At 42.5% G+C, this 927,582-nt stretch overlaps 3 protein-coding genes, 1 non-coding gene and 1 pseudogene across 13 annotated transcripts; 2 read left to right on the top strand and 3 right to left on the bottom strand.

Moving 5' to 3' along the window:
• Window positions 1-62,321: 62,321 nt before the first annotated feature.
• On the bottom strand, window positions 62,322-203,066 carry LOC124804847 (tetratricopeptide repeat protein 5-like). Its single transcript, XM_047265198.1, has 9 exons — window positions 202,708-203,066; window positions 175,373-175,505; window positions 135,822-136,039; window positions 115,975-116,217; window positions 107,666-107,719; window positions 74,690-74,875; window positions 63,429-63,604; window positions 63,203-63,347; window positions 62,322-63,092 (listed from the first exon to the last, which is right to left on the bottom strand). The coding sequence occupies exons 1-9, from the start codon at window positions 202,771-202,773 to the stop codon at window positions 62,973-62,975; spliced, it is 1,341 nt and encodes a 446-aa protein (XP_047121154.1). The 5' UTR covers window positions 202,774-203,066; the 3' UTR covers window positions 62,322-62,972.
• A 137-nt stretch (window positions 203,067-203,203) lies between these two features.
• On the top strand, window positions 203,204-653,348 carry LOC124805204 (ubiquitin-like protein 3). Of its 2 annotated transcripts, none has more exons than XM_047265700.1 (4): window positions 203,204-203,554; window positions 570,735-570,843; window positions 611,638-611,802; window positions 651,896-653,348. In XM_047265700.1, the coding sequence occupies exons 1-4, from the start codon at window positions 203,525-203,527 to the stop codon at window positions 651,958-651,960; spliced, it is 369 nt and encodes a 122-aa protein (XP_047121656.1). In that variant the 5' UTR covers window positions 203,204-203,524; the 3' UTR covers window positions 651,961-653,348. The 2 variants fall into 2 exon arrangements, with proteins under 2 accessions (XP_047121656.1, XP_047121657.1); XM_047265701.1 differs by lacking the exon at window positions 651,896-653,348 and adding an exon at window positions 620,935-621,066.
• Window positions 373,027-373,101, bottom strand: Trnas-uga. Its single transcript has one exon. It is a non-coding gene; the product is annotated as a tRNA-Ser (tRNA).
• LOC124709425 lies at window positions 588,373-588,546 on the bottom strand (annotated as a pseudogene).
• Window positions 653,349-752,016: 98,668 nt separating the features above from the next.
• On the top strand, window positions 752,017-926,967 carry LOC124804727 (cleavage and polyadenylation specificity factor subunit 6). Of its 9 annotated transcripts, XM_047265018.1 has the most exons (14): window positions 752,017-752,303; window positions 784,450-784,643; window positions 789,327-789,575; window positions 795,753-795,980; window positions 821,240-821,525; window positions 830,987-831,060; window positions 852,325-852,445; window positions 858,449-858,565; window positions 879,024-879,217; window positions 879,534-879,675; window positions 879,769-879,924; window positions 905,707-905,917; window positions 926,091-926,189; window positions 926,268-926,967. In XM_047265018.1, exons 2-14 carry the CDS (start codon window positions 784,632-784,634, stop codon window positions 926,416-926,418), a joined length of 2,040 nt encoding a protein of 679 aa, XP_047120974.1. In that variant the 5' UTR covers window positions 752,017-752,303; window positions 784,450-784,631; the 3' UTR covers window positions 926,419-926,967. The 9 variants fall into 9 exon arrangements, with proteins under 9 accessions (XP_047120974.1, XP_047120972.1, XP_047120970.1 ...); XM_047265016.1 differs by lacking the exon at window positions 784,450-784,643 and having other exon boundaries at window positions 831,002-831,060; window positions 852,328-852,445; XM_047265014.1 differs by lacking the exon at window positions 784,450-784,643 and having other exon boundaries at window positions 831,002-831,060.
• The last annotated feature ends 615 nt before the right edge of the window (window positions 926,968-927,582 follow it).

The following is a 927,582-nucleotide window of genomic DNA, read 5'->3' as shown; positions in this document are numbered from 1 at the left end:
TTCATTTGGTAAGTCACATCATCTTGGTTTTTAGATATATAAACAAAGATGATGTGACTTACCGTACAAAAGCGCTGGCAGGTCGATAGAAACACAAACAAACACATACATACACACAAAATTCTAGCTTTCGCAACCAATGGTTGCTTCGTCAGGAAAGAGGGAAGGAGAGGGAAAGACGAAAGGATGTGGGTTTTAAGGAAGAGGGTAAGGAGTCATTCCAATCCCGGGTGCGGAAAGACTTACCATAGGGGGAAAAAAGGACAGGTATACACTCACGCACACACACACATATCCATCCGCACATACACAGACACAAGCAGACATTTGTAAAGGCAAAGAGTTTGGGCAGAGATGTCAGTCGAGGCGGAAGTACGGAGGCAAAGATGTTGTTGAAAGACAGGTGAGGTATGAGCGACGGCAACTTGAAATTAGCAGAGGTTGAGGCCTGGCAGATAACGAGAAGAGAGGATATACTGAAGGGCAAGTTCCCATCTCCGGAGTTCTGACAGGTTGGTGTTAGTGGGAAGTATTCAGATAACCCGGACGATGTAACACTGTGCCAAGATGTGCTGGCCATGCACAAAGACATGTTTAGCCACAGGGTGATCCTCATTACCAACAAACACTGTCTGCCTGTGTCCATTCATGCGAATGGACAGTTTGTTGCTGGTCATTCCCACACAGAAAGCTTCACAGTGTAGGTAGGTCAGTTGGTAAATCACGTGGGTGCTTTCACACGTGGCTCTGCCTTTGATCGTGTACACCTTCCGGGTTACAGGACTGGAGTAGGTGGTGGTGGGAGGGTGCATTGGACAGGTTTTACACTGGGGGCGGTTACAAGGGTAGGAGCCAGAGGGTAAGGAAGGTGGTTTGGGGATTTCATAGGGATGAACCAAGAGGTTACGAAGGTTAGGCGGACGGTGGAAAGGCGCTCTTGGTGGAGTGGGGAGGATTTCGAAGGTATATCAAACAAAAGCGCTGGCAGGTCGATAGACACACAAACATACACACAAAATTCAAGCTTTCACAACAAATGGTTGCTTCATCAGGAAAGAGGGAAGGAGAGGGAAAGACGAAAGGATGTGGGTTTTAAGGGAGAGGGTAAGGAGTCATTCCAATCCCGAGAGTGGAAAGACTTACCTTAGGGGGAAGAAAGGACAGGTATACACTCGCACACACACACATATCCATCCACACATATACAGACACAAGCAGACATATTTAAAGGCAAAGAGTTTGGGCAGAGATGTCAGTCGAGGCGGAAGTGCAGAGGCAAAGATGTGTGGCGGCAACTTGAAATTAGTGGAGGTTGAGGCCTGGTGGATAACGAGCAGAGAGGATATACTGAAGGGCAAGTTCCCATCTCCGGAGTTCTGACAGGTTGGTGTTAGTGGGAAGTACCCAGATAACCCGGACGGTGTAACACTGTGCCAAGATGTGCTGGCCATGCACCAAGGCATGTTTAGCCACAGGGTGATCCTCATTACCAACAAACACTGTCTGCCTGTGTCCATTCATGCGAATGGACAGTTTGTTGCTGGTCATTCCCACATAGAAAGCTTCATAGTGTAGGCAGGTCAGTTGGTAAATCACGTGGGTGCTTTCACACGTGGCTCTGCCTTTGATCGTGTACACCTTCTGGGTTACAGGACTGGAGTAGGTGGTGGTGGGAGAGCGCATGGGACATGTTTTACATTGGGGGCAGTTACAAGGGTAGGAGCCAGAGGGTAGGGAAGGTGGTTTCTGGATTTCATAGGGATGAACTAAGAGGTTACGAAGGTTAGGTGGACGGCGGAAAGACACTCTTGGTGGAGTGGGGAGGATGGATCTCATTTCAGGGCAGGATTTGAGGAAGTTGTATCCCTGTTGGAGAGCCACATTCACAGTCTGATCCAGTCCCGGAAAGTATCCTGTCACAAATGGGGCACTTTCGGGGTTCTTCTGTGGGAGGTTCTGGGTTTGAAGGGATGAGGAAGTGGCTCTGGTTATTCGCTTCTGTACCAGGTCGGGAGGGTAGTTGCGGGATGCGAAAGCTGTTTTCAGGTTGTTGGTGTAATGGTTCAGGGATTCTGGACTGGAACAGATTTGTTTACCACAAAGACCTAGGCTGTAGGGAAGGGACCGTTTGATGTGGAATGTGTGGTAGCTGTCATAATGGAGGTACTGTTGCTTGTTGGTGGGTTTGATGTGGACGGACGTGTGAAGCTGGCCATTGTACAGATGGAGGTCAATGTCAAGGAAAGTGGCATGGGATTTAGAGTAGGACCACGTGAATCTGATGGAACCAAAGGAGTTGAAGTTGGAGAGGAAATCTGGAGTTGTTCTTCACTGTGAGTCCAGACCATGAAGATGTCATCAATAAATCTGTACCAAACTTTGGGTTTGCAGGCCGGGGTAACCAAGAAAGCTTCCTCTATGTGACCCATGAATAGGTTGGCGTGCGAGGGGGCCATCCTGGTACCCATGGCTGTTCCCTTTAATTGTTGGTATGTCTGGCCTTCAAAAGTGAAGAAGTTGTGAGTCAGGATGAAGCTGGCTAAGGTAATGAGGAAAGAGGTTTTAGGTAGGGTGGCAGGTGATCGGCGTGAAAGGAAGTGCTCCATTGCAGCGAGGCCCTGGATGTGCGGAATGTTTGTGTATAAGGAAGTGGCGTCAAGGATGGTTTCCGGGGGTAACAGATTGGGTAAGGATTCCAGGCGTTCGAGAAAGTGGTTGGTGTCTTTGATGAAGGATGGGAGACTGCATGTAATGGGTTGAAGGTGTTGATCTACGTAGGCAGAGATACGTTCTGTGGGGGCTTGGTAACCAGCTACAATGGGGCGGCCGAGATGATTGGGTTTGTGAATTTTAGGAAGAAGGTAGAAGGTAGGGGTGCGGGGTGTCGATGGGGTCAGGAGGTTGATGGAGTCAGGTGAAAGGTTTTGTAGGGGGCCTAAGGTTCTGAGGATTCCTTGAAGCTCCGCCTGGACATCAGGAATGGGATTACCTTGGCAAACTTTGTATGTGGTGTTGTCTGAAAGCTGAAGCAGTCCCTCAGCCACATACTCCCGACGATCAAGTACCACTGTCGTGGAACCCTTGTCCGCCGGAAGAATGACGATGGAACTGTCAGCATTCAGATCACGGATAGCTTGGGCTTCAGCAGTGGTGATGTTGGGAGTAGGATTAAGGTTTTTTATGTTCCGTCCTCCTTCACAGTGGGACCCACCTCCTCTTCCTCAAAATCACCCTCTCCAAACCTTCCAGGAATTTCTCACTTCTATCCTTGCCTCTCAATATTTCTTGAAAAACCTTGATCCTACTACCAACATTACCACAGCCGAAGCCCGGTCTATCCGTGATCTGAAAGCTGACCGATCCATCATCATTCTTCCAGCTGACAAGGGTTCCACGACAGGTGGTACTTGATCGTCGGGAGTATGTGGCTGAGGGGCTGCGTCAGCTTTCAGACAACACTACATACAAAGTTTGCCAAGGTAATCCCATTCCTGATGTCCAGGCGGAGCTTCAAGGAATCCTCAGAACCTTAGGCCCCCTACAAAACCTTTCACCTGACTTCTTCAAACTCCTGACCCCACTGACACCTCGCACTCCTACCTTCTATCTACTTCCTAAAATTCACAAACCCAGACATCCCGGCCGCCCCATTTTAGCTGGTTACCAAGCCCCCACAGAACGTATCTCTGCCTATATAGATCAACACCTTCAACCCATTACATGCAGTCTCCCATCCTTCATCAAAGACACCAACCACTTTCTCGAACGCCTGGAATCCTTACCCAGTCTGTTACCCCCGGAAACCATCCTTGTAACCATTGATGCCACTTCCCTATACACAAATATCACGCACGTCCAGGGCCTCGCTGCAATGGAGCACTTCCTTTCACGCCGATCACCTGCCACCCTACCTAAAACCTCTTTCCTCATTACCTTAGCCAGCTTCATCCTGACTCACAACTACTTCACTTTTGAAGGCCAGACATACCAACAATTAAAGGGAACAGCCATGGGTACCAGGATGGACCCCTCGTATGCCATCCTATTTATGGGTCACTTAGAGGAAGCCTTCTTGGGCACCCAGGCCTGCAAACCCAAAGTTTGGTACAGATTTATTGATGACATCTTCATGATCTGGACTCACAGTGAAGAACAACTCCAGAATTTCCTCTCCAACCTCAACTCCTTTGGTTCCATCAGATTCAACTGGTGCTACTCTAAATCCCATGCCACTTTCCTTGACGTTGACCTCCATCTGTCCAATGGCCAGCTTCACACGTCCGTCCACATCAAACCCACCAACAAGCAACAGTACCTCCATTATACAGCTGCCACACATTCCACATCAAACGGTCCCTTTCCTACAGCTTAGGTCTATGTGGCAAACGAATCTGCTCCAGTCCTGAATCCCTGAAACATTACATCAACAACCTGAAAACAGCTTTCGCATCCCGCAACTACCCTCCCGACCTGGTACAGAAGCAAATAACTAGAGCCACTTCCTCATCCCCTCAAACCCAGAACCTCTCACAGAAGAACCCCAAAAGTGTTCCACTTGTGACAGAATACTTCCCAGGACTGGATCAGACTCTGAATGTGGCTCTCCAACAGGGATACAACTTCCTCAAATCCTGCCCTGAAATGAGATCTTTCCTTCATGAAATCCTCCCCACTCCACCAAGAGTGTCTTTCCGCCGTCCACCTAACCTTCGTAACCTCTTGGTTCATCCGTATGAAATCCCCAAACCACCATCCCTACCCTCTGTCTCCTACCCTTGTAACCGCCCCCCGGTGCAAAACCTGTCCCATGCACCCTCCCACCACCACCTACTCCAGTCCTGTAACCCGGAAGGTGTACATGATCAAAGGCAGAGCCACGTGTGAAAGCACCCACGTTATTTACCAACTGACCTGCCTACACTGTGAAGCTTTCTATGTGGGAATGACCAGCAACAAACTGTCCATTCGCATGAATGGACACAGGCAGACAGTGTTTGTTGGTAATGAGGATCACCCTGTAGCTAAACATGCCTTTGTGCACGGCCAGCACATTTTGGCACAGTGTTACACCGTCCGGGTTATCTGGATACTTCCCACTAACACCAACTTGTCAGAACTCCGGAGATGGGAACTTCCCCTTCAGTGTATCCTCTCTTCCCGTTATCCACCAGGCCTCAACCTCCGCTAATTTCAAGTCGCCGCCACACATCTTTGCCTCTGCACTTTCGCCTCGACTGACATGTCTGCCCAAACTCTTTGCCTTTAAATGTGTCTGCTTGTGTCTGTATATGTGTGGATGGATATGTGTGTGTGTGTGTGTGTGTGTGTGTGTGTGTGTGTGTGTGTGTGTGTGTGCGCGCGAGTATATACCTGTCCTTTTTTCCCCCTAAGGTAAGTCTTTCTGCTCTCGGGATTGGAATGACTCCTTATCCTCTCCCTTAAAACCCACATCCTTTCATCTTTCCTCTGCTTCCCTCTTTCCTGACGAAGCAACCGTTGGTTGCGATAGCTTGAAATTTTGTGTGTGTGTGTTTTTTTATTGTGTCTATCTACCAGCGCTTTCCTGTTTGGTAAGTCATGGAATCTTTGTTTTTAATATGTGTATATATAACTTTTTTTTTTTTTAAGTGCATGTGCTTGAAATATAGAAGTTCAATTCTGTATGTAATACATTTACTCCCAATGTCATTTCATTAATAAAATGCTCACCAGTGTTAATAGTTTGAAGAGTTTTAGTAAGCATTCATTTGCTAAACATAGGTGTTTTTGTTCCATTTTAGAATGAGTGAACCACCAACCCAGCTACACTATGTGATCAAAACTATCCAGACACCCCAAAAATATATGTTTTTCATATTAGGTGCATTGTGCTGCCATCTACTGCCAGGTACTCCATATTAGCGACCTCAGTAGCCATTAGATACTGTGAGAGAGCAGAATGCGGCGCTCTGCGGAACTCACGGACTTCAAATGTGGTCAGGTGATAGGATGTCACATGTGTCCTATGTCTATAAGTTAGATTTCCACACTCCTAAACATCCCTATGTCCACTGTTTCCGATGTGATAGTGACGTGGAAACGTGAAGAGACACGTACAGCACAAAAGCGTACAGGCTGACCTGGTCTGTTGACTAATAGAGACAGTTGAATAGGCAGGCATCCATACCATCACACAGGAATTTCAACTGCATCAAGATCCACTGCAAGTACTATGACAGTTAGGCGGGAGATGAGAAAACTTGGATTTCAAGGATATCACACCGGTAAATGCCAAACGATGCCTCGTTTGGTGTAAGGAGCGTAAACATTGGACGATTGAACAGTGGAAAAAGTTGTATGGAGTGACAAATCATGGTACACAATATGGTGATCCAATGGCAGGGTATGGGTATGGCAAATGCCCAGTGAATGTTACCTTCTAGCGTGTGAAGTGCCAGCAGTAAAATTCGGAGACGGTGGTGTTATGGTGTGGTCATGTTTTTTATTTAGGGGGCTTGCACCCTTGTTTTTTTGTGTGACATCACAGCACAGTCCTACATTGATGTTTTAAGCACCTTCTTGCTTTGCACTGTTGAAGAACAATTCGGTGATGGCGATTGCACCTTTCAACACGATCGAGCACCTGTTCATGATGCACGGCCTGTGGCAGAATGGTTACATGACAGTAACATCCCTGTAATGGACTGGCCTGCACAGAGTCCTGACCTGAATCCTATAGGACACCTTTGGACATTTTGGAATGCCGACATCGTGCCAGGCCTCACCGACCGAGATCAATCCCTCTTCTCAATGCAGCATTCCGTGAAGAAAGGGGTGCCATTCCCCAAGAAACCTTCCAGCACCTGGTTCAATGTATGCCTGCGAGAGTGGAAGCTGTCATCAAGGCTAAGGGTGGGCCAACACCCATATTGAATTCCAGCATTACCGATGGAGGGTTCCACGAACTTGTAAGTCATTTTCAGCCAGGTGTCCGGATACTTTTGATCACATAGTGTATTTATGAGGTAGTGCAGACCACAATGGCTGGTAGTTCTCAAATAATTATGATGTCACAAATGAAAGTCACACATTATTCCAGAAACATCCTAGGATCAACTTTGCGTTACACCTTTAGTTGTGGGCTCTAATTTCACCAGTTTAATTTACTGTGTTGTAAAATCCCTTGTACAGAAAAGGTCATGTCTGGTATCACCTCTTGCTTCTAAACACAGCAGTTCCAGACAATAGTTTCATTTAGAGTGTATTATCATTTGTCATTTTACCAACTATTCTATTCATACTGCACACGTTATCCACACTTGTAGATAATACTGTGAATGAACATAGCTCTTATTTCAGAAATTTACACTCATTGTTATAAAGAGAACTGCACCCAAAAGGACCCAACTGATCCACTGCAGCTGGGTGGTTATGTTGCTCACTGTCAGCTATGCCAATGATTTTTACATCTACATCTACAGACACAATCGGCAAGCCAGCATATGGCACATGGCGGAGGTAATCTTGTACCACTACTAGTCATTTTCTTTCCTGTTCCACTTGCAAAAAGAGTGAAAGGAAAGTGATTGTCTGTATGTCTCTATATGAGCCCTAACCTCCCTGATCTTACGTTTATGGTCCTTACGCAAAATGTACATTGATGGCAGTAGAATCATTTGGCAGTCAGCCTCAAATTTTGTCAATAGTGCTCCTCAAAAAGAATGTCACCTGCCCTCCAATGATTCCCATTTGAGTTCCCAAAACATCTCCATGCCAGTAACAAATCTAGCAGCCTGCCTGTGAATTGCTTTGAACTCTTCCTTTAATCCAAACACTCAAACAGTACTCAACAATGGGCCGCACTAATATACTGTATGCAGTCTCCTTGACAGATGAACCACACTTTCCTAAAATTCTCCCAATAAGCTGAAGTCAGCCAGTCACCTTCCCTGCAACAGTCCGTTTATGCTCATTGCATTTCATATACCCAGATATTTAATCGATGTGACTGTGTCAAGCAGCACACTACTTGTACTGATCTGCATTAACTTACATTTTCCTACTTTTAGAGCTAGCTGACATTCATCATGCCAACTAGAAATTTTGTCTAAGTCATCTTGTATCCTCCTACAGTCACTCAACAATGACACTTTCCCATACACCACTGCATCGTCAGCAAACTGCCGCAGTTTGCTGCTTACCCTGTCCACCAGATCATGTATGTATATAGAAGATAACAGTGGTCATGAGCAAGTGCAACTGTCTCTGAACATTAACATATCACTTGATACTGGCAAGTTGCAAGTCTTTCACCCAGAGACCTTTTAACAGTAACCTTCACAAAGTGTTTTTCCTTATACATTGATCACACACCTGACCTACTACAGATGACACTGTCAACTTATTCGATGATCGCAGACTGGGCTGAGCAGTGCTGGGCTCGGCCATAAGTAAAAGAGCCATTGCAGTGCCATAGTGAAACGTTTGTGAGCCTGGCTATGCCAGTGTCACTTATTCGTCAATGTAGCTTGCAGTTACTATTGGTTCTTGTGGTTTCATTGCGAGGTAAGAACCTTCCTCTGGTACCTTGCTCTCTGGATGACACAGCACTGTAAGTGCTTATACCATTGGCAAGTGACTAAGTGAAGTAGGGTTCGCTGCACGCCAAACATTATGACACCTGCCCACAGTGCCGCCCCAGCTCGCTTGCTGTCAGCAATTATTGAAATACAAGGTGTATGACTTTGCTTCTGCCATTTTCCGATAGATGGTGGTAAGTAGCGGTCGAAAGAAACAGATCACAGACATCAGGCAGTTAGCTTCTCAGTCAACATAACCTCATTCAAACATTAGTCGATTTGTGTCTGCATCATAAAGTTGTTGTTGATTGAAAATGTCAATTTATGAGCCTAATTCTCATCATTTCCAGGAGGTGTTACTGTTTAGTTTCAATATGAAGAAAACAACGGCTGAGTCTCATCGAATTCTCTCAACTACGTATGGTAAGGATGGTATTAGTGAATCGTAGACCAGTGTGGTGGTGGAAGAGTGAATGTTTTCGAAGATGCAGAACTGGAGACATTGCTAAGTGAAGACTCGTGTCAAACTCAGGAAGAATTGGCACGATTAGTGGGAGTGACACAGCAAGCCATTTCAAAACGCCTTATGGCTATGGGCATGATTCAGAAAAAAGGAACTTGGGTCCTGTGTGAGCTGAAACCAAGAGACATTGAACAGCGTTTATGTGTTTGTGAGCAGTTGCTTCAGAGGCAAAAACGGAAGGGGTTTCTGCATCGCATTGTGACTGGGAACGAAAAATGGGTTCATTACGATAACCCTAAACGCAAAAAATAATGGGGATATTCCGGCCATGCTTCCCATGTCGATGGCCAAACCAAATATTCACGGCTCTAAGATCATGCTCTGCATTTGGTGGGACCAGCTCAGTGTCGCATACTATGATGTGTTAAAACCAAGTGAAACAATCACAGGTGCTCATTATCGAACACAGTTAATGCATTTGAGCATAGCATTATAAGACAAATGGTCGCAATACACGAGAGGCATGATAAAGTGATTTTGTAGCATGACAATGCTCGACCCCACATTGCAAAAGAGGTCAAAACGTACTTGGAAACGTTAAAATGGGAAGTCCTACCCCACCTGCCGTATTCTCCAGACATTGCTCCCTCTGACTATCACCTATTTAGATCAATGGCCTGGCCGACCAAAACTTCCGATCTCATGAAGAAGTCACAAATTGGATCGATTCATGGATCGCTTCAAAAGATGAACAGTTTTTTCAACGAGGGATTCGTACACTGCCCAAAAATGGGAGAAAGTAGTGGCCAGCAATGGAAAATACTTTGAATGATACATGTGTAACCAATTTGTTTCATTAAAGCCTCAAAGCAGTGGAAGCAAAGTTGTACATCTGGCAGCAGGTCATCTTTAGTGGCGATTCCCACTTCTGTCTAGGAGATGACAGCCACCAGGTTTTTCACTGGAGGCACAGTACGGAGTGCCACATATGATTTGTGTTCTTAATGGGCTCCATGACAGCTGCACAGTACATGGATGAGGTCCTGCAAGCAATATGTCTGCTGTTTGTGAACACCAATGCCCACACCCTATTTCAGCAGGACAGCTGTTATTGGATACTCAGCCATGGCCACCCATACTGCCCAGTCTCTCCCTGAACAAGAATGTGTGCCATGAATTGTGGCATAAGGGTTCGACTGTCGCCCACCAGTCTGTAGCATCTGCACACTCAGGTCCAAGCGGCATGGGGTGCAGCATCACAGGGCTATATCTGAGACCTGTACAACTCCATGCAGAATGTGTCTATGCAACTGTGCAGACCTGACAGCAGACTGGTGCAAATTTTGTCGTGTGTTTTGTGGCACAATACATTTAAGTCCTTCCAGGTTGAAACTGGAATCATTTCATATATGTGATACTGCCTGCCTCCATGCCAACAATGATAGCAGCCCGCCTTGTCTTCCTGGTGCACCTCTTTTATGACGATGAGTGTATTTCTCATTACAGTCAGTTCCTATCACTAGTTCATCCTCTGGCAAGTCTGTCTTCTATCAAGATACCCGACATGTAAAACCCTTGGTGAATGAATGCTGGAGTATGACCTAATGGCTGAAACCAGTGATGGTGAGAGATATTTAGGAACATAGATGTGATGCAGTCAAAGCATTGCATATATCCCTGTTATAACTATTGAAAAGGTGCAGTTAAGACTAACACTTACTGTTGTGATGCTAGTGAACAGATTCTTCTGCAAGTTGTGCCATATGTCAATTTATCAATGTCAGTTTACACAAAGAACAGAGAAACAGCTTTTTGTAGCTGGCATTGTAAATTTTGAATTCCTGCTTTCTCCACAAGATGTCCATTTAACTACAAAGCTCAAAATATCCAGATGCAGAAAGAAAAGATACAGTTACCAAATGGAACATCGATTCTCTTGCTGCCTTTCTGCATTTTTCACGTGGATTCTTTAAACAAGTTGTGGACACTTTAAATTTAAATGGAGCACAGTTTGTAAAGGTGAGGCAGGCATGTTGACACTGAGATGAGATGTTCTCAGTAGAATGGCAGACCGAGCACCTGTCTAGTTCAGCTCTCGCTTTTATGCGTGATTTCCCTATAGGAATCGAGATGAACACAAAAGAGGTTTTATTGAAGGTTCAAGTTAATTTAAATGAATCTTGGTGATGTATAAACTACTTTCCATTTTGCGTACTTGCTCCATCACACTATTGTGTTTTGTTATCGTCTTCAGTCCTGAAACAGATCTCAGTATAATTACTGCAACCTATATTCATTTGAACCTCATCACTGTAGTCATGGTGTGGTCTTCTGTACAATAAAGTCACGTAGAAGAAGGTGTACTTAGATGAATGATGAACACTAATTTCACTTAAAGAAGGTTTATTCAGCAATTGCCCATACAAGAGCACAGAACGAACTGCCTCCAGCCAGAACACATACAGTATATACAGGGTGTTACAAAAAGGTACGGCCAAACTTTCAGGAAACATTCCTCACACACAAATAAAGAAAAGATGTTATGTGGACGTGTCTGGAAACGCTTAATTTCCATGTTGGAGCTCATTTTAGTTTCATCAGTATGTACTGTACTTTCTAGATTCACCGCCAGTTGGCCCAATTGAAGGAAGGTAATGTTGACTTCAGTGCTTGTATTGACATGCGACTCATTACTCTACAGTACTAGCATCAAGCATATCAGTACGTAGCATCAACAGGTTAGTGTTCATCACGAACGTGGTTTTGCAGTCAGTGCAATGTTCACAAATGCGGAGTTGGCAGATGCCCATTTGATGTATGGATTAGCATGGGGCAATAACCGTGGCGCGGTACGTTTGTATTGAGACAGATTTCCAGAACGAAGGTGTCCCGACAGGAAGACGTTCGAAGCAATTGATCCGCGTCTTAGGGAGCACGGAACATTCCAGCCTATGACTCGGGACTGGGGAAGTCCTAGAACGACGAGGACACCTGCAATGGACGAGGCAATTATTCGTGCAGTCGACAATAACCCTAATGTCAGCGTCAGAGAAGTTGCTGCTGTACAAGGTAACGTTGACCACGTCACTGTATGGAAAGTGCTACGGGAGAACCAGTTGTTTCCGTGCCATGTACAGCGTGTGCAGGCACTATCAGCAGCTGATGGGCCTCCAAGGGTACACTTCTGCGAATGGTTCATCCAACAATGTGTCAATCCTCATTTCAGTGCATATGTTCTCTTTACGGATGAGGCTTCATTCCAACGTGATCAAATTGTAAATTTTCACAATCAATATGTGTGGGCTGACAAGAATCTGCACGCAATTGTGCAATCACGTTATCAACACAGATTTTCTGTGAACTTTCGTCATCAACACAGATTTTCTGTGAACGTTTGGGCAGGCATTGTTGGTGATGTCTTGATTGGGCCCCATGTTCTTCCACCTATGGTCAATGGAGCACGTTATCATGATTTCATACGGGATACTCTACCTGTGCTGCTAGAACATGTGCCTTTACAAGTACGACACAACATGTGGTTCTTGCACGATGGAGCTCCTGCACATTTCAGTCGAAGTGTTCGTACGCTCCTCAACAACAGATTCGGTGACCGATGGATTGGTAGAGGCGGACCAATTCCATGGCCTCCACGCTCTCCTGACCTCAACCCTCTTGACTTTCATTTATGGGGGCATTTGAAAGCTCTTGTCTACGCAACCCTGGTACCAAATGTAGAGACTCTTCATGCTCGTATTGTGGACGGCTGTGATACAATACGCCATTCTCCAGGGCTGCATCAGGGATTCCATGCGACGCAGGGTGGATGCATGTATCCTCGCTAATGGAGGACATTTTAAACATTTCCTGTAACAAAGTGTTTGAAGTCACGCTGGTACGTTCTGTTGCTGTGTGTTTCCATTCCATGATTAATGTGATTTGAAGAGAAGTAGTAAAGTGAGCTCTAACATGGAAAGCAAGCGTTTCCGGACACATGTCCACATAACATATTTTCTTTCTTTGTGTGTGAGGAATGTTTCCTGAAAGTTTGGCCATACCTTTTTGTAACACCCTGTATACAGCTACAGAACATTCCAGTACAATGATGCTTGACATTTGTGGCTACTTCTAGAGTGTACTCAAACCGAATATAGAAATTAATATTGTACAGGCCAGGTGAGTTTTGAACTCACGACCCTCCATGCAACAGCTTAGTATCATAACCACTACACCACAGTGCTACTCAGTTTCTTCTGCAACATTGCTGCCTCCTTAAGAGAACAGTGTCTCGGTGTTACGTCCTCCTAGTCTGGGAACGAGTCATCGGTCCTGCATACTTCGACTCCCAATGACTGATGCTCGCCCTGGTGGTGATCTTCTTAGAACTTCTTTTGCCGCTACGCTCTTCGTCACCTTTCCGCTTGTTTCCTGTCGCTGGAGCTTTGAATTTGCCCTGGGTTGCAGGCTCCTTTTAGGGCTTCATTTGAAGGATGTGGACTCCGATCTTTTGTCGTCTTGTGTTGGGGTCAAAATCTTCAACTTCATAAGTAACATCAGACAACTGTCCTACAACCTTATAAGGTCCAAAGTAGCGCCTGAGGAGCTTCTCAGAGAGGCCAATCTTCCAGACAGGAATGAAGATCTAGACAAGGTCACCAGGCTGGTCAACAACAGGGCAGTGGCTCGCGTCATATCTTCGTCGATCGTTTTCTTGAGCCTGCAGCATGCAGAGTCAAGCTAACTGCCAAACTTCCTCAGTTCTGGTTAACACCTGGCCGATGTAGTCATCGTCCACGTCATCAGGATGTAACAGAAAGATAGTGTCCATTGTCGTAGTCACCTCATGCCCATGCACCAGGAAAAAGGGCATAAATCCCGTGGTGTCTTGTTTGGCGGTGTTGTAGGCAAACATCACGAAAGGTAGAACCTCATCCCAGTTGCTCTGCTCAACGTTGACAAACATTAATAGCATGTCGGCCAAGGTCTTATTAAGGTGTTCAGTAAGTCCGTTAGTTTGCGGATGGTAGCCAGTCGTCATGTGATGAGTAATGTTGCACTTACGGTTTATCTCTGTCACAAGATTCAATTGAAAAATTTTCACTCGATCCATGCGACACATAGTGACAGACACTCCTAAATGAACCTGGCTAGAAAAATATCTTGCTGATTCTATCGTATGTCTTAATAAATCCTAAATGTCTGGCCTCAGGTGTGTCATGGAATTTCTGTATAACATCTAAGCGCATGTGTTTAGGAATCACTGGTAGCCACCTCTTTCCAAACGGATCAAATTATTTCTTGCAAAGTAATCCATTAACTATCTTAAATTGTCCTTTCATACCCTCTGACCGATTTAATGCAAGCATAATTTGAGATATCTTGGCGTCCTTCTTCTGCTCAGCAGAGAGATCCTGGAGTACAGCGAGACAGTCACTATCTTCATCAAAGTCTTAATGGTCTTGCACAGGGTTTCTTGAGAGAAAGTCGGCATCTTAGTCTTTTCTTCCACTTTTTTATACTATGGTAATGTCATACTCTTGAAGACGTAGTGCCCACCTGACGAGTCGTCCTGTTGGATCCTTAAGACCTGTTAGCCAACAAAGTGAATGATGGTCTGTAACAACTGTGAATGGCCTTCCATAGAGATTCTGTTGAAATTTGCACATGGCCCAGATCACAGCAAGACATTCTCTTTCTCTAGTTGAGTAGTTTCTCTCAGCTTTTGTAAGTGTCCTAGAAGCATAGACTATAACCTTCTCTTTTCCATCCGTAATTTGCATCAGAACAGCACCGATCCCATATCCACTGGCATCTGTGTGTAGTTCTGTAGTTGCTCTCTCATCATACAGACCAATTACAGGGTCAGTTGTCAGAGCTTTCCGCAGCACATCGAAAGAATCTTGTTGAGCACCACCCCAGATAAATTTAGCATCAGCTTTGATACAAAAGTCTTTGATAAAACGATGGTAATAAGAACATAATCCGAGGAAGCTTCTCACATCTCTAATACCTATAGGAATAGGAAATTCCTATGTCTATAAAGATCTCACCTTTTCTGGGTCTGGCCGCACATCTTCGTTTGATACAAGGTGTCCAAGTATTTTGATTTCTTTTGCTCCAAAGGGACACTTTCTTGGATTAAGTTTCAGTCTGCCTTGTTGGAGACACTTAAGAACAGCTCTCAGTCTTTTTATATGTTCATTAAATGTCTCTGAGAACACTATGTCATCTAAATACAAAGACACATTGTCCACTTCAGGTGACGTAGAAGATTATCCATCATCCGTTCAAAAGTTGCTCGTGCATTACACAAACAAAATGGCATTACCTTAAACTCATACAGGCCCTCAGGAGTGATGAATGCAGTTTTCTCACGATCTGCCTCATCTACTTCGATTTGCCAGTATGTCAAGTACATGTCCATGGTTGAGAAAAACTTAGTCCCCTTCAGACAATCTAGTGTATCGTCAATTCGTGGAAGGGAGTAAACATCCTTTTTAGTTATCTTATTAAGCTTCCTGTAATCAACACAAAAGTGCCAACTGCCACCCTTCTTCCTGGTGAGGATCACTGGTAATGACCATGGGCTCCGTGAAGGCTGAATGATGTCATTCTTCATCATTCCCTCTATCTCGTCGCGAATTATTCAACGTTTCAATGCAGACACACGGTAGTGCTAATCCAGTGCTTCACTGTCGATTTGTCTAATTTGCTCTTCACCTGTGGATTGAAGCATTCAGAGAACTCTTGAAAAATGACAAGTGGCTTCTTCTGTTGTTCCTTAGTGAGATATGGTGATAGTCGAGCGAGAAGATCTTGTCTCGTAGTGGTAATGCTAATTTTGCCCACAGACTCAGCATAGGAGGTTTCTATGATGCTCAGCTGTTCTTCACAAGTTATTCTTCAGTGGTATGCTTCTCTTACATTCCACTACAAGGTCCATGGATCGATGTATGGCATGACACGTGACAGTTACCTTTCTAGTGCAGACTGCAGGAATGATCACTTCATCCAGCACACATAGTCTCCACACACTCGGATGTGCATCTTCCTGTCCACAGAATCTCATCTCGTCTAGCATAATCTTTGAGCGACCACAACCTATAATTGCCTGAGAAGCTTTCAAAAAGTCCCATCCGAGAATCACGTCATGACTACACTCTTGTAAGACGATAAATTCTAAGGGCTGTATATGGCCACTTATACCCACATGAATGACACATCTTCCTGTAGATTTTACATATTTCTCATTAGCTACCTTCAGCAGAGATGTTTTGCTGTCGACAAATACGGTTTTCTCCAACTGGTGACGGTACTTCTCCAAAATGACTGAATATGATGCTCCAGAGTCCACAAGAGCTTGGACTGGTCAGCCACCCATGAGGATATCGACATAGTTTCCTATCATTTTTGTAGTGATTGACGGCGGAGGATTTTTCTCTTCGACGGCCTCACCTCCAGGGAAGATCGCACCCTTTAGTTTTCCAGGTTGTGGCAGCTAGGTGATCGGCTGGAGCTTCTAAATGGTGATGGAGAAACTGATCGGCATGTTGGGGGGTGTCCTCTCCAGCGGCTAGCTTGTGGCGATGGTGACCTATGTCGTCCTGCACCCACATCTTCTTGTTCATCTTCGTCATCTCTGAGTTGGTGTTGGCTATGATCAGTCTGCTGTCTTCTGGCATGGGCATCATCAAATATCCACCGCCTTTCTCAACAATAGCGCACCACGTGTCCCGGTCATCCACAGTGGAAACACACTAGTTGGTTATCCTGTGTCCTCCAGACGTCAGTCGTCCTTGGTGCCCAAACAGGTTCCTCATGCAGCATTGTAGGTACGTAACTTCACCTGCATCTTGACTTTTTCACTGCTTTAAAGGGAAATGAAGGATGAGAGATTATGTTCAATGTCTGTTCCACTTCCTCCCTTATGACCTCTTGTAGCGTCTCGGTTTTTTGCTCGCCATGCAATACAAGTTCTGTTCCTCTCTCACTATCTGACAAAGAACACTTGTGAAATCAGTTGCTTTCTCCATCACAGACATCGATACGACATTTGGAAGCCATTCAAACAACTTGCGTGTAATTCTTTTTTGATGCATTGTCTCGATGTACTGGCACCATTTTATGAAGTCGTCTGCTGTCGAAACCTCCTTCAGGAGTAGGGCTTGATACATGTCCTCCACAACACCCTTCATGAGATGTGCAACCTTATCTTCCTCCTTCATTCTAGAATCCACTATTTTACACAGCTTCAAGACGTCTTGAATGTAGGATATGTAGTTTCTCCTGTACGCTGTGCCCTGCACTTTAATTTATCTTAAGCCATGCACTTCCGTCGTCGTGTGTCGCCGAAATACTTGCACAGTTCTGCCTGGAATACTTCCCAACTTGTGAACTTCTCCTCGTTGTTCTCATACCATTGTTTGGCAGTGCCATCCAAGTAGAAAAATACGTTAACCAAACACACGTGTCATCCCATTTGTTAAATTTGGCTATACGCTCATGTACCTTCAGCCACTTGTTTGAATCTTGGCCTTCATCACCAGAGAACCCAGAATGATGTCTAATGTGGTGACACACAGTTGCTGTCATCGTAACATTCTCTTCTTCTTCTGTCTCTGATAGATTGCGATCTGTTGAATATGGCTCGAACTCGGGTTTCTCACCACGTAAATGGTGGGGCTGTTGTGGCCTGATGGGAGTCACTGTGTCGTCGATAATGTGCGCTATCACAAGTCCGAATACCCAGCGTCTCCACCAGAATAATGTCACGTAGAAGAAGGTGTGCTTAGGTGAATGACAAACACTAACTTCGCTTAATGAATGTTTATTCAGCACTTGCACATAAGAGAGAGCGGAGCAAACTGCCTCCAGCCAGAACACATACAATATATATACAGCTACAGAACATTCCAGTACAATGTTGTTTGATATTTGTGGATACATCTAGAATTTACTCAAACTGAATACAGAAATTAAAATTGTACAGTCCAGATGAGTTTTGAACTCACGACCCTCAATGCAACAGTTTAGTATCATAAAAACTACACCAAGGTGCTACTCAGCTTCTTCTGCGACAATATTTACCCTCCACACTTCCCTCCAGTACCAAATTTAATATTCCTTGATGCCTTGGAATGTGTCCTATTGATAGTGACCGGAATGTGACAAGGTTGGGTATGACTTGAGAACCAGTGGAAACCATTCACCCAGCCAAGGGCATCACAGTGAGTCATCAGAGGGTAAACGTGTGGACAACAAATTGAGAAAGACAAACAATGGAGACAGCACAGCAGATTAACAAGTCCAGTGAGTAAATCGCGATCGAAAAACCAAGACGAAGCGAATTCAGAACTGAGACAATGAAGTGTAGTGAGATCAATATAGTAACACAGAGAAATCAAGACTGACTACAAGTTCTTTTGCTGCTAGGTTTAAAGGGCTGCCGCAAGCACCAATAGGCCAGCCAGGCGTGTTTGTCATTGCAGTGATGCTGACAGCAGTGACACCAGCACCTGAAGATTTAGCAGTACCGTCTAGCAGCTGTCATCAAATACCGTACCTACCGGCAGACCTTCAGACTCACTGGGCCTGGATACAAGTACTTTTCTCTTTCTTCCGCTCCCTTTCTCTACCCCCCCACCAGTACAGCCATCCCTCTCCAAATCCCCACCATGTCCTTGCACACTCCCACATGCAGTACTACTAACGTCTTTCGCCACCCTTACCCTTCTATCTCCCCTACCACCAGCTACCAGCTAGATTGCTGTCCCATCACACACTCGCATCAGTTGGGTATTGGCAGAGTGAGAGTGTGTGTTTTTTTTCTGCTTCTGGAGGAGGACTTTCCAAACTAAAATACAGTGAAGCACTAAAGAAACTGGTATAGGCATGTGTATTCAAATACAGAGATATGTAAACAGGCAGACTATGGCCCTGTGGTCGGCAACACCTATATATGATAACAAGTGTATGACGCAGTTGTTAGATCAGTTACTGCTGCTACAATTGCAGGTTATCAAGATTTAAGTGAATTTGTACGTGGTGTTACAATCGGTTAATGAGCGATGGGACACGGCATCTCTGAGGTAGCAATGAAATGTGGATTTTCCTGTATGACCATTTCACATGTGTACTGTGAATTTCAGAAATCCAATGAAACATCAAATCTCAGGTATCGCTGTGGCCGGAAGAAAGATCCTGCAAGAATGACATTAACGATGACAAGAAAATTGTTCACTGTGACAGAAGTGTAACCCTTCTGCAAATTGCTGTAGATTTCAATGCTGGGCCATCAACAAGTGCAGCGTGCAAACCATTCCAAAACATCATCAATATGGGCTTCTGAAGCCAAAAGCCCAGTCATGTACCCTTTATGAATGCACAACACTAAGCTTGCCTTGCCTGGGCCCATCAACACTGACATTGGACTGTTGATGACTGGAAACGTGTTGCCTAGTTGGACGAGTCTCATTTCAAATTGCATTGAGCGGATGGATGTCAGCAGGGGACTGTTCAAGCTGGTGGAGGCTCTGTAGTGATGTGGGGTGTGTGCAGTTGGAGTAATAAGGGAACCCTGATATGTCTAGATACGACTCAGGTTACACGTACATAAGCATCTTGTCTCATCACCTGCATCCGTTCATGTCCTGGTCAACTCCAACAGGACAGTGCAACACCCAACAAATCCAGAATTGCTACAGAGTGGCTCCAGGAACACACTTCTGAGTTTAAACACTTCCACTGGTCCTGAATATTATTAAGCATATGTGGGATGCCTTGCAACGTGCTGTTCAGAGGAGATCTCCACATCCTTGTAGTTTTACAGATTTATGGACTGCCCTGCAGGATTCATGGTGTCAGTTCTCTCCAGCATTACTTCAGACATTAGTTCAGTCCATGCCATGTTGTGTTGCGGCACTTCTGCGTGATCACGGGGGCCCTACACAATATTAGGCATGTGTACTAGTTTCTTTAGATCTTCAGTTTATTTCAAGTATACCAACGATATTACAAAAAGGGTAGATCAATACTCATCATAAATATGACATGTTGCATGTACGCACAAGGAAAAGACTGTTGCACATAGAGCTTTCGACAAGTCTTCTTCAGGAAATAGCAGCACACACATATTCACACAAACATATTAACTCATACAAACAAGTGAGTGAACACTTTGTAAGGGTATGAAATGGAATGGTCACATAGTTTCAGTCGTTGGTAAAGCAAGTGATAGACTTCAGTTTATTTGTAGGATACTGGGAAAATGCAATCAGTCTACAAAGGAGATTGCTTACAAATCACTCATGCAACTGGTTCTAGAGTATTGCTCAAGTGTGTAGGACCCGTACCAGTTAGGATTAATAGGGGATATTGAACATATACAGAAAACTGCAGCATGAATGGTCACAGGTTTGTTTAATCTGTGGGAGAGTATCACAGAGATACAGAAGGAACTGAACTGTAAGACTCTTGAAGATAGACATAAACTACCCCAAGAAAGTCTATTAACAAAGTTTCAAGAACTGGCTTTAAATAATTACTCTAGGAATATACTATAACTTCCTACATATTGCTCACATACGGATCGTGAAGATAAGATTAGAATCATTACAGTAAGCATAGAGGCATTTAAAGAATCATTCTTCCTGCACTCCATACATGAATGGAATAGGAAAAACTCTTAATAACTAGTGTACCTTCTGCCATGCATCTCACACTGGTACAGATGTAGATGTAGAAGTAAGTACACATCATGCACATATGGCTGCTATCTCTGGCCACTAAGGCCAGAATGCATTCTGTGTGCGTGAGCTGTGCTTGCTTGTGTGAATGTGTGTGTGTTTTCTTTTCTGAAGAAGGCTTTGGCCAAAAAACTCAGTGTGCTCCCCCTTTATATGCTGAAAAGCATACTGTTTGCCCCCTCTATGCTCAGTGTTAATTTATTATATACTGCCGAATCTTAAATGCCCTTCAGGGTTTCATTTGCTTTCTCCTACAGGAGTTCTGGTGTTTGATCAGTGAATATGATGTTGCTGTCATCAACAAAGAGAACTTGTTCTCCATGTCTTATACTACCTGAAAGTAATTGATACATATTAAGAACAGAACTGCAACCAATAAACTACTCTGAGGAACACCTATGTTTATATGTTTCTTGTCTGACAATTGTCTTATGAAAAATATATCTTTACCTTTTCTACCCTGATTTCCAGTAAGACAGGAATCACTCACTTGCTATTCCTCTTACACCTAGTGCTTCTGGCTCATTTAGCAGTAGAGATGGGTCATTCATGAACTAATGGGTCCAAAGGAACAGTTCATCAAGATGTACAGAATGAGCAACGAACGAATTCTAAGGAACGGTCTTTCATAGCTCAATTCGGTCACGGCTTTCTACTTACAGTTCCCAGGAATGGGAAACGATCAGTCTCGTTCCCGCAACGAAACATTGGGCAGTCTTGTTCCAGCCTCGGACCCATTCCCGTAGGTCTCTGTCACGGCTTTCTACTTATAGTTCCCGGGAATGGGAAACGGTCGGTCTTGTTCCAGCCTCGGACTCTTTCCCATCTTTCTCGGTCTAGCTCGGCTGGACTCATCCTTCTTCACATGGCCACTCATCGCAAGTCCACTGCCAACTGCTAATAGTTAGTTCAGTATAGAGTTGTTCGTTTCATTCGCTGCACACACTCATTCTAGATCTGTTTCAAACCTTTTTTGAACTCTGAACTTCTGGTTCCTTTCATATTCTATTCATTGTCCATGACCGGTAATTAAAATGTATTTTATAATTACATAAAATTACATGGTATGTAATACGTACATCTTTTCAGATAACAAAATGGCATATCAGTTTACTTCACTATTTTGATAAACAGCAGAAGAAATACTTGTAAAAAGGTAAGATTTTTTGTTATTACACATGCAAAGGAAGTCGGCATGGCACACGAGTGGCCATTTTCTGTTTTTTTTTTATCCCAGGTAAAAGAGCAGTTCATTGTTATGGAAGGCAGACCGACTTACAACCAAATGAAGTCCGCGGTCCATCACTGAGTGTCTGTGTCACATTTTGTAAAAAGAATATGATAACTTATACAATATTATTTCAGTGGTACAGGGTGGTCCACGAAAAATCAGCCCCGAGTACTAGACTGCTCATTGTCGCCTACCAATCGACATCTATTGTGTCGAAGAAGTTATTTGCATTAGCTTATTTGTTATTTCTTCACTGCCTAATTACTACATGTTTATCTATTCTGCTCGTAGCGGTCAACAAATCCTGCATAATTGGCGAGTAGTATGTACTTGGGGCCGGTTTTTCATGCACCACTTTATATTATTTCACTCTGATCAGCCACATAATGCTACAGTTTCCTAAATGAGAGGTTTTGCGGAATCACGAAAATTACAAGTGTGTGAGAATTCTGTCATGAATAAAAACTCTGTACTCCATGGCAGAGGCAAGTGCCCCCTCTTGGCGCCTTCCAACTTCAGTCACCTATGCTACTAATTTTCAATTTTTCATAAGAACCATATACCAAGCACAAATGAACAGTGAATGTGTAAAAATGAACGGTTCCCAAAAAAGAGCTTTCACCAGTGAACTAGTTCCCAAGGGTGAACAAGTTTGCCCATCTCTATTTAGCAGTATTTTATGGTCAACAGTGTCAAAAGCCTTGGGCAGACCTAAGACTATGCCTGCAACACAGTCATCCTTGTCAAGAACTTCCAAGTATCGCTTATGTGAACTGTGTAATAGCCGATATTCTGCATCTCTCATTTCAGAAACTGAACTGTGCTTCATTGTTATAAATAAGTAAACTGAGTGCAGAATAAATGTTTTTAGTGCAGTTTAAATAGTGGCCTCATGTAGGGAAAGGTGGGGTACAGTATAACATGTGGCACAGTGTAACATTTGTATTTGTGTGAAAGTTATGTAGTTGGTAGCCTTTTGTTTGACCTGTTTACAATTGTCATTTGTGACCACGTCTTCCCAGTGAACTTTGGAAATAATTAAATCCAGCTTTGGTGTACAGTCAAGAAAATGTGTTTTGAGGTATGTTAAGTAAATTTTTAGTATTATATAACACTCTTTCTATGGTATAGAATAATGAAGCATTCCTATAATTCTGAGTATGATTCACACAGTATATAGCTGTATATCATACTGCATTTAGAAAAATTCTTAATGTGTTGCACTTTTTTCAAAACTTACAAAATTGTATAAAGTTGCCTTATGGGGCACAGTGTAACAATTTGATGTGGGGCATAGTGTGATACCATCTCAGTGCACTCCATTACTTTGTATGCTAATGAAAAGTAGTAATTTGCCTCTAAAATGATATATATGAAAACACATAAGAAAAAGAGTATAAATTATCACTTTCAGTAAGGATGTTCTTTTACAAATTGTCAACGGGTTTCATAAAAGACCATAAAAAACTGACATTGCTCTTTTTAATGAGGATGTTATGAGGACTGTTGTGGAATTGGTGTTTTCAGTAACTAGTCTTCACAAGGCAGCTACTGTTAAGAACGTCAATTACAGAACTCTTTCCAGGTAAAACTTCCTTTGAGCATTTGTTGTACAAAATGGGCACTATATGAAAAAAAACATATATATTTCAATATATTCTAGGAATTTCAAAACGAGTAACAAAAAATAAAAAATATATATCCACATGTGTTCAGAATGTGATTGCTGGTGGATTTTCTCTGACCAACAAGAACATTCTTTGGTTTACTAGTGGTTGAAATGTGATATGGTCTCGCTAGTGTAGAAGTAAAGCATTGTGCATTCTAAATGACTCAGCACAGCAAGCTAAAAGTCCCAAGAAAATGGGAAGGAAAAAATTTGACTGGCATAGATTGGCTCTGTGCTTTTAGAAAACATCATCCAAGCCTTAGCATCCGACATCCAGATGCTTGCAGTTTATCAAGGACCACCTCATTCAATGAAACTAATGTTGGAGTGCTTTTCAGTAACTGAAGAATATTTTCAATTGTAATTCAACATTTGATGATGGAATAAGGATTTTCAATTTGGATTAGACTGTTACAGATTCCAAGAAAAGTATGTGCTGCCAAAGAAACTGATAATGCACTAACTGACAGTGATGAAGTCTCATCAAATTAAACTTTAGTTATTGTTCCTGTGACATATGTGATGCAAACAGTGCAATCCCTGCTCTAGGAGCCATTGAGGATCAATGTGTCACAGAAAGACCCTTATAATATACCTTCAGAGAAAGACCCACCATGCCAGAGTTTGGTTGGCGCTGATATATTCAGAGGTTTCCATAAAGCCAATGATAAAATGACCAACAGAAAGAATAGAAAGAGGGGAATGAGTTGCATTGCAACAGATACCCCTGTTAAAGGAGTGTTTGAAGAATGTTCAAGGCAAGAGAAGATAAAACAGGAAAATCAATGGAAATCACACAAGAGAAGTCTATTTTTAAAAGAATCTGACTTACAAGGGTTGACTGAAAAGTAATGCCTCCACCTTCGTAACTCTTCAACAGTTGGCAGCATTGGTATGCGGCAGGTACTGGCTTGTTCTGTAGTCTCTTCTCCACAGCTCCAGTTGGTGGGAAGCCTTAGCATTGAACAGTTGTGTTGTTACAGTGTAAAGCATGGAACCCTGCGCAGACAGTCGGTCAGTGCGATTTAAGCAATGTGCAGTCATTGAATTCCTTACAGCAGGTGTCACCCAGAGGAGATTCATCAGGGAATGAAAGCAGTTTATGGAGACTGTGGTGATGTGAGTACTGTGCATTGTGGGCGAGTAAGTTTAAAGATGCTGAGGCAGGAACATCTGACCTGTATGACAAACACAACCACCGAGTTTCACAAGCAAAATGTTGACAGATTGATTCAGGATGATTGTCATATCACTCAGAGAGAAATTGCAAGCACAATCAGCATTTCACAAGAACGTGTGGATCACATTATTGCTTTGCTTGGCTATCGGAAGATCTGTGCACGATGGGTACCGCGGATGCTCACTCCTGAAATGAAAGCACACAGACTTGAAATTTGCCATACGGCATTCTCAACACAGTTCAGTTTTAGCACCATCTGACTTCCATCTGCTCCTGATAATGAAACACAATCTGCGGGGACATCATTATGCTTCTGATGAAGACATTGAGAAAACTGTGAGACTGTGGTTGCAGTGTCGACTTCTTCCATGACGGCTTCAGGAAACTTGTTCATCATTGGCATAAATTTATCCAACTGGCTGGTGATTATGTGGAAAAGTGAATATTGGTAATTAAAGATCACACTCTAAAGATTATTTCTGTGTTTGATTTATTAAAATATTCCCATCCAAACCCAATTAACGAAGGTGGAGGCATTACTTTCCATTCAACCCTCATACATGGAAAGGTCAAAGATAAAATGTGTGGTCCTTTAGATTACTCAGACAATGGAGATATCAAAGGCCAAACTGATGACAAAGAAGGAGAAAACTGACAAGCTGTACAGGATGATTATATTTTAGTAGAGTTCCAGAGTAAGAACCTAGTTCATTATATTGGTAGTGAGCAAGAATAAGGATGATGATGATGATGGTGACTATAAAAAAACCTGTTTCCTTCAGTAAAACCAAAACACAACAAGTGTGTCTTAAATTTGATGTCAAACAAAAAATATTTAATCTAGATATTAATTCTGTCTGACATTTAAATCTAGCCTGTATTCTAAAGGAGTTGAATAATACAAGTTGTACCACTATGAATGCAGTTCCTTGTTCTCGTTGCAGTCTGGGGCAGAGTGTAACTGTTTACATTTGTGTATAATATTTACAATAAATACACCAATTTCGAAGCCACACTGAGTCTGTGAGCTTTAAATGATTGTCAAAGGATCCTTAAATAAAATATTATGAAAGAACATCATTTTGAGAGCAATATTTTTTTTAATTTAAGAAAATAGCTTTTCTGTTACACTGTGCACCACCTTCCTCCATATATTTGGGCAGAGACCGTTCTGCACTCATTTAGACTTTTCGCCTTTGTGGTGATCAAGAGTGGTGTTTCTAAAAAGAGACTACTAAAACCATGTCAGTACTGCCACAAGCTACATGGATAAGTAGAACACAGTAATGTAGTTAGTGTATTGAACCAGATAGCCCTAGAATTACAGTGGCAAAGTTAATTGTGCTATTGTGGCATAAAACACAGTTCACATTTACTGAAAAAGTCATTGTTTACGCTTAGCACTGTCATAATGTCCATAATGAGAAACATAATATCCAACAATCATTAGTTATGGAGACAATAACATTTCACATTCTTATTAAATGCAACAAAGTTTACTTGACATGTTCCTTAATTTGGGTTACAGAAATCACTCAAAAGTTGCACCAAACACAGACCTTACTCGTGAGCTTACAAACAATAAACTGGCAGTTTTGGGTGACATTCGACTGCTTAAAGAGAGGCTTAAGAATAAACTGTTATTTTGTAAACTGTATTATGCTTTGAAAATCAGATAGGCTGGAGTTTTCAAGAACTATTGTGATTTTGAGTTATAAAAGTATTGTTGGTCAGAAATGTAGAAAAATACATGGGCAATATCTCCTTATGTAGTGTGAATCCCCTTGTTTCCACGAACAAATGCCATATTGCAGATTACAGTAAATTGCATGAATTCTTAATTAATAAGTTAATTAATTAGTGCTGTATATAATTTTGTACAAAAAACTAAGGTGACAAAAATATGTAGTCAAAGGTCAGAATCTTACCGTGGATATGACAAAATCTGTGTTGCAAAATGGATCTGCGTATGAACTTGAATACTAATTATCTCTTCAATTAGTTAGTTTCTGATTATTTAAATAACCTTACAGGGAAGTCAGAATGCTTTGCTTTATGTTGGTGTGGGTCATTATATGGAATCATGCTGATTAGCTGACAAAGTTTTTCACATAATGAACTACAGTGTTAATTTTAATTATCTGTAACTTTAATTAACATACTCTTTAGCCAAACTTATGAAATCAACAGAATCAGTAATATTACACTCAAAATCTAAATAATTAAGTCAAATTAAATTTAGTCTAAATAAGTACTTGAGATATTTCTAATGTCACATGCCAATAGATTAATGTAAGGGAATCAGTTAAAAATATGTAAAAAATATGGTTAATTATGAGAGGAGAAAAACATACAGGTGCGAACAAAGAATCCACTATGATAAGTCAACAGGTCATTAGTCTACCTTTCATGATTGATTCAGTTATTTTTGAGAATACAGACAGTAATGAAACTGACCTGTAGTTTTCAATACTCTACAAATTCTCTGTTGTGGGAAAAATCATCATTATGATTCCTGTGTAAGTCACTGTCAGTACTACACATATGTTGGGAAGTTTTTGTCACAACTTCTCTGCAGTATCAGAGAAATAGCCATTTACAAAATTTGCCAATTCATGTAGCTCCCTATTGTTCTACCCCCTTCCTTGATTTGTGTCTTAGTATACTTGTGTCTGCCTTTTCCAGTTTCATGTCTTATGACATTCCAGACAACTTTTTTTTTTCCTCTCCAGCAAGCAGTACATTCTGTTCTTCTTTTTGTACCTGTGCTATTAATCTAGGAACTTTGGATTAGTATAGTGTTTTTGTACAGAACTTAGAAATTTATGTGTCTGGGAGAACTTTCTAGTACTTTGAAGTTCTCAGTCTACTTCCCTTAGCTGTTGCTGTTGAAGTGACTTATTTTTGAAAATGTCCACAAAAATTTAATTCAACACATTGACTGCCACAAGGCTGCCTGCCACCACATCAGAGCCTTGCACCCAGCACCATGTGTCTGGACAGGCAAAAAAACTTGATCAGTATTTGTGTGGAAGTCAGCATGTTAAACAATGTGCAGAACTTGGAGATCTTACTATCTACAATGTTTTTTGTGTACGCTTCACTCCAGGTTTGATTTACCAGTGCTCTAGAAAAAGTATGTATTTGACATTCCAAGCAGATGCTTTTCTAGAACTGCAATTTTGTGGGTTTTACCTAGTGTTTCTTTAGCTTTATTATCTGGCAGCAATGATCAGAGAGGCCAAGATTTCTTGTAAATAATTTACAATTTTCCATGCCAATATCTGTAAGTATGTGAACTGAAACTGATGCTGAACGTTTTGATACCCTAGAAGCAGTGTTAAATATTCTCCAGGTTTATGTGCTACTGCTACACTTTGTGATCAAAAGTATCAGGACACCTGGCTGAAAATGACTTACAAGTTTGTGGCACCCTCCATCGATAATGCTTGAATTCAATATGGTGTTGGCTCACCCTTAGCCTTGACGACAGCTTCCACTCTCGCAGGCATACGTTCAGTCAGGTGCTGGAAGGTTTCTTGGGGAATGGCAGCCCATTCTTCATGGAGTGCAGCACTGAGGAGAGGCATTGATGTCGGTCAGTGAGGCCTGGCAGGAAGTCGACATTCCAAAACATCTCAAAGCTGTTCTATAGGATTCAGGTCAGGACTCTGTGCAGGCCAGTCCGTTACATGGATGTAATTGTCATGTAACCACTCCGCCACAGGCCATGCATTATGAACAGGTACATGGTGTTGAAAGATGGAATCACCATTTCCAAGTTGCTCTTCAACAATGGGAAGCAAGAAGGTGCTTAAAACATCAATGTAGGGCTGTGCTGTGATAGTGCCACACAAAACAACAAGGTTTGCAAGCCCCCTCCATGAAAAATATGACAACAACATAACACCACCGCTTCCAAATTTTACTGTTGGCACTTCACATGCTGGCAGATGACGTTCACCAGGCATTCGCCATACTCTCACCCTGCCATCAGTTCGCCACATTGTGTACTGTGATTAGTCACTCCACACAATGTTTTTCCATTGTTCAAGCATCCAATGTTTACGCTCCTTACATCAAGCGAGGGGTCATATGGCATTTACTGGAGTGATGTGTGGCTTATGAGCAGGTGCTCAATCATGAAATCCAAGTTTTCTCACCTCCCACCTAACTGTCATAGTACTTGCAGTGGATCTTAATGCAGTTTGGAATTCCTGTGTGATGGTCTGGATAGATGTCTGCCTATTACACATTATGACCCTCTTCAACTGTCGGCGGTCTCTGCCAGTCAACAGACGAGGTACACTTTTGTGCTATACATATCCCTTCACATTTCCTCTTCACTATCACATCGCAAACAGTGGACCTAGGGATGTTTAGAAGTGTGGCCCAATCACCTGACCATGTTTGAAGTCCGTGAGTTCTGTGGAGTGTCCCATTCTGCTCTCTCATGATGTCTAATGACTACTGAAGTTGCTGATATGAAGTACCTGGCAGTAGGTGGCAGCACATTGCACCTAATATGAAAAAGTATGTTTTTGTAGTTGTCCAGATACTTTTTATCACATAGTGTACTTCACAATAGTGGGGCAAGTTCATGCATAGCAACCAGCTTCAATTTATTTCCTCTCATATCTACTGTTTTTACCATCAAACTATTGTAATAAAGTAAATATAAGCATCTTGTAACTCTGTATAACAAAAGACACACAGAAATGTTCATCTCTATATACACTCTGTACCTTGTCCATTAAGAGAGGCATGAAACTGTCTATGAATTTATGTACATATGTCTCTTATTGTTATGTATACTGTCATCCATTAATTTATCATCAAAATCAAGAGTAAATAATTCCATTGAAGACTGCTGCGTATGAGTAATGACATTACGATCTTCCTCTATGACTGATTTTATCTACTATTTCTTACTCAGCCCATACTTACTCAGGAAGCAATTGTTAGAAATGGGCATACTCAGGATTGTCACTTGAAGAGACAATAACTTCTGAATCTGACAGTTAATGCTTTTGTACATTTTTGTCTCCATCCCCCGAGACTTTCCTCAGACAGACTGTTCATCAGTTCCTAGCAGCTGTGCCACAATTTCCTCATCTATGAAAAACTTAGATATCTTCTGAAAGGACATGAGAAACAACGTTCAGACTGTCAATGCGTACCATCTTAACAGCGTATAGACTGAGGTGACAATAGCCGTGGGATAGCGATACGCACATATACAGATGGTGGTAGTATCGCATGCACAAGGTATAAAAGGGCTGTGCATTGGCAGAGCTGTCATTTGTACTCAGATGATTCATGAGAAATGGTTTCTGACCTGATTATGACCACCCCAGCAGGAATTGACAGAATCTGAACAGGTAATGGTTGTTGGACAACATGGGACATTCCATTTACAAGATCATTAGAGAATTCAGCATGCTTATATCCACAGTGTCACGACTGTGCTGAAAATACCAAATTTGAGGCATTACCTCTCACCACAGACAATCCATTCACCGACGGCCTTCACTTAATGACTGACAGCAGTAATATTTATGTAGAGTTGTCAGTGTTAACAGACAAGCAATACTGCATGAAATAACCACAGAAATCAATATGGGATGTACAACGAATGTATCTATTAGGACAGCGAGGTGAAATTTGGTGTTAAAGGCCTATGGCAGCATATGACTGACAAGAGTGCTTTCATTAACAGCATGACATTGCCTGCAGCACCTCTCCTGGGCTCACGACCATTTGGGTGGACCATAAGCAAATGGAGAATTGTGGCCTGGTCAGATGAGTCCAGAGTTCATTTGGAAAGATCTGATAATAGGGGTTGAGTGTGGCACAGATCCCACGAAGCCATGGACCCAAGTTGTCAACAAGGCACTGTGCAAGTTGGTGGTGGTTCCATAATGGTGTGGGCTGTGTTTACATGGAATGGACTGGGTCCTCTAGTCCAGCTGAATCAATCATTGACTGGAAATGGTTATGTTCAGCTACTTGGAGACCATTTGCAGATATTCATGGACTTCATGTGCCCAAACAACAATGGAATTTTTGTGGATGACAATGTGGCATGTCACCAGTTCACAATTGTTCGCGACTGGTTTGAAGAACATGCTGAACAATTCCAGCAAATGGTTTGGCCACCCAGATTGCCCGACATGGGATGTAATTGAGAGGTCAGTTCTTGTGCAACATCCTGCACCATCAACAATTTTGCAATTATGGACAGTTATAGAGGCAATATGCTCAATAATACTGCAGAGGACTCCCAATGACTTGTTGAGTCCATGCCACATTGAGTTGCTGCATTAAGCCAGGCAAAAGGAGGTCCAAAGGAGGTATTCCATGACTTTTGTCACTTCAGTGTAATGACACTTAGATGCTCAACTCAGGTTACTTCACCAAACCACTCAGCAATGTAGCCACTCACATCAGCTGAAAACAGGATACAGTGAAACTGATGATGGCTTTAAATACAGCACATGCGCAGGCTGACAGTAAAGGAATTTCCATGGGCTCATCCATGGACTCAGTCATCTCACAACCTCACAGTGAGAAATTGGAAACATAAAGAAAAAACATTTGGGTCAGATTGGCGTTATGGTAGTGGTTAAGGGTTAACAAATATGTCTCCAAAGAGAGAGAGAGAGAGAGAGAGAGAGAGAGAGAGTTAGTTAGTTGTTCTTGTCAAATTGAAGGTAGTTGGAACTTTCTGCCATTTCAATACACACAGAAAGGCTGCACCCCACCATCCTATAAGTTTTGTTTGGGCCGTAATGCTCCACTTAGTCCATTTAGCTTGACCGACAACCGCCACCACACAGCTCATGCTACACAGCTGAGGCTACAGATTCTTTGTCAATGTGGCACCAGATGGAGATGGAGCTTCACAGACATCTTTTGTCTCTTTCTTTGTTTAAATTGCAGCTGTATTATACTTATAAATCTGTTACACATCAGCTTGGAAATTGGAAATTGTAAAAGAAAAATTTTAATTTAAGAAGATCAAAGAAAGAAGTAAGGATAGATTAAGCAGTATAACCCCTTCATGTGCACTGCCCAGGAAGGAGGTCTAGGAATGTGAATGCAAGCCCAATATCCCTGTGCAGTGCCTCCCAAGGTTACTTACTAATGCATGTTGATATCTATTCTGCTTAATTCTAAGTTAGAGTTTTACATGCTTACTGTGGCACCTGATACAATAACCAGCCACATTAGGTTAACATTCTACATGGTATTTGTACTATGTGATACAGGATTATTACTGATACATGTTGTGTATGCTATGTATTGTCTCTCTTCATGTGTTTTATGATGTGTGTGCTCTTGTTCTCACTAGCAGTATATGCTAAAATGAATGTTGCTATATTCACGTTTCTAATGTGGTACCTGGTGCAATAACTGGCTAAGATTATATGATAATGTATGTCTCTCTGTTTGACCTATGTTTAATGTTCCTGTATTTGGGAGTTTACGTGTTCTTCTTCAAGTGTTATGTCCTCTGTGTCTGTATTGGAGGCATCTGTTGTACAGAAGCCCTCATCTGAACTAACCAAGAAGTCTCTTTGACATCTGCTATGATGCCTGTAAGATCTCATTTTTTATAGACAGTGTGTTCTGCCTTGGAGATGTGGTCAGGTAGTTCATTTAGTTGTCACCATTTGTGTGAGTCCCTGAGTGTGTATTGTAGTATGTCTGTTATTAGTATGTTGAGTGCTGATCACAGTACAGCACAGTGTATTCAAGGGATCCTTATTCACTGAATTATTTGTTGCCATCCATAGAAAGTGAGTTGCATTGTAGATGCACCAGATATGGGCCATGACCAGTCAGGAAATGAACCATGCCACAGCCATGACTGGCATGATTCATCCATAACCGTTTCTTGATGTTCATGATGAAGGTGTAGACCCTACAACCTTTATAACTTTGGTCCCACTCCCATTGCGAAACACCCAACCACCAAGTGTTTGGTTGATGTTTGTGTTTGGTGTCTTTCCCCTGTTATTTCCTTGATCTTATGCTATCTTTCTCTCTTAATCCAGTAGCATGTGGTTCAATATCTGATTGTTATGTTGATCTAGAAGAAACCCAACACCAGTCTCAGTGCCTCTGTTGAGGCAGAGCAGAACATCCCCAACAGCCTCAGTAACACACTTCTTTGTCCATGTCTTACTGCTGTCCTGTTGCCCATACCCTTGTTGTGAATCTCAACACTGACTTATAGAGAGTGCAGTGGTGTCTTCTGCAGTGTGTGATTGGTAGTCTGTGTTGTGTAGTGCTTATGTGTACAAGTTTGTTGAATATTTTCTCTGCTTTACTGGTTGTTATGCATATGTGTTGGGTGAAACTGTATTTTTCATTAGTGTGTATTCCCACATATTGTGTGGCAGTGTCTCTTTAATGTTTATGTTGTGTATTTTAATCAATGGGTGTCACTGTAATGTGACTTTCAGCAATATATAGCTTGTCTTGTGTGATGTAATTGTTTGTTTCTATCACACCTACACTACTGGCCATTAAAATTTCTACACCAAGAAGAAATGCGGATGATAAATGGGTATTCATTGGACAAATATATTATACTAGAACTGACATGCAATTACATTTTCACGCAATTTGGGTGCATAGATCCTGAGAAATCAGTACCCAGAACAACCACCTCTGGCCATAATAACGGCCTTGATACGCCTGGGCATTGAGTCAAACAGAGCTTGGATACCGTGTACAGGTACAGCTGCCCATGCAGCTTCAACACGATACCATAGTTCATCAAGAGTAGTGACTGGCATATTGTGATGAGCCAGTTGCTCGGCCACCACTGACCAAACGTTTTCAAGTGGTGAGAGATCTGGAGAATGTGCTGGCCAGGGCAGCAGTCGAACATTTTCTGTATCCAGAAAGGCCCATACAGGACCTGCAACATGCGGTCGTGCATTATCCTGCTGAAATGTAGGGTTTCGCAGGGATCGAATGAAGGGTAGAGCCACAGGTTGTAACACATCTGACATGTAATGTCCACTGTTCAAAGTGCCGTCAATGCGAACAAGAGGTGACCGAGACGTGTAACCAATGGCACCCCATGCCATCACGCCAGGTGATACGCCAGTATGGCGATGACGAATACACACTTCCAATGTGCGTTCACCGCGATGATGTCACACACAGATGCAACCGTCATGATGCTGTAAACAGAACCTGGATTCATCCGAAAAAGTGACGTTTTGCCATTCGTGCACCCAGGTTCGTTGTTGAGTACACCATCGTAGGTGCTCCTGTCTGTGATGCAGCATCAAGGGTAACCGCAGCCATAGTCTCCGAGTTGATAGTCCATGCTGCTGCAAATGACGAACTGTTCGTGCAGATGGTTGTCATCTTGCAAACGTCCCCATCTGTTGACTCAGGGATCGATACAAGGCTGCATGACCCGTTACAGCCATGCGGATAAGATGCCTGTCATCTCGACTGCTAGTGATATGAGGCCTTTGGGATTGAGCATGGCGTTCCGTATTACCCTCCTGAACCCACCAATCCCATATTCTGCTAACAGTCATTGGATCTCGACCAACACGAGCAGCAATGTCATGATACGATAAACCGCAATCACGATAGGCTACAATCCGACCTTTATCAAAGTCGGAAATGTGATGGTACACATTTCTCCTCCTTACACGAGGCATCACAACAACATTTCACCAGGCAACACCGGTCAACTGCTGTTTGTGTATGAGAAATCGGTTGGAAACTTTCCTCATGTCAGCACTTTGTAGGTGTCGCCACCGGCGCCAACCTTGTGTGAATGCTCTGAAAAGCTAATCATTTGCATATCACAGCATCTTCTTCCTGTCGGTTAAATTTCGCATCTGTAGCACGTCATCTTCATGGTGTAGCAATTTCAATGGCCAGTAGTGTATATTGTATAAGTGTTTAGGATTCATTGGCTTTGCCCTCTAATGATGATAGGCTGTCTACAGAAACCACTACTAACAGGTCATCGGCATATGCCATGACCCCATTGGTGTGCAAGTTCTCATCTGTGAGGTGCAAGAGGGACTCAATTATTATATCCCAAAAGATGGGCCTGCAAATTGATCCATGGGAGCATCCCTTTGTAATATTTTTGACTACTTGTTGGTTTCCCATCTGTCACTGTGTTGATGCAATAATTGAGGATGTGGGTACTTGAAGGTTACGAAGTCAAGCAAACGATGTTGACCACCAAAGATTGTCAGAGGCATCTGCAGTCTCCATTAAGACAGTAATAGCACACTTAAGTTGAGTGTGTCCTATGACATGAAAGACTGTATTTACTGCATCTACTGATTTTCCTACTCTGAACATATACTGGTGGTGGCCAAGGCCATTGAGTTTTCTGTGTTCCTGTAGGCAGTTACATAGGAACCATTCTTGCACCTTAGCTAATGAGTTTATGAGGCATATAGATACTTAAGACTTAGGTTCTGTTGGGTCTTTCTTTACTGATTTTTTGATGAAATAGTATTATCCATTTTCGATGATTTAGGCACACAACCGAGCCACAGAGCATCATTTAATCCAACGTCAGGTAATGTGTTATCAGTGATGCTGCCTGTTGTAATGTTTCTATATGGATGTTGTCTGGGCAAAGAGCTTTGTATTTCTTCAGACTGGCAATTTCCAATGCGATCTCCTCCCATGCAAATGGCTGTGTAACATCGTCATTTATGTATTCCCTGTATAGATTACCTCTTAATCTTTGTTGTGGCATTGTGTTCACTGTGGGGTATTGTCTGTGAGCAGTTTATTAAGCAGAAATTGTGTCATGTTTCTCCACCCTTCGGTCACCATCCATTGTGCTCCTTAATTTGGGCAGAATTAAAAGAGATTTTATCTTTTCAGCCATTATTTTATATGGTTGATCCCAGTTGTTTGTTTGTAATTTCAGGGCTAGGTGCGCCTCCTAGTGCTTTCTTCTTGTCTCCTCTAGTTTTTTCTTGAATAGGTCTTTTGCAACCCTGTAGTTCTGCAGTCTGGTTTGTCTGTCTCTGGCTGTAATTGCTCTCTGGTAGGTCTCCTTTTCCATCTTGTTTCCTGTCTGTCTTCAGTACTTTGTTTGCTGCACGTGGTACAGCAACATGTTGCACTATCTGTAATATCTCAAATAGTTTATGTGCCCTGTGTCAATGCTGCCAGTCTGAGTCTAATTCCCTCTGTATGTGGGTCCTTAATTTATCCCAATCAACTTTATTGAGAGCGAGTCAGTTGTACAAGGCCTGTACAAAAAGTTTCAGAACTCTGTCCTCAAAATTTTTCTGTGCTTACCTTTTACTTATTGCGCATGGTCTCCTTCAAAAGACTCTCCTCCACAATCGATACAGTGCTCCCAATGCCATTTCCACTTCCGGAAGCAGTCTTGGTACACCTCTTGCTGGATTGCTCGATCGTGAGAGGTGCCACCTGCAAATTCTCTTCTATCTCATCTATCACTGCAAATCTTCATCCTTTCAATGGGGCTTTCAACTGTAAAAACCAAAAAAAGTCTGCAGGGGCCAGGTCTGGAGAGTACAGAGGATGAGGCAGCACAGTGCTTTCATTTTTTGTGCAATAGTCATGCAGCTACAGGGATTAATGTTCAGGTGTGTTACCATGGTGCAAGAGCCATGAATTGTCTCATCACATTTCAGGCCATTTCCTTCTCACATTTTCTTGCAGGTGTCACAACATATCCCTGTAGTACTATCCATTAACACTTTGTCCCTGTCGTATGAAATTATGATGAACTAAACCTTCAAAGTCAAAGAAAACTATCAGCATGGCTTTGACAATTGACTTAACTTGATGAGCTTTTTTCGGTCTTGGAGAACCTTTCCCAAACCATGTGAAGATTGAACCTTAGTCTCAATATCATAACCATAGACCCACATCTCACCATCAATTGTGATTCTCTTAAGGAACATCTCGGGGTCTGATTGCGAGGTGAGGGTCTTTTTGGTCTTGACTCATGAGCTGTGGGACGAACCTGGCAGCAACACAATGCGTTCTAAGATGCTATGTCAGGATTTCATGATGTGATCCAACTGAAATGTCACATTCTGCTGTAATCTCTCTGAAAGTCAGTCTTTGATTGGCATGCTCAGTTTTGTTGGCATTCCTGTCATGAGTGTCTTCAGTATTGTTGAAGGGCATCCTGAACGAGGGTCATCTTTAACTACCATCTGATGTGTAAGCCATTCATTGAAGGGCATCCTGTATGAGGGTCATCTTTAAAATCTATCTGGTGTGTGAGCCATTTGTAACACCAAGTATGGCTTAAGTACTCATCACCGTAGGCTTCTTGCATCATTTTGTGTATCTCTGTAAAAGTTTTCTTGAGTTTCACACAAAATTTAATCGCTCCTCTAACTCTGCCATCTCAAAATTCGCAAACTGTGTGACACAATGTTCTACTCAATACAGCACTGAACATTGAAACTTGCCGCAGCTACACATTAAACCCAGGCATGTGCAGGGATGCCAACCCCATTTTGCTGTAACACACCATTGGTGCAAAATTACAAATGTGCTGGAATTTCTTGAACAGACCTAGTATGTGGCACAGTCCATTGTATTCTGTGGAACATCTATAACGATGTTGTGTTCACTGGTTGTGGTATGACCAGCCAAGTGACGTTCATACTAATGCTGGTGGCATTGGCTAACGTGATGTCATTTTATTTTATTTTTTATTATTATTATTATTTTTTTTTTAATCGTGTTGGGTCTTAAACAGGGTGGCGCAGATGGATCGGGTGGTTTTGAAGTGGACTGTACGTCTGGAGGGGGGGAGCCAGGTGTTCGGCGACTTCGTCCTGTGGTGGGGGGGGACGGGAAGTTTCAGTTGCAGGCTGGCAGTCAGTCGCGATGGCTACGTGGTCCGTTGAGCATCGTGTTTTCGCAGTGGAAGAGTTCATACGCAATAACGAGTCAATTGTTGCTGTGACGCGTGCCTTTCGCCGGCGTTTCAACATCCCACCTCGCGGTAGTGTTCCTAAGCGAGATACGATATTGAGTTGGGTGCATAATTTCCGCACTACTGGTTCATGTGCTCCAAAATGGACGCCTAGACCGCCAACAATAACAACGCCTGAGAACGTGGAGCGTGTGAGACGCGATGTCACTGCGAGCCCACGTCGATCAACGAGACGTCGTGCTCAAGCTCTTGGAATGTCACGTCGGAGCCTTCAAAGGATTCTTAACGAAGAACTGAAATTCCACCCCTATAAAATCCTGTTGGTACAGAAGATTCTCCCAACAGACCATCTTCAAAGGCTTCAGTTTAGCCAACAGATGTTGGAGTTATTGGAAGATGTAAACCTGATTATCATGATGTCTGACGAGGCTCACTTTCACATTAACGGATACGTAAACAAGCAAAATTGCCGTTACTGGGCCGACACTAACCCAAGAGATCTACACCAACGGCCTCTCCATAGTGACAAAGTGACGGTTTGGTGTGGGGTTTCTAAGGTAGGGATAATTGGTCCTTACTTTTTTGAAAATGAAAGGGAGCAGGCGGTTACTGTTAATTCGCAGCGTTATGTGAACATGATTGAAGATTTTCTTCTCCCACAACTTGAAGAGAACAATTACGACATGGGCAATATGTGGTTCCAACAAGACGGGGCAACTGCACATACCGCTAGGATATCAATGCAAGCTGTACGCGCTCTGTTCCCTGGCCGTTTGATTTCCCGTAATGGAGATGTCCATTGGCCCCCTCGCTCGCCGGACCTCACGGTATGTGACTTTTTCTTATGGGGCTATTTAAAAGCAAGGGTCTACATGAACAAACTCCGGACCATTCAGGAGTTGAAGGCAGCAATTCACACCGAAATCACATCAATTCCTGGTGATGTGCTTGAGCGGGCAATGCGGAACGTTAAGGACCGACTCCAAGAATGCGTCGCTCGAGAAGGAGGGCATTTGATGGATGTAATTTTTATAAAACTAACATTACTATTTTTTTGTTAATAAACTTCCATTGTAACTACACGTTTTGCACTTTATTTCAATCCAATACCTTTACAATTGACAGTTTGACAAGTATTTTAAAACCACCCGATCCATCTGCGCCACCCTGTACCAGCACTAGAGGGAAGTTGCATCCCTGGCCGATATAACAGGGCAATATTTTGCCGACCCCAATACACCGACAGATGAAAGAAGTATTACCTTTATCCTCTCTTCTCAGAGTAGTTTTTTGGTGATCAGGACCCTTCCGTGCCACCTCCCTGTCAATCCAACTGTGGTGAAGCTTCCTGGAATGCTCCTGCAAGTTCTCTCTATTACACTACTAAATAAATAGCCACACTTCTCACAAACAGGGGTATATTTTGCCCAACGTTTTCGCTATTACTTTTCACAACACAACTAACAATTCCTACAGTATTACCACTCTCTTGAGTACTTTCAAATGTCCGTACATGTATACTGTAGGATCTGAGAGAAAAACCAGAAGCACAACTACCACTCTTCAATTGTTCATTATGCTCTTGTTGGTGTGTCGTTCACTCCATGGCTCTCGGATTTAGGCACTTGCTGCACCATGGCACAAAGGATCCCGGACGACCAGTGGTTGTAACACCATTTTTACTGGTCCCTTTCTCACTGGCTCCACCACTGCTCCACATTCACTGCATACAAGAAAGGAAAACACACAGTTTACCTTTCCCACTACATTTATTCTTATTCAATATACTCATGAACATCTCTGTCAATGGCTTTCCAATGGTGTGTTTGGGTGTTTACAAACTCCCGAAACACTAATCTCATTAATAGTTGGTCATATGTCATCAATTCTTTCTTCATTCCAGAGCATTGATTTGGCGTTGGTGTCTGCTGATATTAGTAATCTCTTATTTCTAGTGTAATGAGCTACATCTCCCACCATTTCTGTGCATGGTTTGATGGAGTGCGGAAATTGAGTGTACAGTGATCATATGACCCAGGTTTGTCCAGCACTGTCTACCTCAATTGTGACAAGATGCCTATTAGAGAATTGTGTAATCTTAATGATGTTATGTTCCTATTGAAAACAATGACTGCTGCCATGGCACTACAGTCTTTTAGCATTTTCACTGTGTGCAAGTGGAGACAGGTAAGCTGTCCACTTTTTAACGTACAGCTCCTGCAAATATAGAACATCAGGTTTGAATTCATTGATGGGCCTCGATAGTTTTGCAGCCTGCAGGATCCTCAGTGCAGTTTTGTGTACGTCAAGCACTTTGTTCCTATTTGTGTGGGAGTAATAGAAGACCCTGCTGTACGCTCTGACTATGCCTTTTTACACTCTGTCAATGTTAAGCTCCTCTTATCTTCATCTCCATGAATGTAGAGGCAGTTTGTGAAGTTCGAGCAAATCTGGTGGTAAGTTTTTGATGTGCATCATCATTCAGACCATTTTTTCTGTCATTGGGAATCAGACTGAGTCTCTGTTTGGGTTCGACTGATGGATCAATAATTGGAGCACAGTTAGAAACACTTTCCTGTGTTCCACACTGCTTCATTTTAGGATGATTCATATCCCAATGTGCCATCCTCTTTGTTGAGTTGGTTTGCATGCATATGTTGTGTGTGTGTGTTCTTTTTTTTCATCTTGATTATCATGTAGTTCATCACTCCAGTACTATCAATTATATTTTTTTTTTTCACAGTTGAATTTTGTTTGTCTCATATTTGCTTATAGCGTGATTATTTTTGCCACATGCTTTCTTACCACTCTTACCATTCAGATTATCATTGTTTAAATTTTCATGTCTGACAAATGCTTTGCCATCACACACGTCACTAACCCTTCTGCAGAGTATACGTCTACGTCCATTTTGACATAAGCATCAGTTTCATTGTGCATTATCTGTCACGTTATTGGCTATGATGGTTATGTCCAAGTTCAGATACCCCCTACAAACAAAGCTCACTGGTTTAATGTACATTTGGCTTTTTGTGGTATGATATACCTTATATTTGGTCTGCATTTTGTTTGTTGGGATTTGTGGTCGTATTATGTGATGTGGTGTTTTATGCCATGTTGATGGTATCTGATTTTCTGTCAGGACTTCTCTGTTCACCTAGACTTACTCTGTTGTACTCATTTACCAGCTGTTATCACTGTAGTTCTTATCCTTAACATAACTGTAGTCTGCAGAATAGCCCAATGATATGCTCGCAGGTCATTTCTTAACTGAATGCTATCCTGTGTTTTATGAATCCTTCTTAGCATATGTCTTCTTTAAAGTCTGTAGTTTTGAGGAAGCTAGAAGAATGATCTCTTGAAAGACTAGTGAAGGAATTACGCCGTCTTCAATATTTGGCATTTCTAGAGACAGGCCATTCTGGCAGTGCCAGGAGATCACTCATCACCAGCTTCTCATTCTTGTGGAAGTTTATTGGTGTTGCATCCAATGGTGCTTTTTTTTTTCTTTTCTGGCAGTCTGACTTTTTATATTCTTCTTTCCCACAGCTGGCATAAACTATTTGCTTTCTTGGGCAGTGTTTTGTGGTGTGGTCAAGATCACAGCACTTGAAGCAGTAGGGTATGGCTGTAAAGCGTTTGACATATAGTCATTGGAAACCAAGGGCAATCCTGCCTTGACCAAGTAGAAAGGTCTCATATGAGGGCTGACTTAGACTATGTTCTTTGAAAATCCTTTTCCCTTTGGGCCAGTCTTGAATCTGAATTTGGCTTCTTGTGCGTATTGATGTCTATTGCGTATGCGTATTGTGTGTCAATATTATGAAAAGGATAATTGCTACCAGGGGCAGTGGCAGGGGGGGGGGGGGCTATGGGGGCTATAACCCCCCACCACCACCCCCACCCCCACTGGAATATCATATTACGCTGGATAAAATTACTTCAGAAATCAGCGAATAAATTACTCTAACAGATTCAATCTTTTTTTATAATTATGTAGCAATATAGGTTGCAATGTATTTCAAACACATTTTAACAAAAGAATAATAGTGGCAAATAACTTACAATCCAAACCAATAAATATCATTTAACTTACAATGGGTGTCTTATTATTTATTAATACACATTTTTTACCCTGAACTCCAATACAGTTACCAAAAACTATTTAGCAACACCAAAACATGCCTTCATCAGAATGAGACAACGTATGCATGCATGCACACGCGCGCACACACACACACACACACACACACACACACACACACACACACACACACACACACACACACACAGAGTCACTCACGAACGAACGAAAACACAACTCACACACACACGAACATAAGTCTCTTGCTGCAAAGGTGAAGGACAGTCTATTTGGTTTGCCTGTCTATGAGTCAGTGTCTCCGGTGAGTAGCAACTATCCTTTTCATAATATTGTCATTATTCCATCCTGGAGTTTCCATTGTTGTGGAGTGTATGTGTCTGGAACATTATGAATTGTTATAAGTGGCCAGCATTTTAGCATTTATATTTGTTTCACATTTTATGTCTTTCAGCTGGCTAGCTTTCTCTTGTAGTTACCAGCAATTTTGATTTCAATGATCACCACTGTTGAGGGGGGGGGGGGGGGGGGGGTGCACTGCTTTCACTTTCTGTTTTTCTTAGCACAGGCAGATATTTAACTCAAAGGTTAAAGAGTTCCCTTAATGTAACACATACTCATTAATACATATAATATTCATTTGCACATCTAGTTCCTTTATGCCATTATGCTGAATGCTCGATGTAAAATTTTTCATTATTTTTCCTTTTGTAAATTGTTGTGCGGTTGAATACCTTCTGTATTTTATAGTTCATTTGACTGAATACTGCCATCACTAATGCTACTCTTATGCTTTTACATTATTTTGCCAAAGGAAAATTCATCCAAAAAACTATTCAATTACAAGACAAAATTATCGGCCACCGCTTGCCTTCAATAAGTAAAATGTGGAGTACTGCCGAAAGACACAGCTTATGTTTGTACTGTTGTTGTTGTTGTTGTTGTTGTTGTGGTCTTCAGTCTGAAGACTGGTTTGATGCAGCTCTCCAATCTAATCTATTCTGTGCAAGCCTTGTCATCTCTGAGTAACTACTGCAACCTACATCCTTCTGAATCTGCTTACTGTGTTCATCTCTTCGTCTCACTCTCTGATTTTTACCCCCCACACTTCCCTCCAGTACTAAATTGGTGATCCCTTGATGTCTCACAATATGTCCCACCAACCAGTTCCTTCTTCTAGTCAGCTTATGCCACAAATTTCTTTTCTCCCCAATCCCATTCAGGACCTCCTCACTAGCCATGTGATCTACCCATATAACCTTCAGCTGTCTTCTGTAACATTACATTTCAAAAGCTTCTATTCTCTTCTTGTCTAAACTGTTTACTGTACGTCTTTCACTTCTACACGTGGCTACACTCCATACAAATACTTCCAGAAAAGGCTGCCCCTCCCCCCCCCCCCCCCTCCCCCCCCCCCCCCCCCCCCCGAATTTTACTCATGTCAATATCATCTCAGCTGTTTTAGTAAAAGATTTCATATGATTTTGTACACAATGTGTTATATTTCACGTTAAAATCTATGAAAAGGAAGTACCTTTTTTTGTTGTTGCAGTCGATATGTAGTAATTCTGAATGTACAGTTAAAATCTTTTTTTTTGCCAAAACATCTGAAATTGCGAAATATTTGGCACACTTAAAATTTATATTATTAATTACACAATCTAGCACAGTTCAGTATATTTATTTCTGGATTCATTTATAAAATAATAATAAACTAGTACAAATTAATTTGTCAAGAAAGATTATAAACCCTTTGGAATACTGTTATACCGCAGAGTGGGCATGCCTCTGATGTGATCTGACGTGTTTTTGTATTTTAGACAAACAATGTAATTTCAGCTTTGTTAATGTGAAAATTCAAAAGCCAGTGTGATACAGTAAAATGTGATGCAAATGAACATCGGAAAAACAAAATTCTTCACAGATATTCCTCGAATTTATTTAGACCAATTGGACCATGAGAAGCCAAAATATGCTAATTTCAGCTTCAAGAATCAGATGCCTAGACATGAAAAACTGGAGCCAACTGTATGAGAAAAGAAGATAAGTAAAATGTTTATTGTAAATCTTATTCCTCTTGAATATTATTAAAAGACTTAACCATAAAGACAGTTGAGACAACAAAGGAGGGAGGGGTAGGTTACACAGTCTACACTTTATATCCTCTCTACTTTGACAATAATCAGTTATTTTGCTGCCCAAATAGCAAAACTCATATACCGGGTGATCAAAAAGTCAGTATAAATTTGAAAACTGAATAAATCACGGAATAAAGTAGATAGAGAGGTACAAATTGACACACATGCTTGGAATGACATGGGGTTTTATTAGAACCAAAAAAATACAAACGTTCAAAAATGTCCAACAGATGGCGCTTCATCTGATCAGAATATCAATAATGAGCACAACAAAGTAAGACAAAGCAAAGATGATGTTCTTTACAGGAAATGCTCAATATGTCCACCATCATTCCTCAACAATACCTGTAGTCGAGGAATAATGTTGTGAACAGCACTGTAAAGCATGTCTGGAGTTATGGTGAGGCATTGGCGTCGGATGTTGTCTTGCAGCATTCCTAGAGATGTCGGTTGATCACGATACACTTGCGACTTCAGGTAACCCCAAAGCCAATAATCACACGGACTGAGGTCTGGGGACCCGGGAGGCCAAGCGCGACGAAAGAGGCGGCTGAGCACACGATCATCACCAAACAATGCGCACAAGAGATCATTCACGCATCTAGCAATATGGGGTGGAGCGCCATCCTACATAAACATCGTACGTTCCAGCAGATGTTTGTCAGCCAGGCTCGGGATGAAGCGATTCTGTAACATATCGGTGTACCTCTCACCCGTCACGGTAGCAGTTACTGACGTTTTGCTGTCCAGCGCCATCTGTCAGACATTTTGTGAACTTTTTTTTTTTTTTTTTTGTTCTAATAAAACCCCATGTCATTCCAAGCATGTGTGTCAATTTTTACCTCTCTATCTACATTATTCCGTGTTATTAAGTTTTCAAATTTATACTGACTTTTTGATCACCCGGTACTACTTTAAGTGTCTCATTTCCTAATCTAACTCCCTCAGCATCACCTGATTTAATTTGACTACATTCGATTATCCTCATTTTGCTTTTGTTGATGCTCATTTTATATCCTCCTTTCATGATACTGTCAAGTCCATTCAACTGCTTTTCAAAATCTTCTGTTGTCTCTGATGGAATTACAATGTCATTGGCAAACATCAGTTTTTATTTGTTCTCTCTGTTCTTTATATCCTACTCCAATATACAGAGCAAATAACATCATGGGTAGGCTACAGTCCTGTCTCACACCCTTCTCAACCACTGCTTTCCTTTCCTGTCCCTCAACTCTTATGACTGCCTTCTGGCCTTCTGGTTTTTCATTAATGTCATGCAGAGTAATGATCCAAACAGTAAAGGTGAGTTACCTGTAAGCCCAGAGAACAAGGGTGAATTATTATTATTATTATTATTATTTTACCGTCACTCATTACACGAATCCAAATGTTGATTTACAAAGTACAGTTGTTAACAACCAAAGTACATTAGATAGCAACCAAAATAGCGCACCTGCCGCGATACTTCAGAAACTTGATAGCTTGAGCACCAAAATAAAAAATATAAACACCAAACACCAAGTTTTGTGCAGACATTAGATTAGATTTGATTTACTTTCATTCCAATTGATCCATAATGAGGACATAGAACATGTCAGAAAAACAATAATACATGACAAATATTTACAACTCAAACAAATAAGCTAATGTACCATTCCACAGGTCCCAAGTGGAATGATCGCCATTTTTTTAATGAACACTATATGAAAGAATCATTTTACAAACACTAATGCACTGAATTTAAAATAAAAAAGTTTTTTATTTATTTATAAGGTAATAAACATGTAATAGAACTACTATAATACTTATTTACAATGAACGCATTACTGCACTGAAATGGTGCAGACGTTAGATTGTACTTTTACACACACACACACAAATCAGTTGGTTCTACTGAGAAATTCATCAATGGAGTAGGAGGAGTTGGCCACCAATAAATCCTTTAGGCTTCTCTTAAACTGAATCTCATTGGTTGTTGAGCTTTTTATGGCTGCTGGCAAGTTATTGAAAATGTGTGTTCCTGAATAATTCACACCTTTTTGTACAAGAGTGAATGACTTTAAATCCTTGTGAATCAGTCTGTGTCAAAAGGAAAGAGACAAAATTAATGAAAATTTATCTGATGTAATTTCTAAAGCTGAAGCAGTTACTTGGGACAAAACACCAATTTATGAACAGACATAAAAACAAAATTTGACAGTTTGTCACAAAACCTCCACATAGTCACACAAGACATAAACAACATAAAACAAGAGCAAAAACAAGTTTTAAAAGATTTTCAGGATACAGTCACACAACAGATCAGTGATTTGACAAAGAATTTTTGCGAGGAAATGAATGTAAAATTTACAGACATGGAAAAACAGCTAAAGCGAGATGTACTTTCTGAAGTAAACAATGACATTACGGAAATAAATCAGAAATTAGACACTTTTAACGAGCAGAATGATACAGTAGAGCAACAAATAAAAGCGATTAAAGACATACACAAAACTTGGAAGCTATACAAACACAGTTAACTTCCACAGTAAAGAACATCTCTACAGTAGTGAACAAACTGCATAAGACAAACTGCCTATTTGCTTCTGTCTTGGGTTCTTCTGATGATTTTACTGACGTTTCGCCAGCTCGAGTGGCTGGCATTGTCAAAGCTTCACTCTCCATTGCCAGTGGTGAACTGGAGCCGAGCTCACGGCCGCAGACTATATGTACCTGGTGCGCCGTCTGAGGTCTTCTCCACAGTCATTTCCGGTGCGGTTCTTTTCTTGCTACCTGCGACGGTCGTTCACTGCAGTTAGGGAAGCCAGGATCTGTTTACCTTAAGGCTTTCCTCTATCTTGTTGAAGCTGTTCCCGTGTTTGTGTATTTCTACAACTTCTCTAAGCAAGTGGGTGTGACAGTGCTTCTCTACAGCCAGAACTTCCCTGTCGGAGAATTTTATTACATGGTCAGTCTCACTCGCGCTCCTACAAAACTGCATAAGGATTATGAAAATATACCAATAGCTATTGATGAACTCACTTTAAAAGTAGTATCACTTGAAATCTGATCAGTCTGTGCCAAAAAGGAGAGAGACAAAATTAATGAAAATTTATCTGATGTAATTTCAAAAGCTAAAGCAAGTACTTGGGACAAAACCAGTACCGCAGTGGAAAAGGTTGTGAAAGAGCAAGTAAAAATTTTAGAACATATCGTATCAGAACAGGGTATATTACCGGACTCAAAGAAACTAGATGCCATACGTAATTGCCCACCCCGAAGAAACAAAAAACAATTGAAAGCATATCTAGGACTAACCTCCTTTTTTCAAAAATTTATATCACAACAGCTTATGAAAAGCAATGCCCTACTTAACCTATTGAGAAAGAATAAACCTTGGCTATGGGATGGGAGATGCCAGGAGAACTTTACCAAAATTAAAAATGCATCAAATATCAGCAAACATTTTGAGTCATCCTACTATGTCTAAGGACTTCTGTTTAAGCTGGGGGCATGTTTGTTCCAGATACAAGAAGAAGAAGGAAAAACAGTACTCAAAGTCATCAGCTTTGCCAGCAGAACTTTATCAGAGACAGAGAGACCATATTCCGTATCAGAACTGGAAAGTTTAGCAGTAATTTGGGCGTTTAAGAAATTTGAGTATTTTCTTTGGGTTAAAAACACTAAGGTCTATTTTGATCACCAATCATTATCTTTTCTCTTAACATGTAAACTGTTACACCGAAGACTAACGAGGTGGTGTTTGTACCTGCAGGAATTCAATTTTGAAATAATACAGGGTGATTCAAAAAGAATACCACAACTTTAGGAATTTAAAACTCTGCAACGACAAAAGGCAGAGCTAAGCACTATCTGTCGGCGAATTAAGGGAGCTATAAAGTTTCATTTAGTTGTACATTTGTTCGCTTGAGGCGCTGTTGACTAGGCGTCAGCGTCAGTTGATGCTAAGATGGCGACCGCTCAACAGAAAGCTTTTTGTGTTATTGAGTACGGCAGGAGTGAATCGACGACAGTTGTTCAGCGTGCATTTCGAACGAAGTATGTTGTTAAACCTCCTGATAGGTGGTGTATTAAACGTTGGTATAAACAGTTTACAGAGAATGGGTGTTTGTGCAAAGGGAAAAAGTTCTGGACGGCCGAGAACGAGTGATGAAAATGTAGCACGCATACAGCAAGCATTTGTTCGCAGCCCAGGAAAATTGACTCGCAGAGCTAGCAGAGAGCTGCAAATTCCACAATCAACTGTATGGAGAGTCCTACGAAAAAGGTTAGTTATGAAACCTTATCGTCTGAAATTGGTTCAAGCACTGTCTGCAGCTGATAAGATTAAAAGAATCGATTTCTGTGATTTTATCCTTGCTCAAATGGAAACAGATGAATCTTTCGTTTCAAAGATTGTGTTTAGTGATGAAGCAACTTTCCACACTAACGGGAAAGTCAACCGTCACAATGTCTATATGGGGCACTGAGAATCCATGGGAAACAACTCAGTATGAACGTGACTCGCCTAAGGTGAACGTTTTCTGTGCCATTTCAGCCAATAAAGTTTTTGGTCCCTTTTTCTTCGAAGGTGCTACTGTAACTGGACTACAGTATCTGCAGATGTTAGAGAATTGGCTGTTCCCTCAGCTCGAACAAGAAGCACAACAATTCATATTTCAGCAGGATGGAGCGCCACCACATTGGCACTTATCTGTCCGTAACTACCTGAACGTCAACTACCCGAGGCGATGGATCGGCCGCCAGGCAGCCCGTGACAGAGCACTTCATCACTGGCCTCCAAGAAGCCCTGATCTTACCCCCTGCGATTTTTTCTTATGGGGGTATGTTAAGGATATGGTGTTTCGGCCACCTCTCCCGGCCACCTCTCCCAGCCACCATTGATGATTTGAAACGAGAAATAACAGCAGCTATCCAAACTGTTACGCCTGATATGCTACAGAGAGTGTGGAACAAGTTGGAGTATCGGGTTGATATTGCTCGTGTGTCTGGAGGGGGCCATATTGAACATCTCTGAACTTGTTTTTGAGTGAAAAAAAAACCTTTTTAAATACTCTTTGTAATGATGTATAACAGAAGGTTATATTATATTTTTTTCATTAAATACACATTTTTAAAGTTGTGGTACTCTTTTTGAATCACTCTGTATACATAATAGGCAGTCAGAATATTAGATAAACCAAACTGACGAATGGGAATCACCCATACCAAAATTACCTACTAAAGAGTTAACTTTAAAGGATAAAACCAAACAAACAGTAATTACACTAGAGAATAGAGCAGAATACAGAAAGAGAATATACAACAAAAAGTTAAAACGAGTTACAAATTTTTTTGAAGGGCAATGAGTCCTCTTGAGAACACATCCCAAATCGACAAAGGTCGGTAAGCTAAATAAAAAATGGCAGTTATAAACTCAGGGCCCTATATTAGTGCAAAAGTACCTTATCCTGGAACTTACAGGTTGGTATATGAAAGAGCAGGGAGAGACAAAGATCTCTACCCTCACAATGACTTAAAGGCTTTTCGCGAGTAGTGACACAGTATCACAGCAGTTTTTTTGGTCATAAAATATAAGTAATGTCATAGTTTTTATTATTACTATAGCAATTGTTCCCCTTTAGGAGAGCGATTGAACTTGAATTCATAATTTCATCTCCAGGCTTTTTTCTTCTTTGCTTCACAAAATCACTTCATCCTCTCGGAATGTTTCTTCTTCCGTTCTTCTGTCCATTTATTTTACCAGGCGAGCGCGATGTTTTTTCCTCGAATTTCATATTTGTGATCTTATTACGGCACTCATTGCGGTCTTAGAGACTTTTATGTTGATCTGCTGCATATCCCTTTGGACCTCTCTCTGCCATTCTATGCCGCATTTACTCTTTGTTATGATATTAAAAAGTTTCCTTGGTGTTTTTGGGGTCTTCCATCCTGTAGAGATGTGTATAAAATAGTCTTATAAGTAAATGTAATAGTTTTACAAGTAAACATTTTTATTATGTGTATTTTTAAAAGAAATGTGTATAAACTCAAGTAATTTTCTTGCTTTGTAGGCAAAGACAAACATTTGACTAGAAGGAAGTGTAAAAACCAGCTTCATGCAAAGCGAAATGCAAACTGGAGCAGCGTACAACTCAACTGTGTGCACTCAACAATGCACGCTTACGTCAGTACTAGGGAAGAGACATTGACCTCGCGCATGCGCAACGGCCTAACTCGTGGCGCATCCAAATAGAAAGGCGAAACTAAAGAAGTATCAAAACCAATTTCAAAATAAACAATAACACGTAACAACTATATTTCCTATTAGGGAACGAAAGAATATAATATTACATTTATATAAACATGCGAAGTTGCATCAGTACTAAGATGCATACATTGTAGCTAGAATTAAAAGAAATCATTACAACGGAACATACAGGACGTGTTAGCTATCAAAAATGATAAGATACCATAGGAGATGTCAAAGTAACTTCATTTGCAGTAAATGAATAAAAGGAATACAAATGCAAGTAAATAAATATATAAACAAATAAGAATGAAATATGAAAAACTTCTACGAACGAATGTGATGACCGAGTATATGCGTGGCCTGTGAGCTACAAAACACAATTAGTATTGAAGTTAGATATAAGTTTTTTATATTGCAGTGACCAGTGCTTCAACACGGCGCAGAAGAAGAGATTTACGATGGGTGTTATAGGTACCAAATGAGAAAAATGGACGCATCTCAAAGAAATGATTTAGTTGTTAGCATGTCAATGTGTATATTTTGGTCATCAGACAAATGAAGAATAAGAATATACATTGTCACTGTGCAACTACAAAACATTTACCCGTACCTATTGACTATAAAAGTACACACTAACACAGAGGCATGTGAGCTCAAATAAAACTAATCAATTCATATCGCGTCACATGTGAATATAAACGACGACATATCTACATAATTGTAAAGAAGTAAGCATGAGATAATGCAAAAACTTTTGCATTACGAACACAAAGCTACACATAAACAATTGAGTAATACAATGGTATATAGTACATGAGTCGTTAATACGTTCGGTTCCATGAAAACGGAGTTCCCTGACAAGTGATTTAAGAAAGGACGAATAGCATTTCCTTAGTAATCCATAAACCAGTAGAATAGCATTCCTTATATCCTCCCCAACGCCGGAGGCAGCGCCAAAGTGTAGTTAAGCCAGCAAGATGTAATGCAGAATCCTGATGTAGGCTAAATGTTTTTCTCTGTTTCTCCATAGGAAAATATTAAACTCTCATAACTGATGTATGCATGACTGGAAAATAAAATGTGGATGCACTAAATGCATATATAGTAACACAATGTAATGGAATGTAAATAAGTCATTTGTAGTTATGTAAAAAGGAATTTTATTTAAAGCCAACAAACAGGCTATACTAACCCGCAAATGTAACTGAAAAAGGAATTTTATGTTTTAGTATATACAAATTTTCTACATTTGATACAAATAATGGCTGGAATGTCAACCATAGATGTAAGCCACTGTAATATGCATTGTTATGTCAAAATGTTTATGTGAGTTTAAGTGTATATCGAGCCATATGTAAAATATGAACTTGAAAAACTAACAAAAAAGAAAAAATACCTAAAGGGCTAAAAACGATTCTCACGACAAAGTGAACGACGAAATAAATGGTGGTATACAAATGCATGTGCAATATTGCAACGAATCAATTGTGGTAATGTCATGCTATGCAACGTCTGATATATTTATCAGCAAACTACAACTGTGCAAGCATCACTTACCTTGACGTAAGGTGTTGATGTGCAGTATTCACCCCACTGAAAATATGGATTCAACGGAGAAGATCATTCCCGAGCCGTATCAAAGGTGAATTATCTGCCACAGCATCAGTTCTTGGATAGTAAACGTAGATGCACCACACTCACAATGAAAGACCACACCACAGCAAATTGTTCGATGGATAGTATGGCACTCAGTGTGAAAGTGACACTGAAGTGGGAGTGGAAGCGCGAACGACCATACACAACAATGCGTGGAGTATTAACGGCTCTTGAACAGCCAACAAACATATTTCGTGCGCATGCACACAGAGACTGGCAATGTTGCCAAAAGGACAAGTACTCGCTCTCGCAGCACTCTCATGTAAAGTACTTAGTGAATTATCATTCCGTATGTAAGTTGTATATTTCCTGTAAGATAATGTGTAAGCAAGACAAGCTGACATCTCCAACCCAAAATACAAAGAAAAATACGCCGACAAATAAAGGTCATTGTACCCCTTTCGGCAAACATTTAGATTTTAGCTGTACGGGTCTATACAAAACACTGTGTGCCACCCCCACCGCACAGTGTGGGGACAATTTTATGGGTACATACGGAAAAGCTCCGACACACTACGATAAGTTTTTGACAATTTTGAACTCTGTCGTTGGTTCTCGTGGCGAGAAGACATATTTCTTGTGATACGGTATGTTGTCTGAATAATAATTTTATGAAAATATGAAGTCTGAGAGTTCGTTTTTCTGCAAAACCACGAAAGTTTTCTTCCGCGCATTATCCCAATATCATGTCACTTTAGCTGCCTGCATCAGAAGAGGAAGTTCGATTAAGAATCAATATTGTACACACGATCAAGAATAAAAAGTAATTATGGCGGAAGGAGAACCATTTAACCAACTTGTGTAAATCTCAACAGCAAAGCAAATACAGAAACTGATGTAAGTTAAAAGTGAAGCATTGAGAGCGGCATCAAACCAGTCTCAGGACTGAAGACCACAACAACAACAACAACAACAAAAGTGAAAGACATTGCATTCGCTTAAAAATCTATAAGGAATCAAAATTATAAAAGTGAGAAAAAAATCAATTTGTCCAATTAATTATATCATATATATACTTTTTTATATAAATTTGCACATGGTCTGTGAAAAAGGAACCACAGGAGAGGAGGGTAGTGGGAAATCTGGTTTGGTAATGCTGACGCAGTGTGATGTTAGCGTAATTGGTGATCATATCCACAAGATGTAGGCAGTGATATTTCTTCTGTGCCTCAGTATGTGATAGACGATCAGTAGATTTGTATTCTTGGATCTTCTGTTCTTTGTTAAAAGTTGGGCAAACTGGCAAACGTAGAGGGTGAGGTTCTGTACAGTTGACGACACCCCCCCCCCTCCCCCTGCATCAGAATGACTGTCAAGGTGGATTTTGGGCATAGTATCATTACAAGAAAGGAAGGGTACTAAGAGAGAAAGGCACAAAACATGGAATATATGCGACACTGAGTGACCTTCCCTGCGCAACTTGCACTTCTGTAAAATTTTGGCAGTGAATAGCAATTCTAACCCAACAAAGAGACCGTATAGTTAATGAAAAGTAATAGAATGCTAGAAGGGAAGAAACAAATGTCGAAAATCACAATCCAGGTCCAAGCACAATTGGTACCAAGAAGATCATCCCATGGAAAGGTAGAGAGCAACAAAGAGTAGTATAAGGATAGACTTGCAACATGGAAAGGCATATAGTATTATGAGGGCTGAGACCCCTTGCTAGCCATGCATGTACTGACAGACGAAGTGATAGTCTCATGGGGAGAAGGCGGGAGGGAGGAGCACGGTCAGACACTTTCAGGATGTCCCTATTTCTCACAGCCCTCATACTGGTCCCCTCGGAATTCCATGTGCTTGGGCACTTACAGATTCTCCAAGAGATGGCAAGAGTGTAATTCATGCAGTGAAATCATGGCTACGAGCACAGGACAAGAGCTTTTGCCAGCAGTAGTACATGCAAAGGAAATTTTGACCGTTATTGCCACCATTTCTGACTCTTAAAAATAAATATGTTGAAACTCTGTCCGAACAGGCCTTGGGAGGCCCAACGATACCAACCAGCTGTCGTGTCATCTTCTTAGCCCAGGGGCATCACTGGATGCAGATATGGAGGCGCATGTGGTCAGCACTCCGCTCTCCCAGCTGTTGCCAGTTTTCGTGATGGAGCCACTACTTCTCAGTCAAGTAGCTCCACAGTTTGCCTCACAAGGGCTGAGTGCACCCCACTAGCCAACAGTGCTCAGCAGACTGGACGGTCACTCATCCAAGTGCTTTAATGCTTCAGAATGTATGCTTCTTTCTTTATCATGTAAAATTAATAATATTTTTTCCCTATCCATCCAGATTGTTTAACGTTACAAAATGCAAAACATCAAATATCTCTACTGTAACTTTGATTGACCTATACTCCTGTTACTCTGAATCTCCCATATAATATATATACGCTGGGCAAACAGGGAAAGAATACTCCAAAATACACTGAAGAGCCAAAGAAACTGGTACACCTGCCTAATATCGTGTAGGGCCCCTGCGAGTACACAGAAGTGCCGCAACACAACATGGCGTAGACTCAACTAATGTCTGAAGTAGTGCTGGAGGGAACTGAAACCATGAATCCTGCAGGACTGTCCATAAGTCCATAAGAGTACGATGGGATGGAGATCTCTTCTGAACAGCATGTTGCAAGGCATTCCAAATATGCTCAATAATGTCATGTCTGGGGAGTTTGATGGCCATCAAAAGTGTTTAAACTAAAAATAGTGTTCCTGGAGCCACTCTGTATCAATTCTGGACATGTGGGATGTTGCATTGTCCTACTGGAATTGCCCAAGTCTGTCAGAATGCACAATGGACACGAATGGATGCAAGTGATCAGACAAGATGTTTACATACATGTCACCTGTCCGAGTCGTATCTAGATGTATCGGGGGTCCCATATCCCTACCTGCCTCTCGATCACGGGGTCCCGGTTCAAAATGGTTCAAATGGCTCTGAGCACTATGGGACTTAACATCTGTGGTCATCAGTCCCCTAAAACTTAGAACTACTGAAACCTAACTAACCTAAGGACATCACACACATCCATGCCCGAGGCAGGATTCGAACCTGCGACCGTAGCAGTCGCGCGGTTCCGGACTGCGCGCCTAGAACCGCTAGACCACCGCAGTCACGGGGTCCCAGGTTCATTACCCAGGTGACTGGGTGTTTGTGTTGTCCTCATCATATCGTCATCACCATCATCTTTCAAGACAGTGGCTCGATTGGACTGTGTAAAAATTGGGTCTTTGTTCAGGCCTTGATGACTGCGCAGTTGATCGCCCCACAAACCAATCATAATCATCATCATCATCATCATATCCCTACAACTGCATATGCTCCACATGATAACAGAGCCTCCACCAGTTTGAAGAGTCCCTTTCTGATATACAGAGTCTGTGGATTCATGAGGTTGTCTTCATACCCGCACATGTCCATCTACTTGATACAGTTTGAAACGAGACTCGTCCAACCAGGCAACATGTTTCCATTCATCAACAGTCCAATGTCGGTGTTGATGGGCCCAGGTGAGGCATAAAGCTTTGTGTTGTGCAGTCATCAAGGGTACACGAGTAGGCCTTTGGTTCCGAAAGCCCATATCGATGAAGTTTCATTGAATTGTTCACCACTGACACTTGTTGATGGCCCAGCATTGAAATCTGTAGCAATTTGCAGAAGGGTTGCACTTCTGTCACATTGAATGATTCTCTTCAGTTATCATTGGTCCTGTTCTGGAAGCATCTTTTTCGAGCTGCAGCGATGTTGGAGATTTGATGTTTTACTGAATTCCTGATATTCATGGTACACTCATGAAATGGTTGTACAGGAAGATCCCCATTTCACCACTACCTCAGAGACACTGTGTCCCATCGTTCATGCACTGACTATAGCACTGTGTTCAAACTCACTTAAATCTTGATAACGTGCCATTTTAGCAGCAGTAACCGATCTAACAACTGTGCCAGACATTTGTTGTCTTATATAGGCATTGCCGACTACTGCACCATATTCTGCCTGTTTACATCTCTCTGTATTCGAATAAACATGTCTATACCAGTTTCTTTGGTGCTTCAGTGTAAAACTGATAACCTGCTCTAGAAAAAATTATTTCCTGACTGTTTCTATCAGGGAATAAATTTGTTTGGTCTAACAGGTGCATATACTTTTGCATAAACTTCACTTGATTCTAGTCCTGACAGCAGGACAAGTCACATTACTTCCAGTCATTAACAACATCCGTGATTCTCAGTCACAGAAACAGAAACAGAAACCTGATAGCATACACCTCTATTTTCTGTCCAAGAACCTAAATGAAGGAATGAAATGCATTTGATCAATACATTCAATTATGCAAAAATCAGTGATGTGCCCTCACATTTCTCACATTGATCAGTACATTCAAGTACACAATCATCTGTGCTGCTTTTGTCAACATACAGATGAAAAGAGAATACCTGATCATAAATACCACGTGAATTATTGTTGTTGTCATATTTAGTTCAAAGATTGGCTTTATGCAGTTTTCCACACTAGCCTATCCTACACAATTACAACCTACATCCATCCTGCTGATTTCTTGATGCCTCACGATGTGCCCTATCAACCTTTTTCTTTTATTAGTCAAGTTGTGCCATAAATCTTTTTTTTGGCCAGTTTAATTCACTACTACTTCATCAGTTAGTCAATCAACCCATCCAATCCTCAACATTCTTCTACACCATCACATTTCAACAGCTTAAATTCTCTTATTCCCTGAACTGCTTATCATCTACCTTTCATTTCCGTACAAGGGTACATTTCAGACAAATACCATCAGAAAAAGTTTTCTAATATTTAACATTATATTCAATGTTAATAAATTTCTCTTTTTCATAATCAATTTCTTTTATATTACAAGTCAGCATTTTATACGAACTGCCTGAACAATGCTGCAGGCATTCTGCACCTAGTGGGAATTCTGGTAACATCTCCATGTCACAGTCTGCATTTAATAACCAACATGTAAAGATCTAAATGTTAAAGTTAACATCTTATGGTTATTACAAGTCAAAACGTATAACTGATTTGTGTGGCAATTAGTTTTCTTTGTTCATCTTTATGAAATTATGAGGGTTGGAACTTTAATAGTGGCAACTATTTATTTACAGCTCGTACAAAAGAGATACGTGTTTCAAAGTATTACTGACCTTCAAAGTAGTCACCAGCATTGTGTATAACCCGTTTCCAGCAATGTGGAAGTCGTAGGATACTCTTAGCAGTGCCAGTTGTGTTGACAGTTCATGCGGTGCGGTCTATTGCCCGACGAATTTGTGGCAGTTCTGAAGCGAATGCTGTGAAGTGTTACCTTCAGTTCATAAATTGAGTTGAACTCACAAGGGCTTAAGTCAGGGGAGTACAGTAGATGGTGTAGCAATTAGCAGCACCATCAGTCAAACAAACCAGTAACAGCTTGCACTGTACGTGCTTGAGCATTGTCCTGCAAAATGATGGTCAGGTCCTGCAGAAAGTGTCATCACTTCTGTCTCTAAGCTGGTCATAGGTTGTGTTCCAAAAATGAACAGCATAGAGAAAGAAGTGATGACACTTTCTGCAGGACTGGACCATCATTTTGCAGGACAATGCTCAAGCACATACAGTGCAAGCTGTTACTGATTTGTTTGACTGATGGGGCTGCTAAGTGCTATACCACCTACTGCACTTCCCTGACTTAAGCCCTCGTAAGTGAAACTCGATTTCTAAACTGAAGGAAACACTTCACGGCATTCTCTTCAGAACTGCTACAAATTCATGGGGCAATAGACCGTGCTGCTCGAACTGTCAACACAACTGGCACTGCTAAGAGTGCCCTATGACTTCCACATCACTGGCAATGGGTTATACATAATGCTGGTGACTACTTTGAAGGTCAGTAAAACATTGAAACATGTGTCTATTTTGTACGAGCTGTAAATAAATAGTTGCCACTATTAAAGTTCCAACCCTCATACATAAGCATATGAACTGCGTCAACCACTCTGCATGTAATATTTGTGTTATTACCACTGCTGGATTAACAAGAAAACTGCCACATTCTCAATGATGGATGTTTCACCACCAGGCCAAGCTAGGCCATGGCACGAGGAGCATTTCTCTGCTGTGGCCGCCAGTGTGCACACAGCATCAGGCATAAGATTGTGCTGTGGCCACAAGCAGTCTCAGGGCAGTCAAGGTGTTAAATGTTTGTGACTCATTTGAGAACAATTAGTAACCGAAATTTTTTAAATTGTGATTGGTGGAGAGCTAATGTGTGTAAAGACATGGGAGCTGAGACTGATACGGAACTGTTCCTTAACTGGCAATGTTCACCTGTTGTGGTTACTAGCCTGAGTTATGGAAATTACATGTTGTTGTTGTTGTGGTCTTCAGTCCTGAGACTGGTTTGATGCAGCTCTCCATGCTACTCTATCTTGTGCAAGCTTTTTCATCTCCCAGTACCTACTGCAACCTACATCCTTCTGAATCTGCTTAGTGTATTCATCTCTTGGTCTCCCTCTACGATTTTTACCCTCCACGCTGCCCTCCAATACTAAATTGGTGATCCCTTGATGCCTCAGAACTTCTCTTGATGCCTCAGAACTTCTCTTCTCCCCATTCCTATTCAATACTTCCTCATTAGTTATGTGATCTACCCATCTAATCTTCAGCATTCTTCTGTAGCACCACATTTCGAAAGCTTCTATTGTCTTCTTGTCCAAGCTATTTATCGTCCATGTTTCACTTCCATACATGGCTACACTCCATACAAATACTTTCAGAAATGACTTCCTGACACTTAAATCAATACTGGATGTTAACAAATTTCTATTCTTCAGAAACGCTTTCCTTACCATTGCCAGCCTACATTTTATATCCTCTCTACTTCGACCATCATCAGTTATTTTGCTCCCCAAATAGCAAAACTCCTTTACTACTCTAAGTGCCTCATTTCCTAAGCTAATTCCCTCAGCATCACCAGACTTAATTAGACTACATTCCATTATCCTTGTTTTGCTTTTGTTGATGTTCATCTTATATCCTCCTTTCAAGGCACTGTCCATTCCATTCAACTGCTCTTCCAAGTCCTTTGCTGTCTCTGACAGAATTACAATGTCATCGGCGAACCTCAAAGTTTTTATTTCTTCTCCATGAATTTTAATACCTACCCCGAATTTTTCTTTTGTTTCCTTTACTGCTTGCTCAATATACAGATTGAACAACATCGGGGAGAGGCTACAACCCTGTCTTACTCCCTTCCCAACCACTGCTTCCCTTTCATGTCCCTCAACTCTTATAACTGCCATCTGGTTTCTGTACAAATTGTAAATAGCCTTTCGCTCCCTGTATTTTACCCCTGCCACCTTCAGAATTTGAAAGAGAGTATTCCAGTCAACATTGTCAAAAGCTTTCTCTAAGTCTACAAATGCTAGAAACGTAGGTTTGCCTTTCCTTAATCTTTCTTCTAAGATAAGTCGTAAGGTCAGTATTGCCTCACGTGTTCCAGTGTTTCTACGGAATCCAAACTGATCTTCCCCGAGGTTGGCTTCTACTAGTTTTTCCGTTCGTCTGTAAATAATTCGTGTTAGTATTTTGCAGCTGTGACTTATTAAGCTGATAGTTCGGTAATTTTCACATCTGTCAACACCTGCTTTCTTTGGGATTGGAATTATTATATTCTTCTTGAAGTCTGAGGGTATTTCGCCTGTTTCATACATCTTGCTCACCAGATGGTAGAGTTTTGTCAGGACTGGCTCTCCCACGGCCGTCAGTAGTTCCAATGGAATATTGTCTACTCCGGGGGCCTTGTTTCGACTCAGGTCTTTCAGTGCTCTGTCAAACTCTTCACGCAGTATCGTATCTCCCATTTCATCTTCATCTACATCCTCTTCCATTTCCATAATATTGTCCTCAAGTACATCACCCTTGTATAGACCCTCTATATACTCCTTCCACCTTTCTGCTTTCCCTTCTTTGCTTAGAACTGGGTTTCCATCTGAGCTCTTGATATTCATACAAGTCGTTCTCTTATCTCCAAAGGTCTCTTTAATTTTCCTGTAGGCGGTATCTATCTTACCCCTAGTGAGATAGGCCTCTACATCCTTACATTTGTCCTCTAGCCATCCCTGCTTAGCCATTTTGCACTTCCTGTCGATCTCATTTTTGAGACGTTTGTATTCCTTTTTGCCCGTTTCACTTACTGCATTTTTATATTTTCTCCTTTCATCAATTAAATTCAATATTTCTTCTGTTACCCAAGGATTTCTACTAGCCCTCGTCTTTTTACCTACTTGATCCTCTGCTGCCTTCACTATTTCATCCCTCAAAGCTACCCATTCTTCTTCTACTGTATTTATTTCCCCCATTCCTGTCAATTGCTCCCTTATGCTCTCCCTGAATCTCTGTACAACCTCTGGTTCTTTCAGTTTATCCAGGTCCCATCTCCTTAAATTCCCACCTTTTTGCAGTTTCTTCAGTTTTAATCTACAGGTCATAACCAATAGATTGTGGTCAGAGTTCACATCTGCCCCTGGAAATGTCTTACGATTTAAAACCTGGTTCCTAAATCTCTGTCTTACCATTATATAATCTATCTGATACCTTTTAGTATCTCCAGGGTTCTTCCATGTATACAACCTTCTTTCATGATTCTTAAACCAAGTGTTAGTTATGATTATGTTGTGCTCTGTGCAAAATTCTACCAGGCGGCTTCCTCTTTCATTTCTGTCCCCCAATCCATATTCACCTACTATGTTTCCTTCTCTCCCTTTTCCTACACTCGAATTCCAGTCACCCATGACTATTAAATTTTCGTCTCCCTTCACAATCTGAATAATTTCTTTTATTTCATCATACATTTCTTCAATTTCTTCATCAGCTGCAGAGCTAGTTGGCATATAAACTTGTACTACTGTAGTAGGTGTGGGCTTTGTATCTATCTTGGCCATAATAATGCGTTCACTATGCTGTTTGTAGTAGCTTACCCGCATTCCTATTTTCCTATTCATTATTAAACCTACTCCTGCATTACCCCTATTTGATTGTGTTTATAACCCTGTAGTCACCTGACCAGAAGTCTTGTTCCTCCTGCCACCGAACTTCACTAATTCCCACTATATCTAACTTCAACCTATCCATTTCCCTTTTTAAATTTTCTAACCTACCTGCCCGATTAAGGGATCTGACATTCCACGCTCCGATCCGTAGAACGCCAGTTTTCTTTCTCCTGATAATGACATCCTCTTGAATAGTCCCCGCCCGGAGATCCGAATGGGGGACTATTTTACCTCCGGAATATTTTACCCAAGAGGACGCCATCATCATGTAATCATACAGTAAAGCTGCATGCCCTCGGGAAAAATTATGGCTGTAGTTTCCCCTTGCTTTCAGCCGTTCGCAGTGCCAGCACAGCAAGGCCATTTTGGTTATTGTTACAAGGCCAGATCAGTCAATCATCCAGACTGTTGCCCTTGCAACTACTGAAAAGGCTGCTGCCCCTCTTCAGGAACCACACGTTTGTCTGGCCTCTCAACAGATACCCCTCCGTTGTGGTTGCACCTACGGTACGGCTATCTGTATCGCTGAGGCACGCAAGCCTCCCCACCAACGGCAAGGTCCATGGTTCATTGTGGGGGGGGGAAATTACATACAAAGTTATTAATACAAAAAGCTGAATTTCATGATGTGTTCTGGAAACAATAAATGTGCAAATAATTCAAGTTTAATTCAATGGTGTTCTATTAGTTACTGAGAAATGTGGTTAAACATCCAACCTGTTTCAGGGAGAGACACCAAGAGTACAGTGCTACCGAGGAACTACACTCATCAGCCAATTTAGTTAATTCACAATCACCTGATTTATTTCAACTATGTTCCATTACCCCTCTTTTACTTGTGTTGATATTCATCTCGTAATCTCTTTTCAAGACACTATCCATTATATTCAATTATTAATCCAAATTATTTTCTGTCTCTGACAACATTACAATGTCATCAGCAAACCTCAAAGATTATATTTCTTTTCCCTGAACTTCAATTCCCTTTCCAAATTACTCCTGGGTTTCCTTCTCAGTTTGATCACAATAATAAAAAACTTAAAACTATCGACAGGAGAAAAACCCTTTTGGATTATCACTCATTTAATGGACACAGCAAGATGAAATTTTAAAATGTGGGCAATGACGTGAGATTGGGGGATGATGGAGAGGGGCAAATGGGGAAATAAAAGCTAGGAAAGAATAAACTGACATCATGCAGTCATTCAGTGAAAAGTAAGAAGAATGAGAAGAGAAAATAGGCTGAGGTTGGGGAGGAAGTAGGGAAGAATGTGAAAACTTAATGATCACACAAGATAGGATGAGGAGCCTCAAAGCAGAGAGCAATTCACTTATTAATTAACCCACATTAGCTATTTCTTATTTTCGTTTTTAATTGCTTGTAACATTTTATATTGTATTTGACATGTTTTCCATGTCTGCTATTTTTATAACTTTGAAAGGAAATATGGTAAACAGAATAATTAATATAACACAGGTGTTTGAAAAAATAATTTCACTATACCAGTTCCTCCGATTTAACTCTGTGGTTGTACATACAGAAAAATACTGAAGATTTACTTAGGATTAAATTACATCTCCGTTTTACACATCTTACAACATGAAAGGAAATACAATTATAAAACTGTTCAATAGCACATAACATCATTTTGTAAAAGAAGAATCTGCTTTTTTCCTGTGTTGATTCATGTGGTTGCAAATATGAGATCAGATTCATCATAGGGGAAAAGATGGAAGGAAAGTTGTATGATTGGATATCACTCTGTTCAGGTCTATGTTTTCTGCTAGTTATTGCTTCTACTGATATTAAAAAGGGATTGTTAACAAATACTTATTCCAAAGTTAGTTTCCAGTCACTCACAATATGAAAGAAGGATCATAAAACATTTCATCTCAAACATCTGCAGTTTGCAGTATTAATGTTTTAATCAATAAACACTGTTAATAAATTAAAGAACTACAACTGCAGCTGTAGGAATGTGTTATCACAGTCTTCACAACAACATAATTTAGTCTTTCTTCTTATATGTCGAAAGTTGAGCACTCGCTTGTTGGTTAATTCCCATCTTCTTGCCGTTCACAACCAGTACGAGGGGACTGTTTACTCTCACAGAATTATAAAAGTATTTCTAATCAAAAGAAAAGAAAAAAACATGAAAAAGACACAAAATAAGTATACAGCAACATTATAATCAATTAAGACAAAGTGGCACAAGAACTAGATAAATTATAAACTTACTGCATCTTTAGTTTCAACACTGACTTTTGTCAGGTAGGGTTCAGGTATAGCAACTGAATCTCCAATTATAACTCCTTTTCCCTTAGCAAAGTTGTAAACAGTTACAGCAATGCAAGTCTCCACTTTGTCAATCATACAAAATGTGCTGGAAATTTTAATAAAACATATTTACTTTCACGTGCCAAAAGAAAACATTAAAATGATATAGGAACATATCCACACTTACAATGGCACTGCATCTTCATCTTGTATACTGCAGACCACTTTTCCAAAAATTACTTTATTTTCATTCAGACCTTCTTGCAGATTACTAAATGGTATACATTGTAGCTCAATGGATTCCCCTTTGGAAGATGTATAACTGCCTCCATAATATGGACCCAGCTGTTTCTCATAAATTGACTGTGAAATAGCAGAAAAAGAAAATCACAAGCATCATTAGCACAAAACCAATTTCTGGGGGCTTGAGGAGGGAAGTGACTTGTACACAGGGAACAACAACTTTGGTGTGTCACTAACATCCACCACTCAACTCTTTTCAATCTGTTCTAAGTTAGTTTCCTGTAGAAAGTATCAAATTGCAACAAAGGCTTGCTGTCCAGTTCTTACCTTAGGAGGCAAACTATATAATACCACTGAGAGATACACGTAAAGCTATGATGCAATGAAAGCTGGATATTGTCATGTATTTTTATGTGAGTTTATTAATAATGCTAAATATTTCATCTCCTGCAAAGGTTCATATGGGTGGCAGAATACCACTGAGGGAGGGGTGGGAAGGGTAGTGGGAAGGATATTCCTCACTTCAGGGCACAATGAGAGATAGTTGAAACCCTGGCAGAGAATGTGGGTCAGTTGCTCCAGCCCAGTGTGAAACTGAGTCATGACGGAAGTGCTTCTTTGTGGCCAGTTGGTGGGAATGTCGGATGTGATGGGTGGCTGGAGAGATGAGGCATAGGAGATCTGTTTGTGTACAAGGTTGAGAGGTAAATTATGGTCTGAGAAACTCTCAGTGAAATCTTTGGTATATTTTGAGAGGGACTCCTCACCACTAAGGATGCGATGGCCACAGGTGGCTATGCCATATGGAAGGGACTTCTTGGTATGGAATGGATGACAGTTGTCGCAGTGGGGGTATTGCTTGTGGTTCTTACATTTTATATGGAAGGAGGTACTGATGTAGCCATCTTTGAGGTGGAGATCAACTCGAGATGGTGACTTGTTAGGTTGAAGAGGACAAGGTGAAGCAAATGAGGGAGGAGTTGTTGATGTTTTGAAGGAATGTGGATAGTGTGTCTTCACCCACAATCCAGATCACAATGTCATCATTGAATCTGAGCCAGGTGAGGGCTACAGGTTTCTAGGTGGTCACGAAGGATTCCTCTAGATGAATAGGTTGGCATGGGACGGTGTCATGTGGGTGTCCATTTCTGTACCACAGATTTGTTTTTGGAGGTGATTCTTTCAAAGGTGAAGTAACTGTGGGTGAGAATGTAGTCAGTCATGGTGAGCAGGAAGAAGGTCGTAGATCTGGAATCAGTCGGATGATGGAGGTAGTGATCAATAGAAGCAAGGCCATGGGCATTAGAGGTGTAAGTGTAAAGGGAGGTGGCATCAGTAGTGACAAGTGGGGTGGGTGTTGTGCGGTAAAGGAACAGGAACTGTGCAGAGTCAGAGAAGGAAATAGTTTGGCTTTTTTATATAGAGGGAAAGATTACTGGTAATAGGTTGAAGGTGTTGGTCGTCAAAAGTAGATGTTCTCTCAGTAGAGGCACAGTAATTGACCACAATGGGGCATCCTGGGTGATTGGGTCAACAAACTTTAGTAAGCACGTAGAAGGTTGGAATGCAGGGAGTGATAGGGGTGAGGAGATGGACTCCAGGGAGAGGTTCTGGCATGAATCTAAGGATTTGAGGAGTGACTGGAGGTCCTGTTGTGTTTCTGAAATGGGTTTGAAGGTGTACAAATCTGACAGCTTTAATTGAACTCACAGTTGCAAATGAGGACAACTATCAGTTGTAGAATGGAATGACGACATTGAAATTCTGTGCTGGGCCAGGACTCAAACCTAAATTACCCGCTTATCACAAGCGGTTGCCTTGCCATTTGGCTATCCGTTCATGACTCACAGTCAGACGCAAACTTCCATATGTCATCAACCATACGTCTACGACCTGTACTCATACATCCAATATGTATATTCTGTACAGGTCAGATGCTGTATTCTAAAGTCGGTTGCCTGTTATCAGCAGATAAGTACGATATTGCACTGCCTGTGTTATTCTGATGACGAAGCAAAGATCCTTCGGACATACATGTGTGTCCACTGTAAAGAAACTTCTAAAGCCCCTGTAAAGAAATTTATAAAGAAGCAGAGACTGCTGCACAATATGCGTAAAAGACAGCACAAGGCTTATAGATAGAAAAAAGCTGAATGATCTGTGTTTGGCTGTCATGAGTGCAATGCATGAAGCCTTCAACAACTACTGTAAAGGAATATTATCAAACAATCTCCCACAGAACCCAAGGCAAGTAAAGGCTGTTTGTGATCCCAATGGATAGTGTCCATGCACTCATTGATGAGAGAGGAACTGAAACTGAAAGTAGCTACACAAAAGCAGAGCTGCTCAACTCTGTTTTCTAAGTGTTCCTTTACAAAGGAAAATAGAGTAGTATTGCCAACTTAATTCTCACACTACTGAGAAGGCAAATGAAATAAACTGTAGCGTCAGTGACATTGAGAAGCAGCTGAAATCGTTAAAAATGAACAAAGCTCCAGGGCATGATGGAACACCTATCAGATTCACACTGAATTCATGGGTTGGTTAGCTCTGCTTTTAGCTATAATATCTGGTGCATCTGTGAGCAAAAAATCATGCTCAGCGGTTGAAAGAAAGGATAGGTCACAACCATCTACATGAAGGGTAGCAGCAGTGATCCTCAAAACTACTGTCCCACAACCTTAACATCCATTCATCACAGAATCTTAGAACATATTCTGAACTCAAATGTAATGAGGTATCTTAAACAGATTTAGTACAAACAAGCATGAATTTCAAAAAGATCGATCATATGACACACTGAAAGGCAAAGATCAAGGCAGTCTGGTGGGTGCTGTATTTCTCGATTTTCGAAAAGCATTTAACTCTGTATCACATCTTTGCTTATTATTGAAAGTACAGTAGTATGGAGTATGAAGCAAAATTTGTGATTGGTTTGAGGTTTTTTTATGTGTGTGTGTGTGTGTGTGTGTGTGTGTGTGTGTGTGTGTGTGTGTGTGTGTACAGAGGATGGCGCAAGTTATCTTGGATGGAATGTCATAGTCAGATGTAGAAGTAACTTTGGGTGTTCCCCAGTGAAGTGTGTTGCGACTCTTGCTGTATAATAATGTCCTTGTGGGCAATGTTAATAGTAACTTCAGACTTTCAGATGATACAGTTATCCATAATGAACAATTGTGTGAAAGAAGTGGCATTAATATTCAGTCATATCTGGATAAGATTTCAGAGTGGTGCAAAGATTGACAACTTGCTTTAAATACTCACAAAATGAAAAAAGTTGTATCCTGTGACTATCATATCAGTGTGTCACAAATGGAATCAGTGAACTCATGCAAATATCTGGGTGTAACACTCTGTTGGGAAAGGAAATTGCATGATCAAATAGGCTCAGTTGTTTATAGAGCAAGTAGCACGACTTTGGTTTATTGGTAGAATACTAGGAAAATGCCATCAATCTACAAAGGAGACTGCTTAAAAATTACTCATATGCTCTATCCTTGAGTGTTGCTCAAGTGTGTGGGACTGGTACCAGATAGAATTGAGAGAGAATATTGAACCTATACAAAGAAGGGCGGCACAAAAGGTCAAAGGTTTGTTTGGCTGGTGGGAGAGAGTCACAGAGATGGTTAAAGAACTGAACTGGCAGACTCTTGAAGATAAACGTAAACAATCTCAAGAAAGTATACTTTCAAAGATCGAAGAACCAGCTTTGAATGATTTTCTAGGAATACCACAAACCCCCCTCCCAAATATAGCTCCCATATGGACTGTGAGGATAAGATCAGACTAATTACACCATTCAGAGAGGCACTCCAGCAATCACTTGAACAGTGAGTGGAACAGAAAGACGCACTAATAATTGATACAATGGGATATACACTCTGCCGAATACTTCATAGTGGCTTGTAGATTTAGATGTTTTTGAAGCTAATTTTATTACCTATTAAATTCTTTATATGACTGAATATGTGTTCAAACAGTTTTATGGCTGAATGCTCAGATTCTTTCTGCATCACACTTGTGCTGACTGAAGGATAGTGGAAATCATTTCTCCTTCTAGTACTGTATGTATGAATATTACTCCTGTTTTCATATTCTGTTTGATAGCTGACTACAAACTTCATAAGGCAGTAATGTAGCATGAGACAGTTATCAGCATCATATGCCTTCACGCAACAGAAACATTCTTTCTCAATAATACATAACCCCCAAATATGATATGTAAGACATTTGCTTACAGAAGTAGGAAAAGTATGTGAACTTTCTGACATCTTCATCTAAAAAATTTGATACTACTTGTAACACAAAAGTTGCGGAGTGTACTAACACAATTCACATTGTCCGTCGCACTTCACATAGTGTAGACCGGGAACTGTCTGCTAGGCATGCCCAATATGCGCCTCCCGTGATCTTTCTGGTGGCTCCTGCACTCCTCCTCCTTCGGGGGGGGTGAAGCCACTGTGATCCACTGCATCGGAAGGTGGAGCGTCGTGCAGTAGCGATGATCTACACGTCCATTGAAATGCTGTAGTCGGGGGGATCTGCCAACCCTCGAGCCGGAATCTTTGAATACGGATGGAAGTGACCCACACGAAGAGACCGCCATTGTCCCACCACCGGAGCCTGGGACAGAACGGGCGGCAAGCTGTCGAACTCCAGATCCCGTTCCACCTCGGGAGGGGCAAGACCCAGTGGCGGGGACGATGGGGAAGACACGACCACAGGTGAACCAGCCTCCTGAGAAACCAGGTCTGCGAGGGGGGCCGGCTCCCACTGGGGCATCTCTAACGATGGCGGTGCCGGTGCTGGAGCTACTGGAGGCCGCCAAGGCTGAGAACCATCGCAGTGTGGTGGAGTCACAGGTGGGAGGGGCAGTAGCGTCCCCTGAGAAAACAACACGAGTGCCGGCAATGGGGAAGCCGGCACCTGAGGGGACAGAGGGTGGGTGCCCAAACGTGGATGTAGCTGATTTTGGTGACAACGTACCTCCCGGTCCCCTGCCTGCAAGGTATAGCGCCGGCGGCCATTGGGGTGCAGGACCACTGCCTGTATCCAATGTGGATTGCGACCAAACCCACGTGCACAGACCGACATACCCGGGTACCCCATTTTGCAAAGACTGGCGAGGACCTGGCCGGAGGAGGTGCAGCAGAGTCCTAGGTTGGCGCCCGTGGAGGAGCTCTGCGAGGCTGCGTTCTCCCATCGGTGTGGTCCGGTATGCCGTCAGGAAAAACATCAACGCCTCCTCCGCAGGAAATTCGTGACCATACTTTTTCATCTGCGTCTTAAATGTGCGCACCATGCGCTCGGCTTCCCCATTCAATTGTGGATGAAAGGGGGGAGAGCAAACATGCCAATTACCGAAGTGCCTACAAAAATCCTGGAAAGTCTGCGAAATAAACTGAGGCCCATTGTCCAATACCAGGGTGACTGACAGACCTTCCACAGAAAAGATTTTTGCGAGTGCCTGGATTGCAACTTCTGAAGTGGTTGAGGAGCAGCGAACCACATATGGGAATCGGGAACAAGCATCAATGACAATGAGCCAAAAGCCATTGAGAAACGGGCCCGCAAAATCTATGTGAACACATTCCCATGCCTGGGTTGCAGGCGGCCATGAAGAGAACACTGACCTGGGAGACGCCTGTTGGCTCACACACTGGAACAGGCGGCCACCAAGTGCTCAATTTCTCTGTCAATACGGGGCCAGTACACATGTCTGCGAGCCAAGGTTTTAGTACCTCATGTAATAACGTGAGGACTTCCCTTCGCAAGCTTGCAGGAAAGACCACATGAGGAGCTGTATCATCGGTAGCCAGAAGGAGAACTCCTTTCGAGACTGAGGGGCGCTCTCGTAGAACAAAATAATTACGAAGAGGGTCCGAGGCCCAGCCTGGAGGTCGGGACGACCACCACTGCTGAATGAGGCGAACTACTTGCATCAACCGCTTGGCGGGACGCCACATCCAAATGAAAACACATAATCTCCTCCCGATCGAACTTAGGATCCGGGCCCACCGGAAGATGGGAAAGAGCATTGGCGTTGGCATGCTGTCCGGTAGGGTGAAAATGAATGTCATAATGGTACTTAGAGAGGAACAAGGCCCAGCGATGCAGTCTGTGGGTCGCCCTATTCGGAATCTGAGAGGCGGGGCCAAATAACAATATTAATGGCTTATGGTCACTGATTAATTGAAACTTCGTGCCATACAAGAAAGGGTGAAACTTGGTAACAGCGTAGACAATGACCAAAGCCTCTTTTTCCACCTGGGAGTAATGGGCCTGCGCGGGACTAAGAGTTTTAGACGCAAACGCCAGTGGCTTCTCAGAGCCATCCGCGTTGTGATGGGCCAGGACCGCCCCCACCCCATACTGCGAAGCATCTGTAGCCAGGACCAGCAGCTTATTGGGGTCAAAAGTAGCCAAACAAGGCGCTGACGTGAGGAGGCCCTTCAACGAGGTGAACGCGCTCTTGCATGGAGGCAACCAATCAAAAGGAACACCTTTGCGCAGAAGGCAGTACAGGGGGCGGGCTATGGTGGAAGCCCTGGGAATGAACCGGTGGTAATAGGCAATCTTGCCTAAAAAAGCTTGTAGTTCCTTCAGCGAAACGGGCGGCGGAAGGTCGACGATACCTTGGACCAAACTTCCTAGTGGCTGAACGTCGTGCCGAGAGATGGTGTAGCCCACATACTCAATGGATGGTTGGAAGAAGTTCGACTTACGCAGGTTGCAACGCAGGCCCACGGACCTGAATTTGAGAAAGAGGGTTCGAAGGTTGTGCAAGTATTCCTTCATGCTGCGGCCTGTGGCAATTATGTCGTCCAGGTAATTAATACAATGAGGGATTGTCGACGTGACGTGTTCAAGATAATGGTGAAATATCACTGGGGCACTGGATATTCCGAAGGCCAACCGCTGGTATTGGTAAAGGCCAAATGGGGTGTTGACGACCGCCAGCCGTTTGGAGTCCTCATCAAGTGGTATCTGATGATAAGCCTCCAAAAGATCGATTTTTGAAAAATATTGGCCTCCCGCCACATCGGAGAACAATTCATCAGCACCACCAATAGAGAAGTAATGGCGGCCTTGAAATCGCCACAAAGATGTAATTTTCCTGTGGGTTTCCTGACAATAACGAGGGGCAAAGCCCACTCACTAGAAGAAATGGGAAGAACGACCCCGAGGGCTGTCAGCCGGTCTAGCTCTGCTTTTACCTGAGGGCGGAGAGCCAAAGGGATCTGCCTCGTGTGTAAAAAACACGTGCGAGCCGACGCCTTCAACATTAAGTGAGCTTCAAAGTCTGAAACACACCCCAGGCCCTTCTCAAAGATATCCTTAAAGTCAGAGGTCAAAGATTCCAATGATTGATAGGGAATGTCTTCGGAGACCAACTGTATGGTGTCTGCGATAGAAAAACCGAAGGCTTGAAAGGCATCCAATCCAAAAAGGTTAGCAGAGCTCGCATTACTGACAACAATAAAAGTAACAGGCCGAGTGAGTGATTTGTAAGTAACGTCGGTAGTGAATTGACCCAGTAGGGGAATGAACTGTTTACCATAACCGCGGAGACGCCGGTAAACTGGCGCCAATGGGGGCGACCCAAGGTCGGAGTAAGTTTGTGCATTCAACAAGGAAACTGCCATGCTCGTATCTACTTGCAGTTGTAATCGGCGCGACTGAACCGACACCTCGATAAAGAGTTTGTGTGCCGAAGCGTCGGGAGCCTGGGCCGATGAGACTTCCTGAATGTCAACGTCCATGTCCTCTGTACCCGTTTCCTTCAATTCTTTTGAGGCTGAGCGGCAAACTTTAGCAATGTGTCCTGTTTCATTACATTTGCGACAAACGGCCCAACGGTGGGGGCACTCTGACCGATCATGATGTATATAGCATGACGCACAGGACGGTAACAGGGGCCGGCGGCCGTAACTCTGTTTATGCACCGTGCGGTAGCGGCCAGATTGTGCCGCTCGCACATCGTCCACCCCGGACGCAGTGGATGCGGCCGCGCCGCCCTGAACTGCCGCAACGTCGCACGACGCTTCCAACTGTTGACCTGCCGCGTGAGAGACTTCATACGATTGAGCAATGGACAGGACTTCCTCAAGGGAAGGGTCTTCCAACTGCAGGACCCGTTGCCGGACCTCCCTATCAGGGGCCGAACAAACAATGACGTTGCGCACCATAACGTGGGCATACGACTCTCACGACTGCTCCGTGACGAAATGACACTTACGACTAAGACCGTGCAGGATAGCGGCCCATGCCCGGTAAGACTGATGGGGCTGTTTCTTGCATTGATAGAACTCGACCCTAACTGCCACAACATGCGTGCGGCGGCAATAATATGAAGACAGCAATGAACACAATGCGTCAAAAGACAAGGACGAGGGTTCCCGCAATGGCACTAGCTGCCGCAAAACTTGATACAACGAGGGAGATATCCAAGACAAGAAAAGAGGGCAACATGAAATGCCTGGAAATGCTGTCGAAGGCAATGTTCATATGCATCCCAATTGTACGCCGTCTCGTCATATGGGGGAAAGGGAGGAGGGAACGGCGCTGGAGCAGACTGCGTGGGGATCAACGCTGGAAGCGCTTGTTTCATGGCTGCCATGAGCTCCGTCTTCTGCTCAACCAAAACCCACACTAAATCCTCCAAGCCATGGATAAGCTGTGAAACCGGAACAATGATGCAATACGCGAATGAACGACCCTACTCGTCGCCCATTGTGTATTAACACGGTTCACGTTGTCCGTCGCACTTCACATAGTGTAGACCAGGAACTGTCTGCTAGGCATGCTCGATGTGCACCTCCCGCGATCTTTCTGGTGGCTACTGCATGGAGATTAGTATGTAGGAAAGTTCTGGCAGAAAGTAAGTAATTTAGGATTAAAGGAGACCACAATATTGTGTGTCCCGCGGACACAATGTAGAGAGAGAGAGAGAGAGAGAGAGAGAGAGAGAGAGAGAGAGAGAGAGAGAGAGCCCTCTAGCTCAACAAAGGATTTATTGCGAAAGCTAGCAACTTTTCTTTCTTTCATGTGTGTATCTGTAGAGTCCCAATGTTTCCGCTACTCAGTGAGCAGTTTCCTTTATTGCTAAATTATTTAAGAAGGCCTGTAATATGTGACTTCTAGTTCATGCTCTTATCAATATAAAAATCTAAGAATTTAGTATATTTTGTTTCATTCATCGATTTATCCTCAAGCATTTTTTGCAATGGTGTGGTCAGGTCATGTACAGCTCAAAACGTATTATAAAAGTTTGTTTACGTCTGTGGCACAGGCCCATAACTGGGGTATTGACCCACTTGTAGGCGGAGCTCAGCCTTTCTTCATCACAGCACTAGGAAAGGTAGGGTAGCAAACCCATCATCCTCACTGCCTTTTACCCCCTGGAAAGATCTCCAGTCCTCACTCGATAGAAGGCCGACTTAACCTGAGGTCTTGCTGGAGGGGCTGGAATGAGGAAAAATCCCCACTGCTATCTGGATTGAACTTGGGATCTCCAGGAATGGACTCTAGTGCTCCTCCCACTAGACCACCAGAGCCAAAAAATTTAATATATTGCATTTTATCTAAATCCAGAGACAGTCCATATTCAGGGAACCTGTTATTAATTTTGAAGAAAATTTTATTTCCTTTTTCAAGTGTTGAAGATTCTCCATTAGGTTTGATTATAATACTTGTGTCATCAGCAAACTATTTTTGCTTCTCAGACATATGATTGAAGATCATTTATATATAACAAGAACAGATGTTGACGAAATACACTCTAAGTCAAAAAGAATGACATATCACAAAGGAATTATCAAATGGGACAGGTATCATTAGATGTGACATATGTGTACAGCTAAACAAATGTAAACAATTTCAGAAGTACTGGATGATTTATTCAAGAGAAAGAGCTTCAATTGATCAAGCCAATAACAAGTTGGTCCACCTATGGCCCTTATGCAAGTAGTTATTTGGTTTGGCTCTGATTGAGAGAGTTGTTGGATATCCTCCTGAAGAATATCATGTCAAATTCTGCCCAACTGGCTCATTAGATCATCAAAATCCCAAGCTGGTTGGAGGGCTTGCCAGTAATGTTCCAAACATTCTCAGTTGGGGATAAATCTTCCAACCTTGCTGTCCAAGGTGGGGTTTGGCAAGCATGAAGACAAATAGTAGAAACTCTCACTGTTTACTGGCAGGCATTATCTTGCTGAAACATAAGCCCAGGATGGCTTGCCAAGAAGGGCAACAAAATGGGGCATATAATATTGCTGCCGTACCACTGTGCTGTAAGGGTGATGCAGGTGACAACCAAAGGGACCCTCCTATGTAATGAAATGGCACCCCAGACCATTACCCGTGGGTGATAGGTTGGCATCCCACTGTAGTCAGGGGCATCTCCAGACATGTCCTCACTGGTCATCAGGGCTTAGTTTGAAGTGGGACTCATCGCTAAGACAATTTTTTTCCAGTCAATGTGATTGTAGGCCAAAGACATGCCTGAAGAGGCACCAAACATTGGAGGGATACCAGGCTGACTGCTGCCTACCGTATGGACCGACAACCAGGAGTTATGACCTTATAGTGTATTTATCCCTCGGGAACACCTTCAGTACTTATTACTCATTCTGACAATACAATTTTGCCGTGCACACTCACGGCACTTCTTCATGTGACACTCTGCATCCTATTAGTTGGACAGGGTGACAATCAGTCACCAGCAAGATCTCTAATATACTAATATTTGAGTTTTTTACCACAATAATGTGAACTGCACACAAAATGCTTTTGACATGTCACAAACCATACCAGTTGGCACTATTTTGGCATTTAAATTTTCTTTAAAATCATTCATGAAATGAAAAACTGCATGTGCTTTAGACAGGCCTGTTTGACCCAACCTTGACACTACACATTCCATTTTGGGATAGGTTGTTTACTGTTCTCATGTACAAAATCTTCTCAGCTGTCTCTGAGGAGGAGGCAAGCAATGAGACTGACTGGTGGCTCCTGATGCCTAAAAACAGCATATTTCAGTCCATAAGAAAATGTATACTGAGATACTGATGTATTCTGACTGACTGAATGCGAAGAACAATGTTTCAGTAATTTCAGCAATCATTTCACCAGGAAAACTTTAAGACAAACAACACAGATTAATTCTTCACGTATTTTGTCTCCTTAGAATCTTCTGACACTTACTTGCACTAATTGTGAGTATTTCTTGCCCTTCAGCTTCCCTTTATGTTTTACTAAATCTTGGACATTCTCCAAATATTTTAACAGTTGTCTTTCTTTCAGTCTAGGGTCATCCCAGGTGGGCTCTAAAGATTGTGCTTTAGAGAATGATTCCAAGGCCAAATTATATTCTTCTTCATATTTATATGCCTGTGAAATGAAGTAATATGTAATTAAAGAGGTACATCAGATATTTACTTTTACTACATTCTTTAAATATTTTAAAATGTCTTCTTAAACTATGCTATCCATTTTTTTGTCAATCAGTATCTCTCAAAACATCGAAGTACAATGATATAAGTGGAAATACACTGATGAGCCAAAAGATTTGTACACCTGCTGAATACTATTTCAGCCCAACCTTTTGAATGCAATGCAGCAATGATTCCACACATCACAGTTTCGACACATCCTCAGTAGGTTTCTGGGGATATTTGTACCAGATGTCTAAGTGTAGCTTACGTGATTCCTGTAAATTATAGCCCGGTGTTTTTTGGGTGTGGAGCTGGAGCCCAATATCATCCCTGATGTGTTTCACTGGGTTCATGTAAGGCAAGTCTGGTGGGCAAGACATCAATGTGAGTTCACTATCATCCCCCTCAAACCACTGTAGCATGATTATCACCTTCACAAATTTACAGTTATCCTGCAGGAAACTGCCATAGTAATTGGGAAAGATGATGACCGTGAAGAGACGCAGTTGTTCAGTAATCCTGTTCACGTAATCTACACTCGTCATGGTCCCTTTGATTACTACTAATCATCCCATGGAAGCCCAGGTAGCTATCCCCACATAGCACAACACTGCTCCCACCCTGGGTCCGCAGTAAAGCACCTGTTTTGAGTAGCCGTTCGCCCAGTTGACGGCATATGTGGACATGACCCTTGACACCGTGTAATGAGAAATGTGACATGTCCCACCAGGTGAGATGTTTCCATTGTGTCACGGTCCAATCTTGATGATTCCTTTCCCACTGCAGTCATAAGTGATGATGTAATGGGTGAATGTGGTAACACATAGGGGTCATCTGCTGCAGAGGCCAATGTTTAAAAATGTGCACCAAAATATGTGCTTCAAAACACATGGGTTGCCACCTATCTCGCTTTACAGAGCGGGCAGGAGTTCAACCTTCTGCACCAACACATGGATGTCCAACACCTTGTCATCTACTTGCGGTTTCACCATTCTTCAACAATTTTTCATGCATGCTTTCCTGTTCCCAAGATGCTTGTCCCCAGGCACCAGGCCACATCAATTTGCCCTTCGTCAAAGTTACTTAAGTCAAACGAACATTCAATCTCGTGGTGGGCAGTGGTCATAAGGTTTCGGCTCATCAGCTATCCTTGTTGCATTTCACGGCAGAAAAAGTTTGTTGTATTGTTAATGGATTCTTCATCACTTCATGGCAAGAACAATTTCTTATTTTAGGATGACAGCAAACATATTGTAACTGTTCTAATAGCACTTACTTATCACGAACTTTTATTTGGTCCATTAGGCTATCAGTTTGTAACACAAACTGAAGTCCACAAATATGTTAATGTCAAATAATTGATGCTTGGAAACTAAAGACATTATTTAAGTGCTCAGAATTTTTGAGCACAACAGTCCTTGTGGAATATTATATGAAAAGCTCTTAGCTACTGTTATGTGTCAAGCTGCATCCCAACAAATCTTCACTTACTAATATTTGGCAACTTAACAATGACTGTGTAGAAATGTACAGAAAATACAGAAGCTAAGAGTTAAGACATCCATTATTTACACTGTTACAAGATGACAGCAACAGGCAGATGTCAAATGGAAGTTGCCACTTAGCCATTGGCTGCAGCAGATGACACTGCTGTATGTCAAATTTTGACAGACAGCTTGAAGAATGGAAGGATTTGATGCATTTGCCCAAAAGTCCCAGCAGAAGTTCAGTAGGTAGTGTAATGCAACAAACTAGTGTAATACTCGAAATATACTTCATTATTTAATCTCTTAAGAAAGTATAAATGCTACCAAACATGAATGTGTGTTATTATTTTAAGTTTGTTATATGAATTCTCCTTTATGGAAAATTGATAAAATAATGATTATGTTTAATAGTACATTCAAATTGTATATTTCAAAAGCAATTACTGTAAACTATTAAATATTTAAACAAGATTCTGTGAAAATGTTAGAAATGATATTCATTGTAAAATTAAAGTGTTATTCAAGATTAATCAAAAAATGCAACTGTTAACAGAACATAATTGGCAAATATACATACTGAAAATGCACACCAACGAAAATTGTAATTATGTTTGACATATCTGAGTTTATTATACAGCTTCCATACTCAAACATATGTGAACTAGTAATTTTCAATTACAACTTTATTAACACACACATTTAAATAACAGTTTTGTAAAATTGTATTGTTATGTATTTCTTTATAGCATGGCAGCTGCATCATCAAACCAGCAACTCCCCCCCCCCCCCCCCCCCCCCAAAATCCCCCCCATCCTCCATATATACCTGTATTTTACCTACTCCACAAACCCAACCCCACAGGTCTCCCTGCTGGTCATCTCAGTGTGGCTGGGTACAATGCTCCCACAGAATGAACCTCCATTTTGTAGACTAACACCTCCAAACTATTGTTCATCATCTTCATCCTATATTCAAGACACTGCTCCATTCCTCCATCGCCTTCCCACAGTGCCTGTCCAGTTACTACCAGATTCCTTGTCAGTCACTACGGATGTGATGTCCTTGTACACCAACATATCCCATAACCATGACTTTGTTGTCATGGAACACTACCTAACTCAACAGCCTTATGATATCAAAACCACCACCTCTTTCCTAATCCTTCTAGCCAACCACATCCTGACCTATAATTATTTCACTTTTGAGGGCCAAATCTATAAAGAAATGTGTGGTATTGCCATGGGCACTTCCTTGGCACCAGTATGCCAAATTGTGTATAGGCCGTCTGGAGGAGTCCCTTCTATCCAGTCAACACCTAAAACCCCTTTTCTGCTTCAGACTCATTGATGTCAATTTCATGATCTGGATACATGGCAAGGACAACTTTTGCTCTTTCCTCCATAACTTCAACACTTACTCCCAAATAGACTTCACCTGTTCTTTCTCAACTCAATGAAAGCTACCTTCCTAGATGTTGATCTCCACCTCCCAGATTGCTCCATAAATATGTCTGTTCATATCATGTGCACCAACCTTCAGCAGTACCTACACTTTGGCAGTTGTCACCTATTATATGTCAAAAAGTCTCTTCCCTTACAGCTTCACCATATGTGCACATCCCACATGTAGTGGATACCAGGAGTTGTCAAAATATATCAGTAACAATACCTGAGCCTTTATTGGCAAGCAATATCCTATCCCTCCGATCCACAAACATATCTTCTGTGCCACTGCCTCCTATGACACCAGTAAACCTGTGAACTAGCCACTGATCAGCACACTTCTGATCATTCAATATCACCCTGGCCTTGAAAAGCTCAACCACATCCTTCACCACAGCTTCAACCACATCCTTCACCACAGCTTCAACTACATCTCTGTGTGCATGAGATGAGGGATATGCTACCCAAAATCCTAAGCATATCAGCCAAGGCAGTGTTCCACTGCCCACTCAACCTACAGGCTATACTTGTCCATCCAGATTCCAACCCTGCTTGCAAGGTTTTACCTCATGAGCCATCCCCTTGTAGTTGCCTCAAGTGCAAGAGCTGTACCGCACAACCACCCACCACCTCCTACTGCGGTCCAGTCACCAGCATTTCCTATCCAATAAAAGGCAGTACCATCTGTGACTGGAGCCATGTTATATGTCAGTTATGCTGTGATTACTTTCAGCATTCTGTTTGGGTATGATAAGTAACCAACTCTCAAATCACAAGAACAGCCACTGCCAAACTGTGGCAAACCACTAACTCGACCATCCAGTAGCCGAACATGCTGTGCATCACAACACAAATGACTTTAACAGCTGCTTCACTGTGTGGGCCATTTTGATCCTCCCTTCCAGTGTAAGTTTCTCTGATTCAGGCAGATGGGAATGCTCTCATAAACCTCCACTGACCTATGTCCCACTGCCTCACTTTAGCTTTTCCCTTATGTTCTGGCCACACCACTCCTTCCCCATCCAGATCTTATAGCATCCAGATCTCCCACCACTACTTGCCCCCCCCCCCCCCCCCCATGCATGCTCTCTCTCTCTCTCTCTCTCTCTCTCTCTCTCTCTCTCTCTCTCTCTCTCTCTCTCTCCCTCCCTCCCCCCCGTCTCCTCTTCTCTCCCCCCTTTTCTCCATGCACTCTTCCTTGCTTTCTCTGCTACATGTCTCCCTCTTCATCTCCTCCTTCCTCCCCCTCCCTCCCCCCCCCCCCCAAAATCCTGTACTTACCTTTCCTCTACCCCTCTACATGTCTTACATGTTCTATTCTTTTCATCTTGTTGTGCACCGACTGAGTCAACTATTGAAAGTCCTGCCTCACTTTTTGCTACTATGCTACTACTGCCTCCTTGCCTTGTATGTCCTTCCCTATCCCCTTCCACCACAAGCATCTGCTTTCAATGATCAATAATCAGGGTTGTACATTGGAGTGTTTGTGTGGTTGTGTGTGTGAATGTGTGTACTTTTACTAGAAAAAGAACAGAGCTTGAAAGCTAGTGTCATTACTGTTTTCTGGTACATGTTTCTATACTCCACACATCAGTGTGCTGTAGAGACTGGTTCGTTTCCCTTACTTTACATATTGTTCTGGCCAGAATTTCCATATTGTTATACAATTAATAAGTTATGTATATCCAAAATTTGATTGGAACTGCTTCAGATGTTCTTCAGTTAAGCTTCTACATCACACTTCAGATGTCTTCAGTTAAGCTTCTACATCACACTCTTTTAAACCCTGCCATAATCACAGTAGGTGGTTCATGCCCCTACAGAAATCCTTGCAAGCATATGTTCATCAGCTCACTAATGTTTCGTTGTTAATGGATGAATAGTCAGCAACACATACAACATGAACAAACAACAAATACTCATTTTTATGTGTTAGCAAACCAATATTCTCTTGTTAACTGACCCCACCCATTGGAAAACCCCCAAGCATCCGTTCGCTGCTTGCCACTCATAGTGTATCCTCTGGTAGTTCCAAGTAGTAATAATCATTATTTTACATTAGCAGAAATTAAGGTCCAGATTTCCAGGTGATTAACTGAAACAGCAAAGCAAAGATTATCACAGAGAGATTTAATTTTTTTAAATATTTAACGTTTTGTCCAAGACAAAAAGTTAAATATTTTAAAAAAAAATTAAAATTACTTTTCTACGTTACTATTTGAAGAATTATCTCTCGATGAAAAATAATTTCATGGAGAGATAATTCATCAAATAGTAACGTAGAAAGTAATTTTAATATATTTTGGTCACCTTTGTGCTCAGATGGCAAAGACTACCAAATCCACTGGTTTAGTCCCTCAACCATTAGGGGTAAAAACTCAATGGGACCCGGGGCAAGTAAGGCTAGCAATCTGCTTCGCTGTACTTTAAATATGATGCTGGCAACAATCAAAGCAAAATGCCAAGGACCTTTTGAGGTGACAGAGTCTCACCTCTAACTGACAAACTAGGGACTCCTAAGATACGAGTCGGCAAACAAATGGTAACGAGATGGGAAGCTATTAATATCAATGGGGGCTACTCTGGGAAGAAGGTAGAGCTAGCAGAGGCTGCAAGTAAGATGGGGTTGGACGTTTTAGCTATTAGCGACATTCGGGTAAGGTATGTAAATGAACGACTGATGTGGATAGATTTGACAGCGTCTAGCAAGAAAATTAGGATTGTGTCAGAATATTCGCATTGTGACTTCAGCCGTCGCACGGACGCCAAAATGGAAAATATTGAAATAAACGATATCGGAATTGAAAAACAACTGCTATCACTCAGTAGCGGAAAAGCATCCGGACCAGACGAGATACCCTTAAGATTCTACAGTGATTATGCTAAAGAACTTGCCCCCTTTCTATCAGCAATTTATCGTAGATCGCTGGAAGAACGTAAAGTACCTAGCGACTGGAAGAAAGCGCAGGTCGTTCCCATTTTCAAGAAGGGTCATAAATCAGATGCGAATAATTATACGCCTATTTCGCTTACGTCAATCTGTTGTAGAATAATGGAACATGTTTTGTGTTCTCGTATTATGACGTTCTTAGATAATACAAATCTCCTTCATCATAACCAACATGGATTCCGCAAACAGAGATCATGTGAAACTCAGCTCGCCCTATTTGCCCAAGAAATTCACAGTGCCGTAGACACTGGCGAGCAGATTGATGCCGTATTCCTGGACTTCAGGAAGGCATTTGATACGGTTCCGCACTTACGTTTAGTGAAAAAAATACGAGCTTACGGAATATCGGACCAGGTTTGTGATTGGATTCAGGATTTCCTAGAAGAAAGAACACAACATGTCATTCTTAACGGTTCAAAATCTGCAGATGTAGAGGTAATTTCGGGAGTACCGCAGGGAAGCGTGATAGGACCTTTATTGTTTACAATATACATAAATGACTTAGTTGACAACATCAGTAGCTCCGTGAGGCTATTTGCAGATGACACGGTTGTCTACAAGAAAGTAGCAACATCAGAAGACTCGTACGTACTCCAGGAGGACCTGCAGAGGATTAATGCGTGGTGCGACAGCTGGCAGCTTTCCCTAAACGTAGATAAATGTAATATAATTATATATAAAAACAAAGATGTGTCTGTATGTGTGGATGGATATGTGCGTGTGTGCGAGTGTATACCTGTCCTTTTTTCCCCCTAAGGTAAGTCTTTCCGCTCCCGGGATTGGAATGACTCCTTACCCTCTCCCTTAAAACCCACTTCCTTTCGTCTTCCCCTCTCCTTCCCTCTTTCCTGATGAGGCAACAGTTTGTTGCGAAAGCTTGAATTTTGTGTGTATGTTTGTGTTTGTTTGTGTGTCTATCGACCTGCCAGCGCTTTTGTTCGGTAAGTCACCTCATCTTTGTTTTTATATATAATTTTTCCCACGTGGAATGTTTCCTTCCATTATATAAATGTAATATAATGCGCATACATAGGGGCAGAAATCCATTCCAGTACGATTATGCCATAGGTGGTAAATCATTGGAAGCGGTAACGACCGTAAAATACTTAGGAGTTACTATCCGGAGCGATCTGAAGTGGAATGATCACATAAAACAAATAGTGGGAAAAGCAGGCGCCAGGTTGAGATTCATAGGAAGAATTCTAAGAAAATGTGACTCATCGACGAAAGAAGTAGCTTACAAAACGCTTGTTCGTCCGATTCTTGAGTATTGCTCATCAGTATGGGACCCTTACCAGGTTGGATTAATAGAAGAAATAGACATGATCCAGCGAAAAGCAGCGCGATTCGTCATGGGGACATTTAGTCAGCGCGAGAGCGTTACGGAGATGCTGAACAAGCTCCAGTGGCGGACACTTCAAGAAAGGCGTTGCGCAATACGGAGAGGTTTATTATTGAAATTACGAGAGAGCACATTCCGGGAAGAGATGGGCAACATATTACTACCGCCCACATATATCTCGCGTAATGATCACAACGAAAAGATCCGAGAAATTAGAGCAAATACGGAGACTTACAAGCAGTCGTTCTTCCCACGCACAATTCGTGAATGGAACAGGGAAGGGGGGATCAGATAGTGGTACAATAAGTACCCTCCGCCACACACCGTAAGGTGGCTCGCGGAGTGTAGATGTAGATGTAGATGTAGAAGGGGCAGGTCAAGATAAGATGGATAGTTTTTATGACGCACTCAGTGATGTAGTTGTTAGAGTAAAGGACAAGGACAGTGTTCTGCTCATGGGCGATTTTAATGCCAGGATTGGAAATCGAACAGAAGGGTATGAAAAGGTTATGGGTAAATTTGGAGAGGATATGGAGGCCAACAGGAGCGGGAAACAACTATTGGATTTCTGTGCCAGTATGGACTTAGTAATCACAAACTCCTTTTTTAAGAACATTCACTGGTATACTTGGGAAGGCAGGGGAACCAGATCTGTCATTAACTATATAATAACAGATCAGGAATTCAGGAAGGCTGTGAGGGACACACTTGTATTCAGGGGATTCTTTGATGACACTGACCACTATTTAATCTGCAGTGAAATTGGTATTGTGAGGCTGAAAGTGCAGGAGGTCAGATCCATATGTAGGAGGATAAGAGTGGAGAAACTTCAGGGTAAGGAAATCAGGCCAAGTACACAACAGTGATCTCAGAAAGGTACCAGTTAGTTGAATGTGGTCAATTACAGTCATTGGAAAAGGAATGGACAAGGTACAGCGACACAGTACTAGAAGCCGCTAAAGAATGTCTTGGAACAGTAGTGTGTAAAGGTAGGATGAAGCAAACAGCTTGGTGAAATGACACAGTCAAGGCAGCTTGTAAAAGGAAAAAGAAGGCGTATCAAAAATGGCTACATACTAGAACTCAGGTAGACACAGAAAGCTATGTTGAAGAAAGAAACAAAGCCAAACAGATGATTGCAGCATCCAAGAAGAAATCTTGGGAAGACTTTGGAAACAGGTTGGAGACTTTGGGCCAAGGACGGTAAATTGAGTTCATGGTTCAGAGTAGTTTCAGGGGTAAGACAAGGCTGCAACCTGTCTCCACTGCTGTTCATATTATTTATGGATCATATGTTGAAAAATATAGATCTGGCTGGGTGATATTAAGATATGTGAACACAAAATAAGCAGTCTCGCATATGCAGATGACTTAGTTGTGATGGCGGATTTGATTGAAAGTTTGCAAACTAATATTTCAGAACTAGATCAGAAATGTAAGGACTATGGTATGAAGATTAGCATCTCCAAAACTAAAGTAATGTCAGTGGGAAAGAAATATAAACGGATTGAGTGCCAAATAGGAGGAACAAAGTTAGAACAGGTGGATGGTTTCAAGTACTTAGGATGCATATTCTCACAGGATGGCAACATAGTGAAAGAACTGGAAGCGAGGTGTAGCAAAGCTAATGCAGTGAGTGCTCAGCTACGATCTACTCTCTTCTGCAAGAAGGAAGTCTGTACCAAGACTAAGTTATCTGTGCACTGTTCAATCTTTCGACCAACTTTGTTGTATGGGAGTGATAGCTGGGTGGATTCAGGTTACCTTTTCAATAAGGTTGAGGTTACGGATATGAAAGTAGCTAGGATGATTGCAGGTACTAGTAGATGGGAACAATGGCAGGAGGGTGTCCACAATGAGGAAATCAAAGAAAAACTGGGAATGACCTCTATAGATGTAGCAGTCAGGGCAAACAGGCTTAGTGGTGGGATCATGTTACACGCATGGGAGAAGCAACGTTACCCAAGAGACTCATGGGTTCAGCAGTAGAGGGTAGGAGGAGTCGGGGTAGGCCAAGGAGCAAGTACCTGGATTTGGTTAAGAATGATTTTGAAGTAATAGGTTTAACATCAGAAGAGGCACCAATGTTAGCACTGAATAGAGGATCATGGAGGAATTTTATAAGGGGGATTATGCTCCAGACTGAACGCTGAAAGGCATAATCAGTCTTAAATGATAATGATGATGATTTAACTTTTTGATGTTGAATAATCAAGTCCTGGGGTTTTACATGTAAATTTGCTAACTGCATTTGATCCTCTTTTTATTGTTTCCATTAACACCAGTTAAATATGGAACTTCTTAACTTCTTTATTTTTACTTTAGAATACCACGACATATCTTTTTTTGACTTCACTGATTGATGCATGTCTGTGGATACGTAGCTAGTATTGACGTGCATCAGAGAAGTTTACCCATGCCAGCTTGGAAACAGACTGTGGTGATACGGTCTATGAGTGGCGAGCATTAGTTGACTGGTAATGGACAGTCGAAGCAGTCGTGTGTGCGAGTGATAAGATGATGGACCCACTGTTTTGGAGTACAACACACTGTCGATTGGGATCTGGTGCACAAAGTGACAGCGTGGAAGCATCCTTGGCTCATAACCCAGAAGTCAGTGGATCAAAACAACACTCTGCTACCATTTGATACCAATTTTCCACACATGGTGAAAAGATGGAAGTACCTTACAACTGGTAAGCTATGACAAAAGCTCCTGGAGTGAAAGCCATTTTGGTAGCTCATATTGGGGGAGGTGAAAACACGATTGCCAATGTTTTGAGTAGTATATTTCAAATTAGTGATATGGAAAACACAGAGCACACGCTAGGCCTATAGCAAGTAACAATGAGGAGGAGAGTCTGAACATCATAAAGATCCTGAGTTGCACAGGCTTTGCACAGAGCTTAAAGGAGGCAGCTGTGACAAATGCTACGCCATGGAGAGAGGAATTCTCTGTTGTAGAACAAAGCAGAACGGTAAAAAGATGATCTGTTTACCCAGTAGTCTAGTCCCAGCCATGTTCACCTATTTCCACAAATCCTTGTGTGTGTGTGTGTGTGTGTGTGTGTGTGTGGGGGGGGGGGGGGGGGGGGATGGGAGGGGGGCTTTAATATTAACAAAACCTTCACTAAGATAAGCAAACAGGTCACCTGGAGAGGAATGAAACATGACATTCAAAAGTTGGTAGGACAATGTGAAGATTGTAAATAGAGGAAGCCTGATAACATGAAAAAAGGATTTTTACAGTCAACCCGGGAATTCCGTCCCCTCGATAAAATTTTCATTGATTATTTAGGTCCATGCACTGAAGATGGAAACCTTTCCGTGTTTGTGGTGGTTGATGCATTTACTCACGTTGTATGGTTAGTACCGAGCCAGGGCACCACAGTAGGAATCTCAACTAATCATTTGGGCTCCATGTTTGCGAGTTTTGGTCCATCGCAGCAGACAGTCAGTGAAATGCGACAGCCTTCAAATCACATGAGTTTAAGGGATTCTGTTTTAGCAGAGGCATTCAACACATGATGATGACACCTTATTATTCCCAAACATCCATCACCAAGCATATTAATCGTAATTTAAAGGTGGCGCTCATAATTTACCACGCTAACTCGCAGAGAAAAGAGGATACTTTCTTAGAATGGTTGAATCTGGCCTTTAACACAACTTGCCATGGGGCTCGCAAGAGCACCCCAGTCTGACTGATGTTCACCTATGATTTGTGATTATTGAGCTATCTTCTACAGAGCAGGTGAATCCTAATAACTTGACAATCGGGTGGGAAGCTGCATGGTGTAACACCATGTGTGTTCGCAGGCAGCAGGCTTAGCTCTATAATTGAGGATAACATGACACAACTATGAAAATAGGAGACCGAGTGTTCATGAGGTTTATGAGGAGTGTCTGGGGACAGAGTAAAGGGATACATGGGATTACTGATAAAATGCTGCCAATGTATGTGGGTCCTTACCAGTACATCGTAAACTTGAAGCTAGTAAGTTTTTTGGTGGAGCACATCTGTTCCCAGAACCATGAACAGATGCATCTGATCCAGCTGAAATGGGCCAGTCAAGGAGTCAATCAAAGCTGTGTTTCTGTTTCTCTAGTATCCCCTGCCATTTCCTTACCCATGTCCCTGGGTGTTCGACCTTAGGAGGGGGAGCTTGATGCTTATCTGTCAACATGTCACTAGTGTTGATGGACATCAGGAAAGTTTGCTGGTGTTGGCTAAGAAACAGGCTGTGGTGATAAGATCTGTGAGTCGCGTGAGCCTTAATTGCTTGGCAAAGGGCAGTGGAAGCAGTTGCACGTGCGAATGACGAGCTGGTGGGTCCAATGTTTTGAAGTACAACACACTTGCAACTGGAGACTGGTGTGCAAAGCGACAGATAGGAAGCATCAGTGGCTGTTACAGTCAGCAAGTGTAATTGGTCTGATGTGGCAGGATCCTGACGCAACCTGCTATGAGCCAAGGACAGAAGGTAATACACTCTTCAGCTGAAAGCTGGTTAAAAGGTTTGAAGGTTTCGCATGGTTCTTCGTTGGTTTGTCTCCTTGTTTATGGTTTAGTAACTGTCACAGTGTTAGTGTCCAAAAATTTTATTTTAACAGCCAGCACAAAACTGCAACATTTTGAGACTAACCGTCACAATGTGTTAGCCCATGTAAATGTATTTGAACAATTCTTGTAAGTTAAGGAGTACATGTCAAGTATGTTAGTTGCTGAAAATTTCATTTGAATAGACAGCATAAGGCTGTATCTGTTTTAAGAGTAACTACCACAGTGTTTTAAGGGATGTGAATGTATTTGAACATTTCTTGCAAGTTAAGGAATAGATGTCACTGAAAATTTCATTTGAATAGCCAGCATAAGGCTGCATCTATTTTGAGAGTAACTGCCACGATGTGTTAGCATATGTAAATGTACTTGAACATTTCTTGCAAGTTAAAGAATGGATGTCACAGTGTGTTAGTGGCCGAAAATATCATTTGAATAGCCAGTGTAAAACTGTGTCTGTTCTGAGAGTAACTGCCACAATGTGTTAACGCACATCAATGCATTTTAACAATTGTTTCAAGTTAAAGTATAAATGTTACAGCATGTTAATGGTGGTAAAGTTCATTTAAATGGCTAGCACAAACCAGTTCTAGTTGCAGAAGTTGTCACTGGGTGTTAGTGCTCGTAAATGCATTTGGATTGTCTCTAGTTAGAGAATATATATGTGCTGCTATAGGTTAGCAGAGATTAACTCATTTGGTAAGCATGATATAAAACTGTTACTGCATTGGTAGTAACTGCCCAAGGTTGTAGCATTCATAAATGAAACTGAATTTAGCGTCTTGTCAATGTCATACATTGTTAATAGTTGGGCAGTTTGTAAGGCGTATATACACCAGTTAATTCATTGAAGGTAGCTGTTCCAATGAACTGCGCCTTTAAGATCATTGGAAGTTCAATATAATCTGTTCAAGGAAGAGTAATTGCTGCTGTGGGCTAGTGCCCGTGAACTGCATCTTGAGGAAAGTCTGAGTATTTCAGTATTTTATAGTGTTTAATATTCAGCATATGTTGTTTAACAAAGAGTAATTGTTGCAGTGGAGTAGATCCCATAGTTATTAGCTGGCATTTTGTTAATTAATAAAAAAATAATAATAATTTGTGGGCTGGTGACCATAAGTTTATTTGTTATTCAGTACATCTTAATTTTAACAATTGTCCCACAGAACAAACATGTGCCTTTACTGACCAACACCTCCAAACTATTTTCCATCACCTCCCATTCTACATTCAAGACACTGCTCAGTCCCTTCACTGCCTTTCCACAGATCCTGTCCAATTACTAATAGACTCTTTGTTGGTCACTATGGATGCGATGTCCTTGTACACCAAACTACCCCATGACCATGAATCTGCTGTCATGGAACACTACCTTACTGAATGTCCTTAGGATACTGAAACCATTACCTCTTTCACTTGCTTGGCACCACTATGCCAAATTATGTATTGGCCATCTGGAGGAGTCCTTTCTATCCAGTCAAAAACTAAAACCCCTTTTCTGGTTCAGACTCAGTGATGTCAATTTCATGATCTCGACTCATGGCAAGGACAACCTGTGCTCTTTCCATCATAACCTCAAGACCTACTCCTAAATCCACTTCACATGGTCCTTCTCAACTCAATGAGGGCCACCTTTTTAGATGCTGATCTCCACCTCTCAGATGGTTCCATAAATATGTTCATTGATTTCAAGTGCACCAAATGTCAGCAGTACCTCCACTTTGACAGCTGTCACCTGGTACATGGCAAAAAGTCTCTTCCTTTCAGTTTCACCACTTGTGCATGCCACACATGTAGTGGAGACCAGGAGTTGTCAAAATATACCAATAACATTACCAGAGCTTTTAATCACAGACAATATCCTATCCTGCTCATCCATAAACATGTCTCCTGTGCCATCTCCTCATCTGATACCAGAAAACATGTTAATCAGTCACTAGTCAACACATTTCTGATCACCCTGTATCAAATTTGCCTCAAAGAGCTCTCTTACGCATCAGCTTTCCTGCAATTACCATTCAGCATTCTACGGAGTTATGACAAGTAACCACTCACATGAATAGCCATCACCAAACTGTGGCAAACCACTAACTTGACCATCCAGTAACCGAACATATTGCAGATCCAAAATAAACAACTTGTTGCTTCACTATGTGGGCCATCTGGATACTCCCTCTCAGCACAAGTTTCTCTGATCTACACAAGAGGAACTGTTCTCTCACAATACTCCTGGCATGAAACTTCATTAACCTGTTTCCCATTGACTTATTTTACATCTTCCTTTCTCTCTTCTGTCCCCTTCACTCCTTCCCTGTCCAGACCATATACCGTCTTATCCTAGCACACCCCCCCTGCCCCAACCACTGTGGGAATTCTCTCTCTCTCTCTCTCTCTCTCTCTCTCTCTCTCTCTCTCTCTTCTGCCCCCATCCTCCCTCACACCCTACCCTTTTTTCAACACTCCTCTCTTTCTCTCTCACCTATCGGTCTCCCTTTTCATCCTCTCCTTCCTTTTCTTTCACCCCCATCCCTCCCCCCAGCACAATGAGTAGGGGTGACATGTAAAACATCTGACAATGACCTATTGATATTTCTTTCCTGTAATTAGTTGCAAGTATTTGTATGATTGAATGCATCATCAACATCATGAGAACAAGAACTGTAGCAAGATAATTTTGGCAGCATGTTTCAGTGCCGCAGATCGTAGTATATGGCTCAAAACCACAGACACAATATGTCTTCTCTACAGTCGCATGGTGTAAAACAGCCCTTTTTCTCAAAATGTCAACCAGTTACTGGAGAAATTACAAGTTACCTCAGAATTTACATAAAACATCAGTGCAAAATTCACTAGAGGTACAGATGAAATATACTTACAAATATGTGTGAAATATGTTGAATGCAAATAAAATATATACGCGTGTGAGAAATATTTGTGGTATATGCATACAAGGACAAAATTGCAAACAAAAACTAGTCTAATACACTGAGGCAAACATTTGTTTGTTTGTCTTCTACATGTCTTAAGCAATTCTTACACTCAGTGGAACCTGCTGAGACTTTCTTTGGCCCACACTGGCATTTTAACCACACTGAGAACATCAGTGAGGCATAATTCGTATCAGATCTTAAAAAAGTGTCATTTTGTATTTGCGGCCCACACCATTGGTAGTCATTCATTAGTTTAAAGTTTATAAACATTGTATTTTAAAGTGGACAAGTGATGTTGTTTGTTAAAAACTGTTAAAATGTGCTCTTCTAAATTCTAAGTTAACTACGAATACTGTTGGTCTGTTTGCAGTTGTCGTTACTTTATCCATCAAAATAATTGTGCTCCACAAATGTGCATCAGTTGGTAGATCTACCAGCAGAACACACAACACAAAGTGGTTACAAGCTTCTCAAACATGCAAGGAACAACAATCAAGGAATGAAACAGACTGTTTACAAGTTGCTCAGTTGTGTGCATCACAATTAGAAGACCAGTGAACAATAAGAGTTCAAGCAGAACATTCACAAGGCACTCAACCCCAACAAACTGTGCACGTTGACTTGATTCCAATACAGTGTAATTACGACTATAGTTTGCATCCGACTGCAAAAATCGGTAAATTGGGTTAGGTGTATGGGCACTATGAGACATGGAACACCAGGAATATGCTGTGCAAGTGGCGAAGTTAAACTTCTGACTTTGCATCCACCACCTTGACCTCTGGTATCACTGCTTTCAGGTAACTTGGCAGATTTGAATCAGTTTTTACGAAACATTTGCAAAAACAATTATGTATTTCATATGACACCTTTTGAGCCAATAAAGTATTCCAGGACCAACATATGCCAACTTTCAAAATTCATGGGTAAATATAACATTGTGTAGGATCACTTCCACCAATTCCTGAAACTGAACATAACCAAACAATAGAAACTCTATGTAGGAATATCAACAATGAAGGAAAAAACAGATTGCTACTTACCATAACGAAGACACATTAAGTTGCAGACAGGCACAATGAAAAGACACTTACACAAAGCTTCTGGCCACAACCTTCATCAGAAAAAGAGAAACACACACCATCCATTCACACATGCAAGCACGCCTCCAGCAGCTCATGCGACAATTCCTGACCTGAGCTACCAGAGTTGACAGTCATGTGTGTGACAGGCGTGCTTACCCTGTGTATGAATGGTGTGTGTTTCTCTTTTTCTGATGAAGTCTGTGGCTGAAATCTTTGTGTAAGTGTCTTTTAATTGTGTCTCTCTGCAATTTGGCATGTCTTCTTTGTGGTAAGTAGCAATCTATCTTTTCTTACAGTGGTTTTTATCAATCTGATTCATGGGCAATGATAATAAGCAAGCTGATCAGAAATTCAATAGAATCCTAGGTATCAAACATAACAATACATCAGCTTTGTAAACTTTGTTGCAACAGCATAATGGTCTGATAAAATTGTTCAAAATATCAGTTTATAACCTGACAGCAGGTAATCCATATAAGAGCAGAAAAAACACTAGTCAGACAGCATAACAGATGCCAGACTGCACCTACCATCAATGAAGTAGCGATTGTTATAGTTGGAGAAGAACACAGTTGTGTAAGTTAATGAGACACATCAGTGTTATGATGTGTTGCACTATTTCATCATTTTTAGGGAGAGGAGGAAAGATATCACATCAATATTATGCAGACTAATCCAGACACATCTAATTTTTGATTTGCTATTACTTCCGCACATTCTTTTATATGATATTCTTTTATATGATATATCATATAAAAAAAATCACCCTTCATAAGTTTGTAAATCAAATTTACATTTATCTTATTGCTCCTTTCATTTTATTACTTCTTACAGGTAACCAACCCATTCTGAACAATGGACACACCAGTAACATTGTCAAAATGGTCAAATTCCAGCAACGTTTATTGGCAGTCTACAAAACATGTACAAATACGCACAAGACGCCATGATGTGTGTGTTCCTATGGACATCCTGACTTCTTTTATCACATTCACATGCAATCTAGTATGGGACGAGTTGAAACAGCTTCTACAAAAAAAAGCGTGGACCATACACTACTATGAACACACAATCAACATGCATGACTGCAACAAATGCACACAAAAGTATCCCAGAGAATTCATTTGTGAAATTTGTACTGGTGGTATCAGTTCACCTCAATACAGACATTGTAAACTCAATGATAGAGATCACACAGCTACAATCAGAATGAGAAATGCCTATATTTAAACTTACAATGGAGGGATTGTGTCATATTCAGTTCTGTTATCAGAAACATTTTAAACACATATTAACATGGACTTTTTAATTCTGTCAAATTAATAAAGTACATATGCAAACATGTCAACAAGGGAAGCGATATGGCAATATTCAGTGTTGATAGACCTCATGGGCACACGGATGAAGTTACCAATTTCAGACAGATCAATATACCAGCAGCAGTAAGGTTGTGTGGCACATTTTGAGTTGTCCTATTCACAGTCTGCATTCCAATGCTGTTCATCATAATGTACACCTTGAAAAAGGAGAAAGAGTCTATTTCACAGAAGAGAACACATGGAATGCTGTTTTTTTTCAACAGAACACACATAACTGACAGCATTTTTTGTGCTGCATGAAGAAAATGTATTTTCCAAAACATAAGTGTGCACAGAGGTACCAATGTACTATACATGGGATACTACATCAAAAAAATTTCAAGAACAAAAACAAGGCACGCAAGTTGAAGGCTATCAAAGTCTGTATTCATCTGATGCATCAATCTGTACTTATGCAGTATACTCGCATAATGCTGAATGCTATTATTTGAGAATGCTGCTAAGTAATGTCAAATGTTCAAATGTCCAACTTCATTTGCAAATCTGAGAATGACCACTGGTGTAGGTGCCAAACATACAGTGGAGCTTGCCAAAACTTAGTCATCAACATCACAACACTCATTCAACGTGGCACGGTTGCAACACAACATTCCATATATGACCTTTATGATCAAGATTTCTTGAGAGACCAAGAATTCAAAGCTAGTGACATGTAAGCATCTGTCAAAGAAAATACACAATACTTAGCTGCAGATAAATCACACAATTACAGATGTATCAGTTAATGGTAGAAAGGGTTTGTTTTTCACTGGCGTGCCCAGTGACATAGGATGAACAGACCTCCTGAGTTTGTGTTAGCTCAAATCTGCTCTCAAAACTGAATTGCTTTGACACTTGCACTATCAGATACTGTGGTAACATTTTTGCATATCAAAGAAACAGTGCATTCAGCACTCAAATTCCCACTGAATATACAATTTGCTGAAGCACTAATATGTCATATTTCCAAAGGTTCTGGCATGGCGAAAATGCTGCAAATTTTCAAACTGACTGGCTGGGATGAATGCACCACGGCACGGAAGAAATCACTTGAAGTACTTGCTCAAACTCTTATGAGCATACACAAATCCATACAGTGCAGCTCCAATTTAATAGCAGGTGACTTCCCACAGACTCCACGAGTCATACCAAAATCAACACCAGCTGAAGAAGGCAACGATCACCTCAAAGCATCGCATCTGTGAAGACATGAACAGGAACTCATATTAAAGACCAATAATTGTGTACACCTGCTGCACAATGTGTCAACTACATTTTCAAAACAGCTTTTGGACACTGGTAATGGTAAAGTACCAGTTGATGCCGACACACCATATACAGGATGATTATAATTAAAGTTAAACTTTCAAACTACTGTAGAAATAACACCACTGGTCAGAATGATGTCAAATTGCAATGTAATATTATTGGAGAAGGGGGAAAACGTATGGCACAGGAAAAATAAATAGTTACAAAATGTAGCAATAGATGGCACTGTAAGCATCATAATTTAATAGTGGTCGACTACAAATGACAAATGAATCATAGAACAATGCCTAAGGTGTACGTTTGACATTAAACAACCTGTACTAGTCAGTGTGCAAAGTCATATCACACTGGAGAGTAAAAATCGGTTTTTAATTGTCCTGAGGTCAAAAACTGCATAAAAAGCATCACTCACATCAGTTTTTAATCATCCTGAGGCCAAAAACTGCATAAAAAGCATCAATCATTGGTTTTTATTTGTCCTGAGGCAAAAACTTCATAAAAAGCATCAATCACATCAATTTTTAACTGTCCTGATGCCAAAAATCATCAATCAAAATCAAATCAGATTATTAATTTCCGTGTTACTGGCGCAAAACATGTTCAATATGCTGTCCACCGTTTTCTGCAACAAGTTGAAATTGAGAAACAGTACATCCCACAACTGATCGAAGTGTTTCCGGGATCATGTTCAGAATGTGTTGCACAATGTGTGCCTTCAACTTTGCAATTGAAACATCTTTCAAATAGCCCCACAGTCACGGGTCACACGGATTAAGATCAGGTGATCGGGACGGCTAGGCTGTAGGGAAATGGCGGCTGATAATTCTAGCATTTCCGAAATGACGCTTCAGCAGCTGCTTAACTGGATTTGCAATGTGCAGAGGTGCGTCACCTTGCATAAAAATGATCCCATCCACACATCCACGCTGTTGGATAGCTAGCATGACGTGGTTGTGCAAAAGACACGCATACAGCTTATCAGTGACAGTACAGGCAACAGGACCAGAAGCATCTGTCTCTTCGAAAAAATATGACCCTATGATAAATGATGCAGTAAACCTGCACCACACAGTGAACTTTTCAAGATGAAGTGGTACTGGTTGATTTGCATGTGGATTTTCCATGGCCCATATTCGACAATTCTGTCTATTGACATATCCTGTCAGATGGAAGTGGGCTTTGTCTGTCCACAAAATCTTCCACGGCAAATCATTGTCCACTTCCATGTGAACAAGAAATTCTAAAGCAAAGGTCTTTCTTGCTGGCATGTCAACAGGAAGTAACTCATGCACATGGGTAATTTTGAATGTATAGCAAAGAAGGATTTTCATAGGATTTTACGCACTGTGTGTCAAATGCTCGGGCAATTCTCCGTGCAGTACATGTTTGTACACCACCACTCATCTTCTCCTGCCTGTGTGGTCTACCCTTGCCCTTGACCCTTCTCCGACCTACCCATGTCTCCTGCTGGAGGATCAAACTAATAGTTTTGAGAGTTAACAGTTTGAGTGCTTTTATATATGTCTGTCGGCAGTATTAAATAATTCATCTCATGATACCAAGTACTGGCCACATTCGTCGAGAGTGATCACATCTCTGGGGCACAAAAAACTGGCTGCTCCATGATGATGATGTACCCCATCACGGCATTTTCGTCACATGTGAATTTTTTGCCAGAAACAGGGTTCAAAATTATTGTACTTGCACACTGGTCCTATTTGCCAGATTTGGCTCCTATGGACTTCACCATCTTCTCCTGTGGAAATCACCTGCAGAGATGTTTGACATTATGCGAGTGTACAGTGATGCTGCAATGAGTCATGCACAGTGTTTTGGGTTTGAACAGTGTAGGCAAGCCTTATCCGTGTTTTGTATATATGACAAGTTGCTGCCAAGTGTGTCCCCAGGCTGCTGGCCCAGGAGCAGTAGGAACACCATGTCGAAGTCTGCCAAAAAGCAACAGTCTCCATACCGGAAGAGCCTCTCATATCCACAACTGAAAAAGGCAAGGCAGGTCTGCAGCTTGACCAAGAGCATGCTCATCATTTTGACATTTGTGAGATTGTGCATCATGAATTAGTCCCCAGGGGTCAGACCATCAACAACGAGTTCTACTGCCAAATTTTAAGGTACCCATGGTAGAACATTCGTCGAAAGTGATCACATCTCTGGGGCACAAAAAACTGGCTGCTCCATGATGATGATGTACCCCATCACGGCATTTTCGTCACACGTGAATTTTTCGCCAGAAACAGGGTTCAAAATTATTGTACTTGCACACTGGTCCTATTTGCCAGATTTGGCTCCTATGGACTTCACCATCTTCCCAAAGCTAGAGATCCAGCTCAAAGGTTGCTGTTCCATCATCACTGCAGAGATTCAGTGTAAATGTTGGTAGAATGATTCAAAAAGTGAACTTCCAGGACACATTTCTGCAGTGGCAGAAATGCTGGGAGCACTGCATTGCTGTACAAGTTGACTATTCAGAAGGTGACAATTTGTAAATGTAGACACGCAGGTAAAGCATTTTCTCGTAGGTAGAATCAGTCTCCAAACTTTTTGACACTCCCTCGTTTGCTTGACTTCGACAACTGCTTCACTGCCTGTCCCCTGCGGATTGTCCACTGAAACCAGCTTTTCTGAATTATGATGCGGGAACTCTCCCTTCAATACATACTTCATTCCCGTAACTGCACCAGCCTCAATCTTCACTAATCCCTGCCCCCACCTACTTGTATCCTCTTTCCTGCTCACACTTCAGCTTCTCACTCCCCCCACTCCCCACTTCCCACAGCACACCTGCACACTCCCACATGAAGCACTACAGTTTCCCCCACCCCTACTCCACTACACTTCTACCTCCCCACCATACCCCCTCTTCCTTATCCCCACTGCCCACCCCACTCAAGAATGTACTCACCACAATCAGGTCTCGATGTCCAGAGATGACAGTGGCCACATTGTATGAGTTGACTAACATGCCAAATAGCAATTTATCTTACTTCATATTGTCATTATTCTGTCCCGGATCTTCTTCACTCAATTCTGCTAGTGTCACAACAGTAATTTATGTGCTAGCTGTCTGTAGATTTATCATATTAGATATAGCTGAAACCCCGAGAATTTAAAATTGACAATTTCTTGCGTAAGTATGTCCAAAGATTTCAACCATTTATGGAGCAAAACCATTCAAGGTTATGAGCTGCAAATAGCAATTTTTGCAAAGTTTATGAAATTTTTTTGATTTCTTCCACAATAAAAGTTACCCCACAAAATTACAAAATAGTGAGATAGAACTGCTGGCCAGTACTTGGTATCATGAGATGAATTATTTAATACTGCCGACAGACATATATAAAAGCACTCAAACTGTTAACTCTCAAAACTATTAGTTCGATCCTCCAGCAGGAGACATGGGTAGGTCGGAGAAGGGTCAAGGACACGGTTAGACCACACAGGCATGAGCATTAGTGGAGGGGGAGACACCTTCAGTAGGGACAAGGGCACACAGGGACAAAGGGGGAGGCATACAGACAGTGGGAGGTCCAAGATCTTTGAGAATAAAATAACTTCAAAGAAAAATTCTTGGTCTCTGTAATCTCTGCATTTCAGATAGTACAAGTTTTTGATAGTCTTCCAAAGTATCCACTAAAAGGTTTTACTAACCCTAACAGCAACTATAAAATTTGAAAATATTAGGTGCAAAATCATACTGACAATGAGTCAGCATGTGATGTATGCTCAGATACTACAGATAATAATCCTCAGCCCACAGATTGCGCAAAGAAATCAAATTTGTCAGGAATTTCCAGATAAGCTTACTGGCACTATCTTTTAAACTTACATAAACCCTGCTCTAACAGTAATAATATGAAATGAATAAGAAACAAGGATCCGAAAGGAGAAATGTCTGAAATATATTTCAATAAGTGTGCTGAAAAACAGAAAAGGAAAAGAGAGAACAGTCAAAAGAAATAAAAAAAAAGACATGTGCACTAAATGTCTGGCAAAGGAAGCAGTAACAATTTTATGAAAAGGACAGATTGCAACTCACCATATAGACAAGACATTGAGTCACAGACAGACACAATGGAAAGACTGCTACAGCAGTGCCTGTCTATGGCTCAACATCTTCTCTGTATGGTAGCTAACAATCTATCCTTTTCACAATACTGACGTTATTTCATCCTGGACTTTCCAAAGGGGATAGTAAGTTATGCAGGTTTGTTCATACATTATATACAAGGATGAATAACCATATGTTATGTTATGTTATGTTATGTTATGTGGTTTATTCATCTCATTACATACAATTTTCAAATCATTTGATTTGATGTACAGGAGACATGTCAAGGTTTACAAAAGAAACTTTTTTCACTTTTTTTTTAAGAGAACTACAAAAGTTTACATTATATTTTACATTTCTAAGTTACAGCTACACATGTACATAAAATAATAAATGTATTACAATCCCTGTGTTCAGATTGTGAAGCTGTCCTCAATGAATTCATCGACAGAATAATAACACTTTTCCACCAGGAGAGTAAAGAGCAATCTTTTCAGTGAACCAATCTCCATTTTAAATATATTACTGCCTTTTATTTTATTGAAAATTTTTAACCCCATATACTCTGGCGTTTGGGCATAAAGTTTTAAATGATGTGTTGGAAGTTTGAAGTTATCTCTGTGGCGAGTGCTGTAGTTGTGGTCAAAACGGAAATTGTCTAGTGTATGTTGATTTCTATATAGGAACACCACCATCTCATATATGTAAAGTGAGGGGATAGATAGTACTTTTAAATTTTTTAACAGTGGTCGACAGGATTCCCGTTTTTTTGCAACACACATGTTTCTAATTACTTTCTTTTGTAATACTAGGAGCCTAGTGACATTTGCTGAATTTCCCCAGAAGATTATGCCATAATGAATAACTGACTCAAAGTAGCAGTGATAAACTATCTTTCTGGTATCTATGTTTGTGGCACCTGACAAAATACACATTGCAAATGCTAAGTTGTTCAGTTGATTTGCTAAGTAATCTATGTGTACCTTCCAATTTAAATTTTTGTCAAGATTTAGGCCTAAGAACTTCACGTGGTTTGCTTCTGTGATATCCTGATCATTGCAAGTTATCTTTATTTCACTCCTTTCTACTGATTTAGCTTCAAATTGCATCATTTTGGTTTTAGTTACATTTAGTTTTAGTCCATTTTGATAGAACCAAAATTCAAGTTTTTCTAAAGTGTTTTTGGCTTTTTCTGGAATATTTTCAGATACCTCATTTTCAATTAGAACTGATGCATCATCAGCAAATAAGACTGAATGAACATCAATAGCAAGTGGTAGGTCATTTACGTAAAAAAGAAACAGATAGGGACCCAGTATCGAACCTTGTGGGACTCCTTGGGGAACTGTTTTCCAGTCTGATGAATAATTGGTTCCATTTGAAGTTAAAATTACTCTTTGTTTCCTACCTGACAGGTAAGAGCTAAACCATTTTAAAGCAGTGTCTCTGATTCCATACATCTGTAATTTGTGGAGGAGTAATGCATGGTTCACTGAATCAAAAGCTTTAGTCAGATCACAGAAAATACCTGTGACCTTTCTACCTTTATCTAACGTGGAACATATTTTTTGGATAAACTCATTTATAGCATTCGCAGTGCTTTTACCCTGTTGGAATCCGAACTGGTTTTTAAAAATTATATCATTTACAGTAAGAAAGTTATTAATTTGTTTTGCTGCAATCTTTTCAAACACTTTAGAGAAGACCGGCAAGAGAGAGATAGGGCGGTAATTCCCCATATCTTCTGTCGATCCTTTCTTGAATAGAGGTTTGATCTCACCATATTTCAATACCTCTGGAAAGCATCCCTGCTCATAAGATTGATTTATAATAGTTGACAGTGGTTGGGAAATAATATCATACACATACTTGATTACAGATGTTGTTATTTCATCCCACCCATGTGAGGTTTTGTTTTTTAGAGACAATATTTCCTTTTCCACATCCCTTTGGGTTATTTTTTCAAATTGTTTAAAAGATGTGTTCTGGCTGTTTTCCAAATTTGTGATGCCCTGATAGAATGTCATATCCACATCCGATCTTACTACGTTTAGGAAGAATTCATTGAAACAACTTGACATCTGAACAGGGTTTACTATAATTTCATTTTCATGTCTAATTTTCAAAATCTCATGAATTTTTACTTTGGCTCCTAGTTCAGACTGAACAACTGACCACACTGCTTTTGTCTTATTTCTGTGTTCTCGTATGAATTTATTATTTGCCATTTTTTTAGCTGCCGCTACAACTTTCCTAAATACAGCTTTATACTGTTTGACATAAATGACAAAATCTGGATTTCTGTTTGATTTTAACTCATTGTGGAGCTCTCTCTTTCTGGCACTAGAGATCTTTATTCCTGTTGTAATCCATTTGAGTTTACCATTAACCTTCTTTTGCTTATATCTACGAGGAAATGATTCATTAAATACCTCTAAGAAACAATTTAAGAATTTGTCATAGTTAATCGAGCTTGAACTATTGTAGTCTACAGGCCAGCTTATTATACTTAATTTACTGCGGAATAAATCCATTTTACTTTTACTGAGATCCCTTTTTATACACACTTCTGGAGCCTTTAGGTTATTTGCTTATGGTCGAATAAGAGCATGGAAGAAAAGGAGCGGTGAGAGGAAATAAAAATAACTTGTGGGTAGTTTGAATATCAATTGAGGGGAGACATGCATATGTAGATTTTGCTCGTTCATAAAACTGTTGAAACTTGTAGAAAATCCTAAGCTGAACTAGTTCCTCTCATTATACAAAAGTATTTTACTACACGCACAAGCATAGGTAAAGAATCACGATGACTACAATGTTAACATAATATCAGCCACTTACAACTTACATGTATCTGTGATAACTGGCAACAACAAGGACTTCAGAAACCCCAGCAGATAGAATACTATTGTAATTACTATCGTAATCTCTTTGTGTAAATTAATACAGTGGCATAAATGCTGTAAGAAAGTTCCTGCAGAATGTAAATACTTTAGGATTATGAAAGACCACTCAATGAAAAACAAAAGAGTTGAGTAGCTGCCAGGCTCAAAAAAAAAAAAAAAAAAATCAAGGTTTTGGAGTTATTCTTTAAAACACACACACACACACACACACACACACACACACACACACACACACACACACACACACACCTATGACACCATCATGTAGGGACACAAGTGTGTGTGTGTGTGTGTGTGTGTGTGTGTGTGTGTGTGTGTGTGTGTGTGTTTATTTTTTTTTTTTTTTTTTTGTGGGGTTTAAGGGCGCTCAACTACTGAGGTCACTAGCGCCCAGTCACTGTTGTTAGAGCACATGGAATATAGTAAAACTCAAGGGGAGAGGGGACACCAGAAAGACCTGACAAAGATGCAGATAAAATAAGTAAAAAGGTTAGATGTCTTTGGACAAGCCAGTCAAAGTTATAAAACGCAGAACACGAGCAGCTGCTCAAGCGTCATCAGCTAAAATATCCGGTAAAGTAGATGGCAGGGACAGGACAACACGAGATTGACTAAAACGGGGACACGACAATGAAACATGGCGCACTGTTAATGCCTGACCACAAGGGCACTGCGGGGCTGGGTCACTGGAGAGCAGGTAGCGGTGGCTAAACCGGCAATGCCCAATCCGCAACCTGGTCAGAAGGACCTCCTCTCGCCGAGATGGTCGGGAGGAGGTTGTCCAAGCAGTTGGGAGCGGTTTTACTGCCCAGAGCTTGTTTCCCTGGAGGGATGACCAAGCATCCCACCACAATGACACAAGCCTCTTACAAACATCCCCACGAACATCAGATGACGGGACACAATGGGAGGCTGGCCGAGGCAGGAGGACTGCAGCCTTGGCTGCAGCATCCGCAGCCTCATTCCCAGGCACTCCTACATGTCCGGGAACCCACAGAAAGCTGACAGGAGAACCATTATCAGCGAAAGAATGGAGGGACTGCTGTATCCGTTGAATCAAGGGATGGACCGGATAGGGAGCTCCAAGGCTCTGAAGAGCACTGAGTGAGTCAGAGCGGAGTACATACGATGAATGGCGGTGGCGGCGGGCATACTGAACAGCCTGATGGAGAGCAAAAAGCTCAGCCGTAAAGCTCGAACATTGGTCGAGGAGCCGGTATTTAAAGGTGGTGGCCCCGACGACAAAGGCACAGCTGACACCATCATCAGTTTTGGAGCCATCGGTGTAAATAAAGGTGTGACCGGCAAGTCGAGCACGAAGTTCGACAAACCGTGAGCAATACGCTGCAGCCGGAGTACCCTCCTTCGGGAGTGAGCTGAGGTCGAGATAAATATGAACCGGAGCCTGGAGCCAAGGTGGTGTCGGGCTCTCACCCTCTCTGAAGGTGGTAGGGAGGGCAAAATCCAATTGTCGAAGCAGGCGATGGAAGCGGACTCCGGGGGGCAGCAGGGCAGACACATACAACCCGTACTGACGGTCGAGAGAATCGGCGAAGAAGGACTGGTAAGAGGGGTGGTCGGGCATAGACAACAGCCGGCAGGCATACCGACACAGCAGTACGTCGCGCCGGTAGGTCAATGGTAATTCAGCAGCTTCAGCATAAAGAATCTCGACAGGACTAGTGTAGAAGGCTCCGGTCGCAAGACGTAACCCCCGATGGTGGATGGAGTTGAGACGGCATAAGAAGGATGGCCGAGCAGACGAGTAGACGAAGCTCCCATAATACAGCTTCGATCGGGCTATGGACCGATACAAGCGAAGCAGGACAGTGCAATCCGCTCCCCAAGATGAACCACTAAGAACTCTGAGGACATTAAGGGAACGTGTACAATGGGTCGCCAAATAAGAGACAACACAGTTTCCTGTCCAACGTGAGCCCTAGAAACTTAGTTGTTTCCACAAATGGGAGAACAACGGGACCGAGATGTAAGGATGGCGGAAGGAATGCTTTATATTGCCAAAAGTTGATACAAACCGTCTTCTCTTCAGAGAACCGGAAGCCATTTGCCACGCTCCATGAGTAGAGGCTGTCTAGACAACGCTGAAGGCAGCACTCCAGGAGGCATGTTCTCTGGGCACTGCAGTAGATCGTGAAGTCATCGACAAAGAGAGAGCCTGAGACATTAGGTGGAATACAATCCATAATTGGATTGATCGCGATGGCAAAAAGGGCTACGCTCAAGACGGAGCCCTGAGGCACTCCGTTCTCCTGGAGGAAGACGTCGGACAATACGGAACCCACACGTACCCTAAACTTTCGATCCGATAAAAAGGAATCAATAAAAAGGGGCAGGCAACCGCGTAGGCCCCACCTGTGCATAGTGCGGAAGATACCTCCTCTCCAACAGGTATCATAAGCCTTCTCCAAATAGAAGAACACGGCTACCGTTTGGCGCCTTCGCAAAAAGTTGTTCATGATGAATGTCGACAAGGTCACAAGGTGGTCAACAGCGGAGCGGCGGCGACGAAAGCCGCATTGGACATTGGTAAGTAGCCGTCGAGATTCAAGAATCCAAACTAATCGAGCATTAACCATGCGCTCCATCACCTTACAGACACAGCTTGTAAGAGAAATGGGGCGGTAACTAGAAGGAAGGTGTCTATCCTTCCCGGGTTTGGGTATAGGAACAACGACGGCGTCACGCCAACGCATGGGGACCTGACCTTCGGTTCATACGCGATTGTAGGTACGAAGAAGGAAGCTTTAGCCCACCGGAGAAAGGTGTGCCAGCATCTGAACGTGAATGGCATCTGGCCCCGGAGCAGAGGACCGGGACAGTGCAAGCGCATGTTCGAGTTCCCACATAGTAAAGGGGGCATTATAAGTTTCCAGATTCAGTGAGTGGAAGGAAGGTCGCCGAGCCTCTTCTGCCTCTTTCCTGGGAAGGAAGGCAGGGTGGTAATGGGCTTGAAACCTCTGCGAAAAACCGGCCGAAGGCGTTGGACACAGCCACAGGATCAACGAGGACCTCATTACCTGAGGTCAGGCCAGGTACTGAGGAGTGGGCCTTAATGCCCGACAGCCGGCGCAGGCCACCCCATACAACAGAAGAGGGAGTAAAACTGTTAAAGGAGCTGGTGAAACAGGCCCAACAAGCTTTTTTGCTGTCTTTGTTGACTCTACGGCATTGCGCTCGGAGTCGTTTGTATCCAATACAATTCGCCAACGTAGGATGGCGGCGAAAGGTGCGTAAAGCACGTCGTCAAGCACGGATAGCGTCCCTACAAGCCTCGCTCCACCAGGGGACGGAAACGCAATGTGAAGAAGAGGTAGTACGAGGAATGGAACGTTCGGCAGCATTGATGATAACAGCCGTGAGGTATTCGACCTGACTGTCACAAATGAGAAAATCGTGGTCCGGAAAGGTCGCCAGGGAGGAGTAAAGTCCCCAGTCAGCTTTCGGTATGTTCCAGCTCGAAGGACGTGGGGATGGGGTGTGGTGCAGGAGACGAACGACACAGGGGAAGTGGTCACTCGAATAGGTGTCAGAAAGGACATACCACTCAAACCGACAGGCAAGAGTGGTAGAACAGATCAAGAGGTCCAAGTGGGAGTAGGTATGAGTAGAGTCCGAGAGGAAAGTCGGGGCGCCAGTATTGAGGCAGACAAGATTGAGATGGTTGAAGACATCCGCCAAGAGTGAGCCTCTTTGACAGGATGCAGGAGAGCCCCAAAGGGGATGATGGGCATTGAAGTCGCCAAACAATAAAAACGGCGGGGGAAGCTGAACGATCAGGTGCATCATGTCAGCCCGACTAACAGCAGATGACGATGGAGTGTAGACGGTACAAACTGGAAAGTAAAATCAGAAAGAGTAAGACGGACAGCTATTGCTTGGAGTGGGGTGGTCAATGGGATGGGATGGTAATAGACATCGTCCCGAACGAGCAACATGACCCCACCATGAGCTGGGATACCGTCCACAGGGGTGAGGTCATACCGCTCCGAGGTATAGTGGATAAAGGCAATACGGTCAGTTGGGCGCAACTTGGTTTCCTGGAGACCAAGGACGAGCGGACAGTGCAGGCGGAGGAGCAGTTGTAATTCCTCCCGATTAGATCAAATACCTCTTATGTTCCAATGTAACAAGGCCATCGCTAGTCAAAAAGGGGGGGGAACGAGACGGGGGAAGAGCTGGTCACCTCGACGGCCGCGGAGAGCCAGGTTGCGAGGGAACAACGCTACAACCGGCGGGAGGCGGATCCAGTTCCATCGACTCGTCGCCAGCTGCGGCCGCTGTCCCTGGTTGTGTAGGAGGGGCAGCATCATTTGCCGACGAGAGGCCAGCTGAGCGCCTGGCAGCAGAGCGTCCCGGCGAAACAGAGGACGGCTGGGAGCAGCAACTCACGGATGGAGCGTCAGACGAAATGCGCCGGGGTGGAGAGGGGGATAGAGACTTCTTCTTGGAGGCCTTCTTGGAAGGCCGAGGAGGCACCGGGATGGTGGGCTGGACCCGAAGAAGGTCCTCACGCGTTGGGTCCGTTTTGGAACGCCGGACCTCGGAAGCTGGGGTCCGGAACGTTTCCCCAATGGACGCCTGAGAAGAGGATCGCTTCTCAGGCGGTGGGGGGGGGGGGAGGAGGAGGAGGAAGGGTGGCCCCTGGGGCAGAGGGGGCGGCGGCCACGGGGGAGGAGGATTTGGAAGGGAGGGATTTGGGAGGCGGAGGCAGAGACCCCGGATGGGGGCAGGAGGCGGAGGGGGGACAGGATAGTGGTGAGGATACCGCGGAAGGAGTGGACACAACTGAGGCAAACTAAGTGGTCAACGGCACGGGATGGAGGTGGTCATACTTCTTCCTGGCCTCAGAATGAGAGAGCCGATCCAAAGTTTTGAGTTCTTGTATCTTCTTCTCCTTCTGATATGCGGGGCAGTCTGAGGATCTAGGCGAGTGGATGCCAGGACAATTAACGCACCGAGGTGGTGGGGTGCATGTATGTTCCTCACGAAGAGGACGGCCACAATCGCCACAAAGGGGCTCAGCCTCACACCGTGACGACATGTGCCCAAAGCACAAACACCGAAAACAGCGCATAGGAGGCGGGACGTAAGGTCGCACGTCGCACCGGTAGCACATCACCTTTACCTTCTCCGGGAGAATGTCCCCCTCGAAGGCGAGGATAAAGGCCCTGGTGTCGATGCGACGGTCTTTGGGGCCGCGCTGGACTCGCCGGACGAAATGCACGCCTCGGCGCTGCAGGTTGGCCCTGAGCTCCTCATCAGATTGCAGCAGGAGGTCCCGAGGAAAAATAACCCCCTGCGTCCTATTTAGTGCCAGATGCGGGACAATGGACACTGGGATGTCCCCTAAGCGGTCGCACGCCTGGAGCGCCGCCCACTGTGTGGCGGATGTGGTCTTTATAAGAACGGACCCCGAACGCATCTTACTGAGAGCCTCGATTTCCCCGAAGATGTCGTCAATGTGCTGAACAAAGAACATGGGCTTGGAGGTGGCGAACGTCTCCCCATCGGTTCGAGAACAGACCAAATAGCGGGGGAAGTACTTCGCCCCAAGCCGGCGGGCCTGTCCCTCCTCCCAGGGAGTGGCCAAGGGGGAAAGGGCAGGAGAACCAGAACTAGAAACAGTACCTTTCCTTTTGAAAGACTCGGCCGCAGAGCGATCTGATATGTGTTGACGTTTCATCTGCGAAATGTCCACCCCGATACCACCCACTCCGACCAGGGGCTCTCCCCACGGGCGCCACCCAGCCTCAGCAAGGGCCACCTGGCAGGATGACTGTTGCTGGGAGTCCTGATGCCCCAAGGAGACGGGCATCTACTCCTTGGCCAACGTGGGGAGGGTGCAGCTCAGGTATCGGCAGTACGATCCCTGTGTTGTCAGGGGGCTCCAACCTAGAGGGTACATGACGACCCCACCACAACGGGCTGGCTACCGTGCTGGATTTCTGGTGCCATGGAAAGTCCATCATGATCGTAGGTGCAGATGGGGACGCACTATGGGTGTAACTTGTACAACCCATCAGGCGTTTAGGCCCAATGTGAGGAATAGTGGGTATGGTTATAACGCCGGTATAATGCTGAGTGCCAAGGTCTTAGTGCACTGAGGACCAGTGGTACACCACGTAAGGCGTCCTTCCCCAAAAGGCTCGTACTTCTGTAGAATTTTGAAAAATGGAGGTCAAACCCCAAGGGGGACCATCACGTGGAAGGCCGAAACGGTTGAAACTCCTTTTAGTCGCCTCTTACGACAGGCAGGAATACCTCGGGCCTATTCTTACCCCGGACCCGCAGGGTGTGTGTGTGTGTGTGTGTGTGTGTGTGTGTGTGTGTATATGTGTGTGTGTATGTGTGTGTGTGTGTGTGTGTGTGTTTTATCTTACTCTAGTTCATCAAAGGATAACTCCAAAAATCTTGCAAGTTTTCTGTTTTTTGTGTGTTGCCTATCTTCTGCTTTTCGATGAGTGCTCTCCTTTAATGCTAAGGCAATGTAGCGGCAGTTACACATTGAATCTGAAATTTTTTATTGAGACTAACAGTTAAAATATCACAGCTGTGTCAAACAATGCAGTCACAGGATAAACATTCAACATTCTGGAAGTTTAGAAAATTGTGGAAGCATTTCAGTAACCCCAATCCAAAGCTCTACATCCAAAAAGTGTAATAACGACCTTTACAATGTCATACATTAGATGCTGTTAGCAGCTATCCAAAATTTTATGTGCATATAAGGAAAGGAGGTGGGGGAAAGGAAGAGGAAGAGGAAGAGGAAGAGGAAGAGGAAGAAGAAGAAGAAGAAGAAGAAGAAGAACAACAACAACAACAAGAGAAGCAGAAGAATTAAGAAATATGGTTGAGAAGAAGAACCAGTACAGTTTTAAATAATCTTGATTCTGAGTTTGAGCCTAAGTCATGATCTGCAATTATCAGTTCAGTTAATAACTGTCAGTTACACAATGTAAAGCATTCACTACTGTTTGTCTTCAGGAAAGTGTTAACATACCTGTACTCATTGTACAATGTAACAATTTTCCCCCTACTTTACAAATTACGTGCCACCAAGCAATAAAATACATAAAAGTAGGCCAACCTGTACCATTCCATCTTTAAGATTAATGTGCTTTCAGGTGAGAATTCACAACAAGATAAAAGTGCATATATAATAGTTTTTCGGCATAAAATAGAGAATCAAGCAAAAGTTTGTACAGTGTTTTACAGAAATAAAACAAGGCCCAACAAGGACAACAATAGTTTGTTGTAAGCTATTAGCAATAAGATAATTTTCACAGTTCCAGTAAAAGCCCTACAAAATATGTCTCATTTAATACTCACAATGGCTTTGTTGTAGTGTAGTTCTGGACTGCTACTGGCAGTGATGTCCTTCTCCTGCAAATGAAATGTAATAAACAGTGATTTCACAGATCTAAAACATTTTTAGGGTGCAGATCGTTCTGCAAAATTTTGGGTGAACTGCCAGATGTTGGTAACTTCCTGCCGTGATATTTGGATGCAGTCTTCAGCTGTATGATATATATTGGCACAAAAGTTCAGTGTAAGAAGACTGGGCCAAAATATTGTGGCAGGAAGATACCAGCATCTGGAAGTTCACCCAAAATTTCATGAAACAAAGATTTGTCAGTTTCATGCCCATATATTATTGCTTAAACCAAAGCTCCATATATGTAAAGCCAAAAATTACAGATTAAGAATAAGCAAAAATTTTGAGATGAAGACAACATCAGCCTAAACTGCTGAAGAGCAATTACTGAAAAAGGCAAAAAGGACTCATTTTATGGAGCCTTTCTCCCCGGACCTGTTGCCTTCCCACTTACCTTGCATGCCTTTTATTCAAACTTCTCTGTTTTCCCCCTTTACACACCTCAGCACAACTGGCTGGCTGTTGGTACAGTACACTGAAATGGCCTCCTACCAGAGTTATGGTGAAAAGAGCAATCGTCTGTGAGGCAAATGGGACAAGGTGGTCACCAACATGCAGGAGCTCTCTCTGCTGGATGTGGTGCACATCCTAGAGGAAGGCAGAAGTTCCGCTGGTAATTGAACAACTGTAATCCAGTGTACCAGCATTGGCTTAACAGTTGCAGTACAGTTATGAAGAAGACAACAGGAAACCACCATGCATATTCCCCTATTTCTCATAGCACTATGCTGAAAACGACAAAATGCTTTCCTCCTGGACAGAATATTCCAGATGTTGTAAAATGGTCTCCTATTTTGACCTTTGGGCAGGGTCTACTCAGGATGAGCTAAGAGACAAAAGTAATGCTAATTATGGATAGCACACAGAATGTCTGAATGCTCATATGACAGTGCTCATAACGTAGTGCTAATAAAACACTAATTGAAATTCAAGACAAAGCAACTGAAACACTGGAATCTTGCAAAGTTGAAGCAACCAAAAATTTAGACTGTCTTCAACTGCATTTAATAAAATAAATAAGGATGCTTCAAAGAGTTACTGTTACCTCCTACAAGAAGTATAGCAAATGCAACACAGTAGGTACTAGTAGCGAAAAAGGGAAAACAGAGGCAGCCTTGGACTACACTGAAATCAATAAAGTACAAAGAGTGATCAAAAATTCTCCATTTGAGCTGCAGAATATGCACTGTAAAGTGACTCTAATGCAGGTGTAAGTGCTTTGACACGTACGCAAGAGATTAGTGCGGCATTCGTGTCTCTCTGATGTGTATGTGGTAAATGCAGGAACATGTACTATGGCTACATTATTACCAAATGCATCCAAACGGGAGCCATGTGCTGTTATTCTTTTCTTGGTTGCTGAAGGACAAACACGGGTAGACATCCACCAGAGAATGAAGAATGTGTATGGAGCAGCATATTTATCAAAAATCATCATTGTGGAATGGTTCGACAAGTGGTGCTGCTGCTTTATGATAATGCAAGTCCCCATATTACAAATGTCACACTGCTGAAGTTATGCTAACTCTAGTAGGAGACACTCCAGCACCTGCTCTATATTCCTGATCTCTCCCCATGTAATTATAGCACCTTCAGTCACTTAAAAAAGGCCTTAAACGGTCAATGATACCTGTTGGACGAGGATTTGCACTAGGCAGTTGAGGACTACTTCATGCAGCAGCGTACAGCATTTTACGGAACAAGTACCATCAACCTGTTATGTCAGAGGGTATGCCTGCCTCAATGCTCACAGAAATTCTGCCTGGGTAGCGTACTGATTCTGGACTGTACAGTCTTTGAACGGGAATTTTTTGATCAACCCTTATAATAACAAAAAGATAAAACTACTGAAGGTGAACAACAGTAAAACTGGTCACTCAGTAATGAAATTAATTGGAAATCTGCAAAAACAAAAGAAGAGTGAATGGTGGATAAATTACATAAGACAGATACATGAGATAGGGAAATCCACAAGCTGCACACAGCACAGTGATTATACGTCCAAAGGTAACTGCGTAGCTGAAGCAGAAATTATAGTAAGAAGATGTAAACAGAGTCAAGATATTCAGTCCTTATCTCTGCAAAAAAAAAAAAAAAAAAATGCCTAGCACAAACCCTGGAGGAATAAATGTCCAGCATCCAGATATTCATTAAGTACCAGATGTATTCTTACCAGCATCTGACCAAAGAACGGAGGTAAAACTATACAAGTCTATGAACAAAATTTACAAAACTGCTTAAGTTCCATTAGATTCTGAAAAGAATGGAACTATTACACTTCCAAAGGAAGTTATGAAAATTACCATATGATTAGTCTATCAGTTAAGCAATAAAATCTCACAAGAGAACTTCTTTGAAGAAAAGAAGGGAGAACAGAAAGCAAATTGTGAGAGAACTAGTTTGATTTTTGGAGAGGTAGGGGCACTGGAGAAGCTATTTTAATACTGTGACTAATAAGAGAGCACACACTTAGGTAAAACAAAAAACCATGCATTGCATTAATATATATGGATTCCAGTCTCAGATGACTGTCTCCATAGCTGAACAGTTAGGGTCACTTCCATTGGTGCAGAAGAATTTGGGTTCAATTCCTGGTATTCCTTAGATTTTTTTCTGAGTTAGGGAGGTCTGTTAATGGGTCCACCCAGTCCCGTGATGCCAAATGAGGACCTTCTTAAATAAATAAGCATCAGCACCATCAGGATTCACCTACTGGTAATAATGGTTGGAAGGATTGATGCCATCTTAATAACAAGTTGCACTATCACAGATCACTCCTTGTACTCCCTCATAGGCAACTGGAATAGGATTGAGGTCTAATCTGTGAGTGGTGTATATATTACATTACCACTCTTCTTCAATTTATGTTCACCATTATTAGACAGCAAGACATCCATTACAGAGATAAAAGGATAATCTGTTCACCTTACATGAAGCAGACAGCACAGTGATGAAATGGTACAGGAGGCCAAAGCAAGGAAAGATGTATGGAAGCATTGCTCACTGTCACCACTGATGTTAGAAAGATCAAATCAACAGATTTCAGTCATTTATTACAGACAAACTGCGAAAGACAAAAACATACTGCACGTGTAAATGGATGGAGGAAGGTTCAAAGTTTTATGTTTGCATAGTTACTATACCATACTGTCAACATAAGCACCATGTATTGCTAGAGAAACACTGAAATGGTAACTAATTTCATTCCACACACGAATCAACAGGTCCACATTTACTGAATCGACAGCTTCAACAATTTGAATTCTCAGTTTTTGAAGAGTAGCTGCCATAGGTGGGACAATGACTCTGTCTTTTACGTACTCCCACAGAACAAACTCACAGTGTGAGGTCTGGTGACCTAGGAGGCCAAAAGCAATGACAAAATCTTGTTGTTCACTCCCTCCAATCCAACATTGTGGAATGGTGTTGTTACGATAACACCGCACCTCAAAGTGAAAGTGAGGTGCCGTGCCATCATGCATAAAAATGAAATTATTGGAATCATCATAAGGTTGAGCACATAACCAATTTTACAGCACATCCAGGTATGACATTCTTGTCACAGTGGCCTTCGCAAAAAAGAAAGGTCCATAAACTTTGTGAAAAGAAATGGCACCTTTACAGTCACCAGGTAGCAATGGCTGCAGTAACTGCAACTTGTAAGGCTTCACATGCAAGTGTCGTTTCAGAACATGCCACACCATTGTTTGAGGAAGCTGAAGCTGCCCATCTTGTGGACTTCCAAGGCCTCCATGTGATCAGTGGGTTCCACAACAATAGCTGCCCAGCAAACACCTGAGATTCATGGGTTGCTGAATTCCAGTAATGGAGGTGGCTACTGCCAGAGTCACCACACAAGCTGGCAGGCAACATTATCAGACAGAATACTAGCATGCGTCTGCTGCATATCATGTCAATCACATGGCCAACCAAACACGATGGTTGTTGTCACAAGGAACTCAAGCAAACAAGTGGTGTTTGCTTCACTGCAGATGGCACCTGCACCGTCAATGGGATTGTGACATCCGTGAGCACAACTTCACATCCACCACTCTTGTGGGTGTATTTAATACGGCACCCAGATGTTACAGGCAGTTCAGTTCACAGAGCTATTGCAAGCAGCTCCATCCCAGAACTATTTCTGGATCTACACCTCATCTTTCTGGCTGCAGCCTGACCTGGGTGATAGACTGCAGCAGCCACAATGAGCAGCAAACTCTCACCAAGTAAGCCTTCACCTCTCTGACATTGACCTCCCGTGGAACATGTACTGTGAATTTGTGCCTCAAACCAGTCTCAGGACTGAAGACCACAACAACACAACAAGTTTCTGTTATTAACTGCATACCAATGGACTTACTCCATCATATTCAATTGATTTAGACTCATGATTCATGAACTCAGGATTCAAAATCCTCTTCTTGAACATATTCATCTTCAAGCATTGTTTGTAATTTGCCAAGGAACTAAACTGGGATGATTATCCATTATTTATATCAGAAAAATTAAAGAAACTTTTGAAGAAAAGAGAAGCACCTGTATGAATATCAAGAGCTCAGATGGTAAACCAGTCCTAAGCAAAGAAGGAAAATCAGAAAAGTGGAAGGAGTATATATAGGGTCTATACAAGAGCAATGTACTTGAGGGCAATATTATAGAAATGGAAGAGGACATAGATGAAGATGAGATGAGTGATATGATACTGCATGAAGAATTTTACAGAGCACTGAAAGAGCCAAGTAGAAATAAATCCCCGGGAGTAGGTAACACTCTCTTTCAAATTCTGAATGTGGCAGGGGTAAAATACAGGAAATGAACGGCTATTTTTAATTTGTACAGAAACCAGAAGGCAGTTATAAGAGTCGAGGAGCATGAAAGGGAAGCAATGGTTGAGAAGGGAGTGAGACAGAGTTGTAGCCTATCCCCAGTGTTATTCAATCTGTACATGGAACAAGCAGTTAAAGAAACCAAAGAAAAATTTGGAGTAGGAATTAAAGTCCAGGGAGAAGGAATAAAAACATTGAAGTTTGCCAATGGCACTGTAATTCTGTCAGAGATGGCAAAGGACTTGGAAGAACAGTTGAACAGAACAGACAGTGTCTTGAAGCTATAAGACAAACATCAACAAAAGCAACACAAGGATAATGGAATGTAGTCAAATTACATCATGTGATGCTGAGGGAATTAGATTAGGAAATGAGACACGTAACGTAGTAGATGAGTCCCTGAAGAAGAGAAATTTGTTTATATCGAGTATAGATTTAAGTGTCAGGAAGTCTTTTCTGAAAGTATTTGTATGGAGTGTAGCCATGTATGGAAGTGAAACATGGACAAAAAAAGAGTTTGGACAAGAAGAGAATAGAAGTTTTCGAAATGTGGTGCTACAGAAGAATGATGAAGATTAGATGGGTAGATCACATTACTAATGAGGAGGTACTGAATAGAACTGAGGAGAAGAGGAATTTGTGGTACAATTTGACTAGGAGAAGGGATCACACATTCTGAAGCATCAAGGGATTACCAATTTAGTACTGGAGGGAAGTGTGGGGGGTAAAAACCACAGAGGGAGACCAAGAGATGAATATACCAAGCAGATTCAGATGGGTGGAGGTTGCAGTAGGTACTCGGAGATGAAGAGGCTTGCACAGGTCAGAGTAGCATGAAGAGCTGCATCAGACCAGTCTTCGGACTGGAGACCATAACAACAATATCAGATAAAGAAGGTCATTACTTACTTTGAGTCACTAAGAGCATTGTTTTAAATCTTTCCCTTTCATGTGTGTTAAAATAAAGTGTTACTATCTTACTACTTGGGAATAATCATTTTTCTTTGTGTACTACCATGTATGACACATCAGTAAATATGTACAACAATTTAGTAGTTCATGAATAATTGTGCAAGATTTCTGGAGTTTATGAACATCATGAAAATATAATGCATGATAGTCAATAAATCAGGGAAACAGTATTAAGCTCAACCATGAAAGAACTATGCTGATAGTTACGCAGGAACTGGGAAGTGTCAAACTTAGTCAGTTGTTTGAGTACATGAAGCAAATGATCCATATTATGACAACTGTTCAAGAAAAAAATAATGAATTAAGTCATCACCTGAAATGGGAATTAAAACAAAGAAAGACTCCACAGGGTACAAACCCAACTGAAGAAGAAAAGACGGCCAAGAGCTTACAAAAACATTCGTAATAAAACATTGGAATTTACATAGCAAATTTCTTGCTGAGTAGAACAAAATTAAATTCAGTGCAGAGATAGGGGACATAAACAGGAGCTCTGCAAGAAACCAGCAGTCACTTTTGAAGCTCAAAACTTGGGTACAAGAACAATATGCAGGTTTTAAAATAGAGGTAGATGAAATACAGCAGGCCATTACAGAAAGGTGTGTTGTTTTTAATTAGATAAACACCTGCTAGAAGATAAAATTAATAGTTTAGTACGAGAAAGATGTTGAGAAATAATTAGTGCTGGTATGAGAAAACTACCGGAGTTCAAACTGAAGCAACAGCTGCACCCAGTCACATTCGTGCAACAATTTAAGAGTGAATTCTCTCCATTGCAACCTGAGTAACAGAAAATCAATGTGTGTGTTACTCATTTGGATGAAGGCACATAACTTTTGAATCATCTGCAAACATCACTGGTTTCATCTTTCCTTCACCAATTACTGGTGCCACTTTGGTCATTAGCTCATACATCACCACAATGAAGAGCAATGGTAAGAGAGCAGCTCCCTGTCTCATGCCATTTTTCTGTTCCAGCCAATCTGATCTCTCCCCTCCCACTTTCAAACAGCTCTTACTCCCATTGTACATTTCTCTCATCCTTTTCTACCCCTCTGTATTTCAGGGACTTCCATCTCATACTATATTTGCTTCTTGCTTTCTTCTTTGAAACTCTTGTTTCCATTGTTCTATTCTGGAACCATGCCTGAAAGGATCTACACTTCTTCTGCACTGTATCTTTCATTTCTTCATTCCATCATAGTGTTTTCTTCCATCTTTTTTTGTAGCTTGTCCTCCCACACACCGTTTCCGACACACACACTGATGTCCTCTTAAATCTGTCCCATTCCTTTTCCACCGTTTCCTTCACTATTATGAGGTACTCTAAGCCAAGTTCCTTTCTTATCCTTAGCTTCTCTAGGTACATTACTAGCAGTCAACAGTCGCTGCTTAAGGCATCTGATGGTATTATGACAATATCTGCAACTTTCCTATTCATTTCACTACTGTAGAGGATATAGTCAATTACCAACTTTCTACTCAAGTCATTAATGAAGCAAATAATCTTGTAGCTAAGAAAACAGGAGTTCCTGACCAACAAACCATTCCATTGGCAAAAATTCAACAGTCTATCACCAATCAAAGTTTCAAGATAAACAGGTGTATTTGCAGTATGTGCAGCTGTAGTGACAATGATTCCATTTCTAGGAGTGACTGACATGTAGGTTGTATCACAACATTCCAGATGAAACAAACACTGCCATTATTCACATTTATTGTTATTCTTGGCAATTCTGCAAAATTTGTGCACTTTTCCATAGTGATAGTCAGAATATTCAGTTAAAAAAAGGAAGATAACACCTAAAAGATTTCTAAAACCAATTTTTGAATATTGCTTGATAAACATTTTCAGCTTTTTGCCTGATCAGATTGCCTGTTGTCATTTGGAGGCTAAAACAACATTTATCCATGAAGTAAACACTTATCTACAAAGAGAACATTCATACATGAATCTGCAGTTCAATGTATTCAGTGTTTATGCAGGAATGCCCATTATAAACATTCCTTCCTGTAACATGTCCTCATGATACACATACTGTTGGTCACACACACACACACACACACACACACACACACACACACACACACACACACACACACACACACACACACACCAGCAACACCACCACAAGCATCTGCAGTCTTGTTCCCGAATATGTTGTTGTCTATTACATGGGAACAACACAAATTTATAGCGCAACCAATTGTTTTTATATGACAGTTTTGTGGAGTGCTATTGGGATAACAAAATACTTGAGTTCTACCATTTCCTCTGTGGTTTTCCAAGGCGTTTCAGATTTTTCCTAACTCATGGTAACCAGAGTGTTCCAGATTTCACATTAAAAATTAAAGTTCATAAGATAAACATTTCTGACAGGAATGATACAATTGTTGAAACTTACTGCTTGAAAGTATGCTGACATGCATTGCTTTAAAATTTTTGGATTCTGTGAAATAGTAAAATACGATGAAAGATAAGAATTTCCAAGAATTGCCCAAGACTGTCCATCATTCGGATCCAGCTGTACAGCTTCTCTTGCTTTGTTTAGACCCTCCTCAATATTCTTAATTCTCTCCTGGGGTGTCTTGGAAGGCTCCTGACGCAAAACCATGGACAAATTTCTAAGGGATATTTTATTCTTTTTCTGAAACAAAGATAATTCATACTATGAATGCACAGATTTTCTATTACAGGTAAATGATATCTTAACACAAAGATTAGACATGTTGCGATAAACAGTATACACACAAAAGAAATTATAACTGATTTACATATTATGGAATGTCTCGTATTTAGTGCTAACATTGTTCATACCCAAAGACATTAAGTGTAAAAATCATCATGTCTGTCTGCTAATGATTGTTTCACCATTTAATATTTTGCACACAATTTGGTGTACCAATCTACCCTTACACATTCTTTAATTAGACAAGGTGAAAAAAGTAACATGACAACTGGACATTACAGTTTTGCCAGACATGAAAACATAAAGCTCAGTTGTTTGATGTGAGACTTTGTAAACAGCACTGTTACAAGGTGTCCACCTGAAGAAAGGTGGAAAGGGCTTTCAGGAATGATAATTTTTGGTCTGTTACAGATAAATTTATTGTGTTTCAACAAGAAAAAAATTGTTTTGGGTCTGTTTTCAACACTTCACTTAGTGAGTCTGAAGATAAGAATGACAGTATTCATCAGAATAGTATAGCCGATCATTAACACAAAACTACAGTAGAAACAACACTTAATTTGGAAATGACCATCAAATTAACATCCAACTTCTGTACCGGAGAGGGGAAGGGGAGATGGAGAAGGGTAGGGAGGAGGGGAGATAGGGAGAAAGAAAGAGAGAGGGGGGGGGGGGGGGGAGATCCTGAACTCAGAAGCATATTTAGTTTCTTAGTTGTTTTCAGATGGTGTCAGTTCATACCAAACTTTACATACAAGCAAAACAAATTTTATTCTATAAAGAGTCTTTCATCAGTCAGTGATGAACAATCAGTCAGCGAGCAGTCATGTCTAGGGGCAGTAACTGCCAGCCCTACACAGCAGAGCCTCTGATGATGAGCACAGTTAGACATCAGTCAGCAATACCCACAATAAAATTGCTGGCTAGTGACTATGGGAAACCATGAGGAGGCAAAGCACAGTAAGTATGGATCCATGATCAGAGGTTTCTACGCTTACTGCCAAGCCTAGGTCACACAAGATTTTCAGTCTGTGCCAGTACTGTTCATATTAGTGTACTTGCATTTGACAAGTCATGCCTAATGATGCACTGACAACACTGTACATCTTCACTGTCAGTGTACATTTGTGGGACTGGATAATATAACAAACAACTTAGGGATTTAACTTCATATTGTTTGTCTAAGAACTTCACTGTGGACACACAGAGCTATTGGGGAGGGGGGGGGGGGGGGGTTACTGGGTTTTAGTAAATCCCACAGACTTTGTGGTGTTACAACACCACAAATATTTGTCTCGTAATGTGCCTGTGACAAATACAAGCAAATCGAGCAGGTCAATTGCTGTAAAGTGGAGAAAGGTATACCTTCCTACAGAGCATGAGAATATTACAGTCAACTATTTTTGCATAGCCAGTAACAGCACAGCAGAGATAGCTTTGAAAAAACATTTAGGTTGCAAAAGGCGGAGTAATTTAGATTTTCAGGTTATGTTGTATGTATTATGCCTTTCAAGAAAAATCCATTTTTTAAATTCTCTCTTCCTCGTGCATTATCCACCATCTGGAAAAAAAGTGCTAAGAAATGGGACTTTTTTCAGTTTTTCCTCACTAAACCACTTCAGGTGCATTTTAGGCAAAAATATGCCATTATAAATTTTAAACAGTGTTAAGTTTGCATCAAGTTTCATACAAAACATGTTGGAAAATTCTGAACAGCTACTGAGATACGAGGCTGCGAAAGTTTGTAAAAATGGCAAGAAATTGCAAAAAGTTAGATATGTCAGTGTTTTGCCATAATACCTCTTTTAGTAAAGTTTTGTGCACAGCACATAATAATCAGTGTTGTTGTTGTGGTCTTCAGTCCAAAGACTGGTTTGATGCAACTCTCCATGCTACTCTATCCTGTGCAAGCCTCTTCACCTCCCATTAACTACTGCACACTACATCCCTCTGAATCTGCTTACTGTATCTCTTGATCTCTGTCTACAATTTTTACCCTCCATGCTTCCCTCCAGTACTAAATTGGGATCCCTTGATGCCTCAGAACATGTCCTACCAACTGAACCCTTCTTCCAGTCAAGTTTTGCCACAAGTTCCTCTTCTCCCCAATTCCACTCAGTACCTCCTCATTAGTTATGTGATTTACCCATCTAATCTTCAGCATTCTTTGTAGCACCACATTTCAAAAGCTTCTATTCTCTTCTTGTCTACACTGTTTATTGTCCATGCTTCACTTTGATACATAGCTACACTCCATACAAATTCTTTCTGAAAATACTTCCTGACACTTAAATCAATACTCGATGTTAACAAATTTCTCTACTTCACAAACGCTTTCCTTGCCATTGCCAGTCTACATTTTATATCCTCTCTACTTCGACCATCATCAGTTATTTTGCTCCCCAAATAGCAAAACTCCTTTACTATTTTAAGTGTCTCATTTCCTAATCTAATTCCCTTAGCATCACCCGATTTAATTCGACTACATTCCATTATCCTTGTTTTGCATTTGTTGATGTTCATCTTATACCCACCTTTCAAGACACTGTCCATTCCATTCAACTGCTCTTCCAAGTCCTTTGCTGTCTCTGACAGAATTACAATGTCATCGGCGAACATCAAAATTTTTATTTCTTCGCCATGGATTTTAATTCCTACTCCAAATTTTTCTTTTGTTTCCTTTACTGCTTGCTCAATATACAGATTGAATAACATCAGGGATAGGCTACAAACCTGTCTCACTCCCTTTCCAACCACTGCTTCCCTTTCATGCCCCTCGACTATTATAACTGCCATCTGGTTTCTGTACAAATTGTAAATAGCCTTTCGCTCCCTGTATGTTACCCCTGCCACCTTCAGAATTTGAAAGAGAGTATTCCAGTCAACATTGTCAAAAGCTTTCTCTAAGTCTACAAATGCTAGAAATGTAGGTTTGCCTTTCCTTAATCTATTTTCTAAGATAAGTTGTACGGTCAGTATTGCCTCACATGCTCCTACATTTCTACAGAATCCTGACTGATCTTCCCCGAAGTTGGCTTCTAACAGTCTTTCCATTCATCTGTAAAGAATTTGTGTTAGTATTTTGCAACTGTGACTTGTTAAACTGATGGTTCGGTAATTTTCACACCCGTTAGAGCCTGCTTCCTTTGGAATTGGAACTGTTATATTCTTCTTGAAGTCTAAGGGTATTTTGCCTGTCTCATACATCTTGCTCATCTGATGGAAGAGTTTCGTCATGGCTGGCTCTCCCAAGGCTATCAGTAGTTCTAACAGAATGTTGTCTACCCCAGGGATTCATTTTGATTTACGTCTTTCAGTGCCCTGTCAAAGTCTTCCCGCAGTATCATATCTCCCATCTCATCTTCATCTACATCCTCTTCCATTTCCATAATATTGCCCTCAAGTACATCACCCTTGTACAGACCCTATATATACTCCTTCCGCCTTTCTGATTTCCCTTTTCCATCTGAGCTTTTGATATACATACAGGTGATTCTCTCTTCTCCAAAGGTCTCTTTAATTTTCCCATAGGCAGCATCTATCTTACCCCTATATACATACCGGTGATTCTCTCTTCTCCAAAGGTCTCTTTAATTTTCCCATAGGCAGCATCTATCTTACCCCTAGAGATATATGCTTCCACATCCTTACATTTGTCCTCTAGCCATTCCCACTTAGCTATTTTGCATCTCCTGTTGATCTCATTTTTTAGATGTTTGTGTCCCTTTTTGCCTGCTTTATTTACAGCATTTTCATACTTTCTCCTTTCATCAAGTAAGTTTAACATCTCTTGTGTTAGTCAAGGATTTCTAGTAGTCCTCTTCTTTTTACCTACTTAATCCTCTGCTGCTTTCACTATTTCGTCTCTCAAAGCCACACTATGTGATCAAAAGTATCCAGACATCTGGATGAAAAATGACTTACGAGTTCGTGGTGCCCTCCATCGATAATGCTTGAATTCAATATGGTGTTGGTGCACCCTTAGCCTTGATGACAGCTTTGACTCTCGCAGGCATACGTTCAATCAGGTGCTGGAAGGTTTCTTGAGGAATGGCAGCCCATTCTTCATGGAGTGCTACACCGAGGAGAGGTGCTGATGTCGGTCGATGAGGCCTGACATGAAGTCGGCGTTCCAAAACATCCCAAAGGTGTTCTGTAGGATATAGGCCAGGACTCTGTGCAGGGCTGTCCATTACAGGAATGTAGTTGTTGTGTAACCACTCCACCACAGGCCGTGCATTATGAACAGGTGCTTGATCGTGTGGAAAGATGGAATCGCCATCCCCGAACTGCTCTTCAACAGTGGGAAGCAAGTAGGTGCTTAAAACATCAATGTAGGGCTGTGCTGTGATAGTGCCATGCAAAACAACAAGGGGTGCAAGGCGCCCCTCCCCCCTCCCCCCAAGAAAAACACTACCACACCATAACACCACCGCCTCCGAATATTACTGTTGGCACTACACACACTGGCAGATGAAGTTCACTGGACATTCACCATACCCACACCCTGCCATCACATCGCCACATTGTGTACCGTGATATGTCACTCCACACAACGATTTTACACTGTTCAATCGTCCAATGTTTATGCTCCTTACACCAAGCGAGGCGTCATTTGGCATTTACCAGTGTGATGTGTGGCTTATGAGCAGCCACTCGACCATGAAATCCAAGTTTTCTCACCTCCCGCCAAACTGTCATAGTACTTGCAGTGGAACCTGATACAGTGTGGAATTCCTGTGTGATGGTCTGGATAGATGTCTGCCTACTACACATTACGACCCTCTTCAATTGTCGGCAGTCTCGCCTGTCAGTCAGCAGATGAGGTCTGCCTGTACGCTTTTCTGATGTACGTGTCCCTTCACCTTTCCACTTCACTTTCACATTGGTAACAGTGGACCTATGGATGTTTGGAAGTGTGGCACAGTCACCTTACCATGTTCGAAGTCCGTGTGTTCCACAGAGCTCCCCATTCTGCTCTCTCACAATGTCTAATGACTACTGGGGTCACTGATATGGAGTACCTGGCAGTAGGTGGCAGCACAATGCACCTCATATGAAAAACATGTTTTTGGGGGTGTCCAGATACTTTTGATCACATAGTGTATCCATTCTCCTTCTACTGTATTCCTTTCCCCTGTTCTTGTCAATCATTCCCTAATGCTCCCTCTGAAACTCTCTACAACCTCTGGTTCTTTCTGTTTATCCATGTCCCATCTCTTTAAATTCCTATATTTTTGCAGTTTCTTCAATTTTAATCTACAGTTCATTACCAATAAATTATGGTCAGAGTCCACATCTGCCCCTGAAAATGTCTTACAATTTAAAACCTGATTCCTAAATCTCTTTCTTACCATTATATAATCAATCTGAAACCTTCCAGTGCCTCCAGGTCCCTTCCACGTATATAACCTCCTTTCATGATTCTTAAACCAAGTATTAACAACCATTAAGTTATGCTCTGTGCAAAATTATATCAGCTGGTTTCCTCTTTCGTTCCTCACCCCCAGTCCATATTCACCTACTACTTCTCCTTCTCTTCCTTTACCTACTATCGAAATCCAGTTCCTCATGACTATCAAATCTTCATCTGCCTTAACTATCTGAATAATTTCTTTTATCTCATCATATATTTTTTCAATCTCTTCTTCGTCAGTGGAGCTAGTTGGCGTATAAACTTGTACTACTATGGTAGGTGTGGGCTTTGTGTCTATCTTGGCTACAATAATGCGTTCACTATGCTGTTCATAGTAGCTTATCCATGTTCCTACTTTTTTATGCATTATTAAACCTACTCCCGCATTAACCCTATTTGATTTTGTATTTATTACCAGAAGTCCTGTTCCTCCTGCCACCAAACTTCACTAATTCCCACTATATCTAACTTTAACATATCCATTTCCATTTTTAAATTTTCTAACCTACCTGCCAAATTAAGGGATTTGAGATTCCATGCTCCAATCCGTAGAATGCCAGTCTTGTTTCTCCTGATAATGACGTCCTCCTGAGTAGTCCCCACTCGAGATACGAATGGGGGAATAATTTACCTCCAGAATATTTTACCCAAGAGGACACCATCATCTTTTAACCATACAGTAAAGCTGCATGCACTCGGGAAAAATTACTGCTGTAGTTTCCCCTGGTTTCTGGCCATCCACAGTACCGGCAGACATTCACATATTGCCAGGGATAATAGTGACATTAATAAACTAGCTCTCGCTGGTTTTCCAGTCACAATCCTTTTCCAATTTTTAAATACTTAATGTCAATAAGTAATGGAATAACTGGAGGTGAAGTCATCAACTGCCAACTGTCCTCAGAGTTTGGTTATAGAACATGATTATCCAGACTGTGTTCCGTGCGACACTAGTGTTCCAGGAGAAGTGAGTAAGTGTTCTATGAAAAAATATTAATAACATGGCATTTACTTCGAATTTTTTTCTTATTTTTTAAAAGTGTATGATGACTCTTGTCTTATTTAAGTAGTTATGATTTAAAACTGAAATGATCACTGAATAAAACAAGTATTTCCCATGTTCAAAAATTTTATTAATCTTCAAAATAAACCAGGATTCCATCAAAATAACTGGATTCTCAAAGTGTTCCATCAGAGGAAAAGTTTGAGAATCCCTGTTCTACATCGGTTTTGAAAACGTGTTTCCAATGTAAAGATGCAGTGGTGTCTCTGAAAATAGTTGCTAACTGTATTAACACGATTCACATTGTCCGTCGCACTTCACATAGTGTAGACCGGGAACTGTCTGCTAGGCATGCCCGATGTAAAACATGTAAAACTGACTGGGCATGGCCCGTGCTGCCTGAGTTGTTGTTGTTCTGCCGGCAGAGAGCGCGGCCGAATTCTCGCGTGCCCTCTGGTGGACAGGACTTTACTTGCGGCAACTACTGTCCGTGACGCGCCATGTCGATGTGCGCCTCCCGCAATCTTTCTGGTGGCTACTTTTGTGGCGGTGTTCATAGCGACAAACAATTCGTGGTAGAATCGGCTTACGAAGTCACCGCCACACTTTTAATAGCGGGCCGACCGGTCCGCTGGAACAGTGAACAGAAAGATGAAAACCCAAACACTCTGATTAAATAAAAGTCGGTACTTATCTTTATTGATGAAGATACAGAAACTCAATAGTGAACTCCGTGTCTACAGAGATCTGACTAGTTCGAGTCGGAGCGGCTAGGTCAGCGTCGGCTGACGACAAACAACAACTCTGCTGCGATGAACACACAACTGACTAGCAAGTACACAATTCGGTGGCGAGTTTACAACTGAGCGGCGAATACAGAACTGTCCTAGCGCTCGCGACTCCAGCACTTAAGAAGCCAGAAGCCAGCGGTGGCGCGCGCAGACTTGCGGCGATTTCCTGTATCGCTGGCGCTGCTTATGCGGACGGCGTCCGGACTTTGATGCTGCCAACCGTTTGGCAGCGGGCTCGGGTGGCATTACTGGCTAGGATATAACAGCTACTGCACTAACCACACACATATGAAGAAAGGAAAAGTATCTCTGAATCCTCTCATGCCTCCCCACAAGATGATAATCTCTAAACAGTGTGATGATGGCCTGAAAAAAGCTTTGAGTACAAAATGCTCCATTTGCATTGTAAGTTTTTTCTGAGGACCATACTGACAAAAGGGCGAAGTCCACAGTTACTCTACCTTCATGCCCTTACCAACTGACACAGAAATGGGAAAGAGCAAATCTGATGTAATAGATGGTGGCCACCTCCCACACAGAATTCACTGGAATCACAGTGAATGTTTTTCTCTTTGATGATACTGTGTTTCTGCAGATGCTAGAGGATAAATTGTTATCAAACAAGAAAAAAAATGAGACCTGCTTCATCTCATGGCTTCAAAGAGAATTTTGATAAGTACAAATGGTCACCAAGCAGGCAACAGAAGATGAAAATGTATTAATTATGAAAACCGCTGTGTTGTCATCTTCTAAACACGATTCTGTTATTGGAGAAGACACTGATCTTTTGGTTTTGATGACAGCTTAAGTGCCAGACAATATTTTCTTATGCAAGTCTGGAAAGATAACACAGGAGAGGCGCTGTATTCCACAACACCTTTCAAGTAAAAGGATACAGTGGAAAACATTCTATTTCTTCACGCGATAAATAGTTGTGATAACACGTCCACTCTGTTTGGACAAGGGAAAACTAAATTTTGCACCACACTTGAGAGCAACACTTTTCACAGTAAAAATGTTACTATTTTCAAAGATCCAACTGCAGAAAAAGAGAAGATCATGGAAGCAACTGATAATTTCATTTTGCCACTTTTGTGGAGGTGTTTCAAACATTTCTATACTTGAGTTGCAATATCTTAACTTTTCTAAAGCTGCTAATAACACCAAATTCGACCTGGCTTGCCTACCTCCAACAAGGGCTGCAACAAGGATATTCGGGGTCTAACTCCAATGCCAATGAATCAAGAGGCAGCTCTACAGGTATTGCTAAACACGATGATTTCATGCCAACGCAAAAACACTTGTGGCAACAAATGTAGCTGCAGCAAAGTAGACTTGGAAGCTCCATTGTATGTATTAACTGTAGAGTCAACGGTGTAGGAAAAGGCAGATTACTGTAAAGAAGACATGTCATGTTGCAGACAGGCATGATTAAAAGACACTCACATATAATTTTCAGCCACAGCCTCTGTCAGTAACCACACACGTAAACCCCCCCCCCCCCCCGCACACACACACACACACACACACAGTGGCCAGCACCAGCATCTTGGACCAGAAGGCAACATCACGTGGGATGCTAGCAGCATTCTGCAGGGGTTGGGGTAGGGGAAGGGGAAGGAGAAGGGGAGGGGAAGGGGAAGGGGAAGGGGAAGGGGAAGGGGAAGGGGGAGGGGGAGGGGGAGGGGGAGGGGGAGGGGGGAGGGGAGGGGGAGGCAGAAGGGGAAGGGGAAGGGGAAGGGGAAGGGGAAGGGGAAGGGGAAGGGGAAGGGGAAGGGATGGGCATAGTAGTGTATGGGCGGGGAGAGAGATGAACGCTGTCTAGCAGATTGTGCAGGGACTAGACTGCCAGCAGGTGCAGTATCAGAAGGTTGTGGGGCAGGGAGGAGGGGGGGGGGGGGGGGAAGGAACAAAATAGGAGAAGAGCAGGGAAAGACGGGCAGAGGCCTGCAGATAAACAGGGTGGGAGACAAGAATGCAGAGGAGGTGATAGGATAGAGGGTGTGGAAACTGTTGGGTGGAGGGTGTGGAGACAGTATGTGACTGTAGGCTGAGGCCAGGATCATTATGGGAGCAGAGAAAGACTGTAAGGATAACTCCCGCCCACGCAGTTCAGAAAAGCTGGTGGTGGAGGGAAGGATCCAGATGGCTCGTGTGGTGAAGCAGCTATCAAAATCAAGTCTTTATCTTCAGCTGCATGTTGTGCCACAGGGTGGTCTACCGGGCTCTTGGCCACAATTTGCCAGTGGCCATTCATTCAGGTGGACAGATGATCACTAGTCATACCAATCTAAAAAGCTGTACAATGGTTGCAGCAGAGATGGTAAATGCCATGGCTGGTTTAACAGATGGCCCAGCCCCTGATGGTGTAGAATAAACCTGTCACAGGACTGGAATAGGAAGTGCTGGGTGGGTGGATCGGTTAGGTTTTGCACCTGGATCTTCCACAGGGATATGATTCTCGTGGCAAGAGGTTGAGATCGGGATGGCCTAGGGATACACTAGGATGTTGTGGAAGTTGGGTGTCTCCACTGAAAAAATTCCAGCACTCATTGACCAACACCTCCAACCAATTGCTAGTAATCTAGCCTCTCACGTCAAAGACACCAACCACTCCCTTCACTGACTCTCCACTATCCCCACTCCTTTACCTTCTGGATCCCTGCTCGTTACTGTTGACGCCACCTCCCTATACACCAACATCACTCATGCCCATGGTCTTACCGCAATTGAACACTACCTTTCCCAATGTCCTTTAGACTCCAAATCCACTATCTCATTCCTCATACGCCTTACTGACTTTATCCTTCTCATTTGAAGGGAAGGATATAAACAAATCCGCGGCACAGCCATGTACACTCGCATGGCACCGTCCTACGCCAACCTTTTTATGGGCCATCTAGAGGATAATTTCCTAGCCTCTCTAAACATCAAACCCCTAGTCTGGTTAAGGTTCAATGGTGATATCTTCATGGCCTGGACCCAGGGCCAAGACAGCCTATCTTCATTCCTTGCCAACCTCAACATCTTCTCTCCCATCCATTTCACGTGGTCCTCCTTGACCCAGGGTGCCACATTTCTAGAAGTTGACCTCCTACTTTCTGATGGCTCCACTTGCATCTCTGTCCAAATTAAACCAACCAACGACCAACAGTACCTGCATTTTGACAGCTGTCATCCCTTTCACACCAAAAAGTCCCTCCCATACAGCCTGGCTACCTGGGGATGGTGTATCTGCAGTGACAAAAACTCCCTTGCTAAGTATGCTGGTTGTCTTGCCAAGGCCTTCACATACAGGCATTATCCCCCAGAACTAGTCCACAAACAGATCTCCCAGCCATTTCTCCTCACAACCCCAATCCTCCCACCACCCCTAAAAACCAGCCACAAAGGAGTGCCCCCTTTGTCACCCAAAAAGAAGTGTCTCCTTCATCACCCAGTACTACCCTGGAGCACTGGAACATAATTTGCCAGGGCTCTGATCATGCCCTCAAATGAGGGACATCCTACCTGAGATGCTTCCCAACCTTCCTTAAGTGGTGATCTGTCGCCCAACCAAACTCCAAAGCATCCTAGAGGAACCCTATGCCACTCCCAATCCCAATCTCTTGTCGCAAGGATCATATCCCTGTGGAAGATCCAGGTGCAAAACCTGCCCAATCCACCAACCCAGCAATTCCTATTCCAGCCCTGTCACAGGTTTATCCTACCCCATAAGGGACAGGGCCACCTGTGAAAGCAGCCACGTCATTTAACAGCTCTGCTGCAATCATTGCACAGCTTTTCATATTGGTATGACTACCTACCAGCTGTCCACCAGGATGAACAGTTACCACCAAACTAAGGCCACAAGCAAGGTAGACCTCCATGTGGCACAACATGCAACTGAACACAACACACTTTATTCCAATGGCTGCTTCACTATCCAGGCAATCTGGGTCCTTCCCTCCACCACCAGCTTTTCTGAACTGCACAGACGAAAGTTATCCTTACAACACATTCTCTGCTCCTGTAATGATCCTGGCCTCAAACTACAGTAAAATACTGTCCCCACACCCTTCACCCAATAGTTTCCACCCCCTCTTTCCATCTCCTCCCCATTTTCATCTCTCACCCTGTCTATTTATAGGCCTCTGCTAACGCATCCGCCCGTCTTTCCCGCTCCTTTATACACTCCTGGAAATTGAAATAAGAACACCGTGAATTCATTGTCCCAGGAAGGGGAAACTTTATTGACACATTCCTGGGGTCAGGTACATCACACTGACAGAGCCACAGGCACATAGACACAGGCAACAGAGCACGCACAATGTCGGCACTAGTACAGTGTATATCCACCTTTCGCAGCAATGCAGGCTGCTATTTTCCCATGGAGACGATCGTAGAGATGCTGGATGTAGTTCTGTGGAACGGCTTGCCATGCCATTTCCACCTGGCGCCTCAGTTGGACCAGCGTTCGTGCTGGACGTGCAGACCGCGTGAGACGACGCTTCATCCAGTCCCAAACATGCTCAATGGGGGACAGATCCGGAGATCTTGCTGGCCAGGGTAGTTGACTTACACCTTCTAGAGCACGTTGGGTGGCACGGGATACATGCGGATGTGCATTGTCCTGTTGGAACAGCAAGTTCCCTTGCCGGTCTAGGAATGGTAGAACGATGGGTTCGATGACGGTTTGGATGTACCGTGCACTATTCAGTGTCCCCTCGACGATCACCAGTGGTGTACGGCCAGTGTAGGAGATCGCTCCCCACACCATGATGCCGGGTGTTGGCCCTGTGTGCCTCGGTCGTATGCAGTCCTGATTGTGGCGCTCACCTGCACGGCGCCAAACACGCATACGACCATCATTGGCACCAAGGCAGAAGCGACTCTCATCGCTGAAGACGACACGTCTCCATTCGTCCCTCCATTCACGCCTGTCGCGACACCACTGGAGGCGGGCTGCACGATGTTGGGACGTGAGCGGAAGACAGCCTAACGGTGTGCGGGACCGTAGCCCAGCTTCATGGAGACGGTTGCGAATGGTCCTCGCCGATACCCCAGGAGCAACAGTGTCCCTAATTTGCTGGGAAGTGGCGGTGCGGCCCCTACGGCACTGCGTAGGATCCTACGGTCTTGGCGTGCATCCGTGCGTCGCTGCGGTCCGGTCCCAGGTCGACGGGCACGTGCACCTTCCGCCGACCACTGGCGACAACATCGATGTACTGTGGAGACCTCACTCCCCACGTGTTGAGCAATTCGGCGGTACGTCCACCCGGCCTCCCGCACGCCCACTATACGCCCTCGCTGAAAGTCCGTCAACTGCACATACGGTTCACGTCCATGCTGTCGCGGCATGCTACCAGTGTTAAAGACTGCGATGGAGTTCCGTATGCCACGGCAAACTGGCTGACACTGACGGCGGCGGTGCACAAATGCTGCGCAGCTAGCGCCATTCGACGGCCAACACCGCGGTTCCTGGTGTGTCCGCTGTGCCGTGCGTGTGATCATTGCTTGTACAGCCCTCTCGCAGTGTCCGGAGCAAGTATGGTGGGTCTGACACACCGGTGTCAATGTGTTCTTTTTTCCATTTCCAGGAGTGTATTTTTGTTCCTTTTATCCCCACCTCCCTGGCAGTCTAGTCCCTGCAGACTCCACCAGACAGTATTTGTCTCTCTTCCCACCCACACGTTACTATCCCTATCCCCTCCCCTTCATCTTCCTGTGAATATTGTGTGTGTGTGTGTGTGTGTGTGTGTGTGTGTGTGTGTGTGTCTTTACTGACAAAGGCTGTGGCTGAAAGCTATATGTGAGTGCCGTTTAACTGTGCCTGTCTGCAACTTGACGAGTCTTCTTTACGGTAAGTATCAATCTATCCTTCCCTACAATGCTGATATTCCTATCTGGAATTTCCACAGTTTAACTATGGATTCAAATTATGCAGTGATACACCAGAGGACAAATTCAACACGGAAAAAGATGAGTTATATGATATGCTGCTTATTGGTCAATGTAAAGAATCTGAACCAAAACAAAAATTTATGACTTTCTAACTTCTGCTGGCAATTTTGTATATATCATTAAAGTAAAATTTAAGATCTATTTTTAAATTGTATTTTGTTGAAATACAAATACATGTACAAGTGCTGAAAATTTTTGTTTTTCTTTTTCAAAAATACGTATTCCCCATAAATAACATAAATGGCATGAAATACACTAATATATTGCACACATAAAGGCTTAAAGATGATATTACATTCAAGAATGCCATTTTCGGCTGATTTTGAGTCCACTTTTACTAAAATTATTAATCCAATATTTTTCAGCATGTATAGGGAGTAATTGCAAATATTTTGTATGAATACTGAAGGAAATTATTGAATCCTCTTCAACATTTGTTGTTATACACTGTGCACAAAACTGCACTAAAAAAAGTATTATGGTGAAATGACTGATATATCAAACTTTTTGCAATTTCTAGACTTTTTGCAGATTTTCAGAGCCTATTATCTCTGCAGATGTTCCAAAATTGCCAACATGTTACACATGAGATGTGCAGCAAATTTAACACTCTTTAAAACTGATAATGGGGTATTTTTACCTAAAATGCGCTGGAAGCGAGTTACTGAGGAAAAACTGAAAAAAGTGTGATTTCTTAGCGCTTTTTTCAAGATCATGGGCAGCACACAAGGGGGAAAAGGTCTAAAACTTGGATTTTTCAAGAGAGGCATATACATACAACATACCTGAAAAGCAGAGTTACTCAATTTTTTGCAATGCAAAATTTTATTTCTGCTAGCTTTTAAAGAAAAAGAAAAAATGCAATTTGGTGACAGAACTACAAAATGAAAATGACAAGTTGCAAAATTTCCCACTGCAAGTAAGCTGTTGTAACATATGTCAGCGTCACCAAATTTCAGCAGAAGTGATCGATATTATTCGAAAAATGTGACATTAGGAATGCAATGCTTTTAACACATTCGTACAAAAGGAAACAATTCTCATATTATTTTACTTTGTATACTGTTCAGACCCATTTGGAATTTGCTAGTGTCCCATCGGTCACCTCCCCAGGTGGCGGATAGGGGAATGTTCACCAGATATGGTGTAAACTGAGGGAATAAAATATGCCTCTGAAACCTGGGCTCTGACAGCAAAGAATTCTGAATCACTGGATGCATTCAAGAGAAGGATACTCAGGAGACTCATTGGTACAATTTGTGATAGGAACAAATGGAGGAGGAGATACAACCATGAGTTATACGCCACCTGCAAAGACCAGCCTGTTACAAAAATTGTGAAGTCATCTAGGCTCAGATGGACTGGCACATGGCATGGTTGAATACAAAAATACCAATAAAGATAATACAGGGACAGCCAGGTGGACAGAGAGAATGTGGTTGACTGAAAACCATGTGGGAGGTCAGAGTCATAGAAGACCTTCGAAAGTACAGGAACTGGAAAATGCTGGTAAGGGACTGGGATAAGTGGAAGGAGATGGTTGAAGAGGCCAAGACTCATCAGGAGTTATAGCCGTAGAAGATGAATATATTGATCAGAAGTCAAGTAGCACCTTAAAAAATACACAGTGTTGCAAATAAGTAACAAGATTAATTTTTTCCCCAGGTACACTTTCAGGAACATCATCAAATGTTGTTACCATTTCACACACTAGATTGTGCTGAACATACAGACACTTCTGTCATGATGATGACTTGGCCAGTGCATGCACAGCCATCATGAAAGTAACACTGTGCAAGTAGTGGCAATGAAATGTAGCATCTTGGATCAAAAAGAAGGGACAAAATTTTGCTATAAATGTGGAAAAACATCATCAGAAGTTTACAAAGATATGCAGTGTGTTCACAGGGACAACTGTCTTGGCCATAGTCAAGTGTTCTGCTGCTTTCCACCACTTAATAATGGAAAATAATCTTTAGAAAATGTACTACCCATCAGACATCCCGTATATGCTTGGGTGGATGAAAATGTGAAAAAAACCAACAACATTGTCATCAGTGATACATGATTTACCATCCGAAAACTCGCAGTGAAACTTGGTATGAATAAGAAGCTGGCCAGCTTGATCTTAGACAAAGAGTTGCACATGAGAAAGATCTGGTCCCAGTTTACTCCACATTCACTGGCAGATGAGCAGAAAGAGCACTGAGTTGCATGCTGCACTGGTTTCATCACTGCAGTTAATGAAGATCACAATCTACTGAAACAACAGGCACTTTAACCCTTTAGTGACCAGTGGGAACTATAGTTCCCACTTATTTGTTTTCACTGTAAGTTCAGTGGTAATCCGTGTTCCCACTTCTAACTTGTGCAACCATCTCTGTTAGAGTGTGCTAACTATGTGTAGATTGTCAACGGTTGGGCGAAAGCTGCTGTATTTCTACCTTGTGAGTCAATCAATGCAGAAGCGCAGTTCCCTCGTGAAGACGAGCCACTGTTTTGACCGCTACAGCATTTTTTGGATAGTGTGCTTTCCTTTTGCGCGTGAAGTGACTTGTGTTGTATTTATCTACTTTTATATTTATGAGGGAGATAGTATTCGTGTATATTTGCTGGATTTGACTGAAAATTATGTAAATATTACAAGGTAAGTTAGTGGAAGGAGAAGTGAAGTATTCTGCCCATTGGCTGTGGCAGAGTATAATAAAATAATGGGAGGAGTGGATAGATTTGATCTGCTGCGTGAACGGTATGCTGTAGGCCGTCGTTCATGGAAGTGGTGGCACAAACTCTTTTCCTTTCTTGTGGATTTGGCAGTTGTCAATTCCTACGTTATGTGGAAGCTACTGAAGACAGAAGCAGACCAATTAACATTTAGATTTCACTTGGCAAGGCAGCTTATCTCTGGCTTCTCAAGTTGTAAGAGAAGAGGAAGGCCTGTTCATTTTCAAACACCAAAAAGAGGAGTGTCTGGAGTACCAGATGAAGTTTGTCTGGAGAAAGTTGGAACTCATTTCCCTACAAAAGGTACAAAAAGCAGAAGATGCCGCCAATGTAGCACCAAGAACAAAGAAAAGAGAACAAAAATAATGTGTAGCAACTGTCATGTACCTTTGTGTGTAGCACCATGCTTCTCTAAATTCCATAGTACATCACCTTAGCAAACTCAAAGGACAGTATGAACTAACACAAATAGAGTTCGGTTGGAACAATAGTTCCCACAACTTTTTTTTATACTCGTAGGCTAAACTCTCACTTTCAAGGTTTAAACTATGATTTTATGAACGGTTTCTTAGCCCAATAAAGTGTTCATAAAAGTCTACAACTTCCGGAAATAATTTGGTTAAAGGGGAACTACTTCAGTGACATTGAGAACAACCAATGTGCTGTGACCAACAGACTGAAAGAAGCACACAACCAGGATTTCAAGCGTTCTCTCAATAACTTGCATGATCAATATAAACATTGTATGGAGGTGCAAGGGGATAATTCTGAAGCCTTGTAGCTGTGAAATTGCAATACATTCCTTAGCAATATTATGAAAAGGAAAGTTGCTTCTCACTGATGCAGAGTCACAGACAGGCACAACTGAAAGACTGTCACATTATGAGCTTTCAGTCAACAAGGCTTTTGTCGAAAATAGATATCTCTCTCTCTCTCTCTCTCTCTCTCTCTCTCTCTCTCTCACACACACACACACACACACACACACACACACACTCACTCTGTGGCTTCAGTTGACAGAGGCTGCAGTCGTGTGTGTGTGAGTTGCATTTGCATGGATGTGTGTGTGTGTGTGTGTGTGTGTGTGTGTGTGTGTGTGTGTGTGTGTGTTTTGTCTATTTTTGACAAAGGCCCTGCTGGTCGAAAGATTATAATGTGACAGTCTTTTTGTTGTGCCTATCTGTGACTCAACATCTCCACTATATGATGAGTAGCAACTTTCTTATTCATAATATTGTTACATTCCATCCTGGATTTTCCATTGTTTGATTTAATGAATTCCTTAGCTTGGATGTAATACTAACTGTCTCTTACTTGGTGCACTGTGTATTTCTTCTTTTGTATTTTTCTTCTCTTGATTTCTTCAACTTATAAATGATGGTGCAGTAATTTTCCCCATGGTTTTGGTAAAATGGCTGTGTTATCAAGTAAATAATATACTCAGGCAACAATAAACAGCTGTCATACACACATTTCACTGCCTCCATTTAAACAGAGAAATATGATAGAATGCAATGGTAAATGTATCAGTTACCACTTGAAAGCATGTGTCCATGCAGCAAGCACACATAAGACCACTGCTCCAAGCACCTGAAGAAGATGACAATGTCAACTGTCAAAATACTGTGCATAAAGTGGAATCACCAACTTGACTAGAACATATCATCACCAACCAATCACACCCAGCAATTAATTGGAATTACAGTAGTATCCTTCTCAGTTTTCCTGATACTGGAGTGCCACAATATTACTACGGTGTTATTCTCTTCCCTTCTTCTCTCTCTCTCTCTCTCTCTCTCTCTCTCTCTCTCTCTCTTTTAATACCTGCAAAATAACATGCGAGATCCAATTCACCCACCATTCAGCTGAAAATTGGAACTAGGAAAGACCACTTGGGTGGGCAAGTTCAGGATAAATCTGACTGATAACAACCAGCTTGGACATAGTTTTGACAACACACCTTAAGCACATTTGAAATTGGTGGTCCTTCGCCTCTTAATTTCAATGAAATTAGATGACACTAGTTTCTTAAAACAGTTACACAGTAACTGGCACAAGCTGACAAAAGAACATGATCAATATATGAAAATGTGTGTACACCAGACCGAAGGCACTTAGAACAAATAATGTATTGGAATATATAAACATTATATATAAAAACAAAGATGAGGTGACTTACCGAACGAAAGCGCTGGCAGGTCGATAGACCCACAAACAAACACAAACATACACACAAAATTCAAGCTTTCGCAACAAACTGTTGCCTCATCAGGAAAGAGGGAAGGAGAGGTGAAGACGAAAGGAAGTGGGTTTTAAGGGAGAGGGTAAGGAGTCATTCCAATCCCGGGAGCTGAAAGACTTACCTCAGGGGGAAAAAAGGACAGGTATTCACTCGCACACACACAGATATCCTTAATTTTTCCCACATGGAATGTTTCCTTCTATTATATTGGAATATATAAACACTAAGACAAAACACTTTTTAATTCCAAACATCAGAGTTTTAGTTATAGTGCAGCGTGTGGCCACACCCACCCCTTTAATTCATCATCTGGAGATTGCATTTGGAGATCTTTCAAACTGCAACTCTCTGCACTATTTCAACCATGCTAGCATTTTAATTAACTACATACTAGTCATTCCCGCTTCATTTTAATTGAGTTCCAAACTGTGAGATTGCCATATCATTCTCTAACTTGAATGGTAGTGTCTTGGCTTTTGTTTGCCTCTTTGATGTATGCCACTGCAATTACTTACATTTTAAATGAACAACAAATAGTAAGGTGACATTTTCTTACTGCTACAATTTTCCTATCTTGTTCCTCTTTGTTTCAGAAGCTACCTCTTACCGAATTCTGGTTTTTCACGTCATCTTGGGAATTAGCAATTAATCTTGGGAATGGTACAAACTTTCCTACTTGTATTAGGTAATTCCAAGTCTGAGTTATCCAAATCAAGCAAGCAGTTGTTTTATATGCTCCTATGGTTTTGGTCTGGAATCTCACACCACTAAACTTACATTGTCACTGAAGCAGATTTTATATCAATATGTGAACTCTGTAACATGCTTATGAAACACTAAAATATCTCTCTGAAATGTCTACACCCACGATTCAAGTTTTCGTCACCTTTACTAAATGAAAAATCCTCTAAAGCATTCTTTCATTACTGTCTATTTCATTCACATTGTCATAACAACTGTTAACCTAAAGGTATCTATTATTTCCCCTTTCTTACTTTGTGTTCAACAATCCTGAACACTTTTTTTAAAAACTACTTCAACATAAAAACCAAGTGAAAAGGCACAGTGTATGCCACACTGGACTCACATTTGGGAGGAAGATTGTTCAAATCCCTCATCTGACCATCCAGATTTAGGTTTTCCAAAGGATGCAGCTTACTTTCTTCCCCTTCCTTTCATTATCTGAGCTTGGGCTCTGACTCTAATGACTTCACTATCAAGAGGACATTTAAACTCTAATCTTCCACCCTTTTTTCAATGTAAAATATGACATCTACTATGATGTTGAGCAAACAACTGTTTACATCTCATAAAGATAAACACAAACATTATACTGAGACAACATAGAATATGTTATACCGTAATTTGTATATAATTTATAACATCCTGTCTCAAAATTCAAAAGCATGTGGATAATACATATAAAAATGAAAGAATATTTACATGTGACAGAGCTGTAGTAAAACAATTTTTGGCAGCTGTAATATCGTCTTTCTTCCAGTAACACTCTCCCAGTTCATTCCATGCATCTACAAATTTTGGGTCGAGTTTCAGTGCTTTTGACAACATTTCCTCAGCCTCAGCATTAAACTGAGGTGTGACATTCAGAGCCCTCCCCCTGAGGTAACAGTACATTGCTTTGTTAGCTTTTGATGCAGGATCTGCAAAAGAACACATGGTCAATAAAATATAGTGTAATGAATTATCAGAACATAGTTCTACATGTATCCAACGACTGAAAAATGGTCCTTCAGTTTCATACTCAATTAACAATTTTTGTCCTTGTTTGCCTCTGGTATTAAAAATAAATTATGCAAAACATTCCTCACAGCTATTAACTACTCAAACAATAAAGTGCTGAATAAAATGGTATCATATGAAAACAACAGTTAGCATCTGAAAATTTTCATGTGAATTTCCCAGTTGTTTAACTAGTGCTTGTGTACATATATATTATCATGAAGCCAGGCAACGTGAAAGCTTAGCTTTCCACATCACTGTTTCTGAATTATGTATCTAGGCTTCCTGCATGTTTGACACTACTTCTTAGATGTTATTTACTGTCTCCACAAAATCTGATAAGCTGCCAAAATTTTCCATGCAGCTTGAGTTTATGCTTTTTTTCAGTTACTGGCAACCTGGACAAGATCTTATCTACATTCCTTCTTTATACTCTGTATTGATGCTATTAGACCTTGTTTGATCTGTGGACACATTGTGAGGAGAAAAGTTCTTATTAGTAGCAAAACCATGTTCAGATGCCGTCTTTTGTGTTTTGTACGGATTTAATAAACATTTTACTCATTATGCACAAAATTTTCTATTTTAAGTTTCTCAATAATAATTTTGTGCAGTGTTGCCCAGTGCACACCAATGGACATTTCACATGAACATAAGCAACTGTGAACTGACATTTTTTTTAACACATGATAAAGAAGGTCGTCTATCTGGATGGATGACCTGCTACTCATCAACTTTATCATTCACATTTTTTATGGACTTCCCTAAATCACACCACCATTGGGTTATTTATACTTAATGCATTGCTCAAGATCCATAAAAGTCACAGAGTTTATGGAGAATTTCAGAGGCAGTCAGTCCGTTTTCAACAAGAAATCACCAACTGTATACACTTACAGCATGGTCATTTATTTCTCCAGCCATCTGGGAGCTTTGGCTATTCCTGGGTTGAAAATCTGTGCGTGCTACTGCTCAAGTGAAAGCTGACCATTGAAGGCACTTATATTTAATTGCCAATCACACCTTACTATCAAGAACTGCCTCATATGGCTGGTTCTTTTATTAATTTGCCTGCATGCTTCATGTACATAAGTTCAATGATGTTTACCAGGTGGTTTGTTTGAAGCCTTTACTACATATTACACTCCAATAAATGTCTGTCAAAACCTTTTAACACAATCTGTAAGTATGCAAGCCTGCAAAGAGTGACAGACTGTAATTTTGCATGACAACAAAGAGGCAGTAGTCTCATAGAAAAACTGTGATGCAATGCGCCTCACACAATGTCCCAAAGAGTTATCAACAAGTACTGCACTGGAAAAGCCTCAGAAAAGAAAATATATGCTAATAATAGTTCAAATGGGGTATAACAGCCCAAGGAAAGGCTAAAACTAGAACACATATGCTGTCAGTGCTCCAAATGTAGATAAATATGCAATTATGAGGGGATTTCAATAAGTAATACAACCCATTTTTTTCTGATAACAGATTTGTTTTATTCAGAATTCCAGTACACCACATTATTCTCCATTCCTTTGGCCATGAAATGCTATTTTTCAACATAGTCCCCACTCAATGTGATGGCCTTACGTCACCCTACTGGGAGGGATTGTATGCCGTGTGGTACCACTCTACTGGTCAATATCAAAGCCAACATCTTGTTGCATCAATAACCTCAACATCCTATTGCATCAATATCCTCCCCATTATCCATGTACTGCTTCCCAGAAAGTGCATCCTTCACTGGGCCAAACAGATGGAAGTCGGAAGGTGTGACATCCGGGTTGGTGGATGAGGAAGAACAGTTCAATAAGGTTTTGTGAGCTCCTGTTGGTTGTGTAGACTTGTGTAAGGCCTTGCACTGTCATGGAGAAGGAGAAGTTCATTTGCATTCTTGTGGTGACAAAACACTGAGGTCATTTGTTCAATTTCCTGAGGATATCACAATAGACTTCACAGTTGATCATAGCACAGTGAGGGAGGATATCAAATGGAATAACCCTTTCAGAGTATCACAAGTTTAACGTCATGACTTTACCAGCTTCATGTAAATGTGTTGGTACGACTGATCTTTCTCTCATTGTGTTCCACCCACTCCATTTTTTTGGCTGCTGTGCATCCGAAAAAATGTTTATTTTTTGCCATCCCCAGAACCATCAATAATAGTACAAAAAATACACTCAAAATTGTTTTCCTGTAATTTCACTTGTTTGCACTTATTATATTTACAGCTTGAAATTTTTTCATTGTTACAAATTAATTAATTAATTTTTGTGAGGGTCATTCAATAAGTAATGCAACACATTTCTTTCTCAGTCAGTTTTGGTTGAAAAAATGCAGAATGTGCTGTCGGACATTACGGAATATTCCAGCTTCATCCTCTATAGTCTCATGTAGTTCCGATAGGTGGCAGCACTATATGTAGCCTTAAAATGGTGTCTGTAATGGAGGTGTGTTCCAAGCAGAGAGCCGTCATTGAGTTTCTTTTAGCGGAAAACCAGAGCATCACTATATTCAATGGTGCTTCCAGAATGTATATGGAGACACCTTTTTTTTTTTTTTTTTTTGTAGGGTTTAAGGGCGCTCAACTGCTGAGGTCATTAGCGCCCAGTCACTGGTGTTAGAGCACATGGAATCTGCTAAAACTCAAGGGGATGGGGGGACACCAGTAGGACCTGACAAAGAAGCAGAAAATAAGTAAAAAGGTTAAATGTCTTTGGACAAGCCAGTTAAAGTTATAAAATGCAGAATACGAGCAGCTGCTCGAGCGTCATCAGCTAAAACATCCGGTAAAGTAGATGGCAGGGACAGGACAACACGAAATTGACTAAAACGGGGACACGACAATAAAACATGGCGCACTGTTAATGCCTGACCACAAGGGCACTGCGGGGCTGGGTCACCGGAGAGCAGGTAGCGGTGGCTAAACCGGCAATGCCCAATCAGCAACCTGGTCAGAAGGACCTCCTCGCGCCGAGATGGTCGGGAGGATGTTGTCCAAGCAGTTGGGAGCGGTTTTACTGCCCAGAGCTTGTTTCCTTGGAGGGATGACCAAGCATCCCACCACAACGACACAAGCCTCTTACATACATCCCCACGAACGTCAGATGACGGGACACAATGGGAGGCTGGCCGAGGCAGGAGGACTGCAGCCTTGGCTGCAGCATCCGCAGCCTCATTCCCAGGCACTCCTACATGTCCGGGAACCCACAGAAAGCTGACAGAACCACGATTATCAGCAAAAGAATGGAGGGACTGCTGTATCCGTTGAATCAAGGGATGGACCGGATAGGGAGCTCCAAGGCTCTGAAGAGCACTGAGTGAGTCAGGGCAGAGTACATACGATGAATGGCGGTGGCGGCGGGCATACTGAACGGCCTGATGGAGAGCAAAAAGCTCGGCCGTAAAGCTCGATCATTGGTCGAGGAGCCGGTATTTAAAGGTGGCGGCCCCGACGACAAAGGCACAGCCGACACCATCATCAGTTTTGGAGCCATCGGTGTAAATAAAGGTGTGACCGGCAAGTCGAGCACGAAGTTCGACAAACCGTGAGCAATACGCTGCAGCCGGAGTACCCTCCTTCGGGAGTGAGCTGAGGTCAAGATAAATATGAACCGGAGCCTGGAGCCAAGGTGGTGTCGGGCTCTCACCCTCTCTGAAGGTGGTAGGGAGGGCAAAATCCAATTGTCGAAGCAGGCGACGGAAGCGGACTCCGGGGGGCAGCAGGGCAGACACATACAACCCGTACTGACGGTCGAGAGAATCGGCGAAGAAGGACTTGTAAGAGGGGTGGTCGGGCATAGACAACAGCCGGCAGGCATACCGACACAGCAGTACGTCACGCTGGTAGGTCAATGGTAACTCGGCAGCTTCAGCATAAAGACTCACGACAGGACTAGTGTAGAAGGCTCTGGTCGCAAGACGTATCCCCCGATGGTGGATGGAGTTGAGCCGGCGTAAGAGGGATGGCCGAGCGGACGAGTAGACGAAGCTCCCATAATCCAGCTTCGATCGGACTATGGACCGATACAAGCGAAGCAGGACAGTGCGATCCGCTCCCCAAGATGAACCGCTAAGAACTCTGAGGACATTAAGGGAACGTGTACAACGGGCCGCCAAATAAGGGACATGTGGAGACCAACACAGTTTCCTGTCCAATGTGAGCCCTAGAAACTTAGTTGTGTCCACGAATGGGAGAACAACGGGACCGAGATGTAAGGATGGCGGAAGGAACGCTTTATATTGCCAAAAGTTGATACAATCCGTCTTCTCTTCAGAGAACCGGAAGCCATTTGCCACGCTCCATGAGTAGAGGCTGTCTAGACAACGCTGAAGGCACCGCTCCAGGAGGCATGTTCTCTGGGCACTGCAGTAGATCGGGAAGTCATCGACAAAGAGAGAGCCTGAGACATTAGGTGGAATACAATCCATAATTGGATTGATCGCGATGGCAAAAAGGGCTACGCTCAAGACGGAGCCCTGAGACACTCCGTTCTCCTGGAGGAAGACGTCGGGCAATACGGAATCCACACGTACCCTAAACTTTCGATCCGTTAAAAAGGAATCAATAAAAAGGGGCAGGCGACCGCGTAGGCCCCACCTGTGCATAGTGCGGAGGATACCTCCTCTCCAACAGGTATCATAAGCCTTCTCCAAGTCGAAGAACACGGCTACCGTTTGGCGCCTTCGCAAAAAGTTGTTCATGATGAATGTCGACAAGGTCACAAGGTGGTCAACAGCGGAGCAGCAGCAACGAAAGCCGCATTGGACATTAGTAAGTAGTCGTCGAGATTCAAGAATCCAAACTAACCGAGCATTAACCATGCGCTCCATCACCTTACAGACACAGCTTGTAAGAGAAATGGGGCGGTAACTGGAAGGAAGGTGTCTATCCTTCCAGGGTTTGGGTATAGGACAACAACGGCGTCACACCAACGCCTGGGGACTTGACCTTCGGTCCAGACGCGATTGTAGGTACGAAGAAGGAAGCTTTAGCCCACCGGAGAAAGGTGTGCCAGCATCTGAACGTGAATGGCATCTGGCCCCGGAGCAGAGGACCGGGACAGTGCAAGCGCACGTTCGAGTTCCCGCATAGTAAAGGGGGCATTATAAGTTTCCAGATTCAGCGAGTGGAAGGAAGGTCGCCGAGCCTCTTCTGCCTCTTTCCTGGGAAGGAAGGCAGGATGGTAATGGGCGGAGCTTGAAACCTCCGCGAAAAAGCGGCCAAAGGCGTTGGAGACAGCCACAGGATCAACAAGGACCTCATTACCTGAGGTCAGGCCAGGTACCGAGGAGTGGGCCTTAATGCCCGACAGCCGGCGCAGGCTACCCCAAACGACGGAAGAGGGAGTAAAACTGTTAAAGGAGCTGGTGAAAGAGGCCCAACAAGCTTTTTTGCTGTCTTTGATGACTCTACGGCATTGCGCTCGGAGTCGTTTGTATTCAATACAATTCGCCAACGTAGGATGGCGGCGAAAGGTGCGTAAAGCACGTCGTCAAGCACGGATAGCGTCCCTACAAGCCTCGTTCCACCAGGGGACGGAAACGCGACGTGAAGAAGAAGTAGTACGAGGAATGGAACGTTCGGCAGCATTGATGATAACAGCCGTGAGGTATTCGACCTGACTGTCACAACTGGGAAAATCGTGGTCCGGAAAGGTCACCAGGGACGAGTAAAGTCCCCAGTCAGCTTTCAGTATGTTCCAGCTCGAAGGACGTGGGGATGGGGTGTGGTGCAGGAGACGAACGACACAGGGGAAGTGGTCGCTTGAATAGGTGTCAGAAAGGACATACCACTCGAACCAACGGGCAAGAGTGGTAGAACAGATCAAGAGGTCCAAGTGGGAGTAGGTATGAGTAGAGTCCGAGAGGAAAGTCGGGGCGCCGGTATTGAGGCAGACAAGATTGAGATGGTTGAAGACATCCGCCAAGAGTGAGCCTCTTGGACAGGATGCAGGAGAGCCCCAAAGGGGATGATGGGCATTGAAGTCGCCAAACAATAAGAACGGCGGGGGAAGCTGAACGATCAGGTGCATCATGTCAGCCCGACTAACAGCAGATGACGGTGGAGTGTAGATGGTACAAACTGAAAAAGTAAAAACAGAAAGAGTAATGCAGACAGCTATTGCTTGGAGTGGGGTGGTCGATGGGATGGGATGGTAATAGACATCGTCCCGAACGAGCAACATGACCCCACCATAAGCTGGGATACTGTCCACAGGGGTGAGGTCATACCGCTCCGAGGTATAGTGAGTAAAGGCAATACGGTCAGTTGGGCGCAACTTGGTTTCCTGGAGACCAAGGACGAGCGGACAGTGCAGGCGGAGGAGCAGTTGTAATTCCTCCCGATTAGATCAAATACCTCTTATGTTCCAATGAAACAACGCCATCGCTAGTCAAAAAGTTGGGGGAACGAGGCGGGGGAAGAGCTGGTCACCTCGACGGCCGCGGAGGGCCAGGTTGCGAGGGAACAATGCTACAACCAACGGGAGGCGGATCCGGTTCCATCGACTCGTCGCCAGCTATGGCCGCTGTCCCTGGTTGTGTAGGAGGGGCCGCATCATTTGCCGACGAAAGGCCGGCGGAGCGCCTGGCAGCAGAGCGTCCCGGCGAAACGGAGGACGGCCGGGAGCAGCGACTCACGGATGGAGCGTCAGACGAAACGCGCCGGGGTGGAGAGGGGGATAGAGACTTCTTCTTGGAGGCCTTCTTGGAAGGCCGAGGAGGCACAGGGATGGTGGGCTGGACCCGAAGAAGGTCCTCACGCGCGGGGTCCGTTTTGGAACGCCGGACCTCGGAAGCTGGGGTCCGGAACGTTTCCCCGATGGACGCCTGAGAAGAGGATCGCTTCTCAGGTGGCGTGGGGGGGGGGAGGAGGAGGAGGAAGGGTGGCCCCTGGGGCAGAGGGGGTGGGGGCCACGGGGGAGGAGGATTTGGAAGGGAGGGATTTGGGAGGCGGAGGCAGAGCCCCCTGATGGGCGGAGGAGGCGGAGGGGGGACAGGATAGGGGTGAGGATACCGCGGAAGGAGTGGACACAACTGAGGCAAACAAAGTGGTCAATGGCACGGGATGGAGGCGGTCGTACTTCTTCCGGGCCTCAGAATAAGAGAGCCGATCCAAAGTTTTGATTTGTTGTATCCTCGAAGGCGAGGATAAAGGCCCTGGTGTCGATGCGACGGTCTTTGGGGCCGCGCTGGACTCGCCGGACGAAATGCACGCCTCGGCGCTCCAGGTTGGCCCTGAGCTCCTCATCAGATTGTAGCAGGAGGTCACGATGAAAAATAACCCCCTGCATCCTATTTAGTGCCAGATGGGGGACAATGGATACTGGGATGTCCCCTAGGCGGTCGCACGCCTGGAGCGCCGCCGACTGTGTGGCGGAGGTGGTCTTGATAAGAACGGATCCTGAACGCATCTTGCTGAGAGCCTCGATTTCCCTGTAGATGTCCTCAATGTGCTGAACAAAGAACATGGGCTTGGAGGTGGCGAATGTCCCCCCATCGGTTCGAGAACAGACCAAATAGCGGGGCAAGTACTTCGCCCCAAGCCGGCGGGCCTGTCCCTCCTCCCATGGAGTGGCCAAGGGGGAAGGGGCAGGAGAACCAGGACTAGAAACGGTACCTTTTCTTTTGAAAGACTCGGCCGCAGAGCGACCTGATACATGTTGACGTTTCATCTGTGAAACGTCCGCCCCGATACCACCCACTCCGACCAGGGGCTCTCCCCACGGGCGCCACCCAGCCGCAGCAAGGGCCACCTGGCAGGATGACCATTGCCGGGAGTCCTGATGCCCCAAGGAGACGGGCATCTACTCCTTGGCCGACGTGGGGAGGGTGCAGCTCAGGTATCGGCAGTACGATCCCTGTGTTGTCAGGGGGCTACAACCTAGAGGGTACATGACGACCCCACCACAACGGGCTGGCTACCGTGCTGGATTTCTGGTGCCATGGAAAGTCCATCATGATCGCTGGGGCAGATGGAGATGCACTATGGGCGTAACTTTGACAACCCATCAGGCGTTTAGGCCCAATTTGAGGAATAGTGGGTATGGTTACAAAGCCGGTGCAATGCTGAGTGCCAAGGTCTTAGTGCACTTAGGACCAGTGGTACACCACATAAGGTGTCCTTCCCCAAAAGGCTCGTACTTCAGTATAATTTTGAAAAATGGAGGTCAAACCATCACACGGAAGGCCGAAACGGTTGAAACTCCTTTTAGTCGCCTCGTACGACAGGCAGGAATACCTCGGGCCTATTCTTACCCCGGACCCGCAGGGGGGTATATGGAGACCTGGCTGTGAATAAAAGAATGGTGAGACACAAAGGAATTAGACATTTGCTAGTGCTGACACACGCGTCCACCAATAGAGCTACTCAAAGGTGTGTGCCCACAGGGCTCTTGCCACCTAACAGAAGACCATAAAAAGCAATAAAAGACCATCTATCTGGAATTGCTTGCATGTGATGAGGCTGATCGTGAAAATTATTTGTTGACTGTTGTCACAGGCAATGAAATGTGTTCATCACTTTGAACCAGAAACAAAATGGCAATCCATGGAGTGGCGCCACACCACCTCTCCTTTGAAGAAAAAGTTCAGACAAGAGAACTTAAAGCCTCCCTCAATTTTTCACATATTAGTCAGAATAAGTTTAATTATAAATGCACAGACCATTACAAATCTGTAAAAGCGGGAAGCAAATGGGAAATGAATAAGAAGCAGATTATGGGCACTAGTGGAATAAATACGTAGCACAGTGTAAAGTTAAATGTAAAAAGTGTATACGGTTTATGGAAAGAGGCACAGGCTGTGTGATGATTTCATTTAAGTGGATGGCGATGCACAGGTGTCAGATTCATTTCCAACATCATGTCCCCATCCTCTGCCCCCTCATCAGCTTCTTACTCGCCAGTACTTCACTATGGTCACCTCTTTTTAATTCACTCTATATTTCAATGAATCTGTGAATCCTCGGCCACACAGTCCTCTCATTGTTTTCCTTCCAACAATATTCATCCTGCACTAAGTGCTTGGCTAGTCATATCACTACTTACACGATACTGAGCCTTCTTTGATGCCTGTTCCAATTTATGATTTATGTGCATATCTACAGCTTAATGTCAACACCACATGGAGAGTAGTTGCTATAATTTAATCTCAACTTTGTCCTACATCTGAATTCTGATGCTATTGTAAAAATGAACATAAACTTCTCACAACATTTCAGTATATACTGTCTTACCTAGTTGGATTCTTTCTGAATTATAAATTTCTTCGATGTTACAAAACATCTTCACATAGGTGTGGTTTACATGCACATAAAATCTACCACAATTAGTTTGGAAATGTTAACATTTCTATGCTCAGTGTACTTTTACCTCTAGCCATAAAAGTGACAGAGATGGTCTTTTTGAATTGTGATGTGCATTTGTTACAACCAATTTCTGTCAGCTCTTTCTTGGTATTTTTAAATAAATTTTGCTATGTGATGCTCTTTCCAACAACACCGAAAGCCATCATCTCTCCATTATTTTGAATTTAATTAGTAACAAATAATGGAGTTTTACTCTTGCCTCTTGCAGATGTCTCCAAAACCAATCTTCTGCATTCATCTGTTACGACACATTCCACACTAGAAAAAAGATCATCACCTCAAATTGTATACTTGTTACAACCTCAAATTGTATACTTGTTACAAAGAATACAGTAACAAATTGCCTGCAAATCTGAATATCCGCAGTGAACCAACTTACAGGATGGGCACACCACAAAGAAATGACAAAGAGAGTTAAGCAAAGGCTTGATTCTGATATTTCTTCAACATCATCATCCATTTAGGTAATTTTCCTCCTTATTTCAAATACTTTACATTTGAGCCACTCAAAATGGGCTGCTAAATATCTGGTGTCTGTGGAAGGGCACCCCCCTTCTACACACTTCACAAAATCCACAAACGTAACTGTTGTAACTTGGACACACAACACAACGAAGAATGTTAGTATAACTTTATTAGATTGTGACATGTATGCCAATCACCATAACACAATAAGATAAGGCAAATGCATACAAGCAGTAATCACATGATAACTGGGCATGAGCATGGCATGTCAGGGTTTAAATAAGCACTCGCCAATAGGGCTCTATTGGAAATTCGCAGTGTTGCTCTTTTGTGGTACACTATTGCAGATGACAACACACTGCTAACGTGTGTGGCTTTAAAGTGTGTGGGTTTTACTTAATTCCTCGTTCTTTCAGGAACATCTTGGATTCGCAAGATGTCAGTGGTGTCTTCTTCCACAAGGCTCTGACTGAGATGAGGTGCTGAGGCTTAGGTCGGAAGTAACTGGGGTGTGGGTAGTGTCACAGTCCACCTTCTTGTGTTAACCCATATGATAGGATGGGTGGTGTCGGTGCAGGCTCCATGTCCACATCAGGTCCAGGGGCTAATGGTGGCAGTATCCCCACAGCTGGCTCTGTGTGGATGGCAGTTGCATCGGTACAGGTAGTGGTATTGGAGAAGCTGCACCAGGTTCATCCTTCGGTTCACGGGGGACCCCTTGTATGTCGTGGCAGGGACCCAGCCACATCAGGCAATCTGCAGAGCAACACCGACTGGCGTGGCGACATTGGTGTCCACTGTCCAGTCATCCATGCACAGGCACAACTGGTTGTAATGATGTGTACTACTCGATACAGACATCACAGAGACGGAAGCCACGGCGATGGGTAACAATCAAACCCGTGTGCCCAAACAGCCACCCTGGGCCAGAAATGGGATGATGGCTGAGTACGTTGGCATCCCTGGCCGGGCCACAGGAGATGCAGTACCATCCGGGGATGGCATTGTGGAGCAGTTCAGTGGGGCTGTTATCACCAAATGGTGTGAACTGATCGGAAGACAGAAATTGATTCAAGACAACATCAGACAGGAAATAGGTACGTACATTTTCATTTGGGTTTTGAATGTTCTAACTAACCTTTCAGCCTCACCGTTGAAAATGTGGCAAAGCCCGTGGGTATTGCAGAAGGGGGCAAACTCCTGCGACACAAACTGAGGGCCATTATCAGAGACCAATATTGCTGTAAGTCCTTTGATGAAACAAATTTTCGACAGGGCTGCCAAAATATCACAGGCCGAAGTTGACGGGCAATGAACAACATATGGGAACCGAGAGAAAGCATCAATTAAGGAATTAAGGAATGTGCCAGTGAATCAATGTGGAGATGGTCCCAGGCATGCAAAGGTTGTGGCCACAGAGACAACTTCGCCTGCAGGGCAGCTTGTTGCAATACGCATTGAGAATATGCCGTAACCGAATGAGTGATGTCATCGTCCAACCCAGGCCAAAAAAATGACGGCAGGCTAACACATTGGCACGTGACACCCCTCTGTAATCAGCATGCAGCAATTGTACGATCTCCAAACAGAGACCTGAGGGAGGAGCTGAACAGTCTGTACCAAGGAGTAGAACACAATCAATGACAAAGAAATGATTCTGAAACACACAGTAGTTACAGAGGGGGTCGGATACCCACGACTGAGGTGCCTCAGGCCAGCCATGTTGTATTCACTTGTATCACTTTCTGTAAAATCAGACTGATAGCACCAGCTTGCACGACCCAAGTGCTAGTGATTGGAAGACTATCAACAGTTTTTTGAGTGCATTCATCAACATGGAAACAGAGTAACTCCTTCTGATCAAACACTGGGTCCCAACCAGCCAGAAGACGGGAAAGCATGTCAGCATTCGCATGTTTAGCCATGGGGCAGAAGTGAATTACGTAGTTTTACTGAGAAAGGAACAGTGCCCAACGCTGAAAGCAATGTGTTGCTTTGTCTGGCAATAACACTGAGGTGTTAAACAGTGAAACTAACAGCTTGTGATCCATGATGAGATGGAATTTTACACCAAACAGGAAAACATGAAACTTCTTTATGGCACAAACAACGATGAATTTGTGAATATCTAGTGAATATTTGTGAATATTTAGTCTGAGCCAAATTAAGTATCTTCGATGCATATGCAATAGGCCTCTTGGAGCCATCAGAATATTTATGATGTAACAAGCCCCTAGCCCATGTTGGGATGCATCTGTTGTTAACACTAAATGTTGACCCAGTTGATGTGTTATGAGGCAAGATGCAGATTGTAACATACACTCCAGTTTGTAAAACACCATTTCACATGCCTGTTACCTGTGGAAGTATGTTCCCTTATGCATCAAGGCATGTAACAGTTGTGCAACAAGCACCGCCACCAGCAAAAACTGGTGATAATAAGCAGTCTTACCTAAAAAAACCTGAAGTTCCTTGACTGATGTAGGACTGGGAAGAGCCACAACAGCAGAGACAATCTGATGAAGGTGTCTGACACCAACACTAGAGACCTCGAAACCAAAATAAAGAATAGAAGGCTGAAAGAAGCAGCACTTTTCCAAATTGCATTTTAACCCGATGGCCTGTAACACTGAAAAAAGCGTACTTGAGATGTTCGGCAGTGGAGGAGCCAGAGACCCAAATATCATGAAGATAGTTGGGACAGCCAGGCACATACCTCGTGAATTGTTCAAGAATCCGTTGAAAAATCACTGGAGCGCTAGCCACGCTAAATGGTAACCGCAAGTATTGCTGCAAGGCAAAAGGTGTGTTAATGGTCAAGAGTTGTTGAGAGTCAGCATCAATGGAAAGCTGCAGATATGCATCAGAGAAGTCGATCTTGGAAAAATACTGACCACCAGTGAGCTTAGCAAAAAGTTCATCAGGGCACGCAAGGGATACGTGTCAATGATAGACTGAGCACTGATAGAAGCTTTGAAGTGGAAGTAAGTCAGCTGTGCCCTTTCAGAGGAACCATCCAGGCATTTACCTGGAGCGATTTAGGGAAATCACGGAAAACCTAAATCAGAACGGCTGGACTTGGGATTGAACCATCATCCTCCCGAATGCGAGTCCAGTGTGCTAAACACTGCGCCACCTCGCTCAGTTGAAATGGAGTCTGGCTGAAGGTTTCATGGTGATGTGGACTTTGAAATTATTGGCACAACCCAAAACCACAAAAAACATGATGAAAAATTCGGAGCATAAAGAGTAAAACATTGTGTAAGGCACTTGATCAGAGATGAGATTAACTTCATAGGAAATAGCAAATCCGAGAAGGTTAAAGGCATTCAAGCCAAACAAGTTTTTGCTGCGTGCATGTTCACCACTATAAAAGTCAGCGGATTAACAACAGATTTACATGTGACTGGAACCAAGAAATTACCTAATATCGGAACATTTTGTTGATTTTAAGTGACTAATGTATGTGACACTGGCGCTAAAGGGGGAGAACCCAAGTCCATGTATGTCTGCAAGTTGAGTATTGACACAGCAGCACAAGTGTCAACTTGCATGTGTAGAACCTTCTGATGAACCTTGACATCAATAAAAAGATTATTGGGTGCAACAGAGATTGCTGATACACAATTGACATCCATGACAATGTCTGCAATAGGCTGTTAAGATTTTACATTACAAACAGGAGCAATGTGGCCCGTTTTGTTGCACTGGCAGCAAATGGTCCACAACTTAGGACAATCCAGCCTATCATAACTGACAAAACACAATGGACAAGAGGGAAGTGTGGAATTCTTGTGCTGTTTTTCATTACCAGGCTTGTTGTGCTGTTGCTGCAGCTGTGGCTGCTGCAGTGAGTTGGGCCAGCCGCCATGATGTTTTTCTCATGCGCGGACCACTGTCACCACATCGTTCCCCTGTGAACTGTCCGATAAACAGTGGAGAGGGGGGGAGGGAAGTGGGTTGAACTTCTGCAACCTCACACCACAATTCAGTTTGACTACCCGTGGCCCTAGAAACCACAAATGATTGTGCAATAGTCAGAATATCGGAGAGGGAGGGGTTTTTACATTGAAGGGCCCACTCATGAACCTCATAATTGGGGGCCAACTGAATTACTGCATCACAAACTATTTAGTCGGTGTACAACTCCTTATATACATCAGTGTCAAACTGACAATGACAGCTGAAACTGTGAAGCTTAGCTGCACAGGTCTTATAGGAATGTTCCGGATTCTTGCAATGCCGATAGAACTCAACTCGAGTGGCAATGACATGCGGCCATTCACAGCAGTATTTTGAACTAAGGTCGCACGTGTTATCAAAAGAGAGTGAAGGCAGATCCAGCAGGGGGACCAGTTATCAAAGGAGTTGATACATGTGAGCCGATAACTGCCAATCGAAATGCATGTAAATTCTGCAGCAGCTGTTTCTTGTACACCTCCCATTGTTCAAAAGTCTCGTCATAAGTTGGGAATGGCAGGGGATAAATAACCAGGGTAGCAACAGGCAAAACAGGAGGTGCAAGGGGTGACGCAGCAGGTGACATAGATTGAGATGGACCCGAACAGGCCAAAACAGAGGCAAGTGTTTGCAATACCTGGGTTTGATTGTGTCACATTGTGCAAAACGCCTCCTGCTGTTGGCTGAGATGCTGCAACGCTGCAGTAAGAACCTGTTGTTGATTAACCAGTTGGCATAGAAACTCATCAGCAACACCATCAGTAATCATCGGCGCAACATTCTGCCGACTGCTGGGTTCCTCAATGGTAGACATCTGTTCCTGACACAGAACTGTTTGAGGACCATCATATGAATGTCCTCTTCATTGGAAAATTGTGATGACTGCATACTAGTTCCTCCATTGCATAGACATTTTCATCTGTGGTGGACATCGAAGGCCTTCCTTGACGATTGCTTCTGTGTGGCCTCGGTCAAATTATTGTCACCATTTGGCCATGGTCGGACATGACATTGCATGTGGCCAAAATTTCGTGGAGAATCTGTGTGCAATATAGATACTTTGCCCACGTGAATCATAAGGTCCTGCCCCTTTGATTTTGTAGTATGTTTCCAGTTGCTTTGTCATTTCACTTTCACCCTGTGATGCAACTGTTACCCATACCGCAGCAGATCTGTCTTTACAGGAAACCCAGAACATGTACTCTCTTCTGACAGTGCATCACTTTTACTACATGATGGTCTTAGCTTGGGACAACACGTGTAACTTACTTTTTGAAGAACCCAGATATCTTCTGTTTTTCTACCTCTACATGTGTCTCATCACCAGTAGAAATCATTGGAGAATTACTCTGAAACATTTTTATTTCAAATGCCTTAAATATTCAGTCATGATTTGAACCATTAACAAGACTTTTGAGAGAAAAGAAACATCATGATAATGATTCCTCACATTCTGAGGAAAAAAGATCTGAAAAACAGATTTCGGCTGCCATCATTTCGAGAGGTAAATTACTCTAAACTACTCAAGTTTTAAACACTCTTCTTTTTTCTTGTAGAGGTGTAGGGACAAAATGAGAACTGCCTCGGTTGGGACTGAGGCAGAATAGGAAAGTTCTCTCGACAAAAAGACGTGTTCAGCTCCAGTGTCTCAGCAGGTGGGCCATGGTCCTTTGACCTGCCGTGTAGTTGGCAACAGCTCTGTTTTTTGAAGTCAAAAGTTTACATGATTGTGGCACCAGTGTACCCATAAAAGGCCTGGTCATCACTGCTTTCTGCCCTGTTAAGTTCTTTGAAATGGACCAGCAGCTGCAGCTTAGCATAGTCGTGACACATCTCTCTACAGCTATTTACCACCTTGCAGTTAGCAGCAGTTTATCTGCTCATCATCCCGAACAGAATGCGGCAATGTTGTTCATGAAAGCTCACCATGTTGATTGCATGGCGAGCATGAGTATCTAGTGCTACTGGTACAAGCACAAATCAATAGAACAAGCCATGTGATAAGATTCATCACAGTCTCCCCCTATGTCACTTTGATCTGCTCTCTGCGGTCCAGTACTCTGTCTCAGGCTTCTGTGTACTTAACTACAGTTTAGGTATGTGTGCTCTGTGGTGTTCATAATGTTATGGAAGTCTGCCATCACCTAAATGTTGTGCTCTACTTTATTCATATGTCAGAGTACTGAATGTTTGAGTTACTCCTTATTTCTTTATTATTAGAGCTGTGGTATACTCCCAATTTCCAGTATCTGACAAATTGGGGACTATAGAGAATAGAAAGGAGCATATAGGGAGGAGAAAATATACGAGGTTGTTGCTGCTGCTGGTTGTCATGGTCATAATTCTGTTGTCATGGTCATAATTCTGATAACGTACTAGGAGCCCCATTGGTCCCTCAGTAGTTATTAATATTTCAAGTAAATACTCATGACTCAAACACTTTGTGATTGGAGAACAGCTGTGATATTCTTGATGAAAATCGTGTGAAGGTAATGACTTGCCAAACACTCGAGGTGCCATGTCATTGATAGCCACATAAACAGAACTGAGAACATCGCTAGCTTTTAGACAAATCCTTCTTCAAAGCTATAGAGTACATGTACATCTGTACAGCTACACTGTCCCAGCTGACTTAACTACACCAGATGGAGTGGAGCCTCATGTTGTCGGACTGGGCAAGGGGAAATAAGAGGGAAGCAGGAAGTGGAAAGGAGAATTGGGGTGGGGCAGCTGATGGCTCACAGGGAGGTACAATTGTGGCACTGGTGTGCTCTTTCTCGCTGGAGATGGGGAGTTGTGTGCAGTGCACGGTGACACAATCAAGTGGATTGCGAGAGGGAGTCAGAACACGGGAAGAGTGAGATTGTGGAGAGGAATGAGTAAGTGAGTGAGTGCAGGACGAGTGGAGCTGAGGTAAGAGTGTGGGGGTGGGAGACGACATGAGCTGGTGGGAACTGATGCCAGGAGAGTTACAAGGTCAAAGAATGTACTGTGAGGGCACTTTTTGTCTACACAATTGGGAGGAGCTGGTGTTAGAGACAAGGCTCTGAATTGCAAGGATTGTGAAGTAGCCACTGAAATTGAGCATGTTGTGGTCAGCTGAGTGTTCCACCACTGGGTTGTCGACTAAGCTTTAAAATGCAGTTTGGCGGTCATACCCTAATAAAATGCTGTGCACAAATTGTAACAAATCTGGTACACATGATACAACTGCTTCTGCAGTTGGTCCTGCTTCTGATAGAACTGGGTAAGCCTGTGGTAGGAACAGGGCAAGATGTACCAAGTGGGCATATCACTTTCCACGGGAGTATGACCCGTATGGCAAACGGTTGGGAGTAGATGTGAAATGAGGATGAGTGAGCACATTGTGTCGAGTGAGTGAGCAGTGGGACACCACTTCGGCAGGAGTGGAAAGGATTTTGTATGGGGTGTTTCTCACTACCAGACACCATGATAAGAAGTGGAAGACCTTTTCAAGAATAAATATCAGTTGTTCCATTCCAGGATGATACTGAGGGACATAGGGGTGTGCTCCTTTGCACCTGATTTCTGGAGGGGTGGTCGGGATATTAGGGGAGTGTGTGGATATGGATCAGTAGATCTGTTTACAAACTAAGTTTGGGGCATAATACCAATTTGTGACACCTTATTAAAAACTTCAGCAGAGTGAGTGAGGGACTGCCCATCACTGCAGACGCACTGACCACAGTGGCTGGACTATATGGGAGAGATTTTATGGTGAGGAAGAGATGACAGCTATCAAAATGCAGATAATGTTGATCATTAGTGTGTGTGATATGGGAGAGTTTTGTAGGGAGCCATCAGAGAGGCAGAGGTTGACATCCAGGGTGCTTGGCTCAGAGGACCAGTTGAGGCTGATAAGAGAGAAAGTGTTGAGGCTGTGGAGGAATGAGGATGGCATGTCTTGGCTCTCGTATCAGGTCGTGAATATATTATCAATGAACCAGAAGCAGACAAGGGGTTTGAAATTTTGGCTGGCTTGCATGGTTTTCACTAGATGGCCTATGAATTGGTTGGCACAAGATGTTATCCTGCATCTGCAGCTACTTTTGGCTGTGTATTGTGGATTTGTATATGTATGTTCCCCTTAAAGGAGAAGTTGTTATTAGAGATGGGGGATCCGCTCCTGAACTGATTCATAGAGTTGAATCTTTCAAAGGAGTGAACAATCAGTGATTCAGAAGAAAAGAACGGTTGCTCCAAACGTTTCCCACAGCAGAGAGAGAGAGAGAGAGAGAGAGAGAGAGAGAGAGAGAGAGTCGGAGCAGATCAGCGGGGCCTCTGCTGGTCAGAGCACACTGCACGCCACACAACACAGCCAGCGCTGGCCTCTGCCCTGCTTCTGCCTTGGCTGCCTGCATTGTGCAGTGCCCCATTGGATTTTGTGTTTCGCATATGCCGTGCCGTCTCTGTGCTTCCTCTGCTGCGTGCAGTGTCTGGCGGTGGCGCACCTTAATTTACCATTGCACTCCGTCGGCGATCGTTTCAGTCGCACGTCCTGCCCTCTGGGCAGTTGATGCGAGCAACAGGACAGAGAGCGTCCTAGCGGAGAACATAAGAACTACTTGCAACAACCTGCTCGCAAGAGAACGGAAGATTTGTCTCGGAGCGGGTGACTAGTGGCCATTCACCGCTCCCCCCACCCTCGGAACTCGCCCGCTCAACGCTCACCCCACCATTCTCGACTGTAGCCAGAGCGTTGAGCAAAGCAACTCAGGTGTCACTCTGGTCTCTGCGGTCTTAGCTCACACAATAATACAGCTCGCGGCTCGGCCTGCTTGACTCAGCGCCTCTGCATCGGAGTTCGCCTCTACTGGATATTGTTCTTCTTAGTAATACCGGTATGTATATTACATAATTATGTTATGTATACATCATTTGTTTTTATTTTATTTTTATTTGTTTAAACTGATCAGATTAGGTTCCTGACGACTCCTCTTACTATAGAATTTTTTATTATGGACACTGCTAGCTCAACAAGAAGAAACACATCAACGATCTGAACCAGTTATCACCGTAACAGGCGAGAGCTCTTCAGTTTGGGAGGACTTCAATGAAACAATAAATCAGCTCCAAGGAAGTCATGACCCGGGATGTGCAGCAATTGTTGAACTAGACAAATATTTGTCTGAGGCATATTTGTGTAGAAACAGCGATCCATTAAACTGGTGGGGCACTAGAAGGTTGCTGTACCCAACACTGTATGAACTAGTCCTGCAAATGTTATGCATCCCGGCTACATCAGTTCCCTGTGAGCGTATCTTATCAAAAGCAGGACAAATATGCAACGACAGAAGGAATACACTCACTTCGAGTAAAATTGAACATTTTTATTTATAAACCAGAACATTGATTAGTTTTTCCTATAACATATACTCATTGTGTGTGTCGACTGTGCATACTAAAATATATTACAGTTTTTGTATGTTACTTTATATGCAATTAAAGTTTGTTTACATAATATGAATCAGTCTTATTTTCTAAATTTCCCTACCTGATAAAAATACTTAGAATTTAATTGCAATATTTTTATTTTTTCCACCAGATGAAATGTATTACTTTTCAACCTCAAAGTGACTCAGGATGTAATATAAACCTATCAGTGATTTTTCCTTCATTGCGGACTGCAGTCATACTGTACTTTATGAATGAAAATGCAACCATTTGATTAAGTTTCATTATTACTTCATTTCACACTATCACTATTTAGATGTGGAGGTTGTTTTGCGCGGCACTCAAAAGTGTCGTTATCAGCATGCTATTTTAGCTTTGTAGCCATTATCACGTGCAAAGGTGAAATATTTATTACACATCTGACATGTCTGAATGATTGTTGTCACAATATTACAATCATTCAGACATGTCAGATATTTTATGACTATTTCACCTTTGACCATGATAATGGCTACAAAGCCAAAACCACAATAGTGCAAAATAAATCAATAATCAAAAACTTTGTCATATCGTGGAAATTTCAATAAACAATACAAAATTCTTACTCATTATCTGTGTTACTTCAAAATAGGATCAAATAAGATCAAAATACAGGTATAGTACTGGAATAAACCAAGTTTAAAGGGCAATGTGCCTTCCATTTATTTTCTATTGTGAATGAGTGGTGAAACATGAAAAAAGAGCTAGTTCATTTCAGGGAGTGAACAGTTCTGATCCGATCTCTGAAAAGAACAGTTTTGCCCATCTCTAGTTGTTATGCATAATGATTTAGTTTGTCCAGTCTAGTAGGAATAATGTGATGAGTATGAAGTTGGCTGAATGTAGGGAGAGATGAAAGGTTTGTAAGATGTTGGAGCATAGGGAGATGGTGTTAACAGTGATGCTTAGTGATTAAAGTGGTATTGGGGTAGGGAGGTGGTGTCAACAGTGAGGAGTCGGGATTAAAGTGGTATTGGGGCGGGGATGGTTGACAGATGGTGAAAGAAATGATCTGTGCCTTGATATGGAAAAATAGGCTGCGGATGGTAAGTATATGTGTTGGTGAATGAGAGCCAAGATTCTTTCCATAGCAACACAGAACCAACATGGTTATTGGAGTAATGCACACACTTGAAAGCTGCATGCATTAGCAGTGTGTTGTCATTCACAAAGAGTGCACTGCAAAAGAGCAACACTGTGAACTTCCGATAGAGCTCGCCATGGGCAAGTGCCTATTTAAACCCCGCCATGCTAAGTTCGCATTCTGTTATCATGTTAATGGTGCTTGCATACATTTGCCTTATCTTATTGTGCTCAGTGTATGGTATGGTGATTGGTGTGCATGCCACAGTCTAATAAAGTTATACTAACATTCTTGGTTCTGTTGTGTGTACAAGTTACTACACAAGTGATGATGGGTGTGGCTCCGAAAGGCCGTATCAAAGATGTTTCAATGAATGGTTCACATGCTGACACTTGTTGAAGGCCCAGCATTGAAATCTGCAGTAATTTGTAGAAGGGTTGCACTTCTGTCATGTTGAACGATTCTCTTCAGTTGTCATGGTCCCGTTCTTGCAGCATCTTTTTGCCGCCGCAGTGATCTCAGAGATTTGATGTTTTACCGGATTCCTGATATTCACAATACACTCGTGAAATGGTCATATTGGAAAATTCCCACTTCATTGCTACCTCAGAGATGCCGCGTCCCATCCTTGTGCATTGGCTGTAACAACACGTTCGAACTGACTTACATCTTGATAACCTACAATTGTAGCAGCAGTAACTCATCTAACAATTGTGTCAGAGATTTATTGTCTTATACAGGTGTTGCCGACCACAGTGCCATATTCTGCCTGTTTACACACCCCTGTATTTCAATACGTACGTCTATACCAGTTTGTTTGCCGTTGCAGTGTACAAAGGTCCTAAAACAGCTGTATTGCAAGACAGAGAGTGAAAGTGGCATTTTGATCTAAGAACTCCCTTAGACATGCAATACGCAAAGAGAATGTTCATAAGGACAAATACGGTAATTCAGGAGTAGATAAGCTGAAGAGCCAAAATTGCCAGAGCACATACACTGGCCAAACTGGAAAAGTGTTTAAAAGAAGGTGAACATTTGAAAACAACTAAACATATAGTAGGTGAGATACAAGAAAGTATGAAAATCATCCACACTACACATAAAGGTCCTATGTTAAATGTTTTGGAATAATAGGAAATTTTCGTGGAAATGAAGAAAAACCCACAAAATTTACTAAACAAAAAAAATGAATTTAATTTACATCTGTTCTTCCAGTTCTTTGCTGAAGTGGTGTAGATAAGCAACCAAAATATAATACCAGTTGTACCATCCTACCAGAAATATTTTTAAAAACAGTAGTTTTGAATGCATTTATTTATAGACATTTTAAATATATATTTTTATAATGTATTTTGAAAAATACTCATGTTTTTGAACGATAAGCAGGTACGTACAGATATGAGATGTCTACATACACGCCCAAAAAAGAAGCAATTAAAATATAACTTTCATTTCCTAGAGGTGCAAATTATATTTGGCCAGATTATACCATAGACATTACAAGTACTCTTGTACAGTCAATTTCATCTTTGGCACTATCAATGTCATCATTTACTAATGTGCTTTAAACATAAGAATAAGTACTACAGTACAGCCAGATTAATCTTTACCGCTGTCAGCCAACTTTAAAGGCAATCTTTAATATTGTCAGCCAACTTTATACGTAAGTCACCATACTGGAAGAAGAATATGTACTTCACGTAATGTCAATGTAAGTTTTCCATATTATCTCAATTTGTACCTTTTACAGCGTATATTCTGACGTTGCTCTTGTTCGTTTGAAGAGCAAAACCAGTCAATAAAAAATACAAAGTGCAACTTGTGGTTGTTTTCAAAATCTTAGTTTTAACAGTCACTTCCCTACAAACAATGCCTGCTCTTGTTAAACATGTTTGTTCGATTTATGGGACAGCAACACAGAAGTGCTGAAAAACCTGAATTTTCAGACACTTATTCCTTGCAAGGCTACTTATAAAACTGTGTGAATCAGTGTAGAATGTAGAAATTTACTTCTGTTGTTGTTGATGTGGTCTTCAGTCCAGAGACTGGTTTGATGCAGCTCTCCATGCTACTCTATACTGTGCAAGCTTCTTCGTCTCTAGTACCTACTGCAGCCTACATCCTTCTGAATCTGCTTAGTGGCATCATCTCTTAGTCTCCCTCTACGATTTTTACCCTCCACGCTGCCCTCCAATACTAAATTGGTGATCCCTTGATGCCTCAGAACATGTCCTACCAACCGATCCCTTCTTCTAATCAGGTTGTGCCACAAATTCCTCTTCTCCTCAGTTCTATTCAGTACCTCGTCATTAGTTATGTGATCTACCCATCTAATCTTCATCATTCTTCAATAGCACCACATTTAGAAAACTTCTATTCTCTTCCTGTCCAAACTCTTTTTCTGTCCATGTTTCACTTTCATACATGGCTACACTCCATACAAATTCTTTCAGAGGAGACTTCCTGACACTTAAAATCTATACTCGATGTTAACAAATTTCTCTTCTTCAGAAACGCTTTCCTTGCCATTGCCAGTCTACATTTTATATCCTCTCTACTTCGACCATCATCAGTTATTTTGCTCCCCAAATAGCAAAACTCCTTTACTACTTTAAGTGTCTCACTTCCTAATCTAATTCCTTCAGCATCGTCCGACTTAATTCGACTACATTCCATTATCCTCATTTTGCTTTTGTTGATGTTCATCTTATATTCTCCTTTCAAGACACTGTCCATTCCGTTCAACTGCTCTTCCAAGTCCTTTGCTGTCTCTGACAGAATTACAATGTCATTGGCGAACCTCAAAGTTTTTATTTCTTCTCCATGGATTTTAATACGTACTCTGAATTATTTTTGTTTCCTTTACTGCTTGCTCAATATACAGATTGAATAACATTGGGGATAGGCTACAACCCTGTCTCACTCCCTTCCCAACCACAGCTTCCCTTTCATGTCCCTCAACTCTTATAACTGCCTTCTGGTTTCTGTACAAATTGTAAATAGCCTTTCGCTCGCTGCCACCTTCAGAATTTGAAAGAGAGTATTCCAGTCAACATTGTCAAAAGCTTTCTCTAAGTCTACAAATGCTAGAAATGTAGGTTTGCCTTTTCTTAATCTATCTTCTAATATAAGTCGTAGGGTCAGTATTGCCTCATGTGTTCCAATATTTCCATGGAATTCAAACTGACCATCCCCGAGGTCAGCTTCTACTAGTTTTTCCATTCGTCCATATAGAATTCGCGTTAGTATTTTGCACCTGTGACTTATCAAACTGATAGTTTGGTAATTTTCACATCTGTCAACACCTGCTTTCTTTGGGATTGGAATTATTATATTCTTCTTGAAGTCTGAGGGAATTTCGCCTGTCTCATACATCTTGCTCACCAGATGGTAGAGTTTTCACAGGACTGGCTCTCCCAAGGCCATCAGTAGTTCTAATGGAACGTTGTCTACTCCCGGGGCCTTGTTTCGAAACTCTTCACGCAATATCATACCTCCCACTTCATCTTCATCTACATCCTCTTCCATTTCCATAATATTGTCCTCAAGTACATCGCCCTCGTATAGACCCTCTATATACTCCTTCCACCTTTCTGTTTTCCCTTCTTTGCTTAAAACTGGGTTTCCATCTGAGCTCTTGATATTCATACAAGTGGCTCTCTTTTCTCCAAAGGTCTCTTTAATTTTCCTGTAGGCAGTATCTATCTTAATCCTAGTGAGATAAGCCACTACATCCTTACATTTGTCCTCTAGCCATCCCTGCTTAGCCATTTTGCACTTCCTGTTGATCTCATTTTTGAGAAGTTTGTATTCTTTTTTGTCTGCTTCATTTACTGCATTTTTATATTTTCTCCTTTCATCAATTAAATTCAATATTTCTTCTGTTACCCAAGGATTTCTAGCAGCCCTCATCTTTTTACCTACTTGATCCTCTGCTGCCATCACTACTTCATCCCTCAAAGCTACCCATTCTTCTTCTACTGTATTTCTTTCCCCCATTCCTGTCAATCGTTCCCTTATGCTCTCCCTGAAACTCTGTACAACCTCTGGTTCTTTCAGTTTATCCAGGTCCCATCTCCTTAAATTCCCACCTTTTTGCAGTTTCTTCAGTTTTAATCTACAGTTCAGAACCAATAGATTGTGGTCTGAGTCCACATCTGCCCCTGGAAATGTCTTACAATTTAAAACCTGGTTCCTAAATCTATGTCTTACCACTATATAATCTATCTGATACCTTCTAGTATCTCCAGGCTTTTTCCACGTATATAACCTCCTTTCATGATTCTTGAACCAAGTGTTAGCTATGATTAAGTTATGCTCTGTGCAAAATTCTACCAGGTGGCTTCCTCTTTCATTCCTTACCCCCAATTCATATTCACCTACTAAGTTTCCTTCTCTTCCTTTTCCTACTATCGAATTCCAGTCACCCATGACTATTAAATTTTCGTCTCCCTTCACTATCTGAATAATTTCTTTTATCTCATCACACATTTCATCAATTTTTTCGTCATCTGCAGAGCTAGTTGGCATATAAACTTGTACTACTGTAGTAGGCGTGGGCTTCGTATCTATCTTGGCCACAATAATGCGTTCACTATGCTGTTTGTAGTAGCTTACCTGCATTCCTATTTTTTTATTCATTATTAAACCTACTCCTGCATTATCCCAATTTGATTTTGTATTTATAACTTTGTATTCACCTGACCGAAAGTCTTGTTCCTCCTGCCACCCAACTTCACTAATTCCCACTATATCTAACTTTAACATATCCATTTCCCTTTTTAAATTTTCTAACCTACCTGCCCAATTAAGGGATCTGACATTCCACGCTCCGATCCGTAGAATGCCAGTTTTCTTTCTCCTGATAACGACTTCCTCTTGAGTAGTCCCTGCCCAGAAATCCGAATGGGGGACTATTTTACCTCCGGAATATTTTACCCAAGAGGACGCCATCATCATTTAACCATACAGTAAAGCTGCATGCCCCTGGGAAAAATTACGGCTGTAGTTTCCCCTTGCTTTCAGCCGTTCGCAGTACCAGCACAGCAAGGCCGTTTTGGTTATTGTTACAAGGCCAGATCAGTCAATCATCCAGACTGTTGCCCTTGCAACTACTGAAAAGGCTGCTGCCCCTCTTCAGGAACCACACGTTTGTCTGGCCTCTCAACAGATACCCCTCCGTTGTGGTTGCACCTACGGTATGGCTATCTGTATCGCTGAGGCACACAAGCCTCCCCACCAATGGCAAGGTCCATGGTTCATTTACTTCTAACCCCTACATATCACTTCAGCAGGGACTGAGGATGACATCAGACTAATTACAGTGTACGCAGAGTAGTCATTCTTCCCATATTTCTTATGCAGGCGGAACTGGGAGGAATCCTGACATACTGTTTGCATCGAACTTTGCTGTAATTCGCTGTGTATGTATGTGAATATAGATATAAATAAATGAAAGCAACTCTCCTAGCTTTGTGCCACAATCTGTTCCCTCAAATTTTCTTCCTTTGTATCCGTTTTTAACTCTTTATCAGTGCTGAACGGAATCTGGTACAGTACTTATTAATATACTCTCTCTGATCTATTTTCCTTCATTTTCTCCTGTCTTTTTGTCATACAAGATGGATCCCTATTAATAAGAGTTTTGAGTAACTCGCCCTCCCCTCTCTTCCCGCCCTACCCTCCAACCTCCTCGCCAACCATTTCCACTTTTCTCCCCAGGAGAAGAATCATTATACTAATTGGACTAGAAATGCTGTAAGTATTCTTTTCTTTGGGTCTACTGGTAGTACTGTGAGTTCAGCTCCTGTAGCTAAGTAACAGCCAGTTAGTCTATCTCTCTGTGAATTTAAAAAATGAAATGGGCAGCCACAAGGAACAGTAGTGTGATGCGCACACTGGAAGATGAGTGAGTGGTGGTGATAAGCACCATGAAAAACAATGTTAACAGTTACAAAGAACTCTGATTTTGATACATGATATAGTGAGGCCGGCACGCCACTCCCCATTGCCCGAGTAGGCGGTGGATTCCGCCTGTAGCTGCCAAGCTGGTGCCCTGCATTGCTGAAACCATCAGCTTTCAGAGACCATGGCCTTCGATGTCAATGATGCCACACATTGTGCTGTGACACTGTTGCCCTCCGAGAACAGCCACTCGGCTCCGCAAGCAACCACAGTGGCAGTGCGTGGAGTCTGCCGTGTTCGGGACTCAACTCCTCGGATAGGAGTTAGATGGCAGCTGGCACTCTAGCACCAACATCCACGAGGAACTCAGAGTAGGTGGTGGCAGGCACAAGCAGCAGGTCAGTAGGGCTGTGGCATCTGCTTCTGTGAAGGACTTAGTGCTGGTAGCAGGCTTGACCGGTACAGCTCTGGCATTGTGGTAGTGCTGTCAGATTCCTGCGACAAGAAGCGATCCCTGCCTCAAAGCCCAGACTTATTTATATGCATCCAGTGCCCACTTGTTTCACTAAAACCTGGCACCTAGTCACATTGCCAAAATGAGAGATTTTCCCTGGAGTGGTGTAACCGTCCCACTCGCTACACAGTTACTGTTGAGCTGCCTCATTTACTGATGAGCTCGACTAACCACCCTTCGGAATCCACTGGTGTGTCTGTTATCTGTGACCCACACATTGCCACACTGACGACTACCAACCAGCAGCAGTTAGCACAATGATCTGTGCATTTCCATGCTACTCCTCCTTACTTTTGTTAAAGACTAATAATTATATGCCCAAAGACTGGGTCATGGCACTACACTGCCCTCCCCTACAGAGATGACAAAATACACAATACTAAATTGGCTACTGTTAACTACTATGGAAATTACTGTATTAATCTCTGACTTTGTAAATCTATGTTTCATCCCTTGATCATACTGTTTAATCTTACATCATCTCTCAAGGGTCCCCTGCCCTGTTCATTAACTCACAAGGGAACCTCCCCATCGCACCCCCCTCAGATTTAGTTATAAGTTGGCACAGTGGATAGGCCTTGAAAAACTGAACACAGATCGACTGAGAAAACAGGAAGAAGTTGTGTGGAACTATGAAAAAATAAGCAAAATATACAAACTGGGTCGTCCATGTGCAATATAGGCAATATTAAGGGCAATATGAGACAAGGCAAGCCGTGGTCCCGTGGTTAGCGTGAACAGCTGCGGAACTAGAGGTCTTTGGTTCAAATCTTCCCTCGACCGAAAATTTTAACTTTTTATTTTCAGTTTATGTGACAAAACCTTATGTTTTCATCACTTTTTTTGGAGTGATTATTACATCCACAAGAAAACCTAAATCGGGCAAGGTAGAAGAATCTTTTTACCCATTCGCCAAGTGTACTAGTTAGGTGGGTCGACAACATATTCCTGTCATGTGACGCACATGCTGTCACCAGTGTCGTATAGAATATATCAGACGTGTTTTCCTGTGGAGGAATCGGTTGACCTATGACCTTGCGATCAAATGTTTTCGGTTCCCATTGGAGAGACACGTCCTTTCGTCAACTAATCGCACGGTTTTGCGGTGCTGTCACAAAACACAGACACTAAACTTATTACAGTGAACAGAGACGTCAATGAACGAACGGACAGATCATAACTTTGCGAAAATAAAGAAAGCAAAATTTTCAGCCGAGGGCAGATTCGAACTAAAGACCTCTCGTTCCGCAGCTGTTCACGCTAACCACGGGACCACGGCGCTCCTCAGCTCACATCGCCCTTAATATTGCCTATATTTCACATGGATGACCCAGCTTGTATATTTTGCTTATTTTTTCATAGTTCCACACAACTTCTTCCTGTTTTCTCGATCGATCTGTGTTCAGTTTTTCAAGGCCTATCCACTGTGCCAACTTATAACTAAATCTGAGGGGGGTGCGATGGGGATGTTCCCTTGTCAGTGCTATAAAACATACTTCACTGCTAGGCCTCTTGCCATGCTCATGCACAAAAAACTTCTGACTCCCTGTTCCACACTAACAAACTAAAATGACTCTCTTTCTTTCTTAATCAATTATCCTTAACCTATCAACATCAAAAAAATATGGTCTGGCTTTGAAACTTCCTGGCAGATTAAAACTGCGTGCCCGACCGAGACTCGAACTCGGGACCTTTGCCTTTCGCAGGCAAGTGCTCTACCAACTGAGCTACCGAAGCACGACTCACGCCCAGTACTCACAGCTTTACTTCTGCCAGTATCTCGCCTCCTACTGGCAGAAGTAAAGTTGTGAGTACCGGGCGTGAGTCGTGCTTCGGTAGCTCAGTTGGTAGAGCACTTGCCTGCGAAAGGCAAAGGTCCCGAGTTCGAGTCTCGGTCGGGCACGCAGTTTTAATCTGCCAGGAAGTTTCATATCAGCGCACACTCCGCTGCAGAGTGAAAATCTCATTATGGTCTGGCTTTGTTCAACTTTTACATTTGGCATCTCATACGTCTATCCAGTGGTTCCTTAACCCTTTGCTTTGTAACAGCTTTGAGAACTTTGTCCTTTTGACCAACAGCTCTCCTTATGCTTCTCAATACAACATACTCCCAAAACTATCCTTAAGAGAAAACCACATACAGTACTCACATTTCCAAAACTTCAAAATATAGTCCCACTGACTCATCACACTGTAGCACTTGTTACAGACTGAATTCTCCTAAAAATGCTTGGCTTTCTGGCACCCCTGCTCACTCAAAGCAACTTCATGGAGCCTAATAGTATTGTATCATGCAAATTACTCCTTAATGTATTTGTACATGGTTTAACTGGTTTGCCTTATATACCAGGTGCACCTCGTAATGGCTCTATATTGGCAACAGCTTTCTGTTGCCGAAGATTAAGTCTGGCCTGATATTCAGTCAGAACAGCTCACTGTGCATGTCAGCTGCTTGCCATGTAATGCTGTGACTCAGAACTTGTCTCGCGTCACATTCTGAACTTCTAGCATACCTCTTCAAAAGATTCAACCCTGTCTTCTTGATTATACACTCTACGAACTCACCATCTCATTCTTTTCATCCATTCATCCTGCTACTCAGGAAATATCTGTGCCTGTACCATTTCAGTCACAACAACTACAACACAACTACTAACAATTTCTTGTGCACTCCCTGTAGTATATAAAATGACAAAACTGTCTGCCGTTACATTCTGCATGATGCAAAAACCCTCGGCATGTGCACCTTCCCGTACATCTGGCTCAATCTCCCTGGCCTCAACACAACACCAATTATCTCTCAAGGGGGCAGATACTACTGCACTTAACTCACCCATGTTGCTATCCTCATACTTAATCACTTCAGTACAGCCCACTCTCGTGCGTCCGGCACTACATTTACCCCAGACTCCACATTTCCACTGGATATCGGAGTTGGTACTTCTACATTAGTTTCATAAACTTCCACAATGTCATTAGTCTGTGCCTCGACAAGTTTAAGTTCATCAACGATAGGCAGATGTTCCGTGGGAATTGGTAAAATTATCCAGAAGTGTGCTCCTCTCTTTCAGCTTCCTCCTTCTCCTTCCTCTCTGCTTCCTTTCTACCCTTTCCAAAATCAATGTATTCCTCGTATCTCGAAACCCGCTTTCCATTATTATTTCCTCTTGGTCTCTCCAAGAATTCTCTCTATACCCCAGAGATCTGTGATAAGTCATTTCCTTCACCTCAATGTCAAGTGCTTCTAATCTCTCATTCTTCTCCATCTTTTCAGCTTGCTATTTATCTACTTCACCTCTTAAGCCTGGGATGTCCAAGCCTTTTTTTCTAACTTGGATGCTTGATAGGGGGCAGGGGGGTGGGGGTGGTGGGGGGGGTGTTCGGTTCGGCGAGCCCACAGGTATTAAATAAATTTACTGACGAAAAATTACAACTTTCAAAATGGTTTATGTATTTTCACTAAGGCAACGGTTTATAAATGTTGTTAATTGTTATAAATATTGGATTGAGTGAATAAAAAATTGACATATTACAATACAAAATACAGATGTGTTCATATACAATAGACTACTCTGAGTCCTCAACTTCAAGGCAAGAGACACACTTCACAATTTTTTCTGAATGTGTGTTACACACATTTTTATAACAGTGACCACAATACTGTTTTGGTTTACTTAGATTGTTGTACTTCTGCTTCTTTGTTTTAGCTTCACTTACACAAATATGGCACCGACCTTTCCCTGCAGGAGGCTGATGTGCTTCTGTTGTCACTTCTTTGATTTTCTTTTGTGGAATAGTCTCCACTGATTGAACAATTTGGTTGGATAACCCTCTTGCATTGGCACTTCTTTCTTCTACCTGTAATTTCACTAGTTCCATATTCAAGACGTATCTGTCAACTGCATCGGACATCATGTGTATAAGGATGCCATACTTGCCCAGTTTATCCTTCATAAATACTTTGAAGGGGAAGCGCCCTCTAAACAAGCTAAACATCTCATCATTGGTGAGGTGGACCCCTGGTTTATACAGTAGTGGAAACCTGTCATTCACTTTGTTGAAAATATCACAGGTTGCTGTGAACTTGTCTGATTCCCTTCTTAGCTGGTGGGTACTTTTGTCATCAAACCTTATGATTGCAATAAGTTTCTCGAAACGTTCTCTTGCCATAATACCCTCGTAAACTGGCCAACCCATTAGGTCTGACCAAAGATCATGTACACTGACAGAATTGTCCTTATTTGCCCCCATAAGTATCAGGATTCCTATAGAGGCATACAATTCTTTCTCATCAGTCAAAGTAACATATTGGCTAACTGCCTCTTCATTTGAATGTTTTACTATCACATGCATGATGTCAGGTGTACGAAGTAACTTCAAGGCTTCTCCAGGTGAATGGCAAACACCAGCTGGAGTTACTCCTGCCTGCTCTCTTACTACAGGGTGATTCAAAAAGAATACCACAACTTTAGGAATTTAAAACTCTGCAACGACAAAAGGCAGAGCTAAGCACTATCTGTCGGCGAATTAAGGGAGCTATAAAGTTTCATTTAGTTGTACATTTGTTCGCTTGAGGCGCTGTTGACTAGGCGTCAGCGTCAGTTGATGCTAAGATGGCGACCGCTCAACAGAAAGCTTTTTGTGTTATTGAGTATGGCAGAAGTGAATCGACGACAGTTGTTCAGCGTGCATTTCGAACGCAGTATGGTGTTAAACCTCCTGATAGGTGGTGTATTAAACGTTGGTATAAACAGTTTACAGAGAATGGGTGTTTGTGCAAAGGGAAAAGTTCTGGACGGCCGAGAACGAGTGATGGAAATGTAGCACGCATCCAGCAAGCATTTGTTCGCAGCCCAGGAAAATCGACTCGCAGAGCTAGCAGGGAGCTGCAAATTCCACAATCAACTGTATGGAGAGTGCCACCACATTGGCACTTATCTGTCCGTAACTACCTGAACGTCAACTACCCGAGGCGATGGATCGGCCGCCAGGCAGCCCGTGACAGAGCACTTCATCACTGGCCTCCAAGAAGCCCTCATCTTACCCCCTGCGATTTTTTCTTATGGGGGTATGTTAAGGATATGGTGTTTCGGCCACCTCTCCCAGCCACCATTGATGATTTGAAACGAGAAATAACAGCAGCTATCCAAACTGTTACGCCTGATATGCTACAGAGAGTGTGGAACGAGTTGGAGTATCGGGTTGATATTGCTTGTGTGTCTGGAGGGGGCCATATTGAACATCTCTGAACTTGTTTTTGAGTGAAAAAAAAACTTTTTAAATACTCTTTGTAATGATGTATAACAGAAGGTTATATTATGTTTCTTTCATTAAATACACATTTTTAAAGTTGTGGTATTCTTTTTGAATCACCTTGTATATTAGCAACAGACCTCCGAGGCTGTGTTGTTACGTACCTTCTTCCAGACTTGGCCACAATAATATCCTGATGGTCACTGCCTGAAGCTGCACTATCTTCATCTTCTCTAACATCCACATCACTTTCCTGATCTGAATCATACTCCATAACACCATCCTCATATTCACTTTCACTCCCAGAGTCAGAATCTTCATCTAAAATTTCATTCAGAACTCTTTCTAAAGACGAGTCACGTATTCTTTTAGTAATTTCTAGGTCTGGGTGTGAACAGTATGGAATGCAATAACTCACTGCAAGTTTACAAGACAAATAATATCTGACTGACATCAATAATCACTTCCTCTGAAAGTAAACTGATTGTTGTGAATATCAAGAATACCAACCAACAAGAAACTAACTTGCATTGTTGTAGAGATGAGAAATATTAAATCCTACTAAGGGAATTTTTCTATAGCACGGAGGCCTAAGGGAGGGGGGGGGGGGGGGGGGGGGTTGGACCCATAATAAGTTTATTAATTTTTTCTTTCAAAGCAGGAATTTTCTATAAAATATATTGACACTAACACTTCATAAAATAGCCAACAAACAATAACTCAAAGGGAATATGTAGTATGAAAATTACTTGGGCAAAAGCAGGGGGACATAAAAAAAATTGTGGGTTCAATGACCCCCCCCCCCTTAGGTGTCCTAGGGTTAAAATTCTCAATACCTCCACCCTGGTAGCTCCCTGCACGTTGCCAACCCTGCTACATGAGGTACTGATGATGATATAATTACCTCCAGTCAGTTACACAACCATAAACAAGAGGGAACAAAAACACTACAACATACCCCTATCCTAACACTCCTCACTACCTTACATGATAAAATGCCAAGTCATACTACTCTCTCCACACAAAACAAACAATATCATGACAACATATAACTGTAACACTTACATATTACTCCTCACACAACTTAATCATTCTCACATGAGTGGCTGCTTATACTCATTATTGTTATTCTTGTACACCGAAACAATGACTTAGCAACAGCTACTGAATCCTTACTCCAGGTTAACAGCTTATGTACTACTATAAAATGAGCCATATCTCTTCCTCATGACACCCATATTTCAGATACTGACCAGGTGAAAAATAAGATTTATATTTGTGCCTCCTCAAAAATATCATTTGCGTTCACCTGTCACCCACTGAACTTACAAGTACAACACAACCCGTGACAAAACCCCTGACTTGTCACAATTGTCACCACAAAAGAACAAAACAGCCTCATTCACATGAACATGTTCGACAAACTGTTTCCATGCCACAGTCGAGTCATCTTGTTCACCCACGGGTGGCAGCTGTAGGCATTGTTTGCTGCTCCTGGTATCAGGAAACAGTGTGGAGACGGGCTTGAAAATCCAACTTATAACTCCACTCTGTAGTATGCTGGGGGATGTCAGAGTGGTAGTGACAGATTGTGGGGGCCAGGGCAAACACTGCTAACAGTTAAAACAAACTTCCATTGATTTTGACACATGACATAGAGAGGCAGGTAAGCATCTCCCTGTTGCCCCTGGCTGGTGCTGATGAACAGGCGGCAGCTTCCACTCGTAGCTGCTGAGCTAGCATCCTGCACTGCTGAGACTGGCAGCCTTTGGAGGCCACAGCTGTTGATGTCAGCGGCACTAACAGTTTTGTCGCTGTGCCGTTCCGCTCGGGGAATGGCCCCTCGGCTCTGCCTGCAGCCGTGGTGGTGGTGTGTGCAGACTGCAGGGCGCGGGACTCGACTCGCTGCCCCGGGACAGGAGTCGGGCAGTGACTTGCGCTGTGGCACCATGTCTCACCAGGAACTCAGCGTCAGTGGCAGCAGGCACAGGTGGTAGGTCAGCTGGATTGTGCAGTAAGTCCCACGAAGGACTTCGTGCTGGTGGTAGGCGCAGCCTGGTCTCAAACCCAGTAGCTGCTGGTGGTACCCAGTCATCTCGCTGTCCAGCATAGCTGTGGTATTGTAGCAGTGCTGCTGACTTTCGGCAATGCCAAGTCATTCCTTCCTCAAAATCTGGACTTATTTATATGCCTCTGGTGTCCATTTGTTTCACTAAAACCTGGTGCCCAGTCCTGTCACCATAACAACAAACTCACCCGGGTTTGATGTTACTACCACAATTGCTACACAGTTACCACTGTGCGGTGCCATTTACCAATGAGCTCGGCTATCCTTGCTTCACAATCCACTGTCATGTCTGTTGTTGTGATTCACATGTCACCAGACTGGCTGTTACCAGCCCACAGCTGTCGACGTAATAATCTATGGCGCTTCCATGCTACTTCTCCTTACTTTCATTAATGACTAATAATTTTCTGACCAAAGACTGGGTTGTGGAGTTACAAAACTTATCATAACTAACATGAACCTCTTGCACATCTTTTTGTCTTGCATTCAGTAACTCTCGTGTTATACGGTAATAGCTCTTGGCTCTAAATGTCACACCAATTTTGATTTCAGGAGAAGACTAGTAATACCACCAGTCAATAACATAATATGAAAAACATACCTTCAGTACGCATTACTAAAGCTGTCAGTGGTTCACAAAGGAGCTCACTACACACTCATAAAACTCTTTGATCATTAGCCCAATAACATAAAATGTCTGGAAGGTACACAATAAATTTTAAATTTAATCTGAAATCTTTTCTTCCAGACAACTCCTTCTGTTCCACAGATGAACATTTAACTAAACCCTAACAACCTGTGAAGTATAGTAGAAAAATATTGTTACTTTATATTATACTCATAACACCAAAGGCTAAAAGGTTTAACTACATGATTGTTGGTGGGTTTGGATTGGGTTATTTGGGGGAAGAGACCAAACTGTGAGGTCATTGGTCTCATCGGATTAGGGAAGGATGGGGAAGGAAGTCGGCCGTGCCCTTTCGAAGGAACCATCCCGGCATTTGCCTGAAGCAATTTAGAGAAATCACAGAAAACCTAAATCAGGATACCAGATGTGGGATTGAACCGTCGTCCTCCCAAATGCAAGTCCAGTGTGCTAACCACTGCGTCACCTCGCTTGGTTGTACATGATTGTTGGCACGCACATAACCATATAATAAGAATTTGGGGAACATCAGAGAAATCTTCGAACCACGTGTGGAATTGCTGATATGTGTGGTATGTGCACTTGTTGTTACATTTCTGGAGCTGTTCACTATGAAGCTTCCATTTAATGTCACAGCTGCTTGGTACACCACATTACAGTCTCAAACTGAACAAGGCTTTTTGTTAGGTGAGACTGAAGGAACTTAGTTCTCAACCTATGCAACTGTTCCCTAGAGTCAGGCATCTTTCCAGATCAACTAAAAACATCAAAAGTCATCCCTATTTTCAAAGGTGGTGACAAAGATGAAGTAATAAACTATCGTCCCATTACATTAACATCCTGTTTCTCAAAAGTAATAGAAAAAATTATGTGTAGTGAGTTGTTAAAGTTTATAAACAAAAATAGTGTGCTATCTAATACTCAACATGGCTTTAGAAGCAAAAAATCAACGGAGACAGCAATCTATGTATGCATATCTACTGTATTAAAAACAATAGATGAAAAACGACAAACAACAGGTATATTTTTGGACCTAACCAAAGCCTTTGATATGGTAAACCACAAAACCCTATTGAAGAAGCTAGAGCACTATGGAATTAGGGGGTTGGCAAATGATTGGATTCGTTCATTTCTCAGTGACCGTAAACAAAAAGTATCCATCAGATATATAGATGATAAAACACGAATAATCACAGAATATGTATCATCAGAAAGCCCAATCACTTACGGGGTACCGCAAGGGTCGATAATGGGACCCCTACTTTTCTTGTTATATATCAATGATTTGAATATAATAGAGGGAAACATTCCACGTGGGAAAAATATATCTACAAACAAAGATGATGTGACTTACCAAACGAAAGCGCTGGCACGTCGATAGACACACAAACAAACAAACAAACACAAATACACACAAAATCCTAGCTTTCGCAACCAACGGTTGCTTCGTCAGGAAACAGGGAAGGAGAGGGAAAGACGAAAGGATGTGGGTTTTAAGGGAGAGGGTAAGGAGTCATTCCAATCCCGGGAGCGGAAAGACTTACCTTAGGGGGAAAAAAGGACGGGTATACACTCGCGCCCCCCCCCCCCCACCCACACACACACACACACACACACACACACACACACACACACACACACAAAAAAAAAAAGCAGACATATTCAAAGAAAGAGTTTGGGCAGAGATGTCAGTCGAGGCGGAAGTGCAGAGGCAAAGATGTTGTTGAATGACAGGTGAGGTATGAGTGGCGGCAACTTGAAATTAGCGGAGATTGAGGCCTGGTGGATAACGGGAAGAGAGGATATATTGAAGAGCAAGTTCCCATCTCCAGAGTTCGGATAGATTGGTGTTAATGGGAAGTATCCAGATAAGCCGGACGGTGTAACACTGTGCCAAGATGTGCTGGCTGTGCACCAAGGCATGTTTAGCCACAGGGTGATCCTCATTACCAACAAACGCTGTCTGCCTGTGTCCATTCATGCGAATGGACAGTTTGTTGCTGGTCATTCCCACATAGAATGCGTCACAGTGTAGGCAGGTCAGTTGGTAAATCATGTGGGTGCTTTCACACATGGCTCTGCCTTTGATCGTGTACACCTTCCGGGTTACATGACTGGAGTAGATGGTGGTGGAAGGGTGCATGGGACAGGTTTTACACCGGGGCGGTTACAAGGGTAGGAGCCAGAGGGTAGGGAAGTCTTTCCGCTCCCGGGATTGGAATGACTCCTTACCCTCTCCCTTAAAACCCACATCCTTTCGTCTTTCCCTCTCCTTGCCTCTTTCCTGACGAAGCAACCGTTGGTTGCAAAAGCTAGAATTTTGTGTGTATATTTGTGTTTATTTGTGTGTCTATCGACGTGCCAGCACTTTCGTTTGGTAATTCACATCATCTTCGTTTTTAGATATATCAATGATTTGGATATACATATTGATTCCCACAAAGTAATACTGTTTGCTGACGGCACAATGATACTGGTAAAAGCAGCAAAAAATGAAGATATACAAGAAGAAGTAAACACAGTTACAAAACATCTAAGTAATTGGACAGCAGAAAATCAGTTGATAATAAACTATAACAAAACAGTAGCCTTAAATTTCCATAACCACCAAAACACCACATTGATATATCCAGAAACAAAAATCAATCAACACCCTATTGCAAATGATGAGGCCACAAAATTTCTCGGCATCTCGATACAAAGAGACTTAAAATGGGGCAAACACATAGAACAAATTAATGCCAAGCTGAGCATGGGCTGTTATCTACTTAGGGTTCTCAAACGATGCATAAATGAACAGGCACTATTGCGTGCCTATTATGCGTACTTCAATGCCCATCTCAAGCATGGACTCATATTCTGGGGAAATTCCCCAGCAGCTCAAGGGATTTTCAGAATACAAAAAAGAGCCATTAGGATTATGACAGGGAGTGGTGCTCGACAGTCCTGCAAACCAACATTTAAAGCACTCAATATACTACCTCTACTGTGTATGTTTATTGTCGACACACTAATGTACGTAAAAAAGTATATGATTGGAAATGATGATAATACTTTAAAAAACAAAGATATACATGATTATAATACTCAGATAAAATATAACTTGCATGTACCCCCAGCCAGTACCAGTCTGTATCAGAAAGGTACATGCTATCTGGGTATTAAACACTATAATAGACTATCAAATAGTATAAAATGCTTACAAAATATTAGTGCTTTTGAAAGATCTGTCAGAGAATATCTACAGTACCACTGTTTCTACTCAATAATGGAATACTTGGACCAGAATAACTGTTAAGAACTAAAGCTACTGAAATTTGTAACATTGTATCATTGTAAGAACTACAACTATTGAAATTGGTAACATGTTGAAAAATGATTATTTAAATATGTATCATTTTGAACTTAGTAATACCCTAAGTCCAATATCATTCTGTACACTGTACTACATATGATCAAAGGACTCAATAAATAAAAAGTAAACTTTTCCTTTCTCTTGTATCATTTTTATATAAATTTTGTTACTCTTTGGGGCAGTTTTTCTGAAGACTTTGGAATGTAACCTGCAGGAAAAAAAGCTTCAGAAATACAAGTGTCACATAACTGTGGGGTGCCAACAGCTGGGTTTCAAAATAAAGCATTTTCAGTAGCTGCGTAAATTTTTTACATTACCCCCTACCTTCAACTAAGTGATACATTACTTCACTACTAATTATTTACCGATGATCCTTTTTTGGTAAACCTGATATTATATTTAACAGTTGTTGAATGGAGGACCTAACAGCCACATATGGTGCCAATCATTGTCATATTTATATACTAGTTACTATTTGTGCCAATGCACAATACTATTTTTTTTTTTATTTTACTTAGAAATTTTGTCTAGGGAATCTTCAATGAGATCATCTCCCATACTTACCAACAATGAAGAACAACTATTGGTGGGAAGGATAACAAAGCAATAAGTGATGATGATGATGATGATGATGATGAGGCTGCTCCCATCCATTGCCAGACAGAAATAAATGAAAGCCTTCAGGTGAAGTGAACAAATGTGGACTCAGGTATTCTTGCAAATCCAACATGGATGAGAAACTGCAAATGCATGGTTCTCCACACAAATAAATTCTAGAATAGCCAAGTGCACCAAAAAGAAAATTTAAGAGAAACAAGGATTCAATATCTTTGCTCTGTCAAGCAAACTGAAAAGCATATTTTGAGAAAAAGAAAAAATAAGAAAAAGGCATAAAAACTCAATGAAAAAGGAGAAACAAGAGAGAGAGCACAGACAAAGAAAAATTATCCTAAATTGGAAAGGAAAAAATGAAAATATAAACATGAAGTGGAGTCAAACTGCTCTATAGGTGTCTATAGTTCCTGTTTTTAATCAATACTGTCCTTAGTTTTTGCTATTTTTTGTGTTCAGTATTGCAGAGTATAGTCATCAGTAACCACCTGTCTATGTCTTTTAGCTGGTTCTGCTGATGCAATAATAAATGAGTGAATGTTAATAGATGAGATATTTCTTAAACATACCTTTCAGCCTTTCAAGTATATTTACTGTTTCTTTCATTTTGTCAGTTACATCTTTATTCTTCCGTGATGCATCATCTATAGAATGGTTCTCAAAATAATGGTCTCTGAATGTAAAGAGTTGTTTCACTTTGTCCTTTAAAAAAAGAAAAGACATGTAAATGAAAGTTTAAATCTAAAAATTAACAGTAAAAAATAACTAATTGATACACAATATTAATTCTCACAAAATGGGAGTTAGACAGTATAATCTGCAAGTTGAAGATAAAATACATCAACCTATAAAATGATGGAAGGGAGAAAGAGATAGGAGTAAAAGAAGGGGAAGGGGACTTAAGCGAGTAAAATGCCAGTGGCTTTGCCATGTTGGTAACGCCAGTTCCTGCCCAGCCACCGAAGGTAATCAACTTTGGGTGTGGCTAGTATTTGCATGGGTGACCATTCTGGGGAAAACTGAGTGCCAATGGTTTTAAGGACACACAAGTCACCAAAGTGGCACCCAATGAAAGATATCCACCAGGCCGTGGTGCGACGTGACATTTTTTACAGCGTACAGTGTTGCATGTAGAGGGAAACCACTAGATTTGCTATATCTTACATTCCATTGATTTTAAAACAATAACACATGTAGAACTCAGGCATATAAGGTAATAAGAACAATACAGTTTCAGGCACGTAAAAAAGGAAAAGAAGCTGCTACAGAGACTGTATGAAAAATTTTCTACTGTTCTGAAATTTTCAAATTACCTGTACATTATCTGATTTAAGGATCAAGTACTGGTATGCTTGAAATCATCAACCAATAACTACAATTACTAAGCACAATAGTATGCCGGTTAACACCTTTCCTTCAGTGATTGACTCAGTGTGTAGGAAGAAATATTATTTTTAAAAAATTTACTTCACAAATAAGGGTAAAAATAAGATATATAAACATCTTATTTTTATATCTAGTAGCTTCCTTTTCACAGAAAATCAGTAGAAGCATTGCAATTACCAAGATCATGATTTTGTTTGTGTCAAAATACTTTTCATCTGAAAGTAATCTTAAAAATTTATTTACAATGTTATGAAAAGGATAGAATGCTACTCACAGTAAAGACGACATGTTGAGTTGCAGATAAGCACAACAACAAAACTATTACACATTTAGCTTTCAGCGAAATCCTTCTTCAGAAAAGGAACACACACATTCACACAAGAAAGCACACTTCACACACACATGACAGCCATCTCCACCTGCTCCAGGCAGAAGAAGGCTTTGGCTGAAAGCTAAATGTATAACAGCCTTTTTGTTCTGCCTGTCTGCAACTCAGCACATCTTTAGGGTGAGTAGCAATCTATCCTTTTCATAATACTGTTGATATTCCTACCTCGACTTTCCATTGTCAAAAATTTGTTTGTTCTCCAACTTCTTATTTACACACTTGTTTCATTTGGTAGACTACAAACAGTTTTAAATACATAGTTAAACACCTTCAGAATGGCCTCTTCACTTGCTGCTACAACAACATTTACTACATACACTTACACACCAGGAAATGTCACAATTAATAAGATGTTCTGGGCTATTATGTCGTGGTCAAATGATTTTCACAGTAAACCCAAAGCTTCATCCCCATCTGTGGAGGACAGTTTCAAGAGGCATTGTAGTTTCTTTTAATATCTGATTCACACCCTGACTCGCTACTGACTGCAACAAAATTCCGTTTCTGGGTGCCTTTGCACAGTGGCGTGACATCACATATTTTGAATATCCACACGCAACTGGCCACTGTTGACTGTCATCGTTGGCTGTTGCTATCACCCCATGGTTGAAGACTGGTACACAACTTCTACATCACCGGAATCCAGACGTCATACAGTATCATGCTATCCTCCTTACTACAGAAATTCCTGGAGTGCTTCACAATCTCTTTGTCCTCTCTGTATAGCCATTCACTGTAGCTGGTTGTAGCTTCCAGTACTTGAGTCCCATCAAAATGACTGTGGTGGTCTCCTGGCTGTAAAGCATGATCCACAACAGCTGATCTGTCAGTCTCCCCTCTTCTGCAATTGCCCTTGTGCTCTTCTAGTCATTTTTTGACCGTTCTTCTTTTAGTACCCATGTACATCTTCCAACAACTACATGGAAACCTATAAACTTCTGATTATTCCAGGAGCTAGTGAGCTTCCTTTGCCAATTTTAAGTGATATTTTATCTTCTGGGTGGGTTTGTAGATTAACACAATGTTCTACTTTTTCAAGATTTTTACTGTGCAGTCACTAACATCCTTAATGAAAAGGCAGGAAAACTTTCACTTTCAGAGGCGCTTGTGCATCACTATGATTTCTGCACGGTGGTCTTAATGCTCCTTTCACCTCAGCAGACGAATAACCGTTCTTGAGCAATCGATTTGTGAGATGTTTTAATTCTGCATCAAGCAGCTCTGGTTCGCAAATGTTCCTTGCTCTAACCAACGTTTTCTTAATACCTTGCTTTTGCTGTGGGTGGAGGTTTGAATCCCAGTGTATTTAACGGTCTGTGTAAGTGAGTTTTTGGTAGACCGTGTGGCCTAAGCTACCATCTTCTTTCTTGAAAACTAGCACATCAAGAAAATTTAATCGTCCAGCTGCTTCCTCCCCCATGATAAAGTGAATCTGCATTGATCCCACTGAGATGTTTGTGAAAACAGCTTAGTTCCTCTCTGCCATGCCTCCACAAAACAAATGTATCATCCCTGTACCGGAACAAAATATCTTGTTTCTTGTTGGCAGTTTCCAATGCCAGCTTCTCAAATTTTTCCGTAAAGAAATTCACTATGATCAGGCTTAAGTGGCTCCCCATAGCCACGCCATCTGTCTGCTCACAGAACTCATTGTTCCACTTGTAATACGAGGTTGTGAAGCAATATTTAAACGGTTTAGGAATATTGGGAGGAAAAATCCGATTTAGCTGTTGCAACATTATGGGTCCTAGAGGAACATGTTCTTTGTGCACCTTCAGCAACCCATAAAGTCTTGGTGGTAGTGCAAGTGAACCGAACAGACTTTTCTTAACACTCTGTCCAATAGGGGAATTTTTTTATCAACCACATAACAGTTCTAAGAACTTTGTCAATAGGGTCTTTCCTCACTTTCCTATATGTTTGTGGATCTTACTATGATAGTTGGTCACATTCAAAACAACCATCTCATCTTCCTTGCTAGCAGAGAAAATAATACTATTGTCCTCATTCAGATGCTTTATGGCATTCCTCACAACCACAGTCAAATCACTTTTTGGAGACTTTGTATGAGCCAATACTCTTAGGCTTCTACACAGATTCCTTTAGTTGTAACCATGTCCACAAACTATGAAATGCCTGCTTCTACACTGGCTATTATTTCTTCTGTGGGCATAACTCATGGACTAATGGCAAAATTTCCACCCCTGGAAAAACAGATCACTCAGCATCAGATACTGAATATTTATAACTGTGTGTGAAGCATCTAAATGTCAGATTGTTAGCTTAGGCTACAAATTATCAAATATCTTCTTCTATGTACTAGACTTTGTCAACATATGCTTCATAACAGTATCGTGCAACCGTCTGTTAATTCATTCCCAGTCACCAATACACAGTTTATCACTGATAGCAATATGAAGAGACGTTACAGTGTGTGCTTATCAGATCTCAGCAGCTCTGTTGAATCTGCTCTCATAGTAAGGCCTCTTCCATCCGTTTGACAATCCACTTTGCCCTATTCGAACTGCATAATCACTTAATCCTCAATTTATCTGGACATTCACTATCTGATTTTGAGAGCTCTGCACTTACCAGGGGTTGAAATTTTGCCACTAGCCCACGAGTTGGGTCATAGTGAGGACACGATTACAGCTGAAGAAATTCATATAGACGCTGTTAGTATATTGGCTTGTACAAAGCCTCCAAAAAGTAATTTAATTGTGAGTGAGAGGAATGTCATAAAATGCTGGAATGTGGACAATAGTATTATAATTCTTCCCACTGCCAGGGAAAAGTGACTGTTGTTTAAATTGAGCAACTGACATAGTAAGATTCATTAATCTGCATGCAGGAAACTAAGTAAAGACCCCAATGACAAAGTTCTTTGAACTGTTACACAGTTGATAAAAAGTCATGTATAGAACAGTGTTCAGAAAAGTCTGTTCAATTCAAGTGTACTACCACCAAGGCTTTATGGGTTGCCACATCTACACAAATAACATGTTTCTCTAATACCTACAGTGAGTGCTGTTTTACTCAGCTATTCGAGTGCCAGTTCTTGACAACATTATTATGACCATATCTAGGCTGATGACACTCACATATCAAGAATTCGGCACATCTGATCAGCAAATTAAATAGCATAGTGGTTCAGCCGAGGACATGTTAGATAGTATTGATGTAGTATCCCTATTTACTGTGGTTCCACTCAATGAGGCATTGCAACAGCTGAATTGAATTTTTCCTCACAATATTGGTGAACTGTGTAATATTGTCTCACAACAACGTATTTCAAATGGAGCAATGAGTTCTATGAACAGACAGATGGCGTGGCTATGGGAAGCCCCTTAAGCCCAATCACATTGAATTATGGAAAAATTTGAGACTGGTATTGGAAACTGCCAACAAGAAACAAGATATTTTGTACCAGTACATGGCTGATACATTTGTTTTGTAGGAGCATGGCAGAGATGAACTAAGCTGTTTTCACAAACATCTCAGTGGTATCAATGCAAAGATTCAGTTTACCATGGGAGAGGAAGCAGGTGGAAAATTAAATTTTCTTCTTGTGCTAGTTTTCAAGAAAGAAGATGGCCACACTGTTTACTGTAAACCCACTTAAACAGACCATTACATACACTAGGATTCGAACCACTGCCCATAACAAAAGCAAGGCATTGAAAAAACATTGGTGGTTACAGCAAGGAACAGCTGCGAACCAGAGCTGCTTGATGCAGAATTAAAACATCTCTGCAATGCATTGTTCAGGAGCGGTTATTCATCTCCTGAGGTAAAAAGGAGTGTTAAGACCACACCGAAATCATAGTGATGCACAAGTGCCGGTGAAATCTAAAGTTTTCCTGCCTTTCATTAAGGATATTACTGACCGCACAGAAAAAATCTTGAAAAATGGAACATCACAGTAAGCTACAAACCCACCAGGAAGACACAAGCTCACTTAAAATTAGCCAATGATGTTAGACAACCTCTGGAAGAAGCAGGAATTTATACGTTTCTGCGTAGTTGTGGGAAAGTGTACGAAGACACTGCAAAGAATGGTCAAACACTAACTAGAAGAACACAAGGGTAATTGCAGAAGATGGGAGATTCACAGATCAGCTACTGCGGAACATGCTTTGCAGCCAAGAGACCACCACATACATTCTGATAGGACTCCAGTACTGTGAGCCACAAGCTAATACCATAAAAGGCTATACAGAGGGAGTATAGAATTGTAAAATATCACAGGGTTTCCAACAAGAAGGAGGAGGGCATCAAACTGAATGACATCTGGATTCCAATGCTGTAGAAGACATGTATCAGTCTTCCACCATCTGGTGATAGCAACAGCAGACAACGGCAGTCGACAATGGCCAATTGCCTTTGGGTATTCAAAACATGTGATGTCACACCACTGTGTAGAAACATGGGTAAAAGGAATTTTGCTGCAGTCAGTAGCAAGCCTGGGTGTGAATTGGACACTAAAAGAAGCTACGATGCCCCTCGAAAATGTACTCCACACATGGCAATGAAATGTTGGGTTTAATTGTGAAATCAGTTTCACCATGGCTTAATAGTCTGGAACGTTTTATTAATTGTAACACCCAGTATCTTAGGCAATAGACACTGAAACAACAAAAGAGCATATTTCACTTTCTTCATGCTGTTGTTGTTGTTCACAAGTGTCTAAAGATCACTCATTGACTTCTCACCACCAACCAACATGTAAATGCTGAAGCTTGATTTCATTTGATTTCCTCAAAACAGTAGTATTAAAACTAAAAAGAGTATTCAATAAAAGTATAAAGTGATTGTGAAAAATTAAGCACTGGATTAAATATAATAGAGTGAAAAGTAAGACAATACAAATAAGTGAAATTTATTTCAATCTCTATTACTATATAAAGATAAGACATTGTTCACAAAAAATCTCAAAAAGTTTTTGTCTAATCTGCTTCAAATTTTTACAGAATACACTTTATACAGGGGGAAATGCTACCAAAAACTTTGAAAAGTTCTTGACAAATTTACTTCAAATTTTTACATGATACTCTACTAAACGTGCAAAATCTATATATTACCAAAAAACTGGAAAAAGTTTTTCACTGTTTTACTTCCAATTTTTACACATTACTCCTATAAATATTTGGATGGACATAGGCTATATTCGTATGTACAATATAATGAAAAAGCTAGATTGCTCCCCACAGTAATGATGGCACAATGAGTTGCAGACAAACACAACAAAAAGACTGTAACACATTTAGCTTTTGGCCAAAGCCTTCTTCAGAAAAGGGAACACACACACATTCGTTCACTCAAGCAAGTACACCTCACATCTCCACATGACTGCCATCTCCAGCAGCTCAGATCAAAATGCAACTATCATGCACAACAGAAGCAGCAATCTGGAGAGAATAGGGAAGGGGAAGGGATAGCAGGGAATGGGTGGGGGCAGAGAAGAATGCTGTCTGGCAGAACATGCAGGGACTAGAAGGAGTCGTGATGTGACTGCCATCAGGTGCAGCATAAGGAGGTTGTGGAACAGGGTGGTGGGGGGAGGGGGGGGGGGGGCAGAATGGGGAGTGGAAAAGGAAAGGATTAAGATGGGACCAAGATAGTTTTGGATGGACCATGGTTGGTTTGTGGGACTGAAGGGACCATACTACTAGGGCCATCGGCCCCTTATTCCGAGAACTTGAAATCCCCACAAGGAATAAAAACAAACAATGGAGATGACAAGAGTCAACACTGGACAAGAAAGACACACACAGAGACTAGACAAAAGGAATTAAAATCACACCGAATGTGACAGTGGTTAGCCGACCATTTTGGGGGGGGGGGGGGGGGAAAGAGGAAAGCCAACCATCAAGAGACACACTAAAAACCCCAGTCTAAAATCGTAGGCCAAAGGCCAGACTCAACACAAAGAAAAACGGACAAACACTTAGATCAAGTGATAAAAACCCCCTGCACGAATAAAACTCAAAACTAAATCTGCCACCGCAGCGTCATCTGATAAAAGTGCAGGAACCGTATCAGGCAGTGCGAACGTCTGCCTGAGCGGAGTTAAAAGCGGGCAGTCCAACAAGATGTGGATCACAGTCAAAGCTGACCCGCAGCGACATAAAGGTGGGTCCTCGTGGTGCAATAAATAGCTGTGCGTTATCCAGGTGTGGCCAATGCACAGCCGGCAGAGGAAACTGAGTCATTGCGAGAGACCTACAAGGAGGAGCGCCATGCACCAGTAGCCTCCTTGATGTCCCGAAGTTTGTTGGGTGAAGGCAGGGTGTGCCATTCTTCACCCCACATGCGAAGTACCTTCTGTCGCAGAACTGACCTGAGGTCACTCTCCAAAAGGCCAATCTCCAAGGCTGGTGCACCGACAGTCTGTTTGGCCAGTGTGTCAACACGTTAATTTCCCGGGATGCCTACATGACCCGGGGATCACACAAAGACCACAGAACGGCCGCAACAGGCAAGAGTATGGAGGGACTCCTGGATAGCCATCACCAGACGAGAGCGAGGGAAACACTGGTCAATAGCCCGTAAACCACTCAGGGAGTCACTACAGATAACGAAGGACTCACCTGAGCAGGAGCAGATATACTCTAGGGCACGTGAGATGGCGACCAGCTCAGCACTGCAGCCAGCCGGCGATGAGTGTTGTTGATAATGATCCCCTAGAGTAAGAGCATAACCGACACGACCAGCAACCATCAAACCATCAGTATAGACAACGTCAGAGCCTCGAAACGCGGCACGGATTGAAAGAAAGCAGCGGCGGAGGGCCTCAGGAGGGACTGAGTCCTTCGGGCCCTGTGCCAAATCGAGCTGAAGGTACGGGCGGGGCGCACACCATGGGGGTAAACTCAGAGGGGCTCAGAAAAGAGGTGGAAGACAGAAAACCTCAGGCCCAGAGAGAAGAGCTCTGATGCAAACCGCGATCGTACACTCTGACCAGGGCCGCCGTTCTCGAAGATGGATGACCGACTGAGGGAACAAGAGACGATAATTGGGATGCCTGGGCAAGCTACAAATGTGTGTAGCATAAGCGGCCAGTAATCGTTGGTGCCAGAACCACAATGGAGGGACACCTGCCTCCACGAGTATGCTGTTGACAGGGCTTGTCCAGAAAGCTGCAGTGGCGAGACGGACCCCGCTGTGAAGGATGGGGTCCAGCAACTGCAATGCGGAAAGGGATGCCGAACCGTAAGCCAGGCTCCCATAATCTAGATGGGACTGAATTAACGCCTGGTACAGCCGTAGAAGGGTAGACCGATCGGCACCACAGCTGGTGTGACTCAAGCAACGAAGAGCATTAAGATGCCACCAGCACGTTTGTTTAAGCTGCTGAATATGAGGCAGCCAAGTCAACCGGGTATCGAATACCAATCCCAAAAGCTGGTGCGTCTCCACCACAGCAAGTGGTTCACCGTCAAGATAAAGCCATGGCCCAGGGTGAACAGTGTGTCGCCAGCAGAAATGCATAACACAAGTCTTGGCAGCCAACAACTGGAAGCCATGCACTACAGCTCTAGACTGCGCATTTTGGATAGCACCCTGCAGCTGCCATTCAGCAGCTGCAATGCCAGTGGAGCTATAGTATAGGCAGAAGTCGTCAGCATACAAGGAAGATGAGACAGACGTTCTCACCACCGCAGCGAGCCTTTTAATTGTAATCAAAAAGAAGGAGACACTTAAGACAGATCCCTGTGGTACCCCATTCTCCTGAACTTGGGAGGAACTGTGGGAGGCCGCAACTTGCACATGGAAGGAATGAAGCGACAGAAAATTTTGTATGAAAATCGGGAATGGACCCCGAAGACCCCAACCATGAAGCGTAGAGAGGATGTGATGCCGCCACATCGTATCGTATGCCTTCCGCATGTCAAAACAGATGGCGACCAGGTGCTGACAGCGAGCAAAGGCCATACGGATGGCAGACTCCAGGCACACCAGATTATCAGCGGCTGAACGGCCCTTGCAGAACCCATCCTGAGACGGAGCCAGAAGGTCGCGAGACTCAAGTAGCCAACTCAGCCTCTGGCTCACCATGTGTTCAAACAACTGGCAAAGAACGTTAGTGAGGCTAATGGGGCGGTAACTGTCCACCTCCAGTGGGTTCTTGCCAGGTTTCAACACGGGGATTATGACGCTCTCCCGCCACTGCGACGGGAACTCACCCTCGACCCAGATACGGTCGAAAAGGTCTAGGAGGCATCACTGGCAGTCCACCGAGAGGTGTTTGAGCATCTGACAGTGGATGTGATCTGGCCCGGGAGCTGTATCAGGACAAGCAGCTAGGAGACTTTGGACTTTCCACTCACTGAACGGAGCATTGTACGGGTGGCGCGTGTGAAATGAAAGGCTCTGACGTTACAACCGCCCTTTCAGGGAGAGGAAGGCCAGTGGGTAATTCGCAGAAGTGGAACTCTGAGCAAAATGCTCTGCTAAGCGGTTTGCAATTGTGTCAGAGTCAGTACAGACTGCTCCATTCAGTGAAAGTGCAGGTACACTGACAGGGATCTGATAGCCATAGAGTCAACCAATCTTGGCCCAAACCTGCAATGGAGAGGTACGGAGGCCAATGGTGGAGACATACCTTTCCCAGCACTCCTGCTTGCATAGGTGAATGAGGCAGTGGGCTCGCACACGGAGCCGTTTAAAGGTGATGAGGTGTTCCAATGAGGGATGCCGCTTGTGATGCTGGAGTGCCCGCCTGCAATCTTTAATCACCTCAGCAATCTCGAGCAACCACCTAGGCACAGTCCTCCACCGAGGGAACCCAGAAGAACAGGGAATGGCAGGTGCTGCGGAAGTTACGATGCCGGTGGTGACTGAGTGAACCACCACATCAATGGTGTCATTGGAAAGAGGCTCAATAGTGGCAATGGAGGTGAACAAGTCCCAGTCAGCCTTATTCATAGCCCATCTGCAGGGGTGCCCAGAAGAGTGATGCTGTGGCAGTGACAGAAAGATCGGAAAGTGGTCACTACCGCACAAGTCGTCATGCACACTCCATTGGACAGATGGTAATAGGCTAGGACTGCAGATCGAAAGGTCGATGGCCTAGTATGTGCCATGCACCACACTGAAATGTGTGAAAGCACCATTATTTAAAAGAGAAAGGTCGAACAGTGCCGATAGTTGCTCAACGATGCTGCCTCGGCCTGTTGCCACTGATCCACCTCACAGAGGGTTATGGGCATTGAAGTCACCCAGTAACAGAAAAGGTGGCAGCAATTGGGCTATCAGCGCAGCCAGGTCATGCTGCGAGACATCACCATCCGGTGGAAGATACAGACTGCAAACAGTAACAGCCTGAGGCATCCACACCCGAACAGTGACAGCCTCTAAAGGTGTTTGTAGAGGGACTGACTCGCTGTGAAGGGAGTGAAGGACGTAGATGCAGACACCACCATACCCTCTCATAAGCTACCCGGTTCCTATAATAACCCCAATAGCCACAGAGGGCGGGGGGTTCGCATCACCAGAAACCAAGTTTCCTGAAGAGAAATGCAGAGGATAGCGTGAAGGCTGAGAAGCTGTCGGAGCTCAGCAAGATGGTGGGAAAAACCGCTCCAGTTCCACTGGAAGATGACATTTTCCATGGCCGAGAAAGGCACGAAGGGACCAAGGAGGCAGATTACACTGCTGGGTCACCTGCTGCCGCTGAAAGGGTACCTGTGTGAGTGACATCCATTGTGTCTGAGAGTCCGGCGAGACCTAGGTCCTCAGTGGTCGCCAGAATCTCTACCTCGCCCTCAGACGCAGAGCTTGCAGGTTGTGGTGGGGTGGGTGCCACCGCAAGTTCCTTTGTCTTAGAGGTCTTCTTCTTGGACTTTTCTCACTGCTCCTTGGGTTTCACTGGCTGGGAGCGCTTCACCGATTCAGTCTCCAGGACGGAGGAGGATCGCGAAGCCCTACGACCAGCTGCTTGTGGGCACTTATGCCACTGGCAGGCATCATCCTTCCCACTTGTGGAAACTTGGGAAGGGAGGGTCCCAAGAGACCCCTTGTGAGCAAGAAGAGCCAAAGAAGTTGGACACTTCTCTGGCTTGCCTGAGGTAGGTAGCGCAGGAGCAGCAGGGTGGGTAGTACCCCCCATGGGCAAGGGGGCATGTGGAGTTGTACGGCTCGGTGAGCCAACAGGAATTCGTTGAACTGATGGGTCTATCACGGTTGTCGTAGCGGTGGCATATGAGGAAGTCATTTGCACAGGATGGAGTCGCTCATATTTCCTCTTAGTCTCAGTATAGGCCAGTTGGTCCAGAGTCTTATATTCCATGACTTTCCGCTCTTTCTTTAAGATCCTGCAGTCTGGAGAGCAAGGTGAATGATGCTCTCTGCAGTTGACACAGATGGGAGGTGGGGCACATGGAGTATAGGGATGTGATGGGCGACCGCAATCTCGACGTGTGAGGCTGGAAGTACAGCAAGAAGACATATGCCCGAACTTCCAGCACTTAAAGCACCGCATCGGGGGAGGAATATAGGGCTTGACATCACAGCGGTAGACCATCACCTTGACCTTCTCCGGTAATGTATCACCCTCGAAGGCCAAAATGAAGGCACCAGTAGCAATCTGATTATCCTTTGGACCCCGATGAACGCGCCGGATGAAATGAACACCACAACGCTCTAAATCGGTGCACAACTCATCATCAGACTGCAAAAGAAGGTCCCTATGTAAAATAATACCCTGGACCATATTTAAACTATTATGAGGTGTGATGGTAACTGAAACATCGCCCAACTTGTCACGAGCAAGTAACCTTCGTGACTGGGCAGAGGATGTCGTTTTTATCAATACTGACCCAGAGTGCACTTTGGACAAGCCCTCCACCTCCCCAAACTCATTCTCTAAATGCTCTATGAAGAATTGAGGCTTTGTTGACATGAAAGACTCCCCATCAGCTGTCGTACAAACCAGGAACTGGGGCGAATAAGTGTCACTGCCATCCTGAGCCTTATGTTCCTCCCACGGTGTGGCCAGGGAGGGGAACAATTTGGGATTGTATTTCTGAGCGCTGAATTGAGCCCAAGAATGCTTAGAGACTGCTGGCGGCTGGCCACCAGCAAGAGATGATGTACCATGCTTCATAGCGGGTCATCTGCCCTGATGTCACCTATGAAGCCACCAAGGGCCCTCCCCACAGACACCACCCAGCCTCAGCAAGGGCCACCTGGCAGGATGGCCATTGCCGGGAGTCCCGAAGCCCCAGAGAGATAGGCATCTACTCCTTGGCATACATGGGTAGTTAACGGTGCAGGTATCAGCAGAGCGATCCCTGTGTTGTCAGGGGGCTACAACCAACAGGGTACATGGTGGCCCCACCACAACGGACTGGCTACCGTGCTGTATATTAGGTGCAAGGAAGTCCACGGTCGTGGTCTCCGCAAAAAGTAACACTGCACAGTGCATGGTGGAAATCACACCCAGGAACGTATCCTCGCCCAAGAGATGGAGAATGGGCGGGACGGCTGGTGATATGAACTGGGAGACATAGGGTTTAATGTTGGGATTAGATTAACTTTGATTTGAGGGATTGATACCAAAGAGGTGTTTCCCCACTGCAAGAATTGGGAGAAGGAAAGTAGATCTCTATCCACATTAAAGCCACCAACCACCAATAGTACCTGAATTCTGACAGCTGTCATCCCTTACGGACCAAAAAATCACTCATACAGCCTGGTCACCTGGGGACAGTGTATCCGCAATGACAATAACGCCCATGCCCAGTATGCTGAGGGTCTCACAGGGCCTTCACAGACAGGCACTACTCCCCAACCATGGCCCATGAGCAGATCTCCCATCACATTTCCCCTCACATGCACAATCCCCCCCATGACACTAAAGAAACAGCGACAAAGGAGTATCCATTTTGTCACTCAGTACCATCCTGGTTGGAACAACTAAAACACAGCCTTCATCTTCCTGCCTACCCAAGATCCTTCCCACCCCTCCTAAAGGGTGTTGTATTGCCCACCCAATATCCACAGTGCGCTAGTCCATCCCAACTACTTGTCACAGGGATCATATCCCTATGGAAGACCCAGATGCAAGATCTGGCTAATCCCAGCACTTCCAGATCAAAAAAGAAGTGTTGGCCAGCATTCTTATGTCCATAAACTTAACATTTTTTTGTATGGTCACACATTTTATCTCATCACTTACCATAAACTGCATGTGTCAGTTTTTGGACCTAAGGATAAATTACCTCAGAGCATACAGCACATTGCCTCAATAAATGGACTTTCTATTTGGTGAATTTTCAATATTTCACTTATTATAACACTTCTGCTCAGCATTCTAATGTGGATGCATTATTTGCCTTTCAGAAAGTCTAGATCCTGAATTTGACCGTCAGGAAACAGTCTTTCTCAGTTAAACAGCCAACTAGACCAATCGTTCGACGAGAGTCTTATAATCATTTGAAATTGTCTCAGTGCAAACTGCTTCTTCAGCAGGCCCTGCAATAGAAGGTCACCAGTTGTATCCAGATTCTCCTTTTGATTGGAGCACGGCCTACCAGATCAGGCCAGTTGGTGCGGGTTGTTAGTTTCCCAGCATAACCAACCCCAATTTCCTCTCAACTCGCAGAAAGGCAAGACATGTCCTTACCTAAACCTCTTTTTTGGTGGTCTGGTCCTAGCCACAATGCAGTGTTGAGCTGAATGATGGTATGTAAGCAACGTGAAAAAATTGAAAACGAAACGGTAGTCAGAAGGTTAATTCAGCATAAATAAAAGTTAAAACAACCTTTGGTGAAATTAAAAGCTCAGGCATCAACATTAAAAATGCAATGCGAATTTCACCATTAAGTGGAAAGGAGAGAATAGACAGGTGTAAAGAGTACACTGAATACCTCTAAGAGAGGGAGCACTTTCTGAAGGTGTGACTGATGAAGAAACAGGAGTCAATATGGAAGACAGAGGGGATCCAGTATTAGAGTCAGAATTTAATAGATCTTTGGAAGACTTGCTATCAATTAAAGCTGAAGGCATAGATAATGTTCCTTCAGAATTTCTAAAGGGGAAGTGGCAACTAAAGTACAATCTCAGTTGGCATGTAGAATCTTATGAGACTGGAGACATGCTATCAGACTTTTGGAAAAATATCATCCACACAATCCCGATAACAGCAAGGCCACAGAAGTGCAGGAACTATCACAGAATCAGCTCAACAGACCGTGCATCCAAGTTGCTGACAAGAATAGTACACAGAAGACACAATCTGTTAGATGATAATCAATTTGACTTTCAAAACTGTAAGGTACCAGAGAAGCAGTTCTGACACTGTGTTTGATAACAGAAGCAAGACTTTTAAAAAACACTAAAGACACATTCATACTATTTGTCGACCTGGAAAAACAGTTCAGCACTGCAAAATGGTGCAACAACGTACAATATTCATAAGAACCATGAGGAAACAATAAGAATGAAAGACCAAGAATGAAGTGCTTGGATTAAAAAGGGTGCAAGGCAGTGCTGTAGTCTTTTGCCTCTACTATTCCACTTGTACATTGAAGCAGGTATGATGGAAATAAAAGAAAGATCCAACAGTAGGATTAAAATTCATGATGAAAGGATATCAATGAAAAGATTCACTGGTGACATTGCTATCCTGAGTGAATGTGAAGAATAATAATGGACTTTTTAAAATGGACTGAATAGTCTAAGGAATGCATACTAAAATGAAGCAAGCTGAAAATAATGAGGAGTGGCAGAAAAGAGATTAACAATAAATTTAATATCAAAATTGGTGACTACTAAGTAGATGAAGTTAATTCTGTTAGCTTGGAAGCAAAATAACACACAATGAATGAAGCAATGAAAACTTAAAAAGCAAACTAGCACATGCAATAAGGACATTTCTAAATAAAAGAAGTCTGCATATGTCAAACATAGTCCTTGGTTTGAGGAAGAAATTTCTGGGAATATGTTTGGAGCACAGCATTGTATGGTAGTTAATCATGGACTGTGGGAAAACTGGAACAGAAGAAAATCAAAGCATTTCAGGTGTGGTGCTATAGAGGCATGCTGAAAATAAGGTGGATTGGTGTGATAAGGAATGAGAAGGTTATCTGCATGCAATTTTCCCACTAAGTGAGCTGGCAGAATGGTTCATGTCTTTAAGGTGCAAATGCTGAAACCCTTAGGATCTACTAATTTGGCTTCAGCATTAACACCTTCCTGGCTTCTAAAAGGTCCATAGCCATCAATAGTCAAAGTTGGTGGAGCTCCTTCACGAGCACCATAAAAGGGTACTTCTGGATCTGCTGTGTTCACCATCAGAACACGAAGCAGATGCAGCCGCACTGATTCACGTGTGTGCACCAGTGTGGGGATGCTCATTTGAGCGTAGTCTGGAACTGATCTGGGGGTTCTTTGAAGAACAACAGGGGTCCCAAGTGGTGTTGGTGCCTATACTGTGTGAATCCTAGCCCAGAACAGCACACAACTCTAGTTGTAGCACCCTGGTCAGCAGCCTCCGCCATCAGAGAATCTGCCAACTCCACTGTCACAGCCACATTGGAGCTCTCTCCACTCTCAGATGTTGACCACTCGGTCCTTCCTTTCGATAATGGTGACATCACCTGTGCAAGAAGTTCTGGAAAGCAGGCCAGTCATTGTCAGCAGCCCCCGACTCTCCCCGGAGTATGTGGCCGTGTCAGTACCCGACTCCACATCGCTTCTGCTCCTCTTCCTCACCTGCACTGACAATGCAGGTGGTGCTTAGAGGAAGAGATTTAGTGAATGTACAGATGAGTGATATGAGTAACATCACTATTATGTCAAGGAACGGTGCCTGCAGCAGTAACAAAGCCAATATCGCAGGGCTGATCTGTGTCTCAGTTCCTGTTACCTGACTTGCCTCTACATTTGGATTTCACAATGCTGCAACTGTTTACTGTGTGCTTTGTGTGATGAGTTGTCAATCTGTGGTTTCCCCAAGTTTTGCCTGGAAATTTGATTGCAAAACACCTGTTTATCCAGCTAAGTCATGCTTGGAATTCATTTTTCTACTCTCAATGATCAGGGAGTAACTTCTGTTTGTGGTTCAGATGATTATTTTGCCAGGAAATATTATTATTTGGTTCAGTGACTATCTGATAATCTCTGTTATCGTTACAGAAGTTGGTATTCAATAAAGATTTGCGGCCTGAAGCAAGGGTACAACAGACCGTACAACAAAATTTGCCAATGAGCAGGTTCTCGCTCTGGAGTATAGCTAACATGCCAATTAGTTCGTGGAGCCATAGAAATTCACAAACACGACAACAGTTTCAACAAGAAGAAAGCTTCAAGGAAAACGTACCCCGGGTTCCCATGCTGCAGTGAATGACTGTTGCTGATACTAAGCAAAGTACAGTGGAGTGCATGGAATAGGGAACTTTCCATAGCACCAGTCATTAGGGCTCATTCTTGTTCCATTCACGTATGGAGTACAGGAAAGTTGATTGTTCAAATTCCTCTGCGTGTGCTGCAATTAATTTAATAATGTCCTCTACCATGATCAATAGAGGGTGAAGCTTTGGCAATGCCAGCCTCTCATCCTGATGAGACATTAGAAAAATCACTAAAAGAATGCTGGCCAAAGACCTCAAGAGAAAAGCAGACAGCCAATACATCAACAAGTGGCCACAAAGGCCTCAACAGTTTTGCACTACACCTCTACCAAGAGGAATTTACAAGGTTGAACCATCACTTTGACCAACAAGAAAGCCCATTTTCTGTCCTTTCCTACCTTTCCAACATGGTGCCAGGACAAAGGGACCAGACCAAAGTTCTTGAAATTTAAGTGCCTATTCACCACTGAACAGATGTGTGTCGTATCTATGACAGAATGGACCGAGCTTTTCTTTGTGAGCGAATTCATGCACCGAGGAGAAGCCTGACAAGAACTGATCAGTAACTTCTGGACATTTTCTGTTAACTCAATGGCAGTGTGCATCAAGGTGGTTTGGATATGACTGACAGCGTCGCTCATAGGAGAATGCAGAATAAATTTGACTGCTGAACCAGGTGACAGAAGAAAAAGTTTGAAAGTTGTGTAAGACAGATGGGCAAGTTGATTCCTAACATGGCACACATGATGGATAACCTGTGCAAATGACCACTGACCTTCAAAAAGGAGGGAGTTTCCCTATTATCCCCAGATCATTACCTACAGAGGACAACACTGCCAACTCCAAAGCAGCCGTCTGAACTCTTCCTTGTGAAAAAGCTGAGGAAATTCCTACTGAAACTGCAAGATACTGCAACAAGAAAAACCACCAGTTTACAACCTGAAAAGAGAAGAATTGTAAGCTAGTAAGAGCCTTAATGCTGACAAGAGTTATTAGTACTTCCTGCCAACAAGGGAAATATGACTGTTGTAATGATGGCTGAAGATTATGAGCTGAAGATATATGACCTACTAGATCCAGCAAAGTACCGAAAAGTAAGTGTGATTCCAATGCAGTAGATTACACAGAATATGATTCAGTTAATCAAAGTGTCTTCTCTCTTGCTGTATGCACAGAATAATCTGTGAAATGCAAAAGTCCTACACCACCTCTAACATATGAGTTACCAAATCCATACAGATTGTGTACCAATATTGATCATAAGCGCTCCTGGCACACTGACATATAAAGTGTCACAACACTTGGTCTCTCTGCTTCAGCTGCACATGGGAAAGACTGGCATGTACATAAAGGTCTGAGAAGTTGAAGAAACTAAAACTTGGACCAAATGACATCCTGGTCAGTCTAGCTGTTAGTTCTTTGTTTATCATGATGCAATTCAGTGACTTTATTCCAATTTCCCATAGGATATCACCAAACTGTTTTATGTCTGTCTTACTAAAAGTTTCTTTATGTGGAATGGATATTTCTATGAACACCTGGAAAGTATCACCATGATAATTCACTTAGTCCATTAGTTGTGAGCATTTTGAAAGACAGGTGCTAAAGTTGACAACTTGTAGACCTAAGATATGGAATATGTATTTCAATGACATCATTATTTGGAGCCACGGTGAAGATCAGCTCAGTGATTACTTAAGAACAGTCTACATGCAAACATTAAAATCACTATAGAGGTAGAATAGGATCAACAACTACCATTTCTACATGTACTGATTATGACGAATGGTAAGAATCTGGCCCACAACATGTACTGAAAACCAATTCACACAGACTGATACTTGCACCAACTTTCAAATCATACCCAAAACAGAAAAGGGGAATGCTTAATACATCAGTAACACAAGCAAGATGAGGATGTGACCTACACCATGGACAACTGGAAAGTGTTCTGAAAAGTAATGGGTACTTCACTAGTTGCACAAGAAGTGTCATGAAACATTTAAAAATAACAGATGTTGGATATGAAATTCTGCCATATATTTCCAGGGTGATGGATAGAATAAGCCATATAATGCACAAGTGTTGTGTAAACACTATTTACAAACAGATAAAAACCTCACAGTCATGAGCTTCTATACTAATGACCTGAACTTGTCTTGTTAACAATGGTGGGGTAACATCATCTTCAGCAGCCAACAACCACCCAGAGCAATCTCTTTATGTGGGATTGTTACAACAGTTTTGTCAATCTGGAGCTCTCATCTTCCACAATCTGTGACTGTAATGCCTGCAAGACATCCCATCCAGGAATAATATTATAACTACATTCTGATAAAATGGCAAATTTGGATGTCTGTGTTCAGTCATTGACAGTTATTCTGATCCTGCCCAGTGTAAATACTAGGGCTATTCAGGCAGTAAGTTCCAACTGATCACAAAATGGAAACCACTGTGGTAATCAGAAATATTTTATCTGCAACAGTTAGCTACAGCTTCCAGCCACTGCTCTACATAGTCACCACTCTGACTTAGACACTCGTCGTAGCATTGTACCAACTTTCCAATACCCTCGTCAAAGAAGGCAGCCACCTGTGCGTCCCGCCAATTCTCTATGCTCATCTATAGCTCGTTGTCTATGTGAAAATGTTGTCTTCATAGCCAGTAGTTACTGTGGCGACAGATGGAACACAGAAGCAGCCAATTATGGGCTGTAGTGCGGGTGATCAAACACTTCCCATCGAAAACACTGCAGGAGCATTTTCATTGCCCCTGCAGATTGCAACCAAGAATTGTAATGAACTTGGAACTGTATGACAGTTTTGTAATGTGCGCTGCATAACATCAGGCGAAATCTCTCACCAGGACCTCATACTTGGCGGGAGACACTATTTTCTATGCATCTTTATGTGCTCACCATGTGCTCAGAACAGAATAGAGCAAAGTCATGCAACCGACAGGCATACTAGAGACACTGTCTAACACATATGTGCAAAGCTTATTAGGTTTTCACAATGGTTTCCATTTCTTGACCAATCGGAACTTACTTTCCGAATATCCCTCGTATTTCTCATTTGCGATTTTCAGCATAAATGCTTTCATTATCACACAACATAGTCTTCTTTACCTGGTGACACTAAGCATCTGACTTTACAGAAAAAGAAGTCCCTGAGTCGAGTAGCACCTGGGCAGGATGGCCACTCATGGTGATGTTGATGAGATTTTCTAACATCTTGGTAACTGTTGTCCAACAAGGAGAATTTTCATATGTGGCTCCCTCACTTCTATAGGTGGTCACCTCATACAGTTTTCCTGAAGTCAGCAGCTAGACGAATGGGTGGAAACTATGTACAAAATCAAGGAACAGCTATGGTGTGTCAGGGAGTAAGTTTGTCCAGGGTTCAGTGAAGGGTTTTGTACCATAGATTGACTATAAACATCTGCAGTCAATCAGTTGGTTGGCATGATTAGAACTGTTGTGATGGCCAATGTCTGCTGACATAGTGATTGGAAAAGCTTTTCTTCCTCTGCAATAATGTATAATTTGCCCACAGCATCCACAATGGAAACATACTGACATGTCATCCTCTGTCCTCCAAATTCTGGTTCTTCAGTGGCGTGTTATACTTGAAATATACATCAAAATATACAATTATAATATTTATATAAAAATGTACCAATATACAAGTGATGATCCTACACTGAAAATTGAGATATGTTCAAAACAGTTCACTTAGCCTTCCACCACTCACAATAGGGTTGACATCACAGCAAAGAGACAAGAGTAAGGAAAGATATTTATCAGTAAAATGGATCCTGTAAGGAAAGATATTAATCAGGAAAATGGATCCTGCATTCTAGTGCAGAATTATTAGGGTCCCAATATATATGAAAGAACTGAAACTATTGGTTGTGAAAGATTCTAGTGTATGTGCCTAAGGGGGGCTATACCACAACAGAATGATACCTCTGTTTTCAGAACAAACAGCCTCACTGGAAGGATGGCCCAATTGGAAGGATGGCCTGGGTGGGAACAAGATAAAAGGTGAAGCAGACACCTATGTGAACAATCTGTTCTCGTTCTCACTTGTTGCTCCAGTAACAGTAACAGATATACAAGCAGTTACTTTAACAGTGCACACTCTATCTAGGATAACAGTCAGCTCCATTTATTTACATCACACGTGGTAAAGAGACAATCCCAAATCCCTTTTAGCAACTCCCCTAACCAACCATTCTTCCTTGCAGGGGATTTTAATCACACACAGTCTGCTTTGAGGGTCTAATAGCCATCTGCCTCAGGCACTGAGTTGTGTAGAGATACTAATATGCACTTCAGCATTGGAAGGGGGGGGGGGGGAGGGGGTGGACACCCTCTGCCATTGACCTCTAACTTTGCTGACCTGTCATTGAAGGCATTGTCCTGTAGGAAGTGGGTGGCTACTTTCGCTCCAGTGACTCCCCTCCCCATCACTTGACAGATATGGTTGACAAGGATGCTCCACGGAGAAATTTGTACGCTGTGCACAAAATTGGTTTCTAACATAGCATTCAAGCTCTGATGAATTCATTTAAAACAATATTGCATTATGCCACTGATGCATTCATTCAGAAGTACTTCAGTTAGTCTAAGAGGCAGCCTGACCCTTGGCAGAATGACAAATGACTATCTTCAATTAGAGGCAGTTGTGTGCCTCTATGATGTTTTGAATGGTGAATAACTGAATACAGGATCACATCTTTCTATGTCCCAAGGGCAAGTACACCAAGAAGAAACCAACAAGGCAAAAAGACTCTGTTACCATTGTTTTGGGGACTCCATAAAACACCTCCTCCACAAAACTATGGGAAACCAATGGAACGATTTCTGAGAGGCATACCAGGTTACGGATGACTGCTGTACTTTGATGAGGGAAACCTTTAAACTCCAAAGACATCTCCCAGTCATCAAATGAATGTTTCTTTTCAGTTTCAGCCACAGAAGCACAAAATCCAACTTTGTATCATCAATGAGCATTGATGGAGGATGGTTCACATTTATTTTACAAAACATGAAGAATATAACTGTCCTTTCTGTTGTGTATGGACTGTTCGTCCTCTCTAACAACAACCCCTCTTACACTGGCTGGGAAAATAGCAGGAAAGTTAATGAGGGCAGGCACTGTCATGAGTGATAAAATACCAGTTATTATAGGGTTCAGAAAAGGCCCTTTTTTAGGGCAGAGAAGACAGAAAGAAACCAAGTTTTAGGAGAGGTTAGGATTGAGAAAAACCTTTAGTTTGAGAAAGAAACCAAAAAACACAATTCTAGCTTATTACATCAACATAAACAGCTCTTGATTAAGAATTTTCAACAATCAGCAGAAATTTCAACTCTACCCAATTTTAACTCAGTGAAATGTCAGCTGTCTTTATTGCATCAAAATATTCGAGGACTGAGAAATAAAATTAATGAATTAATTAGCTGCATAGTTGAATTAGTCTTCAAACCCAGATGACATAATATGCCTCTCTGAACATAATATAACCTCTGGTATAGAACTTTTAAGTGTTGCAGGTTTTAGGTTAGCACCTCACTTTCGTAGAGCAGAAACGGAGAAAGGTGGAGTTGCCACATTCATCAGGATCTGTCATAAATTTAAGAACACAGACATTCATAAACTTTGCCTAGAACAGCATATGGAAGCATGTGCAACAGAAGTAGAATTTCACAAAAAATCCTTCATAATATTAAGTGTATATCGAGCACCTGCAGGTATATTTAATCTGCTCATAAACCACCTTGGAGCTGTACTGGCCCATTTAGCAAACAAAAACAAAGAAATAGTGGTTGCTGGTGACTTCAATGTAGATCTCCTTAAATACTTTCCCAATAAGAACTTATTTGAATTAGTAACACTATCATTCAACTTAATTCCCACTGTAAAGTTCCCAACTAGGGTAGCCAATTGCTCACAAACATCCATTGATAATATCTTTATAGAAAAGTCCAATAAACAAAATTGTGTTACAAAACCAATAGCCAATGGCCTCTCAGATCATGCCATACAATTCCTTCTGTTAAATGTTAATACTGAACAGGATATAACATCTGTTAAATCTGAACTCAAAAGGTTATCAATATGACAAAAATTGATTATTTTAGGACACTCCTCAGAGACGTCACTGGAGTGATGTTTACAGTGCTCATGGCATGAATGAAAAATATAACTCTTTTGCTAATAAAGTGCCTACCTTATTTGAATACTGTTTTCCCGGAAAACTAACCAAGATTAGAGCAAAGTCTACAAAGAAGCCATGGAATAGAGGTATCTTGCAAAACAAAAAGAAAACTGTATCTTCAATCCGAAACAGTTCTGATGTCGATGCTATTAGCACATTACAAGAAATACTGCAAAATATTAAAGGCTGTAATACGGAAAGCAAAGCAAGTATATTACAAGGAAAAGATAGTCATATCAGATAGCAAAATAAAGACAATATGGTATATAGTGAAGGAGGAGACTGGTAGAACCAGACATGAAGAGGGACAATTAGCATTAAATGTAAATGATACATTGGTGACAAATGTGTATAGTGTTGCAGAACTTTTTAACAAACATTTTTAACAGTTACTGAAAAGATAGGGTTCTCAGGTTCTTCAGATGCTGCCATGTGATACCTCAGACCAGACATTTCAAGTAACTTCCATAATATGAATTTGACACGCACTACCCCAGTAGAAGTAATGTCTATCATAAAATCTTTAAAATCAAAAACATCTAGTGGGTATGATGAAATATCAACAAAGTTAGGTAATTAAAGAATGAGATTCTGAGTTGAGTAACATATTAAGCTAGTAGTTTAGCAGTGGAATATTTCCTGAATGGTTGAAATATGCTGAAGTTAAGCCACTGTTTAAGAAGGGGCATAACGAAATAGCGTCAAATTTCCATCCAATTTCAATTTTGCCAGCATTCTCAAAAATTTTAGAAAAGGTAATGTACAATCGGCTTTATAATCATTTTTCACAAATAACATACTGTCAAAGTCGCAGTTTGGATTTCTAAAGGGTTCTGATACTGAGAAGGCTATCTACACTTACAGTGAAAATGTATTTAATTCATTAGACAAAAAATTGCAGGCAACTGGTATATTCTGTGATCTGTCAAAGGCATTTGACTGTGTAAATCACAATATCCTTTTAAGTAAATTAGAATATTGTAGTGTAACAGGAAATGCTGCAAAATGGTTCAAATCTTATATCTGTGGCAGGAAACAAAGGGTGTTATTAAGGAAAAAGACAAGTATTAAGCTATCAGGCATCATCAAACTCTGCCCAATCCCTTTGCCTTTACAATGTCTGCTTGTGTCTGTATATGTGTGGAAGGATGTGTGTGTGTGTGTGTGTGTGTGTGTGTGTGTGTGTGTGTGTGTGTGTGTGTGTGTGTGTGCGCGCGCGCGCGCGTGAGTGTATACCTGTCCCTTTTTCCCCCTAAGGTAAGTCCTTCCACTCCCGGGATTGGAATGACTCCTTACCCTCTCCCTTAAAACCCACATCCTTTCGTCTTTCCCTCTCCTTCCCTCTTTCCTGATGAAGCAACCGTGGGTTGCAAAAGCTTGAAATTTGTGTGTGTGTTTGTGTGTTTTTTGTCTCCTATCAACATACCAACGCTTTCATTTGGTAAGTTACAGTTTCTTTACTTTTAAATATATTTTTCCCACATGGAATGTGGGACCTGTGGAAGGTACATAACCTTATTTGTTTTAGTTGTAAATATCTGTCATGTATTATTGTTTTTCTGACATGTTCTACATCCTGAAGGACCTCCTTACTACGGATCAATTGGAATGAAAGTAAATCTAAACTACACAAACATCACATGAGAGGCCTACATAGTGCAGCCACACGTGGCCGCCACAGTATTTAGGCAGGCACCAAACTGTATCAGGTAATTTCCTTCAAGTTCTCTGGGTCAGGCACCAACCCCAGTAGTGGACCATAAATTACACATCTCACTAAGGAAACAGTCGGGACATCCGACACTGTGCCACCACCAGTCACTGGCAGTGGCTATCTCAGACGTTGGCAGGAACTGATCTCTACACCAGAGACTGCAAAGGACTTTGGTACTGGCCATCAACATTACTTTATGCTGTAACTGTTCAACTCTTGTGTGAACTCAGACTTTGACTTTGTCCATTACTGGGGCCATCTACGCACTAATAACCTTGGTTAAAACCAGTGATTACCATGAGCTATCACAAACACTTCTTACAAATAACTTTCTCTAAGAAGGAGCTGTTGTTTATGCGCTTTTAAAAAATTTGGTCTGCATTGGTTACCTGGGCTGTTCTTATTATAGTACCTCCATCAGCACAGGACATATCAATTTCTTTGTATGGGAGCCAGTGGGGACTCAAGAAATGCTTCTCAATGCAGCCAAATATTACTACAGTTTGACATGAGTACCCTCTGGGAAACGCGGCATTTAAAATAAAAAAAACTGGGTCATGGATGGAGGGGGGGGGGGGGGGGGCGACTGGCATATTTTATCCCCTAATGAAACCAAGGAAGGACTGTGCATTCCTCAGTATTTGTGGTAGTGTAGCTCCCACTACCTAAGTAAGAAAGATCCTGGAATACATGGTCAACCAGCATCCTGCCTGAGTTCTAAGATCAAGCAAGCTTCTTACTTGCATCCAATGTTGGTTCAGAAGACACAATTCTACTCTTGATAACTAAACACTGCTGGAGGAAACAATTCACAAAGTATAAAAACTATTACTATATTGACAACATGCTATTTTTCAATCTTGGACGAGGCCAATAACACTGCTAGAAGAGACAATATTCTCAGGCAACTCTGCAAGTGGGGCCTTTGGGACATCTTCTTGCATTTCAATTGTCCTTCTTTTCACGACTGTTTTTCAGGTACCATGCTGGTGACACCCAACCAGACATACACAATCATGACGACGAGATAATGCTCACAGAACAATGACAGGAACACTGGTACAATGGTTATTGTTTGTCGACAACTTCGCAAGTTTCTGCTACTCATTCTACCTTACAATGACTTCATGTTGACTATAACCGACAAAATGCGTTTGGAGGATTGGGCAGATGGTACTGTGTTCAAATTATCCTCGGATAGGTCAGTGTGCAAGTATTTTAAAGGTCGGTTCTCCTGACCCTTCCATACCTAAAATGGAAAATAAAGTTGTCAGATACATGAAAACAGTGACATTTGCAGACTCGATTTTGATGACTTGTTGATATGGTTGTGATGCCTAACAGATTTAAAAGCCAAAGGTCTGATGGCACATAATACCTTCAAGTGCCTTAAGGAACAGACCTTTGGCAACAGACATGGTGCACTTGCAGATTATGTATGATGCTCACTGGATGCTTAAGTTTATGAATCAGCACAGCAAACCTACAAAGCTCATTGGCATTGTTAATCATAAGGCAATTAGGCTGGCCACAGGTGGCTACAGGACCAACCCTACGGCCATGTGGTCATGAGGAAGGACTACTCAGCATGAATAAGTTGATGTAGAGTAACACAAATCTTGCAACAGGCCATACTGACATTTAATGTATTTCTGTTTTTGATACTCATTTTCTATCAATTACAGGTCTTTTCAAATCCATAAATAATTTAAATATATCTGAATTATCAAAATACTTTAATATTTGTGTGAATGACACTAGCTGGTCTAAGAAACCTGATGTGTCTCATACCATGAAATCTTGAGGCAACATAGGATGAGATGTATCCTGCAAAAAGGTTGATATGAATTTTGGATAAAACCCAACTCAAGTCAATAATCACTGGGCCCATCAAGGATCTGAAAATTAGCATGTTTATTTGCAAGACTTTTGGCAGATACAGAGAACAGAAGTACCAGATACAATAACATACACTAGCTTGTGTTTGTTACTGTAGCCTTCAGAACTATTTCCAACACCTATCTCTGTCTATAGATATCACTGAAGTGATTTCCATATATCTTTAGTTTCTCCTTCCTGAAACAAACTATACGAGACAATATTTGCATTAACAATAATGGTGTTCATAAGAAAATTTCCAATGTTTTGCCTATATATGAAACTGTCATATAAGACAGTGTTAGGAAATTAGAATTCGATGTTGCACCAGAAATGTAAAAGTTTAATTATGGAGAAAAATGCTACTCGAGGACCATTATTGAGTAACGAAAATTGTATATAAAATTTGAAGTAGGTCTGAAAGTCAATACTTGCAGCAGAACACTTGTTGCTGTCAGCAAATTTAATGTGAAATAGATTCAGACGACTTCGTTTCTCTTCTCTTGAAGAAATCAAGCCACATAAATTAATCTACTCAAAGAACTTCCACAAACAAGTTGAGAAGTATGAAACTGTAAAGTCTTTACAAATAGTGCACGGACTTTTATAATGTAAGTAAGGCAACACAAAAAACAAAAATTTTAAAATAGGAATTGGTTTCCAAAAAGTAATAGTAAGTATGATGCAAACATGTATACAACAATGACACGGCCTTATTACTCGAAGAAATATAAACGGCTCTTCCAGCAAATTTCAAATATCATTTACGAAGCTGCGTTTGTTCTTGTGAGTTCCTACATATTAACTGTTTTTTACGGACCAGTCTTCCGCTTCAAGATTATTTTCTATGATTTCTTCCAAACGACTGATACGCTGAGGTACGATTAAAGAATTAATCTCAGAGAAACAAGAAATTTACAAAAAAAGTCATTTATGTAAAGTACATAACTATATTCTTACGCTTAACGCCTCGATTGAGACTTCCGTGGGAGCACAATTATTTTCGTCCATGGATGTCATCTTCATTGGTAAACAGAACGTGTCTATCACAAGATTTGCATTACACAACACACCCCTAATCTAGAAAATGAATTACACATAACTACAAAAAAAATCCTTTCACCCACGCTGGGCGAAACTATCACCTCTCCATCCTATACCTCCACCACCCACTGTCAACTCCCACACCAAAATATTTACACCTGGAGTCGCCAGAGATGTTAGGATGTTTAGATAAATTTTCATTGCGACGATACGCCTCCTTTTACACAGATTAAGAAATTTTCCACCTACTTTAAATTCGTTAAAAAGTAATTACAGCTGAAATTCTTTTTGGAATAAACGACAAACTCGAGTAAATACTTCTTTCAATGCTTCGTCTTCGGCGCCGCTCCAAATCGGGAAGGCAGTGGTTATCCCAGAATGCAGCATAACATCCAGAGACCTTAGAAGGAGATGGAGTTCGCCATTTTCGTTGGTTGGAGCCACTGCTTCTTGCCCGTGTGCCCAGGAAAAGTGTAAAATTATTTGGTTTCGTATAAAAAATGCAAGTTTCACATCCGTAGAAGAATGGATAGATAACGTGGTTCGATATTATTCTCGTCACTTCGCTAAACTGTGCGTCATTATGGCGTAATAAGAAGTTTAGTGTTGTGTGTTAATGTTGCTCATTTTCGTCTGCTGCCACCAGCTGCTTGGTGCTACGAAAAAAATCAACTCCCTGGGAAATTAGCCATCCACTTCTACGCTTATTGGTTTAAACGACGCAATTTCTAAGATGAGCTCCAGAAACATACCAGCGGACAAGGTAAGACCTCGGTTTAACCAGTAATGAACTGCAGAGTTGTGACGGATGCTGTCACTGTAAATCTCTCTTATTGAGTCCTCCATGTATGACAGAATATGCAGTTCATAATCAACGAGAAATCCTGGTAGGCCTTTTAATTATGTGCATCGATGCGAAGCTTGTTTACATTGTCTCTGTGCGATTGTCAGTCTGGGGATTGCTGATATCTGTCATTTTATGCGGTGTCAAAGATTCCGCTGTTACTGGCGTTATATGCATACGTATTATTACTAGATTATTCTGCAATTAACAAATTTACAAGATCCTTAGAAATCAAGAGCAGTGCCGACATTTAAGTACGAGACATGATGAAATGTCATCCGCTTGATTTTTTTCCGGAGGAAATGGTTACATTATTTAGTCTGAAGGGATGGTGGGACATGGTTTTAATAGAGTACCAGTTTCTCTACAAAGCTATTTCTGTGAATATCGTCCTAAACATGGTATGATTGTTACATTTTATGGTACCCCACAAGAATTTCATCTGCTATGAGAGACAACGTTTTTAAATCGATCGTTCATTTGATAAGTCTTTTCTATTTGGAAGCCTAAACGATGCAGTTCATCAGTACCAGTAAAAGCATATGCGTGATATTATCGTCATTGATATTATAACTTGTTTTTAAAATGGTTTAATCTTCATGCGAAATAAATTCTTAAAGGGGGAAGGGGTAGAGAGTAAACGATTCAAGTAGCCTATGTGAAATTCCCATTGTCTTGAGGAGCATCGTTGTTGGCGCTGTATCTTCTCTTCAAAGCTGTATTGACCCGCCTCGTATAGGCGCACTTCGTATCACCTTGCTCTGCACTGCTGACATTGGTGTGTTCTAAATAGTTCAAGAGCATGGTAACTGAAACGGAATATGCAGTTGTGGTGACGACCAGTTTGCATTACAGGGCATCTTCTGCAGTGTACAATAGGTCTATCGTATTGTCTGTGATCAGCAGTCTCTCAAACAACCAAATTACCTAATGATATTTGATCTGATGTAATTAAAATCCCCAGTGCTAATAAATTTGCGTCATATAACAAGATTCGCTAGACAAATGGCATATGAAGTACCATAAATAACTAACGAAGCGAAATATAAATTCAGATGCGTAGTCACTTGACAAATGGAGATGTAACTAGGTTTATTTACCCAGTTCATAAATTGAAAAAGTTATCTGCCTATCTCATACAAATAAAAGAACACACGCCTCATGTTTTGTTTACTACGACACCCCATGCTACTGGGTCTGACATGGTGACAGGTTTCCACTGATGTTATTTCAGTAGTAAATCAGAACAAGTGAACATTAAGCAGTTCTTCTCATTATGGAACTCACACACAGATATGTGTAATGGGAAGAGAGATACTTAAAATAGTAAATACCATTATTACGTGTGTGACAAAAATGATTCTTTGCCAGCTGTTGAAGACAACTTTAAATTCCTGTGAAATTCGAGTAGTAGAAGTAATTGCACTGAGTTCATAACGTACTAAAATGTGAGCACAACCTGTGCAAACAATGTAGAAATAATGATTTTCAATATCAGCTACACAATATTTTAATAATCTTAAGTATCAATGAATATAGTTTAATCAAAATAAACATTTATCCAATTACATAATATTATGTGTGTGACAAGCACCATAATTATGAATAGTTTGACCGTTTCCATGCAAAAATATAAATGAATAGAGGTACGAGTATTAATGTAGATGATTTGAGTCTTTTATACATTTTTCGTAAATATCATCTGGTTTCATAAATAGAAAATATCTATCACCTAAAATTTTTATCGTTAGCTCAGCAAGGATGCACAATATTTGTTCTGAACCTCATCCCTTTTCGCTGCTCTATGCCTTTACCAGCAGATACATGCCTTCTTGAACGTCACTTTTAGTAATTGGAGGTATTGATATTAATAAATGAGGATTGAAAATCATAGTCTACATCAGGAAATGCTGCATTTTAGCCATCTTTTTGTTTACGTGGATAATTTTGACCCCAAAACTACAAAATTTTCAATTTAAACGGAAATATATAACCTCCCAGTGAACATTTTCCCTTGACTTACTTGTATTGTCTCTCATCTTTTTGAAAAGATAGCTTAGTGCAAACAGGAGTGTTATTTCTTTTAATATGCTTCCCTGCATATTAGAGTTTGTGTATGTTATATGATCTACTTATGTATAGGTGAAATTTAGTATGCAAGCATTGTGTGCATCATGTTCAGTTAAGCTGCATTAGGATATGTGAAATCATTTTATAATGTTACTGACACAAGTTATTTGTGTTATCATTTGGTTATTTTATAGGTTTTATCAGTAGCCTATACATCAGTAACAGTAATGTTCCTCTAAATACGATAGTCATTTTTGTAAGAGATCATAACAGGTCATTATTTTAGTTATACGGTTTGACATGTTCATTGCATTAAACTGACACACAAATAATTTAAAGTGAGCAAATATATCTGTCCAATGTCAAGAATAGCTTTCACATTACTTTTTGAAAGTGGCATTACAGAAGCATTCGATTCCAGTAGTTGCTTTACAACACATGACGTCATCAATATGGCGTAAACGGCTAGTTCCAGCGTATACAATATGGCGGCAATGACGTACTTACATACACAGGCAAACAAACGCGTACAAAAATACACAGTAGCCTACCGTCTCACCCCAAAATTAAAATGAAACTATCGGGACAACCCTGGAAAAATTGGGGGTTTGGGGCGGGGACAAGTTAAATATACGACAGTAAAAAAATACCACACCATCCTAAAAAATTATAAACAAAATTAAATTACAGCATTCCGCTACACGAACAACACCACAGGAATCGGACGTTTTCCTGACCTATATAGCTCAGCCGCAACTATCGATACAATCGGAAACTTCCGTTGAGACCAAATGGGGTAGCAGACAATCGAGCTTGATTATTCAAATGATATTACACGTAAAAGAACAATACAATATTCAGCTGGGGGAAAAGTAATTATTGCAATATTTGATAATAAATTTTTCTAATGTGTGCGCACACTTCACATCATTAGTTTGCCATGCAGACAAATTTAACCAAGTCACTGCCTCTTACAGTAATTTTGTATTTCAGAAAATACAGGGGTACCTTTTTCCCCTTATGCTCTATTTTTGTTATGTGAAGGAAAAGTTAATTTTTGATCTTCAAGGCTAGCATGAAATGACCTTGTTACTAAAATTCGCACAATACACCATACTTTTAGCGATGCTATACAATTTTCCATTTTTCACTAGGTACTGTGTGTGCCTAGTGATAGTTGCAGTTTCAAATTACCTGCCCTCATCCATGTTTTGATTTGGGATTGCCTCCTTTCACTCAGCTGTAGCCTATAGCACAATGTTCTGGCACAAAGTTGATAATGGACCTAGGATTTCTTATACGTACATGCTGGTAGCTTTATACTCCCTAATCGTATTTGTGATTAATAATAGCGTTTAATTTAGGAGAACTCAGCATGTGACAACCACAAAACTAGAAGTAATTTCCATGTAGTCTATGTAGCTCTCTCTAGGGTGCAGCATGTAGTTTTATACTCTGGCGCGAAAATCTGTAACTGGTTGCCCCGGTGGAAATCGGAATGCAGGAGATTGAGAAACCCTTAAAAAGAAACTAAAACTTTTTGAAGTGGTAGGTGAAGACAGCAGCTGAATGGTATTGAAGTTGAAGTAGTGGCCTTTTTCAAAATAGCAGCATAAAGCAATCTAGAAATAATTAGCATAGTTATTAGTTCGATTTGTTGCCAGTATATTTTACAGAAGCAGCCAGCAGTGGTTGTTTTTTACTTTAATTTATAACTTAACTAATTACACATTCCTGAACCTTTATTCGTAATGGGATTTGCGGTATCATGTGATTATTAATTGAAGTTGTGCCGCCGTAGATGGCCTGTTGAAAAGGGCTCACTTCTGTAAGAACTAAGACGAATTATGACTTTCTGGAAATAGTTAAGTGCAACAACAACAACAACAATAATAATAAATTGTACTTTCCGCCAGATGTAAAATACCTTCTCAGAAACCGTATCATACACTTTCTAGTGTCCTCTCATTTCAAAGCTTTGACCACAGCGTTAGGAAACGCATCTCACAGTGTGATGAAGACTGTGATACTTGGACTAATTTTGCTTTCTTTTGGATGGTTTTGAAAGCATCCACACACGTTCATCTGAAAGCTACTGCCAGCAAAAAGCATTAGACGTCACAAGAAAATCGCGTAATATTATTGTTCTAGCGCCCTGCGTTCAGATACAGTGGGCACCGCTAGCGAAGGGATAAGTGCTAAAGAAAGAACCCCTTGCTGGTTCACCATTTCGTTATATTCGCATTGAGTTTAGCTGTCAGAATATGCTGAAGGACTGTTTCCATGGGCACGTGATCGTGGAGCAGAAAAGGGAAACAAACCTGAAGGCGCACGAGCTTTCTCGGTAAAGCATTTGACAGTTGGATACACAGTGATTAAAGTACAGTTATCTGTGCCGATTAACTGTAACATATTATCTATCATCTGAAAAAGTGTTTTAATACTTAAAACAGAATGTCTGCGGTCTTGAGATATCGCTTGTTGATTAAATTTGCTTTTCCGTTTGTAAATTAATGGGAGTAAATTTTATTTACTAATGAAGATCTTCAGCACATTCTTTCAGTGCAGTCTCCTCCTCCGCCCCCTACCCCGGCCACCCAAAAAATAAATAAATAAGTAAATAAATATCTTACCATCACTCTCACATTGAACATGCAACGGATGCTTAAGTCATTAATAATAATAAAACTAAAATGTTTAAATTGGTTTGTTTATACCAGTGATTAGCACAGTTTTAAATAATGAGTAGCAAAGTAGCTGTAAGAATACACAAAATATTACAGGACAAGAGAATCAGAAAAACAAATACACAGGTGTCCCATAAAATACCTATCTAAGTAGTTGATTTCGAAAATAGGAGTAAATTTCCGAAAAGGTGGACAGTATGCATAAAAAATTTAATTGGCGCTGTGTTTTATTATAATAATCAGCAGTGAAAAATCCTCCTATGGGGCACAAAAAGGCGAATATACTCCTGTTTAAAAGAATCTGACTGAAAACTGTGGTATCAACTGCTCCAATTCTATACCGTTCTCAGACCTTTAAAAATGTTCTCAAAAAATTGGCATGCTAACATATTCGCGCCCTTTTCAACATGTAATTCATTCACCCCTCATTCCCGCCAGCTCCCTTTAAACTCTAACCTACTAGCCCATCGCTGAAAGTTGCCCATACCCGTCAACTCCCAGTTGCCTTTTCTCACCCACTCATTCATCCCAACTCACTGTCATATATATATATATATATATATATATATATATATATATCCCCTTAAATGCGTATTTGCGTTCTTAAATGCGTATTTGCTCTAGTAATACGACACATTTGGCCTCGTTAATTTAACTTGTTTTGTTGATGCATTTCGAATAGCGAAAGAGAGGGATGTGATGTGAAAAGGATGCTTTCGTAATGCATTTTATTCCATTTTTACTGTGTTTGTATTGATAGCAAATGAAGCTGGAACTCCGAAATTAATGCTTGTTTGCTTACTGGTACTGCTTCTTCTTAGTCACATTTTCAGCTTTCAACTCGTACGAACATTTTTAATGTTCACGTTTGCAAAAAAAAAACTTGCGTACATGTTCTGTTAGCCCACAAACGTGTGCAAAGAGGAAAGTGTGTGTGTGTGTGTGTGTGTGTGTGTGTGTGTGTGTGTGTGCGCTCTCTCTTTGCTTCCTTTCTGAAGAAGTGTATGGCAGAAAACCTGTTCCTGGAATCGTTTTTAAAGGGGTGGGGAGGGGAATATACACAATGAATAATTTTCGGCTGGAGGAATTCAGGGCATGAGATGCTGCCCCAACAATCAGCGCGGTTACGTAGCCGTGTGTTGGGCGTTGACGAGACCGTTGACAATGTGTGACTCGGAATGCAATGAAAAACACAGGAAAGAGGAGAAAGAACGGACACTAAGTAAGACAAATCTAAAGTCAACTGACAGAAATAAAACAACTACGATAAAAGCGAACAGCGCAACCATAATTTATGTAAATAAAAGAAAATATTGCTTGAACCACTCCACTTAACGAATGAAATGTGATACCTTTAAGATTTAGATTACGATCGGATGGATTAGTAATCCGTAAACAATGCAGCCTGTCATTTTTGAGGAAACAACTGCGCCCCAACACAATGAAAGCACCCAACACGATCGCAACCGGGCACGGGCGCGTCACTGACGTCACGAGGAAGTATCACCGCGGTGAACCATGGAGGTATGAATGCGGTGAACCTGATGTTTTAGCCTATTTAAGATGGCGGACGTCGGCTTCAAGTTTGTGATGTAATAACCCTCATCTTTTTTTACCTCCATGGCCGCGACGATGTTGCAAGACCTTTCCTTCGCCGGCACTTGGTAACCCTTTCCAATTCTGATTTCTCGTTGCCAACTATAACGAATTAGTTAAAGGTGTTCGTAAGGCAGTAACTCTTCACGCTAAGAATTTAGTTAACGACTGTGCTGTGTGTCTTTTTCGACAAATTAAGAAGCGCAGGCATAAACAAATACCTTAAAATCGCTACATTGCAAATCAACCATTTCCGTTTGAAGTCCTGGGACAAGACTTCATATATCGCCGTTAAAAGGATTTTGACAAATCTTGCTATCGTTTGCAGTTGCGTCAAATTCTGAAAAACGCGTCTTAAAACTTTATTTTTGAAGCATTCAAAGTTTCAGTTGCGAAATCAGCCGGAAATGGAGATTGATTGAAATGTAGATTCTGATATCTGACTGATCGGTACGTATTAAAATGCGTGAAACATTTTTTGTTCGGTTGAGACTGAAACAAAACAGTCTTTCTCTTTGTAATTTTAAATTAAGGTCGTTCATGTGTGCGTTAAATCCGTATAAAATGATAAATTCCATACCCACTCTTTGTTTTTTAAGCCAGCCAATGTACTCAAGAAAATTTCAGTTGTTCAGAGCTTTCCCACAGCTAAGGCAGCGTACGTTTTTTTTTCTTCAATCTTATTTTCTTCTATCTCTTCAGTAAACTCGTGATGATGATTAAAAGTGTGTGATCTTAATATTTAAATGTCGAGTTTTTCCAGACAGTCAATATATTCTCAGCAATATCATTTACTCTTACAGCCACAGTGTTTGCTGACAAACCGTGGTTTTTAAATAAATCAGCTTTTTCTGGACACATTTCTTCAACTGTCGCAGTCACACAATCGACGCCAGTATATGGTTGTATATGTTTTGCTATTGAGTGAGCCACTCGGGAACTAGCTAGACACGGGTTGGTGCTTCTTGTCCAGCATTTACTTTATTAAACATCATTTGCTGGGCAGACCGCGTTTCAAAGACGCGTAAACACTGCCCAGTCACATTGTGACCACCTGCCAAAACCTAAATAACCACAGTTTGTAATGCCGACCACTGCGAGACGTGCAGGGAGAGAATCGATGGGGCGCTGGGGAAGGTACGGCCAGGGATGTGTAGCCATGTGCTGACGGTAGTGCCGTGACCAGCTGTAATAGGTTTCTCGGTTGAGGGTCTATGACGCGAACAGCTCGATCGATGTGGTCGGTCCCACAGTGTCTCGACTGGGTTTAAATCCGTGGAGGTTGGTGCGAAGGGGAGTTGGGTAAACTCATCCAGATGCTTTTAGAACCACGCACGTACACTGCGAGCTGTGTGGCACGTTGCATTGCCCTACTGGTAGATGTCATCGTGCCGAGGAGAAACTTACGTAGGGGTGGACGTGGTCTCCAAGAAGATCCGAAGCAGCAATGTTTGTAAACTGTTTGCGTGCCATCGTTGTTAAAATGCACCGTGCATGGGAACACGGTGCTATAAAACCGACGCAGAGACAACTGTGGTGCAGCACGGGCCATAGATGAGAGGGATGAACGACGTGCAACTGTTGAGCGGCTGACCGCCCAGATGAACTAAGGGGCTGCCAACAGTGTCTCCTCAATAACCGCTAAGGGGAGGCTGCCGTGTATAGGCCTCCGCAGCAGGCACCGTTTCATGCACACATACTTCACCGGCGACAATGGCTGAAATTTGCGAGCCAATATCGCACCTGGAAGTTCACCGATTGGGGACAGGTGGGTTTTCCGATGACAGATGGCCGTTGACGTGTACGGCGCAGCGTGAAACGTCTGAAAGCAAACACTCTGCAACAGTCACCGGTAGGGATTAGGCAGGAGGAGGGAGCATTATGATGTAGGGAATGTTTTCGTGGCATTCGCAGGGTGATCTCGTCAGTCTGAAATGTCACCGTATTTTCTTCGTGTACTTCTCGGATGGAAATCAATAACTAGTGTTTCTTTAGTTTGCTCTATTCAATACACTACTAATCAAGGTTCTGTTCAGAAACGCACCTCGGTGGCTCAGTGTTGAAGTTCCAGGCTGTAAAGTCCCTTCGGTTTTGGGTTCAGTTCCCTATTGGGTGTACAGTTTTTTCCGTTATTTCTCGCTTCTATCAGCTATAAGAATGAGAAAGAGTCAAGTGAAGTTATACCGTCTTTCTGAGTAGCCTACATGTTGAACTGTAGATCCCACCCACCTCAGACTGGCTGTAAAAGTCAGCTCAGAGGAGGAAAGAGGTGAAGGGCACACTACCATGCGAAGTAAAGTTGTGCAGTGTTCAAACCAACCTACGGGTTGTGAGGATAGCTTTACTTGGTCGACAGTGTAACAAATGTAGTAAAAAATATTCCATTGGCGGAACGCCTTAGCAGTATCACTACCGATGCGGCCCAGATTGGCTGACTCTGCACTTGTCCGTACTTCCCCCTCCCCTGTCAACACGCTGAAGTGCTTTACGTTAGTAGCCAAAGGTGAGAGTACTGCCAACAGAAACTCTTAAAACACCTAATTCCATTGAACTAGGATTCCTAAATTGCCGGATATGGACATCTCGGTGGTATAATCAAGCAATTCATTCGTGTTTGTAGTGCTAAGAACCAAGTAAGAACTCATTCCAGAATTCGAAACCAGAATAGCTGTTAGCATGAGTGACATAAAAGTAGATATCTCAGGTGTTCCGAAACAAATCACCTAAGAAAGGCACTTTTCCGGTCCAGATGGTATGCCAATCAGGTTCCTCTCAGAGTATGCAGTCACAATAGCGCCTTTCTTAGCAAACGTGTACAACCACTCACTTGACGAAAGGTCTGTTCCTAAAGACTGGAAAGTAACGCAGGCCACACCGAAAGAAAATAGGAGTAACCCATTGAATTACAGACTCATATCACTGACCTCAATTTGCAGTAGGATTTTGGAGCATATACTGTACTCGAACATTATGAATCACCTTGAAGAAAATGACTTATCGATACATAACCAACACGGTTTTCAGAAAATATCGTTCTTGTGCAACACAGCTTGCACTATATTCTCGTGAAGTAACGAGTGCTGTCGACAAGGCATCTCAGATCAATTCCATATTCCTGGATTTCCAGAAGGCTTTTAATACCGTTCCTCACAAGCGACTATTAATCAAATTGCTTGCAGATGGAGTATCGTCTCAGTTGTGTGACTGGATTCGTGATATCCTCTCAGAGGTCACAGTTCGTACTGATAGACGGTAAATCATCGAGTAGAACAGAAGTGATATCTGGCGTTCCGCAAGGTAGTGTCATAGGCCCTCTGCTGTTCCTGATTTACATAAATGATCTAGGTGATAATCTGAGCAGCCCCCTTAGATTGCTTGCAGATGACGCTGTAATTTACCGTCTAGTAAAATCATCAGATGATCAATTCCAATAACAAAATGATCTAGAGAGAATTTCTGTATGGTGCGAAAAGTGGCAATAGGCACTAAACAAAGAAAAGTGCGAGGTCATCCACATGGGTACTGGAAGAAATCTGATAAATTTTGGGTATACCATAAATCGCACAAATCTGAGGGCTGTCAATTCGACTAAATACCTAGGAATTACAATTACGAGCATCTTAAATTGGAAAGACCACATAGATAATACTGTGGGGAAGGCGAAACAAAGACTGTATTTTGTTAGCGGAACACTTAGAAACCATTAAAGAGACAACCTACACTACACTTTGCTGCGCGGTATGGTATCCTTACCAGGTAGAATTGACGGAGGACATCGAAAAAGTGCAAAGAAGGGCAGCTAGTTCCGTGTTATCACGCAAAAGGGGTGAGAGTGTCACTGATACGCGAGTTGGGGTGGCAGTCACTGAAATAAAGGCGGTTTTCTTTGCGGCGAGATCTATTTACGAAACTTCAATCACCAACTTTCACTTCCGAATGCGTAAATATTTTGTGGACACCCACCTACGTAGGGAGAAATGATCATCATCAATAAAATAAGAGTAATCAGAGCTCAAACGGAAAGATTTAGGTGTTCCTTTTTCCCATGCGCCATTCGAGAGTGGAGTGGTAGAGAAGTAGTATGAAAATGGTTCGATGAACTCTCTGCCAGGCACTTAAGTGCGAATTGTAGAGTAACCATGTAGATGTAGTTTTTAGATCCAACATTCGTCAGTGCAGCGACTTAAAGAGATTTGAGACAACGGCTTTGAGGACAAAAAAATAGTTAATAATAATTCAGCTCACTGGCAACTATTTTATGGGGAAAATAGCATGACAAGTTAGGAAGACTTTTTTCGTGTTTCTACGCCAACTGCAATTATTTCAGCAACGTTTTGCCCACGATTTAAAAACAGTTACACTGAGGTCAGTGGCGGATTTACATATAGGCCCACTAGGCACGGGCCTAGGGGCGGCATCGTAAGGGGGGTGGATTGTACTCATTTTAGCCTTTTACGTTTTAAAATACCTGCGCAAAACAAATTACAAAAATTTTTAATATTGTGAAACAACTTGGTAGTTTAAATAAGCCTGAAGAACGAAATTCGACAATACAAGCGTGGAAATATACATAGTTTCCTTGGTGACTGAATGGAAATTTAATATTGGGTTTCTGTCCGGTAACATCTTCATGATTGTTCAAAATATTTTGAAGTAAGCTGTCAGGACGGCAATCTAGAATACAATGTTTGAAACATTAGTCAGAGAATGTTGTCGGCTTCTACTTGAACCGTACCATATTTTCGCCGTGAAAATACCGGGACTCTTGAAAAGCTATGGTAAACTAATCAGTAATTTCTTAAATACTTTAACATGTGTTGGCCTCAGTATGTAAAACCCGACTCTACTTTAATTTCTTGTTGAAATTACGGGGAAGTATCAAGTCAGCCCTCCAGTACTGTAATTAATCTGAAAGCTCTGTGGTCTTCAGTATCTGAGCTTTGATTAAATAAAACCCGTTTAACAAAACATGTTGATACTGGGAATATTTTACACTTTTAAACACATGTTTATACGAAAAGACCATAAGCAGAATACCTAATAATGTGTGATACGCTTCACAACAGTTTAAAATTTTTATTTACTTACCTTTTTGGCGAAAAAGAAGAAGAAATCAACTTTCATTTGTCTCATTTATTGTGCTGCAGCTAGCACGGCAATCTTATAGTACGTGGCATTGCAAATTTTATATTAAACTTCTTAACTAAGTTTTGTTTCTTCGAGGAAAGTTATTTTTATTTTATGTTGCAACAAAAGGAGCATTTGCGTGTAGACATAACAGCAGTGTTCATACAAATGACAACACACCACATAAACTGCCAACAAGACTACTTAAAGAATGAAATTTTCACTCTGCAGCGGAGTGTGCGCTGATATGAAACTTCCTGCCAGATCAAAACTGTATGCCGGACCGAGTCTCGAACCTTTGCCTTTCACGGGCAAGTGCTCTACCAGCTGAGCTACCCAAGCAGGACTCACTACCTGTCCTCAAAGCTTTACTTCGGCCAGTACATGGTCGCCTGCCGGCCGCTGTGGCCGTGCGGTTCTAGGCGCTTCTGTCTGGAACCGCGTGAGCGCTACGGTCGCAGGTTCGAATCCTGCCTCGGGCATGGATGTGTGTGATGTCCTTAGGTTAGTTAGGTTTAATTAGTTCTAAGTTCTAGGCGACTGATGACCACAGAAGTTAAGTCGCATAGTGCTCAGAGCCATTTGAACCAACCTCGTCGCCTACCTTCCAAACTTCACAGAAGCTCTCCTGCGAAGTTTTGAAGGTTGTAGACGAGGTATGGTGTAAGTAAAGCTGGCAGGTGTGCTTCTACTGTTCACTGACATCAGAGAAGCAGGCGACGATGAAATTAAATTATTCTGCATTATTGTTCTTTCATAGCACATTTACGTCGAGTAATCAGAGTTGGTCAATTCATAGCTCCGTGTTTAAAGGAAAAATCTTTGTGCTCGTGTGTGGTGTCGTATGCTTGGAACTGGATACTTTCTTTCCTTTTACAATTTTTTTTCTTTTGTTTTGACTGTTTGCTTGATAATTTTGTAAGTGCTTTAACAGGAAAATTATTGAAGGAAAGGAGAGTAAGAGAAGCCAATGTTCTAAAATCGCTTGGCAGAGTAGATAAATTTTTCGCAAAAAAATGTTGCTGGTTCGAGTTCAAGTAGTACGGATAATATTTCTGGCACTGCAGCTATTGGAAAAGCAGTAAATACAGACGAAACAAAAAAAAGAACAAAAGCAAATTGTTCCTGATTTCGAGTTTCACGAAAAACTGTCGAGTCAGACATTACAAAAAGAAATAACCTCGTTAGTGATGATCCTGCAGAATGGTGTGTCAATGAATCAACAATCTACATTCTATTCTAATTCAAGATGATCAATAAGCGGTAAAACCAGACACTTTGAACAAAAATGTATTTTACCGTAAACTTTTAAATGGTGAATCAACTTTGCGTGATTTTCTAGTATAATCCTGTAGACCGGAGCTGCTTTTTTTTTTTTTTAATTATTCGGAAGTAAGGCCGCGATTGCTGCTAATGCTATTGCAGATTGGAAAAATATTTCTAATATTTCGTCTCGTTATGAGAATTCACTTAAACAAAAAATTTTTGCGTTATCACTCTTAACAAGGAAAAAAGTCACTTGGAACAATAGATAACCATTTCGAGTCTCGTGTTGAGACAGAAAAAAAAATGTACTGGCGCAGTGTGTTGAAAAGGGTGTTTGCAGTAGTGAAGAAACTAACAAGTCGTGGACTTCGGCTACGTGGACACGTTCAAAGATTCCATTCATTACATGACTTACTTTACTTAGTTCCTGTCGTTCCCTCTGGAACATAGGGCCGTGACGAAAATCCTCCACCTGGTACCATTACTATCAAGTCTCTTCAAGTTTTCCCATTCTCTGCAGCTTCTCTCTCAATCGTCCTTTTCCAGGTCTGTTTGGGACGACCACGTTGTCTGGGACGACCAAGTTTTTTAACTCCTTGAGGGTTCCAGTCCAACGCCACCCTTTCAACAGCTCCATCTGGTTTCCTCAATGTATGCCCAATCCAGTTCCATTTTCTTTCCTTGATTTGTATATTGATTCGTTCCTGATTTGTCTCCCTCCAAAGATCTTCATTTGTCCTAACCTAACCTGTATCTGACCGTCTTTAAAATACGCCGGAGGCAGCGGTTGATAAAATCTTGGCGCTGGTTTTTGATGAGTTTAGTTACCTTCCAAGTTTCTCAAGCGTACAACAGAACAGCCTTCACACTGCTATCACAGTCGGAGTTTGGTCTTCTTTGAGACGTTCCTATTTCTCCAAACAGGGTACAGTTGTACAAACGCACCATTTGCTTTGCGGATGCGACTATGGACGTCCTCCTCAGCGCCTCCTGTAGTCGCTACACTTCCGAGATAGAGGAAAGACAACTTCCACTTCTGTAACTTTGTCCGTTTCTCTTCGATGTCGCGATATCGTTGTGCCATTAAGCAGATGTCGTCTGCGAGATCTACATCTTCGAGCCTATCCCGCATCTACCATTGCACACCTCTCTTCCGTCCCCCCATCACTCTCTGCATCACATGGTCAAATACCAAAAGAAATAGTGTTATGCGAAAGAATACACCCTTGTCGTACTCCCAAATTAACTTGGAAAGGCTCTGTTAGTTCTCCATTATGTAGTACTTGGCATTCATAGTCTTCATACATTTCCTTGATGATAATAATCTTCGTTGGAATGTCATATTTTGCAAGTGTACCCACATGACTCTTTGACAGTCGAAAGCCTTTTCAAAGTCAATGAAGGTAAGGTAGTGTGTGTGTTGTCACTTCGCACTTCGTTCCAGAATAATTCTGAGAGTATTGATAAGGTCAACACAGCTTCGATGTTTTCTAAAACCGACCTGCTCTCTCCTCAGTTGTTCTTCCACAGAATCCTTAATGCGGTTTAAAATGATCCTTGAAAGTACCTTACTCGGTACTGATAATATTTAGAACTTCGTTAAAGTGTTCCTTCCACCTATGTGATTGTTCTTCATGTGTAGTTAGTATCGCCCCTTTCTTATTCCGTACGGGTCGGTTCCTCTGGGAGCTTTTCCTTAAGAGCATCGTAGTGATACCATATAGTTCTTTCACATCCCCCCTCCACGCTGCCTGTTCTGATCTATCAGCCTGTTCATCTATCTCTTCTCTCACTCCTTTTCACTTGATTATCTGCTGCTCTATAATCAGCTTGTGCCTGTGCTTTTTGTTGCCTGCTCCTGCTCTGGTTTACTCTTCCCTTGGCTTCCTTGCTATGGGTGATCTTCCTCCAGGTATGTTCAGACATCCAATATCTCCGCGGGCGATTTTTAAAGCAAAGTTGTCTCTCACTCACTTGCACAAGAGTATTCTAAACTTCTATCCACATTTCCTCCATGTCCTTAGCCATCTCCAGTTCCGGCGCCTGGAATCTATTCCGGAGTTCCAGCTGGAACCCCTCAGCTACCTGCTGAATTTTTAGGCCATAAAAGAAATGTTATTTTCCTTGTGTTCGTTTCTGTTGTCTTTCGACAGAAGAATGTGTTGACACAATGCAGTTTTAAGTTTGTTTTATCCGCTGCCGTACACAAAGTACAGATCAGGAATCGTACTACATTTTGATTGAGCGCGACAAGACCGCTGACGCGTCCTTCAGAACAACGAATAGCAGAGTACGGAAACAGCTCACAGCGCTACCACCCAAAATGGCAATTGTGAAGTGATCGGGTAACAGTTATTATTTAAAACATCTTTTTTTTGGGGAGGGGGCATATAATATGGTGTGCCTAGGGGCGCAAAATTTTAAATCCGCCACTCACTGAGGTGATAAGTCACGGGATGGCGATGGCGGTTGTGTCTCGTGCACAAGGTATAAAACACAGTGCATTGGCGGAGCTGTCATTTGCACTCAGGCGTTTCACGTGAAAAGGCTTCCGACGTGATTATGGCCACACAAGACTTCGAACGCGGAATGGTAGTTGGAACTAGACGCATAGGACATTCCATTTTGGAACGCGCTAGGGAATTCAATATTTAGAGAGCCACAGTGTCAAGAGTGTGCCGAGAAAACCAAATTTCAGTTACTGCCTCTCACCCTGAACAACGCAGTCGCCGACGGCGTTCACCTAACGACCGAGAGCAGCGTCGTTCGCATAAAGTTGACAGTGCTAACAGGCAAGCGGAACTGCGTGAAATAACCGCAGAAATTAATGTGGACGTACGACGAACGTATCTGTTAGGAGAGTGCGGCGAAATTTGGCGTTAATGGGTTATTGCAGCAGATGACCACGCTAGTCCCTTTGCTAACATCGCTTCCAGCGCCTCTCCTGGGTCGTGACCATATTGGTCGGACCCTAGACGACTAGAAAACCATGGCCTAGTCAGACGAGCTCAGATTTCATTTGGTAAGAGCTGATGGTTGGGCTCAACTGTGGCGCAAATCTCACGAAACCACGGACCCGGGTTGTCAGCAAGGCACTGTGCAAGTTGGTGGTGGCTTCATAGTGGTGTTCGCTGTGTTTACATGGAATGGACTGTATCATCTGGGCCAACTGTACCAATAATTGACTGGAAACGGCTGTGTTCGGCTACTTGGAAACCATTAGTAGCCACTGATGGACTTCATGTTCCCAAACAACGTTGGAATTTTTTTGGGTGGCACTGCGCCATGTTACCAGGCCACAATCGTTCTCGATGGTTTGAAGAGCAGTCTGGAGAATTCGAGCGAATGGTCTGGCCACGCAGATTGCCCAGTATGAATTCCAACGAACATTTATGAGACATAATCGTGTACAAAATACTGCACCGGTAACACTTTCGCAGATATGGATGGCTATAGAAGCAGAATTGCGCAGTATTTCTGCAGGGACTTCCAACGACTTGCTGAGTTTATGGGCCGTCGAATTGCTGCACTACGCCAGGCAAAACGAGGTATACACGATATTAGGACGCATTCCACGACTTCTGTCACCGCAATGGAGTTCACCCGTATTGCAGTCGATGGAAAAGGAAGGCTTTCAACAAACTATAGAAATATAATATGCAGAGCAGTGTCGAAGAAAACGTAAAAAGATTCGAAGTTGAATCTGACGTGGAATCTTAACGTAATTATTTGTCAAAACCACAGCTCAATTGATGCTTCCGTAATTTTTGCGTAAGAAGATCGGTATTTGAAAGTAGCGTATCCTTATCCTGAAATGAAGGCAATTTCAGAGGATACGGGGTGTTTAAAAAGTCTCTCCACAGTGTCGCGCGTCCCGTATGCCGCAGTGAATATACGGAAATGAAACTCTGTGAAATACAAGTTATTAATCTATTGAATATTCATTTTTACTGAGATAAACGAAACAGTGGAATGTTGGGAGAGTCCACTTGAATGGAAGTAACCCAGGCAGACGAATAATATGTCACGTGCGACTAACGATCATACTGCATTGCGGAGAAACTTTTTGAACACCCCGTACAAAACACCAATTCCTACTTGAAGATGTAGAACCAATTTTCTTCAGTGTCTTCTAAAAGCCAATAAAATTTCGGAAGAGATACTTCAAAAAAGAGTCGTTCTGAAAACAATACGTACCTTCTCTTTTAATAACTGACGAACTGGAGCAATGAATGTCATTGGATTTCATATTTATTTATTATTCATAACATTTTATTCAGTGATAAAAGATTTATCCACGTAAAGTAATGTTTCGAATAAGTATTTTTGTTGTTCAGGAACAGCGAATAATAATTTTGTCTGTATTCGTTATTCAAATAAATTTTGCCCGACTCTGGTAAGAGAAATGTATTGGGCACGCACATGCTGCAAAATTGTATTTTTTTTGCGAGCGCGTGATATGCGCATGACCGGTGGCATGCACTCGCTCAGAGTCAACGTAGGTCATTTTCGGCAACTTCCACCGACGTTTGCGAAGTATATTTGTTCTATCATGACTTCCCCTCCCTTTGGATCCGCCGCTGATTAATGCATTACGAAATTGTTTCATCTCACATTTATCTCCATGTTTTGCATGTAACTTGGCTTGAAAGTGCTTGCTTACATTCGACCCAACCTGCACGTAAAATGAGTCCACAGTTTCACGACTTGTCTGCAAATGTTGAGTTTCACGGAAACCCGAGGCGCTTGCCGAGGACGTAGAAAGTAATTCGTGTACAAGCTTAAAACTAAATAGAAAAACGATCACAGCCCAGTAATCAATATTATTTGTCGCTTTGTAGAGTCCTAAATGATACAAACACGGAATACAATATTCTGGTGCACGAATTCAGAATGCAAAACTTTTTAAAGCTCATCATATTTCCATTATGATTTTTTTCCACGCGTGTCACATGCAGTTGTCAAAAACGTACGTACCGGATGATTCCTTTGAGAAAGGGTAGTACCAGTATTCTTCCCCAATCAGAGCATAAGCTCTGCTGTAATGACCTTGATATTCAGACCAAAATCGTGCGTCTCTTCTACCTAATGCACAGAGTTTGCTAGTGCTGGTATAGCAGCAGATTCATTTTATATGATTGAGAAGCATTGAACAGTTCATTGCATTTTTTTCTGAGGGACAGATAATGGTAGGACTGTACCACCAAGAGGACTGTCTGCACTGTTGCCAGATTTCTGATGTCATACAAAGTTGTCAGATTGCTCACCCTCCCCCTCCCAAATCTCTGACGTCACAGGCAACTTGGGCTCTGTATAAAATCGTTGGAAATTCAGAAATCGGCTGTAAATTCAAAATATCCCAATTGTCGTTATTAGTATGTATATTGGCGGGAAATTATGAAATCCAAGACGTCGGATGTAGTTCGACTGTCCAAAGTGTAAAATCAAAGATGGCCACTTGTGCTACTGGGTTTTCCCCAGCCATAATTGCTATACGTCCATTGTATTGGGTCTAAATGATGTCCATTTACTGTCATATTACTGTGATAGCAACCACTTATCTGTTCTTGCCAGCATAAAACTCTCTGTTGAGAAGTCGGTAGTTCAGTATCGCGCCCTTGTTTGGATATTGATGCGAGCCTCACCTGACAGGAATATTCTGTTTATAGCGTTTTATTTGTTGTTGCATTTATTTACGTCGTAATCAGCGTATTCCTGCCCATTGGCGGTGCCGTATTGCAGGAAAAGAAAGATCGCAGAGGCAGGAACAGAAGTTGTCTGTGTCGCTGGGTGCAAGCACGAGAAGGGAGGTCGTATAATGGTTCAAATGGCTCTGAGCACTATGGGACTCAACTGCTGAGGTCATTAGTCCCCTAGAACGTAGAACTAGCTAAACCTAACTAACCTAAGGACATCACAAACATCCATGTCCGAGGCAGGATTCGAACCTGCGACCTTAGCGGTCTTGCGGTTCCAGACTGCAGCGCCTTTAACCGCACGGCCACTTCGGCCGGCGGAGGTCGTATATCCTGTATGGGATTATGAATTAAGATAGAGAGGAACTACAGACATTAGCTGCGAGCGGGCATTGATTGAAATCAACGGGGAAAGTTGAAAATTTGGCACCACATTAGAAGTATGTGGAAAGTTGAGAATTTGTGTCTGACGGGAGGCGTGCTAGCATAGTCCGTGCAGTTGCAATAACCGCTGTGTACGGAAGGCTTAGTGGCCAGAGCATCTGTCTAGTAAGCAGGAGACCTGGTTTCGAATTCCGGTTCGGCACAAATTTTCAACATTGATTTCAATCAATGTCCGCTCATAGCCAGTTCTGTAATTCCTTCGTATCTTAAATCTTACTGATTGTACCAATTTCTTTTTCTTAGTTCCGTTTTCCTTTGCGCTCTTCGGCTATGACACCCGCGAGGCCTGTCCGCTCATAGCCAGTTCTGTAATTCCTTCGTATCTTAAATCTTACTGATTGTACCAATTTCTTTTTCTTAGTTCCGTTTTCCTTTGCGCTCTTCGGCTATGACACCCGCGAGGCCTGTCCGATGTTCCTTGCCCCCTCATTCGACGTATCTCATTTCTTACGTGCTAGAATGTATATGATGTTTTCAGTGTAACTTCTCTACATTTGCGTGCATCTGTTTATAACGTAAACGTATTGTTGCGACCGTCGGTGTAACGAAGTGGATAAACAATCATAACACGTCAAACGCTAAAGATGATCAAAATGTAACTACTTAAAGACATTCTGTATAAAGCGTACATAACTTCGCATCTTGTAGTCTCTCTGCACCACTGGTACTATATTTGCAATATTTACTAGCAGTTGCAGTAGCACGCCGTGCTAGGTTGGTGATGCACTGTCGTCCGTACACTCTGTGTTATCGTACAGCAGTCTGATGATCTGAACATAATCTGACAATATAAGGCGGAGATCTGAGTGCCGCGGCATAATGAGACGTGCGGTCCAGTCACAATTGCTGGCAGTGAATTGGTGTGACTTCGGCGTCCTTTGATGTCCTGTGTAGCGCCACCTTGCGGCTTGGGCGAGCCCTCCATAGCAGCGGCTCACAGCGGACGACTTACAGGGTGAATGTTCGATATGCCTGCCATCATTAGCATGATGTGCGCAGACGAATGGGCATCGATGCTGTCGATGAACTCCTAAGTTTCTGTTTTCAGTCCAGCAATGGTTTTGGGATTATTGCTGTACACACTGCCCTTAATATAACCCCTCAAAAAGGAGTCGCGTGTGTTCAGATCCGTGGAATATGGCGGCCAATCGAGCCCCATGCCAGTGGCCTATTGGTACACCAGAGACAGAATGCGGTCCCCAAAGTGCTCCTCCACGACATCACTCTCGCTCTCTCCTGATTCGATGGGGCCGAGCTCCGTCTTGCATGACATCTTGTCGAAATCAGGGTTACTTTAGATAATGGGGATCAGATCCTCTTCCAAAACCTTCACGTACCGTTCGCTAGTCATCCTGCCATCGAGCAACATCGCACCTATTATTCTGTGACTGGACATTGCACACCACACGGTCATAATTGAGGCTGAAGAGACTTCTCGATCGCGAAATGCGGATTCTCAATCCCTCAAATGCGCCAATTTTGTTTATTGACGAACCCATCCAAATGAAAATGGGCTTCGTCGCTGAAACAAATCATACTAATTACCGTACAATTTGAACGTCCTAACGTGAACCGTTTAGAAGTTATGACTATTTTGTTTAATATAGTTCAATTACTGCCACACTGGAAATATTTCTTCTGTTGAGATTAAAGCGGCGCGCGACGCGTCGAGTGTGGCCGACGAAGATGCTGTCGGTACCGAACGTGCAAAGAGCACAGTGAATACTGAAAACGTTGCAAAACCACCTCATTGTGGTACACTGGTTATTCTTCACCCACCGAAATAATGTCTTAGAGATACGCACCGCATTGCTCTACTACTATGGCATTGTTCGTCCACTCATTACCTAAAAAGACTACATACTTGTAAAATACGTACCATTATAAATGTATAGTAATTAGAAGAAGTGGGACAAATTTATCAAGAAATGCTAATGAAAACCCAGTAGGCGAATTCCACGCGTCTTCTGCTGGTGACCAGGAAGCTGGACGAGAACTTAACTGGGAGGGACGATGACACAGAGTTTACTGCGAATGTGGAGTCATTTTCAAATTCAGGATAAAATGATCATCACCGATCCACTCGCGAGGTTATTGGCGGTTGATGTATACGCTGGAATATCGCGCGTACCTGTCACGAGTGGTCGATGGGAAGATACGCATGGTAATTTGGAAGTGACCACATGCTAGTGCAGTTGAATCGACCGCGCATACTGCGCTCACCATACGTCACGTCGCGCAGCGTACCCACAGCTCGTGCTGAAAGTCCTTCTCACGTCTCTTGAGATCGAACCTCCTAGTCTTGTCAGGCCATTCTGAATGTGTTTGTCATTTCATGGTGCAGTCCTACCCATTTCAGGCCGTTCTCTGTGGTCCTAATCCACTTATTCGATTGGCGTTCAGACCTTCTTTTCCGTTATTTTATGTCAAATACTGTCCTTGTCATATGGCTGGGTTCAAGACTCGTGACCTCTCAATACCAGTATAGGAGTGTCTCTCGAAGCTCTTGCTGCATCTTACTCTGTCTTTTAGGATCACTCCTCCAGACCAGCGTAGTATCCTTGTCTTTCTGACTTCGAGCTTCCTTTCGTCCGCTTTGCACATGGCTAAACATTCTGAACCGTATGTCAGAGCAGGTCTTATCCCTCGTTTGTATACATTTCCTTTGACCACGATAGACATTTTCGTATCAGAGATGGCTCCTGTTAATGACTTCCATTTCAACCATCCATTTTTATACGGTCTTCAATGTCTTCATCTGTGGAAACAGTGGATGGTATCGCCGATCCGAGGTACTAGAATTGAAAGTTTGGTCTTATAAGAACATAGTGTAGATGTAGTTGCCGTTTCTAAGTGGTCGTTCTCGGGAAGTTGCGATATATACACTCCGTTTCGGTCCTACGTACTGTAAATCTTTTTCGTTCTAGCACCGTGTACCAAGTAGTAAGGTCTTCTTCAGTTTCTGGCAGAGATTCTGGTTTTAGAACTGTACCGTCAGCGTATGACCAGTTTGAGTTGTGAGGAAGATGTCGAGGCCTAATGCCACTAATAATGAGCACTGGGCGGTGTGCCGACTTCGTGAATCTAGTGTGTGTGTGTGTGTGTGTGTGTGTGTTTTCCACAAAACGCCCGAAGGTATTTAAAGGCAAAATCGTATTTAAAACAAATTTTCCTACACTGTTTCGTTTTGTCAGTGCGGTAAGCTTTATATTACTTATATACCTGTAACAATAGTTAAATCATGCACAGGCCTACCCACGTTCGTTATTCTCGCTTCACCACTCGCGAAAGAGCCAGGGAAGGTGAAAGGGTAGGAGGGGGGGGGGGGGGGGAAATTTGCCTTGGGGAGTATGATATTCACATAATTCTGTCTGCACAGTTTGTCCAAGACTCCGCACACAACAGGTTACCAATGCGATCTCCAAGTTACTGCAGCTATTAAATTAAATGTGGGCGGGGGTGTACACCCCTTGGACCAACCAGTAACTAGAATTTGAGGTGCAGGCACCGGGTGAGATGTCGTGAATTAGTATTGGTTGAGGAATGCTCGCTGTTAGGTTCTACCAATGTGGAAGAAACTAAGAATTGAATTTGCCATCAGTACCTTATTTCTCTTCGCGCCTGCCTGGGATAAGGTGTAGTTTTTAAGAGTTATAGCCGCTAGGTTGCCTTACCGGTCTTTCTGAAAATTTGGACAGATTCTAGACTTCTTCTCCAAACTTAAATTTATGTATTATTTCCTCATAATTAGGTTCCGTTATTCTTGAAATTTACGGAAATGTAAGGGTAGACTATTAACGGGAGAAGATGAAGTAATATACAGAGTGAGGAGCATATTTTTGGTAAAGATAACTTTTACACGTTAAACACATTATTTCCGCCAGAATAGCAGCTGTCTATGAGACAAATTCACTTGTACAACTCTTTTGTATATCTAACAAGAAATAAAAAATCACGGACTAAAAGTTGGCCAGGGAGTTCACGCAACTCTCAAAGGACACTTTCGCCGCCGTGACTGTAGGTACGTGATGTTTACGCTGTTTTCGGCGGAAATCTGTGTCGTTCAGAGGAAGGACACGTCAGTTGCGTTTTGACCTTCGGAGGTACTACCTGAAGTGCAGTGGAACCACTGCCTCCATCATTAGTGTTCTGCACAAAGGCAGGTTTTCACATAAATTGGATTTATTATGAGCAATGATGCAATTCATTTACAATGTTTAACTTGCAAAACATGTACATAGTCGATTAATTAGGAATATAGAAACCGGTTTCGGGATTAAAATAAGAATTGGTCAGCATGGTCATAATTTAAGGCCAATGTCACTAAAATGCTTCAAAACCACCGTAGCTGTATGGATAACGGTTCCCAATTACACGCTACCCAACTCGCCCTACCTTCGTTAATACCATTTTTTCCCCAAGACAACTTTTGCAAAGGAGGACTCCTATCAACGAAGCTGCAGAAGCAGAGATTCTTGTAGCTGCTGGACTACATCTGCATGCCAGTTCTCGTCAAAAGACAGTTTGGTATCAGCCAAAGAAGCGTTCTACCTATTATTCATACTCATAAATATCACCCGTACCATTTTCTTAAAGCCATGGGACCTAAACAAAAATTGTGACTCCCTGAATTACTCAGTGGTATTCTGAGAACTGGAAAATTACCAGAGCTTTTGAAACAGGCTGAGATAATTGCCGCCGTGAAACAAGGCAGAGGCGGGACCACTGCTTTCTGACTGCCGTCAGCATTTCTACTCAGCATGATAATGTTTAAGCTACTAGACAGGTCTATTGTAAGTCGCGTACAGGTGAAATCATCATTCGAACAAGGTAGCTTTATGAAACATCGGAGCTACTGCGACCAGGGGTTACCGTTGACAAATCTTATAGAAGCTGGATTTCAACCAAGTCTCAAATCAGCAACAAATTTTTCAAGATCTTAACGGCGATTTATTGACACTCTTTGGAGGGAGGGTTTGGTGTTGACGTTTATATCATCCCATGTCACAGGCTGGCGTTTCGATGCTGATGGCCTCCCTAGGGTTCGATTCTGGTCCCAAGTCTATTTAACCTGTCTACTATTACTCTGCATCGAAATCCATACTCTGCTAACCACCGTGAAGTGCACGGCAGAGCGTACGTCTCATTGTACCAGTTATTAAGTTTCTTCCCGTTCCATTCACGTACGGAGCGTGGGAAGAATAATTGTTTCAATGCCTCTGTGCTTGCTGTAATTATTATAATCTTGTCCTCACGATCCGTATGTGAGCGATACATAGTGAGCTGTAGTATATTCGTAGAAACGTTATTCAAAGCCGGTTTTTGAGGCTTTGTTAACAGACTTTCTCGGGATAACTTCTTCCATCTTCAAGAGCCTGCCAGTTCAGTTTCTTCAGCATCTCTGTACTACGTCCCCAAGGGTCAAACAAACCTGTTAGCGTTCGTGTTGCCCTTCTCTGAATACGTTCAGTATCCCCTGTTAATCTTATTTGGTGCGTGTCCCGTACACTTGATCAGTATTCTAGAACGGGCCACATGAGTAGTTTGTAAGCAATCTCCTCTGTAAATTGATAGGACTTCCCCAGTATTGTACCAATAAACCGAAGTCTGCAACCTGCATTACCCCAGAACTGAGCCTACGTGACCCATTTCATATCTCTACAAAGTGTTACACCCAGGTATTTGTATGAGTTGGCCGATTCTAACCTCTTTTTTTAAGTGCACAGTTTTATGTTTCTGAACATTTAAAGCAAGTTGCCAATCTTTGTACCACTTTCAAATTTTATCAAGATCTGACTGAATATTCATGCAGCCTCTTTTAACTGCATCATCTGCAAACATTCTGAGGTTACTATTAATTTTATCTAAAGTATACATGCCAGACGCGGAATCCATGAAAATCCAGTATGCAGGCGAGCTGCCATTAGTGTGTCAGAGTAAAATTGTTATGCTCGGTCAAAAAATGCTGCGAAGTGATCTGACGAAATAGATTACTTCCGTAGATGAAAAAAAGTGTGTGAAATCTTTTGGGACTTAACTGCTAAGGTCATCAGTCCCTATGCTTACACACTACTTAACCTAAATTATCCTAAGGACGAACACACACACCCATGCCCGAGGGAGGACTCGAACCTCCGCCGGGAACAGCCGCACAGTCCATGACTGCAGCGCCTGAGACCGCTCGACTAATCTCACGCGGCCGTAAATGGAGACTTCAGCTTAATCGAAATGAAACAGAGGTTACTGCAGTCCTGCTAAATGCTAAGGAGGTCCAAAGGAAGCTACATGTGACTTTTGACATCGGTTCTTGACATTGAAACAGCAGTGCGCCGAGCGAATGTATGTAAGAAACTTGGCTCAGTAGTGAAGCTACTTCGCGAGATTGCCGGAAGCAGTTGTGCGGACGCTAGTGCACTAAGCTCACCTGCACTCGCTCTTGTGTATTCTGCTGCGAATATTTCATACTGTTTGGAAACAGCACCCTCACAACGAAGACTGATACCCAGTTTCATGAAACCATGAGGGTTCCAAGGAACTAGTAGATTAACTCCCATTCAGTGGTCCTAACTGATAATACTCCGCAAGATGGAGGCAGGAAAGTAACCAAGGTAAACTTGCTTTAAATGGTTGCTTCTCATAAGAACTCTTCGTTGTACAGTGCCGTACAAGGTCCACCAACAACTTGTCTGAAACGACAGAAAGCACACTGCGTTAACTAAAGAGTGCATTGTAGTACCAATTCTTTCGATATGACTTCTAAGTGCCAAGGACACTGGAACGAACATCCACACGACAATGCTCACCTGGTTCAAGATTCAGCCAAGGAGGTTGAGGACTCCCAACTACTGCACCAAACCTGCTTGAAGCTGAACCAGGCTGGGCCAAGGGAGATGTGGTTACACCTAGAGATAACATTGTTATGGAGTGCCCACTACCAGCAGTCGATGGTGATCCAAGGACTCTACATCAAATGACTCTGATCGCTCTGGGCTGGTTGTCAGATTTGGACCTGTACCGTATTTCTTTGCATCAAGAACTACATAGCTGTGATTCTGCAACATTGTTTTGAATACTGTCATTGGGTTCTCTACCAAGACAGTTTAGAGGAAGAAGTATTGTGTACTGTTGACGCCAGAGTTAAACATCACGGAATGTAAATCTGAAAAGCATTCACTACTAGTCAACGCAAAATCCGCCTTGGCGTAGTTAGGCGTTCAATAAACTACAGTTGAGTGCCGTGTAATCGGACAGCTCGTGCTCGGCCCTTCCGAACGGAGGAAAAACATACTTTTTTTTTATAAACACAGCACCCTAGTTATTACAAAGTGTGCACTTGAGGACTCGCCAAATGATGTGGTTCCAACATGTTGGAGGTTCTGGCCATAATTCCTCAGTAGCAAGAGGTGCATTAAGCTGCTTATTGTCAAAAAGTTGGATGGGAAGTGCCAGTCTTATTCACATGTGCCGAGCACGACCGCCTGACGTGATAACGTTAGCGTCTTTCCTGTGTGTTAATGCATAGCACGTGGTCTATAAGGAGTTTCAAATGACTCTGGAGGATATGAGATGGAATTACTCCACGTTTGTGGACAGCAGTGAGTTGACCAGTGACGCAGCGTATACGAAAGTGTAGTGATTCATATGGTTCTCACTTTGAACACACTCTTAAAGAAAATGTCATGACACACAATAAAGTCTTCATTTGTGTTTGGTTCACAGTCTTTGGTTTCATATATTTTGTGTAGTGTTTTAGTGTACGATTGTTTACTGATAGGCAGATGACGCAGAATATGTAAAAAAAACTGAAGAATTAATTTTATTTTCATCTAAAATAATAATTTTTATCGTGCACATTCTTATAATTTTGTCACTAACAAACATTCCTTTGCGAGCGTCACATGTCGTGGATATCTGCCCATTTGTTAAACATTGTGGGAGAAAGGAAAAGTTAATTGTCTCATCGTAATGCTGGCTGAACGTCTTTTCTAGCGATATAGTGATTTCTCTGGTCTGAATCATATTTAAGCGTGTATAGCCAAAACTGTGACGCGGAAGCATGGCATTGTGTTCTAACCCGCTGGCGCGAGTTTCCACGGACACTGAAAAGTGGCGAGAATTCTCGGCTAGCGGCCGGGCACCGTTCTACAGATGCCCCAACAGCTGTATTCAACGTGCTTCTGCGAGAGTTACATTACTGAATTTCTCTCGTAGATATCTACTGCTCTGGTGGTCAAAATAGCACATTTTCACTAAAAAAGTATATGTATGTTTGTTTCACGAACCCGTGGTCATTGTTCGTCTAGTTGTAAACACAGTTGTCTTTAACGGGTCTAAAGTAATTTGATGTGAAAAAGTCAAGTGCCTCACCCTGTATTTCGAGACAAGGAATTTATAAAAAATGTAATTATGTGAAAATCGTGGAAGAACTTATAAGACAAAAAGTATCATTCATAATGTTATCTGACATAACTTGGTAATTCTTATATAAAAAGAATAGACACGGCTATAAAGTGAACCGTTCAATATCCGCTTAAGCTAATAAGGATTTAGACCTCGTACGGCTTCATTCAAATCGTCAAAGGCCTCGCTGTTAAGTTGCCTTGAAATAAGTCTTAGTGTTTGACCTTACGAGGCTTCGTACCACAGTGTGTAGAAGTCAAATGTTGCTGCTTTCTTTCTCCGGCTTCTCTTGTTCTGATTAAATACAGTCATGAACTTAAATGTCTTGCAACGGGTTTTCACAGGTAGCCCCGATAAAAATGAATGATAATTTGCTGAACTTCATACTTTTCGTACCGTTAGACAAGACATGTACGGTGCATTGAAAGTGCACCAAAAACAACCATGGCACATAGCGTTTAGGCGTAACATTTCGGTATACGTCGGTGTCTGCTGAAACGATCTTCCCTGGCAATGATGTTACGAACCATGACCCAAAGCCATTTCCGAGCAACACACTTAAAACTGAAAATTCTCACTAGCCTCACCAACCCCCTGGAATTGTCAACAGTGCGTCTTCGCAAAAATTAAACATGAGGCGTAGTCTTTTGGGTTGACTCAGAACTCTTAAGCCGAAATACAGATGCAAGCAAAGAATCGTAATAACATTTTATACTTCCTTGCGCCCCGTTCCCTCCCCATGCTGCTTTACCCAGAGGCGTTGGGTCTGCAGGCAGTTTCCTTGTATTTTTGGACTATAATCAACAGTGTGTGACAGCAGCTGTGCCGAATTACCTTCTCGTGCAGCACGTCGCACGCCCATGTCTACTGTGCCGCTTTATTATTATTATTATTATTATTATTATTATTATTAGCAGTCGGATGGATTTTGAGAAGAATGGCTGCTTTTTCGTTTCTGTGAGCGCTGTCATTTCCAGATTTCGTATGCTCGCTGTCTGTTGGCTAGATACATACGAAGGGGCGTAGGGATGTTCCTGGTTTCTGCCCTCAAAGACAGTTCTTGATTTTTCTAAGCAGCTTATAGTATGTTATGGCAGCTGTCTTAAAGTACTTACCAGTTCGAATATTTGAACATTGCCGTTACACTCTTGCCTGTAAACAGGCCATAATCCATTCACATTGCACTTGATTATATACCCTTGGTGCCCCCTGTTGTTCCGCGCTGATATGACTCCAGTACATTTAAAAATATTAAATCATTTTACGTGCAATCTTTTGTGTAGATAAACTACAGTTTCCCAGTGTCAGCGACCTACCAGTGAACCGCGGGCAAAGCCTCCCATTTGCTACACCTACAGCATAGACTTCGTACCCGCTGTTCCTCCCAAACATCTGCACAGTGTCACCAAATGCACAAGTTTGGGAATCAATAAGGCGGATTTCAGTCAAAGCCCGTACACGTCCCCATCAGGCCTTGTCGAGACCGAGCGAGGTGGCGCAGTGGTTAGCACACTGGACTCGCATTCGGGAGGACGACGGTTCAATCCCGTCTCCGGCCATCCTGATTTAGGTTTTCCGTGATTTCCCTAAATCGTTTCAGGCAAATGCCGGGATCGTTCCTTTGAAAGGGCACGGCCGATTTCCTTGCCAATCCTTCCCTAACCCGAGCTTGCGCTCCGTCTCTAATGACATCGTTGTCGACGGGACGTTAAACACTAACAACCACCACCACCTTGTCGAGAAATGGGATCTTGGTGGACGCTCCTAAGGACGTGGCTCAGGTTTTAGCTGAACACATTTTTACAGTCACTGCGTCATCCAGACAAGCTCCTGCATTTCAGGTGTTCCATAGGACTTCAGAGTGAGGAAGCTGCATTTCTTCTCGCATAATGAGGAAGTCTACAACCTTCCTTCCATTCTCCATGTAGGTATTGGAATCAGCTCTGTCCATGGCCAGAGACACTGCCCCAGGACCTGATGAGATTCATCATGCAATGCTCCTTCATCTGTGCTAAAGGACAGTTCCTCTTTTGTTTCAGTCAGATCCGGTTTGATGGGCAGTACCTGACGTCTTCGAATGAAGCAAGCTTAATTCCATTATGGGAACCAGGCAAGGACTATAGCGCTCCTAACAGTTACCGGAGTTTAGCTCTTATCAGTTGCATGGGTAAGACACTTGAAAGCATGGTGAGCCGCCGCCTCGTGTGACTGCTCGAATCCAGAGCTCACCTGAGCCGCTCCCAGTGCGGTTTTAGGCACTACTGTTCCACCCTTGAACAACTGGATTCTACTGGAGACGGCGATACAAGAGTCCACCTTACGCCGAAACCATTTAGTTTCTGTGTTTTTAGACCTGAAAGCCGATGATACTACTTGGAGGTACAACATCATTCGGCTACTTCATGAATGGGGATTAGTGAATGTCTGCTACTTCTTATCCAGTCCTCCTTCGAGGACCGGCACTTTCAATACCGCGTTGATGATACCGTTTCTGTCAGATATGTTCAAGAGAATGGGGTCACTCAAGGCAATTTACTCAGTGTCACATCGTTTGCCATTGTTATAAATGGCATTTCCTCCAGTCAGAAGCCCTGTTAAATGCTCTGTTTGTGGATGACTTCGCAACCGTCTACTCCTCCGACTTTACAGTGACGACGAGGCAGGTACAGCTGACCATCAGGGGGCTGGAAACCCGAACCAAGGCAACTAGTTTTCGGTTCTCACCAGAGAAAACTGCATGTGTCAATTTTAACCATGCTAGTCGAAGTTTAAACCAACCAATGCTCACGATGGGGGACAATATTTTACGTTTTCAGGAAAATACGCGCCTTTTTGGTTTATTATTTGGCTCTAAATTAAGTTGGCTCCCACAACTGAAAGAACTATGAACAAAGGACTTCCAGTCATCGAACATTATTAAATGTGTTAGCGGAAAAGCATGAGGAGCTGACAGGACCCGTCTCAATCTGTTTTATAGGGCATTTGTTTGATCACGTTTATATTATGGCAGTGTGGTCTGTGGATCAGCCCTTATTTCCTACCTCAAGATGTGGGGACACTTCCACCATGTGGGCATTTGGATATCGATTGGAGCCTTTTGGACCAGCCCAGTTCAGAGTCTGTGTGCAGAGGCTGGTGGACCATCACTCTGAATTCAGTGACATATCCTTTTGGCTCGACAGGCACTGAAAATCTCAGCGTCACCTCAGTCATTGGCATTTAATGTAGTGGTCAAACCCAGCTTTGAATGGCTGTTAGGAACCAGCCAATGCGACCAAGCCATTCGGGATATGTGCTACTGACTGTCTCAAGGATCTATCAGACCTCTGAATACACAGCCAGAGACGGAATGCATTGCCGTCTTGGTGTCTTCAGAGGCTCAAAGTGATTGTAAGCTTGATGCGGTATTATTTTCATCCATTTTAAGTACGGCCACAGTTTTATCGTCGTTTATAAAAATGAATCCCAGCAAGAGGATGCCCTCGGTTGTTCCACTGTTTTTCCTGATACGTTTTTTCTTCTGGAACGATTTACAAATTATGATGCGCAGTTGTATGGCATTATGATGGCACTGCAAAGGATTCACAGACATCACAGTAAAAGGTTTCTGGTCTGTCCCGACTCGCCTAGTGCACTCCAAGCACTTCACCAAATGTATCCTGTTGACCAGTTGATTCAGCTCATCCATGGCACCTTACAGTGGCTCAAACACCGTGGCAAAGAGGTCATCTTTTGCTGGGTACCTGGCCACATAGGGATACATTGAAACAACTGGCCAACAAAGCAACCATTTGGGATGGTGTTGTCCGTCATAGTCCCATCCCATTGCACGCAGTTATCTGATTTTCTGACAGACTATTATGCATTAGTGGAAGACTGAATGGTTGAAGGTGACAGCAAACAAACTGCAGTCATTCAAATCGACCAAACAGGCATGGCGTGACTTCATGTCAGCCTCACTGCTGTAATATAGTTCTGTTTACCAGGCTGTTCATCAGACTTAGTCCTTTAGCACGTGGCTTTCTCCTCCAGCGGGAGGCTCCTCCACTCTGTGAGGTTTCTAATCTGCCACTTTCAGTTCAGCATATTTTGGTAGTGCTTATCTTATATACAGGGTAGCCCTCAGTCTCGACGGAAATCTGCCCACCATGCTGACCTATACTGATTCCAGTATTAAAAGAATGGTAAAGTTTTGTGAACTGTCAGGCCTCATCCCTAAATTGGTGGGGAAGGGAGGTGGACTTTAATACATCATAAACTGCCCCGCATGTGGGGACACACTTCGTCCCCACTCATGAGACTAGCATTCAGACTATTCGTCAGGACGCTGATGACCATGATGTTGAGGGCCCCTCACCTAAAATCACCACCATCTTCTATTCTAATCGCGACTCGTTACTATTGTAGGTAAACACTGCCACGCTTTTATGTTTCATGAAATGTAAAGCTTTGCTTTTCTCTTCATTAACTGTTACTTGGGAGGGTGTCGAAGACAGAAAATCAGCAAGATACATTTTGCGGATGACACCGCACCAGTAATCGGCGAAAGTGATCAGCATTTTAGGTGGGTGATGTATTAAAAGCATCTCCTTATTCTCTGCATCTTGTCCAACTCAGTATCTGACTGATATAACAGCATTTGTGGACTGATTCTAAAATTTTTCAGGTTATTATTTGTTGAAAATGCAGGAGTCTTGTGCGTGCGACTACAACTTTTTTTCACCTTAGTTTCTTGAATATTAGATTCTCTGAATAGCCGTGCGTTTCACAAGGCGTAACATCATGTGGCTTGCGTCTCCATAATTGGTAGGAAGTGGCTTAGCCGGAACGGAAAGGAACGGGTCTCCTGCACGCTCCGCGCGTCCTGTGGGCAGGGGAGTGCTGCAAGAGTTCTGCAGACAACTTCAGCAAAGTTGTGAAACGCGGAGTACAATGGTACTCGAAAGAAGCGCTCCTAAATATTGTAGCTTTTAAATCATAAAAAAGGAGACAATGCATAATCGTAAACGATGAAATTACAAGAGAGCTCGGTGGTCTTAGTCTCTAGCACCATCTCCCAGTTTACGACTACCTCGTCTACAGTTGAGATACAGCACTTGAGGAGATAGACAGATAATGTTCTGTAAGCACGGTAATATTGGAGAAGAACATTTACATAGCTCGTACAACATACTTAAAACTGAGCAGTACAGTTTTATATTAAAAGATCAGACTGACAAGGGAACCTCCCCATCGCACCCCCCTCAGATTTAGTTATAAGTTGGCACAGTGGATAGGCCTTGAAAAACTGAACACAGATCAATCGAGAAAATAGGAAGAAGTTGTGTGCAACTATGAAAAAAAAGCAAAATATACAAACTTAGTAGTCCATGTGCAAGATTGGCAACAACAAGAAGACTGCGAACTCAGGAGCGCCGTGGTTTCGTGGTTAGCGTGAGCAGCTGCGGAACGAGGCGTCCTTGGTTCAAGTCTTCCCTAGAGTAAAAAGTTTACTTTCTTTATTTTCGCAAAGTTATGATCTGTCCGTTCGTTCATTGACGTCTTTGTTCACTGTAATAAGTTTAGTGTCTGTGTTTTGCGACCGCACCGCAAAACCATGCGATTAGTAGACGAAAGGACGTGCCTCTCCAATGGGAACCGAAAACATTTGATCACGAGGTCATAGTTCAACCGATTCCTCCACAGGAAAACACGTCTGATATATTCTATAAAACACTGGTGACGGCATGTGCGTCACATGACAGAAATATGTTGTCGACCCACCTAACTTGTACACTTGGCGAATGGGTAAAAAGATTCTTCTACGTTGCCCGATTTAGGTTTTCTTGTGGATGTGATAATCACTCCCAAAAAAGTGATGAAAACATAAGAGTTTGTCACATAAACTGCAACAAATGAATGCAACAGTTTCACAGTCGCACAGTTTTCCCTGTGCTCTGTCAAAACATATGTTTTAACGTTTTCAAATTTTTCCGTGTGTAGACCGTCAAATCCTGCATATGTCCAAGCAAATCTCAACATGTACTGGAATTTTGGAGGGCGAAGTTGATTATGTATGAGTGCCTGAACTTTGTTAATTGTCTGAAAATAAAAAATTAAGCTTTTCGCTCGAGGGAAAACTTGAACAAGGGACCTCTCGCTCCGCAGCTGCTCACGCTAACCACGAGACCACGGCGCTCCCGAGTTCAGAGTCTTCTTGTAGTTGCTGATCTTGCTCATGGACTACTCAGTTTGTATATTTTGCTTATTTTTTCATAGTTCCACACAACTTCTTCCTGTTTTTTCGATTTTGCTTATTTTTTTTCATAGTTCCACACAACTTCTTCCTGTTTTCTCGATTGATCTGTGTTCAGTTTTTCAAGGCCTATCCACTGTGCCAACTTATAACTAAATCTGAGGAGGGTGCGACGGGGAGGTTCCCTTGTGAGCACGATCAATTCATGGTGTGGAAGGCTGTTATGATTTTATCCGTACTAAGAGTATGTATTAGGTTGGTGCGTACGTTCGTAGCGTTTTTCCACAAGTTTAATAAAAGAGGTACACATAATAGAGACGTCAGTCGTCAGTACTATATTCTCCTTCACTGTTCACAACAGTCTGCCAGCGGGGGATAAGTTTTCGATAGCGCGACTGTACCAATCACGTGATTTTGGGGCGAAGAACTCCTTGAATCTTTTCTGGAGCGCATTTTCACCATAAAGGAAGTTCCTTGGAGGTTGTTCGATAGAGAACGGAAAAGATGAAAATTTGAGGGCACAAGATCATTTGATTAATGTGAGTGCAGAATGACTCTCCAACCCAATTACTGTATATTGGTTTTTTCAGTCTAGCAGAATGAGAGCGGGCGTTATCGTTGAGTGCCATCATTTCACGCAGTCTTCCTGGTCGTTGTTCTTAGATTAAGTGTGCGAGACTACTGAGTTATAGACATTAAATATGAGCTGTGATGCTTACACCTCGGGGAAGCAATTTGTAGTAAACCACACCGTCGCTGTCCCAGCAGGTGTTGACATTACATTTTGTGGAAGCGCACAGGTCTTCGTACGAAGAGTTGCTGCTTTGTTTGGGCTCGACCATTCCTTTCTTATCCATATGCTAGCATAAACACACCATTTCTCGTCACCAGTAACGTGGCTGGTGGTGTTCACGAGCCAGTTGATTACGAGCAAGTGGAGTCGCACCCAATGCCACCCACTGATGTTTATGATTTTGGCTTAGAGGCTGCGGTACCCATAGGCCCAATTTCAGAACTTTCCTTATTGGATGCAAATGTCCCACCACGGTGGAATTTTCACAGTTCACCACATCTGCCAGTTCTCGATTACACTGACGTGTATCATTGTGGATTAATGTGTTTAAACGATCATCATGAAACCCACGTCTTCATAAACGTAGAGAGTGGTTAATATCAACACGATCCTCCTTAAAACGAGAAAAGCATTTTTTTCCGTACTTTCCCCAGTGGCATTATCCTCATAAACGGCGCAGATGTTTTTGGCTGCCTCACCCCTCTATTAAACTCAAACAGAAGAACATGTCAGATATGTTCTGCTTTCTCCCCTTAGCACTCCATTTTCAAGCGTTCACAGATCCACTACCTATCTCCAAACGACAAAATGGCAATACGTAAACTCAGATAACAACAGTGAACTACAAATAAAAAATGACCATCTATAAATAAACCCACAACAATCGGAATACTAACATGCAAAACAAAACCGGTACGAACTTATGCACCAACCTAATAGTATCGTTGTGGAAAGAAAAAAAAAAACTTTCTACAACCGAGATATCGGGAAGCTCTGCCGCTTCCATCAGAGGGTGAGATGTGATGGTTGAGATAAGTTTACGTATAAGTGATGCCACAGTTAATCAGCGGCGGTACTGGAAACTGTGCACCGGTTGGAAAAACCATACGGAGCTTTTCTGGGGCGTCACAAATGAAAGCATAAACTATTAAATGAAGAACGCCGATGTCGACCTAGACACATGTGGGGAACTAGCGAAAGAGATCGTCACTTCTGGGGCCAAAATGTCCATTACGGGTTTAGTGTGCTGTTGTTCTTGGGGTATTCAGTCCGAATAAGGTTAGATGCAGCTCTCCGCACTGATCCAAGCGTCTTCATCGCTATCACATGCATTTTCCTCCATTACCAAAGCGGTTATTCCTTGATGGCTCAGAATGTGGTCGTATCAGCCTAGCCTTTGTTTTAGTCTCATTTTGTTGCAATCGAAGGCACTATGATAGCAGTGGATTACGTAAACGTTTGTGCGGACCATCTGCATCCGCTCCCACAAACCGTTGGCCAAAAATTTACGGGAATTACACGATTTGTGCTTAGACATCAGGTGCGACAGAGCTCCTGAAATCATAACTAGAAAAAAATGAGAATTAAATTCTTTTACGGAAAGAGAAAATGGAAACGATAATTCTTAAACGATGAGCAGTTGTGATTATAAAACATATGTCACGTTTTGGCATGTACTGCGGTTTTTTATTTGCTTCATTGCGAAGGACGACTGTGTGGAATTAAAAAGGGTGCAACCACTTGCAGCCGCCCAAGAATCTGTTAAACTTTTTGGGCTTCGACGCTTGGGTTTATCTCCGGTGGATGTCAGGTGGCAACTGTCGGCGAGGATAGTGTCGAAAGCAGTAGTACTGTAGTATTGCGGCGATATCCAGTATTTTCATCACTCGTAATTTTTTTTTTTTTGAAGCAACAACGTTGAAAATCCAGATTCTCGGCACCAATGAACTAGGACCAAGGCGAATGATGTCATCTGTCTGTCCTTTTCAACCAGAAGTTGATCATCAAGTCGTAAAATTTTAAAAGAAGCACACTCCGGGATTGCGTTCAAGACTGTTCATGATTGACTGCCACGAGGGAAGAAGTGGGTCCACGGACTGCATTCCGCCAATCCCACGATACGTGTAACCGCACCAAACACACGAAGTTGCCAAACTTTCACACCACCACTAGCACATGTAGAGTTGCCGTATGTACCTGGGACCTCGTCGGGACACTCTGAAAGGGGGGGGGGGATAGAAATGAAGCAAAAAATTAATATTACTTTGTATTTAGAATACAATTGCATGGAACTTGTTGCGGAAGTAGCAGTTTGTACACCATACTTTTCAGCATTTTCAGCAAGTCTTTTATGTGTTTATAAAACTTCACACAAGTCAGCTGGTGCTGTAAGATTGATTCCTCGGTCCCTGGCAGCAGTCGATTTCTTTCGTCAGTCCACTGGGCCGACACCAGCGAAAACACACTTTCAACAGTGGTGTTGTGTGCGGGAAAGAAAACAAATACATAATTTTAGATGATGACCTACAGTTACAGCTAAATGCAAAACCAATACACATAAAGACAGCTGTTGAGAATTTCAGAGCTGCTTGGAATCAAAATGGACACTATTGTGTTAAAGCTCGAACCATCCAAAACCCAAGCGGACCTGGTGGGCCATTTTAGCCTAGTTAGTCCAAAATATCTGCAATCCCTACCATCTTCGATCTTGAATATGACAAAATTTTCTCTCCCGCGGCAAAAAGGTTAACAACATCGTTGACAACTAGCAGCGCTGTTGCCAGCTTTCAACTGCGAAGCACAAACAGCTGCAGACGAAAACAGCCATGTATAGAATTGCGACAACACTGAGCCGTTGTCATAGAAACGTTTACAAAATCGCGTTACGTGATTGGAGGAGGTAGTCGCGTGAACCCACTGCGCACAGCCCATTGCAGTTGGGACTACAGGAGTTACAATAGATGAAAACCTGAACTGGGCTGAGCACATAGCTACATTGAGCAAGAAGGCATCAGGATCTCTCATTGCTCTGCAAAAGTATTGACATGAAAAATAAACTTATGTAAGGGCTTGTACTTCTTGCTGTCTTATGTACGATGTATCAGTTACGTTCGACACTTTGGTCATATTTGACTATCTTACGTCCATCTATCCTGTGATTTGCGGACAAGCGCTTCTACCGCCCTGTCATCATGTACAGTCCCTCGTATCTGTCGCTTTTGTCTGAACAATGCAGGAGTAACTCTCTCTTCCACTATCGCAAAGTTCTTTCTGTATCAGTCCACCGCCTCTTTCTCTGCGTCCTTTTTAGTAGCAGGAACCTGGCTGCATAGAGTACTCTCCTTCAGTGTATCTGCATCAGAGAACTGAATAATTTCTTCAGCTTTAGAATCAGTTAGTAGCATACCTACTAAAAGAAAACTGTCTGATGTGCGCATCGCATGTCCAGTTACAATTACCATTCTTTCCAATCAGATCTTCCTCACTTAATCAAAACCAGTAACTGGTACAGAATACCTAAATTTCTGTGCCTAAAAACTGACACAAAATATAACTTTCGTACACCTACCAATACGTTTGATATCTGTTATTATTATTATTATTATTATTGGTGGTGGTCGTCGTCGTCCTACTACTACTGCTAGTAGTAGTATTAGTAGTAGTAGTAGTAGTAGTACTGTTATTCACATTGTCATAGGATACATTAGAATAGTATTTAAAATCATTTGCAACTCTATGAAATCTATTGATTGCATTTTATCACTACTTATCATATTAAAATCGTATTTCCTAAGTATTGTATGTGTAAAATCCTGGTTCGATACGGGAGAGGGCGTAAAGGTCCTAATTTGATCAGGATAAACAAATAAAAGTATTTAGGAAGACAATTATACGTGGCTGCCCACGTAAAGTGTCCCTTTGTCGTGGGGCAGAACTCGCGGGCTTTCTAAAGGCTCGCTGGCCCCATTTCGCTTCCGTACTAACTTTGTTACGCGACCCTCAGTCGGGACATAAACGACATTAGTTACCTAGGTAATTTCGCTAGCCACTCGCGTAGATGTAAATGTCCCTCGACGGCTTCCTCCCGCGGTAGCTTATCTCGCAGATTGTTCTGCTCGGTAGATGTTTGAGACAAGAAAACAAAGCAACTGTGAATAACAGTCCGTTGTAATGCCTGATACAGGGACAGTAGCACCTACTTCATATTGTGTTGCTTGTGCATATTGTTGGCCGCGTAACAGAAACGATGTTGTTAGGGCAGCATACGCCGTTGCGTATCCTCCCGTTTGGACAAATCGGTGTTTTTGTTATTCTTTTAAATTTCATACACGTTGAAAGCGGTGAACATGTAATGTTAACTTACACTCAGTTGTCAGAGCAAACTCTCGCGTCGCTTGATACTTTGCTGTCACATCTCACATAAAATCCACGCCAGTGCTCTGTAAGTGACTGAACGGTGTGTACCCTGCCTAGCATGTAGTCAGTGCTTTTCTGCGTCATTGCAGGAACGACGACTGTTGATAAGACTCCGTCCAAATCCGAGTTTCATGAATTTTTTTGTCCTCGGCCGGTGGTAGTACGTTAACACGTGCCAGGTTTTCCATAAGTCGATTACCCAGTACCTATTCTGGTTGGCTGTGCAAATACTCGACTACGGTTTCCGGAAATGTGGTTTTGGGTCTCGTCTGGACGCTCTACTGCATTTGAGTCGTGCTTGGGTTGTCAGGATTGTTACAGACTGCGAAATGTTGCCTAATGTATGGCCACAGTGACTGTACGAGCTGAAGAAAAAGCAGTGGTAGGAATATTCGGCTGACTAGGCAGTTATTCGTTCTCTTTATTTAATTAAAGAGTAGCCAGCGCATTTGATCTCAAATGGAAAGACATACAGAAATGCTGATAAGTTTGCTGATTTGGCAGAAGCACACACTGAATGGATGGGGACAAAACATTCGCTGATTTAACTGGAATATCAATATCTCTCTTTCCATCCGGAAGTTTTCTAGTCCCTCTGAATCTCTACAGTATTGGAGTATAATAATGTTGTTTTCCACCCGTAACCACTCCTGCTCGCTGCATGGGTGATTGGCGTATTTGATGTGGGTACGATTTCCAAAGATCTCTTCTTGAACACTGCTCATCTTCCGGAGTTGGCTGATTTTCATAAGGAAACCGTAATTAAGCTAAATGTTGAGTGGAAATACTCATTGCTTGTAAACCCTGAAGCTGCCATCGCCCTGACTAAATCGTAACAACTGATTTCCAGAGAGCATTCGTTTTTATTTGTTGGTTCCTTCCGGCCTCGGCCATATAACCTTGTGCCGTGTAAATGTTTACAGAAAACTAATAATGAAATTAATATACTCAGCAGATCAAATAGTGTAAGACAATGCAGTTGAAGCATGGATAGTACATATTATGTGGAACGGAAGAAATAACGTCACGCAACACACAAATTTTTCACATACGGCCACACGTACAGATGATTTAACGACCCTTTGCCAGGATCACAGGCGCATGTTTTCCCCTTAGCAGTTTCCTTCTTCTTGCTGCAACCACCGACCATGTATCCATTCCGAAACTGTTCATTAACTGTAGGTTGGGGAACCATAGACATAATAAAGACCCCAAGTATGTAGTAAAGGTCGACGTATATTCCACCGGGACACACGCAAATGTGGGTAGCACCGTTCAAAAACTGTTTTAGTAACGCAATAATCTCAAAACTGTAACTTATACTTCAGTCACATTGGTCTGTTTGCAAGACCTTGTGACTTACTTAGTACAGTTCAGTCACTCTTTGTCATTTCGTTGCGTCTCGATCACCTGAAAGTCACTATCGGGACATTCAGTTGTGCCTTTGCCAGTTGGCACAGTTGGCCTTAATTAGCACTGTCTCGCACTGACCACACTGGTCTTTTCCGTGAGTGCGCGCGACGTGGTTGGCCCCTTATCTAGCGGCACCGAGCACGAATCAAAGTATCGTCACTTGTGAATCCAAACCATCGAAACCCAACACATGTAATATCTCCACTGAACTAGAAGGCTCACCGAATTCCGTTTCTGCGCCACCCACGGCAAGAGCTCACGAGACTCGCTGACAATACTTATAATCTGAGGTGGACATCGCAGCTACACTGCAGTACGCCTAGAAATTGTGCTAGCCACATGAAATGTTAATTGAATCAGTTAGAAAAATAAGACTAAAATTTTACGGCAGTCTATTGAAGTTGGATGGAGAAAAGGCACACAAAAGAGATTTTTAATGTACTTACCAGAAGACCGACAAATGGCGCAGTAAGGTGAGGTAGGATCTTGAGCACGCTCAGTTACGGTGAAGGGACATCTCTGACCTGACAAAGTACAGCTATTGCCCGTGGCAGCACCGGTGACGACAGGGGCAGGCGCCACGTTTGAAACTGCCGCTCCCGCGTCGCGCATCTGTCTTTGCTTTATTTCGATGTCCGACGCCCGCCCCCATGAGTGTGTATCCCTTGTCTCCGTTGAAATTGTTGTTGTTTAAAAGAATCTCGGTCCGCCAGAGGAAGAATGCAGATGAGACTTTCAGTAATGACTAATTTTCACTTAACGTGCTCTCTGATCGCCGTCGTCGAGTTAAAAAGATCACATTACAAACACTCATGCATAATGTTCCAATCATTAATTTTATGTTATTTACTATAGATGTATACAGGTATCGTCCGTACTGTAAATATTCAGTAAGTACACTGATGTCACAAAGTAATGGGATAGCGATATGCACATTTACAGATGGCGGTAGTATCGCGTACACATTTGTACCCAAGTGATACTTGTGAAAAGGCCTCCGATGTGATTGTGGCCGCGCGCGACGGGAATTGACAGACTTTGAATGCGGAATGGTAGTCGGATTTGAACGCATGGGACATTGTTTCGTTTGAATGCGAAATGGTTGTTGGAGTTAGACGCTTGGGACATTCAGTTTCGTAAATAGTTAGGGAATTCAGTATTCCGAGAACCACAGCGATAAGAGTGTGCTGAGAATACCAAATTTCAGGCATTACTACTCAGTACGTACAACGCGGTGGCCGACGGCCTTTACTTAACGACTGAGGAGCAGCGGCGTTTTGGTAGAGTTGTCAGAGCTAGCAAACAAGCAGCACTGCGTGAAATAGCTGCAGAAATCAGTGTGGGACGTACAATGATAGTATTCGTTAGGACAGTGCGGCGAAATTTGGCATCAATGGGCTATGGCAGCAGACGATCGAAGAAAGTGCCTTTGCTAAAGCACGACATCGCCTACAACACCTCTGCTGGCCACCTAAACGTATCGGTTGGACCCTAGAAGACTGTGGGCGGATCATAGAAGTATTTCGGTTGGTAAGAGCTGATGGTAGGGTTCGAGTGTGGCGCAGAGCCCACGAAGCAAGCCATGGACCCAAGTTGTCAACAGCGCACTGTGTAAGCTGGTGGTGGCCCGATAATAATGTGAGCTGTGTCTACATGGATCATTGAATGGAAATGACATTTGCAGCCATTCATGCACTTTCTCAAACAACGATGGAATTTTTATGGATCACAGTGCTCCATGTCAGATGTCAACAACTGTTAGCGATTAGTTTGATGAACATTCTGGACAATAAGAGCTAATGATTTCGCCACCTGATCGCCCGACATGAATTCCGTCCAGCCATTATGGGATATAATCGAGAGGTCAGTTCGTGTACAAAATTTTACACAGGCAACACTTTCGCAGTTATGGACGGCTAAAGAGGCAGCATGGCTCAGTATTTCTGCAGGGGACTTGCAACGACTTGTTGAGTCCATTCCACGTCGAGTTGCTGCACTATACCGGGAAAAAGGAGATCCATTAGGAGATACACCATGTCGTTTGTCACGTCAGTGTGTTTAAATTAACTTTGTTGAGGTACAGGGGCAACTACTCCTGATCTCAAGAGATTGCTACCAGACACGAGGCGAAGATTTTTTTTTATTGGGTTCTTCGGTGGCTCTTGTTGCTCAGTACATGAAAGACGACAGCTGGTTCATTTTGGCGCTCACAGTAGGCCAGTAGGATGTCCTACGAGGAGCGAGGCGGCACATGTGGCATGGAAAATTCCCATGCCTCCGCCTCAGCCTTATCAAACTGCAGATGCTACTTCAGCTAGCTTCTGTACAGCCGCAGTTTGGATGGGATCTTGTTCTGAACTGCACGTGATGGGTCCCGCTGTTCTTCCCAAAGAAAATTAATGTGCAATTTCATGAAATTACAGAATTCTGTATGGGTGATTTTATATCCTCTCACGAATACGCACTTCTTCGTTGTAGCTGATTCCGCTGTCTGTTTTCACTCAAATCATCTCCATGAGTTTCCCTTTCCTCTTACATTCAGTGTACTAGTCTATTATCTTTATGGTGTTATTATACGAAGATTGTCTCCAGTTTCCGCCGTCATTGACTTTAATGCAAGTGTAGAATCAGTGCCTATCAGAATACTGCTCGCTGCTGTATCCTTGGCGTATTTCAGTCTTGCAGGTGTAACGAGAGATTATGAACAAAAAATTGAAATGTTTCTTGCTAATTATTATTTTCAATACTTTGTTGAATGGGCAGTAAAAGGTACTTCTTACTTTAAGATTCGCCTCTATTCATCAGTGTAGGCGAAGAAAAAATGTCCATTTATTGAGCGCCAACCCATACAGTTTTGGTTCAGTACTCACTGGATCCTTCTCTAGGTTCACAGACTTGTAGGAAAATGGTACATAATGACAGGGCAGTCGCATTCATAAATTGGAAGTGTCTTCCTGATTATAATTTATACTTTCAGATAATTCCATAATTTGAGACTGTGGTACAGGGCTCCGGTGATAGTACTATAATACATTTTTCCTCACAGTAGAGAATGAGTGTGTGGTTACTGGATTTCCGTCAATCGAGACTTCAAATAATAATTATCTGCCACTAGTTGTCTTAGACGAAACGGGATGTTGCATGCTGCTACGAAGTGAACGCTCGTAAGATTAGATTTTATTGTTCCTAAAGATAACGTGAGGCAGTAATTTATCCGATTTGTTTAAACCGCTCTCCGTTCCATTATCGTATATAAACCGAGGTGAACCTCTTGGTTATGTTCCATAAATGTTCAGTGGGATTCATGTCGGGCGATCTGGGTGGCTTAGCCATTCGCTCGTCCTGTCCGGAATGTTCTTCAAACCATTTGCGAACAATAAGTGCCCGGTAACATGGCGCAATGTCGTTGTCAAAGTAAACGAACTTAACAATTTCCAGTTGATAATCGGTTCAGTTGGACCAAATTACACTGTCCATTCTATGTAAAGACAGCCCACACCATTTATGGAGCCGCCACCAGCTTGCTCTGTGCCTTGTTGACAACTTCATGGGGTCTGCGCCAACCTCGAATCCTACCATCAGCTCCTACCAACTGAAATCGGGACGCTACTGACAAGCCACGGTTTCCCAGTCGTCTACGGCCCAACCGATATCGTCACAAGCCCAGGAGAGGCGCTGCAGGCGATGTCCTGTTAGCACAGGCAATCGCGTCGGTCGTCTGCTGCTATAGCCCATTAACGCCACATTTCGCTGTACTGTTCTAACGGATTCGGTCGTCGTACGTCCTACATAGATTTCTGCAGTTATTTCACGCAGTGTTTCTTGTCTGTTAGCGCTGACAAATCTGCTACGCAAATGCAGCTGCTCTCGGTTGTCCGTGGTGAGAGGTAATACTTCAAATTTGGTATTCTCGGCACACTCTTGGCACTATGGAGCTCGGAATATTGAATTCCATAACGAGTTACGAAATGGAATGTCCCATGCTTCTAGCTCCCAACTACCATTCCGTTTTCAGAGTCAGTTAATTCCCGTGGGGCGGCCGTAAACACACAAGAATCTTTTCACGAGAATCATCTAAGTGTAAATAATAGCTCCGCCAATGCAATGCCCTTTTACACCATGTGTACGTGATACTACCGCCATTTCTATACTTGCATATCGCTGTCCTATGACTTTTGTCACTTCAGTGTGAAATATCCACGGTTTCAGGTGCTCTATACATGTTGGGTGACATTCTAGAGTGAGCTCCACACATTGTGCTCTAATTGTATTTGCAGTTTTGTCACAAGATTGCATCAAACTGTTTCTTTAACGAGTGAAATCAGAAAAACGTCGGCCCAAGAAATTGAAATTGAGAATAGCTGAAAAGCATCTACTGCACTTGACCTCTTTTCCATTTTTTTCTGAACTGGAAAGAAATGTGCAATTACTCTTTTAATTTGTGTAGGACCTAACTTACTCTAAGGCTATTGCTATAAATTACGTTTGGTGGTTGACTTTCGGGTGCAAAGACTGATAGAACCGTCGTTCGACCAATACCTATGTACTGGTCGTAATAGAACGTTTAGAGGGCACGAAAGCGTCACGGAAACAACCACCCGACTCCAGTGTCGGACGTTGCTAGAGAGACGTTGTGAATGACGGTGTGATTACCGTTATAATTGCGTGGGCATACTTTCCTAGAAGAGTCAACCAATATATTGCTCCCTCCTACATATATCTCGCGAAAAGACCATCAAGGTAACATTAGAGAAGTTCGAACTCACACAGAGGGTTACCAACAAGTCTTCTTGCCGCGTACTATTCGCTACTGGAACAAGAAATGTGGCAGATCACAGGGGTACACAAACTACCCTCTGCCCCACAATTGGCGTGGCGTGCTGAGTATAGGTATGCATGTAGAAATCTCTTATGTTGTCTTCTTTATCATTTACGTCGTTTTTTTGAGCTACATTGGGTGTTAAGTTTGCTGTTCTTGATGAGAAATGTCTCTAGCGCATTATGTACCTGTCCTGCCGCTGAACTGAAGTAAATATTGCAACTCAGGAAGAAATTGATTCCAAATATTACGATTTGTACAGGCTGTCTTGTCTGCATAGCGTGCTCGAAGATGGATTAAGTCTTCCAGCGATGTACAGGGTGTTTCTGAAGAGCTCGTACCGTTAGGCACACTCTGCAGATCCGCAGTGTTCGCAGCCTAGAAAACTGCAGTGCAACTACATACATACTCCGCAAACCACCACACGGTCCAAGGCGGAGGTACCTTCTACCACTGATCCTCATTTCGGTCCTTGTCCCATTGGAAAATGTAGCGAGGTATAAGTGGCTATCTATATTCTTCTGTACAAGCCATGATTCTCTTCTCTTCGCGGTCCTTACAAGTGATATAATTTGGTGGAAGTAGGATCTTTCTGCAGTCTATTACAGATGTCGTTTCTCTAAACTTTTGAACAGTATTTCGCTAAAATGTCTTCCCTCGAAGATTCCCACTTTAGTTCACGGAACATCTGCCATACTCGCTTGTTAATCGAAACCATGGGCAACAAATCTAGCATCACGCCTCGCAGTAGGTTCGATGTCTTCCTTTAATTTAATGATGTGGGGATCCCAAACGCTGGGACAGTACTCAAGAGTGGATCGCACTAGTGGTCTATACGCGCTCTCGTTTACAGATGAACCACACTTCCCTAAAATCCTTCCAATAAACCATTCGCCTTCTCTACTAAATACTTCAAATGCTCCTTCCATTTCATATCACTTTGCAGCGATACGTCTAGATACAGGGCTATTACAAATGATGGAAGCGATTTCATAACCTCACTGTAGCTCCATTCATTGACATATGGTCACGACACACTACAGATACGTAGAAAAACTCATAAAGTTTTGTTCGGCTGAAGCCGCACTTCAGGTTTCTGCCGCCAGAGCGCTCGAGAGCGCAATGAGACAAAATGGCGACAGGAGCCGAGAAAGCATATGTCGTGCTTGAAATGCACTCACATCAGTCAGTCATAACAGTGCAACGACACTTCAGGACCAAGTTCAACAAAGATCCACCAACTGCTAACTCCATTCGGCGATGGTATGCGCAGTTTAAAGCTTCTGGATGCCTCTGTAAGTGGAAATCAACGGGTCGGCCTGCAGTGAGCGAAGAAACGGTTGAACGCGTGCGGGCAAGTTTCACGCGTAGCCCGCGGAAGTCGACGAATAAAGCAAGCAGGGAGCTAAACGTACCACAGCCGACGGTTTGGAAAATCTTACGGAAAAGGCTAAAGCAGAAGCCTTACCGTTTACAATTGCTACAAGCCCTGACACCCGATGACAAAGTCAAACGCTTTGAATTTTCGGCGCGGTTGCAACAGCTCATGGAAGAGGATGCGTTCAGTGCGAAACTTGTTTTCAGTGATGAAGCAACATTTTTTCTTAATGGTGAAGTGAACAGACACAAAGTGCGAATCTGGGCGGTAGAGAATCCTCACGCATTCATGCAGCAAATTCGCAATTCACCAAAAGTTAACGTGTTTTGTGCAATCTCACGGTTTCAAGTTTACGGCCCCTTTTTCTTCTGCGAAAAAAACCTTACAGGACACGTGTATCTGAACATGCTGGAAAATTGGCTCATTCCACAACTGGAGACCGACAGCGCCGACTTCATCTTTCAACAGGAGCTCCACCGCACTTCCATCATGATGTTCGGCATTTCTTAAACAGGAGATTGGAAAATCGATGGATCGGACGTGGTGGAGATCGTGATCAGCAATTCATGTCATGGCCTCCACGCTCTCCCGACTTAGCCCCATGCGATTTCTTTCTGTGGGGTTATGTGAAATATTCAGTGTTTAAACCTCCTCTACCAAGAAACGTGCCAGAACTGCGAGCTCGCATCAACGATGCTTTCGAACTCATTGATGGGAACATGCTGCGCCGAGAGTGTGGGAGGAACTTGATTATCGGCTTGATGTCTGCCGAATCACCAAAGGGGCACATATAGAACATTTGTGAATGCTTAAAAAAACTTTTTGTGAAAATATCTCAAATAATAAAGTTATTGTAGAGCTGTGAAATCGCTTCAATCATTTGTAATAACCCTGTATGTAGTGGACGTGACTGGAAAGCACCACATTACCAACACATTATTCGAGCGTTACGGGTTTCTTCTTCCTACTCGTCCGCATTAATTTATATTTTTTACGTTGAAAGTACCCGGCATTCATTATAGCTAATAGACATACTGTTAAAGTAATGTTGTATCCTCCTACAGTCACTAAAAAACGATACTTTCCGGTAGAGTACAGAATCGTTAGCAACGAGTCCCAGACTGTTGCTCAGTCCATCCGTGAGATCGTTTATGTATGTCGGGAAGAAGAGCAGTCGTATCACTTCCGTGAGAACTCTGGCGAAACGATTGCCTCTCACGAACTCTCACCGTCCAGAACAACGTAAGGGGTTCTGACGCGTAGAGTTAGTCACTCAGATATCTGGGAACACAGATGTAAAGGCTGTGAATCCAAACAAATACCCTGGTATTGCAATTACAGACAAGTTACGTTAGTACCGTCTCATAGAAGCAAAAGCTACCTTTTGTTGGCAGAACATCTAGAAGATGCAAGAGGTCTACTAAAGAGACTGCCTACACTACTAGGGTATTGCTCCACATTATGGGATCCGTATCAAATAGGATTGACGGAGGATATCGAAAAAGTTGAAACAAGAGGAACTCATTATACGAGGGTGAGTCAAATGAAAACCTTAAATATTTTTTAAAATATTATTTATTGTGCAGAAGTGGTACAAATCTGTATCAATTTTCAACATAATCTCCCCCACGCTCAATGCAAATCCTCCAGTGCTTACAAGGTACATAAATTCCTTTAGACAAAAATTCAGAAGGGAACTTCTTTCCTCCAATTGCGTCTTTGAGTGGTCCAAACATACGTAAATCACTTGGTCAGGTGAGTATGGTGGATGAGGAAGACACTCAAAATGCAAGTCTGTGATTGTTGCAACTGTTGTACGGGCAGTGTGGGGCCTTGCATTGTCATATTGGAAAAGGACACCTGCTGACAGCAATCCACGTCGCTCTGATTTGATTGCAGGGCGCAGATGATTTTTTAGGAGATCTGTGTATGATGCACTGGTGACAGTGGTCCCTCTAGGCATGTAATGCTCCAAAATGACCCCTTTTTCGTCCCAAAAGAGTGTCAGCATAACCTTCCCTGCTGATGGTTCTGTTCGAAACTCCTTTCGTTTTGGTGATGAGGAATGGCGCCATGCCGTGTTCGCTCTCTTCGTTTCCGGTTGGTGGAAGTGAACCCAGGTTTCGTCCCCAGTAACGATTCTTGCAAGGAAGCCATCATCTTCTCGTTCAAAGCGCCGGAGATGTTCTTCACAGGCGTCAACACATCGTTATCTCATTTCAGTAGTCAGCTGCCGCGGCACCCATCTTGCAGACACTTTGTAAAACTGGAGCGCATCATGCACAATGTGGTGTGCTGACCCATGACTAATCTTTAAACATGCTGCAATGTCATTCAGTGTCCAGTCACAACTCGTTGTGCCTGACCTGGACGAGGAGAATCTTCCATTGAAGTCACACCATTTTCGAACTTCCTACTCCATTCTTAGACTTGCTGCTGTGACAAACATGCATCACCTTACTGAACCTTCATTCGTCCATGAATTTCAATAGGTTTCACACCTTCAGTACGCAAAAACCGAATAACAGAACGCTGTTCTTCCCTGGTGCAAGTCGCAAGTGGGGCGGCCATCTTTATACTGATACTGCGACGGTATGTGTGCATCTGCACTATGCTACCACCTACAGGCCATTCAGTACGCTGTTTGTAGCACGCTTACCAACTTACAGGACAACGGCGCGAAATTTCGATTTGTTATTACAGATTTAAGGTTTTCATTTGACTCACCCTCGTATGTCATCACGAAGTAGGAGAGTGTATGGCACGGATGGCATTAATTTGAAGCAAAGGCGGTTTTCGTTGCGGCGAAATTTCAGTCACATCTTTCTCCTCCGAATGGAAAATATTTTGTTGGCGCTCATTATCTGCATAGGGAGAAACAACAATCATCGTTCCGTGCGCTGTTAGAGAGTGGAATGGTAATGACATAGTCTCAAAGTTTCTATAAACCTTCTGCCAGGCACTTAACTGTGAATTGCAGAGTAGTGATACAGATGTAGACGAGGGCAAGGTCGGATAGCATGCGTTAGCGCTGTCTCAAACGCTTTACGGAACTTCAGGGATAGGGATAAGGATTCTGGCTGTTACTCGTCATCACCAATTGAATAAGTCGTCTCGCAGATGAGTAGAGATTCCACAGGGACCGAAAATTTATGCACTGTTCGCTTAGCGGATGCCACGTATTTGTGCCGACGAAAGGTTGTCAGTATGAGAATGCTTGGGACAGCCAGTGGAAGCTATATGTAGCGAGGCGGTTTGGCATGAGTGCCGACTCGACGAAGCGTAGGCGCGCAGTGGAGTGACGCTGCCCCGGTGCCTGTGTGTCCGGGAGCTGGGTAGGCGATGGGCAACAGCCCGGGGCCTGCAGGCGGCGGCCGTGTGTGGAGGCGACGCCAGCTACCAGCCACTGTTCCGCTTGCAGCCGTAGCACCGTGTGTCCGCCGTCGATTCCACGTAGTACTTCCTTTCATGCATAGAAGGCTTTATATCATCCCCGGTGATGTGCTTGACAAATGCGAACGTACCGGTGATCACCTCAGCCACACTTGTATCCGCGGTTAGCAACTCTCATGTTCTTTTAAATTTTTGTGTTGGCCGACTTGTGCCGAGTCCGTCAAGTTTCTGGACAAACTTCTCACAGGAACCCGCGGTCGTTATTTGTAGGAAACAACTTATTTCCTGCCAGTCGGTCACTTTTTCCCTTGTAATGTCAAACAGACCTGTTTCAGAAAGATTCGCCCGTCTTCGTATCTGCCAAACAATATAATGTTTTATGGCTAATGCTCAGGAATGGTTAATGCATAAATTATTTTGAGATTGCGTTGTTAAATCTGTTAACACAAGGAAAGAGCGTGCACTATTGCTACATGTTTCGTACACCATATAACCTATTCGGAAGTGATAGGCAATGGCAGTATCAGTATTAAGATCATCAAAAGTGTTGCAGATAGATTAGTACCGGTCTTACCCGACACGTTTTAATTTTTTTCTCTTGGACAGAACGTCATCGATCGCAATGGAAAACAAGGGTAGTCCGACCGATCTTAATAAATATCACCATGTGATTATCGGCGAATCACCGCGTCACCCACTGCATCCAGAATGCTGGAATACATCGTTCACGGCGAAAAGTATCAGTCCGGCTTTCGTACACACTATAGCACAATTTCTGCACTAAATAAAGTAAGGGATTCCCAAAAATATCACAGCGACAACTGCGAGGTCACAGTATTTACGCTACTATATTTCAGCTAAGCATTTTGTTTCGTCGGCTATGATATATTGCGCAAAAAAAAGTACGACAGCTGAAATTTACAGAGCGTGCTTTAAAGTGGATTGAAAGCTACGTAAAAGCCGACAGCAACATGTGACAATGAAAAGTCACCCTGGAAGCATGTTCTTTCACAGTGAGTACGGGATCCACTGTTGTTTTCCTTGCGTGTCTATGACATCTCATAGGCCTCCTCGTCGGTGGTAAGATTGAGACAAAACCTGGGACATAAAGTAAATACGAAAAAGTTTCCAGTAATTGTCCTGTCAGAACTTAAAAACCTATGAGTTCCTTGAACAGTTGCCTCTTATTCCAGAGTTGCGATTCTTCTGGAAAACCTGGAATTCTTACGGAAGTACATTTTACCTGAATGAAATTTTCACTCTGCAGCGGAGTGTGCGCTGATTTGACACTTCCTGGGAGATTAAAACTGTGCGCCGGACCGAGACTCGAACTCGGGACCTTTGCCTTTCGCGCTCAACTGCTCTACCAACTGAGCCACCCAAACATGACTCACGCCCCGTCCTCACAATTTTACTTCCGCTAGTACCTGGAGAAATCAGGGAATTCTGTGTTTTTAACCTAGCATTGGAACTTAATCTTATTGACTTTTATAAATCATGAATTTTAAAATACTTACTATTTCAAAGTAGTTAATTATATTAATATTATTCCTTATAGATTGTCGATGTTAAAACATTGCAGTGTTCTGAGCCGAGAGGAAACAAAAGAGAAAAGTCGTTATTCTGGGATGCTACCGCCTCCCCTATCCTCTCCACGCTTATCGTTCATTATCAGCCGCTTCTTATAACGCTGTCTTGCTTCCCATACCTGGAATTCTCAGGTTGTTTTTTTTTTTTTTTTTATTCGAGTTGCCACCTTGTATTCTTCTCGACGGTATTCCAATACTACATCAGAAAACATTGAAAACGTTTGTTGTAGTTCTGGGTGAGCATCTCAACTGGACCCAAAATACTGTCACCAAACGCACGAATACTGCCGCTTGCCTCTGTCACCTCAAAAAGTTTCTTATCATATTTGCAGAGGGTATGAAACCCAAACTTGTGCAATGACTCATTCTATCGAACCTCCCCTATTGCAACGTACACCAACACAGTGCGAGTAGTACGAAGAGGATCAGGTTAGAACTGAGCGTGAATGCTTGTGTGCGCTAAACCTGCATCGCCTGTCTCTTCGACCACTCCAGCGTTTCAAACAGGCAGTTAGGTTGGCCGCGCACGCTTCAGGGATGAAGTACCTGTCGTCTCAACATAATCGAAACACGAGGTTTCATCGTCTGGCGCACTCGTAAAACTAGAAGACTCACAAAGTCGTTCGGTGCTTTTAAGAACGATTTGAAGCACTACCTTCGTCGCCCTGGTAACGTTTTCCTAAAAACCAAAGTGCATGGCCAGGTTTTTTTTCCGCCAGACAGCAAAGCAAATGCTCGCATGTTTCTTTCTCTTTCATCTCTTTGTCATGTACTTTCTTTTCCCTATCTTCATTACTTATTCTATCACGTTCCTCTTTGTCTCCTTGTTTCACTCTTCGCTCACGCTCATTGCTGCTACTGCTCATAAGTTACATCTAACATCCTGTAATTTATCTTTATTGGTGTATTTCTCACGGATGAATGTACATTGAGGAGTAAAACCTTTATGACCCCCTGCTTAATAGCTTGTTTGTCCGTCTTTGGTTCGAAATACACCACTGATTCAGCGTATCACGGATCCGTCAGTTTGCTAATAAGTTTTTGTGGAGGTATTGTCATTAGATGTCTTCGCACAGGCCATTTAAGTCACGTAAATAACGAGTTGTTGATTTGCGTGCGCGGTTATGGCGTCCGATAGCGACCCAGATGGGTATCATAGGATTTTTGTTAGGCGAATTTGGTCGTTGAGACATCAACGTAAGTTCACTATAGTGCTCAGAGACAATATTGAAATATGACATCGCCGTCGGGGAAGGCCTCAAACATGAAGGGATGCACGTGGTTATCAGCTGTCAGCGTGTCTTCGATTACTATCACAGATTCCATGCAAGCGCAGGAAAATGTCTACTGCTCCCATCAACTTGCGCCCGTGGCGCGCTGCACTTTCCGAGTCGCCGTTCATCTCGATGACGGCGTTTGTGCAGACGATCAGCGACCTAGTGTAGAAAAACTGTGATTCACCCGAAGAGCAGACACGTTTCCATTGATCGACGGTCGAATGTCGATGGCCCCGTGCTCGCCGGGGTGGTCTGCTGCGGAGCTCTGTGTTCAACAGTGTACGATGAACGGTATGCTCCGAAACATTTGTGTGTGTGCACCAGCGTTGTGCTCTTTCGGCAGAGATTTCATAGATCACCATCTGACCTACTTTAGAGCGGACAGGCCCCCGAACCGCATGTTCTGTGAAGAGTCGTGGACTTCCAACCATTTATCGCCTAATGGTTTCACTGCCCTACCTTCTACCGTATCTGCTCACGACAGTAACACTTGAACATTCGACCAGCTTCGCCATTTTCGAGATACTCGATCACGGGCTCTGTGTAATAACAATCTGCCCCTTGTCAAGGTCGCTTATCGCAGTGAATTTCCCAATTAGCAGCCATATATTCGCTATGGTGATACCCCTTCCGTGTCTGCTCCACTTAAATACTTTTGTTACCACGTCACGTGCCCACAACACCCCCAGGAGGCATCCACAGTCGCGGTGGACAGTGGTCATAATGTTTTGGCTTATCAGTCTATGCTGTGCTTTATTTCTGCTCCACAGTAATTTCCAAATGTTAGGTTCTTCATTAGATGTAAGTTGTAACATGATTACCGTTCTGAATGTAAAGTATCTAGAACGCTTCGTTAGAAGCAAGAGCGGATCTGATGGCCTAATTTTGCCATGTTATGTAAATAAAATTTTGCAGGATAAGTGTAAAGCACAAATAAGTGAACCTAAAAGAAATTATTCATGATACGAGGCACGTGTGAGAAGACAGAGTACGTGACATGGTTTCGATGCGCAAAGGAAGGCAGCTAGAGAGAAAATTGTTCGAAAGAGAAGATAGGAAAAAAAAGGACAGGTTACGTTCGTTTGCAGCCATTCTGCTCAGGCGTATATTTTTTATGTTTTCCGAGACCTCTTTCAATTAATGCTCAAGAGTTCACTGACGACTTGAAGTCAGTATGCCTATACTGAGGTAAAGCTGGTACAGTCATCAGAAGCGAAATATGCAATACAAATAAATTTTAGAATAGGACGAAAATCGTAAGCCCGTTTTCGACAACAAAGAAAATGAGAACGAAAGAACGTGGACTGCGTCGCAGATCTGTTGGCGACACCAAGTAGGTACCAGTATTGGCGATTACCTGTCCTACTGCGTTCGCGTACTGATCCAAGAAAAGGACCTCCAGCGGAGCTCGGCACGGACCTAATATATACAAGATGTCTCAAAGAAACACCGACAAGCTTTGCCAGGTTCCTTATACAGAAATAAATAAATTGTTTAGTAAACATAGGCTCTAAAGTGCATACCTTAAGAGCTATGAGCACTTCCTCAAAAGAAGAGATTTTACACCTTAGAGGAGATGAAAAAGTGCTCATAGACCTGTAAATATGCATTCTAGATCCCCATGTTTACCCAGACATGTCTTTCTTGTTTTGGCCAATACTTCCTCCCCCCCCCCCCCCCCAAAACATGGAAAGCAAAGACATTGCAGCAGAAGAGATCTGTTTCATAGTATAGAAGATGAAGTGCTCGTACCTCTTAACGTATGCGTTTTAGAGCCCATCTTTACGAGACAGTTCTGACTAGTTTCCGTATAAGGAACCTGCACTTACCGTTTGTCAGTGTTTTTCTGAAACACCCTGTATGTAGGTCCCTATGTGCGCGAAAGTTACACAGTTCTCCACAAATACCGATTCTCGCAACCGGTCCTCAAATATTTTCAAGAACAGCGCCGTCTTTCCTCTAGAGACACCTTTTTAATTTTTCCGTTAGCCTTGCCGAGGCGGCGCCCGCGGTGTCTGGACCGAGGCTCGGTTCGGCTAGGCGTATGTAGCGGGTGGGCGCGCGCGCCCCTGCGCCAGTGCCTGTGCGTCTGCCTGCATTCAGCAGCGGCTGGAGGAGAAAGCCTGCCATAAACTCGCCAACGGCCCGTGTCCTTGCTGCGTGGACGAGGCGGCACGTAAAGTCGAGCGGCGGCTGTGCAACGACACATCTCGTGCATTTCTGCCCGAGTTTCTACCCGCTCTGTGCTTTAATGACGACCAGGTGCACAGTTCAGACAGCAGTTCACAGTAATTCTAAACTGTAGTCCGTTCAAAAATACTTCAGCATTGAACGCTACGAACGAAGCAGTGTGCCACACGGGGAATGCGAGGCACACACTCGGCCGCCGTTGCCGGACTGCCTGCGCTTGCGGCCTGCCGTTCTGTGCAACCGTCTGTTGTGCACCGACATCTTGTTTGTTTTCATTTCTTACACTTGCAAGGTCTATATTTTTTCTCGTGTTGCTATTGTAGTCAATTGCAGAAACAAGTTCGTCAAATGTTATTCATTGGAAATGAACGTTGCTCTCTGGCCAGGACACTGCCGCACGAAATCAGTCGAGAGAGATTGTTTGCGCGTTGTGTGTCTACGCGAGAGGCGACCAAGAATTCGGCCCTTTGGCACTGCCCTGGCACGAGTGTGTAGGGATCAGTCTTGCTCCACACTACGCTGTCTGACGTGAGGAAGGGGAATATAGGAAACTGCAAATGTCGCATTTTAATGGCAGAGCAGTAGCGCTACATACTACTAGGTTTTATGTTTCACATTTCGTGACACCATAGATCACAAACAAAACAAGTTTTCAGTATTACTTCATTATGTTTGGACCACTAAAGACATAATTTTTATCATGTGCAAACTGTCGGTATGCAGACAGATTCTTTGCAGTCAGGTTGTCACGTAATCGTGACTTATTTAGTTTCATAATCGAGAAAAGGTCTAAGATAATGATCGAAGCAGAAGATATGAATTAAAATTTCTGCTGCGGCCGGGACTCGAATACGGGTCGTCTTGCTTGCTAGGCAGAAATTACACCACCCCAGTGCAATGGTCAACTTTGCTGCTCAAACTACCCATTTCTGCCTAGCAAGCAAGAAGACCCGGGTTCGAGTCCCGGCCGTAGCACAAATTTTAATTCATTTCTTCTGCTTCGATCATTATCGTAGATAATGAAGAGACTTAAATGTCTCAGAGAAATATTTAATTATATGATCGAAAAACGTCTTTCACTCAAAAGTTGATCGCTGTATTGTAGCACTTAGCAACCTCATATGGAGACGTGGAAACGAAGTAGACATCCTTGACAGTTTCAACGTAAGAGAATTTGTCATTAAAAAGGGCATTACCTTCAAACTGAAACGGCAACGGTCTCGGAAACAGTTCGAAAACAGATTGGCGTTGTCCTCAAAATGTATAGGAAACTGCCGTTGTAATTCCTTCAAAGCCTCAACGAATTCTTCGGATCTCACATTTTCTTCAATGGCAGTGAGCTTAGGGAACTGGATTTTTTTTTTCCAGAGTTTGCCCCTTCTACAATGCAATTTTCTTTTTAAATGCACTCCATCAAATCAGAATTTTTTCTCATCTTGCAATGTTTTTGTGTGGGAAGTGTGCGATCAATTCCATCTAAAATGCGGGGTCTAGAATCCATTCGGGATGTTACAGTTTCCGTTCCAGCGCCCATTTTTCCTTCATAAATTCAACAATATTGGGTTTTAATTGGAAAAATCGTTCCAGGCATGCCCCTTAACTTGACCAACGTACTGTGCAGTAACGTATAAAGTCTCCGTACTCTTCGTTCAGTACCAGTGAAACCTGTTGCAACTGACAGTGAAATAATGCGTGCAACCTCAGAAATTTTACTATTCGTACCACCAATTTCTCCACGTGCTGCGTGGTCATTCCACCTTATAAGTCATTCCCAGTGGTTACTTCTAGATATTTTACATAGTTCCAGTTTCCAGCAATTTCTCACCAATTGTTTAATCTTGCAGTAATGAATTTCTTCAAACTGTGCTTGCGCAAAAAGTTGTTTATTTACGTTCTGGGCCAACTACAAGTCTTCGCCCAGTCATCGATCCTCTGCGTCTTCTTGGAATTCGCTAATCTTCTGGCGTTGTTGTTTTTATAGACGACCGAATTCCTGCAAAGAGCGTCACGGTTCTTCCGACGTTATCCGCTACACCATTAATACACACTGTAAACAGTAACTGTCTTATCACACTTCCTTGGGGTTTTCCTGAGAGTACTTTATCTGTCTATTTTGTTTCGTTGAGAACGACCTTCTGAGTTCAGTCTTCAGAGAAGTCGCAAATCAGATCCGATACTCCGTAAGCTGGCATTTTCTCCACTAGACAGTGCGGGACAGTGTCGGATGCCTTCCTGTAGTCAAGGAACACGGCATTACCTGAGTACCGATATCTAGAGCACTGTGGATCTCACGGAGGAACAGAGCGAGCTGAGTTTCGGGAAATCTCTGTTAGCGTAATCCATATTGAATTATGTAGAGGGAATTTTCGTTCACCAAAAACCTCATAATCCGTGAGCACAAAACATATTCCATAATTGTACAACACACTGATAAAGACCTATATTATATACATCTACCCTGCGGCCCTTCGTGAAAACGCTTTTTATCCCAGTCGCTAGGTACCCATCGGTGCTCGTGTGACCTGCGATGAAATGCTGTTACAAGATGTAAAAACCTAAGATTGATGTATTGTACTATTTACTGAAACCATCTATACCCGTTTTCTCAACTGAAATTACCAGTGCCGTTTTATGTAAATCCGCGCGTATCTCTGTTTTTGCAGGGGAGCACATTGTATTCGTATTATTTTCAGTGATTTGTATTCCTTTGCCCCATTGAAAGGTTATTTGAGCATTTTGGACATACTCAGATGACATTATTATGGTACTGCGAAAAAGTTAGTCATCCGGGGTTTCTCACGTTCAATTAAAACAGAATTGTTTATAGTAATAATTATAAATATTAATACAAATCATGATCTGCAGTATCTCATGAATTTCTACTTTTTAGTGCACCAAAAAATTTCATAAGTGATTGCACATTTTAGGAACCATGATCTCTTTTGTTATAAATTTATAATAAATAAACAAACCCGGCCTGGATCTCTTCAGAAGGTGCTTGCTTATTTATTACAAAATTACGAAAGTTTACATTTGATATTTGTGAAACATATTTGAAAGTTATATTTGATACGTTATTGGCTACGGTAGTATTTGGCGCCAAGTGTGACAGTTGTTCTGAGTTGTCAATATAATGGACTTGGTACGAGTAGTGTTGGCTGTTAATATAACTATTTAAAGATTTTGGCATGTCTATATGAAAAGAATCGTGAAGTTTATGGATGTGGCAGCAGAGATTGTAATAAAAAATGTAGAGTTCTAAGAAAAGTATTTCACTCATTTCGTAGCAACCCGGAACCTTATTTTTGGAGTATCTGAAAAGAATTTAGCTGTTCCTGGACATTGACGACACATCGTTTTGAGCTGAAATGTTTTCTTTCTGATTTCTATCAGTACTACTGTTAGAATATTCACGTCATAGCAGTTAATATGGTATACACATACGACACAGTGCTGATATTTCATCAACGCAATTTACGAGGGTCATTCAATAATTAGAAAAACAAATTGGTCTGGGGAAAAAACTGTTTGTAGGGCAAGCTTTGTATTTTTGTGGCTTTAAGTTGGCATCGCTGGGATGAGTCCTGATCAGCTAATGTATCAACATTGTTTTGTTTATAACCTCAAAAATACATTTCAAGATGGCGAGTCCGCTTGAAACGTCCGCATTAGTTGAACAACGTTCTGTTATTCCTTTTTAGTTGGTGAAGGCGAGAAAGTAGTGAATATATACTGTAGAATGTCGAAAGTTTATGGTGAAGATTGTATGAATCGTGCAAATTTTTATAAGTGGGTAGAACAGTTCAAAAATGGTTGCGACTCAGTGACTTAACGCACACCGTTCTGGCCGACTAGTTGCAGTTTCACCTCCCTCTGTTGAAAGTCGAATTGATGACATTATTCTTGCCTACCGCCGTGATAGTTGATAAGGTTCAAGTTGGTACCGGTATAGTTCATAACATTATCTGTAATAAGCTGAAGTACCACGAAACACGTGCAAGATGGGTCCCAAAGGAATTGACGCGGCTACACAAGGAAACTAGGTTGAGTGTGTGCACAGAGCTAAAGGAACATTATGAAAGAGAAGGTGAGCACTTCCTCAACAAAATTGTAACTTGTGATGAAACTTGGGCTCACTATTACGAGCCAAAATCAAAAAGACAAAGCATGGAGTGAAAGCACCTGTCAAGAAAAAATTCAAAACCCAAGCATAAGCAGGAAAAGTCATGATGACGATGTTTTGGGATACTGAAGGTCCAGTTTTTTGTGATTATCTCGGAGATCAACGTACAATGAGTAGCCAGTACTACAGGGATTTGCTTTTAAACTAGGTGAAGCCAGCCGTGAGAGAGGGACGTCGTGGATCTCAGAAGAGAGGTGTGTTTCTCCAGCAAGACAACGCACGGCCTCATATTGCTCGACTAACCTGTGGAACCATCGACAAAATGGGTTGGGAAATACTGCCTCATCCGCCTTACAGTCCTGATATAGCACCTAGTGATTTCCATTTGTTTCGTGCACTGAAGGAGGCATTACGTGGGAAGAGGTTCCAGGACAACGAGGACATGAAAAGTTTGTGGGAAATTGGTTCAAACATCAAGATAAAGAGTTCTTTGCAGTCGGAATAAGAATGCTTATAGCCTGTTGGAACAAGTTCGTAAATGTTCAAGGGGATTATGTTAAGAAGTAGAAAAAGTATTTTTGCAAAATATACACTTTTTTCTCCAGACCAGTTGTCGCTTTAATTATTAAATGATCCTTGTATTATTAATTACTGTTCAGTAGTAGACGGGAGTTTAGAAAGAAGAGCAAGTTCTTTCGAATAATCTCTGCATAATGTTTCAGGATGTATCTTATCTGCTCCACGAGCTTTTCCGCTCCTAAGCGATTGTAGTTGCCTTTATATTCCGCGGTCACTTATCTCAGTATCTGGCATGTGGTCGTTCGTGTGATGACGGAAAAGAGGTACCGTATTTCCATCTTACGCGGTGAAACAATTTCAGAAGCCCGAAATCTGTGTTATGGCGTTCCCTCATTTATCCTGTATTTCGGTGGCAGTACAGACTCTGAGTGATTTACTAGATGATTTCGAACCGCTTACTGATTTTACTTAAAACCGTAACCTCTCAGGTTTTTGTTCCACATTGGCTGACGAAACTTTACTTCGTCTTTGAACGCTTCTCTCACTGCTTTCTTTACGCTCATTCTCGCTTCGTTCCGCTTTTGTTTGTCTGCAGGCTTTAACTTCTAGTGAATCTGTGATGCTCTCTTTGTTTGTGTAGCGGTTTTCTAACTTGGCTATTAAAGTAATAATGTTGGTCTTTTTATCTCTTAAGAGCATACTCTGAATTTAGGGGTTGTCTAAGGCATATTGAACTATGCATTTGATTTTTATCCTTATGTGCGCGACATAGTCTTCAGCACTCAGTGTTTGATGTTGGCTACTCTGATATTCTGCAGTTCGTATCCTGTCACTCTTACTAACCAAAAATATTTTCCTACCTTGCTTAACCCTCTGAGTCCCAACAACATATAAGATTTAATTTTAAAATTTTCACAAAATTGACCTTTATCGTCATAGTAAGCAATGTAAACAAGAAATTTGCAAAAAGTAAACAATTGCTTTAAGAGGGTGGTTTCACTTTGGACTTCACTGGGATTTAAGCTGTAGTACAAACTCAAATCTACATTAAAATAACTGTAGATATACTTAATTTCACTGTCAGTGATCTTCTTAGTACGATCACTATTTAAAAAAAAATTAAAAAAAGCAGCCACAATCTCTTACAGTCACCTAGCCGACTGTTGTGAACGCTGTGACTGCTACAATCCACTGCATTCTTTGAAGTATCTTAGTGTGCCACTAGATGTCTGCCATGAAATAGCATCCGTGGTTTAATGCTAAAGACTTAATAAAATGGAGATTTCAGGCAGAAACCACGGTACTTAATGGATCCACAGACGTTATAACACTCAAGTCATTGATGCTACCACAGCTTTTATTGTCACTGGTGCCTTACCCTATACGTCGACTGATTCTAATCGTCTAATTTTCTGCTCGTTTTAATTTTCGGACAAGACATTCGGAATAGTATCACACGAATCCCCGTCTCTGCCACCAGTTTTGATCGCATGACGCTGCTATTCTACACTTCGCAAGTCGAAGTTTCCCTTTATTACAGTAGCATGATCAGGAAACTTACTGACGGAATTCTGCAACTCCTGACGCAGGCTTTCTATAAAAGCAAACGACTATCATACTGACCGACCTTTGATGCTTAACTTTACCTAGGTGAATTCAAATTTGGAATCCGCGATAACCCTCCTGGATAGTATTGAATTCTTTACGGCAATAAGTACACCGTCACCTTCGGCGTCCTCCTTATTCTTTGGATAAATATTCCAATCTGAATTTAAGATGTCATTGCTGTCTGCTTCCGATTTCAACCAACTTTCTGTTGTTAATAATACCTGACCATTATTACTTTTAATAAACGACACTAACTCTGGGAACTTACCATGGATCTCCTGCAGTTTACTGATATCGTATTAACTTTTACTGTTTCCAATCTGCGAGGACGAGTGTTCTCTGAGAATAGTGTGGCTGATTTTTCGGTTTCGTCAGGCAGTTCATAAGTCATCCCAAGGGCAGGAGGCGAGACTGGGGCTCATGTATTGTAAAGCAAACCATCTGCATCCTAGTCGCCGCTCCCTGCGTGTAGTGCATGCCTGACCTGTTGTGGAGGCGACCGACGAATCTCCACCTTATAGCAGAAGTCAAGAAATTGGCATCCGATGTCATCGCACAAACGTCTAACCTCTGGTTTAGAACATCCACTCTGCTCCAAACCAGAGGTCTGCTATCGACTCTGGTTACGATGCTACAAATAGTGAGATTAATCTTCACTTAGTTCCCTTCATCAAACAATCCAACCGGCGAAAGGAACCTAAGATGTCGTTAGTCGATGTGGCAGGAGGCTTCATTCGTGCGGACATGAATAAGCCACAGTTCGCAACTGGTTTTAGTCAGTTCGTTCGATAGCCGCCGGCAAAGTCTCCGTCACGAGGTCTCGTGTGCTTTCCGACTGTTGCCTTTGCGATCCGTGAAGTCAGCGCGCTGTTTCCGGCCACAAATATTTTAGCCGTTGGTTTTCCGATAGTCAAAGGAAGCCGTAACAGCGGTAGAACAGTTTTGTAATAAGTCCATCCTTTCACACTTTACCCAGGCTTAGGACTGGCTGTGTGCACATTGTACATAGACATGTTTAAATATTTTATTTTTTAATTTCGTTTTATTTTTACCTTTTTTCTGTACACTACTGCAACAAATAATTAAACTTATTTTATGAATTTTAATTTCTCTCTCAATATTTTTGTAAGAAAGGTAGAGACTTTAAACGTCGTCTTAAATCCGCCAAATCATAATACTTATCTTTTCTAAAAGCGGGCTTTTGAATTGTTTTTTAATTTCAGATATAGCATCTACTACCTCCTCCGTCAGTTTATCAGGCGGAATATGATCGGGTGTTTTTGATTTATTGAGGAGCATTCGTGGTCTTGTGCTGCTGGTTAAAAACATTCCACATGTCATTTGGTAACTAGGATTGTGCAGCTATTATTTATCCATATAGTCTGCGAATTTCATGATCTTTTTTCCACTGGCACTGCAAACCACGCTTCAGCAACATTGTTTGGTGGAAGATGTGCCACTCCAGAGCACTTGGGTAAAACAATCGGACTTCCTCTGCTCCCATATATTCCTCCGTTAGTCCCATTTCTTGTATTTTCTTTCAGAGACGTTGGCGGAACTGAAAAGAGAATCCAGAAAGCGATGTTTCTGGGCTTTACTTGTAGCCATTTCAGGGTGTAGTACTGCAGTTTTCATTCACCACCCACACATGTTACTTTAAATTCAGGAAAGTCTCACATGTATTTTGACTTCAGTCTGTGTGCAATGCAAATAAAACAAGAAATACCTACCTCTCTTCTTCTGTGTTTCTGATGTTAACTCGCATTGTCTACAGTTGTTTGAACTGTTTCGAACAACTGCCAATGCCCAGCCACGAGAAAAGTTCAATTTTTACACAAATGTCTCCGCTCAGTTGAATCTCCGAACTAGTACCAGGGTTCTGAGTCGTCCCAACCCCTTCCTTGCTTTGCGCCATGCAGCCTTGGAGTTGTCATAATTCGACATGTTTCGGACGTAACCTAACCATTATCTTCCAAACCTTGAAATTCCTATTTACAAATTTGGTAAAGAGACACTGTCCTTTCTTCGTGGACTTCCTTTCCGCAACTAGGTATTCGTTTCTTAATCTGCAGATCTTCTCCGACAGATATACGAGACTGTTGCTGTTTAGCGATAATTCTACTATTTTGAATTTTTAAACGCTCTCGGCACCTACTCCGTTCGGAATTCATGCATAACCAGTAGGTATGCTCGCCACATTTTCAGTGCGCCCGGTAGCGTCGAATACACACGGCTTCCTTTTCGCCGTTGCGGTTATATTCATTACTCACAGTGTATAGCACTCCAGTCGTTTAAACCTAAGAAACTATATGGAAACAAGATTGTCTGGCTGCCGACGACAACACGTCCGATGCTGGAGAACAGCTGGCGTAAATCAGCAGTGGGGGAGGCTCTGGTCGGAAAACTTAACGCTGCAAAAAGTCGTTGGACGGAAGTCGCTCGGTAACTGTGGCACCTGCAGAAGGGTCTAAAATACCACGATCGGAAAGGTCACGTAGCCGCGGACGAGACTACTCGGCAAACTTGCCGACACTGTGGTCCGGACTGGGCAGGAAAAGTGGCCACAATCCCAACAGACGAGGCATCCCGTGCTGTCTTGAGATGTGTCCTTAACTCCGGTGACCATCTCGTACTTGTTACTAAGACATAAGGAGCAGCCGTGGTGCCTGTTCCCACTTTGGACTTTTCCGCAGACATGCGCGATCCTACCACTACTGTTCGCCACGGACTCTCGAGTGAAGAAGCCTGGCAGTCGTTGTGAGAGCGGGGTTACTACGGGATTTCAGCGGCACCGGAGGTGTCTCAAGTTTCCCCCGTGGTATCCAAATGTTGCTGCTAATTTGAGCAGCAGTCTGAAGCCTGTCGTCCTGACGAACGCAGCTTCCAGCTCTTTCCGGACTGTTACCAATTTTCCTCGTGTTTGTGTAGACTGGCAATGGCAAGGAAAGCGTTTCTGAAGAAGAGAAATTTGTTAACGTCGAGTATAGATTTAAGTGTCAGGAAGTCATTTCTGAAAGTATTTGTATGGAGTGTAGCCATGTATGGAAGTGAAACATGGACGATAAATAGTTTGGACAAGAAGAGAACAGAAGCTTTCGAAATGTGGTGCTACAGAAGAATGCTGAAGATTAGATGGGTAGATCACATAACTAATGAGGAAGTATTGAATAGGATTGGGGAGAAGAGAAGTTTGTGGCACAACTTGACCAGAAGAAGGGATCGGTTGGTAGGACATGTTCTGAGGCATCAAGAGATCACCAATTTAGTATTGGAGGGCAGCGTGGAGGGTAAAAATCGTAGAGGGAGACCAAGAGATGAATACACTAAGCAGATTCAGAAGGATGTAGGTTGCAGTAGGTACTGGGAGATGAAAAAGCTTGCACAGGATAGAGTAGCATGGAGAGCTGCATCAAACCAGTCTCAGGACTGAAGACCACAACAACAACAACAACAATCTTTCAATGTTTTGATACTATGTTGTCATGGTGGAATTACGTGGATATTTTAAACTGCGTGTGCAGAATCAAATACCTTCATTGTTTTATTTACAGATTGCCGGATAGTTAATTTTCACCTTAAACAATATATATTTACAAATTAGAGGAATGTATTTCTAATCAACTTACAGATAACAGAACTAAAATCACGAAATTTTTTTCGCAACTACCACTGTAACACCTATTAGCGTTTCAGACCTCCACCGAGAGCTATATGTAAAACACGTAGTGTGATAGCGGGTACTCCACCGGTGTCGACGTGCGAACATATAATACGTTTATGACCGACAGCGTCGCCTCAAGTGTCTGAGACGGGAAGCGGGCTTATCAGCTGATGTGACCCTCCTCTACTCTTGCAACATCACTCTCATACCTTTGGTTGTTCTTGCTTTTCACAGACATCAAACACTCGGTCACTGAATTTGCATATTTTCTTTATAAAGTACTGTAGCTTGTAAAACCGAGATCTGCATGATACTTTTACGACACTACTTTGGAAGTTTCGTCAACCAAGCGGCACGATGCTTTTTATCTGAAGTGTTAGTACGACTGGGACCCTGCTTTTTATTTTTTTGCTAAGACCATCTTATACAGAAGTACTATTCCGGTTCGTGGAGGAATACTGTCATTTGTAGCAACTGCTACTATTTTATGCTCAATTTTCTTATTTTATTGGCCAAAGTCGCGTCCGCATAAATTGCAGTGAATCCTGGTACAGCTGTCCTCAGAACAGAACAACACAGCGCTGTACCATTTCTGGTCTTATTGCAATACCATGTCTTCGACTAACACAGCGAGACTCGACGAGTCCGATTTACGATAGGATATCGTATTAAATGGGTAACGTATATTTCGAGTGTGGCTAATTCAATGCGATGTTGGGTCATACGGTCATGTAGAACAAGTCCTCGTATGTTTTGAACATATGTATTTGGTTTTTTATTTTTTAAAGGCATTTGGATGCCAATTCTTTCTGCAGAGTCCTTGAGTGTGTCTGTTTAATCGCCTTTGTCTCCTCGTCTGCTAATGTTGCCAGATTATCTGCGAAAGCTAGACAAGAAATTGTGATGCCATTTTTAGGTCTTCCTACTCGTGTGCGTTTCCAATAGACCTTGTTGCTTGCATCCGTTCTTCTCTGGTAATTGGGTACGCATGTATGCTGCAAGGAGTTGAGAGAAGCATGATCCAGCGAGTCGCTAAACGTTTGGATATGCTAGCAGGTTGCTTCGAGAACCGGGTCTGAAGACTTTTGTTCTGTGGAATGCGTGCTGTCACTGAAAGTATCTTTCAAACGTTACAACTAGCCGCTCTTACTAAATGCATCCGACCAGTAATTGCTATGTTCAACGTTAAAACATATATTTGTAGGATATGTATAGTTTAAGAAGCAGAGTATGCACAGATTGTTTGGCAGATTAGACTCAAAAGAAGAAAGAATAAAAAAATTAGACGCAGAATCGAATCCTCGAACTCTAGTAATCCAACACAAAATTCTGCCCTCTGCATTAATTTGGAAGCGGAATTAAGCAGTATTGAATCAAAATACATGTCGTAAATTTCATTATACTGTTGCCGAATTTCCATTTTTTGCCGTCCTTTTTGACACGAAACTAAGGACGGGAGGATATACTATGTGATCAAAAGTATTTGGCTGGAAATGACTTAAAAGTTCGTGGCGCTCTCCATCGGTAATGCCGGAATTCAGTATGGTGTTGGCCCACCCTTAGCCTTGATGACAGCTTCCACTATCGCAGACGTACGTTCAATCAGGTACTGGGAGGTTTCTTGGGGAATGGCAACCCATTCTTCACGGAGTGTAGCACTGAGGAGACGTATCGACGTCGGTCGGTGAGGCCTGGCACCAAGGCGGCGTTCCAAAACATCCCAAAGTTGTTCTATAGGATTCAGGTAAGGACTGTGTGCAGGCTAGTCCATCATAGGGATGTTATTGTCGTGTAACCACTCCGCCACAGGCCGTGCTTATGAACAGGTGCTCGATCGTGTTGAAAGATGCAATCGCCATCTCCGAATTGCTTTTCAGCAGTGGGAAGCAAGAAGGTGCTTAAAACATCAATGTAGGGCTGCGCTGTGATAGTGCCACGCAAAACTACAAGGGGTGCAAGCCCCCTCCATGAAAAACACGATCACACCACAACACCACTACCTCCGAATTTTACTGTCTGCACTACACACGCTGGCAGATGACATTCACGCTACATTCGCCATACCCACACTCTGCCATCGGATCGTTGCATTGTCTACCGTGATTTGTCATTCCACACAACGTGTTTCCACTGTTCAATCGTCCAATTTTTACGCTCCTTACACTACGCGAGTCGTCGTTTGGCATTTACCGGCGTGATGTGTGGCTTATGAGCAGCCGCTCGACCATGAAATCAAAGTTCTCTCATCTCCCCCTAACTGTCAGGGTACCTGCAGTGGATCGTGACGCAGTTTGGAATTCCTGTGTGATGGTCTGGATAGAGGTCTGCCTATTACACATTACGACCCTCTTCAACTGTCGGCGGTCTCTGTCAGTCAACAGACGACGTCGGCGTGTACGCTTTTGTGCTGTACGTGTCCCTTCACGTTTCTTCTTCACCATCTCATCGGAAACAGTGGACCTAGGGATGTTTGAGTGTGGAAATCTCGCGTACAGACGTATGACACAAGTGACACCCAATCACCTGACCGCGTTCGAAGCCCGTGAGTTCTGCGGAGCGCCCCATTCTGCTCTCTCACGATGTCTAAGGCCTACTGACAAGGGAACCTCCCCATCGCACCCCCCTCAGATTTATTTATAAGTTGGCACAGTGGATAGGCCTCGAAAAACTGAACACAGATCAATCCAGAAAGCAGGAAGAAGTTGTGTGGAACTATGAAACAAATAAGCAAAATATACAAACTGAATAGTCTATGAGTCAGATAGGCAACATAAAAGAAGGTCTGAGCGCAGGAGCGCCGTGGTCCCGTGGTTAGTGTGAGCCCGTGGTTAGCGTGAGCAGCTGCGGAACGAGAGGTTCTTGGTTCAAGTCTTCCCTCGAGTGAAAAGTTTTCGCAAAGTTATGATCTGTCTGTTCGTTCATTGATGTCTCTGTTCTCTGTAAGAAGTTTAGTGTCTGTGTTTTGCGACCGCACCCCAAAACCGTGCGATTAGTAGACGAAAGGACGTGCCTCTCCAATGGGAACCGAAAACATTTGATCGGAAGGTCATAGGTCAACCGATTCCTCCACAGGAAAACACGTCTGATATATTCTATTCGACACTGGTGACGGCATGTGCGTCACATGACAGGAATATGCTCTCGACCCACCTAACTTATACACTTGGCGAATGGGTAAAAAGATTCTTCTACCTTTCCCGATTTAGATTTTATTGTGGATGTGATAATCACTCCCAAAAAAGTGTGTTTCGATGTTTGTTTAGGTGTAGCGTCCCCATACTACGGCGCAGTTACCTCGCATCGGACGAACGGACAGATAATAATTGTCTGAAAATAAAAAATTAAATTTTCCACTCGAGGGAAGACTTGACCCAAGGACCTCTCGCTCCGCATCTGCTCACGCTAACCACGGGGCCACGGCGCTCCTGAGCTCACATTATCCATGATGTTGCATATCTTTCGCATGGACTACTCAGTTTGTATATTTTGCTTATTTTTTTCATAGTTCCACACAACTTCTTCCTGTTTTCTCGATTTATCTGTGTTCAGTTTTTCAAGGCCTATCCACTGTGCCAACTTATAACTAAATCTGAGGGGGGTGCGATGGGGAGGTTCCCTTGTGAGGTCGCTGTTGTGGAGTACCTAGCAGTCGGTGGCAGCACAATGCACTTAATATTAAAAAAAAAATTGTGTGTTTTGGGGGGTGTCGGGATGCTTTTGATCACATAGTGACTTTGCCAGACGCGTTTTTGTACTCCTAGTTTACGAGGTACAGTGATGTAGCGTCAGAGTGCGCCATTGTATGGGGGAGGGGGAAGGGATGTCTTTGAACAGACCTGACGTACTTTAATGATTCTTTGCACGAGTGTTTCCTCGCCGTGAGTGTGAGAGTTCGGTGAGTTCCTCACAAACATTCCTTCTGTGTTCAAAAGGGAAACATATCTGTGCATGTTGAACTTTTCTGTTAACGACTTGCCGGCATGTGTGGCCGAGCGGTTCTAGGCGTTTCAGTCTGGAACCGCGCGACCGCTACGGTCGGGAGGTCCGAATCCTGCCTTGGGCATTGGTGTGTGTGCTGTCCTTAGTTTAGTTAGGTTTAAGTAGTTCTAAGTTCTAGGGGACGGATGACCTCAGATGTTAAGTCCCATAGTGCTCAGAGTCATTTGAACCATTTTTGTTAACGACTTGAGGCTCTAACTTGTCTCGCAAATCCCCTGAGAACTAGACAACTGTTGGCACAAACTAGACCATAGATCCTCTGAATGTGAACAGGACCGTTTAATTTGTTGTTGTTGTGGTGGTGGTGGTGGTGGTGGTGGTGGTGGTGGTGGTGGTGGACAGTCCAAAGACTGACTTCGTGCAGCTCTCCATACTAGTAGTATATCCTGTGGATGCCTCTTCATCTCTGCTTGAGTACTGCGACCTAAGGCCGTTTGAACCTGTTTACTGTAATCAAGACTCTGGTTTACAATTTTTACTCTGTATACTTGCTTACATTACCAAGCTCAGTACTGCTTGAAGCCTCAGGATATATCTTGCCCACCCACCGCTTGTTTTACTCAGCTCAAGCAAAATATATCGTTTCTCAACAGTTTGATTAAGTACCACCTCATTACTTACTCGATCTACCCATCTAAACTTCGACATTGTCCTGCAGAATCGCATTTCAAATTCATCTATTCACTTGCATGAACCGTTCATCGCCCAAGTTGCTTCATTTGCTGCGTTCTTTTATTTCCTTCTTTCGTCAATCAGATTCAGTATCTCCCGTTATCGAGGTTTTTTACTGGGCTTGGCGTTTCGGCTATTTGATGATAACCTCCTGCCTTCACTATTTCGTCTTTCAAGTTTGTGAATCGTTGCCAAGTGCTTCCTTTGAAACTCTCAGCCACTTCTGACTCTTTCGACTTATCAAAGTCCCATGTCCTTAATTTCCCACGCTTTCGCAATTACTTCAGTGTGTGTGTGTGTGTGTGTGTGTGTGTGTGTGTGTGTGTGTGTAGGAGGGAGAGAGGGAGAGAGAGAGAGAGAGAGAGAGAGAGAGAACGCACCAGAAGCCGGCCATTAATGCGAATGAGGGAAGGGCAGAAGGGAATAGGGCAACGAATTTGCGTAGTCATCGTGTTGGCTGAAGTATGAGAGTTGGGAGACTGGTGAGGCAACAGGGTCCTAAACTTGTCCCTCAAAATTACGGCCGAGCGCGTTGCGGCGAAGTGGAGATAGTGTTGGTAAGGTGGTCACGTCGCGGTCCAGCCTACGTTCAGGGGATGGCGAGCAGAGAACGTGGTGCGACCGAGACGGAGCGCGCGTTCGCCCACTTCCCAGCAGCTACGCGTAGTAGACGGTCGTATTCAGTCTCTCTCCCTGCCTCCCTCTCTCCCCTCTTCTTCCCTGCCCCCTATCTCCGCCTCCCCCTTTCACAGAGAGAGACGCACTCTATTTTACCGGATTTCTCCAAGCATTTGCTCAACTAGGATGTTCTTAAAAGACACGGTTTTGATAAACAGTTGGATTGACGATTCTGTTTTTCGTGACCGTATACCGACGACAGGCAAACAGGTATTCGTCGGATTCTGCGAGCAGTCCACACCGAGCTACCCTCCGATTTGTACCACGCTGAGCTGCTAGGCCGGGTATCACTAGAAAGTAGATACGACGCTACACGCAAACCGCGTTCTCGTCCCCAGCGCTGGCAGAGTCCACCCCTGTGTCCCCAACGGGCGGGCGCCGCACACTTCGTGCATCCTCGCTGCTGTCTCACTGCGTATCCACGTCACCCCAGCCTTCGTGCAGCAGTAGCGGCAAGGAAAGTCTCGCGTGATTATATTCAGTGCCATTAAATTAAATGTACGTGGGAAGAGGCAGATGATAAAGCCAAAATCTATTATAACTGTGCTCGACAGCTTTCTGACGACCGCTAGCTACTTCTCTCGCTCAAAGAGAATAAAAAAGGAGAGGAAAACATACCTGCAAGCACTTTCCAAAGATGTACGAGAAGAAGAAGAAAATTTTGTTTTTGGGTAGCATAACGGAACAGATTGTGGGAGACACTCGCACAATTTCCACATGATCTTTGCTCATTATTTTGCATTGGTAGTATCGCAGTAAGCTACATTGCCTTCCACGCTACATTTTACCCCTTTTTGATATTTACTTTTGGCATTGCGTGCACGGACTTGTTACGATTTGATAGACCCTTTTTTGTGCGACTATTTCGTTTCCATACTGTGCTGAGAAACTATTGACTTGGAACGACTGTATTTGTCGAATTATTGGTCTTACTGTCATAACATTATAATACGATCGTTTGCACACTCGCTAGCTGTGGCTGACATGTTATACGAGATACACGTTTCTGCGTAGGCCGCACGCTGCTCGTTCAGACCGCAGTTCACACCACTATCGCCGTGAAAGAGAGATCGAACGCCATGACAGAGGATTTGTTTCGGGTTAACTTGAGCCAGTACCATACTCCAAAGTGAGGAAATTTGATTTTATTATTTTATTATTATTAATTTCTGTCCGTTGTCGACGTAGTCGGAGGAAGAAGGCCGTTGCTCACGCGGACGGTGGCAGTGTGTTAAAATGAATGGGTTCGGATCGGATAGCTCGAATAAGGGTGGTTCTGACACGCAGTTTCCTCAGAATTCTTTACTAGTTCCGTCACATTCCGTTTGTTGAAATGTTACTCTCAAAGGGCGCGCTAAGGTCGAGGACTTTGCTGCCTCATTAGACGACGGAACGTATTTTTGAGTTACAAATGCTGTTTTTTAACGAGAAGACAGTCTGAAGATCAATTTACTGTTTGACTCTGCTCATTTTCTTTGTGCATAATTTGTTGACTGTGCTAACCAACTTGATCATTTCCTCCGTCACACAAAATCAGTGTATTTGAGCATTACAGACCGTCTGAAGTTGACTCTGAAGCTAATAAAAGAAAGCTGTCAGGAAGGAGAAGCAGTTTTATATATGGACCACGGCAATTCAGCCCGGAAGTTTTAATTAATGAAGACGCCGGTCGTGAACCTTAGATGTTATGAAAAGAAAGCTGTCTCCACCGTAAAAGTTGTCGGCCCCAACTGCGACACAACACGAGTGAAAGTATGCGAAAGTCATTGCGGACGACGCCATGACAAGTTGGAGCTGTGGTATGCCCTAGGCAAAATACACGACGGAAAAAAATCACAACACCGAGGAGGAATTGTGCGACATAAAAGAAAGTTGGTGGGTGTGTTTCTATATCTGAAACATGACTTGTCTTAAAATTTCGCACTACTCGCATAAGAGCGGTGATAGTAACGCCACTATGAGGATGCCAGTCAGGTTTTCTTTAAATACACGTTTTAACGGTCGGTTCAGTAGTTACCTTAGAGAGAGGACGTGGTGAGTTGGTTAGTGTAGAATGCCTCTATGTCGACAATGATGCCATTACCAAAATGAGATTTTCACTCTGCAGCGGAGTAAGCGCTGATATGAAACTTCCTGGCAGATTAAAACCGTGTGCCGGACCGAGACTCGAACTCGGGACCTTTGCCTTTCGCGGGCAAGTGCTCTACCAACTGAGCTACCCAAGCACGACTAACGCCCCGCCCTCACAGCTTTACTTCTGCCAGTACCTCGTCTCCTACCTTCCAAACTTAACAGAAGCTCTTCTGCGAACCCTGCAGAAGTAGCACTCCTGAAAGAAAGGATATTGGGGAGACATGGCTTAGCCACAGCCTGGGGGACGTTTCCAGAATGAGATTTTCACTCTGCAGCGGAGTTGGTAGAGCACTTGCCCGCGAAAGGCAAAGGTCCCGAGTTCGAGTCTCGGTCCGGCACACGGTTTTAATCTGCTAGGAAGTTTCAAAGATGCCATTATCAACACCTCACAGAGTTTGAACGAGGTCATGTAATGGTGCTACGAAAAGCTGGATGGCCCTTCTGCGATATTGTAGAAAGACCTTGCAGGAATATTGCCACTGTACACGATTGCTGTCAGCGGTGGTCACAGAAATCTACGATCGCAAGAAGACCGGGCTCCGGACGGCCACGTGGCACTACAGAGAGGGAAAACCATCATGTTCGGTGTATGGTCTTGGTGGCGCCTCGTACAGCATCTTCAGCAGCTTTTTGAGCAGCTGTTGGCATCACAGTTACATAACTATTACAAATAGGTTACTTCACGGACAGCTCCGAGCCAGACGCTCTGTAGCGTGCATTCCACTGACCCCAAACCACTGCTGTTTGCGACTTCGTTGATGTTAAGCGAGAGCTCACTGCAGAGCCGGGTGTTTTCTGATGAAAGGTGGTTCTGCCTCGGTGACAGTATGGGCCTGTGTTGGTTAGGAGACCATTTGAGGGTCTGCAACCAACCCGTCTGCGTGCCATAACTGGACTTACACCTGGAGGAATGGTCTGGGATGCGATTTCGTATGGTAGCAGGAACATTCTGCCACGAACAATATTCCAGAGGGTGTTTTTCAACACCATAACTCTCGCCCACATAACGCTGGTGTAACCCAACATGCTGTACAGTATCGGCATGTTGCCTTGGCCTGCTCAATGACAAGATCTGTCTCCAGTTGAGCACGTATGAGACATCATTGGACGACAACTCCGGCGTCTTGCACAAACAGCATTAACCGTCCTTACTCTGACTGACCAAGTGCTGCAGGAAAAGAACTCCATCCCACACACTAACATCCATCATCAGTACAAAACAATGCACGCACGTTTGCATGCTTGCATTCAAGATAATGGCGGTTACATCGGTTACTAATGTACCAGCATTTCACATTTGCAATATCTTATCTCACGCTTACGTTAACGTGTGATCTTGCAATGTTAATCACTTAAATATATTACCTAGATAAATGTATTCCCGAAATTTCATTACTGTATATTTGTTATTTTTTGGTCTGCAATTTTTTCCGTAAGTTAACTGTGGTCCGACACCGTACAGATCACTTGTGCACTGTTGTTTGCATGTTTTCGATAATCATCTGCGGACTTCAGTACGCTAGCTTGGGCACATAACGTATGTTAATACAAAAAAAAACTATATGCCTTTAACCTGCCGATGACGGAGCGCTATCGTGTGTGACACAGTGATAGCTACACATTTTTTCTGATGTAGCAGGTCCATCCGGAGAGGATACACTAGAAAATAAAATCCCGATATTCGAGCCGCGTCAAATGGTAGAAAAACCACGATTTTTGGGTCGAGTGCTTTCCGACCACTGTCAGGTGTCCTGTGGTCCCTGCTGCCGTCCTTATACAGCAGCGCTAACGCCTGTCACATCACTGATGACTTATAAGGTAATGTTTTGCCTGTAAGACTGCCGTGCCCAATTAGACCTTCCAGTGGCCGTGTCGCAAGCTACGCTTAGCTGCCGAATGCTGTGATTATTCAGTGCGCGCCGTTGTTGGTACGCAGTCTGTGCAACATGAAACTGTTCTGTGGTTCCCATTATTCAAAGACAACGACTACATCAGTATCAAATGTTCGGTACTCCTTTCACCGAAGACCCTTGACCAAAAGACTCCCGAAGAGGACACGGTGATACCTGCGTTTTTGCTGTCCTGTGGCCCTGTAACTGGCTGCTAAAAAGGCATGAAGTCGAGCAAGTCTTCAAATCTCCGACAGAATTCGATAACTCGTGAGGCCTGTGAAAGATGATGTAGGTCTCAGAACGTCACGGTTACACAAAAGACCTTTTGGCGTACGTCGGACGTACTGTGCGCACTATTGAACAGCCCCTTTTACAACACGGTAGGGCTTCCGGCTGCGGTATCCTGTGAAGTCAGCCATATCAGAAAATGCTCTGGAAAACGGACACCGAACTGCATTCGACGAGAGAGCTGTTACTAAACGGACCAATGGTTTCTGAAATCGAGATAAATATTTCTGACCACACCTTGAAAAAAAACCGACGATCAGTAACTGTAAGGCTAGGCGCAAATTGAGATGCGTATAGCGCGTGTGGCGTGACGTAGCGCAGCGCGTGTTTTTGTAACATCCCAGGTTCAAATGGGACCGCGCAAATTGCGACGCGACTGCGACGCGACACGCGCCTGCGCCAGGTCGCGAGGCGTTGTGGTTGAGGCACAGTTTCTCGCGTCGCACTTGCCTCGCTAGCACCGTGGGAAATCTGAGGCGGGGAGCGGAAAAGTAGCCCGGCCATATGCTCACATCGGAACGGCGCATATGAGCAGTGGTAGTATTGCCCATACGATAAATTTTACCTTACTGTGTACTGAATTTTATTGCCTTTGGGTAGTGTTTCGTTTTTCGCCATTTAAACGCTCCAGCTTTCTTCGTTAGCACGTTATACTTTCCTGTTATTTATATGTGCATAGTTTTGTTTTGTTTTTCTTCTGTCAAGAAAAACGTATACTTCAGTAACTCATGAGCCATTGGCCGCTGGAATTGCACCATATGCCTCCGCGATGTTTTCAGATCGCAAGAAGGGACAGAGGGTAGTGAATAAGGAAGCAAGGAATATTATAAAATTATGTGATTAAGAATCAAGGCAGGTAAGTAAAGCAAGGTTATCTTCTCGCTGCGTAGTAAGCTAGCGTATCTGTACGATCTGTTACAAAAATTTCCACAGGTGTGATCCCTTTGTGCATCTGGTAAAAATCGTCAAAGATCTGAAGTATAGAAGTTTCACAGTGATTACTCTTATATGTATGTAATAATGTAATACAACACACTGTACCACATGCATGTGAACAACATATTTCCACTGCAAGCCAGAAACAGTCGAAATGCAGTCACAAATAACAATGTTTTAATTGGTTCGCCGTGATGAGAAAAAGCATTTCAATTGTTGCATGGACATTATCAGGATTGATAAACTAATTATACAACAACAGGCTACACAAATGAAGAAAATGGTCGGTATTATTACGAAAGTAGGAATATCCTAAAAGAGTGTTATGATCAGATATATTTAATTTGTTGAAATGTGCTGCTGACAAAGGCAGATCTACTTTCATGACAACGTTTTTCGAACTCCATCTCACAAGGCACACATGGCTAGCTTGCGCATTCCTGTCGCGCGCATTATCCTTCGCTGCTGACAATACACTGACCATTGTGTTGTGCGACAGATCAATTGTTTATTTTTCTCAATAACAACTATTTTATTCGCGATCACGCATTGTCAGTTTGGCAAGCCCTAGGTGAGTAAACAGTATCTGGCATGTGCCTATCATTCCGCCTGAAGGAACGCTCGTCATTATTTTAATACTGCTCAGATCAAGAGAAGAAATAAAATCCTTTGGTAAGTTTCCATTCCAGTCGCTCAGTGTTAAAAATACGATGGGTTACGGGGATTCCACCAAAATTCCAACAGAATTGCCAATCTGTTTTTGTGTGAGTTGTTAACCTTTTCTCATTCGAAGAAGCATCACCATTTATGAGTAATGGCCACATTTCTCTTGGTGACTGGTTTAATTGTACTTCCTTTGTCACAATGTAATTTGCCAAACTCATCTGACATCAGCTATTCAGACAGAATTCCGAAACGGAGGGCCTCATTAAACAAGTAATTGGCAATCACAGAGCTCAATAGCTTACGAAAAACCTCGTAGTATCGGTTTGCAGTAACATAAAAGAAGAAATTTCATGTTTATTTTCATACTAGGAAGCTCTTGTTTCGCTAGGTGACGATAACTCTTAAAAAATTAGTCACTGGAGTGAGATAAATAAAAAAAGTATAAGTAGTGATAAATCGCCATAGATAAAGTTCCGTGTGTTTAATAATTGGCAAAAAACTCTCCTCATTGTGTGCTATCATTCGCCAAACTTTCGTTTCGATGTCTCGAGCGGTTTAGGAGATACGAGAAATGTTGCGAGTATTTCATTCTCGGGGGCGTGAGATCGGAAGTGAGCGCGCTACATGGGATCCATTTTCTCGAGATCGGAGGCAGATAGAGATCTCCTCCCACGTCTAAACATAAATTCAGCATGTTAGCTGAATTTCATAAGCAGCAACATATGGTGTATTGTAAGACTGGATGTCATGAATTGCTATGTATATTATGATTTTTCAACACTATTAAGGTAAATACATTGTTTGTTCTCTATTAAAATCTTTCATTTGCTAACTATGCCTATCAGTAGTTAGTGCCTTCAGTAGTTTGAATCTTTTATTTAGCTGGCAGTAGTGACGCTCGCTGTATTGCAGTAGTTCGAGTAACGAAGATTTTTGGTGAGGTAAGTGATTTGTGAAAGGTATAGGTTAATGTTAGTAAGGGCCATTCTTTTGTAGGGATTTTTGAAAGTCAGATTGCGTTGTGCTAAAAATATTGTGTGTCAGTTTAAGGACAGTCATGTATAATTGTTCTAAGGGGACGTTACAACCGTCACTACTTTCCGAAGGCCAGAAAGCACTCGGCTCGAAGGTCGCAGAGTCTTTAACGACTCGACGCGTCTGGAAGCTTCAGAAAATTTTATACGTATTCAGTTAGTGAAACCACATGCAGTAGAAAAATGTTGAAACCACATCTTTGTGTTAGTTCTCTACATAGTCGGCATTCATATTTAAGCATTTATCGTATGTCGTAACGAGTTGTCAACGTATCTCTGCATAAAACTATGCTGGAATTAGACAAGCCGTGACAGCCTCTCTAAGTACTTCTTCGGAGTCAAAGTTAGTTGGTATTTTTAAAAATATCGTGAATCAGATATATCTATATCATTATCGGCTCTAAATATATCGAGAAGCGTATCGACATATCGACGGAGAAATAACGATGTACCGGACAAATAAAAATTGCAGCACCTTGTAAATATACTGCTAGTTTTAGAGCTATTTACGTACTGATTTATTGTTAGAGTTACTGTACACGAACAAGCTAGCAGCCCGCCATCCCCTTTAGAGCAAGAACTGAAAAGAGAACGATGCCTAACCAGTTTGGTAACAATTATAACAGCGTGTAAGGGTCACAATAAAAGGTGTCCGATGGGCCCGTAGTTCTGTTTCATCACATATCTTTCTCTGCCTCGTGATGACTGGGTGTTGTGTGCTGTCCTTAGGTTAGTTAGGTTTAAGTAGTTCTAAGTTCTAGGGGACTGATGACCGTAGATGTTAAGTCCCATAGTGCTCAGAGCCATCACATATCGGATTTGTCCGGAACACTTCATGTTGACTTCCCTGTTCGTTTCATTTCTGCCAACGGCAGCGATCTAGCGGTGTCAAAATTATGTGGTGAAGTTAAACATTGCAGTTTCTGTTGGTAGCGCCGATTACGTCAGCATTTCCTCTCACACGGCTCCGTCCACCGGAAAACAGTCTTGTCATTTAGATTTTTGTTCATTTTCATCAACTGTTTTTTAAGACTACCGATGTGAAGAAATAGTACACTAATTGCGTTAAAAATTGTCATCTAACGCAACGGGGCTGTTCCTTCACATCGGAAATCTTGTTATTTCATTCGTAAACCCCACCCCCTACAGTGTAGCTTCTTTGTGCCACCTATACTTGCTTCACACTGGGTGTGATGAAAGCTCAAAAAGTAGTAAGACTCCTTCACACAGTGACAGTAAGATTATTTTCTACTAAAATTTCAGAAGACCAATTTCAAATATTTACCGAAAGTATCGAACAAAATATAAAATAAAAATATCAGCACATGATATTACCATTTCGATATTGATATATAGTATGAGAGTGTATTGCCGATATATGTCGTTATTTTTCGAAAAATTATCGATACATCGATATTTTATCAACGGCCGCAGTTGGTGGTAGCTGAGCGTGAAGAAGAGGTGATAATTAGGGCTGTCGGGCGATTGTTGAAAATCGTCGCATTTCTTGTGCTTTTAAACGCATTGAGTAACTGAAAAATTTTGCGAAGAATGGTTTTGGCAATAAAAACAGAATTAAGGAGGGGGTTCAACATGTCGTAGAGTTTCCCAAATCTAACGGCCGCTATAGGCGAACGAGAAGAAATGTGAGTTGCTGACTGTGAGAACTTTAAACAAGCTGACGTATTGCAGTGCTAGAGCCACGCGGAAACACGCTGCACCAAAACAAAACAAGCGGGCCGAGCCAACGCGGTCCGCGACGTGACGCAGTGTGCCGGGATGTGAGGAGAAAGGGGAGGGGATAGGGTAGGCAGGGTGGTGGGAGAAGCTGCAGCCAGCTGTGCGCAGGTCGCTGCAGCGCCATCAGCAGACCCCGAGGCGACTGCGAGAGCGCGCCGCATTCTGAGTGCGTTTCATTTTGTGATGAGAGGGCGGAAGCTAATTTAAGGTCACTTCATTGCCGTGACCGGCCCGTGATTGTACCGGGCGTGGTGCCAGAGTGACGCCCATTCGCAGTGGTCAGTTTTTCTTCTGGCATGTGACAGTGCACTTGAGCGGCCGAGATGTAGTAGTTCTCGTACGACCGTCACATACTAGGTACCGTGATTTTGGATGAAGAAGAAAAGCGAGTGAACAAACGGAAGCACGTTCATGAGGAAACTGAAACACACTAGAGAAAAGGCATCACACAAATAGAATGAATGGCTTTCGCTGGAGGTTAATTAGTATATAATACGATTAACAGACCCTTTCACAGTTTATTGGTAATTTATAATATGAAATCAGCATGCATCGTTATTGGCTTCCGTTGTATAGTCTAGAGTGTCGTCTTTTTCGCGCAATATCTGAACACCTATGAAATTTTCGTTTTTATCTCTCTGCTGTCTACCTTGTTTCAGGTATTTAGCCACTGGAGATGCACTAACCACGGTTTCATTTAGTTGTCGCATGGGACATGGTGCGTATTGTACGAGAAATCTGCAAGATAATTACAGAAAATCGATGGATGAATTGATGCCTACTCTGACAGAAGAAATGAGAAAGAATATCGCTAAGCGTTTTTATGAAATGTGGCATCTTTTTCAAACTTCATAGGAATTTTGGACGGGAAACACGTTTCTATTCAAGCTTCTTCGAACGCGAGGCCACTATTCTTTAGTTGGAGAAAGACATTCCCCATAAGTTCGTTGGAACTTGTAGAAGCTCAGTGCAACTATATTGCTATTGATGTCGGGGAACATGGAAAGAAAAACACTCTCAAACAGTAATCTTTTACCTGGATGGTGGTATTCATTGATGTAAAATGAGAAATAATGTATAATTATGTACGCATCAGTTACTTTTTATTTCTGCTCGTATTTTGTTCCGGGGTGTATTCCTCTGTTCTGCGTCGACGTATTCGGTATTAGAACAACCATACAGCACAAGATAGTTGCACACTAATTCAGAAAGTTTTTAGTCGTTCACGTTTATGATGATAAAACTACTGCGCGACAACACAATAACCTGACCGCGCTGCGGCCCTGAAGAGAGAAAATATTGGTGGCACGAAATACGGCGATCACGGTACGGTGCCCGCAGTGTCACGGTCAGGACACGGGTGAGTGTGAACACTGCCATTTAAAGCCCCCAGAACAGACCTTGAAGCCCTGCGGCCCTACCGCTTTCAGGCCCCCGGAAACGATCAAACGTGTTTGACGAAATTGCTCTTATCTAGCCAAGGATTTACCATGGAAGCCCCTACGCGTTCAAACACTGTTTGTTTTAACCTCACTTTTAAGCAGATGCTGTTCGTCTTTGTAGGTATTTTGACAATAGTGAGAACGGGCACAAATGCAGACAAAGTTCTGGCATTGACTTTGGACTGTGTTTAAAGAAGAATAAGAAGAAAACAATACTCTGGGCCAGAGAGTGGCTTGAAGTGAGAGATTTTCCCATGAACTCCTGGTAAAGGAAATATTGTTCTCAGAACCCAATAATTACATCAACTTTCTTCGAATGGATAATGAAACTTTTAAAACTTGTTACGGCCCTCCTAAAGGAACAAACTTGTCACAGGAGTTCTCTCGTATCTAGCCACTGATGTGTAAAACAGCCCCTACACGCACCAAGAAAGTTTGTCAGTTTAACGTTTCTTTTGAAGCAGAAGCTTTTCGTGTGTGACTATAGGGAATGGCTACAAATTCAGATGAAGCATTTTTAGTAGCATGGAGAGCTGCATCAAACCTCTCTTCGGACTGAAGGCAACAAAAACAACACCACTGCCTATGGTACTGTGTTTAAAGAAGAAAACAAGACGCTGGTCCAGTGAATGGTTTAAAATGAGAGAGAAATAAACAACTGAAAACCTGTTAACGGAAATGTTACGTTCGGAACCTGATGATTACATCAACTTCCTGCGGACAGACTATGAAACTTTCAATAACTTGTTTATCGTTACTTCGTCCTCACCCTGAAAAAAAGACGCAAGTATGCTAAAATTTATTCTCTTCTGCTTATTCCTCTAATGACAGTTCACTAAAATACCACAACGTAGGAACACACAGCCCACATCGTCCGTGGAAACTGAGGAGAACTTTCTTTTATTTCGTTCTACTTCCTCTTGTACGTGACTGCATGGCTAAATATTGATTTTGTTCGTAATCTCTTCGTTCGTAACATATGGCTGGGAAAGATGCTACGCCTCTACCATTTTGGTAATTGTCAGTGCTATTTTGTTTTTATGTCTGACAGCAGTTTCTGTGGTTGTGGAAATTCACGATACATTGTAATAAAACAATTTCTATGAAACATAAGCTGCGAAACATTGACACAAATAACGTCTGCCTTTTTGTCAAATTTCCCGTCAATCAAAATTTCTGGAAAACACGATCAGTGCTTGGCAAACACGTAAAACAGCACCGTACACGGTCAAATATTTGGCAAGAATAGTTACGTTTGACAAAACGTTTGATCGTTTACCGATGTGTGTGAAGTCGCCGTTTGTTTGGGATCTGCTGGTGACGAGACGAACGTGGCGAGGCGTATAAAATTTTGTGAGTTGTATAGACTCCAGCCTAAACTTTTGGGTTGGCTCATCTTTCTATACCAACGGTTAGCCAGATACTTAAAAGGTTTTTAGGAAGTTTTTACTTTTTTATACTTAAAATTTTTACGATTTTGTGACCTTTATGCACATTCGTCTCATAAAATTTAAGTAGGGGCGCTAAAGACGTTGCTGTTGTGCTCTTACATTATTACATTATGCTCATAATCATAAAACTCAAGTTACTTATAGAATATGCAGTATAATATATCCCTGTAGAACATTTTCGGATTTGATATTCTTAAGTTGATAGTAATATTTGGATACTGCCATGGTTCTCAGGATTTTCCTGCATATTTTTCGTATTAAGTGTCTGTAGACACCCCCTCCATACAGTGATAGTTGTTACTAGCGGTAACGCAAATAGCTGGGATTATTGTTTGCGGTAACTGACAAATGCGAATGAAAAGTAAGGTCCGTTTCTTACGTTCCGGGTGTGTCCTAATTGCCCCCGTTTGGAGAAATGAGAGAGTCCGTGTCTTGAACGTGGCTCCTTTGCCGATGAGTTTGACATCAGCAGCGCCGCAAACATGTGAGTTAAAGAGCTAAAAAGTGGAGATAACGCCCAAAGCAGCGTCGGTGTGGGCGCTTGGGGGGCCACAATGAACAAGAGCCAGCGCGCAGCGTCAGGGACAGAAGCGACGGCACGACGACAGTACCCACAGGCCCGAGCCCCTGTCTGTCCTCTGCCCGCACTCGGCACAGCTGGCGACTGCGGTTTATCACCGACTCTTCCCGGCTCTTGTATTTCGGACCCACTGTATTTGCGCACCGCGTCGCCAAGGCCCTAAAATTTTTTTTACGCACGTACCTCGTGCAACATGTCACTGTGCAGGAGGGAGGGGGCCTCTATACTGCGTTTCGCTCACTGTTGTCATTGCAAAAGGAATCGATTTGGCTGAGTCGCGAAAACGGAAAGAAGACATAGTTTGTAAAGTATTGTCGCTCCTCTGTGACATATGCGTATCACGAACAGATCACTTCCAACTGTTGAATGTGTTCCATCTGCCATTGATCTCTAAAGCGAAATGAACTTTGCTTACAGTGGTGAATGTGATCGAGCGCTGTCAGCGTCTAGATAAACGGGGCGTAACTGGTCTTCTTGTAACATTCTCACAAATCCCTCCCACGCTATAAAACAGGGTGACAGCCATTTCACCATACTTGCCCGGTTTGCCGTCTCATTCTGCAGAAGTTGCCTTTTCCTGTTTTCTAACTTCTGAACTCGCCCGAGGCGAGACAACATAAAACTCTTGCGTGCGTAACACATACTTGCCCTGTTAATGATACTGAATGTGTTTCTTCTAAGTTTATTTCTGACAGATCCTTATTATCAGGAACACTCAGAACTTCAGTAACCACTGACAGTGCTTCGGTACCTCATTACTGTCTGAGCTTTCTGAAAACTCGTGGGCAGATGATAAGACTTTCCTACATCATTCTCTCATTTATGTCTTCGATTCTTGGATTTTCCTTTAAATTCCCACTCACCTGTACAGAAGATATTTTAGATTCTTTTTTTATCTCTTCTTCCTGCTATACATTTAACTCTGATGCTGTCCACCATATCATTCAACGCATCACCCGTCGTATGCGTTAGTTGCCCTACTATTTGTCCAGCTTACGCTGCGTGTCATTCAGCATATCGTTCATCACACCACCACGAATCTGCCTTAGCAACCTAGGTTTTGAAACAAAAATGGATTCAAATTTACACTTTCACATTCTGGTTCCTCCGTTTCCTTTTCATGGGTACTTAATTGGCTTTCGACCGTAACCCTTGATTCACTCTGCCCTAAAGTCTACGGAAACAGCAGCACGTAAAACTCTCAGGGCTGTTTATTTGAAAATACCCCCAACCAAACGGTAACAATCGCCCGCATTCCTGTAGTCCCCAGCACTGCTTGCTCCAACAAAGTCGCTCATATTGCCACCTAAACGAATATAGTTTGTTGGACTCAGTGAATACCTCTCAAAGTCCGTCTCGTTCACTAAAACACGGACCGTGTCCAGCTGCCTTTTTGGCCCCCCACAACTTTGAAGATTCTGCCTATTGGACGTGTGCACCCTCGCTAAATTGCAACATCCTCCTGCTGGATCCGTGGAGCCCTCCGCACCCACGCATGTGAAACGCGCTCACCATTTCTCACAGTTTCTATGCGGGAAGAAATACACTGACGGGAAAAGAAATCGCATACCAAAAGGAAGAGTGCGACATAAACGAAAGTTGGTACTCATGTTTCTAGACCTGAAAGATGTTGTCTTCCTAAGATTTCGCACCAGTCACATAAGTACCGGTAGTAGCATCACTATGAGGATGCAAATCTGGTTTGCTTTAAATGCAGCTGTAACGGTCGTGTGCGGTAGTTACCTTTGAGATAGGTCGTGGTGAGTTGACAGTCATGAATGCCTTTAAGGCGACATAGATGTCATTATCAGCAACTCACAGAGTTTTAACGAGGCCGTGTAATAGGGCTACGAGAAGCTGGATGTTCGTTCTGCGGTATTGCAGAAAGAATTGGTAAGAGTGTAGCCACTGTACATGATTGCTGGCAGCGGTGGTCAGGGGAATGTACGGTTGCAAGAACACGGGGCTCTGGACGGCTACGGGGCACTGCTGAGAAGGAACACCATCGTGTTCGGTGTTGGCTTTGACCAGGGCCGGCGCAAGGCACGTGCGAAACGTGCGGTCTCACGGGGCGGCACTTTACGAGGGGCGGCAAATCTGCCCCCCCCCCCTTTCTTTCTTAAGACAAACACAACATTCATGCCCAAGAGGGGATTCGAAACCAAACGTCGGAGGTAGCGGCTTCGGGAATTGTGGCATGACGCCTCGACTACCAGGCGGCCGCCCCTGTTGAACAAGGGGAGGGAGGAGGACTAATTTCAGGCCCCCACAACCGCAAGAGTGGTCGACTATGAAGAGCGGACAAATTGAATAGCTGGCCGGCGGCCATTAGAGTGGTAAACTGACGCGCGGAGTTCGAATGTTTATACATCGCTTTTGGTTATAAAATGCCTTCCCTTGAGTTGGGTCACAAACAAAATGCCTCATTTAAATACGTTACTACAATATACTTTTTAATTTATGAACAAATAGCAACTAGTCACTTTTCATGAATTTATGTTACGTACTACATGGAATCTGTCGTAGCTGAAAGTTATGTGCTGGACCCCTAGCATTTTTCGTAGTTCATTTACGATAGATGTACGTAAAATGCATCAAAATACTCGAAGTTTTGCCCAGTATATTAATAGATATTTTCTGACTCTACCTTGCTTTAGATTTTACGGCGAGAAGTGCGTTATATATGGCATAGTCCTTCGGCAACTCACGACCAAATTATCAAGTTTCAACCTAACCTAGACCATGAAAACACTACCGATCAGCCAACTTTCTTCAAAATGATCAGAACATATAAAATGGTATTCTGTCGGTCGGAAATCTTGCCTCCTGACGGCGTGTAACCATTTTTGTAACAGCTGTGGTTTTGAGAAAGGAAACCTGCAAATAGATGCACAGACAATATGCTAATATCGTGTTATATTTATTAAGCAAGTGCACTGACATACAAAACAAAATATCCATACACATGGGAAACGTATCGTTCCTTTCTCGAATTTATTTGTACAATTAATCGCTGCAGAACTCTTCACCATTGCACTTCTTTTGATTGGAACGTACAGACAGTAGAATTACGAATAACAGATACTGTATGTACGGCCCAACAAATATACAACGTTGAATCAGGGTCTTCATAAACAACAATACTACACAACACATCAGACTACAACCACTATAATGGCGTCCAGGCGAAGGTTCAGATTATCCCGCGACTGCAGCGCCATCAGTGAGTCTAGTTATTTTTTACAAGGTCTTTGACTAATTTCTTCCTCGCCACTGTGGCAGCACCGTCTTGTTTACGCCGGACGAACAGAGAGGGGGAAGCAGTCTGGCGTATACGCCAGTATTCTTATGAGTGGAGCGCTGCCAGCCTGTTAGGCGCCGTGCGTTTACTCACAACTTATTTTGCAGAAGACGAAGTATAATTTTGGAAATTCGAATGCAATTTTAGATACTGCTGTTACAGGTTAAGCCTGAAGCAATTTTGCTAAGCCCTTCAATGGCACTTTACAAGTGTTTTATTCTTCCCGCATTATGGAAAAAGGGTTGAACAGTACTACAGTCAAACATGTCCAACACCTACAATGGCTAGAAGTATTCCGAATGGGTAAATATGCTGCGAGTAATTACAAGGGATAAAGACATTGCTAATAAGACCTGGCATAAGTTGGGTTTCGACGTATTTTTGAAAATTTTTGCTATCTGTTTCTGAGTGACAGTCGGACGTTTTGGGTTTTGAGCTGTTAAACACCCGTCTCCGCCTGCATGAACAACAATTAAAATCTGACCGGCACTTTCGTTTGACAATATTACTCGCACACTAGATCTAACCACATATTAAAAGCTTTGAAAATGGCCACTCAGTGGCCGAAACCTAGTTAATCTGAAAAGTAAAAACAAAAATTGCGATTGATTGCTGACATTTCCTACAGATTTGTTTAAATAAAATTCCACAACCTTTTGTAAAAAAAGGGGGGCGGCGATTTAGCAGCTCGCACGGGGCGGCACTTGGGCTTGCGCCGGCCCTGGCTTTGGCGCATCATACTGCGTCTGCAGGAGCAATTTGAGCGGCAGCTGGCACCACAGTGTCACAAGGAACTGTCACAAATCGGTTACCTCAAGGACACCTCCGAGCTAGACGCCCTATTGTGTGTATTCCACTGACCAAACCATCGCCACTTGCAATTTCAATGACGTCAACTGAGAGCTCATTTGTTTGCACGGTGAATGTCTGGCTTGTTTTCTGATGAAAGGTATTCTGCCTGCGTGCCGGTGATGGCCATGTGTTGTTTAAGAGGAGGCCAGTTGAGGACCTGCAACCAACCTGTCTGCATGTTGGACATACTCGATCTAAACCTGCAGTTATGGTATGGGGTGTGATTTCGTACGACTCTAGTAGCTATCCCAAGCATCCTGACTACAAATTTGTAGTCAGTCTGGTGATTCGGCCTGTTGTGCTGCCATTCATGAACAGCATCCCAAAGTAAGTTTTCCCACATACCGCTGTTGTAACCAAACGTGCTCTAGAGTGACGACATATTGCCTCGGCCTGCTCAGTCACCAAATCTGTCTCCAATCGAGCACGTATGGGACTTCATCGGACGACAACTCCAGCAATATCCACAAGCAGCATTAACCGTTGTATTAACCGACCGAATTCAACAGACGCACGTTACGTAGATAAATGTATTGCCGAAATCTCATTACTCTTCGTTATTTTTTGGTGTTGCGATTTTTTTCTGTCAGTGTACTGACGTCTCCGAAGACAAAAATCACTGGACTACTACTCTGAAATCAGCTCCTGCACCCCAGGGATTTCATGACGACGACGCCCGGGAGGGCTGCCCATCTACGACCTGAAATTTTTTGCACCCAATCCGAATCAGGACATTTTCATTAACCGTTTCGTGTTTCTGCTTGTAGCACTTCTGCGAGGTGGTGGTTGCTGCCGTGATTCTGGGACGTGGTGCTGGAAATACCGGATCACGAGCCGGCCCCTTGTGCCCAGACCACTACGTGAAGGAGGGTTAGGGAAAGACCGAACCGTCAGATGCAGGGCTTCCCTGCAGAAAGCGACCCTGTCCCAGACAGTAGATGCTGGAGTACCATCAACTGAGCTGTCACACTGGGCCCAGCGCTTCAAACTAGACCCATGCCTCTGTGCTATATTTTTGTCGTTGTTTTCAGTCCGAAGACTGGTTTGATACAGCTCTCCATGCTAGTCTATCCTGCGCAAGCCTCGACGTCAGTGTACAACTACGGCAACCTACATGGGTTTGAATCTGCTCAATTGTATTACAGCCTTGGTCTCCCTCTATCTACGGATCACTCGAAGTCATTATTGCCGGTAAAGGCATCCCTGCGCAAGAACAGATTTTTCACTGAGATAATGCACCACGCCACAGAGTTAGCAGAGTCCGCACATTAGTGAAGTAACTCGATCTAGATTTGAACGGTACTTCCGTGCTTTCCAAATTCGTGGAACCTCACCGCAGCTGCACAGCTGTGGGATAATTGACATTACCCCGTTCCATGTGTGAATCGTTCGGTATGCATTTTAAACGGCTTGACATGATGGTGGAGATGGAACCGTTCCAAGCCATCTAGGTGCTGTGTTCGCTGCAAGCGCCTGACGGTCTTACGTGCTTGCAGGCCATTGTAACAGTGGGACTAGATATTATACGTAAATTTCTGCGATGACAAAGGTAATGTTTTTATCTGCATGATGGAAACACGAGGAAAATGTCAGTGTTACCATGTCATTGTATGAACGAGATGAATTAAATGCGAGGACTTTACCTGTTTTGGAGGCAAGATCACAAGGGATGGTAGAGGCCGGTACGAAATGGTGGCAGGATGCAGTAGGTTAAACTTGCAGGATTTTGAAGATGAGCTGGAGAGTTAGTTAACAATGAAGGTATGCTGAGTACAATACAGGGAGCCAGATATTCCTGGATGCACATCCAAACAAGAAGAGACTAACTTGCGATATACACACATATAAAAAAAAAAAGTTTTGCGTCAGCCCGGTTGCCAGAACTCCTGAAGATAGACGTTGACTGTGGATATTGTATCACAGACACAGTCTCTCTGACTGTTCAGAGATGTCACTAAACCTGCCCAAAGATGTAAACAACCATGCACGAGCAGCGCCTATTAGATGGAGGGGGTTCGACAGCCGATCAGTTCCAGTCATTCCACCAGGAAGGAGGTACGTGGCTCGTGTTGTCTATAGTTAAACCATGCCTAGACGATCAATACCGCGGTTCGATTGCGTCCGCATTGTTACTTTGTGCCAGGAAGGGCTCTCAACAAGAGAAGTGTCGAGGCGTCTCGGAGTGAACCAAAGCGATGTTGTTCGGACGTGGAGGAAATACAAAGAGACAGGAACGGTCGATGACATGCCTTGCTCAGGTCGCCCAAGGGCTACTACTGAAGTGGATGACCGCTACCTACAGATTATGGCTCGGAAGAACCCTGGCTGCGCGGGATTAGCCGAGCGGTCTTCGGCGCTGCAGTCATGAGCTGTGCGGCTGGTCCCGGCGGAGGTTAGAGTCATCCCTCGAGCATGGGTGTGTGTGTTTCTCCTTAGGATATTCAGGTTAAGTGATGTGTAAGCTTAGGGACTGATGAACTCAGCAGTTAAGTCCCATAATATTTCACACACATTTGAACATTTGAAGAACCCTGACAACAACACTACCATGTTGAATAATGCTCTTCGTGCAGCCACAGGACGCTGTGTTAAGACTCGAACTGTGTGCAGTAGGCTGCATGATGCGTAACTTCACTCCTGACGTCCATGGCGAAGTTCATCTTTGCAATACCGACACCATGCAACGCGGTACAGATGGACCCAACAACATGCCGAATGGAATGTTCACGATTGACATCACGTCCTCTTCACCGGTGAATGTCGCATACGCCTTACACACACCGTCAAGCGAGTGCAGCAAGGTGGACGTTCCCTGCTGTTTTGGCGTGGCATTATGTGGGGCCGATTTAAACCGCTGGTGGTCATGGAAGGCGCTGTACGATACGTGAATACCATCCTCCGACCAATAGTGCAACCATATCGGCAGCATATTGGCGAGGCATTCGTATTCATGGGCGACAATTCGCGCCCCCATCGTTCACATCTTGTGAATGACTTCCTTCAGGATAACGACATGCCTCGACTAGAGTGGCCGGCATGTTCTCTAGAGACATGAACCCTATCGAAGGTGCCTGGGATAGATTGAAAAGGGCTATTTATGGACGACGTGACCCACCAACTACTCTGAGGGATCTACGCCGAACCGCCATTGAGGATTGGACAATCTGGACCAACAGTGCCTTGATGAACTTGTTGGTAGTATGCCACGACGAATACAGGCATGCATCAGTGCAAGAGGACGTGCTACTGGGTGTTAGAGGTAGCGGTGTGTACAGCACTCCGGACCACTACCTCTGAAAGTCTCGCTGTATGGTGGTACAACATGCAATTTGCGGTTTTCATGAGCAATAAAAAGGGCGGAAATTATATTTACGTTGACTTCTATTCCAATTTTCTGTACAGCTTCCGGAACTCTCGGAACCGAAGTGATGCAAAACTTTTTTTGATGTGACTACATTTTAAGACACAATAACGTCATTGAACAATAACAGATGCAGCTGTTTAGCGCTGGACTCGTGGAGGACGACCAAAGATGTAATACACAGAGATGACAAAAGGCATGGGATAGTGATACGCGCATATACAGATGGCGATAGTATCGCGTACGCAAGATATTAAAAGGGCGGAGCTGTCATGTGTATTCAGATGATTCATGCGTGAATGTTTCCGACGTTATTATGGCCGCACGGCGGGAAACAACAGACTTACGACGCGGAATGGTAGTTCGAGATAGACGCATGGAACATTTTACTTCGGATATAGTTAGGAAACTCAATATTCAGAGATCCACAGTTTCAAAGAGAGTGCCGAGAATACCAAATTTCAGGCATGATCCCAACACGGACAACGCAGTGGCCGACGGTGTTCACTTAACGACCAAAAGCAGCGACGTTTGCGTCGAGTTGTTAGTGCTAACACACAAGCAACGCTGCGTGAAACAACCACAGAAATCACTCTGGAATGTACGACGATCTACCAATTAGGACAGTGCGGCGTTTGCTAACAGCTCGATATCGCCTGTAGCGCCGCCCCCTCCTGGGCACTTAATCACATCGGTTGGACCCTAGACGAGTGGATAACCGTGGTCTGACCAAACGAGTCCCGATTTCAGTTAGTAAAAGCCGCTGTTGGCGTTGGTGTGTGGCGCAAACCCCGCGGAGCCATGGACACAAGTTGCCAACAAGGCGCCTTGCAAGCTGATAACGCCTCCATAATGGTGTGGTCTATGTTTACATGGAATGGACTTGGTCCTCTGTTCCAACTGAACTACTTGGAGACCATTTCCAGCAATTCAAGGACTTTTATGGATTCCAGTGCGCCATGCCAATGGGCCACAGTTGTTCGCGATTGGCTTCAAGTATATGTGGACAATTTGAGCGAATGATTTGGCTACTCAGATCGCCCGACATATATACTATCGAATATTTACGGTCATTTAGTGCACAAAATCCTGCACCATCAACATTTTCGCAATTATGGGCGGCTGTAGAGGCAGCATGACCCAGTATTTCTGCAGGGACTTCCAACGGCTTGTTGGCTCCATGCCACATCGAGTTACTGCCTTACGCTAGGCAAAAGGAGATACGACACGTAGTTAGGAGGTGTCCCATGACTTGTCACCTCAGTGTACGAGGTGCGGCTAGAAAAAAACTGGACTGATGCTGGAAAAAACATTTATTTACAATTATTTACAATTTCATGTTATCTCCTTCAATGTACTCTCCTCCTCGGTCTCTACACCGCTCCATACGAATTTTCCATTGTTCATAGCAATGCTGCAGATCATTTTCGGTAAGTCCATACATTACTTCCGTCGCTTTTTCTTTTACTGCTTCAACAGTCTCAAATCTAGTTCCTTTCAAAGCTGACTTGACTTTAGGGAAAAGAAAAACGTCACAGGGGGCCAAATCAGGTGAGTAGGGTGGATGATCTAAGATGGGAATGTTGTGTTTTGCCAAAAACGTCTTCACTGACAACACACTGTGAGCTGGGGCATTGTCTTGGTGAAGGATCCATGACTTTTTTCTCCACAAATCGTTCCGTTTTCTCCGTACTCGCTCACGTAGGGTAGCCAGGATGCTAATGTAGTAATGCTGATTCACTGTTTGTCCCTCTGGTACCCAATCAATGTGCACAATCCCTTTGATGTCAAAAAAAAAAATCATCATTGCCTTGAATTTCGATTTTGACATTCGTGCATTTTTTTGTCGTGGAGAACCAGGAGTTTTCCAATGCATCGATTGGCGTTTAGTTTCGGGATCGTAAGTAAAAAACCACGATTCATCGCAAGTAATAACATTTTGTAAGAAGGTGGGATCACTTTGGATGTTTTCCAGGATGTCAGAACAAATCATTCTTCGGCGTTCCTTCTGTTCAATTGTGAGACACTTTGGAACCATTTTTGAACACACTTTGTTCGTGTTGAAACTTTCATGAAGAATCTGCCTAACACTTTCCTTGTCAGCTCCTGTTAACTCAGACACTGCTCTGATTGTTAAATGGCGATCTTGTCGAACAAGTTTACCGATTTTTTCAATGTTTGCATCAGTTTTTGCTGACAATGGTCTGCCAGTGCGAGTGTCATCACTGGTGTCTTCGCGGCCATCTTTAAATCGTTTAAACCACTCAAACACTTGTGTTCGCGATAAACAATCATCGCCGTACACTTGTTGTAACATTACAAACGTTTCACTTGCAGATTTTCCTAGTTTGAAACAAAATTTGATGTTAACACGCTGTTCTTTCTGTACACTCAACATTTTCCGACGCACAGACAAAACGTCAACTACTTAAAACAGACGCCACGGGCAGACTGAGTGCAGGAGGCAGATGAAACTCGAGCAGTAGGCGGAGCGAGAGTCACGTGACAGGCCACGCGACTTTCAGCCTTATTACATTCGTTTTATTGTTTCACCAGTGCTAGTCCGGTTTTTTCTAGCCACACCTCGTATATGCAGTGATGTAAGATGCGGAAATGATGGAAGCAGGCAGACGAATGGAATGGCGTACTGCTACAAATCAACCTCTAGGCTGAACACTAAGGAGGAAGAATATGTGAAGGAACTGTAATTTCCATCTGCACATTTTTTTCCATTTATCATAGTCTGATCGTTATCCATTTCTCCATCAGTTACGCCCAACTTGAGCTTGTATCTACCGTAACACGCCATGACCGAATAGTTAGCAACTTCAAGCCATGACAATGTACAAATAGTGATAACATATTGAATAATTACTGATTTTATGATTAATTTAAATGAAATTCACATCTATGCTATCCTGAAGCCACTACAACGGACTCGAACGGTGAGAATAGACTACAGTACAGTTAATAGCGATAAGTTGTCGGAAGATGCCTAGGAGATTGACACAATATACAAGTGGTTGTTCATTCGCGGTGTTCTCTCTCTCTCTCTCTCTCTCTCTCTCTCTCTCTCTCTCTCTGTGTGTGTGTGTGTGTGTGTGTGTGTGTGTGTGTGTGTGTTGATCCGCGCGCTATTTGTTCGAGATCTGCTGCACAGTCTACATATCGTTACGTAACAGCACTTCGTGATTCACTTACACACGCAGCTTTGTTCGCTTTCCTCTTCATGAGTGTCACGCGTCCTGGTTTCGTTGCTCTACTTTTCGCAACAGAGGATACGCAGTCTGGAAGTATGGCATGTTAGCGGAGGCTGCGACTGTACCTCCGCAGGTGCAAACTAGGCGCCTCCTTTCTGCGTTTCTAATGGCGTAATCGCACTATGTCGAGGAATTCTACCGTTTTGTGCAGAAAACGCCCCTCGCTGTTGCATTTCGTTCACAGAAGCTCTGGTGTGTTTTCCCTATTCCCATGTTACTAGATACATTACACTGCTCGACTGTGATGCAGAATTTTCGGAATAGTAATGAGGAAAAGCAACTACATACTGTGGGCATATGTCAACTGATGCAGAAGGTGTAACTTCCTCATTAACGAAAACAAAAGGAACTAATTAGACAGTGAGTGTGGAGCGAGCAATGGATATGTCGTCAGACCGAAACGGTCGCCTTAACTAACCACTAGACCCAAATTTCACTGCCATAGGTACTCTGTTCCAGAATAGGAGCACCTGGACGATCGAACGGGGAACAATGTCATTTTCATAGGTGAGTTCCACTTGGGTCTGGAGAGTTATTCTCGACGGATTCGCTTCTGGAAGGCACGTGGAGCACGATTTCTGGACCCAAACATTGTAGAAGGAGACCGATACCGAGGAGGACCCCTAATGTTGTGGGCAGGGATTATGTTGACTACTCGAACACCTCTTCATGAAATTGAAATTGCACAGCTGAATCAGCAAGATTTGATTGCTGTCAGGTGCCGTGAGGAGATCTTGGAATCTCATGCGCAGTTATTGAGAGGTGATGTGGGCCCAGACTTCGTATTGATGGACGATAATTCTCGAGCTAAGAGAGCACAGGTGGTTGATGTTTTTTTGGAAACTAAAGATATTGCACCCATGGCTGGCCTGCTCGCTCTCCCGATTTGAATCCCATAGAGCACGTCTGGTATGCACTAGGGAGATGGGTTGCATCACGTCAGCATCCGCCAACCACTGTCCAAGACTTGTGAGCAGCTCTGCGGGAAGAATGGGCATTATTGCCCCAACACGAGATTAATGACACCATCCACAGCATGTCCCGTCGTTGTTGTTAGGCCTGTACTGCTACCAGAGGTGGTCATACCCCATACTGAGCACATTAACCAGTCGTCGGAATGTGTGTGCAAATCCGTTAAGTTGAAAAAAAATTTTTTTTGTCTAACATTATGCATGTTGCAGTTGTTTACGTTCTGTATTCTTTACATTCTTTCTACTTTACTGTCACTCATTTATATTGTTTTGTGGCAAAATAAACGCAACCTTGCAAAATTTCCGTTTGTTGCTTTAATTTTGAACGCCAGTGTATTTGGATAAGGTTCTTGATGCTCCATTGCTAACAGCCATGTGAGATTTAGTAGATGCATGTTGTTTTACATCAGCAACGTCACCATGAGCACACGAGAAATCTTTATTGCGTGGGCGGCAGTACCCCTTGTTAGAGTTTTCTTTTACTTGTATTAACTAGTGATAACTATTTTCCCAGTTAGATTTATACTTAGTAAGGCTTTGGCTTTCTTCGAAGGTATTCCACCACTTATAGACGAATTATCTGTGTCACTGTCCCCTAAATCACTCATTTTGTCTATAGTTTTAGAAATAATTCACAAGCATAACACGTTCAACACTCAGAAGTTCTCACAAAACAATGGACGAAGTTTTAAACTAGAGTGACAGTGAAGAACTTAACTAAAAATCCTTTCAGTACTGTTAATACGCGTTGCAATGCATTTAAACGCGTTAGCAGATTAACGAAAATGTTAAACACAAACTTGTAGAAAGAAAGTAAGATGGATAATAAACAAATAGCAGAATGTAAAACAGACGGAGGCAAATACAGACGGGCGGCGCCGCGCGGGAGGGTGGATATTGGTGAATATCGCCGCCGCCCGGCACCATCATAGACTGACAACCGAGCCAGTCGTGTCTTCATTCGGTACGTGCTATGATAGTAGATACTTGTCAGTTGTAGGGCGAAAGATTTCGCAATGATAATGGAACAAGGTTGAAATATGGGACTTGATGGCTCATTGGTTAGATACGAGATGCGGTTACGTGAAATAATGACTCGTGAACATGAAAAGTTGAATGACAGAGCTATGATGAAATGAAGAGAGAATATAAAAATGAGAAGAGTGCAGAACTGCTATCGACAAGTCTTAGGATTTTTCAGTAACGAAGATGAGACTGAGTGAGCTGGAGAAAAAAACTAGTTCAAAGATGAAATCTTTTTGGGCAAGAGCAAGGTCAGGTGGATAAGAAAGTGCGCGATGAAGTGCTGAATGGTAGATGCAACCAAGTAGGCTTCCGCAGCCGGTGTGATGATGGTTAATATTCTTCTGGATATTGTACAGCGTCATTGTGTAAAATTAATTATGAATGAAAGTAGTTTATACAATGACGCGGTATAATTCACAGAAGAATTTTAACCTTCACCAGAATGGTTGAGGTTCACTATCGAGAGAAACCAATGTGAATGGTAACCGTTGATACAGCGGATGCTACATCGAAATCTATACTCTTATGGTGTGTGGCGGAACGTACCAAGTGTAATAACCTTCCAGTTTCCCCTCTTCTGACCCCCCCCCTTCCTTTTTCCCGTTCGAGTCACGAGTTTTTCGCTGGAAGAAAGATTGTTATTAAGCTTCTGTGTGAGCCCGAACATCCCTCATTTTAAGTTTTTTCCCTTTTCTCGAGATGCACGTAAGAGGAAGTAATATATTGGTTGACGTTTCGGGGAACGTACACTCTCGGAATTTTAACAGTAAACAGAACGCCAATCTTGCAGCGTCTGCCGCCGTCGTGTCTGGTACGGATCTCAGACTGACGGGCAGTACTCTAATCTTGATCGAACGAATGTTTTGTGACCTCTGCGGGTGGACTACATTTCCCGAGGAGTCTTCCAATGAATCTCGCACGTTTCTGCCTAATGTGCTGTTTTATGTGGTCTTTCTGCTTTAAGTCGTTCCGTACGTCTACTTCCAGATGTTCAGTAGATTTTGCCTGCTTCCAGTGCTTGTTCGGCAATCGTGTAGTCTATTGAACGCTTTCGGGAAGCTAATAAGGAACATGGCATTAACCAGGGCGCCGGTATTTACTGCTTTCTGGATCTCTTGGACGAACGGAGTGGAATGGGTTTGACATGCTGTCGCTGTTAGGTACGGACGTGGACAGAGTAGAGGTGCCGTCTAGAGACCTGAAAATGTTCGGTAACTAATTCACTGGTTGTGATCATTCCTTTTTGGGGACCGTTCATTTTCACTCGTTCAGCGCCCCTTATTTGTGTAATTGTGCTTGCTGTATGAATTTTACACAGCTCGTTTCTACATGGAATGGAGCCCAACTGGACTGGTGCGAAGGGGGAATAGAACTTATCAGTAAGCGTCACATTAGCCGAGCGACGTGACGGCCAGCAACCGCAAGCCACATAGAGGCCAGAGCGTGCTGAACGGAAGTACGGATTACGGAACCTGTGTACGACCGAGTCGTTAATTACTTTCGAGGGAAGCTCGTAGTCTAAGAAGAACAGTATCTTAGTTTCAATTCGTTAACAGAAAATTATATATATTTGCGCGGCGGTTACTAGAGTGAAATAACTATAAGTAAACTGTCATCTCTCAGACCAAAATTAATAGTTTTCTTTTACAATTTTCGGATGTGTAAATTAACTACCCATCAAAGTGCCATACTAGCTGTTCAAAATGGTTCAAATGGCTTTGAGCACTATGGGACTTAACATCTGAGGTCATTAGTCCTATAGCCTTATACCTACTTAAACCTAACTAACCTATGGACATCACACACATCTATGCCCGCGGCAGTATTCGAACCTGCGACCGTTGCAGTCGCGCGGTTCCAGACTGAAGAGCCTAGAACCGTTCGGCCACCTCGGCCGGCCCATACTAGCTGTCTTTGAAGCGAAGATCTATTTGGAAAAATCACGACTTACAACACACGACGTGAGAAACTGTATACTAAAATCGGTAGTTTTTATTAGCAAGAGCGGCAACTACATAAATGTGCTGGAAACTCATCATAAAAAAGATCTTTTTGGTTTTTCAAACTCTTAACGACATAGCACACGCCATTTCTGTGAAGCTCTATACAAAAGAAAAAAATCAACAGTATTTGACCACTCTCCAGGTGAAGGGGAGCCAAGGCTACTAGAGTGAAACGAATATGGAATTCAGTAATTACGTATTAACGAGCTTCTAATCTAGGATTTACACGCAAATGTATTTGAAAGTAAGAGAAAAATTGACTACTAATAAAATGCTGATAATTTTGTGCAAAGAAACCACTGTAGCGGGTAGCACAGAGAAGCAAACGAACCTGAAAAATATAAGAGCCTCTCTGTGTCACACTTCATTGTCAGAAGAAATGCGTAAATGCAGAATTTACGTAAACTTTCGTACACTAATATTTTAAAAATAGTATTAAAATTACCTTAAAAACTAGTCTTTAACGCAAGCAGATGATACCTAAAAAATCTATGATTGAAAAAATAATTTGCTTTGTAATAAATACACTGAGGTGGCAGAAGTCAGCGGCTACCTCCTAATATCGTATCATACCTCCTTTTACCCAGGGTAATGCAGAACTCTACGTAGCATGGGGTCACCAAGTCGTTGCAAGTCTCCTGCAGAAATATTGAGTCATGTTGCCTCAAAAGCCGTCCGTAATTGCGAAATTGTTGCCGGTGCAGGATTTTGTGCAGGAATTATGCCCCACAAATGTTCGATGGATTCATTTCGGGCGATCTTGGTGGCCAAATCGCTCGATCGAACTGTCCAGAACGTTCATCAAACCAATCACGGACAGTTGTGGCCCGCTGACTTGGCGCTTGGTCATCCATAAAAATTCCGTCGTTGTTTGGGAACGTGACGTTCATGAATGCCTGCAAATGGTCTCCATGTAACTGAACTTAACCATTTCTCGTCAGTGATCAATTGGACCAGTTAGCAAAGGCACTCGCGTCGGTTATCAGCTGCCACAGGCCATTATCGCCAAATTCGCCCCACTGTGCTAACGGATACGTCCATCGTACATCCCACGTTGATTTCTGCGGTTTTTTCGCGCACTGTTGCTTGTCTGTTGGCACTCTAAACTCTACGCAATTGTCGCTGCTCTCGGCCGTTAAGTGAAGGCCGTCGGCCGCTGTTTTGTGCGTGGTAAGAGGTCGATAACCTTTCCACGTGAATCACCTGAGTACATATGACACCTCCGCCAACGCACCGCCCTTTTATAGCTTTCGTACGCGATACTCGCGCCATCTGTACATGTGTATATAGCTATCCCATGACTTTCGTCAGCCCAGTGTATGTAGAGCGTATGTATGAAGAGAGAAGCGGATTTCTCTTTTCGTTGCGTGAACAAGCGTATGTATTACGTACATCTTCTTTTATGTAAGTTTCATAACTATAAAAAAGTTGAACTTGAACTAGGGAACGAGTGACTTCTGAAAAAAAAAGAAGGCCGAGGCCAGCCGAATGAGAACGGTCGAAGTGGTAAACGGCCGTTCCGGGGCCTAGATCGACCGCAACCGCAGTGAGCGGTGAACGGGCGTTCCTTTGAGGTTGTTGCTCGGTCCATCCGTGCACTTTGGCCAACCGTTCTTTCGGGGACGGCCCAACTGTAGTGTGGGGACACGAGCTAACAGTCGCGACACTCCGTCTCGTTTTTGTTATCCCCAGCGGTAGCAGCGCCCCAAGCAGCCAACAGGCGACACGTATGAATACGAAATCGGTTGAGTACGAATACTTACGTTAATTTTGGTCTGTAACATAGTGTTTACGATGGGTAGTGTATATACTGCCATAACAATCGACAATAACTAAAAAATTACGTCACATTTGTAGTTCCCGAAAGACCCTGGGAGATACGAAACGGTGCATTACAGTACAGTTTTTTTTTACGATTCTATAGTTACGTACAGACAGTTACCGAATAATGACGTTGTCCTTTAGTAACAAAAAATTGGTAATTAACGCCGTATTCTCTGCCTCGTGATGACTGGGTGTTGTGTGATGTCCTTAGGTTAGTTAGGTTTAAGTAGTTCTAAGTTCTAGGGTACTGATGGCCATAGATGTTAAGTCCCATAGTGCTCAGAGCCATTTGAACCATTTTTGAATTAACGCCGTACCTTTTACAGAAAGACGTCGTGTATCAGCCAACACACTTCGCTACACTTAGAGCCAAATCAGTGAATGTGGAACGTAGTAAAAGTGTATGGAGTGTAATATCTACATTATGTAACGTATCAATAATACCACCGCAAATGTAGCTTAAGGGAAAACCACACACATGTGATGATAAATCACCAAAAACAATAAAATTGTTTCGCAATACAGTAGAAATCACTTCCACAATTGATGCTAAATAAGAGCCACAAACGGGAAGAATCTTAAACACATTCGGTTTTGAAGCAAAAGTGATTAAATTTACAAATTCGTGTATTAGAAAGTCGAGTGAAGTGTAAGAAACATCAAATCATTGGACTCCATAAAACATTTTTAAGTGGCAAGGAAAGTGCCTACGATAACGACAGACAGCAACAGAAATACAAAATGTATTAAAAAGAATCATCGATTTAAAAAAATCATAACTATTACGTTATTTGAGATACGAATGTGAACAACTTACTGTTGGAAAGAGGAACCTCTCAAGTTTTACATGGTTTCCGCTAGGTAGCAGCAGTGTTCACCCACTTAAGTTCTAGTAAAAATTGTGTCTGGACAACAAAAAGCGTTTTGTGTCCTATGTTTTGCGCAGTGCGCGTCGGTGATAACTGTTCACCGTGACTTTCATACTAGGTATGATATGGATCCTACTACACCACAAACCATTAGACGATGGCATGAACAATTCCGAGAAGAGGTTATTTGCGTAAAAGTAATCGCCGGGCCATCCGCGGGTGTCTCACACAGACGTAGAAAGCATCCGCCATAGTTTCACAAGGAGTCCGCGGAAATCCGCTCGCCGTGCAGCTCAAAATGCTCCCGATGTCCATCTGATCTGTGTTGCGTCGACGTTTACACATGAAACCACACAAAATTCAGCTACTGCCAGCCCTTCGTGAAGGTGACAAACAACAACGTGTGGGGTTATGTAATTTCGTTCTTGGCTAGATGGAGGATGACAACTTTGTTCCACACTTAGTGTTTAGGGATGAGGCAACACAACGTGAAAATACGAGATACGGAACAACCACATCAAGTTGTGCAACGTGGGTGGGACTCTGCAAAATGTAATGTGGAAATTCTTCCAATCCATATGTGACGTACCGAGCGAGGTGGCGCAGTGGTTAGTACACTGGACTCGCATTCGGGAGGATGACGGTTCAATCCCGCGTCCAGCCATCCTGATTTAGGTTTTCCCTGATTTCCCTAAATCGCTCCAGGCAAATGCCGGGATGGTTCCTTTGAAAGGGCACGGCCGACTTCCTTTCCCATCCTTCCCAAATCCGATGAGACCGATGACCTCGCTGTTTGATCTGTTCCCCCCAAACAACCCAACCCTTCTGTGGCATACAGCAAACCAGTGCTTAACAGTATTGGTTAAAAACATCTTGTTTGCAATTTTAGTATTTACTATTTTTCAACTACGCGTTTCGCCTTATTTAGGCATCTTCAGGTTATCTTAATTTGGTATTTTCTCGCGTCCATCTAGAAAAGTTTTTACCGAGTTTAACGAAGGCGATATTGGCCTGATATGTTCGACGATGCCCTTTGGCTACACTGACTAAAGGATCCATTTAAGAAATACCAAATTTAAGATAACCTAAATAAGGCGAAACGCGTAGTTGAAAAATTTTAAAAAAACTAAAATTGCAACCAAGACTGTTGTTAACCAATACAAAAATGTAATGTGTTTTGTGCAGTTTCACGGGAAAAGGTGTATGGTCCATTGTTCTTAGCCGAGAACACTGTTACAGGAAGCACACACCCCGATATGCTTGAGAACTTTCTTTCCCCAGAGTTGGAGACTTATTCGAACGACTTCATTTACCTCAGTGTGATTAGTCTGTTTTTATTCGTAATTCACGATAATTCGTGTCCCTTGGTAACTTGCTACCGCATGGAGTGCAAAAATAAAACAGCTATTCCGTTAGTTAAGTAGAAAATAATTTAATTCAAATATCCTACAACGCACGTGCCTTTCTGTTTTCTCACCGATTGGAACTCCGGTGTAGCTCCAGCTGTCAAACGGTAACAGCTTACGGAGCAGGGAGTGTCGTGACTGTAATTCTTAGGTCGCAGTGGTGACGAATTAGTGCAGCGTCGGTGTAGGCCGGGAGGAAGCGGGTGGCGACGAGCAGGAAGTGACGGGGTGCCGGGGCAGGCAGCTGCCGGCTGCGCACGTGGATGGGGCAGCGGCCGCGGGGCATCGATCGCCGGGCGCCGCGCCGGCTCTGGTAGGCCTCGCCTCGTGGGGCCCGGGCTGGGGGCGCAGGCCGGCACACCCACCTGCACGGGCTGGGAGCGCCAGCGCCGCCAAAGGGACGCTCCGGCCGCCGCCCGCACCCACTCAGCGTATTCGGCCTCGGTAGCATCGACCGTGGCTGCCGTAAAGTGCGGTACTGCTACCTGTCTGTCATCACAGCAGATGAGTCACACCGACTGCGCCTCTTCGGCTAGTTGAAATAATTGCGTAAAATACTGACGTAACTCTACGACTACTCTGAAAGAGTAACAGCGCGATCAAACGGCGTCACGTGGATCCTACTTGCACTGAAATGAATGTTGTGACCACGGATCGGCTCAAGAGCTGCGATATTCCTGGCGGTAGCAGTACCAATCTGTTACGTGGGTTGGTCACAGCCCCGGATCTAGGGCGCGCGGGGTGGGGGTGGGGGGACAATCCGGGTATATGCCCCGGGCGGCAACTTCAGGGGGCGCCAAAGTCATATTCTTGAAGAAAAAAAAACCTTGTTTCACAAAGCGCCTTGCATACAGAGCATGTCGCTCTATCGATCATTGACATGATTTTGAAACGCACCTCTGCTGGTTTTTGAACATTTTTCAACTCATTCTAAGTTGATTTCTGAACGAATTATAATTTAATTTTTGAATGCCTGCATAGTGTACTTGATATCTTTGCCAGGGGAATCCCCGTCGCATCAAGAAATAAAAAGCTTTACCGCAGACAAAAAAGGACGGAGCTCGTAAGAGCGGAGCCGAATAAATCCGAACGGGTGAATACCAGTCGCTAATTGTTTATGTACTTGATTGGGTGTGCGAGTGATCAGCGTTGTTATAATTGTTGGCGAAATCCATAGATTGAGACTACCAGAATGGAAATAAGCGGTTAATAGGAATAACAGGTAAGAAAGATTACATATTATCTTCTCGGTGCATCCGAGAAAATGAAATTTTGATAAATTTTTGCCATATCGGTATACCACTAAGGGTGCTTGTTTTTCTTATCGGTATAGCGCGGGAAACGCGTTTTGCGAAGACGTGATAACGTCCAACCTAAGAAGAAATGCGGAATAACTAACCAGTCTTCTGGCAGGGTTAGTGAAGTTAACTGGAGAATAAGGTTTGACAGTACGAAGAATAGTTACAGAATTAGTCATGACAAGATTGTTGGAACGAGAAAGGAAAAGAAACATAGAGATAACACACATTATATGGAAGAATATACAGGGTGATTCAAAAAGAATACCACAACTTTAAAAATGTGTATTTAATGAAAGAAACATAATATAACCTTCTGTTATACACCGTTACAAAGAGTATTTAAAAAGGTTTTTTTTCACTCAAAAACAAGTTCAGAGATGTTCAATATGGCCCCCTCCAGACACACGAGCAATATCAACCCGATACTCCAACTCGTTCCACACTCTCTGTAGCATATCAGGCGTAACAGTTTGGATAGCTGCTGTTATTTCTCGTTTCAAATCATCAATGGTGGCTGGGAGAGGTGGCCGAAACACCATATCCTTAACATACCCCCATAAGAAAAAATCGCAGGGGGTAAGATCAGGGCGTCTTGGAGGCCAGTGATGAAGTGCTCTGTCACGGGCTGCTTGGCGGCCGATCCATCGCCTCGGGTAGCTGACGTTCAGGTAGCTACGGACAGATAAGTGCCAATGTGGTGGCGCTCCATCCTGCTGAAATTGTGGCATTTGCAGCTCTCTGCTAGCTCTGCGAGGCGATTTTCCTGGGCTGCGAACAAATGCTTGCTGGATGCGTGCTACATGTTCATCACTCGTTCTCGGCCGTCCAGAACTTTTCCCTTTGCACAAACACCCATTCTCTGTAAACTGTTTATACCAACGTTTAATACACCACCTATTAGGAGGTTTTACACCATACTTCGTTCGAAATGCACGCTGAACAACTGTCGTCGATTCACTCCTGCCGTACTCAATAACACAAAAAGCTTTCTGTTGAGCGGTCGCCATCTTAGCATCAACTGACGCTGACGCCTAGTCAACAGCGCCTCAAGCGAACAAATGTACAACTAAATGAAACTTTATAGCTCCCTTAATTCGCCGACAGATAGTGCTTAGCTCTGCCTTTTGTCGTTGCAGAGTTTTAAATTCCTAAAGTTGTGGTATTCTTTTTGAATCACCCTGTATATAAAAATTTCGTACTACTACATAGCCTTCGATCTAATGCTTGAGAAACTGTAGCATATCAACGAAATGTGTAACTATTTCCTTACACAAGACGTAGGCGTAATAGGCATTTGATATTGGTACTTAATCAGTTATACCCTCGTCTTGTTATTTATGTAAATGAGGTAGACAAAAATTACCATTTGTGCCAAAACAATCTCGCATATTTGCCGCGTGTTATAATTGCTGCAATATTATAAAGGCTGTTTCGTTTTATCTAGCAGGCGGTGACAAAATAGTCGTAATGAAATAGAGAAACCACACTAGTCTTGGGTACTATTTGTATTAACAGCCTTTTCAGTATCAGACAATGACATTTTGATTTTTAATGTAGCAAAACGTTTGACGAACTTTGATCAGGTAATAGATTCTTTCGCAGAAAGAAAAAGAAAACGCCATGTAAAGCTGTAGCAAGATTCTGGGACCTAAGGATTGAAGAAAAGTGTAGTGTCTTACTTGTCTCTTGTCGTTACTGGTTTTTTTGTTTCCTATATTTAATTGTATGTCATACCAAAGAGAAAGTTATTGGCTAATAGCCAATAAAGAGTGCAAGTTTCCTGAAGAGTTCTTATTCGACCTGTCAAAAAAATTGTACCCAGTATTAATTTTGCGTTTTTTAAGCTGGATAGGATGTCAAACCGGCTGACTGGGAGCGGAAGAGGCACCGCAGGACATTTTAATTTCAGCTGTTCGAATATAGGTTTCGTGGCTTCCATTACAAAATATACATATTTGAATCCCACAGAACGAAGTACAATGACGTGCGTTTCAGGAATACTGTGTGAAGAGGCGTGGCACTCCACTTTGACGCACTTAAGACAAATAACATGTCTTACTTTTCCTCGAACAGATATGTTTTATACCTCTTTAGAAAGATGTACGCTACAAAATGAACATGTTTTTGAAAAATCGATTTTTTTTTTTTTAATTTTGGCCTCCTATCTCAGACGATCGAGTGGAAGGGGACGCACCACTATAAAGGTTTTGCCCCTGTGCGGAAATATCACTGACCCGGGGCTGGTTGATCGTGCAAAACAATATATGAACGCAGGAATCTTAGTAAAAGCTAGATATATGATTAACCCATCTCAGTTCAGAGGCCGTAAATATCAAACGGCATAGAAATAGCATCAGCGTGGGAGGAAAGAGAGGAAGAATTGCGCCAGGTTTTTGCTGCGCACGGACTGTTTACCTGCAGACCGCAATCGCCAGAGAAGACACAGACCCATCTGGAGGCGGAAGCAAAGGCAAGCCCCTTACGTGGAGGCCGCCGCTCTGCACAACTCGTATCCGTACACAGGCCGCCCAAATCATCTTGGTCCACACGGAAAAGCGTTTACCTTTCTAAGGCGGTTGGTCAGGCGCCTAGCTTCAGCAGATGTGCAGCAGTTCGCTACATACTGAACTGCTTCATTCACTCCGATATTACGAACTGTTGCTGCCTTTCCTTTGTTTGAAAGTGAGAACCTGCCAACGGTACGAAAAGTACCTAACAGTAAGCTTCCTCAATAGCAAATTCGTGGTGGCTAATGTTGCGGCACTGGGGTTCAACTTCTTCAGTGATCGAGGTGCTGTGTTCAAACCTACTGTGATTCTAGATTTTTATTTCCTAATGTGAGAAATGACAAACTACGTCGTGATATGGTGTCCTCGTTACACTCGATAAGTTTTCTCTAAGATCGGAAGGAGGAGGCAAGGTACTACAATCCCTCGTAGCTAGCGTTAATATTGAATAATGGATTTCGTAGCTAAGTGTGAGAAGTATTGGAGAACGGACATGTTGAAGTGACAGTTTCTTTCCATGCATTAGAGGCCAAATCTGTGAAAGAATTAAATTCCGCCCCTTTTGCGTATACAAATTCGATGAAGGAAGCACTCCAGAACGTTTCCAATAGCACTGGTTTCCTATGCAATATAGAGTTTGAGATTAGTCAGTGTTGCTTTTGAAAAGTAAAAGGCTCAAATCAAAAAGGAAACTAATTTTAGTTTTGAAAAGTCGCGTGCTCCAGAAACAATGGGAGGTGGCGTCAACAAAAGATACTACTTACAAAACACTCGTGCGCCCATTTTAGAATGTTGCTCCGACGTGTCGTATCTGTGTCAGATGCTACTAACGGACGCTGTTGACTTTATACGCATCGCGAACGGTCACCTTTGTTTGACTTGTGGAAGAGCGTCACAAAAAAAGGTGGAAAACACGAATTGTCAGACACTCAGAGAAGCCAGTTACCCAGCGATGTCCTCCTTACCGAGGCTCAAGGACCAATACGGAGTGAAGGGTCTAGAGATGTTTTTCAGCCCAATATGCAACTTTCCCACAGAGACGGTGAAGAGAAGATTAGACTAATTGCAGCGAGCAAAACGCTTTCCGGCAATTCTTCCTGTACTCCGTACGGGTGAAAACATTTTCACGCTACAACAGCAAGTACCCTTTGCTGTGCACTTAAGTGGTTTTTCAGGGTAAGGATGTACATGTAGATGATACCGAAATAAACGAATACCGCTGCCACTGGGATCGTCCTATTACCTCTCGTATGCGCTTGCCTCATTTTTCTGGTCTTACAACTAACTTACAGACTTTATTTCGGACTCCGTACCATCGCGTAAATCGGTAAAATTTTCAACGTAAAGAAAAAAAAGTTCTAGTAATGTAGTGAGTTCACAGCAGTAGCACACAACCGACAGTGCCACTCCACTGTGCACCATCCAAATGCAATGAATTAAAATAATAAGGCTCGCATTTACAATTATTGGCGGTTCTTCTTGTTACTTTTCGCAATATACACATGTAAACAGCGAAGTAAGATGTTGAAAGGTCCTCACTTTCAAAGAAAGGAAAGTGAGAAATAGCTCCCAAAACTTAAAGGAATGTATCAACTGAAGATACACTGTCCAGTCACATTAATGTGACCGCGTGTCAGAAATCTGAATAGCCACCACTTGCAGCTTGAATCGCTGCGAGACTCGCAGGAAGAGTGTTCCCGACAGGGACGTGGAGCCATGCCGACCCCGATGCCGTGACGAGCTGCGCTACGTTCGTCGGTTGAGGATACATGGCGCGACAGCCCGATCGAGGTTGTCTCAGGGATTCTCTATTGGATTTAGATACGCCGCGTTTAGTGACCAGGGGAGTGCGGTAAACTCGTCCTCCTGCTTTACCAACCACGCGTATAAACTGTGAGCTGTGTGATACGTTGCATTGTCCTGCTTATAGATGCCATCGTGCCGACGAAGAACAAACTGCGTGTAAGGTTGGACATGGTACCCAAGGATAGATGCATATTTATTTTGATCCATTGTGCCTTCCAGAATGACGAGATCACCCAGGGAATTCCACGAAAACATTGCCCAGACCATAACTCTCCAAGGTCACCTGCCGCCACTCAGTGAACAGCCAGTTGCAATATTGATGTGCAGATTCCATCCTTCGTCGCCGATTAACAGCAGTCAGCACGAGTGCGTGAACCAGGCACCTGCTGGGGAGGCCCATTCGGAGCAACGTGCGCTGAGAAGTCAGTGTTGGTAGCCACTAGATTCACCGGAGTTGAATCTACTCGCTTATACACATCTCTGCAACGATCGTTGACCCTTGTCGTATATGGCCTGCAGTGCACCACAAACGCCTCAGCGACGGTTTTGGATAGCGTTGTTTTGCCTTGCACAGTATACTTTTACCACAGTGGCACGCCAACAGTTGACAAACTTGGCCGTTTTGGAAATTCTTCCACCCTTGGCTCGAAAGTCAATGATCATGCGACAACGACAGCAGTGTTTTCTACGCCGCCAAGTACGCGGTTTGTATACCCTACCCTGCTGAAGCTGCCGCGGCCGTCTGTGAGTGGGTATTGCACTTTAACGTCGAAAGTACGCTATTGTCACACTTATGTGACTGGACCGTGTATGATATGCGCTCTTGCTTCTTCTTCTAGAATGGCTGTCGCAGTTTATAGTCTCGATACCGTGTCAACAGAGACATTTGTTGCCTTCAGTAGCTCAGTGTCGCCATTTCTTCTGTGGCTAGAATCTCCTGCTCGACTCCTCCGATGTTACGGAACTAATTGTCCTTGGCACACTCCACTCATAGGAACGACAGAAAAATTTGCCTCTTGAGTTTCGTGGGGAGGTCGATTTTGCACTAGGCCTGAGACTGACCATATTTGTGTCTTATTTGTTGAGTTTGAACTTTACAGTCTCGCTTCCTCTCCTCTTCCTGACCCAAGAAGCGGCATAGCACACACTTCCTCCCAATACGCGACCAAGAGGCACATCTGCGGTTCCCCCGCTCAGATGGTTGACAGTTTAATGTGTTTATATATTTGTCTTAGGTCTTACACGTCCGGCTTCGTGGTGATAAAAAAAAAGGAGCAAGCATTACGTTAAGAAGCGACAACGATAGTTTCCCGACCATATAAATTGTCTTTTGGAGAGTCGGAAGCCGAAAAAGTGGTCCAATTATCACCTACCCCAGCACTGTCGAATAACGCTGAACAAGGCACTGCTAGAGCCTGTGGCGGGGACAGAGAGAGAGAGAGAGAGAGAGAGAGAGAGAGAGAGAGAGAGAGAGAGAGAGAGGGGGGGGGGGGAGAAGCGGGAGGGTGAAGGGCCACTGGCGACGCTGACATCTTGTCTGCGCATCACACGTGCCCCTTGTCACTTGCACACTCCTACATCATCTCAGTCTCTATAACAATTCCAGAAGAGAAAATGCCGGGATGGTTCCTTTGAAAGGGCACAGCCGACTTCCTTCCCCATCCTTCCCTAATCCGATGGGACCGATGACCTCACTATTCCCCTTCCCCGTGCCAACCAACCAACCAACAATTCCAGAACAGGCTGACAGAAGTGCCTGCATCTCAGTGGTTGTGTGTGCTACAGACTCGACTATTGTAAACCGACCCAAGTTTGCGCAGCTCGTAAAGCGGATAAAAGTTGCCAGAAGCTACTCTCAGAAAAAGCGCTCACTTCCGGGGGCGTAGTCTTCGACCGTAGCGTGGCATTCAGTGAGCATGCGAGACCGCGGAACGGCGAGCGTGTGCTCTAGACAGCTGCATACTGCAGACGCGATCAGTGCGGCACAGCACACGAACCATCGTGTCACATGCACACATCCTCATAGTCGCTTCATTCCACCAGCCGACACGACTGAAACTCGCACTGGCACGTGAGCCATGTTGCAGCTGATGGGCTGTCAGAGATTCTTCACCAGTGACCAATAACCATGATTCCCAAGCATGTGATAAAACCGACGTACAAACTTGCTTAGCATCAGTTTATACTCCAAATGAGCTCCGTCCTATGCCCACCAAAATCCTTGGCCCACCGGAAGAATTAAAGTGATTGCGTGATGATCTTGGTAGTGCCAAAGACAGTCTATTGATTTCTTCCATTCCGTCGTTGGGGTTCATGCAGCAACCATAATAAAATATGAGATAAAAATACATTCTTGGCTGCTGAGGTTTTTATTTTCAAATGTCAATGCCGCGTTTCGCCTGGGGTAGGCGTCTTTAGATTATCTACAGTGCAAGAAATTAAGAAAATAGGTATGAGGAAACGTCCTGATCCCATCTTTTCCAAGAACATTCTCTACGGGACAAGTTTTTATGCAAACTTTCAGAAACTGGCCACGGCGCACGCCCTCCCTAAAAGTGATTACACGATGCGAATACATTGGCAAAATGCGATTAGGATATCAAAAATTTTGAAAATCCTCAAAGCCGATCAAGTATGTTCCTGAAAAGAACCTGAATAATGAAGGATTATAACGAAAAAATTTTAAAGTTTGATGAACTGTAATTAATTTAAAAAAACGCGAAAGCAAATACCGAAAAAATCGTAATTACCGTACTTGATGCCATGCGTAACGGACTCCACTCAAGTTAGGAACAGATACACAGCAGAGTTCCGTGGAGCAGGAGTAAAACAGTATGAGCGGGGCGCGCGATTAGACTGTACCCAGTGGAGCGCTGAATATGTTGGACAAACGGGAAGAATGTTAAAACCGAGGTTTCAAGAACCCCTGCTCTCAAATAGAGGCCAGATAAAACAACACTCGGTGTTTGCAGAACATCTAAAGGCATCTGGCCGTTGCCCGCCTATCATCAATAATATGAAAAGTTTGCGTTTTGCTCTTAAGGAAAGGAAACTCAATTTACTTGAGGAATTTGAGATCGCTAAACACACGATATTTTATTATTATTAGTCGATGGCCTCCTCAGTGATCACCTGGGCAGTAAAACTCAGTATTTTTTATATAATGATATTCTGTTTAAAATAAGTTTAGCCTCGTTGTTGTGAAGTATGCAGGTATCTCTTTCGTTAATTGTTTGAGTCCCTCATCTGTAATGCTTAGTTTAGTTATTGTTCTTTCATATTTATGACACCATAAGGTATGATTATCGGATAGATGCCAGTTACCTTTACTCTTATTTCTAGGTCTGTTATTTTAGAAATTATATACTTTTTGATTTACCAGGCCATTTCATGTTTTGTGTATGAATACGATGCTGCGCAGTGGATAAAGTATCGACTAGCCAACACCATCTGTCTGATCGTACTGCACTGCTTGCACTCTAGGCCCGATGACTGTACTTTTTCGCATTCTATATTTGTCAGCGCGCCCCGCTCATACATATTTTGGTCCCGCTCCATGAAGCTCTGCTGTGCACCTGTTCCTAACTTGTGCGGCGTCCTTTACTCATGACAGCGAGTAAGATAATTAAGGGATTTTTAGGTATTTATTTTCACGGTTTACTTAGCTGCCCTTTCAAATGTAGTTAATTCCAGTTTATCAAAGCTTAGAATTTTTTCACTGGAGTCTTTCGTCGTTCCGGTTCTTTTCAGGAACCCACTTGACAGGCATTGGGATATTTCACTTTTTGATGTCCTAGTTGCAGTTTGCAAATGTATTCACATCGTGTAACCATCTTTATGGATAGCGTGCGCCGTGACCAGTTCCTGCAAGTTTCCGTAACTTTTTTTTTTTCTCCTTAGAGTACATTCTTGCACAGGATGGGATCATCAGGACGATTCCTATACCCGTTATTGTAAGTTTTTACATTGTAGATAATCTGAAGATGGATAATCTGAAGATGCCTACCACAGGCGAAACGCGTCACTGAAATTTGAATATAAAAACCTGTGGAACAAAGACTGTATTTTTATCTCACAATCTACTGAGTTTGGGGACAACTTCAAGCAATGATCCTCCGAGTTCCTGTCGTGCTGAGGAAACTCTGTCCCAGTATTTGCTATGCTTCGATTGTCTTCTTTCTGTCTTATACTACTGGCCATCCAAATGCAACAAAGCTGACCAAAATCCCCAGGCATGTGTGATGGAGTTTTTTCACAGTGCTAAGACACTGCACTTGCATTCAAGAGGACGGCACTTCCAAGTCCTTGTCATTCCTACGAGCTCGATGGTTTCCGTAATTTCCGTAAACGGTTGCAGACGTGGGATTAAGTTGTATACTTCACAATAATAGGAATTCAGTTATGCGTTGGCAATGGAGATAAGTAGTAGGAAACGTAGTAGCTTCGACGTTATGTAATGGAACATCAGTTTCCGTATGGCAAAAGATGTCTACGCAATACCGTTTGGCGCAACGACAGGACACTGACGCTCAATGTGTCCAAATGCCACATAATACCCGTAAAACGGGCATATACTCAATATGGTTTCTGTAAAATGTCAACAATGGATCACAGAAATCAGTCGTAACCAAAAGTAGCGATCTAAAGCGGAATGCCAACATAAATCTACGTGACAAAGACAGATGATAGATTGACGATTTCTTTCACTGTTTGTAAGAATCGTATGGGAGTGTGATTCATCCACAGACGCGATCACTTACAAAACGCGGCGAAGCCTGATTATCAACGAAGATTATTCTATTTGGCACCTATAGTCTGTCTGAACAAAACGTCAGGGGACAGAGGAAAGAAACTTCAAGCGTCTGCCAGGGTGAGGCTGTTTCTCAATTTATTAGAGCAGGAGATCACTCCACTTTATCTGTTTATTTAATTTTTTTCTTCGCTTCTAGCAAGAATACGGTGTCTTCATGCGGACACTTGTACTTGCTCAGAGGGTTGTTTAGCCAGTCCACGTTTGAAGCTTGTTGCAAACAGTTGAGTCGCATTCGGGAAGAATGAGATATAACATAGTTGGTTTGTTTTACTGGCATGTACCCATAGATATTAGTAGGGTGATCAGGTCTTTGAGCGAACAGACATAAGTTCACCTAAGCGTAATGTCCTCTGGTCGTTTTTCTTGGCGACGTTTTTCTTTTCAACTTTCAATTCTACCTACAATAGTATCACAATTATTGAAATACACTAAATTTTGAAGTAAAGGACTATCGGGCTGATCAGTGAAACAAATGTTATAAACATTTTAGGGCACTTTTTTTCTCGACGACAAACTACCACGTAACTGATTACCTGTTTAACTTACTGTACATCACCACCTAGGAAACGACTTGTAACGCAGGATGCTGTACATCACCACCTAGGAAACGACTTGTAACGCAGGATGCGGCGATGTCTGCCGTCATTATCTGCCACCTGATGATGAAAGGTATAAGAAAGAAATTAATCTGGCGTAAAACACGCTGATTCACACCGATTTAACTGTCCCCATAGTTACAGAACAGGTGAACAAATGAACAAATTCACGGCAGGAACAGGTTGACTAACAGCAAGTTGCTTGGGACACGCCCTTGAAAGGTAAGCAGCACGTCAGTGCGACAGCATGCCTTGCCAAGAAATGACAGCCTGTACGAACCGACGGGGAAATAACACAATAAAAATGTCATATGGCACCGACATCATTTGATTACTAAGCAGTTGTGTGCACCAAAATCTCCCTCTTTCAGTAACAACGAGATTCGGAACTAAAAAGACAAAATATCCTTCTGGTGTTGAGAGAGGCAGATTGCCTTAAATGTAATTGCAGGTAATGAGCACGACAGGGAAACAGCCAGTTCATAATCGTGAGGCTTGCTTCTGAATTCGATCTCCCAGTTTAAATACCTATGAATAACCTTGCGAAGCAATATAGCGGGACGATCAGATATAATGGAGAGCGAACGGACTACTTAGATTTGTTGTTGTTGTGGTCTTCAGTCCTGAGACTGGTTTGATGCAGCTCTCCATGCTACTCTGTCCTGTGCAAGCTTCGTCATCTCCCAGTACTACTGCAACCTACATCCTTCTGAATCTGCTTAGTGTATTCATCTCTTGGTCTCCCTCTACGATTTTTATCCTCCACGCTGCCCTCTGATACTAAATTGGTGATCCCTTGATGCCTCAGAACATGTTCCACCAACCGATCCCTTCTTCTAGTCAAGTTGTACCACAAAATTCTCTTCTCCCCAATCCTGTTCAATACCTCCTCATTAGTTATGTGATCTACCCATTTAATCTTCAGCATTCTTCTGTAGCACCGCATTTCGAAAGCTTCTATTCTCTTCTTGTCCAAACTATTTATCGTCCGTGTTTCACTTCCATACATGGCTACACTCCATACAAATGCTTTCAGAAATGATATCCCGACACTTAAATCTATACTCGATGTTAACAAATTTCTCTTCTTCAGAAACGCTTTCGTTGCCATTGCCAGTCTACATTTTATACCCTCTCTACTTCGAACATCATCAGTTATTTTGCTCCCCAAATAGCAAAACTCCTTTACTACTTTAAGTGTCTCATTTCCTAATCTAATTCCCTCAGCATCACCCGACTTAATTCGACTACATTCCATTATCCTCGTTTTGCTTTTGTTGATGTTCATCTTATATCCTCCTTTCAAGACACTATCCATTCCGTCCAACTGCTCTTCCAAGTCCTTTGCTGTCTCTGACAGAATTACAATGTCATCAGCGAACCTCAAAGTTTTTATTTCTTCTCCATGGATTTTAATAGCTACTCCGAATTTTTCTTTCGTTTCCTTCACTGCTTCTCAATATACAGATTGAATAACATCGGGGAAAGGCTACAACCCTGTCTCACTCCCTTCCCAACCACTGCTTCCCATTCATGTCCCTCGACTCTTATAACTGCCTTCTGGTTTCTGTACAAATTGTAAATAGTCTTTTGCTCCCTGTGTTCTCCCCTGCCACCTTCAGAATTTGAAAGAGAGTACTCCAGTCAACATTGTTAAAAGCTTTCTCTAAGTCTACAAATGCTAGAAACGTAGGTTTGCCTTTCCTTAATCTAGCTTCTAAGATAAGTCGTAGGGTCAGTATTGACTCACGTGTTCCAATATTTCAACGGAATCCAAACTGATCTTCCCCGAGGTCGGCTTCTACTAGTTTTTCCATTCGTCTGTAAAGAATTCGCGTTAGTATTTTGCAGCTGTGGCTTATTAAACTGATTGTTCGGTAATTTTCACATCTGTCAACACCTGCTTTCTTTGGGATTGGAATTATTATATTCTTCTTAAAGTCTGAGGGTATTTCGCCTGTCTCATACATCTTACTCACCAGATGGTAGAGTTTTGTCAGGGCTGGCTCTCCCAAGGCTGTCAGTAGTTCTAATGGAATGTTGTCTACTCCGGGGGCCTTGTTTCGACTCGGGTCTTTCAGTGCTCTGTCAAACTCTTCACGCAGTGTCGTATCTCCCATTTCATCTTCATCTACATCCTCTTCCATTTCCATAATATTGTCCTCAAGTACATCGCCCTTGTATAGACCCTCTCTATACTCCTTCCACCTTTCTCTTCTTTGTTTAGAACTGGTTTTCCATCTGAGCTCTTGATATTCATACAAGAGGTTCTCTCTTCTCCAAAAGTCTCTTTAATTTTCCTGTAGGCAGTATCTATCTTACACCTAGTGAGATATGCCTCTACATCCTTACGTTTCTCCTGTAGCCATCCCTGCTGCAACCAACTTTCTTGTGCGATCCTTTAGTGTGAGATCTTCAGTAGTTGGAATTACCGGTGCCGCATTTGTTACTGGTCTTTCATGTAGATTAGTTTCGCTAATCCGTTGGTAGAGGTTGAACAAGAAATGTTTTGTGGAACTAAGACTACGGAACGGTATTGGAAAAGTCTGTAGTAGCAATACTGAAGGTAGATTACAGAACGATTCTCTAACTACCATTGCACATCTTGCTGTAGGAGAGTAAGAACAAGGTGAGAGGCATTATGATGTTTACAAAGAGACTTAAATTTCCTCTGACCAGATAGCGCCTGGAATAAGATAGCGAGCGAAACCTGACAAAATCCTCATTCCACTCGTCCTTGAAATTTCCTCGTAAGTCTGGTGCTCTTATAGCTAGGATTAATAGAGGAGCCCAAGTCTAACGTCTTTCGTGGTGATTCGTTTAGTATGCGCAATAAAGACATGAAACACCCAGCTCCTATGTCACACGCTGCGAGAAAGTGTATTACATCCCATACAGAAGTTTACCGTCGAAATTCCGAGGGCATACGTCCCAAGAAGAATCTGCTAGTATATTACTACCTCCCTCATAACTCTCGCAAAATGATTACGACGGAAAAATCGAGCTAACGCGGACGCTCTTCATTCACGGGTGGACAGGAAAGGAGGAAAAAGCCTCGCGGTGGTCTGTACAAGGGGTTCGTTTACTGGTAAAAACGCGGACAGAAAACGTTCGCTGAATTGAACGGACAGAGCGAGGAGCGACCTCTAAAGAACGGTCGTTCACCGCACTCTTCATGTCGATCTCGTGCCATCAAAAGCTACTGGTATGTCAGTCATACCATCATTTATTTCAACAGCTTCGTTTGCAGCACCTTCATTGACTCACATGCAACAGATTCCACAGCAGCTCCAATAAGTCCTGCATACCTGTCGATTTTACGAGGTGGGCGTGGCATATTCATCACGGCACACACTGTTGCTGCTGTCCTTTGCCAGTAGCTCTTAATGCAGTAAACCGCCTAACATTTACTTCAAAGTAATTATCTTTACACTTACCAGAATTCCAAAATGAATGAGTGTATCAAAAAGTTTCCTGGCTAGTCCATTTGATATCTCACTGTCTTCATGTAAACTAACTGGCCCATCACATATTTTACAACACACACATTCACCTACACCCTTGCTAGGAAGTGTAAATCTATCAGAATATAACCTAAACTACCATTTGCATCACTTTCGTTTTGAGAAAATTGTGTATCACAACGTTTTATTTTAATCTTCGAAGCACTTGCGGGTGTTTCTCTAGATACTGACGAGTTTGCTTGTATTTCATTGTCTGTAACTTCGCCACGCCACATGTTGAACACAATGTTTCCCCTTATTCGAAAATTTATTACCATGAAACCCACGTTTCTTAAAAACAATTCGTTTTGGCGTCAGACTTTACTTTTTGAGAGATTTGCCAATCTATTTGTCACTTTTCCTCGAAGAAAAAAAAAAAACGTTATCATTTAGACTTACAATGCGTGTTTACACTATGAAACGATGTGACACTGCTTTTTACGGTGCTACCAATGCAAACACGTAATTTAACCTTTATAACACAGCAATTCACAGCCTTCCGTATAAAAAAAAATTACCGATTTTATTAGATCTTGAAATAACTCACATAAAAATTTAAACATTTTCAACCGGTGTAGATTATATTTAAAAAAATAAAACACTTTCCATGTGATAGATACATCATTTTATTTGGGAAGTTCCAAATTTCATAATGAGATAAAAATACGAAAATGTGAAAAAAAGAATTCCATTCTAACTCCACTTAACGCACTGTACGAAACGTTTCCGATATTATGTAGACAGTACGTGAAGAAGATTCTTACCATCTTCCGTCAGTTAAGAAAAGTTCTCATTGTATTAGGTTAGTGCGCAACTTCGTAGCGTTTTTGTTTTTGGTGTTCCAGTTGTTATCGGTTTATTTATCGATTGTCATTTTTATTTATAGTCCACTGCTGGTGTTTGAGTTTACATGTTGTCGTTTTGTCATTTTGGGGATAATGAGTGGAGGTGTGGATGCTAGAGTATAGTGCCAAGTGGAAAAATAGGAATATTTCCGATATATTCATCTGTTTGAGTTCAGTAGAGGAGTGACAGCAGCTGAGGCAGCCAAAAATATTTGCGCTGCGTATGGGGATAACGCCACTGAACACAGCATGACAAGATAATGTCTTTCTCGTTTTAAGGAGGATCGTTTGACATTGGTAACTCTATACGTTCAGGGAGACTTTCGGGGTTTGCTGAATATCGTTTAAGCGCTTTAATCACAGTGAGCCATGTCAGTCCACTCGGCTGGCGAACGTGATGAACTTTGATCATTCCACCGTTTGCGGCATTTGTGTACAGCGGGGAAGATTCAAAAACCGGATGTATGGGTACCGCGTGGTAAAAACCAAAAGCCACAAAAATGCGTCTGTGCTTCCTCGTCGGCAATTGGCTCGTGAACGACAACGAGCATTACTAGTACCAAGAAATTCTTCAGGGAACTACCTTTTCGGACGAAAATACGCACCGAACATGGCCCGATGAGTTCATCATCTCAAAACCACGTGATTTCTGCAGTCGTGTAATAGAAAAGTTACTCCAACGTTGGCAGACTGTAGTAAATAGAGAAGGAACATATGTTAGTGATGACATGAAGTTTCTCTTATGTGTATCCTTCGTGTTTATTAATGTTATGCAAAAGTGCTACGAACTTTCGCGCCAACCTCTAATAGATGCCATAGGTAACATTGAAAAGAGACATTAATTCCTTCAGGTAGTACTACATGTTCTGCATTACTCACAAGAGCTTTTGCGTAGTTTCGTAATGTGCTGAGTTTTGGAGTAGCCTCGGTACGAGACTTAAATTATACTCTGTGGTAGGGATGGGAAAAACCGACCGGTTAATACCGATATCGGAATTTTAGTTCTGAATAACATGTATTTTTCGTTATTTGTTTGGTCTCGGTTATAGAAGGTATTTTTACTTTTCTATTAATAACTGGGTGAAGAAAACGAAATATCAGTCTTAGCATCAGTGCTATAATTTTTCGGTTTTGAATAAAGCTTTTTTTAAAAAAAAAGTAGTAATTTTCATTCGTAAAATTTACAGTTCATTGAAATATTGTGTTATTACAGAAAATGGGAAAAGGTATCATTGCTATTTTAATAATAATGCCGACAGAAACGAACAACAAACACATAGCATAAGAGTTGATACGGCTTTGTTGAGAAAAAAATGTACCATTTACCATGTGGTGTGGCCTACTAGATGGTACGCAGATACATGCGATGTGAAAGTCTTACCCATCTAGTCTATATGGTGGTTTGTCTGTGTCGTCACCGGACATCGGTTGTGTTACAGGATGGCACTATCCCTAGTCTGGAACTGTTTTACGTAATGAGGTATCGGTGAAGTACAATGTTGCATTTGCTTTAAAAGATTAAAAACGGGAAGAGCCACAACAAACCAACTTGTGATGTAATATAAGGAGAAAGCTTGAAGCTTTACGATTTATTCTCAGGTACAATAAAAATAGAAAGCAGCTGATCTGCTACCTGTGTGTAAATAACATGCCTTTTCTGCTTGTATCTCTTGAAAACGGACAAATTAATACGAAAAATAGTTTTTCAGCGTCAGTTTTCATCCTTTAGCACTGGCTACTCTTAATGCCCAAATTGTGTTATGATCGCCGATTACAACATGATTTTTCAGTAAATTTTCATAAAATTAGAATCGGAGAATACTGTTTATTTTTGTAGCAGTCAAACAGTTATCACTTTTCGAGAAAAGTAGCGAACGATGAACGGACTAAGTTTTCCTTTACGTCTCTATCTAATCTATTATCTTAGTATCTTGAAACCGAGGGAGCCACGGTTGTTCAGTCTTTGTTCGATGCCTACGTTTATTGTAGGAAATAATAGGAGTAAGAAGACCGACAACCGGTTATTTCAGAAACCGGTTATTTTCAACGGTTTTATTAGGTTAAAGTGGAGTTGGGGGGAAAAAACGGTGACAGGAAGCCGGTTGTTTCGGCGTTAACCGCTATCCCTATTCTCTTATGGAGATGTAGGAGCTTAGCCTGGAACTTTGAATCAGTGCAGATACGGAATTTAGAGAAAGAGTGATGTTGGGCAGTTGTAGCCGAGCTCGGTAATGGACGTGGTTGGCTGGCGCCTGGCAGGAATGCTGGCATACGGCGCAGGCGCGGGCACGGGCGCGTCCTCGTTTCTTTTGTCTCGGCGGGTCGGCCCCGTTTCGTGACAGGCGAGCGAGGCGGAGCGACGCGCCGTGCTGCAGATCACACCTGTGTGCCAGCCCCTCCCCGCGCCACCAGCTGCACTGTCACTGGACTACCGTAGAGATGGGTCGAACTCTTTCATTCCCGTGAATTACTTCATTCATTTCACTCTTTGCCGTGAAGCGTTCAAATGAAGTAGTTCATTCACGAAATACGGAAGCCTGGCGAAGTTGCCCAGTTCGCCGCTCATCCGCGGCTACGCTCGCTTCTCCTCGCTCGTACAATAACGCTTCGTAATACTTCATAATTTTACCAACAGATGGCCGAACTATGCAGTAACGTGCAGGCAACGTTTTACGCTCTTACAGCGTCTGAGTTAAATAGAGCATGGTCGAAGGGGACAAAGGAAAGATAAACAGAGAAGCCTGTCATATAAAGAAGGTATTACATTTAATCTTGCCCGACATTTTCTCATGAAGCGCCCAAAAAAGTCTTTATCTGCCAAATGAAACATTATTTGTTGTATTCATGGACTGAAAACTAGGGCTACCAACGAAATGCAGTCCAATTTTATGTTCCTTTTAAAATTTAATCCAAAATAGAATGAGTATGTTTACCACTGTCACAAAGTCTATATACCTACGTTAAGTAATTATTCAGAAGTTTTCCTGTAGATTTTATTTTTGTTGAGAATAATAACCCTCCAGATTCAAAACGTAAACTGTCACATGTAGTCATTGGTACGATTTCAGGTAAAATCCCTCTTTCAGTGTTATTAACAAACCTTTTATTTTCATGTTGGCTGTACGTGCTCGAAAAGCCAGCCTCTTAGTTTGTATCTTTAATATTCATTTGTCTGCAAGCGCTGCCAACGATAGGCTGCCCGTAGACGCGAAGTTTAACTGCACAAATAGTCACGGGTAATGATGTCAGCACTGCAGGAAGCAACTGACGCTGCTTTCCCCTCGCCCCCTCACCTTCCTAACCCAACCCATCGTAAACCTATCGTTCCCCACAAACACCGCGCGATTCGTCGACAGGCAGTAGAGGGAGGACTGAAGTGAGGGGAGGATGAGTGACTTAGCGCCGATGTAGTGGGGGAGGGAGAGCGGAAGAGAGTGAGTGAACTAGAAAAAAGTGTGGAGTGTGCTATCTGTGAAGAGTTTGAAGCACCAGTTCATTGAAACTGAGTGGTTAGTTCACACTTCACTGGAGTGAAGCGTTCATTTGAACGACTCATTCACGAGCTCCCCATCACTAGACTACCGTTTCTTCTTCCACTTACCTAGAGGACTTGAAGCTCAGTGCGCGAACATCAAGTTTGCAAGATCCCCTCGCTTCTAAACTAACATTGTTATTACTCAGCCGCGAGTCTGTAGAGGGTGGTAGATGTGACGTCCAGTATAACTGGTCAGCATTTCCACCCGGAATTTGCGAGTGTAAGTCGGACCTTCCTTGATCCGCCCTGGTGGGTCGCGTCGTCGGATTTCCTCCTACCTGTGTGCGGTGCAGCTCTCGTAAATGTCGTCCCCTGCAGATTCTTCATTGGCGCATTGGATGTCTCTGTCGGTGGAAGCTAATTATTTGAAATTGCTGCCGATCAACGTTGGGGTATTTATTTACTCGAAATTAACATTCAGAATGCCGTAATGAAATACTCATGTTACAAACTACTCGTAACCGAGAGCGTGGTTATCATCGAACAAGACAGGAAGAGCTCTTAACGCCGACTGCCGACTTCGGCGCGCAGTCCGTTCAAATGGCTCTGAGCACTATGGGACTTCTGAGGTCATCAGTCCCCTAGAACTTAGAACTACTTAAACGTAACTAACCTAAGAACATCACACACATGCATGCCCGAGGCAGGATTCGAACCTGCGACCGTAGCGGTCGCGCGGTTCCAGACTGTAGCGCCTAGAACCGCTCGTCCACCCCGGCCGGCGCGCAGTCCGTACCCGTTACTAGTTTCGTCGCAGTTCGTGGATTTCCGATCAAGTTCGTACTTACTAAGATATGCATTTGTTAATGAACGGGTGTGAATTTTAACGATGCAAAATTATGATAAATAATTTTAAACATCCAGAGGCTCCTCCTAGTATTCATGTTGTCATAAATGACTTTAATTATTAAATATAAATAAACAAAATCGGTGACTTTGGCGCCAAGATGGCGGTACTTCCCGTCATGTATATTTCCGAGGCTGAAGCTTGTTGCTAAGGTCCAGCGCCGAGCCCCACCCCACTACATATGGTCGCTTCGTCACCATGCTCTCCGATTCATGGCCGGCTACGGACTACAGCACTTCCTAAATATCGTGAATACATCAATAAGAGACGACAATTTATTAAAACTGGTAAAAATGTCTTCCTCACGTAAGAGGCACCTTACAAGTTCCTAAATCAGTACGACGCAATTCTTTTTTTTTTTTTAAAAATCCCCTTTTGAAGATTTAATTTCCGAGCGTTGTAAAGAGTAAAAACATTGTTAGTCACCGGTGGCTGAGTACGTAATGAAAGGCTTCGAATGCCGCAATTGGCTGCCTTTTCTTATTTTGTTTAAAGTCTTATTGGTATTTACTGTAATTTTCTTCCCTGTGAAGATACGTCCAGTAAAATTACAGGGTCTCGCCTACTACTCGGTGCAACTTTCCACGTTACAGATGCTGGACCCGGTACACCATCGTGAGGTATGTCTGGCAAATGCCGCCCTTTGGACTAGCTCCGCGATAAGCCTCCTAGCGGGTTCTACGCCAACAACAGTAGATCGCTTATGCGTTACGTATCCGCTGCTCTCCGCAGCTCCCGAACTACCGTCTCCTCTTTGCAGACACGGAGATCCACCAACCGCAGCGGTGGCCCTGGTCTGGGCTACGACCGCCATCCGCATCCACTTGCTTATACGTCTGTGGTGCGTCCTCCGTCCAAAGCTCTATCTTGACATATCACAAGGTCTGAACGACTCCGCCTGAGGCACTCCGCCACCAATTCCTCTCCATTCTCGGTGGGTTTCGAGATTCCGAAGTAGTCGATACTGATGGCTCGATGGTTGCCGGTCACGCTGGCTTTCCTTACGTTCATCCGCGATCTAATGATCTTCACTCCTTGCCGGATGGCATGTTTTCACTGTGAAATTGGTAGCCTTCTCTCGTGCTCTTGAATATATTCCTTCCTACACTGGTGAGTCCTTCATCTGTAGCGACTCTTTCGAACAGTTTACAAGCTCTTGACCAGTGTTACCCTCGCCATTCCTTAGTCCTGGCTATCCAGGATTCCCTTTTTGCCCTGAAACAGTGTGGGCGCTGGTGTTCTTTGTCTGGATCCCGTGTCAGGTTGGGATACTGGGGAACGAATTCGCTAACAAGCTGGCCAAATTGGCTGCCGGCAAGCTGCCTCTTAAGATTGGTATTCCGGAACTCGACCTTCGATCGGTATTATACCCTCAAGTTCTAAGGGTTTGAAATACGGAATGTCATACTCTGACTTCGCCGAACAAATTATGGGCGATAAAAGGAGACCACAAATTTGTGGAAGTCCACCATGCGAGTCTCCCGCAAGGTCTCCATCGTCCATCGCCAGCTAAGCATCGGCCATACTTGGCTAACTCAGTCATCTCCTCCGTCGCGAAGATCCACTCCACTGTCGTTGTGGTGCTCTTCTGACGGTGGTCCACAATTTGCTGGAATATACTAACCTAGCCGCCCTGCGGTATACTCTAAATCTTCCTGACTCGCTACTCTTTGCCGCGCGGGATTAGCCGAGCGGTCACGGCGCTACAGTCATGGACTGTGCGGATGATCCCGTGGGAGGTTCGAGTCCTCCCTCGGGCATGGGTGTGTGTGTGTTTGTCCTTAGGATAACTTAGGTTAAGTAGTGTGTAAGCTTAGGGACTGATGTCCTTAGCAGTTAAGTCCCGTAAGATTTCACACACATTTGAACATCTTCACTACTCCTTGTGTTGGCGGACGGTGCCTCAGCGGCTGCCCTGGTTTTATAGGTTATTCGTCAAGGGGAGTTTCCATCCATTCCCTCTAAGGGAGTGCGCCTCAGCCTTGTCGGCCTGTTTAGGATTTGCCAGGACGCCCTGTTGCCTCCTCTGCTCCGACCGAGCGGTGGCTGTCTGGGCTTGGTAGCCCACCCTAGCCCTCGCTGTACCAGTTGTTTTGTTCTTCTTCCCCCTTGTCGCGTATTTTGTTTTGACGTGGTTTCCTTACTCTGTTTTCCTAGCTTCTCTCGTTCTGTCCACCTTGCAAGCCTTTTCTGTGTATTATGGGCGGGGTAGAGGGGTGCCTCTGGTAAGTGGCGGAGGGTATGTCCCCCATCACAGTTTCTGCCTTTGAGAGCCTACGGCTGTCCCTGGTCAGGGCCCCCCGGCCACCTTTCTTCCTTTCCTCCTCATATCCTCCCTTGTTGCTTTCCCTAAGCTTATTTGACCATTCGTAGACATTGGGTTTTCTTTTCTTTGGTTTCGCGCCGTAGTCCTGTCTTTGGTGTGTTGTTTCGTTGACTTGACTGTTACAGTTAGGAGGGACTGATGACCTCCTTTCTTGGTTCGTTTCAGTATATAACAAACGAACCAACCTTACGAAGATTCAAACAGCAGTACGTATTTTTAAATAGCCCGTCGCGCGGAATGGCCGCGCGGTTAGAGGCGCCGTGTCACTAATCGTGCGGCCCCTTCCGCCGGAGCTTCGAGTCCTCCCTCGGGCATGGGTGTGAGTGTTGTCCTTAGCGTTAAGTTAGTTTAAGTAGTGTTTAAGTCTAGGGACCGATGACCTCAGCAGTTTGCTCCCTTAGGAATTCACACACATTTGAACATTTAAATACCCCCTCCTTTAATTCTTACTCAGTAACCCATTTTCTCTCTTCAAGACCTGTCCGAAAACGCATTACAGCGTACCTTTCAGTTAAATCTGGTATTTTCAAAAATAGCTTACTATCAAACTGACTAACACTCCTGTACTGTCACACAGTGCAGTTATCCAGGGTAACGTAACTCGCTCGCTGTCTGAAGTTTGTCAGTGCGCAATCTGAAACACAAGCAAAATGCACGTCGGTCGTTACTGTTCCTTCAACTTAAATTTTCCATAAACGAGTACTTCCTTTTCCTTGTTGTAAAGTGTGTTCTCACAAACGTTCAACTAAAGGCCGATGACTGAATGATTCCTGTGCATTTACCTGGTGCTCACATTTGTTTACTGCCAGTTCTACCTAGTGGACGGAGTTTTTTTGTCCCGGATAACTGTTCTGTGTCCTAGCACTGGAGTCAGTGGCAGTTAAGCATCAAAGATCAGCCAAAAATGGTAATCGGATGCTTTCATAGAAAGCTGAGATCAGGAGCTGCAGTGGTTGAGTGCTTCAGACAGAATTTGCAGAACATCGTTAGTAATATTCGTGATAGTGCTGTTGTCATAGGGGGAGAGTATAGATTGGGAGAGTTACGCTATCAAAACTGGTGCTAAACACAGGAGATTATTGTAAATGTCTTGATCGAAAATTACTGGGAGCAGATAATTAGAGAACCAACTAGTGAAGGTGACGTTATAGACCTCCTAGCTACAAACAGACGTGAACTTCCCGAGTCAGTTAGCGTAGAACAAGATACCAGTTGTTATGCGCTTTTGTAGCAACTATTGTGTCGTGGAGTGGCACATTGCTGATGACAAGCGTCTTTGGCGCTTGGCGGTAGCGCCTTCTGAGGCCGGATACCGGAGCTAGAGACGCAGTGTTCGGCACACTGGAGTCGCATTAGGGAGGACGACGGTTCAAACCCGCGTTCGGCCATACAGATTTAGGTTTTCCGTGATATCCCTAAATTGCTCCAGGCGAATGCTGGGATGGTTTCCTTCCCCATTTTTGAAACAATCGGAGCTTCTTGTCCGTCTCTAATGACCTCAGTGTCGACGGGACGTTAAATCTCGTCTTCCTTGCTTCCTTCGGAGCTAGAGGCGCAGAGTGGGTGTAAGTTGCCACGAGGAGACGGCTAGTTCCTCTGGGCACGTTCGGTAGGATAGTGTGCGAATTGTCTGCCTAAAGGCACTCGGGGGATTTTGGGAGAGATCGTTGTCTGTCCAGATTTTAAGGTCGGGTATGCGTATGGAGACGTCGTACTACTATGGCCTGTGCGGGAAATTGGTGGATTTTGTACAACAGCAGTATGCTGTGTGACCTATGGACAGCAAAGGATTACGGCGGTACTCCTAAGCGCGTATTCTGCCGCCACATTTGCTGTATAACGCATTCCCACATTTCTAGTGACGCAGCCTACGTGATACTAGTGGTGATAAATGAGCATTCTGTTATCATTTTGCTGCTAACGGTGGTTTTTATATCACAGAATTGACTCTTTTAGGAGCAGCTTGTAATTCATATGTTAGAGCTGTTTCTCACTTCGCCATGACCATTCTGAGATGTGTATGTCATATACCATGCCTGAGCAGACGTATATGATAAGCGGAATGATTTCAAAGGCTCGCATTGCAGTGACAAACATTCAAATACAGATGTATGTAAAATCTGGTATTTAGGTATGGTGAAAAGGGGAATCATCCTATTGAAAAAGGCGTTGGTGTCATGCTGTTACCACAAAATCTTTAGACTAACTATGTTTCAGGGGTATCTCAGACTTGTGCAAAGTTCTTGACAAAATTATAATCTGTGACCGACGGTGTTGTAGTAAAATTAAAAAAAAAAAAAAAAAAAAACTGGAAGAAACTAGTCTCTCGGTGGTGTCACTGTAATTCTCTCGCTACTTAGTAAAATCCTGTAGGTTATCTGCCCTTAGTGACACTGGTTCCCAGGAACTAATGGTGGTTGTTTTGAGATTACCTGTTGAAATGTATGATATAATGTTCGTGGACTTCCAGTAAATGTTTGAACTGTATGCAGCGTGGTTGTTGTGTACGTAGCAGGGCTGAAGCTACTGGGGCGCTGGGTTGTCCCAACGAAGCTGCGGGAAAAGAAATTAACTAATACTTGTGAAGTGTTAGTAAGAGTTTAACCTTTAGGATTGTTACAGCTTACGTGATTGTGACGTTACGTTACGTTACGTGAGATGCTTTCATTGCCTGGTGTGCGAAGTGTGGAAATAAAAATAACCTTACTTACTGTTTCATGGTAATTAGAAAATTGTGCCTGTTTTACTGAATTGTATAAATGGTCATTATGCTTTTACAGTTTCTCGGTTAAGTAATTAAAAGTAAATTAAAATTTTAAAAGAAAGTTGTTCTATTTAGTTCAGAGTTTCCCTGAGATATTGAATTGAAAGTTACTTGCTAAATATCCTCTGGGGCACACAATTCACAGAAGGAAGGTGTATCGAAGAAGGAAGATTGTGATTAATGATTAAACAATTTGTACGAGTGTTCATAAAAACTTAGTGTCACACCGCCTTTCTAACAGGCAGTCCTCGCACCATATTACCTTCTGGTACACTGTTATTAAATGGAATCTTGAGAAAGCCAGTTAAATATTTTTGCTTGGCTGAAGTGACAGGAAACACATTGCAAAGTATCTGAGTAGTCCACATCAGATGTTCAGCGCTGAGGACAAAGATGTGAGTACAAATGGAAAAAAATTCAAAAGCATCGTTACTCCCCTTCTAGCAGCAGTTGATCGTAGATCGCAGGAAGAGCGAAAGGTAGCTAGCGACTCGAATATATCGCAGTTCATTCCCGTTTTCAAGAAGGGTAATGAGACAGACGCACATAATTATAGGCCTATATCGTTGACGTCAATCTGTAGTAGAGTTATAGGACATATTTTATGCTCAAGAAATATGAGTTTTGGAGAACGAAAACCTGCTCTGTAAAAATGAACTTGTATTCTGCAAACACATCTTGCGAAATTCAGCACGCTCTGCTCCTCACAGATCCACAGCGCTGTAGACAACGGCACTCAAGTCGTTGCCCTGTTCCCCGACTTCAGGAAGGCATTTAACACCGTGAAAAAAATACGAGCTTGTCGAGCATCGAACCAGATTGACGTCTGGATTCAAGGCTTCCTTGCAGAAAGAACTCGACTTGTCGCTCTTAAAGGAACAAAGTCGACAAATGTAGTTTCCAGAGTACTCCAAGGAAGTGTAATAGGACAGTTACTATTTAAATGTATATAAATAATATAGTAGAAAGTGTCGGAAGCTCTATAAGACTGAAGAATTATGGAACACGTTTTATGCTCAAGAATTACGGTATTTTTGGAGTACGAAAATGTACCCTATAAAAATCTACATAGGTTCCTCAAACAAAGATCTTGTGGAACTCAGGTCACTCAGTTACTCCACAAGTTTCATACGCTCTGTAGAAAACTGTGCTCAGGCTGATGCAGTGTCCCTTGACTTCAGGAGCTTACCGAGCATCGGACCAGATTTGTGACTGAATTCAAGACATTCTTGCGGACAGAACTGGACACGTCACCTTTAATGGCACTAAATCAACAGATGTTCAGGGAATTTCTGGAATACCCCAAGGAAGTGTGATGGGACCATTACTGTTTACAATGCATATAAATGATATGGCAGAAAGTGTCAGCTCCTCTTAAAGACTGTTCACAGATAATACGATTGTCTGTAACAAAGTAGCATCACCAGAAGACAGTATCGATTTGCAAAATGACCTCCAAAGGATTGACGAATGGTGCAGGCTCTGGCAATTGACTCTGAACTTAAAAAAATATAAAATATTGCGCATACATAGGAAAAGAAAGCCGCTGCTGTACAGCTGCAGTATTGACGGCAGACTGCTGGATACTGTATGTACCGTCAAGTTCGACCGATTCTCTAGTATTGTTCATCAGTATTGGTTACTTACCAGACAGGACTGATTGGGGGGGGGGGGGGGGGAGAGAGAGAGAGAGAGAGAGAGAGAGAGAGAGAGAGGATCCAACGAAGAGCGATGCATTTCGTTACGGGATCGTGTAGTCAGCGCGAGAACGTCACGGAGATGCTCAACAAACTCCAGTAGCAGAAGGTGCAAGGGAGGCGCTGTGCGTTTTAGCGAGTGGAACAGGGCAGTAGGAATCAGTTAGTGGTATCAGAAGTACTCTCCGCCGTACACTGTTAGGTACCTTGCGATGTGTGAGGTAGATGCAGGTGCACGTTTGTGCCAGTGTGTCTGTAGTTGGTCTTGGGGGCGTCAAAGACTTTTGGTCGAGCAGCTACGCCACCCAGAAGCCGCTGCATTAGTATTATCAGTTCTAACAACCATGCTTGGAAGTAATGACTCGAGTGCTCCCGTGGGAACACGTGTTCGCAGTACCTCTTTCATTGGAGAAGTGAACAAATTCCAGCAGATTTTTACACTATTTGTGTTTCGTATGATTGTAAATAGAAAATGTTCAATACAGTACCGGGTATACCGAGTAAGGACAGATGACAAGCTCCTTGGGAGGCTGGAAACAGGGTTTGTCCCTCATTACCGATCTGCGGTACCATTCGTAAGTCTAAAGATCTCCACGAATTAGTACAACCAGTCGCCTTTTGTTTTATTATTCGATTTTTTAATTTTCCATTACAGGTTTAGAATCGCCTAGCGATTGATCATCAGATAGTACGTATTCATTGGACGTTTGCAATGTAGTTGTGGCAAAATGTATAAATGAAACTTGTAAGCACTGTACTTGGCGGGAATTACTCACGTTACGATATCGATTTAGTTGCGTTACTTACAGTTAATGGTGTCTGTTGTTTTCTTCTTGGTGCGTAAGTTGTTTTTGAAAACATACCGTATGTTTTCCAGTGACGTTAATTTTACATCACTTCACAAACTTAGTCACAGGTAACAACTTCCACATGCTTTACTGAACGTAAATAAACCAAACAGCATGATTAAAGTTATGTTCTGAGAGTTTGTGTTCAGGCAGTGTGTTTCTTTGTTCAGCACTTGCATTGTACATTAGTGACAATAAGTGTATATTTATGTTATATTCATTATTGCAGAAATAACATATATTTACATTGCAAACTTGGACGTTTTCTGTTTACAAAATCTATTAAACAATGACTTTGGATAATATTTCATGTGTGATTTTAGCACTGAAATTACGTTTGACATTTACCTTGGTGTTTAATAGACATAAATCTTTACTGATGAAATAAACATTAGAGGGCTGCATGAAGTTATTTTTTTTCCTTGGTTGTTTGGTTTTTAAAACGCCAAGATTCTTTAAATCTTTGAAAAAATGGATTTTTGCTAAGTCAGTTCGTTCGTTTAAGATGGCGTGGGTAGATTTATTGTTATGACTGGAAATTTCTAATTATTCCAGGTGATCAACCTTTATTCCTTTGTCTACAGTGTGTAGGATATATATAGGTTAATTTTGAGGTCTGTAGTTGAATGACTTTTGTGCTTGGCAGCCCACACAGTCGGTTTAATTAAGCATATGTTCCGGCGAGTACCCATTGAGATATAGACGAGACGTTCGTGTTAGAAAGGTTTACCCTTATGTCGATAGGCTCGTGTGTGTGGGAGAGAGAGAGAGAGATAGAAAGAGAGAGAGAGAGAGAGAGAGAGAGAGAGAGAGTGTGTGTGTGTGTGTGTGTGTGTGTGTGTTACTGCGCCTCGCTAGCTGGAATCGATGCCGTGGCTACCATCTGCAGGTCAAGGCCAGCGGAGTACCCTCCTAGCTGTGAGCCGTGACGTCAGCTATTTGCCTACCCCTACCCCGTACCTCGCGGCAGCCGCCCACGCGCGACGCCTGCCTCCTCCCACTCCCCCCATTCCACCCACGTCGCTGTTGTTCCGTGCTTCTCGTCTCCGTTCCTTCAGCACCGGCGGCGGCGGCGAGCTACGAGAGATCCTCTTATCGATTGCAACTCTATGCCTCCTTAACACGGCCAGGCCACTGCCCCTTCAGCCATGGCGGAACCTTCTCTGCCGATCTAAGCCACAAACTTCCGTAAAACTGTTAAATTTGTTACTTATAGGCCTGTAGAGGTACTATTCAAAGCGACATTTTCTCGTTGTTTTCCAAGGCCTCCTCCAAGTAAAATCATGATATTGATTTTGAATGTGTATTCCATACAGTTCCTTTGCAAACCTACTACTATTAATGTGCAAACATTCACGGACGCAAATGTGGCACTTATTAAAATATTCCGGTTTATTATTGCGTGATCAGATGTATTTCTTGTTGAACCTCGAAGTTTAATAGTCTCCGACTGCTGAGTACATCTTCACGGAGGGGCGCTAGGGGAAGTGGAAGTTGTAGCTTTTTCGAAGGTACAATATAGAATTCTTTGAATTATTGGAGTTGTCCTTTCAGTTATTCAGAGCACAAATGAGAAAGTAACTGTTTTACTGTTTTCGTTACGTATTCACAACTAACTGGTGAACAACTTTTGGTGAAAATCGATACGGATACAGCTTGAAACGTGAGGAAGACATATGTTACTTTAGAAAAGGCGAGAGAGAGAGAGAGAGAGAGAGAGAGAGAGAGAGAGACCCCCTAAGAAAGGTGCGTATAGATGGGGCAGTATTTGGCTGCAGTGGCACTGCTGTAAACATCGCTGCAATAGACGACAGTTTTATGGTATGCCTGCCCATATTACTGATGTTACAGTTATTTGCCTACATATTGCCAAGGGGTTGCTGGTGTAGTCCGCCAAGGGTGGAGAATACTTCGTTTTGCAGGGGAGTATCCGTCTCCGTCTGTAAGGGCTTCCCTCTCGCACCCACCTTTGTTCCTACTTGTCTCACGGACAGCGCTGCGGTCACGTGTCTGAGCGAAAACAATATTGTTTCACTTTCGTTCGAAAGTTTTGCACTAGTATGTATAGCCACATGTTTTGTAGTTATTTGCTGTCGTCAGTTAGTTTGGTACACTTGTCCCAAGTGTAACATGCCGTCAGTACGTACTCGACAATGTCGATTTCATTGTCTCCACTATCACTGTCTGTACTATCTTCCACGGCATAACGGGCGTCAAATGCATTGCTGTCAACATCGCTGCAATAGACGACCGTTTTATTGTATGCCTGCCCATATTACTGATGTTAGTCATTTGCCTACATATTGCCGAGGTTTTGCTGGTGTAGTCCGCCAAGGGCGGAGAATGTTTAGTTTTGCATGGCAGCCCTCCCAGCATCTGAGAGGCTCAGAAAATATATTATCCCCCTCCGGAACAGAAATAGGTTACCTGGCTGTTATAGAACTTCAGATATTTCAATTTAAGTCAAGCACGGCATTAAGCAGGTTACTGTTCTAGACTTGAGCATGATCTGTCCCATTCCGTCATATATGTTTACACCCACCTTGAAAGAGATTATACTGTGGATGTGTGCTAAGTATCTCCACTCAGTGGAGCCCACTCTACAATTGCCAGCAATTTCTGAAGGGAAAATATTTATGCAGCCTACCAGTAAAACAATTAATGGTGAGAGAAGTTGGTTCAAATGGCCCTGAGAACTGTGGGACTTCTGAGGTCATCAGTCCCCTAGAACTTGGAACTACTTAAACCTAACTAACTTAAGGACACCACACACATCAATGACCAAGGCAGGATTCGAACCTGCGACCGTAGCAGTCGCGCGGTTCCGGACTGAAGCGCCTAGAACCGCTCGGACACCGCAGCCGGCGTGAAGTGCAGTTACTTTCTGGTCAATCATTATTTCACCATGTAGTGACTGCAACACACTCACATGGCTTTATAATACTCTCTCAGCGACAGACAGCAGCAAGGTGCCACATTTACGAATCCGGTCACTTTTCCACCTATATTGCATAAGTCACTGACAACATCACGCAAAGCAGACACTTCTCAGCCACTATTTACAAGAACGTATTTTACTTGGAGCGTTCAAAACCGATTAGCACTACACATTTTTGTGTTCACAGGAGCCATTAAATAAACAAAGGAATACTGATTACATGTATTGTCCGCCAATATCTATGTACTTTTACCGTTGTTCCGATAGCTTCCGTATTCGCATAGCAAACCATTCTTCGTTGGTGTCGTGGCGTCACTTCACGACATGTCATTGGTAGTGAACGTCTTACACCGCATGACGTCTTTCATTGTGCCGAGTTGGGCGTAGTCGCTAGCGCAAGGAGCCAGATGATGGAGGATGTGGCAGCACAGTAAACCTTATTTCACGCACGGTGACAATGGTCTTACGACTGGCATGTGGCCACGGGTTGTCGTCTTGGAGCAGAACGTCACGGTCCCATTTTCAGTGGCGGCGTTGTTGAATGCATCGGCGGCGCTAGTGCGGTGGAAGATACTGTAGATCACTGTTGAGGATCGTATTGGCAGGGAATCAATCCATCAGCAGTATCCCTTCCTGATTCCAGAACACGGTCACGGTCGCCATTTGTTTCTGCACGCATAGCCCCGGCCGTGACATTTGGGGACGAGGGCTCCCAGTATGTTTGCACCCCATAGACTGGCGTTTCTTTTCCGGAGTCGCGCGGAAGGAACGTGACTCGTCGACGGTGACCAGACGCTCAAAGAGCTTCACTGGATTTGCACTGTACTGTTGCCCTGAATTTTAACATATCTCCACATACTTCTGTCTCTGCACAATGATGAGTGAATGGGACACAAATTGTGCACACACTGTCTGCAGCGTCAGATCCTCATGGATTATGTGGAGGATACTGCCTTCTCTAGTTCACCAAACATGATTGGCCTGTGTCCCATTATCAAGTCATTGCCACGCTGGGCATTGTTTGGTTTGCGTGCAGTTTCTGGACGGAATGCTTTTGTGGTTTTCAGCACATTCCCTGCCGTCTCAACTCTGATACCTAACGAAACACAGACCTACGACTTAGTCTTTGGGTTTCCTGAAGCAGTCACTCTTTCCCTCCAGAGAAGCCACACTGTCCACCGTCGCCCATGCTTACGTGCTTCTGTGTTGTGTTATCGATATCCACCAGCGTATTCACAAACAGAACAAGTGTCCTGCAGTGCGACACGTATGGGAAATGGCAACACCATCTGGTGGCAGTAGATTGTACTATACTCTAGCTTCACACACACGTCAACACACATTTCAAACTGCTACTTTTCAGGAGTTATGGGTGGAGTGCCAATCACTACAGAAAACACTATGCACATTAAATAAATCTCATATAACTGCAAATAAGTACTCACTTAATAATTCGAAAATTACTCCAATGGATAAACACTTGCCCAGTGAAGTTGTTTTGTCTATTCAAATAAAACAACTGGAACAGGAAATGCTAGGGAGGTATAGTCCGTCTGTAAACTGAAAATCGAGTGGCGCTCGTGGTGGAAGAGGTCACATCTCCCGCAAGAATATTACAGCTGCCGTACAGGAGGAGTAAGAATCAATTTTTCCTGTGGCAGTGTAGAACAGAGTGCAGGGATTTACGTGGATTCTCTCCGTATGCATTACTTTGGTCAGCGTTGTTAGAAAGTCATGTCTGCTTTCCAAGTAGTGTCAACACATTTTATGGAAAATAAACGGATATGTATGTGCACTGCGTCGCCAAGGGGCGCTGTGGGCGGTCGGCACAAGTGTATGAAACACCGTGTAGTTGATTCTTGTGACGTAGTGGGGTAGATGGAGTGGGAAGTCACCTGCTCGCTATTCAGTTTGCAGACGTGGAAGGAGGGGAGTGTGTGAGCAGAACCCGGCTCTCCCTTCCACCATGTAAACCCCCGGAACACAATTTATCCCTTAATATGGCTCTACTACTGCATGTTATACGTGGTACACATATTTAATACTTGTTTTTTAATCGACTTCATTTAAAGATAAACATCACTTTTATATATTAAAAATATATTTTTAATAATCTGAGATTTTCCCATCCCTTGTATGAGGAAACTATTAGTTACAGACAAAAATGAGTAGGACCTTTTTTGTAGGAAATTAAACTGATTTTTTGTGCTAGGAATCGTTATCGATAGAAGTAGCAGTTTACGAGTCGTTCGAGAAAAAAGTAAAGTGATCTTTAAAAGCCCAGCACTCACATCCCTATTGGTCAGGATTTCTACTATGTTGTTCCTGGCATTGCTTTCTACGAATACTCGTATAAAAAAATTTGCGACTACATGAATCTTCTCCCCTTACTTTCGTTTGTTGACTGGAGTACATAGTTAACATAGGAATGTCATGAGTTTCATACTATATCTCGAGAAGTACGCGAAACTGGAATTGATAGTGTAAACAGCGCCGTGTGCTGGTGGAGAACAATAAAACAAAAATAAAAATTCTTCTCTTAATTCAGACTTCCCATAATGAAATCTTTCAGTTCTTCTACGGAAGCATTGCATTCTTCGAGTACCATGACTCTTATTGATACATAGTTTCACTAAAGATGCACATTAAACTTCTGTACGAATCACCACTAGCTAAAAATGTACTTCGTTGTGTTACGTAAAAGCAGTAGAGCCACACTCACTAGCTGGCGTTCCTCTATTTTATGGTAGTTGTGTTTCCGCTATTGGCCAGGTAATATATTGCCGCAAACTTTACAGGGCGTTTGTGGCTGGTATGTAGTACGTGTCGCTGTAATTCGTGTGGCCACAATGCAGTAGGACAACATTCTCGGGATACATTTGTATGATACCTGGTACGCTGTAAAATGGCAGTCAACCCTACTAGTCGTATATTATCAGAAATGATTAAGGAACCTGGTTATTTAGCTGTAGTAATTCTAAGTTACGTGCTGATTGAAATCTAAATATGTGTATATTTAAGACTTGTATCCATATTTGTTCATATTTGGGTATTTTCGTTTATCTCCATGCGATAGGAAATAATAATCACAAAACACAAAAAAATTCTCTATTTTTCTTTAATTAGCGAAAAACATTATTGCACGACAGATACAATTGCTTTGCAGGTCTTCATGACAGTTTTACTGCTGGCGAGTGCTGGTATTACCACGCTAAACGTAATTCAAATGACCTCCAGTCTCCAGAAATTTCAGTTATTCGTAACCTTTTATCAACTGTAATTTGTTCTCTACCACGGTTTTTTTTTTCTGTCCAATTGCACGAGTAGAAATGTTCCATAAGCTGCAAAAGACTTCAGGTTTCAGTGAGCAAATTAACATGGAGTGCGTCTTTCTTTTCTCTAACCATTCGCGTATCCATTTATTCTTTTGTTATTGATTTTCTTGACAGTCATAGTTAATAAGATAGCAAAAAAAAACGCTTAATCGGCCTTAAACGTCTTAGCGTCTTGAAACTACGTTGCCAAATGAAAACACTGACATAACTGTTGATGGCATGATGGTGGGTTTCATTTATTGGAGGACTGTCAATACGGTATTGTTGATAAATAATTAGCATTTGCACGCCGCCTTATGTTCTGGCGGTGAGGGGAAAGATACAGACTCGGCGGCTTAAAAACTGAGATTTGCACGCCGCTTCCTCGAGGCGAGGCCTTCCGTTGTCCTGAAGGATAGGGGTGCAAACTACCTGTCAAAGGTGGTGTCCGCAAATCTTCGACAGACCCTGTTGTCCGCATTTATCGGGCATTCGTCGGCGCGGCTCTGACGGGGCGGCACAGCCCAGCGTCTCATTGCGGGCAGCATTTCCGCTGGACGAAGACTGTAAAGGTGCAGCTTAGAGATGGGCAAATTCGTTCATTCTTGGGAACTGGTTTACTAGTAATCGCTCTTTTTTTGGGAACCGTTAATTGTTACTCGTTCACCGTTCATTTGTGCGTGGTATATGGTTCTTATAAAAAATTTAAAATTAGTGGCATAGGTGGCAGAAGGGTGGAAGACGCCAAGAGGGGGCACTTGCCTCCCTCCTGGAGTGCAGAGTTTTTATTCATTACAGAATTCTCACACACTTGTAGAAGTAATTTCCGTGAGTCCACAAAACCTCTCGTTTAGCCAACTGTAGCGTTATGTGGCCGATCGCAGTGAAATAATACAAGGTGGCGCACTAAAAACCGGCCTCGAGTACAGACTGCTCGCCAATTATGCAGGATTTCGTAACCGCTACGAGCAGAATAGATAAACATGTAATAATTAGGCATTAAAGAAATAGCAAATACGCTATTGCAAACAACTACTTCGAAACAATAGATGACGATTGTTGGGCGACAGTGAGGAGTCTAGTACTCGGGCCGATTTTTCGTGCTCCACCCTGTACCACCGAAATAATATTGTGAAAGTAATCATATTCTCTTTACAAAATATGAGACCAGACACTCGATTATGGAGCGCGGGCTTCATTCGGCTGTAAGTCGGTCTGCCTTCCACAAATGAACATGCTTTTTTACCTTGGATAACAAAAAGGACGAAAATGGCCACTCGTGTGTGCCGTGCCGACTTTCTTTGCATGTGTAATAACAAAAAAAGCTTGCCTTTTTATAAGTATGTTTTCTGCCGTTTATCGAAATAATGAAGTACGCTGATATGCCCCTTTGTTACCTGGAAGGATGTATGTATTACATACAACGTAATTTTTATGCAATTTACGTAATTATAAAATACATTTCAATTACCGGTCGTGGACGCTGAAGAGAATACGAAAAGAACCAGAAGTCCAGAGTTCAGGAAGGGTTTGAAACAGATATAGAATGGGCGTGCGTAGCGAACGAAACGAACAACTCGATGCTGAACTAAATAGGAGCAGTCGGCAGTGGAACTGTGACTAGTGGCCACGCGAACGACGATTCCGGCCGAGGGAGACAGAGGCCGAGAGAGAGACGGGAACGGGACCAAAGCTGGAACGAGACCGACCGTTTCCCGTCCCGGGAACTATAAGCAGAAAGCCGCGACCGAAGTGAACTATGGAAGACCGTTCCTTAGAATTCGTTCCTCGCTCCTTCCGTTCATCTCTGTGAACCGTTCCTTTGGACCCGTTAGTTCGCGAACGACCCATCTCTATTGCAGCTAGGCCGTGACAAGTCATTTCCAGGAATTCTGCGAACAAATTTCGCTGGGCGCAGCTGTAATATATCCGTGCACCGCAGTGGAGGGACACCTTCCGCCGCAGTACTTGTTTCCACTCATTTCTGCGTCCTCCAACTTTTTCTGTATGTTATCTGTTCTCCGTAAGTCATCCACGTGATGGCGTCCAGCCTTTCTCCCAACTCCACAGTAGCATCGACATCCGGCTAAAAGCCTGCGCCGATGCGGATATCCGCAATAACGAAACACTGTGTCAGTGTTACGACGTCCGCCTATTATTGCATTACAGGCGAGCGGAGGGGGATAGTGATTATTATCGTTAAAGTCATTGTTATTATCTAGTACCATGGAGACGGTAGATGCGTTGTTGACGTCTGCCAAGGGCTCAAGATGGAGACACGACGACCTTCCTGCATTTCCGTAATTTGTACACGTACTTTCTGTCGTAAAGGAACTCCCTCACGGCGGAGTTACCACTGTTTCGTTTACATTACCAGAGATCTGTTAAAAAGTGAGCTGAAGATTGTTCTAGGACACTTCATCTATTTCAATGTACGTTTCATGTTTCTATATGATATACGTCCTAACTATGTTCTCTATAAAATGAGTGTGTTGATATGGAATCTGAATTACGAGGTCCCTCTCCAGTAGATACAAATCAAGATCAGCGTTAAAACTCCAGCGTACAGAACGCATTAAAAGGATCCTCAATGTTCTGACATACCCCCTGCGGGTCCGGGAGGTAGAATAGGCCCAAGGTGTTCCTTCCTGTCGTAAGAGGCGACTAAAAGGAGTCTCACACGTTTCGGCATTCATGTGACGGTCCCCTGTAGGGTTTGACCTCCATTTTTCAAAATTTTCCCGAAGAGCGAGCCAATTGAGGAAGGGCGCCTTACCTGGGGCATAGTGTCTATCATGCGCTGAGACCTCTCGCATCCTTCGGCAACGTGGATCTGCACTGTGGCTCATTCTCCAGCTGTTGGACGAGGTCGCCCTCGTGGGTGCATTTTACTCCATCCTCTGTGCGGTATCGCTTTCTGTGCTGTAGACGATAATGGACTTCTTAGCCCGTTTGCGCCTGATATCCAGCACGGTAGCCAGTCTGTTGTGGTGGGGCCGCCACGTAACCTGTTGGTTGTTGCCCCCTGACCACACAGGGATCACTCTGCTGATGAATGCGCCGTTAACCCCCCACGTATGCCAAGGAGCAGATGCTCGTCACCCTGGTCCATCGGGACTCCCAGCAATGGGCATCCTGCCAGGTGGCCTTTGCTGCGGCTGGCTGGCGCCTGTGGGGAAGGCCTCTGGTCGGAATGGGTGGCATTTGGGCGGATGACACGCCATGAAGTGTAGTACATCATCTCTTGCTGGTGGTCAAACACCAGCCGTCTCTAAGCGGTCAAAGTCTAACTTCAGTGCTAAAAAAAAGACCCCAAATCTCCCCCCCCCCCCTCCCGCCACACCATTGGAGGAACGCCAGGCTAAGGATGGCAGTGAAGCTTATTCACCCCGGTACCTCGCATGTACGAGAGTTGATGGGGAATCTTTCTTGTCAATGAAACCCCAGTTTTTTGTGGAGGTGAGGGCTTGTCCAAATGCGGTCAGGGTCGGTCTTGATAAAAACAGCATCCTCTGCCCAGTCACGGGCACTACTCGCATGTGACGAGCTGGAGGATGTTTCTGTTCCCATCACACCCCATAAGAGCTTCAATCCTCCAGTGGAATTGCGGCGGGTTTTTCCACCACCTGACTGAGCTACGGCAACTGTTAAGCTTTACACCTGCTTTCTGCATTCCCTCCAGGAAACCTGGTTCCCAACAATGCGGAACCCTGCCCTCCGCGGCTATAAGGGATATTGTAGGAACCGTAGCGAGTATAATAGTGTGTCAGGTGGAGTTTGCGTCTATGTTCTGAATTCATTATGCAGTGAACCTGTGTCCTTGACATCCCTCTTGAAACTGTGACTGTCAGGATAAGGACGACGCGACGCAGGAAATAACTGTCTGCAGTGTATATCTTCCTCCAAATCGTGCAGCACCCCTGAATGTATTGGCTGCACGCACTGATCATCTTCCTAAACTTCTGGGAGATCTTAACGCGCTTGCTGGCCGAGGGAGGGGAGATTGAAAATTTACTGTTACAGCTCGACCTGTGCTGCTGAAATACAGGTGCCCCACACATTTCATTGTGACACATATTCGGCCATTGATCTCTCGGTTTGCATTCCTGGCCTTCTCCCATCTATCCACTGGAGAGCACATGACGACTTGCGTGGTCTTCCTGTCACTCCCCTGGCGTCATGCCCCAGGACACCTACCCAGATAGGCTTTAAACAAGGCAGACTGGGAAGCCTTCACCTCTGCTTTCACCGCTGAATCTCCCCCACATCGTGCCATCGATGTTGCAGTTGAGCAGGTCACTAAACGATCGTTACTGCGGCAGAAAACGAGATCCCCCGTTCTTCAGGGTGCCCCCGGCGAAAGACAGTCCCTTGGTGGTCGCGGGAAGTCGCTGAGGCAATTAAAGAGTGTCGGCGAGTTCTACAGCGACATGAGCGGCACCCTTCCCTAGAGCACCTGATAGCCCTTAAGCGGCTCCGTGCCCACGTTCGCCAGCTTATAAAACAACGGAAACAGGAGTGTTGGGAGAGGTACGTGTCGACCATTAGGTGCCATACGTCACCTTCCCAAGTCTGGACGAAGATCAGACGTCTTTTTTGGGTACCAGACCCCAACAGGTATCCGTGGTGCTAACATAAATGGCGTGCTCTCTACCGACGCAAACGCAATTGCTGAGCACTCTTCTGAGCACTATGCTCGAGGCCTCTGCGTCGGAGAACTACTCCCCAGTCGTTCGCACCCTCAAACGGCGTATGGAAAATAAAGTCCTCTCGTTCACTACACGGCACAGAGAACCCTATAACGTCCCATTTACAAGCTCCTCAGCGCCCTTGTACATTAATTTCCCTGACACAGCTCCTGGGTCGGTTCCGATCCACAGTCTGATGATGAAACACCTCTCGTCTGACTACAAGCGATATCTCCTCGTGATCTGCAAGCGATGGCGTGTTTCCATCGCAGTGGCGGGAGAGCACCATCATTCCGGTGCTCAAACCCGATCGGAACCCGCTTGATGTGTATAGCAAACGGCCCATCATCCTCGCCAACTTTCTTTGCAAGCTGCTGGAACGTATGGTGTGTTGGCGGTTGGGTTGGGTCCTGGAGTCACGTGGCCTACTGGCTCCGTATCAGGGCGGCTTCCGCCAGGGTCGCCCTACCACTGATAATCTTGTGTCCCTCGAGTATGCCTTCCGAACAGCCTTTTCCAGATGCCACATCTGGTTGCCGTCTTTTTTGACTTTTGTAAAGCATACGACACGACCTGGCGACATCATATCCTTGCCACTTTGTATGAGTGGGGTCTCCAGGGCCCACTCCCAATTTTATCCATAACTTCCTGACGCTTCTTACTTTGCGTATCCAAGTCGGTGCCTCCTATTGTTCGCTCCGTATTCAGGAGAATGGCTTTCCGCAGGGCTCCGTATTGAGTGAGTGTCTATGTTTAGTGGCTATTAACGGTCTAGCAGCAGCTGTAGGGCCGTCGGTCTCACCTTCTCTGTAGCGGATGACGTCTGCATTTCGTACTGCTCCTCGAGCACTGGTGTTGCTGAGGGGCGCCTACATGGAGCCATTCACAAGGCACAGTCATGGGTTCTAGTCCAAGGCTTCCAGTTTTCAGCCGCGAAGTCGTACCGTTCAACCGGAACAAGAACTTTACCTTAATGACGACCCACTCACTGTAGTGGAGACATATCGATTCTTAGGACTGGTTTTCGACACCCGATTGACTTGGCTACCTCACCTTGGTCAGCTTAAGCATAAGTGTTCGGAGCACCTCAATGCCCTCCGCAGCCTAAGCAGCACCAACTGGGGTGCAGATCGCACTACGCTGTTGCAGCTGTACGGAGCTCTTGTTCAGTCCCGCATTGACTATGGGAGTCTGGTTTACTGTTCGGCGGCGCCCTCAGCGTTGCATTTACTCGACCCAGTGCACCACTGTGACGTTCGCCTAGCGTCAGGAGCTTTCAGGACGAGACCGGTGACCAGCGTACTGGTGGAGGCTGGTGTCCCTCCTTTGCAGATCAGACGTGCGCAACTGCTCGCCAGTCACGCAGCACACATTCGTAGTTCCCCTGAGCATCCGAATTACCGTCACCTTTTCCCGCTTGCCGCAGGAATGACACGCACATGACAGATGCAGGTTAATCACCTACGGCTTGTCAAACTCTCAATGAGTGACTCACGAATTAAAAATTTGTTTGTACGCAACCACTGAAATGCTTTTCCTAGTTACGACGAGTCAATGAAGACAGTCATTCGTGAGCGTTTCTCGATTGTTTCTAGCCTGCAGTGGAAATCTAATGTCCACGTGTACGTGGTGTATTCTCTCTCGTTTCATCAATTGGAAAGTGATCTGAGTGAAACTTGCGTACTTCAGATCCTGGACGCTTTTTACCAGGAGCACAAAGGGGTCATACCTCTGCGAATTACCGCTTTTCGAATTTTTGTGACGGATCGTGGAGATACGCCAGCATAATAATGTTTTACTTTTGTGCCTTGCTTCTTGATCACATGATTTTGTAATATTCATTACTTCCTTATTCATTAACCCCACAGTGAATCGTCTCTCTCTTCCTACGATCTGAAAACATCGTGTAAGCAGAAGACATAATCGCATTCACTAATGGCTCAGAAGTTATTGAACTGTGTATTGTTCTTGACAAAAGAATAAACAAAACAAAAAAACTATACAGATAAAGTAAATGAAAACTATAGTGTATTGACGAAAAGAGCAGGAGCTCTTAAACGGCGAAAAACGAAATACTACTCAGTGACAATAAAATTCAGTATACTGTAAGGCTGTATTCTTCGGATGGACAATACTTCCACTGCCCGCATGCGCAATGCCGAAGTGAGCATATAGCAGGACTGCTTTCCCACTCCCCGCCTAACCCTTCCCGCAGTGCTTGCGTGTCGCGCGTCGCGAGAAATTGTGTCACAACTACAAAGCCGCGCGACCTGGCGCGTGTCGCGTCCCATTTGAACCTGTGAAGTTACTGAAATGCGTGCTGTCCTGCGCCACGCCACACGCGCTATACGCGTCTCAATTTGTGCCAGGGAGACAGCACTAGGGCAGCCCATTGTTGAGTACTGTTGATTATTTGGGATCTGTACCAAACCGGATTAAAGAAAGACTTCGAAGCAATTCAGAGGCGTGCTGCTAGATTTGTTACCCGTAGCATCGATCAGCAAGCATCGATCAGCAAGCGAGTATTACGGAGATGCTTCGTAAACTCAAACGGAAGTAACTGGAGGTTCAAATGGTTCTGAGCACTATGGGACTCAACTTCTGAGGTCATTAGTCCCCTAGAACTTAGAACTAGTTAAACCTAACTAACCTAAGGACATCACAAACATCCATGCCCGAGGCAGGATTCGAACCTGCGACCGTAGCGGTCTTGCGGTTCCAGACTGCAGCGCCTTTAACCGCAAGGCCACTTCGGCCGGCCGAATTAACTGGAGGGAAGACGACGCTCTTTTCGCGAAACTCAGTTGATAAAATTTAGACAATCGAGATTTGTTGCTGGCTGGAAAAGGATTTTACTGCTGTTAAAGTACATTTCGCATACGGACCGCGTGAAATTGCGGCTAGTGCGGAGGCGTATAGACAGTACTTTCCCCGTGCGCTCCGTTTGCGTGTGGAACAGGGACAAGGTACCATGCGCCGTGTGGTGACTTGCAAAGTGAGTCTGTAAATGTAGGTGTGAATAAAAGACTTACGTATGCGGATGGCATTTCATGCAAACCTTTCTAGTTCGATGATGTTTAATAATTTACAGTTACATTAATCTTGTTTGATTTGTGATCTTTGAGCACTGTTTCGAATCTTACTATTTCTGTACTCTTTAAGGAGGACACTTTTATTTTTAGATATTATTAATAATATATTGCGTAGAATTAGAGTATTGCTTTTTGGAAATTAGTTTACAGTTCTTTTTATAACTATATCATCGGTGTATAAAATAGTTTTTGAGATCTGTCGTGATTGATATGAAAAATAGTTTGTGTTCTTTCACTCCTTGAAGAGGTCGTTCATGGAAGTCTTCAAAATTGTAGGGAACAAAATTCTTTTGTTAGGTGTGGTGCATCCATCCTAAAACATGTGGTACGATACAGACTCGTTGGTGTTACAGAAGTGTTCAGAATACGGGGATATATAGGGTGAGTCAAAAAGGACTTCACAACGTTTCAGTAATAAAGAAATTTATTGAGATACCTTACAGAGCCGATAGATGCGTCATTCATAGCAAACATCAGGTTCGATTTACGTGGTGCTTCAGTACCCCATTCCGCCACCAGGAGAGCCAGTGTAGTGAACGGTTAAAATGGCTACTTTCACTGGTGCGGAGCGTGCTCGCATTGTGCTTTGGTTTTATGAAACGAACTCTGCAACAACTATTCCGCACCGAATACGCCAAGAACCTCCAAGTAACCACCACCACCACCACCTCATTTCCTCAGGGCAGTTCGAGGTATCGTCGGTAATCGCTTCCCATATCGATGGATTGGCCGTGAAGGGCCAATTGCATGGCCTTCTCGATCCCCAGAATTGACACCTCTCGATATGTTTCTTTTGGCGTTTCATTAAAGACCGTCTGTATGTTCCTCCCCTACCAAACAATTTAGTTGACCTGGAAAATCGAATATACGCTGCCGTTGCACAAGTTACGCCCGATTTGATGCAACGAGTGTGGAAGAAATTGATTAACGGTGGGATGTTTGCCGCATCACCAGTGGGAGTCTCACGAACCATAATGATACTTTACACTTTTATGTGAAACTTGAGGCTATTTGCTACAAAATGACATCTATACATTCTGCAAGTTATCACAGTAAATTTCTATATCATTCCGAAGCTGTAAAGTCCTTTTTGACTCACCCTGTAGCGTCTGAAGTCAATGACCTATTAGTGGGACAACATGCTCGGTTGAGAGTCTCACTGCATCTTGAGCGTAAGGGGATAAGCGTTGGTGGCGCGGAAGCACGAGTCTTAATGAAGCCGCACTGTCGCATTTCGCCGTAACAAAGCAGTGTGTGGAGGGTGACGTAGCCGAGCCGGCAAGACGTCACAGAGGGCGGCGACGGCGGCGGCGGCGGCATCGACCCGGCTGACGCATCGCCTCGCTGCTGTCAGCGGAGTGCGCGCCCCAGGGCCGAGGGCAGAGCTCACTGGTGCCCCGTCCGTTCTCTATTAGTACCGAGACGCGTTAGGTAAATAATTTTTTGTACTGTGAATTTACTTTCGTTTTACACCTCAAGGTTTTCCTTTTTTGAATACTGTCTTTCGGTAGTTAACAGCGACGGAGGGGTTGTTAGGCCTCTGCTGGCACACTGTTGAGGTCGTCGTCTACACTCTTCTGGGTATCATCCAGAGTGCGACAGTGAAGCTCTTTCGAGAGGTCTTTAAGCCGGGGGAAGTGAAGTGTGTTCACGCGGACTGAGATCCGACGAATAGAGGGCTGAGAAACCACAGGAATGCTATTTCTCACCAAAAGTTCATTCCTGGAGGTTGTCGTTTGTCACGGCACATTATCACGATGCAGCATGAAATTACGTGCAATTCATAGCCCCACGTAAACAAAATAGTGTTCATTTGATTTTGCGTTTCCTCCTCGTCGCATTCTGAGAACGGAGGTAGCTTGCAGTGTGCCGCTCCCAATTTTAGCTTTTCGTCTCTGAATCGTATGCAAAAATCGTAACATATAATAAAGCGACAGAATAATTGTGGATCCTTCAGAAGACGGTCCAGGAAATCTAGACACATACAACCTTCTAATTATTTTTCGACTCGATCGTGAGCATATTTCACTTATTCAAACGGTGTTCAAATTTAATTCATTTCCACATTGTCGCTATTGATGTTGATGATGAAGAGTATCAGACGGATGCCATATTCCTTGACTTCCGGAAAGCGTTTGACTCGGTGCCCCACTGCAGACTCCTAACTAAGGTACGAGCATATGGGATTGGTTCGCAAATATGTGAGTGGCTCGAAGACTTCTTAACTAATAGAACCAAGTACGTTGTCCTCGATGGTGAGTGTTCATCGGAGGTGAGGGTATCACCTGGAGTGCCCCAGGGAAGTGTGGCAGGATCGCTGTTGTTTTCTATCTACATAAATGATCTTTTGGATAGGGTGGCTGTTTGCTGATGACGCTGTGGTGTACGGGAAGGTGTCGTCGTTGAGTGACAGTAGGAGGATACAAGATGACTTGGACGGGATTTGTGAATGGTGTAAAGAATGGCAGCTAACTCTAAATATAGATAAATGTAAATTAATGCAGATGAATAGGAAAAAGAATCCCGTAATGTTTGAATATTCCATTAGTGTTGTAGCGCTTGACACAGTCACGTCGATTAAATATTTGAGCGTAACATTGCAGAGCGATATGAAGTGGGACAAGCAAGAATGGCAGTTGTGGGAAAAGCGGATAGTCGTCTTCGGTTCATTGGTAAAATTTTGGCAAGATGTGGTTCATCTGTAAAGGAGAGCGCTTATAAAACACTAATACGACCTATTCTTAAGTACTGCTCGAGCGTTTGGGAGCCCTATCAGATCGGATTGAGGGAGGACATAGAAGCAATTCAGAGGCGGGCTGCTAGATTTGTTACTAGTAGGTTTGATCATCATGCGAGTGTTACGGAAATGCTTCAGGAACTCGGGTGTGAGTCTCTGGAGGAAAGGAGGCGTTCTTTTCGTGAATCGCTACTGAGGAAATTTAGAGAACCAGCATTTGAGGCTGACTGCAGTACAATTTTACTGCCGCCAACTTATATTTCGTGGAAAGACCACAAAGATAAGAGAGATTAGGGCTCGTACAGAGGCATATAGGCAGTCATTTTTCCCTCGTTCTGTTTGGGAGTGGAACAGGGAGAGAAGATGCTAGTTGTGGTACGAGGTATCCTCCGCCACGCACCGTATGGTGGATTGCGGAGTATGTATGTAGATGTAGATATAGAAAGCCTTCTCGCACGAATTACGCCTTCGCAACCTGATTAAGAAGGATTTGTTAACTGAACACCTGTGCCCCGGATAATAAATGTGCTGTGTAGCTTCTCGTAAGTCACGGTACTGATGTCATCCAGTTTCAGACAAAATTTGCAGGTCTAAGTTCGTAATGCATTTGACTAACAGTACGTCGCTAGAGACCCTCTCGACCCTGGTGTGGCACTGCATCAAGTAGAAATAACAAGGGAACGATTCAGCCTAAAGCCAATAATGTTGTTGGTTCGTGCACCTTGTTACCATTCTAATACATTTCGTGCTCGAGGAACGACGTCATTCCAGTGGGCTGCGTCTTAAAATTGCACTTTATACAGTACTTTTCGTTTCGGGCATGCCTTATTTTCAAGCGCATGTAAAAAAACGCCACACACCATAATGAAAAGAAACTCATAACATAAATACCGCACAACTAAACTGGATGTGTTGTTTACGCATACATAGTAGTTGCCTGTAACAGATCAGGATACATAATCCTCGCCTCGTCTTACAAAAAATCTCGCGTCATGCGTAATTATGCATGGCACGGTCCTTTAAGTGCATGATTTAAAACATAAAGTGCACGAAATGATAATAGTTGCAGGGAACACGCTGTTAAAACGACGCATGTAACTAATAACAAGAAGAAGACGAACTTTGTGATGCATAGCTAGAGAACACACAGCTTTTTTATGCTACCAACAGTTATGTACAAGTTAGCGTAGAAAATTGTAACTGTGAGCCAGAGTGTAAATACAAGACCGTGTAGTACTATCGATACACAGTTTCGAAGTACTTCTCGTTTCTTATGATGACAATTACACGGAAGACGGAAAGACATATTATTTACGAGTTGCTGCACCCATAGGAAGCATCGCGTAGATAATGTTTTATACAAATATCACGACGTAATTAAAAACAGAGTATCAAACTTGTAATATACATATTCGTTACAGTTTTGATTAGCGACATTTATAGTACCTTGACTCGAAACTAATAACTTGGTACATAATGTTGAAGTATAACTGAACTTATGCACACGTCTGTTCTATAGCAGCAGAGTACATCGCTGTATTGAGCAGGAGTATGTATGAGAAGTTGTGGGTAAAGCAGTGTTATATATTCAAATCAAGGAATCAAATGTTATTTTGACAAACTGCCTATTTGTAGTAGAAAAGGACAAGAAACTGCCATTTCTAGATGTGCTGGTCACAAGGGACAGCGAAAACCTGGGACACAGCGTGTATCGAAAACCGACACACACGGACCGATACCTGCACAAACTGTCAAACCACCACCCGAGCCAGAAAAGAGGCATTATTAGTACGCTCGTAACGAGAGCGGGACGAATATGTGAGCCGCAACACCTCAAACGAGAAATGCAACACCTGGAAACTGTGCTGAGGAGCAATGGGTACTCCACAAATTATATTAGAAGTGTAACAGAGCCAAACACTCGGCGAAGTAAGGAACCAGAAAAAGAAATGTCGGGTACGGCCGTTCTGTCATACATTCCCTGAGTGACGGACAGAATCGGCCGTATATTGCGCAAACATGGCGTAAAGACGATTTTCAAACCGACAAGCAAGATCAAAGAGTGTCTTAGATCGGCAAAGGAGAAAAGAGACCCACTTGCAATGTCGGGAATATACCGTATACCATGCACATGCGGAACAGTTTATGTCGGAATGACTGGGCGATCCATTAACACCGGGATCAAAGAGCATAAGCGACGTTGCAGGTTGGGGCAGGTGGAGAAATCGCCCGTGGCAGAGCACGCACTGAATGAGACCGACCACATAATAAAATTCGCCGACACGGAAGTTCTGGCTGTAGAGAAGCACTATCACACGCGCTTGTTCAGAGAAGCTGTAGAAATACAAAAACACGCGAACAGTTTGAACAAGAAAGAGGAAAGCCTTAAGGTAAACGGATCCTGGCTTCCCGTACTGCAGCGAACGATCGTCGCAGGTAGCAAGAGGAGAACCGACCGGAAATGACCGCGGAGAAGCCCTCGGACGTTGGCGCTCTAGGTACATATAGTCTGCGGCCGCGAGCTCGGCTCTAGTTCACCACCGGCAATGGAGGGTGAAGCTTTGACAATGCCAGCCACTCGTGCTGTCGAAACGTCAGAAAAATCATTAGATGAACGCCGGCCGAAGAACCCGAGACAGAAGCCAATAGGCAGTTTGTCAACAAGTGGCCACAAAAGCCTTAACAATTTTGTAAATGTTATTTTGTTCAGAATAATAGAAACGGGGTGGTATAAAAGTGAAATGATGATACGTAGTTGGCAGGATAAAATTAAAAACGTAAAGTAACACTTCATGTTCAAATTATTCACCAGGGAAGAATATAAACTGTGATATATGTAAAACCAAGGTAGCGTAATACTGCAGTGTACTTCTCTGAGGTTAAATCAGTTAGTTCTAAACGCGTCATTAGTGTCATGCACAGTGGACAAGATCTAAAATACGATCATCACAAGTGGAAAACTGTGGGGATACTTACGCAAATGGTTGCATAAGTCAATGCCTTGAAATATGTTCATCACTCTGCCTCCGTCGATTTTGTGTAGAACCTGAAGCGTCCTATCAGTATACCATGAGGTTTGATTTTCAGTGCGTAGGTGAGTGCTAAAGACAAATTTGTTGTTCTCCCTTAGCAGTGTGTGTTCTCTATGCTGTGTTTTAAACTTCCGTCCAGTTTTTACTACGTGAAGTTTATCACAGTTAATTTTATAAATACCTTATTATGAAAATGTTAGGAAAATATCGGTAATATGCTGGATATTTTTCTCAAATATCGGTGCAGAAGCCTATCTGAATATCTGTGTTCTTGAACATATTTGCTACTTCAATGTAGTCCTGTGTAAGGTATCACTGCATGACTAGACTTTCCTCATACAGATTCCTTCTCTAAAGTTATTGCATCATCTGAAACTTTGATTTTTATTTGCATTTTTTTGCTTACCACTCCTGTTGCTCCTGGCTATATCTTGAATGGCTGACGGCTATTCACCTAATTCATTTCGGTTACTGGTATCCTACGTAGTCTATCTAAGGTAGAGGGGAAGAAGCGGTTTGTGTGCGACTCCAGATGGCGTGAAGTGTTTTGGATGACAATGTCCATTGTTGTGGGTTTACGGTCTGTGCTGAACTGGTGTCTCTGGTATCTCTTCTTTATTTTTAAGCCTAAGAAATCGATATTCTTTCCTTCTTCGGTTTCATGGTAAACTGTACGTTAGGGTACATATTATTGACTTGGGTTATGTCAGAGCGAGAGTATCACAGTGTTATGACCAACACGGCTGTGCCAGATTATGCTGCTTTTCTGTGCCCCAAGACTTCAATGGAAGGGCAGCAAAATTATTGTGATGCAATGAACCGCATGCTTGGCTATTACTATAATCTGAATTTGTCTATTTTCCAGGCACTGCTTGGCCAGTGAGTAATCGGAGAATGCCCCCAAGGCTCAATCACAAATTCAGTTTAGTGGGATCTCTCTCCTACTTCAACAGAGTCACTGTGTCTGTACTGTCTTTCTGGACTTTCAGTTCTGTAAGTGCAAGTATGTACAGTGGGGCGCTTAACCACCAGTCTAGGGATTGCTTCGAAAAATTCAAAGGTGCATTGCCCAATTGTTTGGAGATATGAGCCCAGCCTGCATGGTTGCCAAATGTATCCAAGATGGCCGACACTATGACATCATTATTAAACCTTACGGATGCAATATGGCGGAACTATGTCGTTACAAACCTGATGGAAATATCCCTCAAGGTCAAACATCATAGTGGGTTGAAAGATGTTTGCGTATATAGTGTAAGTCACATATAGCTACCAAAATTGTGACTGGTCAAAAGATGGCATCACAACCGCCTCAGGATACAGCTCGTGCACATGATGTTTTATTATGTGGCCAATAGTGAATACACTTCTGGCATGATCTAAAAGATCACTTAAACACAATTATACGGTGACTCATTTTAGCAATTACTGCATGCTATTGGAAGGAATGAGTGAGACAATTACGACGACTTTACAAGACCACTTCAACAGATTCAAAAGACGGTGCAACTCTAATTACACAGCAGTTGCACCGCTTACACGAAAGAGAACACTAGAGACGCCAATGTAACACATTGTGCCTTTTAAGGTCTCCCAGATGAGCTTGAGAATTCTATATACGTACTGCATGGTGTATTTATTTAGACACTGAAGGAGGAACGTCTGACGTTGTTAAACATGAGACGTGAACACTTTTACATATTTCAACAAACAGGCATGCTTGTAACGCACACAATACATCGGACGTGTGTGCAGAGATTGCAAAACCACGTCTGCACAACCTAGCAAGGAACTTCGGTTGTAGACTGATGTAATAACCAATCACAAGTGAGATTTCACTGTGTGGTGTTGTGTGAGATGAGCAGAAGTATATACGGGGTGTTCAAAAAGTCTCTTCGCAGTGTCGTATGATTGTTAGCCGCGCGTGCCGTATGATTGTTCGCCTGCCTGGGTTTTCCAACGAAACAATAAACGCACAACTATACTGCAGTGATATTCTGTACCCATTCATAGAACTTGTAAGTGAAATAGTGAACGGTTATTTTTAAAAGATGGTGCAACCGCGCATACAGCTCGCGTTTCAATGTCACTGCTTGCTGATGTTTTTGGTAATCACATAATTTCACAGGGACCTTGGCCTCCACGGTCGCCTGACCTAACACCACCTGACTTTTTCTTCTGAGGTGCAGCGAAAGCAACTGTCTATAAAAACCGTCCAAAATCCATCCATAAATTGAAAACTGCAATATCAACTGTCACTGCCTCTGTTACAGAAGAAATGTTACAGCTTGTGTTTGGAAACATGATTAGACGAATTGAATTGTGTATTCAACAACAGAGGGACACTTTCAACGTTTAATGTGAAAATTTGTAAGTGAAAATGACTACTCAATAAATTAATAACTTGTATTTCACTGAGTTTCATTTCGGTATATTCACTGCAGCATTCGCCACGCGCGGCTAACAATCATACGACACTGCGGAGAGACTTTTTGAACACCCGTATTTGTACCCATCAGATCAATGCAACTAACATGGAAACGTTTTATATCTAAGTCTGTCTGTCGTTTATGTATATCGAGATGTAGGACATATGCAGTCCAGTGTAGTGAACTGTGTTCTGTCTTCCATCAGAGTGGGTATCTAGAGTACAAGGGCCGAGTCGTCGTATGTTGGTTTGAAAGTGTATATAATTCACCGTTATAGGATGTTGCAGTTACGTACAGATTAACTGCAAGGAATTCCCTACTGCCGGCCGGTGTGGCCGAGCGGTTCTAGGCGCTTCAGTCTGGAACCGCGCGACCGCTACGGTCGCAGGTTCGAATCCTGCCTCGGGCATGGATGTGCGTGATGTCCTTAGGTTAGTTAGGTTTAAGTAGTTCTAAGTTCTAGGGGACTGATAACCTCAGATGTTAAGTCTCATAGTGCTCAGAGCCTTTTGAAACAATACCCTACTGTAAAAAGCTAACAAGCACCTACAAGCATATTTCATGTTACATTCGGTATACTTGCAGCTTGTTTGGACAAAAATTATGTTCCAGAATGAAATTTTCACTCTGCATCGGAGTGTGCACTGATATGAAACTTCCTGTCAGATTAAAACTGTGTGTATCCTTTTTTTTAGGGGTTCTAGTCTTACAAGCTTCTCAGGAGAAGTTTGGAATGTAGGAGACGAGGTACTGGCGTAAGTCAAGCTGTGAGAACGGGTTACGAGTCGTGCGTGGGTGTTCAATCCGTAGAGCACTTACCCACGAGCCTTGGTTCAACACACAATTTTAATGTGTCAGGAAGTTTCAAAAACTTAAGCTATTCAGTTTCTTGGCCTAGATGGAATAGATGAGAAGTGACCTTGACCTTGGCAGAGACCTGGCAACAATTCAGAATTCACCAGGATGCAGTCATTCCCACTACTAATGTGAAGGGCTCGGTAATACTAGGTGGCATAGCAGTGAGGGATTTCCTTTACTGTTTGATCAGCTGTGGGGGCTGAAACTGGAAAGAGTGAACCATGAATTGTCTCATGGGGAAATAGTACAGTACAGAGTATGATGTTCGTTATTTAGCTGCTAACACGAAAGCGATGACGCAGTAGTTCTGTCGCTGAAGCGCTGTATTTTGGATCGCAATATGTAGTACTTAAGGAGCATAAGTTGCATCAGATGCAAGAAGTGTAAGAAGTACGATTTTAGACCCAGCTCACACTTTTGCTTAAGCTTAACTATATAGAATATATTTTGCGGTTCCTTTACGAGTCTCGTAATCAGTATTGTTGCTACTCGCACAAGGGTGAGCGAATCAACTGGCACAGTGGCTTGTCCACTGGACTCACGTTAGGGGGCAGCGGATTCTGGTTGCCGTGCAGCTGCTGAGATTTTTCTTTATTTTCCTTTGGTCGATCGGGGTGTATGCTGGACCCATTCCTTTGAAAGAGAAAATGCTTTTTCCCTTTCCCACCCTTGTCGATTCCGAGCTCGTGCTCACTTTCCGGTAACCTTGTCGCCGAAGGATGCTGGTGGTGCTCTCCGATTGGTTTGGTTGTTTTGCCCACTTCGAGACCAGTTTTTACAGCTGTTTGCGAAGGTGAAGTTGGTCTCCAGTTTGATATTTTTGTAGCGTAGGAAGCAATATATTAAAATTTAGTTTGTTAAATATTGCTAGATGTTGGTCTGTGTTCGGAAAGGGGCAACGCGCAAAGTAATGTGTAACCTTTCCGTGGATATATAATTGTCTCATATCTTTTTGTCATCTCGAGGGTTTTTAGGTTTCACAGAGGCAGAGCAGGTGCAGAGGGAAGCCGTACGATAACGTGGTAAAATAGGCATGAAATTAACTATGAGATACATGATTTCCTGTTTAACATGAAAGGCGAAATTTATTTTTTACTTCATACCAGAAGATAAAAGAACTAAAACAGATCGTGGTAATTTTGCAGTATTAAGGTGGTGTGTGCAGTTTCGCTATAAAATTTATATGGAAGTTTTTGCTCGTTTGCCAATATGCTATTGGCTTCATATAAATTATAAAACTAGTAAATCGCAGATAACATTGAATGTTGATGGACCACTGAGAGAGCTTCTTATTTGTAGGTGACTTAGGATATGGGAGTCACAGTAATTAAAAAAATAACACGGTAAGTGTAGTGGAAAGCGGCCTCGCGGGGCTTAAGCTCAGCTCGTTTGCCTTTGTTTTACTGGTAGAAGAGCCACGGTTCTGTGTCCTGTGTAATTGCTGAAGGTGCTACAAAAACAGAGAGCGCTTGGCTGCTCTGTTCGGACGTAATAAGCAAATAATTTTGATGATCATCCCTAGATTAAGGGGGAGGATCCGTGCAACTGAGAGTATGTAGTTTGTTTTGGCTACTGCTCCACTACAGCTACAATGCTCAGCTCGGTTTGCTCACTGGTTTATCATCTGGCGCGGCGAGGCGGGTTCAGTCCCGACACCAGCGAGTCGTGTGACGCAGCAGGGGCGCTAGTGTTGTTAATTTGGAAACGGGCTCATAAACGCCCACGGGCCCAGGGTCATCAGTGCACGCCGGCTCAGCGACAGAGAACGTCGTCGTTGCCTCGCTGACCTCGAAGTTGTCGCACAGGAAACACCATTGCATAATAGACTGGCTATAATTATTATGATCCCTTTTTTAACATGTCTGTAAGTTCCGTAGCTTTCTAGGGCAACGTCCCTTAGTTCTGTACTTTTGTAACGTTTTATGACTGTGTTAATTTTCGAAATGATTACTTTGTGAGTTATATCATGTATTTAATTCCTTTCACTTTCCTCCCCCTCCCCCTCCTTCCTATACGCCGCCCCACCCTTTTTGACAGTTATACTGCTTTTATAATATGTTTGAGTTCAAAGCCCCCTCCTATTTTTTCCCATTTTAGGCTGATTTTGTCAAAATAAAAAAGTCATGCGATATGATAATTTCTCTGTATTTTGATTTTATAATAGAGTATTATCTTTCTTTATTAATTTTCATCTGTATGCTAAATGTTCTATTTTTATTCTGTGTTATAACTATGTAGTAATTCTGATGAAATATTTTTAACCAATGTATTGAAGTGTAGGTGCAGTCATTCCGTTGAACTATTTTTCGAACCAATGTGTTGAAGTTGAGATGCATACAATGTTTAAATATCTTCAACATTTCGCGCCCCTTTCAGCAACTGTATAAATATTAATTTTAATTTTATTAATCAACAGCCTCAGTTGCACCGTTTACCCAGAATTTACCTAGGTTTCATTCGGGATAACCCAACCTTCTTCAGAATCACAGTAACTACCATTTGTCCATAGTGGACATCGTCAAGCTACAAATCCATAAATTATCGTCAGACTATAAAACTTATCTGAAACTGCCTAGGCCCCACTTCCCGACCGCGATGCGGCAGCCACGAGTGTTGTACTGGAACGATGTCCACTATGGACAAACGGTAGTTACTGTTAATCTGAAGAAGGTTGGGTTATCCCGACTGAAACCTACGTAAATTCTAGGTAGACAGTGCAACTGAGGCTGTTGATTAATAAAATTAAAATTCATACCCTGTTTCTCCATAAAATTTTTTGGTTAGATTTTGTCATAAGTATAAAATTTTAGATGTTTTGCATGTACCTATTCTACATTTGCTTTATATTTCCCTTCACTCCTAAAATTGTATTTTCTTCTTCTCATTTCAATTTAAATGTATTTTCGTCGGATGTGGCTTGTATTGCTGTACATCATTTGCTGTCGTTGTGTCAGTGTGCCGTCATATTTTTAACTTGTTAAAATTTTCGATTTTATATTATCTTGGCAATGATGGTTGCCTGTTTTTAAAACATGTATGATATGTGATACATCTGTGATAATTTTCGTGGGTACTTTGATCGATTTTACACTAGTTATGTTTTTCTAATTTCGTGTGGCATTGTCATATTGTCCACTGTTGTATGTAGTACAGCTGCTGTTGATAAAGGTCCAGAACCGAAAGTGGTAGCAAAATAACATTATTACGCATTTTTTAATTTGTATGATAAGTGGCGATAAAAAAAATTCCGTTCGAAGGTCGTACGTACAGCGTAGAATCTGTATGCCAATCAGGCAAAATCGCCGTGAGCATTGAGGCAATACCCCACCGACGCACCAGGTTGAAGACAACCGTTTGGTAAATCACGGTGTCCTGCAGCGTAAAGTAGTCAGCAACTACATCCTCGTACAACTGGAATCGTCGACTCTTCAATGCCTTTTTTAAGGGACCAAAGGCGTGATAATCGCATTGGGAGAGATTAGGACTGTGGGATGGGTTCTAGACTGTCTACCACTTGAGTTAGCGTAATGTATGAGGCTGGCTTCCCGGATTTACCGGCGTCTCTTGTCGAATCGCGATCAGCACGGAATTTGGCACACCATTCCACAGCACAGCTTTCGACAGACGTGCTGCCCCATATACATTCTTCTGAGTCCGTTAGATGTCTACCGGTGTTTCTCCTTCGGGGGCCATACAAAAGTTAAAGCATTTTGGATATGTTTTGACGGATTTGGTAATAACGTCGCCACCGTTTACGTTTCCGCATTCACCGCATGCACGTCGGAAAGGTAGGAATGCCGGTATGTTAGTTATTACGTGCCCGTATCACAGTCACGCTATGTTGCAAAACGTAAAATTCGTTTTGACCAAACTGTTGGTCTGTATTTCTTTGCCTGTTGAACGACGAAAATCCGTTGCGACAGGGTGCTTCCATGAGCGGCTACGTGCGCACGTGTGGACCGAGGCGCTCGGCTTTTATCGCGTCTTCTCGGCCTCCGGCGCGCACACTCTCGCGCGACTGGCGCCGGCTTCAGACATGACGCTACTTCGCGCCGCCTTACGCTATAGCGTTTTTTGTGTGTTCTTATTGACGCAGGCGGAAAGCAGTATTCTCTCTTTTCTCGTGCTCGTTTTTATGAATTTCACGTTGTGTGTATTTTAAGTTTTTATTTGTGCTTTCTTACATCTTGTTAGTCTTCGTACAGCCTGATCTCGAAGTTTATACAACTCATTAACTCGTGTAATATAACGGTGTGCACACGGCCGCTGACGTTTTACGGGCCAATAGTTCTGTGGCGCCCGAGGCGAGTGCCTGGGCTCTGTGCGGCTGCTGCGCGTCGCGTCTCCTGAACTAATGCCGCACGGGGGAGGGGGGCGCGCGTGCTGCGCATGCGCGATTCATGTCGTCAGCGTGTGAGCGGCGGGCCTGGCACTGCGGGCAAACAGCTGGGAGCTGGCGGCAGGGGCTCACCTCGCAGCACCTGCCTATGCACGTGCTCAAGCAAATCGTCTACACCGCAGCTGGGGATTGCCCGGGGCATCTCTCGCAGATGCAGATAGTTACACGGTTTAGGTACACATGACTACCATATCCCGAGTTTTTCAATAATCACTGTAATACTTTGTAGTTTCTATGTAAATTGAAGATGGAGGGGTGAGAGAGGAACCGGAAGGGACTGTTGATGTCAGCTGCATCGGGACTTATATGCGGAATCGGCGGCGACGAGTGAAAAGGTGTGATGGATCGGAATTCGAGCCCTGAATTTCCTACGTACTGGGCGGCAGCGTTAACCACTCCGCCGTCCGGGCACAATGTTTATCGCAAATGCACTGACTATGTCTGCACGCTCACTGGCCGACCCACATTGCCCCTATCCGCAGTCCATGTCTTCGATGCTCGCCACTTTTGAGGTTCCCTCAGGAGGTCGAACGTAATTGTGCGGCCGCAGTGAAGGTGATGGATTCATTGCCCATCGAGGCGAATAAATTATGTGAATGTGTGATATCTGTTCTTTCGGACTCAGTTTTTCTAAAAATGTTTTTAGTAACTTGTAGATATATGGTGTAATGAAGTTACAAACTTGAAATTTCGATAGTGCATATATTATTTCATAAATCATAATCCTGAAGTTTTGTCGTATTACTATTTCTGCTTTTCGAAGTTTTCATGAAAATGTAAATTTTAACCCAGAATATGCAAAAGTGTTCTGCCGGCTAGGTATAAGGCAGGAAGTAAAAATTGCATCACCATGTTTTTATTATGAAGTAATGAAGATGTACGACTTTCCACGATAACAGATGTAATGCAGTTTGGTACAGATATGAGGAAATGGCAACTTCAGCGGAGACGAGCTCGTAACAGTTGCAATAAAAAAAAATGTACAGGACGTAATTCACTAGGCTCCATATTTCGACACCACATTTTAGAAACAATTACCTAATATAGAAAAAAAATAATATGGAAATAGAATCCCAACTGGAAAAGATATTTGTTATTGCACGAAGATGCTTTTTGAACGCACAGATGGGTGCGCCATCACTAAGATATCTAATAGTGTTTACATCTCGCCATCCGCACCGAGGGACAAAAGAAACACCGCTAAAGGCAGAGGGATCAGTCGGAAGGAGCTGCTACAAGTCATCTATTCGTGACGAAAGCTTTGAGTGAGTGCGTAACCGCATCAGTAATTACACGCTGGTAGAGATGGGCAAACTGAAACACGTAACTGTTTCGAAACAAATGAAACAGTACAATGTAATGTTTCGATACGCTGTTTCGAAACAGTTTGTGTTTTGTAATTTAATAAACCTACACATTTTATCATCTTGAATGTCTACTGTATAAGTATGTCCATATAAACACACATGAGGTGCGAGAGCGCTAATCATATCGCAGAAAGTATGAAACTATCACTTAGGCGTCTTGGCACATTTCGTATTTCATGCAGCAAATGCGCTGCTTTCGTGTCGTGTGACTTTCATACTTTTCAATTGGCTGAGGACAGCGATGGCTGAAGACAGAAGAACCACCACGAACGGAACTGGAGGTGGGAGCAAACTGGAGAAACAACGGATTCCGTTAGTATGGGTAATACACCCATCCTGCTAATTTCCATGCACACAAAGGGAATCATTGTGGATAATAGGCACAGTAGTCACTCACAAATAATGCCAAATAATTCGAATAAATAACAAAATATAAAAAAAAGTTTGTCTTTCAAGGTGTTTCGAACCATTACTATAAATTCATCATGCTTCCCAGCCCTTCCCGTTCACCATTACACTATCAGTGATATGTCAAACAGATTGCTTGCAATTATACCTACATCAAATTTATGGATATGTCTAATAACTGCCACTCTACGCCTTTTTTTATTCAAAATGCTGTAGGCTTACTTGCGTTTCTTAATATGATTACTGTACATGAACAGAGAAGCGTATTTTATAAAAAAAAGTGTAATTTAACTGAATGATTTTCACATATTTATTATTTTGAATTTGAATAGTATGCGTTGTGTTATTGTTTGGCTAGTGCTTATAAAGCAGATGTTACGCCATTTCGGAATAGGACAGTCAGCTGAAAACGAAGCTTTATTTTCGGATGTCTTAAGCTTCATGCTATTGCTTGTCAAAAAGATTTCGACACTCTTGAAAGTGTTTCACGAAGTGGTATGTTGTGTTTCAATACCTGTGCCGAGCCCGAATCTCGTCCGACACAGAGCGGAATGAAACATCACTGTTTCGATACAATTAGTCCGTTCCAAGCACAGGTGGACTGAAACAGCCTTATTTTGAAACAACGATACAGTTTCTGTGTCTGGCTCGAAATCGAATCTGGTCCGGTTATCCTAGACAGGGGCGGAATGAAACACCACTGTTTCGAAACAGTGAACCACAGCCGTTCCGAAACACTGAAACAGTTCCACGTATCGATACACTGTATCGAAACATAGAAACAGTGGCCAAGTCTATACGCTGGTGATCACACGGCTCGGATGCCTGTGTATCGAATATACGTATTCGCGAGTGGGACTGTGTTTTCGGTTTTCATTTCACGAATTTGATCTTTCGTGTATCCGAAATCTGCATCGCGATTGGAGCATTACTCTCTCTGCCTCATGTTCGAGAAAAGCTATCACTGACTCGACTGCCCAATGTTAAATACAAACTACTGTTAATGGAACTTGAGCAGGATTTTCAAGTCCAAACAATGTCAGGTGATGAGGAAAAAGTGACAGCTTATAGGATTTTCATAAGAACTGAGTTTATGTAATTTGATGAAAAATTTCCTAATTGCTCCATACTGCCATTAAGTAAAAATGTTTCAGCTAGTGAAATCTCAGATGTCACAAAGCGGAATGAAAGTTACACGTGACACTCGACGACTATTTTCAGGTAGCCTATGTTTGTAGTGTACAGCCCCTTGTTGGATGAGTGGATTAAAGGTTAGCTAGCTTTTGAGACATTTTTTCTTTGTCGTTCAGAGAAACGAAGTGATAAGCTCCCGAGTTAAACCGCACGACCCCGCAGTCGTAACGGACTTCCACAGTACGGCACGTGGTGAACAGCTTCCTTTCCAATTGCTAGTCGCTTAAGCAATGGTGCGACATCCCAAGTGAGGTCCGCTACACGCCTACACAATAACTCACCACACTCTTTACCCACCACCGTGTTCCAGGTTTCTGTCCGGGCATGCTGATTAAATAACTCAAATTTTACAAAACGCACAGCCGCTTGCACAACGAAAGATCCGCACCTAACAGGGGGAAAGGTGCACGTGGGGCGCCGGTGTACAAGAAAGGAAAGAGAAGGAATGCGCCGAATTGTAGACCCGTATCACTGATATCAATGTGCTGTCTTCGAAAACTATGAATCACCTCGATGACAACGATCTCTTGACACACAGCACGGATTCACAAAACATCGTTCTTGTGCAAGACATCGTCGCTCTACTCTCATAAAGTAATGAGTGCTATCTACAGATCTCAAGTTAATTCCATATTTCTAGATTTCCGGAAGGCTTTCTGCACAGTTCTTCACAAGCGGCTTCTAATCGAATTGCATCCCTATGGCATATTGTCTCAGTTATGAGACTGGATTCGTGATTTCCTTTGAGAAAGGTCACAGTAGTACTCATCGAGTAAAAGAAATGATAACTGGCGCTCCCTAAGGTGGTGTTACAGGCCATCTGCTATTTGTAATCCATATAAAAGACTTAAGAGAGAATCTGAGGAGCCCTCTTAGATCGTTTGCAGGTGATCTGTCGCTTGCCACCTGGTAAAGTCACCAGAAGATCAAAACAAATTGCAAAATAATTTAAACAATGTATCTGTAAGATGCAAAAAGCGGCTGTTGCCCCTAAATAAAGAAAAGAATGAGACCATACAAATGGGTACTAGAAGGAAATCGGTTAATTTCGTTACACGATAAATCACTCAAATCTAAGGGCTGTCAGTTCGACTAAATACATAGGGAATATTATTACGAATAACTTAAATTTTTACCGCTCATACAGATAATGTTGCGGGGAAGGCGAACCAAAGACTGCGTTTTGTTGGGAGAACATTTAGAAAATGCACCGAGTCTACTGAAAGAGACGACTTGTTCGCCCTCTGTTAGAGTATTGCTGTGCGGTATGGGATCCACATCAGATAAGATTGCCGGAAGGCATCTAAAAATTTAATAGCAGCAGTTCGTTGTGTACTATCGCGAAATAGGGAAGACAGTGTCTCGGATATGGTACACAAGTTGGGGTGACAATATTATTAAAGCAAAGGCGTTTTTCGTTGCGGCGAGATCTTTTCGCGAAATCTCAAACACCTCATTTCTCCTCCGAATGCGAAAATATTTTGCTGAAGCCCACGTACATAGGGAGGAATAATCATTGTAATAAAATAAATCGGAGCTCGTACAGAAAGATGTAACTGTTCATTTTCCCATGCGTTGTTCCAGACTGGGACGGTATATATATGACCACGTAAATAAGTGTGGATTGGTAGCTGTACGCGTTTAGTGGGAGATCTTAAAGCAAAGTAAAATATTTTCCTCTCTTCTTCAGATGTGTATGCATCTTGGGGTGTTTGCGAGCAGATGATCCAAATAACTAATTTTTCTTTAATTCATCCTATTGTTTTTAACAGCCGAAAAAGTTCATTTGTTGCTTCCAGTGTCGATAGGATTTTGAGGAGGCGACGCTTCACAGATATCTGAAATGTTGATAAAATATTCATTATGGAAACTTAGTCTTTCGCAGGAGTGAGAGCATGTTATAAATCGGGCTAGGAGATCTAGCTTGAAGTTTGCATTACTCAGAACGTCCTAAAACTTTATAAAAACAGTACGAGAGCGTTGTATTCGACAGTATAAATCGTTACTTGATGTCTTGTCTTACGAGACCGATGTGTCAAGTCAGTAAAATTTCAGTACTCTTCTATTCCGAACAGTTGAAAAACAAGACGACATATATCTGCGATCCTGTTCTTATTATTATCTAAAATATTTGTTGTACTGTGTACTTGCTGTATTCACCGCAAATATTGAGAATTTTTTAAAGTATGATGTACATTAATCGCCTCGAATACGTAAGTATTAGGGTATCGGAATTATTTATAGAGACGCTGGTGACTTACATCCGAACTTCAGTGTCTTGTCAGTGCTTCATGAAAGAAATTCTCTAAATAAGTATGAACGGGAGAGGTGTTGGGTTGCAGCCTTTCGAACTCTTAAACTCTTTTTTGGGTTTTAAGTTTTTTTTCGTGGTTAATTACTTAGTTCATTTATTTAGATAGTTATGTATATATTTCATGTTGCAAGATTAGCAGCTTTAAGCCGTCTCGTACATCTTCCCTGATACCCTAGGTGGCTCAACATTACAATCCAAAATATCTGGCGGCAGTGCATATTTTCTGTGCAGCTGAGATCCTTCTTGTCAGTATCTGACTGTTCAAGAAGTTGAATTGATTTGTTGTATCGCCCTCCGTGAGTTGCCATAATGAGTCAAGCAGAGGCAAGCGTCTGAGTTTTGAACTTTTGCCGCAGATATTTGCCATGAGTTGCTTCTCCTCTGCATATACAGGGATGATGCGTATTAACGTTTAAAAACCCCCGATGCGACGTAGCTGACACTGAGACAAGTGATTTAATAGGAGACACATGCAGTCAAAATATCTACATCTACAGGGATACTCTGCAAATCACATTTAAGTACCTGGCAGAGGGTTCATCGAACCACCTTCACAACTCTTTATTATTCCATTCTCGTATAGCGCGCGGAAAGAATGAACACCTATATCTTTCTGTACGAACTCTGATTTCTCTTATTTTATCGTGGTGATCGTTCCGCCCTATGTAGGTCGATGTCAACAAAATAGTTTTACATTCGAAGGAGAAAGTTGGTGATTGGAATTTCGTGAGAAGATTCCGTCGCAACGAAAAACGCCTTTCTTTTAATGATTTCCAGCCCAAATCCTGTATCATTTCTGTGACACTCTCTCCCATATTTCGCGACAATACAAAACTTGCTGCCTTTCTTTGAACTTTTTCGATGTTCTCCGTGAGTCCTACCTGGTAACGATCCCACACCGCGCAGCAGTATTCTAAAAGAGAACGGACAAGCGTAGTGTAGGCAGTCTCCTTAGTAGGTCTGCTACATTTTGTAAGTGTCTTGCCAATAAAACGCAGCCTTTGGTTAGCCTTCCCCCACAACGTTTTCTATGTGTTCTTTCCAATTTAAGTTGTTCGTAATTGTAATACCTAGGTATTTAGTTGAATTTACGGCTTTTAGATTAGATTGATTTAACGTGTAACGAAGTTTGAGTTCCTTTTAGCACTCATGGGGATGACCTTACACTTTTCGGTATTTGGGGTCAACTGCCACTTTTTGCACCATTCAGATATTTTTTCTAAATCGTTTTGCAATTTGTTTTGATCTTGTGATGACTTTATTAGTCGATAAACGACAGCGTCATCTGCAAACAACCGAAGACGGCTGCTCAGATTGTCTCCCAAATAGTTTATATAGATAAGGAACAGCATAGGGCCTATAACACTACCTTGGGGAACGCCAGAAATTACTTCTGTTTTAATCGACGGCTTTCCATCAGTTGCCTTGAACTGTGAACTCTCTGACAGTAAATCGCAAATCCAGTCACATAACTGAGACGATATTCCATAAGCACGCAATTTTACTGTGAGCCGCTTGTGTGTTAACAGTGTCAAAAGCCTTCCGGAAATCCAGGAATACGGAATCGATCTGAAATCCCTTGTCAATAGCACTCAGCACTTCATGTGAATAAAGAGCTAGTTGTGTTTCACAGGAACGATGTTTTCTAAACCCATGTTGACTGTGTCAATAGACCGTTTCCTTCGAGGTAATTCATAATGTTCGAACACAGTATATGTTCTAAAATCATGCTGCATATCGACGTTAACGATATGGGCCTGTAATTCAGTGGATTACTCCTACTACCTTTATTGAACATTGGTGTGATCTGTGCAACTTTCCAGTCTTTGGGTACGGATCTTTCGTCGAGCGACCGGTTGTATATGTTTGTTAAAGTATGGAGCTAATGCATTAGCATACTCCGAAAGGAACCTAATTGGTATACTTGCTTTTATTAAGCGATTTAAGTTGCTTCAGTACTCCGGGAAATACCCCATAAATGGATGAGAAATGTTGAACGTGACGTCATCAGATTCTATAGGGTGACTCATGAGGGTCCCCCCCCCCCCTCCCGGTTGCTGGAGGTTATTCATGAGGTTATTTGGAACAAAAAATGTAAATACAGTAATGTGATCAAATCGATACTTAAGGAGCTACAACAGAGTTCCGAAACAAGTCGCGGTGTATGTAGCGCTACACTTGTGTTCACAGGTCACACCATCAGTCTTAGGTAGCCAAGTGCAGCGAGTGGTACGTTTCCACAACAACCACGTTGTTGATACTGCAGTCGCTGTTTACTGTTATTGCCTCCTGTGTACAGTACACTTCGCGATGCCGTACAAGTTTTCATCGCAGGATTACGGAGACATGGTGTACATTTTGGGCGCCTGTGACGGTCATACGAAAGCTGCTGTTGCTGAATATCACCGTCAGTATCCTAATCGTAAGATTCCGAGTGCCAAAACATTAGTGGAACATATCGAACATTGCTAGAAACTGGTACTCTTCCCAGTATTCGTATTCACTCCGAAAGACATCGTGATATTTAAGAAAAGGAAAACATTCTTAATTCAGTAGAGCGCAGTCCTCGTTCAGGTACAAGACGCCTAGCTACCCGATCGAACGTTTCATACACTAAGCTACGTAGAATTCTTCATGAGAATGGACTGATCTTTTTCATGTGCAGAAAGTTCACCATTTAGAGCCCATGATTGTGCCAACCGTTTGTACTTTTGTAACTGGTTAAATGGAATCGGCAGCTCTATCGCTTCATAATGTTCAGTGATGAGGCAACCCTTACAAGAGATGACGTCAACAACATGCATAACATTCATGTCTGGGCAGACGAAAATCCCCATGCCACGGTAATATCTCTATTTCATCCCAGATCCAGTCTCAATGTCTGGTGTGGTGTTGTGTGTGACCAGTTACTGGGGCCGTTTATTTCCCCAGGAAATTTAAATGGTCAGATGCACGGTAACTTTTTACAAGAAGACTTACCGCAGCTTCTTGAAGATGTTCCTCTCGAAACAAGACGCCACATGTACGTTCAACATGACGGGGCACCTGCACACTTCCACCATGTGGTAACTTCTTATCTTAATGAGCGATTCCCACATCGATGAACAGGTCGCGGGGGCCCCATCAACTGGGCTGCCCCCAGGTCCCCAGATTTAACACCCCTACACTACTGCATCTGGGGGTGGATGAAAGACATCGTGTACGAAGTTAAGGTAGAAACACGAGAAGAATTGATACAACGCATTTTCGATGCCGCAACTTCAGTAAGCAATGAGCATGTGAAACTACGAAATGTTACTCGCGCTGTTCACTCCCTTGCGAATCTTTGCCTTCAAATGCGGGGAGGAAATTTTGAAAACTTGTTTTAAATCCACTCTGAATGCAAGAGACTGCTACAAAATCGTTTAAATTATTATGTGCATTTTTGATAGTGAAATCCTACAATAATCGTTTTTTCTGCCGTTTTCCTGAGTTTTTCAATAGCTGGAGCTCCTTAATTGTGGATGTGATGCCATTACTTTATTTAATTTCTTTTTCCAAATAACCTAAGGAGTACCCTCAAGAAACCGGGGGGAAACCTCGTGACTCACACTATATACCTTGCTACCTCGCCGCACGTTAAGTGGATGGGCTTGGCCTTGAAAGGATGATTGAGCGATGCAATTCGACCAAACGGTGCAAATTTCGAATGCCTGGTGTAGATGTGGTCTGTTGTAAACGTAGGAGTTACAAAATTGTCGCTATAATCCAGTTAAAGCTGTTCTTATATTGCGTTTTTTTCCTTTTGTCCCTTCTTTTTCTTACTTACAGACGTCTGTCATTTACTAGTAACGACGTATTTCGGAAGCTTATACTCATTTACTTGTTGACACAGTACGGTAGATTCTTGTTGTACTGTACTAGCCAGTAAACCATCGGAGACCATAGAGACCGGTAAATGAAATGATAAATCTTTCCTCAATGCAAACACACAGTTCTGTGACGAAATGGAAAAAATACTGCCTGCCAGATGCAAGCTGGAACCCTGAGTCCCACGCGCTTAAGTCGCGCACGTAGGCCCAGAGACTGCGTTGGGATAATCTGGTACAACAGACCGATTGTCTCAGCCGCTGTACGGACGGCGAAGTATGTTACGTGATGCCACATGTTAAATATTTACCATCCACTTTTGGGGTATTTCCCTACATTTGCGACCCCATATGTCTTCTATGAAATTACTTGTCTCAGCATCATCTACGTCACTTAGAGGGTTTTTAAACGTTGATAAGAATCACCCCGCATTTTTTCTAAAGCTCAGTTGTCTTTCTGTGATCACTCTGAGAAATATGTTAGGAGACTATCTCGTAAAGCTAATAAGCCTCTCTGCCGGCCGCGGTGGTCTAGCGGTTCTAGGCGCTCAGTCCGGAACCGCGCGACTGCTGCGGTCGCAGGTTCGAATCCTGCCTCGGGCATGGATGTGTGTGATGTCCTTAGGTTGGTTAGGTTTAAGTAGTTCTAAGTTCTAGGGGACTGATGACCTCAGATGTTAAGTCCCATAGTGCTCAGAGCCATTTGAACCATTAATAAGCCTCTGTTCTACATAGTGTCTTGCAGTTTAAGAAAGATCGATGTCGCAAATCTTATTGGAAATTTCGTGAGAGATGCTAATGTTTGTTTGGTAGATAACTGTTAGAGTTACTGCAATACGAACGGCACCGTGGGATTTGGCTATAGGGAAACGCGTCTCTAAGTGAATAAATACTGGAGTAAACATGACATCACACGAGTTACGAAATACGGTTCAAATGGCTCTTAGCTCTATGGGACGTAACATCTGAGGTCATCAATCCCCTAGAACAGGACCGGCCAAACACTGCACAGTGTGCAGACGTGCGGAAGTGCTGCACATGGGCGCACGTGTGCGACAGCGACATCTGTTATTAGACATGTGTCCTAAATGAACGGCGGCGGCTCCAGTTCCCTGTGGTACAAGCAAGACCGCAACATATCCAGTCTCGTTTACCCCTGGTGACCGTAACCTTAACGGAGAAGTACTGAGAAATGGCAAGTACTGTGAAAAAGCAAAGGACGGGAGATCTATGTTCTCGGTCGTTTAAAAATGACTGGGAACTGCAATTCTTTTTTGTAGCCGTTTATGAAAACTCACAGTGTTTGCTGTGCCGCCAAATAATAGGCGTCCAGCGTAAGTTTTCAATTGAAAGACATTACAATACGTATCACAAAGACGAGTGTAGTGAACTCAACAGTGAAGAACGACAAGCAAAATTAAATGTCCTTCAGAAAATGGATGAGATACATCAACTCGATTTTACTGTACATCAAAGTAACTGATACTTCTTGAACTCTTAGTTTCAGTTTCTTGTGTTACATTTACGTCTGTTTTACTGTACGCTGTACAATGTACTGTTTTCAATTTTCCACAATGACAGCCACACTAAATCTTCACTGCGAGCAAGTTTTAAAATCGCATTAAGAATTGCACAATCTGGGAAACCCTTTTGCAAAGGGGAGTTTGTGAAAGGGTGTCTGATTGATGCTGCAGAACTTGTGTGTCCCACGAACGTTAGCAGGTTTCAAGAAATCCGTCTATACAAACAAACAGTGACGAGACGTATCAGTGCTATGGCCGGCGATCTGCACATGCAGCTAATAAATAAGGCTAAATACTTCGTTGCTTTCTCTGTTGCGCTCGATGAAGCAACAGATTTTACAGATACAGCCCAGATTGTGATATACATACGAGGTGTCGATAACGCACTTTGTGTAACCGATGAGCGTAATCTGTGCGTAGAAATATGCACTACATGAACGCTGACGGCTGCGGCGTGCACGCTGTGACCCGGAAGTTGCACATGTGCAAGAGCACCGCACGCGTGCAGAATTTCTGGCCGGTCCTGCCCTAGAACTTAGAACTACTTAAACCTACCTAACCTTAGGACATCACACACATCCATGCCCTAGGCAGGATTCGAACCTGCGAACGTAGCGGTCGCGCGGTTCCAGACTGAAGCGCCTAGAACCACTCGGCCACGCCGGCGTGCTCCAAATACGGCAGCCTCGTGTTGGCGCCACATTGGATGCGGGGCTGGCGCAGTTCTGGCCAGCCTTCTTAACATACGTGGCCGCCAGCAACAGCGGGGTTCCCTGCTCTGCTTTGCCGGGCGGGCGCCGCTGCCGGCCACACCGCAACAGCGGTTACGAGTGGCGTCGTGTAAACACCTTTCTTCGTCTTCTTCTTTTCGGTTTAGACATTTTCTACTCGAGGTCCCACTATCTTGCTGAGGATCATCTGTTGCTTCCAGTAATTCAGTTCTTAGAAGGTACAGACTTTCCGCGGCAATCGAGGTTTCGGGTTGCATCACTCCTGGTAATGTCGGCATTTTGCATCTCATCCAGAGATTGATCTTAATGTAGTTCAAAGTAGGTGGTTTGTTCGCTAAATTGTTGTCTATTCGTGTTTCCGTTGGAGTTTTTCATTGAGATATAAACTCCTCCCGTAACTGCCTTGTATCCTTTGTGTTCTTTTCGGTCGTACACCTCTTTCTTACGACTCTCGTGACGAGCAGCCAGCTCTGCGAGGGACGCAGAGTGACGTGATGAGCTCGCGTTCTCAGTGCAGACCAGTAGGCCGCTTTGTATCCGCAGTCGTGAACGGGACAATGCGGCTACGCCACAGTGTTCCACCCGCCCAGCGTACCAAGAACGGTCGTCCTGGGCTGGGTGTGCGCCACGAGGAGCGCATTTGGCGTAAACCCGTAACGCCAGCACTTCGTGACTTTAATGCAACTATTGCTTTCCCTTTATTGTTCGATCATAACTCTGCATATGTATTTCTTCACTCTTATAATGAACATTTTTGTGTCCGCTTTGTGTACCAAAAAAGTGTGGTTAGCGCGCCAAAGTAAATGGCGCCAACATATCAGCTGCAAGTAGTAACTCGCCGGCCTACATTAGTTATCGCTGAAGCAACTGGTTTTCGGTTACGTCGGTTTTTCCCATGCTAGTTTAACCTGTCTTAAAACCCCTCAAAATAAACGGTTTCCTGAAATAACCGATTTTCGGTTTTTTATACCTATTATTTCCTGCAAAAAACATAGAAATCGAACGAAGATTGAAAACTTCAACTCAGTTTCAAGATAAAAAGAATCAAAATATTAAATTAAATAGACAAGTAAAAGAAAACTTAGTTCGTCCACTGTTCGTAGTTTTTCTCGAAAAGTTACAAGTACTTAATACAATATGAAACTGTTCAAAAATCATGTTTTAATCAGGAGGCATACGACTATTTGGGAATTAGGAATAGTTAGTGCTAAAGGTTGAAGAACTCTGGTTTTCGTGTTAATTTGTCCGTTTTCATGGGCTGCAAGCAGATAAAGGCGTATTCGTAGACACAGCCAGCAGATCAGCTACTACCAGTTGTATTGCATACTATAAATTAAGTTTTTTAATTTATTACTGTTGTCGTGATTTCAATCCCGTGTCATTAATTCATAGAAATGACACACAAATCTTTAGTGTCTTAAAGAAAATGAAGCACTGAACTTAATTGCTACGTCGCTTCGAAAAAATATTTCGAGGCTGTTGTTCCTGTCTTTCTGAAATACAACAGATGTCCGTCGACGACAGCGAGAAACTGCCGTATAGACCATGTGGGGGCAGATCGTGCACACAGCAGGGACACACATGTGCCTTAAGCGACGACGTACGGCAACAGGGACGTTATTGTCTGAGCACTGCTGTACCAATTCTTATTCCATGTGCTTGTTGCATTCTCACTAAAATAGAATGCCTTTCTCATTTCCTATAACAACACAATATTTCAAACCAATGTAAATTTTACTAATATAAACCATTCCTTTTCTTAAAAAGGTGTATAAAAATGAAAAATTTTATCATTGCTACTATAGCTAGTGATATCATGTCTTTTGCTCCGCTATTACTAGAAAATACGATAAACACATGTTACAAGCGGGATCAAGCAAATACCAAAAAAGTCTCGTTTATTGAGAACTAAAATACCGATGCCACTGTCAATCAGTCGGTTTTTTCCGTCACTACCTTAGATGGGTTCTGCTATTTGGGGAGCAAAATAACTGATGATGGTCGAAGTAGAGAAGATATAAACTGTAGACTGGCAGTGGCAAGGGAAGTGTTTCTGAAGAAGAGAAATTTGATAACATCGAGTATAGATTGTCAGGAAGCATTTTCAGAAAGTATTCGTATGGAGTGTAGCCATGTATGGAAGTGCAGCATGGACAGTAAACAGTGTAGACAAGAAGAGAATAGAAGCTTTTGAAATGTGAAATTACAACGAAATCCAGACCTTTAGCTGTTTACAGGCGTTGATAAATATCAACGAGGACATGTATGCCCCGGCCGGGACTCGAACCCGGGATCTCCTGCTTTCATGGCAGACGCTCTATCCATCTGAGCCACCGAGGGCACACAGGATTGTGCAACTGCAGGGATTTAACCCTTGGCGCTCCCCTTGAGACCCACATTCCCAACTTACTGTTCACACACTACATTTGTAATGCCCCTGCCCACTATACTCATTGCCGGCTGAAGTGGCCGTGCGGTTCTAGGCGCCGCAGTCTGGAACCGCGTGACCGCTACGGTCGCAGGTTCGAATCCTGCCTCGGGCATGGATGTGTGTGATGTCCTTAGGTTAGTTAGGTTTAACTAGTTCTAAGTTCTAGGGGACTAATGACCTCAGAAGTTGAGTCCCATAGTGCTCAGAGCCATTTGAACTATACTCATTACTCGCGGCAGTCAATCTTCTTTCCCGCAAGAGTTCGGGCAATGTGAGTGCATCCGCACTGAAGATGATCATTGGCCGGTTAGCCTTATATATATGAAGATAGTGTCTCTTCTTGGTACATATTTATTAATTTTCTGCAGCAGTGTGGGAGTCATGCAGCTGTGGCAAGACGTATAAACGGAACATGTAAGCACCGAGTGTGGCAAGAATTATTCACATTATCAGACAGATTTTGTTGCTTTACTTACAGTGTATTAGTTAGTATTCGTTGGTTGGATGTTGTACACAGTATTCTGGGAAACATAATGAATGTTTTCCAGTGACGTTAATTGTACTGCAGTTTACACACTGAGACACAGGTAGCACGTTCCATATGCTTTACAAATCGTAAGTAAACCAAAGGGTACGGCTACAGTTTGTGTTAGTGCAGTGTGTCTCTTTCTTCAGCTCTTGTAATACACACTGCCGTCAGTAAGTATGTATCTATTTCTCTATTGTAAAAGAACACGTATCACTATGACAAAATTGACATGTGCTATTTATAAAATCTATTTAACAATGAGTTGGAAGATAATACAACTAAAATTTTAGCACTGAAATTTCGATTGACAATTCATTTGTCTTTTGTTTAACGTTGATCAACAGTTACGAAATTAACAGTAAATATGCATTACTTTTTTAAAATAATGAAGCGCGCGCGCGCACACACACACACACACACACACACACACACACACACACACACACACACACACACACACACACACACACCACCTCCCCATCCCACATACTACCTGGCTTAACAGTTCATTACTGCGATGTTTATTGTTCATTTCGTAATTGTTGATCAACGTTAAACATAAGACAAATGAAATGCCAATCGAAATTGCAGTGCTAAAATATTATTTGTATTATCTTCAACTCATTGTTCAATAGATTTTATAAATAGCACATATCAATTTTACCATATTACTACATGTTATTTTGCAATAGAGAAATACATACATACTTACTGACGTCAGTGTGTATTACAAGAGCTGAAGAGAGAGACACACTGCCCTAACACAAACTCTTTGACACAACTTTAGCCTGACTCTTTGGTTTACTTAAGTTTTGTAAAGCATATGGAAGGTGTTACCTGTGGCTAAGAGTGTACAGTGCAGTACAACAAACGTCACTGGAAAACATTCATTATGTTGCCGTAATTCGAAAAAACCTTTATTTGTCACAGTCTCAGTGTTCCTCTTCCATAATGGACAAAAGTGTTACCATAATCAGGTTAGAATGTTCCATTAGCGAAGGTTATTGTGAGGGCGAGGTGAGGTGTTAATATCACATTCTAGAGGGCTATATAGAAGCTGTTGATTGTGATTGAGTTTCCACCTCACTGTGATATATCCTAGAAGGTTCCGTTTTACCTAATGAATGTGCGCAGTTCAAAATTACTAACTCTTATGTCATGTAGTTATGTCAGACTGGCGACCGTATTTGTACCTGGTTACTCATAATTACTACTGCTGAATGAATTTTTCTTCGAATGCAGCACTCGAATCTATAATATCCCGTACGAAATAGCGTTTTCTAGACGAGACGAAACGAATAGCGTGAAATGCATTTGTCAGTCACAGTCATAATTCCAGTAAAAGCGTAGTAGTAACTCGCTGTTACATTATATGGTGGAGCCTCGTTATAAACCGACGTGATGAGACAGAAAACATTGGGCAGCGGTCAGCGACATGGGCTGGTGCAGCGCAGTGTGGCTCGCTCGGCGTGTCACAGTGCGCGAGCTGAAGGGACACGCTAAAGCAGCTGCGCACTCTCATTTCTCACGTGGGCAAATATTCTCATCTTAGAGAGAAAAAAATCACTATCGCAGACGTGCAGCTAGTGCAAAACTTCCCTTCAGTCGTTAACTCGCCGAGCTTCAGACACCTGAGACGGCCTATTTCACTCCCCTCTGATGTTTATGTAACGGCCCCTCCCACTAAGGTGACATCCAGTAGGAAGCATTATAAAAGCATGTACATTTTTTTTGTTTTATTTCTTTTACATTTTCTGTAGTCATTTTGCGGTCTTATGTATACGAATAGTGATACGAAATTGTCATGTAAATTGATAGTTACTTTGGATTGTAATTGAATGTATCTGTGTGCTCTGAGGTGACAAAAGTCGTAGGACAGCGACGTGCACACATACAGATGGCGGTAGTGTCGTATGTACAAGATGTAAAAGGGCAGTGCATCGGCGCAGCTCTCATTTGTACTCACGTGAAAAGGTGCCGGGGTGATTATGCCCGAGCAACGGAAGTAATAGACTGAAAGCAGAATGATAGTTGGAGCTAGAAGCATGGGACATTCCAATTCGCAAATTGTTAGTGAACTCAGTATTCTGATTGCCACAGTTTCAAGAGTGTGCCGAGAATACCAAATTTCAGGCATTGCCTCTCACTACGGACAACCCACTGGCCGGCGGTCTTCATTTAACGACCGAGAGCAGCGACATTCGTGTAGAGCTGTCAATGCTAAAAGACAAGTAGCAGTGCTTGAAATAACTGTAGAAATCAATGTGGGACGAACGACGGACGTAGCTGCTAGGACAGTACGGCAATATTTGTGGTGAACAGGCGTGGCAGCAGACGAACGACGCGAGTGACATCGCTAAGAGCACGTTATCGCCTGAAGCACCATCTAGGATTCGTAACCCTATCAGTTGGACCCTAGACGACTGGAAAACCGTGGCCTGGCCAGATGAGTCCCTATTTCAGTTGTTAAGAGCTGATGGTACGGTTAGAGTGTGATGCTGACTCCACGAAGTTGTCAACAAAGCACTATGTAAACTGGTGGTGCCCCATAATGGTGTGGGCCATGTTTACATGGGTCCTCTGGTCCAAATGAATCGGTCAGTGACTGCAAAGGATTATGTTCGGCTACTTGAGAGGCCATTTGTAGCCATTCATGGACTTCATATTCCCAAAAAACAATGGAATTAATGGATGAATTAATGGTATTAATGGATGACTACGCCATTTCACCAGGCCACAGTTGTTCGCCATTGGTTTGAGGAACATTCTGAGCGAATGACGTGGCCACACAGATCGCCCGACGTTAATCCCATCGACCATTTATGTGACACAATGGAAAAGTCAGTTCGTCCACAAAATTCTGCGGTGGCAACAATTTCACAATTATGGACGGCTATAGAGGCAGCATGGCTCAACATTTCTACTGGGGACTTCCAACCATTTGTGCCTATGACACGTCGAGTTGCTGCATTACGGTGCGCAAAAGTAGGCCCGGTACCTTTTTAGGAGGCATCCAATGACTTTTGTCCCCTCAGTGTATATTCTATGTGTGTTTCCGGAAGCTTCGGCATAGTGAGGAATATGATATCTGAGTAAAAATTGTGTGTGTGTGTTCTTATAGCTCACACTTGCCTATTAACGAATAGTTATTTCAAAGCGGGACGGAGCAAGTGTTAAGTCGATCGGCCCCGAGCGCGGTGGAAAGTTTCATTTAACTGAGGAGAACAGCGTTGTTTCAGCAGTGTTCAATGAGGAAGAGGTTTGGAGGAAATCGTAGAGTAGAAATATCTCTGGACTGAGCAATCCGTTCTGCGTATGTTGGCAGCATTAAACTAGGATTGTCAAGTGATCTCCGGAGATCGCTGTTTGTATATTCTTCCTGCAGGGTTCGAAAGATTAATATTAGATGTAATTGTTGCGTTTTTACAATTTCTTAATTCGTAACAGCTGCGACGAATCCTGTCGTTGCAACGGATGCAAAGAGAAATACGTGAAAGGAGAAATAGTTTGTTTTATATGACTACGGTGATATATTCTGCTGCTGTGGCTGAATTTTTAATAAACGTTTTAAATCTGTTCTCGTATGTGCAAATGTGTAGGACTGTCGAGCAAAGACTATAGCCATTCGCACCGGTCATTTGTAATGGCGAATTTCGTTTTAAGGTCTGTTTCGTTGTTTTAAACTGGAATATATTTACCATAGGGTACTCTGTAATATTTATGTCTTTTGTTGAAAAGCCAGCTGATTCCAAAAATTTCACTCTTCTCTGAAAAGATGTTTGCAGTTCGGAGAAGATAAGCCGTGTGTGTGTGTGTGTGTGTGTGTGTGTGTGTGTGTGTGTGTGAGGGGAGGGGGGGGGGGGGAGAGGCAATCTCTTTACGCAGATGGTCTGAGAAGTAAATAAAGTTTGCGAAGCTAGAAAATACTAATGTAATGTTGGTTGAAATTCCCGCATGTATCTTACATACATTTTCTCCACAATCCTGGCGTAGAACACGTCATTTGTTTATTTTCAGAACAATAGTGCCATCCTGAGACTTAAGCTGTATCTCGTGCTTTGCAAATACTTAAGTCTATAAAAATATAAATAGTGAAAGTGTATGGTAAAAAATGGAAATGTCGTGTGGCTAGGGCCTCCCGTCGGGTAGACCGTTCGTAATAGTGGGGAAGAGAAATCAGACAGACAAAACAAGAGAAACACGAACACAGCATAATCGTAAATTAACAATCATAAATATGCTAGCTAAGTCCTTCACGTGTGTGCTCTTCCCTTGGTGTGTCACATTTGTCTATAACACAAGAGATGGCACTGAAGGGCTACGACACATTTTACAAGGGGCAATTGGGCTTGTAGCGTCGCCCAAGGTTTGTATTAGATTGGAAGGTCATAATTTGGTTGATACTTGACGAAGGCAAAGACTATGACTGAGAAATAAACATTGATCCTTAGTGTAGCCTTATGTCAATATTTGCGTCATATTCAACGTATTTTTCGATATAAAACTCCAAGGTAAATTCGAAAACTTCTCTTATACAGGGAAATGTCTCCGACGAATATTTTGGTGCATACTGCGAATGACTATCGGAACACAAATTAAGAAAAATGCAAGGTCAGCCCGCTACTTGACATTCACCGACAACTGTGTGCTATACGTTAAATACATGTAGCCGGCTGTTTGATTTACTTCTACTTGTTTCTTAATATGTAATGTTGTGGGTGCGAGCATATAAAACAGTTTAAATACTGCGTTAGTTTACTAGTAGGCATAATCGTGACAGCCGACAAAAAAGAGAAAGAAAATACATAAAAAATATCGGAGAATTGGGTGGTATAGTCGCTAATGTTTGTCATTTTTTTTTTTCAAATTTTAAAGGCAATAGGTTACTATCTAATCGTTTTGCAGTGCCATCGAACCATAATTTACTAGAACAGACTCATCAATACGAAAAAATGTCCCATAAGACGGCAAAATAGCGGTGGCTGTCACAGATATAGTATGCAGAACTGGAGAGTGTAACAATATGATTTTTATTGCATCCACCGGCTGACATTGGCGCCAAGGTACCAAATGGAATAAGATGCGTAACGCAGGGATAGCACATGCTTTGGCTTCCACTGTCACTTGTGTCTCCCCCAACACAAAAATCGTTGGCTGACTGACTGACGGTGCACTCAGTACAAAAATGCATCTGGTGTGTTTTATCTTACAGATCCGTGTATTGGACTACGTTGCATATTTCTAAAGTTATGCTGTAGATTGCCTTTTCGTTTCAAGAATCGAGGTAAAAACATTTTCATACTTTATCATTTACGGAGCTTTGCCACCCTGCACATCGTACCCTTTTTAAAAAATCGTGCGTTTGCCATTGCTATGTAATTTGTATTTAAAAAGGAAAATTGTGACTGGCAGTAGAAAAGTTATTTTGTAATCAGGTCCATCACTTAAATTTTGTTCCGAAGACAGAACTTCGGCTACCTCTACCATTTAACCTGTTCAACTCGCGAATGGGCGTTTGAAAAGAATGTTTGTTGGCAAATCTCTGTATTAATTCCAATTCCGCGGATTTGCTAACTGTTGTCGTTATACGAGATGTTTATGGGATGAAGTAATGTGTTGCCCGACTCTTCCCGGATAATATTCTCGAAATTTCAATACTAAACTTCTCCGTGATGCACAACGCCTCTCTTGGGGTATTTGCCACTGGAGTTCATGTAGCATCTCCATACCGCTCTCGCGCCGACCAAGAAATCTTGTTTGCGCCGCACTAATGTGGTAGTGTGCAGATTCTTGTGTGACAGTTCTAGGTTTTAGCGTTAAAATGGTAGTTCTTTAATGTTGGCCAGTTCTTTCAAGGGAACACTTAATATCACAGTGTAATCATAGCTATCAATTAAGAGTAGACCTATCTGCGTATTATCTGTGTCGGTATGTATATTAATGTGCAATGTCTGCCTGTAACAAAACAGTTACATCCTTTGGCCGTATATAATTACACAGCACTTTGTGGTAATATCTGCCGTAGACTATGTGACTGTATATCTGTGTCACGTAAACCATACTGAATATCCGCAAGTCGTCTTATCTTCCATATTTCTCAAGTCCGAAGCGAAGTATCATGTAAACTAATGTGCATTGCTATGTATCACAGTAGTACCACGTTTTTTTACCGGAATCGTAAGAAGATGCATCAAAACTACTAGAGGGACGGCATACGCTATACCAGCCAGTAACCAAGAACATTTGGCGATTGTAATGTTGCATTTTATTTCCTCCATGTTTTAAGCAGATTCAAATGGGAAACGGGGTTTACTAAACGAGTTTACAACAATATTTCCTCCAATATATACACCTTCGAATCTATTATTTTCTTAAAGTACACTACCGTGTGACATTTCCATAAGTGTTTACACTTAATGCAGATATCCAGAATCCCCCATTCTTATCTGGACCTTTTCCAGATTCTGTGTGATTATATATGCAATAATTAATAAAGAACTTTTACAAAAATATGTCGTCTTATTCATTACCCTTCCAAGTGTGTTGTAATTGAAAGGTAGTTTAAAGTACAGTAACCTTCTTTCTTACCTGCAGTGTGTCTTTTAACATAATACTACTGTTGTCTGGAGGCAGGCAGAAACTTTCCTAAGTAAATAGACCATGCAATTTGCAAGCTATCACACTTGAATTTTTTTTTTAATTTCCCACAGTTTCTACACTGCACTGTGTCCATGTGACGTCGTAGTGGCGGATTGTTTTTAGGCATCCATGTTTGATTGGGTCATAAATTATAACTTGCGTGGTAAATTAAGTCGTAAATAAACGTAGCCCAAGTGGCCTGCAGGGTGAGAGGGAGGCGGTGACCTTGAAAGTCAGGGAGGTGGGGGAGGTGGTGACTTTGAAAGTGATAGGTGGAGGAAGGGGGCTGGCTCTGTCCAATTTCTGCTGTTGTGTCCACTGTGTATCTGGACTGATGACTTTATTCCTTTTAATGTAACACCAAAACTACTAAGGAAGTTTGACATTAACTTTCATTTGTTGAACACTTCACGCGTGGACCTCAGTACCCAAGTTTTGACTTCGGTCAGTTTTTGTTTGTCTGTGAGGCTTTGGCTTTGTTTAAATGTACACTGAAGCTGTCTGTGCTTTCGTAGCAGCTTTCGAACACAGTTGGCGTGTCTTTTCCATCCCTTGCAACTGTGCTCCGCGCAAACCTGTCTAAGATGTATTGTACAATTCTCTTGAACTTTGTCAGTTGATGCTCTAGCATTTTCGTTCTTGGAGATAAGTTTTTCATGCTGACCGCTCAAGTAGTCTGAAATGTGTCTCATGGGACCGATGATCTCGCTGTGTGGTCTCATTACCCCCGTCAACCAACCAACCAAATCTGTCTCTTGTAGCTCCTTCTAAGCAGAAATAACTTCACACCTTTCTTCACATTCCTAGTTACCGCCATATTGAGTGATTGTTTCTTTACATTGCTATTTACAGCCATATTCAGTGATGCTATAACGGCTTCATGATCACTGAGTCACTGTTTGGACTGAGTAGTTAAGTTCGTGCCAGTTGGTGACCAGGTGATCTAATATGTTAAACTCACCAGTTGTTTCTCTGGCTAGCTACGGAATGTAGACATTTAAAAATAAAGCTTTGAGGACGTAATGAATTGTGCTCAGTTAACTCAGTTGGCAGAGCACTTTCCTGGAAACCGCACGAGCTCCTGGGTTCGAGTCCTGTTCCGGATTAGTTTTAATCTTCCAGGAAGTTTCACATGCAGAACAGTTGCACGTGATTGTACTTGCTACAATCCTCAGTGTGTTACTAGCCACAATCCACAGTGTGTCGCAGTCTATGGCTGGTAAGTTGAAATCTCCACCTAATGCCATAACATCAACAGGAAATTCACAAGAAATATTCTCGAAATTTCCACTGAAACGTTGTGCCATTGCTGTTGCTGAGGCAGGACGTCTATAAAAGCATCCGATGACCATGTGTGATCCACCTTTTTAACACTTACATTCACCCAAATTATTTCCTATTTGTAATCTGTACTAACGTCACTTGATATCATCGTATTTTACAGCTATTAATATACTTCCATCACCTGCGTTCACTCTGTCTTTGTGATACACATTGCAATCGGAATTCAGAATTTGTTATTAACATCTCCTTTGTGCCAGTTTTCTGTCCATTGTGCTGTGTGGGCATTCTTGCCGTTTATAAGCGGGATTACTTCAGGAAAGTTCCCAAAATGCCCCTGCTGTTAATTAATACTACGTTAACAATCTCTCCCACTGATCAGCCATGAGAAATGGTACTCTCTTTTATTAATGGGGATAGTATTCTTCCTTGTCTGGGATTAGCATGTTTATCAGGCTGTGGAGGCAATTTTGTATACTTAATTTTAAAAAAAGTGCATGCTATATGTACCCGGGTAGTCTAATAGCCACTTCCATGTAGTGCTAGCCTGGCCTTCTAAGAGAGGTGCTACAGTTATCCACCCGACATGGGAAGCCGAGAAATCTGCATCCAAGGTCGTCGTCACAGAATCGTCTGAGCCTTGCACTCGGCTCCAAACCAGAGGACCACCATGTATTCTGGGAACGGTGTTGCGAAACAGTAAACTGTGCTTCCACTCCACGAGCAAGGCTAGCTGACGTCACCAAATCAGCAAGCCGCCTCTAAGGATCGAGAATGGCCTGTGAACGCAGGAAACAGGCGTAATTCGTGCCGACATCCACAATTTGCATCCAGTGTTCTCAGTAGCTGTCGGCAGAGCCTCCTCCCCACCTGGGATGTGGCAGGCAGACGGGGTGGACACTGACCTACTTCCCAGCGTGCTCGCTTTTTCAATAATTTTCTCGACCACTCTCATAACGTTGGAGCTCCCTGTGAAAAACATTCCTAGCGTCTGGTCTTGCGGAAATGCAGGCGATGGAGCTCGTCGGGTCGTTAAAAACTACCTGAAAGAATGAAGCCCGCACCGGAAGCCCCACAGATTAGGCCTGGGCCAACAAAATGTCATTTTGCCACCCGTGCGAGTCAAGTACAGTGTGATTCTTATGGGAAGCGATACGATTTTAAATAGCTTTCGCCAGATTGTCTTTTTAGTCATCAAAAAGACGTTTTACTGTAGAAGCTGATTTTGAACTTCGGGCTTGTGCATCCAGAAAGATGCTTGGCTCAGCATTTTCAGTCAGTTTCTGGCCTTATTCTAGGAATTTCAGTTTTGCGTTATCTGTAACTGACATTTCTAATGTCGTCTCATCTGAACGATCTTTTCACGTATCTTGTTGGTGTGTGTCGCAAAAGTCCGTCGGACATTTCGTCGATGGATATCAGTCAACGCCGCCGTGGGTGGCCGAGCGGTTCTAAGCACTACAGTCTGGTCCCGCGCGACCACTACGGTCGCAGGTTCGAATCCTGCCTCGGTCATGGATGTGTGTGATGTCCTTAGGTTAGTTAGGTTTAAGTAGTTCTAAGTTCTAGGGGACTGATGACCTCAGAAGTTAAGTCCTATAGTGCTCAGAGCCATTTGAACCATCAGTTAACAATAAAAATGCCGATTTTCTTTCAGCTTGTGACGTTTAATTTGAAAGTCATCCAAAGACACTACAGTACGTCTGTATGGCATTTTGTCCTTTCACAAGTTCTGTAGAATAAAGTGAATTTAACATGTTTCTTGGAGTATTCATCACAGACAGTGAAGCCTGTATTTTATTGCAAAAAATGCACTATAGCTGGAAAACCATCTCAAAAAGAGATTTCAGAATCTACGTATTTGTTCACAGGCGATGCTTTTACTCAGTTCAGAACGGAAATGTAGCATTAAGGAACAGCGATACGTACTTTGGAGCAGAGTAAGTACTACAAAACTAACGTCGAGTTACGCAGGAGCTTCTTGAAACAGGAGTAATGACAAACAGCGAACACTTGACACACCTGGCCTGTGTGCGGTAGCTTCAAGCACTGAGGAATGGAAGTCCGACCGAGATGACTAACGTCATCGTGAATTGGTTGCGGGACGCAGACTTGTCCTGATCCCCGGCACTAGCTCGGTGACGTCAAGCGGGCTACCGGTCAGCCGCCTGAGGCTATGGCCACACCGTAGAGTAGGCTTGGGTCGAGCCGCTGTCCGCTAGCCGCCCGGACAGGTTATGCTAATGGCGCGCCGCCATTGTGTCTGCTTCGGCGCGGGCGCCTGCCGTCTGGCGCGCCGCCTCCCGCTACACACCTACCTACCTACCTGTGCTCACTCACTCACTCCACGCCAATTGCTACGTACTCCCGTTTGGCTACTCACGCTAATGGCAAAGTGAACCAACATTCGCGATCTTTTTTTTTATGAATACATGTCTGAAGCAAAGGTTCGTTACATGTCATTCTTGTTAAATGAAAGTAGGTATAGACAGCAAAAGGCCCGGGTGTCACAAAAAATAATTTTTTAAGATAGCGAAGAAAATCGCAGCCCTAATTAAACTATTCAGACAAGAGGTCCCGTTTGCCGACCTACGTTAGAGACGAAGTAAGTTGTAGAGTATCGAGCGGGTACTGTGTTTCGACACAATGTAAACAGACTTTTCTACACACACACACACACACACACACACACACACACACACACACACACACACAAACAGTGATACTCATAGGCAACAGCCTCCAGCTGCATGATCGAAGCCAGCACCGCCTGGAGCTATGAGCGAAGAGTGACGAACTCTATTTGCGTCCATATACAGCAATCAGGCATTGTTCTGTGTGGGGCGCCGCCTGTAAGTGAGGACTGTGAAGCGACGGTAGCGTGTCCCACCTCTCCACCGAACCTGCTGTAGGAGGCACAGCACTGCCTGGCCGTTCAAGTGTGCAGCAGCTACAGCCTGCGCCACATAATCGACACACATAGCGTCGCCACAGCACTGTGTCTCCACCTACGTAATAGGACACTCGCTCCGGGTACATCGGAAGATGGCCATGAAAATCAGCCACCTTCTAATTTGCAGCACGCCCTGCAGTTCATTACTTCTATGCCAGATATGTACAGTAAATGCGCTGTTAGAACGTGTTTGCATTCTAAGCTGATGCACACTAGTGTCGCGATCGCTGTGACGACACACTCTTCCGGTTCTACAAGTGGTCCGCCGACTGCTCTTCATTGCGTTTCTGGTAAGCGACGCACTCGCTCCCTTAGTACTTCGTCCCAGTATATCTCATCGCTGGTTAACTGTTAACGTATTTCCCCTGGATTGGTTGTCTCTCAATATGTCAGGTATTTGCCCTGAAGGTTGAACGAACTATCTGTGTTATATTCTTATTCCATGAACTGAACACGTGGCAGTCTTCCCTGCGTGCTTCTCACAGGGAATCCACCGTTCTCTGTAGACTCGACGTTGGCCGCACTTGGCTGACCCATGGCCCCATTCTCAGACGTGAGGATCCCCTTCAACGCCGATTCGGAGCCGCCAGGCGGTGGACCATTTACTCCTAGACTACCCTAATTTGGCTGCTCTGAGGTGCCATCTTAATCTTCCTGACTCGCTCCTTCTGGCGCTAGTAGACGACGCCAAGTCGGCTGACCTGGTATTAAGTTTTGCCCACGGAGGTGGTTTCTATTCATCGCTGTAAGGTAGGGCTTTTTGGCGTCATTGACTGCGTATGGGGTTTGTGTGGCAACCCTCTACCAATCCCCTCCCGACCCTCAAGGGGCCCCTTGGGGTCTTTTGGTGGCCCTTGGCGGCACTTGCTGGGTGACCCAGCCTGGCCTCTGCCCTTTCCACCTTTTAAATTATTTTTTTTTTCTCGGGTTTAATGCTTTGTCTTGTGTGTGCTGCCTTTTTTCTAGGTCTTTATCTGTGTTTTTTATTTTTTTATTTTACCGTGTTAGTTACACTTAGAAATTTCAGGATTTGCCTTTCGCCTCTGTCCTCTGTTGACTACTCCCGGTTTGCCACTTAACGGATGAATGGACTGATGACCTCGCAGTTTAGTCCCTTTCACTCCAAACCAACTAAACAGTGTTGCAGGTAAGCCCTGCAAAATTGCAGGAAGGAGTGACGAAGTTGCATTTACGTTCTGGTCAACCGTATCGCACCTTCAGGTTTAATTAATTTCGTCACGAATGTTGATGAGTCAACGATATAATTCCTTCCAAGGCTTTCCAGAACTAGCGCATCTTAAACATTATTTATACAAGCGGCACAAGAGGGTCGGTTTTGGAGGGAAACCGCTTTTTCACATATTGCCCTTGAACCTGCCAACATTTGTGCATATCCTGCTCAATGATGTCCATACAGACCACAGTTATTCGTGCCCAGGTAGCAAGCATGATGATGATGTATCTGGTGTTTGTTTCACTTTCCTTCCATACTTGGTATGTGGATTTTGGCAGTATAGGAAACGTTCCCAAGGAGCTTTTCTTAGATACCGTTCTCAATTTTGCCCCTAGTCGATTGCCATGACATTAAGCTGCTTCCTGTTCTTATTCTTTGTTTCCTCCTCTTTCGTTGTTCTCAAAAGGAAAACGAACTTTTTGCATTTGAGTCCAAACATTTAATTATTTTATATCATTATTACCTGATATTTTTTCCTACTGACTAAGGCGTCGTTTCTAAATTAAGAATTTTATGTGAAACCATTTACAGCGTGTCAGTATGGACTGTGACTTTTAATAAATAACATACATATTAGTCGAGCATTGTTCGTTCTTAAAGGAAAAGTATCTCGAAAATTTATCCCATTATAATCGTTTGGTTCAAATTTCTCCATACGCTACTGTCTCCATACCATTACTGAATTTCTGGAATAATTAACTAAAGAGAACTCAAAAATGGTGTGGTAGTATCAGAAATCTATCGTATTCCAGTATTTTCATAGGCAATTAAAGAAATTCTCATGTAAATAAGTACGATAGAACTTTTTGTCGCCACATATGTTCCCTCAATTAAAAAAAAAAGTTTTGTTTTGACAGTTTGTTCGAGGTTCATTTCTCGTCTTACAGCATGTGGGTTGCGTATAGGTTTTCACTCCTGGAAGAACCGTGAAGGGTTAATAACTAGAGACGAGCAAACATTGCTGTTAGCTTTTAGGGGACGAGCTGCGAATATTCGGTGTTTTACAAAGGATCGTAAGTAAGTTAGCCACAGTGTCATAGCTTACGTATTATCGCAAAACACGCGGGTTTATGCAGCTCGGCCGTGTGTGTCGTGCACTAAGCGCCAATTGTGTTCGCTAACGAGCAGCAGCTGCTGGCGCTTGGCGGACGTACTGTGTTCTAGCTGGCGGGCGCGCCGAGAGAGCGACCGCCTCGGCTCTTTCTTTCCGACGCTCCGCCGTCTCTGCAGCAGCTCGCTGGAGCTACACTTTCTCACTGGCCCTCTGTGGCAAACTGGGCGGTTGTCTCTGTTCTGTACTACTTGCGCTTGATACGGTCCCCAACGGGTACCACACTTAAATCGATGGTAATCGCGACAGGCGGCAAATGAATTCTCTCCGAAATAAAAACTGGCTTCCAAGTTCAGGAACAGTGGCGTTATACACTACTGGCCATTAAAATTGCTACACCAAGAAGAAATGCAGATGATAAACGGGTATTCATTGGACAAATATATTATACTAGAACTGACACGTGATTACATTTTCACGCAATTTGGGTGCATAGATCCTGAGAAATCAGTACCCAGAACAACCACCTCTGGCCGTAATAACGGCCTTGATACGTCTGGGCATTGAGTCAAACAGAGCTTGGATGGCGTGTACAGGTACAGCTGCCCATTCAGATTCAACACGATACCACAGTTCATCGAGAGTAGTGACTGGTGTATTGTGACGAGCCAGTTGCTTGGCCACCATTGACCAGACGTTTTCAATTGATGAGAGATGTGGAGAATTTGCTGGCCAGGGCAGCAGTCGAACATTTTCTGTATCCAGAAAGACCCGTACAGGACCTGCGGCATGCGGTCGTGCATTATCCTGCCGAAATGTAGGGTTTCGCAGCGATCGAATGACTGGTAGAGCCACGGCTCGTAACACAGCTGAAATGTAACGTCCACTGTTCAAAGTGCCGTCAATGCGAACAAGAGGTGACAGAGACGTGTAACCAATGGCACCCCATAGCATCACGCCGGGTGATAGGCCAGTATGGCGATGACGAATACACGCTTCCAATGTCCGTTCACCGCGATGTCGCCAAACACGGATTCGACCATCATGATGCTGTAAACAGAACCTGGATTCATCCGAAAAAATGACGTTTTTCCATTCGTGCACCCAGGTTCATCGTTGAATACACCATCGCAGGCGTTCCTGTCTGTGATGCTGCGTCGAGGGTAACCGCAGCCGTGGTCTCAGAGATGATAGTCCATGCTGCTGCAAATGACATCGAACTGTTCGTGGAGATGGTTGTTGTCTTGCAAACGTCCCCATCTGTTGACTCAGGGATAGAGACGTGGCTGCACGACCCGTTACAGCCATGCGGATAAGATGCCTGTCATCTCGACTGCTAGCGATACGAGGCCGTTGGGATCCAGCACGGCGTTCCGTATTACCCTCCTGAACCCACCGATTCCATATTCTGCTAACAGTCATTGGATCTCGACCAACGCGAGCAGCAATGTCGCGATACCATAAACCGCAATCGCGATAGGCTACAATCCGACTATCAAAACCGGAAACGTGATGGTACGCATTTGTCCTCCTTACACGAGGCATGACAACGTTTCACCAGGCAACGCTGGTCAACTGCTGTTTGTGTATGAGAAATCGGTTGGAAACTTTCCTCATGTCAGCACGTTGTAGGTGTCGCCAGCGGCGCCAACCTTGTGTGAATGGTCTGAAAAGGTAATCATTTGCATATCACAGCATCTTCTTCCTGTCGGTTAAATTTCGCGTCTGTAACACGTCATCTTCGTGGAATAGCAATTTTAATGGCCAGTATTGTATTAGAGAGATTCGAGCCCATAGGGAGGCTTACCAATAATCGTTTCTCCCACGAACGATTCTCGACTGGAAAAGAAAGAAAGGGGGGGGGGGATTTGCTGTGGTACACACAGAATCCTCCGCCACACACCATAAGTTGCGCTGCGGAGTTCAGATGTAAATGTAGATATAGAACATGGAAGATCAATCTTCCCAAATCGGTAGTCTTCAATAAAGTAAAGTACGGCAGCGACAAAAATTAATTCAATGAAAGTAGCGTGTGGTGTGCAGCAGAGAAGGCCAGTGTTTTCGCTGTACATAAACCATCCATCAGACAGTGGCAGCAGCACTGTCGGGCTCTGCACAGAAACTCTTGGACGAAATTTACACTTCATGTGATGGATTTATCACTATAATAGAAAGATCCCGAAGGTCCTCGATCAAAATACTGTATGTCCACGGCATTCGTTTAATATTACTTAGGGGTTATATTAAAAGCCCATATAAAGGAGGATGAACGCTTAAAAGCTGCACTGTAAGATTTACATTTGCTGGAAACGTTCGGGGAAAGTGTAGAACATCTGTAGCAAAAATCACGCTACTTGCAAGAGTGTTGCTCCAGCGTTTAGAGTCCTTAGACAGAAAGCGTGCTAACAGATAACCGACGATTTTAGGATCGTCGGACGTCGGAAGAGCGAATGCCAAAGTGTAACAGAGTTACTCAGGCAACTCTGATGGAAATCTTCGGAAGAAAAGCCGATGGTGCTCTGGTCAAAACGTCTTCGGGTGAATTTCGAGGAAGGCAGTGCGACAATTCTGCTGCCAAAATCGATTATCTCGCGTATGGAGAGGGAGGGAGGGTGAGAGAGAGAGAGGGGGGGGGATAGGTCGCTTACGGAGGCGTACAGGCGGTCACTTCCCCTCGTTCAGTATGCGAGTGGAATAGGACACAAGGTCGCTCATTAAGCAATATAAATTCATGAAGTACCTTCCGCCACTTATTGTACAGCGGCTTGCAGAATATGTACGAGATTTGAGGGCGGAGGCACACCATCAAGTTTGATAAGCGATTGCACACGCCACAGCAGCGCGAAGCCTGTCATCAGTGGCGTGTGAAACGCGCAGAGCGGTGTACAGTGACTTCCAGCAGAGTCCCACACAAGCGTATAGCGTCACGGAACAAACCGAGACTGGAGGTCAGATCGCTACAAAATATCAAACTACAAGACAATGGCTCCACAGGCGGCGTACAGCTACTTTACTAACAGAGACACAAAGCAAGGAAATAAAAATTAACCGTGATCACGTTAGTACATAATCCGAAATTTTGAAGGTATCGGGGGTACAATATAGGAAGCGAAACATAGCAACTCTCAACATAAACTCCCTTCTCAAAGTGGGAAAACTTAAGCACCTTACAGACCAGTTACACACGGAAGACATACAAATTGTGGCGCTACAAGAAACTCGCTTCACTGATGAAAACACATTTGAATCAAACAAATTCAGAATATTTAAAGGAAAACCTGGAAAAATTGTAACGAAGAAATGCCCTCAGCTTGGCACAGCTTTTGCTGTAAACACAAAAAATCTGAACTCTGTCGAACATTTTTGGTCAACACCATCGAGAACATCTTTCCTCACTTTTCGATGTGCAAATAAAAAATACACATTAATCAATGTTCACGCTCCCACAAATGACAAAAATAATGCTAAAAATAGGGAAGAAACAGATGAGTTCTGGGAAAACCTTAAGGATCATATATCTGAAATCCCAGAAAACAACGCAAAAATACTTCTAGGAGATTTTAACGCTCAGATTGGAAAAGAAAAGAAATTCCGCGATATTGTCGGCAACTTTCCCGCACACAAACGAACCAACAAAAATGGAGAAAGGTTAATTATGCTCTGTAAGCAGTTTAAACGCAAGCTAATGTCAACACGTTTTAAACATCTTCCCAGAAAACAAAAAACCTGGGTATCTCCGATAAAGAGTATCGGAGAATTTCAAATAGATCACGTTGCCATCTCCTCCAAATGTGAAACAGAAATATTGAACACACGTGTCCGAAAATCTCTAAACCTCGACTCCGATCACTATCTCACGAAAATAAAAACTAAACTGATCCCACAAAACAAACAGAAAATCAGAAACGGTGAATATAAAAACAGAAATAAAATAAATTTTGATCTTACCACCCTGAGAAATTACAACCTTAAGTCCAACTCTAACCTCAAGGATTTTCAGAAAAAACTAAAGACATTCTCCCCTTCACAAAACCTCCAAGAAGTTCAGAACAACTTGATTGAGGCAACAGAAACAACCTTTCCAAAAAAGAGCAAACCGAGACACCCGTGGTGGGACAGCAACTGTAATGAAGTTCTGCATGAAAGACTTAAAGCCTGGAAAAAGTGGAACTCACATAAAACTGAAAACGACTTTGATGAATTTAAGCAAGCCAGAAAGAATGCCTCGAAAACTATTCGCAACACCAAGAGACAATATGAAAAACAACAACTGGACTCAATCGAAGAGAATTTCAAGAAATGCAACACGGCAGCTTGGTACAAAACATTCAACCAGAAACTCCGAGGATACCAGTCCCCTTGCCTAAACCTTATGAGAAATAATAAGACTCTCGCCACCAACAATACTGAAAACTGTGAAATCCTGGCTGAATATTTTGAGACACTCCTAAACTGCCAAACACCCATCCAGACTCTCAGTTTTACGCAACCAGAAACATTACCAACACATTCAACACCTCCGACACGAGAGGAAATCACAAACATAATCAAAAATCTCAAAAACAGGAAAGCATGTGGAGAAGACACAATTACAGCAGAAATGCTCAAGCTTGGGGGAGAAACATCAGTAGAAGCACTACACAAAGAACTTGAACAAGTATGGGAAACCAAGAAAATCCCAAGTCACTGGAAAACTGCCCTAATTCACCCTTTGTTTAAAAAAGGTGACAAAAGGGATGTTAACAACTATCGTGGAATATCGCTTCTCCCAGTCCCATACAAATTTCTATCAAAAGCCCTGCTCAATCGTGTATCACCAATTATAGAGGGAAAACTTGGAGAATATCAAGCTGGCTTCAGACCAGGAAGATCCTGCGCCGAACAAATTTTTAACCTCAAAACAACAATGAACTATTTATCTACAAGGAGCAAGAAATATTTCATAACATTCATTGATTTCAAAAAAGCTTATGACTCGATAGGGACACACTCATCAAAACACTTCGAGAATATGAAATAGATGAAACAACAATCACCATAATCAAAGAAACATTAACAAATACAGCATCAAAAGTAAAATTCCAAGGAGAAATTTCACGGCATTTCGAGGTCAAAACCGGCGTCAGACAAGGAGATGCGCTGTCCCCGGTACTCTTCAACTGTGTTCTGGATAAAGTCATAGCAGAATAGAGAAAACTCACACAAAAACATGGAGTTGAGAAAGTCCAAATTGGAGGGAAGTGCTACAAAGCCATTGAAACCAACTGTTTTGCCTTCGCTGACGATCTCGCCTGTTTAGCTTACACACAAAAAGACACAATAAAACAAATAGAATTACTTAAAGAAACTGCTGAAAAAGCAGGCTTGCAAATTTCATTTGAAAAGACAGAAATCATTACAAATACCAAAAATCCACCAAAGAAAATAACTACGAAATACGGGAAAATACAGGTATCTAAACATTTTAAATATCTTGGTGAACTAATTCAGCCTGTGGCAAAAGGTCATCCAGCCTGCAGGGCTAGAATACAAAAACTAGAGACAGCAACTCACTACTGCAGACAAATGTATTCAAAAAAAATGTATATCCAAAAACATTAAACTCAGACACTACCAGACTGTCATTAGACCGCAGATACTACATGCATCAGAAACACTGGCAAATTTTACATACGCAGAACAGATAGAAAATCGTGAAAGATGAATTGTGAGGACAATTCTTGGACACAGGAAAACAACAGATGATCAAGGCAAGCCTGTATACAGACTAAAAAGCAACAAAGAAGTGTATACCAAGTGAAGCAAAATTACAGAAGAAATTAGAAAAAGATGCTCCTTTTATGCTCACATCATGATGATGAACCCGAATAGGCTTACAAAACAAATATTTTCGTACATCGCAAATCTAAAAAATAAAAATTTATGGTTTATCAACACAGAAAGAGATCTAAAAGAAATGGACATACATCAGGAAACAATATTTAACAGAAACCTTTTTAGAAAAAAACTGAATTCATTCACGGGTTTCGGTGTGAAAATTAAGAAGACTTGTGGAACTAAATGGTCTGAAGAGAGAAAAGCCGCCTTCAGCGCAAGAATGAAAGGAATGTGGACTGAGAGAAAGAAGACTTCCCAGAAGCGCAAGAAATAACTGTTTTCACGGTCTTTAACGGCCAAATTTGTATAATAATAATAATAATAATAATAATCATAATAGGAAGCGAAAGGTTATGTACAACGTGTACAGAAACCAGACGGCAGTTACAAGAGTCGAAGTACATGAAGGAGAAGCAGCGGTTGAGAACGGAATGAGACAGGGTTGTAGCCTATCCCCGATGTTATTTAGTCTGTACATTGAGCTAGCAGTGAGATACACCAAAGAAAAATTTGGAAAGGGGATTAAAGTTCGGGGAGAAGTAACAAGTTTGATGTTTGCAGACTGTATTGTAGTTTTTGTCAAAGGCGGCTAAGAACTGGGAAGGCTAGTTGAACGGAATGGACAGCGTTATGAAAAGAGATTGTAAGATGAATATGCACAGAAGCAAAACAAGGGTAATTGAATATAGTCAGGCGATTCTGAGAGAATTAGATTAGGAGACGAGACACTAAAAGTAGTAGATGAGTTTTACTATCTGCGCAACAAAATAACTGATGATGGCCAAAGTAAAGATGGTTTAAAATGCAGACTGACAATAGCAAGAAACGTATTCCTGCAAAGGAGGAATTTTTTAACGTCTGATAAATTAAGTGGCGTGTAGACTTGTACTCAAATGAAATGTGAACGATAAACAATTCAGACAAGAGAATGGAAGCTTTTCGAACTTAGCTGTATTATGAATGGCTCGAATAATTGAAGACGATGATATTGATGCACTGAATCGAATTTGGGAAAATAGCAATTTATGGCTCGACTTGAATAAAGAACCGGTTTGACAAGACAATCCGCAAGCATGAAGCACGCGCCAGTGCCGTAGTGGAGGTAAGTCTGAGGGACAAAATTGAATGAATACCGTAAGCGGCTTCCAAGGGTTGTAGGTTGTAGTTAGTAGTTACGCAGAGATGAAGAGGCTTACACAGAACGGATTGGCGTGGAGAGTCTTCGGACTGTGGCGTGGAAAGTCTTCGGACTGAAGACAACCGCAACATCAGTGAAACTTTTCCAAGAAAGAAAAAAACTCTAGCTTCTGCAAAAGGGCTTGCTTGAGTATTACAGCACTGGTGATATGTAAAAAGTGGTGGTCTTCTTACTCACTGTCGTTTGTATAGTGTTATACACACTCGTGGCCATTATTTGAAAACGTAGAAACTTTCAAAAACGCCATGAAAATAAAAGGAGTTGTGGTTCGGTAAGCTGCTCCCGCAACAACTTGTTGAATTTGGCCGATACCTAACAGTTGACGATGTTAACTCTAATTGTTTAACTGACTAACGAAGGTTCAGTTCGTCCGAACAGTTCAAAACTGCAGATGGAAATTTATCAGCGATACACAAATTAATTAGCTCTTTGAACCTTGACACTATTTTTTAGTTATAACCTATCACGAGAATTTAAAAATACTGGCTCTCTTTCGTTAGTATACACAAACGGTTACCTTCCCTGTACCACTAGAACATTTGATGTGCATATTAGATTTCGCAAGCTTTTGGATAATTCTAGTTCGTACGAATTACGGAAAAGTGTTTGATAATTGTTGGCTCGTTTTAAGTGTGTTTTTTAAATTTAATTCTTGCACCCGACTGACATTTGTTTTTTGTGCTTGCAGGTGAGTGGAGATGGAGGCAGGACGTAAGTACTGTAGCTGTTTCCTCGGCTGCGTGTACATCTGTAGCGTCTAGTGTCTACCTGCTGCAGTGCTGTGCGGTAGTCTCCTCCGGAAATTGATGGGCGTGGTTGGACTTCCGACGTTGACGCTAATTAGGCCGTGTCGACCGCTGCATATTGATGGGGGCGGGTCGCCGGAAAAACTGAATATTCCGCATTGATTAAGCAGTGAGCTGAGGTGCATACAGGAACTCTGTCCCATATTTAAACCACATACCTGAGCGACCCTGCGGGGCTCCGAAGATCAATAATGAATTACTTATTCATGAAGCTGTACACGCTGTTCAGATTTGAGTCCTCTCGGGATGAAATTGCCTCAAAAATAATGATAAGGTTGATGGCGCCAAACTAGTTAATTTTAGCCCTCTCGCTGATGCATTTTCGTCTGGTCGACTTTTATGTTAGTATCGGCTGGCCCCGCTGTGTCGGCTCACCTATCCATTGTGTGCGGCGGCACTGGCTCGGCGTATCGCTACTACAAATCAAAATACTTCAGACTATTTCGTAGACATGCTATTACTTTGCTTTGCCGTTTTCTTTAAATCAGGAAGCAGAATTACTCCTGTTTGCTGATGTTACTAGCATTGTTCTTAAACGAAGCAACGAACTATCAACATAGAAAAATTAAGCGAATGTTTTTGTGAAAGTTACTAACTTCGATCGCACAAATGGACGAGCTTCAAACTTCGGAAAAACACAGGTTATTATATTTTGTACTCTCAAAAATATGCCATCTGTTATTAACGTAGTATACCAACAAGAAATAATAGAGTAGAAAATTCTAAGTTCTGAGTGTACATATTTGATGAAAACTTAAACCTGTTAGGTTCCGCTACTTCGCCTTAAGAACACCTCTGAGAATATAGAGGTCAGTAAGTTAACGTATTTGGCATATTTTCATTCATTCATGTCTTAAGAAATAATATTCTGGAGTAACTGCTCACTCAGGAGGAAAAGTATTCATTTATGAAATGCTTGGTAACAACCTATTTGAATTTGATAGTAACAAAGATAATAGCAGGTACAGTACTAGAAGGAAAAACTATCTGTAATATCATTGAATTAATGTCACTTTGGCACAGAAAAAGGTGAAATATACAGCTGTAAGAGGTCTTCGACAATCCACCACGGAATTAAAATATATGACAGGTAGCAGCTTTCTCCTAACAACTCCGTGTATACCGCAGATGAATTCTTCAGTAGAAATAATTTTGTAAGTTTTTACAGGAAAAAAACATTTTAATGATCAGCATGTAGCCATACAAATATTTTTTTCATATACTGTGTGTAAGGGGCAGTCAAATGAAAACTAGACAGATGGACAAAAAGTACGTAAATCGTTTATTAGTTCAAAAATTATTGCCATAATTGTTAATGCATTTATTCCTCTGTGAGACAGGACGGTCAATGTCTTCACAGAAAATCGTTTGCTTACGGAACCACGATTGTACCTAAGCGTACACTACTCGGTCCGAAGCAAATAGACGGCCACGATCTTTCTTCACACTCCAAAAATTAGAAATCGAATGGGGGGAGGGGGGATTGGGGCTGGGGGGATGGGGGATTGGGGCTGTGTGTAGAGCATGTAAGGCCTTCCCAGCGAAACTTCTGCAGCATACTGGAAACAACCTTGGCAACTTCAGGGCGGGCGTTATCGTGCGATCGAATGATGCCGTCCGTCAACGTTACTGGGTGTTTGGAGTTGCTGCTACGCTTCAGTTTTTGCAGTGTCCACATACCGCTCTGCGCTAATTGTGGCGCCGTGTTCCAGAAAGTCAATGAGCAACGAGCTTTTACAATGAAAGAAAAAATTTCATCATGACTTTTCCAGAGCTGGCGTGGCTGTTGTTTTGACTGCGCTGCGTAAATTTTGTTGGGAAGCATTTACACATCTTCCACACAGTCCCGACCTCTCCGTATGCTGTTTCCAATATTTTTGATGCGCCGAAGAAAGACTTGCGTCGGATGAAGAGGTGCACAGCTGGGTTCAGTAATGGTTCTCTAGGATGCCGTAAACATTTTTCCTTGAAGACACTGACTGTCTTATCTCACAGTGAGATAAATGCATGAACAGTTACGGCGATTATTTTTGAAATAATAAACAGGTTACATACTTTCTATCCATCTGTCTTGTTTTCATTTGACGGCGTATACAGGGTGTTACAAAAAGGTACGGCCAAACTTGAAGGAAACATTCCTCACACACAAAGAAAGAAAATATGTTATGTGGACATGTGTCCGAAAACTCTTCCTTTCCAAGTTAGAGCTCATTTTATTACTTCTCTTCAAATCACATTAATCATGGAATGGAAACACACAGCAACAGAACGTACCAGCGTGACTTCAAACATTTTGTTACAGGAAATGTTCAAAATGTCCTCCGTTAGCGAGGATACATGCATCCACCCTCCGTCGCATGGAATCCCTGATGCGCTGATGCAGCCCTGGAGAATGGCGTATTGTATCACAGCCGTCCACAATACGAGCACGAAGAGTCTCTACATTTGGTACCGGGGTTGCGTAGGCAAGAGCTTTCAAATGCCCCCATAAATGAAAGTCAAGAGGGTTGAGGTCAGGAGAGCGTGGAGGCCATGGAATTGGTCCGCCTCTACCAATCCATCGGTCACCGAATCTGTTGTTGAGAAGCGTACGAACACTTCGACTGAAATGTGCAGGAGCTCCATCGTGCGTGAACCACATGTTGTGTCGTAAAGGCACATGTTCTAGCAGCACAGGTAGAGTATCCCGTATGAAATCATGATAACGTGCTCCATTGAGCGTAGGTGGAGGAAACTAAAATGAGCTCTAACATGGAAATTAAGCGTTTCCGGACGCATGTCCACATAACATCTTTTCTTTATTTGTGTGTGAGGAATGTTTCCTGAAAGTTTGGCCGTACCTTTTTGTAACACCCTGTAAATACAACGAGGTGAAACACCTGAAACTTGCACCAAAATGAAAGGGGATATTGATTTACAGTTTCAAAGAATGAATTGATAGTGGTTTGTATTGTTATCCAATCAACAGATTGTAATTATATTTAGAACGTTCATTTTTGTGCAAACATACAATTTTTAAATTTAAAATACCTGTTGACATTAACAAACTAAGTAGGGTGAATTAGAATGTGAGTGGTGTTTGTAGCAGGATTCTAGTGCGAGTCGTTTACGAGGTACCGTATTTCGAAAAGTTTCCACTCCGACACCTGTTCGTGCCGTTCCACCTGCGCAATTGGTAAGTACCTTGTTGTTATGTCTGCTTATAGTGTGCTTGTGTGCACTGCGACTTGCTAGTCAGTTGGTGTGTGACAGTCCAAGCACTTGGTCGTGAGTGGACGATGGGATTTACGAATGCAGAAAAAGCATGGCCGCGGCGCGGCAGCGACGAATTCCGAAGCGCCAGCCACACTCACAGAGATTCCCAGACGTGCCTCACACAGAGAGCATCCCAGGGTGCCCCTGAGAGCTACGACACCAAGAAGAATCGCTTCTCGGATTTTGGCAAAATCAGTGTGTAGTTTTTTATTGTTTTAAAAAACCACTGGAAATAAGAAAAGGATAGGTACTTTCTTCCTATTTCTGTAATAAAATGTAATACCAGCAACCATTTTAATTTTTGCACAGAAAGCACTGTGAGTGGAGTTTTACGACTGGAGGCCTTTAACAGCAGAGGTATAATTGCTTATAGCATATTGATACAACCGGGACATGGGTCGGTCCTATTCCGTCTCCGATATGCCATTTGTTGTGAGGAAAAGCATAGGAAGAATGCAGTTGGTTATTGTACGGTGTATGCAGCAACAAATCCCAATAGGCGTCAACCATCTCGGCAATTATTTATGAGCATCTTCAACCAACACCTAGACAACGTAACAGAAGGAAACAAGCGACGACAGAAGAGTGAGGTATTAATGTTCTTGCTGCTGTCGATCCACACATTAGTTACCGCGCAATCGCGCGTGGAAGTGGCATGGTCAGGAAAGTGTTCTGTGCATTCTCTATCGACATAGGTTCCATCCCTTTCACATATCTCTTTACATCAAGAACGATTGTGAGAAGAGTGTTAACTCCTGTACATGGGCATTAAGACAGGATACTCCAGATGTATCATACATCTTGTTTAGTGATGAAGCCACGTTTACCAATCATGACCAGGTAACTGTTGATCTGTTGACAATCCCTCATTGGCTTCGTCAGGTGGAACGTCAGCGTCCATGCAGTTGTAAACGTTTGTTGTGGGATAGTGAACCATCATCACATTGGCGCAACACTGAAAGCTCACAGTGTCGCAGCCTCCGAACAGACCATCTTCAAGGCGTAGACTTCTTCTGTGGGGAAAGCTGAAAGACTGTCTACAAGGACATATCAACTATAACCGACGATATGCAAGGACGTATCACTGCAGCCTTCTCGGACATCTCCGCTCAAACGAGTGCAGCAGGCGTTCCGTACTAGATTGGAAACGTGTGTTGCCGCTGCTGGTGGTCGTTTTGAACACAACCTATGGTGTTCTGTCGTTAATCTTCAGAAGCCATGTAACTAGCGTATGCACTTGCGTTGTTCTTTAATGCGTGCTACCAGAGGTGTTATACAAGTGTCGGTATGGAAAAGTTTCAAAATACGAAATCCGGTAAACAACGCGCACTGGAATCCTGCAACAGACACCACTGAAATTCTGTTTCACCCTACCTTTAGTCAGTTAATGTCAATAGTTATTGTTACATTTAAAAACCTGATGTTTACACAAAAATACACTTTTTAAGTATTATTACACTCTGTTGATCGGTTAAGGATATGAGCCCCTGACTGCCAGCCCATTATGTGAAAATCGCATAGCAATAGTATTTTCCATTTCCGCAATATTTGCAGTACAAGTTTTAGGTGATTCACTATATATTTTTTCTACGTTCGTTCTGTTGACACATTTTAGAATTATCATAACGATTATAGTCATTGTGATGTATGAAAGGTTGTTTCCTCGCTTTCATAGTCTGGTTTTTCGTCGAAATATCTTGTTCGCCATAGATACTGCATTTGTTTCTTTGGCCGGAAATCCCTTTTGATGCTACAGCGCCAAAGTGATTAAATGGAAAGAGCGTCTTGGAAGCCATTTGACCCGATAGTGCACTTCGTTATGCTAGTTGTACTGTTTCATCTTCCTGTGTTAGCCGGAGGTAGTGAACCGTGTCGGTATTAGCCTAAACGGGAGTGTGATGGAGGATCCTAAAAACGATGACCTCGCTGATGGGTGTATCAGAGCAGCTGCAGCGAGCAGCTAAGTCACACCCACATTAGCTACTGCCGCCATCAGGTTACTGGAGCGTATTTGTGAGTGAACAGAAACGCCTGAGCACTTGTTGAAGACTCAATACTAGTGGCTGCGTGTACTTGTGAACTTATAAGCACGATATGATATGAAGATGAAGTGATAATTACAAGGTTACTTGAGCAATCGTTGCATTCAACGTAATCCATAGTGGATGAACATTAAAAATTGTTTGCCTGCTGCAGGAATTTCGGTTTTGCAAGTCTCCGTTTTTCGAGCACCGTTACTTTGTCGACGAAGTATTCGGCTTGACGACTATGCCACTTGATGGCTTACACCCGCGGGCAATAGAACTGCGGCTGCAGTATGGGTGGTGTGTGCGCTGCGCAGCGGCTGCAACACGCGGTGGACGCTGTGGCGGTGTGTGGCTAGCGCGGCTAGTCCAGGGCAGAGCGGCAGCCAAACAACCGACTGCCCTTCAGTCGATACGTGCTGTGCTGAGTGGTACCGAGACTTAGTTTTTCCCATTTGTAACTAAGATCGAGCCTTGATTTTAACAGCTGAACGCCCGTTGTATTGGTACTAGTACAGTCAAGATCATTTTTCCGAATTTCCCAATGTTAATCTGATGGTCATCGATTTTCAGTTTGGCCCCGCGAAGCAGTAAGTTAACAGTTTGAAACGTTGTATTAACAATTCTAGTTCCTAGGAGCTACATAATGACAATCTTCGATGAATTTCTATATTTGACGCACTGTGAGTCATTTAGTCCAGCGCAAGCATCATAGTAGAAGACAAAATATTTAGTTTGGTAGGGAGCATATATATTTTTCTGACGACCTCTCAACAATACGTATGAGATGTTTTCTTATGGTTGTGTACAAAACTGGCTTAACACGGTGCTTCGCTCCCGTAGACTGTGATCTGTACAGATTTTTTAATCGAATTTTTATGTTTTTTCACAAATTGCAACAGCTTCCAAACTTTTCACGCTAAGTAAGCTCATACAAGCATGGTCTATTCCGATTGTACTTACAACAAAAAAGCGACCCTGGTGACGGGAGTCGGATGTCTTTCTTAATACTGACTTTTGAGTTGTTTCGGTGATACTTCCATAAAAACTTACTTCCGTTAGCTCATACTTCTTCAGAAGTCAAATACCAATATTCATAGATTTAGCTTTAAATACGTTTTAATATAATCAAATAAACTCGTACAAAATTTCATCTCATATTTCACCTTTTCAGGGGTTGAATTTTCAAAAAGCAGTGGAACACATGTTTTTTAATTTCTAACCGAGATTCCAAATACGAATTGTCAGACATTTAGTTTCCGAAATGCATTCGTAACGAAATGCTTCCATAAAAACTTTCATCTCTATTTTGCCGCCTTAGGGGGCCGAATTTCCAGAAACACTGAAACACGTATTTCTTAATTTCAAACAGAGAAATCAAATGCCAATTTTAGTAGATATAGATTTAAAAATGCTTCAGTCGTTCTTTAATAATGGTTTATTTTCAGAGAAAGCTTTCACCCTCATAGCGGCTACAGATCCAAAAATGCTGAATGGTATTTCTTTATTTCTAACCAAGTACCGGTTTCTGTAGTTCTAGCGTCAAAATTGCTTTAATAGCTCAATATTTTCAAGAAACCTTTTATCCCTCTATTGCCGGCCGTTGTGGGCGAGCGGTTCTAGACACTTGAGTCGGGAACCGCGCTGCTGTTACGGTCGCAGGTTCGAATCCTGTCTTGGGCATGGATGTATGTGATGTCCTTAGGTAGGTAGTTTTAAGTCCAGGGGACTGATGACCTCAGATGCTAAGTCCCATAGTGCTTAGAGCCATTTGAACATTTCATCCCCTTTTGTCCTCCCCCCTCTCGTAGGAATTGAATTTCGAAAAATCTCTTCTTAAGCGACGCCTACAGTATAAGGTCAACACCTTCTCCAAATTTTAAATTTCTGCCCATGGCGGGTTGAGCTTGGACGGTGAAGTGTCAGTCCTAAGCCAGCGAGGACATTGCCTTTCTATGTATACTGTAGATTACATCTGTTCGTGTGTCATTCTAGAATGTCTGCAAGTATGTGGGACGCGTACCAAATGGGATATTGAACGTATACAGAGAAGAGCAGTACGAATGCTCACACGTTTGTTTGACCCCCGAGAGAGTGTCGCAGGGGTGCTGCAGAAACTAAGGTGGGAGACTCTTGAAGACGGGATGTAAACTATCCCGAGAAAATGTACTAACAAAGTTTCAAGAATCGGCTTTGAATTGTTACTCCAGGACTATACTACAATCCCCTGCTTATTGTTCCCATAGGAATCATGAGGGAAAGATTCGAATAATTTCAGCCCCACAGAAAATTGTAAACAATCATTCTTCCCGTGCTCCATACGTGAATGGAACGAAAAAAAGATACCTGGTAAGAGAGACTTACCCTGCCATGCATTTCGCAGGTTATGGATGTAGATGAAGATAGGTAGTGTTTACAGAAAATAAGCGTTTGTTTTACGAGTTCCGGTCAGTGTGGCAGGCCTACAGATACCACTACAGTATCAAGATAAGATGCGTAATATACCACAAAACTTTGATTGTAGATAAAACTGTTCCAGTGAATTAGATATCAACGTTCTGTCGTCTCAAAATCTCCGTCATTAATCGACTTTCACGTGTGAGGACTGACATATTTTTAAGAGAGACAGATACATAGTGACCCTTACGACTTAATCTGTAAAATTTGGACACAAATAAATACTCTCAAATGGAAGACGATTCGTAACTGCTTCGTAACGATGTCACCGCTTACCTCGAGACTGTAAATTTACAAACTTTCCTGTATTTTTAAAACCACGCCAGATATTACTTCCTTTCATATATCTTTCGGTGGAACCAAACGATACACAAGATTTCCCCTTTGTGACAGAGAAAGCACTGATAAGAGCAGCACTATTAAGATTCTGTTCACTGTTGTTACTGGTCGCAGACTTTGGCACGTGGACCCAGAATCGCTGATGGACCTGGAAGCACCAACTGGTGAGTGACAGCGCACATCGCTGTACGGCTGATTGTAAATACAACTGCGTCAGGCTACGTAGCATCTCGGTTGCCAGCTGGCACCGTTTATGGTATGATCGTCTATTTGAATGGGATTAAATATGCTTGCACATGTCAGATATATCAGCAGTGGCAGAATACGAGCATCAGTTCCGTAAGGTCATTATGGTTTAGAAAAACCCCACGGTATTACCTAGGGTAGGGGTAGGGGGAGGTTCAAATCGCGAAGAGAAAGATGAGAGAGGCTGTCGAGATTGCAAGACCGGCTGCAAAAATGAAGCGCGAGCAACGTTATAAATACAAAATTGTAGAGGGTTCGGTGACCACTCGAAAAAGCCCTTCGGCTTTGCTCTCCGGATTTTTGGCTGGCTGATCGATGATGATTGTGATTTTTTCGCAAGCACGAGTGTCTGGAGTGTCAGGGGATGAGCGTTGTTTGCTGGTGACCTCGGCCGAAGACAACAGACGTCAAGGTTATAAATTGTCGGCCCCTGCTCTTTGCCAATCACTGCTGGCCAACAGAGCAGCTGTGCTTCGAAAGACGGTAAACACTTCACTGGAGGACAGGCAAGCATTGGTGCCACAAACCTCACCCCCCAGCTTCAGTTACAAACATCCAAACATTATTGGTGCCACAACCCTCACCCCCCAGCTTCAGTTACAAACATCCAAACATTGGTTCGTCACAAAAGCTTCCATACGAACAGCTGCTGACAGATTCTCTTCTCAGATCTCAATCCGCGAGAATGAGTGAGATAAGAGTTCAGCCGCGTGGTGACGCATTATAAGACTCTGCACTACACTACACTCTCTGCCCGACACCAGTTGAGTCATTGAGGAGACGAGTGGTTGGCTGTACAGAACAACAAGTGGCACTGACAACGACACTGGCGGTAGGGCGCACAGCTATCACGTGCAGCGATAAGACGACCCAGTTGTAGCGCTTGTGGCCACACTCTGACAGATTGCGTTGTGTGTGCAAGAGAAAGAGCACAAACCGGTCTGGTTACTGAACTACGCTACGGACAGTGAGTCGAATGCTCAGAAAGTTTGTCATTTGTTTTACGGTTTGGACAATTTCTTGCTTTCTTTGGTAGAGTTTTAATTAAAACATACTTTATATAGTACCTACATATGCGTCTAGTACCAGATTTCTTAGCCATATCGCACGATAGGGAATCTTCATAGGTCCTAAACATTCATCCATTCGTCCATCGTCCCTCAGGGTGCGTGGTTGCAGTCTCCATGACACATCGTGACAAAATAATCACAAATGCTAGCAAGAGAGCGAGGAAGTGTATCCTTAGGTGGGAATTTTTCTGAGGCATGCAAGTAATCATTAACACTTATAGCCGCGGAATCGTGACTTTATTTTTTATGGGGGTATACAAGTTGAACCGTAACCAAACCGACAAAATTTCACACGTTATGGGGGATACTTGCTCAATAAGGAAGTAGCCGTCTGCGGTGGCGTATTACAAAATAATAATTTTGGTGTGATTTATTCGGTTTTTTATCCCAACTACCTTTATTTGTCTGAAAACATTTACAGCGGCGAAAAAGCCTAGAGTATGCTATCGCCGAAACATACAGGACAAGACGGTGCATTGCAACAACTCTCATATGACGAAAACATTGACCACAGTCTGCACTGTCTGTTCTGCCAGTATACAGTACAGTATGTAACAAATGTACAGGCGTAACCTTACAAGTACTGGTCAAAATGTCGAAACCCCAATCACGGCAAGGTATAGGGTCTGCGGCTGTAGACCTACAACTAAAACTGCCAGTAATACAAACTCGAGAGATAACAGTGCAATTCTCAATGCAAGCTTGGGGACGAAGTGTTAACTATACCATACTGTTGTCAACAACAATTACAGCGCGTGAGCGGAAAAAGACACACGGCGCATACCGTTGACTTTTGCAGTGTTGTGCGGATATTTTCAGCGCAATCCGGTTACAAAGGTAAATGGGTGTAGTAAATGAGACGGAAGTGTAGTTACGCTGTAACGTGTCACTAAGGACTACGTAGCCCTTGCACCAAAATATTCCGAAAATATGACTGATCGCCCTCTGAAACTATTTGAATGGATATCGGTTTCACTGTGTGTACTATTTTCAGCGATACTGGAAAGAACCTTGACCGACATAACTTGTGCGGAACACGATCAAGTACTAACAAGACAAGGACGTCTCAAAGCGCTCCCCCGCCGCCAGCTGCGCTGCAGTTCCGAATCTAAGCAAACGATTCGTGTGTTACGTAGCTTTGCGCTTGGCGGTGCTGGTGCCGCCATCAGCAGCTTGCTCTTCCAGATGCCGAGACTTTTGCCTTGTATCTTGTATACCACGGTCTTTGTGTTCGTATACACTGACAGGAAAAGAAAAAAAACAGCACCAAGAAGGGGTTGTGAGTCATAACTGAAAGTTCGTAGGCGTGTATCTGATGGTATTTAAATTTTACATCGCGCATAAAAATGGCACTAGTAGTACCACTATGAGGATGCAAATCAGGTTTGCTTTAAATACACACTGCAACGATCGTGAGCGGTAATTGCCTTTGAGATTGGACGTGGTGAGTTGGTGTTAGTGTAGAATGCCTTCATGGTGACAAAGATGCCTTTATCAACGCCTCACTAAGTTTGGGCGAGGTCGTCTAATAGGGCTACGAGAAGCTGGATGGCCCTTCTGCGATATCGTAGAAAGATTTGGCAAGAAAGTAGCCAATGTACATGATTGCTGGCAGCGGTGGTCAGGGGAATGTACGATTGCAAGAAGACAGAGCTCCGGTCGGCCACGTGACACTACCGTGAGTGGAGACCGTCATGTTTGGCGTATGGTTCCGGCGCATCGTACCGCATATGCAGCAGCAACTTGAGCAGCAGTTGGCTCCACAGTGATACAACGAACTGTTACAAATTGGTTACTTCAAGCACGGCTCTGAGCCAGATTCCCAGTTGGGCGCATTTCACTTACCACAAACCACCGCCGTTTGCGACTTCAGTGGTGTCAAGCGAGAGCTCATTGTAGGGCAGGGTGGAGGTCTGTTGTGTTTTCTGAGGGAAGCTGGTTCTGACTCGGTGTCAGGGATGGCCGTGTGTTGATTAGAAGGGGGCCAGTTGAGGATCAACGACCAACCTGTCTACATTGAAGACCCACTGGAAGTACACCTAGTTTGGTTCGTAGTGCGATTTCGTACGGCAGTAGGAGCACTATCGTGGTTATCCCACGCACCCTGACAGCAAAACTGTGCGTCGGTCTGATGATTAGACCAGTTGTGCTGCCATTCATGAAGAGCTTTCCAAGGAGTGTTTTCCAACAGGATAACGCTCGCCCACGTACCGCTATTGTAACCCAACGTGTTGTGCGAGAGTCTACGTGTTGCCTTGGCCTGCTCGATCAGCAGATCTGTTTCCAGTCGAGCACATACGGGACATCGTCGGACAACTCCAGCGTCATCCACAGACAGCATTAATCGTCCCTATACTAACCGACCAAGTGCAGCAAGCATGGAACTCAACCCCCACAAACTGACATTCGGCACCTGTGCAACATACTACATGCACGTTTGCATGCTTGCGTTCAACACTCTGGCGGTTACAACGGTTAATAATGTGTCGGCATTTCAAATTGGCAATGGCGTATCTCGCACTTGAAAAAAATGTTCAAATGTGTGTGAAATATTATGGGACTTAACTGCTAAGGTCATTAGTCCCTAAGCTTACACACTACTTAACCTAAATTATTCTAAGGACAAACACACGCGCGCGCGCGCGCACACACACACACACACACACACACACACACACACACACACCCATGTCCGAAGGAGAACTCGAACCTCCGCCGGGACTAGCCGCACAGTTCAAGACTGCAGCGCCCAAGACCGCTCGGCTAATCCCGCGCGGCCTCGCACTTGAATTAACCTGTGCTCTTGCGGTATTGATCAGTTAAATATGTTACCTGAACAGATGTATACCCGAAATTTCATTCTCTACATTAATTACTTCTTGGTGTTGCGATTTTTTTCTGTCTGTGTACTTCTCATGTATAGCGAATGTGGTCAAAGTGTTAGAAAACGGTGCGGCTCTAACCTGAAAAGTCCCGCGAACTCGCTTAGCCTTCGAGGTCTGTCATTCTGTACATAAAAAGATAGGAATCTGGAGATGTGAGCAACGGAGTAGCCAGCGAAAAATAACAGCGACTGATTTTCAGAGATGTGGCTGCGGTAGGTGACACAAAGTCCATGAGGCTGCTAGAATGTGAGAGTTGGGCAGCGAGTGGAGCTTCTTGTTGTGGCTACAGTAAGCTGTCTACGAAAAGTAGAAAATGATACCACGTTCATATGCAACATTTTCTCTACGTGAAGCTTCGTTTAGAAAGCACGGCTAAACGAATCTTCCAAGTATCCATTGTTAGTAAGTTGTTTCTGCACTTCACTGTGCCAGCGTGTATTTTATACAACCTCGAAATGTGTTGCTGGCTTTCCAAGAATCGCACCATTGGTGCCGGTTTTTTAATGGGATACTATACACAGCCGCAAATACCTAAAGTCCCTAACAGACATGCTGCCACACTTAATACATCGTACTGGACATTAGGAAATCCATTTCGCACCAGTGTGACGGGTGCCGGCCCGTTCAGCTCAGATAATTACAAATGATACGGAGATGGTTGGAGCGTTGGTTCGGCAAACACGAAACGGCCTATACTCTCGCCTGCCTTAAGAGTTCTGGACTTTTACCTGCGGCTGATATTAACAATAGAGATCTCCAAGGAAACACCGACCAGTACAAAACATGAAACGCCGTATAATGCGGTATACGCATTGGTAAGTCCAAGTGAAATTCAGTTAGCAGAATTGTCTTGCTGAAATCGCTTTGTAGCGTATATTAATGTTAAAGATTTCATAAAGTTCATGTGAAAATAACAAACAGAGTGTGGCTGAGTTTCGTAATCGCTTATGTTTGGTACAGTAGAATACACGTTTTGGATCCACGTCTTGACAGCGAAACTGTGGTTAGCAGCGCTGTTATCTTGTTGCTTTTGAGCAGTTTCCAACTACGTTATGAAGTTGAAGTAAACAAAAAAAAATTTTCGTCATAATTCGGCAGCTATCGAAGGTGAAAATTGCTCGCTTACGTGAGAGAATTGGCCAGACTGTCCGCTGCAACTCAGAGAGTGTAGTCGGTGCGGTCACTCGCTGTCGATATTATTTGCTGCGCGCCGCATCATCTGCCAACCCTGTATAAGTTACGGCCAGTCAACAAAGACAATGCACCACCACGGAGCTCTTGATAATATGGAAGTTGTTTCTCTTTGTCACGTAAACATCGGATAAAGGAGCTGGATCGATTCTTTACAGACAGTATTTCCGTTCAGTTTACAATAATTTGCAGTCCTTTTTCGCAAAAACTCTCACTGCGTGTTCTGAACAAACGTCACGTGAATGTGATATTTTTATGAGCTCTCGAATTATACAAGCGGCCACTAATTTGGTGACTGCGCCTAAACAGATTAATATTTTAGGAAGCGCAGGCTCACTACTTATTATGATTTGCCGGAAACAATATTTCCGTTTATTGAGAACTGTTTTTGAAATCCTTAAATCGTTAAACGGCACTCCGTGCACTCGCGTCAGCCGCCACCGGAAGCGAGAGTACGGGACACAGGTGGCGTGGCGTCAGAGTGGTAAATCGTATTGAGAAAGGAAAGTCGGTTTATTATAGAGTAAGGAAGTGAAAATGACTAAACTGATGGATGTCCTAAGAGATACCTGTAGTGGGTGGTGATAACTAATGTGCAGCTGCTAACAGAGATCCAGTGTCGGATGTGACTATCGTATGACAGCGTAATTTGGTAGATATGATAATGCGTTAATGCGAAACCGATTTACACTGGGAAAAATTGTTGTAATTTTGACCACCAGCTGCAAATATGGCGCTGTAGATGCAAGAAAGTTTACATATTTAATGGCTCAGGAGCGGGACGTGGACAGAAAAGGTCAAATAAGTGGAAAAAGCATAATTTTGATTTTATTATTAACCACCGCTTACACATTTTATTCAGTATGAGCACCGGAGACATCAACGATATGCTGCATCTGTAAAACGCAACAGTTGCTCGCGGCGCAATGGCTCTTCGTGCACAGCAAGGTGTTTAACAGTACCTCTGATTGGGCAATTCTGTGTGAATTTGCTTCACCCTGTAGTGCAAAATGTGGCACATTACTCCTTAGAATATTGGCAGGCCACATGTCATCAAGTTTGATCTGTGCCACAAACCGAAGGCGGATTATGAGGTTTCAGTTACTTCAACGGATACCAGTGTAAAATCGACCGGAAAACTTTCCGTACTGTAGACCTTGGGGAGGACAACTCTCATGGCAGTGGACGAGCGCTATCACTATGTGGGTGCATGCGCTGCATAGTCAATTACAGCAACAGCGGCCTCGTCAATGATTTCCACTGGGATAGGACGCATTCCTCTTCCAGATGCCACACCAAGCTCACCGCTGTTTTCGATGTTCATCATCATCATCTTTAAACCATTTAATGACGCCGGGCTTCTCCTCAGACCTGTCCATAGGCGATTCTCCCAATGCAGCATGTCGGTGTTGCTGTTTTATGTCAGTCTTACTAACAGCGCACGGTCTGCGCGGTAGCCATACTGTTCAGTCACGTTATGGCGTGTCAAGTGACAGTGTGGATGTCAAACCGTCATGAAAACAGTGTACAGCGCTATATTTGCACGTTGTGGTCAAAATGGGAGCTAACGTTTTCCAGCGTAAATTTGTTCCGCATTAATGCATTAGCATATCTGCAAGCTCCCCTGCCATAGGACAGTTATATCCGATACTGGACCCTCTGAGTAGCTGCTCTTTAATTGTAACCACCCGGTACTTAATTTCGTTACTTTAGCCCATCCGGCCGGGACATCGACAATACGGTAACAAACAAAGGTTTAATACAACTTTTGCGTTGAAACACCCGCGACTGTTTGATGTTCCTTGGAATGAGTATTGTCTAACGTAAGGAGAATATGCATGACTGCTTGAAGATTCCCGCAATATACATATCGGATATGAATATCTGTTTTGCGATCACCATTGCATGAGTGGTCTAACGTCGGCACTAGCGTCAGCAGGTGTTTTATGTTTGTTCTAGAGACCAGGTAATTGGCGTGCATCATTTCAATCCCGTAACACACTGTGCTGAATGCCGTGGCAACAGTTCTGAGAGATGCGGTCGAATCACTAAGTGAGTGAGTACAAAGTGCCGCCTTCCCTTTGTGTGGCGTTGGATCGAGCTTGGAACGGGCCCCAGCCCCCTTCCCCGCCCCCGCACACTGTTCCGTGTTCTGCACAAGCGCCGCCTACGTGACCCAACATAACGGCTCCTGCGCTACACTGCGGCGCCACGTCACGGTGTTGTAGCACTCACATACAACACGCTCATTAACGGGGAACGTAATCGCTTTAAGCAGCATGGCCTTTTTTTTTTTGTTATAGTCATGTTGCACACGTCTGAAACACTTTATTTTTCTTTTAGTTTAGTGCTTTTGTATTCTCTGTTTTCCAGTTGGAATCATGTCATATTCATTCACCAGCTGGGATCATGCCCTCTTCAGTCAGTCAACTGTATTGATAGTGATCAAAGAAGTTTACTATCACCACTTACGTGAACCTCATTATTCTTCTAACACTGCCTCTCGTGTTTCATACACGATGCAATAAGTAAAGCAATCACCAACTCGAGAGCTGATACACAATTCTTGCTAACTCGATCCCATAGGAATTGATAGGACCTTTGTCTTTGTCGTAAATAAGAAATGGCTTACATAGCCAGGTATAAGAGACCTGTAGGTCAACGTAGAATACAATACATACCGCAGATGTTTCCGCTCTGGAACACGCTTATGGTAAGCACAATAGTATCTGTAATGGAATGATAGGTTAATAGTGCGTGCAAGGTCATGTTCATCGTTTCATTCTTCACTCAACCCGTTCCTTCCTTAATCAGTGAACTTGGGAAAAACATAAACCAATATTTTTACGACAAAAAACGGAAATAATTTAGGTCATGTTTCAGAACTTCAGTGCACTGTGGATGTTTACAAGTGAGAAAAGTCTCCCTCCACCTCGGCCGGATTTGAAGCCACGACCTTGGACGTTCGAGGCCAACACGCAAGCCGGATGCTTGCTGGCGCAGCCAAACTTCGCTCTCCACAGGATTCATTAAGAAAAATAGGGTGAGCTGTTTCTCGTTTCTTCCGGGACATTGCTGGCTAATTGTCAGCAAGTGGCTGTTTGGGGGAAGCCTTTTAAGCGATTCTCACGACACTTGCTTCAGCTCTCCGCGCTACATTGTGGTCAACTTCGGCTTTTATCTTATTCGGGGTATCTCGTCTCAGCCTCTCCCTTCGGTTACTATCGAACACGCCGTCGTCTGTATTTCCATTTCCCGTATCTAGCAGTAGCAGTAGTGCTTCGTGCTAGTGGCGTACTACTCTCTCTCTCTCTCTCTCTCTCTCTCTCTCTCTCTCTCTCTCTCTCTCTCTCTCTCTCTCCCTCCCTCTCTCTCTAGCACGAGTAGTGGTACATATTGCACTCAACATCTTAAGGAACTTCCGTAACTATAAAAAGCTCCATCGTTGAAAATTTCTGAAGTAGATTCTACGAGGTGCATTCAAGTTCTAAGGCCTCCGATTTTTTTTTCTAATTAACTACTCACCCGAAATCGATGAAACTGGCGTTACTTCTCGACGTAATCGCCCTGCAGACGTACACATTTTTCACAACTTTGACGCCATGATTCCATGGCAGCTGCGAAGGCTTCTTTAGGAGTCTGTTTTGACCACTGGAAAATCGCTGAGGCAATAGCAGCACGGCTGGTGGATGTGCGGCCACAGAGAGTGTCTTTCATAGTTGCAGAAAGCCAAAAGTCACTAGGAGCCAGGTCAGGTGAGTAGGGAGCATGAGGAATCACTTCAAAGTTGTTATCACGAAGAAACTGTTGCGTAACGTTAGCTCGATGTGCGGGTGCGTTGTCTTGGTGAAACAGCACACGCGCAGCCCTTCCCGGACGTTTTTGTTGCAGTGCAGGAAGGTATTTGTTCTTCAAAACATTTTCGTAAGATGCACCTGTTACCGTAGTGCCCTTTGGAACGCAATGGGTAAGGATTACGCCCTCGCTGTCCCAGAACATGGACACCATCATTTTTCAGCACTGGCGGTTACCCGAAATTTTTTTGGTGGCGGTGAATCTGTGTGCTTCCATTGAGCTGACTGGCGCTTTGTTTCTGGATTGAAAAGTGGCATCCACGTCTCATCCATTGTCACAACCGATTAAAGGAAAGACCCATTCATGCTGTCATTGCGCGTCAACATTGCTTGGCAACATGCCACACGGGCAGCCATGTGGTCGTCCGTCAGCATTCGTGGCACCCACCTGGATGACACTTTTCGCATTTTCAGGTCGTCATCCAGGATTGTGTGCACAGAATCCACAGAAATGCCTAACTCTGGAGGCGGTCTGTTCAACAGTCATTCGGCGATCCCCCAAAACAATTCTCTCCACTTTCTCGATCATGTCGTCAGACCGGCTTGTGCAAGCCCGAGGTTGTTTCGGTTTGTTGTCACACGATGTTCTGCCTTCATTAAACTGTCGCACCCACGAACGCACTTTCGGCACATCCATAACTCCATCACAACATGTCTCCTTCAGCTGTCGATGAATTTCAATTGGTTTCACACCACGCAAATTCAGAAAACGAATGATTGCACGCTGTTCAAGTAAGGAAAACGTCGCCATTTTAAGTGTTTAAAACAGTTCCCATTCTCGCCGCTGGCGGTAAAATTCCATCTGCCATACAGTGCTGCCATCTGTGGGACGTATTGACAATGAACGCGGCCTCATTTTAAAACAATGCGCATGTTTCTATCTCTTTCCAGTCCGGAGAAAAAGAAATTGGAGGCCTTAGAACTTGAATGCACCTCGTACACCACAATGACATGAGCAGTTCAACTGGCGTAACCGATGTCGACCAGCCAATGGACGTCTTCGAACTAGAGGCACATGCCGCAAGCTGCTTCCATTGCGTTGTCAATTTGGGCAGAACAACTTTGTCTGAAAACTGAGGAGATGGCGCTAAATGTAAAACTATCCAACATCCGCAGAATCGCCGTCATTCATGTTTTGTCAGTTTCGGGCGTGTTTGTTGTTGGGTTTACATCTTGCAAGTTAGTGAAATCTGACCCTTTAGCAAGACTGTGGAGAGCACTTTTAGATCAAATTGGTCATAAGCAAATGCAATATCGACGTACTTATATACATTGTTTATTACTTTGCGATTGAGGTGGAACATTGCCCGACTATCTTCAAATAACGGTAACAGGGAAAATACATCTTTGCCGTGCCTCTCATGTTTCTTGAATAGTGATGTGAAAATACCTAATTGATGTGTGTACTTTTCATTTCGGTGATATTTTGAAAATAACCAAAAACACAGGTATCACTGGCGTATTCAAAATCATTTCCATTATAGTATCCTAAAAGTACTCTTGAAAATTTTTTCGTTCGGCATGTTTGTTGTCAAGCTCTTTCAAAGGAAGCAATTTTTCGCCTTGCTCAATCTGTGTAAGATAGTGATTAGTACAGTACTAGTGAGTTGTACGTTGGTACTGTTTATATGTATATCTCAGGTACTGCCGATTATTTTAAGCACTCGAAACGCGTCATTGTACGCCAATATATATGTATATATACATGTCGTTGTACGCCTATAGGCGTGCAAAACTTAAAAGAGCAGAAATACACTATGTGATCAAAAGTATCCGGACACCTGGTTGAAAATGACTTAAAAGTTCGTGGCGCCTTCCATCGGTAATGCTTGAATTCAATATGGTGTTGGTCCACCCTTAGCCTTGATGACAGCTTCCACTCTGTCAGGCATACATTCAGTCGGGTACTGGAAGGTTTCTTGGGGAATGGCAGCCCATTTTTCACGGAGTACTGCACTGAGCAGAGGTATCGATGTCGGTCGATGAGGCCTGGCACGAAGTTGGCGTTCCAAAACATCCCAAAGGCATTCCATTGGGTTCAGGTCAGGACTCTGTTGAGGCCAGTCCATTACGGGAATGTTACTATCGTGTAACCGCCACATGCTCGATTGTGTTGAAAGATGGAATCGCCATCCCTGAATTTCTCTTCAAGAGTGGAAAGCAAGTAGGTGCTTAAAACAACAGAGTAGGCTTGTGCTGTGATAGTGTCACGCAAAACAACAAGGGGTGCAACCCCCTCCATGAAAAAACACGACCACACCGTAACACCACCGCCTCCGAATTTCGCTGTTGGCACTACACACGCTGGCAGATGACATTCACCGGCTATTTTCCATACCCATACCCTACATCGGATCGCCACATCGTGTACGGTGATTCGTCACTCCATACGACGTTTTTCCACTGTTCAATCGTCCAATGTCTACGTTCCGTACACCAAGCGAGGCGTCGTTCGGCATTTACCGGCGTGATGTGTGGCTTATGAGCAGCCGCTCAACCGTGAAATCCAAGTTTTCTCACCTCCCGCCTAACTGTCATAGTACTTGCAGTGTATCCTGATGCAGTTGGGAATTCCTGTGTGATGGCCTGGATAGATGTCTGCCTATTACGCATTACGACCCTCTTCAACAGTCGGCGGTCTCTGTCAGTCAACAGACGAGGTCGGCCTGCACTTTTTTGTGCTGTACGTGTCCCTTCACGTTTCCACTTCGCTATCACATCAGAAATAGTGGACCTAGGGATGTTCTGGAGTGTGGAAATCTCGCGAACAGACGTATGCCACAAGTGACAGCCAATCACCTTGACCATGTTCGAAGACCGTGAGTTCCGCGGAGCGCCCCATTCTGCTCTCTCACGATGTCTAATGACTGCTGAGGTCGCTAATATGGAGTACCTGGCAGTAGGTCGCAGCATAATGCGCCTAATATGAAAATTTATGTTGGGGGAGGGGGGGTGTCCGGGTACTTTTGATCACATAGTGTCACTTTAGCATGATGTTTCACTTCTTAACATAGCTTAATGAAACTTGAACCGTACATAAAAAGAGCGGTTACAGTACAGTACATAAGGTAAGTGAAAGAAATAAAGAATGAGACGAACAGAATTGACTCTCTTATTTTAAGATAATAATTACACTGAAGACTGTCGCCTGCATTTACAAAAGGTGATCTTAATTGGGTGTGATCACCGCGGACTGCAGCGTATACTCTGCAGCATGTTCCCATCCTGACCACAAGATTGATACGAAGTTCTTGTTGTAGGGCGTCCCATTCCATCATCAGTGTGGTTGTCATCTGCTGGATGGTCAGTGGAGCATGTGGACGTTGTGTAGTACGTCTCCCTAACGCATCCCACACGTGCTCGAAGGGATTTAAGCCGGCGGAACGGGTAGGCTTGTCCATTCGCCGAATATCCTCTCGTTCCAATAGCTGCTTCAGCTGCGCTGTTCTATGCGGTTTCGAGCATTGACATCCCTATAAATTAAGTCAGGGCCGAATGCATCACTGAAATGACGCACATGGGAAAAGAGTAACGTTGACGGATATTCTAAAATTTGGAGGTCAGTACGCCAATGCAACATTATAGCTCCTCACACCGTAACGACTTGACCACCAAAACGATCATATTCGTCAATGTTTCCTAGTGGTTGGTTGATGTGGGGGAGGGCTCCAAACAGCGAGGTCAGCGGTCCCCTGGATTAGGGAAGAATGGGAAGGAATTCGGCCATGCCCTCGCAATGGAATCATCCCGACATTTGTCTGAAGCGATTTGAGAAAATCACGGGAAACCTAAATCAGGATGGCTGGACGCGGGTTTGAACCTTCCCCCTTCCGATTACGAGTCCAGTGAGCTAACCACTACGCCACCGCGCTCGTTGTTTGCTGGTGCATTTCGTGTTCTCACTTCTCGCCATCTGAGGGTACCCCCCACAAGAAACTCTACTCAGAATGAACCTGCTCTCATCCGAGAAGAGCACGCGACCCCAATCCTCGTTTGTCCAGTCCCCTATGCTCCTGTCACCATCGGAAACGGTGCCGCGCATGTGCGTCTGTTGACGGAACACTAAGTACTATTCGTCGGGCAAGGAGATCGCCACATGAAGTCGCCGTATCGCTGTAGAGTGCGATATTGCGTGCGTTGCAGTCCTGTTAAATGTGGTTTCAACAGCGCTCGCTGTTTGACGTGCGTCCCTTCTTGCCTGTTGTACAATACAGAGGTCATCTGCTGTAATCGACCTTGGTCGACCCCCCCCCCCCTCCTTTCTTCTGGCAGCAGTGCCACTGGTTCGGAACGCTCCCAACCACGTGAAACAGTGCTTGCGAGCAATACCAGACTCCTGGGCTAGACTCATTACACTTCGTCCTTCTTCCAATTTCCTGATGATTCTTCCCCATGCGAAGTCTCTGGACCATGTTGTGATGGAATACCATCACCACTACCACTACCACCACCACACTCCACGGTAATTGCCCGCTGATTGACCCACAATTTCTTTTCCGTTTCCTTCAGCTGTCTGTACCTACCCTGACCTTACACCGTGTGACCTCCAACTTTCTGTGCATGACTGGGGGACCTCCGGCAATATACTTCCGCACTTTCATGTATATCTGTTGAGTTGTTAATATGTTACTAAATCTAGATCGACATTAAGGGGACTTGCTCGTGAAATGTAGTTTTTTCATCCCACACTTTGAGTGTATTATCCGTGATCTATAACACTTCGGATATTGCTGTATTATGGCGACGCTGAACAATATTTGGTTAAGCAGTAGTGTAAATTATATTTATTTATATGTACTAGTTTAATTTTAACAACAATTTGTTCACGCGATTAATTTTGAACACACATTTGGGTTTTGGTACCATTATCTCGAACAACAGGCGTCTACGAGTGATATCACCCAAATTGTGTCATCCTTCTGTCAGTATTAATATAACTGACGTTATGTGTCACTCTCTATAGCTTGACGCAAAGTACACATCATTGCTCATGATCATTCTTAAAAAAAATTGTTGGGTGAAACAATTTTTAAGTACTCAGACGTAGTTCAGATTAGAATATTTCAGGCATAAGATAATTCTGTGTATGTTGAGAGAGGCGTGACACACTCTTGAGTGATATTACATGCATGATTTACCGGATAATGGTACAGAAATTTAAACGTGTTCGAAGTTTATCATGTAAACAATTTGTTATAGTAATTAAACTCTTATGGATAAATAAATATAATTTATACAGTCATTTAACATACACAGAATGCACACACTTAAGTGATCCAGGACAACTGTACTCTGTTTATCAATAGTACCAACTTAATGCTGGTAATAAAAAATATTTTACAAACTGTAAATTGGTTTTATAACTACTATTGTATAAGATTTGATAGTTTAGACAAAATATTAAATAGAAGGACTGGGCAAGTGCGAGTAGGCCTCGCAGTCTGAAGGTTCCGTATAAAAGTAACAAACTCAATTATATAGATCATTCATCCATAGGTTGTGATGAGGGAGTTTGCGGGTATCGAAATATAAGACATAAATGGCCGTATCTTTTTATTCAATTGACTTTGTCGTATATATTTATATAAATATAGACGTTAGTATTTGACATAAATTTCAACGTGGTATCTCTACCTGTTCGTGAGAAGAGATATCTTCACAGGCCGACAGACAGACAGACGGACAGACAGACAACAAAGTGATCCTGTAAGGCTTTCGTTTGTATCGATTGAGGCACGGAACAGTTAAAAAAGAATCACGTTTGTACTTAAGTGAGGAATTATCTCGTTTGCTTGCCCCAAGCTTTTGCTGCGTACTAGAGGAGTTAAACTGCGACATCTAATAACTACATCAGTCACGCAAACGGGCTTGTCGAATTAATGATCACGTGCCGCAATCTTAGGCCTTAGGCGATAAACTGCCACTCATAAGAAATAACCTGCCTTAGACCTACGCTCACGTACTGGTAAGCTGACACCTAACTGCTCCTTGTTGCCGCTGGGCTGTATCCTACGTGGACAACCTGTTGCGAACGCGGCGGTCGCCCGCTCGAAAATATCAAACAGTGGCCAACGGTCGAGTTGTCCTACAAGAGCACTCATGCGGGGACATCGTGCGACGGGCGATGCGGCGAAGCGTACGCCATCGCTTGGTGTGATATTGTCGTGCGCAGTGGACAGTGTCTGAAATTTTGATCAGAGCTATTCAATGACGTTATATTGTAGGAGAAGAGAAATAAAATTGGTACTTGTTAAAAAGAAAAGTAAGAATAGCAATATGAAGTGAAATGCCACAGAAGAATTGTATGCACAATGATCAGCCATTGCATCAAATGGTTCAAATGGCTCTGAGCACTATGCGACTTAAGTTCAGAGGTCATCAGTCGCCTAGAACTTAGAACTGATTAAATCTAACCAACCTAAGGACATCACACACATCCATGCCCGAGGCAAGATTCGAACCTGCGACCGTAGCGGTCGCTCGGCTCCAGACTGTAGCGCCATTGCATCAGTACTTAACAAAGAAATAAAAGAACAAGACACTCGGCGACGCAGCACTGGGCACATAAGGTGTTGAAAACAACCCAATATATAGAGACCAGTAATGGTGAGGAAAACTACTGCCATCACCTGATGGTGTTGGCAATTAATACAGCGCATAAACGACTAACGAAATATGTAAGCGACAGGGGATCATACACTGAACATCCATTATGGGCTGTACAATTTGAAAACTATGGAGAACCCACACAGGCACAGTATCTGAAAAAAATTAGAGATAACACGGAATAACAAATAAAGCAACATAATGTGCAGATTTCATGTGGAATGATAACTGCTACAATTACTAAACACAGACCAAACATCAATAAGAAGGTAATTTGTAAGAAGCTGTGTCACATTCTACACTCACAGTCTAATCAGTTATGAACATAAGTTACATTGTTTCTGTATTTTATGTCTTGCACATTGTTATAGTTTACGTTTTATTGATACCTGCTCTATTAACAGCTAACATTCCACATGCAATAAGTGTATTTTGTTGTTGTTATTTTGTGCAGAACATTTTTTTTTAATTCTACGCCTGCATGGTTCCTCTCTGGTTTCCAAATTGTATAGTACACAATCAGTGTTCAGTGTATGGTCTCCTGTTAGTTACATTTTTCGATGGTCATTTATGCGCTGTATTAGTTGCTAATGCCATCTGGTGATGGCGGTTGTTTTCCACAACGCTACTGGTCTCCGTGTATTTTCATTTTGGCACTAGGCTTCGTACATGCTGTATGGCTGTAGGGCTCGTTGTTTTACGTCTTTGTAGGTACTGATTCTACGTCTTACCATAGTGCATGTAATTGTTCTTTGGCATTTCATAGTGGTACAGAGCTATGGTCTGACGATGTACCAAAACATGTAAATAAATTAAGTTGCAACCAAGACTTTTCACAGTTCATTTAGTGCCAATTCTGCATAGTCGCCTATCTCATAGCTGGAAGCGTAATATCTATCAAGTGAAGACATGTGAAATAAATATCTACATCTACATATATACACCGCTAGCCACCAAGCGGTGTGCGGCAGAGGGCACTATTCCCCCTTCTGTTCCACTCGCGGATCGCGCGAGGTAAAAAAAGACCGTCTGAACGCGTCAGTACGAGCTCTAATTTCCCTTATCTTTGAGTGGTGATCACTACGTGGTTTGAAAGTTGTTGGTAATAATATATGCTCTACACCCTCGTTGAAGATCGGATTTCGGAATTTAGTGAGCAGCCCCTTCCGTTTAACGCGTCGTCTATCTGCAAATGTGTCCCACTTCAAACTTTCTATGAGATTTGTAACGCTCTCGCGATAGCTAAATGACCAGTCACTAATCTTGCCGCTCTTCTTTGGACCTTCTCAATCTCTTGAATCAGACCCAACTGGTAAGGGTCCCATACAGACTAACAGTTCTCTAAGACTGGACGAACTAAAGTATTGTAAGCAATTTCCTTTGTTGAAGGACTGCATCGCTTCAGGATTGTACCAATAAACCGCAATCTAGAGTTCGCCTTACCCGTTACTTGTGTAATCTGATCATTCCATTTGAGATCATTTCGAATAGTCACACACAGATACTTGACGGATGTTAGCGCTTCCAAAGATTGGGATTTTGTACTCGTACATTAATGGGAATTTTCGCTTTGTTAGGTTACACTTACCAATATTGAGATAGCTGGCCGCTGTGGCCGAGCGGTTCTAGGCGCTTCAGTCCGGAACCGCGCTGCTGCTACGGTCGCAGGTTCGAATCTTGCCTCGGGCATGGATGTGTGTGATGTCCTTAGGTTGGTTAGGTTTATTTAGTTCTAAGTCTAGGGGACTGATGACCTCAGATGTTAAGTCCCACAGTGCTTAGAGCCATTTGAACCATTCTTTTAATTGAGAGATAACTGCTAGTCATTGCACCACGCACTTATTTTCTGCAAATGGTCATTGATTCATTCACAACTTTCGTGTGTTCTTCTTTCCTGTAGACTACAGCAGCATTGGCAAACAGTGTAATGCCGCTGTCAATACCATCAACCAGATCGTTTATGTAAATCGTAAAAAGCAGCGGACCAATTACGCTGCCCCGGGGCACACCTGATGTTACACTTGTTTCTATTGAAGTCTCCCCATTCAGGACGACATACTGCTCCCTGCCTGTTAGAAAACCAACCGCATATCTCATTGGATAGACCGTAAGCGCGCACTTTTTGGAGCAAGCGACAGTGCGGAACTGAGTCGAACGCCTTTCGAAAGTCGTGGAATATGGCATTAACCTGGGAGCCGGTATCTATAGCCTGTTGTATATCATGCACAAAGGGGGCCAGTTGTGTCTCGCATGACCGCTGTTTCCTAAAACCATGCTGGTTTCTGCAGATGAGCTTCTCAGAGTCTAGAAAGGTCATTGTGTCTGAACACACAATATGTTCCATCATTCTGTAACAAATCGATGTCATTGAAATTGGCCGGTAATTATGTGCATTCGATTTTCTACCCTTTTTATAGATTGCTATGACCTGGGCCTTCTTCCAGTCCCGTGGAACTTTCCGCTGTTCCAATGATCTCTGATATATGACGGATAAGAATGGTGCTATATTTTTAGCATAATCATCGTAAAATCTTAAAGGGTTACCGTCTAGGCCAGATGCCTTCATAGCGTCTAAGGATCTTAACTGTTTTGCTATCCCAGACACACTAAACACTATGACAGCCATCCTTGCGTTAGTTCGATAATTGGAATGGTGCTGCAGTCCTCTACCGTAAACGAGTTTTTGAAAGATAGGTTTAGAATTTCGGCCTTCTGTTTATCATCATCAGATATATTACCCGTTCTGTCAGCAAGAGAAGGTTGTGAATTATTTGTAGCGTTCATAGATTTTACGTACGACCAAAAGTTTTTGGGGTTGTTTTTAGAATCAGCAGATAAAATAATGCTTTCAAATTCGTTAAAAGAATCTTTCATTGACCTTTTGACAGTTGCTTTCATTTCGCATAATTTCTGTGTGTCAGGGGGGCAGTGACTACGTTTAAAACGACTGTTCAAAATTCTATGCTTTCTCAGCAACTTCGTAATATGTTTGTTGAACGAAGGTGGATCCTTTCCCTCCCTTATATTTTTGGTACGCACACATTTTTCTCACATGTGGTGGACAGTACCTTTAAGTTCCGACTAAAGATGCTCAATATCTTTGTGTCCCGCGGTGAATGCTTGGAGCTGACTATGAAGATATTCATTAATGACGCTTTTTTTTTTTGCTTTCCCAAACAAGAAAACTCCACGCTGTTTTTTCCAACTTCCACTGACACAACGTCATTATGGTCGCTAATACCTTCTTCTAGATTAACTTCCTCAAAAAGATCGGGTCTGTTTGTCGCCAAGATATCTAAAATGTTCCCATCTCGAGTTGGTTATCTAACCAATTTCTGAAGGTTGTATGTTGAGAGCGCTCCTAGAATAACTTCACATGAGTCTTTTCTTCTGCCCCCTGTGATTAACGTATAATTTTCCCAGTCAACGGACGCCAGATTGTCTCCACCTATAACTAATGGATAATTTGGATATGTATTTCCTATGTACTCAAGACTTTTCCTGAAACGTTCTGCGACGTTCGTTGCGGATGCTGGTGGTCTATAAAAACATTCTAATACAATGGTCACTCCTTGTCTGATTGACAGCTTTATCCAGACTATTTCACAGTCCGACCCAGTATCGATCTCACCTGCGTTTAAATAGGTTTTAACTGCAACACACCACCTCCCAGATCATCAATCCTATCCTTCCTAAACATTGTCCAATCCGACTTCAGAATTTCACTGCTATTTATGCCTGGTTTCAACCAGCTTTCGGTACCTAATACAATATTGGCATTACTACATGTACCAAAGTATGTGCCCCGTAGTCGGCTATGATTTGCCGAACACCGCTTGCCGATACGTGCAATCGCCCCCGGAATAAAGGGGATGTTACGTTTTACGCGACTCACCCTGTATACGTTAGAACGCTGAGGGGTGCGTGTTTTTGTTAATGTTTTTAGCGCTGGTATCAACGAAGATATTGAAGCAAGTACGGTATGTCTTTTTTGTTTAACGCTGTGTCAGAATGGCAGCACATTCTTCTGTTTACTTGTCTGTACTGCAGGCCGTTCAGTTCTATTTCAACATCCGTTGCGTGCAGGCATGTATACCAATGAGGAGAATTGGATATACTACTTTTGTATGGCGAATGTAAAAGGAATGCCGTAAATCAGTACAGCAGTATAGGGCTCTCTATCCGGATCGCAAGAGTCCGACGCGCCAGGCAGTTGTACGAGTTATTAAGACGTTAGTGCAAACAGGCTGCTTGAACGTCAGAAAGAGGACAAGAAAGAAGACTGCAACTGACAGACAACACGAGGAAGCTGTTCTGGCTGCGGCGCTAATGAATCCGCGCAGTGGTTGGAGTCATATTGCCAAGGAAAGTGGAATCAGCCAGATGAGTGTGATTCGCATCCTGCATCGACAAAATTTCCATCCTTATCACTTGTTGTCACATTAGGCACTCGACGACCGTGATTTCGAGCGTCGTACAGAATTTTGTCGGTTTGCCCTTCAGCAACTGAGAGACGATTCTACCTGTTTCCGTCGTGTGCTCTTTACCGATGAAGCAACGTTTACTAACCAGGCTAATGTAAAGTTGCGTAACATCACTTCTGGGCAGCTCAAAATTCACACCGGCCTCTTCAGGTGCAACATTAACGGCCGTGGAGCGTAAACGTATGGTGCGGCATCATAGGACATTACTTTGTGGGTCCTTACTTCATCGCAGGCGCTCTAAATAAACTGTTGTACGCACACTTTGTGACGAATATTCTGCCGCTTCTTCTAGAAGAGGTACCACTGGATATTCGGCAGTGTATATGGGTGCAACACGACGGTTGTCCAGCTCACTCGTCCGGTGTTGTAACGCAGATACTGAATGAGAACTTTCCTGGACGTTGTCAAATGGCCTGCGAGGTTTGACTTCCCTTGATTTCTTTCTTTGGGGACCACTCGAAGATGCAGTCTATGACGAATCGCCAACTACGCCGGACGATATATTTCGTCGGATCCGCAGTGCATGCTCAACCATATCATCCACTGTAATTTCATCTGTTCATCGTTCTTTCCATCGGCGACTGCAAATGTGCCTTTCAGTCACATGGTCAAATAAAGGAGAAAGTTATTTTTTGGAAGATTATGTTATTTGATTTGGGTGGTTACCAAATTATTGTTAGAAAATTGCTTGTTTCATTTACGTGTGAGCGAAACTGGATTGCAATCTCAAATAAGTCGACAGATTGTATTGCGCGTACGAGAGCTAGCAACACTGTCATTACGCGCTTACGTTCAGCATGAAACGACGTTTCGTTAAGAACAATATTTATTCTGCGGTGTACAGGTGGTCATCAAAGTATTTTAATAAAATGTTTAGTTCAGCAAGTGAATTCCGTATGATATAATTTAGTACAATGTAGGTAGAGATAGTCGTACGATAGCATGTGTTTTACCTCTAAGAAGCGTCAGCCACGTACAGGAAGGGATAGGTCAAGTCTTCCTTCTAGCATTTAGGTATTTAGTACAGCAGTTGCTTTTTGTAGCGTAAAAGACCTTTTTATTTTTGATGAATGAACTGCTGATTCTTCTGTTTCAGCTCACGTAAATCTGGGAGGAAAAACAAATGTGAAATAGTTTTCCTAAGCCCTTTGTGATACGCTACGTTGTAGCATATGTCGTATCTCCGTATACAACATCCGTAGGTGATACTGCATCTAGGTCGTAAGTTGATTGAAGGGGAAATAAAGTTTTATTCTCGTAGCGCAGGCCTACTTCACGGTATACAACTACGCAGCCTGGTCCGAGACACCTGCTTGACTATTTTTCCACCGTGCTCTCACATTCTAGGACATTTCTTGTTTTTTTCTACCACAGATTTCAGCGTAAAAATTAACAAACGTTATATCACTGTAATTCTCTTATCAAGAGCTATCGAATGCAGTTATAAAAAGTATACGCTTCCATTTAAGAAAACTTGCTTGCTTGCTGCAACATCTCCCCGTTGATACCATCGCTGAAAACATGTACCAAACAAAATTGTGTGTGTCTCTCGACGCTCTAACATTTGCCGAAAGTCATGTTTCCATATGTTTAACCGTTGACGAAGTAAAAGGCGTATTACGTGACTCACCTTGTATTTTCTCATCACAGGTTGGTCATTTATTGTGCTTGTCTGGTTGTCGAGTTTCTCAGTTTTGCTGCGTTATGTGCAGCTATCGTTAGTTTGTTTTCTACGTACTAATTGCTTAGTTTTTCACGAACTTCCGTACTATTTTTCTCTAGTTTAGCGCTTGGATTGGCAGATACTGTAATTAGCAGATCGTATAGGTAGGCGATGCAGTCTGTTGTTTCGTATACCCTGAAACGGGTTCAGTAATGCTTCTATGGCAATATCCCAGAACTCTGGTCTACAAACATGCCTTGCGAGCAACCTTTGGCGAAGTTTTTTCACAGTTTTCCTTACGAGGCATTCCAGTTTCACTAGCCAGTCCGTGCAGTAATCTCGTGGGTTATTATAGACACACCTTGGACAGTTAATCAGGCTCGTGTGAGTTGCTGACGCCTCTGGAAGGTGGACCACAATCGGCCTCGAGGTCTCCGCCGCCGCCCGTGTAGTACGCTGTGTGTACGGCCCGCCTGTCAAAAGAGTCGCTCTACGCGTGAATGGCGCGTGGCGTGGCGTGACGTCACGTCATAGCGGCCACGGCGCTCCCCACCACACTGGCCAGTTGGCGACTGCCCGTCGCTACCGCCTGAGGAGACAGGCTACACGCAGTCCACGGTACTACCGTACGTCAGTTCTATAACGATGTTGCACAGGTCTTGATAATTCTATATAAGAACATATAACTTCAGTCTAGCTCTTTTTCCGTGGTGACGAACAACGCTGTTTGTGCAATAATTGTCCATATTACATTTGAAGTGCACAGCTCACATAAATAAACGTCGTCACTTCATACTTCGTAAATGATCATACACAACTTCAACCCCAAATTTCCACGGAAACAAGTACAATACAGTAGTACAAATAATTATAAAGGCATGCATATTTATCGTAAAATTAACATTGTTGCCCGGAATAACTGTGCGCAGTGTATATGCAATAGTAGCATATCCAGTATACTGACAATTGCAGTCAAATGGTATCGTATTCGATGATGTCAGTAGTACAGCATATAATTAGACATCAACAATTCAGGTGATAGAGGATGGATCTCAGTATAAAGGCAATCGACTTTGTGTGGTGTTAGTGTGAGCACATGTGCCTTTACTGCAGATAGGAAACGCACACTATAAGTGACAGTGCATATTGTGTACATAAACAACGATTGTCACAATGGCATGCGGAAAACAGTTATCATGATATGAAAAGTAAAAATTGTGCATACAAGGAAATGAGATTCTGATCCTTAAATCGACAAGGTAGAACTGGTCAAGTACAGTGATTGATAATTTTATTAGACTGGACACAGGATATATACAGAACGGAAGATATGGGATTTTGTAAAAAAAAAAAAAAAAAATGAGCGTGGCGCATGGACATCGTGGCATGTGAAAGTTCGTGTCGTTTCTGGAATCGTGCACGAATAGCCAGAGTTGTTAAACCGACACCGACACAACTTGTAAAAATATGTCACTAATCACTTGTACAGCTGGTGTGTAATCATTTTCGCAATTTGTGAATGCATTTCTTACATCTAATGGAGCTGTAGGTAGTGCACAGTGTCTCTTCCTTCGGAAATGCATTCATCACTAAAACACTACCGTGCAGCTAGCTACTAAACGGTGGAGAAGGGTGCGTTCGCAAGCAAACCAGCCACTTGATCTAGCCTCTTTATCCAAACAAACAGTTCTCTTGTGCTCTTAATGTACAAACATACATACATACTCCGTTAGCCACAAAGCGGTGTGTGGCGGAAGACACTATTCGCGCCAAAGTCATATCCCGCTCTCCTTCCCCCTCCTCTGTTCCACTCGCGGATCCCGCGAGGGAAAAACGACTGTCTGAACGCCTCAGTACGAGCTCTAATCTCCCTTATCTTCGAATGGTGACCATTGTCTCTCCTCCCCCTCCCCCAAATCTCTAGTCCAATTGGGTGGGCTGGATTACCATGCCGGCCGTTGTGGCGGAGCGGTTCTAGGCGCTTCAGTCCGGAACCGCGCTGCTGCTAGGTCGCAGGTTCGAATCCTGGCTGGGGCATGGATGTGTGTGATGTCTTTAGGTTAGTTAGGTTTAAGTAGTTCTAAGTCTAGGGGACTGATAACTTCAGATGTTAAGTCCCCGAGTGCTCAGAGCCATTTGAACCATTTGAACCATTTGATTACCATGATTTATGATCCAAAAATGATGTGAGACACTTTGACGTTACAGTGTATGTTTTACTTTTCCCATCTCTGTCACGGTTGCGTAACCTAACCTCGTGATGACTCTTTTCGGAATACATTGTTCATTTTCAAACCATAGCCTTCAAACAATACATAGCTGATAATGTAACCTTTAATAATTTTTACGTTCGAGAAAAGTAACAACTCTTCTTAGTGTGTTTAACATTAGGTTACATACCTTCGTTATAAATGTTAACATACATTTTCACCTGTGCACACATATACAGCGTGGGCCAGAAGTCACAGACGGAAAGTATTAACTAACTTAACATGTAGCTTTGCGGTTACACGAATCTGGGCATATATTCTGGGTGGAAAATTATGTGCGTCGGTCTTCTGCTTGAGGCAATTCAAATTACAACAATGCAGGCGATAATTGGTGTGCCGTATTGTCGCGTTCTTCGGGATAGCAAGAAAGCTAGTTGGATTTCCCTTACTAGTTCTTTTAAGAGTTCCACTCCCTCTTCCGTCATGTGGGCCAACCTCCGACGGCTCTCTGGGACCAGGTCCATTCCGCAGCAGATGACGTCATAGTGGACCCTATAGCTATCTCTAACACCTTGGGCCGCTTTTTTTGCGGAGATTTCGATCTCCACCCTCTGTCACCCCACCTTCCTTCATCGGAAACGAGTGGAGTCGACTCGGGCGGATACCCTTCTCTTCTCAGAATCGTATGTGCTACAGTACCGGCTTTACTGTGAGGAGCTAGACCAAGATCGCACTTCATCCCGACCATCCGCTCCAGGGCCGGACGATGTTCACATTCAGGTGTTGCAGCACCTCTCTATTGCGAGCTGGCACTTTCTCCTTCATACGTACACTCGCATCTGGGCGGAAGGCACGTTTCACAGACGCTGGCGTGAAGCCACTGTCATATCCATACCCAAGCTCGATAAGGACAGACACTTTCTTTCTGGTTATCTCCCGTTCCTCTCACCACCTGTTTTTGCTAGATTCTAGATCGTACGGTTCATGGCCGGCTGGTATTGTGGCTCGAGTTTCGCAATTTATTAAACACTTCACAGCGTGGATTTCGAGCGCGGCATTCTGCAGTTGACCATCTCGTCACTTTGTCAACCTATGTCATGAATGATTTTCTCCGGAAATACCAGACAGTGGCTGTGTTTTTCGATTTGAAGAAAGCGTACGACACCTGCTGGAGAACTGGTATCCTCCATACTCTTTACACGCGAGGCTTCCATGACCGCGTGCCCTGTTTCCTTCAGGATTTTTACAAGATAGAGTTTTCAAGGTGCGTGTGGGTCTTGCCTCGTCGAACACCTTTATCCAGGAAAACAGTGTGCCTGGGGGTTCCGACCTGAGCGCCAACCTCTTTCCTATCGCCATCAACCCTATAATGGCCTGTCACCCGCCGGGCATCTCCGGCTCCCTTTTCGTTGACGATTTTGCGATTTACTGCAGTTCTCCACTGACTTTTCTGATTGATCGGCGTCTTCAGCGGTGTCTTGATATTCTTTTCTCCTGGAGCATCGACATTGGCTTTCGCTTTTCCACTGACAATACCGCCTATATGAATTTCTGGCGGCGCAATTTGTTTCTTCCAGAGTCTTTGCATTTTGAGCCTGTTGCTCTTCCGTTCGTTGGAACTATGAAATGCCTGGGGCTCACGCTAGATAGGAAACTTTCGTGGTCCTCCCACGTGCCTTACATGGTCGTCCGCTGTATGCCCCCCTGGGGAGCTCACGGTCCTTTCGTGAGTACGTGCGTGGCGAGCACGGAGCCCCGAGCTATTGCAGCCTTCCTTCTTTCCCGGGCTGCATTTCCCTTTCCTTTCCTATCCTTGTTCCTTCCCCTCTGCCCTCTCCTCTCACTCTCTTGGTGTCCTTGTTCCTTCCCCTCTGCCCTCTCCTCTCTCTCTCTCTCTCTTGGTGTCCTTGTTTATGTTGGCCCCGCTATCGTCCTGGTTATGTTGGCTTTGCGATTTGGTTTTGTTGAGTAATTACCTCATCCTTTTGGCATTCTCTGGTCCCCCTCTGGGGTTTGACCTCCATTACTAAATTTCTATTCCATAGTGTGAGCCATTTGGGGAAGAGCACCTTATCTAGTGCCTCCGACGTGTGCCCTCCTAGTTCCTTCCATCTTTTCCTTCACGTAGTTGTCTGATGCTAGGGCACATAGCCAGTACGGTAGCCAGCCTATGTGGAGCTGTCACTGTGTACCCTTTTGGTTGAGCCCCAAGAAAACACACGTGCACTCCAAGAGGGGAGTTCCTACGTCAATGATGTCTAGCTGTGCTTTAGTTGCATCTTCACCCCTTCCTCCCCCTTCCTTACCTCAGTCCCGAACCCCTCTCCTCCCCCCTCCTCTGCGATTCCCACCCTCCTCTCCGGACGCCGCTCCCGCTCCCCATCTGGGGAAGTGTCCCACTTCTTCGGCGTCTGCCGCTCAAGGGCGCCCCTCCTGGGACCCCCTTTCCTGGCACCTTCCAGGGCACAAGTCTGCTGCCACACGACGACCACGAGAACCATAGTCTGTGGACCTCTAGGTCGCCCGCTCTCGTTCCAGATCTTGCTGGAGCTGGCTCCTTTCTGCAGCACAGCCCTCCTCGATCTCAAACAGAAAAGAACAAAAAAACGTAAGTCGCGAGACAAGGAGCCTCTGGTGTCACAAGGGGTCCCGTCCCCGCCTACGCAACCTGACTCTGACCTGCTGTTCGTGGATGTCGACCCCTCTTTGTCGGTGATGGGTGGTGACCTGGCGGCATGACTGGCTTTAGCCTATTCACCCCCCCCCCCCCCCCATTTGAATCGTCTTTCTGTAGTTATCCAATGGAATTGTAATGGATATTACCGCTACCTTCTGGAGTTGAAATTGTTTATTTCGTTTTACTCTACAGCTTGTGTGGTTCTACAAGAATCTCATTTTACTGATGATCACTCACCGACTCTCCGTGGGTTCCGTGTTTTCTGTCGAAATCGGTTTGACCCCTGCGGGTCTCTGGTGGCGTTTGTACGTTGGTCCGTACGGACGTTGCTAGCACATGAATTCCTCTTCAAACTACATTAGAGGCGGTTGCTGTTAGGGTCCACCTGGACTCTGGGGTCACAGTTTGCATCCTTATCTCCATCCTGGCAGGACTCTTACACCTGCTACCTTAACTGCCCTTCTTCACCAAGTTCCTCCTCCCTTCCTCCTCCTCCTCGAGGATTTTAATGCTTATCATCCCTTATGGGGGCAGTGCATGTCCATCTAGTTGGGATCTTCTCATAGACCGGTTTCTTGCAGACCACGACTTGTGCCTTCTTAATGATCGTTCCCATACCCATTTAAGTGCCGGTCATGGTACCTTTTCTGCCATTGATCTTACTCTTTCTTCTCCCTCCCTCCCTCCCTCCCTCCCTCATTACACTGGTCACCACACGACGACCTTTGCGATAGTGACCACTTCCTGTTGATTCTATCGCTCCCTTCCCGCTCCCCAATGGACAGGTTACCTCGTTGGTCTTCCAATGCGCCGATTGGCCTTTATATACTGCGCAGATCGGTTTTTCTCCCTTTTTGTCGGATTGTATCCTACGTGACGTGTCTGATGCGATTGTTCGCGCTGCAAGCCTTGCTATTCCCCGCTCATCTGGACCATTTCGCCGCCGGCAAGTCCTGTGGTGGAGTACGGCCATTGCCATCTGTGATCGCCGTCGAGCTTTGCAACACCTTAAGAGGCACCCTTCCGCTGCCAATCTTATTATCTTTAAACGCCTTCGCGCCAAAGCCCATTACTTACTCAAACGGAGCAAACGGATGTGTTGGGAACGCTATGTTTCTTCCCTCGGTTCTACTGTCCCTATGTCACTGGTATGGGTTACACTTCGCTCTCTCCAAGGTTGCCATCGGCAGTCTATCCTCCCGGATGGCCTTTGTACGGACCCGTTGATTCTCGCGGAACATCTTGCGATCCATTTTGCAACAGCATCAGCGTCAGCCTCCTATCCGGCTGCTTTCCTGCACCAGAAACAGTGGGCCGAAGCTTTCGCCTTATGTTTTACCCTTGTCAGTTAGAATCTTACAACGAACCTTTTACTGAATGGGAACTTCTTTCCGCACTTTCTTCTTCTCATGATACGGTCCCTGGCCCAGACTCCATTCATAACCAATAGCTTCAACATCTCAGTGCTCCACAACGACACCTTCTCCGGGTGCTTAACCGTATTTGGCTCCAGGGTGACTTCCCTACTCAGTGGAGGGATAGCATCGTGGTTCCCGTCCTTAAGCCTGGTAAGAACCCCCCGTTTGTCGAAAGCTATCGGCTAATTAGTATGACAAACGTTGTTTGCAAGTTACTTGAACAGATGCTAGCCTGTTGGCTCAATCGGGTCCTCGAATCTCGGGATCTGTTGTCCCCTTACCAGTGTGGCTTCCGAGAGGGACGGTCTCTGATCGATCATTTACTTCGCTTAGAATCCGCAGTTCGGCAGGCTTTTTTTCCAGCGCCGTCATTTGGTTGCAGTATTTTTCGACCTTCGCAAGGCCTGTGACACGGCTTGGCACCATCATATCTTTCTTATACTTCATGAGTGGGGTCTTCGGGGCCCACTCCCGATTTTTATCCGCCAGTTCCTGTTCTATCGATCGTTCAGTGTTCGGGTTGGTACTGTTTTTAGTTCTCCACGGACCCAGAAGAATGGCACCCCACAGGGTTCCATCTTGAGTGTACTTCTTTTCCTCATTGCTATAAATGGACTTGTGGCTTCCGTCGGTCCTTTGGTCACACCTGCTCTGTATGTCTGTATGTGGATGATTTCTGCATTTGGGTTAGTTCCTTTTCGATGGCCTCTGCAGACCGTCAGCTCCAGGGTGCTATACGGCGTGCCTCTGCATGGACCCTCTCACACAGGTTTCAGTTCTCTCCATTAAAATCGCGGCTGGTCCACTTCTGTCGCGCTACTACGATCCACCCTGATCCAGAGCTCTATCACGATGCACAACGATTGCCTGTGGTCCCACAGTTTCGTTTCCTGGGTCTTCTTTTCGACAACAAGCTCACTTGACTGCCCCATATCAGACTTCTGAAGGTAAGATATTTCCGTAAACTCAATGTCGATCTCTCTCCCCCCCCCCCCCTTTTCTTTTCGGCGGTCCCAGCGTATGGTTTCTTATGCAATCGCTGCCCGTTCCTCTCCCACTCATCCTTCCTGTTCCCAGACCAAGGACGTCGCCCACCTGATTCCCGCCCTCGGGCGGGTTTACCGGTTGGGCTCCGCCTTGCGTCTCTTCACTGTGATTTTCAGCTTCCTTCTTTGTCCTGTCTCCCACGTTCCCTCCCCAACACCCCTTCCCCCTTGGTTAGTTCCTCGGCCCCGGATTCGGATGGATCTCTGCCGAGGTCCGAAAGATGCCGTTCCCCCGATGGTGTTCCGTTGTTTTTTCCGCCGAATTTTATGGGAGTTTCGGGATGCTGCTGTTTTTTACACCGATGGCTCTAAATCTGCTGATCGTGTGGGATATGCCTTCACTTCCTTTTTTGGCATGGAAAATCTTCTCCTGCCAACTGCATGTGGGGTGTTTACTGCGAAATTGATGGCAATTTCCCAGGCCCTTACCTTTATTAGACAGTCCCAACTCAACCGCGTTTTGTTATGTATGGACTCAATGAGTGGCCTTCAGGCTATTGACCGGTATTTTTCCCGCCATCCCTTGGTCTCGGCCATCCATGACTGTCTAGCTGATCTTCTTCATGCTGCTTGTTCCGTTGACTTCCTTTGGGTCCCTGGCCATGTGGTATCCCAGGTAATGAGCTTGCTGATCGTTTGGCTGGGGGAACAGTCACTTACCCCCTCTTCTCTGCAACCTCTCCTGCGGAGGATTTACGGCTTAATATCAAATCCCACTTCGATTAATCATGGGCTAACTCTTGGGAAGCTACCTCCCTGTCTAATAAACTGTGTGCGATTAAGGTGACACCTATCCTGTGGCGTTCTTCCTCCGCCTCTCCCGAAAGGACTCGGCCACCCTGTGTCGTCTCCGCATCGACCATACCAGGCTGACCCATGATTTTATTTTGCGAAATGCGTCACCCACACTTTGCCCCCTTCAGAGCCTCTGTGTGCTGTACCCTATGCATCCCTTAGACAACTAGTCCAGGAAGGCTGTCATTTGCTGGCTCTTGATGGAGCAACTGTGATGTTTATATGGGTTCCTGATCACGTAGGTTTGACGTTAGACGAGGCCTCTGACGCTGCTTACAAGGCTGCAGTCCTCGTACCTCGACACGCTAGTTCTTCACCCATTTCTGTGTTGCTGTCTGTCAGCAGGTGTTGTCAGTTTGGCATCACCATTGCCCTTCCTTCGTGGAAACAGGGGAATTAAGCTTCTTCCAGCGACTTGGACGACCTGCTTTCGGCTCTCTCGCCGCGAGGAGTAATTTTAGCTAGGTTGAGTATTGGGCTCTATCGTTATAGCAGTCGTCATTTGTTAAGTGGTGAACCCTCACCACTATGTGCTCGTTCTCGGCAACCTTTGATGTTCGCCATTTTCTGACCAATTCCCCTTCCCTTAATCACTTACGTTCTAGTGTCTGTCTGTTATCTGAATTATCGGCCGTTTTTAGCAAACACCATTCGGGCTGTCGACTGCGTTTACTTTTTATCCGCCGTGGCAGTATGGCGAACGACATTTAATCTTTTGTTCGGGACCTCTGCTGTCTCTGTTGCGTATTTAGTGGATTTCTCCATGAGAAAGTCCTTGTTCTTAGCTGTCTTCCTTCCCTCTGTTTGGCTTAACGTGTAGTAGCTTTCAATTTTTTCGTATTAGTGTTCTAAGACTAACAAGTACGCTTATGACCTCTGTTGATTTTGCGCCTTAAAACAAAACAGAGCCATACTGCTTTCTCTTCCCTGCCCACCTCCTCCTCCTCCTCCTCCCCACCACTCTACGTCCGTTTCGTCCTCTTTCCTCTCTTTGTCCGCTTCCTCCTCTTCTCTCTCTCTCTCTCTCTCTCTCTCTCTCTCTCTCTCTCTCCCTCCCTCTCCCTCCCTCTCCCTCTCCATCTCCTCATTCCTGCCCTCTCTGTCAGTCACCTCAGTCCCTCTCTTTGTCGGTCCATCTCCCCCTCTCCCACCCCACCCCCCATGTCTCGCCATGTTATCACTCCCAACCGAATAGGAGGCTGGTAGTTCTTAGCCCCATAGAATTTCTTTTCTAGATTGTAACTAATATGTCTACTAAATTTGATTGAAATTCCTGGGGCTCACGGTCGGTAGGAAACATTCTTGGTCCTCCCATGTATCTTACCTGGCAGCCCGCTGTACGTGGTTCCTAAATGTTCTGCGTGTCCTCAATGGCCCTTCCTGGGGTGCCGACCGAACCACCCTCCTTAGTTTCTACCGGTCCCTTGTCTGTTCGAAAATAGACCATGGGTGCATTGTTTATGCGTCTGACGTCCGTCTCTCGTACGCCGTGTCAACACTATCAACCGTCGTGGTATCCGTTCGGCCACGGGCGCCTTTTATACCAGCCCAGTTGGGAATCTGTATGCTGAAGCTGCTGAACTACCCCTGTCCAGGTATGCATGCCGTTTGTCTGCCATGCGTGGCCACCCCTCCTATGCCTCCTCCTTTGATGATTCCTTTGATCGTCGGTATGGGGCTCGTCCTTCTTCTCTGTTACCTCCTAGAGTCCGCTTTCGGCACTACGGTGGCTTAAGGGGCTCCGGAACGCCCTATACTTGCAATGTTAAAATAACGCTTATAAATTACATCTTTCCTCACAAAGTATTTGAGGTAGGAAGTTGAACTTTTTACAGATTATTTATTGGAATATAGGCTACAACTTAACACGGGGATTTTACAAAATTTTAGTTCAGTTATTAAAGATGATTGTTTTTCAATTGTAATGAAAATTCACAACATTTTTTTGCAATTTTTTATTTATATATTCAAAAATATACAGTTTTTTGGAAAAAGGCTGTGTTAAATTATGCAGAAGGTACTGTATAACATTTACTGAAAGTTTGAAACAAATATGTTTCGAAGATCCTTAGAAAACATGTAATTAGTATGAGAAAATAAAAGTTTTGGGAATCGAGCGACAAAGATTGGATTAACTTTTTAGTGCATTCCAGGTCCATAGGATGGATTATCTTCATCCTCTGCAAACTCCTCCTCCAGCTTCCTCTTGTTCCTCCTCCTGTTTACTCTTGCTTGTATTTCTAGACTCTTTACAGCCCTGTCTGCAGCCCGAAGGCGTTCCTTGTCTAAAGCAAGCATCGCTCGTACCATGTTAGAACCTATCTTCATTCCCATATTTCTAAATACCTTGCACCTTACAATGTTGCCATCATTGAAAGTCGCAACAGCATCATACACACCAAAGTGAAGTGTTTCTATTCCAACAAATACAGTCTTGGGGATTCTCGACCATATAACACTATTTACACTTTCATTGGGGTTTTGAGTTTTTCCGTGAATACACCTTTTCAACAGTTCAGGTGCTGCTAAGTCTCTGAAAATAGGTTTTATCACCTCCATTATTGCATGAGGCAGACTATGCTTATGAGTGTACACTTCACCAGTTAGCAATCCTTTGTTATATTTACACCAACTGTCTTCTTCTTTGGGACACAAGCTATGTTGGGGATTTTCATCGGTTGAAGAAGTATAAAAAAAAAGAGCCCAAACAGCCTTCTTCATTTCGTCGACACTTCGTGTATTTTGCCTAATAGCCATTCTATAATAGTGCTGTATTTTGTCAATTACACTGTCAGTTAACCTTCCCTTCCCATCCAACCCTTTACCATCACTGAGATTTTGTTTTTTGTACGAAGCTTTCAGTCGCCGAAGTCTTGTTCCCATTCACTTCTGTACGTGTCCAATACACTCAAATTTCTGCACTACAACATCATCACCATAGGGCTTCAGTCCTTGAACATATTTGAAACTTTTAGAATCACCATCACCAAGGTAATTAACATATCGCACTTTATCACACGCCTCAGAACGCTGGAATATACTGGCAACACCAGCCACTTCCATTCCTCCACTACTGCCACTATAGTTGGCTTTGCAATTATTTTCATGTGTACCTTTATATTTATGTGGACATCTACAATACTTTGATATTACTGCTACATCTTAAACTTTCCCTGTATACATACTGGTGGCAGATACTACACCATGAAGAGATGTGTCCCCGTTTATGTCAGGTACCATCGAACGCTGCAGTCAAATCTCTGTTACCATTATTTTCCATTACTGCCTCTTCCACAGCGTTCTTCATAGGTTCTATACAGACGTCATCTACTTTAGACCCTATTAATTTATTATAGGTCGTAAACTTGGTTGGGGGATTTGGAAGATTCATGATGCCACAGAAAATTGCACCTGCAGTAGCACCCTTACCAACTGAACGCAAGGAATAAACAAATCTAATGTTGTGTTCGTAGATTTTGCTACCATTTTCTTCAGTTGCAGTTACTGCAACACTGTTCCAAAAGGTGGTCATGTATGAACACTTATCACATTTCAGTTGTATTTCACTAGCAAGTCCTACGTGCTTTATTATGGAGAGTTCCAGACCAACTTCACTACAATGAATACATCTTACACAGTTTGAAAAAATTCCTTTGAGAACCGACATATCAAATATTTGTGAGCAAGATGTATGAGACAGGCGAAATACCTTCAGACTCAAGAAGAATATAATAATTCCAATCCCAAAGAAAGCAGGTATTAACAGATGCGAAAATTACCGGACTATCAGTTTAATAAGTCACAGCTGCAAAATACTAACGCGAATTCTTTACAGACGAATGGAGAAACTAATAGAGCTGACCTCGGGGAAGTTCAGTTTGGATTCCGTAGAAATGTTGGAACACGTGAGGCAATACTAACCTTACGACTTATCTTAGAAGAAAGATTAAGAAAAGGCAAACTTACGTTTCTAGCATTTGTAGACTTAGAGAAAGCTTTTGACAATGTTAACTGGAATACTCTCTTTCAAATTCTGAAGGTGGCAGGGGTAAAATACAGGGAGCGAAAGGCTATTTACAATTTGTACAGAAAGTATATGGCGGTTGTAAGAGTCGAGGGACATGGATGGGAAGCAGTGGTTGGGAAGGGTGTGAGACAGGGTTGTAGCCTCTCCCCAATGTTATTCAATCTGTATATTGAGCAAGCTGTGAAGTAAACAAAAGAAAAATTCGGAGTAGGTACTAAAATCCATGGAGAAGAAATAAAAACTTTGAGGTTCGCCGATGACATTGTAATTCTGTCAGAGACAGCAAAGGACTTGGAAGAATAGTTGGCCGGAATGGACAGTGTCTTGAAAGGAAGATATAAGATGAACATCAAGAAAAGCGAAACGAGGATAATGGAATGTAGTCGAATTAAGTTGGGTGATGCTGAGGGAATTAGATTAGGAAATGAGACACTTAAAGTAGTAAAGTAGTTTTGCTATTTGGGGAGCAAAATAACTGATGATGTTCGAAGTAGAGAGGATATAAAATTTAGACTGGTAATGGCAAGGAAAGCGTTTCTGAAGAAGAGAAATTTGTTAACATCGAGTATAGATTTAAGTGTCAGGTAGTCGTTTCTGAAAGTATTTGTATGGCGTGTATCCATGTATGGAAGTGAAACATGGACGATAAATAGTTTGGACAAGAAGAGAATAGAAGCTTTCGAACTGTGGTGCTACAGAAGAATGCTGAAGATCAGATGGGTAGATCATATAACTAATGAAGGGGTATTGAACAGGATTGGGGAGAGGAGAAGTTTGTGGCACAACTTGACTAGAAGAAGGGATCGGTTGATAGGACATGTTCTGAGGCATCAAGGGATCAACAATTTAGTATTGGAGGGGAGCGTGGAGGGTAAAAATCGTAGAGGGAGACCAAGAGATGAATACACTTAGCAGATTCAGAAGGATGTAGGTAGTCGAGTCCGTGCCAAGTCGTGTCGCGGCACTTCAGCATGCTCGCGGGAGCCCTACACGATATTAAACAGGTGTATCAGTTTCCTTGGCTATTGAGTATCCTTTAGTGCAACAGTGTGAGTTTAAAACAAAAACTGCCTATGCTGTCTGATTGTCATTACTGTTTTTGCTGATAAGTAGAAGTCAAATGAAAATTATTACTGCTATTGATAATGAGTTAAAAAGTAAAGCTAATTGTCGAGGCACGTTTTTTTCATGGTGAGGGCCATGGTAAAGTAGGTGACAGTATGTTTCTTTGATACGATTTGTAAACTTAGAAATGTCTCAGAATTGAAATATGTAAATAGCATGTGCAGCAAATGAGACATTCTGTGTGAGATTGTTGAAATAATTTTTTGTTTTGTTTTGTTTCATCAGTTTCGATTTTGTCCAAATTTGATGTAAACTACATCATCGGAAGCCTAATATTGAGGACGTGGGGAAAAGCCTGCTGTGGCAACACCTTTCGTTCCGTAATTTTCTGGAATAGTGAGATTTGAGACATCGGGGCATAAAAGTCGGGGAGAATGACTGCATGCAGTTCATTTGCTGGCCTGTGGTCGTGCATTGGTACATTTACCTTTGAGCATACAGTGCGAGAAGATTCTTTGCCCTGTCCTAATGTCCACTCCATTGATGAAGTGGAGCGCAACTCGTTCTATAAAAATACGTTTATTCCGTAACACTTAAGAAAGTGCACATGGTGCCCGCGAGCTACGGTCCTTGACTGGTCGAGACATTCATCTGCTGCCTACGAAGTGTCCACGCTGCCAGTTAAACACGTGGCAAGATACAGGGTGAGTCAAAAAGGACGTTACAACTTTGGAATGATAAAGAAATTTATGCACTTAACTTGCAACATCGGTAGATGTCATTTTACAGCGAACCACTTCAATTTTCACATAAAAGTGTCATTATGGTTCGATGCGGCAAATATCGTACCGGTAATCAATTTCTTCTCACACTTGTTGCAGCAAATCGGGCGTAAGGTGTACAACGCCAGCGCAGATTTAATTTTTCAGGTCGGCTAAATAGTTTGGTAGGGGAGGAACATAGACACAGTCTGTAATGAAACGCCAGAGAAATAAATCCAGTGTGTCAAGTCTGGGGATCGAAGTGGCTGTGCGCAATCCTTCACGGCCATTCCACTGAGCCGGCCGGCGTGGCCGAGCGGTTCTAGGCGCTTCAGTCTGGATCCGTGCGACCACTACGGTCGCAGGTTCGAATCCTGCCTCGGGCATGGATGTGTGCGATGTCCTTAGGTTAGCTAGGTTTAAGTAGTTCTAAGTTCTAGGGGGACTGATGACCTCAGATGTTAAGTCCCATAGTGCTCAGAGCCATTTGAGCCATTCCACTGACGCGGGAAGCGACCATCAAGGAAATTGGAATCCGTTAGGAAATGACGTGGCGCTGCGTCTTGCTGGTAGTAAACCATCCCGCCCCGGTTAACTTCGTCGATCTGTGGACTGAGGGCAAAGCTCTCCCTAACGTTTCGACGTAATGAACAGCACGAAGGCGACCTCTGGATTCATCATATCGCAGTGAACAACCCGTCTCAATGAAGTTCTTGTGCCAAGAGTAAATGGTTGGCTGCTTGGAGGTTGTTTAGCGTATTCGGTGCGAAATTTACGCCGAGCAAGTGTAGTAGACTTGGTTTCATGAGACAAAACACACAGCGGGCTTGCTCCACACCAGTGATAGTAGCCATTTTAACTGTGCAATATGCTGGCACTCCTGGTGGCGGAATGTGGTACGGATGCACTACGCGAATCAAACTTGAGGTTGTTTGCTACAAAATGAGGCATCTACGATTCTATCAGTTATCACAATAAATTTCTGTACCATTCCAAAGTTGTAAAGTCCTTTCTGACTCTCACTGTACAATGCATTCGATTTACCGCGGTGCTTGAGTGACCGAGACATAACTGCTCGCTGCAGATTGTCCCAGGTAACTCTTCCTGTCCTCAACAAAGGGACAGGTAGGTGCTGACAAACAGTTGCAAAGTTCTCGACAGAGAACAGCTTATACTGGACAAGCTGACCTGTCCATGTTGCAGGATGGCTCTGTGAGTGACAAGGAGAGTTACAGAACTCAGCAATAACCTTGAAATGTAATCTGTGGTAGAGGTATGCAGGTTAAATAGAAACATGCATTCCTTAGCTAGTGAACTGATTTCATCTCTCCTGAAGCGAACAAAGAAGTTGCAGCAGTTTCTGAGAAGTGTTAAGTTTTAGGAAATTTTTGGTTATCATGCCTTTATCTTGGACAGTTGGGCGATATATCCTTTATTACTGCCATATGTTACAGTGCACAAGTTGCAACTGTATTTTTCCATTTCAGATGAGAGATGTATTAACGTATAGGAACGCACAATAGCCACATCATGTAAGACTATCGTAAGCTTTCGCAGTGTGCCACCAGAAAGTGCTACGAGGAGCGAACCCGATGCCATCCTAGCCGAGCACTTCGCTGCCCTAGACACACTGCCAGCCGCTTCCGCCGTCGACTCCTACACACGAGCGTCGGCCAGCTGTGAACTGCTTGCTGCCGACCGTCGCTACAGGATACTCGAGCAGTCTGCTCCTTTACCACTGAGACTTCACCACCGTGTCTCGTCCGTGCACTGAGCATTCTCAGCACCGCGCAGCTTGCCGCCGCTAACGAGGCGAATTGCTGCGTCCACTTCGTTGGTAACGTCTCGTGACGAAGCCGGATTAATTCTCAGCCGTGTTACTCATGTACTGTCGTTTTAACAGGGATCTCCAGCCCCACTTTGAGTCCAGAGACAGAGTTAACACTTTCCACTTCAACGGCGTGTGGCGCTCTACCCTTGCGAATTTTGTTTCCCACCCCGCTGTCGAGCCCCTTCCAGTCCGACTTTTGTAGCTCTCACATGCTCCACTGTCGAATCTGAGTGTATTAGGCATCAATGCTGTATGCTGCTGCCATCTAGGGAAGGTTGTATTTACTCTAATTGCAGTAGTTGCGTTGGGAGAAAGATTGTAATTACTACGTTCGAGTAAGTAGGCGCGAAATGGCTAGTTCTTCACGCCCAGTCCTTTGTGACGAAGAGATTCAGAGGAATGTGTCTTACTGAAAACGATAGTGACAACGATTTTGATGACGACGGTGGTTCATTTGCAAACAATTCGAGTGAAGTTGAAAATTTTACACAATGGAAAGTGTTGGATTGTAATGGTTATGTAGATATATTTCAATGAACGCGCACTTTCTGTTTTAATGTACTCCCTGGTAGTTGGTCAGTGTGCTTTTGGTTCCACAAAGAGACTGGAGCAATTCTCTGCGGCGTGTTCGCCGCGCAAGTGGCGACGATTTAAATAAGGGCGCGGAGACGCCCTGTGACTGCATTACGGAATGCAAAGGGTTAAAATCGTCACTGCTGCTTTACCATCATTAGCGACCCGGCAGCCTTCAAAATCCTCCTACATCCGACTGCAGTGTTCCAAAATGAGCAACGCAAACAGCCAATCGATCTCACGAGCTCTTTAAACCACTCCAGGAAATTATTTAACATAGAGTCGATCGAGCCAACAAATAGAATCAGGAACAGAATGTAACCATTTTCCTGCTCCCGCTAATAAAGCTTCTGTAAAGAGCTTCTTTGTGGCAGGCCATTTACAGATTTTTCTCTGTAGCTGACGTCGGAATACACCGGCCATCTTAGAAAATTGGGGACCTGGGAGGCTCCGGCCACAACCCATTTAGGAGGATTAGGGACAGCTCAGCCCATCACCTCGTTGCCCCTGAGATATTGTCTCTGACCTAAACAGTAGCCACACAGATGTCACGACCCGGAAATGGCGTGTGTTAAGTCATCTTTCGGCAGTTTGAGGTGTTGCTCCGTCTCAGGTGTGAGCTTCACGTGTTTCTCTGCAGTTCGCCGTTGTGCTGTAGTGGCGGGGCACGGAGAAGCAGCAGCGGCGCTGAGCTGAGCTGCGTTCTCCTGTGCTGTGCCGCCTCTGCCGCTGCCGCTATCGATTGCCGCCCACTCTGCGGCAGGCCTGGGCTTTGGCCGATCGTCCCCTTCCCTTCACTTCCAACTCCTTCAACTCCCAAACTTTACCGGTCTCTCCTTAGCACACTCCAGCGTGACCCTCACTACCACCACTATCTTCTCTTACCTTCCCTACTTACTTTTCCGCTGGTACGTCTCTTAACCCACCAGGAGCCGTGACCCTAGTCGAGGTGGGGTGGTTTGCGTGCTTCAGCGATACACTTAGCCGTACCGTAGGTCCGACAGCAGGTAATCTGTGGAGAGGCGAGATAAACGTGTTGTTCCCGCCTTTTCAGTAGTTGTGGGGCCAACAGTCTGCACGATCGATTGATCTGTCTTTGTGGCGTCAGCCGGTATGGCCTCGCTGATCTGGTATTGCGAACGGCTGAAAGCGAGGGGAGGCTGCAACCGTAATTTTTCCCGAGGGCATGCAGCTCTACTATACGGCTAAATGATGGCATATTCCAGAGATAAAATAGTCCTCCATTCGGATCTCCGGGCGAGATACAGCGTGATGCGATCGCGGTCTGCTTGCATGAGCTGCTCTATGTGAAAAGCTGTATCAAACTTCTGCGTAGGAGGGACAACTGCAGTTTTGTCTGTTCTGCAGACCAAGGCAGTACTGCTCTATTGATTTTACTTTAACATATGGACCAAACGACTGTTGGATGGCATTAAATCAGCAACAGCACGTTTGCACTGAGAACAAAGTACTACAAGAAATCCGCTGCGTATGTTGAAAGTTCTATGTACAATGTAAAACACTTACAGCTTTGATAAAGTTCTGTCAGCTCTGTGCACATGTTTCTCTAGCCATTTGCTTGATAATTATTGTGTGTGTGTGTGTGTGTGTGTGTGTGTGTGTGTGTGTGTGTGTGTGTGTGTGAGAGAGAGAGAGAGAGAGAGAGAGAGAGAGAGAGAGAGAGAGAGAGAGAGGAGGATATTGGTGTTTAACGTCCCGTCGACAACGAGGTCATTAGAGACGGAGCACAAGCTCGGATTAGGGAAGGATGGGGAAGGAAGTCGGCCGTGCCCTTTCAAAGGAACCATCCCGGCATTTGCCTGGAGTGATCTAGCGAAATCACGGAAAACCTAAATCAGGATGGCTGGACGCGGGATTGAACCTTCGTCCTCCCGAATGCGAGTCCAGTGTGCTAACCACTGCGCCACCTCGCGAGAGAGAGAGAGACTGTGGTGGTCTAGTTTTCTATTCTGTTTTTATTGTCGACGTTACTAAAACATACTGTTTTAATTGATTGGCGACTCCATGGAGTGCTGTATGTACAACGACCATATATGTTAAATTAAAAGGGAGGTCAGCGTTGGCCGTAATATTGATGTTTTATTGATAGCAGAATCGATTTTTGATCACATACTGATCATCTTCAGTGCATACAAATTAAACTCAGACACTGGTATCAAGTTATCAATAACCAAAATGAGAAGCGATCACAATGTCGTTGTGATCGCTACTCATTTTGATTATTGATAACTTGATACCAGTGTCTGAGTTTAATTTGTATGCACTGAAGATCTGCTATCAATAAAACATCAATATTACGGCCAACGCTGACCTTCCTTTTAATTCTAATACTGTTTTAATTTTGGACGTCAAACGCTGAAACGCTGCTGTCCTACACACGTCTGTTTCCGTCAAGAAGTTCTCTTTAATTGGATTGGTGCTGACGTATGCAATTCCACGAATGACGTCTGCCTCTGTCTCGTGCACTAACGGAGTTTGCTAGCCGGCAACGTCCGTCATTCCAAGACACCTCTGCCACTGCGACAAGCGTTCGGCGGTCGTAGCGGTCTCGCGTCTGGATATCGATGTGTGTTGCGATCTGCTGACGCCCCTTGCATTTGTTTAAATATACAAAGAAAAACGTTCCTACCCTACTACACACATGACAAAACAGTCTCGACTACATAGTTGGATTCTGCGGCGCTCACCGTGGCTGGTGTAGCCATCTTCAACCGCGACTCGACTTGGGGTGTTTGTTTAGATAAATAAACGTTCGTGCTCTGTTCTATCCTACAACATATTCACCCATTGTCTTCGGTTTCGTGCCTGCTGCTAGTACAGTCGGTATCTAACATAGTTGTGTATTTGCACTTGGCCTAAAAACCTATCAAACCATCAAGTAAGAATACTTTGTCGATGGGAAAACGGAAGTCTTCTTCTGTAGGAGTAGTGAGTTCTCCCATCTTCGAGGTTCTTATTTGAGATGTGAATCGTTCTGGTACCTGACACAGCTGTATTTTCCATAAATACGGATATCACGCGGGATTTATAATTAAATTCAACAGTTCCTAACAAACAGCGTGTTGTCTTAACGGTGGGGAAACACTGTTCGTGCACGACCCACGATGGTGTTAGATACATGTATTTTTTCGATACAGTTCTGTCGTCATATGAAGAAAATACGGAATATCAAACTAGATTTGCGGTGGGGTTGGAGAGTTACTAACAAATAGCCCGTTGTTCTTCACACGGAGGAAAGCTCATGCTTAAAAAGTAGTTACATGCCTTCCTTTACGGAGTATCATTACAGCTTCTGACATCGGTGGTGTCTGGTGCAGTGTACATGATGTCGGCTCGTGTCTCAGTGCTCAGTCTAGATTTCACCTACATAGTAAGCCGCTGCGCAATTTCCAAATTGAGACCCGATTAAGAGCTCTGTAAGCACTTGCTAAGTGACGTCCTCAGTTGCAATGTACAGCATGTCCCCAAATGCTCGAGAGGAGGAGATGGATACATTGTGAGGACATTGTTGTTGATGAAAGCGAGCAGAGATGGGAGGGCGGAGGTCTGAAGCTAGCGGTGGTAGCCTGCGGCTCGTAACACTAGTGAAGCTGTGGAGTTTGCCAGCTATGAAAGGTCAGAACTGTTGGCGGGTATCGGCCTCCGTTCCCAATTGTATGACGTAGCGCCGTCCAGTTCAGATACGTACCTACTGCAGGAGAAAGCTATCGCTGACGTACGCCGAGACCCACGAGAGAGAAGGGCCGTGGCGCGTACGTGACACTGCAGGTCTTCCTAGTGCTAGCAGCCGTGTCGGACGGGGAGCGAGTAGCTGTGTCAGTGGAGTTTAATGCATGCAAGTTCTCGATAGCAGACGACAAATATTAAGACCTGTAGCATGTACCTTTTCTATTAAATATTGATTTCCCGTGTGCTCTGCACAGAGCAGAACGTTCCCGAAGTGTGGCGGAAAAGCCTACAAGTGTGACGACACAAGTCCGTTGCAGGGCCCGTATGTCTCGTTGACACGTTGGCCCCGCGTACGGCCTTGTGACGTCATGCGCTGCGCCCGGAGTAGTTCTGTTGCTCAGCAACATGCGGCCTGGGTGTGTGCCTTCAGCACGGCGCGGTGGTGCGGCGGCAGTTGACGCTAGATGGCGTCCGCGACTAGACCTCCGTTAGGTGCGGAGCGGTCTGGGTTCAAATGGCTCTGAGCACTATGGGACTTAACTTCTAAGGTCGTCAGTCCCCTAGAACTTAGAACTACTTAAACCTAACTAACCTAAGGACATCACACACATCCATGCCCGAGGCAGGATTCGAACCTGCGACCGTAGCGGTCGCGCGGTTCCAGACTGTAGCGCCTTTAACCGCTTGGCCACCCCGGCCGGCGAGCGGTCTGGGTCAGCGGTGTTTAAATAAAGGTGCATGTAAACACTTCGTGTATTACTTTCCCCCCAACTACACACGACAGTGATCAGTATTTCACAACCGTACAGGCTGCATCACTGGGCTATTCAGTTTTAAACTTAGGACGAGCGCTCTGTCCTTTTGACAGCCAGCGGAATTCCCATCGTTTTAAACGTGAGGTACGTGGATTTTTTCAGAGGGCTACTGTACCAGCAAAAGTGGATGGAACACGTAGATTTTTTAGACACATTAATAAGCTGTTATTTCACTAGCAGCAGTATTCGCCAGTATTGTGTATGTGGTTTTGCAAAAACAGACATAATGTCTTATGGGATAACAGCAATCAGTGATTTTGTAATGTTACTTTAAATCCGTCTTGATTGCAAATTTTTTTATCATTCATATGACCGGTTTCGGTTCATTCAGAACCATCTTCAGATCTGATATTTAAGTTACAGGAGTAACCCGTCCAATTCAGCAACTTTCACATGCTTTCACTAGCATGTGAAAGTTGCTGAATTGGACGGGTTACTCCTGTAACTTAAATATCAGATCTGAAGATGGTTCTGAATGAACCGAAACCGGTCATATGAATAATAAAAAAATTTGCAATCAAGACGGATTTAAAGTAACATTGTGTATGTGGTACTGTCGATTTTATATATATATATATATATATATATATATATATACTCCTGGAAATGGAAAAAAGAACACATTGACACCAGTGTGTCAGACCCACCATACTTGCTCCGGACACTGCGAGAGGGCTGTACAAGCAATGATCACACGCACGGCACAGCGGACACACCAGGAACCGCGGTGTTGGCCGTCGAATGGCGCTAGCTGCGCATCATTTGTGCACCGCCGCCGTCAGTGTCAGCCAGTTTGCCGTGGCATACGGAGCTCCATCGCAGTCTTTAACACTGGTAGCATGCCGCGAAAGCGTGGACGTGAACCGTATGTGCAGTTGACGGACTTTGAGCGAGGGCGTATAGTGGACATGCGGGAGGCCGGGTGGACGTACCGCCGAATTGCTCAACACGTGGGGCGTGAGGTCTCCACAGTACATCGATGTTGTCACCAGTGGTCGGCGCAAGGTGCACGTGCCCGCCGACCTGGGACCGGACCGCAGCGACGCACGGATGCATGCCAAGACCGTAGGATCCTACGCAGTGCCGTAGGGGACCGCAACGCCACTTCCCAGCAAATTAGGGACACTGTTGCTCCTGGGGTATCGGCGAGGACCATTCGCAACCGTCTCCATGAAGCTGGGCTACGGTCCCGCACACCGTTAGGCCGTCTTCCGCTCACGCCCCAACATCGTGCAGCCCGCCTCCAGTGGTGTCGCGACAGGCGTCAATGGAGGGACGAATGGAGACGTGTCGTCTTCAGCGATGAGAGTCGCTTCTGCCTTGGTGCCAATGATGGTCGTATGCGTGTTTGGCGCCGTGCAGGTGAGCGCCACAATCAGGACTGCATACGACCGAGGCACACAGGGCCAACACCCGGCATCATGGTGTGGGGAGCGATCTCCTACACTGGCCGTACACCACTGGTGATCGTCGAGGGGACACTGAATAGTGCACGGTACATCCAAACTGTCATCGAACCCATCGTTCTACCATTCCTAGACCGGCAAGGGAACTTGCTGTTCCAACAGGACAATGCACGTCCGCATGTATCCCGTGCCACCCAACGTGCTCTAGAAGGTGTAAGTCAACTACCCTGGCCAGCAAGATCTCCGGATCTGTCCCCCATTGAGCATGTTTGGGACTGGATGAAGCGTCGTCTCACGCGGTCTGCACGTCCAGCACGAACGCTGGTCCAACTGAGGCGCCAGGTGGAAATGGCATGGCAAGCCATTCCACAGGACTACATCCAGCATCTCTACGATCGTCTCCATGGGAGAATAGCAGCCTGCATTGCTGCGAAAGGTGGATATACACTGTACTAGTGCCGACATTGTGCATGCTCTGTTGCCTGTGTCTATGTGCCTGTGGTTCTGTCAGTGTGATCATGTGATGTATCTGACCCCAGGAATGTGTCAATAAAGTTTCCCTTTCCTGGGACAATGAATTCACGGTGTTCTTATTTCAATTTCCAGGAGTGTATATATGAATTAGTTATCTGTTCTTTCGGACATCGGTGACCAAGGAGCTCGTTAAATGAAATTACAATGAAATGAATACCCCTAGCTGAACAGGGACAGTTGAAAATGTGGCCCCGACCAGGACTCGAACGCGGGTATCATTCTTACATGGCAAACGCTCTATCCATCTTAGCCACCGAGGACACAGAGGATATTGCGACTGCAGGGACTCATCTCTGGCACGCCCCCCGTGAGACCCACATTCGCAACGTATTGTCCCGCACTATGTTCGTAATGCCACTACCCATTATACTCATTACTCGCGGCTCTACTGACGATTCCCGGAAGAGTTCGGGTACTGTCTGTGTATTTGCACAGAAGAAGATGGTCAAATGGTCGGTGAGCCGAAGGTATCTGTTCTGAATATCTGAATACGCGGAAGCCAAAACATCCAGCGGTTGACAGTGGTATTAGCAATACAGAAACTGCAGTGTCTTCTGCTCACTTCCTCTTGACAGTCCTGAAAAAAAGATTTTCTTTCTTTCCACTTTTCCAGAAGGAACAGCTGATTTCATACAGTCCTTTGTTACGGGATGGGACAAGTGGTATCCAACGATACTGCATCCTCACAGCAGGCTTCGTCATAATTTACTTCCCCGTTTTTACATCCCTCCACGTTGTACTCGTGAAGCTGTTCGACGAGGGTGACTGCGGTAGAAAGGACAGCCTCATTATTGGCCTTGCCATCCTGACGTAAAGAAGCACTGGACAGAAATTCACTATTTTGCTTGGTATATATGATAACTGCAACGAAATTTAAAGGTATACACTGGTCAGCCAAAACATTGACCACGGCCCACCGCGGCGTCGGATGTACCTGGTGGCGTTGCGGGCATGTGACGCGGTAACAAAAATATTCAAGCGGAGCAGACACGGACGATATGGGCTGCAAATGGGGAAATCCATTGAGATAAGCGACTCTGAAGAAGGGCAGATTGTTAATGCGCGGAGCCTGTGAACGAGTATCTCGAAAATGGCGAAGCTGGTCGAATGTTCGCGTGCTGCTGTCGTGAGCAACTACAGAAAGAGGTAGGACAGTGAACTACCACTAGGCGATAAATGGACTTCCACAACTCTTTACAGAACGTGCGGTTTGGAGGTTTGTCTGCTCTGTAAAGTAGGATAGATACTGAGTGACCTGTGGCATCTCTGCCGAAAGAGCACAATGCTGATGCACCCAAAGTGTTCCGGAGCACACCGTTAATAGTACGATGTTGAACATGGAGCTCCACGGTAGACCACGCGTACGTGTTCACGTGTTGACACTACATCGTCATTTACGATTGCAATGGGCACGGGACCGTCGGGATTCGACCGTTGATCAGTGAAAACATGTCGGCTCTTCTGGTTAATCACATGTTTGCTACACTAGGTCGATGGTAGTCCCCAAAAACGCCGTCATCGAGGTGAACGATGGCTGGAAACATGCAGCGTCCCACACACGTAGCCTGGTAGGAACAGTATTACGCTGTGGAAGACATTCTCTTGCGCTTTTATGGGACCTGTAGTAGAATTGAAGGCACTTTAATCAGGAACAGTGTTACGGCTTAAGGCCAAAGCAAAGATTTTTCAGTGTTAATTCTAAATAGGCTGAAACCCGGCTCTAGGCCGTATATCAACCAAACGATTTAACGGCTTAAAACCTAGGAAAAGGGCTTCCAATTTAACAGGATGAGGGCCTTAGCTTAAACATTTCATGCAAACTCGGCTGAAGGCGTCATACTAAAGAATAACAATGTTATGACTTAAACCAAGACCAAGATTTTAAATTTTTAGTTTAAGAGAGATTAAAACTCGGCTGAAGGCCACATACTAAAGAATACCAATCTTATGACCTAAGGGCAAGACGAAAATTTTGAAATTATAATTCAAGAGAGATTAAAACTCGGCTGAAATCCACACACCATGTCAAAACAGTTTTATGGCTTAACGCCTAGGAAGAAGAGCTTTCAATTTGAGGAGGCTGAGGGACGTCATCAACAGCCTCGGGACAAAGAAATTCCCGCGAAAATTCGAAATTCTCTCAGTAGTGTAGGACACGGGCTGGGACCCACGTTCACGCTGACAAAAACATATGACGTCATTTGAGGGTGGGCGTGGTCGGGGGGAATTGATTGATCAGTTTAATTCATTTGATATCAAAAGTGGGCTCGTGCCGCCAGTACCCTACTACTGTTGAATCCCTTAAAGAATTGGGGTAAGGGGGAGAGTGCGTTCCTCGAATTTTACAAGTGGCGGATGTCCACTGCATCCTGAAAACTGTGGAATGTCGTACACTAGTGTTCCGGCTCAATCCTCGAGTAATTTACATCTATACGCCGCAACGGAGGGTACTTCATGTATGACTATCATTTCCCTCCTTTCCTGTTGCAGTCGCGAATGGTTCGCGTGAAGAACGATTGTTAGAATCCGTGTGAGCTCGAATCTGTCGAGATATAGGCAGCAGGAAAGAATATGTCTGTTGACACATCAAGGGACGAACGCTCTCGTAATTTTAACAATAAACTACATCGCGATAGAGAACGCCTCTCTTCCAGCGCGTGCCACTACAATTGGCCGAGCATCTTCGACACTACGAGGTGCATTCAAGTTCTAAGGCCTCCGATTTTTTTCTAATTAACTACTCACCCGAAATCGATGAAACTGGCGTTACTTCTCGACGTAATCGCCCTGCAGACGTACACATTTTTCACAACTTTGACGCCATGATTCCATGGCAGCGGCGAAGGCTGCTTTAGGAGTCTGTTTTGACCACTGGAAAATCGCTGAGGCAATAGCAGCACGGCTGGTGAATGTGCGGCCACGGAGAGTGTCTTTCATTGTTGGAAAAATCCAAAAGTCACTAGGAGCCAGGTCAGGTGAGTAGGGAGCATGAGGAATCACTTCAAAGTTGTTATCACAAAGAAACTGTTGCGTAACGTTAGCTCGATGTGTGGGTGCGTTGTCTTGGTGAAACAGCACACACGCAGCCCTTCCCGGACGTTTTTGTTGCAGTGCAGGAAGGAATTTGTTTTTCAAAACATTTTCGTAGGATGCACCTGTTACCGTAGTGCCCTTTGGAACGCAATGGGTAAGGATTACGCCCTCGCTGTCCCAGAACATGGACACCACCATTTTTTCAGCACTGGCGGTTACCCGAAATTTTTTTGGTGGCGGTGAATCTGTGTGCTTCCATTGAGCTGACTGGCGCTTTGTTTCTGGATTGAAAAATGGCATCCACGTCTCATCCATTGTCACAACCGACAAAAAGAAAGTCCCATTCATGCTGTCGTTGCGCGTCAACATTGCTTGGCAACATGCCACACGGGCAGCCATGTGGTCGTCCGTCAGCATTCGTGGCACCCACCTGGATGACACTTTTCGCATTTTCAGGTCGTCATGCAGGATTGTGTGCACAGAACCTACAGAAATGCCAACTCTGGAGGCGATGTGTTCCACAGTCATTCGGCGATCCCCCAAAACAATTCTCTCCACTTTCTCGATCATGTCGTCAGACCGGCTTGTGCGAGCCCGAGGTTGTTTCGGTTTGTTGTCACACGATGTTCTGCCTTCATTAAACTGTCGTACCCACGAACGCACTTTCGACACATCCATAACTCCATCACCACATGTCTCCTTCAACTGTCGATGAATTTCAATTGGTTTCACACCAACGAAAATTCAGAAAACGAATGATTGCACGCTGTTCAAGTAAGGAAAACGTCGCCATTTTAAGTGTTTAAAACAGTTCCCATTCTCGCCGCTGGCGGTAAAATTCCATCTGCCATACAGTGCTGCCATCTGTGGGACGTATTGACAATGAACGCGGCCTCATTTTAAAACAATGCACATGTTTCTATCTCTTTCCAGTCCGGAGAAAAAAAAAATCGGAGGCCTTAGAACTTGAATGCACTTCGTATTTCGTGCTTACTGAGTGAACCTGTAACGCAATGCACTGCTCTTCTTCGCATCTTCTGTATTTCATTTGTGAATCCTGTCTAATACAGATATCTGACTAACGAGCTATGTAAAAGTATTGGATGAACGAGGGTTTTGTGAGCTACTGCCTTTATGGGTGGAATACACTTAGTGATGATTCTTCCTATGAACCTGTCTGGCTTCTGCCTTATCTGCAATTGGTTATATTTATTAATTCCACTTTAAATCGCTCCAAACGCATATTCCTAGATTTTTATGGATGTGACTGCTTGCAGTGACTGTTCTGCAGTCGCGTGACCGTACAATAATGGGTCTTTCTGCGTAATGTGCGCAATGTGTAACATTTGTTTGTGCTGGTGGTCAACTTTCTGCCCCTGCACCAAGTGTCGATCCTCTGGAGGTCTTCCTGCATTCTGCTACACTACGTTGTCCACGCCGGCCGGAGTGGCCGAGCGGTTCTAGGCGCTGCAGTCTGGAACCGCGCGACCCCTACGGTCGCAGGTTCGAATCCTGCCTCGGGCTTGGATGTGTGTGATGTCCTTAGGTTGGTTAGGTTTAAGTAGTTCTAAGTTCTAGGGGACTGATGACCTCAGAAGTTAAGTCCCATAGTGCTCAGAGCCATTTGAACCATTTTTTTACGTTGTCCACTTGTGCATTTATATACAAAGGGGTCCAAAAATAGCTATCCACTGTTTAAAAGTCCATAACTGGCAAACTAATTGACGGAGTTGTCTCATCTTTGGTAGTGTAATATTTTGTAGTTCCGGCAATCGCCACACAAGCGTTGTATTGCGTTGTTTTGTTTTGTCAGATGACACTCACCAGATAGTTAAGTGTTTTGTTCTTAGTTGCACCTAGTTACTCGAGTAAACATGGCTGGCGCAAGGCTTACATTCGATGAAAGGAAGTCTGTTTTGAAGTGGTATTTTAAGTACGAAAACATTAATGAGGTTCAACGGCAATGGTGAAATGAGTATCAAACAGAGCCACCGACACGTTTAACGATTCGTCGTATTCGAGACAAATTTGAAGCTGAAGGCTTTGTTAAAGATGTACACAAACAACGAACTGGACGACCTGTAACAGTAACAAGTCCAGCTAACTCCCGTGGTGTGTTACAATAATTCACTCGCTCACCACAGATGTCTGTGAGATAGTGTGCCCATGAAACTTGAGTGAGTCGCTCAAGTGTTTGGCAAATTTTGAAGACAGCAAAGTGGAAGTCCTACATCCCACGATTGCTACACGCAATGAACGAGGACGACCCAGATCGTAGAATGGAGTACTGCGAGTGGTTTACTAACATGGTGCGCAACGATGAAGAGTTTGCAGAAATGATTGTGTGATGTGATGAGGCACAGTTCAAACTCAATGGTATAGTAAATCGCCACAATTGCATCTACTGGGCCGCCGATAATCCGAAAGTCTATGTAGACAAAGCCGTGAATTTGCCAGGAGTAAATGTGTGGTGTGCGTTGTCTTACCGGGGCTTGATTGGGCCATTCTTCTTTGACGGCACAGTTACCGGTGAGGTGTACCTTCAGAAGCTTCAGACATCCATTGTACCTGCCATCCGAGACTTGTATGGAGACGGAAGAGTTCACTTTCAACAAGATAGTGCCACAGCCCACTACCAAAATCGTGTTAGGGGGTATCTCGACGAAAATCTACCAGGGAGATGGATAGGCCGTAGAGGTGCTGTGGAGTATCCACTACGTTCCCCAGACCTAACTCCTCTGGACTTTTACCTGTGGAGAACAGTAAAGAAGTCGTTATCGAAATCGACAATGATGCAACTCGACAATATACTTCGCACATCCTCATGTGCAAATGCAACTGAACACGTTGCAGTCAATAGTTCGTGCTGCAGTTCGGCTGCATCGTGCGAATCGTGTTGTGTGTGGTTGTTAATGGTGACCATTTCGAACAACACCTACAGTGATATCTTGGAAGTTGAACTTTAAGCTACACTTTCACCAAAAATGAGACACCTCCGTCAATTAGTTTGCAAGTTATGGACTTTTAAACAGCGGATACATTTTTTTAGACCCTTCTGTATATTGTGGGAAGCGAAGGCACAATAACATTCGCTTGCGCTACGCCGAAGTTCCTTTTACGCCCCAAGTTTTCCATCCGTTGAGAATGACACGGCGTGATTGCTTTTTCTCTTCAGCCCTGTCACACAGCTCCGCCCATATTCTGTACTGTCATTTTTTGTGCATTAGGCGTCAGTTGGGAACTGTACTGAACGCCTTCCAGAAGTCAAGGAACACTACGTCAACCTGGCCGCCGCTTTTGTGTTCCGTGGTTTATCACATATTGCCTGAGCTACAAAACTATTTTTATAGAACCATGCTTCACTTACAACTCCACCGCATGACTGTTGGTCTATGATATCGCAGACTGAACATATGGGAAAGAAGCTGCTGAGAAACAGGACACCCCCAATGCTCCAGTTCTATGACTGGATTGAAGTGTGGACGAAGACCGAAGCAAGTTGTGAGGTAGCAAATAGGGATTCTTACGATAAGAGTTCGGGCTGTCGTCCGTAAGTAATCGCTTTGTACTAATAATGCAGTTTAGTGTGTCGTTTTAATAGTGTAACTGTCCGCCACGATAGCTGAGTGGTGAGCGTGACGGATTGCCGTCCTACGGGCCCGGGTTCGATTCCCGGCTGGGTCGGGGATTTTCCCCTCTCCAGGACTGGGTGTTGTGCTGTCTTCATCATTTCATCCCCATCCGGCGCCCAGGTCTCCCGATGTGGCGTCGAATGTAATAAGACATGCACCAAGGCGGCCGGATTTGCCCCGCAAGGGGCCTCCCGGCCAATGACGCCATACGGTCGTTTTCATTTCCATAGTTTAGCTATCTCGTGTATTAAAATTGTTAAACTCTAGAATTACGTATTACCGTACGGTGTTATATTTTTTTGAGCGTCACTTTGTTGTAATGTAAGATGCGTTAACCATTGGATTGCGGTGCAATCTTTACTTTGTGACAAAAAATACGATTCAAAAATCGCAGCAAAAGTCACCAGTCTAGGAGACCGTGGCACTGCAAGACGCCGATCGCTAAAGGATGGGTGGGTAACGTTCTGTGAAGATGTTGCAGTAGGATTTAGTAGTATAGCTGGGTGGGATGGATTCCATTCGTATCCGTGATGAGATTTGGGGGGGGGGGGGGGGGGAGAATCAGGTTATACATAGGTGCCAGTTACTCTCTTGGCCGATTTTATAGTCAAGGTCAACCCCCTCGTCTCGTGGGAACCACCGAGAATAGATCAAGGTTCCTCCAGGATCACAACCCCCTCCCGAAGAAGCTGTAGCAGTTGTGCAAGTTATATTCAAGGGCATGACATAATTTGATATTGGTCACGTGATACAAAACTGGTGCGAAATCCTTCCTCTCCCCTCCCAACCTGGACCAGTAAGGATCAAGCACACCTCCCCATCTCCGTCTTTTATAAGTGAGACTTTTGGGTGACTGGGGTCCACTATGGAGCTGGGCAGCAGGGAGAAGATATAGGCTGTATCTATTTGTTAATAACAAATTATGCTAAGAAGCAACATAACTCGAGTTCTATTTGTTAATAACAATTTAATATTACGACATTCGAAGCACTAGCAGAGACCACATCCTGGCAAATGTGTAAGTACTTTCATTCTTCCACATTATTTCGTGTTTTCCCCAGTTTTACGTATCTGCCAAACATTTTCGTAAATTTTTCAGCATTTTCCCACATTTTTCCTCTTTTTATACTGCAGCTTCTCACGGAGGTCCAGCATGGGTTGTAATCATCGTGTGGCTCCGAAACTTGGCAGATATGCTAATTCCACAACTCGGAATCGATTTACGCAGGAAAAATTAGTTCCAGTTGTGGACGCCAGGGGAGATCCTACCACTGTACACTGTTCGTGTGACATACACATTGTCATTCGAAAAGTCATAACGTGAGTGAGCAGTATGGCTACCGAGAAGACAGACAGTGCACTGTTAGTGAAACTGTTTTATGTGAATGGCAGCAATTGCAGTGCTGCATTGAGAGAGAATTGCGGACTGATGTCATTAAATGGTTTAAAGAACCTGATAATGAAACTCGAAAACACCGGTGAGCTCCACGTGGTATCTGAAAGAGGAAGAGTCCTATCCCAGTGGAAGTTACTGCTGTTCCTGTAAATGACCATGCAGCACGTGCCTACCCCCCCCCCCCCCCCCCCAAACCCAGCTAGTCCTAGTACACATGCAGTCTTAGGAGAATGGTTCATCCCATTGTTAACAGTACAGAAAGTTTTGCCATCTGTTTTACTCTGATAGCCGTCCAAGATTCAGACGGTTCAGCGGCTGAAACCTCATCATCCGCAGCAACGTTCTGTATTTGCGCTTCAGTTTCTGGCAGAAATCGTAATTGATTACATGTGACGCGGTAATGTTTTATAGAGTGGAAAAATACATTTTACGCTATAGGATGCAGTGAAAACACGCAGAATTGCCGAATTAGGCGTACTGTTAAATCCTGTGGTGTGCACAAAGAGCCATTGCCCTTGGCGTATATGACGTATGTGTATTCACAGGCACCTTCATATTCGCTCTGTTCTTCTCTGAAGAGAATACACCCAGATTGCCTGTCAGGTGTACCGTGACGTATGCACATTGTAGAGACATCCTTGTACAGAATGTGATTCCTACTTTGCAAGGGCGCAACCGTGTGGAAACCGCTGTTTCCGTGCAAGATGGGCAACACCACATGTCACTCGCCCAGTGAAATATCTCCTTACTACAACATTCCACAAACGTGTTATGTCTAGAGGTTTTCCAGATGCACGGCCTGCAAGATCACCTGATCTGAATCCATGTAATTTCTCGCTCTGGCTATATTTAAAAGTACGCATTTACCAGGAACACGTGCGGTCTCTGCTCGATCTGAAGATCAGTATACAGGAACACATTCCCAGCATCCTCCGGAACTGCTGATAGCAGCTGTTGATTACGTCGTTTCACAGATACAGCATCTCGTCGATGTCTCCGATGCTCATATTGAACAAATTGTGTAGGCGGTGGTAAATAATAAAATCATCATTATATCCTTCTCGCTTGTTTGACCTTGTGTGCTCACATCCCGTACCTAATCCATAACATATGGAAGCATTTCCGTACATACATTTTTCTTGCATTCACAGCGTCGTATTTTCACATGGAGGTCAAAACTGTAAGTAATGTTCTTTCCCACCATAAATCGGTTTCCCTTTAGAAAATCTACCAAATTTCTTTGCCATTCGGTAATTGCAGCCCACAACGGGCCTCTTTAAATAGCTGCACGTTAATTATCACCACTTGGTAATTACGGTACTCTGGAGCTGGGTAGCATAGGGAGAGGTTATAGGCTGTGTTCATTTGTTAATACCAAATTACGTTAAGTCACTTCACTGAGGGCTGGGCTATGGCTATGGCTATTTTTTTATCTTCAGATTGACCAACTGGGATCACATAACGACTTCAATTCCTCCTCTTTCCTTGTTGTTTTCTATTTTTCCATTACTCCTTCATCTTCTCTGTTGTCTTTTCTTTTTTTCTGTTATTCATGTTGCCGATTTATTTCTTCTACATTGAAAGCCTTCTAAATTTAATATTTTGTTCTCGAAAAGATTTCCATCTGCTACTTCTGATTCTTTGACGATGGTTCTTTCTAGATCTTTTGTTGTTTCTGTAATCCATGCTATTGTCCATTTCTTCTTTCAGAAGTTCAGGAATATTTATTTCCCGAGCCTGTCTTCATTCGTTCGATAGAGGTGCCCGGAAAAGATTAACCTTCTTGTGACCATTACTTCTGATATTTTCTCTTCAATACTTCTCATGTTCCAGCCATCTGTCGTTTGTATTGCACCCATTATTTTTCTAACTATCCGTCTTTTAAGTACTTCTATTCTGAAACTTCCTGGCAGATTAAAACTGTGTGTCGGGCCGAGACTCGGACTCGGGACCTTTGCCTTTCACGCGCAGGTGCTCTACCAACTGAGCTACCCAAGCACAACTCACGCCCGGTCCTCACAGCTTTACTTCTGCCAGTACCTCGTCTCCTACCTTCCAAACTTTACAGAAGCTCTCCTGCGAACCTTGCAGAACTAGCACTCCTGAAAGAAAGGATATTGCGGAGACATGGCTTAGCCACAGCCAGGGGGATGTTTCCAGAATGAGATTTTCACTCTGCAGCGGAGTGTGCGCTGATATGAAACTTCCTGGCAGATTAAAACTGTGTCGGGCCGAGACTCGAAATCGGGACCTTTGCCTTTCGCGGGCAAGTGCTCTACCAACTGAGATACCCAAGCACGACTCACGCTCCGTCCTCACAGTTTTTCAGCCAGGTAAAATTCCTAAGTGGAAAGAAGACACACAATTATAATTACAGTGTCCAAGCAAAATAAATCCTGCAGTGTTGTTAGTAGGTGCAACATTACTATATGTCTCGTATTTTAAATACAGCAAAATCACAGTGTAGCCATAGTTATTAACGTAATTCCGACTGATGCATAGAAGTCCAAAGACATATGCTGCGCAACTAGTGCACTATAGTATTTAAAAAAAAAATATCACTATGAAAACTTACCTGTGCGTTCATAATGATTTGCATCACATATACACTGAGGTGAGAAAAGTCGTGGGATAGCGATATGCAAATATACAGATGGCGGTAGTATCGCGTACAGCAGGTATAAAAGTGCAAGTGATCCGCCTGAAAAGGTTTCCGACGTATGGCAGACTAAGGCATTTAAGACTTTGAACGCGGAAAGGTAATTGGAGCTAGACGCGTGGGACACTCCATTTCGGAAATTGTTAACGAACTCATTATTCTGAAATTCACAGTGTCAAGAGAGTGCCGAGAATTTCAGATTTCAGACATTACATCTCCCCACGGACAACACAGGGCCGAGAGGAGCGGCGTTTGTGTAGAGCTGTCAGTGCCAGCAACATTGCGTGAAATAACCGCAGAAATCAGTGTGGGACCTGCGACGAATGTATCCGTTATGACAGTGTAGTGAAATGGGGGCGATAATGGCCAGCCATTCATGGACTTCATGCTCCTAAACAACAATGGAATTTTTATGAATGGCAATGCTCCATGTCACGGGCCACAATTGTTCGCGATTTGTTTGAAGAACATTCAGGACAGTTCCAGCGAATGATCTGGCACTCAGATCGCAAGACATCACCATCGAACATTTCTGGGACGTAATCAAAGAGATCGACATTCAGTGCAAAATGGCTAAGCAGGGATGGCTGCAGAAGAAATGTAAGGATGTAGAGGCATATCTCACTAGGGGTAAGATAGATACTACCTGCAGGAAAATTAAAGAGACTTTTGGAGAAAAGAGAACCACTTTTACGAATATCAAGAGCTCAGATGGAAAACCAGTTCTAAACAAAGAAGAGAAAGCAGAAAGGTGGAAGGATTATATAGAGGGTCGATACAAGGGCGGTGTTCTCGAGGACAATATTATAGAAACGGAAGAGAATGAAGATTAAATGGGAGATACGATACTGTGTGAAGAGTTTTACAGAGCACTGAAAGACCTAAGTCGAAACAAGGCCCTGGGAGTAGACAACATTCCATTACAACTACTGATAGCCTTGGGAGAGCCAGCCCTAACAGAACTCTACCATCTGGTGATCAAGATGTATGAGACAGGCGAAATACCCTCAGACTTCAAGAAGAATATAATAATTCCAATCCCAAAGAAAGCAGGTGTTGACAGATGTGAAAATTACCGAACTATCAGTTTAATAAGCCACGGCTGTAAAATACTAACGCGAATTCTTTACAGACGAATGGAAAAACTGGTAGAAGCCGACATCGGGGAAGATCAGTTTGGTTTCCGTAGAAATGTTGGAACACGTGGGCCATACTGACCCTACGACTTATCTTAGAAAATAGATTACGGAAAGGCAAACCTACGTTTCTAGCATTTTAGACTCCGAGAAAGCTTTTGACAATGTTGACTGGAATAATCTCTTTCCAATTCTGAAGGTGGCGGGGGTAAAATACAGGGAGCGAAAGGCCATTTACAATTTGTAGAGAAACCAGATGGCAGTTACAAGAGTCGAGGGGCATGAAAGGGAAGCAGTGGCTGGGAAGGGAGTGAGACAGGGTTGTAGCCTCTCCCCAATGTTATTCAATCTGGATATTGAGCAAGCAGTAAAGGAAACAAAAGAAAAATTCGAAGCTGGAATTAAAATCCATGGAGAAGAAATAAAAACTTTGAGGTTCGCCGATGACATTGTAATTCTGTCAGAGACAGCAAAGGACCTGGAAGAGCAGCTGAACAGAATGGACAGTGTCTTTAAAGGAGAATATGAGATGAACATCAACAGAAGCAAAGCGAGGATAATGGAATGTAGTCGAATTAAATCGGGTGATGCTGAGGGAACTAGATTAGGAAATGAGACACTTAAAGTAGTAAAGGAGTTTTGCTATTTGGGGAGCAAAATAACTGATGATGGCCGAAATAGAGAGGATATAAAATGTAGACTGGCAATGACAAGGAAAGCGTTTCTGAGGAAGAGAAATTTGTTAACATCGAGTATAGATTTAAATGTCAGGAAGTCGTTTCTGAAAGTATTTGTATGGAGTATAGCCATTTATGGAAGTGAAACGTGGATGATAAATAGTTTGGACAAGAAGAGAGTAGAAGCTTTTGAAATGTTGTGCTACAGAAGAATGCTGAAGATTAGATGGATAGATCACATCACTAATGAGGGGTTGTCTAATGGGATTGGGGAGGAGTTTGTGGCACAACTTGACTAGAGGAAGGGATCGGTTGGTAGGACATGTTCTAAGGCATCAAGGGATCACCAATTTAGTATTGGAGGGCAGCGTGGAGGGTAAAAATCATAGAGGGAGACCAAGAGATGAATACACTAAGCAGATTCAGAAGGATGTAGGCTGCAGTGGGTACTGGGGGATGAAGAAGCTTGCACAGGATAGAGTAACATGGAGAGCTGCATCAAACCAGGCTCTGGGCTGAAGAGAGTTCAGTTCGTGAACAATATCCTGAACGAGCAACACTTTCGCAAGTATGGACGACTATAGAGACAGCATGGCTCAGTATTTTAGCAGACGACCCCCTACGACATGTGTAGTCCATGTCACGTAGAGCTACTGAACCACACTGGTTATAAGGAGGTCCGACACGATATTAGGCGGTATCCCGTGATTTTGGTCGCCCCAGTGTGTATGAACGATCTTAATAGTGGCAAGCCAAGGCATTACCACTAACCTTCCACAATACGATATTTATGCAAATAAAGCATGCAATATTATTAGTTTGAGCGATGCTGTAAGAGTCGTAAATGCAATCCTACAAAAACACTGATCCCGGACGAGATCTGCCAGGGCTCCCAGAAAGAATGAAGAGAGACGTAATTGTTGCAGTATTAGTATGCGACGTCATTATACGACTCGTAAATAGAGGCGAAAAACGTGAAGTATCTCGTCACACACGTCCTCGTCACGCACATGAAAGACTGAGCAATGGACACAGTGCAGCAGAATTAAGCTAATTCTACTTATACAAACATATATTCACAGACGCCACAGCACCTCTGTCGCTATATGTTAATATGCAATCTTAAAGAGTTGCAGAGTTCACGCATCGTCTGTCGGTAAGTACAGGGTGTTTCAAAAATGACCGGTATATTTGAAACGGCAATAAAAACTAAACGAGCAGCGATAGAAATACACCGTTTGTTGCAATATGCTTGGGACAACAGTACATTTTCAGGCAGACAAACTTTCGAAATTACAGTAGTTACAATTTTCAACAGCAGATGGCGCTGCGGTCGGGGAAACTCTATAGTACGATATTTTCCACATATCCACCATGCATAGCAATAATATAGCGTAGTCTCTGAATGAAATTACCCGAAACCTTTGACAACGTGTCTGGCGGAATGGCTTCACATGCAGATGAGATGTACTGCTTCAGCTGTTTAATTGTTTCTGGATTCTGGCGGTACACCTGGTCTTTCAAGTGTCCCCACAGAAAGAAGTCACAGGGGTTCATGTCTGGCGAATAGGGAGGCCAATCCACGCCGCCTCCTGTATGTTTCGGATAGCCCAAAGCAATCACACGATCATCGAAATATTCATTCAGGAAATTAAAGACGTCGGCCGTGCGATGTGGCCGGGCACCGTCTTGCATAAACCACGATGTGTTCGCAGTGTCGTCTAAGGCAGTTTGTACCGCCACAAATTCACGAAGAATGTCCAGATAGCGTGATGCAGTAATCGTTTCGGATCTGAAAAATGGGCCAATGATTCCTTTGGAAGAAATGGCGGCCCAGACCAGTACTTTTTGAGGATGCAGGGACGATGGGACTGCAACATGGGGCTTTTCGGTTCCCTATATGCGCCAGTTCTGTTTATTGACGAAGCCGTCCAGGTAAAAATAAGCTTCGTCAGTAAACCAAATGCTGCCTACATGCATATCGCCGTCATCAATCCTGTGCACTATATCGTTAGCGAATGTCTCTCGTGCAGCAATGGTAGCGGCGCTGAGGGGTTGCCGCGTTTGAATTTTGTATGGATAAACGTGGAAACTCTGGCGCATGAGACGATACGTGGACGTTGGCGTCATTTGGACCGCAGCTGCAACACGGCGAACGGAAACCCGAGGCCGCTGTTGGATCACCTGCTGCACTAGCTGCGCGTTGCCCTCTGTGGTTGCCGTACGCGGTCGCCCTACCTTTCCAGCACGTTCATCCGTCATGTTCCCAGCCCGTTGAAATTTTTCAAACAGATCCTTTATTGTATCGCTTTTCGGTCCTTTGGTTACATTAAACCTCCGTTGAAAACTTCGTCTTGTTGCAACAACACTGTGTTCTAGGCGTAATTTACGACCAGGCGTAGAACAGATAACGGCTGTAAACACTACAGTACTTGCACAGTGTTTATTGCCTGCATACCCACCTATCATTTGGAGAACAGAGATGCACGTGGACGACGAATGGTGCAACCACAGAAGAAAAAACTGAAATGATCGTGATTTACGGAGAATGTAGGTGAAATATTGAGGCTGCCGTTGCCTTGTATGGCGAGCGTTTTCCAGAGAAAGCTCGCTCTCGTTCGTTTTTTTACTAGGTGGTGAAGGCTTTTATGTCTGATGGTAGCGTAAATATCGGCAGAAAGAAACGAAGAAAACGTGTTACAGGAAAAGCTAATCAAATAGCTGCACTAGCGGCAGTGCACCACAACCCACGGATGAGCGCCCAGCAATTACACCGCGATTCTAGTATGCCCGTAGGTAGTATTGTTACAACACTGCATCGTCATAAGTATCGTCCATACCTAGAGTTGCCACCCGTCCCATCGGGACCGTCACCGTTATGGATCATCTTGTCGCAACATCCCCAAAAGACCCAATCTTGTCTCGATTTTGCAAAATGCTGTTACAAGCTTGGCTCAAGTACTGAAGTGACGCCATCTGTTAGCGCAACATGTAAATACAGCGTCAGTTCGTTTTATTTATGTCAACAAGTTTATGTTGACAATGTCGTCTCACCGTTGGCGTTGCATTTTGCGCGTCCTGTATCAACGGTGCAATCACCTTCTATATGAAGCGCCATCATTCGAGAACATAAAAATAAAGTAATAAGTAAGGTGAACAAATAAAAAGTAATTATGTTAAATAAATTTTTTACATCATTTCTACACCCCCATATCAGAGTGTCCCGACCAGGTAGATAGGGCAACCATATTCACACCACGTGCCACTGCATCAAGAACTTCATGGCGCCGATTTCCAATACCGGGTATTGTTTTGTGAATGGGCACGTCAACAAATGCAAACGACACCCACATTCTTTGCCGAGGTACTGTTTTCCGGTGAGTCTGCACTCTCAAACCATCATAGCATTAACCGGCATAACATGCATTACTGGAGTGTAGGTAATCCTCACTGGTTCCGGCAAATTGACCATCAACGCCATTGGTCTGTTAACGTATGATGTGGCATCATGGGGAATAAACTTTTGCTTTGAGCCATGTCCACAGTGGCGCTTCGCATAGTCTCCTGTTCGATGTGTGTCCTCGGAGTCTTTCGCGGCGGCATGACTGGATAAAATCTCGGTTTTCAAGCCGCGTCAATTCCAATAAAATACTCGAGCTTTCGATGGCTAGCTCCGCTATCGTACTGACTACCGGGACTGCCATTATTTCTCGCTTATATACGTACGATTACGCCCTCTGGCACCAATCAGAGAAGACCGAAACGACGCGTGCGCGGTAGGCGAGCTGGGCAGTTCATAGCAGCTACAAGATACGAGATATGTTGCGCCCTGTTAAAGACTATATAGCTGTTCGTATGCCCGGTGTGTATGGTGTGCCTTGCGAGTGCAGCAGCATCTATATAGGCCAGACAATTCACACAGTTGCGAAGCTTTGTACCGAGCACAAGAGACATATTAAGCAAAGGGAGTTCGACAAGTCGGCCATAGCTGGGCGTTGCCTCGAAAACGGACACAAAATACGGTCTGAGAACACAAGTGTCTGGGCTCATGCATCAACATACTGACGAGGGGAAGTCCTCAGACATGGCCAACAGATTCGGCTCAGATTTGGCAGGTCGCGTGCGTACAACCTACAACGAAGGAATCTAAGGTATTTTGGGTCAACACCCCTTCGTTTTTGAGAAAATCACCCCTAAAAGTTATGACGAGCAATAAAATCAAAATTGGCGGCATCGATAGATACTTGTAAGTAGAGCATTTTTCATCATCAGGCATGGGGTCCGAAAACGCATACTTTTCCAGAAATTGGGGTAAGAAACTTATACAACTGCCGCTTCTGTACCGACATGCAAAATGCTTTTCGCCGGCAGCGCCGATAGCGCAATGGCCAAGGTAATTGGCTCGGCATGGGAGAACCCGGGTACGAATCTCGAAGAAACCTAGCGGATGTTATTCCTTTCGTCTGTATTTTTCCATATCTCAATTGATAGGGATAGGAGGGTTAATAAGGTAAGTAAATCAATAAGGAAAGATAATAATAAGGTAGGCAAGCAAACTAGTTTCCCAAACGCCGTGAGTTAGTAAAGTATTAAACTTTTAAGCCTTGTCACATGAAAACAACTCCGAGTAAGGGTGCTGCGAATTCCTCACAAGGGATCACAGATAACCAACCGCGCGACGCTTGTTTATAGCGAGGCACGGGACAGAATGCACGCGCGGAGAGTTAAATTGTCCCGGTTGCCTCTTCGTCATATCATAGTTGTGAACCTGGAAGAGTGAAGGTGTCCAGCACGAGCCTTATAGAAGTCAATCGGAAAGAGTTGGTTTCCATCATTAGGCTGCCGCGAACCACGCGGGTACATGTAGTGATTTTTCCATCGTTAATGCGCCGAATGAAATACGTTTTGTGAATGAAGACAGTGTCCTTTCGTAAGTAACATATGACGAGTACTGTATGTAGTTTGTAGTAATTAGCTTGTCTTTTTATGCTGTAGTAACTAGTTACTGTTTGTTGTGTCATATCTTTCGAGATTCGAACCCGGGTTCTTAGAGACCCAGCCAGTTGCCTTGGCCGGTGCGCTATGCCGGCCGATGTGGCCGTGAGGTTCTAGGCGCATCAGTTCGGAACGCGCTGCTGCAACGGTCGCAGGTTCGAATCCTGCCTCGGGCATGGATGTGTGTGATGTCCTTAGGTTAGTTAAGTTTAAGTAGTTCTAAGTCCTAGGGGACTGCTGATCTCAGATGTTAAGTCCCATAATGCTGAGAGCCATTTGAACCGGTGCGCTATCAGCGCTGTCGCCGAATAGCGTTTACCATAGGGGTAGAGAAGCGGCAGTTGTAAAAGTTTCTTTCCTCGATTTCTGGAAAAGTTTGCGTTTGCGGACACCATACCCGATGATGAAAAATGCTCTATTTACAATTACCTATCGATCCCTCCAATTTTGAGTCGATTGCTCTTTACAATCTTTAGGGGTGATTTTCTCAAAAACGAGGAGGGTTGACCCAAAATAACTTAGATTTCTTCGTTTTAGGTTGTACACAAGCGACCTTCCAAATTTGAGCCGAATCCGTTGGCCGTGTCTGAGGCATTCCCCTTGTGAGACTCAGTTACAAAAGAGGCAGCCGAGATTAGAATGAACAGCAACAATTTCAACAGAGACCAGGGCTACACACGATTAGGGCGTGGGGCCGGCTTTGGACGTCGAAAGGAAGCAACGGCGGATGCTTAGCGCTTGTAGGGATACGGGAGCGACAGTTTCAAACGTAGCGCCGGCCCCCCTTACGGCACCTGACGCCATTCGGTCCCGCGGCGGACCTGAGCTGCTATGAGCTGCCCAACTCGCCTAATGCGCGCCCGTCGTTTCGGACCTCTCTTAGTGGTGTCAGCGGGTGTAATCGTAGGTATATAAGCGGGAAATAATACCAGTCCCGGCGTTCATAGTTTTACTCGTGACGACGATGGTGGAGCTAGCCATCGAAAGCTCGAGGATTTTATTGGAGTTGACGCGGCTTAAAAACCGAGAAGATTTTATGCTGTTCGATACGTCGCAAGAATACAACGTTGCGAACGGGGTTTCCAGTTAGTAGTTACAAAACACTGGCCTGTTCTACTCTCGTAGCATCGAGGTGTGGTCCCACTTGCTATTGGCTATTCGAGGGCCATTAAGTAGTATGTCGTAAATTACGATTATCCATTTACATTCCTCTCATTACAGTGCCATCTGTGGCGAAACGAAGAAAATGCTTTAGAAAGTGCTTGAGACAAAATGTATATAGATTTGCCCTAGAATCGTAATCTGCAATAGAAAATGAGGGCTCCGTTTGAAGATTTCAAAGTTGCCACCCACGCACAGGGAGGGGTGGGCGGTCGAGTGTGGTATCATTGGATGTACCCCTCCGAGACAAACAAATTGGAATTAGAACTTTTTTGATCCGATGTGTAGTTTTCGAGATATTTCAATGTCTTCAGTTAAAATGAACACCCTGTATATGAGGAACAGTTGTGGATCTAAGATTGAACCTTTGGAAACTCTATACGTGATTTCTCTCCAGTCAAAATTATGTCCTGGACTTTATTGTTTGAATTACCAAGTACAACTTTCTGCATTCTTTTGGTTAGCTACGATATCCATTGGTCGGCTATACCATCAACCCCGTAAAAAGTCAATTTATCTAGGAGAATATTGTGATTCACAGTGTCAAATGCCGTATAGAGGTCGCAGAAAATACCAACTGGCGCTGTTTTATTATGTAATGCATGTAAAATCGGGTTAGTGAACGAACGTGTAAATTGTATTCTCAGTAGAGCAACCGCTCTGAGGTTCATACTGTGATTTGCTAAGGATACTATTGTTGTTAAGGTGAGATAGTATTCTAGAATACATCGTCATCTCAAAAATTTTGGAGAATGATGTCAGCACTGAAACAGGCCGGTAGTTATTGACAGCTCTCTTCTCACCTTTCTAAACAGGGACTTAACAGTAGGTATTTCAGTCTGTATGGATAAATGCCTTGAATTAGTGATGCATTATATATTTGTGATAAGACTGGGCTTATTACGTGGGAACAAATTTTTATTACTCTATTAGAAACTTATTGGAAACACCATCAACACCAGATGAGCTTTTATTTTTGAGAAAATGTATAACTTTATTTCAGGCGGAGAAGCTGATGATACAATCATGTGATTGAATTTTACGAAAGTTGCCGTTCCAACGTACTGCTGTGATTTTGCTCCTGAAATGTTCGTCTCTTTGCTTTCTACTACGTTTAAGAAATGATTATAAAAGGGATGTGCTGCCTGTGACTTATCATTTGTAGCCCTCTCATTCAGTTCAGTAGTGATGTGTTTTGTGGCGGGCTGTCCTGTCTCTCGTTCCACAACATTCCCTGTGGCCGTAAGTATGTTGTCAGAAGTACTGATTTCTGACATTATGTGCATGTTCTTCGACTTTTTAAATTTTCAGTAGTTTTTGTGGTGTGCAGGGTCTATTTGTTCTTGCCAAGAGATACGTCTCGCTTTTCCTTTCACAAGATACTTTAATCCTTCTAGTGATACATGGTTTTTTGCTTGGCTGTTTATAGTGTCCTTTCTATTAGCTTACGCGGAAAACTATTTTCAAATTATGATATTAATTTATCATGGAATAGATTAAATTTCATGTTAGCGATTGGTTCATTATAAATTACATTCCATGTCATCTACTAACAATTCTCAAAAACAGTTATCCTAAAGTCATTACTAATTCTGATTTCCATGCTATGAGGCGCTATGTTATTTATTCTAAGTAAATGTACATCACGATCAAAGAGGGAATTTGTTACTGGGTAAAGCCGGCCGCTGTGGCCGAGCGGTTCTAGGCGCTTCAGTTCGGAATCGCGCTGCTGCTACGGTCGCAGGTTCGAATGTGTGTGATGTTCTTAGGTTGGTTAGGTTCAAATGGCTCTGAGCACTGTGGGACTTGACATCTGAGGTCATCAGTCACCTAGAACTTAGAACTCGTTGAACCTAACTAACCTAAGGACATCACACACATCCATGCCCGAGGCAGGCTTCGAACCGGCGATCGTAGCGGTCGCACGGTTCCAGACTGAAGCGCCTAGAACCGCTCAGCCACACCGGCCGGCTGGTTAGTTAGGTATAAGTAGTTCTAAGTCTAGGGGACTAATGACCTCAGATGTTAGGTCCCATAGTGCTCAGAGCCATTTGAACGTAACCAACCTAAGAACATCACACACATCCATGCCCGAGGCAGGATTCGAACCTGCGACCGTAGCAGGTAAACTGTTATTTTCTTACTTTGAAGGCGCGCGGGGTAGCCGTACGGTATAGGGCGTCTAGTCACGGTTCGCGCGGGTCCCCCCGTTGGAGGTTCGAGTCCTCCCTCGGGCATGGGTTTGTGTGTTGTCCTTAGCGTAATTTAAAGTTACTTTAATTAATGGGTAAGGCTAGGGACCGATGACCTCAGCAGTTTGGTCACATAGTCCTTACCACAAATTTTCAAATTTCTTACTTTGAGTTTCAGCAAAGAAAACATTATCAATTAAGGTCCCACTGTTTTTTTTTTATCCACCCATGTTCGAAAATTAATTACTTGCTTCTCGCGGCGAGTCACCACTCACACCCTCCACCGACATGTAGGATGATCCACGTTTACGTTGGGGGCGGGGGGGACTAGCCCCTCGATCATATGTTGGTGGATCTCTAGAGGGTATGACTGGTTCGCTGACACAAATATAGAACAAATTAAAATTATATCTTCATGACATGTAAAGGAGGTATCGTGTGTGGAACAGACTTAGACCATTATCTTTTAAAGTTTTGGTATGTATGTAGTCCCAAGATCTTTCTGCATTTTTCTTTATTGAGGTATAATACTAGCTTAGATGTTATCAGTCCTGGTTCGTAAAATTCAAATATATAAATATTATATGTTTTAGCAGTTTTAACGTGGAAATCGATTAGACAATACAGCATACTGGTATCTGTTTTGTAGCTGATCCAATGTTGGAATTATCGTCTGCCCCGTTACTTGCTGTGAAACCAAGACTGGGAAGTACGCTTCATTATACACTCATAGCTGTGACTGGCAGAAACATAGTCTTTCCACATGTTACTCTTCCATCTGTCAGTGCTATTAGCCCTCGAACCTATAATTATCTATCACATTAGTAACTTCTTTAGGTTTTCCGTGGTGTGTTACGACAAAATACGGGATTTGATCGACAGTCTGGGACACTTGCAGTTTGGATTAATGCTTATGGGCTATAACTATCGTGAGAACTACTTCCATTTTACTGACAGTGAAGTGCTTATATACATAATCTTAAATTGTTATTAATAAATAGTTATAGCGTAGGCTTCAGAGATGTGACTTAATGTAATTTTTACTAACAAATAGGCAAAGTCTGTATCTTCTCCCCATGCTGCCCAGCTCCACTGTGACTCCCACCCACTCATGTGCCCCAGTTATAAAAGATGGTGTTGGGAGGGATGCTTGATCCTCACTGGCCCAAGTGTTGAGGAGGGGTGCTCGATCCTCCGTGGTCCGGCGGGGGGATTTCCCGCCAATTCTGTATTACGCTTGTGGAAGGGGTTCCCGTGGTTGACCTTGATCAATTGCGGATTGTTTCCCGGGGTGGGGGCGGAGGGCAGGGGCGGGGGGGGGGGGGGATGATTATAAGTCGGCCAAGTGGATAAACTGACACCCGATGTGTAACTTGACACTCCGCCTAACTTACCGCAAGAATGGAATGTTTTAGAACCCATAGTACCGAGAACCCAGTACTAGTGAAAACTTTCTGTGAAGTAATGTCGATTGCAACGTTTGACATTTCGAGCCTATAATTTTTTAAATTTAAGAAGAAAATATTTCATATCCTTTTTGTAGCCAATTTTAGTGGATTATTAATACTCACCCTCGTGCGATTAGTAATTAAAACTAAAAGTCTATTATTTTTATTAAAATCTGGTTCGATTTGTGTTGACTTAACTTTTCAGTCTGATGGTAAATATACGTAATGCCTGAATTTTTTAATTCTGTTTTCAATATGTGTGGAACTTTTGCATATGATGCATATTACTCGGTCGACTTTCCCGCTTCGCCAACGCAAGTTGCAACACACTGCCGCTAGAGGACACCGAATGTAGTGTTTGCTATGTGTAAACGTAACTGCGTCAGCGCGCGTTTTAATCGAGATTCGAATTCGACGAGTTCGTCCACACATGGAGGAGACTCACTTCCAGCATGACAATGACAGACCACTCGTGAGCGCCGCGACATCTGCGAGAATCCGACGCGTTGAGTTCAGTGTCATCGATCGTTCTCCATATACGACTTGGCCCCATCCGATTTTCATGTGTTTCCAAAAGTTAAAGAACAGCTTCAAGGACTTTGCTTTGATAGTGCAAGTGCAGTGCAAGCTGAGGTAGGGTTGTGGCACTGTCAACAAAGTCAAACATTGTGCAGGGACGGTACCAACAAACCGCTCTCTCATTGGGAAAGACGTGTTCGTCGTCAGGTTACTATGTTGAGAAATAAGTATGTAGTTACGAAGAAAAAAGTAACGTTTGTTTTATTTAAAAACTTAGAGTTTTCACATAGAAATTCTGGGGCATTACTGTAGAGCACGATGTCGTAAAATTCAATTACATGGAAAAATATTGCGTCTGGAGAGAATCTCAGCACTAGGAGACTAGAGAACCGCTTCGCAGCTACCGGAGGCTCTCTTTTAAAGAGTGCTGAAAATCGTTTATACTTCAGAGCGTTCAGTTCTTGAAAGTCGATTTTTCCAGAAGTTCGCCGGCCGCTGTGGCCTAGCGGTTCTAGGCGCTTCAGTCCGGAGCCGCGCTGCTGCTACGGTCACAGGTTCGAATCCTGCTTCGGGCATGGATGTGTGTGATGTCCTTAGGTTAGTTAGGTTTAAGTAGTCCTATGTCTAGGGGACTGATGACCTCAGATGTTAAGTCCCATAGTGCTTAGAGCCATTTCCAGAAGTTCGTCATAGTTTCGGGAAATTGATGTCTCGTCACTGATTCAAAAATTTTATAATTGTGAAGGAAATAAGAGAGAACCACTGGTGAGGTGGCCTTGTTAGACGGTGTTTTGTTTACGTATGGAAAGCTGCCACATGTGTCGTCAGCTAGATGTAGACTGGTGTCCTTACGGCAGTAGCTGGTAAACTCTTGTAGTGGCGCGAGGCAGGCGTGCTCCGTTTAACGACTTCAGCTGCAATATTAGGCGTGCGCGACTGGCCGGGGAGGAGGGCACTGCTCTGCCGCAGCCCCAGCCGTGCTGGAGCGGTAGCGCCAGGCGGCTGGTGTCTGCCTCTGTCCGGTCGGAGGTAAAGGCGGCAGTTGTGGCCACCTGCTGAGCCTGCCTGCCGCTGTCGGGCAGGAGCGCGAGGGGCGGTTCCAGGCGAACAGGCAGGCAGTCAGCGAGGCAGGTGTGCGAAACGTGCGTCGGCACGGACAGCTTCCGTAGTACACGGCGTGACACTGGCCACTGCTGGCTCCACGAGCGGCAGTCGCTCTGCACAGGAAGACCCACAAATCGGTCTGCCGACAGTGCCTTCGTAGCGCCTATGCCCGGACGAGATAGTTACTAACTTATATAGTTTAATTCTTTTATCTTGGCTGGTCGCGCATACCCGCCCAGACGCGGGAGATTGCTGCGTTGCCAGTTGCAAACGACGCACGCGCCAAGAGAAGCAGCGCCATGGTATAGTATAGTTCGCAAACTTACGTTTAGGGGGGAGCGCGCAGTTTATGAAGTCAATCCACCACGGCCGCATTAATCCTTTCGCTGCTATAGAGATGTGCTCCCTGCATTCCGTGCTGTGCGCGATTTTGTTATCACTGCAGTGCTCTCCTGTGCAGACACATGGTGTTACGACTATTTTGACACACTCATCATTCGATTTCACAAAAACTATTTGGCCCAAAAATTTGATTTTTTACACATCTTCTTGACTGATACCTTCCCCCCCCCCCCCCCCCCCCCCCCATAAATGACTTAATTTTGTTTCGATGTTTAACGCAGTTATTGTGCAGCAATAAACCGTTGCACGAAATTTTGAAGAGTTTGCAGAGGTAAAAGTCCATAGCGTATACTTTCCGTATGGTCGATTTTAGTTACCACGATGTTGAGAATGAAATGTGGACAAGATACCTAAATTTCATATAAAATTTAATGTATAACAATATCTCATTTAATTTAAGTGCCAGATAGGTGTCGTATGTAATTTTGACAAATATTCCATCTTTCGCGACTGTAATAAAACTTTTATTTATACCAGAGTCATTTCGCTATTTTCTAAAACGTTCTGATTAAAACAAAGTTGGTGAAGTACACAAAACTGAATAGTGGACGTAATAAAACTTAGAAACTAAAATATATTGTCAGTGAGGCGCAGTACGTAAACAATTTGTGTTTGTCACAACGGACAGCAAATACTTGCCAAAGCAGACATCAGTTGACGAAAACATTGAATATGATATTTCCAAAGCAGCGAAGCGAAGAATTGGGCCAGACAATAAAGTAGCTCGGCAACGTAAGAGCCGAAATTCTGCTCTAAATAATACTTATAATACTGTCGCAAAAGAATATACCTCAATATGAATAGTAAAACAGCGACTGCGGAAGAGAAGATATACAAACAAAACAGATAACATGAGTATTGTATGTGTGCCTTTTCATTGTTTTTAATTGCCGTGAAAAGAAATATTGGAGGACAAAATTAGAAAAACCGAAAACTTATGATTATAATGAAGAGACAAAACACTAGCAATTTCAAAAAATCACATTCAAACGAATAAAATTCATGAAGTAAGACACTTCGATATTCTTTTTAAATAAAGAAAATATTGAGCACCGAACAGGGTTTGAACTCTGAATCTTTCACTTATCAGCCAAACACCTTAACCATTACGCAACGCAGCTCGTAATTTAAGAGAACTCCTGGAGGTCTCTAACACATGACGCAAAATAGCGACAAACATTGTTGGTATGATTATGAATTACTCACGTTTCGTCGAAGTACAATAGGAAATAAACAATTACCGCTGTTCTTTATTGCGAAAAAGCGGTTCGTGAGACTGATACAAACACCTTTCCTTGCTATCGCCTGAATTAAGAGTCTTATTGCTTGTTTGGTTTAATTAATAGAAAATGAAGCAAGTGGTTTAAAGAATGCATCTTCCAAACTTTCTATAAAAGAAAGTCTGCTATCAAGACATTGCTTTTGTTCAATTACTTTATGTATGACTGAACGTTCCTAAAACTGAAGACACTCGTCCGTGCTCTGCACTGCAGTTGAGCTCTGGCAACGTCGTTCTTCATTGGCTGATTGTGTTTTGTGACGTCAGATCTGCAGAACGAACCTAAACTCGGCCGCCGTCGTAAATGATGCGCACTAATGTGTGCGACGGCGCAGAGCTGCGGGGCCGACCCGTGGCTTTGGCTTCGAAGCCTGGCGGTGGCGCGCGCCCAGAGCCACTCGCTGCGCAGCCGCTGACAGCTCGTTTAGACCTGTTGGCTGAAACATGAAGTCCACTGCAGACGCAGTGTCAACAGACACATTGTAGTTGCCAGTCGTGTTCCGGGAACTCGGAAACGAAATTCAGACGATTTCACTTGGACTGGGCGGTACTTGTCCTGAGATTGCGAAAATACCAATGTCGCCTGCTTAGGGTGAAGCCATCGCCTTCCGCCTTAAACATCAAATGTATTACGACCTCGTAGGCAGCCAGGATCTCTGTATGGTTCATTTTATAGGAAAAACGCAAAGGTACTCAGTCTCAGAAGCACACCCACAGAACATCCGGAAGCATATGAAAACATAGTTCCAGTAACTGAATTGGTGAGCAATGCAACCCGCGCGAGGTTCGGCATGGTTGGAAGCCTCCCTCTCCTGCCCCCTGCCGCCCCTGTTCCCCAGTCAGTAGATAGTTACATGGTTACTTCACGTCAGTGGTATCCGACCACGCACTGTAGACTGTCCGGCTAGAACCGCGTGGAGTGGCCATACAAGTTTATCGAGTTTATATTGACACAATTCTCACTCTCGGCAGGTGGTATGTGACAGCAGCAGGTACACCGAACCCGATGAAGCTCAATCCTTAGCGCAGATGACGCCTTTGGTGGAATTCAGTAGTATTCCATAGTCGGCGATGTGGACGAAAATTTTTCCAAGAGGAAGATGTCATCAGCACATCGTCAATGTAGGCAGAACGCGAGTCTAGGCCATTACCACCGCACAAGTAAACCGTTGGAAAGTCTGTGAAGTGCTGCACAGACCGTACGATACGTAGATTCCCACGGTGGTGTTAAACATAGTTTTTCCGAATCCTCGGGGGCACTGGTATCTGATCTTAGGCGTAGACAGGCACCCAGTACGCCGAAGAAAAACGTATAACTGTTCAGATGTGTGAAATCTTATGGGACTTAACTGCTAAGGTCATCAGTCCCTAAACTTACACACTACTTAACCTAAATTATCCTAAGGACAAACACACACAACCATGCCCGAGGGAGGACTCGAACCTACGCCGGGACCAGTCGCACAGTCCATGACTGCAGCGCCTGAGACCTTTCGGCTAATCCCGCGCGGCTCCGTATAACTGGGACGACGACATGATTAATCTGGATTGTGTCACGGCGTGCAGTGTTACAAAGACACACAGGGCCGCCAAACAGCTGGCGTCTCCGCGAGGCAGTGCAGCGCCGACACCACGTGCTTTCCTACGGCCGCTCCACCGGATCTCGCAATGGCGATTCCAAGTTTGTCGGCAGGAAGACGGCGCCGTCGAGAGAAGGTAGGAGACCCGGACCGGCTGCAGTAGATACGTGCGACCACTGCTGGGTCGCGTGGGAGGGGGTCCGGCACGCCCCGCGTGGTGTGCAATCCACGGAAATGTCGTCAAGAGGTGCGACGCTGCCTGCAGTCCTATAACGAAATGCACAGTCGGATCGCTGCCCCGAGTTAGCCAGTCGTTATTGCTGAGCACCCATTACGAACATACGGTATAAGGTCTACATCTACAGGGTGGTCCATTGATCGTGACCGGGCCAAATACCTCTCGAAATAAGCGTGAAACGAAAAAACTACGAAGAACGAAACTTGTCTAGTTTGAAGGGGGAAACCAGATGGCGCTATGGTTGACCCGCTAGATGGCGCTGCCATAAGTCAAACGTATATCAACTGCGTTTTTTAAACAGGAACCCCCATTTTTATAATATATTCGTGTAGTACGTAAAGAAATATGAATGTTTTAGTTGGGCCACTTTTTTCGCTTTGTGATAGTTGGCGCTGTAATAGTCACAAACATATGGCTCACAATTATACACGAACAGTTGGTAACAGGTAGGTTTTTTAAATTAAAATACAGAACGTAGGTACCGTTGAACATTTTATTTCGGTTGTTCCTCTGTGATACATGTACCTTTGTGAACTTACCATTTCTGAGGACGCATGCTGTTACAGCGTGATTACCTGTAAATACCACATTAATGCAATAAATGCTCAAAATGGTGTCCGTCAACCTCAGTGAATTTGTCAATGCGTGTAACGACATTCCTCTCAACAGCGAGTAGTTCGCCTTCCGTAATGTTCGCACATGCATTGACAATGCGCTGACGCATGTTGTCAGGCGTTGTCGGTGGATCACGATAGCAAATACCCTTCAACTTTCCCCACAGAAAGAAATCCGGGGACGTCAGATCCGGTGAACGTGCGACCAATCCACCTGTCATGATATATGCTATTCAATACCGCTTCAACCGCACGCGAGCTATGTGCCGGACATCCGTCATGTAGGAAGTACATCGCCTTTCTGTCATGCATTGAAACATCTTGTAGTAACATCGGCAGAACATTACGTAGAAAATCAGCATACGTTGCACCATTTAGATTGCCATCGAAAAAAGGGGGGCCAATTATCCTTCCTCCCATAATGCCGCACCATACATTAACCCGCCAAGGTCGCTGATGTTCCACTTGCCGCAGCCGTCGTGGATTTTCCGTTGCCCAATAGTGCATATTATGCCGGTTGACGTTACCGCTGTTGGTGAATTACGCTTCGTCGCTAAATAGAACGCGTGCAGAAAAATCTGTCATCGTCCCGTAATTTCTCTTGTGGCCAGTGGCAGAACTGTACACGACGTTCAAAGTCGTCGCTATGCAATTCCTGGTGCATAGAAATATGGTACGGGTGCAATCGATGTTGATGCAGTATTCTCAACACCGACGTTTTTGAGATTCCCGATTCTTGCGCAATTTGTCTGCTACTGATGTGCGGATTAGCCGCAACAGCAGCTGAAACACCTGCTTGGGCATCATCATGTGTTGCAGGTCGTGGTTGACGTTTCACATGTGGCTGAACACTTCCTGTTGCCTTAAATAACGTGAACGGTCCGGACACTTGGATGATGTCGTCCAGGATACCGAACAGCATACATAGCACACGCCTGTTGTGGATTTTGATCACAATAGCCATACATCAACACGATATCGACCTTTTCCGCAATTGGTAAACGGTCCATTTTAACACGGGTAATGAATCACGAAGCAAATACCGTCCGCACTGGCGGAATGTTACGTGATACCACGTACTTACACGTTTGTGACTATTACAGCGCCATCTATCACAAAGCGAAACAAGTGGTCTTTACGTACTACACGAATATGTAATAAAATATGGGGATCCTTATTTAAAAAAAAAAAAAGCAGTTGATATCCGTTTGACGTATGGCAGCGCCATCTAGCGGGCCTACCATAGCGCCATCTGGTTTCCTTGTAGTTTTTTCGTTTGCGGCTTATTTCGTGAGATATTTGCCCCGGTCACGATCAATGGACCACCCTGTATATCATTACTCTGCAATTCACGATTAAGTGCTTGGCAGAGGATTCATCGAACCACCTTCAAACGGTTTCTCCACGGTTCCACACTCTTAACAGCGCCCGGGAAAAACCAGCACTTAGATCTTTTCGTGCGAGCTCTGATTTATCTTATTTTATCATGATGAACCTTTCTCACTATGTAGGTGGGAACCAAAAGAGTAATTTCGCTTTCGGAGGTGAAAGTTGATTACTGAAATTTCACGAGAAGATTCTGCCACCACGAAAAACGCTTTTCTTTTAATGATTGCCATCCTAATTTACGGATCATGTCCGTTGCATTCTCTCCTGTATTTCGCGGTAATACAAAACGAGCTGCTCTTCTTTGAACTTTCTCCATGTTTTCCGTCAGTCCCATCTAATGCTGATCCCTCGCCACACAAACAATACTCCAGAATAGGGCAGACAAGCGTGGTGTACGCAGTCTCTTTAGTCGATGTGTTGCGTTTTCTAAGTGTTCTACCAATAAATAGCAGTCTTCGATTTTCTTTGCCCACAACATTTTCTATGTTATCGTTGCAGTTGAAGATATTCGAAATTGTAATCCCTAAATATTAAATTGAATTTACAGCCTTTAGGCTTGTGCGATATCGTGTAACTGAAATTTACTGGATTTCTTTTAGTAGTCATGTGGATTACGTTACACTTTGGTATTTAGAGTCAACTGCCACTTTTTTCGCCATACAGATATCTCGTTCACATCATTTTGCAGTTGGGTTTGATCATCTGACGACTTTACAAGACGATAAATGACAGCATCATCTGCAAACAATCTAAGAGGGCTGTTCAGATTGTCTCTTGCGTCGTTTATGTGGATCAGCAACAGCAGATGGCCTGTATCACTTCCTTCGGGAACGTCAGATATTACTATTGTTCTACTGGATGACTTGCCTTCAGTTAATACGAACCTTGACTTCTCTGACAGGAAATCACAAATCGAGACGATACTTCATAGGCACGCCATTTGATTAGAAGACTCTTGTGCCGAACGGTCTCGAAAGCCTTCTGGAAATATAAAAATACGGAATCAGTTTGAGAAGCCCTGTCGACAGCACTCACTACTTCATGAGAATAGAGAACTGTGTTTCACAAGAACGATTTTTCTGAATCCGTGCTGTCAGTCAATAAACCGTTTTCTTCGAGATAATTCATAACGTTGCCCAGTATATGTTCCAAAAGCCACCTGAAAATCGACGCTAGCTGTATGGGTGTTTCCTTTATTGGGTATTGGTGTGCCTTGTGCAACTTTCCAGTCTTTAGGTACGGATCTTTCGATGAGTGAGCGATTGTATATCATTGTTAGATATGGAGTTACTGCATCAGCATACTCTGAAAGGAACCTGACTTGTACGTACTCTGGACCGGAAGCCTGGCCTTTGTTAAGTGGTTTAAATTGCTTCACTGCACCAAGGATATCTACTTCTAAATTACTCGTGTTGGCAGTTGTTGTAGATTAGAATTCTGGACTATTTACTTCGTCCGCTTTGGTGAAAGAGATTCAGAAAACGGTGTTCAGTAATTCTGCCTTAGTGGCACTGTCATCAGTAACATAAACATTGTTATCGTGCAGTGAAGGCATTGATTGCGTCGTAAGAATGGCGCAGAATACTTAAACATCATCTGAAAGATGGGTTTTATTGCGTGGATTCCGCTGCCAATGGGAATGCCGCTGGGAATGCACACGCGTATTGGCCAGTGTGAGCTCCAACTGCAGCTTGCTGGCGCCTACTTTGCGTGTCTGACAGGCAGGCTCGTGCTTCAGGCGCAGCCCACAGGCGGCTGCCACTCTCTTTTTCCCTAGGAGCAGCAGAAGCAGCATGAAGCGTCTATGACAGAAACTTTCCCCGCAGTCCGGCGTCGGCCAGAACGATGCGCTGCCAGTGCCACGAGAGACGGCGTCTTCCTCATTCCTGTCGTTAGACTCTTATACCCTTTACGAACTCTCAAAGCCGCGCCACGACGCACGTGCTATGCTCTTTCTGTCCAATGTTTCTGCAAGCTTGTTCAACTCCACTTAATGTGCGGTCTATTTCTGACGAGCATGGTGTCCGTATGGAGCGCAGAAATTCCTCTAGCGTTCCTGGGACGTTTCTGAAGTCGCCAGCAAGCAGAGCTGGTGCACCAAGATGGTTTTCTGTTGCTCCTCCTAGAACAGCAGCTGGTGCCTCAGTGTTTAGTGTGTGTGTGTGAAAATGGTACGGTGTAATTACATTCGGGCGCACAGTGCACTGTGTCAGGTTGGGTTTTTTGGGGGAAGAGACCAAACAGCGAGGTCATCGGTCTCATCGGATTAGGGAAGGATGGGGAAGGAAGTCGGCCGTGCCCTTTCAAAGGAACCATCCCGGCATTTGCCGGGAGTGATTTAGGGAGACCACGGAAAACCTAAATCAGGATGGCCGGACGGGGGATTGAACCGTCGTCCTCCCGAATGCGAGTCCAGTATTCTAACCACCGCGCCACCTCGCTCGGAGCACGCTGTGTCGACTACATGCTTTGAAAACACCACCGAAATCTGCCTGCTCACTAACAGCGCAGCCTTACTGCTGCATGCGGGTAGCGGCACACTCAACCACGTCGTCATAGCGACAGGTCTTGCATCGAGCACAAACCTGCATGCATGTGCCGTAAACAAATGCCATTTTTGTGACCGCAGGGATGGGCTAAACCGTGACTTTCCTAGAACGCTGGTCTCTTTTTAACGTTACTTTTCCATAACTGATGTTTTTAAATGTGTTTTGTCCAAGTTTTAAATCAGACTGTAGGAATTCACAACCTGTATCCCTTCGCACTCTACGAACGTCAATATGTTGCTGCTGCCAGTCATCACCGTAGCTGTTACACTGTAATTGGTCATGAGAAATAAGTAATAAGCACTGAAATGTACACGCATTTGCTAACTGCTATATCTCGGCACGTGAACTGTGTCAGTGAAACACACCTGACATGTTTTCGCCAGTAAAGGCGATATTCGTCAACACCTAAGGCTAGCTTTATCACTGTACCAACTGACAAAAACTTAATGCCAGCCGTAATTAATATTTACAACTATTCTTCTCAGTTGTTACTTGGTAGTCTAGAACGTGGTATTATACTCCCAATGAGATCTTAGTTGTGGTGGCAGACTGATGTGTAGCGTAACCTGAGGTCGAGGCTAGATTGGAAGGTGACAATTCGGTTGTGAGGTGGCGAAGCCAACGAATCTGAATGCCGAGTAAAGGGCGCCCCGCAACGTAGCCTAGTGTTTACGTTCGTGCCATATTTAAATGCTCATTTCATTACAAAAACTAAAATGTCGAGGTAAATTCAGAAAACGTAACTTGCATAGTGGGCAAGTCTCTGATGAATATTCTGAGGAATACTATGTATGTACATCGTACATACGAGGAGGATTGCCCAGAAAGTAATGTACTGCATGTTTTTTTTCCTCAGCCGAAAACAATGATACGAATGCGAAACGTTACGTATGTATTATTTGAAGTCTCCTGAGTGAGCGCGCCAAGTTTCCGTCGCTTCCTACAGATAGCTTGGCTGCAGGACAGTTTCGAAATGGCGTCTATGGGTGATATATGATACAAGCAACGTTCCGAGATTGAATTTCTCACTCCAGAGAAAGAAACTGTGGGGAATATTCACAAACGCTTGTGCAAAGTGTCTATGGAGCATCTGCTGTCGAAAAAAGTACGGTTACTCGCTAGGCACGGAGGGTGAGGTCATCTGAAGGCGGTTAGGCGGAGCTCCATGATTTGCAGTGGTCGGGGGTCACACCTGACATGTTGCAGCGAGCTGTGCAAGATGGGTTCCGCGGTGTCTAACGGTAGATCACAAATCGCACAGAAAAAACATTTGTCTTGATTTGTTGCAGCGCTTTGAAGCTGAGGGGGAGGCCTTCTTGTCCTGGAATGAGACAGGTGATGAAACCAGGGTTCAAAATTTTGAGCCCGAAACAAAACGACAGTCGATGGAATGGCGCCATTCCCATTCTCCATAGAAGAAAAAATTCAAAGCAACTGCTTCCGCCGGTAAGGTCATGATCACCGTGTTCGGGGACTGTGAAGATATGATTCTCATTGATGTGATGCCAAGAGGCGGTACCATTAATTCAGAAGAATATGTCAATACATTACCAAAACTCAAGACGCGCTTCCGGCGACTTCGGTCTCACATCAACCCAGATGTTTTGGTGCAACACGATAACGCTCTGCCCCCGTCGCCACAAGTCTGAGGACTGCTGAACATATCGCAAAACTGGAAAACTGGGTTGGACAATATTACCCCATCCACCCTGCAGCAGTGACCTAGTCCTTTCGGACTTCCATTTGTTTGGGCCATTAAAGATGCCATCCGTGCAAGACATTTTGAGGACGATGAGGATGTGACTCACACAGTGAAGCTCTGGCTCCGCCACTAGAACAAGGACTGATACAGACAGGGCATACACGCCATTGTTTCGCGCTGGAGGAAGGTCATAGAATGGGATGGAGATTACGTGGAACAGTATGGTGTGTAGATAAAGCACTATTTTTTGGCAATTTGTGGTAAGATCTTATGGGACCAAACTGCTGAGGTAATCGGTCCCTAAGCTTACGCACTACTTAATCTAACTTAAACGAACTTAAACTAACGACAACACACACACACACACCCATGCCCGAGGGAGGACTCGAACCTCCGAGGGGAGGGTGCCGCGTGAACCGTGACAGGACGCCTGAGACCGCGCGCTTACCCCGCGTCGCTAAAGCACCATTCTTTGGTGTGTAATTTTCATTATGTCCAATAAAGAAGTGTTGAAGAACAAAATGCGCTGAATTACCTTCGGGGCAACCCTCGTAACATACAAAAAAACGCGAGGGGGCCTTCACTACTTATCTTTTACCACATGGAAAACAAAAGTTAAAGGACTAGTGTATTCGGTTGTGCACAGAAAATTTCATCACAACAAAACCGTCTGTAGTAAGCGTGGTTTACATTTGTTCTTCCTTTGCCCAGAAATTTTTGTAGTAATGAAACACGTGCAAAAATATTAATAGTGTGATGTAGTGCATCATAACATAAATTATCACACAGTACAGTACGAGTTGGTGTTTAAAATACGTGGATAATTTTTTCGACCATAGATAGGTTAGACATTGATAGTGTCAGAACAAGGTTCTTAGAACGAAATACGAATGTCGGGTGGCACATCGCACATACCGTTGAAAATTATAATGGTAGTTTCAGTTGTTGCTTGTCATATATATCTCAAATAACGTGGGCTTCCGTGGTAGTGTGATAGCTCTGAAGCGGATGTTGCGCAATCTACGAGGGCAGTTCAATAAGTAATGCAACACATTTTTTTCTCGGCCAATTTTGGTTGAAAAAACCGGAAATTTCTTGTGGAATATTTTCAAACATTCCCGCTTCGTCTCGTATAGTTTCATTGACTTCCGCAGGTGGCAGCGCTGTAAGGAGCTGTTACAATGGCGTCTGTAACGGATGTGCGTTGCAAACAACGGGCAGTGATCGAGTTTCTTTTGGCGGAAAACCAGGGCATCTCAGATATTCATAGGCGCTTGCAGAATGTCTACGGTGATCTGGCAGTGGACAAAAGCACGGTGAGTCGTTGGGCAAAGCGTGTGTCATCATCGCCGCAAGGTCAACCAAGACTGTCTGATCTCCCGCGTGCGGGCCGGCCGTGCACAGCTGTGACTCCTGCAATGGCGGAGCATGCGAACACACTCGTTCGAGATGATCGACGGATCACCATCAAACAACTCAGTGCTCAACTTGACATCTCTGTTGGTAGTGCTGTCACAATTGTTCACCAGTTGGGATATTCAAAGGTTTGTTCCCGCTGGGTCCCTCGTCGTCTAACCGAACACCATAAAGAGCAAAGGAGAACCATCTGTGCGGAATTGCTTGCTCGTCATGTGGCTGAGGGTGACAATTTCTTGTCAAAGATTGTTACAGGCGATGAAACATGGGTTCATCGCTTCGAACCTGAAACAAAACGGCAATCAATGGAGTGGCGCAACACCCACTCCCCTACCAAGAAAAAGTTTAAAGCCATACCCTCAGCCGGTAAAGTCGTGGTTACAGTCTTCTGGGACGCTGAAGGGGTTATTCTGTTCGATGTCCTTCCCCATGGTCAAACGATCAACTCTGAAGTGTATTGTGCTACTCTTCAGAAATTGAAGAAACGACTTCAGCGTGTTCGTAGGCACAAAAATCTGAACGAACTCCTCCTTCTTCATGACAACGCAAGACCTCACACAAGTCTTCGCACCCGAGTCATCACAACAAAACCGTCTGTAGTAAGCGTGGTTTACATTTGTTCTTCCTTTGCCCAGAAATTTTTGTAGTAATGAAACACGTGCAAAAATATTAATAGTGTGATGTAGTGCATCATAACATAAATTATCACACAGTACAGTACGAGTTGGTGTTTAAAATACGTGGATAATTTTTTCGACCATAGATAGGTTAGACATTGATAGTGTCAGAACAAGGTTCTTAGAACGAAATACGAATGTCGGGTGGCACATCGCACATACCGTTGAAAATTATAATGGTAGTTTCAGTTGTTGCTTGTCATATATATCTCAAATAACGTGGGCTTCCGTGGTAGTGTGATAGCTCTGAAGCGGATGTTGCGCAATCTAGTTGTGACTGAAATCGCAGCCAGATACTTATACCTTGTTACTATGATAACTTTCATTTCGCAGTCACTTGCGATTTGTAACATATAGATGATTTCTTTGTTGGTAGTGCTATGGCGGCATCTTGCTGGAGGAATCCTTGCTGCTTGGACAGCAGTTGCTACTAGTCTTGTGACTGTCGTAGCTGTGTCCTCAGCCGCGGCGCCGTGTGTTCGCCAAGTTGGCTTCCTCGCTTCGCGGAATCCAGTTGCGAGGGGCAAATATACTTAGACGATATGTAGTGGCACACGGTTTTATTTACGTAACTGGGTACAGAGCAGCGTTTATAACTGCGCAAGGTCATTAAAAGGAAGGTTGGGCCCAAAGCGAAGCGTATTGCGACTGGCTGCGGCATTGAGATGACGTCATTGTAGGGACAGAGCGAGTCAGTCTCTCACGCAGCGAGCAGTTCAAGCAGTTCGTTAGCACAACATAACTACCTATAACGGCAATACGTTTTCAGAATATTACGTAAGGCAGTTATTCACCTGTTCAGATGTTGAGTGAAGATAGCCACTGATAGGATTTTCTCTCTTGTGCTGCTGCTGGCGTTGCTGTTCGTATTTTCAGTTTCTGGTTCAGGAACCATATGCGAATGAAATAATCTAATTCTATAGTTCCCTAATTTCTGGTGGAAAATTAACATTTTGTTTCGATAGCAGTGCAGATTGTTTGCATTTTTTTGTTAATGTAAATATTTTTTGTGGAAACAGTCTCCAACTGGTTAAATTCGTTAGAAATAATTATAACTGAGATACCTCACGCAAGCAGTCATCTCTCGGAGCCGTAAGCCCATTGCGAGGTAGGACTGTGATCCAGCTTAAATGTTCCAAACGTGTAGCAGTAGCAAGGCAACGTAAGTTATCAGTGCGCGGTGTTCTCAGTGGGTTGTCATAGTTCTTTGTAGTCCGCGATGCAGCGGAATCTTTCTGCAGAACAGTGGGCTCCATCTTTGACTACAGATTCCTCTGATAGGAAAGTTGATATCTCGCAGTTCTCTTTCGCTATCATTTCCCACTGTCTTCTGCCTCCACCGATGCTTAATTCGGTACAGGAATGTCAGCAGCGTTGTGCCCCAAGAGTAGGGGCCTTTGTTGTTGTTGTGGTATTCAGTCCTGAGACTGGTTTGATGCAGCTCTCCATGCTACACTATCCTGTGCAAGCTGTGGCTTAAGATAGTGGCTGAATATCTAGAAACGGTTCGATCAATGAGCGAATTGTTGTAGCGGAGCCTCTGCGAGATGGGGGCAGGCGATTTGTTGTGCCTGCCGAGGCGCAGTTCCCTTAAAATTCTTTTCTGAACTTCACTCGTGCATCACATAATTACATATTAACCTATTCTTAACATATCATCTTCCGGAATTCAGGATGTCAATTTCGTCATTCGCAAGTTACATAAAGGCTGCTGCTTCCTCGTCATTGGGGATCGGGCATCATACGAGTTCAGCCACCGTGCTCGAAAGAGCTTGCATGACTAAATGAACACTTTCACGTTTTCCACTCTTGACATTGAGGTAAATGTGTAACAGCTTAGGACACAATTTCAGTTCACTGTTATCTACGGAGAGCAGCATTTCCGTAATGTTGTTGTTGTTGTGGTCTTCAGTCCTGAGACTGGTTTGATGCAGCTCTCCATGCTACTCTATCCTGTGCAAGCTTTTTCATCTCCCAGTACCTACTGCAACCTACATCCTTCTGAATCTGCTTAGTGTATTCATCTCTTGGTCTCCCTCTACGATTTTTACCCTCCACGCTGCCCTCCAATACCAAATTGGTGATCCCTTGATGCCTCAGAACATGTCCTACCAACCGATCCCCTCTTCTGGTCAAGTTGTGCCACAAACTTCTCTTCTCCCCAATCCTATTCAATACTTCCTCATTAGTTATGTGATCTACCCATCTAGTCTTCAGCATTCTTCTGTAGCACCACATTTCGAAAGCTTCTATTCTCTTCTTGTCCAAACTATTTATCGTCCATGTTTCACTTCCATACATGGCTACACTCCATACAAATACTTTCAGAAATGACTTCCTCACACTTAAATCAATACTGGATGTTAACAAATTTCTCTTCTTCAGAAACGCTTTCCTTGCCATTGCGAGCCTGCATTTTATATCCTCTTTACTTCGACCATCATCAGTTATTTTGCTCCCCAAATAGCAAAACTCCTTTACTACTTTAAGTGCCTCATTTCCTAATCTAATTCCCTCAGCATCACCCGACTTAATTAGACTACATTCCATTATCCTTGTTTTGCTTTTGTTGATGTTCATCTTATATCCTCCTTTCAAGACACTGTCCATTCCATTCAACTGCTCTTCCAAGTCCTTTGCTGTCTCTGACAGAATTACAATGTCATCGGCGAACCTCAAAGTTTTTATTTCTTCTCCATGAATTTTAAGACCTACTCCGAATTTTTCTTTTGTTTCCTTTACTGCTTGCTCAATATACAGATTGAACAACATCGGGGAGAGGCTACAACCCTGTCTTACTCCCTTCCCAACCACTGCTTCCCTTTCATGTCCCTCGACTCTTATAACTGCCATTTGGTTTCTGTACAAATTGTAAATAGCCTTTCGCTCCCTATATTTTACCCCTGCCACCTTTAGAATTTGAAAGAGAGTATTCCAGTCAACATTGTCAAAAGCTTTCTCTAAGTCTACAAATGCTAGAAACGTAGGTTTTCCTTTCCTTAATCTTTCTTCTAAGATAAGTCGTAAGGTCAGTATTGCCTCACGTGTTCCAGTGTCTCTACGGAATCCAAACTGATCTTCCCCGAGGTTGGCTTCTACTAGTTTTTCCATTCGTCTGTAAAAAATTCGTGTTAGTATTTTGCAGCTGTGACTTATTAAGCTGATAGTTCGGTAATTTTCACATCTGTCAACACCTGCTTTCTTTGGGATTGGAATTATTATATTCTTCTTGAAGTCTGAGGGTATTTCGCCTGTTTCATACATCTTGCTCACCAGATGGTAGAGTTTTGTCAGGACTGGCTCTCCCACGGCCGTCAGTAGTTCCAATGGAATATTGTCTACTCCGGGGGCCTTGTTTCGACTCAGGTCTTTCAGTGCTCTGTCAAACTCTTCACGCAGTATCATATCTCCCATTTCATCTTCATCTACATCCTCTTCCATTTCCATAATATTGTCCTCAAGTACATCGCCCTTGTATAGACCCTCTATATACTCCTTCCACCTTTCTGCTTTCCCTTCTTTGCTTAGAACTGGGTTTCCATCTGAGCTCTTGATATTTATACAAGTCGTTCTCTTATCTCCAAAGGTCTCTTTAATTTTCCTGTAGGCGGTATCTATCTTACCCCTAGTGAGATAGGCCTCTACATCCTTACATTTGTCCTCTAGCCATCCCTGCTTAGCCATTTTGCACTTCCTGTCGATCTCATTTTTGAGACGTTTGTATTCCTTTTTGCCTGTTTCACTTACTGCATTTTTATATTTTCTCCTTTCATCAATTAAATTCAATATTTCTTCTGTTACCCAAGGGTTTCTACTAGTCCTCGTCTTTTTACCTACTTGATCCTCTGCTGCCTTCACTACTTCATCCCTCAAAGCTACCCATTCTTCTTCTACTGTATTTATTTCCCCCATTCCTGTCAATTGCTCCCTTATGCTCTCCCTGAATCTCTGTACAACCTCTGGTTCTTTTAGTTTATCCAGGTCCCATCTCCTTAAATTCTCACCTTTTTGCAGTTTCTTCAGTTTTAATCTACAGGTCATAACCAATAGATTGTGGTCAGAGTCCACATCTGCCCCTGGAAATGTCTTACAATTTAAAACCTGGTTCCTAAATCTCTGTCTTACCATTATATAATCTATCTGATACCTTTTAGTATCTCCAGGGTTCTTCCATGTATACAACCTTCTTTCATGATTCTTAAACCAAGTGTTAGTTATGATTATGTTGTGCTCTGTGCAAAATTCGACCAGGCGGCTTCCTCTTTCATTTCTGTCCCCCAATCCATATTCACCTACTATGTTTCCTTCTCTCCCTTTTCCTACACTCGAATTCCAGTCACCCATGACTATTAAATTTTCGTCTCCCTTCACAATCTGAATAATTTCTTTTATTTCATCATACATTTCTTCAATTTCTTCGTCATCTGCAGAGCTAGTTGGCATATAAACTTGTACTACTGTAGTAGGCGTGGGCTTCGTATCTATCTTGGCCACAATAATGCGTTCACTATGCTGTTTGTAGTAGCTTACCCGCATTCCTATTTTCCTATTCATTATTAAACCTACTCCTGCATTACCCCTATTTGATTTTGTGTTTATAACCCTGTAGTCACCTGACCAGAAGTCTTGTTCCTCCTGCCACCGAACTTCACTAATTCCCACTATATCTAACTTCAACCTATCCATTTCCCTTTTTAAATTTTCTAACCTACCTGCCCGATTAAGGGATCTGACATTCCACGCTCCGATCCGTAGAACGCCAGTTTTCTTTCTCGTGATAACGACATCCTCTTGAGTAGTCCCCGCCCGGAGATCCGAATGGGGGACTATTTTACCTCCGGAATATTTTACCCAAGAGGACGTCATCATCATGTAATCATACAGTAAAGCTGCATGCCCTCGGGAAAAATTACGGCTGTAGTTTCCCCTTGCTTTCAGCCGTTCGCAGTACCAGCACAGCAAGGCCGTTCTGGTTATTGTTACAAGGCCAGATCAGTCAATCATCCAGACTGTTGCCCTTGCAACTACTGAAAATAATAGATTTTGTAAACTTTTTCACACCAGGAAGACTTGTCAGGAAAGCAGAAATTCGTTCCTGTCATATTAAGACCATTCTAAACAGATATATTTTCCGTTTTGTAGTCTCACACCAGCGCAGTAACAATATGGCCAGGCCGGCCGGGGTGGCCGAGCGGTTCTAGGCGCTTCAGTCTGGAACCGCGCGACCGCTACGGTCGCAGGTTCGAATCCTGCATCGGGCATTGATGTGTGTGATGTCGTTAGGTTAGTTAGGTTTAAGTAGTTATAAGTTCTAGGGGACTGATGAGCTCAGCAGTTAAGTCCCATAGTGCTCAGAGCCAATTTGAACAATATAGCCATCGTCTTGTACGCAACGGAGAATAGAATTTAACCGATGAGCTGTTATCTGTTTCTCAGAGTTACAGTGAATGGGATGCTTGCGGCCCTAAAACAAACCGCATTCCATTATAAATGTTACGTAAGTGTGCAACCCTATGGCACGGTCTTAAACAGAATCGTATGTAGCAACACTGCTCTCTATATTCGTTTCGTCAAGTGAGAGCTCGACACTCAACTTCTGACAGTAAAGATGACTGAGCATTAATTAGCTGCCAAATATTAGAAAGCACACCAGAAATGTACGTGAAATAACGTCATGTCTATCTGCTCAGGGTTGGTACTCGTGGAAGTGGGAAACAAAAGTTGTTTCTTAAAAACATATACCACTTCCTTGATGCAGCACAGATATTTTGTCTTTGTCTTTACTAAGTTCGCGAATTTGTTTACTATCAGTGTCACACTCGTCTGTAGTTCTTGTGTGGTTCTTCTTTCTAGGCGCGTTAGCCAGCTGCTCAAGTGCGCTTTGCTTTGTTTTCCTTGCCGGCAACCTGCCTGCTCTATTCTGAGACACAGTAGGTAAACTAAGAGCTACGTCGTCTCCACTCGTATTATCTCGTACACTGGGAACACTTCCTGTTCCGTTTACAGTAGGCACTGCGTCTGGTTTATGCATTCTTCTTAATGCTAGACTAAGAAGTTCTGCTCACAGGCACGGCTCTAATCATCTGGCGTGAGGTTTGAAGCGATCTTTCTTGTGGAACTCCGTAATCTAGACTAAATGCAGTTGAACGTCTTTCGGGAACTACACTACTGGCCATTAAAATTGCTGCACCACGAAGATGACGTGCTACAGACGCGAAATTTAACCGAGAGGAAGAAGATGCTGTGATATGCAAATGATTAGCTTTTCAGAGCATTCACACAAGGTTGGCGCCGGTGCCGACTCCTACAACGTGTTGACATAATGGGGCCTTGAGTGCGACAGGTGTTCCGTTACGGTACAGCCAGGCTTTTTAAAACAAAATTTTGAACATTGATTAATTGAAGATAGTCATGGCAATGCAGATCAGCTGGAAGGGCAGTGACGCAGTCAAGACAATGGAAAGAGCACAAATTCGTCTCCTTAATTGTGATACTTTCAGCATTCAAGATTTGCAAAGTAACAGAAAACGAAGCACTGAAATCTGAAGAAAAGACTCAGTAGTGTTCAGAGTTGAGCTCACATGTCACTAAGGATGAGTTTAAAAAAGTTAAAAAAAAATGCAATCAATGAAGCCCGCGAAGGATTTAGACGAACGGTATGAAGAGAAATGCTAATGAGGAGGAGCTAAAGCTTAACCTGTAGGCCGTACGTAGCATGTCGCCTCTCCGTGTTGGCCGACGGCCGCTGGTTGTCGCCCACTGAGTGCTCTCTGATGGACCCGGACGCTAAGCGTTGACTGCTCCAGGACACCGCCGAAACTCGGTCGCAGGAAGGAAACGCCAGACTGTCAGGGTAGACACTGTGTTGTATGACCACCACTTAAAAGGTCTTTCCTAGAAAAAATCTTTCCAGCCACTTGAGAGGAACTCTCCAGATTTGTTAGGTTGTCATAGATTCCATATTCATGGATTTCCATGAGCTTTCGACACCGTCTCATAAGCGTCTTCTAATTAAGTTGTGTGCCTGTGTACTGTCGTCTCAGTTGTGCGAGTGGGCTCGTGATTCCCTGTCAGGAGGTCACTGTTCGTAGACGGAAAGCACTGCGTCGCGTAAAACAGAAGTAATATGTCAAGTTCCCCAAGGGATCTGAGTAGAACTCTTAGATTGTTTGCAGATGATGTTGTCATTTACTGCATTATGAAGTCATCAGATGATCAAAACAAATTGCAAAACGATTTAGACAAGATATCTGTATGGTGTGAAAAGTGGCAATTGACCCTGAATAAAGTAATCCACATGAGTACCAAAAGAAATCCACTGAATTTCGGTTACACGATAAATCTTACAAATCCAAAGGCTGTAAATTCAACTAAATACTTACCGAATACAATTACGAATGACATAAGTTGGAACGATCGCATAGGTAACGTTGTGGGTCACCCCCTCTGCGTGCTGTTAGAGAGTGGAACGATGGAGAAACAGCTTGAAGGTGGTTCGGTGAACTCTCTGCCAGCCACTTAATTGTGAATTGCGGGGTAATCATATACACGTAGATGGAGACCTGGCTAGTCGCAGCCGCCAAGTATCTCCGAGGAATGTGTCCTATGCTCCAAGCGTCTTTCTGCAAACCAAGGAACTTATCCAACGGTGGCCGCCATCTTGCTCAACACCAAAAATTGTTGTTGGTGAGCCGGCCGGAATGGCCGAGCGGTTCTAGGCGCTTCAGTCTGGAACCGCGCGACCGCTACGGTCGGAAGTTAGAATCCTGCCTCGGGCATGGATGTGTCTGATGTCCTTAGGTTAGTTAGGTTTTAAGTAGTTCTAAATTCCAGGGGAATATTGACCTCAGAAGTTAAGGCCCATTGTGCTCAGAGCCATTTGAGCCATTTTGAGGAGAAGAGAGATACTTTGAGGTTAGTCGATGACATTGTAATTCTGTCAGAGGCAGTACAGGACATACAATAGGGGTTGAAGGGAATGGGTTGCGTCTTGAGAAGAAAACATAAGCTGACCATGAACAAAAATGAACCATTGGCAAGGGAATCTTGTCGAATTAAATCAAATGATATTGTAGGAATGAGATGCTAAGGCATCAAGAAGTTGTGAAATTGATAGTGAAGGGAACTATGGAAACGGTAGGACGACTTGTCTGGCGTAGATGTCGTTTTATTTACGGGCCACAGTGTAGTTTTATGATTAAAGTTCTGAGAACAACGTTAGCCAACTGCATAACATCACTTTCATATAACTTAAACAATTTAAGCAGCGCGCGACAGGAAAGTTCTCAGAAGGCGTGAATGTTGTGTGTTGCACGTTTAATGGACACCTTCTGGCAATGACAAAAGCCGCTGGCTACCACGCCTCCCGGTCAGCCCTGAATTAGTATATCTATTAGTGAAAACTGCATCAAAAGCCCTACAGTAGTTTCTGAGATTTGGCGTTATACAGGGTGAGTCACCTAGCGTTACCGCTGGATATATTTCGTAAACCACATCAAATACTGACGAACCGATTCCACAGACCGAATGTGAGGAGAGGGGCTAGTGTAATTGTTTAATACAAACCATACAAAAATGCACGGAAGTGTTTTTTAACACGAACCTACGTTTTTTTAAATGGAACCACGTTAGTTTTGTTAGCACGTCTGAACATATAAACAAATACGTAATCAGTGCCGTTTGTTGCATTGTAAAATGTTAATTACATCCGGAGATATTGTAACCTAAAGTTGACGCTTGAAACCTCCGACATTCAGTTGCGTGTTGTAACAAACACGGGCCACGGGCGTTTCATAGGACGTGGAGGACGCATAAATTAGCCAGCCCGTTCTCCTGATATTACACCTCTGGACTTCTTTCTGTGGGGTACGTTAAAGGAGAATGTATACCGTGATGTGCCTACAACCCCAGAGGATATGAAACAACGCATTGTGGCAGCCTGCGGCGACATTACACCAGATGAACTGCGGCGTGTACGACATTCATTATGCCAGAGATTGCAATTGTGTGCAGCAAATGATGGCCACCACATTGAACATCTGTTGGCCTGACATGTCGGGACACACTCTGGTCCACTCCGTAATTGAAAAAGGAAACCACGTGTGTACGTGTACCTCACCCCTCATGGTAATGTACATGTGCGTCAGTGAAAAAGACCAGTAAAAAGGTGTTAGCATGTGGACGTAATGTGCTGTTCCAGTCTCTTCTGTACCTAAGGTCCATCACCGTTCCCTTTGGATCCCTACGTAATTCGGTGCCCTCCGATACACACGATCGAACAGCGGAGGAGTGGTACTCAAGCGTCAACTTTAGGTTACAATATCTCCGGATGTAATTAACATTTTACAATGCAACAAACGGCACTGATTACGTATTTGTTTATATGTTCAAATGTGCTAACAAAACTAACCGGGTGGAGGGAGGGGGAAACTGTGATTTATAAAATGTATTGAAGACGTAGACATGTGTAGATATATAGATTCTAATAATAGTTTGGAGTTGCTCTTTCACCTAGATAGCTCTTCATGTCGGTACTTGACAACATTGACTTAAACAATTAAGATGCGCGGAGAACAAGAATGTACGAACCGCAGAACGGAAAACACGCTCTCGATCGCGCAGCAACAGTACAGATTGCGAGTTGTGCCGGGTACCGATAAGGTGGTACCGACGCAGTTTTCACAGCGGATGTTGATTTTAATCCGTCATAATTCAACCGTTCAATCTTTCGACCAACTTTGTTGTATGGGAGCGAAAGCTGGGTGGATTCAGGTTACCTTATCAACAAGGTTGAGGTTACGGATATGAAAGTAGCTAGGATGATTGTAGGTACTAGTAGATGGGAACAATGGCAGGAGGGTGTCCACAATGAGGAAATCAAAGAAAAACTGGGAATGAACTCTATAGATGTAGCAGTCAGGGCGAACAGGCTTAGATGGTGGGGTCATGTTACACGCATGGGAGAAGCAAGGTTACCCAAGAGACTCATGGATTCAGCAGTAGAGGGTAAGAGGAGTCGGGGCAGACCGAGGAGAAGGTACCTGGATTCGGTTAAGAATGATTTTGAAGTAATAGGTTTAACATCAGAAGAGGCACCAATGTTAGCACTGAATAGGGGATCATGGAGGAACTGTATAAGGGGGGCTATGCTCCAGACTGAACGCTGAAAGGCATAATCAGTCTTAAATGATGATGATGATGATTTATTAATTATACACACGAATCTTCTTGGTCAGTCAGTCAACCTATTAGTGAAAACCATATCAAAATCCCTATAGTAGTTCCTGAGGTTAGCCCAATGGTGCAGAGGGAAGAGATCAGGGGACTTCAATTTATATATCTAGAGAAGAGAGGAGATGTAGAGAAAAGAAAGGATTGTAGAGGAAGACAGCGGCTTTAAGACAGTAAGGATAGTAAGCAGATTGAAATAGCTGTAGGGTGCTGTAGATACACACTGATGGAGAGACTTACACACGAGTAGCTGACTTGTAGAGTTGCAGCAAATCAGTCTTCGGACTGAAGGCAACAACAACAACGACGACGGCGGCAGGAATGGCATTTGCTGTGGCCTGGTACCAAATAATAAGCTAGAAACTCTTTTTGGTGTCAGTTATCAAGTGCATCGCTTGTTGTAGTTGGTCTGTGGTTGATTTCACCTTGCTGTGCTACCTAAGTGTACGTCCCTCACATAATTCAGAAAAAACACGGCGGTCGCCTGAAAAGTTTATCGTGTTGCTAAATGCATTGTACAAGACACTATAGTCCAGGACGGGATACAAAAGAAAGATGGATTGCCCTTTTTGTACGATGACCACGCATGAAGAGTCCATATAAGAATAGATGTCCCCCTTCTCTCTCTCTCTCTCTCTCTCTCTCTCTCTCTCTCTCTATCGACTCGAACGGGAAAACAAGAGACTGTAATGTCGTAAACAGAGAAGCTACGCTGCTGACAGTGAGTACAAACTACCATATGGAGCTGTTCGGTAAGTCGAGTGACGCTGCATGTGCATGCGGCTTGGGGCATCTTATACATTACTGGCCATTAAAATTGCTACACCACGAAGATGACGTGCTACGCGAAATTTAACCGACAGGAAGAAGAAGCTGTGATATGCAAATGATTAGCTTTTCGGAGCATTCAACCAAGGTTGGCGCCGGTGGCGACACCTACAACGTGCTGACATGAGAAAAGTTTCCAACCGATTTCTCATACACAAATAGCAGTTGACCGGCGTTGCCTGGTGAAACGTTGTTGTGATGCTTCGTGTAAGGAGGAGAAATGCGTACCATCACGTTTCCGTCGTTGATAAAGGTCGGATTGTATCCTATCGCGATTGCGGTTTATCGTGTCGCGACATTGCAGCAGCATGGACCATCAGCTCGGAGACCATGGCTGCGGTTACCCTTGACGCTGCACCACAGACAGGAGCGCCTGCGATGGTGTACTCAACGACGAACCTGGGTGCACGAATGGCAAAACGTCATTTTTTTCGGATGAATCCAGGTTCTGTTTACAGCATCATAATGGTCGCATCCGTGTTTGGCGACATCGCGGTGAAAGCACATTGGAAGCGAGTATTCGTAATCGCCATACTGGCGGCGTGATGGTTTGCATTGCCATTGGTTGCACGTCTCTGTCACCTCTTGTTCGCATTGACGGTACTTTGAACAGTGGACGTTACATGTCAGATGTATTACGACCCGTGGCTTCATTCGATCCCTGCGAAACCATACGTTTCAGCAGGATAATGCACGACCGCATGTTGGAGGTTCTGTACGGGCCTTTCTGGATACAAAAATGTTTGACTGCTGCCCTAGCCAACACATTCTCCAGATCTCTCACCAATTGAAAACGCCTGGTCAGTGGTGGCCGACCAACTGGCTCGTCACAATACGCCAGTCACTACTTTTGATGAACTGTGGTATCGTGTTGAAGCTGCATGGGCGGCTGTACCTGTCCTCGCCATCCAAGCACTGTTTGACTCAATGCCCAGGCAACGACTAGAGGTGGTTGTTCTGGGTACTGATTTCTCAGGATCTATGCACCCAAATTGCGTGAAAATGTAATCAAATGTCAGTTGTAGTATATTTGTCCAGTGAATACCCGTTTATCATCTGCATTTCTTCTTGGTGTAGCAATTTTAATGGCCAGTAGCTTAGAAGTTTCAGAGGTCCCATATCACTCCAACTGCTTACGACCCACCATTAAACAGCCTTCACAAGAACAGTCCCCTGCTGACGTGCAGGGTCGATGGATTCATGAGGTTGTCTCCATACCGGTACACGTCCACCCGCTCGACAGATTTTGAAACGAGACTCATCCGACCAGGCAACATGTTTCCAATCATCAGCAGTCCAATGTCCGTGTTGACGGGCTTCGTGTCGTGCAGTCATCAAGGGTACACGAGTGGGACTCCAGCTCCGGAAGGCCATATAGATGATGTTCCGTTGAATGGTTCGCACCCTGACACTTGTTGATGGCCCAGCATTGAAATCTGCAGCAATTTGCGGAAGGGTTGAACGATTCTCTTCAGTCTTCGTTGGTCCCATTCTCGCAGGATTTTTTTCCGGCCGCAGTGATGTAGGAGATTTGATGTTTTACTGGATTTCTGATGCGCACGGTACATTCGTAAAATGGTCGTACGGGAAAAGCCCAACTATATCGCTACGCCGGAGAGGCTGTGTCCCACCGCTCGTGCGCCGACTAAAACACCACGTTCAAACTCACTTAAATGTTGATAACCTGCCACTGTAGCAACAGTAACCGATCTATCAACTGCGCCACACAGATGTCTCATACAAGCGTTGTCGACCGCAGCGCCGTATTGTGCCTGTTTACATATCTCTGTATTTGTATACGCATGCATATACAAGTTTCTTCACTGTATAATCAAGGCGAGAGTGGCCAGTGATCCCTTCAGTGTAGTTGCACACCATGGCCGAATTGGGAATCGGCGAAACGCCGCAAGTAATGAGAATAATGGGCAGCACAATAGGCGTGTTAGGGTAGCCCGTGCAGTTGCTATGGCCACTGTCTCCGAATGGCTCAGTGGTTAGAGCATCTGCCTAGTAAGCAAGAGACCCGTCATCTAATCGTGGTCCGACACAAATTTTCAACTTTCCCCATTGGTGCAAATCAATACCCACTAGCAGCAATCAATTGTGTCTGTGTTGGGGATGAACCGAAACCAACAAAATAGGTCCGCCGGTCACTTGGTGAGAAATGCAGTTCGGCTTAAAGACTGTCGTCTTCCTGCCCGTCACACGCCGCTTTTGCAGGCGGCTTGCTCCTACAAAGCGCAGAGAAAGAGAGATTAGAATACGAAAATAAATTATTCATAAAGGACGAAATCGCCATAATAGGAAACTGACTGGTTCTGTCTGGCAAAAAGTTAAAAAAAAATAAATCTTCAAAGCGCCATTAGTATGGAAGCAATAAGTTTTATTTGTAATAATAGATATCCATAATACATGCCCTTGCTCACATATTGCACCTACGTAAACCGATCACTTATCTTTGGTTTGGGAGTTATCGTGTGATAAAATGTGTGGCCTTTTTTTATGCATTTAGACCTACGATGAGGTATTTGTGCTGCCTGGGTGCGTGGCGCCACGTGTAGTAGGGCCCATTAGCAGTGGCGGCGTTGTCGCGCTGCTAATTGGTAGTGGGCGCGGTTTCTGGGTGCGCGGGCCGGAAGATGCGGCCGCCACGTTGGCAACACTGGCGCGCTGACCTGCTTTCCTCTCGACTGCTGCCCGCGCCGCGCCGGCGGAAGCTGCTGCCTGCCTGTATGAACTCGCTGCCTCCTGTGTCTCAGTGGTAAACGCCTGTTCGCACTAGGCGAAACTTCCGCACTCCGATCACTCAAGTGCTTAACGGCGAAAGTTATGTCCCTCGTACACAAAGTCGGAATTTACTGTCACAATCAACGAGCTAATTTCGTTAATTGAATTTTATCCCTAATGGATGCAGCTGAACTCCGTGTTACGTGTAGTATAATAACCGCTATGAGTCACGATTGGAGGTGACGTTATTTAGCAGACGTCTGGTTTCGGGCTTATGCCCATCTTCAGGTGGTTTACATTCATTTACATTTTCCCACACTCAGTGTTGGAATTCATTGTTTAAGTAAAAATAATCTATATATTGAGTCTTTATCACAACTGAAACAATTGGAAGTGGCTAAGCGACATGTGTTGGAAATACGTTGTCACTTACCCCACTCCCATTTGTTTCAGTTGTAACTTTGTAGTCATCGCCACATTATTTGATTTTTAATTTCACAGTGAACTCCAACATGAAATGCGAAAAAGTGTAAACGAATGTAAATCACGTGAAGATGGCTACACACCCAAAGCCGTCATGTGTTTAATAAAATCTTCTATTCCGACTGTTAGTGGTTATTATTCTTACACCCAATGATTTCACTAACGATCAAATCAAATTTCACAATGGTTGTTCGTAAGTTTGCATGGAGCACTGTTGAGCAGCTAAACAACAAAAATGTCGTCCAGAAGTTTGAAAACATTGGCAAATAAACAGTTCGGATGACTTGTTTGTTACAACTCTCCACTCTACTATATTGTGTCCAACCCTCTTCATCTCCGAATAACTGCTGCAAGCTACATCCATTTGAACCTGCTAACAATATTCGTCAGTTGGTTTGCAGCTACACTTCTAACTGCCCCGATTCCCTCCAATACAAAATTTACGATTCCTTGATCTCACAGTGTGGCCTATCAACCTGTCTCATTTGTGCACAACGCAGGCTGCTTCTCCGTCCAGCTATAGTGAGACATAAATCATTATTCGCTTTCTCAAAGTTTGCATATCTCTTGGAACAACAGTCAAATCCGTCGTATAATATTTGCAATATGTCACAAAAACGAAGCAAAATAATAAACTAAAGACTAACAAGATGCAAAAGCACCAACTCGACTGCTGTAAGATGAGTCAACGCGGGTTGACTTCCGAAGTTGGCAGATGATGGCGCCGACTCCTCCTCACAAAGTCAACATCAGTACTGCCTACCGGGAGAATCGTTTACTCTGTCGCCCCGTCCCGTCTGAATGAATGCCACCATTTGAAACCCATCGTGGAATGTTTTGACGTTAACGTACCGTCACAGTCTGAATCGACCTAAATACGGATCAGCTGGAAGGTCGACCTGTTTCCCAGCAAGGCAGTGTAAATGTCCCGCGGGTAGTACGCCGCATGAGCTCAATTACAGCTCGCCTAGCTGCTGTTCGTTTTTCGACCCTGCTTTGGAAGTTCACTTTCTGGCTAGCGTTATCGGTGTATGTACAGTGCACCGCTCACGACAACCGTGGCTTTGTTCGCGGATCACACGTTCGTATCGGGCGGACACTTCATACTCTCCCCTAATTCGCGATAACGCAAAAAGTGCTGCCGCTCTTTGATCTTTCTCGATATTCTCCGTCAGTCCTATCTCAAGTGAGGATCCCATGCCGCGCAGCAATTCTCGAGAAGACGACGAGCATAGGGTAGGCAGTCGCATTATTCTAAGTGTTCTGTCAATAAGACACAGTCTTTGGATCCCCTTCCTCACAGCGTTTCCTATGCGTTGATTCCAGTTTAAGTTGTTCGTAGCTGTAATCCCTAGGTATTTAGTTGAATTGACACCCTTCAATTTTGTGTGATTCAGGGTGTAAAGGAAATTTAAGACCGTAGATCCTTTTAGCAATCATGCGGATGACAACTTTTCATTGCCCGGGGTAATTGCCACTGTTGACACCGTTCAGATATCTTGTATGAATCATTCTGTAATCGTATTGATATTGTGATGACTTTATGTAACAGTAAACGACAGCAACATCTTCAAACAATGAAAGAGGGCTGTGCACATTGCTTCCCAAATCGTTTATATAAACGAGAAACAAGAGGGCTAAAATGCTTTCTGTTTCACTCGATGAATCCCGTCAATTACTACGAACTGTGTTTTTTGTCACAGGAAAGTCACGAATCCAGTCGACTCGCACAACTCGGATGATACTCCATAGGCGCGCTATTTGGTTAGAAGCCGCTTGTGAGAAGTAGTGTCAAAAGCCTTCTAACTATAATCCTTATTTAACTGGTAAGACAGCACATACTTTCGGAATAAAAACACAAAAAATTAATTAAAAAACTGATGTCATAAAAAGTGATAGTATTGTACTGCGACACAAAACAAGAACGAATAGATAATTTCAAAGAAGTACAAAAGCTCGAAGGTCGATGTGGAAATGTAAACTGCATATAACAAGTATTGTATTTGGTTAGTGACATAAATTCTTGTCATATTTAAATGTGTTTCTCCTTGTTATTGTATCTGTAAACTGGTAAATTATTTTAGAAAAATGTATGTTTCGTCCCCATTTTGGGTGCAGTCTGATGTGTGGCACTTGGATGTCCTAAACCTAATAGAGTGACATCTTAATAACTTTGCTGTTTCTTGGAAGCATATGATACATAACTCGTAGTGGTGTTGCAAACACTCTTGATAGTCCAATTCCAATTACTCCGTAAATAGCTACTGCTAAGTTGGAAGATAGTATTCGGGCTACTGTGGAGAATGTAGGCACTGAACTGAACTAACGGCTGGTTCGTAACTATCCACGGCACATTTTGTTTTGGTGCCTGTCCATGGAAGGATTTCTCATGTCCGAAGTACAATGTGGAAGCGATGCAGTCCTCAATTGATTGCGTTCTGTACTGGCTGTCCACACTATCGGCAAATGGATGCAACGCGCTGGTGGGAGTGGCACAGAAGTAGGAAGAGAGGTCCGGGATTGAGAGTGCTTTCTGGAGGCTGTTGCAGAGAACTTGAGGAGTGCCAGGAGAGTGGTTGTGCCTTTGTGGTGGCAGCCCCTCGCTGTCGCAGCATCAGTTGTGTACTTCTTGCTCGGTACGCAATGTACAGGGAATAGACTGTGTAAGCAATGGGGTGGTTGAGTTTTACGCTCAACAACGCAGGTAAGCACGTGTCTCGCTGGACTGTGCGTGTTCAGTATGGACGAGAAATCAGTGCAGGTTGTTCACGAGTAATGCACACTTCGTTTTTGCATTGAGAGGCCGAGGTCGACGTGCAATGAAAGACTTAACAGAGTTACAAATAGGGCAGATTGGGGAGGCTCGATTATCGGGAGCATCGGCAACCAAGACAGCCAACTTATTGAATGTTTCAAGAGCTACTGTTTCAACAGTCATGACAGCCTACACAAAACATGGAAAGACATCATCGTGTAAATATAATAGTGGGTGAAAATCAAAACTATATGACAGAGATCATCGTACGCTAACACGAATTGTTCAAAACAACACAAAACTACGGCGGCTAAAGTGACTGCAGAGTTCAATACTTATCTTCGAGACCCCGTATCTGTCGACACTGTCCGCCGAGAACTCCATCAAGCGAATATTCATCGCCGAGCTGCTGTATCTAAACCATTAGTGACCAACGCAAAGAAACGTAAAACATGGTGTCAGTAGTACAAATCCTGGACGGCTGATCAGTGGAAACACGTCATATGGTCCGACGCTTTTGTTATTTCCGACATCGGACCGGGTCAACGTTTGAAGAACGCCAAAAGAAGCCTACAGTCCTGATTTCTTGATTCCAACGGTTGAGCATGGAGTTCGAAGTGTGATGGCTTGGGCAGCCATATCATGGTATTCTGCTGGTCCCACCATTACTCTCAAACACCATGTTATAGCCAACAATTATGCGAACAATTTAGGTGATCAGGTGCACCCCGTGATTCAAATGTGTAGTGAACACCATCAGCACACGACGGTGATCATCACATGTACCACTAGCACCTGTTTCTCCTTCGTCTTCCCAAGACTTGTTGAACTGCTGCGAGTATTTTTGGTGACGTGGAATCTGCTGCTCTCAGGGTTCTTTCAATTTCTGTCGCAGGTCAACTTGAACAGAAACTGCAAGAACTTAACACAGCAAATTTAAAAGCAGAGCTAACGTAATGTGCGTCCACATACACATACTCCACAAGCTATTGTACTGTGTGTAGTGTTATGTTATGAAATAATGTGTGTGTAATGCGTGCTCTTATCGGTAGTGAGAAATAAACCATGTAGCACTAGTTTTCTGCATTGTTTAATAACGTACACTATTGTACACTAGGCATACGCTAAATGAGGTTGGGTTGTTTTAAACAGACTGGCCTTGTATTCTGGAGGATGAAGTCTCTTAGTGTCCTTTCGGCCATTCTGATTCAGCTTCACAAAAAAAACAACAATACTGATACCATAACGGACAAGTTCGACATGTGGCGTTCTGTACGCTGTTCTTAGTAACTTGTCTCTATTATTTTGCTTAATGCATTTGAATTGCTGTAAAAATGAATCTCATAGCACCCAACAACGAATGGTGGTACGTAAATCAGTGCGAAATATGTTTCTCCCTGTTTTCTCCGTAGTTTTGACTAATAATTTGCAGGTAACAATAAACTCGCTTGTGGTTTCGTATCGCAGATTACGAACACAGATGATGCTATTGCAGTTGCAGAATCTATATTGAGCCTTAACAGATAAGACGTAGTTGTACGAAAATGGTTGAAGGTGGAGTTTTAGCTTTTTTTAAGCGGTGATAAGGCGAATAGAAATGGCATACGACTAGACTAAACTAGATACACGGACTGTGTATTATATACATAGTGTAATGATCGTTACGCCGTGTAGTGTGTAAATTAAACCTTTATGTGAGACGATGCATTCGACAACAGCTGCGAAGCGTCCCGGATATCTTATTTGCGATATTGGATTACATGCTGCTTATTTGCAAAACGTGTGTCAGAGTTATTAGCGTGACAGTACGAAAATTTTTGAGTCTGCTTATTTTTTTTGTTTTGTTGCAGTCGCGCGAGCTGTGTACAAACAAGCTTTGCTGCAGGTGGTATTGACAGAACAAGTGATAAGCTGACCACGTCATTAAGTAGACCGCAGATCACTCATTGCAGTTGTTTGATAACGAACCATGCAGTCCGTTGCTGCTCTTAACAAGTAAACTCAACGTAATGTATTTGCTTTCTACGCGATGAGTTAGAAGTTGAGGGGCAAGTAATGTGGCGATAGAAATATTTAGGCATACGTCCAAAATTGTTCTGCGATTGCTGTTGGATTTTGTGGACGTAGCAGCAAGCTTGCTTCTTAGACACGGAAGAGTTATACTCCAAACAATGAGTTTAATTTTCTTTGCCTTTGACTGTAGATTTTGTTGAATTTGTGGGAACTGAGTGTAATGCTAACCTTTAATTCTGTAGTATATACTCTCGTTTGCTTATTTTATTTGTTCATTAAGACGCAATCTGTTCTACTGTCTGTTAACTTTTGGCTTCATTACAACATTCATTTTACTTTTCAGGTGAGTCGCAGTTGCAAGCAATGTCGGTGTTACGGTTTGCTTCGGAATACATGTAAGTACTGCACGTGTCGCATGGAATGCCCCCAGTGGTGTCCTAACCGAGTAATCGAGCATAAATTTGCGTTACTTAGAATTTTCGCACTCAACAACAACCTGAATACAGATTCCAAAAGAATGGGCACGTTAAAATAACATAAGGCAGATGATTTTTTTTGGAAGTGAATAACCTGCAACAGTTTTTAATGTGATTTTCCGACCCCCCCCCCTCCCTCCCTCCCTCCCTCCCTCCCTCCCTCCCACCGCTTACAGTGAAGGTTAACTGTGACCGCTAATGAAGTGCTTTATAGGAGTTACAGATGTAATCGACAGGAGACGTCAGCGTTTTACACGTTTGGAATTATGAGGAGGAGATATTAGGAGGAAAATAAAAACTGCCACAGAATGGAGACCGGATAGTGAAGCTCTTGTGGATATGCAACAACTTACGTGAAGAGATTACACCTTTATTTTTAAACGACAACGACCTATTTCATAAGCTATTGATCTTTCTTGCCCTCGCTTGTTTAATAAGAGACTCTGATTTAGCGTTCTGTCGTAATTAAATTGGCATGTTAGTGAAGTTAAATGTGGGATCTTCGCTGTGTTTCGGGAAAAGAAGCAGAATTTATTAAGATAAGAAGAGAAATGCGTTACTGTGAACTCCCTACTGATGACACTTCTCTGCAGGAAATAAAAAGATTAACTGGTGAGACAAAAATAAGTCTCCATTTTAGGTGCAATTACCGGGGAATCGTGCAAGCTAGCGTATTTTTACTAAACTTGCAACGTATATTCGGTTATTATTCGGTATTCGGCTTGTTCGGCTACTTTCGTCTTATTCGGCCGAATACCGAACACCTAAGTAAGATGTTTTATTGTAGTCAGATAATTGATGAAAATGTAGATTTATTTTATAATAATAATGTATTTTGCTTGTAATCATTAGGCATGGATACATAAACCTACGTACTATAAAAATTAACAAAAAACTGGGTGTCAAATTTACGTATTTTACGAGCACATTTATTAAATTAATAAATATCTGTGCACTTGAATTCTCGTAATTAAAATTTAGAAGTGGAAGATTATGTTGCAGAAGGACTATTTTTTCTGCATTTTTAGGCATTAGTTTACTCCTCTACTTCTCGTAGACATTCCCAGCTTTAGAGAAAAGACGCTCTGAATGAACAGTATTTCTGGCGCCGTCAAATATTTTGCTGCAAGATTTACCAAACACTGAAATTAATTTTTCCTTGTTGCCACTATGTGTATGGATTGTCACGACGTGACATATTCTTAATACTTATATAAAGGTCTGTTCCAGTTATAACTGCATTTTTTCCTTTTGATGTCCCGGTATTAGCTGTGGTTTTTTTTTTTTTTCTGCAGCCACTTCTTCGAAGCAATCTATAAAAGTGAACAGTCTGCCTTAGACTCTGCTCTTTGGTTCCCATCCTCTTGGCCCGAATATGCGACGAATTCGTGCTATCGTCGCTGCATGTTTCTCAGTTCATCTTTAGGCTATCCATAAAAATATACTGCCTTACTTTTCCTCTTTGCAGTTGACTAGTGAAGTATTCATTTTAAATCGTGAGTCTAAAGCGGTAGCCACAAAAGAAGTTTTACTGTTTGTGATATCTTAACATCGTTCGTGTAACCCTTGTTGTGTGACAAGCCTCACCTGGCTTAATGTGAGTGGTAGCTCTGGTGTGCTTGTTTTATCGCATTAATGTTGCAGCGTGCGGAATAATTTCAGCAACTTGTAAGTTTTTTCTTTATTTCCTAAAACGGTTATAATAATTTCAAAAGATCCCCTATAAGCTCCCATTGTGCAGCAGTCAGACGCAATATCACAGTCTGAGAGACGAGTGAGTTCCGTTAGCCTTGCAAGCATAAAATAGGTGGAATTCCACCACGTTCTGACATCTTGCACCAACTCGTGCTGAGGGCAGTCCAAGCGCCTTGAATAAATACACGTTGGTATTCACATGATTTTGAAACGCGTCACGGGTTTTTGAATACTTTTGAACACGTTCTAATTTGATTTCTGAGCGAATCGTAAGTTGATTTTTGAATTCGTGCTTAGTGTACGTGATACCTATGCCAGGGGAATCCCCGTCTCATCTAGGTATAATAAACTTTCTCGAAGACAAAAGGGAAGCTGAGCCGAATAAACCCGAACGGGTGAATGCCAATCGCGCGGTTTATGGGCCTGAGTGGGTGTGTGAATGATCTGCGTTGTTGTAATTATTAGCGAAATCTATGAATTCAGAGTTAAACGACTGACTGGAATAACAGGTAAGAAAGATTAAGATATTATCTTCTCGGTGTATCCAAGAAAATGAAATTTTGACAGAAAATTTTTGCCAGATCGCTACTTTATTAACGGCCAGTTGTGCAGTCCCCAGTTAACGGCCGCTTAAGTTCTGTTCTCTTAATAGCGCGGAAAACACGCTGTACGAACACGTAATAACGCCTAATGGGAGAATAAACGCTGGATAACTAAACCGGTGATTCTGGCAAGGTTAGTGAAGGTAACTGGCGAATAAGTTTTGACAATGGCAGGAATAGTTACAGAATTAGTGATGATAAGGTTGTTCGTTAGAACGAGGAAAGAGAAGAAACAGACACATCACACACATTATATGGAAGAATATGACGACTCCAAATTTGTACAAAACATTTCGTACTACTACTTCTACTACTACTGCTATTAATTTTCGATCTCATGCTTGAGAAACTTGAGCATATGAATGAAATGTGAAACGATTTCCTAACATACTACTTCTTTCTTTTAGTAGACCTAATAGACATTTGATATTGGTACTTTGTGAATTATATTCTGTCATGTTATTTATGTACATGAGGAACATAACAATGACCATTTGTGCCAAAACATTCTCGCTCATTTGGCGGGTGTTACTACTGCTGCAATATTGGGAAGCCCTATTTCGTTTTATCTAACAAAAATTTTTCAAATGGCTCTAAGCACTGTCAGACTTAACATCTGAGGTCATCAATCCCCTAGAATTAGAACTACTTAAACCTAACTAACCTAAGGACATCACACACATCCATGTCCGAGGCAGGATTCGAACCTGCGACCGTAGCATCAACGCGGTTCTGGACTGAAGCACCTAGAATCGCTCGGCCACAGCGGCCGGCTTTATCTGACAGACAGTGACAAAATAGACGTAATGAAATCGAGATACCACACCAGACTTGTGTACTATCCTTATTAACACCTTTCTCAGTAACTATTAGACAACGACATTCTCATTTTTCATATAGCAAAACGTTTGAGGAACTTTGATGAGGTAACAGGTTCTTTCGAAGAAAGGAAAGTACGCCATGTAAAGCTGTAGCAAGATTAGAGAGAAAAGAATGCTCGGACCTAAGGATTGAAGAAATGTGTACTATCGTGCTTTTCTCTCTTCTTTACTGGGTTTGTTTTCTATAATTAATTTTATGTCACACAAAAAAGAAAGTTATTAGCTAATAGGCAACAAAGATAGCAAATTTTCTGAAATGATCGTATTCTCCCGGTCACAAATATTATTTGTATTGTGAGTTTTTCTAAAGAGGGATAGGCTGTCCAACCGGCCGACTGGAGGCAGGAAAGGCACCACAGGACATTTTAATTTCCACTGTCTTGAATGTAGGTTTGATGGCTTCCATTACAAAATACACATGTTTGAATTCCACAGAGTGAATTACAGGGATGTGCGATGGAATAATGCTGTGTGAAGAGGCCTGACGTTGTACTTTGGCACATTTAATACCAAATAACACTTCTTACATTTCCTCGAACATAATGTTTTATGTATCAGACGCTCATGTTTTGTGTGCTACAAAATAAACACATTTTTGAAAAATCGATTTTTTATGATTTTTGACGCCTTATCTCAAAATTTCGAGAGGAAGGGAGGGGGTGGGGTGGGGGGGGGGGGTGGGAGAGGGCCTCCATTAACTTTTCTCCCTGGTTCTTAAATAGCGTAGATCCGGGGCTGGCTGATGGAGATCCAAATCGTTTTGGATGGAATGCAGTTTTTTCTGTGCAGTGCCAGAATGATTAAAATGAGCTACGATCCTCCTCCGTCCTGCTATCATTTGAGTGACATTTGACTGAACCTTCAGACAGTCGTTAACCAATACTTGAAGAGTAAAATTAAACAATGGACTGAGGCCACTTCTGCATTACTAACAGCTTTTAATATGTTTCGTCCGTTATTGTGAATAAGGACGTGAATTTTTGCGAGCTGGATGTTCCATAAACTTGAAATTTCCTGTGTACTGTTCGCTATATATACTGCTGTATGATGTCGCTCAAAATGCTTGATGCTCAATACTACATGTTTGACATGGAATTCACGATCAATAAAATACGCAGTTTTTCTGTTTTTATTATGCAGGCACGTCCACAAGTCGCATGCCACGGAAATATAATCAGTCTCTGAAAGAAAGCTTTCAGTTGTCTCAACTACTTGATGATATATTTCTGGAATTACTTTTTCTGAAAAGAAAGGGCGGCGTGGTATTTTATAACGCGACAAAGAGCTATTAATCAGTCTTCTAAAACGAGCCCTTTTCTACTATATTTACTGCCTCATTGTCAAGTGCTATAATTTCAGCAGTAAGAGATGGTGTTTTTTAGCCCTGGGGTCATTAATATCGCATGGTTTACGTATTTCAGCACAGTCTTCAAGACTCAGTTGATGTCGAAGGCTTACTTACATGTGTATCCTGATCCGTTATTTCTTGCCCCCTGGGAAGCTTAGGCTGCAACTGAACGATATTCGTCGCTGTATTTATTTTTCAAATGATTTATCGTTTCTGATGTAGTCGCCTTCTTTTCAACGCCACCACGAGAAATGTTTGTTTTGCAAAATTTACACACAACACTTTTTGGATTAGTTTTTTAGAAACCTTTATCGATTATTGTTGGTTAGATCTTGCACAGTTTCACTTTTAAACAAGTCAAAACGTAGAGAGTACGATAAACTGTGTTTACGTGTTGACGATGTGAATCGTACTAAAGTTATGAACAGATCACGCAGCAAGGTAACAGTTGAGCGCACGAGACGGCTCTGCGGAGAAGGGAGGTAATTACATCTAAACAAACGAGCGAGAAACAAACACGTCGATACCAGTTTTCCAGCCACGTGCAGGCCGAATACGTTTGCCTAATATTCGGTTGATCGGCTAGGAAGTGGGCAAATTATTCGATACTGGAATATACTGTTCCTTGCAAGTCTCATTTCTTACTAATGAACATCTGGAAATTACGTCTCAACGATCTGTGAAATACGAATAAAAGAATTTGCAGCAAATAGCGTACCAGCTTTTTTTTTTTGTTGCTGCCCCTGTGCATGGGCCGGCCGGTGTGGCCGAGCGGTTCTAGGCGCTACAGTCTGGAACCGCGCGACCGCTACGGTCGCAGGTTCGAATCCTGCCTCGGGCATGGATGTGTGTGATGTCCTTAGGTTAGTTAGGTTTCATTAGTTCTAAGTTCTAGGGGACTGATGACCTTAGAAGTTAAGCCCCATAGTGCTCAGAGCCATTTTAACCAGTGCATGGTGAAGGACTGACCTTTTTCACTGCAAATATCAATATATTATAATTCGGCAAAGATATTCAGTAACTTTTTTCAACTGAACAAGCAGTTACCTCAGTTACCTGGGTTCTACAAGTAATCGATGTGTTCATAACTTCAGATCCATGAAACAGTTACGTTGTCTGAATGAGAATTACTTTTCTGTAGTTAAAAACTCGGCGTAGTTCAATTTTTTAAAGAAAGAACAACTCTTTTTTGTCTATCGATAACAAGATTGATTTTTCACAGAACTGTCGTAAGTGGCGAGTTGCGAATAACACTTATTTTGTTGGCATGTAAAATTTGGGTTCTTTTACGACAGTATAGAAGGGCTCACACAATTCAACTTCATTAATATGCTGATGCAGCTGCAACTGCAACAGAATCTTGATCATTGACTATTATTGACTACAACAAAAGCCAAGAAAAGTCAGTAGCTTGTAAAAAGCTCGTTGTCAGTATAAAGAAATCGAACGTCTGTACTTGCGATGTTGCAAGCGCACATAGATTCTACTTTCGAGAGCTATAAATAGCTCATGGAAAATTGCACGGTCGCAGTACACAGATATGAAATTACTTCTACTGGGTACCCGCAAAGTATCGTAGGCCCCTACACTTACATCAGTCAGATAAAGAAGACCTCTTAAGTGGAGTTTTCTTGAGATACGAACCATTCCTTGTCCAAAGGATCATTCTGTGCACCATTAGTCTCATGAGAAAGAATAATACCCAGCCAGGTTCTGTGCGATATGTTTTTGTGTATTGCTGGTGTAGCTTGGGTAAAAGCGTATATCACAGCATGTTTCGGGTATTGAATGGTATCGTAACGCTTTTGCGAAACGATGTCCTTTTATGTACCCACATAGCGAATATCAGATGTGGTGGATGTCCGACCTTGGTGGCCAGGTCAGCTGGTGCTGTGGTTTACTTAAATTGAAAGTGTCAGAATAGCTACGATCGTTAACGAAAAGAATTAAAAAATTTTCACGTAATATTTTCAAAAAAATGCTCGAGAAAGAATGCACTCGACAACTGCTGGTGCTACAGTACTGGAGCTGTACTGAGTAGCTGTCCTAACAGACGTTACCAGTGCGCGGCTCAGAGCGTATATAGCCGAGCTAGGTTGCGAGGTTAGTCAACGAGCTTTGTATGTGTTCTGAAACATGGCGGTTGGAAATTTTAACTTCTCCTAAGGGGTTTGTTACCAGCTGTCAGTGGTCGGAATTAGAGCCGGGTAGTCCTCGCACGATGTTTCAGTCGTCCTCTCATGGCATCTGTCATTGCGTATTCTAGCGAGCGTCGTCTGCCCTCGTATTACTGCCGTAGCCACGGCCAGAGGCGGCGGCCGGTCGGTGTTGGTATTCCAGCTTGTGCGAGGGCATCCGGAAGCGGGCGGAGGACGCGCCGGTGTATGTATAAATGTGCGTGAGGAGGGCCGGCGCCAGTAGCCAGTAGGGAGCCGACATGGCGCAGCAGTGCTGCTTCGCCAAGATGCTGTTCGGGCCTCGGCTGGAGCTCTGGCCGCGTTACTCGATCGGCCACCTCTTCGACGAGAAGGTGAGCGGCCCCCAAGCTGCCTGCCGTCTGCCGCCACAGCGCAAGCGCGCTGAGCGTCTCGCGACTGCCGACAGCTGCTTGCTTCACGTGGCGCCGCTGCGTCGCCACATCGAGTGTGAGGTGCGCCTCGGTCCGAGCCAGCCGGCTGCGTGGATGGACTCTTATCCGAGAGGACGGTTATTCCAATCCCCGTCCGAGCACCCAAATTAAGCTTTTGGGTTGCGGTACTGAAGGCGGGTACCGCGTTAATCCCTTACAAAGGGCTCGGCCGATCTCATTCCCCAGTTAGTGTGTGTGTGTGTGTGTGTGTGTGTGTGTGTGTGTGTGTGTGTGTGTGTGTGTGTGTGTTGATCTTGTTACACTCGGCTGACGAGGGACCGCACGGCTCGGCGGCTGGGCAGCTGGTTCTCGTGCATTTCAGGGTCAGTGCTCCGATATCAGTATCAAAAAGTAGTACGAGACACACAGGAGCGCAGTGTCTGTATAAAAGTAAATTAAAATTTGATACAGACCTGCGAGATGCAATTTTGTTGCATGAAAAAATTATATACGTCATTTCTACTATTCAAACTGTGGGAATGAAAAAGTATTTTATTTGCGATGAAGGACGCAACGAGCCACAAATACTTGTTAAAGGTTTAACCAACAGTATGTTGTTTTCCCCCACATTGCACAAGAATATTTGAGTATTTAGTGCCACTTTGTAAGTTGTTTCGTTAGCAAAAATATGCTATAGTGATTGCATTTATATATGGTGCAAAATAGTTATGTTCACTTGTATAAGTTTTAGTAGATGGCGATTTGTTTTGTTGTGGTCCATGTCCAGCGGGAAAAGAACATGGACCACAAGAAAACAAACTGCCATCTATTGGAACGTATGTAAGTGAACACAACTATTTTGCATCATATATAAATAAATGCAACCACTATAGCATATTTCCTTAATGAAACAACTTATAAAGTACCACCAAACACTTAAATATTCTTGTGCTGTGTGGGAGCAGACGACATGCTGTTGGTCAGAAAAATGTGTGTACTTAAAAAATATTAGACATCTAAAGATAGTCATGGTAGCCCGAAACCAGGTAGGGCACTAAAATAAAATATTTAAAAAGTACTTGGCGTCCTTCATGAGCTATCATAACGGCCGCGGAATACACAAGATCCAGCATGGGTAAAATAACTTATTTAATTCTCTGTTCGATGTTACGATTTTTTTCTACGAAATTGTAATTTATTCCAAATACTCGCGTTTAAGTGCGGAGAAAATGGGAGAGCGCCACTCCGTGAGGTCGGCTTGTAAGACCGTCTACCAGTGCCGGAAGCGCCCAGAAGCGCCCGCCACTGGAGCAGCCGTGGCCGTGTCTGCTCTATACACGTGAGTACTGCGTCGTGTCACCTCACAACTGCGTCGCGAGTCTCTGTCTGAAGCGCTCGTACTGGCGGCATTTCTACACGACGACACTTGGTCATAATTTGGTTCTTACTTTTGGGGAGTTCAGTGTCTCTTCCTTCCTGGATACACCCCACTGCCGATCTAAGGCACAGCGTTCTAGTTGTCAGGAAAAACAGAGTGAGAAGTTCTGTGGTTATTTCTGTTGTTGTTATCAGTGGGGGAGTCGATGTTCAGTATTTTCCCTAGTTTAGAGCTACCGTAGATTGCTTTCCCTATCGAAACAGGCTGATCGTTCTCTATATGAGTTTCGGACTGTCCGCTCAGTAACCATAGAACATGATCTCCTCTTTCTCGTTGCTCGCTCTTACCGTATGCTCCTTTCTCTTCCGTAATTGCACCCGTCGTTTTCCTCAACGTCACAGGTACATTTTCCTCGAGTCCCATTTTAGGCTTTCTGAGGCATGCAGTGTGGAAAGTTCTTACTACAATACAGCAGTATTTAATGAGAGATTTGTTCTAGTGTATGCTCCTGCAGAGAGGTCCGCTTGTTTCCAATTTGGAGCATCTGCTGCTCGTTGCAAGGCCTTCGATAGTCTTTGGGGTAATTCGTTTTGTAAAGTGTTTCGAAGTTTCATTTGCACTTCATCTGCGTACGAGGTAGAATCGGGTGCCAGTCTGAGGTCGTTGACGACGAACTCGCCTTTCTTAATGCCGATATATGGGGGCCTAATTGACATGACACTGCTTAATGTTAACCGTAAAATAAATTTGTTGTCCTCGCTAAAATGTGTTTCCCAAACTTGTCTGCGTAGTTAATTGAGAAGTTTTGGTGACTGGTGTTCCCTAATTCGAGCCATGTGCAGACCCCAGGCGCCTGACCTCAAGCCGCTTATCTTAACTGCGCGGTGTCAGATCCCAAAAGCTTGCTCTCAACTCCGGTAATCCCCTTCCGCTGCCTGCTACGCATTCGAGACCAATGTTCCCTTTCAATCGATGATAGTCGTAATTGATAGCAAGACATTAAGTTAGTGTGGCGAAAGATTTTCCGTAAAATACGATATTTTATTTAAACGTGGTAATGCAGGCAAGCAAATACATATTCGTGCTAACAAAGACTTACAGTTACTATTGAATTCAGCCAAAATTGTTCATCAAGTTGCCCAACGGATTATTCGATCGCTGTACTTCTACTTGTTGATAGCAGTGTTGCAAACGGCTTACATGTTCGTCAGAAGTATGAACTCTCTTATTCACTGTCAGAGGAGTAGCAGCCGTGCGTGTTTTCTTGGCACGCAAATGTCGTTCGCTTCGTGGCTACTGTCTCTGGCACTGATCATTCGGGTCACATCCACGCCGGCGACCCTTCACTGGGCGATCATTCACTGGGCGACTTCACCCAACTTCAAACAGCTTGCCGTGCCAAATGGCGTCTCTTATTTTGAATAAAGGGCAGGAAGTAACTGTAAACGAGAGAGAAGGCCGAATAGTAACACATTACAATATTAGAGGTAAATTTCTAGAGCTTGTTCATCGTTTAAATACGTGGAGGGAGCAATACGAAGCGACATGAAATGTAAGGGACACGTCGAGTCAGGAAATGAGAGTGAACGGGGAACTGACATTTTTCGGCAGAATTCTTGGAAAGTGCAGTCCGGGCAAGAGTCTAGTACGGTATGCTGCACGGTTGGCAACTAGTACTTTTGGGAACTTTAGGCCGCGTACATCTCGTACAATACACGTCAGAATAAGATGAAAGCAATCAAGGCTCTCGTAGAAAAACGTGCAGACAGCACTTTTCCCCTATCTCCAAAGCGTTTTATGTTTGAAAGTAGAATTGAGTTTCTCGGTATTGCAGCAGGCCGCTCAGTACGATGTGTCTGAAGTCCAATTTTTTTTATATTCTTGACGTCATTACAAAGTCCGAAAAAATCGTTGACAAGTGTGAGATAACCTGTGGAAAGAGCGCACGGCGCACAATGTGCTGTACGTCTCCTTTCTTTTCTTCTTTCCCTAGTGTAATTCTTTTACCTGGAACAAGGGACGTCGCAGTTTGGCAGTTTAGTCCCTTCCCCCCTCCTCCTTTAAACCAACCAACAATGTTTATATTCTCTGAAGTAATCAAAATGTAACTTTAATTTATCCCTCTGCGCTCCATTCTTCTGGCATGGCGTTTTCTTAGCGTCTGGATGTTCACTGTTAACCAGCAAGAAAACTGAGTATCAGACGAGAAGTGAAGATTAATAACGTGAATGAAAGAGCAACAAAATGTAGGAACAGCTGCTGAGCATGGCATGACTGTAAGGAGACACCGAAACTGAAAGCAATATATGACAAAATGAAACTTTGGCGACCGAAGAAAAGGTGGTTTCCATCAAGTAAATATACAAAAATTCATTAAATTCTACATGCTCTCCACGGTGTTGACGACGACGACACTACCGTAAATGTACTTCGCCTTGCTACCACGTGCTAGAAGTGTTTGCGACAAATCTGCGTGCCGGCCGGTGTGGCCGAGCGGTTGTAGGCGCTTCAGTCTGGAACCGCGCGACCGCTACGGTCGCAGGTTTGAATCCTGCCTCAGGCATGGATGTGTGTGATGTCCTTCACTTAGTTAGGTTTAAGTAGTTCTAAGTTCTAGGGGACTGATGACCTCAGATGTTAAGTCCCATAGTGCTCAGAGCCATTTGAACCATTTGAACAAATCTGTGTACTGGAACGGATAAAGGTGACTTTCTTGTTATGGGCTCCTCAACCGCTGAATATTTATTACACAGTGGTGAGTATTGTGCAGTCATATTGAACGACAGAGATCGATTTTGACGGTTTGCGCAACAGAGAAATTGCAAAGATTTAAAAATGTTGATGATCGTTAAGTATATTATCCAATATGGTGTAACGTGTAAGGGTGATATTGTGCAATGCACGCCAGTTCTTGTGAAGATCGAGAAAAATTCAGTTCGGTCCGAATGAAGCCCCTTAAAGAAGTCGAAAAAGTGAATGGCGAAAGATCAGCAGATGGGCTCGAAGGTGTATATGAAAGCATTATGTGGTACTTTAAAGAAATGAATTTTCTGTTTGATGAAGAAGTGTCAGTCTTGTATTTACCAAATGTACTTGCCGCCCTACATAAATGTCAGGAAGAGAACCCCCTACCACCGAACGTACCTGCTTCTGTCGCTATGGCCTACACGCACGCAGCAGCTACATACGTTCGTCGCAGGGTCAAAGAATGGTTTAGATAAATCACTGGAAAACTGAACAACAGCAACTAGCAACAGTTTCCAATAATTTATTATGAGCAATTACAGATTACACACTTTGAATGCGTGGCAGTGTAGCGCAGTATCCACTTGCGCTGATTATGAATTTCATTTGAACACTTGGTGTAATCCTGAATACAAGAGTTTCCAGTTGGGCTCTTGTGGTGGCGACTGTACTGCCTCGAGACATGTTGGTATTTTCGGATAAAAGCTGAGTGGAGCCGTGCGTCTGCTTGTATGCGCGTTTGGCGGATGGCTGTCCACCTGGGATCTGTTTAGGTGGGGTAAGGCGGAAGCGTAACACAGCCCGTGTTGTGCGCTTCTGACCGCAGCTGTGTGGCGCGTCTCTGGAGACTGGCCCTGCCGTGTAGCTGCCTGGCTGGACTCGCTGTCTGCAGTACCAGAGGAAAAGCCCGCAGGTTAACAAATAGCATCGGAGCAGCTGTTTGTTTTTCTTGCAAAGTTGTCACTGTACACAAGCAAGACAATGTAATCTTTCATCAACATAACATTGTGCTAGTTGCAGTAGAGGAATACATTAAAAAATACATCATATGTACGTGATAAACTGCACGCTTTACTTGTTTAATTTGTATTTAGTTGTTGTGGTTTACGAATCTGTGCCAACGACCTGTTGAAATATTCACAGAAAGCTTCTGCGACTTGTTTCGCCGTTTCTGCATAATCTCTGCTCGTGTTTTGCAAGGCAAACAATATAGTCGCAGTACGTGCGAGTTCCACATCGTCTACCGCAGACAGTTTCGCTATGAAGGCGTCACGATCGAAAATATTACGCCTTGTTTGGCCTCGCATTGTCCTCACACCATAGTATTGTGAGGGCCGCGTTATAATTATGAAACACCAAGCCTGTCGGTCATCTTGCAACAAACTGCGGACGTGTAATGTCAATGCTGGTAGCTACATGTGGAGGAATTACTCCTTATACAACCAATTGTTCCCTCAGAAGTGCATCTTAATTTCCTTCAGATGGCGACATTAGTCAGTGGTCCACGTTCCAGGGCTGGCGGCGTCTTAGCACCACTCCATCCTCTCGACTTCACGTTTCAGAACGTGTATGCTTTACAAGCAGGACGGTAAGTTCATTAAACCGCAAGTATGCGTGCAATTCTGAAAAAGTAGAACTGAGCGAAGACAATGTGAGTACGCGGTCAGTAACTTACGACAACGACAGTCGATGGGAACCGTTCCAAGAATAGTGGCGCTGCAGCAACTGTTGCTGGAGAACGACTTACAATGATGGCGACATGATAAGCATCTTAGTCCATGTACGGAACGCAGTACGGTAATGATTGTGCGTGTCACGGATTGGACAAGTCCGTGGTAGTTTCTGGAGATGCCTACAAACAAATCGTGCAGTTCCCGTAAACCTCTGACAGGCGATTTGTGGGAGCCGACCTGGCGCCCAGATGTGTTCCGTCGGGCTCAGATCGGGCAAACTTGATCGCAAAGAGATCAACTTGAGTTCGGTATCATGCTCTTAAAATAGCTGCAGCACCATTCTGACCTTGTGAGACGGACTGTTGCCCTGATCAAGATGTCTTCGCCTTTGGGGAAGACATCATGCTCACAGGTAACGCAATAAAGTTCACGTTGCCCATAGATGTCATTGTGCCGTAGATAACTACCATAGCTCCCGTGGAAGCCCCGGTAAATGCAAGCGTGCGCGGAAAGTATTCCAGCTTGGTAAAGCGACATGCTTCGGCAATAATTAAAGAAAGCATATGAAAAGGAACTGCATACAAATACATTCTTGTGTCTCGTTTTTTAATATTTCCTAAGCCTGTGGTATTCATATGAAACGGGGCCAAGAGGATACACAGACCTAACCTTATAACTGGCTTATACAGGTGACTCAGTGCCCCAGGGCAACTTCACATATTTCACTTTAGTAAATCTCTGCCAGAGGCGAAAGCAGCGATAAATTAAAGAATTAAAATTATAGCAACCGAACAATAGTAGTGTATTTTATTCCTGAGCTACCGAAGCTACTGAAGAATGATACACATACGTAATGATACAATCTCTTTCTAACGAGGAGGGAGAGCTTAGGACGACCTGTAAAACTCCAAACGGGTAGTAGTTGACAGTTTCTCATTCACTAGGTAAGAAAAGGCAGCAGAGGCTTCGAAAATTGCAATGAAAGTGCCACCTGAAGATAGCGAGCTGCTGGTGGTTCACGATAATTACAGCAGAGACATCCATCGTTTCGTACAAAACTTAGATTGCATTTTTTATGATATCATGAACGTTACCCTGGTTGCCTCGAGTTGCATCTGACCTGCGACCGTACTACCAGGCCAGTATTCAGACTGATAGGGGAATCCGTTTCACTCTCGGATACTAAACAAGAACAAATATACCGACGAAAAGAACAGGAAACACAAAAGTGATAAACCACAACCGTTTAGTTCTTAATAGTAAGGTAACCTAAATGTACTGCTAAAAGACATTTTCTGTCTGCTAATATGTGTATGTATAACTCATCAACCAGAACGTTATGACCACCTATCTAATAGCCGGTATGCCAACCTTTGGCACGAATAATAGTGGTGACGCGTCGTGGCATGGAAGCAGTGAGGCCTCGGTAGGCCGCCGGATGGAGCTGGCGCCACACCTGCACACAAAAGTCACCTAATTCTCGTATATTTCGGGGAGGGAGGCGATGACGCTCCGTTCAATCACACCCCAGATGTGTTCTGTTGGGTTCAGATCTGAGTAGTTGGAGGGCTAGCACATTAGTTGGAACTCGCAGCTGTGTTCCTCGAACCACTGCATCACATTCTTGGCCTTGTGATACAGCGCTTTATTTTGGTGAAAAACGCTACTGCCGTCGGGAAACATGATCGTCATGAAGGGTTATGCGTGGTCTGCAACCAGTGTACGATACTCCTTGGCCGTCATGGTGCCTTGCAGGATCTCCACTGGACCAATGAATGCCGACGTGTATGTTCCCTGGAGCATAATGGAGCCGTCGCCAGCTTGTCTCCGACGTGCGGTACAGGTTTCAAGGAGCTGTTCCCCTGGAAAACGACGGATTCGCTCCCTCCCATTGGCATGATGAAGAAGGTATCGGATTTCATCAGCCCATACAATGTTCTGCCACTGCGCCGACGTCTAGTGCCGATGTTCACGTGTCCATTTCATTCGTAGTTTCCGATATCGCGGTGTTAACATTAGCGCATGCAGGGTCGTCGGCTGCGGAAGCCCATCATCAGGAGTTTTGGGCGCAGCGGCTATTCAGACACACTTATATTCTGCCCAGCACTAAAGACTGATGTTATTTCCGCAACAGTTCGCCGCCTGTCCTGTTTTACCATTCCGCGATCCTACGACGTCCGACATCTGTAATGATAAGTGACGGCCCAACCCCACGACGTCTGGATGTGGTTTCACCACATGTTGAAGACATTCACCTCTCACCTCGGCACTCCTCGAACACCCGAAAAGTCGTGCAGTTTCCGAAATTCTCGTGCCGAGCCTCTGGGTCATCACAGTCTGCCCTCGGTCAAACTCATATAGATCGGGCGCCTTCCCCATTCTGTTCACGGACAGCACGGTCACTGATACTACATGCACCTTGCGTGTGTCCGACTAGCAATCATTCCTCTCGAGATGACGCTGCTATCGCCTGAACGGATTTATGTCGATACCAGGTCCGTAGTCTTAATGTTCTGGCTGATCAGAACAGAGCTCCGAATTGTAGAGTGTAACTTGTCGGCGCGTGAGAAACAGCATGGCGTGATCAAGTTTATAACCACTGCACAGTTCGTCCACACATGGAGCAGCCTTTCCTTCAACAAGACAACGCCAGACACACACAAGCGCTGCGACATCTACAACAATAAGACGCCTTGGGTGCACTGTCATCGATCGCCCTCCACACAGTTCCGACTTGGTCCCATCCGGTTTAAACATTCTACAGAGACGGTATCAACAAACTGATCTCTTGTGGGGAGATGTTTGTTCGTCGCTTGGCAAATGTGTTGAGAAATAGATATGTAGAATATTAATAAAGTTTGTTTTATTTAAAATGCTTTAAATATTTTCGCGTAAACGATTCAAAGGCATTACGTTTCAGCGGGCCCTTGGAAAATATAACAGAGTGAGTGTAAATTCGGCGCTTGGACGCCACAGTGCAGTCCCTTGCTTGTTAACAGTACAAACATATGTGTGTAACAAAATTTCGTCCCTAGCATATTTTCGGTAGGAAATAGATGTCCGAGGTATTTTGATAATACTGTAATCACATTCACGAGAAGTGTTGTCATTCAGTACCTTCTAGCTGTGCTGCTCAGGTTGTGAACTGGATTGAGTTTTGTGTTATAGTATTTGAGTTCGAGTCCGGGTCTAATTCAATTTTTTTTTTATTTTCTAATTTTAGATTGTATGATACGCTGTGTGGTTTCCTAATCGTTATACAATACTTGTGCTTTGACAAAAAAGTGCAATTACTTAATATCAACACAGAAGTAAGAGTACAGTGGTTTTTATAATTTCATTTTTATGAAGTATTTTGCCTTCAAGTGTTAACTCTGTTCTCTTCCACTCACTACTCCTCTCAATCCCGTGCTTTCCGGTCTGTCGTCAGCATTGCTTCCATTTTCTTCAGTTATATGCCGTTCTCCTCCTCCAACAACCCCCCCCCCCCCCCCCAAAAAAAAAAGACTCCACCGCTGTTCTTCGTGCCCTATCCCTGCTTCTTTTATCCTAGGTAGTTCCCTGCAACGTTGTTAATCACGTAGCTACATTGTTCAAGTCTATCATAAACCACATTCGAACCCGTTTTTGTTGTATCTTCCTGTCATTGGTTCTGTCCATTAGTACTGGCTCCCATGCTCAGCTCTTTGATGTTCATTACATTTCCATATTGAACAGTATTGATCCGCTCGCGGTCAGGTTGCGACAGCTGTGGCAGTGATACTATTTTACGTACAAGGGGACCACGAACCAACCGAACTTTGTAATTTTTTGTATTTGTGTCACGTGAAGTTCTGAACTCAAGTATCATTCTCCAAAGCAGTTCGATGCAACTCTCAAAAATTCTCGAGAAAATTGATTTTGAAGTTTTCCGACCAAGCTTCATTCATTACAATTTCAACCATGTTTGATGGAGCGCGTGGTTCTATGGTAGAGAGCTTCCCTCTCATGCAATCTGCCTGGGTTCGATTCCTGGTCAACACAAATTTTTAACAAAGGTTCACGTTCTGCAAGCATTTTTGTGTAGCGCAGAATATATATAAATTAAAAAGACTGGTAGCTTTCGAGACTGGTAACCTCTAGTAAGATTCTCGTTTCGGGTCATTTTTTCGATCAGTTAGTGGTAAGCGTCATAAGATCATGGAAAAAATAATGTTCGTAGCATCGAGCACACTGCATAAATGTTGCATTGTTATTGTGTTTCCCCTCGACTCTTATTCAATGTTTATAAAACGGTAACTAGATACGTGTTGCCGCGCGGGATTAGCCGAGTGGTCTAAGGCGCTGCAGTCATGGACTGTGCGGCTGGTCTCGGCGGAGGTTCGAGTCCTCCCTCGGGCATGGGTGTGTGTGTTTGTCCTTAGAATAATTTAGGTTCAGTAGTGTGTAAGCTTAGGGACTGATAACCTTAGCAGTTAAGTCCCATAAGATTTCACACACATTTGAACTTTTTTTTTAGATCCGTGTTATTAGCAGATATTGAAGATTTTTATATTAAAATTATATAAGTATTCTGTTGACAGGAAAATAAAATGAAAGAACACCGAATACGTGACGAACGCTACCGGGTTATATTCTCTATGTACTTTACGCTTCACAGAATGCTCGTTGGACATGCACTTTTGTTTAAAAGGGTGCACTAGCCAGTAATCGAACCCAGGCTGCCCGCATGACCAGCATTCATTATACCATAGAACCACACGGTCCATCGTAAAAGTGTTGTAATTTTAGTGAGTTAAACTTCAAAGCCGAATTTCTCGAGGATTTTTGAGTTGTCCCGAACTGCTTTGGCATGGGCATATTTGAGCTCTGAACTTCACGTACTATAAATACATAAAACTTATAAAAGCCCTAGTGGTTTGTGTTCACCATGTTTGTAGCACCAAAAAATAGAAGAAGTAGTGGCAGCACTTCAGTAAGTTCTTCCCCAGATAGATCCAGTCTCTGTATCTTAGCTCTGTCTAACTCTGCGAAGACTCGGTACTACGTTACTACCACGTACGATGTGTTGACAGGTGGTTCCACGTATTCCCCCACTGTACTGCTAATCATAGAGTGAATTCTTCTCGCAGTCACAGGATTTCTTATTACCTGCGGGCCCGGGGGTTAGAATAGGCCCGAGGTGTTCCTGCCAGTTGTAAGAGGCTTTTAGTAGCCTCACACCTTTCGGCCTTTATGTGATGATCCCCTGTAGGGTTTGACCTCCACTTTTCAAAATTTTCCCGAAGAGCGAGCCAATTGGGGAAGAGCGCTTTACAATGTGCATAGTGTCCATCATGTGCTGAGACGTCTCGCATCCTTCGTCGACGTGGATCTGCATTTCCGCTCATTCTCCAGCTGTTGAGCGAGGTCACCCTCCTGTGTGCGTTTTCCTCCATCCTCTATGCAGTATCGCTTTCTGCGCTGTCTACGATAATGGACTTCTTAGCTCGTTTGCGCCTGATATCCAGCACGGTAGCCACTCAGTTGTGGTGGGGTGGCCATTTACCCTGATGGTTGTAGCCCCCTGACAACACAGGGATCACTCTGCTGATGCCTGCGCAGTTAACTCCCCATCATCTTGGGGCATCGATACTCGCAGCAATGGCCATCCTGCCAGATGGCATGTGCGGCTGGGTGGCGCCCATGGAAAGGACGAAGGACCCCTGGTCGGAGTGTGTGGCATCAGGGTGGATGACATGCGATGAAGCATAGTACATCATCTCTTGCTGGTGGTCAGACACCAGCAGTCTCTTAAGCCTTCACAGGCACAATTCATCGCAGAGAAGTATGACGCCAAATCGTTCGCCTCCGTGGCCACACCAAGGGAGGAACGCCAGGCTAAGGATGACAGCCGTATTCGCCCTGGTACCTTATATGTTCGAGAGCTGAGGGGGAATCTTTCATGACGATGAAGCCTCAGTTTTTTGTGGAACATTTACAGGACAAGTTTGGGGTGGTTGAGGGCTTGTCCAATATGTGGTCAGGGTCAGTCTTTATAAAAACGGCAACCTCTGCCCACTGACGGGCATTACTCGCTTGTGACAAGCTGGGGGATGTTACCGTTACCAGCACGCCTCATAAGAGCCCCAGGGTATTATATTCCACAGGGACCTTCTTTTGCAGTCTGACAACGAGCTGCGCGCCACCTTAGAGCGAAGAGGAGTTCATTTCGTCCGGCACGTCCATTGGGGTCCGAGGGGTAATTGCCTTCATCTTGTCTTTCGAGGGTGACACATTATCCAAGAATGTCAAGGTGATGGTCTGCACCTGTGATGTCAGCCATATATCCCTCCCCCATTGCGGTGCTTAAAGTGCTGGAAGTTTGGCCATACGTCTTCCCGCTGTACTTCCAGCATCACATGTCGAGATCGCGGACACCCATCACATCCCAATACTCATGTGCCACGCCTCCCATCTGTGTCAACTGCGCAGAGCACCATTCGCCTTGCTCGCCTGATAGCAGAATTCTCCAGAAAGATAGGAAAATCGTGGAGTACAAGACCCTGGACTCACTGACCTACACTGAGGCTAAGAGGAAATTTAAACACCTACATCCTGTACGTGTGACATCGTCTTATGCCGCCGCTACAACAGTTCTAGCCCCATCAGCTCCACCAAACCCAGTCACCTCTTAGAGCCGGAAGACTACACCTGCCCCCTTTATGGTGCGGGGCACTTCCCTCCCTGTTGCTCATGCACCACCTCCTTCGGGAACAACAATCCCCCCCCCCCCCCCTCCCGCCAACCATCAGGGATATCACTCCTCACTTCTGCGCCGGAGAAGCGTAAGTCTTCTTTGGCTCCTCTCGCTAAGAAGGAGTCCCTTGGGTCACTCCCTTCCCAGGTTTCGGCTAGTGGGAAAGGTGACATCCGCCAGTGGCTGAAGTGCCCAAAAGCAGCTGGTACTAGGAAAAACCAAGGGAATTGTGGGGCACCCACACCATCGCTGCCTACAAGATCTGGGTCTCAGGATAATGTGAAGATTCTGGCACCCGCTGAGGACCTAGTTCTCGCCAGAGCGTGACACACAATGGATATAGCCGGTTCAGGAAATACGTCAGTGGCAGCAGGTAACCTTGAGGCGTAGACTGCCTCATTGAGTGTTTCATGCCTTCTCAGTCTCACGGTTTTTTCCACCACCTGGCTGAGCTACGGCAGTTGTTAAGCTTTACACCTTCTTTCAGCATGGCCCTCCAGCTAACCTGGTTCCCGGCAATGCGGACCCCAGCCTTCTGCGGCTATAAGGGATATTCAGGAACCGTAGCGATTATAATAGTGACAGGTGGAGTTTGCGTCTATGTCCTAAACTAAGTATGTAGTGAACCTGTGCCCCTTCAAACTCCTCTTGAAGCTGTGGCTGTCGGAATGCGGACGTTGCAGGAAATAACTGTCCGAAACGTGTATCTCCCTTCAGATGGTGTGGTACCCGTGAACGTATTGGCTGCACTGATTTATCAACTCCCTAAACCTTTCCTACTTTTGGGATATTTTAACGCTTATAACCCCCCCCCCCCCCCCTCATGAACCATGGACCTTGCCGTTGGTGGGGAGGCTTGCGTGCCTCAACGATACAGGTTGCCGTACCGTAGGTGCAACCACAACGGAGGATTATCTGTTGAGAGGCCAGACAAACGTGTGGTTCCTGGAGAGGGGCAGCAGCATTTTCAGTAGTTGCAGGGGCAACAGTCTGGATGATTGACTGATCTGGCCTTGTAACATTAACCAAAACGGCCTTGCTGTTGTGGTACTGCGAACGGCTGAAAGCAAGGGGAAACTACAGCCGTAATTTTTCCCGAGGGCATGCAGCTTTACTGTATGGTTAAATGATGATGGCGTCCTCTTGGGTAAAATATTCCGGAGGTAAAATAGTCCCCCATTCGGATCTCCTGCCGGGGACTACGCAAGAGGACGTCATTATCAGGAGAAAGAAAAATGGCATTCTACGCATCGGAGCGTGGAATGTCAGATCCCTTAATCGGGCAGGTGGGTTAGAAAATTTAAAAAGGGAAAAGGATAGGTTAAAGTTAGATATAGTGGGAATTAGTGAAGTTCGGTGGCAGGAGGAACAAGACTTCTGGTCAGTTGAATATAGGGTTATAAATACAAAATCAATTAGGAGTAATGCAGGAGTAGGTTTAATAATGAATAAAAATAGGAGTGCGGGTAAGCTACTACAAACAGCATAGTGAACGTATTATAGTGGCCAAGATAGACACGAAGCCCATGCCTACTACAGTAGTACAAGTTTATATGCCAACTTGCTCTGCAGCTGACGAAGCTCTGAGGGATGTAGTAGTGAAGGCAGCAGAGGATCAAGTAGGTAAAAAGACGAGGGCTATTAGAAATCCTTGGGTAACAGAAGAAATATTGAATTTAATTGATGAAAGGAGAAAATACTAAAATGCAGTAAATGAAGCAGGCAAAAAGGAATACAAACGTCTCAAAAATGAGATCGACAGGAAGTGCAAAATGGCTAAGCAGGGATGGCTAGAGGACAAATGTAAGGATGTAGAGGCTTATCTCACTAGGGGTAAGATAGATACTGCCTAGCGGAAAATTGAAGAGACCTTTGGAGAAAAGAGAACCACTTGTATGAATATCAAGAACTCAGATGGAAACCCAGTTCTAAGGAAAGAAGGGAAAGCAGAAAGGTGGAAGGAGTATATAGAGGGTCTATACAAGGGCGATGTGCTTGAGGACAATATTATGGAAATGGAAGAGGATGTAGATGAAGATGAAATGGGAGATACGATACTGCGTGAAGAGTTTGACAGAGCACTGAAAGACCTGAGTCGAAACAAGGCCCCCGGAGTAGACAACATACCATTAGAACTACTGACAGCCTTGGGAGAGCCAGTCCTGACAAAACTCTACCATCTGGTGAGCAAGATGTATGAAACAGGCGAAATACCCTCAGACTTCAAGAAGAATATAATAATTCCAATCCCAAAGAAAGCATGTGTTGACAGATGTGAAAATTACCGAACTATCAGTTTAATAAGCCACGGCTGTAAAATACTAACACGAATTCTTTACAGACGAATGGAAAAACTAGTAGAAGCCAACCTCGGGGAAGATCAGTTTGGATTCCGTAGAAACACTGGAACACGTGAGGCAATACTGACCTTACGACTTATCTTAGAAGAAAGATTAAGGAAAGGCAAACCTACGTTTCTAGCATTTGTAGACTTAGAGAAAGCTTTTGACAATGTTGACTGGAATACTCTTTCAAATTCTAAAGGTGGCAGGGGTAAAATACAGGGAGCGAAAGGCTATTTGCAATTTGTACAGAAACCAGATGGCAGTTATAAGAGTCGAGGGGCATGAAAGGGAAGCAGTGGTTGGGAAGGGAGTGAGACAGGGTTGTAGTCTGTCCCCGATGTTATTCAATCTGTATATTGAGCAAGCAGTAAAGGAAACAACAGAAAAATTTGGAGTTGGTATTAAAATCCTCCAGGGAGAAGAAATAAAAACTTTGAGGTTCGCTGATGCCATTGTAATTGTCAGAAACAGCAAAGGACTTGGAAGAGCAGTTGAACGGAATGGACAGTGTCTTGAAAGAAGGATATAAGATGAACATCAACAAAAGCAAAATGAGGATAATGGAATGGAGTCGAATTGAGTCGGGTGATGCTGAGGGAATTAGATTAGGAAATGAGACACTTAAAGTAGTAAAGGAGTTTTGCTATTTGCATATGCGTTGGACCCGCGCGATACGTGCGGAACGTGCGCGTCGCGCTGTAGTGTCGTGTCACGTCACGCGTGCTGCACGCGTCTCACTTTGCGCTTAGCCTCACTGCTACTACTTCTACTACTACTGCTGATGCGACGCGCGTGTCCGGTCGCTCGTTCATCCGACGTAGCCGCCGCTTGGGAGATTGAGCGTGGAATGATTTTAACAGCGAGGCAAGGGTGGGAGGAAGGTACTGGTTGAAGGCGAGCACTGCACACACGTGCACAAACAAGAGGTGATGCAAACAGATACCCCTTTGTTCCAGAAGCTGCCCCGGCAGCCGGAGCGACCATGAGTCTTAAACAGTCAGTCTCCGAAATGGTGTCAACTAAAAAGATTTGTATCAGGCGGCCGGGCTCCCTGCAAGTGAGGCTCCCGACCCCGAATGCCATACACACGTTTCATTTATCAGTAATTATCTTATAAGAGAATTATACACCTAAGCGCCAAAGAAACTGGTACACGCATCCGTATTCGAATACAGAGATATGTAAAAAGGCAGAATACGGCGCTGCGGGCGGCAACGCCTGTATAGGACAACACGTGTCTGACGCAGTTGTTAGATCGGTTACTGCTGCGGTGGAAGATTATAAAGACTTAAGTGAGTCTGAATATGATGTTATAGTCGGCGCACGAGCGATGGGACACAGCATCTCCGAGGTAGCGATAAAGTGGGGATTTTTCCCGTTTCACCAACTCACGAGTTTACAGTGAGTATCAGGAATCCGGTAAAACATCAAATCTCCGACATCACTGCGGCCGGCAAAAGAGCCTGCAAGAACGGGAGCAACGACGACTGAAGAGAATCGTTTAACTTGACAGAAGTGCAGCCCTTCGGCACATTGCTGCAGATTTCATCGCTGAGCCATCAACATGTGTCAGCGTCCGAACCATTCAACGAAATATCATCAGTGTGGGCTTTCGGAGCCGAGGGCCCACTCGTGTACCTTTGCTGACTGCACGACACAAAGCTTTGCGCCTCGCCTGGGCCCAACATGTTGGCTGGTCTGACGAGGTTCATTTCAAATTGTATCGAGTGGGTGGATGTGTACGGGTATGGAACCTCATGAATCCATGGACCCTGCATGTCAGCAGGGGACTGTTGAAGCTGGTGGAGGCTCTGTAATGGTGTGGGGCATGTGCAGTTGGAGTGATATGAGACCCTTAATACGTCTAGATATGACTCTGACAGGTGACACGTACGTAAGCACCCTGTCTGATCACCTGAAGCCATTCATGTCTTTTGTGAATTCCGACGGGCTTGGGAAATTGCAGCAGGACAACGCGACACCTCACACGTCTAGAACTGCTACAGAGTGGCTCCAGGAACGCTTTTCTGGGCTTAAACACTTCCGCTGGACACTAAACGCCCCAGACATAAACATTATTGAGCATATCTGGGATGCATTGTAACGCGCTGGTCAGACTAGATCTCCACCCCCTCGTGCTTTCACGGATTTATGGGCAGTCCTGCAGGATTCATGATGTCAGTTCGTTACAGGACTAATGTGAGAACGAAGTTTTTCTATCACATACCCTCCAGCACTACTTCAGACATTAGTCGAGTCCATGCCACGTTGTTTAGCGGCACTTGTGCTTGCTCGCGGGGGCCCTACACGATATTAAGCAATTGTACCTGATTCTTTGGCTCTTCAGTGTATATTTAGTTATACAAATATTTGAGTACATGTGGGAATTTTCTACACTCTTACCGATGTGCAATCATCATAAATTATTTGATCCAGAGCATTTGGACACCTACTAATAAATACTGGTACTGCTGTAGCGATTGAGATACAGGCTCTTCCTCCTAAGCTGAAGTGTTATTAACCTACCATCACTCTGACTTACTGTCTTCGTAGCAAGTCCCGTATAGTAACCATACTTCCGTTGTACTATATTTAAGTACCTAGTGCTGGCTATGGCAATGTCATTGCGGTATTCACTGAAGACACTCAGGGACGCTGTGGCTTCGAACACTGCCATCGTGATTCACCTTTTCTCAACACACGTAATGTGCAACACGTAACAAACAGATATTACATAGCACTTACCAGACACGCAATTTTCAGCTGCAGAACAATTCTATCGGATTATCTGAGCGGAGCACACTGTACTGGGCGTCTCTTCGAAGAGTCGTCAGGTGAATTTGTCTTGTGTTTCGGTAGATATTTGCAATTTCGTTTTTGTATTGTGTAGCTGGAGTCAACCCTAACAGTTACTATTCGTCACTTCTTTCATGCGATGCCCAGTGTCAACGTAAAGCGCCATTTTGTTTCTCATTACAAAGAAAATAATTTTAAATCACAATTTTACGTGTCCATTTGATAGAGCGCTCCGAAGTTAGTCTAGTCCGATATACGTTTTATCTGTATGCATTGTCAACGACGATGAAACTGGAGGAATAAACAGCAGTCCATCAGAGACTCAGTAACGTTGCACACTTGGCAGTAGCAGTCATCGCTGGACAGGGCAGTACTTTTGCTGCTGGAGTACTGGTTATTCTTAAAGAGTTTTACTGGGCCTGTTAATATATTTCGATAAAACAAACATAAAACTTGACTAATCTGCGCCTGTTCTATCACATAGGCACGTAACATTCTGCTTTAAAAATAATTGTCCGTAGTAGGAAACAAACCGACCCTTGCCGTCGACATTGGGCATCGCATGAAAGACGTGATGTGCACTATTTGTTTGCGTTGACTCCAGCTACACAATGCAAAAGAGAAGTTGCAAATATCTGTCGACCCACCAGAGAAAATGTGTCTGACGTCTCTTAGGAGAGAGATCGTGTATAGCAAGTTGCTAAAATGTGCACTGAAGAGTCAAAACATTATGACCACTGCCCACAGCGAGGTTGGGTACCCCAACGTGCGGGCACGTGACGCAGGAAGGAAAAAGAATCGAAGCGGAAGAGAGACGCGTGGGCAGTCATTATAGCGAAGTTTCCGGCCGCAGATGAGGGAATCCACTGATATAAGCCGTTTTGAAAAAGGGCACGTTGTTGTGGCGCTGCGGCAGGAACCTAGAATCTCTGAAATGGCGGAGCTGTTCGCCTGTTGGCATACTACCGTCGTGAGCACCTATGTGATGTGGCTGAAGGATGGTGAAATAACGAGTAGGCCGTATGGGCGACGACGTCTCACCACGAAACGCAGAGGTCGGAGGATTCCCCATTGTGTAATCCAGGATAGGCAGCGATCTGTGGCGGCTCTGGCGACAGTACAATGCTGGTGCAGACACAAGTGTTTCGGAGCACACCGTTCAGATGCCACTGGTGAACATGGAGCTTCACTTCACATGACCCCTACGTGTTCCTGAGTTGACCCAACGATATTGTCAGGATTACAGTGGGCACCGCATCACAGAGTAATGAACTCAGTAGCATTGCATAACAAATGAATAGACTTTTACAATTACTTGTGTGTGTCAGCTATCTTACAAGCAACACTTCAGAGCAACCAGCTAAATATAACTCATAACATCGTAACTTCTTCGCTAGCTATTAATGCTGCACGTTGCTAAGTAACCAGTGGCACATTATTTATATACACACTGCCTTCTGTGGAACTATTTGTAAGGTATCATTTTTTAATTGTATGCCATTTTATTTTTTAATTGTTTGAAGCGGAAATATAATAGTGGTTAATCCTACAGCCAACACCAAAAATAGATACCTTTTTAAGTTAGTAACTAAAGTTTTTCATCATATATTCAATAACCATTCATTCTATTGGTTACGAATGACACGTGGAGACGACTATGGGGCGGAGCTTTCGCTATTTGACCGTACCACATCGTTGTTTCTCCAGCATTTGCCACCATCTGGAGACTTCTGCAATTCCTGCTACGCAGATATGTCTCTATACATAAAATTTGGGTATAACTTCGTTTCAGTTTTATTACATTGTTCATGTTTTATCTGTATTACCCTCTGTACTTAAGACTATATTTCAGAGTACGGTTTGAAGAGAGCCCGCTTCTGGACTGAAACGGGTCACCAATATAAGGGATTTGTGCGATCTAAGCTGGTTTCGTAAATAAAATAGAGAACAACGCCGCTGTCGGCTCTTAAGAGTGACACTGGTGTTTCTCTGATTGCTACGATAGTGAAACTTAAATGAAGGGGCAGGCATCTGCCGTTACTGGAACATCAGTTCGTAGTTGATACATTCGTCGACGATCGTTGTGTCGGACTGAAGGAAAAGTAGTACACCTTCCAAACCTTAATCCGACCACACTATCGTGAAAATCGGAAGCCATATACCTCTGGAAACTTATAAATGGTTTTTGTCATGTGAAATTGGTGTTATATTCAGTGTAAATGGTGTACCAATATAGTGTTAAAAGTACTGGAATGGGTGACGCCTGTATTAACCTGTTGGGTAGCATATACATTTTAGCCAATTGCTATCAAGTGTGCTCCGCTGAGATAAAATGATAAAATGATAAAATTGCTCTGCAGCTCAAAATTGCGTGTGGTAAACGCTCTGTAATAGATATTTGTGTAACACGTATTGCAAATCAGATGTGTTGAGAAAACATGAATTTTTTTACGAGAATTGCAGTAGAGTCATCGAAGCTGTCACTACTCATTGAATCGTGGTAATATGTTTGGAAGCATCTCGTAGACTCGGCTGGAGGAGTGGACGGCGGCATGGCGTCTCGCTTACCTGCCCCGAGGTACAGGGCAGTGCGAGGTTTGTGCTCATCCGCGTCGTGCGGTGCCAGTGGCAGGCTTCAGTCGAGCTGGCGGTGGCAATGAGTAGTGACGAGTTTTGTGGTCTGTACGGGCTGCGTTTAGGCGTACGTTGCAGGAGTGGCTCTGCTCCAGTTCTAATTCTTTCCCTCTTTGCTATCCTAGTGGTAGCGGCACAAGTGTGCTAAATAGTTTACAGTGCTCTTAAGCGATGTTTTGTGTGTGTACATACACGCCTGTAGAAACATTACTAGTTGGATTTCTCGCCGTTATTTACAAGTCTACTCTAAGGCAGCCTGATAGTAGCGTCATCGTTTTTAACAAACTGATAATGAACGGGCGAGTTCCTTACAGGAAAAGTAGGCTCGGTACCTTGCAAGAGTGTGTTTGTTGAACTTCGCTAATTGTTAAACTTTAAACTACTGTTATAACAGTATTTGTTTAAATAATACAGTGCGGTGGTATTTGTTCAACATTTAATGACCCATATTTATTTGTATCTTCTTGAAAAATGGGTAATTGTGGAATACTGGGAGAAAATTGCTGAAATTGAAACGACTTGCCGCAAGATTGTGAATAGCGCCATGCACTTGTGTGCTTGCAGAAAATACGATGGGGGTTGGAAGACACTGATGCAAAATTGCAATTGTAAATGTCACTTCAATTTGTTGCTACTTCATGATGTTTATTTGACCGTTGTACAGACCACGAATGGTAAGGCCATCTCGTGATGGTAGGATACGCCGATGAGGTGGAAGGAGGGAGGGATCATATCGCACCAGTAGGTACATCCTAGAGCTGTGGAGAAGGGGAGCTGTCCATTTTGGATTATAAATTATGGTAATTTAATTGGCAGCTACATGTCATAAATTAGATTAGGTTAAAAGCAAATGCACGTTAATCACATCCTAAACAAACGCAACTCAGAGTACAAGTGAATGGTTTGTTTACATTACAGTCATTAAATTAGGCTAGGTCAAATCGCCGGTTTGCTTATACAGGGTGTTACAAAAAGGTACGGCCAAACTTTCAGGAAATATTCCTCACACACAAATAAAGAAAATATATTATGTGGACATGTGTCCGGAAACGCTTAATTCCCATGTTGGAGCTCATTTTAGTTTCGTCAGTATGTACTGTACTTCCTCGATTCACCGCCAGTTGGCCCAATTGAAGGAAGATAATGTTGACTTCGGTGCTTGTGTTGACATGCGACTCATTACTCTACAGTACTAGTATCAAGCACATCAGTACGTAGCATCAACAGGTTAGTGTTCATCACGAACGTGGTTTTGCAGTCAGTGCAGTGTTTACAAATACAGAGTTGGCAGATGCCCATTTGATGTATGGATTAGCACGGGGCAATAGCCGTGGCGCGGTACGTTTGTATCGAGACAGATTTCCAGAACGAAGGTGTCCCGACATGTAGACGATCGAAGCAATTGATCGGCGTCTTAGGGAGCACGGAACATTCCAGCCTATGACTCGCGACTGGGGAAGCCCTAGAACGACGAGGACACCTGCAATGGACGAGGCAATTCTTCGTGCAGTCGACGATAACCCTAATGTCAGCGTCAGATAAGTTGCTGCTGTACAAGGTAACGTTGACCACGTCACTGTATGGAGAGTGGTACGGGAGAACCAGTTGTTTCCGTACCATGTACAGCGTGTGCAGGCACTATCAGCAGCTGATTGGCCTCCACTTCTGTGAATGGCTCATCCAACAATGTGTCAATCCTCATTTCAGTGCAAATGTTCTCTTTACGGATGAGGCTTCATTCCAACTTGATCAAATTGTAAATTTTCACAATCAACATGTGTGGGCTGACGAGAATCCGCACGCAATTGTGCAATCACCTCATCAACACAGATTTTCTGTGAACTTTCGTCATCAACACAGATTTTCTGTGAACGTTTGGGCAGGCATTGTTGGTGATGTCTTGATTGGGCCCCATGTTCTTCCACCTACGCTCAATGGAGCACGTTATGATTTCATACGGGATACTCAACTTGTGCTGCTAGAACATGTGCCTTTACAAGTACGACACCACATGTGGTTCATGCACGATGGAGCTCCTGCACATTTCAGTCGAAGTGTTCGTACGCTTCTCAACAACAGATTCGGTGACCTATGGATTGGTAGAGGCGGACCAATTCCATGGCCTCCACACTCTCCTGCCCTCAACCCTCTTGACTTTCATTTATGGGGGCATTTGAAAGCTCTTGTCTACGCAACCCCGGTACCAAATGTAGAGACTCTTCGTGCTCGTATTATGGACGGCTGTGATACAATACGCCATTCTCCAGGGCTGCATCAGCGCATCAGGGATTCCATGCGATGGAGGGTGGATGCATGTATCCTCGCTAACGGAGGACATTTTGAACATTTCCTGTAACAAAGTGTTTGAAGTCACGCTGGTACGTTCTGTTGCTGTGTGTTTCCATTCCATGATTAATGTGATTCGAAGAGAAGTAATAAAATGAGCTCTAACATGGAAAGTAAGCGTTTTCGGACACATGTCCACATAACATATTTTCTTTCTTTTGCGTGTGAGGAAGGTTTCCTGAAAGTTTGGCCGTACCTTTTTGTAACACCCTGTATAATGGACCCGTTGATCCCTTACTGATACGTCTCCTTTACTACCTACATTGCTTGCAGTTTTCCCTTCCTTGCTTGTTATCGGCTTGACACCTGAGCCCTTGATATCCATGCAGATGCTTCTCTTTTATACAAAAGCCACTTTAACTTTCCTGTAGGCGGTAAATATCTTTCCCCTAGTTGTTCAGGCTTCTGTATCTTTTGTCCAATAGCGAATCCTGCTTAGTCATTTTGCACTTCCTGACAGTACCATTTTTTAGACGTTTGTATTCCCTTTCGCGTGCATCAATTTCTGTATTTTTATATTTTCTCCTTTCATCAATTAAATTCAGTCTCACCTGTAATATCCAAGGATTTTTATTGGGCCTTGTCTCCTTTCGTATTTGATCTTCTGCTTCTTTCACTATTTTCGCTTTCAAGGGTACCCACTTGTCTTCTGCTGTATTCGTTTCCCCCACTCTATTGTTCTATTCACTAATTCTCTCTCTGAAACTCTTAACAGCCTCTGGTTCTTTCAACCTGTCCAGGTCCATCTTCTTAATTTCCTATCTTTTTGAAATTTCTTTAGTTTTAAATTACAATTCATAACCAGTGAATTACCTTCAGATCCCAAATCTGCCCTTGCAATTGTCTTACAATTTAAAATCTGGTTCCAACATTTCTTTCTTACCATTTTATAATCAATTCGATACCTTCTGGTGACTCCAGGACTCTTCCACGTATACAATCTGCTTTCATGATTCTTAAACCAAGCGTTAGCTGCTCTGTTTAGTTAAAACATTCGTACTGAATCAGTGTGCATAGGCAATCAAGAAAAAGTAACGTTCTTGGAGCCCCGTGTTTTATTTTTTCTTGCACCCGAACGTACCAGGCATAGGATTTAGCATCTCGTGAATGCTTTTTGTATGTATAATTCTACGTAGTACAGATCGCAGGTAGCTGGACAAGCAAGAGGCTGGGAGAAGTGCGAAGGAAAGAGTGGAGTGGTGCTACTGCAGTGCTACTTTCTCTGCTTTCTGCGGCTGTTTTCTCACGGCGGCCACACTTTCTCCCCGGCTGCTGCCTGCGGTTTCTAATCGCGCGGCTGGCTCGCACTACCAAATCCAACGCGCCTGGGTCGGGGTAAGCAAGTGCGACATCGTGTTCTTGTTGAAAATAGGTTCAAATGGCTCTGAGCACTATGGGACTTCTATGGTCATCAGTCCCCTAGAACTTAGAACTACTTAAACCTAACTAACCTAAGGACATCACACAACACCCAGTTTGAAAATAGGGGTAGAAGGTCTACCACAGCAGCCCTGTGTGAAGAGCAGCTCACTCAATTTAATTACTATGATTGTAACTCACTGGTGCCCGTAAAATCACTGAAAGATCACAAAGGTATCAATAATGTAAAAAAATACTTCGGAGTTGGCACTAAACAAGTTGGGTATTTCGTAAACTGAGATCCTCGCATGCAGATCGGTGGCTCTACGACCCAAGTGGCGACACCTCTGCGTTTGAAAGAGAAACTTTAATAGCGTATAATTTAATACCAACCTCCTTCAAGAATTCAAACACCAATTCATACGAATTTACGTTCAGTGCTGTCAAGGACGTTAAAGGGGTGGTCACCTTTCATTTAAACAAGCTCCTTACGTAACCAATCAGACTGACTTGTGTCACTGGAAATCCTTCTAAGTGTATACGCGTATACGGTTCTTATCCTGATTTCAAACTGGCGCTGATCAGCAGAAGTGGCTTCACGTTCTTCCGACCGGAGGAGCTGCACATTTTTCGGTGTGGCTTTCTCGCCAGCGGTCTTAATGAACGGCGTCGGTCATCCCTCCCCATTACAGCATCTTTTCCGTGCTGCATGTCTATCCTCTTGCTATTCTTTTTCCCCTCCCTTGGGGAACATGGCTGGGGTGATTAAAAAGGTAGATTCCTCCTTAGTGCTCACCCGTCGCGCGGGGTAGCCGTGCGGTCTAGGGCGTCTTGTCACGGTTCGCGAGCCCCCCCCCCCCCTTCCCGTCGGAGGTTCGAGTCCTCCCTCGGGCATGGGTATGTGTATTGTCCTTAGCGTAAGCCTAGGGACCGATGACCTCAGCAGTTTGGTCCTTACCATAAATTTCCAAAATTTTCTTTCTCACCTTTGATAGAGTGGTGTTTCTGTTAAAGCTCAAAGCAGGCTGTGAAATTATTAAAGTCCGTGGAAATTATTAAAGTCCGGCCGTACATTCCGAACCCGATCTGTTGCTACCAGTGTCATCGTTTCAACCACACTAGACCGTCTTGTCGACACTCAACCAAATGTATAACCGTGGTAGGGACGCGCGAAAGGGCGATTATCCGCCTCCTTCTCCCCGCTGTATAAACTGCATTGGCGGCCATGCTGCCTCCTCTAGGCATTAGTAGTAGTAGTAGTAGTTAAAGAAATCTTCAGTACTTCTGCAGTTTCCTCTGTTGTTAGTTACTGTACAGTCTGCAGTCTTGACTGTTGAAACGTGATGTCTGCCGAACGTAAATTCGTGTTGTGCTCAATTTTTTGTTGTTAGTTGTCTTGTTTTTGGTATAATTACTACTGTATACTCGTAAGCTCGATAAGACCTGGTAAGAAGAGTTGTCTTAGTTGTGACGTTGTTGCTGGCCAGGACGGTGGATTTGGCAGTGTCGAGGCATCACGGACTCGTAAGTTTTTGAGCCCCCTACCTCAGTCGGTAAAAACTGGTCGCTTATAGGATCACTTACTATCTACTGTCGATTGTCTTCCTGTCTGTCTGTCCGACTGTTAAGTACCATTTTTCTCAGGAGCAGGTGGAGCTATCAGATTGAATTTTTTGTAGTCCCTTGGCGGTGTGAAAAAAAAATTACTCCTAAGTCAATGCAATCAAGAGATACGGCCGCGTTTTGATATTCGCAGAGTCAGCCATCGAAACCTGTGGAGGAACTATCTATATACAGAGGCGGACAAAACTACTCAGACACTGGGAATAATGAGAGAAGTAAACCTTAAATGTGTTTTTAATTCGAAACATATTTCATTCTTTGCAGATGTATTATACATATTTCAATCTGAACATATGCGGAACAACAAGTAACAAAACACGCCTTATGTAAAAAAAAAAGAAAAGACAATCGAATTCTACAATGGGCAAAATTATTCAGACAGTCAGCAGTCAGTATTTGGTAATGCGTCCCTTTCTCTGTATTACAGCCCTCAGTCTTTGTGGCATGGAGTAAATAATCTTCTTCGTTATATCCGAACCGATATTCACCCATTCTTCTATCAGTGCACACATATGTGTCAGACTGCTCACATGTCGTTTGTGTAGTCTCATTTTCAAGTCATTCCAGACGTTTTCAATGGGACTGATGCCCGGAGACAGCGCCGGGGTAATGAGGCGATGAGGCGTGTTGTATAGGATCCACTGTTTGACAGTTTCTGCTCTATGCATATGATAATTGTCTTGTCGGAAATAGTCACCTCCAATATCCAACTTCGCAGCACTTTTCGTCAGATTTTGTTTCAGTGAATCGAGATAGACAAATCTGTCCATGGGCCCTTCAATAAAGACAAGCTCCCCAACACCTCTGGAAGACATACATCCCACGCCATCACACTGCTGCCTCCATGTTTGATGGTTGCTTGCATGTTTTTGGGCTCCAACTGTGTTTGCTTGACGCCAGACTAAACTGTGGCCATCCACGTAGCTCAAAGTAAATTTGCATTCATCACTCTATAGAATCTTGTTCCAAAAGGTCACATTCTTGCCGACAATTTCTTCTGCAAAAACCATCCGCTTTTTTGCGTTACAATTACTGAGGAAGTACGCGCCTTGGCAATCTGGCATTGTACCCAGCACTGTTCAGGGATCCGCGCACTGTTGTAACATTAACTTCGGTACCAACGCCTTCTGCCAGTTCTGTCGCTATAGCAGGGGACGTTGTCCGTGGGTCGTTTTTCACCATTCGAAATATGTTCCTATTGTCTCTGTTTGTGAGTTTCTGAGGACGCCCCTGTCGCTGACTGTTGACTAGAGTTTTTTATTTCCATTTCTGGACGATACTAAATATAGTTTTTCGGCTTCGGTTGACGCTCCTGCCTACTTCTGCGTATGGTTTTCCCTCACTTTGCATCCGCACAATAAGCCTTCGCTTGTCCAACTGTCGTTTCCCTACCTTTACGGGGCATGGCGCTACGTTGGTCTTTTTTGACGTGACCTGTGCCTTCCTGTAGTACGAGACAGCTGCCTTGCGTACACTGACTGCTTGCTGCCGCCGAGCTGTGCCTTCAAACTGCGGTTACCTTATCAAGCGGGCGGTGTCTGATTACTCACTGTCTGAAACACACGCCTGAGATGGTAACACAGAACTAATCGTTCCAGGTAGTGTATACGGTGCATTCGCATAGTCGATGTCTTTCGAAATACCCCCTGCATTATGGCACATACGCACATACGCACATACACATTCCGTGTATGCATCAGTCGCAATTGATCGTGAGATACGCTTGTGACCTGTGTCTGAATACTTTTGTCCGCCTCTGTACGTATCGCAGCTGTTGATCTAGCGGTAAAGCGCGTGCCTGGATTCAGAAAGGTCGCAGGATCGAATCTCGGTCAGACCACTTCTTCTACAGACTCCGTTTTAATTTAACCTTCACCTATCAACGAAGTGAGAAGTTATCAGAAACAACATGTGGTCCGATTTCCACGTTAAGGTCCAATTTCCCCGGTTGAATGGCTGCGGTAGACTACGGACACTCAAATCGCCGAAGTGGCGTCCAATTGAAAGACTTGCACCAGGACACTGAGACAGATGAAATTATCATCGTCATCATCAACCCCTGTATACATATTAAGTTTGTGTGGAATTCTCAGAGAGCGAGTCCTACGCGTAGTTGTTTGGCTTTTTAAATCGTGATATTTATTTCTACGGCTGAATTTGTATTTGGTCAAACTGTGTTTATTAAGGAACGAGCTATTGAAGTTTTCTTCATTCAGTTGCGTATTACGTGATAGTTTCCTCCGTTTTGGTCACATGCCATCTCGACGAGTGGTCTCGATTGCCGCGAAAGCTTGTGCGTTGTGGTGTCCAGTGACAGCACAGCCTTCTAGTTCAGTAATCGATACCCAGTGAGACGCGTAGTTCGAAGCGACTGCAGCGGCCGTACAGTGTTTGACCCTGTCGGATGCGCCCGCACAAGGAGTCTGCGAGAGAAAACTGCGCCAGGCTGCTTTCTCTCTCTCTGCTGGCTGCTTTCGCTGCAGCCTCCCCAGGCATGCTTCTTCGTTTCCCCTTTTTTTTTCCTTCTTTGGGAAATTGGGGCGTGGTACCGTGATTTTTATGAAGCTTTCGATATTTCTCAGGCGCAATTGCAAGAGATGTATGATCTGTTCTTTCAGGTTATACCTCTGTAGTTGTTGGGCATTCTAGAGCCAGAACCATGTGGAATTGTGTGTAAGTTCACTCCTGCTAATTCGAACCTTGATAAATCGAATTCCTCCTTAAATCGAAATGGTTGTCCAGTCCCGTGAAAAATCTCGAAATTCGATGAAATTATGTGTTTTGACGCTGTGCACTCGATAAATGGAAATTATCGTCGCGTCAGATCGCCCGCAAACACTGTTTTGTGTAATTACAACTTAGTGGCTGTCTAACCCTCAGTAATTCGAATTGTTACGTTAGTCGTCTCTATGTTGGTTCCGTCATTCAACTCTTTGCGACGCACCTTTGTTTGCGTAACGGTGCGTGACTTAGTACAGTACACATATCAGTTGTACAGGTGTTCGAGTCTTGCAGAAAAGAAGATTGTTGAGGCCGTGGAATGTGAGCCGAAAAAGAAGGGTGTGACAGAACTTTCGGTATTCTGCCATCCGCGCTTTCAACAGTCCTGAAGCAGAAAGGTTGGACTGCTGGAAGCGTATCGTTTCGTACAGAGCGACTGCTTTCCTGAAAAGTATTTGTGTTATTTGGACTTATGAAGACTGGTAAAAACTTTTGATCCATACTTAGTGCTGTTTCTCCTCCTCAGAGAACAGCAGATTTTCATGTTTGTGGTACTGACGCTCTAGAAAAGGAGAGAGGCTTGATGACTTTATGGTTAATTTTGTTAGCCTGCAGATTGTGCTCATCTTCTGGCTTGCTTTCTTCTTCCTTTAGAGTTTAGACCATGAATGTGAATTGATAGACCCATAATCTGCCTCTCAAATGTAGATATGTCTTGACGTTTAACGAGGAAAGCCATACCGTCAAAGTAGTAATGCCTGGAAACATTAAACATTTGCTGTTGTGGTGCAAGAAGTTGTTCCAGCTCTGCCTAGCAATCAGCTGGAAGATGTTTGTGTAAAAACATTGTTTAGATAGCTGTCACCTAGAGAATCTTCACTGTGCGTACTTTGTGTTGACTTACGTGCAGAGATGATGACAGCACAGGGCACTGGCAAATCGTCATGAAGGCAATCGAGCGTCTCCATAAGCTATGAAGTGATCGATTACGCTTTGGCGTCGCGGCTTGGTGGTGTTTTGGAAGGCAGATAGAAAGACAAGCTGCCTACAGTGTAGGCACTCGGAAACAGTTGAACGAAGCTAAAGAGAAATGTCACCCTCTTGGGTGACGTAAGATTCACTTCGAAAATTTTGCTGTGGTTAATATAAGATCTGTTCATCCAGTGTATATGGATGCCACATAAGAGCAACAAAACACTAAAAGAGTTCTTTCGTATGTCATTTCGTAGCTTGAAAACTATAGAGCTGTCTTACAGCCTTTGACCCTCTGCAAAGTGGAACGAAGGGTTATTTGGTAAGCATGATAGCGTTACGGAGATGTTTACCAAACTCAGGTGGCAGACTCTGCAAGAGCGGCGCTCTTCATCGCGGTGTAGCTTGCTGTCCAGGTTTCGAGAGGGTGCGTTTCTGGATGAGGTATCGAATATATTGCTTCCCCCTACTTATACCTCCCGAGGAGATCACGAATGTAAAATTAGAGAGATTGGAGCGCGCACGGAGGCTTTCCGGCAGTCGTTCTTCCCGCTAACTATACGTGACTGGAACAGGAAAGGGAGGTAATGACAGTGGCACGTAAAGCACCCTTCACCACACACCGTTGGGTGGCTTGCGGAGTATAAATGTAGATGTAGATGGCACATAGCGAGAGTTGCTTGCACTGCATAACAGGTCCACAGTATCAAGAAACAACAAGAAGGCAACCAGAAGCAAACTGTCAAGGAAAAAGTTCACAAGCAGCATCAGGATGACGGATCATTGAATCGTAACACTTCTTCTGAAACGTAAGAAGTCTTGTGGGCACATAAGAAGTCCTCTTTGTCGGCTTTACATTTCAGTATGTAGCCAGACATTCTACATATTTCGTGTAATTTCATTCGAAAGCCAAAATTTACCATTTAGACTAAAATTCGTTTGCTTTATTTAGATATTAATACGTGCATTTTTAGTAGCAATATCCTCTGGAAGTAGAATGTAGCTGGACCGCCATTTACTGGGTCAAAAACATGTAGGTGGTGTTGTATCAGACGGCAAATGTGGCGTATTTACACCAAATGTATTGGATGGGTGCCAGGAGGTGCCGTATTAAAACTCGGCGGGAACTTTCAAATGATTTATTCGTTTCCACTACAGTGCTTCGTTTACCTCGGTCCGCGTCACAGGGTCCCGCAATGCTGAGGCCACTGCACCAGCGACCCAGCGCAGTGCGCCGGCCGGAGTGGCCGAGCGGTTCTAGACGCTTCCGTCTGGAACCGCGCGACCGCTACGGTCGCAGGGTCGAATCCTGCCTCGGGCATGGATGTGTGTGATGTCCTTAGGTTAGTTGGGTTTAAGTAGTCCTAAGTTGTAGGGGACTGATGACCTCAGAAGTTAAGTCCCATAGTGCTCAGAGCCATTTGAACCAGTGCAACGCGCTGTGTCGAGCCGGCCTAGTACGCCAGCAGAGTGCATCGTCGTCAGGATGCCGCGGTTGACTAGGCGGTATGCGTCCCTGCCGACTCAGCGCCGCTCGGTGTGAGCTGCAGGCGGTCGCTGCGTCCTTCTTCTAGCCGGCGTGGCTGAGATCTCGGAGACCAACAAGCGCCCGCTATCCGGCGTCCGTATCTGCGGCCCTCACCTCTGGAGTCTCATGCGTGTGTCGGGAGCCGAGACGACTGCCCGCGGTAGCGAGCCGAAGAGTGGCCCACCGCTGGCTGGCTGCGGACCCCGCGTCGGCCTCAGAGGGCCGAACCAACGACCCGCGACTGGGACGCTGGCGCCCCATCTGTTGCTGCGTGTAGCTCGGTGGTGTGACACGCGCCGCCGTCTAGAAGAGCTTGCCACACCTGAATCGATCTCGTTAGAAAAAGGCACCTATTATTCTCGGCTGTGCGCCTCTGTTTTTGCCAAGCGCGCCGATTCGCGTCACGTACGCGTGAAACTTAGGTTGGCCAGTGACTCTTCTGCCTCTGACTTGCGCCATGGAAACTGCTGTGTATGCCCTCTCCTTCAGTTCTACGCCCCTGTGGCCTCTATTTGCCTTCTCAACCGCTGGTATGCGTAACTTTACTGCAACCCGGCCCGCGCCAGGCTGTAACTAGTGCTCGGAATATCGCACGAAACTAACTTTCCTATCGTAAATGCTGGTGCTGCTACACAAGTATATGGCGATGTGGAGTACTCGTTAGAGTGCCTTACCACTCTCTCTCTCTTACATTTCGAGAAATTGGCCCAGTATGCTGCAATTGAGGTACCCCACAATATCACACCGTTTTCCCCCTAATATAGGTAATGGATTTCTCCTCGGCACCATGACCGCCTCCTTTTGGAGGTGTTATTTCACAGCATAAAACTGCACTACTCTTTGTGGCAGGATACAGTGCATCGTTGATTGTTCTGAGGAATTTGGTTGCCACAGTGGATAGACATGCATGTAGGAAAATGGTAAGGGCTATTGTCAATACATGTGTAAGAGATCCTGTCATTAAATGCGTCTGCAGCCACAGAGTAATTTGAAGCTAGCATGTGACTAACGTGCTGCTCGTTAACAAGGTGGGCAACAGAGCTCCTGCTGGCTGTAGGATTACTATTACTATGTCCAGGAGAATGTATGCACGATGGCCGGGGACGAGGAGGGGGCTGATGCTGTGGTGATCGCATCGGTTCATGGCATGCCGAATGCGATGGCAGAGATGTTGCTGTAGCCTGCGTCCCCATCAGGATGGCTCAAGCGCTCCTGCAGAAAAAAAAATAACGACAGAGAGAAGTATTTTGTGTAACGATCCCAAAAAGAACAAACGTAAATAATTTTTTGGTACTTCTGTAAAGCGTCATCATCATCTGTACCTGTGTTACCAATGTCATCTCATATTCGAGTGCTTTGAGTTGCGGTATTGTGCTTACTACGGCCATCAGCATGTAGTCTTTATCCATGACACTCGTTTCAGTGCTATTATCCAAAATCTCTAGAAACAAAACAGCATATGAAGAGCATATGCTAACATAGATTATTACCGCTTTTTTATGAATTCCTAATTACGTATTCCTCCTTGACAATTGGACCCATTCTCCATGAAGTAGTCTGATCAAGAATGGTGTTGGAACAATGTTATCATGTTCCAGTTAGTTTGCTGCAGTAATCCATTTGATTAGTATAAGCATAAACATTATTATTATTATTATTATTATTATTATTTAATACGTTTTGTTCGTTTGGGGGGAGGGGGGTTATCGTACCACCTAAAAGTGGGCGTGTAACCTTCTCACCGAGGCCTCCACCCTCCTTCCGATTTCACTCTCTCTTTCACCCTTTCATTGGATTTTGTTTGCCTTGTTGTTCGTCTTTTCCCTATGTGTGTTCATCTTGCCTTGTCTTTTTGGGCTGGACGGTTTAGTGTGTTGCGGAGTGACTGGCTCATCCTCTACTTTTTTTGCGGTGTAAGTTTTCCCCCTTTCTTGTTCGTTTCTTGTGTTTTCTCTTTCGTTGTGGTTTCCCACGCCTTATAACTCCTTTTTCTTTCCCAAACTAAATTTGGATGTTGTCTTACCTTGAGCCTTGTTTGCGTCAGGAAAAAGGGACGATGACTGTGTGGTTTGGTCCCTTTATACCCCAAACCTACCAATCTGACAGCCACTCTTTCTTTGCTGTTTGTTTGCCTTGGTGTTCGTCTTTTCTCTATGGGTCTTCGTCTCGCCTTCTCTTTTAGGCTGGAGATTTTAGTGTGTTGCAGAGTGGATGGTTCACCCTTTTTTATTTTTGTGATCAGACAGTCTAGGCGATCTGCCATGTTATTTTAATACCTTCCACTAATTTTCCTGTTAGTGTACGTTTTCCCCTTTGGTTAGCTTCTTTCGTTTTCTCTTTCCGTGTGATTCGCCGTTAGCTTTATGCCCTTTTACTTTCCCCGACTCCTTTTGGGAATTGTTTTAACGTGAGACTTGTTAGCATGAGGAAAAAGGAACTGATGACCCTGGAGTTTGGTCCCTTTACACTCTCGATTGCGTTTTATTTTCAGACCCGAGGGCAGTGGTAGATTTACCGACAGGTCCACCCTCTGTTTCAAGTAATATTCAAACGAATATTGTTAGAGTTCGAAGGTTGTTATAAGTCCAACTTCTTTCCTAAAATTTTTGGGAGATGTCCTTGAAGTGTTAACAGTGTGACTGGCTCACACTGTCTTTTTGTAAGTGATCAGCCGGTGACATTTCTCTGAGCTGTTATTTTACTTATTTTTTAATCCCAGATATTGCACCTTTACCTTTTCTACGGTATCGTGCGGTGTGTAAGATAGAGTAATTGTGTGGGTCAGTGCAAGTGAGATGGGTGTGAGTGAATGAGTATGTGTCGCTTTGTAAGTTTACTCCTCACTGTGTAACATTTCTGAACACAGAAATATCTGCTTCTATTTAGAACACGCCCATGAGTTCACTATTACAGGAGACGTTGGCGTATTCAAGAAACCTACTAAGTCCGGATGTCCAAAATATTCTGGAATTAATTATTTCCCAATATGTGATGATGCTGCTGCAACGAAGGGGCTATGGATTCAGCAAGAAGAAAAATTGTTGATGCTTATTACCTGTTTGAGTGGTTTAAATCTACAAATTTGTGTGAGCTGCTCCTAGACATTTTTAAGAAAGGCGTCGTAGTTTCAATAGAACTGACTATTCAAACAACTTACGGGAACGCTGTTGGGTAATGTTGACACTCGCCAGTATTTAGACTTCTGCAAGCCCTGTTACTACACACATACACGCCTCCCCCCCCCCCCCCCCCACACACACACACACAGTGTAAACACTAGTGCCGGTACACAGCGAAAGATGGTCGATAGTAGAAATTAATAACCAATGGGTGGGGTAGCAATAACTCTGTCCCTCTATTTTTTGAGAATAGGGAGAGCAGGAATCTATGCAGAATTTAAGCAGGAATTTCCGTCTATATTTATGTGATTACCTCCCCCATTTAATTTCAGCTGTTTCTTTAATAACACTATCCTAGTAGCTGGAAGCACATTCCAGACTCTCTGTGTTGTTATATTCCAAAGGATGGTGCAACAGCAGTGTTGTGCAACAGCAGATTTACTTGGTTGTAAATGTGTGGTGCTGAGGCTCAGTACTCAGGTCCTCCACAGCCCTGATAGTCTGACCAACACATGACATGCCACAGCTGCAAGGAATATGGTAGTTACCTGCTTTACGCAAACCTAAAAACTCTTTACGAAGCCTAAAAGTACCCTGATCTTAGATGTCAGTCGAAAAACACGTTTCACATATGAAACTTCCTGGCAGATTAAAACTGTGTGCCCGACCGAGACTCGAACTCGGGACCTTTGCCTTTCGCGGGCAAGTGCTCTACCAACTGAGCTACCGAAGCACGACTCACGCCCGGTACTCACAGCTTTACTTCTGCCAGTACCTCGTCTCCTACCATTCTGGACGTTTCACATAATATTTCCGCAAAATGCGACCAGTCCTGCTTGGAATGCTCCTTGCGTAAGGAAAAAAGGCCGTATGCTTTGGTGCCACCTCGGTTTTATCGTCGGTCACGCAGTCCACGGTTGGTCGATAGTGCATTACATATCTGAGCTGCCCTTCACTATAATCATTCTGGCGAATGGTGACCTCGAGATGAGCGAACCCAGCTGACAAACTCTCAGGGTCCCACATAATGTGGCGCCAATAAACAAAGACACGAAGTACTCCTTCAAATTGAGCAGAATGGTAACAACTGTTAGCATGTAGATAAGTCAATGTGAATAGGCTTCCTACAAAAGGCATGCCCCAACGAACCATCAACCTTCCTCTGATCAACACATCAAGGAACGGAAGACAACCGTCATTTTCCAACTTCCATCGTGGGATTGAATTCATGTTTTCTAAAAGTCTTTCAAATTCTCATTGCCACGAGGCCAAACAACAAAAATATCGTCTACATACCTGGAAAACATGCGTAGGTAACAAGCCATAGAGTCCAGTGCACGTTCCTCGAAGTCTTCCGAAATGAATTGGCAGTAATAGATGACAACAGCAGTCCCATCGCAACTCCATCTGTGTGCCCATAGTCATACTGGTTATTGAATAAAAAGTAAATGGAAATCAACATACGTCGAAATAGGTTCGTTAATTGTGCACCAAACGTAACCTTAACTAACTGTAAAGAGTCAAACAGAGGGATGTGAGTAACGAGAGAGACCTCATGGAAACTTAATAGAATATCAGTCACACAAAAACGCATTCCTTGATAATCTCCTGTGGCAAGGAACTTTTCTTCAGGAGGCTGTTAGTCTTTCTGTCAGCACTTTTTGTGGGGTCAGCACCGATCTTGTGATACGTTGTATGAGACAGTAAACAATGCATCTTTTGAATGTAGTCCTACTTGTCCAAAACAAATGTATTATTGCCCTTGTCCGCGGCTCAAATAACAATATCCAGACCAACTCTTTAAGTGAACATAAAGCACCCTTCTCAGCTATTTTCTTACTCTTGGGTGGACGTGCCCAGTCAACACATTTCTCTCTTCTAACCCTCTCTCCAGTGTCAAGAGTTATTTTCAAAATAGCCTGTTTAACAGAACTAAAAAAATTAACCACTGGCAAACGGTTGGGCGTTGGTGCAAAGTTTAAACCTTTCGCTAGCAAGGATAAAAGTGCATCGTCATAAGCTTTGTCCATGAGATTTATCAGCAATTAACCTTATAAACAGAGACGTAGGTTTGTGCTTAAATATGTTTGAGTGATCTGCCTGTTTTGAAGTATGAATGTTGCTATACCCGATATATTCCGAACTCAAGATGTCAAATCCATGGAACGCCTCCAATTAAACTACACTCTGAGAGTTAGGAAAGAGAACAAGAAAATGAATAATTTTTTCATGGTTTTTTTCCCCCTTAAATAATGTGCAGGCGCGTTAGCTTAGGAAGCTGGTGAGAGGATGGTAATGACTCTATTTCTCTATAAACCTCTGTTCCATACACAATGAGCTACAGTAACTGCATATCTTTATATAGTCCTGACTCACATTTGAGTGATACGATAGAATTGCATTCATTCCGTATAGGCCATCTTTGGACCAAGTTATTTCAGCTGTCTTGCTTTACGTGTTCTTATGTTTGGCCAGTTGCTCCTTCCTCTCCTAGGTCCAAACCTTTCGTATTTTTAGTTTTGACTTTTCTTGGAAACTCTGCCACACCATAAGTTTCTCCTTGAGTGGGACACATTACAAGATGTCATCATGGGTGATCCCCACCTCTTTAAGATCTTCCTCCGCCTCTGTGAACCAGGCCCATTTTGTTTTCTTCTCCTGAAAGTAGGTGATCATATGATTGGTGAGTCTTCCAGGACTGATTCAGGTCATATGTCCATAAAACATAATTCTTCTTTTCCTGATGGTATCGGTTATCTTCTCTATGTGGGAATACAGTTCATGATTATGACTTCTTCTATATTCCCCCATTCTCTTTGATGGGACCTAAGATCTTTCTCAAAATCTTCCTTTCCTTGGCCTCCAGTTTTTCGATTAGGCCTTTTTTGTTCATTACTAGGCATTCAGAAGCGTACAAGACCTCCGGACAGATAACACTGTAGTAGTGCCTTAACTTTGCATTGAGCGATACTGATCTTTTGTTGTAGATGTTTCTGGTTAAATGGAATGCCATTTCCATTTTGTTCATGTGTGATATGAAGGCTTCTTTCTCCGAAAGGTGGCTGTTATCCATTCTCCGAGATATTTAAGCTTTTCAACTCGCTTAATTTTGCCTTGACCCACTACAAGCTCCCTTGATGGTGAATGTATGTCCGTTATAAACTCAGTCTTCTCAAATGAAATTTAGAGGCCAGTCTTCTGTGCTTGTACGTTAAGCTCATTAATCTGCCTCTCAGGTGTCCTCATGTCGTCATAAAAAAATTGCAAGATCATGTGCAGAAGCGAGACATTCGATTTCAGGATTTTGTTTATTGCAGCCCAGCCTATCACCATTTTTAATACCTTGGTTTTCCAGTTTTTTGCGCCTGCTCGAGGGCACAGTTGCAGAGGAGAGGTGAGAGCCTATTTCCTTGCCTCACTCCAGTCTTTATTTCAAAAGCTTCTGATGTTTCTACTCTAAATTTCACTTTTGAGGTTGTGTTGGTTAGTGTTTTCTGGATTATTTATTATTAAATCAAACAATAAAAAATCCAGGATGGAATGTAACAATATTATGAGAAGGAAAGTTGCTGCTCACCATATAGCGGAGATACTGAGTCACAGATAGGCACAATTCACACTTAAAGCTTTCGGCCAGTGGACTTTGTCAACAACACACACACACACACACACACACACACACACACACACACAAACTGCAGTCTCAGGCAACTGAAACCACACTGCGAGCAGCAGCACCAGGGCATGATTGGAGTGGCGACTGGATGGGGGAATGGAGGAGGCTGGGACAGGGAAGGGGAAGGATGGTATGGTGGGGGTGGTGGACAGTGAACTGCTGCAGGTTGGGCGTCGGGCAGTAGAGAGATGGGGAGGGGGGGGGGGGGAGTGGCGGAAAAGGAGAGACATAGAGAGAAATAGAGAAAAGGTGCAAAAAATAAAGAATAAAATAAAAAAGACTGGGTGTGATGGTGGAACGATGGCTGTGTAGTGCTGGAATGGGAGCAGGGAAGGAGCTGGATGGGTGAGGACAGCGACTAACGAAGGTTGAGACCAGGAGGGCTATGAGACTGTAGGATGTATTGCAGGGAAAGTTCGCACCTGTGCAGTTCAGAAAAGCTGGTGTTGGTGGGTAGGATCCATATGACACAGGCTGTGAAGCAGTCATTTAGATGAGGGGTATCATGTTTGGCAGCATGTTCAGCAACAGGGTGGTCCACTTGTTTCTTGGCCACAGTTTGTCAGTGGCCATTCATGCGGACAGACAGCTTGTTGGTTGCCATGCCCACACAGAATGCAGCACAGTGGTTGCAGCTTAACTTGTACACTGCATGACTGGTTTCTCAGATAACCCTGCCTTTGATGGCATAGGTGATGTTAGTGACCAGACTGGCGTAGGTGGTGGTGGGATGATGTATAGGACAGGTCTTGCATGTAGGTCTATTATAGGGGTATGGACCATGAGGTAAAGGATTGGGAGCAGGGGTTTTGTAAGGGTGGACGCGGGTATATTGTGTACGTTTGGTGGACGGCGGAATACCAATGTGGGAGGGATGGGAAGTGTAGTGGGTGGGACATTTCTCATTTCAGGGCATGACGAGAGGTAATCAAAACACTGGTGGAGAATGTAATTGAGTTGCTCCAGTCCTAGGTGGTACTGAGGAATCTCCTCTACGACCAGACGGTGGAGCTTTGGGAGGTGGTGGGAGACTGGAAAGATTATTGATTATTACATATTTTAATAGTGATTCCTTTCATTTGAGATCCATTCAGGTTTCCCACCATAGTCACCGCACCGTCAAACATTTGTGCGATCAATATTTCATTCGAATTTTGATAACAAATGCGGGATAAGATTAGCAATAGCCCTTGGGTCCTGTATCACTACCTGCATCATAGAACCCAAAGAGTCATCTTTAAAAGGAATTCACAGATGCTTTTCGTACTACATCAACAGTTGTGCAGTATTTTGCAATGATTTTTTTGTATGCTAAACTCGGTGTTTAGGGATTTAATGCTTAAGGGGGCTATAGTAGCTGGCTACTGCAAACGGAAGTAGCAGATGTGCTGGGGAGGACGAGCCAGATAATTCTCCATTGTCATTTGAGCATTGGTGTACGACATCACGTGACTCCACACCTGCAAACTGCACTTTAACACTGTTTAACACTTAGGATTTCTACCAGTTAATGGCAGTCACTGTCTGCTTGTATACCTCCATTTGCACATTTGGATCCACTGGTAGGTTGAGGAGTTGGTGGAAACTCGAATGGCTGCACCTCCTTATCTCAGATACCAGGTGGATTACTTGTGATGCTGCTGCGATGGTGCAGATACTGGAAACTCGAAGAAATAGAATAGAAACTACGTTTGATGACCAGCTGAAAACTGAAATATCTCTACGTAGCCAATTTAAGGTGGAACAGGGACAGCAATAAAAGACTTGCTACCTCATGGAGAGAGAGAGAGAGAGAGAGAGAGAGACAGAGAGAGAGAGAGAGAGAGAGAGAGACAGATAAGTGTGCCTTTCGCTGACACGATGGAACAAGTAATTCTGTTAATCAGAGAAGTTATATGAAATTGTTGAAGTAAACTAAAGAGTGTGATCCTCTTTCAGCGTAGACATAAAAATCTCTGCTGTGTTTAAAGGAATTTCTAACCGAATTCATAGTGATTAAGTTCAACCGTTTTATCAGCTACGGAGCAGGGTATTGTGGATGTTCTTTTTGTAGCCATCATGGCTGACGAAACCTCAGATGTGTCCAATAAAGAACAGTTTTCTATTTCCCAGCGTTATGTATATGAAGGAGAGATAAAGGAAAAACTCTTTGCGTTCTGTGATGTAAGTAGTAATACACATTCCCAGACTACTGCTGATCTTATACTGCACTTCTCATCAAAATTCAAATCTAATATAGAATTGATTGCACAAATGACAAATGTTTGACGGTGCGGCAGCTATGGTAGGAAACGTGAATGGAGCTAACAAAAAAAAAAGAAAATAAAAATAAAAAATATTCAAACTCACACATCGTGAGGTCTTATTTTTCGCTGTTATGCTCATGTACTAAACCTCATTTTGTCTCAAAACACCAGCCAAATACCGAAGTCTAAAATATTTTTTAACTCGCATGATGGATATGCAGTTTTTTTCCCCAAGATGTTCTAAACATATTAAATTTTTGGATACAATTTTGCGACGTTGTCTTTCACACGCCTGTCCAGTGCGAGGGAAATTAATCACTGTCGCAGGTGAAAACTGTATGCAGGAACAGAACTAAACTTTGTAATGTGTTTAGTGCCATGCTAGAACATCCTCAGGAAAATTATTCAGATATTTTAGCACCACATAAGGGCTTTATGGCAATGTTAGAAGAGGTCAAATTTGTTTTTCTCTTGAACACATTTGACTACATTATCTTCAGTGATGTGCTGTAAAACGTCCTGCGGAACCAAGCAAGTGATATTTTCTAGTAACAAGAAACAAACAAACCAAAAAAGAAATGCAGGAAACTCGCCGCTCCATAGTCGCACAACGTAACGACCATCAACGTCGTTTCCTAGTAGCCGTGTCTCAAATAGGGGAACACGAAAAATATGAACTATAAACGCATATGTTACGAAGTGTTTGATGACATTGATACCCACTTGGATTTAAGATTTCAAGATTAAATTGAATTTTTTTACTTTATTGCCACATAAAAACTATGGACTATAGTGAACACTACTGAAGAGCTCAAAATTAAAACCACGAGAGCGCTATTTGAGTACCAAACAAAAGTTTTCAGCAGTTTAATCTGTTAGTGTCGTTACTGTATAAATTTCTGTGAATACCTCATCAGCAAAAAGGTTTTCATCTGGAAGATAATCAGAAGCTAATCTCGAAATTCTATTGGAGAAGAGAAACTCTCTCACCTTGCTATTGAAGCTCGCCCACTACGAGAACTCAGAAAGAAGGAACATTTATTTGAGGAAGTGGTTACCAAATTTGCTTCCCAGGACAGAAGAATCAAATTTCTGTTCCCTTAATCTTGCAATGATGGTCTACCAAAGTATCAAGGTAGAGATTACAGCCAGAAACTAGTTATTTTTAGAAAAGTGTGCTTATAGTAATATAAATTACTTCAACGCCTGTTCTTTCAGTTTAAACCGTACCAGTTGTGATTTCAGTCTTTAATATTAATTCTTTTAATTTCAAGTATTACCAGTAGTGACATCAAGATCAGCTTGTCCCGTGGTTTACTATTGTTTACTAAAAATTATAATATTAACGAAAGTTATTAATTAGTTATTTTAATAATTATAATAAATGTACAATAACAATATAATTAATAATATAATTATAATATTCATTGCTTTGGCTATCTGAACGGTCACCGCACACAACTGCGTATGAGGTGTATTAGAGTTTGGTGTGACCGCTGGAAAATCGCTGATGCAATAGCGTCACGGCTAGTGAGTGTGCGACCACGGAGAGTGTCTTTCGTCGTCGGGAACAACCAAATGTCTCTAGGAACCAGGTCAGGTGAGAAATCACTTCAAAGTTATCACGAAGAAACTGCGGTGTCACGTTCCCCGATGCGCTGAGGCGTTGTCTTGGTGAAAGAGCGCACGTGCAGACTTTCCTGTTCGCTTTTCACGCAGTGCTGGAAGGAGCTTGTTCTCTGAAACATCTCGATAGGACGCGCCTGTCACCGCAGTGCTCTTCGAAACGCAGTAAGGATTACACCATCGCTGTTCTAGAACGTGGCAACATAATTTTTTATCTCTGGTGCTTACCGGAATTTTTTGGTGGCAGTGTCAGGATTTGAAAACGGCATCCTTGTCTCACCCGTCGCCACAATGGATGTCAAGAAAGCCCCCTTCGTGCCGTAGTTGGGGCTCAGCATTGGCTGGCGACTTGCCGCGCGTGCAGCCTTGTGGCCGACCGTCAACATTCTTGGCACCCACCTGGAGGGCAGGTGGTAATGTAGGACCGTGTGCACACATCTCACGGAAACGCCAGCTTTGGAGGCGACGTGTTCCACAATTGCTCTACGATCCACTAACACAACTTTCTCCACACGCTCGATCGTCCTCAGACTTGATGGTGCGCGGCCGTGACTGTCTCTGTTTGTTGTCACACGACGTTCTGCCTTGCTTGAACTGCCGCACCCACGAAAGCACGTTAAACACAGCCATGACATAGTCGCCCCGTGTCTCACTCAGTTGATGATGAGTTTCAGTCGGTGTCACACCACGCAAATGAAAAGAACGATTACCTGTTGTTCTTGTGGTGTAGCGTCGCCATTTTTAGAATGAAACAAGTCCTCCGTCTCGCCGCTATAGTTGTGTGTGTCGTACGGCTGCCATCTGTGTCCGGCTTCAACAATGGATAGTCCTGCATTTCAAAACAAAACGCATTTTCTGCCCTTTTCCAGTCCTGACAAAAAAAATCTGAGGTGTTGAATGCACCCGATGCTAGTTGTGAGTCAAGAGTTCTTCTCTTCCGAGTACCTATACTACCTACGTGACATCAGTATCTGTAACCATAATACTTGCGTCATACGCCAAGTCACAGCATCAAGGCGACTGCTTACTCGTGACCTACCATGTGAAAATATAAAGCAATCTTTTGCCTCCTGCTTCACAGTAACGATCTAACTGACTACGTTACGCCTAATTTCGCAATATTGTAAATTATTTAGCAGTGAAGCGTGGGGGTCTATAGCGAAAAGTCTTTGTTAAGTTACAAAAAACACCCATGCAAACCTATGGGTCTGGTGAGTTTTCTCTGTAATTATCGAGCCCCAAAGTCGCCAAATTGAAATTTACTGCGAATTCCCACAAATTGAACAAAATTTAATAGGTAGCAAATGTAATCTGTTAGTTTTGTACTATTTCTCATCTCCGATGAGGCCAATTTTAAAGTGAGTTTTTTTCGCAATCGTGTTACAGTTCTCGATGTTTTGCGCGACAACGCGTGTCGAAAAAAAAATTGATATTTTTGCCATAACTAGACAAACATAGCAGTAATTTTTTTTAGAAAAACTACATACAGGGTCCGAGGCGCTTGCTAGCGAAAACCAGTGTAATCTCTTTCAGCAATCGTCAACAACGTATGAGTGTTGCAAGGAATAGAATCGCACCAGTCGTGTTGCAAATCGTGTTAAGTGCCTGTCAGCTGCTGAACTGAATGTTAGTGTTGCCATGCGCTTTTTCTATTCCAAAAGAGTCCTGGATAGTTGCATTTAGTATTTTAGGGCACATACCCGATGGCCAGCGTGGTTCGGTGAATTCAAAGAAGGAATAAATTCTCTGGAAAATGTAGCCTGTACAGACATTTGGCCCAGCTGCAGCAGTTGCTAAGGACGGGGGATGACGGGTGCGCTGTGTTTTTCTAAAGCCGCATACAAGTTAGACCAGAGACTGTATTCGGTCGAACGTTGGTCCCCGATGCAATGGCGCTCGGCTTCTCATCCACACTAAACGAAGGGCTTGGGACCAAGAGACAACTTGACAACGTTGCTCCCGTTTTGTTATTGTAATAAAAGTAGAATTTTAACTAAAATTTCGTAGGCCGATATTATGAAGAAAGAAGGGCAGTATTTATTTTTAGTCAAGAGGCTGATCAAAAGAAAAAGAAGAAACGACGCCGTTGTACGATCTGTCATTCAAAAAGTAGGGAGCCGTGTGGATAGACAAGATTAATGTCTACCTTAAAGGTGAATTGTAATATGGGCTATTTCATAATTTTTTCCGTAATGAAAGCTACGGATTTCGAATTGTTCTTGCATTGTGCAGGCTCTAAAATTTCCAAAGATAACGCCTCTTTTAGGTGAGCTGTACCTGTAGTGGAAAATTAAGTTACTCCCAGTTTTGTTTGTTCCTCTTTTTCGTTCACGGCGAAAAGATGTCAGTAAAGACAACAATTTCTTTTTCACATCGTGCATATCACTTTCTAATAGCTGAATTATTACCTTCCATACGTCTAGTCTTTTCAGCTTGTTTTTTATAATCGCAGTTCGAAGGGACCCATAAATATTCCCGTTCGCGATGTATCAGCTTTAATGCTCTCTCCATATTACACTCCATACTCCAGTATTTTTAAACACAACCATTACACACCCTTTGCGACAGCATGCTTTGTGTGCAGGGGGAACATCGACGACTGTTGAAAGTTGTTGAGGACAGCGTCAAGTCGCACTCAGTATGTTTTATTGGTCGGTTTTGCTCTATAATTTAACAGCCAACCTCTATAATTTAAACTGAAAATTCCAGAGTTTCTGATGACGCTCTTGTTAAAGTAACGAGCGAAACCAGTCAATAAAACATATTAAGTGCGAGTTGTGGCTGTCCTGAAAACTTAAATACCCGTCCGTTCTTGGGACACAACAGATGTCTACTGAACCAACAAACGTTCGACACTGCGTCCACACAAGAGGCAGGGTCCCAAGGCCAACCAACCGCCAACGCTTTGATGTTACCGCCAGAGACCGAACCGCAACGAATGCCAACCACTTCATTGGCTCCGATCTGCCGCCTGTACGCTAAGCAAATCTCGTTCGTTGGCGTGTGGACGCGCCTTAATGGGCACGTCTCTGACGGGCCGCCGGACCGTGGTCTTTTGTCCCTCCTTCCAGTCCTGCTGATGAGGGCGAGCTAAACAGTAATACGCACTTTTCTGTTGCGTGTGGGATCATAGCCACTAAATATTTAGAAAGCAGCGAGGATAGGCCTGGCTGGTACTGTCTTTTGACCTAACGTAGAGAAGAATATCCAAGCGTAGCACTGTTAGGTTTACCTTCTCGAAAGCGAAATGCGTTCTTGAGCATCGAATCTAAACTCAGATGCCTAGGAAGCATTTCTGAACGAATTTGTGAAGGCAGTCATGTAGTGGAGCCTTCATTTGAGTAGTTTGAGAGACTGAATCGCTCGCACGAATTGGAAAACATATGACTACATCTCTGAAAAGTTGCTGTTCAACTACGTTATAAGTTTTAAGGACCCTCGTAAAATAAGATAGCTATGGCAGTGTTCCGAATTCCCAAAGAACATTGATTAATAGTAGTTTCTCTATATTATCCCGTCTCCTGCATAACCCTACTTTTTCTTCTCGCAATCGTTGCTCATCTTTCTCGCGTTTTAGTTTTTATCTTCCTATCCACCGGCTAGTTTTTCTCATATTGCAAAAAGACGGGAGTGGTCCTAATGTAGGACGCGTAGCGTGTTACGAACAGAATGCGGGTAAGGAATGAAGCAACGCGCTAACCGATGTCGCGTTGCTTTCTAGCGGAACATCGTGGGTCTGTTGTATCCGTTTACGGGAAACTTCGGCAGCCGCAGTTCTCAGTATACGCGGCTCCTTTTTAATCGCCGCGGCACGCCATTAGTGCCATTGAGTTCAATCGCCGTGTCCGGCTCGGTCGTCACATCACGTGACGTCACTCGCCGTTGTGAGTTGAGAGTAGGCCTTTGGAAGACGGCTGCAACAGTTGTCGGCTGGCAGCCTGTGTCCGGTCAGCCGGGTGTCTGCCGCGCCGCGCTGTTGCCAGCCCGGAAGCCGCAACGCCCGCCGGACGCTCGCACCGCCGACCCACAGACGGTGACAGGACAGGACGCTGCTGGAAAGCAGCTAGGCGTCACGCGCGGACCTTTCAAAAGACGCTACCAAGGGTACTTTCGCAAAGCACTGAGAACCAGAATGATAAAATTCTGGAATTATGCTCACATGCAACGAACTGCGACGTGCCTCGTGGAAAGGATTGTAAATTAAAGCTACCTGAATACTAGCGCTGTCACGATAGTGAACCTTCAGTTTTCTAACTCGCAACTATCGTCGATATGTTTCATTTGTCATTCCCTAACCCGGACGTAAGCACGTTTCTGAATGACCGCGCTGTTGCAAAATGCGTTGTCGCAGTGCAGTGCTGGTTTGTTTTACAGGATCCGCTACGCAGTGATGCGACAATATTATTTTATTTCTGTTATCTGTCTGTGTTGCTCTCTCAAAAAAAAAAAATAAATCGTGAGCTGTTTCACAAGGGAACACTACGCTGAAGCTACTGCACCTGTAACTGACACGTTAATTTGCGTACGTTTGTCTCTGGATGTGCACAAGATTAATTCCAGGCAGGGCCGCTTCAGTGACAAACATGTGCTTGGTCTGAGTACCATCGTGTGTCGCCAGACGTAATGAAGTACTTACTACCTTTTCCTTCCCTAAGGCTCGTTTTACATGAGAAGCTTCCTGGTCAAAACTGACTGCTCGAACTGCGTGCACCTTTCGTGCCTGCGTGTAAATCAGCAAGAACTGCAATGCGAGTGTGTCTATGCCGTCAATCGTCTATAGGTTGTGCCGAGTGTACTGCACAGCGCGCATGCGCAAAAAGAGGTGACTATGACGGAGTCTGTTGGCGTCGGAAGTAAACCTATTTTCCCCGAGCTCACTCTGGTTATAGAAATGTATTTTGTGCTTTAGTCTCGTCTTAATCTTTATTGTGTTGTTTGCTTTGCTTTGTTTTGGTGACTCACTGAAACGTTAGACAGGGTCCTAGTATTTTTTACCTACTTCTGTCCTCCTACAAGAGAAAAAAAAAATATAGCAAAAAGACGTTTACGTTTACGTGTCCATCTGAGCCACCGAGGACACAGACGATAGTGCGACTGCAGGGATTTATCTCTGGCACGCCTCCCGCGAGACCCTCATTCTCAACGTATTGTCCCGCACTACATACGTAGTGCCCTCGCCCATTATACTCATTACTCGCGGCGCGTTGCCGATTCCCCTAAGAGTTCGGGCACTGTTCGTACATCCGCACAGAAGAAGAAGATGGTCAAATGGCCGGTGAGCCTTAACTACGTATATATGAAGATGGTATCTGTTCTTTCGGACATGTCTGAAAGAACAGATACCATCTTCGTATATAAAAATAATCGTCTGTGTTATTTGACACTTGGCCAGAAAACGATATACAAAGAATAAGGCAAAAAGGCATTATGTTCTGAAAATTTCAGATGACACTTTTCGTTTTCTTTCAGTTCTCAAGTATATAAAGAGTTCATCACACCACCATTCATAAGACTGTCCACTATGAGTTCTGCTTCGGTGGTTAATAAATTTTGTTATTGTAGGGTCTTGTACCGTAGGAAGGAAGGGAGAGGATGTTATTGTGGGTGGCCGGTATCCTGCAAATGCACATATGGATTAACACGGTTCTTTATTTACATGAACAGATAGCTGCTACTTAACTTCCATAGAGTCCATGCGCTGTGGTGCAAACTTGTCAGTAGTAGTCTTCTTGCAGACAGTATCAGTAATCTTGCAATTATACTATTCTGGTCGCTACGTGCAATCTTAGCCTGTTACCAAGCAAGGTCGCTCTGCGATCGAACTGACAGACACCAAACTAGAAGTGAGTCAGTGAGGCCCTGCGGTCGGCGGCAGCGGCCTAAATACATGCTGTTGAGAGGGCATTGGCGGCGTGTTGCTTGTCAGTGTGTCTCTGGACTCGCTCGTGATGAGCGCGCTTCATCCAGCGCCTACTATCCATCTTTGCCGACCGGTGTGCTGGCGACAGCTTACGCCAACGCAGTTATTGCTTGTTCATTCTGTTTTTACTGCCTTTAGATTTTTTAGTAATAAGGATGGTACTTGATAACCTGACTTTCGCCATTCAGATGGCAACTGCACAGCAAACAGTCTCACAACCCTTAAGCTTGGTACACAACATCCTTTCTGTTGGGGGGGGGGGGGGGGGGAGGGATTTGAGGAAGTGCAGTTGATGAAGCAGGCTGCCTTCATCAGCCTCCACCTTCCTTGCTTCCTGCTACATATATGTTGCTCCCCCCTGCCATTGTCTGCGGAACTGTGGGAAATGCCATTCCAGCGTCCATTGGCTGGTCTGCGGTGGGAGGCACGACGTCCAGCGCTGGCTTGGTGGGCTGATGGGGGGAAGCTGGCTGCATACGTGTCTTCTGGTTCTGTAGAACAAAACGGCCTTGGATTTCTTCCTCCATGCAATGAATGCGGTGTGGTCCTATTTGATTTCTATGGCGCGTTGAAACTTCATTTGAATGTTTAATTTTATTCGCGACATTGCCGAACTGCTCTATGACTCTGCCTGGCGCTAATGTCTTCTTGCCTAATTTGTACATTCAAATGATACCGCATCATTCAGTTCAAAAAATGTTTGCTACGTCTGTTGTGGAAGCTCGGCTTGTGGACGCAAGAGTGGCTTTGAAACTGACATTGATGTTCGATGGGATCTTCCGTGGAGTTTCTCAGCTAGAGATTGTGCATCGTGTGGTGTGGCTCTGTAGAGAGAGAGGAAGATCAGTGAAGCACTGTCTTTATTGAATGGCTGAACCAGCTTCGTCATGTGCGACTCGAAAGTTCTTACGACTCTTTTAGTGAATCCGTTGGCCTCGGGATAAAACTTTGCAGCCCTAAACTGTGTAATGTCGTTAGTTTCACAAAACAGTTCAAATTCTTGAGAAGAAAAATACGTGCCGTTGTTAGTGACAATAGATTTCGGCAGTCCTTAAATAGAGAATATCTTCGACGAAGCCTGAATATTGTTGAAGATATCGATGACGTCTGTCTCACAGATGGACGTTTGGAGAAAGGAGCCAGTAGCTTCTTCCGAGAAACGGTCCTGCAAAATCAATATGCAGGCGTCACCAGGGTTCTGATGTCTGTGGCCACGCACAATATTGCCGATGCAAGCTGACTGGTATTTTTGACATAAGTAACATTTAGCTGGCATCATTTCAGTGTCTTATTCCGGTAGCAATGCTATCTGGCAATGCGTTTGATACGATCTGTGCCCCGAATGGCATTGATGTAGCATGTGCACTGCCTTAGATTTAGGCACTGTAGGAATAAACCCTCGTGCCTTGCTTGATTATGACTGTCAGAATGACATCTTTATGCACTGTAAGTGCATCCCTCATATTTCACTAAGATTTAATCTCCGGTTGAATGAGTAACTTCTTACCATTGGTTCATTTCGTTTGAGTATACTGTTTAGTCCTAGAGAAAACTGGGTCCTCAGGTAAGAATTTGCAATTAAATTTGAATTTACTGGGAAATTTTCCACTCTGTCCTGATTACTGATATCTGCAAAACAAACATCAGCTGAAGAGCCAAACTTTTTGTCTTGCCCTATTGACAGACGTGAGAACTGCGTTCACGTGTTGTGCTGTGGAGCAGAAGATAATTTCTTCGTCGTAATTCGACAGAAGTAGCGCCCAGCGCTGCAGACGTTGAGCTTTCCGTGTAGGAACAGTATCATCAGCTGCAAAGATAGCCACGAAGGGCTTGTCGTCTGTGAGGAGGAGGAAATAACGTCTGTAGATGTAATCATGAAAATTCTTGAGGGCAAATATAAACTCAAGACCCTCCTTCTCGATCAGACTGTAATTTCTTTGTGCCACTGTCATAGTCTTACAAGTGAACGTAATTAGTAGTTTCCATGATACTGATACGACACAGCGGCCACTATAGTCTGAACTATCTGCAGCAGCTGTGAGCATTTTGTTCGTATCTTTATTCGAAAGACATTTGGCGTCAAGCAAACACCGTTTGCTAAATGCGTGTTGGTATTCACTGTTCCAATTCCATTTACTGCCTTTACGTAACAGCTTCTGCAATGATTCACTGATGAGGGAAAAACTTCCGCTAACAATTTATTTGTTAATACGGAACGTAATTGCTTGACGCCCTTGGGAGTGGGAAGATTTTTAAAGGCGTCATTATGTTGCAGTGTTGGCTTGATGACTTGTGGGCACGGTATGTGTCGCAAGTATTGCACTTATCTTTGTTGTATTTCAAATTTATCGGTTGTAGAAAACGGATTCGGTCAAGGTAGTTTACAGCGTTTGGAGCTTTCCAGACTAATTGTTCAAACATCTCTGGAACAAATACAGTGTGTTGGCATTCCCAAAGGGTAACCTTTGGTAACGGTGGAGACCAAATAGTGTATTTATCACCATAAATCTCTGCGCGTCGTCCAAAACGGTTTGCAGATATGTGTATTTAAGCTTCAACTTGGCAAAATTCTCACATCGGCTAACTTCCGGCTTGTGGCTAGGATTGAGTCAGTAATATTCTGCATTAACTGTCGCTTCGAAATCTCTGCATATGCGTAATGTGCTGTTCGATTTCTGTACAACTTTGATTGGTGCCATTCTGTTCAAGGCGGTCGAATACTTGAGTTACTTTATCCTTTAAACATAAGCGAAATGTTGCGTGTTTTCCAAAGTTTCTCACTGCATTCGGATTCCGCAAAATTTTGACACCGCATTCTGCTTCACTGTGATACATGCCTTTATATATAAAACGCCGTTGATCATGATTCTTGCTTTAGAAAAAAATATCACTATATTTCTGCTACACCTGAACCAACTGTCCATTCAGAATATCACTTTTAATTTGATTTGCCTCTCGTGATGAATCGTAAAGCTCAAAGCATTCAGTAGAATTCGTTGTATTATTGGGATTCACAACAACGAATGTAGCCTGTTACGTAACGTGTTTGTACATAACATTTTTTGCAGCATTGCCCTTTCATTGGAATCTCCTAATTGCTGTTAACTTTGCCATCCCTAAATTTCGGTACCCTAGCAGGCTGTTTGGAAGAGAAGACCCTGTCAATTTGAATATTGATTGGCATTTCGTTAACTCGAAGAGCCGTAGATGACGGTTTGTTGCTGACAGAAAAGATAGCAATCACGTTACGTTTCGTCAATGGAAGTTTTTGAATTTGCACATGTTCCTTATGAACATTAGTTGACTTTATTTTTAACTATTGCAGTATGCTTGAGTGTCTTGACTTGTGTTGGTTAGGCTTCGTTTTGCACACCTTAGCCCCATGATCAGCCTTTTTAAAGCAATTACAACATCTATTGTGTGGTCTACGCTACAACGTGAACAAGAGTGTAATTTGGTATTTCGAAACTTGTCCGGTCTGTAATCTCTCTCTTGGGGTCGCACTTTTGAGTTTCTATGGCCTCTCTGTACAACCTAGCATAGTAATGTATTTTAGTATCAGTGCAACAGCCTTTTCGCGACTAGGACCTGTACAGTTCTGTTTCACTGTACTCTTGTAGGTTGTGCTTGTGTTCTATGACTACGACTGCCTTCACAGGTTTGATAATTACAGGTGTCAGCTCAATTTTCAAGCTTTGTTGAAATATATGTGATAGCAACAATATGTTATTGAGCGTTTCAACGATTTGGAGCTATCATACGTGGCGAAAGTGTTTGGAAGTGGCGGAAGTGATTCTGGTACTACCAACAGTGTTGACTCTGTCATTTAGTGGCTTTATTCTTAAACTGATACCCTCATGGATGTCTAAGATAATTTTTTCTGCTATTCACGTGGTCAGATTCAGGAAGCTGTAAATTGGCTTTGGTTTTCATTCATGAAGGGCGATGGAATAAGATGTCTGTATGACTTACTAGCACGCCCATTGAGCTCTTGAATTGGATTTTAACGTGTCGATAGCGTTAATTCGGCAGATTACAATCCGGAGCGTGTCCCAGGAGCAATGGTCGGTATTCAGGTATATTGCAAGCAAAAAAGTCTAGTAAACCGATTTCTAAAATGCACACCTTAAAAGCTATAAGCGCTTGTCCAGTAAAATAGATGTGTTTCACAGTACCGAAAAAGAGCGAGTACTCGTAACTCTGCAAGTATGCCTTTTGGAGCCCATGCCTACTAGACTTTTTTTGTTACGAATAATAATTTCTGTCTCATCCCTGAATATTGACCATACCTCTTGGGACACCCTATATATTTAACATTGTCTATTGGGACAAAATGTTACTGGACCAATTTGACTCACATATGGAGAATCGTTCATACACCTAGATGTAGACACAAAATTCAAGTAGAACAAACTAAAGATCGCGAGGAGAGTGGATGAAAGAATGATACGCACTTATTTACTGCAAGAGGATAGATTGCTTCAACAGAGGTAGTGACGTAAGAAAGATAGTAATAATGGACGAGGCTTTTGAAGGGCGAGGTGGGCAAACGTGGACCTGTTCGGAACTTGTTCCATCGTGGCAGCAAGTTTGCTGTCGTGACACCAGTTACAAAAGCATTCCGCAGCTGTTGTCGATGATGATGTTCTTGTGACTCAGTATAAAATCATTCTTCCAGAATAGTCCGATCGGAAGTGTTGCTGAGGCCTTTTTTCTGGGAACAAGCTGCATACTGTGATGAAATGTCAGACTCTCGTTAATTTAACGACAGTAATTTGTGCATTTATTAGCGTAGATAATGATTATGATTGACTGTTGAATGACGTTGCTGTGTTGGTGGAGACTTTCACCATTCACCTAGGGAGTGGAGGACGGGCCGTGGATGGTACCTTGCGTTGGTTTTGAGATACACCGGTAGCGGTCTCGTAGCACTGAGTGTAGGCAGCAGTGCCACCCGAAGCCAAAAGCTGTCGACATCATTAAAATTGTTCGAGCATTTAGCAATCTAGACTGCCTCTCTGACCCTTCGTTTTCGTTGGTATGGCGCTATTGCTAAAATGCCAATAGGATCAAAGTTTGTATTCTGACCATATTTTTCACTATGCCCAGCAAGAGCTGACAGTCATGCATAAACGAGGTGCCTCCCACTAGAACACCAGTCAACATTGGCATGATGGAGCATACTTTCTACAACTACTTTAAGTCGAAACGTGGCAGAAAATCCAAAGCTATTCTCGTTGTATGTGAAGTATGTTAGCGGCAAGACACAATCAGTGCCTTCTCTATGCGAAAGTTACCGATGACCGTGTTGTTAAAGCTCAATTACTAAACCAAAAGCTTCCGAATTTCCATCACCAGAGAAGACTAAGTAAATATTCCAGCAGTCTAATCAAGAATAGTTGCCAACATCAGTAATTTAAAGGTAGACAACCTCGGAATAGTGAAGCAACTTAAATCACTTAATAAAAGAAAATGTTCCAGTCCAAATTGTATCCCAATTAGGTTTCTTTCAGAATATGATGATGCATTAGCTCCATACTTAATAATCGTTTACAACCGCTCGCTTTTCGTCCAAAGACTGGAAAGTTACACATATCACACCAATGTTCAAGAAAGGCAATAGGAGTAATCCACTAAATTACAGGCCCATATTATTAACGTCGATATGCAGCAGGATTTTGGAACATATATTGTGTTCGAACACAATGAATTACCTCGAAGAGAACGGTCTGTTGACACATAGTGGACGTGGATTTAGAAAACATCGTTCTTGTGAAACACAACTAGCTCTTTACTCACACTCACGTTTCGATACTTGATCCATTTATATAATACGACAATTGTTAAGACCATATGATGACCAGTATGCAGTGACAGAAATGGGCGCGCCGGACACGACCATCAGACGGACGAAAAACAAGTATCTCGGAGGGGAATAAGACATCGTTCTACTCTCAGTTTTTAGTGAAATTGCTATATCTTATCTACATTTCGTCCACACACAAAAGTTCACGCAGTTCGTTTTTATCCGTAAAAAAATTGGTTCAAATGGCTCTGAGCACGATGAGACTTAACTTCTGAGGTCATCAGTCCCCTACAACTTAGAACTACTTAAACCTAACTAACCTAAGGACATCACACACATCCATTCCCGAGGCAGGATTCGAACCTGCGACCGTAGCAGTCGCGCGGTTCAAGACTGTAGCGCCTAGAACCGCTCGGCCACCCGGGCCGGATTTTATCCGTACAGATTTCGTGCTATGCTTTACCTCATTTGATGCAAAACAGTAACTATGATGAATAACGAAAAGAAATTCAGTCCTTTAACGGCTGAAAGCGAGGGGAAACTACGGCCGTAATTTCCCCTGAGAGCATGCAGCTCTATTGTTTTGTTAAACGACGATGGCATCCTCTTAGGCAAAACATTCTGAAGCTAAAATAGTCCAGACGATGAAGATATTTAAGAAATGTATGATGAGATGAAAGAAATTATTTAGATAGTTAAGGGAGACGAAAATTTGATTGTGATGATGGACTGGAATCCAGTAGTAGGAAGGGAAGGGAAAATTGTATGTAAATACGGACTAGGGTTAAAGAATGAAAGAGGAAGCTGCCTCGTAGAATTTTGCATAGAGAATAATTAAATTATCGCTAACACTTGCTTTGAGAATCATAAAAGAAAGTTGTGTACGTGGGAGAGACCTAGACACACCCTGTTATACAATGGTAAGATAGAGGTTTCAGAACCAGATTTGTGAGAGTTTTCCAGGGGCAGATGTGGACTCTGACCACAATTTATTGGTTATGAACTGTACATTGAAGCTGAAGAAATTGCAAACAGGTTGTAAATTAAGGAGATGGGACCTGGATAAGTTGAACGAACCAGAAGTTGAGAGTTTCAGAGGGAGCATTACAGCAGTTCACTAGAACATGGGAAAGCAATATAGTAGAAGGCGAATAGGTAGCCTCGAGAGATGAAATAGTGAAGGTAGCAGAGGATCAAATACGTAAGAAGTATTCGATAACACAGAAGATACTAAGTTTAATTAATGAAAGGAGAAAATATAAAAACGCAGCAAATGAAGCAGATGATACGGAATACAAATGTCTAAAAAATCAGTGTGATGATAAGTGCAAAATAGCTAAGCAGGAATGGCTAGAGGACGTGTGTAAGGATTTAGAAGCATACTTCGTTAGGGATAAGATAGATACCGCACACAGGAAAATTAAGAGACCTATGGAGAAAAGAGAATCAGATCTACGAATATTAAGAGCTCAAATGGAAAACAAGTCCTAGGCAAAGAAGGGAAAGTTGAAAGGTGGAATGCGTATATAGAGGGGTCTATGCAAGGGAGATGGACTTGAAGGCAGTATTATACAAATGCAAGACGACATAGATGAACATGAGGTAGGAGATATGATACTGCGAAAAGAATTCCGTTAGAACTACTGACAACCCTGGGAGAACTAGCCATGACAGAACTCTTCCATCTTGTGTACAAAATGTATGAGACAGGCGAAATACCTTCAGACTTCAAGAAGAATGTAATAATCCAAACTCCAAAGAAAGCAGGTGCTGGCAGGTTTGAAAATTACCGAACTATCAGTTTAATAAGTCATGTTTGCAAAATACTAACAGGCTCTGTAGAAGAATGGGAAAATTGCTAGAAGTCGATCTCGGGGGAAGATCAGTTTGGATTGTGGCGAAATATAGGAACACGGGAGGCGGTACTGACCCTATGATTTATCTTAGAAGATAGGTTAAGGAAAGGCAAACCTACGTAAGTAGGATTTGTATCCTTAGACAAAGCTTTTGACCATGTTGAATAGAATAGTCTCTTTGAAATTCTGAAGGTAGCAGGTGCAAAATACATGAGCGAAAGGCTATTTACAACTTGTACAGTAACTAGGCGGCAGGTACAAGAATTGAGGGAAATGAAAGGGGAGCAGTGGTTGAGAAAGGAGTTACACATTTGCCATGTTATTCAATCTGTGCATTGAGCTAGCAGTAAAGGAAACAAAAGAAAAATTTGGAGTAGGATTTAAAGTTCAAGGAGAAGAAATAAAAGCTATTTTGTTTGTCGATGACATTGTCATTCTGTCAGAGACAGCAAAGGACTTGGAAGAGCAGTTAAACGGAATGGACAGTGTCATGAAAGGACGATATAACATGAACATCAACAAAAGAAAATCAAGGACAGTTGAATGTAGTCGAATTAAATCATCTGATGCTGAGGGAATTAGATTGGGAAACGCTTAAAGTAGCAGATGAGGTTTGCTATTTGGGCAGCAAAATAGCTGATGATGGCTGAAGCAGTCTGAACAACAGAAATTTGTTAACAGCGAATATAGATTTAAGTGTTAGGAAGTGTTTTCTGAAAGTATTTGTATGGAGTATATCCATGCACGGAAGTGAAACGTGGACAATAAACAGTTTGGATAAGAAGAGAATAGGAGATTTTGAAATGTGGTGCTACAGAAGAATTCTGAAGCTTAGATGGGTAGATCACCTAACTAATAAGAAAGGACTGAAGCTAATTGGGGAGACAAGAAATTTGCGACACAGCCTAACTAGGGAAAGGGATCTGTTGATAGGACTTATTCTGAGACACAAAGGGATCACCAGTTTAGTATTGGAGGGAAGTGTGGAGGGTAAAAATTATAGAGGGAGACCAAGAGATGAATACAGTAAAGAGGTTCAGAAGGATGTAAGTTGCAGTATTATTCAGAGATGATGAGGCTTGCACAGGATAGAGTAGCATGCAGAGCTGTATAAAACCAATGTTCGGACTGAAGACCACAACAACAACATTGAGCAAAGCTATCGAACTGTAAACTGTTCAAAAATCAAATTTTTTGCGTAATAGTTTTCTTAATATCGAATGATAAGTATTTCATAACGGTCAGACCACCGTCTCCCATCACAGGCAGCATAAGGCGAGCAGTACAGGACAAGAAAGCCACTCTCAGCACGGAATCCAGAGAGAACGTCTGTAGCAGCCAAAGGATCGAAATTTATAATTAATAGTTTAACATTGAGATAAATAAAAAGGAAAAAAAGTTGTTGGTAGCAGCGGGTCTCGAACCCAAGCCGACGAATTGACAGTCTGTGTCCTAAACGACTCAGCCGCGGTGCCGTTACAACAGTTGCACCTCTAAAGTGCCTCGTACTTTGTGCCTGCAGTGCTCAAAGAAAAATGCTGACCTAGCGATACAAGCAATGTGGCACCCTCAGTACTAGCAGGGATGACGTCACATCAGGGCATGTGGCATCGAAAACTGACAGTTGCGTCGCTTCTCTGATTTGATCATAGTGCGGATGACTGTCATTTCAGCACTCGACACTGGTTTCCAGTTTTTGCGGAGACAGCATTTCAGCACACATGTGAAGAGAATTGGCGTAATTTTGGTGAGATTTCCTTCTCGCATTCAAAGAGGATTGCTATAACTTTAGTGTAATATTTATTGTGTGTTGTAGCACATTAGCACGTGGTCACAGGCCGCCACTGATCAGAAGATTCTGCAAGAATGCAGTACCATATTACTTTTAACATAGCGTACAAAAAATTATTTTTGAAGAGACACGAACAGACACATTTCCACACCAGGTTAGAGGCCAGACACGACCACATTTGATTTCTTTCTCTTCGTAAAACTGACAGTGCCTAGAAACATCCATGTTAAGGACTACTCTGATGGACGTGGGAACGCGTCATAATGCGCGTGATATAAAAATGCAATACAGGTTTTTGTGCGCATATGTTTGTTTTGGGCTGACGTGACGTGGGAATGCGTTGGATGATGGCATCTGACGCAACACGCCTTACGATGCGTGGGAAGAATATCAAAAGATCTAGGTGTTTCGTCAGTAGTGGGAAGGCGTCAGAAGAGTCAAATGGTTTTTCCTGTATCGTTTCCATTTATTATTTGAAGATGGAGGAGATTTTGATTGAGTACGTTCGGTCAAATCTGGTGCTGTATGACCCTACAAACCGGGAATATCGTAACCAGCATTCAAAGAAAGGGGCTTGAGACGAAATAGGAGAAAAACTCGGTATTCCAGGTTAGTGAAAACAGTTATTTTTTCCATACATTTTTATTAGTTTGTTCTTTTTTTACAATTTATAATGGTTCAATATGCGTTATATTTGATATTGTTAGGAAAAAAGTATCAATCGATATCAAATAAAACCAGATGTGAATATAACAGATATTTATAATAAAAATTAGGTTATATGAATTTATAACTAAAAATAACACCCAAAATTGAAATTGAAACTTGGTTATATTGAACTTAAAATTGTCGGTTATAATGAATGCACCTATTAAATAAATACTGCTGGACGTGTCACGGAGCAACTCTACCCTTTCGAATGGAGTGCCATTGCCAAGGACAACTTGCTGGACTATAATCAGAAACGAAGTACATTTTGAACTTTGGTGAAGGCCGCTTCTCTCACGAAATTTCTACGAATGGGTTCGAATTTGGCTACATCATGAATGTGTTCACTTTCCATTCGGATTTGTTCCTTGAAAGGGGAAATATTCCGAAGCATGTTGTGTAGACAGGTGGAAGCTAAAACTATTACATCAGCAGTTTCGGTTTAGTTTCAAAAGGCTTTAGAAATACGCTCCAGCGTTCTGCCAGAATTCCGAACGCGTTTTCTACAGTCCGTCGTGCTCTTGAAAGGCGGTAGTGGTATACCTTCTCGTCGTCACTTTTAATGGCTGCTTCTCCATTGCTGGTAGTAGCTCTTTGTCTTGTGAAACGCCGTATTTGTTGCTTTCAAATCTTTTCCCCATCACAGATCGCTCAGAAGTTCCTCCCGCTACTTTGGCCGTAAGCTCCAACGTCAACAAGCGTGAATTTGTAATTTGCATCTACCAAAACCAGTAAAACAATGGAATATGTGCCTTTGTAGTTATAGTACAATGAACGAGCACCAGCTGGACATCGGATTTGAACGTCCTTGCCGTCCAAAGTTCCTTCCTGTGCAGTGTGGATAATTCCACTTCTCATCACAATCCTTGACGATCTGTTTCCGTTCCTCTTTCTTTGGTTCTGGCATGTATATCGGTTGTAGAGTTTTCCAAATTATCTCGCAACACTCTTTAACTATTTCTCCAATAGATAAAAATCCAATCCGAAAAGAAAAAGCCAATATTCTATAAGAATTTCCAGTTGCTAAGTACCTATGAACAGTGAAAAAAGCCCAATTAACGAAGCTCTTAACGTTGTCCTTTGGCAACTAGGCGACCTTTTATTGTCTTTGGGCGCCAAAGGAGAATAAATGAATAACTAATAGATGACTAAAGATAAACCTAGAATTCTAAACTAATTTCTCTGTTCTAGGTAATGAATGTAAAGACAGTTGGAATAAACTACGGAATGCGTATATCCAGGCTAAATACCGTGGAGCCATAAAATCAGGTCGGGCAGCGAAGAGTTTGAGCAAATGGAAATTTGAAGATGATTTGGCCTTTTCGGATCCAGCTCTCGTAACAAGAAAAACTCGAGGAAATGCGGAAGACAGCCCCAATAATGACGATTATGATGGAACACGGGAAGATATTGGCTTATGTCCGATTGATGAAACAGACCCACAGGTGGTCTCGTCAGAAAGTTCCCAATCTAACCCACCAAGAAAATATCTATTGCAAAGTGCAGTCCCTATAATGGCGAAGGCCACCGAAAATCCCACGGACAATGTGTCAGATTGTCCAACAACTTTTACTCAACCTTCAGCGAAGCTCCCAAGTACTTCTCCAAAGTGCACCCGTTGCATCAAGTAACGACGTGGACGATGGATGCGAACTTCTTTTCCTCGGCATGGCGAAAAATGTGAAAAAACTGCGTCCTGATGAGCAAATCAGAGTGAAGATGGAAGTGAGGAACATTGTTTTGGGGGCAGCGTTGCAAGCTACACATGGGAGCTCATTTCAGGTGAACTCTGGTTACACTCTTAATACAAATCCATCATCATTCCATCAGTCCTCCTCAAGACCGACCATCTCCTCAGCAATCTGAACACATCTTGGACTGCACAACGGACTCAAGGTTCTCCTACACTTGGCAATAGAAGCAGCAAGAAAAAATTACTAATCTGTTATTACTTTTCTGACGTATAACAAAACACACCTTGTGAAAAGAAAATCAAATAAAATTCCAAAATGTCACTGTGATATATAATAAAGTAATGTATTAGCTCTTTCCTCAAGCCAACTGCAAGGCGCATCTCAGCCGGAATGCTTTCCCTTAGTTGAGTGGAGCGTTTCTCTATTATCGGACTAACCAAGCTCAAGAGATGGTACAAGTCAGTTTTTGCCATTCTGGAATACCACTTAAACCGCTCTTCATGTTCTGTTAGTTGAGGCAGTAAATTTCGGAACTCCCCGAATTCGTCTCGCCCCATATTGATAGGATGCAATATACAGAGCAGCCATTTCTTCTTCTTCTTCTTCTTCTTCCAGCATGTCAAAAACAGGGAATACATTCATGGTTGCAGGTTCAAAACAACCTGCACAAATGCTCACGAAGCAGTTGTTTCATGTAGCTATACATCAGGCCAATGTAAACACCACTTCATGTCTGACGTGGTCCCACGGTGCTTGACGTGACGTGTTTCCACGTCATGTCAGAGTAGTCTGTACTTACCCGTAGCCTATGGAGCGACATGAGTGATTTTTTCCAAATGTACTATGAGGTCCATTTACGTGATGCAAGGTGATTTATATATGTGCATCATATTGGAAGGATGTAATGATAAAGATTGGAAAATACTTTCACCACATCTTTGACAATTTTTTGGGAATCCGTTCATGTGATGAGTAAAATATTGATATCAACATTTTATATCTTTTAAGCTGAAAATGTTATTCTTAGTACGTACTGAAAACGTTGTCAGGATTGCCAAAATTTGGTCTAAAGATATCCAAACATTAATAATAGGCCCAAATCTGCTGTAGTTTTTTAATCAAAAAAGAATGCACTACGTGTAGCAAGTATTGGAGCTTTCTTAAATATCAAACAGTTATTTTAACAGTGACTGCCACTAAACTACAGAGTTAAGTTGTAGTGTCAACAGGGCAGGTGGGCAAGTTCAGGAGGAAAAGGGTCCTCGGTTTGAAAGTTGATGGAAGCCTTAAATGTGTGTACTCTTTGGATTCGCCGATTCACTCTTGCGTACTTGCGCTCCATATTCGTTTTCTCGCTCGTGTTGCAGATCAACTTGCGGCTCATACTGGTCAGCGGCAAGACGAAGGAGTTCCTGTTCAGCCCGAGCGACTCGGCCGGCGACATCGCGCAGACCGTCTTCGACAACTGGCCGGAAGGTGGGCAACACACACGGCACACAGCGAGCGGCAAGCGTACAGAATTCATACCGATGGAGGAAGCCTTTTGCGTGCATGAATTTACTAATTGTGTTGCAATAGTAAGTTCAACGCATGACTTTGATTAAAAGTTGTGAAAACGTCCCATAATTAAATAACGTTCCCACCTCGCTCTGTAAGTATTATTCATTTTACACTAATGGCCAAGCTGTGTGGCGTGCGGCATATAACGTGGCTGCATGGCTCGGTGCCTCGTGCTTGCGCACTGGCCAATATTGCAAATAAATATGAAGACCGAAAATATTAACGTTTGAAAGACTGTGATACCTGCCCGAAGAAAAGTAACAATGCAGTGTTGCTAAAGAATAATGGAGATTAGATGGATGAAGCAGATAACTAACAAATCAAATGGTTCAAATGGCTCTGAGCACTATGGGACTTAACTTCTGAGGTCATCAGTCGCCTAGAACTTAGAACTACTTAAACCTAACTAACCTAAGGACATCACACACATCCATGCCCGAGGCAATATTCGAACCTGCGACCGTAGCGGTCGCGCGGTTCCAGACTGTAGCGCCTAGAACCGCTCGGCCACCCCGGCCGGCCAGATAACTAACAAGCGGGAACTGAAACCAATTGTGACTTACAGTACAGTTTGGCTAAAGGAAATGGTATTGCATCCTTAGTCATCAGCAAATAGTTAATTTGTATTATTTTCAGTTTATTGTCATTTGATATTCTATCCTGCCGACGCCATACTATATTACTAGTGCATCGGGTAATTACAGCAAATTTGTGTCGGCGGATACAGAGAAATTTTAGAGGCTGATAGCTGTATGTGTAGGCCACAGCCTTATAAGAAGTCAGTCATTATTTAGTGAGGTTTCTTTTTTTGGGAGGGGGGGGGGTAAGGATGGTACTGATTGTACGAAGATACTGGAATCACTGTTTGTTCATCCCCCAGGGTGGTCGCCATACTATGGCGGGTTCGAGCTTGGCTACCACGGGGCGCCAGCCTTTGCAGCATCTTTTCCCTTCCGTGCTCCATGTCTGTCCTCTTGGTCCAGGCCAGGCCCACAGACGCTTGATTGCCTGAGCTACTACCTTCCAAAGTTGCCGATTAGTCCCTCTGTCAGGTGTTCGGGAGGTGTGACCTGTGGTGTGAACAATCACCTAAGGCAGGTGCGCCTCCTTGTGAAGGGGGCCCCGCAGTTGGAAGGAGCGCTCCATCGGAGATAACTGATAATCATGGGGGATTTTCTCGCAATGAGCCAATCACCTTCACAATCAACGTGAATGGAACGAGGCGAACGATTCAAAGACCCTTCCAGTTGCACCACCGTTCATCGTGGTTTCACATACTCAAGACGGTTAGTTCTGTGCAATGGTAAATTCGTTTGTTATTCAGAAATATGTTGATGCCATAGGTGGCCGCGTGAAATCCTGCTCTCGTTTACAGAATGGCACTTTGCATTTGGAGACAACTTCTGATTCTCAACAGCAACTGCTTGCTGCCTCGCTTCTCCACGGCTACTCCGTTCGTGTCAAGGCCCATAGAACTTTGAATTCTTCCCGTGGTGTAATTTACACCAGGCTGCTCGACGGTGTAACCAAAGCCGAAATCCAGTCTTACCACTCTGATCAGGGTGTCATTGCCGTCCATTGTGTAATGAAAAACGTAGATTCATCCTTAATGCCCACCCGCACTCTTTTCCTCACCTTTGATGGGGTGGTGGTGCCGTCCAAGCTCAAAGCAGGCTATGAAATTATCACAGTCCGGCCGTACATTCCGAACCCGATGTGCTACTACCAGTGTCATCGTTTCAACCACACTAGAACGTCTAGTCGACACCCAGCCAAATGTGTAACCTGTCGTAGGCATGCACACGAGGGCGATTGTCCGCCTCCTTCTCCCTGCTGTATCAACTGCAATGGCGGCCATGCCGCCTCCTCTCGGGATTGTCCCGTGTATCTTGATGAGCGGGCTGTCCAGGAGATCCGGATAAAGGAAAAAGTGCTTTACCCAGTCGCTCACAAGTTATTGGCTAGGCGCAGATCCTGCGTTCTCCCCTCTGACGCTTGTAGTTCTGGTCTTGTTACGTCTCGCTCCATGAAGGACATGGTCACACAGAGATTCGACCTCAAATTCAGCTCTGAGCTTGTGAAATCGCCCATTGTCAAGGTAGCATCGCCATCCCGCCGTCGAGGTGTACAACAAGCCGTCGAACTCTCGCCTCAAGAGGCGAAGCCACCATTTACGCAACCGGTAGACCGTAAAGGACAGTAGTAGTAGTCGTCCCATGGAGACTTCCTACGCCCCTCCAGCCAAACATCATCTACGTTTTCCTCTACTAACCGGATAGGCTCGAAGAAGTACACCAAAGGCAAACAGTCTTGTCCTTCACCAACTCGCAGATACTCTTTGATGCTGTTGCCACATGATACCTCAGCCCGCTCAGCCTCCATGTCGCTGGTGCGCACCACCAACCGATTTGCTGAGTTGGACTCAACAGACTGACAGCACAAGCAAGCCGATGCTTCTGTGGACCTCATGGAGCAGAATCCTCCTGCTTCTGTGACCTGTAGCAGCGAGTCTTCGCAGGCTGTCATTCGGCAGCCGCCAAGGGGACACCCCTTCATTTCTTCCTCATCATTACTCTCCTCCAATAGAACGTTCGCGGCCTTCGGTCCTACAAAGAGGATTTACGGCTGCTTTTAGCATCGCAGCGTCCCCTTGTACTGTGCCTTCAGGAAACAAAATTGCGTCCTTATGGCCACTTTGAGCTTCCACATTTTTCCCGGTTCGTTTTGACCTTCCCCCTGAGGTCGGCAATCCATGGAGGCGTCATGCTGCTCATACGGGATGACGTTCATAGTCAACCCATCTCCCTGACTACCCATCTTTAAGCTGTTGCAGTTCGCCTTTTCTTTCCCCACGCACGGTTTCCCTTTGTACCATTTATGTCCCTCTGTCATTCGATGCCACCAGGAGAGATTTCCTTCAGCTTATGGGGCTGTTACCTCCCGCATTTCTGCTACTCGCTGACTTTATTACGCATTATCCCATTTGAGGTTCTCCCAGAATTTGTCAGAGAAGTGCCCCCTTGGCTGATCTTAATCAACTCAACCACTTCTCTTTTAATACTGGAGCACCTACATTCATTTCTGACTCCTCACACGCCTATTCCCATTTGGACCTGCGTTTACACAAATATGGCAGCTTACTAAGGCTGACTGGAGGCTTTACTCCTCCTTGGCTATCTTCGAAGAACAAGATTTCCTCAGTTGTATTGACCAGCGGGAATGTCTCGCAAACATTATCCTTACTGCTGCAGAACCTTCCATTCCTCGCACTTCATCTTTACCACGCTGTGTCCCAGTCTCTTGGTGGTCAGAGGCATGCCCCGACGCAATTCACGCACGGAGACGCGCTCTCCGCTTTTTTAACAGTCATCCAACTGCATTCATTATAAACAGATGCGTGCAAAGTGTCGTCGATTTCTTCGGGATAGCAAAAAAGAAAGCTGGATTTCATTCACTAGTTCTTTTAACAGTTCCACCCCTTCCTCTGTCATGTGGGCCAACCTCCGACGGCTCTCTGGGACCAAGATCCATTCGCCAATTTCCGGCCTGACAGTAGCAGCCGATGTTATCGTGGACCCTGTTGCTATCTCCAACACACCTTGGGCCGCCATTTTGCGGAAATTTTGATCTCTTCCCAGTATTACCCTGCTTTCCTTCATCGGAAACGAGCGGAGGCGGCTCGGACGACACCCTTCTCATCTCATACTCGTGATGCTACAATGCCGCCTTTATTATGAAGGAGCTTGATCATGCTCTCAGTTTATCCCGATCCTTCACCCCAGGGACAGGCGCAGTCCACATTTAGATGTTGCAGGACCTTTCTCTTGCAGGCAGGCAGTTTCTGATTAAAACGTACAACCACATCTCGGCAGAGCGCACATTTCCCGGACGTTGGTGTGACGCCACTGTCATACCCATACCTAAGCCCGGTAAGGACAAAAACCTTCCTTCTAGCTACCGCCCCATCTCTCTCATCAGCTTTGTTTGCAAGGTGATGCAACGTATGATCCATGTCCAGCTGGCATGGTGACTCGAGTCTCGCAATTTACTAACGACTGCACAGTTTGCATTTCGAGCGCGGCGTTCTGCAGTTGACCGTCTCATCATTTTGTCCTCCCACGTCATGAATTGTTTACAGCGGAAATCCCAGCCTGTGGCCGTGTTTTTCGATTTGGAGAAGGTCTACGACACCTGTTGGAGAACCGGTATCCTCCTTACTCTGTGCACGTCGGGCTTCCGTGGCTGCATGCCGTTTCCTTCAGGAATTTTTAAAAGATCGAGTTTTCAAGGAATATGTGGGATCTGTCTTGTAGGACACCTTTATCCAGGAAACCGGTGTGCCTCAGGGTTCCGTCCTGAGCGTCATCCCCCATCATCTTTGCTCTCGCCATTGACCCTATAATGGCCTGTCTCCCGCCTGGCATCTCCTGCTCCCTTTTTGTTGACGATTTTGCCACTTGTTGCAGTTCTCGACGGACCTGTCTCACTGAGTGGCGTCTTCAGCGATGTCTTGATCGTCTTTACTCCTGGAGCATCGACAATGGCTTTCATTTTCCTCTGACAAAACTTATGTATGAATTTCTGGCGGCGCAATTGGTTTCTCTCACAATTTTTACATCTTGGGCCTGTTACTCTTCCGTTCGTTGAAACTACGAAGTTCCTGGGGCTCTTGCTTGATAGGAAACACTCTTTGTCCTCGCATGTGTCTTGGCAGCCCGCTGTACACGGTCCCTCAATGTCCTACGCGTCCTTAATGGTACTTTCTGGGGTGCAGTTCGAACCACCCTCCTTAGTTTTTAGTGGTCCCTTTTCCGTTCGAAACTCGACTATGAGTGCTTTGTTTATGCGTCTGCACGTCCATCTCTCTCACGCCGTCTCAACGCTATCCACCATCGTGGTATCCATTCGGCCACTGGCACCTTTTACACTGGCCCAGTTGAGAGTCTGTGTGCGGAAACTGCTGAACTACCACTGTCCTACCGCCATGACTTTCTCCTCAGCAGGTTGCATATCGTTTGACTGCCATGCGTGGCCACTCATCCTATGCTTCCTTCTTCAATGATTCCTTTGATGGCCAGTATGGGACGCATCCCTCTTCTCTGTTACCTCCTCGAGTCTACTTTTGGCACTTGCTATGGCGGCTTAACTTAACACTACCTTTAACTTTCCCGGTGGGTGTGAACCCTCCGCCACCTTTGCTTCGTGAAGCGGCTCGTGTTAATCCTGGCGTTCATGCGCTTACTAAGGACACTACTCCAGTCTCGCTCTATCGCCTTCAGTTTCAAGACCTTCGCATGGAATTTCGCGATAGTACCTTTGTATACACTGCTGGCTCTCGGACTGACCGTGGGGTTGGGTGTGGCGCCCGTGTCTTTCTATATGGGCTTGCGGCACATTCCTCAGTATTTACAGCCGAGCTCTTCGCCCTGTATCAGGCCACGGAGTACATTTGGCGACACAGCCTTTTCAATTGTGTCCTCTGCTCAGACACTCTCAGCACCCTTCAAAGTCTATGTGCGCTGTACACCGCCCATCCCTTAGTGAAACGGGTCCAGGAAAACTGTCGCTTGCTCGTTCTTGGTGGAGCCACTGTGATGTTTATGTGGGTTCCTGGTCATGTCGATTTGTCAGGAAATGAGGCTGCTGACAAGGCTGCAGTCCTCGTACCTCAGCCCACTAATTCCTAATTTCCTTCAATGATATCTGTGTTGCCGTCTGTTAGGAGTTGGTGTCCCTTCGGCGTCGCCAATGGTCCTCCCTTCACGGGAATAAGCTCCGGCTTATTAAGCCTCTCCAAGCGGCTTGGAGGACCTCCTCTTGGTCCTCCCGCCGCGAGGAGATTTTAACTAGGTTGCGTATTGGACACTGCCGTTTTGTTTTAGCCATCGTCATGTGATAAGTGGCGCTCCCCCGCCACTTTGTGCACACTGCGCCCGAGTTTTAACTGCCCGCCACTTCATGACGGAATGAACATTTTTAGCCTTTTACGTTCCCGCTTGGGTTTGCCGTCTAAGTTATTGGTCATTTTAGCAAATGACATATGGGCTCGGTCGCGTTTTACTTTTTATCCGTCAAAGCACTATGGCAAAAGCCATTTAATTTTTAGTTTGGGCCTCCGTTTCTGTATGGTGTCTATTGTAGCCCTTTCTCCACGTTCCTGTTTTATCTGTCTTCTCTTATGTCAATTTGGAACAAACAAAACAAAACAAAACAAAGCAAAGCAAACTGTTGTTTTTGTCTCTTGCACAAAGTTACACTTTAACCACCAAGCCAGTGACATAAATTTAAAAAAAAAATTGGGAAGCCCATAGCTTGTATCTTGTGGAGACGACTGGGGGAGTTTGTGTCATGGTAAGGTGCAGTGAAATTGTGGACAAGGAAGCGCCTTTTGCCATTTGTGTCTTTTGCCGGAAGCTCTGTGTATTTGTTTTGTTGTGTCGGAATCCAGGGAGAGTTGACAAAAGTTCCATAAGTTTCTCAGTCACGCTGTACATTATTTTCGAAAGATGAATATTGTTGTTTCTTCGTACTGCAAAAGTGTACGCGCGACGAGTCAGATGTTGTCATGTCCTGACTGTGGGTTTTGCGAGGTACTGAGTGACCGCGTCCGTTCTAAAGGGATTTCAGTCGGTTGGCCGAAGTGATATGAAGACTTGATTGTCTGACTTAAATTCCTGAGGTGGATATGTAAGATCGGATACAATTTTACTTCAACCTTTTATATCGAATCTCAGCTACAGAAACGACTTCCCTAACTGAGTTGCCTAGAAGGGGAAGTCGTTACGCAGAGCCTTGGACTGTTCATCATCGTTCTGTCTGCTAACTCGAACCCTCGCATAACATCTTAGGAGCAGCAGAGCTTCCAGCCCGTGACGCTGGTTGCGACCATCCGCGACTGCTTCTCACGACTAACACCGTTGCTGCCCGCTGCCGTCTTCGCGACCACCGACTGCCTGTGGACACTCGGTCCTAAAGTGCTATCTCCTTTTCCCCTTCGAGCCCGCTTGTCTCTGACGTTAGTCAATGTCGAGGGCTTCTCATCCCCTAATTGACTACCCTTGTCCTTCTCTTCGGATATCTTTGAGTCCGAGTGGAGGGAATACAAAGTCTTTCCCTGCACGGTCTCTAACTACGTCCTAAGCCCTTCATTGGCTTATCGTGACGTAGCTATCCCCCAATCGCCAGACTACTTTCTCTTCCTTAGCTCCTGTCTCGTGTGCCAATTATTACACCTGTATAGTCCAAAGGCCTTAGCTTAATTAATTCTGTCTCATTGTAAGGACCCTGCCGTATTGATTCTGACACTTTACTCACACTTCAACGTAAAAGGATAGTGCTACATTAATGCGGTCACATCGCATACGTCTTTATCTTCTGAAGACCTTCTGTCTTCACTTCTGTCGCCTAACTCGCTGCGTCCGTCAGCTGACCTTATGGCCCCTCAGGTTGCTTCTGCTGCACCGGTCTCTGTCTTCACTTTGGCTAATTTTCAACATTGTTCCCGGGAGTCCGCTTTTCGCTGTGGAAGCAACATTAATGCGGTCACATCGCATACGTCTTTATCTTCTGAAGACCTTCTGTCTTCACTTCTGTCGCCTAACTCGCTGCGTCCGTCAGCTGACCTTATGGCCCCTCAGGTTGCTTCTGCTGCACCGGTCTCTGTCTTCACTTTGGCTAATTTTCAACATTGTTCCCGGGAGTTCGCTTTTCGCTGTGGAAGCAACAATGTGACAAAGATCTGGAAAAGAAGACACTATCCACTAACGATCGATTACTTATTTTTGATCCATCACTGAGTATGTTAATCACTTCAGGCCGCTACGTATTTGCGCGTCGTAAACACCGAGTCCAAATCCGAAAGCAGCATTGTCAATAAAGTACTCACTTAGCACTGAAAACCACGTTAATTTTCTACAATAATGTACAGGTGGAACAGTAGCGTCTCCTGCTATTAACGCGAACATAAAACATTTCCAGAACCTACTAGAAATGATAACTGTTGTTGTTGTGGTCTTCAGTTCTGAGACTGGTTTGATGCAGCTCTCCAAGCTGCTCTATCCTGTGCAAGCTTTTTCATCTCCCAGTACCTTCTGCAACCTACATCCTTCTGAATCTGTTTAGTGTATTCATCTCTTGGTCTCCCTCTACGATTTTTACCCTCCACGCTGCCCTCCAATGCTAAATTTGTGATCCCTTGATGCCTCAGAACATGTCCTACCAACCGATCCCTTCTTCTTGTCAAGTTGTGCCACAAACTCCTCTTCTCCCCTATTCTATTCAATACCTCCTCATTAGTTATGTGATCTACCCATCTAATCTTCAGCATTCTTCTGTAGCACCACATTTCGAAAGCTTCTATTCTCTTCTTGTCCAAACTATTTATCGTCCATGTTTCACTTCCATACATGGCTACACTCCATACAAATACTTTCAGAAACGACTTCCTGACATTTAAATCAATACTCGATGTTAACAAATTTCTCTTCTTCAGAAACGCTTTCCTTGCCATTGCCAGTCTACATTTTATATCCCCTCTACTTCGACCATCATCAGTTATTTTGCTCCCCAAATAGCAAAACTCCTTTACTACTCTAAGTGTCTCATTTCCTAATCTAATTCCCTCAGCATCACCCGACTTAATTCGACTACATTCCATTATCCTCGTTTTGATTTTGTTGATGTTCATTTCATGCCCTCCTTTCATAACACTGTTCATTCCGTTCAACTGCTCTTCCAAGTCCTTTGCGGTCTCCGACAGAATTACAAAGTCATCGGCAAAAAATGATAAATACTAAATAACAAATTATTGTTTGTGATAGGATTTGAGCTGGCAACCCGGATCACGCCAGTCGGTGGCTATAACCCCCAGACCATATTGCGCGCAGCACAAATTGCGGCAATGTATACTGTTTTTATGCTTATGTTGTTAATATTTGACATTTCACATTTGTGGTCAATGAATGTTGCACAAACTGAGTAAAGGAACTTCCAACTGTGTGATGTGAGAATACCAAGTCAGTTGTGAATTGTGGGTTGTTTCCAGGAACTGTGCATCATCACCTGTAGAGCAAGTAAATACCACTACTTCCCGGACCGATGACCTTAGCAGTCTGGTCCCTTTAATTCCACAAACCAACCAACCACTACTTCCGATTTCCGAGATTATATTGCTAGCCCCTCTTTTACTAGACAGCTGTTAAGCAGTGTTCCAGAAGTCTGTCAGATATCCTGGGGGGATGTGGACATTGACTACGAGAAACATAACATCTGCGTAGTGTAATTGTTTAGCAACTGTTAGTTCAGAAAGTTTACTATATGTAGTATATTACGTTGGGATGAGGACTGCACCTTGAAGAATTCTGTGTGAGCCTTGCGCCCAAATTTAGGTCCAGCAATGGAGGGTGAAGCTTTGACAATGCCAGCCACGCAGACATACAGGTGCGAGCGCTCAGGGTTGAAGGTAACAGTATTCTAAGTCTGAACAAACACATACACATTTCCCTACACGTAACACTGCAATCTCCCGAGACTGAAACATTTCTTACCTCATGATTATACGTGTACCATCAGAAGCATTAGATCTGCCATACATCTTCAATGAAATGCTGCTTACAGGAAAGCTTCCAGTGATGTCGGGCACAGAAACCTACGTACGGAAGCAAGGAAGAAGGCCACTCACACTGGGTCTTAAAGGTCAAAAAAATGGCTCTGAGCACTATGGGACTTAACTTCTGAGGTCATCAGTCCCCTAGAACTTAGAACTACTTATACCTAACCAACCTAAGGACATCACACACATCCATGCCCGAGGCAGGATTCGAACCTGCTACCGTAGCGGTCGCGCGGTTCCAGACTGTAGCGCATAGAACCGCTCGGCCACTCAGGCCGGCTATTAGAGGTCATTTCCACTAATCTTACACGTAAGCAAAATTTTGATATTCTTTGTTAAAACATGACTACCGAACGAGTATGGTAGGTACCTGTCGAGTATTCCAAGAGCATAAAGCTTATGTCTTCGTATACCGACTTGTAATCTGCGGTGAAGGAGCAGTTAAGGACAAATGCGACCAAGGAGTCACTCATATTCGCCTCCTTTTTCATCGGGGGTTGCTGAGAAAACACGAAAAAACTTTTTTTCACCATTTTTTCGCTGTCAGCAGCGGATTTACAAATAACTTACCACATCAAATTTCTCGCGGTTTTATCCATTATCGACAGACATGCCAAAAACATGATTTTTTGATATAAAAACGGAGGCGCGGATTCCAAGACGGATATTTGCAGCAAATGGCTGAAATTTTTGTAATATCTTCATAAGATCCTGATCCTAACGAACGATGAAAATTTTCGTCATACCTTTATCCCTTTCCGAGATAAAGAGGTTCAAGGTTACCCTACTTATACACGTAAAATGCGTACGTGAAATCCAGTGAGAGGCGGAAACGTTTATAAAGTGACTTCACACGAAGAAATAGTCTATAAAGTGTTTTCATTATCATCAGGGCTCTGGGAACCACATATTGTGCTGAAGAACGTGCAAAATTTGTGTGATCGTAAAATCATGTCTGAGTTGGAAATTTAGTTTCGCGTTATTTCAAATCAAAATTGTTCTGACTCATCAAGTTCTTTTCATATGAGTGACGTGCCCTGCTGTACCAGGGAAAAGAATGGAACCAGCGGAAAATGCTCCCATCAAAGCACAAGAAAGGCAAATGTGCTCCTGTTTAAAAAAAAAACTGTGTCTGGAAAGAGTAGTACCAGCTGCCGCATTCTACCTTTTTGGGCACCTTTAAAAATTTCCCCAAAAAGTTTGGCATGCGAACATATTTCGCGCTTTTTATGCTGAGAGAGGAGGCAGTGGCATCGGGAAAGAGGCGGAAAAGCAGTAAATACTGGAAGATAGTAGACAGTGGTTGTTGTATGGATAGAGCGAAGGAGTCAGTGGCACTGTGTGTGTGTGTGTGTGTGTGTGTGTGTGTGTGTGTGAGAGAGAGAGAGAGAGAGAGAGAGAGAGAGAGAGAGAGAGAGAGAGAGAGAGAGAGAGGGGGGGGGGGGAATAAAGAGGAGAAAGTGGGATTGGATGAGAGCCATTGATAATGAGAGACAGTGTCTATGAAAAAAAAGTGACAATGACAATAGATGGCAGCAATGGGAAGAAATGAATAACAACAGTAAGAGAGAGCAAGAGGGAGACAGTGACAATGAGAGAAGAGAGGAGGAATAGTAGTAAGACAGAACGAAGGAGGCTGTGGGTGTGAGGCAGGAGACAATGACAGTCAGACACAAAGAGAGAACTGAAATAAATTGATGTGAATGAGTGAGTGAGAATGGGCAGTGGGAGTGGATGGATACGAGCAACTTAAAAAGGCAAAGATGGACTAGTAGTGTAGTCGTCAAACTGTGGCCCGAATCAAGCATTCGCGTAGCCAGCGACTCTCAGATGTATTTTATAATAATGTGCAGCTAAGAGCTGATTTTAAAAAAAATAAGCTCTCAGCGTTTTTTTTTAAGTGCGTGGTTTTCTTTTTGAGTAACAAACAAAAATAGTATTTTAAAACGTGCTTAATTATAGTTGACGTTTGTGAATTCGGCGGTTAGCCACGTTGGATGGTACCTCAAGGGGCAGAGGGGTAAGCAGCGCAACCGCTCCAGGGATAGAGGATGTGAGAGGGAGAATGTTTTATTGTTTGCCTGGCAAGTCACGGACGTGCGTGAGTAGAAGGAAAATTGCATTCAAAACATTTGGTACACATTTGTGATCGTGAGTCATATTTCATAAAGCATTTAAATATAAACACAATTGCTGTTATTAATAAGTCATCCGCTCACAAAGACACACAATAACACTTGGTCAGGCAATTAAGTGTCACAGCTTTGGGGTCGCTGAGACTGGCAGCAATCTGGAACAGAGAACAGTCTGCACCAAGTGTTCCGAATGGAGCCGACTTTAAACATGGGGGCCGGCGGCAAACTTATCTTCTCTTTACTATAGTTATTGTATGGGGAGAGCACAGCATATTAATTTATGTCAAATAATAAGGGGTACTTCATTCACTTGTAAATAATGTTAATTTCACATCGAGATTTCGGTCACTGTGGGCCGTCTTCAGTGCACTAAATTTGCGTTACAACATTGAAACCATTTACATATGCACGTAGTTCCAACTGGACTGCTCTTGTCAAAGGTTAAGTTGGAGTATGAACTCTAACCTTGACACGAATAGTCCAGTTGTGATAATGTGCGTTTATAGTATAGATGTGGTTTTAATGTTTTAACTTACGTTCACTGCGCTGGAGATGACCACACTGTCGCCGAAATCTGGATACGCAATAAACATTTGTGCGACTGATTACTGTCCCCTTTACTACTTAAAATACTGTCACTGGGCACAGCTGTTTCCCCATCGAATCTTATTTATGTAGGGTAGCGGTTAATAAATACGATCGGAACAAACGCGGCCTGAGGTGCCACTCCACAATGACAGTATTGGTCTGCAGCAAAAACGTTTGGCGGCCACTGGACTAGTAGGTTGAGCGAGGTACAGTTAGGGGAGCTTGTAGGAGTGAGGTGAGATGCATGTTATAAAAGGGCTCGAATACGTTCGCGTGCCAAAATTTTTGGAAATATTTTTGAAGGCGCTGAGGAAGGTAGAATGAGGCAGCAGATACCCCACTTTTCAATCAGTCCTGTAAACAGGAGCATATTCGCCTATTTTGTGCTCCGATAGAATCATTTTTACGCTGGTCATAGAAAGTCTTTCCGACTACTAGATGTTAAATAAACTACTCCAGATCACAACAGTGGAATATCAGTCTGATTCGCTGCCTCAGTTTTAAGCATTGTAACATTGTTCACTGTACTCTTCATCCAATTTTTATTTTGCCGTGAAATGCACACTAGCACCCGAATCAAAGTACCAATACCTTCTATTAAGCGCTTGCCAAATGTTGATGGGTCCAACTTGTGGAAACAAATGCGTTCCAAACGTAGGCTTAAACTCCACGGCTCACATTAGTGGAAAACGAAAGAAGGAGCAAACTTATTTCTTGTGTGTTTGATATGGCTCCATTCAATACATACATTATCCAAGAAACAATACACCGTGAGAGAAATAAAACTTATGTTAATTACCGCGATTAAATATAACCACCTCGACTCTAAGCGCAGTGTTCGGCCCATATCCAAAACATATCGGTCCGACGCAAAGAAGACAAAAAAAAAGTTTGCATGAAGCGGAACGACGTGGAAACGCACTGAGTATGAAATGGCGTTACATATACCACAGTGACTTCGAAACTACTATGCAATGCAGGACTATTAATTTGTAGAGTTGCAGGTATTTTCCTATTAGAATTCGTTCAAGTGAAGCATTTGTTGTTGCAATTACATTTTTTGTTGACAATATTTACGTTTAGATGTCGTGTTATCAAATTCCTTCTGAAGAACTCACACCTGAAGAGGCCCTCGAAAATACATTCCTGTTAAAGTATTGTTTATATGTAAAAATTTAAATTTTGAAGTACGGTAAGGAACAGGAATTAAAATGTCTCCCAGAGCAGCATCACATGAAACAAACAAAGGTGTAGCCGAATAACAGGTATCGGCATGTCTGCTTGTATTTCGACTGTTTCGCGCGTCACGCTGGCCCATTTCGCACGTGTCGTCTCAAACCGCCTGCGCACGGACTTCGTCGAACTAAATGGTACGTCAAGGGGTTAAAAAAACCGCTTAAAAATACTGCACTCAAGACATTTTAGGCTCTGTTTTGTTCGATATCATTAACCTCACTGTAGGAAAGGTACTTTTTAAAAGTCCTTGCTTTTACAGTTACAGCAAATAACTTCTTTGGTTGGTTGGTGGGTTGATTTGGGGGAGAGAACCAAACAGCGAGGTCATCGGTCCCATCTGGTTAGGGAAGGATAGAGAAGGAAGTTGGCCACGCTCGTTCAAAGGAGCCATCCTGGCATTTTCCTGAAGTGATTTAGGGAAATCACGGGAAACCTAAATCAGGATAGCCGGACCGTCGTCCTCCCGAATGCGAGTCAAGTGTGCTAGTCACAGCGCCGCCTCGCTCGTTAATAACTTCTTTATTGCCAGAGTTGTCAAACTAAAATTTCTGTTTCTTCCACAAGTCCGTTGTCGTTTTTTATTCTTCTGCATCTCCGCACGAAGATGGAGCAGTAATAAGAATTATTTAAACTTTGGCCTTGGAATCCTCTTTTTCAACTACCTCTGTCGGCAAATTATTCATTGCCATATTTGTTCAGTAAAACGATTCTTTTGAACAACAATATCCTGGACTTCAAGTGAGGACACGTTATTCCAGATCTCTTAACCGTTTTGATGAAATGTTATCTAGATACCTTGGTACTTGAGCCCATAACCTGTTGAGAGTTCTATCACATGTGAATTCCGCCGAATACCTACTTGTGCTGACAACCTTGCATACTACTGAACACTTTATTTGACGACTTCACGTTTAGAGCAGCTCACACATTACACTACTCGCTACACAACGAACGGACATGACCACAGACACCAGATACACATGGCACATAGGACACAATAAGGCAAGACAAAGAAATAATTTAAAAAAAAACAGACAAAAGGGTCGGCCGCAGTGGCCAAGCGGTTATAGGTGCTTCAGTCCGGAACCGCGCTGCTGCTACGGTCGCAGGTTCGAATCCTGCCTCGGGCATGGGTGTGTGTGATGTCCTTAGGTTAGTTAGGTTTAAGTAGTTCTAAGTTCTAGGGGGACTGATGACCTCAGATGTTAAGTCCCATAGTGCTCAGAGCCATTTGAACAGACAAAAGGTTATGGCTCAAAGAGTCCACAGACATTGATTTGAGTGCTTTCATCAAACTCAACAACATTGTTTAACAGTACAAAGTTTCGGCCTTTTGGTAATGAATAGCCATGCTGTTTCACTCGACTGTTTACAGCTGCATGCTGTATGATTAAGAGTAACCACAAGTGACACATTGATCAGTGAGAAAATTTACTGCCATAGGTCATTCACTATGATTTATCTTGGTGGGCACTAAAGGGTCATAATTGTCAAGAGAGTAGCAGTATGAAATGTTTTCATGATGATTTAATTACACACACTCGAAGACAAGAACGACGAAACGACGATGCACCACAAAGAAGAAATTATCTGAATGGGCTGGTAATCGATAGATGTTAAGTATGTCTACAGACAAACTGATGATTACAATTTCAGGAAAATTGGATGATTCATTCAAGAGAGAGAGAGTTTCACAAATTGAGAATGTCAGTAATGTGGTGGTCCATCTCTGGCTCTTATGCAAGCAGTTGTTCAGCTTGGTAATAATTGGTTGAGTATTTGGGTGTCCTCCTGAGTTATATCATGCCAAATCATGTCCAGTTGGCATGTTAGATCGTCAAAATCTCGAGGTGGTTGGAGGACTGTGAGTAGGGGGATAGACTATGTTCTGGCGCTTGTTGTTAGCGTGGGCTGCATACATTCAGGCGAAAACTTGATTGATTTACGATTTCTCCCTTTTATGTTAACGTATTGTTCTGTCAAGTGGTTTATGACCCCCTTTGGATTGATTTATGAACCCCCTTGCCAATCAATACAAGCACATTTTTTATATCAAATGTACGACACCTACTGTTTATAAGGTTCAAACTTTATTATGGTTCAGAAAATGTGATATGTTAACAACAGTCCTATAAAATGATCGTCGGCAGCTTAAAATGCATGCAAGGAAATGACAACATCTTACAAGGAAATGAACACCGCGATCAGTAGCCAGAGGAGATGTAACAGTCTTATTGCAGGTTACTACTGCCCTTGGTAACATTCTTCTTGCACAAAGAAGTTATGGTCCTGTGTTAGGTTGTATTGCTCATGTGCAGGATAATATAGCCGTTTCGCCTTCACATCATCTATGGAATGCCTCCTACTTCCACTATTAAGGTGTGTGTATATAGCATCAGTCCAGATCACACAAGTAGCACTCATTTCATGGTATTTTTTCTCCAATTTTTTCTATTCTCATTCAATTTCCGTAATTCTGTTAGGTTTTCACGATTTTACATATTCTTCATATTCCTTCCAATTTATTGTATTTCCAAAGAATTTTTCATCATTATACTTCGAATTTTATCCATTTTATATCATTTTTCATATTTTTTTGACAGTTTTCCATATTTATATGGTCATATTACTGACATACCCATGTGTTGTTTGATTTTCTATGAAAATATTTGCGCGTCTTGTATACCAGTCTACCAAGACCTCCCCTCCTCCTGATGATCCACATGCATGCTTTTTGGATACGATGATCATGAAAAGCATAGTAACAGTCGCTTTGTACCTATATGAGGCTTAGCGAGTGGTGCAGATAATCAATGTATTGGAAACTCGAAATCGGGAAACAATTACATGTATTGGTCTGACCCATCAGAGACCCTGTCTACAGATTCATGTAGTGCTGCACTTGATGGAAACGCAAAGTCTGGAAACAGGTAGTTCTACACGTTCATTTGACTTACAGTCCATTGTGCAGGGATCTGCAATGGGGAGTTGACATGTGTACAGAGTTGACTTCTGTTGCTGTCTACATGGCATCGAGATAGATGGCGTTACAAATACAGTTTGTTGGTGCGGTAAATATCTAGCAGTGGCATGACAGAGTTGCAAATATCGCTTAAAACCACGTTCCATACTTGAATAACTTTCTAAATTCGGCGATAAGGATGATTTTATTACGAGCTTACACGACTGGCGATGTATACCCACACTTTTGACCTGTTAATACACACCCCAGCGAACACCGTCTATATTGAATGTCGCGGTATTTGTGTAGAAGAACCACTTCATTAGGAAGTAACACCATATCTCGATTTATAAGGCATGTATAGTTTTTAACATGGATATCGTTAGCAACTCTTATTTATGCCTGTACAACCAAGGCTGCTTCTTATGAAGGGCGATAGAACATAGTCACTGAGGTCGTGTTTTTAATAGCGCGATCCTTACGCGAAATGTATGTTGCCAGCAGTAGATTCCTTCAGCGGTCAGCTTCAAATGTCTGTTCTCAATAGTGTTACTCGAAAAGAACATTTTATTTCCTCCAGGGATTCCCATTTGAAATACCTGGCGAGTGTTATCCGACCGCAGAAAACAAATTAACTCACCATGCAAAGTGACTCTCTTGATCAGTTTAATTAATTAACCTATCAGTTTGATATCTATGACATGATGCCACGGATACTATTTAGGAGTTGGAGTGGTAATGAGGCATTTTTTTGTTGTGGCGATATCTTTTAACAAAATTTCAATCTCCCACCTACACAGGGAGAGAGGACCATCATAATAAAATCAGATGTATTTCCGAATTTATAAAGTGCTACAGGTATAAACCTGATATTTACAACCTTAAGAGACTTGGTATGTGGCGAACGATTTGGTTACTTTAAGGAAGCTTCAAAAGTGAAGAGGAATCCTGTGACAGAGGTAGATCTTAGCATTCCGTCATGAGTCAAAAATGAATTTAATATTCTGGTCCTGTGATGCAGGACGTAACAGATATTAAGCTGATTAGAACAGATTTTTTAACCTGATGATAGAATACTTAGAAGAGGAAATATAGCTATGCCATACTATTACAGCATTTTCACAACATGTAACGATACGTCAGTGATATGAAAATGCATGTATGCCCCGATTTTGTCTGTCTTCGAAAATAACTTGAATAAAAGGGAGAAGTATATACACAAATAAAAAAAGTTCTCCATCACCTTGGTTCCGAGAGTTGTGGAACTTGTACAGAAAATGGGAATAGAGATCAACATAAACATCGTTTCCCCCCTTTTTATTGCTCTTGAAAACCAGATATTGCATGTTGTACTACCATACAGTGAGACCTTCAGAGGTGGTGGTCCAGATTGCTGTACACACTGGTACCTCTGACACCCAGTAGCACGTCCTCTTGCATTGATGCATGCCTGTATTCGTCGTGGCACACTACCGACAAGTTCATTAAGGTACTGTTGGTCCAGATTGTCCCACACCTCATCGGCGATTCAGCGTAGATCCCTGAGTGGTTAGTGGGTCACGTCGTTCATAAACAGTCCTTTTCAATCTGTCCCCAGGCATGTTCAATAGGGTTCATGCCTGGAGAACATGCTGACCACTCTAGTCGAGCGATGTCGTTATCCTGAAGGAAGTCATTTGCAAGATGTGCACGATGGGGGCGCGAATTGTTGTCCATAAAGACAACTGTGGGCACTATCGGTCGGAGGATGGCATTCACATATCGTACATCCGTTTCGGCGCCTTCCATGACCCCCAGCAGTGTACGTTGGCCCCATATGATGCCACCCCAAAACAGCAGGAGACCTCCACCTTGCTTCACTCGCTGCACAAAGTGTCTAAGGCGTTCAGCCTGACTAGGTTGCCTCCAGACACGTCTCTGACGATTATCTGATTGAAGGCATATGTGACACTCATCGTTGAAGAGAACATGATGCCATTCCTGAGCGGCCCATTCGGCATGTTGTTGGGCCCATATGTATTGCGCTGCATGGTGTCGTGATTGCAAACATGGACCTTGGACATCGGGGGTGAAGTTGCGCATCATGCATCATACTGCGCACAGTTTGAGTCGTAACACAACGTCCTGCGGCTGCACGAAACACGGAAAGTATTATTCGACAATGTGGCGTTGCTGTCAGGGTTCCTCTGAGCCATAATCCGTAGGTAGCGGTCATCCACTGCAGTAGTAGCCCTTGGGCGGCCTGAGCGAGGCATGTCATCGACAGTTCCTATCTCTCTGTATCTCCTCCATGTCCGAACATAATCACTTTGGTTCACTCCGAGATGCCTGGACATGTCCCTTGTTGAGAGCCCTTCCTACCATAAAGTAACAATATGGCAGCGGTCGAACCGCGGTATTGACCGTGTGGGCATGGTTTAACTACAGACAACACTAGCCGTGCAGCTACTTCCTGGTGGAATGACTGGAACTGATCGGCTGTCGGGCCCCATCCGTCTAATTCTAATAGGCGCTGCTCGTGCGTGGTTGTTTACATCTTTGGGCAAGTTTATCCATCTTTGGGCAGGTTTAGTGACATCTCTGAACAGTCAGAGGGACTGTGTCTGTGATACAATATCCAAAGTCAACGTCTATCTTCAGGAGTTCTGGGAAACGGGATGATGAAAAACTTTTTTTGATGTGTGTATTTCGCGTGGGAAATTCAAGGTGTATTATCAACATCGCTGTCTAGAATGGTTAAAGTGAATTTTTAAACTAGGGGGAGGGGGTCTATGTCAGAGTGGAATTGATTAAAACTATTGTATACATCCAAGCTGCAGCTGTTTGTCTTTCAATGCATGGCAGCCGTCAGCATGAGTGGTCAAGAGGCTTCGGAAACGGGAAGTCTCGGATTAGCTTGGGCTGTGAAGTGCAGTTAGGTACAAAGAATGCGCATCTGTCTGCTCTTGTGTGTGGCAGGCAGGGTGGTGAAGTGAGCGGTGTGTTGGGCAAGTGGCGGCAGAAGCAGACATGTATGTTCCGTGAAAAGATTCAATATGATGGGTGTTTGTGATGGACGGCTATTCCACCCATCTAAATTCATTGATTGACTGCTTGGTGACAGTGTCTCTCTGACCTCTGAGTGTTTATCCTGGCCGGCGTGGATAGGGCTACCGAGCAATCGGCGGATGCCACATACTTTGCGATCGTGAGTTTGTGTGATTGGTAGGATTTTTTCACCCAATATGTTTGGTGGAAATGTTGTAGAGGAGGGTGTTCGTATTGTCAAACGTCATTGTATAGAAGTTCTCGGCTATATTTAGCACTATGATCTATTTGTGGCGGAAATTTCATTGCTTGATTTGCAAAATGATCGCGTGTGAGACTCAAATGTTGAAAATCTGTTTTTATTATGAAGGATCATAACAAGGTGGGGGTGAGTGTTTTAAGCGATCTATTTGACTCTTGTAAGTTGTTAAACAATTAATTTGATAGGGTAGTAGAAATGGACTACATCACTCTAATTTTTATGTCGAAATTGCGCCAGCTCTCCCTTCGCTACCAGCATTAGCCAATAGGAGCACAGTATTCTGAAAAGAGATGAAAACCTCTGTCTGCATGTTTGGAGATGTTGGTACACACACACACACACACACACACACACGCACACACACACACACACGCACGCAAGCAGGAAGAGATAGAGAATGGAGCAAGTCTGGAATTTCCCAATCAACATCATGCTGCTACTTGATGCTTTGTTTGGGGCCACCAGATCAAAGGAGGCCGACATCCTGTCCGTGGTCAGTTGTATTTGGTACTGTGATCTGTAATTAGGACCTCAGGCAGCTTTTGAGCCACATTGCAGCGTTCTGACAACACACACACTCGCAGGAGACCCGAAGCAGTAGCTACTATATTGCACTTTCCATTCCTCGGTGCTTACAGTTATTATGTCAGGGGAAGTGGCGATGGGGGATGTGAACTATACCTAGATGGAGGAGCCCTGTCTCGAGCAAACTGATTAAATAAAAATATGCATCAATATATTACTGGCATTGATTCGAATTTCATATCACAAGATCCTTCCTCTCCAGAAAAGAGAGAGTCTTTTTGATGCCAATTTCCAGATGAGGGTGGCAGGGGGTGGGGGGCTTTGCTAGAGGAGGGAGGAGTTAATTAATTGATCAGTTTAAATAATTAGTTAATTAATTTTATTTCAAAAGTGTGCTTGTATTGGTGAGAGGGGTGGGGGAGGGGTGGAGGTTTCTAGTCGGGCAGGCAAGGAAGAGGGGAAGGTGAAGAGGTGAAGGGTTTTGCAGGACAGATTATTCCCAGGGCGTCGTAAATCAACCCCCAGGGTGGTCATAAATGACTTAGCTAAACGGTTGGTTAAGGGTGGGGGAGGAGTGATAAATCAACCAAGTTTTCCCCTGAATGTGTGCAACCAGCACTAACAAAACGCATCAGAACAAATTTATCCCACTACTGCCCTGCCCGTAATGCGTTCTTTATTTGGGAGAAACTGGGCGACTTTACTAGTCAAGGTAGGGTTTGGAAAGCACGAAGACAAGCAGTACAATCACTTGCTATAAGCAGGTGGACATTATCTAGCTGGAATGTAAGTCCATGGTGGTTTACAGTGAGGAGCAGCAAAAGGGGGCATAGAACATTTTCAACATCCCGCTGTGCTATAAGGGTGCTGTAGATGACAACTGAGGGTCTTGCTATGAAAAAAATAGCACCACAGACCATCACTCCTGGTTGTCGGGCCGTATTGTGGGTGACAGTCAGGTTGGTATCCCGCCACTGTCTGGGGTGTCCACAGACGTCTTCACTGCTCATTGACGGTCAGTTCAAAGCGAGACTTATCACTGAAGGAATTCTACTCCAGTCAATGAATTTCCAGGCCGAAGACGTGTGTGGAGATGCCACGGACAGTGCTGGGGTACCAACCTCACTACCACAAGGCCCGACAACCGGAATGATAATCTAGGGTGCCATTTGTTTTCATAAGAGGACTTCTTTGGTTGTCATCCGTGGCACCCCTAGCACAGCGGTACGTAAACGATTTTCTATGCTACAGTTTTTGCCCTTTATGGCAAACTACCTTAGGCTTGCATTTCAACAAGATAGTGCCTGCCTGCACTTGACGAGAGTTCCTGCACTGTGTCTTCGTCCTTGCCAAACCCTATCTTGGCCAACAAGGATGTCTTCCAAATTGAGAGAGCGTTATGGAGCTGGCCCTCGAACCAGCACGGGATTTTGACGATTTAATGTGAGAACTTGACCTCGTTCAGGAGGACATATAACAAATTCAACAATCAATGCCAAGCCGAGTAACTGCTTGCATAAGGGTCAGAGGTGGCCCAACGTGTTATTGACATGCTCAATTTGTTAAGGTCTTTCTCTTGAATAAATCGTCCAGTTTTCCTGAAATTCTAATCATTCGTTTGTCTGTACATGTACATCCCATCTACCAATTTCTGTTCCATTCAGATAAATACTTCCTGGTGCGCCGTTTCGTTTGGTCCCCCCCCCCCCCTTAGAATGTGTAATATGAAGCTCCATGTAAGCAGGTAAGAGAGCTGAATAATCAGACACAACAGTTAATCATGTTTTTACATGCCAATGGGTGAAGATAACGGGGCAGTTGATCGGTCCCAATTAGTCCATCTGGGGCCAGAACGGCGGATCTCTCACACATGATAGAACTACAGGAAAAGAAACTGGAAACTGGATATGCAACTGTAGAGATAAGGCTACCAAATACTGTGAGTCTCAGCATATTGGAAATGTGACTCAGATGGGAAGACTGGAACGGTGTATATAACAATAATGTGGAAAGCTGGGTAAGATTCCTTTCAGCTTTGTCGTAGCTTAAACTTAGCTTGTCCAGAGGTTCACAGGAAGGTGATTGTTAAGATATTGTAATAAATGGATCACGAAAGAGAACGGGTATGTTTGGGAAGATTTAAAACATTTATCTGAACGATATCGAAATGTAATAGTGAAGCAGACATAGGAAGAAAGAATATATAGCAGGATGACACAGCTAGCAAAATCTAAATATTATAAATATCAAATTCGAACCTATTCATATATTTGTATGACAGTTCGGCGAGTCACACTCAAATACAAAGAGGAATGTATCTAATAGGACAGAGTGGGAATATAATGCTTACTATCAAAGAAAAAAAACTGATTGGCCTGTGTACTATGTTTCCCATTTGAAATCAGTATTATGTAAATATAGTTCATAACGAATGAAACAAATGGATGCATTCGCTAAAAAGAGTAAAACGTCACCAGAAATGATAAAATGCCTGTTCCTTTTTCCAACAGGTTGCACAGGAGTTACCCATGTAATCAGATCAGTGAAAAATAAAAATACAGAGTGCATGGATGGAATACCTGCAAAACTTATCTAACACTGCTCACAACGTAATTTTTTTCACATGATACTTTGCCTCCGGTAGCTTCGAAGTTTGCCGATGATAGTTGTCTTCCAAATGTTGAAGGATATGGCGAATATGTGTCACATAATGTACATTACACTGTCAGTCTCTTCATTTATTTATAATCAGTGATTCTTGTCTGATGATCAGCTTTGTCACAAGTAAAAAAAAAAAGTGTTTTAAGCATATGAACCTGGCGAACAGTTACTAATGTGTAGTCTCTCACTATTTGGACACAAAGTGTACCCAGTGGTTATCATTAAAGTGCAGCTACTCACAGACATCCAGTGCGGGTTGTAATCATTGTATGGCAGCTAAACTTGGTAGATATTGTAATGCGTTAATGCGGAATCGATTTATGCTGGTTCCAGTTTTGGGCACCAGGTGCAAATCTGGCTTTGTGAATGCAAGAAAGATGTATAGAAATATTTCCATATGTGATGGATTAGGAACAGGTGGTGTACAGAAAAGGTTAAACAAATAAGAAAGGCGTAAGTTGATTTTTTATTAACCTTACACGATGTATCAGAAACGTGAATGAAATGCTGTACAGCGTCAGATTTGCACCTGGTGGCCAAAATTGGAACAAATTTTTCTCACTGTAAATCGGTTCCGCATTAACGTAAGAGCATGCCTACCAAGTTTCGCTACCACACGATAATTACAGCCCGCACTGGACCTTCGTGAGTAGCTGCACTTTAATTGTAACCTCCCGATATATTGTACATTGCTAAATCACAATCAGAACACAAAGCAAATGAGGGGCTAACTGAGCGAGACAATCGATATGTGTTGTCTGAATCTTTGTATGTCATGCCCATTGAAAGATGTGCGTACTGTTGAAGAAAATATTATTACGTTTTTTGATATCAACATAAAAGATAGCGAAATTAGGGGACACAAAATTACAATAGACAAAAGAGCAAGGCTGTTAATTATGAGATGTATAACCACTGTTTTATGAAGCTGATTTCTTAAATGCAAGAATTCCCAAGACCTCGCAAAAAGCTTTGAGAAAATAAAATTTTCCGAATTGAATAATTAACAAACTGACAAGCCATTTTAGTGAAAGTGGGCATTTTTGGAATCAGAAAAATTCAGCCCACAAAACTATGGTGCTGAGTTTTGGAAATAATCGCCATTTAAGATCGGAACTTCCTAGATTGGTGAAATTATCATTACAAATAAGTTTTGAAATATAAAGTTTTTGGAAAAAGTAAAACGTTTGTGGGAAAGAGGAGAATAATGGCCTTTAAATGAGTCATGTTACTTTTAGAAATAAACTGTTATCTTCTCACTGAAAATTTCACCTCCACATGTTCCATATGAATTGTAAATTGTGAATATTCCTTTAACGAAAATATTTCCATAATGATTGCATGTAGTATGCTCATCAGTGGTGTGAAAATTACCAAGGGTAGTTTTAATTAAATTAAGTACAAATAGGAAATTAGCTATTTTGTGTAATTATGGTATATATGCTCTTAGCAGAACGAGATCAGATAAAGAGAAAAAATCATCTTAATGGTCAGGAGTGGTATGAAAACAAGTTACCTTTGTTACAACAGCACGGAGTGAAGCCTCTGATATTCCTAGTAGAAGGCTCTGTTCCAAACATTTGTGAAAGTGAGTAAAGGTGGTGACAGGGAGAGCTCCTGGACACTATAGACCTGTAATGATTACTACATCTACCTAATTAAAAACTGTAGAAATGATCATAAAGATACAGAGTTATAAAATTCATAGGAAAACAAAATATCCTGGATGAGACACAGCATGGATTTAGTCAAGGGAGGTCTATCAACACAGTAGTAACAAGCTTCTTGGCACGCACAATCAAAAGCATTAGAAGAATGTGAGAGGTCTGTAGTGTATTGTTCGCCCCCTCATAAGCTTTTGACTGTGCATGCCGCACTACACTCTTGGATCAACTGCGTAGATATGGTATTGGGAGTGCTGTCAGTCCAATAAAATTATTTGTAGGAAACAGAATAAAATGTAGAATTAAGATACAATATAAACAGTTTGGTACAACCTTTTTACTTTGATTTTCAAGTGGCAAAGTATGGGGTAGTGCAAAGTTTGATACTCAGTCTAATACTGCATGTGAAAAATATGTTGGCATCACTAAAACGAAATGTAACCATTAATTCAGATGATACATCACTTATTGTACATGTTGGTCAATAAATGATTTAGAAATAAGAATTGTTGTGGACAGAGAAGGGGCAAATTAATATTTAAGTGGAAAGAAACTATTTATAAGTCAAAACAATGTACATGAAGATACTTACAAAGAGAACCAAAAATGAAGAGAGCGAAAATATGACTTCTGGATATATTAATAGTAGAAGTTGAGATTAATAAGTTCTTTGGTTTGGCAATAGACAAATTTATGACTTGGAAAAAGCATATAGAAAACACTTGTTCAAAAATAAGCAGCTTTGCATTCTTGATGAAGAAAATGTCTCACAGGGTTGATGCAAATACGGTACTGAATATGTAATTTGGACTTACAAATCTACATTTATTGTACACGTATAATAATATAGGGTAGTACAACAAACGTACGTATTACCAGGCTGCAAAAATAAAGAGCAATCAGTCGTATTGGAAGGTTATCAGCAATACAGTCCTGCAAACTCTAATTTAAATAATTTAAAAAATTGACTATCCCCTCTGTGTATAAATATGAAACAGCAGCGTTTCTCAAAGTAAATTGTACACTTACAGTAAACAGAGAACTGCACAGTTATACCATGAGACCGTGCATTATGAACAGGTGTTCGATCGTGTTGAAAAATGCAATCGCCATCCCCGAATTGCTCGTCAACAGTGCGAAGCAAGAAGGTGCTTAAAACATCAGTGTAAGCCTGTGCTGTGATAGTGCCGCGCAAAACGACAAGGGGTGGAAGGCCCCCTCCATGGAAAACACGACCACACAATAACATCACGGTCTCGGAATTGTACTGTTTGCACTACACACACTGGAAGATGACGTTCACTGAGCATTCGCCATACCCTCACCCTGCCATCGGATCGCCACATTGTGTATCGTGATTCGTCATTCCACACAACGTTTTTCCACTGTTAAATCGTCCAATGTTTACGCTCCTTACACCAAGCGAGGCGTCGTTTGACATTTACCAGCGTGATGTTTGGCTTATGAGCAGCCGCTCGACCATGAAATCCAAGTTTTATCGCCTCCCGCCTAACTGTCATTGTACTTGCAGTGTATCCTGATGCAGTTTGGAATTCTTGTATGATGGTCTGGATAGATGTCTGCCTATTACACATTACGGCCCTCTTCACTTGTCGGCGGTCTCCGTCAGTTAACAGACGAGGTCGACCTGTATGCTTTTGTGTTGTACGTGTCCCTTCACGTTTCCACTTCACTATCACATCGGAAACAGTGGATTTAAGGATGTTTATGAGTGTGGAAATCTCGCGTACAGACGTATGACCCTAGTGACACCCTATCATCTGACCATGTTCGAAGTTCGTGAGTTCCGCGGAGCGCCCCATTCTGATCTATCACGGTGTCTAATTACTACTAAGATCGCTGATATGAAGTACGTAGCAGCAGGTGGCAGCACAATACACCTGATATGAAAAACTTTTTTTGGGGGGGGGGGGGCGTGTCCAGATACTTTTGATCTCATATATGCCATGTTGGCCAGCTGCGCACAGGCAATTTTCATGTTTGATCAAGACTAGAGTGTTGCAGCAGAAAGTGATACTGGGTGCCTGTATATACTGAACTGAATTGAAAATAAAGTTTTACTTGCCTGTATTTCATTTATTTATACATAGATGTTTATCTTTGTCTATAAGGTAACTAATTTCGAAATTTCATTTTATATCCGTTTTAAAAGCCTGTAAAAAATAACGTGCGTTACTTAAGTGCGCGGAATTGCTGAAATATTTTAAGTGCTCGAATTGAAATTCACCCTGTATCTGTAAATACAATTAGCATAAACAGTATTGGTGTAAACAGTGATCGACGAGTGAGTAAATAAATAACAGATATAAAAATTATTTCTGGAGAAACTAATCCGGGAGTTAGGCTTCAACCATGTCTGCAATATCCAAGTCTGGTGAGTAAATGGTATGTATCACGTGTAGTAGGCTTGTTCTGTTAAACACCACTGGTCACACAATTCTGCCTGGAATGAGCGGCATTTGGATCCAGGTGGCCTAGGGAAAGTTGACGTTTTAAAGCTATAACAAGCTTGCAGATGTTGACAGTTGGGTCCACTTTCGTGTTCTGAACCAGATTAATGTCCCTGACACACTCCAAACTTGGCCAGGTAGTTCTAGTATGTTATATCATAACTTGTGGGACTGGCACATATGGCTTTTGAAAATTGGTGGCAACAAAAATTGTGTCAAGCGATGTAAGAGTTGCCTGCCAGGGTGGCCGAGCGGTTCTAGGCGCTACAGTCTGGACCCGCGCGACCGCTACGGCCGCAGGTTCGAATCCTGCCTCGGGCATGGATGTGTGTAATGTCCTTAGGTTAGTTAGGTTTAAGTAGTTCTAAGTTCTAGGGGACTGATGACCTCAGAAGTTAAGTCCCATAGTGCTCAGAACCATTTGAACCATTTGATGTAAGAGCTTGAAAAAAGCCTCAGTAGTTATTGTTTTATTGTAGGGATTCTTGTCACCTCCCTGCTTTCCTCTCCCACAATTGTTTCGTGACATTGGCTCTTGGCACTCCGAAAGACGTATCCCCGCCATCACCTGCGGCGATATTGACAATAATCTGTGGTGCTGCATTGCCAGTAAATGTTGTGGACATAATATGCCGAGTGCAACAGGTTAGATTTAGCTGCTGATCGTGAGGAATGGCGTGAGCTCAGTATTGTTGAGTACTTATTACTGCATTAGCATGCGAATAAGAATCCATCAAAGACAGATCTCCTTGCCCTGAGACATTATCAATAATACTAAATTCCTATGCCATTCTCCTTCTGCGAGAATGCATTCTTCATCTGCTTCACCATTGCAGTTGGGACGTTTAATGTACACTATACTTGACCAAAGTCGTGGGATAGCGATATGCGCATACACAGATGGCGATCTTATCGCAAACACAAGGTATGAAAGGGCAGTGGATTGGCGGAGCTGTTATTCATGCTCAGGTGATTCGTGTGAAAAGGTTTTCGACCTGATTATGGCCACACAAGGGAATTAACAGACTTTGAAGGCGGAATAGCAGTTGGAGCTAGACGCATAGGACATTCCATTTCGGAAATCGTTAGGGAATTCAGTATTTAGAGATCCACAGTGTCAAGAGAGTGCCGAGAATGCCAAATTTCGTGCATTACCTCTCACCACGGGCAATGCAGTGGCCGACGGCCTTCGCTTAACGAGTGAGAGCGGCGGCGTTTGCGTAGACTTGTAAGTGCTAACAGAGATGTAAGACTGTGTGAAATAACAGCAGAAACCAGTGTCGGACGTACGGCAAACATATCCGTTAGGAGAGTGCGGCGAAATTTGGCATTAATGGGCTATGGCAGCAGACGACCAACACGACTGTCTGTACTAACAGCACGATATCACCAACAGCACCTGTCCTGGGCGTCTGACCATATCGGTCGGACTCTCGACGACTGGGAAACTATGAACCGGTCGGATGAGCCCAGACTTCAGTTGGTAAGAGCTGATGGTAGGGTTCAAATGTGGTGCAGACCCCACGAAACCTTGGACTCAAGTTGTCAACAAGTACCTTGCAAGCTGGTGCTAATGGCATGAGCTGCATTCACATGGATTTATATATATATATATATATATATATATATATATATATATATATATATATATATATATATATATATATATATATATATATATTTTTGTTGTCATCAGTCTACTGACTGGCTTGATGCGGCCCGCCACGAATTCCTTTCCTGTGCTAACCTCTTCATCTCAGAGTAGCACTTGCAACCTACATCCTCAATCATTTGCTTGACGTATTCCAATCTCTGTCTTCCTCTACAGTTTTTGCCCTCTACAGCTCCCTCTAGTACCATGGAAGTCATTCCCTCATGTCTTAGCAGATGTCCTATCATCCTGTCCCTTCTCCTTATCAGTGTTTTCCACATATTTCTTTCCTCTCCGATTCTGCGTAGAACCTCCTCATTCCTTACCTTATCAGTCCACCTACTTTTCAACATTCGTCTATAGCACCACATCTCAAATGCTTCGATTCTCTTCTGTTCCAGTTTTCCCACAGTCCATGTTTCACTACCATACAATGCTGTACTCCAGACGTACATCCTCAGAAATTTCTTCCTCAAATTAAGGCCGGTATTTGATATTAGTAGACTTCTATTGGCCAGAAATGCCTTTTTTGCCATAGCGAGTCTGCTTTTGATGTCCTCCTTGCTCCGTCAGTCATTGGTTATTTTACTGCGTAGGTAGCAGAATTCCTTAACTTCATTGACTTCGTGACCATCAATCCTGATGTTAAGTTTCTCGCTGTTCTCATTTCTACTACTTTTCATTACCTTCGTCTTTCTCCGATTTACTCTCAAACCATACTGTGTACCCATTAGACTGTTCATTCCGTTCAGCAGATCATTTAATTCTTCTTCACTTTCACTCAGGATCCTTTCACCTTGTATTTTAATTCCACTCCTGAACCTTCCTTTTATTTCCATCATTGCTTCCTCGATGTACAGATTGAAGAGTAGGGGCGAAAGGCTACAGCCTTGTCTTACACCCTTCTTAATACGAGCACTTCGTTCTTGATCGTCCACTCTTATTATTCCCTCTTGGTTGTTGTACATGTTGTATATGACCCGTCTCCCCCTATAGCTTACCCCTACTTTTTTCAGAATCTCGAACAGCTTGCACCATTTTAAATTGTCGAACGCTTTTTCCAGGTCGACAAATCCTATGAAAGTGTCTTGATTTTTCTTTAGCCTTGCTTCCATTATTAGCCGTAACGTCAGAATTGCCTCTCTCGTCCCTTTACTTTTCCTAAAGCCAAACTGATCGTCACCTAGCGCATTCTCAATTTTCTTTTCCATTCTTCTGTATATTATTCTCGTAAGCAGCTTCGATGCATGAGCTGTTACGCTGATTGTGCGATAATTCTCGCACTTGTCAGCTCTTGCCGTCTTCGGAATTGTGTGGATGATGCTTTTCCGAAAGTCAGATGGTATATCGCCAGACTCATATATTCTACACACCAACGTGAATAGTCGTTTTGTTGCCACTTCCCTCAATGATTTTAGAAATTCTGATGGAATATTATCTATCCCTTCTGCCTTATTTGACCGTAAGTCCTCCAAAGCTCTTTTAAATTCCGATTCTAATACTGGATCCCCTATCTCTTCTAAATCGACTCCTGTTTCTTCTTCTATCACATCAGACAAATCTTCACCCTCATAGAGGCTTTCAATGTATTCTTTCCACCTATCTGCTCTCTCTGCTTTTAACAGTGGAATTCCCGTTGCACTCTTAATGTTACCACCGTTGCTTTTAATGTCACCAAAGGTTGTTTTGACTTTCCTGTATGCTGAGTCTGTCTTTCCGACAATCATATCTTTTTCGATGTCTTCACATTTTTCCTGCAGCCATTTCGTCTTAGCTTCCCTGCACTTCCTATTTATTTCATTCCTCAGCGACTTGTATTTCTGTATTCCTGATTTTCCCGGAACATGTTTGTACTTCCTCCTTTCATCAATCAACTGAAGTATTTCTTCTGTTACCCATGGTTTCTTCGCAGCTACCTTCTTTGTACCTATGTTTTCCTTCCCAACTTCTGTGATGGCCCTTTTTAGAGATGTCCATTCCTCTTCAACTTTACTGCCTACTGCGTTATTCCTTATTGCTGTATCTATAGCGTTAGAGAACTTCAAACGTATCTCGTCACTCCTTAGTACTTCCGTATCCCACTTCTTTGCGTATTGATTCTTCCTGACTAATGTCTTGAACTTCAGCCTACTCTTCATCACTACTGTATTGTGATCTGAGTCTGTATCTGCTCCTGGGTACGCCTTACAATCCAGTATCTGATTTCGGAATCTCTGTCTGACCATGATGTAATCTAATTGAAATCTTCCCGTATCTCCCGGCCTTTTCCAAGTATACCTCCTCCTCTTGTGATTCTTGAACAGGGTATTCGCTATTACTAGCTGAAACTTGTTACAGAACTCAATTAGTCTTTCTCCTCTTTCATTCCTTGTCCCAAGCCCATATTCTCCTGTAACCTTTTCTTCTACTCCTGCCCCTACAACTGCATTCCAGTCGCCCATGACTATTAGATTTTCGTCTCCCTTTACATACTGCATTACCCTTTCAATATCATCATACACTTTCTCTATCTGTTCATCTTCAGCTTGCGACGTCGGCATGTATACCTGAACTATCGTTGTCAGTGTTGGTCTGCTGTCGATTCTGATTAGAACAACCCGGTCACTGAACTGTTCACAGTAACACGCCCTCTGCCCTACCTTCCTATTCATAACGAATCCTACACCTGTTATACCATTTTCTGCTGCTGTTGATATTACCCGATACTCATCTGACCAGAAATCCTTGTCTTCCTTCCACTTCACTTCACTGACCCCTACTATATCTAGATTGAGCCTTTGTATTTCCCTTTTCAGATTTTCTAGTTTCCCTACCACGTTCAAGCTTCTGACATTCCACGCCCCGACTCGTAGAACGTTATCCTTTCGTTGATTATTCAATCTTTTTCTCATGGTAACCTCCCCCTTGGCAGTGTCCTCCCGGAGATCCGAATGGGGGGCTATTCCGGAATCTTTTGCCAATGGAGAGATCATCATGACACTTCTTCAAATACAGGCCACATGTCCTGTGGATACACGTTACGTGTCTTTAATGCAGTGGTTTCCATTGCCTTCTGCATCCTCATGTCGTTGATCATTGCTGATTCTTCCGCCTTTAGGGGCAATTTCCCACCCCTAGGACAAGAGAATGCCCTGAACCTCTATCCGCTCCTCCGCCCTCTTTGACAAGGCAGCCATTTATGGACATCATGTTCCCAAACGACAATGGGATTTTTATGGTTGACAATGCAACATGTCACCAGCCCACAGTTGTTAGCGATTGGTTTGAAGAAGATTCTAAAAAAAGTCTAGTGAATGATTTGGCCGACCAAACTGCCCGACATGCGACATGATCGAGAGGTCAGTTCTTGCACAACATCCTGCACTGGCAACATTTTCGCAATTATGGGTGGCTAGGACCTTGCGTAGTAAGCAGTGCGGATCTCCGCATCGTCCCGTACGCTCCTCGGAGTATGGGACCTCATCGTCATAGGGGCAGCATCGCTGTGTATTTCTGGTGGGGACTTCCAGCGACATTTTAGTCCCTTCCACGTCAAGTTGCTGCACTACGGCAGGAAGGAGGTGGTCAGACATTATATTTGGAGTTAGCCTTTGACTTGACTTGTCACTTCGCTGTAAGGAACGCCGAATGAAGTGAGGTGGCAGAGTGGTGAAGATACAGGACTCGCATTCGATGGAGGAACAGCGGTTCAAACACTTGTCAAGCCGCCGCGCGGGGTAGCCGAGCTGTCTATGCGCCTTGTCACGGTTCGCGGTTCCCCCCGTCGGAGGCTCGAGTCCTCCCTCGGGCGTGTGTGTGTGTGTGTGTGTGTGTGTGTGTGTGTGTGTTTTGTCCTTGTTGTAAGTTAGATTAAGTAGTGTGTAAGCTTAGGGACTGATGACCTTAGCAGTTAAGTCCCATAAGATTTCACACACATTTGAACATTTTTGATTTAGATCATTTGACACTGTCAACAGAAAAACCAACAACACAACAAATTGAATGTTGTCAACAGCTATGCTTTAACAATGTATCGTATGACTCTACAGCTGTGAGCTGGTACATGGAATATAACACATCCAAATGCTTTTACTACCTCATATGCGTTAATTAATACGTAGGCTGTTTTAACTGATTTCAGTTGCATTTCAGTCATGTTGCCAGCATTGCAGATATTAACATCATTTCCTGAAAATGGGATTTTGGGGAGTAAATTTCTTTACCAGCAATTATAGGATAAAGATCCCATTTACTCTCGACAAAACCTTAAATAGCTCCATGGCTGCGACTGTGCTGGTGTCTCTGAAACACTTCTGCAGGAACAGCTTGTACTCCAGGACTACACTACTGGCCATTAAAATTGCTACACCAAGAAGAAATGCAGATGATAAACGGGTATTCATTGGACAAATATATTATACTAGAACTGACATGTGATTACATTTTCACGCAGTTTGGGTGCATAGATCCTGAGAAATCAGTACCCAGAACAACCACCTCTGGCCGTAATAACGGCCTTGATACGCCTGGGAGCTTCAAAACGATACCACAGTTAATCAAGAGTAGTGACTGGTATATTGTTACGAGCCAGTTGCTTGGCCACCATTGACCAGACGTTTTCAATTGGTGAGAGATCTGGGAAATGTGCTGGCCAGGGCAGCAGTCGAACATTTTCTGTATCCAGAAAGGCCCGTACAGGACCAGAAACATGCGGTCGTGCATTATCCTGCTCAAATGTAGGATTTCGCAGGGATCGAATGAAGGGTAGAGCCACGGGTCGTAACACATCTGAAATGTAACGTCCACTGTTCAAAGTGCCGTCAATGCGAACAAGAGGTGACCGAGACGTGTAACCAATGGCACCTCATACCATCGCGATACGCCAGTATCAGTGATACGCCAGTATGGCGATGACGAATACAAGCTTCCAATGTGCGTTCACCGCGATGTCGCCAAACACGGATGCGACCATCATGATGATTTAAACAGAACCTGGAGTCATCCGACAAAATGACGTTTTGCCATTCGTGCACCCAGGTTCGTCGTTGAGAACACCATCGCAGGCGCCCCTGTCTGTGATGCAGCGTCAAAGGTAACCGCAGCCATGCTGATAGTTCATGCTGCTGCAAACATCGTCGAACTGTTCGTGCAGATGATTGTTGTCTTGCAAACGTCCCCATCTGTTGACTCAGGGATCGAGACGTGGCTGCACTATTCGTTACAGCCATGCGGATAAGATGCCTGTCATTTCGACTGCTAGTGATACGAGGCCGTTGGGATCGAGCACGGCGTTCCTTATTACCCTCGTGAACCCACCGATTCCATATTTTGTCGCGATACGATAAACCGCAATCGCGATAGGCTGCAATCCGACCTTTATCAACGTCGGAAACGTGATTGTACGCATTTCTCCTCCTTACACGAGGCATTACAACAACGTTTCACCAGGCAACGTTGGTCAACTGCTGTTTGTGTACGAGAAATCGGTTGGAAACTTCCCCATGTCAGCACGTTGTAGGTGTCGCCACCGGCGCCAACCTTGTGTGAATGCTCTGAAAAGCTAATCATTTGCATATCACAGCCTCTTCTTCCTGTCGGTTAAATTTCGCGTCTGTAGCACGTCATCTTCGTGGTGTAGCAATTTTAATGGCCAATAGTGTAGATGCACTCGTCACCATTCTGTTGTGCTATTAGGAAGAGTACGGTTGATGAAAATATGTGAGCCCTTTTTTAGCTCAGTTTCTTGATTTTGCATTGTGTCACTTGGCAAATTCCTGGAGTTGTCAGATCGCATTGTGTGATTATTGTGTTTCCTATGTGGTTAAATGGTGGATATTGTATACTACTTCCGCTGGTGTGCCTTGAGGAGCTCCTGTCAATGACTGTTGTATAGTACTGTAGTGGGTTCACAAGAGCAGGATATGTAGTCCAGATTATCTACCTTTCGCAAAGATCCAGCAAACCATGTTGAATTGCTATCATGGCAGGGATGCTTCTTGAGTGGCAGTGTGTATCACTAGCACTTGACTATAAGTAATGGAGTGCTGTTTAGTGAATGAAGTGCAAACATGTTCTGTAACTCCAAGCAAGCTAGTTAATGGACTGTGCTCGAGGGTAATGCGAACTTGTGCACTATTGAATTACCCCAAATATTTGAAGTGATTAAAGCCGTTAACATCTATAGTAACAGAATTGCCTTTGCTAATTAATTTGGTCGAGATGTGAAATGTGGGAGTTAAAAATAGCAGAGAAGAACCCAAACCTCGAATTAAGTAAACATATAAAAATGAAGATTCATTGAAGTAATTTTGTAATGACGAACAGAATTGCACATAATTGACTGGTTTCGAGAGCTGCTACAACAATAATTAAGCAAGAAAATAAATTTGACAAGACTTGCATGTGTGTGGTGGTAAGTATTGGACTGCTGGTGCATTTTGCTACAAAATGATTATGCAGTGAAGCAATACGGAACCTTCCTAGGAGCCCACTGTTATTCTCTGAAGAGCCAAAGAAACTGGTACACCTGTCTAATATCGTGTAGGGGCCCCGCGAGCAGGCAGAAGTGCCGCAAAACGACGTGGCATGGACTTGACTAATGTCTGAAGTAGTGATGGAGGGAATTGACACCATGAATCCTGCAGGGCTGTCCATAAATCCATAAGAGTACGAGGGATAGAGATCTCTTCTGAACAGCATATTGCAAGGCATCCCAGATACTCAATAATGTTCATGTCTGAGGAGTATGATGGGCCAGCGGAAGTGTTTTAACTCAGAAGAGTGTCCCTGGAGCCTCTCTGTAGCGATTCTGAACGTGTGGGGTATCGCATTCTCCTGATGGAATTGCCCAAATCCGTCGGAATGTACAATGGACATGAATGACTGCAGGTGTTCAGACAGGGTGCTTAAGTGAACAGTCCCCTGCTGACATGCAGGGTCCATGGATTCATGAGGTTGTCTCTATACCCGTATACATCCATCCGCGCGAAACAATTTGAAACGAGACTCATGCGACCAGGCAACATGTTTCCAGTCGTCAACAGTAGTGTGTTGGTGTTGATGGGCCCAGGCGAGGCGTAAAACTTTGTGTCGTGCAGTCATCAAGGGTACACGAGTGGATCTTTGACTCCGAAAGCCCATATCGATGATGTTTCCTTGAATGGTTCGCACGATGACACTTGTTGATGGCCCAGCATAAGGGTTGTACTTCTGTCACGTTGAACGATTTTCAGTCGTCGTTGCTCCCGTTCTTGCAGGATCTTTTTCCGCCCGCACCCATGTCGGAGATTTGATGTTTTACCTGTTTCCTGATGTTCATGGTACATTTGTGAAATGGTCGTACGGGAAAATCCCCACTTTATCGCTACCTCAGAGATGCTGTGTGCAATCGCTCTTGCGCCTACCACGTTCAAACTCACTTCAATCTTGATAACCTGCCTTTGTAGCAGCAATAACAGATCTAACAAATACGCCACACACTTGTCTTATACAAGTCGGGCGCTAATGACCGTAGCAGTTTTGCGCCCTAAAACCATAACAAAAAAAAACACTTCTCTTATATAGGCGTTGTCGACCGCAGCGCCGTATTCTGCCTGCCTACATATATCTGTATCAGTTTCTTTGGCGCTTCAGTGTACTTTGAAGGGTTGAAATGATAATGGAAGAGAGTGAATACACTGATTGACTTGTTTAATGACTATTTCAGGACGAAAAGTGCATCAAATATTTGATGTATCATTTATGTTGTTTAGATTGGAGGTTCAATATGCACGCACATCAGTCATTTGCAGTTTGCTGTCCTTAATACAATTGGTATTATTTTGTCTGTGTACCCCATTTTATTCATTTGCAGTTCAGAGTGTGAAAATAGAAGGGAAATAACTAGGTGAAACTTTACAATTTGAGGAGGAGCTAGATTGCTGTGTGTTACTGCACTATCTTTAAACTTACATCTGAACTTGGCTCTCTTGATTGTAGAGATGTTATTAACATACATATGTGAGATGGAAACCGAAAAGGGACCTTGTGTTGGAGAAGTAAAATTTTCAATATTAGCAAAAACATACGATAGTCGGTTTTTTTTGTATATTGTATTTTACTTCATTCTGTACACAGATGGATTTGAAAGTGTTTGAATCCAATAGGAGTGAACAATATCACTAAAAGCAATCGATGTCAGTCTTCCGAGAAAGGATGTCTTCTCGTTTTGGGGAAATGACAAGAGACCCACTTTATAAATCTTGCAGCTATCCATGCAGCGCTTCACAGAAAAGTATCTGCAAAATTTCTAGGCAAATTAAGGAGCTCAGAGTAGCTCTCTGTAAAAAAAACAATAATGCCAAACAACACACGCGATTCCTTTTTACATGAGAGTTATAAATGCCCACAGATGGTACCAATGTGCAGTTGGCACCCCAGAAATGCCACCTGATAACGTTACTGCAGCAACAAAAACCTACACCTCCATTTCACATTAACTCTGCTGTTGCTGCTGACGTGGAAAAGGTGAAGTTGTTGTGAATACATATGACTGGCTAAATGTCTCGAACAATGGTAATGCTAATAACGTGCTTCACATAACCAAATACAGTCCGTTTCAGTTCATCGTTAGCTCCAAGGTAGTGTACGTTGCAAAATGATTTTGCTGGAAATGAATTTGCGCACAGCATTTTTTTTCTGAATAAAATGGAACCGTTGGACTGTCTGGTGCAGTAATTCCAGCAGGACTGGCAAGACAATGGAAAAAAATTATATTTTTAAAACATCAGGTCCTATTGCAAAGAGGAATAAAAAGAAAGAGGTAAAACCAGAACCTCAACTCAGTGACACTGAGGGTCCTTAGGAAGCACCTGATCTACCAGATATTCCGAAACAAAGAAGAAGAGGCGGAAACATTGTTTGTGAGCGATCTTGAACACATTGAGACACAGGTATTTTAGAAGTGGAAAATCCGATAGTATAATCTGGTCTACTCTAATAAACTGTGGGATTTCGGTAATCAATTTTTTGGGGTTTTGTGAATTCAAAATTTTAGACGATTTTGGTTTCAAAATCAAAATTTGGTCCAAAGGTGCCGTAACAGTAAAAATACCAGCATTTTGCCCAGAAAAGCTGTGTAGAGTACGCCAATTTTTCTTCAGATAGGGCGAATTTATTTGGTTTTGAATTCTTTGCAGTGTGCTGTGGGTCTGAAGGGTTTAACCATTCAATGTATAATGTTAACTTAAAAAATGTCTATACCAGTTGTCAAAGGACTTTTTGAGTGTAATATACAGAATGTGTTTCTTAAACATGTAAAATTAAACATTGGTAATAAAGTGAAACTTTAAAATACATTATCTCAAACACCTGCTTTCCATCACCGACATTTCAACATGTCGTAACTCATTTAAATTTGGAGATAGATATCTATTTTTTCTACAAGTTGTTCAGAATTTAATGCTGAACGTAAAAATTACAATAGCTCAAAATACAAACTGTTCGATAAAGGGCCCGATTTCTCTCTGTCTCGCATAGAGGGTGTCCATAATTAAAGTTCGAGTTTTAAAACGCTGTAGAAAGAGAACCACTGCTTAGAAATATGCCAGACTTGAACAACATATTATTGGCGCAGTGGGAAACGTCATGGAACAAAAGTAGCGGAAATTTTTATCAGTAGATGGAGTTTTAACCGTCGTAACCGTAAGGGGATCTGCTATAAATGATAGATGAATCGCAATATGACGGCTGTGGGTAGAGTTACACAGTGCACCATTCGTTCTGTTCAATATGCACGACTGCACAAGTTCGGCAGTCAATAGTTGTGGCACTGTTAGTCAAAGCCCATCCACCACAGCAAGGTCGCACCACATCCGATGGCAAATTAGTTTTTAATTTTCCTGAGGTCAAAAATCGCATAAAAAACAAAATGACCACGATTTATAAGTGTCATGAGACTGGGCAAGACGTGTTTAATACGCTGTCCACAAATCGGAAAAAAGCATGTGTCACAACAGATCGGGGTATCTTTGGGGGGGGGGGGGGGGGGGATTTGCCACGTTCAGAAAGCGTTGTGTAATGCGTGCCTTTTAGTTCAGCTACGTTCGTAATTGGAGCACTGAGCAGAACATCTTTCAAATAACCCCACAGCCAGAAGTCAAACGGATTAAGATCAGGTGATATGTATGGCCAGGCTGTAGGGAAACGACGGCTAATAATTCTAATATTTCGGCAATGCCCCTTGCAGCAGTCACTTCCCCTGACTGTACAATGCGCGGAGCATCTTACATGAAAATGATCTTATCCGCACACCTACACCATTGAAGGGTTGGAGTGACGTTGGTGTCCAAAAGACTATCATAGGGTTTACCAGAGATGCTACAGGTAACATGACCCGCAGGACTCATCTCCTTGAGAAAATACGGCCCTACAATAAACAGAGTCTAAGCCGGAACCACAGAGTCATCTTTGCAGAATGAAGTGGTACTGGTATATATGCATGTGGATTTTCCGTTGCCTATATTCTGCAATTCTGCGTATTGATATGGCCTTTTAGCTGGAAATGGGTTAACTCTGTCAACAAAATGTTCCATGGCCATTCATTGTCCACTTCTATGCAAGCAAGAAATTCCAGAGTGAACGTTTTGTCCTGCTGGCATGTCAGCGGGAAACAACTGCTGAACATGGGTGATGTTTCGTAGGATTTTATGCGCTGTGCTCACAGACGTGTCCAACATTTGGACAAATTCCTGTGCGCTCCATGTTTGCACACCACTGCTTTAACCTTCCTGCAATACTGTGGCTACACCTTCGACAGATGTCGGATCGACTGCTTTCTTCCCTTTGCCACGTTGCAGTTCAAAAGAACCTTTCTTTTTGAATATTGTAGTAATTTACTCCAAACCCTTAGCAGACATCACACCAGTTCTTTTTTTCATATCATTGAGTGTCCGGAATTTGTGCAGGGCCACTGGCGCACAGCCATTGTTTTTGTAAAAGAGGTTTACCAGCAGCTCGCTATCCTTTATGGAGACAGTCATGTTAAATCTCGTTGACGCAAACTGTTGAACGCTTTTGTGCCATGAATTTGTTGGTGTGCATGTTCTGACACTTTAACGCCATCTATTGGTTCTCCTCCTTATTTTATGCTGTCTAAATTTGACGTCTTTCTGAGCAGCCCACTTTCCACAGCATTTTGATACTGGAACTGGTGGCTGAAAACTAAATCAGAATTTACTGACAGGTAATTGTTTGTAACACATACATACGTGAAATAATATTGAGTTGCAATAGTGGTTTATCTAAAGTATTTACAAAGCTGTTCTGCTGTGAAAACAAATAAGAGTTTCCTAGTATTAATGAAGATTTCACGTACACTTTGTGCCAGAGTTGTTAACAGTGTAAGGAGCAACAATATATAGCAAGATATCAGTCCTAATATGTCACTATAGGTGCAAAGATATTGGCAGGAAACAAGGAAAAACTGCTGGACTGAATCAGACTTCTTTCTGAATCTGTTTACAAAAAATCTAAGTTGTGTTTAAAGCTACAATTGTAAAAATAACAACTGTTGACCCATTGTAAAACCTAATTTTATGCTGATTACAAAAATCAGGTATTTGGTAAAATAGAAAACTTTACTCGTGTCTTCACCGTTTCTTTACATTACGTGACTGACAGAGAACTACTCTATGACATTTGTCCAAGTGGAAGGAAAAGTTGGTGACGGTGATGATATAAACTCTTACTAAAACTTTTTTAGTGAAATGAATGGAATGTGTCCGTATCTTTTCCATTCTGTACAAGTGTTATTATGAAGTTATAAGATTGATGATATTGAATGTTTCACTTTAATATTATAATTAATTCCGGAAAAGGGCTGTGGAATGTCACATTGCACAGAAAGTATTGGTGTATTTAAATTATGAGAACACTGTGTTTATTTATGGTTTATTTTACAGATTGGGCAGAAGAAGCAGTGGCCAAGGCAGAAATTCTTAGACTAATATACCAGGGACGGTTCCTGCACAGTAACGTGACACTTGGAGCTCTAGGTCTGCCGTTTGGCAAGACGACAGTAATGCATCTCGTTCCCAGGGAGAATCTACCAGAACCTAATTCACAAGGTAAATTTGAGTTTGGTATTTACAGTAACAATGTTCTCATCATGACAGGTGCCAACTGCCAGACACAGTGTATGTGACTGCCTGGATGCTAATGCCATCTATAGTCAAGAAGAAATAAATATCCAAAAACATACGTAGCAAATACAAACAGTTCTGCTATTGTTGATGTTAAGGTATAAACAAGAAGTTTACTGATTGTTAACAGTGTCTTACATTGTCTCTAGCATCCAAGCAGTGTCTTATAATGTGTATACTGAATATCAGATATTTCGCAGCGCTCGCTCTCTCTCTCTCTCTCTCTCTCTCTCTCTCTCTCTCTCTCTCTCCTCTCTCTCTCTCTCTCTCTCTCTCTCCCTCTCCCCCCCCCCCCCCCCCCCCCAACACCACCTTTCTTAAAAGCAGATGTATCGTTCTGCCATCCGTCAAGGTAATTTATCTGTAATCCTTCACATTTGAGTACAATTGATCCTTGAAGGCTTACAAATCTAAAAACTAAATTTTCAGCAATCTGACTTAATGGACAATTGTGATCACAGTGCTACAGATTGCTGCTCACTATATAAATGAGATGTTGAGACACAGACAGGCACGTTGAAAAGACTGCTTTACATAAGAGCTTTAGACTAAAAACATCTTCTTCTAAAGTAGAAAACACACACACATTCACACAAGCAGAACCCTCACACACACATCGGACTGTGGACAGCAACTGTTCCTGGCGGGAGCAGCAGTCTTGCATGGGTGTTAGGAGTAAGGAATGGGCAGGGAGGGAAGGTGTGTAGCGATGTGTGGGGTAAAGTGTTTTGCTGCTTGTGGGAGCATGCAGCGACATGGTGAGGGACAAGGTAAGGCTACTAGGTGAAGTCATGATGTTTGGATTGGGGGTTGGGGGGGGGGGGGTGGAAAGGGATGCAGAAAAAGAGAGAAGTAGAGAAGGGAAAAAGACTGTGGGTATGTTGGCAGAATAGAAGGCTGTGTGATGCTACAGTGGGAGCAGGGAAGGGGATACTTAAGTGAAGGACAGGGACTAGTAAAGGTTGAAGCCAGGGGGATTATGGGAAAGTAGGGAGAGTTCCCATCTGAACGATTCAGAAAAAACTGGTGTTGGTAGGAAGGGCGCAGATGGTGCAGGCTCTGAAGCAGTCATTGAAGTGAAGCACATTGTTTTGGGCAGCATGTTCACCAACTGAGTAGTCCAGCTGTCTTTTAGCCACAGTGTGATGGTGGCCATTTATGCAGACAGTTTGTTGGTTGTCATACACACATAGAAGGAGGCTCACTGGTTGCAGCTTAATTAGTAGATCACACAGTTGCTTTCACAGGTAGCCCTGCCTTTGATGGGGTATGAGATGCCTGTGATGGGAGTAGAGTTGTAGTAGTTGTTGTTTTTGTTGTTGTTGTTGTTGGTGGTGGTGGTGGTGGTGGTGGTGGTGGTAGGATTATATGGGACAGCTCTTGCATCTAGGTATATTCCAGGGATGTGAGCCATGAGGCAAGATGCTGTGAGCAAGTGTAGAGGAGGGACTAACAAGAATATTGCTTAGGTTCGGTGGGTGGCGGATTATCGCTGTGGGAGCCATGGGAAGGAAAATGGATAGGATATTCCTCATTTCAGGGCACAACGAGAGGTACTTGAAACCTTTGTGGAAAATGAGATTCACTTGCTTCAGTCCTGGGTGGTGCTGAGTCATGAGGTGAATGCTCCTTTGTGGTTGGATGGTGTGTATGAGGAAGGTGGTATGTGACCAGATAGACAAGGCACAGAAGGTCTGCTTCTGTACAAGGTTTGGGAGGCTAATTTTGATCTGTGAAGTCCTCAATGAGACCCGCAGGATATTTGGAGAGGGACTGCTTGAACTACTGAAGTGATGGCCGCAGGTGACTAGGCCATATGAGTTCCTCTTCGATGGTGTCGCCATGTGATACCCTCACCCGGCCACCCTCCGTGTCACCGGTGTGCACCGCCAACTGTTTTTCTGCCCTGGGCTCTGCAAACTGACAGGAAGAGAATGTTGACACCTCTGTAGATCTCAAGGAGCAGGATCCTCCAGCCTCTGCACCCTGTCTGGTGAGTCTTCGAAGGCTTGTACTCGGCAGCCGCCAAGGTACCACACCTTTGTTTTGTCGTCCCCTCCCCTTTCCTCAGTATAACTCTCCTTTAATGGAATGTTCATGGCCTTTGATCGAGAAAGAGGATTTGCGACTACTCTTGAAATCACAGCATCTGCTTGTTCTGTGCCTCCAGGAAACAAAATTGCATCCTCACATGTGCTTTGACCTCTCACATTTCTTCCCAGTGCGCTTTGACCTCTCACATTTCTTCCCAGTCCGCTTTGACCTTCCCTCAGAAGACAGCATTCCATCTCGTTGGGGCTAATGCTGCTCATCTAGAATGACGTTCATAGTCAATCCATCTCCCGCCGGGGGTGCCGACTGACAAAAAATATTGGGGGGGGGGGGGGGGGGGCGCCATACTGGAGGACTTGCCTGGGAAATGTTATAAATTTTAGATGGAAAAATAGTGAATTTTAAAGTTTTTTAAAGCATTTTAGAGTCATATGATCAACATTAGAACCCCGAAAACTGAACTCTCGATAACTCGACACTCCGGGAAACTCGACAAGTCTGACACATTTTTTGGCTTTGAAAAAAAGAAACAAAACATAAACACGCATGGTATTTTCGTAAAAGAACTAATTTAATTTACAATAATAAACATGCTTATAGACTATTACAGGGTAGTGAATATATAGCTCTGAAAAAAATTATATTTAAATAAATCCTAAACTATCATTAAAAGAATAAAACATAATATATTGCTGTCGCACAGTAATAGCACTTTGATTAATAAATGAAGTAGCTAATTTAAGCTTACTTTGAATAAGGCTCAGGGTTCATAAAATAAAAACAATATCTCAAAGTTAATGCTTTAATACGGTTAATAAAGTTAGTATAATATGCCTAATACTTTCAGTCAAAAAGTATGTAAATAGCGGGTTTTAATTGGGTCTTACACACTAAAAATATTCAAGTATTTGAAAATTACTAATACAGTATTATAGTAATGCAGTAATGAACTAGTACTAATATTTCAAAACTGAAAATTTAACATTATGTATGTATTTAATTTGGGCAATGGCCTTGTCACAGTGGATACACTGGTTCCCATCAGATCACCAAAGTTAAGCGCTGTTGGGAGTGGCCGGCACTTGGATGGGTGACCATCCAGGCCGTCATGCACTGTTGCAATTTTACGGGATGCACTCAGCCTCGTGATGCCAATTGAGGAGCTACTCGAACGAATAGTAGCGGCTCCAGTCAAAGAAAACCGTCATAACAACTGGAAGAGCAGTGTGCTGACCACACGCCCCTCCTATCCGCATCCTCAGCTAAGGATGACATGGCGGTTGGATTGTCCCGATAAGCCACTTGTGGCCTGAAAACGGAGTGCTATGTATTTAATTCTCTATTTTTATTTTATAAAGATTTTTAATATTGCTCTAAGTGCCATTAGGGCATGAAGGACAGTCGAGTTGTTCAATCGCTTCTGTCCCATTGTTGATCAGAGATAACTTCAGGCATCTAAGGGCGCTAAATGACTGTTCTGCTGTTGCTGTTGTGATTGGAACTACTTGGAGAAGCGTAATGCACTTCACTACTTCACATAACATTTCTCCAACTGCAGGCTCTTGTGTAATGTACTTTCTTATATCACACATGTTTTTTAAGACTAGTTGTTTTTTTATTAGCAATTTTGGCTAACATATTCAAGTGTAAGTGTGGTCTCTCAATGTCTAGGTCATTTTTGAAAAACTCAGTTGATTTTTCCAAAATTGTTTCACCTCTGTTTACTAGAAGCAAGCACTCTTGCTCAACTGCAATGACCTGTGAGAGTCCAGTTGAAGCAAACTGCTCAGTAATGCAAGATTGTGCTATTTAACAAACTTCAATGTAAACAGCTTTGTAGTATTCCTTTTGGGTTTTGAAAGTGTGATCAACTGGTGATGGTTTTTCTTTAAACACAATTCCCAGAAGTGTTCAAAACTATCACACCTTCCATTCAATACACAAATCGAGCCCTCATATATTTTTTCCAGGTCAGCAACACTTGGATGAGGGCATTGAATTTTTTCTTTGACATCCTTTACTGAGTTCATACTGAGTTCATTGCATGGCAATAAAGATGTAAAAAGAAATAAGTCTTGAATTGTAACATTGTCTCAAGGTAGCCTGCACATTTGTAACCTGCCTCTGTTTTGTCCTCTGCAGAAAATGTTTCAAGAAACTCTAGAAGTTCCTCAAAGTTTTTCAGTATTCTCAAGATACCAGAAGCTCGCATAGTCCATCAAGTCGGGCAAAGGGATCGTAGACCAGCTTGGTCTTTGACACTCTCATAGCATATGCTTCTGAAAAGTCCCATCATTTTGTTGGATTCCCTTACGGTGTTTATGAAGTCTTCGCTAAAGCCATAATATCCCTCATAGACATGAGATGGTGGAGACTGTCTGCAACTTCCAAGTCTAAATTGTGAGCAGTGCAGTGCACATAACGTGCTTTTGGTTGTATATCCAAAACTAGCTTTTTTAGTCCTTTGAACTTAACTCTCATATTTGATGCACCATCATAACACTGTCCACTTAAGTTATCCATTGACAAAATACTAAACAGAATATGTGATTCAGTGTTAGGAGTCTTGTATAAGCCAATAAAGTCTTCATTGATGATTAAGGAATCATCAACAGTACGAATACAAAATGACACTTGTTCGTGAATCAAAGAATCACTTGTTTCATCAACCATAATAGAAAAATGTTCAGTCTTATTGACTGAGGCCAATACCTTTCTCAACACAGACTTTCCTAGTAGATCAATGATCTCGTTTTGAGTATCGTGGGACATCCACTTATACCCCGAACGGCCTAACCAGTCTTTAAACTCAGGTATGTCATTCTTTCAGAGTTCAAACAATTGAAAAAAAAAATTGAGGTTACATCTTTATACCCTCTAATTGCTAGTTCTTGTCGGCATAGAAATTGCATGTTAGTAAAAATTGTCTCAAGAGCTACACAGCCTTTCTTCATATCATTATCTAACTGTTCATTCAGTTGGGAGGCCACACTTCAGTTAGTGATAGAATTTAGTTTCAGAACACCTTCTTCATGCGTAAACATATTTTCAGGAAGATGGAACTTTTCCAAAGCCTTTTTCCAGTTAGAAAACCCTACGGAAGTAAGTGCATCACCCTTTTTAGGAACTTGTAATAGATTTTTAGCATCTACCTCTTTGCAGGTTTTGCAAAAAAACTTTTTTGGTAGATGCTTCATATTCTAGCCATGTATATTTGATCAACCAAGACTTCTGAAATGATCTTCCCTTACTGGATTGTCCAGGTTTTGGCTGTGAGTGGTTCTCGCGTGAAGACGACGAAGCAATTGACGACACAATAATTGTTGGAGGTTAACTTAAAGTATCATCAACTTCCAAGCGTGCCTTTTTGGTAACAAATTTATCCTTTGCAAACTTAATTCACAATGCACTAAGAGACTAAAGTAAATGAATAAAATATAGCCGTATAAAATAGTCCACTAGACACTAAAGTCGGAATACTAAACATGTCTGCAGCATGCGCTGAATGAAACTATCCACACTGAATGACTGCGACAGCAGGGTGGGTTTTATATAGCCGCGGCATTGTAATGTCTTGAATCGTCGAGGTGACGCAAGGCAGAGAGTTCCAGGTGCTTCTGCTGCAGTCCTTTTGATGTCGCTGCAACCGCTGCACTGGCCCGCCAGTGCCAGACTTGACCCGAAGGTTCGTGTACTGGGACAAATTCTGAGAGTTCCCCGCAGCACTGTAACACTATCATGTTTGACACCACTCTTTTTCAGTTAACTTGCTTACTACCATAATAATTATATGTTTTAACTCATTACTGAATGTCTTTTAAAAGGTAACTATCATCAAACAAGGAAAATAAAAAATTCCAACATAATTTTGTGATTTTTCAAAGCATAATAAAACTAATAATTTTCTTAAATGATTGTGGGCGCTGCCCCCCCCCCCCCCCCCCCCATGAATTTTTGAGGGGCCTTGGGCCCCCTCAGGCCCCATGGAGTCAGTGCCTGGCTATCTGGCTTCAAGTTGTTGCAGTCTGCATTTTCCTTCCTCACTTGACCTTTTCCCTTTGTACCATTTACATCCCTCCATCATTCGGTGTCACTAGGGCAGAGATCCTCCAGCTTATTGGGCAGCTCCCTCAACCCTTTCTGCTGTTTTAATGTGCATCATCCCCTTGTTCTTCAAGAGTGTGTCCGAGAAGTGCCCTCTTGGCTGTTCTTCTCAATCAACTTAACCTCATTTGTCTTAACACGGGAACACCCACATTCCTTTCAGACTCAGACTATTCCCATTTGGACCTCTCCTTCTGCACTGCCCAGCTTGCCCATCATCTCAAGTGGTCCATTCTCTCTGACACATACTAGGGTTACCATTTCCCATGTGCTATTCATTTGCTGACTCCTACCGCACCTACATGCACACCAAAATGGTTGCTTTCTAAGCCCGACTGGAAGCTTTATTCCTCCCAGGTGACCTTCGGTGATGTGGGTTCTACCTTGTAGGACATCTTTATCCAGAAAATCGATGTGCCTCTGGGTTCCATCATGAGCCTCACCTTGTTTGCTCTCACCATTAACCCTATTAAGGCCTGTCTCCCATCGGGCCTCTCCGGCTCCCTTTTCATTGACATTTTGTGATCTATTGCACTTCTCCACGGACTTGTCTCCTTGAGCGGCATCTTCAGCGATGTCTTGATATTCTTTACTCACGAAGCATCGACAATGGCTTTTGCTTTTCCACTGACAAAACTGTTTGTATGAATTTCTGGGAGCACAATTTGTTTCTTCCACTGTCTTTCCTTCTTGGGCCTGTTGCTCTTCCGTTTGTTGAAGCTACATAATTCCTGGGTCACATGGAAACTTTCTTGGTCCTCCCGTATGTCTTACCTGGTCGCACACTGTATGTGGTCCCTCAGTGTCCTACGTTTCCTCAGTGGTAGTTCCTGGGGAGTGGATTGGACCACCCTCCTCAATTTGTACGGGTCCCTTGTTCGTTTGAATCTAGACTGTGGGCGTTTAGTTTATGCATTTGCACATCCATCTGTCTTATTCAATCTCAATAAAATCCACCATTGTGGGATCTGTTTGGCCACTGGTGCCTTTTATAAAAACCCGGTCGAGAGTCTGTATGCAGAAGCTGCCATTCTACCAGTTACCACTGTCATACCACAATGATTTTCTCCTCAGCAGATATGCACGCCATTTGTCTGCGATTCGTAGCCACCCACCCTATGCCTCCTCCTTCGATGACTCCTTTGATCACGTGTATGGGGCGCATCCCTCTTCTGTTTTATCTCCTGGAGTTCACTTTTGGCTCTTGCTCTGTCAGTTTAACGTCACGTTTCATGCCACCTTCACCGTCTTGGTTTCGTGCGGTGGCCCATGTTCGTATTGGCTGTCATTCACTTCCTAAGGATACTACTCCAACGTTGATCTATTGCTGTAAGTTTTTCGACATTGGCACTGACAATTTTTGATTTCGGCTTCTGGAACACTGCTCAGTGTTTACACCAGAGCTCTTTACCCTGTATCAGACTACGCAGTACATCCGGAGACACAGGCTTTTCAATTGCATCATCTGCTCCGGCTCTCTCAGTGCCTGTTTGGGCTGTACACTGTCCATCTCTTGGTGCAATGGGCCCAGGAAAGCTGTCACTTGCACACTCTTGATGGAGCCACTGTGATGTTTATGTGGGTTCCTAGTCATGTCGGTCTGACGGGAAATGAGGCTGCTGATGCTGCTGCCAACTGCGGTCCTTGTACCTCGGCCCACTAGTTCTTCCATTCCATTCGATGTTCTCTCTGTTGTCATCTGTCGACAGGTGGTGTCACTTTTACATCATCACTGGCCTCCCTTCATGGGAACAAGCTCTGGGGAATTAAGCCTCTCGTAGCGGCTCGGATGACCACCACCTCTACTGTGGGAAGATCATTTTAGTTAAGCTGCGTATTGGGCACTGTCCGTTTAGCCATCACCGTTTGTTAAGTGGTGCTCCCCCACCACTCTGTGTTTATTGCTGTCAACCTTTGGGTTTCACCATTTTCTGACAGAATGCCATTTTTTAACCACTTATGTTCTCATTTGTGTTAGCCGTCTGAGTTATGGACCGTTTTAGTGAATGACACGCAGGCTGTCGACCTTGTTTTACTTTTTATCCATTGTAGCAATATGGCACAGGTAATTTAATCTTTAGTTCAAGACTTCCGTTTCTCTGTGGCACATTTTATGGACGTTTCTCCAAGTGCCTGTTTTTAGCAGTCTTTCCTTCCGTCAATTGGGCTTAACGTGTACTGGTAGTCATTTTTAACTTTTTTCTGTGTTTTCTGCACTTTTGACATGGGTACATACGATTCTCATTGCTTTTGCACTCTAAAACAAAAGAAAGCAAAACAAATAGACTCTATGGAATGGATGGCAGCTCTCAAGCTGCAGGTATTGCTGGTGGTTGGTAGGTTTGACATGGACAGATGTACTGATGAGGTGGGGGTCAACATTGAGGAAGGCAGCATGTTGGGTTGAGGGGCCAGGTGAAGGGAATGGGGGAGAAGGTGCTGACGTTCTGGGCAATGTGGATGGGATGACCTCACCCTCAGTCCAGATAATTATGTCATCAGTGAATGTGAACCAGGTGTGCTGGTCAGCCATCTTTGGCCACTTAAGGCAAGATAATGATACTGATGCTGGGTCATAGCACTGTACTGTGCTGTGCTCGTACTGCTATTTAATCTCCCTACTTCTTTTAACTAATAATTTCACAGAAGTATGTTCAAATTTAGGTTGTGAACTTAGTAATTATCTATATCATAAACTCTTTCGTTGTCTCTCCTTTTGTGTGTAACTTGATATCTCATTTAAATCTATCATTTACATTGTTTGATTCTATCTATCAACTGGTACAATTTTCTTTTTCTTTTCTTTGCATTGTAGCAGGCTTTATGATAAGGACTGCATAGCTTTTATTATGATGGTAGCTGCTGACTGTCTAAAGAATATCTTTCTCTTTTTGCTTTCAGTGTACAGAATTAACTGACTCTCAAGAAAGAGCATGTCAAGATGACAGATTTGAAAATAACAGTGAAACAGTTTCTAAAGTTTCTAATTTCGAAGTTGTTACACAGTACAGCTGGTATGCAGACCAACTGAAATAAAATGTGCAAAACCACATACATGATGTTTGTTTTAATGATATTTTAATTTCTCGTGTGTTAGTTTGTGTGTGTGTGTGTGTGTGTGTGTGTGTGTGTGTGTGTGTGTGTGTGTTGGGGAGGGGGGAGAAAGAGAGAGAGAGAGAGAGAGAGAGAGAGAGAGAGAGAGAGAGAGAGAGAGAGAGAGAGAGGGGGGGGGGGGTGAATAAAGTGTGAAAACAAAACTGAAAAGCTGGAAATTTGATTTATAGGAACAAATAACCAACAAATTTTTGTTATCACTTTGCCCCAGAAATTGGTATCATCACATTTAGTTGCTTTTTGTTTCAGCTTCTTACAGATAACATTCTGTAGACGTTGATAGCCGTGAAGTTTTCAAGGGAAAAAGTGTTGAACCAAGTTTTAATGGAGCAAATACTGTTATAGTGTGCTGTAATATGCTGACTTGTGCATGGGTTTGAATAGTCACATATACTTTTCTGTAGGAATAAGACTTGCTGAAGTGAGACATATGTTTTGCAATAACTGTTTATTACAAGAATTAAGCTAAATATAGACTCTGAGAATAATGATAATGAAATTTGAGAACAGCAATGTATTGAAAAGCAGGGACGATTGATAATGACACAGTCTTACAAGGCTGTCAATTCGGAGGCAGTCTCTTGATGCACGGTAGGTGCTATGACGACATGGTCCTATGAGGCTGTGAGCTCGTAAGCAGTCTACTGGTAATGAAGCAGTCCTGTAAGGTGATGTGTGTGTGGGCAGTCACAACAAATACTTCAAAGCGGTGTCCTAGGAGCAGCTGGTGGAAGTGAAGTGTTGGACGTGGCTCAGGATGAGGGCAGCACGGCACCTTGGTGTGCAGCAAAGTGGCAGCAGCAGGCTGTGTACATAGTGGAAATGTGAAGCGGCTGTTGGTTACTTGGAGCTGCAAGCATAATTAGCTCTCCAGGGCAGAGTGCCGACTTAAGTACACATCTGCAGAAGAATACATGCGTGGTGTCACGTGAACATGTGACAAAATTAGTGCCTGTAATTGCAGTGCTGTGCACTGCGACTTGCATGCCACAAAATAGTGGTGAGACTTGCACCCCTCTGACATTGTGGCTACTGATGATGGCTTGACTGTACACAGTATGTGCCTCTTTTGTGTGCAAATAACCTCCTATGTGATTCCAGGCCTGCAAAACATACGCATAAATGTGGTGGCCCTTGTAGGGGAATGGCAAATGGTTTCAGCATCCAATGGCTGCACCGGTCAGGCATCGGCAGTGCTTGTGGCAAAACTTCCATGAAGGCATAACCCATGGCCCAGAAGAACACATGACAGGATCTACAGTGTTGGCAGGAACAGTGAGACTGGCAGGACAGCCAGCAGCAGCAACGGAAGCAGTCAGTTGTGGTGGTAAGAGAACCAATCATGGCAGTGCTGGAGAGGAACTCACTGATAAGACAGTTAACATCGGTGCTGACAGGATTGACAGCAAGAGGATGGCCAACTGTAACAGCACTGGCACCGACAGGACTGACACCGACCATAAGAGAAGCAGTGTCTGATGGCATCACAGGCCAGGGTTGGACCAAGAGTGGCAGGGTGAAACAGGGTCAGTGCTGACAGGACTGACACCAATGACGAGAGAATCGGCGTTCTGTGGTGTTAGTCACAGGCAAGGGTTGGGCCAAGGGTGGCGGGGCTGCCGCTGTAGAACCCTGTGAACCGAAACACAAGGGCTGCTTCAAACGAAAACTTGTGGATGCTGAGTCCAGATACTTTCCTCGAAGAAGCTCACTAGAGCACTGTGGTGACAACTGACCAACATTAATTGAGGCCGTGGCATGCTCACTGCTTAGCTGGAGGCGCTTGTCACAAAAAAAACGTAGACCAAATGTTTCACTAACAAGTCATGATCCATGTCACAGGACATGAGCCTGGAAAAATCTGACAACACAAACGAAACATTTCTACAACCCCATGTGCAAGAAAGTGTGTGTTGTGTTGCATACCTCGTGTACCGTAAGCCATAAAGTGCAGCTGTTGATCGTACATGTTCCAGTCCTCTTTCTGACTGAGCGAGGTGGCGCAGTGGCTAGCACACTGGACTCGCATTCGGGAGGACGACGGTTCAATCCCGCGTCCGGCCATCCTGATTTAGGTTTTCCGTGATTTCCCTAAATCACTCCAGGCAAATGCCGGGATGGTTCCTTTGAAAGGGCACGGCCGACTTCCTTCTCCGTCCTTCCCTAATCCGATGAGACTGATGACCTCGCTGTTTGGTCTCTTCCCCCAAACCAACCAACCAACCTCTTTCTGAATGTCAAACACATGAAAAGTTCATGCAAATGTGGGAGCTGTGTGCCAAGAGGCAGCTGTAAAAGCGAAAATGTGAGCAAGCTGAGTTAAGTCTTGCACCAGTTTCTGAACTTGCTGCTCCTGTAAATGAACAGCTTGAGACAAACACAGCTCTGACTATGGTACAGACATGATACTTGAAAGGGACACCCAAACTTCATGCAAAAATATGCCTGCCAGCAAATGAAACTTGAACCGTCAAGTACTGAAAACAACTCAGACCAGCAGCTTCAGCTGAGAGAATTCACACTCGGACAACACATGCACAACACAGAACTCTGCTGAAGAGACATCAATTACTGTGAAACTTGGTGCACAAATGTGCATAGACTGAGAAACTTTTCCTGTTACAGGAAGTTGAAATGTGATGGACGCCACTGTCTGTAGACTACAGCAACACGAGAAGCGTGTGCTGGCCTAACAAACTAACTATCAGTCAAAACTCCACTAGGTTGAAAAACCACACAAACAAACTTGAAAACAAATCTTGCTTCAGCAAGCAAACTAAGATGCATCATCCATGAGAAAAGACTTGAAGAACCAAATGCCAAACCTGTTACCTAGTCACCAAATGTTCTGTCCTCTTCTTCAGTAGCAAGGTTGACTGAAGTGAGATGTACACTTTGCAGTAACAACTATTTATTACAAGAACTAAGCTAAATATAACTGCTGAGAATAATGGCTATGAAACTTGAGAACAGTAATGTATTGAGAGCAGAGAAGATGAATGATGACACAGTCCCATGATGCTGGTAACTCATAGGCAGTCTTCTGATGAGCAGCAGGTGCTGTGATGACACGGCCCCTGAGTCTCATAAGCAGTCTGCTGGTTACTACGCAGACCTAAGAGGTGATGAGCACATGGGCAATCACAACAAATAGTGTGAAGTGGTGCTCTCGGAGCAGCTGTTGGAAGTACAGCTTCGGACATGGTACAGGATGAGGGCTGCACGGCACCTCGGCAGGCAGCTAAGTGGCAGCAGCGTGCGGTGTCCGTAGCGGAGACTTGAGACGGCTGTCAGTTGCTCAGAGCTAGGGACGTAACTGGCTCTCTTTGGGCAGAGCACTGACTTATGTACACACTTGTGAAAGGATACGTGCGTGGTATCGTGTGAGCATACTGCTTTGAAGACATAAATTAGCAGTGCTGTGTGCTGCGCTTTGCATGACATGTAGTGGTGAGACACGTGCCACTGGATGCCGTATAGAGTACCTCATCTCTTCTGTTTGCAAATAACCTCCTAGGTGAGGCAGGGGCCATACCTGGCCTGCGAAACATAAACATAAATGCGATGGCTGAAATAAGCAAAGGGACAACCCTACGTACTCGGAACACACTAAGACTTCATTGTCATCTGATGATATTAACACTCTTACTAAGTTAGCAGAACTATGATCCACACTTCTTGTTGTGTTTTTATTCTGTTAATCTTTACTTTTAAGAATATAACTGTATGTTGTGGCCTTTAGTCTGAAGACTGGCTTGAAGTAGTAAAATGTGCTTCATCCACCCAAAGAATACTCCACTGCCACATATCAAATATTTCCACACTTGCCAAAAAATGAAGGAAAAGTCACAGCATTGTAGCCTACCTTGGGGCTTTATTTGGTGCACATTCTGAAGCTTGTAGTGTAAAATCTGCCGCAAATGATCTGTGCAAGCCTCTTCATCTATGCACGTGTACTGCAATTTACTTCCATTTGAATATGCTTACTGATCTCCCTCTACAGTTAAGCTTCTATCTCTTCTTGTCTGAACTGTTTTGTCCACTTTCCACTGCTGTGTAATGTTACACCCTCAGAAAAGATTTCTTAACAAGGAATGTTGCAGTGGCATTGAGGAGGTGTAAGTGGCAGAGAGTGCAAACCAGGATTTCAGTAGCAAATTGGGCTTCTGTCTGTGATACATCCTGTGATGTCACACAGTTTCTCAACACTCTCCTGAAGATCATTCTGCCATTATTTCTGCAAACAGATGCATCTGCAATTTCATGAGAACCTATCCTATCAGTGAAAACTCAATGGATCTTTGTAACTCAGGTTGAAATTGGATTTCTTGGATACAATTATTCCATTTGTTAGACATTTAAACAGTCTGTATTCCTTGCCAAACCGAGGTGGTATATTAAATACATATGACGAAAGACAGCCAATCAGTGTAGCCCATCACTGTGTGGCACATGAACACTTGCAACACTGTGGACAAACTACTAGCTTTTGAACTGTCGCATTTTTTCTGATTTAGGTAGAAATGCTCAGATGCACCCACCCGCAGCTGTGGTGACACTGACTGTTTACGAATGTTTGCTCAGATTTTCCTGCTGTTGTATGTGTTTGTACGTGTCACAAATCAGTTACTGACCAGCGAAATATTGTCTTTCATTTTTTTGTTTATAGTTCCCATCCTGGAATCCTGCTTGTAGCTTTATCCTGCCTTTGAAAACATTAAGCAGGCTAATATCTGTTCTGTAAAAATTTCACACTATATTTGGTGTAATTGTCAAAGTTACAGAGAAACTGAACACAAAACTGTATAGAAAATTAGCTATTGGCACAAAGGCTTTTGTTTTTTTTACCATAAGTAATTTTTTTGTATTACTACAGTTTTAAAACTTGATCTATTAGTAAATCATTATTCATTCTGCCAGTTCTGCTCATCAAACCGTGCACATACGCTGTGAGCTGTGTGGCACGTTGCATTTGCCTGCTGGTAGATGCCATTCTGGCAAGGAAATGCAAACTGCATGTAGGGGTGAACATGGTCCCAAAGGATAGATGCATACCTCTGTTGAACCCTTGTGCTTTCCAGAGTAATGGTATCACCCCGGGAACACCATGAAAACATTCCCCAGAGCATAATGCTCCCTCTTCTGGCCTGGACCCTTGTGGCATTTGTTGCAAGGCTTTTGCTTTCAGACGTTTCACGCCATACGTGCCAGTGACCATCTGTCTTGAGGAGCGTAAAAGGTGATTCAGACGAAAATACTACTTGTCACCGCTCTACGGACGTCCAGTTGTGGTATTAGCATGAAAATTCCAGTCTTTGTCACCAATGAACAGTAGTCACCATGCGCACGTAAACCAGGCACCTGCTGCGGAGGCTCCTGAGCAGCAGTGTTCACTGAACAGTTGTTGAGGAGACACTGTTGGTAGTGCCTTAGTACAGCTGAGCTATCAGTTGCTCAACAGTCAGTTGCTCGACATCTATTCACCCATACACGTCTGCACAGCTGTTGTTCACTTTGTCATTTGTGGCCTGTGGGTGCACCACAGTTCCTGCCTCAGTGTTGGTTTTCGATAGTGCCATGTTGTCGTACATGCTACGCTTTAGCCACAGCAGTGAGAACAGTTTACAAACGTTGCTGTTTCAGAAATGCTTCCACCCTTGGCTTGAAAGCCAGCGATCATGCCGTTTTGGACATCACAGGAATTGTCCCATTTCTACATTACTACAAAGACTGAAATGTTTTCCACATTGTACTGACACACTTTACATACCTTCCACTATTAGTGCTGCCACCTGCTTCTGTTAGTGGTTACTACATGTTGCTGTCGACAGTAGGCAGTGGTCACAGTAATGTGACTAGACCATGTACATATTGTGTGTGGGGGCATCTAGGTAGTTGTGTGGCTGATTTATTGTCTTTTTACAACCAGAATTAAGCTTTCTATATTAAGCAATCAAAAAATGGCTTCAAACGGCTCTAAGCACTATGGGACTTAACATCTGTGGTCATGAGTCCCCTAGAACTTAGAACTACTTAAACCTAACTAACCTAAGCACATCACACAACACCCAGTCATCACGAGGCAGAGAAAATCCCTGACCCCGCCGGGAATCGAACCCGGGAAGCGAGATTAAGCAGTCATCTACTGAGAAAGAGCTAAATTATGGCCACAAACAAATGTAATAGGGCCACTAATGTTCATGGTTCATATTAAGCTAGTGTGTTAATTGCAGTCTGGTTTTCCGTATAGAAGAAAATGTGTTGAATATTTTATTAATGTTTGATCCATCTGGTGCGATGAGTAAAAAACTGAAAATCTAGTGACCCTTGAATGTGCAATAAATTAGTCACAACTGAAGTTATCATTTTGGTATCAGAGACTGCAAGGTTTGATTTGTGGAGATGATATTTGGGAAACATTGCCTGCTTGTATCTCTCAGTTATATGGAATCCATGTAGGGTGAGATTCACATGCACCATGATGCACATAGTGTAGATAAAAAAAGGCAGCCTGGATAAAGAAGGGCAGCCTGAATGGTATTTCAACTTACAGAAACTTCAAGACAGACATGTACAATTTTGAGAAAACTTAGCAAAATCCTAGGACATTATCTACATACATGCTTCAGTCCCTTGTATACCATTCTTGTTGGGACTGTAAAGACAAAACTATGCTAATAACAGCTTAGACAGAGCTCATTTCATTACACTATTTTCTTTATTTACGTACACATTGACATTTACCTAAATGATCCTCATTGTGTAAGTTTACCAGTCTGTCACTGCAATCAATACCTGCACAGTTGTATTGAATAATTTCACGTGTTTGCTCTGGTCACCTGCACAGGTACAAACACGTATGCAGTTTTGCCATCCATGCACTGGATTTGATCTGCATAGGCACAATCACACAGTCAAACTTATTAAGTCTGTGTGAATGTATGTAGCGGTCTTTCTGGAGGACACACATTTGGCAAGAATAGCATGCCCTATTACACACTCAATGTCTCTTCCCCCACAGATGGTTGGCATCGTGTTCCACTGCAATAACGGGATACAGTTACATGTTACTTTATTTGCTACAAATACTGTTAACTAATAAAGCCATTTTCTTGAGGTGGAGGTTTTGTGCCATTCCACTAGCAGACTCTGACTCCAGTTAGGCAGGAAGCATTGGAAGTTCAAATACCAGGTGGTTATAATTAAACTGCTGGTGCTCCAAGTGCTGCAGTGCGGACTGTATACATTGTAGGATGCTAAAACATCTTAGGTACATTCATGAATCGATGCACTGGCGGAGTATACTGGGAGGGGGGGGGGGGGGGGGGAGTTTCAGTTCCTGCCACTGGATAAAAATATGGCGCTATAAGCAATCATAATGTGAAATATTTCCTGTTTTGACATCAGTATGCTGTTTGTTGGTTGGTGAAGCGTTTTAATTTGTCTTCTGAAGTGATTGTTGGTGTGAAGTGTTAAGAAGGTTGAAATTTTCCATACAAAACGCAATTGCTGTTGTGGGGAAACACTGTTCACTGCTGGTAAAGTTGTTTTATCAGAATAGCAACACTTTATTGCAGGAATATCACTGACAGGAAAACTAGGAAGAGGCTTCCATGTCAGTAAGTGGGCCAAATAATATGATCAATAAACTTGTAAAAATAAGTGAATTAGGTGGTGCAGCAGGGGGAGGGAGGTTGTCAACTCCAATGTCAGCTGTTGAAGATGTTGCTGTAGCTATAGCGGATCATGCCTCAAACCCTGCAGGCAGTGATTGAGCTGTGTCTTAATGGGAATTCTCTCTCCTCTAGTCAACAGTTAAAAAGATTTTGTGGCAGATTTTACACTACAAGCTTCAGAATGTGCACCAAATAAAGCCCCAAGGTAGGCTACAATGCTGTGACTTTTCCTTCATTTTTTGGCAAGCGTGGAAATATTTGATATGTGGCAGTGGAGTATTCTTTGGGTGGATGAAGCACATTTTACTCTTCACAGTGCCGTGAATGCACAGAACTGTTGCATAGGGTTTCTTCTGTGCCATATGTCATACAGGAATGTCCACTGCACTCAGCCACTCAGCTTATGTGGTTATGTGGTGTGGTTTCACAAGCTCCATTTTTCTCGAGCAGAAGACACTTCATGGGACTGTTAGGTGTATAGTGACATGTGTATGGGATTGCAGCTTTTTAAGAATGCAACTGTGTCCCAACTGCTATTTTCGTGCAAGATGGGTTGACACTACATATTACTTGCAGGTGAAAGATGTTCTTCGAGGAACCTTAGGTAATGTCCACACATCTCTGGACAGTTTCAGCATGTGTGATTTTCTAGATCTAAAACCTAAATCCATGTGGCTTCTGGTTGTGGGGATATCTGAAAGATCATGTCTATCAGGAATGTATTTGAACTCTTCCTGGTCTGAAGGATAGCATACGACAACATACTGCTCTGATTACACTGGATAAGCCGTGAGCAACTGTTGACCGTGCTGTGTTACGGACACTGTGTTGCTTAGTTGGGAGAGTGTATCGAATACATGTTGTAACTTGTGACCATATTCTAATAAACATGCCAGAGCCACTGCTATCCTGTGTTTCATCATTCCTTCCCTTTTCCTGAAGTCACACCACATTCTGACTGTTTACAGTGTCATATTTTCACCTGGTGGCAGAAAGTGGAACTGTTATTGCACTCCACAAGTGCACCAATTAATGAACACACTGATGATATTTCAGCATCCTGTGATGTATACAGCCCTCACTGCAGCACTCTAAACACCGCCAGTTTAATTATAACCACACGACAGGTGGATTGAACTGATTTGTCTTGCATTTTCATCAGTAGCTTCTGTTATGCTTCAGAGATATTAGCAATGCAGAAAAGAAAAATATTGGTAGAAGTGACTGCTATATTTTGAATGCAATGGAATAAAACATCCAGATTCATAATAATGAATTTTGGGTGTTTCATAGGTCATAATTTTAGATTTTGTTTTTGGAAGAGTATGTAGTTGTTGGAAGGGTATGGAAAAATATGAAGATCTTAATTGAATCTAAAGTAACCGAAAAATGTTAGTTTTATTTTGGAGAGCAGGAAAAATAAATCAAGAACAATGAAACACATCCCTATGTGTATCCAGAAATTAGTCATTAGCTCTGGCTAATAATTTTAAAAGAAAACATTTTACTATCATTAAACTTGTACCAAGGTGGCTGGACCTGCCCTGTAAGGGCCCTCCCGGCCAATTATGCCAAACGCTCATTTCAATTTACTATCAGGTGTGCTCCTGTTGCTGCTTCAGGCACACCCTCACCTTATTCTGATCTTAAGACTGACTTTTCCAATTTAACGTGGATCTTGTATTGTTGCCCAACTCAGCATTTTGCACATTGACACTTTGTTGGCAGAGGTGAAGGAAGAGCTAAGTGACATGAAAAAATACCAGGTTCAGTTTGCTTGAACTCTAGACTTTTGGATTTGCAGTCTTTTTAAACATAATGTATTTCCTGATTACAAACACAGTAGTATTCTCAGGGGAAGAGTTGATCTATGTGGAATGTTAAGTGTGCTATTCCACCCAGTGTGAAAGTCCAATTCACTCTTACTCATTCAGTGAGCTTGACAATTTTTTCACTTATTTGCCACTACCTGTTCAGCATAAGTTACTTGGTAACTCTGCACCTGTCGTTCAACTTTGCTGCAGTCAAATGACCCTCCGCACCCTTTACACCAATGGGCCTCAGACTAGCTCATCACCTCTTATTGTAATACTGGAAATAACCAAAGCGAAATCAATACTTCCTTGCTGGCCAACAGGATCCACAGACCAGCTCTACTCCCTTTATATATTTTTTCCTGTATATTCCTGAGAAAGATAGTGTTATAGTGTTGTGTACTGAAACAGAGTTTGTTCAAATATTGTTGTACATTAATTTATTTTGGACCTATATGTAAAACAAAGGAAAGGCAACCGCTCATGTACAACTGATGGATGTGTTGCACATAGAAAACACTCAGCAGACTATGTTACTGACACTAGCTTTTGAGCTCGTGATCTTTAGCAAAAGTACACGCACACCTAACCAAAAGCTGTCACCTGTGACCGTGGTGAGAGTGAATGTTCATTATCAATTGCTGAGGGCAGTTACCTGGGTAGATGGAGGCAGGAAGGAGGTAGGCAGGATGCACGAGACAAGGAGTGGGTTGTGGGATAGTGTGAGTCATGTCTTTCGAAAGATGAATCAGCGGCTGTGTAACAAGTTGTAAAAGGGTATAGCATACAAGTATAAGAGGTAGAGGGAAGGAGGGGGATGGAAGAAGAGGGGGAAGGAGATATAAGGGCGGAGATGAAAGGGGAAGGGAGAGAGAAAGAGAATGTGCTTGAATGGCCGGGTGGGGGGGGGGGGGGATGGATAAGAAAAGACACTACATGATCTGGACAATGAGGGAGTGGTGGGGACAGAAGAGAGAAGGAAAAAGATACGGTAGGTCAGTGGGAAACATGTTAGCGCAGTATTAGTGCAGAAACTTGCGAGAGTGTAGGATATGCTGACAGTTCGGGAGTGGTCATTTGTGTGAGTAGATAGACAACTGGTTACTTATCATGCCCATGTAGAATGCTGCACAGTAGTAACATGGCTGCCTACACACGTCACCCTGTCTTCCATAATGTAGGAAATTCCTGAGGGTAGAATGCGGTAGGAAGTAGTCGATGGGTGTTAGGGACAAGTATTGCCTCCGAGTTGATCACAAGAGGATGACACATACCAGCACATTCTGTAGGTCACGTGTGTGGCGGAACATTACTTTGGATGATGTGAGTAGGTAAAATACACCTTACCTCAGGACAAGACAAGAGGTAGTTGAAGTCCTGTTGAAGGAAGTGGTTGAGCTTTCCAAGACCAGTAATGCTGGGTGATTAGCAGAGTGCTGTTCGGTGGCTGGTTAACAGGGTTTCTGGTGTCAGTGGAGATGTCTCAGGATATCTATTTGATTTAATTCCAGTGATGCTCAACTTTACTGGCAGCCAGCTTAACATTTTGACCATAAATTTTTGCCTTCTTATTTTCAAAATTTTTAACCATTTGTTACCTATTTTTCTGTCACTCCTATTGTCTCTCAAGCATTCAACTATTCTATCCCTGCCAATTCTGAAAACTCTTTTTTTGCCCTGGCAAGACTCTAATCACACATCTTCTTTCTGAAATCTTGCCAGGCACATGGTATGTCACCTAGTGGGCTGTTGCTCATCCTACCTCAAGAAACTTCACCTTTTCCAATTCCATCACTCTCTCACCTTCACCAGTCTGGTCGTTCTAAACTCAAACCTTAATTGCCAGCTTCTATACTCATTTTCCAAAATCCTTTTATCTTGTGAGCACAACTTATTTATTGTTATCTTTGTGGTAGAAACCCTTGCCATTAAACAGTTGGAACAGCATTCCCAGTACCATCTGAGGAAGCTATCCCAGCTCCTCTCTCCTATGCCTTCATGGCATTACCTATAGCTAAGAAGAGCTGCCACATTGATGTGTCCCCCACCCCCTTTCTGACAATCCCTTATAGGTCCCCCATAATGCCTTGCTGACTTATTCCTCCTCCACATCCCCATAAACCTCCTCCATCCTCCATGAAACACACTGCTCCAGAATACCAATCCCGTAACACTGTTATCAACATTTATGCTAAAAGTCTGACCCCTGCAGAAGTCTCAGTGCTTTCTAAAGGCCTCATGTTTACCCCAAAACTCAAGTTCATCCCTGCTAGACTTCCAAAGGACCTCCTTTCATTTACTCATTCTCTGTAGAGGAAACATTTCTTTGCCATACACCCTCTGACAACAGCCAATCAAAACCCTTAGAACTTGGTGTAAACAGTTCCAGCTTTCCTCCCCTTCAACCTAATCATTACCTGTGGGCAGTATTTCAAAAATTCCTCACTTCTAACTTGGCAACATCCTCCCCAATGAGGCCAACATTGCTTCTATGGAACACACACCTTATTTGTAACCGGAAAACTAGTCCAGACCTTATCATTCTTTCTGCAGGCAAAGGTTCCACCAAAGCAGTAATGGATCATAGTGACTATGTGCTCTCCACCAAATTTCCTACACATCCCAACCCAGAAGTTCAACGACCTCCAAGAGCTCCTCAATGCTTTAGGTCCATTCCGAGCTCCTCAATGCTTTAGGTCCATTCCGAGCTTCTCAATGCTTTAGGTCCATTCCAAAACAGGACACCTGTGCATTTCTACCATTTACCTAATCCCCAAACTCAACAAACCCAACACCACGTCTCTCTACTGGTCGTCCTATTGTGGCTGGGTACAATACTCCCACAGCACGAACCTGTGCCTTTATTGAGCAACGAACTATTGTCCATCACCTCCTATCCTATATTCAAGACACTGCTCAGTCCCTTCACCATCTTTCGGCAATTCTGGTCTGTTACTGCCAGACTCCTTTACTGCCAGACTCCTTGTTGGTCACTGTGGATGTGATGTTCTTGTACACCAACCTCCCCCATGCCTTGGCCTTATGGCCATGAACACTACCTCTCCCAGTTTCTTTCCAGTACCAAACATACCACCTAATCCTTGTTACCAGCCACATCGTGACTCACAATTATTTCACTTTTAAAGGCTAAATCTGTAAACAAATCTGTGGTACTGCCAAAGGTACTCACATGGCACCATTCTATGCCAATTTATTTATGGACCATGTGGAGGAATCCTTGCTATTCTGTCAACACCTAAAACCCCTTGTCTGGTTCAAATTCATTTATGACAAGTTCAAGATCTGGCAGGGACAACCTTTGTTCTTTCCTACATAATCTCAACACCTACTGTCAAACCCACTTCACCTGGTCCTTCTCAACTCAATGGGCCACCTTACTAAATTTTGATCTCCACCAGTCAGATGGCTCCATAAATACATTTGTTTACATCAAATGCATCAGCAACCAACAGTACCTCCACAAGTATTTGCCTCATAGCCTCACACCTGTGAATGTCGTATCTGTAGTAGACCCTTAACAGAGACTTTATTGACAAACAGTATCCTATCCAACTCATCCACTAATGGATCTGCTATGCCAGTTCCTCCTCTGACACCAGTAAATGTATTAACTGGCCGCCGACCAGCACTCCCACCATCCTATCACATCCTTCACCAGGGCTTTGACTAGTTCTCATCATGCCCCGAGATGAGAGCCCACATCACCCAAAGCTGTGTTCCACTGCCTACCTGACCTACAGAATGTCGTTGTCCATCCCTACTCCAATCCTGCTCTCAACCTTGCCCCCCCAGGGGGTCCACAACTCCTTTGTGGATACGTGCGTGGCGAGCACGGGGCCCCGAGCCATTGCAGCCTTCTTTCTCTCCCGGGCTGCATTTCCTTTCCCTTCCCCTCCTTTCCCCTCCATACCCCTTTCCCCTCGCCCTCTCCTCTCCCTCTATTGGTGTCCTTGCTTATGTTGGCCCCCGCTATCCTCCTGGTTCTGTTGGTTTTACGCTCCGGCTTTGTTGCGTAATCATCTCCTCCTTTTGGCATTCCTTGGTCCCCCTCTGGGGTTTGACCTCCATTCCAAAATTTCTCTTCCGTAGTGTGAGCCATTTGGGGAAGAGCACCTTACCTAGTGTCTCCGACGTGTGCCCTCCTAGTCCATTCCACCTTTTCTTTTACGTCGTTGTCTGATGCTAGGGTGCATAGCCAGCACGGTAGCCAGCCCGTGTGGTGGGGTCGCTATGTACCCTTTTGGTTGAGCCCCCTGAACACACAGGGATCACACTTCTGATACCTGAGCTGTGACCTCCTCATGCATGCCTTGGAGTGGTTGCTCGTCATCCTGGAGCATCGGAACTCCCGGCAATGGCCGCCGTGCCAGACGGCCCTTGCTGTGGCTGGGTGGCGCCCGTGAGGAGAGCCCCTGATCGGAGTGGGTGGTATCAGGGCGGACGCTATGCAGATGAAACGCATACGGGTCCAAAACTCTGGCCGTTCTTCTGCGGCCGTCTCTCTGCGTGGTACTGATTCCTCAAGTGCTTCTTCTTTTGCCCCTTCGGCCTTCCCTTCCGTGGCTACCCCCTGGGAGGAGGGTCAGGCCCGTCGTCTAGGGGCAAAACCTTTCCCCCGTTATCTAGTTTGCACCAGGACTGATGGAGATACTTTCACCAGTGTCAAACCTTTATTCTTTGTGGAACACATTGAAGACAAGTTCGGCGAAGTGGACTCCCTGAGCAAGATGCGGTCGGGTTCGTTGCTGATAAAAACTGCTTCGGCTGCTCAATCTGCGGCCCTTCGTGCCTGTACCCATCTTGGCACAATTCCCGTGTCCATTACCCCTCACCAGTCTCTAAATATGGTACAAGGTGTGATTTTTCACAGAGACCTCATCCTTCAAACTGATGAGGAACTTCGGGACAATCTTGGACGGCGGGGTGTTCATTTTGTTCGGCGTGTTCAGAAGGGTCCTAAAGATAATCGTATTGATACTGGTGCCTTTATCCTGGCCTTTGAAGGGGATACCCTTCCTGAGAAAGTTAAGATTATGGTCTATCGCTGTGATGTGAAGCCGTACATCCCACCTCCTATGCGGTGTTTTAAGTGCTTGCGTTTTGGCCACATGTCTTCTCGCTGTTCTCAGGACCCTCTCTGTGGTGACTGTGGACGTCCACTCCATGAGGGGAGTCCCTGTGTTCCCCCTCCTGTATGTGTAAATTGTCATGGTAGTCATTCTCCACGTTCAGCAGATTGCCCAGTCTATAAGAAAGAAAAAAAGATACAGGAGTATAAGTCCCTTGATCGTTTAAGCTACACAGAGGCCCGTAAGAAATATGCACGATTGCACCCTGTGTCCATGACATCTAGTTACGCCTTGGTTACATCTTCATCCCTTCCTCCCCCTTCCTTACCCCCATCCCGGACCCCTCTCCTTCCCCCCTCCCCTGCGGCTCCCACACCTTCTCCTCTGGGCGCTGCTCCCCCTCCCCAGCCGGAGAAGTGTCCCACTCCTTCGGCGTCTGCCGGTCAAGGGCGCCTCTCCCGGGATGCCCCTTCCCGGCACCTTCCAGGTCAAAGGTCTGCTGCAGCGCGGCGACCGCGAGAGCCGCGGTCTATCGGCCCCCAGGTCGCCCGGTCTCTTTCTGTTCCTGATCTTGCTGCAGCTGGCTCCATTATGCCACACAGCCCTCCTCGATCTCAGCCTGAAAAGAAGAAGAAACATAAGTCCCGGGACAAAGAGCCTCTGGTGTCACCGGAGGTCCCTACCCCGACTTCACAACCGGATTCTGACCTGCCGTTTATGGATGTCGCCCCCTCCTTGTCGGTGACGGGTGGGGACCCGGCGGTATGACTGGATTTAGCATGTTTAGCCCTCCTTTAAACCATCGTTCTGTGGTTCTCCAATGGAACTGTAATGGATACTATCGTCACCTTCCAGAATTAAAATCCCTTCTTTCGTCCTACTCTGCAGCTTGTGTGGTTCTCCAGGAATCTCATTTTACTGATGCTCACTCACCGACCCTCCATGGGTTCCGTGTTTTCTGTCGAAATCGGGTCGGACCCTTGCGGGGTTCTGGTGGCGTTTGTACGTTGGTCCGTACAGACATTGCTAGCACGTGGATTCCTCTCCAAACTACATTGGAAGCGGTTGCTGTTAGGGTCCACTTAGACTCTGCAGTCACAGTTTGCAATCTTTATCTCCCTCCTGACAGGACTCTTACACCTGCTGCCTTAACCACCCTTCTTCAGCAACTTCCTCCTCCCTTCCTCCTCCTTGGGGATTTTAATGCTCATCATCCTTTGTGGGGCAGTGCCTTTCCATCTAGACGAGGTCTTCTTATAGACCAATTTATTGCAGACCACGACCTGTGCCTTCTTAATGATGGCTCCCCTACTCATATCAGTGCTGGTCATGGTACCTTTTCTGCCATTGATCTTTCTCTTTCTTCTCCCTCTCTCCTCCCTTCATTACACTGGTCGCCACACGACGACCTTTGTGATAGTGACCATTTCCCGTTGATTATCACGCTCCCTTCCCGCTCCCCGATGGAGAGGTTACCTCGTTGGTCTTTCCACCGCGCCGATTGGCCTCTATATACTGCACAGGTCGAGTTTTCTCCCTCTTTGTCGGGTTGTATTGATGACGTCCTACGTGACGTGTCTGATGCGATTGTTCGCGCTGCTAACCTTGCTGTCCCGCGCTCATCTGGACAATTTCGTCGTCGGCAAGTCCCGTGGTGGAGTACGGCCATTGCCATTGCCATCCGTGATCGCCGTCGAGCTTTGCAACACTTTAAGAGGCACCCATCTGTAGCCAGCCTTTCTACCTTTAAGCGCCTTCGCGCTAAAGCCCGTTATTTAATCAAACAGAGCAAGCGGATATGTTGGGAACGATTCGTTTCTTCCCTTGGTTCCACTGTCCCTCTGTCACGGGTATGGGCTACACTTCGCTCTCTCCAAGGTTGCCATCGGCAGTCCACCCTCCCAGGCCTTCACCTCCCAGATGGCATTTGTACGGACCCATTAGTTCTCGCAGAACATCTTGCGACCCATTTTGCAGTGGCATCAGCGTCGGCCTCCTATCCAGCTGCTTTCCTTCATCAAAAACAGCAGGCTGAAGCTGTCACCTTATGTTTCACCACTTGTGAGTCAGAATCTTACAACGAACCTTTCACTGAATGGGAATTTCTTTCTGCTCTATCTTCTTCTCACGATACGGCCCCTGGCCCAGATTCCATTCATAACCAGCTGCTTCAACATCTCAGTGCTCCACAACGGCACCATCTTCTTCGGGTGTTTAACCGTATCTGGCTCCAGGGTGACTTCCCTTCTCAGTGGAGGGATAGCATTGTGGTTCCTGTCCTTAAGCCTGGTCAGAACCCCCTATCTGTTGACAGCTATCGGCCAATTAGTTTGACCAATGTTGGTTGTAAGTTACTTGAACGGCTGGTAGCCCGTCGGCTCACATGGGTTCTCGAATCTCGGGATCTATTGTCCCCTTACCAGTGTGGCTTTCGAGAGGGACGATCTCCAATTGATCATTTACTTCGCTTGGAATCCGCAGTTCGGCAGGCTTTTTCCCAGCGCCGCCATTTGGTTGCAGTGTTTTTTGACCTTCGCAAGGCCTATGACACGGCCTGGCGCCATCACATCTTACTTACCCTTCATCAGTGGGGTCTTCGGGGCCCACTCCCGATTTTTATCCGCCAGTTCCTGATCCATCGGTCATTCAGAGTTCGAGTTGGTACTGCTTTTAGTTCTCCACGGACCCAGGAGACGGGCATCCCACAGGGTTCTGTCTTGAGTGTCCTTCTTTTCCTCATTGCTATCGATGGACTTGTGGCCTCTGTCGGTCCCTTGGTCGCCCCTGCCCTGCATGTGGATGATTTCTGCATTTGGGTTAGTTCCTCCTCGATGCCATCTGCAGAACGGCAGCTCCAGGTGGCTATACGGCGTGCCTCTGCATGGACCCTCTCACACGGGTTTCAATTCTCTCCTTTAAAATCGCGGGTGGTCCACTTCTGTCGCCGTCTTACGGTCCACCCTGATCCAGAGCTCTATCTCGCTGCACAAAGATTGCCTGTGGTTCCACAGTTTCGTTTCCTAGGTCTTCTTTTCGACAACAAGCTCACTTGGCTGCCCCATATCAGACTCCTGAAGGTAGGATGTTTCCGTAAACTCAATGTCCTTCGCTTCCTTGCCCACTCCTCTTGGGGTGCGGACCGTTCCCTCCTCCTCCGTCTTTATCGTGCTCTAGTTCTGTCACGTTTGGACTATGGTTGTCAAGTTTATGGTTCAGCTGCTCCTTCCACGCTGCACGTGCTGGATCCGGTCCACCATCGTGGTATCCGTTGGCCACCGGTGCCTTCCCTACTAGCCCTGTTGATAGTCTCCTGGTTGAAGCTGGGATCCCCCCCCTTTCTGTTCGGCGGTCCCAGCTTCTGGTGTCTTATGCCCTTACTATCCGTTCTTCTCCCGCTCATCCTTCCTATTCTATCCTATTCCCAGACCATGGACGTCGCCCGCCTGACTCCCGCCCTCGGGCGGGTTTACCGGTTGGGCTGCGCCTTGCGTCTCTTAACCGTGATTTTCGGCTTCCTTCTTTGTCCTGTCTTCCTCGCTCCCTCCCCTCCACCCCTCCTTGGTTAGTTCCTCGGCCTCGAATTCGGATGGATCTCCGCCGCGGTCCGAAAGATTCCATCCCCCCGGTGGTGTTCCGTTCCTTTTTCCGCCAAATTTTAAGGGAGTTTCGGGATGCTGTTGTTTTTTACACTGATGGCTCTAAGTCTGCTGATCATGTTGGGTATGCCTTCACGTCCTTTGTTGGAACGGAAAATCATCTACTGCCACCCTCATGTGGGGTGTTTACTGCGGAATTGATGGCAATTTCCCGGGCCCTAATTTCCCGGGCCCTTACCTTTATTAAACAATCCCAACACAACCGCGTTTTGTTATGTACGGACTCGATGAGTGGCCTTCTTGCTATTGACCGGTGTTTTTCGCGCCATCCCTTGGTCTCTGCCATCCATGACCATCTCGCTGATCTTCACCGTGCTGCTTGTTCCATTGACTTCCTATGGGTCCCGGGCCATGTGGGTATCCCGGGTAATGAGCTCGCTGATCGTTTGGCTGGGGGAGCAGTTACTTACCCCCCGTTTTCTGTAACCCCTCATGCAGCGGATTTACGGCTTCACATCAAATCCCACTTTGCACAGTCATGGGCCAATTCTTGGGAGGCTACTCCACTGTCTAATAAACTTCGTGCCATTAAGGTGAATCCAGGCCCATGGCGTTCTTCCTTTCGCCTCTCCCGCAAGGAAGCGACCACACTGTGTCGTCTCCGCATTGGCCATACCAGGCTGACCCATGGTTTCCTTTTGCGTGATGAGCCACCCCCGCTATGTGGTTGTGGAGCCTTCCAGTCAGTGGCCCACATTTTGGTTGAATGCCCCCTTCTTTTGGCTCTGCGTGCTAAGTACAGACTCCCCCACACTTCACCTTTGATGTTGGCTGACGATTCCCAGATGGTCTCTCTGGTTCTAGGTTTCCTTCGGGAGAGTGGTTTTTATTCTCAGTTTTAAAGTTTTTAATCTCCCTCTGGTGTTGGGGCAGGGCGGTGAGTGTTTGGGTGTCTCCCACTGTAGGCAGTGTTCAGAGATTCCCGATTCACCTCCCTGACCGGAATCCTCTTTTCTTTCCCTTTTACTCTGTTTTTACCCCTTCTTTTTAAGGCTTGGTTAGTTTTTCTATTCCCATACGTACTTTCCGCATTATAGCAGTTGTACCTTTTAAGTCACAGGTGGTCTTGCCTATGCTGCTTCAGCATAGTGTTGGGTTCGTTCTCTTGCCAACTTCCCTCATTTGTTTTTACTATTGACAACGTGACTGCCCTTTTACGTTTCCCCTTTTTCCGTTTTATTGTTCTGACTTTTCTGAGATGTCCCGTTAGCAGAATGGAGTCTATTTGAAACAAGGGACTGATGACCTTGCTGTTTGGTCCCTTTAACCTCAAACAACCAACCAACCAACCAACCAATCTCAACCTTGCATGCCTTGTAGCCAACTCAGGCACAATACTTGTCCTGTACACCCTCCCATCACCTCCTACCACAGTCCAGTCACAAGCATTACGCTATAACAGGCATGGCCATACGTGAATGTAGCCACGAAATATATAGTTGTGCTGCAATTACTGTCCAGCATTCTATGTGGGTATGACAAGTAATCAGCTGTCTACTCACGTGAAAGCCCAACACTAAACTGTGGGGAACCAGATAGTTGATCATCCACTTGCCAAACATGCTGCGCATCACAACACAAATTACTTCAGCAGCTGCTTCATTACACAAACCACTTGGATACTGCCTTGCAGCACTAGTTTTTCTAAACTATGTAGGTGGGAATTCTCTCTCCAGCATATCCTGCATTCTCACAATTTTCCTGCCTTAAATCTCCACAAACAGTTTCCCATTGCCTCACTTTACCACTACTCGTTTCCCATCAAGATCATCTACTGCCTTCTCTTACAACTCCTCTACTTCCTGCCCCCCTCCCCTCCCTGCCCCATGTGAGTGCTCTCTCTCTCTCTCTCTCTCTCTCTCTCTCTCTCTCTCTCTCTCTCTCTCTCTCTCTCTCTCTCTCCCCCCCCCCCTCCTCCTCCTCTTGCTACCCCTCCCCCTCTCCCCCTCCTGCTACCCCTCCGCCCTCTCCCCCCTCCTGCTACCCCTCCGCCCTCTCCCCCCTCCTGCTACCCCTCCCCCCTCACCCCCCTCCTGCTACCCCTCCCCCTCTCTCCCCCCTCCTGCTCCCCTTCCCCCTCTCCCTCTCTCCCCCTTCCCCCTCTCCCCTCTCCATCTCTCACCCTTCCCCCTCTCCCTCTCTCCCCCCTCCCCCCTCTCCCCCCTCCCACCTCTCTCCCCCTCCCCCCTCTCTCTCCCCCCTCCCCCTCTCTCTCCCCCCTCCCCCTCTCTCTCCCCCCTCCCCCTCTCTCTCCCCCCTCCCCCTCTCTCCCCCTCCCCCTCCCTCTCCCCCTCCCCCTCTCTCTCCCCCCTCCCCCTCTCCCCCTCCTCCTCTCCCCCTCACCCTCTCCCACTCCCCCTCTCTCCCACTCCCCCTCTCTCCCACCCCCCTCTCTCCCACTCCCCCTCTCTCCCACTCCCCCTCTCTCCCACTCCCCCTCTCTCCCACTCCCCCTCTCTCCCACTCCCCCTCTCTCCCACTCCCCCTCTCTCCCACTCCCCCTCTCTCCCACTCCCCCTCTCTCCCACTCCCCCTCTCTCCCACTCCCCATCTCTCCCCACTCCCCATCTCTCCCCACTCCCCATCTCTCCCCACTCCCCATCTCTCCCCACTCCCCATCTCTCCCCACTCCCCATCTCTCCCCACTCCCCATCTCTCCCTCCCCCATCTCTCCCTCCCCCATCTCTCCCTCCCCCATCTCTCCCTCCCCCATCTCTCCCTCCCCCATCTCTCCCTCCCCCGTCTCTCCCTCCCCCGTCTCTCCCTCCCCCGTCTCTCCCTCCCCCGTCTCTCCCTCCCCCGTCTCTCCCTCCCCCGTCTCTCCCTCCCCCGTCTCTCCCTCCCCCGTCTCTCCCTCCCCCGTCTCTCCCTCCCCCGTCTCTCCCTCCCCCGTCTCTCCCTCCCCCGTCTCTCCCTCCCCCGTCTCTCCCTCCCCCGTCTCTCCCTCCCCCGTCTCTCCCTCCCCCGTCTCTCCCTCCCCCGTCTCTCCCTCCCCCGTCTCTCCCTCCCCCGTCTCTCCCTCCCCCGTCTCTCCCTCCCCCGTCTCTCCCTCCCCCGTCTCTCCCTCCCCCGTCTCTCCCTCCCCCGTCTCTCCCTCCCCCGTCTCTCCCTCCCCCGTCTCTCCCTCCCCCGTCTCTCCCTCCCCCGTCTCTGCCTCCCCCGTCTCTGCCTCCCCCGTCTCTGCCTCCCCCGTCTCTGCCTCCCCCGTCTCTGCCTCCCCCGTCTCTGCCTCCCCCGTCTCTGCCTCCCCCGTCTCTGCCTCCCCCGTCTCTCCCTCCCCCGTCTCTCCCTCCCCCGTCTCTCCCTCCCCCGTCTCTCCCTCACCCCTCTCTCCCTCTCCCCTCTCTCCCTCACCCCTCTCTCCCTCCCCCCCTCTCTCCCTCCCCATCTCTCCCACCCCCCTCTCTCCCTCCCCCCCATCTCTCCCACCCCTCTCTCTCTCCCTCCCCCCTCTCTCTCCCACCCCCCTCTCTCTCTCCCTCCCCCCTCTCTCTCTCCCTCCCCCCTCTCTCTCTACCACACCCCTCTCTCTCTCCCTCCCCCCCCCCCTCTCCCCCTCACCCCCCTCTCTCCCTCACCCCCCTCTCTCCCTCACCCCCCTCTCTCCCTCACCCCCCTCTCTCCCTCACCCCCCTCTCTCCCTCACCCCCCTCTCTCCCTCACCCCCCTCTCTCCCTCAGCCCCCTCTCTCCCTCACCCCCCTCTCTCCCTCACCCCCCTCTCTCCCTCACCCCCCTCTCTCCCTCACCCCCCTCTCTCCCTCACCCCCCTCTCTCCCTCACCCCCCTCTCTCCCTCACCCCCCTCTCTCCCTCACCCCCCTCTCTCCCTCACCCCCCTCTCTCCCTCACCCCCCTCTCTCCCTCACCCCCCTCTCTCCCTCACCCCCCTCTCTCCCTCACCCCCTTCTCTCCCTCACCCCCTTCTCTCCCTCACCCCCTTCTCTCCCTCACCCCCCTCTCTCCCTCACCCCCTATCCCCCCTCACCCCCTCTTCCCCCTCAACCCCCTCTCCCCCCCTCACCCCCCTCACCCCCCTCTCCCCCCCTCACTCCCTCCCTCCCCCTCTCCCTCCCTCCCCCCTCTCTCTCCCTCCCCCCTCTCTCTCCCTCCCCCTCTCCCTCCCTACCCCTCTCTCTCCCTACCCCTCTCTCTTCCTCCCCCTCTCCCTCCCTCCCCCCTCTCGCTCTCCCTCTTCCTCGCCCTCTCCCCTCTCCTTCCCACCCTGCCTCCCTCCCTTCCATCCTTCTCCCTTTCTCTTTTCTGTCCATATCTCCCTTCATGCCCACCCTCATTGTCTTTGTTCCCCTTCTTCCCTCCGTTTCTCTTCCTCTTATGTACTCTAGCATCTGAATGCATTACAGCTTGTTGTACAGCCACTGATTCATCTTTTGAAACACCTGTCCCCACACCATTCTGTTACCCCCTCCTTGCCTCGTGCATCCTTCCCTAACTCCTACCTACCTCCATCTATCCAGGCAACTGGCCTCAGTAATTGATAATTAACAGTAAGTCTCACTGCGACTGCAGTTGTCAGTGTTTGGGTGTCTGCATTGTGTGTGTGAATCTGTGTGTGTGCGCGTTTGCTAGAGGAAGATCATGAGCTCAGTAACTAGTATAAATACCATATTCTGCTGAGTGTTTCCATGCACGATGCATCAATCAGCTATAGGTGAGTGGTTGCCTTTCCTTTCCTTTCCTTTCCTTTCCTTTACATATTATTCCACCTAGGAATTTCCATTGTTGTTACCTGTATTTCCAAAACAATACCCCCTTTCAGGCCTGTCACACATCTGAAATTTGCAGTCCATATTTCAGGAAGAGTTGAACTAATATTTGGGCACTAATCTTGATCACAATTTGATTTGGTCAACAAATACTTGAGTGTAACAATTTCTAGGAATATGAAATGGGATGACAACATATGCTCAGTTTCAGGTGGAAGTCTTTGATTCATTGGCAGGATAAAGATGCAGTCATTCTACAAATGAGACTGCTCACTAAACGAATGCGAATGTGTAATATTAATCAAATATGAGATCCACACCAAGTGGGACTAACGGGGTACATATTCAAAGACAGGAAGCATGAATGGTCACAAGTTTCTTTGACCTCTGAATCGGCAGATGCTTGAAGACATGTGCTATTAGTCCCTTGAAAGCCTACTTACAAAATTTTGAAGACTGTTATTACCTAATTAATCTAGAAAAAATTATCAGGTTTCTGCATTTTGTTCCCTTAGGCACTGTGAGGACAGGGTTAAAGTGAACACAGTGGCATTTTAGTAGTCATCTTTCATACATAACTGAAATGGGAAGAAATCCTAATGTGTAATGTAAGGGAAGTAGCTTTCCATGCATATCACAGTGGCTTACAAAATCTGTATGTAGATGTAGATTAAGAGGGTATGGATTACCGAGTTGAAAGCCTTTGTGAGGCCATAGAAGATTTCTGCTACTTATCATCCCTTCTCAAAATATTATTCACCAGATATTCCAAGTCCTATGCCACCCCTGGGAGAATTACTGTATAATCAGTAAACCTCACAGTTTTTATGGGGCCTAGCTGAAGTTCATTCCCTTTTAGATTTGTCGTTTCCTTCACTGCTTGTTCAGTGTATAGATTGAATAACAAGGGAGATACGTCATAACTCTGTCCTACTGCCTTCTCAGCTGCTGCTGCCTTCAGATCTTTTAGCTGCTCTGGCTTCTGTACAAATTGTAGAGAACCTTTCATTCCTTGTATTGTTATTGCGCTAACTTCGTAATTTCAAAGAACATGTTGCAGTCAAAATTGTCAGACACTTACTATAAATCTACAAATGCTGTAAGTATAGGTCTGTCTTCCAAGAAGTCAACTTCTACCAGTTGCTTCACCTGTCTTCAGTTAATGTAAGTTAGTATTTACAACTGTGATTAATGAAACTAATGTTGGTTCTCTCAAGGATATTAATGATTCTTAAGGAGTGTTGTCTACACCAGGTGCCATGTTCAGACTTTAGTGGATTATCCAACTCTTCTAACAATATCTTATCACATTTTCATCCATTTCTTCTTCTTTCCATAACATTGTCATCAAATTTCTTCGCTTTTATACATGGTGAACCCAATCTCCGCTGACAGTATTTCAGAGTTTTTCAGGCATATTTTCTGAGTATTCTACTGGTGGGGATTTGTGGTCTCAAATGGCTTTTTACAGAGTAGTTGTGTTTTGTTTAATTTCGTACCAACAGTCCCCCCCCCCCTTATGTATCTTTGTATGTGTATTGCACTGAAAATATTTGAACAACAGTGCAGATGTCTACACTGTGATTCTGCTGTATATCTCGTTTGAAAACAAACTTGTTGGGGTCAACTGAACCTACTGATACCAGATTCAGCGTACTCTCATGATGTAAAGATGATATGGTGTGTGATCTCATTACATGTGCAAACAGAAAGAGAATAGAACAGCAACATTGTTATTATTATTATTGTTATTGTTATTATTATTATTATTATTATTATTACCATTACCATTATTATCAATTTTTTTAGCCTGTATTACTTTTTGGACTACAGACTAATCTGTAGCATAGCCCAAGGTATTAGTCAGGTTAAAAGGTGACAGTTCAGTTATGAGCGACAGTTAATGACTCATGGTACTCCCTATTGACAAGGGTAATGCTGAATTTACTCTTTGCCCTTGAGCTCGCACCCAGTACTGCTTGGTTACATCTTGAATGTTTTTTTCCGGGAGTATTGGTCATACGTCAACAGTTGTACATGGTAGTACAGATACGTTTACTGATAAGAAGCCAGGTGATATGCATCTCGCATAAGTGTATGTGGAGTGCTACTGAAAGGCAGCATGATGGTGACTGTGTTGCAGTAGCTTCCCATATGACAGTTGATGAATTGTTCTGTTTTTTGTGCTATATGTTTTGGTAACTGAATGTTACAGGCTTTTTCACTGTTGTGAGTGTGTTTTCTCAGTAACAGAGGTAACGTGTTAAACAAACGTATAAATCATAATTGCATTATTACTGTGCAGTGACCCTTTGGAGACCGCAGGTCTCTTATATTAAAATACTCTACAATCTCTTATATTAAAGTACTCTACAATCTCTGAAATTTTAAGGGTGGGCTTCAGATACACTCATTCAGCTTGCTCTTCTCTGCTCAGTGCCATCAGAGCTCTCTACATTCTTACGGCTGTGTATGTTTGCTTCAAAGGTTTGTTTAATTTTCCTATAAGCATCAGAACCATTCGTGTAGTCTTACGTGCTTCGTATGTGGCCCCCTTCCCCCTACCTAAGGGATCTCTCTCTCATCTCTAATATTGTCCAACTGATACTTCTAGCTAGCTGGGTAGGGAACTATTACATGGAAAAACTAGGATTGTTTTTGTAGTTGTTTGTGTGTTTTGTTGGGAGTACTCTTGATGGCAGGTAGAACCCAGCCATTGGGTTTCATAAGTAAAGTTTCTTTTGATGCAACTATTTCTGCTGGATGTTGCCTCTTTGCCTAGTTTCTCCTCTGCTGCCTTCATTATTTTTTCTCTCAAAGCTACCTGTTCCACTTCTGATATCTTTCTTTCCTCTTTTCTTTGTCAAATCATGCTCTCTTTGACATTCTCAATGATGTGATGTATCAATATATCCAGGTACCTTCTTCTTGATTTTCTACATTCTTTTGCACTTCCGTTTTTGTCTGCAATTCAGAACCAATAAATTGTAGTCATAGTTTGCATCTGCTCCTGGGAATGTTTTGCCATTTAGAATCTGTTTTGTAAATCTCTATTTTACAATTATACAGGGGGTTTAAGAAGTAGTTATGACTGAACTTTAAGGAAACATTCCTCACTTATAGAGGAAGAAAATATGTTAGATGGACATGCATCTGGAAATATTTTATTTCCATGTTAGACCTCAGTCTCTACAACTCTTCAACACGTTAATCATCGGAAAGACATAAGAAAAGAACATATGAGCACAATACGAAACACTTTCCTATATGAAATGTTCAAAAACCCTTCCATTAACGAGGATACGTGCATCAACCCTGAAGTATCCCTGGAGAACTGTGTATTGTTCACGGCCTTCCACAGTACTGAATGTAGATTCTGCACATTTTGTACTGAAGATCTGTGCCCAAGAACTTTCAAATGTTTCTACAAATAAAGGTTTAGTCAGTTTAGTTCAACAGAGCATAGAGACCAAGGAATTGGTCTACCTCTACCTCTCCAAATGCCATGGAATCTGTCATTTAGAAGCCTGTGAACACTAACTATGAAATGAGGAGGTGGTCCACCATGCATGAAGCACACATTTTGTCACATTTGTAAAGACTAGTGTTCTAACAGAATGGGTAATATATTCTGTAAGAAGGCACAGTGAGTTTCTGCATGTAACCTGGGTGGGAGAGCATGAGGCCCTGACAGACAATTACCAAGAATGCTGGCCCAAATGTTGACTGAAAATATAAAATATTTGCTCATGACATGATTGCACAATTTCGTAAGGATTTTCGACAGCCCACACATGTTTATTGTGAAATTTTAAAATCACATTGAAATGTAGCCTCATCCTTCATGAACACCATGTTTAAACTAAAGACAGGATTGATACATTGTTGAATGAACCATTCGCCAAATTATACCTGTGTAGGAAAAGCAGCTGTTGACAGTGCCTGCACACACTGTACTTGGTACGGATACAGCAGGTTCTCGTGTAGCGCTTCCCAGAAAGTCATGTGGTTAGCATTGCTTGTTGCAGCTAATTGTTTTATGTTGGCACTAGGGTTGTCATGAACTGCACAAAGAAGTTCCTCCTCCACTGAGCTACCCTCCACCTTCTAGGCCTCTCCCAGGGTGAGTAGCAGGTCTAAACATCCCAGGCTTGCTAAGGCAACAATCAATAATTGCTTGAAGATTCATCCTGTTGGTGCACTGTCCTTCTGGAAACACCTCCTGATGCAAATATTTAGCACCATGGTCATTACCATCTAATCCATGCAGCAAATGGTCATCAGGCAACTCTTCTGCATTTGAGTACACTTCCACTGCATTGTACCGGAAACCAAGTCTTTGATAGACACCAAACAGTTAATGCTATGTCCTTGATGTTAGTAAAGCAGTGAAGTTAATAACATGCCAGCATAAGCAGTGAAGCGATCAATGTAGGGAAAGACAGACTGCTACTTACTATAAAGAAGACACATTAAGTTGCATACAAGCACAGTTAAGACACTTACATAAAGCTTTTGGTCACAGCCTTCATCACACACACACACACACACACACACACACACACACACACACACACACACACACACACACCTCATGCACTCATGTCAACTCCAGCACCTTGGGATGGCATGCATTCTGGCCCGAGATACCTGTGCGCACACACACACCACACACACACACACCCCTCATGCACTCATGTCAACTCCAGCACCTTGGGATGGCATGCATTCTGGCCCGAGATACCTGTGTGCACAAGAATGGTGTGTGTGTGTGTGTGTGTGTGTGTGTGTGTGTGTGTGTGTGTGTGTGTGTTTTACTGATGAAGGCCAAAAGCTTTATGTAAGCGTCTGTTTATTGTGCCTGTCTGCAACTGACCATGTCTTCTTTACAGTAAATAGCACTCTGTCTTTTCTTACATTGTTGTTATTCCTACATGGAGTTTCCATTGTTTGATTTTATTGGGCAGTGAAGTGAGTTACATTTCAACATTACCACTGTTGCATTGGAACAACAAACACTGACAGTGAACCTGAGAGTTAAAACTTACTGTACATAACCATGATGGTACTTTGAACATTTCATCTAAGAAAGCGTTTCACATAGTGTTGGTATGTTCTGTTTCTGTGTGTGTTTCTATAATTAATAGAATTACAAAGAAAAGTAGAAAATAAGCTTTAACAAGGAAATAAAGCATTTCTGGACCTCTGTCCATGTAGGGCTTTTAATTTTTCTTTGTGTGAGTAATGTTTCCTGAACATTTGGCTATAGTGTTTTGTTACACTGTTTATAATACATCTGAGAAATTCCTGTGCCTTCACATGTTTCCACATGTACATTCCTTTTTCACGATTCTCAGATCAAATGTTTGTGATGGCTGAGCTGTGGTCTGTGCAAAATTCTTCAGAGGCTTCCACATTAGTTACATCCTCTAATCAGTCCATATTCTCAGTCTCGTTCAATTGTCAAAGTCCAGCCACACATTACAGTTACATTGTAGTCCCTCTCACATAATGAATAATTTCTTTTATTTGAATGCACATTTTTTTTAAAAAACTAATTGTAATCTAAGCTACTAGGCATGTATTCTTGTATTAATGTGGTGGACTTGGCTCTATTTCAGCAGTGGTGATCCGTTTGGTTTTTCAGACCTTAGTCATTCACTTGAATTCCTATTGTCCTATTCACTTTCAGACTTATTCCAGCATTACCTGTATTTAATTTTGTGTCGAGAACCCTGTTATCACCAGAACAGAAATCTCATTCTTCAGTGCACCTTGTTTTACTATTCTCATTATGTCTAACTTCATCCCCTATGATTTTCCTCTCCTCCTTCCTATGCTGTCAACAACACAAAATTTTCGGTATCGTATCACATATCCCCCTCCTCCTCACACACATGACAGACATTAAAGCAGTGAAGTGTCTTGTGCATCTCGGTAATACTGATATACAAACTGTATGTGCAACTGTTTCTGAGTGGTATCTGTGAAGAGGATAGACTAATACAAGGATCCTGAATAGGGGTAGAAGTCTTTTCAGCACTTGCAAAGGCAACTGTCTGAAGGATTGCATGATGTAACCTTGTAACAGTTGTCAGCACAACTATGCCATATTGCTATTGAGATATGTCTGAGAACATAGGGGGAACCACAGGCATCTTGTTTACTCAGGACATCCGTCTCTTCTGTGTGGCTTGCTAATTACCTTGGCTGAATTTATCAATGTGGAAGGCATAATGTCCATTGTCATTCAGAAAAGTTTGCAGAATGTCAATTGGGACAACAGTAGACTTGAGAGATGTAGGTCAAGACCCATGGCACTGTGGAGAAGCTGGACATGGAGGGTGCTATTTCCTTTTGCAATCTAGAGCATCAGCTAACACAGAGTAGGAGCTCCTGATGGCAGCAGTTGAGTCAATTGGGTGGCATTATTTATTGAAAGCCTTTGTTAATAAGCAATTTTTTTTTGACTGAGAAGGAAGCCTAATGTGTGGTGTGATACTAATAACCCCGTCGTGCACTTCACAGTGACTTTCAGAGTATATTTGTGTTTGTGTATGTATGTATGTATGTATGCTTGTATATGTAGATAGTACAGCAAAATTTGAGGCAACATTTTGAGAAGGAAGAGATAATCTTCTGTGGGACATAATGGTAAGTGAGGTAATTTGAATTTACTGCTTTGAATGTGGACTGAGCATAATGTATGGGATGGCATTGCTGAAAATTCATAAAGAAATAAGAAGCTGTGGTGTTGTTGAGAGAGAGTATCATAGATTTGTTTGGGTTATTTTTGTCAGGCTGACTCGATGTGCGGAATTCTTCTTTTGTATGACCCTGCAATATTTCTTGCTGAACAGAAAAAAGAATAAGAAATCAGGTTGTGGTTTTCTCACTTCCATTGTTTGGCCCATCTTCACTCAGAATAATGCTCTGGGGATTTTGGTCGGAGAAAGATAGCAAATTATTGGTTGCGAAAGTAGGACAAGATTACTAATGCTGTGAGGGTACGTGGTTTAGTTCCAGTAGTGGACAAAAACTCGTGAAATTGATGGTGATTAGGCTGAGGTACAAGACATTTTAAACCATCTGTCTCTCTTTAGTGTAATCAGTTGCTTCCCAGTAAAATAAAGAAATTAAAAAAATGGGAGACATTTCTTTCTGACTGCCACTAGTACTATTATACCTTGTTCAGTCCCAATATCCAACCAGCTACTCTCACAGTACTAGTAGTATCTTGTGTAACCTGCTAAGTTGTTTGTTATTTGTGATACACCTGTCACTGTTAACTGTTTATCCATTTTTTGGTGTGCCATCATTTTATCTTTCCTCACGGATCAGCACATATTTAAGCAAACTATCTCACCATTATTATATTAAACTGTCAGCATGTGCTGAATTGTGTGCATAAGCCCGGTCTTGCCACACACTTTTTTGCTAACGAAATATGTGATGTAGAATGTGACATTAAGTTTAGTATTTGTGTAGAGCAATGTGAGAAGCTTACAAAGAACATCTAGAAAATTTTGAACAAGTTAACTATGTGCTAATGCAAGAAGTTGAAAGAAACACTTTTCACACCCTTCTGAGAGCGTATTGTACACACCTTTCAAGAATCCAGGTGTCTGGAATGTCACAATATTAATTATGACCTTTTTCATATGATAAACAACTGATTAAAGTGTTACAGTACAGTCACTATTATTTATGTTTCAACTTGTATTTATTTGCAGCCTCTGCATTTACACGAGTTTGTATTCTTATATTATTGTTTTAATTATTGACAGATCAACGCCAGAAGAGTAAGGGTGGTGGAAGCAGTTGCTGTTCGGCATCGTGTTGCATACTCTAATGTATTGCAAGATAACATTGTGATGACTTTACCAGGGATTGGTGCATTGACAGTTTAGGACAGAAATGCCTACGTACATAGTCAGGCACCTCAAGTATTACTATTGACTTAAACAAGCAAAGCAGCTCCCCCTGACAGAAGATAAAGATCTTGTGAGATTTCATATTGTTGTGATATTCAAGTAGCATAACAGAAAATTTTAAAAATGAAGAAGAGAGTTTTTTTAGTGGGAGGATATGTGATAGTGGAGACTGATTGCCCATTGCAGTGAAATGTACAGTGAAAGAAATTAAGTTTCTGTGTTACTTTATTTTTGTATTAAAATTCTAATATTAATCTTCTCAATTCCTATTCTTTTATGTACCATAAATATTATGGTACAATTTTACTCATCAGATGTATGTTATACAGATTACCTATGTTACAGGACTTATATGTAGAAGGAATGTGATTTTCTTTCATTCTAAGAAGAAAATTCTTTGCACTACATAGTTTCCTACTCATTGTTAGAATAACTCAACAGAAACTGCTGGTAATTGTACAGAGAGCATCTTATTACCAGCAAGTGACTTTGAGTGCCAGACATTTACATTTTATCATGTGCTGTTGATGTGAATATGGATACGATACTGCTGAATTTCTTCATGAATATGACCGGTGTAGCGTAGCTTCTAATAAGAATCTGTAGCTGTCAGAAGAATAATGGCACACAAATTCCTTATGTTGATTCCTGCTTTGTTTAACTACTGATTTAAATTTGTATGAAAGGATCAGTATTTTAATGGTATTGGAAGAAAACTTTTCTCATCATTCCTAAATGCAGAAGATATATTTTCTGCTGTTATTTTTGTTTTGCTTCCAGAGAAATGACATAAGTACCATTTGTTATACTAAGATTTATTTGTATTTAGGAAATTGTGTAGGAAATATCATTACCCATAATGCATGTTAACATCCCAAATCCTTCTTGTGGTTACTTGGGCGCAGAAGTGAGAAGCAAGAATGTTACTCTGATAAGCTAAAGAAAAAGAAGCATACTGTGTAATGAGGGGAGAAAGGAAGAAAAAAATGTGTCCCACAATTTCCATTTGAAATGCACTTCAAATAAATATATCGAACTTATTGGAAATATTTATGCATTAACCTGTATATTATAAAACATGGTTAATTAAGTGTGACAGTAATTTTATGTAGTTTATACTTTTGTTGAATGAAAATACTTTTAAAATGAATATAAATTTCAGTACCTTTTGAAGGTAATGCAACTAGTGGCCTATGTTACAAAAAAGTTTGTTTAAATCATTGTTAACATTATCCGTCATAATTCACATAGATATTCTGTTACATGGAGAATTGGTCCATGAGGATATTTAAAAAAAAAAAGAAACCAGTTCGTAAATATAAGAGAGTGGATATATCATATATATATATATAAAAAGAAACACAGATATATTATCAGTTAAAGTTGTATCTTTATCTGCATGATATTTCCTCTTACTATATTAAATTGTAATTTTTCTATAGAATTCATAATACAGAGTTTATTTTGTTGGGCTGTAGCGGCTTCAGCTTATGTACGGGTACCCAAGATACCACACTTTCTTTCTTGCTATTTGTGTATTGGAAATTTAATTGCATTTTGGATTTGTAATTGCCCAGTACTCTTCGCTCTTGTCATTAAGTGAAAATGCCATAATACAGACACCAAGAAAAGATATTTGGGAGATATAAAGCATGAGTAATTTAAAAGCTTCTGCATTAATAGTTGAGGCTGTGTGTACAATTTCCTCATGCTTTTTGTATGTTTATGCTATATAGCAACGAAGCAGCACATTACTACAAACATCTTTGTTTCATATGATGTATGTTGTACTCTAGTTTCTATTGTAAATATAGTAACTAATGTATTTTTTGTTACATTACGACATATAACTCCTCAGTGAGGGGATTTTATTCTGCAGAGATGGAGTAGTATTATAGAATAAAGTTGAGATCACAAACACATTCCTTGGCTCAATGTTATTTTACCCTGCTTAATGACATATTAAGAAACTGCATTTTCCCCAGGCAAGTATGGAACAGTTGCAAATGTGGTCATCATTGCGGTTCTACCTGTAACCAGAAGTATATTCTGCAGCACACTGGTTGGGATCAAATGCCTGTGGGCAAATGAAGAGTATACGGCAGTTGAACTGTGTACACAGCACTGCAAGAACTAGATACTGGCTGTTAAGGGAGTGTACTTGCCACTGTGCATGCTCAATAGAAACAGTTCAGACTAATGTTGAAAACATGGTTCTTGCTTTTATTTACAAGTGATAAACTATTTTATTCAACCCCAAAGCTGTTAGAAGATGCAGAATTCCTTTCAGCACAGGATCAGGAAACTGGGATATTTTGACTTTTGTTTCTTCATTTTAATACCTGTGGAGTAGAATTTTTTAGACAGTCTCTCTACTTGCATTTTGTAACTAAAAATGGAGTGCCAAATAATTTCATTTTATATCCTACACAGGTCCTGAAATATTGTTTGAAATCTAAGTAAGTTGCATATTGATGAATCAATTGATGAACACACAAGTTTGGATTTCCTCTATGAAAGTATCTTTCAAATAAATGAAATTTATTCATGGCTGTGCTAGTCTTATTACAGATATTAAAGATTAGTAGATATTTCCTTTATAACAATATATTTAAATGTCACTACTTTAGTGAGGCTGTGCCTCTGTTGTTCCTGTAAACATTCAGATTTCCTGCCAAATTGCAAAGGACATGTGAAGAACCTTGCTTTGGATAGCCACCAGAACTGCTTTATTGTAAGGCGTCAGCCTATTTGTTGCCTCTACATCATGTAATAAAAAAAAAAAAGGCTAAGAAAGAAAATAGATTAGAGAAACAATTTATGTCCCTTTCAATGGTGTTAAAAATCATGCACAGCAGATGAGGTGCTGATTCAGAATGCACATTCCCTTTCTTGGTATTTGAAGGATTCTCTATTGAAATATTTGTGAGACTGAAAAATTGTTGTAATTTTTTTACACTTTCAGGCATAGAGGATTGAAAACTGTTGAGACCGCACAACCGCAAATTGCGTGGTCTGTGTAATCCATCAGACAAATATACTCTCTAGTGTTCTTTAAAATTCTGAGTTAAACACTTAACTTCAAATTCTCAATCACCACCTCATTTGCTGTACATGACTTCAAGCATCATATTTCTCTGATCTATTTTATTTGTTACTTTTAGATCGATTTCACAAAACATTTAACTGTTTTGTTTTTCCTCACTTTTTTAAAAATTTTAAGTGTTATTCCACAAAACATTACCTTTTTGACACATTTGCTTTTCTAGTGTCTTCTGTTCTCAAAAGTCCTGATTTGAAGGAAGCCATTTTGACAGTTAAATATTACACCGTGCAAATTTTTATGTGCAAAATAGTTGGGCTGTGAAGAGATGAACTTCTTGAGACATAACTGTATAGTTAGCAGCAGTTACTCTGAAATATTCAGTTTTCTCTCAAAAAACAAATTATTTTTTCATAATTGGTGTGATAGCTTTCCAGAAATAAACCATTTTTTTTTTTACAAAACTGGACATCACACTGATCAATTTGATACCTCATTTGTCCTTTCCCAATTCTTCATTTGGCTGTGCAAATTCATACAGATATGATTAGGTAAGTTATAGGAAATCTTGTTTTCACTCCGCTCAAACATCTGACCAAATAGATTGATTGACACTGTGGTCCCATACAACATTCACAATTGCATGATCATCATCTAGTGTGTGACCCTGTTGGCTGGTGGGCAGCTTATGAATAAAATGCATCTGCTGATACAAGCAAAGGAAATATTAACCGGTGCCTGTGACTCGTGTAGCGGAATTGGAACAATATGTTCTTTATTGTCAAAAAATGTATTTAAGCTCACATTTCAAATCTTATGATGTAATTTCAAACTTAGCACAAGAGATGAAGGCTCTTAATTATATCATTGTTCATAATTAGACAATATTTTAGTATTAAGCTGGAGGTTGACAGTCTTTCTGTGATTGCTTTCTAATAAATAAATAAAGTGATAGTATAAAGACCTGTCGTATTATTAACTAGAACAAATATGTACAGATATTCACTCTGGTCAAAATGTCCTAATAATGCTAGACAAATAGGTCTTTTGTGAAAAGTAATTTTTGATGCACATATTATTTGTACTGACGGGCACAAAGTGTACAGTGATGCAGCCTGTGTGAAGTTACATAATAAAACACATATCAGACAGCTGGAGGAGTCACATGGTTAAAATTTTAAAACTTCTTTGTTAGTTTTAGAAAAGCATGAGAATAGGATGTGACTGTTTGTCCTACAGATCAAATGTACTTAGTCAGTTGGTGTGCCAGACTGTAATACATGTGTATGCTGCTGACCATTAAAGTTGCAACATTACGAGGTATCCGACAATTGTGAAATTGTCACAAAGGGTGCTATGTGCTTCGGCACACAGACGATCAGCATTTCAGCACAGTTGCACAAAGCAGGCAGGAGTGACACTGCCTGCATTCTGTATAGGACAGGGTACAGGGTGGATTCCTCATTTAGAAATTGTGCTCAGTACTACTGACCTATCGTTCGCTACCTGTGCAGGACCGAACAGTTGTACCTTGAGTCAGGAACACTACGACGTGTTGACCGATGCAGAAGCTTTCCTAGACACAGCAGCAGAGAGAGGCATGCCAAAAGTGGTGAGTCTGACAACGGAAGCAACACCACATTGACATTTCAGGTGAAGCATGGTTCCACACACAACATTGAGACAGACTTACAAGTGTGCATAGGCTTCAAGGATGACAAAGATTGGATTTGCCATTGGCAGAAAGGCACTGCAGCTGAAAGGGAGTATATGACACTATGACTCTGCTTCACCTAATAGGTAATTTGGACAGCAACCACTATATATCTGATGTGTTGAGACTGGCACTAGTGGTGTACCTTTTCGGTCTCCTTGATATTATCTTTCCAAAGGACAACACAAGACTGCATGTCATCCCGGCAGTCCCTGGCCTACCTCGGATATCATTTCAGGCAGCAGTCTCTCCATTAAAAACATCTGGTCATGAGTCTTACATGACCACTCCTTAGCCATATGATTGTTGGACGCTGACACAGACCGGAAGCAGTACAGAGGACACATCTGTACCTGTCGTCTGAACTCATTTTGACACTGCTTAGCTGGGATAGAGCCAGAGGTGGCAGGTCCATGTACTAAATAGAGCACCCAGCATATTTCCAAATAATGTATACTTTGATATTTTGGGTATTACTATCCACGATAATTGACTTGGTATTTTGGTCTATGTTGCCAGTTAAGGTAATGATACAAATGATTGTGTTCCTCAATTGTGCAGGTATATACTTTGTGGGTGCACAGCAATCTGATTGTCATGGCATGTTCCTGGTGAGAAAGCCTCCAGAGCTTCAAAATCCTCTAATAAAAGAACTTTTTCAAGTGTAGGTATTTGGTATGAATTTAAGAATACAGTAAATAAATAGTTATTCTATAATTTTTACCCTGACACTTCACTCCTTTACCAAACTGGTAAGACCTTGATGCCTCTGGGAGTGTCCTATCAATCAGTCCCTTCATTTAGTCAAATAGCGCCATAAATTCAATTGTGTACTCGTTCTACTGTATCATTCAACAGCAATAAGGAAAATGTCATTATTTCTTATCCTTCCTTCTGTGGCAGTTTTAATGGCCAGCAGTGCATAGTGACCAACAACAACATCCCTCTTGAGAATAAATACAAGTAAATTCACAATACCACCTCAGTTTTCATACCTGACATGTGCATTGTACTGTTATTTGTAGCTAGCTAACTTGCTACATTGTTGGAGTCACCAGAACAGAAGCTACACCCTTAAGGCTCTATGTTAAAAAGCTTGTTATAATTTTTTTTAAAAATCGCTCAAATCAGTTTTGCAGCTCCTTTCCTCAAACTGATCCTGATTTGATATACCTGTCTGTGTCATGGTCAGGATGCGAATTTGGTTTGTGAACATCATTGTTCATGGGGCGGGGGGGGGGGGGGGGGGGTGCAACATATTTCACTGAAACACTAAATTGGTAGGTTTTTTCTATAGTTACAAGAATTGCTGAGAGGTGGTGGTGGTGGTGGTGTTGGTGGTGGTGGTATGAACATCCATCCATATCCTGTACTAGAATTGATTATCAATTCTGGGTCTCCAGCAAACCTTGTTGTGTCCAAAGGTTTGTTGAGCAGTTGCAGAGAGCAACTTTCAAGTGCCATAAAACAGGCATTACTGCAGATGCGCAGCTACCGTGCCGCAGGAACCCTGTGTGTGCCGTTTGCTCTGCTCAAACATGTTTCAGTGCATTTTTGTTTGGAATTTTGTGTGTGCTGGGGCATCACATGATGATGTACAACACTCAGCATATTTTCAGGGGGCATATGGAGTTATTGTACTTAGGGCAATTATTTATTTTATTCCATGCAGATACGAAATGCAAAAAAAAAAGGAAGCAGTTCTTGGCGTAATATTCATTTCAGAACTAGACTGTAAGTTCAAAGTACACTAATATTTTGCTGTGTGGTGACTTTAACACAGATTTTTTTATTTATACTCTGGAGTACTGTTATGTACAATTTCCTATCAGTTTTATCAGTTGTACGTCTAAACAGCATTGGAAACTGGAAGTAAGAACGAATACAAATTTCTTGCAAAAATAAAAAACAGTTGCTTGTAAGGACAAGTTATTTCATGACTATTTCAGATAGTATAACGAATTAATAAGGTTTTCAGTGAAGCCAAGAAACTGTACAATTGGCGATATATGTTCTACACTAGGAATTAGTGTAAAGAAACATTGGGAGTTATGATGATAAAACACATTATGCTGTCAGTCTTTAATGTATCAAAGAAAGACATTCTGTAAATTTAAGATATAAACGACACAAATTAAGAAATAATGTAAAGCCTGTAAAACTGATTGGAAATGCTACATTACAGTATTTCAGGGTATGAACAAAAAAATCTGTGTTGTTTACCACATAGCAAAATATTAGAGTACTCTGAGCTGTGGAGTCTAGTTTTGAAATGAATATTATGCCAAGACCTGCTTTTGTGTTTTGCCCTGCTTATCTAGATAGAATATAATGAAACAATTGCTCTAAGTACAATAACTCCGTTTGTCCCATAAGTGTTCCCACGGATTTGATTTCTGGGTAAGTTTTCAACAAATGGATGTTGTAATAAAGTGGATTTGTAATCGGACACAAAACATCAATACTTATGATTTAGGTAATAAATTATAGCCTTCATCATCAAGCAGAAATTGGTCATTAGAATTCTTTTTGTCGATGGTAACTCTACGGAGATTTTTCCTTGTATGATAGTGAACACTGTTTAGAGATGGAATGGAACATTTGCACATGCGTGTCAGTAATCCACATCTTTCAAGTGGTATAGTTTCAAACAATAGTGACATACTGAATGATGGGATCAGCACAATGGCCATCATAAAGAGAGGAGAAGTACATGAAAAAGGATTTTCATGTTGCTCAGTGCACATAACACATGCCCTTCGTAGGCCCATCGTCCAGTCGTTGTGGTAGAAGTAAAGATGCAAGTGAAGTGTTTTATGTCTTGTTGACAGCAAAGGTTATCAGAGAGGGAGCATTGCTCGGATTTTAACATTGGAGGAGAAGGAAGCAGCGAAGACTTTTTAAGGAACTGTCCTAATGTTTGCCTAGAATGAACTAGAAAAAACGGAAACCCCAAATCTGGATGGCTCACTGGCTCTGGGGTTCAACCTGGGTCTCCAGACTGCACGAAGATTACCGACATTTGCCGACACACAGGCCTACTGATTTTAACTATAGCATGTAAAAGTTTAGTTGACAGTTTCACACCCTTTTCCTGATCGGTACTTCTCAAAAGAAATCAACAATGGTCATGCTGTTTGAGATCCCTGCGAACATTACCAATCAAGTGAGTAATTTTGTTAGAATAGGATTGATTTAATTTCATCCCCATTACTAGAAATAAGCACCACATTTGAATGCAGACGTATCTGTTATATGCTTTCAGGAAGCAACGTTACTTCCACCTAGGGTTGCCATCCATCCTGATACACTATGTGAGCAAAAGTATCCGGACACCCCCAAAAACATTCGTTTTTGCATTAGGTGCATTGTGCTGCCACCTACTGCCAGGTACTCCATATCCACGACCTCATTAGTCATTAGACATCGTGAGAGAGCAGAATGTTGGGAGGATGATGGTTCAATCCTGCATCCAGCCATCCTGATTTCGGTTTTCTGTGATTTCCGTAAATCGCTCCAGGCAAATGCCGGGATGGTTCCTTTGAAAGGACACTGCCGACTTCCTTCCGCGTCCTTCCCTAATCCGATAAGACCGATGACCTCACTGTTTGGTCTCCTCCCCCAAACAACCCAAGACCAGAATGGGGCGCTCTGCGGAACTCGCGTACTTCAAACGAGGTCAGGTGATTGGGTGTCACTAGTGTCATATGTCTGTACGCAAGATTTCGACACTCCTAAACATCCCTAAGCCCACTGTTTCTGATGTGATAGTGAAGTGGAAACGTAAAGGGACATGTACAGCACAAAAGCGTACAGGCTGATCTCATCTGTTAACTGACAGAGACTGCCGACAGTTGAAGAGGGTCGTAATGTGTAATAGGCAGACATCTATCCAGGCCATCACACAGGAATTCCATACCGCATCAGGATCCACTGCAAGTACTATGGCAGTTAGGTGGGAGGCGAGAAAACTTGGATTTCATGATTGAGCGGCTGCTCGTAAGCCACGCATCACGCCGGTAAATGCCAAACGACGCGTCACTTGGTGTAAAGAGCGTAAACAGTGGATGATCGAACAGTGGAAAAACGTTGTGTGGAATGACAAATCACTGTACACAATGTGGCGATCCGACGGCAGGGTGTGGGTATGGCGAATGCCTGGTGAACGTCATCCACCAGCGTGTGTAGTGCCAACAGTAAAATTCGGAGGTGGTGGTGTTATGGAGTGGTCGTGTTTTTTATGGAGGGGGCTTGCACCCCTTGTTATTTTGCGTGGCACTATCACAACGCAGGCCTACATTGATCTTTTAAGCACGTTCTTGCTTCCCAATGTAGAAGAGCAATTCGAGGATGGCGTTTACAACTTTCAACACAATTGCGCACCTGTCCATAATGTACGGCCTGTGGCGGAGTGGTTACACAACAACAATATCCCTGTAATGGACTGGCCAGCACAGAGTCCTTAACTGTATCCTATAGAACACCTTTGGGATGTTCTGGAACGCCCACTTCGTGCCAGGCCTCAGCGACCGACATCCATACCTGCCCTCAGTGCAGCACTCCGTGAAGAATGGGCTGGCATTCCCCAAGAAACCTTCCAGCACCTGATTGAACGTATGCCTGCGAGAGTGGAAGCTGCCGTCAAGGACAAGGGTGGGCCAACACCATATTGAACTCCAGCATTGCCGATGTAGGGCGCCAGGAACTTGTAAGTCATTTTCAGCCAGGTGCCCGGATACTTCTGATCACATAGTGTGTATCGGGAACATTATCGTTATGGACCTTCTTGTCCCGACCAGTGGCGGATACATATGGGGGGTGCGCCCCCCCCTCTAGAGTAGTTGTACTTTCCTATGTAGTACGCGCGTCCGCGTCGTCGTATTTTAAACGTTTCTGCCTGGCACGTAGTTAGCTAACACATACCTACGAGAAAAGTCGCTTCCACTGTAGGTATTTGTTCGCAGTCTATTAAAGTCTGGAAGCGAACATTCCGGCAGCGAATGTTCTATAAACAACAGAGACACGTATATAAGGGAAGCAGCGTCGCTGCCGGGTAGTCGGTTTGAAAGCTACAATCGCCGCGATAACTTGGAAGTGATAAAAAGTGGACAACTGCGATTATTGGCTATTACCACAGACTTCAGTCAGCGTTGTGCTTAGTGATACTAGAAATACGCGGAGTGTGACCGTGTGAATTTAGTGCTAAGTGTATTAGTGTTGCATTTTTCAGTGCGAATAAAGTGTTTATTCGAGAATAATTGGCATCTAATTTACCTACGTCGGAACAATATAAAAAATGGGTCGTTATGTAATAAGAAAAAGCAAAGTAGAAACATCTGAAGATTCCGGTCACCATTCAGCAGCAAAAAAATCACCAGATGTACAAGTAGAGCCCAGCACTTTGTCTAAACCCCAGTGTGGGAAGAGTACTCTCACTGACGTCGATCCAGTGGGCTGCTGCCAGGCACTGTGGAATCAATCTTACAGTGCCAGTTTTACTACAAGCTGACTTTCATGGAGTTTTATAAATACGTAAAAGGGAAAAAAGACTTGCCAAAAACTGTGAAATCTTCCAAAAATCTGGTGTACCAACTACTTCTGCCGCTACAACTTCCATGTAATTGTGTTCTACATAAAAATGAATTGTATTAAATTAATTTTTTACTTCATTTCTACTCCCCCTTTTCAATATGTCCCGACGAGGTCAGCGGCGGCTTGTTTTTTTTCCCCCCCTTTCGATAAATGCTGTTTCAAGAAAATATAGCCATTTGTGAGTTTATTAGAAATCGCGTGATTAATGATCGTCAATTTTTTACTTTCCATTCAGTGGCTCTTTCAGTATTCATTGTTATTTTTCATTTATTTATCAGTACAATCATTCTCAGTATTTTGTTGCTCCGCTGTCGTCAACGTGTGCTTCCTGCCGGGTCTTTCATTGAGGGTTGCTAAATCTGGCAGCGGGGGAAGCATCAGTCTTCGACTACTACTGGTCAGTTATCAGTTATTTTCGTCAGAGGAAAACAACACGAAGTCAGAATGTTTTATTTGTGTTGAAAATGTTATAGACGGGGTAGATCTGACACACTGAAGAAAAAGGCATGCAATCGTTTATTAAGAGGATTAAGATGAGTAAGGATGGTAAACATGCTTTTTTGGCAAACTGTATCGCTGCTGCTGTTTATGAAAAGTGCAGGAAATCTTATTCTAAGGATTGTAATGCTAGAACAGCTACAGTGGAAAATTACATTTATCGACCGTCATTCAAAAGTTTTACCTTAAAAAAAGCTGTATATTTTGTGGGAATTACAGGATTACATGATAAACGAAGTGACGAAAATGATTTTTTAAACAATTTTCAAAATCAATAATGGAAACTGCGACAAAACGGAATAATGACAGGGGCACACAAGTAAAATTTCGTGTAGGGCACGTCCAAGATCTTATTGTTGAAAACAAATACCATGGTAATTGAGAGAAAAGGTTTTTCAGATCTGATGCAGTTCGGTTCAAAATGGTTCAAATGGCTCTGAGCACTATGGGATTCAACTGCTGAGGTCATTAGTCCCCTAGAACTTAGAACTAGATAAACCTAACTAACCTAAGGACATCACAAACATCCATGCCCGAGGCAGGATTCGAACCTGCGACCGTAGTGGTCTCGCGGTTCCAGACTGCAGCGCCTATAACCGCACGGCCACTTCGGCCGGCTGATGCAGTTCGGAGTAGCGTTGAACGACCAATAGATAATTAGGTACTTGTCTGGGTGAATTTCATTCGCGAGCGTTTGGAAGCAAATGAAGATGAATGCAGTTCGCACTCTAGAGACATTCTAAAGAATCATGATGGATACTTTCCAAAGATTGAGATGACTCAAAAACGGCTGTTCTGAAAGTTCTATGAAGATCAAGCTATTCTATCTTATCTGATATGTGTTATGAGAGAAGAAGCTAATTCCAGCAGGAATGCATCTAATTGTTTTGAAAATGGCACTGTAATCCTTGAGGACATTAGGTCACGATGTTATGAAGTGCAGTCGACCCTCCTGGAATGTTCGTGGATAAAGCTCAAAGTGACATCCAGAATCACAAAAATTACTTTTTAGAATGATCATTTGTCCGAAAAAGAAATGAGACCGCTGAACTCTATAAAGACGATAATCAACTGTCTTTATGCTATTTCAGCTGCAAAACCGAGCTCCTTCGCTTCTAATGCACAACTAAGTATTTTATTTATTTATTTAAGCTTGTCAGAAACACACACTGTAGCTTACAAGTTATACAAAATGTTCCAAAACATGGCTCTATAAGCATTACAATTACAATTAACTGCGGCATAACCAGTATGCAGCAACTTCGCATGCTTCCTTGGTGGCACTGGTGACATTCTGTGGCTTGCATGACGTTGGGCATAGGCTGCAGACAAGAAGATGACTCACTGTCTGTTCTTCGCCACATTCACTTGCTGTGCAGTCGCATGCAAATCCCCACTTTTTCAAGTTGGTCTTCGTTCTGCCAACTCCAGAACGCAGCCTGTTGAGGTTTTTCCATATTGACCAGCTTTCTTCGTGACCTGATGGGGGGCTTTCGCTCGGGATCATCCACCCTGCAAGGTGGCTGGATCTGGATCGCCATGAGTTGACTCTGAAGTTCGAAGGTGGTTCAGTGAGGCTTTCAGTTGAATGGAGAAAGCTTTTGCTTCACTTGCGCCTTGGTACTCCTGGCTGACACCCGTGTGGTGCGTGGGTCTTCAAATTCAATGCCTTAGACTTTTCCAGTCTGGATGCACATCCACGACGGATATCTGGAGGTGGGATGCCCGCTAGACAATAAACTTTATCAGGTGGTGTAGATCTCAAACATCCCGTAATGAGTCTGCAGGTTTTATTCAAGGTAATATCCACCTGTTTAGGATGACTAGATCTGCACCGGGCAGGGCAGGCATATTCTGCAGCTGAATAACACAGATCTTATAGATGCGCTATCGGATTTTGAATTAACCCTATATTGACATCAGAGAGTTTGAGGTATCCAGTACTCAAAGAGTACAATGTGGACGTTCATATTGATAAAATTAGTAATAAACATAATAAGTATCCATATAAACAAAGTTTTTGTCCCATATTTAATGTTTTTCTGTCAACTTTATTGTTTCAAAAACGACACGGGTGTACGAAACTTAAGGTCGAAAGTAGCTCTTGCATGATATGTTACTGCCAAGTAACATAGCTCGATCAAACTTGGACTATACATAGAAAGAACTGCTACAGTGTAGCACATAAGGTAACTGAAATAAATGTGCAAGGAGTAACAGAAGTGACACTTGTCATTCAAAGACGGTAATTACAATGAAGTCACGGGACATTACAAAAGGCGAGACTTGGTTCTTCATAAGGTGCAATAGGGTGTGTGATCACCAGGGACGACAATGCATGCTCCACAACGTGCCTCCGTGCTGGCCGCGACTTTAGTACGCAGTTCGAGGCGTTCCATTCCTCGATCAGCGCTGTTGACAACGGCTTCATGGTCGTCGCTGCAGATTGAACGTGTTTCAATACTTCTCTCCAATGCATCCCACATGTACTCAATACGGTTTAGGCGGGGAAACGGGCGGTCTGAATGTTCTCTCGTGTCGAGAGCCGTTCCATCTGTGCTGTTCATGGTCATGCATTGTCATCCATAAAAATGAAGTAAGAGCCGAATGCACCCCTGAAAAGCTGCACATGGGGAAGAAGTACATTGTCGCAAAAATTGTTGACTGGTTAGTATACGGTGTCGAATGTTTTGGTGGGCTGTACACCTGTGAAACATTATGCCTCCCCACAACATAACACTTGGACCACCAAAACAATCATATTAGACGATGTTTCTGGGCGCATTACGTGTTCCCACTTCTCGCCATACGAAGGTACAGCCAGCATGGTAGAAATGATCATTGTTGGTCTCTGTGTTATGGTGTGGGGAGGCAGAACGCTGTACAGGCTTACTGACCTCCAAATTTATGAACGTTGTACACTCACTATTCAGTATTATTGTAACATTGTACTCCTTCAAAAATTGGTTCAAATGGCTCTGAGCACTATGGGACTTAACATGTGAGGTCATCAGTCTCCTAGAACGTAGAACTAATTAAACCTAACTAACCTAAGGACATCACACACATCCATGCCCGAGGCAGGATTCGAACCTGCGACCGTATCGGTCGCGCGGTTCCACACTGTAGTGCCTAGAACCACTCGGCCACACTGGCCGGCTATTGTACTTCTTCCTCATGTGCATTTTTTCTATGGTGCATTCGTCCCTTACTTCAGTTTTATTAATGACAATTGGTGAGCGAACTGAAGCCGCTCGTGGAGTGGGGGGATATTCGGCGAATGGACTGGTCTGCTCATTGCCCCGTCTTAAATCCCACTGAGCATGTGTGGAATGTGTTGGGAAGGCATACTGCAATGCATCCACATGCATCAACGACCATCCAGCTTTTGTCTATCACACTGGTCGAGGAATGGACCGCTCTACTACAAAAACTCTGTACCGACGTCGTAGCCATCGTGCCAGCACATTGCGGAGAGGGCAACACTCTAGTAAGAGCCGAGCCTCGCCTTTTATAATGAATTACGGCGACCTCATTGTTACCAAGTCTTTCAATGGAGGTGTCATTTCTGTTAGTCTCATTGCTTATTTCTTTGTTACGCTATGTACTCTACTGTAGCTGTTGTTTCTATGTAACGTCAAAATTTCATCGAGCTATGTTATTTCTCAGTGACATATCACGAAAAAGTTGCTTTCATCCTGAAGTTTTGGACATCTGTGTATTAGATTGATGCATGAGATGGTTCAAGTGGCTCTGAGCACTATGGGACTTAACATCTGAGGTCATCAGTCCCCTAGAACTTAGAACTACTTCAACCTACCTAACCTAAGGACATCACACACATCCATGCCCGAGGCAGGATTCGAACCTGCGACTGTAGCAGTCGCGCGGTTCCGGACTGCAGCGCCTAGAACCGCTCGGCCACTGCGGCCGGCTGATGCATGTGAGTTCTGTTAAATTGGTAAATGGCGATATTTAATTACCATCTATGTTTTCCGCCACTGTTTTAGACATTCTGAATGAGATTTCTATTAAATTGGTAAATGGCGGTATGTAACTACCAACTATGGTTTCCGCCACTTTCTTAAACTTTCTGAAAACCCACATTGATGCTCTACACATTTTCTCTGATACAGTTTTGCGCCAGAATGGTGAATTGTCAGATATTTCACTATCATATAAATGTAAGAAAGTAAACGTAAAAAAAAGCTGATATTACCATATCACACAACCCAGCCATTCCTTTCTCTCATATAACATTACGTAAAATAAACTTTTAAAAAATACCACGATAATAACGACAATTTCTGGAATTTCCAGGAAGCTGACGACGACGGTAGTTCTTTGCTGCTGTCCTCTGAACAAATGTCTTCCCACTGCTTCCAACCTCAGCAAGTGTGGCAGTTAGGGTAGTCCTCACACAGGGACAGCGCTACCTGTACGTTCCAGGACTCCAGAGAAACTGCATCCCATTGAGGCTCAGTCCACACATTGATGTAATATTGTCGCCAATACTGGCTCATCGCTCCCGTATTACCCAAGCACACTATGCTACACTGGCGATAGCCGCAGTTTGAAAACGCAGTAATTTTGAAGTAAAGTTTACTTTGCAATCGATTTTAAGATCACTTATCTGTTCTTTTTTAGCTTTATGAACATTCCGGTAGGGGATTGAACCCCCCAACCCCCTCCGGCTACGCCCGTGGACTATGTCTCCTCTGAACAACATGCCACAGTGGCGCACATGGAAACATGATGCCTCAGTCCTCCTGAAATTCCAAACAGAAGTGCGATAAAATCCGTTTGAGCAGAGCAACACCGAGCACGGAGTTCCTACGTCATCGTAGCTGCACGTGCAATAATGCCTGTTTTCTGGTCCTCGAAAGTAACCTTCTGCCAACTGCTCATCGTGGTCTCGAAGACTATTGACTTGTAGCGCCATGTATTGAACAGATTTACGGGATCGAATAACAGCTCGACGGTGACTGACTGACATAGTCGTAATATTAAGAACTATAGCCTTTGGTTGTATAATAGGATAATCTGTCACTTATGTCAATGAATCTATAGCTTCTGAATGTTTGCTTGGCCATCCTGCTGAGCGAATCAGCAATATTTTGAGAAAGGTGGTATGAACTTTTATGGCTCATACACATGCAATAATGTGCCTGTGCAAATATCTGTGCACTTCCCATCAGACATATTGTTGCCTGTGATCAGCAGATTTGCGCACATATGAGATATGGGCAAATCTGGAAGTCGGAGCTGGAGGTTTGAGTGCCATTGCTAAAATCTGCAGGTTCGAATCACATCTGCACAGAAAGTTGAAGCGTGGGTACAGGACATCGCCACAAATATGAAGCGCGATCAGTGCATGAATCAGCTGCTTGATCAGTCAGGTGTTTTCATCTGTTTGCGCAACGTGAATTTCAAAATGACATATACACGTCAGTGCTCTACAGAGTTAATTGTCAAAATTATCTAAATGTATAGATGTCATACATATTCGTGGAAAATTAAGAGCAGAGAATACAGCAGCGATAGAGATAAGAAAGCAGCTACTTGTAACGGTTTAGTAGAGAAATTACAAGCAGTTGACACCACGTCAGACAGGGAGACGGTAATAAAATAAAATTTTTCGTTGTGGGCTGCTTACTGCAAAGAGTCAATGAAACTAACGGAAGCTATGGGATTTGGAAAAAGCTAAGTGATTTGGCGTTGTCCTATGCCATATCTTATGTGACAGTGTAGCAAAAATTAAAGTGGGCCTATTTGTTCTGAAGAAGAGTAGACCCAGAATACTGTGTTAAGCTTATAATGAAAGATCTTGAAACAGTGCTATCAGGAACATAGGGATAATTACCTAACATGTTCTTCATAGCCGGCCAGTGTGGCCGAGCGTTTCTAGGCGCTTCAGTCTGGGACCGCGCAACCGCTACGGTCGTAGGTTCGAATCCTGCCTCGGGCATGGATGTGTGTGATGTCGTTAGGTTGGTTAGGTTTAAGTAGTTCTAAGTTCTAGGAGACTGATGACGTCACATGTTAAGTCCCATAGTGCTCAGAGCCATTTGAACCATTTTTTTTGTCCTTCATAACAAGAGTGATTTAGAGGTACAAATTCAGTATGTTAGCTAAATTTCATACGCAGCGACATATGGTGTAGTACGCACCGAATGCAAAATCATAGCGACCCCTAATTTTCGTTGCAATCTTTTTGAGTTTTGCGTAGTCTCTTACTAAAATGTGTACATCACAATAAGAATGGCCATTAGCGAGATGAAGGGTACTTCGCCACGAAACGCTACAAGTAAGGCAAAAATCAAATATTTTCAGTGAATAGTTTCTGTAAAATCGTTTGAGAAAGATACAGGTTGCACGCGCTTCGGTTCAGTCAGCGCAGAGCGTCGCCAGTCGGCGCGTGCGAAGTATGGTGTGCGCGTCGCAATATGTGCTGCACCCGCGCGACTCGTGCGTGTCGCGCTGTAGTGTCGTGTCAGTGTCACACGCGCAAGACCGCTACTGTCACAGGTTTGAATCCTGCCTCGGGCATGGATGTGTGTGATGTCCTTAGGTTAGTTAGGTTTAAGTAGTTCTAAGTTCTAGGGGACTGATGACCTCAGATGTTAAGTCCCATAGTGCTCAGAGCCATTTGAACCATTTGAACAAACGCCGCAAACTGGATAAATCGATGGCAATGTACTATCTGTATCGTACTGATGACAAGAACGTCACAGACTCCTGGTTCATACTGCTAGAGCAACATGTGATCTTGCAGTGACACGTGAAATATAGAACATGTTTTTCCAATTACTTGGATTCGTTATTCACGGACCATCCGGCTAACTGGCGGGTATGAGAAGTGAAATCAGAAGACGGCTCACCGTTCAGGAACTTAGTTCATGACTGATGTATTCAAGAGACTACATATCGTATTTAAGTTAGCGAGAAGCCGACCTGGATACATGCCAAAAGTTTTATTTTATTTTTTTTAGTGAAATCTTTAAATCTAGACGGCGTTGGGAGCCGTTTAAAGTTCGGGTGTGTTGAATGGCACCTTTAGTATCTGCATGCTGTGTTTTGTAATAAATCAATAACCACAAAAAGTACCGCAAATAAAAATTAAATAAATAAATAAAAGAATAAAAATGCATTTCATACCTTGGACCACATCCCCAGAAACGGAAGGGAGGAGTCATTGTGGTCAGCCGTCGCGTTGCCTCCGTCAGCCCATGAACTGACCCCATTAAAAAGTGGTCACGATGTTGGTCTACCATGCAGGCTAGCCGTGTTCAAACCTCCAGTGGGCCGATTTTTTTTCCGCTGCTCGCTGTAGTCAAATTTGTGTCTGTGTCGCGGTGTAACGTTCGTTTGAAAAAGCAAAGAAGGGACCTTTAAGGCCGCGTTCACACTGCCGGCCGGGCTGAGCCGAGCCTGGCCGGGCCGCCGCCCGCTTCGATATCAAACACATGGTTTTGAATTGCGGTGTTCACACTGGCGGCCGGGCCGCGCCGACACGGCGTGAGCCTCCCGGAGCCGAGCCGGCGACATCCCGAGTGTTTAATATTGCCGGCTCGAGCCGACCGCAGGCGCGAGCCTGTGGAGCAGCACTACAGCTTCTGCAGTACACGCATCACACGTCTCCCTTCTGCTCTCATCACAAGTGTTACTGCACACGTCTTTTATTTTAAGATGTTACCTCACATTTCACAATCAGTGAGGAAAAATTACGTTTATTATAATGATACATGCGAAATTACTTTTATTTCATTTATTTAATCTACCGTATTTACATGCATTTACAACAATAGCTTGCCAGCGATCGCGGCATTGCCCCCACTGAATAGTTCGCATTTACTTGTAAACGGAGACAGATATGAGTGTCACTGAGGGACGGAAATGTGTCCCTACCAGATGATAATGCATTGTAAAGTCATGGCGTGGCAGTTCCTTATCAGTGGAAATAGAACCACTAAGTCAAAGGGCATTATCTCAAAACTCTTCGCCTATCAATCTGTCTATCTTACAAGGAAATGAAAAGAATTCTGTGAGGTCATCAGCGGCTCCACATGATGAACCATTACCACTGCCAAGCGCTGCATCATGAAGAAAAAAGAAGAAAAAAGTTGGAAAATTCTGAAGGAGTATTTCTGCGATTCTTCGTTGAAGGCACAGCAAGACATTACCCAAAATGACGAAGCTAATTACTTCCTAATGATTCTCAGGAGTCCCATAAACACTCTTCCCCTCAGAGGTAAGCGTTTGTGATATTTAAAATACAAAAGCATGACTGCAGTTAATTGGAGGTAGTGAATGCTGTACAAAGTTCTACTGCAAACCAAAAAGTGTGTACTAACGAATCTTACCTTATCGTTATACACAATTTTTCTTCTGCTGTTATACTTCTGCGAAAATTTGTGTTCTGTTTAGAAATTTTGTCTTGAATGTTCTGCAGCACATACTGAAATGTATTATGATTCATTCTGTAATTTGAATAAAATTTTTCAGGATAGTTTTTAAGTTCTTCATATAAAGAAAAAAACTCTCCCAAATGTCTGTCGCTATTTTGGGATGAATCCATAATCTCCTAGTTCTTCTGTACTTCAAAACTCGACGAGTTACTGCAGAGTCAAAACAATACCAATAAAAGAGTGAAGACATTGTTCTACACGACAGCACAGACTAGCTAAAGGCGAGCAACTGTTGACTGCAGCTGCGTTTTCTACTGACTTGCTTGTCAGCTGTCGAAGGGTGGGGATCTTTTTAAATTTATTTATTTGGCCTCCCGCCAGCCATTTAGCCAAAGAGTGGGGATTACCTTGGCAGTGCAGCGCAGCCCGCCAAGGAAGAAAAAAAAACAATGAAGAACAATGAAAGGCACATCTGTGCCGATCTATAGTAGTTTCATTAACTCTCCATTATTTTTTCTGCCAAAGTAGACAACGAGACTACAGAATTGCGCTTCAGTTATCTTTTAGTTCGAAATACGAAATGTACATCTTACTAATTGTAGGATGTTGATGACAAATAATTGTTTGTCTTTTGTGGTGCAACGTGTGGCTAATTATAAAAGCATAGCAGATGATTGTCCAGTAGCCGAGGGAAAAATTCTTATACATTTGGATTTATCTAGAGAATGAGACCATTAAAATAATACGAGGGGCCGGCACTAGGTCTGCGCTGTTCACTAGTAATTACTTTTTTTCTGTGCTGCATTATATGACTACACTAAACCAAGCTGTAACCGCGCGAACTCCGTGGCTTGCGGACGCGGCACTGACGCCACTGAATAGCTCGCAGTACTTGAGACCAGAGACAGATATCAGTATCATTATCATTTCAAAAACTTTTTGGTACTTTTAGCTACATTTCATTCCCAACAATGTATGGTCTAAAACGGATCTAACAGTAAGCTACCCGCTACATAACTTTTTCACTACAAGATTTGTAAATCAAGTGCACAACGTTGACAAATAGCATCATTTCACAATGACTGTTAAGAAATATGGAAAGATAAATGATTCAATACGAAGCTAAGATGTTGCACTACCACGTGTACAAAAATCAGATTCTTTAGCCGCATACTTTCTTCAAAATCGGTTGGGAAGCGTTACGAAACTAAGAAATCACGCGAAACGAAAAGTAGACTTTTTCTTTTTTCACGACGTAAGTAACGCTTTTAAGGAAAAAATAAGTTCATAAAACGATGTGGCGAAGTCTTATATACCGCTAAGAATTTTTAAAACATGAAAATCGGAGAAGTGGATTTTCCCCCATTTCGCCGTCCCGGCTCGGCGCGGCGCGCAATGTGAATGCACTACTCGTCGGCCTGAGCTCGCTAGGCACGAGCCGAGCCAGTACGCGTCAGCTCGGCCCGGCCCGGCCGACAGTGTGAACGCAGCCTAACCCCTTCGTTCATGGCGTCCTCATATAAGGACATACCAAATAAATGTTTATTAAAATTCGTAAAATTTTACCATTTGCGATTGTTGTCCTCATATTGTCACAAGCAGAGAGTTTATTTGAGAACAGTGTCGACATCTCCTGTCAATTTGTGGTACAACAAAACAAAACTGAATGTACACAGTCACATGGGCGCTTCCTGGTAATCTTTGTACCTCTCATCACCCGGTTGATATCTTCTGAGTTTAGGTAAAAAAATTTATTTGTGCGTAGAACGGTGCACTCTAGAAGGTGAAAACTAAAGGTGTCTTTCAGAACGAAAGGTAAGTGACATATTTATAACTTATACATGTCTCCAAATGAGGACATTATGATTGAAAGGTTGTAATAGCATAGAAATTTAGGACATTATTTCGCTGCCTTTTTAGTTATCTTACGGTGATTTCACAATGCCCCGAGTCCAAGATAGACGAAGGCCACTTAGAGAAGAAGAAGTTATTGAGCTCCTTAATTCATCTGAAACTGACGATCTATCCGATGATCCTGGCCATAATTTTGAACAAGAGGACAATGATGGCGGTAATGTTAGACGTTTTATATCATACGGTATATTGTAAGCTGAGTAGCCTAGACGCAAATCCCGCTAACTGCACTCGTCCCATCCAAACGACTATGCATTGGCAGCGGGAATATTATTGTTGCGTACGAATTTGTCATAGCGCAGCCAACCTAAAGATGAATAAGAAAAATATCCATTCTAATAGTAACAGACTGAAAGGTAGCTTTGAATGTCTAGATTGGTGAGTCTGATGTCTGTTCTCGTGCTTTGCATCCGGACATGGCAGGGCGACAGCCACGCCTATTGGGTGGGCATTTATCCGTCTGCTGCACCAACGCCAGCCACCTAGGTGGCGTTGGCTGCACACAGCTTTTCATTTCTGACTGTCAAACATTCGACAACTCCACAGTGCTGCCATCATAGGCACGGCTACTGTTGCCTAACAACTGTTCCTCTGACCAAGCTTTTTCAAATATGTCATTTTCCATTACAAATATTAACAGATCCAATAACATTATCAAAAAAGAGCCATGTTACACGGTTTAACTTTGTGAATAGCGCAGCGTGAGGAGGACGAAGGAACGTGTCAATGAACCCGAAGACGGCAGTTAGCTGTGCTTTTGAAACCGAACACGATTTTCGACGGCCATTTTCGATTGTTTATAGCCGGCTTTGCAACCTGACACATAGTCCATCTTTTAGGCGCTGAAAAAATCTACACGGCCGTGTGCCCACCTCAAAATTGACATAAAATGAATTTAGCGGCTTTTTCATCTGGGTTACTCAGATTTACATTTTTTTATAAGTTTTTCTTTTCGTAATAGCATTTTTTATTATAGGATTTGGATAAGTATGTTGATATCAACCGGCCAGAAGCTATTCAAGTTTACAAACAACATATGGGAGGGGTCGACAAGATGGATTTTCTGATCACAGTTTATCGCACGTTCATCAGATCGCGAAAGTGGATGTTTCCCACGTTTGCTTATGGAATTGATACTGCACGTGTAAATGCATGGATTGAGTACAAAAAAATGTTCCTAAAAATAAGACCCGTGATTTGCTTGTCTTTAGGGCAAGTGTGGCCAAAATACCGACAAAAATAGATAAGCCAGCTGCCAGGAAAAGGGAGCGTCCCACTTGTGAGAGTCCAATACCATCTCCAAGAACTTCAAATCGAGTCAATGCGGAAGTTCGTCTAGAAACTGATTCTCGTTTGGACAACGTTGGGCATCATCCAGTGGTCAGTGACAAAAAAATCATTTGACAGGTGCAAGACACCGGGTTGCAGAGGCAAAACGACATTTTATTGTGTAAAATGTAACATTCACTTATGTCTGGATAGAAAAAAAAATTGTTTCTTTGATTATCATTCTTCACAAGCGTAAAATCATAGTTTATTTATCTAATCATTAAGTAAGCTTTGTGTAATTTATGTATTTGGGGGAAATAAAATCAAATAAAATACTTTGACTTTTCGACTTATACTGCACCCATTTGAACACAATGTCCTCATTTGGGGACGCGTTGTATCCCCCTTCACGGGGCACCTCGGGATATTTTATACATCCGAAAAATCATAACTTAATTCGAAGAACTAGATAGCAGAGCCATGATTTTTTTTTACGAAAAAAATAATTCATGACCGAAACGGTTAATGACAGTTCATTCTACACAACTACCATAGTAGTATCTGAAAGACAGTAATACGTGTGTCACACAGTATGATGGGAATCTCTTACCGACGCACTTAATTTGTACGCCTGGTAAGTGAGTGAGATATGCCTCCTTGCCCGATGTAGATGTTCGTATGTATGTGAAGGTAATCACTCCCAAGGAAACGATGAAAACAATAGTTTGTCCCATAATCTGCAAAAAATGAACGCAACAGTTTCAAAATCACGCAGTCTCTCTGTGCTCTGTCAAAACATATGTTTTAACGTTTTTGAAGTTGCGTTGCGTTTTGGAAGTTTCAAATCTTGAATTCCTTTGTTGTAACATACTTATAGTTCACAGCCGTTTATTTTTTTGTTTTCATTTCGGTGACACGTCTATGTGATATCTCGCCTGCTCTTACTACCCATCAGGTTTACTTGCGACGGTAATGTATTCTTACTACAAGACTCATATTTGATAACCAATGTATGGTATGACAACTGCCAAGACTACATAAAGAGAACAAACATTTCAGTGACCAGACGGACATTTTAATGTTGTGAGTAAAATAAAATAAAATAAAAACAAATGGCATTAGAGAGTTTTGAACACGGCTCGTCTGCCTCCCACTACAATATCGTGATCACTTAATCACGACGCCGCGCCTCTGAACGTGTACTTAATATTCGCTTGTTAAGCTTGGACCTTTCACTGTTTCTATTTTCCTTTTTTTCCTACAGTTCATTACACCGTCTTCCTGTTTCCATGCTTGCTCTATGTTCAGTTTTTGACGGGCTATCCAATGGGCCGTTTTACCTCTAAATCTGACAGGGGAACGATGGGGAATTACCCTTGTGAGAATCATAAGGGCCTAAAACACATCACCATCGAATGTGAGCTTATAGGATTTATTAATGCTTCTGAAATCTGATGATTTTATGGTGAGTCAGGCTTATCTATGCTGTTAGGCCCACATTGCATATATGAAAATCACGAAAAGCTGTGTCACTGGTTTTTCAAGGCGGTGTGTTTTTAGCCCTTACGGATCTCAGCGCCTCATTTGTATTCTAATCAAGTGGCCATGTTGGTAGACATTACTACTTGAGTTTAAACATTTCCACAAACAGCACTTTGTATTTGTAGCTGGTTGTTTACTGAGCGGGAATTGGCTTTCATGTGCAATGTAAACATGAACTATGTTGAATCTACAGGGCTATTACAAATGATTGAAGCGATTTCTTAAATTCACTGTAGCTCCATTCATTGACATATGGTCACGACACACTACAGATACATAGAAAAACTCATAAAGTTTTGTTCGGCTGAAGCCACACTTCAGGTTTCTGCCGCCAGAGCGCTCGAGAACGCAGTGAGACAAAATGGCGACAGGAGCCGAGAAAGCGTATGCTGTGCTTGAAATGCACTCACATCAGTCAGTCATAACAGTGCAACGACACTTCAGGACGAAGTTCAACAAAGATCCACCAACTGCTAACTCCATTCGGCGATGGTATGCGCAGTTTAAAGCTTCTGGATGCCTCTGTAAGGGGAAATCAACGGGTCGGCCTGCAGTGAGCGAAGAAACGGTTGAACGCGTGCGGGCAAGTCTCACGCGTAGCCCGCGGAAGTCGACGAATAAAGGAAGCAGGGAGCTAAACGTACCACAGCCGACGGTTTGGAAAATCTTACGGAAAAGGCTAAAGCAGAAGCCTTACCGTTTACAATTGCTACAAGCCCTGACACCCGATGACAAAGTCAAACGCTTTGAATTTTCGGCGCGGTTGCAACAGCTCATGGAAGAGGATGCGTTCAGTGCGAAACTTGTTTTCAGTGATGAAGCAACATTTTTTCTTAATGGTGAAGTGAACAGACACAATGTGCGAATCTGGGCGGTAGAGAATCCTCACGCATTCGTGCAGCAAATTCGCAATTCACCAAAAGTTAACGAGTTTTGTGCAATCTCACGGTTTAAAGTTTACGGCCCCTTTTTCTTCTGCGAAAAAAAACGTTACAGGACACGTGTATCTGGACATGCTGGAAAATTGGTTCATGCCACAACTGGAGACCGACAGCGCCGACTACATCTTTCAACAGGATGGTGCTCCACCGCACTTCCATCATGATGTTCGGCATTTCTTAAACAGGAGATTGGAAAACCGATGGATCGGTCGTGGTGGAGATCATGATCAGCAATTCATGTCATGGCCTCCACGCTCTCCAGACTTAACCCCATGTGATTTCTTTCTGTGGGGTTATGTGAAAGATTCAGTGTTTAAACCTCCTCTACCAAGAAACGTGCCAGAACTGCGAGCTCGCATCAACGATGCTTTCGAACTCATTGATGGGGACATGCTGCGCCGAGTGTGGGAGGAACTTGATTATCGGCTTGATGTCTGCCAAATCACTAAAGGAGCACATATGGAACATTTGTGAATGCTTAAAAAAACTTTTTGAGTTTTTGTATGTGTGTGCAAAGCATTGTGAAAATATCTCAAATAATAAAGTTATTGTAGAGCTGTGAAATCGCTTCAATCATTTGTAATAACCCTGTATTTTAAATGCTAACAGAAAAGTAAAGCTTTGAGGACGGGTCGTGAGTTGTGCTTGGGTACATCAGTCGGTAGAACACTTGCCCGCGATAGGCAAAGGTCCCGAGTTTGAGTCTCGATCCGGCATACAACATTAATCTGCCAGGAAGTTTCATAGCAGCGCACACTCCGCTACAGAGTGAAAATCTCATTCTGGGAACATTCAAAGTAAATTACGAGGAAAAGTTAGCCGCAAAGGAACTACGGCCTCAGAGAACAGATCCTTTGACTTAGAGAGTAACGAAATTAAATAAGAGTGACTTTAACTAAGAAGCGTACAGTTAGCACGAATTGTTGTATGGGTGCAGTGTAAGAATATATGATTTTCAGCCCAGAAGTAAATTCGTGAACTAATACATCTTTTAGTGATCTTTTAGATTTGTCCGAAAAATTGGAAAAGCACGAAAATTCCCACTTATAAAAAAAAGCGAGATGGAGAATTGCGGAAGCTTACACAATATTTCGTTATTGCCCTAAACTGTACTTAATTATGTACAAAACAACAAAATTCCACAAAACGATTATTTCTTCTGTAATCGTAATTGTTATACAGTAGATGCTATTAACTTCACACTCTCAAATTTATCTGATGCTAAAAATTTGTGAACACCCGGAATGTGTGCTCACAATCGTCCACTGACTTTACAAACGCATTTTTATTTCATTTTTATACGTGAGTATAGAGCAGAAAACAATTTTATTAATATTAATTTCTTATAACTAGAAAAAATTAGCGGTGTTTGTGAAAAATTTTCTAACTGATTTGTCGTTTTAATCTGTAGAACCTCTTTCTCGAGAGTAAGGAAATAATCTCTGAATTCGTTTTGAATTTTGTGCAATTTTTTTCTTGACCTTTAGCGTAGGTTTTGCAGATACGTAAAAGAAACTATTATCATCCAGTTTCTTTCTCTAATATTTCACAATCAAGTTTCCATATGTCATATGAATCCTGCTGCAGTGTAGTTATTTCTGGAGTCACTGATTCAGCACAAAAAGATGAGCAGATAAATGCAACATAAAACCTTGACCTCTGATTTTCTGAGCTAGAGGAATCAGTTTTACTAGTACTCTAAATTTTGATGACTTGATGCCAAAAACATGTTCAATTACCCTTTGTGCTCTAAACTGTTTGTAGTTGTAAATCCTTTCCGATGTCGATGATCCTGGCTTGTGACCTACATATAACTTCATCATGTGAGTAACGGAAATGCGCCATGTGATACGAAAAAGGAATGGTACTCGACGTGCTGTAACGCTTCAAGAGCTGGCACATTCAGGGATTGTTGTTCTGTCTTTTTGTGGAGTTAGGTGTGCTTAAATACTCCACCATCCGAAATCCGCCCTTGACATCCAACGTCAGCATGAATGTAATTGTAGTTACTGTCTGCAACTTCAAGCAGTGCTGAACGTCCTTTTGTAATTAAACAACCTACCCTTATGTTCTGGAGCCAAAATTTGTATACGTTCGCCGTCGGCACTACCTAAGCAGTGAGAGAAATTCCATATTTTATTAAATAGGTCAGCAATAGCTCTCCAGTCAATTCCAGTTTTTCGCGGTTGTGACAAAACAAGTATTCTAGTTAGTATTGGTACATATAGGTTATATTATGAAGGTAGTGCGAATTGTCTGTTCACTGTTCATGTATCTGATGATCACTTTGGATTAGTGAACGATGACATCAGATAGTGATAATAATTTCTGTTTTCAGAAGAGTTGTAACACAGAGTATGTAAATCTTGAGTATGAGGAGTCACAAGTAGTTGTGATCGACACATCCTATTTTAAAACATGAAGCCTCTCAAAGCAACGTTTAAGAAACATAATGTTTCCGTTATCTGGGAAGCAATAAGCTGTATGAAATCACTTGCATCACCCAACAGAGAATACACACTGTTTGGTGAACTAATAGTAAACAAACAGAGGAACTCCATCCAACCAAAACTGGAGGTATCTGTTAATCGGCACAACATACACGATTCTATACTTCGTTTGGAAATGGGATCATATTAGTAGTGGGGCAATAAAGGAGTATCAACACATTTTGTTAGCGCAGGTTGCCTACACTCAGGGGTAAGCATACCTGCAGGGGCAAACCTATTGTTTTCTTTTGATTGACAGATCATTAACCCAGTGTTCTGCTAAGAGGGTTATGATTCCTTGGGGATAATCCACCCTTCTCATTGACAGGTCCTTAACCCATTGTTCATTTATGTGATTTTTTTTCAAGAAACCCCTACTCATCCCCCTCCCCGCATCTTCCTCCTCCCCCTCCCCCTCCTCCTCCTCCCATCCCTCTAGGAATGCCTCTTGCCAATACAAGCACTCTTTTGACATCAATTTGATTGAGTAATTAATTAAATCAATTAATTAATTAACCCATCCCCCTCTGGGAAACTCCCTAGCCCTTCCCTCTCCTACTCACTTGGAAACTGGTGGGAAAAACTCAGTTGATCGGTCATTTGGCGGGAAATAGGTTACAGTGTATAGAATGTTGTTTAAATAACTTAGACATTGTGTGGAATTATGTGTATTTAAACAATTTATAGGATACAAGGCAGAGTATAGAACATAGTTTATTTATTTACTCAAATAATTTAGTGGGAATCGATTGAATTTATTGAATAATGTTTAAACAATTTAGACAGTGTGTGGAATATTGTTTAGTCAAACAATTTAGCATGTAAAAGGCGGTGTTTGGAATCTGGTTTATTCTTTTATTTAAATAATTTGTCAGGAAATTGATTGCAGTGTATGGAATACTGTTTATTTAAACAATTTATAAGATACAAGGTCGTTTATGGAATATATGTTATTTAAGGAATTTATCAGGAAATCGATTGCAGTATGGAATCTTTAAACAATAGGTCACTTTATTATTCTGATCACATATGAAAACGCTGAATGGGCTTAGTTTATATTTGCTGCCGAGTCATGGATGTTAAGGCTCACTTTTCGAAGCACACTGGTGTCTAAGCATAGACGGAAACGTCACAACAATTACATAGCTAAAAGTTCATGTCATATTTCGCAACACACCGCCACTTTCTGCAGACGGACAAATTACTATAATCTCAGTGTCTATCTATACTGTACGTATTGAGGCACAACAGTCATATTGCACTGACAGTTAAACCATGCAAAAGGGGTCCACAAATCATGAAATGCGGTATAGGAGCCACCGTTTGGGGTATCCCGCGTGTGTGTCTATCGTCAGGGCACCGCAACGAACATCAAATCCGACCAGTGTCCTAATTACAGATCATGTTGCTAAATATCTCTGAGCACAGACCACATATAAGCCTTCTTTAGTCTTGCGGCCCCCAAGCAAAGCATCAAGTGGTAACATTCTTTTGATCAGGGAATTTCAGACTCGCTTCTTGTTTCTGTCTTTCTCAAGAGGCCACTCCTTGTTTGTCTGTGTGTACCAACGTCTCGAAACATGCAGATGGAGGTTTTCATTTCTTCTCAGAATACAATGGTGCTATTGGATAACGCTGGAGACAAAGAGAAGCTGACACAATTTCAATATCAAAAACAGAGTGAAATAATCAATTTGCACAGCTCTATCAAATTAATTGTTTAACAATTTACAGGAGTCAAATAGATCGCTTAAAACACTCACCTCAACCTTACGATGATCCTTCTCCGTAATAAAACATGTTTGCAACGTTTGAGTATCACACACAAAAGTTATGGAAAACAAATTTCCGCCACAAATAGATCATAGCACTAAATACAGGGTGATTCCAAAAGAATACCACAACTTTAAAAATGTGTATTTAATGAAAGAAACATAATATAACCTTCTGTTATACATCATTACAAAGAGTATTTAAAAAGGTTTTTTTTCACTCAAAAACAAGTTCAGAGATGTTCAATATGGCCCCCTCCAGACACTCGAGCAATATCAACCCGATACTCCTACTCGTTCCACACTCTCTGTAGCATATCAGGCGTAACAGTTTGGATAGCTGCTGTTATTTCTCGTTTCAAATCATCAATGGTGGCTGGGAGAGGTGGCCGAAACAACACATCCTTAACGTACCCCCATAAGAAAAAATCGCAGGGGGTAAGATCAGGCCTTCTTGGAGGCCAGTGATGAAGTGCTTTATCACGGGCTGCCTGGCGGCCGATCCATCGCCTCGGGTAGTTGACGTTCAGGTAGTTACGGACAGATAAGTGCCAATGTGGTGGCGCTCCATCCTGCTGAAATATGAATTGTTGTGCTTCTTGTTCGAGCTGAGGGAACAGCCAATTCTCTAACATCTCCAGATACTGTAGTCCAGTTACAGTAGCACCTTGGAAGAAAAAGGGACCCAAAACTTTATTGGCTGAAATGGCACAGAAAACGTTCACCTTAGGCGAGTCACGTTCATACTGAGTTGTTTCCCGCGGATTCTCAGTGCCCCATATACAGACATTGTGACGGTTGACTTTCCTGTTAGTGTGGAAAGTTGCTTCATCACTAAACACAATCTTTGAAACGAAAGATTCATCTGTTTCCATTTGAGCAAGGATAAAATCACAGAAATCGATTCTTTTAATCTTGTCAGCTGCAGACAGTGCTTGAACCAATTTCAGACGATAAGGTTTCATAACTAACCTTTTTCGTAGGAGTCTCCATACAGTTGATTGTGGAATTTGCGGCTCTCTGATAGCTCTGCGAGTCGATTTTCCTGGGCTGCGAACAAATGCTTGCTGGATGCGTGCTACATTTTCATCACTCGTTCTCGGCCGTCCAGAACTTTTCCCTTTGCACAAACACCCATTGTCTGTAAACTGCCGGCCGCGGTGGTCTAGCGGTTCTAGGCGCTCAGTCCGGAACCGCGCGACTGCTACGGTCGCAGGTTCGAATCCTGCCTCGGGCATGGATGTGTGTGATGTCCTTAGGTTAGTTAGGTTTAAGTAGTTCTAAGTTCTAGGGGACTGATGACCACAGATGTTAAGTCCCACAGTGCTCAGAGCCATTTTTCTGTAAACTGTTTATACCAACGTTTAATACACCACCTATCAGGAGGTTTAACACCATACTTCGTTCGAAATGCACGCTGAACAACTGTCGTCGATTCACTTCTGCCGTACTCAATAACACAAAAAGCTTTCTGTTGAGCGGTCGCCATCTTAGCATCAACTGACGCTGACGCCTAGTCAACAGCGCCTCAAGCGAACAAATGTACAACTAAATGAAACTTTATAGCTCCCTTAATTCGCCGACAGATAGTGCTTAGCTCTGCCTATTGTCGTTGCAGAGTTTTAAATTCCTAAAGTTGTGGTATTGTGGTATTCTTTTTGAATCACCCTGTATATCTAAAGTCTTGTATTCATCAATGTTTGAGAGTTCGAACTCCCTTTGGCGTTGTGACTGGGTTTTCTAGAATACTACAGAATTCATAAATTAACTGGTTGTCTCAGTTTCACCAGGATTAAGAAGGAGGGAGGAAAGAATCTATCATGTGATAGAGTAGTATCGATAACAACAACAACAACAACAAATACTGCTGCGACGTATTGAGAAGCACTAAACACATATACTGAAGCTGCGATCTTATCTGTAGTAATAATTGTCATGGCTAGAAGTCAGAGATCGCTATCAATCGGGAATCTGACGTTGCTATTGGGTTTTTAAATCACCATAAACTTCCTAAGTCGTTCCTCTCCAGTACATTCGGACCGACGAAGGCCTATTGAATAGCAGGGTAGAGACAATGGCAAATACCACAGCAAGACATAGTCCACTGCGGTTTATTGATAAGCACTAAACATGACACACTTAAACTACTATACAGTCCGTAGCAGCTAGATGTCAGAGATCGCTGAAACACTCACAAATCGCATGTGCTCATGTCCTGATGTCACACGCAGTGCACCAACATTCTGGTATGCTGCCACTCAAAGGTTGGTAAGAACTACCACCGCTACCACAGCCACTGTACTTGCGTGTATCCCACATGGGGGATCGCGGTCATAGGAATGCAGATGTTATCAACGAGCCTATCAGTAACACGTCGGCTTCTGTCGCGCTCACCCAACACACTACTCAGCTCGCGTTCCCAGACCTCGCTACCGTGGCCGACATCAGACGGGTCGGCACATTCTTTGTACCCATCACAGGCTGAGCTAATCCGCAACTTCCGGTCGCTAAAGCCTGTTGACCGTCCTGGCAACGAGCCGTGGTGCACTGCAAAACAAGCAGCTGCAGCTTGGATGTATACATTTTCCAAACAATTACACCCTGACATAGATTCACCAGTTTAAAAAACCCGCATTACCCAATCCGAGACCATACATCTCGAATTTCTCGCGTGAAATGTAAATTTCTTCCTCTTATATAAATCATTTTCGAAGACAGAAGAAATGAGAGGATACACACTTCTTTGCATCGCTGAAGTATCGTTACTTGTTGTGAACGTCCTGTAACAGTATGGCTTGGGTACATTTCCTCTAAGTATCCTCTCGTCAAGTAGGAAAAAAATCTTTTCTCATCACTTACGTCATGCATCACTGGACTAGAATATTAAACTCATTTCTGTCACAGGACGCCTCCTTACTTTCGAACTGCGTCTTAAAATAGCCAAACACCACGCCACATATGAACGCTCTTAAGGTAACACCATACAGAAGTTGCAAATTTCAGGTTTATACTATGTATCTCTTTATAAATTCGGTAATACATCTGATTTTATTACACTGGTCGTGTCTCCCTGTGTAGGTGAGAGATTGAAATATCACTAAAAGATATTGCTGCAACGAAAAAGATTGCATGTTTACCACTCCAAGTCAAGACTGATATCTGTTGTATCCTAGCCATCACTTCTATCCACTAGTTGGGACATCACTGATATCAATTTGATAAGCTAATTAATTAAATTGACCATGAGAGTCACTTTGCTTTTTGTCATATCTCTGCTAGCTATGTGCAGTGTGTAAGGCCAGCACAAAATGGAGCCTTCTCTCTCCTGCAACATGAGGTAGTAGGAAAGATAGCATCAACTATGGGGGTGTTTCTTAGTGGGAAAATTAGGAAGACTCCCATCATACAGGAAATGGAAGAAGTGCAACGATTATGTTATTGCATTGTGATGCATTTCCAAACTATGTACAGGTACTCCAGTCCAAAGGAGATCGATGTCCCTTAGGATGCATTCACAAAAGTCATCCAAACATTCTCTCTATCTTCATAACTTCGTACCATCCAACAGAGAGAAACTATAAACTACAAAAACTCTGCTAACATTATCCAATACAGAACTCGATAAGATTTTTAATGCATCTCAATCTTCTGATGCATCAGGAAACAAATACTGTCTGTATGATGGTATCGAGCATATGTGGTGATCCTATTAAATATACAGGTATTGGTTCATTGGAGCATGTGGTTTGAGATAGAAGTCACCTCCGCAGATCAGTGCAAAGTTTCGTCACCTGTGCTCTAGCTGGGCCATATCATGCAGATTATCAGTTGCAAGAGAAGGTCCCTGTGTTGTTGTTTGATACGTTGTTGTATTCTGCTGTGACAAATCCAAGCAGTGTATGACTACAGTTTTGCACACCGTGACTTCGAGGTCTGTGTCAGGTTCTAAACCAACATTAACACATTTCGATCCATTAGCTCTCACAGAAAACTCGACATTGCATGATGTAAATTATGCTGCTGCTGCTGCTTCCATAAAAAATATAGGATGACTGAAATAAAAGACAGAAGTGGTGTTTCTTAGTGCCAAAAAAAAGCGGAATACATTGCCATAAACGGAAACCGGAAGGGTTTTACGGTATTGTGGGGCGTTTTCAAACAGCTGTCCAAAGGTGACTGATGACCTGTACTTTTAAAGTCATCCTTCACAGTGACGTGGTAGCCAATGTCACGGTGTCCTGATTCAACTGATTCCTCACATTGTAGTCATGTACTCCATCACTGGTTTAGTGCAGGCTCCCACTAAGACTCCTTCTCCATCTCAAACAAGTGATGTCAGTAAATCATTATGTGGTAATCAACAGAATACCAGTGAATGGATGCGATGGAAAAGACACCATCGATGTACTGTAATAAGCATCACAGTTGACAGTGCGATCAATTTTTACCAATTTTACAAGTTTTTCCAAAATATCAATGACAAGTGACATGACAGCATGTGTCCCAGTTTCTGTATCATCACTAAATCACTCCTCCACTACTTTGCGACTACCATGTACTATATTCAGAACTTAGATAGATGACTGTGTAGTACGTCCATTCATTGTTAATTCTCGAACATACATATATACCAAAGTATACCAGAAAGCGTCCTGTACTGATCTACACATTTCTAGCACTTCGATCGTAGTGTATAATTTACAGTTGCGATTTCCTATATTCCCCTATGCAGATGGGAGTCACAGAGCTCCCTTGCATTCTTAGGATAAAGTTGGAGATTGAAAGATCTCACCACATTGTCCTTGACTGACCCTTCCTGCAACACTGTCCTCGATTTAATTTGCAGCTGACCAGAAATAGACTGCTACATACCATGATTCGTGAAGGAACAGAGCGAGTCGAGACCATAACTGCCTTTCTGGAAGACTGTTCTGCACGAATCTTACAGCGCCCATCCAAGTGCACAAGATCTATCCAGATGCGTGCATGTCGAGGAGGTTAGCACCCCTTATCGGTGTTTGGTAGATATGAGAGTGTTGTGATGATATAGCAAATAGTTTTGAAGAAGAAATGTGCAGTTTATGCATGATGGAACTCCAGATGAATGAAGTTTCAAGCATTTTACGTAAATCAACTGCACCGTCAATTCAGAAGTATTGCTCTAGTGTCTGAGGTCAGAATCAAGAAGGTGTTGCTAAGAGAGAAATGATCACGTAACATCAACAGATGAATTTCTACATCTACATGGTACTGCACTTAAAATATGCTATAATGCTAGAATGGTGTGGCTTCTGACCCATTAGTCGTGCAGAATGCAACACTGTTATTATTTCACTGTAAAAAGTATATTCCCAGAGCAAGTCAACATTCTCTCTGCATGTTTCTCTACGATAAACTATGTTGATAAATTGTAAAGTGATAAAACTACTATATTGCACACACACTACATTGGTTTCCAGATGTGTATGACGTCTGCTGTTTACGAATTTCAAGTCGCATTACAGTCCAGAAATTATGATATGTTGACAACAGTCCTATAAAGTGAGCAATGACAACCAAAAATGCATACGAAGAAACAGTGACGTTTTGCTAGGAATTAAACACCACGATCAATAGTCAGAGGAGATGCAACAATCTTACCACAGTTTACCAATGTCGCTGGTAACCTTTCTCTTGATACAGAAATCATTGTCCAATGTTAGGCTGTATTGCCCATGTGCTGAATAATATTGCCATTTCACCTTGATGTCACATCTCTAGAATTACTCCTCATTGCACTATATGTAGCATCAGTCTACTCTCCTCCTGCAGAACACGCAATTTTATTGTAAGAAAACAAAACGCCTTACTATCTCATTTATTGTGTAGCTACCAGTTTCAGCGCTTCATTGCGCCATCTTCAGGCCTTAGTTGATGTTGAAGAGGTTATCACAATCCGTATACATGCTGTATCAGAGGCCAACATAACTGGCTCATGCAGAGTATCTGTAACTGTAATGTCAGCACTACAACCACCAACTTTGGCAGTTGGTGGTTGGAGTGGTGACATAAGAGTTACAGATACTCTGTGTAAACCAGTCATGTTGGCCACTGATGCAGCGTATATATGGATCGTGATAACCCCTTCAGCATCAACTAAGGCCAAAGATGATGCACTGGAGCGCCGAAACTAGTAGCTACACAATAAATAAGATCATAAGGGCTGCTATAGGCGTTTCATTTTCTTACAATAGTGTATGGTCGTGGTCTCCAAGACCTCCAAATGATGGACATACAAAAACGACTTTTTTGTGTCGTCATCTCCACTATAGAGTCTTGTACCTGGGGCAGCAGAGACAACTGCACCGTATTATTAACAGGGCTCTTTATTCATAAGAACAAGGAGCTACTTTTCTTTAAGCAAGTTATTGTGGTACAGGCTCTTCTGTAATAGTCCAAGTTGGCCCACAGCTGGAGAAATACAAGTCCCACTATAAACAGTACATTGAGAAGCTAACTTGGACTCCTCACATTAAGAGCATCTGCTCCAAGGCAAAAAGTACTAGGAGGGCTTGTTGCAAAAACTGGGGCCTACGCCCCAGGGGTATGCACTGGATATACACCACAGTGGTTAGACCTAGGATTTGCTATGGGGCCATAGTGTGGTGAAAGAAGTAGAACAGCGGGTTGCTGCTAAGGAGCTTGCTAAGGTGCAGAGATTGGCCTGCTTAGCCATAACAGGCGGAGTTAGCATCACACCAACCGCTGGAATGGAAGCCATGCTGGATATGCCTCCACTTCACCTTTGGGTCAAGATGGAGTCAGCTGCTGGGGCACACAGACTTAAAAGTGGCAAAAACTGGGTCTCATTTGGATATCCAGAATCACACACTAACATAGTGAGTGAGGTAAATATAGGAATGGCTGGGGAAGTGCCTGCCAGCTATATAATAACTCCAAACTGCTTCGACAAGCCTTACAACATAACACTTGGAAGTGAGGAGCAGTGGGAAAAAACAGTTCGACACCATACGGGGGACATCGTTTGGATCACCGATGGCATTGGGGCAGGGGTGTATGGGGTTCAGCAAAGACTGGAGAGCATCATCTCTCTAGGAAAACTGGCCTCTGTATTCCAAGCTGACATTACTGCAATCAGGGCATGTGTGGAGGAGAATTTGCGTAGGTGCTAGAATGACCATAGCATCTACATCTATTCAGACAGCCAGGCAGCCCTAAAATCATTGATAGGTCCTGCAACAAGATCTAAGATTGTTGCAGATTGCCACAGGGTTCTGGTGGAGCTAGGGGGAAGCAATAGGGTAAACCTAGTGTGGGTCCATAGCCAGTCAGGGATCTGTGGCAATGAACAAGCCGATAGATCGGCTAGGATGGGGGCAACAACTCCATTTATTGGACTGGAACCTCCTGACAGTCACCAAGGCTATGATCAGAACTACAGAACTGGCTTAGGATACAGCATGTAGGATACTGGACCAAGGTCCATAAACAAAAACATGATAAGGTAATGATGCCCAAGCCATGTTTTAAAAGAAGCTGTGTAATTCTGGGATTGAACAAGAAAGAGATCAAACTCATGACTGGACTGATGACCGGCCATGGAAATTTCAAAAAACACCTACACACAATGGGTATAATGGAAGAGGACCCTAAATGAAGGATCTGTGATGAAGGTGAAGAAACTGCATCATACCTAATCTTCGAATGCATGGCATTGGAGAGTAAAAGATACAGAATCTTCAGAAGAACTAGACCTGAAAAAAAATTGTGTCTAACAAAAAACTGGTAGAGGCACTCCTTGCATTATTTAAGGGCACTGGTCTGCTTTACTAGACATACAGGGAGCGATAATGCACAATAAATATATTTTCGGTGCTAGCAGTGGCGGGTCAGACCTAAGCTGTTTTAGCTTCCCTGATAAAATCAATCAATCAACACTACATCTAGCAGGCAATGGCGTGAACTGACAGACGCCAAACAGAATAGTGACTGAGACTGCGACTGACTGCCTGCAGCTAGGCTCACTGTCTGTGACTGACTTGGCCTCCAGTCTACGGTGGCAATCTGAATACCGGTGGCCAGGAGGGCGTTGGCGGCACGTTGCTTGAGAGTCTGGCTTTGTCCTCTATCCTGATAGGCCCGCTTGATTCAGAGCCTATTATCGATCTTCTTGCAACCACTTTGCCAACTGGTTTGCTGATGACAGCTTACGCAAGCACATTCTTCCACATGAAATGCCACACCGTTGTCATATAGGGAGGCTGTGAACGACAACAGGCAAGGAGACAGGATGCTGGACATAGAGATGAACCAGGAAAGTTGACACATTCCTCTAAACGCGCTTTGATTTACGCGATCCCCAGCCTGTCGCATGCTTGGTGTAAAATCGAGACTTCAGCGTCATAACTAAGTTAGCTGTGGGTATTTGTGAGGGGCTGTAATCATTGTGTACACACTTACCTGACAGACGGGTGTTTACAGAGTTGGTGACGGGATGGCTTGTAATTTTCACATCTTAGACGCTGCTGTTATGCGTATCTGTTTGCTTGTAGGATGTACCGGCTGCTAATAACTATCATTTTTATATAGACCTGATGGAGTAATAGTATTATTACTGACTCGTGATCTGGTGTGATCATTGGGCGCTAGACGTGTCTGCAGGGCTATATTGGGCTCGTATCATAGAAAGGAAAAGTTTTACGAATGGGGTAGAGACAGCTCAGCATAGGGTGACTGAGGAGAAGGATGTATGTCTGACAGGACGGATAAGTAAGCGATCTAAGGTTATTGCCCGTTTTTAAGTGCCGAACGATCTAGTCTTAGGAGTGTGTGTGTGTGTGTTTATGTTCTCTCTCTCTCTCTCTCTCTCTCTCCTACCAGAACCTTCGATGCACCGATCATGGACTCTAGAACAATACTTTACACATGATATATTGGATGATTTACTTAAAAATGTATCGAACTACGTTGTGTATAAACTGTATGCTATTAAATTAAGGCACTTTGAGATCTCTTACTATAGATCGACGTGATGTGCTAAGCTCGAAGACTTGGTTACATTTCGAGATATGTGGTGCACTTGGAGCGGTTAGGACTAGGAAATCTCTATTCAGTCAAGAGAGGTGGAGTGTAGCTGTATTCGTCTGCTCGGTTGAGGAATAATTGGATAGCAATGTTGCGGGGTAGGTTGGTCAATGCCGAGGTGAGGATGATCTTTTAACGTGAGAGGACTAGATAGCTCTGTGACCGCCACATGCAGAGAGATTGATCGACTACTATGCGTGAGGTCTTAGAAATATGTATAGTGTTGTCTGGTATAATTTGATCGTCTTTATGTGTTCGAGAATTAAGTGTGAATGGACATGCTGAGCAGTCATCTATGAATGTTCGCAGTGATACTTGCAAAGTAGAGGATGTATGGGTTAGCTATGATACTGAAATTAAGAAAACAAGCTGTCACATGATTGGCCAGTGTTGGACTTACTGTAAAATATTTCGCGATATCAGCTGTGATGGGTAATATTACAGTATATCTTATCCAGTATACTTACAGTATACTTATCCACCGCATCTGTGCATTGGGTACGACATCATGATTCGCTGACAATGCTTGCTTGAGTTGGGGGACAAATTTTGGTTGATGGATCGCAACTTCCGGGGTTGCTAGCACCGAAAACGGTGATCCCGTACTTGTGTGCATAAATGACCAATCACTAGAAATGGAACGCAGAGTTATAAACTATTCGGTCACTGCGACATATGAGTAAATGTAGAGGTGGTCAATCACTTTCGAGGGACGTCGCTACAACACCAGCAGGCTCTTCTAGTTTCCTTGTGTTGTGGCTGTCCTTTATTTAAAATCATTCAATGTTATGATATCGACTGTAAGAATATGATTTACAAGGTGCAAGGTATAGTTTCCTGTGAGAGTCCGTGCTTCAGTCCGTGTTAATGTCTGTTTAGAATCAGACACTGACTTCGAAGTCGTGGCGGAAAGACAAAATGCTCGGCCGTGTGCAAAAGCATGTTAGAAAACACTGTTTGAACAAGGGCCAGAGGCAGCTTCTCATTTGCTTAGAGTATGGGTGATCAAACATTAAAGGGGTCTCTTCAGCGTGTGTATATTTAATATGATCTTGTTCATATAGGCATCTGTAGTTTGAGGTGTCGGACTTGGCGAGCTGTTAGGAATTCTTGGATGGTCGCACTCTGAGTTATTCGGGGCGGAGGGGGGGGGGGGGAGTATTGTGAATTCCGTTTGTCCGCGCTGGAGGTAGATCGATTGGTGCCTTCGTGGCTTTTCACTGTTTGATTGTAGAGGATAAAGATGATAGGGTGTTGAGGATCTGTTGCACTTGTACCTAGATTGAGGCGTACAACATTGAGCGCATGTCCGGCGAATGGTCAAAACAAGGTCCTGTTGTAGTAACTGAGATCGTTCTGGTTATAGACAGGTTGCAGAAGGTAATAGATATGTCTTTCTCCGACTTAAATTGCAGAGATCAGATGGGTGAAGAAAAATGCACACTCATCTATGCTTAGAAAGGGAGAATGCTTTTTTAATATTAAGTGAGTTTTGGCAGGGGTGAATATGGTTTTATATATGCAAGTGTTTCAGCGAAGGGTGAATGACATGGGGTTCGCTGGCTGGGGGGAGAAACTGTTTACATGTCCTATTGGAGATGCAAGGGGGAGATAGAGATCTGCGCTATTCAGGAATCCATTTGTGCACTGTATGTCGTTAGACAATAGCTGGAGAGCAGGTACAGGGAGAGCCCACTTCAGCAATCTGGTCCTGGGGTCTGAGTGGACGGCTGTTTAGATGGACAGCTATGGGGCTTTGACATGGCGCCGGCGGCGCTCGGACACTCGCTTTGTAAGGCGCTATGGGATTAGTTTGAGCATTTAGTACTTGTTTCGGTGGTTATTGGATTAAGAACTGTAATATTGGAGGTCATGTCCTCACCAGGGCCGCTGTGTAATTGAGTAAGTGTGTTTACGTATTTGAAGATATGTTTCGCGAATGGTGATGTTAAGTTGATGGCGTAATTTAGCGACCAAAAAAAAAAAAAAAAAAAAAAAAATAGCTGTCTGCTGCTGACAGAAAGAAAGATAGAAAGGGGTAGCCTTGCCCCCAGACCTGATGGATGAGTTATTAGATAAGAGTAAGTGATAGTTGAATGATGCTATGTGTTCGGATATAGGAGTCTCTAAACGGCGGGGGCGAGATTTTTTTTAATGTGGAAATTTATGCAATCTATAGATAGTGATATTCGACCGTTAGTGACAACAGTTAAGAGCGGAAAAATAGGTCCAAATCAAGAGCTGGCAGAATGTTGCGGCAATGGTAATAATATTTAATTCAAGGTGGAGGTGGTAAGTATGGACCAAGCTTTGAATATTGGTGTGAGTGTCGTATGTGCTTGATGCTCTGTATAAAAGTTTGACTCTTTAATTGCGTTTGGTATTTCTGGGTGTGTGTGAAATTAATTTTACTGTTGAAAGAGCGAGAAAGATGAGTTGATTGGTGTTTAGATAGAGGCTATGTTTGTAATTCGAAAATAGGGGATGAGAATGTTAAATTGATTGATGGATATGGTTTGTGGGGTGACATATGAGTGTCAAGATAGGGTTGAGGACGTTTGCGTATGTTGATGGTGGGACAGGTGTAAGGTCAGGTGCGGTGGAAGGTGTAAATTAGATCTTTTTTTTAAAAAAAATGCCGAGCAGGTGCTGTGCAACATCTGAAATCAGACGGATGGGTAACTTCACGATCCTGTCGGCAGGGTGCGGAGTGGGGGGTACCTGCGCACGTCTGCTGAATTATTTTGCGAGCGGATCTGCAGGCTCTGCTATGCGTTATTAGGATAGTTTACGAGTACTGACCGTATCTACACATCTGTGTGAGGAATTATTTAGTAGCAGTTTGCTATAGTGTGTACTGAAATTATGATTGGGTGCGTGCGTGTGGGCTGTGCAACATGGCCCAGGGCACATGTGGGCGGGTGTTTTGTGATATCATGATAGATATACTGTATGGTTAAATAAGTTGTTCAAAAAAATAAAGAGTGTTCTCAATGATTACACGTGCCTGCAGCGCAGATCCAAGTGATTGGTTTTCCACCACGATATCTGTTGCATGCGAGTAGTAAATGTCTTCCCAGCCGCGTTAATCGTGTGTGTCAACGAGCTATGAGCTATTCTGACAATAGACGTGAAGGCACGTCCAGACCTGAGACGCCGGTGGCATATATGAGAAGAACAAAGCAGCTTTCACGTGTTTCAGATGAGAGTGCCCTGTCTGGTCGGCTGTCACGAGCGAGCGCTGGGAAGCTGAACTTGAGTGAAGGCTCTGGAACGCCCTTCCCCGCCGACTGCACACGTGCGCGGCCTACCTAGGAGTGTAATCTAAGACGCATAGGCCATATCAGTTTCTCCGGTTTTAGGTGCGAATGCGACTATGTTGAGGTCATGTTTGGGGGAGGCCGAGCAGAGACTTTTGGTCAGTTTGGCAGCTGGGGGTGTTTCGGCGCGTCTGTTGCACTATTTTGCGAGCATGTCTGTGCACTGTGCAGTACTTTATTTGGAGAGTTTAAGAGTACAGAGCTCGTCTGCTGATATTGTGTACTGCATTATTTAAGAGCTGTTTGCTATTGTGTGGTGAAATTGGGACTTGTTTACGTGTTTGTGGCCTGTTTCAGAGGACCATAGTCGGATCAGTGCAGGTGTTTTGTGACAAATATACTCCACTACTAAATAAAAGGGCTTGAAATAAACGGAGTGCAGTCCTTCCTTACTTCCCCGAGCAGCACAGCGCAGTCTGAGCTGTTATTGTGCAATAACGGCAATTTGGTCAGACTGTGAGTGAGTCGACAAATAACTGGGCAAATTTATCTGTAGAGGAGTTACAGTTCTGGATTGGAATGAATATCTTGATGGGTGTGGTTGTGTTGCCAAGTGTAGTGCACTACGAGAGTTCAGAACATGCCTTAGGTCAGCCTTACATATCGAAACCTATGAGAAGCGAAAGTTTCAAAAAGATATATCGCAAATAAATAAAGTACACTCGTTCTTCCTTCTATCGCCTATGCACTGAAATTATTGCGGAAAATTAGCAGTTGTTTGGCTATTTGGACGTAAATGTTTTGCATTATTTACGAGTGGTTCGCATGTCTGTAGGCTGTGCTATGAGTTATTTTTAACTGTTTACAATTAATAGCGTGTGTCTAGAGCATTATAAATGAATTATGTAAGAGTGTTTTGCAGGTCTGTATGGTGTGGAACATGTCGGTGTGATACATACACTCCATTCCTAAATAAAGTAAATTGGTTCCTCCATCCATGGGCCTAGTGCAGGGTGAGTCCTTTTAGCCAAAACGTGTAGGAAGAGGTGGAGTGCTGGTGGCTTAGTTTATGGTGATGAGCTTCGTTTGCAACAATTTTCTTAGGTTGGTGGCGAGAGCGCAAGTGAGCTTCATTTACTGGCAGATTTCAAACTTGGCGCTGGTTCCTAGGCAGAGGTGGCTGTCTGGTCCTTGAAAAGTAGTTGAAATTTGGTAGTTGAACGCCTTTGCATACATATATGAAATTGTAAATTGAATTATTTAATATGATTAAAATCGAAATGGAATTAAGTACTTTTTGTACTGGATTCTTGGGTTAGTGGACATAGCCCAATTGGGCTATTTTCCCGCCAAAATTCAAAATTGCCGCCATTTTTCTGGAGGTTAGGTTAGTTGACGTAGCACAATTGTCCTATTTTCTCCCCAAAATCCGCCATCTTGAATGACGTCATGCGATGTTGCCAAATCTACATGCCGCCATCTTGGATGACGTCATCGCCGCCATCTTGAATAAATTTGGCAACAATGCAGAGTGGCCTGATGGATAGGTTGCCCTACCACTGCTGGTGGCACCAGCTGGCGGCTGTGAAGATCCCGTGATCCAATCAAGCCGTGAATCTGGGGGAAGAAAGGCAGTAGAAAAAGTACTTAATTCCATTTCGATTTTAATCATATTAAATAATGCGCGAATTTGCTTCTGGTGGCGGCGCTGCGAACCATCGGGACCTGCAATCAAATACATAGACTAGCCAATGTGTTCCTGGGTTACACCTCCTTCCCAGCCCCCACGATTGCCATAAACCCTGAAAAGAACAAGATCGTGCGGCCCAGTGCGATACTTCCGGACCATTGGCGGCGCTGGGTGCTACGGTCGACGTAGCAAGTGTAGCAGTGTTCGATGACGGCGGCCATGCATACGTTCCGGTCTGTCTCGTTGGTGGGAGCGATAGGAGGCGAGACTTGGAGCGCCTATTCCCGTCAGTGGGTGGGGCAAAGCTTGGCCATCTGTTGTTTGAAAGTGCATATGAAGTGTTTTGCTCCTCTGCTGGACTGCAGTTGGAACGGAGCACTTGTTAGATGATGACGAATGCCATTTTGTTCACAAAACTGTTCAAATTCACCTAAAGTTAACTGTGGTCCACTGTCTGACACAAGTACTTCCGGCAAACCTATGCAAAATATGAAGGACCACTCTTAAACGTTGCTACGTGATGTAGAGGCTACAGGCGCAGCAAATGGGAACTTGTTAAAAAAAGTCTACCACTATGAGCCAACGAGTGTTCTAAAATGGTCCTGCGAAGTCAATGTGCACTCGTTGCCGTGGCAATTAAGTGTTAGTCCAAGCTGCGAATGTCCATGCCCTGCCAAGTACAGCGGCGTCGCGCTAACTCTTTAGTGCGAACCATTCCCCGATGTCCGTGGTGAAGCAATCGCAACACTTCGGGAATAAGCACGCGTTATTATCCACTGGCATTCTGAATTAGAACCACACCCTGTTCAACTGAAACGTTATGCCGACGTACAAAATATCGGTGCACGAATGAGTTCTGGATACTCTTCAATGAACTTCTTTTTCCATTTGAGAATAATTGCAATGAGTTTGAGTGAACAACTTTGAGGCAAAAGCAAGAGGTTTGTCTTGTGCAGCAATTCAGTTCGAAAGCATAGCGCCGGTTCCATAGGAAGAAACGTCGACTTGCAAAAGTACTGGCTTGGCAGGGTCAGAATGCAATAAACATCTGTTACTGAGCACGGCATTTTTGAGTTTCTGAAACGCGTCTTGAGAGTGTTTAGCCCACACAAAAGGTACATTTTTGCGACGCAGTCGATGCAAGGGAGCAGCGATCGGAGCTGCATTCGGTATGAACCGAATGTAGTATGTCATCTTGCATAGTGTTGACTACAATTCAGATACATTGAGAGGAACAGGCAGGTCACGGATTGTAAGCAAATGAGATCTGAGGGGGTGCACACCCTGACTGTTTATCACATGACCTAACTAGTGTAGTTCTGTTCGAAAGAAGTCACACTTTTCTAGACGACACTTGAGTGCTGCTTCTGACAACACTCGAAAAAGAGTTCGAAAATTGGCAATGTGTCTTTACAACAAACGCTTTCAGTGATTCTTCATCCAGTGGAATTTGCAAGTAGGCATCACACAAATCTGTCTTAGAAAAGTAACGCCCGCTCCAAGTCTGTCCGTGAGTTCCTCAGGGCGACTTGAAGTGAATACTAATGCGAATGTGACCAGAAAGCTTAGGCAATAAAACTAAAGGACTTGCCCATTGACTAGCTTGAATGGGAGCAATTATACCATTATCTTGCAACTGTTTCGGTTCACTGGCTACTTTGTCTCTTAAAGCAATTGGAACGGAACGGGCCCGGAAAAACTGAGGCTATGCATTGTGTTTCAGTGTAACATGCGCTACGAAGTTAATTAGGTTTTCCCATTCCTTCTGAAAATAGTTCAGAAAACTCTTAAAAGCAAGCTGGCGACACTCTCTTTTGGTGCAAAAGCTGATATGGAAAGTACGTTCTCGTGGACGCCAAATCCAAACAAATGAAAGGCATCTAAACTGAAAATGTTCTCACTGTCTCTGGATTTCAACACAGTATAATTCACTGTCCTAGTGTGAGATTTGTGGCAGGCAAACTACACTGTCCAAGCACTGAAATTTCCTGCCCGTTTTAAGCAGTGAGATGCTTGATAGATTCAGAAAGGCGTGGTGAGCCTAACTGTTCGTACAATTAAGCAAAGTTCCTGAGGCACCTGTGTCTAACTGAAAGTTCACACGACGTCCAGCAATTTGTAATGAGACAAATAGTTAGTTAAATGGTTCAAATGGCTCTGAGCATTATGGGACTTAACATCTGAGGTCATCAGCCCCTAGAACTTAGAACTACTTAAACCTAACTAACCTAAGGACATCACACTCATCCATGCCCGAGGCAGGATCCGAACCTGCGACCGTAGCGGTCGCTCGGCTCCAGACTGTAGCGCCTAGAACTGCACGGCCACACCGGCCGGCCAGCGATGACTTCGTCATAGGTGAGTTCGTCGAGAGAGGCAGTTGGGAATAGTTTTTGTATGAAACAGAATACAGAGGACCCCGCAATGGAAAGAAAGTATTGTAGCTTCACAGTACCTTGTTCACGATGAACTTGACAATATGCTTGGAACTGTGTCAGGTATTCGAGCCATTCCTCTCCAGTGTCGTTAAATTGCCGAAACGGTGGTATGCTGGTCGGCGGCACTTGTTAGGCTGATTTTTTCGTCTCTTGCGCGGCCGACGCAGGTTGTGCAGCCAGTAGTTGTTGTACCGTCGTCAGTAGGGTAGCAATTTGTTGCTTCTGAAACTGAAAAGCTTGCATTAGATCCATCACATTGGCCGTCTGTCACTGAGGCACGGGTGCAGGTGGTGGAGTGAGGGGCGGAGTAGCTATAGTTTACACAAATACTTTATGGCAAAAAAACAAGCAAAGCCCCTTAAAAGAGAAATTTGATTAGTTCTGTGGCTCCCCTCCTGGAATACATACAAGAACGCAACAACAAATTAGCGAAATGATCACCCCTGCAAGCTAAAACATAAGAGAAGCAACCAAAATCTTCTTCTGCACTGAATTATGCTCGTCACCACTTTTGTGTCACTGTCTCCACTGTAGAGTCTTGTACCAGGGGAAGCCAGGGAGAGGACTTATTTGTAGGCCGGTATCCTCTTTCTACAACACAACTGAACTGTATTCTTAACAGGATTCTATATTCATAAGAACAAGAAGCTACTTATCTTTAAGCAAGTTGTTGTGGTACAAGTTCTTCCGTAATAGTCCACGTTTGCCGCACTGCTGGAGAAGTATAAGTCCTGCTACACTCTCGTAGCCGGTGACATGAACTGACAGATGTCAACCAGAATAGTGACTGAGACTGAAACTGCGACTGACTGTCTGCAACTGGGCTGACTGTCTGTGACTGACTCGGCCCTCTGGTCCACGGCGGCGATCTAAGTACTGGCAGTCGAGAGGGCGTTGGTGGAACGTTCATTGCAAGTCTGTCTTTGGACCCTCTCCTAATAGGCGCGCTTCATTCAGCACCTATTATCGATCTTCTTGCATCCTCTTCGCTGACCGGTTTGCAGGTGACAGCTTACACCAGCACAGTGGTGGCCAAGCGGTTCTAGGCGCTTCAGTCTGGAACCGCGCGACCGCTGCGGTCGCAGGTTCGAATCCTGCCTCGGGCATGGATGTGTGTGATGTCCTTAGGTTAGTTAGGTTTAAGTAGTTCTAAGTTCTAGGGGACTGATGACCTCAGCAATTAAGTCTCATAGTGCTCAGAGCCGTTTGAACCATTTTTGAACACCAGCACATGATTGATTTTGATCAGTACTCTTTTCATGGTATTTGTCTCTAATTTTATGCAAAACACACTGCAACTGTAGAATTTGTGGTTGGAGGTGACTGGACGCATTTGAGTACAGTGGTATACTATGCCGGCCAACCAGAAAAATAGTGCATTTGCGCTAGGTTTGGGAACTGTACTACATTTAAAAGCAATTTTAGAACACCGAGCGAGAAGTCATGTCATAATCGCATGGGCAGAACTGACATACAATCGATAAAAGTACGGAGTATGACGAAAAATACGTATAAATTGAGGGAAAAAGTGCGCCAAAGAGCGGGGAAACTGAGGGAGCTCTTGCATGTTTTCTGTGTGATGTAGGAAAATTCTTGTACGTGGGGACGAATACGCGACAGGAAGAGGAATACGAGAAAAAGTTGACATCGAAGCACTGGGAACCAGAGACACAATCATTTTAAGTCGACAGCCATATGACGGTTGGAACAGAATGTTTAACATGGATGACCACTAAATGTAGAGTAATAAATTTATGTATGTCGCATCACAAGCCTAGGTGTGACTCCAAAGTTATCGGCAATCGCGTTATACATTTAGCTAAAGAGCGTTGTATTACCAGCTGGGGTGACTGCAATATACAACTAGAGAATGGATCGCTTGTTTGACCCTGTGCAGGACTCTTTACGTGTTTTAAACCCTAATAAACAGTTTTTACAATGTGCTTCTCTGTACTCCCCACCAATCATACGCTTGAGGTGTCAGCCAACAGACAATTGCTGTATGGTTTTTGTAACAACACTGTACTACGTGTCTATTGAGATAATAGTGATACATGCAAGTTGACTGCTGTATTTGATGCTTTCCTGGAAAAAAGAATGCCATCTGCCTCTAAGCTGACATGGATCTGTGTTAAAGGACGACAAAGGCAGATGCAGAGATCGGCTGAGATGGAGAGAGGGAGATGTTATTGCAGGTCATTTACCACGCATTTAATCATTTTCTCTATTGTTCTCTCGGGGTGTATCAGTTGTGTGGTATAACCTGTGATCGACTGGTATAAAACTGGGCGTTCTGTGTGTGACTTAGAGTACTATCTACCTGCGGTCGTTAACAGCAAACCTCTCCAAACCTCAGTCTTCAGAGGACTTCCAACTCACGTGTGCTGAGAAACCTGTTTCGCAACTCGCACCTAGACGAGCTAACATGTATGCCAAGTAGCACATTTCTCTGCCACATCTTGGACGTAAATCGAGTCTTCAGTTTCATACATGTACGAAGCAACTGTTACTATGCTTTACATGTTTGTCATATCCTACATCTACATCAACATCTACATCCATACTCCGCAAGCCACCACACAGTGTGTAGCGGAGGGTACTTTGAGTACCTCTATCGGTTCCCCCTTCTATTCCAGTCTCGTATTGTTCGTGGAAAGAAAGATTGTCGGTATGCCTCTTTGTGGGCTCTAATCTCTCTGATTTTATCCTCACGGTCTCTTTTCCCCGAGGGCATGCAGCTTTACTGTATGATTACATGATGATGGCGTCCTCTTGGGTAAAATATTCCGGAGGTAAGATAGTCCCCCATTCGGATCTCCGGGCGGGGACTACTCAAGAGGATGTCGTTATCAGGAAAAAGAAAACTGGCGTTCTACAGATCGGAGCGTGCAATGTCAGATCCCTTAATCGAGCAGGTAGGTTAGAAAATTTAAAAAGGGAAATGGATAGGTTGAAGTTAGATATAGTGGGAATTAGTGAAGTTCGGTGGCAGGAGGAACAAGACTTTTGGTCAGGCGAATACAGGGTTATAAACACAAAATCAAATAGGGGTAATGCAGGAGTAGGTTTAATAATGAATAGGAAAATAGGAATGCGGGTAAACTACTACAAACAGCATAGTGAACGCATTATTGTGGCCAAGATAGATACGAAGCCCACACCTACTACAGTAGTACAAGTTTATATGCCAACTAGCTCTGCAGATGACGAAGAAATTGAAGAAATGTATGATGAAATAAAAGAAATTATTCAGATTGTGAAGGGAGACGAAAATTTAATAGTCATGGGTGACTGGAATTCGAGTGTAGGAAAAGGGAGAGAAGGAAACATAGTAGGTGAATATGGATTGGGGGACAGAAATGAAAGAGGAAGCCGCCTGGTAGAATTTTGCACAGAGCACAACATAATCATAACTAACACTTGGTTTAAGAATCATGAAAGAAGGTTGTATACATGGAAGAACCCTGGAGATACTAAAAGGTATCAGATAGATTATATAATGGTTAGACAGAGATTTAGGAACCAGGTTTTAAATTGTAAGACATTTCCAGGGGCAGATGTGGACTCTGACCACAATCTATTGGTTATGACCTGTAGATTAAAACTGAAGAAACTGCAAAAAGGTGGGAATTTAAGGAGATGGGACCAGGATAAACTAAAAGAACCAGAGGTTGTACAGAGATTCAGGGAGAGCATAAGGGAGCAATTGACAGGAATGGGGGAAATAAATACAGTAGAAGAAGAATGGGTAGCTTTGAGGGATGAAGTAGTGAAGGCAGCAGAGGATCAAGTAGGTAAAAAGACGAGGGCTAGTAGAAATCCTTGGGTAACAGAAGAAATATTGAATTTAATTGATGAAAGGAGAAGATATAAAAATGCAGTAAGTGAAACAGGCAAAAGGGAATACAAACGTCTCAAAAATGAGATTGACAGGAAGTGCAAAATGGCTAAGCAGGGATGGCTAGAGGACAAATGTAAGGATGTAGAGGCCTATCTCACTAGGGGTAAGATAGATACCGCCTACAGGAAAATTAAAGAGACCTTTGGAGATAAGAGAACGACTTGTATGAATATCAAGAGCTCAGATGGAAACCCAGTTCTAAGCAAAGAAGGGAAAGCAGAAAGGTGGAAGGAGTATATAGAGGGTCTATACAAGGGCGATGTACTTGAGGACAATATTATGGAAATGGAAGAGGATGTAGATGAAGATGAAATGGGAGATATGATACTGCGTGAAGAGTTTGACAGAGCACTGAAAGACCTGAGTCGAAACAAGGCCCCCGGAGTAGACAATATTCCTTTGGAACTACTGACGGCCGTGGGAGAGCCAGTCCTGACAAAACTCTACCATCTGGTGAGCAAGATGTATGAAACAGGCGAAATACCCTCAGACTTCAAGAAGAATATAATAATTCCAATCCCAAAGAAAGCAGGTGTTGACAGATGTGAAAATTACCGAACTATCAGCGTAATAAGTCACAGCTGCAAAATACTAACACGAATTCTTTACAGACGACTGGAAAAACTAGTAGAAGCCAACCTCGGGGAAGATCAGTTTGGATTCCGTAGAAACACTGGAACACGTGAGGCAATACTGACCTTACGACTTATCTTAGAAGAAAGATTAAGGAAAGGCAAACCTACATTTCTAGCATTTGTAGACTTAGAGACAGCTTTTGACAATGTTGACTGGAATACTCTCTTTCAAATTCTAAAGGTGGCAGGGGTAAAATACAGGGAGCGAAAGGCTATTTACAGTTTGTACAGAAACCAGACGGCAGTTATAAGAGTCGAGGGACATGAAAGGGAAGCAGTGGTTGGGAAGGGAGTAAGACAGGGTTGTAGCCTCTCCCCGATATTGTTCAATCTGTATATTGAGCAAGCAGTAAAGGAAACAAAAGAAAAATTCGGAGTAGGTATTAAAATTCATGGAGAAGAAGTAAAAACTTTGAGGTTCGCCGATGACATTGTAATTCTGTCAGAGACAGCAAAGGACTTGGAAGAGCAGTTGAATGGAATGGACAGTGTCTTGAAAGGAGGGTATAAGATGAACATCAACAAAAGCAAAACAAGGATAATGGAATGTAGTCTAATTAAGTCTGGTGATGCTGAGGGAATTAGATTAGGAAATGAGGCACTTAAAGTAGTAAAGGAGTTTTGCTATTTGGGGAGCAAAATAACTGATGATGGTCGAAGTAGAGAGGATATAAAATGTAGGCTGGCAATGGCAAGGAAAGCGTTTCTGAAGAAGAGAAATTTGTTAACATCCAGTATTGATTTAAGTGTCAGGAAGTCATTTCTGAAAGTATTCGTATGGAGTGTAGCCATGTATGGAAGTGAAACATGGACGGTAAATAGTTTGGACAAGAAGAGAATAGAAGCTTTCGAAATGTGGTGCTACAGAAGAATGCTGAAGATTAGATGGGTAGATCACATAACTAATGAGGAAGTATTGAATAGGATTGGGGAGAAGAGAAGTTTGTGGCACAACTTGACCAGAAGAAGGGATCGGTTGGTAGGACATGTTCTGAGGCATCAAGGGATCACCAATTTAGTATTGGAGGGCAGCGTGGAGGGTAAAAATCGTAGAGGGAGACCAAGAGATGAATACACTAAGCAGATTCAAAAGGATGTAGGTTGCAGTAGGTACTGGGAGATGAAAAAGCTTGCACAGGATAGAGTAGCATGGAGAGCTGCATCAAACCAGTCTCAGGACTGAAGACCACAACAACAACAACGGTCTCTTTGCGAGATATACGTAGGAGGGAGCAATATACTGCTTGACTCCTCGGTGAGGGTATGTTCTCGAAACTTCAACAAAATCCCGTACCGAGTTACTGAGCGTCTCTCCTGCAGAGTCTTCCACCGGAGTTTATCTATTATTTCCGTAACGCTTTTGCGATTACTAAATGATCCTGTAACGAAGCGCGCTGCTCTCCGTTGGATCTTCTCTATCTCTTCTGTCAACCCTATCTGGTACGGATCCCACACTGGTGAGCAATATTCAAACAGTGGGCGAACAAGTGTACTGTAACATAGTTCCTTTGTTTTCGGATTGCATTTCCTTAGTCCGCAGCTCGTGGTCGTGCGGTAGCGTTCTCGCTTCCCGCGCCCGGGTTCGATTCCCGGCGGGGGCAGGGATTTTCTCTGCCTCGTGATGACTGGGTGTTGTGTGCTGTCCTTAGGTTAGTTAGGTTTAAGTAGTTCTAAGTTCTAGGGGACTGATGACCATAGATGTTAAGTCCCATAGTGCTCAGAGCCAGTTGAACCATTTTTTTGCATTTCCTTAGGATTCTTCCAATGAATCTCAATCTGGCATCTACTTTACCGACGATCAACTTTATATGATCATTCCATTTTAAATCACTCCTAATGCCTACTCCCAGATAATTTATGGAATTAACTGCTCCCAGTTGCTGACCTGCTATATTGTAGCTGAATAATAAAGGATCCTTCTTTCTGTGTATTCGCAGCACATTACACTTGTCTACATTGAGATTCAATTGCCATTCCCTGCACCATGCGTCAATTCGCTGCAGATCCTCCTGCATTTCAGTACAATTTTCCATTGTTACTACCTCTCTATACACCACAGCATCATCCGCAAAAAGCCTCAGTGAACTTCCGATGTCATCCACAAGGTCATTTATGTATATTGTGAATAGCAACGGTCCTACGACACTCCCCTGCGGCACACCTGAACTCACTCTTTCTTCGGAAGACTTCTCTCCATTGAGAATGACATGCTGCGTTCTGTTATCTAGGAACTCCTCAATCCAATCACACAATTGGTCTGATAGTCCATATGCTCTTACTTTGTTCATTAAACGACTGTGGGAAACTGCATCGAACGCCTTGCGGAAGTCAAGAAACACGGCATCTACCTGGGAACCTGTTCTATAGCCCTCTGAGTCTCGTGGACGAATAGCGCGAGCTAGGTTTCACATGATCATCTTTTTCGAAACCACTGCTGATTCCTACAGAGTAGATTTCTAGTCTCCAGAAAAGTCATTATACTCGAACATAATACATGTTCCAAAATTCTACAACTGATCGACGCTGGAGATATAGGTCTATAGTTCTGCTCATATGTTCGACGTCCCTTCTTAAAAACGGGGATGACCTGTGTCCTTTTCCAATCCTTTGGAATGCTACGCTATTCTAGAGACCTTAGGTACACCGCTGCAAGAAGGGGGGCAAGTTCCTTCGCGTACTCTGTGGAAAATCGAACTGGTATCCCATCAGGTCCAGCGGCCTTTCCTCTTTTGAGCGATTTTAATTGTTTTTCTGTCCCTCTGTCATCTATTTCGATATCTACCATTTTGTCATCTGTGCGACAATCTAGAGAAGGAACTACAGTGCAGTCTTCCTCTGTGAAACAGCTGTGGAAAAAGACATTTAGTATTTCGGCCTTTAGTCTGTCATCCTCTGTTTCAGTACCAAAATGTTTTGATCCACCTACCGCTTTGACATAAGACCAAAATTTCTTAGGATCTTCTGCCAAGTCAGTACACAGAACTTTACTTTCTAATTCACTGAACGCCTCTCGCATAGCCCTCCTCACACTACATTTCGCTTCGCGTAATTTTTGTTTGTCTGCAAGGCTTTGGCTATGTTTATGTGAAGTTCCCTTTGCTTCTGCAGCAGTTTTCTAGCTCGGTTGTTATACCACGGTGGCTCTTTTCCATCTCTTACGATATTGCTTGGCACATACTCATCTAATGCATATTGTACGATGGTTTTGAACTTTGTCCACTGATCCTGAACACTATCTGTACGTGAGACAAAACCTTTGTGTTGAGCCGTCAAGTACTCTGAAATCTGCTTTTTGTCACTTTTGCTAAACAGAAAAATCTTCCTACCTTTTTTAATATTTCTATTTACGGCTGAAATCATCGATGCGGTAACCGCTTTATGATCGCTGATTCCCTGTTCTGCGTTAACTGTTTCAAATAGTTCGGGTCTGTTTGTCACCAGAAGGTCAAATATTTTATCGTCACTAGTCGGTTCTCTGTTTAACTGCTCAAGGTAGTTATCAGATAATGCACTTAAAAAAAATTCACTGGATACTTTGTCCCTGTCACCAAAGAAAGCAGGTGTTGACAGATGTGAAAATTACCGAACTATCAGTTTAATAAGTCACAGCTGCAAAATACTAACACGAATTCTTTACAGACGAATGGAAAAACTAGCAGAAGCCAACCTCAGGGAAGATCAGTTTGGATTCCGTAGAAACACTGGAACACGTGAGGCAATACTGACCTTACGACTTATCTTAGAAGAAAGATTAAGGAAAGGCAAACCTACGTTTCTAGCATTTGTAGACTTAGAGAAAGCTTTTGACAATATTGACTGGAATACTCTCTTTCAAATTCTAAAGGTGGCAGGGGTAAAATACAGGGAGCGAAAGGCTATTTACAATTTGTACAGAAGCCAGATGGCAGTTATAAGAGTCGAGGGACATGAAAGGGAAGCAGTGGTTGGGAAGGGAGTAAGACAGGGTTGTAGCCTCTCCCCGATGTTGTTCAATCTGCATATTGAGCAAGCAGTAAAGGAAACAAAAGAAAAATTCGGAGTAAGTATTAAAATTCATGGAGAAGAAATAAAAACTTTGAGGTTCGCCGATGACATTGTAATTCTGTCAGAGACAGCAAGTCTTGAAAGGAGGATATAAGATGAACATCAACAAAAGCAAAACAAAGATAATGGAATGTAGTCTAATTAAGTCGGGTGATGCTGAGGGAATTAGATTAGGAAATGAGGCACTTAAAGTAGTAAAGGAGTTTTGCTATTTTGGGAGCAAAATAACTGATGATGGTCGAAGTAGAGAGGATATAAAATGTAGGCTGGCAATGGCAAGGAAAGCGTTTCTGAAGAAGAGAAATTTGTTAACATCCAGTATTGATTTAAGTGTCAGGAAGTCATTTCTGAAAGTATTCGTATGGAGTGTAGCCATGTATGGAAGTGAAACATGGACGATAAATAGTTAGGACAAGAAGAGAATAGAAGCTTTCGAAATGTGGTGCTACAGCAGAATGCTGAAGATTAGATGGGTAGATCACATAACTAATGAGGAAGTATTGAATAGGATTGGGGAGAAGAGAAGTTTGTGGCACAACTTGACCAGAAGAAGGGATCGGTTGGTAGGACATGTTCTGAGGCATAAAGGGATCACCAATTTAGTATTGGAGGGCAGCGTGGAGGGTAAAAATCGTAGAGGGAGACCAAGAGATGAATACACGAAGCAGATTCAGAAGGATTTAGGTAGATGAAAAAGCTTGCACAGGATAGAGTAGCATGGAGAGCTGCATCAAACCAGTCTCCGGACTGAAGACCACAACAACAACAACAACAACCCGTTATAAACGTTTGAGTCTCCCAGTCTATATCCGGCAAATTAAAATCTCCACCCAGAACTATAACATGGTCGGGAAATCTACTCGTAATATTTTCCAAATTTTCCTTCAGGTGCTCTGCCACAACAGCTGTTGTGCCAGGGGGCCTATAGAGACATCAAATTACCATGTTTGAGCCTGCTTTAATCGTGACCTTCACCCAAATTATTTCACATTTAGGATCTCCGTCAATTTCCTTCGATACTATTGCATTTTTTATCGCTATAAACACGCCTCTCTCTTCACTGTCCAGCCTGTCTCTGCGGTATACATTCCAATCTGAGTTTAGAATTTCATTACTGTTTACATCTGGTTTCAGCCAACTTTCTGTCTCTAGTACTATGTGGGCATTGTGACCGTCTATTAATGAGAGCAGTTCTGGGACCTTTCTATAGACGCTCCTGCAGTTTACTGTTACCACATTAATATTGTTATTCCCTGTTGCGTTTTGCCTACTACTACCTTTTCGCGTTTCAGAAGGCGTCTTGTCGGGCCTAGGGAGGGAATTCTCTAACCTAAAAAACCCGCATGTACACTCCACACCTACTCCGATACCCCTGTAGCCGCTTCCTGTGTGTAGAGCACGCCTGACCTTTTCAGGGGGAACCTACATTTCTCCACCAGAAAGCGGAGGTCGAGAAATTTGCACCCCAGATCTCCGCAGAATCGTCTGAGCCTCTGGTTTAAGACTTCCATTCGGCTCCAAACCAGAGGACCGCGATCGGTTCTGGGAACGATACTACAAATAGTTAGCTCAGATTCCACCCCGCGAGCGAGGCTTTCCGCATTCACCAACTCCGCCACTCGCCTGTATGAACTGAGGATAACCTCTGAACCCAGACGGCAGGAGTCATTGGTGCCCACATGAGCAACAATTTGCAGTCGGGTGCACCCAGTGCTCTCTATCGCCGCCGGTAGGGCCTCCTCCACATCTCGGATGAGACCCTCCGGCAAGCAGACAGAGTGAACACTGGCATTCTTCCCCGACCTTTCCGCAATTTCCCTAAGGGGCTCCATCACCCGCCTAACGTTGGAGCTCCCAGTCATTAATAAACCACTCCCCCCGTGTACCTGCTCGGACCTTTCTTGAAGGAGCGGCCACATGTCCACTCACTAAATGCACCCAAGTCGATCTTCAGGGAGAGGGGAAGCTTTAGGACTTTTTATTTGGCTGGTGTGTAAAATGCACAAATATTCTCGTAGAAAATCAAACAGCGCATGGGTATATCAGCAATATAATCATACTCATATGGAAAATTGTGGAAAAAAATGTGGAAGATGGCATAAAATCGGCAAAATTCGAGGAAAATCTGGTATGATCACGAAAAATTTAACTGAGAGAAGTAAAAATTGAGGGAAGTACCATTAAATACGTAAAATCGCGAAAACTTAGTAAAATTATGGAAACTGCCTAAGAATACATAAAATTAGAGACAAATACCATGAATAGAGTACTGATCTAAATCAATAAAATTGTGTGTTCTGGAGGAGGAGAGTAGACGCTACATGTACACACCTTAATAGTGTGGGGAGGAGGCATTCTGGAGACGTGGCGTCAAGGCGAAATGGCGATATAATTCTGCACGTGAGTAATGCAGCCTCGCATTGGACCGTGACTTCTGTGTGCAAGAGGAAGGTTACCAGGTACGGTGGTAAACTGTGGTAAGACTGTTACATCGCCTCTGGCTACTGATGGTGGTGTCTATTTCCTCTGTAGATATCAAAGTTTTTTCGTATGCATTTTCGGCTTCCGGCGATCATTTTGTAGGACTGTTGTGCACATATCATAGTTTCTGAACTGTAATCGGGTTTTCACTTTGTAAACAGCAGGCGTCATACACATCTGGAAACCAATGTAGTATTTGTGTTACAAAGAATCGATGATTTCTTTGAAGTGCGAGGTAGCAGTTCTGTCACTTTACAGTTTGTCGCCATAGTTTTTCGTAGAGAAACATGCAGAGAGAATGTATGACATGCGTTGGGAATATATTTTTTACTGTGGAATAATAACAGTGCTGTATTCCACATGACTAACAGGTCAGAAGCTGCATATTTTAAGCGCAATTCCATGTATGGGAGGAGAGAGATGCGGTAAAAATCTTATCGAGTTCTCTATCGGGTGAAGTCAGTGGAGCTTTCACAGTTCGTAATTTTGCTCTGAATAAAGATGATAGAATGTTGGGGTGATAGACGTGAACGGGCCGAGGGATGCGGAATTGCTTTGGACTGCAGTACCTGTTTGGAGACGCAACACAATGCAGTAGCAAAATTGAAGGGCTTATTTCAATAACAAATAACAAAAATGGACTTGTACCACTATCGAAATAAGCCCTTCAATTATTGTCCTTCTCCCAGTTCTGGTACTGTCTTTTGTACTTTTATACTACCTCGTGTTGCAGGAGTGAGCTTCATTTGGTGCTGGCTTTACACATCATTCATAGTTGGCGGAGCTATGACAACGTTCCCATTTCCACCGAATGGTCAAAACACAGTCCTGTCGAACTAATTCTGCTTAGCCTGTTTCTACATGGACCGTAGAATGTGGTAGATATAGCTTTCTCCGACGTCTACTCAGTTCCGACTTAATTTGGAACGGTCTCGTGTGCAAAGCTGTAGGGATGGTAGTGCATTCTAGGCGCTTCAGTCCGGAACCGCGTGACTGCTACGGTCGCAGCTTCGAATCCTGCCTCGGGCATGGATGTGTGTGATGTCCTTAGGTTAATTAGGTTTAAGTAGTTCTAAGTTCTAGGGGACTGATGACCTCAGAATTTAAGTCCCATAGTGCGCAGAGCCATTTGAACTATTTTTGATGGTAGTGCAGAATCTGAGGTGCAGTTGCAAGATGCATAAGGACTACCTAAGACTACGTTGGAATTTTACTGTAGCAGATAGATTCGAAAAAGGTGATTCATTTCGAGATATGAAGGTACCAGAAATATGACTCACTAGTGGCTGTATTCATTAAAAAGACTTCTCCATAGAATCCAACGCAGTTATGTGCTCGAATGGGAAGACTTGATTCCAAATCACAAATGACATTTTTACCTTAAAGCCCGTGTACATTTCTTACGACCTCAATCAGCATACCATCTGCTGTGATCATTCTCAATCAACCACTGCCTCTAACCTAGTGGATATATTGCAGGACCTTTGATGTGGCATCGAGACAGAATGCGTTATAAATACTGGCGTCCTCTTGGGTAAAATATTCCGGAGGTAAAATAGTCCTCCATTCGGATCTCCGGGCGGGGGCTACTCAGGAGGACGTCGTTATCAGGAGAAAGAAAACTGGCGTTCTACGGATCGTAGCGTGGAATGTCAGATCCCTTAATCGGGCAGATAGGTAAGAAAATTTAAAAAGGGAAATGGATAGGTTGAAGTTAGATATAGTGGGAATTAGTGAAGTTCGGTGGCAGGAGGAACAAGACTTTTGGTCAGGTGAATACAGGGTTATAAATACAAAATCAAATAGGGGTAATGCAGGAGTAGGTTTAATAATGAATAAAAAAATAGGAGTACGGGTAAGCTACTACAAACAGCATAGTAAACGCATTATTGTGGCCAAGATAGACACGAAGCCCATGCCTACTACAGTAGTACAAGTTTCTGTGCCAACTAGCTCTGCAGATGATGAAGAAATTGATGAAATGTATGATGAGATAAAAGAAATTATTCAGGTAATCAAGGGAGACGAAAATTTAATAGTCATGGGTGATTGGAATTCGAGAGTAAGAAAAGGGAGAGAAGGAAACATAGTGGGTGAATATGGATTGGGGGAGAGAAATGACAGAGAAAGCCGTCTGGTAGAAGTTTGCACAGAGCATAACTTAATTATAGCTTACACTTGGTTCAAGAATCATAAAAGAAGATTGTATACGTGGAAGAATCCTGGAGATACTCGAAGGTATCAGATAGATTATATAATGGTAAGAGAGAGATTTGGGAACCAGGTTTTAAATTGTAAGACATTTCCAGGGGCAGATGTGGACTCTGACCACAATCTATTGGTTATGGACTGTAGATTAAAACTGAAGAAACTGCAAAAAGGTGGGAATTTAAGGAGATGGGACCTGGATAAACTTACTAAACCAGAGGCTGTACAGAGTTTCTGGGTGAGCATAAGGGAACAATTGACAAGAATGGGGGAAAGAAATACAGTAGAAGAAGAATGGGTAGCTCTAAGGGATGAAGTAGTGAAGGCAGCAGAGGATCAAGTAGGTAAAAAGACGAGGGCTAGTAGAAATCCTTGGGTAACAGAAGAAATATTGAATCTAATTGATGAAAGAAGAAAATATAAAAATGCAGTAAATGAAGCAGGCAAAAGGGAATACAAACGTCTCAAAAATGAGATTGACAGGAAGTGCAAAATGGCTAAGCAGGGATGGCTAGAGGACAAATGTAAGGATGTAGAGGCTTATCTCACTAGGGGTAAGATAGATACAGCCTACAGGAAAATTAAAGAGACCTTTGGAGAAAAGAGAACCACTTGTATGAATATCAAGAGCTCAGATGGAAACCCAGTTCTAAGCAAAGAAGGGAAAGCAAAAAGGTGGAGGGAGTATATAGTCTATACAAGGGCAATGTACTTGAGGACAATATTATGGAAATGGAAGAGGATGTAGATGAAGATGAAATGGGAGATACGATAGTGCGTGAAGAGTTTGACAGAGCACTGAAAGTCGTGAGTCGAAACAAGGCCCCGAGAGTAGACAACATTTCATTAGAACTACTGACAGCCTTGGGAGAGCGTCCTGACAAAACTCTACCATCTGGTGAGCAAGACGTATGAGACAGGCGAAATACCCTCAGACTTCAAGAAGAATATAATAATTCCAATCCCAAAGAAAGCAGGTGTTGACAGATGTGAAAATTACCGAACTATCAGTTTAATAAGCCACGGCTGTAAAATACTAACGCGTATTCTTTACAGACGAATGAAAAAACTGGTAGAAGCCGACCTCGGCGAAGATCAGTTTGGATTCCGCAGAAATGTTGAAACACGTGAGGCAATATTGACCCTACGACTTATCTTAAATAATACACTCCTGGAAATGGAAAAAAGAACACATTGACACCAGTGTGTCAGACCCACCATACTTGCTCCGGACACTGCGAGAGGGCTGTACAAGCGATGATCACACGCACGGCACGGCGGACACACCAGGAACCGCGGTGTTGGCCGTCGAATGGCGCTAGCTGAGCAGCATTTGTGCACCGCCGCCGTCAGTGTCAGCCAGTTTGCCGTGGCAGACGGAGCTCCATCGCAGTCTTTAACACTGGTAGCATGCCGCAACAGCGTGGACGTGAACCGCATGTGCAGTTGACGGACTTTGAGCGAGGGCGTATAGTGGGCATGCGGGAGGCCGGGTGGACGTACCGCCGAATTGCTCAACACGTGGGGCGTGAGGTCTCCACAGTACATCGATGTTGTCGCCAGTGGTCGGCGGAAGGTGCACGTGCCCGTCGACCTGGGACCGGACCGCAGCGACGCACGGATGCACGCCAAGACCGTAGGATCCTACGCAGTGCCGTAGGGGACCGCACCGCCACTTCCCAGCAAATTAGGGACACTGTTGCTCCTGGGGTATCGGCGAGGACCATTCGCAACCGTCTCCATGAAGCTGGGCTACGGTCCCGCACACCGTTAGGCCGTCTTCCGCTCACGCACCAACATCGTGCAGCCCGCCCCCAGTGGTGTCGCGACAGGCGTGAATGGAGGGACGAATGGAGACGTGTCGTCTTCAGCGATGAGAGTCGCTTCTGCCTTGGTGCCAATGATGGTCGTATGCGTGTTTGGCGCCGTGCAGGTGAGCGCCACAATCAGGACTGCATACGACCGAGGCACACAGGGCCAACACCCGGCATCATGGTGTGGGGAGCGATCTCCTACACTGGCCGTACACCACTGGTGATCGTCGAGGGGACACTGAATAGTGCACGGTACATCCAAACCGTCATCGAACCCATCGTTCCACCATTCCTAGACCGGCAAGCGAACTTGCTGTTCCAACAGGACAATGCACGTCCGCATGTATCCCGTGCCACCCAACGTGCTCTAGAAGGTGTAAGTCAACTACCCTGGCCAGCAAGATCTCCGGATCTGTCCCCCATTGAGCATGTTTGGGACTGGATGAAGCGTCGTCTCACGCGGTCTGCACGTCCAGCACGAACGCTGGTCCAACTGAGGCGCCAGGTGGAAATGGCATGGCAAGCCGTTCCACAGGACTACATCCAGCATCTCTACGATCGTCTCCATGGGAGAATAGCAGCCTGCATTGCTGCGAAAGGTGGATATACACTGTACCAGTGCCGACATTGTGCATGCTCTGTTGCCTGTGTCTATGTGCCTGTGGTTCTGTCAGTGTGATCATGTGATGTATCTGACCCCAGGAATGTGTCAATCAAGTTTCCCCTTCCTGGGACAATGAATTCACGGTGTTCTTATTTCAATTTCCAGGAGTGTAGAGTAAGGAAAGGCAAACCTACATTTCTAGCATTTGTAGACTTAGAGAAAGCTTTTGACAATGTTGACTGGAATACTCTCTTTCAAATTCTGAACGTGGCAGGGGTAAAATACCGGGAACGAAAGGATATTTGCAGTTTGTACAGAAACCAGATGGCAGTTATGAGTCGAGAGGCATGAAAGGGAAGCAGCGGTTGAGAAGGGAGTGAGACAGGGTTGTAGCCTGTCCCCGATGTTATTCAATCTGTATATTGAGCAAGCAGTAAAGGAAACAAAAGAAAAATTCGGAGTAGGTATTAAAGTCCATGGAGAAGAAATAAAAACTTTGAGGTTCGCCGATGACATTGTAATTCTGTCAGAGACAGCAAAGGACTTGGAAGAACAGTTGAATGGAATGAACAGTGTCTTGAAAGGCGGATATAAGATGAACATAAAAAAAAGCGAAACGAGGATAATGGAATGTAGTCGAATTAAGTCGGGTGATGCTGAGGGAATTAGATTAGGAAATGAGGCACTTAAAGTAGTAAAGGAGTTTTGCTATTTGGGGAGCAAAATACCTGATTATGGTCGATGTAGAGAGGATATAAGATGTAGGCTGGCAATGGCAAGGAAAGCGTTTCTGAAGAAGAGAAATTTGTTAACATCGAGTATAGGTTTAAGTGTCAGGAAGTCGTTTCTGAAAGTATTTGTATGGAGTGTAGCCATGCATGGAAGTGAAACATGGATGGTAAATAGTTTAGACAAGAAGAGAATAGAAGCTTTCGAAATGTGGTGCTACAGAAGAATGCTGAAGATTAGATGGGTAGATCACATAACTAATGAGGAGGGATTGAATAGAATTGGGGAGAAGAGGAGTTTGTGGCACAACTCGACAAGAAGAAGGGACCGGTTGGTAGGACATGTTCTGAGGCATCAAGGTATCACGAATTTAGCATTGGAGGGCAGCGTGGAGGGTAAAAATCGTAGAGGGAGACCAAGAGATGAATACACTAAGCAGATTCAGAAGGACGTAGACTGCGGTAGGTACTGGGAGATGAAGAAGCTTGCACAGGATAGAGTAGCACGGAGAGCTGCATCAAACCAGTCTCAGGACTGAAGACAACAACACGTGCATGTGGCCCACAGCTGTCTCGCTGGCTGAGCCGACGTGTTCGTAGTGCTCGCGCCGTCCCGACGTGAGCGCCCTGGGACCTCTCTAGGGGACGGTCCGCTGATACATCGAGGTTGACGATAGTCTGAAAGCGATTTTACGTGCAATGAGTGATTGCTGTTTAAGCGTTGTGAGCGTGCTGGCAGAGCGTTAAAAACGCATTATTTTTTGACGATTTCACGGGTAGTGGACGTGTCCATAGCATTATTATGTGAACTGGAGTATAAGCTGTGCAATGCATTATTTCGACAGTTTACAATTAGTGAGTGTGTTTGCAGAGCCTTCTACATGCATTATTTTGACAATTTACGAATACTTTGCGTGTCTGTACATCAGTGTACTGCATTATTTCGGTAATTTACGAGTAGTTTGCTGGTCTGTATGCTGCGTACCGTGACCCCAAGGACGTTAGAGCGAGTATTTTGTATCAGTGTAATAAATAAATTACGTGAAATGCATCCCTAAATAAACTGTGTTGGGCTGGAGAGGAAGGAGTGTATTTATTTCGGGACAAATTTTTTATGCTGATTTCGCACTCTGCCAGGCAAAAATCATTCGCATTGTCGTTTCACATTCTGATATCACGCCATTGGTGTACATATAATATTATGTTTTAAAACCTGCTTTAAAGAACACACTGGCTGTTTCAGACTTGGCAAACCGAATAAATCAGCTATAGCGAACGATGTAAATGAAACAAGACACAGTGTTACAATAGACAACGATCGCAAAGTACTACATAATTTAGAAAATAGCTGGAAAATGGACATCTTGGAAGAAACGGAAATATTCATCCATGGCCACATGGGGAATAATGAGATCCTGAATGAAATGACAGACTTCAAAAATTCACATTTCTTTTCCAGTTTCACTACATAATCATGTGACTATAGCCCCAGCAATAGCTTAGAAATGTGTAAAATAAATAGTTTTTATATCATCATTTGGAGAATAATATTGCAACAGATGCTCAATGTGTAATGTACGTATTTCGTCAACTTACATCTTTAATACGATAACAACAGGTGCAGAAGACAATGCAAACATCTGACACCACACAGATCGACAGATCGATAGTCAAATCGAAACCAGATGAATTTTGACCACCATCTTATCCACTGCACTACAGATTTGTTTTTGTGATCGTGTTTCTAAGTTACTGGTACGTTTGTGAAAATTTGTGAACAGTGATCAAGAAAGCCAAGAGAATCACAGAAATGGAAACACTTCAGCTCATCACAACGAGACCGCCACGCCATAAGAACAAAGTGAGTGACTGTTCCAAAACATTTTAATGCAAACATCAGTCCAGCTTACAAAGTGACATCGCCTCTTACTAAGCTTTCTCTTCTTCCACAGAATAAACTCAGCATTTATGAAATGACTGTGTAAGATCTGCATGAGCCTATTGTGAAATTGTTTTTGTAATGCCATATAGCTTGCGGATGGGGTGTACCCTCGAAACATGTCGCAGAATAAATAAATAATAAATTAGTTAACAAATTTTGTGACGCTGGTCGCAGTAGTTAAAAAAATCTTCCTTGGGTTACCCTGGCAATTAGCTTTACATCTGTCGGTTCTGTTCCGTTAAACGTGACGACTTGAGTTCTGCCTGCAGGGAAGCCTTGGATCTAGTCGCAAATCGGGTCCTATACTCGATAAGCTCATATTTTCTTAACTAACCAGCAGCGCAGGACGTGCCAACTGCCTTCCTGAAGTAAAAGAACACGGCTTCAATCTGAGCGCCATTGTCCACAGCGCTACTGATGTCACGGAGGAACAGAGCGAGCTGAGTTTCGCAAGATATCTGTTTGTGGAATCCATGTTGACTTAAACATGTTCCATAATTCTACAACAGACTGACTTTAGCGATATAGGCCTATCATTACGTGCATCTGTCCTGCAGCCCTTCTTGAAATCGTGCTCCGTACCATTCGTTGCTAAAGCAGTCTACGATAAATTGCTGCTAGAAGGGGAGCGGGGTTCTTTTGCGTAATCTTTGTATAATCTTACAGGTATCTGATGTGGTACTGATGCCTTTCCACCACTAGCGATTGTAAAGGATGCCGTAGTGGTGGGCAGGAAATCGCGTATCTGTTAGAAATCACAGTGATTGAGAAGTCACAGATATCACAATAACAACTTTACAAAATCTAACTGCGATTTCAGTCACAGTTAGCAGTTGCAAGTAGCATTTCACATTCAACGCCATGAGCCATCTGTTGGCCGAATTCCGTACCGCTTTCTGCGATTTCAGTGACAAGTCGCAACTAACAAGGGAACCTCCCCATCGCACCCCCCTCAGATTTAGTTATAAGTTGGGACAGTGGATAGGCCTTGAAAAACTGAACACAAATCAATCGAGAAAACAGGAAGAAGTTGTGTGGAACTATGAAAAAAATAAGCAAAATATACAAACTGAGTAGTCCATGCGCAATATAGGCAGCATCAAGGATAGTCTAACCTCAGGACCGCCGTGGTCCTGTGGATAGCGTGAGCAGATGCGGAACGAAAGGTCCTTGGTTCAAGTCTTCCCTCGGGTGAAAAAGTTTATTTTCGCAAAGTTATGATCTGTCTGTTCGTTCATTGACGTCTCTGTTCACTGTAATAAGTTCAGTGTCCGTGTTTTGCGACCGCACCGCAAAACCGTACGATTAGTAGACGTAAGGACGTGCCTCTCCAATGACAACCGAAAACTTTTGATCGCAAGGTCATAGGTCAACCGATCCCTCCACAGGAAAACACGTCTGATATATTCTATACGGCACGTGCGTCACATGACAGGAATATGTTGTCGACCCACCTAACTTGTACACTTGGCGAATGGATAAAAAGATTCTTCTACCTTGCCCGATTTAGGTTTTCTTGTGGATGTGATAATCACTCCCAAAAAAGTGATGAAAACATAAGAGTTTGTCACATGAACTGCAACAAACGAATTGTCTGAAAATAAAGAAAGTAAAGTTTTCACTCGAGGGAAGACTTGAACCAAGGACCTGTCGTTTCGCAGCTGATTACGCCAACCACGGGACCACGGCGGTACGGAGCTCACTGTGTCCTTGATGCTACCTATCTTGCGCATGGACTATTCAGTTTGTGTATTTTTTCATAGTTCCACACAACTTCTTCCTGTTTTCTCGATTGATCTGTGTTCAGTTTTTCAAGGCCTATCCACTGTGCCAACTTATAACTAAATCTGAGGGGGGTGCGATGGGGAGGTTCCCTTGTGAGAGTCGCAAGTGGCAACTAAAAAGCGCAGTTAACAGTGCCATCTGTTGGCCAAAGTTCGTACTACGCTCATCTCTGCGGCACGCTATCGAGTCCAACTGCGATTTCCGTGACAAGTCGCTACTAAGAGTCGCAAGTAGCAACTAAAAAGCGCAGTTAGCAGTGCCATCTGTTGAGCAAAGTTCATACTACCCTATTCGCTACCGAGTCAAACTGCAATTTCTGTGACAAATCGCAACTAAGAGTCGCAAGTAGCAACCGAAAAGCGCAGTTAACATTCTTTTCCTAGTGCCATCTGTTGACCGACGCACGGACTTCGTTATGCGAGCCTTGTCCCTCACGAGATCGATGTGCTGTGTGTGCATATGAAGGGCTTACTTCAATAGTGGTACAAGTCCATTTTTGTTCATTTTGAGATACAGAGTCGTAAAGTTAAATGAGCGCCGAAAAATCTGCAGTTGAGATACCAGAAATATTCAAGCATTGGCTTCTTGCTAGAGATGAACCTTTATTTATGTTTGTTTGGAGCATTAATTTCAGAAGCATTATAGACAGAAATGTGGGAAAAAATGGTTCAAATGGCTCTGAGCACTATGGGACTTAACATCTATGGTCATCAGTCTCATAGAACTACTTAAACTCAACTAACCTAAGGACAGCACACAACACCCAGCCATCACAAGGCAGAGAAAATCCCTGACCCCGCCGGCAATCGAACCCGGGCGTGGAAAGCGAGAACGCTACCGCACGACCACGAGATGCGGGCGGAAAAGTGGAGGTAATGGACTTGTACCACTATTGAAATAAGCCTTTCATATTATATGACGACATGCACATTCAGCATCAGTTATGGTTGGTCAAACACAGCTGTGACTCTGAATGTATTATATTAATAAGAAGCAACATTGCATTTTCTCCTGAAAATATCAAGTAACAAATGTGTTTGATTCTGCTTCCAATATGACAGTTTTGGTTAATACTCCACATGCCTACAGGACTTTGCAATGTTAACACAGCACAACTCGGACACCTGTATAAGTGTAGTGAAATGAAAACGATATTCTTGAGTCATATGAATGCCTCACTTTTGTTCCGACACAGTTCAAGGCTCGGGAGAAAAGTTTTACACCTGGTGTTCTACATGGCAACTTCACACACAAAAACTTTTTGCCGACACTACTACCACCTACATAAGTAAGCTTTTCCTGTGTTACTTTCAAGTAATGCACTTAAGCTATTCCTGGTTTTACTGGAAGATCTGTACTTCCCACTTTCATATTAACAGCCTCAAAATGCACATTGTAGACTTCGAGATATGTTACAGGTCAGTGTCACACCAAGATTGTGGAGAAAGGCGAGGGGGGGGGGGGGAGGGGAGGCATGTCACTCTCCAACAAGTGTTTACCAATAAATAAGTGGCGGAAAATTACGGGTATAGGACGGCTTAATATGTGGAAAATGAGATTTTCAATATTGACTCACTGTATTTAACATTTATTATTCCTTTAAAATCGCACAACAACTAAAATAAAATACAGTTTAATCACTCATCTCCACACTTATTTCACAATTACGTCACTTTTAAACTGCAAATCCTCTAAGAGCTGTCTTGAACCTTCACGAGTCTCTCTCAACAGCCTTGATGTGGATAGATACGTACAGCAACCAGGAATCAGAATCAGAACTGTGTCTGCAAAATCACAAGGATTATTAAAGAATTTTTGCTGTCACTAATTACGAGCAATATAATTGACAGAGTAGACTGCTAATATCTGCTGTAATGAAAGCCACTCAATGGGGTATATTTCACATTTGCAAGATCGATCTCACTGAAGTAATTAACTCCATCGAAACACTTAGAAACTAACCTCTCGTCTGACGAAAACGGTCTAAAGAGCAGTGGCAATTTCTGCAGATCTGTTGACAATGACATTTTGAGTTATCACTTTACTGAGAGACTGAAATGTAGTTCGGGTACCTGTGAACATAACAATATGTTAGAATTCATTTTCTAAACACGAACTATTACGGTACTGTATGGCTACTTACATATTAATTACACTATTAATATTTTCACAGTTGTTTCTTTAATACATAATTAAATCCAACGGAAGAACAAACGTAAAACATACTTACTAATGACAGGTTTGTTGAGATGCAGTTTTCTGTGTGGACAGATGTAACTTTTTCATAGAGTGGTAAGTCGCAGAAATCGCAGTACTCACAGACATCGCAGAAGTAACAGGAGTGACAGAAATCGCAGAAGTAGCAGGAGTCACAGAAATCGCAGAAGTAGCAGGAGTTACAGAAGTAGCAGGAGTCGCGGGAGTCGCGGAAATAGCAGTGGCGGAGGGATACACGACCTAGGTTCCTTAACTGCGACTCTTAACTGCGACAAATCACAGTTAAGAATAACAGATACTGACAAGTAGCATTCACAGAAATCACTGATATCGGAAAATCGCAGTTTAGCCCATCACCAGGATGCCGCATTAAGAGTAGACCGCCTGCCCTTTGAATGCGAATGAAATATTTCGACTTCTGGATTAGAGTCAACAGCTACAACAATGCACAGTTTTATGCAGTAATCGATTTCTGGCATTCTTGTGTGGCATTTCAATTTGTTTCATTGGTGCCGTTAGACGTTTCTGTTTCCGGTCTGCAAAATGGCTTTCTCGATAAAAGAAATGATTGAAATTGTGGAAGCATATGTGAAAATAGATCCGATTAAGAAAACTCGTGAAATTTTTGGGGTCAAGTATCTGAACAGAAGACTACTAGCAAGAGGGTAACACAGAATGTATGTAGCCGGTCGGAGTGGCCGTGCGGTTCTAGGCGCTACAGTCTGGAACCGAGCGACCGCTACGGTCGCAGGTTCGAATCCTGCCTTGGGCATGGATGTGTGTGATGTCCTTAGGTTAGTTAGGTTTAATTAGTTATAAGTTCTAGGCGACTGATGACCTCAGAAGTTAAGCCGCATAGTGCTCAGAGCCATTTGAACTAGAATGTATGTAAATACTGGCGCACGTATGGACCTGTGCAAGATGTGAAACGACAGAGAATTTCTTCAGTTCACATACCAGAAGTTATTGCAGACATTTGCCGAAGAATTACTCAGAGCCTTACATGTAAACTTGCCCAACAGGCGCCTGTAGGTAGGAGGAGTTGCCAGCGAATATTGAAAAAGTCTTAATTTGAAACCATATCGTGTGACGGTTTGCAGCAATAATGGAAGTATGACAGTAAGAAACGTGGCTTTTGAATAACATTATCGCTGGTTTGTTGAACCCATTCTATTACATAATGAATAATGAAGCGTGGTTTCATCTTTCTAGTCACGTGAATTCACAGAACACAAGGTACTGGGCAGCCAAGAACCCTAACATTGTGCGTCAGCAACAACTCCGTGATGAAAAAATCGACGTTTGGTGCCTTGTAACAGGAATGCGTATAATTGTGCAGCGGCGCAGAGCATTTCTGCTGCGTATGAATGTCCATTCCTCTTGTGGTGAATCTCTTCTCATACGCACGTCTCAAGTTACTGCAATGCAGTTCTTAGGCGGAAAAAGCTGTAGAAAAGAATAAATAAAACTGTAAACCTCGCCACCACAAGTCGCCCTGAAATTTGTTTTGCCTGTGAAAGTTTAATAACAGTTAAATGAAAGCATCTATGCGGGTAAAATTTCACTCCATTACAGTAAGCTTGCACACACCAGTTACTACCAAGCCTTACTCAAAGATGTACAAAGTCTGAAAAGTCCGCAAGCACACATCATTCATAACCATAGCGTAGTTATATATTATCCTTCACCGTAAGTTTACAACCGGATTGTTTCTTTTAGAATAGCTCACTCAAATGTTGCTATAATCAGTCTCACATAACAAGAAGTTCACGTTTGCGAGTAACCAACAAGCCACGGGAAATTTAGTTATTAAAAATGTCACCAAAAGTTCTGAATTTCACACCATGCATTACATCGAACACTCTTCCACACTTTACAGCACTTCACAAACATTTTTGTACCGAAATATCACAATATTAATCATTTTCTTCGGAGAGTCTACCAATAGCTCTGATCACTATGAGATACAAACCTCGACTCTCATCCATATACAGGAAATACGCGCGAATATGCTAATTTCTGCCTGGCAGAGGAACATCACAGCCAGTCGAAAGCAGCATCATATCCGTTCAGTCCTGTGCATTTGCATGGAACCAATCAAAATTTGTCACTGAATCAGAACAATTAACTAGTTTATAACAAATTCCCCGGTACGAATGACTAACACACACATCATTCTCGAACATTCCGCACGAGACCAGTTACTTCAATTTATAATATAAAAACTTAATCTAAAACGTTATTTCACATTCACACCTTCATTCACTCTCATAAGTAAGTGCAATTATAATAGTAAGTAATAAACAATTAGAAAATAAACAGGCCGAACTGCAAATAAAATGGCAGTATTTTCACTACAGGTCAAACAGTGTCTGTCAGTTAGTGACTTCTACCAAATTGTATAGTAACTACATATTCTCAGGTATCTCACGCTATCTGTCCTACACGTGACTTATATTGCACGTCTGTTCACTGCTGTTACGATCGCAATAGGCACAATGTAAGGTGCTATGCCTCACACAGCCCTTTAATTACGAAAAAATTTTTCTTTCAAGTAAAAATTTTGAATAATTACACTCAAACATTGGGACAGTTCCAAAACCAAAGTATAGTATATTATAGTTCCCTTACTTCAGCCTTGGTAGTTCGAAAACTAACCTAGCATATGATTTGACAGAATCATATTGCTTCCAAACTCATCAAAATAATTTTTCATACAAAATTAGTTTTTTCACACAACAATGAAACTTTTACTGTGCATTTTACAATATTTATGAAATTTTCCTTTTTCGCTATGGACGGTGTCTTAATTTTATTCCGATTAAATTCTCTCCTACCATAATGTTAGCACTCGATTAATGTTACTATTTTTTCTTACATTCATTTCTTAATTATGTAGAGCACCCAAGTACGTGGCGTTCATAACATATAACCTTTAACTACAGTCAGGATTTTTAGCTAGAAATCCGTTGTTTCTGAAAACAGTTTCGCCTAAGCCCACAAATAACAATTAGTTATATTCCATTTTCCAATCAACTAAATTAACAGAAACTTTACACTTTTAGTGCATTATAGTGGCATGCAATTAAATTTACTTGAAACCATAAGTAATTAAACCGAAATAATTTCAAAACTTCAGCAAACTATGGCAACCAGTGCAAGAACGTTGCTTATTTACTAGCTAACTGAAATAGCCTATTTACGTAAAGCAGATTCAAGTTCATTCAAAACTGACTTACATCTAGAGTAAATCATTCACTGACAATATTCACAACATAACATAACATATTTACCGCTGCTTGTACTAGTTCCTTCATTGTAACTGATGTACAGCCTCTTACATATTAGTTTAGATAATGTCAATATGAGTATTGTCCTTTCCAAACTTCATTACATTCTTTACATCACCATACTAATCAGTTAATCTCAGGTCACATCCGTTATTTTTCCATGTTATAAAACTCTGTTAACCGTTTTCCATCAAAACAACACGCCACATCCTTGCAATATGTCATCTTACTCCTTCATTATCTGTTTTTCATGATGAGAACACACCTCTGGTTGCAACAAAACGCCTTATTCCTCATTAGTCTCCATTTACTAATATTTTACTTCACATGCCATCTTCAGTAAACTTTACCTAATCAATTCAAAATCCAACACCTACTTTTCGTTAGTACTAAACTTCTCACTATCTCAAGTTGCCTCAAATCACCATTAATCACTTCATTTTCACAACCACACCCACTAATCACTTGAGATTACATTAACTCTTCGCCCCACAACTAACAGTTCTATGTGTTTATGACCTTCAACATGACAGTGCCTGCTGCTGCTTCTACTTTACTACAGACATGAAAAAAAGGTAAAGATGATAGACCTGAGTTCAGAATGACAGAAGAGGAAGATTGACAACATGAACAGAAATTGAAGTAGTAGTGTCAATAAGTTGAGTACCTGGCAATCGTCAGTTACCTAGCATTGCAAAGAGCGCAATGCCCTCTGAGGTATTTATCCCAACTCCTTGTGTTTTTTAATCTGCCTGATACCGTCAGCATTACTGAACTCACAACTTTCAAGGGCCCATTTCTGAATCTGTTTTTGCCTGGCTATCCAATTACTAGAATCCAGTTCTCTCTCCATCTTACTTTCACATGGTTTAACAAAATAAATGCGTATGGTCAGCACCTACATTCATACCACATGCAACAACACTTCACTCATTAACCTACATTTCATCGCTTCCAGTTTCAGTTATCACAACAACATTTATCACCTTTTTCCTCCACATAAACCGCTCTTACTTCTTTAAAGGAAGCACCCTTTTGTGCATTATCATTTCAACTACATCATATCAGGCAGGAATCATTGGCTATTCATTCTAAACTTTCATTTCTTCATTGGAGTAAGCACCCCATTTTGTGCATTACCATCTACAAAAGCACCAGCTTAATGGTCTACTGCCTGTACTCAATAACGACTTCCAGGGTGAAACAGACTCCACTTAACTACCTTCAATACTGTTACTGTTGTCCACCATTAACCTTGTATCACCACAGCACACACTCATTTTACCAAACTCCACAATTGACTCTAATTTATCATCCAGAATGGACACCAGAACCTTATTACTTCCAAATTTAACTTCCATACAGAATATTGAACCCTCAGTATATAAAATTATGCTACAATAAAAATTATTTCTTGCCATACTTTGCAAGAATTTTTGTGCAAGAGTTGGCAGGTGTTGCAAGTGTATAACTATACGAAATATTCCTTTTCCAAATCACCTAATCCGCAGAAGTTGTGGTCTCGTCAAACAGGATAGACCCCAGATAGATAAGAGTAAAACAAAAATTGAAGAGAATGGTGGGAATAAAACCCAGATAGAAAAGACTTAGGAGAGAGTGTGCCAAAAAATAAGAAAGGACACACACAGCTAGGGAAGACACCACTTGCCCAGTGATGCGGGTACAGAAGTCAGCAGACCCCCTACCTCGTTTCATTTCTACTATTACTGCAAATGTCTGTTCAGATCGCTTCTTAATCCCAAAGGTTTCCCAGACTTGCAGCATTCCAGTCTGTAAGCTTGGAAGCGACTTTTCTACTGCTCTAAAAGAATCCATGTACTCATTTGTAAACTTTTTTGTTTCTGACGTCTTCTTCGACTTTTCCCTAGTTTTAGCTAAAACCAAATCACCTATGCAAAAACTATAGGAAGGTGCTCCAGCATCATGTCGCCTCTTTCTCTTAAGTGCCTTTTTCTTAATATTTTCTCGAGCCATTTTTTCCTTTTTCCCTCATGCCACATCGATCGGCATTCTCCGGAAATCCCACCAATTCTAAACAATAAATTATTGGGTCTTATTCCACGCATCAACTCACATGGGACAAAACCTATTGCTTCATGCTTCAGATGATTGATTAGATCCTCAAAATGCTCTAAATATTGCCCCTGTGCAGTATGCTTTCTAAAGAAATATGTTCTAACGACCTATTAAGCTCTTTCATAATATGCTCAATCATATTACCTTGAGGAAAATATGATGAAATATACTTAAATATGTTCAATGTTTTTAATTTCTAAACATTCCTTAGCTAGTGGCGAATTCCAATGCATCATGTCACGTCCATTGAACCCAAGAATTTAGCGCCTTTAAATTTTTGTAACGTTTTCAGGCCTATCACTTTCTGGTATAGCTGTTTTATTCAAAGCTCTAGCATCCAACACAAGTGTCACAGATCCATCTTAATTAATAACCACAATTAATGGATTGTTGTACTCCCTTACCGTTTTCTCAATAGTTCCCCACTTAAGCGTTTTTTGGATTAAGTCCTTTAATGCTTCCCTATGCTTTCCCATAATTGTTATAGATTTTTTAAAAATGATTCATCTTCTTTCACAGACAAATAACATTTATAGTTCGTTATTAATCCTGGTAACATTTTTATGCTTAAGCAAAACCTCTTTCAACTCTTCCTTTCGACTTTCATTTAATTTCTTCTATTTTTCATTCTACCTTGTCCTGTACAACCAGCAACTCTTCTGGATCAAACACCGTATCCTCGGTGCCGTATTCATTATATCATTCTGTATATTCCCTTTTTCTGCAATTTTCTAATGGGAAAACTGTCACTCTCCTCAGTAGTTAGATTCTTTTTCCTAGAAAATGGTATAATTACATTTATTTCCTATATTTCCAACATCATAAGAACCTGCTTGAAATATGGTCTCCCTCTGTATTTATCGACGAAGTACACGCCTATCAACATGTCCACACTTCTTCTTTGAATTAGCAGGAAGTTATGACACAACTGTATACCATTTAGTTTAACACACAGCAACACTTCATATATACAAGGTTCTTAACCTTTTCTGTCGCTACAATTATTTGAATCCCCAGAAAAGGTATTCTTACTAATTCTCCTTGTTTGGCAAAGAATATAACATCTTCTGACTAACAGCACAAAGACACTGCCATTGTCAGCTAAACACTGCACTCCTTCTCTTTGTGTCATTAACTATAGTTTGTCCTGTCTTCTCCTTATTACTACCTACTTCAGATCCCTCTGTCAAATCGTGCACAACTTCCCTTCTCTCGAAACCTTCCCAATTCCTAGACATTATACAGATATTTGTGGGATTATTTTCAATATTTACCCTCTTAGTAGCAGTCAATCTATCCGCTAATGACAAATCGAAACACCTTGACACATCAGCTTTTTCTTCCTGAACCTCCTCTAATCCATTACTTAACAGAACCCCACTAGGGTCATCCTTAGGATGCACCTCTGTCCTTACTAAAAACTCTCATTAATCACGTCCACAATCTTTCTCTCATCTAACTCCTGCAATTATTTACTATCTGTGCTATCCCCATCTTTATGGAAAGATTCCTTGTCTGTTACACTGCACACGTTTCCCTGTTGATTTGAACCTGTGCCATAATCTCTACATACATGTATCAAATGCTCATTATTGCAGTGTTCCCTCTGCCCATTCCTGTGGGAAAAGTCACCTAAGCCACCTTTAAATACACGTATTTTGATGTTATTTGCCTCAATCGTACCGCCCACATTATTACTTCCTAGTCCAATCACTCCTTCATCAAACGTCACACAAGAAGTTGCTAGCGATTTTAAACTACCATTTCCCATCGTGCAAATGCCAGCATACTCACGAATGGGATCTAGATTTCCATACTCAATAATTCTGCACTCCCTTCTGTTGTCTGTTTTGGACATCACTATCATCAGATACTGCAGATCACGATCTTTTAGCACGTCCTTGATTGGCGTTAGTGTGCCTGTCTGCCGTAGCATGGCGCCAGCCTCTTGCCCCCTTGCCCTACTATTAGCTCGTGACACACCCACTCTGTTTACATTCACATTCTGTCGAGCTTCCACATTATTCCAAGGTGTAAAGTTTCTCTTAGCCTGCTTCTCCTCCTGCATTTGTCTCTCTACTCCGTCGAGATAATTAATAAATTTATTAATATCGTCCCTTCGAGCAGAAATTAATTTTTTCGACAGTTAATAGGCTGCTTCCCATCTAAACCCATTATAATCTACTCTGGCTCTTAATTCGTTAATGAGATATGATAAATTAGTTTGAAGCAAATCACTTCACACTCTCCTTTCTGCGATTAGACTTTTTCACAGCCCAGAAATTGTTTTTTATTCCATCTGCTTTTGCTTACCCCAACATTCTGCGAAAAATACATTTTTAAACTTTTCCAAAGTGTTATATCGTTCAGTATCATTGACACTCCAGGTCCTAGTTTCCCCAATAAACATGATGACATAAAACCAATCTTTTGCCTATCATTCCACAATATTGGTAACACATTTTCAAAATCATTTCAAAATTAATTTGGATGCATGAGTCCAGCAGGATCAAGCGTAAGAACTATCTGTTATTAACATAAGCTACTTCAGCCCATTCTGTTATTAGACTACCAGCCCCACTGTTACTACCAGCTTTTATATTATGTTCTACTTCAATTAATCTGTTGTTATGATCATGCAATTCACTTGCTACCACCCCAACCTGATTAGCCAAATGATCTACGTTAGTTTCTACTTGTTCCACCTGGATGGACACAACTTTCACAGCTTTAAACAATTTTCACTTTCTTCATTTATTTTGTTATTCAAAATTGTATGCTCACTTTTACATACACTTAGAACTCTATCTATTGTATGCTCTAATTTCTTAACATTTTCTTGGATCTGACACATTCTTTGCTTGCTTTGATTAGTTTCCCTTTGTATAGTCTCTGTTAATTTCTTTCTTATAGTATTTGAGGATTTCTTACAATTATCCTCAGCTTGAGAGACTTTAACGTCAACCTTTTCATCGAAAGCCTTCAGTTCTTTTCGCCACATTTCCTTTAGATCAGAAGCCCGGTTTTCTAACTTAGCGTCAGTTTCAACTTTGAACTGTTCAAGCTCACCAGCTAAATCACTAGTATTACCAGACTGCTGTTTAAGCTCGCTAGCTAAACCATTTAAAGTACTGGACTGATGATCAATTTTCTTTTTAATACTTTTATTTGCTTCATTGATGCTAAGCTTAATGCTCCTAATATCTCCTTTACGCTTATCTGTTCAGTCTGCTTTGCCTGCAGCATATCAAGTTTGGTATCTGCCTCTCTTGCCTCCTCTTTATTTAGGTCACCCTGGCTCATGTCAAATAAATCTGCTGTTTTTCATTTTCTGCTGTTTCTCCTCTACAGTTGTAGATAACTGTTGCAAATTGCGAACTGAAACTTTATTAATTTATAATTCACCCACATTTCTCTGCCCTATAGTGCTTGTCTGACTGCCACTGCCATCAAACTGAATCACATCCTCCTCCTTCACAACTAGTGAATTATCATTTCCTTCCACTTTAAAAAGTGTTTTGATACAAGCAAACAGTAAATGAACTAAACTTAACTTATTTCTATTTGTCGACTGTAATCTCGGCGCGCTGAAGCTGCGGGTCCGTCCTCCACCTCGAGCTATCCCAGTTCATGATCCTAAGCTACTGCCAACACCGTCAATGCGGATGTTGAGATAGTGGCTTCCGCTGCATCTTTTTTTCTATCGGCTAACGCAATGCTGCTTCTTACAACGTCCTTCTTTTTCTTCCCATCGTAGGATTACAGTTTTCGCTGCAGTGTTCTGCTTTTCCAGTTTGTCACATACTATTCTATCCCAACTTTTGATCTCTGTTGGACACCGTTCATTTTCACATTTATTCCCGACCGCGGTCCTCTTCTCTTCAGTTTTTATACTTCTCGGCCGATGCACCATTCCTGGCGGTGTGGCGCATTGCTGCTGCGTATAACACTCCACTCACCTTGTGGTGAATCTCTTCCCACACGATATCTCCTTGAGGTTACTGTAATTCAGTTCTCAGCCAGAAAAAACTATAGAAAAGACAACTGTCAACCTCGTAACCACAAGCCACACTACATTTGGTTTGTTTATGGAAGGTTAATAATAGTTGAATGAAAGAATTTATGTGAGTAAAATTTCACTCTATTGCGGTAAGTTTGCATGTACCGGTTACCTCCAAGTCTTACTCTAAACTGTACAAAGTCTGAAAAGTCCACACGCACACATCATTCATAGCCATAACCAGTTTACGGTATTTATTAATTCCCTTCACCGAAAGCTTACAAACGGATTGTTTCTTTTAGCATAACTCACTCAAATGTTGCTATAAACAGTCTCACATGACAAAACGTTCACATTCACGAGTAAGCAACTCGCCACGTGCAATGTAGTTATTTAAAATGTCACCAAAATTTCTGAATTTCACACCGTGCATTACATCGAACGCTCTTCCACACTTTACGGCACTTCACAAACATTTTTGTACCGAAATATCAAATGTTAATAAATTTCCTCGGGCACCTATCAAAAGGTCTGATCACTATGAGATCCAAGCCCGACCTTCCTCGTGTCTCTACACAAAAGAAGTTTCTATTTCCCAAAATACGCGCGATTATGGTAATTTCTGATTGGCAGAGAAACATCTCTGCTAATTGGAAAGCACCATCAAACCCCTTCAATCCTGCGCATAGATACAGAACCAATCAAAATTGGTAACTGAATCACAAGAGTAAATTAACATAAATAAATCATGAAAATCAAAAAATATAAAATTAATTCCCTCTTAACAACACTACTTTACCGAAATCATAACCTAATTTTACTCGTACCATGAACTGGCGAAATTATTTATAACAAATAGCCCGGTACGAATGACTAACATACAAGTCACTCTCGAACGTTCTTCAAGACACCAGTTACTTCAATGTACAGTATGAAAACTTAACCTAAAACATTATTTCACATTCACACATTCATTCACTCTCATAACCAAGTACAATTGTAATGGTAATTAACAAACAATTAGAAAATTAAACAGGCAGAACTGCAAATAAAATGGCAGTATTTTCACTGCCGGGCAAAAGTGTCCATGTGCTAGTGACTTTATATCAGATTGCATAGAAACCCGCATCTCATGCCACCTGTCCTCCGTGCAACTCATACTGTTCATCTGTTCACTGCTGTTACGATCTTAGCATGTTTTGACATTATTCTCAAAACGGTTGCATCTATGGAAATGTTTGATGCTTTTGTGCTCAACTCACTGAATATGAAAGACAGTGCTGCTTCTTCCAGCAAGATGGGGCAACTTGCCACACGTCTAAGATATCCCTGGGACGAGTTCATGGTGTCTTCACCGAGGAATGAACTATCAGCAAACATTTATAACCACCACGTTCGCCAGATCTAACACGATGTGTTTTTTCCTATGGGGACACTTGAGGAGCAAGATCCATGAAACAAATCCACACACTATACAGGTGCTGGAAGACGACGTCAGCGGTGATGTTGCCGCCATCGATGTACAAACTCTACGCCGGGAGTTTCTCAGTACGCTTAGACGTGCACAGCTTTGCATTGATGTTGGATATAAATGTATTTTTCAGTGTATATAAACGATAAGTCCGCTTTTCGTTTTTGTAGTTACACTGCGTGTCCTTTTTTCTTACCCAGGCTTCTTTTATCTGCGCCACTCTGTAGTTGCTTGTCTATTCCGTGATCGATTATCTCAATATCTGCCATTTCGACGTTCGTACAATGATCGAAAAAAGGAATCGTGCTACGATCTTCTGCGGCGATACAATTTCAGAAGATCGAATGAGAGAATATCGGTCTTTTACCAATCAAACCTCCGTTTTATTTCTATCCATTCCGAACGCCTAGAGCTTCACAGACATCTGCACATACACTTCAGGTGTAGGTGCAATTATGGTATGGCTATCAGTAACGTTGAGGCATGTAACCTCCCCATGGTTCATTGGGTGGGTGGGTTTATTAATACATCTTTGAAAATGTTTATGAAGGTCTCTGCTTGTTACGATATGTACCTTCGGCTTTTCAAGAGAATAGATTGTAAAAAAAACTTAGAGGTGAATCGTGAAATGAAAAGTGCTGGAATTTAAAACGGTATGTGGTGTAATTAGATTTTGTACTAAACCAATAAATAACCTCCCTAACTCTGCAAATCACTCTGACATTTACGGTACCGGGTACTTCCCATTATAGCACAAGTTATGACCTTCCTCCTCTTCCGTAAGGGAAGAATGACTGTTTAAATTCGTATGTGAGTGCAGCGATTATTCTGCGATGAATATAACTTTGTGACTGACGTTCAGCAAGTCAAATCATTGAGCACATACTCCAGCAATCATAGTTTTTTTCTCAAGCGCCATGTGCTCTGCTTGTTGGCTGTTTTGCTGACATACTTAGGGACACGTGTTGCTGGTTGCACATCGACAAGAATTCCACATGCCACTGTAATTCGTTAGTCATGAACTTATTTTATTTGAGCCATATCTTAACCTGGTACCTATGGTAGCGATTCATAGGGGGTGTACTATATTCCTAGATTCCTCGCGTAATACTGTTCCTTGAAATTTTGTAAGAGTTGGCTCAGTGGTAAACTGCAGACTGTGGATCCGAAGATCTCAGGTCCAGTTTCCAATAACTCGCAGCATTTTAAGTAAAAAAAAAATCACTTCAGTCAATGTTTATTCATTCGAAAAATCCAAGCTGCACCTTAACTCTAAGTCCATTTTAAACTATACGTCTTCTATAAGTGGCTGGGTAATTCAGTTGAGTTTTGGAGGGAGGGAACGACATATTACCTCGATTAGGACAATGTCTATCTAATGTGGTGCCCATGCTCTCCCTGCAGCATAAAACCCAAGTGCGACGTGACTCTGCCTGTTTATTTAATTTTTATAGCAAACACTATAACGCTGACGTTAATGTGGGTTCAGTCATATACACTGTAAGCATATTATTATCGAACATTCTAATACAGTAGCATTAATCCTGTCGAAACAAGCTGTAATTATACAAATGAATAAATACCGATTGTGGCAGGCGTTCTTGGCCCTTGAATAACTAACTAAATTGCTGTAGGATTAAAAAGTATAGTCATAACTAAATATCTGATCCGTTTCTGCTGAACATAAATTGTTCTGAGATCAGAGTTGAGCTTCACATAACAATTCCTGGCAGAACCGTTATTTATCTGCTGCTCTCCCACACCAAAATAAATTCTATGGTATTTCGTGCTCGTACAATGATTGGAAAGTACGGTATTAAAATTACTTGATGTATTCTATCGGTACTAATTTTGTTTTATTCCATCGTAGTGCAGTGTACAGAACCATAACAAAAGGTTATTTGATACCTTCCTGCTAGAAAAAGCTCAGCTATAACTATTTTCTTTAGTGCAATGGTTAATCCTACGTGACTACAAATTAGGATAATTGTGCCAGAGTTATCTGTACACAACAAATACCACGAGAGGCCAGCACCACACAGGCACAGCCACTCGCCTGGCGCCTTTCAGTTCTGTGTAGCAGCCTCCAGATGGCGCTCATAAATTCGGACTTCTTTATGATGGTGGTGGTGGTGGTTAGTGTTTAACGTCCTGTCGACAACGAGGTCATTAGAGACGGAGCGCAAGCTCGGGTTAGGGAAGGATTGGAGAGGAAATCGGCCGTGCCCTTTCAAAGGAACCATCCCGGCATTTGCCTGAAACGATTTAGGGAAATCACGGAAAACCTAAATCACGATGGCTGGAGACGGGATTGAACCGTCGTCCTCCCGAATGCGAGTCCAGTGTGCTAACCACTGCGCCACCTCGCTCGGTACTTCTTTACGCTTCCATGCCGTGTCCATCTGCAAATCGTATACGTCTGCTGGTAGTGTTGCCAGCCCCCAAAGAGAGCACTCCCTCAGCCATGCACTACGCTGCTTCCGACTTGATGGAAATCCTTCCACCGACAGGCACAAAACACGACGCGCTGCCGAGACTTTCAGATTTCCGATCTTTCAGTCAGTGCCTGCTACCAGCTCAGTATAGCTGCAGCAATTACGGTACTGATTGTGAGTACAGTTCCACAGATTCCACTGAAAAGACTACATTTCGATTTAGCAATCACTATTCATCGAATAACGGGACAATTGACCAAGAATGCCTGGACACCACCGTTATTTAGATATCATTGTATTAGGTGTAGGCCGTCATGAGCCATAAATAAAATCGTACCTACTCTTAATAAACGTTGCTGGTTATTTCTTATTGTGTTGCTACCTTTCTATTCTACTGCTGCCCTGTCAAGTAAGTGTATATATTAATAGCTACAGTATCACAAAGAACTATAGTTGCAAAGCAGTTTTCTGCTACTGTGGATGTCTGGGCTGAATTAATAGTAACACTCAGATACAACATTCCCAACAAAGATTAGCTGCACTTTATTGTTTTTAAACTGTTGTTTTAACCATATGATTAAGCTGTACAATTATTTACAGGAAGGTAAAAGGGGGAAACTCTAGCATTGGATCGAAGTATGACTGCCCCACTTTAATTGGCAGGTCACTGCCTCCCTCCCCACCATCCAAGGACACCCCCTTCCACACCTCCCCTCCCCCCCCCCCACAAGTCGAGGTCAACATCTCCCCCAATCTCCCAATTGTAGTCTGATGACACACAAGATGGGGCAGAAAGAAGATGACGATTTTAATCAGACAATTGTGCCACATACGAATATTAAAAAAGTTCGTGCATTACTCTACTGAAAGTGTGTTAGTTCAATATTGGAAATAAGAGTAAAGCATAATTACAATTATAATGTGAACATTACAGATAAACGATGACAGAGCAATAAAAGCATACAAAAATTTCAGCTGGAAATTACTCCTGATATCACACAGTCTAAAACGAAGGTAGAGGCAGAACAAGAGAATAATTATAGCTGCAATAATTGCGAAATATGACAAAGCACATTATATACAGTTACGACAGTGACATCACGAAAAAAAGCTATGTAAAGAAATGATGCTCGAAAATTAAGAGAAAAACGCCTAGTGAGCCTCATGTTGTAATACAACCATCATCTTGTGAAGAAAAAGATGTAAACATTATACAGAAATTTCACTCAGGAAAATTACAGGTCATGTGATCATGCAAAATCAATCAGACAGAAATTGTATACCTATGGGACTTAAAAATAAACGTTGAAGAACAAAATGGGTTTTTAAGAAAAAGGAACTGTAGTGAGTTATACAACGCGAAAAAGTTAAACACTAAACGGTATACACTATAACAAGAGCTGGCAGAGCACAGCTGCATCACAGTAGGCCCATGTCGCTAACATACAGCTCACAATGATACAGGGCTATTAACAGCCCCTACCACAACAGAGCAGGTAGCACCATCAGACAACAACTCTGCAAGAAACTGCAACTCCGTGGATCAGAAAATCTTGGTGCCTGATCCCTCGTCAGTCAATAGTAGGTTTTGTATCTGTAATTGGTCGTTTCTTATGACACTCTTAATACCACCTCCGTCTTTAGTCAGGTACTTTATAAATTCGGTAAGCTGGCTGTGTAATCGAGTTCCATGAAATCTACATGTAAGTTAGTTGCCAAAGAAAACAAACTGTCGTTAAATGGAGTTATTCCTCCAGTTAAAATTCAGCAAAATGCTTTACACCTTCTAGATTTGTAATGAGGTCTTCCTTAAACCAGTGCTCACATTCATAAGACTGTTACACAGTCTATATCACACAGAAGCATACAGCATAGGATTTATTATAAATACTGTTTCATAGTGCGAAAAAAATACCTGATAGCATCAAAGAGTAGCCAATAGGAGCTTAATACTATATTCCTTAGCCAGGGTACTTTACATATTTATCTATCAACTCTGGTCGCCTAGGCTAGCATTAGGAGAGGCTGCTCCACCACAGCAGGCACCTGGCCACTGCACATCAGGTGGGAAGCGTGGCTAAGACTTAACTATTAGAAAGCAGCAGTAATTTTGGTGCATTAAGTTTAGATTTAAGCCCCACTTCTCATTAGGACACAGAAACATTTCTAAAGCCCTCTGTTGTTTATATCATATAGAAATGTGCAGTGTATTGTAACTACTGGCTGCATGTGCAGGATCAATCACTGTAATTATAAATTGTAGCTCCCAGTCTGGCAATACTATGTTCTTTAAAAGAGAAGAAAATTATCACAGAACTTTATAAAATGATAAGATGGCTACCAAATTGTAAACGTGATACTATTTTAGGATTTCTGGTAGAGTGATGAATAAGAAAACAGGAAAACTGCAAAAAATCTTTATTAATTTTTGCATATGCAATACATAGAGACAACAACTCTTTCTTTATTTTTTTTTGTTCTAGCTTTATTTTTATCTTACAAGTAAATCTACATCCCAATCATTTCATAATTCTTTAGCCAGTAATGCAATAAAAACAGAGATTTTAGAATTCTAATATATATGTAATTTTATTCCTATAAACTACCTCTTGTATGGCCTTAACAATTCAATACCTGTAAAAAACATCATATTCAAATTTCCTTCAAATATTTCGTAATCTCATCATTATAATCATGTAATATACTCATCATTCAACCTGCCTATACTCAATTATATTTCCATGTAACTTTCAACATCATCTTTCTTCAACCATAGTATATACACAATCGTATTTGACCTGCCTCATCACACATTTTACTACTTTTATTTTTTTGTATCATATCATTCTCATTCGTAGATGCTCCTGATACATTCTCAAATTATTCTGTTTCTATACTCGTTTTTATAATTCCGTTATGTCATTACATCTAGCGCATTTATAGCCTCTGACAGTAAATGATTATCCTAAGTGAGCTCTCATAAAACTATAAGTGCTGCAATATAGATATATTCACAGAAGTATTTCTTCAGAAAAGCAACGCAGCCAAATTCATTATCATACAAATATAAGCATGATAAATATCTGACCAGAATGCCAATGCAGCAAAATATCTTATCCTACACATGTGCAGCAAAAAAATCAATGTGGTAAACCAATAAACAAAATGAACCTTATGTTCTTAGGTTAAGGCACATCATATCCAAATTTTCATCATCAAAACAATACAGTAACTACAGCCAAGTATGGTATCAGTGTCACCACAAAATGCACCCATGAAGTCAGTGTCAAAAGCTATGCTGGTGCACCAATAATTGTGTAATAGGTGAGAAGACATAAGGCAATAGCTATGTTAATCAGTAGCCATATTATACAACAAGATTGTATAATTTTACATTAATAATCGAAACCATGCCAAGAAAATTAATGAATAAGTGCTAAAATGCAAATAGGAAAAAAGCATTATGGATTAGTATCATATTGTTCACTAAAATACACAGTTTGCCACAAAAAACATTTATATTTTCACTAATGGTCTTGCCATACAGATTTTCCATCTCTGCCAAGTGTCATCATAAAAACTTGACATTCAACAGTGCATCGCCTGTTTAATTGTATCTCATAAATCTAGAATATGTGTGTCATAGGCAAATTCGTTTTAATATGTAATCTGGTCTGAAGACAAGAAAGGGTGTAGTTAATACAAAAGAAAAAGATACATACTTCAACAGGAGAATGCATTCTTAAGTTGTATGTATCAAAATCAAAATAATGATCACAACATAAAGAAGATACTATGTCAAAATGTATGCCACACCGGTTGTACCTGAGGATCCCAAAAACTTCACATAAAAAAATAATTGTGTTGCCTTTTACCACACTGGTGTTACTTACCATTTGAGATCTCTGTTTTGCTACTAACCACATAACGATTCATCACTTTCCTTTTACTACATGCAAGTCAGTGAAATATATCCACGGAAACAAAAAATCAACTTCAACAAAAACAGGGACCCTAACATATGCCATAACCATTACCTACTCATTGCTCATAATACATCAATTCCTAACCACTGAATCCTTCTGTGATACTGTCATCATTATAATCATCATCATCATCAATAATCATAAATATCTTCAACATATGTATCTCTAATGTATCATCATCATAATACCCCCATATCTCATAATATCGCCAAATCTCTGTTTTGTTAATCAATCTATACAAGAGAAACATTCCACAGTCACTCTTCATAAATAATATCACTGAGCAAACAAACCTTCATTACTGCACAACTGAACACAAAAATAAACTCTCCATAAAAATACATATTACCTTGGGCACTGATAATTTCCTTCAGACGACACAATTTTACCTTTAACAACCTGTAATTATTCATCGAACTCATAGAAAATCTTTCATATTCTTGTAATTCATCACTACCACTACTATTAGCAAAACTGATTTTCTATTTGCATAGCACAACTATGATCTCAATAAACTGCATCTCTCATCAGAACTGGTACTAAATCTTGCATTTTATAACTCATGACTGTTACTACTGAATACAAAAAATGATGGTATTCAAAGCAGTGTACCTGCATCACCAATCTGTTTCATTTTCAAAAATTTCGTGTTGGAAAATTTTGCTGAGAGTACAATTTCCTTTTTCTATTTTTTGTGGTGGGACGATCAGTAAGATGTTTTTAACACAGTCAGATTTTGTTACTGTAGTTAAATGCATGTAATCGAAGATTTCATTTTTGTTAGAATCTGAATGTACGTTGTTACCAATATGACACATTATTAATCACAGCTCACAAGTCACTAAAATTACTTTCAACAGATTTACATTAGGGTAGTAGAAGAAAACTTCATGTACTTATCGCTAAAAGGGGTAGGAGGAGAAGACGAGTGTACCAAGAGCCTAAAAATAGTTAACACCCAGCTCATGGAAGAATCGTTCACCAATCGATGTATCCAAAATGATATAATGGATTCCCTGCCAACATTAGAACTTTGTAAAATGCGTGGAATTCGGATTACCACTTCTTTTTGTATTTCTTTTGCAAAAAATACTCAGTGTAACAGTGTGCCAACAGTCCACTGTCTTATGTGTAAGTGCATTTTTGTACAAGAAAATAATCGCCAAAGTTGACTCTATGAATAGTTTGTAATCGTCACTGTAAGGCTTCTGTATCCACAAAACATCATTAATATGCTTCCGAAGCTGTTGTTCATTTTTTTGACTGCGAGTGAAACTCTGTTCTCACAAAAAGTCACTTAAATGCCTTGAATACATATGAACGCGGGAAGTGGCAAAATATAAACGAGAATAACCAAAATCATCGCACTTGCAGTTTTTTCATTACATGTAGGCTGTTGTTGCATTGTTCTTACGATATCGTCAGTATGCTGTTTAGAAACCTTTATGTTTCTTTGAACGAACTGGTAAAATGTTATCTGAATTTCTGCTTGTGTTACTCGAAATGATAGTTGTTTGTTCGTGTTCTCACGAGTCGGAATGTCTAGATATTCGAGTTGTTGAATTGTAATGGTACAGGATATTTCACTGTTTCCTTTAGATATTTGTTCTATTTTGTCACTGGGCGGATTTCTTTCATATTTAAACTCATGTTGGCTAATTTTCTTTCGTTAACATACAAAGTTGTTCTTTTTGTTTGTCGGAGTTCAGTCTTAATGCTTTTACCAGTTCACTAATTCTTACAACAGTGATATTAGATGATCGTGGCGCTCTGTGAGTTGCAAGACCACTGCGCTCAGTACAGCAATATGTTTTTGCGATTATTTCTCCATGTCGTTCTCTTGTGTCGTTCTTAATTTATTTTGTTCAATATCAAGGTTGCATAGAATGGCTCAGGCGACTTATCGCTGGCCGATTCGTCTCCTGAAATTTCTTTTCACTGTTAGAAATCTGTTCTGGAAAGTTACTTGTATTCTCTGAAATCTCAAGTGAATTACTTATGTATACCAACAGTTGTGCTTGTTCTCTTTCATTAATAATTAAATCATTACTTTGTGATGTAGTTTGTGATCTAGTAGCATGACGAAATACTGTGTTGCTAGTATAATGTTGATATATAAAAACTGAATTACAAACAAAATTTCTATTCATAATTAAATAACCGAAAGTAATAAATTATTTTACATGACAGAAATATCTGCAAAAAATCTAGGTAATGCTGAAATGTTTCAGAAGATTTGTACTGTTATCTACTTATGTAACAAAGACGTTCACATTGAATATTTTTTGCAAAAGGAGAAAGAAAAAAATTTTCACACAAAAATGACAATGAAATTGCAATAGCTAAAATACAAAATGCAAGTGTTAGTACATATATGCATAGCGCTGGCTGCTTTCTCGAACCTGATTTGCAATCTATGTCATCTCGGCAAACCCTATTTAACACACACACACACACACACACACACACACACACACACACACACACACACACATACACACAGTCTTCCATAGGGTTAAAAACACTACCGATTCTATAGTTATAAACTGTAACTTCCACTCTGGTAATATTATGTGCTCTAGCGAAGGAAGATGTAAACGTTTCTCGTAGATGCTTGTGAGGTCACTTTATAAAATCGATAAGATGGTCCCTGGTATCTTTCTTCACTTCGGGATTTGTGATTGGACATACAGATGTCTCTTATATATACAGGGTGAGCACAAAGTCTTGCCCTGATCATAACAATTTATTACAGAATAACCATTTGACATAATAATTTACATTTGATGCTGTTACATAGATTAGTGTTACTAGTTTTTTTAGGACCACTTACGTTAGTAAACCTCAACGTGTGCTCCCTTAGTAGCTCGGAGAATATCAAGGCGGTATTCCAGTTCGCGCCAGATGTTTCGTAACATGTGTTCTGTCACAGTACCCACATCAGCCTGTATCCTGGCCTTCAGTTTGTCGACGTCAGCAGTTAGTGTGACGAAGACTCTGTCCTTGATATAGCGCCAGAAAAAGAAGTCAAAGAGCGTAATGTCTACAGAGTGGGGTGGTCAGGTTCCTTCCAATCCACTGATTCGGAAATGTTTCATCCAGGAAATCACAGGCTATCAGAGCCCAGTCGGGGGGTACTCCATCTTGCTGGAAAATTATTCGTGGTTATATTCTTCTAACTGTGGGGCAATGAACTGTTGCACAACTTCTAAGTAAATGTTAGCGGTAATGGGTTTTTCCGTGAAGAAAAACGGTCCAATAACCTTTTTATGCATGAGGCCGCACCAAACATTCACTTTCTCGCTGTCTCGCTGTAGCTGTACAGTACCATGTTGAGACTCTGAACCCCATATACGGACATTAAGCCTATTTACCTTTCCACTGACATGAAAGGTGGATACATCGGTAAAGCATATGTGACTTAAGTAATCCTTCGCGCCATCAATCCTGTTGAGAATCTCAGTTGCAAGTTCAGCACGTGCCAGCAAATCATTTGGCTGCAAGGCCTGCACGATTTGCACTTTGCAAGCATGTAACCTAAGCGTTTCGTGAAGAATCTTCACCACACTTGCTTGCCGTATTTGAACTTCACGTGATGCCTGACGAGTTGTTTTAGACGGAGTCCGTTGAAACGATTGCCGAACACTATCAACAGTTGCATCACTCACACGAGGCCTGCCACTTCGAGGACGATCTTCAACGCTGCCTGTTTCGTTAAACTTTGCATACCATCGCTTTATTGATTTAACGTCAGAAGGGCTGCGTCCATGAGAAGCCCGAAATTTACGCTGAACACTGATAGGCGCTTTCGTTTCGTGAAACCAAAGCACACATTGCGCTTTCTCCTGCTTCGACGCCATTTCGCCAGCAACCAACGTGACCAAACAGACCGCATCGGTGTTGTGGAGCACTAGCACCAGCTATTGGTCAGAAAAACTAGTAATGCTAACCTATGTAACAGCATCAAATTCAAATTATTATGTCAAACGCTTTTTCTCTTATAATTTTTTATAATCAGGGCAAGACTTTGTGCTCACCCTGTATAACGGAAATGTTGAGACTCACTGACTGACTGCCACATTTATCATCATTCAAGCCAAATAACTAAGGACGGAAACTTGAAATTTGGAGTGGGTGTTGATCTTATACTCCAGGTATCGTTTAAGAAGGGGCTTTCCAAAATTCCACCCCTAAGGGAGTGAAACATAACAGTCGGCTCTCAGCCGTGGCAGCGTGCGGACGGCCCCGCGCGCTGGCCAGTGCTCCGCTGCAGGCGTTGTTTACTTCCGCATCGTAGCTTTGAGGCTTGTGTCTGTCCACCATGAACAACATGTCAAGCGCTTACCGCCGTGCGACCCTTAAAGTTTCCTTCCCAGCTGGACATGCGAGACCTCGTGCACATGAAGTTGAAACGTTCATACGTGAAGAAGTTCGTTTAGATCCTAACCACGTTATCGGAATCCATTTTTCGATCATGAGTAGTGTCGTTTATATTAAAATGACAAACACCGAGGTGTGTGAAGATGTTATTCGCCGCCATGCCAATGGACTTAAGTTCAAATACTCTGATGGTCACGTCGGAGCTGTAACACTTGAACTCGCAGAGTACGGTCAACGCTCGATTAGGGTGTTTGAACTACCTTTTGAAGTGCCGAAGGACGAAGTTGTCTCTGCGTTACAACCATACGGTAACGTCATCGGTTACGTAGAGGAAAAATGGCAAACCTTCACGACCTACCATGTCCTTAATGGTGTGCGTCAGATCAAAATTGAACTGAAAAAACATATACCATCATACCTGACAATTGCATGCGACGCCGCCTGATCCAGACGCCGGTCGGCGAGGAAGCGTCCCCAGCGGTGATCACTCAGATCCCTGTCACATATGCCAAGGTTGCCAAGGAAGGTAGCACCTCTACACAGAGTCTTCCGGCTCCGTTGACGTCGTCTGATCAGGTAGATGCAACCGCTACTGAGATTCCTTCTGAGCTGCTACAGACGCCAGATCCTGACCTGCCGAATCTTCGCGGCACTGTGACTGAAACTGCTACTGAGATGGACGTTGATTCGGGAGTGGTACCTACTTCTGCTTTCCTTCAGACTGGTCCGGAGTCAGACGAAAGCCACCCGCAATCAGACTCTGAACGACAGGTTCGGAAACAATGGTCGACACGAAAGAGAAAGAAACGTAGCCGTACACCCCCTGATGAATCCATTCTACGGATGGATAGCAGGGATGCAGAGCTGAAGATGGACGACAAACCGCTCTTTGATGACCAAAAGTCTGATGCGAACGACCCGCCACAGGCGACCACTGGCAACGAACACCCCTCCTTACTGGCGCCGTTGCCCCCACAGGTCGACGTTGAAGAGAGCCTATCCGCTGAGCCGAAAACTACGTCTCCTCTCCGCGTGGATGATGTGCACAACCGATGCCCTACCGCAGTATCAGTCTCCTGGGCAGACGACGTGGAGATCAAAGGGACTGGGGTGGACGGTGCTGATGACGGGGCACCCCCATCGGTTGCGCCCGCGCCCGCAAACTCTCCACAATAGCAACCTCTTCAGCGGACTGGCACCATCGACGACCTCTCGCTCCTGAAGAAGGAGCGCCACCTATGCCTGTGGGACTCCAACACCAGCATTATCGTGTCGCAACGATTAACCTCGCGACCATTCGTGCGCCCCACAAACTAGCGCTGCTCCGCGATATGATTTATGATGCGGACATAGATATTGCCCTGCCGATTTTTCACCACCACATGGCTTCACGGCGCATCTTTCTCCCGCTTCGGACACCGGTAGTGGTGTTGCCATCATCTTACGAGAAGGTCTTCCTGCCGAAGATGTCCTATACCTCCCCAACGGCAGAGGTATGGCCCTTACTCTCTTTGGTGTACGCTCGTCAACATTTATGCGCCGTCGGGCTCCAGCTACCGTCGTGAACGCGATGCCTTCTTCGCGAATGAAGTTACACCCATTTTTATGGGACCACACGATGACTGGGTCATGGGTGGAGACTTCAACTGCACCCAGCGACCTCAGGATCAATTGCCGCGTCACTCACCATGCGCAGCTCTGGAAACAGTCGTCACGCGGCTACTATTTGTCGACACTTGGAGACATGTTGGCGGTGATCTAATGGGCTTTACGTACTACACTGCGCACTCCTCTAGCCGACTGGATCGCATCTACATCTCGCGGTCCCTAATACAACACACTCGACAGGCTGAAATCTGGCCTGTTGCTTTTTCAGATCATGAGGCTTACTTCTGTGATGTTGTTCTCACAAGACAGACAGTATGGCACGGACGTAGTTTATGGAAACTGAACACGGCACTTCTTAATTCACCTGACTGTCGACTTCTAATAGAAGGCACTTGGATCACATGTAATAGACGCCGCCCCACGTATCCGTCTACCATATCCTGGTGGATCCAGTGTGCAAAACCTACTCTTCGAAAAACTTTGATACGGTATGGCAAAGATGTTGTAGCCTGCAGGAAGAGCACTATGGACTTTTACTACAGGATCCTACGAGAATGCTCCATGATGCGAGCCTCCCCTGAACGCCATACAAGGATGAACCATGCTAAGGCACAAATCTCCAATCTCATGCAGAGGCATTTGGAAGGAGCGATAGTACGATCTCATACTGCTGATCGCATGCCTCATGAACATCCGTCGATGTACCATATCATCCAAGAACGCCAAAATCGACGCCGAAAATTGATTCACGTCCTAACAGACCAAGAAGGGCGTCGATACGTAACCCAATCTGCAATAGGGAATGTGCTTCACGCCCACTACCAGCAGCTCTACGCCGCAATTCCACATTCCCCAGAGTTGATCGAGGAAGTCTCACAGCTCAACTTCGGTGGTATCCCAGGAGATGCGGCGATTGACTTGATGCCAGAGGTGACTCATGATGAAGTCCACGATGCGATCCGGGCAGGAACCATCAATCGCTCCCCAGGACCCGACGGTCTTCCCCTCGAATTTTATCGCACCTTCCGTGATTTGTTAGAGTCCACCTTCACCTCCATCTGTCAGGAACTGATGCCTCCGGAAGTACCTGTGCCGGACGCTTTCATGGAAGGAATTATTATTCCTGTACATAAACCACATGGTGGCAACAATATCAGTGATTATCGACCCATCACCCTCCTTAACAGTGATATGAAAATCTTCACTCGCCTTTTGCCGGCACGACTTAAAAACGTTGCCCGATATGTTGTGTCACTAGACCAAGCATCTTTGGGAGGGGATAATAATATCCACACGGCTTTATGCCACTACAGGGATATGATCGCCGTTACCCAGGCACAACGCCTGTCTGGGGCACTTGCGTCTTTGGACTTTAGTCAAGCTTTTGATAGGGTTGGTCATTCGTTCCTTACAGCCGTTCTCCACCATATCGGTTTTCCAGTCGCCGTTATCACGATAGTGATGCGCCTTCTGCGGGGTGCCTCATCCAGTATTATGTACAATGGCAGACTCACTCCTCCGATAATAGGTTGATCCGTACGTCAAGGTTGCCCTCTCTCAGCGATTTTGTACGCCTTTTCCTTGGAATCCTTGCTATGTGGACTAAGACAACGTATGGTAGGGTTGTCCATAGATCGCTACCGATTCTGTTGCACGGCCTATGCTGATGATGTAGTCATCTGTTTACGTAATGCCGACGAGGTTCGAGCTGTTTTGACGTGGGTAGCGACTTATGGTGAGGCGTCGGGTAGCTCTTTAAACGTACGTAAGTCACAAGTTATGTTCATTGGCACGGGATTTCCCGTGGAGTACGTTACACCTCTCACCACCGTTGATACCATTCGCTGTTTGGGAATAGATTTTTCATCTGATCTCCGGCGTTCAGCCACCATCAACTGCCGACGCCTCCTTTTAATGATCAGAGCAGGTCTTATGGACCATCGCCTTCGATCCCTAGATATTCTCCAACGAGCTCGATATGTAAATATATATATATCGCATCCCGCGTTCCCCATGTAGCACAAGTTCTACCTTTTCCGCTTACTGTGGCACGTCGCATGTTGGCAGCAATGACATCTTTCATGAGCTCTGGGCTGTTGTTCAAGGTTAACTATGCAACCCTTACTCTTCCCCGTGAACGAGGTGGGATAGGTCTGTTTCACGTGCTGGATAAAGCTCGTGCCCTATTTGTCAGCTCCCAGATGACGGTATGGACACGTTGCCCAACGAGCCTCACTGGTCTCCGCCTGTCGGCATATTCGCTGGTCTCACTGTCAGCCCCAGTGATGATCTCGAATGTTCCGGCCCAGTTCCATTATATACGATACTTCTTTCTTGAACTCAGTTATCTACGCCTCATCTTACCAAGACAACTTTTACTCAAGACAAAGGCAGTATACAATGTCCTCCAATTAGGTCGTCCACCTAACCCGATTGAACAAAAGTTCCCCCAGGTTGACTGGCGTCATGTATGGCGCTCGGTGTTCGCCTGTTACCTTGACACGCATGTTCAATCTGTCTGGTACCTAACTGTCAATGGTAAGCAAATCAACCAATTTCGCCTTCATCGTATCCACCTCGCCCAATCACCTCTATGTTCAACGTGTGGAGTGCCAGACAATGATGAACATCGGTTTGTTTGCGGAGGTGGAGGTTTGGCACTTGGTTCGTCTTATTGTGGCTTTTCTAACGCGGGACATTCCGGATCGGATTACTCCCCTTTCATTATTATTTCCGGAAAGTGACTATTTTCCTCGGACAAAGACCAATGCCGTGAATTGGATTCGCAGACATGCTATTCACTACCTATTTGGACAAACTGTAGACTCTGTACTCGATTTTTGGACATACCTCAATGACCGTTATTATGTCGTTGTCCGTCACCCAAAATACAGACAATTTTTCTCAAACTTCCTTGGGAGTGCTTTCCACGACCCGCCTCGCAGCTGGAATGTGTTAAGCTAAGAGAGAAGAAGGGTTCCTGTTTGAGCCAATGAACATTTCTGAACAATTTAACGGAACACATCAATTTCGAGAAGACGTGACTCAACATATTACCAGCGGGACGCAGAAGGCCTCTGATCAATTACAAAAAAAAAAGGAGAGAAAAAAATAAAAACAATAAAAATAAAAATGAAGATTTTGTTTTGTTTGCAAGGATAGCCCTAACCTTGGTTTCCCATATTTCCCCTGGTATATAGGTAGCTCTCTGGAGTAGGTTTAGTCAGGAGCCAACACCTGAAGTGGACCAGATTTTTTTTTTTTTGAGGATGAAAAGTGGCGGTGGCACTTAGGATTTTTTTTGTAGTTCCAAAAGAAAAACAGAAAAAAACTACAAATTGAGTTAAAATTTTTGTTAAAAAAGTGGTTACAGCAAACAAAAAAAGAATAAAAAAAGAAAAAACAAAAAATAACAAAAATAAAAAAATGTTGTTAAGGCAAAAAAGAAAAAAAGTGGATAGAAAAAAAGCATGTTCAGCTGTTATCCGAAAGGTTGGTGGTTCGAGCCCACCCGGGGGCGAAAAAAAAAAAAAAAAAGAAAAACAGGCACTTGATTCAAGTCTTCCCTCAACAGAAAAGTTTACTTTCTTTATTTTCGCAAAGTTATAAATTGTCCGTTCGTTCATTGACGTCTCTGTTCACTGTAATAAGTTTAGTTTGTGTGTTTTGCGACCGCACTGCAAAACCGTGCGATTAGTAGACTTTCGGACGTGCCTCTCCAATGGGAACCGAAAACATTTGATCGCAAGGTCATAGGTCAACCGATTCCTCCACAGGAAAACACGTCTGATATATTCTATACGACACTGGTGACGGCATGTGCGTCACATGACAGGAATATGTTGTCGACCCACCTAACTTGTACACTTAGCGAATGGGTAAAAAGATTCTTCTACCTTGCCTGATTTGGGTTTTCTTGTGGATGTGATAATCACTCCCAAAAAGTGACGAAAACATAAGAGTTTGCCACATACACTGAAAATAAAACATTAAACTTTTCACGCGAAGGAAGACTTGAACCTAGGACCTCTCGCTCCATTGCTGCTCTCGCTAACCACGGAACCACGGCGCTCCTTAACTTTCATTGTCCTTGATGTTGCCTATCATCGCATGGACTTCTCAGTTTGTATATTTCATTTATTTTTTTCGTAGCTCCACACAACTTCTTCCTGTTTTCTTGATTGATCTGTGTTCAGTTTTTCAAGGCCTATCCACTGTGCCAACTTATAACTAAATCTGAGGGGGGTGCGATGGGGAGGTTTCCTTGTTAGCAAACAGAATTTAAATGTGGTTACGCCGATTACAGAGCCTTTTTGCGACAGTATTCTGGTGTTTAAAATCTGTGATCAAGTTGTCTGCTGGAAAAAATTAGAGGTTGGATGGTCTGTAAAGTTAAAGAAGAAAGTATGTGGTGCATTCAACTGTTACCTACATAGTAAATTCTCAAGTTCGTCACTGCAAATGACAGTATCAATCCAACAGTACCGTATCTCCCACACGAGAACAACAATATGACAGCAAGAGTAAAAATGAAAAAATGGGCAAGGAAGTGCAGGAAAGCATTTTGAGGAGATATAAAAATCCTGATGCTGTATCATATATAAAGTAGAATTGGCTGACATCAAAATAGCTATTCAGATCGACCAAGCGCCTTGAAGATTGCAGTAGCTCTGTGTAGATAACTGTTACCTTGTGGATCAGGAAGTAATGCCAGATTTTGTTGGGGTATTAACAAAATGGAAATGTGTGATTAGCTAACATCAAACGATGACTTGTGTGTGCATGGAAGCTACTGAGGAAACAGCAATGAGATTGTGAACAAAGATAAGACAGTTGGAATAGAATATTTAACATGGATGAATTACATTTGTGAAGATATAAATCAAATTTGTATTTCACAGCACAGGCTCCAGAGGGAACAAGATATCAGTATCGTTTAATAAAGAGGCCTGATATGCATCCACGAGAAAAGTTCACATCCTTCTTGACTAGAGAACATGGTATTACCAGATTGGAAGCTACAATTTATAACTACAAAATCGATGATGTGTTTAACACTATGAAAGACTCTCTGTCTGTAGCAAACACGACTAAACATAATTTGTAATGTTCTCACTGTATGCCGTACTATTCGCTTCCATGTGGTGTAAACTAGCTGACAGGTTACAGAATAGTTGCTGGCTCGTGTTTAATAGTGTTCTGCAGTTTGTCTATTGGTGCAATAATACATGGATGTTGAGTGGTGTTATTATATCTCTTAAAAATAATGTATACTATTTATTTAGAGGAAACACTCTCCTAGTAAATTTGTTTGTCCTTTGATTTATCGTGATATGTTACTGATTTTTAGTGAAGTTAGTTTGTACGTTTAGCTTTCAAAAAACATACGAAAGAGATATAATAAGCAAAATAATGAATTTCGTAGGTTGCCAATTACGTATTATATCTGGTTTTATCGAGCGCCAGGCTCCCTACAAATTACTGTAAATACAATAGCGTAGTATTACTCAGCTCCAGTTCACTATCACAGAAAATAGACAAGTTTTAATAAAATTATTTCACTGGATTTCTTCAATTAATCTCACTGAATATTTTTACATAATTTCTTCCGCTCCGGCTATCAGACATTGTGCTGTGAGAAAATATTTTTAAATGTACCGCGTAATGGCGGCTAATTGTTAACAGTCAGAGATCACTGTTACTCGATCCGCAGCAGCTGGAAACATGCTAAATAATTTTCATTAAATATTCTTTTCATAAGATAAATGTGGCGTAGGTTCTTGAAATAACACACGGAGATCACTTTATACTAATATATGCTTACTAGGATACAGTTTACACCATTAAACATTTGCAATTACGTTACGACAGAAATAAATGCTAGTGCAGCACAATAGCTTGCGTATCTTATGCCAGCTAACACCAGAACGAACAGAACAAAACAGACCAGACAGAAGAATGAGCATTGCATTGTATTTTATACTCTTACAAAGATAATATTTTTTTAATTACTTACACATTATAATCTCATACAATAAAAATAATGTCTTTTCTGCATGTATCGATCTATATTGTATATTTTTACAGTTTGTGTTATTACCTTCCGCAGATAAATCGATGTTTGCAACTCATTTTGAGTCACATACAGTCATTTTTATTTATGTTTCACCTTGATAATGGTGAATATTGCAAAAGGGACACTACAGTGTACAAACAGACTTTCCAGACAATCAAAACTGGGAGAAGATTTTATTTATGCTCTGTCTACCTACATTTTTAATTATTTACCTCTGAACTATGTGGAGATGCTGACACAGACTCCAAAAAATATTACAAAAGCATTATAGATAAGAACTATATTAAACCTGTAGAAACATATTTTTCTCCATCTAGAGTAATGTTCATTATAATACCAGCTGAAGCAGGTATTGATGAATTAGGTCTGGTTTCCACAAATATGTAATGTTATCCCACACGTCTTAAGAAAAGGAACTAATATTTCAATCAGACTTAAGCCATTCCCTGTTAAATGAATTATTCCTTTAAGTCTAGTTAATGTGTGATGTGCATGAAAACAAAAACTGTAAATGAAAGAGGTTTAAGTCAAGAAATAAAAAAGGGCCCAGGTGATGAAGACAGCTGTTATAAAGGAAAATTATAAATTGAAGCTATAAAATTAACAAGCCATTACCAATTTGTAAGGCCTTCAGATTACTCCAGACACAGTATGTGGAGAAGCCTGGATGTTGATGGAGATTGAAGAGTATCAACATTTACTGCAAATAGCAATGGGAAGTGGCCAAATTTAGTGTATTTGCAGAAAATGACAGATTCATTGGTGTTTACTTCATTAGTGGGTCAAACTTCCATACCTGTTTGGTTCTGTTTAAAAAGGATGCTTATATTGTATCAACATATGGTGGCTGGACATTGTGCATCTAGCGACTGAAAATCCGTTTACAAAGTTTAATATGGGGTGTGGTGTTGACAATGTTGACCACATTCTCAATATATAAAATTGTCTGACGTTTCAACCACTATTGCAAGTGGCCTTCCTAAGGGCTTTGTGCTGAGCTGACTGCTGAATGACGGGGAGGCTTTAGATCTTATATAGTAGTAGAGAAAGGTGATTACGTAATTTTATAGGGCAATTTTGTATAGGAGCAGGGGTGTTAGGTATTCTTTAGTGATTTTTATATTATTCTCTGTCATTGGTGGATAAATATGTGCCTGACTGGTGTTTACGTTTTCTGTTGCCATTAGTGGAAACAGGCGAATTAGAAACTGGTGGTAGCTGTGACGTAACGCTGTTTACTTGTTACGATGTGTGGGCTAATGTGTGCCTGCACTCTGTGTACGTAAGAATACTGCATTCGCTGCGTGCCTGTGTGAGTTGCTTTGTGTTCGCCTCCCTCCCTTACGTTGTCACTGCTGGCAGTCAGTACGCTCAAAATCCATTCTCCCTATTCATATTGACAGATCGCATGGCTGTTTCTGTCGCCTCTTTAACATTCCTCCTCAGTGTCAATGGCTGTTTCACCAGTTGCTGGCTTCACTGAATATTATCCCTTTTTCGCAATCACCTGATGTTCCGCCACTGCTGTGGTGTGTTGTCCCAAACAGATAGATCTTTCATACTCTGCAGTTCGTGTGATGATCGACCGTAGACTCTTGTGGTGGTTAGTTTGTCGACCGCATCTTTCGTTAAGCCTAGAACATCTTTTGTTTTGATATTGCTCTGAAAGGTTGGCTTGATGTCGGCTCGATGAAGAATTTTGCCCACACATTCAGTGCCCTCTTGTATAGGTTTATGTTCTGTGCTTCCTTCTGCTCTTCGCTATGCCCTCATCTTTTGTCATCATAGTTTTATCTATCATATTCTTGCCATAACCATTGGCTCCTAAAATGGATCTGACGTTTTGTAGGCCCACCTTCAGGTCATCGCTGATCCTGTGGGCCCTCCTGGTTAAGGTGAGAAGGGTGGACTTCTTCTGCATAGCATGGTCGTGGGAGAAGGCATGGAGGTACCTGCCCATGCTACTGGATTTTCTTTATACTCTGTGAATAAGTTTACTATCAAGCTTTCGGTACACTTCCATGTTGAGAAAAGGCAGCACCCCATTCTTCTCAATCTCTATACTAAATTGTATTTTACTATGCTGTGACTGAGATGTTGGTGGAACTTCTGTACTTCTTTCTTTCCATGTGACCAAATGATGAAGATATCATCGACATATTGGAGCCAGCAATCATAGCGTAATGGTGCAGACCGGAGAGCTGTTTCTTCAAATGCTACATGAAGGTGTCTGCTGCAATAGGTGAGGGAGGGGAACCAATACGTTTCGGCGTGCTGTTCAAAGATCGCCTGCTCCGGACCATAGCCGATAGTCAGCAAGGTTAACATGCCACAACATCCCCACATATCCATTATTTTGTGTATGTAGGAAGTAAGTATCGGATATTGCTGTCATGGGCTATTTTTATTTTTTATAGTATTGTGACAACCATATTGGATTCATCTGCATGTTTCTCGCTGTAGAGGTTACTTGTGTTAATAGATTTACTATTCCAGGCACTAGCAGTGTGATCAATTTCATTCTTAGGTTGGTTTAGTCAAGGAGATTAGAATATTAATATCTTTGTTTTAGTATTTTGCATTCTCAATGTGAATATCTTTGGGTTCAAAGTCATGAACTTTGGATTGTTGCTGTAGTTTGATTTTGTGAATTGTGAAATTGTTGCACCTGAGCCTAGGGATTTTTTGTTGACTGTAACTGATCCCTGCATTTATTCCTCAACAGGAAGTGCGTTTGTCCTTAGTTGTAGGAAGGAGTTCTTTCATTGTGATAGTCGTTGATCGCAGTTGCGTACTGAGAAAAAACGACGTAGGATACTGGACCATTCAGCGCGAGAAAGCCAAAATGGCGGATGGCGTGGACATTGATTTATACGCCGACGACATAGAACAAGATTTTGCGCAGGTGTGTCCTAAACGTTATGCTTTAACAGTTTTTTCTGAAAAGCTGTGTGCCATATTCTTGGGAATTTCGTCATATAAAAGATTTGGGAATAATGTTAATTTATTTTGCTTTTATGCGAACTTAGGCAGTTTACATTAATGATTAATTTGTTATAGGCCTATTTTGTTTTGGACCGTTTGTAGCCGAGTGCTTTGTTTGAAATTCTGTAAAAGCCCAGTTGTGATTATGTAAGCTTTTGTGATTGATTGTTACGTGTATGCGGCGCGAACTTATGATTTAAGCTAGTATGCACAATTGCCCGCTTTTTCATTACCGTAGGATGTCTGTCATTGCCCATGTTATTCAGACTTTTAGCATTTTCATGTAATGTGTTTATTGGTTCTCCTTATGTTGGATAAGGTTCTGGAGAAAGGCTTAATATGCCTCATTGTGTACCTCCTGTCTCAATCTAGTATTGGAAACTCGCAAACTATGTTCATATGAGTAGTCCTTATTTCTGGTTACTCTCATGATGAAAGTCTGCCAGTTGACTTTAATGGTAAGTGTTGAAGTCGTCCAGATTTATTACGGTTTGGATCCAATTTTTTACAACGTGTGGTGGTAGCTCCACATAAAATCCTGGTTGTGCCGACACAGGCCTAGTGATCTGTATCATAGCTCAGTGTTTAGTTGTTGTTGTTGTTGTTGTTGTGGTGGTCTGCAGTCCAGAGACTGGTTTGATGCAGCTCTCCGTGCTACTCTATCCTGTGCAAGCTTCATCATCTCCCAGTACCTACTGCAGTCTACTTCCTTCTGAATCTGCTTAGTGTATTCATCTCTTGGTCTCCCTCTACGATTTTTACCCTCCACGCTGCCCTCCAATGCTAAATTGGTGATCCCTTGATGCCTCAGAACATGTCCTACCAACCGGTCCCTTCTTCTTGTCAAGTTGTGCCACAAACTCCTCTCCAATTCTATTCAATACCTCCTCATTAGTTATGTGATCTACCCATCTAATCTTCAGCATTCTTCTGTAACACCACATTTCAAAAGCTTCAATTCTCTTCTTGTCTAAACTATTTATCATCCATGTTTCACTTCCATACATGGCTATACTCCATACAAATACTTTCAGAAACAACTTCCTGACACTTAAATCTATACTCGATGTACAAATACTTTCAGAAACGACTTCCTGACACTTAAATCTATACTCGATGTTAACAAATTTCTCTTCTTCAGAAACGCTTTCCTTGCCATTGCCAGTCTACATTTTATATTCTCTCTACTTTGACCATCATCAGTTATTTTGCTCCCCAAATAGCAAAACTCCTTTACTACTTTAAGTGCCTCATTTCCTAATCTAATTCGCTCAGCATCACCCGACTTAATTCGACTACATTTCATTATCCTCGTTTTGCTTTTGTTGATGTTCATCCTATATCCTCCTTTCAAGACACTGTCCATTCCGTTCAGCTGCTCTTCCAAGTGCTTTGCTGCCTCTGACAGAATTACAATGTCATCAAATTTTTTATTTCTTGTCCATGGATTTTAATACCTACTCCAAACTTTTCTTTTGTTTCCTTTATTGCTTGCTCAATAATAAGATAATGTATTGAAAGCTAATAACATGGTTGTGCATTGGCTAAGCCCGTGAATATGAATACTTATTGTCAAACACATTTCATGATAAAAACCAAAACCATGTAAATTAAAAATATGAAGTAGTTTATTAGCTTATAGGCAAGTTTGAATATTTTGATGTATACTACACCCACTTATCGTTCATAAACTAACAACTCATGGGTGTCTACTGTTCTCATAGGCAAACATAATGCATACTGTTCGGATGAGTGCAACTTCTACTGATTTTGAGCCTAACAGAAGCTATTAAATTTGGTTTTATAAGTATTTTTAGTCCGTTATATTGTGGTGTGCAATCACAACTGAAAATGGCACACAGATGTTGACAAAAATGGTCTGTTCTTGCCCATGTTTTCTGTTAATGTTTGTGTAATATGTTAACTTAAGTGCAATGTTTTTATTTTTATCATGGTAAGGAAGTTTAGTCTGATAGTTAAGTTCAGTGACTTATTAACCTCATAGGACTGTTCATGTTGTTTCCCTGTGAAAGTGTAGCTGTGCGCATGAGACAAGTGTGTTGCTAAACGGTGTGTTCATGTCTGGTATGCTTTTCACCTGTGCATCAAACCATTTGTTATGTAGCAAATCAGGTGGTGAGGCATCCTTCTCTAAAATAGAACTTAAAATTCTTCTGAAAAGTAGCCATGGAGTGATATTGTTTGGCAGAAGCACAGTTAAGACAGTATGTAATTACAGTGATGTCAAAATAAAGACATGTGATACGCACTCCAAAGGAAATATCTCACAATTGGGAAGACATGCATAGGTGTGGAAGACTCTCATCTGTAAGTGTTAAGAGCATTGAACTGTGAAACAGGAAGGCAATACGCTATCCTGATTAGTGAAAATTCCTCTCACGTTTCCAGCCTTTGAGAAATTAACGTGTTTGGTTTGTTAGATGATTGTTTGATTAGAGAGACAACACAGTTCAGAATACCTTGTTTTAGAAAGTGTATCTTTTCTTTTTTTGCTTATTTCAGTAGCAGTGAGGTATAGATCACACAGTGCCACACACACCATTCCATGGTGTAGCTACTTACATTAATGTTATAAAACTTGTAAGTGGCAAATATGATGTGACATCTGGGTTCTAGTACATGGGATTACTTTATGGAGTAATTCTGCTCGTATGCTTGAAGCTCTGTGAATTCGTGTTAAGTTGTTAAGGCTTAAATTGACTGGCATTATCAGCATCTTTGGCTACTAATCTGTTTCTGTCAATCAGTGCTGTAAATTTCCCCCTTTCTGTGATGATCTTGTCAGATAGGGTGGAGGGTGTCAACCCACCGGCTTTGACTCGTGATGTAAGGGTGTTGTGGCGTGTGATGTCATGACAGTGCGGAGTTTAGTTTATGGGTGTGTTGTGTTTGTAGATGTCGTCTTGTTGGGGTTGGTGGTGTCCTCTGACATACGATTGAGACTAGTCCTAATCTTTCGTAAACGTGTTTTCTTGTTTTTCTGTAATTTAATTTGACTTATTCTCGCTAAAGTAAGATTTTTACCATGAGTGAAAAGTGCCTGACTTGCCATAGAATTGTTAGCTCCAGGGTTTGGTGTGATGGGTGCAGTAGTTTTTTCCATTGCGGTGACTGTAGCGGCGTGGGAAATGGGGAAGTGGATCAGACTCATCAGTGGTTCTGTAAGATATACAGTAGAGATGGAAAATAGTGGAACAGGAGGGGAAAATTGCTGACCTTCAGGCACAGTTAGAGCAGGCTTCGGGAAGATCTGAACAGGTTAAGGAGGGAGAAGGGTAAAGAGAGGTGGGAAGTGGCAACAGGTAACAGACCTAGAACTTTTTTGTGGTGAATGCTAAGAATAAGTTTGATCTGTTGCTTCAGTTAGATGCTGATGAGTCTCAGACAGGGGTAGGTGTAGAGAGGGCACAACAAACTTTCAGTAGAAAATTGAATAAGAATGTAGAGAAGTCGGCAAAGAGAAAGAAAGTTTTGCTGTTAAGTAGTTCACATGCCAGAGTTGTATGCCAACTTTCGCAGGACAAGTTAGGATCAGAATACCAGGTCACAAATGTTTTTAAACCAAGTGCTGGTCTGGGCCAGGTGACAGAGGATTTAGGTTCACTCTGTAAAGATTTTACCAAGGAAGACACCGTGGTTAATCTGGGTGGGCCGGGCAATAGTATTGACAGAGATCGTGGGTACAATATAGAGTGTGACCTGGCAAAGATTGCATCAGCAACGAGACATACCAGTGTTGAGTTTGTGTCTGTTCTGAGATGCCATGACCGACCTCATTTAAACTCTTCTGTCGGGAGAGTTAATTTGGAGTTGGAACGGCTGCTTGGGTCGGGTGCGGGGTCACATATTGGGTTGGTTCCTGTTGATTCTCTCAGTAGGTGGGATTATACTAGACATAACTTACACCTCAACAGGAAAGGGAAGGGTAAACTGGCTGGGCTAATAGCAGGAAATGTAAGGGGGGGGAGGCACTGCCATGAGTGGTAATATACCAGTGGTCATAGGTGTTGGAGCAGCACCTTTTTTAGGATAGATAGGACAGAACGAAGTCAAGTTCTGAGAAAAGTAAAAATTGAAACAAACCTTCAGTTTGATAAAGAAATGAAACAGCATAATCCTGACGCATTGGATCAGCGAACACAGCTGTTGGTTACAAATTTACAGCAATCAGCAGAAATTTAATTTCCACCCGATTTCATCTCACTAAGTGTGAAATGTCAACTCTTTAGTGCATCAAAATATTTGTGGACTGAGAAGTAAAATTAATGAACTACTTATGTGCATTGATGAATAAGAATCATCGAATCCAGTTGATATAATCTGCCTCTTTGAACATCATGTGACCACTGGTATAGATATGTTAAACCTTACAGAATTTAAGTTAGCCTCCTACTTCTGTAGACAAAAAAATGGAGAAAGGAGGAATTGCTACATTTGTTAAAAACAGTTTTAAATTTAAGAATATTGACAGTAATAAATTTTCCTTTGAGCACCAGTTAGAAGCATGTGCAACAGAGATAGAATTTCATAATAGGTCCTTTATAATAGTAGCCATATACAGAGCACCTTCAGGAAATCTCAGCCTGTTTATAAACGGTCTTGAAGATTTATTTTCTCATCTAAAATTAAAAAACAAAGAACTAGTGGTTGCTGGTGATTTTAATATAGATGTCCTCAAAAACACTGTCTGTGAACAGTTACTGAAATCAGTTACAAATTGTCATTCAATTTAATTTCTACTGTAAATTTCCCAACTAGGGTATACAAATGTTCTAAGACTGCCATTGATAATATATTTATAGCCAATTCTAGGCAACTAAGCCACATTACAAAACCAGTAGTAAATGGCGGCTATCTGACCATGACATGTAACACCTAACACTAAATTTTGAAAACTGTCAGGGTAAAACATCTATCAGAACAGAGTACAGAAGGCCCACAAAACAGTCAAAAACTGAGAAATTTAGGAGATTGCTCAAAGAAATTAATATGATGGATGTTTACAGCATCCAAGACACAAATTGAAAATACAAAACATACATTAATAAAGTTAGCACCTTGAAAATTGTTTTCCCCTGAAGGTAACTCAAATTAAGCAGAAGTCTTAATAAGAAACCATGGATCACACAAGGGATAAAGATATCATGTGAGACAAAAAGGAAACACTATCTGATACCTAGGGACATCTTTGATACTAGAATTATAGCTTATTACAAAAATTACTTCAAAATATTGAAGGTTATCCAGAAATCTAAACACCTGCATTATGAGAAGAAGGTAAATACACCCAGCAATAAAATAAAAACAATATGGGATATAGTTAAGTCAGAGACAGGTAGGACCAGAAATGAGGAGGAACAAATAGCTCTAAAAATAAATGAAACCCTGGTAACAAACCCATGTTGTGTTGCAAACCATTTAAACAAGTATTTTGTCTCTGTTACTGATAGCATGGGGTTGTCAGGTTCAGTGAATAATGCAATGGAATATCTGAGACCAGTGCACACTAGAAATCTCAGTTAAATAGAATTGACACTTACTTCACCCAAAGAAATAGAATCCATCATAAAGTCCTTGAAATCAAAGCATTCTAGCGATTATGATAGTTAATAGAAGAGTTTTCATGTGAGCTTAGTCATATCTTAAGTTATTTGTGTAATCAATCACTTGTCACAGGAACATTCCCGGACTGGCTGAAATATGCTGAAGTTATACCTCTCCACAAGACAGGGGACAAAGAAATGCCATCAAATTACCGACCGATCGCACTTTTGCCAGCTTTTTCAAAAATCTTTGGAAAGATTATGTTCAAGCATCTACTAAAGCACCTTAGTGAAAATAACATACTGTCAAAGTCACAGTTTAGGGTTCTTAAGGGTTCTGATATTGAGAAAGCTATTTACACTTAACAGTGAAAATGTCCTTAATTCATTGGACAACAAATTAGAGGCAGCTGGCATATTCTGTGACCTGCCAAAGGCGTTTGACTGTGTGAATCACAGCATTCTTTTAAGTAAATTAGAATATTATGGCATCACTGGTAGTGCCTCAAAGTGGTTTCAGTCATATCTTACTAGTAGAAAACAAAGGATATCATTACGTAACGCTTCAGCAGTAGGCAATCAGACATCACTTGACTGGGAAGAAATTACATGTGGTGTTCCCCAAGGTTCCATACTAGGTTCACCACTGTTTCTGTGTATATTAATGACCTGTCACCTGTTACGTTACCAGATGCCAAGTTTGTCTTATTTGCAGATGATTGCAATAAATAGTAAATCAAATATAAATTTAGAAATGGCAGCTAATCAAATTTTTACTGACATTAATAAGTGGTTCATAGCCAATTCACTGTCATTAAACTTTGAAAAGACCCACTATATGCAGTTCAGAACTTCCAATGGATTTCCTTCTGGATTTGTGTATAAATTATGACGACATGGAAATAGGAGAAGTTGAGAGTGTAACATTCTTGGGATTACAACTTGATAATAAATTCAGTTGGGAGCAACTTACTAACGAACTGCTGAAGTGCCTAAACAAGTCTGTGTTTGCAGTGCGAATGATGTCAGATATAGGAGATATAAATATAAGAAACTGTCATATTTTAGTTATTTTCACCCCATTATGTCATATCGTATAATATTTTGAGGTAACTCCACAAACAGAGAAAAAAATTTTAGAGTACAGAAGTGTATAATGAAAGTAATGAGTAGTGTAAATCCAAGAACATCATGTCGAATGCTATTCAAAGAATTGGGCATATTAACCACAGCTTCTCAGTATATTTATTCCTTAATGAAGTTTGTTGTAAATAACACATCTTTTTTTCCAACTAACTGCTTAGTACACAGTATCAATACTAGGAATAAGAACAATATACATTAAGATTTAAAATCACTTACTCTTGCCCAGAAAAGAGTCCAGTATTCAGCATCGCATATTTTCAATAAGTTACCAGCAACCATTAAGAGCTTAGTTTCAGACAAGGCACAAATTAAACATAATTTAAAAGAATTTTTGGTGGCCAACTTCTTCTATTCCATCCATGAGTTTCTCAAGTGCAGTAGACCATATTAATGAAAATTTATTATACTTTAATTTTTGACAATACTTAGTTGTAATAGCCAAAAAACTAGCAAATGTTTGAATGATGAATTTAATGAAAGCAGATGTAAGTATTAAATCTGTAAATATTAGAAGTTTAAATTTAATTCATGTACATAATTTTACTGTTTATTGACTGAGGATCATTAAAATTAATGAAACTCAAATTTTTCTAATTACATTTTTGTAATGTGTTTATCTGACATGTTCCACACTCAGGAGGATTCCCTCTTTTATGGGTCTATGGAATGAATAATTAATCTAATCTAATATTGGGGACTTGAGGATGGTCATTTACGCCTTATTGGTGATGTCATGCGCCTCAGCAGACGGATGGAATCGGACGCTTCTTTAATCCCGGTGGAGGAGTGGGTGAAGATTCAAGGCAACTCCTTATCGATGGTGGGAAACTACCCCAAAGATGGAAGAATCTGTTGTGATCTATGGTATAAAGATGCAAGAGGCAAGGAAACTACTACATGAAATATAAATATTGTGTGTCTATTGGAAATTTGTCTTGTAATAGAAAAGTCATTATAGCCTCTCCAGTGGCAAAAAATTCTGGGTTAGTGCACCATGTGGATGTGGGAAGGTGACTACAAAGACTGAATGCGGTAGGGGAACTAGAAAATTTGAAAAGGAGTAAGCAAAGGCTCAATCTATGTATAGCACGTGTCAGTGAAGTGAAATGGAAAAAAAGACAAGGATCTCAGTAGCAGCAGAAATTGGTATTACATGTGTAGGATTTGATCTGAATGACATGGTAAGGCAACTGTGAAGGGATTATTGGAATCAAAGCAAACAGCAAACCAATGCTAACTCAAATAGTTTAGGATAAAAGTCAGCATCACCTTCAGGAGGGGAGGGTGCAAGTGTTGAATGCTTATAGGGAAATGCAAATCTATTAATTATCGGTGATTACAATGCTGTATTAGGGGAAAGAATAGACAAGTACAGGAGAATATAGCCTCATTTGTAGAGATGAGAGTAGGGAAAGACTATTTGAGTGAGTGTAAGCTGTAGCAAAAATAGGTGACATACAGCAGGAAGGAGAATTTGGAAGTTACCAAAATGAAAAATCAAGCATGCTGAGATTAAAAGGTGTAAGGGAATGATGCAATCTTTCTCTCTCTACTAGTTGGTATTTACCATGAGGAATCAAGACTGAAAATAAAAGAAGCTTCAAGAGTGGGATTGAAATTTGTGATGTAGGTGTCCTCAGTAAAAGTAAGGAAGAATTACGGAATGTATTAAATGAAACATAGAATATAGACCGTCAGCAAAAAAGGGGGGGTTAGGGGTGCCATTGTAATGAGAGAATGAGAGGTACCAGTGCTATGGTTATGGATAAACTTAGCATCAACACAGTATGACAGTAAGAGACTGATAGCCTCATTAATGTGGCAGACGTGTGCACCTCAAGCTGTGACCAGTGGATGCGATTAACCACACAGAAATATTAACAAAACAAAAACTGACGAACTAATGTACCTCTGCAGGCACAGATAAAATAAAGAAGTTGTAACACATTAGGTGGCATCACTAATAAGTGTGCACACACTTGGGTTGATTCTGATGTCAGTTTGCAAAGCACAGTGGTAGAATCGTGATCTACTCAATTGGCATCCGTGTTAGATGTGTGTAGGTGTAATAAGTGACCAAATTTAAGCCTCCATTTGCAAGAGCTGAAGAAATTTTGTAAAAGGAAGTGCTCAGACATTATCTACACTTGAAATATAGACACAAAAATGTTGCGAACTTAACATATGGCATTAAATTTCAAAGAATGTGATTATAGCTCATGTTGGTCACTAAACCTGAGCATGTAGTAGATGAACTGAAAGAAATCTGCTGCCTCGGAAGCAAAATAATGGATGGCAAATGAAGGAAGGTGGGTGTAAGGAGCAGATTTGTACAGGAATTTCCTGTATCCCTCATCAAGAGAAGTCTACTAGTATGAAACATAGACTTTAATTTGAGGAAGAAATTTCTGAAAATGTGTGTATGGAGCACAGCATAGCACAGAAATGTCTTGTGGAGTGCGATAAAACCAGAAAAGAAGAGAATCAAAATACTTGAGATGTGATGTTGCAGAAGGATGCTGAAAATTTAGTAGACTGATCAGAAAGTAGGTGGTTCTCTGCATGATTGGTGAGGAAATGAGCATGTGGAGAACACTGACTAGAGGGGACCATTGTGTTACTGGCGAATAGTTACTATGGTATAAGGGGGAGCCATAGAGGGAAGACGGAGATTGGAATGTATCCAACAAAATTGAGGACGTTGCGCTTCAGTATAAAACGAAGACATTGGCACAGGAAAGGAAGTTGTGGGTGGCTACATTAAACTAGTCTGAAGACTGATGAACCCTTCTCCCCAACCTCCACAAAAAAGATGTTTCTAGATATATTTTAGGGTCCTATATATGTATACAATGAAGTAAAAGTAAATATTCTTCTAATAAATGTGTACATCAAAATTGAGTTAACTTATGTGTGTGTACTTTTTGACAAACCTCACATTGATATATAGTACAATTTAATGAAATTAGTAATATGGAAAATACATATACTTTGTATCTAATAAGTGACATAGAAAACATGCATAAAAACCCCATTTTCATTCGGTCTTTCCTGTCTCAGCGGTTTTTTCGGAGCCGCGTTGGTAACACACTGTCTGATCGCTTTGAGCAAGAGAACTGTGTCCCCCAGGGCAGTGTTTTAAGCGTTACCCTCTTTGCCATAGCCATCAACAGTATAACGTCTACAGTGAGGAGTCCAGTACAATGCTCCTTATTTGTGGACGACTTTGCTGTTTTCTGTTCCTCCTCCAGTGTTGCAATCGTGAGCCGTCAGTTGCAGCTAACAGTGCGGCGGTTAGAGGAGTGGGCTCCAAAGACGGGTTTTCGGTTTTCTGCCGAAAAGTGTGTTTGTGTTCATTTTAATCGTTCTCGTCATCTTTTTACTTTGCCTGCCTTGCATATGGGGGATACTGTACTACATTTTAGAGACACAGTGCGGTTTCTGGGCCTAATTTTTGACTCCAGGTTGTCATGGCTGCCACACCTATGTGACTTGAAAGCCAGAACGCTGAAGGCACTGAACATCCTCAAGTGCCTCAGCCACAGGTCTTGAGGCGCGGACAGGGCGCGTCTCCTACAGTTTTATGGAGCTTTTGTGCGTTCACAGCTGGACTACGGGTGCACAGTATATGGGTCAGCGAGGCCATCTTATTTGCGGATCCTTGACGCTGTTCACCATGCTGGGATCCGACTGGCCACAGGTGCTTATCGGACCAGTCCTGTACCCAGCCTCTGTGCTGAATCTGGCGAACCACCACTTACCATCCGGCGGCAGCTCCTGCTGGTGCGCCAGGCTTGTAAGTTTCTTGCAGCTCCCAGATCGCCTGCTCACCATCTTGTTGCCCATCCACCTCTGGACCGCCTTTTTTCCCCGCCGTCCCCGGGCTACGTTGCCGTTTGGGATCCGTGTGCAACGTGTACTAGAGTCCCTCGGTGTGGAGTCTGTACAACCCCAAATCCAGGGTTTTAACCGCCTGCCACCCTGGTTGCTGAAGAGGCCCAGAGTGATTTTAGATTTATTGCAGTACAAGAAAGATTGCACTCCTACCACCGTTTTTAATGCAGCATTTTCTCCCATTTTATCTGAGCACCACGACTATGTAGCTGTTTTTACGGATGGGTCTAAACAAGGGGATTCTGTTGGTTGCTCAGTTGTTTTTCCATATCGTGTCCTCAAGGTCCGACTGCCTCAGACTTTTACTGTCTTTGATGCGGAATTGTTTGCGATCTTGCGGGCACTGGAGCACACGAGACATTCTTCCTCTCCTAAATTTCTTGTCTGTTCCGATTCACTCAGTGCCCTTCACTCATTGCAACGTTTGTATCCGGCAGACAAAATTGTCCAGACCATCCAGGATGCCCTCCTCCGACTACAGCGACTGGGGAAAGTTGTAGCTTTCTGCTGGGTTCCGGGGCATGTTGGCATTGCTGGGAATGAAAGGACAGATCTCGCAGCCAAGGAGGCGTGTCTCGCCCCACAAGTATCTCAGTGTGCTATCCCCTTGAACGCACTCACCTCGCTGTTGAGCTCACGGGTCATGCGTCGGTGGGAGGATGAGTGGCTGGAAGTGACTGACAATAAGCTCCGTATAGTCAAGCCCACAACGCGTGTGTGGTGTACTTCCTTTCAGCCCCGTCGACGGGACAAGGTTCTCCTCACTCGGCTTCGAATAGGCCACAGCCCTATGACGCATGGCTTCCTGCTCCGGCGAGAGGACCCTCCAATGTGTAGTGCTTGCGGCGTCCAGGCCACTGTGCGCCACGTTTTATTGGATTGCGTTTTATTTTCTGACCAGTGGCTCGCGGCTGACTTGCCAGCGGACCTGCCATCTCTTTTAGGCAACACTCGGACGAATGTGGTTAAAGTGTTAAAGTTCTGTGCCATTTCAAATGTTTTTACAAAGATTTTAGGGAGAGGATCTTAATTTGCTGACTGTGTGACAAGCTCGCCCATATTTTATGTAAGTGGCCAGCCAATAGCAATTTCCTGTGACATTCTTGTTGCTATGTTTCCCCTTTCCTTAGGTTTTACTTTCTTATGTAGCATTTTCCTTCTTTTCCTGCTTTCTTTGAGTGTGTGCTTTAGTTTTCTTAGGTCTGTCCACATTCGTTCCTTTTAATGTGTGTCAGGGCGCTGATGACCTCGATGTTGAGCGCCCATAAGCCCCAACACACCACCACCACCACCACCACCACCTTTGTATCTAATAAGTGACATAGAAAACATGCATAATTTGACATGACATTTGGTGGTATTGGATACCCCCGAGTTTTAATGTCTTTTATCTTTGTGATGGGTGAGAAGTATTAAGCATCTTAGGTTGTAGGAGGAATTATCAATCAGAGAACTGGCATAATTTTCACACTGGATGTTCTACTACAAATTACGCAGTTTTTGTGATTGTTAATGTTGTCACAATCATTAACAAAGAACTGCTACTCTTGAAACATGGCACCAAAAATAACTACAAGGGTAATCCCAAAAGTAAGGTCTACTATTTTTTTATAATTACATAGACCTGTTTATTTCTACAATGGTTTACATCAGTTTACAGCTTGAACATTTAGCTATTTTTCGACATAATCACCATTTCTGTCGATGCATTTTTGTCGATGCCCATGTCATACCAGCTTGCTGCCACGCTGTTCAGAAAGTTATGAACCTCTTCTTTCACCTTGTCTTTGGAGCTGAATCGCTGGGACCACAGTTAATGCTGACAGGTACTGTGAGCCTCTTAAAAAACTCAAATGGGCAATTCAGAACCGTAGAAGAGGAATGTTGATCAAGGACATACACATTCTCCATGACAACACTCACCCACACATCGCTCGGCAAACCGTTGCTCTTCTGCAACAGTTTCAGTGGAACATAATCGCCCACCCACCCTATAGTCCTGACTTGGTGCCCAGTGACTATCACCTGTTCCCTAGGTTAAAAGAACATTTGGCCCGAAAGCAATTCAGCTCGAATGACGAGGTCAAAGAAGATGTTTATAACTTCTGAACAGCATGGCAGTGAGCTGATATGACATGGGCATACAAAAACTGTCACAGAGTCTACAAAAATGCATCGACAGAAATGGTGATTATGTCGAAAAATAGCTAAATGTTCAGGCTGTAAACTGATGTAAACCACTGTAGGAATAAACAGGTCTATGTACTTATAAAAAAATAGGACACCTTACTTTTGGGATTACCCTTGTATATAAATCATTCAGCAGAAACCATGGTGTTATGAGTTGAATCATGGCAAGCAGGACACCATTAGCATGTACGTACAAGATACCGGTTACCGAAGGCAGCTAAATAGGTTATTATTTGACTACGGGTGTTGTCCTGAGGAAGCAGTTCGAATAGTCAGCCTTAGACTGTCATACCGCCATATACAAAGTATGGGTAAGAGCAAGAGAAATTTTCAAGTGATTTATAATAAGGAGTCACATTCCCCATTTCATTGTGTCTCTTGGTGTGTGGAACCACCCCCATTTATAAAAATTAATAGCTTATAGTACATAGGAAGTCATTCATGTATGCATATGTGAAAAATTTAAATTTTTTGTAATTGTTGGAATACCTATGGTTCAAATGGCTCTGAGCACTATGGGACTTAACTACTGAAGTCATCAGTCCCCTAGAACTTAGAACTAAACCTAACTAACCTAAGGACATCACACACATCCATGCCCAAGGCAGGATTCGAACCTGAGACCGTAGCGGTCGCGCGGTTCCAGACTGTAGCGCCTAGAACCGCTTGGCCACTCCGGCCAGTGGAATACCTATGGCTCAGAGTGTTGGCAGAATTAATTGTGGTCGGGGTGTATAGTGCCCAGAGATCCAGGTGTTTAAGGCATTTGATGTCAATGAATCAGCTGCTGTGCTTTACACACAAGTAGTTCTGATGACGACCAACTGTTGCTGCTCTTTGCAGACATGTTGATGAAGTAAAGAACGAAAAGCAGTGGTGAATTTCTCAATTTTTCCAAGGAACTGTGTTCACACAATGATAATTTATTCAGCTAATTTTGTTTGTGTCATGTATGATTGAAAATGTTATGCAATGAACCAAAAATCTCATAAATTGGACTGGAGAAAACTTGTAGGTTCACAGGACTTGTCAGTTGTTTGAGGTAAACAAGTGATTCATGATGGGCACCATTTATTTTTTCGCTTACTGTAAGTACAGTAGTTACATCATTGCATAAATATTTCACAAAATTTGCAATAAATATAAGGTCATATGAGTAAAATAGGAAATTAAAAAGAATTGTGCCAATATTGTAGACGTCCACTTAACAACTTTTAATATTGAATACTTGCATGTTCATACATCTCTCATACACAAGGAAAGTCGTTAGAAGATCTACTTGGTTCCAAAATGCAAAAGTGATTCCGTTTTATGATCAACACTGTATTGACATATCGCTGAGTGTCTGTACGTGTGTGGATGGATATGTGTGTGTGTGTGCGCGCGCGAGTGTATACCCGTCCTTTTTTCCCCCTAAGGTAAGTCTTTCCGCTCCCGGGATTGGAATGACTCCTTACCCTCTCCCTTAAAACCCACTTCCTTTCGTCTTTCCCTGTCCTTCCCTCTTTCCTGATGAGGCAACAGTTTGTTGCGAAAGCTTGAATTTTGTGTGTATGTATGTGTCTGTCTGTGTTTCTATCGACCTGCCAGCGCTTTTGTATGGTAAGTCACATCATCTTTGTTTTTATATATATATATAGAGAGAGAGAGAGGCACACACACAAAGATGATGTGACTTACCAGACAGAAGTGCTGGCAGGTCGATAGACACACAAGCATACACACAGAATTCAACCTTTTGAGGGAAGGGGGGGGACAAGGGGATGTGGGTTTTTGGAGGAGGGGGTGGGGAGTCGTTCCGGTCCCGGGAGCAGGGGGGACTTGCCTTGGGGGGAGGGAGGGACGAGTGTGCACTCGCGCGCAGGCAGACATGTCTGTGTGTGTGTGTGTGTGTGTGTGTGTGTGTGTGTGTGTGTGTGTGTGTGTGTGTGTGTCTGCCTGTCCTTTTTGCCCCTCTAAGGTGGGTCTTTCCGCTCTCGGGATTGGAATGACTCCTTGCCCTCTCCCTTGAGGCCCACATCCTTTCGTCTTTCCCTCTCCTTCCCTCTTTCCTGATGAAGCAACCATTTGTTGCGAAGTCTTGAAATTCTGTGTGTGTGTTTGTGTGTTTTTTATTGTGTCTGTCTACCAGCACTTTCCCGTTTGGTAAGTCATGGAATCTTTGTTTTTAATATATTTTTCCCATGTGGAACGTTTCTTTCTATAAACGCAACTTGCAGACACAACTGCAGTCTTAGAGAGCTGTGACCACACTGCGAACGGCAGCACCAGTGCATGATGGGAGTGGCGACTGATTGGTGGGTAAGGAGGAGGCGGGGAGGGGGAGGGATAGTATGGTAGGAGTGGCGGACAGTCAAGTGTTGCAGTTTAGACAGAGGGCAGGACTTACCTGTAGTGTTGTCCATTTTAAAAAAACTCTACTGGTATTACATTAACAGTCTCCATGTCGTTCAGAATGTTGGTTACATGTTTCCTACATCGATGGTCAGAGCTGAGGACTATAGTCAGATTGAAACTAGGCTACTTAGGAGTTGACATCTATCACTTGCTGCTACAATGTCGCCACGTCCGCTGCCAGCTACCACACAAACGTGTGGGGGTCACTTCATAAATGCTTTTAATGTGTAACCGAGAGCAATGCTTGGGACTGGCCATTGTGAGGCATGACAGAAATGAGAAATGCTCTGTCGGCAGTTAATTTTAAGTGACCTATGGCAGAGTTGCAGAGGACGAGATTTATTGGAGCCCTGAATTTAAACTCTTGTCCTAAACGTAGCCACAACCTAGAGTGGTGGATGTGTTTTGGAGGAAACTGTGGTCAACAATCTCTGGCAAAACTAAAATCATAGTATTTTTGTTCTCTATGTTAATTCACACCCAGTTTTGCATTAACATATTTATAATTTTCCCGCAATACATGCTCTATGAAAAAATGTTCGTGGAGAAATGATTGATGTAGAATGATGCTGGCATAGCGTTGACTGTCAAGTAATCGTTTACAAATGTTATGTGGTTAAGTTTCTTGATATCAGCGCGCTCTACTGAGCAGATCTGAACTGGCTGTTGGGAGTAACTGTGTTGTTGGAATAAAGATGTCATGCCCGATCAAATTATTTCCAAACCACATGCATAGCTTTGTGATCGTCATGGCAACTTGTCGTACTGTATATCGCAAGAAGAATTGTCGCTGTCCCGAGTGCACGCCCAAAAGATGATGGAACTGTATTTAACGTGTATTGTCGTTTGACACTTGTAGCGCTAGTGGAGATCTTTGCTTAATTTGCATTACTTAAATACTTTTAGTTTAAATGCAGCTCGAACTACTTATTTTTTTCCTGCTTAGCAAAACTTGTTTCGAGAATTTATCATCATTGCCAAGTGCAAGATTTATGTATGTATTTTTGTGATGTTTCACAAGCAATGAGTGATAGCTTGCATATGTGTAGTTTTCTACATAATTGAGGAGGCACAGTACCCGATTACCTCAAAAACACGACTGCAGTGTAAGAGACGTAGAACAACACATATGCAAACACCACATAAAATACTTAAATTTTTACTTGGTAAAGAGGAAAAAAATTCTTGAAACGCATTCTGCTAAGCATGAAAAAGTTCATAACTGGTGCAGTGTTTCACTATTTAAACAATGAATGACGGCTGAAAGCTTTCCAAAAACATTGATTGTGATGTATGAAACGAAGTGAAACATTTCTACTTGCCAGACAGTTACCAATTCTAGTTACACCAGCGGTTATAAACCTATTTTGGATAATAAATAAGTCCCTGATAAGTATTTTGATGCCTGTTGTATACATATATCATACAAAATGTGCGAAAATGCAAAGGGGGGTTGTATATGTAACTTTCACTGCTTAAAACATTATTTCCCACATTTTACACCACATTCTAAAATCCCTTGAAAGTGTAAAAGTGGGGTTTCACTGTATTTCATTTAATGGAGGGAATGTGGAAAAAATATTGCTTGGGCGTCATTGAATGGTGGCAGTCCCATAACTGCATTTGGAGCATACACGGGATGTGTGAAAGTGAAGTGTGCTAAACATTTGTCCATATTATTTTTGTTACAAAAGCCTCATCAGTTTTCTGGCTTGTAATTGTTGATCACGATTACAACTGTGTGGTTGTTGTTGATGGCAATTACGGTAGACCGTATGTTAGGAAATGTTTTGAAACTCCGCTTTTTTTATGAGTTCATGTAAGACAGTGTTATGTAACATGATAATGATTGGGCATGTGCCATATGTGTATAGAGAGAAACAGAACTCTTACATTGTGTCTTCTGTGTCTATATTAGCTTTGTAATATATATTGTGTTGATAGACCTATCTGTAGTGTAGCCTGAGGTATAGGTTGGCTTGAGAGGTGACAGTTTCGTTGAGAGTTGGTGAAGCCATAGTGTTAAAAATATAGTAAGATGGTGTGGAAGAAGAGTGGGAGAACATATTCAAACCAGCAGCATTTGAAAGTGTTTGAATGAAATGAAAGTGGTGGAGAAAAAGCAGTTTCAGGATTTTTAACAAAAATTTAAAAATGATTGATTATAAATTATTAATGTATAGAAACTGTGTGAACTCGTGGAAATAAGATGGTATACACTACCATTGGAAAGAATTACTATAAAATGAAATGTTGGGAATCATACCTGAAAGAATTGGGAAGAGTTTGTATCATTTTTAGAAAACTGTGTAACAGGAATGTAGCCCATAACACACTGGTCAAGAGAATTATGGAACATGACTTTGTACTTAACTGAGCAGTAGTTGATGACTGGGTATTTTACCAAATTATACACTCGTCATTCACAGATTAAGTGCACAACAAAACATCATTACTTCCTCAATTGTTTATGTAACAAGAGCTGTAATGTCTGACAGGTGTCTAAAATTGGAAATAATCATTCAGCTTGTCACCATGAGTGCTTTTAATTGGACTTTGAGAGCTTCAATAAGATGTATGCGCTCCATGAGCTTGTATCACCAACTGGCACCTATGTGGCATGCTGCATATAGGTCTACAGAGGTCATTCTGTGGTTTTTGTTAGCATTCTTCAATGAAAGCACTAGAGAGTTCTCGCAAAGTCTATGGCGGAACGAGATGACCATGAACACATTTGTCAAGCAAATCCCACACATGCTCAGTGGGGCTTAGGTTGGGATTCAGTGTTGCCTGTTTCATTACTTTAGTGTCCAGGCTTCACAATGAATCTCTAGTGATGCCTGCCACATGGGCCCTGGCACGAGTGTGCATGAGAAGAAATTCAGGGCCACCAACACATGGTCCAACAGAATCTGTCTGATGTACTGCCTGGTGGTAAGACAATCATGGACAACAGTAAGACCAGAGTGGCTGTCAACGCTGATGCCTCCCCACACCATCACAGAACCTTGGCCGAACTTGTCAATTTCCCGGTCAACTTGTGGCAGGTACCACCCACCATTGTGTTTCCACACACAAATGTGGCCGATCAGACAAAGCAGCTCCAGAGGCCCTTCTGAGATTGTCTTGCAGTGGTCTGGCGATAGCAGTGTGGTGCTGCAACACAGATATGGCCAGACATTGGCCTTTAGATGGGGTTGTAATGCATCGGCGATCTTGCTCAACTTACCTTGTGTGCTGACCTGTACTGTAGTGTATCCACAACTTCCAGGTGACACATGACGAGACATCATCTGCAGCAACATGGCAGAAAGTTCATTCTTCTTGGATCAAACAGCCTGCCCTACCAACTTGCACTGCATTAAGATGTCACATTGCGTGTGCTTGGTTGGATATGACATCCACAGATGACGAATGCCATCTGTTGTACCTCATTGGAAAACACTAGGACACAGTACTCACTTTTTCCCACACTGTGTTTGCGTACTAATAGAAGGCCTATAACTAAGTACTAGTGTTAGTAGAAAATTGGAAACAGATTTTTTTACAGGTGTCAGTCCACATCCTTGTTATCTTATCCTCCTTGCTTATATTTTGTACACTGTGCCATCCATGGTTTCCGGTATTAAATTTTAGGGCATTTCTGTTAACCCCATGTATTGTAAGACTGTTGAATTACATATTTTAAGCTTTTTTGAACACACTTTCTGGGTAGGCATCTACCTAACTATTGATTTGTTTCTCATTAGTGTTAAGATTAACAAATAATTCTTGCCTCCGGGAGGAACACTAAGTAAAGAAGTCTTCAAAATTAGAAGTATTATTTATCAGTGCGCAAGCCTTCACAGCTGGGATTAGTAAAAGAGATAGATTTGAAGAAGATAGCACATTTAGTCATGGAGATCCACATAAAACACCAGTTCCTGACCCTACAAGAATGGTTGTTTGCCTCACTTAGGGGTTTACTGGTAAAATTTTAAGAGTCTGCATTCCATTAAATGTAGAATAATGTGTTACTCCCTATTACATGGTCCAGTTACATTAATGTGACCACTGTTGATGTTTGCCATCAGGATACAGTAACCACTCTGAAAGTAGGTGGCAGCAGTAGGAATGAAGGGTGTATACTAGGGGCTAGCCTGAGGTAATTACCATAATCTCTTGCACAAACACCACCACCTACTTTTATGGTGACCCTTTGTGGGTATGCAAGTCAAATTCCGCAGCTCCAGCTTCATTAGTTTTGCCACTAGGATCCATTGTATACTTTAGTGTAAGCGAAATGGTGAATATCGAGAGAATCAAGAACCATGCAGAGATTAAATATCTCCATTTGAATGGCATGATGTGTAAGGAAATTGTGGTGGACATGTGGAATACACTTAAGGACAATGCTCTGTCTTATGCAACAGTGAAAAACAGGGTGTCCGACTTCAAAAGTGGAAGATAAGCCAAGGAGCAGAAGGCCTGTCACCATTGCCACTGTTGAAACAGGGACTGCAACTCACAATACGATTGTGCAGGATTGTCGAACAACGCTGCAGCACATTGAAGCCACATTTGGAATTTCCCATGGGCATGCTCATGAAATTGTTGTGGATATTTTGGGAATGCGGGAAGTTTCATCTCGGTGTGTGTGTGTGTGTGTGTGTGTGTGTGTGTGTGTGTGTAAATTGCCCAGGGACCTGGAAACAGTGCAGTTGTTATAATGCAGAAACGGAGCAATTTGTCAGATCTTGGAAAGGGCACGATTGTCCTGTGGAAGCATTTCTGAAACTGTTTGCAAGCTACTGTGGTTAAAGCATACCATGCATGGCATAATGGTGCTATCCAAAACTGGTGCCGAGGCAACTATGGTGCTCCATGGGCTATATACAATGGGTGAATGATGGCTGCAGAGATGTATACAGCTGAATAGAGGTACAAATGTTAAGCAACTGATCACCATTACGAACCAAGGGGCTACCAGCAGTGTCTCCTCAACGACTGTTGAGCAAATGTTGCTGTGTATTGGCCTCCAGAGCAGGCATCAAGCTCATCGACCCATGCTGACTACTGTTCATTGGTGATAAAGGCTGGAATTCGCTCACCGGTATCGCAACTGCACATCCACTGAGTGGCGACAGGTGACCTCCTCCAGTAAATCACATTTTATGATCTATTTGACAAATGATCATTGGCATGTAGGCCTGCAACTTCTGAAAGCAGAGAGGTGCAGACTGGAGGAGGGAGCGTATGGTCTCGTGAATATTTTCGTGGAATCTCTTAGTGACCTTCTCATTCTGGAAGGCACAATGGATAAGCACAAATGTGCAGGTACCTTTGTGGACCATGTCTGCCCCCTGCATGCAGTTTGTTTATCCTTGGCACTATGGCATCTACCAGCAGGACACTGCAACGCATCACACAGATTGGAGTATATATGCGCTATTCAAAGAGCACCAGGAAGAATTTAATGTACTCCCCTGGTTATCAGACTCACCGAATTTAAACCCAATTGATACTCTGTAAGACAATCTTGATTGGGCTGTATGTGTCATGGAGCCTCTGCCAAGAAACTTAATGCAGCTGGTCATGGTACTGGAGTTGGGATGCCTGCACATCCCTGTTTTTACCTTCCAGGACCTCTGACTCTCTTCACGCTTGCGGTGCTCCATACTGCAGAAGGTGGTTATTCAGGCTTCTGATAGATGGTCACATTAATCTGACGGGACAGCATATGTACATCTTTTAAAAGAACCTTATCAGAAAAATTAGTGTTTGTACTAATAATTATGGACAGTTATTCGTCCTGTGTGTACAAAAGCAAAGGGAAGAATGACAGTGGTACCTAATGGACTCCTTGTCAACACTGTAAGCTGGATTGTAGAGTTGACATGTAGATGAAGGTTCTTGGCAGCATGAATTCAATGAGTTTATCTGTACCTGCTTCCACCTCACGTTTACTTTCTCACAGTAACACAATGATACGTATGGGGTTAATAAGTGGCCAGTTCCTGGCTGAAAATAAAGATGCACCTTCCCAGGTTTGGCACCACAGGACTACTTGCTCTTCTCAAACCGATTATAAACTGAAGGACTAAAGATTTGAGATGATTCAGATGGCTCAAAGCTTCCTTTTTCTGTGGCGTTGATGAAATTGTGACCCTGTGTTGAGCAGTATCTCTCATCACATGGATCTTGAGTACGTTATTAGAACCTGAACATGATCAAACAGTGCATGGGTATAGTACCAGTTCGCTATGTCCAACAGGTACTATGAACCAGCAAAACATCCTGTGAATTGTTAGATCAATACAGTGACAACAGTAAATAAACAAGTTTCAAAATTTACTGCTTGTACATATATGAAAATGGCACTGTCTGCCTCATAGATAAATTCAGAAGATATAAAGCAGTTTTCCTGTGACAAAATTTGTGGAAAAAGTTGCCCAAGAAAAGAATAAGCAAAAACAACTTAATTTTGTAGACTTTTTGCTAAAGAATCAACACTTACTATGTGTGATCAGGAAACATGGCACAGAATATTGTCTGTAACAGTAAATTGCTACAGAATTGTAACCCCTCTGGTGGTAAGAAATAAACTACACAAACTGTGCAGTCTCTATGACTGGTGTAACAAGGGCTGGCTGGGTTGACTTTGAAACCAGCCTTTGAAGTAACACTGACATCAAAATGGAGCTATAGCTTGGTGGTTAAGTTATATAGCTCATGTACTGTAGGTTCTGGGTCTGAGTCCCTTAGAGTGCAGTCTGTTTTTTTTTTATTATTATTTTTTAATGAAATGACTTATTATTTTTATTCAATTCATGGATTTGAATAAATTTTTTCACTTATAATCTTTTGTTACGTCATTTGTCACCATATTAACTTCATTTTCTCTCTGTTTTTCTTCCTTCTTTTTCTTTTCTCATTTGGAATATTTGCTCACATGATTTTAATTATTTTTATTTATTTACTTCGATTTAATTTTTTCCTTAAAATTTTATATTCTTGTCTATGTTATTGCAGTCGTTATTTCTATAACATTTTTCCTTGGATTTTATTTTTATTTGTGAAACCGTATATCTTGTAAATCTATATTTGCGTTATTTTGCCCCTGAAGTGATAAGAGTTCATTTCACATGTTTGTATGATGATGGCCATAAAAAGGAGCAAATTTTTGGCACCATTGAACAACCAATATACATTAGAGTATTTTATCTTTTACTTTTTTAACTAATAGATTAGTATTTTCAAACACTGAAATATTATGGTAGATAAATAACAGTATTAAAAATTGCATGGGGGCGATTTCAAATTACAAATGAATAAAAGAGGTCAAAATGAGAGAAAATAAAGAGGTTAATACAGTGATTGAAGTGGTACACAGAATGGTTATAAATAAATAAAATTAAACCAATTTATTGAGTAAAAATACTAATCACAGTTGTTATTGTTGGAATAAATAATAAAATTTGATCATTTAACCTTCGACATACCAGCTAAATAACAACTAGGGCGCCATTTTGACATCAGTACTATTTCCAATCATTTAGTGGAGTACAAGAACTTTTGAAATTATTTTTTGTAAATCTCTCTCAAATGAGAGCCCACTAGGGTGAACCGCTACTGGGTGTGAAATCTGGTACCCTAACATACACTACTGTATAGGTAGTTTAAAAATGTCAATCCCACTTGTGGAGACCTCCCTTTCTAAAAGATACCAGGAACTTCTTCCTACTACAACACAAATTTTTCATTTAAACATGCCTTTGCATTTACTAATGCTTGCCAACATTGTGTAATCGTGGAACATTATGATTTGCTTTATAAATTTCACTGGATGATTGTAGGCCTTCAAGAAATGAAAACAGATCTGTAAATTTTAACATTTTGTAGGAAAAATTTGCTTTTTCGAGTATGAATAAGGTTCGCTTTTGAGATATTCAATTACTTAACTCTGTACTAGGCAGCAGTGACACAAGAGGAGTGCTTCCTAAACTGATTACACAAAGAGAACAAGCTATTTCACGTATTTATAAATTTTGTTATCACAAAGTTTATGGAACAATTTGAGTGCAGCTTGGAGCAAAACCAGTGAACTAAATTACGTAAAACCTTAAAAATGGGCATAATGCAAACTGTTCAACCATTGTTGAGTTTCACAGCTTTACTAAAATTACCCACTGAATTAAGTACTTCAAACACGACCAAAATTTTTATAGTGACAATGTGACGTTTTGGCACCCTTCTCTTAAGAGGCAACTACTCTGAAAGTATTAATATATGTGGGCTAGGAATTTGTAAATCTTTCTTTGAATGTTTATCACATGTAGTCATTGATGGAGAGTAATCATCCAACAATTAATTGGGAAAATTAAATTTTTGTTAGTGGTGGGTGTGATGAGACATTCTGTGAAACTTTACCAAATGCGCTCTCTGATAACTACCTAGAATAGATAGTTAGGAACTCCACTCATGATGGAAATATATTGGATGTAGTGGCCACAAATAGACCAGATGTCTTTGAGGATGTCCAGATCAAAACTAGTATCAGTGACCATGACATGGTCTTGGCAACGATGATTACCAACTAAACAATCAGAAAGATACATATGTTCATTAAACTGGATAAAAAAATCAGTAGTGTCATATCTCAGTGATAAACTCGAAACTTTCAGCACAGGGCAGGAGGATGTAGACGAACTCTGGCTCAAATTTTAAAGAATAGTTGACCATGCACTGGATAGACATGTACCCTCAGTACAACAGTTGATAATGGGCTTGAACCTCCATGGTATACAATCGGTCTAAAGAAACAGAGATTATTGCAGAATAGATGTAAAACAAAGCATAGGGCTATAGATAGTGATGGATGAAACACACTTGGCAGTCAAGAAAACAACGCGTTATGCCTTCAGTGACTGCTGTAGCAGAGTATTGTCAAATGACATTTCACAAAATTGAAAGAAATTCTGCTTGTATTTAAAGGCTGTTAGTGTCAGTGGTGTTGAGAAACATCTGAAATAATTAAAACTGAGCAAAGCTCCAGGGCCCAATGGAATCCCTGTCACATTCGACACCGAATTTGCGGTTGAGTTAGCCACTCTTCTAACTATAATCGTCGTAGATCCCTCGAACAAAAAACAGTGCCCAGTTCTTGGAAACAGGCACAGGTTACACCCATCTACAAGAAGGGTAGTAGAAGTGATCACAAAACTTAATACCCTTGATAAAGATTTGTTGTAGAACCTTCGAATATATTCTGCCCTCAAACATAATGAGGTATCTTGAACAGTGACCTCCTCAGTGCCAACCAGTATGGATTTCAAAACTTCGATCATGTGAAACCCAACTCCCACTTTTATCACTGACATACTGAAAGCTTTGGATCAAGGCAGCCAGTTAGATGCACTATTTCTGGATTACTAAAAAGAATTTGACTTAGTACCACACCTATGGTTATTGTCAAAAGTACAATCTTGGGGTATTAAGTGAAATTTATGACTTAATTGAGGACTTTTTGGTAGCGAAGATGCAGCATGTTATCTTGGATTGAGAGTCATTGTCAGATGTAGGAATACCTTCGGGTATGCTCCAGGGAAGTGTGTTGATACCCTTGCTGTTCATTTTGTGTTTTAATGACCTTGCAGACAATCTTAATAGTAAAATCAGGCATTTTGCAGATGATGCAGTTATCTGTAATGAAGTTCTATCTGAAGGAAACTGCATAAACAGTCAGGTCTTGATAAGATTTCAATGTGGTGCAGAGATTGGCAGCTTGCTTTAAATGTTCAGAAATTTAAAATTTTGCGCTTCACAGAACAAAAAAACATAAATTCCTGTCACAGTAACATTAATGAGTCACTGTTGGATTCTGCCAACTCATACAAACACCTGGGTGTAACACTTTGTAGGGATATCAAATGGAATGATCACATAGGTTCAGTTGTGGGTGAAGCAGGTGGTAGACTTTGGTTTATTGGTAGAATATTGGGGAACTGTAGTCAATCTACAAAGGAGATTGCTTACAAATCTCTTATGCTACTGGTTCTATAACATTGCCCAAGTGAGTGGGGGACCCGTACCAGATAGGATAAACAGGGGATATTGAACATATACAGAGAAGAGCAGCATGAATGGTTACAGTTTTAATCTGTGGGAGAGTATCGTACAGATACTGAAGGAAGTGAACTGAAGGCTCTGGAAGACAGACATAAACTATCCCGAGAAAATTTGTTAACAGAGTTTCAAGAACTGGCTTTAAATGATTATTCTAGGAATGTACTAGAAACCTGTACATATTGCTCACATAGGGGTTGTGGGGATAAGATTAGAATAATTACTGCACACACACACACACACACACACACACACACACAAAAGCATCCAGACAATCATTCTTCCCGCTCTCCATACGTGAATGGAACAGGAAGAAACCCCAATAACTGGTACAATGGGATGTAGCCTCTGCCATGCACGTCACCATGGTTTGCAGAGCACAGATGTAAATAGAAGTTTGACCAATGTGTATTGTTGAGTGGTGACAATCTCCAAATAACAACAACAACAACAACAACAACAACAGTTGATACTGTCACTGTAGAATCTCTGAATTTGTTGATGGAGCCACAACTTCACCTCTGCTTGCACCACTTCATCACTATCAAAGTGAGCTCCTCTTAGGTGTTCTTTATGTTTTGGAAACAGATGAAAATAGGGTGAAGCTAAGTCATAACTGTATGGAGGATGATAAATGACAATCATCCCAATCCATCAGATTGTTGCAGATGTCGCAGCGCTCGTGTGTGGCATGGCGTTCTTTGTCATGGAGGAAGAGAGCGTGCGCCATATGTGGACAAACTCTTTCAATTTGAAACTCGAGTTCAGCGTGCTGTTTCTCACACTCAAACATAGTTATATTACATGCCACAGTTCAGAGTATTTTAGCAGCAGAGTGCTGCAGATATGTAGTAGTGAAGAATAAAGATTTAGAATGTTAATAATGTTTGTGTTATTTAAAAAGCCTTAAGAGTTATGACAAATTTTGAGGCATTACTTTTTGGCACACCCTCGAATGGCCACAAAGCAAAATTATGAAGCAAATGTTACACGTATTGCTGTTAGCTTTTGTCTCGGGATGTTCAGCAGGCACTTATTTGATGATTTTACGGGAATTCATTTGAGGGTGCCAGTCACTGATGCTATTAGACAAAGCTCATGAGAAGAAAACTACAAGGCAGTCTGTCAACAAGTGGCCACAAAAGCCTCAATGATTTTGTAAACACTAAGCAATTTTTTGAAGATAAGTTTTTCTTACTAATCGTACACTTTGACTTTACTAATTTGCGAGTTGTGCCAGGAGTGAAAACTTGTGATTGGCTTGCAGCATATTGGCTTCTGAGACAAACTCAGCTTCCTCCTCCTAGAGCAGCGAGCTTATAGTTTATAAAAGAAACTAATATGTCCGTCACGCCATATCAAATCACCTAATTTTGGAACATTTTTCTGCTCTACCAACACAGATTTAATTGTAATTGTATGTGAACATTGGCACATGTTCCTGATGAGGATTGGTCATGTTTGACAACTTTGTGCAAAGCGAGCGTGAATTTTGGGTGACTTTAAGTAGTTGTATTTCAGGCAGTATTTTGTTGAAAGAAACGAAATTTATCCATCGTTTTCAACTTTGTGGGTTCTTTTAATGAAAAGAACATTACAATCGTATTCAGTCAGAAATTTTAGCCAAATCGCCTGGAAAAAATCTGTACATGAAAAAATTTCAAAGTTTGGCTTCTTGTATCTCGGGGAATAAAAGTATGATGAACATGTAACCTGGTGTGTTGTAACTTAACACAATCTGGTATGTAGGTTCTCAAATATAAAGTTTCATTTAGGTGCCACGTTCCATTACTGAATAAATTAAATGCAAAGTTGAAGATTTTGTAAAAAGGTAAAAAATGCCATTTTTTGACCTGATTTTGCAGAAAATTGTGTTCTATGAAACTTTCCAAACTGAGCTTATTAGAAACACCATGGTTTTAATAGCGAAGGAAAGTGTATTTGACTATCTAACACATGCTAACAATGCTAGAAATTTTGAAACTCAAGACATGTTGTAGAGTAAATGCATACTTATCATGAAACTTGATACGCAACAGATTGGTAATGTAAGGACATTGAATACAAAATTTCGTTTGTCTACTACTTTCCAGTACGTTACAGATTTGTTGAAAGTTGAAAATGAGTTATGTTCAACACTTCTTTTATGAGTACCATTTTCTATTAAAGCTTGAAAACCCACCTCATTCAAAACAATGTGCTTTAAGCCAGCCTGGAACAGTGGATTTAATTTTCAACATGAGCTAACAGTGCTACATAAAATAAGGCAAACTACCCAAAAAACAATTGCACTGAGAATAAACTTCAAATTTTAGCATCTTATATCTCATTGGTTAAGGGCATTATAAACATGAAACTTCACACACAACCACTTAAAAAAAAACCTAATCACAGATTCACAGATGGAAAAAGTATGTTTTCAAGCATTCAAAAAATCACTTTCGATTTTCCAGTGTGCGTTAACAAGACATGAGAATGGACAAATTTGAGGGAATGTATCACAGTTACAGGTTACGTTACAGCTACCTGTGATCTGCATTTTGTTGCACATGGCTTTTATTTTTAAACTGACAAGCAATATCCCACTATATTGTATTGATCCATGGTGCCATTGTCACTACCGCCACTAGAAATGAACTGGCAACCACGTTGCAATAGGGGTTATGCCAGATAGCTGTGCAGTAGCAGCCATGGGTGGGTTTCTTCATCCAGTTTCCCAAGCCTATAATTTGGTTTTTTAATTTAGGTTTGAAAGCCATTAGGTGATTCCTGTCTTCTCGACAAGCAAAAAGTAATGTCGGTTTTCATTGTAAACTTCTCAACATTAAAGTTTTATATTTTTCAGTATTATTGAACTACCTCCTGCATTTCATTTTCTGAAAATTGATAATGGCATTAACTGTAAAAAGTTTTACCATTTATCAACACAATGTAGTGAGATGTTGCTTGTTAGTGTACAAATAAGAACCACATGCAATGAAACATGGATAACAGGTAGCTGCAGTGTAACCAGTTGCCATGGTACATGCCCTCAAATTTGTCAGTCAGTTTCAGGGCTTGTTCGCTTGCAGTGGAAAATTGAAGTTGATTTTCTGAATGTATGAAAACATGCCTTTTTCAACTGTGATTAGTTTGAATTATGAAAACTGATTTCCTAAAAGCAAATTGAATGTTTACAGGATCAGGTTTGAATTGATTTTGTAGAAATTTGGAAAGCAATATGTAAATTGTATGTCATGTTGGAAAACCTCTTGTTGCTGAGTGAGTTGTTGTGTTTGAAGCTTCATGTTTATCATGCCTTTAATCCACGAGATATAAGAAACTGCACTTAGAACTTTATTCATAGTGCGATTTTTCCAACGACTTTGCCTCAATTTATGTAGCACTATTAGTGTATGTTCAAAATTAAACCCAGTGTTCTGGGTGGGGGCGGGGGGGAGGGGGTGGGGGTGGGGGGGACGATGACGACTTAGAACACAGCTTGAATAGAAAACTGTACTTGTAAAATAAGTGTTGAACATACATATTCACCTTTTCACAAAAACCATCAATTTTTGACAAATTTGTAGATTATTGGAAAATAGCAGATGAAATTTTGTATTCCACATTCTTGTGCTGCCGACCTATTGCATATTATGTTACGTGTTCAGCACGCATTTACTCTATCAGATATAAGAATCGGGAGTTTTTAATTTTTTTTCTGTGCTGTGATTATCATGTCCAACTTTGATTTAGATTATCTAGCACTGTTAGCCCACATTGAATAATCAAATACTTTCTTTTATGGTTATAATCATAGTTTTTCTAGTGATCAAAGTTGAGAAAGTTTTATAGAACATAGTCTTTTTGCAAAATCAGGTCGAAAATGGTCGTCTTACCTTTTCACAAAATCTTCAATTTTGCATTTCATTTATCCACTGTGAGAAACTGGTGCACAAATGAAACTTTATATTTAAGAATCTTGTGTTAGATCGTGGCATTCACATTCATTGTACTTCTGTTCCCTGAGATATAAGAAGCCAAACTTTGAAATTTTTTCAGGCACGGATTATATCGGGCCATTTTGCTAAAATTCTCTGTTTGAATGTGGCTTGTAAAATTCTTTTCATTATTATTCTTAAGTGAGTTCATGAAGTTGTACAAGATGACCAGATTTCATTTCTGTCAGCCAGGTATTGCCCGAGATATAGTTGCCCAAAATTGACAGAAATTCATGCTTGATCTGCACAAAGCGTTGCAAGGAGTCAAACAAGTGACTATATCATGGCCAGTATTGCTTCGACGAACATTAAACTTTACCAATATTCATCGGGGACATGTGCAAATGTTTGCATAAAATTTCTACAAAATCTGTGATTGCACAGGAAGGCCTAGGTGAGTTGATGTGGAATAAGCCATCATAGAAGTGACGCAAAAGTTGATGGCAAGGTGCTAGAAGGACCAAGTGCAGCCTCCTGATAGTTTATTGCAATGGCACACAGTACTGTACGTAGGGCTCATTTCATTTAAAATCACCCAAAATAAAGAAATCTTGTTGTGACAGATGTTTGTGAAACAAGTGGTATTAGAAGACATAATGGAAGATATTTAAAATATTTTTCCCAAGTTTTGGATCAAAATAGTGGTTTTGGCTTAATTTTGAAATTTGGTTCATTTTCAAAAACAGGCATTGGCAGGAAAGGTGGGTTAAAAATTTGTAACTACTGTAACTTTTTTATTAGAGTCAATTTGGGGTAATGGGAGATAAAATTATCAATACAAATATGTAGTGATGGTCATTTCTAAAGTTATTTTATGCAAATTTCAGCAGTTTTTCTGACCAAAATCAGAAGTTTCACTGTAAAAATTCCAGGATGGGATAATGACAATATTATGAAACATATAGTTGCTACTCGTCATGTAGTGGAGAAGCTGTGTCGCAAATAAGCACAACAAAGACTGTCAAACAAAGCTTTTGGCTGGACAGGTCTTCATCAGAATTACACTCGCACCACGTGACCACCGCTTTTGGTCTGACCTTAGCAGCCGGAGACTGTGGTCATATGTGCGTGATTTGAGTGCATATGTGTTGTTCTAATTCTCATGAAGACTGTTTGGCTGAAAGCTTTGTTTGACAGTCTTTTTGTTGTACCTATCCGTGATTCAGCAGGTCACCTACATGGTGAGTAGCAACTATCCTTTTTGTAATATTGTCGAAGTTTGTCACTGTATTAATTTTTGTTCTGATATGCTTATTATCATACCTTTTAACAGAAAATCAGAAGGCTGTTTCTCCCCTTTAGTGGTTTCAAACTGAAAGAACGTAAATAAAACTGGATTCATTTTCTAACTCTTAGCTAGTGTACAACAAATGCTGATTTACATATAATACATTCATAACATTCAGAAATGTGTTTGTTCGCTTAAACAGGCTATCAGTGGAGGATGTTGTTTAATCTGAAAGTATGTAATAGATTGGTGGTTGTGCTTGCACTAGGAGCAGGCAAAGTCATTAAAATATTTTCAGAAGGGTCCATCAAACACAGCATGAAGTGCCAACATACAAACCCAGGAAGGTCCAGTTGGTCTCGGGAATTTGACCTATGCAGCTCTGTGTTCTTTACTAATCTCCAGAATTTCTCCAAGGTGCCATTGGTTATCATAGATACCGAGATGAACATTTCCTTATTAGTAGTGGTAGAACCATTGCTTTAAAGCCTGTGATGAAGTTTTATGAATATTCACATTTATGTATTACTAAATGTTATATATTTATTTCATACTATATTTGTATACACTGTAGTATTGGAAAGGGGTTAACTAACTTCACTACCATTCCAGGTTACACCATGTATTCATTGTAAACATATGGAAGGATTTCTTTCCTTGTTGTATATGTGTGGGAGGAAAAAAAAAGGTAAAGGCAAAGCAAATACATCACAATACGACAAAAGAACATAGGCGCACCTGTTAGTCACATGTGATACACACTGTAGACCCAGTTGAGTTGTGCATATTTTTGTTTTTTCTTTAATGTGCAAGGATAGGTTTGTATGATCTGTTGCCTCTCCCCACTCATTATTGGAGTGAAGGTTTTTGTGTGTTTGCAGTTTGAAAATGGACACCCAGTTTCATGGATTTCTGGTGCCTTGTGGATGTCCATAAATATGATAGCGGCTTTGTTTTGTAGTTAATTGTGTTATAACTAAGGTAAAAAATCTGATACTGGTTACCATGCACAATTATCTATGCACCAGTTTGTTTTTCTCTTGTTGATGTAATAGGACAACAAAATTTTATTGAGATGTAGTTGTGAACTTTTTAAATTTTATACATGTAGAACCAGTGCGTTCTACTGTCTAGACACATAAGGAAACATTTTAGTTTCAAGGAGTAACTCATACATTTGACTTCATTACTTGGGTGCAAAAATTAGATTGCAAGCACGTCACAGAAAAACTATAAACAAGTAAGAGTTTTTCTGTATGCAGTACACTTTATAAAATATTTGAAATGAGACTTCCTCATCTGACAGTAAAAGTGTGTGGGAGCTGGTTGAGATAATCTTCTCATATTATTAATCATAAACAGAAGGTTCCATAACACGTTATCAGTATGTAAAGAGGTGACTTTCCTACAAACTACATGGTCTTGCTAATGGTGAGAATCTTTTACATATGAAAATTTATTTCATTTCCTGGCATTGATATTCTGACCAGAACTAGAATGAAAATATTATAATAAGGAAGCACTTTTCATGTAACTTCTAATTGAGTGCATTAAAATTCACAGAAATAGATGAAGCAGAGCTGCAGTGTAAATAATATTGAATAGAGGAAAAAGCCATCATTTACTAAAGAAAACAGCCAGTGGGTGTGTGCCTGATTCAAGCACTAGTGCGCACGCAAATACACGTGACAGTACATTTATGGGTACAAGCTTTTGGGCAAGGTGCATTCTCAAGGCAGGTTAAAATGTCATCTTTGGTAAGTGTTTGCTTTTTCCTCTGATAATATGACTTAAACTATTTTAGTCTGAAACTTGGCAACATTTATTTTTTACAGTTGGTTGTTACAGGATTGGGAGGGAGGGGGAACCAAGTTTGATCCCCTTTTATTTATCATTTTCTGTTGAAATGAGTTTTTTTCCCAGCAAATATTGATCTTTGTTAATTTTGATGTTGAATGTGTGTTCTTGTTCCAGTAAGTTTTGGTTTTATCATCTCATTATGAACAAGATTAGTAAATCTATCATAAGAAATGTACAAAGTTTTAAAATTCAGAGGAACACAGCTGTAAGGAAAGGTGAGCTACAGAGCTTTGCAGTAACTGTCGTAATAGAAAAGCTGGTTAGGAGCAGAAATGATGATCGAACAAACAAGTAGAGCAAACAAAAGCTTTGCTAAATTGTTAGCTTTCTCCAATCACACGACAACTCTTTACAGAACAACATGCAGCAGTGAAGTCCAGCTAATACAGTAGCAACAAGAGCATTGTAGAGTGGGGCTCTCTCAATTAATGCATGAACGATAGTCAGAGCAGCGACTGGGCTGTCTCTCAGTGGCGACTCCGTTGCGACTGGTTTGGTCCTTGTTGCGAATGGGGATGGGCTGTCTGGTTGTTGCAGGCCATCCTATATTGTGGCGGCAGAGGGTGCTCGTAGTCCAGAGCCACTGAAAGTGTGGCTCAGCAGATGTGCAGAATTGATTCCACCAGATCCTGCATGACTGCTATCGGCACCTCATTGCAACTTGCTTTGCTGTTACCAACTGTGGAACACCAGAAAAACTAACATGAAGTCGATTCATTTCTTAACTTTCTTCTGGGTACCATGGTATGTGAGTATTGCGTGACACGAAAGGGTGGATCTAGCAGCCAAGGATGGCAAGAGGAGTGGCTGGAAGTGACACAAAATAAGCTCCATTTAGTAAAGCCCCAAATGCAGCCATGGCACACCTCCTTTCAGCCCTGTTGATGGGACAAAGTCCTCCTTATTCATCTACGCATAGGCCACAGCCCTCTTATGTATGGCTTCTTGCTCCGGTGCGAGGACCCTCCCATGTGTGGTGCTTGTGGCATACGGATCACTTGCAACGCATTTTACTGGAATGTGTTTTATTTTCCAACCAGCGGGCCGCAGTGGATATTCTGCTGGCTCTGTCCTCTCTCTTAAGTGATAATTAAATGAATGTGGTTCAAGTTTTGGAGTTTAGTGAATTGTCCAACATTTTTCTCGAAATTTTAGGAAGATGGTTTTAATCTGTTAACAGCGTGACTGGGTCTCCCAAGTGTTTGTAAGTGGTCAGGCAATCACATTTGCTTCTTCTTCTTCTTCTCCTCTCTCTCTCTCTCTCTCTCTCTCTCTCTCACACACACACACACACACACACACACACACACACACACACACAAATTGCTTGTCCTAACATGGGACTGTGCAGACTATTGATTTACGAAGAAACTTTTTTGTGAGATGTGTTTGTTACCTGTGTCCTTAAACCCGTAGACTTGCTTGCAGAACAACAGTCAATATTTTTCATTGTAGCAGTATACAATATGAGCCAGTTATTTGCTTTCCAGCAATGAAATGCTGACAACATTGCAGGAGACCTCAGTATAACTGGTAACTTTTAAGTTCGTAACTCTGGAATTTGTTGTTGAAATAAATTGTTCTGGAACATTTTTATGAATGCTTTTGCTCACTGCCACAACAGTGAAGTACAGCACAGGACTGCAGAAGTTGCACAGTGTTCAGAGATATGCCTGTATGTTTGATTCAGTGAATAATTTATGACAAATTACTCACAGGGCTCTCCTGGCATAGATTTTTCCTTTCTTCCTTCGTCACAAATGGCGTAATGGCCAGAAAAGGAACTTCGATCATCATTAAATGTATGAGATACACTTTAAAACATTGTCCATGTATAGTGTAAACTGTTTCCGTTGTGTGACAGAATATGAAGATTAATTTTTTTAAGAACCAAGGAAAGCACAATACCATTCTTGAAAAAATTAGGAATTGTTAGAACACAGGGCAGAAGTCATACATTGGAATCTCAGACAAATAAAATGTAGCGTTTTAATGGTGCCAAAATTTTTCATAATTGCAGTTAAGGAGAACTTGAGCAAAAACAGAGCTTAGTATCTATCCTGAAAAAATTTTTAGATAATTTGTTTCCTCTGGTGCGCCATACTATGCGAAAGTTGGTAAGAGGCCAGTAATTTAATAGAGGCAGTTGTGAACGTTGCTCAAAATTTTGTTTCTGGATAGACGTTCCAGCTGTGTTGATAATGCTTAGGTAGCCTTTTGTGTTGACATTACTGTCTGAGAAAGATAACTGGGCTTGGTTACAAACAAGGATACTACAATAGGAACATTTGTTTGTGATTTTGATCTGGCATTGCAGCTCTACTACAGTCAAAATGCACTTCGATGACAGTGTATTTGTGTGTGTGTGTGTGTGTGTGTGTGTGTGTGTGTGTTTTTTACTAATTGACATTTTTATGTTTAAAATGTAAACACAATTGCCACAAAATACAGTGTCAATAGAAATGCAGAAAATTCCTTACACTTCGGAGACAAAACCTGAGCATGGCATTGCCCACGTACATCTTCAGTCACAATTTTCTTGACGTGCGAGCCACCTGTAACTTGAAAACTGCACTCATTTCGTATGAGAACAATGCAGTATGTCTCGCTACCGGTCCCTCGACTGGTGCTGCCCTTTGTCATTAATTTCTAGAATTATTTTGAAAGAAACACTAGTGAACATCAGTTGCTGTTGGAAATTGCTCTGAGCCAGTTTGCGATTGCAGTGATGCACTTGTGTGCATGTACTCATTTGTTGAATGAGCAAGACATTTTGTAAGCTCAAGAGGGAGAAATTGCTCAGTAACTCATGTCGCACTTTTTCTTGCAAGGAAAATTATACTTTCTGTCATTATTTTAAAATTTGTAATCTACCATAAAACTAAAGTAAACATGAAAACTAAACTTTTAAGCTTGGTCTTGTGTTACTCTTAAAGTTATATCAATTTCACTACTGCCAGTAAGACATTAAATAATGGCATAAATTACCAGTCATCTTCGCTAGATATTCCTCTAAGTGGCTGGTCTAAGTGCTGATGCTTCAACTGTTCTGAGCTGGTCCAAATCTGCCGTTTTAGAATTTCAATGGTTTGTCTCCTTAATGTAAGTAATCTTTGGAAGTCAAATAAGTTTACCATGATCCATGTTGATGGGTCATCGCGGAATGAAGCACCTTACTACAGTTTCATATCGAGAGTCCATATAAAACATTAGACTTATTGAAAACTAGTCTTTGTGTGCACCTTATCCTTTCCTCCCTTCCTTTCCAGTGATGATGAGCTGGCTGCTAGCTTATCACTGCAGTATGAGCACCAGCAACCTTGTACCAAAAGGTTATGTAGAGACTTATCACAAGCAGGTGTAATAAAATTTTTAATTGTTTGCTATTTATAATAATACTAATTTGATGAGTAGGCCAGAACTTGTTGGTCAGTCAAGGCATAGTGAAGTTTTTTTAAATAAAATTGCAACATATTATATGCAACCTTTTTGTTTCAGTGAATAAACTTCAGATGTTGAATTTTTTAGGATATATACTCATTTTATAAATATTAGAAGCCAAGATTGCTTGGTGCGAAATAGCTATTTCGTGGCCAGTTTTGACAGTAACTAGCTGCTGGGAGATCCGAGAGTCTGAAGATTACAGCTAGTTACTTAAAAAATGGGCATGAAATAAACTATTTCACACCAAGCTTTATTGTCTTATAATATTATAAATTACAATATTAGATTGCCCCAATAATATACGTAAATCATATGCACACATTTGTTGACAGTACTTTGGGAATGTTGCATTTTGTACAATTTGAAGGCACTGTGGTTCTGGCTTTGTTAATTATAAATTATAGTATAACTGGCATTGTGAAAAGGATGTGGAGTCAAATGTATGCTACTGACAGTAGGCTGTTGTTTATATTCAGCTTAACTTTCTCTGACCTTTATATCATCATTGCGGTTCATGTAGATTGGATAATTTTTTTCTGCTTGCCAGTTGGTAGCCAAAGGACGCACATATGGTTGTGAACAAAATAGAAACTTTGATTGCAGGTATGCCTTCATTTTGGCAATACGTAAAGGTTTATTGGATGAAGTAAGACTAATTAGAAATTAAGTTGGAAAGTCATTATCACACAAAAGACAAAAGCAGGGTTGTGTGAGAGGAAAATTCCATGCATTTGTATTGCCCACGTGAATGTGTGTCCATATACAGTAATGAGTGTTTCGCTTATGTGAGAAGCATAGTATCTTTCACATTATGAAATTAAATCATTTTTGGACAGTTTTATGTATCATTGTTCCAGGGTTTATAATTATTGTAATTTAAAATTACTGGACACAATACATGAAATTTATTTTCCATAAAGTAAGTAATGTTTAGTTATGTGGTTCTAGGTGTTTACCCAATTCATTGTTTGTGTTTTATGCACAGTATTTTGATGTCTGACTTGGCCATCATCTTGTCAAAATATTTTACACAAAATGGAAACAACAACTTGGCTGAACACCTTGAAGCACACCATTAATCAAGCATGCCGTGAAAACCTAAGAGATCACACGTAATGTTTCATTGTGTGTTGCAGGATGAATTTGCTGCAGATGGTGTAGATCTGTATGATGATGTAATTGCTGCACCTTCATCTGGTGGTGGTGGAGGAGGTGGAGGTGGAGGTGATGAGAACTCTCAACCATCACACACACCAGGTTCTACTGCAATATCAAATACAGATGGACATAGTCCTAATTCAAATCCCCCATACCATCAGATGGGTAATAATATTCAACCAAATCAAGTAGGAAGGCGGCAGTTGTATGTTGGAAATTTAACTTGGGTAAGTGAATTTATCTGAGACATTGTGGATGATTTTGCTGTAATGTAAATTGATATTGCAGAAACGTAGGATTCATTTAGTCTCAGTGCATTATCTTTTAACATTTTCAATAATGATTTACAGTTTGTCCAATCCTCTGGAATTCCCTCAAGGAATGGTATTAATCACTTACGCCAGCGGTTATAATGTGTACTCATTTCCCAAAAGCATCTTAGCCAATGTTAACCAAAGCCCTGTGTCCTAGATCAGAGCTGGGCACGAGAGCTGCCTGCTTGGTGGCTCGCAGACTCCACGGTTAGGCCAATACCCGTAAGAATGCAACATGTGTGTAACTTTTCTATGTCCTGGGAAAAATTTTCTAGTGACAAAAGCTGTCCAGCTCATCACGTAGAGGAAACATGTATCTATTTCAGTCCACAGATTTAGTTCACTTAGTTTTGAATGTTCTAACACATTTTCAATTTCATGATTACAAATAAAATGCTTGCATAAGGTAATGTACTCACACAGAAGTGTAAAGCTCAGAGCAGTCATACTACATGCAAAAAGAAAGGAACACTTTTGCTTCACTTGGTGCTAACATTGTTTTGAAGTGAAATTACTAGTCACCAAGTGGATTACTGCAGCAATATGAACATAACACTACTTGCAGGTTTTGATTTAAATAGTTTTGTTACTGAAAAATGCTTTCACATACTTTTTTATTCTGAACATACGACAGGCTCAAAGCAACAAATACATCAGAATGTTCATTCACTGTCTCCTTTATCAGATTTTTTCCACTTGCAGTTAATCAGTGTGAAAGTGCACCCTTGAATATCCTTAAAGTTGTTTTGTCTTCATCACAATTTTGCAGGGCAAATATGAACAAATTATTAAAACACTTTACACACATTTTTGGTTTAAAACAAAAATTACTGGTGTGTGTGTGTGTGTGTGTGTGTGTGTGTGTGTGTGTGTGTGTGTGCTCGGTCATCTTGGTTAGAAACGAGATACAATCAGCCATAGAGTCACCAAACTCTTTTACTAACTTTCCTTTCGTGTCCATGAATAGCGAAATGTCTATATCAGGGTGTACACAACCCAGGAGATCTGGGAAAAACCCGGGAATTTTTTAATCTGGGAGAGAACCGGGAAAAACCCGTAATTTTTTAGAATTCCAGGAATTTTTCATTGTTTTTGTTTTCAGTTAATTTTTTTGTAGTTTTAACTGGTAAGAGTTCATGCTCTCTAACAAACGATATAACTGTAGCCTGCTATTGCAGAATAATACTGCAGCAATAAAACATGAACAAGAGAAAAACAAAAGTAAAACTTAAATTGCAAAGGAAATGTGCCATATACAACAACAAAACACAGTGCTCATACAAGTGTCTGCCAACAGCAAAATGTGTCAAAGGCTTTAGGAAGATTGTGCAATGCTTCATAACAACAAATTGCCACCGATGAGCGTGACGTCACAACTGTTAACATTAGATTCATTTTAGCATTTACGAGTGGGATCATGCGCATGCACAGTTGAGTAGTACCTTCTCCCGCTTCTGGCTGCAGAAATGTGGCTGTTGGTTGTGTAAGCAGCCGCAGCAAGCAGCTAGATGCTACCGGGAAAAATTTTACTGTTGCGCCCATGCTGCCAGATTCATGCATGTGCAGCAGACCTGGATTTAGGAAGGGGGGGGGGGCAAATTAATATTCTTGAGGAAAAAAAAAAAACTTGTTTCACGAAATGCCTAGCATCCAGCACACATTGGTCTATCGATTCATGTGACATTGAAACACATCCCTGTCGGGTTTTGAACATTTTTGAATAATTCTAAGTTGATTTCTGAATGAATCGTAAGTTGATTTGTGAATGCGTGCATAGTGTATGTGACGTCTCTGTCATGGGACTTCTCGTCGTATCTAGAAATAAACTATCCTGCATACAAAAGGGGCTATATGAGCTGAGCAGAGTACAGCTGAATGGATGAATGCCAACTGCTTTCTGATTATGTGGTTGATTGGGTTTGCAAATGATGAGTGTTGTTACAATTACTAGTGAAATCTCCATAGATTCAGACTACCAGAGTGGAAATAAATGACTAACAGGAATAACATGTAAGAAAGATTACACTGCTTTACTAGTAAGGGCCAGTCGTGCAGTACCCTGCTAGCAGCTAACCAGAGAATAATTGCAGGATAACTAAAACGGTGATTCTGGCAGAGTTAGTGAAGTTAACCGGCGAATAACTTTTGACATTGGCAGGAATAGTCACAGAATTAGTGATAACAAGACTGTTTGTTAGAACGAGGAAGGAGAAGAAATGGGGACATCACACAAATTATGGAAGCACGTGACTATTCGAAATTTGTATAAAAATTTCGTACTACTACTTCTCAAACTCATGCTTGAGAAACTGGAGCATATGAATGAAGTGTGAAACTATTTCCTAACATAAAGCTTTTTGCTTGTAGTAGGCCTAACGGGCATTTGATATTGGTACTTTGTGAATTATATTCTGTCGTGATATAAAATTAGCATTTGTGCCAAAACAGTCTCCTTTATTTGGTGTGTGTTGCAGTTGCTGCAGTATTAGAAAGGCCTATTTTGTTTTATCTAGCAGACAGTGACAAAAGAGACGTAATCAGATCGAGAAACCACACCAGTCTTTGGTCCTATTTGTATTAACAGCTTTTTTGGTATTAGACAACGCCATTTTGATTTTTCATGTAGCAAAACGTTTGACGAACTTTGATGAGGTAATGATTCTTTTGTAGAAAGAAAAGCCTGCCTTGTAAAGCTGTAACAAGATTAGAGAGGAAAAAAGGTAGGAGTTAAGGATTGAATAAATATGTACTGTCTTGCTTGTCTCTTGTCTTTACTGGTTTTATTTCTCCTATGTTTAATTTTATGCCACACAAAACAGCAAGTTACTAGCTAATAGGCAGTAAAGAGTGCAGATTTTTTGAAGAGTTTTTTAAAAAAGAGAGGAATGATGTCAAATTGGCCAACTGGAAGCAGGAGAGTCACCACAGGACATTTTAATTTCCACTGTCCTGAAAATAGTTTGATGGCATCTAGTACAAAATATACATATTTCAATATCACAGATTAAAATACAGTGACGTGCGATAGAAGAATGTTGTTTGAAGAGGCGTGGCACTGCACTTTGACACAGTTACGACCAAATAACATGTCTTACTTTTCCTCGAACACATATATTTTATGCATCAGACTCTTCAGAAAGATGTGCGTTACAAAATGAACATATTTTTGAAAATTCGATTTTTAAAATTCTTGACGTCCTATATCAAATGCTTGAGGGGCGGCACTATCTAGTATAGCCCCGGTTCGGAAATATTGTAGATCCGGGGCTGATGCGCGGAGCAGTCTGAGTTATAGTGGGGAAGCGGGCAGTCTCCACGTGTTTACATTTAGTGACTTTTGCTGCTTCCTCTTCGTTTACTGAAAACAAAACAGATTTCTGTGGCCGGGAGCTATCAAGTGAATTTAAAGACATTCACATAGTTACGGAAGGCTAAAATATGTTATTAGTTTTAGATTTGATTTTATTTCCACCTTTCTGACAGTCAAGCATTAATTGCCAAGTTATTTTTGTCAGTTTGCTAAAGAAATCTTCTTTTATTAATCTTTTCCACTGAGGCAGTCAATATATTTGAAACGACATTTTCAATTCCACACTGTTGGCTAGTTTCAACTGTTCGCTGCATTTCAAGTGCATGTTTTCATCTTCTAGCACGTATGGCATTATGCCGTAATAAAGAACCAAACATGAGATAACACAGTACTGGTACCCCAAGAAAATTTACATCCCGAAAACTACATTGAAAAGCTTAATATCAGGACGAGATCTACTTTATTGGGAATCTGGATATACAAATGTGAACTTTAAATGTGCACATTTTTGTATGGGTCACGAAATTCCTATTCTCTTGGAGTATCCTCTGATGTCTTGTTTCTTTTATGACGTAATGAAAGATCTTGTAATGTTTTACATGTACGAACATAAGGGCCTCCTTCATCATCGTAGCTGCGCAAGCGCGATGGCACCTGTTATCTGATGCTCTTTGGAAACTGTTGAAACGAATCTAGTTCTAACAGGTCGTGGGAAAATATTGCGAATGGTGGTTTGAAAAGCGTTACTTTCAAAATAAATTTCCTTTTACACAAGTTGAACTATGTGCGAGAATGTACGATGTATTTCTTAAATCACATAGCATTTGACTCTCATTTAAAAATCAACTCTTTGATGAGCCATTTAGAAGAATTTTGAGCCCAGAAGATCAGACATTTATGTCGTTATTAAAAGTTTTCACATTTGTGTGATATATCTTAATGTGTAATACGCATATTAAAGACCAACATTATATGTGAAAGCTTAGCTTCTCTTGCAGTGTATTAATCTTAGAGACACAATATTATATGTGAAAGCTTTGCTTTACTTGTAGCAACGCTGTGTGTATTAATCTAAACCATTAACTTTTCCTGTTTGTGTGTTCGCACTACTTAAGTGATGTTGCTGTTGGCTGACTACATCACGTGTTCTGATCTCTGAATAGCTGCTGTCATCAGCTGATGATATCACGTGACATGAGCTATGACTGGCTTACAAAACAGCATCGCAATCTCGATTTCAGTGTTTCAATGTAACATGTGGTATTTCATGAAATTTGAATTTATACTTTCGTAATAAGAAAATATGCAGCGTATATGTTGTTGCACATCCAAGATCTTTCCAAGGAGTGTTTGCCCCCCCCCCCCCCCCCCTGAGTCTTGTCTTCTAAAGTGCCGGGAAATTCTATGCCTGTGTATAAAACCATAACCATTCAAACGATTGATAAGTTATACTGTTCCGAGAGAGTCCATAACCATTCAAACAATCTATCTTCCATCTACACTTTACTTGTTGTTTGTTATTTATTCAGTGTCGTGAATCAGTTCTCATTAAAAGAGGAAGGATTTCAAAAAGAATAATTTCTACTGGGCTTAAAATTATTGCAGCAATTACAAAGCATTATTTTGCAAATTCTCAGTCGCTGAAAGGGTGCACTATGTTTGCTGTTTTGGGAGCTATGTGATAACTCAGTTTTGTTACAGCACAATTATTCATCACATGGTGCCCTTCCCTTAAGTATCTTACAATGAGGTGGTAAAATGGAGCACCAAACCATGTATCACCTAGTCAAAAATAGTAATAATTTCAAAGGTGACACACTAACTGCATGAGTACTTAATTCTTTCTCTCAGTTCTGTCTTACTTTGGAGTTTTTCTTTCCTTTCTACTGTATTCATATTGATTACTTAAGTTCTTATGAAATAGTTGGAAATATTGTACATTGTTTTCATTCGCGTGTAATTTTATATTCGAAAACAAACACCAAGTGCCACTTTGTTTTCCTTTCACAAGTTTTTTTATATATATGAGTTTAAGCATAAAGATTTGTTACATTATTATTCTGAGAATCTTAACTACTGCTTGGCCATTTCTTCAAACGAGACCTCAACATAGACAAAGCAAACAACACAAGGTCACCAGACATCTTTGCTACGTTCATGTAGATTTCAAAAGACCTATGCTATAGAACACTTACGGAAGCGGAAGGGAACTAGGGGCTGACCAAGTAGGGGAGCTGCGAACAGGCGCTATGAGCATCTGAGAGTGCCTGCATTTGCTCAACTTTTCTGTGGATGCATTATCGTAATTGGTGAGGGAGGGAAGGGGGAGCTGAATAACTAACAGTATTGTTTTGCTATATATGGGCAGCTTCAATACCACTTTGTGAAATCAAAGTTGAAATATTTCTACTAATGCTGAGTGAATGCTTTTGTTCGAAATAATTTGAACTTGTCTCCCCCCTCCCCTACACACACACACACACACACACACACACACACACGTTTCAATTTTTATTGTTTTCTGTAATATACATAGTGATAATGAGATATTTTGGTTTTCTGTTCAGCGAAGCAGTGGTAATAGATCATTATCATGAGTGTCCCAAACAGCATGTTTGCAAATTAAAAAAAGTTCAAGAAAGTATATCCCCAGTCAACCTGTATGTATGTATATGTTTGTGCAAGCTCATTTGCTCACGGGAATGAATGGAGTTGAGAAAGACTTATCTAAAGTTGCTTGTGTTCTCTTTTTATTCAAATATTGTTTCCTTCTCTTACAGTGGACTACTGACCAAGACATTACAGATGCCATTTTGGGCATTGGAGTTACAGATTTTGTTGAAGTGAAGTTTTTTGAAAATCGCGCAAATGGCCAATCTAAGGGCTTTTGCGTTGTGACACTAGGCTCAGAAGCAAGCATGAGGATGTGTATGGAAAGACTTCCGAAGAAAGAGTTGCACGGTCAGTGCCCAGTTGTGACATTTCCAACTAAGGCAGCACTTAATCAGGTAATGTTGGGTGCATGTAAAGCTGGAAAATTTGAACTTTGTAACTAACTTTCAATAATTATAGTCTTTGATCACAGAATTTACTGCATTTTTTAACACGTTCGCTGCGGCTGACGCTTATAAGCGTTTCCGCGATCAACACGCCAGAGCGGCTGACGCTCATAAGCGTTTCCGCGATCAACATGCCAGAGCGGCTGACGCTCATAAGCGTTGCCGCGATCAGCAAGCCAGTGCGGGTAACACTTATAAGCGGTGCGCTCGCTAGCTGAGTTCTCACTAGGGGAGGTCGCCAACTGGGACACGCCGATTTCGTCCGAATTGTTTCTAGAAAGAGGTGGGACTCCACATAACGTGCCCGAAATATTTCGCCTGAGTTGGCCATAGGAAAGGAGAACATGCTCTCGAAAGTTGTTCCGATAGCACTATAGGAGGCTATACCCTATTTAGCGCTCTGTTCGTCGTTATTGGCGTAGAGTAATGGTCAAGCGCATTGCTCACGAAACAGGCGACTTGGGATCAATCCCAGGTCCGTCCTGATTTTTTTTTCTCATTTTTATTTTACTTCGTATCTTCAGAGTGTTCGGTTATTTACGGTAGATGTATATTTCTATCGTCAAGTCAAAAATCTAATTAAAAGATTACAAAGTGCCCCTGAGTAACTCCAACAACAGCGAGAGGTATCATCAAGAGAAGATGCAATTAAAATACATTCGACCGTGCTGCATCAATTCAGTGCTCTTGTGGACACCCCTATGATCTAGTACGCTTGGTTTGCATCCAAACTATTAGAGGAAACACCTTAGTTTTAAAACTTGAATTAAGTGTGCTTTCCAATGAAGCGTGTTGCAGAGAAATGTAACTGCTCAAACAATGCCTTCATAAAATGTGCCTAGAGTGAAACATATATGTTTCACATGTTTCTATGATGTCACCATAAAAATGGCAAAACTTCTACTGTCGTAATGAATAAAAAGTAGCGCACGTAATCACAAGAATCTTTAAAATCTTTATTTTCATTAAAACTTTCGCCTAGTTATATAAATATACTACTTGAATGTATTTAAATTCTACGGTAAATAGTTGCAAAATCTGACGAAACCAAGGAAAATAAGAATGAAAACAATTGAAAAAAATTAGGAAGCACCTGGGATTGATTCCAGGTCGACTGTTTCGTGAGCAATGCGCTTGACCATTACGCTACGCCGTCAACATGTTCGCTGCGGCTGACGCATATAAGCGGCGCGTTCACTAGCAGAGTTCTCAGTTTAGTTTGTTCGGCTGTGCACTCGTGTTAGTTCAAGTAACCAACGACATATCACGTAACGTGTTCCTGTCTGCAGTTGTGTGTTTTCGTTTTTTGTCGTCTGTGTTGTGCATTGTTTGCAATGGCGGCGAATGAACCGACACCGGGGCCTTCGAACGCGAAAAAGTGTAGGAAGAGTGACCAATATACTGACCATGAGTTACTACGTGTGTTAGAAGATAGTGATGTAGAGTTCAGAGAGGACGAACCAGATGAGGGTGACTGGCATTTGGAGACTGCAGAAACAGACCACAGTGATGACAGTGTGGAAGCAGAACTGTCCAGTATGTTTCGTGACAGTTCGGAATCGGACGATACGGGCGACGATGATGAGGAAATCGCCGACGATAAAGAACCAGCGCTCGCAGAGGTAAGCAAACCAGGTGTTACGTGGCATGAAGAACCACATGGGATGCAGTATCACCCGTTTACGAAAGCAGAATGTTTGCTGATGAAGCCTGCTGGCAATACGCCAATGGATTTCTTTAGGCTACTGGTTACAGATGACATACTGCAGCTCATAGTTGACGAAACAAATGATAACGCACGGAATATATTTGCGAGCGCAAATACACAAGAGGGCTCTAGAATTAGTAATTGGAAACCCGTAAGTATAGAAGAAATACTTGTCTTCCTGGGGATTTCATTACATATGGGTAATGTCAAATGTGCCCGACTACAAGACTACTGGAAGAGGGATCCGCTGTTCGAAAATAAAGGAATAACGATGAGTATGAGCAGAGACAGATATTTGCTTATCTTACGCGCATTGCATTTTGCAAAAAATCCAGAGTCAGGCGAACCGAAACCAAATGATCGACTGTATAAGATACGCCCTATATTGAATTATTTCAACAACAAAATGTGTAATGTGTATTATCCAGGTAGGGATCTCTCTTTAGATGAATCAATGATTCTTTGGAGGGGACGATTGTCATTTAGACAATACATAAAAAACAAAAGAAGTAAGTATGGCATCAAATTGTACATGCTAAATAACCCAGACGGCTTCATCAATAAATGCGCTGTGTACACGGGGATGCGTGGTGATATGGGGGGAAAAGGGCATGCTGAAAAGATAGTATTGCATTTGTTAGAAGAGAAGGTGAATGTTGGCCATCACATTTACATGGACAATTTTTACAACAGCTTTGCCTTAGCTAAAACCCTGTTGAATGCAAAAACACATTGCACCGGGACACTAAGGGTAAATAGGAAAAATACCCCTAAAGACGTGGTATGCGCCAAGCTGGGGAAAGGGGACACCATAGCACGATATTCGGACGGGGTAATGATCGGCAAATGGAAGGATAGACGAGAGGTCTCCTATATTTCCACAGAATACCCCAATACAATGGAACGTGTGCAGAATGCACGCCAGCAAATAGTCGCGAAACCACTGCCAATTATCAGATATAATAGTTGTATGTCTGGGACCGATAGGCAGGACCAGATGTTGTCTTATTATTTATGTGAACGAAAGACAATCCGCTGGCCAAAGAAACTATTCTTCCATGTAGTTGACATGCTAATGTTCAATGCACATTACCTATATAATAAATACTCAGGGCATAATATGACTTTGTATGATTATAGAATACAAATAATAAAGGGACTACTTCCACCAATGGACGTTACAAAAGGTGTGCGTAACAAATGTAAAGACACACATGTTGTGCAAAAGCGGGACGCAACGGAAGGGACGAAGCAAGTTATGCGGAAGCGATGTAAAACGTGCGCGGCACGGGGCAAGCGTACGGATACACCATACGTGTGTATAACGTGTCCAAACCAACCTGGATTCTGTTTGAACTGCTGCACAATTACACATCCATAATGTAATGGGACGTCGTATCTACAGAGGAAGATCTGTTTGTGTTTGATTTGTAAAGTGTTTGTTTTATTTGATAGCCATGTAAATATAGTTACATTGGTTGCTCAGAATATGATGTTTCTGTACAGTACCGTATGTGGACTTATTTGTGGTTTGCTATAAAAACATCACCTCTACACCTTGAAAACTTATTTGTTACTAGCTGCAGTGCCCGGCGTTGCCCGGGTGTGTATTCATTCCTGTCTTATTTTGGTCCATCTGCTTCTTCTCTCTCTGTCCATCGCCTCCTGTTCTATCGCTATCTATTTTCCATTCATCTCAGTTCCGTTTTCACACAGGTCAATCTTCATGACATAATATTTCCTGTACTATGTGTCCCACAAGAATATAATTTTCCATGTTCCCCGGGAAGAATATTAGGAAACTGCAAAATGAGGTGCGAATGGAGTTGGTATTACAGACGTAATACATTACAACCACATGCATAGTGGGACGGATTTTCGTGCGTTTCATAGTTTTGACGTCATATCTCCTGTACTACGTGTCATACTATGATATAATTTCAAAGCTACATTTAGTGGTATATATGCATATCCTCTGCAAAATTCTTCGCGAATAGCTTTAGTAGTAATGACATAATAAATAGAAATCACAAACCTGATGTTGCGGTTATTCAAGAACAGAATTGTTTATGACGTCATATCTCCTGAACTATATATCGTAAGTAGTTTTTGCTACCATAGCAAATGATTCATTACCTTAGAGAAGATTTGTACCAAATTTGATTGAAATCGGTGTACTAGTTTAGGAGCAGATGTGGAATATCGTCACATGATGCGGCCGTTTTTGACGAATTACATTGTTCATGACGTCATATCTCCTGACGTATGTGTCGTATGTGGTTCTTACCCCTACAGTGATAGTTTTCCGATAATAGGAATATGTGTACCACGTTTCGTTGAAATCGGTCCAGTAGGAGGAGATGTGGAACATACATACATACACATACAGTCATTTTTATAATATGTATATATTTGTGATTGGGTTTCCATAGCACCACATTGCAGACGAGTCCTGTTTCTTTTTCTTCGTTTTATAAATCTTTTGGTGTTTTCCGACTAATTCTTTTTCAATGGAGTGGATTTGTCACTTGTGTGAATTGCATTTTCTGTCCAGTTAGCAATACAATAAATAAATAAGGGGCTTTGTTAGAATTGTTTGCAATAAATGCATGTAACGCTTATAAGCGACAGACAGCAGGCAGCATTTATCACATGATCGGCATGCAGCTAAAGTGTACTTGTATTTCTATATCTAGCACCTCTTCCGCAGACGTTATATTCGTTGCCAATATTACGTTCGTGCACAACATGAATTTGTCGCAAAACTAGACATTAGTCTTGCGATCAAAATTTAGGCGTGTTCATAATTTGTATTCAGCCAGGTATGGATTACGAAATATAAATTCCAGCAGTATCTTATTATAACTTGAAACTGCTGACTTCCCTTGCAGAACAAAGTTTTATTCATCCATAAGAATTATGAAAAGATACAGTGGCGAGCTAAGTCGGTAACTATGTAAAGTTATTTCCTCGAAATAAAAATCATAGAAGGCCGTGCGGCTGCAAAGAGAAGTGATTGCAGCGCTCCTGGCAGCTAGCCCCGAACTGTTTTGACTGAGTGGAACGCTGCGCCTCTGGTAGCCAGCGTACGAACTCCAAACGAATCAGCTGGCGGCATCTAGTTTATTCGCCACAAACTTACAGGTTTCGCAGGGCTATGATTTCAGCTCTCAGCGCACGTGCGCTTACAAGCGTCCGCCTCGCGCGTTAGCGGCTCGCACGGGCGACCGCAGCGAACGTGTTAAAGAAGACTCATACAGAATGTGCATTTAATAATAAGTGAAAGCATTATTCCATGATGAGAAATTATCATGAACAACATGTACATATGATACAAAAAAATTGTAGGAGAAAATAATTGTATTAATAGAATTGGACACTGGTGTGTAATACTTAAGGATGAAAGTAAAATTCACATGATGTGTCACTACCAAGTAACAATGCTTGATGAAACTTGGACCGTACATGGAAAAAACTATACATGATACAGTGAAAAGTTACTCTTATTCAATGGCAATAATTACGCGGGAATCACCATGATTCATGATGCTCCCACAGACAATATAAAAGGTGGACTGTGTTGTGTATGATTGCCATGCACAGCAGCGCATGCTCTCCAATGTGCTCCCCTGCTGGCCACAAAATTGATAAGGAGTTCTTGTGGTAGGGTGCTCCAGCCCTCCTCCAACTCTGTTAACAACTGCAGGATGGTTGTTTTTGCATGTGGATGTGCAGCAATATGTATCCCCAATGCATCCCATATGTGCTCTTGGTGGGGTTAAGTTTGGGGTACGAACAGGCCAGTCGATTGGCAGAATATTGTCTCAGTCCAGGAGCTGCTCCATCTTATGCAGTTTGATGCGCTTCTGCAGTATCATCCATAAAAATGTAGTCAGGGCTGGATGTATCCTTGAAGGGATGCGCATGGGGAAAAAGTACAGTGTCACAATTAATGTTGACCAGTTTGTATTGCGGCACAACCACAAGCACCAGCAATTATCAAGCAGTTGTTACGTGCACTGATGGAGGAATGGAATGCCCTACCACAAGAACTTCTCAGCAGTCTTAGGGCCAGCACGGGAGCATGTTGCAGAGCATGCATTGTCCTCCATGGTGATATCAAAGCATATTAAGAACCATGGCTGGCCTCCTGTAATGTCCAGGGGACCACCGTGAATTACTATGACTTAACCATAATTGTTTTCTTTGAATAAATGTCATTTCTGCTCATTTCATTGTGCATTTCTTTCTGTTATCTTCTGTACTACTGTGGAATTTAGATTTTACATTTTTCACTATTCTATGCCATAAATTTGTAGCTCCTGTGAAAAATCAGTAAGATCAATGCTAAAAATTTCCTGATTTTATGTTTCTTCCTAGAAGATTTATTGTGTGTTCTTAGTTGATGTCTCATTTGATTTCTTGTTTTCTTCCTATTGATACTTCATGTAACTGAACGAATTTAAGTGGCACAAAAAACAGATGGTTCGTACCACGGTTGGTGATGTAGTTAAGAGAATATTTTAGGACATTATGGAGAGGGGCAACACAAGGGAGGAAAACCTGATAAACCAACAATTGACATTACCAGCACAACTTGCAACATTTAGCTCCACCGCATAATTGTGATAAAACTATTGCTGGGTTGTGGCCGCAGTGGAAAACAACATGAAGTTTGCCAAATTGAGCCAAAATGTGAGTCTCGTCTCTCTTCATGTATTTGCAATGTACTGTATTCGGCAACAGTATCGATTGTCAACCTGTTAAATTCAAACACTGAGTGTCAAAGAAGATGCTTGGTCAGGATCCAGGACACGTCGGCCCTTTCGAATAGTAACCTCTTATTGGCTGGCAACTTGTTCTGTCACCCAACTACAAGTGTAGCCACCACAGCACAGCATACGAACACATCTAATAAGTTAACAGACCTTAGCCTACAAAACTTTCAAAATTTCTGAATTATAAACAGGCACATAAGCTATAAATCAAAGTTGAAGCGAGAGTTTCGTTCTCCTCCTCATAGGTAACAATTTTACCAACACGCATAATGTCAGCTCACACAACCAAATCGCTATTCCATAAACAAACAAAGAAATTTCAAAAATCCACAGCATATAATAGAACTGTTACAAAGAAAAAGGGGATTTTGCCACTAGAAATACTGTAGAGTACACCAATGAAAAAACAAGCACTTTTGCTTATGATCTATGAGGTAATTGAGCCTTTTCCCAACACACTGCTGACACAAATTATACCTTAAAACACACAGTTTTGAAGATTATTTCGTTTTATATTCACCTTGAAAATAGCAAAAATTTATAGCCTACATGGTAAAATAAACTGAAAACTGTGCAATACTGTGAAAACTGCTGGGTTTCAGCATCTTGAATGTCTGTTTTCTACCTGTAGCCAATAGCTGTACAGCATGGGGACATCACTCTAATGCAGTGGCTTCTAGCAGATAAAGTGATAAACAGCAAGCTGATATGGTGCGCTGCCAATACTGCAGAATGCTCCACTTCAACTACTCAGCGCAATGAACAAGGAAAAATTTGCAAACAATACACTAGAGATCACTGCGCTCGTAGCTCATATTACCAGAGTATGCTGCACCGTCTTGGCTACAGGATGACCCCCCTTTTGCATTAGATTTCCATATTTCAAAGTTTTCATTTAATTCACCATATTTGTCAATTTTTGCTTTTTTTCTGGGTGAGCGCAGAGGAAAGACCTTTCAACAATGTGTGTTTTGATTGAAGCATGTCAGAAAATAACTCAATTGCCTTGTACCTAGATACCAATTTAATTTTTTTGATGAATTTTGCTTGCTATTATGTATCTGTGATTTTTTAAGAACTGATGAAATTCATAAAACAAATAATTATATAAGCATCGTATTGTACATTTAATTTTCTTCACTTACACAGATTTTATACTGTGTATTGGAGAGAGTTAAGATTTTAAATCACATATGCCAATTACATATGTTTTTTGCGTGTATTCTGGGCTTTTAATGTTTTCCCCAATTCAGCAGTTTCCTCACTTTGGTGTTTTTTAATTCTTTTCCTCATTTTTGTGTTTTTTAAGTCTGGACCGCATGAAAATGTAAAATGGGATTTCTCTGTCATGTGAAAGTTATTTCCATCCTTTAGTTTTGCACACAAGTGTATGAAATGTGTCATAAAATTTCTGCCAAAATTGGCAGTGTAGAATTAATATGTGAGGAGGTTTGTTCAAAAAATAATGGCAATTTTGGCAATTTTTGTTTTGTGGAAAGAATTTTCTTTGTGTATAGCAGTGTTTGTAATGAGCCAAGGTCATGTGGTGGCCACAGTGAGTTGCCACAGCTTATGCAATTGATTGAGCTTACGGAGGACAAAACAGTGAGCTGAAGGTCCACAGTGGCTCCTAAAGAAATAATCACTTGTCCGTTTTCAGCAACACCAGTGTGAAATTTTATTAATGAAAACGATGTATATACTTTAGCATTACTCGCTGTTGTAAATTTAGCAGTATTACTATGTCATTTAATCAACATACAGTAAAACCCTCTTTATACAGTTTTCAGCAGACTGTCCTAAAAAAAAGTACAATACAGGAAAGTGTTAAATACAGGTATGCACAGGAAACAAAACGAGTTGTAGATTTTGTGCCTATTGTTCTTTGTTTACGAAGACTGCGAGCTTTAGTGTTTTAACCAATTTTGTGTGTACCATAATCCTATAATGATTATCAATAAGTCGTGCCATGTTAGAACACAAATCTTTTTCATGTTGTTTCACAAAAGACTTTTGCTTCTTGTGCTTAATTACACCGTTGGACATGATCAGAAAAAAAAGAGGAAATGGCCATTCATGCATGTTAGCACTTAGCCACTGCCTTCGTGATAATCAGTTAAGGCAGTGGCTGTGTGCTGCCACACACAAATGTGTGCATGAGTGTCCCTCTTTGTTCCTATCGTGTCCAATACTTTAAATAAAACACAGAAGCAAAAGTTTTTAGTGAAACCACATTAAAAATATGTTTGTGTTCTAATGTGAGACTTCTTATTGTTGATCACTATAAAATCACGGTAAATAAAATGTATAACATTGGTTAAAAGTTGGCTGTCTTCAAAAACAGAGAGCAACAGACATGAAATCTGTAGCTTGTTGCTGAAAGGAGGTCACTCTGTTCAGGGCTGTCCTGAATGAGGAGGAGGGTGGAAATTGTCGTCATGTTATGGACCATCTTCAGGAATGTTTAGGTCTGACATCAGGTTGTACCAACAGAAGACTCTGTACCTAGTATGACTTACTGTATTTCATGTGGAAGTAACAGTGATTTGTGAAAGCCTATTATAAAAATGATCATCTTCAAAAGAGATGTTTATTTGTATAAATGACTGAAAATAAATTTAAGCTGTGGTAATATAACACAGTGAGTGAAAGGAAAGTTGCCGCTAGAGTCACTATCATCAGATCATGATTATCATTAAGGCAGTGACTCTGCGTACTTCCCTACCCTTTCAACTATGAACCTATAGTATAGGCGGCCGTGACCCAACACGCAGGCAGTGAAAGTACTGCTTATCATGCTGATGCTATGTTACATGATCAATAACTTTGCTTACAATCTGCTTTTGCTGCTTTGTTCCGAGGCTGACTTTGAGCTGGAATATGATGCAATTTTTGCAGAAATCTGTAAGAAAATCAATGTTAAAGCTCATGATAATGTCAAAGAAAACTTAAAATGAGGGAAACATTAAAGATGGGAAAACATTGTCTTGAGAAAATAGTACTTCTGTAGGGACTGACAAAAATGAATGTGAAAAGTGGGAAAACGTAAAATGAGGGAATGTAAAAAACCGGGCTTTACTGTACATTTGTATCGCAAGAACTTAATTTATAACTATGTCTTTAGTGAATATACAATGGTTTATCAACAGGAACTGATGTACTAGCAGAGGCAGAAAATAATCACACAGTTTCAGGCATTATCAGTCTTTTATGCAATAACATCTCAAGGAGGGAAACTTTCCAGAGCAATAACTCCTAGACTATTTTTTTTAGCTACAGGAACAATAGCTGAAGTTATCCAGTTCTGACCACCATGAGCATCAGTAAACGTCAGTGCAAAGTCAAACTTACACATGAAGAAGGGCAGAGCTGGCAAATAACTGTTGGTTGCAGAGGTAGATATGGCAATATTATACTCAATTTCCACAACATACATTTGTTAGCAGATGATGGGACACCACCTTACTCATGAACATGTCAGCAAGGAATATTTGTGGCTGAGTAAATCATGACTGTGTGGTTACTTAATATGATGGTAATCAAGAAATGTTTTTCTCTTTGTTAAGTACACAGGTTAGAAAAGTTCCTCTAGAGAGAGACACACACAACCAACCGCTCTCGCTTAATAGTACTCTGTCTCAGAACTCTGTGGCCTTATGCCTGACATGCACATAGGGATAGTAATGTGCACCTCATTGTGGCAGCAACAGCACCTTGCCATGGGTTACGCAATCAAACTGCTACATATTCTAGGGCTAATGGTTAGTTAAGGGTACTCCACAGATTAGAAACTGTAGTGGCCCAGGATGCATCACTCCCTATTATAGAAACAGTGTTTCGTTGCTACCCTTATTTTTATTTGATGGTAACAATACATTCTACTGTCACCAGCGTACATTTTGCAGAATGTCCAAGAAGACAAGGCACTGATATTAGTGCTCAAAGGGAAGCATAATACAATAAGTCTTCCCCAGTTCCATTTGCGAGTGGAATACAAAATAAAATGACTAGTAGTGGTATATGATTCCCTCAACCATACACCGTATGGTGAGTTGTAGAGTATGTATGTAGATGTAGATTACACACTAGCATACAAAGTTTTATTGATTACAAAATGAAATTTCATTTGAACAGCATGTCTTGCAAACACAGAAACAGTGTTTCTATTTGAGTGTTGAGTGTTAAGGTCTCCTGCAGTAGACAAAATGTTACTATCTCTTTTACCAGTCACTGAAGACATCCTGTTTGCACGTTACTATATAATTAACCACAGTCATTATTTACTCATTTGCCTAGATGCCGCACTGATAATGTTAAGAGTGTATATAGGTGACATCCAACCATCTAAAGTTGTGATATGGATATTGTCACATCTACTGCTACTTACCAACAGTTATTTGCTGGTCCTTCCATTCTTTGTGTAGTGTTCAGTTTGACTCTGCATTGATGTTGATTGATGTTCATGGTGGTCAGAATTGAGTAATTTTAGCCGTGGTTTGTATTGATAAAAAGAAAGCTCGAGGAATTACTGCACTGGAAAATTTCCCTACTCAAGATGCTATTGTCTACAAGACTTCAATCTTGTTGAAGACTGTGGACATACTCTGCCTCCGCTAGTGCATCAGTTGCTGTTGCACCCTCAGTGAGCTGTCAACTCTCTGGTAACATTGTGCTTTGCCACCATGGGGCCCCAACCTTTTCAGCACCTCTTCTCTTTCCGTGCTGCATGTCTATTCTCTTGCTATTCTTTTCCCCTCCCTTGGGGAACATGACAGGGATATTTTCGGAAATGCATTCTGAAGTTTGTTAGCCTGACATCGGAACACTCCTTCATCTGTTTTTTCATTCTTTCTTCATTCTGCATTTGGTTTCTTTTTGTTTCTTCTTACTCCCTGTGCTCTCCTGAAGGCCGGCTCAAGTGTTTGATGCTTAACAGATGACTGTGTAACACGTAATTCCCAGTCTTGGGTCAACAGGTAGGGTTTACATATACCCCCTGGTATAGGCCAGGCCCAGGGAGGGGTCCCTCTGTCAGGGGTTTGGTAGTTGTGCCCTAAGGTGTGAACAGTCACCTTCTGAGTTGGACCCCGGTTGGAAGGAGCATGCTATTGGAGACGCCGACAGTTAAAGGGGCCTCTTTTTCCTTCAATGAGTCAGTTGCCATTACAGTCTTATGTCTACTGAACATAACCGGTCCCCTGAGGCTAGAGATTCAACGCCTCTCTCAGCTGCACCTTGGCTCTTCGTGATGCCACGTACCGAAGGACGTCAGTCTTTTGCTGCAATTAATCCATTTATTATTCAGAAAGGTGTTGATGCAGTTGCAATCCCCTGTGATATCCTACTCTTGCTTACGTAATGGGACCACAATCAACTCATCCTCATCTGTATTAAAACTGGAGCACACAAATTCCTTCCAGACTCCACACACTCTTTCTACATTGCCAAGCTTCCCTGTAGTCTCGAATGATCTGTTCTCTCTGACACGTACATGAGTGACCATTTCCTGTGCGCTGTCCGTTTGCTGACCCACCTGCTTGTTGGAGCTTTACTCCTCTCTGGTGACCTTCGACAAATAACATTTCCCTAGTTGTGATGACCAGTTAGAGTATCTTAAGAATGTTAATCTTATCTCTGCATACCGTTCCATACCTCGCAATTCATCTTGACCGTGCCATGTTCCGGTCCCCTGGTGGACTGTGGTGTCCTGCAATGTGATTTGTGTGCAGAAATGTGCTATCTGTGTTTTTAACCAGCATCATATAATGGTGAACTGTATTCATTATAAACAGTAGTGCACACTGTGTCGTTGCATTCTTTGGGAAAGCAAAAAAGCTAGTTGGATTTCCTTTACTAGTTCTTGTAACAGTTACATTCCCTCTTCTTTCGAGTAGGTTAACCTCTGTCAACTCTCTGGGACCAAGATCCATTCCCTGATTCCTGGCCTTGCTGTAGCAGATGATGTCATTGTGAACCTTATTGCTATCTCCAGCACCTTGGGCCGCTATTTTACAGAGATTTAAAGCTCCACTCACAGTCACCTTACCTTCCACCCACGGAAATGAGTGGAGGAGGATTGGGTGATATCCATCTCCTCTCAGAATCATGAATGCTACAATGCCGCCTTTACTGTGAGGGAACTAGACTGTGCTCTCATTTGATCTTCCACCCCAGGGACAAATGATATTCACATTCATATGTTGCAGTACCTTTTTCCTTTGTATGTACAATTGCTTTTTGGCAGATGGGATGTTTCCCAAACGCTAGTGTGAAGCCACTGTCATACCCATACCCATACCCATACCTATACCTTAGCCTCGTACAAACAACTAGCTTTTAGCTACAGCCACATTTCTCTCACCAGCTGTGATTGATTGCAAAGTGATCGAAAGTATGACTCATGGCTGGCTGGTATGTTGGCTTGAGTCACACAATTTTCTAACCACTCCACAATACGAGTTTAGAGTGCACCGTTCTGCAGTTAACCATCTCGTCACTTTGTCAACCCATGTCATCAATGGTTTTCGGGGAAATGCCAGACTGTGACCATGTTTTTTGATTTGCTGGAGGACTTGTATCCTCCATACTTTATACATGTGAGACTTCCTAGGCCACCTGCTCCATTGGACACCTTTGTTGAGGAGAACGGGGTGCCTCAAGGCTCCATTTTGAGCATTGTCCTCTTTGCTATTGCTATTAACAGTACTATGGCCTGTCCACTGCCAGGCATCTCCGGCTCCCTTTTCAGTGATGACTTACTTGAACTGTTGCAGTTCTCCACAGAAAGTGGCAACTTTAGCGATGTCACGGTTGTCTTAACTTGTGGAGCTTCACTGACAAAACCGTTTGTATGAATTTCTCGCAGCGCAATGGGTATCTTGCACCATCTCTACATCTTGGGCCTGTTGCTCTTCAGTTTGCAGCAACTATGAAATTCCTGAGGTCCACGCTTGATAGAAAACATACTTGGTCCTTCTATGTGTGCCCAGTCCCTCAACGTGCTATGTGTTCTAAGCGGTATTTCCTGACAGCAGGCCGGCCGGTGTGGCCGTGCGGTTCTAGGCGCTTCAGTCTGGAACTGCGTGACCGCTACGGTCGCAGGTTCGAATCCTGCCTGGGGCATGGATGTGTGTGATGTCCTTAGGTTAGTTAGGTGTAAGTAGTTCTAAGTTCTAGGGGACTGATGACCTCAGATGTAAAGTCCCATAGTGCTCAGAGCCATTTGAACCAACCTGAGAGCAGATCTGACTACCCTCACGTTTATACTGACCCATTGTCTCTTCAAAACTAGACTATGGGTGTTTCATTCATTCATCTGCAAGTCTGTCCATCTTACTCTGTCTTAACACAATCCTCCAGCATAAGATACTTTTGGCCATTGGCGCCTTATACACTTGCTCGGTTGAAAGTCTCTACATAGAAGCTGCCAAACTATCACTATCATACTGGTGTTATGTCCTCCTCAGTGGATAATCATGACGTTTGTCATCCATGCCCAGCGACCCATCCTGTGCCTTCTTTTTCTATGACTCACTAGACTGCCAGTATGGGGTGCGCCCTTCTTCTCTATTACCTCCCGAAGTTTACTCTTGGCTACTGCTCTGGCAGCTTAACTTCATACTACCTGCCACATTCCAATGTGTGAAAACCCTTCACCTCCTTGGCTTCATGTGGTGACCAGTGTTCTTCTTGATAGCTTCTTTGTGTACACTGATGCCTCTAAAACTGATTTTCATGTTGGGTGTGTCTTTGTCATTGGCACCGACCATTTTTGGTATTGGCTTCGTCCGTGGCCCTCTCATTGCAAGGAGATTGTTTTAGCTAGTTTGCGTATTGGGCACTGTCTTTTTAGCCGCCATTTTCTGGTTGAATGCCTTTTTTTAATCACTTATCTTCCATTGTATGTTTGCCGTCTGCATTATTGGCTGTTTTAGCGAATGGCGTGCGGGCTGTCAACTACATTTTACTTTGAATCCATCATAGCAGTATGGTGAAAGACGTAATCTTCGGTTTGGGACTGCCAGTCTCTCTACGGCCTATCTTGCTTTTAACTTATTTTACTAGTTAGTGTTCCAAGGTTTGACGTGGACACTTATAACCTCAGTTGTTTTTTATTCTTTTCTCTCCTTCATTTCTTGTAAAATTACTGTCCCCAGAATCCAGCAGAGTAGCCATTCTGTTGTGGGTAGGAGGGGGGGGGGGGGAGGTGTGGTGTCATCAAGTACCTGCATGGAGGTAGCTCACTGACACACTGTTGGTGCCTGAACCGTAAACTCCTGTGTGCCATGGAATTTGTGTCCTTCATGGCTAGGGCACGAGGATTCTGGGCAAAAGTTTAATGACCGGGTAACTGTGGCTGGGCGGTGCCTGTGGATAGAACCCTTGTTTAGAGTGGATGGCACCATGGCGAAAAACTCGCACATGAAGTGACTTAAACTTTTTCTGCTGGTCGCCACAAGAGCCTAGCAGTCTGTACTGAAGTTTAGACGTTCCACCTCGTATCCCTTTGCAGTGTTATACCCAGGTATTTAAACGCCACAGCTATGTCGAGCAGAACACTACCAATGCTGTATCCAAACATTACAGTTTTGATCTTCCTACTGTCCTCATTAACTTAAATTTTTCCACTTTAGGGCTAGCCGTCATTTGTCACACCAACTAGAAATTTTATCTAAATCATCTTGTATCTTCCTACAGTCACTCAGCTTCGACACCTTACTGTACACCACGACATAATCAGCAAACAACCCCAGATTGCTGCTCGTCTTGTCTGCCAAATCATTTATGTGTATAAAGAACAACAGTGGTCCTATCACACTTCCCTGGGGCATTCCTGACGACACCCTTGTGTTTGATGGACACTTGCCATTGAGGACAATGTACTGGGTTCTATTATTTAAGAACTCTTCGAGCCACTCAGATATCTGACAACATATTCCATATGCCAGTACCTTCATTAACAGCCCGCAATGGGGCAGCGAGTCAAATGCTTTCTGGAAATCCAGAAATATGGAAGCTGCCTGTTGCTCTTCATCCTTAGTTCGCAGCATATTGTGAGAAACGGCAAGCTGAGTTTCGCAAGAGTGATGTTTGTGGACATATGCTTCTCAGTCTCAACAGCATTTATTATATTCGAACTGAGAATATGTTCAAGGATTCTGCAGCAAACCAAAGTTGAAGATATCGGTATGTAATTTTGCAGGTCCGTTCTTTTACCCTTCTTATATATTGGTGTCACCTGTGCTTTTTTTGCTGTTGCTTGGGACGCTGTGCTGGGCAAGAGATCCATGATAAATGCAAACCAGGTAAGTGGCCAGTGCCGTAAAGTACCTTTAAAAATTGGACTAGGATTCCATCCGGACTTGGTGATTTATTTGCTTTTAAATCTCTCAGTTGTTTCTCTACGCCCGGGATGTTTGTTACTGTGTCGTCTGTAGGAGAGTCTATCTGATGGTCAAATGACAATATGTTTGTATCATTTTCGTGTGTGAACAATTTCTTGGATGTGGAATTTAAAACTTTGGCTTTTGTTTTGCTGTCTTCAACTGCCACACCACACTGGTTGACAAGGGACTGAATAGGAGCTTTAGTCCCTCTTAGCACTTTTACATAAGACCAGAATTTTCTCAGGTTCTGTACCAGATCTTTTGCTAAGATATGGTGGTGATAGCTGCTGTATGCTTCGCGCATAGATCATTTTACAGATGCACGCATCTCCACTAACCTCCGCTTGTCGTAATTTGTGTGTTCCCTAGTGAACAGAGATTTCAACAGCCTCTGCTTCCTCAGCATCCACCGAATTTTGTTATTAAACCATGGTAGGTCTATTCCATTCTCTATCCACTTACAAGGCATGTAACTCTCCATACCCCGATTTACAGTGTGCTTAAACGTCACCCGTAATTCCTCTACATCCATCTTACTGGAACTAATTGATGCTGGTCCACTGTCGAAGTGCGATGCAAATAACTGCTTATCTGCTCTATCTAGCAGAAACTCTCTTAGTCTTCTTGACTGGTTTATTAACTATCATAATAAAAGTTGCTATAATGATATCATGATTGCTTATCCCAGTTACTATACTGACATTGTCAGTAAGGTCTAAGATATTTCCATTGCGTGTGGGCTGCCGAGCTAGCAGCTCAAGGCAGTTTTCAGTAAATGTGTTCGGAAGTATTTTGCACCCCACAATGAACCCTTAGACATCCCCATCTATACTTGGTAGGTTAAAGTCCCCTCCAACTAGTATTGCATGATCTGGGTATTTTCACACTTTTGACTGTAGACTTTGTTTGAAAGACTGTACAACTGCCACAGCAGAATCGGGTGGCCTTGTAAAAACATGCAACAATTAACTTTGTTTCACCTCCACGTGTTTCACGCGACCGAATGTCTTCTCTGTCACACTCAACTTTGACCTCAGAAGAGACAGAATTTTTGTCAACTGCAATGAACACTTCCTTCCTATGGCCTCTAATCTCTTTTCAGTATACGTTCAGCGACTCACTAAATATCTTGGAGCTTCCCACTTTGGGTTTCAGCAGACTTTTGGTTCCAAGAATAATTTGAACATGAGAACTTTCTTGGAAGCCAGTCAATTCTGGAACTTTACTACGCATACTTCAACAGTTTACTGATAAAATCATGACAGTGGAAGTGTCTTTATTCTGAACGCCATTTGACTTCCCTTACTTCAGTAAAAGTACAGTTGAACAGGCCGGGAGAGTTACTCATGATGTAAACCTCTAGCTGCATTCTGATTGATGGAACAGAAGGCTTAAATTAATTAGAATTCTGAGCTTCTCTTTTGTAATGCCGTATTTTGTCGAAGGAGACTACTATTGCTTTGTTCTTAGCTAAAGGATAGGCAATTTTTCAGATGCTTTTCCTCTTTGAGTCAATACAAGAAGTGCTTTTTGAGTGTCATGTTTGTCGTCACCACTACTCAAGCACTTTGTATCCAAAGATAATGACATCATTTGCTTTGTGTCATTTAGTCACATATCTTTTTTAATATACCACTTTCATGATTGTCTCGTCCTGATCTGAGTGTAAACAGTGTAATTTACCATATAAGCTCAGTTATGAGAGACATTTTTTCTCCACAATCGTCAGTCAAAAATGGAGGATTATAGTATGTTCACAAATTAAACTGTTGCTGCTGAGGCCATCATTTTTACATTGTTTAATAAATTGATATTGGAATTTTTTACATTTACAAATGGTTTTGGCTATATTGAGGTCACACGCAGATTTGTTTTGAAGAATGAGGAAGGATATACAAACATTTATGGTGCTTTTTAGGTAAAGGTAATATTGAAAGGTGAAAATCTAGTCCTTCAAAAAACGTTTTTTGATCCTGAATGCAAGTCAGTATTATATTTGGTTATGAGGACTATTGATTTACCAGTTAGGCTGCAAATAAGAAATTCAGCTGGTGTTCACATATTAGAATACCTGGTGAAAATATTACCACCTTTTAATCACCTTTAGAACATGATCGTGACATTCACATAAAGCATGAAAGAAAATTAATTCAGAATTAAGTGTCTAAAAATGAAATAAATCATATTAAACTGACTGTAGTTGGACAGATAAAAAATGTACTCACAGAGTGCTGGCAGAAGAACACAAGTATAAAAGGTATTATGTACGGAAGCTATTGGAGCCATTGTGAAAGAAAGGTTGAAGGGAAAGGGAGAAGGGTGAAGGAAAAAGACTCTATCCCTTTTCCTAAATCTCACTAGTCCTTTTCTCACTTTTCCTAAATCTCACTAGTCCTTTTCTCACTTTTCCTAAATCTCACTAGTCCTTTTCCTTCACATTTAAGAAAAACACTGTATCCCTGTTCCTAAACCTCACCAATCCTTTTCCTTCTCTCCTCTTCCTTTCTCTTCAAGCTTTCTGCCAGGAACAGAACGCATCAGCTCCAAAAGTGTATATATGTAATACCTTTTATATGCGTGTTCTCCTGCCGCTGCTTTGTGAGGAGATCTTTTATCTATCCAATTACATTATAATCTTTCAAAAATTTATTATTTTCATTGATATATTAAACTAACTGTAATTACCATGAGATAAATTACAGTGGCGAGACCTGTCATGAGGTCGTGCCAACAGACATCCTTAGATTGTAGGACGAGTGAAAGTTTGAGAATTTGACTGAATTGTGATCTTTCATTATATATTAGTTAGGGTACTTACATATGACCTGCACCATAGAAGCAATCAGTGCTTCACAGTTGCTCAAGTACAGCACTATGGAAGAGTTGAAGGGGCAACAATGTTACCAGCTTGGCTGAGAATTAGGATGAGTTTGGGGAGGGGAATGGTGAGCAGGCAGCAGATTTCATCGTTCTGGCAACCAAGGGAATCTATACTGCATGCTTTGGCTTTTTATAGGCATTTACCATGTTTAAACTGCAGGTTACCTGAATCCATGTGAATTGACTTAAAAATTGCACAAATATGCAACAGCAGTGTGCATTTCTGCAGGAGGCAGTAAAAGTCTAGTTTAAGGGGCCAGTGGCATACTTCATGTGTTTCCTACAGCAATGTTGTTGACACTGACAACAAAGCTTTCAGTTTGTAGATAAATCTTTTCTTTTCTCTTCTTTCACACATTTTCTTTACACATGTAATTTAAAAGTCACAAGCCCCAGTTCCCATCCGTATGATTGGCTGATCTCGGGAAGTACGTGATTAATGAGGAATGTTTCTGTATAAAATTTATGATTCATGCAAATTGGCTGACATCTAGTAGTGATAGGTGTAAAGCTGTCTGACTGGAGCACTGGTCTGGTACAATCTACTATTAGGGGGAGCCTGATGCAAGATACCACTGCCTCCTTAAGCAACCTGCAGTGAAGGGCATATTGAATATTAAGTTGATGTGAACAATTTTTTGTCTGAAGTTGATGTTTCAAGGGGTGTGAGGGGAAATGTGGTAAAATGTCACACTGAAAATATAGCTAGTGATTGACCAGCACTGGAGTCAGATGGCTGGCAAGTGGCCATAGCTCACACTGAACTGGCACTGCAGTCAGGCGGTTCAGTAGCTCGCAGCTCCCATTATTGCCATGAGATGTCACTCCAGACACAAATTGAATATGGAACTGATCTCCTGAGAACTTTCCTGGTGTGCACTGCTTAAATCGTTTTTGATAATGAACATGGACCTTGCCTTTGGTGGGGAGGTTTGTGTGCCTCAGTGACACAGGTAGCCATACCGCAGGTGCAACCACAATGAAGGGGTATCTGCTGAGAACCCAGACAAATGTGTGGTTTCTGAAGAGGGGCAGCAGCCTTTTTAGTGGTTGCTGGAGCGGCAGTCTAAATGATTGACTGATCTGACCTTGTAACACAACCAAAACAGCCTTGCTGTGCTGGTACTGCGAGTGGCTGAAAGCAAGGCGGAGCTGCAGGTGTAATTATTCCCAAGGGAATGCACCTCTACTGTATGGTCAAATGATGATGGCATCATCTTGTGTAAAATATTCCTCGGCTCTCTGTACGGGGAGTACTCAGGAAGACGACGTTATCAGGAGAAACAAAACTGGCACTCTATGGATCTGAGTGTAGAATGTCAGATACTTTAATTGGGTAGGTAGGTTAGAATATTTAAAAATGGAAATAAATAGATTAATGTTACTGTGGGAGTCAGTGAAGTTCAGTGGCAGGAGGTACAGGACATTTGGTCAGTTGAATACAGTGTTATGAATACAAAATCAAGTATGGGTAATGCAAGAGTAGGTTTATTAATGAGTTAAAAAATAGGAACGTGGTTAAGCTACTATGAACAACATAGTGAACACATTATTGTAGCCAAGTTTGACATAAATCCCACACCCACCACAGTAGTACAAGTTTCTATGTCGACTAGCTCCACAGATGAGGAGGAGATTGAGGAAATGTATGCTAAGATAAACTAAATTATTCAGAGAGTTAAGGGAGCCAAAAATGTTATAGTCATGGGAGACTGGAATTCGATAGTGGGAAAAGGAAGAGAAGGAAAAGTAGCAGGTGAATATAGACGGGGGGAAAGGAATGAGGAAGCTGCCTGGTAGAATTTTGCATGGAACATAATTTAATCATAGCCAACACTTGGTTTAAGAATCATGGGAGAAGGTTGTATACATGGAAGTAGGTTGTATACATGGAAGAGACATGGAGACATCGGGAGGTTTCAGGTTGATTATATAATGGTTAGACAGAGATTTAAGAACCAGAGTAAATTGTAAGACATTTCCAGGTGCAGATGTGGACTCTGACAACAATCTATTGGTTATAGACGAGGATGCAGACGAAGGTGAGAAGGGAGATATGGTACTGCGTGAAGAATTTGACAAAGCACTGAAAGACTTAAGTTGAAACAGGGCCCCAGGAGTACACAACTTTCCGTTAGAGCCAGCCATGACAAAACTCTTCCATCTGGTGAGCAAGATGTATGAGACAGGCAAAATACCCTCTGACTTCAAAAAGAATATGATAATCCCAATTCCAAAGAAAGCAGATGCTGACAGGTGTGAAAATTATCAAACTATCAGTTTAATAAGTCTTGGCTGCAAAATATTAATACAAATATTTTACAGGAAAGTGGAATAACTCGTAGAAGCCGACATCAGGAAAATCAGTTTGGGTTCTGGAGAAATTTAGGAAGATGCAAGGCAATTCTGACCCTATGACTTCTCATAGATGATAGGTTAAGGAAAGGAAACCTACATTTCTAGCATTTGTAGACTTTGAGAAAGCTTTTGACAATGTTGACTTGAATACTCTTTCAAAATCTAAAGGTGGCGGGGGTAAAATAGAGAGAGCGAAAGGCTATTTACAATTTGTACGGGAACTAGATGGCAGCTATAAGAGCCGAGGGGCGCGAAAGGGAAGCAGTCGTTGAGAACAGAGTGAGACAGGGTTGCAGCCTATCCCCAATGTTATTCAATCTGTGTATTGAGCAAGCAGTATTGGAAACAAAAGAAACATTTGGAGTAGGAATTAAAATCAATGGAGAAGAAATAAAAACTTTTGAGGTTTTCTGATGACATTGTAATTCTGTCAGAGGCAGCAAAGTACTTGGAAGAACAGTTGAATGAAATGTACAGTGTCTTGAAAAGAGGATATAACGTGAACATCAACAAAAGTAAAACGAGGATAATGGAATTTATCCTAATTAAATCAGGTGGTGGTGAGGGAATTAGATTGGGAAATGAGAGACTCAAAGAAGTACCTGAGTTACACTATTTGGGGAGCTAAATAACTGATGATGGTAGAAGTAGAGAGGATATAAAATGTAGACTGGCTATGGGAAGGAAAACGTTTCTGAAGAAGAGAAACTTGTTAACATTAAGTATAGATTTAAGTGTCAGGAAGTATTTGTATGAAGTGTAGCCATGTATGGAAATGAAACAGGGACGATAAATCGTTTAGACAAGAAGAGAATAGAAACGTTTGAAATGTGGTGCTACAGAAGAATGCTGAAGATTAGATGGGTAGATCTTGTAATTAATGAGGAAGTACTGAATACAATTGGGGAGAAGAGGAATTTGTGGTACAACCTGACTAAAAGGAGGGATTGGTTGGTTGGACGCACTCTGAGGCATTAAGGGATCACCAGTTTAGTACTGGAGGGAAGTGTAATGGATAAAACTCGTAGGGGGAGACCAAGAGATGAAAACAATAAGCAGATTCAGAGGCACGTATGTTGCAGTAGTTACTAAGACATAAAGAGGCTTGCATAGGATAGAGCACATGGAGAGCTGCAGCTAACCTGTCTTTGGACTGAAGACCACTACAACAATCATTTTACAAACAAAAAGTACTATTTTCATGTTGTGTGATTTCAAAAATGAATTCCTTCTTTATATTTGCCTTAGAGTGATTTATTACTTTCCCAATTCAGCCCTCCTTTATTGAGTCCTTTCATACCAATTAGTCTGGTGCCCCCGACCTCAATATTAATTTTCAGATGCTTATACACGTTACATGTAATTATACAAATTCTTGTCTCTCAGTATACAGTACTCATACTTCAGGAGCTCCATAGGTCAAGGGTGACAAGGATGCACATGTATTCCTCATTTTTGAAGTGAAGTGATGGCTTTCATTGAATAGCTAAGCTACATCCCAGAGAGTTGGTGCACCAGTTTAATGATTTGGACAGTATAATGTATACAAGGTTGAATCGGTTTTATATAGTGTTAACTGCACCAAGGGGTACTAAAATCATCAAGAAGATGTACCATAATGACAGACATTCAAAGTTAAATCTTAAAGTAGATTTATTTCCAGAAACAGTTAGCCCCACTGTCGGGGATTTGTTCTCCTTTAGTTTCCCCGTGTTGCTGTTACATGTATGTCGCGGGAATCTGTAGTTCTACATATAAATGGAAGCAAAATCTATTTCAGAAAATTTTTCCTTGGCATTAGGCAATTTCCAGTTCATATATCACAAGAGGATTTGTTCAACATTCAGAAGGAACAATGTGTTTTTTTTATACAAAATACCTTAATTTTGTATTGTATGTATAGAATTATGCTCAGAATTATGGAAGATATGATAACACGAATTTTCATGGATGATCGTAGCACTTCTTGCTGCTTTTCGAAGATTGAGTGCCCTACAAGAGAGAAATTGCACATTATTGCATTAGCAGTGTGCTGTTCTAGATTGTTGGCTGTTTTCTCAGTACACCTTCACCTGCCTGTGAAGAGAGATGCATGTGAAAGTGAAATTAAAATTCACACTGTCCCGACTGCCACCATAACTGTGAATTTGTTGTTTATTGCCAGGTAATTGTATTTTTCTCAGAAATTAGGTTCTGCTGTTATGTGCTTTCCTGTATTGCAAGGGAAGTGTACAGTACTGTCTTATTTATTTAGAAGTAGAAGAAATCTGTTAGATCAACTGTTATGTTGCAATTGTAGAGGATATCAGTGTAATCAGTGTAACTGTCCCATCACCAAAAAATATTAAATTAATGTGGAAGTGGGCTTCTATTATAAAATTTTGTGGATGTAAATTTCACAGTATTACATTTGTTTCTCTCAGATATGACTTGTGCTACATTTCAGTTTGAATGAAACCAACAACTACCTAAGTGCACTGTGGTAACTTGGAAAATGTCAGCTTCAGACTGTCACTTTTGTCGAGCACAAAGCTGAGGGTATTATGCAAATTTTCTGGTGAACAAATTGCACTTTTGTGAAGTTGCTCTGAACTGCAGCTCAGTGAGAGTGCTTTTATCATCACTCAATAAACATGCGTTATTGCTCTCAAAGTAGGAGTTTCTACATGACCATAGCACAATCCTTTTCTGAAAAGGATCATCGTGTATGTAAAAATAGGTGCCCGATAGACCAGACAGTAGTAGATAAACTGAGAAATGGTGGAAATGTGTGTGCCTGATGAGAAACTGTGTACAGCATGTCTAATTGAGTTGACAAACTGAGCAAGATGGCACTGTTGTTAGCATAGTGGACTCGCATTGGGGAGAAAAACTGTTCAAATCCACATCCGGCCATTTAGATTCGTGTTTTGCGAGATTTCCCTAAATCACTCCAGGCAGGTGCCGGGATGGTTCCTTTGAAAGGGCGGGGTCACTTTCCTTCCCCTTGAAACAATCAGAGCTTGTGCTCCATCTCTAATGACCTTGATGTCTATGGGACATTAAACCGTTATCTTCCTTTCTTGAACTGGAAAGTGTGAATCCCTTAATACTAGTTTTTCTCTTTACACTTCACCTTTTAAAAAGAAGGTAATAAAATCAGCAAATGTCACTTCAAGGATTGTGTCAAATGTGAAATAAGTTGTGCCCAGAATTAGACAACTAATAAAGCAGCACATACAAGTGGTTTTCATTCATACAGCATTACACATGTACATTAATCATGAGTGTGAATACTGTGTTGTACATACTGACATGAAAATTGTTCATTTCAAATCATGAAAAAATTCACATTCTAACATTGGCAGCAAACAGTAGTGATATGTGAAGAAACTGGGGGAAGAGTGATGAAGCAAGATTACAGATAATAATTTCCTGAGACATTAGAATCCAATTCGTTACGTTACTAGAAAACCCGGGTTGGACTACAAACAATGATTTTGAATAATAATATGATACATGAAGCTTTTAGTGGTTTACAAACTCAGCTCATTCCTGTCGTGTTTCAGTTCACCCTACTCCCATCAGCTACCGTTAGGTTGACAACTGCGCCTTCACTTTATTTCACACCCCCACTTTAATTTCTTATATTGCTTAGTTCCTTTTATTATCATTGCCTTTCTGCACATTTTTCTTTTCTCCACATCTTAACCTATGTTTTCATGTTCTTTATTTTGGTTTTGATGACTCTTACATATCATTTTTTTGTTTTTGTTCTTCACCATGCCCTGTTTTACCATAATGCAGTGTTATGAATTTCTGCACTCTTCTTCTGTTAATCCTTTTTTCCCCTCATGCCATGCTGTATTCTGTCATCTTCTGTATTCAGGCATCTAGTAGTTATGTTCTCCTCAGCATTGATTCACTTACATTTTAGCCATAGTACAAACTCAGAAGAATGTCTACATTGCTGATTATGTGTAATGACTCTGATGCCATTTTATCATTGAGTGCTCGAATTGTGTTAGACCTTAGGCATTAATTTGGATCCTATATTTGACTTATTGGATATATTTAACCATTTGCTCGTTGGTACCAGTGTTATGTTATATATTTCAGTTTGAAGCACAATCAAAAACAAGGCCAGTACCACCACCAAATCCTGGCCCAAGGAATCCTCATCAGCATCCACATCCTCCCAGAATGATGATGGGTCCTCCACAAGGAATGAGGCCTAGGATGCCACCTCCTGGCATGCCACCACCAGGTCCTGGACAACGAATGCCCGGCCCGCCCATAGGGCACGGAGGACCTCAGGCACATGGTCACCCACAAGGACCACCATCACAAGGACATCCACCACCAGGTTTCCAGCATGGCAACTGGAATGGACCTCGAGCTAATGGTACGCGTGGTGTTGTTTATGTATGATGCATTAACTATAAATTTTGCATTTTCTTTTGCACATTTATAGTGTGGAGGTTTGCAAGTTGGTAATCTCATTCTGCTTAACAAAACCGTAAATTATATTTTTAATATGATCAGTAAGAGACCCATAAAAAATAGAATGCTGCCTCTAATTTATGGGCTAAGAACTGTAGATTAAATCAGAAGAAATGGCAGAATGGTATGAAATGAAGAATACGTTACTGGGATAAATTAAAATAACTGGTAGTGGTTCAGTGCAGAGGAAGCAGTAATCAACAGTTGACTGGAATGGTGTGAAAGGAACACAATAGAATTCTATGGTTAGGTTTGAGAGAGGAACTAATCAAGACAGCAGAGGATCAAACAGGCAGTAAGAAAAGGCCCAGTAGAAATTCTTCGATAAGACGAGATTTAATTGACAAGAGGGGGAAATATAAAACTGCTACAAATGAAGTAGGTCCCTCTCCATTAGGTGGACCAGTTTAGAGAGTGTTCTGGCTTGACTATTTTCAAATCCAATAAAATTTTTTGAGTAGGTTTGACAATGTCTCTGATTGGTATGTGCAAACTTTCACCTTGATACATCTTTTCATTCCTTTCCTACAGCCTCTCGTAAATAAGGGTGGCAAATTTGCACACATGCTAAAGTACCAACTTTAGTAACATTCATGAAAGGTACTGTTAATTTGCAGATCTATGCTTTTGTATACGTAAACAGTTTTTTGTGCTAAATAGGAATACACTAGAATCTTGTTGATCTGGCTCTCAGTAAACCGGATTTCCAGTTTCTTCAGATTCAGTGTTGAGAAGACAGCTACTGGATAAATTAATTGAGCTGTAGAGGGAAGTTGGTGTGACTTCTTTATAGAAGTTGGTAAATATCAAAGATGTGATTTTTATGATAACTTTGTTACCGAACTACTAATTCTGAGGTCATGGAGAAAAGTTTGGCCAGATATTTGTGATTTTGACTGCTGAGGTTTGTGAAGTTGTCAAAACCTCTAAATTCCTTGAAATGTTAGAAAATATTTCTGATTGTTCAGATGTAGACTATAGTGGTGTAAATGACTGGTTGCAAACAACAGTAATGCTGGTTATGACATGACGACCAATGATGAAATTTGTATTGCTGCCTATTGTACTACAGGGAATGAGTCATGGTGAAGTGGAAAATGAAAGTGGCATTTCAGAGGAAGAAGTAATGCCTCATGAAGAGGCAACATCCTAGCTGGAAAAAGTGACGGTTCACCTAGAATGTCAACTGGAAGCAACTCCAGCAGAACTGATGATAGTAAAACATCAGTGTCATTGTGCTGCTTTCAAATGCCACCTAAGTTCGAAGCAAAAGAAAATTACTCGCTGTTTCAGTAAAAAACATGAATAGACTACATTAACTATAGAGTTAAAGTGACAAAAAATGTTTCTTGTTAGTGCCAAAACAGGTGGTTTCCTTCTCATCACGTATTATTTTCTTTTATTTATGTCAAGTTCCGTAGGAACAAATTGAGGAGCAAATCTCCAAGGTCATGGAACACGTCAGTACATGAAGTTACAACATAAAAATGACAACAGATAAAAATAAAATGTTTATGAACCTGAAAAAAGTCAGTCCATAAGTTAACCAAATCAACAATACAATAAGAATCAGCTTAATTTTTCAAGGAACTCCTCAGCAGAATAGGAGTGACCCATGAGGACACTCTTCAGTTTCGATTTGGAAGCGTGTGGATTACTACTAAGATTTTTGAATTCGAATGGTAGCTTATTGAAAATGGATACAGCAGTATACTGTGCACCTTTCTGCACAAGAGTTAAGGAAATCCGATCCAAATGCAGGTTGATTTCTGCCATGTATTAACTGAGTGAAAGCTGCTTATTCTTGGGAATAAGCTAATATTATTAATAAGAAACGACAATAAAAATATACATATTGAGAGGATGAAGTCAAAATACCCAGACTAGTGAACAGGAGTTGACAAGAGGTTCGCGAACTTACACCACTTATTGCCCAAACCGCCCATTTCTGAGCCAAAAATATCCTTTTAGAATGGGAAGAGTTACCCCAAAATATAATACCATACGGAATGGAAATAAGTGAAGTAGACTAATTTTCATGTCGAACAATCACTTACTTCAGATACTGTTCGAATAGTAAAAATGGCAGCATTAAGTCTTTGAACAAGGTCCTGAATGTGGACTTTCCGTGACAGTTTATTGTCTATCTGAACATGTAGAAATTTGAACTGTTCAGTTTCACCAATTGTATGCCCATTCTGTGAAATTAAAACGTCAGGTTTTGTTGAATTGTGTTTTAGAAACTGTAAAAACTGAGTCTTACTGTGATTTAGTGTTCATTTTTTTACAAACCGTGGACTTAGGTCATGAACTGCACTATTTGAAACAGGGTCAATGTTGCACACAACATCCTTTACTACAAAGCAAGTGTTATCAGCAAACAGAAATATTTTAGATTTACCTGTAATACTAGAGGCCATATCATTTATATAAATAAGGAACAGGAGTGGCACCAACACTGATCCTTGGGGCACCCCTCACTTTACTGTACACCACTCAGACCTGACATCACAGCCATTCTTAAGATTGTGAATAATGACCTTTTGCTGTCTGTCTCTAAAGTAAGAGGTGAACAAATTGTGAGATACTCCTCGTATTCTGTAATGGTCCAACTTCTGGAGCAACGTTTTGTGATCAACACAATAAAAAACCTTATTTATCATTCAGGAAACTGACCATTTCTAAAGGAAAAATTACAAATATGGCTAAGTACAAGGCTAACATGTGCAGCACAGTACTTTAATATTCTGCTAGGCACTCTATCATATCCATTAGAGTCCTTAGTCTTCAGTGATTTAATTATTGACCCAACCTCCCCCTTGTTTGTATCACACAGTAGTATTTCAGACACCAATCTCGGAAAGGCATTTGCCAAGAAAGTTATATGATTCTCTGTAGAAACTAAATTTTTATTTAATTCACCAGCAATCCTCAGAAAATTATTCTTAAGTGCTGTACATATGCCTGATTTACCAGTACCAGAAATATTTTTAATACGACCGGACTCTATATTGTCGACCTTGTGCTGCTGACCACACACTTCCTTCACAACTGACCATATGGTTTTAATTTTATCCAGTGAATTAACTATTCTGTTTGCATACCACATAATCTTTGCCTTCCTAATAACATTTTTAAGCACCTTACAATATGGTTTGTAATGGGCTACTGTAGCTTGATTGTGACTACTTCTAACATTTTGATATAGTTCCCGCTCTGTTCTACATGATACCCTTGTGCCACATACGGTAAGTCACCCTTGACCCACGGTTCTGGATGACTTTCCTGAAATCTACCACTTTTCCCAGACTATAGGATGTATAAAGAAGAGTGTTAAGTTCTTTTTGAATTGCTGACTTTTCTAATCGGGGGGTTATTTAATCTATTAATCATTGAATGGAAAAATGCTAGTTTATGAGCCAGCAATTCAAAAAGAACTTAACACACTTTGTTGTATACCCTGTACAAATGACTTTGATTCCAACATAATCACAAAATTGTATTACAAATGTAAAACACCAGAGCAGAACACAATACATAGCAAGATATGCCTAGCTCAAGGAACATCACCAACACAGAAAATAAGATAAGTACCAGCAGTCTACCATGGTAGTATCTCCAACAGAATTAATGCATTTTTTAAAGACAAAAATATTCAACTAGCCTTTTGAACCAGTAACAACATTTCAATAAAATTATGTTTTGCCTCCACTAGAACATCGAAATATGATAACCTAGGAATATATAAAATCACATGTGGCAGCTGTAATAGCTTTTAAATTGGCCAAACAGGAAGAAATTTTAACATGGGATATAATAAACACACTAGAGAGAGCAAATATAATCAGTCCAGCTTCTTTCTACACTTGAAAAATCAAAATCACACTTCTGATATGATTGAAAATGCACTACAGTTTCTGCTTAGAATACTAAAAGGTTTTGCAATGAACATTCTTGAGGAATTAGAAATTTATATATACATGAGAAAATACCCACAAAAAATATTAAATGGATCTACTACCTTAAAAACTTCATTGAACTTTCAGAACACGAAAATGGATAAATCGGAAGTAACAAATACAACAGCCAAAGATAATCGCAACAAATTTTAGTTAATAAAATAATATCGCTGTTCATCTGCACAGTCTTTGTAAACTCATTGCGTCATAAAGAGTGGAACTGTCAAACTGCTGTCACATCATAATTAACATTTCAACACCCTGACACCATTTACGATCTTACTAAAGCAGTGACAGTTACAAAACAGTCTACTAACGATGCAATATGGATGTCACATCAATCTAGACATGAGTACAAGACATCTACTGTAATATGAATGACATTGGCATCCATACCTGTTCTCGCCAAAATTGTAATTGCAGGTACTTGCAAATGGCGATGAAGCCAAAACAGTCTGTTCTAAATAAAGGTTAGTTATTATAAGCAGCTATTTGGTGTATCTACTGTTATAATCAGTTTGACAGTGTTAGCTCTTCTAGTTTGTGGAAAATGGTCTAAGTTCCAGTTGCTTCCTACTGTTCTCCAGAAAGAAATCTTACATTCAGCATTGCTCTGTGGCACCACATTTCAAAAGCTTCTATTCTCTCGTCTGAACTGTGCATCATACAAGTTTCACTTTCGTACATGGCTATATTCCATACAAATACTTTATGAAAAGAGTTCCTAACTCATCTGTATTCAGTGTAACAAATCTCTCTTCTTCAGAAACACTTTTCTTGTCATTGCCATTCTACATTCTAAATGTTCTCTACTTCGGTCATTCAGTTATTTTGCTGCCCAAATAGCAAAACTATCAACTGAATGTCTTGTTTCCTAATCTGATTCCCTCAGCATCGTCTGATTTAATTCTACTGCATGCCATTATTCCTATCCTGTTTCCGTTGAAGTTCATTTTATATCCCCCTTTCAAGACACTGTCCATTCCATTCAACTGCTCTTCTATGTCTTTTGTTGCCTCCGTTTGAATTATGTCACTGTCAAACCTCAAACCTTTTATTTATTCTCCCTGAACTTTAATTTCTACTACAAATTTCTCTCTGGTTTCCTTTACTGCTTGCTCAGTGTGCGGATTGAATAACATCAGCAATAGTCTACAACCCTGTCTCACTCTTTTCTCAACCATTGCTCCCCTTTCATGCCCCTTTGACTCTTATAGCTGTCAGCTGGTTTCTGTAAAAGTTGTAAATACCCTTTCACTACCTGTATTTTACCCCTGCTGCAGGCAAAATTTCAAAGAGAGTTTAATCAAAATCACCAACAGCTTTCTCCAAGGATACAAATTCTGTAAACGTAGATTTGCCTTTCCTTAACTTATTGTCTAAAGTAAGTTATAGGGTCAGTATCGCTTCACGTGTCCCAATATTTCTCTAGGATCCAAATTAATCTTCCTTGGGGTCGGCTTCTACCAAATTTTTCATTCTTCTGTAAAGAATTTGTGTTAGTGTTTTCCAACAATAAATTATTGGACAGATAGTTTGGTAATATTCACACCTGTCAGCACCTACTTTCTTGGGAATTGGAATTATTCTATTCTTGTCGAAGTCTGAGGGTATTTTGCCTGTCTCATACATCCTGCGCATCAGATGTCAGGACAGATTCTCCCAAGACTATCTGTAGTTCTGATGATGTCTGCTCGTGGAGTCTTGTTTCGACTTAAGTCTTTCAGTGCTCTGTCAGATTCTTCTCATGGTATGATATCTCATATTCATCTGTGTCCTCTTCCATTTCTGTAATAGTGTGTTCAAGTTTATCAAGGTCTGTATAGACCCTCTGTATACTCCTTTCAGCTTTCCATTCTTTGCTTGGGACTTGTGTCCCATCTAAGCTCTTGATGTTCTTATAGCTGCTGCTGTTTTCTCTCGAGTGGCCTCTTTAATTTTACTGTAAGTGGTATCTATCTTTCCCCTTGTGAATTATTCCTCGAAATCCATACATTTGTCCTCTAGCCAGTCCTGCTTAGCCATTTTGCACTTTGTCAGACTCACTTTTAGACATTTGTATTCCCTTTTCCCTGTTTCATTTACTGCATTTTTATATTCTCTCCTTTCATCAGATAAATTCAATATCTCTTGTGTTACCCACAGATTTCTACTACGCCGCGTCTTTGTAAGTATTTGATCCTCTGCTGCATACATTATTTCATCTCTCAAAGCTTACCATTCTTCTTCTACTGTATTCCTTTCCCTTGTTCTAGTCAGTCATTTTCTAGTGCTCCCTCTGAAACTCTTGAACAACCTCTGGTTCTTTAAGTTTATCAAGGTCCCATCTCATTAATTTCCTACCTTATAGGAATTTCTGTAGTTTTAATGTACAGTTCATAACCAATAAATCTTAGTCAGAGTCAACATCTGCCCATGGAAATGTCTTAAAATTTAAAATGTGGTTCTGAAATCTCTGTCTTACCATTATATAATCCATCTGAAACCCTCAGGTGTCTCCAGGTCTCTACCTTGTGGACAGCCCTCTTTCATGATTCTTAAAACAAGTGTTAGCTATGATTAAATTATACTCTGTGCAAAATCTTACTAGGTGGCTTCCTCTTTCATTCCTTTCCCCCAGTCCATATTCGCCTATAATTTTTCCTTCTCTTCCTTTTCCAACTACCAAATTCCAGTCCCACATCACAATTAAATTTTCGTCGTCTCCTCGAACTATCAGAATAATTTCTTTTATTTCGCCATACATTTCTTTATGTCTGCAGAGCTCGTCGGTATATAAACTTGTTCCCATCATCATCATCATCATCATAAGTAGTCGTGCTCATTGCTTAGTGTCGTGACCCCATGAACCAATCATCTCCATCCCAGATGGTTGCCAGCTTCTCTTAGTGGCTGCTGAAGGGGTAGATCGGAGATCTTGATTTGATCTATCCATCTGCTCGCTGCTCTTCGTCTTGTGCCCTCGATCTTTCCTTGCAAGATTATTTTCTCTAGATTTTCTCCATCTCTTCTCACAATATGGCCAAAGAAGTGGAGAATTTTTTCAGTGTCTTGAAAAGAAAGGCATCTGGAGATATCGAGTTGTTCAATAATGGACACATTTGTTCCTCTTTTGGTGCATTTTATGCATAGCATCCTACTCCAGCACCAAAGCTGAAACGCGTCAATGTGCTGGTTTTTCTCTGGCCTTGAGTGTCCATGTTTCGTAACTGCAAAAGAAGACAGAAAACACGAGTGTTTCAACTAGCCAGATCTTTGCTATTTGTTATTGCTCTGCTCTGCCAGATCTTGGTGAGCTTCTTCATAGCGTGATCTGTCATCTTGTCTCATCTTCACAACTTCCCGTGCTGCAGATGGTTGACCCAAGACAGATGAAGGAATGCATGCCTTCCAGTTCCTTTAATCGATCTGTGAGCTGGATCTGTTCTTCTCGATCAATTATCATGAGTTTGGACTTGCTGAGGTTGATTTCTAATCTATATGCTGGACTAACGTCGTTCATTCTTGTTAGTAGCTCAGCAAGTTCGTCTTCGCTGTTGGCTAAAAGCACAATGTTATCAGCAAAATGGAGGTTGTCGATAGTTCTCCCACCAATTGAGATGCCTTTGGTCCAACCATCAAGAGCTTTCTCATTGACATGTTCTGCATTGATGTTGTACAGTTGTGGGGATAGGACACAACCCTGTCTCACACCTGTTGATACTCTGAAGGAATCAGACATGCCAGCACTTGTCTTTACAACTGCGAAGTGGTTATTGTATAGACGTTTGATCAATGCTATCAAGTTGGGTGGGACACCGAACTCTGCAAGCACCTGCCACAACTTTTCTCAGACGACACAGTCAGGCTTTCCTGTAGTCAAGGAAGCAGATGAAAACAAGAACACAGAACTCCTGCGATTTTTCTATTATTTACCTTATGTTGAGGATCTGTTTATGAGTTTCTTTCCCTTCTACAAAACCTGCTTGTTCTGTGGGTTTGTGAGGCTGAATGTACGTCTTCAAACGTTGGTTCAGGATATAGAGCAAAAGCTTTACTTGCATGAGATATGAGGGCAATAGTTCGGAGTTGGGGCAGTTCCTGATAGGGTCTATCTTGTGTAAGGGGATGAAGAGAGACTTTGACCAGTCATCCGGCCACTCCGCAGTTTCCTATATTCTTTTACACAATGAATGCAGTACATCAAAACCTTCCTGTCCCATTTCGTTGATCATTTCTCTGGATATACCGTCTACAGCAGAGGCTTTATAATACCTCAGATGTTGTTCTACTGTGATTGTATATACGACTTCAGCCTACCCATTTTCCTTTTTCAATTTTCTAACCTTCGTGCGCAATGAAGAGACCTAATATTTCACACTCCAATCTGTAGAGAATACCAGTTTTGTTTCTCCTGATGACATCCTCCTGAGAAATCCTTGCTCAGAGACCTAAATGGGAGGACTATTCTACCTCCAGAATGCCTCACCCAAGAGGTTGCCATTATCATTTAACCATACAGTAGAGCTGCATGTCTATGGGGAAAAATTATGTCTGTAGTTTCCTGGTTGCAATAACAGCACAGCAAAACCTTTTCTTTGGTACAACAGATCAGCCAATCATACAGACTGTTGTCCCTGCAAATACTGAAAAGGCTTCTGCCCCTCATTGGAACCACGCATTTGTTTGGCCTCTCAACAGATACCCTTCCATTGTGGTTGTATGTGTGGTATGGCTATTTGTATCGCAGAGGCATGCAAGTCACCACACCAATGGCGAGATGGTGCTTTTTTTTTTTTTTTTTTTTTTTTAAAAAAAGCCTTAGGCCTTTAATGCATATGTGTTCAGAGACAGTCATTAAGTTTTGAGCTATGTCGTTTAGACTTAAATCTCCTTTCCTGGTCATACTGATCTGAAGATAACAGCAGGGTTAATGTATTCACATAATCATTGCCTATGAACCAGTCCTCCCCCTCTCCCTTCTACTCTAATCAATGTAACTGTGAAATTTACAATATGAGGAAAAGATACATTGCTATGACATGTTGTAAGCAGTCACAACAAAAAGACATCTACACATAGCTTTTGGCCAAAGCCTCCTTAAGTTGAGGAAACACACACATTCATTCACACAAGCCAGCACATCTCACACACATGGCCATCACCTCTAGCAGTTCGGAATCATGTAAATAGTCCACATATTGCCATAGGTTTCGCTGAGAAAATATTAAAATTCTAACATTGACCCAGTTCATATGATAGAGAGACGTAGTTACGATCCATAGGATATGCGAAGAACGAAACTGAACTAACAACCCACATGTCATATTCTGGTAACTGATTGATCAAGTTGGAAATATTACATAGAATCTGTTGTTATCTGTTGTTGGTCCTTTTGCGCCTCTGATCCTGGAGCACATTTCAGGTCCACCACGGCCAGGCCCTCCCCCTCAAGGACCTCATCCACAGGGCCCGCAACAGAGACCACCACCTGGGATGGTATGTATTTTCCCATTTACTTAAAATATTTTTTTATGTATAAATGTTACAGACATTCATTCGTGCATACATGTGTACATTGTAAGGACTTCTTTTCATTGAAGAAAGTTATGTGATGAACCTACTTTCTAAATGTTTTGATACTTTCAGATGAGTCGCTAAGACATATTTCTGTTAGAATATAATGAGTAAGTACTATGCATTTTAAATGTGTAAGTTCTTGCAATTTTATGAGGGAGAGTCAAATGAGAACCTTAACTACTTTTTAAATTTTTATTGAACGAAAGTGGAACACAAGGAGTCACTTCTCAACAGTATACCAGTTATCAATACACTTCCTCCATTGTGTAGGAAGTGCACAGATTACTCTGGGGAGGAGGGGGCCAGAAATCTATAGATTGTGTGCGCAGCCACTTGTGCACTGCCTGCTGCAGTTCATCAAAATGAAATTTCTTTCCTCTCATCACATTCTCCTTCTGTGCTCTGCAGAAGTTCTTTACAGATGTAAACACGTTGCTCTTTCAGTTCTGGAGTGAGATGCACTGGCACCAATCTTTCAGACATTTGCTAAGCACTTCATGAATGATGTAATGTGCTGGGCCATGACTAATATTCAGATTTGCAGCTAGTTCATCCACTGTCTCACAGCAACTTTCCATCCTCATTGCTTCAACTGCTTTGGTAGACTTGGGTGTGTCACACCTGACTTGGATGCTGAGCATATGTCACAGAAGTCATGTCGTTTCTGAACCTTCTACTCCACTCACATACTCACTGCAGTGATAGACATGCCTCACCATACTGGATCTTTGTTCACTGAGAGATTTGAATGTATTCCACACCTTCACTCCTCAGAAAAGTATGACAGAATGCTGTTCTTCCTCAGAGTCTGTAGCAAACATGGCAGCCATTTTGAACTGGTGTTGTGCCCGCATTTCACTTGTCTGTAGTTTGCTGCCACCTGTAGGGTAGTTCTTAATTAAACTTTCAAGGTTTTCATGTGACTCTCCCTCGTAAAAGCCAGTGCATGACTTCATAGGTTACTCAGGTACAAGCAGACATTCTTACAGGTCAGACTAGTGGCACATGGGTGTGTTAGGTGGTTTGAAAATTGCACTAATGTTAACATTTTCCTACAGAGCTAGAAAGGAAAATTGGTGATGCATTAGAGTCACACTTGAGAGCGATACAGCTCAAATCCTAGTTCAACCATCCAGATTTAGCATTTCTGTGGCTTCCCTAGCTCATTAAAGGCAAATTCCCTGATAGTTGTGTTGAAAAGAACATGATGGATTATAACCTAATCATTATTTTTTGAATCTTCTCTCTCTCTCTCTCTCTCTCTCTCTCTCTCTCTCTCTCTCTCTCTGTGTGTGTGTGTGTGTGTGTGTGTGTGTGTGTGTGTGTGTGTGTGTGTGTGTGTGTGTGTGTGTGTGTGTTTTGGGGGGGGGGGGGGAGACTGGCTTCTGGCTGGATATAGAATTTTTTGTAGCTTGGGTGAATGGTGATGGACTGCAACTAACATCATTTTGGATGAGTGTAGCTTTTGGGATGGATGTGCCCAGTGAGTGGTTTATTGAGCCCTTGTTAAATGATATTAATTTTCTTAAGACCTGAACACTCTTGAGTAATGAGGGGAATATCAGTTACTGCTTGATTTTCTGCGGCAATTACATCTGCTCATGAACTGCATGTTTCTTGCTGCCTGTAGTGTTGTGATCAAGCAGATTTGTGGAGGCTCATTGCATCAGCTACTGTAGAAGACCAAGATTTTTCTGAAGAAAAATAAACTGCTATAAAAATAATTATACAAGATATTTTCCCACAAGTGATAGTTAAGGATTTCATTTCTTGTAAAGAAATAATTGTGAGTTCCATAACAAAGGTGGATGTGAGTGATTGATGTGACATGGTGGTGGTTGGGGAGGGAGGTGACAGAGGAGGAGGATACATTTGCACAAAGATTGCTGCTGTAGTGCAGCAGCTGTATACAGTTTTGCATTACCTTTCCTCCCCCAGTTATCGTGGTAGTTTTGACAGTGTCAGCAATTTGAAGGGGGAACATCTGTACGGACTTTGACATAGAATCTGGCTGCAGATTGGCTGTTGAAAAGTCTTTTAAGTCCTGCCATGTGGACAATTTAGCAATACAGTAAGACTTGGAAGTTTTTGGAAGAAGTGTCACCTTCCATCCTAGCTGCTATAGTGCAGCATCCACTCAGGATTTAATGGTAAACTTTGTGCAAAGAAGATGCAAAGTTGAGAGTTCGTGTCCACTCCTTTATTTTTTTAAATCTCATTTTGTTTGTCTGCTAAAAATGTGTCTGATGAAAGAAACTTCAAAGATAATGTGTTTCTCTTTCTAACCCATCAGTAATAACATGGTCTTCCAGAAACATTTTTATGAAGTAGTTTGTGTCTGTGTCAAGGTGAGAACAGTTTACTCTTAAGAGTTCCCGCCATGCAGAAGTCTGCGGCCGCACGAGACAAGCTTGCATCTGACAAGATAATTGCAACTTAGTGCATGTTTATGCTCTCACTTTGACAAGCTTAAAATTGTTTATTATTATAGCTTAATTTTCTGTTGCACAAAATATTATCAATAAGCTGAGAGAACACTATGCAGTAATACAAAATAACATAGGCTGCTATTTGTGTATTTATCAACTGTTATTTTTTTATTTGTTTATTTGATTTTGCATATGTGAACGCAGTGAATGTTGCTTAAGCATTATGGTGTGGCAAACTGTAATTCTTGTTTACTGCCTCTGCAAGGTGACAGCCTGCAGTGAAAGAAATTGTCATTGGCGGAGATGCAATCATAGGGCATTTTACTGTGATTAACTGGCTTTCAATTGGACTGTGTTGTGTTTGGCGTAAAGGAGTTCGTGCCTTCATACGCATTTAACCAATTCTTTCACAATCAGGGTTGTAATCTGGCTAACAATAACTGCTTTTAAAGTAATGATAGTTAAGATGTCATGATCAGCAGCATATGGCTAGTCACTGTGTATTCCAGAATCATCTGTCCACCTGTGCTCTTGCGTTACACCTTCTCATTGAATATTATGGTAGCCTAGAGGTATGAAATCATGTGCACTGATTGAGGCACAGCATAGAAAATTGACACGGTCAGCTCGGTGAACGTATTGTTATCTTAGCTTCATGGGTCTTAAGTGTACTGCAAGTTGAAAAGCTCTTAACAATAGGCACTTACTTCTCTTACTGACTAAGGTGAACAATTGTTCTGTTGCAATAATTATGAGAGATGGTACTTGATGTTCTTTCACTATTTATAGACTAAATGACAGTTTCGCTTAAGGATGACTGACTTAATCTAGACATTATTGTCAGATTATCTCATTCCTTATTCCATGCTCTGATAACTGATTTTCCTTTCATGTTAGGAGAAGCTGTAACTGAAGCCTTCCTTTATTTGGAACTTACTGTTATTCATAGTTTGTGAAGTATCTTTGTGGATGTTCATGTTTTGCCATCAGTACTGTCTTTTTATCCATATTCTTCTGTATTATACACATAGAAAAAGTTTTTTTTAAGAACATTGCCACTATCCCCAAAACAAAGGAATACGAATGAAAAGGCAGTATTGAACATCCACAAAGATACTCCACAAACTATGAACTGTGAATCACTTCTGATGAATGAGCTTTTTAGTTTTCACTGTGCTTAAGAGAGAAAAATAAAAATAATTTTGACATTTATTGATCTATGATATTTAATTTGCAGTTGGTGCAGCTGAAGGTTATTAGTAGGAACCAGAAAAATTCACATCTTGTGAATGTAAATTCTGCCTCTACATGTAAAAATGCAAAATTATCTAATAGACACTATTTCATAGCAAATTGTATCCAAGTGAACTATTTTATCAAAGGTAGTTTCAAATAGCTTTATTTTCTGCATAAAAATACAAAAAAATGTAACTTTCCGAAATAAAAAGTGTACAAACACGATGACGTATTAATATTCTAACGCTTTCTTGGACAACAAGTGACAGTGTGGTTTTGGGTTGCACAACTCACACGTCTCTTCCAGTTGACTTGGACATTGTGCGTGGAGCCGATTCTCTTCTTTGGGTTATCAGCTATGTTGCTCTCGCTGTATAATTCTTCTCCGAAGACTGTATCGGGTTAAGGGGAATATTACTAACCAGCTCTATATTCTACATTCTGCCACATGCAGAATCAAGACATAAAGTAAGGCTTTCTATATAACACACTCTTCATCTGTCTATTTAACAATCTTCGTGACATCAAACACCATGGAACTCCAGATACTCTTTGACTTTTTGATGTAACTTCTAGGGCACTGCTTGTAATCGCTTGTCAGGGCCGCTTTGTCTGACACAGCTCCTGGCTCCTCGTGACAGCTGTCCTTTGTGCACACACAGACATGTGTGGTGCAGTAAAAATGCTCTCCCACACTTCGCATTAAAATATCGGGTGTTCGAGATGGTGGAGAGCCAAGTGTTTTTAGAATTTATCCCAAAATTCTCGAGGCACTACAATATACTCAGTGCTCTGCTGCAATACCAGTTGTGGGCGTTTGAATGGTATATTAAAGGTTCACAATGCTAACACAGTGTAGTTCTCAGCCTTGAGATGTAGCATTTTGTAACAAAGAAGAATGTAAACTTTTATGTGAAGGATAGTTTGCTACACATTGCGTAGAGGAGTTGCTGACTCGCAGACAGGCACGAAAAATGACTGCTAAACATGAGCATTTGGTCTTCTAAAGTAAGCACGCACATGCGCGTGCATTCATGAGCTCATGCTCACCCACATCTGTCTGTAGTTGCATCGAATACCACAAGAGATTGGGCCTCAGAAAGCAGTTGTGTGGTACCGATTCCTGAATGCTTTGTGTTGTGCAGTGATCTTTGTTTCCTTTTCTTATTTTGTAACAGGGAAAGTGGCTAATCCTGGTCTATCGTGGATTTCGATTACAATCCTTACAACAACAGAAGTGATTGGCGATCCTTGTGACAGTGTGTCAGCTCTCCTTTTGCTGAACATGGGTGTAGGCTGCTGCCCTCCGAGAGGGTGATGGCACTTGTTTCTACGCACTGCTTCTCTCCCCTCTTGTGGTCAAAATTCTAGTTTGTTTACACTTGCAACTTTCTGCCACTATATAATGTCCGCATTTTGCACTGTAGTGATTGGAAAACAAAATCTGTTAAGTGTTTTATCAGCACCAAAGTTCTTCCCCTAACATTTGAAGAGAGTTACTTTCGGTTCTGCTTCTACACTAAGTATCTTGTCAATTCTGTCTCTAGCAGGGGAAAGTTTTTACAAAAGCAAACATTCCCGTCAAAAAGTTCATAATTGGCACGTTTTTAACATTAAATTTCAAAGAACTAGGGCTTTGTTTGTCTTCACTCGTGTAGCATTAGTGCGAATTCTAAAAAAATAATAGATACTAATTTTTGCAAAAATAGAGGCTACATTCTCTGTACCTTAATTATTAGTAATTGTACTGTAGTTGCAAACGTAGTAAGAAGAATGGAAATAAAATGCGTTGGCTGAGAACTATTGGTATTCCGGCCCTCGGTGGCTGCACATTTCAGACGCAAGTTTTACTCACTTCTGTGCCTGCTCAAGAAACACTTTGACTGTGGAAGTGCATTCTCCTTGCAGGTAATATGACTAAAACGCGTCTACAATGTAGAATATGTTTACCAGCCTGGTATATTGTCTTTTCACGTCCATTGAATAATCTGAATGAATGATTTTTGCTTAAAATGTGATACGGGTTATCAATTTACAGTTTTTAATTCTGGAAAGTCATTCCCTGCAGAAACTGCAATTGATCTTTTACTCTGCAGTTTATCTGTGACAGTAAGAGGGAGATGAATGCCACAACTTTTTGCTAGCTCTAAGGCAACAGGATTGTGGTGCGAAGTGAAGGGTGTGTTGGCTCTCGGTTCCAGTCTTGATAGAGGTCCCCTTTCACCTTTCCTGTGCCAGAGCAACAGTCATTCAAATCAAAAATCCATAAGGAAATCATAAGAAAACTTCTCCATAATTAGTCTTCTCACTACTTTTGGTACCCCATTGTGTGAGCGCAAACCACTTGTGATACTGTGCCTTTGATAATACCTTTCACTTCTTTAGGTGACATAATGGTGCTGAACAATTACTGCGTTTCTTTATGTGAGTACTCCAACTTGCCACATTTCCTTTGTCCTTGAATATGACATTGGACAGCACTTAAACACAGAGCATTTCAAAGTCCAAAGCGGGTAATATTGTACTAATTCATGTTGCTTTAGGCATGCTCGTGTTACAGATGCTTCGTTTTATTTAAGTAGATTCTGTCATAAGGTCATTGTGGTAAGTTTAACTCATTTGTGTTAGCACAGTGCATATTTTATGAGTTACTTTCTGTTGTTTTATTGAACACACCAGTTAAAATAAGAGATAAATTTAAACATCAACAATGTATTCTTTCACATTCTCTAAAAGTGTCTGACAATGCTCAAGTAGATTGGATTCCGTAACAGTAAAAACAACCACTGGTTTGGAGTTAAAGATGTCATGAAACCAGATTTGAAGCACATTTTTGTCCAGAAAGAAATTTTGACTGTTTACAATAAGGAGTGGGAAAGGTAAACATTTGGAGGTACGAGATCAGAGGAGTAAGTGAGGAAGGGATGACTTCCCAAACAAACTCACGGGTACTTTTGTTTATGTCGTCAGCAGTGTGTGTGATCATGTAGTAGCAACACTTGGTACAGTTTTATCAAACGTTTTTCGTGCATTATAACCGAAAGGTGCTTCAGTTTAAGGTGCAGATGTCAACTGGAATAGACACACGTTTGTGGAGAATTCGTAGTGCTCAGCAATCTTCTATGCCCCCACGTGTTTGCCCTACTCTTTGCTCAGGGAGATGTCTTTTGTTAGGGTTCAGCCATTAATTTCTTAAAGAAAGAAATAAAGAAGTGGAAGTAAAGGCATCACAACAGTATTAAACAGGAGGCGTCAATGAGCAAACTGATGTTCAAACAAAAATGCAGTTATAGTCACCCATTTCATTTTTGTTGCTTTGAATTAGAGCATGCAGTACTCCTGCACCAGACTTGTGATCCTTACCTATTGACTGCATACGCACTAAGGTTAAATGGTCAGTCATCACATGTCAATTATGGAGACTTACTTATGTAAGATGATTTGTCTGGTAGCACTCACCCCACACATGATATAAATGTTTCGAGCTGCCTCTGCTACCTTCACCGCACTATTAAACACAAAGTGAACAATATGTCACAAACTTTAAGACTGTTTCTGACTATTTGATTAGGTGTAAATGATGCTTCGTCAGGCTGGCACTGTGTGTGTGTGTGTGTGTGTGTGTGTGTGTGTGTGTGTGTGTGTGTGTGTGCGGGCGCGCGCTCGCTCGCTCTGGCTTGAAAAATGATTGCTCCTGAAAGCTAGCAAGTTTTCTTTTTCTTTTTTGTGTGACTGTCAACTCGACACTTCTGTGCTTAATCCAAACTATTTGCATTCTCAACATTAATGTATGCGAAAACCAATATGTAACCGCAAGACTTAATAGAACTTTATACACTCATAGCAGCCTATACTTGTTGTGTTATTGCATAGTGTATAATTGATTTATTGAAGTTATTTTGTGCAGCAGATCATAAAACTACAATAATAAACAACTTAATACTTGTTGTTGCGAGGACAGAAATATGCCCAATGTATGCCGTTTCGTGATTACTTGGGCAGATGCTGGCTGACATCAGGTGGTTGATAGCTGCTGCATGGCACTGAAACTCTTGAGCATAAACTGTTCTGATTGTGACGCAACTACAAGCTCTTTCATGGAGATGTTTCTGGAAGTTTTCGCTGCTACTAATAAGTAGAAGAGAATTAAATTATCTTTGAGAGTTTGCTAGACTGATACTTTCAGCAGACTGATGAAGTGAGGCTTAAAAAATCGTGACTTTGCGTCTACAGTGCACAATGTTCACCACTATACCACAGGCAGATACATCAGTATAACAACATGAGTGAAAAACAACATGTTAGAAATCTGAGGGGCGACCAGTTTTATTGGCACCGTAAGGTCACTTACTGGTGAATCTGCTTCAAAAAATCGATTTCTTGTTTTTGACCTTCCATCAAAGGTTAGAGATTTTTGAACAAAATTGGAGTTAAATGAATTGAACTCGACATTGGAAATTTGGTTTTTCTGCAAAAAGCAACTGCAGGATCTCTTGATGTACAGTCACATGCATCTTTCTGCTGTTTTCTCACTCCAGATGTTATCATTAGACACCCATTTGAGAAATATGAGGGTCCGATCTTAAATAGTGGTAACTGTTTATTCACAACCAATACAAAAGAGTTACATGTTTGCACCTGTTACTGTCCTTCAAAGTAGTCACCAGCGTTATGTAGAACTCATAGCCAGTGATGTGGACGGCGTAGTACACCGTTAGTGGAGCCTGTTCTGTTGATGGTGCCAATGGAGAGGTCTAAAGTTACAGTGATTCTCGTGTACGACTGTGATTGTGTTATCCTAACACATTACTTTTCGCCACAGCAGACTGTCAATGCACTGTATTACTGTTCGTTTTTGGAGCATCACCTGCCACCAGCTTTGCAAAAGAAGCGGTGACACTTCCTGTGCAACCCACCCATCATTTTGCACAATGCGCGGGCACGTACAGCACAAGGTGTGGCTACTCTTTTTGGTCGATGGGACTGGGAAGTACTGTACTATCCACCATACTCCCTGGACTTAAGTCCTTATGACTTTGATTTGATTTCGAAGATGAAGGGACCACTTCGTGGCATTCACTTCAGAACTGTTCCAGAGATTCGACAGGCAGTAGACCGCTCCAATCGCACCAGCAACAGAACAGACTCTGCTAACAGTACACTACGCCTTCTAAATCACTGGCAGTAGGTTCTACACAATGCTGGTAACAACTTTGAAGGACAGTAACAGGTGCATACATGTAACTCTTTTGTATTGATTGGGAATAAATAGTTGCCATTATTTAAGTTCCAACCCTCATATATACTATACAACAGTTGTAAGAGTAGGCAGCTCTTTTAAGAAATACACTTTACAATGATCATGTGTGTTCTGTTTTTGTATCTTTAGTTTTGAATGTTATTTTGTTATATGCTTTTCTGTAGTTTGAGTTGTTGTTGTTTTGTCATTCTCAATAGCACTTATGCCTCCAAAAAGTGGGTTTGGTACTTCCAAGCACTTACAGACAGAAACTCAAATATTTGTGTATCCAGAGTAAGGCTCCTAAGAGAACGGAGCGTTTTTTGTAAGCTTTTAGAGAATGTTGCTTCGTGTTCACTCTGTGCAAGTGGTGGCATTAAAATTGTAAATATTAAAGGCTGGAAAGGTGTTGCCAGTAAGCTTAGTGTTCCGTGATTCCTATGGAGTAACTAATGGAGTAAATAAACTGGGTGTTTGTATGGATTATACAAAGGATGAGTTTATAATTAAAATAATAGACTAGTGATGGAATGGAGTATATTGGGAAGGACAGAAGAGCAGCGCAAATATAAGGTGCTGACATGGATATGCCACCACCTCAAAAATTTGAGAAGTATGTGTACTTTTGACAGCCTTAGTCAAGTGAGTGTTCTGTATATGTTGAAAGCAGTGGAAGGCACTGATGTGCAATGGAGGTAAAATAGACATAGCTGCAGCCTTTGATGGGCCAGCACACAGTAGTTTGGACACCTATCATTGAATGGCATTCATCACCAAAACATGCCTAGGAAATGTAAAGGTGATGAACACCGAATTTTTAATGCCATGGCTTCAGAGGAAGCAACAAGGAATTTTTCTTGTTACGTTGATGGGATGGAATCAAAGGGAGTTCTCAGAATCTTATAAAGGTCAAAAGAGAGTAATGGTGTACATAATGTGAAGTACCTTGGAGATGGAGAATCAAAGTGGTTTGATGCTTCATGAAAATACTGTATAAATTGAAAAGCTAGAGATTATTGGATGAGTGCAGAAGTTGCTGGGCATATAGTTATGGAACTTTATGAAGGGAAAGAACTCAGTGATAACAAATCTATAGGTTGTCGCGGTCATCACACTAAGGAAAGGTGGAAAAGCTGCAGCTCTGATATGGTTTAGCCAAAAGGAGGAGTCAAGCTGATAGAGACCACAAGGAAAGCTGTTTGGGCTACCTTCTTCCATAAAGCTTCCACAGATGATAATCCACAGCATGGGCTTTTTGACAATGGTGTACATCCATGATGTGGATGCAGGAATGCACTTGCAACTGGTGAAGTTTATGTTCAGCATCACTCCCTCCATTTGGTGTGTTGGAAGCAATTATGCCCATAAAAAGGGGTCTGCATGACAGTACTTTCATCATGGTGCTTACATAGGAAGACGCAAAATGTGAATCAGCATTTCAAACATTTGATGTGGGAATGCCAGCTGAAAACAGTGTTAGTTGGATTCAAAACCGTGAGGTTAGGTGTGTTAGATACTGAGACACAGATCAAATATAACACTGAATTGAATTTTCTGACATGGTTATTTTATGCACAAGAAATCTATTTGGGCTAGAGGTCTGACATTTTTTGGGATGTTTCAGGATAGTGTGGAGGAAAGTAGACTACACAAACTAACTATTCAATAAGAAGAAAAACAAATAGTTATTAATTATGAAAAAATAATCTTAATTTTGATTATCAACTGTAAATAATTCCAGATTAGAAACTTTGAGGGAAGTGACATGATTGTAGTCTACTTTTTAGATAGAAACACTATGTGACCAAAAGTATCCAGACACCTGGCTGAAAATGACTTACAAGTTCGTGGCACTCTCTATCGGTAATGCTGGAATTCAATATGGTTTCGGCCCACCTTTAGTCTTGATGACAACTTCCACTCCCGCAGGCATATGTTCAATCAGGTGCTGGAAGGTTTCTTGGGGATTGGCAGCCCATTCTTCATGGAGTGCTGCACTGTGAGGGGAATCGATGTCGGTTGGTGAGGCCTGGCATGAAGTCGGCATTCCAAAATAATCTCAGAGGTGTCCTGTATGATTCAGGTCAGGATTCTGTGCAGGCCAGTACATTACAGGGATGTTATTGTTGTGTAACCACTCCGCCACAGGCCGTGCATCATGAACAGGTGCTTGATTGTGTTGAAAGATGCAATTGCCAACCTCGAATTGCTCTTCAACAGTGCAAGAAGGAAGCAAGAAGGTGCTTAAAACATCAATGTAAGCATGTTACGATAGTGCCATGCAAAACAACAAGGGGTGCAAGCCCCCTCCGTGAAGAACATGACCACACCATAACACCACCGCCTCTGAATTTTACTGTTGGCACTACAGACATTGGCAGATGATGTTCACTGGGCATTCCCCATACACACACCCTGCCATTGGATCGCCGCATTGTGTACCGTGATTCGTCATCCACATCACGTTTTTCTACTGTTCAATCATCCAATGTTTACACTCCTTACACCAAGTGAGGTGTCATTTGGCATTTACTGGCGTGATGTGTGGCTTATGAGCAGCCGCTCGACCATGAAATCCAAGTTTTCTCACCTCCCACCTAACTGTCATAGTATGTGTAGTGGATCCTTTTGCAGTTTGGAATTCCTGTGTGATGGTCTGGATAGATGTCTTCCTATTACACATTATGACCTCCTTCAACTGTCGGCAGTCTCTGTCAGTCAACAGACAAGATCAGTGCTGTACGTGTCCCTTCATGTTTCCACTTCACCATCACATCGGAAACAATGGACAATGGACAAGTCTGCTTGTGTCTGTGTATGTGTGGATGGATATGTGTGTGTGTGCGAGTGTATACCTGTCCTTTTTTCCCCCTAAGGTAAGTCTTTCCGCTCCCGGGATTGGAATGACTCCTTACCCTCTCCCTTAAAACCCATATCCTTTTGTCTTTCCTTCTCCTTCCCTCTTTCCTGACGAGGCAACCATTGGTTGCGAAAGCTAGAATTTTGTGTGTATGTTTGTGTTTGTTTGTGTGTCTATCGACCTGCCAGCGCTTTTGTTTGGTAAGTTTCATCATCTTTCTTTTTAGATATATTTTTCCCACGTGGAATGTTTCCCTCTATTTTTATATATATATATATATATATATATATATATATATATATATATATAATGGAAAGAAACATTCCACGTGGGAAAAATTATATATGATGGATATGTGTGTGTGTGCGAGTGTATACCTGTCCTTTTTTCCCCCTAAGGTAAGTCTTTCCGCTCCCGGGATTGGAATGACTCCTTACCCTCTCCCTTAAAACCCACTTCCTTTCGTCTTCCCCTCTCCTTCCCTCTTTCCTGATGAGGCAACAGTTTGTTGCGAAAGCTTGAATTTTGTGTGTATGTTTGTGTTTGTTTGTGTGTCTATCGACCTGCCAGCGCTTTTGTTTGGTAAGTTTCATCATCTTTCTTTTTAGATATATTTTTCCCACGTGGAATGTTTCCCTCTATTTTTATATATATATATATATATATATATATATAATGGAAAGAAACATTCCACGTGGGAAAAATTATATATGATGGATATGTGTGTGTGTGCGAGTGTATACCTGTCCTTTTTTCCCCCTAAGGTAAGTCTTTCCGCTCCCGGGATTGGAATGACTCCTTACCCTCTCCCTTAAAACCCACTTCCTTTCGTCTTCCCCTCTCCTTCCCTCTTTCCTGATGAGGCAACAGTTTGTTGCGAAAGCTTGAATTTTGTGTGTATGTTTGTGTTTGTTTGTGTGTCTATCGACCTGCCAGCGCTTTTGTTCGGTAAGTCACCTCATATATATATATATATATATATATATATATATATATATATATATATATATATATATATATATATATATATATATATATATATCGGGGGGGGGGGGTCATTCCTTTACTCCTCCCATCCATGAGTTTCATATTCCTGAGTGCTCGTTTTACCTTTCAAGCTGTGCATGTCTTGTAGGTAGAGGTGGCAACATCTGGCATACAGAAAGTGTCCACTAGCACGGAAGTACGGGAGCACTTGGTAGGTAATTTGGAGATGGAGGTTCCACTTCCCTGCTGTTTTAGCTTCAATGAATAGCTTAACGGGCATAACCATGTCAAAGTATGGAGTCGATAAATTCGAAGTAGCACTGCAGTTAGCTGGAGCAGTGCAGAAAAGTTGGTTGCTGATTCCTCTAAATCTCTTATTTGTGTGTTAACAAAATCAGTGACCTGTCTCCATCACTTTAGAATTCTGCAAGTTTTCGTTGAAGAGCTGGGGCTAAATCATTGTCTCAAAGATAATTTTTGTCAGGGTTACATGCGCTAATTTACATGTTCTAATGTCTCTTGAGTAGGAATGTTCTGTCAGTATTTTCTCTGCAGAGTGCAGTGGGTATATTGAACAGCTCTTTCCACCAACTACCATCCATTAAGTAGCCTACAGCCTACAAGAATGTCATCAGCACATGAATTCCATCTATTGTAATGATATCATCAAAATTGGTAGCTCCTTGTTAGCAAGCTACAATAAATTTTGCCTTTGGACATAGAAGCTGATCAAAGGTGTTCACAGTTGCTTGTTGATTCATCGATTTGTGGAAATGTGTAAAGCTGTGTATACATGGTAATGTCATCAGATACTGGAGTATTTATAAATGGCAGACAAGCAGCATAAGTTGTGTGAAAAGGAGACCACTCATGATTTGCTCCATGAAATCACTCCATCCTGGAATCTCGGGCACATCTTCCCAATTACTATAAAGCCAAATAAGATATGCACCAAAGAGGGCGCGATAAAGCCAAATCAGATCTGCACCTGTGATAGTATCGGGTGAAACAAATAGCTGTTTGAGATCTTCAGTGTTGATATTCATTAAGTCAAGAGAACTTGCTTTCTCAAAGTGTTTTAAGGAAACTATTCCCATCTCAGCAACTAGTTAAGCTGGTATTGTTCTCTTTACTCGGACAGTTCTTTGATTTGGAGCAATAGCATTTCTAGGGGCTGTCAAATGTATTTTCCCAGCTGCATGGAAATATTATATCCATTCAGTGTGTGTGTGTTAAAATCTACTTTGTCATGAACAAGTTGATGGAAAGTTGTTGGGTCTATTTGCAGTGATGGTCTCATGATTGCTGACACTTTGAGACAAAGAGCTTCAGAATAAAAGATGCAGAATATCAAAGATGACACATCATCAATCTGTTTTCATGACCTGTACTGCAAAAAATTTTTTTTAGCACTTGTTGGTGTTACCGTGCTTCTTCTTGTCTATTAGTGTTTCTAAGAAGACCTTGAGAACCTTTGGAACAAGGCATTTTTGTCCCAGAAAAAGTCTGGAGGAGGATAGTCATCCATGGTATAGTGCTGACAGTATTTCTTCAAGAATTGCATCAGCTGTTGTCTCAACTAATTGAAGGTGTTCGTCCTTTTCTGATGAATGTTTTTCGATGTACCATGCATCTGTCATAATCTTATGACCAATAGTCTTAAGCATATGATTGTATTCTGTTTGATATTTGATATGACAACAACTTCCCCCAATCACTCCAATATAAGTTGCATACATCTGAGTCAATAGCTCGTCAAATGAAAATTGACAGTCCTTCATATGCTTTTCATAAAAGTGAAAATGTCATTCACGGCTCCCTCAAGCTCTCCAGCATGAGGACCAGCCTTATTCTTCCCACCATCACCCATTCAACATTGGGTCTACTAAGACAGAGTTTTCTTTAAATATTTATTATGCTGTTGACAGTCAGCAGCCACCATGTCTGTTACCGGCTGGATTCTGTTAAGTCCTACACTGAAGTCATCACCATGTAGCTGCCTCTTTCGTAACTGTATCTATCATCTCTATCTTCGTCACCAGATGCACCAAATTATGTTTGTGAGAAGGCAGTCATTGTTGTGACCTTGCATAATATTCACAAATAACCTGTTCCACACACAAAATAATGTGTTTTGAAATGAAGGTAGTGAGAGGATGCTCTCAGTTTTCTTGAAGATGTGCTTTGTTCAGAAGCTTACTTCATGTGTGCAGCTATCATTGTTTCATTTATGTAACTTTTTTGACATGAGACTTGTAGTCTAACAGATGTTTTACTTCTCCCCGAAACAGTATCCTTCGTTTCATTTCTTTTTTTGCTGGAATCACATAGTGTTTATACTCCATTTCGTTCACTGCTTTCACTCCGCCCTCATTCAAATCTTTTTCACAAATAAAACACATACACTGGATATTACAATAGAATTGTCATGTTATATCTCAACGAAAACATGTGGGAAACACAACTTCATGCTATTGCAGAGAGAAACATTGCGCTACTGTGCCAGTGAATGTAAACGAACTGGGGAACTGAAGACTGCAAGGTATGTAGGCATGAAGATCATGACGCGCCCCCCCCCCCCCCCTCTCCCTCGCATGATCTAATACATGGGGAATTCGAGGACACTAAGGACACAAAGAAGAGCCTCTTTGGTTTACTAGGTAAAAGATAAACGGCGGCAATTTGGAGTGGGGCGCAACCGTAAGTACAGAGAGAGACAGACGGGGGCACATTCGAGTTCGTGGCTGCAAAGGACACACTGAAGGGTTTCTTTTACAGTTTGCCAGGTAAACACATTGAAAGATGAAATAATTTATTTCCCTGGTGTGGAAACTATACCATAAAACCATGTAAATAGCATGCCTTGCAAGTCATAAGCTGAAAACCACAAAAAAACATTATATATATATATATATATATATATAGAGGGAAACATTCCACGTGGGAAAAATATATCTAAAAAGAAAGATGATGAAACTTACCAAACAAAAGCGCTGGCAGGTCGATAGACACACAAACAAACACAAACATACACACAAAATTCTAGCTTTCGCAACCAATGGTTGCCTCGTCAGGAAAGAGGGAAGGAGAAGGAAAGACAAAAGGATATGGGTTTTAAGGGAGAGGGTAAGGAGTCATTCCAATCCCGGGAGCGGAAGTCTTTCCGCTCCCGGGATTGGAATGACTCCTTACCCTCTCCCTTAAAACCCATATCCTTTTGTCTTTCCTTCTCCTTCCCTCTTTCCTGACGAGGCAACCATTGGTTGCGAAAGCTAGAATTTTGTGTGTATGTTTGTGTTTGTTTGTGTGTCTATCGACCTGCCAGCGCTTTTGTTTGGTAAGTTTCATCTTCTTTCTTTTTATATATATATATATATATATATATATATATATATATATATATATATATATACTAATTGTCATGTATGCATTTTGTTGAACAGCTTCAGATTCATGTTCCGCAATTGGATCAGAACTTTCCACTTCAAGCACTTTTTGTGCACCATTTGACTGGACTACAGGAAGAGAGAGGGGTCGCCCACTCCCATGGCTGTTGTTGATGAAGTTGCTATAGCTATAAGCAACTGTGCAGCACATACTTGCAGTCAGTGCTCAAACTGTGTCATTGGAATTGACTCTCCGTGGTCAGCTATTCAAAAGGTTTTAGAGCGCAAAATGCGTACTAAATGAATCCCCAAGATAGGCTACAAATGCCATGACTTTGCTCTTTGTTTTTTGGCACACGGGAAAATGGATGGCACGTGGACGGGGAATATTCTTTGAATGGATGAGGCACATTTGACTTCACACAGTGCTGTGAATGCCCAGAGCTGTCGCATATGGGATTCTACTCTACCACATGTTATGCAGGAACATCTGCTGCACTCAGCTTATGTGACTGTGTGGTGTGATTTCACAAGCACATTAATTCATGATCCATTTTTCTCTCTGCACATTATAAGGACCTCCTTGTGCAACACGTGATTCTAGCTTTGCAAGAATGCAACTGTGTCCACAATGCTACCTTTCGTGCAAAATGGGGTGACACCACATGGTGCTTGCCAGGTGAAAGATTTACTTGAGAAACCTTTGGTAAAGCTCGTCTTACTTGCCAGCTCATGTGACGGACTCCTTGAGAGCTCTGTTGTCTGCTGGCCAGCTGCCCTGCAAGGAGCTGTGCGCGTTTCCCACATAGGTTTGCTGCTATTTTTCTTGTGAAGCCTAGTTGGATTCCCTGCATACTATCCACGCTGCTCAGTCAGAAGTCCTGTTTGGCGACTGATGTCAGCCTACAGAGTGAGAACTCAAGACAAATGTTAGTTAAACCTTGAGACCAAACAAAGCATCACATGTCCGCTGACAGTCATGTGTTGCTTCTCAAATGATTGTAAAGGAACTATTTGGTAAAAAAGTTTATTCTTGCACATCTTACCGCTTCATTTGTCAGCTTTAAGATGAATTGCCTATCATTATATTAAAGGTAAGATTTACTGTGATATTTTAGAATTAAGTAAGCTATTGCAAGAATTTTGGAAAGTTTAGTGAGGAACAGAGGTTGCTATGAATTTTCGTTTGGTGCATGTTAGCTCATAAGTTGCTGCGTATCAAATTTAGCTAATGTATTAAATTTTTCCTTGAACTTTGAAAGGTACTGCTGTCTCTTACCAGTCTCAAGAAAATGGATCATATATAAAACGCTTCGTTCCAAACTCTCCTGCCAGCAAAACAGCCAGAATAAAATGTTTGCAAAATTCCTTGTATCTCGTAAACAGTTTCTGATGTTGGAAGATGATGATGGCAAATGTTGGTATGCAACGAGGAGAGCACTGAATCATATGATTAATATGCGAAACTTCCACATTTACCACAATATTCAAATCATTACAGATTTTTCAATAAATGATGTAATATTTTAGCACCATCAATAGCTGTTGTAACAAGAATTACTGTGGGTGTGGAATAACATGTGAGGAAGTTTCAATTTATTTTTATACCACTAATGTTATTTTCATAAAATATTGACGTGTCTTTCCATCAGTTGGTGTTTAATGATTCTATTAGCAAGTTTAACTGCATTAGAATATTTGTGACATGAGCATTTGCTGGCCACGGTGGCCGAGCGGTTCTAAGCGCTTCAGTCCGGAACCGCGCGACTGCTACGGTCGCAGGTTCGAATCCTGCCTCGGGCATGGATGTGTGTGATGTCCTTAGGTTAGTTAGGTTTAAGTAGTTCTAAGTTCTAGGGGACTTATGACCTCAGCTGTTGAGTCCCATAGTGCTCAGAGCCATTTTTTTGACATGAGCATTTATGAATTCTGCTGTGTTTTGGCGAAAAAAGCAATTTGAATGTGGCAATAAGGAACCTTACGTATTACTCAAAACTCATCACTGATAACATGTCCCTGAAGAAAAATAAAGGTGGTGATAAGTCTGGGAAAAATAAATTACAACTTCCATTGAAATTTTGGCGAAATCCTATATGCCGTTGTGTTTTGAATAATGAGTAATATCAACTTAAACTGGGCAACAGATTTTATTTCTGTACCTCAGTAATTAACCTGCCATTTTTTATTTCCTATCCCTATACAGAATTAGGGATCATACTTTTCATGACAAATATCTTTCCGTTTGTCAGATATATCTGTTTAGACCGTTGTAGGTAGTTGACTAGATTTTGCAGATTTAAATGTTTTCGTATTTCTCAGATCATTGAGATACAGAAATTAAATTCTTTGGCCAGTGTGAATCCACGTCATTCATTATTAAACACACGCTGGGGTATAGGATTCCATTAAAATTTCAACAGAAGCTGTGATTTATTTTCCCCAGACTTACCATAACCTTTATTTTTATTCAGAGAGACATTGTGTTTGGCAAGTTCTGAGTAATACGTTAAGTTCTCTTGTTACCATGTTCAAATCTGCTTCTTTCTCCAAAACACAGCAGAGATCGTAAATATTCGTGTCACTAACATTCTAAAGCAGTTGAAATTGCGACAGAATCAAAACAGCAACTGATTAAAAAACATATCAGTATTTTATGAAAATATCCATTATCTGTATAAAAAGAAAGCGAAACTTCCTCTCATATGGTGTTCTAAACCCACATTAATTCTCATTACAGCAGATATTAATGGTGCTAAACATTAGCATATTAATCGTATGACTAAATAATCTTCTCTTTGCATACTAACATTTGCCAAATTCGTGTTCTGATAACCCGCTGGTGGGCGAGTTTGGGACAAAGCGCTTTTTATACGATCCACTTTCCTCGTATCTCGTAAACAGTTTCTGATATTGGAAGAAGATGTTGCCAAATGTTGGTACGCAACGAGGAGAGCACTGAATCATATGATTAATATGTGAAACTTCCATATTTACCACAATATTCAAATCATTACAGACTTTTCAATAAATGATGTAATATTTTAGCACCACCAATAGCTGTTGTAACAAGAATTGTAATCAATGGGGAAAATTCAATACGTTAGCTAAATTTTATACACAGCAACATATGAGCTAACTCGCAACAAACACAAATTCATAGCAACATCTATTTTTCATTGCAAACTTTCTGAAATTCTTGCAGTAATTTACTTAACCCTAAATATCACAGTAAATATTATCATTAACTAAACAATTGGCAGTTCTTCGTGAAGCTGATGAATGAAGCTATAAGATGTGCGAAAATAAATTTTTTTTATCAAATAGTTCCTTTACAATTGTTTGAGAAAGACTGCAGTTTGACTAATTCACGCGCCCTTCTGTTCATGGTGTCAAGCCAGCCAGCTAGGTTCTGCGCTGAATCATACACTATGTGAGAGGTTCAGGGTGGCCGTGACACCCACCTGCTTGCCAGCAGCTATGAGCACTGGCTTGCAAAGTTGGAGAGAACCTTATTCTGTGTGAAATGGGCTTAAGGACCTGACCATCTCTAGGCTGTTTCTAGCTGTGTGGCCTTCCAGATCCCCTGACCTAAATCTATGTGACTTTTGGTTGTGGGAATATCTGAAAAGTTGTGTCTGTCAGGGATGTATCCGGACTCTTCTTTCTCTGAAGGATAGCATATGACGACATACCAATCTGATTACACTGGATATGGTGTGAGCAACTGTCGACCATGCAGTGTCATGAATGCAGGGTGTTGCAGAGTTGAGAGACCATATTGAATACGTGTTGTAACTTGTGACCATAGCCTACTAACATGGCAAAATCACTCTTATGTTTTTGTTCAGTCCTCCTCCTTTTGCTGTACCCACACCACCACATTCTGACTGCTTATAGTGCCATATATTCACCTGGTGACAGAAACTGAAACCCCCTCCCCAACCTCCCCCGGCATACTCTGTGAACGCACCAATTAATGAACATACCTACTGCTTTTGAGCATCCTGTGAGGTATACAGCTCACACACACTGCAGCTCTCTGAACACTGTCGATTTAAGTATCATGTGGTGTAATTTACTGATGTTTACAAAAAATTGTAATAAGGTCAATATGAGAACTAATGTTATTAATTGTATATCAAAATGTCCAGCAAGAAACACTATTTCTTACAATTTTCTTCCTACTAAGAGTTCATATTTTTTAGTCATAGAAACTTTATAAAAATTGTTAGCATTTTTTTCGAGGCATTCACAGTCTAGTTATCTTAATTCAATGACTTGGACTTAGTCTCTCCAGCAGCTGGCTGGCTGGCAGCCAGGTTTTGTGTCAAAGACTGTACGTTAGTCTGTAATTAAGAAACTGATTACTCTTATCAGTTACAGCCATTAAGAAAGATGGGTAGTTATTGTTGTCTACTCCTTAATGTCTCATTCAATAATATCAATCTGTTGTCAGCTGATTGAATTAATCAAGTTTTGAATAGGAGCAGTTTCTTATTTCTAGAGAATTCTTTAATTCTTGATACCATTTGTTGACTTTTACGTATTACTCATGAAGTTAAAAACATGTTTAGTTGTTTCATTAACGTAGGTGACACATTGAGCATGCTTCAGATACTGGACAAGGAAGTTACATTAGGGCATGTCAGGCTCAGTTATTTTTGTGCTAATATGTGTTTTAAGTTCCATTCCATCATGAGTCAGCGATTAGAGAGATTTAATATTGGTTAACAATGTTGCAAATTCTGGTAGGTGACATGATTGGTGTTTCTGAGCTAAACAAATTTTAAGCTAGATCAGGTGGTCATAGGAGACTTGTTAAAAAAGAGTTTGAATGTTTTATCGGAACTTTTGACACAGTTTCACACATGTGGAGCAAAGAACAGAAATGGGTCCTATGTTTACAGGAATCACTACGTTATTGTGAAGGGCAATGGAAATAAAATGAAACATGAAATATAAAAAATAACTTACGGACAGAGCAGCACACGATTCGTGCTACCACATGATGATGTATTCAGTTAATCAGGTGCAATTTTTTTTCAGCAGCCATTCCAAGGTCCCCCTCCAGGACAAGGTCCCCCTCGTGGCCCACCACCAGGAACAATGCAGCCAGATCCACGGGGACCGCCACCTCGCCCAGAATGGAACCGTCCACCAGGTCCTGGTTGGTTATTATTGTCTTATCTACGTGAAACAGAATCAAAGTTGTTAATTTTCTCATGTATTTAAAGGGTCTTACAGTAATCTATCTTTGTTAGCCATATATTTTACTTGTGAAGCACTCTGCAGTGCATAGCAGGCTTTGAACTGTTATTTGACATAGTTACATGGTGCACTGTCACATCACCACTGCTAAGGCTCAGACATTGATGGCAGAAAACTGCAGGCTGATTATAATGAGATGATTAATGTTGCACAGCAGAATTGCTACTGGCTACACACTTACATACCTGGATTTGAACTCTGTATTATCTCCAATTTGAAGAATTCTTGGAGCCCCTACATTACTGTCGGTGGGTTAGAACCGAACTACAGGATGATCCAAAACTCTGTTAACATTTGAAAATTGGGATATAATTTGATACACTTGTTTGAAATGACATGGAGCTTCATTGAAACAAAAAAGTCCACAAAATGACCTTCAGACGACTCTTCATATGATACAAAAGCAATAATTAGCGTAACAGTTGTCTTTTAGCAAAGAGGATGGCACTTACAACAAATGATCAGTGGTTTGGTCGTCATTCATCAACAAAACCATTAATTGAGGGACAATTTTGTGAACAGCACTGTATAACAAATCAGTAAGTATAGTGAGAAATTGCCATCGAATGTTGTCATTTAGCATCCCTAATGCGGTCGAACAGTAGTGGTAGACTTGAGATTTTTGGTAACCCCATAGCCAATAATCACACGGATTGAGGGATGGAGAGTTGGGAGGCTAAGCATGACAGATGTGGCAGTGCATCATGCGATTCTCTCCAAACGGTACATGCAAGTGATACGGGATGGAGCACCAACATACATGAAAGTTTTACCTTCCCGTGGGTATTTAGGATGATCTGACTCCCCCTCTCAATAGTTCGTTTTATACATGTTTCTCAAGTGGCATCACTGACGTTTTCATTTTATACATGATTCTCAAGTGGCATCACTGACGTTTTCCTATCCAGCATCTCTGGTTGGCCTGTTTTTGCACTCTTTTTCTGGTTTCAATAAAACCTCTTACCTTTTCAGGCATGTGTCACTTTTTACCTCTCTACCACATTTTTAAATCTTAACAGAAACGGTCGCTGTTGATGCTTGTTTTATCAGCCAGTGTTAGCAGTTTTCAAAGGATTTGCAGCTGCAGGCTTCACTCTCTTGAGTTGTTGTAGCCTTCCTGTCACAAACACTGGTATGCTGATTGATGAGCATCAAAGACTTCTTGGATTATTTATAGGTGAGCAGACTACCTTCTGTGTAGACCTATATAAGAAATTGTCACATGTTTCATTTCTTCTATACTTCAAAAGTGGACCCTGTTATTCTTGAAAAGATAGTTGTCGACATTATCAAAAACCCGTAACTCATCTTGCTTCTTGTTTATAGTATGTTGCAGTGGTTGCAATATCAAATTGCTCTCCTTAACATCATCTGCTTCTCTTTTCATAGTTTTGTCATCTGGTTTCTTTACTTTATATAGACGTTCTGTGTTCTTTTAACCTTCTGTTTTTGCTCATTACTAGTTTATTGGTAGCTCGTGATGTTCATACAGCTGATTCTCTTTTCTCTGGAGGTTTTTTGAGTTTCCTGTGGGTGACGTCTATTACTCGTGTAGTTGTGCTTGCTTCTACTGCTTTGCATTTCTCTTCAGGCTATTCTTCTTGCCTTGTCACATGATGCTCTGCTAGTCTCCTTTTTTAGATGTGTGTTTCCTTTTGCTTGTTTCATTTGCTACACTTTTATGTTCTCTCTTTCCATCAGTTAAATTAATATGCCCTCTATTAGCAAAGGATTTTTGCTGGGCTTTGTCTTTTTGCTCAGTCATTCCTCTCTTGCTTTCACCATTTCGAGCCCCCTTCTCTATCGTATTCCTTTCCCCTGTTCGTTACTAATTATGTTATACTCCCTTTGGTAATCTCAGTGGTCATTAGATGTTTCAGTTTATTTAGGTCCCTTCTTTTTAACCCTTTGCACTCTATAATGCAGGCACAGGTCAACTCCATGTGCTCTTATTTAAATTGCCATACCACAGACAATTACTTAAATCTGTCTGGAAACAATGAGGCTACTGACCAACAATTAGGACACTCGAGGGTTGGAACTTAAATAGTGGCAACTATTTATTCACAACTGATACAAAAGAGTTACATGTTCGCACCTGTTACTGTCCTTCAAAGTAATCACCAGCATTATGTAGAACCCATTGCTAGCGATGTGGAAGGCATAGTATACCATTAACAGAGCCTGTTCTGTTGATAGTGTGAATGGAGCAGTCTACTGCCTGTCGAATCTCTGGAACAGTTCTGAAGCAAATGCCACGAAGTGCTTCCTTCATCTTTGGAATCAAATTAAAGTCACAAGGACTTAAGTCCAGGGAGTATGGTGGATAGTACAGTACTTCCCATTCCCCCGACCGAACAGAGCAGCCACAGTGTGTGCTGTATGCGCCCGTGCATTGTGTTGCAAAATGAGTGGGTTGCGCAGGAAGTGTCGCCACTTCTTTTGCAAAGCTGGTCGCAGGTGATGCTCTAAAAATGAACTCTAATACAGTGCATTGACAGTCTGCTATAGAGGAACGTAATGCATTAGGATAACACCATCACAGTTGTACACAAGAATCACCATAACTTTCACTGGGGCTCTGACGCACTTTCGACTTTTGTGGCGACCCATAATGACACCATTTGTTGGATTGGTGTTTCAGTTTTGGCTCGTACAGTCTGGCCCATGTCTCATTGAGTGTTAAGGTACAACATGAGAAAGCCTCTCCTTCATGGTGATTTCCCTAAATCACTCCAGGCAAATGCCGGGATGGTTCCTCTGAAAGGGCACGGCCGACTTCCTTCCCCATCCTTCCCTAATCCGATGAGACCGATGACCACGCTGCCTGGTCTCCTTCCCCAAACCAACCAACCAACCTCTCCTTCATGCTCATAGCGCTCAGAGTGCGCTTGAGCAGCGTCGTAACACATCCATTTCTGTATTTCTGTCAAGTCACGCGGAACGATTGCTCTCTCAAAAATGACTGTTTTTCCCTCGATTGTGGATTAGCCGTTGACATGGGATGGGCGAGTCCATCTCCTCGGAGGTAAGGTAGGTATGTCAACAACGTGTGCTATCAGCGACAATAATAATTGCGTAGTGTCTCCACAGCAGGGTTCCAAGCTATGTACATCAAAACAAAAAGTACGCTTTCATTCAAATGTATTTACAAGTCATAAAACAAAAAATTTTCACTGTGTGATATTTTTTGAACTCTTTGGGGTGGACTGCTTCCATCGTCATTTCACTCGGAATTGTTTACAAATGAATCACTGTTATCCTCAAATTGAGGGTCACTCTTATTTTCACTTTGACATTCCTCAGAAAGAACTGTGTGAAGAACTAGACATTTCATGTCTACTAACTTGAACACAATAATTACTACAATGTTTCACTTGACATAACAGCTGAAGTTCAACAAAGAGTTAACACAGGCTTCCCCAGAGGTCAGTACTATACAGTATTGATGCCTAGCACAGTCAGATTCGAAAACGGAGCTTGTGAGGAATGAAAAATGGTGTTGAGCGAGACATGGCATTGGAGTGGAAAATAAAATTTGCAGTATCGAGCACCGCTCATCGCAGGAGTGGCAAGGGTTATGTTTCTATCTTGTTTCTTCAGCTTTAATCTACATTTCAAAATTAATAAACTTTGATCAAAGTCTAGTCTGTTTAAAGCGGTGTTTTGTAGTTCTGAACCTTTCCCCATTGCATAATCTATTTGAAACCTTCTGATGTCTGTAGGCCTTTCCACGCATACGACCTTCTCTCGCGATTTCTACATTGTTTCCTGGTGTTAAATTGTGCTCTGTGGAAGGTACTACCAGCTAGCCTCCCTTCTTATTCCTTTTTCCACTGTAATATTCTAGTCCCCCACCACAATCGGTTTCTCTCCCATAATATGCTGATTTTATTTTTTATTTTTTTTTACAATGTTGGGATAGATAGATCGCTACTTGCAGTAAATAAGGCACATTTAAGTTGCAGACAGGCACAATTAAGACACACTTATTTGTTGGCTGTATACTCCTTGTAACCCAAAGCCAAAAGAAATAAATAAAAAAAAGGCACTTACATAAAGATTTTAGCCACAGCCTTCATCAGCAGGAGAGAAACACACTCCTCATACCTATAAGGAAGCACACCTCATGCACACATGACGGTCAACTCCAGCAACTCGGGCTGGAATGCCATTCCAGCAGGCAATTGGTTAACTTCAGCACAGTGGCCATTAGAAGTGTAAAATATGTACTGATAACTCTGAAACATTCACATAGTAACCTAATTAAATCCTCATCTGGGTACGGATATGTCTGAGCTGCCTACACACATTCTGAAGGTGCTTCAGCAGTAAACAGTACATTTCTGCACTCAATCCCTTACTCACATAGTTATTGGTGAAGCAACATTCAGGTACTGTCACCCATTATTAGAATGCTGCCTCACTAACATCTGTGTATAATGATTCAGTACAGAAATGCACTTATGTTGCTAAATCAACTTAAGAATATATATGGGCAGCTCATAGATTTGTACTTGGACATTGTGGGCCTTCAGAATTATCTGCATATACAGATCACTAGGAAACATCACGATTGTGAGAGGCTTAAAATCCTTAGTCTGATTATCACAGTAAGAAAAGACTTTACTTAATTTTATAAAATTGTCCAACCACAAGAAAAACACTGTACATTGTCGGACAGCAGTAGGTTGAACAGAGAGATGGGTGTTTGTGGACGTATTATTTTTGGCATGTCAGTGAGGTCCAGGAAGCATGCTGTCATGTATCAGAACTGACTCGTTTGAGTTATCCCATTGAATGACCTCTTCTCTCTTTTCATCCTACTGCAGTTAGATATCGGGGCCTGACAAAAATAGCACTCCTGTATTGTCTACGGACCCCTCCAGATGCTTAGATTCTTGGCCTGATTCTGGTCCCAGGCTCTATAAATATGTAAGAAGTCACATTTACGTTAGTATTTAACTTGAGCAACTCTTTTAGTTAAATGTGGTGAAACTCATACATTTTTGAAGTGCCTGTTTACATAGTTCCGGAGAAGGAATATCGATGATGAATTCCTATTCTGTTATTTCCAGTGAGTGTGTTTCCTTGGCCAGCCTGTTGTCTTAAACTTCTTTTTAGGGCATTTTTTTCTTTGTTCTTCCTTGGTCCATCCTCTTTACATGTCTGATTAGTACATATATTTTGAAAACATTGAGAAAAATATGTTTGAATTACACCATGTACTCAAATGTTGGAAAACAGAATTTTTTTTGTTTAACTGTGATTTCTGGCACTTATTTAAAATTTAAAGTATTATAAATTATTTCTTGATTAGTTTCTAGCATTTGACTGGAATCACTCATTATTATTATTATTATTATTATTATTATTATTATCATCATTATTATTATCTGCCAGTTCAAAACTGCAGAAACTTGCAGTTAGCAAATTTTGCAGCATAGACTATGTCTGCAAGCTGCAATAAATGCATTAAAAAGCATGTTTGCATTGATGTTTCTTTTGATTGTCAAATAAGGATCGGCCTGATCTTTGACACATTTTGGGATGACTACTGGGAAACATATCTTGCAAATGAATTCATTGTTTTAGTGATGTTCTATGCATTCAGAAAGATACAATGAAATGACAATACAGGTTCCTGACTCGCCAAGTATCTTTCTAATGCATTTTTGTCATGATGGTGACACTATTTTTAAAGCCTTAAGGTTTCAGAATTTAAAAGTATTTTTAGTCTGTGGATCTTTTTGGACACAAAATTGTTTCGTCTTCATATGTTTTATTCATTTGTCAGCACACATGGTCCTAAGTTTGTGAGAAACTGGCATGCTCATGTTCTGTACACCTGCATTATATGTTTTTCTTGTGTAAACACTATCAAATGTTCCTTTGCTTACAGGTATTCACCACCACCCAGGTCCGGGATTCCCACCCCATAGTCAGCCCCCACCAATGCAAGGTCCACCTCCTGGACAAGGACCACCGCCAAGAGGCCCACCACCGGGTCAGATGGGAGGTACACACATACACACACACAAATCCATGCACACACTCTCTTTGCATTGGCAGTTGAATATCAGATATATGACAGTTGTCTTTGAAATTACATTATTTGGTTAAACCGTGTTGTCATCTGTATAGTAGTAGTTATTATGTTACAATCATGTTAACTTTTCTTCTGCTCCATTAGAATCAAATGATTATGGCTCATACTTGAAAGATTTTTTAAAATACTGTATATTTCATCTTGGTTGATTTATTGCCCTTGCTGTTACAATTTTATACAAAATAAAACAAAATAATACACGTTCTGGGGAGAGTGACACCCTCTGGGTCTGTTATGTGACATTTGATACCCATTACTGCATTAAGACTTCTAGATTTTTCCATTAACTACAATGTGTAGCTACACCCATCAGTTTTGCCTATGCATCGATTTTTTTTTTCTCTCTTAGAATTCAGTAAAGAACCTCTTGTTCCATCTACCATATATTTGCCTGGCTACATGGCCTTTCCATCTCTGTATAATTTAATAGTCATAATTAAGTCAACGATTCCAATCTGTTCCCTGATCTAATTTTTGTTTTGTTTTTGTTTGTTATGCCTGATTTAGAATAAAAAAAGAATGACAGCAGAGTAGTGGGGGTATGTCAGTGTTGTCAGTTCAAAATTAACTGTGCATGCAGTATGGCTGTAAGTATACAGCTGTTCCAGCAACAGCTTTTGGCTCCATATCAAACACATTTGCAGTTTCCCCCATTTATGTCCACTATGAACTGTGGTTTGCAGGATCACAACTACTGTACCACTTTTAAGGAATGCCCTGTGCTAATAGTGCGATACCACTTTCATGGGCATGCATTGTTCATTAAAGTAATCAGTGTTATCAATTTTTTTAGTTGTATTTTATGTACAGTAGTAGTTCTCAGACAGATCTGCGTCATTCTTGTGAGAGTAGCAACTAATCACATGAAAGTACTGATTCATGTAATGTCCCATAGTATGTCACACTTATGCAGATAGTGAAATGAGTTGTTTCAGAAAAAGTTCATCCAGTCAAAATGTTTATCACAAAGTATGACTGTAATGCAAGAAACACATGAATTTGCAGCAGGAGGTGAGCACTACTCAACGAAGAATATTCTCCAATTAGTTGGTGCTGTGGTAACTGTCCTGTAAATAACTTCCTGGTCTATCACTTCGTTATTTTGATAAAAGTATAGCAAGTATAATTCCCATTCATAATATGGCCCACTACCTGTAAACTTTCAGGCACATTGGAAGACATTGAGAAAGCTTTTATAGTCAAATTAAAGTTGCTTTGTAGTTTACACTTCACTTTTTGGAGCTGGTTTCCTCAAACCAGAGCCTGCAGTGCCATGTCCAAACTTTCTCAACATTTTGTCAGTTTGCTTCCAGTTCCTCGCCCAGCCTTCTTTCCTGATGTGTTTGGATCCTGAATACAGGATCTGGCCATTTTTCACACAATATTGCGTGAAGCTAAATTTTTGAAGGCTGCAATTCATCATCGTGACTGGGGGGTTACCAGATTCATAATGCAGCATAGTGGTGTAATGCAATGGTTATCATATAAAACTGATGTGAGGCTTTACATTCAAATCTTTAGTGCAGAGAAACTCTATTATTTCTAAACATAATCAAAAGACACTTACAGTTATTTTTGTTTCAGTTTCACTTTCCAATTGACCTTTCTATTTGCTCTTATTTTTCTTCCTATCATTCTTTTTTTGTGGTTGGAATCTGGCTTTACCACCAGTAATTTGGAGCCAAATGTCAACAAGGTCTGCTCATCAGTTGGTAACAACAGCCCGTGTAGTCTATGTGAGGATAATTTCATTTAATGAATGGCAGCAACAAATCGCAGTTTTCTTTTACCGCTGAAACAGCAATTTTTCTGCTGATAGATATTAATTTTAATCACTGTGAACAAAGTGATCGTGATTTTTGTTCTGCCACAGATTGTTCACTACCGTTGTCTCAAATATCTTGCACATCACGAGTCTGTGGTTAGATTAGAACACGAGTTTAAATTCAGGGCTACCAAACTAGTTGGCTTCTGCGACAGTTGTGGGTCACTTAAAACCAACTGTTGACACAGCATCTTGCGTTTCCATTTCACCTCGCAGCGGCCACTCCCAACATTGGTCTACGTTCACTACCAGCATATGTGAAGAGAGAGACTGGGTTCGTATGTTGCTTATAACTCATAAGAAGTCAGCAGTGGATGTGGCAACATTGTAGTGGCAGGTGACGTATTTCAGTTGTCAAATACTTTTAATTGGACTAAAGTGTCTCGGGTGCACTCCAGGCTATTTTTACCCACTGTTTTATTTCTTCTGCTATCCACAAAGTCATTGCCTTTAGCTACTCTAAATACATCGACTCGTCAACTGTACCGGTTTTACAAAACTTCAGAACAAAAATAATTTTGCATGATGTGTCACTGCCAAGTAACATAGCTTGATGAAACTTGAACTGTGCATAGTATGAATTGTTGCAGAACACTGAAAGAAATAAGCAATGATTGGACAGAAATGGCACTTATTCAAAGACAGTAATTAGATTGAAGTCGCCATGATTCATGATGGTCACCTGGTCATTAAAACAGGCAGGCCATTGTTCTTTTAATAGTGTTTGACATCACCATGGATGGCAGTGCATGTTCTGCAACATGCTCCCATGTTAACCATAACACTATTAAGGAGTTCTTGTGGTAGAGCATTACATTGCTCCACCATCATGGTGAACCACTGTTGGATGATCATTAGTTCAAGTGGATGTGCTGCAATACATCTCCCAAACTCATCCCTTACATTCTCAGTGGAGTTGGAAGTTCAGAGGAATGGGCAGGCCAGTCCATTTTCCAAATATCCTCTTGTTACGAGAGCTCCTCCAACAGTGCTGTTCGATACTGTTGTACAATATCATCCATAAAAATGATGTTTGGGCTAATAGCATCTCTGAAAAGGTGCACATGGAGAATGAGTACAGTTTTACTCTTAACAGTTACTGAGTGTGCAATTTTCGAAGACCTGGAAGTCAGTAAGCCCATTATGCCTTCCCACACCATAACACGTGGACCACTATAACGATCATGTTTGACAGTATTCCTGGATGCGTTACGTTTCCCACTTCTGCCCATATGAAGGTATGTAAAGTGTTGTTTAACATGGTTTGTATTGGTGGTACAGGTGTTCTGGTGTAGGGAGACATGATGTTGCATGATCACAGTGACCTCCAAATCTTTGAACACAGTACGCTAACAGAAATATCATTGTGACACTGTACTAATTCCCCATGCTCGTCTTTTCAGGGGGTGCTTTTGTCCCTGACTTCAATTTTGTGGATGATTTTGTTCAGTAGCATTGAACAGCACTGGTGGAGGAGCCCTTGCATCGAGAGGATATTTGACTAATGGGGTGGCCCATCTAGTATGTGTGCGGGATGTGTTTGAGAGATGTATTGCAGCACGCACCAATGATCATCCAACAGTGGTGACCCACACTGGTAAAGGAATGGAATGCCCTACCACAAGAACTCCTTACCAGTTTTATGGTCAGCATGGGAGCATGTTTCAGAACGTGTGTTACTGTCTGTTATGATCTCAACCCTATAAGAGAACCATGGCGTGCCTTTTTTAATGTCCAGGGAATCATCATGAATCACAGTGACTTCAGTGGAATTATTGTCTTTGAATAAATGTCATTTTTGTTTGTCTCATTGGGTATTTCTTTCATTTACCTTCTGTACTCTACTGTAGCGTTCATTCTACATATGGTGCAGATTTCATCAAGCTATGTTAATAGGCTGTGACATATCATGCAAAAGCAATTTTTGTTCTGGAGATTTGCATACCAGTGTAATTTTGCAAGATCATTGTCAGTTTGTGCTATTTTTGGTTTGTTAATTATATGTTGTTAGTCTTACTGCAATTCATTTTCATGCCTACTTTTTAACTCGTACATCAAAGTTCTTCCATTTGTTTCTAAAGTTTTTCTGCATTACAAGCAAAAGAGAATGCGATTTAGCTATATTATGTCAACCAGAATTCTTCATTTTCTCAGTTGAGGGGATTGAAAAAATTCATTGAGTGCTAAGAACATATTTGGAAGTATGGAAACTCCTTACCTGACACCTTTTTCAATTTTAAATTTGTTACTGCCCACATGAGGCCTAATGAGATTGACATATATGTTCTTCATTTTTCAAGGGTTATTAATACAGATTTCATTGAAACATGACATGAAAAACTTTGTCAATATAATGGAAGGAAACATTCCACGTGGGAAAAATTATATATAAATACAAAGATGAGGTGACTTACCGAACAAAAACGCTGGCAGGTCGATAGACACACAAACAAACACAAACATACACACAAAATTCAAGCTTTCGCAACAAATTGTTGCCTCATCAGGAAAGAGGGAAGGAGAGGGGAAGACGAAAGGAAGTGGGTTTTAAAGGAGAGGGTAAGGAGTCATTCCAATCCCGGGAGCGGAAAGACTTACCTTAGGGGGAAAAAAGGATAGGTATACACTCGCACACACGCACATATCCATCCACACATACAGACACAAGCAGACATATTTAAAGACCAACTTTGTCAGGAATATATGAATTCTAGGCAATGTGGCGATTTGTACACATAGTTCAGTTGTGTAATCTAGTTTGACATAGAAATAATACTGATATGCAAATTCTTGATTGCGCTGTATTTGTTTCTAAATTTAGTTTTTTTTTCCTTTTCCTAATTTTTTTTCTTTATGTGTTTAATTCTAATATTTTTATTTAACTAAATTTATGAAATATTACAAGATTCTGCTGTTACACTGAAGAGCCAGAGAAACTGGTACACTTGCCTGATAATCGTGTACGGCCCCTGCAGGCACTCAGAAGTGCCACAACCTGACGTGGCATGGACTCAACTAATGTCTGAAGTATTGCTGGAGGAGGGAATTGACACCATGAACCCTGTCCGCAGCTCGTGGTCAAGTGACTAGCATTGCTGCCTCTGGATCACGGGGTCCTCAGTTCACTTCCCGGCTGGGTTGGAGATGTTCTGTGCACAGGGACTGGGTGTTTGTGTCGTCGTCGTCGTCGTCGTCGTCGTCGTTATCATCATCATCATCATCATCGTCGTCGTCATCAGTGACAGTGGCTAGATTGAACTGTGTAAAAAATTGGACTGTGAAAAAATTGGGACTCAGTACAGGTGCTGATTAGCGTGCAGTCGAGTGCCCCACAAACTGAACATCGTCGTCAACCATGAATCCTGCAGGGATGTTCATAAATCCGTAAGAGTATGAGGGGGAGGAGATCTCTTCTGAACAGCACGTTGCAAAGCATCCCAGATATGCTCAATAATGTTTATGTCTGGGGAGTTCTGCGGCCAGTGGACATGTTTAAACTCAGAAGAGTGTCCCTGAAGCCACTGTGTAGCAATTCTGGATGTGTGGGGTGTCGCATTGTGCTGCTGTAACTGCCAAATTCCGTCGGAACGCACAATGGACATAAGTGGATTCAGGTTATCAGACAGGATGCTTATGTATGTGTCACCTGTAAGAGTTGTATCAAGATGTATCAGAGGTCCCATATCGCCCCAACTGCACACGCCCCACACCATACAGAACCTCCCTCAACTTGAACAGTCTGACACACAGGGCGCATGGCTTGATGAGGTTGTCTCCATACTCGAACATGTCCATTCACTCGTTACAATTTGAAACGAGACTCGTCCGACCAGGCAACATGTTTGCAGTCATCAGCAGTCCAGTGTTGGCCTTGATGGGCCCAGGTGAGGTGTAAAGCTTTCCGTTGTGCCATCATCAAGGGTACACAAGTGGGCGCTTCGGCTCCGAAAGCCCATATCGATGAGGTTTCATTGCACGCTGATACTTGTTGATGGCCCAGCACTGAAATCTGCAGCAGTTTGTGGAAGGGCTGTGCTTCTGTCACATTCAATGATTCTCTTTAGTAGTTATTTGTCCCATTCTTGCTGGATCTTTTCCCAGCCACTGCAATGTCAGAGATTTGATGTTTTACCAGATTTCTGATGCTCACGGTGCGCCGACTAGAACACCCTGTTTAAACTCATTCAAATCTTGATACCCTGCCATTGTAGCAGCAGTAACCAATCTAACAACTGCACCAGACACTTGTCGTCTTAGATAGATGTTGCCGACTATAGCACCATATTGTTCCTGTTTACATATATCTGTCTTTGAAAATGGATACCTATACCAGTTTCGTTGGCACTTCAGTATAATAGCTGTACATGGTGCAATTGAAGAATTTTGTTAATGTTCTCAGAAAATAGAGAAAACAAAAGTTACAAAGAAAGTATCTTTACTGGCCTTCAAAGTAATCACCATTACATAGAACATGCTTTTGACATTGATTGTAAAGCTGTTGGAAACTGTCAGCAAATGCTTTTTATGGAATCACTAGCAGCACTGTTGTCATGTATGTGGGCAATTGTGCTTATAATGTCTTTGGTAATCTCCAACTGTGACAAAGGTTAAGGCCAAAAATTTAGATGTGAGGGAGTGATTCTTTTCGGCGTGCCTGTCTGTGGCTCAGCGATCATCTTCATTTTGAGTTGATACCTATTCTCATTACTACTGATATTATCAGAGTATTTGTGCAAGTTATCTGTTGCATGGAGTGATCAACACGGCCTCATTTCATCAAGATGGTGTCTGTGACAAGTGAATTGCTGGCCACACGAATGGGCTTCCATGACGGGCCAAAAATGGAGGCCATTTCTTTGGCTATCTCTTAAGGGATCGGGCCAACCAATCTGAAGCCCATCATTTCCCACTAATGTGCAGGCCCTGCCCATCGGATCTAGTCTCATTGATCTGCCTGCAGTCCGGGTCTGTTTGTATATGGCATAATGCGGTGGATTTTCGTGTTTTATCCAAGGACCCAGAACTGCGGTGCTCCTCGGCAGGCCAGAGGCCACTGGTGATGGATTTCAGGAATTGCAACTGTCTTACCGCAAGTACATTGTACAGTGTAGCATTTTTCAGACTCATTTATTCTAGTACATTTTAGCACTTTGGAAATAGGTCATATATTAGAAAGTATGGACAATAAGAAGAAGAAAATTGTCAGTTGTTGGTGGTTTGTACGCTATGTACTCATATATGTCTCGAAAGAAAAATCACACAATACCTGTAAAATAATAGACATAAAACAATGACTAAGAACAGACAATAATGAACATAGTAGAACTGACATTTTTTTTGGTGGTCACCTATAGTGTTGGTTTGCACAACTCTTCCCCTTTACCCTGCCTTATACACTTCTTTCAAGAGGCCTACTTTTTTCTGAGGTTATTTCTGAAATCAGTGGAGGTATTTTAAATCTGTCTTCAGACTCCAAGGAAACAAGTTTTTTTTTTTTTTTTTTTTTGGTCAGAAATGTTTCGTTTTATTGAAATAAAATGACAACAGTGGTCTTAATGAAACACACATACCATTTGACTTGCTTTCCCCATCTAAAAACAGTTCATTACAAAAGATTTTGACATTAGTACTTAAGATTTTTGCTCACACGGGCCAGAAATCTACCATGGGGCCCCAACCTTCGCAGCATCTTTTCCCTTCCATGCTGCATGTTTATCCTCTTGCTATTCTTTTTCCTGTCCCATGGGGAACATGTCTGGGGTGTTTTTGGGAATGGCCTGCACTGACTGTAGCTGACATAAGAATAGTCTCACCACTGTTTTTCATTCCTTTTTCCTTTCTTCGTTCACCTTATCGTATCCTTCCTCTGCTTTGCTGTGTGAGTCTCCTCTTTTTTCTTGTTCCTCCCTGTGCGCTCCTGAAGGCCAGCCCATGTGTCTGACGTGTAACAGGTGACTAGGTAATGCATAATTCCCAGCCCGGGGTCGACAGGTAGGGTTTGCACATACCCCCTGGTACAGGCCAGGTTCAGGGAGGTGTGATTGCCTGAGCTGTTACCTTCCCAAATTGCCAATTGGTTCCTCTGTCAGGTGTTCAGGTGGTGTTGACCTGAGGTGTGAACAGTCATTAAGGCAGGTGCACCTCCTTGTGAAGGGGGCTCCTGTTGGAAGGAGCCTGCCATCGGAGACACTGGCAATCATGGGGATTTTCTCGCAATGAGCCAATCATCTTCACACTCAAAATCTACAAAATATAAACGGAATGAGGCCAACAGTTCAAAGATCCTCCCAGCTGCACCCCAGTTCCTCGTGGTTTCAACTACTGAAGACGGTCAGTCCTTCACCACGGTAAATCCATTTATTATTCAGAAACGTGTTGATGCAGTTGCTGGCCCTGTGATATCCTGTTGTCGTTTACAGAATGGGACTTCACTTTTGGAGACAACTTCTGATTCTCAAGCACAACTGCTTGCTGCTTTGCTTCTCCACGGCTATCCTGTTCGTGTTGAGACTCATAGAACTCTGAATTCTTCCCATTGTGCTATTTACACAAGGCTGCTCTATGATCTGACAGAGGCCGAAATCCAAATGTACCTCTCTGATCAGGGTGTCATTGCCATCCATGGGATGATGGGAAAGGTAGATGCCTCCTTAGTTCCCATGTGCACTTTCTTCCTAACCTTTGATCAAGAGGTGCTTCTGTCCAAGTATAAAGCATGCTATGAGGTTCTCACAGTTCAAGCATACATTCTGAATCTGAAGCACTGCTACCAGTGTCATAGTTTCAACCACACTTCAATGCCTTGTCGACACCTGGCCAAATTTGTAACCTGTGGTAGGGATGCGCATGAGGGCGACTGTCTGCCTTCTTTTCCCTGCTGTATCAACTGCAAAGGGTGACCATCCACATCCTCTTGAGATTGTCCCATGTATCTTTATGAGTGTGGTAAAGGAGAAAGTTCCTTACACCGTTGCTCACAAGTTATTGGCTAGTCACGTACCCTGCGTTCTACCACCTGGCCCTTATAGTACTGTTCTTGTTAAATCTCACTCCATGAAGGGCATGGCCACGCAGACTTGGCGACCTCAAATTCAGCTCTGGGGTTGTGAAAGCACCCAGTGTTATGGTAGCATCGCAGTCCCCTTGTCCAGCTGTGCAACACGCCATCAAACTCTAGCCTCACAGAGCGAAATCACCAGCTGCACAATGAATAGGCTGGAAAGGACAGGAGGAATACTCCCGTGAAGACTTCCTGTATCCCTCCAGCCAACCAGCACTTGAGTCTTTCTCTGTTAATCAGAAAGGCTCGAAGAAGTCCAACAAAGGCAAACGGTCTTCCCCTTTGCTGACTCGAAGATCTTCTTCGACGATGTCGTCACGTGATAACTTCGCCTGACCAGTCTCTTTGTCGTCGGTGTGCACCACCAACCTTTTTTCTGCGTTGGACTCCACAGGCCGACAGCAGAATGAAGCGAACAGTTCTGTGGACCACATTGAGCAGGACCCTCCTGCCTCTCTTCCCTGTAGCAGCGAGTCTTCACAGGCTGGCACTCAGCAGCTGCCGAGATGACACCCCTTTATTTTTTTCCTCATCGTGATTCTCCTCCAATGGAATGTTCGCGGCCTTCGATCCCACAAAGAGGATTTACGGCTGTTTTTAGAATCACAGTGTCCCCTTGTACGCTGCTTTCAGGAAACAAAATTGTGTCGTCACGACTGCTTTGAGCTTTCGCATTTCTTCCTGGTCCATTGTGACCTTCTGAACGAGCTGGGATTCCATCTCATGGAGGAGTCATGCTGCTCATAAGGGATGACGTTCATAATCAACCCATCTCCCTGATGACCCGTCTTCCAGCTGTTGGAGTTCGCCTTTTCTTTCCTCAGTTGACCTTCTCCCTTTGTATCATTTACATCCCTCCATCATTCGATGTCACCAGGGCCGACTTCCTCCAGCGTATTGGGCTAGCACCTCATCCATTTCTGCTGCCTGGTGACTTTAAAGCTCACCATCCCATTTGGGGTTTTTCCAGAACCTGTCCGAGAGGTGCCCTCTTGGCTGACTTTCTGCATTAACACAGGAGCACCCAGGTTCCTTTGAGACTCCTCACGCACCTGTTCCCATTTGTACCTATTCTTCTGCACTGCACATTTTGCCCATTGTCTTGAGTGGTCCGTTCTGACACATACTCGAGCGACCTTTTCTTATGTGCTATCCATTTGCTGACTCCTACCCCACCTGCACGCATACCCAAATGACGGCTAGCTAAGGTCGACTGGAGGCTTTAATCCTCCAGGGTGATTTTGATGAACATTGTTTCCCCCACCAACTTTACATCTTGGGTCTGTTGCTCTTCCATTCAATTAAACTATGAAATTCCTGTGACTCCTGCGCATAGGAAGCACTATTAGTCCTCTCATGTCTTACCTGGCAGTCCACTGTACGCAGTCCCTCAGTGTCCTATGTTTTCTAATGGTACTTCCTGGGGTGCATATCGAACCACCACCTCCGTTTGTACTAGCGCATTGGACGTTCGAAAATAGACAGTGGGTGCTTTGTTTACGCATCTGAACGTCCATCCCTCTTACACTGTCTCAATACTATCTATGAGCCTGCATTTGGCCACTGGCACCTTTTACACTAGTTTGGTCGTGAGTCTGTATGCAGAAGCTGCCGAACTTCTGCTGTCCTACTGCCGTGACTCTCTCCTCAGCAGGTATGCATGCCATTTGTCTGCCATGCGTGACTCCCCATCCTATGTCTCCTTCTTCGATGACTCCTTTGATCGCCTGTACGGAGCGCATCACTCTTCTCTGTTACCTCCTGGAGTTCGCTTTCAGCTGTTGCTTCGGCTTCACATTCTCTGCAACCCTTCACCACCTTGGATTCATGCGTTGGCTCATGTTCACCTTGCCCTTCATTCGCTTCCTAGGCACACTAAAACAGTCTCATTCTATTGTCTTCAGTTTCACAACTTTCCAACGGAATTTCGCAATAGTACCTTTGTGTACACTGATGGCTCTTAGGCTGACTGTGGTGTCGGGTGTGCCTTCATCGTTGGCGCTGATGTTTTTCAGTTTCCACTTCCGGCAAACTGTTCAGTATTTGCAGCAGAGCTCTTCGCCCTGTATCAGGCCACCGAGTGCATCTGGTGACATAGGCTTTTCATTTGTGTCATCTGCTCACTCACTCTCGGCACCCTTCAAATCCTCTGTGCACTGTACAATGTCCATCCCTTAGTGCAATGGGTGCAGGAAAGCTTTCATTTGCTCACCCTTGATGGAGTCACTGTGATGTGGATTCCTGGTCATGTCAGTCTGACAGGAAACGAGGATGCTGATGCTGCTGCTGCTGCCAAGACTGCAGTCCTTGTACTTCATCGCACTAGTTCTTACATTCACTGTGACTATCTTCAGTGTTGCTGTCTGTCAGAAAGTGGTGTCACTTTGGTATTGCTACTGGTCCTCCCTTTATGGGAACAAGCACCAGGTTATTAAGCCTCTCCCAGCATCTTGGAAGACCACCTCTCAGCTCTCCTGCTGTGAGGAACTCGTTTTAACTAGGTTGCGTATTGGGCACTGTCTTTTTAGCAGTCACCATTTGTTAAGTGGTGCTGCCCCACGCATTTGTGCACATTGCGACCAACTTTTTACTGTTCACCATTTCCTGACAGAATGCCCCATCCCCTTTTTTTTTTAACCGTTTATTTGTATTTTTGTCACCAAATGTGCTTTGTTTTATTGAAGTAAACTAACATCAGTGGTCTTAATGAAACGCACACACCATTTGGCTTGCTTTCTCCATCTGAAAGCGGTTCAGTACAACAGGCGTTGATGTTAGTACTTAATATTTTTTCTCACATCGGGAAACGCCATCTGCTTGCAAGTTTATTCTCCCCTTCCCGCACTATTGTTTCATGAACTGTAGCTGCAAAGACAGATTAACTTACCCTTGAGATCTCAATTTATCAGGGAAAATTTCTAAAATTTGTCTGGAAATCAGTGAAATATCAGGGAATTTCACTTAGGGAAAATTGTGGTAACCCTGTGAGACTGGGGTGCTTCAAGCAATCCCACAAGAAAAGTTTACTGACAGTGGGCTTAACAAAATGTGTCAGATGTGTGCTGTAGCTCACTGTGATTACTTTGAGAGCCAGTAAAGGTATTACATTCATAACCCTCACTTCATTTATTTTTGAGACCAATTACTGAACTTCTCAGACACTCTCTGTACATCGCAGTATGTTAGGAAATATAGTGTTCTTCATTGGAAGTTGAAATACAAGACAAATAGTATTGCAAGGAGGTGGAGCACACACATTCCGGTTATAATGTGAAGAGTTCCCTTTAAATTTGATTTCCTTTCCTTCATCTTTGTATCAGTTTTTCTATCTCCTTCTTTTCTTTCTTTTGCTATCTCCAGGTGAACTACACAGCAGGTCTGACATGTAGTATCTAAAATTATTTGATTGCATTGTGAACATTGCAAATGGCTGCATAGGTTTAAATGTGAACATTTTTGGTTAGGCTGTACAGTGACTGTTGTTGGTGTCAAATAAAACAGGTTCACTCTTACAGGTCAAAGTTTATTTCTACAGCAAATTCTGAGAGGTTTAAACCTTCAAGTTGGATTTATGTTTCTTAATACAGTATCTATGTGTTGTGTTAGACCTTTTGGATAATCTGTGACACTGTCTCTGGTAGTTACACACTCTTTAAACACTGAAGGGAATAACAAGAAAGTAAAAGCAGCTTGTGACCACTGGAGATAGTGCCACAGGTTACCCCAAACTGTTTAACACAACACATACATGCCATCTTAGTTCACATAGATTGACCCCCCCCCCCCCTCTCTCTCTCTCTCTCTCTCTCTCTCTCTCTCTCTCTCTCTCTCTCTCTCTCTCTCTCTCTCCCCCCCCCCTCCCTCCCTCCCTCCCTCCCTCCCTCCCCCCCCCTCCTCCTCACTAACCCCCCCCCCCCCCTCCAGTACTACTCTTGGCCCTTTTTAAGGAACAGCAAAACAGGTCAGATATGAGATTTGTGAGATATTCCTCAACTCTGGCACGAAGGGCAGGATTTTTTTTTGAAGTGTGTCATCACATGTGGTGTCATTAAACTCCAGAATCTGAAACTGCAGGTAAGGAGTGGCAAAGAAAGGATGAAGTCTGTCAAGTGATGGTTAAAACATGTCTCTCAGCCGAAAAAGTTCTCGCGACTGTGTTTTTTGACTACAGATGAGTGCTGTTCATTGACTTTCTTCCCAACTGATGTGCAGTTAATGTAGTTTGCTACTGACAGTTGTTAACATTAGCAAAAGCCGCTTACTGGAACAAAAGATGAGGAATGCACATCAGGAATGTCATCCTTCTCCATAAATCCTACGATTTGTACGGTGAGTTAGACAAGGGAGAAACTGGAGGACAGGCACGGGGAAACACTCGACCACCCTCCCTATAGTCCAGATTTGTCTCCCCCCCCCCCCCCGAATTATTTTTTGTTTGTGTCCATGAAAGAATCACTTGGTGGGAAACAATGAAGATGTTGAGGAGCGTGTGCACTATTGGTTGATGAAGCACTAGCAAACTTCTTATGAACAAGGAATGCTCAAGTTTCCTAATTGTTGGCTAATGTGTGTATAGCGAGCATGAGCTATGAAGAGACATGTTGATTGTTCACTCAAGATATAATGAAAGATTAAAGTGTCCAACACTGACTATCAAAACTATTTGTCTGGAAATTATGCCACTGTTTGTCTGGATGCTTCACTAGCAAACATGACAGCTACTGCTTGATTGTGATGGTCCTGCATCAGCTTCTCTTCTCAAGTGTTTACACTCACCAGGTACCACAAAATTATAGAAGTGCAATGTGTTACTCAAGCCAACTGAATAGTATCAGCATTACGCAAAAACGACATTTCGTTTTTAAAATTAAAATGTTATTTTTTCTATTCAAATGGTATGCAAACTAATTTCAGAATGATTATTTTCAAAAAGTGATTGCGAGCAACATTACGCTGTTGTCATGTGCTCTGGGCCCACTGTGGCTCCTCCATAAGGAGCGCTGATGCCCAACCTTTTCCTATTCATAGATCCTCCATATATTCCTTCCACCTTCAGTTTTTAATTCTTTGTTTAATACTGCCGTACCATCTGAGCTCTTAATATTCACACAGCTGCTCCTCTTTTCTACAAAGCTCACTCTGATTTTACTAAAGGTGGGATCTATCTTTCCCCTAGTCATTCATATTTTTCAGGGTGACTACAACCCAGGACAACCGGGAGATACGAGAAAAACCCGAGAATTTTTTCATCCCGGAAAAACCCGGAAATTTTTTAGAATTCCAGGAAATTTTCATTGTTTTAGTTTTCAGTTAAATTTTTGTGATCAACCCTTAAGTTGCAAGGAAATGCACCCTATACAAAACACAGTGCTCACACAAGCATCTGCCTACAGCAAAGTGTGTCAAAGGCTTCAGCAAGACTGCAATGCTTCATAACAACAAATTGCCTCCAATGAGTGTGACATGACAACTGTTTCCATTAGATCCGTTTGAGCAGTTGTGGGTGGGCTCTTAACGCATGCGCCGTTGAATCACATATGAGTAGTTTCTCCCACTTCTGGCTACAGATGTGTGGCTGGGCACCGTTATCTAGTATTGCCCCGATTCGGAAATATCGTAGATCCAGGGCTGATGCACAGAGCAGTCTGTTGTGGGGAGGTGGGTAATCTCCACGTGACCTGTGCTTACGTATTTTGCTGTTTCCTTTTCATTTATTGTTCTCACATTAAATGGAAACAAAATGGATTTCTGTTTCTGGGATCTATCAAATGAATTAAAATACATTCGCACAATTGCGGAAGGCTAAAATATGTTCTTAGTTTCAGATTTTATTTCCACCTTTCTGACAGTCTAGCATTAATCGCCTTGCAGAACAGTGAAGTTATTTTTGTCGGTTTGCTAAAGATATTTGGCTTTTATTAGTCTTTCCGCTGAGGCAGTCAATATATTTGAAATGGAGCGTTTAATTTCACGCTATTGACCAGTTTCAACTGGTTGCTGCATTTCAGGTGCACATTTTCCATCACCATTATGCCATAATAAAGAACCAAACATGAGATAATACAGTACTGGTACTCCCAAGAAAATTTACATCCAAACCTGGACATACAAATGTGCACTTAAGCCGAATTATGCATTTTAGTGCGGTTCACGAAATTCCAATGCTCTTGAAGTATCCTCTGATGTCTTGTTTCTTTTATGACATAATGTAAGATCTTTTAATGTTTTACATACGAGCTTCCTGTGTCATCGTAGCTGTGAAAACTCAGTGACACCTGTTGTCTGGCGATCTCTGGCAACTGCTGAAACGAACCAATTTGTAACAGGTCGTGGGAAAATATTGCGAATGGTGGTTTGAGAAGCATTACTTTCAAAGAAAATTCTTTTCACACAAGGTGAACTATGTGTAAGAGTGTACAATGAATTTCTTAAATCACAGAGCATTTGATTCTCATTTAAAACTCAGCTCCTTGAGGACGACCATTTAGAAGATCAGACATTCACATCGTTCTTTAAAATTTTACTGGCACATTTGTGTGATGTATCTTAAAGTGTAACATGCTCAAAAAAGATAAACATTGTAGTGGAAGTTTAGCTTCTCTTGCAGGTTATTAATCTAAGAGGCCAATATTATATGTGAAAGCTTTGCTTTTCTTGTAACACCATGGATATTAATTTAAACCATAAACTTTTCCCATTTGTGTGTTTGTGCTACTGAACAATGATGTTACTATTGGCTGACTGCATCATGTGTCCTATGCTCTGAATATCCGCTGTCATCTGCTGGCAAGATCACGTGACATGAGCTACGACTGGCTGCCCATCACAATCTCGATTTCAATGCTTCGGAAAGTAACATGCTGTGTTTCGTGGAATTCGAATTTATACTGTCGGCGTACGAAAAAATGCAGCCTACACGTTGCTGCACATCACAGATCTTTCAAAAACGTGCCCCCACCCCCTGTTTCGTTTTATAAAGTGCTGCGAAATTCTACACCAGTGTATAAAACCATAGCGATTCAAAACCATAGCGATTCGATGGTTGATAAGTTTTACATTTCCGAGGAAAAGTATACTGTCACTTAACACGGAAAAAGTGTATTTTCACCCGGTTTTGAAAAAGGATATTTTTAACATGGTGATCCGGAATTTTTTTTTTTTCCGTATCTGCATATACAACCAGTTTACACAAAACGTTGGTCATACTGCTGCAGTGTGTCTGCAGTCGAACAAAAATTTTTGTCCATTGTTTTACTTTCTGAATTAAAAACCAACTGAGTGTAGAAGACAAAGAACAGAGGTCTCTGAACCAGAATAATTAGTTTTTTTCACAAAAGTTACTCAGTATTTTTCTAGCTGTCAATCACTGTCCTCTGTCATCTTATCGAAGTACAATTCTAAGCCCTAACTTTTTGTCAGAATTGCAAAATTCCTAAATTTCAGTTTTCATTTACATCCATTTCTTGGGGAATAAAAGCACGTGCTCACATCTAGAGATTCTGCCAATGTCACTGCACTGTTAATATAGAATGCAGTCGATTTGGAAATATCACGAGGTTATGTTGTCATTTGATAAACTTCCACAAAATTTGTAAGGGACTGACCACTCCGGTATTTGATGATTTCTTTCATTGTGTGTGTGTGTGTGTGTGTGTGTGTGTGTGTGTGTGTGTGTGTGTGTGTGTGTGTGGGTGGGTGTGTGGGTGTTTTTTTAGTTAGTTACTGTTTTTCGCTTGGTTTGCTTCAGGCAGTCCAATACATTTCACCATTTTGCTTTGACCCGGAGCATCAGATAGTAAACATTGTGTGCTCTACATGATTAGGTATGTACAAGTGATCATGTCCTTTTCATGCAGTTTTTGCTGGCATGAAGATGGCGTATAAGTGGCAATGATATTGTAGATGGACTTTATTAGGATACTGATGGTGCGTCTCCTGATCAGTGAGCAACAATAATCTCTTCCTCTGTGTGAGCCAGAGAATTGAAAGTTAGCAGCAAAGAAGAGATTTATGACAAAATGTGGTTTGTTGCTTGCAAATGGAATATTTCTTGTGATGGGTATGGTGATCTTACCAAATTTCCATACTCCATTAGGAAATGGTGATCCAGATTCATCATCAGTCTTTGGTCCACATTATATTTTGAATATTACCAGCTGTAATGCTATGCCCAACCTCATTCGTGAAATTGTTACTGCAACAAATAAGTGTCCAGCACAATAAAAACTGAAAGTATCTCCACTAACAAAACATTTAAGATGGCACTTATGGAGAGATGTTTCATTGGATGATATGAAGGTATATCTTGGCATAATACTGAACTCTGCTCTGATTAAAAAGTGGAATTAGGTCACTATTTCACTATAGATCGACTGGACAGAGCACATTTCCTCTTCATGGGTATTTCCTCTTGCCTCTGGTTTTTCCTGCTCTCTACTAAACCTGATTCTCACCGAAATTGAAGTCAGAGTTGGCTATAAATGTGGGTGAAAAAGTTAAAAGTTTCCACCTTTATGACTTTATTGCTATTTGACTTCAAATGAGAAGGCTGCTGTTACAGTTCTTATTACCTCCATTACGAAGCAACTATCCCAGAACTCGGAATCAGTTTGTAGCTTGCATACCTATCAGCTTCCAGGGCAACAGAAACTTGATTTTCAATATTTTGCATCATTATTGACAGAATTTAAAAATTTTAAATGTTGTCATAATCTGCTTATTAAGAGGCATAATCTTATGTTTAAAAGTTTAGAATGGTAAGTCAAGTATTAAGTTATAAAACTGTGTGTTTATCTGGAGGCAGCAAGGCAACATTAACTGACAGCAAGCAATAATTTTTCTCGCTGGTAACCTCCACAAACCGATGAAAGTAAAAACGTTCAGTACTTACTACATTTTCACTGTTCATGCAGTAAAACTTTAGCATCTGACATAACATTTTAATTTATTACTTCTTTACTACCAAGGAGGATCAAAAAGTATACACAATAATTTTTTTTCACTCTTGGTATTGCAGCTGGAGTGTTGATATTTCCAAATGATATAGTTTGAAGTTTGTGCTACAGAGGGCGGTCTGTTTTCATGTGCAGCTATAGCAAGAGAAACCTGAACTACAAAGTTAACATGTTACTGTCATCAACTTGGGAGGAGCAGGAAAGTGTAGCTCAGTATTTGTGGGCCAAAGGGCGTAAACTGAGTGAAATTAAGAGAGAATGCATGGTGTGTTTGGGGACATAGTGTCTCCAAGAGGGTCGTATGGACCTTAGTGATTAGCCATGCTCCAGGTGGCTGGTAACAGCTGCAACCCCACAGAATGTTGGAGCCATTGAGGCAGCAGTTTTGAGCGATAAGTGTGTGCAACTGCGAACCTTATTGCAGCATTTCAACATTTCCAGTGGTGCATTGTACTGTATTGTCCACGACACATTGAAATTTCATAAAGTTAATGCTTGCTGGGAGCCTAAGAACCTGACAGACAACCATAAGGACGAGTGAATGATGACAGGCTTCGATTACTTAACATATTACACTACAGAAAGATATGACTTTCTGAAAGGAATAGTCATTGGTGATGAGTCATAGATGCACCACAACATTCCCGAAACCAAGCAGGCCTCTATGGCGTGGAAACATGCAGGTTCCCCAGTACGAAAAAAATTCAGGCCGATCCAATCTGCTAGGAAAGTGCTTGTGCAATTGCTCTCGGATATGCATGGTGTGTTACTGGTGGACTTTGTTGAATACAGGACCACATTAATGCTGATGGTATCAGTCTTCTTCATGACAGTGCTCAAATCCATGTTGGTGCTCCTGTTCGTGAGAAAATCAACAATTTTGGTGGAGGTGCTTCAGCATCCACAATACAGTCTGCACCTTGCTCCATTGGACTTTCATCTGTTTCATTCCATGAAGAAATTGGTGGCCGGCTGTCACTTTTTGATAGATGTGTAAGTGAATCAGCAGGTGCTTATATTCTAATCAAACACACTACTACGAGCAGGGCATATTGAAACTGATGCCATGATGGAAGAAATGTGTTGAGAACATAGGTGGCTACGTAGAAAAGTAGTTGAAAGATGTAAGGTTTTTTTTTTTTTTTTTTTAAAAAAAACCTATTAAACATTTTGATGATTAAATTATTGTGCGCTCCTTTCCAATCTTCCCTCATAACAACTTTATTCGCAACACTATTTGCAGACAGTATCCATACATATCTCTGAATGTACCTGCAAAATTATGTCATTGTACAGCACACAGTTAGGAGACATGATGTTATAAACTTTGAGATGTGTGAGAAACTTGCTGTTGCCAAAAATGAAGTGCGTATTACCCAGACTGTATTCATCCACTGAGTGACTTCCAGCAAACTTTTAAGCATAATTTCAAATATTTGCTGAAGTTTTTCTCACTGATTTGCTCAACTTCAAATATTTAACACATTAACTCATTTGTAAAGTAATTTGATGTTTGAAACAGTTTTGTACATGGAAGTTCAATTCTTTAAAGAATTGGGAGTTAACTGTCACTGTACAGATTTGTGCAATTTGCTCATAAGCTATAGATCAAAATTATGTGCATGAGTAGATCAAAAATTTTATGAGAAAATTTCACTGTATGTGGTGGCTCTGTATGATCTGCCGTATTCAGGGCAAGTAGTAAAAATCCTAGTAACATTCTGCACAGGCAAATGGAATGTGAATACAGCAGCAGCCATGTGAGATCCACTGCAGGATAAAGACCTTGTCTTTTCTCTCTTGAAATCCTCCAGATAACTAACATGGTCCATCTGCTATCCATTTGCCTGACTGCTTACTCAACCGACTTCCATTTAATTATCCATAACTGTATCTTCTGCTTCAGTCTGTTCTTCGATTCATGTGTAATTGTTGCAATGTCTCTTAATGATTCCCAGTATGCTCTACTTTCCAGGATGCTGAGCACCCTTCTGTTTGTGAATGAATTTAGTGTTTAAACTCGATTGATGATTGGTTTTGGAGTATATAAACGAGTTATTGATTCTATTTCATGCATAAAATGGAATTAACAATTTGAGTGTACACTCGCAAGCACACCATTAATCAATCAGGCCGAGAGAACTTGATAGCTCACTTTAAAACGTGTGTTTTCTCACTGCCATTAGTCGGTACACTCTGATGATAAACTTTATAGAATTCAGACACATCAAAAGTGTAGTAATGAAAACTATCTTTCTTATATTTTGAATATACAAAATTTTAGTCTTAATTCTAATTGACTCTGTGTGAATGTTTGTTTGATTTGTGGTTTTTCTATGACTTGTGATTTTCTTCATAAACATTTTTAGTTGGGCTGGTGGAGGTATTTTGCGAGCAATGATTCCGGCATATAGAACTATTTCTTTGGTTTGTGTGGTAGTGACTATAGAAAAGTTAGTAAAAAAGGGTTTTGAAGTGAAGACTGTTCTTTCCTATTAAAAAAATGGCTGGTATTTGGAAATTTTTCAGGTCCAGGAGGACCACCCCCTGGTCATGGTGGGCCACCTGTCCACGGAGGTCCCCCGCAAGGCCCTCCAGCTCCCCATGTGAATCCTGCATTCTTCCAGCAAGGTGCTGGCCCACCACACCAAGGGCCACCACACCAGGGTCCACCACCACCACATGGTCCTCCTCACGGCTATGGGCCACCTCCAGCTCCACAGGTACAGGTTTTGCTGTTCCATTTACTGTTATCATCATCATCATCATTATTATTCACTTTGTCAGGTCAATGTAAAGTGGAAACGGTGATGATAGGGATATTTATCTGAACAGGTATAATCCTCAGTCTTTAATAAGTCATGTCACATGTAACAGATTTCTTTGCATTTTGAAATCAGTTGCTTAGTCTGTGTTACACTAGGTGTACTTTGCCCTAAATGTTTAGTTTGTTCTTCACAGAAAAGCATTATACTAAATGACCTGGACCAAGCTTGTCCTTGTAAGCTAGATATTCTGAAAGTACTGTCATACTTACAGCCACAGTATGGTGCACCACCACCTGAACATCGTCCTGAAGGACCTCCTCCAATCAGTGAAGTTGAATTTGAAGAAATAATGGGACGGAACAGAACAGTTTCAAGCTCTGCCATTGCTCGTGCAGTGTCTGATGCAGCAGCTGGTAAGAGCACTGTTTTAAAAAGAAAAAAAAAAAAAAATTATTGAGGGAAGTGTTTCAGTTTAATTATGCTATTACTCTGTTCTGCTGTTACAGGTGAATATGCTAGTGCAATTGAAACTTTGGTCACAGCGATTTCTCTAATAAAACAGTCAAAAGTAGCTAATGATGATCGTTGTAAGATCCTGATAAGCTCGTTACAAGATACACTTCATGGAGTAGAGACAAAGAGTTATGGATCTGCACGAAGAGGTAAGCACATAGAAAGTAATGCTTGTGGGTAAAATTTTCAGACTGGGGAAGGATTTGCACGTGCGTGTGTAAAGGAATTATGTATCCCAGAATCTAGAATGCTGTTTTGATGAATAAAAAGAAAGATTTAACTGCAATCATGTCAATGACATGCAAAACAGTCTTGAAGTTAGTTTGCTCATATTTTATGGCATGTTCAGAAAATGAAACAAACCCACTCCTATTAACAAAATGTACCAAGAAAAACATGAGTTTTGATGATGCTTCAATGTGCTGTTGCACTGAAATGACATACCTTCATAACACACAAATTGCAATACAGAGTAAGTGAAATTTCAAAATGTTTAATCACCAGCCAGAAGTATCTCATCATTTTATTACAACAAATTATATCAGTAATGACATGTTTTCAAAAGATACCCTAGGCTAGTGCTTTGAAGTGGCGTATATTCGTAGGTGGAAGTTACAATATGAAAGCACCACATGTGCGCTGAAATCCAGTATAGTGGCTGCAAAGTTCTGCTTGTGTTGTAGGGAGTGTTCTTGCCTCTTACTGGTTAACTATTCTATTGCAATTGTTACTGGAACATCACAGAATTTATTTTGTGTTTCACACATAGCAAGGTTTCTTCAAAGTAAAATAACAGGAAATTGATATTACAGAACTTGTACAGCTCCATGTCTACACCAACTTTTACATCCCATGTCTGGATGGCTTAAGGAAACTGAGCAAATGAGAAAGACCCTATTGAAATATAGAATGAAATTCTGACATTTCCATAAAGCAGTTGATGCGCTATATTGTTTGGAAGACAAAGTATCTGGAATAGCAGAAAAAGATAAAATCATTCTCCAGTGGAAAAGTTGGCAAAAATAAGATCCCTGTTAAAATGTGAAATTATGTTCAGGAAAATTAAATGCAAGTAACATTAGGATGTTACAGTGCAACAAGCAAAGATGGTGAAAAGGGTTCAGTGTATGAAGAGCAAAGAGGAATGAGCCTCACAAAACGTGTTACAGGAATCCTTTAAAGATGAGAATCTTGGATGTGTTGAACAAAAGGAGTGGCGCGCGCACGCCCACACACACACACACACACACACACACACACACACACACACACACAAAACCACTCCAAACATCCCACCCCGCTCCCCTCTCCTTCCATTACAAGATTGACTATTCCTTGCTATCTGAGGATGTGTTGTATAAATTGATCTCTTCTTTCGTCAACATGTGCCATAAATTTAATTTTTCCCCACTTCAGTGTAGTACCTCGTCCATTGGTTACTCAGTCTCTCCATCATATATTTTTAACATTGTTGTGTTGCACTACATTTCCAAAGCTTTTATTTATATTATTGTCTGAACTGCTTATGGTCCACCTCTCACTTCTGTACAGGGCTACACTTTAAAGAAATCCTCAGAAATGCCCTTCCAGCATTTAAATCTGTATCATATATTAACAAATTTCTCTCTTCCGGAAATGCTGTTCTAGCCACTATCAAAATCCATTTTCTGTTATTTCAGTTTCAGCGATTCTCAATTATGTAGCTGCCCAAATAACAAAATCCATCTGCTTCTTTCAGTGCTTCATTTCCTAATCTAATTCCCTCAGCATTGTCTAATTTTATTCAACTACATTCAGTTACCTTTAATTTTCTTCTGTTGCTGCTTGTCTCCTTCTCTTTTCAAGACACCATATATTCCATTAAACTGCTTTTCTAGGTCCTTCGCTGTCTCTTAACAAAATTCTGATGTTATCAATAAGCCTCAGAAGTTTCTGTTTACCCTCCCTGAACTTCAATTCTCTTTCTAACTTTTTCCTTGTTTTTGTTTACTGCTTCTCAATCTACATATGGGATAATGTCGGGGATATGTTATAACCTTGTCTCACTCACTTTTCAAATACTGCTTTCTTTTCTTGTCCATCGGCTCTTACAATTGCGCTCAAGTTTTTGTACAAAGTGGGTATAATCTTTCAATTTCTGTATTTTGTCCCTGCTAACTTCAAATTTTCAAGGAGTTTAGTCCAGTCAGCAATGTCAAAACTTTTCTCTAAAGCTACAAATTCAGTGAACATAGGTTTGCCTTTCTTTACTCTATTATCTACGATAAAATGTAGGATCAGTATTGGCTCGTATGTTGCCATATTTATGTAGAACCCAAATTGATCTTCTGAGGCAGACTTCAAGTTTTCCATTCTTCTGTAAATAATCCGTGTCGATATTTTGTGACCATGATTTATTAAACTGATGGTTTGGTAGTCCTAACACCTGTCTGCAACTGCCTTCATTGGAATTGAAATGATTATATTCGTCCTGAAGAGTGAGGTTATTTCAATTGTCTCTTGTATTTTGCACACCAAGTGGAATAATTTCATCATGGCTGGCTCCTTCAGATCTCAGTAATTCTGAGGGATTGTTGTTGACTTCAGGGGCCTTGATTTTTCAGTGCTTTGTCAATTTTTTTTGCTCTATTACACTTGCAGTCTCGACTTCACCTACTTCCTCTTGTCTTTCTGTAGAGCTCAAGCTTACTCCCTTATAGACCCTCTTACACAGTCTTTCCACATTCCAACTTTCCCTTCTTTGCCTAGTAATTGCTTGTCATGTGTAATTGCTTGTCAAGTGAGCTCTTGATATTTGTGCAGCTGCTTCTCTTTTCTCCAAAAGTCTCTTCAATTTTACTGTAGGCGACATCTGTTTTACCATTAGTCAGGCATGTTTCTACAGCCTGTACAAGGTCTGTTTAAAAAAAATGTGGAACTTTGTCCAAAGAATTTTGACACATTAACCTTTGACTTACCATGTATGATTTCCTTCAAATACTCTCCTCCACAATTGGTACACCACTCCCAATGTTGTTTCTACTTCCTGAAGCAGTGTTGGTATGCTTCCTGCTGGATCACATGAATTTTCTTTTATCTTCTCTATCGGTGCAAGTTTTCATCCCTTCAATGGGATTTTTGGCCAGGTCTGGAGAATGTGGAGAATGAGTCACCAACAAAGGTGAATGTGTGGGTGTGGTATTGTGATACAAGGACCATGAATTGTCTCGCAACATTTCAGGCAATTTCCTTCTCAAGTTTTCTGCAGGCATTGCCACACATCCCGATAGAAGCACCGATTAACGGTTTGTCCATGTGACACAAATTCATGGTGAACTAATCCTTCAAAGTCGTTGGTAGACATCGAAGGGCATCCTGAACTATGGTCATCTTTGACTTCTGCCTGGTAATTTTTAGACGATGTGAACCATTTGTAACACTGAGCACAGCTTAAGCACTCACCACCATAGGCTTCCTGCATCATTTGGTGTTTCTTGAGTTTCATGCAAAATTTGATGCAGACGTGTTGCTCTTCTAACTCGGCTATCTCGAAGTTCACAAACTGTGGGAAACAGTGTTCCACTCAATACAGCGCTAAACAGTAACCAACAAACGTACAACAGTGAAACTTCTGGCAATTACACATTAACCACAGGTGTGTGCAGGGATGCTAACTGCATTTTGCTCCAACATAACATTTTCGCACAATTACAAATATTCTGGAATTTTTGAACATAGCTCATAATTTGTTCTCTTGCCATTCCTGCTAAGCCATTTTGCACATTCTTTCAGACTCATCTTTTAGATGCCTGTATTTCCTTTTGCCTGGTTCATTTGCTACTCTTCTTTTTTTTTTTTTTTTTTTTTTTTTTTTTTTTTTTTTTTTTTTTGCACCCTTCCCTGAATCACTTCTCAAAGCTGCATACTCTTGCTTGGTATCCCTTTCCCCCTTTCAGTCCAGTGTTGTCTAATGCTCCCTCTGAAACACTCAACAACCTCTGGTTCCTCCAATTTATTAATGCCTCATCTCCTTAATTTCCTGCATTGTAGGAAATTTAGTTTAACCTACAGTTCATAACCAATAAATTATGGTCAGTGTTAACATCTGCCCCTGTAAATGTCACATAGTTTAAAATGTAACTTCGAAATCTCCTCTGTACCAGAATACAATAAATATGAAATTCCCAGATTCCGTGTACACAGTCTTGCTTAATGAGTTTTAAACCAAGAATTAGTGATGATTGATTTTATTCTGTGCAAAATTCTAACAGGTGGCTTACACTTTTCATTCTTTTCCCTCCAGTCCATGTTCTCCTACTATTTTTCGTTCTCTTCCTTTTCCTACTATTGAATGCGTATTCTGCTTCACCATTTTTGTTCCCCTTAACTATCTGAATAATTTGTTTTATCTCATTATATATTCTTTCAATGTGTTCATCGTCTGTGAAACCAGTTGGCATATAAACTTGTATTCTTATGATCTGTATTCACATTGCGTCTATTGTGGCTACAGTGATGTGTTCGTTATGCCGTTCATAGAAGCTTACCGAAATTTATGTCCTATTATTCATTATTAAACCTACAGTTACATTTGCCTATATTTGATTTTGTTTGTGTAACCCTGTACTCACTCCCGTTTGTTTTAAGACTCAACTGATCTGTATCTAACTTCAACCAATCCATTTCTCGTTTCAAATTTTCTAGCCTACTTATCCTATTAAGGGATCTTAACATTCCATTCTCTGATCCGTAGAACAACATATATTTTTCTTCCTGATAACAATATCCTCTTGAATATAATTGCATTTGGAGATCTGAACGGGGAACTATTGTACCTCCGCAAGACAGCAAGTTCTTTTTGCTTTCAACCTTTTGCAGTACCAAAACAGCAAGGCCATATTGACTAATATGACAAGTCCATATCTGTCGATCGTCCAGGCTGTTGCTCCTGTAGCTGCTTTTCTTCAGGAACCATAGGCTAGTCTTGTCTCTCCCTACATTCCCCGTCCATTGTGGGTGCACCTACAGTACAGTTGTCTGTATCATTTACACACACAGGCTACCCCACTATGACAAGACCGAACAGGAGAATGGTTGAAAGTGGTTTTGATTGCTCTAAAGGTGAATAATTCAAGGAATGTGATGTCTGAGTCTATTGTTGGGAAAATGGTGATAGATATGCTTGCCAGATGAATGTAATGGTTTCTACTGGTTCAGTTCAATTTGAGGAAGTAAGGTGGGACCAGGTTTAGTCGTACGAGGACAACCCTGAAAATGTGCGGGATGTCAAGGGTGTAAAAAGAAATGGTGATTTGTGTATGTGATGGCTACTTTAATGTTCTTTGAGTTGATTATTGGGTAGAGCTTGTTCTGTTTACTCTATGTTGATTTGTTGTTGTTGACATCTTCAGTCCAAAGTCTGGTTTGCTGCAGCTCTCCGTGTACTCTATCCTGTGCAAGCCTTTTCATCTTCAGGTAACTAGTACGACCTACATCCTTCTGAATCTGTTTACTGTATTCATCTCTTGGTGTCCCTCTACAATGGTACCCATTACAAAATATGCATGTTTCAATTCTACAGAGCGAAGTACAGTGACGTGTGATAGAAGAATGCTGCATGAGGAGGCGAGGCACTGCCCTTTGGCACGCTTATGACCAAATAACATGTCTTACGTTTCCTCGAACAAATATGTTTTATGCATCAGACTCTTCAGGAAGATGTGCGCTACAAAATGAACATATTTTTGAAAACTCTTTTTTATTTTTTATTTTTATTTATTTATTTATTTATTTATTTATTTTTTACTTTTGACGTCCTATCTCAAACGCTTGAGGGAGTGACGGGGAATTGCACCGGTTCGGAAACATCGTAGATCCGGGGCTGATGCGCAGAGCAGTCTGAGTTACAGTGGGGAAGTGGGTAGTCTCAACGTGACCCGTGTTTACATTTAGTGATTTTGCTGTTTTCTCTTCGTTTACTGCTCTCACGTCAAATGAAAACAAAACAGATTTCTGATTTCTACCTTTCTGACAGTCAAGTATTATTGCCTTGCAGAACAATGAAGTTATTTTTGCCGGTTTGCTAAAGAAATTTTCTTTTATTAATCTTTTCCGCTGAGGCAGACAATATATTTGAAACGAAGTGTTTAATTCCACACAGTGTCCGTTGCATTTCAAGTGCACGTTTTCAACTTCTAGCATGTATGGCATTATGCCATAATAAAGAACCAAACATGAGATAACACAGTACTGGTACTCCAAGAAAATTTACATCCCGAAAACCACATTGAAAAGGTCGTGGCGTACTTACTGGGAGTATGGACATACGAATGTGCACTTTAGATGTGCACATTTTAGTATGGGTCACAAAATTCCGATGCTCTTGGAGTATCCTCTGATGTCTTGTTTCTTTTATGACATAATGTACGATCTTTTAATGTTTTACACATATGAACATATGGGCTCCCTACGACATAGCTGCTGGCGCTTTCTGGCAACTGCGGAAACGAACCTATTCGTAACAGGTCAAGGGAAAATATTCCGAATGGAGGTTTGAAAAGCGTTACCATCAAAGTACCGCTCTGGCAGTTACAACGGAGCTATGGGCGATAATGTACTATGAATTTCTTAATCACAGGGCGTTTGACTCTCATTTAAAAATAAACTCTTCGATGACGAGCCATTTAGATGAATTTTGAGCCCAGAAGATCAGAAATTTATGTTGTTATTAAAAATTTTACGGGCACATTTGTGTGATATATCTTAAATTTTAATACGCGCATAAAGGACCAACATTGTATGTGAAAACTTAGCTTCTCTTGCAGCCTATCAATCTTACAGACCAATATTATTTGTGAAAGCTTTGCGTTTCGTGTAGCAACACTATGCATATTAATTTAAACCATTAACTTTTTCTGTTTGTTCGTTCGCGCTACTTAACAGTGATGTTGGTATTGGCTCACTACAACCTAAACTCTGAATACCCGCTGTCATCGGCTGGCGAGATCACGTGACATGAACTATGACTGGCTTACAAAAGCGCATCGCAATCTCGATTTCAGTGCTTCAGAAAGTAACATGCGGTGTTTGGTGGAATTCGAATTTATACTTTCATAATACGAAAATATGCAGCGTACATGTTGCTGGACATCAAAGATCTTCCCAAAACAGGGTTTTTTCCCCTGTGTTTAGTTTTCTAAAGAGCCAGGAAATTCTGCTCCCGTGTATAAATCCATAACCATTCAAAGGACTTAATAAGTTATACAATTCCGAGAGAATATACACTGTCAGTTAACAGGGAAAAAGTATGTTTTCACCCGGGAGAAAGTGTATTTTCAACCGGGATATCCGGGAGAAATCCTGGAATTTTTTTTTCCTTGTCCACGTATACACCCTGTTCTGTAGCACCACATTTCAAAAGCTTCTGTTCTCTTCTTATGTAAACTGTTTACCGTCCACGTTTCATGTCCATACATGGCTGCACTCCATGCAAACACTTTCAGGATGGACTTCCTGACACTTAAATCTATACTCTACATTAACAAATTTCTCTTCTTCAGAGGCACTTTCCTTGCCATTGCCAGTCTACATTTTATATCCTCTGTACTTCGACAATCGTCAGTTATTTTGCTACCCAAATTGCAAAAGTCATCTACTACTTACGTGTAGAGTACGCGTGGGGAATTTTGAGTCAGAAAAATTTGTAATAAAGAACGGACTTTAGCAGGGAGATGCCCTGTCTCCGCTACTTTTTAATTTAGTCCTAGCATATATTGTACGAATGAGAGCAGATAATTCAGAGGGCGTGGAGTTAAATGGAAATATTAAGATATTAGGGTATGCAGAGGATCTAAACAACATTAGCGATAGGAAAGAATCTGTAACAGCAAATGTGAATGCGTTAATAAAGGCTAGTGAAGATGAAGATGTAGGTCTAAGGATAAGTGAAGACAAAACTAAATACCTGGTTACTACTAGAATGGCAACAGCAGTAGATCAGGAAATGTTAAGAGTTGGAGACATGCAGTTTGAAAAAGTGAACACATTTAAGTATCTAGGCATGGACGTCACTTCGAGAAATGAGATTGAATCCGAACTGAAGAAGAGATTACGGGCGGGAAATGTGTGCAATTTGTCACTGAATACATTACTTTCATCACGGATATTGTCTAGGAATCTAAAGATTAGAATATAGAAATTTATTATTCTACCAGTTATGTTGTGTGGGTGTGAGACTTGGTCTCTCACTGTACAAAATGAAAAGCCGTTTCGAGTATTTGAAAACAAAATTTTGAGGAAAATTTTCGGAGCAGAAAGGGATGACATTAGTGTGGCGAAAACTGCATAACGAAGAGGGGGGGGGGGGATGAAGAAGTAAGCAAAACTTTGACATTTGGTTGAACTTGGCGTGTTTTTTCCAGTCTTGGTCCTCCTGGATGCTTCCATTGGGATGATTAGGCTTTGGTTTTGATGTCATAACCGTAAATCTATGTTTTGTTGCCCTATTGAGCAAATAAGAATCATCATTGATGTCATTCAAGAGCTCCTGTGGGATGCCCATGTGACAGTTCTTCTGATCGGAATTGAGAAGCTTGGTAACAAACTTGACTGACTCACATCTCATGCCCAAAATAGACGAAAACATTGCATGACAAGAGCCTACCGATATGCCAACATCCTCAGCAGCTTCTCTTATGGTAATCTACGATTTTCCAAAACAATTTTCCTCACAGCTTTGACGTTATCATCTGCTGTCATTGTGCTGGGGCCTCCAGAGCAAGGTTCATCATTGGCTACTTCTCAGCCATATTAGAAGAGCTTGAACCACTTATAAACAAAGTTTTTACTTGGAGCATACTCACCGTATGCCTCTGTCAACATTTAATGTGTTTTAGAGCACTTGATTCCATTTTTCACACAAAATTTGATGCAGATTCTTTGCTCCATTTCTTATAGTAATCGAAATTTGTCGAAAACACTGAAACATGTCTAACCTTTCTATCTGTCATAAACAAGTGAAGTATGCTGTAAACTTGAGACTGTGAACATGTTTTCGGGATATGTGTACCAACATAACAAAGAAAAGATCGATGATCGAATGTACGTTGCCCATGCAATTTGAAAAGTCCCCTTAACTTTTTTATCTGCTCTGGTGTACCCTCCATTCAAGATACTGTCTGTTCCGTTCAACTGCTCTTCCAAGTCTTTTGCTGTCTCTAATATCTTCATTTCAAGATTTTATGGCCACCAAAAAATAAATTTTGGTAGAGAACATTTCTGAACTAAGCCTTTTCCAGTTTTAAATTGCCAATAACACCTAAACAATGTGGAGATCGGCTTAGAAAGGCATGGGGGGATGAAGCCTCCATCCAAGGCACCTACTTTGTACTTGGTACAGTGAATTTAAGAGAGATTAGTTTTTTCTTAGGGATGAATTTCTTGAAGTACCCCCAAAAACTGAAAGAACTAGAGGTTGTAGAGTGTTTTTGAGAGAGCATTAGGGAATGATTTGACAAGAACGGAGGAAAGAAATGCAGTAGAAGAAGAATGGGTAGCGTTGAGATATGAAATAGTGGAGGCAACAGAGGATCAAGTAGGTAAAAAGACAAGGGCTAGTAGAAACCCTTGGGTAACATAAGAGTATCGAATTTAATTGATGAAAGGAGAAAATATAAAAATGCAGTAAATGAAACAGACCAAAATGATACAAACACCTCAAAAATGAGATTGACAGGAAGTGGAAAATGGCTAAGCAGGGATGGCTACAGGACAGACGTAAAGATGTAGTCATATATCACAAGGGGTAAGATAGATACAACCTACAGGAAAATTAAAGAGACCTTTGGAGAGAAGAGAACCACTTGTATGAATATAAAGAGCTCAGATGGAAAAACAGTTCTAGCAAAGAAAGGCAGGCAGAAAAGTGGAAGGAGTATATAGAGAGTCTATACAAGGGCAATGTACTTGAGGACAGTATTATGGAAATTGAAGGAGACGTAGATGAAGGTGAAATGAGAGATACGATACTGCGTGAAGAATTTGACAGAGCACTGAAAGACCTAAGCCGAAACAAGGCCGTGGGAGTAGACAACATCGATTAGAACTACTGATAGCCTTGGGAGAGCCAGCCATGTGATGAGCAAGATGTATAAGACAGACGAAATCCCCTCAGACTTCAAGAAGAATATATTAATTTCAATCCCAAGGAAAGCAGGTGTTGTCAGGTGTGAAAATCACTGAACTATCAGTTTAATACATCACAGCTGCAAAATACTAACACGAATTCTTTACAGACGAATGGAAAAACTGGTAGAAGCTGACCTCAGGGAAAATCAGTTTGGATTCCATAGAAATGTTGGAACATGTGAGGCAATACTGACTTTATAACTTATCTTAGAAGATAGATTAAGAAAGGGCAAACCTACGTTTCTAGCACTCGTAGACTTCGAGAAAGCTTTTGACGATGTTGACTGGTATAATTCTAAAGGTGGCAGGGGTCAAATACAGGGAGCAAAAGGCTATTTACATTTTGTATAGAAACCAGATGGCAGTTATAAGAGTCGAGGGGCATGAAAGTGGTTGGGAAGGGAGTGAGACAGGGTTGTAGCCTATCCCCGATATTATTCAAGTTGTATATCGAGCAAGCAGTAAAGGAAACAAAAGAAAAATTTGGAGTTGGAATTGAAAGCCATGGAGAAGAAATAAAAACTTTGATGTTCGCCGATGACATTGTAATTCTGTCAGAGAGGGGAAAGGACCTGGAAGAACAGCTGAAAGGAATGGACAGTGGTGTCTTGAAAGGAGGATATAAGATGAACATCAACAAAAGCAAAACAAGGATAATGGAATGTAGTCAAATTAAATCAGGTGATGCTGAGAGAATTAGATTAGGAAATGAGACACTTAAAGTAGTAAATGAGTTTTGCTATTTGGGGAGCAAAATAACTGATGATGGTCGAAGTAGAGAGGATATAAAATGTGGACTGATAATGTTAACAAATTTCTCTTCTTTGGAAATGCTTTTCTTGCCATTGAGTATAGATTTAAGTGTAGGAAGTCTCTTCTGAAAGTATTTGTGTGGAAGTGAAACATGGACGGTAAACAGTTTAGGTAAGAAGAGAATAGAAGCTTTTGAAATGTGGTGCTACAGAAAAATGGTGAAGATTAGATGGGAAGATCACATAACTAATGAGGAGGTAATGAATAGAATTGGGAGAAGATGAATTTATGGCACAACTTTAATAGAAGAAGGAATCGGTTGGTAGGACATGTTCAGAGTCATCAAGGGATCATCAATTTAGAACTGGAGGTAAGTGTTGGGGGTGAAAATTGTAGAGGAAGACCAAGGCATAAATACACTAAACAGATTCAGAATGATATATGTTGCCGTTGTTACTCAGAGATGAAGCATATTGCACAGGATAGAGTAGCATGGAGAGCTTCATCAAACCAATCTCTGGGCTGAAGATCACAACAACAACAGTTTAAAAACCCATGACAGTCCAAGCTTTTGGAGAAACTTGACACAGCTTTTACAGTTTCCTTGGCAGTGACAAGTCCCATTGGCTCAACACGAAGGTTATTTAATGCACATATGCAGTTTCGCTCGATTTTGTTTTTCAGCTCACTGAAGTTAGGAAGTGATCATTTACTTTTTCTGGGGCGAGTACTTGTCTTGTGTGTGGTTTTGGGAATTTTCTTTGATATAGCCATATGCTGCTTTGCATCTGTTTGGAGCATCTTCTATGAAATGTTTACAGGACGGTTTTTTGGCCAGGGACTGTTTGTCTTTGTAGTTTTCTTATATTGTAAACAACTTCTTGCAGAAGTGTCGTCAAACTTAAGCCCTCGCTCAACAATAATTTTTATATGATCTCTATAGTCTGAGCATCTGTAATGAGAGCCACCTTATCGGTATAAAATTTTAACCATTTCTTTTTATGTTTATTCTTTAGGATATTTTTGGTTAATGGTTAACAGGAGTAACACACAGTGATTTTTTAACGAAATCATCAAACACAACCCATATTCGGTTGTGTGTTGTATGCCAAACCGTGGCTAATATAAGCTAATCTATCAATAAATTAATTAATATATTCATTTTTCTGCCCTATTATCTGTTTTTAACATTTCACTTGCTGCAGGCAGGTGTATCTGACTTAGACAGTTGTTAACAAGAGAATGTTAAAATCAGTAGTTAGAGGTTTGCTACAGCTCTACATGCAAGTCTGACATCATACATGCCTCTAGAAATACTTAACTATACAATTATCCAAGCAGACATTATTCCATGTGGTGCTGTAGCTTGTCTGCCGAACCCTAAAATAACGAGCTACGTTTTATTCTGGGACGATGGAAGCGAGGGGGAGGCGGGGGATCATTGTTCCTGTGGGATGGTCACTGTGACTGCTGTCCTGGTGGGTTGTGTTGTGTGACTAAAAAGTCATCATGAAAGCTTAACTATCAAATGAATGCATTAAGTTTAGCATAGAGATTAGTTTTTAACGGTTTCGGCAAATGAAATGGTATATTCATAAATCTGCAACAGCAGACTTACTCATGTGGGATAAAATTATCACTAAACTACGTGACAGTGTAACGTATGCACATGAAATTATTTCGCAGCATGTGTAATATTTGGAAAGTGTATTGGATTGTGAGTCTTCAACATTGACTTAGTTTTTCTCTTTGGATTTGAGGAATTCATAGTTTCTTTGGTGCTTTTGTTGGTTTGTATGACCTCAGTATCGTTTATTGTTTCTTTCCTTTGCTTGATTGTCATTTGTGTAGGATTACCAATTGTGTCAACAGCACGAGTTCCTCAGTTTAGGTATGACTGTTTAAATTTCTAATTATTGGGAAATGCAAGTTGAATCCTTCAGAGTTCACAATGAGATTGAGCTATGGAGATACTTCAACAGCAATGATCATTAGTTCATGCTGAAAAATGGAGGTTTGAGCAGAGAGAGAGTCATGTAAATGCTGAAGCGGCTGAAACCTTGGCATATGTCTTCCCACTGTATGGCATGGTGGACCCTCTGTGTGCTGAGTGTGGTCACCCACTGTGTGAGAGAAAGCCCCTGTGTTCTGCCGCCCTGTGTGTATCAGTTGACATGACCGCCACTCTTACCACTCTCCAGGTTGCCCAACTTACAAGGGAGAGAAGAAGAACCAAGAACAAAAGTCTTATGCTGAGTCTTGCCTTAAATATGACCCGTCTCCGCCCAGTGTTGATTTCTTCTGTATTCCCCTCTATTATATCCTTTCCCTCTCCTACCTCGTCCTTAACCTAACCCCAGCCCCCTCTCCTCTCTTCTGCCCCACCCCTGCAGTTACCATGCCCTCCCTTCCAGGAGTCGCACCCCTTCCCTGGCTGAAGAAGTGCCCCCTTCTTCGGCAACTGCATGTGATGACCCACTCCCCCTCCCGGGACCCCTCTCCCTAGTGTGTCTCAGGTACGAAGCCTGCTACCACAACTCAGCTATGAGATGCACCATCTGTGTGCCCCAAGGTCACCTGCTCTCTTTCGGTTCCGGATCTTGCAGAGGCCTGTTCTACCTCCAAAAGAGGAGAAGAAGAGACGGAAGTCCCAGGACGAGCGCGCCCACCTCTGTAGTGCCCCAGTAAGAGCCATCTCTCCCCTCACAACCTGCATCTGACATCTTATTTATGGATGTCACCTCACCCTTTTTGGCAAAGAACACTTACCAAGTGACGTGACCTCCCCTCAGCTTCCTTGTCTAACCTGAACTCTTACCACACGATAATCCAGTGGTATTGCAACGGATACTGTAGTCACCTACCAGAAATACAATGCCTTGTTCCCTCGTGTTCTGCACCTCATCACATTGCACAGGTCCACGCCCAAGTTCCATCCACAACCAAGTGATTTACCCCGCACTTAATCCCGGGAAGAACCCATCTCTCTTGACAGCAACTGTCTGATTAACCTAACATACTTTGTAAACTGCTTGAGAGGATGGCTAGCTTCAAATTATGTTGGTTACTAGAATCTTGGGGCCTTCTGTCCCCGTATTGGTGTGGCTTCTTGGAAGGACAATCCCCAGCTGACAATTTACTCAAATTGGAAACAGCAATCTGACAGGCTTTTACTAACCACCGGCACCCTCTTGCAGACTTCTTTAACCTACATAAGGCTTACAACACAGCTTGGCGCCATCACATTTTACTTGCCCTCCATGACTGGGGCTTTTCTGACCTCTTCAGATTTTTATCCGCGAGTTTTTATCCCATTGATTCTTTCGGTTTCAAGTTGGCACTTCACTCAGCACCCCTGGGAATTCAGGAGAATGGTATCACACAGGTTCTGTGTTAAGTGTTACACTCTTCCACATAGCCATCAATGAGCTTGTAACCTCTGTTGGGCCTCTGGTTACGCCGGCATTGTATGTCGACAATTTTTGCATCTGGTGCAGCCCCCACAGTTTACATTATGGGAGACAACGAGGCCCAGACTGTGATGGACTGTGTCAAATTATTCAGGGACATGAATGGACAACTGTACTGAAAATACAAAAAGTTCTACATAATCACAACAATGTGGGTGCATGAGTTTCAAACAGCTCTCAAAAACAAGGCCTTCCCCCTCTCTTCCCTTATCCCAACATTCAAACACCACTCATTTCTGTCTAGTGAATTCTTTTTGGCTGGAGACTTGGTAAATCATCCAATAACCAGGGTAGGCACCAAACCACACTAATACATATAAAATGTCTCTCCTGTTGGATGTGTGGAGAGGGGGAGTGCTCCTTCAGTTTATGCTCATCCAGGAAAAAAGCAAAAATTGATGACCATGTTGAATTAAACCAAAAATATCACAGCAGCTAAGTGGTTAAACCATAAGCATAAATACGGAAGTCTGCTTAATGACTTCATATGCGCACCACCATTAAAGTGTTATTTTAGGCTTGATGAGAGAAACAGAGGTGTGAGAGAATGAGTTTACTTCCCCAATTGACGTTAGAAGCTTATTAAATGTCAGCTCAGTGACACTCTGTACACCTTGTAAAATGTAAATTGGGAAGAAAGCTCAGGTGCTGGAGTTTCGCTTCATGCCCTCTATCACTGCTGCCAATCTTTACAATCTGCAGTGTGTGGTGTATGTGGTGCAATGTATATACATGAGTGGCATATGTAGTTGGTGCAACTGTATCGTGTCAGATTTGAACACGGAAGTCTTTAAAGTGTGCCATTGCCAAACTATTCTTCAATTTCCATGTGACATCTCTGCAGTAGCACACCATCTGCACAAAAAGTATATTTTAAGCCCTTCACAAAATGCTTTCACTCCTACCTACACTCCCGTCGCTGCAACTCCCCAGTTCCACACATCCAGTAGGCCAGCTCATTTTAAGTGTGGTGTGGTGGCTATGCTGATTGTTGAGTGACTTGACAAGTTGCCAGCCAATAAGAGTTCACCAGCTGGAAATGGCTACATTCCCTTGATAATGACTGAGCATATTCTTCAAGACTCAGTGTTTGAATTTCAAAAGTTGGTGATTGATACTGTTTCTGAATACAGTAGATTGAAAATGTGTTCAAAAAGATGAGACTGAGTTGTAAGTGGCACAATATAAGGTGGTGGCTGGGCCCCTTCGTCATGTATTGGCTTGGCATGAAACACTTCATGTCGACTGCTATGTTTTTCCATTACCGCGACAGTAGTAGTAGTAGTAGTAGTAGTAGTAGTAGTAGTTGTTGTTGTTGTTGTTGTTGTTGTTGTATTGTAATTGTGTGGTGCTAGCGACACCGATTGTGGATTATGTCAGCATTTCCTCTCTCACATCTCCCCTCTCCACAATGGCCTAAAATATTCTCTTAACTACATCACCAACTGTGTGCAAATCATATGTCTGTTGTGCCACTTATACCTCATTCAGTCACATCAAATGTCAATAGGAAGAATTCAGGATGAATTATTGGGAAGAAATATTAAATCGGGGAATTGTTAGCAACAATGTTCAGGTTTTTCACAGGGGCTATGAATTTATGATATAGAATCGTGAAAAACATAAAATTGAAGTATAGTTTCTATGTGGTTTCAAAGATGGTCCTTCAAATGAAAATGGTTTGAAAGAGTATTGCAGATGACTTTTTCAGACGACCCCTCTCTCACTCACGCCCCCGCTCCCTGTAGCTCTATCTTTTTTTATATGAGCTAACAATGGCCATTTTTGTCATTTTTAGAAAAAATTGTCAACTTAATTCTCAGTTAGTAAACTATTGGACTGCAGTAGGAGAATGAAATCATATGTTGTAAGGCCTTTTATTGGCAAGTTATTACGTGCAAGATTTTAAGTGTATCCCATGATTAACTTCACTAACTATAAACAGCTGAACTTAAATTTTTTTTGAGTGTCTATTTTTTCAGCCGACTTTGCTTTAAATTACCTATAAGCAGATCTCTTAGGAAATCTGAAGAGAGCAAAATGTTGTATATATGACCTAGTTCTTTTTCTTTCAAGAAAATATGAGGCATCTTTTTTAAGTAAGGTCCATTTGAACATAAGTACGCAATGAAAGATTATTTCAAAAAAGTAAATTTATTTTCAGAAAGTACATACTTCACTATATTTTTCAACATAGTTGCCAAGTTAGTTGAAACACGCATCATACCTCTCATCCAATATTAAAATACCCTCTTCATAAAAACTTGTCGCCTGCTCCGATAACCAAGAGTTGACTGCTGTTTTCACATCGTCATCATCATCATTGTAACGGTTGCCACTGAGGTGTTGTTTGAGGTGGAGGAACAGATGTTAATCGCTCGGTGCAAGATCAGAACTGTAGGGTGGGTGGTCTAAAACTTCCCAGCCAAAACTGTCCAATAAATCGCATGTCTGACCTTCAGTGTGAGATCTTGCATTGTCATGGAGAAGGACAATTTCCTTTGTCAGCATGTCGCGTCTTCTGTTTTGAATCGCTCTGCGTAGCTTTCTCAGGGGTTGGCAGTATGCTTCTGCATTGATAGTGGTTTCTCATTGCATGAAGTCGACCAACAAAACACCATGCCTATCCCAAAACACCAACGCCATGATTTTGCACTGGGACAGTCTGTTTGGCCTTCACCTTTACAGGTGTGTGTGTGTGTGTGTGTGTGTGTGTGTGTGTCCGTGTGTGTGTCCACTCCATGCTTTGATTTGGGCATGATATGCGAAACCCAGGTTTCGTCTCCAGTTATGTTCTGACTCAAGAAGCAGTCACCTTCTTCGTGATAACGAGTCAAGGACTTCATCGCACACTCAAATTTTTGGTTTTTGTGGTCCTTTGTTTGGAGTTTTGGGACCCAACGGGAGCACAGTTTCCTAACTTTAGGTGTTCAGAAACGGTGTTGTAAAGCACTGATCTTGACAGGTGAGGAAATTCGTTTGAGAGACCTGTTATTGTGAAGCACCTGTTCTCACGAATCCTCACTCAACTGAAGCCACCAAATCGCCTGTAATCAAAGAAGGGCGGCCATAGCGGTCCTCATCATGGACGTTGTCACAGCCATCTTTGAATTCTTGTACCCATTTAACACACTTTGATTTCACTCATAACAGAATCACCGTACACTTTGCAAATCTGTCGAATTTCTGCAGCAGACAGGTTCATTGCTGACAAAAACAGTATCACTGAGTGAACCTTACATGCGACGGGCGAGTTGATAGTCTTAATCATTTTGAAAGCACAGAACAGAACTGTACAGGTTAGCTACAGAGCTGAAACTCAGCACAGTTGTTCCTGAGGCATGCTGGTACATGACGCACGTACTCGTTGCGGTATGTGGCCGAACTAGTGGTGTCTACAACAAAATTGTCCTTACTTAAAAACCACGCCTCTTAGTACTGGAGATGATGATGTCTCAAAGGTGCTGTGTGGATAGCTGCTCTATGGGGTCAGACAAATGACTATATCACTGGAAGTATCGAATGAATTTTTACCAATGTTCACCAGGAACTTTCATAAAAAATTTCACCAAAATCTGTGATGGTCACACGAGAACCTCTAGACCACTTGCCGTGGAATGTACACGTACTTCACGAATTGATTAATCCATTAATTAATGATTTTGTATAATCTACCATTATTTTAAATATGGCACTTGTAAATGGGGTAACCCCAATTCTGTCTGCTTGTCCCATCATCTCAAAATGTGGTAGTGCTCCTGCCCCCTCCCTCCTTGTTGATGTTGCACAGTTGACTGGGTGGCAAGTATCTCAGGAGATAACTTTTGTGATGGCACTGGCACATAACGCTTGGATAGTGGGTTCATCATTAATATTTCTGTATAAATAACTGTTTAACCACAGTAACACTGCAGGGCACAAAGTTGTATAAAAAAAGGTAAAAGGTCTACTCACCAATTGGCAGCAGGAGAACATACATATAAAGAAATAGAAATTTGTGAGCTTTCGGAGCCAGTGGCTCCTCCTCCTGGCAGAAGGGTTGAAGTGGAAGGAAAAGGAATGAAGGGGAAGGGGCTGGTGATGTTTAAGAAATCGAGTGTGTTTGAAAAAGTCAAACAGAACTCTGATTCTGGGGAGACCTACTGACTATTTTCTCCATTCCCCTTCAAAACTTAGGCCGTGAGGAGAAGCCACTGACTCCGAAAGCTTGCAAATTGCAGTACCTTTATATGTGTGTTCTCATACTGCTGCTTGGTGAGTATAAGTTTTGTCTATCCACTTGAATTATATTTTCAAAAATGACTATTTTCGTTAAGATAAATATTATGCTTTTCAAACTAATTCGTGTTTTCTAGCAATTATTTCCCCTGCAGCCACGATATAAGTGCAAATCAATAATAGTAGACCAGCGCTGATACCCTTGTAGCTTTTTATCATCACATGGTGTATTTGCTGGTTTATATATTTTGTTTGTTCGCTCTTTATCAAATACACGTATGTATTCTTCACTGGAAGATAAAGAAGTTATTAAATGAAAAGCGCTAGTTTGCTTTTGTTCTACAGTATTACTTTTATTGTTTCTCAGTTTTCGGCTTACAAGGCCACCTTCAGACCTTCACTGAGTATTGTCACCAAAGAAGTTACAGTGCTTGTAAACAACATTGGAAGAGAAGTTACACGTCTAGGTTTTAGCAGAAATGTACAGTAAATAACACCTTTGACAATGTGGTGGTAATGCCATGTATGAAGTTGAACAGTAAATAAATGATAATGGAGTAAACAGGAAAAAACTTCAACATAAAAAAGTAACAGCAAGCCTACGTAAGTTTATATTAATAAACAAACCCAGTAAAATAAAATTACTACTTGACAAGGCTACTTCAGGAAGTATAAAACATAGAGAGAGATACTCAAACCAATTAAAAATTATCCGTGAAACTAGAGAATATATAAGGAACTTAAGCAATGTCCGTAAGGTAAACAGAAATGAATAAATGCAGTAAAATGGAGGAGTAGGAGGTAACTTACAGTAAACGCCAATTTGAGTGTGTGGTGGTACTGCATTTTAAAAGGCAAAGAGGCTGAACAATACAAAATACAAAAGGAGCAAATAGGAAAACATTAACATTATACTCAGAACTACGATTATGTAACAGTTTGTATTAAATAAATAAACCAAGTAAAATAAAACAATACTTGATGAGACAAATACAAGAGGTATTGAACATGGAAAATAATACAAGTACCAGTTAAAAGAAAGCTTTAACAATTGGATCTACAGTCTATATGTATTACTTACACAATTTCAATAAAATAAAAAAACTCAACGAATACAGAAAAATGGGGGAGTATGTAGAAACAGACAGTGAGAAAAGCAATGAAAAACAGAGGAGATTATGGATTCACCTGATAAAACTAGAAATTCCTCATCAGTGGGCCCTAAAAGTAAAAAACAACTAATGCACTGTGACAATAATGTGTATAGCTAATGGTGAGACATCTATTCAATAATAAGCTGAGTGCTAACCTCAGACTTCAGCTGAAATGAGCATATGTCAGTTACGTAGTCCCAACATGGACGGTTGTGCCTATCAGGGTTGCCACAAGTTCTGGAAATCAGGGAATTTCAAATGTGTTAGGGAGCTATCAGGGAAATTTGGAGAGGAAAAAACACTGGAAAAATCTCATTTTTGTCTCAGTAGATGAAATGGTTTGTTTACTGAGATGTCATGCATTGTCACTGGCTGGGTGCAGCTGAGTTCGTGCACTGCTGCCCTACTCACTCATTCTTACTGCTTTTCCCCTTTGTACCATTGCCATCAGCTTGCAGTCCGTGCTGCCACCACTTCTTGCTGCTAGCCAGTGAGAGCATGGAGGTGTGAAGATCTGATTCTCAGAGATGGTTGATGCAGTGCCTGGAGATGGTGGCTGTGTGTGCATGAGTTTTGTGTGTGTGTGTGTGTGTGTGTGTGTGTGTGTGTGTGTGAGAGAGAGAGAGAGAGAGAGAGAGATTATGTGAAAGTGTGCGTGCTCTCGTTTTCTGACAAAGGCTGTGGTCAAAAATTTAATAGTGTGTGTGTGTGATTGTCTTTTCATTTTTTCCTGTCTGCAGCGCAGCAGTCATCTTCACGGTGAGCTGTTACCTATCCTCATTAGTATCTATTCCCAGAGTATTTGTGCAAGTTATCTGTTGCATGGACTGATCACCACAATCTCATTTCATCATCATGGTGTCTGTGACATGTGAATAGCTGGCCACACGAGTTACTTCAATGACTGGCCAAAACCACAGGCCATTTCTGCGGGTATCTCGTAACGGATCAGGTCTGCCAATCTGAAGCTCATTATTTCCCACTAATGTGCAACCCTGCCTTTCGGATCTAGTCTCACTGATCTGCCCGCATGCCCTATCTGTCTGTGTGTGGCGTATTGCAATGGATTTTTGTAGTTTATCCATGGACCCAGGACTGCGGTGCTCCTTGGCAGGCTAGAGGTCAATGGACGATGTATTTCAGGAAATGACTGTCTCGCTGCAAGTACATTGTACAATGTGGCATTTTACAGACTTTTATTTATTGTAGTACTTTTTAGCAGTTTGGAAGTAGGTCATATATTAGAAAGTATGGACAATAAGAACAAGAAAATTGTGGCAGGCACACTGTGATCTAATTCCAGTGAAATCCTTTTTGGCTGAAGGCTTACTTGTTTGACAGACTTCTTGTTGTTCATTTCTGTGACTCATCTCAATCTCCACTGTATGGTGATTAGCAATCTATCTTTTCATAATATTACTTTTATTCCATCCTGGATTTTCCATTGTTCGTATTACTGTTATTGGCAGTTGGTGCACAAAAATATGTATAATGCCAATTTTTGAAAAATAATAATAATGTCATTATGAAAATGCAGTGTGTTCTATCAAAAACTACTCAAATCAGTGGACGAATTCCCCTGACAAATGGGTGAACCATGTGGAGTGCATTGTGTGAAGGGGAACACTTTTGTGGAACTCTGAGCCCTGGAATTCATAAGCATTGCCATGGTGATGATCTTGCATAGCCACTTCTACAACTTGATGTGGCGTGTAGTGGTATACTTTCTCAATGGTTGCAAAGCATTTATCATTTGCTCATTGTTAGTTGTGGTTTGTGGATACAGACTCGGCTCCTTATAATGGTTCATTGTGAATGTCTGTAATTACAATGTATGTGATATGGTCTCTTCCTCAAGGTGCAGGAAAGTAGGCAGGGGCTCCAGCTTAGTCACATTATTATTATTTTTCAAAAATTGGCATTATACATACTTTTGTGCACCAACTGCCAATCCGAAAACAAAGGAAGTACATTACAGTACGCTTGTTCGCCCACTGCTTGAATACTGCTCAGCAGTGTGGGATCCGTACCAGATTGGGTTGATAGAAGAGATAGAGAAGATCCAACGGAGAGCAGCGCGCTTCGTTACAGGATCATTTAGTAATCGCAAAAGTGTTACGGAGATGATAGATAAACTCCGGTGGAAGCTCAGCAGCAGAGACGCTCAGTACGGGCTTTTGTTAAAGTTTCGAGAACATACCTTCACCGAAGAGTTAAGCAGTATATTGCTCCCTCCTACGTATATCTCGCGAAGAGACGATGAGGATAAAATCAGAGAGGTTAGAGCCCACACAGAAGCATACCGACAATCCTTCTTTCCACGAACAATACAAGACTGGAATAGAAGGGAGAACCGATAGAGGTACTCAGGGTACCCTCCGCCACACACCGTCTGGTGGCTTGCGGAGTATGGATGTAGATGTAGATGTAGATTGTAAACTCATATATGATGTATGATGCCATTTCGGGGAAGCAAGGAATAATGGTCCATGTCTTATAATGTTGTCAAAAGTCGTCTGCAGCTCTGAAGTAGGAAACAATGGAGAACTTCTGAAGTAGGAAACAATGGAGAACTATGCAGAAGATCTCCAGGAACCAACTGCTGCTCCAGGAAAAACCAGAGTGCATGCTACTGAAATATTGATTAGGCATAATTTTCAAGAGGATGTAATTTGGCAATGTGTGTACTATTACACGTGGAAAGAATATTTCACCCGTAAGAAGCTGCTTCTGTTACTAACAAGGGTAGGTCCCTAGGTGTGGGAAGGATTTTTTGAAACCATCTATATGGTGGCGTAGGTTAGGGTCACAGCACAGGTATCACACCCTGCAGCCATCAACCTCATTGGCTCTTTTTTTGTGAGTAATTGACGAAAAAAGAATTCTAATGTCACGCAATGCTCTGGAGTTTCAAAATTGGAGCATTATGCAGACTAGTGTTGTAGTGTAACTTTCAGCTATGTTCTTCATATCCATCCATAAGGTTGTGGGCTCCATCTTTGCAGGTATGTTGAACTTTCTTTTGATTTTTTTCTTTCCTTCTTTTTGCATTTGGAATCATGTACATTTGAATTTAATTATTTTTATTTATCTGTTGTAATATTACAAAATTTGAAAATCTATCTGATCAAATCAAGACAAAAATAGTCTATTTATATTGACAGTGCAGTGATATCAACAATGTATTTTTTGTAAAAGATGTAAATTTTTTGGATGATAATTATCATACAAACATTCAAAACAAATTCTTGTTGCTCTATGGACAAAAATAACCCAGGTGATTTAAATGAAAGAACAGAATATAAGTAAAAAAAAGAGGAATAGAAATTATGAATACAGTAGCATGGACAAAAAATATAATAAAACGGAAAAAATTGAGTAGAAGTTAATAAGAGTAATAATAATAACAATAATCAAATTAACAGTGGCACCAAATAAAAAAGAATGAGTCAGTACAATGATCAAAAGGTCGTGATCAAGGAGCACAAACAAACAAAAATTATTTAAACCAATTAATTGTATAAAAGTAACAATAAGTTATTTCGATACAAAATATTTTGGAACATCTGGGGAGATCCAAACCCATAACTATCTGAATGTGGAGAATCAAACAATGAAAAATCCAGAATGAAATGTTGTAACAGTATTATGAAAAGGAAAGTTTCTACCCACCATATAGCATAGATGCTGGAGTTACAGATAGGCACAATAAAAAGACTGTCACAATATAATCTTTTGGCCAACAAGGCCTTTGTGGAAAATAGACGACTCACGCAGACTACTGCATCCTCTGGTAGCTGAAGCCACACGGTGAGCAACAGCAGCAGTGCATGTGGGAAATCCACTTCAACCATTATGCTTCAGTGCCAATCTGTGTATTGGTACTATTCTTGAGGCTATAGACCATCGTGCAAAATTCCAAAAAATATTTTTCAATGATTACTTGCTAACAAGGGCTAACCTACACAATCTAAAGGTGGTATAAAGTCAACCACCCCTGGGGACCTCTCCTTGTGTGAGAGAGTGATTTGGTTTTTGGAGAGAAAAACCCCCTTCCATTTGTACTATAGAAGATAGGGTTTTGGTGGAAAATGTTTCCTGGAAGAAGAGTTATGTTGGAACAGGATGATGTCATTGCCTGGAGGTACCTGTATTTAAGTAGTTCTGAATAATTATATATATATTACTTAGTTCATATGTAGAGCTACACATACAGTTTAATGTTGGTGTAACAGTGTTGCTTTCTTCAGGAATTTTTGGTTGGGAGTGCAGTTTAGGTGGAGATGGGTTCATGAAGGTGGAGCGTGTTTCTCGCTTCCGTCAACTAAAAATTCAGATTTATATAGTGTGGGTTTTTTTTTTTTTTTTTTTTTTTTTTTTTTAAAAAAAACCTAGTGTTTGGAATAGATAGGTTGTCTCTTGTTTGAAGCGAGTGATGTTATATTTTCGAGAGACCACAGTGTTGAAGCTACAGAACTGTGGCAATGGGTGTTCATAATTTTGAGACGCATCTTTTCATTTGCTATTTTTATTGTGTTCCAAACTATCTCATTTATTTTTCCATTTTTACTCCCAATGCTAAAGCTTGCCCCTTCTACAACCAACAAAGCAGGCTGCGGTGGCTGAGAGGTCCTAGGTGCTTCTGTCCGGAACCGCGCGACTGCTACGGTCGCAGGTTCGAATCCTGCCTTGGGCATGGATGTGTGTGATGTCGTTAGGTTAGTTAGGTTTAGGTAGTTCTAAGTTCTAGTGGACTGATGACCTCAGATGTTCAGTCCCATAGTGCTCAGAGCCATTTGAACCATTTTATGATCAACAAAAATAGATGACACATGCAAACCGTAGAAAGTTTCATACAACAAATTTGTCAGTATTATTGGCTCAATCACCTCACAGTAAAGGTGCTTGCACCATTTAAAAAGATGTTGTAATATATATTTTTGTTTCAGGAACTATATTATGAAACTGATAGAGCTACTCACGACAAGGAGGCAGCATTGAGTTGCAGATGGACTCACTGGAAAGAGTGCTACACATTTAAGCTTTCAGATAAAAAGTCATTCTTCAGAAATAGACACACACACACACACACACACACACACACACACACACACACACGCACGCACGCACGCACCCGCGCGCGCAGCTATTGGCGCCGTTTATTCGTGTGTGTGTGTGTGTGTGTGTGTGTGTGTGTGTGTGTGTGTGTGTTTCTCTACTTCCAAAGAACGACTTTTTATCTGAAAGCGTAAATGTTTAATAGTCCTTCCATTCTGCTTGTCTGTGATTCACAGCCGTCTCTCTCTGGCGAGTAGCAATCTGTCCTTTTCATAATATTGGTTTTTTTATTTTATTTTTTTTTCTTACTGGACTTTCCATTCATTGTTTTATTTTTGTTTTAATTTTTTAGAAGAGTTTTAAGTTGTTTTTTTCAGAGGGATGGCAGGATGAGAACATAAATTGTCAGTCTCCGGAGTTCAGGAAAACTAGTGATGAGTGGGAGTATTCAAATGGTCATTGTGATACAGCAGGTGCTCGGGTCTCTAAATCGTGGTGCGGGTAGCGAATGTCCGAAGGTTTTTTGTGTGTTTGACCACTTTAGTGACTGTAATATCTATATATAAGCTCTGCATCGAACATTGGTGGTCAAAAGAACAAGTAGTTTTGTGTGTTGCCATGTCTTTAACATTGCAGGATGTACCAATTGCAAGGCTGGAATAAATGGGGGTACTTGGGTGTATGAGGCAATTTTTAAAGCTGGAACAGTTGTAGGAGTAGGAACTATTTAAAAACATTAATGCAGTTTGACAAGGATGTCTTGAGGTTAGGATGGTGGTGGAAGGAAATACTGGTTTGGTCTGGTTACGAACAGTGAGGCTGCAGTGTTACCGGATGGTGGGAAGGGTGTGGAGACACTTTTTCACGAAGTGTCCATACTGCGAAGGTCATGCGGTTACCAGTCAGGAATCTTCTTTTTTTTTTTTGGGGGGGGGGGGGGTGGTACCTTGAGTGTCTTTATATACTTCGTGTGGCATTGTGTCTGCAATGTCAGTATTTTTATTTAAAAATATTTGTGTTCGTAAGTCATCTGTTTTGTGAATAATTTCAGGAAGGTTTGTAATGTTATTTATTTTTTCTCTGTTAGGACTCTAGCTACTTTGAATTGTTGCAGAGCGATCTCGATCAAGGGACAGAGAAAGATCTCACAGACGCCGACGAGAGAGGTCTCGAAGCCGTGACCGTGAATATAGAGAAAGGAGTCGAGACAGGGAAAGGGAACGTGAGCGTGACAGATACTATGCTGATGCGTACCCACGTGACCGGTCCCGAAGCAGAGACAGAGAACGTGAGCGAGATTACCGTGAGCGTAGCCGTGAGGACAGGTATTGTACTTTGTATCCCATTTGTTTTACTGTTAAGTCATAAAAAATGATTATTACTGTGAATAAGAAGGAGGTGTTACCAAGAAATGACTATTGACAATGTAATTGCAGTTCTGTTAAGGTATTATGAGAATGGAAGACCAGTGCAGGAATGAGAGAGAGCTCAAAGTTACTAATATTCTCTCATGTCTTCATATTATCTTTGTCTTGGGGAGGAGATAGGATTAAATAGTTACGCTGTTTGCAGAGACTTTTAATATAGGCTTTATAGTGATGCTTTAAAACATAAAATGGGTCTGTGGAAAGAAGTTTAACTGGAGAACCCAAATTATTCCTTTCCGCTGATAACTGTACAAAATTTGATTACTCACATTTGATACGTCGTTTCCTATGCCTGTTCCTGTCTGTAATCAGTATTCCTTTGCATCTAGTATTAAAAATCTTGATCATTGAAATTAAGATTACTTTGAAAATCAAGCGAAATGTGTCCATTGTTGCAAGTAAAAGAGCAAATTATGTCAGTTGATATTTTTCCTAAAGGAATGGCTAATTCTTTTTATACTCAGAAAATTTGGATTTACTTGCTAATGGATCTTTCCATGCTAAGTGGTCTAATTTTGGAATAAGTTCCCAAATGACCATCATAGATTTTGCTGAAATTTTGTGTGGGCATTTGCACATGGTCCCAGTGAACATTGGGAAAGTTTCATGACCATTAATTCAATACTTCTGAAGATACAGTAATTTGTTTGATTCCATAATGCAGCTATCAACTTTCTGGCAACTTTGAGACATAAAATCTTCAGTAATATGTTCTTGAAAGAAATAAAACTTGGTCATCTTGTACAACTTTTCATGCTCTCATAAGCTAAACAATAAAAAAAATATTTCTGAGCGGTTTGCATATGGATAATTGGAAGCAAAGTTGACTGAAAAAGTACACAATAAGAAAAAAGTTGAGTTTAGCATTTTACATCTCTGGAAGTAACTGCAGGCTAAATCTGAAACTTTGCAAGTAATAACTTATTATATTAATGTCTTAGAACAGAATATTTCATTCTCCTGATGCTTTCCAACAGTTTACGAATTGAAGGCAAAAAGTGCTGTTTTTCTAAAAATTCCAAAAATTGCTACTTTTGGCCCAGTTTACAAAAGAAGTGTCTTCTGCAATCTCTTTTAAAGCGTTTTCATTAGACAGTTCATATTCTAGGCCACCTAAAGAACTATGTTCGGTTTTGCCATAGAAGCATGTAAGTCCATTAAGGGGGGTGGGGGGGGAGAGGAGGTAGAGGTAGAGGTGGAACGTACGTTGAAAATGGGCCCATATTCCACTTGCACTAAAATAAATTTGATGCCTTTTTTTATGTTCTTCAGTTGTTTAGTACTGTTTGTGGAAGATAGTATAAGAAATGAGCTTGGGTCAGGAAAACAGCAAGTAAGGAGGTGTCTTTCTTGTAATTTTTGGGTTCTGTCGTAGCAAAATTTCTTCCCAATCAATCAGTCATATCATCTGGCGATAGTATAGTTTTCCTCACGACATTCTACAGCAAATTAATGAAACCTGTAAAAACTTCAAGTGACTTTAAGTAAACATAGACATAGGATCCTAAAAGAGACCTCTGCTAGCTTTGGCCTCAGACACATACAGAAATGTATCAGCAACTTGGGATCCTACATTAAGAAACTCACCAGTGGCTGCAGTTGCACAGTTATCATGCATGGCCCCAATGGTGATGGTGATGTTGGCTTTATCACTTTAATAGGAGCCAGCAGTGGTTAAGAGACCATTGACCATATCAACTCATACAATTTTTCATGGGTACACTGGTGCTAACACGAAGTACACTGTACCTTAAACCAAAATTAAACTAGCACTTCAGTAGCGTTACACAATGAAAAGACATACCAGTAATTTTCTACAACATGAATCTCTTCCAAAAAAGTCAGGAAGACTGCTGTGAACTTAAGCAAAATTTACACAATGCATCAGTGATGTAAAACTGGCAGGCTTTTTTTATATGATGTGTGCTGTGGATGTTATGTAGCAATTTTGCTACCAATATCTCCACAGCCTGTATAATGTAGAGTTAAATGGTGACATTTACAACCAGTTTGATTCTGTAGTCGTAACGGAAAAACAGATTGAAATATTTCACAATGAGTCATGACAAAATACATGCCAGTTTTTTGAGTTATACGGACTTTACCTCACTTCCTAGCCCTCATGATTTTAGAGTACGAAACAATTATAGAAAATAATAAAAGATGCCAGGTTTAATTTGAATAGCCGGCCGAAGTGGACGTGCGGTTAAAGGCGCTGCAGTCTGGAACCGCAAGACCGCTACGGTCGCAGGTTCGAATCCTGCCTCTGGCATGGATGTTTCTGATGTCCTTAGGTTAGTTAGGTTTAACTAGTTCTAAGTTCTAGGGGACTAATGACCTCAGCAGTTGAGTCCCATAGTGCTCAGAGCCATTTGAACCATTTAATTTGAATACCAGCAGAATATGGGCCCATTTTCAATGCATCTCCAAGGTGATAGTGTTTTCTTAGTGTGTTATACGCTTGCATTGCAAAACCAGATATAGTTTTTAGATGTGGTCTTTCTAATGAAAATGTTTTTAAAGAGATTACAGAAGACACGTACTTCTTTTGTAAAAGTGGGCCAAAAAAGATATTTATTTTTGGTGTTTTTTAGAAAAAGTTATACTTTTTACCCTCAATTTAAACTGTTAGAAAGCAGTAGAAGAATGAAATTTTATATTATTAGGCCTTGTATTGATAAGTTATTACATGCAAAGTTTCAGGTATGTGCATGCGCCGCCCCCCCCCCCCCCCCCCCCCCCCCCCCCTGCTGACTTTGCTTCAAATTATCCATATGAAAACTGCTCAGGAAATAAGTATATATTATTTAGATTAAGAGAGCACGAAAATTATTACAAAGATGACTCCCCCCCACAAGAAAATATTACTGGAGATTTTATGACACAAAGTTGCCCAAATGAATTGAATTCATGATCTTGAAACTTTACTAATGTTCAACAGGAACATGTGACAATGTGCAATTGTTCATGCAAAATTGCATCAAAATCTCTGGTGGTCATGTGAGAAACTTGGCATGGCATGGAATGAGCCTAATTACTCACATAGACAGAGTATGTGGCCCTGTAATTTTTCTCGTCATTAAGTTTCTTGGAGTTTTTTGTGTTTTAATGTAATTCGTTTGTTGAATATTCTAAATAAAATTAATTTGTGAACTTACCAACAGCTTACAATGCTTGCCGAGTCAGCTTTCCATCGTATTGTTGCTTTTTGTCACTGTCGTTGTTGCTTCTGAGTTCATGTGTATGCTAGTTGGCTGGTTGTTCTGGTGATTGTTGTTGGTAATAATCTGTCTTTTCTATAGAGGTATGGGTTATGACAAGTCACTACAGTGCGTATGGTGAGAGAAGTGCTCCGACAGTTGACGTGGCCTTGGTGCACATGCTTTGCGCATCCATGACGGTCGGTCAGATTGTGAGCTTTTGTTTACGTTACCGTGGCAACGTCCCAGTGTTGCCATAAGGCTCAACAACTGCTGCTGGCTCTCTTCCTGTCCATGTTGGATACTGGCAACTGCGCTGCCAGCTGTCAGAGCTCTTCTCTCGACGTATGTAGTATAATAGTACATTACACAACACAGTACTGATAGTAAAACTTTTTTTAACATTCTCAGTAGCAAATCCTACATAAAATTTTATGATACACACAAAAAGTTTTATTGTAACTAAATAAACAGGCAAAAACAGGAAAGTTATAACATTATTGAGCACTGGAGGGAACTGAGATTAGTCTAATAGCAGTCAGTGTGTTGTTGCTATGAAATATGTAAGAATGCATTTGTATGTCAGACAGTGAATTCTAAAAGGAAAACATTCTGTCTAAACCATATTTTCTATTTAATTCTCTTTTCAGTTGATGTTTCTAGATGTGTGTAGAATATAACACAGAGTGAGGTTTAGCTCCTGCTTGTTGTGATGTTTATTTTTGTGTTTACAGGGGCTGATTGAAATGTCTGTGACTAAAATTTTGTCCCCATTCCTGAAATATAATTTCTCAACACATATAATGAAAGGTGTTACTGTAACCACTGAACATATTGTTAAGTGGTCACTAAGCACACAAATAGAAACAGATTTGTCACTTGTGTATTGATGGGCATATCATAGGGCATGGATTTATAAATCCCCACTCTTCCTCCCAAATTGATTTTTGTTCTTCGTGTAGTGCTTACAGAGTGTTGAGATTCGTCCACTGTATAAAGCTGAAAAACTGACACACAGGAGTGGCCTGCACATCATCAACCTCAGATTGCATTCTGGTTTCGTTGAGGAGTAAGGTGTTCCGCAGCGCCATGCCAGTTGGCATTTGTGCAGTGACGGTTGTAAGTGTTTATTTTGTATGCTGAGGATACTGGTGCCACATGGTCTTCTCAATTTGTGGTTTATTGTTCTTGAAGGTCACAGTTAGTCTGCGAACAATAAACTTTAATTGTGAGTTACCATCTATGTTGTAATGCAAATAAATCATTTTGTTTATCTTTGGGAAGAGTGAATGAAATTTCAGTATGTTCCGTCATCCTGTAAATGTTACACAAGTACACATTATGTGGCTGACATACTGTCCCAAATGCTGTGTGACTCATACTCAGGAAGTATAATCGGATAATGCATGAACCTAAGTCAACATACATTATGTGTGTATTGGAATAGTTTTATTACTGATTTCTAATGTCCTGTCATCCATTATTTGTGTGTGACTGCTGTTACCAAATTGTAGTATTAATGAGTTTTTGGAGGGTGTAGATTGGATTTCCTCCATTACTGTACATTATCAGATCAGACGTTTCCAGACACTGCAATGTAATGTGTAATTGAGTACTAGATGTCATGAGAGATGAACCAGCCAGTGTAAAAGGAGGGGAGAGTATTTTCTTATCAGTAGAAAAGCAGTAACAGCAGAATATGTCAATCATGAGAACTCAGTGACTTTGTACATGGACTAACCATTTCACATCACCAGAGTAACAGATCCATCAGGGACATTTCAAACCTTCTGAAGTAGCCCAACACGGCAATGTGATTGTGAAATAGAAACATCTAGGAACAATCACAGCTGAACAGAGACCAGGCAGACCTTATGTAGGACATACAGGGACTGCTGAGCATAGCATAGAGTGGTTATAGAGAATACATTGAAATCAGAGTTACCAGCAGTCCAGCTCGCACAAAGACTGTGCGTAGGAAGTTGCAAAGAACTGGGTATGATGGACGAGCAGCTACACATACACCCACTTTTCTGTAGTCAGTACTAAGTAATGCTTCGCATGGTGTAAAGAGTGACCCCACTGTACAGTGGACGACTGAAAATGATTGATTTGTAGTGATGAATCCCACTGTACTCTGTGGAAATGCAATGGAAGGCTCTGGGTTCAGCAAGTGTCTGAAAAATGTTATCTGCCATCATGTGTAGTGCCAACAGTGAAGTGAAGTGTGGAGGATGTGGTGTTATGGCATGGGGATGTTCTTTATTGTTTGGTTGCGGTTCCCATACTGCATTAAAGAAAACACACATTGTGCAAGGATATGGACACATTTTGCAGTATTGTGTGCTATGTACAGAAGAAGATCTTGGAGACAAAAATAATTTTTATCAGCATGACAGTGGACTGCCATAAAGCAACAGCTGTGGGGCAACAATTTGTGGACAGCAACATTCCTGAAATTGATTGGCCTGAATCCAGTGGAACACCTTTTTGTCTTAGCTACAGAGCTCAGTCTCAAAAATCGCTGCACCTTCTTTTCGCTCTCAAGGAAGAATATGCTGCCATTTGTACACAGACATTCAGACACCTCGTTGAGTGTCCCTAGTAAAGGCCTTATTAACATCACTGTTTAGAATTTGTTCCTATAACAATGTATTTCAGCAAAACTTTCTTGGAAAAGTGAAAAGTATATGATCACTATGACACTCTACGGCACCAAAATATCCACAGTAAATTTATCATGTGTAGGGATTGGCTCTGTACACAATCAGGAAGTAAGGGCAGAATTTGTTCCTATAACAATGTATTTCAGCAAAACTTTCTTGGAAAAGTGAAAAGTATATGATCACTATGACACTCTACGGCACCAAAATATCCACAGTAAATTTATCATGTGTAGGAATTGGCTCTGTACACAATCAGGAAGTAAGGGCAACTTGTCACCGAAATAGTGATTATTAGAAAATCGATAGTGAACTATTTTGAATGGTGCAGTGGAAAATACCATGTCAGGAATGCCACTTTTCAAGAGGGAGTCTCCAGACTTTACCGCTTTCACTGTATTGATTTTATGGGGCCATTTGCTTATATCCTGAAATATTAACCACAAATTTCGGTGAACGATCCTTTGCATTGTTGGAAAACTAACTCACTCTTCTGTCATTTAGATAACTGTCTATCTGGGTGACCAATACTATGGAAGTTCAAGGGCAAACATAGCATAAAATGTTAAAAGTATTTTGATTAGTCAGACTAAAGCTTCTGCTTTTTAAAAAAGAGGCTACATGAAGTATTTCTGGATTTATCAGTTACTGAGAAAAGTACAAGCATGTTTTGTTGGAAACACTTGGTTGCTCATGAGGTGCAAATGGACCACATATTATGTTTGCACAGTATTGTGTTGAAAAGAAGCTTCAGAAATGACAAAGATGCTAAATAAGCACATTCCTTTCTATAAAACAAGGAGAATAAAGCACCTATATACACAGTAAATCAGTACGTTGAAAAAAGAAAAAAAAAAAGAAAAGAAAAGAAAAATATGTTGTACAGTAGACTGGAAGAACATTATCATCATCTTGTATCAACTAAATGTAAAATTATCATCATTATAGTATGTTTTATTAGTGAAATAATAAATTTAAAAATTGGAAAATTTTTTCAAGCCATACATTAAATAAAAATTGACAGAAAATGTTGCTGTATGAATAAACTTACATATGAGGTTGCAGTTAAACACTGTTGAAATGGCATATTCTCTGTTACTGTAGGTAAGACACATACTGCTAGACGCTGTTGCTGCATTCGGAGAGCCAGTAATCGGAACACACATTTCCTCGACATTCAAGGAAGGATTGTGCCACCGTTTATAAATTGAACCCAATGGAATAATGAGTAGGGTTTTCAGTCTGAACAGAATCTTAATACTAGATATCGCTTTCATTGGTAGGTTAAGTCGTGCTTGGTCCTCTCACATGGCCAAATACAGTTTTGCGTTTTCTGTGCTTCTGTTGCTCCTCTTTCTTTCTATCTTTTCTTTTTTCCCCACTTATTTATCTCTGTATAGTGTGACTGCCTATTTTACACAGCCTGTTGCAACTTTCTACCAATGTGAACGACTTCATTTCATCCATTTGTATTTGTCTGAGTCTTTCTTCTGTTGCTCCTAGCACTTTGGAACTGCCACCTTTTTGTAGAACTTATTAATTAGCTTTCTTTCTCTTATCAAGATTTAGTGCGTTCATACTGCATATCTGCTGGTAGGAAGAATCCAGAAAACGCAGGCTATGAAGCAATCATTAAAGTGAAGCACAGTGTGTTGGGCAGCTCATTAAGCAACTGGGTGGCCCAGCTGCTAGTTGTCATGCCCACTTACAACAGTGACAACATGCCAGTGGTTGCACCTTAGTTTCTGGATAACATGCCTGTTTCCACAGTTAGCTCTCCCTGTGATGGGTAGGAGATGGTTGTGACAGGACTGGAGTAGAGTGTGGTGGGAGGTCTGTTACAGGGATATAAGACTGAGGCAAAGGCCTGGGAGCAGAGGTGTAGTAGAGACAACAAGGATGTTGCATAAGTTCAGTGGGTGGCAGAATATCACTGTGGGAGGATAGTGAGGAGGATATTCCTCATTTGAGGGCACAAGGAGAGGAATTACAAACTTTGGTTCAGAATATGATTCAGTTGCTTCAGCCCAAGTGGCATTGAGTTACGAGAAGTGTGCTCATTTGTGGCTAGACAGTGAATATCTGGGAGGTGGTATGTGACTGGAGAGAGAAGGCACAAAAAATTCTTTTTTGGACAAGGTTGTCTGAAGTCCTCTGTGAGACACTTGGAATATTTAAAGAGGGACTTCTCATCATTGTAGATGCGTTGAGCCTGGGTGACTATACTGTATAGAAGTGACTTACTTGTGTGGATTGGTAGTTGTGAATGAGTGGCAGCATGGAGTGAAGGTTTTGTTGGTGATTGGAAGGTTTTGATGTGGATGGAGGTGCTGGTGTAGCAGTCTCTGAGATGCAGGTCAACATCGAGGAAGGTTCCCCCTGCGGGTCCGGGGGTTAGAATAGGCCCGAGGTATTCCTGCCTGTCGTAAGAGGTGACTGAAAGGAGTCCCTCCCCCTCAAGGGGGTAGTTAGCACCTGCGTCCGGAGACGGACGGTTCCACGACCTATATTTGTGGTCATTTTGGTTTTTCACTTCTTCTCATTTCTTCCTTCCTTTGGTTGGTTCCTTTCTTTGTTCTTCTCCATCTCACTGTCTTCCTTACTCTTTCCCTTGCCTTCTTCTCCTTGCCTTCTTCTGCTTGCCTTCTCTGGTCTCCGCCTCAGCGTTTGAGACAGTCTGTCCTCTCTCTTTTCTTTTTCCTCTTCTTCCTTCCTCCCTGTGCACGCCTGAAGGCCGACCCACGCGTTCGCACGCGTAGCCGGTGACAGGGTAACGCGTAATTCCCCGCCCTGGGTAGACAAGTAAGGCACGCACGTACCCCCCGGTAAAGGCCAGGCCCAGGGAGGGGTGATTGCCTGAGCTGATACCTTCTGGCCATGCCGATTGGTCCCTATGTCTGTTCCTCGGGAGGTGTGACCTGAGGTGTAAACATTCACCTAAGGCGGGAGTGCCCTCTGAGAGGGTCCCCACAAGGAAGGAGCGCGCCATCGGAGACGCTGGCAATCATGGGGGATTCCTCTGCAATGGATTTCTCTTCTTCTTCTCTCTCGACTTGTGCCCACAAACGGAAACTTGACCAGCCACCAGTGACAAAAGTACTGCCGCCTGCCCCACAGTTCCTCGTCGTTTCTCGATCTGAGGACGGAAAGGATTTTTCCTCTGTCAACCCTTTCGTTATCCAGAAGGGCGTAGATGCCATATCCGGAACTGTTAAGTCTTGTACCAGGTTGAGTAATGGTACCTTGTTACTAGAAACTGAGAGCGCCTTTCAGGCACAGAAACTGCTTCGAGCCACACTCCTGTACACGTTCCCTGTCCGGGTGGAGGCTCACCGAACTTTGAATTCGTCTCGTGGTGTGGTCTATACTAGATCACTCGACAGATTGACTGACGAAGAGATTCAGTCTTTCCTCGCTGAGCAGGGCGTGACGGCTGTCCACAGGGTCATGAAAAAGGTCAACAATGATCTTGTACCGACCCGGACACTTTTCTTGACCTTCGATAGTGTTCAGCTGCCATCGCGCATCAAGGCGGGCTACGAGGTTATTTCTGTTCGCCCCTATGTCCCGACACCTACACGCTGCTACCAGTGTCAGCGTTTTAATCACACTCGCCAGTCTTGTTCCAATGCGGCTAAATGTGTCACTTGTAACAGGGATGCCCGTGAGGGTGACTGTCCACCTCCGTCTCCTCGTTGTGTGAACTGTCAGGGTGACCATGCAGCGTCCTCCCGCGGCTGTCCCATCTATAAGGAAGAAAGCTGTATCCAAGAAATTCGGGTCAAAGAGAAAGTGTCCACCTCGGCTGCTCGCAAGCTATTTGCTAGTAGGAAGCCCACGCTGCTCCCAGCGGGGAAATACAGTACTGTCCTCGCCTCTCCTCGGACTACCAGGGAGGGTGGCAACCCAGACATGCGATCTGATCTTCAGCACCACGGTCATCCGTTCGGCCAGTGCTAAGATCACGCGGTCGACGTCTCCTCTTCCTCCTGTCACCCCACAGACACAAGCCCCTTCATCAGCTTCTGCCAAGACGAATACCCAGAAGTCAGATGCACGGGCCTTCAAGAAGGAATCGTCCCGTGCCGACTTCCTACGTACCTCGAACTCCCAGCCATCAACCAGTACTTCCACCAAACGACCTTCCAAGAAGGCTCATAGGAAGCACAGTTCTCCTTCTCTGCCACAGCGCATTTCTTCTCCTGCGCCACCCGGCGGTTGCTGCCCCAGGCCGTCATCCGTTTCGCCTGGCCGCACCGGTGGTAGCCGAACATCTGGCCGTTCACCGGCGGAGGAGGCTCCCCCTCCCGGCCATCTTACCAAGATGGCCGATGAACCTATAGAACCAATGGACGATGACTGTCCGCCTACTGATAGCGGCGGCAGTGCTCGCTCGAAGCTAGGCCCTCAGCGACCTTCAAGGTGACCCCTTCTTTCATCTTCCTTTTCTTCTTACGATGGCACTTATTCACTGGAATATTCGCAGCATTCGCTCCAACCGAGAGGACTTGAAGTTGCTGCTCCGCTTGCACCGTCCGCTCGTCGTTGCCCTCCAGGAAACAAAGCTACGCCCATGCGATCAAATTGCCTTGGCACACTACACCTCTGTGCGTTTTGACCTACCCCCTGTGGTAGGTATTCTGGCTCATGGAGGGGTTATATTGCTGGTCCGGGATGATATTTACTACGATCCCATCACATTGCACACCGGCCTGCAGGCAGTTGCCATTCGAATTACTCTCCCCACTTTTACATTTTCCATTTGTGCCGTTTACACTCCATCGTCGTCTGCCGTTACCAGGGCAGACATGATGCAAATTATTGCTCAGCTACCTGCACCATTTTTCCTAACTGGAGACTTCAATGCCCACCATCCCCTTTGGGGCTCTCCAGCATCCTGCCTGAGGGGCTCCCTGTTAGCAGACCTTTTCAACCAGCTCAATCTTGTCTGCCTCAATACTGGCGCCCCTACTTTTCTTTGGGACACATCTCACACCGATTCCCATTCAGACCTCTCTATATGTACTACCCAACTTGCACGCCGGTTTGAGTGGTATGCACTTTCTGATACATATTCGAGCGACCACTTCCCGTGTGTTATCCATCTCCTGCAGCATACTCCCTCTCCGTGCTCATCTAGTTGGAACATCTCCAAAGCAGACTGGGGGCTCTTCTCTTCCAGGGCGACCTTTCAGGATCAAACCTTCACAAGCTGCGAACGTCAGGTCGCACGCCTCATGGAAGTCATTCTCACTGCTGCTGAATATTCCATCCATCACCCTACTTCTTCTCCACGTCGCGTACCGGTCCCCCTGGTGGACCGCAGCATGTAGAGACGCTTTATGTGCTCGTCGACGTGCTTTACGCACCTTTAAATGCCACCCTACAGTGGCAAATTGTATCAATTATAAACTATTACGTGCACAGTGTCGTTGTATTATTAAAGAAAGCAAGAAAGCCAGCTGGGCTGCTTTCACAAGCACCTTCAACAGTTTTACTCCTTCTGTTGTCTGGGGTTGCCTGCGCCGGCTATCTGGCACTAAGGTCCACTCACCAGTTTCTGGCTTGATGGTTGCGAATGACGTCCTTGTGGCCCCTGAGGACGTCTCCAATGCCTTCGGCCGCTTTTTCGCAGAGGTTTCGAGCTCCGCTCATTACCACCCTGCCTTCCTCCCCCGAAAACAGGCAGAGGAGGGTAGGCCACCTAACTTCCGCTCCTCGAATCATGAAAGTTATAATGCCCCATTCACTATGCGGGAACTCGAAAACACACTTGCCCAGTCACGGTCCTCCGCTCCAGGGCCTGATTCTATTCATATTCAGATGCTGAAGAACCTTTCTCCTGTGGGTAAAGGTTTCCTTCTTCGTACTTATAATCGCATCTGAATTGAGGGACATGTTCCCGCATGCTGGCGCGAGTCTATTGTCCCGGTTCCTAAGCCGGCGAAGGACAAGCACTTGCCTTCCAGTTATCGACCCATCTCGCTTACCAGCTGTGTCTGTAAGGTGATGGAGCGAATGGTTAACTCTCGTTTGGTTTGGCTGCTCGAATCTCGACGCCTACTTACCAATGTACAATGTGGATTTCGTAGGCGCCGCTCTGCTGTTGACCATCTGGTTACCTTGTCGACCTTCATTATGAATAACTTCTTGCGGAAGTGCCCGACCGCGGCTGTGTTCTTTGATTTGGAGAAGGCTTACGACACCTGTTGGAGGGCGGGCATTCTCCGCACCATGCATACGTGGGGCCTTCGCGGTCGCCTCCCCCTTTTTATTTGTGCCTTTTTAATGGATCGACAGTTCAGGGTATGTGTGGGTTCTGTCCTGTCAGACACCTTTCGCCAGGAGAATGGGGTGCCACAGGGCTCAGTTTTGAGCGTTGCTCTCTTCGCCATAGCGATCAATCCAATAATGGATTGTCTCCCAGCTGATGTTTCAGGCTCCCTTTTCGTGGACGATTTTACCATCTATTGCAGCGCACAGCGTACATGTTTCCTGGAGCGCTGTCTTCAGCGTTCTCTTGACCGTCTTTACTCCTGGAGTGTCGCCAATGGCTTCCGTTTTTCTGCCGAGAAGACGGTCTGTATTAACTTCTGGCGCTACAAAGAGTTTCTCCCACCATCCTTACGACTCGGTCTCGTTGCTCTCCCATTCGTGGAGACAACAAAATTTTTAGGTCTTACATTTGACAAGAAACTTAGCTGGTCTCCACATGTGTCATATTTGGCTGCCCGTTGTACCCGTTCTCTAAATGTCCTCAGTGTTCTCAGTGGTATGTCGTGGGGAGCGAATCGAACCGTCCTACTTCGCCTATATCGGTCGATCGTCTGCTCCAAGCTGGATTATGGGAGCTTCGTATACTCCTCTGCACGGCCATCCATCTTACGCCGCCTCAACTCCATACAACATCGGGGTTTGCGTCTTGCGATCGGAGCATTTTATACCAGTCCCGTCGAGAGTCTTCATGCTGAAGCTGGTGAATTGCCACTCACCTACCGGCTCGATATACTGCTTTGTTGGTATGCCTGTCGGCTACTGTCAATGCCTGACCACCCGTCTTATCGTTCCTTTTTTGACGACTCTCTCGACCGTCAATACGGGTTGTATGTCTGTGCCCTGCTACCCCCTGGAGTTCGCTTTTGTCGCCTCCTTCAACACCATGATTTTTCACTCCCTGCAACCTTTAGAGTGGGCGAGAGCCACACGCCACTTTGGCTCCAGGCTCAGGTTAGCGTTCACCTTGACCTCAGCTCACTCCCAAAGGAGGTTACCCCCGGTTCGGTATACCACTCCCGTTTTGTCGAACTTCGTTCGAAGTTCATTAATATGACTTTCATTTATACAGATGGCTCTAAGACCAGTGACGGGGTCGGGTGTTCTTTTATTGTCAGGGCACAAAGTTTCCAATACCGGCTCCATGGCCATTGTTCGGTCTTCACAGCTGAGCTCTTTGCCCTCTACCAGGCTGTTCTTTACATCTGCCGCCACCGACATTCTGCTTATGTCATCTGCTCCGATTACCTGAGCGCCATCCAGAGCCTCTGTGATCCGTATCCGGTTCACCCTTTCGTGCACTGGATCCAACGCTCTCTTCAGCAGCTGGTGGACAACGGTTCTCCGGTTAGCTTTATGCGGGTTCCTGGCCATGTCGGTATCCCGGGGAACGAAGCTGCAGATGCCGCGGCCAAGGCTGCGGTCCTCCAGCCTCGGACAGCTTCTTGTTGTGTCCCTTCATCAGATTGTAGCAGGGTCATTTGTCGGCGCATTTTATCACTGTGGCATGCCGAATGGGCTGCGCTTACGGACAACAAGCTTCGGGCCTTGAAACCTCTTTCCACGGCTTGGACGTCCTCCTCCCGCCCTTCTCGAAGGGAGGAGGTCGTTTTGGCCCGGTTACGAATTGGACACTGTCGGTTCAGCCATCGCCACCTGCTGACGGCTGCGCCGGCGCCGTTCTGCCCATGTGGGCAATTGCTGACGGTCCGCCACATTTTAACATCCTGTCCGGATTTTAACACACTGCGTCTTGATCTTGTCCTGCCATGTACTCTAGATGCCATTTTAGCGGATGACCCACGAGCAGCTGCTCGCGTTCTTCGTTTTATCAACTTGACAAACCTCTCTAAGGACATTTGATTATGCTGTTTTTTTAATCCTATGCCTGTCAGTCTGTCTTCTATCGTGTTTTCCCTTTTAGTTGCTGTTTTAAACTTGTGCCTCGCTGTGCATACCTAACGTAGTCTGGGCGCTAATGACCATTGAAGTTGTGTGCCAAAAAAAAAAAAAAAAAAAAAAATTCGAGGAAGGTGGCTTGCACGGTTGAGGAGAACCCAGTGAATCGGAACAAGCTGAGGCATTAGGGATTGTGTTGTTATGAAAGAAATGAAATGGTCCACCATTTTCTTTGCTGTCTCTCCACAGTTTCAGTTCCTTTGCCACTGGTGCCTTGCTCGCTACTGTCTATGCCAACTCCCTCTGCGCTAATATCTGCAACACCCATGGCGTGGGTGCTGTTCAACACAATTCTAAACTGCTTTCATACCTATTACCTCCTCTATGGTCACACTGACCTGACCACGATTGCTTCACCTTTGAAGGCGTCACCTACAAACAAATCTGTGGTGCAGCTATCGGCGCCTGTGGCACCATTCTGTGCCAACCTATTCATTGGCCATCAAGAGGAATCCTTCTTAAACACCCAGAATCTTAACCCCTCATCTGTTTCAGATTCATTGAATCTTCGTGAACTGGAACAAGGCTGAGGACATCTTATCCATGTTTCTTCAGAACCCAACAAGCTACCTTCCTCAATGTTGACCTGCACCTCCAAGACTGCCACATCAGTGCCTCCATCCATATCAAATCTACCAACCACCAAAAAATCTTCACTTCATGCTGCCACTCATTCACAACTTCCATTCCACACTTGTAAATCCCTTCTATTCACCCTAGCCACCATCGCATCTATAGTGATGAGCAGTGCCTCTCTAAATGTGACCTTCACAGACCTTGCGCAGAAACAGACTTCTTGTGCCTTGTCTTTTCAGTCACTTACCACCTCCCACATACCCACTGTCCAGTGACTCATAGCACCTGGAACAGAAGCAACTGAATCACAATGACACTTTAAGTCAGCTACCAATTTATGAGAAAATAATGTGCATGCAACTGTTTGATTATGCTACCAGTCACTTCTAGAAACAATCTTGATAGTGTCCACCTAGATAAAGGATATTTGAATATTGATGTTGCATCACATCGGTGAAAGACCCATTTCTGTCTATATTTGGTTGCTTGTCACCAGTTCCTTAGAAAACCCTAGAGAAGCATTTCAGTTGTACAAAACTGGCAGGTACTGCCCTACCTTCTTAGTGCAATTATGACAACACGTCCATTTTTATCAAAGAGTTTGTGCGCTGCTTGTTTTTGCTAACACACTTCGTTCTCTTCACTTTTGTCAGACCAGTGTTATTGGTAACAGTGCAGTCTAATAGATATAGCCAAATTCTGTCTAGGCGTCAGATAGCTTAATTGGGCAGGTAGGTTAGAAAATTTAAAAAGGGAAATGGATAGGTTAATACCCCAAGCCGATTCAGAAGGATGTAGGTTGCAGTAGGTACTGGGAGATGATTAAGCTTGCACAGGATAGAGTAGCATAGAGAGCTGCATCAAACCAGTCTCTGGACTGAAGACCACAACAACTCTGTTAAACAGCTGGAGTTGTCTTTTAGACGTACGAGTTGTATTGTCCCCACCAAGTGCTAATTTTTCTAGAAATTTGAAGACTGTCAGTCCATTACTAAGGATTACATCTGTTCTACTGGAAGTCATTTTCTAATCCCAACATGTTGTTTTTGTCATTAATCATCGTTGCTTGGAGGTCTGAAAGAATTTTTGTGTAACTTGTTATTAGTCTGTAAATTGATTTGATGCAGCTCTCCACACTTGTCTATCATCTGAAAGCCTCATCATCTCTGCATAACTACTGCAACCTACATCCTTTTGAATCTGCTTAGCGTATTCATCTCTTGGTCTCCCTCTACGGTTTTTACCCTCTACTCTTCCCTCCAGTACTAAATTGGTAATCCCTTGATGCCTCAGAACATGTCCTACCAATTGATCCGTTCTTCTAGTCAAGTTGTGCCTCTAGTCAAGTTCTGCCACAAATTCATCTTTCCCCAATTCTATTCAGTAACTCCTCATTAGTTAGTGATTTACCCATCTAATCTTGAGCATTCTTCTGTAGCACCAGATTTCAAAAGCTTCTAGTCTCTTCTTGTCTAAACTGTTTATCATCTATGTTTCACTTTCATACTTGGCTACGCTCCGTACAAATACTTTCAGAAAAGACTTCCTAACGCTTAAATCAATACTTGGTGTTAACAAATTTCTCTTCTTCAGATACGCTTTCCTTACCACAGCCAGTCTACATTTTATATCCTCTCTACTTCGATCATCGTCGGTTATTTTGCTCCCCAAACAGCAAAACTCATTTGCTACTTTAAATGTGTCATTTCCTAATCTAATTTCCTCAGCATCACCTGATTTAATTTGACTACATTCCATTATTTTCGTTTTGCTTTTGTTGATGTACATCTTATATCCTCCTTTCAAGACACTGTCCATTCCGTTCAGCTGCTCTTCCAGGTCCTTAGCTGTCTCTGACAGAATTACAATGTCATTGGCGAACCTCAAAGTTTTTATTTCTTCTCCATGGATTTTAATTCCTACTCCAAATTTTTCTTTTGTTTCCTTTACTGCTTGCTCAATATACGGATTGAATAACATCGGGGAGAGGCTACAACCCTGTATCACTCCCTTCCCAACCACTGCTTCCCTTTCATGCCCCTCGACTTGTGTAACTGCCATCTGGTTTCTGTACAAATTGTACATATCCTTTTGCTCCCTGTATTTGACCCCTGCCACCTTCATAATTTGAAAGAGAGTATTCCAATCAAGCAAAATATTTAAGACATTGAAACTTTCTCGCAGATCAAAGCTATATCCTGGACTGAGACTCGAACTCAGGTCCTTTGCCTTTCACGTATAAGAGCTACTCAAGACATTGTGTCCCGTTACAATTTTTATCACCCACACTTACTTCCATTACAAAATTATTTCCTGATGGATTGGGATGTGTCCTATCAACTGATTCCTTCATTTAGTCAAGTTGTGCTATTAATTTTTCTCCCCAATTTAATTTACTATCTCCTCATTAGTTATTAAAGTTACACATCTAATTTTCAACATTCAGCTACAGCATCACATTTCCAAAGCTTCTGTTCTCTTTTCAATAAACTACCTGCTGTCCACATTTCACTTCTGTGCAAGGCTATGTTCCATACTGATACCTTCAGAACAGACTTCGATGTTAATGAATTCGTCTTTTTCAGAAATGTTTTTCTTGTTGTTATCAGTCTGCATTTTATTCCTCAGTAGTTTGGTTCCCACCTGTTATTTTGTCACCCAAGAGCAAACATCTCCTACTACTTTGTCACATTTCCTAATCTAGTTTTATCAACATTGTTTGATTTGTGATTTGGGCACACTCCATTATCCTTTATTTTCTTTTGTTGATGTTCATCTTTCTTTCTTTTTTCAATACATGATCTGTTCCATTCCACTGCTCGTCCAGGCCCTTGGTTGTCTGACAGAATTGCAATGTCATCGCAAGTCTTGAAGTTTTTATTTCTGCCCCTTGAACTTTAATTCCATCTCCAAATCACTACTTCATAATTTCAAAATAGGTTTTCCAATCAACATTGTCAAAAGCGTCCTTTAATTTGACGAATTTCTTCAATTTTCTTCTGAGATGAGTCGCAGGGTTACTGTGGTCTCATGTGTTTCTACATTTCTCAGGAACCTGAAGTGTTATTTTTCAATTCAGCTTGTGCTAGTCTTTCCATTCTTGTGGAAATAACGTGTGTCCACTTTTTGCCTGCGTGAGTTTTAAACTGATAGTTCAGTAATATTCACACCTGTCGGAACCTTCCCTCTTGGAGATAGGAATTGTCACATTATTTTTGAAGTCTGAGGGTATGTGTATGATATACAAAGTGGAATGGTTTTTAGCCATAACTGACCCTCCAAGGGATTCTGAGGGAATATTGTCTACTCTAGAGGTCTTGTTTCGACTTAGGTCTTTTGGAGCAAGATCAAATATTTATTGCAGTATATCATCTCCTATATCAGCTTATTTACTTCCTCTGACCTCTCTGTAATCTAGTCCTCATGTTGGTTTCCCTTATGTAACCCTTTTATATTTCCTTCCACTTTTGCCTTCTTAGGGTAGTATAAGCTTGTCCTCTGGGCTCTTGATTTTTGTACAGCTGCTTCTCTCTTCTCCATATGGGCCTTTAATTATGTTATAGATGGCACCCACATTTCCATTACCTGTGTGCTTTTACAACCTTGCATTTGGCCTTCACCCATTTCTGAGTATTCCCTGTATTTCCTTTTGTGTACTTAATTTTCTCCTTTTTATGTTTTGTCCTTTCCTCATTTAGATTTAGCAGCTCATGAGTTATCCAAGGGTTTCTCATGGGTGTTGTCTTTTGCCTGTTTGATTCGCTGATGCGTTTACTGTTTCATCTCTAAAGCCCACCCATTTGTCTTCTGTTGTGTCCTTTACCCTCGTTTGAGGCAGTTGTTGCATGATACTCCCTTTGAAACTCTAAACAGTCTCTAGTTCTTTCAGTGTATCCAAATGTCATCTACTTGAGCTCTTACTTTTTTGCAGTGTCTTCAGTTTCATGGAAATGTCTTACAGTTCAAAATCTGGTTTGTGTGTTCTGCCATTATAAAATAGATTTCAAAACTGTCTGGTGCCCGTAGTCTCTTCCGTATACACAGTGTTTTCATATGGTCCTTAAACCACGTGTTAGTGATGGTTGTATTATACTTTGTGCAAAATTATTCAGGCATCTCTTTCTTGCTGTCCTTTTTCCCCAGTTCATGTTTTCCTACTGTTTTTTCCTGCCTTCTGTTTCCTACTATCGAATTCCAGACACCCATCACAATAAAAGTTTTGTCTTGCTTATCTATCTGAATAATATTTCTCTCATCATACTCCCTTTCAATCTCTTCATTTGCAGAGCTAGTAGGCTTGTAGACTTACACTTATGTGGGGGTCGTTGACTTTGTATTTATCTTGTATACTAAATGGATTCACTATTCTGTTCATAATAGCTTACCCACATTGCTATTGTCTTATTCGTTGTTAAGCCTACATAGTTCTCTAATTCCCACTATATCTAAATTCAACTTATCCATTTCTCTTTCTAAGTTCTCTAACCTACCTAACTGATTATGGGATCTAATATTTTGCATTCCGACACAGAAATTGCCAAGTTTATTTCTCCTGATTACGATGCCCAGCTGAGTAGCCCCCATTTGGAGATCTGATTGGAGCTCAGTTCTACTTCGTAGGGTTATCAGTATCTGTATCATAACAGGCATGCGAGGACTTTCCCACTCTCCTCTACCACCACCTCACCAAAGTCTGTGGTTCATGCAGGAGGTGTAACTACTGTGTATAGCAAAGGAGTCTGAGCTGCTTTATTAAAATGATTGTTTTTCTTGTTCAAGATTTTTTGTGAATGGGTGGTCATTTCTTCCATAGATACTGCACATTTATTTTTTGATTGATTCAAAGCAGCAGCTCAGCAGAATGTTAAGTAGGTTTTTATTATTTTTTGATTGAAATTTAACGGTCTTCGACTAGATGACTGCAACTCCTTGCTCAAATATTCATATTTAATGTCAGTTGAATTAAGTATTAATTTCTGGAAGTAATAACTGGAATTACCTTTTCAATATTTGGGGGGGGGGAGGTCTTTATTTCTGTTGCCACGTGTATCTACTGAATTATGGAACATTTGATGGATCAACACTGTTCTTTAATGATAAATTGTGTGAGCATAAATTTATTGTTATGGAAAAGGGAGGATTAGAACAAAATATGTCTTAGGAAAATACTAACAATAAACATAAAGTTTTCATTATTTATTGTTGTGCATCCTTGAGTGCAGTCATGGGAAGGATGGATTTGCACACTGTAACATAAAAGCTGGGTGAAAGGATAACAGTATGAAAAACGTGGAATGAAACTTTTTGTATTATGTAAGGAGACAAATTAGTTTAGTTCATATAATTATAGATCTTGCAAAACTTTCATCACAATGTCTCACTGAGGAACTGTTGATCCAGTTCCAGTGTTTATTCCAGTTCTACCAGGCAGGCAGTTCGCCCGCGTGCTAAGTCCCCAGAACCACCAGAAGCAGCTCCAGTTATCAGTTCTAAATCTAGGTAGGTTATGTACATATTTGCTGAGAGTAGTAATTTATTTAGAGTAATAATTTATATAGAAGATTCTTTTGTTTCCAGGTATTATGATGACAGGTACCGTGAGAGGGATCGTGAGAGGGAACGTGAACGTGAAGGGACTAGGCGTGAACCTGAGCGTGAACGGGAAAGAGACCGTGAAAGAGAAAGAAGAGAAGAAAGAGAATCTTCCCATCGTAGTACTCGCCATTAAATGGGTTATCTTTCTTTTACAGGGTAGTTACCATACCCCGTTTTTGCATCTCTAATCATAATGTATAGATTTTTTTTAGTGGTGAAATACATTTCATTTCAGGAGAATTTGCATTAAGCAGAAGTTAAAGTAGATTATTAGAGTAAAATTAAATTCCAATTCTCGTTTGTAGGCTACGTTTTTCTTTCCATACGAAACATTTTACGCAGAAAGATTGCTTTTAAAATGGGGATCAAGATATGCATAGCTATCTTAATTCATCTCATTACTTCTACTGAATTCATGCATCAGTGGCAGTCTTTAGTTAATTAGTGTATTTAGTAGAATTGGTTTGACATACAGCCTTCAGTCAAGTAGATGTGAATGGACAAATTTGTTTTAATTGTAAATTAAGTACATAGAAGACTCAGTTCATCACTGGAGATAAGCTGCAGCAAGAGGACTGAAGACACCTGTGGCAGAAACAAAAAGAAGATTGTATTCAGTATCAACAACAGAAGAAGATTGTAGTTTTAAGCTTTTGAATAAATGGCACTTCTGAATTGTGAATTATAATATCATTTTCCCTTGTATCCATTGTCCCAAATGTTCCATACTCCTATTTATTATAAGTGTAAAATGCATCAATTGTGTAATAGAAGTTTGTTGGTATTGGAGTAACCAAAGAGTACTCTCATTTTTGCTTAGAGTTGATATTGGAAGAGGCAAACAATATTTGTGCTACTATCTTTTTATTTATAATGAGCTTCATTCATAAGAATCACTCTTTGCACTAATTATTAATTCATTTGCATCATGCTAAATAGATGAGGGGCTAAAATGTGTGTGTTGGTGCAGAGACTGTATGATTTGTCTTGTGTTCTGGGATATCCACTTCTAACCTAGCAGTTATTGTGCTGATTGTCAATTTTTTGCAGTCTTAATTTGAGAAATCATTATATATATTTTTTCATTATACATACAAGATAGTAAAACAGAGAATGTTATAAAAAATAGAAAGCGAATTAAGCTGTAATGCATCCCCATTCCATTAGTCAGATTGTAGTGTGTGTGTGTGTGTGTGTGTGTGTGTGAGAGAGAGAGAGAGAGAGAGAGAGAGAGAGAGAGAGAGAGGAGAGAGAGAGAGAGATATGTGCTTATCGTATATCCCAAGAAAAGAACACT

The sequence above is a fragment of the Schistocerca piceifrons genome, chromosome 7 (genome assembly GCF_021461385.2).
Source record: "Schistocerca piceifrons isolate TAMUIC-IGC-003096 chromosome 7, iqSchPice1.1, whole genome shotgun sequence".
NCBI classification, from domain to species: domain Eukaryota; kingdom Metazoa; phylum Arthropoda; class Insecta; order Orthoptera; family Acrididae; genus Schistocerca; species Schistocerca piceifrons.
This window is presented reverse-complemented; position numbering and strand designations above follow the sequence as displayed.

What these genes read in the sequence shown, in the direction of transcription:
- LOC124804847 (XM_047265198.1), bottom strand. Translation starts at nt 202,773, where the DNA reads ATGAAGATGACATCCATGGACGAAAATAATTGTGCTCCCACGGAAGTC. An exon ending in TCTCAATCGAGGCGTTAAGC is followed by an intron (nt 175,506 to 202,707) that starts GTAAGAATATAG and finishes CTTTTTTTAAAG; the next exon opens with GACAAAGTGAAACAACTCTT. An exon ending in GATGAAGATGCAGTGCCATT is followed by an intron (nt 63,348 to 63,428) that starts GTAAGTGTGGAT and finishes TAAAATTTCCAG; the next exon opens with CACATTTTGTATGATTGACA.
- LOC124805204 (XM_047265700.1), top strand. Translation starts at nt 203,525, where the DNA reads ATGAGCTCCAGAAACATACCAGCGGACAAG. An exon ending in GAAACATACCAGCGGACAAG is followed by an intron (nt 203,555 to 570,734) that starts GTAAGACCTCGG and finishes CTCGTGTTGCAG; the next exon opens with ATCAACTTGCGGCTCATACT. An exon ending in CTTCGACAACTGGCCGGAAG is followed by an intron (nt 570,844 to 611,637) that starts GTGGGCAACACA and finishes TTTATTTTACAG; the next exon opens with ATTGGGCAGAAGAAGCAGTG.
- LOC124804727 (XM_047265011.1), top strand. Translation starts at nt 752,244, where the DNA reads ATGGCGGATGGCGTGGACATTGATTTATACGCCGACGACATAGAACAA. An exon ending in GAATGGACCTCGAGCTAATG is followed by an intron (nt 821,526 to 830,986) that starts GTACGCGTGGTG and finishes AGCACATTTCAG; the next exon opens with GTCCACCACGGCCAGGCCCT. An exon ending in GGCCACCTCCAGCTCCACAG is followed by an intron (nt 879,218 to 879,533) that starts GTACAGGTTTTG and finishes TCATACTTACAG; the next exon opens with CCACAGTATGGTGCACCACC.